At 40.6% G+C, this 1,103,607-nt stretch overlaps 6 protein-coding genes and 3 pseudogenes across 9 annotated transcripts; 5 read left to right on the forward strand and 4 right to left on the reverse strand.

Annotated features, from left to right (window-relative positions):
* Positions 1 to 9,701: 9,701 nt before the first annotated feature.
* HPSE2 (heparanase 2 (inactive)) lies at positions 9,702 to 694,814 on the reverse strand. 3 transcript variants are annotated; one of them, XM_068961586.1, is made up of 12 exons: positions 694,525 to 694,814; positions 691,487 to 691,644; positions 620,635 to 620,796; positions 288,721 to 288,894; positions 276,409 to 276,580; positions 254,862 to 254,909; positions 179,282 to 179,375; positions 160,894 to 161,000; positions 156,391 to 156,505; positions 36,784 to 36,929; positions 29,450 to 29,596; positions 9,702 to 9,867 (listed from the first exon to the last, which is right to left on the reverse strand). In XM_068961586.1, exons 1-12 carry the CDS (start codon positions 694,812 to 694,814, stop codon positions 9,702 to 9,704), a joined length of 1,779 nt encoding a protein of 592 aa, XP_068817687.1. The 3 variants fall into 3 exon arrangements, with proteins under 3 accessions (XP_068817687.1, XP_068817688.1, XP_068817689.1); XM_068961587.1 differs by lacking the exon at positions 288,721 to 288,894; XM_068961588.1 differs by lacking the exons at positions 288,721 to 288,894; positions 620,635 to 620,796.
* LOC138070345 (isocitrate dehydrogenase [NADP] cytoplasmic pseudogene) lies at positions 386,255 to 387,490 on the forward strand (annotated as a pseudogene).
* Positions 623,023 to 662,295, forward strand: LOC138070501 (small ribosomal subunit protein eS1-like; annotated as a pseudogene).
* Positions 694,815 to 785,362: 90,548 nt separating the features above from the next.
* CNNM1 (cyclin and CBS domain divalent metal cation transport mediator 1) lies at positions 785,363 to 853,041 on the forward strand. The gene is made up of 11 exons (XM_068961631.1): positions 785,363 to 786,926; positions 816,325 to 816,468; positions 820,539 to 820,679; positions 823,209 to 823,378; positions 825,016 to 825,115; positions 825,462 to 825,509; positions 839,392 to 839,555; positions 848,808 to 848,964; positions 849,365 to 849,514; positions 851,649 to 851,750; positions 852,962 to 853,041. Exons 1-11 carry the CDS (start codon positions 785,363 to 785,365, stop codon positions 853,039 to 853,041), a joined length of 2,820 nt encoding a protein of 939 aa, XP_068817732.1.
* An 8,772-nt stretch (positions 853,042 to 861,813) lies between these two features.
* Positions 861,814 to 884,933, reverse strand: GOT1 (glutamic-oxaloacetic transaminase 1). Its single transcript, XM_068961304.1, has 9 exons — positions 884,763 to 884,933; positions 876,689 to 876,870; positions 868,835 to 868,958; positions 868,270 to 868,382; positions 867,938 to 868,042; positions 866,619 to 866,769; positions 866,368 to 866,533; positions 865,503 to 865,645; positions 861,814 to 862,598 (listed from the first exon to the last, which is right to left on the reverse strand). Exons 1-9 carry the CDS (start codon positions 884,878 to 884,880, stop codon positions 862,459 to 862,461), a joined length of 1,242 nt encoding a protein of 413 aa, XP_068817405.1. The 5' UTR covers positions 884,881 to 884,933; the 3' UTR covers positions 861,814 to 862,458.
* An 89,631-nt stretch (positions 884,934 to 974,564) lies between these two features.
* Positions 974,565 to 977,132, forward strand: NKX2-3 (NK2 homeobox 3). The gene is made up of 2 exons (XM_068961858.1): positions 974,565 to 974,925; positions 976,390 to 977,132. The coding sequence occupies exons 1-2, from the start codon at positions 974,565 to 974,567 to the stop codon at positions 977,130 to 977,132; spliced, it is 1,104 nt and encodes a 367-aa protein (XP_068817959.1).
* A 61,251-nt stretch (positions 977,133 to 1,038,383) lies between these two features.
* Positions 1,038,384 to 1,048,798, reverse strand: SLC25A28 (solute carrier family 25 member 28). Of its 2 annotated transcripts, XM_068961259.1 has the most exons (4): positions 1,048,508 to 1,048,798; positions 1,041,474 to 1,041,702; positions 1,040,364 to 1,040,420; positions 1,038,384 to 1,039,200 (listed from the first exon to the last, which is right to left on the reverse strand). In XM_068961259.1, the coding sequence occupies exons 1-4, from the start codon at positions 1,048,796 to 1,048,798 to the stop codon at positions 1,038,683 to 1,038,685; spliced, it is 1,095 nt and encodes a 364-aa protein (XP_068817360.1). In that variant the 3' UTR covers positions 1,038,384 to 1,038,682. The 2 variants fall into 2 exon arrangements, with proteins under 2 accessions (XP_068817360.1, XP_068817361.1); XM_068961260.1 differs by lacking the exon at positions 1,048,508 to 1,048,798 and having other exon boundaries at positions 1,041,533 to 1,041,570.
* Positions 1,048,799 to 1,066,938: 18,140 nt separating this feature from the next.
* Positions 1,066,939 to 1,097,672, forward strand: ENTPD7 (ectonucleoside triphosphate diphosphohydrolase 7; the record flags this gene model as incomplete). Its single annotated transcript, XM_068961797.1, has 11 exons — positions 1,066,939 to 1,067,135; positions 1,081,669 to 1,081,874; positions 1,082,122 to 1,082,272; positions 1,086,390 to 1,086,493; positions 1,088,346 to 1,088,402; positions 1,088,613 to 1,088,746; positions 1,090,259 to 1,090,425; positions 1,092,542 to 1,092,866; positions 1,094,536 to 1,094,621; positions 1,095,452 to 1,095,613; positions 1,097,441 to 1,097,672. Coding segments are annotated over 11 exons (1,821 nt in total), but the record flags the coding sequence as incomplete, so codon positions are not given.
* On the reverse strand, positions 1,091,475 to 1,092,048 carry LOC138070502 (receptor-binding cancer antigen expressed on SiSo cells pseudogene; annotated as a pseudogene).
* Positions 1,097,673 to 1,103,607: the final 5,935 nt, after the last annotated feature.

Below are 1,103,607 nucleotides of genomic sequence, written 5' to 3' on the forward strand. Positions count from 1 at the left end.
GAGTGACTTTCATTTTCATTGTTTCTCCTTTTTCTACTCCCTTCCATTTTCAGCTGCTCAGTCATTCCTGAAAACCAGTTTCTTACTCCACAGTCTAATGATACACAGCTGCTTTCTGCTTAACCTCAATTCCCTTTTTGTTGTGAAGTGGGGGAATTCCTTTAGGGGAAAAGCCAGATGAATGTGGTTCTTACCCTGTGTGATTTCTGTCATTCAAGTGTCTTGGCTCCTGCAGTTTATGCCTGCTTTTAGACGTTCAGCTGTTCCCTATTGCCTTCAAAGAGCTGTGTGTGTGTGTGTGTGTGTGTGTGGTTTTCTGGGGATTTTTTTGTATCTTGTCAAGAGTTTAGAATTGTGTTGGCAAAAGGGCCAGTCTAATAAAATGTTAATGTTAATTACCAGAAGTTGGAACTTCTTGCAAAGTTCGATATGTAGTATTTTCCATTGAGTTTGAAATAGTTTCTTTTTTATTGTGATTTCTGATTTTTTTAATTCATGGATTATTTATAGATTTGTTTCTTAAGTCACAGACACAGGTAGGTATTCCAGTTATCTTTTAAAAAGTTTTCCACCTGTAATTCACTGTTATCAGAGAAATACTTTATATGTTACCATTTTCTGAATTTTTTTGAAATGTTATGTCACAGCATGTAGTTAAAGTTTTGTAAATGTTTCCATATACTCTTGAAAAAATATTGTGTATTCATTTGTTATGGAGAAGGCAATGGCACCCCACTCCAGTACTCTTGCCTGGAAAATCCCATGGATGGAGGAGCCTGGTGGGCTGCAGTCCACGGGGTTGCTAAGAGTCCGACACGACTGAGCGACTTCACTTTCACGCATTGGAGAAGGAAATGGCAGCCCACTCCAGTGTTCTTGCCTGGAGAATCCCAGGGATGGGGGAGCCTGGTGAGCTGCCATCTATGGGGTCACAGAGTCGGACACGACTGAAGCGACTTAGCAGCAGCAGCGATCATTTGTTAGCTCCACTGTTCTATATATATTACTTAGGTGAAATTTGTTCATTGTATTTTCTGAGAGGTAAAAAAACATCTATCCTAAATTGTGGATTTGTCTATTTCTCCTATTATTTCTGTGAGGTTTTACTTTACATAGAGTACTTCATTGCGCTTAGTTGCTCGATTGTGTCCGACTCTTTGCAACCCTAATGGGCTGTAGCCCGTCAGCCTCCTCTGTCCATGGGATTTTCCAGGCAAGAATACCGGAGTGGGTTGCCATTTCCTTCTCCAGGGGATTAGGTGCATGCAAATTAAGAATTTTTACTGTTAAATCAAATTTCTTTCTTTATGAAATGTCCCTTTCGATTATTAGCCTGCTTTTTGTTTTCCAAAAGCATTTGTTGTTTCATATCAATGTAGCCAATTACCTTTTGTTGCACGCTATGGCTTTTCCTTAACTGTTTTACCTTTTTATATTTTAGATTTTTTTTCAAACAGCATTTAGTTGAACTTCGTTTTTTTTTTTATCTCATCTGAAAATTTTTGTCTTTTAATTGGAGCATTTGTTCTATTGACAATGACATTACAAATAATTCTGTGTTTAAATTCATCATTTTACAGTTTGCTTTCTGTTAGTCCCACCTGTTCTTTGTTGTCTTTTTCTTCTTTCTTGATTTTAGATCAGATATTTTAAATTATGATCCCACTTCCCCCACCATTCACTTAGAAGTAATTCCTCTTTTAATGTTCTTTTAGTGGTTACCCTGGAGATTAAAGTATGCATCCTTGACTTATCAAAGTTTAATATAAGTTGGTACTTTTACCTCTTCCTCAAAAATGGAAAGAATATTAGAACACGTTCCATTTGCCTGCTTTCACTATGCATGCTACTACTGTAATGCATTTTTAGTCCTCTGTATTAAACCTCATGAGACGTTGCTGTTGCTTTATATTTAGATTTACCCACATATTTGCCCTTTATGTTGCTCTTCATTCTTTCCGGCATCTCCCTTAGCCTTTTGGTGATTATTCATTCTTTTGCTTCCCCCAAATCTTTCCTTTCTTTGTCCCTCTGATTTCCCATCTCCTGCCTGCATCACCTGTAATTAGTTGAATTCCAGGACATGAGGTTCACACCATGATAAGAGTCTGCTATACTACATCGGGTGCCGCTGTAGTAATTCCATGCATGTGTCTTAAAGTTTAATTTAACTAATTTCTTAAAGTGAGCTCAATCTTTTTCTTTTACAAACTAGTAACAAGGTGAGTGTACCTTGGGGCATGCTTCATCTACATTAAATTTGCACTAAATCACTGCTTGGAAGAAACTGGATGGAAGAAGTCACATAGTTAACTCAAAGAAAAATCATGACAGTATCTCCAGAAAAAGAGAAACCACCAGCAAAACGTGTTGTGCTGAACTTCACATGCACTTTGCATATATGTAAAAATAGTGTCAAAAATTTTAAGGCTAGTTTTGAAAATTCTCAAAAAGATATAGTTAATATATGAATTGAGTGTATATATATATGTATGTATATTTTACTGTTTTCTCCTCATGTGTAATATGTATGAAATTATACAGGAAGACAATAGCAGCTGGAACAGGGACCATCTGACATAGGCTTGGAAATGGGGAGTTTCAGGTGACCCCAGGGTTCACTTAATCCAAAGCCCTCATTTTATAGAGAAGGACACTTGAGTCCAGAGAGGCTGAGTCACTTGTCTGACATCTCACAGTCAGTTGGTAGAGAGCTGGGACTAGAATCAGGGTTTCTGTCAGAGCAGCCTTCTTCGAGTTCCTGCTCTCCTCAGATGGATTCAATCAGTGGGATCTCCAGGTATGGGTACCCATCTTGGCTACAGCTGAGGCCTCTATGACTCACCAGTGAACCATTAACCACTTTGCTACGTGAGGCTTTAAATGGTATTTTTGATGTGCCTAGTAGATACTGGCAGGGAAGGCAATGGCACCCCACTCCAGTACTCTTGCCTGGAAAATCCCATGGATGGAGGGCTGGTAGGCTGTGGTCCACAGGGTCGCTAAGAGTCAGACACGACTGAGCAACTTCACTTTCCCTTTTCACTTTCATGCATTGGAGAAGGAAATGGCAACCCACTCCAGTATTCTTGCCTGGAGAATCCCAGGAACGGGGGAGCCTGGTAGGCTGCCGTCTATGGGGTCGTACAGAGTCGGACACGACTGAAGCGACTTAGCAGCAGTAACAGTAGATACTGGGCACAGTAGCCAGTAGCCTAACTGGATGGCAGTGGGACAACGCAAAGTATTTTCTGCTAAAAATCAGCCAAATGCTGCTGCTGCTGCTGCTAAGTTGCTTCAGTCGTGTCCGACTCTGTGCGACCCCATAGGTGGCAGCGCACGAGTCTCCTCTGTCCCTGGGATTCTCCAGGCAAGAACACTGGAATGGGTTGCCATTTCCGTCTCCAAGCCAAATACTAGAAGAGGGATTTAAGAAATGGGAGAGATGGAAAAGAAAGCTCCTTGAGGTCATTATGAAGCATGTTAAAAATAATCCTTTGAATTTAGATAGCACCCACATGGTGTACAACACTCGCTTGATGGCAAATCACCTGGAAGGACCCAGTATCGTTGATTTATTCTCTGGCCTCCTAGCTGTCCATCGAAGTTTTGTGCTCTTTTTTCACAAATGTTTTAGTCCATTCAGGCTGCTATGATAAAAATACCTTAGACTGGGTGGCTTGTACACAACAAAAGCTTATTCCTCATAGTTCTGGAGGCTGGGAAGTCCAAGAGCAAGGTTTTGGCAGATTCGGTGTCTGGTGAGAGCCTACCTCCTGGTTCATAGGCTGTGTTCTTTGGGTATGTCCTTACATGGTGGAAGGGGAAGAAGGGCCCTCTGGGGTCTCTTTTGTACTCCCATTCATGAGGGCTCCATCTTAATGAGCTAATCACTTCCCAGAGGCCCTTCCTCCAAGTACTGTCATGTTGGGGGTTAGATTTCAGCCTGTGAATTCTAGAGGGACGTAGACATTCAACCAATGTATAGGAACAAAACATAATTGTTGTGGGGAAGTGGCTGCCCAGCCGGGGACTTCATTTTCTAGACCCCCAATTGATGGGACTATGTGACTGACTTATGACCTAAAGAATTGAGGGGGAGGAATTTATGCTAGATGAGACCCTCCCATAATATTCTCATATGATCTGCATACTCTCTTTCCCTGACTTCCAACTGCCTATTGATGCCATAGCGACCTTGGAGGCCAAGTGCTGGAGATGACAGAAAGTCTACATCAGTCTGGATCCCTAAAGGACTACAGAGAAGAGAAACACTGGCCACTTTATCCATCACCACCAGCTGAACTTTACGTGATCTATTGGCAAGAAATAAACTTTAATTGTCTTAGGCCTCTGACAGGTTAGGGTTTACCTGTTTGCAGCTAACAGTTACTTTAACATAGACAATGACATCTAATTTGAATAATAAAATTGAATTTCCACTTGGAGTGCTTGAAGCAATACTTATGGGGAAGAAAGTATAGGAAGAAGGTAGCACGCCATGAAACCAAAGATCCCCAGCATATCTGAGTTCATCAGCAATCAGTCTTCAGGTCAAGGTGTAGTGTGAACAATAGTGGCCTCCCTTTCCCCACAGAACACCCTGAGAACAGAAAGTTAGGGTAGCCACATTTTATTACTTACAAAACACTACCTCAAAATATAAACTACCTTGTGGAATCAAACTCTGCCATTACTAGGCTCATATAAACCTTAATATATTCTGTTCCATGGAAGAAAATATTAACCCCTGTTCAAATCCCCTGCACAGAGAACATTTCCCTGGGAGGTGTTCCTGCACTTATTTTGTTACTTCCAGATGAATAAAACGAAGACTTCTTTTTGCTTCTTCCAAAACTATAATTTACTGTATAACATTTACAAATAGAAAAGCATCTGAGAATATTTTCATGACTAGTAATTGGAAAATAACGAGCATGACATGGTCTGTACAGAAGGCCCTTTTCTCTGCTGGATGCACAGGACAGTGGGATGTACTCTCGAACCCGTCCTGTGGAGCTTGGTCAGCTCCTCCCTACAGCTTCCCGTGCTCCTGGGGCTACTCTGATGTTTAGAAGAAAGTGGATGCCAAAGCAGCTGGTTTGGTGTATTTTGGCTTTTTTGTTTTACAGTGATGTTTGCACATACTACCCTGAGGGCTATAGTTACTGGATTTATTATTTAGTCTGGGAAGGTGAAGAGAAACTTCCAAAGCTCTGGGTGCTGGGGGAGGAGGAGCAGTGCTCAGAGGCAGTGCCTGTGTGGGTGCTGACCAGCTCTCCCACTTACCTCCACGACCTCAGAATACCAAGTCATCACCTGCGCTGGGTAGTAGTGGCAGAAGGGGCCCTTTAAATCGTTCTCCAGAAAAGACAGAAGAGGAGCACATCAGGAAGGCCAAGGCGAGCCTGGATTCAAAATTCTACATCCAAGGTCAGTCACACCTCAACTCACCACTCAGCAGCGCTGCTGGTCAGTTCCTGCAGGCCCCGAGATCGACTCTCCTGGGCAAAGGCACCACCAGTGTTTGTTTGCATACACAAAGGACCTTAAGAGAGCTAGCTGTGGGCAGCAGAGGAAAAAAACTTCCTTTCGAGAGGAAGCTGGCCACAGCCAGTCCAGCAACAGTGAGCACAGTACAGTGAGAGCAGAATTTGGACTTTGACCCATCTGGGTTCAAGTCCTAGTTACGCCACTCTGGTCCTTCCAAACACTCTAACTAGTCACCACCACCAGGAGTGGGCATAGCAGTTACAGAAACTGCTAGTGGAACTCAGAGGCAGGGATTTTAATACTCTTGGGCTTTATAATAACTGTCTCTCTTTGAGTATTCCTTACCATCTTGTAATTCTGGTACTTCTTAAGACCATGTGAACTATTCAACAACCAAAATGTAATTCCCTTTCAGTACAGTGGATTTCCCCGGGCTCTGGACAGGGGATAGAGTGGCTGGCAGAGGTGAGGCTGTGGAACTGGATAGAAGGTCGTGGAAAAGAGCAGTGGGCAGTGGTGCTGAGGTTGGAGAAAGGGACATGTTTATGCCTCTTCTTCCCTTACCTTCTCCAAGACACAGCTCTATTATTTTTGTTTGCTCTGTTGATGATTCAAAATTTTAGAGTCTTTCTGTGTCCCAGTGTTTTTATGGTCGGAGTGACCCACCTGGTTCGCCTTGGCTTTTGCGGAGATGAAACACTTTCCGTTTTGTTTTCAGATGTGAAGCTGCTCTCACTGCGTCTCTGAAGTGAGTCCAGCAGATGCATCCACCCCACATACAGGGGCCTCGGCTGCTGGTAGTGGGGTGAGCGTGCAGGTGCTGGGCTGGCCCAGCCCCCACGGCCACTCGGCAGTTCACAAGCCCGCGGGGTCCTCCCCACTGCTGAGGGTCCTTGCTGTTGAGAGCCAGAGTGGGGGAGGCCTCTCAGGCAGAACCTGCCGATACCCTCTGCCATGTTGGAGGGTGCAGGGCTGGGGCTCATCTGCCCAGGGACTGCTTTCACTGGGGAGGGGCTAGGGCTACAGATGGCGAGTGGGCCTCGGGAATGGCGGTTCTGGGGGTCCCGGGCACAAGCTCACTGGAGCACAGGTCTGGTGTTTCCCAGCTTGTCTCCAGCTGGAGATAACATTAATATCGCACCCTTGCAGCTTTTTCGGGCACTAGAAGAATTGAGACTTTCTCTTCAAGGAACAATGAGAATTTGTTCTGAGCCTTTGTGATAAGAAAGGAGAAAGAAAATCATTCCTAGAGGCAGGAGAGTGGAGTGGAAAATCATCTCAGCAAAAGACACAAACTTCTCATTATACATTATTATGCTTTCAAATAAGTATTTGTGCAAGCCCATTCTTTGGTTGAAAATAAAATGGCTCTTAAGTCTTAAAAGACTATCTTGGCCATGTCTTGTTTGGGGAGGAAAAAAACGATGGGAGCAAGCTGGTAGATGAGCTCTTTCATCCTCGGGCCCAGCCTGGCAAGCTGGGTGCAAACTGTCACGTGCAGGGTGATGCTGAGTCCTGCCACAATCCGTCTTTTGTGGTGAGTGTAGTAGGAAAATTCCTTATTAGGAGGATCCCCAGTGATTTAGTAATTACCCCTCACTCCTAAATGAGAAAGCCAGGACAGATGCCCTGCACTAAAATCCCTATGGAATGTGATGTTATAGTGAGTTTCTTGGCATATTTTGAACTATGCAAATACTCCTTCCAGGAGGCAGTTGCAAAGTTAGAATTGCAGGACACCAAAGATAAACTCTGTTGATTCCCTCCTCCTTTTTTATTAATTAAAAAAGAAGAAAAAAACCCCAAACCAAAATTTAGGAGCAATATTTAATATACAAAGACAAAAGAAGCAGAGACTGCCTATATCCTGCAACATTTAGAGTCTTAGTGAAAAGTCAACACTTATTTACAGAAAGTGTGTCTGAGTGGAGCTTCAGAGGTCCTGGGTGTACTGATTCAGTGGAACCTATGAAAAGGGAAAGAGGTAAGTCTGTGAATCAGGCAGCCACTGAGCTGGGTGCTTAAATGAACAGGCTCTGGACTGTTCTGAGCTCAGCAACCCACTCCCTGGGTGACCCTGGGCAGCTATAGGCCCACTCCAGGCCTCACAGGAAAAATGGAGATATGAACAGTATCTCCCTGAAGGGCTGCTATCTTAGGAAAGCAAACTAGCTCAGGGCTGGCCCGCAGGGACCTCTGGTCACTCCTGTTATTATGAGGGCTTGCAGCTGTACCTGCGCCAGTATATATTACAGAAAAGACTTTGATATTTGCACCAAGTTTTTTAAGTTGGGGGAAACAACCTCTTTGTCTCTTACTCCTCTTTTCCTTTTTCTTCTTCGCTTTTCTTGGCTGCTTCTTCCCTGCCTTTCTACCCCCAGGGTTGGCACTTCTCTCTCTCCTGCTCCCACATCTGAAGCATCAGTGGGCTGCACTGAGCCACCACTGACCGGGTCCAGCCTGGTCCTCGGTCTCCCCTTTCCCACTGCACACCTCCTGGTGCTGTTGCTCCTTACCTAATAACAAGCTTGTTGAAACTGACTCCACTCCCTCTCCCAATTTCCAGCTCTCCACGCTGAGAGTCTGCGCCCTCCTCTCTTGCCTAATCTTCCGTATCATTCGCTCTGCAGACTTGGCCCTGCTCCTTAACGCTTCCTCGGGCAGTCTCTGCAGCCTCTGGCCTCAGCCACCTTGCCCCTCCGTCACTTCTATCCTTGCGCATCAGCAGAAGTTGTGTCTCTCTCTATTGGAATCCTGTGACATTGTCTACTACCTCCTCCTTAAAAAAGAAAAAACCCTTTGTCATTTATCCTGCAAAAGAAAATCACATCCACAGGAAAGAAAGTCATTTCAGTTGTAACTTGTTTGCAAAGACCCACACAAACTTCTTGAATCATACAGAAGGTCTTTGTCGTGAAATTTAAACCACTCTACTCCCCACTGCCCAACCCAGAGGGTCTTCCATCTCTTGTTCCTCTACAGTTTCCTCACCAGACCTCAGCCTCCAGACCTCCTTTCCCCAGCGTGGTGACCTGAAAATGTTTTTCTGTGCTCAAATAAGCTGGTCTGGGAGAGCACGGACCTGGTCATCTTTTATGAGCACATTAGTTTTCTGCCTAATATAAGCCATTGAGAGCACTCAGCTGCTTGGTAAGCAGCAGAAAGCTGTTAGATTCGGTTGTGTCTTTACAGCTCTGATGACCTTTGATTTGTACCTTTTTTAAAGATGGTTTTGGTCAACCAAACCATTAAGGGCTTACCCTATCAAGCCCTTAATGTTCTCTCAAAGTTGAGATAGGTCTAACTATTTTCTTTGTTCAGTTGGGGGATGTGTGTGTGTGTGTGTCTGTGTTTGGTGGTTGGGTGCGCTTTCTCTTTCTAAAACTCTCCCTTGCAGCCACATGACAGATGATGACTGCCTTCTGTGCTGCCTAATACATTGCTCTCCACTCAATGAATACTGTTACCTGACTCCCGTCCCAACCCTGGGGGAATCTGGATTCACAAAGGAATAGAACCTTCTTACAAAATCTGGAGTATGACTGCAATTTTACTTTAGAAGCACCCGCTTCCCAGAGGAATAGCTAGTGATTGATGCCACTGTCAGAAACCCAGATGCACACACTCATACATCAGCCAGGAAATTACATAAACAGGTCGCCCAGCAGGCCAGCACTGACTCACCCACTTGCTCCCCTATGGGAGGAGAGGTGATATGAAACCCAAGGCAACAGCAGGGAACAGACAAAAGAAAGGAGTTGGGCGGGACTGGGCTCTCCAAGGTCCACAGGGTTTCTTCCTTCCTCATCTTCTGCCGAGGGCAGCAGCCTCAGGCCAAGGTCTGTAGTTCCCCTGCTACGTGAGCAGGATTGTGGGGAGTTGTTGGATCTGTCCTGGGCACGTACCGTCAGCTTGTTCGCATGGTGCATGTACAAGGCTGCAGACAGCTTTACACACATGCCTTCGTGCTAACACAGGTACCGGTGATGTCCACCTCTTCCCTTGGGGTGGGAGTGACCTACCTAGGCTAAGCTCATGCTAGGGTGTTTGTCTCTTTGGAGAGCATGTCAGTGTTGATTCCAGCAGGAAGGGCTGGCAGAGACTGGTTGGTTGCTGAGAAGATGCCTGAAAAAATACTGATACCATTAGGGCAGAAGAGTGGAAAGTAGTCTGGCAGGCCTGCTGGTGATTTGTGAGTGTAAGGGGATTTATCGGTAGCGGCAGGCCAAAGCGTTGACATTCTTGACCACATAAAAGCCCATGGTGACTGGAGGGATGACCAATGTCCGGCCGGCCCGCAGGGGGCGGGGCTTCAGTTCTGGGAGGGTCCCATCGTCCACCATCACTAGGGGCTGGCCGTTCAGCTGCACTGACCTACAGTGAGAAGAAAGAGCATGGGATTGTTATTGCCTTGGAAGGAAGCCATGGCAGCAGAGCCTGGGCAGCCTCAGCTTGCCCCTGTCCGCTGACCGTGCCCGGCTAGTGACCACTCACTGGCACCAGCTCTGCCCAGCCTTTCAGCTGGTGCTTCACTCAAACACTTCATGCGAACATCCCAGCAATGCTCTGGGGAAGAAATGGTCCCGGTCCCATTCTCCCTGGTGTGGTAAAGTGACTTGCCCAAGGCTATACAGCTTGTAGTCCTGGGAGCCAGGATTTGAACACAGGCAGTGGCATCCCACTCCAGTACTCTTGCCTGGAAAATCCCATGGATGGAGGAGCCTGGTGGGCTGTAGTCCATGGGGTCGCTAAGAGTCAGACGTGACTGAGTCAGACTTCTCCTTCACACATTGGAGAAGGAAATGGCAACCCACTCCAGTTCTTGCCTGGAGAATCCCAGGGACGGGGGAGCCTGGTGGGCTGCCATCTATGGGGTCGCACAGAGTTGGACATGACTGAAGCGACTTAGCAGCAGCAGCAGTCCAGTTCCAGAGACACATCATTTATTCAGACAAATAAAATTCTCTGAGGCCGAAGCAGAAGTGTCTGATGCCTATTGTTTTAAAACCACAATAGCAGTCCAATTGGTGGTGCTGAAGAAGACTCTCGAGAGCCCCTTGGACTGCAAGGAGATCCAACCAGTCTATCCTAAAAGAAATCAGTCCTGAATATTCATTGGAAGGACTGGTGCTGAAGCTGAAACTCCAATACTTCGGCCACCTAATGGGAAGAGCTGACTCATTTGAAGCAACCCTGATGCTGGGAAAGATTGAAGGCGGGAGGAGAAGGGGATGAGAAAGTATGAGATGGCTGGATGGCATCACTGACTCAATGGACATGAGTTTGAATAAACTCCAGGAGTTGGTGATGGAAGGGAGGCCTGGCATGGTGCATGCAGTCCACGGGGTCACAAAGAGTCAGACACGACTGAGCAACTGGACTGAACTGGACTCTTCTACCTGAAGAGTGGAATAACACGCAGGCTGAAGACGGCTTCAGAAGCTCCTGGTAACTGCATCTTCATTAGTTTATTTGAGAGATGAGAGAACTGACATTGTGTCTCTTGCCTCTGGCAGTTCTAAAGGAGGACAGTGACTATGCAACCACCTACCTTCCTCTAATCTGAGCATGAGTTTCCATGTCTAATATTTAAAGGGGCACCAGGAAGTAAGTGATAAAGCAGGCACCTGTGACCCCAGTTCACCTATCTTGTTTGCTTTTATCCCTCCTGTGTATCAGCCATCTTCAGCCCTGAGAAGGACTTAGAGAGGAAAGGGAAATGGCTCATGACCCATCTGGGGTCTGCGGTACAGAATACAGACAAGCTCCCAGCTGTTTCTGATGTGACTTGGGAAGCCACGCAGCCAGACTGAAGCTCAGCTCTTTGGGTAAGTAGAAAAGGCCAGAACCAGGCCACCTGCTGTAAATAAGGCTGCAAGTGACTTTTGGAAAATCAACATGACAGTCTCGCCTGTCTTTGGGCCTTGCCCAGCCTCCAGTGGGGTAACACTGCAGTGGCATCATCTGAGCTGTGAAGAGAATAAAACTGTAAGAAACTGATAAGAGGCCTTCGTTCAGCATTCCTTCTGTGCTCTGAATGACAGATGGGTTCGGAGATTCATGATCAGACCCCCTGCTTAGCAGAGCCGTGAGCTCCTTGAGGTAAGTAAAATATAAATTGTTCCCAGGGAGGAGCTGGGCAGAGTGGCAGCTCCAGGCCCAGCCCAACATGGACCAGTTCTGGCCTGGTCCAGATCTGAAGGGCCAGGGGCAGCCCCTCTCTCTTGTTGGTATGAATGAGGAATGAATGAACAAACAGGGGTCTCCTGCATGGAGAGCCAGGCCTGCCTCTGGAAGATGCAGAGGTATAAGAGTCGAGATCTGAAGGGCAGTGTTGACCTCATCAGAAGGCTAGTACTTTTTATAACCCTCTCTGGTGAAGACAGCGTATTCTTTACTATCTGAGCCACCAGGGACATTGGTTGGTTAAAAAGCTGACTCAGCTGTGAGCAGAACTGGACTGATCTCTAACTCCAGGAGCCGGCCACTAACTTCCTAGATGGTGGTGGCAAAGCTCTCCATCACACTTCCGGCGGTTTTGCATCTGAGAAGACAGGCTATATGGGCTGTAGAACGAAATGAAATGAAATATAAATGTCAAAGTGCTTTGAAAGCAGAGTGAGCCATTGAGTGGGAGGCAGTGTTTTCTGTTGTTATTCTTTTCACTGTCATGCCGTTTTTGGTCCTTGTCCTGTGACACGGCGAGTTTCACGGCTCCTCTCCTAAAACTCTCTTCCTCGGCTCTCATGGTGGCAGTCTGTCTGTCTGCGTGTCTCCCTCTTCCTGTTTTGCCCCTTCAGTTTTGCACGTCATCTCCTTTTCAGGGGGACTGTTCCCTTACACCTGCCTCTCAGATGCTGGGGTTCCTGGTACTTGGTCCTTGGTCCTTGGACCTCTCTGCTTTCCATACCACGTACTCCCACTGGATGCTGTAACCCACACACAGCACTTGAATTACTATCTGCATGCTGATGCTACCCAAATCTGTATCTGAAGCCTGTGTCTTTCTTCTGATTTACATACCTCTGCTTAACTGTCCCAAAGGAACTTCAAAAGTCATTGTGTCCAAAATCAAGATCTCCTCAGGTCTCTGACTTTTTAATCTCTGGGCTGGTTCTACCATCTGTCGGATTACCTAAGCCATAAAGCTGGGAGTCATCTGGGTCTTCTCCTCCAGGTCCCACGTCTGGAGTTGCTGCATGCATGCTCTGTTGCTAAGTTGTGTTCGACTCTTTGCAACCTTGTGAACTATAACCCACCAGGTTCCTCTGTCCATGGAATTTCCTAGGCAAGAACACTGGAGTCGGTTGCCATCTCCTCCTCCAGGGGATCTTCCTGGCCCAGGGATCAAATCTGCGTCACCTGTGTCTCTGGCAGGAGGACTTTTTACCACTAAGCCACCTGGGAAGTTGCTAAAGCCAATCAATTCTACCCTTTAATATTTTTCAAATCTGCTTCTTTCTCTTCCTTCATTGCTATTATTTAGTTCAGGACGTCCCCATGACCTGTCTCCGGCCCCTGGCCTCGCCTTCATCCCCTATGCTGGCCACATTGCTGAGACAGCCATCTGTGGCTGTCCATGCTTCAAACTCTCCAACAACGCCATCCCTTCCCTTAATCCAGGTGATGAAGCCAAACTCTGGCCACCTCCCCAGTCTCAGATGCTGCCACTGCCCCTTACTCCAGGGCTAACTGTAGATCACAGGCCTCTGGGGGTGGGTTTGGGCTGAGCTGGCAGTTATTGTGAGGACATCATCAGTGTATGCATGAACAGACTGTTCCCGATGAAAAACAGTTAAGCTTTGTACATAAATGAGGCAGATCTTTCTCAAAGGAAAATGTCAGTAGATCCTGTTGGGAATAAAATACACGAGTTCATTTAAAAGAACAGTAAATATTTTTCAAATGCAAATACCTGTAGACACTGCTGGGATAAGAGATGAGTTCATTTAAAACTGCTGTAAAATTCCTAATAGGTATTTTGGGAAGAAGAGGGTATCATGTGCTTTTATCGAGCAAGAGATTTTTAAAGGGACAACTAGTATAATGTGGGAGGGCCCTCGACATCTGCTGACATCACAAAGGATTCCCAGAACTCGAGGGTGCCTTTTGCCCCTGCATGATCCGCGTCATCGTGTGCGGTACTTCCTCCCCCCGGAGCACAGTCAATCTTCCTCCTCCACGGGACAACTGTTCTGGGTCCCTGCCGAGCCTGCTCTTTTGTTGTCCCCTCTGGGGAACCTTCTCTGAGCCCTGGGTTAGCAGCCCCAACTATGGGCTCTCTTGTTTCCCGAACTTCCCTTTAACCACCTCACTGAATGGTAGGACTTACCCCCATGCCCCTCAATGGGCTACGAGCTTGGTGAGGAAAGGAATGGTGCCTTTCACCCTCAATTCTCAGTGCGTAGACGGGGGGAGCCTGGTGGGCTGCCATCTATGGGGTCGCACAGAGTCGGACACGACTGAAGCGACTTAGCAGCAGCAGCAACAAGGTTCTTGGCATAGAATTCGGGTGAAATATTTTCTGAACGAGTGATTGGACTTTTGAGGCCCTTTCACATTATTTCTGGTATTCCTGGGCTGAGTTTCTCTAATTCTAAAGAGGCTCCCTGGACATTCGCTGAGTGTCTCAGATTTCATTAACGTACCAATTACTCTTGCTCTCAGTGGCCCTGGCGATGTTAGATAAGACATGAATTATCAGTGATTCTCACAGTTACTTACTAGGTACCTTATCCCAATCAGACACAGACCATTGATCATTGCTAGGGTTTTTCATTCTTAAAAAAGATCTATACGACCATCTCTTAGCTAAGCCAACATGAGCTGATTTTGTGAGACTTTAAGTCCTCACACATCCTTATCTACAAAGTTCCTTCATTATAATGATGGACAGTGTGCTATACCACCTCCATTCTATTTTCCCTGCTTCTGTTTTTATTGTAATATTTATCCTATTACCCAGTTAAGTCATATCACACAATTATCTTTCACTTTTATGCACTGAACAATTTGCAAACATGTCATGTGAATGATAAAAATCACTGATTATGGAGCACTGTCTATGCCTAAGGCGAGATGCTGTGATTTACCCTATCGCATGAAGTCCTCACAACTGGCAGCCGAGGTAGGTGTTAGCACCCCTGCAGATGAAGACATCGACGTTTAGAGGGATCTAAGATTCACCCAAGTCATGCAGCCGTTCAGTGGTGGAGCTGAGATGTGCCTGCAGCCTTATACCTTATCCTATCTGGCCTCCCTTGTGACTGCTAAAGAGCCTGGTGAGGTACATAAGCAAGTATTATTATTATTTTAACTTCACTATTGAGATGAGGTCAGACAGGTTAGGTGGCCTGGGCAAGGTCACACAGCTAATAGGTGGCTAAGCTTAGTCTTGGATTCAGGCCTTCTGACACCTGTTTCTATTATTTGTGTTTTTCCCCAATTCCACATGGCACTCGCTAGGATCATGTTTCTTTCTTTGAAAACCTTTCTTATCACATTTTCATCACATTCTGGGACCTCTTTCCCGGCCTGTGACTTTTCAAACCAGATGCTAAATGATCCAGCCTACATGGAGCTATTTTTCTTAATTCCCTAGCTGCTGAGGGCTTTTAAATTATCCAAATATTAGGACAACTGTGGTGTTTTTTTTTTTTTTAATCACCATCTGTTTTTTCAAAGTCTGAGTTGCTTTGCAATTCCTAAACTTGTTTTCTTTACACTGCATGCTATTTGAAATGGGATTCCATGTCTCAATTTGGAGTCAAGCCCTCTGCTCCCTGGGTCTCTGTGGGATCCCCTTGGCTGGGTCACCATCCTCCCCCCACCACCTGTCTATAGTCTCTGGTCTCATTAAGGTTCTTGCTAGCTGTGGATACTGAAGTAAGCTTTCAGCTCTTCTGAAAGGGATGCAAGTCTAGTGAGCATGCTCTTTGCCAATCGTGACGATAATTTGTTGGTCTGGCCCTGGGTGGATTTTTGCGGGGGCAGAGGCAAGGGAAGCCTGTGTATTATTGGGAGCAGCCTGGGGAGCTAGTGACTGGTTTCTGCTGGCATATCTGGGGCCTTGAATGGGAGGTGAAAGGTCTCAGAGATAACTAGTTCCATCTCCACCACTTTGAGAAAGCGATCTGCCTTCTGTGAACTCGGGTTTCTCTGTCTGTAAGATAGACTAGGTGAACCCTAAGATTCTTTCTGGTTCCCATACTTTTCAGGTGGGTTGCCCACAGTCTAGTAGCTAGCTTGAAGCAGAAGTTTAAAGCCAAATTCAGTGATCCTGCACAGGTAGAAATCTGAGTATGACATTCACCAGTCTAAATGTTCAGTAACTTCCTGCTGGTCTTAGAACATTCTCCAAAGGCCTTAGGAGACCCCGTAAGCAAGGCCGTTTACCTACTTCCCCAGCCCTTAGCGGCTCCCCGGAGCTCCTGCCCGCTGAAGCTCCCCACCGCCCACCACCTCCTTTCATTCTGTGTTATGCGTCCTCCAGTCACAAACTCTCTACTCTCAGGGCTTTTGTACATGTCATTTTGCCTGGAACTTTCTCTGTACTCCCTCCCTGCTTCCAGCTTCCTTTTCTCTACTAACTCCCACCTGTCTTTCAGGTCAGGTGCCGGCAAAGTACTCCCAATCACCCAGCACTTCTCTGTCTCTGCGCTCATCACAGCATCCGGCTTGCTGACTGCCTGTCAGCCTCTCCCCTAGTTAGGAAGACCCTGTGTCGGTCCTGCTCACCCTGCGCTCTCCTGTCCACCAACTCACACAGCAGGTGCTCAGTAAAAGAAGGGCTGGATGTAGATGTGTGGGTAGATGAATCACAATCTGGAAGGAAGAGACTCTAGGGTGGGAGGACAGAGACCTGAGTTACAGTTCACACTCTGAGCACGCCACGTGAAGGTCTAGCAGTGTCACAGTTGGCTCTGATTTGGGGTTTCCAGATTGTTAAGTGAGAGACGGAGAGAAGGAGAGAAAGACGGAGTAGGGAGCAGAAGAGAGGGAGGAAGGAGGAGAGAAAGCAGAAGGTGTAAGAATCTGAGTGGTGGTGGGGACACGAGGGCACAACCCTTACAACCTCCTAGTTATGGCGCCAGCGAGCTCGCCTGCACGCCACTAGAGGGCACTCTTGCTCTTCACAACGGTGCCGAGAGCCCGCGCGGCGGCTCCCAGGCAGCAGAGCTCCTGCTTCTGCTCCTCCAGCCCGCTCTCCAGTCCCGGGGAGCCCCGGAGGCGGGCCCGGCGCTTGGCCTCTTGGAGTTACAAACCTCAGGATCAGTCCAGTCCCGGCAAAAACTTCGTTGCGGTCCATTAATCGCCCCCCACCCCCCAGCGCCGCCATGTGGCTAATATTAAGGAACCATGCGAAGTCCGCAGCGATACCTGCCGGGGGAGCGGCTTCCTCACCGGCGTGCAGGGAGGGGCCCGCGCTCGTGCGGGGCTGCCGGCGCCCCGCTCTCCAACCCCGGTCCTGGCACCCCGCCCTCCCGCGGGCAGCACCTGTGTGCGCTTTACAGGCCCCCCCGAGGTCCCGCTGCCCCTGGAGGCCCCCTCGCTGAGTTAGGAAGCTGGTGTGTGCAGCTGCCCTGCCCTTTTCCAGGTCAGGGGCAGGTGAGAGCCGGGAGGGAGCCCTGCCGGGTTTGAGGACAGAGGGGCCTTGCTCCGCCCCGTTCCCCTGCTTCTCCGGGAGAGGCTGTACATCTGGAGTAGCTTAGACAGGAGGGAGGGTCCTTTGAAATGGCCGTTAGAGACTATCCGCTGAGAAGGGCTGCTCACAATTGGCTGCAGCAGCAGCCTAGTGTCTCCTGGTCCCCACTTGCCCAGCTGGAGCAAAGGCGGTAGGATGCTCATAGCCCCCTGAGAGAGCTCCTACTTCTCAGGGGTCACAGGGAAGATGGTTTCCTCCCAAGGGTGACCTATGTGCTTTTTGCTCTGCCTGAAATCTGGTAGACTGTCAAAAAGCCTGATGTTCCTTCCAGGCCCCTTTGGATGTGGCCTCCTCCACCCCAACCTTATCTGAGAGCCCCAGCTGGAAGAGGGGCACGTTTTTAGCAGCTTCTTTTCAGCACGCGACATCTCAGATTTATTCTCTGTGCTGCGATCATTTCACCTGCTAAACTAATTGTTCTGTTTTTAAAATTTTCAGCTGCACGTGGTTCAGTGCCTTATTGCCCAGGATAGTAGTTTAAATGAATTCTTGTCGAGTTCCACTCAGTCAGTCTCTATTCTCATGTGGCTGCTTGGACACTCCAGTCCCTTCCTCCGACGTTGTTAAAGAGAGGAGACTAAGTGAAAAATAGGGGGAAGGCTTCCTGTTCCCCTTACCCCTCAAAAAGCCCTCATCATATATGAAGTTCCTGGCCACTTAAACAGTTTAAGATGGATAAGATCACTTTCCCTATGTCCTACTCTTTGAGAGCATATTGAAATGAGGAGTGTTGATCTAACTTCTTATATTGCTGAACAGGGAAAACACTCGGATTCCTTTATGCAAGCAGAGCTGAGGATTTTATAGGCAGGTTGTCAGGGATATAAGTTTTTCCTGTTGGCAGTTAGGTTTGGGAGTCATGATTTGAACTGTGTTCTATCCAAGTCTGTGTGATAATGATCTAAACCATCATGGGATCCTACCATCTGCTTCTAGTGGTTCAAAATAACTTAGCACACTTGGCAGAGAAGATGAGAGCCTAGCTAAGGAATCTGGATTTATACTGATAGTGTTCATTTCCATCAGATGAGAGGCAGTGATCTGGGGGCACTTTGGGAAGAAAGTTTGATTTTGCGACCATCTCAGAGCTCCATATCATGGGTATATCACACTCAAACCACAAGAGAAACCAGCTACAAAAACCATGGGGGCTTTCCAGGTGGCATAGGGGTAAAGAATCTGCCTTCCAAGCAGGAGAGTGAAAGTGAAGTTGCTTAGTCGTGTCCTGCGACCCCATGGACTGTAGCTCACCAGGCTCCTCCGTCCGTGGAATTTTCCAGGCAAGAGTACTGGAGTGGGTTGCCGTTTCTTTCTCCAGGGTATCTTCCTGACCCAGGGATTGAACCTGGGTCTCCTGCATTGCAGGCAGACGCTTTACCATCTGAGCCACCAACACTTGAAGGAGACGTGGGTTCAATCTCTGGGTTGGGAAGATCCCTTGGAGAAGGAAATGGCAACCCACTCCAGTATTCTTGCCTGGGAAATCCTATGGACAGAGGAGCCTGGCGGGCTCTAGCTCATGGAGTCACAGAGAGTCGGCCACAACTTAGCAACTAAACAACAACAGCAGCAACACTGTAAAGGCACGGCTTCCTGGATACCTCTTCAAATATGTTAAACCAACGGGATAAATACCGTGGTTTTATCAGATTTTGACAGTGTTCCCTCAGTGCACATGAGGAGCACTGGCAAATCCTCAAAAGGGAAGAAAAGGTGTCTCAGGTGGCATGTGTGCTGCTCCAGGGCCCGTGGGCGTCAGCATGCAAGGAGTGTGGCGATTCTGAGTCATTCTCGAGAAGGTCACTGGGGAAGATGCAGGCTGCCAAGTGCTTGCTGGTGCTTGGTAACTGGCCCACAGCTTGGTGCTCCAGCCCCTCGTCTGGAACGAACCAGATCCTGTTGTGGACTCCTGATGCTTGGCAGCCAAAGAAACGCTGACTCAAGGCCCTGGCCCTTCTCTAGGGATGAGGTAGCTTAGGACTTTTCAGTTCTGTCACCTAAACGAGAGCCTCTGGAAGACGAGGAGAAAGGAGAAGACAAGGACCTTTACTTCTCTACCAGAACTGCCCATGTATTCTGCTTCCCTGCCCCTCAGTGTAGAACCAACTGCTTGGAAACATGTTAGCTTTGCTCTGAAGTGCTCATTCACCAGGATTTCATCTGGGTCATCCGGAACAGAGTGGAAATCTCTGCCTGCAATGAGGGTGCTCACGTGAGTGGAGCTGGGATGGGGACACCACAGTATTGATGGTCAGCTATGCGGAGAGATTCCAGCTGCTGGAAATGATCTGGAAGAAAATGTGTTCTGGAGCTGAGAACAAATGAAATCTCTCAGAAAATAACAGTGAAGACATTGGATTCCTAAGCATCTTGGTTTAAGATGTCAAGTCACTGTAAAATATAAAAGCATTTTATAATCCTCTAATCTGCACAGTGATCTGTACACTACTAATCTGGGAGTTAAAACAAAACAAACAGTAAAACCTTTGGGAGCCGTACGCATCTTTCCACTTAGTCATAGAGAGAGCTCCCAGGGGCTCCTGGCATGTTCACACCTTTGGCAAAATGGCTTAATGCCTGAATGAAGAACAGAATCTGGGTGAAATCAAAGATGCAAATCAGCTGGAATCTTGTTCCAGCATTTTCAAAGGGACAATAGTTCTCAACTTTGGCCACATATTTGAATTAACTTGGGAGCTTTAAAAAATACCGGTGTCTGGGTCCCAGCCCAGAGACTTTGGTTTAATTGGTCTTGGGGACGGCTTGGGCACTGGGGTTTTTAAAACTCCCCAGGTAATTCAAAGTGCAGCCATGGTTGAGCAGCAGGAGCTGATGAAGAAACAGTGGGAATATGTTCGCAGCTGGGGCAAGGGTTGGCGGGGGGCAGGGAATCAAATAGCTTTCGAACCGTTACATTTGGAATTTATTTTGAATAAACAGATTTTTTTCTTACTCTTTTGGAGTACCATGTAAGAGGTCACATTTTAAAAACTAAAACAAAAGTGTGAACTATTCAAAGGCGAATTTCTTGTTGAATAGTCGGAAGTGGGCACTTTTGCTATTTCTGCAGAACTGCCTCATTGAATGCCTTCCCTGTAGTGAGTTCTCTGGTGGGATGAACATGCTCCTCAGCATGGACCAGGGAAGTGTGTGTGCGACTTTACAGCAGGAATTCAGGACCAAAGCCGATGGAGCATTTGCACAGATTAAAAAAACTCTGCATTTCTTCAGCACTGAAAAGAAAAACTGCTCTGCTTGAAGGACAAAGTCTCTAAAGTCATTTAGATTTCTCTCAGGTCTTGGGTTGTGTCACAGAGAGCTCTACACAGACCAAGAGTGGCTCAAGCTCTCTTCAGGCAGAAGGAAGTAAGGGGTTAAATGTATCAGTCAGTGCCCTCACTGTATTTTCCAGATATGTTTATAATTATTTACTTAGATAATGTGTACGTTGGCTACAGTTACTAACTCTTTAGGAGCCACCAAACACCCTCAAATAAGCACGAGGGTGAAAAGAATCCAAACTCCTCTAAGTTTTGATGAGTAAGCTTTCACTAAGTAAAATTTGGAAGGCTTATTTCTCTATATATTTACTTCTCTTTATTTTTTCTACAGACTGACCCTGAGGCTTACATATATCATATGTATTTATATTTATACTTGCACAGCATCTATCTCAGACTTTCTGAACTGGAACACTGCTTGGACTTTGCTGGTTAGAAGCACTACCTTTCTGTTCACTCATAACCATCTCATGAATCTCCCCAGTCCCAGGCACCTCTCTTCCCACTCTGTGCTCCCAGTCTCTGAGTCTCCTCTGTTCTCCCCAGGGCCTCTGAGCGGCCTTTCAGAAGGGCTACAGGTAACATGGCCCCATCTGTAACAGCAGGGCCTTTTCCTCCAGGAAACAGAGGTCTCAATCCTCTTTTTTTTTCTTCCTTGACATTTTAAAACTGGCACCTGAAGCCCTGCAGAGGTTAACAGATTTCCTCACACACTCTCAGCTTCAACAGCACTACTGTTGTTCCTTACCTCTTACAGAACATCAAAGCAAATTCCAAATGCATTAAAGAAATGAATATAACAAATGAAACAAAAAAGAAACTACAGAAAGTAAAGCTATGTATCTTTCTGATTTCAAGAATATAAATAGATAAACATATAAGTGGAACAGAAGGAACCACAAAGCAAAAGATAAATTTAACTATATAAAAAGGGAACCCTTCTGCATGTCAAGATAATACCTTAAAAATGAAATAGTTGGAAAAAATAACAAAACGCTGAAGAAAATATTTTAACACATGATATACATGATTAGAAAAAATGTGCAAATCATTAATAAAGTGGATAACAGCCCATAGAAAAATAAATAAAGTGGACGTAGAAAATTCACAAGAGCAATAAAATACTAATAAACACAAAAATTTTAACCTCACTAATACTTAAAGAATACAACTTAAAATAATAATACTATTCATTATGAAGTTGGAAAAGATTTTAGAATATTACTGTTCTGCATTGCTGAGGTAAATTGTAATAACAAATATTCATATTTCCTACTTTTCAGATCACTACAACTAAGCTTGTATGAGGTAAGAAAGTTGAACGGTTAATTATAAGAGATAAGGTTCTATATGGAGGAGGAAATGACAACCCACTCCAGTTTTCTTGCCTGGAGAATCCCATGGACAGAGGATCCTGGTGGGTTACAGTTCATTGGGTTGCAAAGAGTTGGACATTACTGGGCGACTAACACACTGAGGTTCTATAACTGAATGGATTCCAAGGTGAACAGGCAGTAGTTATTGGGAAACATGCATTGAGGAATGGTTAAAAAGCTGAGACTCAAACTGTAAGGGCAGAGATATTGGAAAATTGTTATAAGGATGACATAGATTTACTCTGCTTAATTTTTCTAAAGCAAGGGTAGAAATGGAAAGAAAATGAGCTTTGGCCACAAGTAAGGAGGATCTTTCCTATAATTAGACTTGTTTAGTTCTAAAGTGGGCCAACTCATTTTCAGCTCAATTCATGAGATGAAGAGTCTCATCAAGCACAAATAGACTGGCTTTTTGTCAGGGATGCTATAGAAGTACTCTGAGTATTTTCAGAATTCCCCTTTCTAAAGTCATCTTTTAATAACAGCAGAACTTCATAGAATGGTTTATTTCAAGAAGACACTAAACGATCCCAGACAAATGAAGATAATGGAGACCTGCAGGGAGTCCATTTGGTCGACCAGTGTTCAAAATTTCCAAGTACCAACTAATATCTGCAGTCTAGTACTTAAACACTTAGACATCTTGAGTCTGCTGAGATGTATGGAGTAATGGCCCTTCAGTCCCAGAAAACAGGTCTTTGTGTTTTGTTTCTGAGTGAGAATTCTAAAAGGTAAGGTTTTCCCCAAAGCTCCTTTTGCCATATCTGCCCACGTCCCAAAATAAATGTGATGCTTCCTGTTAACTGTGGTGGGTCCGGCGGGGGCCAGTTCAGCCCTTAGGACTTTTAATACTAGCCAAACTCTGAATTTGGAGATGAAGTATCTTAATGTGGTCTGTTCCAACAGGGACATGAGGATATTTTTACGTCTTAGCACCTGGGAGTTACTTCAGTATTCTCAGAACCACTCTGTTTGGCTAACATCAAATGACACCTCTCTAAAGGCATGCAGTTAGATGCCAATGTTTTCCTTTGATATAGGATTTAATGAGGGTGAAATCAAAGCAAAAGTTATATCCCAGAGAGATGGAAAAAAATAGCAGTATGTAGAAAAAGGAAAAAAGTATGTTTATTTCTTTGCAGAATAGGCAAAAAGATTCTTGGTTCATAATAGGAGGCTTGAAATTCTTTCAGTTAAAAATTATGGCAGCTGAAGGAGAGGCTCATGCAGTTATGAAATTTAATCATTTTATATGAAACTAGCCTCAAAGCAGAAATATTCTGCACCTCTCTCATGGCACCACCCACAGCCTGCTTCCTGTTAGTTTCTTGTTTCTAATAATAGAGCTGAACTTTAATCCCTTCCCCTCAAATGTCCCTATTAAACAGCTCTTGAAGGTCAGGTGATGACGTGGCTTGGCATTAAGACAATCAAGAAATATCACATTAAACTTTACATTCAGACTTTCCCTCTAATTTGTCTACTTGGGTTTCCTTAGTTCTTATTAGTTATGGGACCACGTTCATTAAGAATTTAGCCAGTTAGCCACTGCAAGTTAGAGGGCTGAAGAGAAACAGTTTTGTCTGGCACAAGTAGGATCTCAATCAAGCTGATGAGTGGATGAGGGTAGGTACTCTCATTTCACTGGGTAGCCTCCTCTGACAGCTTCTTTCCCTCTGAGGAGGGGCTCCATTAGGCTTAGGGGAGCTGGCAGTGTCTGTGAGCTCTGGGTCAGAATATAATATGCTGAGAGTGATTTTTAGAGACCTCAAATCAAACCAACGTACAGTCATTCCTGGTATTCAGTAATCTTTGTTTGAGAAGAGCATAGGAGAAACAGAGGGGAATTCTTCCATCTAGTTGAGAAAAAAATGGTTTTCACTAAAATTTTGTGACTGGGAAATGGAATCTTAAAAACAGCTCAGAGAAGAACTTTTGATGAAGATCTGAAGTTAGGATTTTTGAAGAAAAGTTAATGGAACTGGGATGAGTTAGCCTAAAGGAGAGAAAACTGATGGCTCACCAAACCCTTTTCTAAACAACTCATAATGTCTCATGAATACATAATATATTATATTCATAATTCTAAGATGGAATGACCTCAGTGTTAAGACAGAGATTGGCTATCCAATGTATATGTATATATATTTGTATATATATTTATTTACAAATATATATATTTGTAAATAGTGTATATTTGTCAATATCATTATAATTTTATTCTACTTGGCTTTGGGGTAGTACAGTGTTGAAGAAAGCACAGTTGACACAGGAGAACTGGACACTAGGTACTTTCTAACTCCATCAGTTGCTAGCTGTGTCCCTCTTCAATAAGTCACTTAGGGCCCTAAAATTCAGTTTCTTCAACTCTAAAATGCTTCTTGGTGCTGTTTATTATCTATAAAGTCCCAGTCATAGGCACAGCTGGCCCCAGTGTTCTTATAAAATTAAATGTTCAGACAGGATTGAAACTGTGGGCACTCCTTTCCTAGGGGTCTTTAGACATAGGGCATCTTCTGGTCCAGATGTCCTAGTCACAGACTGGGGGCAGGGGAGTGAGCCAGACCACCTCGAAGTGTTATCCCACCCCAGGTTTCTTAGCCTCAGTGTGTCAGAATAGAAGAGTCAGCGTGATGAAAGTTGTTTCCTTCTTTTCCAACTTTTGGATCATTCTCCCTCCAAATGGAACTGAATATGACACATAGGGAAAAATGCTGGGATCTGACCAAACACCTGCTCCTGGGTTGACTTTCCCCTACAAAGTGAGTCCTCCTGTTTTTTTAAAAATTAATTTACTTTTTAATTGAAGGATAATTGCTTTACAGAATTGTGTTGGTTTCTGCCAAATCAACATGCATCAGCCATAGGTATACGGACGTCCCCTCCCTCTTGAAACTCCCTCCCACCTCCGCCCCATCCTACTTCCTCTAGGTTGTTACAGAGTCCTGGTTTGAGTTCTCCTGTTTTTTGATACAACTTGCCTTCTTTGGCCCAACTTTATGTTGCCTTCCTGTTTGTTGAAGGACATTGGAGATATTTATGTCTTGGGAGAGATGATTCCCTAGTGGATGATGCTCACTGATTTGTGATCACGTGAGGCATTGGGCAGATTCCCTAGGGGATGGTAGAGCTGTGCAAAGGTGCTGTTAGATTTACCTAGTGGGGGAACAGTTACTGTCTGAGGTGTGAATGGCTATGGCTAGTCTTCCCTTCAGAAATATTAGAAAGCAGGGAAAACGACAGGGGAAGGACCTGCAGCTGGAGATTTTTTGGAAAAGAACTGGTCTGATATTACCACCACTTTCTCTTATAGCATCATTTCTTTGTGTGGCCTTTTGATGGCTTGAAGAAGCTTCTCTCCTGGTGACCACTGAGACTATAGGCTCCAAAAGAGAAGTGGGAGTTGAGGGGAGGGGAATGGAAGAGAATAATAGAATCTTAGAGTTTGATGGGAAGCAGTAATCTTTCACCTCAACCTCCCACTGAGTAAGGAATCTTAAAGCACCCCTGAGATGGCCATGTTGCTCATTCTTTGATTAATAGTCTACCTCCTAAGGAAGCCTGTCCTGTCCCCAGTTAAACCAGGCAAGCCTTTGAAAAATGAGCTCACTTTGTGGTGAGCTCTTTCTCTTTTAAATTGTAGTCCCTGGTTTTCTGTCATTTTAGAGGATCCTAGGCCAAATCTGTTTCCTTTCACTTAGCAGTCCTTTGGATATCCAGAGAAAGTCCTCACAGGTTACCTTATTTTTCTTGTCTAAATCAAATCTCTCCATTTTCTTCAGCTATCCCTGCAGAATATATACTCCAGACACAGAACACCCTTCTCTGATCCATACTGCAGTTTGCTAAGTTTCCCTGCTTCTATCCCATAGGGTACAGGGCACTCACTTTTTATCTGGTTCCTAGAATGAGAAGGCAACGGCACCCCACTCCAGTACTCTTGTCTGGAAAATCCCATGGGCAGAGGAGCCTGGTAGGCTGCAGTCCATGGGGTCACGACACGACTGAGCATCTTCACTTTCACTTTCATGCATTGGAGAAGGAAATGGCAACCCACTCCAGTGTTCTTGCCTGGAGAATCCCGGGGATGGGGGAGCCTGGTGGGCTGGCATCTATGGGGTCGCACAGAGTCGGCCACGACTGAAGCGACTTAGCAGCAGCAGCAGCAGCAGAGTGAGAATAATCTCTTACCTAAAGAGTTGAGATTTGAGTGTTGGGTCTCTTGACTAGTTTGCTCACCGAGATGAGAAACAGGAACCTTCGCTGAGGACCTGGATGCCTGGACTACGGCTTTTGAGTGGCCTCAAGGGTGTTACCTATAGAATACCTGATGACCCAGTTCCCCAAGTTCACATGCCACTACCCTTTCAAAGATCTGAACTATTTCCAGCCTTGATGGCAATTCCAAGAGAAGGAGAATTACCCCATGTTCTCTACTAACTGAAAAAGTTTGCCAGTATCTCCCTGCTCCTAAAGCCCCAGGCCAAAAGGCCCCACTGGTAGCCTGACTGGCACACTGATTTGCTTTATATCCTCTTCCTGGTTGCTACCGACAGGGGCAGCTACAGGTTCCCAGAGCTTTCCATCCCTGCTCTGGACTAACATGGCTTCAGGTGACAGCAGGAATTAGCAGGCCAAGAACACAGAATCTGGCCCCAGAGGCTTATAAAACAGAGAAGGAGACACCAAGGCTGAAATCACTTCCTAGCATTTCCTTTCATCCTTTCCTGCACATCCTGCTGCACTGAATCGGCACCTTTCCTGTGAGACCCGCATCCCAGACCACCGAGGGCTCCTGCTCCCACTAGCAGTGACTGAGCGGGACAGTGGGATGTGGGCACTGAGCGTGCACACAGCCGTCCCTGTCTGGCAGCCTCCAGTCAGAGATGGCGCAGCGTGTCCTCTCTAGAATGAGAGAGGCATTAAATGAGCAGCAGCTCACAGGAAGAGGAACCTGCTTGGAGGGGTGAAGGGCCCAAAGTTCCACAGTGAAGCAGTGGCAGGATCAGGGCTGGAATCCAGTTCTGTAGACTTTCAATTCCAAACTCTCTTTAATACAATATAGGTATAATCATATGTGAGTGTCTGTGGTTATATATGTATCTGTATGCATGGATGTGTGAAATTTTTATTTGTAGAAGGCTTCATTTCACCCATACGCTCTAACTTGATTCTCACAATAACCTCGTCTGACAGGTGAGCAAGCTGAGGTCACATAGGTAAATGGTAGCAGCTGGATTTATAGCCAGACTTTCTGGTTCCAACTCCCTCTTCTTACAATTGCATGACATTGCTATTTAATTTCAGTTGGTGTTACCAAATTCCTCTTCAGGACCCCTGTGGAATGAAATTCTCTTTTTCCTGTCCCTCTCTGACAATCTAATAAAGCCATTACATAGCTCCTCAACAATATGCTGACAAGGTGAGCTACAAGACAGCATAACTGGGAATGCAGCATATCCGTAGCCACTGAGAGGCACTTCAGTCACTTTACAGACAGAGGCAGGACAGAAGCCAGGATGTGGGCAGTTCAAACATCAGAGCTGTAATCCTGGAGGCAGATGTAGAGTTGGGCAAACAGGGTTAGAGGTTTGTGCCCTTGGGCGATGGAGAAACAAGCTCATAAAATGATGCCACCTGCCATCATTTCTGCATGGTTTTGCGTTGATGCAAGTCTTATCATTTCTTTTTATCATAATCTTAACAAATGTCTTATCCACATATTATCTTAAAAGTCTAAGAAGATGCCACTTTTGAAGAACATCCTTAGAGCAGTTATTCTTCTCTTCATCCCCAACTGGCTAGAGGTCTGAGGTGAGGAAAAGGAAGGCAATGTGTATTTACTGAGCATTTACTATGTGTCACGAAATTTATACAGAAGACTTCATTTGCTCCTCTCCATGGAAAAGTTTTACAGCTCAAGAAACTGAGGCTCACAGAGATCAAGGAACTTGCCTCAGGACATACAGCCAGCAAGCGGCAGAGCAGGGACTGACACCTTAGCCTGTTAGACTAAGGCCTTTGGTTAGTTTCTTCCACGCGGTACACGTGGTCTTCTGGACACAGGGCAGGCTCAGCTCCCAGTCATCTTGGGTTCTAAAGGACCCAGAACTATCATAATCACTGTTGTGGAGTCACCTCTCTGCCGGATGTGACTTTGCAGGTCACAACTGAATGGCAGTGCAAGAGTTAAGCACACAGGCCTCAGAAGATTAGACCTGGATGAGAATTTTAAAGCTGGAAGGGACTTTGCCATATATATAACTCTTGAATTTTTCAGATGAGAAAACTGAGGCCTAGGGATTAGGACTAAAGGATTTGCCCAGCTTATTTAGTGAATCAGAACAGCGTCTTCTGCCTAGAATGAAGACCAGAAACTCAGCACACCAATCTTGAACTACTGGGAAAAGGAGAGAGGGGATGAAATACTCGAGAGTTCTGCTGGGATAGGTAGGCTTGAGAGTAATGGACATGCAGCCAGGAAAAAGAGCCAATCTGTGAACCCAGACTGCAAATAACAAATGCAGGGTGGGCTAAAGAGATCAGTAAGTGACTTCCCAGGTTGTGTTTTGTTCCCATAGCATACAGTTGGAAACCAAATGCAAGCCACCAAGGTTGCAGTGAAATGGCGAACAATTACAGCGTGAATAGTTGTGGGCAGCTGTGGGAGTTCAAGCCACCTGCTCCAAGTTTACAGCTTTGTTAAACTTGGTAAACATTAAAAGTGGAACGGGAGCGCTCCCAGTCTGTACAGCACTCATGTCCTTCCTGGGAGGCCTCCCTCCAGGATGAGGTGGCCTTAGGCTGCTTTCTGTTGGTAGAGGTCAGCGCTGCCAGAGTCTCTAGATGAGACTGAGGGCAATAGAGATGTCACAGAATCATATAATTACAGAGTTTGAAGAGACTGCAGAGCTCCCAGAAAAGATAAGGAAACAGTTCCAGAGAGGAGAAGTGCCCAAAGTTATAAAGTTGGGGCAGAACTGACTTTTATTTTTTCTTACAGTGTTTTATTTCTTTCTCCAAGTTTTTATTCACATTTATTTTTTAAATTAAATTAAAAATTAATCCAAATTAATCCCAAATTAAATCTTTTCGTTAAATACAAATTTTTAATTTATTAGAAGTGACTCCTGATCTCTGAACTTCTGATTTTTGTCCGGTGCTCTGTCCTTTAGAGGTGCTCTGTCTCACAAGATTTGTAGATGTTGACAAATAGTTACAGTAGTATAGAATGCTACCCCTGGAAGGGACGTGGTTCTTAACTACCACTGTTTCTGGTTGTTACATGACTGGGGGCACTATTAACATGTAGTGGGATTCTAAATAGCTTGAAATGTGATCATCTGGCATAATGCATAGTCCAGATACCAAGAATGCCCTTGTTGAGATATATTTAGTCCATCATTTGAGTTTATTGTTGGGGACCCCAAGCCTAGAGGGGCTGGGAAGGGCTTGTCCAGGGTGCTAAAGGGAGTAAGCAGTCCCTGGGTGAATTAGCAGCAACCTTGGTGCCCTCAGCAAAGCAGCCATCCAACTCCCTCCACATCCAGCTCCTATGGCACTCCCTCCTAAGCTGTTTCTGGGCCGGGACTTACTTGGACTTCAGGCCCTCCTCTCCATAGGGCTGCAGCAGATACTGGTGCACGAGCTTGTCCCTGAGAGTCCCGGCCAGTTTGATTTTCTTTCTTGATCGGTGCAAGTTGATGATAAAAAGCGTAATGGACCCTCGAACATAGTTGTGGCTGATATCCAGAGAGAGAGAGGGAGAGATGGAAATAGTGGTCTGTTAGATGCTTCTAAATCATTTATGAGCTGCACAGAACAGGACTACCCCAGGAAAGGGCATTTACTTCTTGATTCTTGGCCATCCTGGACTTTGAAAGACAGAAAGGCCTTCTTACAGTGGTTTCCTGCAAGGAAGATACCCAGTTCCCACCATATGCCTTTTGTTTTTGCTTAAATATATTACAATGATTTTAGAAAATAAACTATCTTTTTCTGAATATGGAAGGCTGACTGGGAAAAAAAGGCAAAATATAGAGAAACACAGAGAAGAAAAAGAAAAGTCCCCCACAATCCAAGTGTTTTAAGATATGATAACATTTTGGTTGACAACCTTCCAGTATTTTTAGTTTAATAATTTGACAAATATTTACTGAGTTCTTTGACACATACATATATATTTCTCAGTTTTTACACAATTGGGATCACATTGTCAGCATTTTTTTTTAGTTCATGAACATCTTCAACATGCTGCCATGTTATTGTAGTATTTATTCTTCTACTTATAAAAGTGCTAAGTTCTTCATTTGTAGAAATTTATTTAACTAGCCTCCTCCTTTGGGGACATAGTTGTTTTTAATTTTTTTGCTATTATAAATTATGTGATGAAGGACTTTATTTACATAAACTTTTTGGACATCATGATTATTTCAGATAGATAAAATACCGGAAGTTGCAAACACTTGGTCAAAGGGGAGGCAGTGCATGATTCCTCATCAAATCTGCTGCTTCCTTCTCAGTGGGGCTCCTCCCTGTGGGAAGATCTTTTTGTCCCTGCTCTGTTGAGCCTAGAGTGATCACATGACTGGTGTTGGTCAATGCAATGTGGATGGACGCGTTAAAACCTCTGGGCAGAGGCTTTAGTCCGTATTTTGCCATGTCTCTTTTCCCTCTGCCAGAAGTCTGACAATGTTCTTGATTAAGGCTGCTCTCTTGATCTGGAATGAGGATGATATGGAGCAGAGCTACGTCTGAGCCGTGACAGAGGAGTAGTGTGAAAGAGAAATACGTTTTCTTAGTGAAAGCCATGGAGATTTGCAGTTCCTTCGTTATCACAGTATAACCTCGCCTATCCTGACTAATACATTTTTTATCTAGAAAGCTTGCATCAATTTGCTCTGATCACCTATGTGTGAGAGCACCCATTTCCACATATCCCTAAGAACATCAGATATTAATAATAACCTTTTAAAAGGTTACAGTTTAAGGTTTAAAATATCACCTCTCAAACCCAAGAGGTGATAATGGGATTTCAATGTTGTATTAATTTGTATTTTTAAAAAATTCACACTGAGGCACAGTATTTTTCTTATTTGCCTCTTTGCCATTTCATTTCTTTCTTTGTAAACTGATTGTTCATGCCCTTTGCCTGTTTTTCTATTGATTTTTAAAAACTATTTATTTATTAAAGATAGTGATCCTTTGTTTTCAGGTATATTGCAAAATTTCCCCCAGTTTTCTTTGACTAATTCAGTTTGTTTACACTGTACTCTGATGTATAAAAATTAAAAATGTTTAGGTAGTCAAAAATTTATTAACCTTTTTGATTTCTACTTTTGCAGTTTTATCTACTCCATGATTATAAAACTATTCACTGTTTCGGAATCCTTTTAAACCAGTACAGGACATTCAGAAGCCTGAGAGAACTACGTGCTTGTATGCAACAGCCACTAGCATTATCAGCAAGACTGCAATGATTTCCTTCTCTCTTGTAGGAAAAAGGACTTTGTTTCTAAGGGGTCCCTTAGGGCCCCCTCTGGATGGGTTAATGAGAGAAAGTAGAAAAAATGGCCTGGTCCTGCCTTCAAAGGAGGAGTTCCAAGAAACTCGAAGTCAACTGAGCCCAAAATATCAGTCTCTGCAGAAAGAGCGCACCTCAGCCTCTGAGTCACTCATCTATGCCTCTAAAGCTGCTAATTAAGAGTTGAGTGACTAACAGCAGGTTAACACAATAACTTAGATTTAAAAAAATACAGTTTCCAGGGCTCATTCCATTATTTAATCCATTTGTGATTGTGTCTGAGAATCGATATTTTTTAAAAATCTCAGTATATTTGGCAGATGAGTTTGGTTTGGGAACCACTTGCCTAGAGTAATCCATTAAGATTATGTGATTAATTCCCAATGTATATCCTTTGGGCTGTGTGTCTGATGATTTTTCTTGCATCTGTAGGAGGGTACATTATTGCATTCAAGGCTTTTTGTATGCCTGCACTGATATTCTGAAAAATTATTAAGTGATAAATTATTAAACGACCCTTCTATTTAGTCCTTTCTCCTCTGGTCCTTCTTCTCAATCCCCTGAAGCATGTGAACCAACTTTTGGAGCCAAATTAGCTCAATCAGAAGAGAATGCCAATTTATTTTGAGTGGACTTGTGTCATTAGAGACCTGAAGAAAGATGCTGCTAGCTGATGTCAGCATTTATCATTACTGAAAGTGAAAGTCACATTGTATCCAACTCTTTGCAACTACATAGTCCATGGAATTCTCCAGGCCAGAATACTGCAGTGGGTAGCCTCTCCCTTCTCCACCGGATCTTCCCAACCCAAGGATAGAACCCAGGTCTCCTACATTGCGGGCGCATTCTTTACCAGCTGAGCCACGAGGGAAGCCCAAGAATACTGAAGCGGGTAGCCTATCCCTTCACCAGTGTATCTTCTCGACCCAGGAATTGAACCAGGGTCTCCTGCATTGCAGGTGGATTCTCTACCAACTGAGCTATCAGGGAAGCTGTTACCACCATCATTAAAAAAAACACCAACTATTTCCATTGGTGGGCTTTAACTTGTGTGCAAAACTGAAGAAGACACCATTAACTACAGGTACTCTAGGCTTCAAAGTGTGAGCAAAAATAGGCATGCAAGGGTACCAATTTTCACAGACTGTGGTAAACTCTTCTGCTAACTATCACCAGACAACCTTCTCAAAGGCCAGCAGCCCAGGAGGAGAGAGCTGTGTGCTTGCGTTTATGAGTTTCTCCTCTGCAGAGTTAGGGCAGAATGAGCCGTTGGAGACCGCAGAGGAGAAGGGCAGGATGTGGGGAAGTGGTGGATGGGAGGGAGACCTGAAATCACAGCATTGCTTCAGGGAAGCTGTCTTTTCAAGCTGCTTGGCAGTGGTCTGATTTCCATTTCCATAGTTCCCTGGGGGAGACAGACCAGCACGGAAAGCCAGCTCAGACACCAACTTGCGGAGGCTCCCATAGGGCTCATGGAGCCTCCTCAGGGAGGGCCTGACACTGAAGACTCCCCTGTCAGTCCTTTTCGCTGCTTGGCTGGTGGGCAAGGACATTAAGCAGAGGCCTTTTGGCTGTGAAGACACATTCTTGGCTGGGGAATGCAGCACCAACCTGAAAGTACTATGTTGAGAATCCAGATTCCTGAAAAATGTCCATTCTCTGCTGACAGAAAAACAATTTTGGAGGAGTATCTGCTCGCTAAGAAAATGGGGTCTTATTGAAGGTGTGGCCTGGAGGCAACTGGTGACCTTCTGATGTCAAGTCCGGGTGGCTTTTGGTTCTCTTCGTGCCCGTTTCTTTCTGGTAGAACATCTATCTTGCTCCATTGTCTCATTCACAGTGAGATTTTTTCACTAGCAGAAAAGGCCTGTATCTGGAGTTCATCTTTCCGGCTGTTCTTTTGCGGCCTGACATCTCTGTGTTGCCATGGGAGGAGGAGGAAGTGAGTCAGGATGGGGGCTGGAATTGGAATATCATGGATATAAGAGGTGAGGGGTGTCATATTGGGAGGTGCCTCTTGACTTATAGATGAAAAACAGTCCCTATTCTAGAAATATTTTCAGTGAAGCTGGGAGACTAGGAAAGGGAAGGGAGGATGATGCTTTGAAATCCATGTCCATTTCCAGTGAAAGTCTACGTATTTGAAAACTGGGTTGGTCCATTTTCTCCAAATCTAATTCAAAGTTTTTGGGTTCGGTAAGTCAGGCCATGTTTTGCCAAACATCTTTTTCCCAATTTCAAAGCCCCTGTGTATTTTAAGGGAAATTTAATCCACATGTTTTTGATTCATTTACACTTAACTCATCAAAATATTGTTTTGTAAGAGCAATTTGATGTCCAAGAAGCCTCAGGAACCTTTTTATGAGTCTTTAAAAAACACTTCTTCTGAAAAACAGGAAGTCGTGCTTTGCCAACAATAAACAAACTTGAACCCCAAAAGACCCAATTTTTCTTCAGTATCCACCAGGCTCCAATTGGTTCTAAACTTGGCTAAGGATCTCAGCTCCTCCCCAGATACATACATTGTGTTAGCAGAATGGTTTATAAAAACACTGTTTCCTAGTCAAAACCTGTTTGTTCTCTGAGTAAGAAGCCTTAGGGTGAGAACTGCTGTGCTTCCAGGTCCTAATTTGTTGGCTCTAGAACAGAAAGCAGAAAAGCACCTGCTAGTGTTGCTGAGTATCTGACTCAGTTATCGTAAATCAGTCATAAAACACAATGCTTTACTAGGTCAGAAATGACCCACAATGTAAGAGATGGCATGAGAAGCAGTGAGGTATTCAAGTGGAGGTTCACGACTGTCAGGGAGACTATAAAGGGACTTTCTGTGTTATACAGGACAACAGGCCAAAGACCTCTAAGGGTTCTTTCCAAATGTAAAATTCTTTATATTATTAATGTTGCTGTTTGTATATACATGTGATACTGCAGAACCTTTGGAATTTAATACGATTATACTAATGCAAATAATTGGCAAGAGGCTTGGCACATAGCAAATGTTCAACATATACTTGAGTGCAGGAGCTATTTTAAAAGAACTTTTTTTGGGTTATTCTATCAATACTTTCTCATCAGTTCCCTGTTTTGACCAAGGACATGTATTTTTGGAGTACTGGTCAAGACTGAACCGCATGAAGCTAACATGCCCACTCTGGGACGTTTTTGTGACCTTGGTCTCTTTGGCTACAAATAAACCAAGTGGATCAGGAGTGCTTCCCGATAATGCTGTGGAGGGTGAGGAGGCTCAGACAGGGAATGCGGCCTCCTACAGAGAAAGGGCAGAGACACTTCTATCCTTGTGCGCATCTGTCTAAGGCACCTGACACCCACTGACATGGAGGAGATCGGCAGACTCAGCCAGCTCATCCTCAGCTAGCTCAGTGTGTCTACCGGGGGCTTTCTTCTCTAATAAGAACAAAAAGGCCTTCACCCTAGTAATCCAAGGTCATCGGTGACATAGATTAATAAAGTTGCCTCTTTTTTTTTTTTTTTTAATAGGGAGGAGGGATGGAACTGGCCGAAGTAGTTTCCCTGGAGAGGTTCTGGAAAGACTTCCCATAGAAAGTACAGGAGATCTGGTGATGGAGAGAGAATATTGAATACAATGAATGATTTTATGCTGGTGAATGCAAAATTCTTAAGCACTCCACCGTATCCCTTTCTTTTGGCCAATGTGGTGACAGCAAAGGGGAAGAGAGCTAGAAGTATAAAGCACCAGTGATGCCCTGATGCCCTGTTTCTGCATCCACTCATAAAACATTCACTGATACCTTCTTCAGGCCAGTCACTCTGTGGGACACCAATACTACAAAAATGCATGAGGCCCTGGCCCTGAGTGCATGGTACATTCAGAGTATCAGTGACAACTTCCCACAAGAATGTCAAAAGAGCATCAGGATGAACACTGGGATGAAACCAAGTGAGGAGACCTCTCTGAGGACCCTCCAAATTCTGCTAAGCCCAGGGCCTGGCTACTGACATTTTCTCCTGGGTCTGCAGAGCCATAGTATAAAGGGCACCGACTGATGTGCTTCCCAAAAGAGACAAAAGGTGCCAAGAGAACTTTTCCTCTCTTGAAGCTGGGAGTCCACTTTTTGGGTGGTTAACTCAAGGCCAGGGTAGAGACAAGGAACACAATGTTTCCTTGTATGTTGATCAGATAACTCCAACCAAGGCCATAAAGCAGTCACTCTCTGTCAGCTATTGGATTGAGCTTCCTGTTGAGCAAAAGGGACGTTGAAAGCCTCTGGCCTCTGCCCAATCCAGCCTCCTCTCATCCACAATAGGCACTTGTATCTATAGCCAAGACAACTGGCCCCTGGCCCCCTTGTGCTCAGAGTGATTCTTTGAAAAATCTTATCATGATAAATTAATTGGCATGGCTCCTCTGTCATCAGGGAGGGGAAGGGGCATCTGCTGTAACCTGACCACGGGGACTCTTTGTGCTCCCCACTGCCGGTGATCGGCCCTGATAGGCTCGCTGGAATGAAGGTCTGGCTGGAGGAACTTGCTTCCTTCGTCTTCACTCCCACTCCACACAAGGTTTCTCTGCCTTAAGAGAAAGGGTTCTTATTTCCAGGGCTGCCTACTCTGCTCCTTAAATTGGAAGCAATGTAAGAAAGCCATATTTGGTCAGGTGGGTTTTGCTTTAGGCTCTGTTTTAAGTTTTTACCTTATGATCCTCATGTTTTAAAATACTTTATCTGCTAAACTTTATGTACTAATTATGTTTCCTACTTCTTAAAAGACAACCCCAATAACCTCAGCTTCAGATGAAAAAGAGGATAACCATCCCCGTTACTGTGCTGATTGTTCAAGGTTTGGCCCCCTTAAAAAAAAAAAGGAAGCCCAGATTTTATTTAACTGTCTAACCTTTAAAATAGTGAAATGGTTTTCAAAATACTGAAATGGCTGTAAAGCTGACATGTCTAGCTTTGGGCACTCCCAGCTTGGGATGCACTGATACATAGTTAGGTTTCCAGTGGTACAGCTCTCCAACATGCATCTTAGAAAAGCAGGCTTATTTCCTCAAGCTCTGCTGGTATATCTTAGGAACAGATTTTATATCTCTAGTTTTGGTTCAGGCGTAGGCACACAAATAAGCCTCCTGGGCATTACATCAACTGGCTGAGAGAAAATGCTCAATAAAAATTTGTTGGATGAAGTAAATAAAAATGGCATGTATCTTTATGAACATTTTATGAATAATTCCTCTAAGTGTGAGAAAGGGGTTTTACTTGGAGAAAAAACTGTTTATCAGAAATCATTTGAAACTTGCAAAGCTTGGGTCTAGTGAATCCAGAAGCAGTTTTCAGTGTCCTGAAGGGGTCCAATATAGTACGAAGTTCTCAGATGGGCCTAGAAATTCTCAGGGGTGGTCTCTGTGCCATCTCTCTGAATACTTACTTGTGGTGGTTCGTGCAGTGAGCATAAATCCTTAGTTTGTCCCGGATCACTCGGCCTGGCCGGGGCTTCCGCTGGAGCCCAGCCACATGCACGGCCAGGACTTTGGGGCCGATCAGGCGCTTGTAAAGGAGAGAGAGCCAATAGTCCTGAAGGGAACAGAGAAACAGAGAGTCAGAGAGCGACATATACTCAGGTGTTCTGGGTAAACATACAAACACAAAGGCCAGAAAGCACTTCATACCAGGAGTATAGGGAATCAGGACAGGAAGACTCTAACCCTGTAAGCAAGGTCACCACAATGAAGCACTCATCTTCAGTTCATATGAAATGGACACTATCTAAAGAGGCCTTTGGAACCGACCAAATGAGGAAATGTCCATAGGGCAAACCCAGAGTGACACACAAAGCAAATGAACCAGTTTTTCACACATAAAAGAACAACCAGCTAGGGCCTCGAATTTTCAACTTTCTTTTCCTATGACTTTTACTTTTGGCACAGACGGTAAAGAATCTGCCTGCCATGCAGGAGACCTGGGTTTGATCCTTGGATTGGGAAGATCCCCTAGAGAAGGGAATGGCAACCCCTCCAGTATTCCTGCCTAGAGAATCCCGTGGACAGAGGAGCCTGATGGGCTACAGTCCATGGGATCACAAAGAATCAGACAAGACTACTGAGCAACTAACACACAAACGTTACTTTCATACTGGGTTATGACTTCTGTTTAATTATAGAATGTAAGGTTTCCAGTCTTTTAGGATTGTCACTAATATGAGAATCCAAAATGTCATCTTCCAAATATTGTCACTAAAGACGTTTCTGTGGTGGGAGGAAGATGAAGCCCCTTCAGACAGGAGACCAGAGTCCTGAAGTGAAGCAAAATGAAAGTCGCTCAGTCATGTCCGACTCTTTGTGATTCCATAGACTTTCCAGGCCAGAATACTGGAGTGGGTAGCCTATCCCTTCTCCAGCAGATCTTCCTGACCCAGGAACTGAACCAGGGTCTCCTGCATTGCAGGTGGGTTCTTTACCAACTGAGCTATCAGGGAAGCCCAGAGTCCTAATTCCAGAGTCCTAATTCCCAGAGTCAAAAATGCAAACAGAAGAATGCAAAACATGGTGCTAATTCTTGGTCATCCTCAATAAATCTAAACTAAAAAGTTTAGGTCTTTTAACCACTCCAAGGTCCATTTGTAACTGATTAATAAATACTGAATCTGTAATCCACACATGTATTTGAATTTACAAAAGCCTATTTACTGCCACCTTAATTTCTACTGTTGCTATTATCATGATTTATTTTTATATTTGACACTCAACATATTTTGTATTTGTTTTGTATTTGCTTTTAAATCCTACTATGGGGTAATGACTTAAGTGTTTATAACTCATCATATAAACAGGGCCTGCTAGTTTGTTTAGGAGCTTCCTCCCTCCCTGCCAATTCTGGAATTCAGTGGACATCCTATTGAGTGCAGGCATGCTATTCAAGATCTTACAGACATCAGCTTTGTTTTCTGAGCCTTCAGCTTTTCAGGCAGAAGCCTCTTAATAATCTCCCCACCCCTCCAACTTTTGTAGTCATTTATAACATCAGGTGCTTAGAAAGTTCTGGTGAACTGCATAAATCCGAACAAAGTCTCAAAGCTCCTTTGGCACCAGAATAGCTCCAGATTTTCCCTGAGCACTAACCCCTGCCCAAATATTTACCTTATTTAATTTTAAGTGCCCTTAGGATGGCAGTTAGATATGGTTTCCTTATATTTAAAATGGCTAATATGTCATCATTGTCAATCATGCAGATGAAAAGAAAAACTCATTGGTTCAATTTGCTCTTACTTGACTATAATTTGGTTTGAAGTAACCTTTGTGAAGTTATTATCATAGTCACAATATTTCCAATGGGATGTCTATGTTTTTCTCATTGATTTGTAACATAACTTTTAATATTAGTGGAAGAATCCTTTGGAATATTTATATAACAAATATTCTGTACAAGTTTGTAGTTTGCTTTTTATCACTTTTTATGATGTTTATGACATGGAGAATTTAAAAAAAATTATAGAAAAACATATCAATCTTTTTCTTTTGATTTTTTTCCTTTTCTTTTATTCTTAGAAAGTCCTTCCTCACACAAGGATCAGACCGATCTGATCCTCACTGACACTTTTTCCAGTTCTTTTTATATTACCATTTAAAAATTTAACCTTTTAACTCACTGAAAAAATACTTTGGTGCATGGTAATAACTCTATTGAGCTTCCCTGGTGGCTCAGAGGTTAAAGCGTCTGCCTGGGTTCAATCCCTGGGTTGGGAAGATCCCCTGGAGGAGGAAATGGCAACCCACTCCAGTATTCTTGCCTGGAGACTCCCATGGACGGAGGAGCCTGGTGGGCTACAGTCCATGGGGTCGGCAAAGAGTTGGGCACGACTATTATTAACTAAATAATTTACTAGTTGTTGTAGCATCATATAGTAAATAATCTATCCCTAAACGCACCTTTATCACAAACTAAATTTTATATGCATGAAGTATGTTTGTATATTGTATAATATACATTACCATATTTGTTATTATTATAATATGCCATATATACTATCTTTTAATGTATATTATAGATACATTATGCTATACAGTATTATATAATATACTATATAGTGTAATGATTATTACACTGTTATAATATTGCATATCATAGTATATGTATAGTATATACATATATATACTGATATGTGATACACATACTAATATATAATACATATAATATAAGTGATACATATATAATAATATGCATGTTATATAACACATGTATAAAATCTCATGCTGTATAGAATACATATATAAACATGTATAAGGACTTCCCAGGTCTCAGGGGTGAAGAATCCACCTGCCAATGCAGGAGATGTGGTTTGATCCCTGGGTTGGGAAGATTCCCTTGGGGGAGGAAATGGCAACTGACTTCAGTATTCTTGCCTGGAAAATCCCATGGGCAGAGGAGCCTGACTGGCTATAGTCCATAGGGTTGCAAAGAGTCAGACGACTGTGTGACTGAGCACACACACATAAATATATATGTAAATACATGCAGATATAATATATTTTATGATATGTATACCATGATACACATATTGATGAGAACTATTATATATACTATATAATAAATCCATATTACATGGATTTTTCTATTTTTTCTTCCACTGAACTCTCCATTTAAAAAATATGTTTCATATCATTTTCATAACAATTAGCATTTTAATCTGCAGATTCAAGTTTACTGCATTATAATTTTTCCTTTTCTTTCAAACATTCCTTAAGTAAATTCTGAAAGTTTTTTGTTAGTAGTGGTTGTTGTTGCAGGGAAGTTTGAAGTGAGCACAAATTTTATTCTATGTGTGGTTAGCCTCCTTGTTTTCTCTCTCTTGTGTCCTGTCAGGATGCTTATAAGAGTCATGTTTTATTTTTGACATTGGAACTTTTACCAGGAATGTGTCAATGTGAGTTTCTGCATTAATTTGCCTGTATTTGGGGACTACTTTTAATCAGAAAGACAAGACCTTTCTTCAATCTGTGAGAATTTTCTTTAAATATCGCTTCAAATTCTTATGTATCTGCTTTCCATATATAAGAGCATATATGTAACTTAATTCTGAAGCACATGAGAACCCATCACCCTTCTTAAAAGCTACCAGAAGACCCACACTCTTGCATCTAGTTATGTGAGTCTTCCTTTTCTCATTTTTGTTTTTTGCTGTCTTGCTTCATAATTTAGTTTTATCTCTGTATTTGCACCTAAGCAATATATTATTTAATTTGTTAGTTTTATAAAAATGGTATCACATGGTATGTGATTTTCTGTGACTTACTTTTGTGACATAACATTAGGCCCTGATTCATTCAGGTAGTACACATACTAAGAGTTAGTGCATGCTAAGTAGCTTCAGTTGTGTCCAACTCTTTATGACCCTATGGACAATATCCCAACAGGCTCCTTTGTCCATGGGATTCTCCAGGCAAGAACACTGGAGTGAGTTGCCATGCCCTCCTCCAGGGGATCTTGCCCACGCAGGGATCAATCTTGTGTTTCTTATGTCTCCTGCATTGGTAGGCAGGTTCTTCACCACTAGCGTCACCTGGGAAGCCCACTTAGCATTCCTTTTCAATATTCCTTTTCAGTATTGTATGATACTCCACTGTGTAAAAATACTACAGTTTATTTATCCATTCTTCTGATAGATATTTGAGTTGTGTTCTGCCTTTCCTATTTGAACATTCTTGTTTCTGTTTCCAAAGACCCAGGTGAAAAAATCTGGAGAAGCTTTACTTACTCCATCTGTGATTGTAAACCAGCAGCAGCCTCATCACCTGGGTGCTTCTTAGAAATGAAATTCATGGACTTTATCATGGGTGTACTGAATCAGAATGTCCAGGGGTGAGGCCCCCAAATTGTGTATCTTTCTAGGCGATTCAGATGCTTGATAAGGTTAGAGAAGCACTGTTCTACAGTACAAACCTAAGAGAGGAATTGCTGGGATACATGCAGGTATACAAATATTCAGGCTCACAGGATAATGCCAAGTTATTTTCCAAAGTGACTCCAATTATTCCAACTTACACGTCCTCCAGCAGTGTCTGTGTGAGTTCCCTGTGATCCACAGCCTTGCTGTTATTTTCAGACCTTTAACTTTTTACCAATCCAGTGGGCATAAAATATCCATTTCTTTTTGTATGTTGTTTAAGAAATCCTTATTCATGTCTAGTTCATAAAGATATTTTATGTTTTCTTTTAAAACTTATAGAGTTTCTTCTTTCATAGTTAAGTCTTTAAAAGCCAAAGTGAACATCAAATTTGCACCTTTACTTAGCTCTCTGCACTGTTTGCAGACTCCTTTCTCACCCTTATTCTACTCTCAGTTCCCTATCTATCCAACCTTTTTTTAAAAAAAAAAAAACTTCACTTTCCATCTCATTAGAACTGATTCAAATGTATTCTTTTTAATGGCTGAGTAATACTCCATTGCGTATGTGTACCACAGCCTTCTTATCCATTCATCTGCTGATGGACATCTAGGTTGCTTCCATGTCCTGGCTATTATAAACAGTGCTGCGATGAACATTGGGGTACATGTGTCTCTGAGGGAGAGGGTGGGATGATTTGGGAGAATGGCATTGAAACATGTATACTATCATGTAAGAAACAAATCGCCAGTCTATGTTTGATGCAGGATACAGGATGCTTGGGGCTGGTGCACGGGGATGATCCAGAGAGATGATATGGGGTGGGAGGTGGGAGGAGGGTTCATGTTTGGGAACTCATGTACACCCGTGGTGGATTCATGTCAATGTATGGCAAAACCAATACAGTATTGTAAAGTAAAATAAAGCAAAAATAAAAATTAAAAAAAAACTAACTTCACTTTCCCTCTCTCACTGTCCTTATTTCTCCCTCATGTAAACAAGCAGAATCAAATCATATTTCCTTCCTTCCTCCCTTTCTCTTCTTTCTTTTATTTTGCTACACATATGTGTCATTTATATAATCACAAATACAATTAAACAAATGGAATAATTCCTGAATATCTCTAAAGGAAATGACATGAAAAGTGAAGAAAAAATCTTTATGCATAGGGCAGGTAGGAAAAAAATAAAGAACACACACACATATATATCTAATAACAAAAACAACAAAAAGACATTGCATGAAAGATGGAATATAAAGAGAACTTTTCAAACAATAAGAATCCTAAAGAAGGAAAGCAAATATATTAGATTTTCACATCAACAAGAAAAAAAATCCAAAGCAAGGACTGCATTGCAATTTTCAAGGGACAAAGAGAGACTGAACAGACATTCTTTAAGTGTATCAGACATGAGGAGAGGTTGAAGAAAAATAGTGTCCATTCATTAGTTTGAGAGGGGAAACAAATAACAGATGACACTAGAATGACAGAGGGTTTAAATCTTTTCTTTTTCTTCAGTATTTGTCAAAAAGTCAATTGTGGTCTGAAAGCTAGAAAATGCAGTATATAGAGTAAGTTGAACCAAAATAAATGGGAAAAGAGAAAGAAACTGACGGAAGGCTGCAGAATTGACTGGATTAATCACTGAACCACGTGTTCCATGAGGTCTAAGACTACTTACCCATTCCTAAAGCCCATGCCTGGTAGAATGCCTGACTTACAGGAGGTGCTAGAATTCAGTTACGGACTGGGTACTATATTTAAGGCCTCATACTAGGCAGTAGGAATATAGTGGTGGATAAGACAAATTCAGTTCCTGCCAACATGAAGTTTATAATCTTAGCAAGAAAAATAGTCCTTAAGCCAGTGAGTTAGGTGATGAATTTTGTTAGAGCTAATGGTAACGAGAAATCTATGAGACCATATCGTATCACAGTAGATGGAACCCAGTATGCGGTGGAGGGGTATGGCCAGGGAAGAAGTTTTGTTGCCAGAACCAGCCTGGACCTCAACCTGGGGTCTGGCTTCCTGGGAGCAGACTGGAGCTTTGGAGTGTGCACCACTACTGGAAAGGTGGCAAGGGGCAGCTGCTGATGGAGATGTGATCAGGGTTTGGGCTTGTAGCCTGGGTTGTCTATACTGCATGACCATAAGACCATAAGACCCCTAGTGACGAGAAATTAGACGAGTCACTAGAAATTCTATTTTAGAAGAATATTTAACAATGTCAAAAGATGTCCATTATAGCATGCAGAAAAAGGACAGACTATTTTATTTTGAGGGGTTAAAAATGTGTCTCTGCAATTAAACTTGAAGGATATACACTCGAATGAAAACAGTTATCTCTGAGTGGTTCTCCTTTCCTTCTTCCAGTTCCTGGAAAGTCCTATCCTCCCACACCTCTGGGTCTTCAGAAATGCCATTCCCTTTGTCTAGAGTACTTCTTTGTCCCATGCCCTACCTAGCTAATTCCTTCTCATTTTTGGGGTTTCTGCCTAAGTGGAATTTCCTCTAGTGGCCTCTCTGAAGCCCATGTCCAGGTTTGGGCTTCTCTTGTACGTGATCCTGGGAAACCAGAGGTTTCCCCCCTCATAGCGATTTTCATAGTACTTGTTAATTGCCCATTTACTAGTGTATTCTCCACTAGACCCTCAGTGACACCAGGGTCCATATCTGTTTTAACAATGTCAACGAACATTTCTTGAGGGAATAATATGTGCTTCACATGTATTATCTCATTGACTTTACCAGTAAATTCTGAGGAAGCACTGTTATTTTTCCTTTTACAGGTGAGGATACTGAGGCTTAGACATAGATATAAAGCAAGGTACTGAGGTGGCAGAAGTGTAGCTCTAGCCTCAGTGTTGAATAAATATTTGTTGAATTAGTGGATGAAAATACTAAAATTATGTAGATAAATTTCACCACTGCAGTCCTCTGAATCTATGATTAAAACGTGTTGCTTGAATTAAACATACTGGCATGATCAAATGGGTAAGATGTCAGTATGCAGCCAAACATCTTGTCTCACTGATTAGTGAATTCATGCTGCTGCTGCTGCTGCTAAGTCGCTTCAGTCGTGTCCGACTCTGTGTGACCCCATAGATGGCAGCCCACCAGGCTCCCTGTTCCCTGGGATTCTCCAGGTAAGAACACTGGAGTGGGTTGCCATTTCCTTCTCCAATGCATGAAAGTGAAAAGTGAAAGTGAAATCGCTCAGTTGTGTCCGACTCTTCGCGACACTATGGACTGCAGCCTTCCAGGCTCCTCTATTCATGGGATTCTCCAGGCAAGAGTACTGGAGTGGGGTGCCATTGCCTTCTCCAGAATTCGGTCTGAAGCTCCCTTAAAAATTCACAGCAAGTGCTGCCAGGAGATAAAAATCAGTCCCATCCTCACTCCCCCTTCCAAATGCTATGAGTTAGTAAAACAGAGGCAGGCCATAGTTCACTGGCTGAATTAGATACAGGGAAAAGCAAGAGGTAGACACCCTCATCCTTGCTGATCTATCCCCCTAAGATGCCTTGTAATCCTGTTTGCTGCACTCTGAAGACATGAGCAGAGCCCAGAATAGGCCGGAAATATGAAGAACTGCTGCTGCTGCTGCCAAGTCACTTCAGTCGTGTCCGACTCTGTGTGACCCCATAGACGGCAGTCGACCAGGCTCCCTGGTCCCTGGACTCTCCAGGCAAGAACACTGGAGTGGGTTGCCATTTCCGAAGAACTAACCTGGGACAAAAGTGATAATCAACTGAGCACTGCAGGGAAGATAAAGAGTGCAGGCTGCCAGAATCTCAATTTAAGCTGGGGTTCAGCAAACAGAAAAGTCAGTGATAATAATAAATCTGCTTTCCACTAGGATGTCAGATTTCCTAAATTCACTGCATTCTTCTTGATTCTCTGAGGGATTCGCTGAAGTAATAAGTTATACATTATTATTATCTACCCTCAGTTGCTAGTTCTTTGAAACTGTCTTCTGACACAGAGCTCCTAAATACCTTAAATTTCCTAGGTGTTAGGAACATCTTTTGTTCTAATGAGTTTACTCTTACTGGGCTCCTGGATGGGGCTGGTCACTGGAAAGACCAAGTATATTTAGAAGTTTGGAACTTTCAGCTATACTCTCCCATTCTCTGGAGAGCAGAGAGGAACTATAAATGGAGTTAATAATTAATAATATCTACATGAGGACTTCCCTGGTGGCTCAGACGGTAAAGCATTTGCCTACAATGCGGGAGACCTGGGTTCGATCCCTGGGTCGGGAAGATCCCCTGGAGAAGGAAATGGCAACCCACTCCAGTACTCTTGCCTGGAGAATCCCATGGATGGAGGAGCCTGGTGGGCTATAGTCCATGGGGTCGCAAAGAGTCGGACACGACTGAGTGATTTCACTACTTCACTACTACATGAGGTAGCCCTCATAAAATCCCCAAAATACGAGGTCTGGCGAGCTTCTGGGTTGGTGAACACATCCATGTGTTGGAGGCTCCTATGTACAAGACTCTTCTGGACCTCACCCTATGTATGTCTTCAACTGGCTGTTCATCTGTATCCTTCATCATATAATACGCTGATTAGCTTAAGTGTTTCCCTGAGTTCTGTGAACTGATCTAGCAAGTTATCAAATCTGAGGAAGAAAGTCAAAGGAATGCTGATTTAGAGATGGTGTTGGTCAAAAGTACTAGGGACAACCTGGGACTTGCAACTGGCATCTGAATTTGGGGCAGTCTTGTAAGAGAGCCCTTAAGTTGTGGGATGTGACACCAACTCCAGATAGATGGTGCCAGAACTGCACTGAACTGTAGGGCACCCAGCTGATGTCAGATAATTGGCTGTATGAAAAAAAACCCACATGCTGTGCTAGAATTGCTATGAGTATAGCAGCAGTGTGAGAGTAAATGAAAAAATAGTGAGTTTCCCCTAAACAGATTCCTCGTTCCATGCACAGTTATTTTTTATCCAGGGTGCAGGGCAATATGCTAGGACTAATCCCTTCTCTAGAATGCCAGGACCCTGGGAGAAAGTATATCATTTCCTTGATCTTAAAACATACAGCAGGGTCTTTCAGCCTCAACACTTTTGGTAGCTTGGGTCTGATGGTTGTCTGTTGTGGCAGGTTGTCCTGGTGCAGGATATTTAGCAGCATCGCCAGCCTACAACTTCTAGATGCCAGTAGCATACCCTTTCTCTAGTTGTAACAACCAAAAGTGTCTTCAGATACTGCCAAATCTCCCCTGGGGGTCCTTATTTGGCAAACCACTGATCTAGAAAGTGGAAAGTAGAAAATACTGGTGCATCCCACACTTCATAGAGTATCTCATAAATATATGTGGACACACTCATACCTGTTTATTTATGGAGTAGATAGCCTTTCCCTTCTCCAGGAGATCTTCCCAACCCAGGCATCGAACCGAGGTCTCCCACATTGCAGGCAGATTCTTTACCAGCAGTGTGCAGTGGAAGTAAATAGTATCCCATTAAACCTAACATTTTGTTTGATGAATGTCTAAGATCTTAAGAATGACTTAGGAATATTCTTCCTAATCACCCCAGTTAACTGTTTTCAAGCATGGAAAACTTGAGCTATGCTCTTTACTTTTGCAATGGAGTTAGTTCCCTGGACCTCTTTGGATTTCCAGACACTTGTGTATGATCCTAGCAGAGGCAGAGAAGCAGGAGCTTTGGAGTTAAGCACAGTGGGATTGAAATTCCAGTTATATAAATTTCATTTATCTGTGATAATTGCAAGTAACTCAGCTGCTTTAAGCCACAAGTTCCTCAACCATGAGGACCTTTCTTGCTTGATCATGATGAACTTTAAAAGAGACAAGGTTTGGGAAAATGTTTGGCCCAGTTCTGGAAGGTAGAATCAGTTCCTATTGATTAATGTTTTCTCTCTTCTGGTGCTTTTCACTCAGGAAGCAGGAGTAAGGGGAAGCCCTCATCCCAGTGGCTAGTGCCCCAGAATATTCTTTCAGCTTCTTGAAACAGAGAGGGGAGGTGGCAAAGTCATGCTGGGAAAATCAAGGAGGACTCTTGAGTGTGACTTATAGCTTTCACCTCAAGTGCGTAAGAAGTTGAGAGGCAGTAAGTGAAGACTGGGCTTAAGTGGGTAGGGCTTTGACAAGGATAATGTCCTCACAAAGTGATAGGGCTGCTGGTACAGAGGTTTTGTTTCACTCAGGAGACCTCTTTAACATCATTTTTTGTCATCTGTAATGGAACAGAACTAACTGAAGTCAGACTTGGATTTTAGTTCAACTTCAGTACTTCCTGGGTGTGACTACTACCTTGGGCAAGTTACTCTCTCCTCTAAGCCTCAGGCCTGTCATCTGTAAAACAGGATAACACTTGTGCCTACCTCTGAAGATGTTCGGAGAAGGCAATGGCACCGCACTCCAGTACTCTTGCCTGGAAAATCCCATGGACAGAGGAGCCTGGTAGGCTGCAGTCCATGGGGTTGCTAAGAGTCAGACACGACTGAGCGACTTCACTTTCACTCTTCACTTTCATGCATTGGAGAAGGACATGGCAACCCACTCCAGTGTTCTTGTCTAGAGAATCCCAGGGACAGAGGAGCCTGGTAGGAGGCCGTCTATGGGGTTGCACAGAGTCGGACACGACTGAAGTGACTTAGCAGTAGCAGCAGCAGCTGAAGATGTTGTGAAGATTAACGTAAAAATGCAATGTTCATTGCAGCACTGTTTATAACAGCCAGGACATGGAAACAACCTAGATGTCCATCAGCAGATGAATGGATAAGAAAGCTGTGGTACATATACACAATGGAGTATTACTCAGCCATTAAAAAGAATACATTTGAATCAGTCCTAATGAGATGGATGAAACTGGAGCCGATTATACAGAGTGAAGTAAGCCAGAAAGAAAAACACCAATACAGTACACTGACACATATAAATGGAATTTAGAAAGATGGTAATGATAACCCTGTATGCAAGACAGCAAAAGAGACACAGATGTATAGAATGGACTTATGGACTCTGAGGGAGAGGGAGAGGGTGGGATGATTTGGGAGAATGGCATTGAAACATGTATACTATCATGTAAGAAACGAATCGCCAGTCTATGTTCGATACAGGATACAGGATGCTTGGGGCTGGTGCACGGGGATGATCCAGAGAGATGATATGGGGTGGGAGGTGGGAGGGGGATTCAGGATTGGGAACTCATGTACACCCGTGGCGGATTCATGTCAATGTATGGCAAAACCAATACAGTATTGTAAAGTAAAATGAAGTAAAAATAAAACTTAAAAAAAAATGCAAGCAAAGGCCCAGTGCCTAGTGAGTAACAGACACTGAGAAATACCAGCTAATATTACTATTAATAATCATCTTCTATAAATGCCGTGCTATAGAATGGGGAAGACTAGAGATCTCTTCAAGAAAATTAGATATACCAAGGGAACATTTCATGCAAAGATAGGCTCGAAAAAGGACAGAAATGGTATGGACCCAACAGAAGCCGAAGATATTAAGAAGAGGTGGCAAGAATACACAGAAGAATTGTACAAAAAAGATCTTCATGACCCAGATAATCACAATGGTGTTATCATTCACCTAGAGCCAGACATCCTGGAATGTGAAGTCAAGTGGGCCTTAGAAAGCATCACTACAAACAAAGCTAGTGGAGGTGATGGAATTCCAGTTGAGCTATTTCAAATCCTGAAAGATGATGCTGTGAAAGTGCTGCACTCAATATGCCAGCAAATTTGGAAAACTCAGCAGTGCCCACAGGACTGGAAAAAGTCAGTTTTCATTCCAATCCCAACGAAAGGCAATGCCAAAGAATGCTCAAACTACCGCACAATTGCACTCATCTCACACGCTAGAAAAGTGATGCTCAAAATTCTCCAAGCCAGGCTTCAGCAATACATGAACCATGAACTTCCAGATGTTCAAGCTGGATTTAGAAAAGGCAGAGGAACCAGAGATCAAACTGCCAACATCCAATGGATCATGGAAAAAGCAAGAGAGTTTCAGAAAAATGTCTATTTCTGCTATATTGACTATGCCAAAGTCTTTGACTGTGTGGATCACAATAAACTGTGGAAAATTCTGAAAGAGATGGGAATACCAGACCACCTGACCTGCCTCATGTGGAACCGGTATGCAGGTCAGGAAGCAACAGTTAGAACTGGACATGGAAAAACAGACTGGTTCCAAATTGGAAAAGGAGTACGTCAAGGCTGTATATTGTCACCCTGCTTATTTAACTTCTATGCAGAGTACATCATGAGAAACGCTGGGCTGGAAGAAGCACAAGCTGGAATCAAGATTGTTGGGAGAAATATCAATAACCTCAGATATGCAGATGACACCACACTTATGGCAGAAAGTGAAGAGGAACCAAAAGGCCTCTTGATGAAAGTGAAAGAGGAGAGTGAAAAAGTTGGCTTAAAGCTCAACATTCATAAAACGAAGATCATGGCATCTGGTCCCATCACTTCATGGGAAATAGATGGGAAAACAGTGGAAACAGTGTCAGAGTTTATTTTTTGGGGCTCCGAAATCACTGCAGCTGGTGATGAAATTAAAAGACGCTTACTCCTTGGAAGGAAAGTTATGACCAACCTAGATAGCATATTAAAAAGCAGAGATATTACTTTGCCAACAAAAGTCCATCTAGTCAAGGCTATGGTTTTTCCAGTGGTCATGTATGGATGTGAGAGTTGGACTGTGAAGAAAGCTGAGTGCTGAAGAATTGATGTTTTTGAACTGTGGTGTTGGAGAAGACTCTTGTGAGTCCCTTGGACTGCTAGGAGATCCAACCAGTCCATCCTAAAGGAGACAAGTCCTGGGTGTTCATTGGAAGGACTGATGCTGAGGCTGAAACTCCAGTACTTTGGCCACCTCATGCGAAGAGTGGACTCATTGGAAAAGACTGTGATGCTGGGAGTGATTGGGGGCAGGAGGAGAAGGGGATAACCGATGATGAGATGGCTGGATGGCATCACTGACTTGATGCACATGAGTTTGGGTGAACTCTGGGAGTTGTTGAAGGACAGGGAGGCCTGGTGTGCTGTGATTCATGCGGTCGTAAAGAGTCTGACACGACTGAGTGACTGAACTGAACTGAGGCTTCCCTAGTGGCTCAGTGGTAAAGAATCTGCCTGCAATATGAGAGACGTGGGTTCAATCCCTGGGTTGGGAAGATCCTTGGATAAAGAAATAGAAACACGCTTCAGTATTCTTGCCTGGGAATACTGAATTTCCTGGGAGGGTATAGTCCATGGTGTCGCAAAACAGTTGGACATGACTTAGCAACTAAATAACAATATGTATTGTATTTGAATATATTTTAGAAAGGATGAATGATAGGAAAAGTCAGGCCCAAGGTAGACAAAATGCAATTCAAACAACTAGCCAATCAAAAGAGAACAGAGGATTAAGTATGTATGGGATAAAAACACAGGAACAAGACAGAAAGAAAAAGTGGGCCATAAAAGATAAAGGTTAAAAGTGAATAGTGCCACTTTTAAGAAAAAGTTGGGGGCCAGTTACTTGTGTGAATCAAACTCTTGGAGAATCAGGTCAGGGACAAGTTTTCACTAGAAATGAATAAACAGGTAGTAGATGTTTTTGGTCTGTATATCATCATCATTAGCATCAGCCACTAGAAATGGAGGAGAAGGGGGAGACAGAGGATGGGATGACTGGATCATCTACTCAATGGACATTAGTTTGAACAAACTCCAGGAGATAGTGAAGGACAGGGAAGCCTGATGTGCTGCAGTCCATGAGGTTGCTGCAGCCCGTGGGGTCACAAAGAGTTGGACACGACTGAGCAACTGAACAACAATAGAAATGAATACATGGGTAGTAGATTTTTTTGGCCTGGATATCACCATCATTCTACAGTTGCTGAGCACCTGTGATACACTGGACAAACAGAAATAACTAGGATACACTTTCACACCTTGAAGAGCTCAAGAATTTAACTTGGTGAAAGCCAGTAATGTCTTTAAGTAGATTTTGGGTAAACTCTGAGGTCCCATCTCTCTAACTGACTTATCCTTTGGGTGTTGGTGGACAGAGGGTACAAGTGTGTGACCTTGAGCAGATCTCCTCTTTTATTCCAAACCTTTTTTGTCCCCAAAGTATTTGAACAAATCAGGGAAGTGCATGTGAGGTGCTTAGAGAAGAGGCTTCATAATAACAGGCTGCCTTCTGGACAGGCTACAGAAGACGGAGATTCCTGGAAGCGTCTAGAGAGGAGCTGGTTCACTCCTTGGTTCAGGGCAGCAGAATGCTAGCACCTTTCTGAATAAGAAAGAGTTGAGTTAAGCCCGTTGAAGTCAGCCACAGACTTAACCGCAGCTCCAACAGGCCAAAGTCAGGGTCAACCAATCCCAGAGGAGATATTTTCTTGACAAATCTGATGAGCTCAGGGGATTCAGAACCCCAAAGTGAAAGGTGGTCTCCACCCAGACAGCTCTAGGAAAGCCCGTGGAACATTTCCTTGTCCACAAGCTATTTTGCAGCTGTTTCAATTAAAGAATTAAACTGTATCTGAGTAGCAGCAACATCCCCGAGAGCCAAATTGGATTTCTCCTTGGAAAACGAGCTACAGACCACATTTTTATTGTGCAGACACTCATTAACAAAAAAACAAAACAAAACAAAAAACCAGTCGAGAAAGATGTTTTCCTGCTTTGGAGACTTTAAAAAGCATTTAATTCAATTTGGCATGCATGGCTGAACCTAAAATGGCTACAGTGTGTAACTGGCGGGAAAGCATGACCAACTTGCAGCTCTGTCTATCAATCCATCCTCCACAGGACAAATACACCTCACACTCAGCTGGGGTTAGCAGAAGGGGTTAGCTCCCTTTACTTTTTCCGAACACTGGCAAGGGGCTTTCAATGGTTCAGTCACTTCTAAGGTCAAGATCTTTCCTGAGGAAAAGAAATGCTGGCTGCAGATAGCTAGATTAGCCTCCCCATCTCTCCCCTTGCTCCTGGGCAGAAATTAAATTGCTGGGGAAGGCCACACTGATAGACCCTAGGATCATCTGCAGAGAGATTGAAAAACCAGTTGTCAGGAAATTGTCCCAAATAACTTCACATTTTACTCTTTTAAGTGTAGGATATGCTGTCTGTGCTTGTATGGGGGCCATTAAGGTTGTCTCGATTCCAGACTCGGCTCTACAAGGCCCATCTCCAGTGGATCCAGGCCTCGCACTATATCAGACTTCAAGGTGCAAGGTAAGATCTGTCATTTAAGGAGACACTGTGTATCTAATGGCTTTTAGGACATTTTCATTGCTATCAGACATTCTGTGATTTTAAAATAATAATTAATTTTTCAGTCACCAAAGTATATTTACTACTCCAAAGCCAGGGCATGTGTGTAGAAATATGGAAAAGATGAAGAATCAAGCTGGGGATGGACAGAGATCCTTTGTTCCCCTTCATTTCCTATAATAGATGCTGGTAGGTACTTTGTTCTTTTTTATGAAAACCAAAGAAGTGTGTGGGGTTTCGAGGTAGTCCTGGGATGGGAGTAAGTAGTTCTTGTGGGAAAAACCACTTCCATCAGGGAATCTCGAGAGGAGGAGACAGGCAACAGAGACTGCATCTATCCTGTGCCTTGGGTCTAGTTCTCATGGTGACCACTTTTGTCAACATCAAGTGAAGAGAAGGACTGGTAGCTAACTGGCAAAGCCATGTTGCCAACCTGGATCATTCTTAGCAGAAAATACACTAGAAACGAGATTAACCAAAGTAGTCCTTTGTATGGCATTTTTTTTCTGGATTGGGGCTTGATTTTGACCAGAGACTATAAGCTGTCCTCCTGGTTGGACACAGCACAGAACCATTGGAAGAGGTCTTTATTTCCAGCCATTACCTCATCCTTACTATTCAGGGAGGGATTGAGAGTTAGTGACAGGAACACTTTGGAGCAAGTACTTTGCCAATATATATTATTATTCTTAATAAGTGCAAATGGGAAGCCAAAGTACAAACTCAGTAATTACCTTTGATATTTCCCCACATATTGGAAATCAATCATTACAAACCTAAGAGCTTCACTTATGGGGCTTTACAGACTTTGCACAAAGAAATATTAATTGATGGGGAAGCTGGAAAGAACAGCAACCTTGGCATAGAAACCCACTATGAAATAAAATAGGGACTCTTTGAAATGTGCAAAATTTTCAAAGTTCAAAATAAAGTCCAGTTCCAGGAAACTGCCAGCTGGAGAACAGCTTACTGAACCCTGATGAAGACATTATTATAAACTTCATCACATAATTTGATAATTCTGACATTTGCAAAAGCACTGACATAAGTCTTGAATTGCACAAAGTCAAATTCTCCCTGCAAAAGAAGCTGGATGGAAAATTTTATCCTAATTTTTCTCTGATCACCATTTCTTAGTTTTAAGTGACAGCAGTTGTTTTAAAAGTATAACTGGGACACTGAAAATGCATTTAAAATATCCCTTATAATTAAGAAGTAAAGTCTGTGTTATATAGGTTCACTACCTGGTCTCTCACTTTTACCTCAGTGAAGTTTCCTTGTAAATTGGAATGAAAAAATTGGCAGAGTTCCCACCTATCTTCTCTACTTCCTTAGCTGAAGATATAAACAAAATTTTCAGATGTTCTTGATAGAAACTGGAGCAGAAAGGCCAATAGGTTAGGGGATTTTCATAATGAGATTTCCTTTGGTGAAGTCAAGGTTCTGTTCCACCTATTTTCCCAACTACCCAATCCTATAAGTGTTCGTTCTCATACTCAGAAGGGCCCTGTGCTCGAAAGAGCCCTGCATTCGGCTTAATGCTCTCCTGTTACTGTCTTGAAATTCTTGATAACTTTGTCTTTCATTTTGTTTTGTAAATGAAATCTAATGAGACAAGGAAGCACGCATGTGAGCAGAGCAAATGTACCAATGTGTGTGTTTATAGTTCTCTGCTCTCCAATTAACACAGAGTGTTTTTATGAGCTCCACAGCACAGAATTCTGCTGAATCCATAACTTGTGGGAGTACAAGACAAGTGTGCACAAATGAGAAGCGGAGTGGCTGAGAGCCTCAAGAGGCCACACTTTCTGGTCACACCAGAACTCATTTCAAACACAGGAAGAAGGCAATAGCTTTCTATGAAACATAAAAGAATCCTATCAAGTCCTTTCTTACTCATATTACTTCTCTGTATCAGCCAATCAGAAGTAAAAGGAAAGCGAGAGCAACCCACAGTTCCTATTTCTATCAGTCCTTTCTTACTTATCAGTAATCTGCAGGTAGGGAACATTGGTAGAATGTCCAGATGTCAAGAAGTGAAGTAAAATAGTTGAGTTAATTTTGTGCAGTGATTCCATTGTTATGGTAAGAACAAAATACATATGCGTATATATAGGCTATAAAATATAAATTGTATAATTTTGGTAATTCACATACAACCTAAATGCTCTATTAACATTTAAGTCTCACGTGCACAATATCAAGATGAAAGGCAAAAGTCATGCTAATTATTTAAAATTTTATTTCTTTACGTAGAACATCATTAAATAGCAAGTGAAAGATGTCATAGTCAAGAGAGAGACTGGCAGAAAGCAAAAAAGCTTCGCATTCTAGTAACTTTAATGGCATTTTTAAGAAGTTGAGGTTCCACATCTTCATTTTGCATGGGGTCCTGTAGATTATGTCGGTGGCCTGATCAGTCTTTACTTTTCTTAATAATGCTATGGCATTGTAATAGCTCTTCTTGTATGCTTCATAGGCAGATACCATAAAATAGGGTGGGAGTCCAAAAAACAAGAAAGAATGATGGGCTGCTTTCTGGGAAGACAGGCCTAAGGGCGATCCTAAGTGGGTTTTTGACTATAAAAGGAAAAGCCGTGGGAGTAGAAGAAAAGATAGCAGCTGCTAATAAGAGAAATAGAAGGATTCTTCTCTGGTGAAACTTGGGTCTGATGAGTGAAGCCCACGAGTTTCAGAGAAAGCCAAGCAGACCCATGGGCTGCTGTAGTGACCTACATCTACTTCTGTGGCCTTCAGGTTTCAGAAGAACAGGAAATGAAATATTAGGAGTAGGGTGGGCTGAGGAGCATGTGAGCTCAGCAGGGCATGTGTGTGCATGCGGGCTAAGTCGCTTTAGTTGTGTCTGGATCTTTGTGATCCTTTGAACTGCAGCACACCAGGCTCCGCTGTCCATGGGATTCTCTAGGCAAAAATACTGGAGTGGGTTGCCATGCTCTCCTCCAGGGGATCTTCCCAACCCAGGGACTGAACCTGTCTTTTACGTCTGCTGCATTGGTAGGCTGTTTCTTTACCATTGTTGTCACCTGGGAAATCCCAAAAGGGCGAGACTGGTAGAAAAATTCTTCAATATTTTACTTCCATAAAGGAATTTGAGAATTTGGCAGCATGAGGGAAGTAGCATTTGGCAGCTTTTAATATCCGTATAAATAAGGTTTCAACCTAAAATTTTTGATGTAACTCTCCAGTAAGAATACCTCTTTTGTAGGTTAGATGCTCCCACAGTAGCAAAGCAAGATTATATCAAGGGTTGTCTAAGAATGTATTGTCTACGATGTAATTTCCAAACATTATAAACTCCTTAGTCATGCCACAGAACAGGGATATTATGACTGTTTCAGGCAAAAAGTCCACAGCCTCGGAAGCTGGAGTTTCTGCTATCTCTATCTTTGCAGTGTGGTTAGATGTGGAAGGGTGCTACTTAAGGATCTGGAAGTGTGCTCTTTAAGTTGCGTGCTACTTGAGGACCCAGTGTAGGGGGAAGGTATAGGAGAGGGCTGGGTGCAGCAACGGAACCTCATCCCTGTAACTACAGTGATTACAATTGTCTTTTACAATGAGCTTGTGTTCAGGTGGGTGATAGAGACAATAACTGACAATTCTTATAAGAAAACTATACAGCTTTATGGCTTTGGTATAACTGTGAAATAGAAATGTATATAAGTCATTTACACAAGCATCATTTCTAGTGGCATTATAACAATCACATTATTAGATGTATCAGATCAACTCTGATGTAAGTTTTATTTTGGTTAAAACACTAACTCCAATATTAAATTAAACTCTATAGTATAAAGTTTAGCACTAGCCATGGGGAACGAGTCTCATTCCTTGATTCAGATTTCAGTGTCTGTGTTCATATAGCACAGCCATCTGCTCATGACTTCAAAAATAAATACAGAGAACATTGTTTCTAAATGACCTGGAGGCTAAAATACAGAATGTGGTCATCATTAAGTTTACAGATGACACTAATGGGAAGAAGGGTGGGTTAGGAATTCACATAGAAATAAATGCAGGGTAGAGGCCTGGAGAGAAAATCTCAACCATAAAAGTAAATGATGATAAAGGACTGCCTTTGTGTGGTCATGACTAGATTAGGATCAGGGCTCACTGGGCTTGAGGGAGATGATGCTGGTATAAATTTCTGGGGCCTACCACTCTGCAACAGGGGCCAGTGTCCAACTGTGCTAACACCAACTCAAGTCCCTTGCAAGAATTTTCAGCCTTGCTTGGGAAAGGGTGGAAATATTTTCAGGAGACTCAAACCCATTCTGGGGTTTGTACAGCACTGTTGTGATTTAAGATGATACTATTCAGGGGTTTGCATAAAAGGAGGCAGAATATAAAAAATGTTTCTTTTCTTATCCTTACTAATTCCCGTCCAGTTCATTTCTACCTCCTACTCCAGCTCTCATCTGCCCACTTCAGCCCTCTTCATTTCCCTAACCCTAATCCGAGTCATCAGTTTCCATCTGGTCTGCAACAGCCTTCTCTCTAGACTTCTCTGCCTCTGCTCTTGACTGTTTACAATCCATTCTCCACAGAGCAGCTAAAGTAATCCTTCTCAAACTTAGATCAGATGGGTTCCTTGTTAAAATCCATCAGAGGCTGCTAATCGCTCTTAGACTAAAATCCAAGCTCTGCAGTTCAGTCGCTCAGTCATCTCCAACCTTTTGCGACCCCATGGACTGCGGCACACCAGGTCTCCCTGTCCATCACCAACTCCAGGAGCTTACTCAAACTCATGTCCATTGTGTCAGTGATGCCATCCAATCATCTCATCCTCTGTCATCCCCTTCTCCTCCTGCCTTCAATCTTTTCCAGCACCACGGTCTTTTCCAGTAAGTCAGTTCTTCGCATCAGAAGGCCAAAGCATTGGAGTATCAGCTTCAATATCAGTCCTTCCAATGAATATTCAGGATTGATTTACTTTAGGATGGATTGGTTGGATCTCCTTTCAGTCCAAGGGACTCCCAAGAGTCTTCTCCAACACCACAGTTCGAAAGCATTAATTCTTCGGTGCTCAGCTTTCTTTGTAGTCCAACTCTCACATCCATACATGACTACTGGAAAAACCATAGCCTTGACTAGATGGACCTTAGTCGGCAAAGTAATGTCTCTGCTTTTGAATATGCTGTCTAGATTGTCATAACTTTCCTTTCAAGGAGTAAGCGTCTTTTAATTTCATGGCTGCAGTCAACATCTGCAGTGATTTTGGAGCCCAAAAAAACAAAGTCAGCCACTGTTTCCACTGTTTCCCCATCTATTTGCCGTGAAGTGATGGGGCTGGATGCCATGATCTTAGTTTTCTGAATGTTGAGCTTTAAGCCAACTTTTTCACTCTCCTCTTTCACTTTCATCAAGAAGCTTGTTAGTTCTTCACTTTCTGCCATAAGGGTGGTGTCATCTGCATGTCTGAGGTGATTGATATTTCTCCCAGCAATCTTGATTCCAGCTTGTGCTTCTTCCAGCCCAGCGTTTCTCATGAAGTACTCTGCATATAAGTTAAATAAGCAGAGTGACAATATACAGCTTTGACGTACTCATTTTACCATTTGAAACCAGTCTGTTGGTCCATGTCCAGTTCTAACAGTTGCTTCCTGACCTGCATACAGCTTTTTCAAGAGGCAGGTCAGGTGGTTTGGTATTCCCATTTCTTTCAGAATTTTCCACAGTTTATTGTGATCCACATAGTTAAAGGCTTTGGCATAGTCAATAAAGCAGAAATAGATGTTTTTCTGGAACTCTCTTGCTTTTTCAATGATCAAACAGATGTTGACAATTTGATCTCTGGTTCCTCTGCCTTTTCTAAATCCAGCTTGAACATCTGGAAGTTCACGGTTCACATATTGCTGAAGCCTGGCTTGGAGAATTTTGAGCATTACTAGCATGTGAGATGACTGCAATTGTGAGGCAGTTTGAGCATTCTTTGGGATTGCCTTTCTTTGGGATTGGAATGAAAACTGACCTTTTCCAGTCCTGTGGCACTGCTGCATTTTCCAAATTTGCTGGCATATTGAGTGCAGCACTTTCACAGCATCATCTTTCAGGATTTGAAATAGCTAAAAGATGATGGTGTGATCTCTTCACGGTGATCTTTCTCCCTTTACCAGCTGGTTCCTGCTTAGCTGCCCGACCCCAGGAGAAGAGTCACTCTTCTCCTGCTTCGCCACATCTTGCTTCCTTCTCTGTTCTATGAACCCTCTGGGCTTCCTCCCTTATAAGGCCCCAGCACAAAAGTGCTTCCTGTAGCTCTTCTTGAAATTGCCTCATTCTGATCCTTTAGGTCTCTGCTTAGGTCTCCGTCTTCAGGGATCTATCTTTCATCACTTTACCCCAAATAGCCCCTTCACTAGATTTCCTTAAACCTTCATTGCATTTCTCATTATCTGTAGTAACTATTTTATTTATCTGGTCACTTATTTATTATGTCTCTTCCCTAGATAGACTCTGAGGTTGAGAGCAAGAGTTCATGTCTGTTTCTTTCGTAGCTATAGTCCCAGAAAGTAGCACGGTGTTAGCACAAGGCTGGTTGGTACTCAGTAAGTATGTGTTGAGTAGCTAAACTCATTTCCTATCACAAGGCCACTGCAGCGCCCACCAGATTTTAAAAATAGATCTCTGTATTCTGTGGTCTGCAGTTACAGAGTTGATGAATGCACCTGGACAGTAAAATTAACCCTGTTTTCAAGCTCACAAGTTGCTTATCTGAGGCCCTTCAAATCTGGGACAGGTAGATATCATGCATGGTCAGATAACCTCTGAACCTCTGAACCTTCTATTACAGCAGTGGCCACTTTGGAGAAAATATCCTTTTGTTTGTGAACTTTCCACCAACATGTTCTGTGCCTTGGAGAATGCCTCTAAATTCAGTGTCACCTACATTCTCATGAAGGTGACTTTAACATCTGCCTTCTAGATTGTGAATGATGATGAGAGAGACAACAATTAAATGGTTCCTCATCCCTGACAGCCTCACAGCAGGCATCCCTCTGTTCAACCCAAAGTCACTCATCACTCTTCTTTGTCTTCCCTAGCCAGCTTGTAGTTCATTTGACTGGCTTCAATTCAACGCACTTAAGTTTTGAAAGCTGAGCTTTACGAGATACAATTCTAGATGCTTATATTCTCTGAGTCATGTCCTTTTATCAGAAAACATGTGATGTGAGTTTTAAGGGGGCATTTCCGGAGGCAGAGCCGGAATTATTTTTAAAAAGAGTTGGAGAACAAGAGGATCATCACTTTAGGCCACATGGTGATTCCATCAGTGGAGCTAAGTGTGTGCAAATCAAACTGTGAGAGCCAGTGGAGGACAGACACCCAATTAGTTACAATAACCTCTGACTGGTAAGTGACAGGAGAGACCTATGAAATTGTGGACCCCCGGAAAGAAATTTGGAGAAGAAACCACTCTGAGTTTCTGGTCTGGTGTGTCAGCCGGAGGTGTAGTCCCTCTGAGAATTGTACTGTAATTCATTAGAACATGGGGAGCCAGGTGATTGGGAAGCGGCAGCCCCAAATGAGCTTCACAGTTACTGCGAATGAAAGAGGAAGGCCATATATTTTTTAACAGAAAAATCCATATAAATCTGACAGCTCTACCCCACTCATAGCAAATCCCAATCATATCTAGCCAAACCACTCTATTTTCCTGACGCAGACATGCACAGTGGAAAAGCACTGTGAAAAATCAGTGGTAATAACCTCAAACCGCTTTGAGTACACTCTGGGCTCAATCATGGTATCTTTGGATCTGTTCAGAGCAAGGTAGGTCACCTTGCATTTTCAACATGCCCCCCCCACACCCCCAAACCCTTAATCAACTAACCTGCAGCAATAACTTCATATACATTGGATAAATTATACAAGGAAATTGCTTTTCTCCTTAAATCATATTAAGCTTTTCTGTTTTGAAATTTCTAAGTTATTGGTCTTAGATAATACTGTTATCCAGTTGAAAATGAAAGTCTCTCAGTTGTGTCCAACTCTTTGTGACTCTTTACAACTCTGTATAGTCCATGGAATTCTCCAGGCCAGGATACTGGAGTGGGTAGCCTTTCCCTTCTCCAGGGATCTTCCCAACTCAGGGATCAAACCCACATCTCCCGCATTGCAGGTGGATTCTTTACCAGCTGAGCCACCAGGGAAGCCCAAGAATACTGGAGTGGGTAGCCTATCCCTTCTCCAGCGGATATTCCCAACTCAGCAATTGAACTAGGGTCTCCTGCAGGTAGACTCTTTACCAGCTGAGCTACTATTTTGTTTTTGTTGCACTGAAAGAGACAGAGATGAAAATAGTATTTTTTTTAAAAAAAACTTTCCACTTAAATCTGCAAATGTATTGATGCAGATGCTTACCTGATGACTCAGGATAAAGAGTCTGCCTGCAATGCATGAGACATAGGAGACCCAGGATTCAACCACTGGGTGGGGAAGATCCCCTGGAGGAGGAAATGGCAACCCACTCCAGTACTCTTGCCTGGAGAATCCCATGGACAGAGGAGCCTGGTGGACGATAGTCCATGGGGTTGCAAAGAGTTGGACACAACTTAGTGACTAAGCACATACCCTTTGATTAAGTAATTTTATTTCCAAATATTTTTACTACAGACCTATAGCAATACACTATGACATCCTTAACCACCTGTCTTCCCCATTTTTGTACCCAAGCAGCTGAATGTAACTGGAAGCACGTATAATCAGGCAGACAGGTTTCACCTTAAATATGGTCATATGATTCCACACCTCATATGTGTTCTTGGTGCTATCAGTAATCCTATGATATTTCTCTAGCTTCTTTATCAAGTTGCCATTTCCTTCTCCAGGGGATCTTCCTGACTCAGGGATCAGGAACCCAGGTCTCCTGTGTTGCAGGCAGACGCTTTACTATCTGAGCCATCAGGGAAGTCCAAGATTTTGTACATTTCCTCTCTATTAAAATCCTCTTCTCTACTCACTTCCCTTCCTCTCAGCCCATGACCTCGCCCTATACTTTAAGCAATATAAGAAATCATGATTTGAGAGCTCCTTTCCTCCCATCACTCAATTCACGTACGATTGTCTCTGTATCCTATTCTTCCGATAGGAGTCAGAGTACTGTTTCTCCTAAAGAAGGTCAGCCTACATCTCTCATCCTGTTTCTCGCCTGTGTCATCAGTCCTCATACTTTCACCTGACTTTAAATGCACTGATAAATTTATATCTTCAGTCCAAACATCTCCTTTGAGCTTCAAACTTGTGATTAATCTCCATACTCAATGCCACATTTGGATGTCTCCCAAGCATCTCAGACTTAACACGTTCAAAATGGACCCTTGATTCATCCACCCTTCCCCCAAAACCGATTCTCTCCTAATCTTCCCCATGCAGTGAATATCTCCACTACTCCTTAATTGTCCAGGTTTCTCTACTTTAATCCCCTCATCCATTCCTGTTACTCATGTCAATTCTGCCTTTTAAATAGATCTTAAATATGTCTGTCTCTGTTGCCACTAGCCTGGCCCAAACCAGGCTACATTGCCTATAGTACTGGGATTGGTTCCTTCTTGGCTTCACCTTTGTCTCATTATAATTTGCTCTCCACAGAGCGTCTGAGTAGTCTTTTATACACCTATATCTGTGTTCACATCTGTATCTTTTAATATATTTGATCATATTACTGTTCTGAATGAATTTCTTCATTGCCTTCCCATAACACTTCAAATAAAACCCAAACTTCAAACCAAGGCTTACGAGATACTTTACGATTGGTCTCTGTCTACCTTTTCAATGTTATTTCATGCCACACTCTCTCATCCACCATTTTTTAGCCACACTGGACTTTTTTCCATTCCTTGAAAATGTTAAGTTCCTTTGCATCTTGGGCTTTGCAAATAGTGTTCCTTATGCCTGGAATGGTTCTACCATTTTGGGGCCCTAATTTAAATGTCGGCTTCTCAAAAAGTCCTTCTCTGGCTCTGTATTCAGGTAAGTGTTCCTAGCTAACTCTGCATTAGTACACTTCATTTCTCTCATAGCACTTTCCCTAATTTGTAATTATATTATCTTCATTTATTCTACATATTTCTGCTGCTAGATTGTAAGTTCCACAAGACAAGGAATATTATTCAGATACATATATCTAGTCCTTCCCGCTTTATGTCACACATAAAGTGACCAATAACTATTGGTGAATATTTGAGTAAATGAATACAAGAGTGTTAATTATAACATTATGATAATAGCAAAAATGTAAACAATTTAAATGTCTCTTAACTCAACATTCAGAAAACTAAGATCATCACATCTGGTCCCATCATTTCAAGGCAAATAGATGGGGAAACAATGGAAACAGTGACAGACTTTATTTTTTGGGGCTCCAAAATCACTGCAGATAGTGACTGCAGCCATGAAATTAAGACGCTTACTCCTTGGAAGAAAAGTTATGACCAGCCTAGACAGCACATTCAAAAGCAGAGACATTACTTTGCCAACAAAGGTCCGTCTAGTCAAGGCTATGGTCTTTCCAGTAGTTATGTATGGATGTGAAAGTTGGACTATGAAGAAAGCTGAGTGCCAAAGAATTAATGCTTTTGAACTGTGGTGTTGGAGAAGAGAGAGTCCCTTGGACTGCAAGGAGATCCAACTCAGTCCACCCTAAAGGAAATCATCCCCTGGAGAAGGAAATGGCAACCCACTTCAGTATTCCTGGTTGGAGACTCCCATGGACAGAGAAGCTTGGTGGGCTACAGTCCATGGGGTCAAGGAGTCGGACATGATTGAGCACTCAGGCAAAGGAAATCAATGCTCAATATTCATGGGAAGGGCTGATGCTGAAGCTGAAACTCCAATACTTTGGCTACCTGATGCGAAGAGCTGACTCATTTGAAAAGACCCTGATGCTGGGAAAGATTGAGGGCAGGAAGAGAAGGGGATGACAGAGGATGAGATGGTTGGATGGCATCACCAACTCAATGGACATGAGTTTGAGTAAACTCCGGGAGTTGGTGATGGACAAGGAGGCCTGGCTTGCTGCAGTGCATGGGGTCACAAAGAGTCAGACACGACTGAGCGACTGAACTGAATAATAGTTATATAAACGATGGCATATCTTTACAATAGTAAGAGGTGGAACTATTTGTTGAGGTAGAAAGCCATCCAAGATAAATTAAGTGAAAAGAATGAACTGTACAACATGTAGAACATGGTATTTAAAAAGGCTTACACTACAACAAATATATTATTGCATATCCGTGCAAAGTTTCTGAAACCAAAATAAGAAACTATTAACAGCTGATGCTTCTGTTTAAAGGAATCATTTGTGTCCTCACATACAACGTGAATATCCTATCATGATTATGTGTTACTTTTATAATTTGAAAAACCTCTTCAAATTAAAACATAAACATATATTAATTAACAAAAACTTAGCTATGTATTGTGTTCCTGCTCCAAGGGGGTACTAATTCCTATTTGATAGAAATTACTGGGGTAAAGGGCACATGTGTAAGTAATAATTTTCATTAATTAATGGAGACCTGCTCTGGCTTGTTCCAAAATGTTCACTCGATGTGACTACAAATAACTGTGTTTTTTGTGACGGGTAGAAAAGGTGGCGTTGTAACCAGGTCAGGGAGGACCCTGTATGCACAGCAAGTGGCGTGCATTAACTGGATGGGAGCTAGAGGATCACAGAAGACTTTGAGCTTTAAAAAATTCAATCTGGGCAGCCAAGAAGATTATCAGAGCAAATTTAACCTCTGTAACATTTTATGATTTAAAAACCATAAACCAGGTAACTCTCCCATTGTTCCTCTGCTAACAGTGATAACGCGGAGTTGCCTTTAGTTGTAAATTGCTCAAACGATTAGAATCATCCCTGATGCCTCTGGGCCAGGTCTTGTGATCTTCACCAATTGCCAGGGCTTTGTCTCATTCAAAAACTTGCAGACCACATTTGTGCCCACTGGCTTCTTTCCTTCTGGCTGCTTCACTTGTACTTATAGACAGACATAATGGAGGGGTCTATGTATAATAGGTAGGGATAGGGAAGGGTGAGTTATGTGGTCTCTTCCACTCAAAGGTACTAAGCCCAGCCAGCTGACTGCAGTTCACTTGTGCTCCATCGGCTGTCCACTTGCACAACTTTAAATCCTCTCGCGCAGGGGTCCCCCATCCCTAGACTGTGGACTGGCTCCGGTCCCTGGCCTTTTAGGAACTGGGCTGCACAGCTGGAGGTAAGCAGTGGCTGAGCGAGCGGAGTTTCATCTGCCCCTCCCCATCACTTCCCAACACCTGCATTACTGCCTGAATCATACATCCCCATCCTGTCCTTGGAAAAATTGTCTTCCATGAAACTGGCCCCTGGTGCCAAAAAGGTTGGGGACTGGTGCTCTAGTAGTTCTCAAATTTTAGGGTGCATGATGAATTACCTGGGTTGCTAAAACCCAGATTCCTGGGCCCCATCCCCAGAGATTCTGATTCAGTGAGACTGGGGTGGGCCCAAGAAACTGCATTTCCCATAAGCTCCCAGGTGATACTGATGTTCCGGTCCCCACCTTCTAATAGTTTATACCCCAGTGGAGGAAACAGACATCTAACTGGTTAACCACAGAAGATCAAAGGCAGTAAGTGCTAAAATATAAACCTATGGCAGAACAGGGAGATGGAAGTAGGAATAATTGTTTCTAACTGGAGATACAATAAGTAAGACTTCAAAAAGAGGTTGCCGTTTCAGCAGGCCACAGGAGGCCTATGGGAGGAGCAAGGAGCCTGCTTTGGCAAACAGAAGATGGGAAACAGTGGGTTTCCAAGCTTTCACTCAATGCCGTCAAAGCATCAGGTCTTTCCAGCTGCAGCTCTGCCTTCCAGGGGTATTTGTCAGTTTCCTAAGTTTGCAGCTGCTTCGACATCGGTTTTACTTTGGGCCTAACGATTTTAGCACATACATAGGCTAAAAATGTGTGTGTGGGGAACTCATGACCAATATTCGTAGTTTAAAACCTCAAAGGGGGTCTTCCTAGGGAAAGATGACCGGTTTTCCAAATGTAGGACAGCAAGTTGTCTTACACATATCACTTTCAAACACGTACCCACACTTCAGATATGGCCTTACTAGATATGGGGGCTTTCTTTACCTAGATCCCATGACACAGGAAATGGAACAGTTATTTTGATGAATATTTAATTGAAAATACAACACAGAAAACCATCTAGTGAACTTCCACTCTGTTATCTAATTTCTAATTGTCTATCCTTTAGCAAGTTGCTTTATCTCTCTGTACCTCAATTTTCCTCATCCATAGTGGGGATCACCATAATACCTAAACTCATAGGGATGTCATGAGAATTAACTGAATTAATAAGTGTAAGCACTTAGTAACTATTAGTTGTTTTTCTTTTCTTTTTCTATTAACACTTGACTAAGCAAATTAGCTTTCTAGGGCTAATTTCTACTTTTTTCCCCCATATTTTTAACTCAGAACTTTATCTGGATTTCATAAGGGCCCTTCCTAGACATGCCATGTACAATGTTTGCCTTTTCAACTTGAGGGCCGTAATTACATTCTATTGCCGAGCAGTTCTTTAGATATTTGAGAGCTCGGGGGAAGAAACTCTCCTTTTCCTGATGTGTTGTCTCTAGTATATGTTTAACACTTCCTCCAAATGGTTTACAAGGTACAAAGTTAGAAAAAATAGAGAAGGTACATCAGGTCCTAAGGGATAATTTACAACACAATGACGAGCACAGAAGTCTTGAAAGGCCTCTTCCTCCATAGGGAATATGGAATGGCAAGGTCTCTGACTCTTGAGTCAGTGTGGGTCTGGATCCTGCCTGTGTTTTGTGATCCTGGACATGTACCTTCACCTCTCTTTGTCCAACTTTACTTAGCTGAAAAAATGGAGTTGATTAAAGTACTGACCATCAAGAGGTTGTCAGGAAGATTAAATCATATATTTTGGGTAAAGCAATATTAGTATATGCTGGGCACATGGCAAGCACTCAGTAGTATTGTGCTGGAGCATAATGGAAAGATTACATTAGAAGCTGAAGTAATAGATTTTTAGTCCAGGTGTGCCACTAATCATCTTTATATTAGACAACCTCTTGGGGCCTTGGTTTCCTCTTTTAAAATAAAATAAAATAAAAGATTAGGAGAAGATGATCTCAAAAGATTCTTCCCACATTTGAATCAGCTGATTTTAGCCTATCATCTTACCTTTCAGAGGGTGGAAAAATAGCCTTCTCTCTCTCTGGTGTTAAGAGAATAGACTGCAGACCCTGGAAAAGTTTCCTTTTGTTTGTCTAATTTGACCTTTCTTGCTTCTGGCCTTACTGATTCTCAGGGCCAAAGGCTAACCTGGTCTCTTTCTCTTCCTGGCTCTGGGTCTGTTTTCATTTTTTCAGGGGCTCTGAATTTACTCTGATCCCTTGGTATCTTGATATTTACTGAGGACCTAGGAGCAGATATTCCCCTTCTTGCATCCTCAGCAGTCTCAGTTTTAGGGGTTGGATGATCTCTAAGGTCTACTCTAATTTCATTGCTTTGTAAGTTTGCAAATCTCAACCAGTACCCTCTTCCAGTGGATATTTAGCTATGACTGCCACAAAGCGGATGGTTCAAAGGCAGTGTGGGCAAAAGAGACTTCAGCCAATGGGCTAGGCTCTAAATGAAGTAGCTGTGATGTCAAGAAGCATCACTAAAATTTGAGGCTCAAACAGTATAAAGTAGAATTTTACAGAATAAGGTATAGTTGAGGGAGATATTTATGGGAGTCACATGGGACATTCTGAAGATATAAAAACACCATAATACAAAATTTCCTGGCTTTCTTTTGAATCACTGGAACACAGTGTTTATGTTTCGTAATGTTAATCACATGCAATTCTTCTAAATCTGGGATCTAATGAATGCAAAAATTGGTCCAAATGTCAATTTTAAACATATGTTTTTTATATTGAATAGACCTGGATGGTTCCAAATAGCAGTTAACTCTTCGATGAAGTTAGGGGCTGATTTTTCAGAGGTGTTTCTGATTGGTATTCAAGATGGGGAGAACTCCTCAGATCACTCCAGCAACAGGGTCGGCATTGAAACTGCAAAAGGTGCCTCCGGAAGCAAGGCATGAAGGCCTGGGATAGCTCAGTGACGATTACTCACTCTGAGGATGCAGGGAGTTAGGAAGCTATCCGGCAGACTTTGGTAGGTTCTGGAAATTTCAAAATTGGACAGAACAATGAAAGCCAATGTGTGAAGCCTTTCATGGGGACTTTAACTGCAGATGGAGAGCATACTGATTTTGTTGGTCATTAATAGTCATTCTGAATTTCAAAATGACCATTTTCATTTTTTTCTAATGATGTGAAACAGTTTCACTCAGTCCTCAGAGAGCAATTAACCAGATTTTTCGTTGCTATCCAACAACTGTGCTTGTTGTTTTGTCTAAAGAAAAGGAGGCTGGGAGATGACTTAGCTTTTCAGGAGAAGAAGAAATTTATCGTTTAAAAAGTAACAGATAAGGGTCAGACATAAAGCTTTAAATGCCAGGACATCACAATTAGAAGAACTGACAAAAACCATGATCCTGAAGGATTGATGGTATCTGCTCTGAAGATCTGACAACTCCCACCTGCTTTTGTCCTACCAAGAGACTGAGGACAATTCGATTCTTAAAGTTGGACACCAACTTGGCCACTTTGTGCTTCAAATAACACTGCCGTGACTCACAACCATTTGGATATTTAAATTTTAATTGCCTTTTCAGCCAGTAAAAGTCATGGAAGAAATCCACTTCATAGTCATAACCTGGGATTTTTTTCACCCCAAGTGAAATTTCTCAGCTAAATTATCCACTCTACTCATTAGACTTGGCTCCAAAACACATTTAAGTATTTCAAATAATCCAGCCCACATTTGCAGGATGAAGATTATCCATAGATAAGTTGCAAAATAATATGCTATAAACCCAGGAAGCAATTCCTAAAGAGATGTTTAAGACATATTTTGAGCAAAGGCAGTTTTAGTAAAAGAACTGCAGAACCTTCTGAAGTGAATCCTCTTGAAGAGAACTCCATTTGGGTATATTAATTCTGGCATGTTTGATAAAAAGTTAGCACACTATCTGCTAATCTTACTTCATATGCCCTTTTTTCCTGCCCCATTAAAAACTAGGAGTACTAGAGTAATAGTTTACTGAAAGGGCTCAACTTGGTGGGATACCCACAGCAAACAACTTCATGCTTTTTTTAAGCACTGTCTTTCAAAGCCAGTTTCCTATTCCTGAATCTCCTCTTGAAGCTTATTTCTTAGATTTTGTATATTAATCTCAGTTTTCAGGTAATAAAAATACCAGCAGAAAATTGTATCAAAACTTTAACTTTTCATCCAATTCTATTCATATCCTGACCAGTACAGGCTTGACATAAATTAGAAACTGTAATGGAGCAGGGGGATACATAGTTTTGTTTGTCTGTTTGCTTTTAATCCGCTTCTCCAGCAGTTCCTGAAGGAGTAGAAATATAGAAGAAAGGTAAAATGGGCAAAAATGCCTTGCTGCCTAGTGCTATAGTAATCTGGCTTTGGTGTACCCTCTGAGGGAGATGTCCAAGTAATGGATCCTCCTCTGAGGGGACACTTTTGTAGGTTCTTCCAGGGTTTTCCTGCTGAGACCCTTCATATTGTACTGCTTGCTTACACAGGCAATAGGCCTTATGACCGACCCTTTAAAACTCCTCTGAGCTTCTACCCTTACGATGTATCTCTCACAAACTCTTTCTGCTGCATGTGATTCTTTAAAAACAACTGGTGTGATTGCCTTCCATAGTGTCCACTCTAGCCCAAGCTATCTCACCTCATTCAGCTGTCAAGGATATCTCTAGCCAGTCTCTTCATTAGACCTTTCCAGGTGAGGACACGGCACTGGACTCTATGTGAACCAAGCTTCCGAGAACACATATCAAGCCCTTCTAGAAACATCTGTGGCTGAGGAGTCCTCTCACTTGGCTTGGGGTGGAGAGGGGAACTTTATTTCTGTCCCTGCTTCTAAGCTGTCAAGAACCTGACCTCAACTTTGGGGCTGGGGCCTCAGTTGACATGGAAAACAGAACAGTCCCTTTGTTTCAAAAGCAAAGGTACAATGAGAATCAGAACCAAGGCATAACTGGAACAATAGTCTCAGTTTGTGGTTAGGAAAATTATTTCAGACATAGCTGAAATGCTTTATTTTGCATTAATAGAGAACCTGGACAAAACTACTAAAAGCATGGTTCTGATAGGGAACTTTCAGGTGATCCTAGAAAGAGAGTGAGTGTTTCTGATGTGAACAGTGGATATTAATGTCCTTCCTTCTAAACTATTAAGGCAGAATTTAGCAGTGATGGACCTGGTTGTCAGAGATGGGGAAGAAAGAAAAAGGTCAGGGTTGGTGGTAAACCATCAAGAAATGAGGTCAATAGGATAAGAGGCCAGAGTGAGGTTTGCTAAGCCAAGGTTAAAAAAAACAGAGATTAGAATCAAGTAGGGTAAGAGGAGCATTATTATTCTGAATCAGTAGATTCAGCTCAGTTCAGTTCATGTTCGACTCTTTGTGACCCCATAGACTGCAGCACGCCAGGCCTCCCTGTCCATCACCAACTCCAGGAGTTTACTCAAACTCATGTCCTTTGAGTTGGTGATGCCATCCAACCATCTCATCCTCTGTCATCCCCTTCTCCTCCTGCCTTCAACCTTTCCCAGCATCAGGGTCTTTTCAAATCAGTCAGTTCATCACATCAGGTGGCCAAACAATTGGCGTTTCAGCTCCAGCATCAGTCCTTCCAGTGAATATTCAGAACTGATTTCCTTTAGGATGGACTGGCTGGATCTCCTTGCAGTCCAAAGGACTCTCAAGAGTCTTCTCCAACACCACAGTTCAAAAGCACCAATTCTTCGGTGCTCGGCTTTGTTCATAGTCCAACTCTCACATCCATACATGACTACTGGAAAAACCATAGCCTTGACTAGATGGACCTTTGTTGGCAAAGTAATGTCTTTGCTTTTTAATATGCTGCCTAGGTTGGTCATAACTTTTCTTCTAAGGAGTAAGCGTCTTTTAATTTCATGGCTGCAGTCACTATCTGTAGTGATTTTGGAGCCCAAAATAATAAAATCTGTCACTGTTTCCCCATCTACTTGCCATGAAGTGATGGGACCAGATGCCATGATCTTAGTCTTCTGAATGCTGAGCTTTAAGTCAACTTTTCCCTCTCCTCTTTCACTTTCAACAAGAGGCTCTTTAGTTCTTCTTTGCTGTCTGCCATAAGGGTCAGAAAGCAAATCAATAGATTAGTGCTAGTGAATTAGCACATTGTCAGGAAGGAGAATATTCTTAGGCTTCAGTTTCTCATGCACACATACACACAAGCCACAAATGCTCCTTGGTGATTACTTTGTACCAAGTACTGCAGGAGGCACTGGAATTGCCACAACGAATATAATAGTGTACCCAGAGATGAGAAAGAAATATCACATTCAAGGAACTAAAAGAAATTCAATTTAGTTGGAGCACAGAGTGTAAGAAAAAGAGTGGCAGGAATGGGGTTAGAGGTGTGGGTAGATAACACCTCATGTGAGTCCCTGGTCACCATTTTAATGAATCTGAATTTTATCCAAGAGGCAATGAATTAAAGGGCTTTTAAGCAAGTGTTAATAGACATTGGGTTTTAGATAATACCTTTGATTGATAATACCTTTGATTGATTCTGATCTCAAAAAAAGGAAATAGACTGAAGAGAGGTATAGCAGAAAGATAGAGACAGATTAAGAAGACATGGGGAGTGAGATGAAGGGAGAAGTCAAGATTTCTAACTCAGGCAATTGGGTGAGCTTGGCTGTTGGTGCCATTCCTTTAGATGTAGCACAGGAGGACTTTCAAACTTAGGGCAAAGGAGTAGAGAGGTAGGATATTGAGATGTGGAGTTTGTATGCAGACATACCTGTGAAGCATCCAATCAGATGTTTGTATACAGACATACCTGTGAAGCATCCAATCAGATGTTTGTATGCAGACATACCTGTGAAGCATCCAATCAGATATTTGTATACAGACATACCTGTGAAGCATCTAATCAGATGTATTCAGTAGGAAGCTCAAAGGCAGAAGAGAGAAACAGGCTAGACATATGCACTTACGGATGATAGCAATAACTGGAGCTATGTGAGTGGATGAGCTCATATAAGGTATATGTAGAATAAGAAAAAAGAAAGACTAGGAAAGAACCCTAATGGATATTAACATTTATGGGATGAATAGAGGACGAAGAGCTTGTAAAGGGAAATAAAATGTGGCCAGAGAGACAGACAAGGAGCCAGGAAAGAAGAGTGTCTCAAAGTCAAGCATCTACCATCAGTCTCCTCCTCCAAGGGGCTTTCTTCATCTTCCTGTGGGTCCTGATGGTCATGAAGCTTGCTGAAACTTGATTTGCCTAATATCACTAGCAGATTTGGGAATGTATTTATTATAATTTTACATTTGTTTCTTGGGGCAGCTGGGAGTAAACAAGGCAGATTGTTCATTCTTTAGGTCTCTGTAATGTCATCCAGTATATATCATTAAGAAGGCCCAGATTCTGAACCCTGGTTGTACACTAGCATCATCTGGGGAGTTTTAAAAAATACTGATAAATGGGTCTTACCTATTGCCTAGGAATGTTGCATAGCAATTGGAATTTTTAAAAGCTCCCCAGGTGATCCTAAATGTGTAGCCAAGACTAAGAACAATTGACCTTAATTAAAATGGCTTCTGATCTTGCATCAGTTTCCCAATAAAGGACATGCATTCATCTCTAGAGAACTGCTTGGTTTAGCTTAATGGAAGAAGTGAAATGGCTGAGCAGGCTTTTGAGGAATGCAAGTGAATGGAGCAAGCATACCCATTTGTGGGGGTAGCAGAGATGTTGGTGGGACCACAGCAGATGGTTTCTCATGTACTGCCAAGTATTCTGACATGTGTTGTCTTAACTGTCCATTGTTGGACATAGGGTGGTTCTCTAGTAGCAGCACCAAATAGAAAATTATTGATAAGAGTATCATTCTCTAGAATTACTGACTCATCATACAGGGAAAGCAATAGGTGATTGCTTAATATTAGGCTCAGGGAATTGATGGCCCTCTCTTGCTGAATCATTTTATCAACAAATCAAATCCATGACATGTAACACTGCAAGGCATGATGCTTATCCATCCTTGAAAGGCATTTTAAGAAGGCTGTTTGTGTGATGCTATTTTTAACATTGTTTCATATTTTTAGTAGAGTGTGGGTGTCATTCTACCTCAGCAATGTTTCCACCTTTTTCTTGTCACCTCTGCCTCTCTTTCTTTCTTTGATCCTGGCTCTCACTGTTCCATATCTCCCTTCTTCACTCTTTCCCTCCACTTCCTTCTCTTTTCTTCCCTGTCTCCCACACATATGCTTCTTTCAGCTACTTGGCACTTTGCCCTAAGCTCTTTGCCTCTTCTTTTAATTTCCATATTCACTCCTGGTTTTACACACTATTAAGTACATATTTCTTAGCTCTGTCATCCACAATTCTCCCTGAACCTTGAAGTCTCACTTCAACTTTAAGAGGAGGCATTAATGGCAGCAAAGTCCTTGATTGGAGGAGTATGAAATCTGGAATTCAAGCTCCACCCTGACAGTTGTATTAACTGGAATAAGCCACTTTAACACTGATAAGCTTCAGTTTCCTTATCTGTTCGTAATCTTGACTGCATATGGTAGAATCATCTGGAAAGCTTTTTAAAAAATTCCAATGTCAGGGTCACATTCCAGATCAGTGAAATCAGAATATGCGCTGATGAAACCGCTGCCAGTTCCACTTTCCTCTGCCTAAAGAGATATAAGAAGATTGTTCTTGGAACCCCCAAATTCTGTCCCATCTTCTTTTGCCTATATCACTTCCAGCTCTGTTTTGGAGAAGCTTTCCAATTTCATAGTTCCAAGGTTCTAGGTTTTCAAGGCTGAGAGAAAACAAATAGGGATAGGCAAATAGCACTAAGGATACAATTAAAAAGGAGTCTGAAAGGACAGGCCGGAAGGCATATTTACTTCAACCACATCAGTAATCATTTGTATGATGCAAATGTTACATGAATGAGTAAAAGATCCGTTCATGTAATAAGGAGCATGGAAAAGGAATAAGATGTATGCATGGAAAACTTTAGTGAGAGGGTAAAGCCCTAATTTAAGTGCCAATCAGAAACGTTAACATGAATTAAAAGTTTAAAATGTTGAAAAAAATCAATTTTATAGAACTACTGATACTGAGACACTAGAAGAACTGTTAGGGATAGTCTAACTCAGCAGGTTTCAAAGGTTGGTCTGCAAACTCCAGGGGATCTGAGACTTTCATGGGGTCTGTGAAGTCAAAACTATTTCCCCAATACTAAGTGATTATTTGCCTCATTCCCAGGTAGCGCTAGTGGTAAAGAACCTGCCTGCTAAAGCAGGAGACATAAGAGACATAAAGTTCGATTCTTGGGTCAGGAAGATCCCCTGGAAGAGGGCATGACAACCTGCTCCAGTTTTCTTGCCTAGAGAATCCCATGGACAGAGGAGTCTGGAGGAATACAGTCCATAGGGTCACAAAGAGTTGGACACAACAGAAGCGACTTAGCATGCATTCATGCACATTTGCCTCATTACCATGTTGCATTTAGGCTGATGGTGGAAAAGCAACAGAGGGTAAAAACAGAGCCTTGGCACACATTAAGGCGGTGCCACCAAACTACTAGCAGTTGTATTCACCAACACACACTTGCAGTGAACAATAACAACAAAATCAGTTTCACTTAAGGATGTTCTTGATGAAACAGTAGAAAAATTATTTATTAATTCTTGACCCTTGAATTGTTTTAAAAATATTCCCTGTGATAAAATAAGTATGCAAAATGGACTTCTACTGTGCAACAAACCACAAGAAGAGCTCAAGAAGGGCTTATGTGACTGACTTCTAGCTAAACTAACTGCTTTTTTTTTTCATGGAATATAATTTTTGCTTGAATGAATGATTAACAGACAAACTATAAATAGTCAGCCTTGGGCATTTTAACAGACATTTTTTTCAAAATCAATGAAATGGTCTCTCACCTCAAGGAAAATGACTTTCAAGCAAAGATTAGAATTTTAGATAGCTTCCCACTAATTAAAAACTTTCTCGATGAGATTGGTAGAGATGTCAACAAAGTGATTTTTTCATATTATATAATTTAATAATAAAATATTTGGAGGATCCATATAGCTCAGTGAACCAATATTTTCCAAATGAGCAATGAATGATGTTAAATACACGATCAAGACAGAAGAATAGATTTTAATGCAACAAAGTATAAAAAGTTCATTGGCAGAGGTCTGGATTCCACATTGCAATTACCCTTTGAAAAATCACTGCTAATTGGCATAGTATCAAATAACAATATCTGAATTATCTGAAAAGCCTATTGAATAACTCCCTTTACAACTACATGTCTGTATAAGTACAAATTTTCTTCATATGGTTCAACAGAAACAATATATTGCAGAAAACTGAATGCAGAAGCAGATGAAAATTCAGCTATCTTCTGTTAAACCAGACATGAAACAGATTTGAAAAACAATGTAGAACAATGCTACTCCTCTCATTAATTAATTTTTTGTTTTTGAAAATACAGCTATTTTATTTATGTGTGTGTGTGTGTTAATCACTCAATCATGTCTGACTTTTTGCAAGCCCATGGACTGTAGCCCGGTAGGCTCCTCTGTCCATGGAATTCTCCAGGCAAGAATACTGGAGTGGGTAACCATTCCCTTTTCCAGGGGATCCTCCTGACTCAGGGATTGAACCCTGGTCTCCTGCATTTCAGGCAGGTTCTTTGGCCGTCTGAACCACCAGGGAAGCCCAGTGTTCCTTATATTAACATATAATTGAATTTATTATTATTTTTGAATAAATTAATACATAAATACTTAAATTTTTCTGTTTTAATTTCTATAAAGTAAATATTGATAGATTTAATCCACATATCTTCGGTTCTTCAGTTATTTTTAAGAGTGTACAGGGAGCTTGAGATTAAGAAGCCTGAGACCTGCTGTTTAATATGACAAGCTATTAGAAGACAGGAAATGTATGTGTTTAGCTTCATGCATCACACTCAGCCTTATGGCCCTAGCGCAGTATTATGTATGAGCTTTATGACAGAATGGAAAAGAAAACAACACTGACAAACCAATCAGGCCATTCATTTGTACTTTAATTCAATGAGATATTTATTACTGTTCTAGGTACTGTTATAGGAATGTAGCAGTGAAAAAAACAGATGAGAATCCCTTTTCTATGGAGCTTTCTTCAGAAATTTGGGTTTTAGTCCTAATCCTGATCCTAACTCCTTGTATCAGTTCAGTTCAGTTCAATCGATCAGTCATGTCCAACTCTTTGCGATCCCATAGACTGCAGCATGCCAGGCCTCCCTGTCCATCACCAACTCCAGGAGTTTACTCAAATTCATGTCCATCTAGTCGGTGTTGCCATCCAACCATCTCATCCTCTGTCGTCCCCTTCTTTTCCTGCTCTCAGTCTTTCCCAGCATCAGGGTCTTTTCAGATGAGTCAGTTCTTTGCATCAGGTGGCCAAAGGATTGGAGTTTCAACTTCAGCATCAGTACTTCCAATGAACACCCAGGACTGATTTCCTTTAGGATGGACTGGTTGGATCTCCATGCTGTCCAAGGGACTTTCAAGAGTCTTTTCCAACACCACAATTCAAAAGCATCAATTCTTTGGTGTTCAGCTTTCTTCATAGTCCAACTCTCACATCCATACATGACTACTGGAAAAACCATAGCCTTGACTAGATGCTGGGAAGGATTGGGGGCAGTAGGAGAAAGGGATGACCGAGGATGAGATGGCTGGATGGCATCACGGACTCGATGGACAGGAGTCTGAGTGAACTCCGGGATGGTGATGAACAGGGAGGCCTGGTGTGCTGCGATTCATGGGGTCGCAAAGAGTCAGACACGACTGAGCGACTGAACTGAACTGAACTGACTAGATGGACCTTTGTTGGCAAAGTAACGTCTCTGCCTTTTAATATGCTGTCTAGGTTGGTCATAACTTTTTTTCCAAGGGGTAAGCGTCTTTTAATTTCATGGCGGTAGTCACCATCTGCAGTGATTTTGGAGCCCCCCAAAATAAACTCCTTGTATAACTCGGGTAAATAACTGGATCTTCTGGGGGTTTAGTTTTTCCATACCTGAAATGAAGAATTTGGAGAGACTATATCTAAACGCCCCCTGAATTCTATGATTCTAGAACTTTGACTGGGCATTTCAGAGTGACTGTACTGATTCACCTGGAATGTTGCTCTTCGTTATCACCTTGGACTGCAAGGAGATCCAAGCAGTCCATTCTGAAGGAGATCAGCCCTGGGATTTCTTTGGAAGGAATGATGCTGAAGCTGAAACTCCAGTACTTTGGCCACCTCATGCGAAGAGTTGACTCACTGGAAAAGACTCTGATGCTGGGAGGGATTGGGGGCAGGAGGAGAAGAGGACGACAGAGGATGAGATGGCTGGATGGCATCACTGCCTCAATGGACGTGAGTCTGAGTGAATTCTGGGAGATGGTGATGGACAGGGAGGCCTGGCGTGGTGTGATTCATGGGGTCGCAAAGAGCCAGGCTCGACTGAGTGGCTGAACTGAACTGAACTGAACTGAAACCCTCATCCAATAGGTCTCTTTTTAAATATCATTTCTTTAAGTAAATTCCCCCTGAATCCTAGGTTGGCATCCCTTATATTAATAGTACCTAGTTATACTCTACTCTTTTAGGCCACTTATCAGACTGTAATTTTTGTTCAATATCTGTTGTATCTATTAGACTGTTAGCTCCCTGAAGGCAGGAACTGTGTCTGTCTCTTCACCAAACGCATGGAACAGAGCAGGTGTCCAATAGATACTCATAGAGATCCCATTCTATGTAAAATTTCACTTTTCTCACTAATACTTTCTAACCATCTCTCTTACTATTTTAAAGAAATTCATCTCATTTATCTTTATGCTACATGCTATATATCTTACTTAGTTATCATGTTTATTATATATTGTGACGGTGGGGTTATAAAAATTCCATGAGAACTAGAATAGTTTTGTTTCCTGTATATCCAGTAGCTAAAAGAGTGCATGGAGTATAGAAAGAAGTTAATAACTTTTGCTGAATAAATGAATAACTTTGTTGCTTGAATAAGCCATCAATGGTAGAGCACATAATGAATCATTTTTAAGCTATGGGTTGGATTTGGATTTATTCATACATATGTTTTACTCTAGTTTTTCTTGTGCTTAAAAATATACATTTGTGTGAATTTTGAACAAGATCACGAGCAAGGACTGTGATCTGTAAATGGTGTGACATAAACTGGCCCATGTGGTAAAGAGTGTGTGACCTTGACCATTGCTGGACCATGAAGAAGATGGAGTGGGCCAAAAGCAATTATGGTTGGCTTGACCATTCCATAAAACCATTTATAAGTGTGTCTTAAACACATTTTTGAGGAAATCAAGAGCATATGAAGAAAGCAAAAGAATCTTTCTAGACTACATGCATAGAGAGAAGAGAGTCCAAAGGACCTTGTAGCAGTAAACCAATGATATAAAACATAAACTCCCTCAAAAGCATGTAAATAATTTAAATGGATAATGTTTGCTCTCTGAAAATATAGTCTGCAAGATGAAGCAAAAGTTAAACAGTAAGAAAATTAAGTAAACAAAAGCAACTAAACCATAGCACATTAAGACTTATAATCCAGTTAGGAAACAGCAAGTTTAAAGTGCAGAGTTTCAAATGTATCCACCATGATATAATTGAATTCTAGATATAGAAAGGAAATATCAGGATAATTAAATTTAAGATTGTATAGACTTAAAGACTGTCATATAAACTGTATCAAATTATAAAGGAGAAGCAAGAACAATGTGAAGAATAACAGCTATTCTTTAGAAATAATCCTTACTTAGTATCAGATGACTACTTAAAGAACTTTTTATTAATTCTCTTCATATAATTTAAAAAATGGGGTTTCAATGTGATAATTTAGTGTGGCATAAATGTTTATAGTCACTACAGTTGGAAAATAGTTTTCTATTTTTCATAATTTTAAAGACTTTAACACTAGAATATCCTTATACTGCTGAAGTGTTAAAAGTTAAAGTGTTAATCTCTCAGTCATGTTGGACTCTTTGTGACCCCACAGATTATAGCCCACCAGGCTCCTTTGTCCATGGAATTCTCCAGATATGAATACTTGGTGGGTAGCCATTTCCTTCTTCAGGAGATCTTCCTGACCCAGGAGTTGAACCCAAGTCTCCTGCACTGCAGGCAGATGTTTTACCACTGAGTCACCAGGGCAGTCCTAAACTGCTAAGTCAGGGTTTAATTGCCAAAATTTAATTTTTCAAAGTTGAACTTTACTCCCCTGAAATATGCTGCATATGTCAAGTTCTGAACCATAGAGAAGCATATTTATTGAAGCACTGCAACTGTCTCTGCAGATTACTGAATTAATATCTAAAGTGACAGTATTGAAACTGACATGTCCATGTCCAAGAATTCATTTAAGTTCAGGATTATTTGAACTAGACATGATTGCCAAGAAGTAGGGTAAGAAGTCTTTCTCCTCTATAGTAACTCAATTTAAAGGCTTACTATGCACTTATGAGAATCTAGGCATTGGAAATACAGATATGGACACTACATAATCCCTGCTTTCCAAAGTTGATGGTCTCATAGGATGAAGAAAATTCCTACAAAAAGTATAATATAATGAAAGTTATATATTCCATAAAAGGCCAAAGCACTAAGGCCACAGAGAAGGATATATTACTCATGTTTAATAGCTCTTATAAAACTTTTGCCATCATCTTGATTCTCTGACTTAGTGAAGAATGTCAATAAACAATATACTGTTAACAATAGGTGGACAAACTCCTTTCCCCTCTATCTTCCTGCAGAAATTCAGAGATTCAGAGATGGATACTATTTTTAACCTTTAGGTAAAGAGGTGCAAGAGCTTCTTTGCACACTGATATGGGCCTACCATTGTCAAAATCCTATTTAGCACTTGAGAAGCTGAGACAACAGGCCCATTCCCCTACCCTTAATTCTACAATCAAATACTCTAGCATCTGGATACATCTTAGCAGTATGAAGAAAAACAAACACATTAATCATCCTGTAACAATCATTTTTCTCACTATGGTAGGTAAGAAGGACATGAATCTTTTGATTCACCTCCTGACAGCTCTCTATTGGATTCCTTACAGTAGATTCCCAATTTTCCCTGTTCCCACAGAGGCCCCCAATCTTACCTTTGCCCACATGCCACAGATGGCCTCAAATTCTAATTTACTGCATGTGTGTATGCTAAATTGTTTCAGTTGGACTCTTTGCGACCCTACAGCCCAGCAGGCTCCTCTGTCTGTGGGATTCTCCAGGCAAGAATACTGGAGTGGGTTGCCATGCCCGTCTTCAGGGGATATTCCTGACTCAGGGATCGAACACACGTCTCTTACGTCTCCTGCATTGGCAGGTGGGTCCTTTACCAGTAGCATCACCTGGGAAGCCCCATTTTACTGCATAGTTTTAGGCTATCTGACACAAGTATCCTAAACTTCTGTTCTGAAAGTGAAAGTCACTCAGTTGTGTCTGACTCTGAGACCCCATGGACTACACAGGCCATGGAATTCTCCAGGCCAGAATAATAGAATACTGGAGAGGGTTGCCATTTCCTTCTCCAGGGGATCTTCCCAACCCAGGGTTCAAACCCAGGTCTCCTGCATTCCAGGCAGATTCATTATCAGCTGAGCCACCACGGAAGCCCAAGAATACTGGAGTGGGTAGCCTATCCCTTCTCCAGCAGACCTTCCAGATCCAGGAATCAAACCAGGGTCTCCTGCATTGCAGACAGATTCTTTACCAGCTGAGCTACCAGGGAAAGCCCTCAAAAGCCATGTCAAAATCTTTATTATCTTACAGTGTGCTGGTCTAGACTGGAGATTCTGGAATCAAGTTACTTAGAATGAAATCTTGTGTATAATACTTGAGACCTCAGAAAAGTTGTTTAAAACTCTAAGCCTCAAATTTTTCATCTGTAAAATGAGGATAACGATAGTGTTTACTCCATAGGATTTTAGATAACACACATAAACTACTTAGAATAATTCTTGATACTTATCAAAAGTTCAAAATAATAATACTGTTATTATTATCTCTCCACTGTAGAGAATGAAGTTTCCTACTTGTTAAGTTGCCCCTTTATTCTAGCCTCCTTCATAAGTCACCTCCTTTAATTATTTGCATCTTATATCTTGACATTTCCATTAAGCCAATTCCCTCACTACATCAAAATTCCATTTTAAGAAACTGTTTCCTCACTCCTACTACAGTACTGTGACTCTTCCTCACAACATAGACAAACTTCTTGAAAAAATATCTGCAACTCCTGCTTTCTTTTAAAATCACCTACCCTCTGGTTCCCATCTCATCAGTCTGATGCAAGAGTTCTTTCTCATCACAAGTGAGATTCTCATCACCTAACATTAGGGTTTTACTGAGTCATTCTTCTCCACCTCTGCATTTAATGTTGTCAGTTTAACATTGACCAACAACTGCCTCCTTCTTCAAACTCTCTTCTTTGCATTCTGAAATCTTCCATGGTTCCTACTTCAGACTGAGCCTCTCTTCTATCTCTCTTAGATGTAGAGTTTCTTCAAGTTGTCCTTAGCTCGTTTCTACCAGCAATATCATCTGTTCCCAAAGTTCAGCTCTGCATCTGACTCCCAAATCAATGTCCCAGCCCAATATCTGCCAAAATCTACACACTTGTGTTTCCAACTGAGTAGAGGATATTTGCACCTGCATTTCTTGTAGCACTAAGAACTGGACTTGTCCAGTTTAAATCTTTTCCTTCCAAAAGAAAATTTCTTATTTGACCTCCTTATCCCTATTGATGATTGTTGTGAACTGAATGTCTATGTCCTACTCGGATGAATATGTTGAAGTCCTAACCCCCCTGTGATGGTATTTGGAGATAGGGCCAATGGAAGGTAATTAGATTTAGATGAAGTCATGAGAGTGTGGCCCCATGATGAAATTAATGTCCTTAAAAGAAGAGGAAGAGCGAGCAGAGCTCATTCTCTCTCCATCCTGTGAGAACACAGGGAGAGGGCAGCCATGTACAAGTCAAGAAAGGGGCTCACCAGGGACTGACTCTACTGGCATCTTGGTATTGGACGTCTCAGGCTCTGGATCCCTGAGAGACAAATGTAGGTTGTTTAAGCCACCTAGTGTACGGCATTTTGTTACAGCAGCTTGAACTGACTAAAGCCATGATTTTCCCTGCTGACTGCCTTTTTAAAACTGCCCTTTCTCAGCATCCATCCCCACTCAGTTGACAAGCATTTTAGATTTGAATCCTATGGATTTGCAATGTTTCCCAGATGCATTTTGTTTCTAGTTCTGCCACTTACTAGCTGTACGACTTTGGGCAAGTTACTTAATCTCTATAATGGGAATAATAATAATTCTTATTCAGAGGGTTTTATGACACAATATAAAACAGTTAGAATGCTGCTTGGTGCATGATAGGCACTACTACATGAGTGCTAAATGAAAGAAATGAAATTAGATATAAGGATATGCATTTAAGGGGAGAAATTCTGGCAGGAAATGAAGATTTGTGAGTTACGATCCTAGAGGGAGTGATTGAAGTCATGTGAATGATCAAAGAAAGTATGTAGTATATAAAAAACAGAAGAGCCCCTGCTTGGTGGGCCTTTTCTCTTATTTCAAACTGTCAAAATTCTTCAATTACCACATTTCATCAATTCTAAAGTGATTTAACATCTCCTGAAAAGGAATGCCTCTTAAAATCAATGACATGTCATAATTTAATTAACAGAATTCTTTTTTTCTGAGTGGGGAATAAAATAGTGGTGTATCTCTCAAATGACAGTATCTAGATTTTATGAGATATAAGAAGTGTGATCTCTCTTCTCTGAACATTTAAGACACACTAGATGAGTTTCCCCTATCACGTTTATTCCAGTCTTCCTATATTAGAGATGTCTGTCAACTACTAGACTGTGAGGCCCCCAAGGATCAGGAAAGCCCCTGATTCTCCTTTTAGTTTCTCCGAGGACACATTAAATGACTCTGCCTGTAGAAGGAAAACAATAAAAATTGCTTGATTTAAATTGCATTAAAAAGCAGGATACCACTTATTTATAGAATTTTTGATATTTTGCAATTAGCCTCATCACTATTCCCACTCCTTAGTTAATCTGACATGTATAAACACACTTATTTGCAGATTACTAACATTAGACATGATTCAAAGCATCTGTCACATGAATTCCACAGATAGCTGATTATCTGAACTACTTCAAGAAAACATATTCCTGTCATTCCTAGGAATTTAAAAGATAGGACCAGACAGCTTACCGTAAAGTTATACTGAGAACAGAGAACAATGTTCACACATATATTAATGATTAATTATGCCAATTGTGGTAGATGCTTATTCTTCCTGAGTGATCTCAATTTGCATTGTCTGTTCTTTCTGCCTGTTTTGGAAGCCGTATTCCTTTCTTTTTGACATGTGTGACTTTGGGTGGCCCTTATCTGTGTGTTCAGTCTCCCAGGATCCCCAGGGGTCAATTACATTCCCAGACATGCTTCCTTAAGTGATGTAAAGGGCTTACCTCTCCCCTAAGCCTACTCTTTACATAGAGAAAACTTAAAATTTGGCAATGGCTGGGTGAATTCTCATGGTCTATTCCAGCTCACCTTTCTTACCAGCCTGCTCTCTACCAGTTCAAGCCCTGCCATCCCACTGGACAAGCCCTGATTTCACCTCTTTCCTTTTGGATCCTCAGATCACACGCAGTCATTAGCCTGCCTTCTTTTCCGAGGCCTTAGGCTGCTGAAGCCTCTCTAGTGTCACAACAGAAAAGAGAATGTACTCGTCCTCACAGTGACTGCTATTGTGTTTTCTCTGCGGCTCTTCCTGTGCTGGCTGAAGAGCTGCTTTTCCATCCCTCTGGAACTCTTTTTGTCCAGGTGGATGACCGACTGTGCCTCTGCCTGATCAGTCCTCTAGCCCCTGTTTCTCTTTATAATATGATCTGGCTTCATGACCTTGTTCATTAGAACTCTGTCCTCAGAACTCACCAAAGATCCACACCAAAGAGCACTTCGGGTACTTTCAGTGTTCAGTAAGTAGGGATGTAGGTATGTAATCGTCACTATGTGACTCCTCAGTTCCATTTACATTGTCTCATCATCTACAGAGTAGAATTCACATTTCTTGGCACTGCATCCATTGGCCACCAAAACTCAGACTCATCCTGTCCTTCAATTCTTATATCTCAGAACATTACACACTGACTCATACATAGGCCTCCAGATGATCAGACTAGTCACTATTTCCCAAACTCACCATATACTCAGGCACCTCTCAATCTTTGTTCCCATTGTTTACTTAAGTCTGGGATTTTCTTCCTTCCTTCCTTTTTTACCTCTAATTCTTTTTTTTTTTATTGTGGTAATATGCATATAACATAAAACTTACTATCTTAACTACTTTCAAATGTGTAATTCAGTGGTACTATGTACATTCAAATGGGGCAGTCATCACCATGGTCTATCTGTAGAATACTTCTTATTTTGTAAAATGGAAATATTATACCCTTATACCCAACTCCCCATTTGCCTCCTACCCCAGCTCCTGGCAACCACCATCTACTTTCTACCTCTATGATTCTGACTTCTTAAAGTACTTCTTCATGAGTGGATTAATACAGTGTTTGTCTTTTTTTGTGACTGGCTTATTTCACGTAGAATAACATCCTCAACATCAATGATGTAGTATGTGTCAGAATTTCCTTCCTTTTGAAGGCTGAGACATAATCCGTAGCATGCATAGACCACATTTTGTTTATCCATTCATTTGTCAGTGCACACTTGGGTTGCCTCCACATTTTCTCTGTTGCAAACAATGTGGCTATGAACACGAATGGATGTACAAACATCTATTTAAATCCTCTCCCTCCTTTTTGCCCATTGAAATCCTATTCATTCACCCAAGCCTAATTTAAGCAGCACCTACTTTATGAAGTCTCTCAGTTTCCACCTGGAAAGACTGCCTCTCCCTGTCCTTCTACTCTTGTCTTGCTGTATCTACATTTATTTTATTGTGTCCTGAATACTTATTTTCACTTAACCATCTAATGCCCCATAAAATTACTTTCTTTGTGATCAGGAACTCCATGTTCTTACCTCAGTATTCCTTATATTTCTCCCTACAATGCTGTGTAATGTTTATTCAATGAATGACTACACAAAGGCAGAGAGTTTGTTTATAGCTAAACAAGTATTACAAGGCTAAATCAACAGAAGGGTAAGTTGAATATCTAGAAACTCTTCCAATTTTGATTTATCTTACATTAACTAGGAAATCTAGTCAGTTACAAAAGAAAGCACACTGGTTTGGGAATTAAGAAACAGGAGTGTTTGCCTTGGTTCTGCTTTGTCTCTTCTCTGGCTTAGTTTCCTCATAGCTGGATGACGGGTTGCTCTAGTTCAGTATTTCCCAAAGCGTTTTGATTTTTGCAGTGTTTGCACAATACCTGTGCTTTATTTGCTTAACAGTTTTTTTTTTTTTTTCAATCAACCCAGGCCTAACATGACTAGCAACTTCAGCCTCATCCTAAATAAGGCTATCTGTGAAACTGTAGTTTCATTGTGTTAGCTGTAATTTTTTTCTAACATAAACTAAAATAAATATAACTGTGAAAGTAAAAAAAAAAAATCTGTGTACCATTAAAATAACTCCTTATGCCAGCAGTGGCACATGGACCATTCTTTACGAGGTTTTGGCCTAGGTCCTTCTTGAGGTCCCTCCCAGCAAAAACAGTTCTGTCTTCTCTGGGGACATCATGCCCCCCTTAAGCCATTTAGCAAAGTGCATTAAATGCTTCTTTGGGAAGGAGTGAGCGTTAGCCCCAGGGAGTGGAATGTAACTTAATAAGCCTTCCAGCACCTTGAACGCCTGGGATTCCACCCTCTTTATGCCTCCCCTCTGAGCCCTGCTGTTTGCACATTCTGCCTTTTCTGCAACCTCCTCTTTCCTGCAGGGCCCTCTGTGTTTGCCTGCCCAGATCACCCCTTCGAGGGCTGTTTATGTTTGCACACCCAGCTTGTCCTGTGGACTTGTCTAACTAAACTCCCCTTTGAGAGCTGTATATTTTGGCACTGTCTGGCTCTCTAAGGGATTCTTTTGTCCATTAACACCTCTTGTCTTGTAGTTATACCAAAGTCTTTGCTGCTCTCTCCTCAGGCAAATAAGTCCTTACTATTCCATTCTTAACGATTCTTCTGTGCATCTCCATTTATTTTCTATACTTTCTACAATAAGTTTGTATAAAGTTTATAATAAAAAGCTATAAATTTTATTTTTCAAAAATGTGAACAGGGAAAAAGTGAAGGGGACATCTGGTTATAGATGATGTAATAAAGGAATTTAAACTTCATTCCCCTCCTTCAAAACCCACTGACAAAAACAGAAAGAGTGAAAAACAGCATTAAGAAGGGCCATAATCCACGAAACCAGGAAACAACCACAGTATGCCATCATTAGCACCATACACCATAATTACCAGCTTTACAAGCATTAAGCTGGTTCACTAGAGGTAGAATAAAGCCAGTCTTGAAAGTATATTCTTGTTAGCACTAAGAAACCTAAGGGCACAGGTAGGCCACCAGAGAAGTGGAGACTGTCCCTACCAGAGACTTAGCTCCCTACCCAGAACAGACTGCATGAATAATAAACCATGCTGACTTCTCACTTTCACCACATGTGCCTCTAGAAAGAGACTGGTGATAATAATGCAGAGGGTGAGCTTATTAGATTTTAAAAGAGTCTAGATCTAAAGGGATTTACTGTGAGCTACACTGACCCCTGGGATACAGAGAACAGAGGAAGGAACATACTTTCAGAGCAAAGGAAATATGAATTTGGTGGAAAGGAGGTATGAACAAAGACTCTCAATAGCAATTATCGATCACCCCCATAAGCATATTTCTTCAGCAAAGAGAAGGCCCTGACCAAAGATGAGTAATAATCAGAAAAGGAAATATTATCATGTAAGTAGAAAATCCAAAAGAATCTACAAACTATTAGAATTAAGTGAATTTAGCAAGATCACTAGATATAAGGCCAACATATAAAAATCAATTTGATTGCTATAGATTAGCAACAACTATATAGAAAATAAAACAATAAAAGCTGTAACATAAACAAATATCAAATACCTAGGAATATATCTCAGAGAAGGCAATGGCAACCCTCTCCAGTACTCTTGTCTGGAAAATCCCATGGGTGGAGGAGCCTGGTAGGCTGCAGTCCATGGGGTTGCTAAGAGTCGGACACGACTGAGTGACTTCCCTTTAACTTTTCACTTTCATGCATTGGAGAAGGAATGGCAACCCACTCCAGTGTTCTTGCCCAGAGAATCCCAGGGACGGGGGAGCCTTGTGGGCTGCCGTCTATGGGGTCACACAGAGTCGGACATGACTGAAGCAACTTAGTAGTGGTAGTAGTAGGAATATATCTAATGAAAAGTGGGTATGACCTCTACCTTGAAAAACTATACAATATTATTGAGAGAAACTAAGAAACCTAGATAAATGAAGAGACTTACCAGAGTAATGGTATGGAAGACATACCATGAAAAAATGCTAACTCTCCCTAAGGTAAACTACAGTCATAAAGCAACTTCTATCAAAACTTCAGCAGGTGTAACTGAGCCACTTTGCTGTACACCTGAAACCAACACACACTGCTAACCAACTGTGTGTGCCCAGGTGCGCTTCAGTCATATCTGACTCTTTGTAACCCTGTGGACGGTAGCCCACGAGGCTCCTCTGTCCATGGGATTTTCCAGGCAAGAGTACTGGAGTGGGTTGCCCTTCCCTCCTCCAGAGAATCTACTGCTAAGTCCTTCAGTTCAGCATTACTCTCTGCATTTCTGAACACATGCAGGATAAATTCAGCACTCTTTTTGGGCCACCTATCCTGCGTCAAGTCCCAGTGTTTGGCCTGTGCTCACCTACCAACTCAATCACTGTAATGACCAAATGGCGCGCATTGTTTCTTTAGGTGACAGCCTTCAGATGCTTGATGGCTCTTTGGATATGCATACCCGTAAAGGCCTGGGTGGTTTCACTAGTGTTCTTAAAGTGAACATGAAGACTCAAACCTCTTGATTTGCATGATTTTGTGGGGGTTTTCTGGGTCAAGTGAATAGCACATCATTTTTAGAGGTCATTGCAGGCTGCTTACTGGAAAAAGAAAGCAACAAGCTGGTTTTAAAGTTCACATGCAAAAGATCAAATGCCAAGGGCCAAAAATATCCAAAGCAACCTTGAAGAAGAAAAACAAAGCTGGAAGAGACTTACCATTAGCTATGAAGGCTTACTGTAAAGTTATAGTAATTAAGACACTGAGGTTTTGGGGCAAGAATAGACCAAGTAACGAATGAAAGGTGATTCAGAGTCCAGAAACAGATCCTCACATAAACAATAACCTGATTTACTAAAAGGCAACATTGCAGAGTATTGGGGAAAGGATGATTTTTCTCAGTAGATGGTGTTGAGACAATCCAACATCCATCTGGAAAAATATTTACTGACCCTACCTTATATCATACAATAAAACAATTCCAGATGGATTGCAGAGCTAAATATGAAGGGTAAAACAATAAAGCTTTTAGAGGAAACATAGGATAACATCTTTGCGACAGTGAAGTTCGCAAATATTTCTTAAGCAAGACACAAATGATTCTGATCATAAAAAGGAAATTGACAAATTGGTGTTAAAGTTAAGAGCTTGTGTTTATCAAAAGGTACACTCAAGGAGTGAAAAGGCTTGTGACTGAGTGGGACAAGATACACAGAGTACATTTATCTCTCAAAGGAATTCACATCCAGAATATAGAAAACCAAGGACAGACGACTAGGTAGAAAAATGAGACAATAACTTGAACCTCGTAAAATAGGCTAAATGGCGAACAAATATAGGAAAAGGTTTTCAACTTCAATATTCATCAGGGTGATATACATCAAAACCATAATGTCAAATCCACTACACATCCGTGAGAATGGCTAAAATGAAAAATAAAAATCATGGTTGACAAGGTTGTGGAGAAACTGGAATAGTCATACATTGCTGGTGGGAATGTACAGATAGTACAGATAGTAAAGTTTCTATTAAAGCTGAGCATATACCTATTTTATGACTGCTACTTCATTCCTAGATATATACTCAGTAGAAAGTGTGCACATATGTTCACCAAAAGACATCCACTAGATGTTCCTAGTAGTGCTATATCTGTAACAGTTAAAAAACTGAAACTAAATGTCTTAAAGCAATAGAATAGACGTAAATTGTGCTACATTCACATGGTGGGATATTATACAGTTGAGAAGGAGCAATCCACAACTACATCCTCAAACATAATGTTGAATGAAAGAACCTAGACACACACAAAATAAAATACTGCATGATTCCATTTATATAATGTATAGAAGTGGCAAAATTATTCTGTGATATTAGAAGTCAAGATAGTGGTTACTACTGAGACAGTAAGGACTGGAAGGGAGCATTTGAGTAATGCTCCTGAATTGCTGATAATATTCTGATACTTGATCAGAGTACTACTAGTTACATGGATGTGTTTGGTTTGTGAAAATTAATTGAAAATTTGCTTAGATATGTGTACATTTTTGTATATATGTTTCAATAAAAATTTTTTAAAGAATCCTACTCAGTTTCTAATATTTTGCAAATGGGAGATTTCACTAAAATATATATTTCTGATTTCTCTTGAAAGCATTTTAAAATCTATCCATGGTGGCTCACCTGAGGAACCCTCTGTGGCTGTGCAGAAGCTATGCCCATCAGAGAAGGCTCACATTGTTACCCTCACCTTACCCATCCATGTTCCCTGTTCAGTCTCTGTAGGCATCTGAGTTCATCCCTGCGATGAAAACCATTCTACCAATTGGTTCTTTAGCGCAAGTCTGAGTCCCAGGATAGATCCCGCTCTTGCCCTGAATATTCCTTTCTCCTCTGTCCAATTGTGCACCCCACCACCAATCTCCACTCCCAGGTGCCTAACATTCAGCCTACCTCCATGTCTCACACCTTGAAGCCTCCTCTCATGGCCTGCACTGGGATTTATCTGCTCGTGTTCAACCTCCCAGTCCCCAACCCCCTTCTCACTCCCCTTATCCATATCTCTGTTTTCACTGTCATCCATCCACTGATTCAGCAAACATTCACTGAATAGCTATTACCTGCCAGCCTCTTATCAGGGACAGGTGGATTAAGGGGCAGTCTTTGCCCCTGAGAGACCTACTCTCTGATAAGAAATAAAGACAACCTGTGAGCATCACTATTCAGAGAAAGCGTTATATGTTTCCTGGAAAGTTTGAGAATAATTTGAGACAAAGCCTAGATTCTGTCCTTATTTGGGAGAGAGGGAATACTTCAGTGTGGCTGGAGGTACTAAAGGGGAGCAAGGGGAAGTAAGGCTGGAAAATAAAGTTGGGGTCAGATCTTGAAGGGTCATGGTGCCACTAAGGACTTATTTTGTTTTATAGGTAGTACAGACTATTGGAAGGTTTTGAAAAGAGTGCAGAGCTGGGGCTATAAAGATTCTGTTTCATCCATGATCTCTTTTCTCACTCTCTAAATCCCTAGGTCACCTTGGAAGCTCTACCTATCACTACTACTGATTGCATCCCTAAATCTCCTTGAAAATCTTCTCCCCCAGACAGACAGCAATCCTAGGAACTGGGAATGATGGTCATAGCTTGCTTCTTTCTCCCTGCTGCTGCTAAGTCACTTCAGTCGTGTCCGACTCTGTGCGACCCCACAGACGGCAGCCCACCAGGCTCTGCTGACCCTGGGATTCTCCAGGCAAGAACACTGGACTGGGTTGCCATGTCCTTCTTGCTAGTCCTTTGTTAATACGATTGCAATCTCCTGAAGTATGAGGCGATGTGTGCCTTCTTCTCCCAACCAGTTTTTAGTGGGATAAAGGGCAGGCAGGGGAAGGGATGAAGCCACACAGGCCTGTCTCTGCCCTGAGATGCACTTCATGGGTGGTCCTGGGCCTGGATCCTTTCTTCGGGGCCTCCTGATAATCCCTGAGCAGCCTGAGGCCAAAGCCTAGTCCTGTTCCCATGTAGGGCCCATCTTCTCTTTGCCTCTCAAGCCTTTTCTTCTCTGAGTGTATCTTCTTGTTCTACCTCAGGAAAACTTCACCTTCCTGAGAACACTCCTACTATAACCCCCGTCACAGCTGAACAGCCATTTATAGTATACTAAGCACTCAATCTTACTGGAGCCTCACAGACACCTTTCAAGAGGCCCCAGAAAGGCAATGATTAGATCTTTTGACTTCAAATCCATTGGTTGTTTCTGGTATATAATAGATAACCAAAAATATTTGTAACATGAACAGACAAATTATTTGATGTACGTTTCAATCTCTGTTGAGGATGAGTTTATTTTTTATTCATTTTTCTCTTTGTTATTTGATTTTATAAGAGGCTTGACATGGAACATCTGATTTTAAGATGATCTTCTGTGCTCCAACTATCATATAAGTGGTTCAGAGTGTCCTGGCTTTTTTTTTTTTTTTTTTTTAATATTGCTTTCAAAAAGGATACATGTGTTCCTCAAAAATTTACACAGAGAATTACCATATGGCCCAATGATTCCAATTCTTACCTATATGCCTAAGTGAAAGTGAAAGTGAAGTCACTCAGTCATGTCTGACTCTGTGACCCCATGGACTGTAGCCTACCAGGCTCCTCTGTCCATGGGATTCTCCAGGCAATAGTACTGGAGTGGATTGCCATTTTATTTCTTTTTATTGCTAAATAATCTTCCATTAAATGGAGTATCGCATTTTATTCATCTACTCATCAGTTGATGAATGTTTACGTCCAATTTTTGCCTGTTATGAACATTTATTTACAAGTTTTTATATGCACCTATGTTTTTATGTTTCTCTCTCACCTATATGCCTAAGAGAAACATAAAAACATAGGTGCATATAAAAACTTGTAAATAAATGTTCATAACAGGCAAAAATTGGACATAAACATTCATCAACTGATGAGTAGATCAATAAAATGTGATACTTCCATTTAATGCATGATTATTTAGCAATAAAAAGAAATAAAGTACAACTATATGTTACAAATTGATGAACCTTGAAAATATCATGCTAAGTGAATGAAGCAATTAATCAAAGGCCATGTATTAAATGATTAAATCTGTATGAAATGTCCATATTAGGCACTTCAATAGAGATAGAAAGCAGATTAGTGGTTATTTGGGGCTGGAAGGGTGGGAGACAAATAGGGAGTGCCTGCTAATGATTATGAGGTTTCCTACTAGAGTGAAAAAGTTGGCTTAAAGCTCAACATTAAGAAAACGAAGATCATGGCATCCAGTCCTATCACTTCATGGCAGGTAGATGGGGAAACACTGGAAACAGTGGCTGACTTTATTTTTCTGGGCTCCAAAATCACTGCAGATGGTGATTGCAGCAATGAAATTAAAAGATGCTTACTCCTTGGAAGGAAAGTTATGACCAACCTAGAGAGCATATTAAAAAGCAGAGATATTACTTTGCCAGCAAAGGTCCATCTAGTTAAGGCTAGGGTTTTTTCAGTGGTCATGTATGGATGTGAGAGTTGGACTATGAACAAAGCCAATCACCAAAGAATTGGTGCTTTTGAACTGTGGTGTTGGAGAAGACTCTTTTGAGTCCCTTGGACTGCAAGGAGATCCAACCAGTCCATTCTGAAGGAGATCAGCCCTGGGATTTCTTTGGAAGGACTGATGTTGAAGCTGAAACTCCAATACTTTGGCCACCTGATGTGAAGAGCTGACTCATTTGAAAAGACCCTGATGCTGGGAAAGATTGAGGGCAAGAGGAGAAGGGGACAACAGAGGATGAGATGGTTGGATGGCATCATCGACTCGATGGACATGGATTTGGGTGTACTCTGGGAGTTGGTGATGGACAGGGAGGCCTGGTGTGCTGCGGTTCATGGGGTTGCAAAAAGTTGGACACAACTGAGCAACTGAACTGAACTGGGGTGACAAATATGTTCTAAAATGGTTGTGGTGATGGTTGTGCAATCCTATGATGATACTAAAATCACTGAACTGTACATTTTAAATGAGTGAAGTATATGGCATGTAAATTGTCAAGCTATTGTATAAAATACATGTTCATTAAGCAAAACTTAGAAAATATATACAGAAGAAACAAATTACCCATCATTCTACTATTCACAGATAAACCACTATGGACATTATTGCTCTTCTTCCTTCTTACCTTTTTTATGTGTGTACACACACACACATGGTTAGGGTAATTTTCTAAGTTCAAGTTTTCAGGCTGTCTGTTTGGAGTAATAGTGATCAAAGGCACTTTCTATAGATGCTAAGAGCAGGGGTTCTGGACTCAAGTAGGCTTCCTGAGTCAAGAATCTTGCTTCTGCCTCTAACTTGCTAAGGGGCCTGGGCAAACTCCTTAACCTCTTCAAGCCCTCACTTTCCTTAACTGTGACATGTAAATGCTGATAGCTACTTTCCATGGACTTCATGAGAATTAAATGCCATGAAGATTAAACAGAATTTTTCTTCAATCATACCTCAGTGAAGACCAATTTGTTTCCCTCAGTTGCAAGGCAGTCTGGTGTCACCAGTAACCAGTTCAGATACACTAGAAGCTAACTGGTACTACTGTCCCTACTTCATTTAAACAGAACAGTTCTGTCTCCGGGAAACTTGCAGTAAGTACAGTGGTGAAGAGCACAAGCTCTAGATCCAAACCTCCTGGGACAAATTCTGCCTCTGTTGTTAACTTGAGCAAGTTACTTATCTCTCTGTGACTCAGTTTTCTTATCTATAAGTTCAGTTCAGTCGCTCAGTCGTGTCCGACTCTTTGCGACCCCATGAATCGCAGCACGCCAGGCCTCCCTGTCCATCACCATCTCCCGGAGTTTACTCAGACTCAGGTCCGTCAAGTCTGTGATGCCATCCAGCCATCTCATCCTCTGTCGTCCCCTTCTCCTGCGCCCAATCCCTCCCAGCATCAGAGTCTTTTCCAATGAGTCAACTCTTCGCATGAGGTGGCCAAAGTACTGGAGTTTCAGCTTTAGCATCATTCCTTCCAAAGAAATCCCAGGGCTGATCTCCTTCAGAATGGACTGGTTGGATCTCCTTGCAGTCCAAGGGATTTTCAAGAGTCTTCTCCAACACCACAGTTCAAAAGCATCAATTCTTCGGCGCTCAGCCTTCTTCACAGTCCAACTCTCACATCCATACATGACCACAGGAAAAACCATAGCCTTGACTAGACAGACCTTAGTCAGCAAAGTAATGTCTCTGCTTTTGAATATGCTCTCTAGGTTGGTCATAACTTTTCTTCCAAGGAGTAAGCGTCTTTTAATTTCATGGCTGCAGTCACCATCTGCAGTAATTTTGGAGCCCCCCAAAATAAAGTCTGACACTGTTTCCACTGTTTCCCCATCTATTTCCCATGAAGTGATGGGACCGGATGCCATGATCTTCGTTTTCTGAATGTTGAGCTTTAAGCCAACTTTTTCGCTCTCCTCTTTCACTTTCATCAAGAGGCTTTTTAGCTCCTCTTCACTTTCTGCCATAAGGGTGGTGTCATCTGCATATCTGAGGTTATTGGTATTTCTCCTGGCAATCTTGATTCCAGCTTGTGTTTCTTCCAGTCCAGCGCTTCTCATGATGTACTCTGCATAGAAGTTAAATAAGCAGGGTGACAATATACAGCCTTGACGTACTCCTTTTCCTATTTGGAACCAGTCTGTTGTTCCATGTCCAGTTCTAACTGTTGCTTCCTGACCTGCATACAGATTTCTCAAGAAGCAGGTCAGGTGGTCTGGTATTCCCATTTCTTTCAGAATTTTCCACAGTGTATTGTGATCCACACAGTCAAAGGCTTTGGCATAGTCAATAAAGCAGAAATAGATGTTTTTCTGGATCTCTCTTGCTTTTTCCATGATCCAGCGGATGTTGGCAATTTGATCTCTGGTTCCTCTGCCTTTTCTAAAACCAGCTTGAACATCAGGAAGTTCATGGTTCACGTATTGCTGAAGCCTGGCTTGGAGAATTTTAAGCATTCCTTTACTAGTATGTGAGATGAGTGCAATTGTGTGGTAGTTTGAGCATTCTTTTGCATTGCCTTTCTTTGGAATTGGAATGAAAACTGACCTTTTCCAGTCCTATGCATAATAGAAGGACTAAATTTATGGGTTTTTTGAGCGTGAAGGAGAAGGCAATGGCACCCCACTGCAGTACTCTTGCCTGGAAAATCCCATGGACAGAGGAGCCTGGTGGGCTGCAGTCCACGGGGGTCGCAGAGTCGAACACGACTAAGCGACTTCACTTTCACTTTTCACTTTCATGCACTGGCGAAGGAAATGGCAACCCACTCCAGTACTTTTTGCCTGGAGAATCCCAGGGACGGGGGAGCCTCTGTGGGGTCGCACACAGTCGGACACAGCTGAAGCAACTTAGCAGCAGCAGCAGTTTGAGCATGAAATGTATTAATATCTATACATTACCTGGCCCATTGTTAATTATCCTTACAATATTCTTACCCAAGTAGTTGTCTGCCTTCTTATTTCAAATGTTTAGTTGTCTAAGAATTTGTTAAAACCTACAGCGTTTCTTTTCCACAATCTGGGGCAGAGTGTCATTGGCTCTAAACTCAAAATGGTTGCTCCTTCACATCCACTAGCCCACAGCACAAAGCAATTTTTGTTTGGCAAATTGAGTAGTTAAGAATGTTGTTTCCATTAATTTTACTACCTACATACCTCCTGGAGGCAGGGCAAGGCAGTTTAGTTAAACCAAACCAAACAAAGCATTTTAGGGGTTTATAAATGAGTACTTATTTGCAGTTATTCTAAATCATCCCAGCCAGATGGTCATGTTTTAAATATTTCCAAGGAAGAGATTCCACAAGCTTTCTTAGTAACCTGTCTTAATGCTCCAATCCACAAGGAATGTCTTTTGAAAATCTAATGTCTGGGGTGACTTGACAATTATCATCCAAACTGGGACATTTTAAAGGTATTAATAGTTACAACAGGGACAAAGTAAGGCAATTCTGGGCAAACTGCTGGGACATCCAGTCACCCCACTAATGTCAGTCCCTCCCGTGATGAATGCTGCCTAATTCATTTTACTTGATACTCACTGGAAAAGAACAACTGGTTCCCATGGCCCATGTAACAACCTTTTATTCTTAAGCTTTTCCTTTTTTGTCAATTTGTGGAATCGGAAAATAGCAAGCAGAAAACCTAAGTAGGCAAAGCTTGAAGAATTTTTTTCCTTGTCTTCACACTCAATGATGACGACAATGATGATACTTATAGAGCACTTAATATATACCACACATTCTCATGAGAGCTTTATAAGTATTATTTTATTTAGTCTTCACAAAATTTACAGTACCATTATCATCATCATCCTTGTTTCTGCAGGTGGAGAAATGGGTCACAGAGAATGGGAACATCTTACCTAAGGGTATGCATACAGGATCTGCCAGTAAAGAAGTCCAGAGGGTGGGCATTAAACAAAGACACTCAGCTCCAAGCCTCTGCAAGACCCCAGATGGTCAAAGCTTTTGGCTTCAGTGCTGTGCCCTGACTGTCTATACCAGTCCTGTGAGTGAATTCAGTTCTCTCTTTCTTGAGTTGGGACTCAGAAGGGTCTAAGCTAGAGGCTCTCCAATGGAAGTGAGGTGACAGCCCCTCTGGCTTGAGAAGGAAGAGGAAACATAGGAACAAAAGCCCAGTGAAAGAGGTCTTTCCCTTCATTACAATTATCTTAGACTAGAAAGCTGCCCAAGGAAGTAGTGAATGCTATGACAACATACACTGAAACAGGGGTAGATGTTTGTGGAGTCACAAAGGAAGAAAGCTTGGGAAATACAGCTTCCTGGGCCATGCCCCCAGAATGCTGATTCCCAGGAATCTGCATTTTTAACAAGTTTCCTCACTGATTCTGACACAAGTAACCAAGCAACATTGCTGTAAAGGGATTCCTGTTTGGAGTGTGAGAGGAGATGAGGAGGAAGGCAGGGGTGAGGGGAGAGAGTAGGGCTGACACACATCCCTTCTGAGCTGCACCATATGGTTTGGGTGAACTTTACTCTTTGAGTCTCTCTAATATTAATCTTCTTTTTGGATGTTTATTCCTTGGTTTCCTGACAGAGAATGCTTGAGTGACATATGAGGTGAGAGATCTGGGGTGTAATAATACCATGTCATGGAAACACTCATAAAGCCATGACCCTATGGCATATGAATTCTATGTGGGGTTTGCACAGGTATTAAATGTTCTGTGGTTGGCTTTTGGAAGGCTGCTCTATCCTGACACCAGGATTTCTAAGCTGGCCTGGAGGGAAGCAGGCCTGCAGCTTCCTGGTGTTTGGAGCAGATGGGGAAAGAGTCTGAAATATTCCTTGTCATCACCTCCAGCTGACAGACCACAGGCAAAGGAGGCAACAGGGAGAAGTCAGACCAGTTGATCTGGGAGAAAAGAGAAATCAATGGTGATGCCTTGTGAATGTTTTCTTCTTCATGTTCCTCTCCAAATGGATGGAGAGGTATGTGTGTGTGTGTGTGTGTGTGTGTGTGTGTTGGTGTATGAGCATGCACACACACGTGTGTGTGTACAAAATCATGTAGCACTTGTCTCTGGTTGGAGACAGTAATAAATCAGGGGCTACAAAACCACCACTAGCCACCTCCTGCAGGCCCTGTCAAAGAAACAGGCCTTCTTGAGCACAGCTGAACCGGCAGGATCCCCAGTGCTGTGGCCCCACCACATGGGATGAAAATCACACATCTGGGATCTAGCATGCCAGATGTGCAAAGGGCTAACAGAAAAGACACTGCTGGGAAGATCACATAGCTCTCAAAAGCATTAGTGAGGGGTTCAGAGATTTTTCTAACCTTACTCACCACAGTGCTTTTATCAGGCTTGGGTAGTAGACTTTTTCTTTTGCCTTGGTTCTCTGTCCTGGGGAGTCAAGAGGGTTGCATAAGGATGTTGACCCCCACGGAAGTAGTGACAGTAAAAAACCAGAAGCTAAATGAGTCCTGGTTGGAGTCCTGGGTTTGAAATACGTGCTGGCACTTATCTAGTGTATGATTCTGAGCAAATTTCTTTATGAGCTTTAGTTTGTTAATCTCTCAAAAAGAGACTTTTTTGAGATAGCCATCTATCTCAAAATGGGGTAGATGGGATAGCCATCTCAGCTTCATAAGGCTGTTGTGGGGATTAATTGCCTCTGGGAGATAACTCAGAGACAGTTCCTGGCTCAGGCCTGGCACCGAGGCAGAAAGGAAGAGGTGAGCATGCCCAACTGCTCCAGGATGGAGGTACAGAAATAGGGAAATGACTTCCTGTTCAGGAGAGCCCCAGAAGGTCTGTGGGGCAAGAGCAGTTGTGCGATTGTCCTGTGAGATCCCTGCATTACTGGGGCTGCTGTGGAAGTGCTGCCTTGCTCTCTGCTCCACAACTTTAACCATAGTTGGCTTCTCCTTCTCCTTCTCCCAGGGTCCACAGAGCTTTCTCACCTGCCCCTCCTTTCCAGGCCCCAGTGTTCCAGGCCCTTTCCTTTCTGTGCTTAATATCTGCTCACATCAGAACGTTTCTCCCTAGAGAAGCAGTGACATGGGACTCAAAGGTTAAGGAGAGTCATTCAAAGTTTCTATCCATCTAAGAAAGATGCTGAAGCTGAAGCTCCAAGAAGAAGTGGCAAGAATAAACAGAACTATACAAAAAATCTTCATGACCCACATAACCATGATCACCTAGAGCCAAAGCTCCTGGAGTGTGAAGTCAAGTGGGCCTTAGGAAGCATCACAACAAACAAAGCTAGTGGTGGTGATGGAATTCCAGATGAGCTATTTCAAATCCTAAAAGATGATGCTATGAAAGTGCTGGATTCAATACGCCAACAAATCTGGAAAACTAGGCAGTGGCCATGGGACTGGAAAAGGTCAGTTTTCATTCCAATCCCAAAGAAAGGCAATGCCAATAGAATGTTCAAACTACCACACAATTGTACTCATCTTACATGCTAGCAAAGTAATGCTCAAAATTCTCCAAGCAAGGCTTCAGAAGTATGTGAACTGTGAACTTCCAGATGTTCAAGCTCAATTTAGAAAAGGCAGAGGAACCAGAGATCAAATTGCCAACATCTGTTGGATCATAGAAAAAGCAAGAGAATTCCAGAAAAGCATCTACTTCTGCTCATTGACTATGCTAAAGCCTTTGATTGTGTGGATCACAACCAACTGTGGAAAATTCTTAAGGCGATGGGAATACCAGACCACCTGACCTGCCTCCTGAGAAATCTGTTTGCAGATCAAGAAGCAACAGGGAGAACTGGACATGGAAAAACAGACTGGTTCCAAACAGGGAAAGGAGTACGTCAAGGCTGTATATTGTCACCTTGCTTATTTAATATCTATGCAGAGTACATCATGCCAAATGCCGGGCTGGATGAAGCACAAGCTGGAATCAAGATTGCAGGGAGAAATATTAATAATCTCAGATATGCAGATGACATCACCCTTATGGCAGAAAGCAAAGAGGAACTAAAGAGCCTCTTGATGAAAGTGAAAGAGGAGAGTGAAAAAGCTGGCTTAAAATGCAACATTTAGAAAATGAAGATCATGGCATTCAGTCCCATCAGTTCATGGCAAGTAGATGGGGAAACAGTGAGAGACTTTATTTTGGGGGGCTCCAAAATCACTGCAGATGGTGACTGCAGCCATGAAATTAAAAGACACTTTCTCCTTGGAAGAAAAGTTATGACCAACCTAGAGAGCATATTAAAAAGCAGAGACATTACTTTGCCAACAAAGGTCCATCTAGTCAAGGCTATGGTTTTTCCAGTAGTCATGTATGGATGTGAGACTTGGACCATAAAGAAAGCTGAGCACCGAAGAATTGATGCTTTTGAACTGTGGTGTTGGAGAAGACTCTTGAGAGTCCCTTGGACTGCAAGGAGATCCAACCAGTCCATCCTAAAGGAGATCAGTTCTGAGTGTTCATTGGAAGGACTGATGCTAAAGCTGAAACTCCAGTCCTTTGGCCACCTGATGTGAAGAACTGACTCATTGGAAAAAAACCATGTTGCTGGGAAAGACTGAAGGCAGGAGGAGAAGGGGATGATAGAGGATGAGATGATTGGTTGGCATCACTGACTCAAAGGACATGAGTTTGAGCAAGCTCTGGGAGTTGGTGATGGACAGGGAAGCCTGGTGTGCTACAGTCAATGGGGAAGCAGAGTTGGACTCAACTTAGTGATTGAACAGCAACGATAAAGGAAGACAGAGAATTTCTGGCAACTGAAGCCTCTACTCTCATTGTTTGTGAGTTAAAATAAAATAGTTCCGTTTACTGCTCATAGGTGTGAGGTTTCTTTTTAGGGTAATGAAATGTCCTATAATTGAAGAGTTGCACAGTTGCACAACTCTTTGGATATACTGAAAACCACTGAACTGTACACTTTAAAGTGAATTTTGTGTTATATGAGTTATATCTCTATAAAGCTGTTATAAAATAGGTGAGATTATCAAGTTAGCTTTCCATTCTTCTTTCTCTAATTTTAACTGAAATATAAATTATAATCTAATTATAAAATTAAATTAAAAACTTAAATGATAAAATATAAATTTAATTAAATTATAAAGGGCCATAACATACCATATAGCATTTTGAACCAAGATTAAATATCATCTCTATCTTGCAAATCTATATCCCTTCTCACTCTCTCCTCCTCCTCAAGTATCACTGTACCTGTCAAAATTCAATTCATCGTTCCAGATTTATCTCACAAAGCCTTTCCTGGTCTCCACCAGCAAATCTCTCTCTAATCATGTGTAAAACCAGCCCTTAGTTACTTCTGTCTATTCTGCATGGGACCAGGCTTCAGGGTGTAGAGATGAGGAGGTGAAGGAAGATATTAACAGGACCACTACTGGGGACTCCTCCACCCAGAAGTCTCTCCCATTCATCTCTTCCAGGAAAGCTCCAATCTCAGAATTAGACCAGGGCTGATGCCCAGAAGACTTTCCTGCCTCCTGGACTCTCCTACCCCACTGACTCCCAGACCCTCGAGAGTCCTTGTAACCATTTCTCAATGTGCAAAAGAAGCTTTGTCAAACACCACTTCCATTGACGCTCCTCTCGGAACTGAGAATCCAACATAGTCCGACTTTCTAACTGAGTCCATCTAAGAGAATTTCTCCAAACCAGCTGTTTTATATCTCACTGGCATCTTTGGCCACTTCCCAATATACCCACTTGTTGTCTCAAAGGGTTTTCCTGGCAGCTGGAATCCTCTCTCCAAGCTGCCCCTTCCTTGACCCTCACTTCTCTCCAAAGCCAGGTCTGAAAGTTCTTTCTCCTTGAAGGAAGTCTTCCCCTAAGGAGCCTTCTTCCATACTTACCTGGTCTGTCGTCACCCGTCATGGCCCCTTATTTTGCCCTCACTGGTAATATCTATGTGACGGCCTCTTTGCTTTTGTGTCTTCACCACATAGTATGATATGCTGTACCCAGTAGGTGTTCCAATGAATGTTTGCCGACTTGACTTTTCTTCTTGAAGAAATATGCCTTGGTTACTTCAGAGCTCTCCCGCTGAACTATGAGAAAGCTCGTTTTGCTTTTTAAAATAAGCTGTTAATTAACTGTCTATGTGCTAAGAACTGGAAACCAGCAGTTAGCCTCGTAGTTAAATTCACTGTTTTGTCTGCTCAGCCCCACTCTACCCATTCCCTTAATTTTTTCATTAAACAGAGCCATTTGATGGTCACCACAGAAGCAGCCCTTTGTATAATGTGACCCTGTGGCCAGAGATGAGGGGTTCAGGGGTAGACAAGTAACAAGTATAGGTCAACTGGATCGTGACCAAACTGTACCTTGGATTTTCTGACTCAAAGTTTGAGGCTCAAAATAATCCATCCTGCACAATTTTTAAAATACTGTTTCTTCCCAGATTCTGTTTCCAATTGTATAGTGTTAATTACTGAATGTTTAAAGTTCTTGGTACTGTACAGTGTAAAATCTAAGTGTATAAATCTAATGAAATATGCTTACTGTGGCCTCATTGAGGGCAGCAGGACTATATAACTCTTTTTAGAATATAATTCAGGCAAATAAAGGTATTAAGTTATCCTAGTGCAATGGAAGATTTATTATCTAAACTTGGAAAACTCAGGAAATACCAGAGACAGATTCCAGGAGAGATATTTCTAGAACAGAAAGTAGAAGAGACCTAATGCATGTCAGTGCTTGGTCCACTGGCTGCCTGGTACAATAATCCTGTGGATTAAGCATGGGATCATGTTGCAGAGACTCTAGCCCTATACCTTGCACAAAGGAGACCCACATTTAATGAATCATTGTTGAATGGGTTTCAAAGGAGTAAAATAATTTTATATTTTTAAAAGCATTTGTCCTGAGGTCACTGACCAATAAAACTACATTATCTCTGTTACAAAAGGAGACATGGAGAAAAAATTGAGGAACTGACTAGCGTCTCATAATGTGTCCATAGCAGATCTAGGACTGAATTCACGATTTACTTACTCCAGAGATCAGACTCCAATTTTGAAGTCACAATGTTCACGGACCACTGGCTTATTTCATGAGATGAAGAAATTACAAGCAGAATAGAGGGCATCCAAAAATCCCTTTAAAAAAAGTCACATTGAAAAAAAATCTCACACAAAATAATTGGTAGGCAAGGAAGGGTCCTCAAGTCCAGCCCTATTCATTTCTGGCACTGACAGTTAGGCCAGGCTCATTTTCAAAGCTGTCTCTCTCAGGAGGACTTTTATCTATCCTGGGCTCCAAGTCCTGAAGTTCTAATCCAGAGGAAGAGGATTCCTTTAATCCTTTTCTGTTCTTATCTGGCCTTACTTCTAATTTCAGAACAAAACTACTTTCCAAATAGAGTAGTCTCTACCTTCCATCAAGGCAAGATGCTATAGTTGATGATTTGGTTTTTGTCTGGAGATAGAATCTCTGTTTCAGAGGTCAGTTTTATTTGTTTCTATGAACATGTAACCATTTTCCAATGTGCATCATTCTGCTTTGGCCATCCTCTAATTTTCTCTCCTTCCTAATCTGATATACACATGCTCACGTCCACTAGGGATGACTGTGGCTGGGTTTCTTCCTTCTGAAGATTCTTTGTTAACTCCTATACCTGTCATTTGCATCCTAGCAAATAGCATATTAAAAAGCAGAGACATTACTTTGCCAACAAAGGTCCATCTAGTCAAGGCTATGGTTTTTCCAGTAGTCATGTATGTATGTGAGAGCTGGACCATAAAGAAAGCTGAACGCAGAAGAATCGATGTTTTTGAACTGTGGTGTTGGAGAAGACTCTTGAGAGTCCCTTGGACTGCACGGAGACCAAATCAGTCAATCCTAAAGGAAAGCAGTCCTTGGTGTTCATTGGAAGGACTGATGCTGAAGCTGAAACTCCAATCCTTTGGTTACCTGATGTGAAGAACTGACTCATTTGAAAAGACCCTGATGCTGGGAGAGATTGAAAGTAGGAGGAGAAGGGGATGACAGAGGATGAGATGGTTGGATGGCATCACCAACTCAACGGACATGAATTTGGGTAAACTCCAGTTGTTGGTGATGAACAAGGAGGCCTGGAGTGCTGCAATCCATGGAGTCACAAAGAGTCGGACATGAATGAGCGACTGAACTGACTGAACTTAATTAAATCCTCCCCATCTCTCCACTTTTCTGCTTTCTTCAGAGTGAATTCACCTTCCATGACTAATGCAATCCATAAGCAGCCTTCATGCTGATTCCACAGATTTTAATTTTCTAACATTTCCCTTTAGACTCTTCTTAACATACTCTTTTAAAAAAGAAAATCCCTTTCTCGGAGTTAGTCAAAGGCTCCACCTGGCCTCCTGTGTGAGCCCAATAGGGAACTTGTGCCTCAAGTAGTACATGGCCACGCTCAGACGTGGCCTGCACAGATGAAGTAAGGCAGAAGGTTCTAAGAGTACATTTCCACTGACATGTACCAGGAACAACTGTGTGCCGAGCAGCTTGCAAGAGGTGGTGAATGAGACAAGGATTAGTTGAGTAGGGCCTTTGACCTCATGTCCTCAAGTCCTTAGCATGATTTTCAAGGCTAAAATACATGGAAGACAGCATAATGTATCCAAAGGGGTGCAGGCTTTGGGAAACTAGATATATAAGACTTCAGATCAGCTACTTAACCTCATTTTTTCCCAGTTGTGAAAGGAGATGATATCTTTGTCATAGGGGTTCTTATGAGAATTTACTAGTATGAGTGGTATATACTAGGCATTCAACATATGGTGATTGATTATTTATTGTTTCCTAATATAATAGCAGTGTTTACTATTAGGGCCTCAGAGTCAGCAATACAAAACCTGAAACCACTTCTGTTGTAGAAAAGCCTTCATAGAGAGGCCTCTAGTTCAAAGGAGACAGAAACTGCTCCAGCCTCTTTGGTAAGCCTGACTTCTGGGCCAGGCATATAGAACATTTTTGTACTCCTAAGGAGAGGGCCCATTTTTACCAGGAGGTGATGAAGAACTCTTTGGAGAGCTCACTCTGGGAAGTGTTGTCTGTTGCTCAGGCCGGGACATTGAGTTTGCTACCCTCCATTCTAGAGTCACAAGTGAAATGGGGTGAGAGCAAGTTTCCCGCTTGACTCTCGCTCTTAGGATAGAAGATGGAAACCACAAGGGGTCTACACCGCTCAGCCCCTGTTTGCCCCTTTCCTCACTTCTTTACAAAGGTTACAGTCACATAGGTCATGGCCTAAACCAAAAAACCTTAACTGCTAAAGAGACTAGGCTTATCACTGAACATGCTGGCTGTATAGATGAGGAGCTGAGGGTAAATAACACCAGCACTAGTAGACAGACCTTGGAGATGGTCTCTGATTTAATCATCCCTGAAGAAGCATATCTAATGAGATTATTAATATATTTCTTTTTTTTATACAGCATGAAAGAAAAGTTATGACCAACCTAGATAGCATATTCAAAAGCAGAGACATTACTTTGCCGACTAAGGTCTGTCTAGTCAAGGCTATGGTTTTTCCAGTGGTCATGTATGGATGTGAGAGTTGGACTGTGAAGAAGGCTGAGCACTGAAGAACTGACGCTTTTGAACTGTGGTGTTGGAGAAGACTCTTGAGAGTCCTTTGGACTGCAAGGAGATCCAACCAGTCCATTCTGAAGGAGATCAGCCCTGGGATTTCTTTGGAAGGAATGATGCTAAAGCTGAAACTCCAGTACTTTGGCCACCTCATGCGAAGAGTTGACTCATTGGAAAAGACTCTGATGCTGGGAGGGATTGTGGGCAGGAGGAGAAGGGGACGACAGAGGATGAGATGGCTGGATGGCATCACTGACTCGATGGACGTGAGTCTGAGTGAACTCCGAGAGATGGTGATGGACCAGGAGGCCTGGCGTGCTGCGATTCATGGGGTCGCAAAGAGTCAGACACGACTGAGCGACTGAACTGAACCGAACTGATAGAGATATAATGCAAATACCATACAAGTCATTGATAATGTGTACAATTCAATGGCTTTTAGTATATTCACAGAGTCATATGTCCATCAACATCATCAATTTTGGAATATTTTCACTACCCTAAAAAGAAATCTTGTACTCCTTACTCCCAACACTGCTCTCCCTCTCACTCCAGCCCAGGAAACCACTAGTCTACTTTCTGTCTCTATAGATTTGCCTATTCTGGATATTTCACATAAACAGAGTCATACAATACGTGGTCCTTTGTGATTGGCTTCTTTCATTGAGCACTACTTTATTTCTTGAAGTCAGAGATACTGTCAAAGTTTGTCAAAAGGGAAATTGCTAAATAAAGCAGAGTGCAGCCACGCTGTAGCTTACTGCATCACTTTAAAGCATTAGATAGGTCTATCACATTAATGTTTTGTGCTTGTGTGCTCAGTTCTGTCTGGCTCTGTGCGACCGCATGGTCCCCACAGACTGTAGCCCATCAGGTTCTTCTGTTCGTGGGACTTTTCAGACAAGAATACCAGAATGGGTTGCCATTTCCTTTTCAAGGGGATCTTCCTGACCCAGGGATCCAACCTGCGTCTCCTGTGTCTCTCGCATTGCAGGTGGATTCTTTACCATCTGCACCATTGAGGAAGCCCCCCATTATATTATAAAGGTCTCCAAATATGAACATACATATGAAATTTGTAAAAATACACAACAAAATGGTAAAAGTGGAAACCTCTAAGGAGAAAGAGATGGGAATAAGACTGGGGATAGAATAAAAATAAAGCTCCTCTTATCTGGAATATATTTTTTTCAAGAATAGCTTATTCATGCATTACTTTCATAATTAAGAGTTAATTAAAAAAGAGAACATTAGATTTCTAGTTTCTGATTCCACATATAACGAGCTGGGAAGTTGCCATCCCATCCTAACAATAAGTAAAAAGCTGAGCAGGCCGAGAAATCAACAACTCTTCTTGGGTCCATAAGGGGGCGAAGGACACAGGGCACACTGCTGCTTCCAAGACTAGAGAGTCAGATGGCAAATACATGTCATTACCATTAACCACAGAGGAGACCAGGGAGTGGAAACCATCTTGGGAACCAGAGGCCAGGCAGGGAAACCAGAACTGTGATTGACTCTGAGTTAAAAACTCCAGAGGGACCCAGTCATGCCCATCGGCGCCAATACTGAGATATACCACCAGGATCTCAACCAGGTTCCCACAGTAAATGCTAGAGAAAAATCCCTCAGGTTTTCAGCAGGAAGTGGAGAAAAGGAAGCATATTGAAATACAGCAGAGTACTCTTGTTCTTAACAAGATCTACTCTCAGGGGAAACTAGTTAATCAGAGCCTTATCTACTGAGGTATTATCAGAGCCTAAATGACCTAAAGGTTGCGAAGGGAAATACCCAACCTCAGAACATTCTGGACATCCTGTCCCACCTAAGAGGAGGGAAAAAAAATTGAGAAACACCTTGAAGTTTGCAGTCCAGAAACACACACTCAATGAAAGGGTGAGGCCTAAACATGAGACTGTAGAACATTTCCCCTCCCCGATATCTCCCACCTCATTGCTAAAGGCCTATATATAGCAGTTCCTTTCACTCAGTACACCGTGTCCAGCTATCAGGAAAAAATTACAAGGCATACCAAAAAGCAAAAAATACAATTTGAAGAGACTGAGTAAGCATCAGAATAAGACCTGGCAGGGATGCTGGAAATTATTGGACCAGGAATTTCAAACAACTATGATCAATGGATAAAGTAAGGAGGGATCTAATGGATAAAGAAGATAGCATGCAAGAATAGACAGCAATGTAAGTAGAGAGATTTTCCAAGAAATCCTAAAAAAGAACCAGAAAGAAATGATAAGGATCAAAAATACTGTAACAAAAAATGAAGAATGTCACTGATGGGCTTGCTGATAAGACTGGACCCAGCCGAGGAAAGAATCTCTGAGCTAGAGGATATGTCAATAGAATCCTCAAAAATAGAAAAGCAAAGAGAAAAAAAACTGAAAAAGAGAATGTTAGAAATGAGAGAGAGAGAGAGAGAAGTGGAAGTTTTCCTCGGACAGACGTAGAAGGAATCTGAACAGGAAGTCATAGGTGCCCTGATGCATCCTGAAGAACTTGAAACCATTCTGACATCACAGACCTGCTCAGTTGACCCAATGTGTAGATAAGATTCAGACCGAGAAGAAAGCCCAGAAAGAGATGCTCTCCTTTGAGCATGGGAGTAAGGAACAAGGTCTACTTCAACCTCAGGATATTCCCAAGTTGTCCTCAGTTTTCTATAATTTAAATGGAAGTGGTAGTCTGGGGACTGTGAGCATTGAGAGAAATTACCAGGAAATGAAAGGGCAGCAGGAACTCATTGCCCAGGGTGATTACATAGAAACCAGTATCCAATTTCTAGAACCTTGGGAACTACCTCGACCTCAGAAGTCTCCAGAGATTAGTGGAATAACTCTAAAAACCAAAAGAGAAAAGGAACTTTTTTCTTTTAAACTATTTTCTGGGATAGGGAGGAAAGAATCTGGGTGAGTTAGATCTGCAGCTAGTTGTAGGGGAGGACCCCTAAGAAAACAGGCTGAGCAGCCTTGACAAGGAAAAGACATCCGATAGAACCCTGGGCTTAGGCAAATAATTATAGATCATGAAAAGAATTTAGGTTCATTGTCAATAAACTCTCCTGTTGCTGAAGGCCTAAGTATCACTGAATTTGCTTATGTAATAACCTTAGAAAGAAAGGAATGTCCAGTATCGCCCTATGTGTGGACAGAACACAGATCACTACCTAACTGGGGTGGTCCACGGTAAGTCTTAAGCAAAAGAGAGCTGAGTTGGAGTGTCACATTAAAACAGAGATGTGAGCAAGATCCTCTATGATCCACCTCCCAGAATTCTGGAAATAAAAGCAAAAATAAACAAATGGGATCTAATTAAAATTAAAAGCTTCTGCACAACAAAGGAAAATATAAGCAAGGTGAAAAGACAGCCTTCTGAATGGGAGAAAATAATAGCAAATGAAGCAACTGACAAACAACTAATCTCAAAAATATACAAGCAACTTATGCAGCTCAATTCCAGAAAAATAAATGACCCAATCAAAAAATGGGCCAAAAAACTAAATAGACATTTCTCCAAAGAAGACATACGGATGGCTAACAAACACATGAAAAGATGCTCAACATCACTCATTATTAGAGAAATGCAAATCAAGACCACAATGAGGTACTACTTCATACCAGTCAGAATGGCTGCGATCCAAAAGTCTACAAGCAATAAACGCTGGAGAGGGTGTGGAGAAAAGGGAACCCTCCTACACTGTTGGTGGGAATGCAAACTAGTACAGCCACTATGGAGAACACTGTGGAGATTCCTTAAAAAACTGGAAATAGAACTGCCTTATGACCCAGCAATCCCACTGCTGGGCATACACACCGAGGAAACCAGAATTGAAAGAGACACATGTACCACAATGTTCATCGCAGCACTGTTTATAATAGCCAGGACATGGAAACAACCTAGATGTCCATCAGCAGATGAATGGATAAGAAAGCTTTGGTACATATACACAATGGAGTATTACTCAGCCATTAAAAAGAATACATTTGAATCAGTTCTAATGAGATGGATGAAACTGGAGCCGATTATACAGAGTGAAGTAAGCCAGAAAGAAAAACACCAATACAGTATACAAACGCATATATATGGAATTTAGAAAGATGGTAATGATGACCCTGTATGCGAGACAGCAAAAGAGACATAGATGTATAGAACGGACTTTTGGACTCTGTGGGAGAGGGAGAGGGTGGGATGATTTGGGAGAATGGCACTGAAACATGTATACTATCATGTAGGAAACGAATCGCCAGTCTGTTTGATGCAGGATACAGGATGCTTGGGGCTGGTGCATGGGGATAATCCAGAGAGATGATATGGGGTGGGAGGTGAGAGGGGGATTCATGTTTGGGAACTCATGTACACCCGTGGTGGATTCGTGTCGATGTATGGCAAAACCAATACAGTATTGTAAAATAAAGTAAAAATAAAAATTAAACAAAAACAAAAACAAAACAAAAAAACAGAGATGTGAGAACCAATATGTTCTAACAGACACCCAAATAGGTAAAATCATTTACCTGAAGCGAAATGGTGAATTTGCAGCAGCAGCAGTCATAGTAACATTGACAGCAAATTATTAATTATCCTTATATAACAATTTTAATATTTCAATAAAATATTATAGTATATTAAATATAGTATATAATCAGTTGACCTCTGAACAATGCAGGGGTTAGGGGCACCAACCCTTCATGCAGTCAAAACTGCACGTATAACAACATGGCTGGCCTGCCTTATATGCGGTTTGTCTATGTGTGATTCTGTGTCCGCAGATTTAACCAACTTTGTGTCATGCATGTAGTACTGTTGTACTTGGGCTTCCCTGATGGCTCAGTGGAAAATAATCCACCTGCCAATGTAGAAAATGTAGGTTCGATCCTTGGGTCAGGTCGGGAAGATACCTTGGAGAAGGAGATGGCAACCCCACTCCAGTACTGCTTGGGAAATTCTATGGACAGAGGAGCCTGGCAGGCTACAGTCCATGGGTTCACAAAACAGTCAGACATGACTTAGCGACTAAAAAACAACTGTCATACTTATCATTGAAAAACCACATATAAGTGGATCCACATGGTTCAAACCTATGTTGCTCAAAGGTCATTATAATATATAATATAAATATTACATATAACAAGTCATAAATATTATAAATATATAATATATAAATGCAAGTTAATATTTATTACATATTTACTATGTGCCAAGCACTATGTCAAGCATTTCATATTCATTATTTCAATTAGTTCTCACAATTGCTTTATGATATAGAAGCTATTATTATCTCTATTTCATGGATAAAGAAATAGATTCTCAGAGAGTTCAAGTAATTTGATAGCTAGTAAGGTCACAGAGCTAGTAAGAGGCTAGAACTACCTCATGTCTTCTGATTCCAGTCTAATATTCCTGCCATGCTATGGCCAGGATGCCAATTCTTGACTTTTCTTGCCTTAGGCTTCCTACACTGGAGCCTTTAACTCCTTATAAGTTTTCAAACTGAATACAGGTAACTTAATCTTTTCTTATGATTTCTAACTGTATATTTGAGCTAAATTTATATGATAAAGACAAAGGTTATTTTAATAAATAATTTTCTGCTAGAATTCTGCTCAAACTGTGTAAACTTCCAGTTGGTATTTTCATATGCTGACACTTATAATCTAGGTGTTTGTTTTCACTATTTAACTAAAACTTGAAATTTAATCTTGATTTACTAAGTGGAATGAAACTCCTGCTTCCCTTTTCTACTGGAAAAATATAGGTAAAGTGAAAAATGAGTTTAGAAATAATTTGAATATTATATACTGAGCTACAAAGTGACCAACTCAGGACCTCATAGATAAAACTTAGAGTTGGTTAAAATAATGAAAAGTGTCATAAAAGAGCACAAATCACCAGGGAAACAATAAAATTATGGCATATGAGAAGGCAGACTACATTTACCAAAAGAAATAGTGTAGGTTGGGGGATGGAGGGGTTAAGTATTTGAAGACTACTCACCCACAGAAGGAAGTCAACTGAAGACCACAGAGAAATAAAAAGCAACTCAATTTAGTTTAGTATTTTTTAGTGTGTGAGAAACAGAAAACGTTTAACTCATCTGCTTTTTCAATTATGAACAGGAAACATAAACCTATAGTCAATAAGTACACCAAAAATTGTAATAAAATCTATTTCAGGCCCATGTTACAGCCAGTGAAAGAGGAAATGGAGAAGCAGAGAGGGAGGGAGTGCAGGGGGCAGAAGAGAGGACTCTCAGCTGGCCCGGCCACCTCTGCGTCTGTCACCAGCAGGCCTCCTTCCCCGAGTGCCTCCTCAGACTGCCCTAGTGCTCTGTCTCCTTGCTGCCTAACTGCTCAAGCTCTCGCTTTGCTTCCCCTTCTTCCCTTTCCCCATGCTCTCCCTAACCCTCCCCGTCACTGAACTTGGAGAAGATATTCAACGACTCCTTGTCTAACCAAAGCCCTTACTGTCTAGCGTTTTTCTACTGAACAATCAATCGCTAATTCAGTTCAGTTCAGTTGCTCAGTCGTGTCTGACTCTTTGCGACTCCGTGAACCACAGCATGCCAGGCCTCCCTGTCCAACACCAACTCCCAGAGTTTACCCAAACTCATGTCCATCGAGTCGGTGATGCCATCCAGCCATCTCATCCTCTGTCGTCCCCTTCTCCTCCCACCTTCAATCTTTCCCAGCATCTTTTCAAATGAGTCAACTCTTCACATCAGGTGGCCAAAATATTGGAGTTTCAGCTTCAGCATCAGTCCTTCCAATGAACACCAAGGACTGATCTCCTTTAGGATGGACTGGTTGGATCTCCTTGCAGTCCAAGGGACTCTCAAGAGTCATCTCCAACACCATAGTCCAAAAGCATCAATTATTTGGCACTCAGCTTTCTTTATAGTCCAACTCTCACATCCATACATGACTACTGGAAAAACCATAGACGGACCTTTCTTGACAAAGTAATGTCTCTGCTTTTTAATATTCTGTCTAGGTTGGTCATAACTTTCCTTCTAAGGAGTAAGTGTCTTTTAATTTCATGGCTGCAGTCACCATCTGCAGTGATTAGCCCTTCCTTTATTATTATTGGGGCCTCTCTGGTGGCTCAGATGGTAAAGAATCTGCCTGCAATGCAGGAGACCTGGGTTCGATCTCCAGGTCAGGAAGCTCTCCTGGAGAAGGGATTGGCTACTCACTCTAGTATTCTTGTCTAGAGAATCCCATGGACATAGGAGCCTGGCAGGCTATGGTCCATAGCGTCGTAAAGAGTCAGACATGACCAAGCAACTAACACTTATAATTATTTTTTAATTATTAGAGTAACATACATTCACAAAGTTATTAAAAAAAAACAACAAATGTTCATAATGAAGAGTACTGTCTCTCTTGCCAGATATACTACCATTTTAAAATGATCAAATTTGAAAATTATCCCTGATTTTCTTGTAAAAGTGTTTAGTTCTTTAAAGCCCCACCCTCTTTTCCCTTTTTCCTTCTCCCGATAGGGTTAAATTGTGTTTTCACTTCCTCTGCTGTTCACCTGTGTAATTTTCAATGGGACATTTAAACAGATAAATTCTTTAGTTAGCAGCCAGGCACCGAAGAATTGATGCTTTCAAACTGCGGTGTTGGAGAAGACTTGTGAGTCCCTTGGACTGCAAGGAGATCAAACCAGTCAATCTGAAAGGAAATTAGTCCTGAATAGTCATTGGAAGGACTGATGTTGAAGCTGAAGCTCCAATACTTTGGCCACATGACTCGAAGAGCTGACTCATTGGAAAAGATCCTGATGCTGGGAAAGATTAGGGCAGGAGGAGAAGAGGGGACAGCAACTGAACAAGAACAACAATGCTTCCCAGGTTGTGCTAGAGGTAAAGAAACTACCTGCCAGTGTGTGAGAAATCAGAGACGGTTAGATCCCTGGGTGGGGAAAATCCTCTGGAGGAGGGCATGGCAACTCATTCCAGTATTTTTGCCTGGAGAATCCCATGGATAGAGGAGCCTGGTGGGCTATAGTCCATAGGGTCACAAAGAGTTGGACACGACTGAATTGACTTACCATGCACACACGCACAGTTACTTATTGATACCCCACTGTCTTCATTATTTTACTGTATTCATCAACATGACTTTACTATTTCAAGCTCCTGCCCAGGGAGCTACAACTTGAAAATAAGTTTATTGTTTGTTTCAGTATCTTTATGAAAATCCATTTAAAGGAACATCAGACTGCTCAAAATTTCAATGTGTGTGTATTCACTTGTGTCTCACTCTTTGTGACCCCATGGACTGTAGCCCACCAGGCTCCTCCGTCCTTGGGATTATCCTGGCAAGAATACTGGAATGGGTTGCCATTTCCCCTCCAGGGGTTCTTCCTGACCCAGAGATCTTACAAGTGGCTCCTGTGGCTCCTGCTTTGGCAGGTGGATTCTTTACCACTGAGCCACCTGGGAAAGTATCAGTTGATTGTTTACTCTCCAAGACACTATGAAACACTCCCCTCAAAACCCTTGCTTTGCTGTATCCACTAGTGCTAAACTATTATGTCATGATGCTTACCCAAACCTCAGTGAGCCCACACATCAAAAGACCTATTTTAAATCAGACTTCAACATCTTCATAAACATCCTGACTTTGTTCTCACCCTCTGAGATGCTGCTGAGACTTTGTAAAGGTATTTCTCTCATCTCAATAAACTCAGTTTTGCCTTACCAATAGGTTGATTGGTATTTTGGAGTCAGCATTCAATAATTTTGGTACTTCCACTGAAATCCAATTGAGAACTCTTCACCATTAGGACTCAAGGCTCTCAATTCAAAAACAGCGCTTCCCAGACACCGTCAGCCTCCTGCTGGGGTATCTTTCATATTAACACAAGTTTAAAAGTCCTTCATTTGGCCCAACTCTGATTCCTTTTTCATTTCACTTCTTTGAGCCCCTCAAATGTTGGGTTTACTTTGTGTCCCAAGAATATGAAAGCCATTTTAAGAATCCTTTGATTATCTGATCAGATTGGAAAAACTTTTATCCTTGATGAAAATTTGCCTTATTAGTAAAAACACTACTATTTGTTTCTGAATGCCCTTCCTAGTTTTTTACTGTGCATCTTTAAAATGAAAGTTCAAAGAGAACAGGACAAAGACTCAGAGTCTGTTCTTCAAACTGGCCCCAAGGACTAAGAAGTTCAGGAAGTTTTGTTAGGAAAAGTTTTCAACCCTCTTAGGGTCCCTGGCTGAGTCTGAAAGTTAAACTGACAAATAGAGAATAACAGGAAAAAAGCAAATGAATGTATTAATGTAAGTTTTTGCATGACACAGGAGCCTTCATAAAGAAATGAAGACACAAGGAAATGTTTAAAACATGAGTATTTTTATGTGAGGTTTGATGACGAGTGGATAATCATTGAGAAATGTGATTTCAAAGAGTATGAGATAAGTGTAGTAAAAAGGGGAAGTTTAGCAAGGCTTGTTTGTTGAATTTTTCTTGGCTTCCCTGCCAAGGAGAGTGGGAGAAAGGTCAGCGTGACCTTTAGGCTTCTGCTGCCGTCTCGACCTCCTTCACCTTGTAATATTCAACATACCTAGGTGCCATATCTGGGGATAGTGTGTCCTGGACCCCAACTGTTTCTTCTTGACCAGTATGCTTTGGGTAAACTATGCTTCATGTAAGTTTTCAAAACCTTGTAAGAAAATTTCTCACTCTTGCTATTTTGTCTGTGAGACTTTGATTCTGGGAGAGATCTTGTCTTCAAACTTTCTGTTCCATGGGAACTGGAAATCCATCAGGTTTTCCAATGGCAATGGCCCAGCCATTTGGATGGGGACCCAGGTCATGAGGAGCATGATGACACTTCACAACCGTTTCCAACCTCTCATGATTTTGTCTCAGTCTAAATGTATTGATTCAACCTTCCGGGCTATACTCCTGCTTCTTGAGCTTATTTTGTAAATGGCATAATTTCACCAGAATTTCTTCCATTTTACTCTGCTTCTGTCTCTTCTTCACCCACTCTACTACTCTCCTGGCCAGCCAGAAATCCTCAAAGCTCGTTAACATTAAAGCCCTTTCAGAACAGAGAAAATCCCTGGCTTTTAGTTTCTGCTAAAAGAAACTTTTAGTTTCCCTAGCTGAGCGCCAAGTGAAAAAACACTTTTCAAAGTCTAGACAAGATATAGCGAAATTTGCAGCAGAATTTATAGAGTAGTTTTGGTTGTACATAACACAGGGTTCCCAAATCCACACCCACTATTTAATTTGTCAGTGGAGACCTCAGTTGCAAACAATCAGATGGAGAAGGCAGAATGGGAAGACCCTGAGGGCGACTTAAAAGATCTAGAACTGCATTGGAAGCTCAGATTCAGTCCTGTAAGTAAAGAAAGGATGAGTCCGTCTGAAACTTCCAGGATAAACTTTCCCACACTTTTAGACAGCATTCAGGGGTTGATCCTGAAGCAGAAGGTGACTCTAGCTCTCTTTTCACTTTTTGTGAATGGCCTTAAGCCAGAAATAGGGGACTTAATATATACACAAGCAAAATCTAGAATGGGAAAGAGTCCTGTTGCCAGATCATTAATACTTCACTGTGTATTAAAAGAGTCTGAGAACAAAAATAGAGTAAGATTTGCCAAGGCGATATACTCTATTATCTCCGTTACTACAGTAAGCAATTCACTCATCCTTGCCACATTAACAGGTTATTTGGATGGCATTTGCAAGACACTCAACTCTACTTCAGAGAAGGCAATGGCACCCCACTCCAGTACTCTTGCCTGGGAAAACCCATGGGTGGAGGAGCCCTGGTAGGCTGCAGTCCATGGGGTCGCTAAGAGTCGGACATGACTGAGCGACTTCCCTTTCACTTTTCACTTTCATGCATTGGAGAAGGAAATGGCAACCCACTCCAGTGTTCTTGCCTGGAGAATCCCAGGGATGGGGGAACCTGGTGGGCTGCCATCTATGGGGTCGCACAGAGTTGGACACGACTGAAGTGACTTAGCAGCAGCAGCAGCAACTCTACTTTGTAAGAGAAGGTCATTAGTTCTCTCATCTTTCTCTCCATCTCTCCTCTCACCTTCCATTTTCCAACTTTTATTGGTCATGCCTTTGTTTTACACATTTTTCCAAGGCTGACAATATTAATGGTCTTTTCTATAACCATGAGTATCTTTTCATATTATTAAAAATTTTAAAATCACCTGCTGAAAGTTATATCAACTTTTAGTTTGCTAATATTTGAATATGACTTTCTCATACGGTTTTCTCCTTATCCTCACTCTTCCTCTCTAACTCAGAGTTTCTAAAAGGCCTTTCTTCAGTTTTTCCAAAAATCTCCAACATACTGCCTGTTTCATCACATTGCCATTTTCTCCCCTGAAACCCTCCTCTTGGAGTCTTCCATCTTCCAATGGCTCCAGTCTGGACCATCTGCTCTGTAAATTTGCTACACAGCTGGTGCTTTTTGGATTTTCATGTCTGAAAAAGCTTTTGACAAAAGTCAACATCAAAACTTCAACAAAGTGAGTAAAGAAGGAACATACCTCAACATAATAAAGGCTGTATATGACAAACCCACAGCTAACATCATGCTCAACAGTGAAAACCTGAAAGCTTTTCCTCTAAAATCCTCACCACTTTTATTCACCATTGCACTGAAAGTCCTAGCCACAGCAATCAGACAAAAGAAATAAAAGGCATCCAAATCAGATGGGATAAAGTAAAACCATCGCTATTTGCAGATGACAAGATACTTTATACAGAGTCCTAAAGATATCACTAAAACTACCTCATTCATGATTAGAACTTATAAATCCAGTAAAGTTTCAGGTACAAAATTGATATACAGACTCTGTTGCATTTCTATATACTAATAAACTATCAGAAAGAAAAATGAAGATAATGATCACATTTACAATTACATCAAAAAGAATAAAATATCTCAGAATAAATTTAACCAAGGAGGCACTGAAAAAACTATAAGACACTGAAGAAAGAAAATGAAGATGACACAAATAAATGCTTCATGAACTGGGAGAACTAATATTGTCAAAGTGTTTATACTCTCCAAAGCAATCTACACACATAGCGCAATCCTTATCAAAATACCCATAGCATATTTCACTGAAGTATAACAAATAATCCAAATTTTGTATGAAGTTATACACATTTTGGATTAGCAGCTTTATATTCTTTTTTCAGCTGTATAAATACTGAAACTACAAAAATGATTTAAAAAAAATGTACTTCGACCTGCCATTCTGCAGACAGAAACCTCCAAATATCTTCAGACATTCAATTTTTTAGGCCCTAGAACTCCAAATATTGTATAGGTTTTTTAAAAAGATCTTGAACTCAAGCTTAGCACTCAAATAGATAACTCATGCTCTTTTGGTTATATAGCATTTCCACTTATACAAATAAGGGGTTAATTTTACAGAGATACAAATGGCTATTTCATAAAATGATACACTATCTAATAATAAATTTAGACAGTTAAAACTTTCAATTGAATACACCAGGAAAAGTTCACCTAATTTACCATTTGTGAAGAACAGAAACCTTAAGCTTCTGATCCTCAGAGCTAAGCTAAGCTAAGCTACCAAAACCTGAATGAAAGAACACTGGAACTGGAATCAGAGACCCAGTTCCAGAATCATCTTAGCCATGTGGCTTTAGGAAAGTCAAAACCTTTCTGAGACTCAGTTTCTTCATTTTTAAACAGAGATAAAGATCAAATGCTTACATGTCTGAAAGGATTTTAAGAGAGTGAGACAAAAACCTAGTTCAAATAACTGAGTTCAAACTCAGTTCAACTTTATTTTGAAATTATCAGAAAGTAAAGAGGAACTAAAAAGCTTCTTGATGAGGATGAAAGAAAAGAGTGAAAAAACTGGCTTAAACAAAAGAGTGAAAAAACTGGCTTAAACTCAACATTCATAAAACTGAGATCATGGCATCTGGTCCCATCACTTCATGGCAAATAGATGGAGAAACAGTGGAAATAGTGACAGAATTTATTTTCTGAGGCTCCAAAATCACTGCAGATGGTGACTGCAGCCGTGAAATTAAAAGACACTTGCTCCTTGGAAGAAAAGCTATGACAAACCTAGACAGCATATTAAAAAGCAGAGACATCACTTTACTGACAAAGGTTTGTATAGTCAAAGCTATGGTTTTCCAGTAGTGGTGTATGGATGTGAGACTTGGAGCATAAAGAAGGCTTAATGACGAAGAATTGATGCTTTTGAACTGTGGTGCTGGAGAAGACTTTGGAGAGTCCCTTGGACTGCAAGGAGATCAGACCAGTTAATCCTAAAGGAAATTAACCCTGAATATTTGTGGAAGGACAGATGGTAAAGCTGAAGCTCTAATATTTTGGCCATCTGATGTGAAGAACTGACTCTTTGGAAAAGACCCTGATGCTGGGAAAGATTGAGGGCAGAAGAAGAGGGTGACAGAGAATGAGATGGTTGGATGGCATCACTGACTCAATGGACATGAGCTTGGGCAACTCCAAAAGATAGTGAAGGACAGGGAAGCCTGGAGTGCTGCAGTCCATGGGATTGCAAAGAGTCGGACATGACTTAGTGACTGAACAAAGAGATTCTTAGGAGGTTGCGGAGATAGTATGGAGACTGGTCTCACATTGTTGTTGCTGTTCATTCACTCACTTGTTTCTGACTCTTTGCAACCCCATGGACTGCAGCATGCCAGGCTTCCCTCTTCTCCACTATCTCTTGGAGTTTTTGGAGTTTGCTTGGTCTCATGTTGTTGTTCAGTCTCATGTAACCTTCACCAAATTTCCCTTAATGGTTACATCTTAATGTAATGATAATACAACATCAAAACCAAGAATTTGACATAATGTAAAGTGTATGGCTAAATGTCACTCTATCCCAGTGTACATAGTGCAACCATTACCAAAATCAAGAGATAGAATTATTCCACGATAAAGATCTTCCTCATGCTACCCCTTCATATTCACACACACTCCATAACCCCCACCATCTCTGATCCCCAGCAGCTATGAAACTCTTCTCCATCTCTATAATTTTGTTATTTTAAGAATGTTATATAAACAGAATTACAAATAAGGGACTAGATCTGACAGACAGAATGCCTGATGGACTATGGACGGAGGTTCATGACATTGTACAGGAGACATGAATCAAGACCATCCCCAAGAAAAAGAAATGCAAAAAAGCAAAATGGCTGTCTGAGGAGGCCTTACAAATAGCTGTGAAAAGAAGAGAAGCGAAAAGCAAAGGAGAAAAGGAAAGATATAAGCATCGAATGCAGAGTTCCAAAGAATAGCAAGGAGAGATAAGAAAGCCTTCCTCAGTGATCAATGCAGAGAAATGGAGGAAAACAATAGAATGGGAAAGACTAGAGATCTCTTCAAGAAAATTAGAGATACCAAGGGAATATTTCATGCAAATGGGTTCAATAAAGGACAGAAATGGTAGGGACGTAACAGAAGCAGAAGATATTAAGAAGAGGTGGCAAGAATACACAGAAGAACTGTACAAAAAAGATCTTCATGACCCAGATGATTACAATGGTGTGATCACTCACCTAGAGCCAGACATCCTGGAATGTGAAGTCAGGTGGGCCTTAGGAAGCATCACTATGAACAAAGCTAGTGGAGGTGATGGAATTCCAGTTGAGCTATTTCAAATCCTGAAAGATGATGCTGTGAAAGTGCTGCACTCAATATGCCAGCAAGTTTGGAAAACTCAGCAGTGCCCACAGGACTGGAAAAGGTCACTTTGCATTCCAATTCCAAAGAAAGGCAATGCAAAAAGAATGCTCAAACTACCGCACAACTGCACTCATCTCACACACTAGTAAAGTAATGCTCAAAATTCTCCAAGCCAGGCTTCAGCAATACGTGAACCATGAACTTCCAGATGTTCAAGCTGGTTTTAGAAAAGGCAGAGGAACCAGAGATCAAATTGCCAAAATCCGCTGGATCATGGAAAAGGCAAGAGAGCTCCAGAAAAACATCTATATCTGCTTTATTGACTATGCTAAAGCCTTTGACTGTGTGGATCACAACAAATTGCAGAAAATTCTGAAAGAGATGGGAATACCAGACCACCTGATCTGCCTCTTGAGAAATCTGTATGCAGGTCAGGAAGCAACATTTAGAATTGGACATGAAACAACAGACTGGTTCCAAATAGGAAAAGGAGTAAATCAAGGCTGTATATTGTCACCCTGCTTATTTAACTTCTATGCAGAGTACATCATGAGAAACGCTGGGCTGGAAGAAGCACAAGCTGGAATCAAGATTGCCGGGAGAAGTATCAATAACATCAGATATGCAGATGACACCACTCTTATGGCAGAAAGTGAAGAATTTAAGAGCCTCTTGATGAAGGTGAAAGAGGACAGTGAAAAAGTTGGGTTAAAGCTTAACATTCAGAAACTAAGATCATGGCATCCGGTGCCATCACTTCATGGCAAATAGATGGGGAAACAGTGGAAACAGTGTCAGACTTTATTTTTGGGGGCTCCAAAATCACTGCGGATGGTGATTGCAGCCATTAAATTAAAAGACGCTTATTCCTTGGAAGCAAAGTTATGACCAATCTGAACAGAATATTAAAAAGCAGAGACATTGGATAAGAAAGCTGTGGTACATATACACAATGGAGTATTACTCAGCCGTTAAAAAGAATACATTTGAATCAGTTCTGATGAGATGGATGAAACTGGAGCCGATTATACAGAGTGAAGTAAGCCAGAAAGAAAAACACCAATACAGTATACTAACACATATATATGGAATTTAGAAAGATGGCAATGATGACCTTGTATGCAAGACAGCAAAAAAGACACAGATGTGTATAACGGACTTTTGGACTCTGAGGGAGAGGGAGAGGGTGGGATGATTTGGGAGAATGGCATTGTAACATGTATACTATCATGTAAGAATCGAATCACCAGTCTATGTCCGACGCAGGATACAGCATGCTTGGGGCTGGTACATGGTGATGACCCAGAGAGATGTTATGGGGAGGGAGGTGGGAGGGGGGTTCATGTTTGGGAACGCATATACACCTGTGCTGGATTTATGTCAATGTATGGCAAAACCTATACAGTATCGTAAAGTAAAATAAAGTAAAAAAAAAAAGAAAGAAAGAAAGAAAAAAAACAAAAGGGCATAAAAATAAGATAAATAAATGTATGAAAGGCAGATAAACTGTTAAAAAAAAAAAAAAGCAGAGACATTACTTTGCTGACAAACGTTGGTCTAGTCAAGGCTATGGTTTTTCCAGTGGTCATGTATGGATGTGAGAGTTGGACTATAAAGAAAGGTGAGTGCCAAAGAATTGATGCTTTTGAACTGTGGTGTTGGAGAAGACTGTTGAGAGTCCCTTGGACTGCAAGAAGATACAACCAGTCCATTCTAAAGGAAATCAATCCTGAGTATTCATTGGAAAGACTGATGCTGAAGCTGAAACTCCAATGCTTTGGCCATCTGATGCAAAGAACTGACTGATTGGAAAAGACCCTGGAGCCGGAAAAGATTGAGGGCAGGAGGGGAAGGCGACGACAGAGGATGAGATGGTTGGATGGCATCACTGACTCAATGGACATGGGTTTGGGTGGACTTCGGGAGTTGGTGATGGACAGGGAGGCCTGGCGTGCTGCAGTTCATGGGGTCACCAAGAGTGGGACACGACTGAGTGACTGAACTGAACTGAATTGACAGATAATATGTGATTTGACCTCTTGATACTAGCTTTTCTCACTCAGCATATCACCTTTGAAATCCATCCAAGTTGTTGGATGCATTTCTTTTTATTGATGAGTAGTATTCCACAGTATGGCTGTACCACAGTTTAACCATTCACCTATTGGGAGACACTGTGGTTGTTAACAGATTCTTAACTATTACTAATGAACTTGCTATCAACAACAGTATGTAAGTTTTTTTGTGGACATAAGTTTTCATTTTTTTGAGATAGATGCTTAGGAGTATTATTGCATGGGTTGCATGGGAAATGCATATTTAGTTTTCAAGAAATTAGCAAGTCTTTTTTCCAGAGCGGCTATACCAATTCACAGCAAGGTGAGAGAGATTCAGGTTCTCTGCACCCTCAGCAGCAATATAAAGCACTTAAAACTGTAAAATTCAGACAACTCTAAGGGAGGTTGTCACTAGTCATAGAACTGCAGAAATGCCCATTTTCTCCCTCTTCTAAGCCTCTGAAATATCTAAGTATTAGACCATTCTCAGACTGACCAACAGGGAAAACAAAATAACAGGAGAATGTATGGTTGTGTGGAAGCCAGGCAGATAATGCCCAGATTCAAAATGAGGGAAACACAGTGTCCTCTAGTCTATAGGTGGAATGTCAATGTCACAGTATAAGAAGAACATGTGGGATGAATGATATTGTGGTAGTTTAGAAAATAATAAGGCATAAGCATACATCTAGGGTTTAGTTGAGTGAATTTTCATTGATCTAAATCCAGGTGGGAGAAGCTCTATTTCTGAGAAAAAGCAGCTCTCCTTTTCTCGACTGGTTTTGCTGTGGTTGGGAGCTTCAAGGGTTGGAGAAAGCAGCCCTTTGATGGAATTGATGGCATTACTTCTAATAATGGTTGAGTAGGCCCTTCAGCCTAAAACAGCTTTCTGAAGAAAGGAATTCTCAGGGCAGGGTGTATTAGCTTCCCTAACCCTGTTCTCAAAGGAATCAAGCAGTGTAAAAAGTTTTGTGTGTCAAGTTATAGACAATTAGAATTAATAGGACCTCTTAAACTTGAAAGATGGAGATGGGGAAAAATTATAAAGTATCACTTATCCCAAATCATTCTTGTGTATAGAGCTGAGCAGAAAGAAAATATTTGAGTAAGAATTCAAGTTTGTAAAGGTCCTACTTAAGTGAGCTTGACAACCTGTTCTACAAAATCTTGGGGGACACATATATACCCATGGCTTGGATTCATGTGAATGTATGGCAAAAACCACTACAATACTGTAAAGTAATTAGCCTCCAATTAAAATAAATTAATTGATTTATAAAAAAATACAAAATCAATTAATGTAAGCTGCCAATAATCCAGCAATCTCCCATTAACTGAATGTTGCCCATTTGAGGTACTCCGTAAAACACTGAGGATAAATTAGTTTTAAAATTACTTCAATATCAAATTGAAGAACCCAAGAAGAAAGCAAAACGGGTCTTGAACTCTCATGGGAGAATATCTTCTTTCTGCTCATCTACCACCTCCCACCCCACCTGTGTACTTCGCCACCTGTGAAGTTCCCAGCCACAGTTTGATGTCACCTCCTGTAGAGTTCCTCTCTGCTCATAAAAGGCTAGTTACCCCCTCCCTGATGCTCCTGCAGCTCTCTGTACCGTCTTACATTGCAGCACTAACCATACTGAATTATAATAAGTTGTCTGCGTGTCTGTCTTTGCCACCAGACTGAGAGATTTTTGCGGGAAGAAATGATAACATTCATCTTTGTGATTTACTACTTAGCATAGTGCCTGGAATATAAGAGGAACTGAATGAATGAAGAATTTTTTAAAAAAGAAAAGTAAAAAGGGCAGAAAGTTAGGCAGGTAAGAAAGAGAATGGATGCATGGGTTGATGGGATATTTTAGTTGTTCAAACAAACTTCAGATCTCTAACATATGAGCACATTATAAGACATCTCTAGGATTCTTAATGATTCAGGGTATTGGGTCAATTGGTTTTGCTTTTCCTTATATATATTTATCTTATATTTCATACACCTTTCCAATGAAAAATAGGTAAACCCAGACAATATGCCTTTAGTATGTCAAATGGTGTTATACAGTATTGTTACAATTGTTTGCTTATTATTTTCTCCTTTCATGTTCTAGCTATTTTTTTATACTAAAATATTTTCAACATTTAAAAACAAAATGTGTGTCAGGTGCCGAAAGAGCCCAACTTCTGGTTCTAAGTAGTTTGTAAGAGTTTGTCTCTTGTCACACAGATGGCCAGTAGGCATATGAAGAGATATTCAACATCACTAATTATTGTGGTGGTGGTGATTTAGTCACTAAGCAGTGTCCAACTCTTGTGACCTCATGGACTATAGCCTGCCAGACTCCTCTATCCATGGGATTTCCCAGACAAGAATCTGGAGTGGGTTGCCAGTTCCTTCTCCAGGGGATCTTCTTCACCCAGGGATACAGCTGTGTCTCCTGCATTGCAGGTGAATTCTTTACTGCTGAGCCACCAGGAAAGCTCTCACTAATTATTAAGAAATGCAAAATAAAATTACAGTGAGGTATTATCTCACAGGGCTTCCGTGGTAGCTCCACCTGTAATACAGGAGACCTGGTTTGATTCCTGGGTCAGGAAGATCCCCTGGAGAAGGGATAGGCTGTCCACTCCAGTATTCTTGGGCTTCCTTGGTGGCTCAGTTGGTAAAGAACCTGCCTGCAATGTGGGAAACCTGGGTTCGATCCCTGGGTTGGGAAGATCCTCTGGAGGAGAGCATGGCAACCCACTCCAGTATTCTTGCCTAGAGAATTCCCAAGGACAGAAGAGCCTGGCTGGCTGCAGTCCATAGGGTCACAAAGAGGCGGACACAACTGAGCGACTAAGCACAGCACAAACACAGCAACATTTCACACTAGTCAGAATGACCATCACTAAAAAGTCTAAAAATAACAGATGATGGCGAGGATGTGGAGGAAAAGGAACTCTCCTAGAGTGTTGGTGGGAATGTAAGTTGGTACAGTCACTATGGAAAACAGTATAGGGGTTCCTCAGGGTACTAAAAATAGAATTACCGTATAATCCAGCATTCAGTCCCATCACTTCATGGCAAATAGATGGGGAAAAAGTGGAAACAGTGGCAGATTTTATTTTTGGGGGCTCCAAAATCACTGCAGACAGTGACTGCAGCCATGAAATTAAAAGATACTTGCTCCTTGGAAGAAAAGCTATGACAAAGCTAGACAGTGTATTAAAAAGCAGAGATATCACTTTGCCAACAAAGGTCTGTATAATCAAAGCTTTGGTTTTTCCAATAGTCATGTATGGATGTGAGAGCTGGACCAGAAAGAAGGCTGAGTGCTGAAGAACTGATGCTTTTGAACTGTGGTGCTGGAGAAGACTCTTGTCCCTTGAATAGCAAGAAGATCAAACCAGTAAATCCTAAAGGAAATCAACTCTGAATATTCATTGGAAGGACTGATGCTGAAGCTCCAATACTTTGGCCACCTGATGCGAAGAGCCAATTCATTGGAAAAGACCCTGATCCTGGGAAACACTGAGGGCAAGAGGAGAAGGGGGTGACAGAGGATGAGATGGTTGGATGGCATCACTGACTCAATGGACATGAGTTAGAGCAAACTCAGGGAGATGGTGAAGGACAAGGAAGCCTGACATGCTGCAGTTCACGGGGTCACAAATAGTCTGATATAACTTAGCAACTAAACAACAACAATAATCCAGCAATATCACTCCTGAGAATATACTCAGACAAAACTATAATTCAAAAAGATACATGCACCCCTATGTTCATACCAGCAGTGTTCACAACAGCCAAAACATGGAAATGTCCATTCACAGATAATGGAAAAACAAGATGTGATACATATATACAATGAAATGTCACTCAGCCGTAGGAAAGAATGAAATAATGCCACCTGCAGCAACATGGATGCAACTAGATTATCATACTAAGTGAAGTCAGAAAGAGAAAGACAAATACCATATGATGTCACTTATACATGGAATAAGTGGGCTCCAAAATCACTGCAGATGGTGACTGCAGCCATGAAATTAAAAGACGCTTACTCCTTGGAAGAAAAGTTATCACCAACCTAGATAGTATATTCAAAAGCAGATACATTACTTTGCCGACTAAGGTCCACCTAGTCAAGGCTATGGTTTTTCCTGTGGTCATGTATGGATGTGAGAGTTGGAATGTGAAGAAGGCTGAGCACCGAAGAACTGATGCTTTTGAACTGTGGTGTTGGAGAAGACTCTTGAGAGTCCCTTGGACTGCAAGGAGATCCAACCAGTCCATTCTGAAGGAGATCAACCCTGGGATTTCTTTGGAAGGAATGATGCTAAAGCTGAAGCTCCAGTACTTTGGCCACCTCATGCGAAGAGTTGACTCATTGGAAAAGACTCTGATGCTGGGAGAGATTGGGGGCAGGAGGAGAAGGGGACGACCCAGGATGAGATAGCTGGATGGCATCACTGACTCGATGGACATGAGTCTGAGTGAACTCTGGGAGATGGTGATGGACAGGGAGGCCTGGTGTGCTGCGATTCATGGGGTTGCAAAGAGTCAGACACGACTGAGCAACTGAACTGAACTGATACATGGAATCTAAAATATGATACAAATAAACCTATCTATGAAATAGAAACAGGCTCACACATAGAGGACAGACTTATGATTGCCAAGGGGGAGTGAGGTGAGGGAGGGAAGGACTGAGAGTTTGTGATTAGCGATGTAAACTATTATATATAGGATGGATAAACAAGGTCCTATTATATAGCACGTGGAACTATATTCAATATCTTGTGATAAAACATAATAGAAAAGACTATTCAAAATGTCTATATGTGCATAAGTGAGTTATTCTGCTATACTGCAGAAACTGGCACAACAGTATAAATCAATTACACTTTGATAAAAGCCAAAGTTTAAAAAGTCAGTCTTTTCTTCTTAGTGAACAAAACCAATTTTTACCTTGGAAAACCCATTTTAACTATTACAACTTAATGTGGGCTTTAGAATCTCCGTGAGCTTAGAAGTTTGCTAAAAGTTAACTGTTTAATTTCAGTGCTAGGCTTATTTAACATATTTACAGCACATTTAGACTTAAGGGATACAAGTTTTTACTCTTAGACTTACATATTTTATTTGCAGTAACTATAGTTGTTATTAATAGAATACATAAGCCATCACTTTCCATGAATACAATTACATCTACTTAGACTTAGGCAGCAACATCAGTGGCATTCCAGTGCAGGGTAGTGGGAGCAGTCTGCCCTGGTACAGGCATGGAGGGGGGTACATTATGTGTAGAGATTTCAAAAACAGTAATAAAACCGACTAAAGTTTGGTCTGCTTTTTATTATCACCATGTGCCAACAATTCTAAACACTGCCAGTGATAAAGTGCTCCTCCCTGAAAAAGTCTTTTGTTGGCCTAACTTTGAGACAACCACAATGGTTACCGGTTACCCCTGAGTTTTAATAATGTATGTATAAGCTTCAAGTTAGCACAATTTAATAATTTAACTGTTAGTAAACATTGTATTCTACATGGAAGTTATTCTGAGGGCTCTCAGTTATTCAGCGGGTCTCCTACATACATGCAGTTGGCTACAGATATTCTTTTTGAGAATGAGCTCGGAACAGTGTGAGCTGTTCTGAATTGTGTTAACTCTCTTTCAGCCAGCACTTCACATCTCCAACCCTGTGAGGCTACATATTCCTACACTTAAACTGGGGATTCTAAATAAACAGTGATTGCACAGTGATCTTAAAGATGAGAAAACAGAGCTAGAGTTATTTTAATACTGTTATTTTATATGACCACTTGGAGATTTTTGTTTAAAATTTAAACCGTAAAACAGAATACAAGCTGTAAGGTGTACTCTCCGTTTGATAAATGCAAATTTTAATTTACACTAAAATCTTTTCTGAATTTGAAAAATCTATATAAATAGAAGTGTCTTTAAAATAAAAACATATTCACTCGTCTACAGGGTCAACTGTTTTAATACTAAAAAAAGCATCAAGAAAATAATGCTATTACTGATTATCACTACAAATAGCTGTCACATTGAGGAATGAGTATTCTAAAAAATGGTCTTCCTCTAGGAGCCAAAGCACAGACAGCACACCCCTGTGTGATTTGGCTGGCTGCAAGGGCAAGCCCAGGCAGTGTTTGAACCAAGAGAGGTCGGTGGTGCCAGTTCACTAGCTCCACAGGCATATTCTTTTCCAGACTCTGTTCCTTCCCACTCCTCGTCCTAACTTTTACCAAATCCAAGATCCCTTTCCTGAAATTTCACTTTTAGCACTCAGTTAACATATTCTTTACAGCACAACTCTCTCTAATGAATACTTACATTTTATGGGAACACTTAAAAAAATAGCTTTATTGAGATATAATTCACACATGACAAAATTCACCCATTTAAAACATACCATCCTAGTTTTAGTATATTCACAGAGTTTTGCAATCATCACTACAATTTAAAACATCTTCATCACCCCAAATAAGAAACCCCATGACCATTGGTAGTCCTCATTCCTCCCAATTCATCATCTTCTTCTCACCTGCTAGCCCCAGGCAATCACTACTTTCTGTGTCTATAAATTTACCTATTCTGGACATTTCATGGAAGTGCAATGATCAAATATGTGGTCTTTTGTGACTGGCTTCTTTTATTTAGCATAATGTTTCCAAGTTTCATCCATGTTGCAGCATATACAATAATTAATTCCTTTCATTGCCAAATAATACTCCACTGCATGGACATATCACATTTTATTTATCCATTCAAATGCTGATGGGCACTGGAGTTGTTTCTACTTGTTAGCTATTGTGAATAACACTGCTATGGACATCCATGCACAAGCTTTTCTTTGCACACATATCTTTAATTCTCTTGGGTAGATTCCTAGGAGTAGATTTGTTGGATTGTACTGTAAGTTTATGTTTATCTTTTAAATAAACTGCAAAACTGTTTTCCAAAGTCGCTGCACCATTTTTCATTTTCATGAGCAATGTATGAGAGCATTCCAGTTGCTCCACATCTTAACAGAAGCCTTTGAAAGCAGAGGAAATGAACACTTGCTGAGCACTGGGCTATACAAAATATACTAACTCCTGATCCTAATCACAATTTTCAGTGTGCTATCATGAGGACCAAAAAACCTGAGTGAATCTTCAGCAGTGTAAGGGCAGAAATAGGGAATTGGGTGACATGAATCAAAACTATATCTACACAGCTTACCATCCACAGTAACCTGACTTAACCATTCCACTTCACCAGTTATCAATATAACATTACTACAGCAGGAAATTCTTGTCCAAGAATAAATGATAGAAGTTGGAAATCATTTAATTGTGCACTCCAGGAACTTCCTGGAAGACTCATCAACCCTTCAACAGAAAGTAGCAAACAACAGTTTATTCCTCAAGACTCCTTTGAACTCCTCAAGTCAAAATCTTCACCTGGCTGTCCACCAATACTAAACTAATACATCATGATCCTTGCCCAGTCCTAGCTCCCACAATGAAACACCCATCCTAAGCCAGACTTCCAAAGTCTCATAAGTACCCTAACTTTGCCCTTCCTACTCTGAGATGCTACCAAGACTGTTTAGATAATGCTTTCCTTACTGTTATACCAAGGTTCAGTTTAGGTAGTGTCTTCCTTACCAGCTAAAACAAACTTACCAAGAGAATGCTTTGGAGAAATTCTGGAAAGCTAGCATTCAACAGTGGATATTTGTGACAGGAAGACAACAAACCCAAGTATTGGGCTGGCCAAAAAGTGTATTGGATTTTTCCATAACATCCCATGGAAAAACCAGAAGGAACTTTTTGATCGACTCAATACATATGGAGACAGTGTCTTGTCTTCCTATCTGAAAGGCCAGACCTACTTAGGAATGAAGGTTCCTTAGTAAAAGCTTCCTGTATTATTGTGGATAAAATATTAAAAGTCATAAAATACTGGGATAGTAAAAACAAAACAAAACAAAACAAAAAACAGGGTGAAATGAGAAAAGCAAACATAGAAAACAAAATTAAAACTATATTAAATCTACAAGTTGTGTTAGAGATTTCCAATAATTTAATAACTTAATTAATCATTGCCCCCCCCAACACCTCTCAGTTCAGTCTGTTACTGCAGGTGGTGGTAGTAAGCCTTGACCAGAAGGCCTTAAGTAATATAGTTTGCCCTGAATCTTGGGTTAGTTGCTACATAAGTTATCATAAGTAAAAAAGGTGCCAAATTATACCATAAGTATTTCTTTGCTTTAAAAGTTGCTCTTAAGTTAGTGTCTTTTTTTTTCTTTTAACTTTACAATATTGTATTGGTTTTGCCATACATCAACATGAATCCACCACAGGTGTACACGTGTTCCCAATCCTGAACCCCCCTCCTACCTCCCTCCCCATATCACCCCTCTGGGTCATCCCAGTGCACCAGCCCCAAGAATCCTGTATCCTGCATCAAACCTAGACTGGTGACTCATTTCTTATATGATACTATACATGTTTCAATGCCATTCTCCCAAATCATCCCACTCTCTCCCTCTCCCACAGAGTCCAAAAGACTGTTCTATACATCTGTGTCTCTTTTGCTGTCTCACATACAGGGCTATCGTTACCATCTTTCTAAATTCCATATATATGCGTTTGTATACTGTATTGGTGTTTTTCTTTCTGGCTTACTTCACTCTGTATAATCGGCTCCAGTTTCATCCATCTCATTAGACCTGATTCAAATGTATTCTTTTTAATGGCTGAGTAATACTCCATTGTGTATATGTACCACAGCTTTCTTATCCATTCATCTGCTGATGGACATCTAGGTTGTTTCCATGCCCTGGCTATTATAAACAGTACTGTGATGAACATTGGGGTACACGTGTCTCTTTTAATTCTGGTTTCCTCCATGTGTATGCCCAGCAGTGGGATTGCTGGGTCATAAGTTCCATTCCAGTTCCAGTTTTTTAAGGAATCTCCACACTGTTCTCCATAGTGGCTGTACTAGTTTGCATTCCCACCAACAGTGTAAGAGGGTTCCCTTTTCTCCACACCCTCTCTAGCATTTATTGCTTGTAGACTTTTGGATTGCAGCCATTCTGACTGGCATGAAATGGTACCACATTGTGGTTTTGATTTGCACTTCTCTGATAATGAGTGATGTTGAGCATCTTTTCATGTGTTTGTTAGCCATCTGTATGTCTTCTTTGGAGAAATGTCTGCTTAGTTCTTTGGCCCATTTTTTGATTGGGTTATTTATTTTTCTGGAATTGAGCTGCATAAGTTGCTTATATATTTTTGAGATTAGTTGTTTGTCAGTTGCTTCATTTGCTATTATTTTCTCCCATTCAGAAGGCTGTCTTTTCACCTTGCTTATAGTTTCCTTTGTTGTGCACAAGCTTTTAATTTTAATTAGGTCCCATTTGTTTATTTTTGCTTTTATTTCCAGAATTCTGGGAGGTGGATCATAGAGGATCCTGCTGTGATTTATGTCGGATAGTGTTTTGCCTATGTTCTCTTCTAGGAGTTTTATAGTTTCTGGTCTTACGTTTAGATCTTTAATCCATCTTGAGTTTATTTTTGTGTATGGTGTTAGAAAGTGTTCAAGTTTCATTCTTTTATAAGCGGTTGACCAGTTTTCCCAGCACCACTTGTTAAAGAGATTGTCTTTTCTCCATTGTATATTCTTGCCTCCTTTGTTGAAGATAAGGCATCCATAGGTGTGTGGATTTATCTCTGGGCTTTCTATTTTGTTCCATTGATCTATATTTCTGTCTTTGTGCTAGTACCATACTGTCTTGATGACTGTGGCTTTGTAGTAGAGCCTGAAGTCAGGCAAGTTGATTCCTCCAGTTCCATTCTTCTTTCTCAAGATTGCTTTGGCTATTCGAGGTTTTTTGTATTTCCATACAAACTGTGAAATTATTTGTTCTAGCTCTGTGAAAAATACTGCTGGTAGCTTGATAGGGATTGCATTGAATCTATAGATTGCTCTGGATAGTATACTCATTTTCACTATATTGATTCTTCCGATCCATGAACATGGTATATTTCTCCATCTATTAGTGTCCTGTTTGATTTCTTTCACCACTGTTTTATACTTTTCTATATATAGGTCTTTTGTTCATTTAGGTAGATATATTCCTAAATATTTTACCTTTTCGTTGCAATGGTGAATGGAATTGTTTCCTTAATTTCTTTTTCTATTTTCTCATTATTAGTGTATAGGAATGCAAGTGATTTCTGTGTGTTGATTTTATATCCTGCAACTTTACTATATTCATTGATTAGCTCTAGTAAGTTTCTGGTGGAGTCTTTAGGGTTTTCTATGTAAAGGATCATGTCATGCCACCTCAAAACAAGGGACACATACAGACTGAAAGTGAAGGGCTGGAAAAAGATATTCCATGCAATTAGAGACCAGAAGAAAGCAGGAGTAGCAATACTCACATCAGATAAAATAGCCTTTAAAACAAAGGCTGTGAAAAGAGATAAAGAAGGATACTACATAATGATCAAAAGATCAATCCAAGAAGAAGTTATAACAATTATAAATATATATGCACCCAACATAGAAGCACCGCAATATGTAAGACAAATGTTAACAAGTATGAAAGGGGAAATTAACAACAACACAATAATAGTGGGAGACTTTAATACCTCACTCACACCTATGGATAGATCAACTAAACAGAAAATTAACAAAGAAACACAAACTTTAAATGATACAATAGACCAGTTAGACCTAATTGATATCTATAGGCCATTTCACCCCAAAACAATGAATTTCACCTTTTTCTCAAGTGCACATGGAACCTTCTCCAGGATAGATCACATCCTGCGCCATAAATCTAGCCTTGGTAAATTCAAAAAAATTGAAATCATTCCAAGCATCTTTTCTGACCATAATGCAGTAAGATAAGATCTCAATTACAGGAGAAAAACTATTAAAAATTCCAACATATGGAGGCTGAACAATACACTTCTTAATAACCAACAAATCACAGAAGAAATCAAAAAAAGAAACCAAAATATGCATAGAAATGAATGAAAATGAAAACACAACAACCCAAAACCTGTGGGACCCTGTAAAATCAGTGCTAAGGAGGAAGTTCATAGCAATACAGGCATACCTCAAGAAATAAGAAAAAAGTCAAATAAATAACCTAACTCTACACCTAAAGCAACTAGAAAAGAAAGAAATGGAGAACCCCAGGGTTAGTAGAAGGAAAGAAATCTTAAAAATTAGGGCAGAAATAAATGCAAAAGAAACAAAAGAGACCATAGCAAAAATCTACAAAGACAAAAGCTGGTTCTTTGAAAGGATAAATAAAATAAAATAATAATAATATTTACCTCACCTAAGGTGTTCGAATTAAATCATAAGAAAGCTTCAATTCTCTTTCCCATCTCCTCTCTCTCAAAGGTACTTTTTTCCTCTGTACAAGTCACAGAACCATGAAGAAACAAAGAGAAAGAGGGCTGTATACTCCAGCGAGCCTAATGGTCTCTCAGTCTTGGCTTTCTACATAAGAATATTTAACTGTGACCAAACCACTTGTTTTTGGCCTTTCTCAGAAAATTAACTTATTTATTATTAGTTGGAAATGAATATAACCTACCTTGTGTATAAGTTACCATGTACTTCTTTTACTATTATTTTACCTGAAGCAACTGGAGGTAGAGGATTGGAAAATATCATGAATTGTCCTAAAACACATTTCTTCAAGGAGACACGTATATCTCACTCTGGGGGCATATTTTTCAAACTGAAAACAGCCAATTATTTCCCAACATTCCTTTCTGAGAAGTTTGTGATATGGCTTATTTGCTTAAAAGGGCTTTATATAAGAGGAAAAAAATTTTTTTTCCTCTACCTTGTTAGGTTCTGCATCTGGGGCCTGTGAATTAGACTGACAAATGCTAGATTAACAGGAGAAAAGGCATATAGATTTTATTTAGTGTTAATATTTTAATTTTTACATGTGATAGAGGTCTTCATAGAAATGAAGCAGTTAGTCTCAGAGGTTATATACTATCTTAGCAAAAAGTGCTGGATTTATAGAGAAGGGGTAAGACTAAGGAAAATATATTGGGCTTCTAGGAGTGGTAGACTGTGGGGAGGTAAATATATGGGGGAACTATATATAACAGAAGATAATGGTTATTTTAGTAAGGTTTATTTGTGCTGATGTTCTGTTTTCAGTGATAATCACTGCTTTTCTTCCTTCTGGTATGGGAGATGGAAGGAGGAAGACCTTCATAATAGGCCAATAAAGGGAGGCAGATAGTACTTCCTGCATTCGCTGCTTTCCAACTGCCTATAGCCTAAAACAATCCTTTTGCTAAAGTGGTATATATTGGGATGGTATATTTTGATTCCTTTCATCTTCACCTCTTACCTGCTTATACAGAATGAAGCTTTTCAAGTTTTTAATCAAAGTTATGGCACCTTCTTACAAAAAAGGAAAGGAAATTTCACAATAGAAAGCCAGAAAGACAAAGATGGTATTTAATACCAATCACATTTCTATCGTGAAATTATTATGCAACAGTAACACTGCCAGTTTCATGCCTCAACCTGCACCATATATATTTTAGCTTCCCAAACTGTTCACCATTTACAAACACATCATATCTTAATATGCTTCTCATTTTAAGAGTCATTATCTCTTCTTGGGGTGCTCTTTTCCCTTTACCATTAGCAGCCATTTCCCACAATAACTGCTTATCTAATAAAGTCTCATTGAGTAAGGTGCAGTACCTCAGTGTCCCCAATGTCATTCACATGGGCCACTATCACAATTTCAACATCCATCTCCACTAGCAATTTCTGAATATTTTAAAAACTACTTACTTCTTATTTAAGTGTATAAGTTAGAAACTTCACATTGTTATGTAAATTTTTTAAAAGCATCATTTTCTATAATTAGAAGGTAACCAAAAAAATAAGTACTCTGAAAAAACACATTATTAAATACTAGCCAGAAAGTTACCAAATGTTCTGAGCCCGAGGCTCTTTGTAAAATGAGAGGTTGGCAGGAATAAAGAGCTATAAGGACATAGTCCATCAAACTGAAACTTCCTCCCAGATGTTAACAGAACAATTAAATGGGAATAATTCCCCCCACTATGGAATTCAGTGTTATGTAATGCTATGCCTTGTTTCTCTTAAGCTTGTTCACAGCACGTCTGTCCCCCACTTTGCAAACACTGGTACATTGAGAACAATGGTAGGCTTTGGAGCCAGATTGTTCTGGGCTAGAATCTGAGCTCTGTCATTAATATATTTAGCTTTAGGCAAAACACTTAACCTCTGTGAGCTGCACTTTTTACTTCTTCTTAAGTACTGTATATAAGATCTATCTCAGTTGGGGCCTATAGACTGAAAGAGCTCCTCGCCTCAAAATTCATGTGTTGAAATCCTAATCCCCAAATGTGACGGTATTTGGAGGTGGGGCCTTTGGGAGGTTCCACCCTCGTGATTGGGGTCAGTTCAGTTCAGTTCAGTTGCTCAGTCATCTTGACTCTTTGTGACCCCATGGACAGCAGCACACCAAGCTTCCCTGTCCATCACCAACTCCAGGAGCTTGCTCAAACTCATGTCCATTGAGTCGATGATGCCATTCAACCATTTCATCCTCTATTCATCCCCTTCTCCTCTTGCCTTCAATCTTTCCCAGAATCAGGGTCTTTTCAAATGAGTCAGTTCTTCACATCAGGTGGCCAAAGGATTGGAGTTTCAGCTTCAGCATCAGTCCTTCCCATGAATATTCAGGACTAATTTCCTTTAGGATTGACTGATTTGGTCTCCTTGCAGTCCAAGGGACTCTCAAGAGTCTTCTCCAACACCACAGTTCAAAAGCATCAATTCTTCAGCACTCAGCTTTCTTTATGGTCCCACTCTCACATCCATACATGACTACTGGAAAAACCATAGCTTTGACTAGATGGACTTTTGTTGGCAAAGTAATGTCTCTGCTTTTTAATATGCTGTCTCTGTTGGTCATAGCTTTTCTTCCAAGGAGCAAGTGTCTTTTAATTTCATGGCTGCAGTCACCGTCTGCAGTGAATGTGGAGGCCAAGAAAATAAAGTTGGTCACTGTTTCCATTGTTTCCCCATCTATTTTCCATGAAGTGATGGGACCAGATGCCATGATCTTCATTTTTTGAGTGCTGAGTTTTAAGCCAGCTTTTTCACTCTCCTCTTTCACTTTCATCAAGAGGTTCTTTAGTTCTTCACTTTCTGCCTCATCTGCATATCTGAGGTTATTGATATTTCTCCCTGTAATCTTGATTCCAGCTTGTGCTTCATTCAGCCCAGCATTTTACATCATGTACTCTGTATAGAAGTTAAATAAACAGAGTGAAAATATACAGCCTTGATGTACTTCTTTCCCAATTTGGAACCAGTCCATTGTTCCATGTCTGGTTCTAACTGTTGCTTCTTGATCTGAATATAGATTTCTCAGGAGGCAGGTAAGGTGGTCTGGTATTTCCATCTCTGTAAGAATTTTCCAGTTTGTTGTGATCAGAACATCATCAGAAGTAGATGTTTTTCTGGAATTCTTTTGCTTTTTCTATGATCCAGCAAATGTTGACAATTTGATCTCTGTCTCCTCTGCCTTTTCTAAATCCAGCTTGAACATCTGAAAGTTCTTGGTTCACATGCGCTTGAAGCCTAGCTTGGAGAATTTTGAGCATTGCTTTGTTAGTGTGTGAAATGAATGCAATTGTGTGGTAGCTTGAACATTCTTTGACATTGCCTTTCTTTGGAATTGGGAAGAAAACTGACATTTTCCAGTCTTGTGGCCACTGCTGAGTTTCCAAATTTGCTGGAATATTGAGTGCAGCAATTTGATTGGGATCAGGGTCCTTATAAAAGAGACCCTTGGGATATCCCGTTCCTCTTCCTCTATGAGATGACACAGAAAATGCAGCCATCTATGAACCAGAAAGCAGGCCTCACCAGATATGGAATGAGTTGGTACCTTGATCTTGTACTTCTGACCCTCCAGAACTGTGAAAAATTAACTTATATTGTTCATAAGCTAGCCAATTTATGGGATTTTTGTTATAGCAGTCAAAATGGATGAAGAGAGAGGAATATTTTGAAGATTTGAGATCATGTGTACATAGAATGATTAGGACATGATTGGTCTGAATGAACAGGAGTTTATATTAATATTATTGTCTTTATCATCACCATTATCATCCTTTAAGGTATAAATCAAATGTCATTCCCTTGGCAAACATGCCAATTTCTTTCTTGAAATCACAAAACTCTGAATATTCTTTCATTTTGATAGAATAATTTGCTTATATCTGTCTCATTTGTTGTTTGGTGAGTTCTTCAAGGGTAGGGCCTTTTCTTAGACAAAGCAGACATTGAAAAGGGAGGGGATATATGTATACCTAGTGGCTGATTCATGTTGAGGTTTCACAGAAAACAAAATTGTGTAAAACAATTACCTTTCAATTAAAAATATTAATTAATTTTTAAAAAAAGCAGACATTGATTGAAAACCTACTGTGTTCAAAGCTTTTTGAACCATACCATTATTTGAAAAAAAGTTGCAAATTTGGTTAGGGAAAGACAGAGGACTCACAGTAGGCTAGGGTAACATCATTAGAAAACAGCTTTTTATATGCTGAACAGACAATTGGTATATTTGTCCATTTGGTAAATTAACAGACACTTAAGTCCAGAGGATTTTCCACTATGGCCCCAGCATGTCCTTGTCTTCCACCAGCTGTTCCTCTCTACTCTTAATAAAATTCAAATTGCCCAAACAATGGCTGCTAACTCACAAGTGCAATTCTTTGCTCTTCTGAGAACTGTCTTGATCCAACTGTTCCCGAAACTAGCTGAACTTCAGCTAACCCCTCTTGCTAAAGCCCTATTGAAAACTTCTGCCTGGCTTCCCTAAGTCAGAAAACTCCTTTGGAACCTTTTCTGTCCTGGCACTTTGGAAAAAGACATGTTAACAGGCTGTTGGGTTGATTTTCTTTACTACAGAAGGCAGTAAAGTATAATGAGAATGATATTTTAAGATTAAACCAATGTATTTAAAATTTTTATTATAGAATATTTCTTGAAACAAAGAATACATAAAATAACCAATTTAGTTTTCATTCTGTATAACCAATTTAAGCTTTTATTCCCTATAAATCTTTATATATTGATTCAGCTCTTTATATATTGAATCAAAGACATTCACGGTTCTTTAGAAGTTCAGAAACCACTTAAAACAACAGGGGCGGTGCTCAGCTCCAGTTTCAAATTAGCCTAAGAAAGCTTCATGAGGCAAAGTTTTGGAAAACAGATTCTGTTAATTTCTTTCTCCCCTAAATTTTTAAAACTAGTCTTAACGTAGCAAAATTCAGAAGTCTGAATATAAAAAGTTTCATGGGAGCGCTTACTGTAGAGAGGACTGAGAAAATGATAGGGAAGGTTTGGTGGCAAAGAGACCTGTGTTAGGAAGTTGCTTAGGTCACAGAAAAGAGACCCCGTGTTCACCCCCTAGTTCTCAGGCCAGGAAGGAGTTTGGGATTAACATATAGACACTACTGTATATAAAATAACCAACAAGGACGTATAGCACAGGGAATGCTACTCTGTATCCTATAATAGACTAAATGGGAAAAGAATCTGAAAAAGAATAGATACATGTGTATGTATAACTGAATCACTTTCCTGTACACTTGTAACAAACACAACATTGTAAATCAACCATTGTTGTTGTTGTTTAGTTGCCTAGGGTGTCTGACTCTTTGCTCTAAGATAAAATAAAAATTAAGTAAGAGAAAAGGCGAAGTGCTCTGGGGTCAGACTTGGGCTTCAGTTCCTGGTTCATCACTTCTGGCAGGAGTTGAAATCCTAGCAGGGAGTTTCCACACAGGGATGCAGTTCTGTGCACTGCAGGAAATCTATGCCTTATAGAAGAAATCTAAACTCTCCTACAGGACAGTCTTTCCGATGTCAGAAGACAGTCGGCATATCACCTGTAAGTGCCCTTCTTTCACCTACTTTCCTCAAGACTTTCAACCCACATATGACTTGGAGTCATCCAGATAAGTCTGCCTACCAGCTGTTGCAAGTTGTCTATATTCCCTTCACACTCATTCCACACTGCTGCACGTCACTGCTTGATAATACTACACTTTTATTCTCAGCCTTGATTGGAATGGGTCTTCTCATTCCCTTTGAATCCTCATCTTTTACTTAAACCCCTTATAGAATTACTGCAGACTTTAGTCAGCCTGTTAGGAAAACGCCTCCTGGCAGCTGTGAGTCAGCTATCCAGATGTTCATGATTTTCCTTGCCTTGTCTCCATTAAGCTGGCATATTTAAACAAAGAGGAGCTGAATTAGTGGGTCAGCCATTGGGTTCAAGTCCCCTGGTCACTACTTCTCAATAGGACAAGAAAAGAAAAATAAGAGAGTAAGGCAAGGGCATTTGTGCATCTCAACATCAAACCCCAAAGCCTGTCCCCTTTTCTCCTAATCACAAAAGGGAACTCCATTGCTCCCCACCAAGAAGGAAAAAGCACCATCCTGCCAACGGGAATCTCTGATTATATTTCCAGGGTCATATTATTTAAATATTGTACTACTTAAATGTCACTCCTTATTGTTATACTGTGGAATTCTCTCTCTGCTAGGATTTAGCAGTTACAATAGTAGCTGAGACTAGAGTTACATGTCTGGCTGGGGTCACAATGTCATCTGCTGATAGACACATCACATTAGCTTTTCTCCAGTACAGAACCATGCAGTTAATTGAAATCTGTACTTCAGGATTGATATACCCAGAATTAGATGCCGACTTCATTTTGTTATGGATTTCTCCTCACTGGGGAAAATGAGAATGGTAAGAGAGTAAGTCCTTGTGTCAGATTGTCTAGATTTGAATTTCAGCTGCTCTACTTACTAAACAGTGGACAAGTTGCTTAATTTCTCTGCACCTGTTTCTCTATCTTTAAAATAAGGGTAATAATAAGGACTACCTCATAGTGTTAGAGTATTACATGAGTTAGTACAGTAAAACACTTAGACTATCCAATCAATTCCACCAAGAAATTTAAACTATATAAAGAAACTTTCAACAAGCTATAGTAATCTTCCATACAGAGTTATACTGATACAGTAAGGAATTACCTAGGTACAAAAAGAATACTGAATTAAGGCTGAGAAGAACCAGTCTTCAGTCCCTGACACTGCCTGTAGCTAGCAAATTGTCATTTCTGTGCTTCAGTTTCTTATTGGTAAAAATGAAATAGTCATATTGTCTGGTGGTTATTGAGAAGATTATGGGACAATGTATAAGAAACACCAGGTAAATAGCAACGCATGGTACAAATGTAGATTATAATTATCATTGATCAGAGACTTTTATAAGATCAAGATATCCTGCCTCCTGGAAAGCAACAGATTGTTCAATTCTCTTTTCCAGACTTGAAGAAAACCTCTTTGTATTTCCTTGTCATTAGAGCATTTGGTTTTCACTTCAATGTACCTATATAACACTGCACGGCCCAGTTTCCAAGGTCAGAACTTGCCTATAATGACTGGACTTTAGTTTGGCCTATTTAGATATCTACTCTCTCCAAAAGTGTTTTCAAATGATAAGGATAAACACTTCTAGGAAGGTCTCCTGTTGATGGTCCATAAAGTGTTTATGGCATCAAAAAAGATTATGTCTTTTCCTCGTGAAGATATCTCACTTGAACTTGAGCTTCAGTTTCTCTTGTTTTGGATCTCAGACTCTATCTTGCCTCTGGACTCTATGCTCTAAAGATTAATTTTGATTTTGATCATTTGTTTCCTTGAGTTATTTGTGAAAGTTAGTCCAATTTTAGCCAAATCTTTCTTCTTCCAGGTAAATCTTGATGTAACCAAAAGCAAAGGCTTGTCTACATTCTGTGGGCAATGAGTGCTGTTTCATATACCATAGTCCAGGGCCTTCTGTCTTACATGTTCAGGAATAAGAATGACCTACTTTCTATCACATGGGTCATGCCAAGTAGAAATTATCCTGAATGTCTGGTAGTTTCTATAACTTTATTGGGTTCTCCCTCAAACAAAATCTCTCTGTTTCTGATTATTTTGCCCCAGATGTACCTGGAGCATACTTTCAAGCTGAATCTCATTTTCTTATTTCCTGTGCATATTTCTAGCTTCCCCAGACCCCCTGGATAATTTATCTATTGCACTAATATTCATAGTTAAAAAGTATAATAGACCTGCGCTCTCTTCATTTTTGGGCTCAGGAAATACCTCCAACCATTTTTCAATCATTTGCGGTCCACAGAGAGCCAAAACATGCCTTTTCTGGGGAAATTTAATCCACATGTTTATGATTAATTTATATGTAAGTCATTAAATTGGTGTTTCTAAGACATTTCATTTGGCAAGCTATCTCTCTCTCACCCTCCAAATCCCCTCCTAAGTCTTAGTGGAGTTAATATGGCACCATGGCATCCATTCTCTTCAGAGCTAGCAAAAGAAAGTAGTCCTAAATATATCAGATCCATTCTGTCCACATTGTAGTTGATACACAACTGCCTGAATGGTTGGCATCTTACAGTATAGCGAATGATTAGAGAATTTATAGTCAGTTCCCTTTAGGCAGTGGTTGCAATTTTTCCTCAAAATGGGGTGTGGGTTCTAATGGCTTAGTCACCCAAAATTCAACCTCATTTCAATTTAACGCAGCCAATTTAAAGATCTTTCCGTATGCATTATTATGTGGTAAGCACAATAAGTCATAATATTCTCTGCCTTAAATTTGCTAATTGTTTAAAAGGAGAGACTGACCTGTATTTACAACTATGATAGACAGTATTGAAGAACCAGATACAACATGATTACGGTACTACTGGAGAACCAGAGTGAGAGATTCCTACTGGGGATATTAATCTGGGAGTAACTGGTTCAAAAATAGGACTAGAAACTGAGGGCAAGTCCAGATCACAAGAATCCTTGAGGGCAGAGGGCAATGGGAATCTAACAAAGATTTTTGAAGAAGGTGACATGACTATGTCTCCAATACTGGAAGATACAATGAAGATTAGGTCAGCTTTGAGTGACCTCTGGTAAATTACCTAAAGTCCTTAGGTCTCCATTTTCTCAATAGCAGACGAAAGATGGTATTTCTAGTTCTCTGGTGGCAAGCACACTGCATGGCGTACAGAAGTAGAAATATGACGGAGTACTCATGAAACATAAAACGTTATAAACTGATGTTACTTTGATAAAAATAAATCTAAAATTAAAAAGTAACAAAGAAAATTCCAGTTGTTTTAAAGATTAAAAAACATGGTATGAAATGACCTAGTTCTTGGCATACAGCAGATTCTCATTTCATGGTAGATTAGAAGATGAAGATGATAGCGAGACACATGAACTAGGATTTCCAGAAAAATTCAACACCCATGCTATTGAGTCTCCGAACCTTTTGAGTATTCTCTTCACAGGTCTTTCACATGTATGATCTCTATAAACATCTAGTTAGTGGCTCATTTTAAAAGCAACCAGTCATTACAGAGATGTGTGGTAGTTAAAGTGATCATTAGCGAAAGGGCCATGTTTCCAAAAGGGAAACTGAACTGCTAACTAATAATCAGAAACACCTTTAACACCAGATGTGGATGAGTAGCATATTTGCAACAGGGATTCCCTATTCTGGTTTGAGACAGCCTAAATCGGCAGACAATTTTTGACTGTTTATTAGGTACCGATTGTGTACTAGGTGCTAGAGGAGATGTAAGTATCAGTATATCAGTATACTTCTCTCAAGTAATTTATATTCTGGGAGGGAAATAGGACAAGATTTCAAATGACTATGAATATTTCTAGACAATGTAATACCTACAAAATGCATAAAGTAAATACAGATAAAATGTTAATGAAATTTAGAAGCAAGAGAGAAAACATTCATTTAGAAGAATTCAAGAAAAGCTTTGTGAAACTTTATCTGTGATATGCAGCTTGAAAGATAGCTAGGCATTTTCGCTGGATGGAGATGTTCAGGAAGGCAACCATAGGCAATAGAAGAATGCCAGTCAGGTACTGACACACCCAGTCCCTCTCACTCAACAAGCCTCTATTGAGTGTGTACTATGTTTGAGGAATAGAGAGGTTACTAAAATAAAGTCTCTGTACCCAAAGTTTCACAATCTCTTTCAACACAAATGTTTCTCCCTCTTCTGAGAGAGGAAAAGGAAAAAAGATGAATGAGTGAATTGTAATACAATACTGTCAGTATTTTACTGATTCAAAGGTCCCTCTGATAGTAACTAGTTAAATGCTCTATGTGTAATAGTTCTCTAGAGAAACAGAACCAATAACCATTACGATGTTATGTGTGTATCTTTCCCTCTATGTCTATCTATCTATCTGAAAGATTGATTTTAAGTAATTGACTCATGACTATGGGAGCTGGCGAGTCTAAAATCTGTTGGATAGGCCAGCAGACTGAAGACCTAGGGAAGAGTCATGCTGTGGTTAGTCTGAAGGCAGTCTGCTGGCAGAATTCATTCTTGCTCAGGAGAAGTCAGTTTTATTTCTATTAAGGCCTTCCACTGATTGGATACAGCCCACCCACATTATGGAGGATAATCTGCTTTATTTAAAGTTTACTGATTTAAATGTTAACCTCATCTAAAAATACCTTCACTGAAATATCTAAAATAATGTTTGACTAAACCAACCTAACACATAAAATTAACCATCATATTATATGAGATAAATTGAACAAATCTGGTCCCAGACTTCTGTCAGTCAGATTAACCAGAGTGACTCTCAGAGTGTCACACTGGGATATAAATTTGGAGTTCATCCAAAAATATACAGGGCCAAGGGGTGGACTGTTGGGAGAGGCCATCAACTGGTGGCCACCAGTTCTGACTCTTCCTGCATGATCTTGGTGAGTGTGCTAGTCTATAAGGCTTATCTGTATTCAAATAAAGAGCAGTTTATGCAGTTACTCACACAAGCAACAAAGTGGGTCAACATGACCACAGTATATAACTACCATACACGCTTCGGTGTGGAGGAAGATTGGCTTATGTACTGCTTGCTACAATATTTTCTGCTTGTTCAAAAAGTGCTTGGTCCTTGGTCCTGAATTCCTCAGCTCAAACCCACTGCATAGGGAACATACATTTGGGCCCATTGCATTGCCCCTGTGGAGCCTAGTGGCCAGGAGAATCAATGCAAATATACTAATGTTCTTGATGTTTGCTGTGTATGAGTATATAATCTCTTGCTGCTGACCCGGGAGTCTTGTGTTTTCTGCTTACATTTGTGAAGCAGCAAAAGTGGACATAGTAGGTTGCAAGTAGGTAAAAATCTCAGGCCCTTCACAGTTCTTGACAGCTACAGTGATAAGGATGGGATGTAGACAGTGGCATGATTTTATGTAAGAGGAGGGACAAAGGCTTTGCAGACTAGGTTCAGGGATATAAGAAGTTTTCCTAGGGTCTGGTGGTGAGTGCTCTCACCCAAATAGTGGGTGAGGTTGGGAAGTAAGGGTCCCTTAGTGTCCTGCCTATTAATAAACAAAAGTTAAATTCATATTTAGAAGCTGAGCAGTGAGAGGTAGGATTGAGATAAGCCACCAAAACTATAGTTTGAACTATTGTTCATTCATTCACTCTCCCCAGGAATGTGAGGAAAGGGATATTATCATGACAATGGGACAGTGAACCCTGTGACTCCAACCTAAAGACAATGTGGCTGAGGTTACTGAGCCAAGGATTTCCTAAAGCCGAGATAGGTGATGTCAGTAATGATGACCTTGCCACCCAATGTGGGGCTTTGGGTGAACCACTCAAGTTCACTTGGTTGAGCTGTGAGCACCTGACACGATGCTCAAAACTGAAAGTAGTTGCTAAGATAATTTTGAAACTGAAAAATGTTTTCTTTATGGAACTCAGACTTCTCAATTTCAAAATTTACTACAAAGCTGCAGTAATCAAGATAGTGCGGTACTGGCATAAAGACAGACATTTAGATTAATTGAACAGAATTGAAAGTACAGGGGAAAAAAGCCCTTACATTTATGGTCAACTAATTTTCAACAAGGGTCCCAAGACAATTCAATGAGAAAAACCATGTGCAAAAGAATGAAACTGAATCACTATCTCACATCATATAAAAAAATTAACTCAAAATGGATCAGAGATCTATATGTAAGAGCTAACTATAAAACCCTTAGAATAAAACACAGAATGAAAATTTGATCAGACACCAAAAGCACAGATGAGAAAAAGAAAAACAAACAAGTTGGATTTTATCAGAATTAGAAACTTCTGTGCTTAAAAGACACGGTCAAGAGAACAAAAAGCTAACACACAGAATTGGAGAACATGTTTGCAAATCACATATCCAATAAGAGATCTGTATTATCAGAACACTTACAACTCAACAGTGAAATAAAAATAGTTTTATTAAGTCCCATTTGCTTATTTTTATTTCTTTTGCCTTAGGAGACTGACCTAAGAAAATATTTCTATAATTTATGTCCAAGAAATCATTTTCATATATTTAGAATAGGTAATGATGGTCACATTTTTACACACTTACTGTCAGGTACTATCTTACGCATTCACAAGAACCCTGAGATGTATGAACCATTGGTATCCTCATTATACAGATGATGGAAGATGAAGGAATCTTCCCAATGGGACATAGCAAGTAGACAGTGGAAACGGATTAACGTCCAGATCTGGCTCCAGAGCCCAAGCTCTTAAGGACCAAGCTGACTATCTCCCTGTACACAGTGTGCATGTAACACCTGACAACAAATGCTTGCTTCCATATTTCCATTAACTGAGCAGTGCACTGAAGTCCCCAGATTCCCCAGTCACTTAGCATCTTTAGAATTCAGTAAGGACTGACTATGAGCAGGGCATTGTGGGAGATTTAAAGATATAAGAGATGGCCTATGTTTTCAAGGAGCTTTCAGTCAGAGAGAGGAAATTAGATGTATCCAAACAATTCTAATAACAAAAGTGATAATGGGGTTACAAGAGCCTAAAAAAAAAGAGGACTGACTCCTTGTATGATTTCAAAGTAAAACAGTGTGGTTTAGCTTTATTTTAAAAGGTTTTATTAGTATCAGTTCAGCTGGGAGGTAAGTCTGAAGATCTTGGTATAGAAATCTTGACAATGAATCAGAAAACATCAGAGCTGAAGGGGACCTCAGATGGTCGAGTTCAACACCCACATTTGCAATGAACCTAGAGTGCCCAGCACCCTGGGATGAATGAGCTGGTGGCAGAACCTGAGATCAGATCTGGAACACCTGGTCTTCCATCCATTTGAAGGCACCCCTTCCTTCTCACTGTCTCAGCAGAGGGTGCCATATGGGCAAGAAGCTTTGCTTGAAACATGTATCTTTTGGATACTAATCTTACAAATGTCCACTAATGACATCTTGTTGTACAAGCCTTCCCTGATTCTCCCCTCTAGCGCTTTCTTTCCAGCCAACAGTAATATCTCCCATGTGGAGGTCTGGCTCTGGAGATACTGAGCGAGCAAGACAGACCTTAGTGCATCAGCTATTAGCTTTCTCTCAAAGGCTCTATGTTTTGTCATCCCAAAGAGACTGTAAACATGGAAAGAAAGAGTCTGACTTTATTTTTTATGTCCCAGAGCAATTAAAGCTGTGCTTTACTTTATTGTTTTTCACAACACCCTAGCATGAAGACATTTAAAATATCATCGAAATTTTTAAACACACACACAAAAGCGGAATTGTATGACAAACTCCCAAATGTTCACCACTAGCTTCCACAAGTATTGTTATTCTGCTATTCTTATTTCAAATCCTGCTGAGAGGTGGCAGAGGGTGCACATGAAAATGGCCAGGTTGGTGACAGGGAAATGGAGTAGGGAACAGGCTAGGTCGAGGACCCTAGACATAGTGGCAGGCAATGGGATACCACTATTCACAGGAAGAGACAGGAAGCAAAGTGGTTTGCCAAGTGGTGATGACGCAGGTAGGGTTGGGAATCAGGTGTGGGGAGCTTGAGATAAATTGCGCCCAGCAGTGTGCCGGCTGCCTGGCCATGGTGTGATGGAGCCTCTCCCTTCCTCAGCCTTTGCAGGCGCTGCTCACTCTGCGGGAACACTGCTCTTCTACCAGCTTCTCCAACAGCTGCTTCCTCAGTGCACACTTCCTCAGTCACACTTTCTTAAGAGGTATCCTCTCCTCATTATTCTTCAACTTCACAGCCTGTCTGCTTCCTACACACCATTCTGAACATTGTATTAATTATTTTAGTGTTAGTTTACTTGTTTATTTTTAGTCTCCCTGCCAGACTGTAATCTCCAATGGGGGCAGGGAGCTTGTCTTTCTCCTTTACCTCTATCTCCTCAGAAACTAGAAAACTGTCTGACACATAATAGACATTCAATAAATACTTGGCAAGTGAATTAAAAATTCTGCTAATATTTTAGGCTTCCCTCATGACTCACTGGTAGAGAATCCACCCGCCAATGCAGAAAACATGGGTTCGATCCCTGATCCGGGAAGATCCCTAATGCCACGGGGCAACTAAGCCTGTGCGCCGCAGCTACTGCGCCTGTGCTTTGGAGCCCAGGAGCTGCAACTACTGAAGCCCCAGCACTCCAGAGCCTGTGCTCTCCAGCGAGAGAAGCCACTGCAATGAGAAGCCTGGGCACTGCAACTAGAGAGTACCCCTGCTCGTTGCAACTAGAGAAAAGCCTGCCCAGCAAGGAAGACCCCGCACAGTCAAATAAATCAATAAAGTTATAAAAATATTTTTGCTGTTTTGATTGTTGAAGTGCAAGTTGGGTACACAAGAGTACAAGAAAAGGAAACGGTAATTTCTAATTTAATCAGGGTAAATGGCACACTCTAATTCAGTGGTTCTCAATTCTCACTGCATATTAGAATCAGGGGGGAGCTTAATACAAACATCTGCCCTCCTCTATAGACCAACTGGATCAGAATCCTTGGGGATGGCTTAGGTTTTTTTTTTTTTAAGCCCTATAGATTACTATAGGGCTTCCCATGTGGCATGGTGGTAAAGAATCCACCTGTCAATGCAGGTGACCGGGGACGCGGGTTTGATTCCTGGATCAGAAAGATCCCCTAGTGGAGGAAATGGCAACTCATTCCAGTATTCTTGCCTGGGAAACCCCATTGGCAAAGGAGCCTGGCGGACCATAGTCCATGGGGTTGCAGAGAGTCAGACATGACTGAGCATGCATTCGTGCATGCACACAGGTTACTATAACGAGCATAGGCTTAAGAATCACTGTTCTAATGAAGAAAAGCTGCCAAGATTTTGAGATTAAGATAAAGGCAGTGAATTTGGAGTAGAAGATAGGTCTGCTCAAGTCAAGTTCAGAGTCAGTCAAAATGATATGTTCTATTCAGTCTTTTCAGTGCTTAAAACCAGATCAGAGATGAAATGAACAGATTGGTAATAGTTGAAAGTTAGTGAGTAAGGTACCTAATGACTGCTAAGATTTTGGCTTCCCTGGTGGCTCAGAAGGTGAAAAATCTGCCTGCAATGTGGGAGACCTGGCTTTGAACTCTGGGTTGGGAAGATCCCCTGGAGAAGAAAACGGCTACCCACTCCAGTATTCTTGCCTGGAGAATTCCATGGCCAGAGGAGCCTGGTGGGTTATAGTTTGTGGGGTTGCAGAGAGTCGGAAATGACTGAGCGACTAACACACACATACGTAAATACAGTAGTGTATTCAAATAAGAATTAAAAACAATATTCTATTCCTATTTTTAAACATTTCAGATTTTATTTAAACAAACAAAAATGAATCCCATTAACTGAGCTAGAAAAACCAATGTATTATGTTTGGCTCTCATGGTGACTTTTATCAGATTCCTATTCCTAATGTCATAACCAGACACCACTGTGCCTTTGATGTCTGCAAATATGAAAAACCTCGTTTGTCATGTTATGCCACTGGCAAAAGACATTTACAACCTACCAGAAGACATTCCACTTTTCCTCTCCTATCTTTGTTTTTCTTCTTCCCTCTCTCCCTTCCTTGCTTTCTAGTCAGATTATTTTTGGGTAACATTCCAGCATTTCAGGTGAACTGATGAAGCTGGGTGAGGTGCAGCTTTTCTCATTTCCAGGGCTGGTCATGCTCCTCCATCTTCTGAAGGTTGCTTTGGGGGTGGTGCGCTCTGTTGCTAAGCTCCAACACTGTGGGGCTGTAATTGCTTGTTCTCCCTCTCCCTCATTTATTTAGGTTGCGGCACAACTTGCTGTACCTGTAATCCCTCAGTATTGCAATCTGGGAGGAATATAAATGGTTGATGGCAGAGTGAGATTTTCAATTGTTGCTTCTCAGTGCTTCACATCATGTGCTGTCATTAGCGCTTTGATGTGACATACCACGGTCTCCAGGGCTTATTGGGCCATTTATAAATACCAGATGAAGGTGTTAGAGCTAGTGTTGCAGTGAGGCTACTGCCTTAATTGCCTTCATTGGGAAAGGTTGGCAGCATCTTCTCTGGAGGAAAATAAAATGCAATTTTTAGTTTGTTTTTAACCATTTGCAATCAATTCCTTTCAAGTACAGGAATCAGAGCTTTCCTCTTCTAATTTTCTCATCACTTAATTTTTACCCCCCAAAAATCTACTTTTCATACTTTGGCTATTGTTACTTGATTTTCAGATATTTGTATGAGTATTCAACTGTATATTATCTTGCCACAGTTATATTCAAGTTATTAATGATTATTACCAACTTACAGAATTTTACATTTTACAAATTACTTTATAAAATATTAATAGCAGCTGACATTTGTTGAGTACTTTCTAGGTGGTGAAAGATACTTATGCATTGGTTCATTCAACCCTTTCCAACAGTGCCCTGAGATAGATACTATTTATTGTCTCCCTTTTATGAAGGGAAATGGATGATTGTTGAGGCTAAGTAATCCGCCCAGGGACACAGTAGTAAATGGTAGATCTGGGTCTGAAACTCAGGTCAGTTTCCAAAATCAATATTTTTAAGCACTACATTCAGATATTCCCACTTCGTGACTTCAGCACATTAGCCCCATCTTACAAAGCAGGAAATGCAAACTCAGGCAACTGGAAGACCCTGGTGATGCCCTGGAGCCTGCATCTTTTGACTCCAGGTTGCAGAGCTCTTTCTTCTTCCTACGGCAGCTTCTACCAGGGTGAGCTGTTCAACTGCTGACATGGGTTGCTGACATCCCATTCATACCATTTGGATTAATAAATAAGCAACGGATGAGGACGGGTAGTTAAAAATGAGATGGGCTTCTCCTTAAAGTATCGGGGGCAAAAGAGAGCTGCGTGCCGGGTCACACGGTGCAGGCGCAGGCTCTGGTCTGAGAGGCCAGAGTTCAGAGGCACAGAAGAGGAAAGAAGCAAGTCGTGCCCACTGGGCATGCAGCCCCGGGACTGCAGCCACTGACGTGGAACCGGCCCAAGTCCCAGTGATTGATCCTGCAGCTGAGGGTGCCCTTCTCTCAGCAGCCGCAGGTTCCCACAAAGGGAGGTTGCACATGGAGAAGTCTTTGTCAGGGCCTCCGATGAGAGGATTGGGTTTCACATCACAGCTACCCCTAAACAGGTACTATGCTTCTTTCATCTTCCTGATGGCTCCCACGGGAAAGAAAAGAAAGAGAAACAAAGCTATGCCAACAAATAGGTCACAGGCCGGTTTGGCAAGGTTTTTTAACACCTTTGCCCCACCACCTCCAGATTCGTAATTTTAAAATTCCTTAATTTTTACACACCCTGTGTGGCCAATGGACACCAATGGGAAAAGCTTTCCTAAGTAATTTTTCATAAACCATTGACCATGACTGTCTGGAAAATTAATGCCTCTGACCCTTTGTACATATTATTGCCTCTGGAAGATTCTCCCCAGATCCCAAACTTCTCTTCCTAGGGCTAACTTGCTCCTCTCCTTCAAGAGCCAGCTCAGGCATTGTCTCCTCCAGGAAGCCTTCCTTGATGCCCCATGCCTGTCCTTTATCCAGGCAGGCTTCTATCCTTCTCCTGTCCTGCTAAAGCACTTCAGCCACTGTCCCTGCTGACCAATCCTATCCACTGTAAGCTCCTTGAAGGCAGGGATACTCTCCAGTGTCTAGCACTGTATCAAGCATACAGCACAAGTGTAATAAGGCACCTAATTCTTTTGCTCTATTTTTTCTTTTTAAAATAGCCTTTATTTTGCTCAGGTTATGAAAGCAATAATGCTGATTGCAGGAATTTTCATAAAAATCCACAAAGAAGAAAATGTAAACTGTAACCCCATGGCCCAAATAAAACCACTTTGACATGTAGATGTAGCCCCTTGCAGTAGTTTTCTATGGGTATATGTATATACGAAATTGGAATCCTATTGTCATATCTAGTTCTCACAAGGATTATAACAATGTCTTTTGGAGGCAGATGGAGGAGACATTTTGATTGCAATTTGAGTGATGAAGAAAACTAAAATCCAGAGATACACATCTAACGGATGGCAGAGCTAGGACTAGATCCTGCGAATCTTGTCAGAGCGCTAGGCTCCTTCCTGCCGCTTCCCCTGAGGCCTCCTCATTAGGCAGTGTTGTGCAACATCCGGCATCAGCGGGACGTGGGTCTATAACTGGATGGTCTTCCTCAGGGAAGGGACAGGGTTAAGCTGATCCTGTGTCCACATCATGGTTGTGCAGTGCATAAAGAACAGTGTCTTAATGTTTCAAAGGGAAACAAGGATAGAGCAGCAAGGTTCTCATCCCTAATGGAGCTATGTAGATAACATTAAGATGCAGAGTTTCTTTCCAATAGCCATGTTGCTATGGGAACCACAGCTATAGGTTCAATCCCATCATAGATTAGCGAGTTATAAACGAATCCATGACTACTGACTGTATTCTAGAACAACATACATAGCAAGGGTTCAATAAGTGTGTACTGGGCTGAAGTGAATGTTTATTGTTGTTCATAAGGGATAGTCAGCAAAAAAGAATGTTGTTAGTAAATGTAAATATCCCTACCACTATACTCAGTATAGAAAAGGCTGTCCGATGAGAATTACTTTCTATTTCATTCTAAGTAAAGGACTAAATTATAATCCCTCAAGTACAAACACACACCAGATTGTTAGTTCTACAGATGAGGGAACTGAATCTTATTTATCTGCATGTCCCCAGAATACCTAGCCTAGAGCCAGACACATCTCAAGTGTCAATGCTTTCTTGAATTGAATTATATCTGCTAGGTCAGTGTGAGAGTTAAGAAGATGTTGACTAGTAATTCACCATTCCTTTCCCTGAAAGCTCTGTAAATCAAGCTCTTAAACAAAACAGCAAGCTAAATTCCAAAACCCTTGCTTAGGAGAAATGCCCACGGCTGGTGGGGTCTGGACTATGTCCACTGAATGTGCAGAGCTCTTCTGCACAAACATCCCTTATTCCCAAGGGAGCCCATGACTAGTCGACAGGCTGTGGAGACTCACACGTTCCCTCTTTCCCAATAGCAAGGGGTCAGGGGAAAGGGGTGGGAGTCGAGTGATGAAGCACTGCTGGACTGAATGTTCTCCTCTTCCCAGGAGAAGGAAAATCTCATAACAGGAGGAGAGTTGGCACTTCTCTAGAGGAACAGCCAGAAAGAACATGGGCTGTAGTGGAAAATGATCTTTTCTCAAAATAAGTTGTTTTGTTTTTTTTTAAAGAGCTACCATCAATATTCTCTCTTCCTTTAGATTGGACTGGCTTTGCCACTGGATTGGAATCCTACATACTCAGCTGACTGGGTTAGTGGAGTAGTAATATGGTATATGAGTTGGGAAGCCATTAGGCTAAGACCCTATAACAACAACAACAGGAAAAAGTAGTATTTTCAAATAAGATCGTTTCCTGAAATGCTGAATTTGAAGGAACTGGAATAGAAAATACTGATTTTTCTGGGAGGCAACCAAAAAACAACTTACTAATGCCCTAAACTCTTAACTCTGAAGACGGGAATAGCAATCCACTCCAGTGTTCTTGCCTGGAGAATTCCATGGACAGAGAAGCCTGGCAGGCTATAGTTCGTGAGGTCGCAAAGAGTTGGACACAACTGAGCAACTAACACACACAAACTCTTAACACTCTTGAAGATTTAATCACAATGTAAAATCCAAAGTTTTTATCAGCAGTGTTTGGACCTCAACTGTACAAATCTCTGAAGTGGCAACCAGTATGATTTCTAGGTGTCTCCATTACACATCCCAGGGGCCGGCTGGCAAGGTCTTTCAGATTGGTGCCCTGGTCTAGCCTAGTAAATTCTTTCCAGGAGACTTAGGACACACTCTCCCAGCTGCCAAGTTCTCTGCTTATAAGGTGCAGAATTCATTAGCCCAAAGAAAGATAAAAAGAAAGCCTGCTACCTTTTAAAGTGCTTTTACATACAATTTCTTTATTAGAACTTGGTGTTTCCAGAAATACAGCTGCTCAGATCACTTGAGCCTTTGTGCTAAATCAATAGGACTTGTTTTAGCTTCCAAAGAACCTCTGTGCCGTTACTACCTATCAATCAAGGTGTCTCACGGTAAGCTTTTAAAGAAAGTCACCTATATCATCTCTCATTTGGGGAGAACAAAATCATGAGATCTTGCATCTTTAACCTACAGCTGGCCATGCAAAGGTACAGAGAGATTTGATATGCAATCCAGGTTTGTCCAGCTCTGGAACTCAAGACTGTCTAGTCACCCAAAGACCATAGGTTTTCTTCTCTCCAGATGCCTATTCCTAACTCTAAACCCAATTCTGAGACAAACAGTGGCTCAGACCACATCTCAGACACCAAAGAGTACTGCTAGAAATAGTGTGGCATGTTGAAAAGTAAATAACATTTTGAACTGAAAAATTTTGAGTTCCAGCTCTTACTACTTGTCTGACCTTGGATAAGTCACTAAACAACTTCAAAGAACCCTAGTGTCTCTTCAGCAAAATCAAGGCACACTTATGTCATTTGGCTCACTTTAGAGCAATTATGTCCAAGAGCAGTTATCTTATTTATGTGTTTATATACTTTCCACTTCTTAGTATGCTTCACTAGACTATAAGCTCCAGGAATTCAAGGACCTTGTCTTTTTGGTTTATCATCGTGGCTCATTGTCAGAAATGGTATTCAGTATATAGTACATGATCAAGGGGAGTGAATGAGATTTGAATGTATGAAGGAAGGAATAAAGGAAGGAAGGAAAGACAGGAAAAAAGATGAACAGAGGAAAAGAAAGAATGTTTGGAGTATTACTGATGTGCTGTATATGAAAGTAAAGTGAAAGTGAAAGTCACTCAGTCGTTTCTGACTCTTTGCAACCCCATGGAATACAGACCACGGAATTCTCCAGGCCAGAATACTGGAGTGGGTAGCCTTTCCTTTCTCCAGGGGATCGTCCCAACCCAGGGATCAAACCCAGGTCTCCCACATTGTAGGCAGATTCTTTACCAGCTGAGCCACAAGGGAAGCCCAAGAATACTGGAGTGGGTAGCCTATTCTTTCTCTAGCAGATCTTCCTGACCCAGGGATCGAACTGGAGTCTCCTGCACTGCAGGTGGATTCTTTACCAACTGAGCTCTCAGGGAAGCCCGCTGTATATGAAAGTGCCCTATAAATTTTTAAGTATTATCCACATTTTGGGGTTCCCTGGTGGCTCAGTGGTAAAGAATCTGCCTGCATTTCGGGAGATGCAGGAGACACAGGTTTGATTCCTGGGTCAGGAAGATCTTCTGGAGGAGGGCATAGCAACCCATTCCCATTGACAGAGGAGCCTGGTGGGCTATGGTCCATAGGGTCACAAAGAATTGGACATGACTGAAGCAACTTAGCACTCATGCAAACATCCACATTTTTAAACATATAACTAACATTTGATGCATTAATTATACCAGGGTGATCTTTTAAGAATATAAGTTAGATCATGTTACTTCCCTGCAGAAAACCCTCCAGTGGCTTTTTATATTACTTACAATAAAAGTCAAACTCCCTTTAGCTTTTAAAGCCCTGTGTGATCTGACCCAAGCTGGCCCCATGTCCAACCAGTCGCCCTGTTCCTTGCCAGGCCCCCAGCACTCTAGCACTCTTATATTTCCTCAAACATGCCAACTCTGTTCCTGCCTTGGAATCTTTGTACTAGCCCCTTCCCCTGCCTGAAAGCCCTGCTGCAAAAATCTGCATGTCTGGCTCCTTCTTGTCGGTGGACTCTTGGCTTAAGTGTCACCTTCTCAGAGAAGACTTCCTTGTACACACTCTAAAGAAGCCCTCACTGACCCCCTCTTACTATTTATTCAGTTATCTACTACTAGTCTCCTCCCCAGTGCCTGATGGTCAATAAATATTTACATTCGTGTGACATTATATTTGTTCAGTGCTTACATTTCATAGATGCTTTTCTAATCATTATTTTGTTTCATCACCACAAGTTTATGAGCTCAAAACAAACGATGAACAAACAGAACCCCCTATGGTTCCAAACTGAAAACTTCCTCTTTGTCCCTCCATACCCCAGTCCCCCACTCGCTGAAAGAGAGAGGTATCCTGGCCTTGTGCATAAAAGCAACTGCGCCAGTCAGCTTTAGTATTTGTGACTTAATTGGAGTTGTGTACAATCAGAGATATAATAATTGCTTAGTACATTAACTAGAGGGATTCTTTTGAGACACGGAAATGGTGCTGTTGGGTGCCAAGCTGTTCTTTGTTCTGGGCTTGGAGGCTTCCTGGTTAAGGGCTGGGGTGAGGGTGGTGAGTTGAACACAGAAGGTGGAAATGGGCAGAGGGAAGCAAAGGGCAGGAACGCTCACTGGGTCCCAGCTCGGTTTGTTTACTGTGGACCCCAGGGCAGCAGTAATTCTGTAGGAAGACTCCTGGGCCAGGACACAGGAGCAGGCGCTAGGGCTGGCACTATACACCCCTCCCCCAACCCAGCTACCAGTCCCTCCGTTACATGAGGTGGAGCTGGAGCATCTCCAAGGGGAACCCCAGCTCTGACGTTCTATGGGCTAACGAGAGGACTCACCTTTTATCATGACCAAGATGTCTATAAGCAGGAGAACTCACATAATATTTTTGATAAGCACAGCTTTTCTGGGCTAAGTGGGATTTCTTTGATGAGTCAATAAAGTCACTGGACATACCCAGTTCTTTGCTCTTGCCATTCTTCTTCAGCCTCCGCTTTCCTCTGCTCTCCTAGAGTAGGTGACACCCTGGGCAAATCCCCTCATCACACAGGGATCAACATCCAGTGTAAGTGCACTTAAGCCACTCTCCGAGGGATGGGTTTCTACTGTATCTGATCTTGGACAACGCTTTCCCATCTGCTTTCAACATGTTGCATCTGACGTTAACTAATGTCTCCTATTAGCATTAAAAGAAAACAATCTGGAAAAATTCACTCTTACGCAGAGTTCAAACAGGCCACAAGTAGATTTGGAATCTCAACTGCACAAGGTTTGTTAAAATAATAGTGGTAAATATATAAATATATATAAACATAAATGTGTATATACATAAACCCATGTGTATACACTGTGAGTATATATTGGGGTATGTCTGGGAGGTAAAGCTAAAAGTCTGTAAAATGGGTCAAAAATACTTCTGTCCAATTTGTGAAATTAATGAGTAGCAGAAGGAGAAAAATTCTCCCAGTGGGGATTGGAGCACGATCAAAATAACTGAAGGACATGGAAAAGGAGTTGGGAATCTTGATCTTACACTTACTGGTAATGGGTTAAAATTCTGGTCCACAAGGTGATTGTATCCATGGTCAAAAAACGAGTGCCGAATCACAACATCAATGCCCTGATTGGCCAGCATTCCTAAAGTGTTCAACCATCTGAAAAGCAAGGGGGAAAAACACCATATCAATACATTTAAAATCAATACATTTAAAAACTCTTATTCATACCCTCTGCTGGCCCACTTAATGATAATTACTTAGTTCTCTATCTTTCCCTAGATGGTACGAGCTCATCAAGAATAGACATGTTTTAGCTTTGTACCCCCAACAACCATCACAGTTGCTGGAACACTATAGGTGCTCAACAGTCTAAGTTGAAACTGATCTGGATAAAATTAGATTCTAGGATTCTGAGAATCACCATTTACATGCTAGGGACAAATCATGCATAATTATGATTCCCCAAATCTGAAATAATATGGAGCTCCAAACCAGTGACCTTTCTAATACTAAAGACCACTGCTACTTTTTACATTATGAATGAATATTATTATAATATTTTCAAATCTTTTCCACATTGACAATTATATTTTATTCTGATAAAACTAACAAATACCTACTAATAATGAATCACATACAACACACACACAAACACAGTAAAATGCAAAGACAAAACTTATAAATCCAAAAAGAAATCTGACAAAAATATAGTAGAACCATTTTGTTGCTGTTGTTCAGACTGGGACATTGTAACCCAGGGAACTGAAAATGCTTTTGGAATATCACATGGCTAAGCTACTTGTCTTTCTTATTTTTTGTTCATTTGGACACACTGTGAAATCAGGAGAACAGGTTTAGCTTTGCTTTAGACTCTGAGACACAGTTTTAGCTGACCTGTGGTAGAACTGTAACATGAATTCTGGGCTGACGCCTCCTAAGTCAGTGTTCTCGCCAATGAAATAGCACAAATACAGTAGGTTCTAACAAATAACAAGTATTTCTATGTACAAACAAGTTTGTCTTTCTCTATCCCCAGGCTTACTGAATGAATGAAGAGGCAAATAATAAGTAAATACATAATCACATATATGTGAATCCGTATCTCTAGTGGCATCTAGATATAAATACTTGTATTTGTACATGTGATAAAATCCCATTTGTTCATTCATTTATTTTTCATCCAACATATGAATTCATCAACTGTAAATGCTAGATCTTATTCTTAGCATTAAGAATAGATTTTTTAAAATGCCTGTGAGACGACATAAGTCGTTTGTAAAGGACTGAGTATGTAAATAACTACCTACACATTTACAAGAATGCTATCAAATTCCTACTTGTGACCTCTACAGAGCCTAGCACAGTGAAATATAAAGAATATATCTTCAACAAATAAACACTAACTAGTAAATCTGAGTCTTTTTGATTTTCTCCTTACAGTATATGGGTAGTTTTTGAAGGAACTCTAAAGAGAGAGGGAAGAGTATTCATTCTCCTCTTTAAACCCACATCCTGTATGCACATCCCAGGTCTAGGGCATTAACAAATGACTATGGCCAGAGCCCCGGCTTCTCCATAGCTTTTCAGAATAGAATGGTTAGCTCTGGAATTGTCTTCATCTTCCTCTGTAATAAGTCTCCTGAGAAGGGGAAATAAATGGTGTTCCATGTCGCCCTTTTATGCTTAATTAGTGAAAAGTGGCAAGATAATTGACGCATCTCACCAAGGATACTTCCGTAGCTATTACCTTCTATCCACAAAACACTATTGAATGTCTATTACATGACAGACATGAGTAGGTGCTGCAGACACAGCAGTATGCCAAGGGTAGTGCATCAGAGAACCTCAAAGTCCTGACTGGGAAAACTACCCTTGCATATTGGCAGCAGAGAATTCTAATTTATGCATGCATGTGAATGTGTCCTGGTAAGCTTATAGTTATGCCATATATTGAAAAAGGGCTGTAAAATGCCTTCTTTCCAACTCCTTGCTAGCCTTCTGGAGCTTCCTAGAATGCTGTACATTTTTTTTTCTCCAGGAAGCAATTTATACCCCTTGGAAAATTGGACTCAAGGAGCATGTTTCTGGGTACTGCCAGTAGAGCTTACAGCCAGTGGATGATAAAAAGGTAAGAGAGAAGACCAGGAGCAGAATGAGCTGGTTTTCATTTGCTCTGTCAACCAAGCACGGAACATCTGAACTACACCAAAATCTAAACAACGATGTTAATCTGTGTTCACAAAAGTGACTGGGGAGATCTATGGATATTTAGTTGATGCTAATGAAAAGGCAGGTCTCTCTCTAGCTCTCTCCATGATGGTCTGTGTTTTTTCTCATTTCACATCACTCTCTAAAGGGAAGAATGTTCATGAAAACAGTACAAATGGACTACTCGCCAGGCCCTGCAGCTGAGTTCTTCTGAGACCACTAAGCAAAGTTCCATATTCTTCTGATTCAAGGGGCCTCCAGCAGCCAACCTGACTGTCATAGTGAAACCTGCTGAGGAGAATATTTTTGAAAGAAAACCCTCAGCAACACTGAACAACCTCTCTGTGCTGCTCCATGTGAGGACACAGGGCTGGAAGACCCCAGGCATATCATGTAGACACTGACTCATTATCTTCATCTGCATCTGCCAGGATTCCATCTTAAAAGATATTTGCTTGACCAGCCTGAAGCTGCCTTAATGGAGAGGAACTATAGCTGTATAATTAGAAGTGGCTGTTAGTAGTGAAATGTGTAACTGAGGGCAGAGCTGCAGTTCTTAGGAGAACCTTGTTCAGACGAAAAGCCAGGACCACAGACTAGATTAGACCAGAAGCAGGTCACTTGGTCAGTCTGTGGTCCTGATGACAATAGCAGGCCAGGCAGAGGCCTTTGTGCTTCTGGCTTAAGTTGCTCTCCAGATGACTGCAGTAGCCTTCAAATTCATTTTCCTATCTCTTGCCTCTCCAAACTGGGGCAAACTATCAAGCCAAGTGTTTTCGATACAGATCAGATCTCTGTAGGACCTCTCTCCTCCTCTGTAATCTTCAATGGCTTGCCACTGAGTACAGAATAAGGCCTCATATTGCATCCCTGGTTTTCAAGGTATTCTATGATTTGGTGGTAAAACTCTGTCCCTAATCATACCTGGGCTTCCCAAGTGGCATTAGTGGTGAAGAACCTGCCTGCCAATGCAGGAGACATTAGAGATTCGAGCTCGATCCCTGAATCAGGAAGCTCTCCTGGAGGAGGGCATGGCAATCTATTCCAGTAGTCTTGCTTGGACAATCCCATGGGCAGAGGAGCCTGGTGGGCTCTAGTCCATGGGGTCGCAAAGAGTCAGAACAACTGAAGCAACTTAGCACAATCATACCCCTGCAGATACTGAGGCTTTCTCACACTAATCATTTCCCCTCACAATGTTCCTTGGGCTTCCAGGTGCCACTAGTGGTAAATAACCACCTGCCAATGCAGGAGACATAAGAGGTGTGGGTTCGATCCCCAGTGGGGAAGATCCCCTGGAGAAGGGCACAGCAACTCATACCAGTATTCTTGCCTGGAGAATCCCATGGACAGAGAAGCCTGGTGGACTAAGGCCCATAAGGTCACAAAGAGTCAGACACAAATGAAGCGGCTTAGCACAATCATACCTTCACTAACCTCTGCAGATACTGAGGCTTTCTCACACTAATTGTTTCTCCTCATAATGTTCCTTCAGCTTAGAGTGCTCCCCACGACCCTCAGTAACAACCTTCACCTATAGGAATTAGAGAAATTTCTCTATGTCCCACTCAATTGCCTCTTCCTCCACAAAGCCCTTCCTGATACTCCCAGTCAGAAATTCTTGATTCCTTTGCATGTCTATCCCTTGTGTGGACAGACCATGTAAGGAAGGAAGAGAGATGGTCTAATTTAATGCAAAAGGTAGGCCTCTGAAGCAGACTGCTATAACTTGAGTCCAAGCTCTGCCATTAATTTATAATCACATCTATCTCACTGGGTTCTTATAAAATAAGGGCATCTACTACACTGGTTGTTAAGTCATTAAATATGCACAAATCACTATTAAATATGCCCTTGGCACATGGTAAGCGCTATGCAGTTAAAATCATGATGATGAAACTTATCTCCGATAGCTTTTCTTACCCCTCATCTCTATTCCTCCAGTTGTCTAAGTTTCTAAAGGGCAAAACCTCCCTTTTATTCTTACCTATCTCCCAGGACTCTAGTGAAAATTACAAGAAAAAAAATGTATGCTGTCTGTACTGTATTTTGCACTGTAGACATAAAATAAAACTCTTATTACTATCTACTTATTACTAATCTTATTACTAATAACTACCATTATTATTCTTGCTCTAATGCCTGTACCTGAGATCTTATTATTTAGACAAGTCCCTAATCACTGTTTGATGAGTGTTTAAACACATTTACAAAGAAACGGATGAAGAATTTTCAGTAGGAAACGAACCACCACCCCATCCAAAGGGCAGAATAATAAGCAGTTTCACTGTCCTTTCCTCAGTGCCCTTGGGAGTGAAATTGCAAGTTCTACTCACAAGAATCCTGCAGCATAGGAATCTGATAGATTGTTTGTGCCTCCAGCTGAGGTGGTCACCACACCTTCAAGCCAAATCTTCTTTCCTGGGGTGTATGTGTTAACCACCTGTTCACACAACAAAAGCAGAAGGAAATAATGAGATTTTAAAAAACTGTTCCTAAATGAGAAGGACCATACAGTCTCTTAAAGTTCCCCTGATCCTCTGCTCCCAGGTGGTCATGATCTGTGCTTTTCCCATGTTGATACAGCCCATATAGCTGGCACACAAACATACACACATTAATATTGATACGTGTCCACTCAAAGAAATGATCATTTTTTTTCTCCTAAGTGAACCCAAGTGACATTGTGACAGGAGAACAAGTGCATATTCCAGGACATGAGTTGACTGCAACACCCTTCCATGAAAATTAATCGTGGAGGTCAAACGGGAATGCTGTTAAAGATTAGACAAGAATTTCCCCTTGCACCTAGAAGAAGGTGGTCCTCTCCCTCTTCTTGACACTGGTCAGAGTGCCTAACCCACGGAGAGCTGGACATACTATAAATAAGAAAGCAAGAAAAATACCTTAAATGATTGGAAAACAGAGTCCTATTGTGAAAGTAAAGGTCTACAGTAATGATTCCCCTTAAAACATTCATGCTTTTGATAAACTTTGTGTTTCCTTTAAGATTAACTGGAACTAAGTAATATATTTCTGGTTTTCTTTTTTGCCTTTGGCTTCTAGGATATTCAAAGTTTAAATTTTGTTCAAAGACAGAGATAGAGATGATTAAGGCAGTTAGAGAAAAGCGGTTTTGTTAAACAAAACAAAACAAAAAGGTAAATAGTATAAGATGATGAACCTTGAAATCATTAAGCTAAGTGAAATAAACCAGACACAAAAGGCCACATATTATATTCATTTATACGAAATGTCCAGAACAGTCAAATCCATAGAGACAGAAAGTAGATTAATGGATTTCTAGGGTTGGAAAAAGGGAAAAAGAATGAAGGGGGAAGATGGGGAGTGACTACAAATAGGTATGGGGTTTCTCTGAAGGATAATGAACATGTTCTAAAATTAAATAGTAAAAAAAAAATTAAATTAAATTAAATTAAACAGTGACAGTTTCACAATTTTGTGAATATACTAAAAACCACTGAATTTCAAACTTTTAAAGGGTGAATCTCATGGTATGTGAATTGTATCTCAATAGAGCTGAGTGCGTAATAAGTATCATTAACAATAGGAGAGGTAGACCCTAATAGGTAGATAACTGGTGTGGAAAGGGGAATAAATTCTGAAAATCTGGGGTTCTACCACATAGTGGCCATGAGATGCTTAGAGAATCATTATCTTGGACTTCAATTTCTTCACCAACATATAAAGTAACGTATTTGGAGGAGATGAAATCTAAGTCCTTTCTAAATACAAAATGTATCAGTATTTTGTAATGCTTGTGCAGGTCCCCTTGGCTCCTATTCCCCAAAGGTCAAGAGTAAATTTGATTATGGAAATTAAAATAACATAAATGATAAATACAGGAGACAAAAAAGGCAGATTTGGTCATCTCAAAAATAAAGATCTTGGCTAGAGGTAAATATTGGGGATGGTAGAAAAAAGCCACAGGAGTAGGTGAAATTAGTTAAGGGGAATATTTAAAATTATACTGGGCTTCCCTGGTGGTTTGGTTGGTAAAGAATCTGCCTGCACTGTAGGAGACCGCCTGCAGTACAGAATCTGCTTAAAATGTAAGAGACCCAGCCTTGATCCCTGGGTTGGGAAGATGCCCTGAAGAAGGAAATAACAACTCACTCCAGTATTCTTGACTGAGAAATCCCATGGACAGAGGAGCCTCGTGGGCTGCAGTCCATGGGGTTGCAAGAGTTGGACACAACTTAGCAACTAGACCACCATCACTACCAAAGAAGGGCTGAGACTGTCTATGCAAAAACATGAAGGCATTATCAAATGGGTTTATTCATTCATTCAGTAAATATTTATTGAGCATCTACTATATGCCAAGCAGAATTCTAGGGGCAAACAGTGAATGAAACACAAATCTCTGCTCTCATCAGCTCATATTTTAGTCAAGGGGAAGAGACTGACAATAAACACCCAAACATAAATTTAGAAATAGGAAGTGCTAGGAGGGAAATAAAATTGATTAATCTGACGGAAAGTGCCTTGGAAGGAGAGGAAGGTTGATGTTTTAGATGAAGGTCAGGAAAGATCCCTCTAGCACCTTTATATAAGGACTTTAGTTAAGCTCCATTAAATGAGGACTTGATTCCAGAAAATGGATGGATTTATAAATTGCTGTGTACACAGGACTCATCAAGGACACAGACACTCTGTAAATAAGGTTCATTTCAATTCTCTTCTGACTTGCAGGAAGATTTGGAAGGAGACAATCTAACACTTCTTATAATTAGTGAGGTAGAATTGATTAGCAGTTAATGGTCTGCACACACATTGCCTGGGTGTGAATCCTGGTTTCATCATTGACGCACTGTTGACCTTGCTGTGCCTTAATTTCCTTAGCTGTAAAATTAAAATAATAAATGTGCATTTTTAAAATATTTAAGTGACCTAATATTTGTAAAACACTTGGAAAGGTGTCTGGCAAATGATAAGCTCTTAAAGTAAAGCAAATGTTACCTAGATCACTCTCTTTGTCCAAAGTGCATGAGATTGTGATTGGCAGTCTAACATTAGACTTGGTTGCTTTTATTTGGATGTGTTTGTGGTGGTAGGTAATAGACCAGACGTGTGCTAAGTAGCAGGGAAAGGTCTATTTAGAATTTAAAATCTACATGGATAGCTCACATTAATGTAATTAGCATTCAGAGTAGTTTGTTTATCCACTCAGCACAGGAGCAATTCTTGTCATTTTCTAGAGAAGCTATTAATACATGAACAAAAAAACACAGGGAGACAGTGCTCTGATACAAAACCAAGCCAGTTATATGAAATTTTATAAGGTAGAGAAATTCCTAGAAAGTATCAGTGTTAGAGGTTCTGGGAGTAGTTGATATGAGTCAGCAAGGATTTTCTGAACATTTACTGTTTGGGACATGGTGAGAGGCTTAATGAATATTGTGTCTACCGTGAGACAAGAAGAGGTTATCATAGTAATGTGTGGGGGAGGTACTGAGGTTGGGTGCTGGTTGGCCCTCGAGAGGAAATTAGTATGGGCAGAAGAGGAGAGGAAAAAATCAGGAAAAACAGATGGAACCAGCTGCAAAATTCCCTTAGAAAGTGAAACTCTAAGAAACTGAGGGCTATAGTTCAACACTGCGGTTTTCTGAGTAAATATGATTCCCCCTGTGCTGGAAGAGAGAAAATTGCAGGACTGCAAAGAACAAGGGTACAGTTCCTGGTGAAAAATGATGTGCCAATGAAGGTTATTTTAAGGAACACATTGTCTGGGGAGGGAGAAGTACAAATGCCCAAATGCCGAGATTATTGAAGTGAAGGAAGAGGGGAGTTGAATGGTTGGCTCCCTTTCAGCAGTTTTTTTTTATCCCCCACAGACTTCAGCTCTTAGGCCCATGTGGACAAGGGAGCTTTGAAGCACCCACAGAACAGCTCAGCACGTTGCCAGTGGCTGCTCAGAATCTTTAGGCCTGCTAGGGGCAGGGTGGTATGAAGGGAAACCCTCCAGCTTCCTCCCTCTCATTTCAGGGGTTGAGGACATTAGGACTGTTTTGTGTGGCTATATTGAAAGAGGAGAGGTGAGAAAGAAAAATAGCTTTGACTTTTAAAAAAAGTTTTATTTTCCCTACCACTTTGATTTTTTTTTTTAAAGAAAACAGTTAAAAATAGAAAAATAACCATTTTTGTGGCACATTTTCAAAGCTGGGCTTCCCTTTCCTGTCTCTCCAAAACTGTGATTTGTCTTTAAAAAAGACTCCTGAGAGCCTGGTTTCAGCCACTGGCTATGCAAGTGATGGTAGCCTTGTAGCAGCAGACATGTTGTTTATGGTTATCCAAACCCAACACCTTCCTTAATGAGAAAGGAAGCAATAAAACAGGAATAGTGGACAGGCCAGCTGGGCTAATCAGGCCTGGCAAGAGGCCCACCCTCCAAAGGAAGCTGGAGTCCATTAATTCCAGCATCTCATAGAGTTGGAAATCAACCTTCCCTAGGACTTCAGGAAAAGCAGTAGTTCTTTAAGCAAGCGGAACTGGTCCCCTATGTCACTGGTTAGAAGGAGCTGAATAGCTTTAGGGAACTTCTTAAACTTTCCTTACCCATGGACAAGGCTCTGCTTGGAGGTGCTCCTGTCTCTTTGTCCCTTATTGTATTCATAAAACGTCCAGGTGAGAGCTCAATAATGTTCCAATTTTTCTTTCCATCCTTCTTGTGTGTTTGACTCTAAGCTACCTACTACATTAGATGAAGACAAAATCATTCCATTCTTCCCTCTCTTTTCTTACTCACTGTCCCCTTCTGAGTTCCGGATCTTATCCTTTCGCCCTTGGTCTTCCTGCAAGGAAGACCTCCTTCTCAAGACTTTCCTCTACACTGCTTCTGTCTTTTAACCAGCTTCACCCTAGCTTCATAACCTCCATGGCTCCTCACTACCAGCAGCAGAACTCAATCATGTGCTCATGGAGTTGTCTGTGTGACTAGTTGGCAGACATGTTATGAGTGACTTGCTTCAGATAATATTGAAAACAGTGATTTGGAGAATGACTTAAAGTACTGATAAAAGAAAGTAGGTTCAAAGTTATCATAATAATATTCCTTTCATTCATCAGAATTATGAAATGCTTCCTTAACATGGAAAGAAAGCAAAGGAGCCGGTAAACTACACACAGCTCATAGTCTATTTTGTTCACTCGTCCATGAAAGCATGTTCAGTTCAGTTCAGTCACTCAGTCATGTCTGACTCCTTGCAACCTCATGAACCGCAGCAAGCCAGGCCTCCCTGTCCGTCACCAACTCCCGGAGTCCACCCATACCCATGTCCATTGAGCCGGTGATGCCATCCAGCCATCTCATCCTCTGTTGTCCCCTTCTCCTCCTGCCCTCAATCTTTCCCAGCATCAGGGTCTTTCCCAATGAGTCAGCTCTTCAAATCAGGTGGCCAAAGTATTGGAGTTTTACCTTCAGCATCAGTCCTTCCAATGAACAACCAGGACTGATTTCCTTTAGGATGGACTGGTTGGATCTCCTTGCAGTCCCAGGGACTCTCAAGAGTCTTCTCCAACACCACAGTTCAAAGTATCAATTCATCGGTGCTCAGCTTTCTTGACAGTCCAACTCTCACATCCATACATGACCACTGGAAAAACCATAGCCTTGTCTAGACAGACCTTTGTTGACAAAGTAATGTCTCTGCTTTTTAATATGCTATCTAGGTTGGTCATATTTTCCTTTCAAGGAGTAAGTGTCTTCTAATTTCATGGCTGCAGTCACCATCTGCAGTGATTTTGGAGCCCAGAAAAATAAAGTCAGTCACTGTTTCCAGTGTTTCCCCATCTATTTCCTATGAAGTGATGGGACTGGATGCCATGATCTTCATTTTCTGAATGTTGAGCTTTAGGCCAACTTTTTCACTCTCCTCTTTCACTTTCAACAAGAGGCTCTTTAGTTCTTCTTCATTTTCTGCCATAAGAGTGGTGTCATCTGCATATCTGAGGTTATTGATTTTTCTCTTGGCAATCTTGATTCCAGCTTGTGCTTCCTCCAGCCCAGTGTTTCTCATGATGTACTCTGCATAGAAGTTAAATAAGCAGGGTGACAATATACAGCCTTGACGTACTCCTTTTCCTATTTGGAACCAGTCTGTTGTTCCATGTCCAGTTCTAAGTGTTGCTTCCTGACCTGCATAGAGGTTTCTCAAGAGGCAGGTCAGGTGGTCTGAAGGCATGTTAAACATGTTGAAATGGTGATGGGAACCACTGAGCTATGTGATATGACACCAACTGCTTTATTTAACTTGGTATCTAAGACCCTTCATAACCACCCCTTAGCGGCCTCTTCTCCTCTCCCTCCCCACAAGAACTGAGGTTCACCACACAATGGACTCACTGTTTTTCAACTACATGATCTTCTTTTAGGATTTCACTGATCACTTTCTCCCTTACTCATTCCTCACCCATGTTGTCTGAGACATTGTTTTTTCCATGGCTTATTTCTAACGTGATCTCATTTGTGAAACTTCTCTCAAAACTTCAGGATATGAATTCTCTCCTCTGGCCTCCAACGGAGAAGGCAATGGCAACCCACTCCAGTGCTCTTGCCTGGAAAATCCCATGGATGGAGGAGTCTGGTAGGCTGCAGTCCATGGGGTCGCTAAGAGTTGGACATGACTGAGCGACTTCACTTTAACTTTTCACTTTCATGCATTGGAGAAGGAAATGGCAACCCACTCCAGTGTTCTTGCCTGGAGAATCCCAGGGACGGGACGGGGGAGCCTGGTGGGCTGCCATCTGTGGGGTTGCATAGAGTTTGACATGACTGGAGTGACTTAGCAGCAGCAGCAGCAGCTGGCCTCCAGAGTTCTTTGAATCTATCACTATCTTTGACCTTATTATACTGAGTTGTAAATTTCTGTTTGCCTAGCCATCCTACACTATAAGCAGCTTGAGAAAGCCATATTTTTTCCCATTTTGCATGCCTTGTCAGTCACTTTGCTTATTAAATACTTGTTAAATAATGAGACAATGAAGTAGTTTACTTGTTAATAAATGAGAGAGGTAATATTTTATGGAAATAAAATATTTCCTTTATGGAAAGGCTGTGTATCAGCAAATATAACTAATAATTTCAGAACCATAAGAACAAACATTAAATTTTCACAGTTTCATCTCAGAACTCTGTTTACTTTCTAATTGAATTCTGTTGTTTGAGGAGACCAAGAAGCTTCTGGTTCACTAAACTGCCTCCATATTTAATATGTTCTTCCCAGGTAAGACAAGCTGAGCTATTCTGAGCTCAGTGATTCCAATATCTCATCACATTCTTTCTGATTTATTTCTTCTGTCTAATGTACTTCCTGTCAGTTTCATTAATTTTTTTCTGTATAATTCTTTTTATCATCTCCCTGTTCCGGAGTGCTGTATTTGCCCATTTTCTTTCGGTATCAGATCAATTTTTAATTTGTGGCTTCTGTTTCTGTGTCATTTTTAGGATTTAAAATTGCATTCTCTGCTCTTGTTATCTCAAACCGCAGAAAAGCAATTGAGTGTAATTGCAGCTAAACATAAAATTAAAATAAGAAAATACACAAAAAGGAAAGTCACAGAGGAGACAAGGAAATTATGAGCATATGCAAGAAAATGAGGAAGAAAGTTTCCCAGTACCAAAGCAATGACTATGTTCAAGAATAAGCACTTGGTGGAGGGAAAGACTGGACAGCAGCTACCTGCACATCAATTACTCTCCTTCCCATCTCCAGTCCTTTTCTATGACTAACCAACCCCTCAGACTTACGGGACTGTCTACCTACTGACAAGTCCTAAGTTTCAGCAGCCTCAGAGGTAAGCTCCTCTTGCCCAGGACAAACCCTGTAATCTCCCCACTTCCATGTGGAAATGTTAGACAGTCACCCCAAGCTGCCTTTTCCTCATGAAGAAGATTTTTGCTTCAAGGAGCAATTTGTTCTGAGGGGCTGCTGCTGCTGCTGCTAAGTTGCTTCAGTCATGTCCAACACTGTGCGACCCCATAGATGGCAGCCCACCAGGCTCTGCCGTCCCTGGGATTCTCCAGGCAAGAATACTGGAGTGGGTTGCCATTTTCTTCTCCAATGCATGAAAGTGAAAAGGGAAAGTGAAAAGGGAAAGTGAAGTTGCTCAGTCATGTCCGACTCTTCGTAACCCCATGGACTGCAGCCTACCAGGCTCCTCCGTCCATGGGATTTTCCAGGCAAGAGTACTGGAGTGGGTTGCTATTGTCCCCCAATATGTCCTTAATATACTCATTGCCTTCCACACAACAGGACCTCACTATACGCCGGCCAAAAACTGTGTGTATGAAACACATGAATGGAGTCCAGTGAATGAATACAAATCACTCCCTGAAAATCCTTGTCCTCTTCCACTCTCTAATATTGTGATAATATCATATATCACCTAATAATGTAGCACCCAACTTTTCATTCACCCCTCACTTCTAGAACACCCACCTCAGATTATATCAACTGACTGAGGTCAATTTGACATTCTCTCATCAAGAACATTCAGTATTCTTTTTAAAAAGGTTTCCTAATCCTGGGTGGTCAGGAATATAAATATTACATGGGTTACAAAATTGATGGTCAACATGCATGGGAGATTCAGAATGGTGTATTGGATACAGTATGGGCCTTGGAATTAGGAGTTCTAATTTTACTACTTAGCAAGTGTGGCCTTCAAAACATTTACTGGTTTCTTCAATGGATTGGTAATATTTGATGCACTCAGTGGATGGCATTTGTAACCTAAAAGGTAATACAATTACTATAGTTCTGTAAGTTGTTGATGCATTTTAATGGTTTTGAAATAAGAATGTTTTCCATCAAAAGAAACTAGCCAGCTGTTTACTCTCTCCCTCCAGCTATTATTATATTTAAGGTTGCTGTTATTGTTCAGTCACTAAGTCATGTCCAACTCTTTGCAACCCCACAGATGGCAGCATGCCAGGCTTCCCTATCCTTCACTACCTTCTGGAGTTTGCTTAAACTCAGGTCATTGTGTCAGTGATGCCATCCAACAGTCTCATCCTCTGTCATCCCCTTCTCCTCTTGTCCTCAGTCTTTCCCGGCACCAGGGTTTTTTCCAATGAGTTGGCTCTTCGCATCAGGTGGCCAAAGTATTGAAGCTTCAACTTCAGCATCAGTCCTTCCAATGAATATTCAGGGTTGATTTCCTTTCGGATTGACTGGTTTGATCTCCTTGAAGTCTAAGGGACTCTCCAGAGTCTCCTCCAGCTTCACAATTTGAAAGCATCAAATCTTTGGCATGCAGCCTTCTTTATGGTACAGCTCTCACGTCCATACATGACCACTGGAAAAACCACAGCTTTGACTATAGGGACTTTTGTTGGCCAATTGATGTCTCAGTCTTTTAATATGCTGCCTAGGTCTGTCATAGCTTTTCTTCCAAGGAGCAAGTGCCTTTTAATTTCATGGCTGCAGTCACTGTCTGCAGTGATTTTAGAGCCCAAGAAAATAAAGTCTGTCACTGTTTCCACTTTTCCCCATTTCTTTGCCATGAAGTGATGGTACTGGTTGCCATGATGTTAGTTTTTTGAATGTTGAGTTTTAAGCCAGCTTTTTCACTCTTCTTTTCCACCCTCATCAAGAAGCTCTTTAGTTCCTATTTGCTTTCTGCCATGAGAATGGTATCATCTGCATATCTGAGGTTGTTGATATTTCTCCCATAAATCTTGATTCCAGCTTGGGATTCATCCAGTCCACTATTTCACATGATGTACTGTGCATAGAAGCCAAATAAGCAGGGTGACATATACAGCCTTGTCATACTCCTTTCCCAATTTTGAATCAGTCTGTTGTCCTATGTCTGGTTCTAACTGTTGCTTCTTGACCTACACACAGGTTTCTCAGGAGGTAGGTAAGGTGGTCTGGTAGTCCCATCTCTTTAAGAATTTTCTAAAGTTTGTTGTGTTCCACACAGTCAAAGGCTTTCTCATAATCAGCGAAGCAGAAGTAGATGGTTTTTTTTTTTTTTTAATTCTCTTGCCTTTTCTATGATCCAACGTTAGTTATTCAGTCATGTCCAACTCTTTGTAACCCCATGGACTATAGCCTGACAGGCTCCTCTGTCCATGGAATTCTCCAGGCAAGAATACTGGAGTGGGTTGTCATTCCCTTCTTCAGGGAATCTTCCTGACCAAGAGATTGCACCTGGGTCTTCTGCATGCAGGTAGATTCTTTACCATCTGAACCACCAGGAAAGCCTATGGATGTCAGCAATTTGTTCTCTTGTTCCTCTGCCTTTTCTAAACCCAGCTTTTGCATTTGGCAGTTCTTAGTTCAGATACTGTTTAAGTGTAGCTTGAAGGGTTTTGAGCATTACTTTGCTAGCATGTGAAATAAATGATATTGTACAGCAGTTTGAACATTCTTTGGCATTGCCTTTCTTTGGGATTGAAATGAAAACTGCCCTTTTTCAGTCCTATGGCTACTGCTGAGTTTTCCAAATTTTCTGGCATATTGAGTATAGCACTTTAACAGCATCATGTTTTTGGATTTTAAATAGCTTAGCTGGAATTCTGTCATTGTTTGTGTTTAAGAATCAAGGAAATATAGTTCACAGAATGACACTGAGCGAAACTTTGGAGCTTTTATTGTGGTAAACATATCTTTCCAGCTAGATTCCCCTATTTATCATCAGTGTCTTATATCTGAAAGAGAAGAGTCAAAAGTTCCACTGGGTCATATTCTCCCATTTTCAGATGCATAGTCAAGTGGAGTCACAGACACCAAATTACTGGGAAGCTCATCAACTTTAGCTCCCCATTTCCCCAGGCCTCTGTTAAAGTCCTGGGCAGGGCCCTAGTAATTTGTTCATATGGTCAGATCTATTTCTAAAACACGCAAATTTGTTTTGTTTTCTTTTTCTTAAAGTGGTCCCCATTGTATAAGTTGCCAGCCCCATAAAACTTAGAATCACCCCTGGATGTCGTATCAGTGTGGCACAGTTTGTGTTCAGGGTCCTCTCTCTCTTGAGTTCTCCCTTGGCCTGTGTTTCTCTTCCCCTCTATCCAAACCTGCTCCTGGGAAGGACAAATACCATGTGATGTCACGTATATGTGGAATCTAAATCATGACACAGATGAGCCTACCTGTAAACCAGAAGCAAAAGCATAGACAGAGAATAGACTGGTGTCTGCGAAGGGGTAGAGGCTCGGAGACGGATTCATTGGGGGTTTGGGATTAGCAGATGCACACCGCTGTTTACAGAATGCATTAACAACAAGGTCCTACTGTTTAGCACAAGGAACTAGTCAATATCCTGTGATAACCCATGATGGAAAAGAATACGAAAAAGAATGTATATATGTATAACTGAGTCACTTTGCTGTACAGCAGTAATGAACACAACATGGTAACTCAACTATATGTCAATAAAATATTTTAGTAAAATAAAATTATTACAGAGGAAATAACCTTGCTTTTGGAAAAGGATCATCTATTTTATATTAAGGCCTTAGTGAGACTTTAAATCAGTGTAGTTTTCCTCTCCTCGGGTTATTTACATTCTGCTGCTGCTGCTGCTGCTAAGTCGCTTCAGTCGTGTCTGACTCTGTGCGACCCCATAGAAGGCAGCCCACCAGGCTCCCCCGTCCCTGGGATTCTCCAGGCAAGAATACTGGAGTGGGTTGCCATTTCCTCCTCCAATGCATGAAAGTGAAAGGGGAAAGTGAAGTCGCTTCTCCCGCTAAAGTAGAATCAAAAATTATTTTTCTAAAGTAAAGTATCTGGCATTAGCAAACTGACTAAAATGTTACTCAGAGCCACAAAGAGACCTTTCTTTCACCCTTAAAGACATACCCAGAGGAAACTTTCCTACTATGCCTACTATAGGCATAGCCCATTTGTGTGCTGTGTGTGTTAAGTCACTTCAGTCATGTCCAACTCTTTGTGACCCTATAGACTGTAGCCCACTAGGCTTCTCCGTCCGTGGGATTCTCTGAGCAAGAATACTGGAGTGGGTTGCCATGCCCTCCTCCAGGGAATCTTCCTGATCCAGGGATCGAATCCATGTCTCTTGCATTTCCTGCATTGGCAGGCAGGTTCTTTACCACTGGCACCACCTGGGAAGCCTCATAGTCCACTTATGGTTGCCCAAATCAATTTCTATCTATTCAACACTATGCTACAAAATTAGTAGTGAATTAGATTCTTTTGGATTTGAATGGCAGAGATAGCACATCTGAATGTGATGAGACAAAGATTTACTTTGCTTCTTCCACACTTCTACCATTATTTTACTCTGTTCATTCACCTTTCCCTCCCTAACTGTCTCCCTCTAATATTGACTTAGAGCCTGCTAAGTGATAGGCACTGTGGTAGGCACTGTGGTAGGCACTGGCACATTAAAACAAGCATTCCACATGGGCTTTCCTGGGGGCTCAGACAGTAAAGAATCTGCTTGCAATGCGGGAGACTCAGGTTGGATCCCTGAGTCAAGAAGATGCCCTGGAGATGGAAATGGTCATGACTGAGCAAATTAAAAGATGCTTACTCCTTGGAAGGAAAGCTATGACAAACCTAGACATCATATTAAAAAGCAGAGACATTACTTTGCCAACAAAAGTCCGTCTAGTCAAGGCTATGGTTTTTCCAGTAGTCATGTATGGATGTGAGAGCTGGACTATAAAGAAAGCTGAGCACCGACGACTTGATGCTTTTGAACTGTGGTGCTGGAAATGACTCTCGAGAGTCCCCTGCAAGGAGATCCAACCAGTCCATCCTAAACTGATGCTGAAGCTGAAACTCCAATTCTTTGGCCACCTGATGTGAAGAACTGACTCATTTGAAAAGACCCTGATGCTGGGAAAGACTGAAGGTGAGAGGAGAAGGAGACAGCAGAGGATGAGATGGCTGGATGGCATCACCAACTCAATGGGCATGAGTTTGAGTAAACTCCGGGAGTTGGTGATGGACAGGGAGGCCTGGCTTGCTGCAGTCCATGAGGTCACAAGGAGTTGGACACGACTGAGCAATTGAACTGAACTGAACTGAGCAAATATATATAGATTATTGAATTAATCAATCAATACATCAATGAATCAAACACTGATTTTTTCCAGTGGTAAAACTACTGTTCTTAACCAACTAGTGTGTTTTCATTTTCGGTTTTCTTCGTTAGAGAAGGTTAACATTGTCATTGTCCTCATTTTCCTTTAATTGTGCATCTAGTTATTCTATGATCTTTAAGAGTAACTGTTATTCTTCTACTCTCCTCCCCTTTGATATACTTTGATATGACTAGTAGCTAAACCAGAGATTGATTGATAAAAAAGTTTCTTTTTTAATCTGTTCATTACTTCCAAAGGATTAAATACTTCTCTGCCTTACCTACGTCCATGATCCTGCCACTAAGATAAATATTGGGAAAAGTGCTATAATGTTACTGCACCTATTAAGATTTCAAAAGAATTACTCTTTATTATTATAAGCAATCATAAGTAATGATGATATTAACAAAAAATATTGGCTTCCCTAATATCTGAAATTTCCCTTCCTCTACAAACTACAGTAGATATATCCCACCATGGGCTCCTGTAGCACCCTAAATTCCACTGTTACATGAGTCATTGAATCTTACTATCATTGTTTGTTTCATTAACTATTTTCCCACTAGACCATAAAGTCTGTGAGTATAACCACTATATCCTTCTTGCTCATTGTTCTATCCTCAGGCGTTTGGAATACACAAGAATGTTATAAATAGTTTATAAATGAAGGAAGGAAGGGAAGAAAGAAGAAAGAGAGGAGGGAAGGAAATTTTCAAATATTAGGGAAGCCAATTGTTCAGTTTATTTAGTATTCAAAATGCAATCATAAGGACAGTATTTTTGAAAATACTTCCCTTATGACTGGGATTTTACCAACTCCTTCCTGTGCTTATTGAAATGCTGAAAACAATATCAAAAAGTGTTATTTCCTCCTCTGATTCCTCTAGGAAATGAAGACACAAATCATAGAGTTCAAGTGACTTGAGCCAAAATGGTTCACCTTGGTTCTTACGTTATTGTTTTGGAGTCTGCCCAGCTATCCGCACTATACCATCTGCACTGTATCCTAAACATCTCTCACTTTCCCTTCGGACTATTGGCTGCATTGTGAGATTCCCAACTCTTTCCCTTGACTCATCTCTCAAAGTACAGACAATTATTCTCATTCTAATCAAAAGGAGCGAGTGCGTGAATCACCCAAATGAATGGGTTGTCCAAACACTGTCTCTGTTTGATTTTCAAATGCATCATGTAGGTTTTCATATAACCAGAATTCACCCACTGCTCAGAAAACGAAACATTCTTAAGTGGCAGTCCAAGTTTGGAAACCACAGCTGTTTTTAGCAATTGAGTCACTGTCTTTCAGGTGCCAAAAATATCACCTATCATATTCTCCAGGGTTCAAAGAAAGAGGAAAGAGGAAGAAAGCAAAGAACAAGTTGAGAATAAAGGTAACATGAAGCTTCTCCAGTAAAATGAATTGTTATTAAAAAACAACCATAATAACTGACAATAACAATAATTATGGCAATAAGAACTACCATTCACTAGCAATGAACAAATCAGGGTCTCATGTGATCTTCCTAATCTCCTTAAGAGGGAAAGAGAATAGTACAACGGTCGCTATCAAGTACTAGTTCCAGGAACTGTTGTGGATATCAAAATCTGCAGTTGCTTAAGTCCCATATACAAAATGGTGTAGTGTTTGTATTATAACCTATGCACATTCTTCCATGTATTGTACTTTAAATCATCTCTAGATTACTTATAATACCTAATACAATGAAAATGCTAGGTAAATAGTTGCCAGTACCTGGCAAATTCAAGTTTTGCTTTTTGTAACCTAAAATGTTTTTTTCTGTAATATTTTCAATCAGTGTTTGATTGAATCCACAGATGCAGAACACACAGATACAGACAGAGAGAGCTGTGTTCTTAGCAACCTCATTTTACAAGTGAAGAAACAAAATCAGAAAGGTTAAGTGAATGGCTGAGGGTCATACAACCCAAGCCACTAGACTTCAGATCCTGTCTCCTGTCTCTTCTTCAAACAGCCTCACCACTGCTTTATATAAACCAACCTTGCATGAATTTGTTTGGGTAGGAAATCTACCCTTTTTCCACTACTAGTACCTAAGGAGAGATCATTAAGATGTCTCTGAACTTCTCAAAGTAAAAAAGAAACAGAGATTCCATTTCCAGCTTTTGGATGAGAGTTCCATGTATATACCTAATAAAATGTTTACTTGGTCCGTCTCCAAGCTGATTGGGGCGGGGGTGAGGGGGGCGGCTCACAACAAAGAACTTTGATCACTCTGCCCCAGACTGTACCCTAGTATCAAATTTCCAAAACTCCCATTCCACCCACAGGGGATTTCAGGAACAGCAAAAGTAACTTTTCAACTGAAAAATCTTGATGACTCTTCTCTGGTCTTCTAGCCTTCATCTCCCCAAATCAGGCCAGTATCTAGTATATCCTTTGCTGTGGTGAGAGACTCCCCTTCTCAAGGCCCTAACAACTGGGTCCAGGTTACTGTAGCCAGTAGAAGGTCTATCCTATGAATCAAACCTCAATGAATCTGTGACCTAGCAGCAAGCCTAGCAGATACCCATTTAAGACAATCTCTGGCAAGAGCTTTATAAAAGAGATTTGGGAAAAGAAAACCAGTCAGAGAGAGAACCGAATGGGCTACTAAATAAAACAAGGAGGATGAAACTTTGGCAGACAGTATTTTCCCAAAGTAACTGAAAAAATGTTTCTGGTCTTATATGCCCTTCCAGAACCTCGTCACTCCCTTATCAAGAAGGTTTATTTCCTCTTTTCTTAAATCCCTAAGGGTCTTGGTGACTGTCTTAATGAATCGACTACGGTTGAAGCAATGCCCTGTGACTTCTGAGGATAAGTAGAAAAGTTAATAGAGCTTCCACCTGACTCGCTTTCTTGGGCATCTGACTTTAAAACCTTGAGAGGAAGTCCAAGGCTACACAGAGAGGTATTCTGGTTATCGGCCCCACAAAGGTGATAGTTGACATCTGACATCAGCTTTCAGAGTGAATAAGCCTTCTGATGATTCCAGTCACTGGCCTTTGAATTAGCCTAGCCTTCACGTTTTCCAGCTGAAACTAATGGAGCAAAGAAAAGCCATCCTATGGGAATTCCTGACCCATAGAATTCATGGTCATAATAAATGATCATTTTAAGTCACTAAGTTTGGGGATAATTTATTGCACAGCAAGACACAACCAGAACAGAAACATAAGCCTGAGGGGACTGCTGAGCATTTTGTATTTGCCAGAGCCAAAAGGTGGCTCCAGGCCCTACTGCTAATTCCATCTACCCCCTGCCAGGTGCCTTCTGTATATATAGGCCATTTCTCTTCCAGGCTCCACTGCTCCTTTCTGCAATCACACTTGGCTCTCCTTTTCTGTGTCCATCAGACGTGTTCTTAAAGATCTGAATTTCAATTGTGCCCAGAGTTTGAGACCTTTTCCTTAAGTTTCTTCAGCCTTGCCTGGACAAATCAGGAAGTGAGTTTAGCCTCTTATTTCAGTCTCTGAACATTCTGTGATGGTGAAGGAATATTCAGTGGTGGAGAGTAGTAAGTAGTGGGGAGAAAGAGGAGAATCTAACTCCTGACTCATTTGTCTTGGTTTTGACCTAGTTCTACTTAAAGAATTACATGAACACAGTTAGAACCTTCGCTCACAGTGCCATGACACCCTGAATCATTTTACTTCCAGTGATAATCCTTTGATCAGGTTGCTAGACTCAAAGCTGGAAAAACTAAAAATATAGCGGCTTGTTATGTTGAACACTATTGTAATACAAAAACTTAGAATAGTACCTGGAACACAGTAAACAGTAAATATCCATTGAATGAAAGAATAAACAAGTGAATAAATGAAAGAAATTTTCTCCCCTGTTTTTAGAGACTAATAACTAATACTGGATTAGCATAATGTTGTGAGAAAACTCTAGAGTTTAATAGGTTGACATTCTACTCCATTAGGTAATATGTTTTTCAGCTTGCTCAAAGTATTAAACTTTGAAACTGTACAGTTCATCAAGGGCAAAGACGTCTCATTCGATTTTGTATCCTTAGCAGCTGGCACTATGCCTGCTACTTGCTAAAAGCTCAGTAAATAGTAGTTAAATATTAAAAACTAAGTGAATGTCAAGCAGAGATGGACAGAAATTGCAAATCATTTAGTTCTCCTAGACATTTCCTACTAGGAGACAGTGACAGATAAGGGTGCTGGTCAACACACCTGATCCCCAGAGGGATCAGACTGGGATGCGGAAATTCAGAAGTCCTGAGGCCTCACAGCTTCTAAAGACTCAAAGGGTTATTTATAATCTGAGTATGACATTAAGTGCTTTTCTATGATTGCTCCAAATAGTATTTTCTTACACAACTATTTTATAATGAGCCATTTGTTTATTTACCCATTCATTTATTCATCCATTCTATATATATATATATATATATATATATATATATATGTATATTTTGGCCATGCCATGGCTTGCAGGATCTTAGTTCTTGGACCAGGGATTGAATCCAAACCCTTGGTACTGAAAGCATGGATTCCTAACCACTGGACTATCAGGGAACTTCCCCCATTCACCCCATACTAGTGGGGGCCTACCTGTTATTTTTTTTTTGCAAAGATATATTTAATCTGCCCAAGAGGAAGCTGAAGGTTTAAACGGTCTTTGTTCCCTGGAAAGGGCTTCCCTTGTGGCTCAGCTGGTAAAGAATCTACCTGCAATGCAGGAGACCTGGTTTCGATCTTTGGGTTAGGAAGATCCCCTGGAGAAGGGAAAGGCTACCCACTCCAGTATTTTTGCCTGGAGAATTCCACGGATTGTATAGTCCTTGAGGTTGCAAAGAGTCTGATGTGACTGAGCGACTTTCACCTTCACTTTTCCTTGGAAAAGTACCTGACTAGGAAACTAAAGAAAGATGAGATACTATTTTGTAGAGGCAGATGGAAATTGTAGACATAAGACCCTCACAATTCAGACTTAACTAATTTAGTGTATTGCAAAATGTGATCTGCATTGGGTAGAATTACTTGACAGATGACTATTAAAAGGCAGAGATGTCTGGGATCCATTCCAGACACACTAAGTCAAAACATCAGAAGTGAGAGTGGAAATTTTACAAGCAGCCTCTAGTGATTTTCATTTTACTCAAGTTTGAGAACTACTGACCACAGGTTTCTTGCTAATATGATCTACATGTGATCGCTTAATTTAATCTATGTCTACAAAAGTAAGATGTTACTTGGCTGATTCTAAGATGCCTAGGAGTACTGTACATGTGGCTCAAAACTGCCAATACCCTAGACCACAATTCCATTAAATGAATGTAATCATCCTCTCCTTAAACTAATCCAAAATAAACTCTTGCAAAAAGAAAGTAAACCTATCCTTCCCTTAAGAAACTCACAATTTAGAAGCAAACTATTACAAAGTATTTGTTATTAAATATAGGAGCTTTTAAACCTGGATATGGCACATTCAAACCCTTCTCAATCGAAAAACAATAAATAACAATCATCAGCTGTGAGAGGTGGCTCGTGGCCATGCAGTTCTAGACGGTACTATCCACAGTGCTACCATCCAGCTGGAACCCGGTGACCTGTCCTTGCCTTACTCCCAAACTCTCTCCTCTTCTTCCCCAGAGATTTTTACTCACTTTCTGAATTTTCCTAATCTGGTCAGAGAGTGTGTCTAACAGGCGAGTTTTCAGGAAGTCCATCACCTTGACCACCCGGCCATCAATGTAGCAACTGGAATAAAAATAAAATAAGAATCAGGTAAAATCTCAAGCAGGAGATTACAAATCTATTTCTCTAGCCAGAGGTCTCTGGTGCCTGAGAAACAGCAGCCCAGGGTTCACTTGAGCTTGTCCATTCAAAAAAGTTTGGATCCTGCATACTTTTCAAACAAAAATAAACATCTTATCCTCTTTATTTTTACCTCCATTTGTGGGCTAATACTGTGATTTTTTTCAGCCTTTGTCCATTGAAACTGCATTTATTGCTCTATAGGAACTGATCGGAATCCATAACATGAATTGGGTAATGGGGAAAAGCTTCCTTTGTTGCCCCCATAGGGAAAGTAATTTAACATCCCTTCCATACCATCCTTACTCCCACTTTAAAATAATAAAGGTATGTGAGAGGTTTGCAAGACTACTCAAACATTTTGAAAGGTTTCCACATCTTTAAATAAGAGAACACCAACCACAAAAAATCAGCTTTAGTGCAGTCAGTGAGTCGCAAAAATTTCACCTCCAGTTCACTTCCCTGGCAAAATACCTTGTATTCAACCCCTTCTACCTCTACAATAAATGAATGGATATGAATAAACAAACAAGAAAGACAGACTAAAGTCCAGGTGCTCTATCCTAAAATAGCAACATCTGGCACTCCTCAGTGTGGCAGTGTCCCTGGTTCTGTTAGATGGCTTAAGTGAAACATCGAGTTGTGCCGACACTACACTGTTAACATTCAACCAAAACAAGTCCATCCGGCCTTGTGTGGACTCTCTGAGAATTCTTACTCTGAAGACTAAGTCCAAGGTTAAGTGACCTTCATTATCTTAAACCTCCCAATACTCATCTTTGCAAAATTTCAAATTAAATCAATTTAATTTAAGTCAAAACTTATGACTCCTGGGTGCCTTTTCCAATCTACTTAGGTCTCCTTGGTTGATGAATAATAATAGACTATGCCATTTTTAGTTAGTCACCAACCTCTCAGTACATGTTATAGAACCATGTGAAAATCCTTTGTAATGTTAAATTGCCATTCTAATACGTGACATAGTGGAATGGTTAAAATTCCTTGTAATCACACTTTGAACCAGGTGCTCTGGTTGCAGTGTGGGTGGTAGCTGAGTGCCTCCCATTCAGCCTTCCCCTTGGCCTCCCTCACCACGTCACACATTTCCACAGACTCTAATGTTTAAATCATTGGTATAGTGGAAAGAGTCCAAGTTTTGGAGCCAGAGATATCTGAATTCAAATTCCATATCAGATATTTACTATCTATATGATCTTGGACAGCATGCCTGGCCTTTATGGGCCTCAGTTTTCTTATTCATAAAAGAAGGTAACCTATTTGCCTCCCAGGATTATTTGAAGATTAAGCAGATAAACCTAAAGTATCTGGCATACAGTAAGCATTCAACAACTTTTAGCTCTTTCTGATTTCTCTCAATTTTCAGCTCACAAAGATGGAGTCATAAACAATAAGAGACTGACTAAATTACATGTGTATAGAATTCTAAAAGTGAGATTGTTGTGGCAAAGGGTACATGCTTTTGAAAATTTGGGTGGTTACTTATATTAGGGAATAAAACAAACCAATGACAGGACCTTTCACCTCATTCCTGGTACTAGATGCTAGACTCAGATCCAATAAACATTTACTATGTGTAACACACAGAGCTGGCAATGTCCATATCCATCACCTCACAACTCTATTAGTACTCCACTGTCAGCACCTCCAATTGTTTTTAAGTTGTGATTAGACAGCTTACTACCTGAAAGCTAGGCATATGAAAACACTGCAGTGTTTAAATAAAACAATTCGTGCGATGTTAATATAACACATAATGAAGGACATAAATATTTGTATTATATTACATAATGACTATGTGTATGTTAAAAATGTACTGTAATTAGTGTTCTTTTATGTTTTGATCAAATACATTATAGTTGCCTCTTTTTTCTTTGTTAGCTCCCAGTAACTATTTTAAACATCAGAAATATAAGTTTTGCTGGCAGCACATATAGTTTAATGCTCCTTGAGATAAAAGTGCCAGATGTACTCTTTCAATGTGTAGGATTCCCTGTGAACACGCATCCTACCCCACACAGTCCATGACCCACGCTTGAGGGACCTCACTCTTCCCCTGCTTCCTCTGGTCACTTTTCTCAAGCACACAAAACTTAAAGCCTTGGTTTAAGCTCAGCGTTGCCATATACTACCTACATGATACTAGGCTTCCCCTTCTTTAAAATTGGTTTAAAAAGAACCCAAACATATATTTTCACAGGGTTACTGTACCCTGTGAATAAAAATCAGGGGAAATGCTGAGAACAGAACATGGCACACGGAAGGTATTCAATAACCAAATCTGTCCTCCAGGTTACTTAAATATCCAAGGTGGTAGCAACCCAAACTAAAAAGCCATGGGATGGGGTGAGCAGGGAAACACCTATCTGGAGAAAGACATTGTTCATCCACTGTAGGATCTGGAATGAGCGTATTATGGAGGAGCAAAAACAAACTCTGGATTTCCAGTAGGTGGGCAGGAAGAGAGAAAGAGAGAGAGAGAGAGAGAATGAAATGGGGTGGGCTGTGATTATGCTGCAAAAGTTTGGAGTCTGAAAAGATCTTAGTGGTCATGCGGTCTAAAGTAGGTAAGCCAGTGACAACATCCCTGAGAATGATTATCTGGGACAGGGAATCGACTCTCATACCCTACTAGTACGGAGCCACAGTAGCACAGCTCGAACCCAGGAAAGGTTCTTCTACCATGGGTCTAAAATTGGCTTCCTCTTACTGTTCACTCAACAGCTGTTTTCTTGGACCTAGGAATAGTCCAGCTCCTCCTTCATGTGACATGTTGGGGAGGAATTCCAGTAAAAACTTTAGCTTAAGCTTTTTAGAGCCTATTCTTGGCCCCACTCTTAACCTAACAAGCTGGATTCAATCATTCTCAGTTGGTCTCAGGCTATCCTGAGGGCCATGAATTAGACGAGAGCCTAGAGAATTCTAGGCAGGAAACCAGTGTGACAAGGTTATCTTATCTCAACAGTGCAGGCAAGAAGGAATCTGAGTCTAAGTAAGAGAGGTCACAGAAAAAGTAAAAGTGAGAGCCTGTGAAGAAAGAACTAATAAAATGAAGCTGTAGAATGTAGGAGAGATGGGAAGGGAGTCAGTGACGATCGTGAGCTTATGAGAGAGGATGTCTTAGAGGACATTGGTGCCAAGGACATGTCAGCTAGTCAGACTAGGTTTTGGGTTTGTCAAAGGAGAGAAATTATTCTGCCTGAGATATCAAAGACACAGAGAATATCGAGAGAAAACAGTTCCTTGTAGGTATGTGAAGTCAGCATAGAGAAAAGTTGAGAGAGAAAATGCTGACCTCGCTGTTTTCTGGTCTTCAGTTTGTAAATAATGAATGAAGTCATGGCCATAGATGAGCTCTCTCAGAGAATCAGAGAAGTTAACAGAGATGGGAGACCCTCTAAAAGCTTCTCAGTTGTGGCCCTGAACATTGCCTCTGTCTTTGGCCTGAATAAGAGTCCCTTCCCCAGCCTGACCATCACAGTGACTTTTTTTTTTTTTTCCCAGTTTTATTTATTTATTTTTTTTATTTTATTTTTTCACATTTTTTTTTAAATTTTAAAATCTTTAATACTTACATGTGTTCCCAAACATGAACCCCCCTCCCACCTCCCTCCCCATAACATCTCTGTGGGTCATCCCCATGCACCAGCCCCAAGCATGCTGTATCCTGCGTCAGACATAGACTGGCGATTCAATTCTTACATGATAGTATACATGATAGAATGCCATTCTCCCAAATCATCCCACCCTGTCTTTTTAATAATAGCAGTCTGAGTCAGATTCACATCTGGATGCCAAAGGAATCCCATATTACCATGAAGTTTCACCAACTCTCATTTGCAAACATAAATCCACATTTATATTGTACTATGGAAATAAGAACTTTCAGTTCAATTCAGTCACTGAGCTGTGTCCAACTCTTTGCAACCCCAAGAACTGCAGCATGCCAGGCCTCCCTGTCCATCACCAACTCCCAGAGTTTACTCAAACTCATGCCCATTGAGTCAGTGATGCCATCCAACCATCTCATCCTCTGTCATCCCCTTCTCCTCCTGCCTTCAGTCTTTCCCAGCATCAGGGTCTTTTCAAGTGAGTCAGCTCTTCTCATCAGGTAGCCAAAGAACTGGAGTTTCAGCTTCAGCATCAGTCCTTCCAATGAACACCCAGGACTGATCTCCTTTAGGATGGACTGGTTGGATCTCCATGCAGTCCAAGGATCTCTCAAGAGTCTTCTCCAACACCATAGTTCAAAAGCATCAATTCTTAGGTGCTCAGCATTTTTTATAGTCCAGCTTTCACATCCATACGTGACTACTGGAAAAACAGTAGCCTTGACTAGACGGACCTTTTTTGACAAAGTAATGCCTCTGCTTTTGAATATGCTGTCTAGGTTCCTCATAACTTTCCTTCCAAGGAGTAAGGGGCTTTTAATTTCCATGGCTGCAATCACCATCTGCAGTGATTTTGGAGCCCAGAAAAATAAAGTCAGCCACTGTTTCCCCATCTATTTGCCAATAAGAACTCTGGTCCTACAGAATTTAGTATTCTGTTTTAAGAGAGGAGACAACTGAACCATAGGTATGAGTTGATGAATACCTGAGCCTTTTTCTTGGGTACCCTGGGACAACTAGCTTGCTGCACTTTATATATGTGAAGCTTCTTAGAAAACATTCAGTGTTAGCAGTTTGTAGTTATTTGAAAAATGTTGCCTTTTCCAGAGATTTGGCTCTCTGATAGTGGCTGCCTATGATAAAGGGCTCAATATATCAGTTAGATTTGGACATAAGAGTCTATGATAACCACTTGGAAAGAATAAATTGTAAAAAATGGAAAAGATGGTGATTTCTAATCAAGACTGGGTAAGTGGAAGTGGGACTGGATTCCAGCTGACTGTCCAGTGATGGGGGCAACTCTCTGTGCTTTCCTCTGTCCTCCCAACTGGGAGGGTAAAGATGATTCTGAGCTGCTAAGGTTTCTTCTCCAGAATTAACTAGCTTAGTGACAGCTACAAAGGCACCAGAGGACCAAACAAAATCAGAGAGGAAAGGAAGGGAAAGACAGAGGAAGGGAATCTGCCAGTAAGATGTGCTTTGGCATCTTCCACACAAACCTGGCAGGATGGTTGGTTCTAGAAATGCTTAGACGGATAATTTTAGGTCCTCCTCTAAATCATAGCCCTCCTCTAAGCTCTCTTGAAATCTCAGCATCGCTTAGGATCACACCACAAATGGCTGAGCTATTCAACTAAAAGCTGAAGCAAGGAGAGGCTGTGCAGAAATACCCTTTACGTGAATTATTACTACAAACACAATGGGCTTGAAACCATTCTGTGGACAATGGTGTGGACATGGACAAAGAGCCTGTCTGGCTCAGTACCAGTGACCATCACCCCTTCCTCTGCTGGCCTCCAGATCGGCAGCTCATGCCAAGCACATACCTGGGAAGGTAGCAAAGATGACAGAGTATACAAAGTAATTGGAACTACTTACCAATTCATTCACCAACTCTCTTGCTCTCTTTTGTTCTAGATTTTATTTTTAGTTTAATGCTTTTCATCTTATTTAAAAGTCTGCCCTTTATCTGTTTATTATAAAAGAAACAAGTGCTCATTATAGACAAAATAGGAAATGCACAAAAAATTAAAAGATGAAAATGAAAAGGTGTAAGTCCAACACCTAGAGAAACTCATTGTTAACATTTTGACTTGTACCCTTTCAGACTTTTCATAGTAAACATAAATAAAATTTCCCATAATTAGTTATTTTAAAAACTTACTCCAGATCCTATTCCACTAGCATATAAAATTGTCCCAGCTGATTCTCAAGAAGCCAGTATCACAGAGATTCAAACAAATATTAGAGACTCCAGATGAAATCATCTTATTCTTATTTCCATTCCATTCTGGCCAGATAGGGATCCTCTGCCAGGAGCAGGTCTCATCTCCTTTTTTCTTTGCTTAACCCTGAGTCCCCTTCCCCCTTTCTAGGCCTCTAGATTTAGTCTTCAGGATTGTACTCCAATTAGCCACTTATGCCCATTAGCCTCTTAAAACATTTAATGAGGAGAGCTTGTTGGCTCCAGGGGCAGCTGGTTTTGTTTACCTGGCTCTTTACTTTAAAAGGAAAAACCTTTGCCCCTTATTATCTGACCTCTTCTTTTATTTCAGGTAATTGCATTAGTGCTGGCTTTCCAAAGCTCAGGAATTTCCGGACCTATTCTGCTGCCTGCTGCTTTCAGGGAGGAGGGGCTGTCTACTTAGAGTTCTAACACCCTGGCTCCTGCCTTGGCAGGTAATGCCATAAAACTGGGGCCTTCCCCACTGGATGGGAGAGAAGTTTGGATAATCACTAGAACAACCCTATTGACCTATAAAAGCTATTCTGACACCTTGAAGTCAAACACTGGAGAGGCTGATGCTAGACTCTCCAAAGCTTTATAAATTGTTATCTTCCCCTCCTCCAAGGGCCTCCCTCTGGGTTCCTACTGAGCACATTCTCATATTTACCTTTGGTTTTCTTTCTGAGGCTGCACTATTCTTGATCTTCTTTGCTATGTGTCAACATTATTATCTTGTGTTCAGAACTACTTTGAGAAGTAGAGCTTGGATGAAATAAGTGCTGTTAGGGAAAAAAGGTCCTATGAAATGTAGGTGTCTTTTGGCTTTCTTCAACCAGTTCTTATATTATCTATAAAGGAGTCACCCAACTGCCTGAAGGGTTGTGGTACAGGAATTTCAGAGTTTGGTAAAATGTTATCATTGAAAAATTATACAAGTACCAGTCAAGGTGGCAGGCAATCCCTCAGGCACGTAACGGGTACTCAAAAGATATATTTAATGAAAACATGGGTATCTGTATAATCTAACCCACAATTCACCAAAAGAGTGGGCCTGAGTCTTGAGTACAGTCACAAGGGCCTAATTTTCTTGAACTTTTCTCTCTCCTAATTCCTTGCACACTTTGGGTCCTGAGCTTCAAGCCCTAATCATTCTCCCCAGTGAACACAATGCATGTGGAGAGACACATTGTCTTGGCAGGGACTCAAACAGCTGGCCCTTGATCCTAGCAGCCTAAGGAGCGCTCCAGGGGAGCAGGGAAGGAGAGGGAAAGGAAAGCCATCTGCAGAGTGCTCTGAGGGGGGCGACTCTGGGAATTTCCAGAGTAGTAGCATGTGATGGAACCAAAAGTGTGAGCAGGGGTGTATCTGTGTGTTTTGAGTCTGAAATGTAAACAATTTGTGGGACCCTCTTTAAGAAAAGGAAATCAGAAGTACAAAACACAAAATTAGGTACAAAAGCAAACATTTGTTTAGAATGACAAAATAAATCACAACAAACTCCCAGAAACTTCTTTCAAATCCCTCTTTTCTGAGCCATCTTTATGCAATTTACCAGAAATGTTTACACAGCAATGCTTCCCCCTCACCACGTAGAACATCCTACAGTTCTGAGCAACTCCCGGCATTCCTAGGAATCAATGCAAGGGAAGGGCTTGAAGCTTAAGTCATTAGCTTCCTGGTCAGTTTAACTGTGAGTCATTAATAATAGGATTGGCAGGATCTAAGTTACTAGAATCTAACCATCTATGTGCAGTATTTATTTTCATTCAGTGTTTGTAAACTGGGAGCTTATACAGTTACCACAATCTTTTCCTGACCTCTTCTCATAAGTGCCATTGTAGCTGAAGAGCACAACTAACCTGACTATAATTAGTGCATTACTAACTAGGAAAACATAGAAAGGAGAATGAGGAAGGGAGGAGCCATGTATGTATTCCTTTTTTTTGCTAGCTATTTTACATATGGTGTCTCATTTAACCTCCTGAACACACACTGTTTTGCAGATTATAACCTGTGGCTCAAAGATGGATAAGAATCTGCCTGCCAGTGAAGGGGACATGAGTTTGATCACTGGTCCAGGAAGATTCCGCATGCCTTGGAACAACTAATCTTGTGTGCCATAACTATTGAAGCCTTTGTGCCCCAGAGCACGTGCTCTGCAACAAAAGAAGCCACCTAAATGAGAAGTCCATGCACCACAATCAAAAGTGGCCCCCGCTCGCCCATAACTAGAGAAAGCCCCAGCAGAGCAATGAAGATCCAACGCAAGAGAAGAAGAAAAGAAACATAGTAACTAGAAAACCAGAGACCAAGTAGATGCTAGGCAACAGATACCAAAAACTTCCCCCTCTACTCTGCTCTGCCAAGTGTGAGGGCCATGAAGGCTACTGTGCTTACTTCATCTATCTGTAATCAAGTTGCTGCTTTTCAACTTCCTTCAGGCTTACCTATTTCAACTATCCTGAACACCTAAACAATACTGAGATAAAGGAAATGAAACAATTACAACAAATACAACCACAAGCAAAACAGTAACAAAAGCAAAAACCTGGGGAGATAAGTAAAGGAATGGAGATGGTATAACTTTACTCTTTTTCTTGCAAGTGTTTTTCAAAGTATTTTTTATCAGTAATAGTTATATGAAGAAAAGGGGCTCTATTGTCAAAAATAAGTTTAAGAAACGCTGGGTTAAAACCAAGTTAAGTAGTATTTCCTGTTCCAGCCAGCATGAAATAGATTAGAATTACCCTCTAGTCACAGACAACTCAAAATTGAACGCAAAATACATAACAACTCTTTGATCAGACAGTAGCCAACTCAAGCTGTGATCCTTGAGAAAGGCATGGCACCTGAGGTGAGCCCATTTACCTGGGCTTGCTCCTCCGGAGAGGGTGGAGATAATTTATTGACCACCCAAATTTCGTGCTCCCCTTCCACAGTGCAGAGCTGAGTACAAGAAGCAGCAGCCTAGCCAGAACCTATTATATCTCTACCTAGATCACAAAAGGGGTGTCCATCAGACTAACAGGTCAAAGCATTGTGAGCACAAGTGATGTGTCACCGTAGGCTAAAGTAGCTGGAGATGTGTATCACTTCTGAACAGAAATTAAAAAGCCATGTCCTTCCTTATGTATCCTTTCCTCCATTGCCAGGTGAATAGAAGAGTCTCCAAGGAGAAGTCACATGATGGACAAAATCAGGGTCCTGAAAAATCACATAAAAGGCCATCCACCAGGTGCCTCAGCACTGAATGTGACATTAGTGAGAAACAAACGTCTAATTGTTAAGCCACTGAGATTTGGGGGTTTATTTATAAGAAAACAATGTTGTTATATTTCCTAGTACATATGTATTCATTACTACGAAGCTCCATTACACCAACCTGTTTGATCAACAGTGTATAATAAAAAGGTTGTCCTTTGAGAGAAAATGGTCCCTGTTATGAAAATAAAAAGATTAACCCAGAGAACTCTAGGTAAGAATTCTAGTTTGAATTGACTAGGTAACTGTCAACAATGGGCTGAATTCTAATATCATGCAAGGACAGTTGAGGAGGGGAAGAGATGATTCTTATTCTTCTATATCTAGGCAAACTGAGTTCAGGGTGAAACAGTGATTAAGGTGATTACTAATGACCAGAGAGGACATGGATTCTAGAATATTGGAAGGGAGGTCAGTTAATGGAAGCTACGTATCAGTGGGTGGCAGCCTTTTGACTTACATCCAGTATCCTCCACTAGGCCTCTGGTGAAAACCCGAGTTTTCATCTGAAGGCCAGCCATAGTTTGAGGTAGATTTATTTCAGCATCAATATTGTCAATGAAATCACACGTCCTAACTGGCATGTGTATCACACAAGCAGGAAAACCAGAGGTTCAACTCTCCTCTGTATGATGATGTTGCTTATTTCTAGACACCCAGCACTCATAACTGTACATGCGTGTGCACGCGCGCGCGCACACACACACACACACACACACACACACACACACACACACACACACACAAACTGCTACTCTAGCTGCATTCACCAATACTCTGTATATTTTGGTTCCCTCCCGGGTGGCTCAGTGGTAAAGAATCTGCCTGCCAATGCAGGAGACATGGGCTTGATCCCTAGGTCAGGAAGATCTCCTGAAGAAGGAAATGGCAACCCACTGCAGTATTCTTGCCTAGGAAATCCCATGGACAGAGGAGCTTGTTTGGACTACAATTCATGAGGTCGCAAAAGAGTCAGACATAACTCAGCGACTAGAAAACAACATTTAATGTTTATTCCCAGCAAACTCCATGTCACAGAGCTACACCTTGAAGTATAGTCACTGTGTAGAATATTGCATGTAGAGAAAAGCCTTACACCAATATAATTCTTTTCAAAACAATAGCCATGTCTTCATTTTTAAAGGAAGGCTGGCTCTCCCCATGTAAGGGCTTAAAATAAACTATTTATCATGAACATGATAACATTTATCATGAACAACATGCATGTGTGTATATGTGTTTATTTGTATTAAGAGGGACAGACTGAGGGGGAGAGAGGTATCCATCTATTAATTAGATTTCAAGATTGGGATAAATATAAGGTTGGTTTTTGTGTTGTAAGGAATGTGAATTGAGCCCCCAAAGAAACTATTTTAAATTTCAGTATTTGCATTTTTGTATAATTAAATTTGAGTATCATTAATATTTTACAATTTTCCTTTAAATTATTTTAAATTATTCTTTTGAGTCATGATTTTAAAATATAATAAAAATAATTCTGTTAAAAAATACACACATTTTAAAACTTAAACATGACAACAAAAAGTATAAAGAATTTGGTGATTAAACCAAATCTCAGTGCACCAACTTTATCAGCATTCAGAGAAAATCATGCCAGTCAGTTCTGTATGTCTGTATACATGCATCTGTATATACATACATATACATGTATACACACATATAGGAATAATAAAAATACTAATATCAACAATTTTAGAGTGACATTATATATTATGTTATATATCAGACACTAGTTCCTTAAAATGCTTTTTATACATTTTTTTTAATGGATTCATGCTTTTGCTTTTACTATGTCCAACTTTTTTAGATAGTATATATCAACTGCCTCTGTGAAAGGTAAGGGCATTATTCCTATATTTTTACAATCACAATAGACTGTTATTTTTGTCTCAACCATCAAACATAGTTTAGAAAACTCAAGAGGAGAAAGAAAATCTATTGTATTTATTCACCCTTTGCCTTTTTATCTTTCTTCCTGTTTGATGCTCCAAGTTTCCATCTTTTATCATTCTTTTTTTAAAGAAAACTTATCTTAACCATTCTTTTAGGTAGGTCTTTGTCAACAAACTCTTGGTCTCCCATCACTTGAAAAAGTCTTGATTCCCCTTTCATTCCCCAAAGGTATTTTTGCTGGATACAGAATAGGTAGACAATTCTTTCCTTCAGCCCTTAAAAACTGCCACTCTCTTCTGGCCTCATTATTTTTGATTAAAAAAAAAAAATCTGCCATCATTAAAATTTTTTTCTTTTTCTTTTTTTTTTAACCTATAAGTAAAGTGCCAGGCTTCCCAGGTGATGCTAGTGGTAAAGAACCCACCTGTCAATGCAGGAGACACAGAGACACAGGTTTGCTCCCTAGGTTGGGAAGATCCCCTGCAGGAGGGCATGGCAGTCCACTTCAGTACTACCTGGAGAATCCCTTAGACAGACGAGCTTGGGGGCTACAGTCCATAGGGTCACAAAGAGTTGGACGTGACTGAAGCACCTGAGTAACCCATGCAAGGTGCCATTTTTCTCACTGGCTTCAAGATTTTTCAGTCTTCAGCTTTCCGCAGTTTGAGTATGGTGTATCTTGGTACGGATTTCTTTGACTGTATCTGGGGTTTACACAGCTTGTTAAATTTAAAGGTTTACGTCTTTTGCCCAGTTATAGCAAGTTTTAGCCATTATTTCTTTAGGTATTTTTTTAGTCTCACCAGCTTTCATTCTGGGGCTTCAACAACATAAATGTTAAATCTTTTGGTCCTACAGATCTCTGAGACTCTTGTTCATTTTTATTTTTTAACCCAGTCAATGTTTTTTTTTAAAATTCTGTTGTTAAGATTAGGTAATTTCTGTTATTGTATCTTCAGATTCACTGATTGTTTTTCATCTTTTCCCTTCATTCTGTTGTTGAGCCTATCCACTGAGTTTTTTAATTTCATTTTTTGTACTTTCAATTCTAAAATTTCAATTTGGTTCTTCTTCATTCATTTATTTGTTGAGACTTCCTACTTATTTGTTATCTTTCTTTTTTTTAATATTTGTTTCAAGAATACCTGTAATTGTTTATTGAAATACTTTTATGACAGCTGCTTTAACAGCCTTGTATTTTGAACATCTCTGTTATCTCGATGTTGGCATCTATTGATTGCTTTTTCTCATTCAAGTTGATATTCCTCTGGTTCTTGGTATAACAAGTGATTTTCACATGATATTTAGTCATTTGGGGTATTGCATCATAGGACTCTGGGTCTTAAATCTTTTATTTTGGTTGGCCTCCTATGACACCACTCAGAAAGGATAAGGAAGGAATACTGCCTTGTTACTGCCTGGTACGGGTAGAAGTCTAGGCACCCCGTTGTCCTCCATAACACTCAGGGATCAGGGAACTTCCTTATTGGAGTGTGGGAGTAAGAGTTCCAGCTCCCCATTAGCTTCCACTGATATACTAGCCTGACTTCAAGGGTAGGAGTGCCTTGTTCCTTCTTCCCACATGGCATCCACTCACAAGAGTGGGAGTAGTCGCATTACTGCTGGGTGGTGGTAAAAGGCCTAACTCTTCACTGGGTATCCTCTGATAGCACCCCAGGGAGCGGGAAGAGGCACCTCATTTCTAACAGCTGAGTGTGGGAATCCCAGCTCTCCATTTGGTCTCCAGTAACAATGAGTGGGGATGGTGAGGAGGATCTTTATTACAACCTAGCAGTAATGAAAAGCCCTGGCATTCTTCACTAGGTGTTCACTGATGGAGGCACAGACATACTGTATTATAGCCCCTCTGGGATAAGAGTCCTGGGTTCCTGCTTGGCTTTTGCTGGCAGGAGTAGGGGTGGGGATGGTACTGCACTTTTTTCCCCCTGTGGTTGTGCGACTAGAGTAGAGTGGTTACTGTCTAAAAGTTTTCTGTTTTGCTAGCTTGTTCTTTTCCTGGTCCTTTGGCTAGAGAGAGCAGGCTTTTCTTGGCGCATTTTTTGTTTGATCTGTTGGTGCTTCTGGGTTGCCAGCTTTTCTAGAACCAAGTCTGGGCTATAAGAGGGGGAAAAAAAAACAACCCTAAACCAGTAAGCTCACCACTATAGTGTTCCCTGGTTCCCAGCCTATCTTACTGTCTTCACTTTTCAGAATTTTTTCATATTTGTTTTATAAATAATACCTAGGTTTTTTCCTCTGTACTTAATCAGAGGAATAAGGAAAAGTATGTATACTCCATCATTCTTTTTTTTTTATTGAAGGATAATTGCTTTACAGAATTTTGTTGTTTTCTGTCAAACCTCAACATGAATCAGCCATAAGTATACATATATCCCCTCCCTTTTGAACCTCTCTCCTGTCTCCTCCCCACCCCACCCCTCTAGGTTGATACAGAGCCCCTGAATTAGCCATACAGCAAATTCCTGTTATCTATTTTACATAGATAATGTAAGTTTGATGCTACTCTTTCCATATATCTCATCCTCTCCTCCCCTCTCCCCATGTCCATAAGTCTATTCTCCATGTCTATTTCTCCATGGCTGCCCTGTAAATAAATTCTTCAGTATCATTTTTCCAGATTCCATATATATGCATTATAATATGATATTTATCCTTTTCTTTCTGACTTACTTCACTCTGTATGATAGGTTCTAGGTTCATCCACCTCATTAGAATTGACTCAAAGGCGTTCCTTTTTATGGCTGAGTAATATGTCATTGTGTATATGTACCAGCACTTCCTTATTCATTCATCTGTTGATGGACATCTAGGTTGCTTCCATGTTCTAGCTATTTAAACAGTGCTGCAATGAACAATGGGATACATGTCTATTTTTCAATTTTGGTTTCCTCAGGGTATATGTCTAGGAGTAGGATTGCTGGGTCATATGCCAGTTTTATTCCTATTCTTTTAGGGAATCTCCATACCATCTTCCATAGTGGCTGTATCAATTTACATTCCCACCAACAGTGCAAGAGCATTCCCTTTTCTTCACATGCTCTCCAGCATTTACTGTTTGTAGACTTTTTCATGACGGCCATTATAACTGGTGTGAGGTGATATTTCATTGTAGTTTTGATTTGCGTTTCTCTAATAATGAGTGATGTTGAGCATCTTTTCATGTGTTTGTTAGCCATGTGTATGTCTTCTTTGGAAAATGTCTGTTTAGGTCTTTTACCCACTTTTTGATTGGGTTGTTTGTTTCTCTGGCATTGAGTTGTATGAGCTGCTTATATATTTTGGAAATGAATCCTTTGTCAGTTGTTTCAGTTGCTAATATTTTCTCCCATTCTGAGGGCTGTCTCTTCACCTTGCTTATAGTTTCCTTTGCTGTGCAAAAGCTTTTAAGTTTAACCAGGTCCCACTTGTTTACTTTTGTTTTTAATTCCATTACTCTAGGTGGTGGGTCATAGATGATCTTGCTTTGATTTATGTCATCAAGCGTTCTGCCTATGTTTTCCATATAAAAATTAGGGTTAGGGTTAGGGTTAGGATTAGCTTTTAGTTTTATTAATCTTTACTATTGCTTCTTTCATTTCTTTTTGTGCTTGGATCTTTATGATTTCTTTCCCTCTACTAATTTTGGATTTTTTTTTTGTTCTTTTTCCAGCTGTTTTAGGTGTAAAGTTAGGCTGTCTATTCGATATTTTTCTTGTTTCTTGAGGTAGTATTTTATTGCTATATACTTACTTCCCTCTTAGAACTGCTTTTGGTGCATCCCATAAGTTTTAAGTTGTTGCGTTTTCTTTATCATTTGTTTCTAGAATTTTTTTGATTTCCCTTTTGATTTCTTCAGTGACCTGTTCGTTATTTAATCTCTGTGTGTTTATGTTTCTTACAGTTTTTTTCTTGTAATTGATATCTAGTCTCTTAGCATTGTGGTTGGAGAAGCTGCTTGTTATGATTTCAGTTCTCTTAAATATATCGAAGATTGATTTGTGACCCAAGATGTGGTCTATCCTGGAGAATGTTCCATATACACTTGAGAAGAAGGTGTGTCCTTCTGCATTTAGATGGAATGTCCTGAAGATATCAATGAGATCCATCTCACCTAATGTATCATTTAAGACTTGTGATTCCTTATAATTTTCTGTTTTGATGATCTGCCTATTGGTGTGAGTGGGGTGTTAAAGTCTATTACTGTTACTGTGTTACTGTCAGTTTCTCCATTTGTGTCTATTAGTGTTTGTCTTATGTATTGAAGTGCTCTTATGTTGGGTGCATAGATATTTATAATTGTTATGTCTTCCTCTTGGATTGACCCCTTGATCATTATGTAGTGTCCTTCCTTATCTCTTGTAATTTTCTTTATTTTAAGGTTTATTTTGTCTGATATGAGGATTGCTACTCCAGGTTTCTTTTGCTTCACATTTGCATGGAATATATTTTTCCATCTTCTCACTTTCAGTCTATATGTGTCTTTAGATCTGAATTGGGTCTCTTGTAGATAGTATATATATGGGTCTTATCTTTGTATCCATTCAGCCAGTATGTGTCTTTTGGATGGAAAATTTAATCCACTTACATTTAAAATAATTATTGATATATATGTTCCTAATGCCATTTTCTTAATTGTTTGGGGTTGATTTTGTAGCTTTTTCTTCTCTTGTATTTCTTGACTATATAAGTCCTTTTAACATTTGTTGTAAAGCTGATTTGGTGGTAATGAATTCTCTTAACTTTCACTTGTCTGAAAAGCTTTTTATTTCTCCATCAATTTTGAATGAGATCCTTGCCAGGTACAGTAATCTTGATTGTAGATTTTTCCCTTTCAGTACTTTAAATATATACTGCCATTCCCTTCTGGCCTGCAGAGTTTCTGCTGAAAGATCAGCTGTTAAGTATATGGGGGATTCCCTTATATTTTACTTGTTGCTTTTCCCTTGCTGCTTTTAATGTTCCTTCTTTCTGTTTAGTCTTTGTTAGTTTGATTAGTATGTGTCTTGGCATGTTTCTCCTTGGGTTTATCCTGTATGGGACTCTTTGTGCCTCTTGGACTTGATTAACTATTTCCTTTTTCATGTTGGGAAAATTTCCAACCATAATTTTCTTCAAACATTTTCTCATACCCTTTCTCTTTCTCTTCTGGGATCCCTATAATTCAAATGTTTGTGCATTTGATATGGTCCCAGAGGTCTCTGAGACTATCCTCAGTTCTTTTCATTCTTTTTTTTTTTTTAATTAATTTTTATTTTTACTTTATTTTACAATACTGTATTGGTTTTGCGATACATTGACATGAATCCACCATGGGTGTACACACATTCTTTTTATCTTATTCTGCTCTTTAGAAGTTATTCACCATTTCATCTTCCAGCTCACTGATCTGTCCTTCTGCTTCAGATATTCTGTTACTGATTCCTTCTAGAGTATTTTTAATTTCAGTAATTGTGTTGTTTGTCTCTGTATGTTTATTCTTTAATTCTTCTAGGTCTTTGTTAATTGATTCTTGCATTTTTTCCATTTTGTCTTCAAGGTTTTTGATCATCTTTACTACCTTATTCTGAATTCTTTTTCAGGTAGTTTGCCTATTTCTTCTTCATTTGTTTGGACTTCTGTGTTTCTAGTTTTTTCCTTCATTTGTGTAGTATTTCTCTGCTTTTTCATTATTATTATTATTTTTTAACTTACTGTGTTTGAGGTATCCTTTCCCCAGGCTTCAAGGTTGAATTCTTTCTTCCTTTTGGTTTCTGCCTGCCTAAGGTTGGTCCAGCGGTCTGTGAAAGCTTCATATAGGGTGAAATTTGTACTGAGTTTTTTTTGTTGTTGTTGTTGTCTGTTTATTTGTTTTTCCTCTGATAGGCAAGGCTAAGTGAGATGGTAATCCTGTCTGCTGATGATAGGGTTTGTATTTTCGTTTTGTTTGTTGTTTAAATGAGGCGTCCTGCACAGGGTACTACTGGTGGTTGGGTGATGGCAGGTCTTGTATTCAAGTGGTTTCCATTGTGTAATTTCTATTTGATACTCCCAAGAGTTAATTCTCTGATAGTCTAGGGTCTTGGAGTCAGTGCTCCCACTCCAAAGGCTCAGGGCTTGATTTCTCCCTGTGAGATTTTGATAGCGCTGTCAGTGACAATTTAGAATCATTGCATAGTGATGTACCATCAGCAAAATTTGTTGTATCATTCAAGTACATCCATTAGAATGGCAATATCTTGAAACACTGACAACATCAAATGCTGGCAACAATTTGAATTGTAATTTTTAATCTGAATGTTTAAATACAGAAAATTCATTTGATATTTACAATCAATTCTTTTACCATAATTTCTCCATCATGATTCCTTTTGTTTGGCTGCTTCATCTTCAAGTAGACTTTTCTACAAAGCCTCGTGCATAGCTAAATTTTCCCTAAATTCCTGTATGCTTAAAAACGGCTTTCTGCTCCCTCTGTTTTTGAAAGACAAATCAGGCACATATAACCAGATGATATGAGTCCTCCATAAAAATGAGGGAGCTTAAATATTAGATTTTTGATTTTAAATATCTTTGACTACATTACAGCTTATTACCAGAAGATAGCTAGATAGACCGCTTAGGAGAAATGCTTAGGCATCACTCTCCTAGAAACAATAAAATTCCCTCCACCATTTTAGCAGAACATCCCCTTTCAAATAGAGAAGCTAATGTACAGTAGCAGTTCAACAGCTGGCATACAGGGGCTGGCATCATCGAATGAACAGGCAAGAAGGGTTATTGACTGGAGGAGAAGAGGTGGGAGACAATCGAGCGAAAGGATCATCAGCAATATGAGACGGAGGACAAGCTACAGTTTCAATGCCTGATGTTGATGGCACAGGTTCTGGTTCTTTGTTGGATTCAGTTCTATCCATCCTCTTAAATAAAAGATCCAGTGATGTCCAGGTAGCATCCTATGGGTGTCCCCCTTGGCTCAGTGGTAAAGAATCCACTTGCAAAGCAGGAGACATAGGAGACTCAAGTTTGATCCCTGTTTTGGGAAAATCCTCTGGAGAAGGAAATGCCAACTCATTCCAATATTCTTGCCTGGGAAATCCCATGGAAGAGGAGCCTGGTTGGCTACAGTCCATGGGGTCACAAAAGAGTCAGACATGACTTAGTGACTAAACAACAACAATAACAATTTTCTGTTCTAGGTAAGCAAATTTTGGTGATGATTCTCTGGATTCACATCTCTATCCAGATTTCTTGGTGGTGGTTTGCCCTGCAATCTTAATTCTCTGATGGATCTAAGAAAATTCATTCATTATCAAATTGTTGAGTTTCTTATAGTTCAGTGAGTGACAGTAACAACTTCTAAGCTCTTTACATATTGGGACTAAAACCAGAAATCCATTAAAAGCCTTCTTATTCTTATAAGGCATGCCAGCACTGATTGTTTTAAATTTATTTTTCACTGTGCTGGGTCTTGGTTGCTGCATACAGGCTTTCTGTAGTTGCGGCAAGTGGGGGTACTCTCCAGTTGTGGTGCATGGTCTTCTCATTGTTGTGGCTTCTCTTATTGAAGAACACAGGCTCTAGAACATGGGTTCAGTAATTGTGGTGGACAGGCTTAGTTGCTTGAGGACTCTTCCTAGACCAGGGATTGAACCCATGTCTTCTGCACTGGCGGTCTGATTCTCAACCACTTGACCACCATGGAAGTCCAACCAGCACTGATATTTTGGTACAATACTTGTATTAAGGGTTTTGTTGAGAAGTAGCCTTATTGCCACTTTATATTATCCACCTGTGTATTAATGTGATCAATTAGTAATGTCTGCCATGGTACTGAGAATAAAGAACATAGGCACACATGTCACACATTTGCCATTTTTGACTAAGATGATTTCTAAGGCCTTTTCACTGCAGATGGTGACTGCAGCCATGAAATTAAAAGACGCTTACTCCTTGGAAGAAAAGTTATGACTAACCTAGATAGCATATTGAAAAGCAGAGACATTACTTTGCCAACAAAGGTCCGTCTAGTCAAGGCTATGGTTTTTCCTGTGGTCATGTATGGATGTGAGAGTTGGACTGTGAAGAAAGCTGAGCGCCAAAGAATTGATGCTTTTGAACTGCGGTGTTGGAGAAGACTCTTGAGAGTCCCTTGGACTGCAAGGAGATCCAACCAGTCCACTCTGAAGGAGATCAGCCCTGGGATTTCTTTGGAGGGAATGATGCTGAAGCTGAAACTCCAGTACTTTGGCCACCTCATGTGAAGAGTTGACTCACTGGAAGACTCTGATGCTGGGAGGGATTGGGGGCAGGAGGAGAAGGGGACGACAGAGGATGAGATGGCTGGATGGCATCACTGACTCGATGGACGTGAGTCTGAGTGAACTCTGGGAGCTGGTGATGGACAGGGAGGCCTGGCATGCTGCGATTCATGGGGTCGCAAAGAGTCGGACACGACTGAGCGACTGAACTGAACTGAAGGCCTTGTCAATATCCAAAGCTCAAGGTCTCCTCATTGACGCAGAGTGAAATTATACCAAGTGGTATCCCCTCAATATGTGTGAGACCACTACGTTTCAGTTGGTATTAATGAAGTTGTGTTTGTGTAGGGCTTCCCTGGTGGCTCAGACAGTAAAGCATCTGCCTGCAACGCAGGAGACCTGGGTTCAATCCCTGAGTTGGGAAGATCTCCTGGAGATTAAAATGGCAACCCACTCCAGTATTCTTGCCTGGCAAATTCTGTGGACAGAGGTGGAGTATAGTTTGTGGGGTTGCAAAGAGTCAGACATGACTGAGAAAATAACACTTTCACATGGTGTTGTCCAACAGATGCACACAGGAATATATTCAACACATGAAGAAAGCAAAACAAAATAACTTGCCCAAGGATCTCATGTAAGTTTCCTATTTGAGTTTGATCTTTCACACCTTCATTTATTTATGAGATCAAGAAATTATTATTTTGTACTGCCTCAGACCCTATACCATGCCTTTACCTTAATGTAGGTTTTGTATCCATGTTTTTGGAAGAATAGGATAGACAAAAACATCTATATTATATATGTACATGTATGTGTGTGTGCATGCATAAAAGAGCATCCATGTTCATCAGATAGTAAGACTTTTTATGAGGACCTACCAGGAACATTTATCTCAAGGTTTAGTATCAGGAAAATGATATTTTTTTAAAGAAAAATTAGTTTAGGTTTTGACTCATGGACAATTATAGTTTCTTCTATTTTTTGGATATTTGAAAGCAGAAAATCAAATCTGCGGTGTATCTCTAACAAGAGAATATAGCCATTGATATACATTAGAGTGTTAATCTTTTCCATTGCTTTATTTTCTTCTAACTCTGTTTTCTGTTTACTCTTACTTCCTCATTTATTTATTTGTATCATTTTGCTATTGGACAGAAAAGTGACCAGAAATAAGGTTGAGAGAAGCTGTGAAAAAAAAGGCACTCAATAATTCATAGATTATCTGGCTCTCTATATACATAAAACAAAGCAAAGCCCCTTAGTTTTCTTTTCTGCTTTATGTTCTTTTCTCCAAAATCTATCTTTAATCTTATTAAATATTTGTGAAAGCTTCAGGAAGCCCTATTCTCTTATCAACTTTAAAAACACTCTTTTCTTTGTTGTATCAGATGATTTATTTGATACAATACAATTTGAGGTTGAATAATGAATCCATTAACCTTTAGCTTGTCGTAAATGGATTTCCCCTTTTAAGACTTTTTAGACATTTTTATGTTTTCCTGGGGCTAAAATCAGTTCTTCTAAGTGGCACCAAGTGTTGGTAAGGGTTGAATTAATATAATGAGAGTTACTGATATTTCCAGAACAGATTTCCCAAAGATCACAGAATAGTTCACAGGTAAACTTACAGAATCTTTTAAAGTGAGAACAGGACAGTTTTGCTTTCTTCTTTCACAATGAACAAGACAGTCCAGGGCTTTACTGATGGACATTCAGTCAGGGTGTATGTGTGTGTGTGAGTGAGAGACAGAATGTATGTGTGTGTGTGTCTCTCTCTGTGCATAGGGGGGTTGCTGGGGGAGGTAGAGAAGTGGAAACAGCCTTGGGGTTATCAGGAGATTGATTGGCCTGCACAGTTTGGTGAAAGCCTATAGCCTTGCCCAGGCATCTACAGACTTTTTCTTGAAAGACACAGATCAGTAATTTAGTAATCAGTAATTTAGGCCTTGGGGGCTATATGGTCTCTGCTGCAACACTGTAACTCTGCTCTTGTAATGCAGAAGCAGCCATAGACAATTCAAAAACTGATAAGCATAGCTGTATTCCAATAAAACTATTTATGGACACTAAAATTTAAATTTCATAGAATTTTCACATGTGACAAGTATTTTTCTTCTTTGATTTTTCCAGTCATTTACAAATACAAATAACATTTTGTAAAACCGGGTGGCCAAACAAAAACCCATGATGGGCTGGATTTGGCCTATGGTCTATAGGTTGAAAATCCCTGATGCTCTAAGCAATTAAAATTCTCCACAGATAAAAATCCATCAGTTATTCTCTTGGATTAAAGCATTATCTGTCATATTTCCCACAGTTGATATACAACCACCACTTGTAGGGTTAATTAACATACATATCTCTGGTACCTATCCGTAATGATATTCACACTCCAATATACAAACCTCCTTTGTAGAAAGCAGGCTAAATGTAGATTCCCTCACTCTGGGTGGAGCTCTTGAATCTACGTTTTTAATCAGCATCCCAGGTGATATAATTTGTGACTAGATTCAAATCCTTGAGAAATCACTGGATCACTGTAAATTATTAGGTACTTTGCTTATACAAAACACATAAACAAAACCCCACTAGGTCCCTGGTGATAAAAATCAAGCACTCAAAAGATGGTCAACCAGCAAAGAAAGTTGGCACTGGCTTGCCAACACTGGTTTCCAATGGTTGTATAAACCTCTAGATAGATTCCTCTATTTCTCTCTTCCTATTCTAAATAGCTTCCTCCTTTGTGAACTTTTAACTGACTGTGCCCACAATGATTTACAGTAATACAGTTATGAATCCAGAAACAGTCCAAGCTGTATCACCCACCCTAATTTAAACTGACTTCATAAAAATGGAATTTGGACTTCTAAGTAAACACACATGACTGAGTGGATACTAGGAATCCCCCTTCCAATCTTAAACATATAGAAATGCTGTATAAATAAAGCAAAGAATATAAGCTAAACTTTTCTGAAATGAAGAAAAATCTCTAAATAGAAATAAATAGGGATTCAAAATCAGAATGGTGAGGAGAATCAAGATAACCTGAATTACGCATAGCCCTCAAGAACGGGGACTGGGGGCTATAACTTACATCAGAAAACTCAGAGGAATGTTCCATACATGAAACAGGACATTTTGTGAAGACCCTGTTTGTATCTTTTGCTCTTTCTAAGATCTAATCTCTTGTCTTTTCTTATTGACTAGCTGGGATATTTTACATATCCTGTACGCACACCTTCTGTTGTAACTATATGGCCAATATCGTCTCTCAGTTTGTGAGTTGCCCTTCCACTGGCATGCTGCAGTCCATGAGGTTGCAAAGATTTGGACATGACTGACTGAGTGAACTGACTGAATTGAATGGTGTCTTTTAAAAAATTTAATGAAAAGAGATTGTTTATTGAAATGAAGTTCAGTTAATCAATCTTTTTATCAGAGTTAGTGATTTTAATATCTTGAGAAATATTTGTCTACTTGAAGGTCATGAGAATACACTGTTTTCTTCTAAAGCTTTGTTTTATCTTTCTGTAATCTATTTAATCAACATTTCTGGTGTGAGATATGAATCAAGAAAAAATTTTAAAAGCAGCCAAAAAGAAAAAAAAAAAGACTTCACCTTCAAAAGAGTGATCATATTACTTACATTTTACTTCTCAACACAAACTATAGAAGATAGAAGATAATGAAATGAGATTTCTTTCAATGGCTAATTTTGTTTTTTCTCAGTACAACTATGATTTATCTAGGTGTGGTTTTCTTTGTATGTATCCTTATAACAATTTGCTGAGCTTCTTCTATAAATGCTTTTCAATTGAGCCAAAATTGTGTAACATAAAGTTAACCATTTTAAAGTTTTTAATTCAGTGGCATTTAGCCCAGTCATAATGTTGTACAACCATCATCAGTATCTAGTTCCAAAACATTTTCACATGAAAATGAAACCCCATATCCATTAGGTAGTCAATCCTCATTCTCCTCTCCCACCATCCCCTGCTGCTGCTGCTGCTGCTGGTAAGTTGCTTCAGTCGTGTCTGACTCTGTGCCACACCATAGATGGCAGCCCACCAGGCTCCCCCGTCCCTGGGATTCTCCAGGCAAGAACACTGAAGTGGGTTGCCATTTCCTTCTCCAATGCATGAAAGTGAAAAGTGAAAGGGAAGTCGCTCAGTCGAGTCCGACTCTTAGGGACCCCATGGACTGCAGCCTACCAGGCTCCTCCGTCCATTGGATTTTCCAGGCAAGAGTACTGGAGTGGGGTGCCATAGCCTTCTCTGCCCACCACCCTCTAGGAACCACTAATCTTTCTGTTCCTATGGATATACATATTCTGGGCATTCCATATAAATGGAACCACTTGATATGTGGTCCTTTGTGACTGGCTTCTTTCACTTAGCATAATGTTTTCAAAGTTTATCCATGTCGTGTCATGTACCAGTATTTATCCCATTTAATAGATATACCACATTTTGTTTATATATTCAAAAAGTAGACTTCTTTTACCTTTTGGCTTTTGTAAATATTGCTGTTATGAACATTCACGGAAAAGTGCTTGCTTTTAAGAATACCTGTTTGCAATTTTAGAAATACCTATTATCAGTTCTTTGGAATATATAATTCTAAGAAGAACAGCTGAGTCAGATATTAATTCTAACTTTTTAAACCTGTGAGCTTCTTCAATTTGTGGCAGTTTCTTGGTCATTATGTTTTCAAAAATTGCTTCTGTTGCATTCTCTTCTCTTATTTTGGCACTCCAGAAAAAAAAAGTCAACAGTAAAAGTTGACTGTATCCCACATATTCCATGTACTCACTTTCAGCATTCTTTTTATTTTTTCCTATGCTTCACTTTGGATATTTCCTATTAACTTGTCTGTAAGTTAATTAATCCTTTTTTTTGTCTATATCTCATCTGTTGTTACACACATCCAAAGAGTTCTTAATTTCAGATATCTTTGCACTTGCAGATTGTCCATTTGATTTTTGTAAAAAAGATTCCAATTTTTGTTTTAATCCTGTCTTTAACCTTTATTCATACTTTCTATACTTTTCTGAACATGTTGATCAGAATTATTTCAAGTTCCCTGTCTGACAACACAAATGCCAGAATCACATGAGTGCACACATGCACTTGTCTGTGAGTGTGTCTTCTCTCTTAGCTTCTGATAACTTAGTTCTATTTTTTTGGCTGGCTTCATAATTTTCAAGTGGATATTGGACATTGCAAATTAAAAGCTGTAAAGGCTATGGACAATTTGCCATTTTTCAAAGACAGTTATGTTTGCTTCTGGAAAAAACAGAATACCAGCAGATCATCTTGATCCTATTAAAGTTTAGTTTAAGGCTTTGGTAGGTTTGGCCTTTTTGGATTAACCCTTACCCCTAAGATACTATTCTTACTTCCAGGGCGTGGTCATTACTCCCAGGGTATAAGCCATTGGAAAAGACCCTGATGCTGGGAAAGACTGAAAGCATGAGGAGAAGGGGATGATAGAGGATGAGACAGTTGGATGGCATCACCGACTCAATGGACATGAGTTTGACCAAGCTCTGGGAGTTGGTGATGGACAGGGAAGCCTGCAGCCCATGCAGTTGCAAAGAGTCATTCAGGACTGAGTGACTGAACTGAACTGATAAGGCTTTCAGAGTCTGAAACTCTCAACCAGGCATATCACCTGCCTATTGATGGGACTTGAGCTCTAATCTATTTCTTTACTATTTTATGTCGCTGCTGAAATTTTTGTGTAGTTGTCCAGCCTCTCAATTATGGTTTTTTGCTTCATTTCTAGGGATCTCACCACTTATACATATAGCTGAGGAGTTGGCCAGTCACTTGTGGAGAATTTGTATCATATTTTGGGGTTCCTTCTTTGTGGTTTGCTTTTCTCCAGGATTTTGCCCATTAATACCACAACCACTTTGGCAGCCCCATATTCTATTTCCCCAGCCCCCCAAAATCCTGTTTCTTTTTAAACTCTATTCCTCTAGGTGATAATCTGGAAAATGTCCTTAGGGAGAAATTTAGGGATGATGGTGATAGGGAGTTCACTTCATAGATTTCCCTTTTTTCAAGTCCTAGCCTCTCAAGTCTCTGTGTTGATTATACTCTGATGCCTTTGAGAAGTTATTTTATTATTTGACCACCTTTTTGATTTGTTTTTGATGGGAGGGTCAGTCCAATACAAACTATTCTCTCATGACCAGACCAGAAGCTCTCTACAAACCGGTTTAATAAAACCTTTAAAGAACAAATAATCCCTATATTAAATTGTGGTAAAATAATACATTGTTTTAAAGAATAAAGAACAAAAACTACTCAAATCATTTTATGATGGTAGAGCTCTGATTCTAAATGTGGTAAAGAATAGAACAAGAAAATAAAATCATAGAATCGTTTCCTTCATGAATATAGAAACAAAAATCTTAAAGTATTAGCAAATAGAAGCTAGCAATGTATTAAAAAAATTCTCATGTAGATAGAGTTTATCCTATAAATAGAAAGATGATTCAATGTCAAAAAAATTGTTCATGTAATACACAGTCTTAAGGTGCTAAAGGAGAGAAATCACATGATCATCTCAGTGGATACAAAAAAGAGTTAGATAAAATTTGACACTTTCCATTACTTAAAGAGTAATATTCAAAAATAATAATCAATTATACTCCAATAAAAATCTCTTCTAAAAAAGAAAAACAAGAGGAATACAAAAGCAAGCTTAAAAGACCAAAAAGAAAGAATACTCCATACACAGGCTAAATTACTGGTTATTTTTCATATATACATTTTATTAAAGAAATATGAACTTTATACTTATCTCATATTTACACAAAGGGAAAATAATTTAAAAAATAAAGTAATGCTAATTTACTTATATGAAAACCTAGTCTGAGGTATAAAATTACATGTCTGACTAAATGCAAATGCTGAAAGGATATGGCACCAAAAATAAGTAGATTAAAGTTCATCAAAAGGCATTTCCTCAGCATTTAAAAATAAATATCTTAAATATTCCTATATTTAGTAGAAAGTTTTATCATTTTAACCTTTTCCAAATGACTCCCCAAAAGATAATTATCCTTTGATCATGGCAAAGGTTCTTTTGATATGGCTTATTTATTCAAAGACATTAAACTCTACTCCTTGATAAGCCAAATAAAAAAATAAAAATAATTTTAAAATAATGAAACAACTCTTTAACAGAGATAAGAAGATCTTCTTAAACTGATAAAGGCTATCTACCAAAAACCCAGAAAATATACTGTATGGTGAAAATTAAGTCATTCCCACTCAAGCTGAGAAAAAACAAGGATATATTCCATCACCCTCACTATTTAACAGCATACTGAAGATCCTAAGTAGTTAAAAAAAAAATAGACAAAACCCACAAAGAAAATCAAAACAAAAGTACATAGATATTAGAAAGAAAGAAACAAATTGATCATAATTTGTAAGCAATACAATGATCTATAGAAAAGCTTAATGGCTCAGTGGGTAAAGAATCTGCCTGCAGTGTAGGAGACACGTGGGTTCAATCCTTGGGTCAGGAAGATCCCCTGGAAAAGGAAATGGCAACCCATTCCAGTATTCTTGTCTGGAAAATCCTATTGACATAGGAGCCTGGTGGGCTACAGTCCATGAGGTCACAAAGAGTTGGACACAACTTAGTGACTAAAACAAACAAAACAAAAATAAACTGTAGAAAATAACTGAAAACCAGAGAGGAAATTTAAGATGATAATAACTTTAAAAATTAACATATGAAACCTATAGTATTACCAAATACTAAAAACAACTAATTAAAAGACATAGTGAAAATAATGACATTCACAACTGTAGCAAACCTGTAAGATCCTTAGGAACAAATTTATCCCAATGTGTAGGAACTATATGAAGAAAATTATAAGATCAGAGTTTTAGTTTACATCTAAAAATAAAAATATATTCCAGATGGAATTAGGCCTAAGTATCAAAAAAAAAAAAAAAGCTTTAAAACTGGAGCGTCCCAGGTCGTACAGCAGTAAAGAATTCACTCGCCAGTGCAGGAGATGCACGAGTGTTTTTGATCCCTGGGTCAAGAAGATTACCCTGGAGGAGAAAAGGGCAACCCACTCCAGTATTCTTGCCTATAAAATCTCATGGACATTGAAGCCTGGTGGACAACAGTCCATGGTCTTGCAAACCACCAAGCGTGTATGTCACGTCATTAAAAAAAAAAACTTTTAACACTCTAAGAAAAAAGTGGAGACTATCTTTATGATTTTATTATAGGAAATGTTTTTTATTATACTGTATAGGAGAGAAAATAAATGAAATACATTTATATTTAACAATATACACAGATCTTAAAAACATGCTGAATAAAGAAATTTATTGAACATGTAGTGTTATCACCCTATACTTATGTAATTCTATATAATTTTCAATTATATAACTCATGTAAATGTTTAAAGTATATAAGGCAATACAATAGATAAAGATTCCCATGGCTTTAGTAAAACTATAAAACCTATTGACAGAATGCATGCAATCTAAAGTTATGTATTTCTAGGAAGTAACAAGACAAGGTAGAAGAATAGGTAAACCTCAATTTTATATCTATAATATTTTGTTTTATATAAAAATGTCATAAGCAAAACCTAAAAATACTAAAACTTATTAATTACGAGTGTGGAGAAATGAATGTTTTTACATAATTCTTTCTGCAGCCATTTTTGACTTCTCATAAAACAAATCAGAAAGAAGATTCTACAAAGGGTTCTTTTGAAATCACCCTCTCATTTCAGGAAAAGAGGCAGTAAAGAGCTTCTTCTGAAAAAAATTCCAACACAAATATTTTCTTAAAGATAAAGAAAACACACAAAACCCAGGCCAAAGAGAAATTGAAACTTTCCAGAGAAATGAGTTCATTTCTAGAGATGGAAAGGAGAGCTGACAAAGGATGTCAAGAATATTAGCATTTTCCTCCCTGGGACTTAGGTGTGCCAACTTCACTGAGTACTCGTGAGGCTCTAATGGGCTAAAAACAGGAAAGTTATGAGTCTTTGTTCAATTAAAATTTGGTTGCAGCATCGTTAAAACTAAGCAGTTCCACCTGCTACTAATTTCATTCTTGGCTACTAGGCTGGTTATTTATTTGTTTGTCTGAATGAAGAGTGGGAAGTGCTGCCGGTAAGGCAGATCAAACTGAAGTATACAGGAGAGAAAAGAATACTCTCCTGTTAATGAAATAGAACTGATCCTGGAGCGGTTCTCAGCACAATCAATTCACTGCAAATTTACTTTCTAAATCTGATGACAGTTTGAGCACAGAATTGCACAAATAACTGGGATTTCTGTTTTCCTTTTTCCATTTGTGCTGGTTAGTTTTCTTACTTTAGAATTGGAGAGGGAGGAGCATAAAGATGGCGGAGGAATAGGACGGGAAGACCACTTTCTCCCTCACAAATTCCTCAAAAGAACATTTCAACGCTGAGCAAATTCCACAAAACAACTTCTGTAGGCTGGCAGAGGACATCAGGCAACCAGAAAAGCAGACCATTGTCTTCAAAAACAGATTTTTAACCTTTGCTCTTAGGTTTTTGTTGTCAATTTTGTTCATTTAAAAACCCGAACTTCACTACCCAAGTTTACCTGAGAGCGAGATTACTGGCTTGACCACTCTCTTCTCCTATGGACTCTCCTTTTTCTCCACCAGGTGGCCTCTGTCTCTTTTCTCCCCCATCTCTTCTCTATCCAACTCTGTGAATCTCTGTGTGTTCCAGACGGTGGAGAACACCTAAGGAACTGGTTACTGGCAGGATTTGTCTCTCTCCTTCTCATTCCTCTCTCGTATCCTCCTGGTCACCTCTGTCTACTTCCTCCCTCTCCTCTTCCCTGTATAACTCCGTAAATACCTCTGAGCGGGCCAGACTATAGAGCGCACATAAGGAAGTGACTACTGGCTAGCTTGCTCTCTCCTCTTTTGATCTCACCGCATCTCATTCCAGTTACCTCTAACTACCCCCTCCATCTTCTCTTCTCCTTGTAACTCAGTGAACCTCTCTGAGTGTCCCTCAATGTGGAGAAACTTTTCATCTTTAACCTAGATGTTTTATCATCGGTGCTGTATAGATGGAGAAGTCTAGAGGCTACTGTAAAAACAAAACTGAAGACCAGAAGCAGGAGGCTTAAATCCAAAGCCTGAAAACATTAGAGAACTCTTGAATACAGGGAACATTAAGCAATAGGAGCTCATCAAATGCCTTCATACCTACACTGAAACCAAGCTCCACCCAAGGGCCAACAAGTTCCAAAACAAGACATATCACTCAAATTCTCCAGCAACACAGGAACACTCCCCTGAGCTTCAATATACAGGCAGCTCAAAATTATTCTAAAACCTTTGATGTCTCATAACCCATCACTGGTCACTCCACTGCACTCCAGAGAGAAGAAACCCAGCTCCACCCACCAGAACTCCAACACAAGCCTCCCTAACCAGGAAACCTTGACAAGCCACTGATAGAACCCCACCCACAGTGAGGAAGCTCCATAATAAAGAGAACTCCACAAATTACCAGAATATGAAAAGACCACCCCAAACACAGCAATATAACCAAGATGAAGAGACAGAGGAATACTCAGCAGGTAAAGGAACAGGAGAGATGCCCACCAAACCAAACAAAAGAGGAAGAAGTAGGGAATCTACCTGAGAAGGAATTCCAAATATTGATAGTGAAAATGATCCAAAATCTTGAAATCAAAATGGAATCACAAATAAATAGCCTAGAGACAAGGATTGAGAAGATGCAAGAAAGGTTTAACAAGGACCTAGAAGAAATAAAAAAGAGTCAAAATATAATGAATAACGCAATAAATGAGATCAGAAACACTCTGGAGGCAACAAATAGTAGAATAACAGAGGCAGAAGATAGGATTAGTGAAATAGAAGATAGAATGGTAGAAATAAATGAATCAGAGAGGAAACAAGAAATACGAATTAAAAGAAACGAGGACAATCTCAGAGACCTCCAGGACAATATGAAACGCTCCAACATTCGAATTATAGGAGTCCCAGAAGAAGAAGACAGAAAGAAAGATCATGAGAAAATCCTTGAGGAGATAATAGTTGAAAACTTCCCTAAAATGGGGAAGGAAATAATCACCCAAGTCCAAGAAACACAGAGAGTTCCAAATAGGATAAACCCAAGGCGAAACACCCCAAGACACATATTAATTAAATTAACAAAGATCAAACACAAAGAACAAATAGTAAAAGCAGCAAGGGAAAAACAACAAATAACACACAAGGGGATTCCCATAAGGATAACAGCTGATCTTTCAATAGAAACTCTTCAGGCCAGGAGGGAATGGCAAGACATACTTAAAGTGATGAAAGACAATAACCTACAGCCCAGATTACTGTACCCAGCAAGGATCTCATTCAAATACGAAGGAGAAATCAAAAGCTTTACAGACAAGCAAAAGCTGAGAGAATTCAGCACCACCAAACCAGCTCTCCAACAAATTCTAAAGGATATTCTCTAGACAGGAAACACGAAAAGGGTGTATAAACCCGAACCCAAAACAATAAAGTAAATGGTAACTGGATCATACTTATCAATAATTACCTTAAACGTAAATGGGTTGAACGCCCCAACCAAAAGGCAAAGACTGGCCAAATGGATACAAAAACAAGACCCCTCTATATGCTGCTTACAAGAGACCCACCTCAAAACAAGGGACACATACAGACTGAAAGTGAAGGGCTGGAAAAAGATATACCACGCAAATAGAGACCAAAAGAAAGCAGGAGTGGCAATACTCATATCCGATAAAATAGACTTTAAAACAAAGGCTGTGAAAAGAGACAAAGAAGGCCATTACATAATGATCAAAGGATCAATCCAAGAAGATATAACAATTATAAATATATATGCACCCAATATAGGAGCACCGCAATATGTAAGACAAATGCTAACAAGTATGAAAGGGGAAATCAACAAGAACATAATAATAGTGGGAGACTTTAATACCCCACTCACACCTATGGACAGATCAACTAAACAGAAAATTAACAAAGAAACGCAAACTTTAAATGATACATTAGATCAGTTAGACCTAATTGATATCTATAGGACATTTCACCCCAAAACAATGAATTTCACCTTTTTTTCAAGTGCTCATGGAACCTTCTCCAGGATAGATCACATCCTGGGCCATAAATCTAAACTTGATAAATTCAAAAAAGTCGAAATCATTCCAAGCATCTTTTCTGACCATAATGCATTAAGATTAGATCTCAATTACAGGAGAAAAACTACTAAAAATTCCAACATATGGAGGTTGAACAACACACTTCTGAATAACCAACAAATCACAGAAGAAATCAAAAAAGAAATCAAAATATGCATAGAAACTAATGAAAATGAAAACACAACAACCCAAAACCTGTGGGACACTATAAAAGCAGTGCTAAGAGGAAAGTTCATAGCAATACAGGCATACCTCAAGAAACAAGAAAAAAGTCAAATAAATAACCTAACTCTACAACTAAAGCAACTAGAAAAGGAAGAATTGGAGAACCCCAGAGTTAGTAGAAGGAAAGAAATCTTAAAAATTAGGGCAGAAATAAATGCTAAAGAAACAAAAGAGACCATAGCAAAAATCAACAAAGCCAAAAGCTGGTTCTTTGAAAGGATAAATAAAATTGACAAACCACTAGCCAGACTCATTAAGAAGCAAAGAGAGAAAAATCAAATCAATAAAATTAGAAATGAAAATGGAGAGATCACAACAGACAACACAGAAATACAAAGGATCATAAGAGACTACTATCAGCAGTTGTACGCCAATAAAATGGACAACGTGAAAGAAATGGACAAATACTTAGAAAAGTACAATTTTCCACAACGGAACCAGGAAGAAATAGAAAATCTTAACAGACCCATCACCAGCATGGAAATTGAAACTGTAATCAGAAATCTTCCAGCAAACAAAAGCCCAGGTCCAGACGGCTTCACAGCTGAATTCTACCAAAAATTTAGAGAAGAGCGAACACCTATCCTACTCAAACTCTTCCAGAAAATTGCAGAGGAAGATAAACTTCCAAACTCATTCTATGAGGCCACCATCACCCTAATACCAAAACCTGACAAAGATGTCACAAAAAAAGAAAACTACAGGCCAATATCACTGATGAACATAGATGCAAAAATCCTCAACAAAATTCTAGCCATCAGAATCCAACAACACATTAAAAAGATCATACACCATGACCAAGTGGGCTTTATCCCAGGGATGCAAGGATTCTTCAATATCCACAAATCAATCAATGTAATTCACCACATTAACAAATTGAAAAATAAAGACCATATGATTATCTCAATAGATGCAGAGAAAGCCTTTGACAAAATTCAACATCCATTTATGATAAAAACTCTCCAGAAAGCAGGAATAGAAGGAACATACCTCAACATAATAAAAGCTATATATGACAAACCCACAGCAAACATTATCCTCAATGGTGAAAAATTGAAAGCATTTCCCCTAAAGTCAGGAACAAGACAAGGGTGTCCACCTTCACCGCTACTATTCAACATAGTTCTGGAAGTTTTGGCCACAGCAATCAGAGCAGAAAAAGAAATAAAAGGAATCCAAATTGGAAAAGAAGAAGTAAAACTCTCACTGTTTGCAGATGACATGATCCTCTACATGGAAAACCCTAAAGACTCCACCAGAAAATTACTAGAGCTCATCAATGAATATAGCAAAGTTGCAGGATATAAAATCAACACACAGAAATCCCTTGCATTCCTATACACTAATAATGAGAAAGCAGAAAAAGAAATTAAGGAAACAATTCCATTCACCATTGCAATGAAAAGAATAAAATACTTAGGAATATATCTACCCAAAGAAACTAAAGACCTATATATAGAAAACTATAAAACACTGATGAAAGAAATCAAAGAGGACACTAATAGATGGAGAAATATACCATGTTCATGGGTCGGAAGAATCAATATAGTGAACATGAGTATACTACCCAAAGCAATTTACAAATTCAATGCAATCCCTATCAAGCTACCAGCGATATTTTTCACATAACTAGAACAAATAATTTCAAGATTTGTATGGAAATACAAAAAACCTCGAATTGCCAAAGCAATCTTGAGAAAGAAGAATGGAACTGGAGGAATCAACTTGCCTGACTTCAGGCTCTACTACAAAGCCACAGTCATTCAAACAGTATGGTACTGGCACAAAGACAGACATATAGATCAATGGAACAAAATAGAAAGCCCAGAGATAAATCCACACACATATGGACACCTTATCTTTGACAAAGGAGGCAAGAATATACAATGGAGTAAAGACAATCTCTTTAACAAGTGGTGCTGGGAAAACTGGTCAACCACTCGGAAAAGAATGAAACTAGATCACTTTCTAACACCGCACACAAAAATAAACTCAAAATGGATTAAAGATCTAAATGTAAGACCAGAAACTATAAAACTCCTAGAGGAGAACATAGGCAAAACACTCTCCGACATAAATCACAGCAGGATCCTCTATGATCCACCTCCCAGAATTCTGGAAATAAAAGCAAAAATAAACAAATGGGATCTAATTAAAATTAAAAGCTTCTGCACAACGAAGGAAAATATACGCAAGGTGAAAAGACAGCCTTCTGAATGGGAGAAAATAATAGCAAATGAAGCAACTGACAAACAACTAATCTCAAAAATATACAAGCAACTTATGCAGCTCAATTCCAGAAAAATAAACGACCCAATCAAAAAATGGGCCAAAGAACTAAATAGACATTTCTCCAAAGAAGACATACGGATGGCTAACAAACACATGAAAAGATGCTCAACATCACTCATTATCAGAGAAATGCAAATCAAAACCACAATGAGGTACCACTTCACACCAGTCAGAATGGCTGTGATCCAAAAATCTGCAAGCAATAAATGCTGGAGAGGGTGTGGAGAAAAGGGAACCCTCCTAGACTGTTGGTGGGAATGCAAACTAGTACAGCCACTATGGAGAACAGTGTGGAGATTCCTTAAAAAATTGCAAATAGAACTACCTTATGACCCAGCAATCCCACTGCTGGGCATACACACCGAGGAAACCAGAATTGAAAGAGACACATGTACCCCAATGTTCATCGCAGCACTGTTTATAATAGCTACAACATGGAAACAACCTAGATGTCCATCAGCAGATAAATGGATAAGAAGGCTTTGGTACATGTACACAATGGAGTATTACTCAGCCGTTAAAAGGAATTCATTTGAATCAGTTCTGATGAGATGGATGAAACTGGAGCCGATTATACAGAGTGAAGTAAGCCAGAAAGAAAAACACCAATACAGTATACTAACACATATATATGGAATTTAGAAAGATGGCAATGACGACCCTGTATGCAAGACAGGAAAAAAGACACAGCAGTGTATAACGGACTTTTGGACTCAGAGGGAGAGGGAGAGGGTGGGATGATTTGGGAGAATGGCATTCTATCATGTATACTATCATGTAAGAATTGAATCGCCAGTCTATGTCTGACGCAGGATACAGCATGCTTGGGGCTGGTGCATGGGGATGACCCACAGAGATGTTATGGGGAGGGAGGTGGGAGGGGGGTTCATGTTTGGGAACACATGTAAGAATTAAAGATTTTAAAATTAAATTAAAAAAAATTAAAAAAAAAAAAAAAAGAACTGGAAGGGTCTACACGGTTATAAGGACTGTCTCATTTGCAGACTTGGAAACTGAGACCCAGAGAGGTGAAATCATCGGTCTAAGATCATACAACTCATTATAGGGTCTCCTTCCAATGCCTCTGAAAATAATTTCACGTTCTACTTCTAAAATTATTCCATCCCTATTAAAAAGGCAGCTTTTAAAAAGCTCCCTTGACACATAATAGCCTTTCTTGGCCACAGAAAAGACCTTGGCAAAGGGCTGATATATGAGCCCATTTGAACAGGGGAGGTAATTCCTGGCATCAGCTGGATGTCTGGACTTCAGCTCCCCCATAATGTCCCTTATAAACTCAGGGTGAGATTCCAGAGATTGAAGAAGATATGGCTGCTTTCTGCTTCCTTTATGTGGGATGGTGGTGCAGTGCCAGGAACAAAACGGCTTCATCGTCATGTTAGTGGATGCACCTGAAGCAATTTACCCTCCACAACAAATCCATCTCTTCCATATATATGGAACCCCTTGTGTTTGCCAAATACACTTTCATCTATAATTTCATTGGAGCCTCAAACCCTGCCTGACACAAGCAAGTCAAACCTTGTTATTCTAATTTTCCAGAGGAGAAAGTTGAAACACAAAAAGGGAGTATGCTAAATTGGTACAGAGGTCAAGGCTCATAGCCCCAAGCCCACCTTGAATCTGAGCTACTAGTCTTTCCTTGGCCCCTCCTTGCCCTGCCACACACAGCCTTCCTCCCAGGTTGTGTTAAGCCTGGCAGATACAGAATAACCAGCACTGGGGCTCCCCCAGAGAATCACAAGCCTTCCTGAGGGCTGAGAAGCTGGGGATTCAGGAGAAGAGAGCAGGGCATGATTATTTTTTTCAAAAAGAATGCATAAGCAAAGTCCCTAGAGGCAGCATGATAAAACTTGAACTAACGGTCTCAAAGGATTCTAATCTAGGAGGACAACATGTAGTCTGGTGGTTTCCAAATCTCTGCTTCATTAGAATCACCTGAGCTTGCTTTTTCTTTAATTTTTGTTTTTGAATATGCAATAGATTCACAAGTTTCAAAAATCAATAGGAAAAAAGAGTATATAGGAATGTAATGAAAAGTCTCCTTTTCACCTCTATGTCCTAGTGACCCTATTCTTCTTGGAGGCAAAAAATGTTATCAATGATTTTAAGCACATATAAATATAGCATATAGCATATAGTATAAATAAAGCACATATTTCCTCCCACACCCCCTATCTATACACACGTTTTAACACAAAAGGTAATATTCTATACACATCATTCTTGACTTAACCTTTTTCAACTAGATTATATATTTTAGAGACTGCATCATATTAGTACACAAAGAGCTTCTTCTTGAAGAACTGTACAAAAAGATCTTCACAACCAAGATAATCACAATGGTGTGATCATTCACCTAGAGCCAGACATCCTGGAAGGTGAAGTCAAGTGGGCCTTAGGAAGCATCACTACAAACAAAGCTAGTGGAGGTGATGGAATTCCAGTTGAGCTATTTCAAATCCTAAAAGATGATGCTGTGAAAGTGCTGCACTCAATATGCCAGCAAATTTGGAAAACTCAGCAGTGCCCACAGGACTGGAAAAGGTCACTTTGCATTCCAATCCCAAAGAAAAGCAATGCCAAAGAATGCTCAAACTACCGCACAATTGCACTCATCTCACACGCTAGTAAACTAATGCTCAAAATTCTCCGAGCCAGGCTTCAGCAATAAGTGAACCATGAACTTCCAGATGTTCAAGCTGGTTTTAGAAAAGGTAGAGGAACCAGAGATCAAATTGCCAACATCCACTGGATCATCGAAAAAGCAGGAGAGTTCCAGAAAAACATCTATTTCTGCTTTATTGACTATGCTAAAGCCTTTGACTGTGTGGATCACTATAAACTATGGAAAATTCTGAAAGAGATGGGAATACCAGATCACCTGACCTGCCTCTTGAGAAACCTGTATGCAGGTCAGGAAGCAACAGTTAGAAATGGACATGGAACAACAGACTGGTTCCAAATAGGAAAAGGAGTAAATCAAGGCTGTATACTGTCACCCTGCTTATTTAACTTCTATGCAGAGTACATCATGAGAAACGCTGGGCTGGAGGAAGCACAAGCTGGAATCAAGATTGCTGGGAGAAATATCAATCACCTCAGATATGCAGATGACACCACCCTTATGGCAGAAAGTGAAGAAGAAAAAGCCTCTTGATGAAAGTGAAAGAGGAGAGTGAAAAAGTTGGCTTCAAGCTCAACATTCAGAAAACGAAGATCATGGCATCTGGTCCCATCACTTCATGGGAAATAGATGGGGAAACAGTGTCAGACTTTATCTTTTTGGGCTCCAAAATCACTGCAGATCGTGAATGCAGCCACAAAATTAAAAGACGCTTACTCCTTGGAAGGAAAGTTATGACCAACCTAGATAGCATATTGAAAAGCAGAGACATTACTTTGCCAACAAAGGTCCGTTTAGTCAAGGCTATGGTTTTTCCAGTGGTCATGTATGGATGTGTGAGTTAGACTGTGAAGAAAGCTGAGCGCTGAAGAATTGATGCTTTTGAACTGTGGTGTTGGAGAAGACTCTTGAGAGTCCCTTGGACTGCAAGGAGATCCAACCAGTGCATTCTGAAGGAGATCAGCCCTGGGATTTCTTTGGAGGGAAATGATGCTAAAGCTGAAACTCCAGTACTTTGGCCACCTCATGCGAAGAGTTGACTCATTGGAAAAGACTCTGATGCTGGGAGGGATTGGGAGCAGGAGGAGAAAGGGATGACAGAGGATGGGATGGCTGGATGGTATCACCGACTCGATGGATGTGAGTTTGAGTGAACTCCGGGAGATGGTGATGCACAGGGAGGCCTGGCGTGCTACGATTCATGGGGTCACAAAGGGTCGGAGATGACTGAGTGAACTGAACTGAACTGAACTGATGCATGCTAAGTCGCTTCAGTTGTGTCTGATTCTTTTACGGATTGTAGCCCACCAGGCTTCTCTGTCCAAGGGATTCTCCAGGTAAGAACACTGGAGTGAGTTGCCATGCCCTCCTCCAGGAGATCTTCCCGACCCAGGGATCGAACCTGCATTTCCTGCATTGCAGCCACATTGTTCAGTACGGAAGTCACTTAAGCTGCATACTATCCTTTTATGAGCATATAAAATGATTTTTATTTAACTACTTCCCTCTTTATAAAGCATTATGTTGTTTTCAATCTTTTGCTATTACAAAATTACAGTAAATAATCTTATGTATGCCTAAAAGAACTGAGTTGTAGTCTAAATATTAATACTATCTAGCCTTGTGGTCTTGAGCAATTCAGTTAGGATTTTGTTTTAGAAAGGAAAATAATCTTAATGACCATTTGCTCTAGCATTTCCCCAAAGCATGTGCATGCAACACTAGTCCCAAAGGATACACACCCTGAAAATTAGTAGCACACATTAGAATCTGAGAAGACCACAGTGAGTACACATTAATTAATCCAGGGTTTCACAAATTTATTTCATAATGGGGCCATTTTTTTTCAGAGTCTGTGATGGTTAATTTTATGTATCTACTTGGAGAGTAATCCTGGATGAAATTAACATTTAAATCAATGAACTTTCAGCAAGCAAATTGCCCTCCATAAAGTGAGTGGGCCTCATCTAGTCAGTTGAAGAGCTAATAGACCAAAAAGACTGGCTTCCCTGAATGAGAGAGCAAAAGGCAGTCCAGCAGATGCCTTTGGACTTCACCATCAGCTCTCCTGAGTCTTGACCTTGGCAGCCAACTCTGCAGTTTTGAACTTGCTAGTCTCCATAATCACAAACCAATTCCTTACAAAAAATCTATTTTTGTATCTATATACAGGTCCTGTTGGTTCTGTTTCTCTGGAAAGCCTGATTCATACAGGAACCAACCATTGATGTTCCTTAAAATACACTTTGGAAAAAGAGAGTCTAGTCTAACCTCTTCTTGTTTTAGAGCTATGGAATCAGGAAGGCTCAAGGTTGTATGTTCAGCATCTAACACATGCTTAAATAGTAGAGCACAATAAATACTATTTGATTTGTTTTAAACAGTGATCTGGTGAGGAAGATAATACAAGGTTCTAAAATAAATTTCAAAATATCTAAAGAAAGTAAAGATGAACTTGAAGTAACTAAAACAGGGTATGATGAGTTGTCAAAAAATTGTCCCATGTTGAATATGAGAGTTTAGAGATAGATAAAAGTCACTTAAAATGTATAGAGGAGGTGAAATCTAATATGGGTCACAAAGAATGAACAGATTCTATGGCAGAGGTGTGAGAGTTAGACATTCTAAGAGTCAAGAAAACAGAAGGCATGGTGTGGGCACACTTTGCTTAGGACTTCAGTCCTCAGCAAGATTCCCTTAGTTCTTTCATTCAGCAGTTCATTATGGAGGATCTACTACTTGCTATTAATACCAAGCAGTATTCTAGGTACTGGGAATATAGCATTAAATATGATAGACAATGCCTCTATTCTCATGGAATTTGCATTCTAGAAGAGGAAGAAAAAATAAAAATAAATAAATGTATTAGACAGGGAATAAATACTATGAAGAAAAAGATAAAGCAGGAAAAAGGCAATACATGAAGTATTAGACTGAGGGAAGTTGTGCCTTTTTACAAAAGGTGGCCAGGGAAGGCCACTTTTCCTAAGAGTCATTGGAGCAGAATGCTGAAATGAGAGAGTCATGTGGATTTTGGAGGAAGAGGATTGTAGGCAAAGGGAAAAGCAAATGAAAAGATCAACGATGGGAGCATGGCTGTCATGTTCAAGGACGCAGAGTTGACAGCAGGCAGGAGGATGGCAGCAGGAGATGAATTCAGGGAAGCAGTTAATGCAGGTCCTTATAGTCCAACCTAAAGACTGGTTATTTTTCTAAGACAAATGAAGAGATAGCGCAGGATTCTGAGCAGAGGAATGATAGTATCACTCTAGATGCTTGTTGAAATAGGCTATATGTGGGAGCAAAGAGGTCAGTTAGGAGGCTATTGCAACAATCTGGTTAAGAAATGAAAATTGTTTTAAATATTGATGGTAGTAGTTAAAATGGTTAGAAGTGTTTTGACTCTGGATACATTCTGAAGGTAGAACTAGCAGAATTTGTTGATGAATTGTCTGATGGCCATATAAAGCCAAAAGGGAGAAGGGAAACTCTACACAAGGAGGGGAACATACTGGGTTCTGGTTCCTCACTGACTCTTATTTGTCCCATCTATGGAATGGGGTCATTAAGTTCTTTCTTGGAGTTAGGGGGCCAAGTCAAATGATCTCATGAAGTGCCTTCAGTTGTAAAATCTATAATTTTGGCTAATATGGGTCTTAAAATTAGTGTATATAATTATCTACTCTTGTATTACTCATTTAGTTTGATGTAAAGAACTATATTGTAAGTATCTTAAAGGCAGAGGCCTTGTCTAATACCCTTACATATCATCCAGTGTTTATCAACTGATTGAAAATAACTAATCCTCAAATAATAAGCCGAGATGAATTGTACACTGCATTGTTAACGAATTTTGTAATTCTTCATCCTCCACTACTTTTTTTACTTTTCTTATGAATTTTTAAATTTAGTGCATAAGAACAAGCCCCAGTTTCAAAGATCAAAAAAGGAAGGGCAAAAAAGAAGGAAACTCCAATTTAATGATTGCTATTGTGAGGTAGAAGATTACTTAAGAAAGATTTAGAAGTCTGACACGGGAGCTCAACTCTAAAGGAGAGGTAAGGTTTTGTAAGACAGAGGAGCGAAAGAAAGGCATTCCAGGAGGAAGAAATAGCACTAGCATGGAAGTGCATACTATGGGAAAAGCAGCATTATCTCAGTTGGAAAACAGCATGCTCAGGGGTGAGGGAGGCAGAAGAATGGAGAAGGATAAAACTGGAACAATAAATCACATCCAGGTTATGACAAACCCAACATGTCGTTCTAAAGTGTTGAGATTACCAAGGAGAAAGTGGGAAGTTACAGGGAGACCAGTTAGTTAGCTGAATATTGACAGTCTAAGGGAGACAAAAGAGGGAATGGCAATCCACTCCATATTCTTGCCTGGAGAATTCAACGGACAGAGGAGCCTGGTGGGCTACAGTCCATGGAGTCGCAAAGCTGGACGGGACTGAGCAACTAACACACACAATGGTCTTTATTATAATCAAAAGGAACTGTGTTGAATAGAATCAAATAATTGAATGCTAATAACAACTCTATTTTCTTTAAAAAATACTGACATGCCAGGGTATTTAATTTGTAAAATTAAGGTAGAAAGGCATTCATTAATTAATTCAACTGTATCTGATCTGCATTGTTTGCTGAGAAATCAATCAATATGCAATGATAATGATAGCAAAATTGCTGTAACTGACTAGTTTAACTGGAGAATATTTTCTATGATTTATGCAAAATAGTTACTGCTTTCCTACAGTGATGGCTGGTTTACATAAATTTTGTTTACAAGATGATATCAAAGTCATAAAATTGTAAAAGGCAGGCAAAGTGGTTATTTGTGAAAAGCTTAGAGATATGTAGGAATTTCTTTACAGTGAAAGAGAAATTGCACTGACTAGAGAATGAGAGAGAAAGGGGAGTCTAGGTCTAGAAGGAGTAAGAACCAAGGGGAAAAAGAATGAGAATACGGGAGAAGTCATGGGATGAGACAAAGAAAATGAAAGGGGTCAGGATTGAGAGATAATTAGAAAGGACTCAATAGAAACTAAACATTGGTTTTATATAAAGAAGGATCTTTGTGTAACTGGGGAACAGATGCTGGTTATGCAAGCACCCAGCCAAAAAATTAGACTGAGGTTTAAATTCTGAGCAAATTAGTGAAGCCCTCTGGGCCTTGAGTTCCTCATCATTATACCGCAGGGCATAATACTACCAACCATCCATGGTTGTTATAAGGATTAAATGAGATGAAACATATAAAGTACAAGGCATATAATAAGTATGTGACACATATAGCTATTTCATCAGGGAGAAGGCATGGGCTAGTTTTGTTGTAAAAACAACTTGGGAAAGGTTAATCTGAGGTTAATAGTCAAAATGGGGAATTGTAGTATTTGACATTTTGGAAGCAGAGAAGAATCACACTGAATCACACTGTTCATTTCTTAATCTTTCATGCCCCTTACTGTATCAGGTTAGATAGATTATTTGACAATCTTCCCAACAAAATTTAGCATTTTCATGAAAATTTTTAAACAGAGCAAGAAAAGTCTAAAAATGATTATAAGGAGACAGGATTGGCTACATAATTTGTGGGATCCAGTATAAAATGAAAATGCAAGACCTTGTTTAAAGTAAAGAATCTCAAGACATTGACAATAAAACATTAATCTAAGTACAGAGCCCTTCTAAGCATGGAGCCCTATGTGAAACTGTACAGGTCACACACATAGCCACATAACCAGCCCTGCACGTCATAAACCATGTTTATGATTTAAAATTTATAAAGAAATTTGCAGTGAGTGTTCTAGGAACATGTCAATTAACTGAGAAGTTTCTTGGGTCTTGAGAAACATAGAGAGAGGAGCTATTTACAGTGCTACCTGGCCCTGAACAGCTATCTGATGGCCAGTGGACATGAGAAGGGTCGGTGCTAGTTTTCTGCCTCCTTGATGTTTCACATTTTAATTAAATTACCACTTGAAGAAAGTAACCCACTGATTTTACTTTTAATGCCCTTCTAGGACATGTAAGGAGAAGGCAATGGCACCCCACTCCAGTACTCTTGCCTGGAAAATCCCATGGACAGAGGAACCTGGAAGGCTGCAGTCCATGGGGTCGCTGAGGGTCAGACACAACTGAGCGACTTCACTTTCACTTTTCACTTTCATGCATTGGAGAAGGAAATGGCAACCCACTCCAGTGTTCTTGCCTGGAGAATCCCAGGGACAGGGGAGCCTGGTGGGCTGCCATCTACGGTGTGGCACAGAGTCGGACACGACTGAAGTGACTTAGCAGCAGCAGCAGCAGGACATGTAAAACTACTATTCTGGACCACCTGTAACTGGAGCTCTGTGCATTTACAACTGATTTGAGGTATTAAGCTCTCCCCAAACCCAACATCTCCTAATATGCATACTAAAGGCAGGCTCAGCCCTGAGAAAACTCATCATTTTTAAGAAATAAGTCTGTTTTCAGCACTTTCAGTTTTCATCTCCCTTCAAATGTCCTCCTGGTGAGTGTTGAAAAAAAGAAAAGCATCTTCTAAAAAGAAGCATCATAAATAATCATTTTCCTCTCTTTGTTCCTGTTCCTCTGTACATTTATCTTCCTCTATTCACTGCCTTATATATTAATATCCAAATTAAATATAACACCTAATCATAAAGGACCATATTATATCACCACAACATGGATTAGACCAATTTTGTTTCCAATCTATTATTAGATGCTCAATTTATCTCTTTGGGCAAAATGTTAAAAAGCAGCACTGGTATTCTTACAGAAATTGTCGGAAATTCTGACAATTATTTGTCTTGTTTCTATTAAGAATAGAACTGTATCTAGAACTAAAATGGAACTTGGAGGTGACTCCACTTAAGCATCAGTTCCAACCAATGAACCACAACATGGGACTGAACAGAAGAAGCACAGAGTCTGTCATACAACAGGTACTCAATAAATATGTGCCAGATGAGTAAAGAAATGAAGAAAACACGAGATTCTAGAAATCTAGGTTCTGGTAAAGGCTTTGCTATTAACTAAATAAATTAATTGATGAATTATTATTATTATTATTTTAATTTAAATTTTATTTTTTTTTACATTAGAATACTGTATTGGTTTTGCCATACATTGACATGAATCCACCACAAGTGTACTTGAGTTCCCAACTCTGAACTCCCCTCCCACCACCCTTCCCATATCATCTCTCTGGGTCATCCCAGTGCACCAGCCCCAAGCATCCTGTATTGAATTATTATATTGTAAAAAAAATTATTATATTGTAACAAAGATACATTTATTACATTATATAACTTTTCTCAACCTCTTTTTCATCATCTGCAAAGTTGAATAATAATATTGTTTTGACCAAAACAAAACTCTAAGTACTCTTTAGCACATGTGCTATAACATAATTTTATTAATTAAATAGCAATAAAACTTTGGCAAGGTTGAAAAGTTTAGAAGTGCAGTATTTAAGGCTATTCTTTTCTAGAAGGCCTGAAATCCCTTCTGTTATCTAATACTGTGACCCTGAAATTTTCATATTTTATCCTCAGGGGAAAGTTGGGATATATTGCAGAATAGAGCTTAAGTGTCTTCCCACACCACTGTGAAGAGTGTTCTTCAGGAATCTTTACACGTGTTTTTTAGTGTGATCAGGGAAGATATCTAAAAAAGCAACCTTGTAATCATTGTTCCACTACCCCTAATTGAAACAGATTCAGATCCAACATTTGTTGACTATTTCCAATTTACAATGGTCGGAGAAGGCAATGGCACCCCACTCCAGTACTCTCGCCTGGAAAATCCCATGGACAGAGGAGCCTGGTAGGCTGCAGTCCATGGGGTCGCGAAGAGTCGGGCACGACTGAGTGACTTCACTTTCACTTTTCACTTTCATGCATTGGAGAAGGAAATGGCAACCCACTCCAGTATTCTTGCCTGGAGAATCCCAGGGACAGGGGAGCCTGGTGGGCTGCTGTCCATGGGGTCACACAGAGTTGGACACGACTGAAGTGACTTAGCAGCAATAGCAGCAGCAGTGCTTGACCCAGATAATCACGATGGTGTGATCACTAACCTAGAGCCAGACATCCTGGAAGGTGAAGTCAAGTGGGCCTTAGGAAGCATCACTACAAACAAAGCTAGTGGAGGTGATGGAATTCCAGTTGAGCCCTTTCAAATCCTGAAAGATGATGCTGTGAAAGTGCTGCACTCAATATGCCAGCAAATTTGGAAAACTTAGCAGTGCCCACAGGACTGGAAAAGGTCAGTTTGCATTCCAATCCCAAAGAAAGGCAATGCCCAAGAATGCTCAACCTACCACACAATTGCACTCATCTCACATGTTAGTAAAGGAATGCTCAAAATTCTCCAAGCCAGGCTTCAGCAGTACGTGAACTATGATCTTCCAGATGTTCAAGCTGATTTTAGAAAAAGCAGAGGAACCAGAGATCAAATTGCCAACATCCACTGGATCATCGAAAAAGCAAGAGAGTTCCAGAAAAACATCTATTTCTGCTCTATTGACTATGCCAAAGCCTTTGACTGTGTGGATCACTATAAACTGTGGAAAATTCTGAAAGAGATGGGAATACCAGACCACCTGACATGCCTCTTGAGAAACCTAAATGCAGGTCAGGAAGCAACAATTAGAACTGGACATGGAACAGCAGATTGGTTCCAAATAGGAAAAGGAGTACATCAAGGCTGTATATTGTCACCCTGCTTATTTAACTTCTATGCAGAGTACATCATGAGAAATGCTGGGCTGCAAGAAGCACAAGCTAGAATCAAGATTGCTGGGAGAAATATCAATCACCTCAGATATGCAGATGACACCACCCTTATGGCAGAAAGTGAAGAGAAACTAAAAAGCCTCTTGTTGAAGTGAAAGAGGAGAGTGAAAAAGTTGGCCTAAAGCTCAACATTCAGAAAACGAAGATCATGGCATCTGGTCCCATCACTTCATGGGAAATAGATGGGGAAACAGTGGAAACAGTGTCAGACTTTATTTTTTTTGGCTCCAAAATCATTGCAGATCATGAATGCAGCCACAAAATTAAAAGATGCTTACTCCTTGGAAGGAAAGTTATGACCAACCTAGATAGTATATTGAAAAGCAGAGATATTATTTTGCCAACAAAGTTCCATCTAGTCAAGGCTATGGTTTTTCCAGTGGTCATGTATGGATGTGAGAGTTAGATTGTGAAGAAAACTGAGCGCTGAAGAATTGATGCTTTTGAACTGTGGTGTTGGAGAAGACTCTTGAGAGTCCCTTGGACTGCAAGGAGATTCAACCAGTGCATTCTGAAGGAGATCAGCCCTGGGAATTCTTTGGAGGGAATGATGCTAAAGCTGAAACTCCAGTACTTTGGCCACCTCATGCGAAGAGTTGAATCATTGGAAAAGACTGCGATGCTGGGAGGGATTGGGGGCAGGAGGAGAAGGGGACGACAGAGGATGAGATGGCTGGAAGGCCTCATTGATTCGATGGACATGAGTTTGAGTGAACTCCCGGTATTGGTGATGGACAGGGTGGCTTGGTGTGCTGTGATTCACGGGGTCACAAAGAGTCAGACACAACTGAGCAACTGAACTGAACTGAACTGTGCTTGATATTAGTTGAACCACATGAAATTGCCTTTTTTGTGGGCCAAAAATTGTTGAATATTGTCAATTTTATTTGGTTCAGCCTTATACTTTAACATATGTCACTTCTTTTTCTTGCACAATAATTCTATGAGGAAGATATTACCTTCATTTTATGAAGAAATCAAGACTCATAAAATGATCTGACTTGCCTAAGGCCCTACAACTTGTGAATAGCAGATTATAGATAGAAGGCTAAGATCTCTGTGTCCCAAGTCGAATGGAATTTCTTCCAGACTACAAAACCATATATAAATTAAAAAGATAATGTTTAGTAATAAAAGTGGGCAGGCGCTGGGAAGACAAGAGACTCCAAAGACATTGACAAGTAGCAAAGATGAAATAAAATGACAATTACATATAAAAAGATATCAGTTTCCTTCCTCCTGGAAACACCAGAATTATAGCTCCAATTATGTATGTACCTTGGGCAGAGAGCAAGGAGGCAAGCAACAGAGACCATGTGAATTGAAGGTTCCCAGGAGGCAGAAAGTGATCATAATCTGAGTAAATGGAGGCAGACAGAGCACTGAACGGAGAGGAAAGAAAGGGATGAGACTAGGGTAGACGGCATCCAGAGGATGTTCCTGTCTCTCTGCTAAACTTGCACAGCGTATCTCTAGAAGTGCAGAAGCTCAGTCACAGAAGCAAGACAGCAGAAAGCAGTCGCTAATTATAGATAATGCAAAATGATCCTGTGCCAGAATAATCAGCAGTGTTTTGCAGTCTGTTCACTAAATATCTGTTATATATGGGTTGTGCATTATTTTATGTTAATTAAAACTCTTACTATGATTGTAAAATGTCTGTCCTTATAGATGTTCCCAGAAGTTCTAGGCAGGAATACATGCCTACCAGCAACATTCCATGAATCTATAAGGGAGGAATTCATAGAAATTGTATGGCTCATGAGATTATACAAACATTTCACTGCCTGTTTTTCTCTCACATCCAAATTCTGGCAAATATATGTCCAGGAAAAATAAAGTAAGATAAAAATAAAATGTCTCAGACATTCACGTGTCTTTTCTGTGTATCATGTCCATTTCTCTGTACAGTGCTTTAATAAACACTAATCATAAACAAAACATGGAGTGAAGTAATGGAGGGGACACTAAGATTCCTTTCTTCTGGTTCCCACAACCCCTTTCTGCCTCTTGTTATACAATAATAAATTAATTTGTATTGAGATTGTTGGGCCTTTATGTGTTCTACTTCAAAGACATTTTAAAAGAAGACTTGAGGGTATGGGAGTTAGTAGTATGAGGAGAAGAAGGCTGCTGCTGCTGCTGCGTTGCTTTAGTCGTGTCCGACTCTGTGCCACCCCATAGACGGCAGCCCACCAGGCTCCGTCGTCCCTGGGATTCTCCAAGCAAGAATACTGGAGTGGGTTGCCATTTCCTTCTCCAATGCATGAAAGTGAAAAGTGAAAGGGAAGTCGCTCCGTCGTGTCCGACTCTTAGCGACCCCATGGACTGCAGCCTACCAGGCTCCTCCGTCCATGGGATTTTCCAGGCAAGAGTACTGGAGTGGGGTGCCATTGCCTTCTCTGAGGAAGAAGGCTGCTCAAACCTAATTCTTAACACACGGTATTTGAATTCCTTTAGGTCCATCGATGGGCTTCAGGGGATCCATAAACACCTTGAAATCACAGGTAAAATTGTATGTGTGTGGGTATATTTTTGCATACACACATACATTTTTCTAAGAAAATCAACAACTTTCATTAGAACTGTAAAAGGATTGATTACCTTAAAAGTGAGTGAAACTCAGAGAAACAGCATGTAGTTCTGGCTTCTGTGGTTAACCGTGTAAGAATCTGGGGGTCTTTCCTGGGGTTTTGACCTGGAGGTCTTTCCTGGGATTTTGAGTCCTTCCAGTCCATAGTCTGCTCACTCAGTTGGTTTTCTCAAGCACTGAAAGACCGCTGCTGTTGGTGACACTGATGATACTGCCCTGCTGGAACAGAGGCCTTTTATGCTCTCCTTATGGTAAAACTTGGCTCTTCATGAGATAACGTCTCCTATGCTGCAGGGAAATCACCAGCCCTTCACTTAGGGCATGTCAAATACTCAATAAGGAAGGGCATTTTCCAAACCAAGCTGGCCAACTTCCTCTTTGCCCCCTCCCAGTCTGTTAGGCTAACCCCAAATTTACAAAATTACCCACACAGAACAGGAAATGCAAATGTCAAAGTCCTCATAATACTTGACCACATTTTTCATGTGATTCATATTAAAGCGTCTTATGTAAAAGTTGAACAAGCATTGCAAATCTATGCTAATTACACACAATATAAATGATTTTTTTCAAATGATAGAAAATTTGAATTCCTTGAATTTTAGGCCAAGTTTAGAACTTTAACAGAAATGTTTGTTGGTGGTGGTTCTTTTGTTACTCTTTTGATTCCTTTTATTTATACAAAATGAAGTGGGAAGAGAGAAAAAAGGAGGGGGGGTGGAAATTACAGGAAACAGCTATCCACCTCCGCACTAAAATACCAGCAGAAAACCACAGTTATGCTGCCATCTAACAACAATATATTCTGTTTAGGAAACTCCCTGATTCCAGAAACAGCCATGTAACTCTAGACAATAATGAAATTACATCCTGCACATGCTCAAAATCATCCTCCCTAGCTTCTAATGACATAATTTTTTTTTTCTCTTTGCTTACTTGAATTCTCTGAGATTTTGTTCCTTAGAAAGAAGCCCAACTATGACATTCAGAGACTGTTGTAGTGGGGGGCACTGGCCAGATAATATAAGTTTATCAGGACCTTCAGTTTCAGCTGCCATTAATTTGGGAGCTGGGATTATTTCTTATCAGAAAAGAGAAAACAGCCAATTTTCTTAAGGAGAACAAATGTCTGTTGGGGTAAATAATTCACGCAGAACCCTCAGCCTTTCCTCTTGTGACAGTAGCTGGGCTCATTTTCAATTTATCAAGAGACCGGTCATTTCTAAACTTCTTTGGAGGAAAGATTTAAGCAGCTCTTTAAATCACACAAGCGCATTCAATTTACTTTGCAAACCTTCAAATTGGGTCTTGCCTAACTTGTCCAAGAAAAAGGTAAATACTAAATAATAGTAACAACCATCACTTTTGTGCTGAGATCAAGTTTGCAAGGTGTTGCTCACAAAAATCATCTGAGAGGAGAAACTGAAATTTGGAGATGAGTTTGAATATCTGTATGATTTTCCCAGATACCATCAGGTGTGATTTATTCTTGGAAATCAGAGTTCTGATAATGGTAAATACAACAGTGGTTCTATGGGAGCCTCGGACCAAGTCACCTGTGAGATTGCCATGTCCTGTAATCCTAGAACCCAAACTCCCGAAAGAATATAATCAACACTCCATGTAATCTGAGGAACACAAACAGACGTGCTCACTGCACAAAGTAAGCCTGAAAGTCAAACATCCACACTGAGGTAATAACAGCATTCAAAGTGATCAAATGACACCAGAGACAAATGTATCAAGTTGTTGTGGCAACTGATCCAAAGTGTGGTCCAGCTGTTCCCAGTCTGTTTTCCCAACATCAGAGGCGACTGACTCAAGGCAAACCATATAAATACCTTCTTGCTCATAAAAAAAGACATTCCCTGACTCTTTCGCCAGATTGTTCATCTCCTCAGGCTACAGTCTGCCTTTCTCCATTTGCTCTTGTCTTCTGCTCATCAGAACAGGATTTGGGGAGAATCCTGCCAACAATTACACTTGGGTTCCCTAATTCAACAGAGAGGCAGCTTACCTCTTAAGAGCTGGGGAGTGTGTGACTCACCCGCCCACAGCCACACACAAACTCAATTATCATCTTCTAGGCTTGCTTCTTTGGACCAGTTGTTTATCTCAGACTGTCTAGGCAGAGGCTTTCAAAGTAGGTTCAAATAGAAGCTAACCTACTTTTTTCTCTATAAAATAGACTAATGAAATATACCTATTAAAAAGAACTCATGAGGTAAAGAATGTAGTAGACAGAGTTTGGACTCTGTGGAGAGACTTCAGTTAAATCCCGCATTACCCTTTACTTGTGGTGTTTGGACAAGTTACCTGTTCTCTCTGAGGCTTACTCTCCTCATCTGAGAAAGATGGTGCTAATGGTATCTGTCTCATCAGGGCAGTAATTCTCAGACTTCACTGTGGCTGTGCAACACCTGGGGTTCTTATTACAATGCAGATTCTGACTCAGTGGGCTTCCCAGGTGGCACAGTGGTAAAGAATCCTCCTGCCAATGTGGGAGACATGAGATGGGCATTCGGTCCCTGGGTGTGAATGATCCCCTGGAGTAGGAAGTGGTATTCTTGCCTAGAAAATTCCACTGACAGAGGAGCTTGGCGGGCTCCAGTCCATGGGGACACAAAGAGTCAGACACAACTGAGTGATAGAGCGTGCAAGTTTTCTGAATCAGTAACTGGTCTCGGGTGGGACCCAAGAGTCTGCATTTCTAACATCTCCCAGGTGGTACTGATGCTGCTGGTTTGGACCACAGTTTGAATAAAAAGGTAGTCAGGGTTTTCAAGGATTTAATACAACAATATCTGGTGTATTAAACATTGGCAGATGGAAAGTTTTCAGTTAGTGCTCATCTGTTCAATTTTCATCATCCTTACCCCACACAATATATATGTATAGAGAGCTCTGATTCCTCTGAGGATTTGAGAGTTTGAGACAGCCAAAATAGAATTCTAATAACATTAACACCTCACCTTCTTTTCTTCTAAAAAAGAAAAGAGATATGGAAAGGAAAAATGGTTAGATTGGTTGGGAATACTGGAAAGTCCTCCCTAGAAAATGGTTGTGCTTTTCACCATAGGGACCTTTCAGACAGTAACCACTGAGAGACTGATAAAGCAACTGAATACTTGGGAAAAATGGTTACAGCTACCATTTGGCTTCAGTTTACACCTTTTTCATGACTTTTGCCAAGGAAGGAAATTATTCAAAGACAATAAATACATTTTTTCATCTCATAGAGGTATGTATAAAAGTCAAGACTATGTAGGGAGGAAAACAGCAGTTTCAAAGAGGCACCATTCCATTCATGTACTATGCCAATCATTCTGAAAGATTCTACAACATATTGAATATTTAGAAATCTGACTTCCATAAAAATAATAAATAATAATTATAACCAAAACATATTAAACACTCATGATTTTAAGTGTTAAGGCCTTATACATGCATTATTTCACTTATCCTTATAATAATTCTACATGGTGGGAATGAATATGATACCTAAGACCCGTTCCCATCTTGGAACCTTTGATCTAGTTTCTCCTTTGCCTACAACACACTTCCTCAAGGTATCAACTTGGCTAATTTCCTCAACTTTTTTACATCTTTGGTCAAATCTCACCTTCTCATAGATCACTCTGTTTAATACTGCAGTTGGCCTCCTCCCTACAGTACTTCCTTTATTTCAACTTTTGACTTTCTATAATATAAATTTTGTTATATTTATTGTTTATTGCCTTTCTACCTACCCATCTTTTCTACCTTTAAACCAATCCCTATTTCCCTGCCAGAATCTAAGCTCCACAAAGACAGGGATTTTTGTATGTTTTGTTTACTGATCTATCTCAAGAACCTGAAACAGCATTTGGTGCAGATTAAAAAAAAAAATTTAATGAATACTTATTTTACAGATGCAAAAGCTGAGACAGTGCAGTCAAATGATTTGTACAAGATAATTAATCATTAGAGTCAGAATTCAAAATCAGACAGTCTGACCCCAGACTAGTACAACACTTGCTTAAGAGAAGAATAAAGAAAGTGAGGGTCAAGAATTTCTACATCTAACGTGGCACCCAGACTCTCTGATTTTCCATGTAGTTACAAGATGGATAGTTAGACCCAACCAGCACCTCTCCAGGGTGAGCCTCAGGGTGATTCAGACAGGGACAATCAGGACCTGGCACAACAATAGAGGGGTGATCTTAGAATTTCAAGCTTAATAAATCCCCATATGCAGCCATTTAACATCCATACAGGTAGCAGGTACCCTTGATATAATGTACATCATGTGCTTGGGCAGCTTTAATGAATAGCAGATGTTATTATCTATGTGTAAGCCCTAGATTGGCATTTCTCAAACTTTCCCTCCTTAGGCAGAGGAGACCCCTGTGAGAACCTGGAGATAATGCCACATTTAGCCTTCTTTGTGGTTTTATGTATATGTATGTGCTCTGATCAAGGAGATCAAATAGTCAATCCTAAAGGAAATCAATCCTGAATATTCATTGGAAGGACTGATGCTGAAGCTGAAGCTCCAATACCTTGGCCACCTGATGCAAAGAGCCAACTCATTAGAAAAGACCCTGATGCTGGGAAAGATTGAAGGCAGGAGAAGAGGGTGACAGAAGATGAGATGGTTGAATGGCATCACTGACCCAATGGCCATGAGTTTGAGCAAACTCCAGGAGATAGTGGAGGACAAGAAAGCCTGGCCATGCTGGAGTCCACGGGGACCCAGTCGGACATGACTGAGTGACTGAAATGAACTTACAAACGAAGACGCTGAGGCTCAATGAGGTACTGAGCAACTTGCCCAAGGTCACACAGACAGTAGGTGCTAAGGACCTGAACTCAGTCTGTCAGGCAGCAAACCCATGCTCTGAAATACTTCTGTAAAGAACTTAACACGGAGTTTAACACCAGAAAAGGCCCAATTAAATAAAATACACCCTTACAGGTATGTGTGTGTATAATCTTCACTTTCCCCCCACCTGCCTTGGTCATATTGCATGATTTGTAGGATCCCTGAGCAGGGATTGAACCCCAGGCTAGGCAGTGAAAGTATGGATTCGAAACCACTGGACCACTGGGAATTTCCAATCTTCACTTTCTTAACATGGAGCTTCTTTGATTCTTCAATTCTATTTTAGAAAGATCTTTTCTCTCTTTCTGTTTCTCTAATTCTTTTGCAGTCAAGCTCCATGTTATTCATGGCTCCCTTTCCTCCTTATCCTTTCCTTTTTAAATGCTCTGCAGCAGACATTTATCTAGGCATAGCTCTCTCTGGGGCCCACAAAGATTGGCTTCCTATTGTCATTCTTATTTCCTTTACCAGGAGCACCTCTCCCTTTCTATCTTCTCTTCCAGAAGAAGAATAGGCATGGCTTATAGAAGTGATCGCTGGAGGGATAAACTCTTTGCTAACTAGAAGACCACTAAGCTCCTCATGGGGAAGGCTCTTGTCTCATTTTCCCTCCCGAGTCTATCTTCAACATCTAGCACAATGCCTAATATAATACATGCTCGATACATATCTCTTGAATGAATTAATAAACAAAACACAACAGGTTTACCTCACAGAATCATTCAGTTTCTTCCTTTGATTGAAAAGGCTATAAGCAAAAGACTTGAAGCACCCACACAGTGCTTGGAGTTTGCCAAAAAAGTTCGTCAGGGTTCTCTGTAAGATGTTAAAAAACACCCAAGCTAACATTTTGACCAATCCAATATAAAAATGTTCAGTAATAGAATAGGTGCTAAACATCTGTATATTATATATCAAGACACTTCCAGAAACAGAGAGATTAGGAAGGGTCACAGAAAGACAGAAGGGGAAAGGAAACGGGAACTCAACATTTCATGAGGGCTCAATATGTTGCTGTGTGCACTGTACAAAGTGTTTTTCATGCATTACCTCATTTAATTTTTTTTTTAATTTTTTTATTTTTTTTTATTAAATTTTAAAATCTTTAATTCTTACATGTGTTCCCAAACATGAAACCCCCTCCCACCTCCCTCCCCATAACATCTCTGTGGGTGATCCCCATGCACCAGCCCCAAGCATGCTGTATCCTGCGTCAGACATAGACTGGCGATTCAACAACACTCAGAAATCCCTTGCATTCCTCATTTAATTTTAATAACAGTTTTGTGAAGTAGACATTAGCCCTAATTTGTAGATGGGAAAACAGCTCTGAAAGATTTAGTTTCTTACCAAGGCCACAACTTACTAAGAATCAGAGGGATTCTGCCCAAGCCTATTTGACTTCAGAGTCCTTGTTCTTTCTACCAAACTATAAGATGGAGCACTAGAAGTTCCTCACTTCCAAAATAGTGTTTTAAATAAGTTTTAACACTCTTGTGAATCACATTGCTTTTTTCTCCATTTTTTTTGGTAAATAAAATTTGCATTTCATTAGCACTCTTTTCTCTAAAACTGATTACCTATGTGATGGATTCTTTCAGCTTTTTCCTTTAAGCAGAATTGTTGCTTACCAAGTCACCCTAATGTCCAATCACCTCTGGAAATGTTCATGAATTTTCAAATAGATGCTATCCTCAGGGTCATTTTGCTCACATTTACTTACATTGTGTGCAAACCCATAGTTATTCTTGCAACGACTTTTTAAAATATTCATTTTTATGCCTTTAAATATAGCCAAAAGTCTAAATTATACACTTAATCTCTTAAAATTGATCTATTTAAGCCTACAGCTATATTATATGCACCATATTTCATTTTCTTACAACAGCAGAAGTGAGGACTGAGGTATATAAGTGCAGACCAAGACCAAAAAGAGAAAACTTTCTTTTCTCTTTCTTATAGGAAAGAAAGACTTTAATATAGGAATTTCTTATAGGAGAGAAAAACTTCTTGAAAATTAGATGATTTGAAGCTCTGTCTTTGATTACAAGAGGCAGGAATTTTCTAAAGGCTAACTCCCAAGAAAATTTTTCTTGCTTCTTTTATCCCATTGCCATGTCAGAAGAGAAGCTACTGAAAAAAGTTTTATGCCAAAAAATTCAGTGATGAATGTATTCTTAGAGAGCAGGCAGTCATCCTCTGTGGTTCTCAAGTTCAGAGTATCAGCATTACGTGGAGGGTGTGCTAGACCTGATTGTTGGGTCTTGATTCAGTCCGTCTGGAATGGGACTTGAGAATGTGCATTTCTCACAAGCCCCCAGGTGCTGCTGCTGCTTGTGGTGGTCTAGAAGCTGGATGCTGAGTGTGCTCTCTGGAGTTTAAGTGCTCACAGGCTACCTGCTCAATCAGAAGAATCCAGGGCAGTAGTTCTCAGTCCTCACTAAATGTCAGAATCCTGTAATAAATTTCAAAATACTGATGTCTGGGCCACATAGCTGTAATTTTTTATTCTGTTTGTCTCTGATGAGGCCTAAGCATAGAGAACATTTGGGTTTGCCTAACTTGATAAATGGGCCTTCTCTGGTGGTGTAAATGGTACAGAATGTGCTTGCCAATGCAGGAGATGCAAGAGACATGGGCTCTATCCCTGGGTTGGGAAGATCCCCTGGAGTAGGAAATGGCAACCCACTCCAGTATTCTTGCCTAAAACATTCCATGGACACAGGAGCCTGGTGGGCTACAGTCCACGGGGTTGCAAAAGAGTCAGACAGAACTGAGCACACATGTGTTCATATATAACTGGATAAATATTAACATTGAGTTCATATTTTTAAATTAATCTTTAAATTTTCTGTTATTAAAAATAATCCTAGAAGATCAAAAAAGCAGATAGCAGGATTTCAAGTTAAATATGGTGTTTATTTTTATTTTTTTTTTAATTTTTTTTATTTAATTTTAAAATCTTTAATTCTTACATGTGTTCCCAAACATGAAATATGGTGTTTAAAAACAGGCATTTCCTAAGCTCACTCCCAAAATCCCACTGAAACAATGGCAATGGGACCAAAAGAAAAAAAGAGAGAGAGAAAGGTATTAACCCAGAAGGTCTAAGAGAACAGGACAGGAAAATACAAGAGTGAAAATGTTGATATTAGAAAACAGAAGGAAGAGTGGTAACTGACTTAGCTAACTGGAGAAGGCTGAATTTTACACCTGTGAATCCTTTCAGGGAAACCCAAAAGCAGGCTGCTTCTTGCTGTGGAACCCTATAAAGTTTCAGAAGCTGGAAGCACCAGGTACTTTTGAGAATAGGGGAGAAAAGGGGCTGGAAACAAGAATATTGAGAAACAACCAGACTCTCTGATGCTCACTCTCACTCTACATCTGTGGTTATCAGAGTATGGCCAGGGACTCCTGATAGTCCCCAGTATCCTGGAAATCCATGAGATCAAAGGCATTTTCATAATAACATGATGACAATTATTTGCCATTTTCACTCTCACTTTCTCACAAGAATCTATATAACATGTGACAATGTCATTGCCCTGACATAATGGAATATGTACTTATTTATTCTTGTTTTCTAGGTTTTTCTATGATATTTTGGGGTATAAATGTGTATGCTTTCACAGGTTAATTCAACTTGTTCTCAATACTTCTACTGTGTTATTACAAGCTATTTTTATTTTACCTGCTATCATCTGCGTAACCTTAAAATCATCCAATGTTATTTTTAAATTCTAATATTTTTCTTATGCATATATGAAAATAAGAACATTTTTATCTTATTTTGCAAATAGCACTTCAAAATTATTTGAAGACTTGCCTAAATTGAAGATGATCTCACTTTTGTTCCAGATCCAGTACCCTGACATTCGCATTGTCTCCACTGATTTAACAGCACTAGTCTGTTGACATTAATACACGTTAATTGTGAATTATACAGTGAAAATAAGTAATCACATTGGGACACTTCATTAAACAATTATATAGCAAAAAAAAAATCTAGAGAAGTCTTCAAAATAACTTTCTTTTTTAAGGTTTTTTATTTTGTATTGGGGTATAGCTGATTAACAATGCTGTGATAGTTTCAGGTAGACAGCAAAGAGACTCAGCCATGCATATACATATACAGGTATCCATTCTCCCCCAAACTCCCCTCCCATCCAAGCTGCCATGTAACACTGAGCAGAGTTCCCTGTGCTATATAGTAGGTCCTTGTTGGTTATCTATTTAAAATACAGCAGTGTATACATAAATTTAGAAAAGCATCTTAAAGAATAGGTTATCATACTGCACCAACTAGAAAGATACACAAGGTAGCTAAAAGATTCATAGAGGATGACATTGCTGAATACCTGCTAGATGAAAAGTCAGTAAAAGTTAGTAAAAGAAATCACCCCAGGCTATTTCTTAACAACACATATTAAATTAAAAAATTAGCTGCAATCATGAATACAAAGTTAATATCTCTGGATATTAATATCTCAATATCTACAGATATAGATTTTTCTTGTATCTACCCAACATCAACACCAACTAATCATTGATAAATATATTCTTTCATGTGACTGGCAGTAAAATACCCTTGGTGTATTGGCACTAACACAAATGCTTGGCACTAAATACAAATGGTGATAAAATAAAGTGTTAAATAATTTATTTGACTCTCATGGTTTGGACTGGGAAAACTATTTGACTCTTGGACTAATGGTACAAAAGCAACAGTGAGCCCAAGAGCTTAATACAAATCAAGGCAGGAACATCAAATTGTGCTGGTGGTCAAGTCACATACTTACAATAAAACAAAATGTCAGTTTTACTTAATAATTCCCTTGATAGAGTAATAAAACATAAATTTTATTAAATTTTAACCTCTGAGTATATATTTTGGAAACATTCTATATGACTAAATGAGAAATATTCATAAAAGATGTCACTTTCACAGCTAATTATGATAATGGTTGTCTCAAAGATAAACAGTTAATGATTGTTTGGGTTGCAAATTGAATTGGTCATTTTTTTTCATGAAGCAAAATTTTTACTTGAAAGAGTGACTGACAGACAACTTATGGTTATTCAGATGGGTACTTAGAAGATATTTTTCTCAAAATGAAAAAAAATAAGTCTGTCACCTCAAGGTAAATAACTGACAGAACTTGTTGGTGATTATAAAGTTTGAACTGTTAAGTGAAAATTAGAATTTTAGAATATTTGTGTCTGCCACCATGAGGTTGTCAGCTTCCCAAAACTTAAAGACTTTTTCTGATTAGGTCAGGGGTGATATTAACAAGCGTGCTTTTTGATATTCCATAATGAAATGTGTCAGCACGTGTCACAACCTAACAAAACAGTATTTTCCAAATGATTAATGCATGATGTTAAAATTATTCTTGGGTAAAAGATGCATTCAAAATGCAAAACCAGAAAATTTATGCATCAGAATATGAGAATTTCATAGATATGGCTTCATAATCCATCCACATTGCAACTAACCTTTAAGAAACTATCACTTATTGAATTTTGGTATAGTATCTGAGAACAGCCACAATAATTTGAAAAGGGCTATTTAAATACTCCTCCTTTTTAAGCTACATACTTCTGTGAGGGCAAATTGTGTGCATAATTTTAAGCCAAAAAATATATTGCCACAAAATATATGGAAGATATAAGAATCTACATATCTTCAATTAAGTAAAGTCACTCAATCATGTCCGACTCTTGTAACCCCATGGACTGTAGCCTACCAGGCTCCTCCGTCCATGGAACTTTCCAGGCAAGAATACTAGAGTGGGTTGCCATTTCCTTCTCCAGAGGAGCTTCCCAACCCAGGGATCGAACCCAGGTCTCCCACAATGCAGGCACACGCTTTACCATCTGAGCCACCAGCTAGGCAATAAAGAGATTTTCGAGAATATAAAATAATGCCACTCTTCTCACTAACTTTTTTGGGAAATATAGTTATTTTATTATATATATATATATTTTTTTAAATATAAATTTATTTATTTTAATTGGAGGCTAATTACTTTACAATACTGTAGTGGTTTTACCATACATTGACATGATTCTAACACAGGTGTACATGTGTTCCCCATCCTGAACCCTCCTCCCACCTCCCTCCCCATCCCATCCCTCTGGATCATCCCAGTGCACCAGCCCCCAGCACCCTGTCTCATGCATCGAACCTGGACTGGCGATTCATTTCACATATGCTAATATACATGTTTCAATGCCATTCTCCCAAATCATCCCACCCTCACCCTCTCCCACAGAGTCCAAAATACTGTTTTTGCTGTCTTGCATGCAGGGTTGTCGTTACCATGTTTCTAAATTCCATATATATGCATTAGTATACTGTATTGGTGTTTTTTTTCTGGCTTACTTCACTCTGTATAATAGGCTCCAGTTTCATTCATCTCATTAGAACTGGTTCAAATGTATTCTTTTTAATGGCTGAGTAATACTCCATTGTGTATATGTACCACAGCTTTCTTATACATTTGTCTGCTGGTGGACATCTAGGTTGCTTCCATGTCCTGGCTATTATAAACAGTGCTGTGATGAACATTGGGGTACACATGTCTCTTTCAATTCTGGCTTCCTCACTGTGTATGCCTAGCAGTGGGACTGCTGGGAAAATATAGTTATTTTACTTAAAAAATACATAATTTGTGGTAAATAGTAATGAATTTATTTTAAAATAAATGTTTTTACAGCAATCAGAGCAGAAAAAGAAATAAAAGGAATCCAAATTGGAAAAGAAGAAGTAAAATTTTCACTGTTTGCAGATGACATGATCCTCTACATAGAAAACCCTAAAGACTCCACCAGAAAGTTACTAGAGCTAATCAATGAATATAGTAAAGTTGCAGGATATAAAATCAACACACAGAAATCCCTTGCATTCCTATACACTAATAATGAGAAAGTAGAAAAAGAAATTAAGGAAACAATTCCATTCACCATTGCAACGAAAAGAATAAAATACTTAGGAATATATCTACCTAAAGAAATTAAAGACCTATATATAGAAAACTATAAAACACTGATGAAAGAAATCAAAGAGGACACTAATAGATGGAGAAATAAACCATGTTCATGGATCAGAAGAATCAATATAGTGAAAATGAGTATACTACCCAAAGCAATTTACAAATTCAGTGCAATCCCTATCAAGCTACCAGCGATATTTTTCACAGAACTAGAACAAATAATTTCAAGATTTGTATGGAAATACAAAAAACCTCGAATAGCCAAAGCAATCTTGAGAAAGAAGAATGGAACTGGAGGAATCAACTTGCCTGACTTCAGGCTCTACTACAAAGCCACAGTCATCAAGACAGTATGGTACTGGCACAAAGATAGAAATATGGATCAATGGAACAAAATAGAAAGCCCAGAGATAAATCCACACACCTATGGACACCTTATCTTTGACAAAGGAGGCAAGAATATACAATGGAGTAAAGACAATCTCTTTAACAAGTGGTGCTGGGAAAACTGGTCAACCACTTGGAAAAGAGTGAAACTAGATCACTTTCTAACACCGCACACAAAAATAAACTCAAAATGGATTAAAGATCTAAATGTAAGATCAGAAACTATAAAACTCCTAGAGGAGAACATAGGCAAAACACTCTCCGACATAAATCACAGCAGGATCCTCTATGATCCACCTCCCAGAATTCTGGAAATAAAAGCAAAAATAAACAAATGGGATCTAATTAAAATTAAAAGCTTCTGCACAACAAAGGAAAATATACGCAAGGTGAAAAGACAGCCTTCTGAATGGGAGAAAATAATAGCAAATGAAGCAACTGACAAACAACTAATCTCAAAAATATACAAGCAACTTATGCAGCTCAATTCCAGAAAAATAAATGACCCAATCAAAAAATGGGCCAAAGAACTAAGCAGACATTTCTCCAAAGAAGACATACGGATGGCTAACAAACACATGAAAAGATGCTCAACATCACTCATTATTAGAGAAATGCAAATCAAAACCACAATGAGGTACCACTTCACACCAGTCAGAATGGCTGCGATCCAAAAATCTGCAAGCAATAAATGCTGGAGAGGGTGTGGAGAAAAGGGAACCCTCCTACACTGTTGGTGGGAATGCAAACTAGTATAGCCACTATGGAGAACAGTGTGGAGATTCCTTAAAAAATTGCAAATAGAACTACCTTATGACCCAGCAATCCCACTGCTGGGCATACACACCGAGGAAACCAGAATTGAAAGAGACACATGTACCCCAATGTTCATCGCAGCACTGTTTATAATAGTCAGGACATGGAAACAACCTAGATGTCCATCAGCAGATGAATGGATAAGAAAGCTGTGGTACATATACACAATGGAGTATTACTCAGCCATTAAAAAGAATACATTTGAATCAGTTCTGATGAGATGAATAAAACTGGAGCCGATTATACAGAGTGAAGTAAGCCAGAAAGAAAAACACCAATACAGTATACTAACACATATATATGGAATTTAGAAAGATGGCAATGATGACCCTGTATGCAAGACAGCAAAAAAGACACAGATGTGTATAACAGACTTTTGGACTCAGAGGGAGAGGGAGAGGGTGGGATGATTTGGGAGAATGGCATTGAAACATGTATACTATCATGTAAGAATCGAATCGCCAGTCTATGTCCGATGCAGGATACACCATGCTTGGGGCTGTTGCATGGGGATGACCCAGAGGGATGTTGTGGGGAGGGAGACGGGAGGGGGGTTCATGTTTGGGAACGCATGTACACCCGTGGTGGATTCATGTCAATGTATGGCAAAACCAATACAGTATTGTAAAGTAAAATAAAGTAAAAATAAAAATTAAAACAAATAAAGTCTCTATTTTAATTATAATACAGTGGGTATCTATAAATATGATCCACTATGCTTCATAGTTGAGAAACTATCCCATTTCCAAGACAGCAGAGCATTGGAGGTTGAGCTAGAGTTAAGACCATCAAACAGAGTTGAGGTGAAACAAGAGGACTGAGTGAAAGGCTACACACTAACAATGAGATATCCAGCTTCTTTCTTAGATGTGAGGGTGCTAGCAGATATATACTTCCAAGTTCTCAGAAGAGAATACTTTTCTGGAAAAACTAAATTGCACATGAGAAAAGACCAACAGATAAGAACATTTAGGAGTCCCGTAAAGTAAAAACTCAGGCAGATCACCCTAAACAGACGTCCAACTAGCTAAGAAGAAATGTTCATGGGCAAAAATGATCCAATCAGTTTTCATGCCTCTCTCTTAAATAGGAATAGAAATTTAAGGATCATTTTACATTCAAGGAAAATCTTTAATGTGAAAGACAAAAACAAAATAAAGAAATGAGGAAAGGAGGGAAGAATATAGAGGTAAAAAAGTTAAATGAAGAAACAATAAGAAAAACTATCAGAGAAGAAAGGAGAGGAAGAAATGGAGAGAGGGAGAAAGAAAGAGAAGGAAAGAGAGTGGGAAGAAGGAAGGAAAAGGGACAGAAAAATAGGGAGGGAGGAAGGAAGAAAAGCGAAAGTAAGAAAAGAAACAAAATAAACACAACTAAAATTGATAGAAGCATTCAGAAACAAGGAAAGAAGCTATAAGAAGCCATAAAAAGGAAGCTTTGATGTAGTACATATGCACAATTGAATATTACTCAGCCATAAAAAGGAATACATTTGAGTCAGTTCTGATGAAGTGAATGAACCTAGAACCTGTTATATAGAGTGAAGTGAGTCAGAAAGAGAAAGATAAATACCATATTCTAATGCACATATATGGAATCTAGAAAAATGGTAATGAAGAATTTATTTACAGGGTAGCAGTGGAGAAACAGACATAGAGAATAGACTTTTGGACATGGGGGAGCGGAGAGGGTGAGATGTATGGAAAGAATAACATGGAAACTTATGTTACCATATGTAAAATAGATAGCCAATGGGAATTTGCTGTATGGCTCAGGAAACTCAAACAGAGGATGTGTATTAACCTAGAGGGGTGGGATGGGGAGGGAAATGGGAAGGAGGTTCAAAAGGGAGAGGATATATGTACACCTATGGCTGACTCATGTTGAGGTTTGACAGAAAACAACAAAACTGTGTAAAGCAATTATCCTTCAATAAAAAGTAAATTAAAAAGAAAAAAAGGAAGCTTTGAGGAATAAAAAGTGTTTTGAAAATCAGAAATATGATAACAGAAATGAAAATTTCAACAGAAAATTTAGATGATTATGGAGATTTAACAGAAAACAGAAGAAAAAACAAGAGAAAAATATATAAAAATTAGACTACTGTTTGTATGATCAAACCAGTCAATCTGTAAATCAATCCTGAATATTCGCTGGAAGGACTGACACAGAAGCTGAAGCTCCAATACTCTGGCCATCTGATGCAAAAGGCTGACTCGTTGGAAAAGACCCTGATGTTGGGAAAGACTGAGGGCAAGAGGAGAAGCACGTGGTAAAGGATGAGATGGTTGGATGGCATCACTGATTCAAATGAACATAAGTTTGAGCAAACTCAGGGAGATAGTGAGACAGAGAAGCCTGACTGCTGCAGTCCGTGGGGTCACAAAGAATTGGACACAAGTTAGACACTGAACAATAAGACTACTGTTTGAGGAGTTCTGATATCTGACTAGCGGAAGTTGCAGAGAGAGAGAGAGCACACACACAAAATAATAATAATAAAGGAAATCGTCAAAGAAAAACTTCAGAAAAATTTCCCTAAACTGAAGAGCATGAGTTTCAGATTGATAGGGTTCACCACATACCTATTAACAGAATAAAGAGAGTCACACACAGGATCACTGAGGACAGAAAGAAGATTTTAGTAGTACTAACAGAGAAAAAACAGGGCAAATAAAAGGACTGGAAATTTAAAAAGCATCCGATTTCTCAAAAGTTACAAGAAAACTAGAATAAGATGGAGCCAAAGCATCAAAATCCAAGGGAAATCATATTCATCCAAAATATAAATCAAACTCTAATACAAGGTCTCAACATGTTTACCTCTCATTTATCTTTTCTCAGGAAGTTCTTGGGAAAAAATGTTCCACCAAAATGGGGAGTGAACTTCATAAAAAGGCATGGATCCAACAAATAAGAGAGCCAAAAGGAATCCCTAGGATGATGGTAAAGGGAGATCCCAGGACAACAGCTGTGCAGGAAGCACGGAGATCAACTAGTCCAGATGGGACCAGAGGAGAGAACGCTCCAGGAGAACATCTCCAAGGACGAGATGAAACTGATGGCTACCTGGAGTGTTTGCACAAAGAGCAAGATTTACCCCTCTGGTACAGAGTTTAGGAATGAACTGGGGAAAGACTAAGGGAAATTAAGTAAATGAAAAAGAGTTATTAACTGCAGGAAAACAAAAAGTTGTGGAAGAAAGAAAATGTAATCATTGCACAAACATTCTCTTCTGCAAGTCATATTTACATAGCAATAAAACTGTGATCACTGAATTCTGATCTACCCAATACTTAAGACATAAAATATTGGAGGACAGGGAAATGTAAGTATATTTCAGTGTGTAAGGAGTGAGGGAGATGTGAGAGCTAAACTCTTATCCTTTGTAGTAGGAAATTGATAATATTTAAATTGGAAAAAATTTAAAATACCATTAGATTGTTATTTAGAGATATGGAAACAAATATCAGAAATGACTAAAATTCTGATGATTGCTTCTGGTGAGGGGGAGTTGGGGTTGTGAAGGGTAGAGCTGGGTACTGATGGTCTTTATTATAAACAAAAATGCAATACACAGCCCTATTATAGAAAAATTGGAAATTACAGAAAAGTAAGATGGCCATAAGTGTTCCTATACTCTCCATGTCTAAAGGTTAATACTGTTAACGTATCAGTGCCTTTCTTTGAATTCTGTGCATTTTTACATTATTGAGGTATGAATTGTACATTTTGTATCTTATATTAGTCACTTAAAAGCATTTTACCATTTTTCATAATTATTTTCACAATATATTATTTAATAACATATATTCAGAAAACTAAGATCATGGCATCTGGTCCCATCACTTCATGGGAAATAGATGGGGAAACAGTGGAAACAGTGTCAGACTTTATTTTTGGGGGCTCCAAAATCACTGCAGATGGTGATTGCAGCCATGAAATTAAAAGACACTTACTCCTTGGAAGGAAAGTTATGACCAACCTAGATAGTATATTCAAAAGTAGAGACATTACTTTGCCAACAAAGGTCTGTTTAGTCAAGGCTATGGTTTATCCAGTGGTCATGTATGGATGTGAGAGTTGGACTGTGAAGAAAGCTGAGCACCAAAGAATTGATGCTTTTGAACTGCGGTGTTGGAGAAGACTCTTGAGAGTCCCTTGGACTGCAAGGAGATCCAACCAGTCCATTCTGAAGGAGATCAGTCCTGGATTTTCATTGGAAGGACTGATGCTAAAGCTGAAACTCCAGAACTTTGGCCACCTCATTCGAAGAGTTGACTCATTGGAAAAGACTGATACTGGGAGGGATTGGGGGCAGGAGGAGAAGGGGACGGCAGAGGATGAGATGGCTGGATGGCATCACCAACTCGACGGACGTGAGTCTGAGTGAGCTCCAGGAGTTGGTGATGGACAGGGAGGCCTGGCTTGCTGTGATTCATGGGGTCGCAAAGAGTCGGACATGACTGATCGACTGAACTGAACTGAACTGAATATATAATATTATTTATTTAGGTATAAAATTTTAGGCGTTTTTCCAATATCTTATTATCAAAGATTTCAAATAGAAACAGAAAGAATTGTATAGTGAAAACAACATATGCACCACCTAGGTTCTATAACATTTTGCTCCATTTGCTTCATCATACATTTATCAATATATCCTTCTATCCATCCACTGATTTATTTTATGTTTTGAGGCATTTCAAAGTAAGTTGTAGACTTTAGTACACTTTATCCTACACACTTCATCAGACATACCATTAACTGGAGTTCAATATCTATATGGTTCTTTTTCTTAAGTAAATTTCACATATAACTATCTGCACAAAACTTAAATGTTTATCATCTGATGAAGTCTGACAAAATCATACATAGTCCTGTGTAACTCAAATCCCTATCAGAGTATTAACAGAGGCCGTTAATTTTCTAATTTTCAAAATCTATTCCAGGAATTCATATAATTGGAATAACGCAAATGTGCTGCTTTATACAAGGCTTTTTTCCCCCTGTTTAGCATAATGATTTTGAGATTCATTCATGTTAAGAAGTGTATCATTACTTTGGTTTTTGATCTTGCTGAGTACCATTCCTTTATATGAATATACAACTCTTTATTAAATCTACTCTATGCTGATGGACACCTGTTTCTAGTTTTTGTCTAACATTAATAAAACCATTATGAATGTTCATATAAAAATTTGTGTGGCATATTTTCACTTCCTTTGGGTAAATACCTAGCAATGGAATTGCTTTTTCATAGGATAGGTATATTTAGAAATTGCCAGATATTCCAAAATGAACCAGATATACTTTAATGATATTAAGAATTTTAATGTGTCATTTTTGATAAGTTGTATTTTTCAAGGAATTTGTCCATTTCAGTTATCAAATTTGTTGGTATAAAGTTCTTCATAATATTATTCTCTTATTATACTTTTCATATCTATGTGATCTACAGTGAGAATCCTTCTTTTATTCATGATACTGGAAATTTCTGTTCTATCTTTTCCATTCTCTTGCTTTCTACCTGCCCCTCAATCTCTCCCTGTCAGTTTTCAAATCTGTTCACCTATTCAAAGAAACACTTCCTGTTTATAAATTTTCTATTTGTCTATTTTATATTTTATTGTTTTTTGCTTTTACTTTTGTAATTTTCTTTATTTTACTTAGTTTGGATTTAGTTTGTTCTTTTTCTAGTGTCTTAAGATAGAAACTAAGGTCATCAATATCAATGCTTATTCTTTTCTAATTTAAGCATATTAGAATATAAATTTCCCTCTAAGATCTGTTTTTACTAAATTCCACAAATTTTGATAAAATATACCTTCATATTTATTTTGAAATATTTCCTAATTTCTCTCATGATTTTTCCTTTGATCCATAGATTATTTTAAAGTGTGTTATTTAATTTCAAAGTATTTTGGTGTTTTATAGATATTTTTATTACTGATATCTAACTTAATTTCTTTGTCATCAAAACAGGCACATGAGAAGATGATCAACATTGCTAATTATTAGAGAAATGCAAACTACAAAACTATCAAACTACAAACTATCAAAACTACAATGAGGTATGACCTCACATTGGTCAGAACAGCCATCATCAAAAAAGTCTGTAAATAATAAATGCCAGAAAGGGTGTGGAAAAAAGGGAACACTCCTTCATTGTTGGTGGGAATGTAAATTGGTGCAACCACTATGGAAAACAGTAGGCAGTTTCCTTAAAAACTAAAAATAGAGTTACCATATGATTCAGCAATCCCAGTCCTGGGCATGTATCCAGAAAGGATGAACATTCTAATATGAAAAGATACATGAACCCCAATGTCCATAGTTGCACTATTTACAATAGCCAAGACATGGAAGCAACCTAAAGGTCCATCAACAGGTGACTGGATAAAGAGGATGTGTGTATTCACACATGTGTGTATCTCACACTGTGAAATATCACTCAGCCTTTAAAAGGATGAAGTATTGTGAAATATTGTCATTTAAAACAACATGTGTAGACTTAGAGATTATCATACTGAGTAGTCAGACAGAGAAAAACAAATATTATATGATATATCATATGTGGAATCTAAAAAATAATACAAATGAATTTATTTACAAAATGGAAACAGTCTCACAGACATACATAGAAAACAAATTTATGGTTACCAAAGAGGAAAGTGGGGGAGGGATAGGATTCACAGATACACACCATTATATGTAAAATAGATAAGCAATAAAAATATACTATATAATACAGGGAACTGTATTTAGCATTCTGTAATAATCCATAATAAAAATAATTAGAAAAAAAAATATATATAATGAATCACTTTGCTGTATAACTGAAATTAATAAATGGTATTGTAAATCAATTATATTTCAATTTAAAACTTGTACATGATTTCAATCCTTTCAAATTTAAAGAGACTTGTTTTTACAGATGAGCATATATTATCTATCTTTGTTGAATGTTCCATGTACACTGGAAAAAATGTACATTCAAATGCAGCCCACAACTGTTAGTTAGGTCAAGCTTAATGATGATACTATTCAATCTTCTTTATCCTTCCTGTTTTTATTTTAATCTGGTTGTCCTATTAATTACTGAAAGAGATGCTTTAAAATCTCCAGCTGTGACAAGAGATTTATCTATTTCTCTCCTTTTGTTCTTTTAGTTTTTTCATGGGATATTTTGAATCTGTTATTAGGTATTGTATTAGTTTTCTATTGCTGTTCTAAACAAATTATCACAAGCAATGGCTTAAAACAATTCAAATTTATTATCTTACAGTTCTGTAGGTTGGGCTTGCCTGGTGGCTCAGCTGGTACAGAATCCACCTGCAATGCGGGATACCTGGGTTCCATCCCTGGGTTGAGAAGATCCCCCAGAGAAAGGAATGGCTACCCACTCCAGTATTCTAGCCTGGAGAATTCCAAAGAGTCAGACATGACTAAGCGACTTTCACTTTCTGTTCTGTAGGTTAGAAACTAACATGGATCTCACTGAGTTAAAATCCAAAGTGTTGGGAAGGTTGCATTCCTTCTGGAAGTGCTAGGGAAGAATCCATTTCCTTGACTTTTCCAACTTCTAGAGGCTGTCCACATTGCTTAGCTCATGGCCCCCTTCTTCCATCTTCAAAAGCAACAATAGCAGTCAAATAATTCTCACATCACATCACTCTGACTTTCTTTTCTGTGGTTAAACCTTCCTATGCCTCCTCTTTTCTGACTGCCTCTTTCATTCTACTGCCTCTACTGCCTCTAGTCATTCTTGGGTCCATCTGGACAATCCAAGATAACCTCCATAGTTTAGGTCAGCAACCTTAGTTCTATCTGAAACTTTAATTCTAGGAATACAATTTCACAGTCTTCTTAAACACTGTATTCAGTTCAGTTCAGTTCAGTTGCTCAGTCTTGTCCGACCCTTTGCGACCCCATGAATCGCAGCACGCCAGGCCTCCCTGTCTATCACCAACTCCCGGAGTTCACTCAGACTCATGTCCATTGAGTCAGTGATGCCATCCAGCCATCATATCCTCTGTTGTCCCCTTCTCCTCCTGCCCCTAATCCCTCCCAGCATCAAAATCTTTTCCAATGAGTCAACTCTTCGCATGAGGTGGCCAAAGTACTGGAGTTTCAGCTTCAGCATCATTCCTTCCAAAGAAATCCCAGGGCTGATCTCCTTCAGAATGGACTGCTTGGATCTCCTTGCAGTCCAAGGGACTCTCAAGAGTCTTCTCCAACACCACAGTTCAAAAGCATCAATTCTTCGGCACTCAGCTTTCTTCACAGTCCAACTCTCACATCCATACATGACCACTGGAAAAACCATAGCCTTGACTAGATGGACCTTAGTCGGCAAAGTAATGTCTCTGCTTTTGAATATACTATCTAGGTTGGTCATAACTTTTCTTCCAAGGAGTAAGCGTCTTTTAATTTCATGGCTGCAATCATGATCTGCAGTGATTCTGAAGCCCCAAAATATAAAGTCTGACACTGTTTCCATATCTATTTCCCATGAAGTGTTGGGACCAGATACTATGATCTTCGTTTTCTGAATGTCGAGCTTTAAGCCAACTTTTTCACTCTCCTCTTTTGCTTTCATAAAGAGGCTTTTTAGTTCCTCTTCACTATTACTTCACTTTAAAAAAATCTGGAACAGTGTAACTCCATTTACAGCATCCTGCCTTCATCATCTTTTGTAGTATTATTGCCATGTATTTTCACTCTATGTATGTTATAATCCCCATACTCCAATGTTACATCTTGCATGAGTCAGGTTTTTTTAATAAATTAAGAGATAAAATATTTATCTATAAATTTATACATTCCAAAGCATTTCATTATTTTTTGAGATCCAACTTTCATTTTGATGCTATCTGAAGAACTTCCTTTATTATTTTTGGGGCTCCAAAAATCACTGCAGATGGTGACTGCAGCCATGAAATTAAAAGATGCTTACTCCTTGGAAGGAAAGTTATGATCAACCTAGACAGCATATTCAAAAGCAGAGACATTACTTTGCCAACTAAGGTCCATCTAGTCAAGGCTATGATTTTTCCAGTAGTCATGTATGGATGTGAGAGTTGGACTGTGAAGAAAGCTGAGCTCCGAAGAATTGATGCTTTTGAACTGTGGTGTTGGAGAAGACTCTTGAGAGTCCCTTGGACTGCAAGGAGATCCAACCAGTCCATTCTGAAGGAGATCGGCCCTGGGATTTCTTTGGAGGGAATGATGCTGAAGCTGAAACTCCAGTACTTTGGCCACCTCATGCGAAGAGTTGACTCATTGGAAAAGATTTTGATGCTGGGAGGGATTAGGGGCAGGAGGAGAAGGGGATGACCGAGGATGAGATGGCTGGATGGCATCACTGACTCGATGGACATGAGTCTGAGTGAACTCTGGGAGATGGTGATGGACAGGGAGGCCTGGCATGCTGCGATTCATGGGGTCGCAAAGAGTCGGACACGACTGAGCAACTGAACTGAACTGAACTGAACTGATTATAGTATTTCTTGTAGCACAGGTCTGGTTGACTTTTGTTTGCCAAAAACATCTTTGTTTCACTTTTATTTTAAAAAAATATTTTTTCAGACAGAGAATTCTAGCTTGACTTTTTCTTTAGCACTCTTTAGAAGATGTAGTTCCACTGTTTTCTGTCTTCCATTGTTTCTGATGTCAAGTTAGCCATCAGTTGTGTCTTTGTTCTCTATGCTGTCATTTCTGTCTGAATACTTTGGAGATTTTCTTCATCCTTTTGTTCTCAACAATTTTATTATTATGCCCAGGTGTGATTTTCCTTGTATTTATCCTTCTTAGGGCTTGCCTAGCATCTTTGTTCTATAAGTTAATGTTTTTCACCAAATTTGAGAGAAGTTCAGCTTTGGCTTCTTAAAGGTTTTATGCCCCATTCTCTCTCTCTTGTCCTCAGGATTCTAACTGCATAGATGTTACTTGATATTGGCAATGAGGCTGCTGAAACTTTGATAATTTTCTTCCAATATTTTCTCTGTTCTTAAACTATATAATTTCAAATGATCTATATGCAAGTTCACTAACCCTTTCTTCTGTATTTTCTAATCTTTTAGCAAGCCCACCCAGAGAGTCTTTCATTTCAGTTATATTGGCCATGCTGCATGGCTTGTAGGAACTTAGTTCCCTGACCAAGGATCAAATCCATGCCCCTTGCGTTGGAAACGTGGAGTCCTAACCACTGGACCATCAGGGAATCCCCATCATTTCAGTTATTATTCTGTTTTTCTTTAATAATTTCATTTGGTACTTTTACATATATACTGTTTCCATGTTACTGCCAATATTCCCCTTTGTATTCACTCAAGATGGACATTTTCTCTTAATTATTTGAATATATTTGCAATTGCTTCTTTAAAATCCTTGTCAGCTAATTCTATTATCTGGGTCATCTCAGGGTTTCTAGTTATTGTTCATTCTTGGCCATGGGCCACATTTTTCTGTTTCTTTGCATTCCTAGTAATTTTTAAATTGTAAATTGTATATTGGAAAGTGCGGATGATATGCTGTAGAGATAGAAGAGTGTTAGTTTGGGATCTAGTAGGCAGTTGGATGAATATCTGGTCTTGTGGCAGCTGCAGTTTAGAATTTGTTAGGGTGCCTCTAACAATTTATATTACACATGTTGGTTACACATTAGACTTAAGGCAAATCCTTAGTCCTGGGACACAGACTTTACTCCTGGGCATAAGTCTTTTAGTTTTCACTGGAAAGCATGAGCTGTTTATCAGGCCCCTCTAAACTTGTGAGATTCAAATTTTAATCTCTGTCCCTCATGTGACAGACAGCAGCTGAAAGTTCTGTTCAACATTTTCAGACTTCCAGCTGTTGTTTTTTTACCAGGCTCCTTGGAGTCTCCCTTATATATGTACAGTTCAGAAATTAGGCAAAGATTTTAAAGAAAGTTTATTTGCATATTTGGTGTGTTGCCCATAGCTTCTTCCTTATGAGATTTCTACCTTTTGACTCCTTTTTCCAACATCTCAAGCCAATATGACCATGTATTTATTTTGAGTTTAAAGACATCTCATACTGTATGGATTCTTAAGTAACCACAGATCTCACCAGTGTCATTCACTTCTTTCAGGGATTGAATAACTTCCTCTAGCTCTTTGATCTCTCTTCTGGGTGTGTGTGTATTTGTGTGTATTTCTTTATTGATTGATATTTGTTGTCCAGATTTATCATTGGTATTTGACATAAGCTATTCCACCGTTCCTGTAATCCTAACTTCATCTCACTAACTTTTTCTGGGTTTTTGCCATGGTTTGGTGGGCAGAACAAATCATCAAGTTGTGTAAATCCAAGAGCATGAAAGGCCAAATCAAAATAGTCTAACTATAGACTTATTTATTTATGACTTCAGATTCAGAGTTCTGGTTGTTCAGGCTCCAAGCTCAATATCTCAGTACCTTTGGCTACCAACAGACAGACGTATATCAACAAATTCTATGCTCCTTTTCTTCCTGACAATGACTCTTGATTTACTTTACATTATTAAGAAATTTTCACCTCAGCATACTCAGGGTTAGAGAAACATGGCATTTGGCGTTTATTTTCACTGAGTCCTTCTAGCCAGGATTTCTTAGAATTGTTCTGTGACTATCCCAAGTCTTGACTAAGGAATAAATGGCAGAGACAAGGTACTACTTGTTGTCCCCAAATGAGTGTTGATCCTAGAGCCAAAAGAAATGCAATCCCATGCCTTCTTTGGGGGTATTTTTAGAGTAGCTACAATTACACGATATTTATCTTGAGAGATGGCCAATATTTTTTAAAAATAGCTAATAAACTGTATTTGCAAAAAAAATTATTTTTCCTTAAAAAAAATACTTTGCTCACTTCACTGCATTTGTACTATGAGTACAAGTACTATTTGTACTTGAGTAGGGGAGAAAAAATTTCTCTGATCCCTCCCTGTCAGCCATGATAACTGAACAAGCCCTACATTCTTATCCACTAATTTTTGTACACTGATCTCATTGCTTCTCCTTAAATACTATAAAGTCTTCATTCTTTAGTCTTTATGCTACATTATCCAGATAGCTTTTGAAGACCCTGAAGAGGATTTTATCTACCCCACCCCACCCCCCACCTAGAATGTAATGGGCTTCCCTGTTGACTCAGTGGTAAAGAACCTGCTTGCCAATGTAGCAGACTCAGGTTCAATCCCTGGGTTGGGAAGATCCCCTGGAGCAGGAAATGGCAACCCACTCCAGTATTCTTGCCTGGGAAATTCCATGGACAGAGGAGACTTGCAGGCTACAGTCCATGGAGTCACAAAACAGTTGGACATGACTAAGCAACTAAACAACTATAGCAACTAGAATTCCAGTAAAGGATCACTGACTGGTTACTAAAGCAGTACCAGTTAAGAGGAGCCCACGGAGTGAGACAGACCCAGCTTTGAATCCAAAATCTGCCACTTCTTTGTAATCTTTGGATTTTATACACCTTTCTCTAAGTTGTAGAAAAATAGGGATAAAAACAGTCCTGATCTCATTTACTTGTTTCGAGGATCAGATGTAGTAATATACATTAAAATTTCTACCACATTGTTATTATTACTATCCTTGTTGTTATTTTCTCCCATAGTAAATGCCCAATTAACAATTGTCCAAATAAGCACTTGTTGAACTGAATAAGCATTATTTTGGTAAAAGATAAAACACACAAATTACAAAAAACGGTATGAAATAAACAGTAATTGTAAGTTATGGTAAGTACTATGGAAAAACAAAGACAGAGAATTAAATAGGAATTCTATTTTAGATAGAATCATCAGGGAAGGCCTCTTGAAGGAGATGACACATAAGCTGAATCTTAAGAGATGAGAAGGAGTCAGCTACACAAAAAAAAAATGAAGAAAACAACATTCCAGGCAGAGGGAATGATACATACAAAGTTCTTGAGGCAGACATTCATGTGAATCCTCTACAAACTGAAAGACCTCACCAGTGCTGTGACAGAAGGAGTACAGGCAGGGTGGGATCAGAAGAGAGCCGTGACCAGACGTTAAGGGCCTTAAAGGCCGGAGTAGAGAGTCTGAGAGTCTGGCTTGTGGTCTACACACAAAGGGAAGGAACTTGAGGGAATTTAAGCAAAGGAATGACAAGATCCTCAAACCCACTCAATCCAAGGCTCACAAAGACAAACCGAAGGAGATAAGAATTTCTGGAAGTATTTGGAACTTCTTGTTTACAGAAACTAAGAATTTAAATGGAGAATAAAATATTTTTCATTATGATTAAAGTTATTGATTGCCAACAACCAAAAATTCTTTTAGGATACTTAATAAAATTATATTCACTTTTCTTTGTTTCATAACTGTCATGAATCCTAAGGGATTCTGTGACCCACTTAAAAACGAAGGACAGACAGAAGGAGTAAACATGCTAAGCAGGCAGGATTAGAGTAACTCAGAAAGATGGCCGTAGCTGACAGCTATGAGGGCCCAGAATGGGAATGCATGTCTGAGCTGTGAGGATCACATTAGATGAGAGGTGATTTGAAAGATGCTATGTGACAGATCTCTTACAGAAACGAAGGGCAGGATTCCAGTATAAAATCGGTGAGACACTGTGAGATGCTGGACATTCCAGCACAAATTCCGTAAGAGGACTTAAAGAAAATTTAAATTTATGTATCAGATAACTATCTTTACCAGTCAAGCTACCCTCGAGTAACAGGTCTCTGCCATTGTAAGCTTATTCCCCAGAACATTGATCCTTTCTCAAAACTGCTCTCTCTCTCTCTTTATATATGTGTGTGTGTGTGTGTGTGTGTGTGTGTGTGTACGCACGCGCGCACACACGCGCACATGCATGTGTTTTACTTGCTTCGTATTAGTGACTCTCTTGGTACTAAATAAGACTACTGCCATTAATATAATGAAGTGTTTCTATTTTCTTATGATATATTGCATAATTAAAACTATTTACTCTCTTAAGGAAATTTATTCCCCCCGAAAGAGCTTAGCGTGGCATGCTTAGATTCCCATAACCTATACACTAATGAAAGGTTAGTTTAAAAGTGTACACAACAGCTAAGCTTTCCAAAATGTTACCCTGTTTTTGTTTTCGTTTTTGGAAACAATAAAATTATATTACTATGAGAGCCTATGTATCATAATAATAACTTTGGAGTTAATTTAAACTATTTTTCTTGGAGGATGAAGGATAGTTTATTAAATATCAGTTATAACTTCATGACCACTACTAATCTTTCATTTCACAGCATTTGGAAATAAGTAAGAGCAAAAAAGGTGAATACCTACTGTTGCCAGGTAACTGCATCCACTGTGCTTCCTGCCACCTTCATGAATCTGTAAGAAACGGAAGAAACAAAGATGTTGCAACTTAAAGTAAGCCATATCCCCAGGGATGAAATAAGCTGAGACATAGATCAGGCCAATTCCTGGGCAACTGTGCTTTCTGAGAGGGCCCACCTCCATGGTCTATCCATAGCCTTTGAAGGTCAAAAGGTACAGAAGGTGAAAGCAATCACAATTCTAGCTCTCCATACATCCTTTACCACCTGGAAATCAGTACTCCAAGATAGCATTATATCTATGTCTGTTTTCCCAATCTCATGCCTGATGGCTCCCACATTGCTTTCCCTGTGATCACCACCTATCTTTTCCATCTCCTATTTTCTGAGGACTTTGAGATCTACTAAGAAACAAACAATAACATTTTCCAAGGAAGACAGCATAACATATGCCTTTGAAAACCCTCTCTTCCTATAGAGAAAATGGGAAAACGCAGTTTACTTATGTAAGTATAAGTCGCTCAGTTGTGTCCGACTTTTTGTGACCGCACGGACTGTAGCCCACCAGGCTCCTCCATCCATGGGATTCTCCTGGCAAGTATACTGGAGTGGGTTGCCATTCCCTTCTCCAGGGGATCTTCCCAATCCAGGAATTGAACCTGGGTCTCCTGCACTGAATGCAGATTCTTTACCATCTGAGCCACCAGGAAGCTCATGTAAGTATGGTGGTGGTTTAGTCATTCAGTCGTGTCCGACTCTTTGTGACCCCATGGACTGTAGCCTGCCAGGCTCCTCTGTCCGTGGGATTTTCCAGGTAAGAGTACTGGAGTGGGTTGCCATTGTTAAATATGCAGTAGTGATGGACTGCCACACCTGTCTGAGTGTAGAAACTTGAGCACAACATAGAGAAACTTAACCATTTCTGGAGCAGTTAAATAGAGAACTGAGTTTCCCAATCAGCATGCTCAGCTGCTTTCCTGACAGGCACTCAGCAAAGTCTTGCTAGCAACTCGCCACCCTCCTGTGCCCTTTGAGGTTCCATCAGAAACACTGGGCCAGAAGAAAGCACCCAAGGCCTCACAGATTCCGTGTTGTCATTGTTGTTGTTTAGTCCTTCAGTCGTGTTTGACTCTTTTGCAATCCTGTGGACTTAGCTAGCCAGGCTCCTCTGTACATGGAATTTTCCAGGCAAGAATATGTTTCCTACTCCAGGGCATCTTCCTGATCCAGGGATCGAATCCATGTCTCTTGAGTCTCCTGCATTGGCAGGTAGATTCTTAACCACTTGCCACCTGGGAAGCCCAACTGGCTAGAGAAGTAGTATTTCTAGACATCCTAAACAGCTCTTTTTTATGGACTCATGCCACCCCTTCTGGGAGTACTTCTTTTGGAAGCAGGACACAGGTAGCCTCTGCTTTTGGAGCCCATGGATTTCTCTTTCTCTTCTCCTCTCCTTTCTCTAGCCCAGAAAAATCGCTTGAATCTGGGAGAGTAGCTCCACTCTCCTCACTATTTCAAGCTCTATGCCCAGAATTCTTTCTTTAAAATTCAAAAGCCAGAAAGGCTTGTACATTCTCTTCTCCATCTTTTCATGTCCCACCCCGGAGCCAATAAGTACACAATCAGCTCTCTGCTTGAATAGAGAGGAGGAAAATGGAAAAGTCCAGGGAGAGGGGAAAACAGATTAGGATCCAAAATACTATCCCTGTCACATATGCACTCTAAGCTGCAGAGACCAAGTAGGAAAACCCAAAAACTAAGAAGGGCAAATGAAACTGAGTACCCCCTTCCCAGGATATTTCAGAAATTAGAAAGCCTAGACAAACTTAGACACAAGTGTCATTAAGTTTGGGGTTGGCAAAAATGTTTGTTTGGGTTTTTCTATAAGGTGTTATAGAAAAGCTAAATAAACCCTTTGGCCAACCCTGCGTGTCTGTGTGTTTACATGGGCTTTACTCTTACAAAATTATTTCTAAAATCTCTGAAAAGTAAAATCATCTCTATTTACATACAAAAATGACCATAATGAAAATTACACTGACATTTATAGTGCTTTCTCATTAAAATTTTTTTCAGTTTTCTATGTGTATAATTTCACATAACTCTCAAAACAGCCCTGGTAGGCAGATATTTCTAATAATATAGTGGAGGTGGCTAAGTCACATAGAGGTTATGTGACTTGTTCAAATTCATACCATAATGCAGACTAAATTCAGGTTTTCTGATTCCAAATGCTATGTTCTTTTCAAGCTGTTTTCACTAAGGCCAAGAAGTACATAACAACTCTAAAATGCAAAAAAAAAAAAAAAGTTGAATTTTTGCCTTGAGAAAGCACTACCCTATATTTTTTTAAAAAGTAAAAAGGCTTCAGCACCTCATTTGCTTGTTGACTTCCTCTCACAGACTTGAGCATTTCAGTGTTATCTGTAAGGCAAGGAATGTACTGGAGCAAAAGTGTCGAAAGGTGACTGAGTCAGAGCCTCTGCTATGCAACAACCACAGTAAAGCTGAAAAGACAGACAATGAGACAAATAAGCTAGAAGTGTCTTTGTGCTGCGCTACTGATGTGAACTAACTCCTGGGGCAGAGCAGTCACGGGAGTAGCTAGCTCTCCCTTCAATGGTGTTAAAAGAGGGATAAGCACCCAGTAAAGCTTCATATCTCACAAGACGTTGAATCTCATATTGAAAGAAGGGTAGGATTTTGCCCTAAAAAGCAGGTCAGGCATAGGAACAGCTTGAGTAAAGCCAGATAGAGTCAAGGTAAGTATTTTCTCAGGAGTCCAGGATATGTGGATGTCAGGGGACAGGTAGGAAGTTACCTGACAGACTGGTCAGATAACTGGTCCATGATGCTGACACATCTGGCCTTTATTCATTCCTTAACATCCTGGTACGTTTTATTTATCTCTGTATGATTAGCACCCAACACAGTATTGTAAAATACAGCTAGCTCCTCCTGCCTGTTGGATTTATCCTGTGCTTAAGCAAGTGAGGGGGTGTCAGGCTCAAACATGAGTGTTAAGAAGATCACTTCGGCTACAGTAAAGGTGAAAAGTAGTGGTGTGGATAAATTGGTGGGAGACGACTGCAGAGTTATGGGAGGCTTTGAAATGTGGGAATGAATAAAGACACAATTGAAAAAACACTGCTGGTGCATCCAAGAGGGTTTGACAAGGGTGAGTTTAAGTGAAGAAAGGGTGTAAGACAGAGTGTGAGAGAAACTCCTGAAGTTTTAATTGCAGTAATGCCATTGCCTAAGACGGGCAATACTGGGATAGACTTTAATGCTGGCGTTGCTGAATGTATTCCAGTTCTTCTGAAAATGCCACAGAGAACTTGAAGCAAATGGTCACTGATGATAACAGTTATGCATTCACAAGAAAATTAGGGGTAAAATGCCCTTTCTGGCTAAAAGGTTCTGGACAGGCAATTAAGAACACATCAAATTTGGTGTCTTAGAAACTGGAAACTTGTCTTTTATGATACTATGATCTGGAGTTCCTCATATGCTTTGGATCGTTTTTTCTGCTAAAGGTTGATAATTAAGTCTTTAAATAACCTTCCATTATCAAAAGTTATATTACAAAAAGAACGGGAAAACTAGCATTAGCATCAGGAGCATTTAAAGTAATGCAAAAGTTTTCTCCCCACACTCCTACCTTATCCTCAAAGAAAATCTATAATTAAATGCAAAATACACTGGATCCATATATGTAGTGTTATATAGTTTACAGAGAAATATTTTTAAATTGAGTATAGGAAAAGACCTACCATGACCTGGACTGGGAAAATCAATTTATTCTTCCTAACCTAATTTACGGGTTTGATGAAATGCTAATTAAAAAAAAAACCCACCAGATATTTTCGAAACTTTGCAAAATCATTCTAACATTAATCTGAAAGAAGCCAAGAATGTTCTGAAGAAAAATTGGAATACCAAAGGGATATTTATTTGATCTACCACATATTAAAATACACCATAAAACCTGCAATTATTAAAACATTCCTAGGAGTTAGTCAGGAGATCTTAGGAATTAGTAAAGAGATCAGGAATTAGTAAGGATATCTATGGAACAGAAGGGGATTTTTATAAAAATTTATATATAAGAGTCTATTACATGGAAAAGAATTTAGTATGTCAAAAATTGAAGCATATTTTTAATGGTGTCATGTGATTTGTGACTATTTGGAAAAAAAAGTAAAGTTAGATCCTTAGCTAAGGTCTTATTTTGTAAAATAAATCCAAATATTAAAATATAGTTTTGTTTCAATATAATATTTTTAAAAAATGACAATCACAATTTAACATGTTTAGACCAATATGATTATTTTAACTTTGGTAGCACATTTAAGCAGTAGGAAAGTTGAGGGAAAAACATTATTAAATATTTGTTCACATGAAAATTTTTGTAAACTACATTCTTCCTTTTTCTTTCTTAGTAAATTAATGAGAACAACTTCAAAAACATGGGAGCATTTCTACACTTATTCTGAGGAAGAAGAATCTAATTCAGAAATAATGTCAAACAAAATATGCATTTCCAAATACTACTACCAGGATGACTGTTTTCTTGGGGATGGTTTCGGTCACCACCTCCTGTACAATGTTAGAAACATCTGTCCATAGTTGTTCAGGCACTCTGTCTAGAGATCTAATCCCTTGAATCTATTCGTCACATGACAGATTTTATTTTCTTGGGCTCCAAAATTGCTGCAGATGGTTACTGAAGCCATAAAATTAGAAGACACTTGCTCCTTGGAAGAAAAGCTATAACAAACCTAGACAGCATATTAAAAAGCAGAGACATCACTTTGCTGACAAGGATCCCTATAGTCAAAGCTGTGGTTTTCCAGTAGTCATATATATGAGAGTTGGACTATAAAGAAGGCTGAGCACCAAAGAATTGATGCTTTCGAATTGTGATGCTGGAGCAGACTCTTGAGAGTCCCTTCTATAGCAAGGAGATCAAACCAGTCAATCCTCAAGGAAATCAAGCATAATATTCATTTGAAGGACTGATTTAAAGCTGAAGATCCAATACTTTGGCCACCTGATGCGAAGCACTGACTTATTGGAAAAGACCTTGATGTTAGGAAAGAATGAAGGCAGGAGAAGAAGGGGGTGACAGAGGATGAGACAGTTGGATGGCATCACCGACTCAATGGACATGAATTTGAGCAAACTCCAGGAGATAGTGAAGGAGAGGGAAGCCTGATGTGTTGCAGTCCATGGGTCACAGAGTCGGACATGACTTAGAGACCGAACAACAACAACCAGGATCACTAAACACACTTTTGTTTTGTGAGAAGTATAGAAAATTCACCTAAAATGGAACAAATTTTCTGCTTTCAGAACCCTTTGAATGATTTCTTAAAAATCTAGAAAAACAAAAACCAAGCACAGAAATAACACTTAAAAGGGAACTGATTATAGACAAAACTCCACAGAATAGAAGAATTGTTGACTTCTTCTTAGCCCCATGTTCCCCCTCTGAAAATTAGGATTTTTTTTTATCTACTGTGTATCTGTATCATTTCCATACTCTGTTTTTATATCTATACTGGCAATGAGCAAGACGACAAGTCCAAAAAGATTATAAATTTCTGTGTTTAAATCTAACATTGATGGATTCCTCTGCTCCCTAGTTTTGCCTGTTTCTCAGAAACTGGCCCAAACCACATAAATGAATAACTTCAACACAGCTGCAGAATGCTCAGCAATAGTAATATTAGAGGTGGAATAACACGCACAGAGACTAGTGCTGTCAGGAGTGAAATACCACTGGGAAAGTGAAATTCCATTTAGGGTCCGGTATTATCCAAGGATTTTCAACCATCCACTTCCATTCTAATCCCTAGATTTAGGTCTATGAATGAACAAGTAAAAGATGACCTAGGATGTAAATAATGACAAAAAGGGAAGATCTTGGGTTTTCCAAGGTTGGATGTCTCCATACCTGAATTATGAAAGCAGGAATCCTGGATGATTATTTCAGAGAACAGAAGAGGTCTGCCCTCATGCTGACATCCAGTCATGCAAAAAGGGACAAGAGAAGCAAGAGGCAGGGACCTCTACCTAAGGAAATTGGCTAATGCCAGGTAGACCTTTCAGGCAGGTTGAAGGGATCTTTCCCACTGGAGCAAATATGCTGCTATGGAAAAGAACAAAATATCCCCTTACATTGTGAGAGTTCCTTTCCTCCCCCAAGGGACCCCAAATCTGGGAGAGTTTCTTTCCTTTGTTATCCACCTGCACATATGACGTATCTAAAATATTGTTGAGCCTTCTCTCCCAGGGCATATCACAGCTCCCTCTTATAATAAGGCACATCTTTATTCATGGTCTTTGGGGTTTGAATTCTACTTTTGGACCACAGAGTGTAACCCTAAAAACTAGTTTCTGAATTTTGCTCCCAGGAAAGAGGATAAATCCTTCATGAGGAAGTGGATGTCTAAATGACTATAAACATCAATAAGAGTGTAGGAGCCTGATCCTTCTTTTCCTTGCTCACAAACAGAATCTTTGGTTATGTAACTAACATGAATAAGATGTGAGAGCCATTCTACACAAAAGCTAGGAAAAGCTTGTGAGGAAATTATTCATTTTGAGTTATAGCAAACCATGCATCTTCCATTTAGTCCAAAGCTATTTACATTTCCATGGCTAATTATATATTAAGCTGCTGCTGCTAAGTCACTTTAGTCGTGTCTGACTCCGTGCGACCCCATAGACAGTAGCCCACCAGGCTCCCCCGTCCCTGGGATTCTTCAGGCAAGAACACTGGAGTGGGTTGCCATTTCCCTCCAATGAATGAAAGTGAAAAGTGAAAGTTAAGTCGCTCAGTCGTGTCCAACTCTTAGCGACCTCATGGACTGCAGCCTACCAGACTCCTCCATCCATGGGATTTTCCAGGCAAGAGTACTGTACTAGGTTAATTATATATTATGCTCTATAACAAATAAAATGCTGATTTATTTCTCCCCTGGATCTCCTGTTCAAAACGCCAACATTTAGGTCCTATCCCCACACATTCTGGTTTGGTAGGTCTGGGCTGGAGACTAAGAATCATGTTGCATTTTTAAACAAAGATACTCATAGCAGCTCTGTTCATAATACACAACAATAGGACTAAATGTCCTTCAGTGAGTGAACGGTTAAACAAAGTGTAGTCCACCCATATCATGGAATACTAACCAGCAATGAAAAGGAACCAATTATTGACACGCACAACAAACTGGTTGAATATACAGGGAATTATGCTGAGTGGCAATCCAGTCCTAAAAGGTTGTATTTATATTATTCTATTTATATAACATTTTTGAAATTACAAAATTATAGAAATAGAGAACAAATAAGTGTTGGCAGAAGTTTTAAGAAACAGCAAGAATGAGCAGGGTAAAAGAGCTACATGAAAAAAGAAAGAGCTACATGAGATACTCCTGTGGTGATGGAAATTGTCTGTTTCCTTACTATATCAATGCCAGTGTCCTAGTGGTGATACTATCCCATAGTTTCACAAGAGGTCACTATTGGGAGAAACTGGGTAAAGGGGACTCGGGATTTCTCTGGACTAAATATCATGCTGCATTTTAAAGGAGCTTTCCAGGTACTTCCAACACCATAGTGTGACTATGGGCCACACCTTTTACAAAATGACCTATTAGGATAGGCCATTCAGAGAGAAAAAAATAAGGTTCTAAGGGAAAGTAGAATGGGAAAGTGAGGAAAGAAATGCAAAAAAGAAAGTGAAGAAGAATATTTCCCAAGAACATATGTGTTAAATTTTAATCTATGACCCAGAACTCCAGTCTCCTTCTACAATATTCTTTCTATTCCTTATCTGACTTTTCTGACAACAGAAGATGAGAAAAACATCCTTCATCATAACAGAAATAACTGCTAACCTTCAGCTTGGGTCAGGAATTAGGCTGTTTCTCTAATCAAGAAAGAAGTTTTGTCCAGGAAAAGAAAAAGAAAAAGAAAAAGAAAAGAAAGCAAGTTTAGAAGTATGTATTAGCATAATATTAGCATAATTAGCATATGTCATTAGCATAATTCTCAGCTAGGGAGCAGACCTTTGCAGTAGCCAGTGCTTCCTTGTTAATTAGCACTGAACAGCTGCTGGGAGGCCTTGCCTCTCTCTAGAGGCAGAGATGGAAATTCTCTTCTTATGAACTAAGAGGAATAAATTGTTTTCTCCTCTTGTATTTTAAGTCATATAACTCTTTCATAGTTGAAATAAAACAGAATGGTTATTAGGAATAACTGTTAATAATAATTTCTCTGTGCACCAAACCGTCCTCAGCTGTGCAACTTCCCACTCCGAACAAGAATTCAGTATAAGTAGGTTTGCAGGCAGGAGCTGTGATCACCCTCATTAAAATGACATGTTATTGCAGCTAATCTTTCTAGTTCTCATCTTAATTCAGTTCTTTGAACTGCTTAGAGGGCTACATTGAATCATATGCAAGAAGTCAGTTAGGAAAAAACCTTGCCTTTTTATCTTTGAAATACCCTTGTTTTCAACAATTGTAGCTGACATTTCTTTAGGTGTCAATTGTGCCAGGAACCACACTAAGCACTTTAAATTCATTATCTCATTTAACTTCACAACATGCCTAAGAAATAGGTAATTTCATTTGCTTCATTTTACCAGTGAGGAGACTGAGGTTTTAAAGAGATTAAAGAATTCCTCAAGGTGACCTTGAGTTGGACCATAAAGAAGGCCAAGCACCAAATAATTGATGCTTTTGAACTGTGATTTAGGAGAAGACGCTTGAGAGTCTCTTGGACTGTAAGGAGATCAAACCAATCAATCCTAAAGAAAATCAATCCTGAATATTAATTGGAAGGGCTATGCTGAAGCTAAAGCTGAAGCTTGACCACATGATGTGAAGAGCTGATTCATTGGAAAGACCCTGGTGCTGGGAAAGACTAAAGGCAGGGGGCAAAGGGGACGACAGAGCACCAGATGGTTGGATGGCATCACTGACTCAATGGACATGAGTTTGAGCAAGCTCCAGAAGATGGTGAAGGACAGGGGAGCCTGGCGTGCTGCAGTCCATGGGATTGCAAAGAGTAGGACACAACCGAGCAACTGAACAACAACAACAAGGTGACCTAACTAGATGTTGATCTGGCTCTCATCTGGTTCTAGAGTGTATGTACTTTGCCACCCTGATATTTCTACCCTCGTCTTCAGTCCTGCTACACTGACTCACTACAGGAAAACAGAAAGCTGCTGTTAATGTTTTTCTGGAGGAAGGGACCCATGAGGTCAGAAATGCCCAGGGCCCACAAAAGTCATGAGAGCTTGTGTATAGGAACATAGTGAACTTTCCATCCTTATCCACCCATACTGCTTTCACTATTGTCTATTTGCCACTTTGAGTACAAGTGGAGCCTATAAATTAGCATTAGGCACTTCATAGAAGTTTTGGTAATTAGATGCAACTAAAGGTAGAAATTCTGGATAGAAAAGGGCAATTTTCCTATTTCTGGTTTGCAGATTATTGAGTTTATAGCATATATCATGTGGTCTACTGCGATGGAAAAGACCATTATTTGCTTCCTAATTCTCTTCTGCTTTTATCATCTTTGCCCAAATTAGAATACTTTCCATAGCTTTCTGGGCCTCCATGGGAGCTAAAGGCCCTGTCTAGCTTTCTGTTCTAACCCAGGTTCAAGTTAGAATATGCTACCAGCAACTCTATAGAATGTTAGGATAACTTCCATTCTTCATTCAACAAATTTGAGCACCCACAAAGTATTATACTAGGCTTTTTGCCAGTACTGAATATACATTAGGAAATACCACAGACAACTTCCTGCTCTCATGAAGTTTATAATCTATATGAAACAAATAATAAATATGCAGTTTTGTGATAAATGCAATAATGCGAACTAACAGTGTGCTGATGGAGAATCACTTAGCAAGGCTAATCAAGAAAGGACTCTGATGGATGAGGTGAAATCAGTAATGCGGCAAGCTGAGAGAATAATTTAGGTACAAAGAGGAGCATATGTTGTGCAACTCCATCTTATCCACCCTGCTGAAAACAAGAGAGAGGGAGAAGCTTAACACATGCCAGGTCAGTGAGGCTTGAGTGTAGTAAGAAAAAGGGAAATATAGAGAAGAAGAGAATGAAGAGCTGAGAAGCAGCCAGATCATTTGTCATAGAGCCTTGTTGGTATGGCAAGGAGATTCAATTTTATTCTAAGAACAATGAATAGTCATTAAAGAGTCTTTAACAAATGACTGACAGCATGGGAATTATGTTTTTAAAAGATTTTCTGGCAATTGTGTGGTGAATAGATTGGAGAGGACAGTGGGTTAGTCACTCAGTCATGTCCGACTCTTTGTGACCCCATGGACTGTGCCTGCCAGGCTCTTCTGTCCATGAAATTCTCCAGGCAAGAATACTGGAGTGGGTTGCCATTCCATTCTCTAGGGGCTTTTCCTGACCCAGGGACTGAACCCAGGAGTCCTGCATTGCAGGCAGATTTTTTTTACCATCTGAGCCACCACAGAATGTTAGAGATGACAGGAAGGGAAGCAAATAGACCAGTCATGGGGCTATTGAAGTGGTCCAAGTTCTGAGTTCTCCAAATCGTAACTCTTCCGTTATTGTTTTCTTTATGGCCATCTCTCACCTAAAGCAGGGCTCACATTCCAAGTCAGCGTTGTCCAAACACATTAGTGGAACACTAGTCTCTCAAGATATTCCCTGAAAACAAGACTATGGTCAAATAAATTTTTAAAATTCTGTGTGCTAAATACCCTTCTTGGAGATTCAGAATGTAAACTAATGTAATAAAGATGCTAGGAAGTGTTTCAGTACATTTGTGTATTTCAGTATTTCTCAAACTTACTTGACTATGGACATTTTACTTCCCCCTCCCACCACATAATGCTATGATTATGGACTGGTATTTTCCAGAGCATATTTAAGGAAATGCTGCCATAAGTCATTCTAACCAAAGGTTAACTCCATGTGCATGGTTTACTGGGCCTCCTCTTCTCCACGTCTGTCTGTCCCTCTGCAGACAGATTTTCATATTAAGCCCTTGGCTTGGTCACTCTTTCTTACCTCACCCTTTCTCGACTCTGAGCCTATCTGCAAGGCAAATTCTCATCTTTTCTGAGAGTCCATGTTCTCTGGGTTGCCACTTCCTCACTCTGATTATTCTGTCAATAAGCTTTCATCTGTTTATTGTCTTAGAGAAATCTGTCAAAAGTCTCTCACCTGCACATGATCCCTCTTTCATGTGTTTGTTATTAAGTATTGTTCTTTATCAGTTTTTAAAAGGAGTTGGAATGGTGGTACCAGAAGAAAGTGGACCTTGTGATCCGATCACTATCTTCCACTTGAAACACACCCAATATAGTTTAAAATCATTTTTTGTTGCTACAGAGATATTATTTCCTGAGTATGAATGTGGTCATTTTGGTGTATCTTTCTTTTGAAAATGTCCCTTTTCTGCATGTGATGGCTCTTGAATGAGAGATGCTAACTGTTCAAAAGGTGGGAATCATCCTCTATTAATTCCTCCTATTCTCTCACCTCCACCTTACTGAGATATCCATCAGTAAAGCATGTCTATCTTAACTTCTCTCCATTTCTTCTGCCATTACCTTAATCTAATTAAACATACCTCATGGTGAAAACCTCCTTACTGAGCTCTTTTGATTTCTTACTTTTGCACATTATTTGGCACACAAAATATAGTAGATTCTGGTACATGCTGCTGCCCTTATAAAAGCTCCATAATAGCTTTCCATTGCTCAGAGGATAAAATATACAACCTCTTTACCATGGTATACATGATTCAGTAATAATATGATCCTTGCTTGTCTATGCAGTCTCATCTCCTACTGCTCTCGTTTTGGTCACTATAATGCCCATCTTTCTGTCGCTCAAATGCCTTAATTTTGTTTCTGACTCAGGACATTGACAAACATGACCAACCACCTCTAACTAAAACTTTCTTCACTTTACACTTTGAACAATTGGTTCCTTCTCATTTTTTCATCCTTGGCTTAAATATATTGTTCCTCAGATAAATTGTCTCTGATTACCTTGTCTAAATAAGTCTTCCAACTCCAGGTATCCATTTAATTCACAGAATTACACACAATTTGGGATAATTGATTTGTTTTCTTATTTACTATGGTTTGGTTTTTTAGGACTTCCCCGGTGGCTTAGACAGTAAAGGATCTACCTGCAATGTAGGAGGCCCGGGTTCTATCCCCGCACTGAACCGGGGTCAGGAAGATTCCCCAGAGAAGGATATGGCTACCCACTCCAGAATTCTTGCCCAGAAAATTTCACAGACAAAGGAGGCTGGAGAGCTACAACCCATAGAGTTGCAAAGACTCCATGACTGTGTGACTGCCACTATTTTTATTGTCTGGCTAAGCTCCAAGAGAGTAAGAGTTACTTTGGTTTTATTCGTCAATATAAACCCAACACTTAAGCCAGGATCAAACACAAAATAGGTGTTCAATAAATGTTTATTGAGAGATAATTTAGTACTAATTTCACTATAACTTAAAAGCCCCCAAAGAAGCCTGAGTGAACCTCTTTTTTTCGAATAACTGCTTTTCTTGACATTGCCACATCACCAAAAATAGATTCGGTCCTCATTCTATACTAGATCCAACAATAAACTCCAAATAAGTTGAAAGAGCCTAACCTTGAAAATTAAAACATTTGTAAAAGGCTAGATAAAATTGAAAGCTTTATCCTAATTGTATAAGGAAAGAAACAGAGAAGACAATCAATAAGAAAATAGACAAGAACAACTATCATAAAAAGTAACTTCTGAAATAATAAAAACATATTTCAAAGTAATAAGTGATACATTAAGATAAAATTGTCATTACATACATGATGCATAAAAGTTTGAAAAAGAAAAGCAGAGAAAAATGATAAAACCCTAAAGAACACTACTTCATGCCTTTAGATAAAAATCAATAACTGGGAAGAGCCACTTCCTGAGTGAGGAAATGAAAATAATAAAACATGCATTTTATTAAGTACTTCCCATATTCCAGGCAACATGGTAGTCCCTGAAGACACAAACATGAAGATTCTATCTCTGCTTTTTCATATCCTAACTGGGGGAAATAGTCCTGTATAGTCCAGTAAATACCCAAGTAGTTTTAAACTTAAAAATTAGTTTGGTTCTAAAAAAACTAAAGCTGTTCTTACATTCTGAAGGCTGCAGAATCAATAAAACATTGACTGAGTTCTGGTCCTAGTCGACAGTCTGTTGGGGGAGGCAGATACGTAAATAAAAATTATCATCAATTTGGTAAGTACTATAGCAGAAAAGTAAAGTACCATATAAGGACAGAAGGGGGTGACAAGAAATCCTGCCCCAAGTTGTGAGAGAAGATCTATTGGAAAGAAGAAAAATGAGGGAAGAGAGTGGTATTCCAAAGAAATGATACAAAATAAAAAGGTGCAAAGGTAAAAAAGTATGGCATCTTCTAAGATGGACATATATTTTTGATGTACTGAGGGCAGGTTGTGCAAGGGTATGTAGCTGCTGACTAGCTGCAAAGAAGGCAGGCACTGGACCCTAAAGGCCAGGGGTGCATGTGAAAGGGTTTGAATTTCAAGCAACAGTGACTTGACCGCATGCAGCATTTTTAAAAATCTAGGTATGGAGAAATCTGTTCAAGAAGAAAAATGATAAGGTTTAAAATGAAAAATGAAAAGATGGGATATGAGTGATACTAACAAGTCAGAAATAACAAAACTTAATAACTAACTAATGATACTTGCTCCTTGGAAGGAAAGCTATGACAAACAAACCTGCACAGTATATTAGAAAAGCAGAGATATCACTTTGCTGACAGAGGTACCTATAGTCAATGCTATGGTTTTTCCAGTAGTCATGTACAGATATGATAGTTAGACCATAAAAAAGGTTGAGAGCTGAAGAATTGATGCTTTCGAATTGTGGTGCTGAAGACTCTTGACAGTCCCTTAGACAGCAAGGATATCAAACCAGTCAATACTATAGGAAATCAACCCTGAATATTCATCAGGACTGTTACTAAAGCTGAAGCTCCAATACTTTGGCCACCTGATGCAAAGAGCAGGCTCATTGGAAAAGACACTGATACTGGGAAAGATTGAAAGCAAAAGGAGAAGGGGGCGGCAGAGAATGAGGTGGTTAGATAGCGTCATCAACTCAATGGACATGAATCTGAGCAAACTCTAGGAGATAATGGAGCACAGAGGGGCCTGGCACGCTGCAGTCCATGGGGTTGCAAAAAGTCAGACATGACTTAGTGACTGGACTCCAACAACAAATGGTGTCATGAACAAAGGAGAGGAATGCATCTAAAATGCCCACCTAGTCTGCGCCTCAGGCAAAATGGTTATTGTGTCATTAGGCAAATGTGGGATAAGGGGAAAGGAGACGACAGTAAGTTTTCGAAAATGTTTGGTTGTTTTCACAGTTTACAGGATTCAAATTTAAACAACCATGACATATAATCTTGCATTAATTAAAATACAGTACATTAATAAAAATAATACTCATTGCTGTGGGGTATTGGGGGAAAAGATACACTAATACATTATGGCCCTGCAACCTGGTGAAACTGTTCTGAAAAGAAATCTGGCAACAAATACAAGAGCCATAAAAATTATCATATACTCTGATCCAGAAACTCAGCTTCTTGGAATACAGCCCAAGGATGTAATTCAAAAGAAATAAAAAAAACTATTTGTATAAAGATGTTTACAACTGTGGTATATATTCCAGACAAAAACTGGAAACAGCCCAAATGCCCTACAGTGAGGGGTGTTTAGGCAGACTCAGTACATCAGTGCACTGGAATATTTTATTGGTATTAAGAATGACAAATATGAGAACTATGTAGAAATAAGGAAAGGGCAATATAAAACAATGAGCAAAGAAATGCAGAATTTAAAATGATGCATATACAATGATCACAGCTATGTAAAATTTTATCTGTATAACCAGGAGGACTGGAAAAACTACAGAGCTGGTAATTTAGAGTGCTGACATTTTTGTTATTGTTAGTTGAGTCACTGGGAATATTTATGCATTTAAAGTTGTATTGCACTGTGTATTTAGTACATATACATTAAGAAAGGTAAATCTCCATTTTTTTAGGAACATAAGAAAAAAAGTATTCATCAGTATCTTTCCTTCTTGCCTTATGTAATTTTTTATGGCCTCTTGAGTCCTATTAGTCTTTAGATGTATGGGAAACTAGGCCTTACCATTTGTCACCATACCACCTGGTCAGATGCTCATTTCTTTCAACTGTCTCTTACAATTGTGTCCAAGTTCTTATTCACAACAAGCTAACATCTATATGCTCACAGTTACACCATGTACACAAACTAGGATGCCTTAACTATACATTATATACTGTGTAGAAGTGTCTCCTCGGTATGATTTTTTAATCTTTGACGTAGAGAAATATTTGTTTCTTACCTTCTGTTACCCTGGTGTAACTATCTCCCTTAAATATAAAGTCCAGTTCCTCTGGATTCTATTTCTTCTAGCCTTAAAAGACTTCTGATTTGGTTATATCCTTCATCTCTTATACCATCTAGCTCCTCTCTCCTATATAAGTCTCAACATACAAACCTGTTCTGCTATCTCCCACATTAAATTAAATGGAGAAATGCCATTATTTTCCTTGACCCCAAGTCTCCCTTCATTTTTCTACTCTCTTTCACAGTTCACATTTTCCTAAGAGCTGTCCTCATTATTGTTTCCAATATCTCACCCCTCATTCACTCTACAAACTATTGTGATCTGACTTCAGTTCCACCTCCACTGAATTATATTTTTCAAGGTCACCAACAACCTGCATGCTCCCAGGATCAATGGCACTTTTCTGTCTTGCTATTACTTGTTTTCTTGGTCTTCTAGCAGCATCCTCTCTGCTTCCTTGGTTCCTACACCTCTTCCTCTCCGTTTCCTCTTACATATGAGGCCATCCCTCTTTTCTCACATCTCTGAATATGATAGTTCCTTTGAGCTCTCTCCTAAGCCTTTGGCTCTTTTCTTTCTATCTTCTAACTAATCTCCTCTTTTCCCATTGTTGTTTTTCAGTCGCTAAGTCATGTATGACTCTGCGGTCTGGTATTCCCATCTTTTTAAAATTCTCCACAGTTTGTTGCAATCCACACAGTCAAAGCCTTTAGAGTAGTCAATGAAGCAGAATTAGACGTTTCTTGAAATTCCCTTATCTCTGGTTCATCTGCCTTTTCTAAAACCAGCTTGTACATCTGGGAGTGCTCGGGTAAGTACTGCTGAAGACTAACTTGAAGGATTTTGAGTATTACCTTACTAGCATGTAAAAAGAGTGCAACTGTAAGGTAGGTTGAACATTCTCTGGCATTGCCTTTCTTAGGGATTGGAATGAAAACTGACCTTTCCAGTCCTGTGGCCACTGCTGAGTTTTCCAAATTTGCAGACATATTGAGTGCAGCATGTTAATACCACCATCTTTTAGGATTTTAAATAGTTCAGCTGGAATTCTATCACCTGCACTAGCTTTGTTTGAAGTAACGCTTCTTAAGGCCCACCTGACTTCACACTCTAGGATGCTGGCTCTAGGTGAGTGACCACACCATCATGGTTATCTGGGTCATTAAGATTTTTTTGTATGGTGCATCTGTGTATTCTTGCCACCTCTTCTTAATCTCTTCTGCTTCTGTTAGGTCTTTGCCATTTCTGTCCTTTATAAAGCCCGTCCTTGCATGAAATGTTCCCTTGGTATCTTCAATTTTTTGGAAAAGGTCTCTAGCTTTTCCCATTCTATTGTTTTCCTCTATTTCTTTGAATTGTTCACGTAAGAAGGCCTTCTTATCTCTCCTTGCTATTCTCTGGAAATCTGCATTCAGTTGGGAATATCCTTCCCTTTCTCCCTGCCTTTCACTTCTCTTCTTGCCTCAGCACTTTGTAAAGCCTCCTCAGACAAACACTTTGCCTTTGTGCTTTTCTTTTTCTTTGAGATGGTTTTGGTCACTGCCTCCTGTTCAATGTTAAGAACCTCTTTCCATAATTCTTCAGGCACTCTGTCTACCAGATCTAATTCCTTGAATCTATTATCACCTCTACCATATAATCATAAGTGATCTGATTTTGGTCATACCTGAATGGTCTAGTGGTCTTCCCTACTTTCTTAAATTTAAGTCTGAATTCTGCAAAAAAGAGCTCATGATCTGAACCATAGTCAGCTCCAGGTCTTGTTTTTGCTGACTGTATAGAGCTTCTCCAATTTCAGCTGCAAAGAATATAATCAATCTTATTTCGGTATTGACCATTTCCATGATGCCCATGTATAGAGTCATCTCTTGTGTTGTTGGAAGAGAGTGTTTGCTATGACCAGTGTGTTCTCTTGACAAAACTCTACTAGTCTTTGCATTGCTTTATTTTGAGCTCCAAGGCCAAACTTGCCTGTTTCTCCAGGTATCTCTTGACCTCCTACTTTTGCATTCCAATCCCCTATGATGAAAAGGACATCTTTTTTTTTTTTTTTTTTTGGTGTTCTAGATGGTCTCATAGGTCTTCACAGAACTTAGGGTCAACTTCAACTTTTTTGGCATTAGTGGTTGGGGCATAGACTTGGATTATTGTGATGTTAAATGGTTTGCCTTTGAAATGAACTGAGATCATTCTGTCATTTTAGAGACTGCACCCAAGTACTGCAGACTTTTTTGTTGATTATGAGGGCTACTTCATTTCATCTAAGGAATTCTTGCACAGTAGTAGATACAGTGGTCATCTGAGTGAAATTTGCCCATTTCCGTCCATCTTGGTTCACTGATTTCTAAGATGTTGGTGTTTACTCTTCCATCTCCTGCTTGACCACATCCAATTTAACTTGGTTCATGGACCTAACATTCCAGGTTTTAAAGCAATATTGTTCTTGACAGCATCAGACTTTACTTTCACTGCCAGATACATCCACAACTGAGTGTCATTTCTGCTTTGACACAGCCACTTAATTCTTTCTGAAGCTACTTGTAATTGCCTTCCACTTTTCACTGGTAGCACATTGGACATCTTCTGATCTGGGGGACTCATCTTCCAATTTCATATCTTTTTGCCTTTTTATACTGTTCATGGTGTTCCTGTAGCAAGAATACTGGAGTGGTTTGCGATTCCCTTCCACAGTGGACCATATTTTGACAGAATTCTTCATTATGACCCATCTGTCTTGGGTGGCCCTTCAGGGCATAGCTCATAGCTTCACTGAGTTACACAAGAGTCCCTTCATCACAACAAGGCTGTGAACCATGAAGGAGCACATCACTATACACTTATCCAACATATCAAGTCCTGTGGCTTCCACTGCCAATGATACATTCCATTTCCACACCCCATTTCAGGTTCCTATCATTATGTGTACCACTACAACAGCTTTTCTCACTGATTTCCCTGCCTCCTGTCCAATCTATTTGTCATAGAGGAGACATAGAATACTTTCTGTATAATAAATCAAATTTTTTCACTCCCCAGGTTAGAAATATTCAGTGTCTTTCCCACTGTGCTTAGAAGAAATTCTAGGCCCTTCATTATGCCTATAAGTCTCTATATAACTCTTTTTTATTTAGTTTTTTAAAATTAATTTATTTTTTATTGAAGGATAATTGCTTTACAGAATTTTGCTGTTTTCTGTCAAACCTCAACATGAATCAGCCATAGATATACATAATTATTTCTCTAAATATACCTTTCTTTTGTCAATCTGGCCCCTTTTTCATCCTTAGGATCTTTGCACATGCTTTTCATTTTTTCAAGAACACTGACACTGTTCATTTCTCATTTTGTCTAGTTAACACTCAAGTTCAAATTACACTTTAATGAATTTTTAAAAATTGAAGTATAGTTGATTTACAATATTATATTATTTCTGGTGTATGACATACTGATTCAATATTTTTATAGGTTATACTCCATTTAAAGTTACTGTAAAACACTGACTATATTTCTCATGCTGAAACATACATACTTGATAGCTTACTTATTTTATACATAAGTTTGTGTTTGTACCTCTTAATCTCCTACCCTTGTCTTGTCCCTCCCCTTCCCTTCTCTCCACTGGTAACCACTGGTTTGTTCTCTAGATCAGTGACTGTTTCTGTTTTTTTAATATTTATTAATTTGCTTATTTTTTAGTTTCCACATATAAGTAATAACACAAAGTATTTATCTTTCTCTGTTTGGTTTTTTCACTAAGCATAGTACCCTTCAGGTCTATTCATGTTGTTGAAAATGGCAAAATTCATTCCTTTTTATGGATGAGTATATTCCATTCCAAATTTTTATCCATTTATTAGGTTGCTTCTATATCTTGGCTATTGTTAATAATGTTGTTATGAATACTGGGGTACATATATCTTTTTGAATTAGTGTTTTCATTTTCTTTGGATATATACCCATAAGTGGGACTGCTGGATCATATGGTAGTTCTATTTTTAGTTTTTTGAGGAACCTCCATACTGTTTTCCAAAGAGGCTGCACCAATTTACATTCCCACCAACAATCTACTAGGGTTTCCTTTACGCTATATCCTCACAACATTTGTTATTTGTGGTCTTTTTGACGATAGCCATTCTGACAGGCGTGAGGTGCTGTCTCATTGTGGTTTTGATTTGCATTTCTCTGATGATTAGCAACGTTAAACATCTTTTCATGTGGTTGTTCCTCTTACATGTTAATCCTTTAGGGAGCACTTCCAACCACCTAACTTGGTCAAATCTCAGCATTTACAGTCATTCATAGACTCTTGTTCCTCTCCTTGTTATTGTTTCAGTCTTAAGTTGATTATTGCCTATGTCTCCCTTACCATAGTACATACTCTGTGAAGGTAGAGAAAGTATTTTTTGTTCATTATAACACTCTTGTTTTCAAACACAGTACCTGGAACATAGCAATTACTCAAGAAGTATTTGCAGAATGAATGAATTACTGATACAAAGTCATGCTACTGAGAAGACACTATCAGTCCCATGAAACTATATTAATCAAATAATTTTAAAAAAGGTATAATCTAAAAGAATAACTATGTGGACTTTATGTTATTATTTAACATTATGTATTATGAACTATGAAAATGTTCTAAATATGTGATTCTTATCCCCTAATTACAACATGTAAAATAAGGCCAACTTCTTCATCACCATCACCCACCCCCCACCACATACATGGGATAATTTAAAAGTTCAATTTAAAAATAAATAAATAAAAGTTCAGCAAAAGTATACAAAAGGAAGCCCAGAGTTGTACTTGTAGGTAGGAGTAAAGGTCAGAAAAATTGTTCTGCAAGAAAAAAGGGAACTTTCTACTGAGAGAGAAGGGGGGGTGGAAAAGAAGGGTGAAGGAAGGACAGAAGTTAATATAAAGGCTTGGGGATTCTTTGTAAAGAGGAAAATGCCTAAAATTAAATTTCAGGCTGTTAATGTTACAGTGTAAATCCCTCCACCTTCCCAAGCCTTTAATAATGTCTGCTATGTTAATTAGCTTAGATCAAGACCAAGCTACCACAAAACGGGAGAGAGTCATGAGAGCCATCAAGCCAGAAGGACCAGTAAGGAGGTTAGCCATAGGTTTCTTTCTACTGGAATATGTCTGTTTGTACTGGTATAGCATTTATCTAACCTCACGTGGGCTGTACAATTCACTGGAAAACATCTTACTTGTTTTTGAATTTATACGAATAACCATAACTATCCCGGAATATGACAGGCTGCTGCATAAAACGTATGCCAGATGAACTCCTGCCTCTGCCAGCTTCCTTGTTCCCACCCTTCCAGGTACAGTCCCATCTCCACTTTGGGTCTTGGATTCAACATCTAACTTCAGTCTTCCTCATGCTATTCCCTCTGACATTCCCTCCAACCCTGCATAATTAGACTCAACATGAATGAATATTTGTTCCACTTATTTTATCTGACCCTGGCTCACCAGCAGCACTGAGGAAGACAGCATTTAACATAGCGACCATCCACAACCAATGCTTAATAAATGATTGTTTGATTCAGTCAAAATTAAATAAATCATATGATAGTAATTCTCTAGAATACCTAACAAATTTGTTAAGCTATGTTTTAAAGTACAGATGTTTGTAGTGTTTCTCAACTGTTTAACCTAGTTCCACTGTCCAGGATTTTGTCAAGTTTTACTTTCTATAAGAGTTCCCAAGAGTATAGTAGATAATATTTTTCCTTTTAAAAAATATTGTTACATTATGCAATGCTATAATATTAAATGTGCTTTTTAAAACAACACATCCTTTCCAACCTGTTTTGGAGTTTGTGATATTCCTCCCAATCCCACCCACTTCTGCTGACTGTGAAAAGCCCGGAGAGAGAAGTTCTTGCACTGTTTGTAGAGAATCCTTGGTTTACGGTGGGAGTTTTCACTTTGAAGGAGTCTCTCTGTCCTTCTTAAGACCAGAAATAATGAGGAAGAGTACAAATACATTAACTCATTACATGTAATGAACAGTGTTTTAGAAACTGCTAAATAATCTGACCTACCCATCTAGAAGGGCGATGACGTTTTTCCTGGGCCGCCCAATATTAGGGCCATACAAGCTGGCTCTGGAGTAAATCCGGATGGGTTGCAACAGGCTCTTCAGCTGGATGTAATCCTTTCCCAACTGGCTGCCATTTACTGCCCGGCCATGCATGGTCCGATAGTTATTTGGTTCTAGATTAAAAGCAGACATGCAAGTCAGAGTTGGGAAGAGTGAGGTTCTGCCAACCTTTTCCAAGCCACAAATCTCTCTCCCTTTTTTCTTAACAATGTGAACAAAATAAACAAAGGAGGGTGCAAGCTAGCTTAACTTGAGAAACTATCCCAACAAAAAAATCAAGTGCCATTTTATCATTCTATTTATTTTCAAACTAATCTTCACAAATGGTCATCTAATCCACAACAGAGAGACCATACTGATTTTCAAATGATAGTTTATAATAAATGGCATATTGAATTGAACAGTATCCCCCCAAATTAATGTCAATCTAAAACTTTAGAATGTAATCTTATTTGGAAATAAGGTCTTTGAAGTAATTACTCAAGATGAGGTCATATGGGATTAGGATGTGCCCTAAATCCAAATATAGAGAAAGGAGCGGAAGATTCAGGTACACAGACACACAGGGAGGAAGCCCATGTGTCAATGGAGGCAAGAATTTAAGGGATACTGCTATTCCAAGGCTTGCTGGTAGCTATTAGAAGCTAGAGAGAGCTTCTAATAGATTCTCCAAATCTATTCAGTGGAGATTCAGTGAAGAATCTATTGGAAGATTCTGAATAGATTCTCCCTTAAAAGTCTCCAGAAGGAATTAACCCTGGCAATGCTTTGATCTCAGACTTCCTAAACTGTGATAGAACAAATATCTCTTGTTTTATACCACTAAGCTTGTCATGACAGGCCTAGAAAACTAATACAAATGGTAAGAAGGGAAAGCTTCATAAAGATAATCCTTGTGTCAAAAAGACAGAAAAAAACTTAATGTTCAATTATAACAAACTGGCTGAGTGTAATCCTCTCGCCCAGTTCCTATTAACTTGGTAGTCCTAAAAAGACAAGGAAAGTCCTAAAATCCAGCAGCTCCACTGCTGGAAGAGCTAACTTGATTTGCAATGAAGGACATATCCCAGAGAAGGCCAACATTTTGGTTGACTTGAGGTTTTGACACTGGTAGGGGCAAGAAATAGATCAGGAGACTCACAAGAGATGTAACAGGGAGATTTGGGGAGCAACGAAATCATTGAGGATTTTGGTAAGCCCACAAATACCCCTCATAGTCTGGAAAGTTGTTCTCAGGAGGGACTGGAGAGGGCACTAGCTATCCACACATTTCCAGATGAATGTGAAACATAATATACTCATAAAGGACATGTGAAAAGGCATGTCAGAGATTAAAAGCCAGACAGACTTGCAAAATGCCTAAATGTGTTCACAAACCTATACACAGATCTAATGATAAAGATGAAAGCTTTAACATTTTTCAAGGTAAGCATAACCTCTGATCATTCATCATCTCACCATTAAGCTATGACGACTCAGAGGCAAAGCTTGGGAAGCTGGCTTTTGCAATTAAAGAAAAGAATTGGAAAATTAAAAGAAAAAAATGAATAGATATTAGTAGCTACATGATGCAAGGGAGACGAACTCTATGGAACTAGTCCAGGAAGTGACTAAACAAACAGAAAAGAAACAACAAAAAAACCTCTGGAAAGGAGGATCTGGAATCCAGAGTTGCTCCAACATATTATCTAAAATGTATAGTTTTCCACCACAAAAAATGACAGCATGCAAAAAGATAGGAAAGTATGACCCATAAGCAAGCAAAAAAGAAAAACGAAACTATCTCTTAGGGAACTCAGATGTAGGACTTAGCAGAAAAGGACTTCAAAACTGCTATTATAAATATGCTTAAAGAACTAAGGGAAGAATAAAAATGTAAGGGAAAGTATGATTTTACTGATTAAATATAAATATAGAGATATTACAAATAAATAAAGATAGAAATTACAAAAAATTATCAAATGGAAATCTTGGAACTGAAACAACTCTTCACATTTAGAACACAACGGAATTAGTAGCTGAATTTTTATCAGAAATAAGGCCAGAAGACAGTGAGATGATACATCCAAAATTCTGGGAAAAACATCAATCAACAATTCTGTATGCAGCAATCTATGCTTCAAAGCTGAAAGCAAAATGTAGATCTTCCCAGAAAAACAAAGGACAGAACTTGTTGTGAAAAAATCTGTCTTACAAGAAATAAGAAAGGATATCTTTTAGGTTGAAAGAAAATGACAGCAGATAGTGATCCAAAAGCACACAGAGAAATAAAGAACACCAGTGTATGTTAATATATGTGTGCCCTGACCATAACAGAATTAAACTGGAATTCAACAATGGAAAGAAATTTGAGAATCTATAAATATTTGGAAATCAGACAAATCACCATGAGTCAAAGAGGAAATCACAAGAAGAATTAGAAAATATTTTAATGAACTGAAAATGAAAATATAATATATAAAAATGTATAGGATGACACCAAAGGCACAATCCATGAAAGCAATAATGAAGAAACTGAACTTCATTAAAATTAAAAACTTTTGCTCTGCAAAAGGCAATGTTGAGAGACTAGAAGACTAGCTAAAGACTGGGAGAAAATACTTACAAAAGACATATCTAATAAATGACTTATTAAAAATATAGAAAGAGCTTAAAACTTACTAAGAAAACAAACAACCTGATTTAAAAATATCCTAAAGGGCTTAAGAGATACTCACCAAAACAGACATACAGATTGCTAACAAGTATATGAAAAAAGATGTTCTACTTTATATGTCATCAGGGAAGCGCAAATTAAAACAACAATGAAGTTCCACTATATACCTATTAAGAATGGCCAAAATTTGTAACACTAACACCAGCAAATACTAGCTAGAATATGGAGGAATTGGAGGAACAGAACTCTCATTTATTGCTGATGGGAATGCAAAATGATATGGTCACTCTGGAAGTTTGGTGGTTTCTGACAAACAAAACATACTCTGAGCATATAATCCAGCAATCATGTGCCTTGTTTTTACACAGAGGAGATGAAAATTTATGTCCTCACTTTGTCTGCACATGGATTTATGGCATCTGAATTCACAAGTGCCAAAAGTTGGAGGCAAGCAAGATGTTCTTCAGTAGATGAATGGATAAATAAGCTGTAGTACATTCACACAACGGAATATTATTCAGCACTGAAAAGAAATGAGTCATCAAGCCATGTAAAGGTTCCAAGGAGGAAGCTTAAATGTATATCATTAAGTTAAATAAAGTGTTAGTAGCTTAGTAGTGTCCGATTCTTTGCAACCCCATGGACTGCAGCCCACCAGGCTCCTCTATCCTTGGGATTTTCCAGGCAAGACTCCTGGAATGGGTTGCCATTTCCTTCTCCAAGGGATCTTCTTGACTCAGGGATTGAACCTGGGTCTCCTGCATTGCAGGCAGACTCTTTACTGTCTGAGCCACCACGGAAGCTGGCATTAAGTGAAAGAAGCCAGTCTTAAAAGGCTGTAATACTGTATGATTCCAACTATATGATATTCTGGAAAATGAAAAACTATACAGATTGTAAAAGGATCAGTGGTTGCCAGGGATTGGGGAGAGGTGGGAGGGATGAATAGGTAGAACACAGAGGATTTTTAGGGCAGTAAATACTCTACATGATACTATAATAATGGATACATGTCATTATACATCTCAGACCCATACTATGTACTCATCAAAAGTGAACCATAATGTAAACTATGAATTTTGGGTGATTATGATGTATAATATAGGTTCAGCAACTGTAACAAGGAGAAGGAAATGGCTGGTGAGGGATATTGATAGTGGGGGAGGCTACACAAGTGTGGGGGCATGGAAGATATGGGAAATCTCTGTACCTTCTCAGTTTTGCTGTGAACCTAAAACCATTCTTTTAAAAAGTTTTTTAAAAAGTTAACATTAGGGATATACACACAGAAGGAAGACCATGTGAGGACATAGTGAGAAGGTGGCCAGCTGTAAGCCAAGAAGACAGACCTTGTGGGGAAAAAAGCTCTGCTGCTACGTATATGTTAGACTTCTTTATTGGTTGGGAATAAAAAAACAGTGCTAACAGCCTTACAGACTCCTATATTAGAAAATAAGAAAGATCTCAAGTCAATAATCTAAGTTTTTCTCTTTAAAAAAAGAGAAAAAGAAGAGGGAAGTAAAATCAAAGCAAGAAGAAAGAAAATAATAAAAATTAGAGTAGAAATCAATGATATAATAAAGGAGAAAAATCCATTGAAGTAAAAGTTGGTTCTTTAAAAAGATCAACAAAATTGATACAACCTTTGGCTAGACTGACCAAAAAATAAAGAGAGAAGAAACAGATGACCAAAGTTAGGAATGAAAGAGGAAATACTATTAAGGACCTCACATTAATTGCAAGGATAAGGGACTACTGACACTTGCTCCTTGGAAGGAAAGCTATGAGAAAACAAGACAGCATACTAAAAAGCAGAGACAACACTTTGTCAACAAAGTCTATATAATCAAAGCTATGGTTTTTCCAGTAGTCATGGATGGATGTGAGAGTTCAACCATAAAGAAGGCTGTGAAAAGTGAAAGTGAAAGTCACTCAGTCATGTCTGACTCTTTGTGACCCCATGGACTATACAGTCAATGGAATTCTCCAGGCCAGAATCCTGGAATGGGTAGCTGTAAGAATTTTAAGAAGCTACAGGAATGTAAGGCTGAGTGCTGAAGAATTGATGCTTTTAAACTGTGGTGCTAGAGAAGACTCTTGAGGGTCCCTTGAACTGCAAGGAGATCAAACCAGTCTATTCTAAAGGAAATCAACCCTGAATATTCACTGGAAGAACAGATGCTGAAGCTGAAGCTCCAATACTTTGGCCACCTGATATGAAGAGTTGATTCACTGGAAAAGACCCCAGTGCTGGGATAGATTGAAGGCAAAAGGAGAAGGGGGTAGCAGAGGATGAGATGGTTAGACAGCATCACCGACTCAATGGACATGAATCTGAGCAAACTCGGAGAAATAGTAAAGGACAGAGAAGCCTAGTGTGCTGCAGTCCATGGGGTCGCTAACTGTTGGACACAAGTCAGCAAGTGAACATCACCACCAAGAAATGAACAACTTTGTGCCAAATTTACACAACCTAGACGAAATGAAAAATTTTTTTAGATAAGACACAAACTACGAAACCCAAATTAAAAAAAAAAAAAAAGAAAATCTGAATAGGTCTATAACCCCAAAAAACATTTCAGTTCAGTTCAATCACTCAGTCGTGTCCAACTCTTTGCGACCCAATGAATCACAGCACACCAGGCCTCCCTGTCCATCACCATCTCCCGGAGTTCACTCAGACTCACGTCCATCGAGTCCGTGATGCCATCCAGCCATCTCATCCTTGGTCATCCCCTTCTCCTCCTGCCCCCAATCCCTCCCAGCATCAGAGTCTTTTCAAATGAGTCAACTCTTTGCATGAGGTGGCGAAAGTACTGGAGCTTCAGACTGTGTATTGTTTTTGCTTTGGCTCCATCCCTTCATTCTTTCTGGAGTTATTTCTCCACTGATCTCCAGTAGCATATTGGGCACCTAATGACCTGGGGAGTTCCTCTTTTGGTATCCTATCATTTTGCCTTTTCATACTGTTCATGGGGTTCTCAAGGCAAGAATACTGAAGTGGCTTGCCATTCCCTTCTCCACTGGACCACATTCTGTCAGACCTCTCCACCATGACCCGCCCGTCTTGGGTTGCCCTGCAGGCACGGCTTCGTTTCATTGAGTTAGACAAGGCTGTGGTCCTAGGGTGATTAGATTGACTAGTTTTCTGTGAGTATGGTTTCAGTATGTCTGCCCTCTGATGCCCTCTTGCAACACTTACCATCTTACTTGGGTTTCTCTTACCTTGGGCGTGAAAACATTTAATCAGTCATTAAAGTTATTTCCACAAAGGAAGCCCAGACTCAGATGGATTAATTGGTGAATTCTATAATGTATTTAAGGAAGAAATAATGCACAATCCTTCACAAACTTTTTCAGAAAATTGAGAAAGAAAGAACAATTCCCAACTTACTTTATGAGGCCAATATTCCCCTGATACCAAAGCCAAAAGCATCATAAGAAAACTATGGATGAGTATCTCTCATAAATACAGATTCAAAAATATGCAACAAAATATCTACAAACTGAAACCAGCAATGTATAAAAAGTATTATAGTATCATGACCAAGTGAGATTTATACCAGGAATGCAAAGTTGATTTAATAGCAAAACCCAACTAATGTAAAATACTGTATTAACAGAATAAAAGACCAAAACCACATTATCATTTCAACAGATACAAACAAAGAAACAAAACAAAAAGCTATTTTACAATATCTAACAGCCATTTTTGATAAATACTCTCAACAAACTATGAATAGAAGGGAAATTCCTCAATAGAAGGGAGATGCTTAACAGCATCTAAGAAAAATCTACATACTTATAGGTAAAATACTGAATGCTTAATGGTAAAACATCATACTTAATTCAAATACTGAACGCTTCCCCCCTAAGATTAGGAACAAGACATGGATGTGTGCTCTTATCACTTATATCCAACATTTGTATTAGAGATTATAGTCAGTGCAGTTAGGCAAGAAAAAGAAATAAAAGGCATCTAAATTAGAAAGGAAGAAGCAAAACCGTCTTTATTCTTACAACATATCTTGTATACAGGAAATCATAAAGAAGTCACACATGTAGGAAGTGGTGACCCACTCCAGTATTCTTGCCCGAAGAATCCCATGGACAGAGGAGGTGGGCAGGCTATAGTCCATGGGGTCGCAGAGTTGGACATGACTGAGTGACTAAGCACATGATTATTATACCAGAGAGGCAGGTGCGAGGGTGGGTGGCAAAATGGGTGAGGATGATCAAAAGGTACAAACTTACTTTATAAAATAAATAAGTCATGTGGATATAATATCCATCCTGGTGATTATAGTTATCATACTGTACTATATATTTGAAACTTGATAAGAGAATAGATCCTAAAAGTTCTTATCACAAGATAAAAGTATTTGTAACTATGTGAGGTGATGGATGTCAGCTGAACTTATCATGGTGATCATTTTGTAATAAATATATATATCAAAAAAAGACAATGTGATCCAAGAACAGACATACAGATCAGTGGAAGAGAACTGAGCCCAGAAATAAGCCTATTTATGGTCAACTGATTTCTGACAAAAATGTCAAGAGAATTCAATAAGGAAAGGAAAATCTTTTAAATAAACAATGCTGAGACAATTTAATAGCCATAAAGATGAATTTAGATTCTTATTTCACATCATACTCAAAATTTAACTCCTACTGTATCTTATTCCCAAAAGCAAAAGCAAAAACTACAAATCTATTAAAAGAAAAAATAGAAAAAAAACTCTTTGTGACCTCGGGTTAAAAAATCTTTGTGATTTTGCATTAGGCAAAGATATAATATCAAAAGCAAACATATCAAAAAAATTGATAAGCTGAACTTTATCAAAATTCAGAACATCTGAATTTCAAAAGATGCCATAAAGAAAATGATAAAATAAGCTACAGATTGGGAGAAAATACTTGCAAATCATATGTTTGATAAAGATCTTTCATTCAGAATATATTTAAAACTCTTACAACTAAATAATACGATGACCTAATTTAAAAGACAAAAGATTTGAGTAGACATTTCACCTAAGAAAATGTAAAAATGGTTGATAAGCATGTGAAAAGATGCTCAATATCACTTGTCATTAGAAAAGTGCTAATTAAAGTCATATTAATATACTACTTCAAACCCACTAAAACGGCTCTAATCAGATAGACAATAAAAAGTGTTTGCAAAGATGTAGAAAAACTGTAATCCTCATGCATTACTGAGGAAAATGCAAAATGGTACAGCTACTTTGGAAAGCAGTGTGGTTAATTCGTTCAATAATCAACATAAATTTACCATACAAACTAGCAACTCCATTCCCCTCTGAGATATCATCTTACAAGAAATGAAAGTATAAAACCACACACAGACTTGTAAATGAATATTTCAGCACCATTACTGATCATAATCAAAAAACAGAAACAATCTAAATACCTGTAATTTGGTGAATGGAAAAACAAATGTGATATATATATACATGTATATATGTATGAATATATGTGTATATTCATGCATAGGAAGAGCATTCAGCAATTAAAAGGAATGAACTACTTTTACATGCTACAACATAGATACACCTCAAAAACATGTTAAGTGAAAGAAGTCTACAGATGCAAAAGTCTACATACTATATGATTTCAGTTACATGAAATGTCCACAAAAGACAAAAAGCAGATTAATGTCTCCTGGGACTGGGAATGGTTACAGAGACTGGCTGAAAACCAGCATGAGGGATCTTTTTGGAGTTACGGAAATGTTCTAAAATTGGACTGTGGAAATAGTTGTATAGGTCTATGAACTTATTGAGAGTATATATGTAGATGGGAGTATATGGAAAAAGAATAGAGAAGATAGTTGATGAAGGTGAGAAGCAGGCAGAGAGAGGGAAATGAAAAAAGTAAGCAGGTAAAGTGGTGACTTGAAGTAGGAAATGGCAACCCACTCCAGCATCTTTGGCTGGAAAATTCCATGGAAAGAGGAGCCTGGCAGGCTATAGTTCAAGGGGTTGCAAACAGTCAGACACGACATGCAAGAAAACATTTCATATCTACAAAACATAGTTGTTAAAAATCTTGTATCAAGGAAGTCATTCTTTCATAGACTTTGACATCCTAAGCTTACTAAATTTTCACCTCTTAAAATTGAGTGTATTTTTGTTTTCATGGTCTGTAGCCCATACTATTCACCAATTTTAAAGAAGAAAAAAAGTAAGTCACTTGAAGTTTAGCTACTCTAGGAGAAACAACCAAAGAAATATCTACTTCAGTTTTCTCAATGCCAGATTTACTGTAAAGTACTTATTAACAGGATGTAGGTATATGGGAGGTTGAGTGATAAGAGAACTGACCAGTTCTATTGTCTCTCCCTAAATGTGGATATAATAGTTAAACTATTACATCTGTCCAAAAAGATAAGGTTACAGAGAAGAAAATGGATAAAAGATTGGAGAGACAAATCCAGGCCAGAAAGATGACCAAATAATTTTGAGGGGCAAGGACCTGAATATACAACATAGAATAGTTGTGAACAGAATACACTAGATATCTCTAGGGATATGATGCTAGCGTAAGAAAAACTATCAGTAGTTTAAAATGAACTAGTAAAAGCTACAAAATAAATCTTCAAACCCTAAAAGATATGTTTAGTTGGGCAGACTACTTATTTGTCATATCAAAAAATAAAAATGCAACTTTTAAAATAAAAGGAAGAAGGGGGTAAACAGGCCAACTCCAGTCTTCTTGACTAGAAACTCAAAAAACTATCTATATCTACCTTGATGGAAATTCTCACAAGAAACCTTACCAGATACTTTCTACCTTATTGAATTTTTAAATTCATGGCCTTGGTTATTTTTCTATCTATTCCTATCTATATCCCTATTTTCTTATCTATGACCATGCCTTTTCTCCTTCTCAAAACTGATTCTTTGTTTTTGTTCATCCTTGAAGAGACACCAAAAAGATGATGATGAGAATCAAGTGTGGCTAAGGTGACTAAACATTTAAAAAATGCAATTAGCACCATCTCCAAACTGTTCAACGTAATTTGGGGGAAGGATGGAAAGAGGCAGACTCTCAGTTATTTGGAACAGATAGAAATATACAAAAAGATGCATATACTCTCCCCACCCACCTCCTGCCACCAAATCACTTCAGTTATATCAATTAAAGATTTACTTAGTTTAATAAGCCCCCAAATTCAGAGATGCCAAAAACCCTGGAAGAATTACTCCCATCAGTCACTGGTAAGTAAGTTTTAATTGTTTTGTGCTTATCTACAACCAGCTGAGATTCTTTTTATTTATTTTAATTGGAGGATAATTACTTTACAATACAGCTGAGATTCATTTACAAACAAATTTTATTTAGAAAGAAAACAAATAGTTTAGGCAGAGCATGTATTCTGTAGCTCACTAGAGGCCCTACCACTCCTTACTATCTTTCACTCACTCGTTTTAAACGTTGTCCCTCATGAGAGCTCTAATGTCCTGTTTGGAGAATGCATTGTTTGAACAGTATTCTGTTGTGTTTGGAGAAAAGAGCTAAGCTGGGTAGAGTCTAACATAGGAACAGGGTAAGGTAAGGTATGGTAGTCATGAGTAGAAAACACAAAAAACCAAAGAATGTCAGGATATTCTGACATGAAATAGAAGATAGGATGGGAAGGGATCAGTAAATATCTTTGTCTGCTGTGTAATAATTTTGCCTTATTCTAAGCTGACCACATCACACTTGATTTTGTCTTAGAATGTATGATGCCTAGACTGGTTGGGAAGATGAAAAATCTCAGGCTACCCTAGTTATGCTCCCTGTATCCAAATTAGCTTCAGTTCAGCTCAAGTCTCCATTTGGTAGCTAACTCTCCCAATTTCCCCGACTCCAGGGAAGGAAGAGAGAGCTACATTCCAATAAATGGTTACTGATACGAAAAAAAAGACACTTGTTCTAAAAAAATCCTCATCTCCTGCTTCCTTATGAGAATTTCAAATTCTAGAGTACATAAAAACACACATGTGCATGTGTACACACACAGTACTCCAAACAAATATGAATTAGCTATATATATATATTCAAGATCATGGACCAAAATGTTAATATTAATTTGTAACAGTAATTTTAAAAGAATTCTTGGTTTATTAGACTCAATTGTTTTGTTCTAAGATTTACCAAAATGTCTTTTAATTAGGGAATCAGAATATTTTCCAATTTAAATTATCCATAATTTTAATTATAATCCATATTAGTTGACTCAATAATATTAGACAGTCATGGAATTTACAGAATATCATATATATAACAAATCATACATTCATATCACTAGGAAAAATAGTGTGACTTAGGCAGTATTTCTCCCAAGTGTGTTCCATGGAACACTGTTCCATGACATGATAATAGGTCTGTCTCACACACACACACACACACACACACACACACACACAGACTGCAATGATTAAACATGACTGGCTACATAATTTTCAGGGCCCCATGCAAAATGAAAATGTAGATCCCTTTATTTTAAAAATAAGATGGCAATAGAAGAGCATTAAATCAAGCATGATTCTCTTCTAAGCATGGGATCCTATGTGACTACACAGGATGCATTCCCCTGAAACCAACCAAAACCTATTTTTGAAATAATTTTTAAAATGCTGGGCTGAAACTTTCCTGATAGTCTAGTGGTTAAGACTCCATGTTCCCAATGCAGGGAGCACTGGTTCAATCCCTGGTCAGGGGAATTAAGATTCTGCATGCTGCACAGCTTGGTCAAAATAAATAAATTTTTTAAAAAAGAGAGAGATGCTATCTTGAAATAAAAAATTTTTAATGCTGGATTAAAAACATTACACAGATTTCATTGCAGGAGGACTTCACAGAGTCTGTTATATGCTAATGTGCATTGTGAACCTTCAAGACGTACATATACTGAAGATCAGTTCCCGAATATACTTCACCAAACTCTTTTGAATTACTATAAGGTCATCTTACAGGAACAGTATTCCAGAGAGACACATTGTAAAATGCAGCTTAGGCTGTGCAGATAGGCTAAATCTGATTTAACATCAATTTGTTAATTATAAGTCACATATGGCTGCTGAATCACTTCAGTCGTGTCCGACTCTGTGTGACCCCATAGACGGCCTCCTATCAGGCTCCTCTGTCCCTGGGATTCTCCAGGCAAGAACACTGGAGTGGGTTGCCATTTCCTTCTCCAATGCATGGAAGTGAAAAGTGAAAGTGAAGTCGCTCAGTCGTGTCCAACTCTTAGTGACCTCATGGGCTGCAGCCCACCAGGCTCCTCCATCCATGGGATTTTTCAGGCAAGAGTACTGGAGTGGGGTGCCATTGCCTTCTCTGTCACATATGGCATTTCCCCTATATTTGGAATAAGGCAACTAGAGATAACTGTAGATGCAAATAGTGGCATTCACTAAATCTGCTCTCCAACTGTTTGGTCTTTTACTATTTGGAAGGTCAACTCAGTGGTCAAACAACCCCAGTGTTTTCTGGGATGTACTAGATACGGTCTGAGACTATATCCCAAGCCAATTTATTTTCCACCTTTTATCTTGTCAATTCAGAGGAAATAACATCCTTACTTACCATTACCCAGTTCCCAAGAAATGTTGTACTTTTTGCTGGCACTGTACTTCAACAGACTCAGAGCACTAGAGCTGTTCCAGGAGTTATTGGGATTACGACGCAGTGCATTTAGAGCAAATATCAGATGAAGTCCAGAGCAATCAGCAAAGTTATAAAGTTTGTCTAGAGACCTGGCTGGGAAGAAGCAGAGAAAGGCTTGTAACTTTTTTTTTTAATTTGTTTTTATTAATTTATTTTTATTTTATTTTAACTGGAAGTTAATTACTTTACAATATTGTATTGGTTTTGCCATACGTCAACATGAATCCACCACAGGTATACACGTGTTCCCCATCCTGAAACCCCCTCTCTCCTCCCTCCCCATACCAGCACTCTGGGTCATCCCAGTATAATATCATATATGAAATGAATCACCAGTCCAGGTTCAAGGCTTATAACTTTCAAATCAACATCCCAACAAAACAAAAATATTAACTACTAAAACAAATGTTTCTATGAGCTTCCTGCTAATAAGAATTATACAGAGTCTTCCAAAAGGGACTATTACCATTTGGTTCAGGGTTCACTTCAAGGTGATTTCTGAAAGCAGCATACCCAACTCCAGATAAAGGTCACAAATTGGCAACCGAGTCTAGTACACAGGATATAGTATATTTTATTTGTTAAAAAAATTGAATTGTTAACATTTAGAAATGGGAAGATATCACAAACTAGCTAGATTTACAGTCCTTCTCAAAAAATCTGAAAATCTGGCACTGTGGGAATCTGTACTCTCTAATGAAATGAAATGAGATGAACAGTGTCAGGAGGCAAGGCCAGGAAAGATGACTGGCTGGGGAGTTTCAGAAAACAGCTCAGCCTAGAAACATTTCCCCAAAAAATTCACTCAATTTCACATTTTTAATATTTCTGAAAACAGAAATATTAATACCATAACCACAAATAGAAATATGTTCATTGTCAGGTTGACCCCAAATATCATGAAAGCTACTCACCATATGTCCAATACCCATCCCATTTCTTCACATCTATTGCCACCATTCTGGTTCTGGCTATTATTTCCACTTGCATGAATTATCACAGGAATGTACTTGCCTGTCTACTTCTAGATTCTTCCCACACTGCCAGATTCATCTTCTACCAATCAATTTCATAAGTTTCACTTACTCTTCAAAATCTTAGTGGATTTTCAAGACCTTTGTTTTCTTCAATTCAAGGCCTCTACAACTCAGCCATAATTTTTCCCCAACTTCAGGCCCCTTTACTTTCGTCAAAAAGTTCTTTGTGGGTGCTATCCAGTTCTATTTATTACAGAATCCCTGCCCTACTGGCCTTTGTTCTGATCATTCTCATTTGTCATGCCTTTTCCCCCTCTTTTAAACATATCCAGATTTTACTTGCCCTTTTGTACATTGTTTCACAAAATATGGATGACACACTTTTCAGTGGTATACAGACTGAAAAAAAATTTTAGGTTAATAATTAATTACAGGGGTTCACATTATCCTTGTATATATTATCCAAGTCCCTAGGGCAGAGTTTCTCAAATGGAATTCTGTGCAACACCATGTGGGGCTCCATAAGATGTCATTAGGGAGTTCTGCAAAAGATGACACAGTGACCACGGTGCTCCATTAGCAGCTGCTATAGATTTTTTAGGGCTTCCCACATGGCGCTAGTGGTAAAGAACCCACCTGCCAATGCCAAGAGACATAAAGGTGCAGGTTCAATCCCAAGCATGGCAACCCACTTCAGTATTCTTTCCTGCAGAATCCCATGGACAGAGGAGCCTGGTGGGCTGCAGTCCAGTGGGTCGCAGAGTCAGACACAACTGAAGCAACTTAGTGTGGACACATAGGTTTTTTAGTCTTATAAAGCAGGACTATGATCATTTGGTTATATCCAAAAGCAGAGACATTACTTTGCCAATGAAGGTCCATCTAGTCAAGGCTATGTTTTTTCCAGTGGTCATGTATGGATGTGAGAGTTGGACTGTGAAGAAAGCTGAGCGCCAAAGAATTGATGCTTTTGAACTGTGGTGTTGGAGAAGATTCTTGAGAGTCCCCTGGACTGCAAGTAGATCCAACCAGTCAATCCTAAAGGAGATCAGTCCTGGGTGTTCTTGGAAGGAATGATGCTAAAGCTGAAACTCCAGTACTTTGGCCACCTCATGCGAAGACTTTACTTATTGGAAAAGACTCTGATGCTGGGAGGGATTGGGGGCAGGAGGAGAAGGGGACGACAGAGGATGAGATGGCTGGATGGCATCACTGACTCGATGGACGCGAGTCTGAGTGAACTCCAGGAGTTGGTGATGGACAGGGAGGCCTGGCGTGCTGCGATTCAGGGGGTCGCAAAGAGTCGGACACGACTGAGCAACTGAACTGACTGACTGAATATCACTTCCAGGCTGTCCTCACCCTATATATCACCCTGTATAATCCAACCTGAATTATCATTGTTCATGGTAGCAAATTCCCTCTAGATTATGTTCTATTACTACATGCTGTTCAGTTCAGTTCAGTCGCTCAGTCGTGTCCAACTCTTTGCGACCCCATGAATCGCAGCTTGCCAGGCCTCCTTGTCCATCACCAACTCCCGGAGTTCACTCAGACTCACATCCATCGTGTCAGTGATGCCATCCAGCCATCTCATCCTCTGTCGTCCCCTTCTCCTCCTGCCCCCAATCCCTCCCAGCAGCAGAGTCTTTTCCAATGAGTCAACTCTTCGCATGAGGTGGCCAAAGTACTGGAGTTTCAGCTTTAGCATCATTCCTTCCAAAGAAATCCCAGGGCTGATCTCCTTCAGAATGGACTGGTTGGAAATGCAGTTAAATCATATAGTCAATTTACCTTAAGTGTTCAGTTTGGAATGAATAATACTGAGGAGCCACAGGTGACTATTCAATAGAAACTGGAAGAACAGAGGAATTGCTGGTGGAAGCCAGGGAGAAAAAATTGAGAGTAAAAACAGAGTGAGGCAAACTCTGAACTACCTCTGCCTTTTGTAATTCAGAGAGACATCATCAGTTAGTGGGGAACTATAAGAATTAGCGAGTACAACCAATAAGAAGTAGGGCATTTTAATCATAGCTATTAAGAGAGAACAGTTTGAGAATTGCCTAGGAGGAAAACACAGACATTTCACAGAGTGAAGCTATCTCTAAGCTGAGAGCTAATTTTATTACAAAGAAGAATATCTCCAGTTTAGTCAGGGGAATGAAACCTTAACTAGGTTATAAAGAAATCAGCATAAATGCCGATAATTTGACTGAAGCTGTTGAAGGTGAATGAGACTTGGAAAACATTGTGAATAAAAACTACAATATTATATTAATACAAGGCTCTGGGCTAGAGACTAATTACTGCATTAATCAAGTTAACTAGATTAAAGGAAAAACAAAATGCCAGTGAGTATAGTAAGACCTCTGGATCTCATCAGAATTCTGTCTAAATGATGATAGGAAAAGAGTAAAAGAGACACTGACATTATTAAAACGGCTAGGACTGCTTTTAAGAAATGTACTCTTAAGAAAGTGATTTATACATATATATATGTATATATATATACATACACACATATATAAACAAAGTATATGTGTATTCTTTTTCATATTCATTTCCATTATGGCTTATTATAGGATACTGAATATAGTTTCCTGTGCCATACAGTATGACCTTGTTGTTCATCTATTTTATATATAGTAGTTTGTATCTACTAATCCCAAACTCTTAATTTACCCTTCCCCGCACTCTTTTCCCCTTTGGTCACCATAAGTTGGTTTTCTATATCTGGGAGTTTATCTCTGTTTCATAAATAAGGTCATTTGTGTCACATTTTAGATTCCAAACATAAGTGACAACATACGGTATTTGCTTTCCCCTTTCTTACTTCATTTAGTGTGATAATTTCTAGGTCCATTCATGTTGCTGCAAATGGCATTTTATTCATTTCTTTGGCTGCATAGTATTCCATTGTGTATATATATCACATCTTCTTTATCCATTCATCTGTTGATGGACATTTCATTTTCTTCCATATCTTAGCCATTATAAACACTCAGCACTCTTTTTGGTAATCAATAACTGAAAACAATCCAAATGCCTATCAAATGGGGCCTGATTAATCAAATAATAAATCTATGTTACAGGAAGAGGTTCTAAATAAGGAAAGGGGAGAGGCTACAAGAAGCCTTGTGGAGATGGATTGGAAATGGAGGTATTAGTATAACTCATGGTTTTAATATATGTACAGATGAATAGATACAAAACTATGTGTATATGTGGGTGTGTTTATTATTTACACACATTTCCTATCCATTGAGCAGGTCTGGAAGCAATGACACTCCAGTGTCAATGAACACACCTGGCACCCAGAGCTCGGTTTTTAAACATAATTCTCTAATAAGAGGAACCAGGGTTCCTTGGAAAAACAGCTGAGAAGAGCCTAGGCCATCTTGTGGTACCAGAAAACAAGGAATGTTCAAAAAATGATGAAAGGATGTTAAAAGGACATAGGAGTCAACTTGAAGGATCCCTGCCTTGGCCAATCTGAACAACAATCTGAACAACAAAATAAATAATGGTAGCACTGGATTATAACCCACAGAATGAAATAAATATCTGAAAGTCATTTTGTATAAATATACAATTCACTAAATAAATAAAAGGAAAAGGAGAAACAGCTCTTCTTCACAGAATATCTATTCATAAATGTAGAAGAATGGACATATAAATTTGACATCAGGAAACACCAAGGAAGACCTACAGATGGGTAATAAAGCACATGGAAAGATTCTCAATGTTGCTAATTATTAGAGAAATGCAAATCAACACTATAATGAGGTATCACTAAACATCAGCCAGAATGATCATCATAAAAAGTCTGCATACAATAAATGATGGAGAGGATGTTGGGGGGGAAAGAATTCTCTTACACTATTGTTAAGAAATGTAAACTGGTGCAGCCACTATGGAGAACAGTATGGCGTTTTGTTGAAAACTAAAAATAGTGCTACCATATGACACAGCAATCTTACTTCTGGGTGTAGAGCCAGAGAAAACTCGAATTCAAAAATACCTAAGTGAACATCAGCAGATGACATATAACTGAATCACTTTTCCGTACACTTGAAACTAACACAACATTGTAAACTAACTATACTTCAATTAAAAAAAAAAAAGAAAATGAAATAAATAAGTTCTGGAGATCTACCGTACAACATAAAGCCTCTAATTAACAATACCGATGTGTACTTAAACTTTTGCTTAGAGAACACAACTTATGTTAAATGCCCTTATCACAAAAGAATGAACCTAAACAAAAATACAAGGAGTGGGAGGAAACGTTTGGCGATGACAAAAAATGATGGCATTGATAGTAATGATGCTTTCATGGGAGTATACTTATCTCCAAACACAACCAGTTGGTACATTAAATAACTACAGCTTTTCATATTTCAATCATACCTCAGTAGAGAGTTTTAAAAAATCTAGAGCCAATGGCATACTAAATGTAAAAACTGAAAGCTTTCTCCTTCCAGAGAGGATTTTTCACAAGTGAATACGGATTAAAATCAAGAATTTTGACCGAAATGTTGTTTGCATTAACAATAAATTAGAAACAACTTAAATGTCCATCAATGAGAATTGACAAGTAGTTTAAAGAGAATGAACCAGAGCTACAAGTACTGGAAGAGAAACATCTCAAAAATAAACCTTGGGTAAAAAAAAGTGAATTTCAGAATGATACATGTGTTATGATCTTATTTACATGAAGTGCAAAAACATAAAAAATACTATACATTCATTATGAAAATACATTATACATGTACCCTCATAGTCAACAGAAGAGTCTGAAATGCAGTACTTGGATACAATCTCAAAAATGACAGAATGATCTCTGTTCGTTTCCAAGGCAAACTATTCAATATCACAGTAATCCAAGTCTATGCCCCAACCAGTAACACTGAAGAAGCTGAAGTTGAATCATTCTATGAAGACCTACAAGACCTTCTAGAACTAACACCCAAGATGATGTCCTTTTCACTATAGGGGATTGGAATGCAAAACTAGGAAGTGAAGAAACACCTGGATTAATAGGCAAATTTGGCCTTGGAGTACAGAATGAAGCAAGGCAAAGGCTAATAGAGTTTGGCCAAGAGAATGTACTGGTCATAGTAAACACCCTCTTCCAACAACACAAGAGAAGACCCTACACATGGACATCACCAGATGGACAACACTGAAATCAGATTGATTATATTCTTTGCAGCTGAAGATGGAGAAGCTCTATACAGTCAGCAAAAACAAGACCGGGAGCTGACTGTGGCTCAGATCATGAACTCCTTATTGCTAAATTCAGACTTAAATTGAAGAAAGTAGGGAAAACCACTAGACCATTCAGGTATGACCTAAATCCAACCCCTTATGATTATACAGTGGAAGTGACAAATAGACTCAAGGGATTAGAACTGAGAGACAGAGTGCCTGAAGAACTATGGACAGAGGTTCATGACATTATTCAGGAGGCAGGGACCAAGACCATCCCCAAGAAAAATAAATGCAAAAAGGCAAAATGGCTGTCTGAGGAGACCTTACAAATAGCTATGAAAAGAAGAAAACCAAAAAGCAAAGGAGAGAAGGAAAGACATACCCATTTCAATGCAGAGTTCCAAAGAATAGCAAGGAAAGATAAGAAAGCCTTCCTTAGTGATCAGTGCAAAGATATAGAGGAAAACAATAGAATGGGAAAGACTAGAGATCTCTTCAAGAAAATTAGAGATACCAAGGGAATATTTCATGCAAAGATGGGCACAATAAAGGACAGAAATGGTATGGACCTAACAGAAGCTGAAGATATTAAGAAGAGCTGGCAAGTATACACAGAAGAATTATTTTAAAAAGATCTTCAAGACCCAGATAATCACAATGGTATGATCACTCACCTGTGCCAGACATCATGGAAACTGAAGTCAAGTGGGCCTTAGGAAGCATCACTATGAACAGAGCTAGTGGAGGTGATGGAATTCCAGTTGAGATATATCAAATTCTAAAAGATGATGCTGCGAAAGTGCTGCACTCAATATGCCAGCAAATTTGGAAAACTCAGCAGTGGCCACAGGACTGGAAAAGGTCAGTTTGCATTCCAATCCCAAAGAAAGGCAATGCCAAAGAATGCTCATACTACTGCACAATTGCACTCATCTCACACGCTAGTAAAGTAATGCTCAAAATTCTCCAAGCCAGGCTTTAGCTGTATGTGAACCATGAACTTCCAGATATTCAAGCTGGATTTAGAAAAGGCAGAGGAACCAGAGATCAAGTTGAACATCCACTGGGTCATCGAAAAAGCAAGAGCATTCCAGAAAAACATCTACTTCTGCTTTACTGACTATGCAAAGACCTTGACTGTGTGGATCACAACTGTGGAAAATTCTGAAAGAGATGGAAATACCAGACCACCTGACCTGCCTCCTGAGAAATCTTCATGCAGGTCAGGAAGCAACAGTTAGATCGGAACATGGAACAACACACTGGTTCCAAATCGGGAAAGGAGTATGTCAAGGCTGTATATTATCACCCCGCCTATTTAACTTATATGCAGAGTACATCACGAGAAATGCTGGGCTGGATGAAGCACAAGCTGGAATCAAGATTGCCAGGAGAAATATCAATAACCTCAGATATGCAAATGACACCACCGTTATGGCAAAAAATGAAGAAGTAAAGAGCCTCTTGATGAAAGTGAAAGAGGAGAGTGAAAAAGCTGGCTTAAAACTCAACATTCATAAAACTAAGATCATGGTATCACTTCATGGCTAATAGAAAGGGAAACAGGGGAAACAGTGAGAGACTTTATTTTTTTTAGGCTCCAGTATCACTGCAGATGGTGACTGCAGCCATGAAATTAAAAGACACTTGCTCCTTCGAAGACAAGTTATGACCAACCTAGACAGCATATTAAAAAGCAGAGACATTACTTTGCCAATGAAGGTCCATCTAGTCAAGGCTATTGTTTTCCCAGTAGTCATGAATGGATGTGAGAGTTGGACTAAAAGAAAACTGTGCATCAAAGAATTGATGCTTTTGAACAGTGGTGTTGGAGAAAACTCTTTAGAGTCCCTTGGACTGCAAGGAGATCCAACCAGTCAATCCTAAGGGAAATCAGGCCTGAGTATTCATTGGAAGGACTAATACTGAAGTTAAAACTCCAATACTTTGGCCATCTGATGCAAAGAACTGACTCCTTTGAAAAAACCCTGATGCTGAGAAAGATTGAAGGCAGGAGGAGAAGGGGAAGACAGAGGATGAAATGATTGGATGGCATCACCGACTCACTGGACAAGAGTTTGAGTAAACTCTGGGCATTGGTGGTGGACAGGGAGGCCTGGCATGCTGCAGTCCATGGCGTCACGAAAAGTAGGACACGACTGAGTGACTGAACTGGACGGACAGCATGCTACTTCTGCACCTGTATGTGTACCTTGCAAATATAAAGTAAAAGTGAGGGGAAATGGCTAGTGGTTACCTCTATGCTGAGAAGGAAAGTAATGGGATTAGAGAGGAATACTCAAATTTGCTTTACCTATGTCTGTAACATTTTATTTCTTTAAAAAAAATAGGATTTGAAGTGTGTACATGTAAAAAAACATCAATCTTAACAAAGTTAGTTAATGGGGGGTAGATGAATATTTATTTCTTTATTCTCTATACCATTTGCAGAGTTTTCTTTTCTTCCTGAGTTTTTATTGCTTTTATGAGGAAGAAAAAAACATTGTTTAACACATTTTAATGACGATGGTTGCCCTCGAGAGGGCCTAAGATAGGTGGTAGTTGGAGAAGGAGCAGAAGTGTGTGGTGGAGCCTCTGAATATGGGTTGTTCTGATGGGGTGGATAGTAGAGGTGGCAGTTGTGGTATTTTTGTTTTAGGGACTATATGAAAACTGCTTCTTTAGTCATAAAGCCATTTTCTTAGGGATAAATTTCTTAAGATGCCATGGTGACATACTAACCAGGTTTTGGCATAGGTCTCCCTGAACCAGTGATAAATCTTACTGTATGGCAGTAAGAAGTACACTTCTTACCTAGCCTAAAATCATTTTGGCTCTGGGATAGACCCAGCTCTCCCATGAGTGAAGGGATTGAGAGCTAAATAATGCAGAGAAAAGAAATGTTTATAGAGAAATATGGGGTGTCTCTCCAATGACTGTGATTCTAATAGGGAACAATAAAGAGCTGATATAGGGAAGGAGGGAGATAGTTAAGAAAAGAGGTCACCAAACAGTTACTGACACTGAATTAGTCATTTGGATATTGAGTGTAATCAAAGATGAGACATGGTCCTTGCTTTCAAGGAATTTATAGGCTGACATATAGTATATTGGATACAACCAGCAGATTATCAGTGCAGTATAGAATAATGAGACAAAAACACATACACAAGATGCTTACTCCTTGGAAGGAAAATTATGACCAACCTAGATAGCATATTGGAAAGCAGAGACATTACTTTGCCAACAAAGGTCCGTCTAGTCAAGGCTATGGTTTTTCCAGTGGTCATATATGGATGTGAGAGTTAGACTGTGAAGAAAGCTGAGCACTGAAGAATTGATGCTTTTGAACTGTGGTGTTGGAGAAGACTCTTGAGAGTCCCTTGGACTGCAAGGAGATCCAACCAGTCCATTCTGAAGATCAGCCCTGGGATTTCTTTGGAAGGAATGATGCTAAAGCTGAAACTCTAGTACTTTGACCACCTCATGTGAAGAGTTGACTCATTGGAAAAGACTCTGATGCTGGGAGGAATTAGGGGCAGGAGGAGAAGGGGACGACAGAGGATGAGATGGCTGGATGGCATCACCGATTCGATGGATGTGAGTTTGAGTAAACTCCGGAGTTGGTGATGGACAGGGAGGCCTGGCGTGCTGCGATTCATGGGGTCGCAAAGAGTCAGACATGACTGAGCAACTGAACTGAACTGAACTGAGTCTCAGTGGTCACATACAAAAGCTACACTTGTATATTATATTATTTTTCTGAAGTTGCTAACCTTGAAGAGTCTTTGTGCAGAAAAAGCTTGTGTAGAGCGGTCCCTTTGCTTAAGCCACTAAAATAGTGATTAGAAGACACATTTGATCATTTATATTATCAAACACCCACAAATCCAAGTGATGTCTCACGACCACAGGAGTTCTCCATTTGTAATTTTCTTATGTTCCAAAGATGTACTTATCAGTAAGCTGTAGGAAACTTGGTACATATTTTCACATACAAACACAAGTCACAAATGGGAGTCAATTTCTTTGGACTGGCCAAGAAATGCTATACAAATCCATTCTGAATAAAAAAAAATTATAATACTAATGGTATGATAGAGTGATTCCTAGGTGTACTGTGTGTGTATATGTATGCGTTCTGAATTTGAATAGTAGATGCTAGAATCCCCTTCCTTGGATATCACCCTTCAGATGCTCTCATCTGCTAGTATTGAATATGAAGATTCACTGATATTAAGCAATGATTCTGTTTGTGAACTATGAAAAAGGTCATTCAAAATCCTGCTACAGGAAGTATAACTGGTTATCAGCTCCAGTTGCTTCCCTTCTGCATTCACCACTGTGTTCATTCTGAGGCTATATTTCCTCTGAGCTATTCCCAGTCAATGACTGAAAATGGTGGCCAAAGGACTCCTGCGGACAAATCTGGCTAGAGGAGTTTCTACTGGCCTAACCGAACCTTTCTTGGAATCATGCTATAACTCAGTATTCCTACTCTATTCTTCCTTTCCTCTCGCCACAGACATTAGACTAGTCTGGAGATTTTCTTCACTTTGGCCAACTTCCTCCCCACCCCTACTGCCAGTTAATCTCTGGCAATCAAATTCTATCTTTGTGTCTGCTTCTTGGCGTACTCAAACTACTACAAATAATAGTAAGAATAGTCATAGAAAGCAGGCAGTAGATGGAGATTTGGGACTGGCTTATCCACCACACTTTTTGAGTGAGATAGTGCCAAAGATTTCAGTAGTGGTGAGTTGAGAGAAGAGCCAAGTAGCGGGATGCAGCTGCAATAATTTAAAAGATATGGGGGGTAGGGGTGGATGGGATGTCTATAAAGACAGAATATTTGCAGATTACTGCAAACTTGTATTGAGGCTCTGAATAAAAATAATGAGAAATTGAGGGCTGTCAACAAGTAACTAATAGGTAAGTGTGAGAGCCAGAAAACTTCTCTGGTCATTTATAAAGGTCTCCTTATATCCTGTAGTAGAGGAACAGATATACCTAAGCAGAAGACAGAAGGTCTGACAGAGTTACAGGGCTTCAGAGATGTTTGGAAACTCAGTCAAGACAGGTCTGAAATGGTAATATCAGGGCCCCAGCTGGAAAAGCCAAGTACCATGAAATATGAAACAGAGACATGTGGATGGATGCTCCAGATGTTGGGGCTGAACACCCACCCAAACTTCATTTACAAAGTGGCCTACACATCCCTAGTAATAGGTAGCACGCACCCTGGGTTGGAAAACACTTCAAAAGCCTCTCCCTGTGAAATAGCAGGTGACACTTCTCAGGACCTTCCCCACTTCTTTTTATAGCTACAAGGCTGATGACTAGAACTAAAGTCCAACATTAGGAAAAGCAGAAAATGAAAAGACTATGAAGTCAAGGAGTTGTGAGAATTAGCTAGTATGTATCAATAGGAGCTGAGGATGTATTCCTGGGATTGGATTTTAAAGATGCCTGATAATATACCTTATTCATATAAGACCAGATAATCAAGAATTCATTGACTTGTGGATATCTTCTTAGGACATGGGATTTAACACCCTGGCGAGGATACCAGGAGAAGGGGCAAACTTGCTGCCAGATTGACTTTAGAAACCTAGAAAAAGCAATGGCCATGTTGAGCAAAGTAGAAATGTTGGAGTTTCCCTCACTGGTGGAAGCTGCTGCTGCTGCTAAGTTGTTTCAGTCATGCCCGACTCTGCACAACCCCATAGACGGCAGCCCACCAGGCTCCCCTGTCCCTGGGATTCTCCAGTCAAGAACACTGGAGTGGGTTGCCAGACTGGTGGTAGAGGGAAGAATAGAAGAGACAGAGGGAAGTGACCATGGTATAACAGATAAATTAATAAAGCCAGAAGACCCACCAGAGGATTACAGAACAGGGAAGAACCCAAAGGACACCATTCCAACAAGGCCGTTAGGAATGTGCTGGTGAGAGGGGTACAGCATCACTAAGAAATTCAATGATTGCTCTTATTTGAAAGCCAGGTTTGAGCTTGTCAATAACCATGATGATAGAGTGGTGGGGGATTAAGGGGGTTGGAGTCAGGAAAAGCAAAAGAGCTCAGGCAGTCGTTCTTAACTATAAGAAACCAAAAGTTGCAACTACCATAATAGCCAATAAAGTTAGAGGAACAGCCAAGGGGGCTGACTAGCAAGGAGCTATGGAAATGGTTAATAGAGCATGACATCTCTAGTGGCAAACAGATGGGCAGTCAACAGGAGTGTTACTTAATATCTCAGTTCAGTTCAGTTCAGTTGCTCAGTCGTGTCCGACTCTTTGCGACCCCATGAATCACAGCACGCCAGGCCTCCCTGTCTATCACCAACTCCTGGAGTTCACTCAGACTCACGTCCATTGAGTCTGTGATGCCATCCAGCCATCTCATCCTGGGTCGTCCCTTTCTCCTCCTGCCCCCAATCTCTCCCAGCATCAGAGTCTTTTCCAATGAGTCAACTCTTCACATGAGGTGGCCAAAGTACTGGAGTTTCAGCTTTAGCATCATTCCTTCCAAAGAATTCCCAGGGCTGAGCTCCTTCAGAATGGACTGGTTGGATTTCCTTGCAGTCCAAGGGACCCTCAAGACTCTTCTCCAACACCACAGTTCAAACGCATCAATTCTTTGGCGCTCAGCCTTCTTCACAGTCCAACTCTCACATCCATACATGACCACAGGAAAAACCATACCCTTGACTAGACGGACCTTAGTCGGCAAAGTAATGTCTCTGCTTTTCAATATGCTATCTAGGTTGGTCAAAACTTTTCTTCCAAGGGGTAAGCATCTTTTAATTTCATGGCTGCAGGCACCATCTGCAGTGATTTTGGAGCCCCAAAAAATGAAGTCTGACACTGTTTCCACTCTTTCCCCATCTATTTCCCATGAAGTGATGGGACCAGATGCCATGATCTTCGTTTTCTGAATGTTGAGCTTTAAGCCAACTTTTTCACTCTCCTCTTTCACTTTCATCAAGAGGCTTTTTAGTTCCTCTTCACTTTCTGCCATAAGGGTGGTGTCATCTGCATATCTGAGGTGATTGATATTTCTCCTGGCAATCTTGATACCAGCTTGTGTTTCTTCCAGTCCAGCGTTTCTCATGATGTACTCTGCATAGAAGTTAAACAAGCAGAGTGACAATATACAATATACTTGACGTACGCCTTTTCCTATTTGGAACCAGTTCCATGTCCAGTTCTAACTGTTGCTTCCTGACTTGCATACAGATTTCTCAAGAGGCAGGTTAGGTGGTCTGGTATTCCCATCTCTTTCAGAATTTTCCACAGTTTATTGTGATCCACACAGTCAAAGGCTTTAGCATAGTCAATAAAACAGAAATAGATGTTTTTCTAGAACTCTCTTGCTTTTTCCATGATCCAGCAGATGTTGGCAATTTGATCTCTTGTTCCTCTGCCTTTTCTAAAACCAGCTTGAACATCTATAATCACAAAAGGACAAATACGGAAAGCAGGAGGCTGAGGATGGTTGCCTCAACAAAAAGTCTCCTCCTTTGCTAGTTCTTGGTCCTGAGCCAATTTTCAGATCATCCAGAACCCACTGGGTGAAGACACGGCCAGGTTTTTAGGTCCACAGCATCATAAACAACAATGATTCTCCTTCCTCAAAGTGTCCTATAGTCATTTACTCAAGTGACTGTACACTAAGGAAAAAGGAATACCCAGATATTCTGAGGAATATTTAGCACACGATCTGAATGGACAGTGATACCTGGAGACTCAAAGTGTCAACTTGACCCTCATAACAGAATGCAAATTGTAAAGGTTAGGTAATAAAATGGAGACCAAGAATTGTGCTTAATGGCAATTAGATGCCTACTATAATATTTGATTGATTTGATTTACTACAAGAATGGGTATGAAAAATAAAGAGAGTGTCCATCCTTGGACAAAACTACAGAAAGTAACCTTCCATGTACAAATTCAAGAGACAAAAATAGCATTAACAAAATGTGTTGAGTATGAGAATTACTGCTGGGAGGTTGGAACTCTGAATAAAAATTTATTAGACACTACAGGTTTTTAGAAAAGATGAGAACTGCAAGGATGATTCTTCCGTTGTTATTGCTGTTCAGTAGCTCAGTTGTGTCTGACTCTCTACAACCCCATGGACCGCAGCATGCCAGGCTTCCATGTTCATCACCAACTCTGGGAGCTTGCTCAAGCTCATGTCCATTGAGTTGGTGATGCCAGCCAACCATCTCATCCTCTGTTGTCCCCTTCTCCTCCTGCCTTCAATCTTTCCTAGCATCAGGGTCTTTTCCAGTGAGTTGGCTCTTCGCATCAGGTAGCCAAAGCAGAGTTTCAGCATAAGTTCTTCCAATGAATATTCAGGGTTGATTTCCTTTAGGATTGACTGGTTTGATTTCCTTGCTGTCCAAGGAACTCTCTTCTCCAGCACCACAGTTTGAAGGCATAAATTCTTCCATTAGGTCACAATAAACTAACAAGGCCAGCAAAGAATTATGATTGATTAGGAAAGATTTATCTCCTTTTCTCACAGAGACCCTTAACTTCTACTTTATCTGCTCTCCATTTAAAAGCTCCATTATGGTAGTCTGTTTTCAAGATCCTGGACAGAGGTGTATGAACCTTCATCCAGCAGTCAAGGTTATTCTGTTTATCAGAAGTATTTAATCCAGTGGACATTGCAGGAATCTATTTTTTGGTAGTTCAATTATTTCCTGCTTCCCTGGTGGCTCAGAGGTTAAAGCGTCTGCCTGGAATGCGGGAGACCAGGGTTTGATCCCTGGGTTGGGAAGATCCCCTGGAGAAGGAAACGGCAACCCACTCCAGTACTCTTGCCTGGAGAATCCCATGGACGGAGGAGCCTGGTAGGCTACAGTCCATGGGGTCGCAAAGAGTCGGACACGACTGAGTGACTTCACTTTATCTGCTCTCCATTTAAAAGCTCCATTGTGGTAGTCTGTTTTCAAGATCCTGGACAGAGGTGTATGAACCTTCATCCGGCAGTCAAGGTTATTCTGCATATCAGAAGTATTTAATCCAGTGGACATTTCAGGAATCTATCTTTTGGTAGTTCAATTATTTCCTTACTATACTATCTCCTTATATTTTCTTAGATTACTTTTTTGAAAAAGAATCTTGGCTGTAATATTCTGCATCTCAGAGCTGGTGGGTTCATTTAGTACTAACTATGCTTCAATAGGAGAAGGCAATGGCACCCCACTCCAGTACTCTTGCCTGGAAAATCACATGGATGGAGGAGCCTGGTAGGCTGCAGTCCATGGGGTCGCCAAGAGTCGGACACGACTGAGTGACTTCACTTTCACTTTTCACTTTCATTCACTGGAGAAGGAAATGGCAACCCACTCCGGTGTTCTTGCCTGGAGAATCCCAGGGACGGGGGAGCCTGATGGGCTGCTGTCTATGGGGTCGCACAGAGTCAGACACGACTGAAGTGACTTAGCAGCAGCATGCTTCAATAAGTACATCACCAATAATGAATCAGAGGCCCAATTATCAGATTAGATCTCTTTCTTTGCTCCAGTTCAGAATGGTAAATAGGATTTATTCTTGCATAGTCTTCAATGACAACTGTCCTGGTTTTTCTGGTCTAGATACTTTTAGTATCTACAGTAATAAACTCCCTTGTATTTTGTAATCTTTTGCTCTAAATCTCAATTTATTTGTAAAAATTTCAGATCACCAAAAGATTTTAAAATCTCCTTTGTAAAGAAACACTCTGGCAACGCGTATCAAAGGTTTTTTAAAAAGCATATACCCTTTAAATAAAAATTGACTTCTAAAAATTGTCTCTGAAGAAATACACAGAACTGCATGAAAACTACATAAGAATGTTCATTATGGGCATATTCAATGGCACAGAAAGAAAGAGAGAGAGAAAGAGGGAGACACTATGACTGGCTAAATTCCAACAATAGGAGAAGGACTAAATTCACAAGATAGAATTCAATAAACGCACTATAGAAAAGTATTTTTGGCATGAGAAAATTGACATATAGCTAAGTGGAAAACAACAGGCTGCAGAACAAAAAATATAATACTTCTGTTGTTAAAAAATTCACAACAAATATTTCTGAGCTTTAAAATTTTTCTGCATTGCTGGAATTTTGGGCTTTAGTCTTATTACAGCCCTCAATGGAAATCTTTTGGATTAAAATTGACATCAGGAAATGTGGATCATATTTTGAGTAAATGTATATATTATATATATAATATGTTTGTATATTGTATATAATATGTATATATATTGTATATATAATATGTATATATATTGTATATATAAATGTATATATTATATATATTAATATATACTATATTTTAAATATTTTTATATTTGTATATACCTATGTACATAATTGGGGTTTCTCTAGTAGCTCAGTGGGTAAAGACTCTGCCACCAATACATTAGAGGTAGGAGATGTGGGTTCAATCCCAGGGTTGGGAAGATCCCCTTGAGAAGGGCATGGCAACCCACTCCAATATTCTTGCCAGGAGAATCCCATGAACAGAGGAGCCTGAGGGTCTACAGTCCACAGGATTACAGAGTTGGACACAATTGACGCAACTAAGCATGCGTGCATCCATATACATAAACACCTATATTCTATTCTGGTCTTTAAGGTTTTCTCGGCCTTCAGTGTATATATTGGTGTACACAAAGCTGAGAAGACCTTAAAGACCAGAATAGAAAACAAATTAGTTGAACATTAGTGCCGTGATCAACTTTTACAGCTGTCCTTGGCAAGGCTAATATAACATTTAAGAGAAAAATTATAAACTGCTCCACATATAAAGCAATGTTGGTAATTCAAGAAAGCAGAAGCTAGAGAACCATTAAACAAATACCACCACCACCAAAACAAAATATATAGCACTATGCATAAATCGTTGTGTTAGCTATCTCTCTCACTTTTTAGCATTTGACTATATTGGTAGTGTGTAGGAGAAACCTCCTGCGTCAACTGCACAATCAGATCACAATTCTAGTGGAGGCTCTCAAGAGGTTCCCACTCATCCCAATGCCCACTCACCAATAATTGCATCCTCCTTTAGTCTAGCCCCCAAGGTTCTGACTGGTGAGGCATGGACCTGGTCAGGGAAAGCGGCAGAGCAGATGCTGCAGTTTTAAGTGAAATCAGGTGTTGCCTTCCCTGAAGTAAGATCTGGAAAATGTCAGTCCTTAAGTAACAAGTATTGGCAGCTGAACACTCAGCCCTCCCCACTGGGCTCAGTCTTCCCTTTCCCTGTACAAAATATTTAGGCTTTCCCTTTTCTACTTACATTGCCTAGATCTCCTTTATCTCCTCTTTAGAGATCACTGAATAAGAATTTCCATTTTGCTGATACCCACCTGAAAATTCTAAGTGTTTGGGGAATAGGAAGAATCTTGTTAACAGAACACACAACATTCTCTGGTGGTGTTGGTGACCTAGGCTTCCTGTGCTGGAAGAATAAAAGATATCTTGGAGGAATGGGGAGGGAATAGTGTCACATAATCAAATGGAGCTGAGAGAACATTCTTTTCCTTTCTCTTCTGCTAGGTCAGTCTGGAACTATTCCATAGCAGAGCTGCAATCCAGATTGCAGAAGCATGTGCACATGCACAGCTGACATGATCATCTTTATCATGTTTGTTGATCTGCATAACGTGCCTCAGCACTTTCTGGGATTGAACCCACTAACAATGGGGGAGGTCGGGTAATCTCATTTAACTAGAATGTGGCTCATTTGGGGAAGACGGTCCCATACTTAATTAGAATACCTGGATTAAACATGAATTATTGTGCATATGGGGTCAGTACTGGTGATTGTCTTGTCTAGTTGTGTGTGTGTGTGGGGGGCTTAGTTAGTAGTTCAGTCATGTTCTACTCTTTGATACCTCATGGACTGTAGTTTGCCAGGCTCCTCTGTCTGTGGAGATTCTTCAGAAAAGAATACTGGAGGGACAAATGCAGTTTGTGATGAGGCTCAACAATTCTGAGTTTACTGGGTGAATTAAGACCAAATCAGTGAAACAAACTTGGAACTTAAATTCTGAAAAACTAAGCAACTATACAGTCAGCAAAAATGATACCAGGAGCTGACTGTGGCTCAGATCATGAGCTCATGATTGTCAAATTCAGACTTAAATTGAAGTAAGTAGGGAAAACCACTAGACCATTCAGGTATGACCTAAATCAAATCCCTTATGATTATACAGTGGAAGTGACAAATAGATTCAAGGGATTAGAACTGATAGAGTGCCTGAAGAACAATGGATGGAGGTTTGTGACATTGTACAGGAGGCAGGGATAAAGACCATCCCCAAGAAAAAGAAATGCAAAGGCAAAATTGTTGTCTGAGGAGGCCTTACAAATAGCTATGAAAAGAAGAAAAGTGAAAGGCAAAGGAGAGAAGGAAAGTTATACCCATTTGAATGCAGAGTTCCAAAAAATAGCAGGAGAGATAAGAAAGCCTTCCTCAGAGATCAGCGCAAAGAAATAGAGGAACACAATAAAATGGGAAAGACTAGATATCTCTTCAAGAAAATTAGAGATGCCAAGGGAATATTTCATGCAAAGATGGGCTCAACAAAGGACAGAAATGGTATGGACCTCACAGAAGTGGAAAATAGTAAGAAGAGGTGGCAAGAATATACAGAAGAACTATACAAGAAAGATCTTTATGACCCAGATAACCATGGCGGTCTGATCACTCGCCTAGAGCTAGACATCATGGAATGAGAAGTCAGGTGGGCCTTAGAAGTATCACTACAAACAAAGCTAGTGGAGGTGATGGAATTCCAGTTGAGCTATTTCAAATCCTAAAAGATGATGCTGGGAAAATGCTGCATTCAATATGCCAGCAAATTTGGAAAACTCAGCAGTGGCCACAGGACTGGAAAAGGTCAGTTTGCATTCCAATCCCAAAGAAAGGTAATGCCAAAGAATGCTTAAATTACTGCACAATTCCTCTCATCTCACACACTAGTAAAGTAATGCTCAAAATTCTCCAAGCCAGGCTTTAGCAGTATGTGAACGATGAAGTTCCAGATGTTCAAGCTGGATTTAGAAAAGCCAGAGGAATCAGAGATCAAATTGCGAACGTCCATTGGATCATTGAAAAAACAAGAGAATTCCAAAAAAAACAACTACTTCTTCTTTATTGACTATGCCAAAGCCTTTGACCATGTAGATCACAACAAACTGTGGAAAATTCTTCAAGAGATGGGAATACCACACCACCTTACCTGCCTCCTGAGAAATCTGTATGGGCAACAGTTAGAATCAGACATGGAACAACGGACTAGTTCCAAGTTGGGAAAGGAGTACGTCAAGGCTGTATATTGTCACCCCACTTATTTAACTTACATGCAATGTACATCATGTGAAATGGTGGGCTGGATGAAGCACAAGCTGGAATCAAGATTGCAGGGAGAAATATTAATAACTTCAGATATGCAGATGACACCACCGTTATGGCAGAAAGTGAAGAGGAACTAAAGAGCCTCCTGATAAAATTGAAAGAGGAGAGTGAAAAAGTTTGCTTAAAACTCAACATTCAGAAAACTAAGATCATGGTATCTGATCCCATCACTTCATGGCAAAAAGATGGGGAAACAATCAAAAGAGTGAAAGACTTTATTTTTGTGGGCTTCAAGATCACTGCAGATGGTGACTGCAGCCATGAAATTAAAAGGCGCTTGCTTCTTGGAAGAAAAGCTATGACAAAGCTAGACAACATATTAAAAAGCAGAGACATTACTTTCCAACAAAGCTCCATATAGTCAAAGGTATGGTTTTTCCAATAGTCATATATGGATGTAACAGTTGGACTATAAAGAAAGCTGAGTGCTGAAGAATTGATGCTTTTGAACTGTGGTGTTGGAGAAGACTCTGAGAGCCCCTTGGACTACAATTTCCAACCAGTCAATCCTAAAGGGAATCAGTCTTGAATATTCATTGGAAGGACTGAAGCTGAACCTGAAACTCCAGTACTTTGGCCACCTGATGCAAAGAACTGATTCGTTGGAAAGGACCCTGATGCTGGGCAAGATTGAAGGCAGGAGGAGAAGGGGACAACAGAGGATGAGATGGTTGGATGGCATCACCAACTCAATGGGCATGAGTTTGAGCAAGCTTTGGGAGTCGATGATGGACAGGGAAGCCTGGCATGCTGCAGCCCATGAGGTTGCAAAGAGTCAGACATGACTGAGTGACCAACTGAAGTGAAGCAAAAACTCTACAGAAAGAGTCCTGAACTAATAGCTATAGCTAAATGTTCATTAAGAAAGCTTTATCACCCCATCTCTCTTCACGTAATACTCTTTCCAGGTGATCTAAACCATCCCCATGGCTTTACACCCTGCCTGTATGCTAATATTTTAGGCCCAAATTTAAATTTCCAGTCCAGCGTTCATCCCCTGAACTCCAGACTCTTCATATCAGTCATCTCTATCTGAATGATCCATAGGCATTTCAAACAGTACATAAAGTCATCAGATATTCTGATAAACATTTCTCTTTTATATATTCTCTGAATGGGTGAATAACAAAGTCACTTACCAACATCCCTGGAAATTATCCTAGGTTCTTTCTACTCTACGATCAAGATAATCAAGTTCATCTTCTAAACTTTTCCCAGATTTTCCCTACATCAGTCCCTACCATCTTTCCCTTAATGCAGGCCACGATATCATTCACACAAATAACTACCACAGCTTCCCCGTTTGGCATCCTTCAATCCTTTTTCTATACTGCAGCCCACAGAGCTTTCCAAACAGGAGATATATACATCACCAATGTAGTATTCTTGCCAAACACATTCAAACAGAATCTAACCATAAGGAAACAGTCAGATGAATTCAGATTTAAGCTCACTCCACAAGAAAATTGGGCTGGAGTCTTCAAAGATGTCAGTGTCACAAAAGACAAAATGTAATTGGTGAATCAGTTCAGTTCAGTTCAGTTGCTCAGTTGTGTCTGACTCTTGGCGACCCCATGAATCACAGCACGCCAGGCCTCCCTGTCCATCACCAACTCCGGAGTTCGCTCAGACTCACGTCCATCAAGTCAGCGATGCCATCCAGCCATCCCATCCTCTGTCATCCCCTTCTCCTGCCCTCAATCCCTCCCAGCATCAGAGTCTCTTCCAATGAGTCAACTCTTCGCATGAGGTGGCCAAAGTACTGGAGTTTCAGCTTTAGCATCATTCCTTCCAAAGAAATCCCCGGGCTGATCTCCTTCAGAATGGACTGGTTGGATCTCCTTGCAGTCCAAGGGACTCTCAAGAGTCTTCTCCAACACCACAGTTCAAAAGCATCAATTCTTCAGTGCTCAGCTTTCTTCACAGTCCAACTCTCACATCCATACATGACTACTGGAAAAACCATAGCCTTGACTAGATGGACCTTTGTTGGCAAAGTAATGTCTCTGCTTTTGAATATATTATCTAGGTTGGTCATAACTTTTCTTTCAAGGAGTAAGCGTCTTTTAATTTCATGGCTGCAGTCACCATCTGCAGTGATTCTGAAGCCCCAAAATGTAAAGTCTGACACTCTTTCCACTGTTTCCCCATCTATTTGCCATGAAGTGATGGGACCAGATACTGTGATCTTCATTTTCTGAATGTTGAGCTTTAAGCTAACTTTTTCACTCTCCACTTTCACTTTCATCAAGAGACTTTTGAGTTCCTCTTCACTTTCTGCCATAAGGGTGGTGTCATCTGCATGCATAGTTCTAGATTAAAGAAGATCAAGGGAACTAAATATAAACATCATCCTTTTTTGGATGCAGATTGAGGGAAAGCAGGTGTAAATACCTACTAGAAACATTATTGGGATGATTAGTGGAAATTAGGATATGAAACTAAATATTAGATAATAGTAAATCAATGAAATCGAGTTTCTTTGGCATTTTAATGATGCTGTGGTTATGCAGAAGATAGTTCATGTTCCTAGGAGATATATATTAAGGTATTTAGAGGTGAATGTCATGATGTTTGCAACTCACTCTCAAACAATTCATTAAAAATTACATAGACAGGTGAAGAGGTGACAGAAAGAAATTAAATGCAGCAAATGTAAATAATTGGTGAGTCTAGTCTTTCAAGTCTTCAAGTTTAAAATGTTTTCAAAATAGAAAGTTGTGGAAGAAGAGAGAGAGAACATCCAGTCACCACTGCTAAACTATTTTTCCAGTAGATATCTTCTATGTCCATAAAGTCCTTAAATTTCTTGGAGATTTTAGGAAAAAAAAGGTAGGGAGGTCAATAAGGTTGACTTATCAAAGTCATTTCCTCTCATCCCCAGTGCCACAGGCAGGCTTAATTTCCAAGTAAGCACAATAATGTAAGTTAATAATGCAAGACTTAGAAGATGTTATATAGAAGTGGTTAAGTAGTTCAGGGCTTCCCAGGTGGTGCTAGTGCTAAAGAACACACCTGCCAATGCAGGAGATATTGAGAGATGTGGTTCAATCCCTGGGTTGAAAAGATCCCCTGAAGGAGGGCATGGAAGCCCACTCCAGTAGAGAATCCCCAAGGACAGAGGAGCTTGGCAGCCTACCATCCACAAGGTCACAAAGAGCCTGATATGACTGAAGCAATTTAGCAAGCAGGTAGTTCAACAAAGTGAGTTCAAGCTAGCCATCTTTTTCACAACAAAGAATACAAGCAATATAAACAGTTACAAGCAAACTCTCATCAAATCTCCATAATAACCAAATTAGACATTTAGTTTCATTTTAGAGATGAGAAAACCAAGGAAAAATCAAACTGAATTATTTCCTAGAGTTTTTATAACTGGCAAACAAATAAGTACATTATTAGGTGATACTAGAAGTTTTCTAAAGGTAAACATGTTAACCTTTTAAAAGCACGATGCTTGATCCATTTTTCTTTTATAGCATTATTAATTTGCTATTTGTCCTTTATATTATAGCTTTATTCTGCCTCACAACAACAAAGGTTTTCTAAAAAAAAAAAAAAAAACTACATTAAGGCTTGATACAATCTTTGTTGCACTTAGGATAATAACCTGAAGTTTCCTTATGAAGGAGTTTTTGTCTCCTTGTAATTCTTCTTCCTTTGTCACATCCCCTTTTTACTCCCTATGTTGTAGCCATACTTAACTACTTGTACTTCCTTCGAGCATAGGTTCTCTCATGCCACCAGCATTTCCTGGTGATAGTTTGTTGTTGCTCGGTCACTAAGCTGTGTCTGAATTTTTGTGACCCCGTGGGCTGCAGCACACCAGGTTCTCCTGTCCTTCACTGTCTCCTGGAATTTGCTCATATTCATGTCCATTAAGGTGGTGATGCTATCTAACCATCTCACCCTCTGCCACCCCCTCCTCCTCTTGCCTGCAATCTTTCCCAGCATCAGGGTCTTTTCCAGTGAGCTAGCTCTTCACATCAGGTGGCCAAAGGATTGGAGCTTCAGCATCAGCCCTTGCAGTGAATATTCAGGGCTGATTTCCTTTAGGATTGACTGATTTGATCTCCTAGTCCAAGGGGCTCTCAAGAGTCTCCTCCAGTACCACAGTTTGAAATCATCAGGATCAATGAAGAGGCGGTTCTAAGATGGCGGAGGATTAGGACGGGGAGACCACTTTCTCCCCCACAAATTCATTGAAAGAACATTTGAATGCTGAGCAAATTCCACAAAACAACTTCTGAATGCTGACAGAGGCCATCAGGCACCCAGAAAAGCAGCCCATTGTCTTTGAAAGGAGGTAGGACAAAATATAAAAGATAAAAAGAGAGACAAAAGAGTTAGGGATGGAGATCCATCCCAGGAAGGGAGTCTAAAGAGGAGAAGTTTCCAAACACCAGGAAACCCTCTCACTGGCGGGTCTGTGGGGAGTTTTGGAATCTCGGAGGGCAACATAGCCAGGAGGAAAAATATATAAATAAATAAACCCCACAGATTACATGCCTAATGACAACTCCCAGCAGAAAAGTATCCCAGACAATCGCATCCAGCCACCAGCAAGTGGGGGCTGAACGGGGAGGAGAGGGCTGTATTGTTTAGGGTAAGGACCAGGCCTGAATGCCCTGAGGGCAATCTGAGGGAGCTAATGTGAGATAGCAACCTAAACTGTGGCATAGCCAGAGAGAGAGAGAACAAAGAAAAAGAGACACAGAGAGAGAAAACCATCCCATGAAAAGCCCTAACCTAAGGCACTGCCCATCCGCTCACAGAACAAAGGACTGAGTGAATACCAGAAGAGAGCTAGCAGGGGGCAGGCGGGCACCAGCCAGAGCCAGAAAGGGGCAAACTCGGCCCCAGAGACAGCATCCCCTATCAAACTGAAAACAAGCTTCCAGTTTCTAACCAAGACTTCCCGCGATTCTGGACGGTTGACATCCACCAGGAGGGTCGCAGCCAGAGATTAGCTCCCTAGAAGAGACACACAGCACACCAGAAATGGGCGCATCCACTGCCACCCAGGAAACTGAGGGCTGGGACCAGAGAGGTGATAAGATGCACTCACTGCCTGGGTAGAGTGCACTCGCCAAGCACCTGGTCACCTGAGCTGCTCGGACCGGGGAAGGGCACAAAACACAGGCCCAACAAAGTCTGCGCCTTTGTGGAGTACCAAAGAAACCTGAACCTGAGCGGCTTAGACCTGGGCAGTGCACGCAACCCAGGGCCCGCTCCCTGCAGAGCACCCTGGAGCCTGAGCAGTGTAGACTGGGAAAGCACACACGCCGTGAGCGGGGGCAAACCCAGTGTGGCTGAGACACTGCAAGCTCTCCCCACACATGCCAGTGATATTGTTTGTAGTGTTCCTCCATCCCCACAGCAAGACTGAACAAGTGAGCCTAAACAAGAGACCACCTTCACCCCCTTGTGTCAGGGCATAAATTAGACACTGAAGAGACCTGCAAACAGAAGAAGCCAAATAAACAGAGGGAACCACTTTGACAGGTGCAACAGATTAAAATCCCTGTAGTCAACACCAACTACATTGAAAGGGGCCTATAGATCTTGAGAAGTATAAGCTGGAACAAGGAACTATCTGAAACTGAACTGAGCCCACATTGCCTGCAACAGCTCAAGAGCAATTCCTGGATATATTTTTATGATTATCAGTAAAATTTTTTTTCTTTTTTATTAAGTCCTCTATTCCTCCTTTAATTTTCATTTTTATAACCTACCATTATCATGCAAAACAAAACAAAAAAGACCCTATTTTTAAAACAAACTTCATATATATTTCTTATACTTTGGGGGATTCTTTTTTTAATATTTTATTTTTGAGCATCTAACCTCTACTCTATACTTTTAATCCTTGCTTTTTGGTATTTGTTATCGATTTTGTACATTTAAGATTCCAATCTTCAGTACCCATTTTTATTTAGAAGTGTGATAACTGGCTTGATTACTCTCTTCCCCTTTTGATTCTCCTTTTTTCTCCCCCAGGTCACTTCTATCTCCTCCTTCCCCATCCTCTTCTCTACCTAACTCTGTGAATCTCTGTGTGTGTTCCAGGCTATGGAGAACACTTAGGGAACAGAGTACTGCCTAGATCTATCTCTCTCCTTTTGATTCCCCCTTTTCTTCTCCTGCTCACCTCTCTCTCCTTCCTCCATGAACCTCTCTGAGGGTTCCAGACTGTGGAGACCACATAGGGAATTGTTAACTGGCTAGACTGCTCTCTCCTCTTTTGATTCCCCCCTTCCCCTCCCGGTCACCCCTATCTCCCTCCTCCCTCTTCTCTTCTCCATTTAACTCTGTGAACCTCGCTGGAGAGGTTCACTGTGGAGAATCTTTTCACCATTAACCTAAAAGTTTTATCATCAGTGCTGTATGGATGGAGAAGTCTTGAGGCTACTGTAAGAATAACACTGAAAACCAGATGCAGGAGGCTTAAGCCCAAAGCCTGAGAACACCAGAGAACTCCTGAAACCAGGGAACATTAATCAATAAGAGATTATCCAAAAGCCTCCATACCTACACTGAAACCAAGCACCACCCAAGAGCCAACAAGTTCCAGAGCAATATATACCACGCAAATTGTCCAGCAACACAGGAACATAGCCCTGAGCTTCAATATATAGATTGCTTAAAATCACACCAAACCCATAGACATCTCAAAACTAACTACTGGATACTTCTCTGCACTCCAGAGAGAAGAAATCCAGCTCCACCCACCAGAACACCAACACAGGCTTCCCTAACCAGGAAACCTTGATAAGCCACTTATCCAACCCCGCCCACAGGGAAAAACCTCCACAATAAAGAGGAGCCACAAACTGCCACAATACAGAGAGGCCACCCCAAACACAGCAATCTAAACAAGATGAAAAGAAAGACAAATACTCAGCAGGTAAAGGAACATGATAAATGCCCACCAAACCAAACAAAAGAGAAGGAGATAGGGAGTCTACAGTCAAATTTGGCCTTGGAATGTGGAATGAAGCAGGGCAAAGACTGATAGAGTTTTGCCAAGAAAATGCACTGGTCATAGCAAACACCCTCTTCCAACAACACAAGAGAAGACTCTACACATGGACATCACCAGATGGTCAACACCAAAATCAGATTGATTATATTCTTTGCAGCCAAAGATGGAGAAGCTCAACAAAAACAAGACCAGGAGCTGACTGTGGCTCAGATCATGAACTCCTTATTACCAAATTCAGACTCAAATTGAAGAAAGTAGGGAAAACCATTAGACCATTCAGGTATGACCTAAATCCAATCCCTTATGATTATACGGTGGAAGTGAGAAATAGATTTAAGGGCCTAGATCTGATAGATAGAGTGCCTGATGAACTATGGAATAAGGTTCGTGACATTGTACAGGAGACAGGGATCAAGACCATCCCCATGGAAAAAAAAATGCAAAAAGTCTGGGGAGGCCTTACAAATAGCTGTGAAAAGAAGAGAGGCAAAAAGCAAAGGAGAAAAGGAAAGATATAAACATCTGAATGCAGAGTTCCAAAGAATAGCAAGGAGAGATAAGAAAGCCCTCCTCAGTGATCAATACAGAGAAGTAGAGAAAAACAACAGAATGGGAAAGACTAGAGATCTCTTCAAGAAAATGAGAGATACCAAGGGAATATTTCATGCAAAGATGGGCTCAATAAAGGACAGAAATGGTATGGAGCTAACAGAAGCAGAAGATACTAAGAAGAGGTGGCAAGAATACACAGAAGAATTATTAAAAAAAGATCTTCATGACCCAGATAATCACGATGGTGTGATCACTCACCTAGAGCCAAACATTCTGGAATGTGAAGTCAAGTGGGTCTTAGGAAGCATCAGTATGAACAAAGCTAGAGGAGGTGATGGAATTCCAGTTGAGCTATTTCAAATCCTGAAAGATGATGCTGTGAAAGTGCTGCACTCAATATGCCAGCAAATTTGGAAAACTCAGCAGTGGCCACAGGACTGGAAAAGGTCAGCTTTCATTTCAATCCCAAAGAATGCTCGAACTACTACCCAACTGCACTCAGCTCACACACTAATAAAGTAATGTTCAAAATTCTCCAAGCCAGGCTTCAGCAATATGTAAACTGTGAACTTTCAGATGTTCAAGCTGGTTTTAGAAAAGGCAGAGGAACAAGAGATCAAATTGCCAACATCTGCTGGATCATCAAAAAAGCAAGAGAGTTCCAAAAAAACATCTATTTCTTCTTTGTTGACTATGCCAAAGCCTTTGACTGTGTGGATCACAATAAACTGTGGAAAATTCTGAAAGAGATGGGAATAACAGACCACCTGACCTGCCTCCTGAAAAACGTGTATGCAGGTCAGGAAGCAACAGTTAGAACTGGACATGGAACAACAGGCTGGTTCCAAATAGGAAAAAGAGTACGTCAAGGCTGTATATTGTCACCCTGCTTATTTAACTTCTATGCACAGTACATCATGAGAAACGCTGGACTGGAAGAAGCACAAGCTGGAATCAAGATTGCCGGGAGAAATATCAATCACCTCAGATATGCAGATGACACCACCCTTATGGCAGAAAGTGAAGAGGAACTAAAAAGCCTCTTGAGAAAAGTGAAAGAGGAGAGTGAAAAAGTTGGCTTCAAGCTCAACATTCAGAAAACTAAGATCATGGCATCTGGTCCCATCACTTCATGGGAAATAAATGGGGAAACAGTGGAAACAGTTTCAGACTTCATTTTTGGGGGCTCCAAAATCACTGCAGATGGTGACTGCAGCCATGAAATTAAAAGACGCTTACTCCTTGGAAGGAAAGTTATGACCAACCTAGATAGCATATTCAAAAGCAGAGACATTACTTTGTCAACAAAGGTCCGTGTAGTCAAGGCTATGGTTTTTCCAGTAGTCATGTATGGATGTGAGAGTTGGACTATAAAGAAAGCTGAGCGCTGAAGAATTAATGCTTTGAACTGTGGTGCTGGTGAAGACTCTTGAGAGTCCCTTGGACTGCAAGGAGGTCCAACCAGTCCATTCTAAAGGAGATCAGTCCTGAGTGTTCATTGGAAGGACTGATGCTAAAGCTGAAACTCCAGTACTTTGGCCACCTCATGTGAAGAGTTGACTCACTGGAAAAGACTCTGATGCTGGGAGGGATTGGGGGCAGGAGGAGAAGGGGACGACAGAGGATGAGATGGCTGGATGGAATCTCTGACTTGATGGACATGAGTTTGAGTAAACTCCGGGAGTTGGTGATGGACAGGGAGGCCTGGCGTGCTGTGATTCATGGGGTCACAGAGTCGGACAGGACTAAGCAACTGAACTGAACTGAATAATGAGTGATATTGAGCATCTTTTCATGTGTTTGTTAGCCATGTGTATGTCTTCTTTGAAAAAATGTATGTTTAGGTCTTTTTCCCACTTTTTGATTGGATTGTTTGTTTTTCTGGCATTGAGTTGTATGAGCTAGTGGTTTATTTTGGAAATTAATCCTTTGTCAGTTGTTTTCATTTGCTATTATTTGCTCCCATTCTGAGGGTGGTCTTTTCACCTTGCTGATAATTTCCTTTGCTGTACAAAAGCTTTTAAGTTTAATCAAGTCCCACTTGTTTACTATTGTTTTTATTTCTGTTACTCTAGGAGGTGGGTCATAGACGATCTTGCTTTGATTTATGTCATCGAGTGTTCTGCCCTTGTTTTCCTCTAAGAGTTTTATAGTATCTGGTCTTACATTTAGGTCTTTAATCCATTTTGAGTTTATTTTTGTGTATGGTGTTAGGAAGTGTTCTAATTTCATTCTTTTACATGTAGCTGTCCAGTTTTCCCAGCCCAATTTATTGAAGAGGCTGTCTTTGCCCCAGTGTATATTCTTGCCTTCTTTGTCATAGGTGCATGGGTTTATTTCTGGGCTTTCTATCTTGTTCCATTGGTCTATATTTCTGTTTTTTTGTGCCAGTACCATATTGTTTTGATGACTGTAGCTTTGTAGTATAATCTGAAGTCAGGAACTTTGATTCCTCCAGTTCCATTCTTCTTTCTCAAAACTGCTTTGGCTATTCAGGGTCTTTTGTGTTTCCACATAAATTGTGAAATTTTTTGTTCTAGTTCTATGAAAAATGTCATTGGTAATTTGATAGGAATAGCATTGAATCTGTATATACTATACTTGGTAGTATAGTCATTTTCACAATATTGATTCTTTCCACCCAGGAACATGGAATATCTCTCCATCTGTTTATGTTGTCTTTGATTTCTTTCATTAGTGTCTTATAATTTTCTGTGTACAGTTATTTTGTCTCCCTAGGTAAGTTTATTCCTAGTTATTTAATTCCTTTTGTTGCAATGGTGAATGGTATTGATTCCTTAATTTCTCTTTCTGATTTTTCATTGTTAGTATATAGAAATGCAAATGATTTCTGAGTATTGATTTTGTATCCTGCAACTTTGCTAAATTGACTGATTAGCTCTAGTAATTTTCTGATACTATCTTTAGGGTTTTCTATGTACAGCATCATGTCATCTGCAAACAGTGAGAGCTTTACTTCTTTTCCAATCTGGATTCCTTTTATTTCTTTTTCTTCTCTGATTGCTGTAGCTAGGACTTCCAGAAATATATTAAAGTGGACACCCTGTCTTGTTCCTGTCTTAGGGGGAATGCTTTCAGCTCTTCATTATTATTGAGAAAAATATTTGCTGTAGGCTTATCATATATGGCCTTTATTATGGTGAGGTAGGTTCCTTTCTATGCCCATTTTTGAAGAGTTTTAATCATAAATGGGTGCTGAACTTTGTCAAAAGCTTTTTCTGTATCTACCGAGATAATCATATGGCTTTATCCTTCAATTTCTTATATAGTGTATCACATTGATTGATTTGTGTACACTGAAGAATCCTTGCATCCCTGGAATAAACCCAACTTGATCATGATGTATGAGCTTTTTGACATGTTGCTGAATTCTGTTTGCTAAAATTGTTGAGGAATTTTGCATCTATGTTCATCAGTGATGTTGGCCTATAGTTTTCTTTTTTGTGTGTTGTCTTTGTCTGGTTTTGGTATCAGGGTGATGGTGGCCTTGTAGAATGAGTTTGGAAGTATTGCTTCCTCAGTCATTTTTTGAAAGTTTTAGAATGATAGGCATTAGCTCGTCTCTAAATATTTGATAGAATTCTCCTGTGAAGCCATCTGGTCCTGGGCTTCTGATTTTTTTGGAGATTTTTTATCACAGCTTCAATTTCAGTACTTGTAATTGGGTTGTTCATAATTTCTATTTCTTCCTGGTTCAGTCTTGGAAGATTGAACTTTTCTAAGAATCTGTCCATTTCTCCCAAGTTATCCATTTTATTGCCATATAGTTGTTCATAATAGTCTCTTATAATCCTTTGTATTTCTGCACTGTCTGTTGTAACCTCTCCTTTTTCATTTCTAATTTTGTTGATTTGATTCTTCTCTCTTTTTTTCTTGATAAGAGTCTGGCTAAAGGTTTGTCAATTTTGTTTACCTTCTCAAAGAACCAGCTTTTATTTTTATTAATCTTTACTATTGTTTCCTTCATGTCTTTTTCATCTATTTATGCTCAGATCATTATGATTTCTTTCCTTCTAATAATTTTGGGGTTTTTTGTTGTTGTTCTTCTTCTTTTTCCAGCTGTTTTAGGTGTAAAGTTAGGTTGTCTATTCAATGTTTTTCTTGTCTCTTGAGGTAGGACTGTATTGCTAGAAACTTCCCTTTTAAAACTGCTTTTGCTACATCCTGTAGGTTTTGTGTTGTTGTGTTTTCATTGTTATTTATTTCTAGAAATTTTTTGATTTCCCTTCAGTAACCTGTTGGTTATTTAGAAATGAGTTGTTTAATCTCCATGTCTTTGTGCTTCTTACAGTTTTTTTTCTTGTAATTGATATCTAGTCTCATAGCATTATGGTCAGAGAAGATGCTTGTTATGATTTCAATTTTCTTAAATTTACTGACGTTTGATTTGTGACCCAAGATGTGGTCTATCCTGGAGAATGTTCCATGTGCACTTGAGAAGAAGGTATATTCTCCTGCATTTGGATGGAATGTCCTGAAGATATCAATGAGATCCATCTCATCTAATGTATCATTTGAGACTTGTGTTTCCTTATTAATTTTGTTTTGATGATGCATCCATTGATGTGAGTGGGGTGTTAAACTCTGCTACTATTATTGTATCACTGCCAATTTCTCCTTTTATGTCTGTTAGTGTTTGTCTTATGTATTGAGGTGCTCCTATGTTGGTTGCATAAATATTTACAATTGTTATGTCTTCCTCTTGGACTGATCCCTTGATAACTGTAGTGTCCTTCCTTATCTCTTGTAATCTTTTTTATTTTAAGGCCTATTTTGTCTGATATGAGGATTGCTACTCCAGGTTTCTTTTCTTCCCATTTGCATGGAATATATTTTTCCATGCAAAATTTTCCTCTCACTTTTAGTCTATATGTGTCTTTAGGTCTGAAGTGGGTTTCTTATAGACAGCATATATATGGGTCTTGATTCTATATCCATTCAGCCAGTCTGTGTCTTTTGGTTGGAGCATTTGATCCATTTACATTTAAAGTAATTGATATATATGTTCCTATTGCCATTTTCTTAATCATTTGAGGTTGATTTTATAGATCTTTTTTCTTCTCTTTCATATATTGACTATATAAGTCCTTTTAACATTTGTTGTAAAGCTGGTTTGTGAATTCTCTTAACTTTTGCTTGTCTGAAAAACTGTTTATTTCTCCATCAACTTTGAATGAGATCCTTGCTGGGTACAGTAATCTTGATTGTAGATTTTTCCCTTTCAGTACTTAAATATATCCTGCCATTCCCTTCCGGCATGCAGAGTTGCTGCTGAAAGATCAGCATTAAGCATATGGGGCATCCCTTGTATGTTACTTGTTGCTTCTCCCTTGCTGCTTTTAATATTCTTTCTTTGTTTTTAATCTTTGCTAGTTTGATTAGTATGTGTCTTGGTGTGTTTCTCCTTGGGTTTATCCTGTATGGGATTCCTTGTGCCTTTTGGACTTGATTGGCTATTTTCTTTTCCATGTTGAGGAAATTTTCAACTATAATCTCTTAAAAAATTTTCTCATACCCTTTCTTGTTCTCTTCTTCTTCTGGGATCCCTATATTTCAAATGTTGGTGCATTTGATATTGTACCAGAGGTCTCTGAGACTATCCTCAGTTCTTTTCATTCTTTTTACTTTATTCTGCTCTTCAGAAGTTATTTCCACCATTTCATCTTCCAGCTCACTGATTTGTTCTGCTTCAGATATTCTGCTATTGATTGCATTTAGACTATTTTTAATTTCAGAAATTGTGTTGTTTGTTTCCGTATGTTTATTCTTTAATTCTTCTAGGTCCTTATTAATTGATTCTTGCATTTTCTCCATTTTGTCTTCAAGGTTTTTGATCATCTTTACTATCATTATTCTGAATTCTTTTTCAGGTAGTTTGCCTATTTCCTCTTCATTTATTTGGACTTTTGTGTTTGTAGTTTGTTCCTTCATTTGTGTAGTATTTCTCTGCCTTTCCTATTTTTTTTAACTTACTGTGTTTGAAGTCTCAAGGCTGAATTCTTTTTTTGGTTTCTGTCCTAAGGTTGGTCCAGTGGTTTGTGTAAGGTTGGTATAGGGTAGTATTTGTGCTGACTTTTGTTGTTGTTGTTGATTTGTTTGTCTTTCCTCTGATGAGCAAGGTTGACTGAGGTGGTAATCCTGTCTGCTGATGATTGGGATTGTATTTTTGTTTTGTCTGTTGTTTAGATAAGGCATCCTGCACAGGTTGCTACTGGTGGTTGGGTGATGCCGGGTCTTGTATTCAAGTGGTTTCCCTTGTGTGAGTTCTCAGTATTTGATACTCCCTAGGGTTAATTCTCTGATATCCTAGGGTCTTGGAGTCAGTGCTCCTATTCCCAAGGCTCAGGGCTTGATCTCTGGTCAAGAACGAAGATTCAACAAGTGATTTGTTATGGCATTGAGTGAGATTAAAACAAATATCCAAAAATGAGAAACCAAAGATGAACCCCAGACAAATGGCAGTTAGAAAATCAGGCTAATAATAATTAAAATAATGGCACATACACATATACATATAAATCCATGAGCAAAGTCAAAACAGTCCAACAAAAGTAAAGTACAGTAGATTGACCTGGTGAACAAAGGAAATCAAAAATTATGTTTGCCAGTTAAGAAGAAAACTAACTAAAGCACAAACCAGAAAACAAAACTAAAGCAAGTGGGGAATAAAGCAATGAAAACAAAAGTAACAAATATGTTTAGAGGAAAGGAAAGAAAGAAAAGAGCAAAGAACAGAAATGGAATATTAAATAGAGGTAGATGAAGATTTATACACATTAAAGATTAACTGCAAGGGGAAAAGAACAGTAGGAAATGAATGAATAAATGTGGGACTTTGTCCAAACAAAGGAATAAATGTAGAAAAAATATAATAGGCTTAAAAAATTAAAATTATAAAAAAGAGAAAAGAAAAAGTGGGAGAAGAAAGAAAAAAAGAAAACTCCAGAGAACTGCAAAAGCCCAACACAGAGGCAGAGGTTTATAACAACAATAAAAAGTGTGACTGAATATACACATATAGATATACACCCATAAGCAAAATGAAAATAGTCCAACAAAACTAAAGTACAATAGACTGACCTGAGAACAAAGGAAATCAAAAGTTGTATCTACTAGAACAAAACTAACTAAAGCACAAACTGGAAAATGAAACTAAAGCAGGGTACCAATTGGGAAATAAAGCAATGAAAATAAAACTAACAAAATGTTGAGAGGAAAGGAAAGAAAGTAAAGAAAGAAAGAATAGATATGCATAGTTACATACTGGTAAGTGTAGAAGATTTATATACATTAAAGATTAACTGAAAGGGGAAAGGAATAGTAGGAAAGGCAAACAAAGGAGTAAATGTAGAAAAAATATAATAGGTTTAAAAAAATTTTTAATGAAATTATAAAAAAAGAGAAAAGAAAAATAAAGAAGAAGAAGAAAGAAAAAAGGGGGGCAAAAGGAAAACTCCAGAGAACTGCAAAAGCCCAATGTAGAGACAAAGATTTATAACAACAATAAAAAATGTGACTGAAGGAAAAAAAAAGCTCAAAAGCTTAATTAGATTTCATAGGGCCAATAAAATTGACAACTACAACAGGAGGGGAAAGGGGAAAAAAATAAAACAAATCCAAAAGAATCTACAGAACAAGTCAAGAATAAAAAATGTTTTTCTTGAGTCATTGCTGTCAGAGTCCTTGCCCTTGCTGGGAGTTACAGTTCACCTCACCTCCCTAGGATGCCCTCCAACACTGTGCTGATCTCTGGACCTGCTGCGGTGGCAGTTCAGACTCTAATCTGGTCCTACTCCTGTGTGTTCTTGCCTCCAATGTCCACAGCTATCAGAACTAGTGCTTTTCTTTTGTGGGCACTCTCAGTGACCTTTTAAATATTCCATAGACACACAGTCTGCCTAGTTGATCGTGTGGATTTAATCTGCAGCTTGTACAGCTGGTGGGAAGGTTTTGTGTCTTCTTCCTTAGCCACACTGCCCCTGGGTTTCAACTGTGGTTTTATTTCCACCTCTGCATGTGGGTTGTCCACTGGGATTTTCTCCTGAGGTTGTCCTGGAGGACTTGGGTTTGCCTCTGTGAGGGCCAGGTGTGGAGTGGTGCAGCTGCTTGGGTCGCAGGGATTCTGGCAGCACTAGGTACTCAGGGGAGTTGGCAGCCAGGGCAGCAGGAAATATAGTGCTTTAGAAGGGTATGGCAAACCAATATTGGCCAATAAGCTCTAGTATTCTTGCCTGGAGAACCTCCCTCCCTGCCAGAGAAGCCTGGCAGGCCACAGTCTACAGGGTCACAATGAGTCGGACACTACCGAAGCAACTCTGCACACATAGATGCAAGACTTTGCCTGTGGCAGCTCTGCTCCAGTGAGAGTTGAGCATGAAGGTGGCGTGGCTGCTTGGCTTGTGGGGACCCTGGTGGTGCCAAGTGTGCAAGGACATGGACTGCCTCCACCGCAGGAATTATGGCCCTATCAGGGTCTCTTTTTGAGCCTCTTGTAGCTGGCGATCAGAAGGCCTCTTTGGCCAGTCTTTCTCCATAGCTCCTCCCGTTCAGGCACTTAGAGGGCTCCCTTGCCTGGACTCCTCTGTTGTTTGGTGAGTAAGGCACATAGAGGGGCACCCCGGCTGGGGTCCTACTCTGTAGTTCAGCACATCAGTCACTGAAAGGAGCACTCTGGGTGTGGTCCTGCTCTGTAGTTCAGTGTGTCAGCCATTTGATGGGCCAGCCTCTCTATTGTTCAGCTGTGGATGCTGGCTTGTGGGGAGAGAGAGAGGCTGTGGTGATGGCTCCACCCCTACGCGTGACTCAACAGTATCACCTTGCTTCCATGGCTGCCCGGCTTTTCTCCACAGGTATTTCCTACCACAATCTCTTCCCTCTCATCCCCTTAATCAGTCTCTCCACAGTCAACAGCAGCCCTTGCCCTGGGATTGCTCCACAAACCCTAAACTCCAGCTCCCAGCCGCTGCACCTTCCAGGGGACCTGCGTCCCTATCTGGGGTCTGTATGGCTGCAGCAAGGACTGTGATTCTTGTTCCATTTAGGCTGCCCCAGATCAACTGTTTCACTCTAGGCCTTAAATGTTTCTCCTGTGACTCAGACCATTGCCCCATGTGGAAGCTGGACCCCTGCTTCAGTCCCCCCACCCACCAAGGGCAGGCCCAGTCCTACTAACACTTCTATTATCCCACCAGCTCCTTCATCCTGCCAAGTTCTGAGTGGTTCTATATTTTCTTTCCCTCTGGTCAGGTATTCCTGTCCGCTCTCAGCTGGCGTTCTGAATGCACTTCTGTGTCTGAAGGTGTATTCTTGATGTATCCGTGGGGAGAGATGTACTCCACATACACCTACTCCTCCCCCATCTTGTTCTCCCTCCTGTTCCAATTACTCATCTCTAAATTTTTATCAATATTATCCCTCAGGTTTCTTATTTTCTTACAAGACTTGTGTCCTGCTCTCAGAGGCATCAGCAATCACCTGGAATGGTCCACACATGCTCAGCCCTACTCAGACATAGTAGTCTGTGCACAAACTGGAGGCTGGAACCTGAAATTTTTTTTTTTTAACATTTATTATATACTTGTCTGTGTTGGGTTGTGGCACATGGGCTCCAGAGCACCTGGGCTCAGTAGTTGCAGCATGTTGGCTTAATTGCTCCAAGGCATGTGGGAAAGTTCCCCAATCAGGGATCAAGCTCAGGTCCCTTGCATTGCAAGGCAGATTCTTAAACATTGGACCAGGGGAGGTCCTGTTTTCTATCTGACAACTCTACTATGGGCTGAGTCTTAGTGTAGAGCTATAGTTGTCAGGAGAGAAGTAAGTGGAATTGTCAAGAAGAGATAAGAGAAAGTCATAGAATGATTCAAGAACCAAGATGAAAGAATAGCAATGAGATCCAAAGAAGGTGATTTTCAATAGAATAAGGTGGATATAATAGCAAAATCTTGAAAAGTAGATACATAAAAGAAGATAAAGACTGAGAACAACTGCAGTGACAAATAGACTACAGAGTTTTAAAAAAGCTTCAAAAAGGAATAGTATCAGTTTTAAATGACACATACAGGCAGAACACATACAGCTGTACAATATTTGGGCAGAGGAAGAGCAGTGGGTGACATGTCAAATTAGCTGTGGTAGGGCAGGCCTTGCCACAAGATGGCACTCATAGTTCCTCTTTTTCTGAGTTTCTATCTATAAACATCTTATAAAAATGTTATTGTCATGGAACAAAGAGGATATCTTATGTTTCACAACTTACATATAACCTTGTGTCTCATTCTTTATCATTTCCCCACAGCTTGTCATTGTTTTTCCCTTTATAATATGAATACATAATGGTTGAATCGAGTGGGGAGGTTGGGGAGGTACTAGAATCTGGAGGAGGGAACAAATGTAATGCTATAGCAGACAGTACCAAAGTCTTAACAAAAGGCTTTGGGACTAGCCATCAAATGAAGACCAACGAGCTTCAAGAAAATTAATACAGATGGAAATGGAAGCCAGATTGCTTAGTGTTGAGGACCAATAACGCCTGAAAAAGCAGACAGACTATGTGTTTAGCACATCTACTGGGAAAGACAGGATGGAAGACAGGTAGACTTTTTCCTTGAAAGTGATTACTTCCCAAACGAAACTTTGTTTGCCTTATTCGTACGTTTTAAATACTTAACCAAACTACCTGTTAAATGGCACTTGATCTCATACAACAGTATCTCTACAAAGTAAATGCATTTCTGCTGCAGAAATACATGTGTTTAACTAAATAACCCTTTTGGTCCCCCAATATTATAGTACTTCTTTCTTTTCAAAATAAATTCTTATTTATTCATCATATTATATTGCCCATACAGTGAGTGTTTGAATGAAAGCTTCAAAATTTGCCTAATATTGCATAGAAATGGAGCCGTGGGCCAGTTTTCTGATGCATAATTCCACACCCCTTCTCTAGAATTATTTTTCCTGTCACTAAATTTCTTTTTTTAATATAAATTTATTTATTTTAACTGGAGGTTAATTACTTTACAATATTGTGTCACTCAATTTCTATTTCAAGTTTCTTCTTATCTAATTTTATTTTTCTAGCAGCACGAAATGGAAATGGCTCCTTGAAATTACCCTGTTTTGTATATTTTCCATGCTATACGAGATATGTAACAGTTAAACATTACCTGCATCTGCAATAGTATGGGAAAATATGTTCATTATCATTTCTGATTTTTATAAAACCTAATATAACCTTGAAAGTGAAAGTCGCTCACCGTGCCCAACTCTTTGCGAGCCCATGGACTATACAATCCATGGAATTCTCCAGGCCAGAATACTGGAGTGGGGTAGCCTTTCGCTTCTCCAAGGAATCTTCCCAACCCAGGGTGCGAAGCCAGGTCTCCCATATTGCAGGTGGATCCTTTACCAGCTGAGCTACAAGGGAAGCCCTTGAGCTGAACTTAAAAGAAGAACTGACAAATTCAGTTCAGTTCATTTCAGTTCAGTTGCTCAGTCATGTCCAACTCTTTGCAAACCCATGGACTGCAGCATGCCAGGCTTCCCTGTCCATCAACAACTCCCAGAGCTTGCTCAAACTCATGTCCTTTGAGTCGGTGATGACAATCAATCATCTCATCTTCTGTCATCCCCTTCTCCTCCTGCCTTCAATCTTTCCTAGCAACAGGGTTTTTTTTCCAATGAGTCAGTTCTTCACATCAGGTGGCCAAAGTATTGGAGCTTCAGCTTCAGCATCAGTACCTCCAATGAATACTCAGGACTGATTTCCTTTAGGATTGACTGGTTGGACCTCCCTGCTATCTAAGGGACTCTCAGGAGTCTTCTCCAACATCATAGTTCAAAGGCATCAATTCTTTAGCACTCAGCTTTCTTTATAGTCCAACTCTCACATCCATACATGACTATTGGAAAAACCATAGCTTTGACTAGACAGACTTTTGTTGGCAAAGTAATGTCTCTGCTTTTTAATATGCTGTCTAGGTCGGTTGTAGCTTTTCTTCCAAGGAGCAAGCATCTTTTAATTTCATGGCTGCAATCACCATCTGCAGTGATTTTGGAACCCCTAAAAATAAAATCTGTCACTGTTTCCACTGTTTCCCTATCTATTTGCCATGAAGTGATGGGACCAGATGCCATGATCTTAGTTTTCTAAATGTTGAGTTTAAGCCAACTTTTTCACTCTCTTCTTTCAATTTCATCAAGAGGTTCTTTAGCTCTTCTTCACTTTCTGCCATAAGAGTGGTGTCATCTGTATATTGGAGATTATTGATATTTCTCTCAGTAATCTTGATTTCACCTTGTGCTTTATCGAGCCCAGCATTTCTCTTGATGTACTCTGCATATAAGTTAAATAAGCAGAGTGACAATATACAGCCTTGACGTACTTCTTTCCCCATTCGGAACCAGTCTGTTGTTTCATGTCCAGTTCTAACTGTTTTGTCTTAACCTGCATACAGATTTCTCAGGAGACAGGTCAGCTGGTCCCAACTCTTTAAGAATTTTTGACAGTTTGTTGTGATCCACACACTCAAAGGCTTTGGAGTAGTCAAAAGCAAAAGTAGATGTTTTTCTGAAACTCTATTGCTTTTTTGATGATCCAGCGGAGGTTTCCAATTTGATCTCTGGTTCGTCTGTCTTTTCTAAATCCAGCTTGAACATCAGGAAGTTCTCGTTTCACATCCTGTTGAAGCCTGGCTTGGAGAATTTTGAGTATTACTTTGCTGGCACTGAGATGAGTGCAATTGTGCAGTAGTTTGAGCATTCTTTGTCATTGCCTTTCTTTGGGATTGGAATGAAAACTGACCTTTTCCAGTCCTGTGACCACTGATGAGTTTCCAAATTTGCTGGCATATTGAGTGCAGCACTTTCACAGCATCATCTTTGAGGATTAGAAATAGCTCAACTGCAATTCTACCACCTCCACTAGCTTTGTTCATCGTGATGCTTCCTAATGCCTACTTGACTTCACATTCCAGGATGTCTGGCTCTAGGTGAGTGATCACACCATCGTGGGTATCTGGGTCATGAAGGTCTTTTTTGTACAGTTCTTCTGTGTATTCTTGCCACCTCTTCTTAATATCTTCTGCTTCTGATAGGTCCACACCATTCCTGTCCTTCATTGTGCCCATCTTAGCATGAAATATTCCCTTGGTATCTCTAATTTTGAAGAGATCTCTAGTCTTTCCCATTCTATAGTTTCCCTCTATTTCTTTACATTGATCACTAAGGAAGGCTTTCTTATTTCTCCTTGCTACTGTTTGAAACTTTGCATTCAAATGGATATATCTTTCCTTTTCTCCTTTGCCTTTAGTTTCTCTTCTTTTTCTCCACTATTTGTAAGGCTTCCTCAGACAACCATTTTGCCTTTTTGCATTTCTTTTTCTTGGGGATGGTCTTGATCTCTGTCTCCTATACAATGTCACAAACCTCCATCCATAGTTCTTTAGTCACTCTATCAGATCTAATCCTTTGAATCTATTTATCACTTCCACTGTATAATCGTAAGGGATTTAATTTAGGTCATACCTGAATGGTCTTGTCGTTTTCCCTACTTTCTTCAATTTAACTCCTTATTTGGCAATAAGGAGTTCATGATCTGAGCCACAGTCAGATCCCAGTCTTGTTTTTGCGGACTGTATACAGCTTTTCCATCTCTGGCTGCAAAGAATATAATCAATCTGATTTCAGTATTGACTATCTGGTGATGTCCATGTGTAGAGTCTTCTCTTGTGTTGTTGGAAGAGGGTGTTTGCTATGACCAGTATATTCTCTTGGCAAAACTCTATTAGCCTTTGATCTGCTTCATTGTGTACTCCAAGGCCAAATTTGCCTATTACTCCAGGTATCTCTTGACTTCCTACTTTGCATTCCAGTTCCCTATAATGAAAAGGACATCATTCCTGGGTGTTAGTTCTAGAAGGTCTTCATAGAACTGTTCAACTTCAGCTTCTTCAGCATTACTGGTCGGGTCATAGATTTGGATTACTGTGATATTGAATGGTTTGCCTTGGAATTGAACAGAGATTATTCTATCATTTTTGAGACTGCATCCAAGTACTGCATTTCAGACTCTTTTGTTGACTATGATGGCTACTCCACTTCTTCTAAAGGATTCTTGCCCACAGTAGTCGATGTAATGGTCATATGTGTTAAATTCACCCATTGCAGTCCATTTTAGTTTGCTGATTCCTAAAATGTTGATGTTCGCTCTTGCCATCTCCTGTTTGACCACTCCCAATTTGTCTTGATTCATGGATCTAACATTCCAAGTTCCTGTGCAATATTGCTCTTTACAGCATCGGACTTTACTTCCATCACCAGTCACATCCACAACTGGGTATTGTTTTTGCTTTGGCTCTGTCTCTTCATTCTTTCTGGAGTTATTTCTCCACTAATCTCCAGTAGCATTTTGGGCACCTACCTACCTGGGGAGACATCTTTCAGTGTCCTATCTTTTTGCCTTTTCATATTGTTCATGGGGTTCTCATCGGAGAAGGCAATGGCACCCCACTCCAGTACTCTTGCCTGGAAAATCCCATGGATGGAGGAGCCTGGTAGGCTGCAGTCCATGGGGTCACGAAGAGTCAGATTTGACTGAGTGCCTTCACTTTCACTTTTCATTTTTATGCATTGGAGAAGGACACTCCAGTGTTCTTGCCTGGAGAATCCCAGGGACAGGGGAGCCTGGTGGGCTGCCGTCTATGGGGTTGCACAGATTTGGACACTACTGAAGTGACTTAGCAGCAGTAGCAGCATGGGGTTCTCAAGGCAAGAATACTGAAGTGGTTTGCCATTCCCTTCTCCAAAAGAAGAACTGATAAATTAATGTATCATTAAAGAGGTAAAATCCTATGCCTGTTGATTAGATGTGTAGATACTTCTGCCGGAATACAGTCCTACCAAATGATCTAAAACAGTTTTCCTTTCAGCAAATAAATCCTATCATTAGCTACTTGTTTTTATCTTTTATTGATCATCAAGGTGAAAACATTATTGGTATCTATATTCATGTAAAAATATATTTGATCCTGTTAGACGTAAAGAAGAATGAAATGAAGACAACTTTAACTTTGTTTCTACCATTCACCTCCTGCACCTCAAACATAAAAAAGGGTGTGGCAGCAGGGGGTTGGGGGGGGCACTTCTAGCTAGCTCATCAATAATTCCATATAAGGCAAACAAAAGAAAACTTCAAGCTTGCTTTGTCACTAGGCGTCCATGGGGGAACAGCCTTCTTACTGCATTGGAAAGAATAAAGGGTATTTTTGAAGTCACAAGTGTCTGAAAACGTCATGTCTGCAAAATGTGGTTGGCATTTTTATGCATTTAAGAGTCTAATGAAGTCCAGCTCCTTACAAATTCCTTCAAAAACTGAAGACTGGGAAATGGTTCCTGCTACCCAGGGGTCAGAGTTGTGGTACTGCTCCAACCAACGGTACAAGGGAGACCTGTCATTCATAGATAACTCTGAAGTCTTGCATTAGCAAAACACCATGAAGACTGATCCTTACCCAAAGAATTTACTCAGAGAGACATTTAATATGGGGTAAATATAGCCTCAAAGTGAATAGCTTTGAAGAAGAGCTTTGAAAAGGTCAGAAGAAGATGAAATGAGGAATGTTGTTACTTAATGCATATATTAAACAAATACTTGCCTTAGCTCTTCTCTAGCATGTCTCAAAATGTAGCAAAGTAATAATGACATGCCCCCTTAACAAAAAAAAAGTAACTTGGAATGTGAAATTTTTCATTAGGATGGGCCCTCAGGCCAAGAAGCTATTTTCAAAGTGTATGAATGCTCTGTTTCATCAGCCTGGAGACCCTTTCTCTCTCAGGGGCATATCTAGTGCTCCAGGAACAGTCCAGGATAGTTTGGACTTCAGGCGTTCTCCCCTAACTGTTACACCAGTTAAGTTTGGAAATCCAATTTTCCCTAATCCTTATGCCATGTCCTATCTCCTTAGGCTTTTGCTTTATAAAGAAAGTAACCAATCATTGCTACCATTATAGTAGATAGCATCCCAAGTGTTAATTATTTTGGAGTCATGGGCATTTTCAATTACAAAATTAACTGGCTAGTGGTATTTGATAATTTTTTTAGTTATCCATAACATCAGTTTCTACAACCAATTTTTTTCTGCTGCTATTCATCTCATCTTTGTATATATAAATGCATTTATCCGTTTGACAAATATCGCTAAGTACCTGTTACGTGCTAGATATTGTTCTAGACAGTGGGTCTATGGAAATTAGAAAGACAGACAAGGTCCCTGCTTTCAGTGACCTATATCTAAATAGGGAGGAAAGGAAGTTTGGGAGTGAGGGAGCTGATCGGCAATAATAAGATAAATTCAGCTGGCAGTAGTCCTATGAAGACAAGAAATCAGGTAAGCTGCTTTTGTTTGAGTGTCAAAGACTGCTATCCTGAGGTGAGATGCTCACACAGCTAAATCATGAAGAAGTATTACGTGAGGGATCTCAAGAACTGTAAATTTTTTTTAAACTCCTAAAAATTTTCATGTGTTTTTCCTAAGATCAATGGCAAGTATGAAGGTATAATTATCAAAGTCAGGAAATTTTCACTAAAATAATCAACCAAAATCAAAAAATAACATTAACAAAAATTATATAACAACATTATTATCTAATTTATAGACCTAAATGTCCTTCACAGAAATTTTATTGATCCAACCCAGGAACACATATTTCTGTTAATTTTCATGCCTTTTAAGTTTCCTTGTGACTATGTTTAATTCCTATGACTTAAGTTTAATTGTGACTATGATGATCTCATGGTAACAATATGGTTAAAAAGATACAATGTTTTTCAAGTAAGTAGATGGTTGTGGGGATGTTGTATAACAGATAGTTTGAATACTAATCCCCATGCTTCAGCAAAGATGTTGCATGATTTAAATTTGACTTTAAAGAATCTTACTTTTTAAACTTTTGATTATGGAAAATTTCAAATATCTACACAGGGAATCAAATATAATGAATCCCCATGTATCTTTCACACAGCATCAGTATCTTCAAAATTCTGCTACTCTTTTATTTTTTTTACTGTGGTAATAGATACATAATATAAAATTGACCATTTTAAGTGTACAGTTCAGTGGCAATAAACACATTCAGATGTTGTGTCTGCCTTTCTTATGTTACCTAAATCTCCTAACATGGAATCCATGCATTCAGTCATACCATATGAAGGGCAGGAGCAGGTGAACTAAGTTACTGAATGCCTACTATGTAATAGCACAGCTATTAGATTCTCATACCATGGAGGAAATAGGAGGGGAGCAGGTAGATACATAGTATTCTTGCCTGGAGAATCCCATGGACAGAGGAGACTGGCGGGCTATGGTCCACGAGGCCTCAAAGAGTCAGGCACGACTGAGTGATTAAGCATGCACCAAACCTCCACCTACTCTCCACCTATTGGCTCCATGATCTGAAAATCTCATGCTTTAAATCAGACATCTAACACTTCAATTTCCATCCAAATTCACATTCAACTTTTTGCTCTAACCCTCAGTTCTTCTTCATGAGTATCATAACACCGGTCTCTCAAAGTTGCTGTTAAGTTTAAAGAATGCACTCTGTTTACATAGCAGGCACTCAATAACTTAGTTCACTTGCTTGCACCCTTCATATGGTATGACTGATTCCAGCAATGCTGTGCTGATAACACAATGGATTCCATGTCACTAATGTGACAACTCAAGTTTTACTTGGAATATTTTCTTGACATTTCTTCATTGTTCCTTTGTATCCTATCTGGGTGGGACATATATACCTAATTAAGTTTCCAATATGATAACTGTCTGGCCCAGATGGTAAAGAATCAGCCTGCAGTGCAGGAGACCTGGGTTTGATCCCTGGGTTGGGAAGGTCCCCTGGAGAAGAAAATGCCAACCCACTCCAGTATTCTTGCCTGGAAAATCCTATAGACAGAGGAGCCTGGAGGGCTACAGTCCAAGGGATCAGAAAGAATCAGATACGACTGACCAACTAACACACACATAAAAGTGATGAAGAAGTTCTTTATATCTTGGTGACAGTGCTTAATCATAAAAGTAATAAAATAAGTTCTGGTAGCCTAAGTGAGGAGTTTCTCAACCCTATACAATAACTTATTCAAGTTTGTTGATGAGAAAATAAAAAACATGTTTTATTTTCCTTTAATAACTAAGCCACTGTGGAAGACACAGGAAAGGGTTGACTCCCCTCTTCTGGGTCACTGCTCTGTCTAGGCTCTCTCACCTCTGACAGGTTCTCCTCAGCTTCATTTTAACTTTCTGCATACTGAATGGGAAGATATTCTAAGAACTACTCCTCAGCCTTAAGTTCTTTTACAAGTTCCAATAGATGACTTATTTAAATGACTTCAGTCAAAGCTCTATATATGAGCCATTCTAAAACCAACATCCACAGTCCACAATTCTCTGACTCTAAGAATCTTCTAAACTCATCACTATTACCCGCAAACTCCCTTTTCCCTCCCAGAAATCCTCTTTCTGTTGATGGTACCATCACTCTCCTGGTCATTGTGTCCTAAAAGCCCCATCATTCCGTTTTTTAAATCCTTAAGTCCTATGTTCAATTCAATTCCAAGGAAGAGTGATTCCTCCTTAGAAATATTTCTTTCATTTCTCCACCCTTTACCGAACCCCATTAACTGGAAACATTACAACTTACAACCTAATTAATGCAATAGCTCATGTGGTCAATTACATATGATTTCTAGCATATAATGCTGAATTAAGAAATCAGAATTCTGAACTCTTCTAGAAGTCAATCATGCCTCAACAGTCCTTCAACTAACACTTAGGAAAGTTTAAAAAGATATAAATCCTTTTTTTGAGTCAGATAAAACAAAGTTCTCTTTATTGGTAAAACATGTTATTTTATAACTAGGTCTGAATAATGCAAACATCTGATAATCTTCAGAGAAATCACACGAACAAAATCTGAGTGCAATCTGGGCCCTCTCAAGTATAGCTCACATTTCCCTAATTTTACAGTCTCTACATAAAAACTTATATTCCCATTATTACATTTAGAGAGCCCTTCAAAGTTGCCATAAAGTTCCAGTCTTGATAATCTCCAATTAGTGTCCTAGTTACATAGCTCTGAAGTTCTAGTTTACTAGCTTAACATGCAAGCTAGAGCTTATCTTAACTGAAAACATTTATCTCTAATGACTGGTTTCCATTCCAAGCCCCCAGCTATGCAAAACAGCTAACTTCCAGATTTTAGTTTTCTGCTTAGTTTTTCTCAAGCAACTGAGTACCGTCTAAACATCTACCTTCCCAGGTGACTCTTCCATCAGAGAATACCCCAAATGACATTCACTCACTCCAGTGCTCTGGGGCTCAAAGTTCTGATAATATGCATGCATAGATACAATTACAAATATATACATTATAGTCTCATTTATTTAGTAAAATCTTAGATACAACAATGTCAGTTCATAAGCTGGTAGGAGAGTGGGTAAGTACATGCTGCCGCTGCTCAGTTGCTTCAGCCGTGTCTGACTCTGTGCAACCCTATGCACTACAGCCCACCAGGCTCCCCTCTCCATGGGATTTTCCAGGAAAGTATACTGGAGTGGGCTGCCATGCCCTCCTCCAGGGGATCTTCCCAGGTCTCCTGCATTGCAGGCCAGATTCTTTACCACTGAGCCACTCGGGAAGCCTGGGTGAGAATACAGATGCAACAAAATTGCCATGAGCTGTTCCTTGTTGAAATTGAGTGATAGTTTTATTACACAATTATCTTTGCTTTTCTGTGTATGTTTACATTTTTCCATAAAATTTTTTCAAATTAAGGGATAAACCTACTATGAATATAATGTAACACTAGAAACAATTAATTGATTGATCTATACTCAGAAATAGAGCTATGATACACTGTCAAGTGCAAATAATAATAAATAAACAATGAGTTTATTTACCTCCTCTTGGGGATTTTTCAAGCTCTCCGTATGTTTAGGAGCATAGGTTTTTGCATTACCACAGATAAAGGTCTGAACAGAGGCCCACCAAACTGACAGCTAACCCCCAGAATTCGGAGGAATAAGAGTGGAGGAGCACATCTCGCTCGATATACTGCAATAAGGTTTGAACTTTTACTAGCATCTGTTAAGTTCAAGAAATAAAGAAAATAATTATATTAAAAACTAGTATCTTCCATGCTATAGGGACCTAGAGGCTTATATTCTTAGGAATATTAAATACTGAGGAATACTAAAGAAATATATCTATACTTCAAAGCATGCTACATAATAAAGGTAAAATCCAATCTGTTTATCTGACCTATTCTCTCAAGGCATTGACTTTAATTAAGTGCTTTCCCTACCAACTTTATCTGGGACTGCCTTCTGTTACTTCCTGGCAAGGTTTTACTTAATTCTTTGATCTTTCCTTGTTATAGGCAGAACAGATGGAGGAAAGCCGTAAAAGATTTTTTTGCTCCTTTCGTCTGGTCCAAATTCATAATTTTCTTCAAAATCATGATCACAGTCGATTTCCATGGCAACCTGTAGCTGCTAACTTTCTGCTTGGCCCAAAGACACTGTGACTTCACTGTTTTTTACTCAGGGATCTGTGGCTCTCCTTGTTTTTGTATCTACTAATTCTTATACCCTTCAGGTCCTAGTATCCCTGCTTTTCACTATCTCCCCATCCATGTCTGGGTCTAGTACTTTCTTCTGTCAAACCAGCTGTCATATTATGCACGTTCCCTGTAAGACTGCAAGAGAGCAGCCACTAGGAAAGGTCCAAATTTTGTGGATTCTGAATCTAATATAATTTAGGGAGCCTTCTTTAAGAGAAGGATATAAATTATAAGCACAAAATATGCAGAATTATGTATAAACATGTGTATTATTTAGAATGAGAAGAGAAATCACAACAGATTATTGAGGCTTTAGAATTTATGATCCCTCTTTTCTGAGACTTCTTTCAACAATTTACTAGAGATGCTTACATAGAAATGCATCCTTATTGCAACCTAACTTTCCTTTCCCATTACTGGTACTCACACACTAGTAGGTGATGGATCTTAAAGTCTAATCTTTAGTAGCTTCACCATAAATTTATGTCTGACTTCTTCACTGCTGAATTCTTGTTGTTGTTGTTCAGTCACCAAGTTGTATCCAACTATTTTGTGACCCCCATGGACTGTAGCCTGCCTGGGTCCTCTGTCCATGGAATTTCTCAGGCAAGAATGCTGGAATGGGTTGCCATCTCCATCTCCAGCTAAATTCTTAGCAATCAGCTTAATGCTGATATATGTATATATAAAATATATCTATTTAAATAATTTGTAAGGTGTAAAACATATATTTATACAATTAGATGTGGTATATAATAAATATATAAAGATTATTTATTGATTAAATTATTTATGATAAGATTTAGCAAATTATTCATATACTTATATAAATTATATATATTTCGGGGGCTTCCCTGGTGGCTCAGATGGTATGTTATCTGCCTGCAATGAGGGAGACCTGGGTTTGATCCCTGGGTTGGGAAGATCCCCTGGAGAAAGGAATGACAACCTACTCCAGTATTCTTGCCTGGAGAATTCCATGGACAGAGGAGCCTGGTGAGCTACAGCCCATGGGATTGCAAAGAGTTGGACAAGATTGAGCGACTAACACAGGTACACACACACACACACACACATATATATTTTGCTGTTGTTGTTGTTCGGTAACTAAGTCGTATCCAACTTTTTGCAACCCCATGGACTGTAGCGTGCCAACCTCCTCTGCCCTCCAGTATCGTCCAGAGTTTGCTCAAATTCATGTCCATTGAGTCAGTCATGCTATCCAACCATCTCATCCTCTGCTGCCCCCTTCTCCTTTTGCCTTCAAACTTTCCCAGCATCAGGGTCTTTCCAATGAGTCAGCTCTTCACATCAGGTGGCTAAATTATTACAGCATGAGCTTCAGCATCAGTCCTTCCAATATATAAAGGTTGATTTCCTTTAGGATTGATTAACTGAACTTCTGTAGCCCAAGGGACTCGCAGGCATATTCTCCAGTACTACAGTTTGAAAGCATCAATACTTCAGTGCTCAGCCTTCTTCTCATATCTGTACATGACTACTGGAAAAAACCATAGCTTTGATAATTGGGATCTTTGTTGGCAAAGTGATGCCTCTGCTTTTTAATATCCTGTCTCAGTTTGTTATAGCTTTCCTTCCAAGAAGCAAGTGTCTTTTCATATATATACACATATAAACTAAATACATATAATTTGTGTTTTAAAGCTCTCATTTGGTCACTAGTCTAAAAGAAGCCAGATGATCTAGTGGATGCAATGACCTTTTATCATCTATCGTATATTTGCTCCTGTCATTATACTGAATTTCACAATCAGCTTTCCTGGAAATCAACTGCTAACTAAAAATATTTTAGGTAATCTGGAACATAATGCTACCAAAATATACCTGTGAATTGATCTTATGCTCTATGGGTCTGATAGAGTTAAAGGTTATAGAAAATAAAATTATTTCTCTGAAGGAGTAATAGATATCCCTAAGATAATTAAATGATTTTATTAGATATTGTTATTACAATAGAACATGCTTTACTTTATCCTATGGGTTCCAAATTACTGTCTCTTCAAAAATAGCCTTCTTTGTCACTGCATGTATGCTCAGACGCTTCAGTTGTGTCTGACCCTTTGCAATTCTATGGACTGTAGCCCACCAGGTTTCTTTGTTCATGGGATTCTCCAGGCAGTAATACCGGAGTGGGTTGCCACTATCAGTATTTATAAAGCAGTATTTTGCATATGACAGTTCTCTGGCCTTTGCTTTGTGAGTTAATTGATATCAGTTCAATTCAGTTCAGTCGCTCAGTCGTGTCCGACTCTTCGCAAGCCCATGGAGTGCAAAATGCCAGGCTTCCAACTCCCGGAGCTTTCTCAAACTCATGTTCTCTGAGTCAGTGATGCCAACCAATCATCTCATCCTCTGTCATCCCCTTTTCCTCCTGCCTTCCCTGCCTTCAATCTTGCCCAGCATCAAGGTCTTTCCCAATGAGTCAGTTCTTCGCATCAGGTGGCCAAAAGTATTGCAGTTTCAGCTTCAGCATCAGTCCTTCCAATGAATATTCAGGACTGATTTCCTTTAGGATGGACTGGTTGGATCTCCTTGCAGTCCAAGGGACTCTCAAAGTGTCTTCTGCAACACCACAGTTCAAAAGCATCAGTTCTTCAGCACTCAGCTTTCTTTATAGTCCAACTCTTACATCAATACATGACTACTGGAAAAACCATACCTTTGACTAGACAGACCTTTGTTGGCAAAGTAATGTCTCTGCTTTTTAATATTCTGTCTAGGTTGTTCATAGCTTTTCTTCCAAGGAGCAAGCATCTTTAATTTCATGGCTGCAGTCTCCATCTGCAGTGATTTTGGAGCCCCCAAAAATAAAGTCAGCCACTGTTTCCATTGTTTCCCCATCTATTTGCCATGAAGTGATGGGACTGGATGTCATGATCTTAGATTTCTGAATGTTGAGCTTTAAGTCAACTTTTTCACTCTCCTCTTTCACTTTCATCAAGACACTCTTTAGTTCTTCTTTGCTTTCTGCCATGAGGGTGGTGTCATCTCCATATATGAGGTTACTGATATTTCTCCTGGCAATCTTGATTCCAGCTTGTACTTCATCCAGCCAGCATTTTGCATGATGGACTTTGCACATAAGTTAAATAAGCAGGGTGACAATATACAGCCTTGACATACTCCTTTCCCAATTAGTAACAAGTCTGTTTTCCCATGTCCAGTTCTACCTGTTGCATCTTGACCTGTATACAGATTTCTCAGGGGGCAGGTCAGGTGGTCTGGTATTCCCATCTCTTTAAGAATTTTCCACAGTTTGTTATGATCCAGACTTAAATTCAAATTCAGACTTAAATTGAAGAAAGTAGGGAAAACAACTAGACCATTCAGGTATGACCTAAATTAAATCCCTGAGGATTATATAGTGGAAGTGACAAATAGATTCAAGGGATTAGATCTGATAGAGTGCCTGAAGAACTATAGATGGAGGTTCATGACATTGTACAGGAGGCAGTGACTAAGACCATCCCCAAGAAAAAGAAATGCAAACAGACAAAATGGTTGTCTGAGGAGGCCTTACAAATAGCTGAGGAAAGAAGAGAAGCTAAAGGCAAAGGAGAAAAGGAAAGATCAATTGATTATATTTTCTAATGGTATTCTTTCTTTCATTATGTTTTATTTTAGTAAATCAACCAATATCTAAAAAGGTTAAGATAGCCAATTTGGCCATATTTTAAATTCAAAAGTAGAGCATATCCCTGTATTATTATTCAGAGAAGAGAGGAATCATTAACATTTACTAAGAACTTGCTATGTGCCATAAATGTTGACACATTTAAACCTTCTGAGGTAATTTTTACTACCTTAATTTCACAAAAAGGGAAACTTAATTCTAGGAAGGCTGAACACCTACCTAATGTTACCCTGCTAGTAATCGGTTAAGAGGCACGGTTTGAATTTTTTAACCCAAAAAGCTTGTACAAGTTAATGATATTGTATTATGTAAATTTTCACAGATCTGATTTATCAAATTTGTTACAATGTATATTTTCTTTTGCTGCTATTGAAAATGGTATTTTAAAATTTTATATTCCAGTCGTTTGTGGCTAGTATGTAAAAATATAATTGATTCTTGTATACTGAACACACAGCCTACAATCTTGCCAAATTAACTGATTAGTCCTGCTAACATTTTTTTTAGATTATACAGATCCAGTCTACAGAAACATAATTGTCTGTTTATTTCTCTGTGCCATGTTAAGTAAAAATGACTTTATGAATTTTCACCAAATTTGAGCCTGTGACTTGTGAGTAGACTAATAATCTATCCAAAAATGGCCAAAGGGAAAGGACACACTTATTTAACTACCAGGGACAGAGAAAACAATCAATTAAGAGCACATTAAGGGCAGACATACTAAACTGCAATTTATGACCTGCTTTTCATTTAGGAAAATATATGTATTATGATGCTCCATACTTAGAGGCAGCAGAGATTTATTTATTTATTGTATATAAACAATTATCTTTAGCAATAGGGAAGTTATCCAGTAAAATAACCATTATTTATTGTTTCTTAGTGTTGTCTCTACCCCTTCCCATTTATCACTCAATATAACTTGCTATTACATTATACCCTTGTGGCCAATAAATGGAAAAATAACTCTGAGACTTCCATTCTTAATTATGAAGAGTCATGCTGTATCCGACTATTCTTCCTCTTGCTAGAAAAACTGGATTTAAAAAATCAGTTTGAAGGCATTGGAGTATTATCCAAACGAGTCAGGACCTGAGAGGTAGATCTATGAAAGAAGGGTGTCTTACTGAGGTTAGCTGAATATTCTTTCATGATCTTCATCTCAGAGTATTTGCTGATTCACGTGTGTGCAGAAATAAGCTGCAGAGTTTTGGAGAAAAGAGCAGCAAAAGGCCTGAGAACATGAGCACAGTCTCACCATACTAAAATATAACACTTATCCTAAGCTTTCTGTTGGGGTCTTGAAAAGATGTATTCTAGTTGAAAGAATTAATGAGAAACAGAAGTCCTCACAAAGACTGAAACAAGTTTCAAGTCAGCTCCATCCCAAAATGGATTAAGGCAATTGGTTCCTACTTTGTCTAATAACAAAAGATAAGAAAGCTGTGGTACATATACACAATGGAGTATTACTCAGCCATTAAAAAGAATACATTTGAATCAGTTCTAATGAGGTGGATGAAACTGGAGCCTATTATACAGAGTGAAGTAAGCCAGAAAGAAAAACGCCAATATAGTATATTAACACATATATATGGAATTTAAAAAGATGGTAACAATAACTCTGTATGCGAGACAGCAAAAGAGACACAGATGTATAGAACAGTCTTTTGGACTCTGTAGGAGAGGGAGAGGGTGGGATGATTTGGGAGAATGGCATTGAAACATGTATAATATCATATAAAAAATGAATCACCAGTCCAGGTTTGATGCAAGATACAGGATGCTTGGGGCTGGTGCATGGGGATGATCCAGAGAGATGATATAGGGTGGGAGGTGGGAAGGGGGTTCATGTTTGGGAACTCATGTACACCCATGGTGGGTTCATGTTGAGGTATGGCAAAACCAATACAATATTGTAAAATAATATAAATTTAAATTTAAAAATAAAACTAGAAAAAAAAAGTAAATACTGTCTGGTGGAAATGACAATCTGCGTGTGATGTTTGCTTTGTGCTAACTTGATTAAGTTGGAAACATTACCCCAAGTCTCCTTCCCCATATTGTTCTGGGTTAGAGTTGGCCAAAAAGGAATTAATGGAAAATTTGGAAGCAGAAGATAAGCAGCAGCCACTATACCCTAAAGGAATTTTTCCATGGTGAAAAGCAAGTACCAATTTACATCATAAGTCACGATCTAGATTTAGACTCTGTGATCTAAGCTCTGGATCTAGACTCTGTAATACTCCAGAAGTGACATTGAGACAATATTTGACCTTGTAAAAAACCAGGAGCTTCCTATTTCTTTTATAATGCTCACTCTCGGTACCCAGATATCATTTTATTAGAAAGACAGGCAGCCCACGGAGAGATCCATGTGGAAAGGAATGAGGGCCCTAGCCATCAACCCCAGGAGGTATTGTGCCAACTCCACCTTACTGGCCACATGAGTCAGCCACATTGGAAGCAGACCATCAGTTCCCAGGTTAAGATGTGCAGCTGGCTGTGTTAAGATGTGAGCTGAATAATGATTATTGTAAACCACTAGGCTGGGGAGTGTTTTGCTATGCAGCGATAGATAACTGTAACGGTCTTCAACAGAAAAGGGTAGAAAGATGCTTACTAAAGAGCAGCTAAAATTTAGTTACAAATTAGTAAAAGACTGGGAAACGAAAGAGTGAATGAATTATATATTTTATCATGTGGTGAAAGGAGTTTGTCAAGGCTGTATAGTGTCACCTTGCTTATTTAACTTATATGCAGAGTACATCATGCAAATGGCCGGCTGATGAAGCACAAGCTGGAATCAAGATTTCTGGGAGAAATATCAATAACCTCAGATATGCAGATGACACCATCTTTATGGCAGAAAGCAAAGAGGAACTAAAGAGTCTCGTGATGTAAGTGAAACAGGAGAGTGGAAGAGCTGGCCTAAAACTCAACATTCAAAAAACTAAGATTATGGCATCTGGTCCCATCACTTCATAGCAAATAGATGGAGAAACAGTAGAAACAGTGAGAGACTTTATTTTCTTGAGCTCCAAAATCACTGCAGATGGTGACTGCAGCCATGAAATTAAAAGACGCTTGCTCTTTGGAAGAAAAGCTATGACAAACCTAGACAGCATATTTAAAAGCAGAAACATTAGTTTCCTGACAAAGGTCCATATAGTCAAAGCTATGGTTTTTCCAGTGATCATGTATGGATGTGAGAATTGGACTATAAAGAAGACTGAGCACCAAAGAATTGGTGCTTTTGAACTGTGGTGTTGGAGAAGACTCTTGAGAGTCTCTTGGACTGCAAAGAGATCAAACCAGTCAATCCTAAAGGAAATCAGTCCTGAATATTCATTGGGAGGACTGATGCTGAAGCTGAAGCTCTAATACTTTGGCCACCTGATGCAAAGAACAGACTCATTGGAAAAGACGCTGATGCTGGGCAAGAGTGAATGCAGGAGGAGAAGGGGATGACAGAGGATGAGATGATTGGATGGCATCACCGACTCAAAGGACATGAGTTTGAGTAAGCTCCGGGAGTTGGTGATGGTCAGGGAAGCCTGGCATGCTGCAGTCCATGGGTTTGCAAAGAGTCTTTCACAACTAAGTGACTGAACTGAAAGTTAATAGTTAAAAGCTGCTTTCAGCTATGTTGAGATAAATAATAGTTGAGATTGCTGGGGCAGTAGCTTCACCAAGTAACGTATCTGCCCACTATATGACCATGTGGTGTTTAACTTCATGTATCAACTTTGCTGGGTCATGGTACCTAGATACTAAGTCAAACATTATTCAAACATTATGGTACCCAAGTATTAGGTCAAAAAATACCTTCACAGAAATTGACATTTAAAATCGGTAGACTTTTGAGTAAAATAGCTTACCCTCTATAATGTGGGTGTGCCCCATCTAATCAGTTGAAGGTCTTAATAGAAATAAAGACTGACCTCTTAGAGCAAATGGCATTCTGCCAGTAGACTGCCTTGGATATAAACTTCAACTCCTCCCTGGATTTGCAGCCCATCAGCCTACCCTCCACACCCCTGCAGATTTTGGATTTGCCAGCTTCTACATTGTGAGAGCTGTTTCCTTTAAATAAACCAGTCTCTCTCAAGCACTCTTGGGACGCACACACACACACACACACACACACACACAACACATCCTATTGGTTCTGTTTTCTAGAAACCTCTAACAATACATTGTTTCTTCTTTGCATAAAGCTTTGCATTTTTCAATCCCAAAGAAGGGCAATGGCAGAGAATGCACCAACTACTGTACAGCTGCACTCATTTCACATGCTAGCAAGGTAATGCTCAAAATCCTTCAAGCTAGGATTCAACAGTATGTGAACCAAGAGCTTCCAGATGTTCAGCTGGATTTAGAAAAAGCAGAGGAACCAGAGATCAAATTGTCAACATCCATTCAATCATAAAGAAAGCAAGAGAGTTACAGAAAAACGACTTCTGTTTCACAATCTATGCTAAAGCCTTTGACTGCGTGGACCACAACAAACTGTGGAAAATTCTTCCAGCAATGGGAATACCAGACCACCTTATCTGCCTCCTGAGAAACTTGTATGCAGATCAAGAAGCAACAAGTAAAAATGGACATGGAACAATGGACTGGTTCAAAATTGGGAAAGGAGTATGTCAAGGCTGTTACGTTGTTGCTCAGCTCATTTAACTTATATGCAGAGTACATCATGCAAAATGCTGGACTGGATGAATCAAGCTGGAATCAAGATTTCCGGGAGAAATATCAACAACCTCAGATATGCAGATACCACTCTAATGGCAGAAACCAAAGAGTAACTAAAGAGCCTCTTGATAAGGGTGAAAGAGAAGAGTGAAAAAGCTGGCTTAAAACTCAATACTCTAAAAACTAAGATCATGGCATACAGTCCGAAAAAATGGAAACAGTGACAGATTTTATTTTCTTGGGCTCCAAAATCACTGCAGATGGTGACTGCAGCCATGAAACACCAATACAGTATACTAACACATATATATGGAATTTAGAAAGATGGTAACCATAACCCTGTATGCAAGACAGCAAAAGAGACACAGATGTATAGAACAGTCTTTTGGACTCTGTGGGAGAGGGAGAGGGTGGGATGATTTGGGAGAATGGCATTGAAACATGTATAATATCATATATGAAACAAATCGCCAGTCCAGGTTCGATGCATGATACTGGATGCTTGGGGCTGGTGCACTGAGACAACCCAGAGGGATGGTATGGGAGGGAGGAGGGAAGGGGGTTCAAGATGAGGAACATGTGTATACCTGTGGCAGATTCATGTTGATGTATGGCAAAACCAATACAATATTGTAAAGTAATTAACCTCCAATTAAAATAAATAAATTTATATTTTTTAAAAAATGCTTGCTCTTCAGAAGAAAAGCTATGACAAACCTAGACAGTGTATTAAAAAACAGAGACATCATTTTGCCAACACAGTCCATCTAATCAAAGCTATGGTTTTTCCAGTTGTCACGTATGGAAGTGAGAATTGGACAATAAAGGCTGAGTGCTGAATAATTGATGCTTTTGAACTGTAATGTTGGAGAAGACTCTTGAGCATCTCTTGGACTACAAGGAGATCAAACCAGCCAATCCTAAAGGAAATCAACCCTGAATAATCATTGGAAGGAGTTGATGCTGGAGCTAAAGCTCCAATACTTTGGCCACCTGATGTGAAGAACTGACTCTTTGGAAAAGATCTTGATGCTGGGGAAGATTGAGGGCTGGAGGAGGAGGGAGTGACAGAGAATGGGATGGTTGGACGGCATCACTGATTCAATGAACATGAGTTTGAACAAACTCTGGGAAATAGTGAAGGACAGGGTAGCCTGGTGTGCTGCAGTCCATGGGGCTGTAGAAAGTCGGACATGACTTAATGACTGAACAATAACAATTCATATGTATTTTCTTATTGGATGCCCATAATTTTGAAAGGCAGCAGAGTGAAAATTTCAAGGATGTTCAAGTTAAAGAATTCTTCCAGTGTCACAAGGTGGCTAAGTGGCAGAGCCTGGCTTACAAGTCATAATCATATGATTCTTGGTACAGATTATTGCTGCTATGTCATCCTACCTTCTGTATGAATGAGGTGTTATTGTTTAATCGCTATGGAGCTTCAACTTTGCAGATGAAAATTTTTTCAATTTTACATTTTGTGGATGGATGATTGTAATGGTTGTGCAACAATGTGAATGTCTTAATGTATTTGTTTTCTTTCTTCCTTACTAGAATGTAATTTCCACTAGCACTATGCACTTATGGGACTGTGCACTTAAAACTGATTACAAAGATAAATTTTATGTATATTTACCACAAATAAAAATAAAACTTAAAAAGTGAATATCCAAAACCCTCAAAACAAACAAAGACCCATGAAAATTCCATCCAGGATTTATCATAAGGGCTTAGATTGTATTTTCAAAATGATTTTTCAATACCATCTTGACTTAGGAAATTTTTACCTTTAATTATTCTCCCAAATCACTGGGGATTTTTTAAGTAACTTGTTTTTTTTCTGGATGTTCTCATCCATTCATTTATTTAATCAGGCAGTCTGTCAGTCAGTCAATAAATATTATTCTGTGCCAGGCACAATGAAACTGTAGTGAATGAGGCAGATTCAGTCCTTGTTTTAATGAAGATTATATTCTAGTGGGGAAGACAGAAAAAAACTATATATGTAATGAAGAAGTAAGAAGAGGAAGAAGATGAGTGGAAGGTAAAGAAGAAACCAAGATAAGGAATAAGACTTAATGGAGAGGAAGGGACTATTTAGATTAGCATCATTCCTTCCTCTATTTCAAAGTTGTGTCCGACTCTTTGTGACCCCATGGACTGTAGCCTGCCAGGCTCCTCTGTCCAGGGAATTCTCCAGGCAAGAATACTGGAGTGGGTAGCTGTTCCCTTCTCCAGGGGCTCTTCCAAACCCAGGGATTGAACCCAGGTCTCCCACATTGTAGGCAGACTCTTTACCATCTGAGCCACCCGGGAAGCCCTTCACTTCCTCTATTTCATGGGCAAAAGACACCATGCAATTCAGAAATGAAAGGCTTCTGTCTGAAAATAGTAGTTTCAGTGACAGAACCCTGAGTTTCGGTGGTTATACCCTCCTGGAAGAAGGAGAAGAATTTACAAGAATTATGCTTGACTCTTGCTGAAGCAGAAGAGGGCAACAGACGATGAGACGGTTGGATGACATCACCAGTTCAATGGACATGAACTTGGGCAAACTCCAAGAGATAGTGAAGGACAAGGAGGCCTGCCTTGCTGCAATGGGGTCACAAAGAGTTGGATTCGACTTACCAGCTGAACAACTTATGGAATCTAACTCCATGGTAAACGTGTTTGTGTAGAAACAAGAAAGGCTTTTATTAACAAAATTTCAAACGTGAGAATTTTGCTTCACTTTAACAAAGAAACTTAAAAATAAACATCCATCTTGTGTGTGGGAAAAAGACTTGATGGTTTAAAATAGTCTTTAACTTAACATCTCTTGGTTAAAAACAAACACACACATGTCGGCTCTAGAGAGCATGATTCTCCCCTCAGAATCAATGGGAAAGTAAGGCCATGCATTTTCAATAGTGGACATGAAATTCAATTTGATTCACAATAGTCCATGCAGATTTTTCCCAAGTTATTTTTATATTAAGGCATGCTTGAAAAATTTCAACCCAGATTTAGGCTTAAGTTTCCCAGACTTAGTAAGTAATTGCTACAATAATGAGTTCTTATGTCTTAATTTGGTCTGCTCCAGATGTTAACATCTAGATTTGTTTGTTTTTCATTCTCCGCCCTTCTGCATTTCCTTACATAACAGTACATTTGTAAATGTTCTGATTTTTTTTTTATATTGGGGGATTGCAGGAAAGAGGGAAGAAGTAGGATAGGAAAGAACTAGGGTCTCACCCACTATGTCAATTTGACCAGCTTGTTTGCTGGGGTGAAACTGGGGGAGGGCCAGTTTTACCTTCATGAAAGTTATACTGGCCTTTCTATATTTATAGGATGGTGGGGTCTTAAGAAAACGCATTCAGGGTTGCCGATATGCTTCCCCCAAGGAAGAATACTGTATTGGTGGTGGTCCTCTGAGTGGGAAATAAAATCCCTGTGGCAGAGTTGGCTGTGCCGTCCACAACTCAGCTTACTCCCATCCCCGTATTTATTGAACCAGGGGAATGAATCCCATCCTATAAACCAGCACAACTGAATAATGGTTAGGAAAAACTTGGCTTATACATCCAAGTTAGTAATGTACTGACACAGTATGTTCATAAGAATCTGCATTTTAGACCCAGCTGGTGAGCAGCTGGATGGCAGCTGGGAGATCTGAGATTGCCCTTGAACAGATAAAGGGAGACCTTATTCAAGGGCAATGGTTCTCAAATTTTAGTGTGCATGGAATCAGCTAGAGTGCTTGCAAAAATGCAGATTCCATGGTCACAGGTCTAAGAATTCTGAGCCAGAAGAACTGGGAGGGAACCCAGAAATCTGCCTTTTAATAAGCAGCCTCAGGTGATTCTGATGCAGGTGGTAGAAAACCAGATTTTTAAAAGTTCTGCTCCTCAGAGTTACTAATATCATCATTCAAAATTTTTAGCAGCTGAAAAAGATAAAAAGGCTTTCAATCAATCTTTCTGCTTGGTTTTTGACAGCCGAGTCCAATCCGCAGCTGGTAAAGAGTTTGGATAATGACCACAGATAGGTTTTATCCCTTGAGATAGAATGCTTAATATGGTTTTGGGACCTCTGTTTCTCCCTCATCAATAAGGGAGTTGGAAGACAACCACAGGCTGGACTCAAAATCCAGCTGGCACAAAACTTGGAAGACATACTTCAATGAGGTCTGGGTTCAATATCTAACTGCTAAAGAGCTTGGCTGTCTGCCTTCTGTTATGCAGTCACTCTCCCTTCAATTGATACAACACTTTGATAACATATGAATATCATGGGTTAAATCCAGAAACTGTAAAGGATACAGATATAAGTCCTAAGACCTAAAGTTTGGTCCTCAGATGGCATGAAGTTTGGACAATACTTGAGAATGAATTTAATCCTCAAATGGCAAGAGTTTTGGATGTCAGGAATGAGGTCTGGGTTCAATCGCTTGTCATTAAAAAGCTTGGAAGACCAGCTTGGGGGTCTGGTTTCAATCGTCAGATGGTAAAGAGTTCAAATGACAACAATAGTTTCTAGGTTCAAGTGAAAGCTGACAAACAGCTTGAAATAAACAGCAAGATCTGGGTTCAATCTCAAAATGTTAAGGGTTTAGATAATTGTCATGAGAAATGAGTTCAGCTTGGAAGATTCTACAGTCTAGGTGAAGTAGCTAAGAATCTGCACCAGATGATTAGAGACAACTTGTGGTCATGATCCACACGGGGAAAGGATTTAGATAGTGGCTACCCTTTTCAGATTATGAGACACAGAAGGTGCCCACATACCAGTGACCTAGGACTACTTAGCTAATGTAGAAAGTAGCTTGAATTCCAACCATGGAATAAGAAAATGTATATACAAGTACTAGGTGATGGGCTAGTTTTGCAAAAGAATACTGTGGGACTTCTCCATATCCATAACTATGAAGATACAGGCACCAGGCCTGGAAATGTGATTCCTGAAATAATGGAGCTCTTGTGCCAGGACTTTGCTGACAGAATGACTTTTATATGGTTAAGAAAGCAGATGTCTGAAAAGCATTGAAATCTATGATGTGTATTCCTAAGTGGGATGACAGCTGGCACCACTGCATAAAATCTTGTTCCTACTTTTACAGTTTCACTAATACTCTTCTTTCTGATTATTCCAATTTATCAACAAACATCAGTTTCTGGAAACTTTTTAAAGCATACTCAAATAGTCAAGAGGCAGACAGCTCTCCAAACACCTAACAATCCATGAGGCTGTCAGAGAGACAAAAATGGAACCAGATCCCATAGGGAAGAAGCAAAAATCAATCCATGACTACCAAATAGTCTTATTCCTAGAGACCTTTTTTCTTTGACCTGACAATTCAAGGTGAATTCAAAAAAGATGGCTTCATTAGGGGATTAGTTTAGAGCATGCATATAGCTGCCAAAACCTTCTGTGCTTATTAAGTCTGAGCATGCTCCAAAGAATGCCTTTTAAGGATTAATCATGCTCAGACTTCTGGAACATATTAAGCATTTAAGACATTGCTATTGAAATAATATTATTAATATGTAACATTTACTGAGCACTTATACTGAATGAAATATTTTTGCAGTAACTTATTCAAGTCTTAATATTACCCTGTAAAGTAAGTCTTGTTATTGTCCTTGTTTTATATATAAGAAAACTGAGATACAGATGATAAGTAAGCTACCTAATGTTCAGAGGCACTGGTGTATTCATCATACCACTTTTTCCTAGGCACAATGGAAGACTATGCTTCCCAGCATCCCTCACAATTAAGTAGCAAAAGTGATTAAATTTGGCCAATGAGGAATATGGCTGTAAGTGATATATGAGGCCTGGACTTTTAAAGCATCTGGTACAATCCTCAATTTTTTTTATAATTTTGTCATAGTAAACTTACAGGCTGATGCTTCAGATGATACAACAAAATGGACATGCACTGCTTGTTGTTGATCATTGTTCAGTTGCTAAGTTGTGTCCAAATCTTTGCGACCTCCATAGAAAGACTTCTCTGTCCTTCATCATCTCCTGGAGCTTGCTCAAACTCATGTCTATTGAGTCAGTGATGCCATCCAACCATCTCATCCTCTGTCATCCCCTTCTCTGCCTGCCCTCAATCTTTCCCAGCATCGGTATCTCTTCCAGTGAGTTGGCTCTTCACAAAAGATGGCCAAAGTATTGAAGCTTCAGCTTCAGCATTTGTCCTTCCAATCAATATTCAAGGTTGATTTCCTTTAGGGTTGACTGGTTTGATCTCCTTGCAGTCCAAGGGACCCTCAAGAGTCTTCTCCAGCACCACAGTTCAAAAGCATCAATTTTTGGCACTCAGCTTTCTTTATGGTTTTTCCAGTAGTTATGTATGGATGCGAGAGTTGGATTGTAAAGAAGGCTGAGCACCAAAGAACTGATGCTTTTGAACTGTGGTGTTGGAGAAGACTCTTGAGGGTCCCTTGGGCTGCAAGGAGATCAAACCAGTCAACCCTAAAGGAAATCAGTCTTGAGTATTCATTGGAAGGACTGATGCTGATGCTGAAGTTCCAATCCTCTGGCCACTTAATGTGAAGAACTAACTCATTGGAAAAGACCCGGATGCTGGGAAAGATTGAGGGCAGGAGGAGAAGGGGATGAAAGAGGACAAGATGTGGGATGGCATCACCAACTCGATGGATATGAGTTTGAGCCAACTCTGGGAGATGATGAAGGAAAAGGAAGCCTGGCATGCTGGAGCCCATGGGATTGCAAAGAGTCAGACACAAATGAACAACAACAACTCACATCTATACATGACTACTGAAAAAAACCATAGCTCTGTCTATGCACTGCTTAACATGCCTCAATCAGATTTTAAGCAAAATATAAACTTAATTGTGTTACAGTATTTTAACAAATCTATGATGCTACTGATTGCATTATTCACTATTATTTTATAGCTCACAGAAAGAAAAAATGTTTCCAAATAAACAATGACACCAAACTAATTGTAAGATACACACTTATTTCAGAGATGTTGATAGTGAAAAAAATGACAGCACTTAGCTTCCTCACTATCAGAACTCGGGAGGCAATTTCAAGAGGCTCCAACTAGTTAAGACAGCAATATAAACTTCAAAAAGAATAATAACTGCAATTTATTGGAATTTATGAAATCTATTTAAGTCCATTAATCTATAGTGATCTTTTAAAAGCCAATTGACCACCTTTGAGAGATGGTAGAAAACCAATTAACTATCTTGAAAATTGGTAAATAAGGCAAAAGCATCATTTATTCTATCTTTTCTGTATTAATTGTATCACTAAGTACACAGTAGATGTGGGAAACAGAATTCTAACCAAAATGGGGAGGGAGGTGGGAGGGGGGTTCATGTTTGGGAAAGCATGTACACCTGTGGTGGATTCATGTCAATGTATGGCAAAACCAATACAGTATTGTAAAGTAAAATAAAGTAAAAATAAAAATTAAATAAAATAAAATAAATGACAGCATATCACCAGTTTACAGCATCCAATGACGTAACACATTTGGGCACTGAGCATCAGTAGCTGCCGTCACCATAGAAAGGTGTGCATTGTGTCCCTCTTGCTGGAAAAAAAGAAAGAAAAAAACTACCTACAGACTTGCCCAGAGATTCTCTAGAGACCCTGGAACCCTTTCATCAGGGGGTCATGAGGTCCTCACATTTCCTACAGTATCTGTGTTGGAAATAATCAGGTTTTCTTCATACGCTTCAAATAAAATGATACAATGCAACAGATTGAATGCAAAAGCAGATGTGATAATCTAGCCACCTTCCATTACATGACACATTAAAGAGATTTGGAGAAATGATAAAGAAAAATGTTATTCTTCTCACTAGACTTTTTTTTAATTTAGTAAGATATAGCTATTTATGATTTTTAAATGCTATTTATGTTAAACATGCAATTATTATTTTAAATGAAATATTACATAAATATTTTTAAATGTTTTAATTCTAATATAGCAAATATTGATAAATATGACTCACACAAACAAAAGCTTTTGGGTGGCCCTTAAAAAATTTTAAAAAATAAAGTAATCCTGAAATTAAAATGTTTAAGAACTATTGGTCTTACCAAAGAGATCAAACCTGAGTCTGATCATGCCTTTGGATCCAGTTGTCAATTTTCAGGTAATACAGAGAAGAGAGGAACATGTTGAATAGAAACAAAAATATGTAATTAGCACAAATCAGACTATTGGAAACTCTATAGGTCAAATACTCTGGATTCTTTCATAGGCAAACTGTGAGGAACAGAAAAGGATGAAAGGAGAACTTATTAAAAGAGCCTTCAAAAACATGAATTCTTTTAATGGACAAGGCTAAGCTATAGTATTTAAGGATACACATTTGGATGACAAAACTATTAAAAAAAAATACAAGAAGTGATTACTATAGTGGTTACTTTGGAGTGAAGGGAAGAGGTTAATTGTGATGGGTCACACAGAAGGGATTCAGCATGACTAAAAAAGTTTTACTTATTGACCTCAGTGGTGGTTTTATAAAGGTGTTCACTATACAATAACTCATCAAATGCCAAAGAGCCCATCTTAGAATCAATAAGATATGGCAAGTTCCTGAGCCATTCAGTCCTCTCCAGTGCAGGAAGGAGTATAAAGTCTGTCAGCTTAACCATTATGCTATACTGATGTTACAACTTCAAAGACTACTCTTCAACTATATATTTAAAAGAAAATGGGATGTTAGCTATATGCCTCTTGAGTTATTTTGCCTGTAACTCTCTAATTGTGGATTTGCACACATTTTCTTTGGAATCTAAACCACCTTTGAAATGAAATAATGTTTCACATGTTTAGTGAGTAAACTGCCTCCTTGAGACCCTTGAAGTACCCCATGCAAATCTCTAGTTGGACCCTGGCATGCTTTGGTATCTTTATACATTTACAATCTATGTGTCTCCTTGCACTTGACTGGCACAAAGCAGGTTCTCAGGAAACCAATTACACAGTTATCTGACACTTTTGGAGAAGGAAATGGCAACCCACTCCAGTACTCTTGCCTGGAAAATTCCATGGACAGAGGAGCCTTGTAGGCTACAGTCCATGGGGTTGCAAAGAATTGGACACGACTGAGCAACTTCACTTCTCTTCTGACACTTTAAAGCACCCTCTGATAAGAATTCACAGATTTCTGAGCCAGATGTGTGGAAATCTATGCTTTCTATTTCTGTTCCTCCAAGCTACAGCCTATCTATTCTTTCTTCATGCTCTTTTCTTAAATACTTTCTTCGCTGGTTTATAAGATTATAGGATGTTTTTGATGGTTGTTGTTAAGTCACTCAGTTGTTTCTGACTCTTTGTGATCCCATGGACTGTAGCTTGGCATGCTCCTCTGCCATGGAATTCTCCAGGCAAGAATCCTGGAGAGGGTGAAAGTGAAAGTGAAGTTGCTCGGTCGTGTCCAACTCTACGCGATCCCATGAAGCCTACCAGGCTTCTCCGTCCATGGGATTTTCCAGGCAAGAGTACCGGAGTGGGTTGCCATTTCCTTCTCCAGGGGCTCTTCCTTACCCAGGGATCGAACCCCAGTTTCCCACATTGCAGGCAGAGGCTTTTACCCTCTGAGCCACCAGGGAAGCCCAAGCCTGGAGAGGGTAGCCATTCCCTTCTCCGGGGGATCTTCCTGACCCAGGGGTCAAGCCTGGGTCTCCTGCATTGCAGGCAGATTCTTTACTGTCTGAGCTACGAGGGAAGTCCCTTATAGGATGTTAGAACTGACAAATTAGAAACAGAGAGGGATGGCTATAGGCTGTCAACTCAGCAAATATGTATTGTATAGCTGTTATGTGCAATACACTGTTCCATGATTGAACATAAAAATAACAGCCTCAAAGAGAGAGAGAAGATAGAGAAACAACTCAATAAATTTTGAATAATGGAACAATAATAACAACATACCTAATATTTAAAAAGAAAGGGAAGGAGAAAGTTGAGAAGGAAGGGAAGAAGGAACAAAGAGAGGGACAGAAGTAAAGGAGAGGAAGGAAGAAAGGGCAAAGAAAGAGATATTCTATCAGTTTTTTTTCAATAAAGTGTATGTATCAGTCATAGTTCAATCAGAGAATTAAAATAAGTAGGATATATATATCCTATATATACATACATACATCCTACTGATTTGAGAGAGAGAGAGAGAGAGAGGTTTATTACAAGGTTTATGCTATTGTGGATTGCGGGGTGTGACTACTGCTGCTAAGTGCTGCTAAGTCGCTTCAGTCGTGTCCGACTCTGTGCAACCTCATAGACAGGAGCCTGCCAGGCTCCCCCGTCCCTGGGATTCTCCAGGCAAGATTACTGGAGTGGGTTGCCATTTCCTTCTCCAATGCATGAAAGTGAAAGTGAAAGTGAAGTCGCTCAGTCGTGTCCGACTCTTAGCGACCCCATGGACTGCAGCCCACCAGGCTCCTCCATCCATGGGATTTTCCAGGCAAGAGTACTGAAGTGGGGTACCATTGCCTTCTCCAACAGCGGGGTGTGACTAGCAAATTTGAAAAAATGTATAAGGGAGGCCATCAGGAAAGACAGGCACTGACAGAGCTGATTTCTATAAGCAGAATTTCTTCTTTCCTCAGAAGTCCCAATTTTGTTTTAAGGCCTTTCACCGACTGAATCAGGCCCATCCAGATTATCTAAGCTGCGGCTGCTGCTGCTAAGTCGCTTCAGTCGTGTCCGACTCTGTGCGACCCCACAGACTCCGCCGTCCCTGGGATTCTCCAGGCAAAAACACTGGAGTGGGTTGCCATTTCCTTCTCCAATGCATGAAAGTGAAAAGTGAAAGTGAAGCTGCTCAGTCGTGTCCAACTCTTCGTGACCCCATGGACTGCAGCCCACCAGGCTCCTCCGTCCATGGGATTTTCCAGGCAAGAGTACTGGAGTGGGGTGCCATTGCCTTCTCCGAGATTATCTAAGCTAGTATCCCTTAAATAAAGTAAACTGATTATGAACTTCAATCATGTCTATAAAGTACCTTCAGAGAAGTATCTAGATTAACATTTGATTGAAGATCTGAAAACTTCAGCCTTGCCTAATTGACATATCAAATACCATCACAGTGTAAGAGAGTATTTTCATTAATACTCATAATTTAATTCATCAACATGAGAAATGTCTACATTATTTTAAGTCAGTGATGACAAGAATTTTTGTGTTGGAGAGGCTTAGAGGCAGTAAGCTGGTTAGAATGGAAGCTTAAACAGCATTTGCACTGTACTTTACTTAAGATAGAGGAATGACAATTGTCCATTTCAAAGAATGGGCCAGGTACCAGAAATGATGAGGGATGCCAAAGCTGTCATTCAGTGTGACTCCTTGGCCCTACTACTATTTTCTATTTTCTATGCATAATAATAAAAAGATCAAATTCAAAACAAATACAAAAATCAAGATAGTCATTAAATCATGACAGAGAAGAACTTGTATCTAGGAAGCACACACAGATCTCTAAATATATGTAAGGTTTCTATTGAAAAAAAAAGATTCGAAGAAAATCTGATAAAATACTAGTATATGACAAATCTAGGTAGCAGATACACGGATATTCATTGTATTACTCTCTACATTTTCCATATGCTTGAACTATTTCACAATTTTTAAAAAGACATCAGGAAAGTATATTACATATTCTGATCAAATTCCTACCAAAAATAGTTAAAATTGTCCCTAAAGCTGCAAGTTAGAAGTATTTTTTGTCTCTAATCTTCCATAGTAGTTTATGGTTGAACTCCTGCTATAACTGACTTTCAAGTCACACAAACATGGATTTAAATCCCAGCTTCATAGCTTACTAGTTTAGTGACCATAGACAAATTATCTTATCCCTTTGAGCCTTAGTTTTCTACTCTAAATTTGAGACAATAGTGTGTATCCAATCCTTTCATTAAAAGACAACATAATGCACATACAGTCTGACACATAAGAGTTAAATGTATTATATTATTCCTATCTTATAATTATCTTTTTACATTTTCATCTTCTCTTTTATGGAAGGACACAGACATCATTCCTCACAGCACCTACTACAATGCCAGGTGTTCAAATGATTATAAAGGAATGTGGGAAAGTGTCCATTTCCCTATTTTATCCATGGTTCTGGCCTCCTAACCCCTTATAGCTGACCTATTAAGCAGAGCTCTCATGACAATATACAACAGGGGCACATATGTTGTCTTCAGCTGCCAACAGGGGTTTAGAAATTTATGATCTAGTCTATATTTAAAATTCATAAACCATCTAAAGAAGTTAGTATAAAACTATAATAGACCAGTTCCAGAAATATATCAGTGAAAAACAGGTGATTCACATTAATACAGTGTCTTTACTAATGTAGGTAATGAGCCATATACAAAATATTCACTTTATTCATTTAGATATAAATAAAATGCAGAAACTATATACATTAAAAAGGCCAAAATCAAAACCATTAAGTCTAAAAATTTGAATGCAGAATTTAGGAGAAGGAATGTTCTCTTGTTACTAACATCTGGTCATTCAACTCACACAGTTGTTGCATTTGATAATAGTTATGAAGCTCTAAAGGCTTCCCAGGTGCTGCTAGCAGCAAAGAACCCACTTGCCAATGCAGGAGACACAGATCTTCCCCAGGTTGAGAAGATCTCCTGGAGGACGGCATGGCAACCCACTCCAGTATCCTTGCCTAGAGAATCTCATGGACAGAGGAGCCTGGTGGGCTACAGTCCATAAAGTCACGAACAGTCATACATGACTGAAGTGACTTAGCACACAGGCATGCACATGAAGCTCTAAAGTCTTACCAGATTCAAACCGTTCCCAAACCTCTCCAGTATTCTGTTCTTGAAAGATAAGATGGAGTGTTTTTTTTTTTTAAGAAATATTACAAAAAGGTGAATAATACTTTTATAAACATAAATTCAAATTTATCATTCATCTATTAAGTGTAAGGGAACACTCAGATTGTTCAAGACACTATACTAAGTTCTAGGAGGTAGAAACAAAGATGAACTGTAATTTGGAACCCAGTTCTCCAGATCCTTACAATTTATTAGGAGAGCTAGAACATAAACATGCATCTTTAATAGTGAAAGGTATGCTGATTGTTACCCAAGTAAAGTGTAGTGAAAAGGCTACTGGAGTTCAAAGAAGGAAGGGCTTACATTCAGTTGGAGGAAGAGGTGATGATGGTAAAAAGAAAATTTCCAAGAAAGGCATTCAAAATCATCTTTGAGAAGCAAAAATGTATAATGCAACTGAAATATAGTAAAGAAGGCAACATATATAGAGTTAAATACTTTAAATTGTATAAATTAAAAGTTAGTTTACATGATAAGAATCTAAATAAAAATGAATCTGTCCTAAAAAAAAAAATCAGAGTACCTAATTACATTTTGGGGCTTCCCTCGTGGCTCAGTCAGTAAAGAATCTGCCTACAATGCAGGAGACCTAGGTTTGATCCCTGGGTTGGGAAGAGATCTAAATATTTAGTAGTTAGTTCGATCCCTGGAGGAGGGCATGGCAACCCACTCTAGTTTTCTTGCCTGGAGAATCCTCATGGACAGAGGAGTCTAGTGGGTTGCAGTCCATGGGGCTGCAAAGAGTTGAACATGACTGAGCAACTAAGCACATGATTACAGTTTTAAATATTTCACAAAGCATTTAAAAAATACACATTTACATTTTAAAATACATCCTTATTTAAACCTATGAAAATCTTCAGTTGGATTTCATTTTTTGCAGATAAGGACATTGAGGTTTGGCGAAATTCAGTGACTTGTTCAAGATCCTACAGCTGGTGAACTTAAGCTCAAGTTTTCTTCATGTTCATTGTTCATTTAGTAGACAAATTATCCTTAATTAAGAAAATTTCTTCTCAGGATAGAGCAGGAAATCATTTATAAGGAAAAATGAGTTAATAGTTCAGCTGTTTTATATAATGGATACAAAGAGAAGAGTAGAAAATATGGTTGAAAATAGGCAGGGGTAGATGGCAGGTCGGGAAGAGCAAGCTATTGAGTTTGGACTTTACCCTTAAGTGTTAAAAAGTTCTAAGCAGAAGCATGCCATGAAGTCTGAACGTATAAAGGGAGAATAAGTCTGACAGCACCATGAAGATGGTTGGGAGAGGTGGCAGGCAGAAGTCAGAGATAGTAGTTGTATCGTAAGAGAGAATAGAGCTTCGGCAAAGATGACGACAATGGGGATAGAGAAGAGGGGGCCAGGAAAGACTGTACAGGGCTTGAAAACTGGATTAGGGAGGAGACAAAAGAAAAAAGTAGGCTTCAGAGAAATGACTCCAAATTTTCAAGTCTGAGTGGCTCAGAGGAAGATAGTGTCATCTACCTAAACAAGAAATACAGAAGAAAAAAATGGGAAGAAGATAATAAGTTGACTTTTAGTCATACCAAGACAAATGAGAGTGGGTAAAGAAATCAGCTCATCTATCCTAGAACCAAGAAATGAAAGGAACGCAGGATAGCCATGTTTATTTAAAGGTCTGTCACTTAACTTTAAGAAGGAATACAATTTTTAACCTAATGTACATAGTTTTGAATTAACCACAATTCTTGGTTCATGACACACTCTATTATTTAGTCAACTAATTAACACTTAAGAACTCAACACTCAACACAAGCAGTGTAATAATGATGATAACATTTACCTACATGCTTCTTCCCTATCACTTCTCTCTGCCTTTCTGATAGAATCTCTGAGTAGTTACTCCAAGGTACCTACCATCTCAATCTTCTGTTTGTGATTCCTGTAGCCTTTTTTAAAATATAGGTTAATAACACATATATTCCTAAAAAGTGCATTTCTTAGTTTCAGTTATAATTTAGCATCATTTAAAAAAGACCTAATAACTTTTTAAACTCAGACTTTAAGTAATCTTCTGGAACTTACTTTTTTCACTCATGTTGCTAAGGTTTAGCCTCACTTCTATGTAGCTATAATGCATTGTGGAATTCTATTTAATGTCTTGCTTCTGGAATTGTAGCTGTGAGTGAAACAGGGGGAACAGTTACTCCCTTGAGAATATTCTCCATAAGGATTCCTTTTCCAATAATTCTCATGTAATATGCTAACATGGCTTTCCAGGTGGTGCTAGTGGTAAAGAACCCACTTGCCAATGCAGAAGACATAAGAGACACAAGTTTGGCCTCTGGGTCGGGAAGATCCCCTGGAAGAGGGCATGGCAACCCACTCCAGTATTCTTGCCTGGAGAATCCCAAGACAGAGAAGTCTGGGCTACAGTCCATGGAGTCTCAAAGAATCAGACACAACTAAAGTGCCTTAGCAGCAGCAGCAGCAGCTGTCTTTCTTATTCCATGCTGTGTCTTCTTGCCTCGCTCATAATAGATAGCCAGAAATATTCACTTACATACACTGAAGCAATGGGAACTAGTAACACAGAAACATTAGTGATCCAAAGACAGCGATGCTCATCAGGAGATTGGAAGATACTCTCCTCTTATGTGCTTACCTAGGAGCAACCACCCAGTGCAGACTTAAAGATCCTCATGGCTATGGTCTTTGACTCCACAAGTACACCTTTATAACCCACAGCGGTGTCTAGCTGGATGAACTAGTTGTGGCTGAGTTTGCCAAAAATTTGCCTCATATTTTATAGTCATGTCAATGATGTGATATTGGATTCATTGAGATTTAAATCCCTCCTAACATAAAATTCTATATTGGGATATAAAGGAAATGGTTGATAATAGAAAGAATAGCCCAGTATAGGATACAATACATACATTCTCAGTTATGACAAAACTGGAGTGAAACTGGAGTGTTACAGCTAATTCAAATTTACTTGTATTTGGCTTATGTTTGAATATGGAGAAGTTTTTAAATTATATCCCATATAATTAAACCATAACATAAAGACCAATGGAAATAGTAGTGAAAGGCTCTTCAAATTTCCCATTTCCTACTACAGCTATTCCCATCCCCATTCTCACTGTTGAAAGTAAACATAACATTACCTCTCATGAGAAAAATTGCATTCTACATAAATCTACAAATGATAAATTTTGTCTTCTCTCTAAATACTTATATTTGTACACGACTCTTTTCCCAAGTTGAAGAAAGGGCATTCAAATGCTTTTGTTCTAAAGCCTCCAACTGGATGAGTTTACTGTCTGGTGATCAAATCCACTCCAGTACTATTGCCTGGAAAATCCCATGGACAGAGGAGCTTGGTAGGCTATAGTCCATGGGGTTGCAAAGAGTCAGACACGACTTAGTAACTTCACTTTACTTTACATATTAAATACATACCATGTTCTAGGCATTATGTAGGTTTATATTACAAATATATTCCTAATACTTAATCTTTACAACAGATCTGAAAAGTTGGTATAATTATTCTCATGAAGAGTCTGAAACTCAGAGTGGTGACATTACTTAAGAATAACAAGATTCTAACCCTTACCTTCTGACTAAAAACCCTAACCTCCTATTAACAAATTACATCAAGAATATCTCTTTCTATCATGTGCAAGGTAAGGCAGTTGTTAAAGTCCATTAAGAATTTTAATTTCCTGGCTGAACAGATTGCCAAGTGTGACCCAAATGAAATGGAGTTAACTCCTAAAGTTGCAACTGGGAGGAGAAAGGTGGTAGGGATGGCTAATAACAAGGGAGTTTCTTCAGTTAGTCAGGGATGAGGAAGAATTCAGAAAAAGGGAAATAAAAAGTAATTTGCCCAACTAAATTAGGAGCATGGGGTTAGGGCAGAAGGGCTCAATACTTCATTCCGCTCAAATGAATGTTTCAGTGATGACGACTAGGTGAGTAGCCTCAAGATGACTTTCAACATCAGTTTCTCATCTCCTTTTGTTTCTAACAAGTAGTCTGTGGCAATGAAGGAATCTCTGGTGGTATATATCTCCTGTGCAGACCGCCTATCTGAGCATCAGATCTATATATATCATGAAGTTTTTGGTGAAAAGACTGACAGCTGAGTATTACAGAAATGAGCAAATTTTCTAGAGCTCATAATCTCTAAAGGTCACTCCCAAGAAGACACTCTAAAAGTGCTGTGAGCAATGACAGCACTTTATGTTTTCCATGGCCATCACTTTGAGAAACAATCCTCAGTTGAATGCATAAATCCTATTTTTGGTCCAGTGGTCTTGCTTCAGTTCTGATTGAACCTCATTACTTCCCAGTGACACCTGTTGTATGTCTCTGATGTGGCTGCTAGCAGCCTGGACAAGGGACTTCCCGTCCACTCTCCAGTGTCTCCTGGCCAGTGCACAGGTGTGACATACACTAACATCAGATTGGGAACTGGGTCATCTGTAGCCGAAAGGCAGCTGGAGTCTTCAGAGCACAAGCTTCTGCTGATTGCATTGGGACTGCTCAGTAATGGAATCTGAATTTTTAATTACCAGTAGTTGTGTTTCCCAACCAATAGGAATTCTTTTCTATTCCAAGTATTTCCCTCTTGAACAGATGTAGAATAAGGGAATTGGGGTCTGGCGTGTGGTGTGGGATTTCTGTTTCCTATCAAGCAAGATAACTTTGCAGATTTTCTTTACAGCTAGAGTTCATTCACCATTAGATGGAAGTTTGTCATAGCTGATTCTGTAGAGAAATATATTATCACAAACTTACTGATAGAAAATTTTTCCTTTTTAATACATAGCTTAACAAGAAAAGAAGCCAGACTAAAAAGCCTATACCAGCCTTTGAGAGTTTTAAAAAAGAAGCAAGCAGGTCAAAGCTAAAGTTTTTGATAGCTATATAATGCCCTGCCTGCCTACCTCCTGGGATCACCATACAGATTCACTTGTAAGTGCTTTGAAAGTCAAAATGTTCTGTTTAGATTTAACATACAATTACTTGATATAGTATATATACATACATACATACATACTATAAAGAAAATGAAGCCTAATGACTTTATTGACCATGATGATATATGAATTATTTTAAGTTCTCTTTTGAAAGCTATTTTAAGAAATACTGAGTGAAGACTTTTCACCCCTTTTAAGTAGAACATTCTTTAACATTAGTTAGAAATTTAAAAGTATAACTGCTATCTTGTGTTCTGATTTCATGTTTTGGATTTTTGAAATAGAAACACAGAGTACTTTTTAAGGGATGCTTTTGGGAAAAAAGGCTTCCCTGGTGGCTCAATCAGTAAAGCGTCTGCCTATAATGCGGGAGACCGGGTTCGATCCCTGGGTTGGGAAGATCCTCTGGAGAAGGAAATGGCAACCCACTCCAGTACTTTTGCCTGGAAAATCCCATGGACGGAGGAACATAGTAGGCTACAGCCCATGGGGTCAAAAAGAGAGTTCAAGGAGCAGAGACTGGAAAGTAAGGGTAGAAAAGTACTAATATCTAATTAACTAGCTCCTAGCTAGTTTAGATGATAGAAATTTTGTTGTACTCACATTTGAACACACCAATTCAAACAAATTCTGGCATCTCTAACACGGCAAATAAATGTAGAAGAAGGCAGAGATACCTGCAAAGTTTTGTTGCTTAATTTTTTAAACAAATGTCCTACCAACCAAGAAGAGACTTTTTGAGTTTTAGTTTCTGTTTCTTTATGGGAATGATATATTTTGCTTTTCAATTATAACATAACAATATTGAATATACCTTTTCAGACTACTCATATGACATGGCATTCTAAAATGCCCCAGAGTTGCCACCAAGAATCCGTACTGTGGGCCTATATGTTCACATAGGAGATAAAGATACTAAGGCCCAGGGTAATTAAGGGATTAAAGCAAGAAAGATCAGACAACTAGTTAATACCAGATCTGGGACTAGGATCCAAGGCTCCTAGATCTTTCAGTTATGCTATGCTACTTCCTACATTTGGTTATATTTCTTTTTTTTTTTCATGATCCAGGTGTTGAAGTTCATTATTAGATAAACAAGAATCTTAAAATACAGCACAAGTCTATATGTCAGTATGCTGAGCATGGAGACATGCCTTGATACACAGCTGTGTACATTTTTTCCCCTGTTATCCAGGAAACCTAGGAATAGGGTAGCATCTTTTGGAGAGATTGCTGGAATAACTGATGTACAGTTTAAACATTTTAATCCTTAAGGAAAAAAAAACTTTCAATAAATCTGGAAAATCAAAAAGTTACTGAAACTCAAGCCAAGCAAATAAATATATTAAAATTAACAAATAAATGAGCAAATGCAGCTGCAAACTGCTGTAATGGCACATTATTTTCAGTGACAGGGTTTACACTGATGAGTGCAGGAAATGAATTCCACAATATTCTGGGCAAGTTTAGAGAGTGTGTATCTGCAGATACAACACAACTTCAGAGAAGTTCCAAGCAAGTATAAAATACAGAAGAATACCAATGCCTAAAGTGAGTCCAAGCATATCCTTGACAGTCTGGCACATTCATCTCTTCAATTCATCATCCACTTTCAGATTCAATGAAAACACTTGACAAAAGACACAGAGTCCAAATTGAAAAGGTTTCCCAGAGTTATGCAGATGCTATATAACTCTGTGTAACTGTAGATAGTTATAAATGCTGTATAACTGTATAGGCTCTTAAGAGTGTAATCTATGTCCCATTGCCTTTCAGTCAGGGATGGTTCATACTGCCTCCAAAAATGCATTTAGTAACTCTTTTAACCCTAATCATAATAGCAGCTACCACTTACTGAATACTTGATATGTGTCAGGTATTTGTTGAGTACTTCATGTTATATCATTTAATAATTAAAACAATCCTAGGAGATATTTACTATTATCTCCATGTAATAACTAAGGGAATTAAGGCTAAGAGAAGTTACACATCTAATAAGCGATTGGGCTGGGATTGAACCCAAATTTGCCTAAACACTAAATCTAATGGTTTTAACAGCTACTCCAGGCATGGCTGTTGGATTTCATTTTATATGCCAACTTACTTGGATTAGGGATACATTCTTAGAGTCTAAGGCAAAGCTACACAAAACCTCTGAGTGATCAAGCCTCATCTCTAGCCCCGGATTGAATTCTTCTCTGGAAGCCAAGAATCCCTGTGTCTTTGCGTGATTCAGCAACAACCTGTCGTCTTGGGGGCTCATCCAGGATTCTTCAGGACAAGATGGGAGCTAACAATTCCAGTCTCACTCCTTTGAACTGTATCCTGAAAAACTGAGATAGATCTGATCCTCAGGGTTTAAAGAAGACACACCTGGTCCTCCTATGTGATACTGCATGACACTATATCCATTGGAGGATGGCGAACGGTGGCCGGTTGGAGGGTCTCTTAAGTATAATACTGTTTAACAATTAGACCGGTTCTGCAGAAAACAAGGGAAATGGGTAGAAGTAGCATATGTGTTGCCCCTTTTCTCTCTGCAAAATATGCCAGACTTATGTTCTAAGGGTATAGATTTGGGTGTGACTCCTTTAGCTCCCTCCTGTCCTCCTACTTTGCTAGATGAGATGGAGCACAGGAGACAAAGAGATAAAGAAAATCAGGTTTCTCCAGTCTATCCCTGGGATCATATGTACAGAGCAGCCAGGGAGATTGAGGAACAGCCACACAAGCTGATGCCTCTTCATGAAGCACCCACCGGGAGAAATAATCAGTCTATGAGAGTTAATAAGCTTTTTTCTTATCAAGAAATACAAAGAATCAAGGAGGATCTGGGATACTATTTAGAGGACCCAGAAAAATATATTAGAGCTTTTAAAGGTGTTACTCTGCTTTATGACCTTACTTGGAAATATGTGATGTATATCTTGGGAAAAGTGATTGCTTATGGAGATTAATTGGAGAAGGCAATGGCACCCCACTCCAGTATTCTTGCCTGGAGAATCCCATGGACGAAGGAGCCTGGTAGGCTGCAGTCCATGGGGTCACGAACAGTTGGACACGACTGAGCAACTTCACTTTCACTTTTCACTTTCATCCATTAGAGAAGGAAATGGCAACCCACTCCAGTGTTCTTGCCTGGAGAATCCCAGGGACAGGGGAGCCTGGTGGGCTGCCGTCTATGGGGTCTCACAGAGTCAGACACAACTGAAGCAACTTAGCAGCAAGGCAAACTATAACCTCAGTGGGGAAAACTTGTGGTCATTTATCGATGTCTTGTATGAATGAAGGGGTGAAAAGTGGTAGCAGTGACAAATGTATCAAGTATTTGTGCCCTAGGTAACACATCATTATGAAGTGTTAATCTCTCTACATATGATATGTGACCTACTCTGTAGACCAGCTTGTGTCATGTCTGTGTCACCGTATTTTGCCAGACTTATAAGAGAACAAGTTGCCAACTTGACAGAATTTCTTCCTTTACCTTGCCTTCTAAGAGACTTGGGGAACATAGATGCTATACTTGGGAGATAAACCAGAAAGAGACTAAAAATGACTCCAAAAATGTAAGGTTTATCATGAATTCACCATGTTAGCAAGACTGTCCAGATATGGTAGCCCCCATTTTCACTTACACTCAAAAAACTAATTCTCTTTAGTGAAGATTTCACAAACGTTATAGCTCTTCATCTTTTCTAACAACCGACAAACTGAATGAAGAAATTTAAGAAACTGGAAAAAGCTAGATGAGCTTTTCTACTTGCCTGCAACTAGAGAGCTGCTGACTTCCTTGAACAAGAGCTGAAAAGTTTCCTATATGTACATAACATTCATTGGATCATTCATTTGTTTTCACAGCTTCAAAGCCCTCTACAGGGCTATATGTTGTCTGGATGAGCTCCAACACAAAAGTTTCAGAATGTAAATTAAACACAAATGGCAAAAACCACATATCTGAATAGTTACAAATGAAAACCACAAAGACATTTTCATAAATATCTGTGCAATTAATCTTCTTTGAAAAATTCTTAAAAAATAGGCAATTTATAGAAGGCTGAACTATTTTATTCTCACAGCTAAATGAAGGAGGAACAGAAAATCTTCCCCCAAAAGTTCTGAGCACTTGTGGAGAGCTTGTAAAGAAAACACAGACAAAGGGAGATGCTTTTCCTCCTATGTCTGTCAAAAAGCCCAATGAGGTATAGGGGCAATTTTTCTATTCCTCTCCTGAGAAGCAAGGTGCTTCAACAAAAAAGGCTCCTGAAGAATTAAGTTCTAATCCAAGTTCTCTTAGGCGATGTTACTGCCTCTGATACTGATAGTAGACAGAAAAAACAAGCTTCCTATCTTCATCTTTTTCTGTCTCTTTTTTTTGCCTCATCTCCTATCACCTCTCCTTTCTTTTCATCTCTTCTTTCCAGAAATATTATTAGGAAAAATGTTTTGGCATAATGAAGTAACGTGGTTTATAGTAAAATGGTCAAGAAAAACTAAAAGTGCCATCTCCCCTCAGAACCTCACCTACCCATAGTAATCTCTTCCTTAGTACCAACTATTCAATCGGTAATGTCAACATAGATATAAAAGAATCCTAACGAAAGATAGGGAAGTTATAAAGAGATAATTTCTGATGCTAAGCCAAAAGAGATGGCTCAGTTCTACTGCTTACTATATCACTTGAGTCCACTCATATATCTACATTGAGCTTCAGTCGCTTTATCTGTAAAATGGAATTAAAGGCCCTGCCTCACATATAAGGTATGTGAAATTGTTTTGTATACCATCAAGTGTTAAACACGTGAAAGGAAATATTATCTTCTTCATCTTCTAAGTACGTTCATCAGAAAAATCAAGATAATAAGCAAGACTTGTATCTCAGCAATTTTAAATTATATTAAGAAAAACAATCTAGAATAATATAACAAGAAAAAGTTGTCTTCTTTCCTCTGGGAATTGGTGATGTTATACGCAAGAATGAAAATTGAAAAGTGAAGTTTTCTTGAATGTCCTCGGTTCTTTCTCTTAATTTTCTCTACACTGTTTTCCTTATATTGCACATTTCATGCACACTTTGCATCATAATGACTATTTTATGAGTTGATGATTCTTTTATGAGAAATGGTTTACCGTGTAATCAAGTAGACAGGGAATTGTCTCAAGGTTCACTTACAAGAAATTCAATTATGAATTGCTAAATGTACTACTCACACAGAGAAGACTGAAACTTGTGTCTTGTTTTGTTTTCTTTTTAATGTATCATTAGGCATTAATGACAGCATATCTTTGCTTGTCAAGGCCAACTCATGATATTTCAGCTTTCCATTCAGGGAGTGAAATGTCTCTAAAGACCCAGTAGTTCAGTCACTCAGTCTTGTCCAACTCTTTGTGGCCCCACAGACTGCAGCAGGCCAGGCTTCCCTGTCCATCACCAACTCCCGGAATTGCTCGAACTCATGTCTATCGAGTCAGTGATGCCCAGTAGTCTAGTGATCTATAATTAAGAACAAATTTTTAAAATTGGAATTTAGCAAAAATGTATGAACCTACTGCTATACATAGGCAGTATGCTGAGGGGTTGGGAAGAATAAATATGAAAAGTAAATATAACTGCTGCCCTAAAGGAGCAGAAACTCTAGTTGGGAGAAAAGAGAAGGATATATAACATGTAAGGAGCACACTGAGAAATATGTGAAAACCAGGATCCATGGGCACTAAAATGAAAGACACACTACTAGTGAGGGGCAAGAAAACCAAGTTTTTGGTACTTGTAGGTTTAGGGTCTTTTTGTTTTGTTTTGTTTTTTGCTCTATCTGTGCCATGCAAGATCTTAGTTTCCCAACTGGGGATGGAACCCATGCATCCTGCAGTGGAAATGTGGAGTCTTAACCACCAGGGAAGTCCCTGAGGTTTAGCTTTATAAAAAAGTATGAAAAGTGAAAGTGTTAGTTGCTCAGTCATGTCTGATTCTTTGGACTCCCTGGACTGTAGCCCACCAGGCTCCTCTGCCCAAGGAATTCTCCAGGCAAGAATACTGGAGTGGGTAGTCATTCCCTTCTCCAGGGGATCTTTCTGATTCAGAGATCAAACCCGGGTCTCCCATATTGCAGGCAGGTTCTTTACCATCTGAGTCATCTAATTTTATAAAGAGTTATTCTAAACCACTGAGGTTCCTTATGTATAACATTCAGTTCAATTCAGTCGCTCAGTCATGTCCGACTCTTTGTGACCCCATGAACCGCAGCACACCAGGCTTCCCTGTCCATCACCAATTCCCGGAGTCCACCCAAACCCATGGCCATCAAGTCAGTGATGCCATCCAACTATCTCATCCTCTGTCATCCCCTTCTCCTCCTGCCCTCAATCTTTCTCAGCATCAAGATCTTTTCCAATGAGTCAGCTCTTTGCATCAGGTGGCCCAAAGTATTGGAGTTTCAGCCTCAACATCAGTCCTTCCAATGAACACCCAGGACTGATCTCCTTTAGGATGGACTGGTTGGATCTCCTTGCAGTCCAAGGGACTCTCAAGAGTCTTCTCCAACACCACAGTTCAAAAGCATCAATTCTTTGGCACTCAGCTTTCTTTGTAGTCCAACTCTCATAACCATACGTGACCACTGGAAAAACCATAGCCTTGACTAGACAGACCTTTGTTGGCAAAGTAATGTCTCTGCTTTTTAATATGCTGTCTGGGTTGGTCATAACTTTCCTTCCAAGGAATAAGCGTCTTTTAATTTCATGGCTGCAATCGCCATCTGCAGTGATTTTGGAGCCCAGAAAAATAAAGTCAGCCACTGTTTCCACTGTTTCCCCATCTATCTGCCATGAAGTGATGGGACTTGATGCCATGATCTTAGTTTTCTGAATGTTGAGCTTTAAGCCAACTTTTTCACTCTCCTCTTTCACTTTCAACAAGAGGCTTTTTAGTTCCTCTTCACTTTCTGCCATAAGGGTGGTGTCACCTGCATATCTGAGGTTATTGATATTTCTCCCGGTAGTCTTGATTCCAGCTTGTGCTTCTTCCAGCCCAGTGTTTCTCATGATGTACTCTGCATAGAAGTTAAATAAGTAGGGTGACAATATACAGCCTTGACACACTCCTTTTCCTATTTGGAACCATGTCCAGTTCTAACTGTTGCTTCCTGACCTGTATATAGGTTTCTCAAGAGGCAGGTCAGGTGCTCTGGTATTCCCATCTCTTTCAGAATCTTCCACAGTTTATTGTGATCCACACAGTCAAAGGCTTTGGCATAGTGAATAAAACAGAAATATATAACATTCACCTATAATAATCAATGAAGCTAACAAAAGGAGATAAATTAATCTATTTCACCTCTTTAAAAGTTATAGTGGCAACTCATTGGACTTTTTGATAACTTCTTAGAATACAGGAAACTTCATTCCCACTCTAAGGACAAGAAAAGGTTAGATAATCTACAAAATCATTTCTTGCACCAATTAGAGGGACAACTTAGTGACTAAACAACAATGTGAAGGTAATTCAGTTTTGCAATTACTAGTTGGAGTGGGAAGAGTATATTTTTGGAGCAAAAAAAAATATCTTTATTGGTTGAGAAAACTGAACACTATAACATTTTAGATCACTTCCCAAAGTATATTAATACATTTACAACATAAAAATTCAGCCTCAAAATACAGACTAGTAAATACACACATGCACATGGACCCCAAATCTAGTTCCAAAGACATAAAAAATGTACAGTATGGACCTCAGTGGAGTTGTGTCTTACAGTAGAAAGAGAATTATACTAATGATCAGAAGCAAAGATGAAAGTTAAATGTGTATGGCTTTTAGCAAAGAAGTATACTAACAGAGTTACCTAGGGATCTGATCTAAGACAGTTTTATTTAGTATTTTTATGCATTATTTGAAACAGGGAATGCAGAGTGGAAACTGTGGAGTACCGAAAATTTCCTATGTTATACAATGTCAAAGAGATGAGAAAATGTAACATGATCTCACAAAACATTGTACATATGAAAAAAAATGTGGAGGTTGAACTATTTGAGAAACAGTTTTATAAAAGGAAAACAGTGTCTTAGAGGCAAATAATAATAATAGCCACCAAATAAAACTCATAGCTATCAATATGTATCAGATATCACATACCATTTCATTCAATCCATAACAATCCTTCCAAATAACTATTCTTCTTATTTTAAAAGTGAAAGTGTTAGTCATTCAGTTGTGTTGACTCTTTGTGATCCCATGGACTGCAACCCACTAGGTTCCTCTGTCCATGGAATTCTCCAGGCAAGAATACTGGAATGTGCAGCTATTCCCTTCTCCAGGGAGTGAAACCTGCATCTCTTACATCTGCTGATTTGGCAGGCAGATTCTTTACCATTTACAGACAAGCTAGCTGAAATTCAAAAAACCTAAGTAGTGTGCCCAATGCTATAGTAATGATTGTTGGATGCTTATGTAAATGAACCTGTCTTAATCATTAGCATCCCTACCTCTGAAAGCTGACATTTAGTTTGAATAGGGTTGACTCAGAAACTATAAATTCTGCCAATATTGACTTGGATTGTCCGACATAGAGTAAGTGCTGGTAATTAGCAGTCTGTTAAGAACAACAACAACAAAAAAAAACAGACAACAACAAAACCCTGAAATATAATAAACCTTGATTTTTGGAAACTTTAAAATTGACTTTAAATTTGAAAAGCGGCTTTTTAAGGCAATTAACAGAAAACCAAATTTGACAATAAGAATTTCATTCTTGTTCTTTGTAGGTTGACTTCTGTGGCCTTAAAATAAAACCTTCACTAAGAAGTTATACAAAAGTAAGTTGGGAGAAGGACAAGGAGTCCATATCAGAGACTAAGAGCTAGATGAAAAGACTCTTTGGAATTGTGCAAAAGGATGCCATAATCAACATTACTAGTAAATGTGAGCTGGTATTACAATTATTTGTAGGCAGAATGAATTCCTGAGAATCTGTTCATGATGTTGTAATTGTTGTTCAGTCACTAAGTCGTGTCCAACTTTTTGTGATCCCATAGGCTGCAGCACACCAGGCTCCGCTGTCCTCACTATCTCCCAGAGTTTGCTCATATTCACATCCACTGAGTTGGTGACACTATCCATCTAATCCTCTGCTGTACTGGAGTTTGTATTGGAGCTTCAGCTTCAGCATCAGTACTACCAAGAATATTCAGGGTTGATTTCCTTTAGGATTGACTGGTTTGATCTCCTTGTACTCCAGTTTTCTTGCCTCAAGAACCCAATGAACAGTATGAAAAGGCAAAAAGATATGACATCACAAGATGAGCTCCCAGGTTGGAAGGTGTCTGATATGCTACTGATGAAGAATGGAGAGCAATTATTAATAGCTCCAGATAGAATGAAGTGGTAGGGCCAAAACAAAAATGACATTCAATTGTGGATTTGTCTGGCAGCGAAAGTAAAGTCTAATGCTGTAAAGAACAATATTGTATAGAAATGTGAAATGTTAGGTTCATTAATCAAGGTAAACTGGACATGATCAAGCAGGAGATGGCAAGAGTAAATACCAACATCATAGGAATAAGTGAACTAAAATGGACGAGAATGGATGGGTTTAATTCAGATGACCATTATATCTATAAATACTACTGTGGGAGAGAATCTCTTAGAAAAAATGAAGTGGACCCTCAAACCAAAGAGTCTGAAATGCAGTACTTGTGTACAATCTCAAAATCAACAGAATGATCTTGGTTCGTTCACAATGATGTTTGTGAATAACAATCAGCACAGGGGACTGCTAGAAAACATAGAGGTTACAAAGACCCTACCTTACCAACAAGTGGTATTACAAAAGTTGGTTTCAAGGTAACTTGTTTAGAATGCAGAATTAATTTCGCCAGGGGAACAATGTTCCAAATCTGGGATCAACACTGTAGTCTGCAGGCCAAATCCAGACCACCACCTGTTTCTATATGGCTCACAAGCTAAGAATGAATTTTTCATTTTTTTAAATTGTTGAAAATAAGTCAAAAGTTGACTACTGTTTCATGACACATGAAAATTACATGAAATTAAAATTTGAGTGTCCCTGAAGTTTTATTGGAATACAGCAACACTCATGTGTTCATGTATTTTTATGGCTGCTTTCACATATAACAACAGAGTTGTGACAGAGACGTTATGGGTTACAAAAGCATGAACTCACACACTATCTGGCCCTTTACAGTAAGAATTTCATTACATTTCATTTATCCAATTTCATTACAAATAATTTAATTTGATTTCATTACAAATGGTTAGTATATTCCCAGATAATCTGGCAAAAAAGTTATATCATTTAAAATGTGTTTGTGCTGTGGTGTTACTATCATCCCCAAGTCTATGCTTTGAGCTCTTTTGAGAACTCTGGTGGTAGTCCACCAGTGTGCACTGAATACCAGGAAAATGTTCCAGGGTTGAAGGGAGATAAGATGGCAGAGTAGAATGATTTGAGCTAACCTCCTCCCACAAAGACACCAAAATCACAACTAACTGCTGAACAACCATCAACAAAAAAGACTAGAACCTTTCAAAAGAGATATTCTACACCAAAGACAGAGAAGAAGCCACAGCAAGATGGCAGTAGGGTGCTTTCACAATATAATCATATTGCATACCCACGAGCCAGGTGACCTACAATTGGAAAATAATTGTATTGCAGAGGTTCTCTCACAAAAGTGAGAGTTCTGAGCCTCAAATCAGGCTCCTCAGGCTGGGGGTCTGGCTTTGGGAGAAGGAGCCCCCAGAGCACTTGGCTTTGAGGCCAGCAGAGCTTCTGTGCCGGAGCTCCACAGAACTGGGGGAAAAGGAACTCCACTCAAGATTCACATGCAATGGGACCAAGAGCACAACAGTGATTTCATAGGACCCTTGGTCAGACCTACCTGTGAGTTTTGGAGGATCTCTTGGGGAGGTCGGGGTTGGCTGTGGCTCACCACAGGGGAAAGAACACTAGTGGCAGAGGCCCCAAGGAATTCCTTGGTAGGAGTTTTCTTGGCAAGTTAGACAAAATGAGATAGCAGAGAAATACGTCCCAGATACAAGAACAAAATTAAACCCTAGAAGAACTAGGTGAAGTGGAGATAGACAATCTACTTGAAAAATAATTTAGAGTAGTGATAGTAAAAATGATCTTAGATCTTGGAAAAAGAATGGAGGCACAGATCAAGAAGTTACAAGAAATGTTAAGAGATAGAGGATTTAAAGAAAAAAAAAACAGAGATGAACAATATAATAACTGAAATGAAAAATGCACTAAAAGGAATTGATAACAGAATAGTGATGCAAAAGAATGAATAAATTAACTGGAAGACACAATGGTGGAAATCACTGCTGCAGAACAGAACAAAGAAAAAAGCATGAAAACAAATCAGAACAGTTTAAGAAATTGAGCATCTTAATCAAACTGACAAAAATTAAGGATAAAGAGAAAATATTGAAACCTATAAGGAAAAAATAACAAATAATATATACAGGAACTCCCACAAGGCCATCAGCTGATTTTTCAGCAGGAATTCTGCAAGCCAGAGGGAGTGTCATGATATTTTTAAAGTGATGAAAGGAAAAAAATCTACAACCAAGAATACTCTACCCAGCAAAGCTCTCCTTCAGATTCAAAAGAGAAATCAAAGTTTTATAGACAAGCAAAAGCTAAGAGAATTAAGAACTGCCAGATCAGCTTTACAACAAATGTTAAAGGAACTTCTCGAGGCAGAAAAGAAAAGATCATGACTAAAAGCAAGAATATATGGGAAAGCTCACTTGCAAAAGTAAACAAACAGTAAAAGTAGGAAACCATCCACATACAAATATGATATCAAAGCCAGCAATTGTGAGAAGAAAAGAGTACAAATGCAGAATATAGGAGGTACATTTGAATAAGAGACAAGCAATTTAAAACAACCTAGTTTATATATAGGTTGCTGTATCAAAACCTCATGGTAACTGCAAATCAAAAATCTACAATAGATACACACATGGAAACACAGCCAATTTTCAGAGTCATACTTCACACCTTTGCTTACGCTGTTCAGTCAACTTGGAATACCCTTTCCCCTGAAATAAAAAAGCTAACATGAGTTCACAAAATCAAGCATTTTTCTATGTTTTGAGAAATTTACATGTATTTTTTAAATTAATTGTCATAAAAAATCAATGAAGTAGCTACTATTAATATGCCCATCTACAGGTTGGGAAATTGAGACCAAGAGAAGTTTTTGAGGTCAAGAGAGGATAGACATGAGAGGGTAACCATATCACATGGCCACTGGACAGCTTAAAGATAATGATTCTAGAACTAACAAGATGGGGGATGCAGAAAAAATGACTCAGAGGGCAATGTCTCAACACTGTGGCAGCCTAACCCTAGTGCCACGAATGGTAAAGAATGTTGTCATTGTTACTTATGACTCCAAGATGCCTCATGATTTAAGTATTTCTTGGAGGGGTTGAATCTTTGAAATATAAGCTCTCTAGTGTTAGCAGGAATGAGTTGTCCAGTATGATATTAAGGTAAAAATTGACATCTCAACTGAAATAATTATGTGCTCCAAATGAAATATTGGTTAACAGACATAGCAAGAAACGAATTCATAACAGGAGTATTCGCTGGGCTTGAGCCAAGTCTCAGATAGATATTCACTGTGTGGAACTAGGATCTTTAGTATTCTGGAACCAGAGCCCCAAGAGTACTAAATATCAGCCCCATAGCATGTGAGTGCACACACGCTGAGTCATGTCCGACTCTTTTCAATGCCATGGACTGTAGCCCGCCAGGCTCCTCTGTCCAAGAATGCTGGAGTAGGTTGCCATTTCCATAGCGTGAGAGCACAAGAAAATAGGCAGGAAGCTGACTTCCAGAGAGAGATAGAGACTTGACATAATTTCTGGGAGATCTTGTTGGTAACTCTAATGGCTAAGAAACAGGAATATTAAAAGATCCGTTGTTATCCTTATGGCAGTCCCCTTGTGTGTTATTTGTTGTTTTTCCTTTGCTGCTTTTAATATTTGTTCTTTGTGTTTGATCTTTGTTAATTTGATTAATATGTGTCTTGGGGTGTTTTGCCTTGGGTTTATCCTGTTTGGGACTCTCTGGGTTTCTTGGATTTGAGTGACTATTTTCTTCCCCATTTTAGGGAAGTTTCAAACTATTATCTCCTCAAGTGGTTTCTCATGGTCTTTCTTTTTTTCTTATTCTTCTGGGACGCCTATGATTCAAATGTTGGGGCATTTAACATTGTCCCAGAGGTCTCTGAGGTTGTCCTCATTTCTTTTAATTCTTTTTTCTTTTTTCCTCTCTGTTTCATTTATTTCTACCATTCTATCTTCTACCTCATATATCCTATCTTCTGCCTCCATTATTCTACTGTTGGTTCCCTCCAGAATGTATTTTATCTCATTTATTGCATTATTCATTATTGGTTGACTCTTTTATTTCTTCTAGGTCCTTGTTAAACATTTCTTGCATCTTCTCAATCCTTGTCTCCGGCTATTTATCTGTAACTCCATTTTGTTTTCAAGATATTGGATCATTTTCACTATCATTATTCAGAATTCTTTATCAGGTAGATTCCCTATCTCTTCCTCTTTTGCTTGATTTGGTGGACTTTTACTCTGTTCCGTTACCTGCTGAGTATTTCTCTGACTTTTCATCCTGTTTATATTGCTATCTTTCAGGTGGCTTTTCCGTATTCTGGCAGCTTGTGGTTCCTCTTCATTGTGGAGGTTCCTCACTGTGGGTGGGGTTGGACAGGTGGCTTGTCAAGGTTTCCTGGTTAGGGAAGCTTGTGTCGGTGTTCTGGTGGGTGGAGCTGGATTTTTTTTCTCTGAGGTGCAATGAAGTGTCCAGTAGTGAATTTTGAGATGTCAATGAATTTGGTGTGACTTTGGGCAGCCTGTATATTGAAGCTCAGGGCTATGTTCCTGTGTTGCTGGAGAATCTGTGTGGTATGTCTTGCTCTGGAACTTGTTGGCCCTTGGGTGGTGCTTGGTTTCAGTGTGGTATGGAGGCTTTCGATGAGCTCCTATTAATTAATGTTCCCTGGAGTCAAGAGTTCTCTGGTGTCCCATAAGGATAACAGCTGATCTTTCAATAGAAATTCTTCAGGCCAGAAGGGAATGGCAGGAATGGCAGGACATACTTCAGTTCAGTTCACTCGCTCAGTCGTGTCTGACTCTTTGTGACCCCATGAATCGCAGCACGCCAGGCCTCCCTGTCCATCACCAACTCCCAGAGTTCACTCAGACTCATGTCCATCGAGTCAGAAATGTCATCCAGCCATCTCATCCTCTGTTGGCCCCTTCTCCTCCTGCCCACAATCCCTCCCAGCATCAGAGTCTTTTCCAATGAGTCAACTCTTCGCATGAGGTGGCCAAAGTACTGGAGTTTCAGCTTTAGCATCATTCCTTCCAAACAAATCCCAGGGCTGATCTCCTTCAGAATGGACTGGTTGGATCTCCTTGCAGTCCAAGGGACTCTCAAGAGTCTTCTCCAACACCACAGTTCAAAAGCATCAATTCTTCGGCGCTCAGCCTTCTTCACAGTCCAACTCTCACATCCATACATGACTACTGGAAAAACCATAGCCTTGACTAGATGGACCTTAGTCAGCAAAGTAATGTCTCTGCTTTTGAATATGCTATCTAAGTTGGTCATAACTTTTCTTCCAAGGAGTAAGCATCTTTTAATTTCATGGCTGCAGTCACCATCTGCAGTGATTTTGGAGCCCCCCAAAATAAAGTCTGACACTGTTTCCACCATTTCCCCATCTATTTGCCATGAAGTGATGGGACCAGATGCCATGATCTTAGTTTTCTGAATGTTGAGCTTTAAGCCAGCTTTTTCAGTCTCCTCTTTCACTTTCATCAATAGGCTTTTTAGTTCCTCTTCACTTTCTGCCATAAGGGTGGTGTCATCTGCATATCTGAGGTTATTGATATTTCTCCCGGCAATCTTGATTCCAGCTTGTGCTTCTACTTAAAGTGATGAAAAAGAAAAACCTACAGCCCAGATTACTGTACCCAGCAAGGATCTCATTCAAATATGAAGGAGAAATCAAAAGCTTTACAGACAAGCAAAAGCTGAGACAATTCAGCACCACCAAACCAGCTCTCCAACAGATGCTAAAGGATCTTCTCTAGACAGGAAACACAGAAAGGGTGTATAAACTCAAACCCAAAACAACCCAAAGTAAGTGGCAATGGTATCATACTTATCAATAATTACCTTAAATGTAAATGGGTTGACTGCCCCAATCAAAAGACAAAGACTGGCTGAATGGATACAAAAACAAGACCCTTATATATGTTGTCTACAAGAGACCTACCTCGAAACAAGGGACACATATAGACTGAAAGTGAAGGGCTAGAAAAAGATATTCCATGCATAGAGACCAAAAGAAAGCAGAAGTAGCAGTACTCATATCAGAAAAAATAGACTTTAAAATAAAGGCTGTGAAAAGAGACAAAGAACACCACATAATGATCAAAGGATCAATGCAAGAAGACATAACAATTATATATGCACCCAACATAGGAGCACCGCAGTATGTAAGACAAATGCTAAGAAGTATGAAAGGGGAAATTAACAATAACACAGTAATAGTGGGAGACTTTAATACCCCACTCACACCTATGGATAGATCAACTAAACAGAAAATTAACAAGGAAACACAAACTTTAAATGATACAATAGACCAGTTATACCTATTTGATATCTATAGGACATTTCACCCCAAAACAATGAATTTCACCTTTTTCTCAAGTGCACATGGAACCTTCTCCAGGATAGATCACATCCTGGGCCATAAATCTAGCCTTGGTAAATTCAAAAAAATTGAAATCATTCCAAGCATCTTTTCTGACCACAATGCAGTAAGGTTAGATGTCAATTACAGAAGAAAAACTATTAAAAATTCCAACACATTGAGACTGAACAACACGTTGCTGAATAACCAATAAACCACAGAAGAAATCAAAATATGCATCAGTTTAGTTCAGTTCAGTTCAGTTGCTCAGTCATGTCCGACTCTTTGCAACCATGAATCGTAGCACGCCAGGCCTCCCTGTCCACCACCAACTCCCGGAGTTCTCTCAAACTCATGTCTATCGAGTCGGTAAAGCCATCCAGCCATCTAATCCTCTGTTGTCCCCTTCTCCTCATATGCATAGAAACAAATGAAAATGAAAACGCAACAACCGAAAACCTATGGGACACTGTAAAAGCAGTGCTAAGGGGAAGGTTCATAGCAATATAGGCTTACCTCAAGAAACAAGAAAAAAGTCAAATAAATAACCTAAATCTACAACTAAAGCAACTAGAAAAGGAAGAAATGAAGAACCCCAGGGTTAGTAGAAGGAAAGAAATCTTAAAAATTAGGGCAGAAATAAATGCAAAGAAACAAAAGAGACCATAGCAAAAATCAACAAAGCCAAAAGCTGGTTCTTTGAGAAGATGAATAAAATTGACAAACCATTGGCCAGACTCATCAATAAACAAAGGGAGACTAGTTGTTTGTCAGTTGCTTCATTTGCTATTATTTTCTCCCATTCTGAAGGCTGTCTTTTCACCTTGCTTATAGTTTCCTTTGTTGTGCAGAAGCTTTTAAGTTTAATGAGGTCCCATTTGTTTATTTTTGCTTTGATTTCCAATATTCTGGGAGGTGGGTCATAGAGGATCCTGCTGTGATGTATGTCAGAGAGTGTTTTGCCTATGTTCTCCTCTAGGAGTTTTATAGTTTCCAGTCTTATGTTTAGATCTTTAAACTATTTTGAGTTTATTTTTGTGACAGATGTATAGAACAGTCTTTTGGACTCTGTAGGGGAGGGAGAGGGAGAGGGTGGAATGATTTGGGAGAATGGCATTCAAACATGTATAATATCATATATGAAATGAATCGCCAGCCCAGGTTTGATGCATGATACTGGATGCTTGGGGATGGTGCACTGAGATGACCCAGAGGGATGGTACGGGGAGGGAGAAGGGAGGGGGGTTCAGGATGGGGAACACGTGTATACCTGTGGCAGATTCATGTTGATGTATGGCAAAACCAATACAATATTGTAAAGTAATTAACCTTCAATTAAAACAAATAAATTTATATTTTAAAAAAATAATAAAAATTTTTAAAAAAGAAACAAAGGGAGAAGAATCAAATCAACAAAATTAGAAATGAAAATGGAGAGATCACAACAGATAACAAAGAAATACAAAGGATCATAAGAGGCTACTATCAGCAACTATATGCCAATAAAATGGACAACTTGGAAGAAATGGACAAATTCTTAGAAAAGTACAATTTGCCAAAACTGAACCAGGAAGAAATAGAAAATCTTAACAGATCTATCACAAGCACGGAAGTTGAAACTGTATTCAGAAATCTTCCAGCAAACAAAAGCCCAGGACCAGACGGCTTCACAGTTGAATTCTACCAAAAAATTTAGAGAAGAGTTAACACCTACTCTACTCACACTCTTCCAGAAAATTGCAGAGGAAGGTAAACTTCCAAACTCATTCTATGAGGCCACCATCACCCTAATACCAAAACCTGACAAAGATGCCACAAAAAAAGAAAACTACAGGCCAATATCACTCATGAACATAGATGCAAAAATCCTTAACAAAATTCTAGCAAACAGAATCCAACAACATATTAAAAAGATCATACATCATGACCAAGTGGGCTTTATCCCAGGGATGCAAGGATTTTTTAATATCCACAAATCAATCAACATTAACAAACTGAAAGATAAAAACCATATGATTATCTCAATAGATGCAGAGAAAATTCAACATCCACTTATGATAAAAACCCTCCAGAAAGCAGGAACAGAAGGAACATATCTCAACATAATAAAAGTTTTATATGACAAACACACAGCAAACATTGTCCTCAATGCTGAAAACTTGAAAGCATTTCCCCTAAAGTCAGGAACAAGACAAGGGTGCCCACTCTCACCACTACTATTCAACATAGTTTTAGAAGTTTTTGCCACAGTAATCAGGGCAGAAAAAGAAATAAAAGGAATCCAGATTGGAAAAGAAGTAAAACTCTCACTGTTTGCAAATGACATGATCCTTTACATAGAAAACCCTAAAGACTCCACCAGAAAATTACTAGCGAATCAATGAATATAACAAAGTTGCAGTATATAAAATTAACACACAGAAATCCCTTGCATTCCTATACACTAACAATGAGAAACAGAAGAGAAATTAGAGAAACAATTCCATTCACCATTGCAACAAAAGGAATAAAATACTTAGGAATATATCTACCTAAAGGAACAAAAGACCTATGTATAGAAAACTAAAAAACACTGGTGGAAGAAATCAAAGAGGACACAAATAGATGGAGAAATATACCATGTTCATGGATTGGCAGAATCAATATAGTGAAAATGAGTATTCTACCCAAAACAATCTATAGATTCAATGCAATCCCTATCAAGCTACCAACGGTATTTTTCACAGAACTAGAACAAATAGTTTCACAATATGTATGGAAATACAAAAGACCTCGAATAGCCAAAGCAATCTTGAGAAAGAAGAATGGAACTGGAGGAATCAACCTGCCTGACTTCAGGCTCTACTACAAAGCCACAGTCATTGAGACAGTATGGTACTGGCACAAAGACAGAAACATAGATCAATGGAACAAAATAGAAAGCCCAGAGATAAATCCATGCACCTATGGACACTTTGACAAAGGAGGCAAGAATATACAATGGAGAAAAGACAATCTCTTTAACAAGTGGTGCTGGGAAAACTGGTCAACCACTTGTAAAAGAATGAAACTAGAACACTTTATAACACCATACACAAAAATAAACTCAAAATGGATTAAAGATCTAAACATAAGACCAAAAAATATAAAACTCCTAGAGGAAAACATAGGCAAAACACTCTCCGACATAAATCACAGCAGGATCCTCTATGACTCACCTCCCAGAATATTGAAAATAAAAGCAAAAATTATCAAATGGGACCCAATTAAACTTAAAACCTTTTGCAAAATGAAGGCAACTATAAGCAAGGTGAAAAGACAGCCTTCAGGATGGGAGAAAATAATAGCAAACGAAGTGACTGACAAAGAATTAATCTCAAAAATATATAAGCAACTCCTGTAGCTCAATTCCAGAAAAATAAACGACCCAATCAAAAAATGGGCCAAATACCTAAATAGACATTTCTCCAAAGAAGACATACATATGGCTAACAAACACATGAAAAGATGCTCAACATCACTCATTATCAGAGAAATGCAAATCAAAACCACAGTGAGGTACCATTTCATGCCAGTCAGAATGGCTGCGATCCAAAAGTCTACAAGCAATAAATGCTGGAGAGGGTGTGGAGAAAAGGGAACCTTCTTACACTGTTGGTGGGAATGCAAACTAGTACAGCCACTATGGAGAACAGTGTGGAGATGCCTTGAAAAACTGGAAATAGAACTGCCATATGACCTAGCAATCCCACTGCTGGGCATACACACCGAGGAAACCAGAATTGAAAGAGACATGTGTACCCCAATGTTCATCGCAGCACTGTTTATAACAGCCAGGACAAAGAAGCAACCTAGATGTCCATCAGCATACAAATGGATAAGAAAGCTGTGGTACATATACACAATGGAATATTACTCAGCCATTAAAGATAATACATTTGAATCAGTTCTAATGAGGTGGATGAAACTGGAGCCAATTATACGGAGTGAAGTAAGCCAGAAGGAAAAACACCAATACAGTATACTAACGCCTATATATAGACTTTAGAAAGATGGTAACGATAACCCTATATGCGAGACAGCAAAAGAGACACAGATGTATAGAACAAGACTTTTGGACTCTGAGAGAGGGCGAGGGTGGGATGATTTGGGAGAATGGCATTGAAACATGTATATTATCATACGTGAAACAAATCACCAGTCCAGGTTTGATGCATGTACAGGGTACTTGGTTCTGGGGCACTGGGATGACCCAGAGGGATGGGATGGGGAGGGAGGTCAGGAGGGTTCAGAATGGGGAACACATGTACACCCCTGGCGGATTCATGTCAATATATGGCAAAAACCACTATAATATTGTAAAGTAATTAGCCTCCAATTAAAACAAATAAATTTATATTAAAAAAAAGAATAGACCTGACAAAAATAAAATGAATAAATACACATGATCAAGACACATTTTTCCCAATTTAGGAACAACTCAGCTACCTATATGTACACAGTTGCTGCTTCTTGACTACTCCTACTCACCCTGTCCAGTACTATCAAAAGGTAGTCAGTAGAGGAAAACACAGCCAGTCTCCATTTCTTCCTGCTTCAAGTTTAGAAAGTGTTCATCTCGGGGTACTCAAGTATACAATCAGCTATCCTACAGGTTAAATAGATTTTTTTAATGCTGGTCTAAAAAACTCTCTCATTTATAAGTGTGTTTACCAAACTTATACACTCCAAGACTATTGCCTGAAAAATCTCATGGACAGAGGAGCCTCATAGGCTACAGTCCATGGGGTCACAAAGAGTCAGACACGACTGAGCGACTTCACTTTCATACCAAGTATAAGGAGCTAAGACTTATATGTACTATACAAAACTTAAAATTTATTTAGCCTATAAGGTAATAATTAGTATAAAATGGATTCAAAGACCTCTTCTAACTCTGAGGCTCCCAGAAAACTCTAGACCCCATGTTAGGAAACACTGATTTATAACACTAAACTCACATACACACAAAAAATGCATTCTAATTGATCAAACAAACTACTAATGATAATGGCTAAATACTGGATTAAGGCAGTGATTCTGAGCCTTTTTTATTGTTCTTTCTCCCAAAAGCCTTTTAGATATTTATTTTTCTTAATTACCCTCCCTCCCCCATGAAATTTTAATGCTACATATATACTGTGTATCTATTTTATTACTATTGCCCTATGGAGGAGAATAAACCACTGTAATATCAAAGGTGGTTTTTTTTTTTCACACATTTCCCTAAGAATCAAAATTTTTTAACCAACTTTAGGCTATACTACCCTTACTGAGAATGCATGGACTAAGGAAGTATCTTATTTTTTCCTTATACTAAGATGGGTATTACTATTATTCCCATTTTTATACATGAAGACAGTGAGGCTGAGAGAGACTAAACTAACCCAGTTTGTCAGACTTAATATGCTCACATGAGGACTATATTAAAACACTATACATAGCACATTTCCCAGACCAGTCAATAGGATACCCACAAATACAAATTGCCCCTAAAGAATAAGAGTGTCAAAGCCACACATTCTGCATCAGTAGAAGTTGCTATATAAATGGCTAGGTTTCTTCCCTCTGACATTCATGATTTGATTAAGCCTAGAAAGTCTTAATGTTTATTGCAGCACTGTTTATAATAGCCAGGACATGGAAACAACCTAGGTGTCCATCAGCAGATGAATGGATAAGAAAGCTGTGGTACATATACACAATGGAGTATTACTCAGCCATTAAAAAGAATACATTTGAATCAGTTCTAATGAGATGGATGAAACTGGAGCCGATTATACAGAGTGAAGTAAGCCAGAAAGAAAAACACCAATACATATACTAACACATATATATGGAATTTAGAAAGATGGTAATGATAACCCTGTATGCGAGACAGCAAGAGACACAGATGTATAGAACGGACTTTTGGACTCTGAGGGAGAGGGAGAGGGTAGGATGATTTGGGAGAATGGCACTGAAACATGTGTACTATCATGTAAGAAATGAATCGCCAGTCTATGTTCGATACAGGATACAGGATGCAGGATGCTTGGGGCTGATGCACGGGGATGATCCGGAGAGATGATATGGGGTGGGAGGTGGGAGGCGGGTTCAGGATTGGGAACTCATGTACACCCGTGGCAGATTCATGTTAATATATGGCAAAACAAATACAGTATTGTAAAGTAAAATAAAGTAAAAATAAAAATTAAAAAAAAAAGAAAGAAAAATTTTGAGTTCTACTGATCAAATGTGCACTATTTAAAACCATTTTTAAATGTTTTGAAATTTTCATTTCCTAATAATCCAAAGAATTTAAAGAATTATAACTCTCAGGTCATCTCCTTCTTCAATATCTTAGAGGAGATATGATAGCAGGTTTTAGCAGGCAGTAATGATACCTAATTAGGTCAAATTAAATTTTTTATTTGGTTATCAAAACAGTTTGCAATTATTGTCACAGGAAAACAGATGCACAAAATGTTGGTGTTTAAAGGTTTTATAGAATATAATCTCAACAGAGGCCCAACAATAATACCCCTAAGTTAGAAGAATAATTAAAACTTGAGTTATAGTTGAGAACTTTCTCTTAAGAATTAATTTAATCTAAGTGGCCATAAAAAGAAAAACTCCAGATTTAAGAAATAGAGGGTATATTGACAGATTCCTAAGATATTTTCACATTGGTAAGTTACTAAATGTAGTTTAAAGGAAAACGTGGGAGTCTTCTGCTTCCAGCCAAAATGGAATAACAAGGACCAGACTCAATATACGAAATGATGAATTTCAAAACATTGGCTATCAGACAGCAAAAGACAATGCACTCTAAGAAATGAGAAATAAAAAAGGTGGTGCTATAAATATCCATCTTTCTGTCTTGAAAGGGCTTATAGGCCACAACACAGGGAGGAAGTGAGTGGGAGCCTGGTAGACTCCTTGATTAGAGGAGATGAAGATGAAGGTCTAGGAGACCAAGTCACCTAGTTCAGAATACCAGAGAGAAGAGAGATGCATGGAAACGTGACCCTGATATCTGTAGAAAGCTCTCAGAGACTTTCAACAGAGTCTAACAGATCAGTACATAGGTATGAAGAAACACCTGAGGCCATGGAAAGAATCAACCAAAAGAATACGGAACAGTATCTAATGCTCACTAACACTGAGAATAGTATTAACTCCCACCAGCCAGACTGGGAATAGTAACAATTTGCCGCATATTGGATAAAGTACTCAGGAAGGCCTGAGTTGTCTGTTTTAGAGAATATTACCCTTAGACTGAAAACTGCTCCAAAGCTATCTTCCAAATCATAAAATCAAGCCATAAAAGGATCAAACTCTTTTCAAATAACTTAACTCTATCTTCAAACAGAGTTCAAGACAATGTATGAGAACACAAAAACAGATTCTGACCAGGTAACTTTCAAAATATTGGGCATTCAGTCAACCTGGCATGCAAAGAGGTAAGAAAACATGACCCACACCAAGGAAAACAGCCAGTTAATCAAAACCAAACCAAACTGGCATGTGTGCTAGAACTGGGAAAGAAGGACTTTAAAACATTTACTGGGGGTTTCTGCTGAGGTCCGGTGAGAAGCTGGAACAGCTGGGGTCCAGCCGGGATTGCCAGAGTGGACACTGAGTGACTGTGTGCTCCCGAGTCATCGCCAACGTACCTTCCCCGCAGGAGGTAAGCTGAGTCTGCGAGACTGAGAGGAGTTGGGGTGATTAGAAATTGTAAAGAGGTTTATTGAAGTCACAAAATCCAAGGCGGATCTGTGGTAGAGATGCAAGGAGATGAAATGACACGAATCATTTGGGAGTTGATTAAAGAGAAACTTATTTTTCCCTACGTGGACCTGGACCTGCACAGCTACGATTTAAGCATAGAGAATCGCGATGCCACCAATGACCAGGTCATCAAGGACGCTGCAGAAGCTATAAAGAAGTACAACGTTGGTGTCAAGTGTGCCACCATCACCCCCAATGAGAACAGAGTGGAGGAGTTCAAGCTGAAACAAATGTGGAAGTCTCCGAATGGCACCATCCGAAATATCCTGGGTGGCACTGTCTTCAGGGAAGCTATTATCTGCAAAAATATTCCCCGGCTCATGAGCGGATGGGTAAAACCCATTATCATAGGTCGTCATGCTTATGGGGATCAATATAGAGCAACTGATTTTGTTGTGCCGGGGCCTGGAAAAGTAGAGATATCCTATACACCAAGCGATGGATCACCCAAAACGGTATACCTAGTACATAACTTCACAGAGAGTGGTGGTGTTGCCATGGGGATGTTCAATCAAGATAAGTCAATTGAAGATTTTGCACACAGTTCTTTCCAGATGGCTTTGTCTAAGAATTGGCCTTTGTATCTGAGCACCAAAAACACTATTCTGAAGAAATACGATGGACGTTTTAAAGACATCTTTCAGGAGATATATGACAAGCAGTACAAATCTGAGTTTGAAGCTCAGAATATCTGGTATGAGCACAGGCTCATTGATGACATGGTGGCCCAAGCTATGAAATCGGAGGGGGGCTTCATTTGGGCCTGTAAGAACCATGATGGGGACGTGCAGTCGGACTCCGTGGCCCAAGGTTATGGCTCTCTTGGCATGATGACCAGTGTGCTGGTTTGTCCAGATGGCAAGACAGTAGAAGCAGAGGCTGCCCACGGGACTGTCACCCGTCACTACCGAATGTACCAGAAAGGACAGGAGACGTCCACCAATCCCATTGCTTCCATTTTTGCCTGGACCAGAGGCTTAGCCCACAGAGCTAAGCTTGATAACAATAAAGAGCTCAGCTTTTTTGCAAAAGCTTTGGAAGAAGTCTGTATTGAGACCATTGAGGCTGGCTTCATGACCAAGGACTTAGCTGCATGTATTAAAGGTTTACCCAACATGCAACGTTCTGACTACTTGAATACGTTTGAGTTTATGGATAAACTCGGAGAGAACCTGCAGTTAAAACTAGCCCAGGCCAAACTTTAAGGTCATTTCTTGTCTTTGGAGGATGATTTTTTTTTCTGGTAACTAGGGTCTACCGGTTTACATTTTTCTCTATAACTCTCAAGGGTAAAGGCAAAATCAATTTTGTAATTTGTTTAGAAGCCAGAGTTTATCTTTTCTATAAGTTTACAGCCTTTTTCTTATGCATACAGTTATGCCACCTTTGTGAACGTGGCCGGGGACTTTTTTTTAAATTTTATTTTCTACTAATAGCCTAGGAATTATTTTTAATGTCCACTTGTACTCACTGTCACTTTTTCTTATGTGCTGAGATCAATGACCAAAGTCAGCAGTGCTCAAAAGGATAAACTATAGCCCGGTATTATTCCCTGAAATTGTATAGAGATTCATTCCCTTTCTCGCTTTTCATGGCCTGGGGCGCTGGGTCATTCTAATATAACAGATATCTCATTATTTGCAGTAGAAGCTGCATGTTAGACTTGCATATGATTTGAAATGAAGAGCATGGCTGTAACTAAAACGTATTGAAGACTCATCTTTGTTAAGAGCTCTAGTTGAATCTTTTAAAAATACTAAATATTTTTGAGCTCCTTGGAGAATCCAGAAGAAATACTACCTGAAGGGGCGGGGGTTGTCCTCTGTGTTTGTCTCCTCCTCCTGGCCTTGTGTGGCCTAAGTATTTTGCGACCTTGAACAGCATGTTTCATCCAAGTACAATAATACAAGCTGCACCTTTATTTTGGACCACTGCTGGCCTCTTTTATTTCCTTTATGTAAATGTGATTTTTCAGAAGTTGATTGTAAACACTATCCTAGTCCTGTTCTTCATCTAAACTATCAATTTTAATTAAAATTCAGTGCTAATTAAAAAAAAAAAAAACATTTACTGTAATTATATTTCATTTGTCCAGGAAGTTAACTAAAGACACGGAATATTTTTTAAAAAAAATCAAATTTCTAGAGATAAAATATACAATGTGTGAGTTGAAAAATACAGGAGATGGGGCTAATGACTGATTAGACAATATAGAAAATAATATTAGTGCTTCTTTGCATTAATTAAGTTTTCAATTCTTTTGAGTAAATATCAAGGAGTGCAATTGCTGAATTGTATATTATTAAGAAATGTTTAATTTCATTTCCAAATGTTTAAGCTTTTTCTAAAGGTCTTTCTGTTATTGATTTTAACTTAATTCCACACAAATCTGCAATGGGTAGTTATAGCAACTTTACTAATAATTGCCCAAACTTGGATGCAATCAAGATGTCCTTCAATAGGTGAATGGATAAATAACTGTATACATCCAGACAATGGAATATTATTCAGCACAAAAAAGAAATGCACCATCAAGCCAATAAAGACATGGAGGAACCTTAAATACATATTACTAAGTGAAAGAAGGCAATCTGAAAATGTACTGTATTATTCCAACAATGTGACTAACATTCTGGAAAAGGCAAAACTATGGAGACAACAGAAAAAATCAGTGGTTGACAGGGGTTGGTGGGAGTGGTGATGAACAGATAGAACACAGCAGATATTTAGGGCAGGGAAATAATTCTGTATGATACTATAACAGAGGATACATGTCATTACACGTGCATGCTTAGTCATGTCCAACTCTTTGTGATCCCATGGAAGGTAGCCCAACAGGATCCTCTGTCCGTGGAATTTTCCAGGCAAGAATACTGCAGTGGGTTGCCATTCCCTTCTCCAGGGGATCTTCCTGACCCAGGAATCGAATCCATAACTCCTGCAAGGCTTTGTCAAAACTCACGGGACTACAATACTAAGAGTGAACCATACTGTAAACAATTAATTTTGGTTTGATAATGATGTGTCAATGTTGATTTATTTATTATAACAAATGTACCACTCTGATGAGGGAGAGTACCACTTTGATGATGGGAGAGCCTATGCCTTTTGGGGAGGGAGGTATGTGGGAACGTATTTCCACTAAATTTTGCTGTGAACCTAAAACTTCTCTGAAAAATAAAGCATATATACAACTGAAGTGACTTAGAACACATGCATGCATGGAGAAAGACAGAGAGAAAATTAGAACTTTTATTTAACCAGAATATAATTACAACATAAATCAGAATTTATGGAATACCACTAAAGAGGTACTTAGGAAGAAATTTATAGCACTAAATACCTATATTAGATCTCATCTTCTCCCTTAGGAAACTAGAAAAAGCAAAGCAAGTTAAAGACAAAGTAACTACAAGAGATGACATAATAAAGATCAAAGTAGAAATCAATGAAACAGAAAAATAACACAAAAATCTATGAAATTAAATGCTTGTTCTTTGAGAAGATCAATAAAACTGATAAATCACAAGCCAGATTAATCAGGAGAAAAAGAAAGACACAAATTGCTAGTAATAGGAAGAGAAAGATGTCATTGCAAATTTTACAGATAACAGAAGTAGATAACCCAAATAGCCCTATTATCTGTTAAAGAAATTAAAACTAGTTAAAAAAAAAAATTTCCCCATAGAAAATTGGTCTAGATAGCTTCAGCTTCATTAGCAATTCTACCCACATTTAAAGAAGTTGTTGTTGTTCATCCTCTAAGTCATGTCTGACTCTTTGTAACCCCGTGGACTGCAGTATCCCAGGCTTCCCTGTCCTTCACTATCTCCCCAAGTTTGCTCAAACTCCATTGAGTCGGTGATGCCATCTAACCATCTCATCCTCTGTCACCCCCTACTCCTGTATTCAATCTTTCCCAGCATCAAGGTCTCTTCCAGTGAGTCAGCTCTTTGCATCATGTGGCCTAAGTATTGGAGCTTCAACTTCAGCATCAGTCCTTCCAAGGAATATTCAGGGTTGATTTCCTCTAGGACTGACTGGTTTGATCTCCATGCTGTCCAAGGGATGCTCAAGAGTCTTCTCAAGCACCACAGTTCAAACGCATTAATTCTTTGGAATCCACCTGCAATGTGGGAGACCTGGGTTCAATCCCTGGGTTGGGAAGATCCCCTGGAGAAGGGAATGGCTGCCCACTCCAGTATTCTGGCCTGGAGAATTCCATGGACTGCATAGTCCATTGGGGTTGAAAGAGTTGGACACAAATGAACAGCTTTCACTTCACTCACAGCCTTCTTTATGGTCCAGCTCTCACATTTGCACATGACTACTGGAAAAACCACAGCTTTGACTATACAGACCTTTGTCAGCAAAGTGATGTCTCTGCTTTTTAATAGGCTTGTCTAGGTTGGTCACAGCTTTTCTTCCAAGGAGCAAGTGTCTTTTAATTTCTTGGCTGAAGTCACCGTCTGCAGCGATTTTGGAGCTAACAAATAAGACACTTTAGATATGTACAGTTCACTGCATATCAGTTATACCTCAATAAAGCTATTTTTTAGAAGATGTGAATAAACTGAACTTAATCTGAGTAAGAATAAAACATAAATAATTTAAGAAACAAATGTAATGGGAGTATTAAAGTAGTTTAGTATTTCTTATGTTAAGAAAGTTTGCTCACTTTGAGAATATTAATAGATATTTGTTAAATATGAATGTTTTGTTTCTTGTATGTTATTCTAATGAAAGCAATAAAAGGAAATTTGAAAAACAGAACAGAAAACAGTTTAATAATATTTAAATGGAAAACTGTCTTAAGTATCTAGGACAAAAAGTATGGCATCCAATAAATTTATTTTCTATAAACTTACAGATATTGAGGACCACTGATCCTTCAAGATGAGATCTGTTTTTTTCCTCTAAAAATTTAGTTTTCATATAAAGAATTGCCATTGGCAGGAAAAGTTTTTGTCTGCTTGTTTTTAATTTTCTAACTGGTTTGTATTCTAGAAAATGGGCCCCAAAAGGAGTCAATTCTAGACAGTATTTTAGAAGGCTGAATGATTTGTCAGACCTCACCCTGTTTTAACTGGGATTCTATATAAATTCAAAGTATATTAAAGTTTAACCAACTGGGATTTTAATTTGAAAAGCACCAGAAGAATAAATGTAGAACATGTTGCTAATTATGCTTGTTATTTGTGCCACACTGTGATATTTTGTTAAAAAGCAGGTCAAAGTTTTATAAAAATACATAAAAGAAAAGAATGTTTTTTCTAAGTGTCTAAAGTGACACTGCAGAACATTCTTAGTGAACTACCATGGGGTCACAACAAAGGTCAAAATGGATTAAACACTTAAGTGTAAGACCAGATACTATAAAACTACTAGAGGAAAACAGGCAGAACACTCTCTGACATAAGATGGCAGCAATATTTTTCTTGGATCCATCTCTTAAAGTGATGGAAATTTAAAAAATAAACAAATAGGACCTAATTAACATTTGCACAACAAAGGAAACTATCAGTTCAGTTCAGTCACTCAGTCATGTCCGACTTTTTGCAACCCCATGGACTGGAGCACACCAGGCTTCCCTGCCCATCAGCAACTTATGGAGCTTGCTCAAACTCATGTCCATTGAGTCGGTGAATCCGTTCAACCATCTCATCCTCTGTCATCCCCTTCTCTTCTTGCCTTCAATCTCTCCCAGCATCAGAGTCTTTCCAATGAGTCAGTTCTTCGTATCAGATGGCCAAAGTATTGGAGCTTCAGCTTCAGTATCAGTCCTTCCAATGAATATTCAGGACTGATTTCCTTTAGGATTGACTAGTTTGATCTCCTTGGAAATCAAGGAAACTATAAACAAAATGAAAAGACAACCTACTGACTGGGAGAAAATATCTGTAAATGATTCTACTGACAAGGGATTAATTTCCAAAATAAACAAACAGGTCATACAGCTTTATATAAAAAACACAAACAGTCCAAAAAAATTGGAAGAAGACCTAAATAGACATTTCTCCAAAGAAGACATACAGAGGGCCAACAGGCACATGAAAAGATGCTCAACAACACTAATTATTAGAGAAATGTAAATCAATGCTACAGTGAGGTCTTTTCTCACACCAGTCAGGATGGCTGTCAAATAATAAATAATAAATGCTGCCAAGTGTGTGGACAAAAAGTAGCCCTCCTACTTTGCTGGTAGGAATGTAAATTGATGCATCTACTATGGAGAACAGTCTGGAGGGTCCTTAAGAAGCTAAAAATAGAGTTACCATATGATCTTTCAATCCCAATCCTGGGCATACATCTGGAGAAAACTCTAATTTGAAATGATGCAGGCACCCTACTGTTCATTGCAGTACTATTTACAATATCCAAGACAAGGAAGCAACCTAAACATCCATCGACAGAGGAATGGATTAAGAAGATATGGTACAGATATACAATGGAATATTATTCAGTCACTAAAAAGAGTGAAATAATGCCATTTGCAGCAACATGGATGGACCTTGAGATTATCATACTAAGTTAAGTAAATCAAAGAAAGACAGATATCATATGATATTGCTTATGTGTAGAATCTTTTTTAAGAATGATACAAATGAACTTATTTTCAAAAGAGAAACAGATTCATAAAGAATGTACTTAAGGTTACTAAGGGGATGGATGGGGGAGGAGGGATAGATTTGGCTTGACATGTACATACTGCTATAATTAAAATAGATAACCAACAAAGACCTCTTGTATAGCTCAGGGAATTTTGTTAAATATTCTGTACTAACTTAAATAGGAAACAAATTTGAAAAATAATAGATATATGTAACATATAACTGAATCACTTTGCTATACACCTGAATTAATACAATATTTTTAGTCAACCATGCTTCAATATAAAATAAAAATTTTTTTTAATTTTCTAGCCATTTTAAATATAGCCATTTCAAATAAAGTAGAAAATTCTACTTTATTATATTTTCAGTTTTTATTGACTGCAAATGAATACTTCTAGAACAATTAACATTTTAATAGAATTACAGAATGTTTTGGCTAAAAGGGCTGAAGTTCAATCCTCTCTCAAGTTAACCTGATTAATCATATGAACCTTCTCTATAACATCTATACCTAGTAGTCATCTAGGTATCTGCTTGGATGCATTCTATCTTTGAGAACATTTGACTGTTATAAAGGTTTTCTTTAGTTGTGCCAAAATTTATATCCCTTTGATTTCTCTACCTGCTACCAATACCAAGGGCACTACATTTTGAAGATACATAAAAAGTATTTTATCTCTCTCTTCCATATGATAGCCCTTCAGAGGTAGGAGGATGGATGGTGAACACATGGGAACTCCTCTCCAAACAAAGCAGCTCTAGTTCCTTTACACATTGCTCATATTCCAAGTTTGGGAAGAGGTGAATCATAGTGGTAAAAAGTACAGTCTTTCACATCATACTCCAAAGGTTCAAATTCTATAACCACCTATGACTGTGTGATACTTGGATACTTAATACCCTGTAATCTCAGGTTACCCCATTTATTACAGAGAAATAGTAATGGTATTGATTCCATAGTGTTGTTGTAGAGATTAAATTAAATGCATATCACTGGAGTAGATTGGACAATCATTGTCCTCAACTTTTCATACCTCTCTGTGTTAGAAGTAAACATTCATCTTCTTTGCAATGTATGCAGGGCCTACACTGTGGGTGAAGCATACTTCCCTGTATCAGTGATGTTGGGTTTAGCCAAATGACTTGCTTTCACCAATGTAACACTAGCAGAAGTGACTTAGTCAGAAACTTTTGGTTTGCTTGCTCTCATGTGCTGTGATGATCTTTTCATAAGAACATGGGACCAGGAAGTCACTAATACAAGGAAAGTAAGAAAACACACAAAGCATACTTGAACCCAACTGAAACTATAATGCCAAACCTACCCTACTAGCTCAGCCAAATCCAGTAGAACCACAACTGATTCATGGTGGTGCTGGTGGTTTAATCACTAAGCTGTGTTCAACTCTTGTGACCCCACGGACTGTAGCCTGTCAGGCTCCTCTGTCCATCCAGTTCTCCAGGCAAGAATACTGGAGTGGGTTGCCATTTCCTTCTCCAAGGGGATCTTCCTGACCCAGGCTTAGACCCCATGTCTCCTGCATTATAGGCAGAGCTCTACCAACTGAGCTATGAGGGAAGCCCACAACTGATTTATAGACTTTTGAGAAAAATAGTTTCTTGTTGTAAGCCATCAAGACTTTGAGGTTGTCTGTTACAAAACTGATCAACTATTGCCACAGTAATATTGCATAACAAAACACCCCAAAACTCAATAACAAAAGCAATAAGCATTTATTCTAGCTTTCTCATCTATAGGTTGACTGGGGCTGAGCTATACACTAGTCTTAGCTGTGATTTTCTCCAAAAGCTGCTGATTAGGTCTGGGTCTGCTCCAAATATGTCCTATTTCCCTCAAATGAGCAGCTACCAAGACATGTTCATGTCACAATGAAAAGCAGGAGTGAAAGGGGGAAACCAAACTAAGAAAACACACACACACACAAAGCTAGGCTTCTACATACAGATGGCCGATAAACATGTGAAAAGATGTTCAGTATCACTCATTATTAGAAAAATGCAATTCAAAACTACAATGAGGTATCAACCCACTGGACAGAATGGCCATCATCAAAAAATCTACAAATTATAAATGCTGCAGAGGATGTGGAGAAAAGGGAACCCTCTCGCACTGTTGGTGGGAATGTAAATTAATATAGCCACTATGGTGTCTCCTTCAAAAACTAGAAATAAAACTATCATACGACCTAGCAATCTCACTACTGGGCATACACCTGAGAAAACCATAGTCCACAAAGACATATTTTACCCCAATGTTCACTGCAGCACTATTTATAAAGGCCAGGACATGAAGGCAAGCTAAATGGATTAAAAAAAAAAAAAAGATACGGCACATATATACAATGAAATATTACTCAGTCATACAGAGGAACAAATTTGAGTGAGTTGAACTTAGGTGGATGAACCTTGAGCCTTTTATACAGAATGAAGTAAGTCAGAAAGAGAAAAACATATTTTGTATATTAATGCATATATACGGAATCTAGAAAAATGGTATTCATGAGCCTACTTGCAGGGCAGGAATACAGACACAGACATAGAGGACAGACTTGTGGACACAGAGGGGGAAGGAGAGAATGGGACGAATTGAGAGAGTAGCACTGAAACATATACATTACCATACGTGAAACAGACAGCTAGTGGGAATTCGCTATATAACAGACAGAGCTTCAACCTGGTACACCATAACAATCTAGAGAGGTGGAATAGGGCAGTGGGTGGGAGGGAGGTTCCAGAGGAAGGGGACATATGTATACTGATAGCTGAATCATGTTGTTGTATGGCAGAAACCAACACAATGCTGTAAAGCTATTATCTTTCAATTAAAAATAAATTTAAAAAAAGAGCTGGGCTTCTGCCTATCACATCTACTAACTTACCATTGGTCAAAGAAATTCATATGCCCAAGCCCAAAGTCAAGAGGAGAGGAAATAAACTCTGCAGACAATGAGTCCAAAGCAAGTCACAGAGCTCTGCTCAACATTAATGGGGTGGGAAAGTTTACTCTCCTAATGGATTTGGGGTGATGGAGGAGCAAATATTTACTAAACAATAATCTAATCTACCACGGTTATGCAATAAAAATAAATACAAGCACTTAAAAGAATGTTTGATGCACAGCAACTGGAAAACAAGTACTAGCTACCATAATTAAACATCATCAAAATGACTCAGGCTATTCTCCATTTTTATTACTCTCCTATAAACACAATTTGTTACCACCTCCTCAAAAGTAAGATGCTGCTACAGAAAATAACAGCTTATTTATTATCTGACAGGATGGGATTATTGTAGTTCTCATTCTAGGTATTCTTATTTTAAAAGAACCTGAGCATTTACATTTTTGGTAGCCCATCACTTTCAACTAAAATCCTAGTTCTCTTTCATATGCTAATGCTCAAACATTTCTTTCCTTAAGTGATAGATCACTTGGCTATATGTATATTTAAGTCTATCTTGTGATACTTAGTTTAGTTGCAGCCTACTCAGATATTTTTGGATCCTGATTTTATCGCCTTCATTTCATACATGTACTCTATCTTCATCCAAGTCAGCAAGAGAAATGTTATACTAACAACATAGGATGGAAGGACTCAATTGGACCACATCTATCCAGGGAAGTTGTGGAATTCCCATCCACAAAACAGGAGCCAATAGCTTTCTGCAAGAGTAGACCTCCTGAAAACACTGGCAATTCTATGAGTTCACCATTCTTTCTGTGTTCTTCCTTAGCAGCTGCTTGCAGACTGTGGAGGAGAAAATAGTGGAGGCTCAAAACTATAAGCAAATAAAGCAATGCTGCTGGGCAGGAATTAGTGGGTCCTACAAGCCGTCCTCAAATACAGGAGAACACTATGAGATAGAAAGAGCAGCAACAGCAACAAGAATTAATACAAATCCTTTGTTGGCATAGCAGACTTTCCATTGAAAATAAAGAGGACTGCCCACTTAGGACTGGGAGGGTAATCTTAGGACTATCTGAAAAAACAAATTCCAAGAAGAGAAAATAATCCTAACAATTCAAAAGATAGACGCTTATATTCATAGTGATTTTGCTTTGCTGTTTTTTAAAAATACTTAAACATGGGGGGAAAATTCAGTGTTATAAAAGGATATCCATATGGTGAAAAATAAGTCTCCCTCTTACCTCTACTCAATTGCTGGAGGCAACAATTGTTATTCAGATTCTGTAATGGCTCTGCAGAGTTATTTCAGTGCAATTTTATGAGAGTATCTAGACAGATAGATGGTGATAGATAGGTAGGTAGATAGATGGATTTAATAACCAAAAGGAAGCAGAGCACATAGAGTTATTTAATTTTGAGTATTCATTTTGTGGCTGGTAAGAGCAAAACACCTGAGTTACACATATGCACCTCCTGAGGTTCATGAAGGCTAACTTACTTGTCAAGGTCATGAGCCTAAGAAAGGAAAAGCTAGTATGGGATATGAAAAGCCAGACCTGGAATAAGACTTAAGCCTTACAGGCATGAGTTTACATAAGGAATGTTCACCATATTATTTAGGAAAGATTTTCCAAGTCTGCAAATAGCCTTTAGTCATTTAAAGGGCCAAAGAAGAGTTATTTAGCTGTGACTGTGACCTAAATCCATGCACTATAACCTTAGCCACACCATGGCAATTTAAAGGAGTGACTGATGATTTTTTTTTTTTTGCATTTTATGTGTTAGAATCTGGTATTTCTCAAAACTCTAAAATATTCTAACTAAAAACTGTCCTAAGGAAAAGGAAATGTTTCAATTTGAAATCCTTAATTAAAACCACATTCATAATTCTAAGTATTTAAAGGGAAAGTTAAAGAAGAAATTTACTTCTGCACATCACAGAGATTATAATAAACACAGAACCTTGCCAAAAGACATGCCTCCAGCTGCACTGAAGAAACATCAGAATAGACCAGCACTGCAGCTTCAACAAGCAAAAGACTGAAGGCAAAGTCATGTACAGAAAGGGAAACAATCATAATGTAAAACTCATGTTCCTCAGTGGAACAGAATTCTGAAGAAATGCATCTTACATGCATGCACACACACACACACACACACACACACACACACACACACACACACACAGAGCCACAGTTGTTCCCCAGTATTAACTCAAAAATTTTAAGTTGTAAGCCTATTTTCTTGAGGTCCACCAAGGCCACAGATGTTTGCTCCATAAAACCTTTGCCAGTTTGGGGACAAGCTCGATCAACTTGTGCTTGAAAATGATTCACATGGGTCTTTACACTGCAGAGCTCATTACTTTAGGGATTTCCCAGAACTCTACATTCCTGGCCGCCTGATCCAATAAGGGAATGAACATTTATTTTGCCAGAATACACGTTATGGCAGAAGACAAAAAAAAAAAAAATCCATCAAAATTTCTGTAATGCCTAAGATAACTATTGCCTCAAATGTGGAATGATATACCTGTTAGAGAGAAAAGTGAATCCTTCCCAGTCATCAGTTGGAACAGGAATAATTCTTCCTGGTTTCTCTATCAAAAGTGTTTATGGTACTTGCACTATGTATAGAAGTTTATACAAGAAGCTAGGAAGAAGTAGGAAGTACTCTAAAAGAAACCAAAGACTAAGAGCATCGCTTACAGAATACAGATGTGGGTGGAATACCTTAAAACAACCACTAAGCATACAGAGAAGCAAAATCAAAATAGTAGATGCTTAGACATATTATTGGGGACAGAGTTACTTTTATCAACACCCATGACTTCTATTACTGTATACATGCTTAAGTCTCCCGTATCTTGATGGCACTCTCACCTGAGCCCTAGACCTGTGTGTTCATTACCTTGACAACTCCAAGTGGGTACTCACAGGCATCTCAAATGCAGTTTTGTAAAAGTTAAACTTATTCTCGCCCAAATATATGCTTTCTTCAGAGTTGTCTCTTCAGGAAAAAAAAAAAATGTTCTCCCAATTGCTAAAGACATAAACAGGGATTTCATCCCTCATATCTCTCTCTTTCATCCTTCCCCAGACAGATGATCTAGCATTCAATCTATCTCACTCATTTACTTCTTTTCATACTGCTGTCATACTATAATCCAGTCTCTATAGCCACTCACTGGGGCATCTGCATTAACCTGCTAAATGATCTCCCTGCTTCTTGTCCATTCCAATTCTTTCTTGACTAGGCTTTTTTAATAATATGTAATTGAGTTTGGAGATCAAACCAGTTGATTCTAAAGAAATCATGTAAGAAACGAATCATCAGTCTATGTTCAATACAGGATACAGGATGCTTGGGGCTGGTGCATGGGGATGATCCAGGGGGATGATCCAGGGAGTTGATATGGGGAGGGAGGTGGGAGGGGGGTTCAGGATTGGGAACTCATGTACACCCGTGGCTGATTCATGTCAATGTATGGCAAAACCAATACAGTATTCTAAAGCGAAATAAAGTAAAAATTAAAATTAAAAAAAAAAGGAATCAACCCTGAATATACATTGGAAGGACTGATGCTGAAGCTGAAGCTCCAATACTTTGACCACCCGACAAAAAGAGCCAACTCATTAGAAAAGACCTTGATACTGGGAAAGATTGAAGACAAAAGGAGAAGTGGGCAACAGAGCATGAGATCACTGGATGGCATCACCAACTCAATGGACATGAGTTTGAGCAAGATCCAGGAGATGAAGAACAGGGAAGCCTGGCATGCTGCAGTCCATGGGGATACAAACAATTGGACACAACTTAGAAACTAAACAACAACTGAATCAATCTCTTCTTTGCTTCAAAAGCAGGTTTCCTATTACCACTGGGATAAAGTACCATATTCTCAGCATGGCCTACAACCCTCTGCAGGCTCTAACTCCTGCATCATCCTCCAGGTTCACTGCAGTTCTTCACCTGTCCTCTGTATTTCCATTCTAATCAAACTAAATGTTTAATTGCTTGGACATACTAGGATCTCTCTCACTTCTAGGTGATTGAAGCTTCTCTTTTTTCAGGATAAAATATTAAGTGGTTATGCCATCCCTAACCTCCATCACCAGGAAGTAACTCCATGAAAGCAAGTTACCTACCTTGTCATCTTGTTCATTTCTGCCACCCTAGCACCTAGCTGCTGCTGCTGCTAAGTTGCTTCAGTCGTGTCCGACTCTGCGTGACCCCATAGATGGCAACCCACCAGGCTCTGCCGTCCCTGGGATTCTCCAGGTAAGAACACTGGAGTGGGTTGCCATTTGCTTCTCCAATGCGTGAAAGTGAAAAGTGAAAAGTGAAAGTGTAGTCGCTCAGTCGTGTCTGACTCTTAGCGACCCCATGGACTGCAGCCTACCAGGCTCCTCCGTCCATGGGATTTTCCAGGCAAGAGTACTGGAGAGGGTTGCCATTGCCTTCTCTGCTAGCACCTAGAACAACGCATAAATGTGTTGTTGCTAAGTCACCAAGTCGTATCTGACTTTTTCCGACCCCATAGACTGTAACCCTCCAGGCTCCTCTGTTCAAGGAATTTCCCAGGCAAGAATACTAGAGTGGGTTGCCATTTCCTTCTCAGGGAATCTTCCCAACCTAGGGATCAAACCTGCATCTCCTGCATTGGCAGGTGGATTCTTTACCACTCACTGAGCCACTTGAGAAGCCCTTGCATGAATATGACAGATGCTCAATAAATATGTGTTGAATGAATAAATGAAACTTTTAGGTGACAGCATAAATTTCACTTCCTCAAGGAAGTCTCTTTTCAGGAAAAGAATTATATCCCTTTATTATACGTCCCAATAGCATTCTATGGGCTTCTCTAGTGGCTTAGAAGTAAAAAATCCACTTGCTATGCAGGAGACACAGGAGACACACATTCAATCCTTGGGTCAGAAAGATCTCCTGGAGAAGGGAATGGCAACCCACTCCAGTACTCTTTACTGGAGAATCCTATGCACAGAGGAGGCAGGCAGACTACAGTCTACAGTGTCGCAAAGAGTTGGACATGACAGCCATGAAATTAAAAGACGCTTACTCCTTGGAAGAAAAGTTATGACCAACCTAGAGAGCATATTCAAAAGCAGAGACATTACTTTGCCGACTAAGGCCCGTCTAGTCAAGGCTATGGTTTTTCCAGTAGTCATGTATGGATGTGAGAGTTGGACTGTGAAGAAGGCTGAGCGCCGAAGAATTGATGCTTTTGAACTGTGGTGTTGGAGAAGACTCTTGAGAGTCCCTTGAACTGCAAGGAGATCCAACCAGTCCATTCTGAAGGAGATCAGCCCTGGGATTTCTTTGGAAGGAATGATGCTAAAGCTGAAACTCCAGTACTTTGGCCACCTCATGCGAAGAGTTGACTCACTGGAAAAGAGTCTGATGCTGGGAGGGATTGGGGGCAGGAGGAGAAGGGGCCGACAAAGGATGAGACATGGCTGGATGGCATCACTGACTCGATGGACATGAGTCTGAGTGAACTCCGGGAGTTGGTGATGGACAGGGAGGCCTGGCGTGCTGCGATTCGTGGGGTCGCAAAGAGGCGGACATGACTGAGGGACTGAACTGAACTGAACTGAACTGAAGCAACTTAGGAGAAGGCAATGGGACTCCCACTCCAGTACTCTTGCCTGGAAAATCCCATGGACGGAGGAGCCTGGAAGGCTGCAGTCCATGGGGTCACTGAGGGTTGGACACGACCGAGGGACTTCACTTTCACTTTTCACTTTCATGCATTGGAGAAGGAAATGGCAACCCACTCCAGTGTTCTTGCCTGGAAAATCCCAGGGACGGCAGAGCCTGGTGGGCTGCCATCTATGGGGTCGCACAGAGTTGGACATGACTGAAGTGACTTAGCAGTAGCAGAAGCAGAAGCAACTTAGCATGCATAGCATCCTATGGGCTTCCCTGGTAGCTCAGTGGTAAATAATCTACCTGCCAATGCAGGAGACACAAGTTCCATCCCTGGGCTAAGAAGATCCCCTGGAGAAAAAAGTGGCAACCCACTCTAGTATTCTTGCCTGGGAAGTCCCATGGATAGAGGAGCCTAGCGGGCTACAGCCCATGGAGTCGAAAAAGAGTAAAACACAACTTAGCAACTAAACAACAACAATAAAAATAGCATCCTATATATTCTACACACGACCTAGAAACTATTTGCAGGCAATAAGTTGAAGACACTTCTCTCTCTTTTCTCAGTGATAGTCCTGTGCTGTCTGTTGTCCAGAATCTGAAACCTACCTATACTGTGTCCAACTTTTTACTTATTTAAGTCAACAGCATAATTCTGGTTCCTATTATTCCATCGTGGCTGGAAATGGACATTCCAGTTTAGTTTTAAAGACTAGATCTCACATACTTTCCTTTGTAATTACTATATATTAACATTCTCTGTGGTTTAGATCCTTTTCCACCCCCCCAGAAGCTATCCTTCTTCCCCTGATATACTCTTAAGCTTAATGCAAATTTCCATTGGGCTAAGATTTTTTTTGTTGTTCATTTCTGAATCCCTAGATCCCAGAGCAACACAGCGAATATGGTAGACACTGAATAAATTAAAAGTTGAACGTAAACTGCCGCCAAATATCCTCACTCACTGCATATCTGCTACCCAACCAAAAGTAGGACACAGGCTTTGGCAAATCACAATCCTACAGAAAACTGGCACATTCGTTTTAGAAGTTAAAAAATAAATGGCACATTTGATTTTTAACTATTTAAATTCTTTATCAGTTTACTCTTCATCAAGATTAAATCCTACTTATTATTTAATTTGGGCTTCTCTGGTGACTCAGACAATAAAGAATCTGCCTGCAATGCAGAAGTGTCACATTTATTACTTTTGAAAAACAACTAACATTTATTTTCAGTTATGATTTGCCAGGCACCATACTGAGCATTAACTGATTTAATCCTCTCAACAAACTTATGAGATGGTATCTATTATTATTCCCATTCAATTGACGAGAAACCAAGACCAGACTGGTTAAGTAAAATGTCAAGATAATAGAGCTGAGACACAATGGAGCCAGAATCTGGTCACAGTTTGAGCATGTGTATTCACTATATTACTACCTAAATTGCCTCCTAGTACTTTGTACCTGCAAACAGAATTGTAGATGGCTTACAGTAAAAGATTTCTAAAAATATTTAATTAAAGTAGAAATTTAAGAGATTTCACTGCTGGTCCAGTGGTTAAGAACCCACCTGCCAATGCCAAGAACATGGGTTCAATCCCTGGTCTGGGAAGATCCCACATGTCATGGAGCAACTAAGCCTGTGCAATGCAATTACTGAAGCCTGCACTCTAGTGCCAGGCTCCTCAACAAGAGTAGCCACAATGAAATATAATGCAGCCATTAAAGGAATGAAATAATGCCATTTGCAACAACATGGGTGGACCTAGAGATTATCATACTAAATGAAGTAAGAAAGATATATCATATGATACCTCTTATACATGAAATCTTAGAAAATAATACAAACTTATTTATAAAACAGAAACAGGCTCACACACTTAGAAAACAAACTTATGATTACCAAAAGGGAAAGGTGAGGGAAGGGATAAACTAGATGTTAGGGTTTAACATTTACACATTACTGTATATAAAATAGATCATCAACATGGACCTACTGTATAGCACAGGGGTCTCTACTAATATTCTGTAATAACCTAAATGTGAAAATAATCTGAAAATGGATAGATATATTAATATGTATAACCAAGTCACTCTGCTGTACACCTGAAAGCAACATTGTAAATCAACTAGACTCCAACACTAAAAGTTAAAAAACAAAAATATTTTAAAGGTTATATTCCATTTACAGCTATTACTGTACAACACAAAGACTATAGGAAATATTTCATAATAATTATAAGTGAAGTATCAGATTGAAAAGACTACTTTGGTAAATTCAGATGTTATCATTTTAGGAAATATGGTAAGATGAAAAGGCATATTCTATTATTGTGAGTAAAAGTCCTCAAAGTTTTTATTTGATGGTCTATTGGCTTGGATGTAGGTCAATTCAGGTTTTAATCCACTACCTTGGGCAAATTATTTAATCTCTTTGATACTTATTTTTCTCATCTATAAAACAGGCATAATGAAATATATACAATATATAGATACACCCAAGGCATATAAGGTAAAAATATATTTGCTTGGACTAAATAAAAGGCATGCCAATCTAATCTAGTACTGTTGAATAAAGATATATTATTTTCACATATGCCTAACTCCCAATAAATTTATAGAGCATCTACCAAGTATAATGCTTTAATAAGGAATTAAAGATCTATAAAATGACAGAAGAAATGCATGCTAATCAATCAAACACAAAGCCTAGGAAGAGAGATAAAAGGATTCATTGGAAGGGATAGTGATGTTCATCCATACATAGAATGGAGAGCTGAAATGACTAAACATGTGCCAGGCTTGGTGCTAAATAGTAGAATAGCCTGATGAGTAACTTAATAAGATTGGAGATTTGGGAAGAGAAAAGGATTGAAAGAATCAGAAAAGCATAAGAAAAGATTGATATATTTAATGCAGAGCAAACGAAGCATAAGAAAAGGTTGATATATTTAATGCAGAGCCAGCCACATATGGTTCCTGGAGTACTTCCTTAATTCAACAGAGAATGGGAAGCCAGAATGTTATTTCTAAGGAGGCAAGTTTTAGGATGAATCATGAATTTGGAAGATATAATGGAAATAAAAAGTGATGTGAAAGTGTTACTCCCAGTTGTATATGACTCTTTGTGACCCCGCGGACTGTAGCCCACCAGACTCCTCTGTCCATGGCATTCTCCAGGCAAGAACACTGGAGTGGGTAGCCATGTCTTTCTCTGGGGGATCTACTTGACCCAGGGATTGAGCCCAGGCCTCCTGCACTGCAGGCAGATTCTTACCATCTGAGCCACCAGGGAAGCTGAACTGTCAAAAAATAGTTCCTGGTTTTAATGGATCTCATTTGCAATTAGTTATATACATACAAAGACAAACAATATGATCAGACCCTTCTCAATCTTCTGTTTTCTAAAGAAGGTAAAGCAGACTTAACGGTTTTGGTTCCTTTGTAAATTTAGAGATAACACAAAGGAATACCTCAGTGCTAATTGTTTAAAAAGTCACAAATTTCCAATGACTAAGATACTAAACAATGAGCTTTTCTGTATCACAAAAGCTATATTACCTCTGATTCATTCTCTATAGAATACAATCATACAATATGTATTTTTTTCAAATCAAAGTTAGGACTCATAATGTTAGCTGCAATACTTCATGAATTCCAGGGTTGGATCTCAATTTACCTCAGTTTCTTCAAGTCATTCAGAGAAGGCAATGGCACCCCACTCCAGTACTCTTGCCTGGAAAATCCTATGAACGAAGGAGCCTGGTAGGCTGCAGTCCATGGGGTCGCTAAGAGTCGGATACGACTGAGCGACTTCCCTTTCACTTTTCACTTTCATGCATTGGAGAAGGAAATGGCAACCCACTCCAGTGTTCTTGCCTAGAGAATCCCAGAGACGGAGGAGCCTGGTGGGCTGCCGTCTATGGGGTCGCACAGAGTCGGACACAACTGAAGTGACTTAGCAGTAGCTTCAAGTCATTAGGCCCTCTGTTTCTGCAGTGGGAAAAAAATGATACTACCAACTCAGTCTGTTGTTGTGTAAAAGAATTAAGTAAGATTAGTAAAGAGGGCTAAGGCACAGGAAAGTGCTAAATTTAATTATTTATTATTAGCATCTCCCTCCCATGCAGATGTTTCTGGTTTAAAAAATGTGAACCATGTGGGACAACACAGGATCAATGACTCTAGTAAATGGGGAGCAAAAAGGATGGACAGAGCGGCATTGCGAAGCCATGTGGTCAGGAAAGAAAGAGGATATAAATACTCACAGGGATGGCCTTTGAAGGAAAACAATTCAGCAACTGGGAACAAACAGAAAAAGCAAAGAGGGAGGAGGGACAGAAACGATGAATCTCGAAGATGTAAAGAAAAAACTTACAGAGGGGAAAGTAAGAGAAGCAGCATGGGGGAAGAGACGAATAACAAGCATTTGACAAACGTTGCACAAACGTATCCCTTAGAAAACCGGAAATGTAAGCCTCAGTGAAAACAATATGGCAAAAGGAAATACAAGGAAAGTAATTTTAAATGAAAGTTCAACACACAAAAAGACCAGTTGCAGAAATCAATGAATACAGAGAAAGACCTTTAAATATGCATGTACGCGCGCGCGCGCGCACAAACACACACACACACACACACACACACACACACATCAGGGTAAGTTCTAAAGAAAGCCCAGCAGTACATGGTAATTAGCCCTGAAGGAAATTTAGCAAACAGATTTTTCTTTCCATTCTCTCTACATCTATTTTCCATTGAAATCTGTCAATGGAATCTCATCACTCACATTCCCATATTTAAGGAAATTACTTCAGCATACTTTCTAAAGTCAGAAAAAGATAAATATTTTTGTCTACTTATTTAAAATGATAATTATAAGGAAGAAGGCTGAAGATGGTGGAGTAGAAGGATGTGTACTCATCTCCTCCTGCAAGAGCACTGAAATCATAACTAGCTATTGAACAACCATCAACAGGAGGATACTGGAACCCACCAAGAAAAGATATCCCATGTCCAAAGACAAAGGAGAAACAGCAACAAAATGGAAGGAGGGGTGCTATCATGATAAAACCAAATCCCATACCAGGTGGGCAAGCCAAACTGAAGAATAATAATACCAAAGTTCTCCCACTGTTGTGAAAGTTCTGAGCCCCACGTCAGGTTTCCTCACCTGGTGATCTGGCAAAAGGACTAGGAATCCCCAGGGAATCTGACTTTGAAGGCCAGTGGGATTTGATAACAGGACATCCACAGCACTGAGGGAAACAGACTCCTCTCTTGGAGGTCACAAACAAAATGTTGCATACACCAGAACCCAGGGGAAAGGAGCAGTGATCCCACAGGAGACTGAACTAGACCTATCTGCTAGTGTTGGAGGGCCTTCTGTGGAGGCAGGAGTCAGCAGTTGTGGGGTTGGGACCCCTGGCAGCAGCAGTCTTGGGAGGTACCCCTTGGCCTAAGCCTTCTTGGAGGTTGCCATTAACCCTACCATAGATCCTGTAGACTTCAGGACTGGGCTGCCTCAGGCCAAACAACAAACAGGGAGGGAGCACAGTCCCCCCCATCAGCAGACAGTTGGATTAAAGTTTTACTGAGCATGGCCCTGCCCACCAGAGCAAGACCCAGTTTTTGCCACTGCCAGCTCCTCCCATCAGGAAGCTTACACAAGATTCATGGTCTCATCCACCAGAGGGCAGAACCACTAGAATGAAGATGACACCACAGTAAATTAATCCAATGAAAAGGCAGAGGACTTTGTTCCAGATGAAGGGACAAGATAAAAACCCAGAGAAAGAAATAAATGAAGTGGAGATAGGCAACCTTCCAGAAAAAGAATTCAGGATAATAGTAAAGATGACCCAACTGTTGGTGGGAATGCAAACTAGTATAGCCACTATGGAGAACAGTGTGGAGATTCCTTAAAAAATTGCAAATAGAACTACCTTATGACCCAGCAATCCCACTGCTGGGCATACACACCGAGGAAACCAGAATTGAAAGAGACACATGTACCCCAATGTTCATCGTGGCACTGTTTATAATAGCCAGGACATGGAAGCAACCTAGATGTCCATCAGCAGATGAATGGATAAGAAAGCTGTGATACATATACACAATGGAGTATTACTCAGCCATTAAAAAGAATTCATTTGAATCAGTTCTGATGAGATGGATGAAACTGGAGCCGATTATACAGAGTGAAGTAAGCCAGAAAGAAAAACACCAATACAGTATACTAACACATATATATGGAATTTAGAAAGATGGCAATGACGACCCTGTATGCAAGACAGCAAAAAAGACACAGATGTGTATAACGGACTTTTGGACTCAGAGGGAGAGGGAGAGGGTGGGATGATTTGGGAGAATAACATTCTAACATGTATACTATCATGTAAGAATCGAATCGCCAGTCTATGTCTGACGCAGGATACAGCATGCTTGGGGCTGATGCATGGGGATGATCCAGAGAGATGTTATGGGGAGGGAGGTGGGAGGGGGGTTCATGTTTGGGAACGCATGTAAGAATTAAAGATTTTAAAATTAAAAAAAAAGTCAAAAATAAATAAATAAATAAATAATAAAAATAAAAAAGAAAGCAAATTTTCTGGGAAACTTAAAAATAAATAAATAAATAAAATTTTAAAAAATAAATAAATAAAAAGATGACCCAAGATCTCAGAAAAAGAATGGAGAAGATGCAAGAACTGTTTACCAAAAACCTAGAACAACAAAAGAACAAACAGAGATGAACAATACACTGGAAGGAATCAATAGAATAACTGAGGCAGAACAGATAAGTGACCTGGAAGACAGAATGGTGGAAATCACTGTCACAGAACAGAATGTAGAAAAAAGAATGAAAAAAGAAAGACAGTCTAAGAGACCTCTGCTGCTGCTACTGCTGCTAAACTGCTTCAGTCGTGTCTGACTCTGTGCGACCCCATAGACGGCAGCTCACCAGGCTCCGCCATCCCTGGGATTCTCCGCAGAGGCAAGAACACTGGAGCGGGTTGCCATTTCCTTCTCCAATGCATGAAAGTGAAAAGTGAAAGGGAAGTCACTCAGTCGTGTCCGACTCTTTGCGACCCCATGGACTGCAGCCTACCAGGCTCCTCCGTCCATGGGATTTTCCAGGCAAGAGTACTGAAGTGGGGTGCCATTGCCTTCTCCGGGACAATATTAAATGCACCAACATTCACATTATAGACATCCCAGAAGGAGAAGATAGAGAGAAAGGAGCCAAGAAAATATGTGAAGAGATAATGGCTGAAACTCCCCTTACATGGGAAAGGAAATAGTCAGCCAAGTCCAGGAAGTTCAGAGAATCCAAGGCAGGATTAACCCTAAGAGGAACACACTAAAAAACATAGTAATCAAATTGACAAAAATTAAAGACAAAGATAAAATATTAAAAGCAACAAGAGAAAACAACAAATAACATACAAGGGAACTTCCATAAGGTTATAACCTGATTTCTCAGAAGAAACTGTACAAACCAGAATGGAATATTATGATAGATTTAAAGTGATGAAAGGGAAGCAATTACAACCAAGAATACTCTACCAGGCAAGACTCTGGTTCAGATTTGACAGAGAAATCAAACTGATAAACTGATAAAATAAGAGTCTGATATCAAAAAAACTACCATTTAATAGAAAAACCTGTAAACACTTTTTAAAATCCAGAGGCACTTTAGAATTGTCTTGGAATTTTTTGAAAAATACAAATGCCCAGGTATTGTTTTCTTCTCCAAAGTTCCACATGTGATTCTAATGAGCAGCCATGTTTAAAACCCACTGGACTATGATACTCTTTTACTTTTATCTAGTTTGTTTCACCTTTTCTATTTTGTATTCAGTGCTCCCATTACATTTAGTTTATATTTTCCAATTTCTGTCTCTTTTTTGTTGTTGTTGTTTCTCAAGCCCTTATCAAATGTAGTAGAAAAGCTTTTATTTGTGTGTATTATACATATAATGTAAAGCTTTTGTTTTTGCGTGTGTATTATACATATAATTGTATGTATAATATATATATATTAGCAAACTTTAAGTTTTTGCTTAGCTAAAGAATTTATGACATTTTGGTTATACTTGTTTGACTAAGCATGACTAGAATGTTAGATTTCAAATTTATATTCACTCAGAACTTTGAAACATCTAATACTACTGCTAAAAGTCTAGAAAGCTTAATATTTTAGGATTTAAAAAAAATTTTTTAAGACAGGCCTGAAAATTCTAATTCAATTCTGAGAATACAAAGAAGTACTATGCTGAAAAAAAAAAACAAGACAAAACAGAAAATTAACATGTGATACAGTATTAACAACTAAAGTACAGATTTTGTTGAAATTTCACAAAATTTTATGGGTCCACTCTTTGTTTCCATATCTTATTCAAGATTCTACATGTGTTTAGTTGCACTGAGCAGCTTCAGCTGCATGCAACAAATTCTGATAAATTCTCTTTTTCATTTTTATTCTGTTACAAATATTTTCTAATTTTCCTTGTTAAGGCTTCTTAGATACACTTATCATTTAAAAATGGACATTTAATTTCCAAATACATGGGTTTTTAAAAATATTCTTGATATGAATTTCTCATTTTGATAGTAATTTCTCATTTAAATGTTTTCTTCTCTGCAATCACCCTCTGTGTTTTTTCAGTTTCTTAAACTTTATTGAGGCTTTCAATGGCTAAGTCAAAGATCTCTCTTGGTAAATGTCACATTGCACTTAAATACCTGTGGGCTATTTTCAAATATCTTTTGACACTGATTTCTAACATAATTCCACAGTGATAAAAGAACAGACTCTGAATGATTTCAATACCTTTAGATCATGAATTTTTTGCACCTTGTTTTATGTCCCTGGATATGTTCCAGTGTCTCCTGGTTTATAGCCTATGGGAACTAGAATAGAATTTGTATCACACTATTGTGTGAAAATTGTATAAATATTAATTATGTTGAATTGGTTCATAGTGCTTTTCTACTATATCCTTTTATTTTTCTATCTATTCATTCTATTAACTTTTGAGAACTTGAAATTGAAACTCCAGCTAAAAATCTTGACTTATCCACTTAAAATGATAGTCATAATTGACTGTACCAATTTTTGTACTAGGAAATTAGGCAAAAATGTCATTGAGTGTCAATGAGAGAAGAAACCATAAAGAAATCAGAGAGATACCCTCTCACCTCTTAATTATCTGTCATGACACTGAGTAAGTCAATTACCTTTTCTAAGCTTTGGTTTTCTCATCTGTAAAATGGGAATGATAATATCCTCTGTTAACCACAAATATTGGAGAAGGCAATGGCACCCACTCCAGTACTCTTGCCTGGAAAATCCCATGGACGGAGGAGCCTGGGAGGCTGCAGTCCACGGGGTCGCTGGGAGTCAGACACGGCTGGGCGACTTCAGTTTCACTTTTCACTTTCATGCGTTGCAGAAGGAAATGGCAACCCACTCCAGTGTTCTTGCCTGGAGAATCCCAGGGATGGGGGAGCCTGGTAGGCTGCCGTCTATGGGGTCGCACAGAGTCGGACACGGCTGAAGCAAATTAGCAGCAGCAGCAGCAGCAGCAGCAACCACAAATATGGCACTTATTAATTTCTCTATTATCCTCTCCTTTTCTCCTCCTCAAACTTAGAGGCATAAACACACTGAAACACACATAATTAATTTGGATAGCAAAAGGTATTTCTCTACAATCCATAAAGCTTTAATAAATCTCTTGTTAACTATGAACAAGGCATTCCTCTGCCAAAAAAAAGGAACTGCAGGAAGTTATTTAAATTTCATATGCCTTTCAATTTGAAATTGATGAAAAGATAGATGAAAACTAGTCATTTCAGTCACATCCCCAGAATTAGCCATCTCACCAGTGATATCCGTGGGATATCTACCACTTTCTTTTCTAAAACAATATGGACTTAGGTTTTAGATTTTTTTCTCTTGCTCCTCCTCCAATAAAAACGAGCTGAAAATGAGCTTTATTCAGTCATACAGGCTGGATTTATTCTTGTTTTTACGCTTTCATTCTTGACCTTACTCTGCAACATTTATAGTTGGTATCTGTGGGCATGGACCAAGTGAGAACAAGAAACAGAACACAGAAGGGAGACATGAACAGCTGGATGGCAGCAAAGTGCACTCCAAAGGGCACTAGCCCAGGGCATCAAGGATCTCAGTTTGGTTTCAGAAAACCTGAACTTTGAACTTAAATTTATTAATCAATAAGATGCTATTCCAGGAGTTGTCTTCCAGCTCCAATATTCTCGATTAACTATGGGGTATCTTTTGCTTTTAATAAATTAACAAGACTGAGTAGAGTGTGACAGAGGGGAGGGGGCGTGCCGTTAATGTTTTATAAGGTTCACAGTTTGGGTGGACAGGACAAGGTGGAGAACTGCTACAAATTAATGGAATTCTTTAGAAGAGAAATTTAGTAAAATATATCTAGAACATAAGACTCAGATAGACAGTGGTTGCAAGCTGCAGTTTTGCTGTTTTCAAAGTGGCAGGATTTCAAGGCCTATTTAGTTAAGTTGTTTAACATAGTTATCATAGCCATAAATTAAAGACAATAATAGAGCTATCTGAAGGGGGCTGGTTATTGTGAAGAGTAAATTTGGGTAGAGAATTGCTCCACTCACAAATCAGCATATGGAAAGTGCTCAAGATATATGTCAATATTTTCTATTATGTTTTGGCCCAGTGACCTCAATCTTGAGGATTTATTCTTAAGAAATGATTATAAAGAAAAAATGAAGCATTTAATAAGATAATTTGTGGTATTACTGAATGCAGCAGGAAAAAAAAACTGCAAAATATTTAAATGTTTGACAATTAAAAAGTGGTTATACACCTGATAGAGAAATAAGCCACTGAAATTATTATTATAAGGGGTAGATGATATCATGAGAAAAAGTGTATAATTCTAAGTAAAGAAAGCATGACCCAAATGCTTCTATATTATGATTTCAACTATATAATAATGTACATACATGTATATAAGGACTAGAAAAGAACACAGAAAATGAAATCAGTTGATTATTTGGATAAATGGAGTTATCCTGGTTTTTTCTTTTTAAAAACTTTTTTTCAATATTAGTGTGGTATTGTTATATAATGCACATAAAAATTCAGTACATAAAAACAAATGAAAGAAACAAAAGAAAAAAACCTTCCAGGTAAAGGATGTGAGAGTGTGTGTGTGTGTGTGTGTGTGTGTGTGTTAGTCACTCGGTTGTGTCCCACTCTTTGTGACCCCATGGACTGTAGTCCACCAGGGTCCTCTGTTCATGGAATTCTCCGGGCAAGAACACTGGAGTAGGTTGCCATTTCCTCCTCCAGGGGATCTTCCCGACCTAGGGATCAAACCCAAGTCTCCTGCATCGCAGGCAGATTCTTTTCTGTCTGAGCCACCAGGGAAGCCCCCAGGTAAAGGATAACATTAATACATGACAGTTTGGGTTCATCTGGGATTATAAAGGGGGCATTAAGCCCAGGACATCCTAACAGTTAACACATTTCTACACTATATGCACAGGGAGATTAGAAGGTATGCTTTTGTCGTCATTATTTTACTGACAGAGCTAGATTTTAAACTCTTCTGGCCACTCCATTGACTCCAACAGCAACTCAATATCCACTGAACTTAGAAAGAAACAAACAAAAAAGAGAATCATATCCAAATGAGCAATAGCCAAAGAAAACCATTTGAGTAGCAGGTCATCAAAATTTCAAAGTGATCCCATAAGCATAGAAAGGTTAAGAATAAACTGAATAAATAATTCAAACCATGCAGAATCAGTGTAGATAAAAGCCCATGGATGTGGAACATTCATTTCTAACTGACTCATGGAATGTAAGTAAAGGGTTTAACAGTTGTTACATTCTTAAATGTGTGCTGCTGCTGCTGCTGCTAAGTCGCTTCAGTCGTGTCCGACTCTGTGCGACCCCATAGACGGCAGCCCACCAGGCTCCCCGGTCCCTGGGATTCTCCAGGCAAGAACACTAGAGTGGGTTGCCATTTCCTTCTCCAATGCATGAAAGTGAAAAGTGAAAGTGAAGTCCCTCAGTCATGTCCGACTCTTCGCGACCCCATGGACTGCAGCCTCCCAGGCTCCTCCGTCCATGGGATTTTCCAGGCAAGAGTACTGGGGTGGGGTGCCATTGCCAGTTATTTATACTTCTAGCATTTGCCACAAATCTTTCAGACACAAAACTAGAGATGGAAAACATAAAAAAAAAAAAAAGATGAGCAAAAAGTCAAAAAATTCTTTTCAAAAGAGAAAAGCATTTATTTACATTAAATAAATGCTATCAGAAAATAATAGGGCCTTTGGGATTAGGCGTACTATATCCCGATTGCATTATCCAAATCCTCGGTCGTCCAAGGTCACAACCTAATATGATAACCAAAGTGTCCTCACAATCTCAGCGATCTTAAATGAGTTTTGGAATAAATTTAGAATAAAAATTCTTCAATATATCCTGACATCACTTAGTCAATCTTCTACTTAATTCAATAACACATAATAATGTGCAAGGCAAGGGAGTAAATACAGCAAATATACCAGAAACGAAAAAATATGAACCCTTCTCTCCAGATCTCCCAGTTTATGAACTCTCAGGCCTTTGTTGAACAGAAGAACCCTCTACTATCCTTTACAGATCAATATAGGAAAAATCAGGATATTCAAAGCGATGTCAGTGTCTTTTCTGCTGAGTTCAGTTACAGACCCAACTTCCAAAAACCACAAACTAATTCATCAACCAGTTAATTGTCTGACATTGAAAATAAATTGCCTTATGACAAGTCTCATTTCCCCTGAATGATTTTAATTATCTCTGTAGCCAAGAATTGTGACTAACTTCTGTGACAGAAGTGAGAAGTACAGTGTTGAAAAAGCAATTAACACTTTTATTTTTTGGTGTTAAACCTTTGCAGAATTGCCCCCTCTCTTGGAACAGGGAGGAAGGGGGTAGCTAATGAGTACTTACCGAGGGCCATAACTGGTCCAACTGTTTCATGTACATTATCTCATACAATTCTTGCAAACAATATTATGAAGTATGTATTATCACCCTCATTTTTAGAATGAGGCTCATGGGAATGTAAGATGGTACAACCACTTCAGAAACAGGCAGTTTCTTACATTTGCCGTGTGTGTGTGTGTATGTGTGCGTGCACACATGTGCACACACACACGCACCCCCACACACACACGTGTAGTCATTCAGTCATGTCCAGCTCTTTGAGACCCCATGGACTGCAGCCCGCCAGGCTCCTCTGTCCATGGGGATTCTCCAGGCAAGAATACTGGAGTGGGTTGCCATGCCTTTCTCCAGGGAATCTTTCAACCCAGGGATCTAACCTAGATCTCCTACATTGCAGGCGGATTCTTTACTGTCTGAGGTGAACTTCCCATCCCAGGAATCGAACCAGGGTCTCATGCATTGCATGAGGATTCTTCACTAGCTGAGCTTCCAGGGAAACCCCTACATTAACCATACAACCCATGAATTCCACTCCTGGCTATCTACTGAAGAGAAATGAAAACAAATTCCCATGCAAAAATGTGTATATAATCTTCATGGTAGTTTTATTAATAGTAGCCAAAAACTGGAAATAAATCAACAGGTGAAAGAATTGGGAAACTGTGGTATACCCATATAAAAGACTACTACGTAGCAATAAAAAGTAATGAGCTACTGACACACGCAACATGAATGAATCTCAGAATTATGCTGAGTGGGAATAGCCAAACCCAGCATACACTAAGATACTATTCATATGAAACTCTAGAAAAGATTAAGCTAACCTACGGTAAGAGAAACATAGTAATGTTTGCTTGAGGATGGGAATGGAGAGGGCATTCACTGGGGAGGAACACAAGGGCATTTTGAAGACACTGAAATGTTTTACGTCTTGATTTTTCCAGTAGTCATGTATGAATGTGAGAGTTGGACTGTAAAGATAGCTGAGCACCGAAGAATTGATGCTTTTGAACTGTAGTGTTGGAGAAGACTCTTGAGAGTCCCTTGGACTGCAAGGAGATCCAACCAGTCCGTCCTAAAGGAAATCAGTCCTGAATATTCATTGGAAGGACTGATGCTGAAGCTGAAACTCCAATCCTTTGGCCTTCTGACGCCAAGAACTGACTCATTGGAAAAGACCCTGATGCTGGGAAAGATTGAGGGCAAGAGGAGAAGGGGACAACAGAGGATGAGATGGTTGGATGGCATCACTTACTCAATGAACACGAGTTTGAGCAAGCTCCAGGAATTGGTGATGAACAGGGAAGCCTGGCGTGCTGCAGTCCATGGGGTCGCAGAGTCAGACATAACTGAGTGACCGAAATGACTGACTGACTGACTGACTGACATCTTAATTATAGTAGTGGTTACGTGATTGTACAAATTTATACAAAATGTACAATTAAAAAAGGTACATTTATTGTATGTTAATTTTACCTCAATAAAGTTGGTTTGAAAAAAAAATTTCCTCCAAGTGATTCCAGCATTGGGGAAGAAATCTCTGAATAAACCTAACCTCCAGTTGTATGCAAATATCTCCTCTACAAAAATCACCTACCCCTGTCTGAATATTTCTCACGTCTGAAGCTTGCAGCTACACAGGCTACCCTGTCCACTTCATGACAGCTCTGTCAGAAAAACTTCTCATGCTGAGTCTAAACATATTTCCCTCTAATGGTATAAGTTCTCCACTCAGCAGCTACCTTAATATAATCTTATTGACAACAGTAGAATATTCAAAGATACCTGTCTTGGAGTATAGCAGAGCTGTTTTAACATGGGCTCTGAGATCTGACAGGTCTGAATTTTATTCTGGTCATATCATTTATTAGTGAACTTGAGCAAGTTACTTAAGCTTGCTAGACCTCAGTTTCCTCAGCTGTAAAATATTCATAATAATAGCTCTATGAGGGTTATGAGAATTAAGGAGATGATGCATGTAAAGCTCTTTACATAATGCTTGGCATATTAACCAGGCTAATCAACACAGGTACCTCAATTGTTAAGATTTTAATTCCAGAGCATTTGACATCCAGATTGCTTGAAAATGCTATAAATTGTTAATGTAATTACAACCCACACAGTCATCCATTTTTTTCTTTCAACATTAAATATGCCTTAAGTTTTCAATTCACAATCACAAAATGCTGACTTAAGAGGCATTCATTATCTGATACAAACAATAATTGTAAAAGGATTAGAAAAGAGACTTGAAATAAAGTTTTAGCAGAAGTAGTACTTGAATATGATTTTGAAGATTAGAAAGTATATAAATAATGGTGTGTTTGATTAAAGAAAGAAGTGAGAATTTAATTTGTGATCTTGGTTAGACTTTCCAGAGTCTTAATTTATTTTCTTTTTATGAAGTGCTCTGAAAAGAAACTTCATATTTGACATATAAAGCCCTGCTTCATTTAAGCCTATGTACAATAAGCATGAGACTAAAGTCTAAGATTACTGCCACATTAGAGGGCTGCCTATGGATCATGGCAACCTCAATACTTAAGGTCTGGATGACAATGTGAGTCAAAGTATACTAAGCTGATGTACTATTTCTCCCTTGATTTTGACCAAGTTATTTCCCTTCTTTGGACATCAGTTTTCCTATATGTAAAATGGGAGGGGGGATAATCTAAAGCTCTCCAAGCTCTTTTCTAACTTAAAACCCTATAACCCATATTACCCATATGTATGCATTTGTTAAAACTCAGTCAATAAATCCTTACTATTTGCACATTCCATTAGATGCAAATTTTTATGACATCAAAGAAAACTCTATATACAAATGATAAACTTTAGTTAATGATATACATGCTCACACATTTAGGGATTAATTATACTGATTTCTGCTAAAATGCACCCAAAATAAGAAGGATAAATGGATGGATGCATGGATAGAAAGGTGAGAAAGAAACTATACAAAAGTGTTCATGGTAGAATCTATGTGGTGAGTATGAGGGTTCACTATAAAATTCTGGCAAAGAAAGTGAAAGTGATAGTTGCTCAGTTCAGTTCAGTTGCTCAGTCATGTCTGTCTCTGCAACCTCATGGACTGCAGCACTCCAGGCTTCCCTGTCAATCACCAACTTCCAGAGCTCGCTCAAACTCATGTCTATCGAGTTGGTGATACCATCCAACCATCTCATCCTCTATCATCCCCTTCTCCTTCTGCCTTTAATCTTTCTCAGCATCAGGGTCTTTTCCAAAGAGTCAGTTATTCATGACAGGTAGCCAAAGTATTGGAGCTTCAGCATCAGTCCTTCCAATGAACACCCAGGACTGATCTCCTTTAGGATGGACTGGTTGGATCTCCTTGCAGTCCAAGGGACTCTCAAGAGTCTTCTCCAACACCATGGTTCAAAAGCATCAATTCTTCAGTGCTCAGCTTTCTTTATAGTCCAACTCTCACATCCATACATGACTACTGGAAAAACCATAGCTCTGACTAGACAGCTATTTGTTGGCAAAGTAATGTCTCTGCTTTTTAATATGCTGTCTAAGATGGTCATAGCTTTTCTTCCAAGGAGCAGCGTCTTACCTGCATGGCTGCAGTCACCATTTGCAGTGATTTTGGAGCCCCAGAGAATAAAGTTTGTCACTGTTTCTATTGTTTCCCCATCTGTTTGCCATGAAGTGATGAGACCAGATGCCATGATCTTCGTTTTTTGAATGTTGAATTTTAAGCCAGCTTTTTCACTCTCCTCTCACTTTCATCAAGAGGCTCTTCAGTTCCTCTTCACTTTGTGCCATAAGGGTGGTGTCATTTGCATATCTAAGGTTATTAAATATTTCTCCTGGCAATCTTGATTCCAGCTTGTGCTTCATCCAGCCTGGCATTTTACATAATGCACTCTGCATATAAGTTAAATAAGCAGGGTGACAATATATAGCCTTGATGTATTCCTTTCCCAATTGAAACCATGTCGTTCCATGTTTGGTTCTAACTGTTGCTTCTTAACCTGCATACAAATTTCTCAGGAGGCAGGTGAGGTGGTCTGGTATCCCCGTCTCTTGAAAAATCTTCTACAATTAGCTGTGAATCACACAGTCAAAGGCTTTGGCATAGTCAATAAAGGAGAAGCAGACGTTTCTCTGGAACAGTCGCTCAGTCATGTCCAACTCTTTGTGACCCCATGGACTGCAGCACACCAGACTTCTCTGTCCAAAGGATTCTCCAAGCTAGAATACCAGAGTGGGTTGCCATTCCCTTCTCCAGGGCATTTTCCTAACTCAAGGATTGAACCCGTATCTCTTGTGCCTCCTGCACTGCAGGCAGATTCTCTACCTTCTGAGCCACTGGGGAAGTCTGCAAAATTCTGTCAACCTGGGTCTATGAAATTTTCACAACAAAATGTTGAAAAAAGCCCCAGTAGTTAAGTAATCTTTTAAATATCAGAAAAAAATACTCTATAATTCTGATTTCTTCTTACATATTCAAACAACATTGGTAATCCTACATATCCCTGGGCTTCCTACATGGTGCTAGTGGTAAAGAACCTGCCTGCCAGTGCAGGGGAGGTAAGAGATACAAGTTCAGTCCCTGGGTTGGGAAAATCCCCTGGAGGAGGGCATGGCAACCCACTCCAATATTCTTGCCTGGAGAATCCCTTGGACAGAGGAGCCTGATGCGCTACAGTTCATAGGGTTGCAAAGAGTCAGACATGACTGAAATGACTTAGCATGCATAAATACAAAGCACATGGCAAGATTCTCTTTCCTAATCTTTTTAGCACAGTCTATAATAATAGTCCCTAATTTTTTTAAAAAAAGGCTAATTAAAAGATGACAATAGCAAATACTGGAAAGGATATAAAGAAACTGTAACTCTCATGCACTGCTGGACAAAATGTAAAATAGTGTTGCCACTTTGGAAAACAGGCACACAGTTCCTCAGTTAAACACAGAGTAATTATGTGACTTGATCATTCTACTCTTGGATATACACCCAAGAGAAATAAAAACATATGCTCATATAAAAACTTGAACACAATGTTCATAATAACATTATTTATAATAGCTAAAAGGTGGAAACAACCTAAATGTTCATCAACTGGTGTATGGATAAACAAATGTGATATATTCATATAACAGAATATTATTCAGTCATAAAAAGGAATGAAGTATCGACACATACTAAAACATGGATGAAATTTGAATGTTTTATGCTAAATAAACACAATCTCAAAAGGCCACTTATTGTATAATTCCATTTATATGAAATGCCCAGAAAGTGTAAAACTATAGACACAGAAAGTTAGTTATTCCCGAAGGCTAGAGGAGATGAGTGTTTGGGGTGATGGCTAATGAGTTCAGGGTTTTGGCAGGATTGGAAACAGTAAAAATGTTCTAAAATTGATGGTGGTGATAGATATATCCTTTGTAATTGTTCTAAAAGTCAATGAATTTTATAGTTTCAATAAGTGAATTGTATGGTATATAAATTATACCTCAACAAAGCTGTAAAAAATTGAAAATCATGTCAAAACTTATCCAGTCTCTCTCTGGTCTCTTCTCTGCCCTATGCCTCATTAGCTCTCTGGTCAATAAGTGGTCTCACCAACTCTTTCCCTTGTCTTTTGCTTCAGAGGCACTTAAACTGTCTTATATATTCCTAGAAAACTACTCCTTAGATTTCTTTTTCAGTTTTATTTCACCTTTGTGCTTGAACTGTAATAATTTTTGAGGCTTTCTTGATTCCATTAATTCATTTGACAAATTTATAGAGTAGTTATGTCATGTCAGACACTCTGTTAAGCACTTAAGGTATAAAGTCAAAAAAACCTCCTGGTGCTTGCCCTCAAAATGTTTGCAGTCTATTAAGGGAGGCAGATAAATAAACAGATAATTCATATATAAATCAACATGTACCATAACTGAAGCAAGTAAAAGAGCTAAGGGAGAGAAGACTTTGCTGTTACATTTAAAGCCAGAAAACCTAGGTTAAATGAAGTAGGTTTAACAGCTTTGAAATCTTAAACAAGTCACTTAATTACCCTGAGACCCAGTAAAATGGAGACAATGCCATCTACCTTACCAGGTTTGTGTGATAATCATATGCAAACATAATATGAAAACACTTTATAAACTATATATTCTAGTATACCATGATAATAATATTTTGGAAATAATTATTGCTTCATCTACTTTCTTTGCAATTTAGTAAGGATAAAGTAAGTAATGTGCTCTAGGATCTGACAAAAAATAATATGATATTTTTCTTATAACTGAAAGTAACAGATGGAATTTTAATAGTTTCTGGAACAAAAGGAAACATCTTGAAACATAATGATTTCAAGACTGACTGAGGAGATGGAGAATAACATGGACAAAGGGTTAGATCATGGTTGGAAGAGATAAAGGCCAACTGGATAGCAAGCTTGAACTGAACATAGTTGGGGTAGAAAACATGGTATTGAAGGCAGGACTTTGAAAGTGAGGAAGAATTTTAATGGGAGCTATGAGCTTGTCATACTCTTATCAATCACATACACTTTCTTTTAACACGTAAAAGTGAATTTATCTCAGTGAGGAAATCTCCTTTCCCAGAATAACTTAAGCACAAAGTTCTACTGTATTTCAAATCTCCCAGAAACAAAGAACTAAGAAGCTACATGCACAGACATAAGAACAGCATGTTTTCTGGTCAGTTTAATTAAGTGAAGAGGAACTAAAGAGCCTCTTGATGAAAGTGAAAGCTGCTGCTGCTGCTAAGTCACTTCAGTCGTGTCCGATTCTGTGCAACCCCATAGACGGCAGCCCACCAGGCTCCGCTGTCCCTGGGAGTCTCCAGACAAGAACACTGGAGTGGGCTGCCATTTCCTTCTCAATGCATGAAAGTGAAAAGTGAAAGGGAAGTCGCTCAGTCATGTCCGACTCTTTGAGACCCCATGGACTGCAGCCCACCAGGCTCCTCCATCCATGGGATTTTCCAGGCAAGAGTACTGGAGTGGGGTGCCATTGCCTTCCGAAAAAAAACTAGCTTAAAACTAACCATTCAAAAAATGAAGATCCTGGCATTCGGACCCATCACTTTATGGCAAATAGATGGGGAAACAATGGAAACAGTGACAAACTGTATTTTCTTAGGTTCCAATATCACTGCAGATGGTGGCTGCAACCATGAAATTAAAAGACACTTGCTCCTTGGAAGAAAAGCTATGATCAACCTAGACAGCATATTAAAAAGCAGAGACATTACTTTGCCAACAAAGTTCCGTCTAGTCAAGGCTATAGTTTTTCCAGTAGTCATGTATGGATGTGAGAGTTGGACTATAAAGAAAGCTGAACACCGAAAAATTGATGCTTTTGAACTGTGGTGTTGGAGAAGACTCTTAAGAGTCCTTGGGCAGCAAAGAGATCAAATCAGTCCATCCTAAAGGAAATCAATCCTGAATATTCACTAGAAGGACTGATGCTGAAGCTGAAGGTCCAATACTTTGGCTACCTGTCATGAAGAAATGACTCATTGGAAAAGACCCTGATGCTGGGAAAGACTGAAGGCAGGAGAAGGGGATGACAGAGGATGAGATGGTTGGATGGCATCACCAACTGAATAGACATGAGTTTGAGCAAGTTCTGGGAGTTGGTGATTGACAGGGAAGCCTGGCATGCTGTAGTCTATGGGGTCACAAAGAGTCGGTTACAACTGAGCAATTGAACTGCTTGACATAGTGTTGGCTCCTGGTGAAATCTGGTGGAGTCTCTGTATATTTTCTACACTTCCTTTCTGTTTAAAAATATACCAAATAAATTATAAGTTAAAGAACAAGTTAACCAATAAATCTGTATAAAGACAAAATTAAAAATAATAACAATGGCAAACTAGCTCTACAGATCATATGTATTAAAGACAGGCAAATAAGTTATAATCTCAAATAACAGAATAATATTACAGAGTTAATAGTACTATTTGACATTTAATATTTCAATGTCCCAACTCATATATATATGTATAAGTGTGTGTGTATGTTTGTGTGTGTTTCAATCTTAATGGCATACAAATGGAAGATATTTCCAAAAAATTCTTTAATGTCTAATATATTATTTCAAGTTCTCAAGTTCTCACTTAGCTGGGTATAATAAGAGAATGGAATAATTAGAGACCACAAATAATATCAGTCACATATATGGGCTAAATGTTTGCATTTATTCCTATTTAATACTTATCATGGGTCCTAACAGGTGCTTCTGACTGGAGCCCAGCAACTAATGGATGAAAGGGGGGGGAACTAAACTTAGGAAAAGGGAGGTGTTTTATTTACATAACCTGTATGTTACATAAATGTTCAGGCCCAAATCCTTCTAGCCTATAGGAATGACAGTATTATCACCCATGGCATATTGGGGCAGGGGAGGCTTCTCTCCTAGATTAGCATTAGGAAATTAGTTATAAATACTTTTTTTTCAATTAGTTGCCATAAGTAGTGCCAACATGGCACTATTTAATAAAGGCTGGAGAGGATTAGGTGGAGAGTTACTGGCCCTAGATTTTTAACCTTTTGCTGTGCTCAGATGCACTATAGAGTTTCTGAGCCAAGACTAGAAGGACACAACTGGAAATAGAATTTGAAAGTAAAAAACTGATATTTGACAGAAACAAAGGAAGACATGCTCTACAGGGTACTAGATACAACTGTACAGTACAAACATGCTGTAATGGACGCTATATTGCTGCTACCAAATCCCCCCTCAGGACCGAAGAATTTATTTCCTTGGCTACTGGGAGTGCTACCGGCTGACAATCCTCAGCTAACTGCCCTCTCCAAGAACTGTTCTTGGTTGAAAAGAGCTGCTTCTTCCAAGGTCATTCAGCCTGCATCCAATAACCGGTTGATCGACGTGAGGGTCTGAAGTTCTGACTCCCTCACCTGAATCCTGAAAGGTCATCCCAGCTCCAGAGCTTTGGTGGAGTTTGCTGAGCATTTGTTTGGAATGCTACCGCAGACCACCCTCTCCCTCTGCCTAATTCTGACTCCTTTCCTCCCCCCTAAGGTGTTGATACTGAGAGCACTTCTCAGAAAACTGTCCATGTTAGTCTCTACCTCAGAATCTGCTTTGTGAGAAACGCAACCAGCAAGTCAAGGCAATATTGAACCACATGCAGTTTCACTGTGAATAAATTATGATATTAGTAATATCATAGGTCCCTAGGTAGTCCAGTACACTAAGAAGTTTATCAAATTCCTCCCCATTCTTGGTCTTCAATTGAGTACCTGACAACTAATTATCAACCTATAGAAAACCTGGAGAGTCAGAGGTGCCAAAAGAACATCTGAGTAAAAGATAGTAATTGGAATTATTTATTTCAAGACAACTGACAGGGAGAAAACCAACAATATAAGATTATAAAATAAAAGTTTAGTACAGAGGATATAGATTAGATAAAAGAAGATTTGCCAATAATTAAAAGTGATAGAATATTAGAATAACTGGTAATGAAGTTAGATTATTCATTTAATACCATATATAATAATAAATTTGAATTCACTCTATGTTAAGAGCTATGCTGAGCATGTCATACAGCATATTTAAGTAATTAAACTTTATAACAGTGTTATGAGGAAGAATTATTATTATGCCCATTTTATAGATAAAGAAATTCCCAAGACTTACAAAGATAAAGTAACTTGTCTAAAGTTACACAGCTAGAAAATAATAAAATAAGGATCCCAACCCAGGATTTTCTGACTCTAACACTCACACTCCAGACTATTGCCTCTGGGTACATATATACTTTGTGTGTTGTGTTAGAATCTGAGAAAATGAAAGGATATGCTTAATTTTCTCTAATCCAATGGGAAGAATGGCTAGTTGATGTAGATTCTGACCAATCATAGAATCTTTTCGAGCCTCTGTTGCTATCTGTGTCAAATAGAGATAATGATACCTTTTGTTTTTTTTTTGCCTAAAGGCATTCAGAAAAACAACTGATGCCCCTGGTCAATAAAATCTAGGATTTCATAATTTTTTGTTGAACAGGATAAAATTTTTTATATTGTTATTATCTTTAAGAAACTAAACTATTATTCACTTAAAGGAAACCACTCTGAGTAAATAATTTGGGAAAAACTAGGGGCAGAAATAACATTCATATATGCATTCCCTTAAAAAGGTAAGTCTCATACTTCTAGAAGATAGAGGAGACCAAAAAAGTAGGAATTCTGTAAACAGAATAAATTAAGATTAAGCAATGGGATGTGAAAGTTCTGAGAGAAAAAAAAAAAAAGATAAACATTAGAGCTAGTAGAATCAGATAGATGTGAGGTAATACAGCAGGTCATTTAAGCAAGGCAGAATAACATGAACAAGGATCAAGAATAAGCATGGCGTGTTTGAGGAAGAGAAGACTTTGAAAAGAAACAATAACTCTCACTTATATGGATTAACTTAGCCCTTTCTTTTTATTAAGACTGGGAAATAGCCCAAATCAGTGCTTTCAAAATTTTTTGTTCCAAGGCACAAGTGTAGAATTTCCATTTGCCATGGTACACACCTGGAGTGTTAATAGACCACTGCACTGCCATTTTTAGAGATGAAATATTCTAATGTACTGACAAGTTAGGATGTCTACAACAAATTTTTGAGTTGGAAAATACTGTGAATATATATTTATATGTGTATGTATACATGTGTGTGCAAAAGGCTCGAAAAGTTTCACCTTGACTTTTAAAGATACACACACATACATACGTACATATATATTCTATATTACATTAAAACATTTCTCTTACATACAAATTAATAATATAATTTTAAAAGTTAAAGAAAACACAAATGTTAGAACGTTAAAACAAGAAGAATTTAAAGATCATATCATTCCACATCCTTTTCTAAATGAGGAAACAGCCAAAGGAAGGTTAACCGGGGACTGGAAGCCAAGAATTCACAGTCCAGGGCTACTGTCCGTCCCATTTGTCACATACCTCATGGCACCTCTGAGGGCTTTTTCCATAGATTAATCTGCTAGAAAACTAGATCAAAGGTCAGCAAACTTTTTTCTCTAAAAAGCCAGATAGTAAGATATCTTTGGCTGTCAGGATCTGTCACTTCTTCTTTTTCCCAACACTTTAAATATAAAAACTACATGCAGCTTTCAGAACAGTATAAAAATAGGTCACATGCCAGGTTTGGTCCACAAACTGATCTAGATTAAGCAGAAGGAAAAAAGACAAAGGAAACGAGACTTATCATCGGGTAATTTACAGCAGTCATTAGTGAGGTTACAGAGGCCCACCTAGGGTGGGAGGAGTATAACTGAGAGGGGAAAGAAGCTTAAATGACAATTGTGCTTAAAGTTTCCCAAATTGCTATAGCAATCCAGACTTGAGTTTTAAATGGCCAGTAAGGTAAGAAATCAACATAGAAAATTCTGAGGGGTAACTGGATTTGTGTTTTCATATATATCCATAATTGAGGTCTCAGGGCAATGTGGCCAATACACCCAGAGTAAGGAGGTAGAATGTTATGCATTGTTTTTAATGCTAGTACATTGGTTGAATGTTTGTAAACTAAAGTTAAGAGCTCTTTCTAGTTCTCAATCAAAAATTTTTGAAGAAAAAAAAAAAAGATGACGGAGAAGTGAGAAGCAGCTCTCAACCTTAAAAAACTCTCACTTTAGGTTTCTTTTCTTGGTGATTAACAACAGTCACTGGAATTGCTCTGTCCCTGCCTGGCCTAAAAACTGCACATTATTCCACACTAATATTACACATGCAACAGGCATCCTGGTATAAATTAGAGGCATCCTGGAATAGTAGAGAGACTTTGACAGGAGACAGATCCAGTTTAAATTCTGATCCTGCTACTTACTAGCATTTGTGATCTTGAATTAATGATCTGAACCTCATTTTCCTTATCTAATCAGTCTGGATAATAATACCTGCTTCACAGAGTTACTGGGAGAATTTCATGAGATATGGTATAAAAGTAAAAAATAGTACCTGACATATGGTAGGTGTTCAACAAACTATTACTTCCTTTCCCTCCTGTATCCCCAACAACCACCCAGTGTTTGTTGAAGATCTTTTCACCACTGTAGTTACACTTATATGATAGAGATCACCCTATTTTGGGAATTAAAAATTACTTTAAAAGTGCTTGGAATATTCAATAGCAAACAGGGGGATGCAAAACATCTAAGATACTTAAGTGAAAGCCTAAGACTGATAGTTGCCTTGGAGAGTTCAAGCCTCTTCACACATAGTAATAGATAGTATTTGCCAAGGACAGGCCCAGAAAAATAGTAATTACTCAGTGTCAGTGTGTTGCTTTGTAGTTTGCAAAGTGCTTCTACATCACTACCACATTTAAGACTCAGAATGACCCAAAACAGAGACCTTGAACCCAGGTCAGCTGATCATCCAGTGATGTTTCCAGAAGACCAAATTCAATGCAAAATATATAGGTTACTTTGTTTAAAATCTTAAGGCATGAGCACTGAATTTTCCTTTAAGAAAACTGTGCTTAACTAAAAGGTATTAAGTTTGCCTGCTCAGCTTCATGTGACCACCCTCCAGGAAGATAAATGGCCCAACTGATAGTAAACAGTATGGGATTAAGAAATTTACAGTGTTCTTTGTATTGTTTTGTGTATTACTTTTGTAGAAAAAACAGAACCAGGACTCTCATTTTCACCTACTAAAATTTCATTTTCCTCAATGACTATATGAGAAAGAGAAAAATATTTATTAGATGTTTATTTGTCTCTTTTTTTTTTGTGGATTTGAGTTTCCACCAGTCATTCCAAAGAAATTTCTATCTCTACAAGAAAATATTTTCCTAGTCCTTGTGATGCAGAATACGAAGAATCAGAAATAGAAGAAAGAATGAAACCATAAAAAAGAAGAGCTTAGCCAAGAAAGAAGAGAGGGAAAGAGAGGAAATTATCAGACAACAATGAGAAATAAGTCTACTGGGTATAGAAGTGGCTTGGAGAGGGAACAAGACCTCACCAAAAGTCATTCTACTCTTGGATTGTATTTCTTCAACCAAGACAGAATGTGGTTTTGTTTTTTAGGGGCAGCAATTTACCTGGTGACCACTACCAAACTGTTTGCTAGGAGCTACAGGAGACAGTACAAAGATGAGGATTTGGCTCCTGCTCTTAAGGTGTAAGAGACACATAAATAATTAAGGCTCTTTAGTTAGTGCACAGTAGAGGCAAATCAGGCCTGACAATACTTTGACAAAGAATTGACCTAAGAGAAGACTGAACTATTTCTGGTTTTTCATTTCCTTCTGAAATATTGTAAAATATCACCCTAAAGACATTTGATTTGTGAGAAAAATTAGTCTAAAACTTTCCGAAATGAACAACCCAAATGCCACTGAAAAAACCCAGGGATGTAGACAACTGGCTACCCACATGGTTTGAAAATGCCTGAATCAGAGCAAATAAAAGAAAATTAAAGCCTTCTCTGGGAGAATCTGACATGGATCTTCAAAACTTTTTAAACATATTTCTTGAAAGGAAAGTTTTAAAGAACTTAAAAGAAGGGTATGATGTCTTAATAAAAGCCAGCAAGTACCATACTGAATGACTAGTGGAGCCTCAAATCCAGAAATAATTGAGGGGGATAAAGTAAATAGCTAATCCCCCCCCCCTTTCTCATAAGATCAGTGAAGGAAATGAAATTTTAGTAGGTAAAACTAGAGGGCTTCAGTATTGTGAGATCTAGTGCTATTTCTTCAACAAAAATAAGAGGCAAAATAAACAAAACAAACAACACTATGATTCTCTCAAATCCACACAATTTAGTATCAGCTGGGGCATTCATCTTCCTGGAAGGAAGCATAAAATAAAAATTAAGATGGCTCCAATATGTTACCTAAAGGTCAAACAGCAAACATTTCTTACTCCAAGTTAGCTACACTGAGCAATTTGCTATAACTTCAGATGTATGTCTGATCTAGTATCTTTTGATATGCAGAATGAATACTTAAAAAGAGAATCTGCCCAAATCCTGTGAAAAAGCACCCTATTGAAGGCTGAGAAATCTGAACTGTAGCAGCACTAAGGTACTCACCCTCTACACTCAAGGGTGAAGGAAGAGCTTAGAAAATGGACATCCATCCACTGCCCAAATGAAGCCAATTTTATCCCTTCCAGATATCCTACTAGCTAAACATTCAGAAAATAATGGAAGGGAAGTATGTGGTAGACTTCATCCCAAGGCCAGGCAGGACCCTATATCAAAGATCAATTGAGGAAAAAACTACTATAAAACTTCCCAGTCAAGGCAATAATCAAAAGAATATACAGTATAATCTTAACAGCAAAGCATTATATACTAAAAAGCAAAAACATTGTAAGGAAATATGATAATTCATTGTTTTTATCTTTAATGGTAAGATTTTTTTTTCTTCTATATTCTATATATCCCAATAAACTCTGATATAATTTAATACTTTTCTGAATTTTACACTTTTTCTACAACAAGCAAGCGACTAGCTTTACAGTAAAAACAAACAAACAAAAAATATCAAATGGAAAAAAGAAAAATAAGAGGAAGGGGGGAAAACTTAGTTCTAAGGGAATAATTCTAGAATTTTCTTTAAAACATCAACATAAACTCTGAAAATTAGCATCACCAAAACTCTGTGATTATGCTTTAAAAACAGCCTAACATTTTGCATGCTCCAGCCACTGGTCTTTCTGTGTTTGTTTCTCCTCTGCGCAAACTTGACGAAATGCTAATAAAAATCTCATTCCATGAAAAGTGTGTAAGTGAGAAGAGAAAGAAGGAGAGAAATGTGCACTTAAGAAGGAGAGGAAGAGTGTTTGAAAAGCATGTGACAAATGAGTAACAAACTTTTGGAGAAGTATGAATGGGTAAAAATGCAAATAAAACTCCAAATGAGATATACTTGAGGCTGGCCTTACCAACAGGGAGGAGAGTATAGAAAGATTATAATGGAGAGGAGAAAGCGAAGTATAAAAGAAAAAATAGCAGGAAAAATACAAACTTCATGTGTGTGTGTTTTTCATATAGGATTCACAACATTCCTCAGAAAATTCAATTTAGTTGCCCTGTTCTAGCTTGCTAACCAGAACCAATTTAATTTTAAATCTACACGCAGAGCCAAGGGGGACGAAATATTTTGCAATTACTTTTAGCTCCCTTTTGGAAGGCAGAATAAGATTTAACCAGTTCTGCTCCAGCTACAGTAACCTTCTAGGTTTGTCAGAGGCCTAGATGGTGTCCTTCAGTTGAAAAGTAAAGAACAGAAAACTGTGTACTGCGATTACTTGCTTTGTTTAACAACTTAATGGGAGTGAATTTTTGAGAATGTGACAAATTGTTCCTGATTTATCTGCACAGGGCATGAAATACTGGTGCAAGAGAGCAATTTGTTTCACAGACAATGTCTACTCCTTGCTATAAATCTGTCCACTGTCACACTCTATTTGACAACCAGTTACGTGATTTTTGAAAAACTAGTTTATTACTGCATTTAACAAAGAGCAGAAAACTGATATATGACCCTCTCATTGCTTCTCAGCTACCAGGAACACATTTCTCAGATATCAGTCTATACAATGCTTAGGTTTTATGCTCTATCATGACAGATAGGTAAACAAGTTGATAAAATCAAGCTCATTCAAAAAGAAAAGGTTATCATATTTATGCATGCCCGTTGCTTGTCATGAAACTTCAAACAGTTTCTGGTTCTGCTTACCATCTGCACAGATTTATTCCAAATAACATAACAAAGTTTGTTTCTTGATTTCTTTCAACATAAATAGAACCATTAAGTTTTGGGAGTGTTTATATTCTGGGAGATCATCAGATCATCTATTCTGATTAGTCTTAACACATTGGCCTGGCCCCTGCCTTTACACAGAGCTCAGCCCCTTCTCCCCTCCTCAGTCAGCAGTTTCTACATTAACATTGCTGTATTTCTGAAGTATCTATCCTCAGAAACATTCTTTGCCATGCCTCCTACTGGGAGGAAATGAGGCTGCTACAGGTCTGACTTGAGTTCCCCTTAGGCTATATTGTAGTATGAAGTTGCTCAGTTGTGTCCGACTTTTGGTGACACCATGAACTGTAGCTTACCAGCCTCCTCCCTCCATGGGATTTTCCAGGCAAGGATACTGGAGTGAGGTGTCATTTCCTTCTCCAGGAGATCTTCCCAACCCAGGATTTGAACATGGGTCTCCCACATTGTAGGCAGACGCTTTACCGTCTGAGCCACCAGGGAAGTCCCATGTTGTAGTATATCTTCATTAAAAGCAAAATAAATGACTCATATGCTATATATCTGTGCTGTGTTTTGTCTGATTCTTTGCAACTCCATGGACAAACTCCCGCCAGGCTCCTATCCATGGAATTCTCCAGGCAAGTATACCAGAGTGGGTTGCCATTTCCTACTCCAGAGAATCTTCCCAAACCAGGAATTGAACCTGGGACTCCTGCGTCTCCTCCATTGCAGATTCTTTACCTACTGAGCCACCTGGGAAGCCCCACCTGGGGGACTTGGCAACTATTCCAAATTGTGACAAGTTTTTCGGTTCTTGCTTTTTTGGTGGGGGAAGCAGAAAAGGAGGAAGCCATTTATAAATGTTATACACATACAGATCCACCCAAGACTATTTACTCACTGTTGACTTAAATGCAGACACCATCTCCACCACACCAATTTACCATTAGCTGGTTGAAAACTGGGAGATGTTGAGGGAGAATCTCAAGCATTTTTAATAGAAATAATTCTTCTTGGTAAAATAAGAGCTAAATTACAAATGTCCTAACTCTATACATTAGCTGTCCAATAAAGAGGAGCATGATTCAGAACTCAATTTTGTATGCCATTATCTCATAAGAGGTGGCAAGAATACACAGAAGAACTATACAAAAGAGATCTTCATGACCCAGATAACCATGATGGTATGATCACTCAGCAAAGCAGACATCCTGGAATGCAAAGTCAAGTGGGCCTTTGGAAGCATCACTATGAACAAAGCTAGTGGAGGTGATGGAATTCCAGTGGAGCTATTTCAAATCCTGAAAGATGATGCTGTGAACGTGCTGCACTCAATATGTCAGCAAATTTGGAAAACTCAGCAGTGGCCACAGGACTGGAAAAGGTCAGTTTTCATTCCAATCCCAAAGAAAGGCAATGCCAAAGAATCACCTTATTGACTATGCTAAAGCCTTTGACTATGCAGATTACAGCAAACTGTGTAAAATTCTGAAAGAGATGGGAATACCAGACCACCTGACCTGCCTCCTGAGAAATCTGTATGCAGGTCAGGAAGCAATAGTTAGAACTGGACATGGAACAACAGGCTGGTTCCAAATTGGCAAAGGAGTATGTCAAGGTTGTATACTGTCACCCTGCTTATTTAACTTATATGCAGAGTATATCATGAGAAATGCCAGTCTGGAAAAGCATAAGCTGGAATCAAGACTGCTGGGAGAAATATCAAAACCTCAGATATGCAGATACCACCACCCTTATGGCAGAAAGCAAAGAAGAACTAAAGAGCCTCTTGATGCAAGTGAAAGAAGAAAGTGAAAAAGTTGGCTTAAAACTCAACATTCAGAAAACGAAGATCATGGCATCTGGTCCCATCACTTCATGGCAAATAGATGGGGGAAACAATGGAAACAGTGTCAGACTTTATTTTGGGGGGCTCCAAAATCACTGCAGATGGTGACTGCAGCCATGAAATTAAAAGATGCTTACTCCTTGGAATAAAAGCTATGACCAACCTAGATAGCATATTAAAAAGCAGAGACCTTACTTTGCCAACAAAGGTCCATCTAGTCAAGGCTATGGTTTTTCCAGTAGTCACGTATGGATGTGAGAGTTGAACTATAAAGAAACTTGAGTGCTGAAGAATTGATGCTTTTGAACTGTGGTGTTGGAGAAGACTCTTGAGAGTCCCTTGGACAACAAAGAGATCCAACCAATCCATCCCAAAGGAAATCAGTCCTGAGTATTCATTGGAAGGGTTTGATGTTGAAGGTGAAACTCCAATATTTTTGGCCACCTGATGCAAAGAATCAACTCATTTGAAAAGACCCTGATCCTGGGAAAGATTGAAGGCGGGAGACAAAGGGGATGACACAGGATGAGATGGTTAGATGGCATCACCGACACAATGGATATGAGTTTGAGTAGGCCCCAGGGTTTGGTGATGGACAGGGAAGCCTGGCGCGCTGCAGTCCATGGGTTTGCAAAGAGTCGAACATGACTGAGCAACTGAACTGACTGACTAATCTCATTTAGAAGTTGGTATCATCAGATTCCTGGATTGAGTGGGAAAAAAATAAAATAAAACCTCAGCAATATAAATAGTATAAACAATCTTCAGATGAATAGGTGGAAATGATTCTGAAATAGGTAAGTCTGAAATCAATCATGAAATAGAGCTATTTCAAAGCACTAACCCCTGCCTTCAAATCCTTCCTCCACCACTTAATTTCTCTGAACATGCAATTCTTCATTTTTAAAATGAAAATAATATTTAGTACCTCATAAAGTTGTTCTGAGGATTAAATCACCTAGTTTGGTACCTGAATGAGCACTCAACAACTGCCATCTATTCTTATTGCTACTATTATTTTTCTGGCGTAATGTTTTTACTTACTATGATAGGCTGAAATATGAATTAATTAATGAAATGAATGAAAGGAAGAACTAATAAACACACCGTGACACTTGTAGAGAATAGACTCCAGGGGGTACCTAGCAAGGAAACTGCATTTATTTTTTTGTTAGTCTGATGGCCCACAAAAATTTTAATGAAGAGCAATCACATATCACTAGTGACATTTTTCTGCAGATACAATCTAATATTAAGGTATATATTATATGAAAATGATATCATGTTAGGGTCATACTTGCCAAATAACTAAGGCCCTCAATTTTTGCCTGTTGGATCATCATGCTTATATATACACATGTGATTGGAGAAGGCCATGGCACCCTACTCCAGTACTCTTGCCTGGAAAATCCCATGGATGGAGGAGCCTGGTAGGCTGCAGTTCATGGGGTCGCGAAGAGTCGGACATGACTGAACGACTTCCCTTTCACTTTTCACTTTCATGCATTGGAGAAGGAAATGGCAACCCACTCCAGTGTTCTTGCCTGGAGAATCCCAGGGACGGGGGAGCCTGGTGGGCTGCCGTCTATGGGGTCGCACAGAGTCAGACACGACTGAAGGGACTTAGCAGCAGCAGCTGCATACACATGTGATACATATATGAATGGTGTTGACCCCTTAGCAAGGCAAGTAAGGCAACTATGCTCAAGTACTGAAAATAATAAGATTTAAACATCAACAATAAATCCAGCTAACGAATATTAAAATTGAGGTTTCTTATGGTTCCTTATCAGAGAAGGCAATGGCACCCCACTCCAGTACTCTTGCCTGGAAAATCCCATGGATGGAGGAGCCTGGTAGGCTGCAGTCCATGGGGTCGCTGAGAGTCAGACACGACTGAGCGACTTCACTTTCACTTTTCCCTTTCATGCATTGGAGAAGGAAATGGTTCCTTATGCATATCCTCATTTTATTCATTTACATCCCATAATGCAAATATTTGTTCAAGGAAACTGTGGTAGATACTATAAACAATACAAAGAATGTAACTCAATTTTGGCTCAGTTCACCAGTATTTAATGAGCACCTCTCATGGACCAAGCAAGGTAGGTGTGCTAGGTACAAGGGCTGTAAAGAAAAATAAGATACAGCCTGGGCCCTTGAAGAAAAGGGCACAAATAATTACAATACAAAACATGGAGACTGTTAGGAAATTCAGTAGTAATACGAAAGATGAAGTGATCAATTCTGAAAAGAAATTGGAAAAACTGAGAAGAGTGTGTCATGCCTGGCAAGATTTTTAACAGCAGTATGTCAAGTGGACACAAAAGAGTCCAGTCTAGACAAAGAAGGGTATTACACAGGCATGTAGTCAAATGGTTCAGTACCCTCTTGACTAGGAAGCACAGGGGAGAAAAAAGAAAGTGATAGGTTAGCAAGGTGAGGAGGGTTAAACTATAAACTGCCTCTCTCACTCATCATGCTAGGAGGCTTGGAATTTTTTATTCTTAAGACAAGTAAGCCATTAAAGTTTTATACAAGGGTCAGATTTGTGTTCTTTATCTGTAGAGAAGAGAGAACAGACTGCTATGGCTGCTGCTGCTGCTGCTGCTAAGTCGCATCAGTCATGTCTGACTCTGTGCGACCCCATAGATGGCAGCCCACCAGGCTCCCCCGTCCCTGGGATTCTCCAGGCAAGAACACTGGAGTGGGTTGCCATTTCCTTCTCCAATGCATGAAAGTGAAAAGTGAAAGTGAAGTAGCTCAATTGTGTCTGACTCTTAGCGACCCCATGGACTACAGCCTACCAGGCTCCTCAGTCCATGGGATTTTCCAGGCAAGAGTACTGGAGTGGGGTGCCATCGCCTTCTCCGAGAGAAAAAACTAAAAGCTACTAAAATAATCCCAGGAAATGAGGAGGAGAGAAATGAACTAATCTAATAGCTTAGGGAATGGAGAGAAAGAACAATTTTAAAATATATTCAAGAGACAAAGTTATCACTCTAGATTGATCAATATTTATGTGCAAGTGAAAAGTATATACAAGATTGTTCTTTCTAATCATGCCAGAACAGAAATTAGAAGCATTTTGAAAAAATATTAGCTACCAAAATGGCATAGCTTTAATAGACTCCAGAAACTAAAAAAGTCAGATAGTTAAAGATGTGTCTAGAAAGGAAGAGATGAGGGGATTCTTATAAACAATGTACTTTGATATCAGAGGATTCATATTTAGAGGGAAATATCACTGAAATGGAAAGTCTGCTTCTTGATTCACTTGACACCAGCTGTAAATTTTGGGAACATACCCCAGTTTATCAATGCAATATGTAACTGATATAACTGGCAGACATGAAGGTGTCCCACTCAGCTCTCTCTTCAAGAAAACCTACTGCTAAAAGCCTAGTTATCTGACAACACCTTTAGATCCACAACAGCATTCACTGAGGCCATGCCTCCAGTCCTATCCCTGACCTTCTGCTCCCAAGCACAAAAGATGCAGCAGAGGTAGGCCATCTTCCTAGATATCTCTAGCAAAGAACATTTGCCTAAAGACTCTCAACAGCCTGATCAAGACTTTCTCAGAACTGCACAGTGGTCTGAAGCTCTTCCTGACCAATTTTCTTTCCTTCTGCTACTCCTTTCACAAGTGTTGGACCTACATCACCGTCTGAAGGCTCTCCATGCCTACTGTTCACTACACCTTACGTTTCATGGGTGCTTCTCCAAATAAACCTTCAGTTCAGTTCAGTTCAGTGGCTCAGTCGAGTCCGACTCTTTGCGACCCCATGAATCGCAGCACGCCAGGCCTCCCTGTCCATCACCAACTCCCAGAGTTCACTCAAACTCACGTCCATCGAGTCAGTGATGTCATTCAGCCATCTCATCCTCTGTCGTCCCCTTCTCCTCCTGCCCCCAATTCCTCCCAGCATCAGAGGCTTTTCCAATGAGTCAACTCTTCGCATGAGGTGGCCAAAGCACTGGAGTTTCAGTTTTAGCATCATTTCTTCCAAAGAACACCCAGGGCTGACCTCCTTTACAATGGACTGCTTGGATCTCCTTGCAGTCCTTATACGTATATAATTTCTCTCTTGGTATCTGCTTCTCAGAGGACTTGAACTGAGACAATTGTTTAAGTAATTTTATTAATATTTATACCTATAACTACACAGTGTTGTAGATCAATTATACTCCAATTTTTTAAAATTAGCAAACATGACCCATGCCAATATATGTGAAAACTTAAATGAAATGGACAATTTTCAAGAAAAATTTAAATTACCAAAATTTACTCAAAAAGAATTATAAAAGTCCCAAATTAATTTCCTTTTAAAAAATGAAACTAATAATGAAATACTACCCCCATAAAAGACACCAGACTCAAATGTTTTACAGTAACAGTCAAATCCTATGAAATGGTTTCAGAACTTAGAAAGTCAGAGAAAATAACCCAACTCATTTTATGAGGTTAGAATATCTTTGACATAAAAAACAAATAAAGACACTAAAAGAACAAATAATAGGAATCACAAAAAACACAAGGTCTTCCACAGAGAATCTCATACCGAAGCCACCTCCAGAAGACAGAAATGGAGCTGGTCCTGAGGATTTTCCAGAGATGATACAATGGCCCAGTGCTGAAGAGCTCTCACAGACAGACACTCTATTCCTAATGACTAACCCACCTCCCTTGGGTCATATGTTCCATTCTAACTTCCAGAACATCTTTTACTAACATTTTATATAATTTAACTAAATTAGATTAAACTTTCCATAAAAATGGGGTTGAACTAAAAATAGTGAGAACTCAACCCATAAGCATTTTGTTTTAAATCAAGTGAATTCTCAACTAAAATAATCATAGCCTCCTCTTTGAGCCCCAGGGGCACAAGCAATTCAGACAGACCACATAGTCTTCCGTGGAGTACAACATTCATCCATTTCTCAGGAGAATTTGCCTTTCCTGCTACAAGAAGCTTCATCCAGCTGCCAGGAGAATATTTGGATGACATTGCCTCACAGTCAATACACAAGAATTCTAGTCAAGGGAAGTAGTCTGACATGATAGTTAAATGTACAGGCTCTGTACTCTGGCTTCATTAGGTGTTCATACTGGGTGACCTTCTCTCTCTCTTTAGTTGCTAAGTCATGTCCAACTCTTGTGACCCCATGGACTGTAGTCTGCCAGGCTCCTCTGCCCATGGGATTCTCCAGGCAAGAATACTAAAGTGGGTTGCCATTTCCTTCTCCAAGGGATCTTCCTGACCCAGAAATTGAACCCAGGTCTCCTGCATTGCAGGCAGATTCTTTACCAACTGAGCTATGAGGGAAGTTTATTTTCCTCTCTGATTCTCAGTTCCCTCAATTGTAAAATGATTATAATAACAATACCTGTTTTGAGCATTTGTGAGGATTAAATGAGCCAAGGCAGAGAGAATATTTAGCACAGTTGCTGGCACATACTGAATAATCAGTAACTGAAAATTATTATTATTTATGTCATTGTCATCAGTGGGAATGTTGGCTCTAGGAATGAAAAGAGTTGCTGTCCACATTGGAGAAGCCAGTGACCATATAAAGTGATCTGGCCTCTTCTTTGACTAGAAAGCTGAGAAACGACATAAGTGGCCACACATTAAGACTCAGCCTTCACTCACAACAGCAAGAGGGAAGTTGATCTCTCTCTGAATAAGGGGCAGACAGCTGGAGAGGGCCCAAAGAGGGATTACCAAAAGATTATGATGGTCAGGGAAAGCTGAAATATCTATTTTAACAGACAATTTGTGCTCCAATTACCATCTAAACGTTCATGGTAAATAAGGATCCATAAAAACACATCTGTAAAACCCCAACTTTAGTGACTAGGGCTTTGCATGGTTCATTAGCACATACTCCTTTGCCCAAATATGACATCACTTATCAGCACAGACCTTCACATTTCAAAGCCTATTCTCTAGCAGTTGGAACCAGCGTCCTGTGAGGAAATCTCTGAAATCAGTGCAGTCACAGACCTCCTCCCATGAGTGCTAAACAGCCTTATTAAGAAGATATTCTCCATGATGTCTGTCTCCTATGCTGATGTTCTTCTTTCATTTTTTTTTTCAGTTAGACACATGAATTTTTAATACAAATTTTAAAGACTTTGGCTTTCATGAAATCCTCATTGACCTAAATTTTTTTTATTTTTTTGGCTGTGCCAGTTCTTACTTCTGGCATGTGGGATCTTCAATCTTCCTTGTGACATGAGGGCTTTTTTTTTTTTTTTTTTTTTAAGTTCTAGCATACAAACTCTTAGTTGTGGCATTGTGACACCTGGGATCTAGTTCCCTGACCGGGGATTGAAGCCAGGTCCTCTGCAGTGGGAGTGCGAAGTCTTAGCCACTGGACCACCAGGGAAGTTCCCATGGCTCTTCTTTTAAGATAAGGGTTGAATTATTATAAATTATTAAGTGAATATTTGTGAGGCAAGATTTCTGTGCTTGATGCAAGTGATCAGCTGTGAGAAAAGGACTAGATCCTGGGCTCCTCTGGCATTCCCAGGGATTCTGTGAGCTACTTAATATCCTTTAATAAATTTCCCTGATGCTTAAACTAGCTAGAGTGGGTTCTATAGTTTCAACTATGAATCTAACTTGAAAAGATATCTGGAGAATGTCATATGCAGATTTTGATATTATGGAAAGAAGGGTTCAAGTCTCAGTTCTGCCATTTGCTGCATCTATTACCCTGAACAAGTCACTCAGTCTCCCTTGATCTCCATTTCCTCATCATTATATGTTGGGTAGTTGAGAATTACTACAGATAATGTGTGTCATGTTCTTAGCACAGTCCTTGGTACATTGTTCCTGCTCATATAAAGTACACCAAACTATTGTGACTATCAAAATAACAGGATAGGGTATTCTACTTTTTTGTAACCCCTCCTCACTTAGTAAATGTGTCTCAGAGCCTAACAAATTGAAGCTAAACCACAAAAGGCCATCAGGTTAAGCATAACAGATACATCTGTCTTTGCCTTGAAGATGTTCCCCTCTGAAACACAGGATAAATGAACACACGGGGGGCGTATTCTCACAATCATTGAACACAGACATGGCAGCAACGTGAAACAGACATCCATGAGGAGTCAGGAAGAATAGAGGGGAAGGAAGAAAACACATAAAGGCTTCTGAGCACCTACCGGAATCATATTCTATAAAATTACTGGAAAACTAAAGGGAACAAAAAAGGTCTGTCCCCACCTCAGGGCTCTTAGGGCATCTGTGATTGACAAATGGTAAGATTATTTGTTTGCAAAGGTGATAAAATAGGTCCCCACAACAACACAGTTGCATTGTAACACTTCTTCTTACATTATGAATAGAATTAGTCTCCCACTATTTATCATGGAAGGATGGGCTTTATAAAGGACAGAAATGGCAAGGACCTAACAGAAGCAGAAGACATTAAGAAGAGGTGGCAAGAATACACAGAAGAACTATACAAAAAAAAAAGGTTCTTAATGACCTGGATAACCATGATGGTGTGGTCACTCACCTAGAGCCATCATCATGGAGTGTGAAGTCAAGTGGGCCTTAGAAAACATTACTACGAACAAAGCTAGTGGAGGTGATGGACTGCCAGCTGAGCTATTTCGAATCCAAATATTTGATGCTGTTAAAGTGATATGCTAAATATGTCAGATATTGGGAAAACTCAGCAGTAGCCACAGGACTGGAAAGGTCAGTTTTCATTTCAATCCCAAAGAAGTGCAATGCCAAAGAATGTTCCAATTACTGTACAACTGTGGTCATTTCACATTCTAGCAAGGTTATGCTCAAAATCCTTCAAGCTAAGCTTCAGCAGTATGTGAACTGAGAACTTTCCAATGTACAAGCTAGGTTTAGAAAAGGTAGAGGAACCAGAGATCAAATTGTTAACATTTGATGGAGCATAGAGAAAGCAAGGGAAGTTCAGAAAAATATCTATTCTGCTTCATTGACTATGCTAAAGCCTTTGACTGTGTGGATCACAACAAACTGTAAGGGGAAAATTCTTAAAGAGATGGGAATACCAGACCACATTATCTGTCTCTGAGAAACCTGTATGCAGATCAAGGCGTAACAGTTAGAACCTTACATGAAACAATGGACTGTTTCAAAATTGGGAAAGTAGTACATCAAGGCTGCATATTGTCACCCTATTTATTTAACTTATATGCAGAGTACATCATACGAAATGCTGAGCTGGATGAATCACAAGGTGGAATCAAGATTGCTGGGAGAAATATCAACAACCTCAGATATGCAGATGATACTACTCTAATGGCAGAAAGCAAAGAGAAACTACAGAGCCTCTTAATGTGGATGAAAGAGGAAAGTGAAAAGCTGGCTTGAAGTTCAACATTAAAAACATTGAGATCATGCCATCTGATCCCACCACTTCATAGAAAATAGATGGAGAAAAAGTGGAAACAGTGACAGATTTTCTTTGGGGCTCTAAAAATCACTGTGGATGGCAACTGCTTGCTCCTTAGAAGGAAACCTATGACAAACCTAGACAGCATATTAAAAATAGAGACATCACTTTGCTAACAAAGGTCCATATAATCAAAGCTATGGTTTTTCCAGTAGTCATATAGATTTGTAAGAACAGGATCATAAAGAAAGCTGAGTGCCCAAGAATGGATGCTTTCAAATTGTAGTGCTGGAGAAGACTCTTGAGAGTTCCTTGGACAGTCAGGAGATCAAACCAGTCAACCCTCAAGGAAATCAGCCCAGAATATTCACGGGAAGGACTGATGCTGAAGATGAAGCTCCAATACTTTGGCTATCTGATGCAAAGACCTGACTCACTGGAAAAGACCTTGATGCTAGGAAATAATGAAGGCAAAAGAAGAAGAGGACAGCAGAGGATGAGATGGTAGATAGCATCACTGACTCAGTGGACATGAATTTGAGCAACTCTGGCAGATAATGAAGGACAGGGAAGCCCCATGTGCTGCAGTCCATGATGTCACATGATGTCACACACACACACACACACACACACACACACACAAAATGCCTCTTATCCTCATCCATCAGAAGGCAAACAGAAGAAGCAAAAACTGCAATCCCATGGTCTCCAGAATGAAAACCACAATCTCAGAAAACTAACCAAAAGGATCACATGGATCACACCCTTGTGTAACTCAGTGAAACTATAAGCCATGACATGCAAGGCCACCCAAGACAGAGGGGTCATTGTGGAGAGATCTGACCAAATGTGGTCCACCTGAGGAGGGAATGGCAAACCATTTCAGTATTCTTGCCTTGAGAACCCCAGAAACAGCATGAAAAGCCAAAAGATAGGACACTAGAACATGAGCCCCACCCCAGATTCCATATATAAATGAAATTATACGGTATTTATCTTTCTATATGTGACATATTTCACATAGTATAATGCCTTCCAGGTCCACCCATGTTGTTTCAGATACCAAGAGTTCATTCTTTTTTATGGCTAATATTCCATTGTATTATACACCATATCTTTTTCATTCATTTTTTTCTATTGATGGGTACTAAAGTTGCTTCCATATCTTGACTATTGTAATAATGCTGCAATGAATATAGAGGGAATTTATCTTTTCTAATTAGTGTTTTTAGTTTCTTCAGATAAATACCAAGAAGAGATTACAGATAAGAGGCTTGTTCTGGAGTGACCCAGAATTGTTTAATGTCCGTAAAAGGGAAAAAAGAAAACTATATAATCATATTTGCTTGTATTTGCATAAAGAAAATCTAGAACAGAGGTTGATAAACTACTGCTAGTGGGCAAAATCAGTTCAGTTCAGTTTAGTCACTCAGTCATGTCCAACTCTTTGCGACCCCATTGACTGCAGCACACCAGGCCTCCCTGTCCCTCACCAACTCCTGGAGTCTACCCAAACTCATGTCCATTGAGTCAGTGATGCCATCCAACAATCTCATCCTCTGTTGTCCCCTTCTGTGCCTGCCCTCAATCTTTCCCAGCATCAGGGTCTTTTCAAATGAGTCAGCTCTTCACATCAGGTGGCCAAAGTATTGGAGTTTCAGCTTCAACATCAGTCCTTCCAATGAACATGCAGGACTGATCTCCTTTAGGATGGACTGGTTGGATCTCCTTGAAGTCAAAGGGACTCTCAAGAGTCTTCTCCCACACCACAGTTCAAAAGCATCAATTCTTCGGCACTCAGCTTTCTCTACAGTTCCACTCTCACATCCACACATGACTACTGGAGAAACCATAGCCTTGACTAGATGGACCTTTGTTGGCAAAGTAATGTCAGCCTGATTTAAAACAACCCACAGCTAAGCATTATTTTTTTCATTTTTAATGGCTAAAAGAGTCAAAATAAGAATAGTTTATAATACAGAAAAATTTTTTAATTCAAATTTCAGTGTACATAAACAGTTTTATATGCACACAGACAGGATCTCTTCCTTACTATTACTGTCTTTAAGTACATTCATCCTACAACAAAAGAATTAAAATACTTGCAACAGAGGCTGAATTGTCCATAAAGCCTAAAATATTTACCATCTGATTCTTTTTAAAAATGTTTTTCAGAGGGATGATACAGGGAGGGAGGAGGGTGGGGGGTTCAGGATGGGGAACACGTATATACCTGTGGTGGATTCATGTTGATGTATGGCAAAACCAATACAATATTGTAAATAATTAACCTCCAATTAAAATAAATAAATTTATATTAAAAATAAAAAATGTTTTTCTCACCTCTTAATTAATATAAAAGAAACTTTTAAAAATGGTTACCTATAAGAAAGGGCAAGGATGAGGACAAGAATAGGAATCTTGTTTGAGTATTTTTATATGATTTTGATTTGGGGGCTACACAAACATATTCCCCAATAATAAAAGCTTTAATTTTAATTGCTTTTGGACATCATTGCCAAAAAGCACTACTGTACTCTTGTGGCAGCCTGTTTCCTGTATGAGCCCCAAAGGTATCCCCAGCTCCTGGTATTCATCCAGTGAACCAGTGAAGTTGTTCAGTCATGGTCGACTCTTTGCGATCCCATGGACTGTAGCCTACCAGGCTCCTCCACCCATGGAATTTTCCAACCCTTGTGTAATCTTCTCCCTCTCTGTAACCAGGAAAGTTGAGTAAGAAATATCACATAACAGATGGTATTTCACTTCTGAGATTGTATTATAAAAAACAGTGGCTTTTCTTTCCCTCTCTCTATTTCTCTCTTAGTTCATCAGCTCTGGGAGAAACCAGCTACCATGCTATGAGAACACTTAGGCAACTTATGGAAAGGTCCATGTGGTGTAGAACTGAAGCCTCTGGCCAACAGCCAGTGAGGAACTGACGTCTGTTAACACCAAGTAAATGAGTTTGTAAATGGACACTCAAAATGCTGAACCTTCAATGAGACTACAGCCCCAACCAATATCTTGACTGTAACTTCATGAGAAGCCTTAAACCAGACCCACCCAGCTAAGCATCTACAAGATTCCTCCCCACAGAAAATGAGATGATGAGACTTTCCTGGTTGTCCAGTGGCTATGAATCCACCTTCCAGTGCAGGGGACGCTGATTTGATCCCCAGTCAGGAAACTAAGATTACACGTATTGCAGCTGCCACTACTGAATCTGTGTGCTCGAGAGCCCAAGCACCACAACTAGAGAGAAACCTTCACTCCACAACAAAAGATCCTGCATGCTGCAACTAAGACCCAAGGCAGTCAAGCAAATATTTTTAAATAAATAAGTAACACATTTTAAAACAAATATTTTTTTGTTTTCGATTTGGGGACTACACAAATATATTCCTCAATAATAAAAGCTTTAATTTTAATTGCTTTTGCAATTGCTTTTTGCAAGATGATAAATATTTGTAGTTTAAGGTACTTAATTTGGGGGTAGTCTGTTATATAGCAACAGATAACTAATAAAACCATCATCTCTGCCTATCTAAGAGAAAAAGAATAATGACAATGTTGACTGGGAGCAATGGGGTTACTGGGAATGCCTCTCAGCAGGCCTCTACTAAGGGACAAAATAGGCACAAGAATAAGAATCCAAATCAGTTTAGCAGGCAAGGGGTGGAGGTAGGGAATGAGTTCCAGAATGATGGGCAGGAATCAATTTACATCAAGTGCTCAGGTGGAAAATGTATTCAAAGACTTGCTTATGAAGCAGCTGAGATCAGCAGGGCAGGAAGGAGGCAGGGAAAGCTTTGTTGGGCTAGGAACAAAAGATAAACATTTCCTAAACCAATTGTGTTTCTAATTAGCTATGAGATCTTGGACAAGCCTCTTGGTCTTTTTGGGGATTTGGTTCCCTATCTAGAAAGGAAAGTTGGTTAAGATACCTATAAACTCTACCATTGCAGTATTCTCTTTGCACAATGCTAGAGGCAGTAGCACTGTCTTGGGCAAACTATAATTTACACTGTTTCATTGTTCTTGAGAGATGAAGATACATATTGTTAGGGCATATTCTCAGTTTGGAAGGCAACTCTTGTTCAAGTTTTTGCATTTATCATTTATTCAATAATTGTTTACTGTTTCCTCTGTTCCAGGCATAATGTGCTAGGCTTTAGGGATAAGAATGAATTCCAATGCTCAACGAGATACAATATCATTCTTGAGGAACCCACAATACACTTATTCTGCCTGGTCTGACTCTATTTCTACTTAAATCGAAAGGCAGCTATACCACCTGCCTTTTGATTTAAGTAGAAAGTTTCCTCTTTATCCATCTCTAATATTGTAAGTTAGCTTCCAGTTTTTTCATCTCTAAACTATTTAAGCTCCCCCATCTATTCTTTTATCTTTTTCTCAGTGCTGTCTTTGGAAGGAAAGGGCACCTGGAGAGCTAAGGACCTTCCTGAGCACTGTTAACTTTAATAACCAAGGGGATCATTATTTCCCTCTTTATGCACATTAAACATCTATGAATGAAGCATAAGATTGCTTAGATTGGTTTGTTGTCATACTACAATGGTTGCTTAATCAACTGTAAATTCGTGTAGGTATATACAAATTCATCATTTTAGCTGCAAGATGTATGACATGGAAGCCTTTGTAAATTGATTTTCTGAAACCAGTATAACTTCTGTGTATGAAAATATCCAGTATATCAAGCCACTAACCCCATACAATAAGGAACCGAATTTACTTTGGCAGAGTTTCTTCTTAACACAGGATGGCTTTCATTGATCACTAGTTTTTCCTCCAAATGTCCACAAACTAAAAGCTACATAGTCCTCTACATTGTTTTTACATATATTAGAACATATAAATCACTCTAGTGTTTCCAGAATTCATTCATCTCCCTTAAAAATATTTTGCTTACATTTGGTCTCTTGATAGCTTTACCTACTTATCACATTCATTTGTAGATGACAAAGATTCTCTCATTGCTTTCTTTCTTTACTTCCACAGACATAAAAAATTCAATCAAACATGCAAAGGATTCATAAGATATTCTGCCTTCCAGTAGCCATCAAGATAGTTAAATTGCTTACAATTACTATAGTTTGCTCTCTGTAATCTGTATTAGAAAAGCATTATTGATAACTAATCTTTGGTCAGACTGTCTACATGAACTCAACATCAGACAGCAAACTAATTGTTTTACTTGATAGTAACTTTAAATATTCTTTAGAAACTGAGGTTCAGGAGAGTAAAGGTTTTGTCCAAGGGCACTGATCAGGGATACACAGAAGTCAATGTTCATGATACAGGAAACATCTTAATTTTAATACCTTTTTCCTTTACCACAATTTTCAACTGCACATGACCTTCCCTCTCTTTTTAACCTCAGTCCAATGTTCTTTCCATGTTTAACTCTACTTACTTCCATGAAACCATATTTTGACATTCACTTATGCAACAAGTACTTATTGAACACTTTGCCGCTATTATAATTGCTTGTTTGTGAACAACATTATGCACATACAACATATCCAGTACACTACTAACAATGTAATGTGCTGTTATCTACAACAGCCAAAATTAAATTGTCATGCGGGGCCACTCAAGATGGATGGGTCATGGTGGAGAGATCTAACAAAACCTGATCCACTGGAGAAGGGAATGGCAAACCACTTCAGTATTCTTGCCTTGAGAATCTCATGAACAACACAAAAAGGCAAAAAGATATGACACCAAAAGATGAGACCCCATGTCAGTAAGTGTGCAATATGCTACTGGAGAAGACCAGAAAAATAGATCCAGGAAGAATGGAGAGGCTGGGCAAAGCAGAAATGATGCTCAGTTGTGAATGTGCCTGATGGTAAAAGTAAAGTCCAATGCTATAAAGAACAATATTGCACAGGAACCTTGAATGTTAGGCCCATGAATCAAGGTAAATGGGATGTGGTCAAGTAGGAGATGGCAAGAATGAATATCAAGAGTTTAGGAATCTATTTGCAATTTTTTAAGGAATCTCCACACTGTTCTCCATAGTGGCTGTACTAGTTTGCATTCCCACCAACAGTGTAGGAGGGTTCCCTTTTCTCCACACCCTCTCCAGCATTTATTGCTTGCAGATTTTTGGATCGCAGCCATTCTGACTGGTGTGAAGTGGTACCTCATTGTGGTTTTGATTTGCATTTCTCTGATAATGAGTGATGTTGAGCATCTTTTCATGTGTTTGTTAGCCATCTGTATGTCTTCTTTGGAGAAATGTCTATTTAGTTCTTTGGCCCATTTTTTGATTGGGTCGTTTATTTTTCTGGAATTGAGCTGCATAAGTTGCTTGTATATTTTTGAGATTAGTTGTTTGTCAGTTGCTTCATTTGCTATTATTTTCTCCCATTCAGAAGGCTGTCTTTTCACCTTGCATATATTTTCCTTTGTTGTGCAGAAGCTTTTAATTTTAATTAGATCCCATTTGTTTATTTTTGCTTTTATTTCCAGAATTCTGGGAGGTGGATCAAAGAGGATCCTGCTGTGATTTATGTCTGAGAGTGTTTTGCCTATATTCTCCTCTAGGAGTTTTATAGTTTCTGGTCTTACATTTAGATCTTTAATCCATTTTGAGTTTATTTTTGTGTGCGGTGTTAGAAAGTGATCTAGTTTCATTCTTTTCCAAGTGGTTGACCAGTTTTCCCAGCACCACTTGTTAAAGAGATTGTCTTTACTCCATTGTATATTCTTGCCTCCTTTGTCAAAGATAAGGTGTCCATATGTGTGTGGATTTATCTCTGGGCTTTCTATTTTGTTCCATTGATCTATATGTCTGTCTTTGTGCCAGTACCATACTGTTTTGATGACTGTGGCTTTGTAGTAGAGCCTGAAGTCAGGCAAGTTGATTCCTCCAGTTCCATTCTTCTTTCTCAAGATTGCTTTGGCTATTCGAGGTTTTTTGTATTTCCATACAGCAATCCCACTGCTGGGTATACACACCGAGGAAACCAGAATTGAAAGAGACACATGTACCCCAATGTTCATCGCGGCACTGTTTATAATAGCCAGGACATGGAAACAACCTAGATGTCCATCAGCAGATGAATGGATAAGAAAGCTTTGGTACATGTACACAATGGAGTATTACTCAGCCGTTAAAAAGAATTCATTTGAATCAGTTCTGATGAGATGGATGAAACTGGAGCCGATTATACAGAGTGAAGTAAGCCAGAAAGAAAAACACCAATACAGTATACTAACACATATATATGGAATTTAGAAAGATGGCAATGACGACCCTGTATGCAAGACAGGAAAAAAGACACAGCTGTGTATAACGGACTTTTGGACTCAGAGAGAGAGGGAGAGGGCGGGATGATTTGGGAGAAAGGCATTCTATAATGTATACTATCACGTAAGAATTGAATCGCCAGTCTATGTCTGACGCAGGATACAGCATGCTTGGGGCTGGTGCATGGGGATCACCCACAGAGATGTTATGGGGAGGGAGGTGGGAGGGGGTTTCATGTTTGGGAACACATGTAAGAATTAAAGATTTTAAAATTTAATTTAAAAAAAAAGGGAAAAAAAAAAGAGTTTAGGAATCAGTGAACTAAAATGGACAGGAACGTGAGAATGTAATTCAAATGACTATTATTTCTACTACTGTGGGCAAGAGATCCTTAGAACTGTATTAGCTCTCATAGTCAACAAGAGTTCAAAATGCAGTACTTGGGTACCATCTCAAACATGGCAGAATGATCTTGGTTTGTTTCCAATGCAAACCACATAACATCCAAGTCTATGCCTCCACCACTAATGCTGAAGAAGCTGATATTGAATGGTTCTATGAAAACATGTAAGACCATCTAGAACTAACACCAAAAATGATATCATTTTCATCACAGGAGATTGAAATGCAAATGTAGGAAGTCAGGAGATACCTGAAGTAACAACCAAGTTTGGCCTTGGAATACAAAATGAAGTAGGGCAAAGGCTAACAGAGTTTTGCCAAGAAAACACATTTGTCATGGCAAACACCCTCTTCCAACAACACAAGAGATGACTCTAAACATAGACATCACTAACTGTCAATATTGAAATCAGATCGATTATATTCTTTGCAGTTCAAAATGGAAAAGCTCTATGCAATCTGCATAAACAAGACCTGGAGCTGACTGCAGCTCAGATTATAAGCTCCTTATTGTAAAATTCAGGCTTAAATTGAAGAAAGCAGGGAAAACCACTAGACCATTCAGGTATGACTTAAATCAAATCACTTATACAGTGGAGGTGACAAATAAATTCAAGGGATTAAATCTGGTAGACAGACTGCCTGAAGAACTATGGACAGAGGTTCATAACATTGAACAAGAGGTGGTTACAAAAATCATCTCCAAGAAAAAGAAATACAAAAAGGCAAATGGTTGTCTGAGGAGGCCTTACAAATAGCTGAGAAAAGAAGAGGTGAAAGGCAAGGAGAAAGAGAAAGATATACCCAACTGAATACAGAGTTCCAGAGAACAGCAAGGAGAGCTAAGAAACATTTTTAAGTAGATAATGCAAAGAAATAGAGGAAAACAATAGAATGGGAAAGACTAGAGATCTCTTCAAGAAAATTGGAGATATCAAGGGAACATTTAATGCAAAGATGGGCACAATAAAGGACAAAAACGGTAAGGACCTAACAGAAGCAGAAGAGATTAAGAAGAGGTACCAAGATTACACAGAAGAACTATACAAAAAAGGTCTTAATGACCCAGATAACAATGATGGTGTGGTCACTCACCTAGTGCCTACATCCTGGAGTGTGAAGCCAAGTGGGCCCTAAGAAGCATTACTACAAATAAAGCTAGTGGAGGTGATGAAATACCAGTTGGGCTATTTCAAATCCTAAAAGATGATGCTGTTAAACTGATATCCTCAATATGTAAGCAAGTTTGGAAAACTAAGCAGTGGCCACAGGAATGGAAAAGGTCAGTTTTTATTTCAATCCCAAAGAAAGGCAATGCAAAAGAATGTTCCAACTGCTGTACAACTGCACTCATTTCACATGCTCTCAAGGTTATGCTCAACATTGTTCAAGTTAGGCTTCAGCGGTACATGAATCGAGAACTTCCAGATGTACAAGTTGAATTTAGAAAATGCTAAGGAACCAGAGATCAAATTGCTATCTTCCATCGAATCATAGATAAAACAAGGAAATGCCAGAAAAAAGAAAGAAAAAAAAACCTACTTCTACTTCACTAACTACACTAAAGCTTTTGACTGTGTGGATCACAACAAACTGCAGAAAATTCTGAAAGAGATGGGAATATCAGACTGCCTTACCTGTCTCCTGAGAAACATGTATGCAGATCAAGAAGCAACAGTTAGAACCAGACCTGGAACAACAGACTGGTTCAAAGTTGGGAAAGAAGTACATCCTGTTTATCTGTCACCCTGTTTATTTAACTTATGTGCAGAGTACATCATGTGAAATGCTTGGCTGGATGAATCACAAGCTGGAATCAAGATTGCTGGGAAAAAAATCAACAACCTCAGATATGCAGATGGTGCTACTCTAATGGCAGGAAGCAAAGAGGAACTAAAGAGCTTCTTGAGGAAGGTGAAAGAGGAGAGTGAAATAGCTGGCTTAAAATTCAACGTTTAAAAAACTAAGATCATGGCATCCAGTCTCATCACTTCATGGCAAATAGATGAGGACAAATTGGAAACAGTGACAGAGATTTTATTTTCTTGGGCTCCAAAATCACTGCGAATGGTAACTACAGTCACCATTAATTAAAAGACACTTGCTCCTTGGAATAAAAGCTATGACAAGTCTAGACAGCATATTAAAAAGCAGAGATGGCACTTTGCCAACAAAATCCATATAGTCAAAGCAGTAGTCGTGTAGGATTGTGAGAGGTGAACTATGAAGAAGGCTGAGCACCAAAGCATTGATACTTTTGAATTGCAGTGCTAGAGAGGGCTCTTGAGAGTCCCTCAGACAGCAAGGAGATCAAATCAGTCAATCCTAAAGGAAATTAACCCTGAACATTCACTAGAAGGACTGATGCTGATGCTGAAGCTCCAATACTTTGGCCACCTGATGCAAAAAGTCAACTCATTGGAAAAGACACTGATGCAGGGAAAGATGAGGACAAGAGGAGACGGGGGCAACAGAAGATGCAATGGTGGGATGGCATCACCAACACAATGGACATGAGTTCAAGCAATCTCCAGGAGATAGTGAAGGACAAAGAAGCCTGGTGTGTGGGGTTCATGAAGTTGCAGAGGCAGACACAACTTAGTGATTGAACAACAAGTTGTAAAATCCAGCCAATAAATAGGAAGTACAACATAAATTATGACTATCAACACAACTGAATAGCATAATGTTATCATTCTGATTGCCACTTAGGTGAGAAATACTTATCACATAATATTAAAAGCAAGATAGAAAGTAATAGGTAAATACAATCATAACTCTTTGGGTGTTTTGGAGATGTAGAGGAGACCTGGAAGGATATATGCAAAAACACAATAAGTAAATAGGTTTCTAGGTAATTGTGTTTCTTCCTCAAAGTTTTTCTTTAAACTTATATTAAATACTCTCAATGTTGAACACTTTTTAGAAGATATTTAATAATACCCAAGGAGAGACACGGAGAAGGCACTGGCGACCCACTCCAGCACTCTTGCCTGGAAAATCCCATGGATGGAGGAGCCTTGTAGGCTGCAGTCCATGGGGTCGCTAAGGGTCAGACACGACTGAGCGACTTCACTTTCACGCATTGGAGAAGGAAATGGCAACCCACTCCAATGTTCTTGCCTGGAGAACCCCAGGGACAGAGGAGCCTAGTGGGCTGCCGTCTATGGGGTTGCACAGAGTTGGACACGACTGACATGACTTAGCAGCAGCAGCACCAAGGAAAGACATGGAGGAGGGCATTGGCAGCCCACTCCAGTGTTCTTGTCTAGAGAATTCCATGAACAGAGGAGTCTGACGGGTTACAGTCCATAGGATCCACAGGACAAACAGACGACTGAAGTGAATTAGCATGCATGCAAAGAAAGACAGTTAGATAACACTTAACTCTTATTTTACATTTACCACTGATGTAATATTTTATTCTAATTCTCAAAATTGGTTGGTGATGAATCTAGAGCAGATTTACAGTTTCTACTTTAAACATCTACAGATGAGAGTATTCTTTCCACAAGCATAGAAAAATAACAATAATAATGCAAGAAAAGTACTTCAGAAGAATTTTTATTTGTAACTCACAATAATCCTTCCAAAAATGATGTAATGCCCCCTCACACATGATGACCAGGCAATTTCCTTGAGGGTTACCACATATATAGGCTTCTGTCTTTTTCCACAACCATGGAACCCAAGGTGAGCCATGGAGTCTTTTCTTCAGTTCAGTCCAGTTACTCAGTCATATCCGACTCTTTGTGCCCCATGGACTACAGCACACCAGGCTTCCCTGTCAATCACCAACGCCCAGAGCTTACTCAAACTCATGTCCATTGAGTCAGTGATGCCATCCAACCACCTCATCCTCTGTCATCCCCTTTCCCCCTGTCTTCAATCTTTCCCAGCATCACGGTCTTTGCCAACGAGTCAGTTCTTCGCATCAAGTGGCCAAAGTATTGGCATTTCAGCTTCAGCATAAGTCCTTCCAATGAATATTCAGGACTGATTTCCTTTAGGATTGACTGGTTGGATCTCCTTGTTGTCCAAGGGACTCCCAAGAGTCTTCAACACCACAGTTCAAAAGCATTAATTCTTCAGTGTTCAGCATTCTTTATGGTCCAACTCTCACATCCATACATGACTACTGGAAAAACCACAGCTTTGACTAGATGGATCTTTGTTGGCAAAGTAATGCCTCCATTTTTTAATATGCTGTCTATGTTTGTCATAGCTTTTCCTCCAAGGAGCAAGCATCTTTTAATTTCATGGCTGCAGTCACCATCTAAAGTGATTTTGGAGTCAAAAATAAATAAATAAATAAAGTCTGTCACTGTTCCCATTGTTTCCCCATCTATTTGCCATGAAGTGATGGGACAGGATGCCATGATCTTAGTTTCCTGAATGTTGAGTTTTAAGCCAACATTTTCCACTCTCCTCTGTCACTTTCATCAAGAGGCTCTTTAGTTATTCTTTGCTTTCTGCCATAAGTCTTTCCTTGGCATTTGTTAAATTGGATCTTGGAAAAGAAATTCCACCCCTTTCTGGTGGCAAGCCTGTGTCATAGATGTAAGTAAGGGCTGCTTGTAACCAAGTTACCAGCCAGCCTTGTGAAAGAAGCCAGTCTGAGAAAATGAAGCTGACCAGAAAGTAGTAGAGTTTATAGAAGAAAGGTGACAGTTCTTATGACACTGCAGTCCCAGGTGTCAGTAATTCCTGAGCTTCAATTATACCCCTTTCTGAAGTTACTTCAATCAATACATTTCTAAATTTCTACTTTATTGTTCATCTAAGCTAGTCTGAATTGGGTTTCTGTCATTTAAAATACAAAGGTAATTTCTAATATAGCAGATATTTCTATTCTGGTTCAAATTTGAGAAAGGTATACATACATCATTTTGCACACAGGAAACCTAAGGTTCAGAAAAAATAAGTAAGACTGCAAAGTCAGTAAGCTTTAGCTTTGAAGCACATGTATTTTCTTTAAAGACAAGCTGCATTCCATGGAACAAAAAAGCAGCTAAAAAAGTCATAAAAAGTGAACACATAAAACAGAAAGACATAGAACTATGGCAAATGGGGAAATATGCTGTAAAATACCATACACACACACACATATACACACATTCATGGCATTTGTGTCTAGTTGAAACTGAAGAAAGATTAAGTGTTTCTAAATTGCTAAGAAAAATACTTCTTGAGAATCTTTCATAACAGCCAATTCCATCTCAGCATTTCCTTTTTTAAGTATATCTTATCCAGGAGCAGCTTAACTGCATCTTCTGCCTCACAGTCTCTGATATGGGCCTCTCCACAGAGCATATCACAATGTGGCAGCTTGCTTTACAAGAATAAACAAGCATAAAGGCAAAGGAGAGTGCCAGAAAGAGAGACAGTCTTAGCAAGATTAAAGTCATGATCTTTTGTAAACAACTTATGAAATTACATCCCATCTGTTTTCTCTCTATTGTGCAGAAGCAAGTTCTAGGTCCAGTCCACACTCTAGGATTACCCAAGGGCATTGATATAGTAGTTAGGGATCAATGAGCCATGTCACAGGTATTTGTCACTATAGTGGTACTTGAAATGATAATCAGTTCTATTCAGTTCAGTTGCTCAGTCTTGTCTGACTCTTAGTGACCCCATGGACTGCAGCATGTCAGGCTTCCCCATCCATCACCAATTCCCAGAGTTTGCTCAAACTCATGTCCATCAAATCGGTGATGCCATCCAACCATCTCATCCTCTGTCGTCCCTTCTCTTCCTACCTTCAATCTTTCCCAGCATCACAGTCTTTTTCAATGAGTCAGTTCTTCATATCAGGTGGCCAAAGTATTGGAGTTTCAGCTTCAGCATCAGTCCTTCCTATAAATATGCAGGACGGATTTCCTTCAGGATTGACTGGTTGGATCTCCTTGTTGTCCAAGGGATTCTCAACAGTCTTCTCCAACATCACAGTTCAAAAGCATCAATTCCTTGATGCTCAACTTCCTTTATGGTCCAACTCTCACATCCTTACATGACTACTGGAAAAACCATAGCTTTGACTATACAGACCTTTGTTGGCAAAGTAATGGCTCTGCTTTTTAATATGCTGTCTAGGTTTGTCATAGCTTTTCTTCCAAGGAGCAAGTGTCTCTTACCTGCATGGCTGCAGTCACCATTTGCAGTGATTTTGGAGTCAAAAATAAAATAAAATCTGTCACTGTTTCCATTGTTTCCCCATCTATTTGCCATGAAGTGATGGGACCAGATGCCATGATCTTAATTTTTGAATGTTGACTTTAAGCCGCTTCTTCACTTCACTCTTTCACTTGCATCAGGAGGCTCTTCAATTCCTCTTCATTTTCTGCCATAAGAGTGGTGTCATCTGCAAATCTGATGTTATTAATATTTCTCCTGGCAATCTTGATTCCAGCTAGTGCCTCATCCAGCCCAGCATTTCAAGCATGATGTACTCTGCATATAAATTAAACAAGCAGGGCGACAATATAGTGTTAACATACTCCTTTCCCAATTTGGAACCAGTCTGTTGTTCCATGTCCAGTTCTAACTGTTGTTTCTTGACTTGCATATAGTTTTCTCAGGAGGCAGGTCATGTGGTCTGGTATTCCCATCTCTTTAAGAATGTTCCAGTTTGTGGTGATCCACACAGTCAAAGGCTTTAGCATAGTCAATGAAGCAGAAATACATATTTTTCTGGAATTCTCTTGCTTTTCCTATGATCCAACAGATTGGCAATTTGATCTCTGGATCCTCTTCCTTTTCTAAATTCAGCTTGAACATCTGGAAGTTCTCAGTTCGTGTACTGTTGAAGCCTAGCTTAGAGAATTTTGAACATTACTTTCTTAACATGTGAGATGCGCGCAACTGTGTGGTAGTTTGAACATTCTTGGGGATAGAAATGAAAACTGACCTTTCAAGTCCTGTGGCCACTGCTGAGTTTTCCAGATTTTCTGGTATATTGACTGCAGTACAATTAACAGCATCATCTTTTACGATTTGAAAGATCTCAACTGGAATTTCATAGTTTTGTTCATAATGATGCTTCCTAAGGCCCACCTGACTTCACACTGCAGGAAGTCTGACTCTAGGTGAGTGATCATACCATTGTAGTTACCTGGGTCATTAAGATCTTTTTTGTATAGTTTTTCTGTGTATTCTTGCCACTTCATCCTAATATCTTCTGCTTCTGTTAGGTCTATAGTGTTTCTGTCCTTTATTGTGCCCATCTTCACATGAAATGTTCCCTTGGTATCTCAGATTTTCTTGAAGAGATCTTTAGTCCTTTCCATTTTATTGCTTTCCTCCTATTTCTTTGCATTTATTACTTAGGAAGGCTTTCTTCTCTCTTCTTGGTATTCTTTGGAACTCTGCATTCAGACGGATATGTCTTTCCTTTCTCCTCTACTTTTTGCTTCTCTTCTTTTCTCACCTATGTGTAAGCTTTCCTCAAACTGCCATTTTGTCTTTTTGCATTTCTTTTTCTTGCAGATGGTTTTGATCACTGCCTCCTGTACAATGTTATGAACCTCCACTCATAGTTCTTCAGGCGCTTTGTCTATCAGATCTAATCCCTTGAACCTATTTGTCACTTCCACTGTATGATTGTAAGGGATTTGATATTGGTCATACCTGAATGGTCTAGTGGCTTTCCCTACTTTCTTCAATTTAAGTATGAATTTGGCAATAAGGAGTTTATGATCTGAGCCACAGTCAGTTCCCAGTCTTGTTTTTGCTGACTGTATAGAGCTTCACCATCTTCAGCAGCAAAGAATATAATCAATCTGGTTTTGGTATTGACCATCTGGTGATGTCCATGTGTAGAGTCCTCTCTAGTGTTGTTGGAAGAGGGTGTAATTGATAAAGTCTCAGAATCACTGGGAGAAACTCATTAAATATTTGTTGAATGATTAAAAAGAATCAAGAAAAAATGATACTATAATGACAGTGCCTGTTTTCATTTTCCTGCATATGTTATCAATATTTCCAAATGTTATGTGGTATCTCTCTGGCTATTCTGACCCCCCTAATATTGATTTTCTGAATGTACAAAATCCCAGAAACAATATAATCAACCTGGCATTTCATTATGCTACCATATGATGGTATAATATACCATCACCTTTTTTTTTCAGTGCAATATTGGCTTACTGCAATATGTGCTCACTCAACAATATCAATATTTTTATCTCAAATAACTCATTCAGGAAGATAAGCAATTTAAATAAGCCATGAATTGAAAACAAGCTTCCTCTACCAAACACCACATAGTATCATTGTGATTTTTAGCCCATTGAGAAGTGGGTTGGACTTTTTTCCCCTTCACTTGTTCTAAATACTGTTTATACATGCACTGACCTCTGTCTAGCTTTCTGTGCCACCTTAAGTCAGAGAACTGTAATGAAGGAAATTTCACACACAGGCTATGTAAGCCAGGCCTTTAAGAAAAGTGACAAGAACTGGTAGTTAGCCCCTTCAGCATATTATTAGTTTAAATATAGAAGGAAGAGAGGTTCAAAGTGAGCTAGAAAGTGCAAGAGCCATTTTATAAGCACAAGGAGATAAACACTGACTCCTTTTCCTCAAACCAAAAGCACAGTGCAATAACCTTGTCTAGACAACAACGGTGTGACTACAGAAATACTGCAGCCTTGGCTCTAACATAGAAGAGAAGCAAAGTATTTTTATGCTAATTGGCACCATTAAGATATGCTGATCATTTCTATGGAGGTGTTGTTTTGTTTGTTTCAAGATAATACACTATCTTTTTGAAGAAATGACAAAGTCAGCATATGTGATACGTGGAGCCTTTGGACCAGATGTTCTTCCAAGGAAGTCTCCCTCCTGTGCATGCTTTGGAGAAGCACCAGGGAAGTGACAAAAAAAATAATACATGAGGTATAATATTTGGCCACATTGTTTACAGGGTTAGGAGTAAAGATGCAAAAAAAGTCTAGTGGAACTGACTTCAAAAGGCCTAAGAAGATAGATAAACTGAGTGTGTAGGAAAGCATAACAGTAGTTTTTCTGGAAAACAGGAATTTTGAAAATGTTTTAAAAGGCTTGGTGTCTAGGAGAGTCCCTTAATCTCATAGGAATCCTGCACGCTGTTATTCATACTTGTAAGCTTCCTGCAGGCAGGAACAGAACATTATTTATCTATGTATTTCCAAGTGTCCTTTACAGGAAATGCTTAGTAAATAATAATAAAGCTAACATTCATTGACTACTTAGAAAACCAGATTCTCTGCTATAAGCTTAATATAGATTATCCAACTAAACCCCACACCCCTTCAAACAATTATCATAAACCCCATGTTATAAAGATGAGACAGTTGAAGGCTGTGAGAGGTAAAGTCTTATCCAAGTTCATATAGCTATAATCTGTGGAGCCAAGATTCAAGCCCAAGTAGCCGATTCCAAAGTCTAACCACTCTTTGTTGTTGTTAAGTTGCTAAGTTGTATGGAAGTCTTTGCAACCCCATGAACTGTAGCCTGCCAGGCTCCTCTGTCCATGGGATTTCCCACCGAGTGGGTTGCCATTTTCTTCTCCACTCTTAACCCTACGCTAAATAATTGCTGACTTGAATTTCTGTTCTTAGTTCTAGAGGGGGATGATAAGTGACCTCTTCCTGATTAGGTTTCATAGGATTTTGTTTTTCATGTCATGGACAGAAAAGAACAACCTACTGTCAGAGGCGGCGGACTCACTTTCACAAGTGAGATGCTAAGCAGATCACCTCTTTTTCCCATGTCCTACTGTTCCCAAGTATGTAAAAAGAGGGTGGTCAAGAAAGTCAAGGGCATTGAGGAAGAATTCTTTTCTCAAAAACAAAAAAAATCTGTGTGTGTGTGTGTGTGTGTGTGTGTGTGTGTATAGCTGGACAAAATGAGCCAGGGTTGGGGATAGAGTTGGGGAAGGAGAGAGGGCTATAATAAATCTCACTTTAAAATGGCAAATTCCTCCTCCTTCTGGTTAAACTTGTCAGTCATTTACAAATCAGTGTGAATTACATCGATCAATTTGCTTTTCTTTTAGGGAGTGAAGAATTCCTGTTGCTGTGGCCAAAGAAAGTAACCAGACACTGAGGACAAAGGCTCTGATGATAAAGTAGTTGCATTCATCAGCTCAGGCTGCCATAACAAAATACCATAGACTGGGTGGCTTACATAACAGAAATGTATTTCCTCCAGTTCTGGAGGCTGAATGCCCAAGATGAGGGTGCCAGCATGACCGGATTCTGGTGAGAGTTCTCTTCCTGAATTTCAGACAGCCTCCTTCTCTCTTTGTCCTCACATGGCCTCTCCTCAGTGGGTGTGCATGGAGAGAGTGAGACATCACTCTCCCTCTTCTAAATTCACATAGTTTTTGCCAGGGTTAAAAAGGTAATGCAAGCAGAGTACTGAGTATGAAATCTATAATAAGCACTCAATGTATAATAGTTATTATCATTAAGAAGAGATATGGAGTGGGGAGAAAAGAACACTAAGAGTTTGGACAGGGATACAGGAAGCAAAATGAGAAGGTCCTCAGATCTTCATTCCCTTTTCCCTTCTGTTGGGAGCCCTAGTGTCATCAAATAGGTAACCAGAAATCTTGATTAAACATGATAGTAAGATATCAAGGTTTCCTAAAAATGACACTAGTTTGTTAGGAAGAACACAGTAAGTTGTAAGCTTTAGAAGTCATCAATTGGTTGACATTACTTTCCAGTATTTCTGAAGTGTCTTTATTTCTTATGCTTTTACTTCTCTATATACAAAGGTAATTTACAGATTTATTTAAATATGGCTATTGTAACTTTGGTGTATAAAGCCTATTGATTCATATGAAGGAATATAATTAAAGAAACTATTTCTTTCATTTTGAAATGTGAGATAAGGTATGACACTGATGGTTGTCACACTGAGAAGATGTGTTACAACTTTTTAATTCAATTCACCATTTGCTGAAATACCCCTAAGTGGCATCCCTGTTTGAATGCTCAAGGATACCAAAATGTAGTATTTGAGGGGGATAGCTCTGCTCTCCAGCTCTGTGGTACTGGTGGTGGTTTAGTCACTAAGTTGTGTCTGACTCTTGCAACCCCATGGACTGTAGGCCGCCAGGCTCCTTTATCCATGGGATTTCCCAGACAAGAATATTGGAGTGAGTAGCCATTTCCTTCTCCAGGGGTCTTCCCCATCCAAGGATGGAACCCGCATCTTCTGCACTGACAGCAAGCAGATTCTTTACCACTGAGCCACCAGGGAAGCTCTTTTCACAATCTAGTCATATCCCAATGTGTACAGAGAAACTCATTCTCAATTCTCAGTACTGTGAGTTGAGTATAGAGCATCATATTTTATCATCTCTTCTCAGAGACCACCTATCCATGCTAATATCATTGGTCCCGGGTAGCTTCTCATTTCCCCCCTTTAAAACATTAGAAATATTTCAAAGTGTCCGTTGGTTTCCCACTACCTGCAAAGTATTCTAAACATTTTCTCATCGTACCAGTTGTTGCCTCTGACTCATTTTTAGGGAGATCTAGTGTGTCTTTCTGTATGAAGTCAAAAGAGATGGCAAGTTGGACATGAGTTAGCAACATGTAGCTGCTGGGATCCTGGGAGCACAACTCTACAAAGTACCAGCCTTGTCCCATTTAGCACATTAGTGAGAAATAAAGAAAATAAAAACATGTTCATTCTATTTGAGGCAACAGTTAGAAATATGAAGTGAATACAACAAAACCCAGCATTTTCCACCGTTTCTTTCTAATGTATATAGTTTAGGTTATACAGTAAAAATAATTCAAATTTTATCTTTTTAAATACTTCAAGATTAAAATGGATGTCGCCCTCAAAAAAATTAGAAATAAAGGTTAAAGTGAGTGTTAAATATCCAATAGATCAAAGCATCAGCGATACACAAGCTACCTGTGAGATATTGCAAGTTTGAGTCCAATAAAGTGAATTTTTGAAATAAAGAAAGCCACACAAATTTTTGATTTCCCAGTGCATAGGAAAGTTAGGTTTACACTAAACAACAGTCTATCAAGTACATGATAGCATTATGTCTAAAAAAAGAACATATATTCATTTAAAATATTTTACTGCTAAAAAATGCCAACCATCATTTAATAATGCAGGGTTGCCACAAACATTCAGTTTGTAAAAATGCAATACCTGGAGAGCACAATAAAGTGAAAGACAGGGATTACAGATAAAGATGGCGGAGGAATAGGACGGGAAGACCACTTTCTCCCTCACAAATTCCTCAAAAGAACATTTCAACGCTGAGCAAACTCCACAAAACAACCTCTGTAGGCTGGCAGAGGACAGCAGGCAACCAGAAAAGCAGACCATTGTCTTCAAAAACAGGTAGGAAAAAATATAAACGACGAAAAAGGAGACAAAGGAGGTGGGGAGGGAACTCCGTCCCGGGAAAGGAAGCCCGTCCCGGGAAGGGAATTTTAAGAAGAGAGGTTTCCAAACACCAGGAAACACTCTCCCTGCTGAGTCTGTGGCGAGTCTTGGAAACCCAGAGGGCAACATAACAGGAAGGAAAAATAAAGAAATAATTAAAACCAAGAGATTACAAGCCCAACAGTAACTCCCCCAGCGGAAAAGCAGCACAGACGCCGGCATCCGCCATTGGGAAGTGGGGGCAGGGCAGGGACGCGCGGGAGGCGCGGGCTGCAGTGCTTTGTAAGAATCGGGCAGGAACGCCCCACGCGCAACCAGAACGATCTAACTTGCGCTAGCAAACCAGACTGTGTGATAGCTACCGCACGAAAAGCTCGAACATAAGACGCCACCAGGACCGAGCACAGAACAAAGGACGGAACGGAAAAAGCCGGCTGCAGACCATCCCCCGCCGGGGACAGGCAGCCAGAGCCGTAAGGACTGGAAACGGGCAATTGCAGACCCGGAGAGACTTTACTTACCTAACTGCAAGCGGGCTTCTTTGCTAAGACTTCTGGGGGTGCTGGACAGTCACAATCTGCCTCACTGGGGACGCCAGCGGTCCACCCAGAAAGTTGAGCAGCAGCGACAGAAAAGGTGACAAGCCGCGGCGATCACGCTCGCCAAACTCCTGAGCTACTCGGACCTGGGAAGGGCACAAAGCGCAGTCCCAGCCGAATCTGTGCCTCTGAGGGCTGCCTGAGCGCCAAACCTGAGCGGCTTGGACCGGGAAGTGCACGCAGCCTAGGGCCGGCCCCAGACGGTTCCCGGCTGTGCATCATAGAGCCGGAGCGGTTTGTGCGCCGCAAGAAGGGACAGGTCAAGCGGGGCTGTGACACTGTGAGCACACGACAGCGCTATTTGTTTGCGGTATCCCCCCTCCCCACAGCGCGACTGAACTAGTGAGCCTGAAAAACCAGCAAACGGAAGAAGTTAAACAGAGGGAACCACGTTGGAAGTGATCCCACACGGCCCAAAACATCAGAGAAGAGCCAGATATATTTTTACTATTTTAAAAATCATTCCTTTTTTTTTTTTCTTTTCTTTTTTTTTTCTAACCTTTTTTTTTAAATTGTTAAGTCTTCTATTTCTCCTCTAATTTTTATTACTATAACCTATTATTACTATTTTTTAAAAAAAAGACTTTTTTTTTTTTTTTAAGGCAAACACCATATATAGCCTTTGGATGGTTGTTGGTGGGGTTTTTTTTTGTTTGTTTGTTTTGTTTTTTTTGTTTGTTTGTTTGTTTTAATAATTCTTGGTTTTTTTTCTTTCTTTCTTTCCTGCTTTTTCCTTCTGCTTCTTTTCTTTAATATTGTATTTTTGAAAATCCAACCTCTACTCTAGATTTTTAACCTTTGTTCTTAGGTTTTTGTTGTCAATTATGTTCATTTAAAAACCCAAACTTCACTACCCAAGTTTACCTGAGAGCGAGATTACTGGCTTGACCACTCTCTTCTCCTATGGACTCTCCTTTTTCTCCACCAGGTGGCCTCTGTCTCTTTTCTCCCCCATCTCTTCTCTATCCAACTCTGTGAATCTCTGTGTGTTCCAGACAGTGGAGAACACCTAAGGAACTGGTTACTGGCAGGATTTGTCTCTCTCCTTCTCATTCCTCTCTCTTATCCTCCTGGCCACCTCTGTCTACTTCCTCCCTCTCCTCTTCCCTGTATAACTCCGTAAATACCTGAGCGGGCCAGACTATAGAGCGCACATAAGGAAGTGACTACTGCCTAGCTTGCTCTCTCCTCTTTTGATCTCACCGCATCTCATTCCAGTTACCTCTAACTACCCCCTCCATCTTCTCTTCTCCTTGTAACTCAGTCAACCTCTCTGAGTGTCCCTCAATGTGGAGAAACTTTTCATCTTTAACCTAGATGTTTTATCATCGGTGCTGTATAGATGGAGAAGTCTAGAGGCTACTGTAAAAACTGAAGACCAGAAGCAGGAGGCTTAAATACAAAGCCTGAAAACATTAGAGAACTCTTGAATTCAGGGAACATTAAGCAATAGGAGCTCATCAAATGCCTTCATACCTACACTGAAACCAAGCTCCACCCAAGGGCCAACAAGTTCCAAAACAAGACATATCACTCAAATTCTCCAGCAACACAGGAACACTCCCCTGAGCTTGAATATACAGGCAGCTCAAAATCATTCCAAAAACTTTGATGTCTCATAACCCATCACTGGTCACTCCACTGCACTCCAGAGAGAAGAAACCCAGATCCACCCACCAGAACTCCAACACAAGCCTCCCTAACCAGGAAACCTTGACAAGCCACTGATAGAACCCCACCCACAGTGAGGAAGCTCCATAATAAAGAGAACTCCACAAATCACCAGAATATAAAAAGACCACCCCAAACGCAGCAATATAACCAAGATGAAGAGACAGAGGAATACTCAGCAGGTAAAGGAACAGGAGAGTTGCCCACCAAACCAAACAAAAGAGGAAGAAGTAGGGAATCTACCTGAGAAGGAATTCCGAATATTGATAGTGAAAATGATCCAAAATCTTGAAATCAAAATGGAATCACAGATAAATAGCCTAGAGACAAGGATTGAGAAGATGCAAGAAAGGTTTAACAAGGACCTAGAAGAAATAAAAAAGAGTCAAAATATAATGAATAACGCAATAAATGAGATCAGAAACACTCTGGAGGCAACAAATAGTAGAATAACGGAGGCAGAAGATAGGATTAGTGAAATAGAAGATAGAATGGTAGAAATAAATGAATCAGAGAGGAAACAAGAAATACGAATTAAAAGAAACGAGGACAATCTCAGAGACCTCCAGGACAATATGAAACGCTCCAACATTCGAATTATAGGAGTCCCAGAAGAAGAAGACAGAAAGAAAGATCATGAGAAAATCCTTGAGGAGATAATAGTTGAAAACTTCCCTAAAATGGGGAAGGAAATAATCACCCAAGTCCAAGAAACACAGAGAGTTCCAAATAGGATAAACCCAAGGCGAAACACCCCAAGACACATATTAATTAAATTAACAAAGGTCAAACACAAAGAACAAATATTAAAAGCAGCAAGGGAAAAACAACAAATAACACACAAGGGGATTCCCATAAGGATAACAGCTGATCTTTCAATAGAAACTCTTCAGGCCAGGAGGGAATGGCAAGACATACTTAAAGTGATGAAAGACAATAACCTACAGCCCAGATTACTGTACCCAGCAAGGATCTCATTCAAATACGAAGGAGAAATCAAAAGCTTTACAGACAAGCAAAAGCTGAGAGAATTCAGCACCACCAAACCAGCTCTCCAACAAATTCTAAAGGATATTCTCTAGACAGGAAATACAAAAAGGGTGTATAAACCCGAACCCAAAACAATAAAGTAAATGGTAACGGGATCATACTTATCAATAATTACCTTAAACGTAAATGGGTTGAACGCCCCAACCAAAAGGCAAAGACTGGCCGAATGGATACAAAAACAAGACCCCTCTATATGCTGCTTACAAGAGACCCACCTCAAAACAAGGGACACATATAGACTGAAAGTGAAGGGCTGGAATAAGATATACCACGCAAATAGAGACCAAAAGAAAGCAGGAGTGGCAATACTCATATCTGATAAAATAGACTTTAAAACAAAGGCTGTGAAAAGAGACAAAGAAGGCCACTACCTAATGATCAAAGGATCAATCCAAGAAGAAGATATAACAATTATACATATATATGCACCCAATATAGGAGCACCGCAATATGTAAGACAAATGCTAACAAGTATGAAAGGGGAAATCAACAATAACACAATAATAGTGGGAGACTTTAATACCCCACTCACACCTATGGACAGATCAACTAAACAGAAAATTAACAAAGAAACGCAAACTTTAAATGATACATTAGATCAATTAGACCTAATTGATATCTATAGGACATTTCACCCCAAAACAATGAATTTCACCTTTTTTTCAAGTGCTCATGGAACCTTCTCCAAGATAGATCACATCCTGGGCCATAAATCTAAACTTGATAAATTCAAAAAAATCGAAATCATTCCAAGCATCTTTTCTGACCATAATGCATTAAGATTAGATCTCAATTACAGGAGAAAAACTACTAAAAATTCCAACATATGGAGGTTGAACAACACACTTCTGAATAACCAACAAATCACAGAAGAAATCAAAAAAGAAATCAAAATATGCATAGAAACTAATGAAAATGAAAACACAACAACCCAAAACCTGTGGGACACTATAAAAGCAGTGCTAAGAGGAAAGTTCATAGCAATACAGGCATACCTCAAGAAACAAGAAAAAAGTCAAATAAATAACCTAACTCTACACCTAAAGCAACTAGAAAAGGAAGAATTGGAGAACCCCAGAGTTAGTAGAAGGAAAGAAATCTTAAAACTTAGGGCAGAAATAAATGCTAAAGAAACAAAAGAGACCATAGCAAAAATCAACAAGGCCAAAAGCTGGTTCTTTGAAAGGATAAATAAAATTGACAAACCACTAGCCAGACTCATCAAGAAGCAAAGAGAGAAAAATCAAATCAATAAAATTAGAAATGAAAATGGAGCGATCACAACAGACAACACAGAAATACAAAGGATCATAAGAGACTACTATCAGCAGTTGTATGCCAATAAAATGGACAATGTGGAAGAAATGGACAAATTCTTAGAAAAGTACAATTTTCCAAAACTGAACCAGGAAGAAATAGAAAATCTTAACAGACCCATCACCAGCACGGAAATTGAAACTGTAATCAGAAATCTTCCAGCAAACAAAAGCCCAGGTCCAGACGGCTTCACAGCTGAATTCTACCAAAAATTTCGAGAAGAGCTAACACCTATCCTCCTCAAACTCTTCCAGAAAATTGCAGAGGAAGGTAAACTTCCAAACTCATTCTATGAGGCCACCATCACCCTAATACCAAAACCTGACAAAGATGTCACAAAAAAAGAAAACTACAGGCCAATATCACTGATGAACATAGATGCAAAAATCCTCAACAAAATTCTAGCAATCAGAATCCAACAACATATTAAAAAGATTATACACCATGACCAAGTGGGCTTTATCCCAGGGATGCAAGGATTCTTCAATATCCGCAAATCAATCAGTGTAATTCACCACATTAACAAATTGAAAAATAAAAACCATATGATTATCTCAATAGATGCAGAGAAGGCCTTTGACAAAATTCAACATCCATTTATGATAAAAACTCTCCAGAAAGCAGGAATAGAAGGAACATACCTCAACATAATAAAAGCTATATATGACAAACCCACAGCAAACATTATCCTTAATGGTGAAAAATTGAAAGCATTTCCCCTAAAGTCAGGAACAAGACAAGGGTGTCCACTTTCACCGCTACTATTCAACATAGTTCTGGAAGTTTTGGCCACAGCAATCAGAGCAGAAAAAGAAATAAAAGGAATCCAAATTGGAAAAGAAGAAGTAAAACTCTCACTGTTTGCAGATGACATGATCCTCTACATGGAAAACCCTAAAGACTCCACCAGAAAATTACTAGAGCTCATCAATGAATATAGTAAAGTTGCAGGATATAAAATCAACACACAGAAATCCCTTGCATTCCTATACACTAATAATGAGAAAGTAGAAAAAGAAATTAAGGAAACAATTCCATTCACCATTGCAACAAAAAGAATAAAATACTTAGGAATATATCTACCCAAAGAAACTAAAGACCTATATATAGAAAACTATAAAACACTGATGAAAGAAATCAAAGAGGACACTAATAGATGGAGAAATATACCATGTTCATGGATTGGAAGAATCAATATAGTGAAAATGAGTATACTACCCAAAGCAATTTACAAATTCAACGCAATCCCTATCAAGCTACCAGCCATATTTTTCACAGAACTAGAACAAATAATTTCAAGATTTGTATGGAAATACAAAAAACCTCGAATAGCCAAAGCAATCTTGAGAAAGAAGAATGGAACTGGAGGAATCAACTTGCCTGACTTCAGGCTCTACTACAAAGCCACAGTCATCAAAACAGTATGGTACTGGCACAAAGACAGACATATAGATCAATGGAACAAAATAGAAAGCCCAGAGATAAATCCACACACATATGGACACCTTATCTTTGATAAAGGAGGCAAGAATATACAATGGAGTAAAGACAATCTCTTTAACAAGTGGTGCTGGGAAAACTGGTCAACCACTTGTAAAAGAATGAAACTAGATCACTTTCTGACACCGCACACAAAAATAAACTCAAAATGGATTAAAGATGTAAATGTAAGACCAGAAACTATAAAACTCCTAGAGGAGAATATAGGCAAAACACTCTCAGACATAAATCACAGCAGGATCCTCTATGATCCACCTCCCAGAATTCTGGAAATAAAAGCAAAAATAAACAAATGGGATCTAATTAAAATTAAAAGCTTCTGCACAACAAAGGAAAATATACACAAGGTGAAAAGACAGCCTTCTGAATGGGAGAAAATAATAGCAAATGAAGCAACTGACAAACAACTAATCTCAAAAATATACAAGCAACTTATGCAGCTCAATTCCAGAAAAATAAACGACCCAATCAAAAAATGGGCCAAAGATCTAAATAGACATTTCTCCAAAGAAGACATACGGATGGCTAACAAACACATGAAAAGATGCTCAACATCACTCATTATCAGAGAAATGCAAATCAAAACCACAATGAGGTACCACTTCACACCAGTCAGAATGGCTGCGATCCAAAAATCTGCAAGCAATAAATGCTGGAGAGGGTGTGGAGAAAAGGGAACCCTCCTACACTGTTGGTGGGAATGCAAACTAGTACAGCCACTATGGAGAACAGTGTGGAGATTCCTTAAAAAATTGCAAATAGAACTACCTTATGACCCAGCAATCCCACTGCTGGGTATACACACCGAGGAAACCAGAATTGAAAGAGACACATGTACCCCAATGTTCATCGCAGCACTGTTTATAATAGCCAGGACATGGAAACAACCTAGATGTCCATCCACAGATGAATGGATAAGAAAGCTGTGGTACATGTACACAATGGAGTATTACTCAGCCGTTAAAAAGAATTCATTTGAATCAGTTCTGACGAGATGGATGAAACTGGAGCCGATTATACAGAGTGAAGTAAGCCAGAAAGAAAAACACCAATACAGTATACTAACACATATATATGGAATTTAGAAAGATGTCAATGACGACCCTCTATGCAAGACAGGAAAAAAGACACAGCTGTGTATAACGGACTTTTGGACTCAGAGAGAGAGGGAGAGGGCGGGATGATTTGGGAGAATGGCATTCTATCATGTATACTATCATGTAAGAATTGAATCGCCAATCTATGTCTGACGCAGGATACAGCATGCTTGGGGCTGGTGCATGGGGATGACCCACAGAGATGTTATGGGGAGGGAGGTGGGAGGGGGTTTCATGTTTGGGAACACATGTAAGAATTAAAGATTTTGAAATTAAAAAAATAAAAATTTAAAATTTAAAAAAAAAAAAGAAAATAAAGTGAAAGACAATAACATGAGGCATGCCAAGGCTAGAAAGAGTTATGCAATACATGACTATATTCAAAGGAAGAAGGTATGATTAATAGGACCACTGGTCAACAACAGAAACAGAATCAAAGACAACTACTGATCCAAGTCGGAGGAATTTTAGCCTACAAATTTCATTCACTCAACAATTTTTTATGGAGTTCCTATTAGATGTTTTTAAAATTTATTTTAAGGAATATAGTTGATTTACAACATTGTGTTAATTTATGCTGCATAGCAAAATTATTCAGTTATACAAATATATGTATATACATTCTTTTCATATTCTTTTCCATTATGATTTATCACAGAATATTGAATATAGTTACCTGAGTTATTGGCTTCCAGAGTGGCACTAGTGGTAAAGAACTGACCTGCCAATGAAGGAAACATAAGACATGTGGGTTTGATCCTTGGGTCAGAAAGGTTCCTGGAGGAGGGCATGGCAACCCACTCCAGTATTTTTGCCTGGAGAATCTCATGAACAGAGGAGTCTGGCAGGCTACAGTTCATAGCGTTGCAAAGAGTTGGACATGACTAAAGCGACTTAGCACGCACCTGAGTGTGTAGGACCTTGTTGTTTATTCATTCTACACAAAATGCTTTGCATCTGCTAACCACAAACTCACAGTTCATTCCTCCCCCACACTCCCTCCTTCTTGGCAACCGGAAGTCTTTTCTCTATGTCTGTGAATCCTACTAGATATTTTTTAGTTCTGAGGACACCATAGTTAATAAAAAAGATAAGAGGAACACACCTTACATTGTAGATAAGCCAACACACCTTACATTGTAGATAAGAGGAACAAGCAATACAGAAGGAAAGAAATCAGCATTCTCCAACTGTTAAGAAGTGTCATGAAGAAGACAGGCCATATCCCAATGTTCATTGCAGAAAGAATGTCCAAACTACCGTACAATTGCACTCATTTCATATGCTAGCAAAGTAATGCTCAAAACTCTCCAAGCCAATCTTCAATGGTACGAGAACTAAGAACTTCCAGATATTCAAGCTGATTTAGAAAAGGAAGAGGAACCTGAGATCAAACTGCCAGCGTCCATTGGATCATAGAAAAAGCAAGAGAGTTCCAAAAAAAAAAACACATCTACTTCTACTTCATTGACTATGCTAAAGCCTTTGACTGTGTGGAAACAAACTGTGGAAAATTCTTAAAGAGATAGGAATACCAGACCACCAACCTGCCTCCTACCAAACCTGTATGCAGGTCAAGAAGTAACAGTTAGAACTGGACATGGAACAACGGACTGGTTCCAAGTAGGAAAAGGAATATATCAACACTATATATTGTCACCCTGCTTATTTAACTTATGTGCAGAGTGCATCATACTTGAAATGCTGGGCTGGATGAGGCACAAGCTGGAATCAAGATTGCCAGGAGAAGTATTAATAACTTCAGATATGTAGATGGCACCACCCTTATGAAGAGCCTCTTGATGAAAGTGAAAGAGGAAAGTGGAAAAAGCTGGCTTAAAACTCAACATTCAAAAAATGAAGATCATGGAATCCAGTGCCATCACTTCACGGTAAATAGATGGGAAAACAATGGAAACAGTGACAGACTTTATTTCCCTGGGCTCCAAAATCACTACAGATGGTGACTGCAGCCATGAAATTAAAAGACCCTTGCTCCTTGGAAGAAAAGCTATGACAAACCTAGACAGCATATTAAAAAGCAGAGACATTACTTTGCCAACAAAGGTCTGTATAATCAAAGCTATGGTTTCTCCAGTAGTCATGTATGGATGTGAGAGTTGGACCATAAAGAAGGCTGAGTGCCAAAGAATTGATGCTTTTGAACTGTGATGTTGGAGAAGACTCTTGAGAGTCCCTTGGACTATGAGGAGATTAAACTAGTCAATCCTAAAGGAAATCAATCCTGAATATTCATTAGAAGGTCTGATGCTGAAGCTGAAGCTGACGCTCCAATATTCTGACCACCTGATGGGAAGAGCCAGGTCATTTGAAAAGACCCTGATGCTGGGAAAGATTAAAGGCAGGAGGAGAAGTGGATGACAGAAGACAAGATGGTTGGATGACATCACTGACTCGATGGACAAAAGTTTGAGCAAGCTCTGGGAAATAGTGAAGGACAGGTAAGCCTGGCATGCTGCAGTCCATGGGGTCACAATGTGTTGAACACGACTGAGTGACTGAACAACAGTTTACAGTAACCAAGACATGAAAGCAACCTAAATATCCATTGACAGAAGAATGGATAAAGAAGATGTGGTACGTATACACAATGGAGTATTCTTCAGCCATAGAATAATGAAGTAATGCCATTTGCAGCAACATGGATGGGCCCAGAAACTATCATACTAAGCGAAGTAAGACAGAGACAAATATCATATGATATCTCTTATATGTGGAATCTACTTTTTAAAATGAAATGAATTATTTCCAAAACAGACACAGATATCATACAAAAACTTATGATTACCAAAAAGAAATTGCAGGAGAGAGGAGATAAATCAGGAGCTTGGGATGAGCATACACACACTACTATATATATATATATGACAGATAATAAACAAGAACTTTCTGAATAACATGGGGCTTCTCTGATGGCTCAGATGGTAAAGAATCTACCTGCAATGTGGGAGACCTGGGCTCAGTCGCTGGGTCTGGAAGACCCCCTGGAGAAAGGAATGGCTACCCACTGTAGTATTCTTCCCTAAAGAATTCCATGGACATACGGGCCGGACAGGCTGCAGTCCATGGGGATCACAAACAGTCAGGCATGACTGAGTGACTAATATACTGAAAAACAGGGAACTATACTCAGTATTCTGTGATAACCTAGATGAGGAAAGACTCTATAAAAGAATGAATATATGTACATGTATAATTGAATCACTTTTCTGTATATCTGAAATTAACACAGCATTGTAAATCAACTATACTCCAACAAAATTAAATAGATAAATATATAAAAATATTAAAAATATAAAAAAGAAGACAAGCCAAAGAGTAATGGTTAATACAGCAATGCATATGAAAGCAGGGAGGGATGCTTTAAATTGATTTTGTGTAGTTTTTTTTTTAATTGAAGTATATTTGATTTACAATGTGTTATTTTCAGTTATACAGAAGTGATTCAGTTATATACATACATAATATATATAATACACATATAATACAGTCATATCCATAAGATATGTATATATTCTTTTTCAGAGTCTTTCCCCTCATAAGTTATTACAAAATATTGAGTATAATTCCCTATGCTATACAACAGGTCTTTGTTGGTGACCTATTTATATACAGTAATGTATATATGTTAATCCCAAACTCCTAATTTATTCTCTCCCTACCTTTTCCCTTTGGTAACCATGAGTTTATTTTCTATGTCTGTGATTCCATTTTTGTTTTGCACATAAATTCATTTGTATCATTTCTTTTAGATTCCAAATATAACTGATATCATATGATATTTGTCTTTCTCTGTTTGGCTTACTTCATTTAGTATTATAATCTCTAAGTCCATCCATGTTGCTGCAAATGGCATCACTTCATTCTTTTTATGGCTGAGTATTATTCCATTGTAAATATATAATTCACATCTTCTTTATCCTTTCATCTGTCAGTGGACATTTAAGTTGCTTTTATATCTTGGTTATGGTAAATAGTATGCAAAAGTCTTCAACAAAATACTAGCAAACCAAATACAACAATACATTAAAAGGATCATGCATCAGGATCAAGTGGGATTCATCTCAGGGATGCAAGGAATTTTCAATATCTAAAAATCAATCAGCGTGATTGACTGAAGAGTAAAAACTATTTTATCATCTCAATAGATGCAGAAAAAGCTTTTAATAAAATTCAATATCCATTTATGATAAAAAAAAAAAACTCTTCAGAAAGTGGGCACAGAGGAAATCGACCCGACATAATAAAGGTCACACATGACACACCTAACATCATACTCAATGATGAAAAGCTGAAAGCATTTCCTCTAAGATCAGAAACAAGAAAAGGACGTCCACTCTCACCACTTGCATTAACATAGTTTTGGAAGTCTTAGCCACAGCAATCAGAGAAGAAAAAGAAATTTAAAAATCCATATTGAAAAAAAATAAAACTGTCACTGTTTGCAGATGACATGATACAATATATAGAAAATCCTAAAAACTTTACTAGAAAACTACTAGAGCTCATCAATGAATTTAATAAAGTTCCAAGATAAAAAATTAATACACAGAAATACGTTGCATTTCTATATACTAACTAATGAAAGATAAGAAAGAGAAATTAAGGAAACAGTCCCACTTACCATTGCATTAAAAAGAATAAAATATCCAGAAATAAGGAAGCAAAAGACTTGTACTCCAAAAACTGTAAGACACTGATGAAAGAAATAAATAATGACACAAGCAGATAGAAAGATACACCATATTTTTAAATTGGAAGATTCAATGTTATCAAAATAATCATACTACCCAAGGCAATCTATGGTTTTGTGTAGATATGAATGAATATACAAATTATATATTTGTATACATATATAGCAATGGCTTAAATGAGATAAAGTTTATTTCTCTTTTATTTAAAAGAAGCCTGTAAGTAGACAACCCATGAAAAGTTTAGAGACTCACAAATTCATCAGGCACTCACACTTTCCAGATCTCTGCTCCAACAGAAAAATGCAAATCCAAAGTGAATGCCTTTTTCTCCATGATTAAAGATAGTTGCTAGAGCCCGGTCACCACACTTGATGTTCCAGGGAGATGGGGAGAAAGAAGGATGAACCTCCTTCCTTTTAGGGTTTGTTTTCAAAGCACCACATTATACTTTGGCTTACATTTCTTTGGTCAGAATATCTAGTTACAGAGAACCTGGTTAATATAGCTGTTTGGCTGTATGCCAAAGTGTTTAACAAGGGAAGAAAGGTAAAAGGAATATTGGGAAGCAAAAAGCATTCTTGCCAAAAGTGGTCAGGGAAGGCTTCACTGATAAGTTAGCACATGGCTTGAAGCCTCAGTGATGAGGAGGCAGTCATGAAGACCTGGAAGTAGGCATTTTAATAAGAGAGAAAGATGAGTACAAAATCCCTAAAGTGTGAATGAACTCTGTGTATCTTTGAATCAAGAGAAAACTAGGACACTGATGAAAACTGTATGAGGGAAAGGGTACTACAGAATGAAATTAGGAGATTAGCATGTTAGACCTTACAATAAATAGTCCAGAGAAATAAGTTTAGAATGGAGTATGTTCAGTTCTCTTGAAAGGGCTATGCCCATTGTAATATGGATAGACCAGATCATCCTTAAATTTGAAACCATCAAACACCGGATTTATCTTCGTTCCCTTGTCATGAATAGTCTTCTAATTCTATATGCTCCAGCAATAAAGTGATTTATGATTCTTGAGTCTTCGTCTCATTCTCATTCCTCCTCCCCCTACTTCCTTAGCAGATTTTCCCAACTGCTGCACTGGGGTGCCTGGGCTAAAAAAGATCATGTAGGTGTGTTATGAACAGAGACACAATTCAAAGTAGTTAAATCTTAAATTGCCTCAAAATATACATATTGGTCAATTAATATAAGATTTCATTCTCAGCTCCCTAGAAAAATATTCAGGAAAGACTATCCTAATCTTTGTTTGCAATAAAATAAACAGTTCAACAGTTTCCCTTCTGCTTCTTCCACATTTCATATAAGGATTTGTCGAACATGTTCCCATCTGCAAAGAGAGGGGAAAGGGAACAGCTGGAGGAGCTGTCTCTTCTTCCAGCATTTGCTCTCTGTAAGCTTTGACAATTTGAGTCATAGACCTTCCAGAAAGTTTAGCTGTTTAAAAATGGACCTGGATTTCCAAGAGGAGATCAGCAGGGCTATTAACAAAATAATGCCCTATAAGGTTAGTGCCTCAAAGGTCTTTCATTGTCTCTATATATATCACTTACTTATACACTCAAACACACACACACACACACACACACAATTGCATATATTTATATACCTATGCAATAGCTACACCAGGCCAAGTAATTGGCATATGACATTTTTTTTAACACATTTGTAGAACCTGGCTGGTCATTGTAGAGAACAAGTTTAAGTCAAGGATTAGTTAACCAAATAATGGAATTTAAAACAACATACACAGAAAAGGAGGTCACTCAAAGAACTACAGAACAAAGGAGAAGTTGGCACAGAGGAAAAGTCAAACTTTGATTAAATAAGTGAATAATGATAGTGATTATTATACATGCAATTGTTGAACATTAACTACACACTAGATAAAGTACTAAGCATATAAATTACCTTATCTCAATTAATAATAATAACCTTAAGAGACAGGCACTATTATTACACCTGATTTATAATTAAAGAAACGGAGTACTAGAAAGATTAAATCTCTTGCCAAGCCTGAGAACTAGTAAGTGATAGAGCTGGACTCAATCCAGATCTGTCTCACTCTAAATCCTGTTCTCTAACAACTTCTTATGCTTATTATTAGTCGCTCAGTCATGTCCGACTTGGTCGTGCGACCCCATGGACTGGAGCCTGCCAGGCTCCTCTGTCCATGGAATTTTCCAGGCAAGAATACTGCAGTGGATTGCCATTTCCTTCTCCAGGGGATTTTCTCAACCCAGGGATCGAACTCTGGTCTCCTGCAATGCAGGCAGATCCTTACATGATGCTAATATGCAAGACAGGGTAGAAAAGAGGAGAGAGTAAACTTAAGCTGTATTAAACATTTATTTCTACTGGATTATATTCCTATCACACCTCACATGGATTATCATGTTGAATTTAGGAACCAAATTTAATGACACAGACTTATAAAATTAGGAGGTATTGGCTTCAACCACTCCTAGCTATATGACCTTGGCCAGTTACATAGGAACCTCAATTTTTTCATCTGAAATGGGTAAAGAATCTACAAGGTTGATGTGAAGATTAAAGTTAATGTGTGTGAAATGAAAAACAGTGTCTGGTATAGACTAAGCAAAAAAGGCAACAGAAATATGGCAACCCATAGATTTACTATTATTATTCCAAGAAGAGAATGACTAGGATATTGATCATATTTTCTGAACATTAGCATGAGTTGTGAATTCATCCTTTCTAAGGAAGTGGTTTCATTATTACTTTGCATTCTCCTACAAATTATAATTCTTAACAAGCTCAAAGCTGGGCTCTTCTGAGGCAAACAAGATAAATCTTATAAATCTAGTAATTTTACATTCCCCAGGGAACTGAGAGGGATTCTTTCCAGTCTCTTGTCAAAATTATCTCTGGGAAAAAATGGATAATGGAAAGGAGTCCCAGTGGCTGCTGATAGGCTGCCAAGTTCAACACCCGTATCTCTTCAAAGGTCTAACCCATAAAAAAATATCATTTTCTATCTTGACTGACAGCATTTATCTTGGATTTCAAAGCATCAAAGGACAACTGGTCCCCAAAATGTTTTGTGAAATGATACTAATGTGTTCAATGATCTGCATTTGAGAGGCTGTATTTCTAAACCTGACAGACTCTAAGAAATCCCACTAGTGAAGTCCATTTTCAGTATATAAATGTCATCTACATTTGAAAAGGCACCTACTAATCACATCTATAAATGCATTTACAGTCTAAAGCTGATGCAGTATTGAAGGTGGTGGCCTTCATCTAGATGGAGACACCTAAGAGGAAGGGATTAGAAATGAGCTCACCTTATTAGAAATGAGAAATGGCATTCAGCTCAACCTTATTTCTAGGCCCAGAATGAGTTCTGCTGCTGTGTGCTGTGCTTAGTCACTCAGTTGTGTCTGACTCTTTGCGACCCCATGGACTGTAGCCTGCCAGGCTCCTCTGTCCATGGGGATTCTCCAGGCAAGAATACTGGAGTGGGTTGCCATGCCCTTCTCCAGGGGATCTTCCCAACCCAGGGATTGAACCCAGGTCTTCCACATTGCAGGCTGATTCTTTACCAGCTAAGCCACCAGGGAAGCCCATGAACACTGAAGTGGGTAGCCTACCTCTTCTCCAAGGGATCTTCCCAACCCAGGAATCGAACCAGGGTCTCCTGCACTGTAGGCAATTTCTTTATCAGCTCAACTAACAGGGAAGCCCAGAATGAGTTCTAGGGGCAGAAAAATAAGACTGTAAGATAAAAAGCAAGTCTTCTCACTCCTCTGTCTACTGCCAGCATAGAAACCACTATACTTTCTGTGCAGTTTCTCCATAGGAATACCCTTGCCTTAGATTCTGTCAACCAAAAGCCTCAAACATGACTTCTTCCATGAAATTTGCCTCTCTTCTACTGATATATCCATCAGACGTAAAATCTGGACTATTGATTCACCAAAAAACTTCTTAAAAAGTGAGTGATACCAAGAATGGTAAGAGAAGTCATTAGATAGCACTGAATCACATAGTGAGAATGGCATTCTATTTTAAATTCTTTTTCTAATTTTCTGATTTGTTAAGAAACAAGTCTCAGTGCCATGCTAATATGTCATGAGCATCTCTCCAACACTAGCTAAGCTTTTTTTTATAAGGACTTAGACTCAGAGCCAAGGAACAGGCAACACTACCTAGATAGAATTTAATAACACTATTTTGTTTATATCATTTTTATTTTTAGTTACTGTCTTTTTATGGCAAGTGAACTGGTTTTCCATTTATAGTACTAAGATGAAGTTTACTTTCTTAATTCATTTACTTGAATTATTAAAGTTAAAAAGATGGATCAGCTGTAAAGATGGTATATAGATAAAAAGGAAATTATAAAGGTGAGTTGAAAATGATGAGATGAGAGATACTAGTTATTATATAATCTGGAAACAGAAGATTTAAAAATATATTCCTCTACTACCCTAAAGCAGAGCTAACCTCTCCCTCATGTGTGGTTTCACTGCCTTGTTTGTGCCTCTAACACACCATGAATTCATCTTTTTTGAATTGTAGTCAGGTACATTTCTCATTTTCTCTAAATAAAGCTAGCTCCTGGAAGTCTTGCTCATATGTGCAGATCCCCTCTATGTAATATAAAGGTATATTCTCTGAATGTTTGTTGAATAGAGAACTTGTTTCATCTTGATCCCACCTGCAGAATACTGATAATTACTTTAAGTATCCTCAGGACCCAAACAGAAGAAGGTTTCTCTATACCACATGGTTTTCATTACTTTATTTAAATATCAGTCAATAAACAGTAAAATAGACTTATTAAACTTCTACTATGGGACATCACCAAGATGGAGACACAGATTATTCCTGACACTGCTTCCCCGTAAAAGAAGAACAATTCATAACTATTCAAGAACAAGATACCACTGAGAGAATCCTAGAACATGGGGGTGAGACTAAAGCATACCCAGTACCACAAAGACCAAGACAGACTCTCTTGAAAGGGTAAAAGAATGGCTACATGATGACTGCACTGCCCCTCCTCCAGACCAGTACAGTTCCTCCAGTGGAAAAGAGAACCCAGGAGTACAACCAGCACTGCCTTAAGCATTGTGGGTCACTTTGTGGGAGTCCCTACTCTGATTGTGTACCACAGGGATTGCTGCGAATCTGTAGGGCTCAACAACTGGGAATTTGACTGTGATGGAGAAGAGGGAAGGGGCTTGCAACAATCAACACATGGTCTTGGCAGACCAGTTCATACCTGCAGTGCCCAAGTAGCAATCCCAACCAGTGGCTTTGCTAATCTGCAGAACCAAACTGGAGATGCACTCTGACCTGAAAACTAAGTAGGGTACAGTTTTGCCTGATTTGGGTCCTCAAACGAGGAGTTTTGTCAACTCTGCTGCTGCTGCTGCTGCTGCTGCTAAGTCTCTTCAGTCGTGTCCAACTCTGTGCGACCGCATAGACGGCAGCCCACCAGGCTCCCCTGTCCCTGGGATTCTCCAGGCAAGAACACTGGAGTGGGTTGCCATTTCCTTCTCCAATGCAGGAAAATGGAAAGTGAAAGTGAAGTCGCTCAGTCGTGTCCAACCCTTAGCGACCTCGTGGACTGCAGCCTACCAGGCTCCTCCATCCATGGGATTTTCCAGGCAAGAGTACTGGAGTGGGTTGCCATTGCCTTCTCCGTTGTTAACTCTAGATCTCAGTTTATCTATATCCAGACAATGAGCTGAATCACAGTCCCATCCACTTTTGCTCCACCTGGCCAGAAGGGCTAGAGACAACAACTAGAATCAGTGTGGTCCAGTGGCAATCAAGCCAAGAGGTGAATGGGCTGAGATGATTGCCCTCCAGAGCAAAGCTGCCCTGGAGTATGAAGTGTTTCTATGCTATGCACAGGCATGGGGATTAATTCATAGTCCAAAGCTGAAAGTAGCTCCCAGCTCCCTCCCAACCAGAAAACCTCATAAATTTGAAAGAAGCCTGGAACAGCCCCTCACTCTCCCACCTAGGCAAGGGAGCTGACACAGAGCCCAATTACTGTGGAGAGTATGGAGACATAGCTCTGTCTGACTGAGAGGGTGGGAGACAATTCCTGAAAGTTGTACAGCCCAGAAGCACCCATGTGGAGAGGCAGGCAGACAGCACTGATAGTTTTGCAAAGTCGGTGACCCTGTTTGGTTAGGAAATGGGCTGCAAGTCAGCTTGAGTTAAGACAACAGGTAGAAGTCTTTTACTAGCTTTAGAGCTGCTTCTCCCAATGCACCCAGGCAGGGAATCTAAGTTTTAGCCATATTCATTGCTGAATACAGCCTTCAGCTTGTCTGATCAGAGGACCTAACCAGAGCACACAGAGAGCTGCATAGCCCATTCAGCAGTCAGGGGAACAAAAAGAAAAAGAATGAAAAAGAGTGTAAAAAGCCTACAGGAAATACAGAAAACAACAAAAAGAAATATTTTCAAAATAGGAATTTTAGAAAGAGAAGAGTAAAGAGAAAGGAACAGCAAGTAAAATAATAATGACTGAAAAATTCCCTCACCTGGTCAAAAAAATGGACACCCAGATCCATGTTCCCAAAGTCTACACCAAGACAAATGAAATTAAATTTTCAAAAACAAAAGCCAAACAAAAATTTTAAGAGCAGCAAGAAAAAAGAAAGAAGTTACATACAAGGGAACACTATAAGACTATCAGCAGATTTTTCAACAAAAAGTTTCAGGCCAGGAAGAAATGGAATGATATATTCAAAATATAGAAAGAAAATAAATATCAACAAGAATTCTATTCCTAGCAAAGTTGTCTTTCAGAAACAAAGAAGGGATAAAGACTTTCCTAAACAAGCAAAAGTTGAGGGAGTTCATTACCACCTTATAAGAAATGCTAGAGTGGCAATAAAAGAACACTCGTTAACATTATAAAAATATTAAAAGGTAGTATAAATATCATTGATATTGATAAATATATAGTCATAGTTAGATTCTACAATATGCTAATCATGGTGTATAATTCACTTACAACTCTCATTTTAAAAAGGTTTTTAAAAACTACTAAAAACAACCATATATACAATAATCTGTTATTAGTTACACAATTAATTTTTTAATGTAAATTTTAACAGTAAAAACCTAAAATGTGAGGAGGAAAAGAAGAAAAAGTGTAAAGTTTATAAATTCTATTGAAGTTAAATTGTCATCAGTTTAAAATATAGTGTTATAAGTTTAAGCTATTTCATGCAAGCACCATGGTAATTACAAGGTAAAATCCTGTCATAGTTGTACTATTAATTCTTTGACAATAAAGAAGTCAAATACTGATACCAAAAGCTATCAAAGCAAAAAAGACAGCAGAATAAGAAATAGGAACAATGAATCTACAAAAAAGCCAGAAAACAATTTTTTAAATGACAATAGTAAGTTCCTAGCCGCATAATTACTTTAATGTAAACAGATTAAGTTCTCCAATTAAAAGACATAGAATGGCTGAATGGATTTTAAAAAGCAAAACAAGATCTAACAATATGCTGCCCACAAGATTCACTTTAGCCTTAAATATACACATAGACTGAGAGTAAAAGAATGGAAAATGACATTTCAAGAAAATGGTAACAAACAAAATAGACTGTAAACTAAAAGTGATAAAAAAAAAAAAAGACAGGGGGGCAGTATATCATGATAAAGAGGTCGATACATCAACGAAGATGTAACAATTTTAAATATGTATGCGCCCAACACTGGAGCACCTAAATATATGAAGTAAAAATTAACAGAGCAGAAAAGAAAAAAATAGTAACACAGTAAGTGTTGGGGACTTTAATACCCTGCTCTCAACAATGCACAGATCATCCAGACAAAGAATCAATTAGGAAACCATGGGTTTGAACAATACTACAGACCAAATAGTCTATATTCAATGGACATGGGTTTGGGAGGACTCCGGGAGCTGGTGATGGACAGGGAGGCCTGGCGAGCTGCGGTTCACGGGGTCGCAACGAGTCGGACACGACGGAGTGACTGAACTGAACTGATAAACCAAATAAGTAAAATAAGTCAGATAGAGAAAGACAAATACTGTATGGGCTCATAAGTGGAATCTAAAGACAAAACACACAAACAAAAAACAAATTCACAGAAAAAGAGATCAGACTTGTTACCAGAGGCAGACGGGGAGGGGAGAATTGAAGGAATGTAGTCAAATCACTCTGCTACTACTTCAGGTACTCCCTCCTCCCTTTTCCCTCTAGATCTTAGTATTCCTCCACTATCTATTCCCAGTCCTCTGTTCTCTACTGTGGAGTGGGTGGAGGACCTTCCTTTTCTTCCCTGCTAGGTTCTTTGACAGGTCTAATAATTAAATTGACATTAGACAGATGAACAAGAGAAAAACAAACTGAATGTTGTACATATTGAAGTCCATTAAAATATGAGACAAATAAGTGACCAAAGAGCAGCTAGCTCTTATACCTTTTAGACAAGAAAAAATATGTGGTGGACTGACTGAAAGCAAAGGATTTCCCAGGTGGCGCTAGTGGTAAAGAGCCTGGCGGCCAATGCAGGAGACAAAAGAGACGGGCTGGATCCCTGTATCAGGAAGACCCCCTGGAGGAGGGCTCGGCAACCCATTCCAGTATTCTTGCTTGGAGAATCCCATGGACAGAGAAGTCTGGCGGGCTACAGTCCATAGGGCTGAGAAGAATTGGACACAACTGAAGTGATTTAGCACCCATGCACTCACAATGAGAACAAAGGAGTTTGAGTCTGAGGCAGTAAATTAGTAAAAAAGTAACAAAGTTTGTTTATAAAGCTTTCTTGACACTAAATTCCCTTCTACCCTCCTGGTTCAGGAAGGGTACCTTTCACATGGAAGACTTATTTCCTGCTTGCAAGAGGACAAAGGAGGGTCAGGTGTCCTTCTTGCACCAGCCCTTTCTTCAGTAACTTTAAAATAATCAATATTCCAAAGTGGTATATTTTACTTCCCTTCACTATCCACACCCTTTCTACTAGAGAATTCAAATGCATTCATGACATTTGCTACTACTTACTAATTATTAACTAAATCTCTCAAGTTCTGACTTCTCTCCCAAATTCTAGTCACATCTTCTTATCTCCAATTCTATGCCTTGCTAGGATAATATAAATAATCCAGGTCCATGACATTTTCCCCCAAATCAATATCAATCCCTGGTTTCCTTTTCTTTTTTAATAGAAGTAAACCATTGTCTTACAGATGACTCAAAATCTTGGAATCACCAATGGCTTCTCTTTCCAGCTGACTATATTTAACCCTTACCAAGCACTGCTGATTTGTCCTTGCTCCTCTTCCTAATTTGTATTACAACTTGTTTCCCATGTTTCTGGTTTCCAGATAGGGCCACATATTACTTCATACCTAGACAACTCTTAACACCTTCCTTATTAGGATCTCTGTCAAAACACTCCCATTTCTCACACACCCTGCACATGTCTACTAGAATAATCCTGCTAAAATATTACTTTAATCAGGAAATTCCCACAATCAAAAAATAATAATTAAAGATTTTTAAAGATATTTTTGCCTAAAATAAATAAAGCTGAGATTTCACATTCAGGTCCTCTACAATCCATTTCCAACCCAAGATTATTTTAGGACTGTCTATATATACAAGGCCTTCCCTTATAGCTCAGTTGGGAAAGAATCTGCCTGCAATGCAGGAGACCCAGGTTCAATTCCTGGATTGGGAAGATCCCCTGTGGAAGGAAATGGCAACCCACTCCATTGTTCTTGCCTGGAAAATCCCATGGACAGAGAAGCCTGACAGGCTGCATACAGCCCATGGGGTTGCAAGAGTCAGACATGACTTAGCAACTAAACCACTGTAATAAGTAGCATGGGGAAGTGAAAAGAGAACTAGACTGTAAGTAAGGAGATAAAAAGTTAAAATTTCAATTTCTGGCATTTACTAGCTGTATGGGCAAGTCAATTAACCTCTATGAATCTCAAAGGTAAGGAAAGCTGCTTAAAGATAAGTAATAGTGTTTTCATATGCCTGGAGTAAATACAAATCAGGTAAAAATATTAATATGCTTGACATATGGTAGGCATTCAAAGTCATTTGAACCTGAACACAAGCTTTTTTCTGTCTCTAAAGTCATATATGGATGTGAGAGTTGGACTGTGAAGAAGGCTGAGCGCCGAAGAATCGATGCTTTTGAACTGTGGTGCTGGAGAAGACTCTTGAAGAGTCCCCTGGACTGCAAGGAGATCCAACCAGTCCATTCTGAAGAGATCAGCCCTGGGATTTCTTTGGAAGGAATGATGCTAAAGCTGAAACTCCAGTACTTTGGCCACCTCATGCGAAGAGTTGACTCATTGGAAAAGACTCTGATGCTGGGAGGGATTGGGGGCAGGAGGAGAAGGGGACGACAGAGGATGAGATGGCTGGATGGCATCACTGACTCGATGGACGTGAGTTTGAGTGAACTCCGGGAGTTGGTGATGGACAGGGAGGCCTGGTGTGCTGTGATTCGTGGGGTCACAAAGAGTTGGACATAACTGAGCGACTGAAATGAACTGAACTGAACTGAACTGAAAGTTCAATGTTCCTCAGTCTCTCCAATTCCAATTCCAGCCCAATTCCCTTATTCACCTCTCCCCCACAGGAATTCTTCCGTTTTCTTATGCCCTCATTCAACATCTATGCAAATATTAGCATCCTTCAAGTTCTTTTCAAAACGTACCTATTCTGTAAAGTCTATAACAAAAACCTCAACTGAAAACCATCACTACCTCTTTCAAGTATTCAGGTCTCAACTTACTAGCTGGTTTTTATCATAAACTTTTTACTTACTCAGAATGTATCATCTCGGCAATATTACATTCTCCTTGAGGACTACTACTGTGCATTGTTCTTCTTTATATCTCAGAATTTATTCTATCACTCGTGGAAAATCCTCTTTGAAGAGGATTGAATTATACCGAGTTCTAAAGAATAAGTAGAAATTGACAAGGCAAAGAGTGGGAGGGAAAGCTTCAGGCAGAAGGAATAGCTTGTGTGATGGTCCTGAGGCAGGAACAGCTTGACCAATTAAAGTAACTAAGAAAAGAGATGACATGGAGAAACAGAAAGAGACCAGAGTGAAACACAGTAAAATGGGAGAGAAGGGGAAGCAATTGTTTACCCTGAACATATTCTATCAAAGTGCCATTGAAGTTCATGGTGTCACAAAGAGTTGGACATGACTTAGCAACTGAATAACAACAACGAATAATACATTAAATTATAGCTGTTAATACTATAATGAAAAGACTTCAAAGATAGCAATAGGAAAACTGCTAGGGTAGCAAAAAGAGTAGTTAAATAGTGATGCTTTTTTAAACTATAGTTTTTCTATCATTCAATGGCCAGGATCCCTTGGTCTACTCCCTCCCTGATCCTCTCTCTACCTTAGCTGGGATTCAGATCATGTTTGGCACTCCCAGGCTATGGGAAAAAAAGTTGAGTTTTATGCAAAGGAGTGTATGATCTTCCTGGCATTCTAATAAATTATTTTCTGCCATATGAACTATGATTTAGAGGAGAGATATTAGAAGAAGGTAGGAGACTTCCAAACTGTTTAGCCAAGAGTTTCCATAGAGGCTTCAGCTCAAAAAGATGATATGAATATGGGAGCTAGTTGTAAATCAAAAGGCGACAGAATATCACAGAAATAGCTTAGCACATACTGACCTACTAGGCCCACCCCAACCATGTCCCATATGTGGTTCTGTGTTAGAGTTTATGACACTGTAGAGTGCTATAACATAGACACAAAGAAGTCATATTTTCTTCTTTCCACTTAAGTCACTAGAAGTCTTCCTTCCACAGATTTCCTCTTATCTAACCATTCAGCTATTGCAGTATGAACTGTCTCCAAACCATCTGAGGTTGTAACTTCCCTGTGCTCTGTCTCAGCATAAATGCAGACTCTTTCTGGGAAAGTCCAAGAAAAGCTCATGAGATATTTGTATGTTTTATTTAGTTTTTCAAGTGGAAAAAACAATAGACATTTCCCTGTTTAAAAAAAAAAAATCTGTTGACGCTTACATACAAGTAACTCAAACCAGCTGACCTTCAAAATGTCAAACTTCACATATGGTCAAGCTTCAGACAGACTCTAAGCTAAGTTTGGAAAAAAAACAATTCAAATAATGAACTGGTAAAGCAAATAAAGTAAAATATTTGGATGATGATTCAGTTGAGTAACCACTAGTGACCCCAAACTGCCACTTGTTATGGATAGATGCCTTGTAAGATTTTTGACTTGGGAGAGTTCAGAAACAACCCAATTATGGTGGGTGTCTTTCCAAATTGACCAGAGGATGGAAGCAAGATGAGGAGGAGTGCCTGATCCACTAAAGATTTAAATTCTGAGGCCCTTGGGAGTACTCTAAACAAGTCCATCACACACATGATTCATAAACTCCTGGATTAAATAATGAATTTTTCAGATTAGAGACTAAAACCTTTGCAGGACTGAGAATTACAGGCTCGCCTCTCCCTATACATCTTCCACCATATAATTCAACATAAAAACAATGCCAACCTGTATTTTTAAAAAAGTGTAATAAAGTCAAAGAAATTTCTAATTTTCCCCATGGCAATCACTTCAATGCTTTCAAAAAATAATATTATTTTTAAAAATCTGGTGCATCTATTTTCCCTAGCACCCTAAGCATATGATTAGTTTGCCTTTTGAGTAATCAGCACTGTCTGAATCCCAGAGCTATATTGTTTGGGTTTCTTATCATTAAAAATCCCTGACTTCCATACAGTGACTACTGTGGAAACTCTTAGTATTTTTTTTTCTTTTCATAAAAAAAGTCACTTTACATTACTACACAACTATCTACAATTAAAAGAGACAGAGAGAAAATATGACTTCTCAGTGAGACTCCTGTCGAGTCTTTTCATCCCTCTCACAACAGACTACTCAAGGATAAGCATGACACACCTGTTTATGCACCACAAAAAATTTATCTTGGCTTATGGAAAACTGAAAAGCCAAATTTACATAAGTCAAGTCTTAAAAAAACCAAGGACCTTCCACACTAACCTTTCCTTTTACCACTTCAGTATCAGAATAAAAACTCTACTGTTCATTTATAGGTTATTTGAGGTTAAATAAAAATGAGCATGATGTAGTTTCTAGAAAGTAGCCTTGACTGAAGACAGGATACACTGTGACATTCTGAAGACAGAATAATGTCTATTGCCTTCAGTCCCTGACCAGTGATACAAGTGTTTACATTAGAGTGATCTCAAAGACCCTTTGAAATTCTGACATTTTGTAATTACAGGATCTTCTCTGGCTCAATAAAGTCAAGGAAAGGGTTATATTAGTGTAAAATGAAAGATTTGGTAACCCTGCACAAATATTGAAAGGAAAAGAAGATGACAGCAGACAATGAGACAGTTAGATATCAATAGCATCACCGACTCAATGGATATGAATTTGGGAAGACTTCAGGAGATAGCAGAGGCCAGAGCAGCCTGGCGTGCTACAGTCCATGAGGTTGCAAAGTCAGACATGACTTAACAACTGAAAAAAAAAACCCTGCACAATGGAAGTGGGCTGATACTACTAAAAAGCATGCTGAGATAAGCAATGTACTATTTTATCACTGCAGCTCCTTAATCCAGGACAGTGCTTAACAAAAGTAACTGGCTTGAAACAGACTTTTTTGATTGTCACAAGTATCTGAAATCACTTTGTAAATTTCTTGGGTGAAAGATCATTATTCTAGAACCAGAATGTGTACAGGCAAATGATTACCAAACATGTCATATTTGTAAAATAAAACAAATTCCTGATGACATGGAGTTCAGAGTGTTTGAGGAAAGGGATGAAGCAAAAAGATGCAGTCAGGGCTTTCCTGGTGGTCCAGTGGTTAAGAATCCACCATGCAGTGCAAGGGATACCAGTTTGATCCCTAGTCTGAGAAGATCCCATATGACACGGAGCAACTAAGTCCAGCACCACAACTACTGGGCCCCAGTGTTCTAGACCCCGTGAGCCACAACTACTAAGCCCACGTGCTGCCACTACGAAAGCATGTGCACCTAGAGCCTGTGGTCTACAACAAAAGACGCCACCTCAGTGAGTAGCCCATGCACCACAACAAAGAAGTAGCCCCTGCTTGCTACAACTAGAGAGAGCCTGCATGCAGCAAAGAAGACCCTCTTCAGCCAAAAATAAAACAAACAAATAATATATCTTTTATTTATTTAATTTTATTTTTTTAATTTAAATTTATTTATTTTAATTGGAGGCTAATTACTTTACAATATTATATTGGTTTTGCCATACATCAACATGAATCCACCATGGGTGTACATGTGTTCCCAATCCTGAACCCCCCTCCCACCTCCTTCCCCGTACCGTCCCTCTGGGTCATCCCAGTGCACCAGCCCCAAGGATCTTGTATCCTGCATCGAACCTAGACTGGCGGTTTGTTTCTTATATGATATTATACATATTTCAATGCCATTCTCCCAAATCATCCCACCCTCTCCCTCTCCCACAGAGTCCAAAAGACTGTTCTATACATCTGTGTCTCTTTTGCTGTTTCGCTTACAGGGTTATCGTTACCGTCTTTCTAAATTCCATATATATGCACTAGTATACTGTATTGGTGTTTTTCTTTCTGGCTTACCTCACTTTGTATAGTCGTCTCCAATTTCACCCACCTCATTAGAATTGATTCAAATGTATTCTTTTTAATGGCTAAGTAATACTCCATTGTGTATATGTACCACAGCTTTCTTATCGCTGATGGACATCTAGGTTGCTTCCATGTCCTGGCTATTATAAACAGTGCTGCGATGAACATTGGGGTACATGTGTCTATATATATAATCAGAAGAAATCATGCACAGATTAAGTTTTAGCAGGGTTTTAGCTCTGCTTAATGTTATGTGGCAGCCTGGATAAGTAGGGAATTTAGGGGAGAATGGATACCTGTATATGTATGGCTGAGTCACTTGGCTGTGCACCTGAAACTTTCACAACATTGTCAATTGGCTATACTCCAATAAAAAATTAAAAGTTTTAAAAAGAGGGGGAAAAAAGTCATTTTCCTCTAAAAGCTTAAATGGAGACAATAAAGCAGTTAGTCATGAAGTAACCAAATTTGAATTTTATAAAGCCACTGATTTAATTAAAACAATTTGTGATATGACATGCAGAGCCACCAAAGTAGAGAGGCTATCTTTATTTTCCTGATTCAGCAGTTTAAAACATGGAGATAACAACTGAAAGGAACATAAGATCACTCAAAAACAATTATTTATATTAATTCATCCATCCAATTTACTCATTTAACTAACAAAAATTTACTTACTACTATGTTTCACGTACCAGAGTTACAAAGGCTAACAATAACAACAAAACCATTCTTTCAAACAATACGGAATTTGTAAAAGAATTATAGATGGTTTTTATTTTTTAATTTCTGTTATTGTTTTTGCTGCTTATTTTACTTATAATCTCAAATTCAGAAGGCAGAATTAATTATATTCAGTTCATGATACATTATCATCATGAATCTTTGCAAATCCCCTCTCTTATTGCATTTAGTTTTTTTGTTTGTCTTTATACCCACACTACATTAACATTTTCCCCTATCCTGAAGACAGAAAACCACTTAAATGTGCTTTATTTATTTTTCTTTGCATATGCTTTTATCATGTGAGCATTTCTTTAATTTACATAAATGATATTGTTATCTCACTATTTCTTTCACAATGTCTTTATGAGCCATCTGTGTTGTTATGTATAACAACAAATTGGTTCTTTTTAATTGTTGCATAGTACTCTCAGTACTTATTTTACCTATGCACGCTCCCAGTAGTGAGCATCCAGGTTACACAACTCCCTACCACAAATAAAGTTGCAGTGAATACCCTAGTACATGTTCCTTTATGAGTCCACATGAGAATTTCCATGGGAGTAAACACATATAAGGGGAATTTCAAAATAAGAGAGTAAGGACATTTTTCATTTGCTGTCCAGAACGTCTATCCCTGTTCAGTCCCACTAGCAGTGCACAAGGGTTCCTATATCCACACGCCAAAACTTGACTTTGTTCCAACTTGGCCAGTCTAGTATGTAAAAAGTAATAGTTCTCTGTTTTTACAATATGTTATCAAAATTACTAATTGCAAATGATCTTTTTTAAGATAATAAATTCATATATTAATTCCTAAGTCAAGTAATAGTAACACCATTGTATTGAATTGTATATATATTCTACATTTCACTAAGCAACCAAAAAAAAAAAAACTTGAAATTTTTTTCTTACAAGGACTCCAGGGACCTCCATTGTACAATAAAATTACCATATAATTTTGTAAAAATTTGTTGTACAAATCAAGGGAAAATGATAAACTATATCAATAAACTATAAACTTAAGGTTTATTGTGTCTTCCTTCCATCAATCAGAAGCTACAGTAGTAATCCTTGCTGAGAAAACCCTCAATAAAATAGTAGTACAAAACTGACAAAGTCTGTAATTTTCTACATGTGAGCTATATAATCACAATCACATGTCAAAATTACCTGAACAGATAAGTAATTTTCCATCTAGATCAACTAACTGGAAATAACAACTTTGACACAAAGAAATATCTTTCAGAAGAAAGCTGCCATCCATGCTGATTCACTAATTTCAGAATATCCCTCCAGTGTATCACCATCTGATAATGTTCAAAGAATTTCCTGCTCATGCATGCCTGTGTTTCTGAAAGTAAATTCTTGTGTATAGTGAAGATACTGCTTCTAAAGCAAGATATGTATGTCTACAAAACTTTACAAAGTATCTGTTGTATAAATAGCACTTCTAAACTAGGTGGTCTTGATCACATCTTAGTAACAACAAAAGGTAAAACTGCAAATTTGCTTTACCAACTGTGAACAAGTTCCAAAAACAAGAATAGCATTTTTCCAAGGGTAAAAATAAGGGTCTTGTGGTTTTCATTGAAATTTTTCAGGAGGATATTTGGGTAATGTCTTTAACCTTCCTACATGTCTGTATTTTTCAACTTTCCTTTATTATACCAAAATATACCAAAAAATCAAATAATTTCTTTTAAAAAACTGTGTTCATCCATATTCCCACCACCAACACTACCAAAAGTATCCACAGTGACAAAAGAGAGAGGTTCAAAGTCCAGGGGAGCTTGAGTGAGCAAAGAGGATAATTTAAAATCCCAAATAAAATACTCTTAATGTGACATTTTGAAAATATGAAGCAACTTTATAGAGAAAAAATTACCTAGTGATCATAGAAAGAGATTGTGAAAAACTCTGAATTATATTAATCCCAGTAATTCAACTTTAGGCACCAATATACTCATTATAAAATAAATAAAAATCTTATTACCTTGTTCCCATTTATTGTTAATATCTCTCCAGCTACAACCACTAACTGAAGATTGACTACAGATGTATTGTTTTGGAAGCAGGGAACTGATGCTAAAAAAAGATAACATCAAACCTTTATAAATGGGGAAACCTAATGCGATTAGTTTTGTTATTCTGGTGTTCATAACAGCAGATGAAATATTAGATTTATCTCCTTTGACTGTATAACAGCTATATAAAGGCTGAACTATGAAAATAAAGGAAGTTCTAATTTTAATTATATTCAAATTTATTTCCTAAATTGATTTCTTTTTTCACTTTCTTTGGGTGCCTGCTTTTCATGAAATATTATTAGAGTTAATAGAGAAACTACAGCAATTGCTGATATAATAATGTTCATGTATCAGCTGAATAAGTATGTACTTTGCTGCACACTTACAAAGTAGAAAACTATTGTAAGATCACACTATTTGCTCAATGAAAAGAAACAACACCCACCTATTTCAGAAGGTTTTTGCTATTTATTCTAGGCCATTTCTCTATATTTCCATCAGAAGAAGGGACTGGAAAGAGAAATATTTATAGAAAAATATATGCATATATAGTTTATTCAGTTAATCCTTTCTCATCATCTTCGCATGAGGTGGCCAAAGTATTGGAGTTTCAGCTTTAGTATCAGTCCTTCCAAAGAACACCCAGGACTGATCTCCTTTAGAATGGACTGGTTGGATCTCCTTGCAGTCCAAGGGACTCTCAAGAGTCTTCTCCAACACCACAGTTCAAAACCATCAATTCTTCGGTGCTCACCTTTCTTCACAGTCTAACTTTCACATCCATACATGACCATTGGAAAAACAATAGCGTTGACTAGACAGACCTTTGTTGGCAAAGTAATATCTCTGCTTTTGAATATGCTATCTAGGTTGGTCATAACTTTTCTTCCAAGGAGTAAGCGTCTTTTAATTTCATGGCTGCAGGCACCATCTGCAGTGATTTTGGAGCCCCTAAAAATAAAGTCTGACACTGTTTCCACTGTTTCCCCATCTATTTCCCATGAAGTGATGGGACCAGATGCCGTGATCTTAGTCTTCTGAATGTTGAGCTTTAAGCCAACTTTTTCACTCTCCTCTTTCACTTTCCTCAAGAGGCTTTTTAGTTCTTCTTCACTTTCTGCCATAAGGGTGGTGTCATCTGCATATCTGAGATGATTGATATTTCTCCTGGCAATCTTGATTCCAGCTTGTGCTTCTTCCAGTCCAGTGTTTCTCATGATGTACTGTGCATATAAGTTAAATAAGCAGGGTGACAATATACAGCCTTGATGTACTCCTTTTCCTATTTGGAACCAGTCTGTTGTTCCATGTCCAGTTCTAACTGTTGCTTCCTGACCTGCATAGAGGTTTCTCAAGAGGCAGGTCAGGTCAGGCAGATGGGTCTGGTATTCCCATCTCTTTCAGAATTTTCCACAGTTTATTGTGATCCACACAGTCAAAGGTTTTGGCATAGTCAATAAAGCAGAAATAGATATTTTTCTGGAACTCTCTTCCTTTTTCCATGATTCAGCACATGTTGGCAATTTGATCTCTGGTTCTTGTGCCTTTTCTAAAACCAGCTTGAACATCAGGAAGTTCACAGTTCACATATTGCTGAAGCCTGGCTTGGAGAATTTTAAGCATTACTTTACTAGAGTGTGAGATGAGTGCAATTGTGTGGTAGTTTGAGCATCCTTTGGCATTGCCTTTCTTGGGGATTGGAATGAAAACTGACTTTTTCCAGTCCTGTGGCCACTGCTGAGTTTTCCAAATTTGCTGGCATATTGAGTGCAGCACTTTCACAGCATCATCTTCCAGGATTTGAAATAGCTCAACTGGAATTCCATCACCTCCACTAGCTTTGTTCATAGTGATGCTTCCTAAGGCCCACTTGACTTCACATTCCAGGCCACCTCATGCGAAGAGTTGACTCATTGGAAAAGACTGTGATTCTGGGAGGGATTGGGGGCAGGAGGAGACGGGGACAACAGAAGATGAGATGGCTGGATGGCATCACCGACTCGATGGACATGAGTTTGGGTGAACTTCGGGAGTTAGTGATGGACAGGGAGGCCTGGGGTGCTGCCGTTCATGGGGTCACAAAGAGTCGGACAGGACTGAGTGACTGAACTGAACTGATCATGTGTTTCAAGAGTTATAAGAGCATGATTGAGTGTGTATATGGGTAGATTAATCAAAAGAGTATAGTTCAGACAACAGCAGAGGCTAGAACAGATTAGGCTTCTGGCACTTGGTTCACCTAAGCAAATTGTTTGATCTGGTGGATTTCTTAAAAAATCAGTAGAGTTCAGATTCAGAAAACTTGAGATCAGGAAGGAATCTTATAATTAATTCACCTTAGTAAAAAGGCTAACCAATGCTGGTTTTAGAAAAAGAATGGAACTAAGAAAGATTGTTTTTCTCATATAGCAAAGTAAAATTAAGTGACCAAGCCTTGGCCCACTTTTCCATTAAAATTATCCATTTATCCCACCCTTCTAGGGCTTACCTAATAGCTCAGTCAGTAAAGAATCTGCCTGCAGTGCAGGAGACTTGGTTCAAAATCCCTGGGTGGGAAAGACCCCCAGGAGAAGGAGATGACAACACGCTCCAGTATCCTTGCCTGGAGAATTCCAAGGACAGAGGCGCATCATGAACTATAGTCGATGGGGTCGCAAAGAATTGAACACAACTGAGTGACTAACATTTTCACTTTTCATCCCACCCTTCTACTCCAATCTCTAACACAGCACAAGGTCAAGCGTCCTTACCTCATATGAGATTTATCATAACCATCTCTAGTATAGACTCCATAAGTTTGGTCTCCTGTCCTACAACTAGAACCCAACTATATTAGTCCTGTATTTTCCACAAGATTTTAGAGACCTCAGGAAAAGCACCAGGTCTTATATTTCTCCTATATTCCCACAAAGGGAAATACAATAGCTAAAAATCATTAATAAATGTTAACTAATTAAATGCTGTGTTCCAGGAACTATAATAAATGCTTTACATGTATTAACTTATTTAATCCTTACAAGAATTCAGTGAGGCAACTGCTGTCATAATTCCCATTTCCAGGTACAACTTGCCAAAGGCCACATGGCTAGTAAATGATGGGGGTAAGGCCAGGGATCTATAGCCAAGCAATCTAGTACCAGAGCTTGAATTCTACTGTATTTTCTGGAGGCTGTGGAGGCTTGTGATGAGGAGAATTGCATATTAAATTTCTCAATAAGAACTAAGCATGGGTAGCTGGGAATATATTCAAAACTTAATATACTTTAAAAAGACAACAATCAAGCATGGGTGAGCTGTGTTTTGTACATACTGCCATCTCCCCATTTGTAGTTGGCAACATAATCGTTTCTCACACCTGAAGTAAGGAACTGTTTGCACCCTCATAAAAACAAATTTGACAGTTACTGCAAGCTGTGATAGGTTAAAAATAGCCCCTCAAAATATTCACATCAAATATCTGGAATCTATGTCACATTATATGAAAAAAAGGGTTTCTGCAGATGTAATCTAGGATTTTGAGATGAAATCATCTTGGAGTATCAGGGTGGGCCCTAAGTCCAATGACAAGTGGATAAGAGATAAAAAGAGAACAGATAGGAGGAAGGGATGGAATCATAGAGGTCAAGATTGGAGTGATGCAGCCGCAAACCAAGGAATACCTAGAGCCAGCAGAAGCTGGAAGATGCAAGGGAGAGAACATCCCTTCTGACTTTCAATGGAGCCAGTTCTGCCATCACCTTGATTTTGGATTTCTGGGCTCCAGTATTGTGACGGAATTAATTTCTACTGTGGTAGCCACTACATTTGTGGTATTTCGTTGCTGCAGTCAGAGAAAACTGATACACTATCCACCTGCTATCTGTAACAGACTGCAAGATCCTTGAACAGGAACTGTGTTTTGTGTATCTTTATACTGTTTACTGAAGAGGCCTTACAATAGCTGAGAAAAGAAAAGAAGCTAAAGGCAAAAGAGAAAAGGAAAGATATATCCATCTCAATGCAGAGTTCCAAAGAACAGCAAGGAGAGATAAGAAAGCCTTCCTAAGTGATCAATGCAAAGAAATAGAGGAAAATAATAGAATGGGAAAGACTAGAGATCTCTTCAATAAAATTAGAGACACAAGGGAATATTTCATGCAAAGATAGGCACAATTAAGGACGGAAATGCTATGGATCTAACAGAAGCAGAATATATTAAGAAAAGGTCACAAGGATACACAGAAGAACTTTACCAAAAAATATCTTAATGACCCAGATAACCACAATGGTATGATCACTCACCTAGAGCCAGACATCCTGGAATGTGAAGTCAAGTGGACCTTAGGAAGCATCACTATGAACAAAGCTAGTAGAGGTGATGGAATTCCAGCTACTTTAAATCCTAAAAGATGATGCTGTTGAAGTGCTGCACTCAAGATGCCAGCAAATTTGGAAAATTCAGCAGTGGCCACAGGACTGGAAAAGGTCAGTTTTCGTTCCAGTCCCAGAGAAAAACAATGCCAAAGAATGTTCAACCAACCGCACAATTGTACTCATCTCAAATGCTAGCAAAGTAATGCTCAAAATTCTCCAAGCGAGGCTTCAATAGTATGTGAACCAAGAACTGCCAGATGTTCAAGCTGCATTTAGAAAAGGCAGAGGAACCAGAGATCAAATTTCCAACATCTGTTCAATCATTGAAAAGGCAAGAGAGTTCCAGAAAAACATCTATTTCTGGCTTATTGACTATGCCAAAGCCTTTGATTGTGTGGATCATCACAAACTGTGGAAAATTCTTAAAGAGATGGGAATACCATGCCACCTTACTAGCCTCCTACTAAACCTGCATGCAGGTCAAGAAGCAACAGCTAGAATTGGACGTGGAACAATGGACTGGTTCCAAATTGGGAAAGGAGAATGTCAACCCTGTATATTGTCACTCCACATATTTAATTTATATGCAGAATACATCATGAGAAATGCTGGGTTGGGTTAAGCACAAGCTGGAGTCAAGATTGCCGGTAGACAATCAGATGACACCACCCTAATGACAGAAAGTGAAGAGGAACTGAAGAGCCACTTGATGAAAGTAAAAGAGAAGAGTGAAAAGGATGGCTTAAATCTCAACATTCAAAAAACAAAGATGGTGGCATCCGGTCACATCACTTTATGCTAAATAGATGGGGAAACAATGGAAACAGTGACATACTTTATTTTCTCGGGCTCCAAAATCACCGTAGATGGTGATTGCAGCCATGAAATTAAAAGACACTTGCTCTTTGGAAGAAAAGCTATGACCAACCTAGATAGCATGTTAAAAAGCAGAGACATTACTTTGCCAACAAAGCTCTGTCTAGTAAAAGCTATGGTTTTTCCAGTAGTCATGTATGGATGTGAGAGTTGGACCATAAAGAAAGCTGAGCACCAATGAACTACTGCTTTTGAACTGTAGTATTGGAGAAGACTCTTGAGAGTCCCTTGGACTGCAAGGAGATCCAACCAGTCCATCCTAAAGGAAATCAGTCCTGAGTATTCATTGGAAGTACTGATGCTGAAACTGAAACTTCAATACTTTGGCCACCTGATGCTAAGAATTGACTCATTAGCAAAGACCCTGATGCTGAAAAAGATTAAAGGCAGGAGGAGAAGGGGAAAGCAGAGGATGAGACAGTTGGATGGCATCACCGACTCGATGGACATGAGTTTGAGCAAGCTCTGGGAGCTGTTGATGGACGGGGAAGCCTGGAGTGCTGCAGTCCATGAGGTCGCAAAGAGTTGGACACAATTGAGTGATTGAACTGAACTGAACTGATACTCTTTACTTTTTCAACCTAGTGTAGTGCCTAAAAGGCATGGGTTTTATGGCAATAATTTGGGGAAATAAGAGTAGAAATGGAAAAAGGATTTACTACATAAAAATTGTGACCTTGAGATTTAATCTATTCATTTAGTAATCATACAGTGTGGCCCACTATGTGCCAGACAATGAACTGGGCAACCAGGAAGTCAACCATGAATACAACAAATGAATCCTTGCCCACATTTCATTCTGAGTGACTTATTACATTCAGTTCAGTTCAGTCGCTCAGTCGTATCCAACTCCTGTAATTAATACTCTAACAGTATAAGAGCAGTACTCATTATAAACTTATAGAAAGGACAGCTCCAAGATAGTAGAGTCTGGGAAACAATTCACTTAACTTCTTTGACACTTCATGATATAACAAATAGTAAATAACAGAGATGATACAAACATTTCCTGCTTTAGAGAACTATTGTATCCTCATTTAAAATAGGTTCTCTATAATAATAATACATACTCTTTTTAAAATGTTTATACGTACCTAGCATTGTGCTGTGCATCGTATACAAATTACCTTATTTAACTCTTATGACAACCTAATGGTGATTTATGTATATGATTATATATTAATTACTTGAAAAAGTGAAAGTGAAAATTGCTCTGTCATGTCCGACTCTTTGTGACCCCATGGACTATACAGTCCATAGAATTCTCTAGGCCAGAATACTGGAGTGGGCAGCCTTTCCCTTCTCCAGGGGATCTTCCCAACCCAGGGATCAAACCCAGGTCTCCCTCATTGCAGGCAGATTCTTTACCAACTGAGCCACAAGAGAAGTCCAATTATTACTCATATATATATATATAACATATAATATATATAACATATTATATATATAACATATTAATATCATTATCTCACCAATTTTAAAAAATGGAGAGACAGATTTATGGATGATAAATATGCCTAAGTCTACATAGCTAGTAAAAGGCAGAACCAGCATTTAAACCAGGCTTAATGGGGTTTTAACCACCACATCATACTTGTTAAACAAATGTCAAAAACTGCAACTGATAGATAAAGCCTTCAAAGAGAATTTGCTGCATAAAAATGTACCTTTGAGCAGACATAAGAAATAGAGGTGAAAAAGGCTATAGTCTCAAAGAAATAATTTTTCCATCAGCAATATCTCAAAAAAAGAGGGATGTACGGTAGCATCAGTAGCAGTGGGCAAAAAAACACCCTCTCAGTCTGGTGCTGTCTTGCCACTGATGCTTTTTGACTAACCAGTGGATTATTCTGATTTTAAAATAATCCCTTTAGAAAAGAGGGTGGGACAAATGGAGAGAGAAGCACGGAAATATATACACTACCATATGTAAAATAGTCAGTGGGAATCTGCTGTATGACTCAGGGAACTCAAACTAGGCTCTGTGACAACCTAGAGGTTCAAGAAGGAGGGGACATATGTATACCTATGGCTGATATGTGGTTGTGTATGGCAGAAATCAACACAATATTGTAAAGTATTTATCCTTCATTTAAACAATAAATATATTAAAATCCATAAGTTATCCCTTTATTTACTTCAGCTTCTGTTTGTCTAACAGTAATCTGATAATAAAGTCAAAATTTTCTCTTTACAGGGCTACCCTGAGAAATACACAGTGGTAAAGCATGTGGTAACTTTAAAATATTACCTAATTCTTTCAAAGCATCATAAAAACCCTGAAAATTGCAAAGCACAAAAATTGGTTTGTGATAAGCCCAATTAAAGCTTTGATGCTATTTTTGCTGATTCTATATTTGCACATTTGTGTACTTGCTAAATGTATTTATTTGTGACCTCAAAGTCAATACTCATGGTCCTCTCATGTTCATTTGCAGAAATGTGCAGAATGGCAGACATTCCATTCCCATGTTCCCAACAGAAGTCAAATAAGGTGATGGTCTGCCTTCTTGTTTCAGTTTTCAAACTGTAAACTATTATGCTTTTCTCAGTCTATTTTATGCCATATTTTTCACATTCTTGTGCTTTTTGTTGGTGATATCATTATTTAACGTGGTCCCCAAGCACAGCGCTGAAGTGTTCTCTAGTGTACTTAAGAAAGCTGTGAAGTGCCTTCCAGAGGAACTACATGTAGCAGATAAACTTCCATCAGGCAGTGAGTCCTGGTTTTGTTGGTCTTGAGTTCAATGTTAATAAATCAATAATACAGTACCTCAAGAGAAAGGCCACTCTCAACAGTGCTAAAGTAACATCAATAGTGTGTGGTGAAGCTATGGAAAAGATGGAAAAGTGAGTAAATGTGTGGATTCACATGATGATGACCAATTTTTCAAAAATGTGGTGGTGAGGTTTCAAATGAAAGAAATTTACAGTCACATTACTCAGGGTCATGAATATGTTACAATCTTTTGAGCTAGTGTTTTATTAGAAAGAAATACTCCATACAACTGAAACTGAGGAGGCCCCTGTAAGGTCTTCCTGGGTGTAAAAGCCCTTCCTTGTCCCCTGTTTCTTGTCTGAAGAAAAAACAGCTTTAGTCTCCCAGGCTTTTCTCAAGTTCTGAGAGCAGACACAAGAAGTTAACAATTAGGGAAGTGAGGGAATGCAGAAATAAAGAAAAAGTCAATCTAGAAAAGTAATGATAGCTTAAACAATGCCTAGCAATAAAACAGAGTTTGAGTTCCTCCCCAAGGGATCTACGTAACATCTGACGCACATTTTTTGAGTTGTTCTGCAGAAACTAAGACTGCCACCCAGGTGGAAGATGAGGACTACATGCTGACCACAAGAACATACACCCCAGACTGGCTGAAACCAGAAGGTTGATGATTAAGATTCCCAAACGTCACCCCATTACTGCACCATCAACCCACTCAGAAGAAAGTCCGTGAGATCGTCACACATCCGAGAGCCCTCATACTAATGCTCTTTTTGTTTGTTTGTTTTAAATCTTTCCTTAAAGTTATCAGGGAGTTTGGCTCTTTTGAGCATTAACTGCCCATTCTCCTTGTATGGTGTCCTGCAATAGACACTGCACTTTTTCTTTACCACAATCACGTGTCAGTAGATTGGCTTTGCTTTTCATGGGTGAGCAGATCTGAGTTCAGTTTGGTAACAAAATTATTTGTAGGAAGTTCATATCAAATAAAATGTTTTTTAACAAAACAAATATAAACAAGGCTGTGTGTTGACCGGCTGAAGAAAATGTGACCAGAAGCTCATGCTGCTGCTGCTAAATCACTTCAGTCGTGTCCGACTCACTCTGTGCGACCCCATAGACAGCAGCCCACCAGGCTCCCCCGTCCCTGGGATTCTCCAGGCAAGAACACTGGAGTGGGTTGCCATTTCCTTCTCCAATGCAGGAAAGTGAAAAGTAAAAGTGAAGTCGCTCAGTCATATCTGACTCTTAGCGACCCCACGGACTGCAGCCCACCAGGGCTCCTCCACCCATGGGTTTCCCAGGCAAGAGTACTGGAGTGGGGTGCCACTGCCTTCTCCACCAGAAGCTTATAGGAGCTTGTATTGCTCCTTGTATTGCTCACCCAGGAGCAATGGCTCAGTTTCCCTAATTCAGTGCTACTGGCAAATTTATAAAGAACTAATTTTTCTTGTTCTTCAATTGCAAAGTCATGTCTGACATTTGCAACCCCATGGATTTCATCACATCAGGCTTCCATGTCCTTCACTATTTCCTGGAATTTGCTCAAATTTATGTCCATTGAGAGGATGATCCTATCTAACAATCATCCTCTGCTGTTCCCTTCTCCTTTGATCTTCTCCATCAGCAGGGTCTTTTCCAATGATTGGGTTCTTTGCATCAGGTAGCCAAAGTAATGGAGCTTCATATTCAGGATCAGTCCTTCTAATGAGTATTCAGGCTTGATTTCTGTTTGGATTGACTGGTTTGATCTCCTTGCTGTCCAAGAGACTCACAAAAGTCTTCTCCAGCATCACAATTCAAAAGCATCAGTTCTTTGGTGCTCAGCCTTCTTTACAGTCCAACTCTCACATTGACACATGACTACGGGAAAAACCATAGCTTTGACCATAGAAACCTTTGTCAGCAAAGTGATATCTCTGTTTTTTAATATGCTGTCTAGGTTTATCATAGCCTTTCTTCCAAGGAGCAAGCATCTTTTAATTTCATGGCTTCAGTCACCATCTGCAATGACTTTGGAGTCACAATTTCCACTTTTTTCCCCTTCTATTTGCCATGAAGTGGATGGGACTGAAGGCTGTGATCTTTCTTTCTTGAATGCAGAATTTTAAGCCATCCTTTTCACTCTCCTCTTTCACTTTCATTAAGAGGCTCTTCTGGTTCCTCTTCACTTTCTGCCATAAGGGTGGTGTATATCTGAGCTTATTGATATTTCTGCAGGCAATCTTGATGCCAGCTTGTGCTTCATCCAGCCTGGCATTTCAAGCATGATGTACTCTGCATCTAAATTAAATAAGCAGGGTGACAACATACAGTGTTGACATACTCCTTTCCCAATTTGGAACCAGTCCATTGTTCCATGTCCAATTCTAGCTGTTGCTTCTTGACCTGCATGCAGGTTTCTCAGGAGGCAGGTAAGGTGGTGTGGTATTCCCATCTCTTTAAGAATTTTCCACAGTTTGTGGTGATCCACACAGTCAAAGGCTTAGGTATAGTTAATAAAGCAGAAGTAGTCGTTTTTCTGGAATTCTCTTGCTTTTTCCATGATTTAACAGATACTGGCAATTTGATCTCTGGTTCCTCTGCCTTTTCTAAATGCAGCTTGAACATCTAGAAGTTCTCAGTTTACATACTGTTGAAGCCTCACTTGGAGAATTTTGAGCATTACTTTGCTACCATATGAGACGAGTTCAATTGTGTAGTAGTTCACTCATTGTTTGGCATTGCCTTTCGTTGGGATTGGAATAAAAACTGACCTTTTCCAGTCCTGTGGCCCTTGGTATCTCTAATTTTCTTGAAGAGATCTTTAGTCTTTCCCATTCTATTGTTTTCCCCTATTTCTTTACACTGTTCACTTAGGAAGGTTTTCTTATCTCTCCTTGCTATTCTTTGGAACTCTGCATTCAGATGAGTATATCTTTCCTTTTCTCCTTTGCATTTCACTTCTCTTGTTTTCTCAGCAATTTGTAAGGCCCCCTCAGACAACCATTTTGACTTTTTTGCATTTCTTTTTCTTGGGGATGGTTTTGATCACCACCTCCTATACAATGTTATGAACCTCCGTCCATAGTTCTTCAGGCACTCTATCTATCAGATCTAGTCCCCTGAATCCATTTGTCACTTCCACTGTAAGGGATTTCATTTAGGTCATACCTGAATGCCTCATAGCTTTCCCTACTTTCTTCAAGTCTGAATTTTGTAATAAGGAAAATTCTTAAACTGAAGGGAATATTTCATGTGAAATGGGTACAATAAAGGACAGAAACAGTACGGACCTAACAGAAGCAGAAGATATTAAGAACAGGTGGAAATACACAGAAAAACTATACAAAAAAGATCTTAATGACCCAGATAGCCATGATGGTGTTATCACTCACCTAGAGCCAGACATCTTGGAAGGCCTTAGACATCAAGTGGGCCTTAGGAAGCATCACTATGAACAAAGCTAGCGGAGGTGATGGAATTCTAGCTGAGATATTTCCAGTCCTAAAAGATGATGCTATGAATGTGCTGCACTAAATATGGCAGCAACTTTGGAAAACTCAGCAGTGGCCACAGGACTGGAAAAGGTCAGTTTTCATTCCAATCCCAAAGAAGGATAATGTCAAAGAATGTTCAAACTACCACACGATGGCACTCATTTCATATGCTTAATTTTTTTAATGCTTAATTGAGGTATAGTTGATTTACAATACTGTGTTAGTTTCTAGTGTACGGCAAAGTGATTCAGTTATACACACACACACACAAACGCATATATTCTTTTTCATATCCTTTTCCATAATGGTTTATTACAGGATATTGAATATATTTTTCTGTGCTTTACAGCAGGATCTTGTTTATATATTTTATATATAGTAGTTTGTACCTGCTAATCTCAAACCCCTGATTCATCTCTCCCCTACCCCCTTGTAACCCCACTGGTAACCATAAATTTGTTTTCTATGTCTGTGCATCTGTTTCTGTTTTGTAAATAAGTTCCTTTGTGTCACATTTTAGGTTCCACATATATCATATGGTATTTGTCTTTCTCTATCTGCCTTACTTCACTCAGTATGGCCGTCTCTACTCTAGGTCGATCTGTGTTGCTGCAAATAGCACAATTTCATTCTTTATCATGGCTGAGCAATAGTCCATTATATATATTATATATGTGTGTGTATATGTATATGTATATATGTATACATATATACATATACACACACACTGTATCTTCTTTATCCATTTATCTGTCAACAGACATGTAGATTGCTTCCATGTCTTTGGCTACCATAAATAGTGCTGTTATGAACATTGTGGTGCATGTATTTTTCAAAGCTGTCTCCGTATATATGCCCAGGAGTAAGATTGTTGGATTATATGGCAACTCTATTCTTAATTCCCACCAACAGTGTAGGAGGGTTCCTTTTTCTCCACATCCTTTCTAGCATCTGTTATTTGTAGACTTTTTAATGATGCCCATTCTGACCAGTATGAGTTGACACTTCATCATAGTTTCGATTTGTATTTTTCTAATAATTAGCAACACTGAGCATCTTTTCATAGGCCTACTGGCCAGCTATATGTCTTCTTTGAAGAAATGGTTTTTTAGGTCTTCCTCCTATGTTTTGATTGGGTTGTTTGTGTTTTAGATTCTGAGTTTTATGAATTGTTTGTGTATTTTGGAAATTAAGCCCCTGTTGGTTATCTCATTTGCAAGTATCTTCTTCCAGTCTGTAGGTCTTCTTTTTACTTTATTTATGGTTTCCTTTGCTGTGCAAAAGCTTGTGAGTTTGATTAGTCCCATTTGCTTATTTTTGCTTTTATTTCTATTGCCTTGGGAGACAATTTATGTCAAAAAGTGTTTTGACTTTCCTCATGGAACCTTTAGCTAAAGATGGGAATATGTCTATGTTAGGTGCCAATATTCCAATGTATTGAGTATATGAATTACTGAGAGAACTCAAGCATATCAGCCACCAAACAACTGAAAAAAAGATTTCAAGTAGAATCAATTTCAGATTTATATATCCCAGTTTTGAAAAAAAATATTGCTAGTAAATCAGTACTCTCATACTGCCTTGCTCAGGCACTCAGTTCAGTTCAGCCCAGTTGCTCAGTCATATCTGACTCTGCAACCCCATGAACTGCAGCACGCCAGGCCTCTCTGTCCATCACCAACTCCTGGAGTTCACTCAAAATCATGTCCATCGAGTCGGTGATGCCATCCAGCCATCTCATCCTCTGTCGTCCCCTTCTCCTCCTGCCCACAATCCCTCCCAGCATCAGAGTCTTTTCCAATGAGTCAACTCTTTGCATGAGGTGGCCAAAGTATTGGAGCTTCAGCTGCAGCATCAGTCCTTCCAATGAACACCAGGACTGATCTCCTTTAGGATGGACTGGTTGGATCTCCTTGCAGTCCAAGGGACTCTCAAGAGTCTTCTCCAACACCACAGTTCAAAAGCATCAATTCTTCAGCGCTCAGCTTTCTTCACAGTCCAACTCTCACATCCATACATGTTGTGTCCAATTCTTTGCAACTCCCTGGACTATAGCCACCAGGCTCCTCTGTCCACGGGATTTTACATGCAAGAATACTGGAGTGGGTTGTTATTCCCTTCTCCAGGGAATCTTCCCAACCCAGAGATCAAACCTGAGTCTCCTGTGTCTCCTGTATTGACATATGGATTCTTTACTATTGAGCCATGAGGGAAGCACTTTTGCCTTAGCAAAACCCCATTTTCTTTCTTAAACAATTCTTCCATACTCTCCATCTACTCTTTTAGTACCAAAACTATTATCCTTGTGTATTTCTTAATCCTTATCCCCAGAGTTCCTTTCCAGTTTTCCCATTTCTAGATGTCAGAATCCAGAGAAGGCAATGGCACCCCACTCCAGTACTCTTGCCTGGAAAATCCCATGGATGGAGGAGCCTGGTAGGCTGCAGTCCATGGGATCGCGAAGAGTCGGACACGACTGAGCGACTTCACTTTCACTTTTCACTTTCCTGCATTGGAGAAGGAAATGGCAACCCACTCCAGTGTTCTTGCCTGGAGAATCCCAGGGACAAGGGAGCCTGGTGGCTACCGTCTATGGGGTCGCACAGAGTCAGACATGATTGAAGCGACTTAGCAGCAGCAGTAGCAGCAGATGTCAGAATCAATTATGTGAATAGGAAAAGCATGGGCTTTGGAAACAAAATATGGAGTTTAACCCTGGCTTCACCATATGCTGGCAAGTCCCTTGACATCCTCATCAGAAAAATGAGGCTCATATCCTCAAAGGATTAAGTAAGAATCACCGAAATAACATGTACGAAAGGTTAGTTTCAGTTCAGTCATTCAGTTCAGTCACTCAGTCGTGTCTGACTCCTCAGGACCCCATGAACCGCAGCACGCCAGGCCTCCCTGTCCATTACCAACTCCCGGAGTTCACCCAAACCCATGTCCATCGAGTTGGTGATGCCATTCAACCATTCCATCCTCTGTTGTCCCCTTCTTCTCCTGCCCTCAATCTTTCCCAGCATCAGGGTCTTTTCAAATGAGTCAGCTCTTAGCATCAGGTGGCCAAAGTACTGGAATTTCAGCTTCAACATCAGTCCTTCCAATGAACACCCAGGACTGATTTCCTTTAGGATGGACTGGTTGGATCTCCTTGCAGTCCAAAGGATTCTCAAGAGTCTTCTCCAACACCATAGTTCAAAAGCATCAATTCTTCTGCACTCAGCTTTCTTTATAGTCTAACTCTCACATCCATACATGACCACTGGAAATACTATAGCCTTGACCAGACAGACCTTCATTGGCAAAGTAATGTCTCTGCTTTTTAATACGCCATCTAGATTGGTCATAACCGTCCTTCCAAGGAGTTAGTCTCTTTTAATTTCATGACTGCAATCACCATCTGCAGTGATTTCGGAGCCCAGAAAAATAAAGTCAGCCACTGTTTCCCCATCTATTTGCCATGAAGTGATACAGTAACCAGTTTAATGAAAGGCTGAAAAAATGTTAATTCCTCCTGTTCATTCTCACTCTGATTCCACCAGGAGATCCAAACAGTCTTTAGGTAAAAGAATACTAGAGTACTGGAAGTTCAAACTTCTATTTCCAATATTGATATCTCTTCTAATTTCCTGTCCAATATCATCACCTACCTCATGGCTATTTCTACCCTATGCCCATCTCCTCTTTCCTCCCCAATATATCTAAAACCAGTTTGCCCTCTTAAATGCCTGATGTCTTCCACTACTTTCATTCCTCTCTTACAACTCTTTAAAAAAATTTTTTATCCTTCCATTCATACAGTCTTTTCTATTTCTCTAAAATCTCCTTAACACTAATACTTGAGTCCTGGATTAAACAATACTCTCTTCACTGGCCTCCTTCCCTCAAACTGCTCACTTGACTGGCGTCTAATTCCATGCTCATTTTAAATAACTGTTTCCAAATGAGAAGATACTTCCAAATGAGAAGATACTACCATCAGAAGATACTTCTTCCATCCCTTTTTTCCCTCAAAAATTGGGTTTTCTTCCATCTTGCTCAAAACATGTTTCAAAATATTTTTAGAGAAAAAAAGACTTAACTTCCATCAGAAATTCAGAAAAAAAAAAAAATAAAAGATCATCTGTCACAAAAAAGAAAATGTATGCTCTGAATAGTGACATATAAATCTCTCTTTCAACTGCTATAGCACATACTCAGTGAGAAACAGAGACACTGTCTTCCTCACTGTCTTCTGAGAAATCTGGAGCAGAGAGAAGAGAGATGGATATAAAGTTGCCAAGTTATAATATGTTTAAATCAATCACAAAAAAAAAAAAACAACAATAAAAACAGATGAAAGAGCTAGGGGCAAGGGGGAAGCCCTGTGGAGTAAGTTTTGTCTAGGAATTCTATATAGAGTTCATAACACAAGATTTTCACAGAGACAAGCAGATTCCTGGCTCAGTTTTTAAGGTAAAGTCACTAAGTGTCTGATATCTTAAAGCAAGGGAAATAAACTGTATTCCTTCTTGCTAACAGGGAATAAAGGGACATCAAGAATCAATAGAAAAGAGGCTTTAGGTGCCTAGAAACAGATGTAACATTCTAATGTCAATGCTGCCAGTAACTAATCAAGCAGAGGCCAAGACAAAAGTTATGTAAAATAAAATTCACTATGCATTCTAGATAAGATTATAATCATAATAAGCAATTAACTAAGTAAAAGTAACTCATGCTTACAGTTCTATCCCATTCCATTTTAATCCAAAGTACATTTTATTTTGTTATTTACCTCTAATGTAACAAATACGGCTGTATTTTTAATAGTTAATCATCAAAGGGGGAAAAGTTCTAATTCTAAACTCTGGATTATACGATCAATCTCTTGACTTACTGGCCGTAAAGAAACCATAAAGAACAGTTGCCAAAAGAATAGCTAATGCAAAAGCCCTTACAGTTGGGAACTACTTTGTTGAGTAACCTTAAAGTGAAAGTGAAGAACGAACAGGTTAGTCACTCAGTTGCGTCCAACTTTTTGCGAACCCATGGACTATAGCCTGCTAGGTCCTCTGTCCACAGGATTCACCAGGCAAGAATACTGGAGTGGGTTGCCATTCCCTTCTCAAGGGATCTTCCCAACCCAAGGATCAAACCTGGGTCTCCTGCATTGCAGGCAGATTCCTTATCACTTAAATTCTTAGGGACTTGTTTCCACATAACAAATACTGACATGTATTGACATGTATTAGCATGTATACTGCTAATAATTATTTCCACTAAACACCAGACAATGTGCTAAACAATGGTTCTTGCCATGAGAGTACTTATAATGTCATGCAATGGTTTGAATGATATGTCAAATTTATCTTCCAGCTCAAAACTGAAAATTAATTAAAACCTGTTCATCTATATTTCAAAATAAGGCAAGCTGCTGAAACTCTGGTACTGGAGACACTGGACAGAGTGTTAAGTTTCTGTCAAATGTGTCTAACGGATTTTGTCCCAGTGGTAGGAAAAACACACACCATTCTTCTAAAATCAGACATCACTTCACATTAACTACACATATGAGTAAACACCTCAGTTTGTTCTTCAGAACTTTTCACACTGTACACAAGCATCACTTTCTAAATTTTGTACTACCATTTCTCAACTCAAACTTAATGCCCCAGTCATACTGGTCTACTCAGTGTCTCTACAATTGATCATACGTATTCCTACCTCTACATTTTCCTCATACCATTTGCCTAACATGAAATGACTTGCTTAGCCTTCATCTGTCCAATGTCCACCCATTTTTCAAATGTCTACTAGCTCATTCATTCATTCAAAATGCAGTGTGTTTGACATGTAAGTTCTGAGAATGTAACACAAAATATAACAAAGTCCTTTATTTAAATGAGAAGTGACAGATACTGAATAAACAAGTGTGTGTGTGTGTATAACAAGTGTATGTGTGTGTATATTTATATACATGTATATATATATAAAGAGAGAGAGAGACATAAAGCAGAGTAAGGGAGCTGGAGAGTGTGGTGAGAGTGGGGCTTGGTATTCTACATAAAAGTCTCTCTAACATTTGAACATAGGCCTGAAAAAAGTGAGAGACAACCCACACAGGCATATGAGGGAAGAAATTTCTGAGGAAAAGAATAGCTAATGCAAAAGCCCTTACATAAGCGCATGCTCTGTATTTTCAAGGAAAAGCAAGGAGGCCAGAGAAGGGAACAAATGTGAGAGTAGTAAGAGATAGGTCATACAGTGAACAAGCATAAGGGGGTGGGGGTGGAGTATGGATGGCAGACCACAGGGCCCAGCAGACCACTCTATGAACTGTGGAATTACTCTGAGAGACAGGGAAAGCCACTGAGAGATTTTGAGCAGAAGAATCACATAGTCTGACTTAGGTTTAAAGGACTCATGTTTGTTAGGCCAATTAAAGTAAGGGATAGAGGGAGAAAAAGAAGTGTTTTGAGGAGAGAAGAGAAAGAATAGGCAAGTGAATGGACAAGAAAAACAGTAAGATTGCTGGGCATCACCAAGACCTATTTCAGCTTAATCATGATATTTTCTTGGGCTCCAAAATCACTGCGGCTGGTGACTGAAGCCATGAAATTAAAAGACACTTGCTCCTTGGAAGAAAAGCAGTATTAAAGCAGAGTATTAAAGAAGAGTATTAAAAAGCAGAGACATTACTTTGCCAACAAAGGTCCATCTAGTCAAAGCTATGGTTTTTCCAGTAGCCATGTATGGATATGAGAGTTGGACTACAAAGAAGGCTAAGCACCAAAGAACTGATGCTTTCAAACTGTGGTGTTGGAGAAGACTCTCAAAGAGTCCCTTGGACTACAAGGATATCAAACCAGTCAACCCTAAAGGAAATCAATCCTGAATATTTATTGGAAGGACTGATGCTAAAGCTGAAGCTCCAGTACTTTGGCCACCTGATGGGAAGAGCTGACTCATTGGAAAAGATCCTCATGCTGGGAAAGATAGTAGGCAGGAGGAGAAGAGGATGACAGAGGATGAGAAGATTGGATGGCATCACCAACTCAATGGACAAGAGTTTGAGCAAGCTCCGGGAGATGGTGAAGAACAGGGAAGCCTGGCATGTTGCAGTACATGGGGTTGCAGAGAGTCAGACACTACTGAGTGACTGAACAATAACAACAACAATCATGACATTAAAACAAAACTAGTTACTTACCAAAGGGGTGTTTTTCTCTAGCCACATAAAGCTGCTTTGGAGCAGTGCTGAAGCAGGCTGCACTCTTTCCAAAACCCTCCCTGACCATTCCAGGTTTCAACCACCTCTTCCATTTCAGAAGTTCCACAAATATTTCTCTAAAGATATATAGATTCTTTCCATTCATGTAGAAAAAAAGTAAATTGCATATTTTATCAATTGCAACTTTTAACTTTATCTTGTCCTGCCAATCAGATTTTTATTTCTTCAAAAAACAAAACAATATGTTGCTACATATTCCTAAACACATGTAAGGCAAGGCTGTTTTTTAAAATAAATGTTACAAGTGACAAAAATAAGATTTACTGTATATTTTATTGTTCCCTTGGGCTTCAGAGGACTGGAATATCCCCCTTTCCTTTAACTTTCTGCCTTCTTTAGAATCAATTTTATAATTTAAATTGTTGTTTTTTCACAGTAACTATTTTACAATAGAACTTCTTTAGTAATAACTCTCTAAAATAGCCAAAATAAGACATATTAAAATAGGAAATGCTAATGTATTCCAGAACACTGGCATGAGATTATGTTGCTGCCAGTCATTTACTGGAGAGATCTGTAAAGAAGCTGAAGCCAATGAGAGTTTTATTTCTAAGTCACAGCCCAGCCTCTGTGTTGGATGACTAGAGTACAGAAATATTTAATTCAATTCAATAAATTTTTCACTGAGCACCTATCATGTGCAAGGCTGTGCTAGATCTACAGAGTGAAGATAAGAAAAGTCTTTTACTCAAGGACCTTATTAAACAAGAAAGTGTATACAAGAAATAATGATGCCTGTTACAGAGGCACAAAGCACTTAAGGAAAGGTGTAACATCCTTCTTCCCTACAAGTATTCTCCATGATAGTCAAGTATGGAGTAAATTAAAATGTGATTCAGGAGTCAAAACATCTTCATATTGCACTGATTAAAAGCTGGGGTTTGAAGTTAAACTGCACAGAGTTACAATCTGGCTATAGTTCTTTGTGGCTATTTGACCTTGGACAAATTGACTTCTCTGAGTCTTAGTTCACAGTAGGGATAATAGTTGTGGTGGGAATTACTACAAGTTAACCAATATTCAGTTTTCTAGTTCTGGGTACATAGGAGGATTGTACTTTCCTGTTCCTGTCTTTATCTCTTTGACCACAAGATCTGCCATCTAGCTATTTACCAGTAAAAAAAAAAAAAAAAAAAAATAGGCTGTACGATTGCCTAAGAACTGTAATTGGAATTAAAATAGAAAAAGTTACAAGAAGCCCTGAGTAGAGAATAACTGACTTCCTGAAAATGCTGGGCAAGGCTTCACAAAAGAGGTGCTTTTAAAGTTGAGTCTTAAAGGATGAAGATGGCTGGGCATCTGAGACAGCGCTGCCTATACAATCGAAAAACAACATCATATTCTGGAAAAGACAAGATGTTCAGGCATATAGAATGTCCTAGGTCGGTTTTCATTCCAATCCCAAAGAAAGGTAATGACAAAGAATGCTCAAACTACTTCATAATTGCACTCATCTCACACGCTAGCAAAGTAATGCTCAAAATTCTCCAAGCCAGGCTTCAACAGTACATGAACCATGAACTTCCAGATGTTCAAGCTGGATTTAGAAAAGGCAGAGGAACCAATCAAATTGCCAACATCCGCTGGATCATCAAAAAAGCAGGAGAGTTCCAGAAAAATATCTACTTCTGCTTTATTGATGATGCCAAAGCCTTTGACTGTGTGGATCACCACAAACTGTGGAAAATTCTGAAAGAGATGGGAATACCACACCACCTGACCTGCCTGCTGATAAATCTGTATACAGGTCAAGAAGCAACAGTTAGAAATGGACATGGAACAACAGACTGGTTCCAAATCGGAAAAGGAATACATCAAGGCTGTATATTGTCACCCTGCTTATCTAACTTCTATGCAGAGTACATCATGAGAAACGCTGGGCTGGAAGAAGCACAAGCTAGAATCAAGATTGCCGGGAGAAATATCAATAACCTCAGATATGCAGATGATACCACCTTATGGCAGAGAGCGAAGAACTAAAAAGCCTCTTGATGAAAGTGAAAGAGGAGAGTGAAAAAGTTGGCTTAAAACTCAATATTCAGAAAACTATGATCATGGCATCTGGTCTCATCATTTCACGGCAAATAGATGGGGAAACAGTGGAAACAGTGACAGACTTTATTTTGGGGGGATCAAAAATCACTTCAGATGGTGACTGCAGCCATGAAATTAAAAGACACTTGCTCCTTGGAATAAAAGCTATGACCAACCTAGCCAGCATATTAAAAAGCAGAGACATTACTTTACCAGCAAAGGTCTGTATAGTCAAAGCTATGGTTTTTCCAGTAGTCATGTATGGATGTGAGAGTTGGACTATAAAGAAAGCTGAGTGCCAAAGAATTGATGCTTTTGAATTGTGGTGTTGGAGAAGACTCTCGAGAGTCCCTTGGACTGCAAGGGGATCCAACCAGTCCATTCTAAAGGAAATCAGTCCTGAATATTCATTGGAAGGACTGATGCTGAAGCTGAAACTCCAATACTTTGGCCATGTGATGCAAAGAGCTAACTCACTGGAAAAGACCCTGATGCTGGGAATGATTGAAGGCGGGAGAAGAAGGGGACAACAGAGGATGAGATGGATGGATGGCATCACTGACGTAGTGGACCTGAGTTTGAGTAAGCTCTGGGAGCTGGTGATGGACAGGGAGGCCTGGCGTGCTGCAGTCCATGGGGTTGCAAAGAGTCAGACACAACTGAGTGACTGAACTGGACTCAACTGAAAGTTTTACCCTGAGATATGCTAAAAGGAAACACAGATGTCCTCTTGGATATCAACTTCAAAGCCCTGTCCTATCTCTGTGACAGCCTAGTAGTAGTAATAGTAGAGTTGGTTGCTCAGTCGTGTCCGACTCTTTGCAACCCCCTGGATTGTAGCCTGCCAGGGACCTCTGTCCATGAGATTCTCCAGGCAAGAATACTGGAGTGGGTCACCATTCCCTTCTCCAGAGGATCTTCATGACCCAGGGATCAAAACCGTGTCTCCTGCACTGCAGGCAGATTCTTTACCATCTGAGCTACGGGGAAGTCCAAGGTTCTCCTAAATAATCCATGGAACTGCCATTCATCGAAACTTTCAGTCTTTCTCTTGAATACATTTTCACCCTTTACAACCTCTTCAGTTAACAAGTTCCATAAGTTGTATAAAAGAGTTTTTTTCTTTTATTTTACTTGAGATTCCATTCATGAAAGAAGCTTCAATGATAGCCTTCTTAACCTACAGTCCTGGGACTCAATGACTAAGACCATGCTCATTTCACTAATACTCTGGCTGTTTTTCTATTTTGGTTATTGTCCCTCTTCATCTCATACATCAGTTCCAATCTACATGATTTGTTCTTGAACATCTCCATCACTACACTTTCCTCCCCTCTATTATTTCAGTCGACCTTTCTGATTCTATCATTTTTAATTTTGGTGTCCAAAAATATTATACACGATGCTCTAGGTAGAAGGGCATCTATCTTCTCCAAGAATAAAATAGTGTTTTCCAGAAAATTATCAATATACACCTTTTTCCACAACAATGATATCAGGAAGCAGTATTCCTTGGCTTTCATGCTCATAGCCACACACACAAGTTCACAGATTTTCTTTCTGTCAGGATAGTACTGAAATTAAGCTTACAGTCTCTGGAGTCAGACTACTCAATTCACCATTTTCTAACCACAATTTAAACAAATTTTTTAACTTATTTAAGCCCTTGTTTCCTCACCGTTAAAAGTGGATAATCATAGGATTGTTGTTAGAATAAAATGAAATGCCTATAAAGCAATAAGCAAAGCGTTTTCTACAGAGTAAGTGCCCAAGTATTAGCAATTACTATTGCTATTATTAGGCCCATTCCTAAAATCGGGCTTCCCCAGTGGCTCAGTAGGTAAAGAATCCACTTCCTATGCAGGAGACACAGGAGACAAGAGTTTAATCCCTGAGTCAGAAAGATCCCCTGGAGAAGGAAGTGGCAAACCACTCCAGTATTCTTGCCTGAAAAATATCCCATGGACAGAGGAGGCTGGTAGGCTATAGTCCAAAGAGTCACAAAGAGTTGGACATAAATGAGAGACTAAGCACATTCCTAAAATGTCCCCCTTTAAGTTTATGTCTCAACATCCAGGCAAACTTAGTTCAACCTATGTTTTTGAAGAAGTCATTGTATGTTCTTCCTTACAGGTTAATTTTAAAAATATTAAATGAGTCTTTTTTTCTGACCCATAGGAACTCTAACATACTTCCCTCTTAAGATAAACACTGAGTTCTACTCAGCAAAATATACCATTAAGAAAACTGACAAACCATAGACTGGAAAAAAATATTCACAACATGTATATCTGACAACAGAACCATATTAAGAACAAATAAAGAGTCCTTTAAAATCCATGATAAAAAGGCAAATTCACCTCAAAAAAAAATAAGACAAGACACCTGGCCACTTCACAAAAGAAAATCTACAAATGGCCAAAAAACACATGAAGAAAATGATCAATAGTCACCAGAAAAGTTCAAATCAAAACCATAATGAGGGCTTCCCTGGTGGCTCAGTGGTAAAAATAAAATCTGCCTGCCAATTCAGGAGACACAGGTTCGATCCTGGATCCAGGAAGATCCCACAAGCCCCGGAGCAACTAAGCCTGTGCACAACTATTGAGCTTGTACTCTAGAGCCCAAGAACCCAAACTACTGAGCTCACAAACCACAATTCATGAAGTCTGAAAGCCCTAGAGTCTGTGCTGCACAACGAGAGAGGTCACCACAATGCGGAGCCCATCCACTACAACTCGAGAGTGGCCCTCACTCTGTACCAGTGAGGGAAGAGCCCACATAGCAACAAAGACCCAGCAAAGCCAAAAATAAATTTAAAAAACCATAACGAGATTAAATGCAATATGGTATCCTATATTGGATCCTAGGACAACAATAACAAAGAAAAATGACAATAGTGGAAAAACTGAGGAAATCCAAATAAAATCTATAGATCAATTAATAGTACTGTAACAATGTAATTTCTTAATTTTTATTGAAGTATAATTAACATGACATTATATTTTAATCTCTCAGTTTTGATCAAGGTACCAGGGAGATATAAGACATTAACATTAAGGGATGCTGAGTGAAAAGTTTACAGGGACTTTCAAAGTCAAACTTACAGAAGTTTTTAAAACTTCTATAAATCCAAACTTATTTGAAAATAAAAACCTTAAAAAAGTGAAGTACCACTCTACATAGACTAGAACTGGTAAAGTGAGAAAGAATTAATGTTGGAGGGAACATGAACAACCAGAATTCTTGAATATTATTGGTGGGAATATAAAATGATAGAATCTTTCTGGAAAATAGCTCAGCAGTTTGTTTAAGCATAAAACATACATTTGTCTACCTTCTGACTCAGCAATTCCACTCCTAGATATCTATATGAGAAAAATGAAAATGTATGTCTCAAATAAGCCTTGCACAAGAATGTTCATGAAAACTTTATTCGTAATAAACAAAGACTGGAAATAATCCACAGAGCCATCAACAGGATAATGGATAAACAAACTGCAATATATATATAATGGAGTACTGCTGCTGCTGCTAAGTCGCTTCAGTCGTGTCTGACTCTGTGCGACCCCATAGACAGCAGCCCACTAGGCTCCTCTGTCCCTGGGATTCTCCAGGCAAGAATACTGGAGTGGGTTGCCATTTCCTTCTCCAATGCATGAAAGTGAAAAGTGAAAGGGAAGCCGCTCAGTCGTGCCCAACTCTTAGCAACCCCATGGACTGCAGCCTAACAGGCTCCTCCGTCCATGGGATTTTCCAGGCAAGAGTACTGGAGTGGGTTGTTATTGCCTTCTCCAAATGGAGTACTACTCAGCAGCAAAAGAAAGGAACAAATCACTGATATAAGCAACAACATGGGTGAATCTCAAAAACATCATTCAGAGTGAAAGAAGTCAGATGCAAAAAAGTACATGCTGCATAAGTCTATTTATATGGAGTCCTCCTGGAAAAGTCAAACTCAATATACGGTGAGAGAAATCAGACCAGAGGTTGTATGAGGGTGGGACAGGGTGAATGCTCACCAGTGAAGGATATGAGGAAACTATCTGGAGGTGATGGAAATTTCTCGGTGCCAATAGGGATGCGGTTACTTAAGAGCAAGCATTTGTGAACGCTAATCCAACTTCCTCTCTTAAGATATCTGTTCTTCACTTTATGCAGAATTATACCTCAATAAACCAGTTTTTAAAATAATATGATTATGCCTTATTCTTTCCTTTTGTTTCCTGTCCCTAAATAAAGTCCCTTCCTCAGTCCAAACAGACCCTTCACACTCCAAAAACTATGCAATGACTTTATTTTAAAGGCTTTTGATTAGAAACCCCACTACAGATTTTTGAAAGTCTTACTTGCATTACACCCACTTGTTCCCCACAAAATAGCTGTCAACTTAACTTCACTATCAAGAGACTGAGGGACTACAGTATTTCCACTCTTTGTATGTTATATCTTGGCACATTTTTCACAGAAAATTTAAGAATATACAAATAGCCCTCTTATCTGAGGGAATCCTAAGTGTTTTACAAACCTTCAAAACAGATTTTTAAACTATCTAATATTTTATAGGAGAAACATTTCATGCACACTAAAGTGCAGCGACATCTGGCCTGCAACATGGCAGCTGTTTAACAGCCATGACACCTCACAAAAGTTTAGGACAGGAAGTGAAGAATTCTACAGCCAACTGAGGCAAAGATGAGGAAGGCTGTAGAAGCAGAAGGCTGCAATGGTGTGGGCTGGAGCAGAGCCAGCACTGTGTGGTTAACACCTCTGTCCTAATGAAAAGCACAAGTGTCATTAGTGGTCAAAACCTCATCTCACAGAAGGCACGCCCCACAGCACAGTGACCTTTCCCTTCCATCAGGAGCACTGGTTTATTTCTAATACAAGAAAAATGCTCCCACTAGCCATGTTCAAATCATTCCTTTCTGAGGTCTCCTTTCCAGGTACTAAGCTGCGCATGAGTTTAAATGTGCTGAAATATGACAACATCTTTATTCTGATGTCAGAAGGTCAAGCCAATAGTTGGATGGATATATTTCACCACAGGCAAATAGGACAGAGAAAGCTGTAATTTGGGTTAAGGGAGTACAGATAAACACATTGTCATCCAAGACTCTCCTTTTAGGTATTTTTTGAAATTCTTGGTTTTATTTCTTTAGTTTTACTAAATTAAATGAAAAAATTTTGACTGTTTCTCCCCACTGTGATAGCCTTCAAATACCTTCCTGAAGACAAGCTCATCTAGTTTTTGAGAAGAAACATAGAGAAGAGTTCTAGATGTAGAAGATATGAAAGAAGACCAGACTTCTTCATGAGCTTTTGGCCAGTACTATCGGTATATGAAAGCTTCTTTTAAGAAGGGCACAAACATGCCTGTAAATAACCATCACACCTTTGCCTCACATCTGTGGAAACATAAATCCTCCTTTCTTTACCTCTAAACTATTCTAGATGCTAGACCTAAAGTCATTTTTCCCATACATAAAAATTGAACCAGATCACTCAGCCTTCCAGAAACTCCCCATCATTTCTCAGGAGGATATAAGGATTTGTGTCTTGAATTTCAATGCTTCCTCCTTGATAGTCATGCATGCACTATTTGAAAGGCCAGAAAATGATAACCTAGTATTCAGACTGCCATCCTACAATAAGAGATCCACTCATGCAAAAAGATACGTTCTATACTTTCAGGATGCATATGAGGCTGTAGTGACACCTCCTGGATACCAGAGGATACTAAAGAGACTCCAACCTTGTAAACTCATTAATCATTATCAAAAGACAAGTTCTTTGTCTCCTTCCATTCTGCTCAAAGGGCAAGGCAGGTCAAAGACACACTGAATTTGGGACAACTCAAGACACCACATGAAAATGTTTGATAGAAATGATTACTCAGGAGAAAGATCAGACTGAAGATTTAGATTTGACCACCATCTGCTATCTAGGTGGCGCTAGTGGTAAAGAGGTGTTCCCTGGTGGCTCAGAGGGTAAAGCGTCTGCCTGCAATGCAAGAGACCTGGGTTCGATCCCTGGGTCGGGAAGATCCCCTGGAGAAGGAAATGGCAATCCACTCAAGAGTTCTTTTCTGGAAAATCCTATGGACGGAGGAGCCTGGTAGCCACCGTCCATGGGGTCAGAGTCGGACACAACTGAGCGACTTCACTCCCTCACTCACTCAGTGGTAAAGAACCTGCCTGACAATGCAGGAGACATGAGAGACACAAGCTTGATCCCTGGGTCTGGAAGATCCCCTGGAGGAGGGCTTGGCAATCCACTCCAGTATGGTTGCCTGGAGAATCCCATGGACAGAGGAGACTGGCAGGCTGCAGTCCATGGGGTCGCAAAGAGCTGGACATGACTGAAGCTACTTAGCACCCCCACACACACCATCTGCTATGAACCAAGTAGGGAACAAATTCACCAAGAAAAATCGTACAGAGTGACAAAAGTTCATGGCTAAGAGATACATTTTACAAATAAAACAAACATACAAAAAAACACACACACATATTCATAAATGCAAAACAGTCTCAAATTTGCATCTAAATCAAGGAAACTAAGGCTTGGAAAAGACCATTGTAACTGGCAATTAGGTCATAACGATCTTCAAATGTTCTGGTTAAGGCAAGCAATCAGAAAAAAAGGCAGATTTCAGAGAACTAATGAGAGTGTGGATTAAAAGTGGAGGTTATGAGACAGACTACAGATAATATTAGAAAAGATTGGCAGTGAAAGAAAAAAAATAGGACTTTATATTATGTGCTAATGTACCTGGGAGAACTTCAACTTTCTCAGTCCATTATTTTTATTTTCATATTAAAATTCTATTATAAAGAATCACTATGCTATAATCTGAATCAAGCTATACTGTGGGTCAAATCCTGTCCCCTGTGTGCATGGTATTATACAGGATATCAGTCTCAATACACCAGAGAAAGCTTGTGAGTATTATCCTTGTCCACTCCAGTCCTATCTGTGTTATTACAGGGTTGAACTGTAATTTGAGTTTATAACACTAATGTTGCTTCATTGGAACACTAATATACTTATTATTTGAAATAAATCACCCCATTTCTGTAATCACCCTTTATTGACAACTTTACCAGTTTGGTGAGATGATGACATAGGAGCGTGAAAACCATATTGAAATAAGATTTATGTCTAAATCCAGATGTTTAGACATATTACACCACTATGGAGTCTGATGATTTATTTTCTCTCTCTATAGGTCAGAGCATATGGCTTAGAGAACACTTAAAAGACGTGAGCTAATGTACTCATATTTCACTACTGGAACCTTTGGTTCCAATTTGAGTAAAATTACCAGTGAAAGAAGCTTGATGAACTTGTGTGAAACTCAACATTCCTCAATTCAGATCAAATTCTCCACCTGTCTCCTTCCATGGGGAAAACCTAGTGCTACCATCAAGGAATTTCTCAAAAATATAGGCAACTAAATTCCTCAGACCTTGGTTATATGAATTCTTTTATTCTGAGTTAGTAAAAGGAATAAAGACTCAATAGACCTGATACTTAAACTTATCCTCTCAATGAAAAAACTGCTGACAGAAAAGGCACTTTGCAACTAGTCAAGTACCCTGGTAAAGGAAACAGTCATAGCCAAAGAAACATAGCTTCCCAAACCCATGAGTGTTTAGTGAAGGCTTGCTGAGATCATGTCTGAGTAAAAACATTATGTAAAGTTAAATCTGAAAATGCTGGAAACTATATTCCATCAAGCTACAGCTATAATGCAACATTAGAAAACATAAGGAATGGTCCAAAATAAACAATCAGCAAACTTTTCTGTTAAGGGTCAGATAGTAATTAGGTTTTGCAAGTCATAGAGTCTCTATTGCACTGACATAGCTCTGCTTTTCTATTGCAAATTCTGCCACAGAATATGTTACAGAAGAGTGTGGCTGTGTTACATTAAAATTGTATTTACAGAAACAGGCAGCAAACAGAAGTGCTTAACATCAACAATAACAACATCGCAAACTTAATGATGGAATATGTCAAAGGGATACGGGAGCCAACAGGAAGAACTCCTAATGGCCAGAGTCGGAACATTTTGAGCAATGAAATAAGGTAATACTGAAATAAAATCAAAAGAATAATATAGCTATCCATGAGTCCATACTGATATTAATAAGTGACTGAGTAAATAAACAAGGGAAAAGAGATGAATGTCCCACGCAGAATACAAATAATTTATGTATTTACTCCATCCTCAAGGAGGTAAGTTAAAACTCTCCACTCAAGTGTGAGCTGAACTTAAGGACTCCCTTACAAAAATATATATTATAGAAAGAGGAGAAAAAGGAGTAACTTTATAGTGGAGGAATCTGACAAACACTACTTCAGCAAGGCTATCAGGGTCCATATCAACAGAGATAAGTCCTGCTGGCTCTGTGTACTCTTAATATGTCACAATGAGAATATGACACTTTATTTCTGTGCTTTTCTTTCCCAAACAAGAAGCCTAAGTCTAGTCATGAAAAAAACACCAGGAAAATGCCAATAATCAAACATTCTATAAATTTTCTGACAGTTCTCTTTAAAACTGACAAAATCACCAAAAACAAAGAGAAGTCTGAGAAATTGTCATAATCAAGAAGAGCCTAAAAAAGTCAGATAACTAAATGTAATATGGTAATGTGGGTGAGATCCTGAACAGAAAAAGAACATATATACAAACTAAGGAAATCTGAATAAGATATAGACTTCTTTAGTTATTTTTTAAAATGAAAATAATAGATGGCAGGCCAGATTTGGCCTGGGCCAACCTGGACCAAACTCTTATCTCCAGAAACAATGAAGAAGCTGAGCCAAAGCAAAAACAACCCTCAATTGTGGATGTGACTGTGATGGAAATAAAGTCCAATGCTATACGGAACGATATTGCATAGGAATCTGGAATGTTAGGTCCATGAATCAAGGTAAATTGGAAGTGGTCAAACAGGAGATGGCAAGAGTGAACATAGACATTTTAGGAATCAGTGAATTAAAATGAACCAGAATGGGTGAATTTAACTCAGATGACCATTATATCTACTACTGTGGGCAAGAATCCTTTATTTATTTATTTATTTATTTATTTATTTGAATAGAAACAACTTTTTTTTAATAAATTTAATTGGAGGTTAATTACAATATTGTATTGGTTTTGCCACACATCAACATGTATCTGCCACAGGTATACATGTGTTCCCCCTCCTGAACCCCCTCCCTCCTCCCTCCCTATACCATCCCTCTGGGTCATACCAGTGCACCAGCCCCAAGCATCCTGTATCATGCATTGAACCTAGGCTGGCAACTCATTTCATATATGATATTATACATGTTTCAATGCCATTCTCCCAAATCATCCCACCCTCGCCCTCTCCCACAAAGCCCATAAGACTATTCTATACATCTGTGTCTCTTTTGCTGTCTTGCATACAGGGTTATCATTACCATCTTTCTAAGTTCCATATATATGTGTTAGTATACTGTATTGGTGTTTTTCTTTCTGGCTTACTTCACTCTGTATAATAGGCTCCAGTTTCATCCACCTCATTAGAAATGATTCAAATGTGTTCTTTTTAATGGCTGAGTAATACTCCGTTGTGTATATGTACCACAGCTTTCTTGTCCATTCATCTGCTGATGGACACCTAGGTTGCTTCCATGTCATGGCTATTATAAACAGTGCTGCGATGAACTTGGGGTACACGTGTCTCTTTCAATTCTGGTTTCCTCGGTGTGTATGCCCAGCAGTGGGATTGCTAGGTCATATGGCAGTTCTATTTCCAGTTTTTCAAGGAATCTCCATACAGTTCTCCATAGTGGCTGTACTAGTTTGCATTCTCACCAACAGTGTAAGAGGGTTCCCTTTTCTCCACACCCTCTCCAGCATTTATTGCTTGTAGACTTTTGGATCACAGCCATTCTGACTGGCGTGAAATGGTACCTCATTGTGGTTTTGATTTGCATTTCTCTGATAATGAGTGATGTTGAGTTCTCCAAAGAAGACATACAGATGGCTAGCAAGAATCCTTTAAAAGAAATAGAGTAGCCCTTATAGTCAACATATGAGTTTGAAATGCAGTACTTGGGTGCATTCTCAAAAATGATAGAATGATCTCTGCTCGTTTCCAAGGCAAACCTTTTCATTATGACAGTAATCCAAGTCTAGGCACTAACCAATAATGATAAAGAAGCTGAAATTCAACAGTTCTATGATGCCTACAAGACCTTCTAGAACCAACACCAAAAAAAGATGTCATTTTCATCATTGGGGATTGGAATGCAAAAGTAGGAAGACAAGAGATACTTGTAATAACAGGAAAGTTGGCATTGGAATACAAAAAGAAGCATGGCAAAGGCTGACAGAGTTTTGCAAAGAGAACGCACTGGTCATAGCAAACACCCTCTTTCAACAACACAAGAGATGACTCTACACCTGAACATCACCAGATGGTCAATACTGAAATCAGATTGATTATATTCTCTGCAGTTGAAGATGGAGAAGCTCTATACAGTCAGAAAAACAAGATCAGGAGCTGACTGTGGCTCAGATCATGAACTTCTTATTGCCAAATTCAGACTTAAATTGAAGAAAGTAGGGAAAACCATGAGACATTCAGGTATATGCTAAATCAAATCCCTTATGATTATACAGTGGAAGCAGCAAATAGATTCAAGGCATTAGATCTGATAGATAGGATGCCTTAAAAACTATGAGTGGAGGTTTCTAACACTGTACAGGAGACGGAGATCAAAACCATACCCAAGAAGAAGAAACACAAAAAGACAAAATGGTTGTCTCAGAAGGCCTTACAAATAGCTGAGAAAAGAAGAGAAGTAAAAAGCAAAGGTAAAAAGTAAAGATATATCCATCTGAATGCAGAGTTTCAAAGAATAGCAAAGAGAGATTTAAAAAAAAAGCTTTCCTAGGTGATCAATGCAAAGAAATAAAGGAAAATAATAGAATGGGAAAGACTAGAGATCTCTTGAAGAAAATTAGAGGTACCAAAGGAACATTTCATGCAAAGATGGGCAAAAAATATCTTAATGACCCAGGTAACCATGATGGTGTGATCACTCACCTAGAGTCAGACATCCTGGAGTGTGAAATCAAGTGGGTCTTAGGAAGCATCACAATGAACAAAGCTAGTGGAGATGATAGAATTCCAGCTATTTCAATCCTAAAAAATGATACTGTAAAAGTGCTGCACTCAATATACCAGCAAATTTGGAAAACTCAGCAGTGGCCACAGGACTGGAAAAGGTCAGTTTTCATTCCAATCCCAAAGAAAGGCAATGTCAAAGAATGTTCAAACTATCACACAATTGCACTCATCTCACATGCTAGCAAAGTATTGCTCAAAATTTTCCAACGAGGCCTCAACAGTACATGAACCAAGAAATTCCAGATGTTCAAGCTGCATTTAGAAAATGTAGAGGAAGCAGAGATTAAATTGCCAACATCCACTGGATCATTGAAAAAGCAAGAGAGTTCCAGAAAAACATCTACTTCTGCTTCATTGACTATGCTAAAACCTTTGACTGTTTGGATCACAACAAACTGGAAAATTCTTCAAGAGATAGGAATACCACACTCACCTTACCTGCCTCCAGAGAAATCTGTATGCAGGTCAAGAAGCAACAGTTAGAACTGGACTGGTTCCAAATTAGAAAAGGAGTACCTTGATGCTATATATTGTCACCCTGTTTATTTAATTTATATGCAGAGTAAATCATGAGAAATGCCAGGCTGGATGAAGCACAAGCTAGAATCAAGATTGCTGGGAGAAATATCAATAACCTCAGTTATGCAGATGACACCACCTTTATGGCAGAAAGCAAAGAAGAAAGAGCCTCTTAATGAAGGTGAAAGATGAGAGTGAAAAACCTGGCTTAAAACTCAACATTCAAAAAACAAAGATCATGGCATCCAGTCCCATCACTTCATGGCAAATAGATGAGGAAACAATAGAAACAGTGACCGACTTTATTTTTGGGAGCTCCAAAATCACTGCAGATGGTGACTGCAGCCATGAAATTAAAAGACACTTGCTTCTTGAAAGAAAAGCTGTGACCAACCTAAACAGCATATTAAAAAGCAGAGACATTACTTTACCAACAAAGGTCCATCTAGTCAAAGTTATGGTTTTTCCAGTAGGCATATATGGATGTGAGAGTTGGACTATAAAGAAAGCTGAGCACCGAAGAATTAATGCTTTTGAATTGTAGTCTTGTAGAAGACTGTTTTTTTAATATAAATTTATTTATTTTAATTGGAGGTTAATTACTTTACAATATTGTATTGGTCTAGACTGCAAGGAAATCCAACCAGTCAAATGTAAAGGAAATCAGTCCTGAATATTCACTGGATGGACTGATGCTGAAGCTGAAACTCCAATACTTTGGCCACCTGATGCAAAGAACTGACTCACTGGAAAAAGACCCTGTTGCTGGGAAAGATTGAAGGCAGGAGGAGAAGGTGATGCCAGAGGATGAGATGGTTGGATGGCATCACTGACTCAATGGACATGAGTTTGAGCAAGCTCTAGGGTAGTCTGGTGTGCTGCAGTCCATGGGGTCACAAAGAGTCAGACACAAATAAGCAACTGAACTGAACTGAACTAAACCTTGGTTAATTGCTGAATCCACTGTAGGTCATGGTGGTCACCCAAAGCACAAAACAAAACATGGAAATAAATGACAGAATGAGAGCACAGCCTTTAGAGACTATCCAGTCTAGCACTTTATTTTATAACTGAGAAAACAGGAGCAGAGTGGTTACGTGCCTTACCCAAGTTCAACCAGCCTGTAAGCAGTGGACCTAAAGCTAGGATTTTGGGGTTTAACTTTTTGGCTAATGCTCTTTATGCTCACTATGCTGCTGCCCTCTCCTTTTCCATATATACGCAACTTCAAGCCACTACAGAAATAAGGGAGCACTTATTCAGCACTTAGTCAATACATATAACTTATCCTCTTCAGAAAGAAAATTCTACTATGCCTTCCTATTTTCAATTCCCAGATAAGATTTTTCCCCCTAAATTCTTGTAATTGAAAGCTAGAATCCACAAAGCACCAGAGCCCAAGAAGAGTGACTCCTCACTGTTTTCTGTCTCCTGATCTTGTTTACATGTGTTTGTCTGCAAAAGTTTTCATGAAATAAGAGAAAATGATTGCTTTAATTTCCCAATAAAGTCTGTGCTGCAGCATGAGTCATTGTTTTCTTTTTTTTACACTAACCAGGCTAAAGCCTTCTGGTTTTAATAACTAATAGTTCTGAGTTCAATAAAAGCACTTAATTTAATTTAATCCAAATCTTGATCAATGCCAGCTTCCCCTGGAATTTTATCTTTGTTTTGAGTCTCTATGTTCAGAAAAATGAGAGGCCAAGAGGAAAAGAACAGAAGTCAACTAGCCTGCAGGTTTGTTTCTAGGCAAAGGACATGAAAATACAAGATTGACAGGCAAACTCCAAGATGCTAATATTTCTGCCCTGCTGAACAAACTTTTCCTGGCAGAATTAATGTTTTCTTTAGTCCTGAATTAAAAAAAAAAAAAAACTGAACAATTCACAGACCCCTTTGGAAAATATTTTTTAAATAAAATATCCCAAGCCAATGAATATCAGATTTTTAAACTACAAATATATTGCCTTTAATGTGTTAATAATTGAGAGATATGCTACTGTAAAATTAGATACAGAAAGCCTCTTGAGTCAAGCCTGCTTGAACATTAAAGCAGCTAGACTCAGTGCTTGGGGGACTGGAATGGATATGAAGACTGAAATGGAAATAGAATGAAGCAACTCTGAGGACAGTTTGATAAGCTTTTCTTAAATGGTCCTTTTATTACTGCAATAGAATTTTCATATCTGAAAACATACATCACTTTAGAAAAATTGTTCCTTACTATCAATTGACACCACTTCCTTAACTTATACCTGTAAATTCCCTACTGACCTGTCAAGTGTGAATCAAATACTTTTCGAGGTTGGTGGGGCAGGGCGGGGGTGGGGGGTTGGTTTGCAGGGGGCGGGCGTGGTTATTGAAATCTACATTTTAGTTCAATTATGTAGTTTTTCAGTGAAAAAGCTCTTAAAGCTTTTCTGAGGATCTTAAAAGAGCCCTGAGCATTAGGGCCAGCTTTCAATTTCTCCCCAGAGTAGGGATACTGGCAGCCACATGTCCTTGCCATCATCCTGAAGTACTGATTCACTAGTGGACCACAGAGACAAATGCAGCCAATCTCTTGCAGAATTCCAAACTTCAGTTCCTATAGCACCTGGGTTCTCCATAGGGGTTTTATGTCCAAACCTGATCCAACTACAATTCACAGACTATAGAATGTTAACCCTGGGAGGAAACTTGGAGAGCATCTGAGCCAGTGATTCACATACTTAGAGATTTCATGGACCAGTAACATTTCAAAAAAATAAATATTGAGGGCACCAAAATATGATTACTCATTTTTTCATAGTTGTTTGCTTTACCAAAATAAAGACTAAAATAGCTACTACCACTAATTATCAGCACCATTTCAGCTGTTACATTTTAATACCAAAAATGTGGGAAGGACATAAACATGGAACTTAAAAATTAAATAAATTTAACCTCATTAAAAATTTATTCAGTTCAGTTCAGTCGCTCAGTCGTGTCCGACTCTTTGCGACCCCATGAATCGCAGCACACCCGGCCTCCCTGTCCATCACCATCTCCCGGAGTTCACTCAGACTCACCTCCATCGAGTCAGCGATGCCATCCAGCCATCTCATCCTCTGTTGTCCCCTTCTCCTCCTGCCCACAATCCCTCCCAGCATCAGAGTCTTTTCCAATGAGTCAACCCTTCGCATGAGGTGGCCAAAGTACTGGAGTTTCAGCTTTAGCATCATTCCTTCTAAAGAACACCCAGGGCTGATCTCCTTCAGAATGGACTGGTCCATTCTCCTTGCAGTCCAAGGGACTCTCAAGAGTCTTCTCCAACACCACAGCACAAAAGCATCAATTCTTCGGCGCTCAGCCTTCTTCACAGTCCAACTCTCACATCCATACATGACCACAGGAAAAACCATAGCCTTGACTAGACAGACCTTAGTCAGCAAAGTAATGTCTCTGCTTTTGAATATGCTATCTAGGTTGGTCATAACTTTTCTTCCAAGGAGTAAGCATCTTTGAATTTCATGGCTGCAGTCACCATCTGCAGTGATTTTGGAGCCCCAAAAAATAAAGTCTGACACTGTTTCTACTGTTTCCCCATCTATTTCCCATGAAGTGATGGGACTGGATGCCATGATCTTCGTTTTCTGAATGTTGAGCTTTAAGCCAAGTTTTTCACTCTCCTCTTTCACTTTCATCAAGGGGCTTTTTAGTTCCTCTTCACTTTCAGACATAAGGGTGGTTTTGTTTTTTCTCATTTCACCCTAAATTGCTGAAAAATTCATCATGCACTAACATTCATTTATAGACCACTGTTTGGGAAACAAACAGCTAGTCTAAACCTTTTACTTTACTGATGAGAACACTGACTTCCAGAGAGGTGAAGAACTGCTCACAGAAATAAAACTGACTGATGGCAGAGAATGGACCAGAACCCAGCTCTCTAAATTCTGGTATTTTGCTTTACCATTGATAGCAGATTATTTCATTTGCTCAATAAATTCCTTGATCCCTGACTATATGCTTATGGAAAAGTTAAAAAGAGAACTCTCCTGAAAAATTTATGGTCAGGGTTGAATAGGGTGGTAAGTGGAGGTTTGGAGAAGAGACAAGTAACAATTCTAATTTAGAGACGAATGTAATGTGCAGGCAGATGCAAATTGCTATGAAAGTTTGAGAAAAAGGAGGAACTAGTTATAGTTGGGGTCTTCCTGATTTATAGAACAGGCCACATTTGAACTGGGTCTTGAGAAAAAAAAGAAGGCAATAAGGACATACATAACCAAATAAATGGTGTGAGCAAAAATTAGCAGAAAAGTAAGTTAAGGATCTAATATCAAGCATTTGAATTTGGGCAAATCTTGAAAGCAGATAATAAGGAAAGAATAAGAAAGGTCATTTTGGCATCTCAGTAGATGTTGAATGTCAATCTAAGTCTACACCAATGCATCTCCAACTTTAGCCTGCATAAGAATTCCCCGAAAAATTATCAGAGTTCAGATTTGGGAGACCAGAGACTCTGGTCCAATAGGTCTGGGTGAAGCTTAAGAATTTATTTCTTAATAAGCTCCTAGGTAATGTTGACGAGGTCGATCTGTGGATCACATTGTGAGTAACACTACATTCAGCAACATTTAGACATAAATGGAAAACATTCACAATCAGCTGAATTTTTTTAAGCAGAGAAGTATATACTCTTTCGTTGTCTATTCATTCACCTATTTTGGATTGAAAAGTGGAATTATCCAAAGACCAATTATTAATGGCAGAGCTTTAGAATGTTCTCTGTTGTGATCACAGTTGTTATCCCATGAAGAAATAATCCGAAACACAGTCTTTTTTGGGGACAGGGCAGGGGGAGCGGTGTTGGATTTGGAAGAAATGAGATTTTGGAAAGTCTAAAGACTAACAAGGAAATTAAATGTGTTATTAGCTACCACTTTGAAAATCTTTAAGCACAAATATTATAAAAGGTAAATAAAACATACACACAAAGAAAAATTACAACTGAATCAGCCTGACTAGGAATCTTCATCTTTCCTTAGAAGCAGGAATAATGTTGACAATACACCCTCCTAGCTTGGAAGAAAACAGACTTATGAACTTCAGTCTTGTAGAAAAAGAATCTTGTATTTTGATTTCAGAGATCAGAACTATCATCAATGGGTAGAAATTTTAAGATATTAACAGTATTGCTAAAGATAAGAACTTCTTTTTTGTTTGTTTTTTTTTCTTTTTTTAATTTTTATCCTTGATCTCTTTTTTTCATTTATTTTTTTTTTATTTTACTTTACAATACTATATTGGTTTTGCCATACATTGACATGAATCTGCCATGGGTGTACATGAGTTCTCAATCCTGAACCCCCCTCCCACCTCCCTCCCCATATCATCTCTCTGGATCAACCCAGTGCACCTATTTTTAAAGATAAAACTTTCTAATGAGTCTGTTTGAAGATGGTTGAACCTTCCCATGATATGAGAAGCCACCCAATCTTGGAAGTGCTTTAAGCAAAATCCTGTTAATAATTTCACAGGTTTATTGCAAAAGAAATCAAGCAAGTTTTAAATAACTGCTTGACCTAGATGATCTCAGAGAAGTCATCCAACACTAAAAGTCTAGGATTTTGTTTTCATCTCTACCGCTACAAACCAAGAATCAGCAAAAGATTAGTCAGATACTTCAGAAGACACAAAACTCTCATGAGGACAAATGTTAACTACACCATTTCAGAATATTGACAACTCAGCAATCAGTCATGCTTAGATGAGCAATTATTAGAAATGGAAATCTGGACTCAGTTAAAATGTTCTTTAATACAATGTTACTTTTCATTATACCAAAATCTTTATAATTATTTTGATACATACTTTAAATACACATTTTTAAGCACCTACTTCATTCCAGGCACTGTGCTTAATTGTTTTCCTAAAATAAACACACCCAGGTATTATGAAGAATGAAGCCTCTTTAATTTTAAAGAGTTTTACTCCCTAGCAGTGGCAGAATTAGTATTAATAAAGAGGAAAAGTAGAAGAAATAGGCACTTGAAGAGCTTCCCTGTCTAGGAATAGCTCCCCACCATTTGACAGTTTGTGAAACTCCATTAATAAGAATCCTTTTCCTTGCTTCTTAAAGAATTCATATTAGAAGACTATCACTAAAAAGCAAATACACCCTGGGAAGAGAAATAACTTAAGACTCTAGCAGCTTAATAACTTCCCCTCTTTGGACTTCAGTTTGCCTACCTATAAAATAAGTGGTTTTGACCAGATGATCTCTGTGGTATCCTTCAGCTGTAAAAATCTAGGACTTATTAGGCCTACAGGCCAGAGAATGTGAACAACCAAGGCTGGGTTTGAAAGGCTGCCTAGAAACAAGGTTAGACTCATAAGCAGTCCAAAGTACTTACAATGCTCAAACCCTCTCCTCAACCTGAAGTTATAGAGAAAGATTTAAACATGCCTCCAAGCCTCATGGGCAATTCACTCCCTTAGAGCTGCTAAACAACCATAGGCTAATAAAGATTAAACAAATAAATATAAAAAATGGTTCTATCCAGAATCCTAAGAGGCCAATTTGCTGTTAATGGTGGTGTTTAGGCCCTAAAAGGGTATTAACTTACAGAGTAGTTAAGTCTCCAAACACAGACCAGAGCTTTAAAAGACGTACAGGTGCCAAAATTAAAGGCCAAATTACCAATCTGTTTTAAATGATGGTCTGGGAATGCTCAGTATGACAAGGAAAATGTATGACAAATAATATCTTCAATACAAAGAAAAAGCTGCTTGAATTTATTAGAGGAAATGTGCTGCCTTTTGGGATTTCTCTTTTGCCCATTCCCCAAAGAGGTGATTTTTCAAAATTGACTTGAAGATACAGCTAATGCAGAATGACTCTTTAAACACAAAATGAGGCTCATTTTAAACTAAAACAGTCTCCATGTCAGCATTTGCCAAAACCTTTGAGAACTTAGAAATCTCAAGGAAATGCACATTCCGTTAGTATCAAAACTAGGAGCTTCCATGATATGCTAAATGCCTACATTACTCAACATGTGCAAAAGCTTTAGACCAGAGTAAAGCTGGCCACCTCTCTACTCACTGACAAGTTTAAACAACTGCATTGGCACCCCTGCTGTATGACAGCAGAATGACTTCCTGTCAAGTAACTGACATTCTCCAAGGTGACAGGAAATGGGTTTAAACACTGATAATATCACTAATCAATCTGAGACAGCACAAGTTCCCAGCCCACAATTGTGAAGTTTGGTTGCAATGTGTTAGCTGCTTGCTAGGCCATGTGATTCCGCATAATGACAGATGAAAGGAAAGGTCAGATTTACTAAGTGTAGCAGAAGTGTCATCAGAGATGTATATTACTTCAAGATGTCCTCTGCATCAGAGACATCTCATATATAGGGGTCAATTTCTTCTACAGAATTCTTCTGTTTCCCAACTACTTTTCTGGAAACTCCCAAACTTATTTCAATATATGAAGAATTGAATTTTCTCTTATTTCTGATAGAGACCAGATAGTCCAAAGTAATGGTCTTACCTGTACATGATCCTACCTTGGTCTTCAAGATAAGTGTATACTTGTATATACTTTCTAGCTTTGCCAAATTCACTCTTGTCAAGTTAAAATAGTCAATTTTTCCTCAAAAGTTCTTTCGTATGCCCCAGTTATCTTGATACTTCAGGGACTGAGATAGTTCCCTCCTCAAATATTCTTTTGTATTTGTTCTAAAAGAGGCACTCTTCATTTTACATGAAGGAGGGCATGAGGAAATATAATTTTCCTTTTATTTACAGAACAAAAGTGACTTTAGGGGTCATCTTACAGAGTTTATTCTATTAAATATTCATTCCTACAGTCATAATTATTTTTTAAACTTATTCTAAATCAGGAATTATGCTAAACAGTTACAATAGTGAGTAGACCCAGACATTATTCCTGATCTCTTGGAAGCACTTAAATAATAAAACACTAAGTAATTATTCAAATGAATGTATAATTCATAAATCAAAATTTTATAATCATTAAATAAGTTAATTCAGTTAATGTATAGTTATTGACTGAGGAGGAGTAAATAGACATAGAAAGGCAAAGTGACTTCCAAAGATCCCACAGTAAATCTTTTATAGAATAACGGTTCTCTCGGCTCCCAGCCCAGTTCTGTTTCAGGCTGTACCCAGTGCATTTCAGTGTCTTTCCCCTGGTCTGAAAGATAATCTGATACTCTATTTTCAAGGCAGTCTTGTAGCAGCTTCTCTACAGCAGGTCTTTCCAAGCTTTTTACCTCCTACTGAAGCTATAAAATGCTTTGGTCCTTAAAGGCATACCTAGGAGAAAGACAGGGAGGGTATATGTTTGTGTGTTGGGAGGTGTGGTTGAGGGCAGTATAACTAGAAGCAACATCATGATGGAGGTCTCCTAAATTGTTATGAGCACTCAAGACTACGTATGTGAAAGCAGTGCATACACAGCTTTCCTCTACGAACCAGGATAACCTCCCAAAGGAAAAAGAAGTATACCTGGGAATAGGTGATAGCATTCTAAGTGATTTTCGAGAATAACTACAAGCTTCTGCCTTAAATACTGGCTGAAAATAGTGACTCAGCTCAGCCTAAAGGGCCAGGGAACACAGAGGCCATGGACATGACTTGGCAAACCAGAGCAACCAACTATGTGAAAGGATGAGGCTTCTTGGGAAGAAGAGCCGAGTCAGGTCCCTCTGAAGCATTATCTCCACAGTCAAAGTAGCAGAATCAGGTAGTCCAATTACTCCTTCCCAGAGGAGGAGGAAACGACATGGAAGTGGGTAAGTCTCAGGTAGTCAATCCCTCCATTAGGAGCTTTACAATTTCCTATAAATTCTAAAACTTTCTCCAATAAATATGTCTTCTCACAGCTTAGATTTTTGTCTCCACAAGGGAGAACAAGCTGTCCTTGTGTGGACAGTGGCATCAGTCTGCATTTTCAAACATTAATAAATAAGGAAACTTTACTGAGCACTTAGCTTATAATAGATATTATGATAAGTCTTGGAATGCATTTCTTTACATAATCCTAATCCTATGTTGTTGTTCAGTTACTCAGTCATGTCAGACTCTTTGTGACCCCATGGACTGCAACACACCAGGCTTCCCTGTCCTTGACTGTCTCCCAGAGCTTGATCAAACTCACGTCTGTTGAGTCTGTAAAGCCAACCAACCATCTCATCCTCTGTCTCCCTCTTCTCCTCCTGCCTTCAATCTTTCCCAGCATCAGGGTCTTTTCTAATGAATCAACTCTTGGCATCAAGTGGCCAAAGTACTGGAGCTTCAGTTTCAGCATCAGTCCATCCAATGAATATTCTGCTTGATTTCCGTTAGGATTGCCTGGTTTGATCTCTTTGCTGTCTAAGGGACTCTCAAGAGTCTTCTCTAGCACCACAGTTCAAAACCACTAATTCTTCAGCCCTCTGTCTTCCTTATGGTCCAACTATCACATCCATACATGACTACTGGAAAAATCACAGATTTGATGATATGGACCTTTGTTGGCAAAGTGATGTCGCTGCTCTTCTAATATGCTCTCTAGGTTTGTCATAGCTTTTCTTCCAAGAAGCAAGTGTCTTTTAATTTCATGGCAGCAGTCACCATCCACAGTGACTTTGGAGCCCAAGAAAAGAAAGTCTGTCATTGTTTCCATTGTTTCCCCTTCTATTTGCCATGAAAAGTGATGGGACCAGATGCCATGAACTTAGTTTTTCAAAGTTGAGTTTTAACCCAGCTTTTTACTTTCCTCTTTCACCTTCATCAAGAGGCTCTTTGGTTCCTCTTTGCTTTCTGCCATTAGGGTGGTACCATCTTATATCTGAGGTTATTGATATTTTTCCCAGCAATCTTGATTCCAGCTTGTGCTTCATCCAGTCCAGCATTTCGCATGATGTACTCTGCACGTAAGTTAAATAAGCAGGGTGACAATATACAGCCTTGACGTACTCCTTTTCCAATTTGGAACCAGTCCGTTGTTCTATGTCCGGTTCTAATTGTTGCTTACTGATCTGAATACAGGTTTCTCAGGAGGCAGGTAACATGGCCTGTTATACTCATCTCTTTTAAGAATTTTCTACACTTTGTTGTGATCCACACATCAAAGGCTGTAGCATAGTCAATGAAGCAGAAGTAGATGTTTTTCTAGAATTCCCTTGCTTTCTCTATGATCTAGTGAATGTTGGCATTCGCTTTAATGTCTGGTTCCTCTACCTTTTCTAAATCCAGATTGAACATCTGGGAGTTCTCCATCCATGTACTGCTGAAGCCTCATTTGAATGATTTTGAACATTATCTTGCTAGAATGTGAGATGAGAGCAATTGTGCGGTAGCTTGAACATTCTTTGGCATTGTCCTTCTTTGAGATTGGAATGAAAACCGACATTTTCCAGTCCTGTGGCCACTGCTGAGTTTTCCAAGTTTGCTGGCATCTTGAGTGTAGCACTTTCAACAGCGTCACCTTTTAGGATTTGAAATAGCTCAGCTGAAATTCCATCATCTCCACTAGCTTTGTTCATAGTAATGCTTCCTAAAGCCCACCTGACTTCACACTCCAGGATGTCTGGCTCTGGGTGAATAACCACCATTGTGGTCATCCAGTCATTAGACGTTTGTTGTACAGTTCTCCTGTGTATTCTTGACACCTTTTCTTAATCTCTTCTGTTTCTGTTAGGTCCTTACCGTTTTTGTCTTTTATTGTGCTCATCTTTGCATGAAATGTTCCCTTGGTATCTCTAATTTTCTTAAAGAGATCTCTAGTCTTCCCATTTCCTATTGATTTCCTCTGTTTCTTTGCAATGTTCACTTAAGAAGACTTTCTTATCTCTCCTTGCTCTTCTTAGAACTCTGCATTCAGATGTGTATATCTTTCCCTTTCTCTTTGCCTTTTGCTTCTCTTTTCTCAGCTATTCACAAGGACTCTTCAGACAACCACTTTGACTTCCTGCATTTCTTTCTCTTGGGGATGGTTTTGGTCACTGTCTCCTGTACAATGTTACAAACATCCATCCATAGTTCTTCAGGCACTCTATCTACCAGGTTTAACCTCTTGAATCTGTCACTTCCACTGTATAATCATAAGGGATTTGATTTATGTTACACATGAATGATCTAGTGGTTTCCCTCACTTTCTTCAAATTAAGTCTGAATTTTACAGTGAGGAGCTCATGATCTGACCCATAGTCAGCTTCCAGTCCTGTTTTTGCTGACTGTATAGAGCTTCTCCATCTTCAGCTGCAAAGAATATAATCAATCTGTTTTCGCTATTGACCATCTGGTGATCTCCATGTGTAAAGTCATCTCTTGTGTTGTTGAAAGAGGATGTTTGCTACGATAAGTGTGTTACCTTGGCAAAACTGTTAGCCTTTGCCCTGCTTCATTTTGCCCTCCAAAGCCAAACTTGCCTGTTATTCCAGGTATCTCTTGACTTACTACTTTTGCATTCCAGTCCCCTATGATGAAAAGCACATCTTTTTTTGGTGTTGGTTCTAGAAGGTCTTATAGGTCTTCATAAAACCATTCAGTTCCTTCTTCAAAGAAACTTCAATTTCTTTGGCATTAGTGATTAGGGATAGACTTGGATTACTATGATGTTGAATGTTTTGCCTTGGAAACGGACCAAGTTTATTCTGTCATTTTTGAGATTGCATCCAAGTACTACATTTCAGACTCTTTTGTTGACTGTAAGGGATACTCCATTTCTTCTAAGGGATTCTTGCCCACAGTAGTAGATATAATGGTCATCTTAATGAAATTTGCCCATTCCTGTTCATTTTAGCTCACTGATTTCTAAAATGTCGATGTTCATTCTTGCCATCACCTATTTGACCATGTCCAATTTACCTTGATTCATGACCTAACATTCCAGGTTCCTATAAGATGGCTAACATTATTATTCTCATTTCACAGATGAGAAAACAAAAAGGCTTTGTTGTTGTTCAGTCACTATGTCTGACTCTTTGCAACCCCATGGACTGCAGCATACCAGGCTCCTCTGTCCTCCACTATCTCCAGAAGTTTGCACAAATTCATGTCCATTCAGTCAGTGATAATGTCTAACGATCTCATCCTCTGCAGCCCCTTCTCCTTTTGCCTTCCATTTTCCCAGCATCCAGGTCTTTTCTAATCAATCAGCATTTTGCATCAGGTGGTCAAAATGTTGGAGCTTTATCTTTAGTATCAGTCCTTCCAATGAATATTCAGAGAGATTATATTACTGACTCAAGGTTATTCAGCTAATAAAAAGCAAGATGCAGGATTTAAACCTAGGTCTAATACACTCAAAGCTCATGCTTCTGATCACCGTATTTAATTCCTCCTTCAGGATCAAGTCAGGGCAAGATGTAGAGTACCTCATTGCAGGGTCCTACTCTCAGTTAATTAGATCACTCTCAGTAGCAAACAAGAACAAAGTATTGTAAACAAACAAAAAAAGTAATATCTCACATACAAAGAGGAGTCCTGAAGTAAGGTGTTTATGTGGTTGAATACTTCAGTGGTTTAGTGATATCTTCAATGATGCAAATCCTTTCCAATTCCTGCTCTGCTGTCATCAGAGTGCTTGGGTTTGTTTTCAGGTATGGCCTTTAATGCTAGCAAGATGGCTGCAGCAACTATAGGCATTACTTCCTCACACTGTGGTGTCTGGAGGCAAAAAAGGGACTCTTTTTCCTCAGTGCATTTCTTTCAGAAGTGCAGAAAGCTCCCCCAGAAGGCCTCACCCCACCAGTAGACTTCCATTTTTACCTCATTGGCCATTCCCAAATCAATCACTGGTAAAGAGATTATAATTACCACGACTGATTTAAAGTAGTTAATATTTACCTACCTAGGGTTGAGAAGGAATCGGCTTCCCTGAAGTGTACAGTCACCTATTCCTAAACAAAAGTAACACCCTTTGAAAAAAAGCAAAAGATTTATATGACCTGAAAAGAAACCAGGGTATATGTAAGGCCCTTTTAACAAGCAGAAGGGCAGGAATGCCTGCTGGATAGAAAACTAGTAGTAACCGCCACATACTCAGACCAAATCCTAAGCAAAACTAGAATTATATAAACTGAAGCATTTTCTAACCACTGCCAAATACTACTTGACAAATGCTTTCAAATCTAGTTATTTCCAAAGGCAAAGTAGTAATCAATTCCAACCTTCTAGGGTTTTGGAATGAAAAGAAACTGTAGAAGCAAACAAAATAACCCATTTTCCACTGATCTGATGTCAAAGAACGAAAAAAATGGTTTCTTTCTTAGAGTTCAGGGTCTAAGAGAAGAAAATATGTAGAAGCCAGTTCTTCCAATCCCTCTGCCCTTGACTCTAAGACAAAGGACGACTTGCTGCTCAAGGGCCCAAGATGGCTCCTGAGTTATAACTACCCATGTTTCACAATTTCTTCTGTATTAAATCAGGTGGAACCCAATCCTGTCTATTCATCACTAAAGACTGTTAACCTGGGATTGCCATTTCGTGTCTCTGAACCTTATTTAGAAATGATAATCTCTTCTTATATTAATAAGAAGTTATGAAATAACACTTGTGAAAGTTCTCTGCAAATTTTAATTTGCTACACAAGCAGAATTTTTTTATTTTTGATTTATTTTAGTTATTATAAGGAAAGCTGAGCACCAAAGAATTGATGCTTTTGAACTGTGGTGTTGGAGAAGACTCTTGAGAGTCCCTTGGACTGCAAGGAGATCCAACAAGTCCATCCTAAAGGAGATCAGTCCTGGGTGTTCAGTGGAGGGACTGATGTTGAAGCTGAAACTCCAATACTTTGGCCACCTGATGCGGAGAGCTGACTCATTGGAAAAGATCCTGATGCTGGGAGGAAAAGGGGACAACAGAGGATGAGATGGTTGGATGGCATCACCAACACAGTGGACATGGGTTTGGGTGGACTCCGGGAGTTGGTGATGGACAGGGAGGCCTGGTGTGCTGCAGTTCATGGGGTTGCAAAGAGTCAGACATGACTAAGCGACTGAACTGAACTGAACTGAACTGAAGTTATGTCTGAGTCTTTCACAACCCCATGGACTGTAGCTCACCAGGCTCCTCTGTCCATGGGATTTCCCAGGCAAGAATATAGGAGTGGGTTGCCATTTCCTTCCCCAGGGAATATTCCTGACCCAAGGACGGAATCCACATCTCCTACATTCGCAGGTGGATTCTTTACCACTAAGCCACCTGGGAAGCCAAATAAAATGTTCTGTTAAAAGTTCTGATTTTAGTTAATGGAATGACTTACATGATGGAAATCAATGTAATGTGCCCCAAATATTTGGGTTTTTTAAGAGCCTTTGCCAGTGTTTTCAGAGCTTACTGTTGAAAGATTAGATAACTGTCCAGAAATTTTCACTGATTCTCCTCTATTTCCATGAGTCAATCTTAGCTTTGGTTGGCAACCAACCTTAGTTTGGTGACTTTTTGTGGCTAACAGAATGAGGCTGATATGACACTGACCTATATCTGACTTATATCTTAATCTAGGTCTTAAGAGGCCTTGCATGCTTTCATCTGGTCTCTTGCTTTCTACCACCACTATAACAATATATCCAGATTATTTCACTGGTCCAAAGAGCAGAGACACTTAAATAAAGCCAAGAATAGATCAGCTAATCCCCAGGTAGCTGACCTTCAGACTTATGAACAATAGTAAGTATTTGTTGTTTAAAGATATTGAATTTTGGAGCAGTCTGTTATATAACAACAAACCAATAAAATGCTCATTGTTCCTAAGTGATCAACGGAAAGAAGTCAGATATGCAAAAAGGAAAACAATAGAATGGGAAAGATTAGAGATCACTTCAAGAAAATTAGAGACACCAAGGGAACATTTCATACAAAAATGGGCTCAATAAAGGACAGAAACAGTATGTGCCTAACAGGAGAAGATATTAAGAACAGGTGGCAAGAATACACAGAAGAACTAAACAAAAGAGATCTGCATAACCCAGATAACCACGATGGTGTAATCACCCACCTAGAGCCAGACATCCTGTAGTGCAAAGTCGAGTGGGCCTTAGGAAGCATTACTACAAACAAAGCTAGTGGAGGTAATGGTTTTCCAGCTGAGCTATTTCAAATCCTAAAAGAAGATACTGTGAAAGTGCTGCACTCAAAATGCCAGCAAACTTGGAAAACTCAGCAGTGGCCATAGGACTGGAAAAGGTCAGTTTTCATTCCAATCCCAAAGAAGGACAATGCCAAAAATGTTCAAACTATCACACAGTTGCACTCATTTCACATGCAAGCAAAGTAGTGCTCAAAATTCTCCAAGTTAGGCTTCAACAGTAAGTGAACAAAGAATTTCCAGATGTTCAAGCTGGATTCAGAAAAGGCAGAGGAACCAGAGATCAAATTGCCAACATCCGTGGAATCATAGAAAAAGCAAGAGAATTCCAGAAGAACAACTACTTCTGCTTCATTGACTATGCCAAAGCCTGTGACTCTGTGGATCACAACAAACTGAAAAATTCTTCAAGAGATGGGAATACCACACCACCTGACCTGCCTCCTGCAAAACCTGTATGCAGGTCAAGAAGCAGTAGTTAGAACCAGACATGGAACAACATACTGGTTCCAAATTGGGAAAGGAGTAAGTCAAGGCTGTATATTGTCACCCTGCTTATTTAATTTATATGCAGAGTATATCATGCGAAATGCCAGGCTGGATGACGCACAAGCTGGAATCAAGATTGCCAGGTAAAATATCAACAACTTCAGATATGTATATGACAACACCCTTATGGCAGAAAGCAAAGAGGAACTAAAGAGCCTCTTGATGAAGATGAAAGAGCAGAGTAAAAAAGCTGGCTTAAAACTCAATATTCAAAAACAAATATCATGGCATCTGGTCCCATCACTTCATGGCAAATAGATGGGGAAACAATGGAAACAGTGATAGACTTTATTTTCTTGGACTCCAAAATCACTGCAGATGGTGACTGAAGCCATGAAATTAAAACATGCTTGCTTCTTGGAAGGAAAGCTATGACAAACCTAGATGGCATATTAAAAATCAGACACATAACTTTGCTGACAAAGGTCCATCTAGTCACAGATATGGTATTTCCAAGTCATGTATGGATGTGAGCATTGGACCACAAAGAAGGTTGAACACCCAAGAATTGATGTTTTTGAACTATGGTGTTGGAGAAGATTCTTGAGAGTCCCTAGGACTGCAAGGAGATCCAACCAGTCATTCCTAAATGAAATCAATCCTGAATATTCATTGAAGGGACTGATGCTGAGCCTGAAGTGCCAATACTTTAGCCACCTGATGCAATGAGCTGACTCATTGGAAAAGACCCTGATGTTGGAAAAGATTGAAGGCAGTAGGAGAAGGGGATGACAGAGGATGAGATGGTTGGATGGCATCACCAACTCAACGGACATGAGTTTGAGCAAGCTCCAGGAGATGGTGAAGGACAGGGAAGTCTGGCATGCTGCGGTCAATATGCTCGCAAAGAGTCAGACATGACCGAGTGAGTGACTGTACAAATACGATGCTTAAAGTGTAGCTATATCTAACTTAAAAAACATATGAATAAACAAATTGGGCAGTCCCCCAAAACAAAGACTCCAAGCACTATGTTGTAATCAGTTCCTGTTACCAATAACACTCGAGACTGATTTCAGGTATTTTTCTTCTTTAGACCATGCTGCTGGGAGAACTTCTTTCCCCGTCAGTTCTCTCAGTATTTCTCATCCAAAACTGGTCACCTGCATTGCAAATTCATCTGCTCATTTAAGCAAGGGACTGAAGAACATGGGCTTTGTCTTATACTGACGTATCAAGATTAACAAAGTACAAAAGGCACTGCCTTTCAATAAGAAGTACTCAATAAATGTCTTTTTAATTAAATTCTGATTCTATTTAATTACAGTGTCTGATAATCTAGAATAAGTAATTTTCAAGTACAGAATCTCACTACCTACATCAGCTCAATCAAGATAAATGCACTGATAAGACTTCTATTGTTTGTTGCTTCCTTTCCTAATTCCACCCTTGCTTCAAGTCTCATCCCCAAGACCAGGGAATACTCCACCTCATTGTTTTCATGACTGCTTAGGAGTAGAGATCTTTTCTCCTTTCTTTTTCCAAGATCTATCTTTGTGGTCAGATCAGGCTGTGCTGCTGGAGGTCCAAATGTTTATTCATGGAGATTTCCCTGGGTGAGGTGACTTTCTCTTTCTTCCAAGACTTCTTTATCTAGCTAAAGGTGTTCTTAATGACAGTCTTTCTTCCATTTCCAACTGCTCTCTAACAGATTTCCTACTACTAGAGTATCTAACCTTTGTCTTCATTATAATAATATATTATATTAATAGCTAATATGTGTCAATTGCTTACTCCACATCAGGTCTGATTTTAAATTATTTGTGTGCATGACATTTTTTCATTCTCCAGAGAAGTCCTTTGAGGCAGACACTATATTAATTCTATTTCATAGATGAGAAAACATCAACTTACAATAACATATTCAAGGCTTACACAAAGAGTGAAGATTACTATCAAACCATCCATATCAACAAGTTCACATTTCCCAGCAGCATTTTCTCTCTAAATATCTATACCTTACATAGTACACATCATAATTGACAAACACAACAGCTTCTCCATTAATTCTACATATCCTATCCTGAAGGGTTCTCTCACTGAGCCACAAGATGCCTGATTCAGTATTATTTTCTCCCTGCAATATTTGTAGTCTTCACATCAGTAGTGACTATCCAATTTGCTTCTTCAGCCCTAAGGAGGAAGGGGTTAGAGACAAGTATTTGCCTTAAACTGCAAAAGCTCTAGGAAGGGAACTTACCTTTCAAAGAATGGAAAATATTTAAGAGGGAAAGGATTCTCTCTCATTGACGGTAGCATTAAGTGATCTTTAATCCAGCAGAAAAACACATTAATTAGGCTGGCAATAAGTGTACTAAAATGTAAGTAGTTATCTCTTTCATTAAATAAGTATTAATATTATGCCACTTACATCACTGAGACATTATAAGAACCAATGAGATTACATACAGTAAAATGCTTTTCAAATTTCAGAATATTCATGTAAGTGTTCATTAGTTATTAATATTCTATGACTATACAAGTTACTCTTCCAATTATAATCTTCTGAAATTAAGATGTTTTCCTTTCTAGGACTCTTCTAGATTCCTAACACTGGTCTGGGCCCTCTGTTTTGCATTACTCCCTAATTTAGAGTGTCTTCCAAAATCACTGCAGATGGTGACTGCAGCCATGAAATTAAAAGACGCTTACTCCTTGGAAGAAAAGTTATGACCAAGCTAGATAGTGTATTCAAAAGCAGAGACATTACTTTGCCGACTAAGGCCCGTCTAGTCAAGGCTATGGTTTTTCCAGTGGTCATGTATGGATGTGAGAGTTGGACTGTGTAGAAGGCTGAGCACCGAAGAATTGATGCTTTTGAACTGTGGTGTTGGAGAAGACTCTTGAGAGTCCCTTGGACTGCAAAGAGATCCAACCAGTCCATTCTGAAGGAGATCAGCCCTGGGTGTTCTTTAGAAGGAATGATGCTAAAGCTGAAACTCCAGTACTTGGGCCACCTCATGCGAAGAGTTGACTCACTGGAAAAGACTCTGATGCTGGGAGGGATTGGGGGCAGGAGGAGAAGGGGACGACAGAAGATGAGATGGCTGGATGGCATCGCTGACTAGATGGAGGTGAGTCTGAGTGAACTCCGGGAATTGGTGATGGACAGGGAGGCCTGGCGTGCTGCGGTTCATGGGGTCACAAAGAGTCGGACACGACTGAGTGACTGAACTGAACTGAAAGACGGCACTTATTTACCAAATCTTTCTACAATCATTTAACAAATACAAATACAAGCACATATGACACCAACTCAAACTACAGATCATATCTTTGAGATAGCACATCACACATTCAGACCATAAGCATACAATTTACCAGCACTGTATGAAAATTCCAATTTCTTCACATCCTTGCCAACACTTATTTTCTATTTAAAAATGGCCCATTTTAGTGAATGTGAAGTAGCATTTCATCAGGGTTTTTATTTGCATTTCCCAACTGAGTAATGATATTGAGCATATTTTAATGTGCTTGTTTTTTTGTTTTTGTGCGTTTTTTTTTTTTTTCCTTCTTCTTTTTTGGTTCCTTCCAGTAGACCAACCTAATAAATAACTGGGCAGTTTTGTGATTTTAAGATACAAGATCTTAAAAAAATTATTTTCAATCTGTCCTTCCCATACCCTTTTCTTTTAGATTAGTTTCTATTTTCTCAGCTGAAATGATAAGGTTAGACAATCCAGAACTTCATTAAGTCCCTTGACTTTCTTTAATATATTCCTAGAAAGAGGCTATCCAGAAGCAAAGAAGTAGCTTGAAGTGGTCAAGACACCAGAGATACAAAAAAGATAAAGAGATTTGGTAGGGAAGAAGAGTAGGAATAGGGAGAATCATAGGGACAATGAACTAAGACAAATGTAGAACACTGGAGCTGTTCCAATGTGTATCTTTCAATCTGTATAGCTTTAATCTTCCAATCTGTATAGCTTTACTGAGTCATAATCAATATACAATAAACATATATTTAAGGTATTAATTTGATAAATTTTAATATAGCTATATACATAAGAAAACAATAGTATAGTCAAGATAATGAACATATTCATCATCCCTCAGAGTTTTGTGGCTCTTGGTAATCATACTCTTTTGTACCCAGGCAACCTGATCTGACTTTCTGTGGCTGTCAATTAGTCTACATTCTGTGCAATTTCCAATAAATAGGATCATGCTTAATATAACTTATCTAAATAATAAGTTTATCCCAGTAATTTTTTGATCCATGTATTTTGAAGCTCTGTTATCAGGTACATACAAATTTAGGATGGTTATATTTTCTTGGTTAATTGATCCTTTTATCATTATGCAAGATCCTTCTTTATCACTGGTAATTTTCTTACCTCTTACGTCTACTTTGTCTGATATTAATGTGCCCCTACATATTTCTTTTTATTAGCGTTTTCACAATATACAATCAGTCTTCCATATCTGCAGATTTCGCATCCATGAATTCAACCAACTGCATAGTAAAAATACTACACAATCTGCAGTTGGTTAAATCCACAGAATACAGAACCATGGATTCAGAGGGCTAACTGTAAGGGACTTGAACATCCTTGGATTTTGGTATCCATGTGAAGTTGTCCTGGAACCAATCAGATACTGGGAATGAGTATAAACTTTTTCTATTCTTTAATGGATTTTTAATTGTGGCTTCCCTGGTAGCTCAGACCATAAAGAATCTGCCTATAACACAGGAGACGTGGGTTTGACCCTTGCATTGGGAAGTTCCCCCTGGAGAAGAAAATGGCAACCCACTCCAGTAACCTTGCCTCCAGAATTTCACAGACAGAAGGGTCACAAGGAGTCGGGCATGACTGAGTGACTAACACTTTCACTTTCAAAATAAAATGCTTTCAATAAATTATCATTTCTATTTATATTCCTTCATTACTGAGCTTCTAAGCTTCTTTCTGATACCATTTCCTTTCTGCTAAAGAACTCACTTTAGCAATTTTTTTAATATAACTTTATTTTAATTGGAGGTTAATTACTTTACAATATTGTATTAGTTTTGCCATACATCAACATGAATCCGCCACAGGTATACACGTGTTCCCCATCCTGAATCCCCCTCCCACCTCCCTCCCTGTACCATCCCTCTGGGTCGTCCCAGTGCACCAGCCCCAAGCATCCAGTATCATGCATCGAACCTGGACTGGCGATTGGTTTCATATATGATATTATACATGTTTCAATGCCATTCTCCCAAATCATCCCACCCTTTCCCTCTCCCACAGAGTAAGACATTTCCAAGAAATGAATTATTTTCATTAGTTTCAGAAGATCTTTATTTCATCTTTCTCTAAAGGATATTTTCACCTAATACAGAGTGTGGAGTTGAGAGTTCTTTTCTTTCAACATTTTAAAAATGTTGTTCCACTTCTTTCTGGCCATCACTGTTTCTGGTGAGAAACCTGTACTTATTCAAACTGCTCAGTTCAGTTCAGTTCAGTTGCTCAGTCGTGTCCAACTCTTTGTAACCCCATGGACTGCAGCAAGCCAGGCCTCCCTGTTCATCACCAGCTCCTGGAGCTTACTCAAACTCATGTCCACCAAGTTGGTAATGCCATCCAACCAACTCATCCTCTGTCACCCACTTCTCTTCCTGCCTTCAATCTTTCCCAGCATCAGGGTCCTTTCTAATGAGTCAGTTCTTCGCATCAAGTAGCCAAAGTATTGGGGTTTCAGCTTCAGCATCAGTCCTTCCAATGAATATTCAGGACTGATTTCCTTTAGGATGGACTGGTTAGATCTCCTTGCAGTCCAAGGGACTCTCAAGAGTCTTCTTCAACACCACAGTTCAAAAGCATCAATTCTTTGGTGCTCAGCTTTCTTTCTAGTCCAACTCTCACATCCGTACATGACTACTGGAAAAACCATAGTTCCCTGAGATATACCAATATTGAAATTGCTGCTGCTGCTGCTGCTGCTGCTAAGTCACTTCAGTCATGTCCAACTCTGTGCGACCCCATAGACAGCAGCCCACCAGGCTCCCCCATCCCTGGTATTCTCCAGGCAAGAACACTGGAGTAGGTTGCCATTTCCTTCTCCAATGTATGAAAGTGAAGTCGCTTAGTCATGTCTGACTCTTCACGACCCCATGGACTGCAGCCTACCAGGCTCCTTCGTCCATGGGATTTGCCGGGCAAGAGTACTGGAGTGGGCTGCCATTGCCTTCTCCATATTGAAATTAGGCTAGTAAAAATCCCTAAAATGGCCCCTTGGTGTTCAAGTGAAAGGAAGAGTCAATTAATGTGGCAAACTTCATTGTTTTATTTTTAAAAAATTGTCTCAGCCATCCCAACCCTCAGCAATCACCACCCCGATCAGTCAGCAGCTGTCAACACCAAGGCAAGACCCTTCACTAGGAAAAAGATGAAGACTTGCTGAAGGCTTAGATGATGATTAGCAATTTTTGTTAACAATGAAGTATTTTTAAAATATGTACATTTTTTAGACATAATGCTACTATATAAGACTACAGTATAATGTAAACATAACTCTTATTTGCATAGGGAAGGCAAAAATTCATGTGACTTGCTTTATGGGTTCCAGTGGTCTGGAACCAAATCTGCAATATCTCTGAGGTATGTCTCTTGACATTCTAATGAATGTGAAGTGATATCTCATTGTGCTAATTTACACTTCCCTAATAACTAATGATATTATGCTTCTTTTCATGTGCTTATTAGCCATTTGTATTTGGTTAAGTGTCCGTTCAGTTCTTAATGGGCTTTTTTTTTGGCCTCATCCCATTGAAATTATTCCTGCTGAGATCAACCAATGATCTGAAAACTGAGCTCATTAGGCTCTTTTCAGTCCTCCTCTTTCTTGGTGACTCCACTGTCTGACACCCTGCTCCTTCTTCTGGACAGTCTCATTCCTCCCTTGAATCTGTTACACTACCCTCTCCTGGATTGCATCTTACTTTTCTGAGGATTCTTTCTCAGGCTTTTCTTCTTCCACTCATCTATACTTGAAACACAGTCAGGTTCCATCCTAAAGGATTTATTTTTGTTTGCCTTGCTACTGTTCAAGCCCATCACTTTGTTACCTCCACACCACCCTAAGCGGTTTCACTTAGAAGCTCCTACCCATATGATGCTGATCCCAAACCTTTTTCTCTAGCCCATATTTTGCACCTACATTTCACTCCGCTTGTATTTTAATTGAATTGTTCATCTTACTACTCTGGGTTGTTGTTGTTCAGTTGCTCACTTGTGTCCGACTCTTTGGACCATGGATTGCAACATGCCAGGCTTCCCTGACCTTCACCATCTTCCAGAGCTTGCTCAAACTCATCACCATTGAGTTGGTGATGCCATCCAACCATCTCATCCTCTGTCATCCCCTTCTCTTCCTGCCTTCAATCTTTCCCAGCATCAGGGTCTTTTCCAATGAGTCAGTTCTTCCCTTCACATGGCCAAAGTATTGGAGCTTCTGCTTCAACATCAGTCCTTCCAATGAATATTCAAGTTGATTTCCTTTAGGATTGACTAGTTGGATCTTCCACTCCAAGGGACTCTCGGGAGTCTTCTCCAACACCACAGTTCAAAAGCATCAATTTTTTGGCACTCAGCCTTCTTTATGGTTCAACTCTCACGTTCATACATGACTACTGGAAAAACCATAGCTTTGACTATACGGGCAGCAAAGTAATGTGCCTGCATTTTAATATACTGTCTAGGTTGGTCATGGCTTTTCTTCCAAGGAGCAAGCATCTTTCAATTTCATGGCTACAGTCACCATCTGCAGTGATTTTGGAGCCCAAGAAAATAAACTCTGGCACTGTTTCCATTGTTTCCCCATCTATTTGCCGTGAAGTGATGGGACCAGATGCCATGATCTTAGTTTTCTGAATGCTGAGTTTTAAACCAGCTTTTTCACTCTCTTCTTTCACTTTCATCAAGAGGCTCTTCAGTTCCTCTTTAATTTCTTCCATGAGGGAGGTGTCATCCGCATATCTGAGGTTCTTGATATTTCTCTCGGCAATCTTGATTCCAGTTTGTGCTTCATCCAGCCCAGCATTTCACATGATGTACTCTGCATATACCCATATTCTGGATAAGAATCCTTTATCATATAAGTGATTCGTGAAAAATTACCTTCTCCTAGTCTGTAACTTATTTTCCAAAGTGTTTTCTTAAACATGTCCTTTGAAGAAGAAAAGTTTTTATGATGAAATCCTGCTAGTCAATTTTTTTTTCATTTTTGGTCATTTGTCTGAGTATGTCTTTATTTACCTTCACATTTATCGTATAGTTTTGCTGGATATGTAATCTTTGGTTGACAGTTTTGCCTCTCAGCACTTTATGTGTTTCCACTGCATTCTGTCTCTTGCAGAGAATAACCAATTCTGACTCCATGTTAGAACTGTTTCTTAACTTCTTTTTTGTTGTTTTTCTTATTGCAATCATACAGGACCCTGCCCCTCTGCCTGACTGTTAAAGTGCCTTTGTTTAGCTCACAGGGAGATAAACGGACCTGTGAAAAGAAGAGTTTAACATATCACTTCCCTGAGGCAGACCATTCTCAGAGATGCTTTGTAAGACTGAAGGCTCTTTGACTTTACTTCCCCACTGCCTCTCCTCTCTATTCTGCTTTTTGACTTTAGTTCCTCATTGCTTCTCTGTCTGACTATAAGAATCTGGCATCTATACCTCAACAATATGGTTACTTTGAGACATTAGTTTACCATCTTCTTCATCAGTCAGCTTTCCAAATGAAGTAATATTCCTGGCCTCAACACTTTGTCTCCCAGATTCATTGGCCTGTCATATGGTGAGCAGAATGAGCTTGGACTTGGTACCATGTCCTCGACTGTTACTGATTTCTTCTCTATATAATGGATAGTTTTTTCTTGAGACTTTAAATTTTTTCTCTGTATCTTTGGCTTTCAGTATTTGACTGTGATGTGTCTAACTTTGTATCTCTCTGCAATTATCTTTCTTGGGTCTTCCTGTGATTTTTTATATTTACTTGAATGAATTTCATCATTTGAAAAAAATTTTCAACTATTGTTTATTTCTCTGTGCCTTTCCTCTTTTCTCTCCTCTGAGATTTACTTTATAGTCTATGGATATAATTGAGGTTGTCTTAAAGGTCTCTGAGACTTCACTAACCTTTCTTCCATCTTTTTTTCCTCTCTTCTTCATATCTGCAAGATATTTTAAAGGTGTCAATTGAGTGAATTATTATATTAGCCCATGAATATCTTTCTGTTTCATTTATATATGAATGACAGGTTGGCTTAGTATAAAAATATGTGATGACAGTGTTGACTAAAAAGATGCACAACTTGAGAGTTGTGAGTTGAGTTTTATTTGGGGGAAAATGAGGACTGCAGCCAGGGAGGCAGCACCTCAGATAACTCTGAGACACTGCTCCAAAGAGGTAGTAAGTGAAAAAGTGAAGTCGCTCAGTCGTGTCCGACTCTGCGACCCCATGGACTGTATGTAGTCTATCAGGCTCCTCAGTCCATGGAATTTTCCAGGCAAGAGTACTGGAGTGGGTTGCCATTTCCTTCTCCAAAAGAGGTAGTAGGGGAAGGTCAAAATATAAGGTTTTGGTGAAGGGGTTTTGGTGAAGGAGTTCAATATCATTAAGCATTCATTTTCTGCTAGTCATTAGGATCTGATGTCACCATGAAGGGATTTATTGCATTCCGAGATATGAGGAGATGCAAAGACTGCGATTATAAAATCTGTTCCTAAAACATCTATCTAAAGACCTGTCCCACAAGACTCCCTGGAGCACAGAGTGCCTTACTCTACCCTGAACTCCCTCAGGGAGTGTTGAAGGTCAACAGCTTTGCTGGACCTATGAAGAGATACCCCATGTCCAAGGTAAGAGAAACCCAAGTAAGACGATAGGTGTTGCGAGAGGGCATCAGTGGGTAGACACACTGAAACCACAATCACAGAAAACTAGCCAATCTGATCACACAGACCACAGCCTTGTCTAACTCAATGAAACTAAGACATGCCGTGTGGGGCCACCCAAGATGGGAGGGTCATGGCGGAGAGGTCTGACAGAATGTGGTCCACTGGAGAAGGGAATGGCAAACCACTTCAGTATTCTTGCCTTGAGAACCCCATGAACAGTATGAAAAGGCAGAATGATGGGATACGGAAAGGGGAACTCCCCGGGTCAGTAGGTGCCCAATATGCTACTGGAGATCGGTGGAGAGATAACTCGAGAAAGAATGAAAGGATGGAACCAAAGCAACAACAACACCCAGTTCTGGATGTGTCTGGTGACAGAAGCAAGGTCTGATGCTGTAAAGAGCAATACTGCATAGGAACCTGGAATGTCAGGTCCATGAATCAAGGCAAATTGGAAGTGGTCAAACAGGAGTTGTCAAGAGTGAACATCGACATTCTAGGAATCAGCGAACTAAAATGGACTGGAATGGGTGACTTTAACTCAGATGACCATTATATCTACTACTGTGGGCAGGAGTCCCTTAGAGGAAATAGAGTAACCATCATGGTCAACAAAAGACTCCAAAATGAAGTACTTAGATGCAATCTCAAAAATGACAGAATGATTTCCATTTGTTTCCAAGGCAAACCATTCAATATCATGGTAATCCAAGCCTATGCCCCAACCAGTACCAGTGAAGAAGCTGAAGTGGAACAGTTCTATGAAGACCTACAAGATCTTTTAGAACTAACACCCAAAAAAGATGTCCTTTTCATTACAGGGGACTGGAATGCAAAAGCAGGAAGTCAGGAAACACCTGGAGTAACAGGCAAATTTGGCCTTGGATAACGGAATGAAGCAGGGCAAAGGCTAATAGACTTTACCAAGAGAATGCACTGGTCATAGCAAACACCCTCTTCCAACAACACAAGAGAAGACTCTACACGTGGACATCACCAGATGGTCAACACTGAAATCAGATTGATTATATTCTTTGCAGTCAAAGATGGAGAAGCTCAATACAGTGAGCAAAAACAAGACTGGGAGCTAACTGTGGCTCAGATCATGAGCTCCTTATTGCCAAATTCAGACTTAAATTGAAGAAAGTGGGGAAAACCACTAGACCATCAAGTATGACCTAAATCAAATCCCTTATGATTATACAGTGGAAGTGAGAAATAGATTTAAGGGACTAGATCTGATAGACAGAGTGCCTGATGAACTATGGACAGAGGTTCATGACATTGTACAGGAGACAGGAATCAAGACCATCCCCATGGAAAAGAAATGCAAAAAAGCAAAAGGGCTGTCTGAGGAGGCTTTACAAATAGCTGTGAAAAGAAGAGAAGTGAAAAACAAAGGAGAGAAGAAAAGATAAAAGCATGTGAATGCAGAGTTCCAAAGAATAGCAAGGAAAGACAAGAAAGCCTTCCTCAGCGATCAATGCAAAGAAATAGAGGAAAAGAACAGAATGGGAAAGACTAGAGATCTCTTCAAGAAAATTAGAGATACCAAGGAACATTTCATTTAAAGATGGCCTCAATAAAGGACAGAACTGGTATGGACCTAACAGAAGCAGAAGATATTAAAAAGAGGTGGCAAGAATACACAGAAGAACTGTCCAAAAAAGAGCTTCATGACCCAGATAATCACGATGGTGTGATCACTCACCTAGAGCCAAAACTGCTGGAATGTGAAGTCAAGTAGGCCTTAGAAAGCATCACTACGAACAAAGCTAGTGGTGGTGATGGAATTCCAGTTGAGCTATTTCAAATCCTGAAAGATGATGCTGTGAAAGTGCTGCACTCAATATGCCAGCAAATTTGGAAAACTCAGCAGTGGCCACAGGACTGGAGAAGGTCAGTTTTCATTCCAATCCCCAAGAAAGGCAATGCCAAAGAATGCTCAAACTACAGCACAATTGCACTCATCTCACATGCTAGTAAAGTGATGCTCAAAATTCTCCAAGCCAGGCTTCAGCAATAAGTGAACCATGAACTTCCAGATGTTCAAGTTGGTTTTAGAAAAGGCAGAGGAACCAGAGATCAAATTGCCAACATGTGCTGAATCATGGAAAAAGCAAGAGAGTTCCAGAAAAACATCTATTTCTGCTTTATTGACTATGCCAAAGCCTTTGACTGTGTGGATCACAGTAAACTGTGGAAAATTCTTAAAGAGATGGGAATACCAGACCACCTGACCTGCCTCTTGAGAAACCTATATGCAGGTCAGGAAGCAACAGTTAGAACTGGACATGAAACAACAGACTGGTTGCAAATAGGAAAAGGAGTACGTAAAGGCTGTATATTGTCACCCTGCTTATTTAAATGATATGCAGAGTACATCATGAGAAACGCTGGGCTGGAAGAAGCACAAGCTGGAATCAAGATTGCCGGGAGAAGTATCAATCACCTCAGATATGCAGATGACACCACCCTGTGGCAGAAAGAGAAGAGGAAACTAAAAAGCCTCTTGAGGAAAGTGAAAGAGGAGAGTGAAAAAGTTGGTTTAAAGCTCAACATTCAGAAAACGAAGATCATGGCATCTGGTTCCATCATTTCATGGCAGATAGATGGGGAAACAATGGAAACAGTGTCAGACTTTATTATTTGGGGCTCCAAAATCACTGCAGATGGTGATAGCAGCCATGAAATTAAAAGACGCTTACTCCTTGAAGAAAAGTTATGACCAACCTAGATAGCATATTCAAAAGCAGAGATATTACTTTACCAACACAGGTCTGTCTAGTCAAGGCTATGGTTTTTCCAGTGGTCATGTATGGATGTGAGAGTTTGACTGTGAAGAGAGCTGAGCGCCGAAGAATTCATGCTTTTGAACTATGGTGAAGACTCTTGAGAGTCCCTTGGACTGCAAGGAGGTCCAACCAGTCCATCCTAAGGGGGATCAGTCTTGGGTGTTTATTGGAAGGACTGATGTCTAAGGTGAAACTCCAATACTTTGGCCACCTCATGCGACGAGTTGACTCATTGGAAAAGACCCTGATGCTGGGAGGGATTGGGTGCAGGAGGAGAAGGGAACGACAGAGGATGAGATGGCTGGATGGCATCACCACCTCGACGGACATGGGTTTGAGTGAACTCCAGGAGTTGGTGATGGACCAGGAGGCCGGCATGCTTCAACTCATGGGGTCACAAAGAGTCGTACACCACTGAGCGACTGAACTAACCATCTAAAGACCTGTCCCACCAGACTGCCTGGAGCACAGAGTGCCTTATCCTACCCTGATCTCCTTCAGGGAGTGTTGAATGTCAACAGCTGCAAGAGTGCAGGGTTCAGTCTCTGCAGAGGCAGATCGCAAATGCCCTTATTCAATCGTTAGCAACGATCTTGGCAAGTGCCAATTAGTAGTTGACAATAGTCATTTCCTCTCAAATTTTGTAATGTGTTGTCTTGCATTTCATGTTGTAGAGAAGAAATATGAATTTTGTTGCTTTATATAATATTTTATTCTTGAGTTATGTTAGGGATTTTTCTTTATTGTCTTAATTTCAGATAGAATACATGTAGCTATAAGCATTTTAAAGTCAGTTTGATCTAAAATTGAGATAAATTTAATCAGAAAGACATGAAAGGGCTGGTACACTGGGGTGACCCAGAGGGATGGTATGGGGAGGGACGTGGGAGGGGAGTTCAGGATTGGGAACTTGTGTACACCTGTGTGGATTCATGTTGATGTATGGCAAAACCAATACAATATTGTAAAGTAAAAAAATAATAATAATAAATAAATTTAAAAAGCAAAGTTTTATTGATGTTCATAAGGCTAGATTTGAATAAAATAAAAGCAAACCATATTTTTGAAGAGGAAAACTAAATGTTATTTCTTCCTAAATCTATGTATTTCATCTTTCATCATATTAGGTGACACATATGTTTGTCCTACTGTTAGTAACACAATTATAATCTGAATCCCAAGAGGATTTTAGGGGATAAAATTTGGCTTGTTTATTCTAAAGCTTATTTACAATAAAGATATGAGAGTATCTGAGAAATTATAATGGTAAAATTTTTAAAACACCAAGAAAGGTGAATAAAACCAATGGCTTAGAGGAATGAATCTAGAAAACAGATAAATATATACAGAAATTTAATGTATCAAAAAGATTGTGACACTTTAGATCAATGAGGAAAGATAGATTCAATAAGCTGAAACTCCAATATTTTGGTCATCTGATGTTAACAGATTGGAAAAGTTCCTGATGCTCTCAAAGATTTAGGGCAGAAGGAGAAGAGGGCGTCACAGGATGAAATGGCTGGATGGCATCACAGATGCAATGAACATGAGCTTGGGCAAACTCCAGGAAATGGTGAGGGACAGGGAGGCCTGGTGTGCTCCAGTCCATGGGGTCACAAAGAGTTGGACATGACTGGGGGACTGAACAACAACAACTTAATACTGGACAATGAAACTTTAAGAACAGAAATTTAGATTTAATTTTATGCTTCATGTAATGTACAAAAATAAATTCTGGATGAAAGTCTAAATATAACTCCTGTTCTAACTATAGAAATGTTACAAAAATGTGGAAGAATATTTTCACAATTTGAGGTATATCTAGATAAGTCATCAAAGTTATTGCTAATAAAGGAAATAGATTTCACATCAGAATACTTGTTTTACAAAATAATACATAAAGTAAAAATGTGAACAACAGATTGAAGAAAATGGATGTGAAATAAAGAAGGCAAAAAGCTGATAAACTTCTGTGAAAATGGACACTGCTGGTAGGAATGTACATTGGTATAAAATTTAAGAGGCACATTCTTAGCAATCCTAAATCCAGGACCTGTCTTATAGAAATAAGTCCATGAGTATTTTACTATAAGTTTTCTTTGTAGCATAGTTTAAAATAGAAAATTACTACTATATGCACATTAATAGAATGATTAGATAAATTTGGTATATCTGTTCAGTTGAAATACATACAGCTATTAAAGGAACACAGTAGAACTATATGAGCTGATACAGAAAGGTGCCTGTGATATATACTTAAATGAGAAATGCAACCTGAAGAGCATCTGTATAGCATGATCTTATTTTTGCAAAGAGAAAAGTATATGTGTGAAAGTATATGTGTACATATATACATATATATAAATCATAGAAAAATATTATGAAAGAAAACATATCGTTTTATGGTTCAGTTCAGTTCAGTCACTCAGTCAGGTCAGACTCTTTGTGACTCCATGAATCGCAGCATGCCAAGCCTCCCTGTCCATCACCAACTCCTGGAGTTTACCCAAACTCATGTCCATCGAGTCGGTGAGGCCATCCAGCCATCTCATCCTCTGTTGTCCCCTTCTCCTCCTGCACCCAATCCCTCCCAGCATCAGGGTCTTTTCCAATGAGTCAACTCTTCGCATGAGGTGGCCAAAGTACTGGAGTTTCACCTTAGGCATCAGTCCTTCCAATGAACACCCAGGACTGATCCCCCTTAGGATGGACTGGTTGGATCTCCTTGCACTCCAAGGGACTCTCAAGAGTCTTCTCCACCATAGTTCAAAAGCATCAGTTCTTTGGCGCTCAGCTCTCTTCACAGTCAAACTCTCACATCCATACATGACCACTGGAAAAACCATAGCCTTGACTAGACGGACCTTTCTTGGCAAAGTAATGTCTCTGCTTTTGAATATGCTATCTAGGTTGGTCATAACTTTCCTTCCAAGGAGTAAGCATCTTAATTTCATGGCTGCAGTCACCATCTGCAGTGATTTTGGAGCCCAAATAAATAAAGTCTGACACTATTTCCACTGTTTCCCCATCTATCTGCCATGAAGTGATGGGACCAGATGCCATAATCTTCGTTTTCTGAATGTTGAGCTTTAAACCAACTTTTTCACTCTCCTCTTTCACTTTCCTCAAGAGGCTTTTTAGTTCCTCTTCACTTTCTGCCATAAGGGTGGTGTCATCTGCATATCTGAGGTGATTGATACTTCTCCCGGCAATCTTGATTCCAGCTTGTGCTTCTTCCAGCCCAGCGTTTCTCATGATGTACTCTGCATATCATTTAAATAAGCAGGGTGACAATATACAGCCTTTACGTACTCCTTTTCCTATTTGCAACCAGTCTGTTGTTTCATGTCCAGTTCTAACTGTTGCTTCCTGACCTGCATATAGGTTTCTCAAGAGGCAGGTCAGGTAGTCTGGTATTCCCATCTCTTTAAGAATTTTCCACAGTTTACTGTGATCCACACAGTCAAAGGCTTTGGCATAGTCAATAAAGCAGAAATAGATGTTTTTCTGGAACTCTCTTGCTTATGGTTAATGATAATTGAAGCTAGTATATAAGTTTTAAGGGATAGAGGTAAACATTTACACTTCAAAATCACTTTTGAAGGGTAATTAAGGAGAAGTATATTCTAGAATATAATTACAGTGTAAAAGTAAAGCCCTGACACTTTAGCTATTTTAGTTTGGCTAGATCAGAAATAAGTCATTTGATTCAAAGAGCCAACTTTCTTCCTTTTCTTTTTTTCCTTCCACTATAAGTATTTACTTTCCTTTTCTACTGCTTGATTCCAAGATTCCCAGAGTCCATTTCCACTGAACTTGTTCCATTTCTCTGTGCTGCTGTCCCTAGCTTGAACAACCTATAACCCATAGCAATATGATGATCTTGATGATCTCGCTAAACCTCTACTTGGAAAGGCCAAAGGAGAATCACGGCCCAGAGTACCCGCTGCTTCAGAGAGGAAATGGGAAATATATATATTTACTGTTTTTCATTTTGTAGATTTTATATGCACTATCTAATTTGATTATCCCAGTAGTCCTGTGAGTTCGAAAAAGCAAGTGTTCCTATTCTCATAGAGGCTTGACATGGTATGTTACTTACTTGAGACAGCAGATAAGGGAGTGAAACATAGATCTAGAAATTTACTCTATTTTTTTGTTGTTGTCATTCAGTCTCTCAGTCATGTCCAACTCTTTGCAACCCCATGGACTGCAGCATGCCAGGCTTCTCTGTCCTTCACCATCTCCCAGAGTTAGCTCAAACTCATGTCCATTGAATTGGTGATGCCATCCAACTATCTCATCCTCTGTCATCACCTTCTCCAAGTGCCCTCAATCTTTCCCAGCATCAAGGTCTTTTCCAATGAGTTGGCTCTTCGCATCTTGTGGCCAAAGTATTGGAGCTTCAGCTTCAGCATCAGTCCTTCCAATGAATATTCTGGGTTGACTTCCTTTAGGACTGATGGGTTAGATCTCCTTGCTGTCCAAAGACTCTCTTCTTCAGCACCACAATTCAAAAGCATCAGCACTTCAGTGCTCAGTCTTCTTCATGGTCCAACTCTCACATCCGTGAACTACTACTGGAAAAACCACAGCTTTGACTAGATAGACCTTTGTCTGCACAGCGATGCCTCTACTTTTTAATATGCTGTCTAGGATTGCCATAGCTTTTCTTCCAAGGAGCAAGCATCTTTTAATTTCATGGCTGCAGTCACCATTTGCAGTGATTTGGAACCCAAGAAAATAAAGTCGTCACTGTTTCTATTGCTTCCTCATGCATTTGCCATGAAGTGATGGGACCGGATGCCATGATCTTTGTTTTTTGAATGTTGAGTTTTAAGCCAACTTTTTCACTCTCTTCTTTCACTTTCATTAAGAGACTCTTTAGTTCCTCTTTGCTTTCTGCCATAAGGATGGTATCATCTGCATACCTGAGGTTATTGATGTTTCTCCCAGAAATCTTGATTCCAACTTGAGCTTCATCCAGCTTGGCATTTTGCATGATGTACTCTGCATATATGTTAAATAAGCAGCATGTCCATATATAGCCTTGATGTACTCCTTTCCCAATTTGGAACCAGTCTGTTGTTCCATGTCTATTTCTAACTGTTGCTTCTTGACCTGCATGCAGGTTTCTCAGGAGGCAGGTCAGGTGGTCTGGTATTCCCATGTCTTTAAGAATTTTCCACAGTTTGTTGTGAGCCACACAGTCAAAGGCTTTAGCATAGTCAATGAAGCAGAAGTAGATGTTTTTCTGGCATTTTCTTGCTCTTTCTACATCAGTTGTGTTCTGTGTAAATTGTTCCATGTCAATAAGTGTTCATCCAAAATAAGATCTTTAAAAACTTTTAAAAAGCAGAGATAATGTATGTTAAAATAGGTAAATATGAATCTGAAATAAATGGGAAAGGGAGTATGTGGGTATCCTGAGATACTTCAATGGAATCCTTAGGGTTCCATGGTATTCACTTTGAAGATTGATTTTTAATGACTAAATCATGGTGTATTTTCTGCTTTTGTAGACCCAAAGTTTCTTATATGCTGAATTTTTTTCTTTCCATGTTATTTTTTAAGTAGTGGATGAATATAAGGGGGACCTCATGCTCTCAAGAAGTAATAGAACAGGTTAGAAGACATTTTCTAAAGATTGCCCTATGTGTAAGTATGTGTCTGCTAAATCTAGATCCAACAGCTGTTTCTCACTTTCTTATGATGTGCTCTAAACTTTCAGCAGTAACTATGAAAAACACCTTTAAAATGTCTTATTTATGATGTGGCAAGTGGAGATTAAGATTATCATGCTTATACTTCAGGCAGATATATGTGGTGTGATTGATGCAGACATTCAAACAGGCGAAAAGCCTAGGTTGATTCGTGCATATTTTGTGAATGTTGTGATTGCTCTCATACTTAATAAGGAATTAGAAATCCCAGAAACAAAAATCACTAATACCTTGCCATATTTGAACTTGTGGCATTCTCTACATAAGCTTAAAAGATACTGAGCCTATTCCTATTTCATTGCCAGTATGTTACATTTACCTTAGAGATGGACCTATTGACTTAACTACAAATTGTTTAACTTTGTATTTGAAGACTTCCACAGCCTTCCCCATTTTGCCTTTCAAAAGTACCCTATAAATAATCCAAGTACTATCAAAACTGGTTGTTTTCTGGCCCATACAACTGATCTATATTTTTTTCTTTCTATGCTTATGTCTACTTAGAATTCCCTCCCATCTTTTCTCCATCTTAGCCTACAAAAATTCAAGCATTTTTCAAGTCCCAGCTGAAATTCTATCTCCTTACATTGTGTCCTCTTATTCTTGGAAGGAATTTGTCACAGAGAAGTTATAATATTGTGTTATGTATTATGGAAATTTGATTACTTTATAAACTCCTTAAAGTAGGGACTTTCTGAATTACTTCCTCATTTCTTTAAGGCAAGTATAAAATGTAAGTTCTCAAGAGATACTGCATAAGATTATATGAAATAACTGTTGGAGTAGGAAAACTAGGACAACTGACATGAATCCACTCACACAGATGGTTCTTTACATTTGAAAACCAGCTTTTGGCAACTTGATTTTTAGTGTCTGTATGTTTGCCTTTTATTTTGCATAAATGTATTTTTACTCAAGACATACTACTTTCATGTAATTGACATGCAGAGTTCAAAGAACTAGACTATTTAAGAACATATAGTGTATTAGTTTCTTTGGTAATTTTGATTTAGAACAAAGAAGGGAACTATTTGACTTACTATGTCTGCGCTCATCTTATAATTGAAGACTAACTAAGTAATTGGAAGGCTAAGAGGTAAAAGATGAAGATTCTTCCAAGGGTTCTTGTCCTATTATGGGAAATTCCTTCTTGTTAAATACATTTTTTTTAATCTTCCCAAATTAACCAAAAACTAGCTTTCAAATGAAATAAGATAGATATTCTATGCATAACTTATTACCCCATTTCTGTATATTCAAGGGGAAAAATTGGAAGGTTAGCCTCAACTATATTAATTCTACAAATATTCATTCAACACAAATGTTTATCAAGCACCCAGAACAGTGTTTAACCCATACACCAATGACTAAGACAAAGTCCTTGCCCTTATAGAGCAATCATGTTGTGGGGACATTTTCCAAATTATTAATTCAACACTTTCTCATTGAAAGTCCATGCTCTCTTATCTTCCTATTCTTTCTAAATCTTTGGTGACTTCAGCTACTACATTGGTCTTAATTTACCTTCCTTTGTGACTTGACCTTATTTTTGCCATTATACTTCATTTCAGAACCCATGTTATCTGAATGCCCAACACCCTGGCCTCAATTCAATGTCAGTCTTAATCTTCATTCTTAATCTTTATTCTTCATGGTCAGAACCTGGAACTTGCTGTCAAAAGAGAGTGGGGACTTCTACTTTTCACCAAGAAGGAGTAATAGGGACTAGACTTACCTCCTCATCTGAAATATCTGCAATACCAGGCAGAATATATGAAATAAAAGTTTTGAAGACATAGCACATCAGGTAGCTCAGGACAGTGATCTCTGAGAAAAGGAAAAAATAATTGTACCAATTTACTGCTTGTAGAAAGTTTCCAGTTTTCAGTAGAAGGAGCAGGAATCTTTCCTCCTTGGTTTCCCTGAAATGAGCAGATTAAACTGGGATTCCAGCAAAGGCAAGGTGACTAGAATTTACATCTGTACACAGAGAGAGTTTCAGGAGATATTCAGTGGGACCCCACTGATTTTTCTGCTGATTACTGATATATACATACATCTGTTATAATTGTCAGAAGCAAGGAATGTACTCACAAAAGAAGCAGAATGAATAATATGTGGGGTTTACACAGGTCTGGGAGTAGTTAATATTTTTACCAGCCATAGTCAAAAGCCTCAAAATTAATGGGACATTGGATAAATTACTCATAAGGGATTCCCTCATTGGTGGAGTAAAATTGTTATTGGATCAAAGGTTACTCTGGTCCTGCTCAACAAAACTGAAAAGCAGACATCAAAGGAATCAATCTGGTTCAAAAAGGAGGAGCTCAGGAGAGTAACTGAATTATTTATGTGTTCAAAGGCTTATCACTGAGCTGGGTTTTCATAAATCTGATCCTAATCACCATATTAAATCTATCAGAACTGAACCAAGAACTGGACCACTCTACTTGTCACAGGGGCTAGGGAGGCATGCATGCAGAATATTTTTCAATAGCACTGTAAAGGCTTTGAAAACAGTACTCTCATTGAAACCATAACCCATGGAGGACTGGTTTGGATTTCTGGCCTGAACTCATCTCTGTTGAATTGACTACTGAAACAAAAATATCAATAATCTCCAGAGTACTGAACAAGACCAGGATATATTCAAAATTATGTGGCATAAAAATAACTCAGAAAATCTCAACTTGTATCAACAGATGCAAATGACAAGATGACACATATGTTGGAGTTATCTGACAAAGACTCCAAGGTAGCTATTATAATAATTCTCCAACAAATAAAGGTGGACACTCTTAAAATAAATGTAAATATAGACTGTCACAGTAAATAAATAAAAAATATAAAACAGAAGCAAATGGAAATTTTAGAACTGAAAATACAGTAAATGAAATAAAAAACTCACTGCAGAGGCACAATGGAAATGACAGATGAAGTGTCAGTGACTATGAAAATAGATCAAGAGAAACTATCCAATCTGAACAAAAGATCAAAAAGACTGAATAACATTTTAAAAGATTCTCAAGGATCTGAGGGTCAATACCAAAATGTTTAACTTCTGTGTCATCAGAGTCTCAGAGGGAGAGCAGGAGAAGTGCAGTGCAGAAAGACTATGTAAAGAAATAATGCCTGAAACTTACCACACTTGATGAAAGATGTAATCCTGCAAATTCAGGAAGTTCAGAGAACTCCAAACAGTATAAACATAAAGAAATCTACATTGCACACATCATAATCAATCTGCTGGAAACTTAAAGAAAGAAAAAAATCTTCAAAGCAGCCTGGGAAAAATGATGCATTATTTATAGGAGAGCTACAATTCGAATAGAACTGCCAGAACTTACATAGAACTGGGGAAATAGACTCTTGGAGGGCACAAATGGAACGTTGTGCACACCAGGACCCAGGAGAAAGGAGCAGTGACCCCATAAGAGACTGAGCCAGACTTGCCCATGAGTATCCAGAAGTCTCTGGGGAGGCATGGGTCAATGGTGGCCTGCTGCAGGGTCACGGCCACTGAGTGCCTGCATGGGACCTTTTGAAGGAGGTCAAGGTTATCTTCATTACCTCCACCATGTTGTTTGGTCAAACAACAGGGAAGGAACACAGCCCCACCCATCAACAGAAAATTGGATTAAAGATTTACTGAGTATGGCGCCACCCATCAGAACAAGACCCAGTTTTCCCTCAGTCAGTCTCTCCCATCAGGAAGCTTTCATAAGCCTCTTATCCTTCTCCATCAGAGGGCAGACAAAATGAAAACCAAAATCACAGAAAACTAACCAAACTGATTACGTGGACCACAACCTTGTCTAACTCAATGAAACTATGAGCCAGGATGTGTAGGGCCACCCAAGATGGACAGGTCATGGTGGAGAGTTCTGACAAAACATGGTCCACTGGAGAAGGGAAAGGCAATCCACTTCAGTATTCTTGCCTTGAAAACCCCAAAAAAAGCATGAGAAACTCAAGAAAAAGCATGAAAAGGCAAAAAAGATAGTATACTGAAAGATGAACTCCCCAGGTTGGTAGGTGCCCGATATACTTTTGGAGATCAGCGGAGAAATAACTCCAAAAAGAATGAAGAGACTGAGCCAAAGCAAAAACAACACCCAGTTGTGGATGTGACTGGTGATGGAAGTAAAGTTCAATGCTGGAAAGAGCAATATTGCATAGGAACCTATGATGTTAAATGTTAGTTCCATGAATCAAGGCAAATCGGAAGTGGTCAAACAGGAGATGGCAAGAATGAACATAGACATTTTAGGAATCAGTGAACTAAAATGGACAGGAATGGGTGAATTCAACTCATATGACCATTATATCTACTGCTGTGGGCAAAAATCCCTTAGAAGAAATGGAGTAGCCATCATAGTCAACAAAAGTCTGAAATGCAGTACTTGTATGCAGTCTCAAAAATAACAGAATGATCTCTGTTTGTTTCCAAGGCAAATCATTCAATATCACAGTAATCCAAGCCTATGCCCCAACCACTAATGCTGAGGAAGCTGAAGTTGAATGATTCAATGAAGATCTACAAGATCTTCTAGAACTAACACCCAAAAAAAGATATCCTTTTCATTATAGGGGACTGGAATGCAAAAGTAGGAAGTCAAAAGATACCTGGAGTAACAGGCAAATTTGACCTTGGAGGACAAAACAAAGCAGGTCGAAGGCTAACAGAGTTTTGCCAAGGGAATGCACTGGTCATAGCAAACACCATCTTCAAACAACACAAGAGATGACTCTACATATGGATATCATGCAATGGTCAATACCAAAATCACATTTGTTATATTCTTTGCAGGCAAACATGGAGAAGTTCTATATAGTCAGCAAAAACAAGACCAGGACCTGACTGTGGGTCAGATCATGAACTCCGTATTGCCAAATTCAGACTTAAATTGAAGAAAGTAGGGAAAACAATTAAATCATTCAGGTATGACTTAAAATCAAATCCCTTATGATTATACAGTGGAAGTGACAAATAGGTTCAAAGGATTAGATCTGATAGACAGAGTGCCCGAAGAGCTATACAAGGAGGTTGGTGACATTGTACAGGAGGCAGTGATCAAATCATCCCCAAGAAAAAGAAATGCAAACGGCAAAATGGTTGTCTGAGGAGGACTTACAAATAGCTAGGGAAAAAAACAGAAGCTAAAGACAAAGGTCCATCTAGTCAAGGCTATGGTTTTTCCAGTGGTCATGTATGGATGTGAGAGCTGGACTGTGAAGAAAGCTGAGCACCGAAGAATTGATGCTTTTGAACTGTGGTGTTGGAGAAGACTCTTGAGAGTCCCTTGGACTGCAAGGAGATCCAACCAGTCCATTCTAAAGGAGATCAGTCCTGGGTGTTCTTTGGAAGGACTGATGCTAAAGCTGAAACTCCAATACTTGGGCCACCTCATGCAACGAATTAACTCATTGGAAAAGACTCTGATGCTAGGGAGGGATTGTGGGCAGGAGGAGAAGGGGATGACAGAGGATGAGACGGCTGGATGGCATCACCAACTCGATGGACATGAGTTTGGGTAAACTCCAGGAGTTGGTGAGGGACAGGGAGGCCTGGCATGCTGCAATTCATGGGGTCGCAAAGAGTCAGACACAACTGAGAGACTGAACTGAACTGAACTGAAAGGCAAAGGAGAAAAGGAAAGATATACCCATTTTAATGCAGAGTTCCAAAGAATAGCAAGGAGAGATAAAAAAGCCTTCCTCAGTGATCAGTAAAAATAAATAGAGGAAAATAATAGAATGGGAAAGACTAGAGATCTCTTCATTAAAATCAGAGATACCAAGGGAACATTTCATGCAAAGATGGGCACAATAAAGAATAGAAATGGTGTGGACCTAACAGAAGCAGAAGGTATTAAAAAGAGGTGGCAAGAATACACAGAAGAACTATACAAAAAAGATCCTCATGACCCAGTTAGCCACGATGGTGTGATCACTCACCTAGAGCCAGAGCGGGCCTTTGGAAGCATCACTACGAACAAAGCTGGTGGAGGTAATGGAATTCCAGTTGAGCTATTTCAAATCCTAAAAGATGAGGCTGTGACAGTGCTACACTCAATATGCCAGCAAATTTGGAAAACTCAGCAGTGGCCCCAGGACTGGAAAAGGTCAGTTTTCATTCCAATCCCAAAGAAAGGCAATGCCAAAGAATGTTCAAAGTACTGCACAATTGCACTCATCTCACATGCTAGCAAAGCGATGTTCAAAATTCTCCAAGCCAGGCTTCAACAGTTCATGTACCGAGAGTTTCCAGATGTTTAAGTCGATTTAGAAAAGGAAGAGGAACCAGAGATTAAATTTTTAACATCTGTTGGATCATCAGAAAAGCAATAAGAGTTCCAGAAAAACATCTACTTCTGCCTTATTGACTATGCCAAAGCCTTTGACTGTGCGGATTACAACAAACTGTGGAAACTTCTTAAAGAGATCCAAATACCGGTCCACCTCACCTGCCTCCTGAGAAATCTGTATTCAGATCAAGAAGCAACAGTTAGAACCAGACATGGAACAATGGACTGATTCCAAATTGGGAAAGGAGTGGGTCAAGGCTGTATATTGTCACCCTGCTTATTTAACTTATATGCAGAGCACATCATGCAAAATGTTGGGCTGGATGAAGCACAAGCTGGAATTGAGATTTCCGGGAGAAATATCAATAACCTCAGATATGCAGATGACACCACCCTTATGGAAGAAATCAAAGAGGAACTAAAGAGTCTCTTGATGAAAGTGAAAGAGGAGAGTGAAAAAGCTGGCTTAAAACTCAACATTCAAAAAACAAAGATCATGGCATCTGGTCCCATCAGTTCATGGCAAATAGATGGGGAAATAATGGAAACAGTGACAGGCTTTACTTTCTTGGACTCCAAAATCATTGCAGACAGTGACTGCAGCCATGAAATTAAAAGATGCTTGCTCATTGGAAGAAAAGTTATGATACACCTAGACAGCATATTTAAAAGCAGAGACATTATTTTGTCAACAAATGTCCATCTAGTCAAAGCTATGAAAGTGAAAGTGAAAGTTGCTCAGTTGTGTCTGACTCATTGGGATCCGATGGACTGTAGTCCATGGAATTCTCCAGGCCGGAATACTGGACTGGGTAGCCTTTCCCTTCTCCAGGGCATCTTCCCAATCCAGAGGTCGAACCCAGGTCTCCCACATTGCAGGCAGATTCTTTACCTGAGCTTTAGCCAGATTTTTAGCTGAGCTACAAGAGAAGCCCAAGGGAAGTCAAAGCTATAGTTTTTCCAGCAGTCAAATATGGATGTGAGAGTTGGACCATAAACAAAGCTGAACACCAAAGAACTGATGCTTTTGAACTCTGGTGTTGGAGAAGCCTCTTGAGAGACCCTTGGATTGCAAGGATATCAAACCAGTCAATCCTAAAGGAAATCAGTCCTGAATATTCATTGGAAGGACTGATGCTGAAGTTGAAGCTCCAATCCTTTGGCCACTTGATGCAAAGAATTGACTCACTGGAAAAAGACCCTGATGCTGGGAAACACTGAAGGCAAGAGGAGAAAGGGATGACAGAGGATGAGATGGTTGGATGGCATCACCGACTCAATGGATACGAGTTTGAGCAAGCTCCGGGAATGGGTGATGGACAGGGGAACCTGGCATGCTGCAGTCCATGGGGTCGCAAAGAGTTGAACACGACTAAGTGGCTAAACTGAATTGAACTGAGGGAGCAGGTTTCACATTGTTACTCATTTTTTGGAGAATAGATTTCTTTGGGTTCGACTTGAATGTATTCCAAATAACCTTATAATCTAAGTGTAAAATCTAAGTGTAAACTGACCACTGAACTGTGATATTCCAAAAGGTCTGCTGGAAAGCAACAGCTGAAAAACTGAAAAGGCTGAGATTTCAGTTGCTGTGAAATACAAGGAGAGAGTATTTTGAATTTGAATTTTTTGAAGTCAGAAAGGCTTGATAATCATCTGGATTCTGTAGTAAAACTGCAGAAAGAGTAATGCCACAGGAGCAAAGACTACATCTCACCCTAAATTAAAAGAAAAAGTAAAACAGAACTGCTCTATCAAAGTGTAAAACAATGTCTACACTGCTTCAAGGTAATACGTCAGGAACAGTTGTCTCCTTTCATTAAGGAAAAAAAAAAAAACTATTCAGAGAAAGAGAACAAAATCCAGATTCTCTATAATGTATCAAATATAATTTCCAGGGACTTTCCAGGTGGTCCAGTGGCTAAGACTCTATGTTCCCAATTCACAGGACCTGGGTTCAATCCCCAGTCAGGGAACTAAACAGGAAACTAGATCCCACATGCCACAACTAAGAGCTCGCATGCAGAAACTAAAAATATCCCACAGGCTGAAACTAAAAATTCCATGTGCCACAGCTAAGACCTAGCACAGACAAATTCAAATATTTGTAATATAGATATAATGTCCAGATAAAATTTTAAAATTAGTAAACACAGAAAGCTAACACACACAGACACACACACACATAGGAAGAGGGGAAAAATGTGATCCATAGTTAAAAGAAAATGCAGTCAAAAAAAAAACCCCAAAATGATTCAGAATCAGCAATCAAGTACTTTAAAGGTGCTATTATAAATATGACCAAGGACTAGAGAAAAAGATAATCATATTGAATGAAAAAAATGGAACATCTAAGCAGAAAAACATAAACTTATAAAAGAACCAAATGAAAACTCTAGAAATGAAAAATACAATATCTAAAATTTAAAAACTGAAGAGATGGGCTTATCAAAAGATTGGAGGCATCCCTCAAAAGATCACAAACTTGAAAAATAGGTCAATAGAATGTATTAACTCTGAAGACACAGAGAATAAAAGAGTAGACAAAATTAATAGAGTTTAACAAATTTATTAATATATAGAACAACATCAAATAGTTGAACATCTGTGTAATAAGAATCTCAGAAGGAGAAGAGCACAAAATTGTGGGGAAATTTTTTGAAAATGTAGTGGATGAAAATTTTAGAAGTTTGATAGAAAACACTGACTTTAAGAGACAAAAAGCTCATCAAACCCAAGACAGGAAAAACATAAAGAGAGGCAAATTAGGCACATCTTAGTAGAAGAGAAGAAAAACAAAATAATTTAAAAATCTTGAGAGCAGCCACAGAAAAATGAAATATTACATATAAAGAAAGAATAATATAAATGTAAGCTGACTCTCCAACATTAAGAATGATGGCCAGAAGAAAGTAGAACAACAATTTTTTTTAATCAAAAACAAACAAAAATTTAAAATTATCAACCTAAAATTCTATGGCTAGGTAGAGTATTCTTCAAAATGAAAGATAACTAAAAAATTTTCATACGAACAAAATTTGAGGATTTGTCTTCAAACAGATACACTTCATGCCAATGGAAGTTCTCTGGAAGAAGAAAAACTACATCAGATGGAAATCTATATATAAGAAGAAATAAAAGGAAAAGGAAAAGGTAAATATGTGGATAATTTTAAAAGATGGTATTTTCCATCTATTAATTCCTTGAAAAAACAACTGATTGTATATATGTAACACTACTGAACTATACACTTAAAAACAGATGATAAATTTTATACGTGCTTCTTACCACAATAAAAAGAAGAAAAATAACTACCTAATGAAAAAGTTATAATATTGTATTATGGGGACTGTAATATATGTAGATGTAAAAATATGTAACAACAATATCATAAAGGACATGGCTGCACGTGGAATTACTGTGTTACAAACTTTCTATATGCACTGGGATGACCCAGAGAGATGTTATGGGGAGGGAGGTGGGAGGGGGGTTCAGGATTGGGAACTCATGTACACCCATGGTGGATTCATGTCAATGTATGGCAAAACCAATACAGTATTGTAAAGTAAAATAAAATAAATTTTAAAAAATTAAAATAAAAAAATAAAACTTTATTAGAAATTGTGCTATATTAACCCTAAGATGTGATCAATTAAAGATCCACATTGTAATCTCTAGTAAAGCCATTTTAAAATAATACAAAGTTATAGCTAAAAAGTCATCAAAGTGAAAGTGAAAGTCACTTAGTTGTGTCCGACTCTTGCAATCCCATGAACTATACAGTCCATAGAATTCTGCAGGCCAGAATACTGGAGTGGGTAGCCTTTCCCTTCTCCAGGGGATCTTCCCAATCCAGAGATCCGTATCCAAGTCTCTGGCATTGCAGACAGATTCTTTACCAGCTGAGCCACAAGGGAAGCCCAAGAACACTGGAGTGGGTAGCCTCTCCCTTCTCCAACAGATCTTCCTGACCCAGGAATCAAACCAGGTCTCTTGCATTACAGACGAATTCTTTACCAACTGAGCTATCAATGAAACATTTAAAACTTTGATTAATCAAAAAAAAAAACAGAAAAAGAGAAAAAGGAGAGAGGGAATAAAAGGAAGGACAAATAGAAAACAAACAGAAAAATGGTGGATCTAGAAGTCCACTTCTAGTTATCACCTATAACATAGGTAAAATGAGAGATTCCAAAATTTACCCATCTAATATTCCACAGATTAAGGCACATTCACTATAGAAAGACACAACAACGGGAGCAGGCAACCAACTACATGGGGTTTCATCTAGTATCTGCTTCTTCCCTTCACCCCTCCACAGTGTCCGAGTTGCAAGGAAAGCCCACCTGAACCCTCTGGAGCCCAAAAGATGTCCATAAGCTTTCAGGCCTTGCCACTATAAGCTAGGAATAACTCCAGACAAAGCTTATCATCAAGATAATATCCAGAACTAATCCAGAAGTAATCATTCCTCTGGTAGCCCCATTAAGGTCATTCAAGTCAGTGAGACTGACCTTTCCCAACATTAACCCAGGATTCTAATTAAGCTGACACGGAGATTAACATACTCTGACCAGCGAGCTACAAAAACATGTGCATGAATTTTTTCTTGCTCACCCTAATGCTAGCCTTTCTCTCCGTTCTTCCCGTTTCTTTTGTTTTTCACACATGCACAGTCACGTCGGCACATGAGACAAGTGAACACTGAATCTTATGGGTAAAAAACAGATGTTTTCCAATTTTCCTTCACAAAATCATATTTTATATCAGGTTCTTCTATGGATTTATAGCCAATGAAGAGATGTTACTACATTAGCTCATGGAGGAGGGATGACAAAAACTGGAAAGGAAGAGTCAGACAAGGCAAAGAGAAGCTATCCAGAAGGCTGCAATTGGAGAAGCATGACAAATGGGCAGCACAGTTTTAGAGGGTTCCGGCAGAAAGGCAGATTGCCTGACTGGGAGAGAGTCTCCACAGCTGGAGCATCACACACACCATCTGGAATTTTTTAAATCTGCTTTCCCCAGGTGATCTGATTCTCAGAGTGCCAGTGGAGATGAAGAAAGGAGTAACTATATAGCTCAGAACAGCTCTAAATTCTCCCCAAATTAGTTAATGAAATCTTGTTTGAATCAGTTTCAATTTATCCAAATTGAGCCCTTAGTTTTGCATTGTTTCCCTACAAAGAACTGAATGTAGGAGTTTAACCCCTGAAGGTTTTCTTTACAGTGGAACAAAAGAGGATTGCCAGCATGGTGGTCAAAAACGGTGCTCCAACTGTCAGATCTGGTCCAAATATCCCAGTACCGGCCAACTAAGCTTCATTTTCATTCTCACTCCTCTTGACTAGGCTTAGCACTACTTTTAGCTGTTGCCAAACGAAGAGCCTACATACTGAGGTCCCCAGTTTTCTTTTCCAGATGGTCCAAACTCCAGATGTAAAACAGTAAAGGAAAATATAATTTTAAAAATTTAAGAGCAACTGCAAACCCTCAAAATAATGAAAGACTTTGGTTTTCTTTCTTTCACATGTATGTGTTTGTGAATATAGACTAGGGGTGCATGGGGGAAGAGAAGGTGAATAAAAGAGATCACTGAGGAACAGAAAGGTCAATGGAAGGAATAAAAGGTAGAGGAAAGGGATTATACCTCTATCTTCTATCTTCATTTCTGCCCCAACTAACTTTTTTTTAGTCTCCTATTTTATCTTGCTTTAAACCAGGAGTATAAAAGCAAACTTTTCCTGTAAAAAGTCAGATAGAAATTATTTCAGGCTTTGTGGACCATGCAGGTTCTGTCACAACTGTTCAACTCTGCCACTGTAGAATAAAAACAATCAAAGGCAATATGTAAACAAAAGTTTCAATTTATGGATTCCAAAATTTGGATTTCATATATTTTTAACATGTCATAAAATATTATTATTTTGATTTTTTCAACCATTTAAAAATACAAAAACCATTCTTAGCTTGGAAACCGTACAAAAACAGTCAGTGGGCTAAATCTGGCCCATAGGCAATAGTTTGCCAATCCCTGTTTAATACCAATAAAGACCGTTATTCCAGGATGAGTTCCAGAAATGCACAATGTTTACATTAAGAGCCTCACATGATACCTTACTCAGAGTAGATTTTTTTAAAATTAAAGTGTTACATCCTACCATGAGTAGCTGTGGTGAACTTTTCATTCTCAAGTATAGATGCCATAGGTCCAAATAAATGTATATATAAAATAAATTCCTTTTCCACTTTTAAACTTTCAAGAAATATGCCTGCTCATGGCAAAGGGAGTCCATCAGTTGGAAAATAACCCTCAACAGACCCAGACAGCATAATTTCCAACTAGATAGCCAGGTAAAACCAAATTATAAGACAGCCTAATATCTCCTCTTTACAATCAATGTATAGCAGTAATGAATACTAGAAAGATCCTTTGAGATAAGTTCAGTCTAGTCAAGGCTATAGTTTTTCCAGTGGTTATGTATGGATGTGAGAGTTGGACTATAAAGAAAGCTGAGCGCCGAAGAATTGATGCTTTTGAACTGTGGTGTTGGAGAAGACTCTTGAGAGCCCCTTGGACTGCAAGGAGATCCAACAAGTCCATCCTAAAGGAGATCAGTCCTGGGTGTTCACTGGAAGGAATGATGTTAAAGCTGAAACTCCAATACTTTGGCCACCAGATGCGAAGAGCTGACTTACTGGAAAAGACCCTAATGCTGGGAAATATTGAGGGCAGGAGAAGAAGGGGATGACTGAGGATGAGATGGTTGGATGGCATCACCAACTCAATGGTTTGGGTGGGCTCCGGGAGTTGGTGATGGACAGGGAGGCCTGGCATGCTGCGGTTCATGGGGTCGCAAAGAGTCAAGACACGACTGAGCGACTGAACTGAACTAAACTGAATCCTATGCATTAATTTCATATATAAATCTTCAAACCAGAGAGATAAACTCACTTACACAAATTCATATAATCAGTCAGCAGGCCTAAGATTTCAACCTTGTTATCCTATCTCCAAATGGTCCAGTATGCACCACACTCCCTCCATAACAAGTCCTCCAGTGATGTGTGTCTGTTCTTGTTACTCTCTCAGAAATTTCTGAAAGTTGAGTTTTAGTATCTATACTTATAACTGTAGGTTTATAAGTTCAATACTTAGAAGACCAAAAGCATCAAAGTTTTATTGTGTTTTATCAGTATAAAGAACTGTTAATATTACAGGTCCTGGCATCACACAGATCTACACTTAAATTCCATCACTGACATTACTGGCTGTATGCTCTTGAACTACTAGGGTTTTACATCCTTAAAACATAATAATAATGCCTCTGAAATAGGGCACTCAAAGCTGGTGCACTGGGACAACCCAGAGGGATGGGATGGGGAGGGAGGTAGGAGAAGAGCTTGGGACAGGGGTACACATGTACACCCGTGGCTGATTCATATCAGTGTATGGCAAAAACCACCACAATATTGTAAAGTAATTAGCCTCCAATTAAAATAAATATATTAATTAAAAACAATAATAATAATAATGCCTCTCACAAAGAACTGTTGTAAAGTTTAAGTAACATTTTATGCGTAAAGCATGTAATACATGTCTTAAAGGATTTTGAGCATAACTTTACTGGTATGTGAAATAAGCGCAATTGTAATAAATAATAAATGTTAGCTATTGCAACTTAGCAGCAGCAGCTATTGTTAAAAAAAAAATTCCCCCTTTTCCATATTTTCACCCATAACAGGCAGCACAACCTAATAGCTAATTAAAATAAATAAATTTATATTTAAAAAATAATAAAACCAAAAAAATAATAAAATAAAATCACTTTAATTAAAAAAAAAAAGAAGACAGACTGTAGAGCCCTGTGCTCTACCACTTACTAGGTATGAGCTTGGGCAAATCATTTAAACTCTCTGTATGTCACATGCCCTATCTGTAAATAGGATTATTGTAAGGATTAAATAAGACATTGTATGTAAACAATATATAAACAAATAGAAATGTTTGTTAGCAAAAATTAACTTACAGGTAGAAACTTCCATCTGCTGGAAATTATCAGGGAGAATATTTTGTCAAATATTTTGTCAAAAAGATTTTTACTGTTCCCCACTGATGCATATGAGAGAGAGTGGTTGTATGTAAGTACATTATAGTAAGCTCATGGGGGTAGTAGGATGGGGAGAGAAAATGGGCAGAAATTGCTCAAAGACTTCTATAAATCTGTCACCAAAATACCTATCAAGAGAAGTTTTTTTTTCTTTTTGCTTCAATTAGCCAGAGTTGCATTTTACTGCTTATGAGTTAGCTAACTGATATTAATATCCTAAGGTAGGGTTTCATTTTATAACAATGTGAATGTGTGTGAATGTGAAGTCGCTCAGTCGTGTCCCACTCTTTGCGACCCCATGGACTGTAGCCTACCAGGCTCCTCCATCTGTGGGACTTTCCAGGCAAGAGTACTGGAGTGGTTGCCGTTTATAACAATAAAATCATACTATTCACAATGTTCCACACTTTGCTTTCCATTTGACAATAACTTAGTTACTCTCTGAATTTCAGATTGGCTAGGAGGTACCCGCCAGCTTCCTTTAGTCCCTTTGTTCCTCTCAAAGAACAGGTGACAAAATTTTTAAGGAGAATTTGTATGATGAGAGAGTAAACTGCCAATAGGAAGTTCCTTCCAGTCAGAAAGAAAAATGAAACGTACACTTCCTATCTACCCCAAGCTCCTCACTAATATTTGGTATCTAGTAGCTAAATTTTCTCACTAAACATTTTGAGGGCATTTTGAAATATTTTCTGTTTCATTTTCACCAATGCAACTCTCCACCTCTGTCATCCACCAATACAAAAATCTAACAGCCCAGTTATCACCACCATGGCCTTCAACCAGGGGCAAAATCCTAGATCTGGAACCAGGGAATCCACTGAGATTGCAGCCAATAATCTGTCCATAGGTACAGCCAATGATCAGAGCCAGAAATTATGAAGTAAGCAAAGTTAATATCCAAGATCTGAGCCAAAAGCCATAAAACAAAGTTGGCGAGGAAAGGCAAGGAAGGGAAATGGGTGTCAAATCTAAGCCAAAGGAATTACAAACACCTCGTATCACCACAACCAACTAGAGGCCATTGCAAAGCTATTACTGCGGCTTTAGGCACAGTCTTCTTAAAAACTGCTGCCCAAATGGCTGGGCCCTGAAGAGCAGTCACTTTGTTCTGCGGATCCTTCTTTGTTCAGTGGCTCCTTAGCCTATTCACCTATCCTCCACAGAGAATTCTTAGTAGACAATTTGCTTTTAATATTTAAAATGTGAATAACCTTTACTCTGGATATCATACTGCTAGCAAATTATCAATAAGAAATATTACTATAAATTTTCAAAAATATATGTCTAGGATATCCAATAAAATAACTAAATTAATTGTGAATAAATGTGCCCTTATAGATAGGGCTTCCCTGATAGCTCAGTTGGTAAAGAATCTGCCTGCAATGCAGGAGATCCCGGTTCGATTCCTGGGTCAGGAAGATATGCTGGAGAAGGGATAGGTTACCCACTCCAGTATTCTTGGGCTTCCCTTGTGGCTCAAACTGGTAAAGAATCTGTCTGCAATGAGGGAGACTTGGGTTTGATCCCTGAGTTAGGAAGATCCCCTGGAGAAAATACCACTCCAGTACTCTGGCCTAGAGAATTCCATAGAATGTGTAGTCCATGGCATCCCGAAGAGTCAGACATGACTGAATGACTTTCACTTTCACTTACATATAGATATTCTATATTTATTCCTTTGCTATATATGTTTCTAGTGAATATAAAAAGATCTATAAATTTATATACTGTTGATGGTATCCATTCCAGGGAAGTGAGATTAGAGAATATGGAGAGGAGGCCTTATATTTTATTTTTATATGTATATTAAATATATATAATATATATATATCCTGTAATTTCCTCCACCCAAACTTCTTTCATAATTTTTAAAGACAAAAAAGAAAATATTTTGCAGATTATAAAGTAAAGTATAGTTGTTATTAATCTTATTATATTTTATCAACAAAAAGAATCTAAGGTGAAAATAAACATGTAGTGTTATTATTTCTTACCCAAATTTCTCATTTAAAATTATCTTTGAGTGAAGAAACAAAAATTGGCAAGCTTTCCATATCCTTAAAAATATGATGATTCTAGACTTAAAGTACAGAATTATAGTTCTCTTTAAAAAGGGTGTAGTCGGAGAAAATGTCCTTGCAAATTATACCAGTTCTTATATTTTTTAATATTATTCTCATGCTTAAGGTGGAGAAGGAAATGGCAACCCACTCCAGTATTCTTGCCTACAGAGTCCTGTGGACAGAGGAGCCTGGTGGGCTGCTGTCCATACAGTCACATAGAGCCGGACACGACTGAAGCGACTTAGCATGCATGGATGTGTTGGAGAAGGAAACGGCAACCCACTCCAGTATTCTTGCCTGGAGAATCCCAAGGACAGAGGAGCCTGGTGTGCTGCTGTCTATGGGGTCACACAGAGTCGGACACAACTGAAGCAACTTAGCAGCAGCAGCAGCAGCATGCTTAAGGCGTTTTACAGACATTATTACTATTCCTAGAACATGACACCATTTCTGACCTGCTTGTCTTCTAGACTAATTACCCTAGACTGAAATTCTCTTCTTTTAATATCTTACCTTTTCTCAGTTTGTCAGATTATTTTAAATTTGAACATATTTCTCTGAGGCACAAAAAGATCACCAGCTCAGTTTTGTTAGATAAGCAAACTAAACACACACACCTTACATTTCATCACTAAAGGTAATATAAAATGTTGCAAATTTATCAAAAAACAAAAATTTCAATAAACCATGTTAAGCCGAGAGGCAAATGGAGTCTTTAGCATTCCCTTTACCCCTTTCTGTGCCTAGCTCTCCTGTGGTGTTGCCTCCCAGGCACCCCAAGCTCCCTCCCAGCAAAGCCCGCTTTCAGGAAAAACATGGATGAGTGAACAACATAGAAGAAATCAAGCTGTAACTGCTAAATTTCAGAAATTGATTTTTTAAATTCAACTTGAGGGGGACATCCCTGGAGGTTCAGTGGCTAAGATGCAGTGCTCCCAACACAGGCAGACCAGAAATTGTTTGGCTTCTCTGAAGATTCAGTGGTAAAGAATCTACCTGCCAAGCAGGAGACTTGGGTACAATCCCTGGGTTGGGAAGATCCCCTGGAGAAGGAAATGGAAATCCACTTGTATCCACAAGTATTCTTGCCTTGAAGACTGAAGATTCCACATGCCGCAACTAAGACACAGCACAACCAATAAATATTTATTATTTATATAAATATTAAATATGTATTTATATAATAAATTTATTATTACAAATTAATAATATTAATAAATTAACAATAATCAATTCATTATTAAACTTAACAAATTTATTATTATTTGTAATAAGATTAAATGTATTATTTATATTAAATAAATATTTAATTATTATTTATATAAATATTAAATATTTATTTAATATTTTCTAAATTTTTACTTGCATACCCAGTATTGCATACTATATACAATATGAGCCAAATTGATGGGCCCTGCCCTCAGAAATGGAGAAGGCAATGACACCCCACTCCAGTACTCTTGCAAAAATCCCATGGACAGAGGAGTCTGGTGGGCTGCAGTCATGGGGTTGCTAAGAGTCGGACACGACTGAGTGACTTCACTTTCACTTTTCACTTTCATGCATTGGAGAAGGAAATGGCAACCCACTCCAGTGTTCTTGTCTGGAGAATCCCAGGGACGGGGGAGCCTGGTGGGCTGCTGTCTATGGGGTCGCACAGAGTCGGACATGACTGAAGCAACTTAGCAGCAGCAGCCCTCAGAAAACATGGAAAACAAACAAGCAGGGACACTGAAGTGTCGTGAAGGCTACAACAGAGTGTTATGGCTAAGACATAGTGTTTTAAGATGGAAGATCTAAGTGAAAAGGTTGTGGAAATTATAGAAGAAATATCTAAGCCAAGGATGTTAACATTAAGTGGGGCATCAACCAGTCAAAGATCGGTGGGAAGAAGAAATGAATGTATGAAGAATACCTTCTTGACATCTCTAAAATTACATCACCTCATCCATCCAAAATAATGTCTGACCCTGGTGACTAGGGAAGTTAGGAACAAAATTCAATCCTTCTAACTTCTAATTCCTTTCATCATTTGGAACACTATATCCCTCACTTCCTCTCCTTTCTTTAGTTTCAAATTGTCATGGCAAACAACTGAACTTAAAATGAGAAGCTAAAGAAAATCACAAATGTAGGGCAGAAACTGAGTAGGTATAGGGAGACAGCTGGAAAAATGGCTCTGTAAGACTTTCTCTGGAGGACAAATGTTTGGGACAAAACAGAATTCCCAGCAACAGTGTATATGCCCCTAAAGATTGTAGCTTTGGCAGAGCAATAAATATTCAACACCAATGTCCAAACAGAATAAATATCTGCATAGTCTCTGCCAAACCAAGGTTAAAAACTGCTACTATATCTTCTGAAGTACAAAATATCCAGCAATAAATTTGTCTGTTTTCACCTAAGCAATACTTAGAGGGAGATTTATAACTTTAAATGACTCTGCTAGAAAAAAGATCTCAAATCAGTGCCTTAAGCTTCTACTTCAAGAACCTAGAAAGCAAAGAGTAGACTCAACCCCAAAGCAAATAATAAAGTTTAGACTGCAAATCAACCAAATAGAAAAGAAACATAGAAAATAAATAAAATTAAAAGTGCTTCTCATAAAAGGTAAACAACTTTCAAACATTTACTAAGACCCATTAAGAAAAAAATGACAAGACAGATCACCAAAATCAGGAATGAAAAAGAACACAACATTGATGCTACAAAAATCAAAAGAATTATAAGTATTATGAACAATTTTATGTCAACAAATTAGACCACTTACATAAAATGAACAAATTCTTAGAAATACACAAATGATCAAAACCAAGTCAAAAAGAAATAGTAATCTGAATAGACTTATAAATGAGTAAAGACACTAAATTAGTAATTAAAATCTTTTGCAGAAAGAAAAGACCAGATCCAAATGGATTTACTGGTTAATTCTATTAAAGATGTAGGAATAAATAATACCAATCCTTCACAAACTCTTCTAGAAAATGGAGAAGTGGGGAATAATTCCCTACTGATTCTATGAGGCCAGTGCTCCCCTGAGGGGACTCTTTAAACCTGTCTGAACAGAACCCAAGATCACAGAGCAGATCTCAGTTAGTTCTTATACCTCTGGGCTTTCAACGGATTCTTAAAGCCAGCTGAGAAGCTAGAAATGTCATCTAAGAACATTTAAAGAAATCTCTAGAACCAACCTGGTTCTCAAAAGTCCTCTAAATATTTAAGGCTACCTCATGGAGAAATTGTGAACAGCTACCTAAAAGGCCAAAAGAAAACTTTTTTTCCCTGTCTCTGCCCTGAATAGTTAGTAACTGAAATATTTTGTTACAGGGCAATATTGAGAACAAATCACCAGAGCTGGGCCTCTCTGTTCTCAATCATGTCATAGATATTGGACATCCTTATTGGTTTAGGTAAGTAACATCTCATATATATGAGGTTACTACACCTATGAACAATAAATGATTTTCCAATTTAAAACAAAAATTTTTTAAGTATGTTCCAAAAAAGAAATTTTTCTTTCCTATCTTCTTATATGTACATTTATTATATATATACCATGAAGTGAAGTGAAATGAAGTCGCTCAGTCGTGTCCGACTCTTTGCAACCCCATGGACTGTAGCCCACCAGGCTCCTCCATCCATGGGATCCTCCAGGCAAGAATACTGCAGTGGGTTGCCATTTCCTTCTCCAGGGGATCTTCCCAACCCAAGGATCAAACCCAGGTCTCCCCCATTGCAGGCAGACGCTTTAACCTCTGAGCCACCAGGGAAGCCCTATATACATCATAGTTATAGGTATATAATACCAACACTCAACTTCACAGTTGTGAGTGATGCTGAAAAGAGTTTAGCTAAATCAGCATAGAATGGCAATGACAATGATAGCCTTATCAAGCATTTACTTGTACTCAGCACTGTCATGTGTTATATAATGCTCCCATTGCCCATGTTTGTTATCATCTAAAGAGAGTTAAATAGACACTGCAAATACTGTAACTGTGGCAGTTTTTTATTTTGTAAATGTGTAAAAAAAAAAAAATCTCTGCTTATTTGGACAAATAAATTGGGATGTTTTATCTACAATAAAGAGAGTGAAACTGGGGTAGATAAAAATAAACAAAAGAATCTATATATCTAGATAGTGGGGCAATTTGGGAGAAGTATAGAGGTTTTTAGTGCTTTTGTCCGGAGTAATATGGTAAGAAACGTCTAAAGACTTTTTTAAGTTTTCCTGTGCATTAAGAATGTAATAAACACCAAAAGCATGGCCCATGAAAGGAAAGAAACAATAAACTGGGCTTCATCAAAATCAAGAATTTTTGCTCTTTGGAAGACATTGTCCAGAAAATGTTAATAAAAGCCACAGACCAAAACAAAATATTCACAACTCAAATATCTGATAAAGGACTTTATCAAGAATATATTTAAAAAATCTCAAATCTCAAAAATAAACAACTCAATGTTTAAGTGGGCAAAATATTTGAACATATATACTTCACCAAAAATAACATGAAAGTGAAAGCCACTCAGGCGTGTATGCCACTGTATAGTCCATGGAATTCTCCAGGCCAGAATACTGGAGTGGGAGCCTTTCACTTCTCCAGGGGATCTTTCCAACCCAGGGATTGAACCCAGCTCTCCTGCATTGCAGGCGGATTCTTTACAAGCTGAGCCACAAGGGAAGCCCAAGAATATTGGAGTGGGTACCCTATCCCTTCTCCAGGGGATCTTCCTGACCCAGGAATTGAACCAGGGTCTCCTGCATTGCAGGCAGATTATTTACCAACTGAGCTATCAGGGAAGTCCCCAAAATATGCTTATTTGATAGCAAATAAGTATATGATCAACATCATTTTTCATTAGAAAAATGCAAAGCAAAACCACAGTGAGATACCACTGCCTATTGTCAGAAAACCTAAACAAAGACTGATCAGATCAAGTACTGAAAAGCATGTGAAGCAATTAGAATTTCCATACAATAATACTAGTGGAAAGTAACAAGGATGAGTCTCAAAATAATCATGCTTAATGAAAGAAGTCAACAATAACAAAAAAAATACATCCTGTATGATTCCATTAATATAAAAATTTTTAAACTGCAGTCTGATATATAATGACAGAAAACAGATCAGTGCTCCCTAGGGATAAGGGAGCCAGGATAGGGTGAAAAGAGTGTATTACAAAGGAGCATGAGGAAACTTTGAGGGAATATAGGTGTATTCATTATCTTGATTATGATGATGAGTTCATCGGTGTATATAAATGTAAACTATATTAAATTTCTGCTTAAATATACGCAATTTGTTGTATATCAATTGCTTACAACTACATACCATAAATTATTATTTTAATTTTAAAAAAATCTTAATTACTTTCAGTTACAATTTTCTGCTAAATTGCTATTTCTTTGATTAGAATACTACACAGAGATTAGTTATGTTGAATTGTAGCTATATTTAGGTGTCACTTGTCATCTTCATTTTATACATAAACTGAGAACCAAAGTGGGTAAATAACTTGACCAAATCCATAGAGACTGTACATGATATAGTCAAGATTTGAATCCACATCTGTCTGGCTCCAAAGTCCACATTCTTCACATTGTATAATTCATAGGAAAAGTGAAATACCAAGTGGTATGGACATGATATTGTAATTATCTAACCATATCAAAAATGAAAATGATTGTCTTAGGTTGCTGAAATAAAAGAAAATTTCTATTATTATAATAATAAAATATAATTATATATATTATAATAATAAATATAATAATATTTTATTATTATAAATGGAAAAACATTTCCTTGGGGTCCTCTAATGTTCCTTATGGAACACAAATTTATGTGCCAATAATCAAATATGAAATGCTTCTATTCCATCTTTATTATCTAATAAAAATCTAAATCAGGTCTATCACATGTAGAAGACAATGGCTTTGGGGAAAAACACCATAATACATTTTCTTCTTAAAGCCATAGATTCTGTCAAAAAGAGGGTATCTTTGGCATTGACTCTGGAGAGCCTGGAACCAAGAACTCTTAGGGATGTGAGAAAATAATGTGTAGAGTCCATCACATTATCTTATGAGGCATTATCCTGACACTGCTCAACCATTTCATAAATATGACTGGTGTGAAGACTACATGGTTCTGATTTAGTTCCATTTAGCAAATCAAAGGAGAAGGCTATGGCATCCCACTTAAGTACTCTTGTCTGGAAAATCTCATGGACGGAAAAGCCTGGTCAGCTACAGTCCATGGGGTCGCGAAGAGTCGGACACAACTGAGAAACCTCACTTTCACTTTTCATTTTCATGCATTGGAGGAGGAAATGGCAATCCACTCCAGTGTTCTTGCCTGGAGAATCCCAGGGACGGCGGATCCTGGTGGGCTGTCGTCTATGGGATTGCACAGAGTCGGACATGACTGAAGCAACTTAGCAGCAGCAGTAGCAGCAAATCAAAGTGCTGTTTCACGATTGCTGCCTGAGATTTAAGGTAATATTCATGTGGTATCCTTTGAAATAAGGAGATTGAGTCAGAAGCCATCATTCGAGTGGCATATGGATTAAAGATGATTTTTACAACCCAGCTCTATCAGTTTTCACTGAAGACCATGTTCTTGCCAAATGCATTTTCTTAGAATATGCCATGAGATTTTTTTTCACAAATATAGGCCAAAATATCTCTGCAGCTCCATCTCGCTCCAGGTTACTTAGAGTAAGCTTTTATCTCTTTACATAACGCTAGTGACAGAATATTTAAAATGATGTTGATTGAATTCTAGAAAAGTCAAGGAATGTTAAGAGGGAACTGAAATGCAGAGAACACGAGACCAGAGATCACTTCAGTTCATTTCAGTCACTCAGTCCTCTCCGACTTCTGTGACCCCATGGATTGCAGCACGCCAGGCTTCCCTGTCCATCACCAATTCCCGGAACGTACTCAAACTCATGTCCATCGAGTCAGTGATGCTATCCAACCATCTCATCCTCTGTCGTCCCCTTCTCCTCCCGCCTTCGATCTTTCCCAGCATGAGGGTCTTTTCTAATGAGTCAGTTCTTCGCATCAGGTGGCCAAAATATTGGCATTTCAGCTTCAGCATCAGTCCTTCCGATGCATATTATGGACTGATTTCCTTTAGGACTGACTGATTTGATCTCCCTCCTGTCCAAGGGACCCTCAAGAGTTTTCTCCAACACCACAGTTCAAAACATCAATTCTTCAGTGTTCAGCTTTCTTTATACACCAACTCTCACATCCATACATGACTACTGGAAAAGCTATAGCTTTGAGTAGATGGACCTTTGTCAGCAAAGTAATGTCTCTGCTTTTCAGTATGCTGTCTAGAATAGTATAACTTTTCTTTCAAGGAGCAAGCACGTTTTAATTTCATGGCTGCAGTCACCCTCTGCAGTGATTTTGGAGCCCAAGAAAATAAAGTTTATCACTGTTTCTATTATCTCCCCATCTATTTGCCATGAAGTGATGGCACCGCTTCGTTTTCTGAATGTTCAGTTTTAAGCCAACTTTTTCACTCTCCTCTTACAAGAGACTCTTTAGTTCCCTTTGCTTTCTGCCATAAGGATAGTGTCATCTGCATATCTGAGGTTATTGATATTTCTCCTGGCAATCTTGATTCCAGCTTGTGCTTCATCCAGCCCAACATTTTGCATGATGTACTCTGCACAGAAGTTAAATAAGCAGGGTGACAATATACCATCTTGACACACTCCTTTCCCAATTTGGAACCAGTCCATTGTTCCAAGTACGGTTCTAACTGTTGTTTCTTGACCAGCATACAGACTTCTCAGGAGGTGAGTAAAGTGGTCTGGTATTTCCATCTCTTTAAGAATTCTCCACATCAAGATTGCCAGGAAAAATATCAATAACCTCAGATATGCAGATAATACCACCCTTACGGCAGAAAGTGAAGAGCAACTAAGAAGCCTCTTGATGAAAGTGAAAGAGGAGAGTGAAAAAGTTGGCTTAAAGCTCAACATTCAGAAAACGAAGATCGTGGCATCTGGTCCCATCACTTCATGGGAAATAGATGGGGAAACAGTGGAAACAGTGTCAGACTTTATTTTGGGGGGGCTCCAAAATCACTGCAGATGGTGATTGCAGCCGTGAAATTAAAAGACGCTTGCTCCTTGGAAGGAAAGTTATGACCAACCTAGATAGCATATTCAAAAGCAGAGACATTACTTTGCCAACAAAGGTCCGTCTAGTCAAGGCTATGGTTTTTCCAGGGGTCACGTATGGATGTGAGAGTTGGACTGTGAAGAAAGCTGAGCACCGAAGAATTGATGCTTTTGAACTGTGGTGTTGGAGAAGACTCATGAGAGTCCCTTGGACTGCAAGGAGATCCAACCAGTCCATTCCAAAAGAGATCAGTCCTGGGTGTTCTTTGGAAGGACTGATGTTAAAGCTGAAACTCCAGTACTTGGGCCACCTCATGCGAAGGGCTGACTCATTGGAAAAGACTCTGATGCTGGGAGGGATTGGGGGAAGGAAGAGAAGGGGATAACAGATGATGAGATAACTGGATGGCATCACCGACTCAATGGACATGAGTTTGAGTGAACTCCAGGAGTTGGTGATGGACAGGGAGGCATGGGGTGCTGCGATTCATGGGGTCACAAAGAGTCGGACATGACTGAGCAACTGAACTGAACTGAGATGAGTGCAACTGGATGGTAGTTTGCACATTCTTTGGCATTGCGGAAACTGATCTTCTCCAGTCCTGTGGCCACTGCTGAGTTTTCCAAATTTGCTGGCATATTGAGTGTAGCACTTTCACAGCATCACCTTTTAAGATTTGAAACAGCTCAACTAGAATTCCATCACCTCCACTAGCTTTGTTCATAGTGATGCTTCCTAAGGGTCCACCTGACTTCACAATCCAAGGTGTCTGGCTCTAGGTGAGTGATCACACCATCAGTTATCTGGATCATGAACATCTTTTTTATATAGTTCTTCTGTGTATTCTCGCCACCTCTTCTTAATATCTTCTGCTTTTGTTAGGCCTATACCATTTCTGTCCTTTATTGTGCCCATGTTTGCACAAAATATTCCCTTTGTATCTCTAACTTTCTTGAAGAGTTCTCTAGTCTTTCCCATTCTACTATTTTCCTCTATTTATTTGCATTGATCACTGAGGAAGGATTTTTTATCTCTCCTTGCTATTCTTTTGAACTCTGCATTCAAATAGGTACATCTTTATTTTTCTCCTTTGCCTTTAGCTTCTCTTCTTTTCCCAGCTATTTGTAAGACCTCCTAAGACAACCATCTTACTTTTTTGCATTTCTTTGTCTTGGGGATGGTCTTGATCACTGCCTCCTGTATAATATCTTGAACCTCTGTCCATAGTTCTTCCATCATTCTATCAGATCTAATCTCTTGAATCCGTCACTTCCACTGTATAATCATATGGAATTTGACTTAGGTCATACCTGAATGGCCTCATGGTTTTCCCTACTTTCGTCAATACTACTTTAATCTGAATTTTTCAGTAAGGAGCTCATGATCTGAGCACAGTCAGCTCCCAGTCTTGTTTTTGCTGACTGTATAGGGCTTCTCCATCTTCGGCTGCAAAGAATATAATCCATCTGATTTCAGTATGGACTATCTGGTGATGTCCATGTGTAGAGTCATCTCTTGTGTTTGCTATGATCAGTGTGTTCTCTTGGTTAGCTTTTGCCCTGATTCATTTTGTACTCCAAGGCCAAACTTGCCTGTTACTCTAGGTATCTCTTGACTTACTACTTTTGCATTCCAGTCCCCTATGATGAAAAGAACATCTTTTTTTGGTGTTAGTTCTAGAAGATCTTGTAGGTCATCGTAGAACCGTTCAACTTCAGCTTGGGAGTATTACTCAGCCATTAAAAAGAATACATTTGAATCAGTTCTAATTAGGTAAAAGAAACTGAAGCCTATTATACAGAGTGAAGTAAGCCAGAAAGAAAAACACCAATACAGTATACTAACATATATATATGGAATTTAGAAAGATGGTAACGATAACCCTGTATGTGAGACAGCAAAAGAGACACAGATGTATAGAACAGTCTTTTGGACTCTGTGGGAGAGGGAAAGGGTGGGATGACTTGGGAGAATAGCATTGAAACATGTATAATATCATATATGAAATGAGTCGCCAGCCCAGGTTCAATGCATGATACTGGATACTTGGGGCTGGTGCACTGGGATGACCCAGAGGGATGGTACGGGGAGGGAGGAGGTAGGGGGGTTCAGGATGGGGAACACGTGTATACCTGTGGCAGATACATGTTGATGTATGGCAAAACCAATACAATATTGTAAAGTAACCTCCAATTAAAATAAATAAATTTATTTTTTTTAAAAAAGAAAATCAGAGATACCAAGGGAACATTTCATGCAAAGATCAGCACAATAAAGGACAAAAATAGTGTGGACCTAACAGAAGCAGATATTAAGAAGAGGTGGCAAAAAGACACAGAACTATACAAAACCGATCTTCACAATCCAGATAATTACGATGGTATGATCACTCAGCTAGAGCCAGACATCCTGGAATGTGAAGTTAAGTGGGCGTTAGCAAGCATCGCTACAAACAAAGCTAGTGGAGGTGACAGAATTCCAGTTGAGCTATTTCAAATCCTAAAAGATGATGCTGTGAAAGTGCTACACTCAATATGCCAGCAAATCTGGTAAACTCAGCAGTGGCCACAGGACTGGAAAAGGTCAGTTTTCATTCCAATCCCAAAGAAAGGCAATGCCAAAGAATGTGCAAACTACTGCACAATTGCACTCATCTCACACACTAGTAAAGGAATGCTCAAAATTCTCCAAGTGAAGCTTCAACAGTACCTGAACTGTGAACTTCCAGATGTTCAAGTTGGTTTTAGGAAAGGCAGAGGAACCAGAGATCAAATTGCCAACATCCATTTGATCATCGAGAAAGCAAGAGAGTTCCAGAAAGATATCTATTTCTGCTTTATTGACTATGCCAAAGCCTTTGACTGTGTGGATCACAACAAACTGTGGAAAATTCTTAAAGACATGGGAATACCAGACCACCTGACCTGCTTCTTGATAAATCTGTGTGCAGATCAGGAAGCAACAGTTAGAACTGGACATGGAACAACAGACTGGTTCCAAATAGGGAAAGGAGTACATCAAGGCTATATATTGTCACCCTGCTTATTTAACTTATATGTGGAGTACTTCATGAGAAATGCTGGGCTGGATGAAGCACAAGCTGGAATCAAGATTGCCGGGAGAAATAGCAATAACCTCAGATATGCAGATGACACCATGCTAATGGCAGAAAGTGAAGAAGAACTAAAAAGCCTCTTGATGAAAGTGAAAGAGGAGAATGAAAAAGTTGGCTTAAACCTCAACATTCATAAAACTAAGATCATGGCATCTGGTCCCATCACTTCATGGGAAATAGATGAAGAAACAATGGAAACAGTGAGAGACTTTATTTTGGGGGGTGCCAAAATCACTGCAGATGGTGATTGCAGCCATGAAATTAAAAATGCTTACTCCTTGGAAGAAAACTTATGGCCAACCTAGACAGCATATTCAAAAGCAGAGACATTACTTTGCCAACAAAGGTTCATATAGTCAAAGCTATGGTTTTTTCAGTAGTTATGCATGGATTTGAGAGTTTGGACCATAAAAAGACTGAGCACTGAACAATCAATGCTTTCAGTTGCAGTGATGGAGAAAACTCCTGAGAGTCCCTTTTGCTGAAAGGAGATCAATCCTAAAGGAACCAGTCAATCCTAAAGGAAATCAACCCTGAATATTCATTGGAAGGACTGATGTTGAAGCTGAAACTCCAACACTTTGGACACCTGATGCGAAGAGCTGACTCATTGGAAAAGACCCTGATGCTGGGAAAGATTGAAGGCAGGAAGAGAAGGGGACAACAGAGGATGAGATGGTTGGATGGCATCACCGACACAGTGGACATGAGTTTGAATAAACTCCGGGAGTTAGTGATGGACATGGAGGCCTGGCGTGCTGCAGTCCCTGCAGTCGCAAAGAGTCAGACACAACTGAGCAATTGAACTGAACTGAACTGAACCAATAGAGTAGGCAAGAAGTGATATGTGGTATCCAAGATGAGGTGATTAAAGTCCAAACAGTTTTCATCTTGTGCTTTTGGAATAACTGTCCTCTAAGGACTCTACCAGGACTTCCCTGGTGGCTCCTTGGTGGCTCAGTGGTAAAGAGCCATTGCAGTGACGCCTTCAATGCAGGAGACCTGTGTTTGATCCCTGGATTGTGAAGATGCCCTGGAGAAGGGCATGGCAACCCACTCTAGTTTTCTTGCCTAGGAAATCCCATGGACAGTATAGCCTGGCAGACTGCAGTCCACAGGGTCACACAGAGTTGGACACGACTGAAGCGACTAAGCAGCAGCAGCAGCAGCCACAAGGACTCTACCACATGGAGAGTCCTTGTTGGGACTCCTTGTTGGGAGAAACCAAATTCACATTCAGAAGACACATGTACATGCCTCTTAGTCAACAGGCCCCACTGAGTTCAACCTTTGAGTCATTCCAGCCCAGGCATCATAAATGTGAGTGAAGAATCCAGGACCAGTTTCAAAGACATGCAAACTATACAGTCACACAAGGCCCACACTCAGAAGGGCCTATGGTTGGTTTAATCTCTGTTATTACCAATTACATCTTTGAACTTGTGTTTTATAAGTGAAGTCCAAGGGACAATGCAGTATGTGCACAAGTACAGGTAGCATGTACAATATGTATATCTTCCACATGCCACCCCCAATTCTCACCATCTCCTGCCACCTCACATATAGACTTCATGTTGCTCTACAAGTACGGAACTCAGATGGACCCACGATATGTGGAGTTCCAGAAGACTCAAAGTGAGTCCAGGATAAGCACGTGACATCTACGATTGAGTAAAGTGAAAGTGGAAGTTTCTCAGTAGTGTCCAACTCTTTGCGACCCCATGGACTATACAGTCCATGGAATTCTCCAGGCCAGAATACTGGGGTGGGTAGCCGTTCCCTTCTCCAAGGGATCTTCCCAACCCAGGGATTGAACCCAAGTCTCCTGCATTGCAGGCAGATTCTTTACCAGCTGAGCCACCAGGCAAGCCCATGACTGAGTCTAACAGCTGTAAGAAGTCACGCTTTTCAATTCAAACTAGAACCTGCTTTGAATGCAGGAATAAGGAGGTGGCGTTCTAAGAAATTCTCACAAAAGAAGCCTATCATATCCTTTCTTATGTGTATTCCTTCTCTGTATTAACATACAACTACTTACAGTGAAAATGATGGCATGGAAAGAAAGGAAAAGAGACAACCCATTGTTATTTTTCCTTTTAGTTCTTCCTTATTCGTCAGTAAGCCAAAGGTAGAGAATGTTGGTAAAATGTGTGCATTATCAGAAAGTGAAGGAAAATCTATACAGATGGACTGTAAGATCAAAATATATATGCACATATGAGCTATGAAAGACAAATCATAGATCCAGGGCACAGAGAACACTAAAAAAAGCAGCAAAGATCTTCTTTAGTCCAGACAACACTAATCCTGGATCCACTATGGGCAATCCAGAGGACAGTGAAAAGCCCTCTATCCCTTTTCAACTATCTTGTCATTCATTTTTCCTAGAAACAAGTGTTTCCTGAGAGGGCCCCAAGTTTCTTTTTCTCCAAAAAATATGCTTTTGGTGTCAATATTTTTTTTCTTTTTCTGAAAAGAAAAATTACAAGTGACAGAGAAGAAAATAAGAATATTTTCTAAAGGCTGAAAAATGCCTATGATTCAGAAGCCATTGTTCATCTGCAAGTCTAAGCCAAAAAGCTATATGGGAATGTACAAAAAAAGCTTTTAAAAATGTAAGTGCTCAAGGTTTTCTCCCAACAGTCATTTCAGGACTGATCACCCCATCTTCAACCTGAAACATAAGGTACAGCTATTGGGAAAAGGCTGCCATTCACAGCCAGGTCAGAAGTATGAGATTTATTTAGCTTGTGCTCTTGGCAGAGAGGACCATAAAACTTGATTCCTCCTCATCCTAAAATAAATGCTAGGCAGAGTAATGTTTCTAGAATGTCAAAAGAATGCCACAGAGAAGCATTTGCTTTTCTTGGTAACCCGTACTTTTAAAAGCACTGAAGTCCATATTTTCAATTCCAGAGAATTAAGGACAATGACAATGATTTCAGGCTTTTTCCCCTCAGTGGAAAATGCTGGATGAAATTAAGATATAAAGTGGCTCTTTTGCTTCCCTGGTAGCTCAGCTGGTAAAGAATCTGCCTCCAATGCAGGAGACCCTGGTTCAGTTCCTGGATCGGGAAGATTTGCTGGAGAAGGGAACGGCTACCCACGCCAGTATTCTAGCCTGGAGAAGTCAGACACTACTGAGTGACTTTCACTTTCACTTTTTTTGCTATTCAAATATGTATCGGCCCCTTTCACTAACAAACCACTTGATGCCCATTATCTCCCATGTAGAACAAAGAGTCTCACAGAGGGAACCAAATATCTACAGGACATGGGTTTTCCCTTATTCTCAGGGAGTTATTTTTAAAGTTAGATATTTCTGCAAACAAGCCAACACTGAACCTCCCTGGGACACAACTTTTGCTGGGCAGGTTGGCTCCATTGGTTAGTTAGAAACTGATCTGAATGAGGTCAACCGTTTGAAGCTTATTTCTCAAGGACCAAAATTCCAAAAAGGGAAACAAACAAAAAGCTGGTAATCCCAAAGATAGCACCTATTAAAATACATGCCTTTAGTTGCCAGCAGAATGTATCCAAAGAAGTTAAGAGAGTACAGTCTACAAAAACAAGCCAAACACTGTCCCCAACCTGCCAGTCTCTATCAATATTACAAAGAAGGTACATTAAAAAGCAACATACTCAGCAATGAGAAAGATCAGTTTTACCTATGTTTTAATTCTCCCTCTCCTAGTCCATATGTTGCACATCTTCTGCTCAAAGTATACCTTGATTACCAACTTTCCTCTCTCTGTCTAGTACTTCCCATTCCCATTTCCTCCACCACCCTTCCTGGCCTGTAGGTATGAGACAAGGGGAGGGAGCAGCATAAGACTGCAGGTCTGTGAGTGCATCCAGAGTGAAATGCTAATATGCCTAAGCACTGCCCAATAGCAGCAGAGAAAAATTTGCCAGGGGTAGCCTTGAGTGTTCAGTACTTTTTTTTTATTGGAGTATGGTAGATTTACAATGTGGTGTTAGTTTCAGCTGTACAGCAAAGTGAATCAGTTATATATATATAGACACATATCCACTCTTTTAAAGATTCTTTTCCCATATAGGCCATCACAGAGTATTGAGTAGAATTCCTTGAGCTATACAGTACATCATTCTTAGTTATCTATTTTATATATAGTAGTGTGTATATGTCAATCTCACTCTCCCAATTTATCCTTCCACCCCTCTTTTCCCCACTGGTAACCGTAAGTTTGTCTTCTACATCTGCTACTCTATATTTGTTTTGTAAATAAGTCCATTTATACCATTTTTAGATTCCACATACAAGCAATATCATATGATATTTATCTTTCTCTGACTAACTTACTCAGTGTGACAATCTCTAGGTCCATCTATGTTGATACAAAGGGCATTAGTTCATTCTTTTTATGGCTTAATAATATTCCATTTTATATATGTACCACATCTTCTTTATCCATTCCTCTACTGATAGATATTTAGGTTGCTTTCATGTCCTGGCTATTGCAAATAGTGCTATAATGAATATTGAGGTGCATTATCATTTTGAACCATGGTTTTCTCTGGATATATGTCCAGGAGTGAAATTGCTGTATCATATGGTTTTTAGTTTTCTAAGGAACCTCCATACTGTTCTGCATAGTGGCTGTACCAATTCACATTTCCACCAGGAAATGGGCAGGCTCTGGTCACCACACCACCAGTCAAACTCCCTATTGAGGGGATAACAGCACACCTGATGAAAGAAGTGGCAGTCATCCATAACTAAAAACATAAAAATAGCCCTCCAAGACAGTCTGAGGGTCTGGCACTGAGAAAAAGAGCCCCCAGAGCATTTAGCTTTCAAATCCAGCAGGGCTTGAGTGCAGTAACTTCACAGAGCTAGGGAAAATAGACTCCACTTTTGGAGATTGCACACAAGGTCTCATGTGTTCTGAGACCCAGCACAAAGCAGTACTTCCACAGGAACCTGGACAAGAGCTATCTAGGGATCTTATATGGGCTCCTGTGGAGGTAGGGATTGACTGTAACTCACTGTAGAGGCAAGAACACTGGTAGCTGAGGCCCCAGGGAACATTAATGAACATGAGCTCTCCTTGTTGTTTAGTCATTAAGTTGTGTCTGACTATTTGTAAACTCATGGACTATATAGCATGCAGGCTCTTCTGTCTTCACTGTCTCACATAGTTTGCTCAAACTCATGTCTATTGAGTCAGTGATGCAATCTAACAATCTCATCCATGAGCTCTCCTACATGCGTGTATGCGAAGTCATTTCATTTACATCCGACTCTCTGCAACGCTATGGACTATAGCCCACAGGCTTCTCTGTCCATGGGGATTCTGCAGGCAAGAATACTGAAGTGGGTTGCCATGCCCTCCTCCAGGGGATCTTGCCAACCCAGGGATCGAACCCATGTCTCTTATGTCTCCTGCATTGACAGGCAGGTTCCTAACCACTAGTGCCACCTGGGAAGCCCCATGAGTTCTACTGGAGGTCTCCATTTCAGCACCAAGACCCAGTCCTACCCAACAGCCTGCAGGCTCCACTCCTGGAATGCCTCAGGGCAAACAACCAGCAAGAAAGGAACACAGCCTCACCCATCAGCAGAGAGGCTGTCTAAAATCATATTAAGCACACAGCCACACCAAAACACATTCCCTTATGTGGCCCTGCTCACCAGAGGGACAAGACTCAGCTCCATCCACCAGAGGTCAGGCAACAGTCCCTCCCACCAGGAATCCTGCACAAGCCCCTCAACCAGCCTCACCAACCAGGGGACAGACACCAGAAGCAAAAGGAACTACAATCCCACAGCCTGCAGAAAGGCTGCAGTAAGTCAGAAAAAAGTGAGATGACAGAGAAATATGTTGTAGATGAAGGAGCAAGATAAAAACCTCCAAGGACAACTAAATGAAGAGGAGATAGGCCATCTACTGGTAAAGGGAGTCAGAGTAATGATAGTAAAGATGATCCAAAATCTCGGTAAAAGAATGGAGGCACAGACCAAGAAAATACAAGAAATGTTTATTAAAGAACTAGAACAGTTAAAAAACAAAGATGAACAACACAATAATTGAAAGGAAAAATGCATTAGAAGGAATCAATAGCAGAATAACTGAGGCAGAAGAATGAATAAGTAAGTGAGCTGGAAGACAGAGTGGTGGAAATCACTTCCACAGAACAGAATAAAGTAAAAATAATGAAAAGAAATAAAGACAATCTCAGAGACATCTGGGACAACATTAAACACATCAAAATTCACATGATAGGAGTCCAAGAAGTAGAGGAGGAGGAGGGGGAAGAGAAAGGGTCTGAGAAAACATCCAAAGAGATTATAGTAATAAAACTTCCCTAACATGGTAAGGGAAATAATCACCCAAGTCCAGAAAGTGCAGAGAGTCCATACAGGATAAACCCAAGGAGAAACACACTGAAACACATGTTAATTAAACTAATAAAAATTAAATACAAAGAAAAAATATTAAAGGAAACAAAGAAAAAGCAACAAAAATATACAAGGAAATCCCCCCATAAGGTTAACAGTTGATTTTTCAGCAGATTAAAAAGGCTACAAAGGAGTGGCATGATCTATTTCGAGTAATAAAAGGGGAAAACCTACAACTAAGAATACTCTACCTTGCAAGGCTCTCATTCAAATTCGATGGAGAAATTAAAAGCTTTATAGACAAGCAAAAGTTATGAGAATGCAGCACCACCAAACCAGCTTTGAATCAAATGCTAAAGGAAATTCTCTAGGCAGGGGAAAAAAAAAAAAAAAGACACAACTAGAAACAAGAAAATCACAAATGAGAAAGCTCAATGGTAAAGGCAAACATACAGTAAATGTAGGAAATCATCCACACACAAATATGATTCACAAACAAATATGATATCAAAACCAGCAACCGTGAGAAGAGAGTACAAATGCAGGAAATGGGAACTGCATTTGAAATTAAGAGACTAGCAAATGAAAACAAACATTTATATATAGAGAGAGACTGCTATAGACTGTTCATTTTTGAATCAACAGAGGAAGAGATCCTGGAGCATTTTTAGACCAACTCCTCATTTTCAAACTAAGAAATGTGAAACCCAGAGAAGTGGAGTAATCTGTCCAAGTGTGTGTGCTGGGGCTAACACAGAGGTCCAAGATTATTTCCCAGTACTACAGTTTGTCAGACTGGGGTTAGCTGCATGCCTATGGTAATCATCTACATCATCTCTAAAATGAGAAAATAAGAGCTGAAAACTGTTTCTCCTTCATTTGTTTCTTTTTCTCACCCAGAGATTTTTTACATCATTGTTTTTCACCTTGAATCCCTTCTATGATATCCACCATCCTGATTCATAAGCCTACTTATTCAATATTAAAACTTTCCTGAATAAGTGGAGAAACACATTTATTTGATGCACTGAAACAGAGAAGATATAAACTGGATTAAGAGGTTTAGAGATAATATCTGAAACTTTTTATTAAGAAAAATGACTAGAATTTTATTCTGATATGGACTGAGATTGGACAAAAACATTAAGAAATTGAGAAGTACTTTCATGGCAAAATCCAAATCCCTCAGCTTGACATTCAGGGGCCAAAGTTGTTCCCAACTATTTTATCTCTACTATAACTGTTCGAGACACCCTATGTTCTAACCATACAAGATGCCTCATTACTCCCCAGTATTCATATCAAGCACTCATTTAATTATTTTTTCAGGCTTATCACTTCCACCTGAAACACTATTCTCATTATCCTACTTACACCTCTGTCATCAGTGAAAACCATACTTGTTTTCAAAGTGCTATCACAGATGATCAGGGTTATTTGTGGCCCTTCCAAAACAGCAGGCAAATGTGAACAATTCCCCTTCCCCCGACTTTATTCTCTTCCAGAACTTTGTTTATATGTCTATTATAGAATTTACTACGTTTATCTTCTGTGCATAGTGTATTGTGTCTACTCCATCAACAGATGCTAAGTACTTAGATTTTCATCCCAAAATACCAGCCCTGAGACAGGCTTAAAGGAGTCACACAATTAAGTTTTTTAACTGAACTGAAGATTTGGGGAAAAGGAAGTATTATTAATCAGCATTAAATAGTTTCAATATTGTAATACACAAAAGTACTTTCATCTGAAGAATTTAAATGGTAACCTCTGTACGTATTTGATTTGAATTTCTTACAGAAAAAAAATTGTCATCCTTCATTCAAAGAACAAATGCATTTCCCATTTTCTGTGTCACAAAATGAAAACTCCCTTCTATCTACCACTATGTAAAAAACTGACAATTTCTCTCCTTCTGAGTATTGGCAAGAACTCAATCTCCAACCAACTTGCAAATCAGAAGATCATGCAGAGTACCATTTTCCCATTTGTTGAATCCAAAAGATTCTCAGCAGTTCTCAAACTCTAGACACCTTCATTGTGGAAAATACACCCAACAACAGATGAAATGTAGCACAATTTGGAGAAATGGTCAGTTTTCTTTCTCTGTTTTATTCCAATTATAAAATGAGAGTGATTTTGGAATGTTTGGGTTTAGAATTTAATTTCATTGTATTTGAAACCATACAACAGGCAAAGGAAGAAAATTTTACTAGAGTCAGTTCCTGCATGTTTGAAAATTCATGTATACTCTTGAAAACACATTTGCAGATCACAAGTATTTGTAAACTTAAACAGTAATGAGCTGAGCCCGTGTTTTGCATCTCTGGGCCATCTTAAGCCATCAATGTTGATATTACCACAGAGAAACCTTCCCTTTCATGGTCATGAGCTTGTCCCTTTCAGCAGATCTGTGATACTTTCTAGCATCTCACACAAGGAGTTTTTAAATTTAATTTCTGAGGGCCAGATTCTGCCCTTGGATACATGTGAGTAATAAGTACTGACGTCAGTGGAAATTCTGGATATGCATTTGAGGGCAGACTATGGTCCTCTGAGTATTCCTAATGTGACTGCTGAAATTCTCTTTCTTAAGACTGGTTTGATTTTGGCTCTCTTTCTCTTAAATGTGCATACAATACCAGAAATGATGCATGAAGGCTGTGATCAAATGAAACACTTCAGAACCAGCTGGTAGCCTGTTCTGACCCAAGGAAAGAGCTAGATTTTAAGTCCTCTATATTCCCTGATAACCAGCATAGAGCAAGATTTTCATTTCCAGACCCACATCCTAATTAAAGAGAATAAAACTAAGATTACAACTAATGCTGATGATTTTCAAACCAGTTTTAAAGAGTTTTAGGATGAAAACTGCACTCACTTCATAAACTTCATTTATGTAGCTACTATTTTATTTTCTGTTTTTTGTTTTTCACTGAATTGAATTATAAATGCTAGTAATTTCAGGACACTTATAAAACTACATACAAAGGGAGACAAACTGGTGAAGTGGCAATCTGGAACTGCCTGGAAACCCCAGACTCATCCTATACTTCTTTTTCTTCCTACCCTGATCTCCACTCATATCCCCCCACTCCCACACAGAAACACATAAACATTCAGTTCACCAAAACCTCTCAATTTTGTCTCCCTAATTCCTGAGTACACCTCCCTTTTTCTTCAGCTTCACTATTTTTAGCCCTGTTCATTTTTCTTCCTAGACAATTGCAATGGTCTCACTGTTCTGGTCTCCTTCCCCTCATCTTGAATGCTACACATTCTCCACACAGGTGGCAGAACGATAATTTTAAACTGTAAATCTAAGACTGATACTCTCATGAATATAATCCAGTAGCCTTCCATTGGCTTCATGCAATATCTAACAGTTCATTATTTGAATTGTCTCAAAAGCTTCCCTGGTGGCTCAGCAGTAAACAATCCTCCTGCCAAGGTAGGATACTTGGGTTCAATCTCTGGGTCAGGAAAATCCCCTGGAGAAGTAAACGGCAACGTACTCCAGTATTCTTGCCTGGAGAATACCATGGACAGAGGAGCCTGTCCATGGAGTCGCAAAGAGTTGGACACAACTTAGCTAGTGACTAAAGAGCAGCAGCATGTAGCACAGAGAATCACATTCATTATGTCATTGATTCTAAACCTTGTGAAATAAGGGTAAATAACATTATGTTATTTGTCTAGAATCCCTTCGCTAATACTCATAGAGCAAAAACTGAACCCCAGACTCCACGATTATTTTATCAATCTATAACAGAATTCTTTAAAGTCACAACCACTCAGTTCAGTTCAGTCGCTCAATCGTGTCCAACTCTTTGTGACCCCATGAATCGCAGCACACCAGGCCTCCCTGTCCATCACCAACTCCCAGAGTTCACTCAGACTCACGTCCATCGAGTCAGTGATGCCATCCAGCCATCTCATCCTCTGTCGTCCCCTTCTCCTCCTGCCCCCAATCCCTCCCAGCATCAGAGTCTTTTCCAATGAGTCAACTCTTCGCATGAGGTGGCCAAAGTACTGGAGTTTCAGCTTTAGCATCATTCCTTCCAAAGAAATCCCAGGGCTGATCTCCTTCAGAATGGACTGGTTGGATCTCCTTGCAGTCCAAGAGATTCTCAAGAGTCTTCTCCAACACCACAGTTCAAAAGCATCAATTCTTCGGCACTCAAGCTTCTTCACAGTCCAACTCTCACATCCATACATGACCACAGGAAAAACCATAGCCTTGACTAGACAGACCTTAGTCGACAAAGTAATGTCTCTGCTTTTGAATATGCTATCTAGGTTGGTCATAACTGCACGGGTGCAGGAGGGCCTAGAGGAGCTATCCCACGTTGAAGGTCAGGAAGGGTGGTGGTGAGGAGATACCCCTCGTCTAAGGTAAGGAGCAGTGGCTGCGCTTTACTGGAGCAGCCATGAAGAGATACCCCATGCCCAAAGTAAGAGAAACCGAAGTAAGACGGTAGGTGTTGCAAGAGGGCATCAGAGGGCAGACACCCTGAAACCATACTCACAGAAAACTAGTCAATCTAATCACACTAGGACCACAGCCTTGTCTAACTCAATGAAACTAAGCCATGCCCACGGGGCAACCCAAGACGGGCGGGTCATGGTGGAGAGGTCTGACAGAATGTGGTCCACTGGAGAAGGGAATGGCATACCACTTCAGTATTCTTGCCTTGAGAACCACATGAACAGTATGAAAAGGCAAAATGAAAGGATACTGAAAAAGGAAGTCCCCAGGTCAGTAGATGCCCAATATGCTACTGGAGATCAGTGGAGAAATAACTCCAGAAAGAATGAAGGAATGGAGCCAAAGCAAAAACAATACCCAGCACAACCACTACTTACTAACAATTTTGGCCCAATTCTCTCTTTCCATAAAAAGTAGAGTTGCTCTGATTTAAAATTTTAAAGTAAAAGGCACAAAGTCTCCTACACATGTTCCACTTGGTATTCTGTATTCCCTTCCCTATTGTGTTGTTTCTTGATAGTACTGCCAGCATATTCCTCTGCCCCAGCTACTTTTTATTTACTCTTTTACGGGGGCATGAATGTCATTGCCATGTCATTTAATTCAAATGTTTTCAATGTCACAGTTCTGCCACATTGACTTTTTTCTGGTCTTTTTATACTTGCTTTCAACAAGGGAAATGTTATTTTGGTCATTAACTGAAAATTCACTATGGGTTTTTAATTCTCTTTGAGGTTTCTTTTTAGAAGCTTTTTAACTCAAAAGTTGTTCTTATCTTTGTTATATGCATAAACTCAAATTCTAAGAATCCTGAAGTTTTCAAACAAATATTTTTAGATGGTATTTTTGAAAGTATATTCTTCAGATAATCCAAATCTCAAGACATGTAGAAGATGGGTGAAGGAAGAGAGGAGAGAAAGGGTTACTGGTTAAATAAAGTTAGAGAAAACCATAATGAATATCCCCTCAATGAAATTCATATGCATATAAGGATACTAAAGACTCTGTAAGTCCTTCAGTGAAAAGAGTCATTTAACTCAGTATTTCCCAAACCTGATTAACCATGAAACTTCCCCCCCCCTTATTCAACATCTAAAACATCCTATAGATGTTTTATATACAAATGGTAAATATATATAATATATATACATATATTAATGTGATGCCCTTCCCATATCACACCTTTGTAATGGCAAAGGAGCTTGCATAACTCAATGACGCTATCAGCCATGCTGTGCAGGGCCACCCAAGACAAACAAAGTCCACTGAAGGAGTGAATGGCAAACCACTCCAGTATTCTTGCCATGAGAACCCCATGAACAGTATGAAAAGGCAAAAAGATATGACACCAGAATATGAGACACCTAAGTCATATGATGCCCACTATGTTACTGAGGAAGAGTAGAAGGCAGTTACAAATAGCTCCAGAAAGAATGAAGCAGGTGGGCCAAAGCAGAAATGAAGCTCAGTTATGGATGTGTCTGGAGGTGAAAGTCTAATGCTATAAAGAACAATATTGCATAGAAACCTGGAATGTTAGGTCCATGAATCAAGGTAAACTGGATGTGGTCAAGGAGGAGATGGCAAGAGTGAACATCAACATTTTAGAAATCAGTGAACTACTCCAGAAAGCAGGAATATAAGGAACATACCTCAACATAATAAAAGCTATTTATGACAAACCCACAGCAAACATTATCCTCAATGGTGAAAAATTGAAAGCATTTCCCCTAAAGTCAGGAAGAAGACTAGGGTGCCCACTTTCACCGCTACTATTCAACATAGTTCTGGAAGTTTTGGCCACAGCAATCAGAGCAGAAAAAGAAATAAAAGGAATCCAAATTGGAAAAGAAGAAGTAAAACTCTCACTGTTTGCAGATGACATGATCCTCTACATAGAAAACCCTAAAGACTCCACCAGAAAATTACTAGAGCTAATCAATGAGTATAGTAAAGTTGCAGGATATAAAATCAACACACAGAAATCCCTTGCATTCCTATACACTAATAATGAGAAAGTAGAAAAAGAAATTAAGGAAACAATTCCATTCACCATTGCAACGAAAAGAATAAAATACTTAGGTATATCTACCTAAAGAAACTAAAGACCTATATATAGAAAACTATAAAACACTGATGAAAGAAATCAAAGAGGACACTAATAGATGGAGAAATATACCATGTTCATGGGTCGGAAGAATCAATATAGTGAAAATGAGTATACTACCCAAAGCAATTTACAAATTCAATGCAATCCCTATCAAGCTACCAGCCATATTTTTCACAGAACTAGAACAAATAATTTCACAGTTTGTATGGAAATACAAAAAACCTCGAATAGCCAAAGCAATCCTGAGAAAGAAGAATGGAACTGGAGGAATCAACTTGCGTGACTTCAGGCTCTACTACAAAGCCACGGTCATCAAGACAGTATGGTACTGGCACAAAGACAGAAATATAGATCAATGGAACAAAACAGAAAGCCCAGAGATAAATCCACACACATATGGACACCTTATCTTTGACAAAGGAGGCAAGAATATACAATGGAGTAAAGACAATCTCGTTAACAAGTGGTGCTGGGAAAACTGGTCAACCACTTGTAAAAGAATGAAACTAGATCACTTTCTAACACCGCACACAAAAATAAACTCAAAATGGATTAAAGATCTAAATGTAAGACCAGAAACTATAAAACTCCTAGAGGAGAACAAGGGCAAAACACTCTCAGACATAAATCACAGCAGGATCCTCTATGATCCACCTCCCAGAATTCTGGAAATAAAAGCAAAAATAAACAAATGGGATCTAATTAAAATTTAAAGCTTCTGCACAACAAAGGAAACTATAAGCAAGGTGAAAAGACAGCCTTCTGAATGGGAGAAAATAATAGCAAATGAAACAACTGACAAAGAACTAATCTCAAAAATATACAAGCAACTTATGCAGCTCAATTCCAGAAAAATAAATGACCCAATCAAAAAATGGGCCAAAGAACTAAATAGACATTTCTCCAAAGAAGACATACAGATGGCTATCAAACACATGAAAAGATGCTCAACATCACTCATTATTAGAGAAATGCAAATCAAAACCACAATGAGGTACCACTTCACACCAGTCAGAATGGCTGTGATCCAAAAATCTGCAAGCAATAAATGCTGGAGAGGGTGTGGAGAAAAGGGAACCCTCCTACACTGTTGGTGGGAATGCAAACTAATACAGCCACTATGGAGAACAGTGTGGAGATTCCTTTAAAAATTGCAAATAGAGCTACCTTATGACCCAGCAATCCCACTGCTGGGCATACACACCAAGGAAACCAGAATTGAAAGAGACACATGTACCCCAATGTTCATCGCAGCACTGTTTATAATAGCCAGGACATGGAAACAACCTAGATGTCCATCAGCAGATGAATGGATAAGAAAGCTGTGGTACATATACACAATGGAGTATTACTCAGCCGTTAAAAAGAATACATTTGAATCAGTTCTGATGAGATGGATGAAACTGGAGCCGATTATACAGAGTGAAGTAGGCCAGAAAGAAAAACACCAATATAGTATGCTAACACATATATATGGAATTTAGAAAGATGGCAATGATGACCATGTATGCAAGACAGCAAAAAAGACACAGATGTGTACAGTGGACTTTTGGACTCAGAGGGAGAGGGAGAGGGAGAGGGTGGGATGATTTGGGAGAATGGCATTGAAACATGTATACTATCATGTAAGAATCGAATCGCCAGTCTATGTCTGATGCAGGATACAGCATGCTTGGGGCTGGTGCATGGGGATGCCCCAGAGAGATGTTATGGGGAGGAAGGTGGGAAGGGGGTTCATGTTTGGGAAAACATGTACACCTGTGGTGGATTCATGTCAATGTATGGCAAAACCAATACAGTATTGTAAAGTAAAATAAAGTAAAAATAAAAATTAAAAAAAAAAAGAAATCAGTGAACTATGATGCTGGGAGGGATTGGGGACAGGAGGAGAAGGGGATGACAGAGGATGAAATGGCTGTATGGCATCACTGACTCGATGGACGTGGGTCTGAGTGAACTCTGGGAGTTGGTGATGGACAGGGAGGCCTGGCGTGCTGCGATTCATGGAGTTGCAAGGAGTTGGACACGACTGAGCGACTGAACTGAACTGAACTGAACACATATGAGAATGGGTGAACTTCATTGAAATGACCATTATATCTACTATATCTAAGGGCAAGAATCCCTTCGAATTCTAAAGAATTATAAATATATATTATATATATATTATATCTTGCCTTTATATCTAATATATCTTGCCATTATATCTAATGGCAAGAATTCCTTAGATGAAATGGAGTAGCCCTTATAATCAACAAAAGAGTCAGAAATGCAGTACTTGGGTGCAATCTGAAAAAAGACAGAATGATCTTGGTTTATTTCCAAGGCAAACCATTCAATATCACAGTAATCCAACTCTATGTCCCAAACACTAAAGTCGAAGAAGCTGAAGCTGAACAGTTCTATGAAGATTTACAAGACCTCCTAGAACTATGACCAAAAACACATGTCCTTTTCATCATAGAGGATTAGAGCACAAAAGTAGCAAGTCAAGAGATACCAGGAGAAACAGGCAAGTTTGGCCTTGGAGTACAAAATGAAGCAGGGTAAAGGCTAAAGGATATTTGTCAAGAGAACACACTGGTCATAGAAAACACCCTCTTCCAGTAACACAAGAGACCACATTACACGCCAGTTCATCACCAAATTGTCAATACCAAAATCAGATTGATTATATTCTTTGCAGCTGAAGATGGAGAAGCTCTATGTAGTCTGCAAAAACAAGACCTGGAGGTGACTGTGACTCATATCATCAGCTCCTTATTGCAAAATTCAGGCTGAAACTGAAGAAAGTAGGGAAAACCACTAGGCAATCCAGGTATAATCTAAATCAAATCTTTATGATAATACAGTATTCAAAGCATTAGATCTGGTAGACAGAGCACCTGAAGAACTATGGACAGAGTTTCTTAACATTGTACAGGAGGTAGTGACCAAAACCAACCCAAAGAAAAAGAAATGCAAGAAGTCAAGGTAGTTGTCTGAGGAGACTTCACGAATTGCTGAGGGAAGAAGAGAAGTTAAAGGCAAGGGAGAAAGGGAAAGATATACCCAACTAAATGCAGAGTTCAGAGAATAGCAAGGATAGATAGGAAGGCCTTCTTAAATGAACAATTCAAAGAAATAGAAGAAAACAATAAAATGGAAAAGACTAGAGATATCTTTGAGAAAATCGGAGATATCAAGAGGATATTTCATATATGGATGGGCATAATAAAGGACAGAAATGGTAAAGACCTAACAGATGTAAAAGAGATTAAGAAGAGGTTGCAGAACACACGGAGGAACTGTGTAAGAAAGGTCTTAAATGACCTGGATAATCACGATGATGTGATCACTCACCTGGAGTGTGAAGTCAAGTGGGTCTTAGGGAGCATTACTACAAAGGTAGTGGATGTGATGGAATTCCAGCTGAGCTATTTAAAATCCTAAAATATGATGCTGTTAAATAGCTGCACTCAATATGTCAGCAAATTTTAAAAACTCAGCAGTGGCCACAGGCCTGGAAAAGATCTGTTTTCTTTCCAATCCCAAAGAAGGGCAATGTCAAAGAATGTTCAAACTATCATGCAGCTGTGCTCATTTCATATGCTGGCAAGGTTATGCTCAAAATCATTCAAGCTAGGCTCAGCAGTACACGAACTGAGAACTTCCAGATGTAGAAGCTGGGTTTAGAAAAGGCAGAGGAACCATATATCAAATTGCCAACATTCGCTGGATCATAGAGAAAGCAAGGGAATTTCAGAAAAATATCTACTTCTGCTTCATTGACTACATTGAGGTCTTTGACTATGTGGATCAATGATTACAGAAAATTCTTAAAGAAATGGGAACAGCAGACTACCTTACCTATCTCCAGAGAAACCTGTATATGGATCAATAAGTAACAGAACCAGATATGAAAGAACAGACTTGTTCAAAATTGAGAAAGGAGTATGTCATGGCTGTATATTGTCACCCTACTTATTTAATTTATATGCACAGTGCATCATGCAAAATGCCAGGCTGGATGAATCACAAGCTGGAATCGAGATTGCCAGGAGAATATTAACAACCTCAGATACATAGATGACACCACTCTAATGGCAGAGTGAAGAAGAACTAAAGAGCCTCTTGATGAGTGTGAAAGAGGAGAGTGAGACAGTTGGCCTAAAACTCAACACTCAAAAAACTAAGATCATGGCATCTGATCCCATCACTTCATAACAACCAGAAGGGGGAAAAATGGAAGTGGTGACAGATTTTCTTCTCTTGGACTGCAAAACTGACTCAGTCATGTCTGACTCTTTGCAACCCCATCACTGTGCCTACCAGGCTCCTCAGTCCATGGAATTCTCCAGGCAAGATTACTGAAGTGGGTTGTCATTTCCTTCTCCAGGGAACCTTCCCTACCCAGGTCTCCTGCATTACAAGCAGATTCTTCACCACCTGAGCCACCAGGGAAGTGACTGCAGCCATGAAGTTAAAAGAGGCTTTCTCCTTGGAAAGAAAGCTATGATCAACCTAGAAAGCATATTAAAAAGTAAAGACATCACTTTCCCAACACAGGTCTGTATAGTCAAAGTTATGGTTTTTCCAGTAGTCATGTACAGATATGAGTTGGACCATAAAGAAGGTGATGCTTTTGAATTACAGTGTGGAGAAGACTTTTGAGAATCCTTTGGGCTGGAAGGAGATCAAACCAGTCATTCCTAAAGGAAACCAATCCTGAATATTCATTGATGCTAAAGCTGAAGTTCCAATACTTTGGCCACCTGATGTGAAGAGCTGACTCTTTTTAAAAGACCTAGATGCTGGGAAAGATTGACAACAAAAAGAGAAGGGAGTAGCAAAGGATGAGATGGTTAGATAGCATCACCGACTCAATGGACATGAATCTGAGCAAACTCCGGGAGCAGTGAAGAACAGGTGAGCCTAATAAACTGCAGTTCTTGAGGTCAAAAGAGTCAGACACGACTTAGCAACTGAACAAAAACAACAAACATCACAAGATCCAATACATGTATAATGCATGCTAAGTAATAAATGTTCAATAAGTGATATTTATTATTGCTATTATTAACAAGTAGTAAATGTCACATCTCAGTTAATCCATTCTCTATAGATGGTAAGCTGTGATCCTAATATGCTCAGTTTAAAGCACATCCACTGATCCTAGGAAATAATGTCAGTTTACAATTTCCAATGAAAAACCATATGGGTAAAATAGTCAAAGAAACTCTCAGGAACCTAGGTATCATCAGTTCTGAATGCTACCACTTCAGAATATCTGAAAGTATGATCAACTAGTGTTGGGAGACAACGTGGTCTAAGTGAAGAAGTCTAATTGACTTTTACAGTTAAACATTCATCTAGGGCTTCCCAGGTGGCACTAGTAGTAAGGAATCCACCTGCCAATGCAGGAGACATGAGAGTCATGGGTTTGATCCCTGAGTCGGGAAGATCCCCTGGAGGAAAGCATGACAATCCAATCCACTATTCTTGCCTGGAGAATCCCATGGACAGAGGAGCCTGGTGGGCTATAGTCCACAGCATTGCAAAGATTCGGACATGACTCAAGCGACTTAGCACACACGTCAAACATTCAAAGCCAGCTTGGGTCCTTTAGCTCCTCTATGCCACATTTTCACAGGATGTAAACTGAAGCTATCACCATCAATTTCTGCAAGGTTGTTTTAAGACTTAGAAACAACATGCCTAGGACATAGCAGGCAGTCAAAAAATAAATGCTTTCATGGTTCCAGTGAGATTTGTTGACTTCTAAGACTCTGTAAATTATACAATATAGATTTGGTATGCAAACTGAATTATTTAATTCTCCAAAAAGGATGTTTCTTTAAAAGTACAGCCCTTTCCACCTCTCAAGAATTCCTCTCTCAGACCTATACTCTAGTTGTTCATCATAGCTGTAGAATTTTTACATGAGAATATTTTCCTGAAAAAAGAACTAATAACACCAACTTTTAAATTTTCTTCAAACTTTTGAAGAAGTTATACATTCACAAAGTTTAAGATGCAAAACATCATAAAATGCCATATAGTTTCCCTTTCAATCTTTTATTCATCCCTTTCCCCTACCTGTGTCCATCTCTAGATAATCACTTTTGTTTCTTGTTTCTTTTTTATTTATGTAAATACATACTATTATTTATATATATAAATATATTTTCTTTTCTTGAAGTTTTTGAGTTAAGTATTTAGTACACTGATTTTCATTCTTTCTTTACTAAGATAATTATTTAAGGCTCAGTAACTACAGCTCACAGGCTCTAGAGAACTGAGTCAGTAGCTGTGCATAGGATTAGTTGTCCCTTCATATGTGGGATCTTCCCAGACCAAGAACCAACTGAACCCGTGTCCTCTGCATTGACAAGTGGTATTCTTTACCTCTGAGCCATCAGGGAAGCCTCTGCTTTTTTAATATGGAGTTTTATGTGTTATTTATATATATTGGATATTAATGTGTTCTCAGTCATATTATTTGCAAATATTCTCTCCTATTCAATATATTGTCTTTTTGTTCTGGTGATAGTTTCTTTGGCTGTTCAAAAATCTTTTAAGTTTAATTTGGCCACATTTGTTTATTTTCACTTTTGTTTCTTTTATCTTGGGAAATAGATCCAAAAAAAATATTGCCACAATTTATGTCAAAGAGTGTTCTGCCTATGTTTTCTACTAGAAAGTTTGTGATTTCTGGTCTTACATTTAGGTCTTCAATCCATTTTGAGTTTACTTTTGTATATGGTATGAAAATGTTTTAATTTCATTCTTTTGCATGTAGCTGTCCACTTTTCCAAACACCACTTATTGAAGAGACTGGTTTTTCCATCATATAGTCTTGCCCCCTTTGTCATAGATTAATTGACCGTAAGTGTATGGATTATTTCTGGGCTCTCCATCCTGTTCCACTGATGTGTGTTCTGTTTTTGTGCCAGTAACATACTGTGTTGATTACTGTAGCTTTGTACTACAGTTTGAAGTCAGGGAGATGATACCTCCAGCATTATTTTTCTCAACATTGCTTTGGCTATTCAGGGTCTTCTGTGGTATAAATAGAAACCACATATAAAATTTTAGGGTTATTTGTTCTAGTTCTGTGAAAAATGTCATAGGCATTTGATAGAGATTGCATTATTATTTAGAACTTATTTCAAAATAAATTATTGAGGTAGAAATTATATTAAATACACCCATTTTAATTATACAGTTTGATAAATTTTGACAAAGGTATGCCCATATAACTACCTTCCTCATTTTCATCACCCCAAAAAGTTTCTTCAGCACCTTCCTTGCCAATCACTTTATCCCCACCCAAGCACCCGAGCATCTAATTTTTTTGTCACTGTAAACTAAATTTGTCTTTCCTAGAGTTTCATATAAATTGAATCATACAGTGTGCACTTTTACACCCAACTTCTTTTTTTCTCTTTTTATTTTATATTGGACTACAGTTGATTAACAATGTGTTAATTCATGTGTACAGCAAAGTGATTCAGCTATACATATACATGTAGCTATTCTTTTTCCAATTCTTTTTCCATTTAGATTGTTACATAACACTGAATGGAGTTCTCTGTGCTATACAGTAGGTCCTTGTTACTTACCCATTTTAAATATTGCAGTATGTACATGTCAATCCCAAATTCACTATCCCTTCCCCCACCCCTTCCCCCTGGTAATTGTAAGTTTGCTCTCTAAATTTGTGAGTCTGTTTCTGTTTTGTAAGTAAGTTCACTTGCATTGCTTTTTTAGATCCCACATATAAGCGATATAATACCATATTTTTCTGAAATCCATAGATTGCTTCAGATAGTATGGACATTTTAACAATATTAATTCTTCCAATACATAAACAAGGAATATTTTTACATCTGTTTGTGTCATCTGTAATTTCTTTCATCAGTGTTTTATCGTTTTCAGAGTATAGGACCTTCACCTCCTTGGTGAAGTTAATTCCTACGTATTTTATTCTTTGTGTTGTGATTTTAAATAAGATAGTTTTCTTGGTTTCTCTTCCTGATAACTCATTATTAGTATACAGAAAAGCAACAGATTTCTGTATATTAATCTTGTATCCTTTAACTTCGCTGAATTCCTTGATTAGTTCTAAGATGCTTTTAATGGAGAATTTAGGGTGATCATAGTGATATATCTGTCAATAGTGATATATTACTTCTCCCCTTCCAATTGAATGCCTTTTATTTCTTTTCATTTTCTGATTGCTGTGGCTAGAACTTCTAATACTATGCTAAATAGAAATAGCAAAAGTAGACATTCTTCTCTTTTTCTTCATTTTAGAAGAAAACTTCCAGCTTTTCATTGATAAATTTGATGTTAGCTGTGAATCTGTCATAAATGGCCTTTATTAAATTGAGATATGTTCCCTCTGTACCAATGCTGGTGAGTTTTTATCACGAACGGATATTGAATATTGTCAAATACTTTTACTGAATCTAGAGAGATGATCATGTGATTTGTATCTTTCCTTTTGTTAAAGTTTGTATCACACTGATTTACAATATTGAACCACCCTGGATCACAGAAATAAAACCCCCTTGACCACATTGTATGATCCTTTTTATATATTGTTGAATTTGGCTTGCTGAGGATTTTGTTGAGGATTTTGCATACATATTCACCTTCCCAGGTGGCTTAGTGGTAAAGAATTTGCCTGCCAATGCAACAGACACAGGAGATGCAGGTTCAGTCCCTGGGTTGGGAAGATAGCTTGGAGTAGGAAGTGGCAACCCACTCCTGCCTGGAGTATTCTTGCCTGGAAAACTCCATGGACAGAGGAGCCTGGCAGGCTGCAGTTCATGGGGTTGCAAAAACTTGGACACAACTGAAAGACTGAGCACACATGCACGCAATAGGGGCCTCATAGGATGAATCTGAAAATGTTCCCTCCTCTTCAATTTTTGGAAAATTTGCAAATAAGTATTTAGCTCTTCTTTATCTGTTTGTAGAATTCTTCTGTAAAGTTACCTAGTTCTGAACTTTTCTTTGCTAGGAGTTTTTTTATTACTAATCCAGTTTCACTACTAGTGATCAACCTGTTCAGGTTATCTATTTCTTCCTTCTTCAGTATTAGAAGACTGCATGTTTTGAGAAATTTATCCCTTTTTTCTAAAATGTCCAATTTGTTGGCATGTAACTTTATTCTCTTATTTTTTGCATCTCTATAATATCAGTTGTAATTTCTCCTCTTTTCACTTCTTATTTTGTTTATTTTGATCTTTTTTTTTCTTGATAAGCCTAGTTAAAGGTTTATCAATTTTATCTTTTCAAAAAAAGGCTCTTGGTTTCATTGATTTTTTTCTGTTTGGTTTTGTCTCTATTTATTTCTTCTCTAATCTTAATTATTCCCTGTCTTCTGCTAACTTTGAACTTCATATGCCCTTTTTCAAATTCCTTTAATGTTTTTGTTTTCATTGTTTTTGAGGTACTTTCTGATTTTCTTTCATTCCTTCATTGTTCCATTGGCTTTTTAGTAGCATGTTGTATAGTCTCCAAGTGTTTACACTTTTTTCCCACTTTTCTTTCTGTAACTAATTTCTGGTTTCATACCCTTGTGGTCAAGAAAAATGTTTGATATAATTTCTATATTTTAAAATTCTTTTTACTATTTATTTATCTAATTATGTGGCCGTGTCAAGTCTAAAGTTGCAGCATGCAAGATCTTTTTTTTAGTTATGTTATGTGGAATATTAAGTTATGGTATGTGAGATCTTTAGTTTCAGCCTGCAAACTCAGTTGCACCCTGTGGGAACTAGTGCTCTGACCAGGGATTGAACCCAGGCCCTGCAATGAGAGCACAGAGTCATAGAGACTAGACCAACAGGAAAGTTCCCCAATCATTTTTTAAAAACTGCATCAGCTAACTGAAGTGCCTGGGATTTCATAACCTGATATAAGAACAATTCTGATGTAAAAATGAGAGAAAATAGTGCAAATTTTTTAAAATAATATATTATGTTTTAAACCCCTTCTATTTTTTCTAAGCTTTGGTTATATAAAATTTATCATGGATACCATTTATTTGAGGGTTTTACTATGAACTAGGCACTGTGCTAAGCCCTAAGCTTGTTTTATGCTGTGTGGTACTCAATCGCTCAGTTCAGTTCAGTTCAGTTGCTCAGTTGTGTCCGACTCTTTGTGACCCCATGAATCACAGCATGCCAGGCCTCCCTGTCCATCACCAACTCCCAGAGTTTACCCAAACTCATGTCCATCAAGTTGGTGATGCCATCCAGCCATCTCATCCTCTGCCGTCCCATTTGCTCAGTATGTCCAACTTTTTGCAACCCCATGGACTGTAGCCCGCCAGGCTCCTCTGTCCATGGGGACTCACCAAGCAAGAATACTGGAATGGGTTGTCATGGCCTCCTCCAGGGGATCTTCCCAACCCAGGAATCAAACCCAGATCTCCTGCACTGCAGGCGGACTTTTTACCATCTGAGCCACCAGGAAAGCCCCTATCCCTAAGCATGCATATTACTTAACCTTCACAGTAATCTATGAAACTCCCCATTTTATAGCTGAGGAAGCTGAGACTTAAAAAAGTTATTTTGAAACCCCTACTGTTGATATTAACATCAGAATTCTAGTCCTGCTGGCCTTTCTGACTCCTATGTTTTAAGAATTTGCTAATCTTCACTAATTTTTCTAGATCATGTTCAATGTTCTTTTCTGTGACATTAATCTGATAATAGTCTAGGCATCATTTGAAACAGGCTATTTAAACTTTCCTTTAAACAGACTAATCAGTTCTGAAAGGTTAACTACATTTTTATATACTGATCAGTTTCTATTCTGCCACTATAATTTTTCTTTAATTTTCTGTCATTGGTTTTCTAGACCTTTGCCATTTCTCAGTTAATTTGGAAAATGAGTTACTGCTCTCTCATAGACTCCTTTCCCAAAGGAACCATGTCTTTCTCAACAACATGTCCTCCTTGACCTCAACCAACACTAAACATAAACTGTAACAATTTAATTTCACATTTGTGATTAAATTTGTCATTTTAAATGATATTTTATATTGGTGCTTATTCTTAAACCAATATTTAACACTTTGTTTTAGCTACTCTGGAAATCAAGAATATATATTTAACTTCTTTTTCTCCATGGCTCCCAGCGCTGTACCTTTACATATTTGATTTTCAGTTAAAAAGTGATTGATAAAAAGACTGCTCAAAATCACAACAGAATACTGTTGGAATTGTCATGAAACTTCTGGATGAACATTAAATACATATCTCCCAGGGACTTGCACGCTGAACTTGTCTGGTTTTCTTAGAATGAGAAAAGGGAAAAAAAATGAACACTAAGGATCCACTGGACTCATTTTTCTAAGAAGGCATCTCACTTAGTTCAGTTCAGTCGCTCAGTCGTGTCCAACTCTTTGTGACCCCACAAATTGCAGCACGCCAGGCCACCCTGTCCATCACCAACTCCTGGAGTTCACCCAAACCCACATCCATTGAGTTGGTGATGCCATCCAGCCATCTCATCTTCTGTCGTCCCCCTCTCCTCCTGCCCCCAATCCCTCCCAGCATCAGAGTCTTTTCCAATGAGTCAACTCTTCGCATGAGGTGGCCAAAGTACTGGAGTTTCAGCTTTAGTATCATTCCTTCCAAAGAACACCCAGGACTGATCTCCTTTAGAATGGACTAGTTGAATCGCCCGGCAGTTCAAGGGACTATCAGGAGTCTTCTCCAACACCACAGTTCAAAAGCATCAATTCTTCAGCGCTCAGCTTTCTTCACAGTCCAACTCTCATATCCATACATGACCACTGGAAAAACCATAGCCTTGACTAGACTGACCTTTGTTGGCAAAGTACTGTCTCTGCTTTTGAATATGCTATCTAGGTTTGTCATAACTTTCCTTCCAAGGAGTAAGCATCTTTTAATTTCACGGCTGCAGTCACCATCTGCAGTGATTTTGAACCCCAAAAAGATAAAGTTTGACACTCTTTCCACTGTTTCCTCATTTATTTCCCATGAAGTAATGGGACCTGATGCCATGATTTTAGTTTTCTGAATGTTGAGCTTTAAGCCAACTTTTTTACTGTCCTCTTTCACTTTCATCAAGAGGCTTTTTAGTTCCTCTTCACTTTCTGCCATAAGGATGGTGTCATCTGCATATCTGAGGCGATTGATATTTCTCCCGGTAATCTTGATGCCAGCTTGTGCTTCTTCCAGCTCAGCGGTTCTCATGATGTACTCTGCATATGAGTTAAACAAGCAGGGTGACAATATACAGCCTTGACGCACACTTTTTCCTATTTGGAACCAGTCTGTTGTTCATGTCCATTTCTAACTGTTGCTTCCTGATCTGCATATAGGTTTCTCAAGAGGCAGGTCAGGTGGTCTGGTATTCCCATCTCTTCCAGAATTTTTCACAGTTTATTGTGATCCACACAGTCAAAGGCTTTGGCTCCCTGTGCTACATAGTTGGGTTTTGTTGGTTATCTATCTTAAATATAGGAGTGCATATATGTCAATCCCAAACTCCAATTTATCCCTCCCTCCTTCCCACTTTGGTAACCATAACTGTGTTTCCTATGTCTGTGAGTCTGTTTCTGTTCTGTAAATAAGTCCATTTGTATCATTTATTTTAGATTTTGCATATAAGCAACATCATATTTGTCTTTCTCTGCCTGACATATTTCACTTAGAATTGTTGGATCATAGTAGTTCTATATTTTAGCTTTTTGAGGGACCTCCATACTGTTTTCCATAGTGGCTATTACTGATTTACATTCCTACCAACAGTGTAGGAGGGTTCTCTTATCTCCACACCCTCTCCAGCATTTATTGTTTGTAGACTTTTTGATGACGGCCATTCTGACTGGTGTGAGGTGATACCTCATTGTAGTATTAATTTGTATTTCTTGAGTAATTAAAGATATTGAACATCTTCATGTGCCTGTTGACCATCTGTATGTCTTCTTTGGAGAAAGGTCTGTTTAGGTCTTCTGACCATTTTTTGATTGGGTTGTTTGTTTGTTTTTTTTAATACTGAGCTGCATGAACTGTTTGTAAATTTCTGAGATTAACCCCTTTTCAGTTGCATTATTTGCAAATACTTTCTCCCATTCTTTGGGTTGCCTTTTCATTTTGTTTATGGTTTCTATTTCTGTGCAAAATTTTTTTAGTTTAATTAGGTCCCATTTGTTTATTTTTGTTTTTATTTCTATTACTCTAAAAGATGAAACAAGAAATATATTGCTGCAATTTCTGTCAAAGTATGTTCTACCTGTTTTCCTCTAAGAGTTTTACAGTATCTATTATATTTATCTAGGTCTTTCAAATTACCAGCGTCATTTTTCACAGAACTAGAAAAAAGTTTTTAGTTTTTAAAATTTGTAGGGAGACACAAAAGACCCTGAATAGCCAAAAGAATCTTGAGAAAGAAAAATGGAACTGAAGGAATCAGGCTCTCTTGACTTCAGACTATACTAAAAAGCTAAAGTAATAAAAACAGTAGGATACTGGCACAAAAACAGATACATGGATCAAAGGAACAGGAAGGAAAGCCCAGAAATAAACCCACACACCTTCCCTGGTAGCTCAGACAGTAAAGCGTCTGCCTACAATGCGGGAGAGTCAGGTTCGATCATCAGGTCAGGAAAATCCTCTGCAGAAGGAAATGGCAGCCCACTCCAGTACTCTTGCCTGGAAAAATCCCATGGACAGAGGAGGGTGGTAGGCTACAGTCTATGGAGTTGCAAAGAGTAGGACATGACTGAGTGACTTCACTCTCACTTTCCTATGGTCAATTAATCTAAGACAAAGGAGGCAAGACAATATAATGAAGAAAAGACAGGTCTCTTCAGTAAATGGTGCTGGGAAAACTGGACAACCATATGTAAAAAAATGAAATTAAGACAGTCTCTAAAATCATACACAAAAATAAACTCAAATGGATTAAATTATTTTTGAAAGCATCAGAGGCTATCAACAAATTTGAAGAAAACTCCTCCTGTCCTAATCCCTTTCAGTTTGCCAAACAGTCCTTAATTTCTGAAGCACATGCTAACCAGAATTTTAAAATAAAAGTAGGAAACTTAGAGATCATTAGCACCATTTCCTTCATAAAAGCCCCTCTCATTCTCCTGGGTCAATTCACACTCCTATTCCTTTAATACAGACCTAACCACAGTGAGCCATAATTGTCTGCCTGTTTATCTTCTTATTGGACTACATTTCCAGGGAGGGCAGGAATCAGACCATGTCTTATCCACAGATCCCATGGTTAGCATGGCTCTAACTAATGATAGGTGTTTAGACACGGACTAAAAGAATATTGACAAAAGGCAGATACTATAATTCTAAATTTATGAATGAGAAAGCTGAAGTTTGCCCCAAGGATACACATAAAGCAAAAAGAAATCCAGATCTCTCAATTTTGACACCTTCTCCCCAATGCACCATCTATCAATCACTGTAACAGCAATATATTTTACAACATAAGTCACAGGACAATCAAAGGTCTATTCAAATGAACAAAATGCTATTTTTCCCTGCATAGTACAATTTATCACTTCCTACTCCCAACTTACTTCCACACTTACCCAGATTATTTGTGAAGCTTTACCTGCAAATCTGCAAACTTTTCTTCATACTAAGAAAAGGAACATGTAACCTACAACAGCTGAGGTCATTACATTCAAAGGAAATGATCCAAAGACTAAAGAAACTATAGAATAGCTGCATTTCTCCTCTTTAGAACCCTAACAGAGAAAAGAGCTGCTCTAGGGAAGAAGTGTGGCGAGTGGGCAAGTGTGTTCATGTGCTCTTGCCCTTAGAATCTCTACAATAAACTCTCTACTTCCTCCAAAATCTAGACCCTTATACACACACACGCACAACACACACAAAACAAATGCACAGAAAACTTTACTTCTGACAATAATCATAAAACTCAAGGACTTACTTCTTTTGGAATCTATTTAGTTCCTCTCACTTTGCATTGTGACAGTACCTTAGACATAAGCTTATTTATGGAAGATTCCCAAAAGGACAATCTCTTTATTATTAATAATACAATAATTAAAATAATAACAACAAAATAACTAACATTCATTGAGCATATGGCTCTGTATTAAGAACTTATAACATTAATCCAGTCCTCACAAACTATGTAAGATATTATTTTCTCTATTTTACAAATGGGAATGAAATTAAGTAATTTACCCAAGTTCACACTAGTACATGGTAAGCACAGGATCAAATCCTAGGTCCTAAGGTTCCTATTAACCCTAAGGTTCCTATTCCTATCTAGTTTCCTATACTCCTGTGAGGAACAGAGGACTTCACAGGTTTCTGGTCCCTACATTTTTTATTTCATACCAGTAAAATATTTTTATCACAAATAATCCAAATGTAACATAAAATTACATATATGTGATACATACATATACTACTTATGCACCATTGCAGTAATATTTTAGTTACATTATAAAACATAGATCAAAATAGAAATTTCAAATTCATCAACAATGTTTTTTGTGTTTTTTTTAACAATGATTCAAACACCTTTTTGTTCCGATTCTTAAAATAGTATTAATACTAATTTCTGGGCATTAGATAAACTTTCAATAACACATATTGTTAAAAATAACATGCAAATTTGATTTTCAAATAGTCTTCTTGATAATTCAGGCATTTTTTTTGGACAGTATATTGCCAGATCATGTTTACTGCATTCTGCGGCTGACAAAGTTTTTACTAAAAGGTGAACTCTCAGTTTTTCAATTTTCTTGCTGTTGCTTCGTGCTGGCATTATTTTTAATAGAATTATATTTAATTATGTTTCTTTTCAAAAGCCTCTTTAAGTCCACTTGGCTGTGCACATTGAACTGCCATATGTGTAAATATGCTTAAACTAACAGATGATGGAACATTGTCAGTTCCTCTCAAATAGGAAAATTCTCACCCTATTCTCAGAATTTTAAAATGTATAAAACTAATAACCTTCTGACAAGTTAACTCTAGTAATCAGAAAATGTTGACTCGATGGATTTCTTCATACATAGCCTGGAGCGCCTATACATCCTTTGCCACATCTACCTGGACCTTAGAGATCACTGACCTAAATACACTAAAATCCACTGTTGGATTCAACCAGATTTGCAGAGGGCTATCCACACTTAATTCACCGTCCAAAAAAATCCAGTTCAGTTCAGTTCAGTCACTCAGTCATGTCCGACTCTTTGCGACCCCATGAATCGCAGCACCCCAGGCCTCCCTGTCCATCACCAATGCCCGGAGTTCACTCAAACTCATGTCCATCGAGTCAGTGATGCCATCCAGCCATCTCATCTTCTGTCGTCCCCTTCTCCTCCTGCCCCCAATCCCTCCCAGCATCAGAGTCTTTTCCAATGAGTCAACTCTTCGCATGAGGTGGCCAAAGTACTGGAGTTTCAGCTTTAGCATCATTCCTTCCAAAGAAATCCCAGGGCTGATCTCCTTCAGAATGGACTGGTTGGATCTCCTTGCAGTCCAAGGGACTCTCATGAGTCTTCTCCAACACCACAGTTCAAAAGCATCAATTCTTCGGCGCTCAGCTTTCTTCACAGTCCAACTCTCATATCCATACATGACCACTGGAAAAACCATAGCCTTGACTAGGCGGACCTTTGTTGGCAAAGTAATGTCTCTGTTTTTGAATATGCTATCTAGGTTGGTCATAACTTTTCTTCCAAGGAGGAAGCGTCTTTTAATTTCATGGCTGCAATCACCATCTGCATTTTATTTAATTATGCTTTGATGTGATGCCATCAACCTAAATGAAGGATCCTATGAGAAACTGCTTCTCATAGAAGAAAACAGGAGAGCTAATATATAAATAAATTCAAAGGACTCCTTCCAACATCATCTTTTATAGAATATGGGTGAAAATCAGGAAGTAATGATCATCTCCTCAAGTCTCCTAACACAAAGACTCCTGAAAACAAGGAAGCTCACTCTGTGATTCATAAAGACAAAGATTCCACCAACTTGGAACAGAAATTAATCAATGCTCCCAAGTTTAATTTGGAGAGAAGCAGAATGTGACCACTTGAAAAATATATATATTCTTTAGTGATTCTCTGTGCTATTGCCAGTACAATGGTTGTAATGTACAAATGAACAGTTTTTGCAATTATATCTTTTTCTCCTATGTTACCTTTTTTTCCTGATCACATTTACTGAAATGTAATTTATGTCTGTTGAATATAGTAGTAAGAATTGAGTTCAAAAAGAATCTTCACTTATGTAATATTTCATATAAGGACTTACAAGCAACAGAGTATGTATATTTGTACTTAAAACCAAAAAGACCTGGAGAAAAGGGGAACTTCTAATCATGTGCTACATAACTTCATGATTATGCACTTATGTATGGCCACTGATTTTTATGCAGATATCTCACTGTTTTGATAATAGCACTGGGCTTATTTTAATATGTAAAATACCATCTAATTGATGTTCTGCTCATCCTCAGAGGAGGTATTATACCTCATTTTCAGGTATTCAGGGATAATTCTAATACCAACTAATATTCATCTAGTTAGTATCATGCTTTCAAAGAACTCAAAATGCTTGATCAAAACATTCTGAACAAAACTTCCCACATATGACACATTTCCAGACTTTCATTTTCCAGGGGACATAGTGTCTCATGCTTTATTTTACTAATTATTATACACATCCTAGACAACTAAGAATCTAAGGTTCAGAGTGGTAGATTTATCATGAAACTACCATAAATTAATAGCACAGTTCAAAACTGTTTCTGATTAGTTTTATCTTACCATACTGTGTCAATTGACATCTTAAAGCAGAGAGATTTCAGTACCACAAAAGCAACAAAGTTACCCAAGAGTAATATGTGCATTTGAAAACATTGTAAGATTAATCACAATAATAAAATCTAACATTTAGTGAATATTTACTGTGTTTCAGGCACTATGCTAAGGAATTAGGTACAAAGCCTCATTTAATCTTCAAACAAGTCTCTAAAGTATGTAAGATACAATCATTTGAAGAAATTAAAGCTAAACAGAGGATTTAAAAACTTCCCAAGGTAAGGGAGCTGTTAAGTAGAATCAAACTCAGACTATCTGATTTCAAAACTCACATGCTGAATCAATACATGAGGTAGAATTAAAAGCTGCCTAACCATTTACACATTTCTATACCAAGGGACCACTATGATTCCTTCATTTATAAACAGGTGAAACAAATCTCTGACTATGAAGTATCTGCACACTCGTTATCTTATTATTCAAATACAAGAACAGAACACTATTCCTCTAGTTCTGACACACTCCAAGACAAAGATTCCCAAAAACAGCACCAAGAAAAAAGCAAAGTACATAATTCAGGCAGGTTATGCTGCCCAGGAACTAGATGTACAACATTCCCAATATCATTAGAGAGCAGAACCAAACTCCATTATAATACCTAGTTCTAGAGTAGGAACACGCAGGGCAGGATAGAGACAATCCTCAAACTGTTAGCCTGTCAGGATAAACACAGAGAAAGGGAGAGAGAGAAAAAATAAAACAAAATGAAAAAACAATTAAACTATACTTAGTGAAAGTGAAAGAAAGCATTAGTCACTTATATATATGACAAAGATAAATTTTAAAAGTCCAAGAATACATTTTTTGGCAATATGCATAACAAAAGATTAATATCCCTAATATAAAAAATGACCTTATTATTCAATAATAAATTGACCAACAACTCAATTAAAAACATAGGCTAAAGAAATGTACAATTAATAGAAGAAATAAAAATGGCTCACTGGTTAACCAATGAAATGTAGTTTAAAACAATGCAATATCAATCACTTTCTATTACAGTAACACAGATAAAAGATTGGAAAATAATCAGTATGAGCAAAGACATGATGAGTTATCTCATACACTGTATAAACCAGCATGACCTTTCTGAAAGTCAACTTACTAAATGCATCAAAAATTTAAATGTGCATTCCTTTGACACAGCACTCATACCCACAGGCATTGCACAAAGATATATATTCAATGCTGTTCATCACAACATTATTTATAATCATTAAAAATTAGAGACGCCACTGATGCCTAGCAATAGAAGATCACTTAAACAACTATGAAATAGCCATGCTTGCATGTGTGCTCAGCCTCTTCAGTCATGTCTGACTCTGAGATTCTGTGGACTGCAGCCTGCCAGGCTTCTCTATCCATGGGATTCTCCAGGCAAGAATACTGAAGTGGGTTGCTCTGTCCTCCTCCAGGGGATCTTCCACCAGGGACTGAGCCCACATTTCACATCTCCTGCCCTGGCAGGTAAGTTCTTTACCACTAGCACCACCTGGGAAGCCCTCAATACTATACTATATAATGCAAATAATTAAACAGATCTGGATCCTGTCCTTTGAAAACTGAAAGAACAATTTTCATTCCACTTATTTGCGCCCTTTGGTCAGCTGAAGTTAGAAAGATTGACCATAACAGGGAAGTATGAGCTTCTTTTGCTCAATTCATTTTCACAGTAATACAGTAAAGCTAACCATAGGAATTCCAGTCTACTTTGAAATCTAATTACAGAAAGAAGAACTACAAAACCTACAGTATCAGACAATAACATGACTGCTGCTGCTGCTGCTGCTGCTGCTGCTGCTAAGTCGCTTCAGTCGTGTCCGACTCTGTGCGACCCCTTAGACGCCAGTCCACCAGGTTCCTCCATCTCTGGGATTATCCAGGCGAGAATACCGGAGTGGGGTGCCATTGCCCTTTCCAATGCATGAAAGTGAAAAGCGAAAGTGAAGTCGCTCAGTGGTGCCGACTCTTAGCGACCCCATGGACCGCAGCCCACTAGGCTCCTCCATCCATGGGATCTTCCAGGCAAGAGTATTGGAGTGGGGTGCCATTGCCTTCTCCAAATAACATGACAAGAATCCTCAAAAAAGAATTTTGGAAAGCATCTTGACGAGTGCCATCCATTACAAGGGCTACATATTTCAGGCTGCTTGGAAATGAGAGTTGACTAGATGACTTTACAACATAAATTTTTCAAAACTTGACTTCATTTCAGGATCATTCACTATGTTCTACTCACCATGCAGGATGCAGCACAATATGCATATTTGCAAAAATATGATATTCCTTGCCTTCTGGGAGTTTATGTTCTAAACAAAATCCTAGAAATCATATTGCCCCATAAGGCTGGCTTTTAACTTTTTATTTTCTGCTTTCATTTGATTATAGTACAGGCATCTGCCACAAAAGTTCAATTTATACCTTAAAAGAGAGGGGTTTGCCAAGGGAAGGGAGACAAATAATATATGTGAACCTATTCAAACCTAACAGACATCCAAATCAACCCTTAAGAAGTAGTCTTTGAGTGAATTTATTCATTGTGTATATAGCAGAACATTTTCAACAAACACTTAAAATTATCACAGTAAGAATCATGAAAGCACAAAGATACAGAAGTTATGATTCCTACTCTTTCTTAAAGTCACCTACCAAACTTTCACTTTCATTTATCACTCCTTGAGTAACATGCACAGTGATATTTAATACTCTCAGATTCAAGAAGCTACAGGATAATACAGGACAAGATTACATGCATGTGTTGAAGAGTTAGTGTGAAAGAATACAGCATATTTAAAACAGTTCTATCACTGAAGTTCTCCTGGAATTCCTCCATCACCTTCATACAACCTTAAGAGTTTATTTTAAAAAACCCTTTAGATTAGGTAAGGCTAACATTATTTCCCATACCATGTAAATCATTCACATGAAGATATTAAGACATGTTTAGTATCAGGCAAAAATACAACCCAGTATTTAAAAAATATAATGAGGACTACTTGTTTCTATCGACTGAGTTGTCACTAGGACCGTAAGGTTGTTTAGAAGATCCTCAGAGCTAGAATATCGTTTGCCATCATCTGAGGGATGGCTGTTTAAGAGAGATCGTGAGCTAGAATGCAGAATATGAAGGCATACCTCTCATCTCAATGATGTCAGTATGATCAACAAAGATGGAATACCTAAGAATGAGGGCTTATTTGGGAGGTAGGGGTAATAGCCATCATTTTTAGTACACTTTTAAGCAGCTGTCATTTCCATCACTTTATTAATTTCTTACTATACTGACATTTGAATCACTTTATTAATTTTTTCCTCTACTGTTATCTTAGTTGTCCAATTTAAAAATAAAGACTATACCAATAACTGACCTCCAGCAGGAAACAATTATGATACACTGCTACCCATATACATGAAATTCTGTAAATAGTTGGGGAGAGAGGTTGAGTGATCTACTTCTGAGATTTTGGAGGCCCAGTTTCCTCATCCTGTTCCCACAAACTTTCATCGCAGATATTTCAAACATTATGCCACAGTTATACAAAATAAGTGAAACATCACCAAGCAGAAATCCTAGGGTAGGTGTTCTGAAAATGTTGGTAAAGAAAGTCACTTCATTTGAGAGGTCTCTGCCCCTTCAACCTCACCCTCCTTACCAATATACATTCATCACCGAAAAGGGAAATATTTACAAAAGTTAGTTTAGTTATGTTTAAATATTATGTTTAGCTGTCTGGAGACCATGTTCTCAAAATTTATACAAGAAATCAAGGATTAAACTTCATAACAATTAGAAAACCACACTGTGTAAAATCAAAGAGTTAGTTAAAAGATATTAAAATAGTTTTACCACTGGTGCTAAAACGAAATGACTCCATCTCTTCCCAACACCTGGAACCAAAACCTTTCGAACTTTCATGTAAACAAACCAGGGCACACCAAATGCTCTGTCTGCAGCAAGGTACCACCTCTGCACAGGCATTTGGGTGAAAAATGTGGAAAATGCCTGAGGGTTCTTTGAAGCAGCTTGGGAGAAGTGAGAGCAGGAAAGAGGCTCTTCTCTAGGGTAAGTTTGTTTAGTAGAAAGTAAGCAAGTTGTCAGGGTAAAAGTTGACAATGTTGATTCCAACAGTTTGAACTGTGAATAAACATCCAAAGGGATTATGTTACTGAGAATTAAAAAAGATTCCATTGAACTCAATAGAGCATTTGTGTTTTCAAAGATAATATGCCTTCAAGCCACACTCTGGATGCACAGTTTAGGATTAGAATTACCCTAAGTTCTTTCTATGCCACATTAAAGAACACAGGATTTGACCTCTCTAATGTATGCTTAAAAATGTTAGAATAACTAAATTGGAAAATACTATACACATGTACATTTGTACATCTGAGGTAGACTAAAGAAATTTGGAGAAAAATATGTTCTTTCCAAACATCTAAACTTAAACATAGTTTTACTAACCAATTTAGGATTTATTAGCCATAAATCACTTTAAAGTTTTCCCTCCTTAATGACCTATCCAAGAACAAAAAATAGGGCCTATACTTATGAAATCCATAATCCTCTTTTCTGCTCTCTAAAGTCACATTTAAATCTGGCTTTCATCTTATGCTGTTGGGTTTTTCACCAGTTACAAGATGGAAACTTAGTAGAGACTTGCACTTTTTCAAAAGCAAAACAACTTGGTTGCCACTCAGTAATTCCTGGTGAAATGCCAGCAAGTTTGTAAAAAATTTTTTAATTTTCCTAACTTGGAGCTTACAAAAGTAAGTGTGAGATGTTCATTGCTCATCAGACATTGCATCTTTTTATTTTTAATATTCATAAACAAGAAAAAACATACACTTTGATTTATTAAAGTTTATCTGAATCAATATAATGCAGATCTGCCTTGCGTACCCTTAGGAAAATGGAGGTAACTCAGACTGCTCTTCTTAGTTCATCACAAGTCCCTCATGACTCTCACACTATAGTGTGCTATTAGAATTTTTTCCAAAGTTTGACAAAGGCATGCAACTCACATGCTCTTTACTAGCAAAGTTTGCAGCAGCCCCGCAAAAAGTTGTTTCTCCTTTAAACTTTCACACATATTCACTTCCCTCCTAGAACCAAGGAAGTAAGTGAATATGGCTCAGTCTTATTGCCTCCTTGCTCTTAAAAAGAAAATCAAATTCCCTAGATAGTTTCAAACTCTCCCAAAAATAGAACATTCTCAGCTCTGCCTGCGGATCATTATCTCTTTTACATTTCATCTTTATATTCACTGGGTTCACAGAAAGGGCATACACAGAAAGAGGAAAATAGCTGCTTCTTAGACACCAAATTTAGTAATTCTCTCAAATCTATTGGCACACATCTAAAAAGTCATATTTTTACAAGGCTTCATTAGGTTTTCATTGGTCCTTCTTTTGAGAACACACATGCCAAACCACCCATAACCTCAAGTCAAAATACATCTGCAAAATATAATAAATATTTTATATGAATACTCATCATGATTTTAAAAAGGATATGTGCAAAGAGACAGACCGATCATCTGAATCCCACTTTAGTGTCTCCCAAGCATCAAGCTGCTAACCAATGGAGACCATCAATCTACAGAGCTCTAAGATTTCAGCCGACCCCAATATCCTTACCTGTTAATATAAGATTACTGTAAGTATTGGAGAATTGCTCCTTTAGAAGAACCAGATGCATCTGAGCTGCCTTCTCCCGTTGGAGCTCCAGCATAACATCAGGGTGCTGGGCAATCTTGCAGCCTTTCTGTTTATCCAAGGCAACATCACTTCGAACAATGTCTAAAAAAAAAAAAAAGAAGGAAGGCAGGCAGCAAAAACAAACAAACAAACAAACAGAAACTATATACACAAAGTCCTGCTTCACCCAATATGACAGAATTTGTAAACTACTACATTTTCATCAAAATGAAAAGATTCAGAAATAATAAACCTGAAGTGTCTCCTACTTCACAATGCATCCTAAAAATTCCGCTGGTCATTTCCAAAATCTTCGGAGATTTCTGTTTCTTAGTTTTCTCTGACCTCATTTAAGATTCTCACTCCTTGGTTCCCCTTCTCAGCTCACCTCCAGGAATTATTTACCTCCTGGGGCATTTTTTTTTTTTAATGAAGAATGACTTCATTATTTGAAACTAGGGCCTTTTCTTTACATCTTTTACCACGGGGAGAAATAATACAATCTTGCCTGAATACTAGTGACTATTGAAGGTCATTGTCATGCAGCAATCTGAAAGGTAACTCTAGAAACTTTCAAGTTTTACATAACAAACAGAAGGATTTTAGGGAGAAAATGCTAAAAATTAAAAAAAAAAAAAAACTGTTGACACCTATGGCTTTGGAAAAGAAAAACTAATGCCCATGTCAATAGTACCTATAGGAAAGATTTGGCTCTTTTAAGCGATATCATTGACATCTAAGAGAGAACAAGGCAGGAGACATGAATGGTGGGCCATCATTCTGTGCAAAAGATTTTCAAACATATCAAAAGAGCCCTAAAAGAGAAGCTCAGATATAAAAACAAACTCATGACAATTGAGCATTAGGATGTATGGTTCACAAAGATTACCCAAATGCGAGAATAGTGCTCACTCCCTTTAGATAAAAACACAGAAGCTAGTTGGAAATAATGCAATATTTATACATAAACATATTTATACTAATTTCTACAATGTAGGCAACAAGATGAACTCATTTAACAATCAAGTAAGTAACTAATCTCGAAGATATTCTGAGCCTTGAATATAAAATTAGAATAAAATAAAAAATAACTCTAGTTTACAAGATCATAATCGAAGCTAAGAGAAATAATATATACCATTTATTTAAATTACACTCTATAAAATTTTTAAAATACAGTGCATTGTTAAATCCTTTGAACCACTGACGAAAGCAAACATTGTTGACTAGCTGACCTATATCCTAAACACAGTATATTCACCTTTGCTTCCTCTACTATAGAGACTGAAGAGCCAAAGCATACAATCCCCAAGCTCTCCTTGAAAGTCATAAGTAGCCATGTAACACACTTCTGGCCAATGCACTGCAGGCATATATCCCTAGGGGTTTCCCTGGCCAAATTAAAAGAGAGAACCTCACTAAGAAAAAAACAGGTTTTTTCCTTGAGCATTTTAGTCCTTTCTATTCTTTATGTCTGAACTATAACAAAAGGCCCAAAGTTATAATAGCCATTTTGTGGCAATGACTCAAAAAGCACAAGGGCAAAAGTCTTGCATACTAAAGATGGTGAACAGGAAGATGAGACGAGCTGATGCCCCTAAGGTCATTACTGAGCTATCATATTTGTTATGTAACGTAAAGGCACTATTTGTATAAACCATTAATGTGTGCTCAGTTGCTCAGTTGTGTCCAACCCTTTGTGACCCCATGGAATGTAGCCCTCCTGGCTCCTTTGTTCATGGGAATTCGCCAGGAAAGAATACTGCAGTGGGTTGTCATGCCCTTCTCCAGGGTATCTTCCTAACCCAGGTCCCCTGCACTGCATGCAGATTCTTTACCATCTGAGCCACCAGGGAAGCCCAAACCATAAACAGTGAGCTATTTTTGAAACCCTAGTCTATTTTGTTGTGGTGCACAGGCTTCTCATAGCTTTTCACTGCAGTGACTTCTCTTGTTGTGACCACCTTAACTTGCCTCCTGAGAAACCTGTATGCAGGTCAAGAAACAACAGTTGAAACCAGACATGGAACAGTGGAAATATTCAAAATTGGCAAAGATATGTCCAGGTTGTATATTGTCACCCTGCTTATTTAATTTATATGCAGAGTATATCATGCAAAATGCCAGGCTGGATGAAGCACAAGCTGGAATCAAGATTGCCGGGAAAAATATCAATAACCTCAGATGTGTATATGATACCACCCTTATCACAGAAAGCAAAGAGGAACTAAAGAGCCTCTTGATGAAGGTGAAAGAAGAGAGTGAAAAAGCTGGCTTAAAACTCAACATTCTGGTCCAATCACTTCATCGCAAATAGATGAAGAAAACATGGACATAGTGGCAGATTTTATTTCTTGGGCTCTAAAATCACTGCCCCATGTCCAAGGAGAGGTGGCTGTGCAGGCGCAGGAGGGCCGAGAGGAGCTACTTCATGTTCAGGTCAGGAGGGGCGGCGGTGAGGAGATACCCTTTGTCCAAGGTAAGGAGCAGCGGCTGCGCTTTGCTGAAGCAGCTGAGAAGAGATACCCAAAGTCCAAGGTAAGAGAAACCCAAGGAAGACGGTAGGAGGCATCAGAGGGCAGACACACAAACCATAATCACAGAAAACTAGTCAATCTAATCACATAGACCACAGCCTTGTCTAACTCAATGAAACTAAGCCATGCCGTGTGGGGCCACCCAAGACAGGAGGGTCATGGTGGAGAGGTCTGACAGAATGTGGTCCACTGGAGAAGGGAATGGCAAACCACTTCAGACTTCTTGCTTGAGAACCCCATGAACAGTATGAAAAGGCAAAATGATAGGATACTGAAAGAGGAACTCCCCAGGTCAGTAGGTGCCCAATATGCTACTGGAGATCTGTGGAGAAATAACTCCAGAAAGAATGAAGGGATGGAGCCAAAGCAAAAAACAATACCCAGTTGTGTATGTATCTGGTGATAGAAGCAAGGTCCAATGCCGTAAAGAGCAATATTGCATAGGAACCTATGATGTTAGGTCCATGAATCAACGCAAATTAGAAGTAGTCGAACAGGAGATGGAAAGAGTGCACGTCGACATCGTAGGAATCAGCAAACTAAAATGGACTGGAATGGGTGAATTTAACTCAGATGACCATTATATCTACTACTGTGGGCAGGAATCCCTTAGAAGAAATGGACTAGCCATCATGGTCAACAAAAGAGTCTGAAATGCAGTACTTGGATGCAATGTCAAAAATGACAGAATAATCTCTGTTCATTTCCACGGCAAACCATTCAATATCACAGTAATCCAAGTCTATGCCCCAACCAGTAACACTGAAGAAGCTGAAGGTGAATGGTTCTATGAAGACCTACAAGAGCTTTTAGAACTAATACCCAAAAAAGATGTCCTTTTCATTATAGGGGCCTGGAATGCAAAAGTAGGAAGTCAAGAAACACCTGGGGTAACAGGCAAATTTGGCATTGGAATACGGAATGAAGCAGGGCAAAGGCTAATAGAGTTTTGTCAAGAGAATGCACTGGTCATAGCAAACACCCTCTTCCAATAACACAAGAGAAGACTCTACACACGGACATCACCAGATGGTCAACACTGAAGTCAGATTGATTATATTCTTTGCAGCCAAAGATGGAGAAGCTCTATACAGTCAGCAAAAACAAAACTGTGAGCTGACAGTGCCTCAGATCATGAACTCCTTATTGCCAAATTCAGAAGGGTTCTGAATGTAAGAAAGTAGGGAAAATTTGAAAAAAGTAGGGAAAACCACTAGACCATTCAAGTATGACCTAAATCAAATTCCTTATGACTATACAGTGGAAGTGAGAAATAGATTTAAGGGACTAGATCCGATAGATAGAGTGCCTGATGAACTATGGACGGAGGTTCATGACATTATACAGGAGACAGGGATCAAGACCATCCCCATGGAAAAGAAATGCAAAAAAGCAAAAGGGCTGTCTGGGGAGGCCTTACAAACAGCTGTGAAAAGAAGAGAAGCGAAAAGCAAAGAAGAAAAGGAAAGATATAAGCATCTGAATGCAGAGTTCTGAAGAATAACAAGGAGAGATAAGAAAGCCTTCTTCAGTGATCAATGCAAAGAAATAGAGGAAAACAACAGAATGGGAAAAACTAAAGATCTCTTCAAGAAAATTAGAGATACCAAGGGAACATTTCATGCAAAGATGAGCTCGATAAAGGACAGAAATGGTATGGACCTACTGGAAGCAGAAGATATTAAGAAGAGGTGGCAAGAATACACAGAAGAACTGCACAAAAAAAGATCTTCATGACCAAGATAATCACGATGGTGTGATCACTTACCTAGAGCCAGACATCCTGGAATGTGAAGTCAAGTGGGCCTTAGAAAGCATCACTATGAACAAAGCTAGCAAGGTGATGGAATTCCAGTTGAGCTATTCAAATCCTGGAAGATGATGCTGTGAAAGTGCTGCACTCAATATGCCAGCAAATTTGGAAAACTCAGCAATGGCCACAGAACTGGAAAAAGTCAGTTTTCATTCGAATCCCAAAGAAAGGCAATGCCAAAGAATGCTCAAACTACCACACAATTGCACTCATCTCACATACTAGTAAAGGAATGCTCAAAATTCTCCAAGCCAGGCTTCAGCAATACATGAACCGTGAACTTCCAGATGTTCAAGCTGGATTTAGAAAAGGCAGAGGAACCAGAGATCAAATTGCCAACATCCAATGGATCATCAAGAAAGCAAGAGAGTTCCAGAAAAACATCTATTTCTGCTTTATTGACTATGCCAAAGCCTTTGACTGTGTGGATCACAGTAAACTGGAAAATTCTTCAAGAGATGGGAATACCAGACCACCTGACCTGCCTCTTGAGAAATCTGTATGCAGGTCAGGAAGCAACAGTTAGAACTGGACATAGAACAACAGACTGGTTCCAAATAGGAAAAGGAGTACGTCAAGGCTGTATATTGTCACCCTGCTTATTTAAATGATATGCAGAGTACATCATGAGAAATGCTGAGCTGGAAGAAGCACAAGCTGGAATCAAGATTGCTGGAAGAAATATCAGTCACCTCAGATATGCAGGTTACACCACCCTTATGACAGAAAGTGAAGAGGAACTAAAAAGCCTCTTGAGGAAAGTGAAAGAGGAGAGTGAAAAAGTTGGCTTAAAGCTCAACATTCAGAAAATGAAGATCATGGCATCTGGTCCCATCACTTCATGGGAAATAAATGAGGAAACAGTGGAAACAGTGTCAGACTTTATTTATTTGGGCTCCAAAATCACTGCAGATGGTGATTGCAGCCATGAAATTAAAAGTTGCTTACTCCTTGGAAGGAAAGTTATGACCAAGCTAGACAGCATATTCAAAAGCAGAGACATTACTTTGCCAACAAAAGTCCATCTAGTCAAGGCCATGGTCATGTATGGATGTGAGAGTTGGACTGTGAAGATAGCTGAGCACCAAAGAATTGATGGTTTTGAACTGTGGTGTTGGAGAAGACTCTTGAGAGTCCCTTGGACTTCAAGGAGATCCAACCAGTCCATTCTAAAGGAGATCAATCCTGGGTATTCTTTGGAAGGACTGATGCTAAAGGTGAAACTTCAGCACTTCGGCCACCTCATGCAAAGAATGGACTCATTGGAAAAGACTCTCTGATGCTGGGAGGGATTGGGGGCAGGAGGAGAAGGGGACGACAGAGGATGACATGGCTGGATGGCATCACTGGCTCGACGGCCGTGAATTTGAGTGAACTCCAGGAGTTGGTGATGGACTGGAGGCCTGGCATGCTGCAATTCATGGGGTCGCAAAGAGTCAGACACGACTGAGCAACTGAACTGAACTGAAAATCACTGCAGATGGTACCTGCAGCCATAAAATTAAAAGATGTTTTCTCCTTTGAAGAAAAGATATGACAAACCTAGATAGAATATTAAATAGCAGAGACATCACTTTGCTGACCAAGGTCTGTATAGTCAAAGCTATGATTTTTTCCAGTAGTCATGTAATGGATGTGAGCATTGTACTATAAAGAAAACTGAGCACCGAAGAATTGATATTTCGAACTGTGGTGCTGGAAAAGACTCTTGAGCATCCCTTGGACACCAAGGAGATCATACCAATCAATCCTAAAGGAAATAAGTCCTGAATATTCATTGGAATAATCATTCACTGATGCTGAAGCTGACATTCCAATATTTTGGCCACCTGATTTGAAGAGCTGCCTCACTCAAAAAGACCCAATGCTGGGAAAGATTGAAGACAAAAGGAGAAGCGGGTGGCAGAGGATGAGATGGTTGGATGGCATCACCGACTCAATGGACATGAGTTTGAGCAAACTCTGGGAGGTAGTGAAGGACAGGGAGGCCTGGCGTGCTGCAGTCCATGGGGTCACAAACAGTCAGAGACAACATAGCAACTGAACAACAACAATCTGTTTTGTAATCCTAAATGATAATGAGTAACATTATTATCCCTAATTTATATATGGAAAAACCGAGGTCCACAAAGCTTAAGTGACTTGCTCAAGTTCAGAAATCATGGTTCAGTCCCAAATCCCAAAATTTTCAAAGCCAAATTCACTGATTGTTCCAGAAGTTACTTCTATATAGAAACTCATGAACTTAATAGTATAGTAATCAATAAAACTGAGGAACCAAAAAGAAAACCTTCTTATACAGTAGTATACTATAGCTGATCTATCCAGAAAAGAAACATGGATGATACTTTCCCCAAAAACATTACAAAACTTGTTCCAAAATACACTATATGAAGAAAGAGGGCTTTCAATTATCCTGACATCTTCTGATAGAAATCTAATTCAAAGAACAGAATATCTACCAAACTATTTCCTATCTAACAAACGTATTGTTCAGAAGGCAGAAAAAGCAATAACTGATACCCTCAACCTCATTTAATCCAGAAACTTAAAATAAAATGAACAAATTACCTTAACATTAAGAATAGTAAGAAAACAATGGACACAGCCTAACATACATCCTAAACTTTTTAAAAGTACATTTCAACAATGTTTGTGGAAAACACAGATTTGCAATATAGACTTTTTTTTGAGGTACAGTTGATTCATAATATTATATTAATCTCAGGTATACAAGTTCATGATTCAGTATTTTTATATTAATAGTTATTTAAAGTTATTATAAAATGTTGGCTATATTCCCTGTGGTGTACAATATATCCTTGCGGGTTATTTATTTTATACATGGTAGTTTGTACTTCTTAATCTCTTGCCCCTATTTTGCCCCTCCTTCCTTCCCTCTACCTACTGATAACCACTAATTTGTTCTCTATATCTGCCTTTTCTGTTTTGTTATATTCATTCTTTTGTTTCATTTTTTAGATTACGCCATATGTAAGTGGTAACACACAGTATTTGTCTTTCTCAGATTTATTTCACCAAGCATAATACCCTCCAGGTCCATCCATATTATTGCAAATGGCAAGATTTCATCTTTTTACAGCTGAGTAATATTCTACTGACCCATCAACAGATGAAAGGATAAAGATAAGATAGCTAGGTCGATCACAGCAGTGACCAACTCCCAATCAGTCATATGATTTACAAATATTCTTCCCCATTCAGTAGATTGTTTTCATTTTGGCAATGGTTTCCTTGGCCATGCAAAAGCTTTGAAATCCATTTGTTTATTTTTGCTTTCATTTCTCTTTATCTTAGGAGACAGATCCAAAAAAATTTTCCATCTTTTGTGTCATACAGTGTTATGCCTATGTTTTCTTATATGAGCTTTATGGTTTCTGTTCTTACATTTAGGTCTTTAAACCACTTTGAATTTACTTTTGTGTGAGAAAGTAGTCCAGTTCAATTTATTTACATGTAGCTATACAATTTTCCCAGCACCACTTACTGAAGAGACTGTTTCCCCATTGCACATTCTTATCTTTTCTGTCATAGATTAATTGACCATAAACGTGTGGGTTTATTTCTGGATTCTCCCTTCTGTTTCATTAATCTATGTCTGTTTTTGTGCCAGTACCATTCGGTTTTGATCACTGTAGCTTTGTAGTACAATCTGAAGTCAGGGAGCATAATACCTCAGGATCTGTTCCTCTTTCTCAAGATTGTTTTGGCTATTCAGGGTCCTTTGTGTTTGCATACAAATCTTAAAATTAAATGTTCTAGTTCTGAGGGGAAAAATGCCATTGGTATTTTGATAGGGATTGTATTGAATCTACAGACTGATTGGGGTAGTATGATCATTTTAACAATATTGATTCTTCCAATCCATGAACAAGGAGTATCTTTTCATCTGTTTGTGTTGTATTCAATTTCTTACACCACTATCTTTAAAGTTTTCTTAGTACAGGTCTTAGGTAGGTTTCTTCCTAGATATTTTATTCTTTTTGATGTGACTGTAAATGGGATTCTTTAGTTTCTCTTTCAGATAGTTTGTTGCTGTATAGAGATGCAACAGATAGATGTATGTTAATTTTGTATCCTGCAGCTTTACCAAATTCATTGATGAGCTCTATTAGTCTTCTGGTAGCATTTTTAGGATTTTCTATGTACAGTATCATGTCATCTGCAAACAATGACAGTTTTACTTCTTCCTTTCCAATTTGGATTCCTCTTATTTATTTTCCTTCTCTGATTTCTGTGGCCAGGACTTTCAAAACTATGTTGAATAGAAGTGATGAGAGTAAACAAACATCCTTGTCTTGTTCCTCATCTTAAAGGAAATGCACTCAGCTTTTCACCATTGAACATGATGTTATTAAGAGCTGTATGTTTATCATAAATGGCCTTTATTATATTGAGGTACATTTCCTCTATGCCAATTTTCCTGAGATTGTTTTATCATAATTGGATGTTGAACTTTATCAAAAGCATTTTCAACATCTACTGAGATGACCACGTGGCTTTATTCTCCAATTTCTTAATGTGATGTATCATATTGATTGATTTGCGAGCACTGAAAAATCTTTGCATTATTAGGATAAATTCCACTTGATTGTTGTGTATGATCCTTTACTGCATTGTTGAATTCAGTTAGCTTATATTTTGTTGAGAATTTTTACATCTATGTTCATATAGGGAACAGCTGCAATTTTCTTTTTTGTGTGATTTTTTCAGTATGGTTTTGGTATCAGGGTGATGCTGACCTCACAGAATAAGTTCAGAAGTGTTCCTTTCTCTTAAATTTTTTCGAGTAGTTTCAAAAGGATAGGTATTAATGTTTGGTAGAATTCAACTATGAAGGCATCCAGTCTTGAATTTTTACTACTGATTCAATTTCATTACTGTTAATTAGTCTATTTGTACTTTCTTCCTGATTTGGTTGGGAGATTATATATTTCCAAAAATTTGTCCATTTTTTTCTAGGTTGCACATTTTATTGGTGTATAGCAATCTCTTATGACCCTCTGTATTTCTGTGCAGTCAGCTGTAAATTCTTTTTCATTTCTGGTTTTACTGACTTGGGCTTTCTCTCTCTCTCTCTTTTTTTTTTTTTTTTTGATGAGCCTAGTTAAACGTTTGTCAATTTTGTCTATCTTTTCCAAGAGCCGGCTCTTAGTTCCACTGATTTCTCTATTTTTTGTTAGTCTCTATTTCATTTATTTCAGCTCTGATCTTTATGACTTCTTTCCTTCTGCCAAATTTGGGTTTTGTTTGTTCTTCTTTTTCTAGTTCCTTTAGGTGTAAGGTTAGTTTGTTTCTTTGATATTTTTCTTCTTTCCTGAGGTAAAGCATAAGTCACTATAAACTTCCTTCTTAGAACTGCTTTTGCTATATCCTGTTAATTTTGGGTCATTGTGTTTTCATTTTCACTTGTCTACAGATATTTTTTTATTTCTTCTTTGGTTTCTTCACTGATACATTAGTTGTCTAGTAGCATATTGCTTACTTTCCACATGTTTGTGTTTTTCCCTTAACTACTGACAGTGGGTATGGATGATGTTTCACTACTTTTGTGCTTTAATGTTCCCACTTGCTTTGTTACATCATCGGCTTACTACCCTTACTGTGTATTTGCCTTTCCAGAGAGCTGTTTCTTTTCATAATTTTCACATTTCTAGTTATTACCATTTCTTTTCCACCATTTCTTTTCCACTTTTTAACATTTTTGTAAAGATGATTTTGTCGTTTTGAACTCTTTTAGGTTCTGCTTGTCTGCAAAATTTTTGATCTCTCCAAATATGAACGAAACCCTTGCCAGGTAGGGTACTCTCAGTTGTAGGTTTTCCTCTCTCATGGTTTTAAATATATCATGCAACTCCCTTCTGACCTACAGAGTTTCTACTGAAAAGTCTGCTGATAGCCTTATGGGAGTTCTTTTATAGGTAACTCGTTCCTTTTTCCCTTCTTGCTTTTAATATTCTTTATCTTTAATCTTTGCCACTTTAGTTACAATGTGACTTGGTGTGGGCCTTTTGGATTGATCCTGTTTGGAATTTTCTGTGGTTCCTGGACCTGGATGTGTTTCTATTCCCAGTTTAAGGAAGTTTTCCACTCTTATGTCTTCAAATATGCTCTCTGCCATTTTCTCTCTCTCTCTTCTCCTTCTGGGAGCCCTACAATGCGAATGTTAATATACCTGATGCTGTCTCAAAGGTCTCTTATACAGTGCTCATTTTTTCTCTTCATTCAGCTTCAATGATTTCCACTATTCTGTCTTCCAGCTCACTAATCTGTTCCTCTATATCATTTAAATTACAGTTTATTATTTCTAGTGTATTTTTTTAATGTATTTTTGGCTGCTGGGTCTTTGTTGTGGTGCACAAGCTTTCTCTGGTTGCAGTGAGTAGAGGCTACTCTCTAATTAGGGCGTGTGGGCTTCTCATTGTGATGGTTTCTCTTGTTGCAGAGTATGTCCTCCAGAGCAGGAGGGCTTCAGTGACTGTAGCATGCACCCAGAAGTTGCAGAGTGCAGACTCTGGAATGCATGGGCTTCAGCAATCATGCAACAAGGGCGTAGTTGCCCCTGGCATGTGGGATTTTAGTTCTCAGATCAAATTAGACCTGTGTCCCTTGCATTGGCAGGTGGATTCTTAACCATTGGGCCACAAGGGAAGTCTCCCTTATAGTGTATTTTTTATCTCAGTTATGTAATCTTCATCTCTGCTTGGTCTTCATCTTTATATTTTCTCTTTGTTTAAAATTTCTAACTTCTCATACTCTTGATCCATTCTTCTCCCAAATCCTTTGATCATCTTTATAATCAATACCTTGAACTCTTTATTGGGTAGATTGCCTATCTCCACTTAATTCTTCTGCAGTCTTATTTTATTCTTGCACTTGAAACTTGTTCCTGTTGCTGCATTTTGCCTGATTTGCTGTTTTTGTTTCTATATATCTGGTAGGTTGGTTACATTTCCAGACCTTGGAGAAGTCACCTTTTTTAGGAGACATACTATGCATTCAAGAAGCATACTCTCCTCTCCATATGGTCACCAAACCATATGCTCTAGGCAGGCCCCCTATGTGGGTTGCATGGGTCCTCCTGTTTTGGAGGACTACTACTGTGGGTGGTCTCGTAGGCATGGCTGGCCTTGGTTCAGTTGATTACCAGGCCCTGCCTTGTGTGGAGGTTGTTGGCTGCTGGTTGAGGAGCTGGGTCACAAGGTGGCTGTCTGTGGAGTCATGAGGGGTCCTGGGTTTAGTGCTGGCTCACTAGTGGGCAGAGTCAGGTTCTGGAGTTGGTGGGACCTGGGTTCCTGGATCTAGTGTCAGCCTATCAGTAGGTGGGGCTGGTTCCTGATACAACTGGCTGCATGTTTTGGACACAGCTGGTGTCCCAAAGCTCATGTTGGCCTGCTAAGTGAGGCTGGATCATGAAGTGGCTGACTGAGGAGTCCAAGGTATCTCATAGCTGGTGTTAGCCTGCTGTGGGGGTGGGAATGGGGGAGTGAGGCAGGAGGCCCAGAGGATCCAGTGCTGGTGTCAGCCTGCTGGTTGATGGCATCAGGGGACAAGGGATCAAGGGATTAGTGGTGGCTTACTTGTGGGCAGAGCTGGGTCCCAGGATCTCTGCCTGCAGGGCATTGGTGTTGGCCCACTGGTGAGCAGCCAGCTCCTAGTGCAGCTGACTGAGGGATCCAAGGCATCCCAAAACTTGTATTAGCCTGCTAGTGAGTGGGGCCAGATCCCAAGACAGCTGGCTGACGGGCCTCAGGTGGCTCAGAGCTGGAGGTGACCAACTGATGGGCATGCTGGGTCCTATACAGCTGGCTGCAAGGTTACAGTGGTCCTAGGACTGGTGGCCACACACTGGTGAGTGGAGTTGGGGCCCAGGGAATCCTGGAGCTGATGCTCACACATTGGTGGGTGAAGCTGGGTCCTGGATCTAAAGTTAGTCCACTGGCAGGCAGAGCTGGGTTCTGAGGTCTCTGGCTACTGGGCCCAGGGGTCCTAGAGCTGGTGTTGGCCCACTGATGGGCAGGACTGAGGATGTTGGAGTTATGTAGCTAATGTTGCCTCACTGGTAGATGGAGCCATGTCCAAGATACTGGGAGCATGGCCCTGGAGGTCATGGAGTTGGTGTTGGCCCATTGGTAAGTGGGGCTGGTTGCAGAGTCCAAGGTATCCCAAAGCTCATGCCAGCCTGCTGGCAGGTTGTCTGGGTCATGCCATGCAGGCTGAAGGACTGCAATTGTCCTGGGGCTGATGTTGGCCCACTGATGGGCCAGGGTCTCTGGCTGCATGACACTGGGTGTCCCATGATTACTGCCTGTAATGGGGTGTGTGCAGCCCAGTCCTCAGCCCTCTGGAGGACATGGCCTTGTCCCAGGGTGGCTGTGGGCTTCAGGGATCTTAAAGCAGCCTGTCCGCTGGTGGGTGGGACTGTGTCCTTGCCCAGCTAGTTACTTGGCCTGAGACATTTCAGTACTGGTACCAATAGGCTGCAAGTGAGACCAGGTCCAGGTGCTAATAAGCTAGAGGAAGAATTCCAAATAGGCACTTGCCAGGATCAGTGTCCACATAGTATAATGAGCTCCCCAAATGGCTTTTGCCAGTGTTATAGTCTCAGGTTGAGCTCCAGTTGCCTCCTGCCTCTGCAGGAGGTTCTCCAAGATGAGGAAGTAGTTCCCACCCCAGGCTCCTTTCAAACTACTATTTCAACCCTAGGTCCCAGAGTGGGTGGGATATTTTGTATGCCCTTTAAGAGGGGAGTTTCTACCTCCCACAGCCCTCTTGGTCTCCTGAAAGTAAGCCCTGCTGGCCTTCAAAGTCAATCATTCTGAGGGGTTCATCTTTCCAGTACAGGACCCTCAGTGGGGGGAGCCTGCTGTAGGACTTAGACCCATAAGTCCCTGGGAAGAAACTGCAATTTTGTTTATCTTCCCCTTTTTGGGTCACCCACCCAAGGGTATGAGTCTCTACTATAGCACAGCTCCACCCTTCCTACCCATCTTATTGTGGTTCCTTCTTTATATCTTTAGTTGTAGAAGGTATTTTCTGTTAGATTCTTGTCTTTCTCATCAGTAGGTGCTCTGTAAATAGCTGTAATGTTGGTAGGCCCATGAGAGGAGGTGAGCTTAAGGTCTTCCTACTCCACCATCTTGGTTAAACTCTCTGTAGACTCTTTATTCAACCCTAATCTGCTTTAAATTGTATTAAAGACTAGATAAACACAAAGCAAGGATACTTATCAAAGATGTACAAGGCCATAGGCATAGGAAAGAGTTAATATTATAGATGTGTGCATGTTCTGTTGCTCAGTTGTGTCCAACCATTTGTGGCTCCATTGATTCCAGTCTGCCAGGCTCCTCTGCCCCTGAAATTTTCCAGGCAAGAATACTAGAGTGGGATGCCATTTCCTACTCCTTTACCACTGAGCCCCCTGGGAAGCCCCCTTAATACCATACACAAAAATAAACTCAAAATGGATTGAGAGCTAAATTTAAGGCCAAACACTACAAAACTCGTAGAGAAAAATACAGGCAGAATATTCTTAGCATAAATCACAGCAAGTTCTTTTTGATACATGCCGTAAGGAAAATAAAAACAAAAATAAACAAATGGGACCTAACTAAACTTAAAAGTTTTTTGCATAGCAAAGGAAACCATAAACAAAATGAAAAGACAACCTATGGACTAGGTAAAAATAATTGCAAACAAAGCAACTGACAAAGGATTAATCTCCAAAACATACAAACAGCTGAATATTAAAAAAAAAAAAAAACTCAATCAAAAAATGGGTATAAGATTAAATAGACATTTCTCCAAAGAGGATATATGCTTGGCCAACAAACGCATAAAAAGAAGCTCTACATCACTAATTATTAGAGAAATGCAAATCAAAACTACAATGAGGTATCACTTCACACTTGGCAGAATGTCCATCATCAAAAATCCATAAACAACAAATGCTGGAGAGGGTGTGGAAAAAAGTGAACCCTCTGACACTGTTGCTGGGAATGTAAATTGAAACAATCACTATGGAGAACAGTATGAAAACTCCTTAAAACACTAAAAGTAGAACTACCATTTGATCCAGCAATCCCAGATTTATGCCTTTGACTGGGCATATACCCAGTGAAGAGACAAATGTACCTCAATGTTCACTGAAGCACTATTTACAATAGCCAGGACATAAAAGCAAACTAAATGTCCATTCACAGATGAATGAATAAAGACGCGGTACATACATATAATGGAATATTACTCAGTCATAAAAAGGAATGAAACTGGGTGCACATTAAAGTTCTACATTATCAAATAGTTTTTGTTTCTTTAAGCTATAATTGATATGTTTATAAAAGTTCCAAAATATAATAATTCACATAGTTTTAAAGATTACAGTAACTAATTTTGCAAGCTCAACCTCTCAGCATAAATACTATTTTGCAAATGACATCCCTCTAATCCTTACATTATGTAAGTTTGTGGAGGAAAATTTTGTACTTTTATAAAAATAGATTATTGAGAAGAAAAATATCAGTCCTACTCTGCAATCTTACTAAAATTCAGTAAAATCAGTAACACATACTTACTATTCCTATTTCCTGTCTCCTAAAATATTGAGCAAATAACACTAAAATTTAAAAAAAAGATACAGATAAAACAAAACATTTTTGGTTTTGTTTTTTTAATATAAATTTATTTTAATCGAAGGCTAATTACTTTACAGTATTGTATTGGTTTTGCCATACATCAACATGAATCCACCACGGGTATACATGTGTTCCCCATCCTGAACCCCCCTCCCACTACCACCCCATCCCATTCCTCTGGGTCATCCCAGTGCACCAGCCCCAAACATCCTGTATCATGCATCGAACCTGGACTAGCGATTCATTTCACATATGATAATATACATGTTTCAATGCCATTCTCCCAAATCATCCCACCCTCGCCCTCTCCCACAGAGTTCAAAAGACTGTTCTATACATCTGTGTCTCTTTTGCTATCTCACATGCAAGATTATTGTTACCATCTTTCTAAATTCCATATATATGCGTTATTATACTGTATTGGGGTTTTTCTTTCTGGCTTACTTCACTCTGTATAATAGGCTCCAGTTTCATCCACCTCATTAGAACTGATTCAAATGTATTCTTTTTAATGGCTGAGTAATACTCCATTGTGTATATGTACCACAGCTTTCTTATCCATTCGTCTGCAGACAAAAAGAAAGACCATGAGAAAATACTTGAGGAGATAATAGTTGAAAACTTCCCTAAAATGGGGAAGGAAATAATCACCCAAGTCCAAGAAACTCAGAGAGTCCCAAACAGGATAAACCCAAGGTGAAACACCCCAAGACACATATTAATCAAATTAACAAAGATCAAACAAAACATTTTTGGTGTGCATATTGTCCTGGCCTTGCAGTCTGGTGAGAAGGGTGACTGGAATATTTGCATATTGTATTGCATAATGAGACCAATGCAAAATGTTGGCAGCTTGTGTAAAAGACAAGGTGGAATATTTTCAGCTTTAATGGGGACACTCAGAAAAGTTCCAATTCTTCCTGACATTTCTTATAGTTAAATAAATGTGGTCTAGGTAGGAGTGTTTATTATGAAAATAAGAGAAGAGCCAGTCAATTATATTTCAATGACTGAATTGAAATATAACTGACTTGCTCAAATATAATTGAGCCAGTGATCCTCATTAAAATGATCAGAAAAACTGCAATGTTGCTTTTCTCTATGTAGCCGATGATTAAGTTGTCTAAGAATGACATGGCCTTTTGGGGCACAAGCCAAAATGTGCCTTAGTGTTTGGAGCCAGAAATTGCTGACCCCTCCCAGAGGGAAATGTGTACTACCTTGAGAAAGAAAATTCTTTTCTCTTATCGGATGATGGACTTTGGAATGATATTCATGAAATTTGTTAAGATTATTGTATAAAAACTTTCATTTGTGCTTTGCAGTGAGGAAAATACCCTTTAATACAACAATGATAAGGTACTTTACATTTTCTCCAGTCAATCAGATCTAGTTTGCTGGAGCAATGTTTATAATGCAAGTAAATGAATGTGTTCAAGGAATATTTAGTTTATGGTATTCTTTTCATTTATCTATGTATTTATTTACTTATTTTGGCCACAAAGCTTGCAGGGTCTTGGTTCCCCAACCAGAGATGAAACCTGGGCCTATGAAGTGAAAACACTGAGTCCTAACCACTGTAGTAGTTCAGTTGGTAAAGAATCTGCCTGTAATGCAGGAGACTTGGGTTCGATCTCTGGGTCGGGAAGATCCCCTGGAGGAGGAAATGGCAACCCACTCCAGTACTCTCGCCTGAAGAGTTCCATGGACAGAAGAGCCTGGCAGGCTACAGTCCATGGGATCGCAAAGAGTCACACATGACTGTGCAACTAATTTTCAACTTTCATTTTCAACAGCTGGACTACCAGGGAATTCCTATTCTCCTTTTAAATTGTTACAAGTTTTTTTGAGAAGGGAGATATTAAATACTCCAAGGAAAACTGCTATCTCTGTTTCTCCTTCCCACTTATGCAGAGACAATATATGTATCTTAATATGGCTGAAAGAGATGGGATTACCAGACCACCTGACCTGCCTCTTGAGAAACCTATATGCAGGCCAGGAAGCAACAGTTAGAACTGGACATGGAACAACAGACTGGTTGCAAATAGGAAAAGGAGTACATCAAGGCTGTATATTGTCACCCTGCTTATTTAAATGATATGCAGAGTACATCATGAGAAACGCTGGGCTGGAAGAAGCACAAGCTGGAATCAAGATTGCTGGGAGAAATATCAATCACCTCAGATATGCAGATGACACCACCCTTATGGTAGAAAGTGAAGAAGAACTAAAAAGCCTCTTGGGGAAAGTGAAAGAGGAGAGTGAAAAAGTTGGCTTAAAACTCAACATTCAGAAAACTAAGGTCATGCATCTGGTCCCATCACTTCATGGTAAATAGATGGGGAAACAGTGGAAACAGCATCAGAATTTATTTGGGGGGCTCCAAAATCACTGCAGATGGTGATTGCAGCCATGAAATTAAAAGACGCTTACTCCTTGGAAGGAAAGTTATGACCAACCTAGATAGCATATTCAAAAGCAGAGACATTACTTTGCCGACTAAGGCCCATCTAGTCAAGGCTATGGTTTTTCCAGTGGTCATGTATGGATGTGAGAGTTGGAATGTGAAGAAAGCTGAGCGCCAAAGAATTGATGCTTTCGAACTGTGGTGTTGGAGAAGACTTTTGAGAGCCCCTTGGAATGCAAGGAGATCCAACCAGTCCATTCTAAAGGAGATCAGTCCTGGGTGTTCTTTGGAACGAAAGATGCTGAAGCTGAAACTTCAATACTTTGGCCACCTCATGCAAGGAGTTGACTCATTGGAAAAGACTCTGATGCTGGGAGGGATTGGAGGCAGGAGGAGAAGGGGACAACAGAGGATGAGATAGATGGCTGGATGGCATCACCGGCTCAATGGACATGAGTTTGAGTGAACTCCGGGAGTTGGTGATGGACAGGGAGGGCTGGAGCGCTGCGATTCATGGGGTTGCAAAGAGTTGGACATGACTGAATGACTGAACTGAACTGAACTGAACTGAATATGGCAACATAAGATGAACAAAGTCACTTCTTAAGAGAATAGATCCTTCCTTGGTTTATATTTTTTTTAACATTTGAATTTAGCAGCTTCAGATTCTAAGTCAGGTCTCAAAAATCAAGATACCAATGTAACCAAACTCAAGTAGGTATTGCATACACATTAAGATACAAAAGCCCCTCAAACCTTCATTTAGTTCAGTTTTTAATTTTGTGCATATATGAAGCAAATCACCAGTCCAGGTTCGATGCATGATACTGGATGCTTGGGGCTGGTGCACTGAGACAACCCAGAGGGATGGTACAGGGAGGGAGGAGGGTGGGGGGTTCAGGATGGGGAACATGTGTATACCTGTGGCAGATTGATGTTGATGTATGGCAAAACCAATACAATATTGTAAAGTAATTAACCTCCAATTAAAATAAATAAATTTATATTTAAAAAAATAAAATTTAAAAAAATGAGAGATGATCTACAAGATCTGCAGCAAGACTTAAGCATATGGAATAAACTAAGTTTTTAATTCCTCAATAGCAAAAAAAAAAAAAAAGAACGACTGCATTTTCTAATATTATTGCTTTTCTCACTCAATGAATTGTATTTTAATTGATTACTTATGGTTTACATAGGGCTTCTCAGGTGGTGTTTAGTGGTAAAGAATCCACCTGCCAATGCAGGAGACACAAGAGACATGAGTTCAACCCCTGTGTCAAAAAGATTCCCTGGAGTAGGAAACGGCAATTCATTCCAGTATTCTTGCCTGGAAAATTCCATGGAGAGAGGAACATGGCAGGCTACAGTCTATGGGGCCGCAGAGAGTCGGACTCAGTGACTCAACAACAGCATATGCCTATTGGCCATTTTCTTAACTGTCTTGGGTTTGTTTTTGTAGGTCTTTTTTCTTCCCTTCCTCTTTCATTCTCTTGTGGTTTGATGACTATCTTTAGTGCTGTATTAGGGATCCTTTTTCTTTTTAGTTGGTGTATCTATTATAGTTTTGAGGTTTGCTATTTCTAGGAGGTTTTGATACAGCAGTCTACATATGTACAAGGTTGTTTTAAGTTGCTGGTCTCTTTCTTTCCTGGAGAAGTTCCTTTAAACTATGTTATAAAGCTGGTTTGGTGGTGCTGAATTCGCTTAACTTTGCTTGTCCATAGCTTTTGATTTCTCCACTGAAACTGAATGGGATTTTTGCTGGGTAGAGTATTCTTGATTGTAGGTTTTCCCTTTCATCACTTGAAATATACAATATCATTCCCTTCTGGCTTGCAGAATTTCTGCTGAAAAATCAGCTGATAACCTTATAGAGATTCCTTTGTGTGTTATTTGTTGCTTTTAGTATTTTTTCTTTGTCTTTCATTTTTGTCAGTTTGATTAATTTGTGTCTCAGCATGTTCCTCCTCGGGTTCACTCTGTATGGGACTCTCTGTGCTTCCTAGACTTGAGTGTTTCCTTTATCATGTTAGGGACATTTTCAGTTGTATCTTCAAATATCTTCTCAGCCCTTTCTCTTTCTTTTCTACTTCTGAAAATGAAAGTGAAAGTTGCTCAGTCATGTCTGACTCTTTGTGACCCCATGGACTATACAGTCCATGGAATTCTCCAGGCCAGAATACTGGAGGATTTCCCTTCTCCAGGGGATCTTCCCAACCCAGGGATTGAACCCAGGTCTCCCACATTGTAGGTGGATTCTTTACCAGCTGAGCCACCAGGGAAGCCAAAGAATACTGGAGTGGGTAGCCTATCCCTTCTCCAGGGGATCTTCCCAACCTAGGAATTGAACCAGGGTTTCCTGCATTGCAGAGGGGTTCTTTACCAACTGAGCTATCAGGGAAGCCCTATAATACCCAGAAGCCCTATAATACCCAGCAGGTCTCCTTCTGGGACCCCTATAAATGTTGGTCCACTCAATACTGTCACAGAGGTCTCTGAGACTGTCTTCGATTTTTTCATTCTTTATTCTGTTCTATGGCAGTTATTTCTACCACTCTGTCTTCTAGTTCACGTATTCATTCTTCTGCCTCAGTTATTCTGATATTGATTCCTTCTAGTATTTTTTTTTTTCATTTCAGTTACTATATTGTTCATCTCTGATTGTTCATTCTTTAAATCTAATTCTTTGTTAAACTCTGCTCATCCATCATTCCTTTTAGTCAAAGAATCCACAGCTCAAGTGAACAAAGGTCATTGATTTTGACTTTGGGTTGCCCTAGTGTGTTTTTCCCCTTCTTTCACACTACCTAACACTTAGGTAAGTCTTTCTAGCCAACCTTTTCTAAGGGTGGAATGAGAAAGACAACCTATTTAAGTTTTATTTTTCTTAAGCTTTGGGTAATCAGAATTTTTTATTGAGATATAACTGATATAACATTATAAATCTACACATATGGTAAAATGATCACCACAGTAAGGTTGGGCAACATCTGTCACCATACACAGTTACAAATTTTTCCTATGATGAGAATTTTTAAGATTTAGTCTCTTAGCAACTTTCCAATATGCAATATAGTATTATCAATCATAATAACCAGGCTGTACATTACATCCTTGTGACTTATTTTATAACCAGAAATGTGTGCCTCCTTCACTCATTTTGCCCACCTCCTGCTTTAGCAACCACCAATCTGTTCTCTGCATCTAAAAATATGGTTGTTTTTTGAAAATTTGGATTCCATATATAAGTGAGATCATACAGTATTTGTCTTTATCCAACTTAGTCCACTTAACCTAATGTCCTCAAGGTCAATCCACGTTGTCACAAATGGCAAGACTTCATTCCTTTTTATTGCTGAGTAATATTCTATTGTACATGTACACCACAACTTCTTTATCAATCATCCATTGACAGACACCTAAGTTGTTCTCTCTCTTGACTATCGTAAATAGTGTTGCAATAACATGGGGGGGCATATGTCTTTCAAGTTAGGATTTTCATTTTGTTTGGAAAACTAACCAGAAGTGCAATTGCTGGATCATATGGGAGTTCTAGTTTTCATTTTTTGAGGAATCTCCATACTGTTTTTCACAGTGGCTGCACCAATTTACATTCCCACTGAATTGCAGAGGTTCCCTTTTCTTCACACCCTCATCAACAGTGTTATTCTTTTTTTATTATAACCATTCTAACAGGTATGAGATGACATTTCATTGTGCTTTTGATTTGCATTTTCCTAGTGATGTTGACGATGGTGTGATCACTCACCTAGAGCCAGACATCCTGGAATGTGAAGTCAAGTGGGCCTTAGAAAACATCACTATGAACAAAGCTAGTGGAGGTGATGGAATTCCAGTTGAGCTATTTCAAATCCTGAAAGATGATGCTGTGAAAGTGCTGCACTCAATATGCCAGCAAATTTGGAAAACTCAGCAGTGGCCACAGGATTGGAGAAGGTAAGTTTTCATTCCAATCCCAAAGAAAGGCAATGCCAAAGAATGCTCAAACTACCACACAATTGCATTCATCTCACACGCTAGTAAAGGAATGCTCAAAATTCTCCAAGCCAGGCTTCAGCAATACCTCAACCATGAACTTCCAGATGTTCAAGCTGGATTTAGAAAAGGCAGAGGAACCAGAGATCAAATTGCCACACATCCAATGGATCATTAAAAAAGCAAGAAAGTTCCAGAAAAACATCTATTTCTGCTTTATTGACTATGCCAAAGCCTTTGACTGTGTGGATCACAGTAACTGTGGACAATTCTTCAAGAGATGGGAATACCAGACCACCTGACCTGCCTCTTGAGAAACCTATATGCAGGTCAGGAAGCAACAGTTAGAACTGGACATGGAACAGACTGGTTCCGAATAGGAAAAGGAGTATGTCAAGGCTGTATATTGTCACCCTGCTTATTTAAATGATATGCAGAGTACATCATGAGAAACGCTGGGCTGGAAGAAGCACAAGCTGGAATCAAGACTGCCGGAAGAAATATCAATCACCTCAGATATGCACATGACACCACCCTTATGGCAGAAAGTGAAGAGGAACTAAAAAGCCTCTTGATGAAAGGGAAAGAGGAGAGTGAAAAAGTTGGCTTAAAGCTCAACATTCAGAAAACGAAGATCATGGCATCTGGTCTCCTCACTTCATAGGAAATAGATGAGGAAACAGTGGAAACAGTGTCAGACTTTACTTTGGGGGGCTCCAAAATCACTGCAGATGGTGATTGCAGCCATGAAATTAAAAGACGCTTACTCCTTGGAAGAAAAGTTATGACCAACCTACATAGTATAGTGAAAAGCAGAGACATTACTTTGCCAACAAAGGTCCATCTAGTCAAGGCTATGGTTTTTCCAGCGGTCATGTATGGATGTGAGAGTTGGAATGTGAAGAAAGCTGAGCACTGAAGAATTGATGCGTTTGAACTGTGGTGTTGGAGAAGACTCTTGAGAGTCCCTTGGACTGTAAGGAGATCCAACCAGTTCATTCTGAAGGAGATCAGCCCTGGGATTTCTTTGAAAGGATTGGAAGGAATGATGCTAAAGCTGAAATCCCAATACTTTGGCCACCTCATGCAAAGAGTTGACTCACTGGAAAAGACTCTGATGCTGGGAGGGTTTGGGGGCAGGAGGAGAAGGGGACAACAGAGGATGAGATGGCTGGATGGATCACTGACTTGATGGACGTGAGTCTGAGTGAACTCCAGGAGTTGGTGATGGACAGGGAGGCCTGGCGTGCTGCAATTCATGGGATCGCAAAGAGTCAGACACAATGAGCGACTGAACTGAACTGAGTGATTTTGAGGATTTTTTCATGTACCTGCTGGCCACGTGTAGGCCCTCCTTGGAAAAACGTCTCCTCAAATCATCTGCCCATTTTTAATGAGAATTTTGGGGGTTTCTGTTGTTCTAGAATTGTAAGAGTTCTTTATATATTTGGGATATTGACCCCTTATGAAATATATTTGCAAATATTTTGTCCTATTTAGTAAGTTGCCTTTTCATTTTGTTGATGCATTCCTTTTCTGTGCAAGACAAAATTATTTTTAAGGCAAGAAATATTACTGGAGACAAACAGAGACAGATCATAATGATGAAAGAGTCAATACATCAAGAAGATATAACAACCACAAATGTATATACACATAACAAGTGCAATGAAGCAAAAAAAGACATGAAGCAAAATCTGGCTAAATATTAAAAGTAATTCAACAATTAGAGTTGGAGATTCAGTACTCCACTCAGTATTTGATAGAACTAGACAGAGAAACAGTAAGGGTAGCGAACGTATGAAAAATATTATCTACCAATTTAATCTCCTGACATTTATAGAACATACCAAACAAAAGCTGAGTACACATACTTTCTAAACATATATGAAACAATTAGGATATTCCTATGCCAGCCCACAAAGTAAGTCCAAATAAATAACTTCTAATCAAGGTATGAGTCAAAAACTCACAAGGGAGATTAGAAAATATCTTGAACTGAATGAAAATGGAAGCAGAACATATCAAAACTTAAGGAATAGAGCCTAAATGATTAAAGGGAAAATTACAGCTGTACACACCTATATTATTAGATAGGAAGAAAAATCTCAAATCAATAATGTAAGTTTCCACTTACAAGCTAGAAGAATTAAAAAGTAAACACAAAGAAAGAAGATAATAAATATTTCTATTGATTTATATTCTGATAGAAATTTGTGAAACAGAAAACAGAGAAACAACAGAGAAAACCAATGAAACAAAATACTGCTTCTCTGAAAAGATAAACAAAATTGGAAAACCTTGAGCTAGACTGACAAAGTAAGAAGAAAAAAGTTATCAAAACCAGGAGAGGAAAAGCAATTTTGAAAGGTTATATATTATATGATTCTATTTATACAATGTTTTCAAAATGACAAAATTATAGCAATAAAGAATAGATTATAAATAAGTAGCATGAGGTTGTTGGTCTTCTGTGATGCAATAGTTCTGTATTCTGATTGCTATATTTTTTACAGAAATTCATGTATGTAATAAAATTTCATTGAAATTAAATACACATACAAAATAAATATATGTAAAACTTGGTGAAATACAAATAAAGTCTGTAGTTTAGTTAACTTCACTATGCATTTTTGGAGAAGGCAATGGCACCCCACTCCAGTACTCTTGCCTGGAAAATCCCATGGATGGAGGAGCCTGGTAGGCTGCAGTCCCTGGGTCACGAAGAGTCGGATATGACTGAGCGACTTCACTTTCACTTTTCACTTTCATGCATTGGAGAAGGAAATGGCAACCCACTCCAGTGTTCTTGCCTGGAGAATACCAGGGATGGGGGAGCCTGGTGGGCTGCCGTCTATGGGGTCGCACAGAGTCGGACATGACTGAAGTGACTTAGCAGTAGCAGCTATGCATTTTTACAAATTTTTATGAGTCTACAACTATTTCAAAATAGTTTAAACAAAACTTGAGACTTTTTTAACTTCATGTTCATGCTATGTAACTTCAGTCATGTCCAACTCTTTGCAACAGTATGAACTGTAGCTCATCAGGCTCTTCTGTCCCTGGTATTCTCCAGGCAAGAATACTGGAGTGGATTCCTATGCCCTACTTATATGAAGGTTAACTTCATACCACAAACGAAAAAAAAGTTAATTCAAAATGGATATGTCTAAATATAAGATATAAGGTCATTAATTTTATAGAAAATATAGGAAAAAGTGTGTTTCCTTAGGTTAGGTAAAGAATTTCTTAGTTATAACACCAAAAGTACAATATAGAATGGGGAAAAAAACAATGAACTGAACTTCACCAAAAGTAAAAGATTTTAATCTTTAAGAAAATGAAAAGACAAAAAGAAATTGAACCTAACTAAACTTAAAAGCTTTTGCACAGCAAATAAAACCACTGCTAAAATGAAAACACAGCCTACTGAATGGAAAATATATTATAAATGATGTGACCAATAAGGGGTGAATATCCAAAATACATAAGTAGCTTATACAACTGAATAATTAATACTGCAATCACATGGATGGATCTGGAGGGTTTCATTCTTAGTGAAATAAGTCAGGAAAAGACAAACATAAATATATGGAATAATCTAAAAAATGAAACAAAAGAATAAATAAAACAGAAAAAGGCAGATACAGAGAACAAACTAGTAATTACCAGTGGTAGAGGGAAAAAGGGAGAGGTATAAATAAGCTACAAATATACACTGTACAGTACAGGGAATATAGCCAATATTTTACAATAACTTTGAATTGAGTATTATCTATAAAAAAATTGAATCACCATTTGCAGACCTAAAATTAATATAATACTATGAATCAACTATACTTCAATTTTTAAAAAAATTAAGAATATGAAAAGACATCTGAAAGAAAATATTTTAAAACCATATATATGATAAAATATATTAATACTACTTAATTAAAAAACTAATAATCCAATTTTAAATGGTCAAAACATCTGAAGAGACATTTTATCAAAGAAGATATACAAATTTCTCGTAAGTACATGAAAAGTTGTACATCAGTAGTCATTAAAGTGAAAAGTGAAGTCACTCAGTCAGGTCCGACTCTTTGTGACCCCATGGACTGTAGCCTGCCAAACTCCTCCACCCATGGGATTTTCCAGGCAAGAATACTGGAGTGGGTCGCCATTTCCTTCTCCAGGGGATCTTCCCAACCCAGGAATTGAACCCTGGTCTCCTGCACCGCAGGCAGGAAAGCCCTCTGGCTTACTGTAGCTAGAGACTAAAGCAAATCTGAGAAATTCCCATGCTCCCAGGGTCCCAGCGTTGAGGACGAGACCAGGATGTCAAGGGCCTCTCCACACTCGGCTCAGAAGTCTCGTGCCTCCCTGGGCCTTTAAGGATAAGCACAGGACACATGAAAAGTTGTACATCAGTAGTCATTAGGAAAATGTAAACTAAAATCACAATAAAGTGCTACCCCTGTGATACAAAAGACTGACAATACCAAGTGTTAACAAGGATGTAGAAAAACACGAGCCTTTCTACATTGCTGGTGGGAATGTAAAATGGTACAGCTACTTCAGAAAACACTTTAGTAATTTCTTAAAAAGCCAGACTTAAACCTAATGTTGCCTGGAAAATCCCATGGATGGAGGAGCCTGGTGGGCTGCAGTCCACGGGGTCGCTAAGAGTTGGACACGACTGAGCAACTTCACTTTCACTTTTCACTTTCATGCATTGGAGAAGGAAATGGCAACCCACTCCAGTGTTCTTGCCTGGTGAATCCCAGGGACGGGGGAGCCTGGTGGGCTGCCATCTACGGGGTCGTGCAGAGTCAGACACGACTGAAGCGACATAGCAGCAGCAGCAAACCTAATGTGTGTGCTAAGCTGCTTCAGTCATGTCCGACTCTTTGTGACTCTATGGACTGTAGCCCACCAGACCCTTTTGTCTATGGGATTTTCCAGGCAAGAACACTAGAGTGAGTTGCCATGCCCTCTTCCAGGGGATCTTCCTAACCCAGGGATTGAACCTGCATCTCCTGTGACTTCTGCGTTGCAAGCAGATTCCATACCACTGAGTCAACAGGGAAGCCCTAAACCTACTGTACAACCCAACAAAACCATCCCTAGCATGTTCATAGCAGCATTATTCACAATAGCCAAAAGGTAAAAGTAGCTCAAGTGTCCATTGACAGATAAGTAAACAAAATGTGGTAGATATACAAAGAAATTCAGTCTTAAAAACCAGGAAATTCTAACACATGCTACAACATGGATGAATCTTGAATATATTATGCTAAATGAAATAATCCAGCTATAAAAAGACAAATACTCTGATTCTATTTGTATGAGGTACATAGGGTGGTTGCTAGAGAACTGGGAGGAGGGGAGAATAGGAAGTTATTTTTCAATGGCTAAAGAGTTTCAATTTTACAAGATTTTTAAAGAGTTCTGAAGATGAATGGTGGTGATTGTTGCACAACAATGTGAATGTACTTAGGACCATTTAATCGAACACTTAAACATGATTAAGATGGTAAGTTTTATTATGTGTATTTTATCACAATTATAAATTTTTAAGTAATAAAAATAACCAAAAATGTAGGGTTTTTTAAAAAATTAAAACGAAGCTTAAGTCACCTTAAAACCTTGGGACTGCAATGCTATTGCTCTATAGTCCATGTTCAGTTTTCTCTGTAGATTGTATGAGATTAGATATCACAACTTTGATAGAATCTTGTATGCTGCTATTAGTAGTGCCAGATCCAGAAGAATGAGGAGCAGGCCTGAAGAACATCAACCTACCTTTGTCACAATTCGGTCCCTCAAGCATATCCAGCCTAAGACATAGCCAATAGAAGACCCCAAACGGAATGCTCAAGATAAGGGACTTAGTTTGGAAGAAAAAGAAAAAGGCAAAAGAACATGAGCTTGAGATTTATAGAAAACAATACCAAAAAGTGGGACTTATTCTTACACAAACTCACCAAGGATGAGACAGACTAGAGATATTTCCTCCCCTCCTGGCTTCAAACCAGCCTCTACAAACAGCAGCAGGAAAAGAAAGATTCTATCTATTCCCTTGGAGAAGATTCACAGATGCTAGAAGAGCCTCTGTGCTAAGAGACTGGAGTCCCAAGCCAAAGTATTCATTACCTCCCTCACCACCCCCACCACTGGCTTTTCCTTTAATTTTCCTGACCTAGTCAACCACATACTTTCCTAATATTCTAGTCTCTGATCCCCACTCGTCTTGGAATTCCTCTCTCTCCCTTTCCCTTCAAGTCACTGAGTTTATCCACTTTGGCGTCAAAATGTCTTAAAGTTGTCCTCTTCTTTTCAATTCAGTTAATACCATGTATCTCATACCTGAAAAACTAAATGAAAATTTTATAGGAGAAACTATTTGAAGCTATGCAATGCTACATTTTTCTATAAACTTCTACTCAATAATTTTAGCATTCATCAGTGAATCTTGCCTACAACAATTATTCTTCTGGTATTCTAATTGTGACTTCTCATTTTTCTCATTCCATCTATATTTATTAACTGGAATTCTCCTGTAAGAGAAGAGCTGTCCCGTCTCCTAATTTATGCAACCACTGTTTATATCATCATGAATTCATAGGTGTTTTATTCTTCATATCATCATATTTACCTATTTTGTTACACAAGTTGTTCCAGCTTTGGCTATTTGGAGCTCTTTCAGGTTAACTTCTGTGTCTTTCTGACATACTATCATTTTTTTAAAGCACTTCCTTACTTTTTAACACTGCAAATGTTCCAGGATCACCTTGTATTTTCCCTGCCCCAGTTCTGGAATCATACTCTTCTCCAAAAGCCCTGGTTCTGTTGGTGAAGACTCTTGAAAGTCCCTTGGACAACAAGGAGATCAAACCAGTCAAGCCTAAAGGAAATCAATCCTGAACATTCATTGAAAGGACTGATGCTGAAGCTGAAGCTCCAGGACTTTGGCCACTTGATGTGAAGAGCTGACTCATTCAGACATGACTGAGCTACTGAACAACAACTTAAATATCAACATCTGGGCACAACATGTGCTCACTACTATTAGGGTATCACTACTTCTAGGTCCTTCTCAGTAGGAGATAGGAAATTCATATGTATATACAACTGATATATGCTCACATGTCCATATTTATTTCTGTATCTATCTACCTGTATAAACATTAAAAGCAGGGAGAGGGGGGAATAGAATACATTAGTTCATACAGATGCCTCCAAATCCAATCTGATACCAAAGGATTCATTCTAGAATTCCCATTTGTTTGTCATTTCTTTCTCTCATAGTGAGAAACCTGCTTTCCATCTACTATATTTACTTATCTGTTCAACAGCAATTAAAAACAGCTTCAAAACTGCTATTCCATAACCCTATGAGAGGGCTTCCCAAGTGATGCTAATGGTAAAGAACCTGCCTACCAATGCAGCAGACAAGAGTTCGATCCCCTGGTGATGGGCACTGCAACCCACTCCAGTATTCTTGCCTGGAAAATCCCATGGACAGAGGAGCCTGGCGGACTACAGTCCGTAGGATCGCAAAGAGTTGAACATTACTGAAGCGACTTAGCACACACGCATTGCTCCGAGAAACAAATTTATCAACTACAGTTCAGTGATTTTGTTCAGTACTTTTTTTCATTGGCCTTGCAGAATTCAGTCAAAATAAAGTTTCTTATTAATAATCCTGTCTTCTTCAAGCATTTTGTGTAGTTGTGTCATTCATTGTAATAGAGGTAAGATTAATTTGTAAAATCCATTTTTAGTTTCCCATCATCCTGGTTGATTTTTTTAAATTTGAGGACAGTAAAATTCACTCTTTGTGGTGTAACATTTCTATGAGTTTTGATAGTTGCACATATAATCAAGTATCCACTAGCACACTGCTACATAAACCAGTCTGATTACCCAAGAAGCTTCCTCATGTCACTCCTTCATTATCAATCCCTTTCTCCATTTTCACCCCTTAGCAAACCGATTTGTTTTCTTTTTTTGCTTTTGGGTTTTTGGCCCTACAGTTTTTTTTTTTTTTTTTCAGACTGTCCTATTAATGGAGTCATACAATAGTCTTTGGGATATGTCTTCATTCACTTAGCTAAATGCATTTAGGATTCATCCATGTTGTTGTGAATCAATAGTTCATTAATCTATATTGCTGAACAGTATTCCACTGAATGGATGTACCACTGTTTATTGACCCATTCATCTACAATACAGCTTTTTCTGTAGATACAAATTTTCAACTGACTTGAGTCAATTTTTAAGAGCAAGACTAGATTGTCACATGATAAATGGATGTTTAGCTTTATAGGAAACTACCAAATTTTTTCCAGAGTGGGTGTATACTTTGCATTCTCACCAATAATGTAGGAGAGTTCTTACTGTTCCACATCCTCAATAGCACTTGGCATTGCCAGTTTTGTTTGATAAGACATTCTAATAGATTTGTAGCAGGATCTCATTGTGCTTTTAATTTCCACTCCCTAATGATAATGATGTTGAACATATTTTACATACTTGTTTTCCATCTAAATATTTTCTCTGGTGAAGTATCTGCCTGTATCTTTTGTCCATTTTGTTCGTTTGTTTTGGTTTGGGTTTTTTTTTAATTTTTTTCCTTGTTGTTTATCTTTATTTTTTTTTACTTTACAATATTGTATTGGTTTAATTCAGCTTCTAACCTTAATTTTAAAAGTTCTTTGTGAGTTCTGGATATAAATCTCTTATCAAATTTGTGATTTTTAAAAATATTTGCTTCCAGTCTGTAGCTTCACTTCTCTTTACAGGATATTTCACAGAGCAAATTTTTTATTTTTATAGTCTAATATATCAATTTTTTATTTTACGGATCATACTTTTGATAGTTATTTTTAAAGTTTTCACTAACTCCAAAGCCACACACATTTCTCCTACTTTTTCTTCTAGAAGTTGTGTAGGTTTTGCGTTTTATATGTAAGTATATGATCAATTTTGAGTTAATTTTTATATAAAGTATGAGGTATGTATTAAGGTTCATCTTTCCACAGAACTTCCTTCCAATTGTTCCTTCCAAAACAAATGGCACTGGGACAACTGCCTTTACATGCTTGTTAAAAATAAGTTCACAACACGTGTGCATTTACTTTTAAGCTCTCTATTCTGTTCCACTGATCTATGTGTTTTTCCTTTCACCAATACCATATTCCCTTGATAACTGTAGCTTTATAATGTCTTGAAAAATGTGAATTTCAAAGAACTTTGATCTTCTTTTTCAGATGTTTTTTGCCTATTCTAATTTCTGTGTATGTCCGTGTGTAATAAGTATTATAAATTTGTCATAAAGTTTATAATATAATATATATTACATATATATGTGTGTGTATATACATAAATATATATATGGAATGTAGATTTACAAATGAATCTAACTCTATTACAATGAATGACACAACCACACTAAAGGCTTGGGAAGAAAAAAAGAAAGGAGCTGACCTAAGAAGCTTTATTTTGCCTGGGCTTCCCCAGTGGCTCAGCGGTAAAGAATCTGCCTGCAATGCAGGAGATTCAGGAGAGGCAGTTTCGATCCCTGGGTTGGGAAGATTCCCTGGAGGAGGGTATGGCAAACCACTCCAGTATTCTTGCCTGGAGAATCCCATGGACAGAGGTGCCTGGTGTGCTACAGTCCATAAAGAGCTGGACACTACTGAAATGACTAAGCACCCATACACACACACACACACATACACATACATTCACACACACCTACAGAAGAGTTTTATTTGATTTTGATAGGGATTGAGTTACATATATCGATTACATATTAGAGAGAAGTGATGTCTTACCAATACTGAGTCCTCTAATCCATGAACACATTATCTCTCTCTCTCTCTTCATATATTTGACTTCTTCCACCTCTGTTTTACAGTTTTCAGCATAAATATACATTTTGTTAGATTTATACCTTTTGGCACTATTATATATGTCCTTTTTTGAAATCTCAGATTCTAATGTTCATTTTATAGAAACATAATTCACTTCTGTACATTAACATGCTATCCTACAGCCTTGGTAAACTCACTGTTAGTTCTAGGAATTTTTTATAGATTCTTTGGGTTTTTTTTTCCAACATACATTATCATGTTATCTGCAAAGAGAGACAGTTTTATGTCTGCCTTTCCTGCAGCCTTGGTAAACTTATTATTAGTTCTGGGAAATTTTTAATAGATTTGTTGAGATTTCCTAACGTAAAATTATCATGTTATCTGCACATAGAGATAGCTGTCTTCCATTCCAAACTGCGTGCCTTTTCACTGTCTTGCCATAATGCACTATGTGCAAGTATGAAGTTGAATAGAAGTGGTGAAAGTGAACATCTTGCCTCCTTCTCAGTCTCAGATGAATAATATTCAGTCTTTCATTATTAAGAATAATATTACCATAGCATTTTTTAGATACTTTTTTTCAGGTTAGGGAAGTTCCTTATTCTTCCTAGTTTACTAAGAGCCTATACCATGAATGAAAGTTAAATTTTATCAAATGCTTTCTCTACATATTGTGAGATGATCAATCTGTTAAGTAAGTTATACACTCACCATACACACCCACACAAACACACACCCACACAAATACACACACAAAGCTTGTAGGAGTTTAAATTGCATTAAATTTATAAACTAAAGATATTCAGTCTTTCTACCCATGACATTTTGCATCTCCATGTAATCGTCTCTTCCATTTTTCAATAAAATTTTACAATATACTCTATTTAAATTTGGCAAAATATTTCTTAGATCTATTCAAAGATAGTATAGCTTTTGATTTTATAAACAGTATCATTTTATAATGTATTCTAACTTCTGTCCCTAGTTTATAAAAATGCACATGGTTTTGCTATTTGGAGCATGAATTCAGCAATCTCAATGAACTCTCATTATTTCTATCCATTTGTGACTAGAAGTTTATAAATTCACTAGGTAAACAATTACACATCTGCTAATAAAAACAAGGTTGTTTATTCCTTCTTCTTGCATATTATATTTACTTACTTTTCCTATTTGTTGAAAGACACAGAACTCCTGCATTTCTGCTTACCTTACAACCAGAGACACTGGCTGCCTTTGTTCCATGTTATCTTTTCAAAGGTATTTGTATATTTAACAGTCTTACAAGAAAGAGACAGTGCCTCACTTCAGAGCAAAGGGCAGGCATGCTTAATCATCCAATGCAATAAAGATAATATTCCCCTCTAAATAAACAGCATGCCTGTTTACTCCTCACTATGAATGATTCAGGTTCCCTAATCTCATGGTTGTGTGTGCATGCTCAGTCATGTCTAACTTTTTATGACCCCATGGACTGTTGTTACCCGCCAGGCTCCTCTGTCCATGGAACTTTCCAGGCAAGAAAACTAGATTAGGATGCCATTTCCTCCTCCAGGGGATCTTCTCAACCCAGGGATCAAACCTGAATCTCTTGCATCTCTTGCACTGGCGGGTCGATTGTTTACCACAGCTCCACTTGGGAAGCCTAATCTAGGGTTATCCTCTTGTTATATAACCCATTGCATGTTCAAGTATCACCTAGCAGTCTTCCTGTTTTTCTATGGAAATTTGGACTCAGAAAAACAACACAAAAATTTGCTGATACTCTGGCCACTGCTATTGCTATAAAAAATAAACTCCTTTTTGTCTGACACAGGAATCTCATATCTTCTGTCAACATTCATGAAACTGGCAGGTTATCATGTTATCTTACAAGAAGGGTAAAATTTCAGATTCTTCAGAGTTCTTGACATTATTCTGCTGGCTAGAACCTCCAGTACAGTGGTGACCTACGGGCATTGTTGTCTTCTTCCTGATTTTAAGAAAAATGATTCTAACATTTTACCATAATCTTAAGCATAATAATTGATTTAGATTCTTGGTGTATATTGTTTTTCAAGTTATGGGAAGTTGTTAAAAAAAAATTCCTAACCTACCGATTTAACTTGGGAAACTATCTTAGTGGCCTAAAAGAGTCGACACAGCTTTCAAAAGTGGTTCTCCTTGGAATTAAAAATAGGAAAGAAATCCCTAGGAGGGACTAGTAGAATTTCATGTAAGACAGTTCTTCATTATGTCATGCCTCACAGAACATTTGACATTCTTAGCCTCAACCAACTAGATACCAATAGCATCCCTAGTCTTGATGCCTGAACCACCCCTCTTTCCTCACCAATTTTTTCAAATGTGCTCTAGAGTTGGGGTTGGCAGTCTTTTTCTATAAAGAGGCAGACAGACAATATTTTAGGTTTTGTGGGCCACACAGCCTCTGTTGCAACTACTCAAGTTGGCTAAGGTAATGCAAAAGCAGCCATAGACAATACATTAGTAAATGAGCACGGCTGTACTCCAATAAAACTTGACAAAAACAAGTGGTTGCAAGATTTGGCCTGCAGGCTGTACTTTGCTGACCTCTGCTCTAGAGGGATGGGTAGAGAGTAGAATATCCTCAAACTTCACAGATAAGAGAATGGGGTCAGGAATGAAGTGATTTCCCCAACGTTTTGACTGCACAGCAGTTTGTACCAAGCAATGATTAGAACACAGGCCTCCTAAGTGCTGTTGCTCTTCCCACTGGGACACCTAACAGAATAAACGACACTCTGGAAGAATCTGCCTCAGCAAGTATTTTTATCCACTTCTACTAAATGTATGCAAATATATATGGATACTTGGCAGATGTCCATGAATATATAAGGCTCTGCTCCAGCTGTCTTCCTACTCTGTGGTGTACAGTATTTCTCTAATTTTACATCATTCCCAGATGAAGACACCATGGTTTTATCCCAAGAATGTTCATGAAAACATGCAATACAATTGGGCTGAAGGCTGAACCCAGAAGCAGAGACTTCCCACAATAACTCAGTATAAATCATTCATCTGCTAAATATTTCTAAGGACAGCCTCACAGAATTGAGCACAGCCCTGATTTTTCATCTGTACAACCGGGCTTACACCCAATCAACCTGAAGTCTATTTTCAAGTGAGAATCCTGCAGAACTGGATCTAATACTAATCTAAACAAAGTATAAGAATATAGAACATCTACTTTTCATTCATCTGCAATTGCTAAAATTCCATCTATAGAGTTATTTTGTTTGATCTGATTGATTCCTCACAAAAGTGCTAAATAAGTTGCCTTATGGCAACTAAGCCTCATGGAAGGACTATGTAATAATAAATAGCTATTAGCAGTGATACACACAGTTTGAAGCTAAAAGTAAAAGTAGTAGTTCTCAGAAAAGGACTGGGCTTGGACAAGAAAAGCGACATAATCAGCCTTGGCCAAAACCAAGGCTTTGCTGATTTACTCAACAAATCTGGGGCTGTTTTTACCCTCACTTGATATGTCACACTTTGGGTAGAATACTGGACTACATGAACTAAAGTTCTTCCAAATCTAAGATTTAGTTAGTCTAAATTCAGGGGGGGGAAAAGAGAATGTTACATCCTGGAAAAACTCTCATAGAATATGGACTCAGGCATGAAGAAAAGACAGGTGTTAGATGTGGAAAAAGAGGTATGTGAAACGATCAGTGTTATTAATAACTAACAAATAGCTCCTCTCTTCCTCATACCCAAACAATAAAATCCACTCAGAAGCTCTAAGATGATCCCAATATCAAGAAGTTTCTAAAGAGAACCTGCTAAGAAATGATTTGGAATTTACCGCCCCAAAGTAGCAGTAATGACACCAACTAGGGCCAATAGTCTGGCATAATTGTTGACTGAGCAGTAATAATCTTAGATGGCTATTTCTGTTGGAATCTGGTATATTAAAATGATAGGTAAGGACAGGTACCAACAATTATACTTCCTGCATACTTTTTGATAAAGTGAAGAAATATTTAGGCACTGGAATACAGTCAGTAGCATTTGTCTTCATTTTGTGCCTGGAGAAACTAACTTAGCTTCTTTGAAAGTTGACATCCCCCATGGTATGGGTAGACTAACTAGGGCTAGAATATTTATATCCTTGACTTTATCATTTAGGTTTAAAGTTCTCCAAAGGGTAATGCGTAGTCCAAAGCTGCTAAATGTCAAAGTCAACCAGAAAACAAAACAGAATTCTAAAGGAATCAAAATAAAGGTTTAGACATCTGAACTTCTGATAAGGATTTATCAAGCATCATCAGTTCCTTGTCTAACTTGGAAGCAAACCAAATTTCTTCATGTGGATGGCTTTGGAGCCTCCTAGTGGCAGCCTCAGGGGACCTACAGAACTGGAGTCCTGGAATGGACCAGACTTTCAAGAGTGTTTGTTATCTATACTGATGATCAATTCACACAAACATATCAGCTTCTAAATGTACTCAGGGCTTCCCCGGTGGCTCAGACGGTAAAGAATCTTCCTGCAATGCAGAAGACCTGGGTTTGATCCCTCGGTTGGGAAGATCCCCTGGGGAAGGAAAACAGCTGCCCACTCCAATATTCTGGCCTGGATATAGTGCTCAACACACTATATTAAACAATAGGAATTCAAAGATGAATAAATGTTTGTTCCTACCCTCATGGAACTCACAGCCTACTACTATGTACACAAGGAAGAACAGAAGTAACTCTGAATCAATGTAATATGCACTTACAATCTGCAAAATAAAGGAAACGGATGAATTCGGGAGTGTGTGATAAAGGGGGTTGACTTCTTAGCCAAGTATTGACTAAAGGAAAAATAGAAGTCTATCTGATAGAGAATCCCAGGACATATATATTTTCATGCCTTTACTAATTCTCCTTCCTCTTTGGATTATTCTCCCTTTTCCATATATCATACCTAGAATACTAGGACTTGAGTACCCATAAGGTTCTAGTTTTATCTTCCAAGCACTGAAGAGATGTCAGAGGCTGTATATCAGGTAAGTGACTTACCTATTGAAGACTATTCACAAAAATAATTCTGATAATAGTATGAAAAATGTATTAGGAGAGCTGGGGAGCAGAGTCTATTAATATGTCACAGTATTCCAAGAGAAAGGTAAGGGCTGGCAGCACAGTAGCAAGAAAGAGGATTTCAGAGTTAAAGACTACTACACCTATGCTAGGGGCTTCCCAGGTGGCACTAGTGGTAAAAGAACCTGCCTGCCAATGCAGGAGACCCAGGTTCGATCCCTGGGTCCAGAAGATCCCCTGGCAGAGGACATAGCAACCCACTCCAGTATTCTTGCCTGGAAAATCCCAAGGACAGAGGAGCCTGGCAGGCTACAATCCATAGGGTCACAAAGAGTCAGCCACAACTGAAGTGACTTAGCACACATGCATGCATGCATACCTGTGTTAAAGACCTAAGTTAAACACTTATGATATCTGATGGCCAAATGAATATGGAAGACTAGGCTCAGAAAAGAATAAAAAATAGTTCAAAATTTTCCTTAAGAGGTAAGGTAGGAAATGATGCCTTTAACCAAGATAAGGAACACGAAAGAAATCAAGGGGATGAGTAATAATGAGGAACATTAGTAACTAGTTTTATTTGAGGTACAAAATTTAGGATTTGTTTAAGAAACACTAGGAAGTGACTGCAAAACTCCTAACTCTGAAAAACACTATAACAATCTCAAAATAATCAACAGTGATAGTTTATTATTAACTAACAACTAACAATGTTAGTTGTTATCTCTTAGTGATATAGGGGAAAGAACAATCATATCCATTTTCATAAATAATATCCTGAAATTGATCCAGTCTCAGAAACTTAAAACTTTCATTAGACAATGAAAATTTTCTAGCAAAAGTGAACATCTTATTCCCCTTACTTTTGTCCCCTTTGCTTTATCCAAAAACATCCATCATTCAAGGAACAAGTTGAGTTTCACCTTTGCCTCGCCACAAAGCCTTATCTTACTCCTTCAGACCTTATACATTACTCTCTTAAGTTACCATATCTGAACTCTCATAGCACTTGGCACAGAGAATATTCTACTACATTGTCCTTCATGATTTGCTAGAGTTTTAAGGAAATTTAGTTGTGTCTCTCCAACTATATTTAAGTTCCTTAAAGAGTAAGGCACTGGCCTACTTCTGCTCTCAGCCAGAGGCCAACTAATCCATATTCCAACTAATCCCCTAATCCACCTCCCTTATATTTTACAAATGATAAAACTGGGCCCAGACAACCTAAATAAGTTGGGCAGGGTTCACAAGTAGTTTGTGAGTCCAGGTAGCCAGAGCTTTATTTCCTTAACATTTCTATGCTTTCAGATGCCCCATAAATATTTATTTTTTAATTTTATTATTGGAATACAATTACTTTACAATGTTGCATTAGTTTCTGCTACACAACAAAGGGAAAAAATCAGCTGTATGTATATGTATATTTCCCTCCCTTTTGAGCCTCCCTCCCCCAAATTCCACCTCTCTCAGTCCTTATAGAGCACTGAGTTGAGCTCCCAGTGCTATACAGCAGGTTCCCACTAGCTATCTATTTTACACATAGTATGTATATATGTCAATGCTAATCTCCTGATTCATTGAGGTACTTGTGCGTCATGTTTCCTTTCCTATGAGGCATGTTTGCATCTTAATAGAATATTCAAATTCCAAAGGAGCCTAACTAATGATTATTTAACAATGGAATTATAAACCTCCTGAAAGGCAGTCAGGAATCTATTTGGGGACAGGGAGACATTCTGGGAAACTCAAAATCATATCACAAATTTCAGTATCCAGCTATGCTAGAATGACAGAAACCACATTAACACCCTTACCTTGAATAACTTTTTAAAAGGACCAAGGTACACGAAACAATGCTTTCTGACATAAAAACATAAAGCACAGGACAGTGATTCCTAAAGAAGGAAAAACAAACAAGATGAGCCCTATCATTTGCCATCTCATACCTGGAGAGAACTTCCAGGCTTGTAGTACAAAACAAGGAACCAAACAGAACTCAGCAGTTTTGTTGAGTTGATGACACAGAGTTCAGAGCTAGGAGAGGCCAAGACAACTAAAATTTATAGCGTACAGGAGAGGAGGGAGTTACACAAAAAACATGAGCTCCAGCAGTGGAGTTTCCTGACATCCTTGCATATGTGAGAAAACTATCAAGGTAAGGAAAAGAACCACCAGGAAGGAATAAGTAAAACAATCAGCACAGTACACACAGGACCAGGAATAATTCACATTCTGGGCAACCAGACTGAAAAGACCTCATTACATGCAAGCCTTCGAGTAAGAAGGGTACAGAATAAGAAAAGTATTGCCTCAGAAAGGTATTGCTACAGCAGAGAAGCCAAAATAGTCATAGACTATTCTAACAATAAACTGTGGAAAATTCTGAAAGAGATGGGAATACCAGACCACCTGACCTGCCTCTTGAGAAACCTATATGCAGGTCAGGAAGCAACAGTTAAAACTGGACATGGAACAACAGACTGGTTCCAAATAGGAAAAGGAGAACATCAAGGCTGTATATTGTCACCCTGCTTATTTAACTTCTATGCAGGGTACATCATGAGAAACGCTGGCCTGGAAGAAACACAAGCTGGAATCAAGATTGCTGGGAGAAATATCAATCACCTCAGATATGCAGATGACACCACCCTTATGGCAGAAAGTGAAGAGGAACTAAAAATCCTCTTGAGGAAAGTGAAAGAGGAGAGTGAAAAAGTTGGCTGAAAGTTCAACATTCAGAAAACTAAGATCATGGCATCCAGTCCCATCACTTCATGGCAAATAGAAGGGGAAGCAGTGGAAACAGTGGCTGACTTTATTTTGGGGGGCTCCAAAGTCACTGCAGATGGTGACTGCAGCCATGAAATTAAAAGATGCTTACTCCTTGGAAGAAAAGTTATGACCAACCTAGATAACATATTGAAAAGTAGAGACATTACTTTGTCAACAAAGGTCCATCTAGTCAAGGCTATGGTTTTTCCAGTGGTCATGTTTGGATGTGAAAGTTGGACTGTGAAGAAAGGTGAGCGCCGAAGAATTGATGCTTTTGAACTGTGGTGTTGGAGAAGACTCTTGAGAGTCCCTTGGACTGTAAGGAGATCCAACCAGTCCATTCTAAAGGAGATCAGTCCTGGGTGTTCTTTGGAAGGACTGATGCTAAAGCTGAAACTCCTAATACTTTGGCCACCTCATGTGAAGAGTTGACTCACTGGAAAAGACTCTGATGCTGGGAGGGATTGGGGGCAGGAGGAGAAGGGGATGACAGAGGATGAGATGGCTGGATGGCATCACCGGCTCGATGGACAAGAGTTTGGGTGAATTCTGGGAGTTGGTGATGGACAGGGAGGCCTGCCGTGCTGCAATTCATGGGTCACAAAGAGTCAGACATGACTGAGCAACTGAACTGAACTGAACTGATTCTAACAAAACTTACAAGAAAACTTGAAAAAAATCAAGCTGATCCCAAAGACCTTAACTTCACCTCTCAAAAAGACAAATAATATTTAAAGGAATATCAAACTATCCAGCATCCAACAACATAAAATTTAAAATGTCTGATATCCAGTTTAAAACTACTAGCACACAAAGAAACAAAAAAAGATGACCCATAAGCAGCAAAAAAATCAATAAACAGAAACAGAAATGACACAGATGATTAAAGTAGTAGCCAAAGAAATGAAAAAATTATTTTAAAATATTGTCTATATATTTAAGAAGACAAAAGAAAGCAAAGGAGTGAAAATGAGAAATATAAAAGATATAAAAGGAAACAAACTTAATTTCTAGAAATAAATAGTAACTGAAATGAAAAGCATACTGAATTTGAGACACTGCAAAAAATTAATGGCATAAAATGACATATATAAGGAGGAAAAAGACTCAAGAAAATTTAATGGAGCATCACAGAGCCATCAGACAATATTAAGCATCTTACTATATGAGTAATTGGTGCCAAAACAGGATGGGAGAAGGAAAATATAATGGTCCAAACTTCTAAATTAAATGAAAACTATAAACCCATAGAAACCTAAAAAGAAGAAACAAGAATAACACAACAAAGTGTATCACAATCAAATTGCTGAAAAGCAGAGATTAAAGGAAAATCTTAAAAGTAGACAGAGCAAAAAGACACATAAGGCAGAGTAGACTTTTTGTCAGAAACAATGCAAACCAGCAAAAGACAAGTCAACACAGATTACCAAAATGAAATACAAAGAGAAGGAAGAAAAACAAGAACAACAACAAAAAAAGAACACAGAAGCTAAGGGCAGAGGAACACTGTTTTGTGTATATTACACACAAAACTAGAATCCTAGAAGGCAAAAAAAAAGAACAAGAGGGCTGAAGACTAATGGCTGACAATATTCCAAAATTAGTGACAGACAACAAACAACAAACAACAAACCAAGGCCCAGATCCAACAAACTCAGATAGCACTAAATACGATAAATAGCCCTTTTGGCTCTCTGAGCAGCGCCACGGTGGTCAATAAGAATAAGTGCCCTACAAAAGGAGGCAAAAAGGCAGCCATGAAGAAAGCGGTTGACCCATTTTCTAAGATAGACTAGTATGATCTGAAAGTACCAGCTAAGTTCAATATAAGAAATATTGGGAAAACACTAGTCATGAGAACTCAAGGCACCAAAATCTCATCTGATGGCCTCAAGGGTTGTGTTTTTGAAGTGACTCTTGCTGATCTGCAAAATGATGAAATCACATTTAGAAAATTCAAGTTAATTATTGTGGGATGTTCAAGGCAAAACCTGCCTGACTAATTTCCATGGCATGGATCTTACCTGTGACAAAATGTGCTCCATAGTTAAAAAATGGCAGACCATGACTGAAGCTCACATTAATGTCAAGACTACCAATGGTTACTTGATTCATCTATTCTGTGTGAGTTTTACACAGAAAATCACAACAACCAGACTCAGAAGACTTCTTAGGCCCAGCACCAGCAGGTGCACCAGATCCACAAGAAGATGATGGCAATCATTACCCAAGAGGTGCAGACAAGTGACTTGGAAAAGGTGGTCAATAAATTGATTCCAGACACCACTGGAAAAGACATAGAAAAGGTATGCCAATCTCTTTATGTGTTCTGTGATGTCTTCATTAGAAAAGTAAAAATCCTAAAGAAGTTCAAGTTTAAATTGGGAAAACTCATGGAGCTAATGGTGAAATTAGTAGTTCTGGAAAAGCTACTGGGGATGAGACAGGTGCTAAAGTTGAATGAGCTGATGGATATGAGCCAGCAGTTCAAGAATTTGTTTAAAATGCAGACTTTTATTGGTGACAAACAAAAGATCTTATTTGTGATTTAAAAACAGGATAAACAACAATAATCAAAAATGCACACACACATACCTAGGCATATCAAGGTCAAAATGCTAAAAACCAAAGACAAAGAGAAATCTAAAAAGCACTTAGGGAAAACAAAAGATACACGGCTTATAGAGGAGTAAGAAGAATTACACGTGTATACCTGTGGTGGATTCATGTTGATGTACGGCAAAACCAATACAATATTGTAAAATAATTAGCCTCCAAATAAAATAAATAAATTTAAATATTTTTTAAAAGATGTAAAAAAAAAAAAGAAAGAAAGAATTACAGGGACTTCTCTGTACAATGGTTAAAGACTCCTTACTTCTACTGCAAGGGGCATGACTTGATTCCTGATCTGGGAACTAAAATTCTGCACATGGCCAGCAGCACAGCAAAAAATAAAAAAGAAAGAACAAAAATTATAGCAAACTTCTCAACAGAAACCATGGAAGAAAATGTAATGAAATCTTTTAAAGTGTTAAAAGAAAAAAAAAGGTCAACCCAGAATTTTGCACTATGCAAAAATAGCCTTCAATGGTAAAGGAGAAATAGTTTTCTCAAACTCACTGACAGTATACCTACTCTTCAAGAAATGTTAAAGAAAAGTATTCAGGCAGAAGGAAAAAAAAAAAGAAAAGTGGAAGTAAAAAACAGTTGATGAGTGTCAGAAAAGAAATAAGTGAAGGTTAACAAAAATTGGTTTTCTTATTTTAGTTACTCTAAGAGATACCAGAATAGTTCAAGTAAAAATAAGAACAATAGATTTCAAGCATGGCATATATTAAAATGAAATTATGATATCAATGGCATGAGGGATGGGAGGGAAAATATGGTACTTACATCATGCATGTAACTGTGTAATATAAATTCAAAGTAGATTCTGATCATTTAAAACGCATTTTGTAAACCCTAGAACACAAAAGTGGAAAAGGAAATGGCAATCCACTCCAGTGTTCTTGCCTGGAGAATCCTAGGGACGAGGGAGCCTGGTGAGCTGCAGTCTATGGGGTCCCACAGAGTCAGACACGACTGAAGCGACTTAGCAGCAGCAGCAGCAGCAGAACACAAAAGGCACATATTAACTTTTAAATAAGTTAGACTTTATCAAAAAACTTTTTTAATGCTTAGCACACTGCCTATCATGTAGTAAGTATTCAATAAATGTTACTACTGTTACCAGGTACAGTAACAGGCATGCTGAAAACACATACAAAAACAAAATCATCCTTTGCCCTCACAAGGCACATGGATCATCCCAGAAACTTAAGGAAATGATGGCTTAATATGATTTAGCAGTGAATTTGGCTGTGAGCTTCCTTTTGCCCTCAAGGCAAAAGTGGAACCTTAGTGATGCATACCTGAATTCATCTAACTGAAGGATGTGCAACTTTTTTTTACTGATTTTTTTTTTTTACTCTTTTGACCACCCACCTTTACCAACACTTTTACACTTCAAAAGGTACATTTTAAGAAAATGAAAAGAGAAACCATATATAGGGGGGAAATAATTACAGAACAAATGGCTGACAAAGGATTTGTATCCAGAATATATTAAAACTCTCACAACTTAGTAACAAGAAAAACAACCCATTTAAAAACAAAACACGGGAACAGAAATTTCACCAAAGAAAATACATAAGGCAAATAACTATAGAAGACAATGTTCAATATCATTAGCCATTATTAGGGAAATGAAAACATGAGTTATCACTCTACATTCACTAGAATTTGTTGTTCTTTAGGCGTCAGAAAATTAGAAACACCAAGGGAACATTTCATGCAAAGATGGGCTCGATAAAGGATAGAATTGGTATGGACCTAACAGAAGCAGAAGATATTAAGGAGAGGTGGCAAGAATACACAGAAGAACTATACAAAAACAGATCTTCACAACTCAGATAATCATGATGATGTGATCACTCACCTAGAGCCAGACATCCTGGAATGCAAAGTTAAGTGGGCCTTAGAAAGCATCACTATGAACAAAGCTAGTGGAGATGATAGAATTCCAGTTGAGCTATTTCAAATCCTAAAAGATGAGGTTGTGAAAGTGCAGCACTCAATATGCCAGCAAATTTGGAAAACTCAGCAGTGGCCACAGGACTGGTAAAGGTCAATTTCCATTCCAATCCCAAAGAAAGGCAATGCCAAAGAATGCTCAAACTACCACACAATTGCACTCATCTCACATGCTAGCAAAGTAATACTCAAAATTCTCCAAGCCAGGCTTCAACAGTACGTGAACCGTGAACTTCCAGATGTTCAAGCTGGATTTAGAAAAGGTAGAGGAACCAAAGATCAAATTGCCAACATGCCCTGGATCATAGAAAAAGCAAGAGAATTCCAGAAAAATATCTATTTCTGCTTTATTGACTAGGCCAAAGCCTTTGTGCAGTAGTTTGAGCATTCTTTGGCATTGCCTTTCTTTGGGATTCGAATGAAAACTGACCTTTTCCAGTCCTGTGGCCACTGCTGACTTTTCCAAATTTGCTGGCATATTGAGTGCAGCACTTTCACAGCATCATCTTTCAGGATTTGAAACAGCTCAACTGGAATTCCATCACCTCCACTAGCTTTGTTCATAGTGATGCTTTCTAAGGCCCACTTGACTTCACATTCCAGGATGTCTGGCTCTAGGTGAATGATCACACCATCGTGATTATCTTGGTCATGAAGATCTGTTTTAGTACAGTTCTTCTGTGTATTCTTGCCACCTCTTCTTAATATCTTCTGCTTCTGTTAGGTCCATACCATTTCTGTCCTTTATCGAGCTCATCTTTGCATGAAATGTTCCCTTGGTATCTCTAATTTTCTTGAAGAGATCTCTAGTCTTTCCCATTCTGTTGTCTTCCCTCTATTCCCTTGTATTGATCGCTGAGGAAGGCTTTCTTATCTCTCCTTGCTATTCTTTGGAACTCTGCATTCAGATGTTTATATCTTTCCTTTTCTCCTTTGCTTTTCGCTTCTCTTCTTTTCACAGCTATTTGTAAGGCCTCCCCAGACAGCCATTTTGCTTTTTTGCATTTCTTTTCCATGGGGATGGTCTTGATCCCTGTCTCCTGTACAATGTCACGAACCTCAGTCCATAGTTCATCAGACACTCTATCTATCAGATCTAGTCCCTTAAATCTATTTCTCACTTCCACTGTATAATCATAAGGGATCAAACTACCACACAATTGCACTCATCTCACACACTAGTAAAGTAATGCTCAAAATCTCCAATCCAGGCTTCAGCAATACGTGAACTGTGAAATTCCTGATGTCCAAGCTGGTTTTAGAAAAGGCAGAGGAACCAGAGATCAAATTGCCAACATCTGCTGGATCGTGGAAAAAGCAAGAGTTCCAGAAAAACATCTATTTCTGCTTTATTGACTATGCCAAAGCCTTTGACTGTGTGGACCACAAGAAACTGTGGAAAATTCTGAAAGAAATGGGAATACCAGACCACCTGATCTGCCTCTTGAGAAACCTGTATGCAGGTCAGGAAGAAACAGTTAGAACTGGACATGGAACAACAGACTGGTTCCAAATAGGAAAAGGAGTACATCAAGGCTGTATATTGTCACCCTGCTTATTTAAATGATATGCAGAGTACCTCATGAGAAATGCTGAGCTGGAAGAACAAGCTCGAATCAAGATTGCCGGGAGAAATATCAATAACCTCAGATATGCAGACGACACCACCCTTATGGCAGAAAGTGAAGAGGAACTAAAAAGCCTCTTGAGGAAAGTGAAAGAAGAGAGTGAAAAAATTGGCTTAAAGCTCAACATTCAGAAAATGAAGATCATGGCATCCAGTCCCATCACTTCATGGCAAATAGATGGGGAAACAGTGGAAACAGTGTCAGACTTTATTTTGGGGGGCTCCAAAATCACTGCAGATGGTGACTGCAGCCATGAAATTAAAAGACGCTTACTTCTTGAAAGGAAAGTTATGACCAACCTAGATAGCATATTGAAAAGCAGAGACATTTCTTTGCCAACAAAGGTCCGTTTAGTCAAGACTATGGTTTTTCCAGCGGTCATGTATGGATGCGAGAGTTGGTCTGTGAAGAAAGCTGAGTACCGAAGATTGATGCTTTTGAACTGTGGTGTTGGAGAAGACTCTTGAGAGTCCCTTGGACTGCAAGGAGATCCAACCAGTCCATTCTGAAGGAGATCAGCCCTGGCATTTCTCTGAAGGAATGATGCAAAAGCTGAAACTCCAATATTTTGGCCACCTCATGCGAAGAGTTGACTCATTGGAAAAAACTCTGATGTTGTGAGGGATTGGGGGCAGGAGGAAAAGGGGAGGCCAGAGGATGAGATGACTGGATGGCATCACCGACTCGATGGACATGAGTTTGAGTGAACCCTGGGAGATGGTGTTGGACAGGGAGGCCTGGCGTGCTACAATTCATGGGTCGCAAAGAGTCAGACATGACTGAGTGACTGAACTACTGAACAAAGCCTTTGACTGTGCAGATCACAACAAACTGTGGAAAATTCTTAAAGAGACTGGAATACCAGACCGCCTGACCTGCCTCTTGAGAAATCTGTATGCTGGTCAGGAAGCAAAAGTTAGAACTGGACATGGAACAACAGACTGGTTCCAAATAGGGAAAGGAGTATGTCAAGTCTATATATTGTCACCCTGCTTATTAACTTTTATGCGGAGTACATCATGAGAAACACTGGGCTGGATGAAGCACAAGCTGGAATCAAGACTGCCAGGAGAAATATCAATAACTTCAGATATGCAGATGACATCACCCTCATGGCAGAAAGTGAAGAAGAACTAAACAGCCTCTTGATGAAAGTAAAGAGGAGAGTGAAAAAGTTGGCTTAAAACTCAACATTCAGAAAACTAAGATCATGGCATGCAGTCCCATCACTTCATGGCAAATAGATGGAGAAACATCGGAAATAGTGACAGATTTTATTTTGGGGGGGGGGGCTCCAAAATCACTGCAGATGGTGATTGCAGCCATGAAATTAAAAGACGCCTGCTCCTTGGAAGAAATTTATGAACAACCTAGACTGCTTATTAAAAAGCAGAGACATTACTTTGCCAACAAAGGTCCATCTAGTCAAAGCTATGGTTTTTCCAGGAGTCATGTATGGATGTGAGAGTTGGACTATAAAGAAAGCTGAGCGCAGAAGAACTGATGCTTTTGAACTGTGGTGTTGGAGAAGACTCTTGTGAGTCCCTTGGACTGCAAGGAGATCCAACCAGTCCATCCTAAAGTAAATCAATCCTGAATATTCATTGGAAGGACTGATGCTGAAGCTGAAACTCCAATACTTGGCCACTTGATGCAAAGAACTGACTCATTGGAAAAGACCCTGATGCTGGAAAAGACTAAAGGAAGGAGAAGGGGATGACAGAGGATAAGATGGTTGGATGGCATCACCAACTCAATGGACATGAGTTTGAGTAAACTCTGGGAGTGGGTGATAGACAGGGAGGCCTGACATGCTGCAGTCCATGAGTTTGCAAGGAATCAACATGACTGAGCAACTGAACTAAACTGAGTCATTAAGTTGTGCCTGACTCTTCTGCTACCCCACTGAGTGTAGCCCATCAGGCTCCTCTGTCCATAGGATTTCCCTGGCAAGAATACTGGAGTGGATTGTCATTTCCTCCTCCAGGGTATCTTCCTGAACCAGGGATCAAACCTATGTCTCCTGCATTGGCAGGGCAGACTCCTTACCACTGAGCCACCAGAGAACACAAAGAGTACAATACATTGGTAAAGGGCAATGGTTCTTATCTCCAACTGCTTCAGAACTTCAGACAAGAGAAAGCTTAACAAAGCCACTGCAGTAACAAAAAGTTTAGGAGAAAAGGCAGGATTCAAATAGAACTTGTAAGGATTAGTAAATCTAGCATAGAAAAAGAGCTTTTGCACAACTGAAATGATTTGTTTAAATAGTTCTGGAATATCAAAATGGAATTTCATTTGCAGAGGAGTTATCCTTGGAAAAAGCCCCTGAATTCCTTACAGGTTATATGGACTAGCATCTCCTCATAGCTTCTCAATCCTGAGGCAAACTGAAAATTCCACACTCCCTTCTCTTTCCAAGAGTCCCATTCCCCCACATGACTTTTCCTCCTTTTAACAAAACAAGAGACATCTAACTTTCCTGACACATGCAGCTGGCACCAAAGCAAACCAAGCTGTGGGGTGGCTGACCCAAAATTACTAATGAATGTTCAAAATAAACACATTTTCAGCCAATCTGGAATGGTATATTTCTAAGAGGACAGAGAGCTCTTAAAATTAACTAACTCATCTGGACAAACTGTCCATCCAATGGAAGTTTTTCAATAATGAATATCAGACCATAGATCTTCCTGCAGCTGAGCTTGTTTATCATGCAAGGAGTCTGCTTCTGCATGTTTCATGGATAGCTTCATGATTTTTATTTTCACTGGCTTCTGGCTTCTTATATTTATATAAACAGGCCAAGAAAGCAAAACACATGAGAGCAAGTTTAAATGGTAGATTCTTCATTCCTCCAAAAGGCAGAGATATGTACCTTTCCTTTCATACATGTCAGATAGACAATTGAGGAAGAAAAGATACATGTTTGGGAGAAGAGAGGCCCTTGTTTAAAAAGCATAACTTACTAAAGTGGATTTTCTTATCGTGTGGAAATTCTAATCAAGTGCTCTCTGTTGCACTGTATGAAGATTGCCGAGTAGGGCCTATGCATAAAACAATACCAAACCGAAATTAAGAGTGGATTTGCAGCTTAAACTAACTCAACTAGTATTCTAAAAGAATGCGATTGATGATACATATAACCAATTCCTATCAAGCGTGATTTTTTTCTGTTTTGTTGGCCTGTTTATTTTTATTTATGTAGAAAATAATGTTCTAAATGAGCTCTGACTGTAGCTCTAAAGAGAGAGGCATATCTTTTTTGAGATAGAGGAAAACCCTTTAAATATCCTAGGAATGTCCTGTCTTTCTTTCAATAGATTGACCACACTGAATAATGGGGAGTTCTCACTGTTCTTAGTCAGGGGAGGCCCAAGAGATGCTCTGCCCACTTAGGAAGCAAAAAGGGTGCCTCCAACCCTCTGTGAACTACCCTACGTTGATGCTTCTGTTGCCCCACATGTATCTCCCCTACTGCTTGCCTCCCAATGGATGTTTTCTAACTTAATTCATACAGAGTCCTTTCTGCCACAGATCACATTATGTAGCAATCATGTAGTGACTCATGTAAAAGAAGAGAGTAAACACCATTTTTTATTTTTCTACTATATATTGGGCAGGAAACTGACCACGTGGGTCACAACCTGAACTGTGAGCAATGCCATGTAGGGCCACCCAAAAAGGATGGGTCATGGCGGAGACTTCTGGCAAAATGTTGTCCACTGGAGAAAGAAAGTGCAAACCACTTCAGCATTCTTGCCTTGAGAACCCCATGAACAGTAAGAAAAGGCAAAAAGATATGACACTGAAAGATGAACTCCCCTGGTTGATAGGTACCCAATATGCTATATGGAAAGAGCTGAGAAATAGCTCTAGAAAGCATGAAGAGACTGAGGCAAAGTGGAAACAATGCCCAGTTGTGGATGTGTCTGGTAGAGAAAGTAAAGTCCAATGCTGTAAGAACAATATTGCACAGGAACCTGGAATGTTAGGTCCATGAAACAAGGTAAACTGGACATAGTCAAACAGGAGATGACAAGAATGAACATTGACAATTTGGGAATCAGTGAATTCAAATGGACTGGAATGGGCGAATTTAACTCAGATGACCATTATATCTACTACTGTGGGCAAAAAATCCCTTAGAAGAAATGGAGTAGCCCTCACATTCAACAAAAGAGTATGAAATGCAGCACTTGGGTTCAATCTCAAAAATGACAGAATGATCTCTGCTCATTGCAAAGGCAAACCATTCAATATCACAGAAATCCAAGTCTATGCTCCAACCACTAATGCTGAGGAAGCTGAAGTCAAACAGTTCTATGAGGACCTACAAGACCTTCTAGAACTAACAACCAAAAAAAAAAAAAAATATATATATATATATATATATATATATATATGTTCTTTTCATCATAGGGGACTGGAATGCAAAAGTAAGAAGTCAAGAAATACCTGGCGTAACAAGCAAATTTGGCCTTGGAGTACAAAATGAAGCAGGGCAAAGGCTAACAAAGTTTTGCCAAGAGAACACAACGGTCATAGCAAACATCTTCTTCCAACAACACAAGAGACAACTCTACACAGGGATATCACCAGATCAGTTCAGTTCAGTTCAGTTCAGTTCAGTCGCTCAGTCGTGTCCGACTCTTTGCGACCCCATGAATTGCAGCACGCCAGGCCTCCCTGTCCATCACCAACTCCCGGAGTTCACTCAGACTCATGTCCATCATGGTCAGTACCAAAATCAGATTGATCATATTCTTTGCAGCCAAAGCGGGAGAAGCTCTATACAGTCAGAAGAAACAAGACTGGGAGCTGACTGTGGCTCAGATCATGAGCTCCTTACTGAAAAATTCTGACTTAAATTGGAAAAAGTAGGGAAAACCACTAGACCATTCAGCTATGACCTAAATCAAATTCCTTACAGTGGAAGTGACAAATAGATTCAAGGGATTAGATCTGATAGAGTGCCTAAAGAACTACGGATGGAGGTACATAACATAGTACAGGAGGTGGTGATCAAAACCATCCCCAAGAAAAAGAAAGGCAAAATGGGTATCTGAGGAGGCATTACAAATAGCTGAAAAAAGAAGAAAAGCGAAAAGCAAAGGAGAAAAGGAAAAATACACACATCTGAATGCAGAATTCCAAAGAATAGCAAGGAGAGATAAGAAAGCCTTCCTAAGTGAACAACACAAAGAAAATGAGGAAAACAAGAGAATGGGAAAGACTAGTGATCTCTTCAAGAAAATCAGAGATACCAGGGGAACATTTCATGCAAACATGGGCACAATATAGGACACAAATGGTATAGACCTAACAGAAGCAGAAGATATTAAGAAAGGGTGGCAAGAATACACAGAAGAACTGTACAAAAAAGATCTAATGACCCAGATAACTAGGATGGTGTGATCACACACCTACATCTTGGAGTCAGACATCTTGGAGTGCAAAGTCAAGTGGGTCTTAGGGAACATTACTACAAACAAAGCTAGTGGAGGTGATGGAATTCCAGCTGAGCCATTTCAAATCCTAAAAGATGATGCTGTGAAAGTGCTGCACCTCAGATGTCAGCAAATTTGGAAAACTCAGCAGTTGCTACAGGACTGGAAAAGGTCAGTTTTCATTCCAGTCCCAAAGAAGGGCAACGAAGAAGAATGTTCAACTTACCACACAATTGCACTCATCTCACAAGTTAGCAAAGTAAGGCTCAAAATTCTCCAAGTTAGGCTTCAACAGTACCTGAACCAAGAACTTCCAGATGTTCAAGCTGGATTTAGAAAAGACAGAGTAACCAGAGATCAAATTGCCAACATCCGCTGGATCATAGAAAAAGCAAGAGAACTGCAGAAAAACATATACTTCTGTGTCATTGACTATGCTAAAGCTTTTGACTATGGATCACAACAAACTGTGGAAAATTCTTAAAGAGATAGGCACCAGACCACCTTACTTGCCTCCTGAGAAACCTGGATGCAGGTCAAGAAACAACAGTTAGAATTGGACATGGAACAATGGACTGATTCCAAATTGGGAAAGGAGTGTGTCAAGGCTGTATACTGTCACCCTGTTTATTTAACTTATATGCAGAGTATATCATGTGAAATGCCAGGCTGTATGAATAACAAGCTGGAATCAAGATTGCCAGGAGAAATATCAATAACCTCAGATAATCAGAGGACACCACCTTAATGCCAGAAAGTGAAAGGAAACTAAAGAGTCTCTTGCTGAAGGTGAAAGAGGAGAGTGAAAACCTAGTTTAAAACTCAACATTCAAAAAACGAAGATCATGGCCTCTGGCCCTATCACTTAATGGGAAACAGATGGGAAAAAATGGAAATAGTGGCAGATTTTTCTTGGGCTCCAAAATTACTGAGGATGGAGACCACAGCCATGAAATTTAAAAGACGCCTGCTCCTTGGAAGAAAAGCTATGGCAAACCTAGACAGTGCACTAAAAATCAGAGACATCACTATTCCAACCAAGGTTCATATAGTCAAGGCTATGGTTTTTCCAGCAGTCATGTACAGATGTGAGAGTTCGACCATAAAGAATGCTGAACACCAAAGAATTTATGCTTTTGAACTGTGGTGCTGGAGAAGACTCTTGAGAGCCCCTTGGACAGCAAGGAGATCAAATCAGTCAATCATAAATCAACCCTGAATACACATTGGAAGAAGTGATGCTTGAAGGTGAAGCTCCAATACTTTGGCCACCTGATGAGAAGAGCTGACTCACTGGAAAAGACCCTAATGCTGGGGGTTTAGGGAAGGAGGAGAATGAGACAACAGAGAATGAGATGGTTAGATGGCATCGGTGACTCAACAGACATGAGTCTGAGCAAACTCTGGGAGACAGTGAAGGACAGAGAAGCCTGGTATGCTGCAGTCCATAGAGTCGCAAAGAGTTGGACAAGACTGAATGACTGAACAAGAAAAAAAAAAACAAAGGAGACAGCATGAGATCAACCCTCTTAAAATTTTAAACACAGTATCCTCAAGATTCATACCTGCTGTTGCATATGGCAGAATTTCTTTCCTTTTTAACGCTGAATAATATTCCATTGTATGTACATACCACATACCACATTGTCTTTATCCATTCATCCATCAATGGACATTTAGGTTTTTTCCATATCTAGACTATTGTGTTACAATGAACATGGGAGTGAAAATACCTCTGAGATCCAATTTTAATTCTTTTTGATAAATACCCAGGACTGGAATTGCTGGAAGGTACGACAGTTCTTTGTTTTAGGAGTCTTTATACTATTTTCCAGCTGTAGCAGCTGCAATGCCTTACATTCCCGCAAACAGTGCACAAGGGTTCCAATTTCTCTATATCATCACTTATATTCTATTTCTTTGATAATAAGTATCCTAACAGGTGTGAGATGATATCTCACTGTGATTTTGATCTGCATTTCTCTGATAATTAGTAATGTTGAGCATCTTTTCATAGATCTGTTGGCCATTTGTATATATTCTATAGAGAAATGTTTTTCCAAGTCCTTTCCCTAGAATCAAGATTGCCTGGAGAAATATCAATAACCTCAGATATGCAGATGACACCACCCTTATGGCAGAAAGTGAAGAGAAACTAAAGAGCCTCTTGCTGAAGGTGAAAAAGGAAGAGTGTAAAAGATGGCTTAAAACTCGACATTTAAAAAACTAAGATCATGGCATACAGTCCCATCACTTCATGGCAAATAGATAGGGAAACAATGGAAACAGTGACAGACTTTATTTTCTTGGGCTCCAAAATCACTGCAGATGGTGATGGAATTCCTGAAATTAAAAGAAACTTGATCCTTGGAAGAAAAGCTACAACAAACCTAGACAGCATATTAAAAAGCAGAGACATTATTTTGCCAACAAAGGTCCGCCTAGTCAAAGCTATGGTTTTTTCCAGGAGTCATGTATGGATGTGAGAGTTGGACCATAAGGAAAGTTGAGCACCAAAGAACTGATATTTTTGAACTTCCAGTGTTGGAGAAGACCCTTGAGAGCCCCTTGGACTGCAAGGAGATCCAACCAGTCCATCCTAAAGTAAATCAATCCTGAATATTCATTGGAAGGACTGATGCTGAAGCTGAAGCTCCAATACTTTGGCCACCTGATGCAAAGGGCTGACTCATTAGAAAAGACTCTGATGCTGGGAAAGATTGAAGGGAGGAGGAGGAGACAACAGAGGATGAGATGGTTGGATGACATCACCAACCCGATAGACATGAGTTTGAGCAAGTTCTGGGAGCTGGTGAAGGACAAGGAAGTCTGGCATGCTACAGTCCATGGGGTCCCAAAGACCATGAATGACTGAACTGGACTGAACTTGCCAAGTTTTCAATTGCATTATTTGTTTTCTTGCTATTAAGTGAGGACTTCTATATTTTTGGATATTAACCCTTGTCAGATATACGGTTTGTAAATATTTTCTTCTATTGTACAGGTTATCTTTTTATCCCGTTGTTTCCTTTGCTCTGCAGAAACTTCCTAGTTTGATGTAGTCCCACTTGTCTTTTATTTCACTACCTGTACTTTTACCAACAAAATCATTGCCAAGACCAATTTCATGAAGCTTTTCCCCTGTGTTTCCTTCTAGACATTTTACAGTTTCAGGTCTTATTTTGAAGTTTCTAACCCATTTTGAGTTTATTTTGTTCATAGTATAAGGGTCCAATTTTGTTCTTTTGCATATGAACAGAGGATATCCAGTTTCCTCAACACCATATATTAAAGGGATTGTCATTTCCCCACTGTGTATTCTTGGCACCTTGCTTGAAGATCAGCTGTCTATAAATGCACAGATTATGAGAATTAAATAAAATAGTAGATTAAATGTGGGTACAATGTCTGATACACATTAAATGCTTAATACAAGTCATCAGTAAAAAAAAAAATAGCTATATGATGATGACAACAACATGGTGATAAGATGATGACAATTAACAGAGCCATCCACTCACTTACCTAGTCCCTATTTATAAGCAAGAATATAATACTGTAACCTGACAGGGCAGGTTTAAGAGTGCATATTAGCTACAAGAGAGATTTTCCCCCTATATGTTAACTAGATTCATAACTGTCACACAGATATGAAATACAAAAGTGTTTTCTTCCCATGTACTAATACTTAGAAAAGATTTTTAACCCCATCCTCAACAATCCAACTGTCTGACTTTAATTGCCTTTTGAAAGAAAAGTCTGGAAAAGAAAGAAGTGAAAAGGGAGATTATTTCTACTTGAACTGACAGCCAAAAACCTGCTTTGCACTGACTAAATTTTAAAAAATTAAGTTTGGTTCATGCCAGTGTTATTAATCCCTCAGTTTGTAAGCTCCGTTTGATCCCAATGAATCTCTTTTTTAAAAAGAATCTCCCTTTCATGTTAGAAATGGAGCACAAAGTAATTGCAGAGGATACTATCCATATCAAATCAATTACCATGTCCTGTCAATTTTTCCTTTGTAATGACTCCCCAACTATTCCTTTTCTTTCCCATTGCTGCTTTAACTAATGCAATCTGTCCACATCTCACTCCTGGATATTCTCACTAGTCTCTCCTTGGTCCCTCTGCAGCTAGGAATCTACCACTTTCTGTTCTGTGAGGAGCTATGAAATATCTATGAAATATATGAAATCTATGAAATATATATGATTCTAAAATATCACATATATTTTCTTAATCACAATCTTTCCTTGGTTATTATGTAAAGAATAAAACCCAAACCCCTTTACTTAACTCTCAAGTTATTCTCAGATTGTCTTGCACAATCTGATCCCCAATCCCAATTTCATCTTTCAAGGAATGCCTTTTACAACTGGTTCCCAGATGGCCTTGGTATATTGGAAATGGCATTGGCTCAATGGCACATAATCATTATCTGTAGTTCATCAATTTCCAAATATTAAGCAGTTACAGAAAAACAAAAAAGATAAAAAGAATAATATTCCTTCATCTCCAAATACTCCTGACCACAACTAAAAACCCATGAAAAGGACCAAAGGTTAATGTTCGTTAAAAAATATCCACCGTATATTCCTTCACTCTCAAGAAAATTTTACTTCTCAAACTATGCTCACAGTTATTTCCAGAGCTCTTCTAACTTCCAGTAAACCAAGACTGTCAAAGAATGAGCATGAAACTGGTGTCTATGGTGGTAACTCATCAGTCTTCCAAGGTCATCAAGATTTCACAATGCTCACTTCATGCCCTCACCACAGCCACCTCCTATACTAGTAAAGCAAATGCGACTACTTGGGGGGCAAGTCAGGGACTGGGAGCAGCTGAGTAAATCAACTGCCAGGCTGGGAACAGAATCCAAGAATTCTATTCCCATCTCATATCCAGTTACTAGGAATTGTCCATTTAGCTTTAGTCTGTTTTTAGTCTCTCCCTGTATTTTTTTTTTCCTTCTGAAAAAACAAGCTTGTCTAATACAACAAGTCTCTCAAGATGTGAGGGCTCCTTCTTCACATGGAAGCAGCAACTCCTAAAGATCTCTGTTTTCTGCATGTGAATATTTCATTAGATTAGATTCATGGATTCTCTGTAGACTCTGGGGTTCTTTTGGTTAATGGTTATTGAAAACACAGATCCAGAAACAACCACTGGAAGGACAACTACCTTCAAGGTACATGAATTAAAGACCTTTGTCTTCAATTTTGATGGATTCCAGATCACCACAAGCTAACTCATTCATTATTTCTTCAACATTTATCAAGCACCTACTATGTGCCAGGCCTTTGCTTAGCACAGGGCATATAATGATTTTTAAAAACACCACCACACACTCAAGGGCAGAGATACCAAGGAACAGAGGTCTACTCTAAGGTGAAATGTGGAGTGAGTCCTTAAGCATTATTATTTTATAGTAAGAGGATCATTAGTCCCTCTCTGGCTTTTAAATGCTGTAAGGGTATATTAAAATAGGAGTTCAAAACAAGTAGGCAAGCATTCTGACCACCTGCAATGTACTTACTCATCACTGAACCAGATATTACAAAACTCTAAAATGGACTGGAAGCAATCATGTATTGCAGAAAAAAACACAAATTTTAGAATCATAAACTCTGATTCTAGCAAGTGCTAGTTGTAAAGATAGGACAAGTTACTTAACCTCCCTGAACTTCAGTTTCCTCAACTTGTGTGTGTGTGTGTGTGTGTGTGTGTGTGTGTGTGTGTGTGTGTGTGTGTCCGACTCTTTGTGATCCCACAGACTAGAGCCGGCCAGGCTCCTCTGTCCATGGAATTTTCCAGGCAAGAATACTGGAGTGGGTGGTCATTTCCTTCTCCAGGTGATCTTCCCAACCCAAGGATCAAACCCATGTTTCTTGTGTCTCCTCTACTGGCAGGCGGGTTCTTTACCAGCTGAGTCAACAGGGAAGCATTTCTTCAACTTGAAAAGGTGAGAAAATCTGCCTGGTTAGGATTAAATGAGACATAATATAAAATGCCTTGCAGAGGGTTGGTGCTCAAGAACTGTTTATTACCTTTGTTTCAGAGAAATTGGGGCTACTGACACCAATTAGGAGATGACCACTTTAGCAGATGGTCTAGACTAGGACAGCAACAGTAAGACCAAAGGAAAAGTAAGATATACCAAAGGCAATCAAACAGTCAGGCAGGAGATTTAGCATTCCATCAAAAAGGTTTCATTACACTCATGAACTAAAAGAAACATTGTTTTAGGAATAAACAAAATATGGTATATCGATACAGCATAATACTGGTCAGAAATAAAAAGAAATAAGTACTGATACATGTTATAACAAGGATGAAACTTTAAAACATTATGCCAAGTTAAAGTAATTATTCCCAGCGAGCTACTTATTGTATGGTTTCATTTATCTGAAATACCCAGAATAGGCAAATGCATGGGGACAGAAGGTGCATTAGTCGTTGCCTCCATTTGGGCGTGGGGGAAGATTGGGTGAGATAACTAAGGAATGTGAGGTTTCCCTCTGTAGTGATGAAAATGTGATTGTGATGGCTGCACAACTCTGTGAATATTCTAAAAGCCACCGAAGTGTGTAAGGGGTGTGTGAATTGTATTGAATGTAAATTATATACCAATAAAGCTATTTTTTAAAGATTAAATAAGACAATGCTTATAGCATCTCGGAAGTGCTCAATAAATGTAGACTGATGATGCTACTGATATTGTTTCCAGAAGAAAATACATTTAATCTCAATTTTTTTCAGGCATGTTACTGATGAGAATCATCTGCACACTTAATCTCAAAATAATAAAACTATTATGTAACATAGAGGAAACATTAAGAAATCTCAGCAATGTTCTAATAACCTAAACTCCTATAAATATTTACAACAATCAGAAACAATAATATCTATGACAATCAGAAGTAATAAAAGTGATATCAATGAAGTCTTCCTCAACTATTTCAGATAAAGTTTACTGCTTCTTCCTCTGTAGTTTGTCTATTTATACTTTCATCACATCATTATCTATTGTAAACATATGACATTTTTCCCACTGAGTGTAAGTTCTATCAGAGTAAGGACTGTGTTCCATTCAGTTTTGTATCCTTTGGGAGAACATACTGCAATGCTAATACATAGTAACTGTGCTTAATACATGTTTATTGAATGAGCATTTAATTTAAAATTCCTGGATTTCTTGTAACTTCTCATCTCTGAATTCCTGTTTCAGCCTCCCTAAAAAAGAGGAAGAGGTTTCGAAAGGTGACCATTTTAACAATTACAACTCACATTTATATCTAACTAATAAATAAAAGCACCTCAACAAGTGATGTTTTAACTAGCTTTGCCAGTCTTAAACTTCCAAGGATCTCAGGAACAGGAAAATAACCTGAAAGAGGTTGTATAGCCCTCGGAAAACTCTGAAAAGTCTATATAATCAACCTATGATCCCTCCCATCATTACTAAAGTAAAATGTTTTGAGAAGCCCCTCCCAGCTCTCCATCTTGTTGCTGTCTTTCAGAGAACTAGTACTAGTAACCAGCAGCAAAGCCTAGTTCCTCCAAATGTGGTACCCAGATCAGCAGCATGGGCAAGACCTGGGAGTTTGTTGAAAAAGCAGAATCTCATTTTTAACTAGATACCCAGGTGATTTACATGCACACTGAAGTAGAGCTGACTATACCTGGTCTCTAGATTCAGACTGTCTAGACTTGAACTCCACAACAGACCCACTGGAGTACCTTATGCAAATCATTTCTCCCAGGGATTCTTACTTTGGTCCACACTTTAGAACCACCTGGATTCTAAAAAGATTTTTAAAAACCACAAAGCCTTGGCTCCACCAGAAATTGATTTAATTAGCCTAGGGCCCAATAATTTTTAACGCTCCCCTAACTAGGGGAATGCAGCCAGAATTCAGAACTACTGAGTAACTTCTCTAGGCTTCTATCAAATAGGATAGGGGTTGTGACGAACAAAAAATCTGATCACCTTTGAAGAGCTTTTGGCCTAGAACTTGGGATGTATAAGTGCTCAATAATTGGCAGTTATTATTATCAGACTGGAAATGTGGAAATGAACTGTCCTACAGCAAGGATAAAAAAAGAACGAAATATTAGTCTGGCCCCACAGGTACGTACCAGCCAAACTCATCAGGTACAAAAGAAAGGACACAATCAAAGTAACACATTATCCCTAGGATGACCTCTCCTAGCAGCCAACTGTTGATTGAAGCTTCAAGGAAACTACGTGTCAGGTAAGGGGCACACCATCCCTGCAAGGTGTCAGCAAAGGCCAGCACCTTAATTTGGAATGTACTGATGGCAGGTGGGGGAACATTATTTCAGCAGGTCTGTAACACAGGAAATCCCCCTTACCACACCTTCCTGATTTACACTGATTCTTGATGCACACCACATGTGTCCTCAAATCTCTCTTTCCCTCCCCTGCAAATTGTCAATCGTTCTGTTCCACATTTAGGTGATGAAAACTTAAAACCTGTGGTTATAACTTCTATGAGAAATTTCATCTTGAAAGCTTTCTAAATTTCAACTTTATTGCCACAAGGAAAATAGAAGAAACAAAAGACCTCAGTCATCCACTACACAAAAACCCCTAGTGAAGACATTCAATAAGTGTAAGTTTTCTGCAGCAAGTTGTTGAAAATCCTGACCTTTGGGCTGGAGTACCATTCATTTGCATCTACAAATGTTCTATGAAACAATAGCATTTATTTTTCTAATGGTTTCAGGTTACATGTTTAGTTTCACCTATGGGTTATAACTTGGCTAAACCTGAACTGCAGTTTCGTTTGAATCTACAACTCAGTGAATTTAACCTGAGTCTACTCTTCCTAGACAATTCATAATGGCCAGTAAGTCCATAATCTGTTTTTTTTTTTTTTTCCAACAACTGCAAAGAAATAGGAGAAGGCAATGGCAACCTACTCCAGTACTCCTGCCTGGCAAATCCCATGGATGGAGGAGCCTTGTAGGCTGCAGTCCATGGGGTCGCTAAGAGTCAGACACGACTGAGCGACTTCATGTTTACTTTTCATTTTCATGCACTGGGGAAGGAAATGGCAACACACTCCAGTGTTCTTGCCTGGAGAATCTCAGGGACAGGGGAGCCTGGTGGGCTGCCATCTATGGGGTCGCACAGAGTCGGACACGACTGAAGCGACTTAGCAGCAGCAGCAGCAGCAGCAAAGAAATAAACATTCGGATGGAGAGTATATATATTATTGGGGCACTGTGCATATGCATGCTAAGTAGCTTCAGTCATGTTCAACTCTTTGCGACCTTATGGACTGTACCCCACCAAGCTCCCTTGTCCATGGGATTCTCCAGGCAAGAATACTGGAGTGCTATGCCCTCCTCCAGGGAATCTTCCCAACCTAGGAATTAAGCCCACATCTCTTATATCTCCTGCATTGGCAGGCAGTTTCTTTACCACCAGCACCAACTGGGAGGCCCATTAGGGTACTGAGAGACACATAAAGATTTATCTCAATGGTGATCACAAACATTTTGTTAAATGTGCATGGTTTAGTGACCATCACCAAAAGCTCATATTCTATTTCCAGCTTCTCTGCTTACTCAGTATGGGCCTCCTCTGTGGTAAATGCATCCCTCTCACTGGGTACACTGTGATTCCTAATGAATGCCTGAACTTAAAGCCTTCTAATTTCTTTGTTGGAAGTCTCAGTGATACCAGCATCCACACAGCACTCTAGAAAGTCCCCTCTGTGTCATTCTCTGAACTAGTTCTAACCTCACTCTGGATTTGGATTACAATCTCAAGGGATTCTGAGATTAAGATGCGAAATCTACAAAAAATGACATTCTGCAGCCTGTCCAGAAGTTTGCCAATGAAGAACAGTTCAAAAAGAACCTGAGACTAAACTAGACCCCAGCACACAAGCAAACACATTATAGAAGGTGACAACCGTCTCTTTTAATTGCTCATGTGCCTCTCTGTGATTATTCTTTTGTTTTTCCTAACACGTATTTTGTGTCCTAACCCACCAGACCTTTGAATACCCTCATGGGAGGGTCTATGGATACACATTTCTTTTTTAATGTTCCATGATACTTGGTATAGGGCTTCTGAGCACCTGATAGATGAATGGACAAATAAATGAATTAGTGAGTGAATCAAAGACTGGATCTCTCTTATCTAAGCATGGTGTAGAGAAAACAGGACTGGATTCTAATCCTAGTTGCACTAACTACTCATCTTATGACCTTCAGCATGTGACATGTCTTTTCTGAGTCCCCATTTCTTCATATACACATACACACATTTGAGCACACACACGTTTGTCAACAGACTGATTTAAGAATTAAATGATAATATAAAACAGAACTCAAAACGAAATGCTATTATTAAGCATTATTATTATTATTTACCCTTAAGGCCATATCAAGATCTCTCCTCCTAGGCACCTGTCCTGACCACTCCAGCTCTCATTTAACCTCCTTCTCTGAACTCCTATAGCCCTTACAGCTTATTCCACATCCTTTAACCTTTGAATATATCATATCCTGTTCCCACTGCTATGTTTTCCTACACACCTTATATGTCTGAGATCTCTAACTCACAGAATCTTAGAATTAGATACCCCAAGCAGACACTAGGATCCATTTTCTTCATTTTATGAATAACAAAGACTTCAGGAAAGTTAACAACTTACACAATGACCCATTTAATTAGTAGAAAAACAAGTTCATTAACACAGGCTCTGCTTAAGCCTTCAGGTTTAACAAATGATGTCACTGAGTCCCCACTCTACAACTCTTTACCTAGGTGATTTGGGGCAAGTTAACCAATCTAAAGGAGATCAGTCCTGGGTGTTCTTTGGAAGGACTGATGCTAAAGCTGAAACTCCAATACTTTGGCCACCTCATGTGAAGAGTTGACTCATTGGTAAAGACCTTGATGCTGGGAGGGATTGGGGGCAGGAGGAGAAGGGGACGACAGAGGATGAGATTGGCTGGATGGCATAGCCGACTCGGTGGACATGAGTTTGGGTGAACTCCAGGAGTTGGTGATGGACAGGGAGGCCTGGCGTGCTGCAGTTCATGGGGTCGCAAAGAGCTGGACACGACTGAGCGACTGAACTGAACTGAACCAATCTGCGCCTCAGTTTCCCCATTTATCAAGTAGGAAAAATACTACTTTCTTCATAGGGCTGATAAGATTAAATATTAATCTCTGTAAATTCCTTAAAATAGTACTTACCACATAAGAAGCACCCAACAACGTTAATTAATATTACTATTATTCTTATTAAGCTGCAGGGGACTATCCATCCTTACATAGTATTTCTAAGATAATAACCCAGATCTGAGCAATTCAGCTTTTCCCAGCTTTCCAATCTCATCTTCCATCTTTCAAGGTGTTTTTACCTTTCCAGGGCAAGTAAAAAAAAGGTAGTGGTTCAATTTCCAAATCTCTCAATTCAAACATACAGATACAGATATGTACCCCATCTTTTCTAAATATGCAGTTTATATTTTTCATTCTTCATTCTTCACTACACAAAAAGCAAAACACATGCATTATGTAAATAATATAAATACTTTGTTTTACTTCATGTGTCTGTTCCATGCAATGTGATGATAGTTATCTCTATATGGATTTTTATGTGTATATCAATCACAGTGTGTTTTAATTTTAAATTCCTAGAGACAAAAATGATGTCTGCTTAAGTCAATCAAACATAAATTCTGGGGTACTTGGACTAAATTAGATCAAGTATTCAGAGAAGAATTTCAGAAAAATGTAGAGAATGAGGGAGGATTAATAAGGACTGGCCCAGCAGAAACCTTAATGAAAAAGGGAATTTGGGCAGAGCTTTGAAGGACAAGTAAAAATTTTAATTCAAGACAGAAAATCAGTGTTCAAGGTAGAGGGTAAAGGATGAGCAAAGTGGAAAGACTTGACAAAGATTAGTCTGATTAAAATAGAAACATGACGTGTATACCTGTGGCGGAATCATGTTGATGTATGGCAAAACCAATACAATATTGTAAAGTAATTAACCTCCAATTAAAATAAATAAATTTATATTTTAAAAAATAGAAACATGATACTCAAGACCATTGAAAAATTCTATTGAATATGTAAGACCAGAGGACTTTAAGAGTATGGTTCATATTCTATTCCTCTTGGTAGCCACAGGTTCTAGCACTAAGCTTGGGATATGATTTATAATCAAAAAACATGTATTGAATTAAGCAAAATTATAGTCTTCCACTGTACTAAAGTGAAGAGAACTGATTATGAAACCAAAAGACAAAGGAGTCCAACAAGATATCTATACCTTCAACAGCACTAGCTGTGTTAGCCACCCAGTTGTGTCCAGCTCTTTGTGACCCCGTGGACTATAGCCTGCCAGCATCCTCTGTCCATGGAATCTCCAGGCAAGACACTGGAGTGGGTTGCCATTTTCTTCTCTAGGGGATCTTCCCAACCCAGAGATCAAACCCAGGTCTCCCTCATTGCAGACAGATTCTCTACTGTCTGAGCCACCAAGGAACCTCCACAGTACTAGCTACTAGTCCACAAATGTGTATTTACTTGTCTACATCACTGTCCGCGGACAAGTGCAAGAAAAACAAAACACACAAAATTCTTTCATGCTCATGTATTCATATTCTCTGTCTCTCTATTTTTATCTCTTTCTGTCTCATATATACACACACACTGTTCGGAGTTCCAATCCATTGCTCACAGACTGAGAGAGCTGAAAATTTGATTAAGGTACTAAGAAGCACAGACGTTATGAGTCTTAACATCTAATCCACTTTGATGAAGGATTCTCAGAAGAGGCTCCTGCCTTTACAAACCCAGACCATGTGACTGGCAGGCTGAAGAGGCCCACGGAATTTTGAAAGAAATTTCTTTTCTTCCATGAGGTACCCATGCCACCAGGAGGCCTTGGGAGAACAGAAGAGAGGATGTAAATAAATATGGCAAGAGAAATAGTGATATCTGGTATTGGCAACAGCAACACAACAGGAACACACAACAATTTGTGGATTACCTTTGTACCCAATTATCAGTGATAAATTATGCAAAATGTGGTTGTGATTGAAATGTCTATTTTCTGACTCACTGAAATTAAGTCATCTCTACAAGCAGTAGTTCAGAGTTTTCATATCTCTTCTCTACCACTTCCAGCATTAGGTAGATCCACAGTTACTAAACTGTGACCAAATGGCATGATAACTATCTTTGTGAGATACCACATTCAAATTCACAGGGGTATATATAGTGAGCTGCAACTGGCACTCCGGACCTGGGTACAAAATTTCAAAAATTACAGAAAACACATCCACTTTGTTTCCAAAAGGCAGAATAAAACACACATAAAACTTCAGATAATTTCTGACACCCTTTAATACAATATTAAATTGTGTCAAATCCTTCTAAAGTTCCTGGCAGACAAATCATGAAATGCTAAATGCTGACCTTGGAATGGAGGCTTTTCTTGGCCTAAAAAATCTTTAGAAACTATTTTTGGCTAATGCTCTGAAGTGATAAGAGGTCAGGAGTATATAATTTGACAGCTGTACCTGGGCCTCATTCATCTTCTCAGCCTCAGCACCAAACAAGCCTGGAACTAGCTTCCTGTTCAATGAGTAAATTCATGAGTGAATAAACATGAAATAGTAGCCTGTTTTTACTCTATAAAAGAAGAGTGATAAAAATTATCAAGCAAATCCTAAAACCTTTACTTTATATACCCTATAAGAACCAAATTAATAATTTAGTTTTAAATTATCTGTCCTTCAAACACGCTTCATAACTCAAACCTCATCAAGTGCAGTTGTAACAGACCTTAGCTAAAGTATATGAATGTGTGCAATGATTTAGAAAAGAATGGGGAAGGGCAAGGGTCACTGTCCATGTTGGAAACATGTCCTTCCCTTCTCCAAGAGAGTAAAAATATTTATAATAGCCTCTATTTTCCTATAGGGACAATTCCATTTTACTATGCTTGAAATTCAACATTCCCATTATCTGATCTGGATTTACCCAACCAAACTTCACTCTTCCACATGTACTTTCTTCTTTTGTAATTACATATTTTGAAGCTAACAAAAATACACTACACTAGAATTTCTTTAAATCCAAACTAGACATTCGAGAAAAATGAGCTTTTCTTAGAATATTTTCTAATATGTGCTTTTCATAACTTAAATTATACACATTTCTGAATTAACAAAAGTATGCAAATAGGCTTCTATAAAAAGAAATGTTATGCTTCTAGCAATATGAACTAATCTAATTTCTAACATGTACCTTCTATTTAGGCAGGGTGGTAAATAGGGTAATATTGCCCAAACACATAATTCGGCTTTGCCTCATGCTCTTTCCTTTGAATGTAATGTCTTCTCTCCTCATCTCTATATTTCACAAGGCCCAACCTAACTCCCACGTAAGTCTGGCCAGTACTCATCTCTATTTTCCCTGTCACACTCTGGCAAACTATTTTGTTCCACTTAGCACTTCTATATTCTATATTATCTTTGTGTTACTCTTCAGTTTTATCATTATAAATGTTATATCACTAACAAGCTATTAGATCATTGATAGCTGGGACAATGTCTTTTGAAGGGGAAAGGTCAAGTATTTTGTAGGGTATCCTTCAATTTGACTAGTGTTTTCTCATATTTAAAGAGAGTTATGGATTTGAGGAAGGAATATCACAAAGGTAAAGTGTCCTCTCATCACATGATATCAGGGAATACATGATATCAACATGACTCATCTGCTGATGTTAACCTTGATCACTTTGTTGAAATGATATCTGACAGCTCCTCCACTGTAAAGTTACTATTTTCCCCCTTACACACTCTCTTCTTTAGAAACAAGTTGTTAAATCCAGCCCACACTCAAGCAGAGAACAGAAGCTCCACATCCTAAATGTATCAAAGGATTGACGGCCATATGCTAAAACCACCACAATAATTAATTAATACTATGAGAGAAATGTTTGATGCTATGCAAATATTCCATTTTGCTTTAAACTACACCTACTTATTTTAATACTGATTAGTGGATCTTGCTTACAGCAATAATTACAGTTGTGCTCTAATGTTGATATGGTATTGCATCTTTTATTTGTTTGATAATCTGCCATTTTGTCCAGCATCAAACTAAACACAGATCAGGTAATCAATAAAGACTTGTTAAACATTATTGAATTTCCACAAACATTTATGTAAAATAAAGTGAGACAGTGCAAAGTGTGTATGTTCAAGGCAAATATGTATTTTGGCAGTTGTGCTATTCTTATGTCATATGTCCTGATGGATGGACTGAGAATAGAAAGACAAAGAATTAACTACCTCACCTCTACTAAAACTGGAGAAAGGAGAACAATAATATTAGTTGTATAGTGCCTTAGAGTTTACAAAGTGTACTCCACATTCATTATTTAGGATTTCAGAAGCTCTCAGAAGCAAAAATTTTCAGGAAATGAAAATTGAAAACAACATTTAAATTTGTGCAAAGGTACTATTAAACTGTGAGTTGGAAAATTAGATGTAGAAACTACAAAAGGTCAATCAAGCAAAGCTAAACTAAAGGCAAAGAAGAAACAGATATGATTTAAAAAAGTGTGAGTCCAGAGCAAGGCTTTAAATCAGGTGGTAAAGTTGATTTAACACACAGTATTAAACCAAGGCACTTAGACTACCAAAGATAAAGAGAACACAGTTAAAATAATGAAGTATGTCATTAAAATAAATATTAAGAATGGACTTCATGGGAAAATGCATTGAAGGTAAAAAATGAATAGAATCTTTATGTATGTGTTTACACATTTCTTCATTGGCAACCTCCATTTTTCCAGTGCCTTTAACATGCTTTTAACCTAGTAGGCATCCAGAAATATTTGCTGAAGTTCTACTCTGTGTCAGACAGAATGCTAGACATTTTGGGATATACAACAATTAGATATGGTCCCTTCCTATTAATAATTTACATTCTATTAAAAAGTAAAAGAAGGGGCCAAAAGAAAGAAAGCTGCAACCGTCCAAAGAAAGAAAAGAGATGACCTGTTCAGGAAAGGCTTGTGGTAATAACGGGCACTTGCAGAATTGGGTGAAGTGGGTAGTAAGATTTTAACAAAGCCAAGAAAAAGGCATTTAAAGCACAGACAGAATGGCTGAACACAAGGGGTTGAGATGTTTTAAGGAAACAGTGAAAATCAAGCAAAGCTGCAATAAAAGTATATGAAAACATAAGAGTACAAAAGATAAGAGATTTTAAAAAGGTTTTGAATGGCAAGTTGAGGAGTTTGAACATTTCCTGTAAGCAATCCAAAAATAATCAAAAGATTTCCAGCAAAAGAGTGACATGATGAACATGATATTTTAAAAATATTAAACTGGCTTTTGATGTGCACAATAAACGGTATATATCTTGATTAAAGGTATGATTATGGCAGTAAAGAGACAGGCATACAAATAAAGCACACTGAATATATAACAAAGAAGAACAGACTGTAGCAAAATAACAAAAGATTAACCTATGATTTCTTTGTTAGGAGAAAGAAAAGCATAACATCACATAGAACCAAGAGGAAGTTTGGCAAAGGGAAAGACCCCAAAGTATGAAGAATAATCCTATTTCCTATTTTCATTTCTTCCATCATGTTTGTATGAAATTCAAGTTACCTAAGCTAAAGTGGAATAGGTAACTATATCAAAGGACTAATTAGAGAAGTTCCCAAAGTGATATATAAACAGTGACTTTAGAGAGAGGAAATGTAGCTGCTTTAAAATGCTTTAAAAGTATTCAGAAAATACAAGCCACATGACTTGCTAATTGCTCAGTTAGTTCAGGGAAAAACAACAGAGACAAAAAATCACATCAAGGTAGCAGTACGAATGCATTAACCAGAAAACGGTACATTACCCAAGCTGGGTATCAGTTCATTTAAATCCTAGTATATAACAAAACTAAATATTAGTCTCTTCTCTCATTACCATATACAAAAAAATAGTCACTCATATTCTCCACCTCCACTTCTTAAAGAGAATTCTTCCTATATTTTCTTAATCCTCTCAAACAATTCTCTAATTCTATCCCCTTTCTTGTGTATAAACTTTGGTCTACTGCATTTTATTTACTTCTTAATTCCACTTTAAAATATTAAATATATATTATAAATTTTCTGAAGCTGCCTTTAATAAAAGTAGGAGTATTTAGCCTTCATATTTAGCCTTTGCAGTTGACAAAATATTTTATACACATTACCTCTCAGAACCCTCACAGAAGCAATGCACAGCAAGTATTATCATCATCCATATATTATACAGAAGCAGTAAGCCCAGGGCCACATATTCATAAGTGATAGAGTCAGGCCTGAAATACAGGTTTTCTGAATCCAAATTCCATATTCTCCTCCCTATGTCACTCAGTTTCATCATGTGCCAGTAGCTATATCTAATTATTCAAAATGTATGTCATTATTCTATACTATGTTTAAGCCAATACATCTCTTTTTAAAAAAAAATTAGATACTGATGCCCAAATGGCCCTATTATACAGCCATTTACTGAGAAAACTTAATTATTTTATGAAGCTCATTATGATGATAGTTATCACTGGATGAAAAGTGATGACTGAAGTATAATATCTGCAAAATTGCTGAGCCTGTACCAAAACCATTTTCGCCTTTAATTCTGCAACACAACATGTAACAACAAAGACAATATGGGTGATTTAAGGATATGTAAGCATCAAAGGACAGAAACAGGGCATTCCTACTCTCTTTAGCTGTGCAAAGGCCTCAAATACTGATATAGTTCAGAGCATCTTATTACCAGGGAGACATAAATCAAAAGGAGTTCAGCTAGGAGCAATAAAACAGATTAGTGTCTGGAAGGACTGACTTTAAAGAAAGTTTTAAAAGAATTAAATCCAGGTAGTCTAGATAAAAAAACAGCAAAGAGGAAACCTTTTTTTTTTGAAGCTGACAATCACAACAAAGAAATTATTTTGAAGCTAAATGTTTAAAACAGTGCAAAAAGGAATATTCACATATTTGGAGAATATAAAGGGAAAATTCAGGAGAAATTTACCAACAAAAACCTATGGGACAAAAGACCTTTCTCCCACAGGAGTGGTGAAAACTACATTCCTAGAGATATTTAATACCATGTTGGACAAGACAAGAAAAGGATTCCATATGGAATGATACTGTAGTGGCCCCTGAAGTGGTGGAAGAAATGAAGATGACCTCTTAGATCTTTTCCATTTCTGATTTTTTCCTAACTCTATGAAGTTTTATGGGGCATGGCCTTCTACCAATTTCCTTTCTCCCCATGATGCCCACTTTCTCCTTTCACAAACGGAAACAAAGTAACCTGCATTTTAAGCAGATCTCCCATTCTCAGTGAATAGGTAATATAATCCTAGGTACAAATTTTGGAGAAAAAGGCTAATTCCTAAATTTATAATGGTGTCCCGCCACCCCCCCCACCCGCCCCCCACAGTGGTTCCTGGGACTCTTACAAGATTTTTCACAAACTAAAGAGGAAGTAGTTCAAATGGACTTCAAGAAGAGCAGTTTCATCAGGAAAACCATTAATATCCTCCCTTCTTGTACCTGAACACAAAGCTGACAGTGACCCTGGGAACTAAAAAGCACTGGGTCAAATTACCATCAGAGCTGCTGCTCAGGATTATCTTTTAGCTTTCAGCCTTTTATGCTGAGTGACAGCAAAGTCTACCTGCAATCCACATTTTCATAGCAATGACATTTACCTTTGACAAGATGTAGCCTTAAATACCTACACACTTGGAAAATGCTGTAAAAGAGTAAGTCTGATTCAGGATTCAAACTCAAGAAGCCTCAGCCTTGCCCTCTTTCTCATCTGACACTTAAAAAAAAAAGTGCTTCTCAGCCAACCTTGAAATAGATCCCAACTCTCCAGAATTCCTGTTCAGTGAAAGCCCCAGAAAATACAACCGGCTTTTCCTCATTTTGCTGATTTATAAGGACAAGATGTAACAAAATCCAGGGAGCTCTGAGAACATGTCCCTGAGCCCTTTAAAAATAAAACTGTAGCTCACTTATGAAAAGGGACAGCAGGGCAGAGATAGCCCTCCAAGAATGGACACTAATGCTTCTTCTATGCAACCTAAACAACCTTAGTGGCTGAAGACCCAACAATTGCCATCTTGCCTATTTTACCCACACAGAAAGTTCACTGATATTAAAACCAAACCCTCTAAACAATTTTTTAAAATACCATTTTCACTTTTCCCTAGTAAAAATGAGACTGTTCATATATTTAAAAAAAAAAAAAAAAGATTGTCCTCTCATATTAGAATAGGACTCAGAGTTTTCAAAGCCCTTCCAACACGCAACTCTGATCCTGGCAGGAAAAGCTGGCAGTTATAATCCCATTTTGAAATTTAGAGGGTGGGAAAGTGTGACTCTGAGATTAGGCAGTCTAAAGGAGAACTCACTGCAAAGATTTTCAAACCTTTCCAACAAGGGACCAATCTAAAAGGGATTGTTCCAGAAAAATTCAGTGGATTTCAAAAACAGCTGAAGACTGGTAGCCTTATCTCAAGAAAACAAGGAATAAGAAAAACAAAAGGCAACTTTTCCTATAATTTCAGGAAGGAAACGTGACCCTGACCCTTTAACAGCCTACGAACCTGAAAGAATTTTCTCAAGAAATTCCTTGAACCTTCGCCCCACAGGGCTAGTCAGCCAGAAGTTTTGGCCACTAGTTCTGGGCCTCTGTCTGAGACTCATCCGCCCAAGAAAAGCAAGGAGCCTGGACAAGGAGAACCTGAGGAGCCCCCTTTACTTAATCACTTCGGAACTCCCACACTCCTGTGTCCCCTCGCCTACAGCTACCAGTTTTGCAGGTGAGCTCCAACCTGGGCCTCCTCCAAATCTGCATGCCCCCTCACACACACACACACACACACACGTACACAGATTACTCCCCCGCACTCCCCAAACTTTACCCACCCAACAAAAGTGGGAACCAAGTTTCTCACCATCCTCATAGTTTTTGAGATAGTAATCCGGGCCGGGACCCCCACGGCTTTTTGCCGGGTTCCTCAGGTTCTGGAACTGCAGGAAGTCGGTCCTTTTGCCCCCGAAGCGCAGAAAGGCGGGAGAAAGTCCCCGGGCCAGGGTCACCAGACGCTTGGAGCTGCAGGGGTAGAGAAGGAGAAAGGAAAGGATACGGGAGACAAGCGAGAGGCCGCAGGGCACCAGCAAATCCCTCTTTCCACTCTCTGTGGAGTTTCGCCTGGCACCCTAGCCCGCCCAGCTTTGGGCCGAGGGACCTGGCGCTGCGCCTCCTGCGCCCAGCTGGTCGCGGCCCCCTCCCTCTGGCACCCCGACGGTGCTCACCGAAGGCAGTATTTACAAAGAATTAGACTGTTTGTTAACACTGTGTGCATAGGTGGGGGTACGCTTCTGCTGAGAATACGGAACTAAGGCGCAGTTGCTGGGCTTCAGCCCCTGCCGGGAAAGCGCTCCGAAAGGAGTCGCGCAGCGCAGGGACCTCGGGCTCCGACTTTTGCCGAACTTCTAGGCTGAAAGAGGGAATCTGCCTCCTCTGCCCCAGGGGCAACCTCAACCTCTATGCAGAAGGTGAAACCCGCCTTCTTTCTCTCAGACCAGGCACCTGACATCGTTTTTTTTTTTTTCAACGCCAGTTGATTTTCCTTTTCCACTACCTTATAACAACTGCATGCATCTCCCAAATCCTTGTCTTTCTGAGAACACTCCCCACACCCGCCTTGCACAGTAAAAGCAATGTCTCTTTGGTCCCTGAAATAATTCAGCCAGACCTCAGGAAAGGTAATGACCTTCTCTCCACCCCCCAGTTGGGCTCCATCATTTTCCATTCCCACTTGGAATCATTTGGAAGCTCTGAGGAAAGTGAAGTTTGCCGAAATGTGGAACGTGCGCGTCGTAGCAGACTCTGAAGAGCATCAGAACAATGGCATTTACAGCTATTTAGGTTCAGGATTTCCATAAATAGGTTTTTTAAAAGCCAAACGCTAATTAGGGAAGGCGCAGAGAACGAGCAATGAGGATGCGCTTAATGCTAAGGGCATCAGCTTTTGAGTTTCGGATTTCTAAGTTATTTTTAACGCTTTTCTGGTTCAGGTTCTGAAAATCCAAATCCAAATGGTACTAAAGAATATCTTGAAGACGGCGGATAGGAAAGGGGGGGCGGGGAGACAACGGAGACTCCGGTTTCAGATTTTCTGACAAAAGCTGTGGCCGCCCAGAGAAGTCCCAGTAGGGAGAAGGATCCCCTGGCCGTGGACTCCAGGACTGCGTTACCAGGCGGGCGCAATCGGGCGTCGTGTGGGCCCACGGCTGGCAGAGGAGACCACCGCTCAAGTCCGGCCCCGCCGAACCGGCGTTTCCAACAACCGTCCAGCCGGAAGCCTGCACAGCCAATGCAAATACGCCCCGCCACGGCTTCTTTCCCGAAAAGCCGCCTTCCACAATCTTTTCTGCGGCAAGCATTTAGCGAGAACAGTAAAGGTTTTGTTGTTGTTTTTAAGATAAGAAGCAAAAGAACTCCAAAGGAGTCCGCGCAGCTGGAGAACCGCGATGCAAGTAGGGAGTGTAGTCGCCCCCCCTCTCCTGCACCCCACCCCCCCCCCCCCCCCGCCCCGCTCCCCGGACGAGCTCAAAGACGCGCGCTGCTGCAGGAAGAGCTTCCGAAGAGGAATCCGGGCCGCGCAGAGCTGTTCCCGCCCTCCCAGCCGAGGCGCCGGCAGGAACCGAAACGGCCTGGGCAGCCGCAGCAGCAAGGACTCAGCCTTCCCGCAACGCTCGCTCCACGTGGAAGAAACGCCCCAAAGTGCGCTTCCCGCTACCTGCAGCGTCCTCCCGCCCGGCCGAGGTCAGGGGAGACCCGGAGAACTGAGGGGCGGGCACACACTAGAAGCAAACTCGAATTTCGCGGAGAGTGAAAGATACTCACGAAAGACGCACTGCGGACACGGCCTCAGGGCAGAGAAGTGAGACTGAGCGCGCTCGGAGCTCTTCGAGGGAGCCCACAGCTTAGCTCCAATTTGGAGGGAATTTTTTAAAACTCAACATTTGTATTCGACATTGTAGACAATTTATTTTTTATTTATTTTTACAAAGCAACTCTCTCCCTGTTGTGAAGGGATCGTGGTTGCCTAACTGCTGAACAGTAATAACCGGGGAGAGGGTGCGCCCCAATTAAGAGGCCAAGCCCTAGAGTAATGTAGAATCCACAATTATAAATCTCCCGGCTTCCTAATCCACCCTGCGAGATTCAGACCTCCGAAACATCCCTAGAGTATTTCTAGGACCCTTTCCGCTCTCCTTATATACGCTATGACCGCAGCGAGGGTTCTTTCTTTCTTTCAAGAAAAACTAAGCTATGCAGTTACCACAGATTTAAGGAGGAGGGACTAGGGGACCATTCGGTCTATTAAAAGTATCTTTCAACGTCCTTAAATTTGGAGAGGACAGCAGAGGATATAAAATTAAAAATCCGAACCAATTTGCCCACCGCTCAAGCCTCTGCCTAGATTGATTCTCTGTCTGGAACTGACGAAACGATCTTTCCGTGGAAAACTCCACTTTCGTGCGAATCCCGCTTAAACATTCACAGACACATGCAGACACGCACTCTCTCACACACACCCATTCCTCTCGGGTCTTTGTTGCTCGAGACCTTTTTTTCGCTTTTGTAACTGCCCTGAATCCCTTGTTTCTCTTCAGAAGGAGTCCGGGAGGCTAATTGTGGATATATGTAAGCACAACATTTTTTCAGTCATAACTGATAAGTTTCTGAAATGCCTTCTGCATTGCAAACATGTGCATCTTAATAGAAAACATTGCTTTTCTCAATCACCAGTTACAGCCTCACAGCAAATATTCCTGGAGGAGGAAAACCTTTCTTCTCTTTGAGAGATCCGCCTGGTGTATTTTCTTCTTCTTCTTCCCCCTTTGGAATGAGGGGATAGGAAGGGGTGGGGGTTGCTACTTTAAAAAAAAAAAAAATGATCCATCGAAGCCCCTGCCTTACCTTAAGAAATCGAGCCAGCCATCATGAATGATGGACGGATCCAGCTGCAGAGAGAGGAAGTTCTCATTGACTGTCCTGACTGGGTTCTTGGTGCTCACATCAAGTAGAATCAGGGTCTTTTCCTTCATACCTGGAGCTCTGTCTACAGGCAAGGGTCTCCTGTCTCCAGCTTGGGAGGAAAGGGAGCGATGGAGCAACAGAGCCAAGAAGAGCGCCACCGGGGCTAGGCACGCGGGGGGGCGGGAGTTGCTGGAGGGCATGGCTTCAGGGAAGGCACAGAGCACCCTCATTAAATCCCTCTGATTTAAACCTCTCTTCCTACAGGGTCTCGCTGGTGACTAATTGTCCTTATCTAAAGTGTGTGTCTGTCTGCCTTCCCCCCCCCTTTTTTTTCCCTTCCTTTCCCCCCCTCTCTTGAGCTCTCTCTCCCTTTTTTCTTTTCTTTTTTTTTTTCTTCAGTGTTTTGGTGCTGGTGGAGCGAACTCACGCCCCTAGCCAGCCTTCTCAGAGACTCGTGCCAAGTGTACTCGTTCACCAGCACCGCCCCTTTAAGAGATTTCGACTGCAGACATTTTTTAACTTTTTAAAGGTAAGGGGGGGGAGGGGGGGAGGCGGGAAGTAAGAGGAAGGGGTGGTGTTGTACCCTCCTGATTTAACCCTCTAGGCTCGGGAAGCGGAGGGAGGGATCGAAACTATACCGTTGTAACATTTGGGGTACGGGCGGGACGTCTTGTTTTTACTTCCCTCCCAGTAAGGCTCTGGGGAGGGCGATTCTAGCTGCGACCCCGACGCGAAAGCCCCTGCGCTATGGAGTTGAGGCTGCACCAGTCGCTCGCCTGTTTGCCCTGACAGCGTCAGGCATTTCGACTGCTCCAGGCCCTTCTCTTTGGGGTAAAGCATCGAGAGCAAGGCTGCTTAAGTTGCAGAGGGGTCCTGCAGTGGCGACTGTGATTCCTGCCAAAGCACAGAGAGCAAAGGGAGATTCCATGGATCCAAGTATGGACCTCTGCGACGCGCTGGACAGACACACAGAAGCCGCCCCTGACCTCGACGGGGCAAAGAAAGACTAGCCAGAAGGAACACACAGAGTGACCAGATCAAAAGGTTTATCTGCCCGTATGGGTAAAAGGCTGCCCATGGTTCCCATCTGCCTGCAGCTGAGGCCAAAATGTCTTGGGGGATTCATTATATACTGACTTAGGCCAAGTCAAAGCAACCCTGTCTGTGCTTGCCTAGTCTGGGAGGCGTTACGCCCATCTGAGCCACTGGTTGACTACTCCGCTGCAGCAGCAGAGCCACCCCCTCAGCCCCACCTCTCTATCAACCTTGGGCTCATCCCTCCCAACGGGAATTACACCTTTCTGGTGCCAGAACAGAACAGTAACACAATTAGGTTTCCAAACTCAGTCGGGAGCCAAAGCCAGAATCTTCCCACACTTAGTTCCTGGATGCTCCAGAACAGCCAAGAGCTGCGGGGTGCACCACCCGCCCTGGTTCATGGATCTCCAACCCACAGCACCTCCCAGAGTGCTAGGTTGAGCCCTAGGACCCCAGTTAAAGTGAGAGAGAGAGGCCAGACCTGGTTTGCTGCAGTCATACAGTCAGGTTCCACCTTTCGGCTTCTTTCTGGAATAAAATGGGGCTTCTACTTTGCAGATGAAGATAACTACTTTATGTGGTGTGGGGACTGCATGAGCCTCCCAGGGCCTACTGATATCAAACATGCAAAACTCTTAAAATGCAGAGCCAAGGTTTTCCCCAAGGGTTTATGAGCCAAGGGCAGCATCACAGCCACCAAAAAACAGTAAATGGCAACCTAACTCTCCCTCCTTCCCCTCAACTGAAGTTCCCTGAAGAGCTTCTACCAAACTAATCAACCAGGAAATAGAGCTTAGGTGGGTTAGACTGGGAAATGCCATGAAGACCTTTTAGGAGGTCTACATAAAATGAGACCAAAGTAGGGAGAAAAAAAAAGCATATTATTTAAAGATGATATTTAAAACCAAGATGTTAATATACTGAAGGATTAGAGGTGATCTCTGGCCCTAAGACCTGCTTCCCACAGTTCCTAAAAATGTCTAACACATCTAGATCCTTGAAAATATGTGTGTGCTTCTATGTAAGGGTGTGTGGTATAGTGTGAGTTTCAATAGAAATTATTGTAATTTTTAAATGTGCACTGAGAAACTCCTAGAGATGGGAACAGCCTGGTGAACAAAGGTTTTTACTTACCTTTGTATCGCCAATACCAGGCACTTAGTAGGCATTCAATAAATGCCTGTGAGCTAAATTAGTGGTAAATCAAATCCTGCTCAGCACACTAAAATCATAGACTGCTCTCAAGAAGAATGTGGAAATAAATGCATAGTTTTATTTGTCACAGTAAACTTTTAAGTTTCTTTACAGTAATTTGTTTTCCCAGTTATTAGCATTTTTCTGGTCATCTCCTTTAGGAAATACTTATCTTCCAAATTCAGAAGCCATTAGTTCATTGCTTATACTCAAAATTAAAACTAATTATATATTTTTAGCAAGTAGTCAGATTTTCCAAGGGTTTAAACACCTCCTGGATTACAAGTAAATGTACTTTCAGAAGCCACATTAATTGGGACCAGAGGAAGACCACATGAATGAAATAAAGAAATCACTCACCCACTAGATGTCTATAATTAATATACCTTTCAAAAATAACTATTCTTGTGACTAAGAATGAATTTGGTTATAATGAGAATCTGCTTAATTTTATTCACAGTTTTTGTTAATAACCCAACCATTCAGTAATTTCTTGGTGGCCTAGTTAATTACTTTAACCAGTATTCAGTGTCTTCACCAGAACCTCTATGTAGTATAAAAATCAAACCCAACAAAACAGTGGTTTTTTTCTTACTTTCTGAGGAAAACAGTCTCTCTAGTCTGGCCACTGAAACTCTAGCCATGTCCACCCTGAGGACATCTAAGCAAATAAAGTGATTCAATAACATTTAAGGAGTCCCAGATAGTCCTGACTGACTCTGAGATGACTTGCTTAGTCCTTTGGTCTAGTTTGGGTATAACTCTCCACAGGGCTACTCTTCCCAAATAGGACCTCCCTCCCCGTATCACAGTTTTTATCTTACCTCTCATTTAACCCTAATTATATTCTGTAAGTAGCTCATTGTTAATGTGTATATTGATGTTTCTGTCCTATCTTCTGTGTGCCAGATAACAATCTATCTCTCTTCTGCCTTAGATTGTAATTTCCAAGGGGATAAGAATTGGGAATCTGTATAAAATATGAATTACTGGGAACTAGATGCATTGAAATCTCTCCTTGGAAATGCTCTGCCTGGTGTTACTGAATGGTCCTTGGTCCTTATAAATAAATTATTTTGCTTTCTGGGAGTCTAAGTTTCCATATTTGTAAGAAATCTTGAAGATTAACTGGTCCAGTGATTTCTAAACAATAGGATTTCAAAATAAGTATTACTGTGGAAGAACCGACATATTAGCCAAATTTTTATTTTGTCTAGTAAGAACCTTAAATCTATCAACTACTTATTACTATTTTTTTCCCAAAAGAAAAGGACATTAACAGCCAAAAAAGAGCTGAAATGATATGTCAAAATAAACAGCAAGTGTGTAAACTGAATAAATTTAGCTTCATGAAAAATCACTATAATATTTTATCATTTCATCTCAGAGCAGTGGAAATATGCCAGTGACCAACATGGGTACTATGATTGGTGACTGGAACTAATGATATATCCTGTGTTTATGGCCAAATTCTACTTTGTAACATACAGTCAGGATACTTTTTAATGATGGTCGTTGTGACTATAATAATTTCTTTCCAGTCTCCTATGCTTTTTCCTCATTTTTAGCGTGTCACAAACTCATTGACTCTCTTTCCTTCTATTAAACATTGAAAATCATTGTCATTTCAATGCCTGCTTTCCCCTTCTAAGAGAACTATTCCTAAATGTCCAATAGCTAGAAAAAAAAAGAAAAAAAAAACCCTTCCACCATAATGGGACAGGAAGCATGAAGCTACAGCAGCCAGTCCACTGCGTCATTGCTGCCTGGGTATTTGTCCATGATGACTACTATTTATTGAGATCTTATGGTCCAGGCATGGTACTCAGGAAAATCTCACTGACCTTGAACAACTCTGAGAGGTAGATACAATTCATTATTACACCTAGTTTACATATAAGAAAATGGAGACTCAGACTTGTTAAGCAACAAATACACAGCTAATAGGTGTTCCCATCACTTCATGGCAAATAGATGGGGAAACAGTGAAAACAGTGACAGACTTTATTTTCTTGGGCTCCAAAATCTCTGCAGGTGGTGACTGCAGCCATGAAATTAAAAGACACTTGCTCCTTGGAAGAAAAGCTATGACAAACCTAGACAGCATATTTAAAAAGCAGAGACATTACTTTGCTGACAAAGGTCTGTCTAGTCGAAGCTATGGTTTTTCCAGTAGTCATGTATGGATGTGAGAGTTGGACCATAAATAAAGCTGAGTGCAGAAGAACTGACACTTTTGAACTGTTGTGTTGGAAAAGACTCTTGAGAGTCCCTCAGACTGCAAGGAGATCAAACCAGTCAATCCTAAAGGAAAGCAGTCCTGAATATTCATTGGAAGGATTGATGCTGAAGCTGAAGCTCCAATACTTTGGCCACCTGCTGCAAAGAACTAACTCATTAGAAAAGACCTTGATGCTGGGAAAGATTGAAGGCAGGAGGAGAAGGGGACGACAGAGGATGAGATGGTTGGATGGCATCACCGACTCAATGGATATGAGTTTGAGCAAACTCCTGGAGTTGATGATGGACAGGGAAGCCTGGTGTGCTGCTGAGCAACTGAACTGAACACAGTTAATAAGTGTCAGCAAGGATTGAAATCCAGGGCACACTGACTCCAAAGCATATGTCTGTGTTAACCACCACTCTCTAAGGCTAAAGTACTGTATTCCCTCAAACAATTGGTCAACTTGTCCCAACTTTTCATGGGAAAACCCCTGAAACAGGAGTTTGAAGACCTGAGTTTAAGTCCTTAATTTACATATTCTACATATTTTAGCTTTGTTACCTTGGGTACTTTTTAAAAACTGTTCTAAGTCATAGCTATACAGGCACACCAGGCTCCTCTGGCCATGGAATTCTCCAGGCAAGAATAGTGGAGTGGGTAGCCATTCCCTTCTCCAGGGGATCTTCCTGACCCAGAGATTAAACCCAGGTCTCCTGCATTGCAGGTGGATTCTTTACCATCTGAGCCACCAGGGAAGTCCAAACATAAATGCTTTTACATTTGAAGGCAAAAGGAAAAGGGGGTAGCAGAGGATAAGATGGTTAGATAGCATCACCAGCTCAATGGACATGAATTTGAGCAAACTCTGGGAGACAGGGAAGGACAAGGAAGCCTGGCATACTACAGTCCATGGGGTCGCAGAGTCAAATACAACTTAGTGACTAAACAACAACAAATCACAGCTGCTGACTCTGTAAAATTAATATCTTTAAATAAGAAATTAATAAAATGATGTATGGAGAAAGTGCTTTATAAATCCTAAAATATTATACAGTTGTGCTACTTGTTTCTTGTTATTTCTTATTCCTTCCCCCACACTTGCCACAAATATATTCCCTTAATTGACAGCTGGAGCAAGAATTAAGCTATATATAAATAACTTAGTGATAAACTTGGGGGAAAAGTCAACTCTATCTAATATGTTAATAAATGGAGTAATGAAATGAGTATGTTCCACATATTTTAACCCTGCCAGCTCTTTTGCCTATGATAAGCATTTGATAAATGATGAAAAGTTAAATAGGTTTTACATGCCTTCTTCAGTTCTCCACTGGGAGAGGGGAAGACAGGAGTGGGAAATGGACAGTTTTGGGGAATAAGAAAGACTGTGCTCTCTGTCCTGCTTAGAGAAGCAAGGCATAGCAACACTTTCTCCATATGGAAAGTTGAAGGGGAAAAGAATTTGTAACTGATTGTTCCACCTCATTATATAAGAAACTGTAACTGGATTATTTTTTTTCATTGTTACCATCAACCAATAGACCTATGTGAGGAAGATAATAACCATAATAGATGTAGTTAACTCATTAATGAGTTCAGTTTGAAATCCTTTAACATTTTTGGAGGTACGAATGACAGATTTGAGGAACTGCTGCTGCTGCTAAGTCACTTCAGTCGTGTCCAACTCTGTGCGACCCCATAGACGGCAGCCCACCAGGCTCCTCCATCCCTGGGATTCTCCAGGCAAGAACACTGGAGTGGGTTGCCATTTCCTTCTCCAATGCATGAAAGTGAAAAGTCAAATTGAAGTCGCTCAGTCGTGTCCGACTCTTAGCGACCCCATGGACTGCAGCCTACCAGGCTCCTCCATCCACGGGATTTTCCAGGCAAGAGTACTGGAGTGGGGTGCCACTGCCTTCTCCAAAGGTTAAAAAAAAAAGTAACAGAAAAATATGTTAAAATTATTAAAGTCCTAAGTCACACTCACTGAAGAGATGTCCTGTCTGCCTTTTATACATTCAGGTAAGTCCTGAAAAGCAACATGTGACACTGGAAATTGTATGGGCTCTACAGCTCAAATGACTGACTAAAACCCAGTTCACAGTTTACTGCCTGCTTATGTGAACCTTTGGTGAATAAGTCCTTTATTCCTGCTGAGCTCCAATTTCCCCATCTATAAAGTATGCACAAATATACTTCCCTCCATGTGCACTGTGAGAATTAAATGAGGTATTAGTTCCTGGCACACAGTTATTATTCAGCTATCAACGTGATGGGATTTCATATTAGAAATATATGTAATTTGCATGGATAATATAAGAAATTTATACACCTTCACCTGAAATCTAAGGTTTCAAAATAGTATAATAAGAGCTTCCCTAGTGGCTCAGACCATAAAGAATCTGCCTGCAATGCAGGAGACCAGGATTTGATCCCTGGTTCAGGAAGATCCCCTGGAGAAGGGAATGGCAACCCACTCCAGTCTTCTTACCTGGAGAATCCCATGGACAGAGGAGTCTGGTGGGCTACAGTCCATGGAGTAGCAAAGAGTCGGACACAACCTGAAATCTAAGGTTTGAAAATAGTATAATAACTTATTTATATACTGTCCCATTTTATGCTCATAGCTTAGATTGGACAAGCTGTCTCCTCATAATTCAGGTAAGGAAATCAAGAGGCAAAAAATTCAAAATGCCATTTCTTGAAGGATCTGAGACTAAAACCAGCTCTGCTGAATGACAACTAGACTACATTTTCAGTGTGTTTGTTATTGAAAATACCTGAGAACTTTTACATATAATGTCCCAGGACAAAAATTCAAATCGCCTTTCACATGTTTTATAACTTCATTATGTTGTTTATACATACCTTCAAATTACTATAAGTTGTTTATATTATATAGTTTCCACTATACCACTTTCTGAGTGAGATAATTCTAAGAAATAATGCTAAAGATAATTTCTAAGAAAGTGAAATATGTATATCATATATATTTATTTCAATTACCTCCTATTTCAGCCTCAACAATGAGAAGTTGAGCCTGTAATAAAACAGCTGCCTGGAACACAATTGTGTCACATAAATGAATAGCTGTGATTATATTTTCTTTTGCTCCCTAGGCTAATGGCATACTTTGACCTTTTTAAATACCTTAATGTGCTTAGTTCATAATTATGGGAGTTATATAAATATTGACAACAGAAAGACTACCACAGGTTCAGTTCACTCCTCAATAATAAAAATCAGCTGACACACTCTATCCATACATACTTACTCAACTGAGTATTTTGCCTCTGCCTAAACTAACATCTAGATCCCTAATTCTCTGGAGTAGTTTTGTCCCCACATAAACAGATCCAAGTTCTTCCTCATTCATTGCCAGTTGTGCTAAACCATACCTGCCTTAACACTCAACAAATTTCCCAATTCTTCTACTCCTTTTGGTCACCTAGAGATATTAACATGACATGACTTTTAGAAAGGATGTTTCATTTCCATCAGACACTTTAACTTTCTTTTTTGATCTTCTGAAGCCTAGCCATCATAATACTGTGTTTAAAAAATTAAAAATATTTTTCTGGGACTTCCCTGATGGTCCAGTAGCTAAGATTCCATGCTGCCAATGCAGGGGTTCCAGATTCCATCCCTCGTCAGGGAACTAGATCCCACATGCTGCAACTAAGAGTTTACATGCCATAACTAAAAAAAAAAAAAAAAAAAACGATCCCACATGCCACAACAAAGACCCTGCATGCCAAATCAATAAACAAATAAAAATAAATAGTTTTAAAATGTCTTTCCCTTTCAGGAATATATAAAATCAATTTGAGAGTTTAGGGCAGTGATTCTTAGCTTCAGCCACATATTAAAATCACCTGAGGAGAACTTCCCTGGTGGTGCAGTGGATAGGAATCTGCCTGCCAATGCAGGGGACACGGGTTTGATCCCTAGTCTGGAAAGATTCCACATGCCACAGAGCAACTGAGCCTGTGTGCCACAACTACTGAGGCTGAGAGCACCGACTACTGAGCCCGCCCGCCTAGAGCCCCCGAGCTTCACAACAAGAGAATCCCGCCCACCACAACTAGAGAAAGCCCACACAAAGCAACAAAGACTCAGCACAACAAAACACAAAATAAATGTTTAAAAATCACCTGAGGAGCTTTTTAAAAATAATCGTGCCTGGGCCCACCCCCAGATATGCTGATAACTGATTTGGAATGGGTCCTCAGCATATTCTGGATCCCTTGCTATACAACTTTATTTGGTTTCTAGTTTCAGGAAGAAAATTTAGATGACAAAGGATATATTATTTGAATCTATTTGATTTCTAGATTTCAGATAATGAGGAGCAAGTGTTCAAATACTAAGGGATAATTCAAAAAAAAATTTTTAATCTACTCTGTTCCTACATTTAGACAACAAAAGTTCAAATAGTGAGGGATCATCCTCAAAGAGGGAAAATTATGCAAGTACATATCATATATCCTAGTAGCTTTAGTGGATTCTCAACTGATTATTCCTTCATTCAAAAAATGTTTTCACTTTACACCATCTGATTGGCAAAATATGAATACTGGATAACTAACTCTGGATGTGGGGAGATAGGAAACTTCTTGCACACTGCTGGGAGTGTAAATTGGTCGAGCCATTCTGGCAATATTTAGTGAAATTACATATGTGTATTCCCTACAACCTAGCAACCCCACTCTGGGAATAAATTCCCAAACAACTCACAAAAGGCTCATCAAGGGACCTGAATGAGGATAGGCAGTAAAGGATTGATTTTAATACTAAGGAATTAGGCACCTCGATGTTCAGCACAGAGAAATGAACAGGTAAAATGAGGAAGGCAGCAGTTAGAAGCAACAAATTAAATGTACATACAACATGCTGCTGCTACTGCTAAGTCGCTTCAGTCGTGTCCGACTCTCTGCGACCCCAGAGACGGCAGCCCACCAGGCTCCCCCGTCCCTGGGATTCTCCAGGCAAGAACACTGGAGTGGGTTGCCATTTCCTTCTCCAATGCATGACAGTGAAAAGTCAAAGTGAAGTCGCTCGGTTGTGTCCGACTCTTAGTGACCCCATGGACTACAGCCCACCAGGCTCCTCCACCCATGGGATTTTCCAGGCAAGAGTACTTGAGTGGGGTGCCATCGCCTTCTCCGACATACAACATGGATAGGCTTTAAATAAAATGATACATGAAAAACAAACAAACAAAAAAGCATAGCTATAGCATTATAACCATTAGTGTAAATAAAATACACATGCATGAAACAATATAGTTTATAATGATAAAAAATATCAAAGGACATACATCAAATACATTAGAGCTGATGCCTATAAAGTAATCACTGAAAGAAAAAAAATCAAACAAAAGGCTTTAAAGGGACCAATGCTCATAAACATTTTCCTGCATTCAAGGCAATACTTAATCCATTTTCTGGAAAGTGACAGGCAGAAATATTTATTGAGTGTGCTGACTACAGGCTAGATAGTGTTGTCTGCCTCTCCACCTTGGGAGGCAAAGAATATCTATCCCCTTGGAAACCTCACAGGCCAGTGGGGAAAATGAACAAGTTAACAAAAATCCATTTGGTAAGTGCTGTAAATAGACTTTGGTGAAAGTGCTATGGAGTACTGTAAAGATTATGACTTTATATTATTGTGTGTTTATATAGTGGCCTATTGGGCTTTCCCAGTGGCTCACTAGTAGAGAACCTGCCTGCTAACACAGGAGACACAGGTTCAATCCCTGAGTAGGGAAGATCCCCTGGAGAATGAAATGACAAACCACTCCAGTATTCTTGCCTGGAAAATGCCATGGACAGGGGAGCCTAGGAGGCTACAGTCAAATGGGGTTCCAAAAGAGTCAGACACTACTTAGGGACTAAACAACAACAAGGGGTCTATTACTTAATGTACATGTAATTTTCCATCAAAATGATGACTGAAATACATCATACTTTAATGAGTTGGATGCTTGGACTCTTCTTTGTTTTCTTCTTTCTTATTTATCTGTTTCTAGTTTTGTGTGAAAGTGGAAGTCACTCAGTCATGTCCAACTCTTTGTGACTCCCCATGAACTAGTCCATGGAATTCTCTAGGCCAGAGCACTGGAGTGGATAGCCTTTCCCTTCTCTAGGGGATCTTCCCAACCCAGGGATCAAACCCATGTCTCCTGCATTGCAGTGGACTCCTTACTAGCTCAGCCACAAGGGAAGCCCAGTTTTGTGTAGTTTCTACTTTGGGAACAGCTAAGGCTTGCTTGCTGTAGAAATGTTGGAGTGCCATCTGCTGGTGAAAATGTTTTATATTCCCCTATCTATCTTAATCACATTTTAAAAAACAAAAATGTCACATACCTTATAGGATATTTAGGTTTGAAGGCGTCTTGGAAATCATCTAAGGTTTAGAGATGAGGAAATATCTCCTTAAAATACTGCATCTCACTTAAGGAAAATGTGTGTGTGTGAATTTTCACATACCCCTTTGATCACTTCTGTGAGACTCACAAAACTTTATAAAGACTCACAAAGCTAAACTACCTTAATTTTCCTAGAGAGATAAACATATAAACTACTTTACAGGGGTCCATAAGACCTGTTTAAACATTTATGTAAGTCCCATTTCCCAGGAAAACAGTCTTAGGAAGGCAGCTTACTGGAGTGCCAAACAAATGGGCTTCAAGGTCAGACTTACATTCATCTCAGCTTTCCTATTTAAATACGAAGAAGCCTTAAGAAAAATGTTTAACTTTCCTAAATCTCAATTTCTTTATATGTGAAATAAGAACAGTAACCCAATTTATAGAGATATTGTAGTAATTTGTAGGGCACATATAAAAATGAAATGCTTAATAGTATCAGAAAAATATTTAACAGCTAAACTAAACCTCTAATACTAATTTAAATATGCTTCTTAATCTATCCTTAATGAAGCTAAAAACTGTAAATGGGTCTTCCCCTCATTTATATTTTATATTTATATTTAATATAAATAATCTGCCTCTAAGATATTACATACAATCAATTCCCATAAAAATGTAAATGTAAGGCAAAATGTGTTTTAATAGCTCACTGAATATCTGGGCAGATCATACTTCTGTTTTAGGGCCTTGGTATTCAGAATGTGGTCCACAGATCTAGCTGCATTAGCATAAACTGGGAGCAGTTAGAAATGTAGAATCTCAGGCTCCACTCTGACCTACCAAATTAGAATCTACATTTTAAAAAGGTTCCCCAAGTAATTAAAATTCATATTTCAAATCTGATAAGCATTACTTCACGGAACAGCAAATAGATCCTGAGCACCATTCTTTTAGGAGATGTTGCCAAAGCTAGCTCCACTCTGTTCCTCTAGGCTAAACGTATGTATGTTTAATGTTTAAATACTGAAACTTCTTTAGTTCTTTAAAATTTTAGTGAAACTAATCTCACACACTAGTAAAGTAATGCTCAAAATTCTCCAAGCCAGGCTTCGGCAATACATGAACCATGAACTTCCAGATGTTCAAGCTGGTTTTAGAAAAGGCAGAGGAACCAGAGATCAAATTGCCAACATCCACTGGATCATTGAAAAAGCAAGAAAGTTCCAGAAAAACATCTATTTCTGCTTTATTGACTATGCCAAAGCCTTTGACTGTGTGGATCACAATAAACTGTGAAAAATTCTGAAAGAGATGAGAATACCAGACCACCTGACCTGCCTCTTGAGGAACCTATATGCAGGTCAGGAAGCAACAGTTAGAACTGGACATAGAACAACAGACTGGTTCCAAATAGGAAAAGGAGTACATCGAGGCTGTATATTGTCACCCTGCTTATTTACTTCTATGCAGAGCACATCCTGAGAAACGCTGAGCTGGAAGAAGCACAAGCTGGAATCAAGATTGCCGAGAGAAATAATAACCTCAGATATGCAGATGACACCACCCTTATGGTGAAGAGGAACTAAAAAGCCTCTTGAGGAAAGTGAAAGAGGAGAGTGAAAAAGTTGGCTTAAAGCTCAACATTCAGAAAACAAAGATCATGGCATCCAGTCCCATCACTTCATGGGAAATAGATGGGGAAACAGTGGAAACAGTGTCAGACTTTATTTTGGGGGGCTCCAAAGTCACTGCAGATGGTGACTGCAGCCATGAAATTAAAAGACGCTTACTCCTTGGAAGGAAAGTTATGACCAATCTAGATAGCATATTCAAAAGCAGAGACATTACTTTGCCAACAAAGGTGCATCTAGTCAAGGCTATGGTTTTTCCAGTGGTCATGTATGGATGTAAGAGTCAGACTGTGAAAAAGGCTGAGCACCAAAGAACTGATGCTTTTGAACTGTGGTGTTAGAGAAGGCTCTTAAGAGTCCCTTGGACTTCAAGGAGATCCAACCAGTCCATTCTAAAGGAAATCAGTCCTGGGTGTTCTTTGGAAGGAATGACGCTAAAGCTGAAACTCCAATACTTTGGCCACCTCATACAAAGAGTTGACTCATTGGAAAAGACTCTGATGCTGGGAGTGATTGGGGGCAGGAGGAGAAGGGGATGACAGATGATGAGATAGCTGGATGGCATCACCGACTCGATGGACATGAGTTTGAGTGACCTCCGGGAGTTGGTGATGGACAGGGAGGCCTGGCGTGCTGCAGTTCATGGGGTCGCAAAGAGTCAAACATGACTCAGTGACTGAACTGAACTGAACTGGTGAAAGAAATAAAAGATGACACAAACAGGTGAAAGATATACCATGTTTTTGGATTGGAAGAATCAATACTGTAAAAATTATCATGCTATCCAAAGCAATCTATAGACTCAATACAATCCCTATAAAATGACCAATGGCATTTTGCACAGAATTAGAACAAAAAAATTTTCAATTTGTGTGGAAACACAAAAGACCACAAACAACCAAAACAATCTTGGGGCAGGGGGTGGGGAAGAAGCTGAAAGAATCAGGCTCCCTGACTTCAGACTATACTACAAAGCTACAGTAACCAAAACAGTATGGTACTGGGGACACGTATGGTACTGGGGATTTCCTTGACGGTCCAGTGGTTAAGATTCCACACTTCCACTGCAGGGGGCACAGGTTCAATCCTTCATTAGAGAACTAAGATCCTTCCTGTATGCCATGCGGCATGACAAAAATAAATAAAAATTTTAAACTTACTAAAGCTTAAAAATTGTTTAAAAAAAAAACAGTATGATACTGGCAGAAAAGCAAAAAAATAAATCAATGGGCCAGGAAAGAAAGATAAACCATGTACCTATTATCACCTAATCTATGACAAAGGAGGCAAGAATATATAATAGAGAAAAGGCAGTCTCTTTAATAAATGGTGCTGGGAAAACTGGACAGCTATATGTAAATGAATGAAATTGGAACACTCCCTAACATCATACATAAAAATAAACTCAAAATAGATTAAATACCTAAATGTAATGCCAGATACTATAAAACTCTTAGAGGAAAACATAGAGTACTCTTTGACATAAATCACAGCAAGACTGTTTTCAATCCCCCTCTCGTTTTCAATCCCCCTCTCAGAGTAATGAGAGTAAAAACAAAAATAAAAAATGGGACCTAATTAAACTTAAAACCTTTTGCACAGCAAAGGAAACCATAAGCAAAAGGAAAAGACAGTCCTTAGAATGGGAGAAAATATTTGCAAACTAGGCAATCAACCAGGGAATAATCTCCAAAATATACAAACAGTTCATGCAGCATAATATCAAAAAACAAAAAACTCAATCAAAAAAATGGGCAGAATACCTACATAGATGTTTCTCCAAAGAAGACATCTGTATAGATGGCTAGAAAACACATAAAAAGATGCTCAACATCACTAATTATTCCAAAAATACAAATCAAACCTACCATGAGGTATCACCTCACACTGGTCAGAATGGCCATCATCAAAAAGAAAAAAAAAAATCTACAAGTGATAAATGCCAGAGAAGATATGGAGAAAAGAAAACCCTCCTCCTACACCTTGGTGTGAATGTAAACTGGTACAGCCACTATGGAGAGTAATATGGAGGTTCCTTAAAAAAACTAAAAACAGAGCTACTATATGACCCAGCAAACTCACTCCTGGGTATATATCCAGAAAAAAATAAAACCCATAATTCTAAAAGATACATGCACCCCAATGTTAACTGCAGCACTGTTTACAATAGCCAGGACATGGAAGCAACCTAAAAGTCCATCAACAGAGGAACAGTAAAGAAGATGTGGTACATATATACAGTGGAATATTTCTCAACCACAAAAAAGAACAAAATATTGCCTTTTGCAGTGACATGTATGGACCGAGAGACTGCCATACTGAGTGAAGTAAGTCAGACAGAGAAAAACAAATATGATATTGCTTATATGTGAAGTCTAAAAGAAGAGTACAAATGAACTAAATTGGGAGATTCGGATTGACACATACACACTATTATATATAAAACAGATATCTAATAAAGACCTACCCTACAGCACAGGAAACTCTACTTAATACTCTGTAATGGCTTAAATGGGAAAGAATCTAAAAAAGAGTGGGTATATGTATATGTATAACTGATTCACTTTGCTGTACACCTGAAACTCACACAACATTGTAAATCAACTATACTGCAATAAAAATTTTAAAAAGAAAATAAAGTTGATGTCACTAAGCCCTTCCTTTATCATCTCAGGTATGAAATCCACCTGCCTACTCCTGCAGACAAATTATAATACTTAAACAAACTTCTGGAGTACTTATTGAGTACCAAGCACTCACAAAAGCATTTTAATGCATTATCTCATTTAATCTTTATAATAATTGAAGCTTAGATCAAGTAACTTGCTGGAAGTCAAAAACTAGTAAAAAGTAGCTTGGGGGGTTCAAATCTATGTCTGTCAGTATACCTGAATTTAAACCCTTAATCACATGGATTTTCTGAACCAATCAGTGTAACATATGAGTAAGCCCATATATTTAGAGTTAATAAACATTTAAATTAATGTTGCATTTTTAAGACTTCCACGAGTCTTCTATCCTCAAATTTAAATGACACACCCTTCCATACAACAGAGGACATATCTTACACAGAATAAATTTTACTTTTCTCAGCAATACTGATAATTTTATTTTCTCTATAGATTTTAAATGTGATATACATTTACTACAGTACAAAAATTACATCTATACTCATGATTTTGTACACTTTTAATGTGCATACTGTGGTCAGGATAAGGCATTGAGAAACTGGTTCCTGAAGTTGTTTTAGAAACCCCCTAACTAATGTCTATGCATTCTTGTTTATCTCTCTCTCTCTTTCTCTCTCTCTTTCTCTCTCTCTCTTTTTTCTAATACATACTCACTGTAAAGAATGGCAGGCACTGAACACAGGGCAGAAAACTGGTAATATTTTGTATTATCCAACTTGTGGATGGCTCAAGAATCCATGGGAAGGGACTTCCCTGGTGGAAGAGTGGTTAGGACTTTGTCTTTCAATGCAGGGGCTGTGGATTCCATCCCCTGTCAAGGAGCTAAGATCCTACATGCCTCACAGACAAACATAAAACAGGGGCAATATTGTAAAAAAAAAAAAAATCAATAAAGACATTAAAAATGGTCCACATCCCCCCAAAAAACTCTTTTAAAAAAAAGAGGACAGGGAGAAGATGGTGCAGGAATAGGATGTAGAGACCACTTTCTCCCCCACAAATTCATCAAAAGATCATTTGGACACTGAGCAAATTCCACAAAACAACTTCTGAACACTGGCGGAGGACACCAGGCACCCAGAAAGGCAGTCCATTGTCTCTGAAAGGAGGTAGGACAAAATATAAAAGATAAAAAGGAGACAAAAGAGGTAGGGATGGAGACCCATCCCAGGGAGGGAGTCGTGAAAGAGAAGAAGTTTCCAAACACCAGGACACCTTCTCACCAGCAGGTCTGTGGGGAGTTTTGGAATCTCAGAGGGCAGGAAAAAATAAATAAATAAAACCTACAGACTACGCACCCAACCGCAACTCCCAGCAGAGAAGTAGCCCAGACGCCCACGTCCACCACCAGCAAGCGGGGGCTGAACAGGGAGACAAGGGGTGCATTGCTTAGGGTAAGGACTGGGCCTGAATGCCCTGACGACAATCTGAGGGAGCTAACATGAGATAGCAACCCAAACTGTGGGATAGCCAGAGAGAAGAAAAGAGAGAGAGAGAGAACTTCCCCGTGAAAAGCTCTAACCTAAGGAAATGCCAGGCCATTCACATAACAAAGGACTGAACAAATACTGGAGGAGAGCTAGCCAGCTGCAGACTGGCCCATCCCACACCGGAGGCAGAGAGGCAGGTGGGCAACAGCAAGAGCTGGTGAGGGGCAATCTTGGCCCAAGAGACGGCATCCTCCACCAGACTGTGAGCAGGCCCCCAGTTGCTAAACAAGTCTTCCTGGGATCCTGGAAGGTTGACATCCGCCAGGAGGGTCACAGCCAGAGATCAGCTCCCCAGAGACACATGGCACACCTGAGTCAATGCTCCCACTGAGTACCCAGGAAACTGAGCAGCTGGGACGGGGGAGGTGATAAGACACATCGCCCCACCTGGGGAGAGTGTGCTCATCAAGCACCTGGTCGCCTGAACTGCTCAGACCTGGAAAGGGCACAAAACGCAGGCCCAACGAAGTCTGTGCCATTGTGGAGTACCCGACAACCTGAACCTGAGTGGGCCCTGGGAAGTGCATGCAACCCAGGGCCCACTTTAGACAGTTTCCCTGCAGAGCAACCTGGAGCCTGAGCAGTATAGACCAGGAAAGCACACATGCTGTGAGCAGGGGCAACCCGGTATGACCCAGACACTGCAAGCACTCCCCACACACGCCAGTGATATTTGTTTGCAGTGTTCCTCCCTCCCCACAGCACAACTGAACAAGTGAGCCTAAATAAGTGACCACCTCCGCCCCCTTGTGTCAGGGCAGAAATTAGACACTGAAGAGACATGCAAACAGAAGAAGCCAAAATAAACAGAGGAAACCCCTTTGGAAGTGACAGGTGCAACAGATTAAAACCCTGTAGTTAGCACCAACTACATTGGAAGGGGCCTATAGACCTCGAGAAGAAGTATAAGTTGGAACAAGGAACTACCTGAAACTGAACTGACCCCACACTGCCTGCAAAAGCTCCAGAGAAATTCCTAGATATATTTACTATTATCATTTTGTAAATTTTTTAAGTCCTTTATTATTCCTTTAATTTCTGTTTTTATGACCTACTATTACCTTGCAAAAAAAAGACTATTTTTAAAGTAAATTTCATATATATTTTTTATAATTTTTGTGATTTCATTTTTTTTTTAATATTGCATTTTTGAGAGTCTAACCTCTATTCAAAGCCTTTGACTGTGTGGATCACAATAAACTGTGGAAAATTCTGAAAGAGATGGGAATACCAGACCACCTGACCTGCCTCTTGAGAAATCTGTATGCAGGCCAGGAAGCAACAGTTAGAACTGGACATGGAACAACAGACTGGTTCCAAATAGGAAAAGGAGTACATCGAGGCTGTATATTGTCACCCTGCTTATTTAACTTCTATGCAGAGCACATCATGAGAAACGCTGAGCTGGAAGAAGCACAAGCTGGAATCAAGATTGCCGGGAGAAATATCAATAACCTCAGATATGCACATGACACCACCCTTATGGCAGAAAGTGAAGAGGAACTAAAAAGCCTCTTGGGGAAAGTGAAACAGGAGAGTGAAAAAGTTGGCTTAAAGCTCAACATTCAGAAAACAAAGATCATGGCATCTGGTCCCATCACTTCATGGGAAATAGATGGGGAAACAGTGGAAACAGTGTCAGACTTTATTTTGGGGGGCTCCAAAGTCACTGCAGATGGTGACTGCAGCCATGAAATTAAAAGACGCTTACTCCTTGGAAGGAAAGTTATGACCAATCTAGATAGCATATTCAAAAGCAGAGACATTACTTTACCAACAAAGGTCCATCTAGTCAAGGCTATGGTTTTTCCAGTAGTCATATATGGATGTGAGAGTTGGTCTGTGAAGAAAGCTGAGCACCAAAGAATTGACGATTTTGAACTGTGGAGAAGACTCTTAAGAGTCCCTTGGACTGCAAGGAGATCCAACCAGCCCATTCTGAAGGAGATCAGCCCTGGGATTTCTTTGGAGGGAATGATGCTGAAGCTGAAACTCCAGTACTTTGGCCACCTCATGCAAAGAGTTGACTCATTGGAAAAGACTCTGATGCTGGGAGGGATTGGGAGCAGGAGGAGAAGGGGACGACAGAGGATGAGATGGCTGGATGGCATCACTGACTCGATGAACGTGAGTCTGAGAGAACACTGGGACTCGGTGATGGACAGGGAGGCCTGGCGTGCTGCGATTCATGGGGTCGCAGAGTCGGACACGACTGAGCGACTGAACTAAATTGAACTGAACCTCTACTCTAGATTTTTCATCTTTGCTCTTTGGTATTTGTTCTCAATTTTGTACCTTTAAGAATCAATCTTCAATACCCATTTTTACTTAGGAGTGTGATTACTGGCTTGGTTGCCCTCTCCCCCTTTTGACTCTCCTTTTTCTCTCCCAGGTCACCTCTATCTCTTGCCTCCCCCTTCTCTTCTCTACCCAACTCTTTGAATCTCTTTGGATATTCTGGGCTGTGGAGAACACTTAGAGATCTGAGTACTGGCTAGATCTGTCTCTCTGCTCTTGACTCCCCCTCTTCTCCTCCTGGTCACCTCTATCTCCTTCCTCCCTCTTCTCTTCTATATGTAACTCTGTGAACTTCTCTGGGTGTTCCAGGCTGTGGAGAGCACATAGGGAACTGATTACTGGCTAGATTGCTCTCTCCCCTTTTGATTCCCCCTCTTCTCCTCCTGGTCACCTCTATCTCCCTCCTCCCTCTTCTCTTCTCCATGTAACTCTGCGAACCTCTCTGGGTCTCCCTCACTGTGGATAATCTTTTCTCCATTAAGCTAGATGTTTTATCATTGGTGCAGTATGGATGGAGAAGTCTTGAGGCTACTGTAAGAATAAGACTGAAAACCAGAGGCAGGAGGCTTATATCCAAAACTTGAGAACACCAGAAAACTCCTGACTCCAGGGAACATTAATCAACAAGAGCTCATCCAAAAGCCTCCATACCTATACTGAAACCAAGCTGTACCCAAGAGCCAACAAGTTCCAGAGCAAGACATACCATGCTAATTCTCCAGCAACACAGGAACATAGACTCAGCATTAATATACAGCTGCCCAAAGTCACACCAAACCCATAGACACCTCAAAACTCACTACTGGACACTTTATTGCACTCCAGAGAGAAGAGATCCAGCTCCACCTACCAGAACAGCAATGCAAGCTTCCCTAATCAGGAAACCTTGACAAGCCACTCATCCAACCCCACCCACAGGGAGGAACCTCCACAATAAAGAGGAACCACAAACTTCCAGCATACAGAAAGGCCACCCCAAACACAGAAATCTAAACAAGATGAAAAGGCAGAGAAATATTCAACAGGTAAAGGAACATAATAAATGCCCACCAAACCAAACAAAAGAGGAGGAGATAGGGAGTCTACCTGAAAAAGAATTCAGAATAATGATAGTAAAATGATCCAAAATCTTGAAAATAAAATGAAGTTACAGATAAAGAGCCTGGAGACAAGGATTGAGAAGATGCAAGAAATGTTTAACAAGGACCTAGAAGAAATAAAAGAGTCAATCAATAATGAGTAATGCAATAACTGAGATCAGAAACACTCTGGGGGGAACCAACAGTAGAATAACGGAGGGAGAAGATAGGATAAGTGAAGTGGAAGATAGAATGGTGGAAATAAATGAAGCAGAGAGGAAAAAAGAAAAAATAATTAAAGGAAATGAAGACAACCTCAGAGGCCTCTGGGACAATGTCAAATTGAATGTCAACATTTGAATCATAGGAGTCCCAGAAGAAGAAGACAAAATGAAAGGCCATGAGAAAATATTTCAGGAGATAATAGTTGAAAACTTCCCTAAAATGGGGAAGGAAATAGTCACCCAAGTTCAAGAAACCCAGAGAGTCCCAAACAGGATAAACGCAAGGCAAAACATCCCAAGACACATATTAATCAAATTAATGAAGATCAAACACAAAGAACAAATATTAAAAGCAGCAAGGGAAAAACAAAAAATAACACACAGGGGATTCCCATAAGGATAACAGCTGATCTTTCAAAAGAAACTCTTCAGGTCAGAAGGGAATGGCAGGACATACTTAAAGTGATGAGAGAGAAAAACCTACAACCCAGATTACTGTACCCAGCAAGGATCTCCTTCAAATATGAAGAACAAATCAAAAGCTTTACAGACAGCAAAAGCTGAGAATTCAGCACCACCAAACCAGCTCTTCAACAAATGCTAAAGGATCCTCTCTAGACAGGAAACAGAATGGGTGTATAAATTCAAACCCAAAACAATAAAGTAAATGGCAACAGGATCATACTTATCAATAATTACCTTAAATGTAAATGGGTTGAATGCCCCAACCAAAAGACAAAGACTGGCTGAATGGATACAAAAACAAGACCCCTATATATGTGTCTACAAGAGACCCACCTCTAAATAAGAGATACATACAGATGGAAAGTGAAGAGCTGGAAAAAGATATTTCACGCAAATGGAGACCAAAAGAAAGCAGGAGTAGCAATACTCATATCGGAAAAAATTGACTTTGAAATAAAGGCCATGAAAAGAGACTAAGAAGGACACTACATAATGATCAAAGGGTCAAATCCAAGAAGAAGATATAACAAATATAAATATATATGCACCCAACATAGGAGCACCACAATATGTAAGGCAAACGCTAACAAGTATGAAAGGGGAAATTAACGATAACACAATAATAGTAGGAGACTTTAATACCCCACTCACACCTATGGATAGAGCAACTAAACAGAAAATTAGCAAGGAAACACAAACTTTAAATGATACAATGGACCAGTTAGACATAATTGATATCTATAAGATATTTTACCCCACAACAATGAATTTCACCTTTTTCTCAATTACACATGGAACCTTCTCCAGGACAGATCACATCCTGGGCCATAAATCTAGCCTTGGTAAATTTTAAAAAACTGAAATCATTCCAAGCATCTTTTCTGATCACAATGTCTTATTAGATGTCAACTACAGGGAGAAAAAAAAAACTATTAAAAATAAAAACATATGGAGGCTAAACAACACGCTTCTGAATAACCAACAAATCACAGAAGAAATCAAAAAAGAAATTAAAATAAACACAGAAATGAATGAAAATGAAAGCACAACAACCCAAAACCCATGGGACTCAGTAAAAGCAGTGCTAAGGGGAAGGTTCACGCAATACAAGCTTACCTCAAGAAACAAGAGAAAAGTCAAATAAATAACCTAACTCTACAACTAAAGCAACTATAAAAGGAAGAAATGAAGAACCCCAGGGTTAGAAGGAAAGAAATCATAAAAATTAGGGCAAAAATAAATGAAAAAGAAACAAAGGAGACCATAGCAAAAATCAACAAAGTGAAAAGCTGGTTCTTTGAGAAGATAAACAAAATAGACAAACCATTAGCCAGACTCATCAAGAAAAAAAGGGAGAAGAATTAAATCAACAAAATTAGAAATGAAAATGGAGAAATCACAACAGACAACACAGAAATACAAAGGATCATAAGAGAATACTATCAGCAACCATATGCCAATAAAATGGACAACTTGGAAGAAATGAACAAATTCTTAGAAAAGTATTGCTTTCCAGAGGAGCATAAAGATGGCGGAGGAATAGGACGGGAAGACCACTTTCTCCCTCACAAATTCCTCAAAAGAACATTTCAACGCCGAGCAAACTCCACAAAACAACTTCTGTAGGCTGGCAGAGGACATCAGGCAACCAGAAAAGCAGACCGTTGTCTTCAAAAACAGGTAGGAAAAAATATAAAAGACGAAAAAGGAGACAAAGGAGGTGGGGAGGGAGCTCCGTCCCGGGAAGGGAAGCCCGTCCCGGGAAGGGAATTTTAAGAAGAGAGGTTTCCAAACACCAGGAAACACTCTCCCTGCCGAGTCTGTGGAGAGCCTTGGAAACACAGAGGGCAACATAACAGGAAGGAAAAATAAAGAAATAATTAAAACCAAGAGATTACAAGCCCAACAGTAACTCTCCCAGCGGAAAAGCAGCACAGACGCCTGCATCCGCCATTGGGAAGTGGGGGCAGGGCAGGGACGTGCGGGAGGCGCGGGCTGCAGTGCTTTGTAAGAATCGGGCAGGAACGCCCCGCGCACAACCAGAACGACCTAACTTGGGCTAGCAAACCAGACTGTGGGATAGCTACTGCCCGAAAAGCTCGAACATAAGGCACCGCCAGGACCAAGCACAGAACAAAGGATGGAACAGAAAAAGCCGGATGCAGACCATCCCCCGCCGGGGACAGGCAGCCAGAGCCGTAAGGGCTGGAAAGGGGCAATTGCAGACCCGGAGAGACTTTACTTACCTAACTGCAAGCAGGCTTCTTTGCTAAGACTTCTGGGGGTGCTGGACAGTCACAATCTGCCCCACGGGGGACGCCAGCGGTCCACCCAGAAAGCTGAGCAGCAGCGGCAGAAAAGGTGACAAGCCGCGGCGATCGCGCTTGCCAAACTCCTGAGCTACTCGGACCTGGGAAGGGCACAAAGCACAGTCCCAGCCGAATCTGTGCCTCTGAGGGCTGCCTGAGCGCCGAACCTGAGCGGCTTGGACCGGGGAAGTGCACGCAGCCTAGGGCCGGCCCCAGACGGTTCCCGGCTGAGCATCGTAGAACTGGAGCGGTTTGTGCACCACGAGAAGGGACAGGTCAAGCAGGGCGGAGACACTGTGTGCACACGACAGTGCTATTTGTTTGCAGCATCCCCCCTCCCCCCTCCCCACAGAGCGACTGAACTAGTGAGCCTAAAAAACCAGCAAACGGAAGAAGTTAAACAGAGGGAACCACCTTGGAAGTGATCCCACATGGCCCAAAACATCAGAGAAGGGCCAAATATATTTTTACTATTTTTAAAATCATTCCTTTTTTTTTTTCTTTTTTCTTTTTTTTTCTAACTTTTTTTTTAATTGTTAAGTCATTTCCCTCTAATTTTTATTACTATAACCTACTATTACTATTTTAAAAAAAAAAGATTTTTCTTTTTTTTTAAGGCAAACACAATATATAGCCTTTGGATGGTTGTTGGTGATTTTTTGTTTTTTGGGTTTTTTTTTTGTTCTGTTTTTTTTGTTTGTTTGTTTGTTTTTTAATAATTCTTGTTTTTTTTTTCTTTCTTTCTTTCCTCCTTTTTCCTTCTGCTTCTTTTCTTTAATATTGTATTTTTGAAAATTCAACCTCTACTCTAGATTTTTAATCTTTGCTCTTAGGGTTTTTGTTGTCAATTTTGTACACTTAAAAACCCAAACTTCACTACCCAAGTTTACCTGAGAGCGAGATTACTGGCTTGACCACTCTCTTCTCCTTTGGACTCTCCCTTTTCTCCACCAGGTGGCCTCTGTCTCTTTTCTCCCCCATCTCTTCTCTATCCAACTCTGTGAATCTCTGTGTGTTCCAGACGGTGGAGAACACCTAAGGAACTGGTTACTGGCAGGATTTGTCTCTCTCCTTCTCATTCCTCTCTCGTATCCTCCTGGTCACCTCTGTCTACTTCCTCCCTCTCCTCTTCCCCGTATAACTCCGTAAATACCTCTGAGCAGTCCAGACTATAGAGCGCACATTAGGAACTGACTACTGGCTAGCTTGCTCTCTCCTCTTTTGATCTCACCGCATCTCATTCCAGTTACCTCTAACTACCCCCTCCATCTTCTCTTCTCCTTGTAACTCAGTCAACCTCTCTGAGTGTCCCTCTATGTGGAGAAACTTTTCATCTTTAACCTAGATGTTTTATCATCGGTGCTGTATAGATGGAGAAGTCTAGAGGCTACTGTAAAAATAAAACTGAAAACCAGAAGCAGGAGGCTTAAATCCAAAGCCTGAAAACATTAGAGAACTCTTGAATTCAGGGAACATTAAGCAATAGGAGCTCATCAAATGCCTTCATACCTACACTGAAACCAAGCTCCACGCAAGGGCCAACAAGTTCCAAAACAAGACATACCACTCAAATTCTCCAGCAACACAGGAACACTCCCCTGAGCTTCAATATACAGGCAGCTCAAAATTATTCCAAAACCTTTGATGTCTCATAACCCATTACTGATCACTCCACTGCACTCCAGAGAGAAGAAACCCAGCTCCACCCACCAGAACTCCAACACAAGCCTCCCTAACCAGGAAACCTTGACAAGCCACTGATAGAACCCCACCCACAGTGAGGAAGCTCCATAATAAAGGGAACTCCACAAATTACCAGAATATAAAAAGGCCACCCCAAACGCAGCAATATAACCAAGATGAAGAGACAGAGGAATACTCAGCAGGTAAAGGAACAGGAGAGTTGCCCACCAAACCAAACAAAAGAGGAAGAAGTAGGGAATCTACCTGAGAAGGAATTCCGAATATTGATAGTGAAAATGATCCAAAATCTTGAAATCAAAATGGAATCACAGATAAATAGCCTAGAGACAAGGATTGAGAAGATGCAAGAAAGGTTTAACAAGGACCTAGAAGAAATAAAAAAGAGTCAAAATATAATGAATAACGCAATAAATGAGATCAGAAACACTCTGGAGGCAACAAATAGTAGAATAACGGAAGCAGAAGATAGGATTAGTGAAATAGAAGATAGAATGGTAGGATTAAATGAATCAGAGAGGAAACAAGAAAAACGAATTAAAAGAAATGAGGACAATCTCAGAGACCTCCAGGACAATATGAAATGCTCCAACATTAGAATTATAGGAGTCCCAGAAGAAGAAGACAGAAAGAAAGATCATGAGAAAATCCTTGAGGAGATAATAGTTGAAAACTTCCCTAAAATGGGGAAGGAAATAATCACCCAAGTCCAAGAAACACAGAGAGTTCCAAATAGGATAAACCCAAGGCGAAACACCCCAAGACACATATTAATCAAATTAACAAAGATCAAACACAAAGAACAAATATTAAAAGCAGCAAGGGAAAAACAACAAATAACACACAAGGGGATTCCCATAAGGATAACAGCTGATCTTTCAATAGAAACTCTTCAGGCCAGGAGGGAATGGCAAGACATACTTAAAGTGATGAAAGACAATAACCTACAGCCCAGATTACTGTACCCAGCAAGGATCTCATTCAAATACGAAGGAGAAATCAAAAGCTTTACAGACAAGCAAAAGCTGAGAGAATTCAGCACCACCAAACCAGCTCTCCAACAAATTCTAAAGGATATTCTCTAGACAGGAAACACGAAAAGGGTGTATAAACCCGAACCCAAAACAATAAAGTAAATGGTAACTGGATCATACTTATCAATAATTACCTTAAACGTAAATGGGTTGAACGCCCCAACCAAAAGGCAAAGACTGGCCGAATGGATACAAAAACAAGACCCCTCTATATGCTGCTTACAAGAGACCCACCTCAAAACAAGGGACACATACAGACTGAAAGTGAAGGGCTGGAAAAAGATATACCACACAAATAGAGACCAAAAGAAAGCAGGAGTGGCAATACTCATATCCGATAAAATAGACTTTAAAACAAAGGCTGTGAAAAGAGACAAAGAAGGCCACTACATAATGATCAAAGGATCAATCCAAGAAGAAGATATAACAATTATAAATATATATGCACCCAATATAGGAGCACCGCAATATGTAAGACAAATGCTAACAAGTATGAAAGGGGAAATCAACAATAACACAATAATAGTGGGAGACTTTAATACCCCACTCACACCTATGGACAGATCAACTAAGCAGAAAATTAACAAAGAAACGCAAACTTTAAATGATACATTAGATCAGTTAGACCTAATTGATATCTATAGGACATTTCACCCCAAAACAATGAATTTCACCTTTTTTTCAAGTGCTCATGGAACCTTCTCCAGGATACATCACATCCTGGGCCATAAATCTAAACTTGATAAATTCAAAAAAATCGAAATCTCATGTTTGGGAACACATGTAAGAATTAAAGATTTTAAAATTTAATAAGAAAAAAATTAAAAAAAAAAAAAAAAGAAATCATTCCAAGCATCTTTTCTGACCATAATGCATTAAGATTAGATCTCAATTACAGGAGAAAAACTACTAAAAATTCCAACATATGGAGGTTGAACACACTTCTGAATAACCAACAAATCACAGAAGAAATCAAAAAAGAAATCAAAATATGCATAGAAACTAATGAAAATGAAAACACAACAACCCAAAACCTGTGGGACACTATAAAAGCAGTGCTAAGAGGAAAGTTCATAGCAATACAGGCATACCTCAAGAAACAAGAAAAAAGTCAAATAAATAACCTAACTCTACAACTAAAGCAACTAGAAAAGGAAGAATTGGAGAACCCCAGAGTTAGTAGAAGGAAAGAAATCTTAAAAATTAGGGCAGAAATAAATGCTAAAGAAACAAAAGAGACCATAGCAAAAATCAACAAAGCCAAAAGCTGGTTCTTTGAAAGGATAAATAAAATTGACAAACCACTAGCCAGACTCATCAAGAAGCAAAGAGAGAAAAATCAAATCAATAAAATTAGAAATGAAAATGGAGAGATCACAACAGGCAACACAGAAATACAAAGGATCATAAGAGACTACTATCAGCAGTTGTATGCCAATAAAATGGACAACGTGGAAGAAATGGACAAATTCTTAGAAAAGTACAATTTTCCACAACGGAACCAGGAAGAAATAGAAAATCTTAACAGACCCATCACAAGCATGGAAATTGAAACTGTAATCAGAAATCTTCCAGCAAACAAAAGCCCAGGTCCAGACGGCTTCACAGCTGAATTCTACCAAAAATTTAGAGAAGAGCTAACACCTATCCTACTCAAACTCTTCCAGAAAATTGCAGAGGAAGGTAAACTTCCAAACTCATTCTATGAGGCCACCATCACCCTAATACCAAAACCTGACAAAGATGTCACAAAAAAAGAAAACTACAGGCCAATATCACTGATGAACATAGATGCAAAAATCCTCAACAAAATTCTAGCAATCAGAATCCAACAACACATTAAAAAGATCATACACCATGACCAAGTGGGCTTTATCCCAGGGATGCAAGGATTCTTCAATATCCGCAAATCAATCAATGTAATTCACCACATTAACAAATTGAAAAATAAAAACCATATGATTATCTCAATAGATGCAGAGAAGGCCTTTGACAAAATTCAACATCCATTTATGATAAAAACTCTCCAGAAAGCAGGAATAGAAGGAACATACCTCAACATAATAAAAGCTATATATGACAAACCCACAGCAAACATTATCCTCAATGGTGAAAAACTGAAAGCATTTCCCCTAAAGTCAGGAACAAGACAAGGGTGTCCACTTTCACCGCTACTATTCAACATAGTTCTGGAAGTTTTGGCCATAGCAATCAGAGCAGAAAAAGAAACAAAAGGAATCCAAATTGGAAAAGAAGAAGTAAAACTCTCACTGTTTGCAGATGACATGATCCTCTACATGGAACACCCTAAAGACTCCACCAGAAAATTACTAGAGCTCATCAATGAATATAGTAAAGTTGCAGGATATAAAATCAACACACAGAAATCCCTTGCATTCCTATACACTAATAATGAGAAAGTAGAAAAAGAAATTAAGGAAACAATTCCATTCACCATTGCAACGAAAAGAATAAAATACTTAGGAATATATCTACCCAAAGAAACTAAAGACCTATATATAGAAAACTATAAAACACTGATAAAAGAAATCAAAGAGGACACTAATAGATGGAGAAATATACCATGTTCATGGATCGGAAGAATCAATATAGTGAAAATGAGTATACTACCCAAAGCAATTTACAAATTCAATGCAATCCCTATCAAGCTACCAGCCATATTTTTCACAGAACTAGAACAAATAATTTCAAGATTTGTATGGAAATACAAAAAACCTCGAATTGCCAAAGCAATCTTGAGAAAGAAGAATGGAACTGGAGGAATCAACCTGCCTGACTTCAGGCTCTACTACAAAGGCACAGTCATCAAAACAGTATGGTACTGGCACAAAGACAGACATATAGATCAATGGAACAAAATAGAAAGCCCAGAGATAAATCCACACACATATGGACACCTTATCTTTGACAAAGGAGGCAAGAATATACAATGGAGTAAAGACAATCTCTTTAACAAGTGGTGCTGGGAAAACTGGTCAACCACTTGTAAAAGAGTGAAACTAGATCACTTTCTAACACCGCACACAAAAATAAACTCAAAATGGATTAAAGATCTAAATGTAAGACCAGAAACTATAAAACTCCTAGAGGAGAACATAGGCAAAACACTCTCCGACATAAATCACAGCAGGATCCTCTATGATCCACCTCCCAGAATTCTGGAAATAAAAGCAAAAATAAACAAATGGGATCTAATTAAAATTAAAAGCTTCTGCACAACAAAGGAAACTATAAGCAAGGTGAAAAGACAGCCTTCTGAATGGGAGAAAATAATAGCAAATCAAGCAACTGACAAACAACTAATCTCAAAAATATACAAGCAACTTATGCAGCTCAATTCCAGAAAAATAAATGACCCAATCAAAAAATGGGCCAAAGAACTAAATAGACATTTCTCCAAAGAAGACATACAGATGGCTAACAAACACATGAAAAGATGCTCAACATCACTCATTATCAGAGAAATGCAAATCAAAACCACAATGAGGTACCACTTCACACCAGTCAGAATGGCAGCGATCCAAAAATCTGCAAGCAATAAATGCTGGAGAGGGTGTGGAGAAAAGGGAACCCTCCTACACTGTTGGTGGGAATGCAAACTAGTACAGCCACTATGGAAAACAGTGTGGAGATTCCTTAAAAAATTGCAAATAGAACTACCTTATGACCCAGCAATCCCACTGCTGGGCATACACACCGAGGAAACCAGAATTGAAAGAGACACATGTACCCCAATGTTCATCACAGCACTGTTTATAATAGCCAGGACATGGAAACAACCTAGATGTCCATCAGCAGATGAATGGATAAGAAAGCTTTGGTACATGTACACAATGGAGTATTACTCAGCCGTTAAAAAGAATTCATTTGAATCAGTTCTGATGAGATGGATGAAACTGGAGCCGATTATACAGAGTGAAGTAAGCCAGAAAGAAAAACACCAATACAGTATACGAACACATATATATGGAATCTAGAAAGATGGCAATGACGACCCTGTATGCAAGACAGGAAAAAAGACACAGCTGTGTATAACGGACTTTTGGACTCAGAGGGAGAGGGAGAGGGTGGGATGATTTTGGAGAATGGCATTCTATCATGTATACTATCATGTAAGAATTGAATCGCCAGTCTATGTCTGACGCAGGATACAGCATGCTTGGGGTTGGTGCATGGGGATGACCCACTGAGATGTTATAGGGAGGGAGGTGGGAGGGGGGTTCATGTTTGGGAACACATGTAAAAAGAAAATAAAAAATAAAAAATAAAGATAAAAAAAAGAAAAGAAAAGAAAAAAGAAAAGTATTGCTTTCCAAAACTTAACCAGGAAAAACCAGAAAATCCTAACAGACCCATCACAAGCATGGAAATTGAAACTGTAATCAGAAATCTTGCAGCAAACAAAAGCCCAGGACCAGATGGCTTCACAGCTGAATTCTACCAAAAATTTAAAGAAGAGCTAACACCTATCCTACTCATCTCTTCCAGAAAACTGCAGAGGAAGGCAAACTTCCAAATTCACTCTACGAGGCCACCATCACCCTAATACAAAAACCAGACAAAGATGCCACAAAAAAAGAAAACTACAGGCCAATATCACTCATGAACATAGATGCAAAAATCCTTAACAAAATTCTAGCAAATAGACTCCAACAACATATTAAAAAGATCATACATCATGACGAAGTGGGCTTTATCCCAGGGATGCAAGGATTTTTTAATATCCACAAATCAATCAACGTTAATACACCACATTAACAAATTGAAAGATAAAAACCATATGATTATCTCAATAATCAAGAGAAAGCCTTTGACAAAATTCAACATCTATTTATGATAAAAATCCTCCAGAAAGCAGGCATAGAAGGAACATACCTCAACATAATAAAAGCCATATATAATAAACCCACAGCACACATTATCCTCAATGGTGAAAAATTGAAAGCATTTCCCCTAAAGTAAGGAAGAAGACAAGGGTGCCCAAACTAATATTCAACATAGTTATGGAAGTTTTAGCCACAGCAATCAGAGAAGAAAAAGAAATAAAAGGAATCCAGATTGGAAAAGAAGAAGTAAAACTCTCACTGTTTGCAGATGACATGATCCTCTATATAGAAAACCCTAAAGACTCCACCAGGAAATTACTAGAGCTAATCGATGAATATAGTAAAGTTGCAGGATATAAAATTAACACACAGAAATCCTTTGCATTCCTATACACTAACCATGAGAAAACAGAAAGAGAAATTAAAGAAACAATTCCACTCACCATTGCAACAAAAAGAATAAAATACTTAGAAATAAATCTACCTAAAGAAACAAAAGACCTATATATAGAAAACTATAAAACAGTGATAAAAGAAATCAAAGATGACACAAATAGATGGAAAAATATACCATGTTCATGGAGCAGAAGAATCAATATAGTGAAAATGAGTATACTACTCAAAGCAATCTAGATTCATTGCAATTCCTATCAAGCTACCAAGCTAGTTTTTCAGAGAACTAGAACAAATAATTTCACAATTTGTGTAGAAATACAAAAAAACCTCAAATAGCCAAAGCAAACTTGAGAAAGAAGAATGGAACTGGAGGAATCAACCTGCCTGACTTCAGACTATACTACAAAGCTACAGACATCAAGACAGTATGGTACTGGCACAAAGACAGAAATATAGATTAATGGAACAAAATAGAAAGCCCAGAGATAAACCCATGTGCCTATGGAAACCTTATCTTTGGCAAAGGAGGCAAGAATATACAATGGAGAAAAGATAATCTCTTTAACAAGTGGTGCTGGAAAAACTGGTCAGCCACTTGTAAAAGAATGAAACTAGAACACTTATTGTTCTAGTTTGAATGAAACTAGAATAATATTGTAAAGTAATTAGCCTCCATTTAAAATAAATAATTTCTTAAAAAAAAAAAAAGAATCCACAGGAAGTTTAAAAGACCTGAAGCATCTGGGTTCTATGATAACTCACAAAACCAACCACCCAAAACTCCCCTTCCACAAACAAAACCCCATAATGAGGGGAAATAGTTGGGGAAAGAATCCATATTGTCCAGTGCATAGACAATTTAGGCAAAGGAAACAGAAAGCTCAGATAAAAGTGGAGGAGAGAATATAAGTATGGTCAAGATGGCAGAGTAGGGAGACCCTGAGCTCATCTCCCGCCATGGGCACAACAAAATTACAACTATATACTGAGCAACTATCTTTGAGACTTACTTGAAGACTCAAAGACTAGCAGAAAAAAAAATTCCACTACTTAATACATAAAGAAAGAACCATACAAGACAGGTTGGAGGGGCAGAAACACAGTACAGACAAAACCCAGACACATAGGTAGGTGAACTATAAATGGAGAACAATCGCAACTGCAGAAGTTCCCCAAGGAGCAAGGAGTCCAAGCTCCATATCAGGCTCCCTAGCCTGGGGTTGCTGCACTGGAAGACAAGCCCCCAAAAAGTCTGCCTTTGAAGGCCAATAGGGCTTGCATACAGGAGAACTGGAGGGCTACACATAACAGAGATTCTGCTCTTAAAAGGTGCATACAAAAATCTCACATGCTTTGAAAGGAGCCTGGGGCACACCCAACTGCTGATCTTGGAGAGCTTCTGGGAGAGGCAGGAGGCAACTTGGACTTCCCTTAAGGAAAGACATTGGTGGCAACCATTTTGGGGAGCCTGTTCTACCATAAGGACACTACTACTGGGATGCATTATTTTGGAGTTCTCCATCTAGACTATTAGTGCAAGGAGGCTTATCTGCTCACCAGTGGGTCAGCACCAGCTCCAGGACTCCCCCAATCACACAGCCAGCCATGCTTGGACCTGGCCCCATCCACAAGCAGCCAGCACCAGCCCTGATCCCCCAGGTCATGCAGCTAGCCATGCTGGTACTAAGCCCTACCCACCAACAGACCAGAAACAGAGCCAGGATGCCCTAGGCTGCACAACAAACCACCCTAAGTCCCAGGCCTGCCTACTAGTGGGCCAGCACCAGCCTCAGGACCCCCAGGTCACATAGTCAGCCATGCCAGAACATAGCCTTGCCTACCAAGAGGCCAGAAGTCACCACATGAGGCAGGGTAGGCAATTAACTAGGTCAGGGGCCAGCCCCACCAATCAGGGTGCCCACAGTAGTTGGCCCCACAACAGAAGGACCCACGTAACCCATACAGGGGACACACCTAGAGCATATAGCTCACGGGATGTCTCCAACATAAGGCCACTTCTCTACTACTGGAGAAACATAACCAACATCTAACACACAGAAATAAACACAGAGAACTAGGCAAAATGAGGAGATAGAGGAATATGTTCCAAAGTGACAAGACAAGACCTCAAAAGAACTGAACAAAGTGGAGATCAGCAATCTACACAATGAAAATGTTTACTGAACTCAGGAGAAGAATAGATAAACACAATGACAATTTTAACAAGGAGTTAGGAAATATAAAGAAGAACCAGACAGCTGAAGAATACAATAATTGATATAAAATATACACTAGAGGGAATCAAGAGTAGATTGGACGGTGCAGTCTATTAGACTGAATAGGTCTATTTCATTTTTCCTTCAGGGGAATTTTCTTGCTTTTTTTAAAAATAGGAGTGGTTCCTCTGCTTCTCCATTTTACTTCTATTTCTCTCTGTGAGTTGAGGAGAAACAATTATCTACTATAGTCTTAGAAGGCTATTTATATGCAGGCACATCCCTGCATAGCTTGTATGGGTTTAATATTTTCAGCACAAGGGCTTTTAGTTTGGATGTTTCCACCTCTCTCCTCAGTGTGTGCTGGCTGTTATCCCCCTGAAAGGGGGCGTGCAGATGTGCCAACCTGCATGTGCTCCAGGGCCCTGTGTCAGTGGGGACAGCAACTGTGGAGAGCACTGCTTTCTCAGCAGTGGTGGCAGCCTGGGGCCCATGATGGCAGTGGTAGTTCACATCTACCCCTAGAGCTCGGGTAGGCAGTGTCTTCTTGCTTGAGCAGACATATTCAGGGAAAGAAGATCTTATGGCAGTCCTGCCCCTCCCCTCACATGCCCCCCAACAATGGCAACTTGCCTCTGATGGGCTCAGGCTTCTTTCAGTCTCTATTGTGGCTGCACCACACTCCAGCCCCTTCATGCCATCTCCACACAGCCAACTCCCAGTCCTCTCCTGGGGTCTGACCTCCGAAGCCTGAGCTTTAGCACCCAGCCCCTGCCTGAACCAGCAGACAAGCATCTTAGGCTATGAGTGCAGGGCAGGCTATGAGCACAGACATGTCTGTGTAGGTCTCCATTTTACCTTCTGCAAACTTCCAAGGCTCAGAAGATCTCCCTCCATTCTGGTAGATCTCCCCACCAGTGACGGGACTTCCCAGGGTGCTGAAACATTTCCTTTTTCATAGTGCCTTCCCAGGGGTTCAGGTCCCATCCAGATTCCTTTCTCTTTCTTTTTTCTTCCTTCTTTTGTCATATACAGTTACATGGAGATCTCCTGACCTTTCGGAAGTCTGAGGTCTTCTGTCAGCATTCAGTAGATGTTCTGTGAGAACTGTTCCACATGTAGTTGTATTTTCGATGTAGTTGTGGTAGAAAGTAAGCTCCACATCCTATTCCTCCACCATCTTGATGGCCCACTCTGAATTTTCTAAATTAGCTTGTTTTACTGATTGGACTTAGAACTATATAAATAATTTACCTAATTATAAAAGAAAAAATTTAAGAAGCCATTAAAAACTGAAAATAAAATGAAACAAAGCAACCTAAAAGTGTATCCACATAGCAACATAATTACATACAGAGGAACTATTTCCAGTGACTTTAAAGCCCAGTAATTTATACATCTATAATAGTTATAATTGTTGGCAGTAGTGTTGGTATTATTAGTCTTACACTGTTATATGTGTAATGTGGGACAAAGTAAATCAACTTTCAGGTAATATTCTTTTTTATTCTATCATATCCAGCATTCAGGAGAACCACAGCTCTCAGTAAAGAAAAGGAAAAATAATTAGAATATCATGTAATATTAAAAGACAAACACAAATATGAAGTTAAGTAAAAAATCCTATAGTACTGAATATAGCAATGAGTACCCTTAAAGCCCAGATTTCGCTACCAAGAGGAATTGTGTATCCTTAGGAAAATACCACTATAAGAAGAGAGAAAATCAGATATGATGTGCCACCTGGTAGAAAAACAGAGCATTATCTCAGAAGTTTTGAAGAAACAAAAAAAGAATCTGGATCTCCAAACTCAATTACTAGGTCACATGAAAATACAGAAAGAAAAGAAATCCATTGAACAGCAAGGAAATGCAAACAGGAAAATCCAGACTCAGTTTCTTTTCTACAGGACAGATGATCTAGTTTCTTCTACACACACACACACACACACACACACACACACACACACACACACACACACACACAACTGTGCACGGGGAGGCATTTTAGATTAAAAGAGACTTAAAAGTACGTCATCTGGATGACGGAAGCAGAAAACAAACCAGTGAGAGATGAGGGAGCAAGACAGAAAAAGGGAATTAATAGGTAAAACTACTAAATATAAAATAAATAAGATATAAGGATGTAATGTACAGCACAGGAAGTTTAATATTTTAAAATAATTTTAAATGGAATGTAATCTATAAAAATATTGAATCACTATACTGTACACCTGAAACTAATGTAACATTAGTTTTACAACTATAAATCAACTATACTTCAATTAGACACACATATGCATAAATATACATCTGTGTGTGTGTGTGTGTGTGTGTGTGTCTGTGTGTGTCTGTGTGTGTCAAGTTGCTTCAGTCATATCTGACTTTTTGTGACCCCATGGACTGTAGCCCACAGGGCTCCTCTGTCCACGGGATTCTCCAGGCAAGAATATTGGAGGGGATCTCCATGCCCTCCTCCAGGGGATATTCCGAACCCAAGAATCAAACCTGAGTCTCTTATGTCTCCCACATTAGCAGACAGGTTCTTTAACACTAGCACCACCTGGGGAGCCCATAAATATACATAAATACACCAATCACAACATAATTCAAACAAAATGAAAAAATACAGAGTATTTATGAAGCAATTAGAACTATTTCCAATAGCTAGGATATGGAAGCAACCTAGATGTCCATCGATAGATGAATGGATTAAAGAAGCTGCGGTATATATATACAATGGAATATTGCTCAGTCATAAAAAGGAATGCATTGAGTCAGTTCTAATGAGATGGATGAACCAAGAGCCTATCATACAGAGTGGAGTAAGCCAGAAAAACAAATATCACGTATTAACACATATATATGAAATCTAGAAAGATGGTATTGATGAACCTATTTGCAGGGCAGCAATGGAGATGAAGACATAGGGAACATACTTCTGGACACAGGAAGGGGAAGAAGAAGGTGGATCGAATGGAGAGAGTAGCATAGAAACATATACACTCTCATATGCAATATAGATAGCCAGTGGGAATTTGCTGTTTGACTCAGGGAGGTCAAATCAGTGCTCTTTGACAACTTAGAGGGGTACAATGGAGTGGGAAGTGAGAGAGAAGTTCAAGAGGGAGGAGACATATGTATACTTATGGTTGATTTATGATGGTACATGCCAGAAACCAACACAATATTGTAAATAAATTATCCTTCAGTTAAAAATAAATGATTTTTAAAAAAAGAAAATTGGTCATTTGCTGACCATAATGGCTTACTGCCAATTCTTTCAAGTGATATACTTCTATAGGTGATATAACTATATAATTCAAGTTATGATTTTTAAAACCTTATCTTTTAGAGATACATAATGAAATATGTATTAGAATATCATCAAGTTCTGGACCTGTGTTGGGAAACCCTAGAAACGCATCTGCTTACAAGCCAGATTAATAACTGTAGGGACTTCCCAGGTGGTGCTAATGGTAAAGAAGCAGCTTGACAATGCAGGAGACTTAAGAGACACTGCTTCAATTCCTAGGTCAGGAAGATCCCCTGGAGGAAGAAATGGCAACCCATTCCAGTATTCTTGCTTGGAGAATCCTGTGGACAGAGGAGCCTGGCAGGCTACAGTCCATAGGGTCACACAGATTTGGACATGACTATAGAAACTTAGCATGCACGCAGGTGGTCAGTGGCTAAGACTCTGTGCTCCCAATGCAGGGGCCCTGGGTTCAATTCCTGGTCAGGGAACTAGAGTCCACACGCCTCAGCTAAAATTTCACGTCACAACTAACACCAGAAACAGCCAAATAAATAAACAAAAGTAATATTTAAATAAATAAATAAAAACTGCAACGTGGTGATATCAGGTAACCAGTTATGTTTTGAATCATCTGGTCACTTGTATCTAATTTTAAAAGACAGATTTAAATTCCCTTTAACAAAAGCTCTGATCTTCACTGCTACTCTCTCATGCCCCCACATATACACTCCAACTTCCTCTTCATTCTTTCTTTAAATCATTCCCATTATGAAAGTTTCCTTTAAGCAAAGATTAGAACATCAAAGATGGAACAAAACCCAGGATGTCATAGTAATATTTTTAAAAAAGGAAAAATCTTCAGCCTTAATGATACATCCTGAAGTATTTATAAGTACAATTTCAAAAGTGTTGGCATTTGCTTTAAAATACTCTAGAAAAAACAGAAGAGAGGGAAAATAGCTGAAAAGAGTCTCAAAATGTTGTAATTATTGAATCTAGGTGATAGAAACATTGGGGTTCATTATTTAATTCTATTCTGGGAATCTTCTGGAAACTCTCCATTAAAGGAGCTTTTTTAAACAAAAAGAGAAAAAATCAAAATATTAAAATACACAGTGACCATAAAACAGGTTAAAGGTAGATGCTTAACAAATTACAGACAAAACAGAATCCAAGAAAACAGGGTCCAAGTTTAGGCACTAAAACCTAGGATAATTGGGTCCAAGAGTTTCCAAGAGAAACAAAGGAGATAAGCCTTCTCTCCTGGAGTTACTTGATACAGATGTTTAGGTAGGGCACATATAAAATGGGTGAATGAATGGATAGGCAGTGGATGGATAGATGGATGGATGGAGTGATAGATAAATGATCCAGTAACTGACCCTCTAAAAAATGAACTCTACAGAGAGAGGGAATAACCATTTAATGGCAGGGACAATAGGAAGCCATGATGCTCTGACCAATGAGGATATGTTCACTATATCTGATGCCAGGGACATGAATTCTAAGATCCAATCTGAAGCAAACCCTTATAAAGGATAAAAGCAAACAGATCATTAACAATCTGTGGTCATACAATTTCTCTGATACCATTTGTATAAAATATAGCTAAATGTATTTTATCAGTATGAGCAAGAATCTATGAGCTACAATCTATCCATCAATGGACATGGAGACAGAAAGGGGAATTTCACTTTCATCATCAGAACTGCCTTGGCAAGAGAGAACATCTCTGGGAGCAGTCAGATATTTTCAGAACTTTCCATTCTGTCTGAGATACCATCTTAGGAGGCTAAATGCAGGTAATGAAATTCTCTAAAAAGGATGGCACTACAGCTGTCTGAAAAACAATTTTTTCCTCAATTTCCACAGAGCAAACTGGAGAATGCCTTCATGTAGCATAAAGTCAAACAATGCAAAACTCAGCTGGGTTATATACTTCACCAAAAGTAGTCTCAGTGACACCTCTTATGCAGATATAACTTTTTAAAGTGAAAAGAAAGTGAAGTTGCTCAGTCATGTCCAACTCTTTGTGACCCTATGGACTGCAGCCACCCAGGCTCCTCCAAACATGGGATTTTCCAAGCAAAAATACTGGAGTGTGTTGCCATTTCCTCCTCCAGGGGATCTTCTTGACCCAAGGATTGAACTTGGGTCTTCCACATTGCAGGCAGACTCTACCGTCTGAACTACCAGGGAATCCCTAACTTTATAAATTAGAACAAAATTCTATGAGGGGACTATTTTCCAGTTCACATCTCATGAAAAAAAAATAGTAATTTCTCAGTAGCTACATTAGTATACCTTTTATTTCATTCTGCAGTAATGAAGTTGGTGACTGTTATCACTTGAAAAACTCTTTGAGGAAAATACAAAAATAGGTCCAAATGCAGAAGTTGGCCAAAAGCAGAAACACTGACATAAAATAAGTAAAAAAAAAAAAAAATAGTCATTTAATATCAGAACTGCAAAGAACCTAAGAAATAACTTATTTATTTTCTTTTTTTATTTTTTAAGGCAGAGGGAGTCTCTGAGGTCTCTTCCATGTTTTTTTCTAATTTGTCCACACTACATGGTATGTGGGATCTTAGTTCCCTGACCACAGATCGAACTTGCAGCCCCTGCATTGGAAACATGGAGTCTTGACCACTGAAAGGCCAGGGACGTCCCTTAAGAAATAATTTAATTCACTCCATCTTACACACGTGGAAAGATAGGCCCTTGCACAGCAAAAGAGGAAAAGTCATACAGCAAAATTACTGACTGAGTTAAATGTAGAATTCAACTCCTCCAAAATCTAGTATTATAGTCTCTTGAAGAATTTCAGCACTTTTGCATTCAGCTCATTTTTCCTATTGAGATAAGGGCAAGCTGAAGTTAAAGTTTAAAGTCTGACTTCTAGTTCAAGGTGGCAGAGTAGAAGGACATTCGCTCATTTCCTCCTGCAAGAACACCAAAATTGCAATTAGCTGCTGAACAACCATGGACAGGATGACACTGGAACTCATCAAAAAAAGATACTACATGTCCAAAGATAAAGAAGCCAAAATGAGATGGTATGAGAGGTGTAGTCTGATAAAATCAAATCCCATACTCACCAGGGGGCAGCCCACAAACTGGAGAACAATAATACCAAAGAAGTTCTCCCACTGTTGTGAAGATTCTGAGCCCCAAGTCAGGCTTCCCAGCTTGGGGATCTAACAAAGAGACTCGTAATCCCCAGGGAATCTGACTTTGAAGGCCAATGAGATTTGATTACAGGACCTCCACAGCACTGGGGGAAACAGACTCTACTCTTGGAGGGCACAAACAAAATCTTGCATGCACCAAGACCCAGGGGAAAGGAGCAGTGACCCCAAAGGAGGCTGAACCAGACCTACCTGCTAGGGTTGGAGGATCTCCTTGGGAGGTGGGAATCAGCAGTGGCTTGTCACGTGGACAGGGGCACTGGCAGCAGCAGTCCTAGAAGGGGCCCCTTGGCATAAATCCTCTTTGAAGTTTCCACTAACACTACCACAGAGCCTACAGATTTCAGGGTGGGGTCACCTTAGGCTAAACAATAACAAACAGGGAGCACAACCTCACCCATCAGCAGACAATTGGCTTAAAGCTTTACTGAGCACAACCCTGCCCACCAGAGCAAGACCCAGTTTTTTCCATGATAGTTCCTCCCATTAGGAAGTTTACACAAGCCTGTTAGCCTCCTCCATCAGAAGAAAAACAGAAGAAGCAAAAAGAACCACAATCCCACAGCAACAAAAGCCACATTACAGAAAGTTAATTAGGATTCTGAAATTCTTCTGAAAAAACAGAAAGTTATGTCCCAGATGAAGGGACAAAACAAAACCTGAGAAAAACAACTACATGAAGGGGAGATAGGCAACTTCCAGAAAATGAATTCAGAATAATGATAGTGAAGATGTTCCAGGATCTCAGGGAAACAACGGAGAAGATGCAAGCAATGTTTACCAAAGACCTAGAAGAACTAAAGAACAAAGAAGCAGAGATGAATAATACACTAGAAGGAATCAACAGCAGAATAACTGAGGCAAAAGAATGGATAAATGACCTGGAGGACAGAATGATGAAAATCACTGTTGCAAAACAGAATACAGAAAAAAGAATGAAAAAAAAAAAAATGAAGACAGCCTAAGAGACCTCTGAGACAACACTAAACATACCGACATTCACATTATAGCGGTCCCTGAAGGAGAAGAGAGAAAGGACCTGAGAAAATATTCAATGAGATAATAGCTGAAAACTTCCCTAACATGGGGAAAAAAATAGTCAACCAAATCCAAAAGGCACAGAGAGTCCCAAGCAGGATAAACACAAGGAGGAACATACCAAGACACATAGTAATCAAACTGACAAAAATTAAAGACAAAGATAAAATACGAAAGGCAACAAGGGAAAAATGACAAATAACATACAAGGGAACTCTCATAAGGTTATCAGCTGATTTCTCAACAGAAACTGTACAAGCCAGAAGAGAATGGCATGATATGTAAAGTGATGAAAAAGAAGAACTTACAACCAAGAATACTCTACCCAACAAGACTCTCATTCACATTTGATGGAGAAATAAAAAATTTTACAGACAAGCAAAAGTTAAGAGAATTCAGCATCACCAAACCAGCTTTACAACAAATGCTAAAGGAACTTCTGTAAGCAGGATACACAAGAGAAGGAAAAGACCTACAGAAAATAAACCCCAAACAATTAAGAAAATGGTAATAGGATCATACATGTAGATAATTATCTTAAATGTAAATGGATTAGATGCAGGAACCAAAAGACCTAGACTGGTAGATGAACATGTGCATGTACGCACTTCCACTTACCACATCACTTTACTTAACCCCCCAGATTGTACGTAATTATTTTATATGGTTAGGTTAATCATGTTTCCATCATGGCTTGCAATTGTAATGATCTTTTTTGTCTGGCTATTGATTGTGAAGACTGATAAACATCTTCTACTATTATGATTTCTGCTTAATACAATAATTGTGTCATGATTGGTCAACAGAAAGTAATAGAATTCTGTATCAGTAAAACTACCATTTAATAGAAAAATCTGTAATCACTTTTTAAAATTCAGATGAATATCAGAATTATATTGGAATTTTTTTAAAAAAATACAAAAGCCCAGGTATTTTTTCCCCTAAAGCTCCAGATGTGTTTCTGATGAGCAGCCATGTTTAAAAACAACTGGACTATATGAGGATCTTTTACTTTTATCTAGTTTGTTTCACTTTTTTCTATTTCATATTCAGGGTTCCCATTTCATTTAGTGTATGTTTTCCAATTTCTCTGTCTCTCTTCTTTTTTATGTTCTTTCTCAAGCCTTTACCAAGTATAGTAGAAAGGCTTTTGTGTATATATACATATATGTATGGGCTTCCCCAGTGGTTCAGCTGGTAAAGAATCTGCCCATAATGCAGGAGATGTGGGTTCAATCTCTGGGTTGGGAAGATCCCCCTGGAGAAGGGAAAGGTTACCCACTCCAGTATTCTGGCCTGGAGAATTCCATAGACTGTATAGTTCATGGAGTTGCAAAGAGTCAGTAAAAACTGAGCAACTTTCACTTCACATATATGTATGTATATCGGATGTTTTATATAATAACTATATTTTAGAAAACTTATGAATTTTTGCCTAGCTAAAAATTTTGTGATACAGTATTATTAACTAAAGTACATACTTTGTTCAAATATCACAAAATTTTATGCTAATGTCCATTATTTGTTTTATTATATTTAATGGCACTGAGCTGCCTCAGCTGTATGCAACAAATTATGGTAAATTCTCTTTTCGTATTTATTCTACTACAAATATTTTCTAATTTTCCATGTAATGGCTTCTCAGACATTCCACTCATTCAAAAGCAGACATTTAATTTCGAAACATATGGACTTTTTTAAAGTATCTTTGATAATAATTGCTCATTTAAATGCTTTCTTCTCTGCAATTACCCTTTGTGATTTTTTGCCTTCTAACTTTATTGAGGCTTTCAATGGCTAAGTCAAAGATGTCTCTTAGTAAATGTCACACTGTACTTGAAACTATGTGGGTTATTTTTAAATATTGTTTGATACTGATATCTAACATAATTTCACAGTAATAAGAGAATAGACTCTGTATGATTTCAACACTTTTAGACCATGAAATTTCTGCACAGGGTCTCATGTCTCTGGATATGTTTTCTAGTTTATAGTCTATGGGAACTTAATAGAATTCAGATCCCACTGATGTGTGAAAACTGTACAAATCTTATGTCAAACTGGTTCACAATGGTTTTCAGGTCTACTATATTCTACTTCTATGTACATTCATTCTAAATTTCTGAGAGTTTGATATTGAAACTCCAACTAAAAATCTTAAAATTTATCTACTTAAAACAAACAACTGTAATATATAGTGGAACTATACGTAACTTTGCTCTGTATTTTCAAAGTCTCCTGTAAATGTGTTATCATATTTTCATAATTTAAAAACTAAGAAAGATAAAAGAACTTTTTAAATCTTTAATGTTTACATTACTGATTGAAGCTAATTTTTCTTGTTATTTACCCCCAATATGTCTCCATTTTCTCTGTAGGTGGCCATGTAGATAGCATGAGCCATGGGAACTTCCTTGACACCTACACCTTAGCAAACTAAAGTTAAGGTGACCGTATAGTTTATCATCCAATTTGGGACACTTCTGAAAGCTAAGAGAATGCTATTAATAAGTACACAAGTACCAAGATCTAAACTGGACTCCTCTGGACAAACTGGAATATATTACAGTCACTCTGCTAAGTATTACCTGCTTAGGTTGTTTGGCCAGAAAGTATTCCCCCTCTGTTCTCCATCTTCCCCATCACAATCTCCAACCTCTTGCTCCTAGAGCCCATCACAGGAATACGTAAAGTCCATTCACTTTAAATACTGCCTTTTACCAGCTGAGCAGCATCCTTCCTGTGTCTTCATCCTCTTTCCCCCAGCAAGATGACTGCAGTGTTGCCCCTAGGACAACCAATTTCATCCCAGGTACCAACCCAAATTGGCTCCATCAGGCCACAGTATCTTTAGGACATGAGACTGTAAGAGAACCCTTTTACTGGAAGTGAAGCAAATAGGTTGTTACAGGATGCAAGATGTGTGTTTCTCTGTGTGTATGTGTGTGTGAGAGAGAGACATACATACACATATGCACACATGCAAACCCTAGTAATGTTAATAACTGACTACTGGTACATATATCATAAACACAGGCATGAAAAATCAGCAAAACAGACACTAAAAATTTTTGGTTTTTTAGTAATCATGGCAGAAAGCGAAGAACTAAAGAGCTTCTTGATGAAAGTGAAAAAGCTAGCTTAAAACTCAACATTCAGAAAACTAAGATCATGGCATCTGGTCCCATCACTTCATGGCAAATAGATGGGGAAACAATGGAAACAGTGACAGTCCATAGGGTCGCACAGAGTCGGACACAACTGAAGCAACTCAACACAAGTGCACACACAGTGAGCCAGACACTATGTTCAGTGCTTCATAGTAATGCCTGTTTACCTACAACCCAATAGATTTAGTCCATGTATCACTAAATGCCTTTATTTCATTGGCATACAAAACTCTAATAAACTGTTAAAATTTCATAATTGGGCACTTGTGTGGCACAATTACCTAGTCATAATTTTTAAAGGAATCTTGCTTCCAGCCCAGGTTTTTGTTTTTTTTTTTTTTACTACACACTAACTCCTTTAATATACGTGTCTTAAATAACCTATCAGCCTCTTCTGTTCCCCTGTACAGTCACCTTGAGCACGTATAGCCTCATCCAAATTATATTTATAATGCTCATTTATGCATTCTAGAATTTTTTTTAAATCTGTGGAGTTTTTGATCTGTATTTAGAGTATTAAAAACCTCATAGCTTGCAAATGGGATAACTCATTGGAAAAGCCCCTGATGCTGGGAAAGACTGAAGGCAAAAGAAGAAGGGGTCGTCAGAGGATGAGATGGATAAATAACATCACTGACTCAATGGACATGAACTTGAGAAAACTCCAGGAAATAGTGAAGGACCGGGAAACCTGGAATGCTGCAGTTCATGGGGTCACAAGGAGTTGGACATGATTTAGCAACTGAACAACAACAAGCTGTTAGTAACAGCAGAAAAGAAACAATATTGAGTTCTATTCTCTACAGGGGTTATTAAATCAGTGACAGTGATGATATAAATACATGTACTGGTACCTGCCAAAACTGATGACTGCAACCCTTTACAGTAATTGTTAAGATTATGTGCTAGGAATAGAAATACTAAATTATGGTACTATATTACCCAGAGCCATAATCTTTGAGTCACCAGGTCAGTTCTGAAAGAATAAGACAAAATGGGAGAAATGGACAGTGACTATCACCTGGCAAGATTTTATCTAATTACAGGAAAAATGTTTAAAGCAAACTTAGAAAATGCTGGAAATTAACTTATCCCCCATTCAAACCAAGCTATCTCCCAAGCAGTGGGAGGAGAAATAACATAAAAAAAATCACCTCTATTATTTTATGGCATTTAAAGTATGTACACACACACACACCACAGACCCAAAGCTTATAGAGCAACTTGAGTAATTTTTTTTTTTAAAAAAAAAGGAAAGAATGCATTGTGACAGAGAGAAAAACAATTTTGCTAGGTAGGATCCTGGAAGAAAGTAAACTCTGACTTTATAGCAGTAAAATGTTTCTGCACTTCCCTTCAGATAATCTGCATTTTAAAATCATCAGTGCACTGATTCAAACCTGCAAATATTAGGTTTTCTTCTTCCTTATTCCTACAAAGACAAAATCTACTTCTATGAGATGCTGAGATGCCTTAATTAATACTCTTTCATTTATTTGTTGTTAACCCACAAATTAAATCAAGGAAAAGGGTATTTAGCAAATAACAAATAATGTTCAGAACAGATAATCTGCACAACAGGGAATACAGCTAATATTTTATAATAACTTACATAGTATAATCTATAAAAATTTTGAATCACTGTTGTACACCTAAAACTAATATAACATTGTTAATCAACTATACATCAATAAAATTAATCAATTAATTTAACAGTCACAATAGAATAGAAAAATAATGGGTTATAAGTACAAAAATATTTTAAAATATTTTATATCACATGGTGACTCATTAATTGTCCTATGGCAAATGTATTATTTAACACATTGATAGTATTAACTATCAAACTTCAAAAATTAAGCAATTTTTGAAAAGTACTATTGAAAAGAAAAAACAAGTGTTCCACTTTTGCGATCATTTCTGTACTTTTAAAAAGCCATTAGTCATCCCCATGCACCAGCCCCAAGAATGCTGCATGGGGATGATCCACAGAGATGTTATGGGGAGGGAGGTGGGAGGGGGGTTCATGTTTGGGAACACATGTAAGAATTAAAGATTTTAAAATTTAAAAAATAAATAAATAAAATACATTTATCAAATTTAAAAAATAATTTAAAAAAAGCCATCAGTGTTTTGCTATGTTGCATATATTAAAACACACAGCTGACATTCAGGTGCACACTCATGCACACACACCACTTTCAAGGGGAGGGTGACATCTTAACAAATGAGATCTTAATTGCTTTCTGGAAAAATCTTGTTCTATAGAAATAGAAACTGGTATTTGAAAATATTTTTCTAGTATCATTTAGTTGCCATGAACATTACAAGTTAGCTATAAAAATCTCTTAACTTAAATTTTTTACTTTTGGGGAAAAACTGTGTAAAGTAATAAATACTTTGTTTTTAGAATAATGTACAGAAGAGACAGAATCTGGTACAATACAAATTAATTACAGAAATAATTAGAACACTAAGAATCAAAGAAATTAAAGATAGAATGACAATGATTTCATTTTGTCCATTTAATTAGAAAACAGTAAAATAAAATATTAATGCCAAGGAATATAACTCATTTTTGCCAAGGCTATAATAATTGGATACTCTCATCTATTTCCAGTGAAAGAATAAAGCAATTCAACCTTTCTAGGGAGCAATTTGGCAATATATATCAAATGTCTTAAATAGAATAATTCCAATTAGGAAACTATCCTAAGGAAATGATCAGAATGATACATAAGAATTCACATACAAATATGAAAACAGTATCATTTATAAGTTGGAAAGAACAGAAACATCTAACAATAAAAGAATACTTAAGAGACTCCCTTGGTGGTCAAGTGGTTAAGAATCTGCCTTCCAATGCAGGGGATATGGGTTCAATCCCTGGAGGGAAAACTAGTATACCACATGCCACGGGTCAGCTTAGCCTGCGCACCAAAACTACAGAGCCCATGGCCATCTACCACAACTAAAGAGAAGCCCACATGCCCCAAGGAAGATCCCACATACCACAACTAAGGCCTAACTTAAAAATACGTATTTTTTTTAACAAAAAAATTAAATAAAACTATAGTTAAATAATTCATGGTACAATATATTGCTAGAGTCTATCCTCACAAAATGTTATTCTACCAGAGTAGGCCACATCTGCAGGGATACTGATAAGCCAGAGACTCTCTGGGGAAAGAAACCAGGTGGTAGAAATTTAAAATCAGCATCTTAGGAAGGTCAGTTGAAGAAAGATTCCCAGGACACTATTACCCAGAGAAATGACTGTAAAAGAGAGACGTCTGAATTTGAAAGGACATTGGAAGGATAGAAAAGTGGACTCCAAACTTTGTGACCATATTTTAACAGATCAATATACATTACTAATTTATGAATTATAAACATTTATTTCTATACCAAAAAAATGTACATTAAAAGTACACAAAAATATAAATCAAAAAAATTTGAATGAGATCACCTCATTCTCCTGAGATGCTTATGCTGCATGCTGAGAAAAATCGGAGAGAAGCTGAAGCACTTCTATTTTGCAGGTTCTCAGTTCACATACTGTTGCGGCCTATCCTGGAGAATTTTGAGCATTACTTTGTTAGTGTGTGAGATGAGTGCAATTGTGCAGTAATTTGAGCATTCTTTGGCATTGCCTTTCTTTGTGATTGGAATAAAAACTGACCTTTTCCAGTCCTGTGGCCACTGTTGAATTTTCCAAATTTGCTGGCATATTGAGTGCAGCATTTTAACAGCATCATCTTTTAGGATTTGAAATAGCTCAGCTGGAATTCGATCACCTCCACTAACTAGCTTTGTTCATAGTGATGCTTCCTAAGGTCCACTTCACTTCACACTCCAAGATGTCTGGCTCTGCGTAGGTGATCACACCATCGTGGTTATCTGGGTAATTAAGATCTTTTCTGTATAGTTCTGTTTATTCTTGCCATCTCTTCTTAATATCTTCTGCTTCTGTTAGGTCCGTACCAATTGTGTCCTTTATTGTGCTCATCTGTGCATGAATGTTCCCTTCATATCTCTAACTTTCTTGACAAGATCTCTGCTGCTGCTGCTGCTAAGTCGCCTCAGTCATGTCTGACTGTGCGACCCCAAGGATGGCAGCCCATCAGGCTCCTCCATCCCTGGGATTCTCCAGGCAAGAATACTGGAGTGGGTTGCCATTTCCTTCTCCAATGCATGCATGCATGCTCTAGTCTTTCCCATTCTATTGTTTTCCTCTATTTGCACTGATCACTTAGGCAGGTCTTCTTATCCCTCCTTGCTATTCTTTGGAACAGGTATAAAACTAAGGAAAATAAGGTTTGGGCCCAGTTTGAAGAAAATCTACCAAATAAAGTTGTGCAATAAAAATGAAATAGACGCCTTCTGAAGTAGTGAGCTCAGTTTCAATGGATGAAGCCATGAAAAGATAGGATAATGGAAGGGGATTGGTTCCCCACTAGGTGAGATCCATACAAGCCCTTCCACTTTTGAAGGTACTCTAGATAATGACCCCACTTCTCCATGCTGGAAGACATTTAATAATAGAAATACCATTTGTGCATCCTAGTAGTTATTGGAACAATTAGCTAACTCTTTATAGTATAAATGCCATATGCACAATATAATGAAATATAGATTTTCAAATTCCTAAGAGGATGAATCTTCAAGATGTCTATCATTTAATACTATTTAATGTGTATGTACCTCATTTTAAGAAAAACTGATAAGTAAAACTTCAAACAGGACTCTATAATACTTTGACAATGAATATGTATAAAGTAATATATATATAAGAAAAAACAGTTTGAAAGGCAGACGTAGCTATTTCTGGGTTTACAAGGGATTTTATATTATTCTTTTTTATTTTCTATATTTCCAAAACACACTATCAGTTCAGTTCAGTTCAGTTCAGTCGCTCAGTCGAGTCCGACTCTTTGCAACCCCATGAATCGCAGCACGCCAGGCCTCCCTGTCCATCACCAACTCCCAGAGTTCACTCAGACTCACGTCCATCCAGTCAGTGATGCCATCCAGCCATCTCATCCTCTGTCGTCCCCTTCTTCTCCTGCCTCCAATCCCTCCCAGCATCAGAGTCTTTTCCAATGAGTCAACTCTTCGCATGAGGTGGCCAAAGTACTGGAGCTTCAGCTTTAGCATCATTCCTTCCAAAGAAATCCCAGGGCTGATCTCCTTTAGAATGGACTGGTTGGATTACCCTGCAGTCCAAGGGACTCTCAAGAGTCTTCTCCAACACCACAGTTCAAAAGCATCAATTCTTCAGCGCTCAGCCTTCTTCACAGTCCAACTCTCACATCCATACATGACTACTGGAAAAACCATAGCCTTGACTAGATGGACCTTAGTCAGCAAAGTAATGTCTCTGCTTTTGAATATGCTATCTAGGTTGCTCATAACTTTTCTTCCAAGGAGTAAGCGTCTTTTAATTTCATGGCTGCAATCACCATCCGCAGTGATTCTGGAGCCCAAAAAATAAAGTCTGACACTGTTTCTACTGTTTCCCCATCTATTTCCCATGAAGTGATGGGACCAGATGCCATGATCTTCGTTTTCTGAATGTTGAGCCTTAAGCCAAGTTTTTCACTCTCCTCTTTCACTTTCCTCAAGAGGCTTTTTAGTTCCTCTTCACTTTCTGCCATAAGGGTGGTGTCATCTGCACATCTGAGGTTATTGATATTTCTCCCGGCAATCTTGATTCCAGCGTGTGTTTCTTCCAGCTCAGCGTTTCTCATGATGTACTATGCATATAAGTTAAATAAGCAGGGTAACAATATACAGCCTCGATGTACTCCTTTTCCTATTTGGAACCAGTCTGTTGTTCCATGTCCAGTTCTAACTGTTGCTTCCTGGCCTGCATACAGATTTCTCAAGAAGCAGGTCAGGTGGTCTGGTATTCTCATCTCTTTCAGAATTTTCCACAGTTATTGTGATCCACACAGTCAAAGACTTTGGCATAGTCAATAAGGCAGAAATAGATGTTTTTCTGGAACTCTCTTGCTTTTTTGATGACCCAGCAGAGGTTGGCAATTTGATCTCTGGTTCCTCTGCCTTTTCTAAAATCAGCTTCAACATCAGGAAGTTCATGGTTCACGTATTGCTGAAGCCTGGCTTGGAGAATTTTGAGCATTACTTTACTAGTGTGTGAGATGAGTGCAATTGTGTGGTAGTTTGAGCATTCTTTGGCATTGCCTTTCTTTGGGATTGGAATGAAAACTGACCTTTTCCAGTCCTGTGGCCACTGCTGACTTTTCCAAATTTGCTGGCATATTGAGTGCAGCACTTTCACAGCATCATCTTTCAGGATTTGAAGTAGCTCAACTGGAATTCCATCACCTCCACTAGCTTTGTTCGTAGTGATGCTTTCTAAGGCCCACTTGACTTCACATTCCAGGATGTCTGGCTCTAGGTGAGTGATCACACCATCGTGATTATCCAGGTCGTGAAGATCTTTTTTGTACAGTTCTTCTGTGTATTCTTGCCACCTCTTGTTAATATCTTCTGGTCCATACCATTTCTGTCTTTTATCGAGCCCATCTTTGCATGAAATGTTCCCTTGGTATCTCTAATTTTCTTGAAGAGATCTCTAGTCTTTCCCATTCTGTTCTTTTCCTCTATTTCTTTGCATTGATCGCTGAAGAAGGCTTTCTTGTCTCTTCTTGCTATTCTTTGGAACTCTGCATTCAGATGCTTATATCTTTCCTTTTCTCACACTCTACAGTAAAATCATAATCAGAAAAAATAACAGTGTAAGAAATAAAATTTAAACTATAAAATCAAAGAAGGATACTTAGGAACATTCAAAATGTAGATTGTATTCTGAGTATTATCATTATGACTTTATATATGTTCAATTAAAGAGTTCTAGCAGAAATAGTGCTGTTAGTGCCAATAATAACTGATATTTAATATATAACAGCATTATTATATTCTTATATTTATTACATAACTTGTTTCAGCAAATCAAAATCTGTAAGGAAAAAAGATCAGAGGGCATTTCATTTAAAAGAGAAAGATCTTACCAAAGACTACATCATGAGATCACTTTAAATGCTTAAGAACACAGGTTCTGGAATCTGGCAGATTTTAATTCAAGCCCCAGTTTTGCTGTAAACTAGCTGTTTGAGTGGAGAAGGCAACAGCAACCCACTCCAGTACTCTTGCCTGGAAAATCCCATGGACCGGAGGAGCCTGGTAGGCTGCAGTCCATGGGGTCGCTAAGAGTCAGGCACGACTGAGCGACTTCACTTTCATGCATTGGAGAAGGAAATGGCAACCCACTCCAGTGTTCTTGCCTGGAGAATCCCAGGGACGGGGGAGCCTGATAGGCTGCCGTCTATGGGACTGCACAGAGTCATACACGACTGAAGCAACTTAGCAGCTGCAGCAGCAGCTGTTTGAGAGTGTGCAAGTTAGTTAAACTTTCAAATCTCTAGTTTCTTCATTCATAAATGGCAATGGTATGGATGATGATGACGATATTTGTATTCACTGGATTTTTTTAAGAATTAATGCAAGTAACTGGCATATAATAGTATGTCAGTCAAAAAAAAATTTTTTAATTGCCCCTCTATCCTGATGTGTTTAATATGATTTAATTTACAAAGCTTCAACTGCTGTACTGTTTATTATAAATACATCTATTGCATAAATCAAGGCATACCTATAAGTATACTTACAAATTCATTTTCAGTAAAGAACTTCTTGTGACTATAAGGCAATCGGCGTTTCTTGAACTTTAATAGGCATACAAATCACATGGGGATATTGTTAAATTATAGATGCTGATTCAGTAGGTCTATGGTAGTGCCTGAAATGCTGTACAAACTCCCAGGTGACTCTCATGCTCTGGTCTACCCACTACACTTTGAATAGTGACACTGGACTGTACTAAACTTAAAAAGTTAGTCACTCGGCTATTCAAAAAATGGCAAGCAAACCAGCTATACTGCTTTAGTTCAACAAAGGTAGAATGGTTCTTGAAGTCTGACTTAATTAGAAAACTGCATTCAGCTGCTTGTTATGCAGATCTGACAAATGGGTTTTTCCCTCTCTCTCTCTCATTAACATAGTCTTAGGGTAGGCAGGCAATTCAGAACTATTATGGTAGCACCACATTATCATCAAGGTCTCAGATTTCTGTTTTTCTACTTCTTAGCACTGGCAGGTAGCTTCCATTTTCAAGGTTTCCTCAGGCCCATGCTGGAATTTCAGCCATCACATCTAATTTCTAGACAGGAAAGATGAGAAGAGCAAAAGACAACTCCCAGCTGAGTCATTTCTCAAAGCCCCATCCAATAACTTCCATTTACATCTTATGGCCACTCCTAGCTGAAAAGGAGGCTGAAAAATACAGATTTTGGCCACCTCAAACAAAACTGGGGTTCTGTTTATAAGAAAGAGGGGAGGATGAATACCAAGTAGGCAACTGGCATTCACTGCCACAGAAATCAACAAACTGGGTTTAAACCCCAGCTCTATCACATTATGTGAATTCAGGCAAATTACTTGGGCTTTCTCACCATTTATTTCTTCATCAGTAAAAATTAGTATAAAAATAACCACTTCATAAAGTTGTTGAAGAGACTAAATAAGTTAAACTACATAAAAGTAGCTGTCACACAGTAGGTGTTCAATATATAAAAAGGTTCAGATCATTCCCTTACTAAAGTAACAAGGGGGTATTATGAAAAAGGGCAAGAGAGTAACAGTGTAATGTTTAAAAGAGACTATGTTCTAGGCACATATTTCCTTTAAAAAAAAAAATTGCCTCTTTAGATTCTAGACTTCAAAATACCAACGATAACTAAGCCATCAAAACTACAATTTATAAAAAACATTATTTTTCTCCTGATCATTGAGCTCATATAAATTTCTTAGGTCTTCATTTATCATCAGAAAAAAAACTCACTTCAGAACAACATAGTTGTAATTGTTGTTCTTTTTGATAAATGATAGAACCCATTAGAAAGGAAGAAGAAATGGCTTCTAACTTACTTTACTAATACCACAGAAAGCGAAAGCACATAAATGAGCTCTCTCAGAGAAATGCTACAAAAAAATTACAGAAAGATAGAACAAAGCTGGATTTTGGACCAAGAACATCCATTCTGATAAAAGAATATGCTGGTAATGGAAAAAAACAAGGTAAAAGAATGCATAATTCTAAATAAGAACTAAGACTTTTATTCTTTACCTAAAAGAGTACACTTTGCCAAGAAAGATTTCTAAATTGCAAATAAAACCCAAGTTACCATTTCTTACACTGTAACTAGCTAACTTTCCTTTGTCAAATACTATGGTTCATCAGAATACCCAAGAAACCAAATTTTAAGTGATAGATTTTGGCAAATTCTAAACTCAATATATAGAGGAACTTCATATGTAAATATGAATGCCCAATGTACATAAGACAGAAGCATTTAATAATCTCCAGCTTCATCCCATATGGGGCTACCCAGGACTCTTTTTCATTATGGGAAATCAAGCTATGACAAACAAAACCCATGGGAAACATGAAATGTGTTCCTCCCCACTCAGAGACTGGCAAGTCACCAGAGGAGGCAGACTAAATAAATTCTATATTTGCATATTGCTGTCAGGGACTACACTGAGTAAATAAAACAGACGTGACTTTCTTGAAAAATCCCATACTCTGTATACGAAAATCACACTGGCACATATTTTGAAGTTGATGTCAGAAGAGACCCAGAGGCCCTCTCAGCATATTCTTTAGAGACTGCTCCTAACAATCCAAAAGTGAGTTATACAAACAGCCTATAACTGCAAGTTCAAGAAGACTTGGTTCAGAGACTAACCTTGTCATTAGCTGTTGTAGTATGACCCTAGCAGGACAAGTCTCTTCAGCTTTCTGGATCAGAAGTTCTTTACAGTTCCTTCCAAGATGGTGAATTTATGAATATTCCAGGTTTATCACAAGAGAGATTATAGCCTCCATTAGGCAAGAGCTCGGAGAAATGAAAGCGAATGGTCTATTAGGGGGTAGTGAATGAACCAGATTATCTGAAGAAGGATTCAGTAAGGTTAATAATGGAAGAAATGAACAAAAAGAGAAGTTTGGCAAAACCACCAAGAGTATGAATGCCACCACATCTTTTAAAACACAACTTTATTTATTTAACCTCTGCAGTATAGTAGAGACTCAAATGTTCCCTGTTATATAGAAAAGGAACAAAGTGGATACTTGAGATTCATTCCCCAAATCTTAACTATCTAATAATTACTTCAACTGCTCTTTCACACTTTTCATCAGCAGTCAAACAATGACAACATTTCCCTTTAACCTTTCCCAGGCTCTGGGGAACAGTGAAACAGCCACAATTTGAAGCATAGCCACAAAGAAACTCTGGCCAAATTAGGAACTAGTCCCTATCATCACTACCTACCCTGTATATGTACAATAACACAGCCCTCTCTTTCTGCTACCCTGTGTTATAAATAACAGTAAGTATACCAGTCTTAGGTTAAAAGCGATGCAGTTGTTAAAATTCCAGCTCTGGATTCAAATCCAAACTCCCACACTTAATAGCTCTGAGAACTTGAACAGGGCACTTAAATTCCCTGAGCCTCAATTTATCTGTTAAATGAGATTTCATTCCCTCATTCAATAAGTATTTGCTACAATTCTATTCTGCCCTTTTCTGTACTAACAGTTTTACGATTTTCAGGTCTCCGTTCTCTGATTCTTTTCTCTCAGTTCTAATGGAATTTCAGTGTTTAGCTTTGAAATCACAGTTCCTCAAAACTGCTTGAGAAGGAAGTCTCAAAAAGACAGTAAAGAAAAGTGTTCTCTCTTAACCATATAGCTGTAAGAAAAAGGCTCTAGTGTATTACAAGACAAGGAAGCCTGGCATGCTGCAGTCCATGAAGTCACAGAGTTGGACACAACTGAGCGACTGAACTAAACATATTACAAAAACTATATAGTTAAACTTTCTGTACCTCAATTTATCCTCTGTAAAATGATTTAAAAAACTTTAAACACATTAAAAAAATAACTACCTCATGAGTTGTTGGAAGAATTAAGAGTTAATAAAGAAGTCAGACTAGTGCCCAGCACATAGCCTAAGTTACTTATCACTGTGGTTACTTTTGTAATTACTAGGTTGATGAAAAAGTAATTACAGTTTGAATTTTAAATTCATGGTGTAAAATAAAAAAAGAAAAAATTTTATAGCAATAAATAAAGTACTAACACACGAAAAAAAATTCATGGTAAATTTTAAATCAATATAACTAGGCTCAAGCACATCTTTATTAATCAAAATAGGAACCACTACAAATCAACACATTTTTCCCAACAAGAAATGTTTGTTTATTCATATAGCATAAAAATTCATGCTTCAGGATTCAGTGAACTCTTGGAAAGCATTTTCTGCCTCCTGCTGGTTGTGGAAGCATTTTCCCTGCAAAAGTTGTCAAGATGCTTGAAGAAGAGGTAGTCTGGCATGAGATCAGTTGAATATGAGGCAAAACTTCGTAACCCAACTTCGTTCAACTTTTAAAGCACTGGTTGTGCAACATGAGGTCAAGAGTTTTTATGGAGAATGGGGTCCATTCTGTTGACCAATGCCTGCTGCAGGTGGTGCAGTTTTTGGTGCATCTCACTGATTTGCTGCACATAGTTCTCAAATGTAATAGTTTCATTAGGATTTATAAAGCTGTAGTGGATCAGACAGGCAACTGTTAGTCGCTCAGTCATGTCCAACTCTTTGCAACCCCATGGGCAGTACCCTGCCAGGCTCCTCTATCCATAGAATTCTCCAGGCAAGAATACTGGAGTGGGTTGCCATTCCCATCTCCAGGGATCTTCCCAACCCAGAGAGCAAACCCAGGTCTCCTGCATTGCAAGCAGATGCTTTACCATCTGAGCCGACAGGGAAGCCCCCAGACAGGCATCAGACCACCAAATAGTGACTATAACCTTTTTTTGGTGCAAGTTTGACTTTGGGAAATGCTTTAGAGCTTTTTCTAGATCCAACCCACTGAGCTGGTTGTTGTCAGTTATATAAAATCTACTTTTCATCGCATACCACAATTTGATTGAGAAATGGTTCAGAGTTGTTGTGCACAGAATAAGAGATGATGACACTTCAAAATGATGATTTTTTTGATTTGCGGTCAGCTCATGATGCACCCACTTATCAAGCTTTCTCACCTTTCCAATTTGCTTCAAATGCCGAATGACCATAAAACGGTCGTCGTTGAGTTCTTTGGCAACTTCTCATGTGGTTTTAAGAGGATCAGCTTTGATGATTACTCTCAATTGGTCATTATCAACTTCCAATGGCCACCCACTATGCTTCTCATCTTCAAAGCTCTCATCTCCTTCGCAAAACTTCTTGAACCACCACTGCACTGTACGTTTGTTAGCAGTTCCTGGGCCAAATGTGTTGTTTATGTGCCAAGTTGCTGCCACTGCTTTACAACCCATTTTGAACTTGAATTAAAAAATCCTTCGAATTTGCTTTTTGTCTAAAATCACTTCCACAGTCTAAATAAATATAAAATAAACAGCAAGTAATAAGTCATTAGCAAAAAAGAGAGAGAAATGTACATTAAAAATGATGTACATTTATTTAAGAATGTATTCCAGTATCAAATGGCAAAGTTCAACAATGCAAAACCACAATTACTTTTGCACCAAACTAATACTATATTTAACAAGGTTTTATTGAGAACGCTCACAAAAATATTCAACTGACTCTGCTATCTACTGGGAGGACTTTGAAAATATATATTACTTGTTTTCTGTTATTATAAAAATATCACTCATAAAAACATAAGAAACCAGTTCATTGTTCCTTTGTCCTGTGAATGTAATGACTAAAATTGTGCTTGTCCTTGCTCAGCAAATGGAGACTGCCATTACTATTATTCTATATCTCCACAGAGCCATCTATAAATATTAAATAAAGCCATCTAACTAATGGTTGTTTTAAAATGAACTCTTAAATAACTTCATCTTTTTCAAGAATGTTCCACCATTTGAAAACTAGTCTTTCTCATCTTGGTACTGAATCATATAATGTGTACATTTCAAAAAATACTTTTAAGTATTAAAACCATAATACTTTCATTTCCTTCACAATATGAGACTCTGGAAAAATCAAGGAATGAAAAACATATAACACATAGGAAAAAAAAAATAGTTAAGTAGGTCCTTCCTTATCAGCAATTAAGTACAAATGTATTAACTTTTCAATTAAAAGGCAGAAATTATGTATGGCAAAAACCACTACAATATTGTAAAGTAATTAGCCTCCAATTAAAATAAATAAATTTTTAAAAAATAAATTTAAAATAAATAAAGAAATAAAAGGCAGATATTGGCAAAATGGATTTTAAAATACATGATCCATCTATACATTGTCTATAAAAGACTCACTATAGATACAAAGACACAAAAGGTTTTTTCATGCAAATAGTAACCAAAAGAAATGAGGAGTAGCTACATTAATATCATACAAAATAGATTTTAAGTCAAAAAGTTTATAAAAGAAAAAGGATATTATATGTTAACAAAAGGTTCAATTCACCAAGAAGATATAACAATTATAAACATTTACACACCTGGTGATAGACCAACAAAATATGAGAAGCAAAAACTGACAGAATCTCAACATCCCACTCACAGTAATGAATTAAACAAACAAAAGATAAATAAGGAAATAGAGAACTTAAGTAACACAATAAACCAACCATATCTAACAGACATACAGAATACTCCACCCAAAAACAGCAACATACACATTCTTCTCAACATACACATCTTCTCATGAGATGTTTTCCAGGATAAACCATAGATTAGGCCACAAATAAATCTCAATCCGCCTGCAATGCGGAAAACCTGGGTTCAATCCCTGGGTTAGGAAGATCCCCTGGAGAAGGGAAAGGCTACCCACTCCAGTATTCTGGCCTGGAGAATTCCATGGACATCCACGGGGTTGCAAAGAGTCAGACACAACTGAGTGACTTTCACTTTCACTAAGTCTCAATAGATTTAAAAATATAAACGTCATACAAACTTTCTTCTCTGTCCACAACAGGATGAGGCTGGAAATCAATAATAAAAAGAAAGCTGAAAATTCACAAAATTTTGAGAATTAAACATTGCACTTCTAAGAAGCCAATATATCAAAGAAGAAATCACAAGGGAAATTAGAAAATACTTAGAAATGAATGAAAATGAAAACACAACATACTAAAACTCACAAGATATGGCAAAAGGAGTGCTAAGAGGAAAATTTATAGCTACAAGTCTTGAAACAAAGAAAGATCTCAAACCAGTAACCTAACTTTACAACTTGAAGGAACCAGGAAAAGAAAAAACTAAACCCAAAAACAGCAGAATGAAAAAATATATAGATTAGGATAGAGGGACTTCCCTCATGGTCCAGTGGTTAAGAATCCACCTTTCAATGCAGCGGACTTGGACTCGATTCCTACTCAGGGAACTAGGATTCCACATGCTGCAGGGCAATTAAGCCCATGTGCCACAGCTACAGAGCCCACACACTAAGGAGCCTGCACACCGCAGCTACTGAGCCTGTGCTCTGCAGCCTGCACACAACAGCTAGAGGGAAGCCTGCACCCTGCAACAAAGAGTCCACACACTGCAGTGAAGATCCTGTGTGCTGCAACTAAGACTCAAGGCAGCCAAAAATAAATAAATATTAAAAAAATAAAGATTAGAGATAAATGAAACCAAGAACAGAAAAATAGAAAAAAAAATCAATGAAACAAAAAGTTGATACTTTGAAAATATCAACAAAATTGAGAAATCTTTAGCTAGTTTGACTTTTAAAAAAGGAGAAAATAATTACTAAAATTAGAAAGTGGGGATATTAGTACCAATTCTACAGAAATAAAAAGGATTATAAGAGAATACTATGAGGAACTGTATGCAAAATAAACTGGATAACCTGGATGAAATAGAAAAATTCCAGAAACACAAAACCTACCAAGACTCAGTAAATGAAGAAATCAGTAATCAAAAATCTCCATACAAAGAAAAGCCCTAGATCTGATGGTGTCACTGGTGAATGCTCCCAAACACTTAAAGAAAAACTAATACCATTCTCAAACTTTTCCAAAAAAATTAAAAGGAGAAAACACTTCCTACCTCATCCAGCATACCCTGACACCAAAGCCAAAGAAAGACATTTCAAGAGAAGAAAACTGCAAATCAATATCCCTTATGAAGACCGATGTAGAAATTCTCAACAAAATACTAGCAAACACAATTCAGCAACATATTAAAAGGATTATATACCATGCCAACATGAAATTAATTCCTGCTGTGCAAGGGTAGTTCAGTATACAAAAATTAATCAATGTAATAATTCATCACATCAACAAAATTAAAGGAAAAAACATAATAATTCAGAAAATGCATGTGACAAAATTCAACATCTTTCATGATAAAAACCTACATAAAATAGAAATAGGGAACCATCTGCATACAGTAAAAGCCACATATGAAAAGCACACAGCAAACATAACCAATGGTGAAAGACTGAAAACTTTTCCTCTAATATCAGGAACAAAGAAAAAATGCCCACTTGCACCACTTCTAGTTAATATAGTGCTGGAAACTCTGGTCAAAGCAATTAAGCAAGAAAAATAAAGGTTGAAATCATCCAAATAGGAATAAAAGAAGTAAAATTATCTCTACAGATATTAGAATCTTTATATATATTATTTTTAAGATTATTTTTATGTGGATTTTAAAGTCATTATTGAATTTGTTACAATATTAGTTCTGTGCTTTCGTCCTGGTTTTTTGGCCTCAAGGCATGTGGTATCTTAGCTCCTGAACCAGGGATTCAACTTGCACCGCGTGCATTGGAAGATAAAGTCTTAACCACTGGAAGGCCAGGGAAGTCCCAATATGATCTTATATACAGAAAATCCTAAAGACTCCACAATAAAGCTGTTAAAATAGATGAATTCAACAAAGCAGCAGGATACAAAGTCAACAAACAAAAATCAGTGGCATCTCCATACACAATGAACAATCTGAAAAGGAAATTACAAAAACAATTCCACTTACAATAGCACCAGAAGAATAAAGTTCCGAAGTTCAGTTCAGTTCAGTCGCTCAGTCATGTCCGACTCTTTGCGACCCCATGGACTGCACCACGCCAGGCTTCCTGTTCTTCAGCAACTCTGGGAGCTTGCTTAAACTCATGTCCATTGAGTCAGTGATGCCATCCAACCATCTCATCTTCTGTCATTCCCTTCTCCTCCTGCCTTCAATCTTTCCCAGTATCAGGGTCTTTTCCAAAGAGTCAGTTCTTCACATCAGGTGGCCAAAGGATTGGAGTTTCAGCTTCAGCATCAGTCCTTCCAATGAATATTCAGGACTGATTTCCTTTAGGATTGACTGGTTTGATCTCCTTGCAGTCCAAGGGACTTTCAAGAGTCTTCTCCAACACCACAGTTCAAAAGCATCAATTCTTGGGCGCTCAGCTTTCTTTATAGTCCAACTCTCACATTCATACATGACTACTGGAAAAATCATAGCTTTGACTAGATGGACCTTTGCTGGCAAAGTAATGTCTCTGCTTTTTAACACGCTGTCTAGGTTGGTCATAGCTTTTCTTCCAAGGAGCAAGCGCCTTTTAATTTCATGGCAGCAGTCACCATCTGCAGTGATTTGGGAGCCCCCAAAAATTAAGTCTCTCACTGTTTCCCTTGTTTCCCTATCTATTTGCCTTGAAGTGATGGGACCAGATGCCATGATCTTAGTTTTCTGAATGTTGAGTTTGAAGCCAACTTTTTCACTCTCCTCTTTCACTTTCATCAAAAGGCTCTTCTTCGCTTTCTGCCATAAGGGTGGTGTCATCTGCATATCTGAGGTTACTAATATTTCTCCTGGCAATCTTGATTCCAGCTTGTGCTTCATCCAGACCAGCATTTCGCATGATGTACTCTGCATATAAATTAAATAAGCAAGGTAACAATATACACCCTTGACGTACTTCTTTACTAATTTGGAATCAGTCCATTGTTGCATGTCCGGTTCCAACTGTTGCTTCTTGACCTTCATACAGGTTTCCCAGGAGGCAGGTTAGGTGGTCTGGTACTCCCATCTCTTTAAGAATTTCACAGTTTGTTGTGATCTACACAGTCAAAGGCTTTGGCACAGTCAATAGAGAAGAAGTAGATGTTTTTCTGGAACTCTCGTGCTTTTTTGATGACCAAACTGATGTTGGCAATTTGATCTCTGGTTCCTCTGCCTTCTCTAAATCCAGCAAACATCTGGAAGTTCATGGTTCATGTACTATTGAAGCCTGGCTTGGAGAATTTTGAGCATTACTTTGCTAGCATGCAAAATAAGTGCAGTTGTGTGGTAGTTTGAACATTCTTGGGCATTGCCTTTCTTTGGGATTGAAATGAAAACTGACCTTTTCCAGTCCTGTGGCCACTGGTGAATTTTCCAAATTTGCTGACATATTGAGTACAGGACTTTAATAGCATCATCTTTTAGGATTTGAAATAGCTCAGCTGAAATTCCATCACCTCTACTAGCTTTGTTCATAGTGATACTTCCGAAGGCCCACTTGACTTCGCACTGCAAGATGTCTGACTCCAAGATGTAGACACACCACCGTAGTTATCTGGGTTGTGAAGATCTTTTTTGTATAGTTCTTCTGTGTATTCTTGCCACCTCTTCTTAATATCTTCTGCTTCTGTTAGGTCCATACCATTTGTGTCCTTTATTGTACCCATCTTTGCATGAAATGTTCCCTTGGTATCTCTAATTTTCTTGAAGAGATCTCTAGTCTCTCCCATTCTATTGTTTTCCTCTATTTCTTTGCACTGATCACTGAGGAAGGCTTTCTTATGTCTCCTTGCTATTCTTTGGAACTCTGCATTCAAAAGAGTATCTCTTTCCTTTTCTCTTTTGCCTTTAGCTTCTGTTCTTTTCTCAGCTATTTGTAAGGCCTCCTCAGACAATCATTTTGCCTTTTTGCATTTCTTTTTCTTGGGAATGATCTTGATCACTGCCTCCTGTACAATGTCACGAACCTCCACCCATTGTTCTTCAGGCACTCTATCAGATCTAATCCCTTGAATCTATTTGTCACTTCCACTGCATAATTGTAAGGGATTTGATTTAGGTCATACCTGTATGATCTAGTTGTTTTCCCTACTTTCTTCAATTTAAGTCTGAACTTCGAAGTATGGAGTTCATGATCTGATCCAGTCAGGCCCTGGTCTTGTTTTTGCTGACTCTACAGAGCTTCTCCATCTTTGGCTGCAAAGAATATAATCAATCTGATTTCAGCACTGACCATCTGATGATGTTCATGTGTAGAGTCTTCTCTTGTGTTGTTGGAAGACGGTGTTTTCTATGACCGGTGCGTTCTCTCAGCAAAATTCTGTTAGCCTTTGCCCTGCTTCATTTTGTACTCCAAGGCCAAATTTGCCTATTACTCCAGGTATTTCTTGACTTACTACTTTTGCATTCCAGTCCCCTCTAAGGAAAAGGACATTATTTGGGGGGTTAGTTCTAGAAGGTCTTGTAGGTCTTCAAAGAACCGTTCAACTTCAGCTTCTTCAGCATTACTGGTTGGGGCATAGACTTGGATTACTGTGATATTGAATGGTTTGCCTTAGAAACATACAGAGATCATTCTGTCATTTTTGAGACTACACCCAAGAACTGCATTTCGGATTATTTTGTTGACCATGATGGCTACTCCATTTCTTCTAAAGGATTCTTGTCCACAGTAGTAGATATAATGGTCATCTGAGTTAAATTTGTGCAATCCAAAATGCCGACAAATTAACTTAATCAAGGAGCTGAAAGACTAGTGCAGTGTTTCGACTACAATAGTTTGTAGTTGAAATTAAAGAAAATGTAAATAAATGGAAATACATCCCATGTTCATGGACTGGAAGAATGAATACTGCTAAAATGTAAATATTACTCAAAGGCATCTAGAGATTCAATGTAATCCCTATCAAAATTCCAATGACATTTCTGTAGAATTTTTTTGCAGAAAATTCATATACAACTTCAAGGGACCATAAATAGTCACAACAATATTGAAAAAGAATAAACCTATAAGACTCACACTTCCTGATTTCAAAATCTACTATAATACCACAGTAATCAAAAAAAGCTGATAGCTCAGCTGGTAAAGAAACCACCTGCAATGCAGAAGACCCCAGTTCAATTCCTGGGTCAGGAAGATCCATTGCAGAAGGGATAGGCTACCCACTCGAGTACTCTTGGGCTTCCCTTGTGGCTCAGCTGGTAAGGGAACTGCCTGCAATGCGGGAGACCTGGGTTTGATCCCTGGGTTGAAAAGATCCCCTGGAGAAGGGATAGGCTACCCACTCCAGTGTTCTGACCTGGAGAATTCCATGAACTGTATAGTCCATGGAGTTGCAAAGACTGAGACGTGATTTAGCAATTTTCACTTCACTTTCAATCAAAAAAGTGTGGTACTGGCAATAAACACCATATAGACCTGTGGAACAGAACAGAGAGCCCAGAAATAAAGCTTCACATACATATGGTCAGATAATTTTTTATAAAGGTGCCAAGTTCAATCAATGGGAAAAGGACAGTCTTATCAACAAACGGTGTTGGGAAAACTGAACATCCACACCCAAAAGAATGAAATTAGATCCTTACCTAACACTGTACATAAAAATTAACCCAAAATGGATCACAGACCTAAATGTAAGACCTAAAACAATGAAATTCTTAGAAGAAAATACAGGATTTAGCAATGATTCTTGGATATGACACCAAAAAGTACAGTCAACAAATGAAAACACAAACTGCACTTAATGAAAAATTTTAAATTTTTACCATAAGAGATATTGTGTGTGTGCATGTTAAGTCTCTTCAGTCATGTCTGACCCCATGCAACCCGAAGGACTGCAGCCTACCAGGCTCCTCTGTCCATGGGATTCTCCAGGCAAGAATACTGGAGTTGGTTGCTGTGCCCTTTTCCAGAGGATCTTCCTGACCCAGGGATCAAACCTCTCTGTCTCTTACATCTAACCTGCACTGACAGGTGTGTTCTTCACCATTAGCACTACCTAGGAAGCCCTAAGAGATACTACCCACAGAGTAAAAAGGCAACCCATAGAATAGGCGAGAATATTTGCAAATTATGTATCTGAGAAGGGATTTCAGAATATTTAGAGAACTCCTAAAATGCAGCAATGAAACAATCTGATTAAAAAAAATCTGATTAAAAAATGAGCAAAGAATTTGAATAGACATTTCTCTAAAGAAGATATACAAAAGGCCAATAATCACATGAAAAAGTGCTCAACGTTACTAATCATTAGGGAAATATAAATCAAAACTGCAATGAGATACCACCTCACACCCATTCTAATATAAGAAAATAAAGAAAACAAGTGTTGCTGAGGGTGTGAAAAAACTGGAACCCTTGCTTACTGTATGTGGGAATGTAACACAGTGCAACCACTGTGGAAAAAATGGTGGGGGTTCTTCAAAAAATTAAAAATAAAATTACCACATGACCCTAATTTCACTTCTAGGTATATACCTAAAAGAATTGAAAGCAAAGTCTCAAGGAGATACCTGCATATCCATGCCCATGTTTATGGCAGTTCACAACAGCTAAAACATGGAAGCAATCCAAGAGTCCATCAGTAAATGAACGGATAAGCAAAATGAAAATTATTAGGCCTTAAAGAAAAAAGCAAATTCTGTAATATGCTTCAGTGAATCTTGAGGGCACTATACTAAGTGAATCAAGACAGTCACAAAAAGAAAAATACTGTGAGTCCATTTATATGAAGAACTTAAAGTAGTCAAAATCATCATGATGGAAAGTATATATAATTGGGGTTTCCAGAGACCGGGGGAAGGTAAAATGGGGAGTTAATATTTAATAAGCATAGAGTTTCACTTCCCTCATAGCTCAGTTGGTAAAGAACCCGCCTGCAATGCAGGAGACCCCAGTTCAATTCCTGGGTCACGAAGATCAGCTGGATAAGGGATAGGCTACCCACTCTAGTATTCTTGGGCTTCCCTTGTGGTTCAGCTGGTAAAGAATCCACCTGCAATGCAGGAGACCTGGGTTTGATCCCTGGGTTAGGAAGATCCCCTGGAGAAGGGAAAGGCTACCCACTCCAGTATTCTGGCCTGGAGAACTCCATGGACTGTATGGTCCATCGGCTCTCAAAGAGTCAGACATGAATGAGCAACCTTCATTTCACTTCACTTCAAGTATAGAGTTTCAGATTTACAAGATGAAAAGGGTGGTGATAGCTGCACAACCAAGTGATTGTATTCAATATCACTGAGCTATACATTTTTATCTTTTTTTAATATAAATTTATTTATTTTAATTTTAAATGGTTAATATGGGGGGGGGATATTATGTGTATTTAAACATAGCTTTTTAAAAAGAGAAAAAAGCAAGTGTTGAACAACCATAAGAAATTAGACCTACAGCGAACCCTGGAGGAGCCCTCTTCTTATATTCTGTTTCCAGAAGTAATATTATGGAGGAAAGAATAACACGTGGGATTAAAGATTAAGAGACCTTATAACACTGATGTTAGAATAATATAGCAAAAGGTCACAAAAGATGTGTCAACCAATAATAGTTCCCATCCTGAATTCACAATGGTCTGATCTTCATTTGTTTCTTTCTGCCCTCTCTGGTTAGTGGTTAGAGAATCACTGAGTTTTAGTGCCAGAAGGGAACACAGAAATCACCCTCTCTCCTGAGTTTTTTCTAATGAAGATCTGAGATTCCAAGAAGAGATTTCCCCCAAATTACACACCTAGTAAAGACTGGAGCTGACACCACCACCCACATCTTCAGACTATCTTCATTTTTGTGCACTTTTTCTTGCTTGGTTCATATTCTCTTTTCGATAGTGGGCTGCAGAGGGGTCCAAGCTGCCAAGTAAATCACACTGTAGTGAGCCCCACTGAGAAAGGCCTGTGCAGGTGTCTGGGCAGAAAGAGAGGAAAGCTGGGTCTTTCTCTCAGCCCTTGGCAAGCTCCAGTGAACTTTAATTGAAATTTGCAAGGAGGAACAAAATCCAGAAGCAAGAAGGGTCTGACTAAATGGCTTTAGTTTGAAGATGTCCTCCCCAGAAGAAGTTTACAGAGACAGGGAGAGGGGAAAGGAGAGGATGGGGAAAAGGAGAGGAAAGGAAAGGGGCAAGTAGCCAGATATATCACATTGGAAATTTCTGAAAACCAGCTGGGAACTAGCTAATAACAGAGGAAGTGAACATTTAGGAAGTTTCCATCAGAAAGCATCATTTGATTCATCCATATAATAACAAATATTTTCTGAATCCCTACTATGTGTATAACACTCTACTAAGCCTATATGGGGGCTTCCCAGGGGGCGCTAGTGGTAAAGAACCTACCCACCAATTCAGGAGACATAACAGACACGGGTTCAACCCCTGGGTCAGGAAGAACCCCTGAAGGAGGGCATGGCAATCCACACCAGTATTCTTGCCTGGAGAATTCCATGGGAATTTCCCATCACTTCATGGGAAACAGAAGGGGAAAAGTAGAAGCAGTGACAGATTTTATTTTCTTGGGCTCCAAAATTACTGCTGACAGTGACTGCAGCACAAAATTAAAAGATGCTTCCTCCTTGGAAGAACAGCTATGACAAACCTAGACAGCATATTAAAAAGCAGAAATGTTACTTTTCCTGACAAAGGTCTGTATAGTCAAAGCTATGGTTTTTCCAATAGTCATGTATGGATGTGAGAGCTGGACCATAAAGAAGGCTGAGCAAAGAAGAATTGATGCTTTTGAAATGTGGCGCTAGAGAAGATTCTTGAGAGTCAATTGGACAGCAAGGAGATCAGACCAGTCAATCCTGGAGGAAATCAACCTTGAATGTTCATTGGAAGGACAGATGCTGAAGCTGAAGCGCCAATACTTTGGCCACCTGATGTGAAGAGTCAACTCACTGAAAAATACCCTGATACTGGGAAAGATTGAAGGCAAAAGGAGAAGGGGGAGGCAGATGGTAAGATAGTTGGATAGCACCACCGATTCAATGGATATGAATTTGAGCAAACTCCAAGAGATAGTGGAAGACAGAGGAGCCTGGAGTGCTGCAGTTCATGGGGTCACAAATAGTCAGACACGACTTAGCAACTGAACAACCTTACCGGCTAAAGCAAGAGGTCAGAAGATCTACACTTTTCCAAGATATGATCTTCTTCACCTGTTAAGTCTGATAGTAGCTACCATCACCCATCATTACTACCACACACATACAACACCTATCTGAGAGCCACTATTGAATGTAAAGGGCCACAAATATAAAATAAAACAATATAAAATAATATAAAATAAAACTACTATAGGAAATAAATAACAACCAAAAAAAAAAAAAAAAGCAAACTATGTGAACTATCTCAAAAATCATGATTATATAGCAAATGCTGAGCTGGATTGAGAAATATTGGGATTGGCCAGAGCAGTTAGGAAAGGCTTTATTGAGAGCATGGGGCTTGAACTGTGTCTTGAAAGATCAATAACCCACATTGAAAGAAAACTTAAAACACTTCACCTTTGTCATACAAAAATAGGAATTTGAAAACTTGAGCAAGCCATGACTTTAAATGCATTTTAAAAAATTCTGAGGAGAGTGTGTACTCAGTCCTAAAATATGTTTTGGGGAAGTGTATAGGAACATTTTGCTCTTCCTATAGAAACAGGAATGAGGGTGGGAGAAGTCAATTAAGGGTAATACTCAAGAGAAAAACAAATTTTTTTACAGCTTTCAATTTTAAAAGAAATCACAGATACTGGAAAAATAGTTTTTAATCTTTAAACAATATAAAACCATATATAAACACAGAAGAATAACTGAAAAACTGATCAAGAAAACAAATTTAGATTTCAATTAATAATACAACAATTACAATTTTTTAAACCTCAGCCCCAGATTATAGCCAATTACAGGAAACAGAAAGGAGAGGGAAATATGATCAGAGAGTGGTAAAAATGTCTTTCTCAATCCAAACCCTGGCTATCCCTGTGATTTTCCAAGTCCACCAGCTAAAACACTTGCCAATATGACTGGACAAATACTTGTCCAGGTCCACTGCTGATTGGCAAGGCTAATGCAGTAAACTCCAAATGAAGTTATAGGTTTTTCCTTAGTCTTCACCTCCTGGCTAAATTTTTTGGAGCAAAATTACCCCTAAGGATATATCTTAGGGATATTTCTATCAGATGAAAGCAACAATACTGTCTGATCAGTGGAATATGATTTTTAAATTATATCAAGTTAGAGTATACCTCAACTAACAATTTTCAATACTCAAAATAGGGTAGTGGTAAAGAATACAGATATGGGCATTACATCTGCAGGGTTTGAAATCCCCACTCTGATGATCTTGGGAAAGTTACCTAGCCTGTCAGTTATACATGTGTAAAACAATGGTAATAATATTACTTCATAAATTGTTGTAGTCCTGCAGAATTAACTAAAGTAATCTTTCACAGCCTCAAAGACTTATGAAAACACTTTTCACTCTCTCAGACTCCTGAAAAGCTGCACTCCTCTCTGACACAGCACACGTAAGGGACCTTAACAAACCTTTCCTTCCCTTATTCCAGTGTCCTAGAAAAGTGAACTACTCCACTGGAAAGTAAAGTTTCTTTAAAACAATGCTACCCTAGGCTTGTGCAATTAGAACCCAAAGGTGAATCCAGTTGCCAGATCCAGTTTGAAAAGGACTGTTTCCAAGAATCTAGCATCTAAATTTACATGAAATAATAAGGATTTTAGGAAAGGTGGGTTAACATGAAGGGCAAATAGGAAGTATGATATGGGCACATTCAGACCTCAGAACACCAGAAAGCACAGTACACAGTTTCCAAATGCTCAGGACTGACTATCTGGAAAGTATGAGGAATTGGCCAGATGCAGTCCTCTAGCTAAGAGAGTCCAAAAATTTTTCAAAAAATCTACCCTTAACAATGCCCAACTAATTCCTGCTTAACATTTAGATAATCATCTTAGACAACAGTGCCTTCAGAAAGTGTACTCCCAAAACTAGTTTCTTTAACCTTGACTTTCATAGCACTTATTTCCTTAAACATGCCAAATACTTACCAGAATTATCTATTTAATCAATTTCTAGTTTAGTGGTCTTCAAAACACTGCTCCACAACCTTCCAAAAGATTTTTTTTAAATATGGACATGAACACTTATGTTTTCATGTAGGATGAAGTAGTGTAAAGCAGATAAACATTACCTTTGAAAAACAACTAAAATTTGGATAAATTACAAAAATCATATATTTAAAACCATCAAAGAGCTACAAATGTGGCATTTCCCTGGCAGTCCAGTGGTAGGTGCTGGACCTTCCACTGCAGGGGGCACAGTGCCATGATTCAATCCCTGGTCAGGAAATAAGATCTCTCATGCCATGCAGTGAGGAAAAAAAAAAAAAAAGAGCAGCAAAGGCAATAAGAAATATCAAAGGCAAAATTCCAGAGAGCAGAGAACCATTCAGAAGTAATCTTAGAATGCACAGTGTTTGGGAGACATTTGTCATTTTGGGGCACAAGCCAGTGGCTGAGATTTGAAGTCAGGGCAAGCACAGGAATGCTACTATAGGGCAGAGAAATGAGCTAAATCTTTGATAACTGCTTGGGATGGAGTGACAAAACTGAAGATTTGAAAAGCCTCAAACACCAGATCAGTTTCTTCCTCAAAGTATTTGCTAAATTCTGAAGGTAAGCCAAAACTTCCAGAAAGTAGAGTAGAATCTTCTAGAGTCTATGGATATTTAGGAGATAAAGGGTCTTGAATATAACCAGTGGGAGATGAAAGCATTGGAGGGAATGACAGATTAATGCTACCATCTATTATCACTTTTTTCCTCATTGCATTTTCCAGTATGGACACAGCCAGAGACTAAGAATTTAGGCTTCAGAAAGCTGCTCTTAGGAAATAGAGAAACCAGTAGTCTTGGCAGTTGTGATCGCAAGCTTACAGCCAGTCTTTTCCTCAAAAGATGTGAGATATTTTGAAATTTCAAAAAGTGAAAGGATAATTCAAATATCTCTGGAAAATAGAGTGAAAACTTAATCTTGGTTCTAAACATAGGATTTCCCCCTTCTCCTCATGCTGTCAGTGAAAAACCATAAAGGACCATGTCCTCGGAATAAGTAAAACAAAGATGGACTAGATCTGACCAAAACTGAAAACCAGTCTTGACCTAAACAAGTTTGCAACAGGATTAAGGTGGCCTCTATTCAACCTTCTTAGAATCTTACTTCTCTGGTAAAAAAAAAAAATTCCATTATCTGAACCTTCTAAAGTTGTTATTGGGGTGTGAGTATGTGTGTTTAATAGAAAGCATCTGACATTCAAACAAAAATTACTAGATATACCAAAACATAACCACTTGACTGGTAACCAATAAAAGCAGAGCAATAGGTGATCTAGACATTGGAATTAGCAGACAAGGACTTTAAATGATTCATATATTAAACAAAAGAAAGGAAAAGATAGAGATAAAAAGATACAAAATTTCAACAGGCAAGTGAAATTTATATAAAGAACCAAATGGACATTCTAAAACTGAAAATAAAATATAAGAACCCAATGGATGTATCTAAAAATAAACTGACCTAACCAAAGACAGGAAGTAAGCTCAAAGAGATATCAATAGAAAATATCCAAACTGAAGCACAAAAGAAAAAGGACTGCTAGAGGTAGTGGAGAAGAGAAAGAAAATAAACAGAACATGGAAACATGTGGGACACAGTCAAAAGATCTAACATACATGTAGTTACAGCTCCAGAAGAACAAGAGAGAGAGAACAGGGCAGAAGCAGCATCTGAAGAGATAATGATGGAGGATTTCCTACAACTGATCAAAGATCCATGGGAATAAAAAGTCTGCGGCAGCTTTCAAGCCTTATCACTCCTGTTTACCTTTGTGCCCCACAAATGGGCAAGCCAGCAAGAGAGCCTGCCTGCTACCCACTTTGGCACTGGTAAGTTTCAAAACACAGTAGCCTTGGCCCATGGGTAACTACTATCACCCCATCTACACCCTATTTCCACAATGAAACCCAAAGCTAGTCTCTCCTCCTCACTCTCTCAAGCTATTCTTGGACCTGCTTGGGAGCCTGCCCTGCTCACCTCCAGAAAGCCTCATTCCATGAATAATAAAGCCTTTTTTATCCTCTTGATCATCCGTGGTAAAATCAATCTCAACATCCTAATGAAGTTTTTGGTGAAAGAGGTTGATTCTGCCCCTCACAGGACACCATAATACAACTGGTGCTGTGAGTAGAATGTTCAGATGATGACCACAGCCACTGAGGGTCTTTCCTTCCTTCTGTTAGCTTGCTAACTAGTTCTGCAGACTGCTGGCGTGCGTGCACTTTACTTGCATGTTGCGGTCTGCTAGCTGCTGCTTTGTGTTGCATTTGCTGATTCCTACTAAGCTTTTGTTGGGCTTCCCTGGTGGCTCAGCAATAAAGAATCTGCCTGCAGTGCAGGAGCTGCAAGTGAAGAGGGTTCAATCCAAGATCCCCTGGAGGAGGAAATGGCAACCCACTCCAGTATTTTTGCCTGGAGAATCCCATAGACAGAGGATCCTGGTGGGCTTCAGTCCACTGGTGTCGCTGAGAGCTGGACACAACTGAAGAGACTTAGCACACACACACTAAGATTTTGTTAGAGATTTAACTTACCTAAATTAGTAATTTCAATAATTGACATTTAGAGACAGGACTATAGGAATAGATCCCTTCTTAAAGTGGTCCTGGATAATGTATCTTGACCAGGACCTGTGTGTCTCCTACTGAATTGTGTCTCAACTCTAGCATAAGCCATGACTAACACTAGACTCAGGGAAATTATTCTTACCCTATAACTAATGGTTGTGTGTGATCCCTGTTCTATATAATACTCAGGGGAAAGACCAATACATTGCAATACACAACCCCAGTCACCATTTGTGTGAAGGAAGACTAATCAGCTAGCATACTAAGGTCCACCCTCTTAAGACCATATGGCTCACTAGCATCCTATGCCTTAAATATCTCCACTGCTATTACTGCCATCCAGGCCTTAGTTTCCAAAACAACCCTAATTCTTTGGTTTATAGAGAAAAACACCTATGGTGTCCCTGTGGCACAGCCAAGGAGTTAATTCAAACTTGAGTTAAGCCCAAGATCCTTAAATCTAATGAAACTACCATTGTCATGGTACTTCCCTGGTGGTTCAGATGGTAAAGAATCTGCCTGCAGTGCAGGAGACTCAGGTTCAATCCCTGAGTTGGGAAGATCCCCTAGAGAAGGAAATGGCAACCCACTCCAGTTTCTTGCGTGGAGAATTCCATGAGCAGACTATAGCCCTGGTGGGCTATAGTCCATGTAGTCACAAAGACTCGGACACAACTAAGCAACTAATAATATACACACATCACTGTCATGGAATAGGCCCTGATCCTTGATGATAGAGATTTGAGAATCTCTGGAAGAAGGAAATTACAAATATGAGCAGAACAGACAGCCACACTCCCCCTGAAATATATCTAGTAAACACACTCATACACTGTAACAGTGGGAAGAAACAAAAAACTGGGACAGAGGTTCACAATTTAAGCCAATTGCAAAATCCAAAATTTATTAAAATAATTTATACAACAAAAAGATAAAAAGAATGCCAATTGGCTTTTGTGCCTCTACAACAAAGATTTCGAATTAACATCAACACCTACTGAAATAGACTAACAAATCTCCATGGCCTTAATTGATACTGGGGATCAAATTTTAGTTATACCTGGAAATCCCACAAAATTTAAAAAAGATACCCCCTAAATCATAGAAAAATCAATGAATGTGTTAGTCACTCAGTCGTGTCCGACTCTTTGTGACAACATGGACTATAGCCCACCAGGCTCCTCTGTCCTCAGAATTCTCCAGGCAAGCGTATTGGAGTGGGTTGCCATTTCCTACTCCAGGGGATCTTCCTGACCCAGGGATCAAACCTGGGTCTCCCACATTATGGGCAGATTCTTTACCGTCTAAGCCACCAGGGAAGCCCCATAATCACTGGGGAGTTACCCAAAATTAAAATAGAGGACAAAGAGCAAACAGGTATGTTTCCATCCCTGACACTGTGAAGAAATAGCTAATGATCCTCTGAGCACTCATAATGTTAAACAAGCCCAACATCTTTTAGGTCTTTTTTCTCACCAGCAAATTTTACTCACATTCATTTATGATCACAAGTTGGCTCACTTTGAGCTCCCTATAATTAAAGTTCTAAAATCTATTCAAAATTCAATATAATTGAAGCTACTTCACTGTGAAGGTTTATTAGTTTTCTATTATATTACTCTCATAACAAATTGGGCTTCCCAGGTGCCACTAATGGTAAAGAACACTCCCGCCAATGCAGGAGACTCAGATTCAATCCCTGGATTGGGAAGACCTCCTGGAAGAGGAAATGGCAACCCACTCCAGTATTCTTGCCTGGGAAATCCATGGACAGAGGAGCCTGGCAGGCTACAGTTCATAGGGTTCCAAAGAGTTGGACATGACTGAAGCGACTTAGCACATATGCATAACAAATAATCACATACTTGGTGGGTTAAAACAACACAAATTTATTATCTTACAGTTCTGCAAATTAGAAACCCAACACAGCTCTTACTAGGCTAAAATAAAGCTGTCAGTAGGGCTCTTGAGAAGTATCCATTTGTTTGTCTTTGCAGTTTCTGGAAGCTGCCCAGATTTCTTAGCTCAAGGGTCCTTCCTCTATTTTCAAAGCAAGCAACATTGCACCTCTTTGACGGTTCTTCTATAATTAAATCTCCCTCCAATTACAGCCAGGAAAGTGCTCCTACTTTTAAAAATTCCTGTTACTATACTGGACCAGTCAGATAATCCAGAATAATCTCTCCATATAGTCTTTAATTACATCTGTAAAGCCCCTTTGCCATATAAGGTAACATATTCAAGGTACGAAGGATTAGGATATGGACATCTTTGAGGCCATTATTCTGCCTACTACAGATACATGGATGGACTTTGAAAATACTATGCCAAGTGAAAGAAGCCAGACAAATAAGATCACATATTCTATGATTCCACTTATATGAAATGTCCAGGATAAGGAAATTCATAGAGACAGAAAGTAGATTAGTGGTTTCCAGGAGCTAGGAATAGAAGGAATGGAAAGCAGTTGTTAATGGTTGTGGGATTTTCTTCCAAGGGGCTTAAATATGCTGTGAAATTAGGTAATGTCGATGGTAACACAATTCTGTGAATATATTTATAACCACTGTATTGTATACTTTTTTAAAGGATGAATCTGATAGTATGTGGATTATATCTCACAGTATATCTCACATTTTAAAAATTAGCAAAACACTCGAACAGGCCCTTCACAAAAGTGTATATGTAAGTGTTCAACACCTGAAAACATGCTCAACTTCATTAGTCATCAGAGATGTGTGATTTTTTTTTAATAAAACCATAGTGAGATGCCACTGCACACTACCAGAATGGCTAAAATGAATAGGACAGAAAATACCAAGTGTTAGTGAAGACAAAGAGCAAGGGTCAACAAAATAAGACTCATCACTGCCTTACTCATAAATAAAGTTTTATAGGAATGCAACTCCTATACTCATTCATTTATATACTGTCCATGGCTTCTTTGGTGGCTCAGAGGGGCTTCCCTGGTGGCTCAGATGGTAAAGCGTCTGCCTGCAATGCAGGAGACCCAGGTTCATTCCCTGGGTCGCGAAGATCCCCTGGAGAAGGAAATGGCAACCCACTCCAGTATTCTTGCCTGGAAAATTCCATGGACAGAGGAGCCTGGTAGGCTACAGTCCATGGGGTTGCAAAGAGTCGGACACGACTGAGCAACTTCACTTTCTTTATTTCTTTCTATGGCTTCTTTCATGCTACCATAGCAGACCTGAGTGTCTGCCATAGGATCACATGGCCTATAAAGCCTAAAATATTTACTATCCAGTTCTTCAATATATAACCCCAACCCTTGACACAGAGCAACCAGAACTCTCATACATTGCTTCTGGGAGTGTAAACTGGTACAACCGCTCTGGAAGACTATTTGGTCTATCTACAAACACTGAACAAATATATACACTACAAACCCCTACAGTCCATGGGGTCGCAGTATCAAACAACAACTTAGCAACTAAACAACAACAATGAACAATTTCCTGTGGCTGCTGTAACAAATGATCATAGCTTTGTTGGCTTAAAACAAAATAAACTTATCCTCTCATAGCTCTGATGGCTCAGAGCATTAAAACTTTCTTCTGAATTATATTGTCATTACAATTAGTATCAGCATCCAATTGAACAAAACAGTATAAACATAATAAAATTTATGTAAATACAAAACATAAGAAAAATTGTATTTGCATCATATTTCTTAGTGAGATGAATGTAGCTTTTATTTTATGAATTCATGCTTTTACCCACAGTAACAGTTGCTCTGGGCTTCCCTAGTAGCAAAGTTGGTAATCACTGCTCTACAAAATCAATCCCTTTCCTATATTTATTTATTTTTAAATATAAATTCTGAAAAAGCTTGTTTACATAAGTAATTAGGAATAATCAGTTTGCTATGGGAACCGCATGTAATCCTTTGATCTCCAGACTTATTTGCCAAAAATCCTATAGTGACCTATTACTAAAAATTACTTCTAATTATCTATCAATTAACAGCTACATTAGGTCCTCCTTCAACTTTGTTGAAAGAACTGCAAACCAACTAAATTAGGAAAAGATTTGTGGTCCAGTGATTTGGGTCATTCACTTTTTCAAGATCATCAATTTACCTTCTAAGCATCATAGCAAGATCAGGAATGGATTAAAAGTATGCAACAGCAATGAATTATATTGTACTACAGTCCATAGGGTCGCAAAGAGTCAGATACGACAGAAGTGACTGAGCATGCACACACAGTTGTCAAAATATTTTGTAAATTAATGAGAAAACATTAAATATGTTTCAGTGTCAATGTATTCAATAAAAGATAAGGTGGCAAGTCAAATAACTCAATTTTATAGTAGTGAGCAAAAATATTTCTACATACCACAAAATGAATGACATCTGTGATTTGTGATAAAGGTACAGGCACTGTTAATATCACTTGATTTCTACTGATGACAGTCTGCACACTGCTAATATTCCTGTGGTTACAATCACTTTCATAATTGATAAAGATTAAATATTTTATTTACGTGTTAAACAAATGTGATTTTCTTTCCACAACAGATCACGAGACCACCATAATTCTAAGGTTAAGAACTCCTGGTTTGATGGAAGGAAGGAGGTAGTGAGGAGGAGGAGATGAAGCAAGGAGAGTAATGAAAATCGAGGACAGGAAGACAGGATGGAGGACAAAATAGAATGAAGAGGAGCAAAAAATAAATACAGCTACATCTCTGGACTCGGGCTAAGCAAATACGCTTGGAGATTCGCAGACAGTACTGGAGTTACTACGGTGATTTTATACTAACGTTTTACAACAAGCAGTTTCTTCAGCTGAGTTCTATCCACTTAGTCCCATAGAGGGTCACCCGATTGCATCACATGTAAGTCTAAATACAACCAGTATTTTCCATGATCTTCCAGAATGGTGAGTATAAATTTGATTCCCTCAGGACCACACCCCAAATCTTGTGCCCCTGGTCCCCATCCCCTTCATTAACAGGGAGTCCATATTTTCTCGGTATACCCCCTCTTCCGTTAGACCCTCCAGGAGTCCTCAAAAGAGGGTGCTGCTCACCTGTCTTCTGAGTCGCCGCCACTTGCTGCTCTCCGACCTCAGCCCAGCGTCCCTCAGCCCACGGCCGGGTCGGCTCAGTGCCTCCTCTGTCCACCGACCCTGGGACTCTTCACCACTGCTGACAAGGAAAAATACCCCCCTCGCAGGTTCCTCTTTTTCGCTCCCCTACGCCGGCTTTCCCTTTTGTCCTCAGCCCATCGGAGGGCACAGGGTGGGGTCCGAGTCCGGCGTGGGGTGGCCGCTTGAGGCAACGCCTGCAAGGCTCGGTGGGCTCTTCCTCACTCGCCGGCTTTCTTCCCCTCAGGGGGCGCCAATTAGAGGACCATCTTTCTTCCGCAGGCTTCCTCAGTTTCAGTTCCATGTTCTGGGCGCCCCAGAAAGTCAAGCAGAGGCGGAACACGTGTTGGAAAGTCACCGCATGTACGACGACCTGTGGAAAGTTCCCGTACTTTCAGTGACACGACGCTGGACCGTTGTTGGCTGTGAGGAGGCTCTGCGCTGCTCTCGCTGATGATGAGGCACCGCGAGATATTCTGGGCTGTGAGGGGCTTCTGGCTCCGCCCAGCCAAAAAAACTGGTCCACCCGCAAAGAAAGGCCACGGAGAGAAAACCCTAGCAGCAAAGCAGCACCAAATTCCACTCATCCCAGATCTCTCTTCTGAGCATCACGACTGCCTTTGAGTTCTTATAACCTCCCCAGCAAGAGATCCCAAACAGGAAAATGACAGAACTACTCCTTTCTCAACCCCCGGTATTAAGTTTCTAAAACTTGCAGAATAGGATCTTTTTGTTCGTTTATACAACAAGATATCTTACCAGTGCCTCCTATATGCACTGGGGATGTAATGATGTATAAAATAGCCCAGCCCCTGAAAATCAGAGTTAAAAATCTCATTAAAGAGGTAAATAAACTGGAACTTATAATACAACAAATAAGTTACATGTCAGAGGAAGAGAAAGGATTTATAGGACTATAAGACAAGGGCTTCTAACCCAGACTTGGGGGATCTCGTAAAGCTCAGAGAAACTTCAAAGATAAAATATGAAAGATAATATAGAGGGGTTTTCCAAGCCAAGAGAGTGGACAGAGAAAGTTTCAGGCACAAGCAACTGCATGTCATAAAGCCTAGAGACAAGAAAAAGCATAGCTCCCTGGAGACGATAAAGGACATTCAGTATGCCTGACTGCTGGGGCAATGCAAGCAAGCCATTAAGAATATTGGCTCTGGAAGTCAGTTATCTGAGTTCAAACCCCAGCTCTGCCACTTATCATCATGGAGAAGCAGGGTGACAAAGCAGAGAGAAGGCAGTTCACAAAGGACTTTGATAAGCCACATATGAAAAATAGAGAGCCTTTGGAATCAGAGGGCTGATGTAATCAGATTTGTTTTATGAATACCTATCTTTTCCCAAACAAAAGCTGAAGGCAATTCATCACCACTACACCTTCCTTACAAGAGTTGTTAAAGGAATTTCTTTAAGCTGAAATGAAAGGACACTAATAAGTAATCAGAAAACATGAAAGCTTAAAATTAATAGGTAAAAGAAAGCATGTAGTGAGATTTATTATACTCTAATACTGTAATGATGGTATAAATCACTTTGAACTGTAAAATGACTGTAGGGAATGGTATTTGATATCCTATGATAAATAATAGTGAGAAAAGTATGAAAAAGAAAGTATGCATGTATAACTGAATCACTTTGCTGTACCATAGAAATTAATACAACATTGTAAATCAACTATAATTCAATATAATATAATTTTTTTAAAGAGAAATTTTTAAAAATATCAATCTCTGCTTTGTGAAGGAAGACTGGAGTCAGGGAAAAGGGAGTTGAAAAATCCAAGGTTATCAAGATTGAACCAATGAAAGCTCTTGTAGGTATGTTTTTATTCCTGCTAATAAAGCTGTTAAGGCTGTTAACATTAACATTCACCTCAGTTCAGTTCAGTTCAGTCACTCATTCATGTCCGACTCTTTCCGACCCCATGAGCTGCAGCATGCCAGGCCTCCCTGTCCGACACCAACTCCCAGAGCCTACCTAAACTCATGTCCATTGAGTCGGTGATGCCATCCAACCATCTCATCCTCTGTCGTCCCCTTCTCTTCCTGCCCTCAATCTTTCCCAGCATCAGAGTCTTTTCCAATGAGTCAGCTCTTTGCATCAGGTGGCCAAAATATTGGAGTTTCAGCTTCAGCATCAGTCCTTCCAATGAACACCCAGGACTGATCTCCTTTAGGATGGACTGGTTGGATCTCCTTGCAGTCCAAGGGACTCTCAAGAGTCTTCTCCAACACCACAGTTCAAACACATCAATTCTTCGGCACTCACCTTTCTTTATAGTCCAACTCTCACATCCATACATGACTACTGGAAAAACCATAGCCTTGACTAGACGGACCTTTGTTGGCAAAGTAATGTCTCTGCTTTTTAATATGTTGTCTAGGTTGGTCATAACTTTCCTTCCAAGGAGTAAGCGTCTTTTAATTTCATGGCTGCAATCACCATCTGCAGTGATTTTGGAGACCCAAAAAGATAAAGTCTCACTGTTTCCACTGTTTCCCCATCTATTTCCCATGAAGGGATGGGACCAGATGCCATGATCTTTGTTTTCTGAATGTTGAGCTTTAAGCCAACTTTTTCACTCTCCTCTTTCACTTTCCGCAAGAGGCTCTTTAGTTCTTCTTCACTTTCTGCCATAAGGATGGTGTCATCTGCATATCTGAGGTTATTGATATTTCTCCCAGTAATCTTGATTCCAGTCTGTGCTTCTTCCAGCCCAGCGTTTCTCATGATGTACTCTGCATAGAAGCTAAATAAGCAGGGTGACAATATGCAGCCTTGACGTACTCCTTTTCCTATCTAGAACCAGTCTGTTGTTCCATGTCCAGTTCTAACTGTTGCTTCCTGACCTGCATATAGGTTTCTCAAGAGGCAGGTCAGGTGGTCTGGTATTCCCATCTCTTTCAGAATTTTCCAGTTTATTGTGATCCACACAGTCAAAGGCTTTGGAATAGTCAATAAAGCAGAAGTAGATGTTTTTCTGGAACTCTCTTGACATTCACCTCACTTCTGTGTATAATAGTGATGTTGTTGTTCATTGTTGTTCAGTCACCCAGTTGTTTCTGACTCTTTGTGACCCCATGGACTGCAGCACGCCAGGCCTCCCTGTTCCTCACCATCTCCCGAAGTTTGCCCACATTCATTTCCATTGCATCAGTGATGCCATCCAGCCATCTCATTCTCTGATGCCCCTCTCTCCTTCTGTCCTCAAACTTTCCCAACATCAGGGACTTTTCCAATGGGTCAGCTGTTTGCATCAGATGACCAAAATACTGGGCAGTTATCCCCTTCACAGATCACTGCCTTTTCGTGGTGAAGAAGCTTATGTCACTCAAGCTATAAGCCATGCCATGTAAGGCCACCCAAGATGGACAGGTCATAGTGGAGAGTCCTGACAAAACGTGATCCACTTGTAGGAGGGAATGGCAAACCACCCCACTATACTTGCCATGAGAACCTCATGAACTGTATAAATAATAGTGATATGTCCAAATAATTTCAGTGTAATTGAAATTACACTGTGTGCTAAAATTACCATGTGTGCTAAACACTTGCCAGTTTCTTTTTGGCTGGCTTGGAATTTGGTTTGTTTGATAACAGATAATCTGAAAATTAAGAAAATGCTGTCCCTGTTGGCTCTATCCATATTTTGTAACACCAAGTTGTCACTGACTCCCACATTCTTGATCTTACAGTTTCACAGAGACTGCGGCACTTGGATGCTCAGTGCAAAAAGTCCTTTGACATATTTTGTTTAGTCTGTTCGGGCTAACTAAACAGGTATTTCTCAATCGTCTCTCTAAAATATGGGGTTATATAGGTCTTGTTTTGGCCCATAATAAGTTCATGCCAAAGCATATGCCCTTAATTATTCTTATACCAGCCCACTTCCTTGCTTCCTAATGGTCCAGGAAAATATGTCCTTACTTTACTTCCTCTTAGCTTCCTTTGTCTCTCACAAGACTGTATCACAGAAAGTTCAAATCTCATTTCACCATATATTTAACCATCTGTTTTTGTTCCTGTCCCTCTTCCTATATTGCCTCTTTTCCTCATTATCCCCAAAAGGAATGACTCAAGATCACACATTCTCAAATATAGAAGCAAATTCTCATTTACCAGAATTTCTCATGGGGAAAAAGTTATAGTGTGTAACTATCCCAGTAATTAATCTATTGCCAAATTTCCAGGCAGATGAGTCAAAAGTATTAGATGCTATCTTTGACTATTCCATTAACTTCTCAGACCCTGGGCAAGTCACACTGCCAAGATTCAAATCCTGTCCCTAGCACTTACTGTTTAACCTTGGGCAATTTAACTTAACTTCTGTACACTTCATTGTCCCCATTTGGAAAGTGGAGATAATAATAGTTTAATTTCATAGGGTTGTTGTGAGCATAAATGAGCTGATACATGTCAGACACTGAACAGTTTCAGAAATAAAACAAGAACTCAATACACTTTAGCTACTACTTCATTCAAGGCAGTGGAAATATAAGAATGGATGAGATAGAAAAGGTCCTTGCTCTCCTGCATTCTACATCCTTATAGAAGAAAAAGATAATAAACAAGTAACTAAATGCAAATAAGTACAAATTGTGTTAACACTATAAGCAGGATGATGGAGTAGGGATGGAGACTTTAGATAACATGGTTATGGAAGGAAGAAAGATGAGAAGGAATCAATAATGCAAGGAACTGGAGAAATAAACAGGAAATGCAAATGCCTTGAGATTGAAAAGATCCTGGAGAGTTCTAGAAACAGCAGGATGTGGAGGGAGAAGGCACATTGTGGCTGAACATTGGTGAGCTCAGTGGAGAGTGTACAAGTCAAGATTTAGGTAAAGGCCAGATTCAGTAGAACAGTGTGGGCCCTGATAAAAAGCTGAATTTATGCTGAATGCTGTGGAATCCATTGGAGGGTTTTAATTAGGAGAATAATATCAGATCTATATTTTAAGAGGAACCTTTCTAGATCTCTGTGGGATCCATCGCTCAAGAGCAACCTGCCTAGCTAAAAATCTTGGCACTGCCCAAGAACTTAATTAAAGGTAAGCAAAAGTCATCTCCAAAGTCCCTCCCAACTCCGATAATCAGTGATTCTATGCTGAACTTGAAATGAGGAGACTTTTGGTTTCTCAGCAGCATCATCTAAGTGCAGCTTCCTTATTCCTTTTTCTCTCTTTGCTGTTGGCTTTGAATGGTTGAGTCATTTCAAATGTATGCTTTTAATTGTTTCTTGTTTCTTGCCTCCAAATTCCCAAATGCTAATCAACAATTTTCCACTAATGAAGTGTCCAAAACTAAACACAGCAGCCCAGGTGCTATCTCACTAGGGCCAAACAGAAAGAGCCATTATCTCCCTGCTTTGTGACAAGAGATCAGTGTCTTATTTTTCTCACAATATTATAAAACAGACATGTATCTAATTTGCCATTTAGCATCACCCTTGGGCCTTCTATAGACATTACTATTTTCCAGGTGTTGCCCTCCCCATGAAAAATTTTCTTTCTGATTACTTTTCCCTAGATACTTCAACTTGAAATTTTTCCAAGCTGAGAGTCATTCTATTTGCCATATTGCTAATGTTTTCTGTAATTTCATTGGCTTTCCTGGTGTTTGGAGCATATCCTCTTTGGGGGTCATCTGCAGATTTCATTAGCATGTTTGTGGACAGGATGTAGCTGGAAGAGAATTGTTGAGGGATCCATCTTCTGTCCCTTATTAATTAGGAACTGATTCTGGAAATAGAGAAGGAGCCCCACCATCAAAAGTAGAAATTGCCTCTGCTCTTTTCTTACACACGCACCCATGCACACATGAATGTCCCCACTTGAAATTTTTCTCAATTCTATGAATTTCCCTCTCTTAAAATAAAGACTCCTTGCCATGATATAGAACAAAACCTCTACATCAGAGTCCCTGACATAAGAAACATGGATGGCATAATGCCACTGGAATGGCACAAATGCCTGCAGTTGTATTGACAACATATTCACATGATGATGTCCTTGAGTACAGGTGCAGTTCTCTAGGGGAAAGGCCCATAGATTTCATTAGAAATTCACAGAAGTGTATAAATCCAAACAAGAATAAAAGCCACTCTTTTATATCATCTTTTGTCAAAAAGTGAACCAACAGCTATATTGGAACCACAGGAGATGCTTACTAAAATGCAGATTCTTGGGTCCTATTCCAGACTCACAGAATTGAAATAAGAATGTGCATTTTTTAATAAAATGTAAATTATTTTTGAATAGAAAATGTATATTAATTGTACGAAATTTAAAAGATCAAAAGGGAAAGGTCTCTCCTATCCCTGTTTCCCAGCGACCAGTTTCTCTTCAGAAAGGCAACCACTGTTAATAGTTTCCTACCCTTCTGCTGCTGCTGCTAAGTCACTTCAGTCATGTCGACTCTGTGCGACCCCATAGACGGCAGCCCACCAGGCTCCCCTGTCCCTGGGATTCTCCAGGCAAAAACACTGGACTGGGTTGCCATTTCCTTCTCCATTGCATGAAAGTGAAAAGTGTAAGTGAAGTCGCTCAGTCATGTTCAACACTGCGACCCCATGGACTGCAGCCTACCAGGCTCCTCTATCCATGGGATTTTCCAGGCAAGAGTACTGGAGTGGTGTGCCATTGCCTTCTCCGATCTATTCTTCTAGAACCTGTCAAAAAAAAAAAAAAAAAACTCCCAAGAGATTTTTATGCATGAAAAATTTGAGAATCATTGAGCTGTGAAAAAATTAATGTTTGAGTGCATTAAAAACTATCTTAATAAGATTTACTTTCTCTCCTGCCCATCTGAGAACCAGGTTATCCTGGAAAGCAACATCAAGCCAATCACATATAAGTAACTTTCAATCCCCATCCCCACTCAGTAAAGAAAATGTTGTTAATATTTTTTAATACTATTAATATTTTTTTCTGTTTGACTGGAGGTTATTGCCCCTTGCTCCAACTCTTTGTGACCTAGGCTGGTACCCCGCCACTGTATTACTTGATTTAGGTGTTGAATGAACTGATTAGCTGACTAATGAGTTAAGCTTCTGACTGCCCAGATGCTGAAGAGTAATCATTCAGCTCAAAAGCTCTTGACCTTTTAGGGGGATAAAACTCTCATTGCCCTGGGAAGGGGCTTCTCTTATTAACTCTTAGAAATGCCTCTATCTGAGAAATGCTGTGCACCCAATTAACTGTTTATTGTGCATATTAACAAATCCAGGCTGTTTTACCCCTGCTCTATCAGGAAGCTTCCTCTCCATGCTTCTGTCTGGGTTGGTGCAGGGCTTCAAGCCAAGTAAAGCGTGAGTTAGTGTTTTCAGATATGATGCACTGTTGAAAATATGTCCTAGAACAAACTTCAGCCCCAATCCATTCAATTTCACACTGAAAGGATAACAAGCATATAAAGAGATGCTTAAAGTTGTTAGAAATAAGAGACAGGCAAGTTTTTGTTGTTGTTGTTTTATGAAAAAGCACTTTATGCACATTAGCTTGGCCGGATTTGAAAAGTGAATGATACTAAGTGTAGGCTAAGATGTAGGACTGCAGATGGTGATTGCAGCCATGAAATTAAAAGACGCTTACTCCTTGGAAGAAAAGTTATGAGCAACCTAGATAGTATATTCAAAAGCAGAAACATTACTTTGCTGACTAAGGTCCGTCTAGTCAAGGCTATAGTTTTTCCAGTAGTCATGTATGGATGTGAGAGTTGGACTGTGAAGAAGGCTGAGTGCCGAAGAATTGATGCTTTTGAACTGTGGTGTTGGAGAAGACTCTTGAGAGTCCCTTGGACTGCAAGGATATCCAACCAGTCCATTCTGAAGGATATCAACCCTGGGATTTCTTTGGAAGGAATGATGCTAAAGCTGAAACTCCAGTACTTTGGCCACCTCATGCGAAGAGTTGACTCATTGGAAAAGACTTTGATGCTGAGAGGGATTGGGGGCAGGAGGAGAAGGGGACGACAGAGGATGAGATGTCTGGATAACATCGATGGATGCGACTCTGAGTGAACTCCGGGAGTTGGTGATGGACAGGGAGGCCTGGAGTGCTGCAATTCATGGGGTCGCAAAGAGTCAGACACGACCGAGCAACTGAACTGAACTGAACTGAAGATGTAGGAAAACAGAAAACTTCAGACATTACTGGTTAAGGGCAATCTGGCTGTACTGAGTAAAACCGAGTATACGTACACACTGTGACCCAACAGTCCCACAGTGGGTACATATCAGAGGAAACCCCCACTGATCCAGAAGGCAATGGTAAGGATGTCACTGTGGCATTGTTGGTGGTAGATAAAAATCGATGGCAATCTAAGTGTCCCTCTCTAAGGGACATTAGAATGAAATTAATGTTGTAGCAATGCAGTGTGGAAGAGCATTGAGAACCATCATATCAGTCATAATTCAGCAACATGGACAGACTTTACAAATGTAGTGTTGAGTGAAAATGTGATAAGCAGAACAAGTTCTACAGCACTTCTAATGAAAATTAAAAGCGCAGGCAGAAAGTGGACCAGTGGTTGCTAAAGGCTGGGTCAGGGCAAGAGAAGCATCTAATAAATAAGGGTCTCTTTGGGGAGGTTTCTGAAAATATTCTGGAATTAGGTAGTGATGACGGTTCCACAGCTTTATGAATATACTAAAAACCACAGAATTGTATATCCTAAAAGGGTGAATTTTATGGTATGGGAAACATATTATAATAAAAGAAAAAAACACACCAATATTTTCTAAAAGATTTAGTTATTTATGGCTATACTAGGTCTTTGTCGTTGCTCAAGGGCTTTTCCTAGTTGCGAAGAGCAGGGGTTACTCTCTAGCTCTGTTACACGGGCTTCTTACCGCAGTGGCTTCTCTTGTTGTGAAGCATGGGCTCTAGAGTGCTGGTTTAGTCGCTGTGACACACAGGCTTAGTTGCTCTGTCCATGGCATGTGGGATCTTCCGAGAGCAGGGATTGAACCGGTGTCTCCTGCATTGGCAGATGGATTCTCAATCACTGGACGACCAAGGAAGCCCCAAACAATATTTTATACTTGTTTTAAGGACATATTTAAAAAGTTGGAATGGCTGCCTGAAGCAGGAGGAGATGGATTGGGATTAGGATGTAGTGTTGTTGTTGTTAAGTTGCTAAATCATGTCCAGCTCTTTGCCAACCCCAAAGACTATAGCCCCCTAGGCTCCTTGGTCCATGGGATTTCCCAGGCAAGAATGCTGGAGTGCATTTTCATTTCCTTCTCCAGGGCATCTTCCAGACACACGGATTGAACTCACGTCTCCTGCATTGGCAGGCAGATTCTTTACCACTGAGCCACCAGGGAACTTTTAGGATGGAGTGGAGGAGGACTTTCCAAAGCCCATGAACTGAGAAAGATGACTTACTCAATCCTCTGTGCCTGTGGTAAAACCAACAAAGAATCAACAATAACAACAGAATATGGAGGTGGGATGCAGGAGGAAATGGCAACCCACTCCAGTATTCTTGTCTGGGAAATCCCACAGACCGAGGAGTCTGGCGGGCTACGGTTCATGGGGTCGCAAAGAGTCAGACATGATTGAGCACATCTGGACTTGGAGGTGGGGAGGAAAAAGGAAAAACATGTTTACAATTAGTTTTAATGAGGGAAAACATGTTATAATGATGAATGAAAAGAAACAGAATACTATAGTTGTAGAAATATACGTGTGACTATGTAAGATGGTGTATGTAAATGGGCAAAGATATGACAGGTAGCTGTAGTAGAGTATTGGGTAAAATTGTGTGGTACAGTGGCTTGAATCTAACAGATTCAAGCAGAGAATCTAAACTCTGCCCTTGGTTGTATAATCTTGGCTAACATGGTATTTAATCTCTCTGTAGTTTAGCTTCCTCGTATAAAGTGGAAATAATAATAACACTTACTTCCAAAGGTTCTTCTGAGAATTAAATGAGTTAGTTTATGCCTAATACATAGTAAGGGTTAACTGGTATTGTTTTCTTAACTTTTTAAGCTGTACTCTCTGAACTCAAACTGTGTATCCAACTGAGCACCACTACCCACCAGCAACAGGAATTTTGCAAAGTTACCCAATCTGAGCCTAAGTTGTCTCATCTGTTGTGAGAATTAAAAGGGATAATGTACTTGGCACAGGGTAAGCACTTGATAAATGTCAACAGATTATATTCTTCAGTTCAGTCAGTTCAGTTCAGTCGCTCAGTCATGTCCAACTCTTTGCGGCCATTCTTAGGGATATTATTAATACATTGTCATAGTTTTAAAAGTGTTACAAAAAAGAAGATACAAAATATATGTTTCATGTTCTTCCTAATGTTTAAATTCTTCCACTTTCATTTTATTTCATTTTGGGTATAATCTGCCCAGGCTTTCCTCTTTGTCCTAGGTTATATACTTGCATGCACTTTGAACATCTCTTTCATAGATAGGTAAGCAATTTCTGGTTCACATCTGTCATTCTTAGGGGAATCTAAACTCAGTGATGGCAAGGATTATTGAATATTAACAAGTATTTATTGAATGAGTGAACAAGTAATGAAGTAAATAAAAGCATTTTAATACATATATTCTGAAATATCTTAGTCATGAGGTTAAAGGCAAGTATCATTTCCTCCATCTCTCTGGGAACTGAGGATTTGCCCACTTTGTAGGCTAGAAAGATAGTCAACATCCAGATTCTGGAGAACTGTTTTTGGCAGCTCTTCCTTCCTAGAATCACACCGCCTGAATCTGTCCCCAGGAATCGTTTCAGCTACAGTAAAGCTTAGGAAACCCAGTACTTTTCCAGAACCTCTTGTTCAGAAAAGGAAAAGTACTCAGTCTCCTTAGATTATCTTCACCTGGTGTACATTAGTCCATACTCACTGATTCATGAAAGAATAAGGACCTTAAAACTGTCTTTCATTTCACAGATAAGGAAATGGGTCCAGAATTGTGAGTTGACTTTCTGAAGCCTAACACTTGTTAATATTAAAAAATATGCTTATCAAATAATTTTCATTACATTAGGGAAAATGTTCTTGATATGTTAAATGATAGAAGCAGACTAAAATTGTATGCATAATATATATTCAATTATAGATGAATGTGTTCTTCCCAGTTATCTATGTGGAAAATAAAAAAGGAAATGTGTCAAAATATTTATGTTTATCTCTGCTTGGTGGGGTTATGTTTATTTTTATGTAAGCTTTTCTGTATTAAAACTTTATTTTCAATGGGAATGAAATACTTTATATTAGACATTTAGGTTTTTTAATTCCTAATTGAATATTTTTGATAGCTTCTATTTTGGCACATGTCAGCCCTATGGAGTGAGGGAGCATCAACTTAAAATTCAAAGAAGTTTTACCAGTCATTTCACCCGATCTGTAAAATGGGTACAATTACATCTACTTCACAAGGCTGTGTGCATGTATGTGTGTGTGTGTGAGATAATAGATATGGAATCCCTTTGTAACTCTAAAGCTTGCTAAAGGTGTCAGGTGGTATCATAATGATGATAAAGTCCTGTGACCTAAAAGAGGTGGGAGAACCCTTATGATAACAGGTACCTTTGTGCTGAGAGAGGAGGAAGATCTAAGTGTGAGGACGAAAGTGAGAATGTGTTTTTTGCCAACTTAAACAATCACATGCCTGACACCTGCACCCTTTCCCCTACATTTCCAATAAAGGCTTCAGTGTTCCTTCTCCAGATTAAATGTTTCTTCGGTCTCCTAAGCAGCCCATGCAAGAGGCAGCTTGTAGCGCACAGGATCTATGTATTTTAAGGCAATGGCAGCTTTGCTTCACACTCCCTCCCTGCAGAGTGTGAAAGGCAGCCTATGAGACCAGAATGTGAGCAGCAGCCCACTAAGGCCTATGTAGTCACAGACAAGGAAGGAGGGGGGTTATTTCCACTCTGGATGATAAGCGTTTGTTATGAAAAGAAGGTAACGTTGAGTCTGCACCATATTGAGCTTCATCGTTTGCAAGTCTTTCTCAATCAATATCTTTGAAATTTGATGAAATATAATATTTCACATATGATTTTTTTAAATTAGTCAGAGGTGCCAAAGGTAGTATGCCAAAGTATTGTTACTTTTATATTTTAAAAGGTAATTACAGACCTGTGGTAAATTTACCCAAGAGAAATGATAACATATGTTCACACAAACATTTGCATGCAAACATTTGTAGCAGCTTTATTCACAACTGCCAAAAGCTGGAACTAACTCAAATGTTTTTTAGCTGGTAAATGGATAAACTGTGATACATCTATGTGATAGAATGTGGTTAGTCACTCAGTCCTTTCTGACTCTTTGTGACCCCATGAACAGTAGCCCACCAGGCTCCTCTGTTCATGGGATTCTCCAGGCAAGAATACTGGAGTGGTTTGCCATTTCCTTCTGCAATGTAATAGAATACTACCCAGCTATAAAGAGGAATGACCTATTGATAAACACAGCAACATGGGTGACTCTCAACTGCAGATTGCTAAGTAAGTATAGGAAGCTAGAGCCGGAAGGCCATATTCTGTATTATTTCATTAATATGACATTCTGGAAAATAAAACTATAGGAGATAACAAATCAGATCAGTAGCTGCTAGATGATAAACAGAAGTGGGGTGGGGGGAGGGCAGAGTTAACCACAAAGAAAAAGAGTGAAAGTTGGAGGATGATGCCACTTTTTTTTTTCTTAAATATTTATTTATTTGGCTGCCTCCGGTCTTAGTTGCCACTTGTTCTCATGTGGGATATTTTGTTGCACCCAGTGGGTCCCAGAGTGCACAGGGTCAGTAGCTAAAGAATGCTAGTTTAGTTGCTCCACAGCATGTGGGATCTCAGAACCCATGTCCCCTGCATTACAAGGCAGATTCTTAGCCACTGGACCACCAGGAAGTCCCCATGGCACTAGTATTTATTGTGGTCATTATATGAACATATGTCAAAACTCATAGAATAGTACACCAGGAGATGAATTTTACTATATATTTTTTTTCAAAATGCATAAAAGTAAAATAAGGTAACAAGCCCATGGTAAGTTCAAACAATACAAGGAATTCAGTAAAAAGTCTCGTTCCCAGCTCTTTATGGTGATAGAATAGTTCTGCATTTTGATTCAGCAATGGTTATATAAATCTATACATGCGGTAAAATGAGACAAAATCCTTCAATGCCAATTTCCTGCTTTTGGCATTGTATTATAGGCTTACTCCCCTGAGTTGAACACTGTTACAAATTTCTTGTGTATCCTCTGCATATTAAATCTATTATTTTATATATGTATGTGTGTACATAAACATTTATACTTACATATTTTTAATACAAACAGTAGCATATGACACACACTGTTCTGCACCTTGATATTTTCAACGATTACTTTGAAGGTATTTCCATATCACAAACACGTGGAGCCACATCATTATTTTTCCTGCTGCATAGTATTCCATCACGCAGTGGAATCACAGCTTCATTCCACAATTTCCAATCAATGGACATTGGGATCTTAAAAAGGATTTAACCTAAGTAATCTGTAAATTTTTAAAACATGAAAGGTCAGCTGAAATTGAGACGAAACACAGAATCAAGACTTGTCTCCAGAATATTTTTTGACCAGGAGGGGGAACGCAAGAGGCAGGAGAAGAGGCGAAATGCTGGGAAATTTCCCTGGCCAATGGTGAAGTGGAAGGACCAGCAGGAAATTACTGCCTGGTAGGAGCTCGCCCGGGGCGCCCTAATGCTCTAGTAGGAGGCCATGCTCCAAGACCAGCTTTCCCTAGGCTGCGACTCTGGGTACTCAAGTGGGTCGGGGTCACAGTGCAATGATGCATGACCATCTCCAGCTTCCCGTGGGGACCCACGGCCCGGGCTGGGTCTGAACCCCCACGGCCTCCGGCTCACGCGCGCGGGGGGGCGTACACGTGGTGACCTGCCCGGGGCCGGGTTCCCGGCTTCGGCTCCTCCTCCCTCCAGCTCTCGTTCGGCTTTCTGCAGTATCACGTGCAGCCGCGCCGGGTGCAGGATGGCGGCGGCCGCTGCAGCGGTGGGTGTCAGGCTCCGAGACTGCTGCAGCCGGGGCGCTGTGCTTCTGCTCTTCTTTTCCCTATCCCCTCGGCCCCCGGCCGCCGCCGCCTGGCTACTGGGCCTGCGGCCCGAGGACACCGCCGGAGGCCGCGTGTCCCTAGAGGGGGGCACCCTGCGCGCCGCCGAAGGCACCAGCTTCCTCCTGCGTGTCTATTTCCAGCCCGGGCCCGCGGCGCCCGCGGCGCCGGTACCCGCACCCACCTTTACCCCGGGGGAGAACAGCACCGGCGACTGGGCTCCGCGGCTCGTGTTTATCGAGGAGCCTCCGGGAGGGAGTGGCGCGGCGCCCAGCGCTGTGCCCACGCGCCCCCCGGGGCCGCAGCGCTGCCGCGAGCAGAGCGACTGGGCATCGGACGTGGAGGTCCTGGGGCCCCTGCGCCCCGGAGGCGTGGCGGGCTCAGCCCTAGTCCAGGTGCGGGTGCGGGAACTCCGCAAGGGCGAGGCGGAGCGAGGCGGCGCGGGCGGTGGCGGGAAGCTCTTCTCCCTGTGCGCCTGGGACGGGCGCGCCTGGCACCACCACGGCGCCGCCGGCGGCTTCCTGCTGCGCGTCCGCCCGCGGTTGTACGGCCCCGGCGGGGACCTGCTGCCCCCCGCTTGGCTGCGGGCGCTTGGAGCACTCCTGCTGCTCGCCCTGTCTGCCCTGTTCAGCGGCCTACGCCTGAGCCTGCTCTCGCTGGACCCGGTGGAGTTACGGGTGCTGCGGAACAGCGGCTCGGCCGCCGAGCAGGAGCAGGCGCGCCGAGTGCAGGCCGTGCGCGGCAGGGGGACCCATCTGCTCTGCACCCTGCTCCTGGGCCAAGCCGGAGCCAACGCAGCCCTGGCGGGCTGGCTGTACGCCTCGCTGCCGCCGGGCTTCGGGGGCACGGGGGAGGACTACAGCGACGCAGGAATTCACTTCCCTTGGCTGCCGGCGCTCGTGTGCACCGGCGCGGTGTTCCTGGGCGCCGAGATCTGCCCCTACTCAGTGTGTTCGCGGCACGGGCTGGCCATCGCCTCGCACAGCGTGTGCCTGACCCGGCTTCTGATGGCGGCCGCCTTCCCCGTGTGCTACCCACTGGGCCGCCTGCTCGACTGGGCGCTGCGCCAGGAGATCAGCACCTTCTACACGCGGGAGAAGCTGCTGGAGACGCTGCGAGCCGCGGACCCTTACAGCGACCTGGTGAAAGAGGAGCTCAACATCATCCAGGGCGCCCTGGAGCTGCGCACCAAAGTGGTGGAGGAGGTGTTGACCCCCCTCGGGGACTGCTTCATGCTGCGCTCCGACGCGGTGCTGGATTTTGCGACAGTCTCCGAGATCCTGCGCAGCGGCTACACGCGCATCCCCGTATACGAGGGCGACCAGCGGCACAACATTGTGGACATTCTGTTTGTCAAGGACTTGGCCTTCGTGGACCCCGACGACTGCACGCCGCTCCTCACCGTCACCCGCTTCTACAACCGGCCCCTGCACTGCGTCTTCAACGATACCCGGCTGGACACAGTGCTGGAGGAATTTAAGAAGGGTGAGCATGTGGTCTATCTCCTCCCTCCACTCCTCCCCCCTTTAAAAGTATTGGAGTGCTTGCGTGCTCAGTCGTGCCCGACTCGGTGCGACCCTCCGTAGACCGTAGCCTTTCGTAAACACGTGAGGTTTCATATACCCAGAGCAGCTTCTCTCCTATGGTACCAAAAACTCGAGGAAAGTCCTACCTCATGGCTCCCTGGGTCTTTTCATTGCACTCCTCCCTACCTTCCTTGATGTTGATTGAGTCCCTGCCTCTTCACAAGATTCACTGCATGCCTCATCCGTTCCATTCCAGTATTTTTTCAGGGCCCACCAATTGTCAGGTATTGTGCAGGTAGGACTCAGGGGCTAATCCTTGGTGGACACTGCATAGCTCCTCATTGCAGGAGAAACCTCTAAAGGTTCCTGTAACAAGTAGTCTTTGCCTTGAACTCTGCGCTCTGGGTGGAAGTTCACCATTTCCAATTCCAGAGCAAACTCCATTGCTGGACAGCTCCAGCTGCTGACAATGTATTTCTTACTAGGAGCAGAAATTTATGTCTCCAGAGCTTCTTTCTGGGTCCTAGTTTTGCCCTTTAAATCACATAGCGCAAGCCACAGGCATCTTAGCTATTCTTCCCCCATATTGATCTTTCCATCAGCTATGTCTTGGACACAGACCAAGTACCCAGGTTGGAGATGAAAAATTAACTAAGGCAGTGACATCCTTGGATTTCTGAAATCTGTGGTCTCATGAAGTAAAGTAGATCTAGACCTGAGGAAATATTCTGGTAAAGGAAACCACTAAAAAACGTGCATATCCAAATGATTGGGGTTTCCTTCAGAGCAGTCACATCCCCTGCCCTTGTTGTCATGCCTGTAATATGTTTACTACATATCTGAGGTTTGCCTTTGGAAACTGTCTTCTGAGGTTGAGAATGATTCACTCCAGAAAAATCAGCCTGAAAGCTTTAGGGCTGATCCTCTTGACATTACAGTTTGACAGGTCCCCCTAGTTAACCAGAGTTGACCCAGAAGGACCCTGGGTTGTTTTTGAAAGTCAAATCTACCTTCACGAGTCACCATTGAGAGCTTTCAGAAGACCATCTCACAGACCCTTAAAGCAATTCAAGAAATTATTTGAAAACAGTGACACAGTTAGAATAAGTGTAGAACCTCCCAGAATTTTGAAAGAGGCATTCATCTATACATATGAGTTGGCATGTTTATTGAAATCAAAGCAAAGCAAAAAAATAATCCCTTAACTTTAGAATCTGGTTGCAAATGTAGCTCCCTGTGGCTAGCAGAAATCTCACTTGACTGCGTGTTTTTGATATGTTTTTCTGTTTGTCAAAAATTCAGTCTCATTACCTATTTTATCAGCACAGGTATTCTTTGTATATGAAGAATTTGCCTTCAGAGAGAAATCTGTGGTCTTCCTCCTGCCACAACATTTTTAAACAAGTAATTGTATTGAATATCAAAACATAACCTGAGAAGGAGGAAAAAGTCAAAAAAGCTACTTTTGATCTCAGATTTGGAGCAAGAACAATCCTACATTTTGTGTTGATCATGCGAAGGGAAAGGAAAGGTACATATATTGCAGCTGTTTTAACCCAATCTGGGCTACTATCTCACCCTCTTCTGTCTCCCCCAGGTCCTTCCATGACTCTACCCTACTGCACTTGGAGGTTCATCCATCCATTCTTAGCATTTTTCGGACATTCTGTGTACCCTCCAGAACAGAGTCTTGATTCTGGGCATAAAAGTTACGAAAATTTATATTAGTTTACTAGGGTTGCCATAACAAAATACCATAGACTGCGTGGCTTAAACAACAGAAATTTATTATCTCATAGTTCTAGAGGCTGAAAGTCCAAGATTAAGGTGTCTTCAAGCTTGATTTCTTCTGAAGTCACTGTTCTTGACTCGCAGATGGCGGCCTTCTTGCTGTGCCCTTACAGAGTGGCCGCTCGGTGTGTGTGTGTGTGTTCTCATCCCTGGAGTCTCTGTGTGTGTGTGAATCTCTTCTTATAAGGACACCAGTCAGATTGGATTACTGACCAATCAGTAATCAGCTCACCCTTGTTGTTGTTGTCTGGTCACTAAGTCGTGTCCAGTTCTTTTGCAACCCCATCAACTATAGTCCACCAAGCTCCTGCATAGGATTTTCCAGACAAGAATACTGGAGTGGGTTGCTATTTCTTGCTCCAGGGGATCTTCCCAGCCCAGGAATTGAACTCTTGTCTCTTGCATTGGCAAGTAGATTCTTCACCACTAAGCCAGCTGGGAAGCCCTAGTTCAGTTCAGTTCAGTCGCTCAGTCGTGTCTGACTCTTTGCGACCCCCATGAAATGCTGCACGCCAGGCCTCCCTGTCTATCACCAACTCCCGGAGTTCGCCCAGACTCATGTGCATTGAGTCAGTGATACCATCCAGCCATCTCATCCTCTGTTGTCCCCTTCTCCTCCTGCCGCCAATCCCTCTCAGCTTCACAGTCTTTTCCAATGAGTCAACTCTTCGCATGAGGTGGCCAAAGTATTAGAGCTTCAGCTTCAGCATCAGTCCTTCCAGAGACTGGGAAGCCCTAAGGCTAACCCTATTAGCCCCTTTTTAATTTAACCACCTCTTACATGTGATTGGGCTTCCCTGGTGACTCAGATGGTAAAGAATATACCTGCCAATGCAGGAGACATGGGTTCAGTCCCAGGGTCAGGAAGATTCCCTGAAGAAGGGAATGGCAACCCACTCTAGTATTCTTGCCTGGAGAATTCTATGGACAGAGGAGCCTGGCAGATCCATGGGCTCTCAAAGAATGAGACATGACTGAGCAACTTTTACTTTCTACACGGGATAGCCAAGATAGTGTTCATTGTCATGCACTGCTAAACAAGATTTTTTTTTTTATTGAGGCATAGTTGATATACAATATTATATAAGTTTCAGGTATATAGCATAGTGATTCACAATTCTCAGAGATTACATTCCATTTATAGTAATTGTAAAATATTGGCTATAGTCCTTGTTTTGCACTATATATCCTTGTAGCTTGTTTATTTTATACATAATAGTTCATACCTGTTAGTCCCCTACCCCAATGGGGTCCCCTCTCTCTTTTTTCTCCCCACTGGTAATCCCCAGTTTATTCTCCGTATCTATGAGTCTTGTTTCTTTTTGTAATATTCATACTTTGTTTTATTTTTTAGATTCCACATATAAGTGATATCATACAGCATTTGCCTTTCTCTGCCAGACAACATTTTTAATGTAATTCCTGGGAACTCATTTATTCATTAATTATTTCCTGGGCATCTATATAGAGCTAGGGAACAGGGGAGACAATAAGATTGCCCTAAGAATGATAACATTCTCCAAGGGAGGACAGTGTTAGAATAAAGGCAGTCTCCTGAAGCAGAAATTGTGCCTTCCTAACCACTTTATCTCTGGCATCTTGCACTGTGCCTCGCACATAGTATGTTGCTCGAAAAAGTCAGAATTGATCAGATATGAGTCTTGTTGCAGAATTTCTAAATCTGGTCTAAAAAAGGCCTGGTAGTGTTCTATCAAGTGGTTAGTTTGCAATTAGGTAGATCTCCAAAGAGAAGCAGGTAGTTACACCAAGGAAAATATTTCCATGCCCCCTTAGAACCTCCCTCCTTCCTCAAAGTGTGGTCCATGAACCAGAAGCATGGGCCTCACCTGGGACCTTTTTAGAAATGCAGATTTTCATGCCTCACTCCAAATCCACTGAATAAAAATCTGCATTTTAGCAAGTCCCCAAGAGACTCACATGTACATTAAATATTGAGAAACATTGCCTTATGAGGAGCTTATTAACAATGATTGGTAGATTAACTTAGAATAGAATAAATATAAGGTATAATTATTAAGGTAGGTCTTCTCTGACTCCAAGCCATATAATACAGTGGTAATTTTTTATAAGAGTTATGTTTCTATCATAGGTTAGGAGAGGAAAACTGAATTGAACTATCTTTCTTTACCTTTAAAAATAACATTTTAGTCAAGTCATAACAGCCCTTCCATTTCTCTCCCTCCCTTGTACTTCAGGTAATTTAACTGCCTAAACAAACCCCATAGGAGGTAGGAGAGGAAAATGGTCATTTTAATAGGAACAACAGTTACCATTAATTGAGCAACAGCTCTACTAGGCACCACACCAAGCTCTTTATATACTCAGAACAACCCTCCTGGGTAAGAATTATTAACTCTGTTTTACAGATGAAGAAACTAGAGCTCAGACTGATTACATGACTTGCTCAACTTTCCAGAGCTAATAATTGCCTGAATCATGATTTGAACCAGATTGAAGGACCAGAAAGCCCATTTTTTCCCCACCACATGTCATCCCAAAACTCCTGCCATCCAAAGAGTTCAAAGCTGATCTTTCACTTCAGACTTGCTGCCCATGACTGATTCACCTCCTGTTTCTGCAGGTTGAAAATGTAGCTTTTTATAATTACATTAATTGCTAATATGCATTTTACAAAAAATTTCTACCTCTCTTATCTGTGAAACAACTCTCCGGGTGTAGGTGAGGACCATAAGAATCAGAAGAGTTACTTGCTCTGCCTAAGATCATCGCTCACCTGGTTGGTATATTCCAAGGCCCAGATTGAAGTCTGGGTCTTGTGACTCCAAAGCTCATATCCATTTAAGATTTTCTCTATATATTTCTTAGGAGTTCCAAGTCTTTAGAAGTGGGGGAAAGGAAAGCAAGCATGCTAGCTTTACCAAAAGGAACAATGTTTCTCCCCACTAGACTGAATTCCTCGAGGGCAGAGAATGAATCTTACTTACTCTATGTGCTCAGAACAAACACAGTGGCCCTCATGACTACTTCTTCTTCTTCTTGTTTAGTCACTAAGTCATATCTGATTCTGTGTGACCCCATGGACTATAGCCAGCCAGGCTCCTCTGTCCGTGGAATTCTCCAGGCAAGAATACTGGAGTGGATTGCCATTTCCTTCTTCAGGGGATCTTCCCAACCCAGAGATCGAACCCAGATCTCCTGCGTTGGCAGGCAAATTCTTTACTGCTGAGCTGCCAGGACAGTCCTGGCCATCATGACAAGAGCTTGAATAAGTATTTATTGAATAAATGATCTTAAATGGCTGATTTGAACTTTATTTCTGTGAGTGAGGTGAACTTTAAGTACAGAATAATTAGTGTTGTTCCATGGACCGTGACCAATCTTTCCTCTTCCCGGGTTCTCTACCCCAGTCCGTGGCACCACTGTGCCCACAGGCTACCAGGCTAGAAATTCTCTCCTTCCCCTCACCCTCATCCTATTAATCACTGTCTGCCACAGTGATTTCAGGCTGCCACAACAGATGTCAAATTGAATGGCTTAAATGACAGAAATTTATTTTCTCACTTTTCTGGAGGCGAGAAGTTCAAGATCAAGGTTCCAGCTGATTTGCTCTCTGATAAGAGCTGTCTTCCCGGCTTGCCGACAGCTACCTTCCCCCCGTGTCCTCACGTGGTCTTTCCTTAGTGCACACGCACAGGGAGTCAGAGAAACAGCTCCGGTCTCTCTTCTTCTCATGAAATTACCAGTCCGTTTGGATTAGGACCCCACCCTTCTCATTGAACCTTAGAGGCCCACTGGGGGTTGGGGCTTCAACATGTTAATTTGGAGAGGGGAAAGGACACAAGCATTCAGTCCATAATAATCTCCAAAGTCAGCCCCATATTTGAACAAAGTCTGCAAAAAAAGTTTGCTAATATTGCATATTTCTTTTATTGAATACCTATGCATAATTTAATCCACTATTTATTCCACTTAGGTTATTCTTTAATTTTATTCAATAAATAATATTGTGTAGGCACAGTGGAGAATACTACCAACAGGGCCCCTGTCTGAATGGAGCTTTCATACTAATACAGGAGACAGAAATTAAACAAATGAGATAGGAATTAAGAGCATAAGCTTTGGTACCAGACCCTACTGGGTTGCATCCTGGCCTTGGGCAATTTATTTAACTCTTTGCTTCATTAGCTGTAAAATAACGGTAATAATAAGATTATTTTTTACTTTATTTTTTTATTGAAGGATAATTGCTTTACAGAATTTTGTTTTCTGTCAAACCTCAACATGAATCAGCCATAGGTATACATATATCCCCTCCCATTTGAACCTCCCTCCCATCTCCCTCCCCATCCCATTCCTCTAGGTTGATACAGAGTGCCTGTTTGAGTCAGGATTATTTGAAATATTAAGATAATATTAAGACAATATTGCAGTACCAGCAAAACAATATTGCATAATACAGCTTATTTAGTAACTGTCATATAATAAGTGCTAAATAAATGTTAGCTCTGATTACTAAATATAAACACAAATCTATTACATACTCATTTGCGCAAATGCCTCCTGAGAAGTTCTACGTCCTCCAATTTTTTTTCCACCTTCAAATCCATCCTCTCTGGAGCCAATAAATAATGCCTGGTGTCATCATCCTCTGCTTCAAACACTTCTGCAGTCCTCCCCACTGCCTGCAGGATGAGGTCTAAGCTGTGCCCTTAGGACCTGCTCCCAGCCCTCCCTTGCAGACTTATCACTCCCACAGCTTTATGCTCCAGCAAGGCCAAACTTCATGGCCACACTGTGCTATTTCTTGCCTTTGTCCCTTTACTCATGCTGTCCTCTTTGACAGAAACATACATCCCCCGACTAATCCCTACTCCAGGCAAACATACTGGAGTGGATTGCCATTTCCTACTCCAGGAGATCTTCCCAACCCAGGGATCAAACCCTGGTCTCCTGCATTGCAGGCAGATTCTTTACCATGTACGCCACCAGGGAAGCCCAATGCCTACTCTAGCCCCTCCTTTAACACACAGCACAAGGGCCACCTCCTCTGCGAAACTTCTCCTGTAAACCTCAGATTTGGCCAACTTAATTCTTCAATATCTCCATTATTGAACTAACGGGGTATTATTAGTGTCTGTTGAAAAGCGCCACCCATCCATATAAAGAGCATCTGGAGGACAGAGGCTGTCATATCTACCTTTGTAGCTGTAGCACCTAACAATGGATATGACACAGTAAGTTTTCCATAAGTCTTTATTGAATGACTGAATGAATGACAGGAAGGAGTTAAACTTGAATATAATGGAAGGGATCTGCAGAGCTCTAGTAAATGAATCATTCATTATCTTTAGTCTAATCACTTTGGACCATGCAGAAGGACAAAGTCAAAGTTTAAATGTTAGGGGGAAAGTGTTATGTATTTGTTTCTTTGAGCTTCCCTGGTGGCTCAGTGGTAAAAGAATCTACCTGCAATGCAGGAGCCGGGTTCGATCCCTGGGTTGGAAAGATCCCCTGATGGAGGGTGTGGCAAGCCACTCCAGTATTCTTGCCTGGAGAAATCCATGGACCAGAGGAGCCTGGCGGGCTACAGTCCATAGGGTTGCACAGTCAGACACAACTGAAGCAACTAAGCAGCAGCAGCATTATGTTTCTTTACTTCTTTAGGTAACAATTATTTAGCCCTTTCCAAACACTGTGCTAAGAGTTGGGTATATGAGACACAATCCCTCCTCTCAAGGAGCCTTCAGCCTAATGGGAAAATAGCTTTCCCCTTCGAAAAGCTAGAAGGCAGCCTGAACTGGTCTTTCCCCCCAACTTCCTACAATGTTACATTTCACAAGTCATAGCTTAGCATGTAAGTTATGCGGATAAGACAGACCTGTGCATAAATTGTTAAAGCAAATGTGAAAGTGAAAGTCGCTCAGTCATGTCTTTACAACCTCATAGACTATATAGTCCATGGAATTTTCCAGGCCAGAGTTCTGAAGTGGATAGCCATTCTTTTCTCCAGGCAATCTTTCCAATCCAGGGATTCAACCCAGGTCTCCCACATTGCAGGTGGCTTCTTTGTCAGCTGAGCCACCAGAGAAAGCAAAAATGAAATAATAGAAATATTAATGTGCAATGAGACTATGGAGAAGACAGTGATTATGATAGGGTTATTTTGCTTTTACAAAATTTTTACTAAAGTTTTAAGTTTCTGTACTTACTCACTCACTCTAGAAAATTGAAAACTGTAGAACAAAGTATGAAAATCACCAGAAGATAATCATTCTACTGTCTTGAAATAATAACTTTTAAATATTTTGTCATGATAAAAATATGTTGCATGCAATAACAACATTAATCAAATTCTTAAACAGGAAAAAAAAAAAAAACCCCTCTGGTCTTACTTTCTTCCAGAGATCAAATATCTCATTCTAATCCAAAGAGTGATTTTTCGAAGAGGTGGTATTATTTTCACAGTAGTCTTCTTGAGTTGAGTTCTATAATTTGGGAACACTAATTCATAAAACACAGCCCTAGAAATTTACTGAACTTCATTTCTAAAATTTACTCTTCTATTTATTGGATTGTTTTTAGGAGAAAACTAATCTTGTATAGATAACACAGGGAAGGAAAAAAGCTTTGTTCCAAAGTTGAAGGCCTCTGGGTACTATAGCTCCAGAATCTAACTTGGTTAGACAATATAGCTCTGTCTTCCTAAACAAAAGACAGCAAAATCCATGTAATGTTGGGTTACTCGATCTGTAGGCAAGCATAGCCATCTAAAATTATGTAAATGGCCTGTTGCTGTTTTCAAACTCGGCCTTTGTTCATTGATTGATTCATTCATTCATTCAATTAATATTTATTGAATTCCTGCTTTGGGCCAGGCACCTGGTTGGGACTTGGGAATATAGACGTGAACAAGAAAGACATTGAGCAGCAATTATGGGGCTGAAAAAGGTCCACTTCAATTTTTGGTCTACTGCATGTGATTTGTTCCCTAAAGTACAGCCAACCAGCCAGTAACTGCTTCTGGCACAGGCACACAGTGTAACATTTTCACTGGGGAATAATCTGAAAAGTCGGTGTTTTGCTTCATCACTCCAAATTCTATTGTGAGCTATTTTAGCAGAAAGAATAGTCATCCCACTGTTTAATTCTATAAAAAGCTGCCAAAACATTAATGCTCCTTTTTTTTGTCTTCTATAAAAGAAAATAAAAAGTTATTTCACTCAAAATTATATTTCACCGATATAATTAGAGGTAATATGCTTTAAAATGTGTTAAACATTTGCTATATAATAATTAGTAAAACTTAGAATAAGATGTTTACCTTCTAAACAATAATTAGAGTAACAGTAAACAAAGCATAGTCCATCATGTCCAGGGAGGAAGAATAAAAGAAACCAAGGAAAAGTGAAAATAATTAATTATACAAGGTGCTACACTTGCTGATTTATATTTCTTTCTTTACAACTTTTCATTATGATTGTTTAAATATTTTTACACAGTAGTCTTCTTTTTGGAGAAGGCAATGGCAACCCACTCCAGTACTCTTGCCTGGAAAATCCCATGGACGGAGGAGCCTGTTAGGCTGCAGTCCATGGGGTCGCTAAGAGTCGGACACAACTGAGCGGTTTCACTTTCATGCATTGGAGAAGGAAATCGCAACCCACTCCAGTTTGCCTGGAGAATCCCACCTGTCTATGGGGTTGCACAGAGTTGGACACGACTGAAGCGACTTAGCAGCAGCAATCTTCTTTTTTTCTTAGCCTAGCAGTAGATATACCAGGTAACAAGAGAATCTGAACTGAAAGGAGCACTGAAAGACCTGAGAGAGAGTCTAATTCACACTCTTTTTTTTAGAATTACTTATCCTTTCTAGGACATAACAGCCTTTGTTATCAGACTGTTTATATCTAATCTAAACCCCACAGACTGCAGTCAAATTCTGTTTCCTCTTTTTATCATGTTTTGTGGGTCCTCTTTTACTTGGAGGACATAGTAGCTTACCTCTATTCTACTTTTTAACAACCAGATACACTTGGTCGTGTTTCTGGCTCCCTTAAAGCATTTGGTGTCTCAGGGCAGGGGTTCTGTAGATTTTTCTATTGTTGTTCAGCCACTAAATCATGTCCAACTCTTTGCAACCCCATGAACTGCAGCACACCAGGCTGCCCTATCCTTCACTATCTTCCGGAGTTCGTTCAAACTCATACACATTGAGTCAATGATGCTATCTGACCATCTCAAGCTCTGTTGTCCCCTTATCCTTTTGGCTTCAATCTTTCCCAGCATCAGGGCCTTTTCCAAAGAGTCAGTTCTTCACATCATGTGGCCAAAGGATTGGAGTTTCAGCTTCAGCATCAGTCCTTCCAATGAATATTCAGGACTGATTGCCTTTAGGATTGACTGGTTTGATCTACTTGCAGTCCAAAGTACTCTCGAAAGTCTTCTCCAGCACCACAATTCAAATGCATCAGTTCCTCAGTGCTCAGCCTTCTTTGTGGTCCAACTTTCACATCCATACATGACTACTGGAAAAACCAAAGCTTTGAGTATGCAGACCTTTGTTGGCAAAGTGACATCTCTGCTTTTTAATACAGCTGTCTAGGTCTGTCACTCAGTTGGTAAAGAATCTGCCTGCAATGCGGGAGACCTGGGTTCAATCCCTGGGTTGGGAATATCCTCTGGAGAAGGGAAAGGCTACCCACACCAGTATTCTGACCTGGAGAATTCCATGGACTGTATAGTCCATGGGGTCTCAAAGAGTTGGACACAACTGAGCTTTCACTCTTTTTTTCACTATATTTTTCACTTTCACTTTTTCAGGTCTGTCACAGCTTTCCTTCCAAGGAACAAGCGTCTTTTAATTTCATGGCTGCAGTCACTGTCCACAGTGATTGTGAAGCCCAAGAAAACTAAAACCTGTCACTGTTTCCACTTTTTCTCCTTCTATTTGCCATGAAATGATGGGGCCAGATGCCATGATCTTAGTGTTTTAGTGGTGAATAGATTTTTCCAGTAATCTTGCCTGGAGAATCCCAGGGACAGAGGAGCCTAGTGGGCTGCTGTCTATGGGGTCACACAGAGTCAGACACGACTGAGCGACTTCACTTTCTTTCTTTTTTTTTTTTAAATCTTTAATTCTTACATGCGTTCCCAAACATGAATCCCCCTCCCACCTCCTTCCCCATAACATCTCTCTGGGTCATCCCCATGCACCAGCCCCAAGCATGCTGTATCCTGCGTCAGACATAGACTGGCGATTCGATTCTTACATGATAGTATACATGTTAGAATGCCATTCTCCCAAATTATCCCACTCTTTCCCTCTCCCTCTGAGTCCAAAAGTCCGTTATACGCATCTGTGTCTTTTTTGCTGTCTTGCATACAGGGTCGTCATTGCCATCTTTCTAAATTCCATATATATGTGTTAGTATACTGTATTGGTATTTTTCTTTCTGGCTTACTTCACTCTGTATAATCGGCTCCAGTTTCATCCATCTCATCAGAACTGATTCAAATGAATTCTTTTTAACGGCTGAGTAATACTCCATTGTGTATATGTACCACAGCTTTCTTATCCATTCATCTTCTGATGGACATCTAGGTTGTTTCCATGTCCTGGCTATTATAAACAGTGCTGCGATGAACATTGAGGTGCATGTGTCTCTTTCAGTTCTGGTTTCCTTGGTGTGTATGCCCAGCAGTGGGATTGCTGGGTCATAAGGTAGTCCTATTTGCAATTTTTTAAGGAATCTCTTTCAAGATTTGTATGGAAATACAAAAAACCTCGAATTGCCAAAGCAATTTTGAGAAATAAGAATGGAACTGGAGGAATCAACTTGCCTGACTTCAGGCTCTACTACAAAGCCACAGTCATCAAAACAGTATGGTACTGGCACAAAGACAGACATATAGATCAATGGAACAAAATAGAAAGCCCAGAGATAAATCCACACACATATGGACACCTTATCTTTGACAAAGGAGGCAAGAATATACAATCTCTTTAACAAGTGGTGCTGGGAAAACTGGTTAACCACTTGTAAAAGAATGAAACTAGATCACTTTCTAACACCGACTTCACTTTCACTTTTCACTCTCATGCATTGGAGAAGGAAATGGCAACCTACTCCAGTGTTCTTGCCTGGAGAATCCCAGGGACGGGGGAGCCTGGTGGGCTGCCGTCTATGGCGCACAGGGTTGGACACGACTGAAGCGACTTAGCAGCAGCAGCAGCAGCAGCATAAACTGTTTTACCTCTAGGCCCATATTTAGAGATTCCTGGACCTTTAATAACAATTTCAATCCTCTATTTCCTGCTGTCTGTTCCTTTCCAAACTAGATTCTTCTCAATTCTTCCTTCCATTCTTCCTTTCCCCGCTTCCTTCCTTCCGTATGACATTATTCTCTATGAGGCCTCCAGTCTTCCTGGTGCTTGCAGTCAAATAAGGAGATACACACTAATAATAAACAATTACAAGGGAAGACAAGTTATTTGAAGGAAGAGTATAGGGAGCTCTGAGAGCATATAATAGGGGTCCTGACCTGGTCTTACAGGTTGGGATAAACTACCCCCTCCCCAAGTGATATTTGTGCTGAATCCTAAAGGGTAGAGAGGAGTTCACCAGAGCTTTCCAGGAGATGGCAACAGACCTGAAAAGGCTCTGAGGAAAGAGGGCCAAGTGGGTGTCCTGCAGGGTTCCTGGGCCATTTGACACCCAGCGGGGAAAGCGCCACCTCTGCCAACCAGTCTTCTTTCTATCGACGTTATCAGAATGCTGGGCTCCCAGGGCTCTGGGAGATGGATTTGAATATAAATATCCAAGAGCATGAAAAGAGGAAGGACCCTGATGGAAATGATACAGAGCAGCCTGGGGCACAGATAAGGGCATCCAGACAACATCTATGGGTGATGGGGGGCCGAGGGGGGTTGGCTGCTAGGGAGAACTGATTCCCTGGAAGGATCTGGGAAAACTTCTCTGAGGAAGTGAGTGAAGAAGGACTCTGGTAAGCAGTTATGAAGGGAAAGAACATTCTAGCTGAGGCAGGAGCTTGAGCGAGAAAAGGAAAGGGAGCCGAGAGGACGTTCAAAAGCTGTTAAAGCCATGATTATATTGTTCCTTTTCTTCCAGCAAAATGGGAAATTAGGCAGATCGAGACGTTTGTCAAACATAATTTATGTTCTCTCCAAGTGCCCAAACTGTATATTTTCACCATGTTTGGTGGTGATATTTCTAAAATGTTTTATGCCCGTTCCTGCCTGCCTTAATAAAGGATCCTAAATATAACAACCTTTTCTTGATGACGCATGAGCACGGTCATGAGAGTGTAGTTATTTTATGCTGCATTATAAATCAGTTCTCTGCTCTTCCATTTTTCTCTGTCCTTTAGCTCTCAGCTGCTAGTTGTTTTTGAGTCAGCCTCAAGCAAAGCCCTGTCCCCACCTCGCTCATCACAAAATCATTCTATTTAACTGAGAAACCAAGTAAATACACGGGTTGGGAATCATATGCCTGACGTACAATAGGCTTCAATAAATATTTGTTGAATAAATGATTAGTTAGGGTTGGACTGGGAGTCTCAGGTATGGGGTTGGTGTACAGACCTAGAATAGTTCCTCCTGGGACCAGACTCAAAACCGTGTGAAGTCACCTCCAGATAATGGGTGGTTACGCTGCTATTTTTGTAGTGTTGCTTAGCAAGAACAGACTGCCAGCCAGCTTAGTCTAGTGACTAACAACTATTTTCTTCATGCCCTGGTGATGCTGGTTACCATGGTGTTCTGGGTGACATGGCTGGCTTTTTTTAATAACTGCCTTTTAGTGGCTCGAGAAGTTTTTTTGTGATAAATGCATTGATTATTTCTGATGAAGTAGGGCAAGATTACTACAAAGTACAGACTTAAAAAAAAAAAAAACTAGAAAAAGGGACTGTTTTGCTTTTCCAGATTAAGGTGGTTGCTGCAGGACTGGTAGGATATTTTTTGTGTTGCTCTTCCTGATTTGATAGAAAGTGATTTGATATGATTGTATAAATTTTTTTTAAAAGTCTAGTTGTGTCAAGGTAACATTTCTCATCTTATTCTTTAATACTAAAATATAAAACTTAGGAGTTCAAGCTCCTTTGTAAACATAAGAGGCTATAATTATTGGCACTGTTAAAATTTTGGTATGTCATATATTATCACATTGGAGGAGAACATGGCAACCCACTCCAGTATTCTTGCCTGGAGAATCCCCATGGACAGAGGAGCCTGACGAGCTACAGTTCATGGGGTTGCAAAGAGTCGGACATGACTAAGTGATTAAGCAAAGCACATCTCATCACAAAGAAGCACCCTGTTAAGCCAAACTGGTTTTGTGGCCCAAGACTGTTTAGTATAGAATTTTAGAGCATGAAAAATGACCTTGGAGCTCACCTGATGCCACCCTTTAATTCTTTTGTAATTTTTCTTTATTTATTTTGGCTGTGCTGACTCTGTTGCGGTGTGTAGGCGTCTCATTTCAGTGGCTTCTCTTGTTGGGGAACACTGGCTCTAGGCATGCGCATTTCAGTAGGCTCGAGAATGGGGGCTCAGCAGTTGTAGGGTAAGGGCTTAGTTGTTGCAAGGCGTGTGGAATCTTCCCAGACTAGGGCTTGAGCCCGTGTCCCCTGCATTGGCAGGAGGATCTTATCAACTGCACTACCAGGTAAATCCCCTTGTCTTTTAATTTTAAGGCAGAGAAAGCTGAGGCCCAGAAAAGACAAATTATAAAAATAGCGATGATAATCCCTTATAGTTGCAAAGCATTTACATTTGCAAAGATCTTTTCAAACAGTAATTCATTTTGTGTTCACCATGCAAGTGAAGTCAGTAGAATTTATCCCCATTTTGTTGAAGAGGCACATGGGATCTGGAGACACAAGTGTCCTGTTCAGTGTTAGTGACTGAGGCAGAACCAGAAGCCACATCTGTGATTCTCTGTCTCAGATCAGAGAGCCACAGCCAGACATAGTTACAGGAACCTGGGCCCCGCTCTTCTGTTTACTAGCTGTGTGCCTAGGGCAGGTCACTCCACCACTCCAAATGAGGCTTACCTTCCTTCTTAAAATGACAATATTTTTAAAATGGCAATATTGATCCTACATTGTAAGATTAACATGAAGGCTAAAGATTATGCTTATATAGTACTTAAGACTATATTTGCCTTTCACCTCACTGATCTAGCTAAATGAATTCTATCTAGTTAGTTATTTTGTGTAACAAGTGCTTTCCCTGATTCAGCCCATATGGAAGTCATTGTATATAATAAGAAAATAAGAATGACAGCTGTTTACCTTGGATAGGGCCCAGAGACCAAATTGACTGTGGAAATTTCCTTGCATTTCTTTTACCCTGTCATCAGTTAGGTTTCCTTCTGTATCACTGTGACCTTCCTCAGGCACAGTAAATAAAAAAACATAATCTACAAACAAATATCATACCAGATCAATGAAAGCTCTTTAAGCTGCAGTTCAGTTCAGTTCAGTCACTTAGTCGTGTCCAACTCTTTGCAACCCCATGGACCACAGCACGCCAGGCTTCCCTGTCCATCACCAACTCCCGAAGCTTACTCAAACTCATGTCCATCAAGTTGGTGATGCCATCCAACCATCTCATCCTCTGTCATCCCCTTCTCCTCCCGCCTTCAATCTTTCCCAGCATAAGGGTCTTTTCTAATGAGTCAGTTCTTCTCATCAGGTGGCCAAAGTATTGGAGTTTCAGCTTCAGCATCAGTCCTTCCAATAAATATTCAGAACTGATTTTCTTTAGGATGGACTGGTTGGATCTCCTTGCAATCCAAGAGACTCTCGAGAGTCTTCTCCAACACCACAGTTCAAAAGCCTCAATTCTTTGGCAAGACGTATTTTGAGAGTTAGCGGGAAAGAAGGCAACGCATATACCCCAAGCCGTGGAGGCCTCTAATGGCAGGAAGAAGAGTTCAGAGATGATCTTCCCCGGTTACCCGTCCATGTTACTGAGATGAGGAATAACCTCATGAATGTAGTGTTTGGGGACAGTCAATCTGTTTTTACTGGATAGGATTGATTACAGCAGAAAAAACCAACAGGAGAACTGGGTAGGATATTGGTGCAATTCTCCAGGATACAATGAGAGTATGGAAATTAACAATATACTTGCAATTGGAAAGAGGGAAATATGAGGCTTCATTGCCTTCTGGACACTCCTGCTCAGTCTCCTTTTCAGTTCCTCCTACGTCATATTCACTGATACATTGTCAGCACTTGGGACAGGACCTACCCCTATCAGACACTCAAATCTCTGTTGCTTGAATGTTGCATTTCTCTGACCTCTGAATGTTGGGAGTGCCCAAGGCTGAGAAATAAATCTCTTTGTCTTCTCTTACTCCCTTTGTTTATTTCTTGCATTCTCCGAAAGATCACCAACCTAAACCAGACTTAAATTTCTAACTGACATTTGACATCTCCACTTGGAGGCTTAAAAGGCATCTCAAACTTCAAACTATCCAGAATTGAGCTTCTGCTCTCTTTGCTAAATCTACGCCTTGCACAATATGCCCCAACTCCCTAAATTGCAGTTCCATTCTTCTAATTTTTCAGGCCCAAACTTCTCTGTCTCTTTTGCCACACATCCAGTCCCTCATATGGGTTCTGCTTTCAACATATATAGAGAATCTGTCTGCATCTCACTACCTCCAATACACCCTGGTCCATGCCATCAGCCATCTCTCATTTGGATGCATACCAGAGCTGTGAGGTCTCTCTGCTTCCACCTCTGCCCACTTTGTGTCCACACTTCAAACAGCTGCTAGAGAAATTCTTTTAAAATGGAAGTCAGATCATATCACTTTTTTGCCAAAACCGAACATAGACACAAACACAAAACTCTACAAAGGCTTTATCTCACCCAGAGGAGGAGCCTAAGTCCTCACAAAGACCTTTCAGGCTCTATCTATCAAAGTGGCAAATACCCCACCCCTTTCCTCCTTGACCTTGGCCCTCTACTGTCCTCTTTCACTCTGTAACCATTCCTCGGGCACATCAGTTACACTTCCAAAACTCAAGGCCTTTGCATCTTATGCTGCTGATATCCCCCAGGTATCCACAGGGCTCCCTACCTCACCACTTTTAGATCTGTATTCACACACCAGCTCCTCAGGGAGTTTATCTGGCATCCCTTGCCTAGAACTGTACTACACAGTCACTCTGTCCACACACTCCCTCACCAGTCTTCCCTGCTGTGCTTTTCCCGTAGCCAGAGCAAGAGTTCGTATATTTATCTGCCTCATTATCTCTCACCCCACGTACTAGAATGTAAGCTACAGGAGGAAAGTGATTTTGTCCATCATGTTCATTCCTGCATGCCCAGTGCCTAGATGAGTGCTTGGCACATAGTAGTATTTAATAAATACCAGCTGAGAGAATGAAGAGGAAAAAGAAATGGAAGTTTATTGGGATTTTTTTTTTCTAAATAGGAGCAAAGGAAAAGAAGGTAAAAACTGACTCCTGGGTTAGAGCTGAAGGTGCCGTTTGTTATGGTGAAGAGGAAGGCAGATTGGGATAGTGGGTCTTGGAGATCGTGTGTTCCTATTTGGATAAGTGATTTTGACAAGACAAGGAGAAAGCTCAGGCACAATGTCTAAAACAAGATGACAGTTCAAAATAGACTCTGATGTTAAGATATAAATTTAGTTCAGGAAAGAGGTCATGGTGACATTGAAAAGCTCTGCTGGGATTTTTTTTTTAATTGATTATTTGGCTCCATCTTAGTTGCTGTATGCAGGATCTTCAGTCTCTAGTTGAGGCTCACTGGCTTCTGTTTACAGCATGTGGGATCTTAGTCCCCCAACCAGGGATCAAACCCACATTTCCTCCATTGTAGGGTAGATTCTTAACCACTGGACTACAGGGAAGTCCCAGGGATATTTAATCCAGAGGAGAGAGAAGAGCACAGGATCAGGGATTGGAGTGGACGTTCTTAACCGCAGCTGCCCCCTTTAGAGTCACCTGCTGGACTGCTTGTTAGAGTCGCACAGATTTGCAAAAGCTTTCAACTCCAACAGCGAACAGAGGACGGCTCTGTGAAAGGCGGGTAAGCCATGCTGTGCAGGCCGTGCCCTTAGCGGGCAAGCGGCAGGGTCACACAAGGGGACTCACAGCGCAAACGCTGAGTCCTCACCAGCTGTTGGCAAACAGTCCATCAACGGGTTTTTCTCCGGCCTAGAAAATGCCGAATAACTGCCTGGGTGGATGAGTCTCCCCGTGTTTAATCACACTGTTAACTGGTTTTCACATTGTTTTTCACTTTCTGTGCTCAGCCTGGGCACAGATACCGTCTGCTTACTAGAACTGAGAAAAAGGGGAGGGTCCCAGGCGTGAAGGCATCTGTATTGAGTGCCTGTTCCCCAGGGTGTGGCCAGAACATAAGTGGGAGGGAGATTTGTTTTTGAACAAGTTGGAAAATTTAAGTAAGAAGCAAGCTTTTTAACAATTTTACTGACAGTGTTATTGAAGCAACAGTTAGAACTGGACGTGGAACAACAGACTGGTTCCAAATAAGAAAAGGAGTACGTCAAGGCTGTATATTGTCACCCTGCTTATTTAACTTCTGTGCAGTGTACATCATGAGAAACGCTGGGCTGGAAGAAACACAAGCTGGAATCAAGATTGCCGGGAGAAATATCAATAACCTCAGATATGCAGATGACACCACCCTTATGGCAGAAAGTGAAGAGGAGCTAAAAAGCCTCTTGATGAAAATGAAAGAAGAGAGCGAAAAAGTTGGCCTAAAGCTCAACATTCAGGAAAGGAAGATCATGGCATCCGGTCCCATCACTTCATAGGAAATAGATGGGGAAACAGTGGAAACAGTGTCAGACTTTATTTTTGGGGGCTCCAGAATCACTGCAGATGGTGACTGCAGCCATGAAATTAAAAGACGCTTACTCCTTGGAAGAAAAGTTATGAGCAACCTAGATAGCATATTCAAAAGCAGAGACATTACTTTGCCAAATAAGGTCCATCTAGTCAAGGCTATGGTTTTTCCTGTGGTCATGTATGGATGTGAGAGTTGGACTGTGAAGAAGGCTGAGCGCCGAAGAATTGATGCTTTTGAACTGTGGTGTTGGAGAAGACTCTTGAGAGTCCCTTGGACTGCAAGGAGATCCAACCAGTGCATTCTGAAGGAGATCAACCCTGGGATTTCTTTGGAAGGAATGATGCTAAAGCTGAAACTCCAGTACTTTGGCCACCTCATGCGAAGAGTTGACTCACTGGAAAAAACTCTGATGCTGGGAGGGATTGAGGGTAAGAGGAGAAGGGGACGACCAAGGATGAGATGGCTGGATGGCATCACGGACTCGATGGACGTGAGTCTGAGTGAACTCTGGGAGATGGTGATGAACAGGGAGGCCTGGCGTGCTGCGATTCATGGGGTCACAAAGAGTCGGACACTACTGAGCAACTGAACTGAACTGAAGATGTTTTGAACATCCCAATGCCTGGACCCCACGCCAGACTAATTAGGTCAGAACTTTCCTGGGTGGGACACAGGTCTCAATAGGTTTTAAACTCCCCAGCTAATTCCCACAGGCAGCCACTGTCGAGAATCACTGAGCTAAAGTCTTTAAGATATATTTATCATTGTTGTTGTTGTTGTTTATTTGCTAATTTGTGTCTGACTCTTTTGTGACCCCCTGAACTGCAGCCCTCCAGGCTCTTCTGTCCATGGGATTTTCCAGGCAAGAATACTGGAGTGGGTTGACATTTCCTTCTCCAATATTTACCTTCAGGTGAGGATAAAGTAAAGGAATCCACAATGGGAGCAGAAAAATATTAGTCATAAGGGTAGAAAGAAAAACAGGATAGTCTTGGCCAGCTCTTCTCATACTCAACTCCATAAGAGTCATAAGAGTCACCTGAGGACCTACAGATCGTGACTCAAACTGCCAAGCTCCCAGGTGATCCTGAGATGCCTGGTTCAAGGGCCACACTGAATAGCAAGTGTCAAGAGCAGTGCTTCTCAAACTCTAATGTACATAAGAATTACCTGGGATATCATTAAAGCAGCTGTCTGGACCCCACCCACCAAGATCCAGATTCTGTAAGTCAGGAATAGAACCCAAGAACCTGCATCATTTTTTAAATTCATTCATTTTAATTTAAGAATAATTGCTTTACAATATTGTATTGGTTTCTGCATACCTCAGCATGAATCAGCCATAGGTATACATATGTCCTCTCCCTCTGGGACCTCCCTCCCACCCTTTGGGTTGTCACCAGCCCTGGTTTGAGCTCCCTGAGCCAAGCAGCAAATTCCCGCTAGTGATCTGTTTCTCATATGGCGGTGTGCACATTGCCTTGCTACTCTCTCCATTCATCCCACCCTCTCTGTCACCGCTCCCCCACGTCCACAAGTCTGTTTTCTATGTCTGCGTCTCCATTGCTGCCCTACAAATAGGTTCATCAGGACCATCTTTCTAGATTTCATATATACGTGTTAATGTAGGATAGTTGGTTTTCTCTTTCTGATTTATTTCACTCTGTATAATAGGCTCTAGGTTCATCCACTTCATTAGAACTGACTCAAATGCAAGAGCCTGCATTTTGAGTGAGGTGATATGCAATGCTGCTGGTCCCACACTTCAAGTGATAGAGAGTCACCAAGACCACAATAAGGAAGAAGAGGCACTTGGGACTTCCCTAGTGGTCCAGTGCTCCCAATGCAGGGGACCCAGTTTCAATCTCTGGTCAGGGAACTGGATCCCTCAGGCTGCAATGGAGACCTGGCACAGCCAATAAATAAATAAATATTTTTTTAAAAAACGAAGGAAAGAAGAGGCACTCAATACTGCCTACCAAATGAATAAAAGATATTGTAGGGATGCCAGAAAGAATAAGAATGTAGCAAAGCCACTAGATTTTACAAGGTGAAGGTCATAAGTGAGGCAGAAACCATAAAACCATAAAATGATTTCTGCTTTCCTTGGTTCTCTATTTTCAAGCAGTAAGCTTTCCCCTAGCTTCTATATTTTATCTTGGGAACAATTACCTTACCAAAGTGCTATAACTATTTTTGAAAGAGAAAGCAAATCAATTATTTGATTTTCTTTTCAAGGCATAGGAGGTATGCTAATAGGGTCCTTGGGAGCTCTTCTCTGTGCATATGCCTAAACCATCTAGAAGCTACATTTATCAAGGACCTTTGGAGGTTATTCCAACTTCTTCAAATACCAAAGTACAGTTGTAATGTTGCAGACACTTAAAACTTTCTTTAGGGCAAGATTTCCAACCTTGACACTCCTTATGTTGAGGCTGTTGTAGAGCAACACTACATGCAACCTCTAGATGCCAGTATCATCTCCTGCCCCAAGTTGTGACAAGCCAGATGGTCTCCAGACTGCCAAATGTTCCCTGGGAGGCAAAAATCAGCCCCAGTTGAGAACCACTGCTTCAAAAGCAATGTTTGAAAACCTAGTCACCCTGCTAAGAAGTCTGACTTATAGCTTGGGCATGTTGATGCCAGGTAGTGAAGACAGGGCACTACCAGTAACCAGCACTAGGACCACCCTTTGGATTCTTGGGGCAACAGAAAAGACTAGTTTGACTTTCAGAAGTGGGAAATTTTATTGACCTTAGTTATACCAAGAGCCTAATAGATGGTGCAGTACTTCAAACTTGTCTCATTGGTACAAAAGCTGGATTCATGATACAGGATGCTCGGGGCTGGTACACTGGGATGACCCAGAGGGATGGTATGGGGAGGGAGGTGGGAACACATGTACACCCGTGGCGGATTCATGTCAATGTATGGCAAAACCAATACAATATTGTAAAGTAATTAGCCTCCAATTAAAATAAATACATTTATATTAAAAAAAAAAAAAAGAAAGAAACCTCTTTCCAGGCTCAGCATTAAAGAGTCACCTGCCACTCGGTGCCCTGTAACAAAATACCATAACCACCACATCATATGAGAGAAAGCATTCATCAGCTTGCCACACAACTATCATTTGTCCAGGAGGTTCTTTTCTCTCCTTTCATGAGTACTTAACATCTTGTGACTTAAACCACGTACACAGAAAGGAAGAGGATTGTATTAGAAATCTCAGTGCTTGTTTCTCTTCCTCAGTAGAGGTCATCAGACAAATAACCAGAGTGCCATAGAGCCTACTATAAACCAGTGGTTTTCAAACTTTAGCCTGCATCATAACCAGCTAAAAGCTTATTAAACCACTGATCACTGGACTGTACCCCCTGAGATTCTGATTTACTAGGTCTAGAGTGGGGCCTGAAAATTTGCATTTCAAGTGATGCTGATAGTCCAGGGACCACACTTTGAGAACTGTGACTGTAAAGCAAGTAATAATTCTCAGATTTGGCTGAACATTGGTATAACCTGAGGAATGTTTTTAACTATTGGCGTGGTGGCTCCATCCCAAACAAATGAAATCAGAATGTCTGGGCATGAGATCCAGTCTTCAGAGTGTATTTGTTAGTTTCTCAGATGATTCTTGTATAGAGCCAGCATTAAGAAACACTGAACTAGGTGGAATGTATTCCAAAGCATTGGGATACCTCTACCCCAGGTGGCCCTGCTTAATGGAGGGCTTTAGTATGGCATCACTGACCCAATGGACATGAATCTGAGTGAACTCCGGGAGTTGGTGATGGACAGGGAGGCCTGGCGTGCTGCGATTCATTGGGTCGCAAAGAGTCGGACACGACTGAGCGACTGAACTGAACTGAATCCCATATTCTTACCCGTTATGCTTCTTTGAGGATTACTTCTCCATTTCCACCAAAATCATCCTAACACTGTGGTGCAAACAAGTCTTAAGCCATAGGTGTGTATTCTCTACTTCATGTTTCATTGAGCTGTAGACAGCAATGGAGCTGAAGATTGCAAATCAGAGTCTGAGAGGAAGTAGCCTGCTGCTGCTGCTGGTAAGTCGCTTCAGTCGTGTCCGACTCTGTGCGACCCCATAGACAGCAGCCCACCAGGCTCCCCAGTCCCTGGGATTCTCCAAGCGAGTAGCCTGCTGCTGCGGCTGTCGCTTCAGTTGCGTCCGACTCTGTGTGACCCCATAGACGGCAGCCCACCAGGCTCCCCCATCCCTGGGATTCTCCAGGCAAGGACACTGGAGTGGGTTGCCATTTCCTTCTCCAATGCAAGAAAGTGAAAAGTGAAAGTGAAGTCGCTCAGTCGTGTCCAACCCTCAGCGACCCCATGGACTGCAGCCCTCCAGGCTCCTCCATCCATGGGATTTTCCAGGCAAGAGTACTGGAGTGGGGTGCCATTGCCTTCTCCGAGCAAGTAGCCTAGAGGGCAACAAATCAAGGCTTAAGGAGTCTACAACTGCTGGAAGCCATGAAAGGCATGTCAACAGGCCAAATCATCAGGACAGGACTGGGGCTTCTGCTGAGGCTGGATACCAGGAACATGGCAGGGATTCAAGCCAGTAGCTACGAGTTCAGAAGTAGAACACTACTGAACCAGAATGAAATGTATTTGTACAACAGAGACAGCTGTTGCCTTAATTTCTAAAAAGTGCATTGCAGTAAAATCCATTGTTTCCTTATCTTTCAATTCAATCCAGAGATTTTCATCTGTTGATGTTCAGTGCCATGGTAGTATGGTCAAGGGACATGTTAAAATACCTCATCAAATGGTAGCGTTCATGAGTTTTCTGTTTAAAGAATTGCCTTTTGCCTGATTGTATCTTTTTTTTAAGTGCATGCAGGCTTTCTCTAGTCGCAGTGAACAGGCTTCTCATTATGGTGGCTCCTCTTACTGCAGAGGGGGGGGCTCTAGGCACATGGGCTCAGTAGTTGCAGTGGAGAAGCTTAATTACTCCATAGCATGTGGATTCTTCCTGGACCAGGGATCGAACTCATGTCCCATGTACTGGCAGATGGATTCTTAACCACTCGATCACCAAGTAAGCCCTGAGTCTTTATATTCTAATCAGATCAAATAGGGCCTTGGAATTAGCAAACTTAAATTTTTTCACTTTGACTATTTTTAGCAAAAGGAAGAGTGATTTTTCCAGGGACCCAGTTGCTTTGGACTTACCTATAGGCTGGGAGTGTGCAGAGCAAAGTACTGAGCAAAGCACCCTCAGCAGTTCAACACAGTGTTGCTGTTCTCCACATACCATCTTGTTTACAGTAACAATCCTAAAGAAATAGTCTTTTTTAATTCTTCAAGTAAAGTGGGCACCCAATGAGAGAGAATCCAGAAGTTGAGAAAGAAGCTATCTTGCTTCAAAATATGCATAAGAAACACTTGTATATGACACAGTTCCTATTGTCTCTCAATAGATTCTGGAGAAAGCAGGGCCAAACATCTCTAATTCACAAAATGAAGGCTTCTCACTGTTCTCAGGAAATCTTCTCACAATGTCCATGACTCTCCTGTACCCTGTATGAAACATCTTAACAAATTGTTACTTCTATATAAATGTTAATGTTCATCATCATTAACCTAAATTATTTCACAGTTCAGTTTAGTTGCTCAGTCATATCTGACCCTTTGCTACTCCATGGACTGCAGCATACCAGGCTTCCTGTCTATCACCAACTCCCAGAGCTTGCTCAAACTCATGTCCATCAAGTCGGTGATTCCATCCAACCATCTCATCCTGTGTCATCCCCTTCTCCTCCTGCCTTCAATCTTTCCCAGTATCAGGATGTTTTCCAAGGAATCAGTTCTTGGCATCAGGTGGCCAAAATATTGGAGTTTCAGCTTCAGCATCAGTCCTTCCAATGAATATCCAGGACTAATTTCCTTTAAGATTGACTGGTTTGATCTCCTTGCAATCCAAGGAACTCTCAAGAGTCTTCTCCTACACTGCAGTTCAAAAGTATCAATTCTTTGGCACTCAGCTTTCTTTATAGTCCAATTCTCACATCCATACATGACTACTGGAAAAACCATAGCTTTGACTAGATGGACCTTTGTTGGAAAAGTAATGTCTCTACTCTTTAATAAGCTGTCTAGGTTTGTCATAGCTTTTCTTCCAAGGAGCAAGCATCTTTTAATTTCATGGCTGTGGTCACCATCTGCAGTGATTTTGGAGCCCAAGAAAATAAAGTCTCTCACTGTTTCCATTGTTCCCCCATCCATTTTCCATGAAGTGATGGGACCAGAATCTGTTATCTTAGTTTTTTAAATGTTTTTCACTCTCCTCTTTCACTTTCATCAAGAGGCCCTTTAGTTCTTCTTCACTTTCTGCCTTAAGGGTGGTGTCATCTGCATACCTGAGGTTATTGATATTTTAAATTTCTTTCACAGATACTCAAATTTCTAGTAAGTTGGAAGGAAATTGAAATCAATCGGCTAGTGGTTGTGAGAGGGAACTTGAGAAATTCTGCTAGTCTGTAGAGGGACAGCATTCACAGAACCTCATAGAAGGACATCAGCGGGGATTAACCAAGACTGAAGCCACTCCCTCAAATGTGCCATTTGGAAGTAAACACAGCACTCATCCATGGGAGGAGAAATAAAGCATATTAGAAACCAGTTTTTGCCCAGCAAAAGATGGAAACATTTGTGAAATTTGAGCCCCCACTGGTGCAGTTTTGAATACTCATAGGTCATCCCTCAGGGTTGGTAAGATCTCTAATAGAGACATGAACCTACTCCATCCCAGGCCCACAGCTCCCCAGCACTTCTGGGGCCCAGGAAGAGGAGGAGTGCCAGGAGTTGCGTCTCCAAGGCCAGCTGCTTTGGGGGAAGGACCTGGGGTATGTGTCTCATGGAAACAGCTGGCTTTCTTGTCCCATTGTCAGCTCAGAACAGGGTTATGTGATTATTGATTCCTATTCCAGTCTATCCCCAAGAAACAATGACTTCCTTCATTTGTAGATCTCTACAGGCACTTGACGGACTCATAAAGGCTGATTGTGAATTATAAAATATTTCTAAATAGATTACACAAGTACATTGTCTTGAATATCATATAATTAGGACTTGAAATCATTATTCCCTGATGATCATATCATTTGTCCTCAAATTGACCTTGAAATGTGTAGACCAAAGGTGGATTTTCACATGGAAGTTAGGACACTTCTTGTGAAACAACATAAGATGTTGATTTATGTAATCCCATTATATGAACTAACCTCTTAGCGGCAGGAAGTACAGCTGTATTATATATATTCTGGGCTTCACATAACAAAAAATTATCCAATTATAGAAAATAATTTTAAGAAATCACTTTTCCAACTTTTTCCATTATGCTAGTCATTTTTTTTGTCATCTGCTAGCACATGTTAGCAGAAAAGTGAGAGCAGGTGCCAGAAATTTAAGAACATGTGTTAAAAAAAACAATTTTAAATTGAGCACATCCTAACAATTAACATAATCTAATTTAAGCTACAAAACACTTCAATCCAATTGGGCAGGATGTAGTTATTTCAAAGAATAATTTTAGAACCACTGATTCAGTTTAAATGTTAATTTAAACACACTGTATTTTAGTTTTTAAAAAGGGTTTTGTCTGGTTTTAATATCATGTATTACATAAACTATGGACTTTTATTCAGTCTTAGTTCAGTTCATCAGGCACTTATTGGCTGCCTGTTGTGTAGAGAAAACCCTGACTAAGTGTATGAGCCTTTGTCCTGAAGAATCTTACAATCTGAGGAAGACACGTAGGCCCAGTAGAGCAGGGGTCCCCAACCCCCAGGCCATGGACTGGTACCTCCTGTCAGATCAGTGGCAGCATTAGATTAGAAATAAAATGCACAGTAAGTGTAATGCACTTGAATCATCTCAAAACCATCCCCCTCCCCATCCATGGAAAAATTGTCTTCCATGAAACCAGTCCCTGGTGCCAAAAAGTTTGGGGACTGCTGCTGTAGAGGACACACACATTGTAAGTTATGAGAAGCAGCAAATTGTGATAAGTGCTTTAATGGAGTTATTGAGGGCTTAGAAATACAGGCAAGGAAAGGTTGGTTCAGGTTTCAGATTCAGAATGGGGCAAATCCAGGAGAGCTTTCTTGAAGAGCTGGCACTGAGCTGAAACTTGAAGGTCCAATGGACACAGAATGGGAAAAGGAAACAGTGTGAGTGAGTGCCTGGAAAATGGGCGTGGAGGAAGTTGGGAGCTGGAGGTAACGCAGCTCCGTTGGAGCAGGGATATTTGGAGGATGTGGCAGGGCATGCAGTTAGAAAGACAGGGAGGCACTACATTTTACAGTCTTGAGAATACCAAACTAATGAGCCTAGCTTTGACTTTGTGCACACTAGGGAGGGTGTTTGAGCGGGGGAGTGGCCTGATCAAGTCAGTTTGGGAGTAAGTCGCAGGATAAGTTGAAGGTGGAGAGGAAATTAGAGACTATTTTTGAGTGATATAGATGCCATCTGTCCCGTTAAAAATCCCAATAAGTAGCTATCTTGCGATTTGAAGTATTTGAAACAGAAATTCATGTTGTTTAAATTTTAAGGGTTAATTATGCCCTGGCAAGCTTACTACTCTGATATTTCTAACAGTGGGCAAGCAAAAGCTTATACAGGGTAGCAGTGATAAGGTATGAACTTTCTTTCTTAGGGAGGTGGCGTAAGAATAACATCTGAATCAGTACCCTAGATAGTCTCCTAATTTAAGGAGATGTTCTCTTAGCCAAGGAAAAGAACCACCCAGATTGTCCTTTTAGAAACAGATCCAGAAAACGCATCTATCAGTGGATGAAAATAAACCAAGGTGAAGCAGGACTCAGGTAAGACAGTCTCTAGATTAGGACCAAAAACCAGTTTACCTGGGTTCACAAAGTCTAGCTTTGCTACTTACAGACTGTAACTTTAGGCTTATTAGTTAACCAACCTGTGCCTCAGTTGTTTTGCTTGTAAAATAGGAATAAAAATGGTACTTGTCTCAGGGGTTGTTATGAGGATGAAATGAACTGATACATGTAAAGTGCTCCAAATAGTACCTGGCCTGTAGTTATCTCAATAAATGTTAACTGTTGTTAGTCAGTTGTTGGGCAGTAAGTTAACTAAACTGCCTATGACATATTGTAGTTTACACAGTGCCTTCACACCATGGAAACCTCCCTGCCCCTCCTCCCTAACTACCCTAGTGACTATCTGTGCAACTGATCCTGGACACATCCACTAGGTCATTTGAACTCCACAATCACTTGATGGAAATTGATTGTCCTAGTTACCTCTGCTATTAACAAGCCACTTCAAAACTTTGAAGCATAAAACAACAACCATTTTATCATGCTCACAGATTCCTGTGTCAGGAATTCAGTGGGACTTGCTTCTCTCTGCTTCACAGTGATTGTGCCTGTGGTTAGAAACGTCTTAGATGACTGGGGAGAATGCCAGCAGGTGGGGCAGGATCCACTGCCATAGAAGGCTTCTTCTCTAACCTGTCTGGCACTTTAGTGGGATGGCAGAAAGGCCAGGCTTAGCTGGGACTGTCACCTAAGCACTGACATGGGTCCCCTTCACCATGGTGGCCTCACGGTAGTCATCAGACTTCTTAGAGTGTTTCTGCAGCAGAAGCTATATGCCTTTTATGATGCATTCTCAGAAGCCTCATTGCAGACACTTCTCTGTTCTCTGAGCTTTCCTGGTGGCTCAGGTGGTGTGGTAAAGAATCTTCTTGCAAGGCAGAAGACCCGGGCTTGATCCCTGGGTCAGGAAGATCCCCTGGGCTTGGAGAATTTCATGGACAGATGAGCCTGGTGGGTTACAGTCCATGGGGTCGCCAAGAGTCAGACACAAGTGAGCAACTAACACTTGCACTTTCCCTGTTCTCGATTGATTGAAGCAGTCACAAGCCTGCCCAGACTCAAGGGAGTTGATTAGACCATGCTTCTCAATGGGAGGCATATCAAAGCCTCTGGGAGCCATATTGAAAATCACCATTTTAGTATTATCCTCTAATGCTGGATGAGAAGCTTGAGATTCAGTACAGGTTTAATGTACTGGTTTGTTCAGGGTGAGTCGCACAGACAGTCACTGAGATAGTTAGTGATGGGGGCGAGGAGGTTTGCAGGCTTCTAACCTAGTTCTTCTAACTCCAAATTCTAATTCTCTCAATTAGATTATTCATCCTCCTTCAGCTTAGATATACTTCTTAATATAGGAAAATTACAGGAGAAAAAATGAAATGGCATTGTGTATATCAGGTAACTTTCGGTTTATTTGTTTATTTGTGGCTATACTGGATCTTTGTTCCCACACATGGGCTTTCTCTAGATGTGGCACATGGGCTCTAGAGCATAGGCTCAGTAGTGGTGGCACACAGGCTTAGCTGTTTCGAGGCATGTGGAATCTTGCCAGACCATGGGTAAAACCCATGTGCCCTGTATTGGCACGCAAATTCTTAATCACTGGACTACCAGGGAAGTCCAGGTAACTTGCTTCAAAAGAGATAGTGATATAAAAGTATAAAGTTTGCATTTATAAGAGGTTGTACACAAACTTCATATTTTAAAGAGATCCTGGAATGGGTTCAGCGGTTCAGTCCCAAGATTGGTCAGAGAGCAATTTAGTATTGTTTTCTCATGAGGAAAGTTCTCTGAAAATATCCCAGATGCTTCACTGTGACTTCCTTTGTCTCTAGGAAAGTCTCACCTGGCCATTGTCCAGCGGGTGAATAACGAGGGAGAAGGGGACCCCTTCTACGAGGTGATGGGCATCGTCACACTGGAGGACATCATAGAGGAGATCATCAAGTCAGAGATCCTGGATGAAACTGACCTCTACAGTAAGTGGCTCTTGTCCAAAGCCATCACATTTTCCTCTGAGGTTCTCAGAGCTGGCTTAATGTGAAAGGGGGTCAGGACAAGCCCCGTGTTGCTGTGTGTCAGCCCTCTCCTGCCAGGGCCTGGCATGGCAAGATGCCCCAGTGTGAACCACCAGTGAGTCACTGAGAGTATGCTAGCTAAATGTTTATCAAGAGAGAACCTTCAGGAACAGAGCCAAGACTATGAAAAGGGGACCTCCTGGCCTTTGGATGGAGGAAATGAAGTGCACCTTGGATGACCTCTCTGCCCTTGTTTCTGTCCCCTGTGTTGTTCCTGGTTTGTCTCTTTGTCCACCTGGACACAGACCCTGGCATCCCTGGGGGTTCACTCATGATTCACTCACAACAACACCAGCGTGCTGTGGAGACTCATGACATCACCCAGCACAACCTAAGCCAAACTAAGTCGTCCTTTTAGACGCTGCTCTTGTGTGTTTTCAGCCCTGCTGCCTGGTCCCCACCTCCTCCCTTTCTACCCCTGGCTCTGATCTTGTCTCCTCACCCTCCTCCTCACTCCCCCTCATGAACAACACAGGTTCCTCCCTGCGATAGTGACTGCTTTCGTTACTGAGACTTATCAAAGCTTTGCTCACAAACATTACAAAGGCCTGCTTTCCTTAAAAATGGGAGTGTTATCAAATCCATGGGAGTTCCTAGGCCAGTAAGTGTCCCCTCCTCCCAATTTCATCAAGTGGGACAGCAGTCCCCATCCTCCCCTCAGAGAACCCATTCCAGATCTGTGTCCTTGGTTTGCTGGAGGCAACTGTTCAGAGACAAGCTCCTAGTAGAAAAAACTTCAAGACTCTAAGGCAGTGAGTGGTACAGAAAGAGTGCTTGCCTTTGGGGTGAGAAGAGATCAGACCAAGGTGGGCCAAGCCTTGATGAAACGTAGCAGGAGCGTCACGGCGTCTGCTGTTGCAGTGGAGCCCTGGCCCAGCTCATCACCTTAAAATAGGGGTTATCTCTCCACCCCCAGTCCTTTCCGCCTTCTCCACCTCTGACTGTCACTCTGCTCTAGATTTAGAAATCCCAATCTATATCTCAATAGATATATTGGTGAAAACATTCACACTAAAGTGTTAGTGGCTGACGTTAATAGTAGTGACAACAGTCTGAGTAAGCTCTTCCTAGGGCATTTGTCTGGAGAAGGCAATGGCACCCCACTCCAGTACTCTTGCCTGGAAAATCCCATGGACAGAGGAGCCTGGTGGGCTGCAGTCCATGAGGTCGTGAAGAGTCGGACACGACTGAGCGACTTCACTTTCACTTTTCACTTTCATGCATTGGAGAAAGAAATGGCAACCCACTCCAGTGTTCTTGCCTGGAGAATGCCAGGGACGGGGGAGCCTGATGGGCTGCCGTCTATGGGGTCACACAGAGTCGGACACAACATAAGCGACTTAGCAGCAGTAGCAGCAGTAGCAGCAGCAGGGCATTTATCTCAACAACCTGATCTTCCAATACTCACTATTAAAATAGAAGGAATGGGGACTTCCCTGGCAGTCCAGTGGTCAAGACTTCATCTTCCAACGCAGGTGGTATGGGTTCAATCCTTGCTTAGAGAGCTAAGACCCCAAATGCCTCATGGCCAAGAAAACCAAAACATAGAACAGAAGCAATATTGTAACAAATTCAATAAAGACTTTAAAAATGGTTCACATCCAAAAAAGGATTTTAAAAATAAATAAAATAAAATAGAAGGAATGAAAAGGGAGATCAGAGGAAACTGATTCTCCTGTGATTAACTATTTGGTAGCATTCTGTTGCAGAAGAGAGAGGGAATATTTAGACAAACACGTCATATAAATCAGAAGGTTACTTACGAGTAATGGAAAAGATAGATGGTCTTTTATCAGACCAGATAAAATGGTCTGATAGATATATTTGCTGCTCTGTTGCTAAACCATCCTCTCTCTAAAAGAGAGGGTTACGATTTTCCCACTCTTATAAATAAGCATGAATCCTTAAGAACGGTGAGAAGGCTGAGGAGCCAGGACTACTGCGTTGCTTCTCCCCAGATCCTGACCTCGAGGAGAGCTGGGCCTGGATCTCACTGTGGGATCTCACCATTTGTGGCAACCAGACACAAGGAGCCTTAAAGCTGGGGCCGGGAGTCCAAGGCAGGCCCACAAGAGAGCAGAAGAGCAGTGTGGAGGAAGGCACTTTCTTCCTTCTAGAAGGGAACTCAGTCACGTGGCAGAGCGAAATCAGGAGGGGAAGAGTCCCAGGGAGCCCGTCCCCTGGAGTTCTCTCCCTTTCATTTCCACTGTGTCTGTTCAGCCTGCACTGAGAGTTCCCTGCACTGCTGTCTTGCTCCAGGCCAACTTTAGAAAAACCCTAATCTGCTTTTGTGCTCTCCTAGAGCAGGTTAAGATAGGCTAAAGTTTCAATATTTTACTCAGTACTAAGGGAAAGCAAGAGACATATGACCAAAGAAAGCCTACCCTTTACCCCAAAACAGATTTTTATTGATTCATTTGACTGTGTCAGGTCTTGGTTGCAGCCCTCAGGATCTTTTTAGTTGCAACATGCAAACACTTCGTTATGGCATTTGGTATCTTAGATCCCTGCTGCTGCTGCTGCTGCTGCTAAGTTGCTTCAGTCGTGTCCAACCCTGTGCGACTCCATAGATGGCAGCCCACCAGGCGTCCCCGTCCCTGGGATTCTCCAGGCAAGAACACTGGAGTGGGTTGCCATTTCCTTCTCCAATGCATGAAAGTAAAAAGTGAAAGTGAAGTTGCTCAGTCATATCCGACCCTTAGCGACCCCATGGACTGCAGCCTACCAGGCTCCTCCATTCATGGGATTCTCCAGGCAAGAGTACTGGAGTGCGGTGCCATTGCCTTCTCCACTTAGATCCTTGAACAGGGGTCAAACCCAGGCCCCCTGTCTTGGGAGCGTGGAGTCTTAGCCACTGGACCACCAGGGAAGTCACCCCCTGAAAATAAATAAATAAATAAATAAATAAATAAATATATATATATATATATATATATAGACAAGATTTTAAAAAGCAGGGAAAAAATTAAATTGGAAAAAGCAGAGATTTTTTTCAATCAATAATCACAATAGTCCTGCCTGAGGCCCCCACCTGGAGAACTCACCTTTATGGATTATAGAGCTAGTTGCATTTTTTCCTCCTTCTTTCCTTAATTTCCCCCAATTCTCTCCCAGTGGAGGGGCCAGGGTTGAAGCAAGAGAATTGTGAGTGGAAAGAGGGAGTGACCACCCCCCTCCTCCTTTGGGTGGCATCCCTCAGTACTGCTCAGAGCATGGTTTAAATCAGTGGGAAGAGACCAGGTGAGTCCAGCTCTGGGGACAGGAGTATGGCTAAGGCAGAAACCCCCCAGGCCCTGCCATAGTCCTTGATGCTAAGAACACAAGTCCCTTGTGTGTGAAGGCCTTTTTGTAAGCATACAGTTATTTGTAAGCATTTCACAGATAGATTCTGATGGGAGTCTCATAATAACTACCTGAGATGAGCAGAAAAATTACAATTAATCGTTAACCTTATGGGGCTTCCCTGGTGGCTCAGATGGTAAAGAATATGCCTACAATGCAGGAGACCTGAGTTCTTTCCCTGAGTTTCGAAGACCCTAAAAAAGGGAATGGCTACCCACTCCAGTATTCCTGCCTGGAGAATCCCACGGACAGAAGAACCTGCCAGGCTACAGTCCCTGGGGTTGAATACAGTCGGACACGATGGAGTGACTAAGCATGCAGGCACTAAACTTATGAGAAGAGTTATGATTAATCACTAACTTTATTGTATAAATTAAAGCACACAAGACTGAGATGCTTAGAGATGCTGCACAGCTCATAAGCAGGGGAGCCAGTCCTAGAAGCCTGAACTTGGGAGCCCCAGGCTGGCCTTCCGCTTTTCCACTGTTCACCACTGCAGCGCAATTAATACAGAGACTAGTTGACACTTTCCAGAAATCCCCATGGTCCCAAAGGACCTGTCTCAGGTGAAACCTCCAAAAATCAACAGTGACTCTGAGATAGTTGCCGTCTGTCCCCTGTCCCCACAGCAGACAATCGGAAAAAGCAGAGGGTCCCACACAGGGAGAGGAAGCGGCACGACTTCTCCTTGTTTAAGCTTTCCGACTCGGAGATGAGGGTGAAGATCTCGCCACAGCTTCTGCTGGCCACACACCGCTTCATGGCCACAGGTATGATGGCCCTGCCCTCCTGCACCTCCACCCCAGGCAGACAAGGCAGCTCTGGAGGGTGGGACCCAGGCACCAGTCATCCTTAATACCTTGTAACGTGAGTCCGGTGCAGGGACTGAGAACCTCTGTTCCAGAAGAGGAGGTTATCCTTGGGCAGGGGCAACAGGACCCTACCTTTGCTTGTTTTCAGCCTCCGATCTTCTTGGGGTAAGTGAGTATGATGCAACTCTGCTTTTCTCTCTTCTACTTGAGAAAAGAGCTGAGGAATCCACCGCTGCACTTTCCCTTCGTCTACCTGCTTCATGGTGGGGGCTGGTGGCCCAGGGGGTTCATCTGGGAGGGACAGGTGATGTCCTATGTAGCTACAAATGCCCTGGGGCCCGGACTCTCCAGGGGCCATGTAGGCCTGTGATTTATGAGTTCTTCAAATACAGACGTGGATGGTGAATCCCAGAATCTTTAGAGAAAAAAAAAAAGAGAGGATCCAAAGATAAACTTCTTCTTATAAAGAAGGTAAAATTGTCTTTGAACTGTCTAATCTTCTCATTCATGCCTAATTAATGTGCTGACCTATAACGATCACACACATTAGTAAGTTCACTGTTTAATTAATCCAGCATGTATTTATTGAGTGCATAATGAATGCTAGTACTGTTCCAGATGCTAAAAGGTAGAAGACTTTAAATTGGAGCTTCTTTAGGGTTTTAAACATGTAATATAGTTCTGATATAACATGTAATTATAGTTCTAATATAGTCTTTCAATGTTGACTGCAGATATCAACTGAATATCTGATTTCCTAGAACAAAGCAGATGTATCTGTAAATATAATGATATGCCATAATGTAATAGTATAGTATAACATAATAATATAGTATAGAATAATACCTATTAATATGTAAATACAATACAATGATGCTTCTTATTGAGAACTTTCCACTTAAATAATTAAGTGTTCCTGTTAACTTGAAATTCCATTTCACTCAACAGATATACATCATACAAGTAAGTCAGATCAAATTCTCTGTATTTCATTTGATCATAGCATTAAAACAAAAACATTTTTAGCCATGTTCACATGGCTTTGTGACCCCATGGACTGCAGCCTACCAGGCTCCTCCATCCATGGGATTTTCCAGGCAAGACTACTGGAGTGGGGTGCCATTGCCTGGTAGGCTACAGTCCATGGGGTCGCGAAGAGTCGGACACAATTGAGTGACTTCCCTTTCACTTTTCACTTTCATGCATTGGAGAAGGAAATGGCAACCCACTCCAGTGTTCTTGCCTGGAGAGTCGCAGGGACGGGGGAGCCTGGTGGGCTGCAGTCTATGGGGTCGCACAGAGTCGGACACGACTGAAGTGACTTAGCACTTAGCACTCACATGGCTTATTTATCCATGTCCGACTCCAGCTGCTTTTTAAACCACTATATTGCAATATAGTTGACATACAAAAAAGGTACATATTTAATGTAAACATCTTGATGAGCTTGGAGATACACATACATTCATAAAACCATCATCATAATCTGTGCCATAAATATAAACATCACTTCCAAAAGTTTCCTGCCACCTTCTATATGTGTTATTACTATTTGTCTGTGTGTGTGTGTGTGTGTGTGTGTGTATGTGTGTGTGTTAATATAAGATCTTAGCAAAATTTTAAGTTCAGTTCAGTTCAGTTGCTCAGTCATGTCCGACTCTTTGTGACCCCATGGACCGCAGCACGCCAGGCCTCCCTGTCCATCACCAGCTCCTGGAGTTTACCCAGACTCATGTGCATTGAGTAGGTGATGCCATCCAACCATCTCACCCTCTGTTATCCCCTCCTCCTCCCACCTTCAGTCTTTCCCAGCATCAGGGTCTTTTCAAATGAGTCAGCTCTTCGCATCAGGTGGCCAAAGTATTGGCGTTTCAGCTTCAGCATCAGTCCTTCCAATGAATATTCAGGACTGATTTCCTTTAGGGTGGACTGGCTGGATCTGCTTGCTGCCCAAGGGCCTCTCAGGAGTCTTCAGTGTAGCATGTTCTTGGGCTCCATATGCTGTGCAGTAGGTCTCTAGGATTTATTCATCTGGCATCACTGGAGCTCTGTACCCTCTGACTAGTATCCCCATTACCTCCTTCTCCCAGCCCATTCTACTCTCTGTTTCTATGAATTTGACTATTTTAGATTCATCATATAACTGGTATCATGTAGTATTTGTCCCTCTGTGCCTGGCTCCTCAGGTTCATCCATGCTGTCACAAATGGCAGGATTCTCTTCTTTTTTAAGTCTATGTGCAGCTTTAAATAAAGTCAACGAGAAAATTAATAACAAAATTGACACTGTCAAAACAGGGACCTGAAATGCCAGTGCAGGTACCCATATCCCCAGAAGGCCCAAAGATGCACACTTGGGCTTAAGACACTCCCCACCCCCACCCACCCAAGGGAATTGCAGGATGGAGCGTGGAGCGCGAATGGCTCTGGTGGTGTCCACCCTGACTCCTCCCTGCTGCCGATTCCTCCTGCCTTCACTCTCCTCTAGAAGTGGAGCCGTTTAAGTCTCTGTACCTCTCGGAGAAGATCCTGCTCCGGCTCTTGAAACATCCCAATGTGATCCAGGAGCTGAAGTTTGATGAGAAGAATAAGAAGGCCCCGGAACACTACCTCTACCAGCGGAGCCGCCCCGTGGACTACTTTGTGCTGCTTCTGCAGGTGAGTGGGAAAGGCTTAGACCCTCCAAAGGCAAGGTAGGACTTCTCCAGGCTGAAGAGGAATGCCCACGCCTCCTCCGGGCCAGGTTCCAAGGCTGCCTTGGGAGCAAGGCCAGTTGGGGCGGGCGTTTGTCCCTGACTCACAGAAGGAGATAGGTGTGACTGGCCGGCATCCTAGAGTGATGGGATCTTTATGGCATTTAGTCTGATGTCAGCAATGTTTGTGGTTGGGAGTGCAGTGGGTAACTCCCAGCCAAGAGGTTCTGCTGCTGAACTTCCTAAACTGGTGTCCTACAAAATCCCTATCACCTCTTGTCTCTGCTTGGCCATGCCCAGGAATGCAACTGTGCACTGCCTCCCAAATTTCAGACACTCCTTGTTTTAAGCTCTTCTCTCTGTCAAGCAAAATCTCACCATCTCTGATTTCCACCCACTGGTCCTTGCTTTGCTCTCTGGAGGCACATGGGACACGTCCACTCTCTCTGCCACACTTCAACCATTGCAGTGCCTTAATCCTTTCCTAAAGGGGACTATGAGGGAATAAGCAAGAAAATGAGAGAGGTGCAGCATCTTGCTGGTACTCACGTGAGTACAGTCATCCCCCCTGCCCTGAGAGGGTGTAAATAAGTGGAGAGGCCTGTAAATAAGTGTCAGGCATGATTCCAGCCCCTCCTCCTGGCTTGGTTCCACCGTTAGCCCTGCCCCTACTCACCATCTCTTCCCGATAAAATCTGGTGAACCCTAAATACAATGATTGTCTTAAAATCCTAATTAAATTCACATTGACTTAGAAAGGGCCTCTCTGTTACAGTCCCCCTGCCACCTGTCTGCTCCTACACAGTATATGCCTCAAACCCATCCTTCCAGATAGCCTCGTTAAAATGCCTTCTTCTCCAGAAATTGAGTCACATTCTTTGCTGTTGAAAATTGAGAAGGGTGTTTGCATTGTTTATATAACACAAGGAACGCGAGTAGAGTCTTATGCCTAATATAAACGTAACCATTTTCAAATAAATCTTGGCGGGGGTAAAATATAGGAGCAAGAGGGTAGGTTCAGAAATTGGAAAGACCTAGTTTTAAAATCCCAATATTGGTACTTGTTAACTAACCTTGATTTAGTTATTTAATCTTTATGAGCCTCAAAATTGATTCATCTATAAAACTGGGGGTAAAAATAGTACAGGCCTTGTAGGGTCTGGGATGAATCCGTGCAGTGCATATACACGGTTTCAGACCCCTAATAGCATACCATATGCTCAAGCTTCTCACAGAATCTGGCTTTATCTCAGCTAGAGATAAGAGAGATGGTCTAGTCTTAGACTATACCACTGGAAGTTTATGGGATTTATGGGGTCCTGAGCTAGCTGGACCTGCCTCATGAAGGAGCCATTAGAGTCTTCAAGGAAAGCTTGGATGTTCATGACTGGATACTGCTTTATTAACTAAGCAAGAACTTTACTGCCAAGGGCTCCTGAAGTTCAAGCTGCTGTTTCAAAACATATCTGGATGGAATTCACATTCTCCTGTGATAAGATTTTAGGTCCACTTATTATCCAAACAGAAGTACTTAGGGTCGTCTTCACTAAAAGAGCTGGACGTGCTCGTCCACACCCTTAGCACACTTCCTTCTTTCTCCAGGGTAAAGTGGAGGTGGAGGTTGGTAAGGAAGGCCTTCGCTTCGAGAACGGAGCCTTCACCTACTATGGTGTCCCGGCCATCATGACCACTGCTTGCTCAGGTATTCCAGTTTCCAAGCCATGGCTTATTGGGAAAGCAGTGGGCTAGTGGAGAAAATGCATCTGGGTTCCAAGTCATGACTGCTGTTGTGGACCCTGGACAAGCCTTTTACCTTCCTGGACTTTAGAAGTGGAAGTACATGGTAGACTGTAACATTATCCAGTGGTAGGGATGTGGTAATTTTCAATATGAAAAGACACATTTATTTCACTCTTTATACGTCCACCTGATTACCTGTTTCTGCAGGGTTGACTGGTGCTGTGGGTGGGATGGAAGAGGGAGAATTCCTCTAAGAAGGTGTGTTTTCTGAATTGCCTCTGAAACACCCTGCATCCTTCTGTCCTTAGATAACGATGTGCGGAAGGTTGGAAGTCTGGCTGGATCCTCTGTCTTTCGTATGTATCTCTCAAACCCCTCCCTCGTCCTCCCTGCCGAGGTCCTGCCTCAGCCCAGTCTGGGGACCCGGACCGACCACTCTCAGCCTGGGCTGGGGCTAACACAAATGCTGGCAGCCTCTTTGTATGCTCTGCCAGGAACACTGCTTTCTGCCAGGTACCCGCAGACCACGGCGGGGGTGGGGTGGGGGGCTTAGTTTCTGAGAGTCTAGAATGTTTTCTGCTGCTTCTCTGCTCGTGTGCAAAATGATGAATGACCAGCGAGGGAGGTTGTGAGGGGAGGCACCATTTGCTGTCACCTGCCAGGGAATGCAAGCAGGTGGCTTTGTGTGCTCTGCTGAAGGTTGAACCGTTCCTTCTCTGCTGTGGTAATTCACCCTCTGTCCTCTACTTGCAGACCTTAATATGCTATTATTGTGTCTGTGGCATTTAGTAAGCAGTAACAGCAAGATCTTAGGATGTAAACCCCAGGCTGGCACGTATGTTGCTCATCTGCTTCTCTTTGCTCATTGACCACATCTCAGCAGGTGGGGAGGGGTCTGTGGCTGGCTGTGCATGCTGATGGCAGGGGCTGACACAGGCTGCTGGTGGGTGTTCTCTGCCCCTTCTGTGCGCTACCTTCTCTGCTTCCTGCATCAGTTATCGTACTTATGTTTAGAGGGCATGGCATTTGTTGTGATATAAGTGTGATCCAGAAAGCATTATTTCTCTAGATTTGTCTTTGATTCACCAGTCTGAATTTTGCATTGCTTTCAGCTCTTAGTTTTTATGGTGGCCATTTTAATGCCAAATGGGTGTTTTATCTCATCATTTAAAAAAAAAAAATCTTCCATAGTACTTTATATTGGGATTTATCAGAGGGCCCCAAAGCTTGAAATCACAATCCACGGCACCTGAAAAGTAGGTACTGTTTTAACAGAGAAACTAAAGAAATGACCTGCTCCGAATCACCTCAATGCAATTATTTACCTCAATGCATTCCAGTGGCCTGACTCGTTCAAACAGCACAATGAAATACAGATCTTAGATGCAATGTGTTCCAGGATGTCGTTTCTACGTGGGAATATTGGGACAATTTACAGTGTAATTTCCCATCCTGGCCCAACAGAGTGCTTAAAAGAAATTGAAATAGCTGCCCACACCCAAGGAGTGGTCCTGCATATGTGGAAAGAGGGCTGTAACAAAAATCCCTGGTATGTTGTTATATAAACCGACAAATCTCAGTTAAGGTTGGTTCTGTGAACCTTCAGTTCACAGAACAAGAAGTCAAGATATGGGAGAGGGATGGTCTACAGGACCAAGTAGACCTTGGTTCTCTAAAGGAGGTCTCCACCACCCATCACATTGGTGGTTGCTCAAGGTAGAGTGACTACTGAGATTCAAAGTGTTACCTAGAGGTGTTGGCCTTTACATAAGACCAAAAGAAGTGGGGACTCTAGGGGTAAATTGCTGCGTAAAGGTCCCAAGCCCATCTAATTTACATGACTTTCTTTCTTTAAAAAAATTTTTTTTGAGTAGTAGGAAAATGTTGTCTGGCTTGCTCAGTCCTTCCTGTCTCCAGTTCTTTCTATCAAAATCCATTTTATCATTGAGACAGAATAAACCTGCAATAGTAATCTCTCCTTCAAAATTGGTTAACTAAAAAGAAACGTTAACCTCTCTTTCCCTCTCCACACTTCTGAGCATCTTTATTTATCCACCTTCAGGAGGAAAAAGAAGTCAAATTAGCTTGTAGGGATATAGAGACATTTTCCATTCTCCCCCACAAGCCCTCCACACCTAATAGAGTTAGGTGTGGATAACTGTGAAGACCACCCGCACTACCCCCCTGCCCCTGCTTATTCCCGGTCCACCTCTCAGCCCAGGTCCAGCCACCCAGCATCTTTCACTGTCCAAGAACCTGACTGGTAGGTCAAGGAAGAGCTTAAGGCTGAACCACAAAGTGGTGGATTCTTGTAGGGTCTCAGTCTACCTAACTAGCCCTGTCCTTGATGCCAGTCTAGAGCTTTGTCAGCCTTGAGGGTGATAAATGAGATGATGAGTTTGCCAGAACACTGGCCCTCTGACCGATGCCTCAAAGTTGAGTCTAAGGTTCTAAGTCAGTCCCTCTGCTTTTCCTGCGCTGGGTGAAGGAAACACAATCAGCACTGTCTCCTTTGTCTTGGTTCTGATTGCCAGGGAACCCAGGAGGACCAAAGCGAGCCTGGTAATCCGGAGGAATGGGCCTGAGCTCAGCGTGACCAGAACAGATGCCCACAGGGGTGTGGAAGTGGGAGAGAACAAGTCTCCTATTCGCTTGACTAAGACATGTTTAATTTGTGGACCGGAAGCACTAGAATTCTTCTTGAGACAATGGGGTTTCTTATTCCAGTGTGTCTTGCAACACTAGGAGCCCATTTAAATATTCCTTGACAAAGAATGATTACTTGACAAAGTAAATGATTATCAGGTAGGATAAGGCTCTTCCCTCTCCCCTTTACACTATTGGATAATTTCAGGCAAATCATTGGGTGCAGCAACCAAGACTGCCAAAGCCACCTATTTCAGAGTGCTGTCACCTGCAAACTGACTTCATTTAGTTTCTTGGAAGGGACTCTGGGAATGATCAGAGGGATAAAGACAGATTCCCTCCCGGAAATACTGCTCGATCACGATCAAGGTTGGTGAAGGACTGGAATATTACTACACATTCCACTCCACCCAGGCCCCAAGTTATAGCCAGCACCATTTCAGACTATGGGCAAAGAGAGAGAAGGAAAAGGTGATAGGAAGAGAGGTGCTTTGGAGCACTTATACTGGCTAAGAAGTGACTATGATTTAGTTTATCAAGTTGATTCACATTAAGATTGCTAGAAACTGCCCTTCTTGTGTCCCAAGGCTCTGGCTGTGCACAGTTCCTCCCCAGCATTGTGCCCACAGAGGGAACTCCTAGGAGTCCGAGGCAGAAGATGGCCTCCTCTTCCTCGAGGATGCCCCTAGCAGGAGCTTGCATTTTGCTTTCAGCCCTCCCGCAGGTGAGAAGCCCTCAGGCAGTCAAGAGGGCCCCACGGGGATGCACGGCTGGGCTCCCAACACATGTGCTGGCTCAAAAAGGCGTCTCAGACGAAACACTGCCCAGGCATACTCCCTGCTGGGGCACTGCCTGTTCTTGTCACTGGTGGGTCTCATCCCCTCTGAGATTATTGTGCATCTTTCTGGAAGAACTTCAGCAAAATCTGTTTATTTTCTTCTTTCCGGAGAGTGACTTTGTGAGAAGATGCAATTTCCATGTTTCCAGAGGCAAGACTCCCTTTGGCAGAGAAATGGGATGTTGTGAGGATCCAGGAGCAGACTGTCTCACCCACTTTGCTTTTTGTCTCTCTCCTTTTGTGTTTATCTTCCCCTTCACAACTCACAAATCCTTGACTCTTTAGTGCCCGTCTCTGTGTCTCGTACCTTCGCCTTCAGCAGAGGGGACTCTCTGGCAGGCTCCCCAGGTAAACATGCATGGGGTCTTGATCTCCATAGATCTATGGGGTTTACAAGAGGCCTTTGGTGTCTGTCACTGTCCTGCATGAAAACTAGCCTCTCCCAACAGACAGGCCCAGGACGAAGGCATAGCACGATGCATTGCTAATACTGGTACTCACTGCCCAAGCATGGCTGGTGCAGTGGTGTCACTCATGAACTTAGCCCCCAGGGATATGTCTGTGTGCATCCATGTGAGAAATGGGGAGGGCTGGAGAGGAATGGTGTGTTTTTCCTTATCGTTTGTCTGACTGCAGAAAGGAGGGATAAGAGGTGCAGCAGATGAAAAATAGGAGAAAACAATGAAAGGCTATGCTTTATTTCCATTTTTCCTCTGTCTTTTCTTCTATGTGGCCTCTGACCTCAGTTAACCACTAACCCCACCTCATCTTCCTAGAAATGTTACTATGTAGTGACCATAATCTCTCTGGCTCTGCTCCCACAAAGGATGCTATATTAAAAACTTCAGAACTTTTCATTAGTTTAACCTCTCCTGTTAATGAAAAGTTACTGATTTCTTTTTAATCAGGTAAAGCAGCTCCATACTATAACTCAAAGATGGAGTAGAATGTACTAAGTCTGAACAATCGGTTAAGAACTTGTTTTTTTTTTTTTTCCCCCATCCCTAGAAGTTGATCTCTAAGTTTCATGGAGCAAATAATGAACAAACTAAGGATTTATTTAAGTCACCCTGAAGTTAAAGCACAATCCAATTTCCCACACCCGCTACACCCGTCTTCCTTATTCCAATGCTATGGTAGTGATTCTGAGGCCCCACTATAGCCTCATCATCAAGAAATCAGTTGTATTTCACTGTGTATATAGTAGATTTTCAACACTCAAATAGGCTGAGGCCTCAAACCCCCAAATTTGCAACTTCAGAACTATTTATATTGACCTCTACTTTCTCACAAATCAGTTTTCCATCAAAACCCATCTGGTTCCCATGTTTATCTGTATAAGACAAATTAACCACCTTCTCCAATTTCATCAGTTTTCTCTCTTACTTCATGGTGATTTTCCACCAAGAAATAATTTTTTTTTCTCACTTTGTGGGAGCTCATGCCTTTATGATGACTACAGGAGAATGGCCCATCGGAGATGCCATTCTGGTGCCCTCACCAGCTGAGTGGTCACTCCCACATGCCAGCAAAATTAGAAACGACCACATCATGGACCTTCAAGATCCTTCCCACGTGGGGAGTCTTGGTAAATGAATCATGTGCTCTTTAGTTTCAGCAGAAAGGGAAGATGCACATTTTTAAAATATTTTCAACTAAAAAGATCAAAGCATTAAAAAAGAAGAAGAAAGAAAGCATGAGAGCTGGGATATGCTTTTTAAAAATTAACCCTCAGCTCATCAGAAAACCTAGTTAATGATAACTTCCTACTTAAAAAAAACTTAGTTCTAGTTCATCAATATAATCCTATAATTTAGTATTTTCCAGTCATTCTTGCTTCTGTTCCATATCAGCAGAAGAAGCCTCACTCATTGGATTTACAGAAAGCAGATCTGGGTACATTCTGGCCCCATACTTAATGTATTATCCAGATACATTAATTTACATATATTATGTCTTCAGTTCAGTTCAGTTGCTCAGTCGAGTCCAACTCTCTGCGACCCCATAAATTGCAGCACACCAGGCCTCTCTGTCCATCACCAACTCCCAGAGTTCACTCAAACTCGTGTCCATCGAATCGGTGATGCCATCCAGCCATCTCATCCTCTGTCGTCCCCCTTCTCCTCCTGCCCCCAATCCCTCCCAGCATCAGTCTTTTCCAATGAGTCAACTCTTTGCATGAGGTGGCCAAAGTATTGGAGTTTCAGCTTTAGCATCATTCCTTCCAAAGAACAGCCAGGACTGATCTCCTTTAGAATGGACTGGTTGGATCTCTTTGCAGTCAAAGGGACTCTCAAGAGTCTTCTCCAGCACCACAGTTCAAAAGCATCAATTCTTCAGCACTCAGCTTTCTTCACAGTCCAACTTTCATATCCATACATGACCACTGAAAAAAACCATAGCCTTGACTAGACGGACCTTTGTTGGCAAGATAATGTCTCTGCTTTTGAATATGCTATCTAGCTTGGTCATAATTTTCCTTCCAAGGAGTAAGCATCTTTTAATTTCATGGCTGCAATCACCATCTGCAGTAATTTTGGAGCCCAAAAAAATAAAGTCTGACACTGTTTCCACTGTTTCCCCATCTATTTGCCATGAAGTGGTGGGACCAGATGCCATGATCTTAGTCTTCTGAATGTTGAGCTTGAAGCCAACTTTTTCACTCTGCGCTTTCACTTTCATCAAGAGGCTTTTTAGCTCCTCTTCACTTTCTGCCATAAGAGTGGTGTCATCTGCATATCTGAGGTTATTGATATTTCTCCCGGCAATCTTGATTCCAGCTTGTGCTTCTTCCAGCCCAGCGTTTCTCGTGATGTACTCTGCACAGAAGTTAAATAAGCAGGGTGACAATATACAGCCTTGACATACTCTTTTCCCTATTTGGAACCAGTCTGTTGTTCCATGTCCAGTTCTAACTGTTGCTTCCTGACATGCATATAGGTTTCTCAAGAGGCAGGTCAGGTGGTCTGGTATTCCCATCTCTTTCAGAATTTTCCAGTTTATTGTGATCAACATAGTCAAAGGCTTTGGCATAGTCAATAAAGCAGAAATAGATGTTTTTCTGGAACTCTCTTGCTTTTTCCATGATCCAGCGGATGTTGGCAGTTTGATCTCTGGTTCCTCTGCCTTTTTTAAAACCAGCTTGAACATCAGGAAGTTCACAGTTCACATATTGCTGAAGCCTGGCTTGGAGAATTTTGAGCATTCCTTTACTAGTGTGTGAGATGAGTGCAATTGTGTGGTAGTTTGAGCATTCTTTGGCATTGCCTTTCTTTGGGATTGGAATGAAAACTGACCTTTACCAGTCCTGTGGCCACTGCTGACTTTTCCAAATTTGCTGGCATATTGAGTGCAGCACTTTCACAGCATCATCTTTCAGGATTTGAAATAGCTCAACTGGAATTCCATCACCTCCACTAGCTTTGTTTGTAGTGATGCTTTCTAAGGCCCACTTGACTTCACATTCCAGGATGTCTGGCTCTAGGTGAGTGATCACATCATCATGATTATCTTGGTCGTGAAGATCTTTTTTGTACAGTTCTTCTGTGCATTCTTGCCACCTCTTCTTAATATCTTCTGCTTCTGTTAGGTCCATAGCATTTCTGTCCTTTATTGTGCCCATCTTTGCATGAAATGTTCCCTCGGTATCTCTAATTTTCTTGAAGAGATCTCTAGTCTTTCCCATTCTGTTCTTTTCCTCTATTTCTTTGCATTGATCGCTGAGGAAGGCTTTCTTATCTCTCCTTGCTATTCTTTGGAACTCTGCATTCAGATGCTTATATCTTTCCTTTTCTCCTTTGCTTTTTGCTTCTCTTCTTTTCACAGCTATTTGTAAGGCCTCCCCAGACAGCCATTTTGCTTTTTTGCATTTCTTTTCCATGGGGATGGTCTTGATCCCTGTCTCCTGTACAATGTCACGAACCTCCATCCATAGTTCATCAGGCACTCTATCTATCAGATCTAGTCCTTTAAATCTATTTCTCACTTCCACTGTATAATCATAAGGGATTTGATTTAGGTCATACCTGAGTGGTCTAGTGGTTTTCCCTACTTTCTTCAATTTAAGTCTGAATTGGCAATAAGGAGTTCATGATCTGAGCCACAGTGAGCTCCCAGTCTTGTTTTTGCTGACTATATAGAGTTTCTCCGTCTTTGGCTGCAAAGAATATAATCAGTCTGATGTCGGTATTGACCATCTGGTGATGTCCATGTGTAGACATGGAAATGTGTTGTTGGAAGAGGGTATTTGCTATGACCAGTGCGTTCTCTTGGCTAAACTCTATTAGCCTTTGCCCTGCTTCATTCCGTATTCCAAGGCCAAATTTGCCTGTTACTCCAGGTGTTTCTTGACTTCCTACTTTTGCATTCCAGTCCCCTATAATGAAAAGGACATCTTTTTGGGTGTTAGTTCTAAAAGGTCTTGGAGGTCTTCATTATTATGTCTTACTCCCATCTTTTTTTTTTTTTGTCGTCACACCGCATGGCAGGCAGGATCTTAGTTCCCCCACCAGGGATCGAACTCATGCCCCCTTCAGTGGAAGCACAGAGTCCTAACCTTTGGACCTCCAGGGGAGTCCCTGGAAATTAAGTGGGTGTTTAAGTTTTAAGAGACTTGGTTATTTTTTAAATCCCCACAACCACCTTAGGAGATGGGCAGAAATTGTTTGGAGACAATAGGTAAGGAAACAACTCTAAGAAATTAAGCGGTTGGGTCCATGTCAGATGTGTAATTAGGATGCAGAGGGCTGAGGACCAGAATCCAACTCTCTTAGGCCTTGTTCTATTGCCTGGGACCTTCCTGCGTTTCTGAATGTGGACCTGTTGTGCCCTCTAGAGGGCTGTGACTTGTTTGCATTTTGAAAGCAGCTGTGCTAATAAACTATGGTACTCACCTTAGATTGAGGCTGGTGGTCCCTACTCCAAATATTGCCACTATTACTCATAGGCAGTTTCCTTCTAGTCGAGCCTTAGTGTGAAATGAGGAGAGCAGAGTGTGTGTGGATTACCTCCAGAGTGTGCTGCGATTAGCCAGATATGCAGGTGTTTTTATTTAAAAATAAAACCACTGAGAGTACACAGCCCCACTACAGTTATCATTCCCTCTCCCCGGATTCATTCCTTTTTTCTTCTCCTGATGGTAGAGGTGATTTCAAGTTCCCCATGACAGTCCTTCTGAATCCATGAAAGAACAAAAGCAAGAGAGAGGCCACGAGCAAGGGTCCTTTTTCAATGCCCAGTTGCATTTCTAATGTACTTCGAGATCAGTGAGCATAGTTTTTTTCCCCAGAATATAAAGGAAGTACCTAAAAATAATCTTTTTACTTTGTGAAATGTGGTAAGTGGAAATATTCCTTTGGGTCGGCTCTTGCATAGTCAACATTTGGGAACCATTAAAGCTCCATGTAATGTGAGCAAGTTCATCTGGGCTCCTAACTTGGGCTGATTTGCAGAGTTCACATTATAGCTTTGAGAGAGAGCTTTTGGCATTTGGTTGTCTGATGTTGAATAGTACCCCAGAATGATGAATTTTAATAATCCTAGTTTGTACTCTTATAAGCCTGTGTAATTAAATTCCCGCATCCAGTTTAGAAAACACAGATGGCCTGTGGCATAGTGACGATGACCAAATTGGGCTGTTCCTCTCTGTCCTCAGTGAGACTCGGACAGATGTAAGCAGGCAGCTGCTGAACCCTACCTCTTCTCACATCCCCAGACTGAAAAGGAGAATGAGGTGTTCTTCTATGTGTGGCTCCTGTTCCTGGGATAGAGTTGTGAGAGCTCTGGGCACAGGGGTCACGAGTAAAGCAAGAGTCTCAGAGGTGTGTCTGGGTTTTCAGGGTCCCTGCCTATCCGTGCAGAATGAGGGGAGATTCCATCCAGCCCTGACTTCAGTTTAAAATCCTCTTCCACCCCTTCTCTCACCCCAACCCAATTTTACCCCAATGTCTTCTCCACCCAACCTCAGAAACTCCAACTTGCCATCCAAGACAGATGTACCTTACAGGCAAACCACACGAAGCCTGCAGGAATGAGCTTGCTACACTTCTCCACCCAAATTGAGAGCGTGATGTAAGAGCAAGATGGGCAAGGGAGATGTCAACAGCCAGGCCTGCGCCCTATTGAGGGATCCTGTGGTCAGTTTCATGCATCATTGAACAATCCGTCGCCTCTTAGACCTCTTTTGCCTTGTGCTTAGAATTTTTCTTCTCTCTTCACTCCCCCAAGCTGCGCCTCTGTGCTCTTAGAAAATGCCAAGGGGAATTATACAACTTGAACTAGTTTGCCATGCTGCTGGGACACTCGTCTGTTACTGATTTCTTCTCTTTTTTTTTTTATTAAAAGCATTTCCATTTCCCTTGCTCAAAAACTTCTGAGTGTATGTGCACAATTACCAAAACGCCGAGTCATCAGCATCTTACCTATTGAGGAATGTCAGGCTCTGGGACACAAAATCATTGATCTTGCACAACAGTCAGATGAGCTGGGACTTTCTTTGTCATGAAATGAAGATTCCTTTTTCATTCTAAAGATGGCTTTTATAGACCCAAACTTTGTAAGACAGCTGTATCTTTTGCTGTTGGGAATCCTTTGGGATATTATGAATAAAGCTTCAATAGCACTGTCTTTACTTAAAAAAAAGAAAGAAACATGTTTTTCTTCCCAGCACAACAGTGATGTTGCTTGTGTTTGACATGTGGGCCCTATGAGTGACAGCAAGGTGACATGCCTGCGCTGGGTGCCAGTGAAGATGAGAGCTTTGGGAAGAACAGGGATGAAACTGTTTCCTCTGTTTTGAACAGCAAGTGGAAATGATTCAGGCAGAAGTTAATTCTGTTCAGTTCAGTCGCTCAGTCATGTCCAACTCTTTGCAACCCCTTGGACTGCAGCGCACCAGGCTTCCCTGTCCATCACCAATTCCAAGAGCTTGCTCAAACTCATGTCCATCGAGTCAGTGATGCCATCCAACCATCTCATCCTCTGTTGTCCGCTTCTCCTCCTGCCGTCAATCTTTCTCAGCATCAGGGTCTTTTCCAGTGAGTCAGTTCTTGGCATCAGGTGGCCAAAGTATTGAAGTTTCAGGTTCAGCATCAGTCCTTCCAATGAATATTCAGGACTGATTTCCTTTAGGCTTGACTGGTTTAATCTTGCAGTCCATGGGACTCTCAAAAGCCTTCTCCAACACCACAGTTCAAAAGCATCAGTTTTTCAGTGCTCAGCCTTCTTTATGGTCCAGCTCTCACATCCATACATAACTCCTGGAAAAACCATAGCTTTGACTAGACAGACCTTCGTCAGCAAAGTAATGTCTCTGCTTTTTAATACGCTGTCTAGGTTTGTCATAGCTTGTAAGTAAGCGGAAGTTGATTAGTAGGCACGATATATTTCCCTATCAGCCTCACTGAAGCCGTCTTGAATGATGACATAAGGGATGAGAATGCAGAACAGTGATGTGGGGTTGTGGGGCACAGGTCCCACCGGGCAAAGTGGAGGATTATCAAGGAGCAGTGGTTATTTCTCAGGGTTACTGAAGCCACAAACCGCTGCTCACACCCACTCTCTTTGTTCCAAACTGAGTTGAGGACAAAACCTACCAGACCAAGGTGTGGTTTTCCAGACTCTTCTCGCACCAAGGAAGCCACACTCCTGCAGGACTGCCTGCCCCCTGTTCCATGACAACCAGACCTGAGGAGGCACTGCCAACTGACTTAGTCAGCCACCACCTCAGAACAGCCACAGTGGATCTAGGCAAGCCAGACCTTGTCCATTTATTTCAAGGGACCAGAGCCAAATGTGAAATGGGTCTTTTTCTGCCCAATACTGCTGCTCTTTACAGTCATGTTGGTACTTTATTCTGCTCTCCACATCACCATCACTGTCCCTCTCGGCCCCTGGTCACTCCAGCATCACCCAGCTGGTAAGTAGGACTCCAGGACTCCTGGTTTCACACGCTCTTATTACATAGACAAACAGAAGGTTCTGATGTTTCCTGAGGCCTCTTCCTCGAGTTATGGGGCCTTGGCAGTGCATTCCGGAAATGTCCTTCTGCCTACCCCTCACTTCAAGAAGTCAGTCTACCAGGAATGACTTAGGTTGCTGGAAAAGGCTTTCTGATTCCAGAGTGACTAAAAGCTCTGAAACCTTTTTAAAAACAAAATTTAGATTCTAAATAAAAACTCCTTCAGGAACTGTTAGGTGCTGACTTGTTCATTCCATCCTGCTTTAATGAGCGCCTGCTCTGGGCCAGGCACTGTGGTAGATACCAGATGTACAACAAGCCAGAAAAGACAAGGTCTCTGCCCTCATGGAATTTAGCATTGAACTGAGCAGACATTACAAATAATACAAACATGTAATTAAAACTTGTGAAAAGTGCTTTGAAGGGATGAACAGGGGACAGTGATAGAGGAAAATAGGCGGAATATTCTTAAGGTGGCCAGACTGGCTCTTCAGAGAAGGTGATAGTTCAGTTGAGACCTAATGACTGAAAAGTGAGTGCAGGGATTGAGGGGTAAAATGAGGGGAGAAAAGGGGGCATGAGGGCAAAATGAGGGGGAGGGGAGAAGGGGAAATGGCATCTACTGAGGTGGGGGGGGCTTATATGATTGAGAATCCCCAAGGGGGCCAGTAGGCTAGAGCAGAAAAGCATGGTGGGAAGGGAGCCCCAGGAGGAGATCAGATGGTCAAGTCGTGGGGGGTTTAGGGCTTAGGGTCAAGTCATGGGGGGCTTAGATTCAACTGGAAGCTGATTTGTGTGTTTTTCTGTTGTGTTTTTTTTAATATTTATTTATTTGGCTGCATCGGGTCTTGGTTGTGGCACTCACGATCTTTCGTTGCAGCGCACGAACTCTCTAACTGTGGCATGCGGTCTTAGTTCCTAGTTCCCCCACCAGGAATTGACCTGTGTCCTTTACATTGCAAGGCAGATTCCTAACCACTGGACCACCAGGGAAGTCCCCTGATTTGTGTTTTGAAAATGTGCTTTTGACAGGTGAGGTGAGAACAGATTATGAGATTATAATTCGGAAGACCAGACTGTGGTCTAGGCAAGAGTGACGGTAAGTGGGACTTGAGCGGAAACAGGGGCCTGATGTGGGGCTGAGGGATTGGCAGGAGTCGCAGGAGATTCCCAGGTTTCTGGTTCAAGTAACAGTGTATATGTGGTAACACTTAACTGAGAAGGGAAAGACTGGAGGTAGAACCCTTAATTCTATAATCTGATCAAGGCAGTGATTATCCTGGCTCTAATGAGAAAATGATGCAACATATTGTCATTTTAATCTTTCTACTATGTGGTTTGCCAGACAACAGTAACAGCTTGACAGCTAAACAGACCATCAGACCTCCGGAAGTCACTCCAAAGAGATGCTAATCATTTTAATGGATGGCAGCATTATCTTAAGAAACAGAATTAAATTCCTAAAGTTCTTCCCTGAAGGAACCAAGGAGCCTAATCTCTAAACAATCAGGCTCTTCATTGGCGCCCCTGAACTGACTGTGTTAGGAGAGGCCACAGCTTCCCACTTCTCTTTCTTGGGAAGAAATGCAGAGCGGTGTCCGAGGGATACAGAGCGGTGGGAAGGGCTTTGCGGTCTCACTCAGGGTTATTCTGCGGTGGAGATAATGCTAGGGTCACCTTAGGATCTCTCTTCTGTTGATCCTGGGAGGGCAGTTCCCAGTCCATTTTGAAACCAAGTGATACGGTCATAATTGAAAGTTCCCAAGAAATTGTTCTTGAAAATGGAAAAAGAGACTGACTCGGAATATTCAGGAGGCCTTTGACAGAAGGCCTGGAGCATTGTTCCGTCCTCCAGCCTGTGAACCCAAAGAGAGCCCTGCCTGAGACCCACCCTGGAGGGGGCCCCACTTTGGCCCTCCCCAGCTCCACCTCCTCTGTGCGGGGTGAGTAGTTCACAGAGCCAAAGGGATGTACCACCCAGAGCTGTGTTTTTCCTTCTAGACCTTATTTCAGATACAAGAATCCTGAATTTTCCACCCAGAGAGCTCTAGGAGACCAGGCCAGGAAGCCCTAGGGCAGGGCAGGGCAGGGTCTCCCCCTTTAGCCTATATTCTGGCACAAAACTCTAAGGAGCCTGACCTGGCCTACTAGGTTGTCAAGACGGTATATTTGTCAAGGAGAAGTATAGAGCATATTTTAACGGTTTATTGATGTGATTTCAATATTTATCCATATGGTTTGTGGGCCTCTGCTGGTCCCTGCCTGCCAGTTTGGAGGCAGGCCTGACATTCCCTCTGAAATGCCTCACCACAGTGAGGGCTGGTTATCTGTGCTTACCAGGTGGTTTTTAGGGCAAACCTAAGGCTGCAGCCTTTCTAAAGGAAGGTTTGTGAATGGAGTTTATATAAAATAACTCATTTTGGTAAATAAAGGGTCTCATGGTCTGGGGTAGCCACCCCCATTCACAGCGGGGTCCTCATCTCCTTCCCTTCCTTACCCCTGAGCCAAGAAAGGCAGTGGCCCACCCAGCTCCTCGCTGGTAGAGGTTGTGGGGAAGGAAGGAGCCTGAGCCAAGCGGAGCCCGGAGGTCTGAATTTGATACTCATAAATGGAGCAGCAGGGCATTTCCTGGGCTCTGAGGGGAGAGGTGAGGGCCCCATGTTGCCATAACCTAAATGTCCTGTGGGACCTCAGTAAACAACACCCCTTCCTCTCTCTCCCTCCTTCTCTTCCCCCTACTGCCTCCCCACCCCACCCTCCTTGCCTCCCCCCCCCCCCCGCATCTCCTCCTCTGCAGTAAACCGGTCCCCTTCCCGCTGCAGTGGGTTGAATCGCTCGGAGTCTCCGAACCGTGAGCGCAGCGACTTTGGGGGGAGCAACACCCAGCTGTGCAGCAGCAGCAACAACCTCTACACCCCCGACTACTCGGTCCACATCCTCAGCGACGTGCAGTTCGTGAAGGTAACTCCGCAGAGGACCTTCCCGTCACCCCGACCCTGCAGCCTTCCGTTCCCAAAGAATGCGGCGTGAACACCATACCTCGGCTTTCCAAAGGCCCTGGTTTCAGTCAGTCGTGTTTTTTTCCCCCAGTCAGTTTTATTCTGTTCATTATTTGTCACAATTATCGTTCCTTCGTTCATTTGAACCCCGGTTGTTCATGACTGTCTCCCCATTTTTCATGTGGAGAAACTGAGGCAGGAAGAGATAGGGAATTAGCTTGCCTGAGAGAAGTTGCCAGCAGGACTCTTTCCTTTAGTTGCCCCATCATTGGCACAAGGTTGATTTGGTTTATTTAAGATAAATTTGCAGGGGATTAATAAACCAAGCATATAGTAGCGTATCCCTGGCGAAGGAAATGGCAACCCACTCCAGTATTCTTGTCTGGGAAATCCCATGGACAGAGGAGCCTGGCAGGCTACAGTCCATAGGGTCACAAAAGAGTTGGTCACAACTTACGGACCAATCAACAACAGCAATATAGTAGTGTATAGTGGCTTCCCAGGTGCCTCCATGCATGCTCAGTGGTGTTCGGCTCGTTGTGACCCCACGGACTCTAGTCCACCAGACTCTTCTTTCTGTGGGGATTCCCAGGCAAGAATGCTGGAGTGGGTTGCCATTTCCCCCTCCAGGGGATCCTCCTGACCCAGGGATTAAACCCGCATCTCCTGCACCTACTGCATTGGCAGGCAGATTCTTAGCCACTGAGCCACATGGGAATCCCAGCTATGATCTTACATATGTATAAGGTTTCACATATTATTATCTATAAATCTAAAACACAATGCAGTCTGTTATGTTAGCTGAAAATATTTGTAGTAATTATCATACCGCCTTGCCCTGCCACTGAGCCATTTGAAGAGAATCCCTTTGCAAGTATGAGAGAGGCAGCAATGCTTATCACCTTGTAATTAAGAAAAGCTGTTTCTTCATACCGCTCATTGAGTTTAATACTAGACAAACATATTCTAAGGTTTCCTCCTTTCTCTTGCTTTGATAGGTTTTATTTTGTTGGTTTTGTTTGCTAGCATTCCACAAATCATTAGATCAGAAGGGAACCCATTTACCTGAGTCCAACTAAACACCCAACGTGCTCACTTGGTGACTGTCATTCCGGTTGCAGGCCGGATGATGGTGGCTGAATCACAAAGGTGGGAAAAGGTCCTTTCCTTCTGTTCAGAACACTCACCCTGATAATTTGAGGGCAGTGTGTGCTGACTGGCTTTCTGTGTTCCATGACTCTGTAGACACCCTGAACTAAAATACACATCGTTGATAAAAGTAACCGTGGAGAGTTACCAGAGGAGGGGCTGTACCTGTGGAGTGGGCTGGGGTAATGACTGTTGGTGGCGTGCCCTGTGCCATGCACTTTAAGTCCTTGATCTGAATTATCCACTTAGTCCCACAACTACCTTAAGAGGTAGGTACTCTGTCATCCCCACTTTATAGATGAAGTAGGAGCTTGTGGGGGGCTTCCCAGGTGGTCTTAGTGGTAAAGAACTCACCTGCCAATGCAAGAGACATAAGAGATGCCAGTTGGATCCCTGGGTCAGGACGATCCCCTGGAGATGGAAATGGCAACTCACTCCAGTATTCTTGCCTGGGAAATCCCACAGATAGAGGAGCCAGGCAAGCTACAGTCCATGGGGTCACAGAGTCAGACACAACTGAAGTGACTCAGCACACATACACGTGGGAGTTTGAGGAGTATAAGGTCTCATAGCTGGGAAGTGGCAGAACCAAGCTGCAAGATTAAGTCTCTCTGTCTCCAGAGTCCAAGCCCTCAAGTCGCTGGGCTTTGAGAGAGTTCAGGGAAATCAGAGCTGATGGAGCCAGGGGAAAGTGCTTTAGTAAAGAATCCAACAGTATGCATGGTATCGTGACAGTGAGGTTGAACCTCAGAAAACCACAGCCCACGATTCTCCTCCCTCTTGCCTCCAGCCCTGAAACCCTGTAACTGTAAACCGTCCTCAGAAGTGGGGTAAGAAAAAGTGGGAGGGGAGAAATTCTGCTGTGCTAACTCAGTGGTTGGTAGTACTGGGCACGTGGTTTGTGGGAAAAGAAATTGAATGTCATGATATGAGTCAGTGGCTCAACAGGTGTCTACGGACTCCTTGCTCGTGCTCAGCACTGTCTAGGCATCAACAAGATACTGTGGTCAACAAGACTGCAAGCTCCTGCTTTTCTAGAGCTTCCAGGCTCACAGGAGGAGAAAGGTGATAAACAAGTAACCACATCAGTAACCTAGGTTATTTAGGAGAGTGATGAAGGCTCTGAAGGAAATAAGTCAGATCATGGGATAAACAGTGCCTGGGCAGAGTTGGCAAGGAGGCTGCTTTAGAAATGGTTATTAGAGCAGGCTGAGAAAAGGACATTTTCTGTTGGGACCTGGAAGGGGCTGTGGAGAGAATGTTCAAGATAGAAATGACAGAGGAAGGGAAGAGTTTGGTGGTCCGAGGATATTTGGCCTGGCGCATTATGTGCAGACAGAGGCTGATGTGAGTTGGGAATAGAGTGTGGGCAGCAGTGCTACCTGGCATCTTTAGGCCAGAGCACAGGGTCTGGATTCTGTTTTAAGTGCATTGGGAATTTTTGTTCAATTCATTTCTCAGGTCTTTCCACTTGTCTTAGTCTATTTTAGCTATTACAACAATTACCATAGACTGGGCAACTCAGACCACCAACATTTATTTCTCACAGTTCTTGGAATCTGGATCTCCAAGTTCAAGGTGCTGGTCAATCCAGGTGGTATCTGGTGAGTCCAGTTCATGGTTTGAAAATGGCTGTCTTCTCCGTATATCCTCATATGGTGGGAAGGAACAGGGAGATGGGGAGACAGAGGAAGTAGGCTTCCTTCTTATAAGGGTACCAATCGCATTCATGAGGGCTCTCTGCTCATGACCTAACTACCTCCAAGGCTCTACCTCCTAACTCCATCACCTTGGAAGTTAGAATTTCAGCATATGAGTTATGGAGGAACACAAACATCCAGTCCATCACGCCATTTGTATGATAGGTCGAGAAAATCCATATGAGGCTTTGGAGAGAAAAGTGAAGATTTTGAGGCGTCATGTTTAATGAGCAACTGTGATAAGCCCAGAGTTTTCTGAAACATCTCTGGGAGTGCACAGCTTGGAGAGCACTTTTAGGAGATGGATTTGGCTATTCCTCAAAATGGAATGTGTTAGGATGAATACCCAACACTAAGTTTGTAAGGATTTTCCTAAAACTTACAATTGATCTTATATATCTCATGTATCCACTCCTAAAATCGAATGGAACATTCTATAAATAACAAGGAACATAAAAGGAAAGTCTCTTTCCTGACAGTGAGCCAGTGGCGTGCTGAGAACTCCGAACCCGAGGTCAATTCTCAGGTACAGGTGTTATGCTTGATCTCAGGCCAGAGGGCTGTGCTGTGACTAGGGCAGCAGGGCATCACTGCACATGGTCTTTTTGTCTACCTAGATACTTTGAAATTGAGAAAGCTACATGTCAGAAGTAGAAGTTTAGGGAAGGTTAGAAACCTAGTAAAGTATTATTCAGAAATCTCTTTCAACTTGTGGTTCAAGTCACTTAAAAACTTCAATTGCAATGGGTTGTTCTACAGAAGGGAACATTGTAAGTTCAAGCTCTTGTTTAACATAAGGATTTGATTTTTCTGTTTTGTTTTTTAATATAAGATGACATTTTTCTCCTGACTGAATGGACTTATAGGGCCATGTTCAGGTTGCTGTTTTACTCACCTCCTCAAACCCACCTTTTTTTTTAATATGAAGAGAGTTTTTGAAAAAGCTCAGGAGTGATTTCACTGGCCAAAGCCCCTGTGACTGGCTGCAGAGGTTTTTCCTGTCCAACAGACTTAATTCTAGAACTGTTCATTAAGTCCAGGAGTAATTTGAGTTCAATATAAAATTAGAAAGAAAGGTATATCCAATATCCAGTGAGTATCTGGGGAAGGTATTAAAGCCATGATTGTGTGTGTGTTTGTGTTTGTGTGTGTGTGTGTGTGCATGTGTGTGTGTGCGTGCTCAGTTGCTTCAGTCATGTCCAACTCTTTGTGACCCTATGGGCTGTAGCCCACCAGGCTTCTCTGACCATGGGATTATCCAAGCAAGAATATTGGAGTGGGTTGCCATGCCCTCCTCCAGGAGATTGACCCATCAACCCAACCCAGGGATCAAACCCTCGTCTCCTAAGTCTCCTGCAGTGCAAGTGGATTTTTTACCACTGAGCCACCGGGGAAGCCCCAAAGCCATGATTAATAGGAGTTAATAAGTTATGAAGATACCAAAGAATCTTTCAGTTCAGTTCAGTCCAGTCGCTCAGTTGTGTCTGACTCTTTGCGACCCCATGAATTGCGATTGCAACTGCACGCCAGGCCTCCCTGTCCATCGAAATTCTTTAATGTATGCCATAAATATTAATATCATCTTTAAATTAAGAACATTTGGCAGATGTTGTATAGTGAATTGTGTAACCATGGCCAAGATGCCCCATCACCATCTGGAGGCAGAATCTCTAAATTGCAAAATTGTGTTTTGAGGGATGAATTTCTGTTGCTGTTTAGTCGCTAAGTTGTGTCCAGCTCTTCTGCGACTCCATGGACTGTAGCCCACCAGGCTCTACTGTCTATGGGATTTCCCAGGCAAGAATACTGGTGTGGGTTGCCATTTCCTTCTCCAGGGGATCTTCCTGACCTGGGATTGAACCCTCATCTCGAGCACTGGCAGGTGGATACTTTACCAATGAGCTACCAGGGAAGCCCTTGAGGGATGAATAAACCACCCGAGAGTTGAAAATGTAAGCAGAACATCATAAGAGGATTGGAAACATCACTCTAGCTGAAAGGTGAACTTCTAGACGCATTGACTGCTAAGTCAAAATGTTCCAAGGTGAAGGTGAAGTCGCTCAGTCGTGTGTCCGACTCTTTGCGACCCCATGGACTGTAACCTACTAGACTTCTCCGTCCGTGGGATTCTCCAGGCAAGAATACTGGAGTGGATCGCCATTTCCTTCTCCAGGGGATCTTCCGGACCCAGGGATCGAACCCAGGTCTCCCGCATTGGAGGCAGACGCTTTAACCTCTGAGCCACCAGGGAAGCCCTAAAAGGGTACCCTTAACTCCTGTTAGTTTCAAGATCAACTGATCTCCATTTCTTTTGTAATTTAGAGGACACTTGAGTGGTCATGTATGGATGTGAGAGTTGGACTGTGAAGAAAGCTGAGCGCTGAAGAATTGATGCTTTTGAACTGTGGTGCTGGAGAAGACTCTTGTGAGTCCCTTGGACTGCAAGGAGATCCAACCAGTCCATTCTAAAGAAGACCAGTCCTGGGTGTTCATTGGAAGGACTGATGCTGAGGCTTAAACTCCAATACTTGGGCCACCTCATGTGAAGAGTTAACTCATTGGAAAAGACCCTGATACTGGGAGGGATTGGGGGCATGAGGAGAAGGGGACCACAGACGATGAGATGGCTGGATGGCATCACTGACTTGATGGACATGAGTTTGGGTGAACTCCAGGAGTTGGTGATGGACAGGAAGGCCTGGTGTGCTGCAATTCATGGGGTCGCAAAAACTTGGACACGACAGAGTGGCTGAACTGAACTGAGTTCTTAATTGGCTAGAGTAAAAGACAACTTGAAGTCAAGCTATTGCTAAGAAATGGTAGCTACAGTAGTGAAAAGAGAATAAGAACATGATGTCCTTTGAACAGTGGTTTCATTCGCTTGGTGCCAATCAGTAAGTATTTGGTAAGCAGTTAATGATGGTTCTAGGCACCATGAGCTGTACTCAAGAAATAGAATTGGGGAAAAGAACCATAAGTCAAATGACAGTAACCAATGCAGGGTAGTATCTAACTGATTATGAAATCATATGACACTTTATTTTAAGCGCTGTATTGGCTGGAGAAAGCACTGGACCTTTAAGAATTAGGAAAGAATAAAAGGCGAGTGAAGGCAAGGCCAAGAGGGAGAAGGAAGGAAAGGGTATGGAAGGCAAGTGAACATGGCGCACTCAAGGAATGTAAAAGAGGGGCTGAGCCGGACCAGTGATTCTGTGCTAGCAAGCAGTGGGACACTGTGGCCATGCAAGGCTGGATTGTCAAAACTGGGAAGAGCTATTTAGTTGATCTGCTGGACCGTCAGTGTCTGATACAGAATCCAGTGGCCATACGTGGCTGTTGAGCACATGAAATGTGGCTCATCCAAACTGAGGTTTGCTAGAATGTAAAATACATATTGGATACAAAGAAGAATGTAAGATTCCTCATTAATTATTTTATATTGGTGACACATTGAAGTGAAGCTATTTTGGATATGTTAAGTTAAATGAAAAATATAAAATTCACCTGTTTGCTTTTACTTTTTTAAAAACGTGACAACTAGAGAATTTTAAATTACCTATATGGGGGTTTCCCTAGTGATCCAGGGGTTAAGACTCTGTGCTTCCAATGCAGGAGGCATGGTTTCAGTTCTTGGTCAGGCAGCTTAGATCCCACATGCTGCTCAGCCAAAAAAATTTTACCTATGTGATCTCACATTATATTTTTCTTGGATAGTACTGTGCTAGGTAGAAAAGGCTTCACAGGTGAACAGGAGGAGGGGAACTGACAAAAAGTGATGCTTGAATCTAGAAGTGCAGCTGGGGAGATTTCCTGAATACATTTGGCTAGTGCCTTCTCAAATTTCTTTTAAGGTGACACTTTTGACGCAGATGGTAAAAAATCCACCTGCAATGCGGAAGACCTGGGTTCAATCCCTGGGTTGGGAAGATCCCCTGGAGAAGGGAACAGCTACCCACTCCAGTATTCTGGCCTGGACAATTCCATGGACAGAAGAGCCTGGCAGGCAACAGTCCATGGAGTGGCAAAGAGCCAGACACAACTGAGCAACTGTCATTTTCGTTGACGTCGTATTTGTTCGTGACTTTTCTAACTTAAAAGAGAAGCATTGTGAAAGCAAGGCTGTGAGATCCCTAGAGCAAGTAACCAAGGCATTGCGCAATGCCTTTGTCTTGAATAGGCAGTGTGTTTCACACCATAGTTTTTAGGCAAAGAATCATTTGGTCTTTAACTAAAAGTGAAAAAGTAAAAGTGTTAGTTATTCAGTCATGTCCAACTCTTTGGGACCCCCATGGACTATATGTAGCCCTCCAGGCTCCTCTGCCCATGTAATTCTCCAGGCAAGAATACTAGAGTGGGCAGCCATCCACTTCTCCAGATCTTCCTGACCCAGGGATTGATCCCAGGTCTCCTGCATTGCAGACAGATTCTTTACCATCTGAGTCACCAGGGAACTAAACTGGAAGCCAAATCTAAACTAACTAGTTAAAAGAACCCAAATAGAATAATATCAAGTGCTTTGTTGGGCTTACCAAGTCATTTAGGACATTTTCCTGTCGTTTAAGCCAGGAGAACCTTCAAGACTCCAAAGAAAGCTTCACCTTTAGAAACCCATGGTAACATTAGAAGACTAAGTTTTGATAATAACCTTGGCTCAGACCATGTATCTGAGTATCCATGTATCCATATATCTGAGTATCCATGTATCTTCAGTCATTTGATGCCTGCTGCTGCTAAGTCGATTCAGTAGTGTCCGACTCTGTGTGACCCCACCAGGGTCCCCCGTCCCTGGGATTCTCCAAGCAAGAACACTGGAGTGGGTTGCCATTTCCTCCTCCAATGCATAAAAGTGAAAGTGAAATCGCTCAGTCGTGTCCTACTCTTGGCGACCCCATGGACCCTCCATCCATGGAATTTTCCAGGCAAGAGTACTGGAGTGGGTTGCCATTGCCTTCTCCCATCTGATGCCTATGGACCCCCAAAATAACATAGCAATTTTGGAGGGACCTCCCCTAAAGTTTTGTGAAAGGCAGCCTAATGCAGCTAGGTGCGTTTACAATGTACAGAGGTGAGCTCAGATGCTTTCCCCTGGACAGCAAGAGTAAAGGCCCTTTAAACTGAAATGACCAGATAGCAAGGGCAGATCCTGCCCATTATCAGACCCTGGAGTTTCTCCTCAGAGAACTTGGAGTTCTACAGTCCCACCTCGCCTTCCATCTCCCTGGCCCCTGAGGATGAATAGCACTTTCCCAAGCAGAATGCACATCTCAGGGCTGGAACTCTGAAGGCTTGCTAACTGTTAAACCTTAGGCAAATCCCCAACCTTCCTGAACTTCATTTCCTTATTTGTAAAATGGGCATCACAGGACCTCTCATGCTTACCCCCCTTGCAGCCATGGTGCCCAAAGGAGATAACGCATTCCTGAGTGCTCTGTAAGCCATAATGCACTGAATGGATGGAAGGTTTTATTCTCATATTCCAATGTCAGTCTGCAAAAGCAAACTCTTCTGCATAACATTAGCACTAGAGCCTTCACCAACATCTGAAAATCAAATCATCAGTTCCATCTCTTTAGTATATTTATAGCACTTCCAGTAATATATAGGATTTCCAAAAATAAATAATTCAATGATGTTTTAAATAAAAAGTTGAGATTACAAGCCAGTTTGGTGCAAATACTATCAGGCATGAGTTTGTTACTGCAAATAAATAAATTTGTGAGCTTCCTGTCATAAAAGGAAAAAAAGGAAACCTAGTGGATATTTGAGTCCTCATTCAATATAAGGAAGTTTACAATGCATCTACAGAAAGGAGCTTCTTCCTGGCACTACTTTCTTGAAGGATTTATCAAATGGATTCCTATATGATTATGGAAGGCATTAGAAAAAACAGTAGTAATAAATTGACTTCATCTGTGGTTTTGCCAAAGTTTATGTCCTTCATATGGAGGTTTCTTATTTCAGCCTCTACACAAGGTGGGGATCTTGTTCTTGCTGAGTCCCCATTGACTGCCCTTTAGGAAGAAGAGGGCCCTTGGCAACAACATAAGCCTGTGTTTTAAACCTCTCCGTGGGCAACCGCCTGCCAACTGAAGGGCCTTCCATCCTCTCCTGGGTCTCAGGAGAAGGTTCCTCCAGGTGTAAGAGTCCAGAGCCAATAAAAATGAACAGAAGAACGCTGGTGGCAAAGGAGTTCCCTCTTTGCCCCTTAACTTCTGGGCTCCAGAACATGGATCCCAGACCACCAAGGCCAAAGGTTACAAAGCACCTTAGTGGGGGTGCTTCTGAGCTCAGGAAGCTGAGCCAGGTCCAGGGAGGGCTCTGCCCAGCTTCTGACCTCGACCCACCTCTCTGCCTCCGTCTTCCAGATCACACGGCAGCAGTACCAGAACGCGCTCACCGCCTGCCACATGGAAAGCTCACCCCAGTCCCCCGACATGGAGGCCTCCACGACCCGGGGCACACCCCAGACTCCGAAGGATGACCCTGCTGCCACCCTCCTGAGCCACCGGAGCAGCCTGCCGTGTAAGCGGGTTGGAGGTGATGAGCCAGGCCACTGTGGGGTGGGGGCGGCCCGCCTCCCTCCTCGGCCCCGCCTCCCTCCTCGGCCCCGCCTCCCTCCTCGGCCCCGCCTCCCTCCTCGGCCCCGCCTCCCTCCTCGGCCCCGCCTCCCCTCGGCCCCGCCTCCCCTCGGCCCCGCCTCCCCTCGGCCCCGCCTCCCCTCGGCCCCGCCTCCCCTCGGCCCCGCCTCCCCTCGGCCCCGCCTCCCCTCGGCCCCGCCTCCCCTCGGCCCCGCCTCCCCTCGGCCCCGCCTCCCCTCGGCCCCGCCTCCCCTCGGCCCCGCCCCAGAGCTGCAGTCTTGTCCTGGGGGGGCCCCCAGGTCTCCTCCAGAGCAGGGAGGTGAAACACTTCCTGTCCTCCCCAGGCAGCCGCTCAGATGGGCTGAGAAGCCCCGGCGAGGTCGTGTACCTGAGGATGGAGGAGATGGCCTTCACCCAGGAGGAAATGACCGACTTTGAGGAGCAGAGCACGCAACAGCTCTCGCTGTCTCCTGCCGCTGTGCCCGCTAGAGCAGGTCAGGGAGGGAAACTGAGTCCCGTGGGAGTAAAGGGGGAAGGGGTCAAGGCCATTGGGTCCTGGTATGGCCCCAGGTGAGCCAGGTGAGGGAAGTCTAGGACCATAGCCCCCACGTAAAACTCCCCAGCTCCTTATGCTACCAGGGAGAGAACACTAAGGCTTACTGTGCCCCTCCCCGGCAACAGATCCGCGGTAGTTTATTCTGTTAGCTAGGTTTCCCCCTGGATTCAGACCCTGGCTTCCCCATTTAGGAGTTCGGCAACTTAAGGCAAGTTACTCTAACCTAAGACTCGGTTCCCTTAGCTTAATTGATATCTTTCCTTCTGTATGTTGTTTTTTAGTCGTTCAGTCATGTCTGACGTTTTTGCGTCCCTGGTGATGGACAGGGAGGCCTAGCATGCTGCAGTTCGTGGGGTCGCAAAGAGTCGGACACGACTGAGCGACTGAACTGAACTGAACTGAATTGGACTGTAGCCCATCAGGGTCCTCTGACCATGGTGTTTCCTAGGCAAGAATACTGGAGTGGGTTGCCATTTCCTTTTCCAGGGGAACTTCCCGACCCAGAATCAAACTCACATCCCCTGCATTAGCAGACAGGTACTTTACCACTGAGCATCCAAGGAAACCCATTCTTCCTTATGTTAATAGATAAAAATCGTGGTGGCTACTTCATGAAGTAGCTTTGAGTAGAAATGAAATAACATTTATAGGAGGGTGCATCACAGTACTGGTATTGTGCTCCCTAAATATTAGGAAGTTATTATTAGGCCTAATTTATAGATTAGGAAAGGCTTCCCTGGTGGCTCAAGACAGTATAGAATCCGCCCGCAATGCAGGAGTCCTGGGTTAAATCCCTGGGTTGGGAAGATCGCCTGAAGGAGGGCGTGACAACCCACTCCAATATTCTTGCCTGAAGAATCCCCATGTACCAAGGAGCCTGGCAGGTTACAGTCCTTGGGGTTGCAAAGAGTCAGACACAAATGAGCAGTTGAGCACATAGATTAGGAAACTGAGGTCAGCCTTTGCTCTTACTGCTCTTCCTTTGAGTCCCTGAGACTAGCAGTAGTCTGTAGGATCTGTCCTGATCTCCGAGATCATAGCACCTCCTACAGAGACAATACTCCTGTCTTGACTGCAGTGTTGCTCCAAGCTCCCAGCGTCCCACCAGTCCTGAGATCCTTCTATGCTTGCCCCATCAAGCTAATCATCTCCATGTATTCTGCCGCCCCCCTGCACCAACAACCCCCAAACCAGCACCCATCCCGCCTCCAGACCCGCCCCAGTCCACAAGTCTGAGATCCCCCAGGTCCAGAGCAGTGACCTGACAATTGCTCATAGACTTTTGAAGTCAGTGAGACAACGTGTTTGAACTTGTGGCTAACTCAGAAAATCTAGGACAGGCATAATCACAATTCCAGGACCTGAATTTAGAATGATGGTTTTTCTCCTGTGCACACCGATTTTAATAGCTAACACATGTAGCAAGAAGTTATATCAAAGGAATGAGAACAGAGGAGATGGGCCAGTCTTTGGAGATTATTCCAGTCCATCCTCCTCGTATGACACATGAGGGCCTACGCCTGGCGAAGGGAAATGACTTGCCCAGTCCACTCCACCACTTCCCTCCCCAGTGAGATTCAGAGGCACTGGTGGTCAGGGCCTGGGTCCCTTTCCAGCTCTCAGATCTGGCAGTTCTCTGAATCCCCCCTGGGTTTGGTGGAAGAAGAGAGCACAAGCTTAGTTGTTATTGAGTCCTGTGATTTTCCAATGTCCATGCAAGGAGAGGAAGGTGAAGGTGACACCCGACCTGTCTTCCAAGGTGCTTATATCTGGCAGATACTGAGTGGAAATGCTCATGTTCTCGTCTCTGTCTGACCTAACAGTGCTTGGAGAGTTGGATTCCTGCTCCTCTTCTCTTGTTTCTTAGTTCCTTTTGTGGCCCTAAAAAGCCTCTTGCTAAGTAATTAGAGCCTTTTTCTTCCTGGACATCCCTTCTATGTTACAGCCACCACTGCCTTGGCTCTGGTTTTGAGCTTTCACCTGCCAAGGAACATTGACAAAAAACACCCTGCCTGGATCCCTGGGTGTTCAGGTGGAAAGGCTTGTGTTCTTTCTTCTTTTCTTTTTCTCAGCATCTGATAGTGAATGTTGTCATATCAACCTGGACACAGAGACCAGCCCCTGCAGCAGCGACTTGGAGGAAACCATGGGCAGGAAGTTGCTGAGAACCTTGAGTGAGTACTTCTTTACCAGGATGAAAACCACCCACCAGCTGGTTAGTACAAAAAACATGCTAGGATCTTATTCCTGAAGGAGAAACCATTGACTCCTTTTGGGAAGCCAAATGAGGTACAATTGTGGAGACCTGTAATGGGGTTTGGGCAGGCACTGCACCCTTGATAGTTTGGGCATCAGTCCCATTCAGTGGGTAGTTGTCTAGGGCAGGAGTCTGTAAACCATGGCCACAGATCAAATCCTGACCTCCTCCCCTGCCCATTCCTATAAAAAATAAGGAGGCTCCCCTGTGGCTCAGACAGTAAAGAATCTACCTGCAATGTGGGAAACCTGGGTTCGACCCCTGGATTGGGAAGATCCCCTGGAGAAGGGAATGGCAACCCACTCCAGTATTCTTGCCTAAAGAATTCCCTGGACAGAGGAGCCTGGTGGGCTACCGTCCATAGGGTTGCAAAGAGTTAGACACGACTGAGCGACTAACACTTTCACTTTCACTTCATTGGATTATAGAACCCACTAGTCTTTGATGGCCACAATGGCAGAGTTGAGTAGTTGCAACAGGGACCAAATGGCCTGCAAAACCTAAAATACTTACAATCTGGTCTTTTAAAAAAATTTGTGTTCAGGAAACTCAATAAAAAAGGAGAGCAGTATCCTCTGTGGAAGGAAGTCCATGGCAGGGAGAACAAGATGAAAAATACTCCTTTCCAAAAACAATGGAGCTGGGAACAGAGTACCCTTCCACCCCCACATACCCCAATGCAGAAGAGAGGTTGCCTCTGATCTAGAGAGTATAGGTCCCTGGGGATGGCTCCCAGCTACACCCACCATCTCTGGCTCAGGGACATCAAAGTCCATGAAGCCAGTCTTCTCTCTGAGGGTGTCTCGCAACCACTTGAGCTGGGGATGAGGAGGCACGCTCCTGGGACACCGGGTGGGCTTCGCTCAATCCCGTCCAGGAAATCTCCGATGTATTGGCACTAGTCTGGACGTGTGGCTTTTGGAGATGTCATCTCAGGTGAAAAGTGCATTCTAATCCTTCAAGATGTGCATATGCTGACATTAGCACCTGGAGACGATGCAGACTACTGCCAGACCATCGAGGGCTTTGTCTCCATTCCTGCTTCTATTCTGAAGAGCGCTTGGGCCCCCGAGAGAGTACTCGTGTTCTCCCAGCCTTACAGATTGACCCTTAGACACTGTTTTTCAGGTGGTCGAAAAAGGAAGAGGTCACCAGATGGAGAGAGAACCTCTGAGGAGAACTCCAACTTAACGCCTCTCATCACATGACAAGGCTGTTGGCATCCACTGGGGGCGTGAGATTCCAGAGCTCTGGGGAGAACCCATCCTCCCGTCGTCTGCTTCTCCCCAAGGCCTCCCACTGGTGACAGAGCGAACTGCTTTCTTTACCACCGCTTCACCCCTCGCCGTCAGTGTGGCAGATTTTCTCTCACCGCCTCCAGTTTGACTCAGAGCCTTGCGGTGGCCGTGACGGAAGGAGCTGCCTCAGGGGAACATGCTAGAAATGCTCTCGTGCACAGCACAGTCTGGGACTGCAGAAGAAATGACCCCAGGCTGACAACGCCACTCTAGGACCCCTGATGCACTTCCTGTTCCTTGGTGCCCCTTGGCACCATATTTCATGCTTCCCTTAGATCAAAAGGTGCCACTGGCAGGTAGAACAAAGGAGGCTGGTGCGGCAGGTAGGAGGGTTAGTTCGGGAGACGCACCAAGAATTTCTGCAGAACACTAGAGCAGCGGGACTCAGTCATGTTGCCATGTGACGTCACAGGACAGAAAACTGTTGGTGACCAGTTTCCTGTTAGAAGAGCAGCAGCCTGGGAGTTGTGTCTCAGCTGGAATGGAAAGAATGTAAGGTGGAACCTCAAGTCACTGTATTTCCCAGGGACGCATCTGTTTTGGCTCCTGATTAGTAGTCAGTCCATCAGTAAATCTGCTCTGGAAGAGGAGGAGCAAGAAGAAGAGAAACCCATTTGGGAGCCAGAGATGGAACTTCAGGTTTTAAATTAAAATATATATATATATATATATATATATATATATATATATATGGGAAAGTTTTAGCCATGATAAACCAAAGAGTGCCCAGGTCAGCCAAGAAGGATGCAAGCTCTATGTGGCTTCAGTGTGTATTACACTGGAACATTGAAGAATCACTCTTCCTTTTTTGTCCATTCCCCCACCCCCACCCTTTTCTCCACTCCATCAAGTCAGCTGAGTGTACTTTATTCTGAGAATGTACCAGATCTCTGAATAAAGTACCAGAGAGAGCTGGTACATTCAACACCATTTTCACCTGATGTTGGGCTTCCCTTGTGGCTCAGCTGGTAAAGATACGCCTGCAATGCAGGAGACCTGGGTTCGATTCCTGGGTTAGGAAGATCCCCTAGAGAAGGGAAAGGATACTCACTCCAGTATTCTTGCCTGGAGAATTTCATGGACTGTGTAGTCCATGGGGTCGCAAAGAATCCAATGCGACTAAGCAACTTGAACCCCACTTCACTTCACTTGGGACAGGTGCAATTCCAAGCTTAACCACCAGATGGCAGAATGGCTGCACAGACCTGCTTGAAGAGTAAACTGATCAGAAACCACAGAGCCAGGCCTTATGAAAATGTGGAAGGAAGTGAAGGTTGTCTTTGGAATACCTGCATCCCTTTCTGATGTATATCCCACCCATTGGGTTCCGTCGACCAGGGATCCAGTGATCCAGTGCTCATCTCAAAACCATTCCCTAACTTTTCTCTGGGGATGTAATTCTCAGGCTTCCCTCATTTTCCTCCAAAACCATTACTCCCACCTCCCTATATCCATTCAATCAATAATCACATAGACGGTGGAGAGACTGATAATTCCTCTGGGTTATTTGCATCTCGAAAGAAAATGCTTACCCACAGGAACATTTACCTCAGGGGTTCTTAACTTGGGGTCCGTCACTCCTGGGGGTCCATTGTTGGACTTCAGAGGGTCTATGAAACCCCTAACTGTCAGAATTTAGTGTCTGCCTTCTTATGTGTGTTTTCCAGAGGGCTAAAGCTTTCCTACGATTTCTCAAAGTTCTCAGACCCGCAAAGTATTAAAATCCACTATTTTAACTAGTGGAACTTTCAGCCCAGAGTTTCTGCAATGCAGAATGAAGTGAATACTGGGTAGTTTGAGACAGATTTTTAGTTGTAAATGGTCTTCCCAAGTGTCCATCAACTCGATGGCGAAAGCTGGCACCCACCAAGTGGTACTCGTCAGAAGTCCTTGGCATACCCTATGGTATTGTACAGCGTACACCCACGTAACTTAGTCCCCACAAAACCCCAGCAGGTGTCTAGGGGCACAGCATGTGGCAGTGGACTTTGCCTTTTTCAGCAGTGTATTACTGACTTCACATCCTTTGCCTGGCCCTGCCTGAGGCTCAGCACTGCATGACTTCTCGTAGATAACTCACAGCTACCACCCACCCCCAACACCTACCCTTGCCTGGTAGAAACAGCCAAAGTGTCAGCCCTCGGTGCTGGGTGCCTCTGACCCAAACCGGTGAGTGCTGTTCCAAACAAGGTCTGCAGTCACACAGTCTTCTTGCCCAGCTGGCCACTGACCCAAGGGTTCCGCCTGGCTGGTCTTCCCTTCATTACCGCTTAGGCCACTGCTGCCGCTTCACACTTGTCTCTTTGCACAATCCCTAAGGAGCCTGTCACCACTTCTCTCCCTTTACCCTGCCCCCTCCCAAGATTTTCTTCAGGTTAAAAAAAAAGAGGACTTTGAAATAAAGTATTTATGAAGGCTCAATACATTGTAAATAATTTTTGAATAAAATAGAAATCCTTTTCCTGGACTATCGCTGTTTTCCTTGCCCCCTCATCTCAGAGTTCCAAAGTGGTTTTTGTATGAGATGTAGGGTGGGGTGGGGCACACACATAATTACCTTACCTAAGGGCCACTTTGGAGAAGGAAATGGCAACCCACTCCAGTGTTCTTGCCTGGAGAATCCCAGGGATGGGGGAGCCTGGTGGGCTGCCGTCTATGGGGTCGCATAGAGTTGGACACGACTGAAGCGACTTAGCAGCAGCAGCAAGGGCCACTTGCCTGAAGAGGCACCCCTCTGAAGGCTAGGTGTGAGGTTGCAGGTAAGGTTACAGGAAAGCCCTGTACTCCGCTTTGGGATATCAGATGGGTAAGATCTTTAGACAAGAAAGGAGCATGAGGATGAAAATGAGAAAATTTTTCGGAGCCCTGTGTTTGTGAGGCACTGGACTGGGTGCCTTCCAAGTTCAAGGTCTTGGGGGCCAGATCCAGTCTAGCATTTAAAGCAATGTGCTGGTCACACTGGCTCACTTCTGCAGGCCCTTTGGAGAGGAGCCAAAGTAGCCCAATTCCAGTGATTTCCAACCAGAGGCTGGGAAAAGGAACAAGGGAGCAAGGAGGGCTTATTGAGTAGTTACAAACCAAGACAGGAACAGGGGGACAGCCAACAGGTGGGCAGTCATTGAAGTATTGATGGACTTTGTGGAAGGTTGGAATCTCTCACCTACTACCGTCTCCAACCAGCACACAGGACAATTAGTGAGCGACCTGCACCAGGACTGCTTGGGATTCTTCCCAGGAGCTGCCACAGGCTGTAAAGTTCACTGTGCATGCGTGCTCCGAGGTGTTTGATTCTCTGAAACCCCCTGGACTGTAGCCCACCAGGCTCCTCTGTCCATGGTATTCTCCAGGCAAGAAAACTGGAATGGGTTGCCATTTCCTACTCCAGGGATCTTCCCAACCCAGGGATCAAACCTGCATCTCTTATGTCCCCTGAATCGGCAGGTAGGCTCTTTACCACTAGCACCAGCTGGGAAGCTCCTAAAGTTCATTAACAGTAAATAAATGATGTGATGTTAATTGCTCAGTCATGTCTGACTCTTTGCGATCCCATGGACTATAGCCCACCAGACTCCCCTGTCCATGGAATTCTCCAGGCCAGAATACTGGAGTGGGTAGACTTTCCCTTCTCTAAGGGATCTTCCCAACCCAGGGATCAAACCCGGATCTCTTGCATTGCAGGCAGATTCTTTATCATCTGAGCCACGAGGGAAGCCTTAAATAAGTGATACTAATAACTATTTTGTTGAGGGTTTTATGTGAACTTCAAAGGTAGGATCGGCCCAGCACTCATGCACCTAGTCTTCACCGCTTCCTGGCCATGGAACCTTGAGCAATTCATAACCTAATCTACAGACTGTGACACAGGACAGGGACCATGCTCCTTCCCAGGGTGGTTTTGAGAAAGAAACGAGTGTGCCTACATGTAGAGGCGCATGGAGAAGCCCTGCAGTAAAGAACCTTGTGCAACTGGCTAAGGCCAGCTTTTCCCAGACTTGCCCAAGGCCATTCGTGTGAACACTAGTGGGAAAAAGGAACACACTGCAGGGAATAGACATGTAAGAAGAGAATCAAGAAGGCCAGATTCTCATGAGATTGGGACTTCTTTATATGCTAAAAACATTTGAGCACTTTGGTAAGTATACTTTGGCTTAGAGAAGTGTTTCCAACTGATTTTTCATTAGCAATCCCCCCCAGAGAGAAATACTAACTTCAAATTCTCCCCAACAAGAGAAATTAAGATACCCAGAAATAAGATTTTGTCAAGTAGGATTTTGCTTTGGAAGACCACAAAACCACTTTAATATTTTAGACCTTCTTTTGGCCCTCATGAACCAATCTTTGCCACCTTAGAGGTCCTATCACCCCTGTTGAGATTTCAGCTTAAAGCTATGTTTGGGAAGAATGATAGATTGACAGAAGGTAGAAATCACTGGACTCCAATTTTTCTCATTCCCTTATGAAGGACAAGCATCTTTAAATAGGAAGGAGAACAAATATTGATAGAAAGGAAAATGAAAGGTAATGGAGAGATGAGTGTGAGGTCATATCCATTCGCATCCTCCAGACCCAGTCATGCACCAACACGAGTTCTCTGAAGGACTCCGGGGAACCAGCCAGGTGGTGAAGGATCTGAAAGCCATAATCTGTGCGGAAACACTGAAGCATCATGGAGGGTGGAGTTTCACATGGAGAAGCAAAAGCAAGGAATACTAACTACTACTCTCAAATATTTGAAAGGTCATCAGTCAGAAGTACCCAGAGATTTAGTATGTGTGGTTTAAAGGAAGGGAGGAGGGGAACCAGGGGATAGGGTAGATGGAAATCAAATTCTGGATCAAGGTAAAAGACCTCTTTAATGAAAATGTTCCATCAGTAGAATGGGATGTTTCACCAAGTATCCAAAGAACACAACCCCCCTCCCCCCCTCCTGCAACCCAACCCAGTTAAAAGTGGTGAATCAGGGACAACACGGAAGAGACCCTTGCATTGGGAGAGAGAGGCTGCAGCTGATGACTTCTAAAATCTTGATCAGCCCTCAAGACTGTAGCATTTTAGGGACTTCCCTTGCAGTCCAGTGGTTAAGAATCCACGTTTCCTCTGCAAGGGGTGCAGGCTTGATCCCTGGTTGGGAAACTAAGATTCCACATGCAGCACAATGCAGCCAATTTTTTTTTTTTTTAATTAACAGACTGTAAAATTTTATTGTTTTTGTCTTGAGGCTGGGTAAGTACAGGGCTTGCAGGCCTGTGGGGTGCAGCCCAACACTGACTGTTCCTGACTTGCTGACTTAACAAGATTTATAGGATAGTGCCATGTACCTATGCTCCAGGAGCTCCTGGAGGTTGCTAAGCCTCAGAGTGATCCGCAGGCTGAGGCGCTGGGTGCCCCTCCCCCGGCCCAGAAACTTCCCATTCTAAGACAGCCCCATGACTCTGGCAGTGGTCCTTTGAGCCTCAGCCTCATGTAAGGAGTGGGTGTGAAGTTCCTCCGGTTTACTTGTGGTAATCATGAGGATTAAGACGCTTCCCTGGTGGCTCAGACTAAGATCATGGCATCCAGTCCCATCACTTCATGGCAAATAGATGGGGAAACAATAGAAACAGTGAGAGACTTTATTGTCTTGGGCTCCAAAATCACTGCAGATGGTGACTGCAGGCTTGAAATTAAAAGACACTTGCTCCTTGGAAGAAAAGCTATGATCAACCTAGACAGCATATTAAAAAGCAGAGACATTACTTTACCAACAAGGTCCATATATTGTCAAAGCTATGGTTTTTCCAGTAGTCATGTATGGATGTGAGAGTTGGACCATAAAGCTGAGCACCAAAGAATTGACGCTTTTGAACTGTGGTGTTGGAGAAGACTCTTGAGAGTCCCTTGGACAGCAAGGAGATCCAACCAGTCCTTCCTAAAGGAAATCAGTTCTGAATATTCATCGGAAGGACTGATGCTGAAACTGAAGCTCCAATCCTTTGGCCACCGAATGTGAAGAACTGTCTCATTGGAAAAGACCCTGATGCTGGGAAAGACTGAAAGCAGAAAGAAAGGGGGATGACAGAGGATGAGATGGCTGGATGGAATCACCAACTCGATGGATGTGAGTTTGAGCAAGCTCCAGGAGTTGGTGATGGACAGGGAAGCCTGGCGTGCTGCAGTCCATGGGGTTGCAAAGAGTCAGACATGACTGAGACACTGAACTGAACTGAGAACTGAGATAATTCCTGAGTAATGTTAGAGCCCCAGATTCCAGTGACTTCCCACTGTCCTCTGTTCCTTCCAGAATCCTCCATCGTGACATGAGATTTGTCTGAACGATGCTTCCAGCCACAGCTTGTCAGGTATGAGGAATGGGGAGGAGCTCTCGCCTTGCACTGAGGGAAAGTTTGCTTCTAACGTAACTGGATTCTTGGCGAGGGATGTGTGGTTCTTCCCTTGAAAGGCAAAGGTGTTGCTGTGCCGTTTGCCAAGTCACGAACCAGGAGGAGATAAATGGTGTCCTATTCCAGGCAGATGCTGAAGAAGGAACTGGTGAGGGATAGGAATTGGTGAGGAGTGTCTTCCCTCTTCCTGTGAGGGAAGAGTGAAAAACTGGACAGGTATTTTCAGGAAGGGAGAGGCAAGTGAAGGAGGCAGCCCTGGATAGACGTGGTCACCTTGTGCCTTTTTGAGTCACAAACGGAAGAGATTCAGATGAGACTCCAGAGAGACTGAATTCTGACAGAGAAGGCCCTGTGATCCACTCTGCCCTTGACACTGAGCGTGTCACAGGCCACGCTGTGAGACCCTGAGAGCTGCTCGGTACTCACCCTTCCTGCTCTTGGAGATTCAGAGAGGGAGGCCTGGCAGCAGGGTTAAGGAACAGGTTAAACTTGTGGACTCTGAGCCAGACTTCCTGGCTTCAGATCCCTATCACCTGTGAGTCATGTGACTGATCCTGGTATTTGGCAAATCACTTGATTCACTGCGCCTGTTTTCTCTTCAGTGGAGGGTGATGATAACATTAATGCCCACTGCACTGATTTCTCATTGAGGATTAAGTGAACCTACATAGATATATATATAAAGGGCTTGGAATAGTGCCTGACAATAAATCATATTCAATAAAGTCTTTCCTCAGAACTTTGCTTTTAAAATATTTAGTTTTATTTATCTGGCCACACCAGGTCTTGGTTGTAGCACAGCGAGTCTTCGACCTTAGCTGTGGCATGCAAGATCTTTCAGTTGCAGCATGCAAACTCTTAGTTACAGCAGACGGGGTACAGTTCCCTGACCAGGGATCGAACCCAGGTCTCCTGCACTGGGAGCGTGGAGTCTTGGCAACTGAACCACCGGGGAAGCCCCTCAGATTTCCCTTAGATATGTAATTTTTTAAGAAACTATTAGCTACAGGTGAAGCATCTCACCGTCTTACTCCCTTTCTCCTCACTGGTAACCACCTTCTCGAGATTGAGGTATACCTTTGATACCTATATTTTAAAACTTACTACATACATATGTACTCATAAGCAACCACAGTACGTGGCACATTTTAAGAGATGATATCATAAACGGCATCTCATTTCACCTCATCCACTCAGAACTATTCACGAGCTTTACCCTCATTCACACACACAGCTCCGGTACCACGTCCAGTCCTGAGACTGGCCCGGATGTGCTCTTCACTGCACCCTGGTCACTTTCCAGCCCTAACCCTCTCTCCATGTGCACATGTGAGTTTCTCTAAAGTGCCTACATAAGCTGCTTATGATCCCTTGAATGCAAAGTACATACATCCTCAGCTTTTCAAAATGTTGCCAAAATGCTCTCCAACATGTTTGTGCCATATTTTCCATTTCCCCAATCCAGTAATAAGTAAAATGGTATCTTGCTACTTTAATTACATTTCCATTATTCTAGGAATGTTCAGAACCTTTCCATTGTTTATACTTGATTTGGGCTTTCCCTCCGAATTACCCATTCATGTCCTTTGTTCATTTTTTTCTAGTTATTTGTATTTTTCTTTTAATGTTTAATATGTAGGATTTTAAAAATTAAAAAATCCTGGATTGTAATCCTTTGAAATTCAGAATAGTAATCCTTTGTCAGTGACATGCATGGCAAATATATTCTTCTAGTCTGGAAAAAAAATCTATAGGATTTTATAACAACTCAAAGGCATCCTAAAAAGGATGCCTGTTAACATAACAGATCTTATAGCAGGATAACACAGCAGATCCTGTTAACGTAACAAGAGTTATTTTTCAATATTTTAAAATGCCAAGTAGTAGCCCTCTTGTTTGAGGTAAGGCTGAAATTCTACTAAACCATCATCTCGAGAGGCCCTTGGACTCCCTGGAAAACTATGATCTAAGTGGCTCTAATCGTTTCAATAGACTAAGCGGTACTCCAACTACAGTGGGAGGGACTGTGTTTTAGAATCACCCTGAGTGATGTCAACCCTTCTATGAATCCATGAAGTTCAGTTTCTTATGTAATATAAGACGATGGCTGGCCTCTGAAGGACAGAACTGACAAAAGGCTGTGGGATGGTGAGTTCACAAAGGGAGGCAGACCACAAAAATACATTTTAGTGTTTTCTTTGCCAACTGCTAAGTCCCACCATAGCATTTAAATTGTGGGTTACAACCCATTAGAGGATGACAAAATCAAGTCCATGGGTTCAATCAGCACTTTTACTTTTATTACTTTAGTGAAATAGAACATGACGGAACAGAAAACAGAATCCACTACACACAGTAAGGGTAAATCCTGTTCTGTGAAACTTTCATCTCAGTTACATGTGTGGGTGAGATATAAATATATTTCTTAACCTTGGTCACCCTAAAGAACTCAAGCGTAGGGCTAGGGGCACAACCATGCAGAAAAAGCAGGGAGACAGACACTCTGGGTCGAGATGAGGAGCTTTAATGACACAGCCAACACCCACAATCACACTTGGCTCTTCAGACAGCTTCATCTTTGGGACTCGACTTGATACAAAGTAAACCAACACACGGGAGCACGTGAGTGACATGGGCAATACTCCTGCTTCCAGCGAGGGGGCAAGACACTTACGTTTAATTATCAAAGTACCTTTTTATTCTTCAAATAAAAACCTTAATTTGCTCTGACCTCCAAAATGGCTCTAATCCCAGGCCCCTATTTCTTTTCAAGAGATGCTCTTTTCCTGGGGGGGCCAGTTTAAACAGAAGCCACTTCTCCAGAGTAGCCTTTTCTGTCCCTCAGCAGTCTCTAAGCTAGTTGTGATGTTTACAACCAGGTCTGTGCAGGCAGGGAACACAAGAAACAGAGGACCGCTTTGGTGGTGCTGGTTTGAGTGCTGTTTCTTCACTGGATTTTGGTGACTGCTTCATGGATGGAGGTGGCCACGTACTCTAGATTTTTGGTGGTTAAGCCACACATGTTGATCCGACCACTTGGCAGCAGATAGATGTGCTTTTCATTGATCAGATACTCAACCTGCTTGGCTGTTGAAAACCAAAAAAGACATATAATCAGAGCAGAAGGAATCCTTTAAGCAATGGAGGTCCAAAGAGTCCATTATAGTGATAATTTCTTCCTTTCCCCCTTCACACAGAAGCAAAACAATGGTAGTTATTTTGTTAGGTTGATACAGCAAGAAGCAACTAACGCTCAGCAGATGCTGGAAGCTACTCTCATGAGCTAAGTTTCTAATCCCCAGAAAGCTTAACATGGTTCTTCCTGACGGGAATTTTAATCTGGGACTACCTGTCCATCAAACCTTGAAGGTTACATTCACTGGGATAGCCCATCAACCCAACCAAACCCACAGACTCAAGACCAACCCACCAATATGAAAAACTGTTAAGAATCGCTTCATTTATGTTTCTTCAACTGTATTTGCTTAACTCTGAGCGCCTACAACAACTTCCCTTTGACACTTCATTTTCACAGTACACTGGACAAGGCCCTGAGATGAGAGCTACTGGATAAATGTTGTGTATGTGAACTCACAGGATGTAAACTGCAGACCTCTCAGGCTTGGCGCATCTCAACTGTCATTCACACACACGCAGGAGGGCTTTCACCTGAGTCTGCAGAAACGCTTGTGGACAAAATGGGAAGGGACTGTCTGTACTTCCTTTCTGCCATAATCTCTAGAGCTTTTTTGCTTTATTGTAAAGCCATTTAGTGGATTTTAGGTAATTTTTCCCCCCTTAATTAGCACTCTTAAGACACCATCAGTTTGAGAGAATAGGATAATATTAAATAGTTATAGACTGAATGTGTCCCCCCCCAAATTCATATGTTGAAGCCCTAACCTAACTAACCCCCAATATGATGGTGTTAGGAAGTGGAGTCAGGTTTAGACAAGGTCATGAGGGTAAGCATGTGTGATGGGAGCAGTGACCTTCTAAGAGGAGACCAGAGAGCCTACTCACGGACGAGCTCTCTCTCCCCGCTTCTCTGCCTCCCGCCTCTACCCCATGAGAGGACACAGCAAGAAGACAGCCATTTACAAGCTAGGGAGAGAGCCCCACCAGAACCCGATGGTGCTGGCAACGCTGAGCTCAGGCTTCCCAGTCTCCAGAACTGAGAGAGAGAAACCTCTGCTGTTCAAACCACCTAGTCTACGGCATTTCGCTACAGCAGCCCAAGCAGACCAACGTGGTAATAAAATCATAATCATTAGAGGGGCAAACACTTTGTGCCAGGCAGTGTTCCAATCACTTTGTAGTAGCTCAGTCATCATCCCCTTTTACAGATGGCATAGATGGAAGCTACGTGACCTTCCTAAGGCCACACAGCTATTCACTGGGTCTGGAATTCTGAGGTAGGCACTGTAACTCCCAACAGAGCACACTTGTTAAGCCCATGCCCCAGAGACAGATGTGGATACAGGACTTCCACCTTCATTTTTTACATAGAAACGAAATTCCTCTACTTTTGCGGGGGAGGGGAGTACCACACTTGAGAAGTGAGTAAAAGTTAGGGACTCCTTCCCTAGAAAAAGGGTAACATACACAATTTAAAAAATATCATTTCAGGATGAAAGCCCCTGTTTTGATAGATAAAATGTAGTAAAGGAAGCTCTGCAACATGAGAACGGGAAAAACTAGGTGGCGTGCACAGGGAGTATACACTCCCTCCAACTTCTCTGTATGTGTAAAATTTTTCCTAATAAAATGTTAGGAGCCAAAAGAAAAAAACCCTTTCTCTTGTTTTTTTAAAGGGAGGGGTGGGTAAATGATGCCAAGTTCTATATATATAGCTTTATGTTATAAGCCCACATCTATTCTCATCATTTTCCAATCCAAAATAAAACTAAGTCCCTATTCTGGACAGCAGGACAATATGGATATTTTATGGGAAGACATCCCCACCTTGTGAGCTTTCAGAATATTACTACTAAGCCATTGCCATTTTACTACTACTACCATTTCCATTACACTTAATATCTTAAAAATTGTATAAGGATGATTTTCCTTAGTCCAGTACACTAATTCCCCACACCAGGATGGTGAGGACACCCAAGGTTAACTAAGCTATCCGTTTACTTTCTTACGTAGCCTCATTTTACCCAAAGTATCTCTGTGGGTCTACAATATATAATCTCTACCACCTTTCATTTTTTTCTGAGCCCATTTCAAACAGGTGCACTGATGGCCCTGGTTTAAAGGACCCCCCAGCACCTCTGACGGTCCACTTACTACCCAAAAGCACGTATCTGTCTCTAAAGCCACTCAGACACAAGTGCCACACCGAGGTCATATCTGCACCATGTGAACAGTGGCTTGACTTGAGGTACTTGGGAATAATTTACTAAATGAACACATCCTCTCTCATCAGACAGGATGGCCCATCACTGATATGCTCCACTGATGGCTGACCAAGATCATGCAAAGCTGCCTACTAGACCTGCAATCGGCTTTTAATTCCAACTACACATCTAAGTTCTTTTTTATGAAGAGAGAATGTTATAACCTAGGCAATGCTTGGAGACTAGGAAAGACCTGTTAAGAAATTAAGTCCCTGGAAAATCATATGTAATATTTATACTTAAGATTAAGGACAAGCCAAAAGGTGCTTGAGCATTTATAAAAGATGTTTTGTAAATCAAGCTTCCAAGGTACAAATCCTATTACTTCCCAGTCAGCCCTGAGCCACTTCCCGAGCCCACCACAATGAAGGTATCTGAGTTATGATCAGGACAGTGGGCCACAACAATGCTCTTCTGAAACCCCAGGGGTCCAGGAGATGGGGGGGATACACTGAGAAAATCCAACTTGTTCCAGTCCAAAGTCATGGCTGACCAAATGGGCGACAGCTCAGGGAGCCAAGCCCAAGAACACTGCCTGTGAGGAGTGCCGTGTCCAGCGGTAAGCATTCCAGGTGGTGGGGCCACTTACGGTTCAACCCGGTGAAGCTGAACATTCCGATCTGTTCTGTGATGTGGTTCCAGGTTCCTGGGGTCTTGAGGGCTTCTAATCGTGCCCTGAGCTCAGACCTCATGGTCTGAATGCGGTCTGCCATTGTCTTCACGTTACCTGTCCTGAGTAGACAGCAACGTGAATACCAACACCGGCAGCGGAGATGGCACCCAAAAGCGTAAACATCTTTCAAATGTCATCTAATCTATAAGCTAAAAACAGAGTCACAACCTACCTATTAAGGTATGCTGATGCCTAGATGGGTGGATAAGGAGACCAGAGAGACGTACTTACTAGACAGAAGGGAAGGACTATGTTCACTGATGGAGTTTATGGCTAGTCTCGGGGAGACTGGCTGTAATACCACTTATGTTTTAACTCACACTTCAGCAAGATGCTGCTTGAGACAGAATAATATATTTTATCAGGCCTAATTAAGTAGAGATTGCAGATTCAGCTACTACACAAAAATTACTCCGTTTCAAAACAGGATAAAATACATATAAATTAGATAAGAACGACGAGCCCCCAAACTGTCGCGCTAACTTAATTCTATTCTAACAGAAATCCCTCCGTGTATTTCCTGACTTTAAGAGGAGGCAGCCTGGGAGGCGGGAGAGGAGAGGAAACTCCTATCCATCCAAGGCCTCCTTCCTACATTCCTGATTCTGTGTTACACACAGAGTAGGTGCCAGCCCTATTTTAGAGAAATAACTGACATTCAAAGAGGCTCAAGCAGCTTTGTCCTGCCTCTGCCAAAGTAAAAGGAAGAGACAGTGAGATGTAATGGGACAATCTCTGTTCTGCATCCCTACCCCTCACCCATCAGGCGTGAGCCCCTTACCATTCATTAAAGAGCTCAGGATCAGACAGGGTACGTGCCACGATCCGTGCTCCCTGAGCCGGTGGATTGGACCATGTGATTCGCACGATCTTCTCCATCTGGGAAAGGACCCGCAGGATGCTATCTGGTTCTTTGGCAACCACAGTCAGATTCCCCACGCGCTCATCTAAAAAGAAGGACAGGAGTCAGCCCTGGGGCTCCAGTAGGGATGGGGCCGGGGTGGCTGGGCTGTAACGCAGGAGAGCACTCACTGTAGAGCCCGAAGTTTTTGGAGAAGGACTGGGCACAGAAGAGCTCGAACCCTTCAGACACAAAATAGCGAACGGCCCAGGCGTCTTTCTCCAGGTTGCCAGATGCGAAGCCCTGATAGGCCGAGTCAAAGAAGGGGAACAGAAACCGGCGCTGCGAGGAAGCAAAGCGAGTCAGGGCAGGAAATGCTCCTGGAACCAACCTCACACAGGCCTTCCTCCTCCAGCTGGTGCCCGGAAGCAATGTCTCATTCTGTCCATTCCTCCTACATCTTTCCTTTCTGCATCCAACTCCACTTCACATCTGTTTCTCTGTTCATCTAAATACCAACCAACAAATCTAATGACATCAGTAAAGCTCATTTCTTTAAGTATATAGTCCTATAGTGTCATGATGCTGCTTTGCCAACAAGGTACAACTGATCACGTCACTCCAAGATTTCCAGGGGCTCCCCACTGCTCTCAGAATCAAGTCTGAGGCTTCAGCACAGGGCCTGGCCTGTCACTCACCCCCTCCCCTGGAACTCTAGCCCATAGCAAGAATTGCTTTCTCTTCCTTAAATAGGCCAAGACCTCTGTCTTGGGCTTTTGACAGTGTTCTTCCCTCTGTAGGAAACTTTCCTTCCCTGTCAGCCCCAATCTATCCTCATCCTTCAAAGCTAAACAGGGGAACCATTTCTTCCAGGAAAGCTTCTTCTGCTACCATCAGCCCTCCCAAAACACACACACTCCCCAAAGTCTGGAATATGTGCCTCCACGGCACCCTATCAACACAGCTCTCTCCCCAGACAGGCCATACTCTCTGAAGGTAGGACCACCTCTGCTTTGTTCACTATTGCACCCCATGGCACCTGGTACTTGTATTCATTAACGTGCTTAGAGAATGCATCTGATAAACTCGTATCAAGAAGCATTCTTTAAACACGTTAATGAATACACACACACACACACACCCTGAGCTAGAAACTCCAATGTAGAAAGTTATCCCAAAGAAATCATAAAAAGGTTTATTACATATATTGTTCACAAGAATAAGAAACCTGGGCTCTAAACAACCATCCACTGATTTAATCAATGCGTAATGTGACAGACTTAAGCGTGTATAACTACACTAAAAATATTAAAAAAGAAAAGAGCCTGACATTCTGTATACCAGAATGCTCTCAGTGGCTTTCCCTGGGTAATAGAGTTTATAGTTAATACTTACTTTCTTCTTTGGGCTTTTCTCCACTTTCCAAATTCTTCAGTAAACAGGTACTTCTTTTGAATACATCAACTGTTAATACACACCACTGTAAGAGTGGCTCTGAAAAGGCAGTTACCTTCATGACGGAGGCGATCTGCTTCCACTGCTCTGGAGTCGGGTCAGTCCCAGTTGGGTTGTGCGCACAGGCGTGGAGGACAAAGATGGAGAACTCGGGTGCTTTCTGGGGAGAAGGAAGCCATGTCAGCTCTGACACCAGCAGGGACATGGCGGGGCAGAGTCGGGGGCACACAGGACAGGCACGCCCTCCTTACATGCCATTTCAGAAAAAAGCACCTGGCTTGGGAAGGATGTATCAGACTGTCTCACTTATCAACTGATCCAAAGACTGTCCCCCACTCTGCCTGAAACCCTGGCATTCTGTCCACTTTTTCTCTTCTAATCACCCACCTCCAAATCACTCAGGAAACCCTGGAGGTCTAGTCCTCTCTTCTCTGCATCCCAATAGTGATAGGACCGAATGTCTTTAAATCCAGCGGCAATAAAGACACCATTATGATTCTCTGCAAGCAAAGGGGTGAAATATTAAATGTCTTACAAACACTAGGAGGTATAAATGGAAAGGACACAAGGCAGCTTCTAGGGCCCTCACAGGCTCCATGTCCACTGGGGGACACAGAGGTGAGAGGTTAAGACTGAGAGGAATGACTGTAACCAAGAACAAGTTCAACCAGTTGTCGTCATGCTGATTTACATCCTACTACAGAGGGATCTCCCTCCTCTGGGAAGGTTCAACATTCACTAAAACACAAGTTCGCCAAGAGTCTTGGGAAAAAGTATCGCCAATCTGAACTTAAGCATCAGGTTACCCATATACTGCCATAATCCACTGCTCAAGCCATTCACTGTTAGTTGATCCAGGGCTGGGATACATTTCCAGTGTAAGCAGTGAGACACATGAGGATAATTCCCCTGGCTGCTCTGTTTCTCCTCTCACTACAGCTACAGGACTCACCCCAGGTTGGTGAGGATACATAGACGGGCGTGTCCTTGTTGTTTGTTCCATTGTACCAGCGCGCTAGGAACTCAGCTCCGATTCGAAGTGCACCTGTTCCCCCCAAGCACTGCACACCTCCTACCTGAAAGAGAAGCAGCAGGGTTGCTGGTCACTTAAGGGTGAGGTCAGATAACACTGGGGAAAATACAGTAATGATGAGCACTTCCTTAAACGTGTTATCTCTATAAAATGTCTTAAGTACATGAAGAAGTATTATTTGCCCTTGTTTACAAATAAGGAAACTAAGGCTAAGCTCCTTTGGCCACCTGATGGGAAAAGCTGACTCATTAGAAAAGACCCTAATGCTGGGAAAAATTGAGGGCAGGAGGAGAAAGGGACGACAGAGGATGAGATGCTTGGATGGCACTACCGATTCAATAGACATGAGTTTGGGCAAACTCTGGGAGATAGTGAAGGACTGGGAAGCCTGGCGTGCTGTAATCCACAGGGTTGGAAAGAGTCGGACACAACTGACCTACTGAACAATAACAAAGACTAAGAAGTGAAGCACTTTCCTCAGTTTACCAGCTATTGAGCAGAAAGGCCAGGTCTTCACCCAGGAAGTCTAGAAGTCTGACTCCCAAGAGAGCATCCCTCTGAACACAGAGGTAGAGGACATCCCTAGGCCACATTAAGTGTGCCCTTCAAGGCAAACTCATTCCTTTGCACCCATCCCAAGATCAAAACTGCCCTCCAACAGTAACCTGTCAAATAATGTTCTGAGCTTGCCATCAACATCTGCAGTGCCCCTTCTCATCGCTGTAATGAAGGCTTATTAATCCTTAGAAATGTCCTCATAGAACAAAGGTGCTATGCAGACACTACTTTCCTCTCCTCAGGCTTCCTCTCATCTTAGAATGGCCTCACTTGAGCAATAATTAAAGTCCTATATTTTGCCTTTGACAAAATACCTTCACACACATGGGCTTCCTTGATAGCTCAGTTGGTAAAGAATCCGCCTGCAATGCAGGAGACCCCGGTTCGATTCCTGGGTTGGGAAGATCTGCTGGAGAAGGGATCGGCTACCCACTCCAGCATTTGTGGGCTTCCCTGATGGCTCAGCAGGTAAAGAATCCGCCTGCAATCGATCCCTGAGTTGAGCAGATCCCCTGCAGAAGGAAAAGGCTACCCACTTCAGTGTTCTGGCCTAGAGAATTCCATGGGCTGTGTAGTCCATGGGGTCACAAAGAGTCAGACGCGACTGAGCGATTTTCACTTCACACACATACTTATTTGACCTTCACACAGCCCTATAAAATAAGTACTAGATCCCCCAATTCATACATGAGGAAACTGATTCAGAGAAGTGGTCTGCCAGAGGATTGATAGCTGGTGAGCAGCAGAGCTGGGCATACTTCCAGATCGCCTCACTCTCCATCTAGTCACGAGGCCCTACTTCTGTTGTTCTATCTGAACATCTTTAATCCTGCCCTTTCACAGTTCTAACTAGAGAAATGTCATAAGTTACATATTGTTTAAATGTCTAAAGAAGAAAAGAGAGAAAAAGATCACATAAGGAAGTCTATCGAAAAAGAAGTACATGTCCCAATGTAATAACAGTGACAACCCCTGGGGAGGGAGCTGTAGCTGCTGCTGCTAAGTCACTAGGATCTGGGAACAGTAGTCAAAGGGACTTTGGCCTAATCTATGTTTGTTTTTTTTTAAGATAAGGAGAATCTATTCATGCATTAGTTGGAAATTTTTTAATAACTAAAAAAGTATATTTAGATGTCTGCAATTTGCTGTAAAATAATTCCACTTTGGTGACCAAATATAAAGCATTGTTGAAGCTAACTGATGGATCCATGGGGGGTTTGTTCATTGTTTTATCTACTTTTCTATATGTATGAAATTTTCCACAAAAAAAGGAAAAAACCAAATCTTTGTAGATAAAGAAAAAAAGCTTCCAAAATCTTTTTAAAAAACTAGCATAACACCAATGAGAAAAGATGACAAAGCAAAAAAGAGAGCTCTTTCATGAATATGGATATTAATGTCCCAAATAAATATTAATAAACACTATGCATCCAACAGTACATTTAAAAATACCCCTTGGTCAAATGACTTATCCTTTGAATATGTGATTATTAACAAATATAGGAGTGAGTCAGTTTTCCTAGGCCTCTCCCATGTATATGTGTCACTAAACTTTGGTTCTCTCATGTTCAAAAAAAAAAGGAGAAAAGAAATATTAAGTTTGTTATACTGCTAGATAAAGAAAATGATCACCAACTGACCATCATAACAGGAGAGAAAAATAGAGCTATTTCTGATATAAATGCTCAGTAAAACAAGAACCAATGGAGACATCCTAAAAACAACTTGAAAAAATTTTGATTCAGCCACATGTCATGATGAATACTGAATCATGAGCAGAAATCCCCTGTAAGCTTGGAACCACTCAATGACACCAACTGTCGCTCTTATTCCCCACTGCTCTATTTTTATTCAGAGATTTGAGCATCTGTGAAAGAACGCTGAAACATGAAACAGAAATGAGACTGACATTCAGGGAAACAAGGAACGGAGCACGGTGTCCACTGCAAGGAGAAGCAAAGGCCGCCGACTGGAGTGGAAAAGGTCAGTGCACATCCCTCGAGGTTCCTCACAGGAGTCGCCCCCACCCCCGCCCCCGCACACCGGTACTTTCCCATTAAAGGTGTCGCCTTCACAGTGTGATCCACCTGGATTCCTTGTGCAAATGGCTACCAAGGGTCATGTGACCCCAATGCACATTTTTTTTCATGGATTTCTCATCAACTAAGTTGAATGTCAACTTTATTCCTTATTTCATATTTCAAACACCTCACCACTTTGCATGTTATTTCCTTCACAAATGAGCAAGGTTTCCCTTGAACAGGGCTTTTAAGTTACCATGGATATGTGACAGGTGCATGTGGTTATCAGTGAAGACATTCTCAGGCATAGGTTTTATTTTCTGTGCTCAGCTTCCAACTCTACCCTTTCTCACTCCAGAAAGCAAATTTGTTAACTAAAAGAAGTCAGAAAGTCAATTGTTGCTGTTTAGTCGCTAAGCTATGAGCGACTCTTTACCACCCCATGGACTGTAGTCAGCCAGGCTCCTCTGTCCATGGTATTTCCCAAGCAAGAATACTGGAGTGGGTTGCCATTTCCTTCTCCAGGGGGATCTTCCCAACCCAGGGATCAAAACCATGGCTCCTGCTTGGCAGGTGGATTCTTTACCACTGAGCCACCTGGGCTTCCCTAGAAAGTCAGTACACTAGATTAAAAACGTTTGGAAGAGATAAATCCACTTCACTAACATTAACCAATCCTTGACATTCATGATGTATATGACAGTGACATCAAATTCTCAAGAAATTATCCTTCTCTCTAAAAATATATTGTAACGCTAGATGAATTCAGTGAAACACAAGTTGCTCTAAACTTATCGGCAACTAGCAGGAACAAACTTTGGGTGAATCAATAATATGTCAATTTGATCATTCTGTGAACTGATTTTTGGCGAACTGATTTTTGGCAAACTGCTCTAAAGCCCAAGAAAGTCTTATACTTTGGATGAAGGAAAAAACCATAATAGCAAAGAAAATAAATGCAAACTTCAAAAGGAGCAGGCAATGGGGCCTGAGTGGCTAAACAGGGGTATCCAGAACAAGAGAAATGCAGTTAAGACTTGGCAGAAAACTATGCCAATATATAATCTGCACTCCCAACTTAGCCACACTGCCGGAAGGAATCCCCATTTGGCTCTAGAACGCCTGTCCAAAGTCACGATTTGCTGATGTGATGACTTCCCTGTGAGGAACAGGAGAGCCGTTTAGGAGCCACTTGTAGTCAATGCTATGATGTGTTGATCTCGGTGCCCCCAGTTAGTCGGGCAGTATCTGGCACATGGCACTAAATAAACATGGACTGGACTAGATGAAGAAAAAGAGTCCCTGATGCTGGGAAAGATTGAGGACAGAAGGAGAAGAGGGCATCAGAGGATGAGATGGCTGGATGGCATTACCAAAGCAATGGACATGAACTTAGGCAAACTTCGGGAGATGGTGAGGGACCAGGAGGCCTAGCGCGCTGCAGTCCATGGGGTCACAAAAAGTCAGACATGACTGGGCAACTGAACAACAATAACAAGGTGTGAGCCACAGAGAAAACCCCAAATCTCCGAAAGGCAATGGTCCAAGCCAGGAAACTGTGATGCCATCTCACGGTTCACAAGACCTCCTACCCGCAGGGGCCCAGTAATTTCAGAAGCTGAAATGTTTATCAGCTGAGATGAAAGCTGGACATTTAGTCTGGATTCTAAGATCTGAAGATGGAAAAGCAGTAGGAGGCAGTGACGAGTCTAGAAAACAGGGCTCCTCAAAGTGGTTAATGGACATGGTAACGTGAAATCTTGAGAACAGTCTAAGAAAAGACATGATTACTGTTTGTTTTCTGGTTCATTCTTTCATTCACGCCTCAACTCCTACGAGTTTTGGCTCCAATGTCATTTCTATTTCTACAACCACCCTAGTTAAACTTTCACTTCAACCCTCAGCACTCCTAATACACCTTCCCCTGCCCTATTTTTTTTTCTTTTTTAGCATTTATCACCTTTCAATATACTATATTGTGCTGCTATTTATTATGTTTAGTCTTGGTTTCTCCCCACAAAACTGTAAGCCAGGTGGAGACCTTGGGGTGTTTTGGTCACCACTGTGCTCCAGCATCTAGAACAGTGCCTAGTGGTGAGCACTCATCTGTTAACTGAGCAAAGGAGGGAACTCAAACATCTGAGGTCTCCGAGGTGCCAGGCTAGGAGCTAAGTGCTAAAGATCTGCGAGGTCAACAAATAAGCCATCACTCCTCCCCTGGAAGAAGGTTAGGATCTGTGGGAGGGACAGATTAACTGTACATTAGGGACATTGAGGGACAATTTAACTGTACGTTAAATCCAGAAAGCACTGCTATTTCCCCAGCGATGCAGTCCTGTGATGACTCAAAGCACTCGAACAGCTAGCTCCCTCTGAGAGAGCTCAGGATTCAACATGGAAATAACCCTTGATGAGGCCTTGAAGGACTTGGAGGTGGGACTGGAGAGTGAAGGAGGCATTCCCAGCAGAGGGAACAGCTGAGGCAAAAGTGCCAAGTCATGGCAGGGCCCAGCGGGTCTAAAAAACAGCAGGCTCTTCGGACGGCAGGGCCTGGGAGCAAGAGTTAACTAACTGGAAGAACAGGATGAAGCCTGGCTACAAAACACGCAGCATGCCCAGGGCAGAGTCTGCATTTTACCCTGTAGATAATGGGGGAGACACTGTGTGTGTGACAGGGGAAGCAGGTGACGGGATTAGCTTATTTTTTTTTGCTGAGGAAGATCATTCTAGCTGCACTGTGCATTACACACTAGAATGGAGAAGAGACTAGAGGCCAGAGGCTATTACGAGAATCCAATCGGATGACAATGGGCTGAACAAGATAGTCACCTGGGGGAGGTGCAGGGAAAGAGGAAGTACTCAGAACTCAGTATCAATGAGTACCTAGGGTGTTGGAGATGCCAAGAGGGTACCCTAAACCATTACCAAAAAAAGAAGAGAGTAAAAGTCTTCGAATGTTTACAGCCTGCCATTCAAAGTTGTTCTATGATCAAAAACACAACACAGGATGAACGAGACTAAGAGGAAGGGCTCTGTTCCACCAGCAACAGCCCTGAGTATTAAGTGAGGAAAACGGGGACACTGGGCAGGGGAACGAGCATCTGTCTGCCAGCAGAGTTAACAAGCACGTAAGAAATGCACAGTCTCGGAGGAAGAAGCTTGCCAACACAGAATCTCTGTTTGCATTTGTTAACAATAGAGTTTAAACTAATTTATCAATCATCTCTCAAAAAATCACCCCCAGTTACCAAAGCTCCCTATTTTCAAACTTCATCAGGACTTTCTCTCTTCCTCCGTGGAAACCCTGGATTTTCAGAGCAACTTTCCAATGCTAACTATAATCTCTACCATTTCTATCCTATTTCTATCAGTATTCCTTCACAGTCTCTCATACCAATCCAGATAAAACCCTAATCAAGTTAATTATTGATACTTACCTAATCATTAATCTGAATTCCAAGATCTTCATCCAGAGCCTCCCTGTCTCCTCACATATCTAAGAGTGTGCAATGTTCATTTTACCCTGCCATGTGCTTATCAGGGCGTGTGGGTAACCGCATGAGAATAAATCAATGACTCCAAGACATGGTCCCTTTCATACATGAAGGCTGCTCCAATGGCCTGACACTGGCCCAGCATAGCAATAGGGCAGTTGGTTTAAATTGCACAATACCTAATTGGACTATTGCAAAAACCTGAGCTTGTCCCCCTCCTGCAATCCAGCCAGGTCTATCTTCTTCAAATACCCTTATTGGGTAACTCTTCTGTGCAAACCCTCAAGGGGCTTCCCCTGCCCTGGCTGCCAAATCAGCCTGCCTGATCTATCCAACATGTTCCCAGCTCTACTCAGGTAGGTCTTTTTACAACCTAGACCTGCTTCGGAGAAGGCGATGGCACCCCACTCCAGTACTCTTGCCTGGAAAATCCCATGGACGGAGGAGCCTGGTAGGCTGCGGTCCATGGGGTCGCTAAGAGTCGGACACCACTAAACGTCTTCACTTTCCACTTTTCACTTTCATGCATTGGAGAAGGAAATGGCAACCCGCTCCAGTGTTCTTGCCCAGAGAATCCCAGGGATGGGGGAGCCTGGTGGGCTGCCGTCTATGGGGTCGCACAGAGTCGGACACGACTGAAGTGACGCAGCAGCAGCAGGCCTGTTTGCCTCCAACCTTTGTCCCTGGACTCCTAGTGTTCTAGACAAATATTTCTTTCTCTTCCTCTGCACTTTGTGGTTCTCAACCTTGGCTGTCCTTTGGAGTCACCCTGAGGAGCTTTTCAAAAATACCCTTGAAGGATGGGAATTGGAGGGAAAGGAAATAAAAGGGCAGAGGAGGGTGGTACTGTCCAAGATTTGGATCTAACAGACCTGGTATGGGATCCTGGCACCAGTATGCTTTTAAAACCACCCAGGTAACAGAGTCAGAGTACAGACCCAGAGTGAGCCCTGGCCTCATTCCCTAAGGTTCAGCTCAAGCCCCACCTCCAGCCTCCACCAGTCTCTCTCTCTGAATTCCTGTAACACTGATAATCTCTATCACACTACTTTCTGTCACATACAGCCTCTGGCCAAATGTGTTCTTCCATGTATCTCTAGTTACACATAGACTATGTACCAGGAAGCACTTAAATGAGAGATGCTGAGACCAAGACTAGAAGAATCAAATATTAGAACTGGCAGGATCTTCAGAGAGCATCTAGACCAGTGGCTCTTGGACTTTGGAGGGCCACAGGCTCCTTCAGAAAATCTGATAAAAGGTACGGAATACACATACACACAGAATTCTGAAATTCAGAATTTGGGGCGTTCAGAGGTCCCTTAAATGATTCCCTATGCAAATACTCCTTATGGGACCGTGAACCATAGTCTTTCTCTAACTCATAGATGAGTCGTAGTGGCTGGAGGGGGCTGCCTTTGGTTAGAAGTATGTCCTGATCATTCTATTAAACTCCCTTGGCTTGGTACTCCCACTGACTGCTTCAAACCCAACAGCTGAAATCTGACCACTTCTTGGGCAAAAGTGAACTAAAGAACCTATGCATTATACAAAAGCATGTTACTTCCACAGTCAGGTTCCTGAGGTCACACTCTTTAAACCCTTATTCACTGACAGTTCAATAGACACAACACCTAATTTTTAACCTCTTTTACCCTCACAGCTTCTAAAGAGAAAACAGATCCTTACCCAAAACTCACCCGCTTCTCTTGCAGAGCTGGGCTGTCATCCCCAAGGGCCAGGCGGGAAGCACAGGTTCGGAACTCTGCCAGGCCCAGGATGGGCAGATACTCATGGTTTATGCTGCTGTCGTTAGCAATCCTCTGCTCCACCTTCCTCACGACTGGCAAAACCCAGGGCTGGCTATCATCGGTGCGATAAGCTAGGACACAAGAAAGAGACATACGACGGGGGAGCCTTAGGCTTGATCCAAGGAAGAGTCTGGAACTGTGAACAGGGGGGAGTTCTACCTTCCAATCAAAACAGAACTGTGAGAGGAATTAAAGTTTTTTCACTCACTGACTGCCTGCTTCCGGCAGGCACCAGCCTAGGTGCTGGACAGGCAGAAGGACGGATGTGATTCCTGTCCTTCTGGAAATTACAGCTCTTACCTCCGACAAGTAGAATGCTGAAATAAAACTGGGATATGACAGAGCCTGACTGAGTGACAGAGAACACGCAAAAGCACTTAGCAGATTAGAAATACTGTACAAATGCTAGCTATGTCAGTTTTACTAGGGCACTGAAGTCTCCAGGCCACCGGCCCTGCAACCGCCTTCTTTCTGCATCTCCCCAAGAGAAGGGTTCGGTGCTACTTTAGACGGACGCCTCACCTGCAAACACAAACACGGAGAAAGAGGACACTAGAGGGAGGTCCTATAAGAGCAGAAATGGGACAAATGGCAAGGAGACACTCTGTGACTGAAGATTCCAACTGGTTACACAATCATCCAACATCCAATTTAAACACATCTTTGTCCTCTTGCTGATTTTTGATAACAGCCAGTGTTTACCAATTTGACTGTTCTTACCACTCACTTCCTCAGCTTCACACTTTCACTGATGTAAGTTTAACTATGTCATAACGTTTAATAGTGATTAAAGCACATTTCTAAGCATTTCTTCTATGCTACAATTATTTTCAGTCTACTTTGGGTTATCCTATCACTGACTTTTTTCTCCCTATAGTACTTTATGATCATTCTGAGATTACAGCTTGAGAGGACAGCTGCTTTGGCCTGTATCCAAGCCAGTGACCTCTCTGAGCAGGATTCCTGACAGGACTTTGCTTCTGCTGGAATGTTTAGGTCTCCAATAAGCCTATACTTTGGCAAGGGATGGTGAAACTGACATTTTTTAAATAGTTCTCATCTTGATTTCTGCTCAGCCTTAATCCCTGACATTTTTTTTTTCTAATCACTTTTTAGGGTAGTTGATGTTTTTTGAACAACACATGTTGATTGCAGAAAATTTAGAAAAGCCTAGAAACAAAATAATAAACATTATAATTAACATGTAATTCCAGCACTCAGAGATGAGGAATATAAAAATTTTGGTGTATAACCTTCCAAACTTTACATGAGTATACTCTTTTATAAATTATGTATCATTTTTACATAGAATTTTCAGCATGTTTTTTTCCACTTGTTAAATGTACATTACGAATATCTTTCATCATTTACCTAAATCTCTGTACTATGTCTATATTCTTTTTAGAGCTCCATAACTGATAAATGCACCATAATTTGTTTAGTCAGTCTCCTGCTGATTGATGGACACCAGAGTTGTTTCTAATCCTTGGCTATTAGAAAACAATTCTTCAGTGAGCCTTGTACATACGTCACCTTACATATACGTAAATATAGCTGTAAGAGGCAGGGTTGAAAATGGAAGAATAGGTTGAGAAGTATGTGTATTTGTAGCTTTGTTGTTGTTTTTGAGGGTATACATTAGTTTACTACTTTCAACTGATTTTCATTTACAACACATGGTTGTGTGACAAACATGGTTAAGACAACTGACTGGAAGAAACTGGTGGCGATCGATGAAAAGTTTAAAGAATATGGTCCTTTTAAACGCAAATATGTTTCCTTTAAGCATACTTTGTGTTATCTGTAGCTTTAATAGATATGACCACTTTGGTTTTTTTATGGGGATTTTATAGGTTTACTTTCCTACCACATGTGTTAGTTGCTCAGTTGTGTCTGAGTCTTTCCGACCCCATAAACTGTAACCTGCCAGGCTCCTGTGTCCATGGGATTCTCCAGGCAAGAATACTAGAGTGGGTAGTCATTCCCTTCTCCAGGGGATCTTCCTGACCCAGGAATCAAACCCGGGTCTCCTGCATTGCAGGCAGATTCTTATACTGTCTGAGTCACACATTCCTACCATAGGCTAGGGATTTTATCAGTTTACATTTCTACCATTAGTGTATAAGAGTGTCTGCTTCCCGACATCCTCAGCCACTTAGTGAATTTTTGTCAATTTAAGAGTGCAAATGCTATCTCAGGGTAGTTTAAATTTGCCTTTCTTTAGCATAGAAGTAACTGGGCATTTTTCATACACATGAGCCATTTATAACACAATTTTACTGGCTAGACAATATTCCTTTCTACATACAGTTTAGTAACTATTTGTGTTACTTCTGATTATTTGCTAATATAAACAAGGTAATGAATGTTTTTATATCTTTATACACATTCATGAAGGCTTCCTTGGAAAACTTCTAGATGTAAAATTACTAGATCAAAAGTCAGACAACAAATAAGACTTAATAAGATACTTTGATTTTGCGTCTGTCTTCTATTCCGTCCACTAACCCTATCCTCCAGGAATGTGTCATCTGCAAAACTGATAAGCATATCAAGCCAGTAATAAAAATGTGAACAGAGTTCCAGACTGACACAGCCATGAATCAACAACCAGTCTCTGAGTAGGTGAATCTGATGCACAATACAGTCATATCAGTCACATGAGACCCACTGGGCCACCAAACTAACTCCCTCTCAATGAGTTCAAAAATCCTGCTTTATCAGGCAAGGTTTGGTCTGGTTTTTCAAAAAGATACCAAAATAACTTACTCTCAAATAATCACTGTCCCTGAAAGAGATCACCCCATCTATGATCACAATGCTACCATTGTTCTAAATATTCCTGGAATTATTCTCTTGGAATTGTTTTTAGAGGCAACATCTCATCATTTTGCATATCCTCAATAGTCCCATATTTTCATCCTTTGAACATAAATTTAATCTTTGAAAACAGTACTTGCATTATGCCCAGCAGAGTAGGCGGGTGAATGGACTGAATAATATGAATCGAGAATGGCTATAAAAAGATGGCCTCCTCTGTGGGTCTAACATGCTCTAGAAAAGAAGGTTTCCAGAAAACTTTGGGCAATAGCAGTATACACAGACTACAGCACTGAGGGGATACTAATTAGATGTACAAGAATACGGGTGCTCATAGAAAAACTAATTCTATTATGCTTCCCATCTATATTTAGAAGATTTCTATTAATATATTATATAATTATGCTACATAGATTTATGTCATTTGTAAAGCATGTATTATAAATAAAGAAAATATGAAAAATAAAGAAAAAGTCCTAGTACGAATGCTCTTACCAGTAACAAACATACTCCGTGGAACTTTAAAAAATCCTGTAATGTGACTGGAGGCAGGAAAGCACTGGGTCCATATTGTGACAAAAGAGAAATTGGCCAATTCACACCTCTGCTTCCTTCTTCACTGTCCAGTTTCCCCCAGATTCAGTTCTAGATTTATTCTCAATGCCTTGTCTAACTGTCCTACTGAATGTCCTAACTGTCCTGCAGTCACTCTCAGTTGATCAGAGCAGTGAGGAAGAGGCATTATCAACAACCACTATTCTTGCTCTGCCAGAGGGATTTTACTCCTATTTGTTGGACCTATGAGCTTGTCATTCATTCTTTCATTCATTTGTTTGACAGGTACTCACTGAATCCACCATAAAGCAGGCACTGACTAGAAGCAGCTACACAGAGATGAGTAAGATAAAACAAGATACTGTCTGGTCTCCCCCCAGGAAACAGCAGAGTCCTTAATTCCCCTGTAAGTGATCCGGGAATGTTTTACAAAAGACAGAGTATGACAGATGATAAGAGTTTCAAAGACAGACAAGGAAAGGGGGCATTCCAGGCAGCGGGAACACTTGTGCAAGGTCCCAGGGGCTTGGAGAGAGGAGGTTTTTTGAGGATCTGCATTTTCGTGGCTCGGAGAAGCAGCAAGGAATGGCTCAAGGAGTCTTGGGAGTCTCTTCAAAGGAACACTGTGTCAATGGGGAAACCACTGAAAGCATTTAAGGGAGTGACATGGACAGCTGTACATTTAAACAGAATCATTTGAGTGACATGATGGAAAACAAACTGGAAGGAGGACAGGGGTAGATGGTTAAGTAAGGAGGTTTCTGCAATAATCCACAAAGGAAATAATGATGTCCTGAATTAAGGCAGCAGCCTCAGGGATAAACAAAAGGGGAGACATTCACGATAAACTTATGAGGAAAAGAAAAGACAGAACCTAATGACCAAATAAATAGATGTAGAATTGATGAAAGTGTCACCAACGACCTCCAAAGTCTCTCCAGTCTGAATAAAGACTGGTCGGGGTGAGGTGGGAGAGAGGGCAACCAAGTAAGCAGAAGAGGAAAAGAAAAGATGGGGGCGGGAGGGTAGAATTCACGTGTTGTTCTAAACACACTGAATTTGAGATGGTTGTACAACATGTCCAGCAAACTGTAGCAAGTATGGGTCCAGCATTCAGGGAAGTAGTACAGGATGGAAAAAAAGGTTTTATATATATAGACATGGACAGTGGCTGAAGCCATAGTCATAACAAGAACTTACTGAATACTTAGTATATACAGGGCACTGTGCTAAACACTTCACTTTTCAAAAAAACAACTGTCATTAAGCCTCATAACCACTCACAAAATAATATTATGATCTCTATTTTAGGGATCTGGAAACTGAGGCCAGAAGTTTCCCCAAGATCACAGGATGGTAAAGGCTAGCCTGCCATACTATTAAGTGCATGGATCCCTGTGCTTTTTCTAATGAGCAAGAGATGTTCAGGGAAAGCCTGAAGACAGCAGACCCCAAGGGACTGACTGTGCATGAGGTCTTTCTACCAGCACACACCCCCCAACTCCATGCACCGCTGCCTTCTCCCCAAGGACCAGCTCTTAAGGAGTCACACAGGTTTCAGGTGAGTACAGCGGTCTCAATTTCCAGAAGAACATGAAAAATTAAGTGATCAAACCATCAGCCCCGCCTTTTCTCTCATCCATCCCCACCCAAGAGCCCATGAACATATGCCTCTTTAAGGCCCTTCTCCAACTAGGGTCCCTGGGAAAGGGCTAGGGGTACTCAGAAACACTTGATACAGCACATCTCACCCACAATTTTATTTGAAAATGCTAGGAAACCACATTAAAAGCAACAAATATAAAAGAAAGCACAGTTTATCTGGAACAAAAGAAAGTTTACATGATAAATGGACTGGAGTCTGTGAAGAAATGTCTTGCTTCAGGCTGCACCAGGCTAGACACATATTTCCCCTGCCCTTAAAGTTACTGTCTGAAACTTAGCATCATATTCAACACTGGAAAATATGATCCTCTGCTCTGCTACTACATGGAAATTATGCAAATAGTAACAGCAAGAAGAAAATTCCTGGGGAAACTATCTGCAAGTGGAATGAGCTGAGATTATAGTTGCAGCTTATTTTAAATGCCCAGCATCACTAGAACTTGAGCTGGATAACTTCCATTAGGCTTTATCGTAACTTAGAAAGAAAAAAAAAAAAAGCATCTTCCCCAGAGTCAGCAGGATTAATTACATTTCCTTCACAAAGGATATACTTTGGTATGTGTATGAACAGAGCTAGAACATAAGAAAGCCATAAAGAGACTTCTCACAATACTATACTTAATGAGACCCTTATCTGAACACCTATAATCCACAAAAAAACAATGGGTCACAGTGATCAATAAAAATAACATTTATATAGCACTTTTCATTTATATGTCACATTTCACACGTAATTATTTACTTCAAAGTCATCTGATTAGATCAGTAACATTATTATCCTACACTATAGTCATGTAACATGCTTGTGAATCTTAAGAGTAGAATTTTAGAGGAAGGTCATTCCTTTCTCGCTCCTCACTTAATAGATGGAGTCCCGCCTGGGATGTTAAATAACACTCCCAAGGTCACATCACTGGACTACAGACCCAGGCCTGTACCCAAGTCTTCTCACTCTTCCCACGACAGTGCACTGGCTCCATATGGACCACCTGAAGCTGCCCAAAATAGACAAGGGGACAGAGACCCACGTACTTGACATGGCCTGTAATCCCAGCTCTCCCACTTATAGCCTATGACCTGGGCTAAAATGTTTCATCAATCCGGGCTTCAGCTTTCTTACCTCTAAAACAGCAATAGTAAGAGACAGTAAGAGTCATCCTGAGCACTTAATTCATTTGCTTGTAATAAAGAGAAAGAATTCCTCACATGACAAAGACATTTTCACAGTTAAAGTGACCCCCATCTGGGCCGCAGAAAGCGCTTCTGAGTCAATCATTTCCGGCCTTAGCTGGCAGGGTACTTAATTTCTGCATGGGCAATTTATTTCTGAACCAAGGTTATTTCATTTTGCAGTTCTTGAGCTGAAAATTTTTACTCAACATCTTTTATGCGACCCACACAAAGAAATGCCAAAACAACCACAGTAATAGCTAGTACTTACATAACTCCTACTTAGGTGCCAGACACTGTTCTAAGCATTTTAAATGCATTTAATCCTCACCAAAAGGCTGTAGGATAGTTCAAAGGTAACCAAGCAAATAAAATCTGAGGTTTTAAAAAGATGTATTTAGATTAACATCAATACTAGTTTGTCATGTTATAACCAGCTCTGAAGAAATACTTGGAGGTTCTGGATTGGTTTTAAATTAAGAGCTTGAAAAGTGCTCATTCCAATTCAATTCAAGGTCTTTCAATATCACCCCCACTTTGCTGCCTGCTAAAAGCATCACTTTCCCTCTGTGAGTGAAACTATGTACAACTGGCTTTTTATGCTTTATTGTGGAAAATTTCAAACATATACAAAAGTTGTGAGAATAATATAATGGATGCCCATGTGCCCATTACCCAGCTTCATTACTTGCTGCTTCATTACCATGTACCCCTTACCTGTGTTTTCCTCATCCCTCCCCCATACTCCTTGGTGAAAACTTTAACAGATCCTATGAACAGACATCCCTGTGGGACACCTGATTCTGAACCTCCTTCTTGCCACTGCTTCTCTTCTACAAAACACTTCAATTTTTCTCTTTCTGAAATTTCTAGTCCTTCTATTCTGTCTGTTCCCTAGCACAGAACATGATCCTACTCGTGCTCTTTTCCTTGGCTTGCTTTGTATGTCCTTGGGTAAGTGTTGGTACGGCTGCAAACATCCCAACGACGTTGATAGAAATAACAAATTCAGAGAAGATTAAGAGTTAAAGGAACTTCAGAGGCACTCCAGTCCAGATCTTTTTCTTCGTAGTAATAAAAAAGAACCCAGTGCTCTCAGCTGTCCAAGGTCCAAGAAATACATGCAAGAAATTATGATAAGGATGGGTGGAAAGAAGCTTCTACTGTCCACGTTCTTTCCTCTCTTTTCCACCATCTCTACCCATTTCCACCACAGCCAAAACATTCTTCCCAGATCCCAAGAGAGCATTATCCTGTCTCAGAAGCATTTTAGATCTTTATTATTTCACTTAACACCTGCTGATTTTAATCTCCTTGGGGCTAAAACCAAGCTTCAGTCTTTCCTGAAGCTTGATAAAGTACCCGACTGATACAGAGCTCTGTAGGGCTAAGAGGTCTCCTTTATCCATCCCCCAGTAGCCAGGACTCCAAGCCTATCAGGCTTCTTATTTTTCTCCTTCTCCTTTCAATCCCTGACTGCCCCATTTCTTAAGAGGCGAAAGAATGCAGTGTAATACACAATGAACACACAATGCAGAATCAGAAAACATGAGTTTGTGTCTTGACTGCTACACCTATTCTGTGTGTAAACAGATACATCTCCCTTTTCCAGGGACTCCATATACAAGGGGCAGGTTGAACTAAGCCTCGGGGATCTTGCCTCGTCTCCAAGCTAGACCTCGGCATCTCCTACGGTCCCCCACAGCCCGCTCCATTCCCACGCCGCTCACACTCCTAGGCACTGCATCCTTACCTCCCACACCCAGATTGACCTTGCGGGGGTCTGGATCCTCCCGGAAGTCAGCAGTTAGCTTAAAGACAAGGACCGGCTGGGCCTGAGGAACCTCGGCAAAGATTGATGGAGGCGCCATAGCTAGAAAGCAGGAGTCGACTGAAAGCTTCCACCCAGCGCCTGGAGCCTCTCGGTCTGGTCCAACCCCGGCGACTGGAGGAGACTCTCACCTTCACCTAGCCGGCGGGGGCGGGCCCGCGGCCTCCAATGGTCGAGCCGCGTCCGGAGCTTGGCAACGCAGTTAACCAATCGCGAGCTTCTGACTCAAAAAGGACAGGAGGGCGGGGATGCTACTAGCCAATCAAAGAAAAGACTCTTATCGGAGGCCGGTAATGATGCAACCAATGCAACGTACGCCGGCTGGGAGGGCGCGGGGATAGGATTGATTGGCAGAACATGCTCCTATCGCTGAGGCCGTTGTTCCTTGGCCCTCCCGGGGCTGAGGGGAGGAGCCAAGCTGCGTAGCGAGGAGGCGGCCTCCTCGACCTTCAAGGGCCAAGAGGCCAGAGAGAGGTAGCTGACGGGAATTCTGAAGGACTGGCCTTCCGGTACCCGCGAAGCTGGTGTTCTCGTTGCCAGGCCCGGGAGTACGCACATTCCTGACCCAGCCTGGCCCGGCTCGGCTGGCAGCTAAATCCGGCCTCTGCGCACGGAACGTGAGTCCTCGGCCAGGACGTGCAGCTCTGGAGCCCTCGTGGACGACCTTGACCATCTCGATCGGCTGTTTTCCCCAGAGAGAAATATTAGTGGGCCACCTGCCTTGGTTTCAGACAGGGAGCCATCCTACTAAAAGGAGAAGTATCCAGGAATTCCTTTCTGCCACCCTTACAGTTTGAGGTTTTTGCTCCCCTTGCCTTACTGAGAGCTTGGTCCTCAAGGACCTTCCGGATCCGGGCGCGGCCTCCCCCCTCCAGCTTTTCTCCCACGCGGGCACTCAACCACATCTTGCTGTCGTCAGCTGGTCCGGACTCAAACTGTCTTCTGGTCAGGCTGTTCTTTCCTCCCCAGCCCCTCTCTTCACCTGTTGACCTTCAAGATCCAGAGCAAATGCCTCTTCCATAAAGCTTTGCTTTAACCCTCACTCTGCTTAAAATCCATCTCTCTTTCCCATGCTTCTGTATCTTGTTGGCAATATTTTAGAAAACGCCCAGTTAAGAACCCAGCTCTGGAGGCAGACTACTTAGGTTTAGAGTCTAGCCTTACCACTTACCAACTCGGGCAAGTCTAGGCAAGTTATTTAACCTCTCAGTAAATGGAGACAATAGTACTTTCCTTAAGAGTTGTTGTGGGGATTATATGAGTTAATAAATATCAAGTGTTTAGTTGCACATAGTAAGCACTCACTAAATGTTGGCTATTGTCATCATTGCACATCTGCACACCCTTGGCTAGAGATCTTAGTATTAGTCTCCCTTAATTTCTTGCACTTAGTAAGTATTCAATAAATGGTGGAAGAACCTATTCTTTTGGTTTTTCAGAAAAAAACGCAATTCTTCAGCCTCGCTTCATTGGATAATATGACAAATCTCAAAATGACTCTTTCATTCAAAGTAACAAAGCCAGAAGACCTTTGTGCAACAGCTGCCAACCTTTGTATCATTTGCTTCTTTTCAGAAATTTAACCTCTAGTTTTAAAGGTAACTGTCCACAGTGTTTCATTGACAGCACTTTCCTTTAAGATTGCAAGTTCAACCCTGAAGGTGAAATGACAATGAACTTTACATGCTTCCCTAAGCAGAGGCAAAGGGCAGCTGCTGAGTGGGATGTTCTATAGCCCAGCCTTCCCAAAGTTTGATTTAAAAGTATGGTCTTCACAGCACTGGCCAAAAATATCATGGTCACTATTTACGTCATTCACTGGGGGGGAAAACAACCCTAGGTTACCTCAACATTATCAGCTTAGCTAAGTCCAAATAAATATTGATTGACAACCTAAACAACCCCATAACCAAATCAGTGCTGATGAGGGTAAAGTACCTTAAGCGGTTTTTCTTCATGTCTTCATAATATCTGTTCTGAGTTTTAGAAAAGGACAGTTACTGGGTGTTAGGGGAGGAGATTACTTATTATGTGGGATCCAAGTCTCAAGTTTTTTTGATTAAGTTCAGTACTCCTCTCTTGAGCCCTGCAAGCTGCCCCTCTAACTAAACTCCGTGTATTGAAGTAAACAAAATGCTTTCCAGGCCATCGCTAATTTTAACACTTAGAATGGATTTAAGACTGCCTCCCTGCCAATGGATAATTCAAAGGATTCTTTAGAAGCAAACATTGCCCAAACAAATAGGCAGCCAGGGTAAAGAGCCCAGGGAAAGGGCAGTGAGGGTCAGAAGGAAGACTGGTAGGTATTCACCCTGCCTCCTGACTTCAGTAGGATTATCTGTTCAAGGGACCGTCTGTACCTACCATCTCCCTTCTGCCTTTTTCTTTTTTCTTCAAAAGAATTGAAAGGGAAGAGGTGGGAACCATACAGCAACAACTTGATCAGGAATGAATCTCTTTAACAATATACTCACTTAGAAATCTGAAGCCTTCAGGGCTAGACAGCACTGCCCTATAGTGTAAGAGGCAGGCCAGGGCAGCAGTGGGCACTGCATGGATCTCTAAGTAAATCTACACCTGCTTATTACAGTTAATCTTGCTCCTGATCCCCAGATCTACACTTAGCAACAACTCAAGGGACAGAGGAGTTTATCACACTTTGCACTCAAGCACAAAAGCACTTTGGAATTATTGTGTTTGGGTGTATGCTGTCATAAAGGATAGGATATTTAGAATCTGTGTGCCAAACAATAAAAATCAAAGCTGTAAAGAGGAGATCTGGTCAGTAGTCACCATGTGGCTAAATTGTGGCCGAGAAGGTAAGTGTAGAGGCCCTAGGCTGATGCTGTCCTACTGTATTGAGATTACTCTTGCTAAGGAAAGTGATCACTAATCAACCACTCTCTTCAACTTAACTCGTTTGCTTCCTGGGTGTGTCTTGGTGGAACCATCTCCTTGCATCTCTCCCCTCACTTCTCTCCTCTCTCTCATATACTTTTTAAAGTATTTGTTTATTTGGCTGCGCCAGGTTGTAGCTGCAGCACACAGGATCTTCAGTGGCATTCGAACTCTGCATCGCAGCACATGGGATCTAGTTCCCTGACCAGGGATCAGACTGAGGACCCTGCATTGGAAGCTTGGAGTCCTAGCCACTGGACCACAGAGAAGTCCCTCCATCCCTCTGTATGACTTCTCTTCCAACCTCCACACGTGGATTAGACCAAGTGAAGGTCTCTTGCTGTTTCCTGTTTCATAGAAGGGTGTGTCTAGTGAGGCCTGGGGTGGACATGGTCTAACATTAGTTCCTAAACTAGGCACCTACATGGGCAGAACTTTTTAAAAACCGCTGAGGCCCTTGTATAACAGAGATATCAACAAGACTGAAAAGTATGGCTGGGCTTTATCTACTTGTTAATGTAACTAAGTTCTTGAGCACCGTTTAAAAATCGTTGTGTTATATAATTTTTGTACTTTATTTAAAGGAGCAGTGTAGTATAATGGTTAAAAGCATGGCCTCTGGGACTAGATTTCCCCTGTATACCTCAGTTCCCTTACCTGTAACACAGAGATAATAATAATTCTACCACATTGGATTGCTGTGAGGATTAAATGATTTAATGTTATTAAACAATTGACTCTAAAATGCTTAGAATTGTACTGGACACTTAGTAAGATCACCTTAGCAGAAAGCTAATGACAACACTCCAAATGAAAGGAGACCAAAAGATCGCAGACCCTAAAGTCAGAATTAAATTTCCTCCCTTTGCTTTGTTTCTCCCTAAATGCACCAAAACACAGCCTCTTACCTCTAGAGCCATGTCTTAAGCTTCCCCCTGCCCAAGTTGTAATATCCTTTTTTTGTTGTTAGATCATGTCCTAAAGTCCTACGCTTTGGTACAAAATGAAGGTAAATAAAGAAATAATGATGGAAACAAATTCAATGTATTTTCCAAGAGAACATTTCTTTTTTTGTTTGTTTGTTTGTTGTTGTTCACATTTCTTTTAAACACCTCCTAAAGGGACAGTGTAAACCATTGTAATAGATTGTCTTCCTCTATCCCACATAGCTGGGTTGTGGTGGGGGTGGCAGGCGGATATGAGTGTATTGTGAACATTTCAACATCCTGCAGTAGAGGGCAGCACGGCCCTTCTTTTGCAAAATGTTGGGCGCTCATGAGAAAGAAAATGAAAAGCAAAGCTCTGACCGCTGTGTGTGTGTTTGTATTGGTTCTCAGTCACTCAGTCGTGTTTGCCTGTTTACAACCCCATGGACTATATAGCCCGCCAGGCTCCTCTGCCCATGAGATTCTCCAGGCAAGAATACTGGAGTGAGTTGCCATTTCCTCCTCCAGGGAATCCTCCAGACCCAGGGATTGAACCTGCAGCCCCTGCGGCTCCTGCATTAGCAGGCAGATTCTTTACCACTGAGCTACTTTTACCTAATACTTAAAAAACAAAAAATTAGAGTATTTCTCTTGTTTAGGTGATTATGTAGAAAGAATGTCAGAGCTTGTATTGCCCTGAAGTAATTGGTGAAAAACACAGGTTTTAGGATATGGGTTCTGTTCAGGATATGGGTTGTGTCTGGCAAAGATAAACAGTAGCTTGACCCTGGGCAATCAGATAGGGTTATTGTATGAAAAGACCTAAGGCTCTGCACTTTCTGGGTAGAAGTCAGTTCACTGAACCAGCAGGATGTGGTTTAAGAAAATGTGTGTAACTCATGTGGTCTTAGCCCTGAGAACTGCTTTTAAATTCGAATTCACTGACTTTATTCTGCTACCTGTGTTAGTTTTCATTTCTGTCACACCTGGGTCAGATCAGAATGATTTTAACTGTACCACATGTATTATGACCTTAAAGAACGATGTCAGACGTGATGGGTAAGGAATGTCTGTCATGGACTGCAGTTGGTCAAACAGCTGTGTATATACAGCGGTGAAACTGCAGACTTGCACGTTAGTCCTCATTCAATTGCAGTTTGATTTGAGTTTATGCAGTAAATAGTAAGAAAAAAGTATTCCTTACTTTATATTAAAAGTTACTTGAGGGACTTGCCTGGTGGTCCGGTGGTTGACTCCGAGCTTCCAGTGCAGAGGACCCAGGTTTGATCCCTGGTAGCAGAATTAAGACACCGTATGCTGTGCAGCATAACCAATAAATAAATAAATAAAAATTACTTTATATTCTTTGGCATGATGACAGTGAGGAGAGAATAATCCTAATTCTAACAAATACATAACCACAGTGTCCCTAGCACATCTGTATTCTGCTCTAACCCTCAAAACTTTCGGGCAATAAATCTTCAGTGCCAGATTTAAAAAAGCCCACTAGGAGTAAGAACTGGAAAACATTGGATCTAGTTCCCAGCTCTGCCATGTGAACTCGGAAAAATTACAACCTCTGAGCCTTTGTTTCCTCATCTGTTAAATGGAGATAATGCCTCCTAGATCTGGTAAAAGGGTTAGTTTGGAAAATATATATTAAAGTGCTTTGAAAGCCATTTAAGTACCTAACATTTCTATCACCGTAGTCAGATTTCTGCTTTTTTAAAACTCCTATAAGAATTTGTGTCTCTCTTCTCATTTGGTATCATCACACTGCCTGAGACTGTACATTTTCATGCATACTCAACTATTTTCTCCAACTTGATTGCTTGTTAGTTCCTTGAGGACTGAAATCATATTTCCTGGTATCCTCCACCACCACAAGATATTTGATACATAATAGGTACTCAAATACTAGTTGATTGATTAAAAACATACACTATAATGCTTAATTATTAATGTTAAAGAATTAACTCTTTAATTATGGTAAAAAACGTACAACTGACCATCTTATCCATTTTAAAATATTTAATACAGTCGATTTAGCTACATGCACATTGTGTGCGACAGATTCAATAACTTTTTCACCCAGAATTAATTCTTAATAACCATCTTCCACATCATCTGCTTTCCAAAGCACGTCTTTGTTGATTGGGCAAAAACAGGAAAAAATACAGGACTTTCACTCTGTGGACAAGGATGTAAAGAACAAGGTAATCAAAAGACTTCTGCTCTGTTTTAAACTCTTATTCCCTTCATAGAGGTTCTGCCCTGGTCTCTCCCCAACCATTTTCTCAGCCATTTTCTATAAACATGGGAATATATGCAAGAAACAAGAGGCGCCTCTATAAAATGCTTTCACAAGTCATTTATGTCTAGCACATAATTAAACATTTATATGAAGGAAACTCACCACGTTAAAACAAACTCACTTTATTATTATTTGATTTCCAAGTATGTGACTTCTGCTAATGACTGAAAACTAAGTACTATTGTTAACCATTATTGCTTTCACAGCAGCAATTTTTTGAGATTTAAATATTTTAAACTACGAACAAAATAGTGAAGATAGTGGAGATTTTTGAAACAGTACTGGGGTGGAATAGACTCTCCCAATCATGACATAATCTCAGAAGCCCTAAAGAAAAAATTGATGATAGATACCATAAATTAAAATATGATGACTTGGAAAAAATACTTGCAGCCTGCTTATCAGTCACATCTGATAGCTACTCAGAGCTTCACTGTATCAATATAAAAATGAATTGAGGATATAGAGAAGTCAAAGAATCCATACAAATAGCCAATAAATGGACAAAAAGTCATTCTCATTATAAAACTGAAACCACACCAATTTATCCATTATTGCCTATGAGCCTGACAAAAATATTTATAAATATTGTCAAATCATGTTGTTGAGAGTATAGGGGTGTAGGCACTTTTGTGCACTATTGGTGAGAGTGTCAATAGATAAAAACCTCTTCTTAGGATGCATTTTGGCAATATCAGTCAAAATTAAAATGCATATACCGTTTCACCGAGCAATTTCTCCTCTTAGGAATCTATCCTAAAGACTTCTATATCAGTTTACAAAGATAGATAGGCATAGAGATATACAACTATGCTTACAGCATTGCTTCAATAGAAAAATGACATACTTTCCAACAAATATATTATTTTATAACCTAAAAAAATCAAGTTTTTGTTGAAAAATAACAGATTTGAAAGTGATTTCACAAGAATACAAAATTAAGACAGTCTCTAACAATGATAATTAAGTAGAACAGACGCGCAAAAAAAACAGTTCTACAAAGCTCTAGGAATGTAGTAATTTAAAACTTCAGACGTTATAAGAATGTTTTAATAGAGATTAGTGAGATACACTACAATTTAGAGCTGATCTGGAAATTGAGGGCGCTATTGAATATCATTTGTTAGTAGAATAATAATTTTTTAAAACATAAATCCGAAGATGCTGTGCCTCAGAACCGAAAACAGCCCCTGACATCTAGTGGACACTCAGTAAGTACTGGCTGAAGGAATGAGGAAGGATGGTGTCGCCATCAGAATTGTCATAAAAACTGACGCAAAACTGCTACAGATTGGTGCTTGATATATCTCAAGTGTTCAGTAGATACTAGTTCACAACTTTCCCAGGAGCCTGTTGGTGCTTGATACCTGCTTGGCACATTACAGGAGTTTGTTTATTTAAAATCATGTGCATAGTGCTTACAGGCTTCCCAGGTTGCTCAATGGGTAAAGAATCCAATGCAGGAGATGCAGGTTTGATCCCTGCATCAGGAAAATTTCTCTGGGAAAGGAAATGGCAACCTACTTCAGTATTTTTGCCTGGAGAATCCCATGGACAGAGGAGTTGGTGAGCTACAGTCCATGAGGTTGCAAAGAGTCAGACACTGCTGAGTGAATGAACACACATGCACATATTGCTTATTGTACTCCAGGTGCTGTCCTAAGAGCTCAATAAAAACTAGTTCACTTAAATTACAAAAACAATTGAAGTAGGTGGTCTTATTATTCCATTTAATGGATGAACAAATTGAGGCAAAAAGCACTAGAACAATTTGCCAAAAAGGCACATCCATACAACGGTGAGATAAGAAAGCCTTCCTCAGTGATCAATGCAAAGAAATAGAGGGAAACAATAGAATGGGAAAGACTTGAACTCTCTTCAATCAAATTAGAGATACCAAGGGAACATTTCATGCAAAGATGGGCACAATAAAGGACAGAAATGCTATGGACCTAACAGAAGCAGAAGATATTAAGAAGAGGTGGCAAGAATACACAGAAGAACTGTACAAAAAAGATCTTCATGACCCAGATAATCATGATGGTGGGATCACTTACCTAGAGCCAGACATCCTGGAATGTGAAGTCAAGTGGGCCTTAGGAAGCGTCACTATGAACAAAGCTAGTGGAGGTGATGGAATTCCAGTTGTGCTATTTCAAATCCTGAAAGATGATGCTGTGAAAGTGCTGCACTCAATATGCCAGCAAATTTGGAAAACTCAGCAGTGGCCACAGGACTGGAAAAGGTCAGTTTTCATTTCAATCCCAAAGAAAGGCAATGCCAAAGAATGCTCAAACTACCGCACAATTGCATTCATCTCACATGCTAGTAAAGTAACGCTCAAAATACTCCAAGCCAGGCTTCAACAGTATGTGAACCATGAACTTCCAAATGTTCAAGCTGGTTTTAGAAAAGGCAGAGGAACCAGAGATCAAATTGCCAACATCTGTTGGATCATAGAAAAAGCAAGAGAGTTCCAGAAAAACATCTACTTCTTTATTGACTATGCCAAAGCCTTTGACTGTGTGGATCGCAACAAATTGTGGAAAATTCTGAAAGAGATGGGAATACCAGACCACCTGACCTGCCTCTTGAGAAATCTGTATGCAAGTCAAGAAGCAACAGTTAGAACTGGACATGGAACAATGGACTGATTTCAAATTGGGAAAGGAGTATGTCAAGACTGTATATTGTCACCCTGCTTATTTAACTTATATGCAGAGTACATCATGAGAAACACTGGGCTGGAAGAAGCACAAGCTGGAATCAAGATTGCCGGGAGAAATATCAATAACCTCAGATATGCAGGTGACACCACCCTTATGGCAGAAAGTGAAGAAGAGCTAAAGAGCCTCTTGATGAAAGTGAAAGAGGAGAGTGAAAAAATTGGCTTAAAACTCAACATTCAGAAAACTAAAATCATGGCATCTGGTCCCATCACTTCATGGGAAATAGATGGGCAAACAGTGAAATCAATGAGAGACTTTATTTTTCTGGGCTCCAAAATCACTGCAGATGGTGACTGCAGCCATGTAATTAAAACACGCTTTCTCCTTGGAAGAAAAGTTATGACCAACCTAGACAGCATATTAAAAAGCAGAGACACTACTTTGCCAACAAAGGTCCATCTAGTCAAAGCTATGGTTTTTCCAGTAGTCATGTATGGATGTGAGAGTTGGACTATAAAGAAAGCTGAGCACCAAAGAATTGATGCTCTTGAACTGTGGTTTTGGAGAAAACTCTTGAGAGTCCGTGGGACTGTAAAGAGATCCAACCAGCCCATCCTAAAGGAAATCAATCCTGAATATTCATTGGAAGGACTGATGCTGAAGATGAAACTCCAGTACTTTGGCTACCTGATGCAAAGAACTGACTCATTGGAAAAGACCCTGATACTGGGAAAGATTGAAGGCAGGAGAAGGGGATGACAGAGGATGAGATGGTTGGATGGCGTCACTGACTCAATGGACATGAGTTTAAGTAAACTCCGGGAGTTGGTGATGGACAGGGAGGCCTGGTGTGCTGCAGTTCATGGGGTTGCAAAGAGTCAGACACGACTGAATGACTGAACTGAACTGAACTGATACGATGGTGGGGATAGGCATGTAGGTAGTCTATCTTCAGGGTCCCTACTCCACTCTACCGTGTGGCCTCTGGTGTCAAAAAATTTTCTTGAATGAAAGGGTGAATGAGATGCTCTGATTTTAGATATCATATTGTGCTTTTATTCCAGGGAGCAAAGAATATTTTACGTTAATGCATACCAAATATTAATCTGATAATTCCCCTTAAATTAAATTGCATTAAAAAAAAACATTTTAAATGTATTACTGGTTCATTAATTGTGTTTAAAAAGACCACAGCAAGTCCTTATCCTGTAATGAAATCCCTGTATTTGCTTTCTGACATTATATTAATTTCCATACGAGAGTTCCAAGTTCTGAACAGAGAAATATTGTGCTCTAGAAATGGAAGAGACATAGGACTTACAAAAAATGGCATAACAATGTCAAAATTATTTGAAAGGGGTACGCTATGTTTCAATCTTCCACATGACTGAAGGAATGGGTCTCCAACTTTTCCAATCAGGAATCTTTCTTCCGAAGTTAAGCTTTGTCAGCTAAAGAAACATTCACAACCTAAAAGTCAAGTGTTACATTTCGTTCGGTGGGAATGTTTAGGACTTCAAGCCAGGGAGGCAGCATCTCTAGTAACCCTGAGAGAACTGCTCCAAGAAGGTAAGCAGGGAGCTAGGATAGATAGGAGTCTCACAACAAAGGGCAGGTAGTAGGAACAAAAGATTACTGTTAATTAAAGAAAATTACTAACAGAAATTGCAAATTAAGGAATCTAGTGCTCTTCTATATAGGAAGATGCAAGAGTCTGGGCTCATTGAAATCATTCCTCTGATATGTGCTCAGCTATCTGGGGCCAAAATACTGTGTTTTCACATCCTGAGTTTTCTCAGAGCTCACCAGTTCACCCTAGACTGTGGCCCCAGTCACTGACGCCAGTGTAGTCCTTTGCTTATTAATATGGCAGGCAGTAATACATTTATCAGCTTTGTAGACTCGAGAGCCTTTTTTTAGTTTTAATTTTAGTTTTAACCCAGTTTAACTTCATCTCATAGTACCGCTGTTTCTTTTTCTCATTATTTTTTCCATTCACTTATTCATTGTATCAATACTTACTGACTTTCTGTTAATACTATGTGCCAGGCATTTCACTAGGTTCTAAAGACAACTTGGTGAGGGAATTCCCTGGCAGCCCAGTAATTAGGACCTGGTCCTTTCACTGCCATGGCCTGGGTTCAGTACTGGTCGGGAAACAATAAGATCCCACAAGCCATTTAGCGGGGCCAAAAAGAGATTACATGGTGAAAAAAAAGACAAAGTCCCTGTCCTCATGAATTCGCTAATCTAATGGAGAAGACAGACAATGAAAGCAATGTACAAATAAAATTACTAAAATTACAGCCATAGTGAGTGCTGTTTGTCTTTTCATGGAAAAGGAACTGAAAGCATATAATAAGGAATTCATCTAGTTGAGGCCAGTTCTTTCCCCCTCAGAATGTTCCCTCCAGTGTGGATGGTCTTCCCCTTCTAATTCCCACCCCAGTAGCCCCTCTCAGACCCTACAGCTTGTATACATTAATCTTGAATTTCTGGAATCTGTTTTGGCGGCCCATATTTTCAAGAGAAAGTGGCCCATTAAAATAATACCTTTATCACTGTATTAGTGCTCCTAGCTTCCAATGATAAAAACACAAATATAGTATTTTAAAAAATCTAATTTCTATTAGTAAGATACAAGTATATTATCTTTGTAACTTACTTAAGAAGTGTGAAGCAAGTCAAAAAGTATATTGTGAATCACATAGATCTTTATTAATTTAAAGAAAAAAACAAACATTAAGAAAAAGGAGGGATCAGAAACAGGTACTTACATGCTTATTATTTTTATTCCACACAGAACAAGAATCTCTAAAGGGTGAGAGGAAAACTGATGACAGGCACTGCCCAAAGAGGACAGAACCGTCCTAGATAGTGAGTGGGTATTGCCAAGAGACTTATGGTGTCTACTTCATGTCTGATGGGTGTAACAGCCAGTGCTGGGCCGCAAAGTCTCCTCTGGAAGACCACTGACCAAGAGAGTAAATGATGGGTAGAGGCAAGTCAGGTTCAGAGTTAGGGCCTCTGGTTCCCAGGGGAAGGAGTGGGTTGCAAATGAGATGAAAGGCTGTGGCATGAGCACTTCAGGACCCATGGGCTACCGTCAGGATTCCCCAGAAGGGAAAGTTACAGAGACAAGAAATAGTACTGGGCAAGCTCCAGGATTACAGCTGCTATGACAGCCAATAGTCTTGGAATGCTTTTAGTGCCATATTCAGGATGTGCCCCTGTCTAGGGCATGGGACTCCAAGATGGAAGGCATCCTTGTTTAGCTAATGCAGAGGAAGAACTTCTTTGCCCTTCATCCTTTCGCACTGTGTAGTCCCTTCTCCTTTCATCCCTTTCTTTGTCATGCCAAGTGTCCAGCATTTTGATGACTGACACTCAGGTTCTTCTGTTAAATTGGGTTCTCCATTGCATGTAGCCTACTACCTTTTACCCAGGTGCCCACTTATAATGAGTATAGTCCTCACATCAGCAGCATCAGTGTCACCCACGTGCTTGTTGGAAACACAAAATCTCAGGCCCCACTCCTGACCAACTGAGTCAGAATATGAATTTTTAGAAGATTCCCAGACGTTTACTAAGCACATTAAAATTGAGAAGCATCATTTTTACTCCCATCAGCTTCCTGGACTGTTTCATTCCTGGCCTACCTTGCTCACAGCTTCAAATCCAAGATGCTGAGATAAAAAAGGAAAGCATTTCCAAAGATTAAAAATGTTACGTATCTATTAAACATCAAATTTATTTTCACCTGGATAACTTGATTCACTCAAGCTGTTTTCAAAGGAAATGATTCAAATTTAATCAGTGACTATTTGATCGTCTCTGATTGCTTCCATAGTAATTGCACTACCTTAAAATGCTCTAGAGTTCTATTTTGTTTGATCATGATTCTCAATCCTTGCTTCACATTAGAATTTAGTTTAGTTTAGTTTTTTTTTTTCCGAAGAAAATCCAAAATGTACACCCTACTCTCAAAGATTCTGAATCAGTGGGTCTGGGTGCAGCTTGGGCATACACTGTTTTTAAAAGTTTAAAATAGCAAACACATTGGAAAAAATGTTGATGCCCACCAGTTAGTGAGTGATTCTCTAAGAAGGGTTCATCCCTATAATACAGCACTGTGCTGATATGAAAATGAATGAGGAAGACTCATATGTACAGCCATGAAAATATCCCCAAGATATGTACACTATTTGGGTTTTTTAAGTTACATAACAATATGTGATATATGATCTCATTTATGTGAAAAGATGAGTGTGCATATATACGTACATGTGTATATAAATGTTTAGAAAGATGACTGAAGGATACTTACCAAACTGTGGACAGCGGTTACCTCTGGGAAGAGGAATGGGAGGGAAAGGGACTTTTTGCTGTGTAAACTTCTAAATATTTTACAAGAATGTATCCATGCACTACTTGTGTAAATATTCCAAGTGCATTCCAGGGCTATCGGTTGTCATACCATCTGTAATCCTGGATTACAGATTACTTAAGATAATTATGATTTTTTAACATTATAATCTTGAGTGTGTAATTTTATAATAAATAGTAGAGTGACTGACAAAAACAAATCTATAATTCTTACACCAAACAAAAATGGCTAGTGTACTGAGGTTTTTGCTATTAAACCTGCTGCTTTTCAACTCTGGGATTACTGAAATTGAGTTGCTCTGACTTTTCCAGATACCTTCCCGTCCGATGTTACACTTGGCATTGACTCAGACCACCTCTCTTGTTCCTTGGAAAACTCACCCGTGCAAGCAGATCCCACTTCTGGAGCAATCTCTGAACGAGCACTTTGTAAAAGTGGGAGAAGCATTTTTAGGCCTTGTCCCAGCCCTAAAAATCACTAGGGAGAGAAGGCTTCCTATATCTCAGCCTTGCTGAGAGCCAGGTCTCCCCCAGTTTAGGCAGCTGAGAAGGGCACACTGGTGAAGCTACAGTACGAGGGCAATGCATCCTGTCTCGGGCAAAGGTTTCCAAGTCTGCTGTGATGGCTCTTCCTCTTTGAAATGGTGATTAAGCACTGGAAGTGTATAATGAGGGAAATTACTTATGAATCTGTGCCTCTCAGCCCCAGGCCATTTCTCTTTCTCTGAGAGAAACTCAAAGATTTTTACCCTAATAACATTGGAACAAAGTCAGGGCAGAGGCAAGCTGGTGGGGCCCTGCTGACAGCTTGTTAGAAACTGTCCCTCTCCCACTCCCCCCTTTCATTCCTTCAAGTTACAAAGCCTGACAGAGTTTGATGGGAAAACCAAGGCGGTAACATCCCCCGCGGCAACCCAGTCCCGGCTCATCTCTCTTTGACAGATAAGGAGAATAGATGTCACCTACAAAATGCTTCACTCAGCGGAGCCAAGTGCACCAGGATGGCCCTGCCGCCCTCACAGGACCCACAGGAGGAATCCAGACATGGCCCACAATTGAGATTTCTCTACAGAAAATCCTTTTAACCGGACACTCCCTGAAAACAAAATGCCCACTTGAGTTGCCCTCAGAAAAGGGCATAACATCTAAAAATTCAAAGAAAGTTATGCTTTGATTTACAAAAGTCTTTTTGAGGTTACACCTTCCACCTGGTGTTTGAGCGGTGGTGATCATGTAAGATCTGAGAAGTCTGGGGCTTCCCTGGTGGCAGAGTGGATAAGAATCTGCCTTAGTGTGGGGGACACAAGTTTGATCCCTGATCCAAGAAGATCCCACATGCTACAGAGAAACTAAGCCCATGCGCCACAGCTGCTGAGCCTACATGTTGCAACGACTGAAGTCCCTGTATTGCAACTACTGAAGCCTGGACTTAGAGCGCTGCTCCGCCACAAGAGAAGCCACCGCAATGAGAAGCGTGCACTGCAACGAAGAGTAGAGAAAGCCCTCGCACAGCAATGAAGACTCAGCACAGCCGAAAAATAAATAAGTAAATAAAATTTTAAAATACAATCTGAGAAATCAGTTTAGGTTCTGTGCAGTCTGCTGGGAAGGACAGTGTGACGAAACAAAACAAAACAAAAACACCTCTCCATTTCAGATGGCAGAGCCTGGGATGCACTGGGATCAACTCAAGTTCTTTGACTCTACTTTGGCCACCTGATGCAAAGAGCCAACTCATTCGAAAAGACCCTGATGCTGGGAAAGATTGAAGGCAGGCAGAGAAGGGGACGACAGAGGACGCAATGGTTGGATGGCCTCACTGACTCAATGGACATGAGTTTGAGCAAGCTCCAGGAATTAGGGAAGGACAGGGAAACCTGGCATGCTGCAGTCCATGGGGTCTCAATGGGTCAGACATGATTAAGTGACTGAACAACATGTCTCAGACAAATCTATGAAGCTTGTTTAAGCTGCAGATCCTGATTCAGTAGGTATGGCGTAGGACCAAAGGACTTGCATTTTAACAAACTCTCTAGGTGATTCTGGATGCAGGTGATCCTGGGGGCTGGCTTTGAGAAGCACTGCTGTTACCTGCTGCTATAGGATGGAGCCTCCGCAAGGGCTTCCAATGGTGCTTCCAGCACACCTCCTGGGGGACCTCCTCTTCCCCTCCCCTAACAAGCCTAGGGCGGTTCCTTGGCAGCTGTTCCTGTTAGAGGTGAAGCCAGCCATCTTTAGGAGTCTCCTGGAGGAAATGATCGAGCCCAGCCGCAGAGGCATCTCTGGGACACCAGTCTCTCAGGGCCCTTCCCAGAAGGCAACTTCAACAAAGCCCTGCTGAGCCTGAAGCTGCCACCCAGACAGAGTAGTTGTTTTTTAACTAATTGCTTTTTATTAGCTCACAGGGTCTTAAACCTCATTTTGTATCAGAATGACCAGGGGCTCTTTGTAAAAGTCCATGGACCCAGGCCCTGTCCCAGAACCAGCAATGGAGATAGTTGATGGATAATTTAACAAGCTACTGGGTGAGGCCAATGCACACCAAAGCTTGAGAACACACATCAGAACAAAAGAACAATCATAGAAACATTAAAGTCCAACCACTGTATTGAAAAACTGAAATCTACACTGCTAACGCTAAACACAGTTGAATCTCCTCCTTTCCGTCTTACAGTTCCTAATAACTTTCCACTCGAGCATTCAGATACCTTCCTAGAGGGGAAAAGATATCAGACTACCTAACTCACTAAATACAAATATTCTGTGGTTGAAGTGAAATCTATACACAGAAATCTAAAGTTTTAAAACTAGAGATTATTTTTATCATTACAAAAATTATAGTAATAATAATAAATAATATTTATTATGTTATTACTATGTTACGAAAACTGTTCAAAGCATTTTCTAAGTGTTAAATTATCTGATATTTACTAAGCACTTGCTTGGTAATGAAAACAATTATTTCATTTAGTCCTTCATTTCCTCTAAACATTTTAGATGGAGTCACAGAAGGTAACAGGAAACAGGCACAGAGAAGTTAATCACTCACCAAAAGTTGCACAGCTGTTAAGCAGTAGAATTAAAATTTGAACCAAGACCCCGATTCTTACCTATTATATCACCTTGTTCACAATTCTTACCCATTATATTACCTTGCTCATGTTAATAACAACAGGGCTTTATTTAAAACATCTATAATTAGAGGTTTCTCTTGAGACACTTATATGCAGGCCAGGAAGCAACAGTTAGAACTGGACATGGAACAACAAACTGATTCCAAATAGGAAAAGGAGTATGTCAAGGCTGTATATTGTCACCCTGCTTATTTAACTTATATGCAGAGTACATCATGAGAAACGCTGGGCTGAAGGAAGCACAAGCTGGAATCAAGATTGCAAGGAGAAATCTCAATAACCTCAGATATGCAGATGACACCACCCTTATGGCAGAAAGTGAAGAGGAACTAAAAAGCCTCTTGAGGAAAGTGAAAGAGGAGAGTGAAAAAGTTGGCTTAAAACTTAACATTCAGAAAACGAAGATCATGGCATCTGGTCACATCACTTCATGGCAAATAGATGGGCAAAGAGTGGAAATAGTGTCAGACTTTACTTTTGAGGGGCTCCAAAATCACTGCAGATGGTGATTGCAGCCATGAAATTAAAAGACGCTTACTCCTTGGAAGGAAAGTTATGACCAACCTAGGGAGCATATTCAAAAGCAGAGACATTACTTTGCCAACAAAGGTCCATCTAGTCAAGGCTATGGTTCTTCCAGTAGTCATGTATGGATGTGAGAGTTGGATTGTGAAGAAAGCTGAGTGCCAAAGAATTGATGCTTTTGAACTGTGGTGTTGGAGAAGACTCTTGAGAGTCCCTTGGACTGCAAGGAGATCCAACCAGTCCATTCTAAAGGAGATCAGTCCTGAGTGTTCATTTGAAGGACTGCTGTTGAAGCTGAAACTCCCATACTTTGGCCACCTTATGCGCAGAGCTGACTCATTGGAAAAGACTCTGATGCTGGGAGGGATTGGGGGCAGGAGGAGAAGGGATGACAGAGGATGAGATGGCTGGATGGCATCACCAACTCGATGGAAGTGAGTTTCAGTGAACTCTGGGAGTTGGTGATGGACAGGGAGGCCTGGCGTGCTGTGATTCATGGGGTCTCAAAGAGTCAGACACAGCTGAGCGACTGAACTGAACTGAACTGAACTGATAATTTGACTATCAGGTGTCAATATTGGTGGCATAACATTCTAAATATACAGTGACAAACAAGACAAAAATGGTTCCAGCTTTCTGGGGCTCACGATCTGATGGGCGAACCAGATGTGTAAACAGATCATTCAATGCAGTGTGAAGAGTGCAGTACTGGGAAACCACCAGGGTAGGTGCTACACCAGTAGGCTACAGCAGGAGGACCAAATAGTTGTAGAAGTCCAAAGTTCAAGGAGCACGTAACACGGTTAGTGGAAGAAGTGAAAAATAGTTTGGGTTGAATGGAGCAGAGAGAGAAGAGAGGGAATGTATCAGTGATGAGATTGGAAAAGTAACCTGACCCAAGATATTGAAAGACTGACTATATTATGCATGTTAAAGGGTTTTCAGTTCAGTTCAGTCGCTCAGTCGTGTCTGACTCTTTGCGACCCCATGAATCACAGCACGCCAGGCCTCCCTGTCCATCACCAACTGCCGGAGTTCACTCAGAGTCAAGTCCATCGAGTCAGTGATGCCATCCAGCCATCTCATCCTCGGTCGTCCCCTTCTCCTCCTGCCCCCAGTCCCTCCCAGGATCAAAGTCTTCTCCAATGAGTCAACTCTTCGCATGAGGTGGCCAAAGTATTGGAGTTTCAGCTTTAGCATCATTCCTTCCAAAGAAATCCCAGGGTTGATCTCCTTTAGAATGGTCTGGTTGGATCTCCTTGAAGTCCAAGGGACTCTCAAGAGTCTTCTCCAGCACCACAGTTCAAAAGCATCAATCCTTCAGCACTCAGCCTTCTTCACAGTCCAACTCTCACATCCATACATGACCACAGGAAAAACCATAGCCTTGACTAGACGGACCTTAGTCGGCAAAGTAATGTCTCTGCTTTTGAATATGCTATCTAGGTTGGTCCTAACTTTTCTTCCAAGGAGTAAGCATCTTTTAATTTCATGGCTGCAATCACCATCTACAGTGATTTTGGAGCCCCCAAAAATAAAGTCTGACACTGTTTCCACTGTTAGCATGAGGGAAAGGGAGATCCATTCGAAGGTATTAGGCAGAGCATGAAGCTGAGAAGAGAGAGTTGGTCTTATCCATTACCTTTTATGTTAACAGGCATACAGTAGTAACTGAAGCCATCAGAAGATAATATCACCCAAGGAAGGGAGAAGAGGGCCTCAGACAGCAGCCTTAGGAACACTAGCATTTCAGGGCTGGAAAAAAAGGAGGAGACCCAGCAAAAAGATTCAGAAGAAGGAGAAGGAAAACAATGAGAGGTGATTTAATTTGTCCAAGATCACAAAGCCAGTAAGCGGCAAACTTAGAATTCAAAAATGTCTGCATCATTCCAAAGCCACACTCTTTAAAAAAAATTTTTTTTAATTTCTTCTGTTTGGATACACCATGCAGCATGCAGGATCTTTACTCCTCAACCAGGGATCGAACCTGAGGCCCCTGCAGTGGAGTCTTAATAACTGGACCACCAAGGAAGTCCCTCCAAAGCCACACTCTTGACCTCAACATCTCTTTAAATGTTGTTTTCCCTCACCGCCTGGTGATGCAAAAATTCCATTTATACATGTTTTTCCCAGAGTCCTTTTATATAACAACAACAACAAAATTTGTCGAGGAGTTTGTTCAGTGCATCCTTGAGTTGCATTAAGGAAGCAAACACAAAACATGCTTCTTGTCACCTCCTCATGGCTTTCCTGTGTGCCCTGCCACATCTCCGGTGGGACACACTCTGGTTCAACCTAAGAATGCCCCTACGGCATAACCAGGCACAGTTCATTGGCAGGTGCTCAGGAATTCTCTTTGGAAGTCCTTCCGTGTGGCGCAAGGGGCATATACAAATCCAGGAACCACTCTGGGTATTCACAATTAAGTGCAGAATATACAACAGTTCAGAAGTTATAAAGTTATTAAATTGTAAAAGTTATAAAATTATTAAAATCCTATCCTGTCTCCCCAAACCCATGGTCTATAACCCATTCGCAGAAATACCATTGTTAACAATTTAGTGTATACATCCTTAAATTTATATTCTCCACATGTACAAATTTTTTAATGAAAAGAATCATATTATCTGTATCATTCTGAGAATTGCTTCTTAAACTACACAGTGGCATCTCTTCACATCCATGTATATAGCTCTACCTACTTTATTCTTTCCACATGCCTGGACACCTTCTGCTTTAATTATTGCTTTAATCAGTCCCCTATTGATGGTCATTTGTACTATTTCTGTTCTGTTTTGGGGCTGTTTTTCTTTTAGAGTGTGTGAAATGGCCAAATCAATGTTGTCTGGGCTTCATTTTGGACTGAGCATTTTTCTGAATTTGCCCTTTTTCCCTTTTCGAGCTTGCTGGCTGTTTCTCTCCTGCTGTTCTCTCTAATCACTAATACTCTGTTCAAGGTATGTTTGTTGCTTTAAAGATCTCCCTTCCTTACAGAGTCTTGGGCTCTTTGGAGGAGTTAAGTTCAGCAAATAAACAAACTACCGTCTTGACTTTATTCTCTTATTCTGGAGGATTTCGGAGACACTGGAAGAAGTTCTTTCATTATCTGGGAATCAGCTTTAAAACCTCAGGTTATGTTTGTGCTTCTCATTTCCTTTTTAACAGTGTATTATTAAAGATTGACCGAATATGTTTAAATTGAAGGCATATCCTTTAACTTCAAATTTTACTGGCTCCTGCAGTCTATTGGGAGGCAAAATTAGTGTAAGGGAAACAATTAGAGAGCAACTGAGTATTAATTGTGTGTTACAAGTCCCTGGACATCAGAAAATCAGGGAGGAGAAAGGTGGCAGAACTCTCTGCCTTCTAGGGGAAGGTGGAACTTGAGCTGGGTTAGGAAGCAGAAGGTAACATTCTGAGAATTCTAGGCAGAAGATGCAAGGATTTTCAAGTACGATGTAAATGTTCAGACCATTTTTTGGGGAGCCACATTGCAAGGAACTGGGGTCTCACCCATTCCTCCTGCAGTGGAAGCACAGTCTTAACCACTGAACTGCCAGGGAAGTCCCAGATTTTCATATCTTTTATTATCTGAAATGTTCTCAGTTTTTATTTAGGGTCTGCTTACCCCCCTGAGAACAGAAGCCTGATGAAGGCAAGGACTGGGTCTTAACACTAGTGAATCCTGGTTCCTGGTACAGTGCCTGGCACATAGTGGATGTTAATGGATTTATAAATGAACAAGTGAACAAACAACCATGGAGTGTGTAAGGAGAGGTGAGAAACCTGGCCTATTTGGAAAGAAGTGTCTTTCCTTAGGTTGGGAAGATCCCCTAGAGGAGGAAATGGCAACCCACCCCAGTATTCTTGCCTGGTGAATCCCACGGACAGAGGACCCTGGTGGGACACAGTCTGTGGGGTCGCAATCAGACACGACTGAGCACACACATAGGCACATCTTTCCTTGAGGAGCAGAGGGCTCTCTGACTCTCCAACAGGTCGGTAGAGAAGCAGGTAAGCCGACCCGAGTGGGATTCAAAACCCAGGGGCAATTGGAACCAGCTGAACAAGGTGTGATGATTTCCAAGGTGAATCCTACGTAGATTGCCACTGGGCTTTGAATCTGAAATTAAAACACAAACAAAGGAAAATTGATCTGCATAACCTCTTAGACTCTACTTGGTCAGCCAACAGTTATACTTTAGGGAAAAAAGGAAGAAAAAAGTTTGTTCAGTTCTACCCTTCCCTAGATTAGAATACAGTAAAATGTTAATATGAATATGGTGATTTATTAACACTTACCATGATTGTATTCAATCTTTAAACAGATAGGTTCACTGTTATCTCATATTGAACTAGTCATTGACCAAAAAATGTTTTGTTTGTTGTGTTTTGTTTTTTACATAAACTGTTGTTTTGTAGGTCTTTCCATCCTACACTCGTAAATTGATTAATGGACCTAAACGCAGTGCTTCGCATTCCTGGCACATCATCTCTCTTATTGATTTTAGGCCATCTTTCACCTTACAGAATTCCTTTTAAACCTTGATCCTATCATCAATCACAGTAGTTGCTCCTTTTAGCTTGGTGTCATCTATATATATGATCTGCAAATCTCCAAGGATTAGGATACCTAGAGATCCTTTGGAGAGCTCTAAGGGCAAGGCATGTTTACCAGCTGATACACCACCAGCCTGTGTGTAAAAAAGAAATGACATCTGGCTCTAGGATGACATTAGGCTCATGGGTTCGTGGGGCAAAACTTGAGGGTAGTTGAGAAGAGAAAACTGTTGGAATTCCCGGTTAAAGCAAGGTTAGAACAGAATCTCCAGTTCAAGCAGAAATTTTTCTTCTAGAAAGCATCATTTTAGATTCCTAAAGGGGGGAAAGTATTATTAATTTGACAAGTTTTGAGGCAGACAGCGAGGGGGAAAGGGCGTGTTCAGCTCAGATGCAAAACTGGGGATGAGAAAAGGATGACCAACCAAGTCATTGTGAACCTCACTCCTGACAGGTAGATATTATTTAAAATTCACTTAGCATCGTGGACTATTTGGAATAATCTTCCCTTCCAGCTCTCAGGGAGAAGTCCTACTTTGGGAGTTTAAGATGTTTCTCCCCTTCCAGCCACAATCCAAGAAAGTGAAGAGGAACGAAAAAGCCTCTTGATGAAAGTGAAAGAGGAGAGTGAAAAAGTTGGCTTCAAGCTCAACATTCAGAAAACTAAGATCATGGCATCTGGTCCCATCACTTCATGGCAAATAGATGGGGAAACAGTAGAAATAGTGTCAGACTTTGTTTTGGGGGGCTCCAAAATTACTGCAGATGGTGATTGCAGCCATGAAATTAAAAGATGCTTACTCCTTGGAAGGAAAGTTATGACCAACCTAGATAGCATATTCAAAAGCAGAGGCATTACTTTGCCAACAAAGGTCCATCTAGTCAAGGCTGTGGTTTTTCCAGTAGTCATGTATGGATGTGACAATTGGACTATGAAGAAAGCTGAGCACCAAAGAACTGATGCTTTTGAACTGTGGTGTTGGAGAAGACCCTTGAGAGTCCCTTGGACTGCAAGGAGATCCAACCAGTCCATTCTAAAGGAGATCAGTCCTGGGTGTTCTTTGGAAGGAATGATGCTAAAGCTGAAACTCCAGTACTTTGGCCACCTCATGCAAAGAGTTGACTCATTGGAAAGACTGTGATGCTGGGAGGGATTGGGGGCAGGAGGAGAAGGGGACGACAGAGGATGAGATGGCTGGATAGCATCACCAACTCGATGGACATGAGTCTGAGTGAACTCCGGCAGTTGGTGATGTACAGGGAGGCCTGGCATGCTGCGATTCATGGGGTCGCAAAGAGTCGGACACGACTGAGCGACTGAACTGAACTGTCTGAGCCACAGTCCAGGTTTTTCACTGGAATTCTGCGTCACTCAGACTCCTGTGTACCTCTCCTCACACTCTGCCTCTGTTGTAAAATCCATTACAATTGGCTTACATCTCCAGTTCTGGGTACATTTTCCATCTGCTCCAAACATGCACACCCTCCGACTGGACCATTCCCCACTCCCCACACCGCCCCCACCCCTTCCTTCTCCCCATTAACTTTATCTTCTTAAGCAGCTCAGGAACACAGATGTTTTCACCCTGTCCCTCTGCACAAGGGTATTTTCCCAGTGTCTCTCTGTGTGTATGCTCCAGGCACAGCCTCTCTGGGGAGGGAGAGAGTAAATGTTTTCATTCCAAACCCTCAGGGTCAGGTCTTGTTTGTCTAAACTGTGTTTGTTGCCATAATTATCAGATTAGCTGATCTCTGGCAGCAAGTTGGGTGGGGGGGCAAGGGAAGGGGAGCATTAACCCTTTGCAGGGTGGTTGCTGTGCTTTGTCACAGGAATACTTCGAGGAGGAGCTGTCATTTCTCTTCTAACCTGGAGGATTTGGCTAGAATTCTTTCCACCAACCCTAACAGCCCTCAGTAATAGTCTGCTCTAAGTCAATCCAACCACCCAATGGGCTGCACTGCTGGGATCCAAAAGGCATTTAGCAGAGCTGGAAGGTTGAAAGGGCATCTCTCCAGGGATCTGCTGGGGAAAGAAAGAAATGGAGCTTAGAGAGAATCTAGATAAGCAACTCAACAAGGGGTATCAGCATCTCTTAGACTGAACAAGGAAACCAGGAGAATGCACTCGAGTCTTCAGCCTTCCCCACTCCGCCCCCCCCCCCACCTCAGCAGGCCCCATTTAGGTTTGTTTGGGGATTTTCTATTGTCACAAAGAATACCAAGATCGTTTGCACCACTGCAGTTTTAACAAAATCAACGGTCTCCCCATGTAAAGACATTTCCAAGCCTTTGTCATTAGACTGAAATCATTTAAAGATTTTCTCATCTTCCCTTGCCTCCCACTCACAGCACCAATGAACTGCTGTCTGGTCTCCAGAGACTAGAAACACAGACTGATCTTGCCTCTTAACTCCTAGAGTAGCAGGTCCTTTGTATTTTAATTATTCTTTTACAAATGAATAAATTTTGTCTTCTCGAAAGTATTGAGGTTTTTTGAGGATAAGAATACCCTGGGACTTCCCTGGTGGTCCAGTGGTTAAGATTTGAGGCTTCCAGATATAAGGGAGTTGGGTGGGAACTAAGAGCCAAAAAAAGTGGGAACTAAGAGCAAAAAAAAAAAAAAATCCTTTAATCCTATACACTGGTTAACTGGTAGAGAATCTAAACATATAAATAGGAGGTGTTTAGCTAACATTTGGTAGCATTTAGGTAATTTAGGTAGCATTTTCTAAACTTATTTTTTCCATTCCTTCCACCTCTGTTCTTTTCTGTTTTGTGTTTGACTATTTATAGATCCTTTATTTCTGGACCAGTTCTCCAATTCATACTCATCAAATCTTCCTCCTCTTCTCTCCAAACACACACACACACACACACACACACACAGACACACACACACACACACACACACAGTGAGAGATAAGAAAAGTAACATTTACTGAGTGTCTATACCTAACATTATGCAAACTTATTCCATGTTATCTTGTTTGAAACCCACATTGGCATTTGAGATCAGTGCTATATCAGTTACAAGGAAAGAACTGGAGACAGGGAGTTAAGTCACTTACAAAAGCTCCCACAGTTTTAAGCGGTGCAATGAACATACACACAGATGTGTGTGTGATCGTGTGCTGTGCTTAGTTGCTCAGCTGTGCCCAGCTCCTTGGGACCCCATGGACTGTCGCCCAGCAGGCTCCTCTGTCCATGGAGATTCTCCAGGCAAGAATACTAGAGTGGGTTGCCATGCCCTCCTCCAGGGAATGTTCCCCAACCCAGGGATCAAACCCAGGTCTCCCCCATTGCAGATTCTTTACTGTCTGAGCCTCCAGGGAAGCCTGTGTGTGACCGTGAAATCCATACAAACTCCATCTTTCTAGTTTAAATCTTTCTCTCTACTGATGCTGCGAGACATGGTTCCAAAGGTAAGGGTTAGGTCATAGAGAGGGTCTTAAGAAGAAATGTACACAATCAGCATTGGGCAGGAGTTTCCAATTCCATCCCAGAGAATGCAGGTGAACTTCCACAGAAGTAAATCACCAGGGATCCTGCTCCCTTCTTTCCTGCCAGAGAGGTGCTCTGTTCCACAAGAAGCCCGCTAAGACGTCTCCGAGTTCCATGCAGGGTTCCCCTCTCCTGATACCTGTTCTGCCGCTGCTTCTTATATCCTTCCACAGGCCAGGCAGGAGAAACACCTGGCAGATCTCGAATAGGTCAACTGAACTATAGGCGTCTGTTAGTTGTTCTGATAGGGGAGTTAATGGAAGAGCAGTTGAAATGGTTTTTTTCCAAATCAGAAATCTCAGTGGCTGGCTTGGAAGGAAGTTCTGGAAAGAGACATAATATAAGTGCCTTAAAAAAAATTCAAAGAAGGACCTACTTTAAAAGCTAACAACGTAAGGTAGGTGATTTGGGCACCCTGTGGCGGAGTATTAGCGGCGAGTAGAGCAAAGCAAGGCAAACTCTTACGAAAGAGTCTCTCAGGTTCCTACAGTACCTTTCTTGATCCTGGCTATCAGCAATGGACTTGCTAGTAAGATGCTTGAGATCCTACACTCCCACCTAAGGTAAGGTACACACGCCCTCTGGGACTTATGGGACAAGTTGAGGATTGGACCAGATGACGTCTAGATTCCTTCTTTTCTTGATAGGCCATCAAATTCCCAATAGGGAAGCAAATAGGAAAAGTTGTTTAGAGAAATCACATTTACTTGATTTAATATATGCAAAATGCTAAAAATAATGCTTAACACATAGTAATTCTATAGAAATATTAACTGTTATTATCATATATGACAATGAGGCTGATGAGGATGGATCCATGCACTACAAACACATTTTTACTACCACATCTATAAAATTGAAAAAGACAAATAATCCAGTATTCTGATAACTCTAAAGCCCTCTCTTGCAAAGACTTTGATAGGAGGGGAATAACCTATGGCTACTGAGGATCACAAATAACTATAGTTCATGGAAGGAGAGTTTGCTAAGCAAACAGCCTCCAAGACAAAATATATGAATTTTTTTTTAAACCTAGCTTTCTTATTTGGTTATGGAATGAATTAGGCTGCCTCAAGAAGTAGTGAGTTTCCCTTTTCAGGGACATAGATGGCAAGTGGCTAGATTGACTCTGTTGACTTTGAAGAAGCTTTCTGTCAAAATCTCTGTAATTCCAAAGTGAATCCCAGAATCACATAGTGTCCCAATGTGGGCAGTAGAGTGGCAGAGGCTGGACTTTAGCAGATTACCTAGTCCTGAAAGGCATAATATCAGTGGCATAATATCATCCTGGAACATCTTGCGCCTTATATAGCGAAGCTGTGCCTTCTAAGGCTTTAGTTGAAAGACGATTAGCGGAGCACATTGCTGAGCAGTATTCCTGCATCATTCTCTCTTTTCAGTGCTGAGACTAAGAATCAAAAGCATGAGGGAATAACAGAGCTACACAATAAGAGAAGAGCCAGAACTCACAGCTCTGCGTTTTTTTTTTTTCTAGTTTTTTCCTTCCTGTGAAGAGATGGAATTATCTTGGACTGAAGATGTAGACCTGAATATGAGTAGAGGCTCATATGCAGTGTTAGAGCAAGATAAATGGCAAGTAAAACAGAAAAGGAAATAAATAATCAGAAAGAACAGAAGGGCAAAGGGCAGGAGATAGAGAGTTGAAGAGGCAGTGGGAGAGAAAAGAAGGAAATGAAGGGACTTTTTAAAAAAAAAAGTTTATACTTTGAATGAAAGAGAGGTAGAGAAGCAACATTTTAGAAAGCAAAGGGCTGGCAAAGGAAGAAAGGTAGTAACATACACTGAGTACTACAAAAGCAAAGTGGAAAAGAGTAATTAGGGTTGAGAGAAAAGTCTAATATAATTTAAACTAGTTATCTGATGAGAATATCTACAGATGATGTTACATGCCTCTTTGCAAAAGAGATTCTTAGTCAGAGACTCCGAATCTGGGGAAGAGACCTCCTGTCTACTCCCCAGGAATCTCAGCCTCTACAACATAGCATCAGTTCAGTTCAGTTCAGTTCAGTCGCTCAGTTGTGTCCAACTCTTTCTGACCCCGTGGACTGCAGCACACTAGGCTTCCCTATCCATCACCAACCCCCAGAGCTTGCTCAAATGCATGTCCATTGAGTCAGTGATGCCATCCAATTATCTCATCCTCTGTTGTCCCCTTCTCCTCCTGCCTTCAGTCTTTCCCATCATCAGGGTCTTTTCCAATAAGTCAGTTATTTGCATTAGGTGGCCAGAGTATTGGAGCTTCAGCTTCAGCATCAGTCCTTCTGGGACTTTCAAGAGTCTTCTCCAACACCACAGTTCAAAAGCATCAATTCTTCAGTGCTCAGCTTTCTTTATGGTCCAACTGTCACATCCATACATGACTACTGGAAAGACCAGAGCTTGACTATATGGCGCTTTGTAAAAAGTAATGTCTCTGCTTTTTAATATGCTGTCTAGGTTTGTCATAGCTTTTCTTCCAAGGAGCAAGCATCTTTTAATTTCAAGGCTGCAGCCACCATCTGCAGTGATTTTGGAGCCCAAGAAAATAAAGTCTCTCACTGTTTCCATTGCGTCTCCATCTATTTACCATGAAGTGATGGGACCAGATGCTATGGTCTTAGTTTTTTGAATGTTGAGTTTTAAGTCAACTTTTTCACTCTCCTCTTTCACTTTCATCAAGAGGCTTTTTAGTTCCTCCTTATCTTCTGCTGTAAGGGTGGTATCATCTGCATGTCTGAGGTTATTGATATTTTTCCTTGCAATCTTGATTCCAGCTTGTGCTTCATCTAGCCCAGTATTTCTCATGATGTACTCTGCATACAAGTCAAAAAAGCAGGGTGACAATATACAGTTTTGACATACTCCTTTCCCAATTTGAAATCAGTCCATTGTTCCACGTCCGGTTCTAACTGTTGCTTCTTGACCTGCATACAGATTTCCCAGGAAGTAGGTAAGGTGGTCTGGTATTCCAACATAGCATAGATCAGTTGTTAACATCAGAATTAGAAGCAAAGCTTCTATCAAAACCCTTTAACATCTGTAACCTGCCTTTCCTTGGTGGGCTCCTTTCCTTCCTCCTGTCACTTCTCTCCGTCCCCTTCTGGACTTCACTGTTACTTAATTGGCTATGGGGTGGTTGGTCTGGAGAACCTTCAGAAATGCCTTCCAACCCTCCAGGTGGACCATTTTCTACTTCTGCTATCATATTCCTTTCTGTTTTCTTTCTATGCTGGCTCTTTTGTCAGGATCTGAGGTTCAGGGACTAATGGAAGGATAAGCAGTGGGAGCAGGGATGACTCACATGACAACACAACTGTGTTGCTATAGCTCAGCTGTCTCTTGTTCTGGTAGAAAAAGCCTGGAGGACTTGGTTGCAAGTCCACAGAGTGGTTGCTTGGTATCAGGTATTAGTCATCATTAGAAGCAGAATCCATGTTACAAAATAGCTGAATGTTATTTTATTTACAATCATGATGGTGAACTAAATAGTTTACTGAGCACTAAAGATAAAACCTTAGATCCTGCCCTGGAGGAGCTAGCAAACCAAAAGTGGGAGCCCTAGATCCTGCCAGTTCAACATCATCATCAGTGCCTGGTACTGAGCACCGAGGTGCTTAGGTGCTGGGTACAATGCTGAACATGTGACGGTCCATCTTGGGAGGAAGGTACTGTTGTTGTCATCCCCACTGTACAGATGAGGAAATGGAAGCCTGAAGATTAAATGATTTACCAAGATAGTTCAGCCTATGATGGACTGGGATTCAAATTTGCTTGGAGGCACCTGATTAGACTGCCTTCCTTCCTCCCCTTTCTGCATTAGCTAGAATCCATCTAATGAGTCAAGAACGACAGGAAGAGGAGAGAGGTCCCTAGAGTCATCCCATTTCCATTTCAACGCTCATTTGGAGGATTCATGCTTGGGAGCCACTCCCATGAGCCCTTCCTCACTGTGTCACTTGTGATCCAACCTGCTTTAACCTGTCATTCTCCTACCTGCCTGAACCTGCAGATGCCCACACGGAGGGATCCTTGGCCTTGGGTTCTTGCTTCTCTTCACCACTTTCTACCAATTCATCCAGACTTAACCACATCCTGACTTAACCACCAGCAATGCTGGTGTTACCCCTCAACTAACTACACATACCTGGGACCTTTGGGGTTCCTACATGTGCTGCTTGTCCCTTTCATAAATTGAATGACATAAACCTCCTTCAAGACATGAAGTCCTGCTCTCTGAAACACTCTGTGCACCTCCTATCCAAGAAGTGAAGTCTTCTTTTCAAGTATTTTCTGCCCATAGCAACAGTCCAATAAAAGCCTTTACTTGGACTTGGCTAATTTGGAATTTAAAATGGCTAGTTTTGAGAGATTATGCAAAGTTTGCAAGCAACCAAATTTGGGAATAGAAAGAGGACAGAAATGTTTTCACATAACAGTTACTCTGAATACATTTATTATGTTAATAATATATCTATTATAAATCATACTATAATATCAGTCTTTACTATCTCTAGTAATAGTTTTTAACCCAGTTTGAGGTTTCCAATATTTCTGAAAATAATAAGAAATATTAAAATTTATAATTCAGAATTTTTTTGGCCAACTTCCCCATTCCTCCAATCCCCTCAACCTGCCTTACCCACTCCCTCCAGGCATCCAAAACTGTACAGTCTATATGAATAGGGCCAGGTATCTTATGAATACTCAGTAAATATTAACTAACTGACTGTCTAAACGAATTAGTCTATTAGCCTCTGGTACAAGAGCTTTTTCTGTCTCTCAAATTCAAATCATTTCCTCTCCTTTTACTAACATGGGCATTCATGCATGCAGTTCAAACAGTTGTTTACTTAGGGCTGTTTTGGCCTCCTCAAATACAGTCTGGTAACGGTGCAAGACAGTATGTGAACAAGTGCTCACATGAGGGTCACAGCAGTGGGGAGATGGAAAGAACATGGGCCTTGATCATAGCAGACCTCAGTTCAAAGGCTGCCTTATCTGTGAAACTGGAGTATTGACACCCACCTCATAGGCTCACTGATAGCAGAACATTATGGGAGAGGTTATTGAATGTTGTGTGTATGTACCTCTTCAATTTTCCCTAAAACCCTTTATAGGAGGGAAATGATACTTGGAGGGGTGGACCGATTTGGCCAGCCTGAAGTCTCACAGCCACTTAGTGATGGGCATTGCTAGAGTTTGAACACACTCTTAACTCTGAAACCGCACAGTTCACATGATATTCAAACCTAGCCAAAATTCAGATTGGGACTTGAACCCATGAGCTAAGACCTGAACTCATTTACTTTTCATTGAAATTGCACACCTGGCCTCAGGACTTACTGAAGCTCAAGTATTTTATATCTCAGCTTCCTGATTGTCTCCTAGTAAGAGGCAGAGTGATAGGTAGATTTATTGAAAGAAATATACCCCCACACTCCATAGACAGAATGTGGTCTGTCTCAAAGGCTTGAGAGAAGCCCCAAAATATGGGGTTTCTCAGATGGTAAAGAATGGAATTCCAGTTGAGCTATTTCAAATCCTGAAAGATGATGCTCTGAAAGTGCTGCACTCAATATGCCAGCAAATTTGGAAAACTCAGCAGTGGCCACAGGACTGGAAAAGGTCAGTTTTCATTCCAATCCCAAAGAAAGGCAATGCCAAAGAATGCTCAAACTACTGCACAATTGCACTCATCTCACACACTAGTAAAGTAATGCTTAAAATTCTCCAAGCCAGGCTTCAGCAATACGTGAACCGTGAACTTCCAGATGTTCAAACTGGTTTTAGAAAGGGCAGAGGAACCAGAGATCAAATTGCCACATCTGCTGGATCATCGAAAAAGCAAGAGAGTTCCAGAAAAACATCTACTTCTGCTTTATTGACTATGCCAAAGCCTTTGACTGTGTGGATCGCAACAAACTGTGGAAAATTCTGAAAGAGATGGGAATACCAGACCACCTGACCTGCCTCTTGAGAAACCTGTATGCAGGTCAGGAAGCAAGTTAGAACTGGACATGGAACAACAGACTGGTTCCAAATAGGAAAAGGAGTACATCAACGCTATATACTGTCACCCTGCTTATTTAACTTACATGCAGAGTACATCATGAGAAACGCTGGGCTGGAAGAAGCACAGGCTGGAGTTAAGATTGCTGGAAGAAATATCAATAACCTCAGATATGCAGATGACACCACCCTTATGGCAGAAAGTGAAGAAGAACTAAAGAGCCTCTTGATGAAAGGGAAAGAGGAGAGTGAAAAAGTTGGCTTCAAGCTCAACATTCAGAAAACTAAGATCATGGCATCTGGTCCCATCACTTCATGGCAAATAGATGGGGAAACAGCAGAAACAGCGTTAGACTTTATTTTTGGGGGCTCCAAAATCACTGCAGATAGTGATTGCACCCATGAAATTAAAAGACGCTTACTCCTTGGAAGGAAAGTTATGACCGACCTAGATAGCATATTCAAAAGCAGAGACATTACTTTGTCAACAAAGGTCCTTCTAGTCAAGGCTATGGTTCTTCCAGTGGTCATGTATGGATGTGAGAGTTGGACTATAAAGAAAGCTGAGTGCCGAAGAATTGATACTTTTGAACCGTGGTGTTGGAGAAGACTCTTGAGAGTCCCTTGGACTGCAAGGAGATCCAACCAGTCCATTCTAAAGGAGATCAGTCCTGGGTGTTCATTGGAAGGACTGATGCTGAAGCTGAAACTCCAATACTTTGGCCACCTCATGTGAAGAGTTGACTCATTTGAAAAGATCCTGATGCTGGGAAAGATTGAAGGCAGGAGGAGAAGGGGATGACAGAGGATGAGATGGTTGGATGGCATCACTGACTCGATAGGCATGGTTTGGGTAGACTCTGGGAGTTGGTGATGCACTGACTCGATAGGCATGGTCTGGGAGTTGGTGATGGACAGGGAGGCCTTGCATGCTGCGGTTCATGGGGTCACAAAGAGTCAGATATGACTGAGCGACTGAACTGAACTGAACTGAAAGAATCTGCCTGCAATGCAGGAGATCCAGGTTTAATTCCTGGGTCAGGAAGATCTCCTGGAGAAGGGAATGGCTACCCACTCCAGTATTCTTGCCTGGAGAATTTCATGGACAGAGGAACCTGGTGGGCTACAGTCCACATGGTTGCAAAGAGTTGGACATGACTGAGTGACTAACACACTTTCAGTTTCCCTATGCACTGGGTTATTTCATAGGCTAATGAGTGAAAGGATTATTCCAACTACTTTAAAGAAGGGGTGGGGATTTCTAGGAATTGGGTCACTGCCCACTTTTTGGCCTTTTATGGTCAGCCTTGGAATTGTCAGGGCACCTGTAGGCATGTCATTTTATTATATATGAATGAATAACAATTTATCTTAGTAAATGTTTCTTTATTTCTGAAAAGTGCTATCCTTGTTTCTGCTTTAAAAAGGGAAGCCAGGGATTTGCCTCCACTCACGTTGGCTCAAAATTCTCACTAGCAAAGTAATGCTCAAAATTCTCCAAGCTAGGCTTCAACAGTACGTGAAGTGAGAACTTCCAGATGTTCAAGTTGGATTTAGAAAAGGCAGAGCAAGCATAGATCAAATTGCCAACATTTGTTGGACCACAAAAAAAGCAAGAGAATTCCAGAAAAATATCTACTTCTGCTTTATTAACTACACTAAAGTCTTTGACTGTATGGATCACAACAAACTAGAAAATTCTTCAAGAGATGGGAATACTAGACTACCTTATTTGCCTCCTGAGAAACCTGTATGCAGATCAAGAAGCAACAGTTAGAACTGGACATGGAACAATGGAGTGATTCCATATTGGAAAAGGAGTACATCAAGGCTGTATACTGTCACCCTGCTTATTTAACTTATATGCAGAGTACATCATGTGAAATGCTGGACTGGATGAAGCACAAGCTGGAATCAAGACTGCCAGGAGAAATATCAATAACTTCAGATATGCAGATGACACCACCCTTATGGAAGAAAGCTAAGAGGAATTAAAGAGATCTTGATGAAAATGAAAGAGGAGAGTGAAAAAGCCGACTTAAAACTCAACATTCAAAAACCGAAGATCACGGCATCCAGTCCCATCAGTTCAGTTCAGTTCAGTTTAGTCGCTCAGTCATGTCCGACTCTTTGCGACCCCATGAATCACACCACGCCAGGCCTCCCTGCCCATCACCAACTCCCAGAGTTCACTCAAAGTCATGTCCATTGAGTCAGTGATGCCATCCAGCCATCTCATCCTCTGTCATTCCCTTCTCCTCCTGCCCCCAATCCCTCTCAGCATCAGAGTCTTTTCCAATGAGTCAACTCTTCCGCATGAGGTGGCCAAATATTGTAGTTTCAGCTTTAGCATCCAGTCCCATCACTTCATGGCAAATAGATAGGAAAACAATGGAAACGAGAGACTTTGTTTTCTTGGGCTCCAAAATCACTGCCAATGGTGACTGCAGCCTCGAAATTAAAAGATGTTTGCTCCTTGAAAGAAAAGCTATGACAAATCTAGACAGCATATTAAAAAGCAGAGACATTACTTCACCAACAAAGGTCCATATATAGTCGGCTATGATTTTTCCAGTAGTCATGTATGGATGTGATAGTTGGACTATAAAGAAAGCAGAGCACTGAGAATTGATGTTTCTGAACTGTGGTGTTGGAGAAGACTCTTGAGAGTCCCTTGGACTGCAAGGAGATCAAACCAGTCCATCCTAAAGGAAATCAGTCCTGAATATTCACTGGAAGGACTGATGCTAAAGCTGAAGCTCCAATACTTTGGCCACCTCATGGGAAGAGTTGACTCATTGGAAAAGATCCTGATGCTGGGAAAGACTGAAGGCAGGAGGAGAAGGGGACGACAGAGGAAGAGATGATTGGATGGCATCACCAACTCGATGGACATGAGTTTAAGCAAGCTCCAGGAGTTGGTGATGGACAGGGAAGCCTGGTGTGCTGCAGTCCATGAGGTCGCAAAGAGTCAGATAGGACAGTGACTGGACTGACTAACTGAGGTTGCCTCAAGATGTGGATTGATGTGTCCTTTAGGTGATGATGGCAGCTGGAGAACTAGGGGAAGCAGGAGCAACTGGGCAGATGGAGAGCGAGATGGTGGGAGGCAAGCCAAAGTTGTGATGACTCTTCTTGTACTGCAGAGACTCCACCACCAGTTCTTCCCAGCCAACTCTTTCAATCCCCATTTCAGGTATGTAAATATCCTAAAGCCTGGAATAAAAGGAGAAGACTGGATGGAGGCATTCTAGTATGGAAAGAATGAAGTTACAAATCTAGAGCCAAGGATGCTAACTGTGAGCTTTGAACATTTAAGTTGCTTAATATCTCTGGGTGTCCCTGTATATAATGGTGGCGATACACAGACTTCCCAGGAAAGCTGGGACAACCCAATGAAATCTTGTTCATAAAGGACCTGGCAGAGGAGGTGACTGTTGAGAATCCAGTGAAAGATGAGACACTCAGGCTGCAGCCTCAGTTAGTGACAGGATTTGGCTTTATCTGAATCCTACCCAAAACACAGTTGGGCTATGCTCATCCTCCCAAGAAAATGTGAAATGATGGCAACTCTAATAGCTACTAAAACTAACTACAGTTACTCCATTTGGGAGAGGAAAAAAGAGCTGCAAAAAATCTCCAGTATCAGGAGGGTAAAAGTGAAAAAGAACACTTTAGACAAAAAAATAAAAAAATACATTGTGAATCTAGAAAAAAAATCTAGAGTAGCTCACTAGAAGGTCTAAATTTATTTGTTAAAAAAAAGGTGTTTGAGGTGGGAAAAAATTGCTGACTATTCATGTAAGATGTTTATAATACAAATAGAAGTTCGAAAAAAAAAATGTTCTGGTGAAAGTAAGGTTAAAAAAAGGAAATTCCACAAATGACTCTCAACATTTTTTTAGTTGTGGCAAAATACACATAAACCATTGTAATCACTTTAAAGTATACAGTTCAGTCCTATTAAGTACATTGACATTGTTATGCAACAATCATCACCATCCATCTCTAGAACTCTTCATCTTGCAAAACTGAAACTCTATACCAATTAAACAATACTCCCTGTTTGCCTCACCTCCAGCCCCTGGAAACCACTGTTCTACTCTCTGTCTCTATGAACTGGACTACTTTAGGTACCTCATATAAGTATGAAAGTGAAAATGAAGCCGCTCAGTCACGTTCGACTCCTAGCGACCCCATGGACTGCAGCCCACCAGGCTCCTCCTTCCATGGGATTCTCTAGGCAAGAATACTGGAGTGGGTTGCCATTTCCTTCTCCAGGGATCTTCCCGACCCACAGATCAAACCCAGGTCTCCCGCATTGCAGGCAGACGCTTTAACCTCTGAGCCATCAGGGAAGCCTCATATAAGTATAATTATAATTATACCATATTTGTCCTCTTATGCCTGGCTAATTTCATTTAGCATAATGGACTCTCAACTTTTGAACTAAATATATTCCAAAGTCATCTGGAAAGTGATTGAAATTTCCATATGGAAGAAGAATGAAGATACTCTTCCCAGACCTGGAGGAAGGAGTGAATGCAGGTAAGAATGTGGACCCAGTGAAGCCCCAAATGCAGTTTTAGGGGGCAGGGGCTTCTGTCCCTTTCTTGAATTCCTTTGTGTTGCCACAACATAAGAGTTCAGAGCGGGTGCTGGCCTCACAGCATTTCCCTTTGTGTTTTCTGTAGGGTCCATCCCTTTATTACCCTCTCCCAGGATGTTCACTACAGCTTATAATAAGCAGGCAGATGGTCAGTTAGACTGTTCATTGTACTTACAACTTACCTTGTAGCAGACACAGTCAACAGTTTAAAGTGGATGGCTTTAAAGAGGATATTGTAGGTGGCAACATAGTCATATCCCATCATCTCTACTTCTTTCTTTCCCAGATTATGAAATAGCTGTACAATTTAAATGGGCTGACACTTCAGCTCTTGAAATGAACTTTGGGTTAAATGAATCAGTAAAGCCCCTCACACTGGCCATGGTGACTGGCTTGGCAATGGGCCCATGCCTAATTCCAACTATCAAAACAAGTTCACGAATTAGGAAGTTGTGCGAATTAGGAAGCACAAAGTCTCAGACATCCTACATCAGTCTCAGTATGAAGACAACGCTATGGACATGAGAGTCCTTGATAATAGGGTTCAGGCTCTGGATCAACCCATCCAGAGAGGCCATGAAGTTGGAGCACCTGTGGTGGGGTTAGTGCCCTCATAAGAAAAGATAGCAGAAAGACTCTCTTGCGCTCACTGCCATGTGAGGATGTGTGTGATGAGAAGGCTGCTGTCTGTAAGCCAGGAACAGAACCTCACCAGAACCTAGCCATGGCAGCTCTATGCCTCTGAAATGATTCACAAACAAGCTGCCTCGGAGGGGCTCTGAGGGTGGCGACATCACCTAAATAAATGAAGATGACAAAGAAGAACAAGGAGGAGCAGAAAAGAAAGGGTGAAGACAAGCATGTTGGAGAGCAATACTTCTCACTCATTTCCACCAGAACAGCAGAGAACAATGAAAGCACACCATCAGAAGGCCTGGCAGCATGGCCAGAAAAAGGATGCTAGTCAGCATTTTTGAAAACTTACATTTTATTGTAAAAAGTCATGCAAATTCTGTGTTCTACTTCATAGCGTGCCTTTACTCTGTTTATATCAAAATATTTCCCTAAAAGTGACACTTTATACCTTTTTTATTTCTACACTGCAAGGCTTGCCAGGTCTTATTTTCCCGACCAAGGATTGAAACCATACCCCCTTCAGTGGAAAAGTGGAGTGCTAACCACTGGACTGCCAGGGAATTCCCTAAACCAAGTATTTGAAGTGATCTCTTGGCCCTGCCCTACCTACCTTGGCATGCTTCCACCCCAATGTGAGTACCACAACTTTCTTTAGAAAAGCGCTGGATTCAGTTTTACAATATGGATTCTTTTTCCGATTCCATCACTTCACAGCCATGTGACCTTGTAAAATCCCCCACCTACTTTAAGCTTCTCTTTCCTCATGAATAAAAGAAAAGATGACATCTCTTTCCCCTTTCTCACAGAGATGTCAAGCTCCAAGGGGTTAATGTGAGAAAGACTTGGGAGACCAGGAAATTCTGACCCGTAGCCCTATCAGTATTATTCCAAGACCATTTTGGAAGTTTCCCCAGCCCAGACTAATCCATTCTTGGACAAAACTTTCTGATACTTTTTGGTCTAATCCTTGCATTTGTGCTGAGGAGTACAGGATACAAAAAGAATGAGGAGGAGTTATTTATAAACAGCTTTCAAGAGGATAGGAGAAAAGTCAGATCTTATTTTCATGTGACTCTATGTCTTTTGGTTCCCCTCATTTTTGTATCTTCCATCTTTAACATGAGATCTCAAGCTTCCCTCTTCAGAGGAGTCCTGAGCCTATATTCCTTGTACTTGCTTTATGAACAAATCACCTCGGATTCAGAATAGAGCAAGAAAGACAAGTTGGTTTCATTTTCAGCACCAGCTCTGACCCATTGGTTGCTTGGAACACTGTACTAAGAGACCACTCAGTGGGAAAGATGGTAGGGATAGATTAGAGATGTCTGCCACAGGCACCGAAAGTGAGAACAACATGTGTGCCATCACTGGCCACTGTGGGTTAGAGGCTCAAGATGAGTCAACTCAAAATATGCAGCAAATGTTGAAAGCTGGAAGGCTTTCAGCAAAATCTCAAATGTGAGGGCTTTCATCCTCTGGAGTACTTACAAAGTCAGTAATATTGGCTTATGTCTCTTATTTTTAATAATAAGAAAGGCCAACTCCTTATCTGTGGAAGAATTAAATAGGTTAACTACATGTCAAGTTTCCTTCCTTTTGGATAGACTCGTATCAACTCCATTCTCTAACCCAGGGTGTATTATGCTAGTCACTACATTCATTGAAATCATAGAAAGTTCGGGGATGTCATTGGTCAACCTGACAGTCCAGCACTGAGCCCAGGAGCAATTGTGAACATAAACACGGACTGAAAACCAAGATAAGAGACTAACTGTAGAGAACAACAATAACACACACACAAGAATCATGGGAATTAAGAGGTGAGAATCACTGTTCAAATGAAATCTGGTATCAGTTTTAATGTAACTGCTTCAAATGTGCTCAGTTGTATCTGTTTTGTGACCCCATGGACTGTAGCCCACCAGGCTCCTCTGTCCATGGGATTTCCCAGGCAAGAATACTGGAGTGGGCTGCCATCTTCTTGACCCAGGGATCAAACCCGCGTCTCCTGTGTTGCAGGCAGATTCTTTACCGCTAAGCCACCAGGAAGCTACTGGGGAAGCCCAAACTGCTTCAAATCCTATCCCATATTTCTGAGAACTCTAGGGGCTTTGGATTTGGATGAGCACTCTATGAGTTTATTTCAAAATACTTATTTCTATTTTAGTATGTGTTACTTGAGACTTTAAAAAAAATAACAAACAGCTTCCATTAAGTAGTTAAGTATCTTTTTGTTGTAGAATTCTAAGGGGTTTAGCACTGTGTACATGCACAGCATTTAAGCTTTTAGGAATTTATTTTACTACTTTGGTGCTTTCAGTTTGCTTGAAAGCAGGCCCTTTTGCGTTAAAAGCCCTGTTGGAGCTTAAAAGCTGTCAGTTTGCCTTCATCTGCTCTCTAGAGGACTAGACTTTCCGGCTGAGTAGAGTATGTTTGGTTAGTTTTGGTCTTGTTTTATGCTATAAGAAGCTACACAACAACAATAAGAGATGCAGTAATTAAATATTTTTGGAATTTCTTATTTTATTTTTCTTTGGGGCCCACTGTTTATTTCCATGTTATGAGCTTCCTTTGCAAATGAATTCTTGCATTTTAAGTAATTAGCCATTGAGGAAGGGATTGTGAGATGGGTCATATTTCAGAGAAAACCCGCGGTGGAGAGTAACATGGTGGTGTTGGGTGGCTGTGGGGGAGATGAGCACAGAGAAGACACAGGCCCCTGGGTCTCTATCAAAGCGATGGAGAGGTGATTTTAGTAAGGAGGGGTCTCTCTAGTGGTACTTTCCTGCTCCCCTCTTCCTTTTCATCATTCTCTTGAGTCTTTCCTTCCTCTCTCCTTTCCCTTCGCCTTTGCGTTTCTCACCTATCTAATCACCCTTCCATTCTCCTGCTTTTTCTTGTCTCCTCCTTTCTCTCTGCCCCATCCCTCCATTTTTGTCCCAGCTGCCATTCTCTGCTTTTCCCGTGAAGACCATTCTTCATTATGGCCTCAGACCGGATTTCCTAAAGCATGTTCCACCAAACACCAGGTCTGTGAGATAGTCTGTGGAAAGTTAAAAAAGATGGAAAGATAGGGTGGAGGGCAAAGCTGATCTGTAGTTCAATTGCAAACATGTCTCCCCCTAAATCTTCAGCACCCCCATTAGTATTTAATAGATTCTGAGAAATCCTGCTGTGAAGAAACTGGTCTAACCTGGTTTATCCCACTGTTCCCCCAAATTTCCTTGACCTCAGTGTCTTTCCCCTTCAAATAAATGAATCGCACTGAGAATAAGTTTGGGGAACCCCGTGGTAGAGCCTCTCTAATTGGCTCACCTTTGGGGCTTTAGAGCGTCGACTTCCTTCACTCATACCTGATGTTAAGGCACCTTCTCACTTGTCTGAACGCTTCTGAAGCTCATCACCGACAAGGGCTCCTCTTCTGTCTGTTCTCTTTGCTGCCCAGCATGGCAAAGAAAGATATGCTGCAAAAACAGACTCAGAAATGCAAAACTTCTATATTTCTCACCTCTCCTGTTTATTTATTTTTTAAATTTTACTTTATTTTACTTTACAATACTGTATTGGTTTTGCCATACATCAACATGAATCCACCACAGGTGTACACGTGTTCCCAATCCTGAACCCCCCTCCCTCCTCCCTCCCCATATCATCCCTCTGGGTCATCCCAGTGCACCAGCCCCAAGCATCCTGTATCCTGCATCGAACCTAGACTGGTGATTCGTTTCTTATATGATATTATACATGTTTCAATGCCATTCTCCCAAATCATCCCACCCTCTCCCTCTCCCACAGAGTCCAAAAGACTGTTCTATACATCTGTGTCTCTTTTGCTGTCTCATATACAGGGTTATCGTTACCATCTTTCTAAATTCCATATATATGTGTTAATATACTGCATTGGTGTTTTTCTTTCTGGCTTACTTCACTCTGTATAATCGGCTCCAGTTTCATCCACCTCACCTCTCCTGCTTAATGTTTAAGGTTCAGTTCAGTCGCTCAGTCGTGTCCAACTCTTTGCAACCCCATGAACCGCAGCATGCCAGGCCTCCCTGTCCATCACCAACTCGTTGCTGGTTCTTTTTTCTTTTCTCTTTTTCTTTCTTTTATTTGTCTAACAAGTTGTCAACATTGTTTTGGGGGCTTTCCTGGTGGCTCAGCGGTAAAGAATCTACCTGCAAATGCAGGAGACATGGGATCGATCCCTGATCCAGGAAGATCCCACGTGCCGCAGAGCAACTAAGCCTGTGCACCACAACTCCTGAGCCCATGCTCTAGAGCCTGTGAGCTGAAACTACTGAAGCCTTTGCACCCTAGATCCCATGCCCTGCCACAAGAGAAGCCCCCACTCACGACAACTACAGGAAAACCAGCGTAGCCACGAAGACCTAGCACAGCCAAGAATAAATAAATAAATAATATTTTTGAAGAATAATATACAGAACGGCAGAGGTTCAAGCAGGAGAACATTTTGGTTCCTTGCCGGTGGCAATGTAAGCTGGTGTCATCGTTCTCGAGGACAATTTGACAATATGTGGCCAAGGTCTTAGAATTCTACTTTGGGGACTTTATCCTAAGAAAATAACTAAGGACATAAGCAAAGATTTAGCTACAAGAATTTTGTTTTTTTACTCGAGTGTTGTTTATAATATAAAAAAAAAAACTTGGAAACAAACTTAGTATCCAACAGTAGGAGACTGGTTGAGCATAGATGGCTCAGATGGTGAAGAATCTGTCTGCAAAGGAGACCCGAGTTCAATCCCCGGGTTGGGAAGATCCCTTGGAGAAGGGGATGGTAACCCACTCCAGTATTCTTGCTGAAGAATTCCATGAACAGAGGAGCCTGGCAGGCTACAGTCCATGGGGTCCCAAAGAGTTGGAAATGATTGAGTGATTAACACTATCATTATCATTATAGTCACTCAGTCGTGTCTGACTCTTTGTGACCCCCCATGGACTATACCCCGCCAAGGTCTTCTGTCCATGGAATTCTCCAGGCAAGAATACTGGAGTGGGTTTCCATTCCCTTCTCCAAGGGATCTTCCAGACCCTGGGATCAGACTTGGGTCTCCTGCATTACAGGCAGATTCTTTAACATCTGAGCCACCAGAAAGATCCCAGTAGAGTATACTGTGACAAATTCACGTGATGGGGTTTTATGTAATCCTTACAAGTAGAGTTTTAGGAGAGTATTAACTGACATACAGGAGATGCCCAAGATCAATTCTGTGTTAAAAAAAAATATGTATTACCGTGTACATTTTTGTAAAATTGACATTCACCAAGTGTTATACATACATGTAAATATGTAAAAGCAAGAAAGAATAGCCACCAGAATTTAGCAGTAATTGTCTCTTACTAGGTAGTAGTATTTTGGCAGCTTCTTGTTTATCCGTGCCTTCCGACTTTTATGTAAAGAGCATGTGCCTTTTGTATAGCGAAAGGAATTGATAAGTTGGAAAAACTAACAAAAGTGGCTGGTGATCCCATACAAGTTTTGTTAGCATTTGAATTCCCAGCTGACTCCAAATAGGGTCCTGTCAAAACCAACTGGGACTTTTCTGTCTCCTGGGGGGTAAGTGCTCCATGAGGAAGGTCAAAGAGAATGTCAGCCTTCCTTCTGCTATCTGGGGAAATCTGGATATCAGAGCCAGCTTCTATGTTGTGATGCTACAGTTTACTGGGGGGAAAAAAAGATCAACACACCCCACCATCTATTTATTTAATATTAAAAATAATATTTCACTGAGTTTGGTTGGCGTCAACTGGAGCAGTTACTCATACAGGAATTCAAACAAAAGCAGTACTGGCCTTGGGCCAGAGGGCTGGTGCTGGGTGGTCCATGTCCGTCCTTAGCTCAGAGTAGCTCCTAGGCTGCTTTCAGACCTGCTTTGGGTTAAAAGAAGATGATGTATTCTTTTATTTATTAGAAATGTTTTAACAGGAAATGCTAATAGTTTGCGTTTAGGGAGAACTACTCTGGAGACAGCTGGAGGAATCCAGCAGACATGGTTGGGGAGGAGATTGCTACGCTCAGCCTTGGAGTCAGATCACAGCCTGTTGTAAAAGTCTACACTGGGGCCCAGCACGCCAAGTTAGCCCGAAAGATCCTGGTTGCTTTGCTTCAGGACAGAAGGAGAGGAGCAGGGCAGTTCTTTCAGCTTCCCTGTTTTCCTTCTCTGTTGCCATTTGTTTCTTAGGAACTTGGAGGTGTGTTTTTGATGTGGGCGTGAACACAGATGTTGGCTCTGCTAGGAATGAACAGGCCCTGTGTACACAAACATCCAGGTGGGAGTGGGTGAGCCGAGGTATAAGCAAGTACATGTGTAACTCAAACCCATTTTTAGTGTGACTGCGGGCTGGCAGAGTCATGTGTGAGTTCAGGGGTTGCATGTGCACATCTTTTCAGCATATGAGGATGCATGAAAGACAAGTGTTTGAAGGGGATTTCAGGCGTGTCCTCAAGCTCCAGAGTGCATTCCAATGCTGGGTCATATTCATGGCTAACTTTGTGGAGCCCAGAGGAAAAAAATGAAAGACAGGGAGAGTACAAATCAAGCCTGAATGAATGAATGTATGTAGGAGAGGAATACGAGCAGGTTTGTGTATCTTTAAAAATCCTCTTCCAGCTGGTTTGAAAGACCACAGGACTTCATTTGTTAACAAGAGGGTGTAATTACAGTGCCGTGGGGAGTGGGGTCCAACGTCTGACCCAGTCTGGCACGACAACAGGGCTGTTCCTGTGTTTCCAGATAACAATAGTGGTGAAGCCTAACCCTGGAAACCAGTCAAGATCCGCAGAGATAAACCTCAGGCAGCAAGAATACTGTCAATGAAAAGAAACTGACCTTTCGCCTTCTGGAGTCACAGAATTCCCACAAATGCTGTGTCCTCATCAGTTTGGCAGCCTTGCCACCACAGCCCCAGACTTCAATGCCAATTCATGAAAAGCAAGGAAGGGGCCGTGCTAGAAGTCAGAGCTTCTCTACTTCCAGAACCTCAAAATACAAGATCCCCTCACCCCATTTTCTCCTGGAGGTTAACCTTCTTCCCAGGCTCACAAAGTTCTGAGAAAGCCTCTTAAAGGGCTTTCCTCTGACAGAGTGGTCTGGTCTGCTGGTGCTGAAGAGACATCAGGTGAGCCTTCAAGCTGTCAGAAATGCATTCTAAAATCTGAATGGACAGACTCTGGAAGGACTGTGCAGCCTTGGGAGTCTCAGGACAAGGGTAGTGGAGCGCTTAGGCTGGGATGGGGAGTGGTGGGTGAGAGACAACAAGGGAAAGGGGTTTGTGTCTAAGGCTATGAGGGTAAGCACAAGATTGGAAATTTATTAAATTTCTTGTTTAAGGTCACACAGTTAATTAATTGCTTTGAGCCCTGGGTTCCTTAGCAAAATGAGAATGTTAGAGTTTCTGTTTTTTAAATCCAATAAACTAGGACTTTATTCCTTAACAACTGCTTTCCTTCACAACCCTAAAGATCATTAAGCATGACATAAGCCACTAGAACAATGGTTTTCAACCTTGGCGGCACATGGACTTGCTGGGGAAGGTGTTGACAATGTTAACACATGAATTTCACCTCCAGAGCTTCTGATGGAATTTATCTGGGTGAGGCCTGGACACTAGGACCACTCTCTCTTTTCTTAAACCTTCTTGTCAGCACTTATCCTGAAATGTAGGTATTTTCTGAAGTTCTGTCCTTAACTCTCATCTTTCTCTATATTTTCTCTAGATTCTCTTCTCATTCATTCCCACATCTTCAACTATCATTTCTTTGAGGATGATACCCAAATCCATTTAACTTCCTATCTATTTATCCAACTTTCTTTTGCCTACCTACTCCTGGAATGATGCTGCAGCTGCAACACATGCTCAGTTCCAGACTCAACATCTTGCCCCCAAAGGCCTTCCACTCCTTGGTCTCCCTATTTCTATAATGATACATCTCCCATTATTCTATCACCAAGACTTGAAGTGTTAATGTTATCTCTGGTGATTTAAAAAATGTATTAACATGAGTGTTGATATACAACTTCTCTGCCAGAACATAAACCTCTTTATTGCGCATGATGAAAAAAAAAATGATGACAGTGGTACCAATGACTAATATTTATATTGAGCTCATTGTGTCCAGGCACTATTACAAGAGCTTTGCACATATTATTTCATTTAAGTCTTGCAACAACCCTATAAGGTAGTACTGTGGGAACGAAGGAAGGGTAAAATGACTTCCCCTGGTTCAATCCTTAGGTTGGGAAGATCCCCTGGAGGAGGGCATGGCAACCCACTCCAGTATTCTTGCCTGGAGAATCCCATGGACAGAGGAGTCTGGCAGGCTACGGTCCATAGGGTCACAAAGAGTCCAACATGACTGAAGGGACTAAGCACAGCACAAAGTGACTTTCCCAAAGTTACACAGCTATAATTGTCACCAATAGGATTTGAATCCAGGCCTCAGAACCTATATTATTTCTATAGGGTGCTTAAATTTTAATACTTCAATATATGCCTAAATATATCCCTGTCGTTCCTCTATGTCTAGAGGCAGTTTTCATTGGTAACTGCTCTATGTTTTGCACCTCCCCCTGGCGAACATTCTCAAATAAATGCTTGCGCTTCACTATCGTCAGATTTACACAGTCACTTAACAATTCCCACTGGTATCCAAATAGAAGACATCAGCATGTACACGACCAGGATTCTGACTTACAGAGGTCCACTTCAGGTTGAAGTCTTCAGGGACACTTAATCTAAGAGCAGGGGGCGTATGTTTATAAATCTTACCTTTGAGTTTCATCTTCTTCCTCATAATGTCTTTGACATGTCAGCTGTAAAGCAAACCACAGAATGGCCATACTTGAGTGAGGTGAAGATTTAATGCGGCTGCTCCAGTTCAAGTGGCTGTACCTAGGACTACAGTTGTGTTTTGCTGGTCATTGTGAAATACACACAGTGATTTAACACAGCTTGGTTTATATTCAGATGCGGCTCTGCTCTAACATTGCAGAGAGTAGTGAGTTTGCTTTTAAAGAACAGGGCAATTCACTTGGTCAGGAACAGTTTTCAGGTGAAGAAAACCATAGTTCTATCTGAGAAATACATAAGCCAATTATTTTTAATTCCACAAAATATATTAAAAAAAAAAACTTTTTAGGATAAATGCACACTTTAAATTTTAAATGCAAACTATTGGCCAAGATTAAGGACTGATTTCCTCTCTGACCTGAAACAACCCCCTCAACTGACAAAATGCCTGAAACAGTGGTTTGAAAGGCACGAGATACCAGGCAAAGAAGGATAATGATTCCTGAAAGATGTGAAACAAATGAAGGAAGCACTAGAATTGTCCCAGCTTATTGCCTGGAGAGAGTTTCCAGGCCATAGCACAGAGAGAGAGCACCCAGGCAAAGCCAGGTAAACTCGGTGAGCTGAGAATACAAAGCTGAGTGTCTGAGAAGACCACGGCAGCTGGAATTCTCAGGAGAGAACTGCACAGAACGAGGAAGTTTCAGAGGTTTGCAGAAGGTTCCCACGTGAGTATTCAGCTGAAGACTGATCAGCACATACTTAAAAGGAAACTATCTGAGGCCAGAGAATCATCTCAAAAGGCTAGAGGTAACTGACTTGCACACAGGGCTGAGAAGAGTATCTGTTCTCACCAGCAAGACTTGAAAACTTCAAGAGGCATGGGTGGGGGTGGGGATAAGAGTACACAGAAGGATACTGCCTCTGTAGTAAAAACTAATTAGTCCTGGACTGAACACTGCCCCCGTACTACGCAACAAATCTTAAAAACAAGACCCAAATGCGTTAAACTGTTCCCAAGTGATTTAATAAAATCCTAGAACAGAGCTCCAGGATATTTACAGGCATATGGGAAGAACAACAGTATGGTCTGGTTAGTTAGCATCACTGATTTAATGGACATGAATCTGAGCAAACCCCAGGAGATAGTGAAGAACTGAGGAGCCTGGTATGCTGCAGTCCATGGGGTCGCAGAGTCGGACACAACTTGGCGACTGAACAACAACAACGATATGGTCTGGACTACTAGAACTAATGCGTTTAGCAAGCTTGCATGATACCAGATCAATATGCAAAAATTAATGGTATTTCTACATACTGCAATTAGAAATTAAAATTAAATAAAAAATAGTATTTATAAGGGTGTTGAAAGATATCAAATGTTTAGCTATAAATGTGACAACAGATACAAAACAACTATACTCTGCAAACTACAAAGCAATATTGACAGACATTAAAGATGTAGACTGTGTCTTCAACAAATGATAGTGAAAAAATGGATCTCTATATATTAATACAAAAAATGGACCATAGGTTTAAATGTAAAACCTAAAACTATAAAAAATTTATAGGAGAAAACACAGGAGCAAACCTTTGTGACTCTGGGTTAGGTAAAGATTTATTCGACACAAACCCAAAAGTACATTCTGTATGAAACCAAATTGATAAATTGGACTTTATCAAAATTTAAAACTTCTGCTCTTCGAAAGATGTTGCTAAGAGAGTGAAAAGATAATGATGATTGAAAGGAAATATTTGCAAATCACATATATGATTAAAAAATACTTATATTCAGAATAAAAACTCTCAAAACTTAATAATAAGAAAAAACCAATAAAAAAAACCCATACAATAAGAAAATGGCAAAATATTTTAACAGACACTTCACCACAAGGACGTAAAGATGAGAAATGAGCATATGAAAAGATGCTTAACCTCATTAGACATTAAGGAAATACAAATTAAAGCCACACTGAAATACTACTATATATCTATTAGAATAGTTAAAATTGAAATATAGATGATACTAAGGGTTGGTGAAAATGTGGAGAAATTAGAACTGTTGTCCACTGTTGAGTCCAACCACTTTAGAAGACAGTTTGGTAATTAAAAAAAAAATAAAACATAACTCTCACATGATCCAGCAATTTTGCTCCTAGATGTTTATTTACCCCAAGGAAATGAAAGCATATTCCTTACAAAGACATGTACATGAATGGTCATAAGAAGGCTAATTTGTAAAAACCAAAGAGGTAGTCCCTGGACCAGCACTATCAATATCACCTGGGAACTTGTTACAAGTGCAAATTCTCATACTTCACCCCAGAACTACTGAGTGAGGTGATTTACCATTTTCCATATGGAACGGGAATTGTTCAGCAATATGAGATTATCAAACCCTTTAGGTAATCCTGATGCAAACTAAAGTGTGATAACCACATTCTCCAACCCCACCCCATCCTTACCTCAGATGGTGCTGGCACCCCAGCCACACTTTGGGAAGACTACTTCAGAACAATCCTTCTCAAACTTCAGTGTGCATGTGAATCACCTGGCGATCTTGCGCAAATACCGATTCTAATTCAGTAGGTCTGGGAGGGTGGGGTCTAGAGAGGCTGCATTTCTAATAAGCTCCCAGATAATACTGATTCTGCTTGCCCTGGGAATTCTGGTGAAGATTATCCTTGAAAATGCCCCAATTTCTTAAAAGCAAAGTTCATTTGGCTACCTCAGTTCTTCTCGTATTGAGAACCCATTAAGTGTGAGGATAGAATCTAGTTTTCCTTGGACTTTGCTGATGGCTCAGGCAGTAAAGAATCTGCCTGCAATGCAGGAGACCCGGGCTCAATCCCTGGGTCAGGAAGATACCCTGGAGAAAGGAATGGCAACCCACTCCAGTATTCTTGCCTGGAGAACCCAATGGACTACAGAACCCTGGCAGGCTACAGTCCATGGGGTCACAAAGAGTCGGATGCGAGTAACACACACTCTAGCCTTTATTCTCTTTTGCTCCAGTATCTACACAGCTATGGAAGAGAACTAAAGTCCTTTCCCTTCCAGCAGAATGGAATTCTGTTCTGGAATGTTCTCTCCAATGCCTTAGGTTCTGACATTCCCTTAGAGCCTTGCCTAGAGGTTCTCAACATTAACTACCTATGAAACTTTTTAAGAATATGGATGCCTGGCCCCCAGAGACTCTGTTTTGATTGGTTTGGTGTGGAGTCTAGGCAGCAGTATTTTTAATGCTCCCCTGATGATCTTCCTGTGAACCAAAGCTTGTGTGTGCATGTGCTCACTCAGTCACGTCTCTTTGCGACTCCATGGACTGTAGCCCACCAGGCTCCTCTGTCCATGGAATTTTCCAGGCAAGCATACTGGAGTGAGTTCCTGTTTACTACTTCAGCGTATCTTCCTGACCCAGGGATGAGAACTCATGTCTCCTGTGTCTCCTGCACTAGCCAGTGGATTCTTTACCACTGTGCCACCTGGGAAGACCTGAGCCAGAGTTTAGAATCACTAACTAGCTGCTAGCTTACATGCACCCCTAGACTGCCCCCTCTTATATTCATTCAACAAATACTGATAAACCATACTGTGTTTCCCATGTTCTGAGCTACTGTGTTGGGGATACCAAGATGAGTAAGCCATGGCCTTCAGGAAGTTAAAAGTGGTAGCAGAGACAGAGAAATCTACACAGTTTCATTCCTATGATAACTGCTGCAACAGAGGTGCTTCATTCAGCAGATATATATTAAGAATTTACAAGTTTTAGGTACTAGGAATGTTACAGTGAGCAAGACAGACACAATCTCTCCCTTAATAGAGCTTACATCCGAAGGGAACACCAAGTCACAGAGACACAGAAGAGCAGCCCCTAATTCAAACGGAGAATTATCAGGAAAGGACTCCCTGAGGTTCTGAAGCTTCCACTGTATCTGAAAACCTCATACTATCCAGGTCCAAGAAGAGGGGAGGGTCTTCCCAAGTGGTGCCTGTGGTAAAGAACCCTCCTGCCAATGCAGAAGCCTTAAGAGATGCAAGTTGAATTACTGGGTCAGGAAGATCCCCTGGAGGAGGGCCGAAGCAACCCACTCCAGTATTCTTGCCTGGAGGACCCAATGGACAGAGGAGCCTGCAGGCTATGGTTCGTAGGCTCGCAGAGTCAGACACGACTGAAGCGACTGAGCAGGCACGCAGGAAAGAGGAGAGTACTCCCTGCAGAAAAGACAGCATGAGCAAAGGCCCCGAGGTATGAAAAAGCATGGCACAACCAGAGAACCGGCAGTACCACAGCCAGGAGGGCTTCTCAAAAGCCCAGCCCTTAAGGTTTGTCTAATGGCTTCTCCCTTCCTCCATCTTCATTCTTAAGGCCGCCTCTCCCCTTCCACTTAATAACACTCCTCAGGATTCAGATACACAGTTCTCTTCCAGCTCACTCTATCAACCCAGGACGCCACTATCCTGACTCCGTTTATAAGAGAGTTTCAGGCGAAAATCTTTTTCTTCCTCTCTTCTGATTCTGAGACCCCGCTTCCCAGACGCACCCCGTTTCCACTTTTCTGTTTCCACCACCAGAAAAGGCCTCCAGGTGGCGCCCTTTCACCCAATTCTGCTTTTGTCGGGCACACCCATTTTCCCACCTAACTTCCTCTCCTCTGAATTTCCTCCCCACAAACCCCAGGGCTGGAACTTTAATCTGAGAAAGAGGATCACAGGCAGCATTTTCAATATACAAGCTAGTTGGGTTGTTCAGTTTGCGCGTCTCCCTTAGTTCAAGCCGCGCAGGGTTCATTCTTAGCTCCCTCCTGTCCAGCTTCCTTTCTGGCCCATTGTGCTCCTACCTAAGACTTCCCAACTCCACCCACCCCGAGTTGGATGGTCTTCATTCCTGGTGAAGGCTTTTCTTTTCACCCAGACAATGCATGCTTAAAGAATTGTTCCCCAGATGATTTGACATCTGGACACGGAACAAAGGTAAATTTTTATTTATTTATTTATTTTTAATTTTTTATTCAAGGATAATTGCTTTACAGAATTTTGTTGTTTTCTGTCAAACCTCAACATGAATCAGCCATAGGCATACATATATCCCCTCCCATTTGAACCTCTCTCCCATCTCCCTCCCCATCCCACCCCTCTAGGTTGATACAGAGCCCCTGTTTGAGTTTCCTGAGCTATATAGCAAATTCCTGTTGGCTATCTATTTTGCATATGGTAATATAAGTAAAAGGGGGGGGGCAGGAATTCTAGATCCAGCATGCCAGTCCCCATCCCCTGCTCTTAGCCTGAGAACCAGAAGAATGTTTCCCTCCAGTAGAGGCTGCTGTCAAGAAGCAAGCTGCTGGGACTACTCTGGTGGTCCAGTGGCTAAGATGCTGCCCTCCCAGTGCAGGAGGTCGGGGGATATGATCCCTGGTCAGGGAACTAGATCCCACAGGCCACAACTAAGAATCACCATGCCACAACGAAGATCCCACATGCTGCAACTAACACCTGGAGCAGTCAGATAAATAAATATTAAAGCAAGCAAAGAGACAAGCTGCTGATGGAGTAACCACTTGAACCTGTTTTAACCATCACGACAATCCTGGCAATTGCCCCCCACCCCAAGCAGTTCCCCTCCCCACCAGTTTTCCAGTCCTGCTTAACGGGGTGGTGGGAAAATAGACCTTAGCAGAAAGGTAGTGAGGGATTGTTGTGTTCCTGAGAGCAGAACCCATGCATAAATCATTTTGGTAAACCATGTTGTACCTAGCACAGCGCCTTATCTAGTCCAGGGGGATTACTCTGTAACAGACACAAATACAGCAAAAAAATTACAATGGATTCCAGCCTATTTGGAGAATGGAAGCTGCAGCAGTAGAAGGCTAATTCCAGGGTTTACCCTAAAGTCCACAGAGATAGTCACTTATTCCTGTTTATTTCCACTTACTATGTCTGGGTGGAGAAGGTGATTCAGTTGTTCTATTAGACATTTATTGAGCATATGCTGCCTATTGGTGTTGTGACCCTATAACTGAATGAAAATTCTCCTAGGGCCAATCAGACATAAGGACTTAACCTGCTAGTGACATAAACAATGCTTCTAATGAGCTCTTCCTTAGTGCGCTTGTCCACTCACTTGGGAATAACCAAACTGCAGGGCAGTTGTCAGCGATTAAAGATAGCTGTCAATTTTTTGCTACTTATCTTGTTGTGATATGGAGTCTGATTCCTCTTTCCTTGAATCTGGCTGTCCTGAATAACTTGCTTGACTGATAGAATGTGATGGAATGGAAGTTCTGGGACTTTCAAGACTACATTATAAGAAGCTTCCACCCAGACCACTTGGAACAATTGCTCTGGAATAAGCTACTACCACCGGAAATCTGATTACCCCGAGACCTTATGTTAGGAAGCTGGAACTAGGAAAGGCCGCATGGAGAGAGATGCTTTACCAGCCCAGCTTCACGTGAGTGAAGAAACCTTCAGATGACTCTAGACTCAGCTGTCATCTGATAGTCACTGAATGAAGGACTTCTGGTGAGAACCACCCAACTAGGCTCATCAGCCTCTAGAAACAGCATAGTATGTGTGCTGGTTGCTCAGTCATGTCCAACTCTTTGCAACCCCATGGACCTCTTTGCAACCTGCCAGGCTTCTCTATCCATGGAGTTCTCCTGGCAAGAATTCCCTTCTCCAGGGGATCTTCCCAACCCAGGGATCAAACCCAGGTCTCCTGCATTACAGGCAGATTCTTTACCAACAGGGCCACCAGGGGAGCCAGATCCATCATAGATAATAAAGTGTTTGCTCTTAGATACTACATTAAAATCAAACAACTGTGTTTAGGTAAGATATTATCATCGGGGAAACTGAATGAAGTGTATATAGGAAATCTCTGTAGTATTTTGCAACTACTTGCGAATCCTAAATTATTATTTTTTAATTATTAAAACATAAAATACCAGTGCCTTGATCTGGAAAAGATCTATTTTGAAAGAGCTAAAGACAGCTGGAGATTTTCCCTGAACCACGTTCCAGTTACTCACAATGCCAGCACTGGCTGCAGCCAACAGGTGTGTGTAACTACAGCCCTAAGTACATTTACCAGCTTTGAAAGCTCGGGGGGAAGGCTCTGACCTCCCCCGATGCCAGTGACTCAACCTCAATCCTAATGTTTCAGTCATCACATTTGGGTCTCCTACTGGGGAAACACCCAGTTCTTCCTTTTGTCTAGTGAGCAAAGAGACTTCGTTAGCTGTTCATTATTCTAAGTCTGACATAATGATATGAACAGGCACGAACTGTCATCCAGCCAAAGGAGGGAGATTTTCTTTGCTAGTGTTTTTTTAAATACCTCTTTTCTTTGGTTCAAAAATTTTCTCATAACAAACAAGTGAATTCATGTCCTCATTCTGCAGCGCTTTAGAGACATTCCCCCCCTTCTCTAGCTTTCAAGGGGACCATACCCCTCTCGGAGTCTAATTTTTCTCACCTCTGAACTAGGCACTGTTGGCAAGCAGAAGAGTGAGAGACAAAAGACCGTAGTGGAAAAGCTCTGGACTTTAAGGACCTGGGCTGACATCGCAGTTTGGCCACTTGCAATATGGCCCTGGAATAGTTTTGCATTCTCTCTCTGAGGGGACAAGAAAATTCTTACCAACTTCGGAGGCTTGTGAAAATTTCAAGTGAATGCAGGGCTTTGTCAACCAGTGGACCGATGAAGGCTATTATTATCACATACCATTGTGTCGTTGGAGGTCAGAGAAGGAAGAGGGAACTGGGCAGGAGCTGTCAGGGAGGACTTGATGGAGGACATCGGTCTGAAGTGGACCTTGGAGGAAGGAAAGGATTGGGAAAGGCAGAAAAGGCATTCCTCCCCAGGGGAACTGAGGAAGGGATTATATCCTGTGGGGGAGGGATGAAAGTAAGGAAACTTGACCTAACCTGTGAAAGGGGCTTTTGATTGAGAAACCATATGGAAAGTAAGTTTAGGGAGATTAAAGATCCTCAGATTATGAAGTTCCTAGAAAAATAAAGATGTAGGAAAGGGGAAAAGTGATGGGTGAAAAATGCTCACAAACTTCTTACCTGCACTGTACCATAGAATATATCCAAGGGCCCGTTCTTCTATTTATTGCTCTTGTCTATACTGCCTGGAAAATCCCAGGGATGGCGGAGCCTGGTGGGCTGCCATCTCTGGGGTCGCACAGGGTTGGACACAACTGAAGTGACTTAGCAGCAGCAGCAGCAGCATACTGCAAGACCACCATAGTGAACCACGTTGGATGATGGAAACTATGACAGTGAGGATATGAGCAGATAATTATTGATGGATGCAATATGTAGGGAGGATGCTCTTTGAAATTTATTTTTTATGCTCTCAGAAACAAAATGATGCTTACCTAGTTGGATGTCTTCTAAAAGATGTATCAAAGTGTCTTCCTAATCAGATGTTTCTAGGAAAAGGAACCCTGTACCTTTCTTTTCCTTCACACACTGATCTATCCCCAAAATCTAAATTAGCACACTGAGAAGAAAAGGCAGGCTGTGTCCCTACTCTGTATTTCACCAAGCTTCCATCCAGCTAGAATCCCTGTGACTCCAGCCTGTGTTATTCTCTGACCCATGGACATCTTACAATTATTTTTGGATGGAGTATTCCAAGACAATAAATAAATCTCCTTACAGGGTAAAGACTCTGAATCATGAAAGTATCTCATTTTTTTGTAAAGTGGTTCCTAATGTTTCTTTGGCCTCTTACTACTTCTTGGGGGCCCCTTTAAATTAATGTAAGATCCTTTCTCATAAAAAGGAAATAACTCAGAGAAGCTGGTTCAACACTAGAGAAATGCAAGGTATGACAAATGGAAGAGAAAATTCAGCCATATTGTGGCTAAAGACCATTTGAAAAGAATCATATTAAAACCTCAAAATCTGCTCTCTTGTCATTGCAAGAATAATCCAATAATTTTTTTTGACAAAATTATGGCTATTCTTTTAATTCAAATTGCTAATTGCAAAACCACAAAGCTAGCACAAATAAAATGTATTCAAAATGAAAAAAGCTTAGTTGATCCTTCAAGACTTGAAGTCTGTGATTATATCTTAACTCTTTTTGTATTCCTGTTATCTAGCATAATGTTTGTTGAATGAGTAAATAAAAACAATGAGTACAATCTAATGATAGTAGTAAATAATATAGTGTGAAAATAAGAAAAAATGATAAATCTTTGGAACCAACACAGAAAACAAATAAGAATGATCAGTGAAGAAAACCTGTGTACCCAATGTAAGTGAAATTGTCATCACTGGGAAAAAACATATATTAACTTCCCACAATCCAAAAATAACTACACTAACTTCTTAGTCTAGAGAGCAAAATATAACCAAATTCCTGTCCTGAGGGAGGTTACAAATTAACGGAGGAAATAGTACGCAAGCTTATTCCACAGAAATATTTGAAAACAATTATTTACAGACTGGCGTGAGAAAGATGGTGTGTCAGAAATTGTGCTGGCAAGTTGGAGACTAGGTGGAGTTACTCAGGAAACATGAAATTCCTTATCACCAACAACCATTTATTGAGACTGAGTCTCCCTGATCATGCGGAAGGGAAGATGAAATTAAGAAGGAGGTTGAAATTGAGAAGGAAGTTGAAGATGAAGTGAAACTGGCGATCAGTAGAGAAGTCAGAGGCTGAGGAGAAGTAGAGACTGAAGTCGAGGTTAAGGAATAACTAGGGCTTAGTCATTTAAATATTCTGGGGTATTCTTGTAATTATTTCCTTTTCTGTAAAATGAGACAATAGTCATTCCCACACACACACAGAATTACAACTCCACACATTTTCTTTGACCTTGAATGAGGTGATACACATAAAGCACCTCTCACACTTCCTGGCACATAGTAGGTACTTAATAAATTGTGACTGCCCGCCTCCTATATTTGTCCAATGAATCCTTTTATGACAAGGCTACAGGTTTTCTATTCTTGTTGGTTGTCCATGGCTCTTGGTCCTGTTTCAGTTCTGCTGCTGATTCACAGTATAACCTTGGGCAAATCTCATATCCTCTCTGAGCCCTGGCTTTTCATCAATGAAACGGGGATAATAATATCAGTCCAATAATGTCCCAGGCTGGTTATGAGGATAATGCATGTGAAAGTACCATGGGTTGTATCAAGTGGTAGCAAATCAAATACTTTGTTAGGAGTAAGCCTTATATGTATCACTCCCCCAAATAGTATGTTTATCACACACAGGACAGTGTAAGGCTGGAGAAGGACTGGGTGACTTCAGTGAACTAAATGTTACACTGGAATGCTTTCACTGGCTCTGTGGTTCTTCTGTGGGGAGATCTGCACATCAGGTGTTTTTCACTGAGTCCTTTAAAAATTAAATTATAATTACAATTTGAGCAGAGGAAATGAAACATTCACAAGTTATCAGGTAACCACAGAGACCATTGTATATACTCGTATTATTGTAAAAATGAACATAACTTCTTACTTTCAGGAGTTTGGAGGTGATTCCAAGTTGATAGAAGAGACAAGGCCACCAACCATAAGCATACACTCACACATGCTCACAGACATCATATTTGGAGATATGGAAAAGGCTGGGCTTATTACAGGTTGATACACTGGTTCAAAACCCCAGGAAAATCTCCAGTCCAATACCCCAAGGGGAGGGAGATTAAACTGTGATGAACCTGAAATTCAGTTTCTGTCTTCTACCCATAAAAGAGCTAAGAACAAATAGTGGAGTTGATTTTTTTTTTTAATGAAATAGGTTTCCAGTTTAGTTTTGTTTTACAGTACAAAGATCTTCTTCTTCTTCTTTTTTTTTATGCCTACGATGCAATGAATTCAAAAAGAATAGTTTCCAACAACTCACATGTGAGCTCATTGGTTCTCAGAAACGTCCTTCTCTGGGTAGAGCTTTAATTGAGCCCAGGTATCTCTCTCTTTGGCTCTCTTCTTTTTCTGATCATTTTCCTTCACACATTTTAGGAAGCTGTCTTGCCTCTTAAAGTGCTTAATATGTTCAACACATACATTAATTCCCTTGGCAAGAATCTTGTCCTTGTCTGTTTACAGCAATGCCAACAGCATGATGGTTCACACTGTAAACTGCACGAACTTTGCCATGGGGATACTTGTGGGGCATTTCCTTCTGAATAGTGCCCATTCCCTTGACGTCAGCAATATCACCGCTCTTGTATTTGATAGATCCACATGTATGTAGCCAAAGAAGCAACTCCATGTTTCCCGAAAGGCCCTGAGGATGTGTAATGGATGCTTCTCCCCTTTCCCTTTATGTTGGTCATTTGGCAAATTACTAGAAGATAGCACTTCTTGCCAAAAATAATAATAATTTTAAAAAGCAGTTAAGGTTTCAACTCACCTGACTTGGTGAAAATCACATGCGTGTAATAAAATTTCAGCTTTGGAAAGTCCCTAAATCAGCTGTAAAATAGAATAGATGTGCCCATACTTACACGCCTCTCTATAGACATTTTTGGAAGTCAGCCCAGCCAGTTAAAGTATCTGGAAACACCAGGATCACACCCGCTGCAGCAAAATGAATACACCATGACGGGCACGTGGCAAATGAGACCAAGTGAGCAAAGAGCAGAGTCACCTTTCCAGTCTCTCTCGCAGGGTAGAATCACCTGTACTAGTTAAGTCACTGCATTTTTAAGTCCTAAATCTCTATTCTGGCAGATCCTATCTGCCTCTCTGCAGAGAGACAAGCTTGTTTCAAAATGTTCCCTTTTCCAAAAGCTGTCTTTACTAATGCATAATCTACAGACAAAAAAACACATCTATACTAAGGTTACAGAATGACAAATGTATACACCTGTGTGACTATGACCATGTTTTTTTAATTGATTGTTTTTCTGATATTTACTTATTTATTTGGCTGCACCACGCAGAATATGGGATCCTAGTTCCCTGACCAGAGATTGAACCAGCACCCCCTGCGTTTGAAGCATGGAGTCATAACCATAGGACCACCAGGCAAGTCCTGATATGATCACATATAAAGAGAGAACATTTCCATCACCCCGTAAAATTCTGTCATGCCTCTTTGCAGTAAATTATCACCACTGACACAAGGTAACTATTTATATGCTTCTCTTTTCTCCAGTCTTCTAGACAGAGAAGCCTGGTGGGCTACAGTCCACAGGGTTGCAAAGAGTCTTCTAGAATTTCATATAACTAGAATTTCTTTTTTTATAATTTCATATAAATGGCATCATACAGTATGTACTATTCTGTGAAAATGACCCATTTTAACAAGAGTTTAGCCATTTTTAGAATAGCATGATTGCAGTAGATAGTAAAGTCTTTGTCACTTAGAGGGAAGAAGAAGCATAAAAAGAAAATAAAGGAGGGAAGTTGCTCTATAAATAAGGGACAAGTTGCTCAATCCTTTAAGATAGGAGACTCAACTGATAGTCAAGTTGAAGTAACCTTGGTAAGATCTGCCTCAGTAGAAGAATGGATCATTGTGGAAAATGAAGGCAGAAAAAATCTATAAGAAGGAGGTAGGAAGTAGAAAAGTTCTGGGAATGAGTGTCAAACCTTGTTTTCAGTCATGATTTTGTCACTAACAAGCCATCTGACCTTACACAATCTATTTTCCTCCCAATGCAGGGGGCCCAGGTTCGATCCCTGGTCAGGGAACTAGATCTCACATGCCTCAACTAAGACTCAGTGCAACCAAATAAATAATTTTTTTTAAAAAAAGCATTGGACTGCAGACACAGTTTCTAAGTAGCTACAAGATTAGACATAAGTTTCATGAGGGCAGAGACTTTGTCTTGTACTGCTGTGACCCCAGCACCTAACAATGCCAGCACTCAATAATGTTGAATGAATGAGTAAGCTCTCTTCTAGCTCTGACATCCTATCCCTTTTGGGAGAATCATCTAGTATAATGTTCATTCCTCAGCCCCTAATGAGTGTTGGCCCAAAATAACTTCTTTGCCACAGAACCATGGAGGCTAAGGTTAATCTTGTTCTTGTTGATTAATTGCTAAGTCGTGTCCAACTCTTTGTGACCTCGTGGACTGTAGCCTGCCAGGCTCCTCTGTCCATGGGATTTCCCAGGCAAGAATGCTGGACTGGGTTGCCATTCCCTTCTCTAGGGGATCTTCCCAACACAAGGACTGAACTCACTTCTCATGTCTCCTGCATTAGCAGGTGGGTTCTTTACCACTAGAGGCACATGGGAAGCCATATTTAGTGGACAAATGAAGCTAAAGGGTCAGATATGTGCCCTTTTAGAGTTACTTAAGCAGGTTGTAAGCAAGGTTTGACTATGCCAAAGCCTTTGACTGTGTGGATCACAATAAACTGTGGAAAATTCTGAAAGAGATGGGAATACCAGACCACCTGACCTGCCTCTTGAGAAATCTGTATGCAGGCCAGGAAGCAACAGTTAGAACTGGACATGGAACAACAGACTGGTTCCAAATAGGAAAAGGTGTACGTCAAGGCTGTATATTGTCAGCCTGCTTATTTAACTTATATGCAGAGTACATCCTGGGCTGGGCTGGAAGAAGCACAAGCTGGAATCAAGATTGCCGGGAGAAATATCAATGACCTCAGATATATAGATGACACCACCCTTAAGGCAGAGAGTGAAGAGGAACTAAAAAGCCTCTTGATAAAAGTGAAAGAGAAGAGTGAAAAAGGTGGCTTAAACTCAACATTCAGAAAACGAAGATCATGGCATCTGGTCCCATCATTACATGGGAAATAGATGGGGAAACAGTGGAAACAGTGTCAGACTTTATTTTTCTGGGCTCCAAAATCACTGCAGATGGTGATTGCAGCCATGAAATTAAAAGACGCTTACTCCTTGGAAGAAAAGTTATGAGCAACCTAGATAGTATATTCAAAAGCAGAGACATTACTTTGCTGACTAAGGTCCGTCTAGTCAAGGCTATGGTTTTTCCAGTAGTCATGTATGGATGTGAGAGTTGGACTGTGAAGAAGGCTAAGTGCCGAAGAACTTATGCTTTTGAACTGTGGTGTTGGAGAAGACTCTTGAGAGTCCCTTGGACTGCAAGGAGATCCAACCAGTCCATTCTGAAGGAGATCAGCCCTGGGATTTCTTTGGAAGGAGTGATGCTAAAGCTGAAACTCCAGTACTTTGGCCACCTCATATGAAGAGTTGACTCACTGAAAAAGACTTTGATGCTGGGAGGGATTGGAGGCAGGAGGAGAAGGGGATGACAGAGGATGAGATGTCTGGATGGCATCACTGACTCGATGGACATGAATCTGAGTGCACTCCGGGAGTTGGTGATGGACAGGGAGGCCTGGCGTGCTGTGATTCATGGGGTCGCAAAGAGTCGGACATGACTGAGCAACTGAACTGAACTGAAGCAAGGTTTTCCTTGGCCTAACAGCTTTCATTCTGAAAGTTTGGTAGGCAAAAGCCCTTATCCCAAAGGTTGCAAACTCATGCCTTCAGGGTCTGGATTAGTAATGAATGAAGTAAGTTGAGAAGTTGCCAATATAGAATGTGAAATGGTGAGCTGGATGGGGCATGGTTAAATTTTGGGAAAAAAAAAAAAAGTTTAAAATCCTAATTCACTTTTTAAATGGTTTGCTGGCAAAAATATTACTTCCAGAGTTAGGCCCTGCTGTTGTCAGCTTGCAATCCAAGCATTCCCTTACTTTTGTATTCATGATGGTGGGAGCCTCTCCAGTGGCTGCTCTTTGAAAAGCCCTGAGCACACAGTAAGAACTTTTTAATATTTATTTATTTAGCTGCATTTAGTCTTAGTTGGGGCACTCGGGATCTTATGTTGCAACACGATCTTATGTTGCTCTAGCTTAGTAATTGCTGCATGGGCTTGGTTGCCCCGTGGCATGTGGGATCTTAGTTTCCCCACCAAAGATCAAACCTGCATCCCCTGAATTGGAAGGTGGATTCTTAGCCACTGGATCACCAGGGAAATCCCCACAGTAAAAACTTAATGAATACTTTTGAATTACTAGATTATAGTGACGGACTGTGGAGAAGGCAATGGCACCCCAATCCAGGACTCTTGCCTGGAAAACCCATAGACAGAGGAGCCTGGAAGGCTGCAGTCCATGGGGTCGCTGAGGGTTGGACACGACTGAAGTGACAGCAGCAGCGGCAGTGATGGACTGTGATTTTATTGGGCTGAAAAAATCTGATGGAGTGAATCCCTTTTATCATCTCTTCTCTCTACCTTACTTCCCAGTAAGGTACCTGCTCTGATGCCTGACTGTCTACTCATTTCCACTTTCATTTTGGTCAGTTGGAGCAACCTTGACTTCACTGGGCTCAAAATACTCCAGTTCATTTGTTATCTCTGTCTCCCTCCCTCTGTCCAACCTTCTGTCCTCATCATGAACTCATCTCAGGACAGAAGCTGGGTCATTTTATTCCCTATTATGCCTCTATCCCCTTCATGATTTTTCACCCTAGACTCCCACCCAGCTTCCCCTTTCTTAACCCTCCAAGTTCACGCTTTTCTTTCTATTATAAAAACTATCCAGTAAACCTATTCACACAAAAGTATTAATTACAATATGTTACTCCTCTAAGAATGTTTAATTTCAAAGTGGATATAAACACAATACTGAATGCAGAGGAATATACCCAGGCAATGGAAAAAAAACTAACATTTTTCCAATTGACCTTCTAGGTGACCCTCAGGCCACAGTTCTTTGTTCTACTTTATTTCAGCAGAATAAAGATAATACAAAGCCAAGTAAACTTTCAGCTATGAAGAACAAAGCTGGGTTGACAGAAAGTTTAGTAACTATTTGCTTAGGTTCACATTCCAGTTTTGCTTTTTACTAGAAGATCTGAGGCAAACTACTCACCCTGTCTATGCCTCAGTTTCCCCATCACTAAGATAAAGATAATAATAGTATCTACCTTGTAGGTTGCTGTAAGAGTGAAAAGAGTTAATATATTTAAAATCCAAGAAGACAGCTTGGCACATACTAAGAATTCAGTGTGTGTTAGCCATTATTATCTGCAAGTTGAGGGCAGTCTCTACTTCACAGGGTGAAAGAATTAGAAAGGTGCCTGACTCAAAGCACATGGCACAGTACTTAGCACACAGCAAATGCTGGATAACTTCCTTTGTTATTAAAGGGTGTGATCAGTTTTTATCACTATAGGATCACAGCCCTCCAAAACATCCAGGTCCTAATCTCTGAAACACGTGAACGTTACCCTGTAAGGGAAAAGAGATTTTGCAGAATCTTGAAAAGGGGAGATTACTCTGGATTATGCAAGGGGTTATAAATGTAATCACAAGTGTTCTATAAGAGGAAAGAAGAAACTCAACAAAAACAAAAATAAACAACTCAGTTCAAAAGGACTTGAATAGACATTTCTCTGAAGAAGATATACAAATAGCCAATAAACACATGAAAATGTGCTCAACTGCAGTGATCGTTTGGGAAACACTAATCAAAGCTATGAGACACCACCTCACTCATACCCACTGAGATGGCTACTATCAAAATTACAGAAAGTAACAAGTGTTGCTTATTTAACTTATATGCAGAGTACATCATGAGAAATGCTGGGCTGGAAGAAGCACAAGCTGGAATCAAGATTGCCAGGAGAAATATCAATCACCTCAGATATGCAGATGACATCACCCTTATGGCAGAAAGTGAAGAAGAACTAAAAAGCCTCTTGATGAAAGTAAAAGAGGAGAGTGAAAAAGTTGGCTTCAAGCTCAACATTCAGAAAACTAAGATCATGGCATCCGGTCCCATCACTTCATGGCAAATAGATGGGGAAACAGTGGAAACAGTGTCAGACTTTATTTTTCTGGGCTCCAAAATCACTGCAGATGGTGACTGCACCCATGAATTTAAAAGACGCTCCCCCCACCTTTTTTTGAAAGGGTAATTGTTGGGGTTTATTTACCTAAAATGTTATTTTATTTATTTTAATTGGAGGCTAATTACTTTACAATATTGTAGTAGTTTTTGCCATACATTGACATGAATCAGCCATGGGTGTACATATGTTCCCCACCCTGACCTCGCTCCCACCTCCCTCCCCATCCCATCCCTCAGGGTCATCCCAGTGCACCAGCACTGAGCACCCTGTATCATGCATCGAGCCTGGATTGGCGATCTGTTTCACATATGACAATATACACGTTTCAATACTATTCTCTCAAATCATCCCATCCTCACCTTCTCCCACAGAGTCCAAAAGACTGTGCTATTCATCTGTGTCTCTTTTGCTATCTCGCATATAGGGTCATTGTTACCATCTTTCTAAATTCCATATATATGCATTCAGTTCAGTTAAGTCACTCAGTCGTGTCTGACTCTTTATGACCCCATGAACCGCAGCATGCCAGGCCTCCCTGTCTATCACCAACTGCCGGAGTCCACCCTAACCCATGTCCATTGTGTCGGTGATGCCATCCAACCATCTTATCCTCTGTCGTCCCCTTCTGCTCCTGCCCTCAATCTTTCCCAGCATCAGGGTCTTTGCAAATGAGTCAGCTCTTCGCATCAGGTGGCCAAAGTATTGGAGTTTCAGCTTCAACATCAGTCCTTTCAATGAACACCCAGGACTGATCTCCTTTAGGATGGACTGGTTGGATCTCCTTGCAGTCCAAGGGACTCTCAAGAGTCTTCTCCAACACCACAGTTCAAAAGCATCAATTCTCTAGCACTCAGCTTTCTTTATAGTCCAATTCTCACATCCATAGATGACTACTGGAAAAACCACAGCCTTGACTAGACGGATCTTTGTTGACAGAGCAATGTCTCTGCTTTTTAATATGCTCTCTAGGTCAGTCATAACTTTCCTTCCAAGGAGTAAGCGTCTTTTAATTTCATGGCTGCAGTCACCATCTGCAGTGATTTTGGAGCCCAAAAAATAAAGTCTGACACTGTTTCCACTGTTTCCCCATCTATTTGCCATGAAGTGATGGGACCGGATGCCATGATCTTAGTTTTCTGAATGTTGAGCTTGAAGCCAACTTTTTCACTATCCTCTTTCACTTTCATCAAGAGGCTCTTTAGCTCTTCTTCACTTTCTGCCATAAGGGTGGTGTCATTTGCATATCTGAGGTTATTAATATTTCTCGTGGCAATCTTGATTCCAGCTTGTGCTTCTTCCAGCCCAGCCCAGGATGTACTCTGCATATAAGTTAAATAAGCAGGCTGACAATGTACAGCCTTGACGTATTCCTTTTCCTATTTGGAACCAGTCTGTTGTTTCATGTCCAGTTCTAACTGTTGCTTCCTGACCTGCATACACGTTTCTCAAGAGGCAGGTCAGGTGGTCTGGTATTCCCATCTCTTTCAGAATTTTCCACAGTTTATTGCGATCCACACAGTCAAAGGCTTTGGCATAGTCAACAAAGCAGAAGTAGATGTTTTTCTGGAACTCTCTTGCTTTTTTGATGATCCAGCCGATGTTGGCAATTTGATCTCTGGTTCCTCTGCCTTTTCTAAAACCAGCTTGAACATCTGGAAGTTCATGGTGCACATATTGCTGAAGCCTGGCTTGGACAATTTTAAGCATTACTTTACTAGCGTGTGAGATGAATGCAATTGTGCGGTAGTTTGAGCATTTTTTGGCATTGCCTTTCTTCGGGATTGGAATGAAAACTGACCTTTTCCAGTCCTGTGGCCACTGCTGAGTTTTCCAAATTTGCTGGCATATTGAGTGCAGCACTTTCACAGCATCATCTTTCAGGATTTGAAATAGCACAACTGGAATTCCATCACCTCCACTAGCTTTGTTCGTAGTGATGCTTCCTAAGGCCCACTTGACTTCACATTCCAGAATGTCTGGCTCTAGGTAAGTGATCCCACCATTGTGATTATCTGGGTCGTGAAGATCTTTTTTGTACAGGTCTTCTGTGCATTCTTGCCACCTCTTCTTAATATCTTCTGCTTCTGTTAGGTCCATACCATTTCTGTCCTTTATTGAGCCCATCTTTGCGTGAAATGTTCCCTTGGTATCTCTAATTTTCTTAAAGAGATCATTAGTATACGCTTACTCCTTGGAAGAAAAGTTATGACCAACCTAGACAGCATATTAAAAAGCAGAGACATTACTTTGTCAACAAAGGTCCATCTAGTCAAGGCTGTGGTTTTTCCAGTGGTCATGTATGGATGTGAGAGTTGGACTATGAAAAACCTGAGCGCTGAAGGATTGATGCTTTTGAACTATGGTGCTGGAGAAGACTCTTGAGAGTCCCTTGGACTGCAAGGAGATCCAACCAGTCCATCCTAAAGGAGATCAGTCCTGGGTGTTCATTGGAAGGACTGATGTTGAAGCTGAAACTCCAATACTTTGGCCACCTGATGCGAAGAGCTGACTCATTTGCAAAGACCCTGATGCTGGGAAAGATTGAGGGCAGGAGGAGAAGGGGACGACAGAGGATAAGATGGTTGGATGGCATCACTGACTCAATGGACATGAGTTTGGGTGGACTCCGGAGTTGGTGATGGACAGGGAGGCCTGGCGTGCTGAGGTTCATGGGGTCGCAAAGAGTCGGACACGACTGAGTGACTGAACTGAACTGAACAAGTGTTGACAAGGATGTGGAAAACTGGGGAAAGGCATGTAAAATAGTACAGCTGCTGCAGAAAACAGTCTGATAGTTCCTCAGAAAATTATAAATAGAGCTAACCATATGATCCAGCAACTTCACTTCTGGCTATAGACGCAAATGAATTGAGAGTACATTCTCGAAGAGATATTTATACACATCTGTTCTCAGCATTATTTACAGTAGCTAAAATATGGAACCCAAGTGTCCATTAACAGATGAATGGGTAAGCAAAATGGGGTATGTAGATAGAATTAAATACCTTCAGCCATAAAAAGGAAGGAAATTCTGACATGTGCTATGACATGGGTGACCTTTCAGGACATTATGCCAGTGATATCAGCCAAGAGAGCTAGTCACATAAAGCTAAATATTGTGTGATTCCACTTATATGAGACACGTGGAGTGAACAAAATCATAGAGACAAAAAGTGTTACAATGGTTTCCAGGGGCTAGGGGGAAGAAAAGAATAAGCCATTGTTTAATAAGTATAGAATTTAAGTTTTACAGATGAAAGAGCTATGGAGGTGGATAGCAGTGATGACTGTACAACATTATGATTGTCTTTAATACCACTGAACTGTACACTTGAAAACGGTTAAGATGGTAAACTGTATTAGTGTATTTTACCACAGTAGAAATAATTGAAAAAATAAAACAGAGAGGTAGAGGGAGATTGGACTACAGAGGCAGAAAGAAGTAAGTAGATGCTATGATTCTGGCTTTGAAGGTGAAAGTGAAAGTCGCTCTGTCGGGTCTGACTCTTTGCAACCCCATGGACTATATAGTCCATGGAATTCTTCGGGCCAGAATACTGGAGTGGGTAGCCTTTCCCTTCTCCAGGGGATCTTCCCAACCCAGGGACAGAACCCAGGTCTCCCGCATTGCAGGCAGATTCTTTAGCAGCTGAGCCACCAGGGAAGGAAGTGGCTAAAAGCCAAGAAATGCTGACAGTTACCAGAACTGGAAGAGGCAAGAAATGGATTCTCCTCTGGAGCCTCCAGAAGGAATCAGCCCTACCAGAAGCTTGGCATTAGCCCTGTAACACTCAGTTCCCACTTCTGGTCTCCAGAAATGTAAGGGAATAAATTTCTGTTGCTTGAAGCCACAAGGCTTGTAGCTTGTTACAGCAGCCATAGGAAACTAATACAGAGAGCTCATTCTATCCCAAGTCTCCTCCAGAACCCAGCAGGGTCTTCAGGGAAGTTGGAGGGGAAAAAAAACTCTTACAGCTAAACAGAGATTATAATACTTTTAGGAGAAAAAACATTTTCAGACTTCTATTGACCATCAGAGGAATCCAGTGAAACTCTTTCGCTCTGGTCTGGCTTTAGAAGGAGGCTATGAGCTGATAGTCCCAACCTATTTGCAGCAATGAGAGAATCAACAGCCAAAATTGTCACTTTTTTTCAATTTTTTAAAACAATAGAGTGTTATTTCTTTCCTAAATGCATCAGCAGGGCCAGTGGAGAAGGTCTGGAAAGCAACAGCTAAGATTAGCCTGCAAGCTCCCCACAGAGACCTTGAGTGACTGTCAGCTCTGCAGGGAACAGCAGCAAACCCTCACGCAAATGGCCTATAAAAAAGGCCTTGTCAGAGGCACCTTGACCTGCCTGGGCTTCTCTGGTACTCGGATTCCCAGCGGCCCTCCCAGGGTTATGCTCCCTCGCATGATGTATTTCCCCTGCCTTTTTTAGAGCTGCATTATGCTTGCTCCAGGAAACAGCCTCTTCCTTCTCATAAACACAGCCTTGGGTTCCTGACCAAGCTCCCTGCCACTCTGCAGCTCCTTGTCCATCCATCACACCTTGCTGTCACCCTGGCTGCGATTGTGGAGAACTGGTCTGTTTCCAGAGGTGAACCTAGGGTAGGCCGAAGGAAGGGGAAAGCCCTGGGAGCAGCCGAGGGTCACACATACCCCAGTTCCAGCCCGCTGATGAGTTCCCTGGAAGCTGGCTGGTCTGCACAATGAGCAAGCTTTTCCGATGACCCAGAGAGTATGATGGAAAGGTCTTGATAAGGTCACCACCAGAGCTAGGCTTGGCGTCTCCACTCCCTCAGCTGAATGTGCAGTGCCTAGGGATAGACTACGAGAGACTGGGGAGATGTGAAAAGTTCCTTGTAAGCAAGATGGAAATGACTAAGGGTGGGATTTGAAGGGTCAACACGACCACTCCCAAATCAATGTTCCATTGGAACTAACGGTGCACCTGGAATTCTCACCAATGGGAATGTCTCTTTCCCAGTGTCCAGAAAATTCCAAAATCCTTTTTGTTCTTCCTTTACAAAATCTCCCCCAACTGCTTCCTCCCACAAGGCAGACCCTCACATGCCCACCTCCAACTCTGGGCAAAACAAGCAGAGACTGGTCTTGGGAAAGGGAGTTCTTTCCCCAGATCTCTTCCTCCAAGCTGGGAATCCCATAGCACCTATTCATCATTGTGTATAAAGCATCCCCCTCTCCTACAGCTCTCTTTTAAGATGCAAAACTCCCTAGAGGAAGAATATTTGGTTTTGAAGTAAGAAGATGAATTAGAATCCCATCTCTGTTCATCAGTGCATGGCCTAAAGCAAATCTTTAACTTCGTGGAATCTTGGTTTTCTGCTCAATGCGTGATAGTGCTCAGTGGTGTCTGACTCTTTGCAACCCCGGGGACTATAGCTTCCTTAGAAGTATGTGCGTGTTAGTCACTCAGTCATGTCCAATTCTTGTGACCCCATGGACTGTAGCCTGCCAGGCTCCTCTGTCCATGGGATTGTCCATGGATTTTCCATGGGTTGCCATTTCCTCCTCCGGGGGATCTTTCCAGTGCGGGGATGGAACATCTGTCTCCTGCATCTCCTGCACTGGCAGGTGGGCTCTTTACCACAAAGTCACCTGGGAAGCCTTCCCTAGCTACCTCACAGCTAAGGTTGATTTAAAGACAAAATATTAAAGATGTATATACTCTTCAATATGTATATATTTTTTAATTCCCAGCAACTTTGAGTGGTTTTGTTGGGTCCCTAGAGAAAGGACAAGGGTTCTGGGTCCCTCAGGACAAGGAGTTTGCCAAGTTCCACTATTTGCCTCAGAGAAGTGTCATAACTCTATCATGTAGTTTTATAAACATATGAAATATACATACAAAATAAACATAACATCTCATAATTGTAACATCACATAACATCTCATAACATAATATCTCATAATTGTAACATCTCATAATGTAACATCTCATAATTGTAACATCTCATAGTCTCATAATTGTAACATCTCATAACATCACATAATTATATATGTGTGTGCATATATATATATATAAATATACAAAATCACTCGTAATAATACTAGATTAAGGAGAAAACTGAGGAAGAGTGGTTTTACTAAAATCTAGAAAAATGTATGTCAGGTAAAGTGTCACAAATGCCAGAAAGTATGTTAAAATCCTCAGCAGAGAAAACGAAATAAATGAACTGAAATGAGAAAATGTTAATAATTTTTAAATCTCAGTGGTATATATACAGATGTTCATCATGATACTTTAATATTCTACCCACTTTTACATTTCAAATTTTTGTAATAAAAGTTTTAATGTGTTTAATACATTGTAGAAGTAATAATAGAGAAAATGTTCATCATATGTTATTAACTTTTTAAAAAAGTGAATTAAGAAAAAATATAGTAGTATGTTAACATATTTGTATCAAAAAAGAGAAGAAAAGAAATGTAAATTATAGTAGTACCAGTAAATGCCCCTCAAATTGTAACTTGGTTGTTGCTGGTTGGGGTTATGGTTGTTTTTAAAATAGTTTTATTTTGCTTTTCTGTATTTGATACATTTTATCTAGCAATCATTTACCTTTTGTATAATTAGATCATCAAAAATATTATTTAAAACTAAACCTATAAAGCCCACTAGATGGAAGAATATTTCAGAGATTGAGAATAACCTATATTGGTTACATGTATACCACATTGTCTGTATCCACTCATCCACTCATGGATATTTATTTCCATATTTTGACTCTTCTGAATAATGCAAAACAGGCATTTTATATATTTGATGGATATAAATTATGGATATAAAGTATAAATTGATAAAACCTTTTGAGCGTGCAACTTGGCAATACCTATTAAAATTCTAAATGTTTAATAAAAACTAAAAATCTTAAAGAGTGAGGGAAAAGATTAGGAAATAAAGCCTTCAAAAGAAAAAGAGACAGTAAATCAACTATACTTCAATAACAAAAGAGAAAGAAAAGAGATGAGATAACATAAGGGTTCATCACTAGTGTATTGGTTGATTATATTTTGGTTCATCCACACAATGGAGTGCTATGCAGAGGTATATTAAACAACAGCAACAAGAAAGTGCTATTTGGCGAGGAGATAGGTGCGAAATGCTACTATCTGTGCAAAAAGCAAGAAGGAAGAAAAAAGGATATGTGCTTACCTGCTTATATGTGCACAAAATGCTTCTGAAAGCCACGTTTTATTTCTTAACTGGGTAGTGAGTCCATAAGCGGTTATGTCATGGCACTTGCTATTAAACCTGTATTTGCATAATGCCTTCTCGATATTTCAGTACACACACACTACTGTACAGACGGAAAAAAATTCATAATCTCAATAACTGTGCAACAAATGTTAATATTTTTGAGTATTTCTTGTCATCTTTTTTCTGTGCATTTTCCATAATTGAGATGACACTGTGCTTAAATTTTGATAGACTAACAAATAAGCATCTTGCATTACTATACTCTTTGTATATTTATCATTTTAAGAACCATTGTAATAATGCATTGAAATTTTTATGTTTCAAAGAGCATAGTCCTTGGTAATAACAAGGACTGACTCTTGATGCTGGTGGAAGCTTGACTTTGAAAATGCTTTTGAGGTGATCGAGAGTATCACACATCCCGCGTCACCCTGTCAAATCCCCACCCTCCTTCAAGGCCCAGCTCAAATCCCACCTCCTCCATGGATCTTTCCCTGACTGTCCTCCATAGAAGCCTCCTTCTTTAGCCTTCCAAGGTATTTATCTATTCTGTCTCTTTTTATAGCTACTCAGATTCATTTATTTTCTTCCAGGTACACTATAAATTCTAAGGGACAGAGACCCATCTCTAGAGGGCCTGGAAAATACTAAGTGCCCCTTAAGTAATATGTAAATAAATTTGAAAAGCTGCTTTTCTTACTCTTTGCTTTAACATCCTGTATTACCAATACTGTTTGTCTATATAATTGTCACTAATGAGTTTTCACCCAAATTGGAGGTTTGCAAATGGAAACACGTTCTATAATTGCCATATTCAGAAATCAGGTCCATGACCACTCCTGCTGTCCCTGATAGTAGATTTGATATTTGCTTTGAAGGTTGAATTAAGGAATGTTTGAGCTCTAAAAATAACAACTGTGTTTACTGAGGGCCCATTGTGTGCCAGATACCAGCCAAAGTAGTTTGTGTGCCCCTGTGATGTAATTCTCCAGAAACACTATGAGTTAAAAGTTATTTAGTTTCCCTGTTTTACATCTGAAGACACTGAGTCTCTTGCCCAGGGTCAACCAGCTTATATGTGGAAGAATTAGGACTCCAACCCAGATCTACCTGTGTCTCACATGCCTCACTTCTGGGCAAAGCTGCCTCCCCAGAAGTAAATGTATAAAACCTAAATCTTGATCTCTACCTCCCAGTTCTATATTGCAAAGTGAGTTCTCCACCAAATGGGTGGCACTTGTGAATTAATATTTTTATTGATAAATACAAAAGAACAGGTAGTGTCTAAGAGGGAAATAAAAAATCCATAATTTTACCACCTGATAAATGCTATCATTTTGGAGACTCTCTTCCAGGCTTTTCCGATGTGTGTATCTTATAAAGAAAAAAAAATCTTTCAGACATTTTTGCGTTTGCTTTTAAGCAGAGGAGTCTGTTTAGTGGTAAAGACAAGTGTGGCATCAAAGACAAATGTCAGCTTTCTTGCAGTTTTGCCTGGGACTCATCTTGCATCAGATGGAAGCCTGGAAATAGGACAAAGATAAAGCATAGTTAACAGGGAGTTGAGTTCCTGCACAAACACAGCCTGCAAGTAGCAGGGGATTCCTGGATGAGGACAGAGGGCATAAGGTAATAGCATTTGCTTGTGCTTCAAGTGTCATACGGAGAAGGCAATGTTAACCCACTCCAGTACTCTTGCCTGGAAAATCCCATGGATGGAGGAGCCTGGTGGGCTCCATGGGGTCGCACACGACTGAGCGACTTCACTTTCACTTTTCACTTTCATGCATTGGAGAAGGAAATGGCAACCCACTCCAGTATTCTTGCCTGGAGAATCCCAGGGGCGGGGGAGCCTGGTGGGCTGCCATCTATGGGGTCGCACAGAGTCGGACACGGCTGAAGCGACTTAGCAGCAGCAGCAGCAGCAAGTGTCATACATATGTTGTGTCTGCAGCTACTGAATGTGCAGCAAAGAGTAGACAATGTTGGATTTATCTGCATTCTTAATTCTTAATTGTTCAGCTACTGGAAGTCCATTCTTCCAGGAAAGACACCAGGCAAGTATGTCTTCCCGCCTTCCAGCCCTCTCCCCTTCTCTCCACTCTTCCCCCCGCCCACCACACCCCTTTCTCTTTCCTTTCTCCTCTCCTATCTCTCTCTTTCTGATAGACAGAATAATGGTCTCTAAAGATGCCCATACCCTAACTCCTGGAACCTATGAATATGTTACCTTACATGGCAAAGTTGCACTGTGATTATGGGTATAGACCTTGATATGGGGAGATTTTCCTGGATAAACCAGGTGAACCCAACCTAATCACATGAATCCTTAATAACACAGAAGTTGTTCCCAAGTGTGGTCAGAGGGAATCAGCGAGATGGCAGCTAAGAAGGACTTAGTCTGTTATTGCTGGTTTTGAAGACAGAGGGAGGGGGCTATTAGCCAAGGAATGTGGGCAGCCTCTAGAAGTTGGAAAAGGCAAGAAAGTGGATTCCCCCCAGAACCTCCAGAAAAGCTACCACTTTGATTCTGGCCCAGTGAGACCCGTGTCAGAGTTCTAACTTAGAGAACACTAAGGCAATAAATTTGTGTTGTTTTATATTGCTCACTTTGCCGTAATTTGTTGCAGCAGCAATAGAAAACTGATTCTGTTTTCCCCTACCCACTCTCTCTTCTTTTTTCTTCTGCAGTTGTGTCTTTATTGACTAGTGTGTGTGATTGTGGGCTTCCCTGATAGCTCAGTTGGTAAAGAATCCACCTGCAATGCAGGAGACCCCAGTTCGATTCCTGGGCCGGGAAGATCCGCTGGAGAAGGGATAAGCCACCCACTCCAGTATTCTTGGGCTTCCGCTTCTTTCTCCTGTCCTTTGTATGTCCTTGTGTGTGTGCTCAGTCACTCACTCGTGTCTGACTCTTTGCAACCCCAATGAATTCCTCAAACAGAGACCACCTTCTCAAGCTCAGTCACTGCAGCAAGTTCCCTGGACGTCAGTCTCCAGATTCTGAAATCTACTCATCTCAAAAACCAAACAAGAAAAGAAACAGAAACTCCAGCCTTCATTCTTTGGCTGAAGAGACTGAAGACAGAAATCTTGTCTGTCTTGTTTATTGCTTAATTTCCAACACTTAGAACAGTGTTTGGTACATAGTACTACCTCAATAAATATTCGTTGATGGTGGTTTTCTTGATTAAATAAAAAACTTGTATTTTCCCCAAGCCATGGGCCACAGCCATTTGCTGCTACTGACTCTGAGTCTCGTCATTCCTAAAGGGAGAGGGGTGAAGGCAGGGGACCCACTGGGATTAAATTAGTGTTGAAACTGACCCAGGAGTAGCTCTGCTTAGCCAATGAGGACTTTGTTAAGTATAGTTTATGCTGTGCTTGGTGGCACATGATTAAGGAAGCTGACTTAATCATTCAACCAACATTGAGTCTGCTATGTGCCGCACTCTCTGCCCTGCTCTAATGGCATAAAGATAACTGGACACCGTCACTGCCATCCCAACACTGACAACCTAGGAATAGCTTGTCGGCTTCTTTACTATGTGGTGGACAGTCTTTTACATACCAGGACTTCATTTAAATCTAGAACAATGATTCAGAGAAAGATATTATTAGTCTCATTTTAGGATAAGAAAACTGAGCCCAGAAAGTTAACTTATATAAATGGCAAGTAAATGATATCCACCCACCTGGAATCCATGTCTGCCTGACGCCAAAAGCATATAATTACTACTTACGCTGGACTGGAAGAAGCACAAGCTGGAATCAAGATTGCCAGGAGAAATATCAATAACCTCAGATATGCAGATGACACCACCCTTATGGCAGAAAGTGAAGAAGAGCTAAAGAGCCTCTTGATAAAAGTGAAAGAGGAGAGTGAAAAAGTTAGCTTAAAGCTCAACATTCAGAAAACTAAGGTCATGGCATCTGGTCCCATCACTTCATGGGAAATAGATGGGGAAACAGTGGAAGCAGTGTCAGACTTTATTTTTTGGGCTCCAGAATCACTGCAGATGGTGATTGCAGCCATGAAATTAAAAGACGCTTACTCCTTGGAAGGAAAGTTATAACCAACCTAGATAACATATTCAAAAGCAGAGATATTACTTTGTCAACAAAGGTCCATCTAGTCAAGGCTATGGTTTTTCCTGTGGTCATGTATGGATGTGAGAGTTGGACTATAAAGAAAGCTGAGCACCAAAGAATTGATGCTTTTGAACTGTGGTGTTGAAGAAGACTCTTGAGAGTCCCTTGGACTGCAAGGAGATCCAACCAGTCCATTCTAAAGGAGATCAGTCCTGGGTGTTCATTGGAAGGACTGATGTCGAAGCTGAAACTCCAATACTTTGGCCACCTGATGGGAAGAGTTGACTCACTGGAAAAGACTCTGATGCTGGGAGGGATTGGGGGCAAGAGGAGAAGGGGTCGACAGAGGATGAGATGGCTGGATGGCATCACCACCTCGATGGACATGAGTTTGAGTGAACTCGGGAGTTGGTGATGGACAGGGAGGCCTGGCGTGCTGTGATTCATGGGGTCGCAAAGAGTCAGACACAACTGAGCGGCTGAACTGAACTGATACTATATAGTGACTTGTAGTTTACAAAGCACTTTTATGACACCTTATCTCACTTACTCCTCCCAATAAGTTTACAAAATATGCATTGCTATAACCATTTTGCCAAAGAGAAAATTCACTCAACTTATTTGTCCAAGTCACAGAGTCCTTAAGTGACAGAAACAGAACTGGAACCCAAATCTTTTGAATCTAGACCCTACTTTCTTTCCACTCTTTCTTGTTTTTATTATTCTCTGAATTCTGCACACAGATCCACCTGCTTTCTATGAGAATAGGCTCTGTGACCCTGATAGAAACATGTGTGGGAATGCAAAGTAAGGCAAACAGTACTGCTAGAGCTCAAGCTCATACCAAGTGACAATGTATTAGTTAGAGCTGTGTATCTTCTATGCTGTCATTTGTAATAACTTGCTTGATCCAGGACCAGTAATTTCATAACTATTCTCAAATGTGATGGGTTTATCTTACACATTTGTTACACCTGGAACAACTCCCACTTTTTTCAATAGTTTAACATTAAAACTGTGCTCATCAATAGAAAAGACAAGTCCCCAACTAGCCAATATGCCATAAACTCTTCTTCCCTCCCAGTAAGATTTCTATGCCTTGGTGATTACACAAACATCACATCATGGCTGGGTCAAACGCTTATCAAGTATGTTTAAGATTTAGTAGTGACAAGAGAGAGTGAGAAAATACCTTAAGGGTAGTGATCACCTCTTTACTCATTTCTATACCTTTCATAGCATCTAGGACAAGGCCTGGTTCATGGCATTCATTGAATGAACGAGTGAGTGAATGCTCCAGTGAAAGCCCCAATGATGCCAACGTGGGAAGACTGTAAAGGAGCTCAGAGTATTGGAAGCAGAAAGGAGGCCTGTGCAAGAGCTGATGGAGAAGTTTATATAAAGTTGTAAGGTTGTGGCTTGCTACAACCTATAAATTAACTGAACCAGTTAATTTCTGAAGTCTTTCGGAGCCTCTGCTAGCATATTGGTATCCTTTATCAAAATCTTCCAATCCTGCCACTAACTTCCTGGTGTTCTCCCATGCCCCAGCTTGCTGTGCCCACCAAGTCCATGTGTACCACCTCCAAGGAGTCTGCAAGGAAGCAGTAATGCTGCTTTCCCATTCTACCCCTCAGCTCCCCAAGGATCTTCCTATCATTATCCAAGCAACCAGCCACAGAGCTGATGCTCCTCAGTAAGGCCCAGATGCAGTGACTCTCACACTGTGTGTGGAAACACTACTCAGAGAATTCAGCTTAAAAGACAGGTTTCTTGGATTTCCCTTGTGGTCCAGTGGCTAAGACTCTGCTCCCAGCACAGAGAGTCTGGGTTCCATCCCTGGTTGGGGAGCTAGATCCTACATGTTGTTGTTGTTTAGTTGCTAAATCATGTCTGACTCTTTAAGACCCCATGGACACAGCCCACCAGGCCCCTCTGTCCTGCAAGGCAAGAATACTGGAGTGGGTTGCCATTTCCTTCTCCAGGGTATCTTCCTGACCCTGAGAACAATCTCCATCTTCTATTTGGCAGGCGAATTCTTTCCCTCTGAGCCACCTGGGAAGCCCAGACCCTATTGTCACAACTAAAGATCGTGCACGCTGCAACTAAGACCCAGTGCAGCCAAATAAATAAAAATACTTTTAAAGGAAGTTTTCTAGATCCACCTACAGATTACATCCTAGAAGATGTAATTTTCTAACAAACACCCCTAGAAGGTTCTGATGCAGGTGATACAAAGAACACTCTTGGAGATGAAGTGGTCTAGATTTTGATCCTAGATCAATGGTTCATAACCTGGCAGTTTATGAACTCCCCCATTCTCCCAAGCTGAGGATAGAATTCAGGGGCCCCATGAACTTAAAGGAGAAAATACATCTTTATTTAATCAATTATTAAAGTAGCACCTATATTATTATATGCCTATTTTTTAATATTTTGACAAATATACTTCAGTATTATTATATGCATTTAATTTTATGCATTTAAAATATTATTCTGACAGGGGGTCTGTAGTCTTCCCCAGACTCTCAAAATTATAAGCCGTCCTTGGCCAAGAAAAACAGTTAAAAGTCCCTGCTCTAGATGGAGCTAATTATGCCAAAGGGCCAAACCAACTTCTAGCATCCTTTTGCTTCCTGTTTTTTCTCTGTTGCCCCTCCCTCAAAGCTAACCTTTCTACCAGGTGGAAGCTATCACAAGAACCACTGAATTCTCAGGGCTGAAGAAGGAGCCGCCTCTCTGCAGGGACTTCTTCCTGAAAGTGACTTTGGCAAAGGTTAGGAGGGGTGGGGTTCTCCCGAAGCTTCCCTTGGCCTGGAGACCTTGTCCCTTTGTTTTCTCCATCAAACTGAGACACATTTCCTAGTTCAAAATCTACTGTTTCGTCAATATAAATATTGACTTGAGGGGATAAGAGAACCACACTCTAGACGAGTAAAAACTTCCTGGAACAGGTCACTAGATACTCATCAGAAATAGAAACTCAGAGAGATGGAGAGCCAGGACTGTCTGCTGGGCTGTGTGCCAGGACCAGCATCCTCACTTGATTACATACATCGTCTGGCGCAAGAGGAAACAAGGTGGGCATTTCCTTTTGGAAAGAGAAGCAAAACCAAGGCTGGCCAAATGAGACCTCGGAACACAGAAGTTGGGACAGTGCCCCCCAATTACAAGTCTCCTGTGCTTTCTAGACTCCTAAGTAGCTGCTGAAAGCGCTATCCAGTTTACAAATGAGGCAGTAAGTAGCCTGGAAAACAAGTATTCTGGCCCCTGGCACCATCTCCACTGGATGCTCTCTGCTCAGAGCTTCTGGAGAGCTGCAGAGTTTATCTATGCATCCACAGCCGGAAAGAGATCGGCATTCCTGGGCTTGTAACTAAGAAAATTAATGACTAGGCTAGACGCGTCCTGGGGACTCCCGACTCTCAAAGTCCTAACACCCCAGGGCGGGATTTCTAGGGCAGGGGGGAATGCCCCACCTCTGGCTTTGGTCAAGACTGGGATTTCTTAGAAGGTTGGGGGGCCAATCAGCGGCCATAAATCTTAAAGACCCTTTACCGTTTTACAAGCGAGTTCTCTGGGGCTGCTCTTTTCCCTCTTGCGGTCTATTTACAACGCAAAATCTCCTTGTTAATGGACCTGGGATAATGGTGTTTACTTAACCGCGATAAAGCGCTCAGCTTCCTGGGGGAGCGGCTGTAAAATGTCCTGGAGGTAGGGGTGGTGGGGAGGCGCCGTAAAAGCGAGCTCTGGAAGGGCCAGGGCACCAGGTTTTCTTCCAGGCCCGCCCCAGCCCTCCACCCCGCTAAGCCCAGCTGAGCAGCCCAGGCCCCGAGGGTGATTTCGGTTCCCACATAAATCACCAGCGCCAGAGTCTCGGGAAAAGGCGCATTTTTCATTGCTGGTTGCAGGGCAACTCCCGACAGCGAACGAGAAACAGAAGTTGTCTTTAGATAAACCGTTTACCGGAGCGTGCGTCCTGGCAGCGCGGCCCCCAAAGCACAGGGCAACCGGGTCCCGACGCCGCGCCTCCGCCAGCTCAGCACCTCTCAGGGGCCCCAAGAAATAACCAAACCGTCCAAAGGGCTGGCCCCATGTCCTCCCCCCAGAGTAGAGAAAGGAAGAGGCAAGAGGGAAAGAAAAGGAGAACCTCAGGGTCTGGGGAGACTGGAGACATGTGCACGAAGATTCTAGAGACCAAAGATCTGAGACTCCAATTCCACATTTACTAGCTGTGTGATCCCGAACGAAGGACTTTCTCTCTCTGAACTTCAGGAATCTTCATTTATAAAACGACAGAAAAAGTTACCTTACTAATTGATGTTCAAAATTAACAAATTAAGGTACTTCCCTGGTGGTCTAGTGGCTAAGGCTCTGAGTTCCCAATGCTGGAAGCCCAGGTTCGATCCCTGGTCGAGGAACCCGCATGCCACATCTAGGACCCGGTATAATCAAATAAATAAATAAATAAATTTTTAAATAACAAACCAAATACTTGTATAACCTGTAAAGCCAAAGTTATTAATAAGAGGTCCATGGACGGGCCTAAAGGGGTCCGGGAAACCCATGGAATAACTGACAAACGGTTCCATCCTTCTAAGGGAGTGGGTTCATAGCTCACATTACGGTTCTGAACGGGTGCAGGAACGTCAGAACTTTAAGAAGCATCGTGCTAGTTCTGAAGCGCGCCTGCATGGTTAAGAGTCAGGGTTCTGACACTGGCTCTGAGCCTTTGCTGAAGCCTCCTGTTTCCTTTTCTGTAAAATGGGATAATAGTTCTTAGGCCTGTTATGGAGTGTAAAAATGCTTGGCATGGTGTCTGGCACATAGTAAATGCTAACCAAACGTTAGATATTTTTATGCGTCAACCCTAGCCCTGTAAGCAGAGACGCTTTAAACCCAGGAATTCCAAGCCTAGCCTTTTCGAGCTCGTTGCTGCCAAGATCCCAGACACCTGCCCTCTGCCAGATGGTGGGCCTTCCCACTGCGCAGAGGTGGGTGCCCAGGCTGCGTGTTGCTCCGGATTGCCCAGGTGGCACAAAGGTGCTGTGGGGAGCTGCGCGCTCGCCGGCTGCCACTCTTCGAAGGCTGTTCTAACCCCGCCGGCCGCTAGGAGCCCGGGGCTCAGTCATAATCCGGATTTGCAGGCCGAAGCACTAAACTGGCCGCCACCGATAGGGTGAATCAAAGCGGCCGCCATCCTGGTAGCTCCAGGTCTTGTTTACTTATGGACGTGTGTGCGCACCCAAGCGGGACGACCTCGAATTTGGAGTCGGCCTTGAGAGAGGAGAAGTAGGAGCCCCCTCCTCTCCCACCCCCTTCCCCTCCACCCCGCAGGCACCTCCAGCCTCCACCCTCCGGAGGCCTAGGCTTCCTATCGCGGGCAGACACGTTTCCTTCCCTCCTAGGGTCAGAGGTCGAGCCCAGGAGAGGCCTGCTCCCTCTTCCCAGGAGGCCCACCCCGAGCGTCGGCCCGGAGCCCCGTTTCCAGCCGCGCCTCCTTCCCCCGTCCCTGCCCTCCATCCATTAGTGTAATCCTTTGTCCAAACACTGCGGCCGGGACGGCCAGACGTTGGTGTAAACAGACCCGGGGGGACTATTCTAACGATATAAATAAAATAACCATTAATAGCGCAAATTGTTCGATGAGCTGGAGGCCGAGCACCCTGGACTCCTGGCTTGCTGGGGTTTGTGTACACAGCGCGGACACCACGCATCCGTCAGGTAAACCGAGCGCAGGTGAGGTCCCCGCAGGCGCGTCAGCGGGACCGGCTGGTGACACGCACAGGCCAAGACACGCACGCGGAGAATGCCGCGTGAGTTCACCTAAGCGCCCAAGCCCAGCCTCAAACCTGGCGCCACAGGATTACGCCGGCTCTTCTCCAAAAAGTCGCGCTCCCAAGTGTCCAGCCACGGGCCCCAGGGGCGCCATCCGGCCGCGTCCGCAGCTTCGATGCCCCCAGGGACGCAGAGCTCACACCCAGAAACGGAAAAGATAGCCTCCACTAGTCCCGGAGTTAATCATAATAAACTAACATTTATTGAGCGTTTATTGTGCCAGGCACCATACCAAGTGGTTCACAGGGGTAATCTCCTTTAACCCTCAGAGCGACCTATGAGGTGGGTACTTTGACTATTTCCAGTCCTACGAAAGCAAGACTCAGAAGTCAGGAGTCCGCCTGGAAACAGAGTGGGACAGAATTTGAACCCATCACTCTGTTCTAGGAAGCGCAGCGCGCACACCCGAGGTTCCGACATTTGATCCAGTTCCTCCGGACCGGGTTTCCAGAGGCTGGAGACTGGCTCCAGAGTGTCCCCGGCCCCGCCGTGTTGCGGTGGTTTGTTTCCCAGTGGGAAGTTCCTTTTTCTGTGAAGGGCGTGGGCAGAGTGGCCTGAGAGGCCCGGACAGAGGCGAGGGGTGGGGCGCACCTCGAAAAGCCTGGGAGCTCGTTCCCTGGGAGTGGGGGCTGGCGGCGCTCCCTGGACTGTGGAGGGGAGTCCTCTGATATTAGGGCTGCAGGCGCCGCTCCCACATCGAGGCGGCCCACGGGCTAAGCTGTCAGCTCAGGGACACCAGGAAGGTCTCCCGGGGGGGCAGGTAGCCCTGGAATCCTGGTTCCTGGAGTCGGGCAGGAGCAGGACGTTCTCTGCTGCCCACCCCTGCGGTGGAGCCGCAGCCTCTGCAGGCCTGGAAGTTTTGCATCCACCCCCTTATCTGCTTTGTGACCTTGGACAAGTCATTTTATTTCTGGACCTCAATTTCCATGGCTCTAAATTGAAGGGAGAGGAACAAAAATCTGTTTCATAGGAATGTTGTAACAATCATATCATGCCTGTGATTTTTTTGTGTATTGGGTGGGAAGCTTATAATCACGATTAGTATTAACTCTAGGGCAAGAGCCTCAGAAGGCAAAGAAGAAGGCGGCAGCCCCTCTTCTTTTTGAAGAGAAAGCAAGAAAGAGGGAGATGGTGAGAAAAGAAGCAGCTCAGAGGGGTTGCTGGCAGCCAGAGGAGAGGCGGGGGTGGGGGGGAGGTCCATGCGCCCCTGCCCCATCCCCAGCCAGTTTATCTTACAGTTTCCAGTCAATCCCACCCCCGGGGCACATTCTTCTTGGGGGCTGTGGACTACCACTTAGGCCTTGCAGAAACACTTGAGGAGGGGAGAAGAAGGACTGTCCAGTACTGAGCAGGAATTGGCAAAAGCAGAGAGAAATGCCTGGGGAGTGCAGCCCACACAACAGTTCTCAGGCTGGTAACCCTGGGGCTGCCCAGGAAAGGGAGAAGGGTGGAGGAAGGGAGTTGAATATGGAAGGCAAAGAACTTAACAACCTTGGGCTAGTTTCCTCACCTCTCAGCCTCAGTTTCCTCCTCTGTAAAATGGTTACATTAATAGGGCCATAGTCAAGGATTCTGTTAGAAGAAGCAGAAACAATAACAATGGTGAACAATTAAGGAGCCTTCACAAAATACCTGGTGCTCTTCTCTGATCTCCATACCCTTGAGTCTCCCAGCCCTACCCATGTGGCTTACCTATGGGTTGACAGTTTATGTGAGAGTTGATCATTAAGCCATACCACAGTGCTTGTAGAAAAGCCATCCATGAACAGTAGCTAATGTTATCAATATGACCATTGCTCGTGAGAGTATTACAGTTATTATTATCAGCAGTATTATTCCGATTATTACTGCTGCTCCTTCCCAACTGTGAGGTGGTCTTCATGAAGTCCTCTTTATGAAAAAGGAAATAGGTTCAGAGAAGGTAACACAGCAGATCTGGTCCACACACAGAGATTAGAAACCATGTGAATTTGAAGGCCAGACTTTCTTGCCCATGCCAGAAGGAAAAGGAGAGAAAAAGTGCTGGTGTTGCTTGGTTGAGAAGGACGCCCACCACTGGGGTAGGTCTGGGACAGCAGATTTATTTACATTCCAGCAAGGACACTAATTGGCCAGATCTTTATCTAAACATGATAACAATGACATGAGACTTTGGGGATTTGTTTACTGCAGCTAAAAAATGATGCATTTGTGGGAGAGGGAAGCTTGGCCTGGGTGCAGGATTTGTTTGCTGTGGCTCAAGAGAGTGGGAGAGGGGGAGGCTGTTGGTGGTTCTGAAGGTATATCCTAAAACTTAAATGATTAAGAGAACTAATATCCTTGTTTGGGGACCAAAAAAAAAAAAAAACCCTTGCAAAGTTTGATTGATAAATAATGCTTTTTTTCCCCCAAGTGAAAAAACGGACACCCAAGAATACTGCTGTCTGATCTCAACTCAGTGGAGGAAAGATTCACAGCCTCCCTCTTTGGGTTTGGCAATCACCCCTCACACCCACCCTCAGCCACCAGCACAGGAACATTTACTACACAAGAGGGCTCTCTAAGTGCTTTCCTTCTATCGTTTCTTTAATCCTGACTGCAGGCCTATAAAGTCTACACCATTATTATCTCCTTTTATAGGTGAGACAACTGCTGCTTAGCAAGGCTGAAGGACTGCCCGAGGTCACAAGACTACAGTATAGGTAGAACATGGCTCCAAGCCTCTCTGGTGGACTCCAGGGTCGATGCTTTGGCCCAAGATAGGTGTGATTATGATTTAAAGAAAGCCCCATCTTCCTCGGATCCAACCCCAAAGGCAGTCTCCTCACTCTGTGGGCTCTCTCCTGCAGAGAAGAGTTTCATTGGTGCCAACTCTCACACAAGCATGCTTGTGTGGTTTGAGTACCTATAAGCTTACTGGCTGTAGGAGGTGTAACATGCTCATATGTGCCCACATCCATGCTCACTTGCTTTGTGTGTGGGCACAATTACATACACACACAAACACAGGCCACCCTCTCTATTATACTAATGGGTGAATGGGTGTGTATTTTTTTAAGTATAAATTGCAGTATAATTTCAATGTGGTTTTTATTACTTTCAAGAACACACACAGTCATTACAATTCTGGTAATAAAATCTATTCCCTCTTCTCTGACTGCAAATTAGACAGGTCCTTATGGGACCACTTTGTACAAGACTAATTGTAATGATACCATAAATTGCCTGTATGGAAATAGTGCATCTGATTGTCATGGAAGCTAGTTCTCATCTTGGATCATATAAACATTTCTCTCCAAATCTCATGTCACTGCCAGTAATTCACATTGTGAGGGGAAAACGAGGGAGGGGAATTCAGAATGAGTGTTAGCCCAGCCCTCCTGTTTTGACCACACTCTACTGTGGAAGCTACATTTATGGGGAGTCCTGCATGCCTTCTTCCCCCTGCCTATCCACCTGTGCACATACTGTCGTCTTCACACAGGAAGTCACCTTCCTTTTCATTTAAAGAGAAAGATATATCCATAGAAACATATATGTGAGGGAGGTCTGCATCTATCTGTTGGAAACCCATATTTATTAGAGTAATGCACCCTCAGAAATGTAGTTGCAGATGGGAGGTAAAAGGGTAGAAGTTGCCGGCTGCCCTACCTTGCAGCTGGGGACCCTGTCTCTTCTCCAAAAGGCAGTGTCTCAGTTGTCCCACTGGCCCCAAAGCAGCGAGGTAGGCCAGGAGTCCTCAGGGTGCCCCTGCTGGCTAGTGTGAGAGCCAGGGCCCCCCTGTCCTCTCCCAGATTTAGTCCCCTGTGTTTTAAGGCAGTCCCTGAAACACTTCCCAGCTGAGGTGATTCCAAGGCTAAATGGCCCCTTAATCTAGTAGGATTGGCAGGAAAAAAAGAGGAGAGAAGGTCATTCCAACCTGCTCTAGCCTGTGTGGAGTGGGGGAGGGGGTCAACCCTGGTCTGGGAGCCCCCATCTGTGCTCTCAAGGGATGCTTGGGGCCCAGGCCTTATGGCCATCTTCAACTCTGCTGTGATCCTCTCCAGGCTGCCACAATAGAAGGAAACGGAGGCTCTGCAGGATCTGCCTGCAGTGGGAATTTCCACGGGGAGGGTGGCCAAGCTCGCCATCTGGAGCCCCACAGGCTCATCAGGACCCATAGCTGAGGCTGCTGGGGGTTGGGGGCTGGGAGGTGGGAGAAGTCCCACAGGCTCCAAGGGTAAAGAGGAGCATCACTATCACACACCCGAGGGTGCCTGGGCATTTTTACCTGCAGCTCCTGAGACAGAGTGGACATTCCACAGGGGTGGAAAGGGGGAGGGAGCCTGGGGCTCAGCAGTGGGGACCTCTGGTGCAAGGGTCTGTGGCCCTCCATACCAAACACCTGCAAGGTCCAGGGACAAAAAAGGCAAGAAAATCATGGAGTTGAAAAGGGGGAAAGGGAATGAAATAAAACGGGGGAAGGGAGGAGGGCGTGGGGAAATAAGGGAGAGTGAGACAGGTGGGGGATAAGGAGGAGGCCGGGGAGAGAAGGTGAAAGAGAAAGGAGGTGGGGGAGGGTGGTCAGGAAAAGCGTGGAGTGAGGAAGGGCAGGAGTGGAGCGGGGGAGTAAGAGATGGGCCCAAAGAAAGAGAAAGCCTGGCTGTGAGGGGGAGGATGGCCACTGAGGTTCTGGGGTCCCGCCTCGCGTCTCTCCTAGGCCCCTGGGTGCCGCAAGCTGCAAGAGGTAAAGAGGTCCTTCTCGCGGGTTGGCGGGAGTGAGGAAAGGTCCAGCGGAATCCGAGAACCTACTGTTCAAGGACAGAGGTCCAGCCGGCGTCTCCCTGGGGCTCCTCGCTAGGGCCCCGGGCTCTTGGCCAGCAGCCGCAAAGAGACGCGCGGAGAAGCCCGGGAATCCGGGTCCCAGCCAGCGCGGCCGAAGTGCTCGGGCTTCAGAGAGACGCGGCGCCCTTGGCTGCAGGGCTCAGCGAGGCCTGGCAACCTGACAGACACCCCAGCCTCGAGGTAGCCGAACTCTTGACCTCCGACCCGACTCACCTGCGTCTCTGCAGGGCGAGGCCGCCAAGTTCCGAGACCTGGAGCTGCGGGACTGGACCTGGCTCCCCGCGCGCGTCACGCTTTCTGTCCCTGTGCCTGTGCGCTCTGGCGCGCCCCAGCCGCCTGGGGCCTCGGTCCTTTCCAGGTTGGGTCCCCGGCCGTTCGGAGCAAAGTCAGTAGTCCACGCTCTTCCACCCCCAATTCCCCGCAGGGTCACGCAAGATGGGACTATCCCAGGGCAGTGGTAATTGTTGGGTGCCCCCAGAGCTTCAGGGAACCAAGGGGAAGTGGGCCTCTAGGCCCGCAGATAAGATCGCCCAACAACGGAGGGAAGGTCCCGGTGCACCTTTGGAATCGCTCTCCCGGTGCCGACCAGAGAGCGGGAACTCCAGGCTGGATACAATGGGGGCGGGATAAGGCGTTACTTAAAACGACAAGGCTTCATTCAGCAAGAGTTTCTTTCCAAGTGAGAAAGGCTGTGTTGTTGCTGTTCCTCTTCTTCTCAAACGTTTTGAAGTTATTCGCTCCAACTTGACCCCCAGGGAGATATGGGAGAAGAGTTCTGCGTCCGAGGAGGCCGAGATTCTTCGGTTTGCCGTTGAGAGTAAAAAAGATCGCGCTAGGAAGAGTCACGAAAAAAAAAATCTCTACTTCTTGCGCATGATAACCACATCCCTCCTCGAAACTAGTGCTTCGAGCAAGGAGGTGCTCGGGTTTAAGTGAATTAATTCTCTAAAGACTGCAGCCGCCTTTCTGAAGTCAGATTGTATTTTAAACGGTCTAAGGACACCGAAATTTCGATACAGGAAGTTAAACACACTTTAAAAAAAAAAAGTTAAGGAATGCACCCAGAATTCCAATTTAATCCCCAAGTTAAAACTGCTCACTGCACTCCCAAATAACACACGCAAATAGTACAAATAAATGTCTGTGTATAGGCATCTTTTATTTACGTGTTTTTGTTTGAAAAAATATTGACTTTCACTCAACAAAGTTAGCTTTTCTGACTTCTGTGTTTTATTGGCAAAACAACTTTTTTATAACAAAAGCTTTATTTATATTGTTAACTTAAAATTTTTTGGAGTGAAGCAGATACACATAGATATGAAAGGTCTTCATCCTGAGAAATCGAAACTTGCTTCACTGGCAAGGGCCTGAAATTAACAAAGAGCTACAGGGATTACTGAACTTGGACAAATTTTCTCCCAGAGAAGGGAAGTGGTGGGTTATTTAGAAAACTCAATTCTATACACAATCTGGGGAAGTCTGGCATTTATACAAACATATGGAAAACAAGCTAAAATTCTCAAAATGCCTTTTAAAAATCTCTCTTACCAAATTGCTGAAACTTGGGGGGAAAGTTCCTCTTGAGGAATTAGATCAGCTTAATACTTTATGGGACTGATGTACCTAGTTGACATTTCTTTAAAAGTAGATAATGTATTCCCCTTTTCACAAAACACTAGCCTCTAGAATGCTCACAAATCTGGATATGTTCTAACATCTCTCAACTAAAAACCAAATCAAAACACATGCACATACATGCACCACCAACAGCAACTACAACAAAATAACAAAAACCTACTTAATGCTCTTGCGAAAGAGGAATTTTTTAACTTTTCTTGTCTCTTTTTTTCCCCCCCAAAGATGTCATTGAAAATGAAGTTTCTGGGAGAGCAGTAAAAAAAAAAAAAAAAGAAAGAAAGAAAGAAAAGACAGGAAGAAGGAAATTTTTCAATGGAAAAAATCGCCTAAAATGTTATCACACAGTTTTAGCTAGCAGAGTTCACCCCATGATGGTTTCTCATGCCTTGAAAGAAAACTACTCCTGACTATAGTATACATTTAGATTAGAAAGCCACTAAAACCTTCAATTTTTTTTTTGTAGCCATGGCTACATAAATAAATGGCTATTTAAACAAGTGAAGGATAACGGAATAAGCTGTAGCATATATAATTAAAGTGATCAATTTTCTGCCTATTTATATGTATTTTAAGCAGTTTTTGTGTATACAATAATAACTTATGGGAACACTTTACAGCTTTCAAAGCACCGTCACATTTTTCTTTGATAAAGTTTGCTGTAATGATTAGCATGTTGTTTTTCTCCACAAAAGGTATAGTTTTCTTTGTCACCTTTTTATGCATCTGTTATAACACTTTCCCTCAAAGAATCTATCATTTTACTGTGCCCTGTAATCACATATGGGAGGAGAAAGACTTGTATAAATGTATAATGTGACAAAACGGATGATAGGCAGATACAGTCGATTAAAATAAAATCAAACGCTGCCATGGATGCAACCATACGTACTTTATCTGACAGTAATTAGCTAATCTATCTGGAACAAAAACCTATTATTAGTCGAGCACAGCTCCGGGATTTCAAAGATCCTCTTTTCCGACAAAAGAATGCAAATGTCCTAGCATGAGATTGTAACTGGATAGGCGCTGGAACCAGATTCCACATTCTGATAAGCGACTGAAGAACCGACCGCCGCTGCAGTGTAACTACCATTCTGGCGTTTTCATTCCGGACAGCCCCGCACAGTAGGCTGCGCACAAGCTTGTTGTCGTCGGGGTGCGGGCGCAGGCCAGGCAGGCTCCCTAGATGTGACTGGCCTGGCGGGTATTCCTGCAGGGAAGCTCCGCCGCTGGGGAACCAAATGGACCAAAGGGAACCTGAACAATCAGATGATCCCAGCCCCTGCTCAGGGCTTAAGGCCGAGATCTAAGTCTCCCACCAGCTAGACAAGCCCTGCGCAGAGCTACGGTTGGGGAGAGAAATGGATGCGGCGTACAAACCCCTTGCTAGGCCCCTTCGCCTGTGCTCCCACGCTCTGGCTCCTCAAGGGTCTCCAATCCCTCAGGGCGTCCTGCGAGGAGCAATCTGATCAAGGACCTCAGGAGAGAATTTTTCAGACCTGGGCCAAGGATATCTAGCGGGGTAGCAGTGATAGTGGGTTTGGAGGAGATCGAACCGGGTGGGCCTGCAGGTGGGAAGGAGGCAGCCTTCCATGTGCTAAGGGAGAAGGCGACTCGGTGGACTCGGCGGCAGCAGCGGCTGTGTGGGCGTGTCTTGGTGTTCCCGGCACCCCGGGCCTTGGGTTCTAAGATACGGATTTGGGGGATGAGCTTAGGGTAGGCCTAGGAGCGAAGCGCCGTGGAGAAGCAAGAGAAGGTAGCAAGGAGAAATGAAGGTTTTGGTTGGAAACTGGGGACAGATATTTTCTGGAGCTTTTGTCTTTCTTTTTTCTGAATCTTGATATCACTTCAAGAAAACCGCTTAAAGAAGCAAAAAAAAAAAAAAGTTTTTTAAACTAGGAGACGAGCGGGCAGTAGAAATATTCCCAACGACAGTCTAGTCCTCGGGATGGGGGTGGAGGAGTGGGATTGGAGGCAGTTTCCTTCTTTTATGCTCGTCTGCTACCGCGACGCACGTACTCAAGGACTGCCACCCGGCAGTGCCGCGCACTCACCCTCATCTTTCTGGATCTTTGAGTCCAACAACTCGCGATCTGCAGCAAAAGCAGGCGCATTCTTCTCTCCGCAGCTCCGTGGCCTGGTCTGGAAACACCAGCTCTGCCCAGGGCCTCAATAATCTTAGAAGTCAGAACGGAAAGGCATCGGGCGCCTTTGCGGCTGAAGGATGGTCATCCCGGCGCAAAGCCCAGCTCACATAGAGTCTCCCGCACAGCCTGCGGGCCGCCACCAGCTAAGTACTCCCGGGAGCACGTGGCCGGCGCTGAATCCCAGTTCCCCAGGAGGCCCCAGGGGCTGACTCCCCGCACCATTTCCGCTCCGTCCTGAACAGCCCCGCCTCTCCCCCCTCGCGACTGGCTGTTCATTCTCTCCTCGGCTTTGGGCACCCACTGCTCCCGCCGTTGCGGGGGGGTGGGGGTCCTCCCATGACAGCTCTCCGCTCCCGTTCCCACTTCCATCCCGAGTCCGCTGCAGCCGGGAGGTGTTGTCCACAGTCCCCACATCTCCCACCTGCCCCTTCTAGCTGAAGCCAGTGCTCCCTCCGCTGTACCATCTTGGGGCCAAAAAATGCTAGGGGCGGCTAGGGCCAAATGAGGCGTACCATGGTTGGGCCAAATCGGTCCCTATTTTTTCAAGGCCAGCACTGAGGACAGGTTTTTCTGTAGGTCTCACAGCAGCAGGAGCTGCTGCTCGGTGGGCTAGAGGTGGTGGTGAGCAAATGCCTATTGTGCAGGAAGATGATCTCTATCTGTGCTGGGTTTCCAGAATCACAGGGGACACCACAGATTTGCCCACAAAACAACCAGGGCTCTAGAAGGGCGCCAGAAGTGTGGGTTGGAGAAATTAGAAAGATGCCTGCGATGGTCAAGGCCTAGACCCAGGTGTCTGATTTCAATAGACGGAAAAGACAGCTTCCATGGCTGGGTCACCTCCCTTGTGAAAACAGATCCTGCTCTCAAGACCATATGAAACTACACAGTGTGTGAGGCCCTCCAACCCCGAACGTCATCACCAATGCAGTCAACAAACACTGATTTCTGATGCAGAACAGTAGTCAATGACATGTATTGAGCACTAACATGAGCGGGCCCTGCACTAAAATCTTGGCATGTTTTGCCTCATTTATCACTGGCAACAACCCTGAAGAAGGTATTACTGTCTTTTTGTAAGCAACGAAACTGAGGCTTAGAAACGCCCAGGCCAAACACTGACTAGGCCAGGATTCAAACCAAGAGCTGTCAGACCACAAAGGTCAGTATTTACTCCGTCGTCCTGTCTCTCACATACCTGCTCAGTGAGGCCGCTGGAAAAGCTACAGAAGCAAATGCAACTGGGGCTCTGCCCTCCGGGGGCTCATGGTTTACTCGGGGAGACCAGGCAGGCAATATAGCTATAGTACTAGGCAGGAAGTGATAAGTGACACGAATGTCCATTACTAACACGCGCTGCAAGTTCAGATGCGAGAGAGATGACTTCCGGCTAGGCGATGAGGGAGCGCTTCCTTGGAGGAGGTGGCATTTGAGCAGAGCTTCAGAGAACAGGCTTGTCATGGTGACAAGGGTGGAGAAGACTTTCCGAGTTAGGGAACAGCTTGAGCAAAGTCAACAAGGCGAGAACGCACACGTCGCCAGTCCATAGATATATAAAACATTCCGTCTCCTTGGGGATCCAGTGCCGGGTATTTACAAGCCAGGAAGTTTTCCTGCCTCCGCAGCAGCTGGAAAAACCAGGTTCCTGGGCTATCCTTCCTGGCAGTTGGTTCTCAGGATGCCTCCCAGAACTGGCTTTACTCGGGAAGATGCGGACAGTCGGGATGGGAATCGGTCGTTCGAGTACCCCAGGCAGTGCAGCCTCTCCCGCAGCCACTAAGACTTCGAGACTCTATACTAGCCCTTGTCTATTTCTGGTAGCTCCGCTGCACCCCCACTCAGTGGATGCGGAGGGGTGTGGTCCACAGGAGCTGGAACCAATGGGGATGGAGGTCGGAGCGAGAGCCCCGCCCCCGACGTGACGCACGACCCCCGGACTCCTGCTTCTCAGCCCCGGCCCCAGTCCCTGCAGTGGCTGTAACAAAACCCAGACCCCCACGTCCGGGCCAATGGAGGCGATTTAGACTGGAGTGGGACCGCGTCTGTCAAAAGCCCGACTCGGCAGCAGCGGCGGAGTCCAGAAGGAGAGCTGGAGCCGCCGCGCTGCCTCCCCGCCCCCGCCGGGATTTATTGAATATTTGGACTGGACAATTAAGTGGCCCTGATGATGTTACCAAGCCCGGTCACCTCCACCCCTTTCTCAGTCAAAGACATTCTGAATCTGGAGCAGCAGCAGCAACAGCACTTCCACGGCGCGCACCTGCAGGCGGACTTGGAGCACCACTTCCACTCGGCGCCCTGCATGCTAGCCGCCGCTGAAGGGACTCAGTTTTCGGACGGAGGGGAGGAAGACGAGGAAGAAGAGGGCGAGAAACTGTCCTATTTAAACTCACTAGCTACAGCCGATGGCCACGGGGATTCGGGGCTCTGCCCCCAGAGCTTTGTCCACACGGTCCTGCGAGACTCGTGCAGCGGGCCTAAGGAACATGAAGAGGAGCCCGAGGTCGTGAGGGACGGGAGCCAAAGTGAGTAGAGGGGAAAGGAAACACGCATCTGGGGCAATGGCGGCATGCCCCCAAACAGCCCGCCAACCTTGCCGGCACGGCTGCCCGCCCCTCTAGCTCCTGGCTGGTGTCATGCCAGTGTCTGGTCAGCGACAGCTCCGCAAAACTCAGATGCTGCAAGGGAGCCAGGGCGGAGGGAGAAGGCCAAGGTGACTCCGCCAACTACTCCCCCCAGAGGGAGGAGGCGATGCAGCCGCGGAGGTTATTGCTGCCCTGATGCAGATAAGCAACGTGGGCTCAGCTGCCGGGTGCTGACAACTGTAGCTCTTCTCAGGAGCTAGAGGGGCATGAGCCTCAACTTTTCCCACTTTCCCTCTAGCGTGAGATGCGTCTTTTGAGGCCAGGGCAGCCGTTCCCGCTTCCCGGAAAAGGTAGTCCAAGCAGGTTGTGTGCCTGGTGTCCGCAGGGCGCAGGAGCTTAGGTAGAATTTTAGCGGGGGTGCTTTCCTCACTTCTCCGCCTGGAACTCTGCTTCCTGGCACCCGGCAGAGAGCAAGGGGATGGTGGGAGAGCGCATGGGAACATAATTCATTCCTCACTCGCACCCTTGAGGCAACCAGCCTTTTTTGAAAATCTGTAACGTTTTGCTTTGTGTCCCAGATTGCGTGGCTTCGGGCTGAGTGAAAAACGCGCTGAACTTAGATCCTGTCTGCTCAAGTAGGACGGGAGGTGAATTGGGCAGGGCAACAGAATAACTGAAAAAAGCCTCCAACGAAGTGTTTGTGAGGAGACAGAGCCGAAAGAATCTCCTTCCCCAAGAGGTTTGTTGTGGCGGAAGCCAAGGCCTGTGCTCTGACAGCTCCCCTGGGCCTAAAATCGACATGAAACTAAGTCAGTCAGTCAAATTTCTTTTTCTTTCTAAGGTAACGGTTGTCGTTACTCAGACACAGTTGTGGGTAGGCAGGCGTTTAAAGGTAAACAAACAAACAAAAAAACAGTTCCTGGGCAATAAGTAGTACACTCAGACATTGCTAAGCGGGAAGATTTTCGCACATCGCACGCATTTCGGCCGCCAAAAACCAACATGCCTCTCACACCTTCAGCTATTTATGACGGAAAAGAAGGCAACCGAATTTGCAAATACTGGAGTTATGTAGTTACAAACTTTCATCCTGAAAATAATCATTAGCAAGCCGAGCTGCACATTTAATACAGGGAAATCTCTCGCAGATGCTGAAGTTCTAAATAAACGCGCGCTAACTACCCCTCCCCACACTATGCGCCTCCACCCGTCGAGGACGTGGTGAGGGGCCTTGGGCGATCGAAGGGTCCCACGGCGCCAGAAGCCACAAACCTTCCCCAAAACCCAAGCAGTTATTACTGCACGCTCCGCGTTGCCAACAGAAGGGGTCACAGTGCTCCTGGACCGGAGCCGCAGAGAGGCCGGGAACAACTAAGAGACGCTGTTGTTTTGCTTCTTTCGCAGAAAGCTGCCAACTGAAGAAACCTCTGGAGGCAGCCGGAGACTGTAAGGCGGCAGAGGAGAGCGAAAGGCCGAAGCCACGCAGCCGCCGGAAGCCCCGGGTCCTCTTCTCGCAAGCCCAAGTCTTCGAGCTGGAACGCAGGTTCAAGCAGCAGCGGTACCTGTCGGCGCCCGAGCGCGAGCACCTCGCCAGCAGCCTAAAGCTCACGTCCACCCAGGTGAAGATCTGGTTCCAGAATCGCAGGTACAAGTGCAAGAGACAGCGGCAGGACAAGTCCCTGGAGCTGGGCGGGCACGCGCCCCCGCCGCCGCCGCGCCGTGTGGCGGTGCCGGTGCTGGTGCGGGACGGCAAGCCGTGCGTCACTCCTGGCGCGCCCGCCTACGGCGCGCCCTACAGCGTGGGCGCGGGAGCCTACTCCTACAACAGCTTCCCTGCCTATGGCTATGGGAACTCGGCAGCCGCCGCCGCAGCCGCCGCCGCTGCAGCCGCCGCCGCCGCGGCCTACAGCGGCAGCTACGGCTGTGCGTACCCGGCAAGCGGTGGCAGTGGCGGCGGCGGCGGCGGGGCCTCCTCGGCGGCCTCGGCCATGCAGCCCGCCTGCAGTGCGTCTGGAGGCGGCCCCTTCATGAACGTGAGCAACCTGGCCGGCTTCGGGGGCGGCGGCGGCGCGCAGCCGTTGCACCAGGGTGCGACGGCGGGGGCCGCGTGCGCTCAGGGCACCTTGCAGGGCATCCGGGCCTGGTAGGGACCGGGCGGGTAACGCGGCAGGCGACCCCACCGCAGCCTGGCGCCGCGGGACTGAAGGGCGAGAAAGGCTGGATCCAAGGAAGGACCAGGTCCCCTCGTTAAAAAATATATATACATACACGCCTCGCTCCCCAGGGCCTCGGAGCGCAGCTTACGCGAAGTCCGGGGAAGGGGGCTCTGGGGCGAAGAGGATGCGCCTGAGCCTTCATGGAGACTATCTCTGAGGCAGAAACGCTGGCTGGGTGCCGGGAGGACGATGGCCCCAATCTCGGCCCCAAGAAGAGTGCGAAAGGCTCGGACTCAGGCTGCCAGACGTCTCTCCCTTCTCGCGGCCTCAGCAGAGCTCTGGCGGAAAACTCAAGGACAGAGAACAGCATGAAGGAGAGAAAAACGCGCGTCGTGGCTTGAGAAATCCCCAGGCTCTACCGACCCTCTGCTCACTTTGCGGGGCCGGAGTGCCATACCACAGTCCATTTTCCTTTTCCCAACCGCCTGCCCTCCGCAACAGATACCTCGGCCTGGATCTCCAGATTGTCAGGGGGCGTAGAACTGCAAGAAAAATTAGCGGAGCGAGATCGAAAGTTGGGGGTTTGAACAAATCCGGGACCTAGGGGCCCACCGGAGGCGTTACCGGCTTTCCTCTGTTTCCTATTCTGTATTCAGCACATATAATATATATATATATAACTAAATATATCCACACGCCATGTACACACCCGCTGCCGTACACTACAGGAGTCAATAAACAAGGTGCAATATTTTCAAACGGTTGGCCGGCTACAGACTTTGTTTAGCCCACAAAAGTAGGGAGGGATCCTTCAACAGGGCGGCGGGGAAGGAAAAGATGCTCTGGGAAAGCAGTTCCGCCCTGGGCGATCGCAGGCCTGGTCTCTTCTGCCTCAGCCTCCAGGCTGCAAGTCCGGTCTCTAAGGCTTTGTTCATTAATTTCTCTTTACTGTCGTAGGGAGATCAGGGCCTTATGAGTTGGGACTTTGAAATCCCCCCAAGTTTCACCCAGATGCTTGGGCTAGTATCTGGGCCTGCGTTAGATCAAGGCTTAGACTCTGCCCGTCTCTAATGCCTCTAGAGTAACGGAAACCTCGCCCCTAGGCCTAGCCGTAGGCGGCGCGAAGGCAGCTCCATCTTCGGCCGCCGCCCGGCCTTCCAGCGCGCCCGGGGGCGCTGCGCCCCGCCGCGGCCGAGTTCTCCCCCTCGGTCGCCCTCCCTTCTTCCCCGGCGGCCGAGGCTTTATGCGGCTCCTTGTCACTTGCGGAGAATGCCTGTGCGAGGCCTGTGCTGCCACACGGCCGATTGTGAGCGTGCCAAGGCGGGTGAATGGAGAGGCCTCAGCGCGCCGCGCCATTGTGGGGTCGGGCCTCGCTGAAAGGCGGCTCCGGGCCGGGAAGGTGCGGAAAGAATGGCTTTTTATTGGAGTCCCGAACAAAAGGTGTGGTAGGAAGGCGAAGTCCCCTGCGCGAACAAAAACCTCAGCGCGTCGGGATTGACGTCCCCCCCGAGCTCCCCATTGCTTCTCAGAGCGGGGGCTTTGTGCAGCAGTCTGCTCAACAGAGGGACGGAGAAATGCGCGGGGGTTTTGTTCCCCACTTTTTGTGCGCTGGGGGAGGGGGCGGCCAGAGGGAACGGGGGCTGGGCGGGCAGCAGGGAGGGGCGCGCTGATTAGGCTGGGCCGGCCCGGGCGCAGAGACGTTCAGCGGGAGTCGGCTGCCTGAAAGCAGGGTCATTATTGCTACAAGTTTAGCAATTTCGCCCTTAGAGGAGGGGGCGGGGGCTGCTAGGTTGCTGCGGGGCCGCCGGGCTGGGGAGCTGCAGCGTCCCGGAGGAGAGGGAAGAAAAAAAGGGGAGGGGAGAGAGGGAGACAGGCCGGCAAAGGCAATCCACCAAACCCACTGACCGCCCAGGAAGAGGCTTGGACGCATCCAAAAGGGCCTAGCGGGAAGCAGGACAGGCAGCGTCTGGGGGCGAAGACCCGCCCTCCCCTTGCCTCCTTAGAAGCAAAAAGACCCCCGAGCCAGGCACACCAGGCTGCGGATCCCTCAGCTCCTCGCCGCCAGTTTCCTCCTCTCTCAAACCGCCCTGCAGTTGGGACACCACCGCGATGTCCCAAACCCCCTTCCTAGCGAGCTCGCCTTCTGGAGCTATTATCTTTCCTTGAGTTGCTTAGGCTAAAGGCTTGGAGGGAATTCTTGCCTCCTAAGACATTTCTCACTGCCTGCAGCCCCGGACTCCATCCATCCATCCATCCATCTATTCACTAGTATTCACTGATACTGATACTGCTAATACATGTTCACTTCACTGTTCTGGCCACTGCCGAAAGGTGAAAAATAAAAGTGTCTGCAGGCTTAGGACGTTGATTTGCAGGAGTGTGTGTGCCGGGGAGATAGACAACTAACAAATAAATGTAAAAATAGGTAGTTGATTCTAAGAAAGAGAACCAAGTACTGGAGGGAGGATTCTTTTGAGTAGGTGATCAGAGAAAGCCACATTGAGGAGATCAGATTCGCTTTGCAGTCGCCACCTCCTTGTCTCTGCATATGTCCTCCCCTCCTTCTGGAATGCTCTAACACCCTCATCTTTCTGGTAAACTCTTGCTCCTCCTTCAAGGCCAAGCTTCTTTCCTGAACCACCCAAGTGGGGGTAATCACTCCCTAATAGTGCCACCAGAGTCTTAGGTACTTTCCAGTATCACCACATAGTGTCATGAAAAAATTTATTTGTCTCTCTCCCTGCCATGTGAGGGCCTAGTGAGGTCGTAGGGGCCGGGCTGGCATCTTTTCCCCCTAGAACATATAACACAGAGATCATGGGGCCAGGCTGCTTCAGAGTGGCCATCCCCAATGCAGGTGGCCCCGGTGCTGTGGAACTTTGCACTGGGTGCTGGCTGCAAGGAAGATGGGCAGAGCTAGACTCTTGGACCACCTGGGTGGAGCCAGAACACCGGAAATCAACCACAGAAGACCTGCAGCCTATCCCCATCCCAGAGGAAGGCCGGGCCTTGGGCACCCCATGATGCTGCAGGGGGTGGGGGTGGATATGGCTTCCCCAAGGGATTGCTGCCCCTGGCCATACATCTTAAAACCTAGGGAAGAAGGTTGAGAACTTGGTGGTAACCTTGACACGAGGACACCAAGTTTAGGGTTAGAGAAAAAGATTCAAGGAAAGGGAAGGGTGGGATGGGGGTGGAAAGCTGGAATGTATGCAATAAATCCAAGACCTGCGTCTGAGACCCAAATCAACTTTCCCTACGTTCACTAGGTGAGAAATATGGTCAGTGATCAAGATGCTGCCCAGCGCGGAGCACTCACTTCTAAGCCTGGATTTCAGCGTGTGCGCACTAGAAAACCCAAGGCTCTGGGAACAGATTCCATAGCTCCGCTGGGTGTTTTCCTAAGTAAGCAACTCCTTTTTCTCCCTCTTGGTCTGTATCCTGCTAGACCGTGGCCTCTCTGTGCTCCCCAGCGCCGGATACCCACCTTCCTTGCTCGGCTTCCTCCTGGCCCGCCTTGGTCTTCCTTCACTCTGCATCCATCCCCTCCGGTTCTGGAAAAGGGGCGTGTGATTCTCATAGAGGAAACAGAGCTGGTTCTATGAATTGGCTCCTGCGCACTTTGCGTGTCTTGAGATACTTAAAGCCAGTCTGGACCAGCCCCCTCCCCGATCCCTACCCTTCCCCAGATCCTTCAATCTCTGGGTATAAATAGCTCACATCTCTTCACTGAAGGATTTCCGTACTGCTTACTTGCTGAGGTTCCAGTGCCTTGGCCATCAGAGGGTGAAAACCCTTGACTAACAGCTAGTTCTTCCTTGAGCTCCCTCTCTAGGGGAAAAGACACCCTCCCAGACCCAAACCACCGCCTAGTTACTGATTGTCCTGTGATCCAGGAGGAAATGTAAAATCCAGACAAGCCTTCTAATGACCCATGAGACTTTGCGCAGGTGAAGTAAACCGTCCCTCGGGTTTCTGAGCTCTAAAGCAAAGAAAAGCAATAATCCTTCCCCATCCAATAACTGGTGTCACATTGGGCTCAAGCAGTGAGTAGGCATTACTCATGGGGCATGTGGAATAGGTTCTAGAAGGACAGCACTTTCTTTTTCTTTCTTCAGAGCCTAATCTTGAGGGGTTAAGAGGATGAACTCTGGAGTCAGACTGCCTCTATTTCAATCTCAGGGTTACCATAAACAGCATTAGAGACCTTGAGTAAGAAACTCTCTGAACCTCAGTTTTCTCCTCTATAAAATGGGTATGCTTAATAGTGCCTTTCTTATAGGTTTTCTTTTCTTACAGTAGAACACACAAATATTATTCAACTCAATGAATGTTTATATACGTAAATGCTCATGAGCCAATCAATCACCTTGGCTTTGAGATGATCCAAAGGAGATGATCCAGGTAAAAGCAGCTTAGTGCAGCAGTGTCTGGTGGCTCAGTGGTAAAAAACAAAACGAAACAAACTCGCCTGCCAGTGCAGGAATTCGGTTTCCTGGGTCGGGAAGATCCCCTGGAGAAGGAAAGGGCAACCCACTCCAGCATTCTTGCCTGAGAAATCCCGTGGACGGAGGAGCCTGGCGGGTTACAGTCCGTGGAGTCCCAGAGTCGGACGAGACCTAGCGACTAAACAACAAGCGGTGTCTGGTAGGCATCAGCCAGGACTGTGATATAACTCAGAAGCCCAGGACTGTTTTCTGCCCTTGGGTCACTCATAGGTGCGCGGGGAGAAGGGAGCGGGCCGGAGCCATATGCTGATAAACCAGGGGCAGGGGCCACCTGGCGGGGCCGTTCAGGCTGGCAAACTTTTCAGAGGTTTGGACTTGAGGAATTCGACTGAAGAAGGAAGTGAAGGGAGGTTTCTGGGGGAGCCACGAGTCCCCCCAACCCATGCTGCGGGAAGGAAGGGGTCAGGAGAGAAACCTAGCCCCTCTGGGCAAGGCGATTCCCGGGTAAGGCTGGGGAGGGGCCGGGTGGGCGGGCGCTCCGCGGGAGAGCAGCGCGTGCAGGGGCGGGCTGGTTCAAGGCCTCTAGCGCAGCCTCCTCCTCCTTCGCTTAACGGTTCCGGGCTCTGGGGGGATATCCCAGGTGCCTTCTCCCGTCTCCCGGGGAGAACGGCGGATTCTCGGTGCCTTGAGTTCAGTGCTCCGCTGCCGCCCGCTCCGCTTGAACGGGAGGCACTGCGGGTGGCCCAGGTGCCTCGGGGCCGGGCGCAGCGTCTCACACCGGCCTGGGGCGGCCAGAGCCCACTGGGCAGGGAGCCCTCAGCGAGCCCGGGGAGAGCCCAGAGTGGGAGAACCGGCCGTCCCGGTGGTCACTACCGGGGCGCGGAGCCAAGCCTAGCGCGCGGCGCGGAGGTAAGACGCTCTGCGGGAGGTTGGTGAGTCCGTGTGGCTTCCGGGCCAAGTCCAGCGGGGCTGGGGCGAGGAAAGGGCACTGATCTCAAAACTACGCTTGCTTTATTGAAAAGACGCTCCCATAAAAAGCCTGAACTGTAGGTAACGTTCATAGCAGCAAAATTTTCTAAAGGGAAGTTTAGAAAATTTATCGAAGTATGACACATACAGGAAAGACCTAAGTGTACGTACATACAGCTCACTGAATCTTCAGAACCAGAACGCTCCCTGCGAACCACATCCAGATGATAAAATACAGCATGCACGACCCCAAGCCCCCTTGCGCTCCCTTTTTACCATCCCCACCAAGGGAAGTCGCCTGCTCGGTCGTGTCCTACTCTTTTCCAGGCAAGACTACTGGAGTGGGTTGCCATTTCCTTCTCCAGGGGATCTTCCCAACTCATGGTTTTTTGCCCTATTTGGAACATTGTATAAATGGAATCACATAGCTAGTACTCTATCTGCCTGGCTTTTTAAATTTGTGAGATATATATTCTGCGTGTTGTTGTAGATTGCTCGTTTTCATTATTTTACAGAATTCCCTTGTGTGGACGTGCCACAACTGATTCATCCGTTGTGCTGTTGACCGGCGTCGGGTAGTTTCTAGATTTGGGCTGTGGTGACTAATGCTCCTACAAACACCCAAGAACAGTACCCTGTAGAACTTTCTGCAGTAACGGAAATGTTCTGCATCTGTGGTGTTCAGTATGGTTGCCGCTGGTCACATGTAGCTGCTGCTCACTTGAACAGTGTGACCGAGGGACTGGATTTTAGTTGTCTAAAAGTATGATTAATTTAGATGCGAAGGGTCATATGTGTTAGCACAGTTCTAGTAAGTCTTTCGATGACTGTAATGCACATTTCTATTCTGTACCTACCTAGGGGTGCCATTGCTGCGTCTTAGAGGATGAAAGTTAGCGGAAGTAGATTCTACCAAGCAGTTTTCTAAAGCTGGTTGTACCAATTTACATTTCCATTGGGAGCAGCACCAAAGCGGTTAGTATTTTCATTCCGTTTCTCTTCATGTAGTGAAAAGAGGCTTTTTTGTTCACTTTTAAGTAAGACCATGAAAACTGACACTTAACCATAGTGAAGATGATGTAATAATAATGATGGTTGGATGATTTCCTGAGGACTAAGAGATGTTGCAAGCATGGGTGCTAAGTTGCTTCAGTCATATCCGACTCTTTGCAACCCTATGGACTGTAACCCACCAAGCTCCTTTGTCCATGGGATTCTCCAGGCAAGAATACTGAAGTGGATTGCCATGCCCTCCTCGAGGGGATCGTCCAGACCCTGTGTCTCTTCTGTCGCCTGCCTTGGCAGTTAGGTTCTTTACCACTAGCGCCACCTGGGGAGCCCTGAGAGATTTTATAGGGGTCTAAAGCTTACCCTTCATGCCACCACACTTCTGCAGCTGGACCTCCCACTCAATCAACCTTCTGCCTTTGGAACTGGAGCAGGATTAGCAGGGCACTAGGGCAAAGGCTCTGGAGAAGGTGATGCCACCCCACTCCAGTACTCTTGCCTGGAAAATCCCATGGACGGAGGAGCCTGGTAGGCTGCAGTCCATGGGGTCGCGAAAAGTCAGACACAACTGAGTGACTTCCGTTTCACTTTTCATTTTCATGCACTGGAGAAGGAAATGGCAACCCACTCCAGCGTTCTTGCCTGGAGAATCCCGGGGACGGGGGAGCCTGGTGGGCTGCTGTCTATGGGGTCGCACAGAGTCGGACACGGCTGAAGCGACTTAGCAGCAGCAGCAGCAGCAGCAGCAGGGCAAAGACTCTGTTTTTGGAGGTGATGCATCTTCCACGTCTGTTATTAATTTTTTTTTTCCTCCTCACGCAGCATTTAGGATCTTAATTCCCCAACCGAGGATCAAACTGTGCCTGCTGCACTGGGAGGCAGAGTCAATCACTGAGTTGCCAGGGAAGCCCCTGTTGTTACTTTCCGCCTTCCTGAAATCAGCTTCCCCTCTTCCTTTGCTGCTGTAGTTGGACTATCCCACCAGCAGACATGGTGAGACTGCCTGGCAGGCTGCAGCCACATACAGAAGCCAGGCTTTGTGCAGGCTGCAGCTTTAGTTTGCATCTTGGCTCGTCCTTATGTAGAAGGGGATGGACAGTCCTGGATGTGCTACCTCACTGGCTTGCTGAGAAGCGAAGTCAGCCCTGGGGAAGCAGTAAGGGGACTCCTTACTGTGTCAAGCTCTGTGTGTGTGTGTGTGTGTGTGTGTGTGTGTGTGTGTGTGTGTGTGTGTGTATCGTTTTGTAGACATTCTCTCTAAGGCTCAGAATAACCTTGTGAGTTTACTCATGTGGAAACTTAGCCTCAGAGATGTTAAGTCATTCCCCTCAAGACCACACAGTAAACAGTGGCAGCAACCCCAGGAGGACTTTCCACCCAGTGCCACAGTTTCTACTTCCCTTCCCTGGATTAAACAGAGCCCTGACTGGGGCAGATCTTGAAATTCTGGATCAAATTAGATATCTCTGCTAAGCGTCCCTTCAGATGGACTCAGATCAATCACTGATGACTTGTGTGTGGCCAGATAAGCAGAGGAAATATTTTTTATGTTGTATTACTAGTGGAATTCGCTTTGTGTGACACACAACTTCTTGGAAAGTTGTGTGCAAAAGAGCTTTTTGCTTGTGGCAAGTAAGGGAGAAAAACTGAATACATTAAGTTCATCCCTGAAATTTGTTGCCCAAAGTGAATTATTTTGTAAATTGAAGGATTCTTTTGAAATATTAATAATAATCCAGCATTTGCTTCAAGGGTTTGGATTTTCAAATAATAAGCAAGGGTTAAAAGCAATTCAAAATTGTATCCAGGATTCATTATTATTTCACACGTATTTCTTCTTTCATTGAAAAAGGTTCTAATGAAAGTTTCACCTCACCCATCCTGACACTGAGTTCTCTGAGAGGTCCACAGATTACTTCCTTACCCAAATGGTAAGTTATTAGAAACCCAGGGCACCTGGTGGCTTACTGGTGGATTCAGGCTTAACTTGGGTGTGTTTTACAGTTCCTGATTACTTGGTCAGTCTCTCACAGGTGGGGCTGAAGAGTCAAATGGGTTATTGTATTAAAAGGCCTTTAAGGTCCCACCCAGTCTTGGGATTCTTTAAATTAAATGTGTTACATGCCTACAGATTCATAGATTTCAACTGTGTTGGTGGGAAGGGCCTTAGAAATCACCATAGTCCAGCTGTTTTCTGATTCTGAATCCTGTCTGCAGCATCCTGGACAAGAAACTCTCCCATAGCTCTGGGATGCCACCCATGGGAGAACCACTCACCTCGCCACTCCCTGTGTGAGGAAGTTCTACCTTGTGTTCATATGGAATCTGCTTCCTGGACCTTCCATCCGCTGCTCCTCTTGTTCCCACAAACATCTATTCCTTCTGTGTGTCAGTTCTTCAAATATTTGGAGCCAGCCATCAAAACCCATGTAGACCTTCACTTCTCCAGGTGAAACAGCCTCAGTTTATCAGTCCTCAACCTCCTGCTCATTCTGCAGTATGTGTTGTCTAGCTCACCCGTTTCTTCTGTGCCCGGGCTGTTCTGGGTTATTCCCCATAGAAGGCCTCCCTTCCTCAGCCTTTAAACACTTGAAATCCTAAAAGATGATGCTGTGAAAGTGCTGCACTCAATATGCCAGCAAATTTGGAAAACTCAGCAATGACCAGAACTGGAAAAGGTCAGTTTTCATTCCGATACCAAAGAAGGACAATGCCAAAGAATGCTCAAACTATTGCACAATTGCACTCATCTCACATGCTTGCAAAGTAGTGCTCAAAATTCTCCAAGCCAGGCTTCAATAGTACCTGAACCAAGAACTTACAGATGTTCAAGCTGGATTTAGAAAAGGCAGAGGAACCAGAGATCAAATTGCCAACATCTGTTGGATCATAGAAAAAGCAAGAGCGTTCCAGAAAAACATCTACTTCTGCTTTATTGACTATGCCAAAGCCTTTTATTGTGTATATCATAACAAACTGTGGAAAATTCTTAAAGAGATGGGAATACCAGACCAGCTGACCTGCTTCCTGAGAAATCTGTATGCAGGTCAAGAAGCAACAGTTAGAACTAGACATGGAACAACAGACTGGTACCAAATAGGGAAAGGAGTACGTCAAGGCTGTATATTGTCACCCTGTTTATTTAACTTATATGCAGAGTACATCATGCGAAATGCCAGGCTGGATGAAGCACAAGCTGGAATCAAGGTTGCTGGGAGAAATATCAATAACCTCACACACGCAGATGACACCACCCTTTGGCAGAAAGCGAAGAAGTTTCTCTTGATGAAAGTGAAAGAGGAAAGTGAAGAAGTTGGCTTAAAACTCAACATTCAGAAAACTAAGATCATGGCATCTGGTCCCATCCCTTCATGGGCGAATAGACGGGGAAACAATGGAAACAGAGACTATTTTCTTGGGCTCCAAAATCACTATAGATGGTGGCAGCAGCCATGAAATTAAAAGACGCTTGCTCCTTGGAAGAAAAGCTATGATTAACCTAGTTCAGTTCAGTCTCTCAGTTGTGTCCGACTCTTTGTGACCCCATGAATTGCAGCACGCCAGGCCTCCCTGTCCATCACCAACTCCCGGAGTTTACCCAAACTCATGTCCATCGAGTCAATGATACCATCCAGCCAACTCATCCTCTGTCATCCCCTCTCCTCCTGCCCCCAATCCCTGCCAGCATCAGGGTCTTTTCCAGTGAGTCAACTCTTTGCATGAGATGGCCAAAGTTTTGGAGTTTCAGCTTCAGCATCAGTCCTTCCAATGAACATTCAGGACTGATCTCCTTTAGGATGGACTGATTGGATCTCCTTGCACTCCAAGGAACTCTCAAGAGTCTTCTCCAACACCAAAGTTCAAAAGCATCAATTCTTTGGTGCTCAGCTTTCTTCACAGTCCAACTCTCACATCCATACGTGACCACTGGAAAAACCATAGCCTTAACTAGACAGACCTTTGCTGGCAAAGTAATGTCTCTGCTTTTTAATATGTTATCTAGGTTGGTCATAACTTTCCTTCCAAGGAGTAACCTAGACAGCATATTAAAAAGCAGAGACATTACTTTGCCAACAAAGGTCCACCTAGTCAAAGCTATGGTTTTTCCAGTAGTCACATATGAGTGTGGGAGTTGGACTGTGAGGAAAGCTGAGTGCCAAAGAATTGATGCTTTTGAACTGCGGTGTTGGAGAAGACTCTTCAGAGTTCCTTGGAGTGCAAGGAGATCCAACCAGTCCATCCTAAAGGAGATCAGTCCTGAATGTTCATTGGAAGGACTGATGCTGAAGCTGAAGCTCCAATACTTTGGCCACCTAATGCGAAGAGCTCACTCTTTTCCTGATTCTGGGAAAGCAAGAGAAGGGAACAACAGAGGATAAGATGGTTGGATGGCATCACCAACTCAATGGACATGAGTTTGAGCAAGCTTCAGGAGTTGGTGACAGACAGGGAAGCCTGGCATGCTGCAGTCCGTGGGGTCGCAAAGAGTCAGATGCGACTGAGCGACTGAACTGAACTGATCTTTCCATACCCTTCTGGGAAAGCTGAGTTCCACTGGCAGGCGCTTCCTCATGGAACCCACTCTCCTTGATTTGTTTTTATTACTTTGTTTTCGGAGGAATAAATATCCATTCTCTCGACAAATAACACTTCCCCTGTAAGTATAGATATACTTTCTTTCCTACTTCTAGAAACAATGCTTCTTCTTTTGAGCTCTGAGGTCTCCCCACCTGTAATTTCATATTTTCTACCTCCTTTCCCTTCCTTTACCCTCAAACATGTAGCAGACTCTCTATTTTATCTTAACACTGGTGTTCTTTCCTCAGATAGCTTTCCTCCCCCCTTTAGGGTCAGATTTCTGAATGTGTCTTTTTTTATCCTCCTGCCAACAATTTTTGATTCTTATTTTTAAGTGCATTCTTAAATTTGATAGGCAAAGATAAATTATTTAATAATGAGAGAATTTAAAGTACTGTCCATATATATATGTATATATATGTGTGTGTGTGTGTATATATATATATATATATATATACACAGAGCAAAATAGCAGAAGGGATCTCTGAAAGAGGCTTTGGGCAGGAGGAGAATGAGTAATGGGAGAAGAGAATATCAACTGATGGATGTCATCTTTTTTGCTAGGGAAGCTGACCTAGCCCTAATCAGATTTTACTATCACTGCTTTAACAAGCCATTCTATCCAAAGGATAATTTCAAAACCACATTTAGGATAAATTTGAGTCCAACTATTATAGGCAAAACTGAAGCAGAATTTTTAAAAACTTCGTTGAAAATGTTCATTATGTGGATCTTGATTGCAGTAATCTGTCTAAATTTGTCTTGAGAGCTACTTCCCTTTCCCTCAGACTAAATGACGCTCATCTCCCAAGTGCTAGATATTGATGCCCTTCAGCAGCACTCCTGAGGTGTTGAAGGCCTGCTGCTGCTGCTGCTGCTGCTAAGTCACTTCAGTCGTGTCCGTCTCTGTGCGACCCCATAGACAGCAGCCCACCAGGCTCCCCTATCCCTGGGATTCTCCAGGCAAGAACACGGGAGTGGGTTGCCATTTCCTTCTCCAGTGCATGAAAGTGAAAAGTCAAAGTGAAGTCGCTCAGTCGTGTCCGACTCCTAGCGACCCTATGGACTTCAGCCTACCAGGCTCCTCCGTCCATGGGATTTTCCAGGCAAGAGTACTGGAGTGGGGTGCCATTGCCTTCTCCTGAGAGTCTGCTACTCCACCTAATTATATGAGACTCATTCTTTGAGATCAAATGACTTCTCTAGTTTGTGCTTTATTACCTCTCTTCAATGCTCAGCATAATGACCTTTTTAAAAAGATTATTATTTATCATGTATCTATTTTTGGCTGTGCTGGGTCTTTGTTGCTGCGCCGGCTTTTCTCTAGCTGTGCAGAGTGGGGGCTACTCTCGCTGCGGTGCATGGCTTCTCGTTGCAGTGCCTTCTCTTGTTGCGCCGGCACAGGCTGTAGGGCAGGGGGCTTCAAGAGTTGCGGCTCACAGGCTCGAGAGCACAGGCGCAGTAGCTGTGGTGCATGGGCTTAGTTGCTCCGTGGCATGTGGGATATTCCAGGACCAGCCAGGGATCAAACCCATATCTCTTGCATTGGCAGGCAGATTCTTTACCACTGAGCCCCCAGGGAAGCCCCCATAGTGACGTTTTACTGGAAAGTTGGGAAAATTTTGACAGTGTCTACTCTCCTAATCATTTTCTTTCTCAAACAGTAGCTGCTCCTCCTCTTGCTTCTCCAACCCCACTTAGTGGAATCCTCCAAGTTTCATGATTTTTCTACACTCTTGCTCTCCTAAAACTTGACACTGTACATACACGGTGTCACCTACCACTTTTATATGAAGTGTCCCTGAATCTACAGCTTTAGCTTGGTCCCCCTCTAAATTCATATTTTCAAATGCCCAGGCGTAGTTCTCTATGTACGTACACCATTGTCACCTCAAGTTCATCACCACTCCCCCAACCTACTCACACCTTAGCTTCTGCCCAGGGCATCACTGCTCCTGGTTCTCTTCCCTTTGGTTGGAACCAGTCAACAAACGCCCATTTTCCCTAAGAGTCTCTCTTCACTTAGAGCAGAAGGAATGGAGAACTAACACTGTCAGAACACCTAAACATTTTGGGCACTGGGCTCTGCATAGAGAAAGAAGCCATCCTAAAAAGTAAGTGCCATTATCTACATTTTTAAGGGTTAATAAAGCTATTTCAGGACTTCCCTGGGAGTCCAGTGGTTAAGGCTTAACGCTTTCCTTGCAGGGGACAAAGGGTTTGGTCAGGGAACTAAGACCCCACATGCTGCATGGCATGCCCCCCCCCCAAAAAAAAAGATTTTGAGGATATGGACACTTTGTACAAAGATCCTCAGGTCTTAAGTGAGGGTTCAAAACTCTAAGCACTTTACTATAACGGCATTCTAACTCGTCCTGTGGCTTGGGCGTATCACTGATAAGCCCCATCTTTATACCAGCACTGGACTGATTTTCCCCAGATACCTCTTAATTAAAGTACGATCTACCCAGTTGCACTCTGGGGTCTTACTGTATATAGGGTCAAATATACTCTCAAGACCATTACCATGCCAAATCAACCAAATTTCTCGTTGTTTTTTAGTGATATATACCACCTCTTTAGTGTCCCCACCCTCAACCCCTTTGTCTTCCATGCTGTTCCCTGGAGGAACATTTCAGCACTTCCAAGTCAAACCCCTCCTAACTTGTAAGTATGCGTGTCTCCTCAGTCGTGTCCAACTGTTTGTGACCCCATGGACTGTAGCCAGCTAGGATCCACTTTACATAGGATTTCCCAGGCGAGAACACTGGAGTGGGTTGCCATTCCCTCTGCAGGGGCTATTCCTGACTCAGGGATCGGACCTGAGTCTTCTGCTGCAGGCAGATTCTTTACCACTGTGCCACCTGGGAAGCCCAACTTGTAAGTATGCTGCCTCCCAATTATGAAGTCTTTTCCAGTTACCAAAGCTCGTGGTCATCACGTATCATATTCTTTTAATGTAAATGAGATGGCCTCACCTGCAAAACTTCTCTCTTGATCCAAGTCATAGTTTTATTTATTTTCTCATTATTTCCACCCTCAATTTAAAAATAAACTCCTTGAGGTTAAGGATCCTGTCTTACGCTTCTTTTATATTGCCCACAGAGATAGATATAAAAAAGAAATAATTTAGTAGAAAATGCTTAGATTAGTATAAAGTGCAGTATAAACAAAGTACATTATTCTTAAAATTACTCATGTCATAAAAATTGGCAAAATGTATTAGGTGCAGTTTCAACAAACAGCAGAAACTTGAGGGATTCAATAAATAAGTCGGATCCAGAGTTCCTCCACCTTCTCCTCCCATTTAATCCTCAACAATGCCTTCCTGCCCTCTCAGACTGAACATATGAAAGGAGAGCCATTGACATTGCCCACTGGATGATGGGTTTTTTCAGGACAAGGAATTCTTGTCCATCCAGTTGTTTTTCAGCACCTGAGTATAATGTCCAGTTTGAGGAGAAGGGAATGGCTACCGGACTCCAGTATTCTTGCCTGGAGAATTCCATGGGCAGAGGAGCCTGGTGGGACTGGAAAGAGTCAGCACGACTAACACTTTCACTTTTTGATGAAAGAATGAACAACTGGAGATATAACTTGGACCAGATTTCTGCTTCTCTGGAATTCTTTTCTTGCTTCTCCATGTAGAATGAGAGAATGTCAAAGCTAGAAGGGATCAGCTCAATCAACCTCCCATTTTAAAGATGAAAAAAACAACTCCAGATGGAAGACCATCTGCCTCCAGGTTATCCCTCCGCGCACGCCCTTCAGATGTCCTGTCCAATCCGGTGTTTGCCCCACTGTAATGCACAGCCTCCCTGTTTTCAGCGTTCTGTCCCTGAACCTATATCCACCAGCTCTTCCTCTCTTGCCAGGGCCCCTTCCCAGATCCCCTCACCTAGCTCCGCACTCCGCATGCCCCCAGTGTTATTTACTATTGCAGATAGTACTCTTTTGAATGTGGTACAAGCAAAATTCCTCTGCGATTACTAGCATATACACTTAAAAACGTTGACTATTTGGAAGGAACACAACCTCTACCGGCAAGTTACAATTCAGAATCTCTTCAGGGGCTCACTCCAGAAGAATTTCAGAATTTTGAATCCAGAAACACAGTAGGATTTTTATACTAATAAACCACAGTGCAATTTAACTTGCCAAGTGACGTACTAGATATTCTAGAAGGCTCATGGCAACTCGGCAACCCCAAGGCTAGTAGCTCCATTTTACAGATGAGTAAACTGAGGTTCAGACGTTAAAAACAGCTTGCTGGAGGTCACACTGCTGGTGCCGCCGCAGGTGATTGACCTGATCTCTCTGCCTTCTCCAGTGTGCCTTCGAGATGCACGGCTTCACCTGGATGTCCACCTCCTCCTCAGTGGCTGCTCTTTATTTATTTAGTTTTGGCTGTGCTGGGTCTTCACTGCTGCGCGGGCTCGTCTCTAGCTGTGGTGCTCAGGCTTCTCTCGTTGCGGAGCACAGACTCCAGGGCACTCTGGCTTCAGTAGTTGTGGCACACGGGCTCAGTAGTTGCCTCTTCCGGGCTAAGTTGTTCTAACACAGGGGCTTAGTTGCTCCGAGGCATGTGGGATCCTCCTGGACCAGGGATTGAACCCACGTCTCTTGCATTGGCAGGTGGATTCTTTACCGCTGGGGCACCAAGGAAGACCTCAGTGGCTACCTTTGGTGAGGTCTTTCCTGTAAGAACTGCCTTCCACACCTGGGCTCTATCACTGTTCCCACGTGGTTAGTATCTGGGGAAAGCTGAGACTGGCCCTGCCTGCGCCCTCTAGTGGTCACAGGGGGATGCACCATTCTTCTGCTGCTGTCTCTGATCTCTGAGGACCTAGGTCAGCACCCTCAGGTGTTGGCCAGGGACGCAAAGTCATTCAGACTCAGGCTTCAGAGTTGCCCTGTCTCCCAGAATGGAGGGTGGGCTGTTCCTTGAGGAAGGACTGGATTCTCTGAGTCTTCCACTCCTGATAGTCCTTTAAGGAAGACACACTCATGCCTGACAGTGAGAGAAATCAGTTTAAAGAGGGACTTGACAACAGCCCCAAATTCCTCTTCAGCAAGTCAGCAAGAGCATCTGACTCAGAGTCCACATAACAGATGCCTGTCCCAGCATCCACAGTCCTTTGTTCATTGACAAACCTAGGCTTAGTATTGTGCTAAGTTCCCAAATTTGCTTATCCTGCATGCCCTTGGTGGGTCTCAGTCTCTCTAACCAACAATGTTGTCATCTGAAAACAGGAAATGCCTGCCTCACCTACCTGTGAGGCTGTGATCAAGCCAGAGAGTAAATGTAAGATGGGTGTGAGGTTTGAGATAGTCCATCCCCCTCTCCCACTGCCATCCTGGGGGGACAGGAGCCCATCTCATGTGCAGATCAAGTCTCTAGAACCGCCCACACTCTTGGAGGCTCCTTCAGATAAAAAGCAATCCTTCCCTGGTGGCTCAGACAGTAAAGCATCTGCCTACAATGCGGGACACCCGGGTTCGATCCCTGGGTTGGGAAGATCCCGTGGAGAAGGAAATGGCACCCCACTCCAGTACTCTTGCCTGGAAAATCCCATGGATGGAGGAGCCTGGTAGGCTGCAGTCAATGGGGCCATAAAGAGGTGGACACGACTGAGTGACTTCACTTACACTTACTTCTCTGATTGAACCTTGGGTCACGTAAGTCCACTGGTGCCTTTGGGCAAATTAGGAAAAGGCATTGCTTTCTCCAAGTGGACATGGCTTTGCCAGCTGCTTCTTTAGGATATGGGTGTCTCTTGGACCAGGCACTTGTTCAGTAAACAACCCACAAAACCAAACATGGAGGCCTTGGTGCCATATGCATCTGTTAATCCTGCTCCTTACTCCATGAATGACGTGACACTGAATGCGTGTGCTGGCCACATTTACAAGACACCAAAACTATCACTGTTTGGGGGAAAATTCTGCAATCAGTAGGTGACTTGGCCTGTCCCTGGGGCAGGAAAAGCCCCGCTTTCTGACTGGGTTTGGTTGATTTCATCCGGCAGCTGAGATAAGCATTGCCCTTGTCACTGCCCCTATAGACTCAAGAATTTCTCCCTTAAATGACCAAAGTTCCTACAGTGGATTTAATCCTTAAGTCACTGAAAGTACAGATGAAGATTTGGTTTTTGCACTTTAGGGCAAGTGAGAACAAGTAACCCTGTGATGAAAGACGACAGCCCTGGGGAGGAGCAGGGCCCATGAAGGGCATTTAGGCTCTGTCTTCGTCTTCCCCCTGGATGCTCCTCACCGTCTCCATGCACTTCTCTGGTCTCCCCTCCTCTCCCCCCGCCAGATCTTTCCTCCCTCTGTTCTCTTTGCCTCTGTCTCTGTCTCTTGTGTTTTAAATCTCTGCTTGGCATTCTTTCTCTCTTTCCTCCCTTCCTTCTTTCTCCCTCACTTTTCCTTTTCTCAGCTGACTTATGGAATTAAAGAATATTTGATATTCATAGATTGATGTATTTATTATCTGGATTGAAAAATAAGACAATTCTTTTGTGAAAATAGCAATTATATTAAATTGCTTTTTATTTTTACTTTATTAAAAGTACTATATAAGCCATAGTACTTCTTGCTGTGCATCAGTGATCTCTGATAGAGAAAAGCACCCCACTCCCCAACACACACACCAGTTTATACAGTGCAAGGAAGGCAAGGGAAGCCAGCAAGAAGGAACTCGTGATTAGCATCAAAGGGACGTCCTCAGGACACCGGCAGCATGGAAGGGTTAGGATCATAGAATGCTGAAGGTGGATCCTCTACTCCAAGCTCCTTGCTTCATTTCCAGGGTCACACCTATCCACTCAGTATCCCGGGAATTTTCTAGAGAAGACAAATGGATCATTTCTATACATAACTCCAGATAGGAAATAAAAGTCCAGAGAAATTATATGATTTCTTGAAAGTCACACAGCCAGCCCACAGGAAAACTTGAAATAGCACCTATTTGTCAAGCACAACAAATATTTAACACACTGGGGATATCACATGAGGACATCATAGGAGCTACAGGAATTGGAACAGCTTGATAAGACCCAGTTACCACTTATGTGGAATTATGACCTCCAGGGAGAAGACAGATCATCTAACCAACACTCATTTACCAGGTGGACAAAATTGGATTCAACCCAGAGTCTATAGATTACATGTCCAATTCCCATTCGCACACAATAGGTCACTCTAATGGCGGGGTCAGGGACATGGGCCACGCACACAGAAGATGATCTGTTTTCCTTCCAGCACTCGGCACATATCCTGAGCCTCCCTGGCTGACGTGTTAGACAACAGCTCACCGCAAGCAGCTGCTCCTGTTACTGCCCAGCGCTCTGTATCCTCTAAGGACCTTCTGCAACCTGCCATGTGACTCAGCTTCCCAGGGAGGCTGTATTCTGCAGTTAGCAGGCAGTCTTGCTGACTGGCTTTGAGTTTATTAAGTCCTGAATTCCCAAATACACTTTGTTGTTTTTCTTTGTTCCTCCCTTCCTTCCTTCTTTTCTTCCTTTATCTTTTTACCTTTCTTTCTCTTTCCTTTCCTTTCTTCCTTTTTCCCTCCGTCCCTTCCTCCCTCTTTCTTTCCTTCCTTCATTCATTCTTTCCACCAACCACTTTCTGTTCACCTGAAAAACATATTTCTGGAGTACTGCTACAACCGAGCATTGGGCTGGGCACTGTGCTGTGCTTAGTCATTCAGTTGTGTCTGACTCTTTGTGACCCAATGGACTGTAGCCTACCATGGGGTTTCTCCTCTGTTCGTGGGATGCTCCAGGCAAGAATACTAGAGTGGGTTGCCATGCCCTCCTCCAGGGAATCTTCCCAACCCAGGGACTGAACCCAGATCTCCCACACTGTAGGCAGATTCTTTACTGTCTGAGCCACCAGGGAAACCCTAGGAATACAGATTTGATAAGCCAGGCTCCCTGCTTTCTGTTGGTTATAGTGTCATGGGAGGTAGGGTGACACATTGACAAACAGCATTTTCCTCCCTCTGATATGGGCGGGGATAACCTGTGGGTTGCACTGGTTACTGGCCCAACGTGGGCAGAGTGGGTGACCAATGAGGACACACTTCTGGGAGGGGATGACACACGAGCCAAGTTGAGGCATGAAGAGCAGTTGGCCAGGCTAGTGAAGAGAATTAAACTAGTCCCATCCAAAGGAAAGTGGGAAGGTGGTGGGAGAGGGGATTGAGAGAGAGCTCGGGACAGGCTGTGCTCACTTGTGTCACTGCGAAGCTTTTCCACACTGCAACCATCTCTCTGTATTGGAAGAGCAGATAGAAAGGTCTAAGCTTTATTTTGACTCTAGGAACAATTTCCTTTGGATTTAAAACATGTTGGAATAATGGGTGAAACTGTGCAGAGCAGAGGACTATATGGGAACTCTGCTTAATTTTTCTGTAAACCTAAAAATGTTCTAAAAAACAAAGTTTATTAGTTTAAATTTTCATGTTGGATGGTTTAATTTAATTCATTAATTTTTTCGGAGGCCTGTCAGCCAATGTTGTCTTTGTCATCGTTGAGCACATGGAACCCCATGGAAGTCACCATAAGGAGTCTGCCTTCTCTGCCCACTCCTCTTTCTCCCTGGAGCCTCCCCATCTCAGTAAAGGGTGTCTCCATCGCCTGTTCAGGCCCATCTGATTTGATCACCCTCGTTCCCTCCATCTCTAGTTCTATAGTCTGTACACGAAGGTCCCTCTGGAATTCATCCAGTCTGCTCCATCTCCTCCTCTTTCCCTCTGAAACAGCCTACCATCATCTTCTCCCAGCCTGGCCTCTTCCATGATCTCTTAAGTTGACCTCTCACTTATGTTAGTCTGCTTAAGTTGTCACAACAAAGGGCCTCAGACCTGGTGGCTTAAACCCCAGAATTTAGTTTCGTACATTTCTGGAGACTGGAAGTCCAAAGTCGTGGTATCGGCAGGCTGGTTCTTTTGAAGCCTCTCTCCTTGGCCTGTGGGTGGCTGCCTTCCCCCTGTGTCTTCAAGTGGTCTTCACGTGTGTGCATCTATGCCCTAATCTCTTTCGTTAAGGGCATTAGTCGTATGGGGTGAGGGTCTGCCCTAATGACCTTCAGTTCAGTTCAGTTCAGTCTAGTTGCTCAGTCGTGTCCGACTGTTTGCGACCCCATGAATCGCAGCACGCCAGGCCGCCCTGTCCCTCACCAACTCCCAGAGTTCACCCAAACTCACATCCACCGAGTCAGTGATCCCATCCAGCCATCTCATCCTCTGTCGTCCCCTTCTCCTCCTGCCCCCAATCCCTCCCATGAGGTGGCCAAAGTACTGGAGTTTCAGCTTTAGCATCATTCCTTCCAAAGAATACCCAGGACCAATCGATATCCTTTAGAATGGACTGGTTGGATCTCCTTGCAGTCTAATGACCTTGCCTGAACTTAATTACCTCTTTAAGAACTTTGTCTCACATACGTTTGTACTCTGAGATACTGGGACTAGGACTTCAACATATGAATTTAGGATATAACAGCACTTCCACTCTATGGCCCTCTGAGCCATTCTTCATGTACCCTCCAAGGTGATCTTATGAAAATGAAAGTCAGACTGAGTTACTTACCGGCTTCAGAGTCTTCAGTGACTTCCCAGTGTATTTAGAATGAAATCTAAACTCTTCCCACAGCTTACAAGGCTTGGTCTGACCCCTACAACAACCCCCTGCCCCCGCCCAAATTCTCCCTGCCTCTGCCTTAGCTCATCACCATGCAGCTAGCTACACAGCCTTCCTTATGTTTCTAAAAGACATGAAGCTCTTCTATGCTCTGCCTACTCTTTACCTGATCACCTCCTACCCATCCTTTAGTTCTCAGAGATCCTTCCCTGAAAGCCTGGTCTCAAGTGGGCACCCACTGTGATTCTCAAATCTAGCCTCCACTTCCTTTACTTTGTACCTTTTTATCACAATTTGAGGTCAGAGGTTGTCTTGTTTACCTGTTTTGTTTGTCTTTCTGAGGACAAAGACCATTTTTGTTTTGTTCCCACCTGTATCCTTGCTCTGAGCATAATGTCTGGTTCAGGGAAGGTGATCAGCAAATGTTTACTGAATGAGCAACAGAAAGAACTGAGAGCTTGCACTTTATTCTCCAGGCATAGGGGGCTGCTGAAGGATTTCTAGGAGAGAGATCACTCTGGCTATAGTGGGGAGGGGGTGAGTTAAGGGTCTGATCCTGGAATCGGGGAAACTAGTGGGATGACTGTTGCAATAACCCAAATAAGAAATGATGAAACACTGAACTAGGGTCTTAGAAATGAGACAGAAATGGAGATAGCATTTGTGGGATGTGACAGTTTATGGGATGCAACAGTCTATCGGATGTAAGAGGTGAAGAAGACGGGGTACTCTGAGGTTCCTGGACTAGGTGAGAAGGTGAATGGAAGTATATTTCATGGAGACTGGAAGAGAAGAGAAGGAACAGGCTGGTTGAGAGTCTTAGAGGTAAATTAGAAGAAAACTTATCTCCCCACCCGAAGGCTCCTCTTAAAGACAGCAACTGTGTTGAAGTTCTCATTAAAAAAAAATCACACATAGTAAACCCTCAGTAATCCCAGTTAGGGACAGAGCATGTGGGCCCTTAGTCACACGCACAGTGTCAGTTATAGAGACCCTCACATCTGTCCACAACCCTGAACACCCTGGGGATGTTGGTTCTCTGAATTCCCATGTCACTCATCCTCCAGCCCTGCTCAGCCTGTTCCATTCCTGATGACCCCCCACCCTTTGCTTGTTTTTGGCCCTGGCAGACACAAAGCAAGCCCAGAGCACACCATCCAACTGGCAAGTGATGAGTGATTAGCTGCCGGGCTCTAAAAGGCAGTGCTAAGTGCAGTAACCCTAGCCCTCGGCTTGCTGTAATTCTAGATGGAGGTGGTCTGGAACTGGGCGTGAGCAAGGCAGCATGAATAGGCCCTCGAGGTCCAGTGGGAAGAGAGTGCATCTCTCCACAGTCAATTGAAGGTATGAAATTAACGCTCAAATGGAGGGAAACGAGATGCACTGGATATGTGAGAGGATGAGTGATTCTTCTCACTAAAGAAAGGCTTTCTGCAGGAGATGGGATTTGGTGTGTGTGTGCTTTCTCACTCAGTCATGTCCGACTTTTCGTGACCGCACAGACTGTAGCCCATCAGGCTCCCCTATCCATGGGACTTTCAGGCAAGAATACTGGAGTGGGTTGCCATTTCCTTCCCCAGGTGGTCGTCCCGGCCCAGGGACCGAATTCGCATCATTGGCAGGCAGGTTCTTTTCCGCGGAGCCACCTGGGTGGCCACACAATTTCTCTCTGGCTTGTCACCTAAGATAACATGCTACATTTATACAAAGAGAGTCTCATTGCTTTTTTTTTTTCTTTTTCACTTTATTTCTGCCAACTGTCCTACAACTCTGTGACCTTTTTACAAGTGTTAATAAATTAACCTCTCTGAACTTGTTTCCTCATCGGTAAAGCGGAAGGCATAGCCCACACCTCAAACAGCTGTTTTGAGAACCTAAATGGGCTTGAAGATTTAAAGGAATTATGCAGGCATTTGATAATTTAAGGGGTTAGTGCCCACCAAAAGCAAGTCTCTGTTTCAGAAGTACCAGGGCACAGGAGGAATGCAGTCAGCACTCAGATGCCTGTGGTTTACAATGTCATGGTAAGTATGTGTTCAGTTAATCTGTGCCCTAGGGAAGGCCTGTTGCCTTAATCAAGAACACAGCACAGGAGTGTTCCACCAGCATTTAATTAATGTCCACAGCTACTATGAAGACTCAGTCTATCTCCCATTAGCATCAGAGTATTATAATTGGCATCATAAGGATATTAGATAGGTTTTCACCGGGGACGAGGAGGATGTGGCATGTTAAAAACCCATTAGAAATGAGCCCTCATCATTATAATCAGTGGTCTGGAAGATACACACTCATTGGCTAAGACAGCTTACAGTCCCTCCCTTACCTTTGCATGATTGGAAGAAAGAATCTGGATGGTACCTGTGGTACCTGTAGATTCTAAAATGGTCCTGAGTCCAGCCACAGTGTCAAAGCCTGAAGCCTCCAGGTTAATCCATTTTTTGCTTCTAGATTGTGGAGACCCCCTGGAGCAAACCTTTGATGCAAGGCCTGGTTAGAGCACCTGAAAGGACAGAGCTGTGATCAGTTTCCAGAACAGGTTCCTTTTGTGTCTTCTTGCTGATAAAAGCGTATCTAATAAAAGTCTGAAATGTGACAGAATTTGATCTGAAACTTATGGGAAGTGAAGTTTTGGGGAGAGCAGCTAGCCCTTAACAACTCGTAGTGTTTGGGACCTATCTACAGTTACCAAAAGCAGCCTAATCATTTATGCATAGTTCAATTTGTTTAGGTCAGTTGGCAGCAGCTACTGTCAAGGTATGTTAGGGCCAAGCACTTTATTTGCCTTTTTTCACTCAATCTGAAGAACAAATCTGTGAGGTAGGTCCTATGATTATTCCATCGTTTTAACTGGGGAAAAGGAAACCCCGAGATCTTAATGCACTGCCAAAGGTCACACAGCTACTAATTAGTGGATCGGGTTTTGAAACCAAAGCCCTTGTGCTTAATCACTGCGCAATACTTCCCGATAACATTTGAGGGTTTTTGTTTTTCTAATGTTTATTTTTTCATTTGGCTGTGCCAGGTCTTGGTTGCAGTATGGAGGATCTTTTTAGCTGTGGCATGCAAACTCTTTAGTTGCAGCATGTGGGATCTAGTTCCCTGACTAGGAATCGAACCTGGGCCCCCTACACTGAGAATGCAGAGTCTTAGCCACTGGACCACCAGGAAAGTCCCCATTTGAGGGTGTGAGGTTGAATAACTCTTTTCCTCAAATAGGGTCAGTCAATAGTCTGGCTCTGCTCACAGCTATGCTTTCCTCATCTCCGCCCACCTGCTGAGAAGGCCATCTTTAAATGGAGCAGGAGCTGCCTCGTTCAGACTGTGTCATGGATTCTGATGCATCTGTCCTGGATTCTGGCAATGTCCACCTCTTGACTCTTCTTTCTCAGTTTCTTTTTCCCTCTCTCATCCTTCATATAGATTCTTAGGACCTCTGAGTTGGAACATCCAGTCCTGGCCAGAATATATAAATATACAAGGTCCCAGGGGGTGGTCCTCAACTTGCTGGAATACAGCCCAGATAAAGCACTGATGCCATGTTTGAATGACTCTAACCCCTCAGGACTTTGTCTTTTTATTGACCAGACTGTGGCTGGTCATTGTCACTTCATTCATTGGTCCTAATTCTGCCGACTGGAGTTACTCAGATGCCCAATCCCTTTATCACATGACAGTCCTTCAAGTATGTTGGGGATTCGTGTGTTACTAAGTGCGCTCCCTTAAAGGACTGATGGATGTCAGATGCCTTAAGATACAAGGTGGGATATCTCTAGACCCTGCAAGTTTCCCTGCTGGAAGCTGTGGAACCTGAAAGACTCTGGCTTTGTAGGAATCTGTCCTGTCCTCTGGGCAGAGGTGCTTCTTGATTAGCCCTCCATAGTCAAAGAGGAAGCTGCTAAAATCCTCTCCCCTTTTACTATTATTTTTATTAGGCTTCCTGATAGCTCAGTTGGTAAAGAATCCACCTGCAATACAGGAGACCCCATTTCTATTCCTGGGTTGGGAAGATCCCCTGGAGAAGGGATAAGCTACCCACTCCAGTATTCTTGGGCTTCCCTTGTGGCTCAGCTGGTAAAGAATCCGCCTGCAATGAGGGAGACTTGGGTTCGATCCCTGGGTTGGGAAGATCCCCTGGAGAAGGGAAAGGTTACCCACTCCAGTATTCTGGCCTGAAGAATTCTATGGACTGTATAGTCCATGGAGTCACAAAGAGTCGGACACGACTGAGCAACTTTCACTTCATTATAGTGTAATAAGTTTTTAAAATTTTATTGAGATATAATTTATTTACAATAACATTCACCACTTTAAAATGTACAATTCTGTGATTTTTAGTGTACTCACAAAGTTATACAACCGTTACTACTACCTAATTCCAAAACATCTTCATGACCCCCAAGAGAAACCCCATACTGATCAGCAGTCCTTCCCATTTTCTTGCCTCCATCCCTGGTAACCACCAATCTACTTCCTGTCTTTACGGATTTGCCTACTGTGGACATTTCATCTAAATGGAATCATACAATATGTGCTCTTTTCTGACTTCTTTAACTTTGTTTAGTGTTTACAAAGTTCGTCTGTGTTGTACCATGTATCAGAATTTCCTTCCTTTTTATGGCCAAATGACATTGCATTGTATGAATATACCACATTTTGTTTATCCATTCATCAGTTGATGGACAATTGGGTTGTTTCCATTTGGGGCTGTTATGAATAATGAGGCTGTGAACATTTGTGAACAAGCTTTTGTGTGAACATGTTCTCAGTTCTCTTGAGTATACACCTAGGAGTAGGACTGTGGTTGCACAGCTCTTAAGTATGTGTTGGTTTGATGCTTCTCAGTGAAGCCCTTTTCACACATAAAGGTTTCGGCCTGGGCTTAGGACTTGCGTGAACAGACATTAAAGACTATCATGCTCTTTCCACCATCTTTCTTTCTGTGCTGCCACAAACGTGCACGTGAACATTCTGGCCACCGCTCTCAACACCATCCACATCACTGAGGAGAGGCAAAGGTTCTTACCAGGCAGCACTCCAAAGCCATCGTCTGGTTCCTAACTGATGATACAGCATCCCCTAATGATGACAAAGTTGACTCACAAGCAGCTTAAACAATCGTAAAGTGATCAACCCCAGATTCCGTGTGCAGTTTGGTGATCTAGAATAATGACAGACAACCTTGATCCATTTGTGTTAGTGATCACTTTGTGTTAGTGATCTCACTTGGCATCGTGGACCAAGTGGAAGCAAGTTGAAATCACACAGGAGAGAAAATCCTGGGATTCTTCTTCTGGGAATATACAACACATACATACAAATGCAATGCCTCAGTGAATAACACCAACAAAGACTATTATTTCTTTCTTAATAAAACAATTATATCTACTATTGTATGTATACATAGTAAAAAGTCTTAGATAATATTCAGCAAAATGCAAATAGTGAATAACTCTGAATGATAGGATTATGAATAGTTTTGTTCTCTCTTTTTGGGCCTATTTCTATATTCCAAGTTTTCTACAAATAATTTTATGATTCAATATGTTTATGGTTTTAGTCTTACAAAACAAAAATCCAGTTGAATAAATCTGAAGAGCTAACTGGCTTTATTCATTCATAAACTGGGCAGCATCTCATCTAATGAACAGAAGTGTACTCCAAGGAACTGTACAGAACGGAAGGCTTTTATAGGCAGAGGGAGGGTGGGGAAAGGAAGCTATTAGCAAAAGAAAAGAAAGAATTGTTTGAGGCCAGGTCATCGTCTTTTTTGGGGGGAAGCAAATAGCAAGAATCTTATGCAGATTATCTCACTAGTGCTGACCAGGTCTATTTAAAGGTCACTTTGCTGGGAGAGGATGAAACTGCAGCTAAGTCTGGGTTTGCTGGGAAAGACTGAAGGCAGGAGGAGAAGGGAATGACAGAGGATGAGATGGTTGGATGGCATCACTGACTTGACGGACATGAGTTTGAGCAAGCTCTGGGAGTTGGTAATGGACAGGGAAGCCTGGCGTGCTGCAGTCCATGGGGTCTCAAAGAGTCAGACACGACTGAGCGACTGAACTGAACTGAGCTTCCTGGAAGAGGCTGAAACTGTAGCTCAGCCTGGGTTTGTTAATGTGACAAATGACTTCATCTGAGGCTTTTATTTCTTTTTAACAGTACCAAAAATACAAAGTTATTTCCTAGTGTATATGTCTGCTTCCCCCTAGTCATGGCAGAGAACTTAAGAGGGGTGGCTTTTCCTTCCAATGATTTTCTATTGAAAAAATTTTGGCCACACCCCGCAGCTTATGGGACCTTAGGTTCCCGACCAGGGATCGAACCCATGCCTCCCAGACTTCTGCTGGAATGTGGAATCAACCATTGGACCACCAGGGAAATCCCAGTGATCTATTTTTGATCAATATCTCTTTTCCATTATGTTCTGTGGTGCTTACGTGTTGTGAGGAGCTATGGTTTAAAGGCGGAGCCTGTGATCTTGAAAGAGGGACTTAATCCTCTGAGCCTCTGTTGCTTCACCCATTACATAAGAATGGTAGTAATAACATCAGCAATAAAAGTTACCTTTCGGTGTTGTATAGATGTGTGTGGTATGATAAGAAAACATTCAGGAAATGTAACTGATGTCACTCTATCACAGAAAGTGCTGCCAGCATCCAGATTACCACAGGAAATGGGACTGAAGAGAATATTTTCAAATTTCTGTCCGTCTCAGACAACTGGAATCAGTCCAGCTGAGGCTCCCACTGATCCCCACCATTCCTCACTCCGCCTCCCATTCTTTAATCTTTCATGACTTGAGTGTCCTAAAGAACAACCACGAGGGGGCACAATTTCATCACTCGAACGCCTGAGACCCATCTTTCCTTATTTCTTACCAGTGCATTTAACCATCCAAAAATTTGGTGAATACGAAGGTTATTAAGGAAACTTTCTGGTGGAGAGAAACCCAGGGTCGCTGGCTCACAGCTCCATTGTCTCCTCCCCGCCTGCCTCCTTTCCCCATCTTTGTCGTAGCTGGCACCAGTTCCCCTCGCCTGTGGCGATAGGGCCTTGCTTTTCTTACTCAATCAGACCTTGCCAGAAAGGAGCTTTTTTCCCATTGTGCACTGAGAGGTTAAACGTTATTTGTTCTGCTCAAGGCTGCTATGGGACAATATTTGGTTTGAGGGACTTTTTTCTTTGCTTTGATTCAGCTCAAGGTGGCTACCAATCTCATCAACTGTCTTCCCTGTTCCTCTTCTTCAGTCTACCAACTTCTTAGCAGGTGGTTGAAGACCATTTAAATTTTTTTTTCATTTGAGAAGTGATCAAACCATCCCCATTAATCTACTATTGATGATGACACTTGTAGCCCAAACCCAGCTTTGCTTCTCAGAATTAGAAGGCTCACTGCCCCTAACATTTCTGCTGCTAAAATTTCTAAATACAGCAGTTCTCAAAGTTTGGCGTTAGTAACAGTCATGTGGAGGGGCATGCTAAAAGTGCAGATTCCACCACTTCATACCTATTAAGGCTGTTATATAAAAAAAAGAAAGAAAAGAAGGATTACAGCGAATGCAGACATTGGAACACTGTACATTGCTGGTAGGAATATAAAAAGGTGCAGCTACTATGGAAAACAGTACAATGGTTCCTCAAAAGATTGAACATAGAATTATCATATGTTCCATGAAGCGCACTTCTAGGTATATACCCAAAAGAGTTGAGAGAAGGAACTTCAACAAATATTTTTATCTATGTTCATAACAGCATTATTCGCAATGGCCAAAAGGTGGAAACAACCGACATGTCCATCAGTGGATGAATGGAGAAACAAAATGTGATATAGACATATAGTGGAATATTACTCAGCCTTAAAAAGGAGCGAAAGTCTGACACATGTTACAACATGCATGAATCTTGACAACGTTATGCTAAGTGAAATAAGCCAGACACAAAGGGACAAACAGTGAATGCTTCCACTTATATGAGGTGCTTAGAATAGCCAAGTACATAGAGACAGAAAGTAGAAGAGTAGTTACCAGGGCCTGGGGAGGGGCAGTGTGGAGCTGTTGTTTAATGGGTGCAGAGTTTCAATCTGGGATGATGAGAAAGTTCTGGAGATGAGTGGTGGTGATGGTTAAATACTTTTACAACCTGATTCCATAGGTCTGAAGTGGAACCCAGGAATCTGCCCTTTTACAGTCCCTGGGAGTTTTAATGTAGGTGGCCTTGGAAAATCACTGGGATCCTCTGATTGTGCTTTCAAAGCCCTGCATGAGGATCACATACCACTGGAGTTTTAAAGCCACTGGACCTCTCTGTGCCTCAGGTTCTTCATCTCTAAAATGGGACTAATATCCCTACCTACAATAGGGCCTTTGTAAAACCTGAAGAGGTGATACATGCAAAGTGCCTTTAAAAATTATTGTTATTATAAAGGTGACCCAAGATTACTATAAACCATAATGATTAGAGTCACCCACTGGTCTACTCCCCAGAGACCTAATACCATGAGGATTAGATGCGGTAATTATTCTAAAATTCAACGGAAGGTCTGTTTTTAAATGATTACCTGTGAATATTCTCAACATCCAGGAAGCAGCTGCGTTGGACAGCTGATTTAATGAAGCAAGGTTAGGAGTTATGGGCATCTCTGCTTTAGCAAAGGGTTTACAGGTGAGAAGAAATGACATTACCTAACACTGAGTAGGGGGTTGTGATGCATCTCATAGAGTTCTAGCCGTTTTATTTTGTTATTCACATACATTTTAAAAAATTCCTCCTGAATGATACAAATCGACTTACTTACAAAACAGAAAGACTCATAGACTTAGAAAACGAACTTATGGTTGCCAGGGAGAAGGGAAAGTTAGCGAGTTTGGGATGGTCATGTACGTACTGCTATATTTAAAATGGATAACCAACAGGGACCTACTGTATAGCACATGGAACTTTGCTCAGTGTTATGTGTCAGTCTGGATGGAAGGGAGATTTGGAGGAGAATGGATATATGTATATGTATGGCTGAGTCCCTTCAGCTGTTTACCAGGAATGATCAGAACTTTGTTAATTGGCTATACCCAATACAAAATTAGAAGTTAATAAATAAATAAAAGTCCTCCTGGGAGAATGTCTACTATCCTCTGTTAAAAGGACTAGGATTTGCAGCAGAAGGTGAAGGGGAATGTCTACTTTTCATCCTATTTACTTCTGGGTTGTTTGTTTTACACTGGGAAGCCCTGTATTACATTTGCAGTTAGAAGAAGTTTTTTTAGTTAGTGTTGGAGGTATTAAATGTGGCTGCCTTCTCCCATTCAAAACAACACCGGCAGTACAAACACAGATACCTACTCAAAATAACATGCTTACATAATGATATGGATGATGATACCTTAGTAATTAGTCATTTACAAAGCACATTCATGTCCATTATCTCATTTAATCCATGGCATGGTTTTGTGAAGTAAGTAGTATTTTACCCATTTTATAGTCGAGAAACCAAATGCAAACTAAGTAGATATAATTGTTGTCTAAGCTGCATCTTTCTCCTTCTTTATCCTCTGAGTATTGTCTTTGGTTCACCTTGCTGTAGTGTTTCTGTCACTTAGTCTAGTCCTATAATAAAATATATTTATAATCCATTCATTTAAGGATAAGCATCCTTGGCTAAAACTTCCCAGGTTGAAAAGACTGTTCAGACTTGGGCAATGCCACCCTGGTCAGATAGGAGGTAGTACTGTGTGTTGTTTGCCTCCTGGGGTTATCATAATAAAATTCCTAAAAGCAAAATATCTCATGCATTTATGTTTTAACAGATGCATCATTTTGTTTAGTCTGTGTGGCAGGCAGAAACCACATGAGATTTCTGTTGTGCAGACCATCCTTTCACAGAAAGCTGAACTGTCAGGTAGTTTTTGAAGAGTTGTAAATGGCTTTTCCAATTTGAGCAAAGTGAACCTCATCATTTGAGAGTAGGCATTCCTGCGGGCAAATGTGTGGCTTTCAGTGATCAAGCAAATATGGATGATTTTGGTTGTTTGCCCTGTAATTGAAAGATTTGGCTATTTGTTGTAATGGTTGTCATTAGTGACCACAACCAAATAAAAATGTCTTTGACTTCCACAAGTATCTCCTTTTAAATCTGCACCTAATCTCAGACAGCATTTGTAAACCAAGAATTTCTCCAGAATTGGCAAGATAATTTACACAGCCTAGTGCAAGATGAAAGTGAAGGGACCTTTGTTCAAAAATTACTAAGACTTTCAAGATGGTGATATCAGAACATCAAATCAAATGCAGAGCCCTTTGCAAGTACACAGGTTGTACATCCATGAAGCCAACCCTGGGTCTCTCATCCATTTAAAAATTTTATCTATCTGTATTTATTTCTCAGCAGTGGCCACAGGACTGGAAGGGACTGGATGTTCTAGTCTCAAAGAAGGGCAATGCCAAAAAATGTTCTAATTACCACACAATTGCATTCATTTCACATGCTAGCAAAATAATGCTCAAAATCCTTCAAGCTAGACTTCAACAGTATGTGAACCAAGAACTTTCAGATATACAAGCTGAATTTAGAACAGGCAGAGAAACCAGAGATCAAATTGCTAACATCCACTGGAAAAGTAACATCATAGAAAAAGTAAGAGAATTACAGAAAAGCATCTACTTCTGCTTCATTGACTACACTAAAGCCTTCAAACTGTGTGGATCACAACAAACTACAGAAGATTCTGAAAGAAATGGGAATACCAGACCACCTTACCTGCCTCCTGAGAAACCTGCATGCAGGTCAAGAAGCAGCAGTCAGAACTGGATATGGAGCAATGGATTGGTTCCAAATTGGGAAAGGAGCACGTCAAAACTATATATTATCACCCTGCTTATTTAACTTATATGCAGGGTACATCATGCAAAATGCCCGACTGAATGAATCACAGACTGTAATCAAGATTGCCTGGAAAAATATGAATAATGTCAGATATGCAGATGACACCACCCTTATGGCAGAAAGCTAAGAGGAATTAGCCTGTTTATGAGGATTAAAGAGGAGAGTGAAAAAGCTGTCTTAAAACTCAGTGTTCAAAAAACTAATATCATAGTATCATGTCCCATCACTTCATGCAAATAGATAGGGAAACATTGGTAACAGTGACAGATTTTATATTTTTGGGCTCCAAAATCACTGTGGACAGTGACTACAGCCATGAAATTAAAAGACACTTCCTCCTTGGAAGAAAAGCTATGACAAACCTAGACAATGTATTCAAAAGCAGAGACATTACTTTGCCAACAAAGGTTCGTCTAGTCAAAGCTACAGTTTTTCCAGTGTTAGGGGCTTCTCTGGTGGCTCAGACAATAAAGAATCTGCCTGCAATGCAGGAGACCCAGGTTCAATCCCTGGGGCAGAAAGATCCCTGGAGAAGGGAATGGCAAACCACTCCAGTAGTTTTTCCAGCAGTGATGTACAGATGTGAGTTGAATCATATAGAAGGCTAAGCAGCAAAGAATTGATGCTTTCAAACTGTGGTGCTGGAGAAGACTCTTGAGAGTCCCTTGGACTGCAAGGAGATCAAACCAGTCAATCCTAAAGGAAATCAGTTCTGAATATTCATTGGAAGGACTGATGTTGAAGCTGAAACTCCAATACTTTGGCCACCTGAAGAAATGACTCACTTGAAAAGACCCTGATGCTGGGAAAGATTGAAGGCAGGAGGAGAAGGGGACAACAGAGGATGAGATGGTTGGATGGCATCACCGACTCAATGGACATGAGTTTGAGTAAGCTCCGGGAGTTGGTGATGGATAGGGAGGCCTGGCATGCTGCAGTCCACAGGATCGCAAAGAACTGGACACGACTGAGCAGCTGAACTGAACTGAACTGATAGATGTAGCACAACTGTCTAACCAGTTTCCTTTGATGAATATATAGGTTGCTTCCAATGATTAAAAGAACTGTAAAAAAAAAAAAAGAACTGTAATAAAAACCCTTGCAGATCATTTTCCTACATGTGTGTTGTTGCTATAGAACTGTCAAATCAAAGGCTGCATATAGCTTATTTTAAATTGTGGTTGACCTTGATAATTGCCCTCTAAAGAAGTTTTACCAATTTACATTCTCACCAATATAGAGTTATCTTGTTTTTGAATCTTTACCAGTGCAACTGGTGAGACATTATGCTTTCTTGTAGCCTTGATGTCATTTCTCTTATCAGTGAAGCTGACCATCTTTTCAAATGGTTGAGTCAGTCTCTTCTGTAAACTGTCTGTCCTCATTGTTTCTTTATTATGCTGTATTGTTATATTGTTCATCAGTCTTTTTCTCACAATTTGTGCAAATGCTTTATCCGTTGTGTATATGTGTATATTAGTCACTCAGTCATGTCCGACTCTTTGCAACCTCATGGACTGTATGTAGCCCACCAGGTTCCTCTGTCCATGGGATTTACCAGGCAAGAATACTGGAGTGGGGTGCTATTCCTTTCTCCAGGGGATCTTCCCCACCCAGGGAATGAACCCAGGTCTCCTGCATTGCAGGTGGATTCTTTACCATGTGAGCCACCATTCTTGCTTTGTGATAATTTGAAAATATTTCCATCAGTTGCTTTTATCTTTTTAACTTTGTTTTGATGCACAAAGTATTTTTAAGATGTAGTTGAATTTAACAATTTTTCTCTTATGGCTTACTTATAAAAATTTTTTACTGGAGTATAGTTGATTTACTATACTAAATGTTGTGTTAGCTTCAGGTATACAATGAAGTGAATCAGTTTACATGTACATATAGCCACTCTTTTTTAGATTATTTTCTCATATAGGTCGTTAGAGAGTACTGAGTCGAGTTCCCTGTGCTATACAGTAGGTCCTTGTTAGTTATCTCTATGGCTTCTGAATTTTGTATCATACTCAGAAAGATCTTCTGCATTCCCATGCTTCCTTCTAGTATTTCTTTGAAGTCATTCCCTCACAGAAACCTTCACTCCATTTGGAATTTATTTTAGTATACAGTGTGAAATAGGGACCCAACTTTATTTTTTCCAGATGGCTACCTAGTTGTTCCAGCAACATTCGTTGGATAAGCCGCCTTTTTCCCCCACTGATTTGAGGTCCTATCTTTATCAAATAGTAATTTCCTATATGTAGTTATATCTATTCCTGAGTATTCTATTTCATTTACAAAATTGAATAAGCATCATGTATCAAAAAGAAGGGGGAAGAGGAGGAGGAGGGGGAGAGGAGGAGGATAAGAAGAATTATTTTTTAAACCTCTTCCTAGTTTGAGGAGCGATCATAGCGATGTGGCTTATTCAGAGCAATACAATAATCCCTGAAAGGTTAGTCGCAGTGTGTGTTTCCTTCATAAATATTTGAAAGAATATTATGATGATAGTTAAGGACCATAATGGATTTGAGAGTCAGAGAGACCTGGGTTCCCATCCCAGCTCCATACTTACTTAGCTGTGTGACCTTGAGTAAGTTACTTGCCTTGTGCATACGTGCTAAGTTGCTTCAGTCGTGTCCGACTCTTTGCGGCCTCATGGACCGTAGCCCACCAGGCTCCTCTATCCATGGGATTCTCCAGGCAAGAATACTAGAGTGGGTTACCATGCCCCCCCTCTAGGGGATCGTCCCTAGCCAGGGATCGAACCGACTTCTCTTATGTCTCCTGTGTTGGCAGGTGAGTCCTTCACCACGAGTGCCACCTGGAAAGCTTCTCTAATCCCTAATTTCTTTATTTGTTGAACAGAAATAACTACAGTACCTCTCTCACTGAGCCAGTTGAGAAGTAAATGAATGTCAAGTGCTAGAATAGTGTCTGACACGTAGGAAGTTATTAGTAGTAAGTAGTATTTACCACTGGAGTGACCTGGTTTTATCACTGAAAGGCCCAAGTTCTGGGAAATTGCTTGGTCCTGAGAAAACTGGGACATTTGGTCACCTTTAACCCTATTGTCGTGTGTAACGTGTGTTTTTTCCCTCTATCAAATTCATACTACTCAGTACCTACACAAATTAGCTCAACTTTTACAGAAATATCACAAGATGCAACTTTTTTTCATAAACATAAAATCCATGCTGTTACCCCATTCCAGTTGAGTGCCCCTCCCTGGGGCTGATAGGCATTCTTTGGCCATCAGAGCCTAATCTAGGATTTCCTCTGGTTTCCACCTGAACCAAGATCAAAGAGACACCCACCCCCAGCACTGCCAAGAAGGAGTAGGTGGCGGGAGAGAAGTGGGGGTGGGGGTCGAATAGGGCTAGACAAACATGCAAGGCAGAATGACGCCAGGACACTGGAGACTGGAAGCGCTTTGCTTCTAGAAGAAACACAAGGCAGTCTCCCCAGGACTGATGTGCTAGAGTATAAGAGAGAGGTTGTCTTCCCCACTCACCAATCATTCCAACTTTAGTCCTGTAACAGACTCAGTTCAGTTCAGTTCAGTCGCTCAGTCGTGTCCGACTCCCTGCGACCCCTAGCAGGATATATATCCCTGGGGGGGTAGTGCAGCATATATTTCTCAAATCCTGCCACCAAAACTGCACCTACTCTGGCTGTAGTTGTTTTTCTTTAGTCACTAAGTTGTGTCCTACTCTTTGCGACCCCATGGACTGCAGTCCACCAGGCTCCTCTGTCTATGGGATTTCCCAGGCAAGAATACTGGAGTGAGCTGCCATTTCCTTCTCCGGGAAATCTTCCTAACCTTGGGGTCAGACCTGCATCTCCTGCATTGGTGGGCAGATTCTTGACCACTGAGCCACCAGGGAAGCCCGGGGAAGAGTGTAGGAGGCTCTGAATCTACAAGGACGAAAGTTCCAGATCCTGGCTGGTTGGTGGGGAGAGGAGAGAGGATTGTGTTGGAAAAATCAAACCTTGGGCTTAGTCAAACTTAATTTGATGTTGCAAGAAAGAGAGGCCTGAAAGTCAGGAGACAAAGTGCTCATTCCATCTCTTTGATGAACTACCTCTAACCCTAAGCCATCCATTTCTCCCAGGGCCACCCTGCACAACTTCAGGGGGTACATGTCATTCACAGAAACATGGGAATATACCCCGTGGAGCTGGCAATACTGAAACTGAGCAGGACCCTGAAGGGTCTTTCCAGGTACAAAAGCCCCCTATTTTCCCTGTTTCTTGTTTGTATGAGAAGGGCTTTTAAACAGGCAGTCCCAGGGAAACTGGGACAACCACACAACTAGGATATTATGTAATTGAAGTTAAATTCTGCTGTCTTTAAAAATCAGAATAAGAGTAGTATCTTTAAAACTGCTAAGTCACTTCAGCCGTGTCCGACTCTGTGCGACCCCATAGACGGCAGCCCACCAGGCTCCCCTGTCCCTGGGATTCTCCAGGCAAGAACACTGGAGTGGGTTGCCATTTCCTTCCCCAATGCATGAAAGTGAAAAGTGAAAGTGAAGTCACTCAGTCGTGTTCAACCCTCAGCGACCCCATGGACTACAGCCTTTCAGGCTCCTCCGTCCATGGGATTTTCCAGGCAAGAGTATTGGAGTGGTGTGCCATTGCCTTCTCCATCTTTAAAACTAGAGTATTTTTAAATTTCCATTGTTTTAATTTGTTTTTAGCCACAATATTTTAAGCATTTTAAAATTTCAAATAATATTAAAGGAGATCAGGAGACTTTCATGTTTAGTTATAAGGGACCTAAGCTCACTGTGTTTCAGGAATTCTCTGTTATAATGGAAATAGTAATAATTGAATCTTGGCATCACGGAATGAACATTGGGTTAGAAATCCAGAGTTCCGTGTCCACATCCTGCCTCTGGGATAATAGCATTTCATGTGTGAGCATTACTTCTGAGAAGCATAAGGTGCCACACAAAACAATATGTTATATAATTATTAGTGGAAGGAAAAGAGAGTACAATCATTGCAGATAATTTCTGAAACTTGGGCCAAGAACCAGAGCCTGTTTGGTGCCGGCGATTTCAGAAATGAATCCAGCGCTGATGCTTGTATGAAGGAAGGAGACTGATCCTCTGGATTTGCAGAGTCCTGGAAAATACCGTCAGTGATGAAAAACATCTATTTGGATTAGGCAGCCTCCAATAAGTAGGCGGATTATCCAGCTTCCTTCATTCAGAACTGATTGGACTTGTTTGACGACTTTGAAACTATCAGGAAGGAAGAAGGAGGGTTGTGCATGTTAAATCTAGTGCAAATATGAAACGTGCTGAGTTGGAGGATGGTGAGAAGAGCTTCTTTCTATATATGTATGGAGGGTGACCGGGGAGTGGAAGTGAATGGGGGCCAGGAAATTGTTTAGAGATAGGAGAAACCCATCTCTAGAAAATTAACTGTGAATGATCTCATAATCATGGGAGCTAGACAGCATGGTGGTTTGGGTAGAAGACATAAGAAAAAATGAAAAGGACTTAATTTTCTCCCTTCATCTTTCCTAGGCTACTAAGTATAGAAATTCTGTAGAGCAGGCATCTACGAATGCTAACCTAGAACCCACTTCTCTTTTAAGAGTTCAGGGAGTCTATGAATTTGGGTGGGAAAAAATGACATCTTTGTTTTTACTAACATGAAATATAGCATTTCCTTGAGTTACAAATGTGCTCAACAACCACACCCATATTCGTGATCCTGAGACTTGTCACCAACAGAAAGCACAGATGTTTTCAAATCACATTGTTGTGTTGTAGATATCATGAAATACTCGTGTTCATCACAACTTTGGAATTAACAATAGAAATTAGACTCACTGCTAGACTTTGTTCCTTAATGCCCAAAGAGATACATATACTATTACTATTTTACATATTTCTATTTTGATTATGCTTCGAGGAACTGATTTTTCCTGTAATCCTATATATAATATTTTATACATTTGAAAGTGTTATTCTGAGTAGGTGTCCAGGGGTTTCACCAGAGCTAAGAGCTCTGTCCCTGGAAAAAGCAAGAACTGTACCTAAGAGATTCTGTTTTTGTTTTTTTTTTTTCTTTAAAAGGACGTATAGATACATATGCAGATATCTGCCTAGGGGGCCATACATCAAACAAGCATTGGTGTTAACAGTTTTGTGATTGTGTGTTAATATTAGTCAATACCAATTGTTAAAGGAAATCCTTCAAGGAAAAGCACGGTGTTGATGCTAGGATTAGCAGCTTAAGGGTGTCCCAGACATACCCTGTGGCAGCCTATAGAGGTGGCTCCATGCAGCAGATGGCTGGTGCCCAGGGGATGGGGGGTTGGCCCTCTAGGCATCCCCATGGAGCCCTCTGGGCCAGGGCCTCAGCTTTTCAGGCTGCTGCTACTAAGTCACTTCAATCTGTCGGACTCTATGTGACCCCATAGACGGCAGCCCTCCAGGCTCCCCCATCCCTTGGATTCTCCAGGCAAGAACACTGGGCTAGAAGGTGCAATTTGGTTTCTACACCCAGAAGATATTTGTTTCTGGGGAAATTATTACATTTCTAAGAAGTAAATGGATAAACCAGAATTCAAATGTTTGAATCAGAATGATTATCACTTGCCTTGCAGGGTGTGTGACAAAGAAACAGGAGAATGTACTCAAAGCTCTTAGCAGAAGGCACAGCATATGGGAAGCCCTCAGTAGAAGGGAGCCATTGTTATGAGGTTCCCCAAGAAGATTTACCTCTAGGGGAGGTTAAGCTGGTCAGTAACCAAGACGGCCTCCCCCATGCCAAAAACACTGCTGAGGGCTTTGAGTACAGCTTCCCATTTCATCTTCATATACCCTGCAAGACAGGAGTTCCTATTCCCATTTTACAGATGAGGGATTAAGAAACTGAACTGTGATAAAGCTAAGATTTGAGTTCCACTCTGCTGTCGTCTAGAGAAGGAAATGGCAACACATTCCAGTATTCTTGCCCAGGAAATCCCATGGACAAAGGAGCCTGGCAGGTTACAGTTCATGGGGTCGCAAGAGTTGGACACGACTTAATAACTAAACCATCACTGCTGTCGGCTTAGCCAGCATTGCCTTTGGGTATAGGTTGGTGAGCATGAGCTTGGAGCATGGGTGTTAGTTGGATGGTCTTAATGGCAGTATTGTGTAGTTGTGAATGCCAGATATCTCCATGCCTACTAGCCAGATATGGCTTTGGGTGGTGGATCACTTAGCTCTGTTCCTCAGCTCCTTCATCTGTAGAATGGGGATATTATTAATGCCTACTTCCTAAGGTTGTTGTAAGATTAAATGCTTTTAAATTGTGACTGACATTTGTAACTATTCTCTTAACGTTAGCCGTTGATGTGACTGTGGTTGTAGTTGTGACCTGCCACCACAGCTGACCTCTAAGTTGTGGGTCTGGGCACCATATCCCTCACATCGTACTGTAGCTATAAACTGGCTCTCTGAGCAAACTTTCATGGGGGCCTTATACAGACTTCGCCAGTTCTGAGCACATTCTCTCTTTAGCCCAAGTCCCATGAAATATAAACAGTTTAAGCTTTCTCAGTTACACCCACAATTAAATTGGTTCTCTTGAAGTCACCCTCCACCCACCCCTAGGTCATTTTGATTGGATTTTGGGTGTGTGTTCACAAATTCTCTTGGTTTTTTTTTTTTTTTTTTAATTTATTTTTAAGAGCAGTTTTGGGTTCACAACAAAACTAAGAGGAAAGTACAGAGAATCTCTATATATTCCCTACCCCCCCCCCACATGCACAGCCTTCCCCAATGTCAATATTCTACACCAGCTCCCAGAGTGGTGCTTTTGTTTCTAGTGATATATACATTGACACAATCACCTCAGTCCCTAGTTTGCATTATGGTTCGTCCTTGGTGGTGTACATTCCATGGGCTTGGACAAATGCGTGATGGCATGTGTCCGCTATTTTAGTATCCCACAGAGTATTTTCACTGGCCCCAAAGTCCTCTGTGCTCTGCCTCTTCATACCTCCTACCCTCTTGGAGGAGCATCTTAAAAACAGCAACTCTCATTCCTAAAAACTAGATCCAGTCTTTTTCATTCTCAGAGTGTGAGTTTTGTTTTCATTCTCTGAGTACACATCCTCGCACCATCCCAGAGTCCTGGTTCATCCCCAGGGGACTGTGAGTCCCCCTGACAGTTAAAGGTGTGAATTGAGTGTATGTGGGTTTGGACCCATAGATAATGTAAGGTATAGTTCGGGCCGAGCCAGAAAGAGGAAAGACGACCTCAACAGAAGTAGGTTACCTTTATTTAGGCAAGGAGGGGCGACAGTCGGCCTAACGACCAGGCTGAGCGTGGAGAGGGATCAGAGAGGCTCCATATTTATAGGGAGGCTTGTGTAAGGGATAAGGAAAACATTAATCAGGCGGGATGTTTTGGGTATTCTTTAGTTGAGATGGCATTTGTAGTTGGGCAGGGGATGATACGTCTTCTGTGCAGGTGTAGGGGGTGGAAGGTTTCTGGACAGGGGGTGATAAGTCCCAGGTAGATGCAACCGGCCTGGAGCATCAGGGCGGGACCTAAAGTTCTGTTTTGTTTTCTCCGAAGTTAGATGATTCAGCAAGGGCCTTTGAAACTGTTGTTTTCTTTTCTAGGCCCCAAAGACTCCTTCAGATAACAGGTGTGTACTTTTTGGCCATAGCCACTCAAAGGTTGGTCCACCTGGGTTCCAGGCGGGGGCTGGGACTGGTGAGACTAAGGTGTCCCTGGACAGGTAGGACCAGGCTCTCTGGTCTCCACGAGGGCCTGCCCTTGTCCTGGACTCTGACAACCGCAGTTCTCCCAGCGTGTCTGCAGCAGGACCCAGGTGTTGGGCTGAGTGTGGTCTGCGGCAGGCTTGTTGAGACTTGAAAGAGCTGGAGACTTGTCCCTTCCCTCACCTGGACCTCACTGTGGGCCTTGGAGGGCTTGATGTGGTGCTGTTTTCATTCCTGTCCTTTATTCCAAGACAATGGCTTTCTTGTCAACAAGAGAAATTCTTTGTTATTGGAAGACATGCCTTGGATAAGAATGTTTCCATGAAAGCCTTCCCGTCCACCTCTGACCTCCCAAACAAAGGACACTGTCCACCCCCTCCCACTGTACCCTCGGGATACACCCAGGCCGCCATCACCATGTTGGCTATATCCAAGACCCACCCATTTCTTTAACATTTTGCTTTAAATGTGCTCTCTTTTTTCTTACGTAAATTAACTTTTCCAGGAACTTTATATCAGAAATGTCTGTGAAATTGCAGATTTAATGAGTTGTGTTTTTCTTAATATACATTAAAGTAAACACATAAGTATTAAATATTTAATAATTTTTCCGTGGATCACCTAAAACTAACCCTCCCAACCCTGCCCTGGAAAACCCCAGCAGGGTCTGTGAACTCTTCAGGAGATCCCTCAGGTCTCCTGTGTTGGCACTGTTGACTTTCCTCCCTAAGACCCCTGGGTCTGTGCCCTCATGGGCAGGTGCCACAGGAAGGAATGGGTCTGCTCCACTTGGATGCCCCCCCTCAGAAGTGGTGAGTTCCACGGCCAGATGCCCTCCTCCACTCGAATTTGGATCTCCTTCCTGTCTGGTAGAGAGAGACTCATTCTTTTCTCTATCAGTGGTAAAAATAGGGTGTGGGTTCTAATCAGCTCTCTTCTCTGGGGACAGATGAGGCCAGACACGGCCCTGGGAAAGGGGGCTTCAAAGGCAGGTGGAAGCTGGTGGCAGCTGTGGGTAGAGGATGGCAGCTGTGGGTAGAGGATGGCAGCTGTGGAGGACGGCGGACTGAGGACATTTGCCTCTTTTCACAAAGAATTTGAGGCGGCGGATGGATGTGGAAACAGGGCTGTGTGGGTCCTGACTCCGTCAATTACCAGATATATCTGTTGTTTAGTCATTAAGTTGTGTCCGACTTTTTGAGACCTCATGGGTTGCAGCATGCCAGGCTTTCCTGTCCTTCAGTATCTCCTGGAGTTTGCTCAAACTCATGTCCATTGAGTTAGTGATACTATCCAACATCTCATCCTCTGCCACCCATTTCTCCAGCTATATAACCTGGGGCAAATCCACGTACCTTCCTGCACCTCAGTTACTTCCAGTGGAATGAGAGTGATGATATTTAGTTACACTGTCTTATCTGCTGTCTAGGCTGTGATAAGAATTGAATGGAAAATATTGCTGCTCTGAAAACTTTAAGGCGAGGTCTTCAACTCTGGATGCACTTAGGAATAACCTAGGGGAACTTTTAAAAAAGAAGAGTAGGGACTTTCCTGGTGGTTCAGTGAGTAAGACTCTGCACTTCCATTGCAGAGGACATGGGTTCGATCCTTGGTCAGGGAGCTAAGATCTCGAATGCCATGTAGCATGGACAAAAGTAAAAAAAAGAGTAAGAACTAAGGCAGTGAGGCCCAAACCCAGAGCTACTGACTTAATTTAATTTAACTTGTCTTGGTTAGGTCTTGAACTTCTGTATTTTTAAATGTGTTTCTTGTGATTCTTCTGTGTAGCCATGATTGAGAACCACTTCCCTAGGGGTGTGATGTTCAAATAGGTGTACCATTTAAACTTAATTAGAACTGAGGAAAATTAAGTAAAATTTTTAATTAAGTGAAATTCCTTAGTGACACCAGCCACATTTTAAGTACTCCATAACCACACGTGGCCAGTACCTGCCATATTGGAGAGGGTAGATTTCCATCATCACAGAGAATTCCACTGCCTCCTAAAGTGTGGTCTGTGAACCAGCAGCTTCAGCATCACTGAGAGCTTGTCAGAAATGCCAATCTCATGTCCATGCCCAGCCTACAGGTTCACAATCTGGATTTTAACAAAATGGAACAAAATCTCTAGGGTCTCATTAAAGTTTGTGAAACACTGCTCTGAAGCATACATTCTACTTGTTCATTTATTCAACCAATATTTATTAAATGCTGAGCATGTCCCAGGTACATTCAGGTGATGGCAAATGATTAGGGAAAAACACAGCAATGTCTCTTATTCTAGCTGAAAGAAACAGACATTAAGCAAGAAAACAATTAGGCAAACTCATTTGAGATAATACAGGGGAATATGCTAGAAAAGCACTGTGTGGGGAGTGTGGCTAATCTGTATGAAAGGGGAGCATCAGAGAGTGTCACCTGAAGGAGGGGACACTTGAGTGGAACTTGAATGACATAGACCTAGCCAAGGAAAGATGTGGGGGTGGTATATTCTGGACAGAGATGAAACAAATAAAAAATGCTTTGAAAATGGTAGTATTTAGCATATGAAAATATACAAACTCATACTATATAGCACAGGGAACTCTGCTCAGTGCTATGTGGCAACCTGGATGGTAGGGGAGTTTGAGGGAGAATGGGTATATGTATACATGCTGCTGCTAAGTCACTTCCCACTCTGTGCGACCCTATAGACGGCAGCCCACCAGGCTCCGCTGCCCCTGGGATTCTCCAGGCAAGCACACTGGAGTGGGTTGCCATTTCCTTCTCCAATGCATGAAAGTGAAAAGTGAAAGCGAAGTCACTCAGTCGTGTGCGACTCTTCTCGACCCTACGGACGGCAGCCCACCAGGCTCCTCCGTCCATGGGATTTGCCAGGCAAGAGTCTCGGAGTGGGGTGCCATTGCGTTCTCCAATATGTATACATACATAGGACCTAATCCCTTCGCTGAAACTATCACAACATTGTTAATTGGCTATGAGTGAATGAGTGACAGTCGCTCAGTTGTGTCCAACTCTTTGCGACCCCACAGACCATACAGCCCATGGAATTCTCCAGGCCAGAATACTGGAGTGGGTAGCCATTCCCTTCTCCAGGGGAGCTTCCCAACCCAAGGATCGAACCCAGGTCTCCCGCATTGCAAGCAGATTCTTTACCAGCTGAGCCACAAAGAAAGCTATATATATCTCAATACAAAATGAAAGATTAAAAAAACCCATAAATGCCTACTTATATTTAAATTTCAGTTAAACCATGACTAGTTTTTAGTATGAGTATATCCCAAATATTCCATGGGACAAACTTACACTAAAAAAAATTGTGATTTAGCTGAAATTATTATTTTTTTAATAAAACCAGACCTTGGACTGCTGGTTGACCTGGTCTTTTTAATAATTTGTATTTAGCTAGTTACTTTTGGCTGTGCTGGCTCTTCTTTGCTGCATGGGCTTTGCTTGTGCTACGCTTGCTTCTCATTGCGGTGGCTTCTCTTATTGCGGAGCAGGGACTCTAGGGTACATGGGCTTCGGCTTAGTTGATGTGAGGGATGTAGGATCTTCCCAGCCCAGGGATTGAACCCGTGTCTCTTACAGTACCACGGAGGCACCAGGGAAGCCCTGCATCCTGCATTTTACGGAGACTCTTCCTGAGAGAGGACCAAGAGGGCAGCAGAGCCGGCGGGACATGAGGAGGTGCAGTGTGATGAGTAGCTGGGGAGCAGGGCACCACGAGGCGGGGTAGGACAGACAGCAGGGCCAAATCTTGGGCTACACAAAGGCAAGTTTAAAAAAAATGGACACTGAAGGACGTACTGACCACTGCCGTTTCTTCCCCTCAGTGACGTCATTGGTTTTACCTTCCTGCGACCCTGTGGTTTCTGGGAAGGGTTTCTTGGAAGATGAACAATTGTCTGGGCTGTTATATTTGGGTGGTGCCTGGGGAGACCTCAGACCACTGGTTGACCTGCCTGAGCATAGCGTGAGGTATATATTGTTTGGTCTGAGCTGTTAAGTGCTCTTTCCCTGTTTGCTTGTTTAATTCCTGTGCTTTTGTATGTGATCTCCTATAAATCTCCCTCTCCTTAAGGGTTGTGTTTGACAACTTCATTTCCCCCCAACTGGAGACATTTCCCCTGCTAAGGGTCAAAAAGACTAATTACTCTAAACTGAGTATTGAAGACACCCTCAGGCTCACACATGACCCAGAAGTGCATGATCTTGGACATGTTAATAGAAGAATGTGATGAGAGCAGAATTGTGCACAGGAGCAGTGACGTTCTCCAAGTCCGACTCTGTTCCTGTTCGAAAATAAACTCCTGACTTCTGTAGCCACAAATTTGTGGCACCTCATGGTAGAAGAGGCCATGAGAGAGATTCTCTTCAGACAGAAATCTAGGCTCTGGGAAGAGCATGATTTGCCAAGTGACCGAAAATTGATGATGGAGCTTAGACCAGAACTTACAGCCCCTAATTCCCTATTCAGTGCTCCTTCCACCCAAGTTGGGCTTGATGTCAAAGGATGGGGGGTGGGAAAGGGAGAATTGTGGAAAGAGATAAGAAGGGCAGCACAGCATCAACTGAGTCTCATAAAGTTCTTCAATGCTTACAAAATACTTCTCTACATGATCTCATTTGAGGTAGCTATCATTTCCATTTTGCAAGTGAGGCGCCTGGAGCTCAGAGAGGTTAAGTGACTTCTCCAAGGTCACACAGCTTTTAAATGGCAGAACCAGGAATCAGACCCAGATCTTCAGGCTCTGTGGTCTGTTTCCACCATAACCTGGGAAAAATGGACAAGGAGAAAGTAACACACTGGGAACTGTTGCTTTCAGAGATGAAGGGCAGGCAGGTGGGAGGGGAAAGAGGCCTGAGAAATTGGGAAGAAGACTGCCTGGAGCCAGATTGGGCATTTTCCATGCATAAGCTCCTTCCATCATCAGTCACCAAAAGCAGGGCACAGGGTCAAAATGTTGGCAGTTACTGGGTCTGACCATTCTTTAGCTTCAGTCCTTGAATATAATTCAGCCTTGGGAACTTGGGAAGCACTCAGGGTGGCCAGTAGTGTAAAGCTAATCAAATTCACGAGAAGGTATCACCACCTGCACTTTACAGATGAGAAACTTAGATTCAGAGAGGTTAGTTAAGTGGCCATCCAGCTGGTTAGTGACAGAGTTGGGACATGAATCCAGACCTGCCTGACCTCAGAGCCTCAGCAGGTCCCCTCTGGGGTTTTCAGTCAGTAGAAGTCTGCAGGATGAAACTGGACATGCGGGAGGCATGGAGAAGATGCAAGGAAAAAGGACCAAGAAGGCTTACAGGTCCAGTGAATGACCTGAGGGGTAAGGGTGCTCCCTGTGACTCTCCTCTCTGCTCTGTAGGCAGATATTGTCCCAGGAGCATTAGCCAAATCCTCTCATCTTTTTATAGCCTATAGGTTTGCTTGGGGACTCTACCTGTATTTCTCTGCCCTTAAAACTGCAGTATTTGGCCCCCTCCCTTCTCTGGCCACCTCTCATAGGGCCTGCCTCCCTCTGAGCTGCACCCCACCCCCAGCGCAGGACCACCAGCATTAGGCAGGAAACAGAGCTGGATTACCTTGTTTTCATGCAGGAACTTGTCCCATCTTCTCTTGCCCCTCTCCCCCACCCCTAGTCTCCTAATTTTGTTTCCAAAATAATTTGAGGTTTTTCCCTAACTGAGGGTCCCTGATCGAATACCAGTGGGGAAATTCCTACCAAGGCTCCCCTGTCTTTTCTATTTAACCATCTCGTTTTTCTCTGAGGCAGCATCACTGACAAGGTTATCATTTTTCCCAGTACTTAATTCAGTGCCTGACACATAGTAGGTTCACAGTAAATCTTTCTGCCCTGAACTGACAGCAAAAGGAAGAGGTGGAATTATTACGAGGGGCCATCATTGCTAATGTTTCCCTTGTTTAGATATCTTTTGTGGCTAATGAATCTCTCAAGAGTGGCATCTGGGACATTCCTCAGAAGCCTCACCATTAGATGAGTCACTGGATGACCCCGCTGTCCTCTGGGGGAATGCTGGGAGTCGGCACATCTGTTCTGGGGTGATCAGGGTTCCCATGTGGTCAGTGCAGCGTCCTCCCCATCAGCCAGCTGCCACATTGCTTCTTCTCCTCACCTTCAGCCAGGATCTACAATCCCCACCCCCCCCAAATCGATGGAAGTTTAAGACCAACGGGACATAAAAATGTACTCAGAAAATGAAAGCAATACTTACTCCTGGCAATAAAAGACCAACATTTAGGATGTGTGGATGGTGGCTATGGGAGGATTATTTGTATTGTTTTTGCAAAATTTCTGTTCATCTGAAAATATATCAAGATAAAATGTTAAGTAGATAGGTAAACAAACTGGTTTGCAACCCGGTTGAGTAAGTGAGTTGGAACATGGAGCCAACAGAGGCCAGAAGTGGGATGGTTAAGGTTAGAGCTTTGGGGTCGGGGACTTTCCCGATACCTCAGTTGGTAAAGAATCCACCTGCCATGCAAGAGACACTGGCTGGATTCCTGGGTGGGGAAGATCCACTGGAGAAGGGATAGGCTACCCACTCCAGTATTCTTGGCTCAGCTGGTAAAGAATCTGCCTGCAATGCGAGAGACCCGGGTTCGATCCCTGGGTTGGGAAGATCCCCTGGAGAAGGGAAAGGCTATCCACTCCAGTATTCTGGCCTGGAGAATTCCATGGTCTGTGTAGTCCACGAGGTTGCAGAGTCGCAACTTTCACTTTCGGGTCAGGGAGAGTTGGGTAGGTATCTTGCTTTCCCATTTAAGAGCTCTCATTCCTCGAATAGGTTACTTAACCTCTTCTAGTTCCAGTTTCTTCATCTGAAAAATGGGGATTGTTAATATTGACCTCTGTAGAATATCAGAAGAGTAAATGAGATAATACATGTACAGCATTTAAGATGATACCTGAGATTTAGTTGTGTTAGTCACACAGTCATGTCCGACTCTTTGCAACCCCATGGACTGTTACCTGCCAGGCTTCTCTGTCCATGGAATTTCCAGGCAAGAATACTGGAGTGGGTTGCCATTTCCTTCTCCAGGGGAATCTTCCTGACCCAGGGATAGAATCCCAGTCTTCTGCATTGCAGGCAGATTCTTTACAGTCTGAGCCACCAAGGAAGGCCTGAGACTTGATAAGGGGTCAATAAATGGTAGGAAGAGGGCAAATGAGACAGAAAAGATGAAGTATTCCCCTTATCCAATCTCAGATATTTCTCAGTCACTGCCATTTAAGATCCTAGGCCCCACACCAGAGACCCACCATATCGTTGAAACCAGCCCCTGGCTTCAGCCAGCACTTTGCCCATGTGATGAAGTTGGCCAGGGCCTCCTCCCATAGAATGTTTCCTGACATTCCCAACTGGTCACCTGAAATGGCCAGCAGGAAGGTGCTTATAGACCCTCCTTAGCTTGTGACCTAAGCAGTTGTTCACTTGTTCATTTAACAGAACTTCACTGGGTAAGGGTAGCGGGAACCATGGACTAGACCGTGTACTTGGCCTAAGGATATAGATGAAAGAAAACAGACCTGGTCCTTGCCCTCCAGCTGCTTACCTTCTGGGAACTAGCCTTTGCCTTTGATTTTCTCTGGCTCCTCTCCCTTGGCAGCGCCTAGACTCTGTCATTCCTTTGGAATGCAACCCCACCTATACTGTAGCCTGCAGACAACTCCGGCTCACACAGTCACCAAAAGCAGGGCACAGGGTCGAAATGTTGGCAGTTACTGGGTCTGACCATTCTTTAGCTTCAGTCCTTGAATATAATTCGGCCTTGGGAACTTGGGAAGCACTCCGGGTAGCCAGTGGTGCAAAGCTAAAACTGCCTATCCATTTGGCCTCCTCGACCCCATTCCCTGTCCACAGTATTTTTAAAAGTAGTCTCTGCATTATGCTCTCTCTTCCTTCTCCATCTGCAATCCTTCTCAGTCTGAAAAAACTTTTCCAAACAGCTTTCCTTCTGTAATCAAATATGCCCTCTGCCCCCTACCATCCTGCCTCACCCTCACCCTGCCTTCCCAACTAGGCCAATGAAAGCCATCCAACTCCACCAAAAGTTCACCCTCCTAGCATCTCAGATTCCAGTCAGTCACCAAATCAGCGTTAGCAAACCTGCCTACCCTGTCTATGAGGCAGTTCCCCATTCATTTGTTTTCTAGGTAAACCAGAGTGACAATGTGAAACACAATACAAATTGAAGGAGGAAGAATTTCACCTTTTTTACCCTCTTTCACATTCACAGCTATTTCAGTAGACATCTCACTTGTGAAAACTGTTTAACTTAAACGTTCTACAAAATTAATTGGTATTTTTCTCTATAGAACTTTACTTCAATATTATTTTTTGAGACCCACTTGTGTTTTACAACCTACAGAGAAAATCTTATATATTCTTCATGAATAAGACCTACAGTATAAAAATGTAGCTAACCTCATATGAAAGGAGGGGCTCCAGACAGTTCTGTGTGGTGAAATGCAACTTCAAAGTCTATAAGACTCAATCTCTGAAATGAGAAGTGTGTGTGTTTGGTCAAGAAAAAAAATTATCAGACTTTCCTGGTGGTACAGTGGGTAAGAATCCTCCTGCCGATGCAGGGAACACAGCTTTGACCCCTGGTTCAGGAAGATTCCACATGCCTCGCATCAGCTAAGCCCGAGAGCCACAACTACTGAGCCTGCTGCTGCCACTACTGCAGCCCACAAGCACGAGCTCTTGAGCCTGTGCTCCACAAGAAAGGAGGCCACCGCAGTGAGAAACCCAAGCACTGCCGACAGAGTAGCCCCTGCTCACCGCAACTAGAGAAAGCCCTCACACAGTAACGAAGACCATGCACAGTCAAAAAAAATTATCCATTATTTTGTGATTTTTTAATATCATGAAACATAAATTTCCACGAAGCCTAAAAACATTTTCAAAAAAGAGCCCAGGCTCTGGACTCAAACACAGTCCAGGTCTTACTCTCCTTTCCACTATGTACTTGCTCAGAGAAAATGTATAAAAATTAAAAGAGATGATAGATACAAATTTATTAGGCTAGTGCCATAATAGCTGGCAGCACAGGTTGCTAGCTGTATGCCCCCACATCCGTTCTTCTCTTTGATTAGTAATGTAATTCTGATTTTTACCTGGGCATATAGACTCCCTTACAGCTAGGTGAAGCCATGGGACTAGGCCAATGAGTTCTGAGCAAAAGCATTGCCTGTGACTTCCAGGAACTCTCCCTAAACAAAGCCACTCTTCATCATCTTTATGCCTGTTGTTGTCTGGACTCTAGATGTGATGGTTGGTGCCCCAAATACTGTATAGGAGCATGAGGAGGAGGGCCATACCCTAGGGATGGCACTGCAGACAGCTAAAGAGTCCTTGATGAGCAGAGAGCTACCACTCCAGCAGTGGACTTCCTGAGGATTTCTTTTCATAAAATATAAATTAATTTTCTCATACTGACCATTATTTTTCAAAGCCAAGCTAATCCTAATTATGACTGTCATCATCATTTTATTAGCCCTAGCCCATAATCCTGTTCTCTCACAGATCCCCTCTTTAGGCCATTAGAAATGGCCTAAATGTCATCAGTACTACAAAGAATTTTGCCTTCATTCTGATCTCTGTTGCCAACCCATTCATTCATGACTTTAATGAGAGCGCGCTTGTGTCCTGGCCCCCGATGGCACACCTACCATCACCACTGCGTTCCTTCCCTTGATTCCCCCTCTTTCTGCATTCCTGATTCTAGGTCTTTCCCCACTTTCCATGACTTTTCTTGCAGAATTCTCACCTGACTGGGTGAGACTGAAAGCAGAGGATTTGAACTAGGTAGAAAGGATGGGGAAGCATTCCAGGTGGCAGAAAACATAAGCAAAAGGGGAAAGCAGATGGAGCATAATTGGGGGATGAGAAGGGGAGTGGCTAAAAGTTTCTGCTGAGGTTGGTAGGAGATCCGATTGAATTGGGAAGGGCGGTGGGACCCCAGGAGGGTCTTTAAGGCCCAATAGAAGAGTTTGGATTTGATCCTGGAGAAAATAGAGTCACTCCAAGTTATTGAGCAGGCAGTGACACAAGGCAAGTGATGTTTCCACAGGAATTAATCTGGCTGCCGTGAGCAAAACAGATTGAAGGCAGGAAGAGCCTGGAGACGGAGACCGCTATAAATCTTCCACCCAGTAATCAGTTGGTCAAACACTGTCAACAGACTTTGAAAGGGGCCGTATGAAACAGCAAAATGAAAGTGTAGTGATTTCAGTTAAGCAGAATGAGAAATCTTAAACAAAATCTTTCCCCAGAACTTCCCACACAGAGAAAGTAGCCAGTTTCCAAGTAACAAAAGTGGGTTCAGTCCTTCTGGAAAACAATTAGGCACTATGGATCAAGAAGAGCCTTAAGAATGTTCACACCCTTTGACCTAATAATTCCACTTCTGGGAATGCTAGGGAAATAATCCAAATGAGAGAAAGGGAGAAAAAAATTCCTGGAGATCTTAATCACAGCACACTTGATAATAGCAAATAACTAGAAACAATCTAAATGTTCAGCCGTAGGGGGATGTTTAAGTAAACTGTGGCTCTCAATTAAATGTTACCTAGCAAAAAGACCAGGCAGATGACACAGAAAATGCCCGTGACGTAATTTGAGGAAAGCAGGATACAAAATCCAAATGTATATCACAAAACAGATGCAGAAAAAAACAAACATCAGACCAAAAAGTAATATTCTCATCACTCCCAGTTGCTTCATGAAAGTGGAGGGACTGTAGATTTTGTTTCTCTCTTCAAAAAAATTTTTTTCCAATATGCTTTTGTGTTTACAGCTATTTAATTATAGGAATATCAGGAGGATTCTTATTTTTTTGGCTTTCATGAAAATGTGTTAAATATGTATGACTTGTATTTTTAAAATAAGTGATTTTTCCAAAAAAACATATGCAGGAAGTATATGTAAATGCAGGAAAACTGTAAGAAATGAGCATGTCATCACAGGCAGTTACTTATATTCATCTTCTGTATGATGTGGTTTTTAAAAAACACTATACTCTTTAGAATGGGGGGTGGGTGCTGAGTTTAAATCCCCCCTAAGCTAGATTATGTGTGAAGTAGGGAATAATGCATTCTTTGCAAATTTATTGGAGAAATCAAGTGAGAAAATGTACAGAAGTCTCTGAGCACAGTGTTCTGCATTTAGGAAACACAGAGCCATGGTGGCTGTAACTATCCGTAGCTGTGATTTTCTCTGCTCTCTTGTGTTTTCTGCCTTTTGCAGGCAGGTAGCTGTGCATTTAAGGGGTGACCTCCAGAGGGAGGGACAGGATCCCTGAGCAGTTCCCTCAGCCTCAGCCACCTCCTGTCCCGTGCAGCCACTCTGGCTCCTCCCCACTCTCCACCCCTGTGCGATTTCTGCTCCTTCCTCTGCACTTGCAATGCCTTCCCCTCTGCCTGGACCACACTTTTGTGATGGTATGTAATGAACCGACTGTAGAAGACAAAGTTTATTTTCAGAAGGAAGCTTTATTCTCCATATACTCAGCCAGCATGTCTTAAGAATGGTTTTATGCTTTTAACACTTAGCTTGGAACATAAAATGGCCTTAGTTTGCTTAAATCATTCTGTTATAGCACCCTTGACCCCTGTTTTTATGCAAGTCCCAGTTTACAACCTTGTTCAAAGCTGCACACGTCCCTTTGAAGGGTCACTGGGATCAGGAGAGAGACAGAGCGGGGATAAGACAAGTGTGGCTCAGAGACCACCTAGGGCAAAGCAAATCAATGACAAGAATGATTTTGGGAGATGCTAAATGATACCGCTAATTTCCCCAACATCCTGCTTAATAAAACTTTCACACTGAGCCATATTTTCCAAGTTTCTCAAGGACTGCTTAAGTGGGAACCCATTCAAAATGCTATTAAAGTCCAAGGAGACTATGTTTATTGGCTCTGCATGGACTGCTAAGCCTGCTGATCTGTCAGGGGAGGCCTCGTACAGACTTCCCTGTTTCCAGCACACGGGCACTGATGCTGTGGGAGGGAGGAAGAGCCCCCTTCCTTCCCCAGCCTGACTTCTGTTCTTGAACCCAGGATATAGCCGGTCTGGGACAAGAAACACCATATGTGAGTCTTGGACCACAGATTCTGTTGCTCCAACAAGAGGGAAGCCAAGGGGGATGGTCACAAGAGAGAACAAAGCTGGCCTGGGACCATGTTCTTTTTCCCTTGGGGCTGCCACTGGCCCTTTTGGCCAGCGCTTGCTCTGTAGTCTTCCGGTTTCATTTTCCAGTTCGAGTCTTGCTGTGACGTGAACTGAATTAGAACAAAGGCAGGGGCCCTGTCTTAGGGGCTGTTGTACTCCCAGCACCAGTCCCACCACTGGATGGGCAGTGATGGTTTGATGAATAAAGGAACAAATGCATAAGCCTGCTTTCCATTTGCTTCTGCTCTGCCCATGTCTTAAGCCTCCCGGGCAGATGAAACATTATGTTCATTGCTATGTGTCAAACCATCTTTCCTCGTTACTGATTTTAGAAAGAATTAGGACTTTAAAAGAAAAAAACGCATGAGAAATCTGAATTGTATAACTAGGTGGGGAGCAAAGCTGCCCAGTGAACTGGAACCTCTGTGCTGACCTGTGCGTAGTAAAAGAGAAAAACTCTACAGTCTTGAAATAAAGGGAGAAAAGAGGAAGGGAAGGAGGGAGGGAGGGGAAAGAGGAGAAAGAAGCAGAGAGAGATTGAGAAAGAAATTTGTATTCTGGTTGTATGGCTTTGTAATCATAAGCCTCAGTTTTCCCATCTGCAAATTGAGAGGTTGGACTGGATCAGTTTTCAGGCTTTATGAGACATCATAATCACTTGGGCTGTGGCGAGTGATGGTGGATGCTGTTAAACGTGCAGATTCCTGAGCCATACCTCCAAAGGCTTTGACTGGGGCCCTGGGAACATGCATATGTAACAAGCCAAGCTGCAATTGTTTCAAGAGCTCACTTGGAAAACACAAGACCCGATCTCCTCAGAGAGCATGTGGTTCTGACACTTCAAGGTGGACTCTGGTAGGTGTACCAGAAACCCTCATCTCTTGTGGTAATAGGCGACCACTTTGTGGGAATGACTCAAGAGTAAGTGCTGGAGGTAAAGGGGATGGTACATTAGCATCTTAGAAACCAGACGATTCTCTCAAGGTGACCTTTGCCTTGGTTGGTAGACTTGTTAAACGGGACCAGAGTTAATGCAGGTGTACTGTCTCCCTGACTTAAAAAAAAAACATACAAAGTGAGAGTTGAGAGTTAGGTTTTATTTGGGGCAAAAGGAGGACTGTAGCCTGGGATATAACATCTCAGATAGCTCTGAGAAACTCCTCCAAAGACGTAGAGGCGGAAGGTCAATATATGTGTGATTTTGGTGAAGGGGAAGTGCATGTAATCAAACACATTTTTTTTTGCAAAAGGTTTCTACTAGTCTCATGAAGGTTATTGCTAGTCACAAGCAATAGATGTCACCATGAAGGATTTTGGTGCTTTTCCAGAGGTGAGGAGATACAAGAATTGGGTGCATAAGATTGACTCCTGGAAGATTCTAGCTGTCCGAAGACTCGTTCTGCCAGTTTTCCCAGAGCACAGAGTGCCTCATTTCTGCTCTCCACCCTGAACTCCTTCCAGGGGATGTTAAAAGTCAGCAGCTACAGAAGCACATGATTTAAGAGGTGCCCACAGCAAGTGCCCATGGTAACTGCGAATTTGTACTGAATACATGTGTGGGCCTTGCACTTTCCCCACCCCCATCTCTGGTGTTGGGTCATAGTTGTCACTGCAATTTGTGGAAGGTGGTCTGAGAATCAGGTGAGCCAGGCAGAAGATAAAGCAGAGATTTCAGGATTTAGCCAGGTGCAAAATGTACCTTAAATTCACATATTCCAAAGCAAGAACCATCTCAGTTCACAATTACTTATGTAATTATATAGGTTAGAAAAATTGCAATAAGCAGCTCATGGTCCTGAAAGAGAGAGGATTTGAGGGGAGGAGGGGAAGACACCTCAAACTCGAGAACTTGTTGCTTGTATGAGCTGCAATTGGCTGATGGCTGCAGGGCTGGGGAGTGGGAGCTGATTTTGAGGGACTGGCAGGAGTATCTGCTGGATGAGGGGTAGGACCATGCTTCCCCAGGGATCTCCTCCTTGCTTTCTCTGATCCTAAGCAAGCACCAGCATTTTGTTAGCTTTCCTAACACTCTACCCTGTCATGAAGAAATAATGGTGACCTTGAGACTTTGCCCTCACTCTGTCCAAACTTTATCTTGTTGCACAAGCTGACCTAATGCAGATCGAATGTGTTGTCCACCTCCTGGAAAGCCAGGCCCTGTCTGAGTCAGGAGTGGGACAAACAGAGAGTGTTTAATGTCTTCTAAAAGATGGGGGAGGTGATGGGAGGGCTTGTCCCCTCGCTCTCTCCTCTACTTCCACTCCTTGGGCGCTTTGTCCCGGCAGACCAGACTCAGCTGAGTGACCCTGAACAAGCTGAATTACTGGTAAATTAATGCCAGGAATTAGTGTATTTAGCTGAAGTGGGCAGCAGATCTAGGCTAAAGTGTTGTTTTGGTGTTTTACACCAGAGGTCTCTGTTACACTGTACCTGTGAAATCAGGATCCAAAGGGCTGACTGACAGTCCTTGGCTATGTGGCTGTGAGCAAATGCTTTTAACCTTTCTCAGCATCTGTTTTCTCACCTGCAAAATAGGGATAATCATTCCTGCACTCCTAACACACAGGATTCTTATGCGACTCACATTTGAGCAAGTCTACGACACATGGTATCAAGTGGTAGAAGGTACACGGCTTCTCCTATATTTCCCTCAGACGTGATTGTGAGGTTCACCTGAGCAGTTAACCCAATGGCTGTTTGAAAAATTCTATATGCTTAAATGTGATCTTAGACCACAAAGCCATATAAAATGTAACTTCTTAATTTCATATTTTATCAATCTGCTAGGAGGTAGGGTGAACAGATGGTCCCACTGCCATCTGCCTGAACCTATGCAAATACCTCCCATCCAGGTGATTTCAGAAATCTCCTGCCGTCCTCCTTGCATTTGGTGGGTCCCCAGTTCAGACCTTCACACAGCCTCTCCATCGAACATCTTTTTCATCGCATTGTCCCTCTTGAAGCACAATGCCTTTAATGGGCATATGACTTCAGCACCCTCCAATTTGGTCTTTGAAGCAACCTCCCTTCTCTGCCCTCAGGACCAGCCACCTCTTCTCCATACCTCGGCTTATTCCTTGAGCCATCACTGCTGGGTGGAAAACTCTTGTCTCTTCTTTCTTCAGACTCAGCCCTTCTTCAAAGTCTGTATCAACTCCTTCCTTTAAAGGAATGTCCTCGGATGTCCCCACTCCATAGATCACTCAGCTTGTATGGGCTCAGTTTGTGTTGTGTGACTTTGCTTTTGCCTAAACATGACTTTCTAAACATTCTGTGAGCCACGTGGCAGGGACCAAGTTTTCTGTTTCTTTTGGATTCCTAGCTAGCACGTAGTGGGATGTGCTATGTGGAGGAGGCCCTCCAGGGAGACTGTACTTGACCGTGAGGCCCTCACTTCACTATTGACCTTCTTAGGCTCCTCTTTAGGAGCAGAGGCTCCCTGAGGAGTGGTGCTGTCCTTCAATGAAACATCCTGTGTCAGATGCCAGAGTAGGTTTCTACCTCCCAGGGAAAGCTTTCAGCTCCTGCTTGCAAGGGGCAAACCCTGCACAACACACAGCTTCCCTACTCAGGTGTAATAGCTCTGGTTCTCCACTTGTTCAGAGACCTTGCGGCCAAAAGAAACCCATGTAAGGAGAACATCAGAGTCTCGGGTCAGTGTCTCAGGAGCAAGCTAGATTTTCCTCCTAGCTTACCCTTCTTTGTACACCTGTAGACAAATGCCCAGGCTGTCTTTCCCCTGCACATACACATTTCCAGCACTGGTTTGTTTCTAGGCCTCCCTGGGAGTCCCAGAATCTAAGACATCTGACTTAATGCTATGCTGCCATAGGTGGGCAGGCCCTTAGGAAGAAAGAGCAACTCTGAGCTAGCCTCAGTGTGCAAACAACCAATAGGCAAGTTCCCATGTGTGTGTGTGCGTGCTCAGTAGCTCAGTTGTGTCTGATTTTTTGTGACTCCGTGGACTGTATCCTGTCAGGTTCCTCTGTCCTTGGGATTATCCTGTCAAGAATACTGGAGTAGGTAGCCATGTCCTCCTCCAGGGGATCTTCTTGACCCAGGGATCAAACTTGCGTCTCCTGCATTGGCAGCTGGAGTCTTTATTACTTTACCAGTCTTTGCGACCTGGGAAGTCCTAAGTTCCCACATGATTGTCTAAACCATCATCAATCCTCTTTCATCTTCCAGTAACAATATTTTGGAGGGTCCCCTTTTCTAATGGTGACAACAGGCCCTCACCTGAAGTCCCTGTCTCTAGTGCCACCTCCCCCCCCCACTCCAGGTCATCCCCTATCTGGACTGTTACTTGAAAGCACCCTGACATTGCTTTAGCCCTGTCCCTCCCTGCTTAAGAACCATGAGAACTCCTCATTAGCTGCCAAGTCAAGTCTAGACTCCTTCACCTCACTTTCAGGCTCTCCAGAATCTGACCCTCCCTGGGTGACATGACAGCTATCTTAATATTTTTGAGGGGCTGTCAGAGAGAATAAAGATTAGTCTGAATCTGTGCTGCTCCAGCAGTAGAGAGAGATCACAGGTAGAAATTACAGGAAGACCCAAGTGCCTCAATAGAAAGAATTGTTCTTCTTTCTTTTCAGTGTGTGAGTGTGGATGGCAGGGGTGGTCGTGGTAGAGAGCTTGCATTTATAGAGCCCCTGACAATGCAGGAATACTGTGTGTGACGCTCATAGACTGGTTCTCTGCTCACCAGTGTAAGGCAGCACGAGGTAACAGGTACTGCACATCCAAGCTGAACAGCGATCGTGTGAGGTTTCTGATAGTTTTAGACAGAATATTGTTTGTCTCCTAAATCCGTGACTGAAGACAACAGAAGGGATATTTTAGATTATCAGGAAAATATGTGTTTGTTTTGAATGTCTCGTGTTCAAGTTGTGGGTTTGGATTGGAGAGACAGGCAGAGGCCAGATTATGTAAAGCCCCGCTGGCCATGGTAAGGAATTTGGCCTCAAAAGCAGGAGAGTGACATGACTCTAGAATGGAAGCAGAAGAACAAAGAATGGACTTTCTAACCAATGAAATTTGCAGCAAGTGAACACGGTTGGCCTCGGGTAGCAGTGAGCACCCAAGCCCTGGAGTGGGTCTGCCAGGGGTGCTGTAGAGTGGGGCAGGGCTCCAGGAGGGATTACTTCTCAGAACCCTGTTACCTCTGACCTCACTGGTCAGCCTCACCCCCTCCAACCACTACCCTACGCCTGGTCTCCCTTTAGGATCTCTGAAGCTTCTGCTGGGAGGCGGCACCAAACTGTCTCCCCACCCTGCACCTTCTCTCCATAGCTGCCCTGCTCCCCTTTTTGTTGTTCAGTTTTGACCTCCCGCAGCAATGCTCTTGAGAATAAATTATAAAGGTGCACCAAGAGACTGACCAGATAAGCTATTATACATTTGAACAATGGGATATTATGTGGCCATTTACACTGAGGTGATGGAAGAAAATTTAATAACATAGAAGGATGGGCACCATATATGGTTATATGAAATAAGCTGTTGACAATGTGGTCTGATTTTTGAAAATTAACAAGAAATACACATAGAAAAAATACTAGATGATGTGCATATCAAAATGTTGCCATATTCTCTGAGTAATAGGAATAGAGGTATTTTCTTTCTATGTTTTCTAAATTTTATAAAATCAGCACTTTTTTTGGCTTTCGCAAAATTTTTTTTTCACTTTACTGTCAATCAAAGCCACTTCTTTCTCATTAACTCTGGGCTACTGTAATCTTTTCTGTCTCTCAATCTCATTGTTGGTTTCATGTAGCCTAGTACATGACTATACACTGCTTTGTGTTAATATAAGATTGTTTCATTCACACTGGTCTTGCATGTCAGATTAAGACATTTTTCTCTGGCTAAATTATGACTTATTTTCTCATTTTCCCCATCAGTAAACACTGTGCAGGCATTGACCCCTTGATGGTGGCTTGGTGCTGTGTCCTCACAGTGCCACATAACCTACCTGACTTTCCAGGCAGACTCTGAGCTGAGGGTTACCTTCAAAATCCACAGTTCCCACGGGTGTGGTGAGCCCCGTGAAAGTGAGGCTGGGTTTCTGACCCAGGTACCCAGTCACTGGCATCTAGACTCTCACCCCATCACCCTGTTCTGCCTCTGTCTTCTCTAGTGATTGGACCCAGAGACCTGGGAACCTGAGGCTGGGTCCAAACTCCAAACCAACTGTCCTCTAGTAGCTGAACACTGTTGAATACTGAAAGGTCACTTTGCTATCTTTTCTCATTATTTGTGAATGTCATTAGAACTGAGGGGGTCTTTAGTGTGGAGAAGGAAATGGCAACCCACTCCAGTGTTCTTGCCTGGAGAATCCCATGGACGGAAGAGCCTGGTGGGCTACCGTCCATGGGGTCACAAAGAGTCGGACACGACTGAGTGACTTCACTTCACTTAGTGACTTCCATTCTTTCTGAAGTTATCCCATGTCCTTTTCTTGAAGAGCAGATCTTATTGCCCCGTGTCTGCTGTGGTCTGGGTACCGTGCCAGGCAGTAGCTCGGCAAGCTGACAACAGGGCCCAGGTTTGGGAGACATCCCTTTGTTCTTGAGCTTAGTCGGTGCTGGGAAGCAGCTGTTCTCTTGCACTTGAAAAGCAAACCCCCTGAAATGACCTCTGCAATGACTTCATCATGCTCTCTTCACTCCACAGGCCATTCAGACTTCAGCGATCACTGCGTGTGTGGCTCTGTTAACATCTCTCTCCCATCACTAAATCAGAGCGGCGGCAGAGCTTACTTAAGGCTCAGAACAGGAGACCCTGCTGTTTCCTTGACAGTTTGTTTCAAGTGCATTCAGACAGGATTCTCCATAGATACTTGAAGGGCTGTCAGGTGGAAGAACAAGATTTACTCTGTAACCAAATCCTGCTGATCTGCAGCCCTAACTCTGCTCCAGTCTTCCACTTTCCTCTGTCTCCCTCACCACAGTCCCTGCGCAGACCTCAGTGCAGCCTTGCCCAGATGACTTCGGCAGCCTTCTCCCAGGTCTGCCTGCCTGTCCAATCTTGCTCCTCTAATTCCTCCTTAGAGAGCCTAAGTGATCTGTTTCAGTTGCAGATCTCATCACACCATTCCTCTGCTTAAAACCCTGTAATACTTCTGCACTGCCTGCGGGATAAACTCTAAACTTCTTAGTGTTGCTTTTAAGACCCAGTCCCTGCTTGGCTCTCCAGCTGCATGCCTTACCCAGGCTGTCTGCCACCATGGAACCCCTTGCAAACTGAACCCCAGATGCTCCAGGTCTTTGCTGAGAACATTTCCCCTCGTCACAGCTGGGGCCTCCCTTGTGGCTCAGTGGTAAAGAATCTGCCTGCTAGGCAGGAGATGCAGGTTCAATCCCTGGGTCAGGAAGATTCCCTGGAGGAGAAAATGGCAACCGACTCCAGTATTCTTGCTTGGGAAATCCCATGGACAGAGGAGCCTGATGGGCTACAGTCCATGAGGTTGCAAAAAAGTTGGACATGACTTAGCGACTAAACAAAACCACCTCACAGCTCATTTGCCTTCCAGGTATTTCTTCAGATGTCACTTCCTTCTACCCCATCACCCAAGACCAGGTTTGGTATTCTGTCCCCTCAACAAGTGTCTAGTTTTACTTATCACATTTCTTGTCATCTTATAATCACCTGTTTACATGTATCTGCCTCTCCAGACAAGCTCCTTGAGGGCTGGGATAATTTTTTAATCTTTTTTTTGGAGGTGGGGGGGGGATGGTTTTATTTATCATCATGTCCCCAACACCAGTGCCCAACACAGATGCTCAATAGTTAATGAATGAATGACAGATGACATAGCAAAGATGACAGATGGAAGTTTTAGGGGGCTAAATCTCCACTTTGTTTACTGAACAACTTGCTAACAACTGGTTCAGGTTCCAAAAAAAAAAAAAAAGGAACAGACTGGCCCACCAAACCCACCAGTGAAAATCCTGTCCCTCAAGTCTCCCAGAGCCCAAGTGGTCCTGGGCAGGGAGCTCCCTCAGATGGCAGGTGGAGGACATACCCTCTGCTCTTTCCCTATCTGTAGGAGGGCACAATTAGATTCACTTCTAGGGATAAATGATCTGAGTTTAGGCACAATTAGATTCACTTCTAGGGATAAATGATCTGAGTTGGGGTCCCAGTTCTGCAGTTACTGTGAGACCTTGAGCAAGTCACACCCTCTCTGAGCTTTCCTTACCTGTAAAACAGAGATACCTGCACTGCCTACTTCAGACTTTAGGAGAATCAAATGAGATCACCTATGATAAAGTACCTTGTAAAAGCCTTAACAGCAAATGAAAAGTATTATTATTTACCATGTAATCTTCAGGACTTGAAGCGTCACTAATTTTAGCTTTGCAACTACATAAAAAACCAGCGCCATGTGGAAAGGTGTACTGCTGCAGGCAGAGCTGAGAACCAGAGCAGAGATCTACCTGCCAGAGCCACGCCACTGCCCTAGGGGAGAGGCGACAGTGAGGATCAAGAGCACCTTTTTAGTTAGGATCTACACTTTTACTTTCACAAAGACCCATTGTTCCTGCCATCAGAGAGATTCCTTCGAGCCTATTACTAACCCAGGGGGAGTATGACCCCAGAGTCTTAAATCACCATGAAAACAGCAGAAACAAAAACTATAAATGCAATCAACCTTCCCTCTGGGCCCCTTAATTCACGCTTCAAGTCAAGAACAGCTGATAGCATTTCACTTCCCCTTTGGCAATACAAACCCAATGAGACCATTTCATTTAAAGGCTTTTTATTAGGAACCAGGGGAATGAGCTGCTTATCCCTCTGTAACAGTCTAGGGCAGGTCATCAGGCCCAGGAAGGAGAGTGTCAGAGATGCTGTGGTGTGACTCACTGCACTTGCTTAAGGCCCGGAAGGAAAGGCGGTGGCGACAGAGGGCGGCAGGAACTGGTGTCAGCCAGACACCCAGAGCCTGGGGAGGGTGAGCCCTCTGCCTTCCTTCCTCCACTCGAGGCTGGGGTGCGTCCCAAGGCGGAGAACATGGCTGGGGTGGGCAGGGCATCAGTGCTGGCTGAACCCTGGTTCCATCTGGTGCTGCTTCACTTGCCTGCCCTCCACTCTTCTTGCCTTTTAGTGATCAGGTATTTGAAGAACTCGTACACAGACCAAGCGATGGCTGTGGAGGGGATCTGGTAAATGACTCTAGCCTGCACCCCTCGGAAGTAGGCAGTCACCCCGCCTACTTGATACACCGTCCTGAAGGCACTAGCCATGCCTGTGATATGTCCTGTAAGGTTGGAGTTCAAGGCCAGGGATTCCTGGGTGTTGAGCAGTGTTTTGCAAACGTCCAGTGGGGTTGTGGCAGCGGCAGCTACAGCTCCTGCACAGGCTCCGGAGAGGACGTGGGAGCTGGGGTTGTACCGTCTCTGGGGGTTAAAGTGCTCCTGCAGGAACTCGTAGGTCATGAAGTGGATGGCTTGGAAGGGCACGTTCATTGTGAGCTGGGTGGTGTAGCTGCGGTAGAAGGCCCCGGCCCCCTCGTTCCGCCACACTGCCCGGACACAGTCTGCCACCCGGCGGTACGGAGAGTTGTACACTTGCATCCTCTGCTTGACCACTGGCGGCGCCGTCGGTGAGCAGGGAACAGCGACAGCGTTCAGCCGGCGAGCAGGAGCATCCAGGAGCAGAGCCCCAAGTCAGCGGATCAGCCAATGGATTGGAGAGACAAAAGTATGTGAGTTGTCAGTTGGCCTGCTCAGTGAAAGTTCCCCTTTCTGAGAGAAGGGGATAGGAGAGGGTTGATAAAGGGCTAAAAAATAATGGAACCACTGCCAGTAGGATTTCTTTAAGACCAACCAATCAATATACAAGATATATCTACCACTGAGACTCCATAGGGTTTCCTTGAAATAAGTACCTATTATTACTACCATCTTACTCTTTCATTAAGTCCCAAGACAAGAAAAGATTCAGTGGCAGTGAACATAATAACAAACACACAGCCCTAACAATCCCAATCCTTGGTACACAGAATGCCAACTCTTACAATATGAGGACGCCATCCTTCCACAGGAGGAAGAGCTGGAGAAGGGCGACCAAATCAAAAGTCTTAGCCAAGAAGAGTGTGACTTTAGTTTCCAAACATCTCCCACCCCCTCAAGTGGATTCATGGTATGAGTTCGAGATCTTCAGCTTAGCTTTGGCCCTTTCCTTGCCATGGTCTTGCCCAGATAGGTAAAGAACTGGAACTTTAAGGAACATGGCAACTGTGCTATCCTTTCATATTTGTTTGGGGACCTCATTCTACAACTGAAAAGCCAAGATCCAAGCAGCACTGCAGGGACTAAGCTCTGCTAACATTACCCTTTCATTTCTATCTCAACCATTATTCATTCCAGTAAGAAAGGCAGTATTTTCAAATGGCAAAATCCATTTTCATCTCTTTGAAGAGAACTGAAATAATCTGCTAAATTTTTTAGATCAAATCCACTACAAAGTGGACTTTCAGGAAGGCCCAGGAACAGGCCACAGTCTGATGTTTTTCTAGGGAACCCCCAGATGAATTAAATCTCAGTGAATATGCTTCTGGCCTAAGGGAATCTTCCTAAGCACTGACAGCATGGAGGGAGTGCCCTCTACTGGTAAGACAATGTAACACAGCAGGGTTTCCCACCAAAACTGATGGGGTGCTCCCTGGCTCTCTTCTGCAAACCCCAAATTAAGGAAAAGCCTAGAGATGTAGATGAAGCTACCCAGAGGGAAAGGGTGAGGAATCATTACCTTCCACTGGATTCATGGCAGCATCATGAAGTAATGTTGCCACACACCCAGCTGCACCTGCAAAGGAAAAAACAACTGCCACATGTAAGGCCAGGAGGGGGTGAATGACTCAGGGAGACCCCAGAGTGAAGGGGAGTGGCTGTGATAAACCAGAGCAGGGAGAGGGGATACTAACAGCCAGTTTAAAAGATGGGAACCCACTGCTTCTAGATGCCTGTTGAGAGAAACGAGGCTATTTGATCCCCCTAACTTACTATGGCCATCAGTCTGCCTTCCACAGCTACCATATGAAGGCCAGGAAGAGTCTGAGAGAACAGCCCAGATTTCATCAACAAAGATGGCTCTAAGGACAGATGCAGCTCATGCCCCACATAGGAAGCTAGTTCACTGTGGCCAGGGGATGCCAGCGGATCAGCCCCCTGGAGGGAGCACGAGGGGCAGGCGGCTGGTCTCCACCACAGAGCCCCACCTTCTGCCCTGCCGCCCCATGCTGCCCGCCTGTCTCCAGAGCCTAACAGCTGTCCATCTACTCTCCTCTCCGGGCCTGAACTACCCTGTCCCTCCTCCTCTCCTCTCCCCTTTCACTCTGGTTCTCTCCAGGCTGCTATCCCTTCCCTCACTCCCACACCATCAGCCTCCGGTTTCTTTGGACAAAAGACCCAGGCCCCACCCCCATTCCCTTGTTAAGCTCCTGTTTTGTCCTCTGTGACACAAACTGCCTCCGGGCAATTGGGATCCTGAAAATGTGAGGCGAAGAATTGAGGCTCCAGGATTAACACCTGACTACCAAGAAATACATAGAGTGGGCAGCTCAGTGTGTGTCTCTACACTGTCAGGGCATTAGAAGTTGACGCCAGGGAGAAGATAAAGGAGTCAAGCAGGTACATAAGGAAGGATACTGTAACCATTTGTGGAGGTGCCTGGAAGAAGGCATGAGATGGAAGCAGCTCACTGTCTCAGAACATCAGGTTTGGAAGTCCCTCCTCTATAATCTGGCCTACCCCAGCCCAAAGCTGCAGCTTCAAACCATGCTGAGACTGGAAAGCACTGATAGCAGCAAAGCCCAAAGAGCTGGGAAAGTGGGAGAACCAGCACAGGAAGGCTCAATACCATTGGCAATATGGCTATTGCCCCCAGGGTGGATTACATCACTCAATGTCTTTTTTAACTTTTCATAGCAGGCAAAATAGAGGGCGTGGGCAGGCCCTGCGCCTGTTGCTGTGACGTTCAGGCCGCGCATGGGCCTCCACAGGCCCTCCGTTCTTATAATCCTCCAGAGGGCCTCCAACACATTGCGGTAGCGGGCGGCTGGATCCGGCTGTAGGCTCTGCATCCGGGTCTGAAAGTACAGAAGGGGGAAGTGCAGTGTCAGGGATCTGACGTTTCCCAGTCTCAGCACTCAAGCCTGAGCTCTGGGCAGACCTTCTATGTGAAACCGTGTCAATATGCAGAAGTGATACCTGGCATCCAGTTTTACTGCCTTCCAAATCTACATCCAATCTTTCCAAGCCTTGGATGTTTTGTTTTTTTTTCCCCTGGTCATCTATGACTCTACAGGCTTCCTTGGTGGCTCAGCAGTAAAGAACCCACCTGCCAATGCAGGAGAGGTGGGTTCAGTCCCTAGGTTGGAAAAGATCCCTGGAGAAGGAAATGGCAACCCACTCCAGTATTCTTGCCTGGGAAATCCCATGGACAGAAGGAACCTTCAGGCAACAGTCCACAGGGCTTCAAAAGAGCTGAACACAACTTAATGACTAAACAATAACACATGACTCTATGAGTAGAACACCATTATTTTCCCTCAAAAAATTACTCCTTGGTAAGTGTTCTTGAACTCCAAAGTGATTCACAGCCTCGGCAACAAATATCAAGCCTGTGTTTCAGGAGAAGTTGCTTTGGTATCTTAATAAACTCAGGCTAAGAGCTCTTTACAAGTGGATTCTAAAGTTAGCTATTTACAATATACTTTATTACTACTGAAAAGTGATCCTGGGCCTGCTTCCTGATCACATACTAATGAAATGAGGACTCAACCTCTGATATAAGCTTGATGATAATCTGACTTCTTCAGAATACTTGGCATTGGCAGCTGGGCCTGTATATTACACTTTTGGCAGAAATAACATTCCTAATAGATACTGGTCCAGTTTCCTGGGAAAGAAAGTTTACCCTCAAACTATGAAGGTGGAAACCAATCTTGTCTCTAAAAGTGAGAGAGATTCCAAATTTCTAATCTAAACTGACTAAATTCCAAAACTGGCATCAATGAATAAAAATTAGTGAAACATAACCCTTGGAATCTCCAGAGGATTCAATGACTGGAATGAATGTATATAGTAGATATTCTGTATGACGTTCCTGGACAAAGTTTTATTGAAATTTGGGAAATTAATCTTATAGTTCACAAATCACTGACGACCTTCTCTGAAAGATGAGTCTACAGGGCAGATCTCTTATTTACTGACCCATTTCAAGGCTAAGGTGGCTTGGAGACTATCAGATAGTATAAAATCAATATCCAGCGCCTGCAATACAGTAGGCACTTGAGATTTGTTTGTTGAATGAATGAATGGAAGAATGAAGAATCTTAGCTTTGTCTACACCACTTCAAAAACACCATTAGTGAACCAATAGGGGCAACTAATGCCCAAGTACAATTTAAATTCCTACTTCATTCCTGTCACTGATTCAATCTGGATTGAACAGCTGGAACCTTCCTGTTGTCCATCTGGAATCCAAGACTAATGTCTCTTCTCAAAAGTATGGGAGAAAACAATCTAACCATATTAACAAGTCCTAGTTAGCCGCAAGCAATCCACATTCCTCTAGAGTTATTTTCTCCTTCCTGCTACCAATAAAGAACTGGATAAAAGGTTAATTATTTGAAGTTCAATCAGAAATACACAGGATCACTTACCACAATGTGATACATTCTCTTTTACTTCTCAATAAAAAACACAAACCAAAACAACCAAAAAACATCAATTTCCAATAAAGAATGTGTTTACTGATCTTTCACATCACCTGGGAGGATAAAATTCATCAGAGGAGTTATTCAAGGAGACGACAGGCCTTGGCTGGGTAGGGACACTAATAGATAAACTGGTAGCTTAACAACTGTGTGTTTCCATAGGTTTGTTCAAAAACTAATCTTGTACTGAGGGAATGTTTAGAAATCCCAGTGTTCTGCTGGAGTCAATGTCATATTTGGGTAACCAGACTTGAAGGTCTGGCCTCAGAGGCCTGGAACCGTTTACCCACAAGAGAAACAAGAGATGGTGGTAAGTTACACTGAACATTTTACACACACGTCTAAACCTAACTCACAATTCTAACTCAATGAAGATGCACCCTCATGGAGAGGACCCAGGCCTAAGCCACACCAAATATAAAAACAAATATGGCTTCCCGAAGAGAAAGATGAAATCTCTGAAGTATTAATGAATAGTCTTCGATATTAAAAAAAACCACTGCCTGGCTTTGAAGAAAAGTCATACTAATAGGGAAGGAAGCAATGTGGTACACCAAGCCACATTTCAGTATGAAAGCCTGAGTAGGAGCCCCAGCTTTGCTGGCTGTGTAGTCTCACATATGTCACTTAACCTCTGAGCTTCAGGCCATCATCTATAACGTGAGGCCAAGGATGGCTAGTGCACAGGGCTACTGTGGGGATTCAGAGTTAAAGCATGTAAGAGCCATTGCTTATTTATGAGGTGTCAGAAATACAAGGCTTTTTATTGTATTCAAATATGGTTCTCAGAAATATTAGTTCATACCTTAGAGTTTACAGACCATGGCAGCATTGTCTTGTGTTACCAGTTTTTGAAGATATGGATGGGTAACTAACTGCTCTTTAACCACTAATAGATCAGGCCTGATTTTTCATTTTTTGTTTTCACTCTAAAGTTCCTCTGTGGCTGCAATGATCGGTATGTCCAGCTGTTCATCTGCAGGTCATGTTTAGGAAGAAGCACTATTGTGAAATTCTGTGCCTCGCTTGGTTCTGGAAATCTGCTTTTCGGAGGCTGTATGGAAGGCTGGGGAGTCAGACTTGGTTTAAATCATGGCTCTGCCACTAACTGTGTGACTGTGGAAAGTTACTTAACTTGCCTCTTTCTTCATCTATAAAATTATGAAAATGGTGTTTACTTCATGAAGCTGTTCCAAGGATTAAATCAATAACTGCAAAGCACATCAAACAGGGCATGACAAACGAGCAATTGCCATTTACTGAATACTTATTATTAGATACAAGAAAATCAAAGAAGCCAATGTTTCCATCTCCTAATCTTCCATTGGTTTGAAAATATCTATTTCCCTTTGTTCTTTTTCTCCTTAACTTATAGATTTATTTGCTTCACCATTGCAAAGCCAAAAAGCAGCACCTGGGTGACAGGTGCTTAACAAGATATTGAGAAGAGTTCTGACTGCTTTAGGCTGCAGAACCCACCCTTTTAAATAAAGTCTGGTGCTTGCCTCTGAAGCACAGAAAAAGAAAACTGGACTTCCAAACTGGACTTCACTTGCACTTCCAAACCTATTATGACCATGGAAATAGCTGGTTGAATAACTGTAGCCTAGCCAGGCTATGCTGACTTCCCATGGTCCCTCCCAAGGATATTTAACTCGACTAACTAAGATCATGGCATCCGGTCCCATCACTTCATGGCAAATAGATGCGGCAACAGTGGAAAAAGTGTCTGACTTTATTTTTCTGGGCTCCGAAATCACTGCAGATGCCTGAAATTAAAAGATGCTTACTCCTTGGAAGAAAAGTTATGACCAACCTAGACAGCATATTAAAAAGCAAAAAAAAAAAAAAAAAAAAAGCAGAGACATTACTTTGCCAACAAAGGTCCATCTAGTCAAGGCTATGGTTTTTCCAGTGGTCATGTATCGATGTGAAAGTTGGACTGTGAAGAAAGCTGAGACCGAACAACTGATGCTTTTGAACTTTGGTGTTGGAGAAGACTCTTCAGAGTTCCTTGGACTGCAAAGAGATCCAACCAGTCCATCCTAAAGGAGATCAGTCCTGGGTGTTTGTTGGAAGGACTGATGTTGAAGCTGAAACTCCAATACTTTGGCCACCTGATATGAAGAGCTGACTCACTGGAAAAGACTCTGATGCTGGGAAAGATTGAGGGCAGGAGGAAAAGGGGATGACAGAGGATGAGATGGTTGGATGGCATCACCGACTCGATGGACATGGGTTTGGGTGGACTCTGGGAGTTGGTGATGGACAGGGAGGCCTGGCATGCTGCGGTTCATGAGGTTGCAAAAGAGTCAGACACAACTGAGTGACTGAACTGAACTGACCCTGATAAGTGGCCTGGGGATGCACAGTCCTGCATGCCAGAGGCACTGTCAGCTTTCACTAGCAAACCCTGTGATTGGCCTTTAGGCTCCAACACAGATACCTGTCTCTAGTCTTAGGGTACTTTGGGCTGCTCTTCCTCTCTGCCACCTATTTATGGTAAAAGAGGAAGAAGGGCTGCCTAGGGACAAGTAAACTGGGACGCCCCTTCTGAAGAAAGAGATCTGAATGTTACTTTCAAATCTGCACAACAGCATCTACTGCTGTAAACCCTTCTGAAGGAAGAGATTTGAATTTTACTCTCAAGTCTGCACAACAGTATCTACTGCTATAATCAGTATTAACTGACCCTGAGTCGTAATGGTCTCACAGAGTTTTTCCCTCTAGTCATTTAAATCCCACCATCTATGGCAAATGAAAATGATTCTTCTAAAATACGCTTTTGTATTTTTGAAAACTCCTGAGCATTTTTTTTCCTCCAGATGAAATAATTATTTAATGGAGTGCTTTGAGGCATGACTGTAATGTTGTATTACTAATCAAAAAAAAAAAATTCCAACGCTTATGTAAATGAATAAGAACTGTTCTTCAAATCAGTTACCTCAGAAGGCTGCAAGTGACTTATTTCAGCAATGCTGCTGCATTTATGCAAAACATTTCTGGAACTTCTCTTTCCAAGTGTTCCCTCAGTGGGTTTATCAGCTCAGGAGGAAATCAGTCTCCCTGCTTTCCTGTCCTACCTTATCTTTGAGCTCCATCAGCATTACCCATTTTATTCTCCCACCTGAACTACCACATTTGATTCTGAATGGCTTCAATGACTAAAACATCAACTCCATCTTGTCAGAGGACAAAGACTTGCCCCATTTAAGGATATGAAGCCAAGTATTCTAGAGCAGCAGTCTCCAACCTTTTTGGCACCAGGGACCAGTTTCATGGAAGGCAGTTTTTTTTTTTTTTTCACAGACGGCACAGAGGAAGGGTGTTTTGGGATGATATGAGCACATTCCATTTATTGCGTACTTTATTTCTAATCTAATGCTGCCGCTGATCCGACAGGATCAGCACCAGTCCATGGCCTGGAAGTTAGGGACCCCTCTTCTAGAAGCATTTCTAACAGAGGAAGTTACAGATTGTTTACAACAAAAACAGTATTTATGTAAATATATGGAGTAAGGAGATAGCTGCCCAAGGTAGTGGGACAACACTTAAATCGAATAGCTGTGGTAATATTTCTAAGTCAGTCACTGTGGTAATATTTCTAAGTCAGTCACATTATTACATTGTATTTTTCAAGCCATTACTCTCCTTGATCCAGTTTTCTTTTTTTTTTTTAATCTTTAATTCTTACATGCGTTCCCAAACATGATGATCCAGATTTCATTTGCTACCCATCCTGAAAAGACAGCACCCTAGACTATCTACTCTTAGACTCTACTCACAGTTCAAGTATAGTGAGGTTTACTTTGCAGTTAGATGTTAACTTTTGGATACACAGCATCAACGACTCATAGTCATTCAATCTAGATTCTATATAAATGTCTGAGGAATCTTTTTAATTTGTACTTATCTGACATTTCAATATTGTTAGAGCACCAGCCATCCTCTTACTCCTCTCTCATGGATTTTACTATTTATTTCTATTCCTCCCAAGTTAATACTCTCCTCCTGAACATGTAACCTTTCCCTAGTTTGAGAAGAAGACATATATCCAAGAGCTGTGAGAATATTTTTCGACTCTTACTCTTAACATGTAAAGGAAGAACCAGTCTCTGTCAGTATATTTATTTCAACAGTCCCCTTGAGTTTACTTCTCACTCAGCTTATTGAGTGGCGGCTCCTTTGCCAATGCACAAGAATAAGAACTGTAAAGAACAATGCATTCCCCCTCGTTACCCAGCTTTCTTCAGAAACACCTAGTCACCACCTAGTCTTGTACCCACTCAAGAGCCTGCTTGGTGTGGATGAAATTACTTTCACTTTCCCAGGAATCATGCCCTCAGGTTGGTCCCGTTTCATTTTCTTTACACTAACATCTACTTTCTTCACACTAACATCTATTTTCCAATACTGTCATGCCTCCCTTATAGGCAACTTTTCCCTTTCTGTCAACTTCAAGTGGCTAAAGATATACACTATGAGGTCCATCCCTCCTAGGAGGGGTGATGTGCTCCCTGCACACACACAACCCCAATCCCAGCTAAATTTTCATGTTCAGGAAATAGGTGGGGTATCAGGCCTGCTGCACTGAGAAACCGAAACTTTTCCCTGGTCTTTCTCATATTATTTCCAGCCAGGAACTCTGAATTCTGACTGTACAAAGATTTCCACTCACTCATTGATTAAGATTTAATAAGTAAATCTTTCATCTAGCTGAGAGATCCCAGACTCTGGTTCCCGCCCTGTCATTTGTAAACACACAAGATTAGTTTGTAAAAGCAATCGGAACATCTCTAACTTTTAAGATCCTATTCTGGGTCTTCAATAAGCGTTACCTTAATGAAGTTAGTAGCACTTACCTGTTCCTTTCCCATCCCACCCTATTCCTGTTTAGTCCCAGATGGGATCCAGGGTTTTGGCTGACAGATTTTCTTCCCAGAGTCCCGATTCAGATCTCACTGACGGTTAGAAATGGGTCCCGATTCCTGACTGGGATCAGTTCCCGGCTGGGACCTTGCTTGCATGGAGTATCGGTCGAATAGTGTGGTGGTGGTAGGAGCCAGAAAGGAAACCCTGTCGGCTCCGGCTCTCGGCTGGGATCCTGGCTCCAGGCATGACCCAGGGGGTCGGGTCAGCCCCAGGTCGGGTTCGGAGCAGGTCCAGGTCTCACCTTGACGCAGTCGACGGGGTACATCACGCAGTGCTCCAGGATCCCTGCCACGGCGCCCGCCACCATGTGCGTGGTGACAGTGGTTCCAGCCGGCAGCGCCTCGTAGTCCGGGCCGGAGTCCGGATCCTGTCGTACAGGGGGCCTGCAGGCCCCGGCCTCCCCGCCGCTGGCCCCCCGGCCCACGCCCCGCTGCAGCCACCCGTCCAGCAGCGCCGACTCCCCGGGGCTCCGCCCCGGCCCAGCCGCCGGCCCCCCCGCCACACCGCCAGCACCCCGCCCCTCCAACTCCATCCACCCGGGCCAGCTGCGGCGCCCACCCTCGCCACCGCCGCCACTGCCGCCGCCGCCCCCCAACCCCGTCGCGTCTGCCTCAGGCGCGGCCCAGAGAGCCCGGGGCCTCCGGCTCCCGCTTGGCCCCGAGGACACGCCCCTCAGTCAGCCATTGGTGCAGCCGCCAAGTTAGCTCCGCCCCTTAGTTTACGTAAAAAAAATATGTCTGTGGTATTAGTGAAGTTGCCTGTCATTCCTTCGCCCCGCGGCGTTGCTACCGCTTAGATCCCACCTCTTCCCCTTTGATCTTGGAAGCTTCTCGTTTATTGGCCATTTGATTGGCTAACATGTAAGATCAACCCGCCCTCCGACTTTTCTGGAGGGCGGGAGAAACTTAAGGCTGAACTTTGATAGGCTCAACCACCCTTGATGCTTTGACCCCGGCCATTGGCTAGCATCACGTCGGGATCTGATTGGCTACAGGAAGAGGGTGAAGCGCCCAGGGGCTATCGGGGCGGAATTTGGGCCCCAGACTGGCGCCGGTGGAGCTGTGTGCGCTGAAGGCTACATCGCTTTGGGGGGTAGGGAGGGGGTGGGGGAGGGCGGTACTCGGCCTTCAAGGTCAAACCGCTGACTGGTGCCGTTAAGATCCGCGCTCAAGCGCCTGCCGCGAATCCCTAGACTCGCAGGTTGCGTGAGGGCTGGTGGCCCTGGCGCGAGAGCTCTATTCCCGCGGGATGTCGGGCTGACGTGGGGCGGAGCCGGCCTGGGCTTGGCATCCCCTGGCGTGGCCCACCGGCCTGTCACGAAAGCTGTTGCAACATGCAGGCGGCGGCCGGTTAAACTCTTGTCAGGTCGGGAGTGTTGTTTCCCTGTGGGCCATGTGCGGGCACACTCCTGAGGGCTCGGTGCTCCTCAGGCCCCAGAGTCACCCAGTAAACCCCCCAGTTCTTGAGTGAATGAGTTGGGAGACCTGCTGACGTTAGACCCTGAGCCTAGCCGAGAACTGAGGCCGGGAAGAGAGCTGCCGACGTCGGGGCGGGAAGACTCAGAGACAATGACAGCTGGGGAGGCTGGGCAGGAGGCAGCTGCTGCCCAAACACAGCAGGAAAGTGCGTCAAATAGGGGAAGCTTGTCCCTAAACTGACTCACTGATGAGCCCCCTTCCCGGTGACGATTCCTTTGTTTTAAGACGGCTCTCCCTCGCAGACAGGTGGGCTGGAGTCTCAGAGGGACGCTTATGGTTAAAGAACAATGTCAGCGCCCCCAGCCTTGAGCATCACCTGGGCCGTGAGGATGCACAGATGGTGCTTTGCTATGGCTTCAGGCTGGGTTGATGAACACAGGCTTTCCGAACTCCGTCTGCCCGACTTCAGTAACCCTTCACTGGATCGTGTTTGCACAAGTTTCTCCAGCGTTTCCAGATAGGTCTCTACTCCCACGTTTACTGAAATGATGATGTAATTGTGAACTTAAAAAAAAAATCTGTTTCTAGCTTTTGCTTAGATAAGCAGTTTTTCTTTTTCTCTTTAAAGCTTAGCCCTTTCCTGGGCCTCCGAGTTTTTCATTTTTTAATTAACAAACTCAATTATTTTCTTCCTATTCAGCAATAGCTGTTTACCGTTTGGGTCTTGACCTTTTGAAAAATAATGAAACTACAAATCCTCATCCCCGCACCTCTGACCCTGTGCACACAAAATTTTGCCTATAATTTCTGAGTTTGCAGAGTCCCTAAAAGTGACTTGTGGACCCCCTAGGGGGTCCATTAACTTCAAGTTAAGAAGCCTGGGTTTCGTAAAAAAGAAACTCTCAATCCTGCTAGAGTACTAATTTCCCTTAACTGCCAAACTGCTCTACTAATGAGCTATACCTGCCAAGTCCTTTCTCTTAAGCCCTACATTTTTGCTCTTTTAATCTGTGGTCACAAATGACCTTTCCAAATCCAATGGTCTTTTTCTTATTCCCATTTTTCACTAAGAGGTAACACTTGCCCATCATTGACCCATCACTCACTGAAACCTTGTCCTTGTTTCAGGAGACACTACTCTACCCTTTAGACTTCTGAATCTCCTACACTTTTCTACCCACTAAGGGGGAACATTCCTAAAGGTTCAAATACTTCCTATTCATCTAATAGTTTACAGAACTTCACTATTCCAAATCTGTTTTCCTCATTGGAGACCTATCTATAGTTCCCTTATTGCATATCTTGTAAGTGAAAGTTCCATGTGAACATTCAGTAAATATTTATTGGGTACCAACTCTGCCTGGCACTGTATTTGAAACTGGTGATACAAGATAGAGTCCATGCCTTCATGGAGCTTACTTTTTAATGGAGAGGGAGGGATAAGCCATTAAAAATATTGGTTAGCCCTAGATACTACACTGATAACTAAAGTAGGGAATTAGGATAATGTGTGACTGGGTGGCTACATTTGTATGACTAGGAAAGGCCTTTCTGAGGAGGTAACACTATGGCATTCCCTGATGGCTCAGTGGTAAAGAATATGCCTGCAATGCAGGAGATCCAGCTTCTATCCTTGGGTCAGGAAGATTCCCTAGAGAAGGGAATGGCAACCCACTCCAGTATTCTTGCCTGGAGAATCCCATGGACAGAAGAGCCTAGCAGGCTACAGTCCATAGGGTCGCAAAGAGTTGGACATGACTGAGTGACTAACACTATGGTAAGTTCTGAATAACAGGCAGGAGCTCATGATGGGCTCAGAGAAGGGCATTCCAGAAGAAACTATAGGTGCAACAATCCTAAGGTGAGAACAAGGTTGGTATACAAAGGAACAGAAAGGTCAGTGTGGCTGGAGCATGGTTGGGGATGAGAGAGAGTGATAGAAGATGAGGTTGGAAAGATAGGTGGAGGGTGAATATCCACTTTAATTTCTGATTTAACATATCCAAAGAATTGATGCTTTTGAACTGTGGTGTTGGAGAAGACTCTTGAGAGTCCCTTGGACTGCAAGGAGATCCAGCCAGTCCATCCTAAAGGAAATCAGTCCTGAATATTCATTGGAAGGACTGATGCTGAAGCTGAAACTCTATTACTTTGGCCACCTGATGCAAAGAACTGACTCATTTGAAAAGACCCTGATGCCGGGAAAGATTGAAGGCGGGAGGAGAAGAGGATGACAGAGGATGAGATAGTTGAATGGCATCACTGATTCGATGGACATGAGTTTGAGTAGGCCCCAGGGTTTGGTGATGGACAGGGAAGCCTAGCGTGCTGCAGTCCCTGGGGTCACAGAGAGTCGGACACGACTGAGCGATTGAACTGACTGACTGATTCCAAACTCAGCCTTTCTGCTCCCCACAACAACCAATTCCTCCACAGTTTTTCACTTCTACCCTATCAGACTCTAAAGCTGGGAGTCCTTGATTGCTTCAGAATAATTATTCTGAAATGTCTTTGTTGTTCATACTCTCCTTTTCCTTCCAAATGATACTATATTTTCCCAGTGTCTGATTACTTTACATGTACATTGTGATAACCTTTGAAAGACCTCCCTACCTCTGGGGTCTCCTGGCTTCACCGGTATTTTGATTCCTCTCCTCCTAGGGACATGGTAAAATTGTTTTTCCTACCTCCTTGAAGACAGGCATTGCTATGGGGTTTGCTTGACAAAGGAAATGTGAGAGAAGTGTAAGAACCACACATTACCTCCCCTTGCCACCTGACTGGTGATGTTCAGATGGTAGAGGCACCGTCAGGCTGGGGTCCGGGTGAGGATGATGAAGCAGTCACTTACTTGCCACCCTCTTCTTTCCAGATGAACTTTCAGCATGAGCAAGAAAGAAATATCTGTGATTGTAAAGTATAGATTTTAGGACTATTACATACCGTAGCATAAGCTAGCCCAGCACTTCTCAGACTTTAGTATTATTCACTAAAGAATTTGTAGAAATGCCACATTATAATTCTGTAGGTCTGGATGGGGCCTAGGATTCTGCATTTCTGACAAGCTCCCAAGTGATTCTGATGCTGTTTGAGACCTTGGGCCACACTTCAAATAACAAGGACCTTATCCATCCTAACTCTGATATACCCTCTCATCACACCTCTACATACTGTATCTTACATCTCACCAGCACTAAACTCTCCTAGAAAACAAATTAGCAAACAGACAACTTTCATGGTGATATTCTTTATAAACCCTCAATAACTTCCCACACCTGCAACTCTTCAGTCGAGCACTGTAGACTCTTATATTCTTAGGACACTTGTTTTTCCTATGCTCTCTTCTACCTCCTGTCATTTTCTGTGTTAATCTGTGAGACCACTTGTTTTCTTTAGTAACAGATATTTCAGGTTTTAGCTTGGGCACGTGGCTTCTCAGCAGCTTTTCCCCAGTTTCTCTTACAGCTAGCTTTGTATGTGTGACTAATTTCTGGCAAGTGGGATGTGAGTGTAATTGATTTGAAACATCTGGGTTCTGCCTTTAAAAGGAAAGAGTCTGTCCCCTTTGAATATTTTCCTCATTTTCTCCCTTCCAGTCATAGAATACAGACCCAGAAGATGTCAACCATTTTTGGTCATGAGGACAAGGCCTACCTTAGCAGGTGGCAGAGCAAGAGGCAGAGAAAACCTGCTGCCTTAGTGCTCTGGACTACGCGCTCTGTTACAGGAGAGAGCTTGTTCATGAAGTTGCTGTTAGCCTGAGTCTTCATTACAACTGATTTATATCTTCCCTAGAATGCATTTTGCTCTTTGTTCTTATAAAAATCTTATCTTGAAGGTCTAAAACAGGTCCTACTACTACTTACATTACTCTCTTTCCCTGAATTTCTGTTGTTCATGACCAGACATGAAGTATGAGAATAATATAGAACGGGATTGATTCTGGCAGCCACACTTGAAAATAAGACTGATTTCTCTACAGTTACTGAAAGGGAAATTGATTCTTAAATTATCAAGAATAGACCATAAGAGCTATAGGAATTCAGAGAGGGGGCAATCAGTAAGGACTGAAGGGATGAGAAGATAGAGTTATATATTTTATCAGTTTCCAACTGGGGAATGTGTACAGGAAGACTTTCCAAAGGGTATGTGGGGAACAGTATAGGGGAATCGATTTGTTGTTCCACATCTCTCTTAAAACTAACCTTCCTGAGAAAGCAGATAAGGCAGTTCTCCTTTCCTTCTTCCCGTTTCTCAGTCTGTCCTTCCACCATATGAAAGACAAGAGTGCCTTTGCCCACCATCCTTCATCTTGTTAGAATTCATTGCCCTGGTGCATAAAAACCTCCATGTAGCCAACAACTAAAAGAGTGTCTTCTTTTGGAACTTTAGTTACATCATCCTTTAAGCAATAAACTGTCTCTGCACATTTTTTTTTTCAGATGGTGGTAGTTACTATCACATTTTTTTTTAATGTTTTCTCCTAAATGATCTTATTTATAAAAGAAAAAAAAGGCAAAACAAAATCACTTATTTTGATCAGTCTAAGAAACAAACCTAATATCATGCCTGGCTCACAGGCAAAGCACTCCCAAATTACTTTAGCTTCACTGGTTCTTATCCAGTAGGAAGTTTTAGTTCATTTTGTACTGAAGATGAAATAGACACCAGAAAAAAATTTTATTTGATACAGTAAATACATATTATTATTTGGGCACAAATCTTCTCACTGCCACTCATTTTTTGCCTTCATTTATGAATTTCTATTATATCCTTATTATTTTGACAGAAACATGTTGTAAATTGTGTAAGTAATTCCCCTAAACAATTATTTTTACACCATTTTGTAAACTGTACCTACTAGTCATGTAATACCTTCTCTTCTTTTTGCTGTTTATTTTCACAAAGTAGATAAAACTGCATTCTTAAAAGCATCTACTTATGTACCTGGTAAAACAAAAGTGTTCCCAAAATAATATAATCTAAGATATAATACCCTGAACTTTTGGAAACCACTTCATTTAATTACAAGTAATATCTCCATCTCAGACTGTGACATGTTCTTTTAATTCTGTCAAATGTATAACTTTAAACTTGTTTAAATCTTGAAATAACAAACCTGTATATAATATTTTTATTATACCAATTTCTGCCTATCTGAAATGTCTTCTTATAGCACTTTAACATGACCTAAATAATAGAAGTAGGTCTTTATTCACAACAAGAAAAATCATGAAACACATTTTTATGTGGTTTTCAGCTCCAACGCCAAAATGCCTCTAAGTAAAAGAGAAATAAGAACAGTTAGTAGTCACTTGATAAACCTTTTTATTTCCAGAAATTGAAAAAGTGGTTACTCAAATGAGTAACACATCCTTTTTCAAATGAGATGGTTTCTAATCCTTTAACAAATTTTAAGGATATAGAAAAATGTGACAAGTATTTGGCAAAATCCCATTTATTTATTTGTATAAAAATGTTCTTTGGTACTACCTATAATAACAAAATATAGGGATAGAATTGGTGATGACCTCTATCTCACTTTACCAAAAAAATAATAGCCATCTAGTGATCCAGGATGTAGTTTAAAATGTTTTTAAACCCCCATTCATCTATTATTAAGTGGCCAATAAACTTTTACTTTTTATGTAGTTATTTATCAGTAGATGGGAAGCCCCATCAGGAGGAATATCTTTCTTTTTTCTGCTGTAACATAGTATTTTCAGAATAGCTTAGTACCTGAAACACTGTAAGAATTTGGCAGAATTTATTTAAAATAATAATGAATAAGACACTCACAGGTCTTGGGCCTCGGCTGCTATTTCTCCCCTTAGGTGGTAGCAATGACGCATCCAAGTTCCAGTTCCTTTACTCCTCAGCCCTACTAGGTGTCCTGCAGTTATAGCCAGAGACACCACACAACAGGGTGCTAGTAAAGCTCATCCTTTTCCTAATCATGACCTTAATTCTAGGAAGACGCCTTGTAAGCAACAAGCTCAAAAGAGAGTACAGAAATCAGGACTGGAAAATGAGCCCTGCCATTACTTTGTAAGAGTTTACTAAAAGATAGATTGTGAGTTCTTCCTACCTTTCCATTCCTTCCCTTCCTCTCTTACCAGTGGTCACCCTGAGGACTTATCAGACATGCAAATGTCTAGACCCTATCCTGGACCTATCAACTCACATCTCTGGGAATGAAGCAGGGACGTCTGCATTTTCCCTGCAGGTTATTCATACTGAGAAACACTCCTTTGTTATCACCAGGGCACAAAGAGTCGCACAACTGAAGTGACTAAGCATATCACCCTACTAGTTTTAAACATCCAGGTGATGCTTGTTTTGTAGACTAATGTTATAGTCTCAGCAGGGTCAGTAAAGCTTAATAGTGCTAGCCAGTTCACATATTCTTTCAAATGATACATGTCAGGCCCTGAACTAGGTGCTTAGGGTACAAAGATAAATAACCCTAGACATGGTCTCTTTTCTGGTGGAGTCTATGAAAGAGTTGACTCATTGGAAAAGACTGATGCTGGGAGGGATTGCAAGCAGGAGGAAAAGGGGACGACAGAGAATGAGATGGCTGGATGGCATCACTGACTCGATGGACGTGAGTCTGAGTGAACTCCGGGAGTTGGTGATGGACAGGGAGGCCTGGCGTGCTGCGATTCATGGGGTCACAAAGAGTCTGACACAACTGAGCGACTGAACTGAACTGAACTGAACTGAACTTAGGGTCTAGTGAAGAACACAGGCATTAACCAGATGCTCACAAATGTAAAATTACAACTGGGTTGTATGCTGTGAAGGGAAAACACATGATGCACTGAAAGTGTATGTTAGAGGGACTCGAATAGAGTTATGTTACACAGGGAAAGTGGCATTTAAAATAAGATCATAAAAATAAGAGTTAAGCCAAATCAGATGGGGAGCAGTAGAAGAGGTTAAAGGAGGCAGAACTTTCTGGACAAAAAGACTATTGTATTGCAGAAGTCCTGTAGTGAGAGGTTTAGGCCAGTATTTGAGGACTAGAGGAAGCATAAACTGAGATGCAGCCTGGGAGGTAAATTAGGGGCCAGATCATGAGAGGCTTTGAAAGTCATTTTAAAGGTATCAGTTTTTATCTTTAGAACTGTAGGATCTCATTTTGAGTTTAAATTAGATAACATCAAATTTTGCATTTTGAAAAAGTCATTTTGCCTGCTGTGGAGAAAGATTGAGGGCAGCAACCCTAGAAGTGTTGTTACTGTTATTTTATGGATAAGAAAATGAGCTTTAACGAACATAACTTCCTCAGGGTCACACAGCTAGGAAAGTTGTGAAACCAGCTTTCAAACACTTACCTGCCTGACATCAGAGTATAAACTTAGGCACACAGTGCTGCCTTTCTAGATTAAGGTAATAAATCCCAAAATAGTTAATTACAATCATTTAAAAAAGGAAGAAACCAAGAGACTTCTCTCTGACTCATCCTGACATTGCCTTGGTCATGAATGTCAGAGATGAAGGAGGGAGCATAGGGTAGCTGAAGTTCCATGACTTAATCCAAACTTCAGTTACCTTATCTGTAAAATGGTAATAGTAATAATCCATACTTAATTGTTTCAGGATTCAATCAAAAAAGAATCTTAAATTCTTACTATACTATCAACTACTTAGAACCCAACAAATATTATTATTATTATTACTTAATTTTCTTTATGACTGCCCATTCACCCATTGCAGAAATCGATGGCATCATGTTACCTAACTACCAATCAAGAAATCAAGATGCCCACAACTAGTTACTGTCCTTTGCTTCTTTGCACAATCAACTTGTTTCTAGACTGCTGCTGCTGCTGCTGCTGCTAAGTCGCTTCAGTCGTGTCTGACACTGTGCGACCCCATAGACGGCAGCCCACCAGGCTCAGCCGCCCCTGGGATTCTCCAGGCAAGAACACTGGAGTGGGTTGCCATTTCCTTCTCCAATGCATGAAAGTGAAAAGTGAAAGTGAAGTTGCTCAGTCGTGTCCGACCCTCAGCGACCCCATGGACTGCAGCCTTCCAGGCTCCTCTGTCCATGGGATTTTCCAGGCAAGAGTACTGGAGTGGGGCGCCACTGCCTTCTCCATGTTTCTAGACTAGAGCACCAAATTTGGGATATCTCACAAATAAGCCTGACAATAACATGCTGACTTCAGGTCTGTGTCATGTGTGACCTCAACTAATATAGGAAATTTGTATCATAAAGACTAGATTTAAATATTTTTAACTTCATAAGTAAAATGGCTAAAATTGCAAAACTTTCCTTGAATATTATCAGAGAATGTAAACTGTCTGTTGTCCTTGACATACAAAGAAGATAAACTATCAGCAGGGAATGACACTTGGGTTATTTATCTAAGTAGATGTGATATATTTTTAATGCTCTGTGGTGCTGAATCCTTTATAAATATGGGGCATTTTTTCAAAGCAAGCAACTAGCCACAGTTATGGTGGCAACAAACATTATCTACAATATAAATATCATCATTAGCGGAAAACAGCAGATATGGGCCTCAACCCATGAACCTTAAAGCCCTGAATTATGTGTCATCTTCCTGGCTGTTTTCCAGGTTCTATTTTCCTTTTTTACTCTTTTTACCAAAGATACATTCCTGACCTTGTTACCTGGTCCATGTTTGCCTTATCCAATGTGCATTTCCTCATTGCCTTAGTAGTTTAGACCAGGGTGGTAACAATGAGGTTAGTGAGAAATGGCTGCTCCTGAATACATTCTTAAGGTAGCACCAACAGGCTTTTCTTATGGACTGAGTGGGGAGTGGGTATGAGAGTAAGAAAAAGATTAAGAATAACTCCAAAATTCGGGGCCTGAGTGTATGGAAGAATGGAGTGTTTTTTATGCCTTTACTAACATAGTATATCATCAAACATTTTAATCTTTCCCAGATTGGTAGCTGAGAAAATGGTATTTAATGTGATTTTTCCCTACATTTTAATTGTGAAAATTGTCAAACATACAGCACATTGAAAGAAGAGTGCTGCTGCTGCTGCTAAGTCGCTTCAGTCGTGTCCGACTCTGTGCGACCCCATAGACGGCCGCCCACCAGGCTCAGCCGCCCCTGGGATTCTCCAGGCAAGAACACTGGAGTGGGTTGCCATTTCCTTCTCCAATGCATGAAAGTGAAAAGTGAAAGTGAAGTCGCTCAGTAGTGCCCGACTCTTACCGACCCCATGGACTGCAGCCTACCAGGCTCCTCTGTCCCTGGGATTTTCCAGGCAAGAGTATTGGAGTGGGGTACCATTGCCTTCTCCGTGAAAGAAGAGTAACCCCCTTCATACTGATTTTAACAATTAAGGATATTTTTTAGCTCAAATAATTGGCTATCCAGAGATAGAATGGAATTCAGGTTTCACTGGACTCAGTAACTTAACCATGTCATCAAGCATTTGGGGGGGGCTCCCTCAAACACTCTCTAAGAAAAGCAAATAAACTTTTTATTTGCTCCAGCAAATATGTCTCTTTACCTGGGATTAGGCTGTGTGACCACTCCTGAAAGCAACTGCTGCTGCTAAGTCGCGTCAGTTGTGTCCGACCCTGTGTGACCCCACAGACAGCAGCCCACGAGGCTCCCCCCGTCCCTGGGATTCTCCAGGCAAGAACACTGGAGTGGGTTGCCATTTCCTTCTCCAGTGCATTAAAGTAAACAGTGAAAGTGAAGTCGCTCAGTCATGTCCGACTCTTAGCGACCCCATGGACTGTAGCCTACCAGGCTCCTCCATCCATGGGATTCTCCAGGCAAGAGTACTGGAGTGGGGTGCCATCACCTTCTCTGCCTGAAAGCAACAGCTGTAGCCAAAGAATGGGACTTTGCCCATTACCTTAGGCCTGGCTTGGATGTCCCACTCCTAGAGCCAGGATGGAGTCAGAATCCTCAAATTCACATGGCCTATTGAAGGTGCCCACACTTAAATAAAATCAGAATGGAAACCAAGAGAAGGAGATTAATATCCTTCTCCCCATCCCTTTACCCCAAGTACTGTGGGCATTTTCAACTGCATCCCACCTCCCCAGCTGATATTTCTGAAGAGCCTTTCACTTCTGTGAATGACTTGTGGCACTGATTTCCTGTGTTTGTTAAATTTTCAATCATCCTACTTGTTAATTCACTTCCTACAGTTGCTGTCCTCTTTTTGCACTGCTAGGCCATCGTTTTTCAAAGTACTCCAACACATGGCTATAGTGTTATTAGACTTTTACTGAAGGTTCAGGGTTATGGAGAGGATTATAATGTATCACAGAACTCAAAGATGAGTTCTAGATGTCAATGCTATTATCTGAAATTTCCCTGACCACCTTGTCTTGAAGACTAGTGATTTTAAAATATGTCTGCAAATTGTTTGATACTTCCCCCTTCAAAAAGTGAAGCCTAACTGCCCCACCTTTGAATGTGGACTGAGAGTTAGTGACTGGCTTTTAACAAATAACATGTGGCATAAGTGAAGATATGTGATTTCTGAGGCTAGGTCATAAAAAGAAAAAGCTTCTACCTGGCACTCACATTATCCTTCTCTCTCAGATCACTCTGGGAGAAGCCAGCTGCCACATCATGAAGACACCCAAGGATCCCAGGAAAGGGTCCATGTGAGAAGACACAGAGGCCTCCCACCAACAGACAGCATCAACTTGCCAGCCATGTAAGTATGCCATTTTAGCAGCATAAAATCTTAACTGGTCAGTGCCAGTTAAGATGTCAGATGACTAGAACCCCAGCTGACATGTTGATTGCAGCCTCTGAGACCCTGAGCCAAACTGCTTGTAAATTCCTGATCCACAGAAACTGGAAGAGATAATTTATTATACAACTATAAAGAAACAATATAGGGACTCTCTTGGGCTGCTCTCTCCTTCCTGTCTTGTCTGCCATCACCTTGCACAGGTCCCTCATCTTTCTTTTATTTCATTTTTTTTTTCTTTACCAGAGCTCCCCAAACTGAGTCTCTAGAGGGAATGCTCAAAATTTCTGTGTTTTATTTGGAGAGTAACTGAAGTCTTCTTGGTCTAAACCTCTCCCATCTACAGTAAGCCCAGGGGATCCTACTTTCCCTGACCAAACATACCCATTATCATTCAAAACCTACATATTCTGTCTTCCTACCAGGCCAGCTGATACCAGGCCCACTCAAACAGCTGCTAGCTTTTAAAACAATTATTCTTGCCCTAATAGAAGTATGCGTGAGCATAGTGCTACATGAGCAGACAGGAAGCACATGAGCTCCCTGGGGGAGCTCACAGAGAGAAGGTGACACTGAGCTGAGCTTTGCGGAGTTCATTTGGTAGAGAAGTGAAACAAAGTCATTTACACAGAAGTAATAACAAGTGCAAAGACTCAGAGGTAAGAAAAGGCATAATTCTGAGAACTGTAAATATGTCAGGGTTGTATGTGAGAATATCGTTGAGTAGCCTGGATGATACTGGTGGTTAGATCATGTCAGGCATTTTAAGCCAAGACAAGAGGAGCCTGGCAGCCTACAGTCCATGGGGTCGCAAAGAATCGGACACGACTTAAGCACACATCAGTTAGGAGACCACAGCTAACAGAATCCCCTGATTCAACTGATTTAAAACAAGAACAATAATGAATTTAGTACCTTAAATAATAAGTCCGTAAATAGGGCTTCTCCCATGTTTTTTTCTATATTTCTATTCTGTTATTCCCAGGCTTGCCCCCTACCCTGATGGTTGTAGTCATCTTATGATGACTACAGCGGCTCCAGGTATCCTTAAGATTATTTCTGGAGGTAGAAAAGGGCCGTTTTCTTCTCTCTCTCATTATGTAAACTTTTAATTTCTTTTAAGATGGAGGAAATCTTTCCCCCAAATGTCTTTCATCCTCCTCCCATTCCTCCCAACACCTGACTTCCCTTTAGCTAGAACTGTACCATATGCCCGGGCTCAATACTTGGTAAAGGAATAGGCCACTATGATTGATACGGACCAGTCACAGTTTACTCTCTAGGGCTGAGGTGGGAGCTAGCACTCTTGAAACACAGAGCCAAGCATAGCAGTATGGTTACTAGAGTAAAATTGGGATTCTGTTTAACAAGGTGGAAGAGAGGTCATTGGTGTTTTGGGTAGGGAGTCAGCAGAATCTGCCACACTATGCCAAGGAATTTGGGCGGGAAACCACAGAAGGATTTAAAAACAGCAAATAGCATGATTATATTTCACTATGTCAGAATAGAAGGGTACTCAAGTGGGGCATGGGTCTTTGGAAGTAGGGTGACCTGTTAGAAGATTTCAGCAGATGATATTAGAGAGAATTTTAGGTCTTTGAATTAGGAACACCCAGTGACTAACTGGATGGAATGGGAAAAGGAAGTAGAAGGAATAGATTTAAGAATGACTTGCAGATTTCTGCTTGGGTGAATCACAGGGTATTTCATCAAAGTTGGGAATATGCATGGAGGAAGTTTGGGTGGATAAGGTGATGAGTGGAGCGACAGTGAATTTGGTCTTGGACAATAAAGTACCTACAGGACACATCAGGAGAGATCAGTAAATTTGGAGGGGATAGCGAAGACCACATTAAACTCCATTAGAGGTTAGGGCAGGATGAAGTGTGGAATGAAGGAGAATTGATGAGAAATTAAGCTAAGCATACAACTAACACATAGTGTGGGGCTGGTTTGACTGATTTTGCTCAGGGCTGGGTAGAGTCAAAGACATCTTGAGAAAATTGCAAATTTAATTGTAGACAAGCCTTTAAAAAGCAGTTAAAACCCTGTTTTGAAATGCGTATTTCTGTAATTTGTTTCAACATGTTGAATTACAGCAAATGAGATGGAGAAATGATCTCAACCCATTTTTTTGGCCTCCTGACTGGAAACCTCAGAACTCAGCCCTGTAAGCTGTTAATCAAATAAGCACTGCAGGCTTTTGTAAAGAATCATGCTTTACAAATGCTTGAAGGCAGTATTGGGATTAAAATGTAGGTTTCTTTTCTGCTTTTTATTTTTTTTTCTTTTTTTTTCTTTTCTGCTTTTTAAATTGTATTTATTTATTTTTGGGTGCACTGGGTCTTCGTTGTTGTGCATAGGCTTTCTCTAGTTGCGGTGAGTCGGGGTTAATCTCTAGTTATGATAAGCAGGCTTCTCACTGAGATGGCTTCTGTTGTTGCAGAGCATGGGCTCTAGAGCCCGAGGGCTCAGTAACTGTGGCACACAGGCTCAGTTGTCTTGCGGCATGTGGAAACTTCCCAGACCAGGGTCAAAGCCCTGTCCCCTGTACTGGTAGGCAGACTCTTAACCACTGGAGCACCAGGGAAGTCCTCTTTTCTGTTTTGTAACAGTAGTTATGAAATGTAAATTTAGAAGATGTTTGAATGTACCATCAAGTTCTAATAGTTCATCAACCATGTACATTAAGTACAGTTTAAAACATAAATAGGCATTTTATTTCTGCTCAAAAACACTCACTCCACTTTAGTGGAACACTGGAATTTTACATAAATTAGATTTATAACTGCATAGTTAGTAGGCAACTTCAAGAATTAAAAAAAAAAAAAAGCCAAAACATTTGTTGAATTTTTCCCACATCTATCTTTTTCCAGGCACCAAACTGGGCTCTAGAACAATAAAAACCACTTGACATTTGTATATTTTTGTGATTAATCCTAACTTTATGCAACTATTCTACTCAATGTAGTTTCTGGGGGCCTGGATAAAATATAACACTTGAAGCAGAGTAAGGCTTGAGAGACAAAGAAGAAAGGTGAGGATTGAAGCAAGCTAGGAAACTCAACCAGGTTGGGAGGGTAATGGAAGAAAAAAGAAACAATCACAAGAGACTGAATATACAAACTGGATAATGGTCAGACCACAAATGACAATTAAAACTCTGACCCATAATCAGCAATCAGCTCAGCAATCAATCTCTGCAGCAATCAGCCCAGAATTCTTATGACTGGTCAATGACCGTCAGCTTTCCCGATTTTTGCCCTCCTCTTCCAACTCAGGACCAACTGGAGAAAATCAAATATGCTCCACTAAAACAATCACATAAGATGCCGTACTTCTAGTGAGCCTGCCTCCAGCTTCCCCATGCCAGTACTCTCAAATCAGCGCATACGGGAAATCTTCCCTTTTTGTTTTTCTACCTTGAACTTTCCCACTCCCCTGACAGTCTTTGGTTCTCTGCCAGATGCCAAGTGATAGTGAATGACTGCCTTGTTTTATTAGGCATAGAATAGCCTCTTTGTTCTCATTTGGGTGGTCTTCCTTTATTCCCACAGTCATTCATTCACTTATTTGTCATATATGAATCATATTTTGTGTGCCAGGGAGTGTCCAACATTGCTGTGGAAGCAGATAGTCCTTGCCCTCAAGGATATCCTGTCTATTGGGATAGATACATACATAATATAACTAACTCAACGTGGTAAGTGAAACAGTAGGCATCTATAAACGAGGTGTAGATAAGTAAGGCTTTTAGGGAAAGTGACCCTGAAATCGAAGATAAGGGACGACGCTGAGTTATCTGGCAAGGAGGATCAAGGCAGGTGGAGGCGAGAGGTGGAGGAGGCAGAAACCAGAGGTGTGCGACTGGAGCATAAAAAGGGAGGTGAACAGTGAACGTAAAAAGGGAGCTGCATGGGCAAGTCGTGGACGGCCATGTGTGTGCCACGTTTGTAAGGACTTGGACTTCATTCTGTCCAAGCGGTTCCCTCCTGGAAATGAGAGGAACCCCTGATATAACCAAGGCAGAAAAGCAACATTCAAGAAACATCCTTGTGTGTATCACCGTAAGGTCCGGGACGGCAGGGACACAGCCGCTCGTAATGTCCGGCTCACAGTAGACATTCACTGAATGTTGGATGAATGGATATAAGTGCTTCGGTGTAGTCGTCATTGTCCCCAGTTTATGTTTTTTTTTTTTTTTCTCACGGGACAAGACAGGGAATCCGGGGCATGTTTGAGAGACTGTAGGGAGAACTGCCGTTCTGGAGGGCAGGGTTTGTGGACACAAAACCTCCGATTGGCTGTAGGCAAGGAACGCACTTCTGTCTGGAACCCCCAGCTCCTAACCTTCCCCCATCCACCCCCACTCCCCCCAAAGGCAATTGGCTCTGTCCCGAAAACAGCCTCAGAAAGAGGCCAGCAGAGAACCCGCGCCACCGAGACGGCAGCAGCCGCTGGGTACCTGGGCGCAGTTTGGTACCTCTCCGCTTGCGCACCCCTGCCGGCCCATCCAGGCGGAGCCACATACGACACACTTCTGGATTGGACGCGCAGGAAATCCCGGGGCGGGCATTAAGGCCGAGCGCTCTAGGGGATTGGCCACCCTGGCGGACCGACGTGCGGACGACGGAGCTGGTTTGCCCTTCGCTCAGGAGGGCGGATCCCTCTCCGCGGGTTCCCTGTCAGTCATTGGCTCTCTGCGGTTTCCTTGGGGACGTGGCGCCGCCAGCTGCCCGGGCCTCCTTCCGGCTCGGTTAGAAGCTGCTTGGAGCGCTACTGGACCTAGAAGAACGGTGCCGAGGGAGCCGGCTGGCCGTTCGACCGGTGAGTGTGAGCATGGGAACGCTGTGGGGCCCGAAGGGGTGTCCAGGGAAAGAGGAACTCGCATCCCCGCCACCTGGGGACGGCGGGTTACTCGAGGACGTCGCCGGCCCTCTAGAACACCCGGCTCCCAGGGAGCCGGGGTAGGGTCCACTGAGCCCCAGGAACGAGAGCAAACGCGTCTGGAGTGGGAGCCTGGGGAGTGGGTGGGCGCCATGGCTTCTCGTGAGGGGGAATGGGGGTATAGTCTCGTGGGCACTGCTGGAGATGAACCTGAAACCCAACCAACTCTTTCCAGGCTGCAGACTTAGGAGATGCCGAGGACGAGGAGACTACCTTTTCAAGGCAAAAGGAAAAGGAGGTGACAGGCATTGAGACCACTGAAGGGAACCCATGGCTAGGTAAGACTGCACACTTTATCCTCTGCTGGAAGCTCAGTTGGGGGCTGGCAGGCAGGTTGAGAGGCCTTGGGAGATTGTTACAAGTGAGGTTTACTCTAATGCTGCATGTGGACTTTGCAGCATGGTCAAATGGATGCAAAGAAGATCAGAGTTGCATTCTTTTGAAGGCGGATACCGCAATACTTTTCAGCCGTGTCCCAGGGGTGATTGAGTGAGTGCTCGCTCTGTTCTAATAAGTGCTACTAGGTTGTAATGTTCTTTCAGATTTCCATTTGAGTAAGGCTAGGTGCCCCTTGAGGAAGTTAAACAAAAACACAAACAAAAAAATTTTTTTGTTTTGTAATGAACTTTGAAAACAGACTGAGGTCCTTTTGAATTAGTATGAAAAGTGAACTTCACAGTTGAATACACTTATTCATACATTATAATACTCTGAAGGTTTCAGAGAAGATTTATGTGGATATGTGGGTCAACTTGTACCAAATGAGACAGTTGTCAAATAGGATAAATGGAGAAAGATGCAGGACAGTATACCTACCGGTGTAAAACTAAAGGAGTGGAGATACATACACACAGACACACATACACAGATATATTACCTTGATGGTATGTATTTATTCTTGTGTATGCATAAAGTCCATGAGATTGCAAAGAGTCAGACACGACTTGAGTGAGCGACACACACACACATAGAATGTCCCTGGGTAACAGTGGGATTGCAAAGTCAGACATGACTGAATGAAAGACACACACATACACACAAACACTGAGTGAGACACACACACACACACACACACACACACACACACAGAATATCCCTGGGTAATAGTGGTTGCCTCTGAGAGGGAAAGGAGGGGTTAAGGCACAAGACTCAATCTCCACTATATATCCTTTAAACTGATTTTTTTTTTTTTAACTGTGTGTATATGTTACCCATTAAAATAGTTTTAAAAATCAGTTAATAAATTGTCTCTTCTGTTTTTTTTTGACAGTATTCTTGGTGGGACTGTTGCAAGTGCTCTGATTTTTCAATGTTGTATGTTTTGCACAGGGAGACTGGTGATCTTTTCATTAACATGAAGTTAGTTCTTTGAATTTCACCCCGAAGTGCAGACTCTGGAAAAAGAGCAGAGAAGGCTTTTTTAGTTTATATAGTAAAAGCTCCATGAACTATATAGGTCCTTTTCTAAACTTTGAGACTAAATGAACATTTAGACTTCTGGTGGCATAAATTTTTTGTCTTTATTAGGAAGGGCTTTAATCTAGTTTTAAAACCATTTTTAGCACTCAGTTGTAGAGACTTTTCTTACTAATGTTTGTCCTATTTCAGGATCAGTTTTTCCTTCGTCTGCCCAGCCTCCTGGTACTTCACTGTGCCCACAGTGAGCCCATTTCCCCGGCAGCGGGTGGCATTTCTAGGACTCTTCTTCATATCCTGTCTCCTTTTACTTATGTTAATCATGGACTTTCGACATTGGGGTGCTTCATCACCACGAGATAGGCAATATGAAAGGTGAGTCAGCTTTACATTGCTTTGACCAGCTTTGGCAGTGAAGTCATAAATATTTTGATAAGCTGTTTAACATACTGCTACCTTAGGATGAGATGGTTAGATAGCATTACTGACTCAATGGACACGAATTTGAGTGAACTCCAGGAGATAGAGAAAGACAGAGAAGCCTGGGGTGCTGCAGTCCATGGGGTCACAAAGAGTTGGACACAATTTGGCGACTGAACAACAGCCACCTTTGACTCTTTTGGGGAATACTGGGGAATACTGCACTTTTAGTTAAAACTGCATGCCACTTACTACATTAAAAAGATCTTAATGCCTATTTTGGCAATGTTCAGTTCTGATTGAGAAATGCTAATGCTACCTTTCAACCATGAAAGGCATGTTTCTCTTTCCTTGTTTTGGTGGGCTGACTTACTGGGTGCATAAATGTTTACAATTGTTACCTGCTCTTGATGAATTGACCCTTTTATGGTTGTTAAATGACTCTTTATCTTTGATTGTATTCTTTGCTCTGAAATCTACTAGCCTGGTATTTCTGTTGCAGTTTCAGCTTTCTTGTGATTAGTGTTAGCATGATAGATGTTTTTCCATTCTTTTAGTTTTAGCCTTTTAGTTTCTTTGTATTTCAAGTGTGCTTCTGGTAGACAGAGTTTAGGTGAGTCTTTTTACCCAGTCTGACAATGTGTGCCTTTTATGTGGGCTGTTCAGGTTTTTCCATTAATCAGTTATCTTCAGGGTTTGATCTATCTTGCTGTTTGTTTTCTGCTTGTCACATCTGTTCTTTGTTTGTCTTTCCTCTTTACCCCCCCTTTTCTTGAATACATTTTTTTATGATTCCATTTTATCTCCTTTGTTGTTTTGTTAGATATAATTCTGTTTTTTAGTTTTTCAGTAGTTGCTTTATGGTTTAAGGCTTAGAGTATACATTTTTAACTTACTACTTCAAGTAATATACCTCTTCGCACAGTGTAGAAACTTAACCACAGTGTACTTTCATTCTTCTCTTTCTCCTTGACCTTGGTGCTGTTGTTGTCTTACTTCTTACTTCTTCTCCATGTTGAGGCTCTACCATACATTATGATTTTTGCCTTAAGCATTCAATTATTTTTTAAAGAGGTTTTTAAAAATAAGAAAAAAAAGGTTGTATATTTACCATTTCTGGGCCTCTTCGTGCCTTTGTGTACATTTCATATTTCCACGTATCATTTTCCTTTTGCCTAATGGTCTTCCTTTAACATTTCTAGTAGTATGAATCTGTGGTTGGTGAATTCTTTCAACTTTTATATGACTGGAAAAGTCTTTATTTTGCTTTCCATTTAAAAGAAATGTCCACCGAGTATGGAAGTCTAGGTTGATCTTTTTTTTTTCCTCTTTCTTTACTTTACAGATGATGCGTCACTGTCTTCTGGCTTGTCTTAGGAGAGCTCTGTTGTCATTTTTTTCTTTTTTTTGTCATTTTTTTCTTTGTTTTCTCTGTACGTATTGTGTCTTCCTCTGGCTGCTTTTAAGGTTTTCTCTTTATCACTGGTTTTAAACAATTTGATTGTAATGGGCTTTGGTGTAGTTTTCTTCCTGATTCTTATGTTTGTGATTTCTTTATTCTTGGGACTATGGATTTATAATTTTTAATCAAATTTGGGAAAATGTTAATATTATTTCTTCAAATATTTTTCTATACTCTCCCACTTTTCCTTTGGTGTCTCCAGTGACATATGTTGAGTCATACCCACTTACGTTCCCCTCACTTTTTTTTTTTTCCCCAGTCTTTTTCTCTCTGTGTTTTTCTGAATATTTTATATTGTTGTGCCTTCCAATTCATTAGTATTTTCTTCTGTGAGTCTAACCTATTGTTAGTTCCATGAGAGCTGAATACCTTTTTTCACAGAAAATACATTTGGAATCATTTAATGTAGCTTTTATTTGATATAGCTTACCAGTGCATAGAAGATCTATATTCCTTTAAAACAGTTATTTTGCTATTTTTTATTTTTTAAATTTATTTTATTCTATTCAGATACACTGGGTCTTAATTTCAGCATGTGGGATCCAGTTCCCTGACCAGGGATCGAACCCTGCTCCCCTGCATTGGGGTGCAGAATCTAAGCCACTGGACTATCAGGAAAATCCGAGTTTTGCTATTTTTTAAAGATTAGTTTCTGGTTAGGTTACAGAATGAAGTGGTAATATGTTGTGTTCATCATCTGCAACATGATTTTCTCCTTACGGCTTCCCAGAAAGTATCAATTAGGAGGCTTTGGGCTACAAGTAATAGTCAGACTGACTTACATAATAAGAATGTTTATTGGCTCACAGAATGAGAAGTCCATGGGTAGAAGGACCACAAGTTCAACATTGGCTCTCAGGATGGAAGTCTCTGTCTCAGTTGCCCATTTTGTCAGCATACTAAGTCATTGTACAATAGCAGCCAGGGCTACCTCCATTCTCACTCGTGTCCTATAGGAGAGAAACAGGTCTTTCCATGCTCTCTTAAAAGAATGAAGACCCTTCCTGGAAACCTCCAGCAACTCTTTCCTTGAGTCTTTTTTTGGTCAGAATTGGAACACATGCATCCTCCCCTTAATATTTCTGGGTTGTTCTGTCCCCAGAATTTCTCATTTCCTATTCACTTTGGTCATTCATTCATTAAAACATTCAACAAACATTTATTGACGGGCCACTATGTGCTGAGTGATAGGAACTACAGCATGGAGACCTTGGTGCTTTTTTTCAAGAAGTTTGTTTTCAACTTTCCCCCTCCAGTAACAGTATTGTTTTGTATTTTTCTTTCTTCCTTTTCAAAGAGGAAACACTTCTTTAGATCGATGACAGAGTTATTAACAATTGGTCTTGAGAAACCTGTTAGCTTTAGAAAACTCAGTCCATAATTTGAGTGTTTTAAATGCTTATTGAGATTTTCTCGACATATTTGAGCAGAGTTTCTCATTGGAACATAGCATGGTCTAATTATGGACTTATTTGTAGGATAATATGGCTAGAATAAGGACTACTAGGCAGTGAGTGGTGATCTGTACAGCTAGAGGGACAGATCAGACTGGGCCTGTTAAGCCATTTCAGGGGGTTTGATGCTACTGCTAAGTCACTTCAGTCATGTCCGACCCTGTGCGACCCCATAGACGGCAGCCCATCAGGCTCCCCCGTCCCTGGGATTCTCCAGGCAAGAACACTGGAGTAGGTTGCCTTTTCCTTCTCCAATGCATGAAAGTGAAAAGTGAAAGTGAAGTTGCTCAGTCGTGTCTGACCATTAGCAACCCCATAGACTGCAGCCTGCCAGGCTCCTCTGCCCATGGGATTTTCCAGGCAAGAGTACTGGAGTGGGGTGCCATTGCCTTCTCCATTTAGGGGGTTTAGACATTATCTTAAGGGTAGAGGGAAGACTTTGAACAACTTTGAAGAGTGATGTGATCAGAACTGCTTTTTAAGAAAAGGCCACTTTGGTGGCATTATGGAGAATAAATTGGAATACTCCAATAGAGAGATGATGGAGAGAAGAAAATGCATTTCCCAATGAGGGACTCATTGGAGGTGGAGTGATCTGATAGTTCTCATCTACTACTAAACTCAGGTGGCCAGATTCAATAAATACTTGTGCTGAATTAACTGAAACAAGTTAGCCCCAGAGCTAAGGAACACTCAGACTGTGCTTGTATAGTGACTTAACAAAATCCTCACACCCCTGACAAAATCTTTATACACTGTAATGCTCTGGCTAAGCAGCCAGTAGCCATATAGCCTTAGAGCTCCTTGTTCTTTATGGAAAGGTTGTTTGCATATGGCCACAAATTACCACGTGTCCTTAAACTTCACTCATGGCTGCCTATATGAGGCATTTAGGAAACAAGCATCTGTTGAGAGCTTGCAGTATGTGAGACACTGAGCTAGACGCTAGAGTACAAAGGTGAATAAAACGTGGCTCCTGAACTCAAGGAGTTTGTAATCTAGGTAGGAAGGCAGATGTGAGGGAATAATTGTTTCCCAATGAGATAATAGTTTAACTGTGTAGAATCAGGAACAAAGAATCAGGGACTGTACATAGTCAAGAATCAGGAATAAAATTAAAAAGCAGAAATTAACCAGAAGAGGCTTATGAGTAACCATATTTGATGTCACTAAATTCATGTACTAGGAGCTTGTGTACTGTAGTGATAAGTTAGACTCTCAAATAGAGCCTCTTTGCTTTTGTTCTACAAACTGTATTTTTGTTTTTTTAAGTTTTTATTTTTAGAGTGTAGTTGATTAACAATATTGTGTTAGTTTCAGGTATACAGTAAAGTCATTCAATTATACATATACATGCATCTATTCTTTTCAAATTATTTTTCCATTTAGGTTGTTACATATTATGGAGCAGAGTTTTCTGTCCTATACAGTGGGTCCTTTTTGGTTGTCCATTTAAAATATACCACTGTGTACATGTACATACTGTTTTAATTAGCCTGGTTCTCTCTTGTCTCAGACATAGCAGGTAATAGCCAGTTAGAATGGTGGTAGTGGGAAGGGTATGGTGGTCATTAGATATGGACACACTGATGGCAGTAATTAATAATATGCTGATATCTTGACAGTAGGCAGGAGAGAGGAAATTTATTAAAAGTAGACTCAATAACTCAGATTTTCTACAGACCATTTCTATAGTGGTATTCAATTCTATGAGAAAAGTGTGTTAGTCACTCAGCCATGTCCCACTCTTTTTGACCCCATGGACTGTAGACCACCAGGCTCCTCTGTCCATGGAATTCTCCAGGCAAGAATACTGGAGTGGGTAGCCATTTCCTTCTCCAGGGGATCTTCCCAACCTAGGGACTGAACCCAGTCTCCTTCATTGCTGGTGGATTCTTTACCATCTGAGCCAACAGGGAAGCCCCTGAATCATTTGGGGACCTTTATAAAATACAAATAACTGGACCTTTTCTCAAGGAGATTCTAATATACAGCCTAAGTTGGGAAGCACTGTTCTACAGTTCAGTTATATTTATCTGGGAACATGGCATTGTGGTATAGGGAAAGAGGGTTGATTTTAGAGTTAATCAGCCCATCATTTTCTAGTTGAGTGATCTTAGACAGGTGTTGTACTCTGGTATCTCATTTCTTTAAATATAAAGTAGAGGTAAAAAATGCTTGCCTTGTCATTTGGATTAAAAAAGAAAAGCATCTAGGACTGCCTGGTGTGCACTGCGGATGTTAGGCTTATCAGTATTATTTGAAATAATCTTGATTTTTTTCTGTTCTCTGTTTTCTGCCCTGCAAATATACAATGAAGGTAAATGAAGGTAAGGGGCAGTACTAACTCCATTTAAAATTTTTCTTCCAGAATTTGTTTTTTGTGGTGGCTGTTACTGTTAGGCACCAGTGAGCATTAGCTGATGATAAAATGATTAAGCAAATAACTAGGAATTGAGGGAAATACCCATCACTAAGTTCAATACCTTATAAAAAAATTAGGACAAGGACTTGTAGTTGTGATTTTTATATCACATACATTTAATAGTCATTTTTTTTCTGATTTAAATTGTGAAAAATATTTTAGTTTGAATTTTTTCAAATTATATTGAAAACTGTATTTTAATTTGAATTTTTTCAGTCATTGGTGGAACCTATCATATCACTTTGGTGATGATATGGGCCCAAATTTTAGAAGCATGAATGGGGGTTTTCCCTCAATATCAAAACCAAAGAATTGTTATATAAACATGTATTCACATTGGTACTGAAGGAGAAAGCAGGTTTACCTGAGAACTAGAATTTAGAAAAAGGTAAATTTAGAGATTGATGAATGTCAGTAAGGTTTGAATCCAGAACCATTTTTTGATTTATGCTTCTAAAATGAACTTTATTTTTTAGACCAATTTTAGGTTCACAGCTAAATTGAGCAGAATTGCAGAGATTTCTCATATACCCTTTGTCCTCCCCTGACATGCACAGCAAAGCTATCTTTAAGAATATTTTTTGTTAGATGTGTTTTAGTCAACTGTTTATCTAGCATGTGCCATATACTGTGTGCTGCAACAACTTCATCAGACTTACTTTGTATTGTTCACCCATTTATTCATTCATTTATTCACTTACTTAACAAATACTGTCTGCACAGTTCCTTCTTTGCGCTTGTCACATTTTAGGTTTCATTGGCCATGTGTGGCCAGTAGCTATCCTATCAGACAGTTCAGATGGGAAATATTTCCACCAGGTCAGAAAGTTCTGGAATGTGCTAGCCCTGGATGCTGGTAAATTGTTAAACTATATTACTAATTTTTAGTTTAAGGGATTCTTTTTAGCATGTATACATGTATATTGTGCAAGACAAACAGTGAACTGTTGTATTCAGTACATTTCTTTTTCACCTTAATGTTTGATGATGTTCACTTTTTGGTAGGGCTTCCCAGGTGGCTAAAGAATCTGCCTGCCAAGCAGGAGACCCAGGTTCAATCCCTGGGTTGGGAAGATCCCCTGTAGAAGGAAATGGCAATCTACTCCAGTATTCTTGCCAGGAGAACCCCATGGACAGAGGAGCCTGGCAGGCTACAGTCCATAGAGTCATAAAAGAATTGGACATGACTTAACAACTAAGCATCACCACCAACAAAAACTTTGTCTGGCTTATTGTTCTGAAGAATGCCTTTGGTAGCTACTGAAAGGTGCCTTCATCTTCCTTTGCTACCTGGGAATAACTGAGTGAGAGCTTCTGTGTCAGTGATTGGCTCAATAGTGGCCTTCTTTAGGAGTTTTAATTCTGTTTAAAGCAAGTGAAAAGGAGCCATGACTTATGGTTAGAATAAAAATGATAAACAAATATACAGATGAAGTTAAGGATTCTAATGTATAGTGGAGCAATTCAGAGATTTTGCTGGTGAAATGGAAGACATTTTTTTGTATTTATTCATTTGCTTGTCCTTAATGATGTTCATAGTGTTTATAAGCAGAGCTTTAAATTATAAATGTTTCTGACTGCTCTGATTAATCTTGTTAGGAAGTAAGTAGTAACCTTACAAGATGCTTTTCTGGGCATGTAGTACTATCTTCAGTCATGCACAGCTACTTTGGCTATAATGTCATTATATTTGGTTTTGAGCCTTGAACAGAGTTGGGATGATGACAATTCATCAAAGAGGTGGTAGCTCCATGCTAATGGGGGCTACTTTAGTGGACTTTTGGCATGTTACTGAGTTCTTTTTGAACTCTAGAAGTGGTATAATTTGTGTTGATTTTGTACACTAATGGCTTGGTCAGTTATTGCTCTAATGCTGTTAATGTTTTGAGGATAATGGCAGCGAAAAGCCAATTGTCTTCCAGTTCTACCTTGGGTAATGTATATGTGGGTATCTTTCTTTTCACTGACTCAGCAGTGACTGGAGGGAGATCATGCTTCTCATATAAAAGGGATTTGTGGGTTTGAGGCAGGGGTAAGTGCATGTGATGGTAAATTGGATGTCTCCTGGAACAGTGGGTATGAGGGATTCCAAAGCTTTTGGAGTTTTTCTCTTGGGCTTTAAGTCCTTTTTAGGGATTGACTTAGTGCAGTGTCAGCAAAGCAGGAGGATTCAGCAATGCAAGTAATTAATCATGATGGCTAAGTCTAGGATTGCAAATCAGAAATGAAAATATCCAAGAAAGGACCAGTGATGCATCTTTGTTAGGAGCCTAGATGAGGAAGGGCTTCTAAGAAGCCTGAATAGATCATAAGAGGTCAGAATTCCAGAAAAAGATGATACTATTACTTCAAGCCAAAGGGAAGAATTTTTCTTCAGTTACTCATCTGTATGGAAGATGAGAAACATAGAGACTTCTTGCAGCCTGCAGCTACTGATTAGAGATTCAAGTGGAAAGTATAACATAAATGCCCTCTGGCCCTATCTTTTCTCTCTTTTTTTTAAAAATATAAATTTATTTATTTTAATTGGAGGTTAATTACTTTACAATATTGTGTTGGTTTGCCATACATTGACATGAATCTGCCACAGGTATACACGTGTTCCCCATCCTGAACGCCCCTCCCTCCTCCCTCCCTGTACCATCCCTCTGAATCATCTCAGTGGACCAGCCCCAAACATCCAGTATCATGCATCGAACCTGGACTGGCAATTTGTTTCATATATGATATTATACATGTTTCAATGCCATTCTCCCAAATCATCCCACCCTCTCCCTCTCCCTCAGAGTCCAAAAGACTGTTCTATACATCTGTGTCTCTTTTGCTGTCTCGCATACAGGGTTATCATTACCATCTTTATAATTCCATATATATGCGTTAATATACTGTATTTGTGTTTTTCTTTCTGGGTTACTTCACTCTATAAAATAGGCTCCATTTTCATCCACCTCATTAAAACTGATTCAAATGTATTCTTTTTAATGGCTGAGTAATACTCCATTGTGTATATATACCACAGCTTTCTTATCCATTCATCTGCTAATGGACATCTAGGTTGCTTCCATGTCCTGGCTATTATAAACAGTGCTGCGATGAACATTGGGGTACATGTGTCTCTTTCAATTCTGGTTTCCTCGGTGTGTATGCCCAGCAGTGGGATTGCTGGGTCATAAGGCAGTTCTAGTTCCAGTTTTTTAAGAAATCTCCACACTGTTCTCCATAGTGGCTGTACTAGTTTGCATTCCCACCAACAGTGCAAGAGGGTTCCCTTTTCTCCATACCCTCTCCAGGATTTATTACTTGTAGGCTTTTGTATCGCAGCCATTCTGACTGCCGTGAAATGGTACCTCACTGTGGTTTTGATTTGTATTTCTCTGATAATGAGTGATATTGAGCATCTTTTCATGTGTTTGTTAGCCATCTGTATGTCTTCTTTGGAGAAATGTCTATTTAGTTCTTTGGCCCATTTTTTGATTGGATTGTTTATTTTTCTGGAATTGAGCTGCAGAAGTTACTTGTGTATTTTTGAGATTAGTTGTTTGTCAGTTGCTTCATTTGCTATTATTTTCTCCCATTCTGAAGACTGTCTTTTCACCTTGCTTAGAGTTTCCTTTGTTGTGCAGAAGCTTTTAAGTTTAATTAGGTATATAGTAAAGTTGCAGGATATAAAATCAACACACAGAAATCCCTTGCATTCCTATACACTAATAATGAGGAAATAGAAAGAGAAATTAAGGAAACAATTCCAGTCACCATTGCAATGAAAAGAATAAAATACTTAAGAATATATCTACCTAAAGAAACTAAAGTCCTATATATAGACAACTATAAAACACTGGTGAAAGAAATCAAAGAGGACACTAATAGATGGAGAAATATACCATGTTCATGGATCGGAAGAATCAATATAGTAAAAATGAGTATACTATCCAAAGCAATTTATAGATTCAGTGCAATCCCTATCAAGCTACCGGCAGTATTTTTCACAGAGCTAGAACAAATAATTTCACAATTTGTATGGAAATACAAAAAACCTCGAATAGCCAAAGCAATCTTGAGAAAGAAGAATGGAACTGGAAGAATCAACCTGCCTGACTTCAGGCTCTACTACAAAGCCACAGTCATCAAGACAGTATGGTACTGGCACAAAGACAGAAATATAGATCAGTGGAACAAAATAGAAAGCCCAGAGATAGATCCACGTGCCTTTGGACACCTTATCTTTGACAAAGGAGGCAAGAATATACAATGGATTAAAGACAATCTCTTTAACAAGTGGTGCTGGGAAAACTGGTCAACCACTTGTAAAAGAATGAAACTGGAACACTTTCTAACACCATACACAAAAATAAACTAAAAATGGATTAAAGATCTAAATGTAAGACCAGAAACTGTAAAACTCCTAGAGGAGAACATAGGCAAAACACTCTCTGACATACATCGCAGCAGGATCCTCTGTGACCCACCTCCCAGAATATTGGAAATAAAAGCAAAAATAAACAAATGGGACCTAATTAAACTATCTTTCTTTCTTGTATTGTAGTGTCAGCTGACCTTTTTCTGCCAATGCACACATGGCGACTTTAAGAGAAAAGAAAGCAAAGTTGAGTTGTACCCATATTAGAGTTTTAAGGTTTCTTACTGTGACAGGAACCAAAGAGGATGACAGGATGCTTTGGAAAGGCACTGAAATTTTCTAAGAAAGAGACCAACTGATTTTGAGTATAGCTATACAAAGACTTAGGTGAATTGTTAACAGACCAGCAGCTTCATATTGTGATCTCTAGGCCAAACCCAGTCAGTATTGATTGATACATATTGGAGAAATGTGAGGAACATTCCGACTGTATTGGGGCATACAGTTAATGAACTCAATCTTGAGAAACTGAGAACCTAAATGGAGAGGGAGCAAACAAATACGAAAGAAATCTTAGGGCTCAGCCTGAAATATAAGCAAACTGCTTAAAGAGAATAATGACACTCCAGGTCATTGTGAACATTACAAGCATCGGCATTGTTGATTGGAGGCTTCTTAAGAACTGGAAAACCATGTCAAAGAAGGGAAAGGGGAAGGAATAGGAAGAAAAACAGACAGATGTTTGTTAGAATCAAGATTGTGTTCAAGTAGCGGCTCTCAAAGTAACCCTTGGAAGTCTCTGAGACCCTTTTAGGGGATCTGTAAGGCCAAAACTATTTCAATAAAAATACTAACACATTTTGTGTTTAAAAAATTCATAACACAATTTATCATCTTAATTGTTTTTAAATGTTAAGTATCTTCACATTGTTATGCAGCCAATCTCCAGAACTTTTTCATCTTGCAAATCTGAAACTCTACACTCATTAGACAACAACCCTAATTTTTTCCCTACCCCCAGCCCCTGGTAACCACTATTCTATTTTCTGATTCTGTGAATTTGCTTATTTTTCATATTTTCATAAGTGGAATTATATAGTGTTTGTCTTTTGTGACTGACGTATTTCACTTAGCCTGATGTCCTCAAGGTTCACCCGTGTTATAGCACATGACAGGATATCCTTTTTTTTTTTAAGGCTGAATCATATTCCATTGTATGTATATAACACATGTTGTTTATTCATCTATCATGGACAGATGCTTCTACCTTTTGGCTGTGGTGATAGTATTTGTTTTTTTCACTGAGTTGGCATTTACACTGATGATACAAAAGCAATGTTGGGTAAGACTGCTAGTGCTTTAGCACAAATCAAGATAGAGCGCCAAATTAAAGCAGTAATTATGGTGTCTTCACTGTTGCACAATTGCAATGGGAAGGAAAGTCAAGTTCCACTTAAGAATATCATTTTAATGTTCTGTGTGACAAAATGGGAAATATGCATTAAGCACTTTGCTATATACGCAGGTTGTCTCAAGGAAAAGCACTTAGGCAGTTGTTTGAGTTGTGAGCTGAATACAGCCCTGCTTTTATCATACTATTTTTCACTTGAAAGAATAACTGTCAGAACAACTATGTATTTCGTAAGACATTTGCTTGAAAATGAATGAAGTAAAAACCTATCGCTTCACAGAAAATTACTATCAGTATTTATTGCCAATGATAAAATTTGAACTTCTAAGTGAAAAGTAGAAGTTTGGGATATTTGTTTCTGCCACTGTGAGTGTGCTTCCCAATATCTCAGAAGTTTTGCTTCCCAATACTTCAAAGACTTTTTTGATAAAATTGGTGGTGATATTAATGAAAGTATGTGGTTTTTGGTAGAATGAAATATGTCAGTGTTAAGATTTGCATAGCTCAATGAACCAGTAGTCTTCAGTATATGATGTGACAACATCATGTGTGAATAAAAGCAATTTAAAGTGAAAGATAGACCAGTGCATTTTAATGTAACGGTATGAAAAGTTCTCAGAGTTTAGATTCCACATTGCCACCAACCTGTAAGAAACTCCACTTGTCAACTTTCAGTGTAGTGTCAAAGGAGAATGTCCACAGTAATCTAAAAAGGCTGTTGAAGTACTATTCTCTTTTCAAGCAACATTATGTGAAGCTTGATTTTCCTCATATCTGTCAGCTCAGTTCATTCGCTCAGTCATGTCCGACTCTTTGCGACCCCATGGACTGCAGCATGCCAGGCTTCCCTGTTCATCACCAACTCTGGGAGCTTGTTCAAACTCATGTCCATCAAGTTGGTGATGCCATCCAACCATCTCATCCTCTGTCGTTCTTCACATGCTTCAGTCAAAATAACTTATTATAACAGGTTGAGTACAGAAGTAAATATGAGAATCTAGCTATCTTCTATTAATTCAGACACTGAAGAGATTTGCAAAACTCTAAAACACCACCACACTTCTAACTTTTTTGTTTTAGAAAATAGTTATTGTTCATAAAATTTGTTAATATGTATTGAATTTACTATTATGTCTAAATTAATAAATATTTTAAATGTTCTATTTTCTAACATGGTAAATGTAGATGGATATAACCCATGTATGCAAAAGCTGTTTGGAGTTCACTAATTTTAAGACTGTAAAAAGGGGTCCTGAGCCCACAAATTTTGAGAACCAATGTACTGGGAAAAGTTATTCATTAAGTAGGAGGGGACAGGATACAGAATCTTGTCAAAGAGAGATAGAAAGAGTGGTTTTCAGAGACGGAAAGCAGATATAGATCTGTGAAGTAGAATTGCTGATGAGAAATGAAAAGTCATTTGGGGCATGGATTATCTTGCCTGTTTCTTTTCTGTCTGTGGCACCCAGATGTCTGCCTAACTTTCCTGTGATAGAAGTGACCTGTTAAGAGTTGTTTGGTGGATTGTGAGCCCATTGCAGCCCAGTAATTTGATTAGAATGGGCAAGTTTGTGGTGGAACGGAATCTTTAAGACTGTAAACTTTCTAGTGTGAAACAGATTTTTACCATCTGCTTCACTTACCACAACTCTCATATCCTATCCTATCCTATCCTATCCTATCCTATCTCATCTCCTTGACCCTATCCGATGCAATAATTTACAGGATTATGTGCGTTTGTGCTAAGTTGCTTCAGTCATGTCCAACTCTGTGACCCTATGGAGTCAGACACAGCTGAAGCAACTTAGCACACAAGCTCAAACGTATGTTCCTCTCTTTTAAAAAAAAATGCATTTTGTGTTTTAGAATAGGAAAGGTACTCAGCCCTACTTTTTGATTTTAGAACTGTTTTTATATGGTCTTCTTTTCATCAAGTTTGCTTTCTGTCCAAAATAAGGAACTTTGTGTAGCAATGTGAAATCACCAGCAAACACAAACAAGATTGTTCTGGGGGAGGGGGCAGTATTACTTGGAAAAATTCACAGTATTCCTTTGAAGGTATTCATTCAATTATTAGCTCAATCTATAGTAATTTTATTCAAATTTCAAAGAATCTAGAAGACAAAATTTTAGTCTGCCTACCATGCATTGTATAATAGCACCAAGAAAGAGCTCTCCTTTTTTTGAGTAATGAGCTAAAAGCCGTTCTCGCTGGTCTCCTCTTCAGATGAAACCTTTGAAAGAAGTCATCAGTGATGTTTGTACTTTTCAGGCCCTCACACTCTGAGGAAACTTTAATATTTATTTAATTTTTTAACTTTAATATTTATTGAAGTCTCACCACTCAGAAGAAGGATTTTACCAGCTTTCAGCCTTCTTTTCTTTCTGAACTTTTCAGCCCTTTCCCCCAGAGCATCTTCTGCTAGTTCTCCCTATCCTTACCATGTAACCGTGAGAGCAGGGATAGTGGCACAGCACCTATCTGTTAGCACTGCAGCTGCGGACTGCTTAATACCCATTGCCTCTCTGAGGGTAGAGACTCCCAACTACCCTGATTTCCCAGATGAGGAAATTACCTGAGAGAAGTTAAGTAATTTCCTGACGGTCTCAAAGCATAGAAAGTGCTAGAGCTGAGACTCAAACCTTGGGGTTTCGATGGTAGCATCTTTACTTGTTCCATCTTCCTGCTGTCAGGCATCATTCTGCCATATTCTTCATGTTTATATAAAGAAAGTTTAGATAAATAGAAATGAAATTAGGATTGCCTTAGTTATCTAGTGTGCGTAGCAAACTACCCTTAGTGGCTCAGTATTTATTCAGGCCTAGAAACCCTTTGCTGCTGCTGCTGCTGCTGCGTCGCCTCAGTCGTGTCCGACTCTGTGCGACCCCATAGACGGCAGCCCACCGGGCTCCCCCATCCCTGGGATTCTCTAGGCAAGAATACTGGAGTGGGTTGCCATTTCCTTCTCCAATGCATAAAAGTGAAAAGTGAAAGTGAAGTCGCTCAGTCGTGTCTGACTCTTAGTGACCCCATGGACTGCAGCCCACCAGGCCCCTCCGTCCATGGGATTTTCCAGGCAAGAGTACTGGAGTGGGGTGCCATTGCCTTCTCCAAGAAACCCTTTAATGCTTAGTAAAAGATTTGCTACCCTGGCCAGTTTCAGAACTACTCCCAAACTTCTAGTTATGTAATTTCAGTGTAAACCAGCTGTTGCGTCATGTATGTCAGTAAATATGGTCAATATTATTTCATTCCTTTGTTAGGATGTGTAGTCCCATGTGCTTGGCACATGTAGCCACTTAATGAAGACTCGTGAACAGAAGAATTAAGTGGTGGTGCTATTCGCTTAACACTAGTTCCTCTTTCTGCCCGGCTTAGGTATTTGGCTCGAGTAGGAGATCTTGAAGCTACTGACACTGAAGACCCAGATCTGAATTATGGACTTGTTGTGGACTGTGGCAGCAGTGGCTCTCGGATTTTTGTTTATTTCTGGCCAAGACATAATGGGAATCCTCATGACTTATTGGACATCAAACAGATGAGAGACCGAAACAGCCAACCAGTGGTTAAAAAAATCAAGCCAGGTACTAAATGGAATTTAAATCATTGTTGATCTCTTTTATCTGCTCCAGAAATGAGAGGAGAGAAGAGAAGAGGGAGAAAGCAAGCTACCCTTTTCTTCTGGAGATTCTGGATAATACGAGGGATTCATTGTTGTCCTACTGTTATGAAATAAATAAATGATTAGGACCTAGACAGAACCTTATGGGATATCAGTCTTCTGAGTCTCTGTGATCTGCTCTTTAATGAAAGTATTTTAACTTATTTAAGGAATCTCTGCAATGGCAGACACTCCAGAACATGCCAGCGATTACCTTCGTCCTCTGCTGAGCTTTGCTGCTGCTCATGTGCCTGTGAGGAAGCACAAGGAGACCCCCCTTTACATCCTCTGCACGGCAGGCATGAGGCTTCTTCCCGAGAGGTGAGACACAGGAGGGTGGGTGGCACGAGAGTTGAAAGTGCGGTTTCATGCATTATTCTCTGTCGTTCCTAATCTGAAGGCGGGATGTGGGTACATCACACAGAGTTGGCAGGTGGCACTAAAAGACTTCCTGCTCAAAATAGAGCAGAGCCAACCTACAACCCGTTATTTCACAACCGCTTACCACACATCCATGGCATTTGCTTCTTTGGGATCAATATCTATTTGAGATGGCTGTAATGATTTTTAGTTTTGATCAGGGTTAGGAGCAGCAGTGATGGTGATAACTTTGGATCATTATCTAGCACCTAGAAAGTGAAAGTGTTAGTCACTCAGTCATGTCCAACTCTTTGTGACCCCATGGACTGTAGCCCAGCAGGCTCCTCTGTCCATGGGATTTCCTAGGCAAGAATACTGGAGTGGGTTGCCATTTCCTTTTCCAGGGGATTTTCCTGACCTGAGGTTCGAACATGGGTCTCCTGCACTGCAGGCTAATTCTTCACTAGGCAGATTCTTCACCGTCTGAGGCACCAGGGAAGCCCAGAGGGGAAGCATAATTTCACAAGGGTGGTAGGAAGGTCACCTGAGGGACTGGGTACCTGGGGCCTAGTAGGAGGGCTCTGGTAAGATTTGAGTTTTCTCTGTAACTTTGCCTGGCTTCCTGGTGACAGCTGGTGCTGCCTGCAAGCTCGGTCTCCATGGCTTGAGACCAGGTTTTTCATCACTTGTCAGGTAAGTTTTTTCCATATGACCTTGGCAGTTTAGCCTGGCATTTTTGTCACCTAATCCTAGAGGAGGAGGAAAAGGAAGAGGCAGTGGCTATACTTAGGTCTGATCCCTCCTTGTTTGTGATTTCTCCCCTTTGACACCTCCCTGACCCCTGTACACTTACTATGGTTTTGGGGTAGGTAGGAATGAGCCCCCTTAACTTGAGCATCCATCCTTCTGGAATGTCCACAGTCTCATAGTCATCAGTATTTTTTATTAGCTTAAATATTTTTCCTTGATAATTAGGAGTTCCCTTTGCACAGAACTTCATTTTGTATGTTTGGCCAACAGCAGTGAAAACCTCTGTCATGTGTATAGGGCCCCATTCAGCTTGTGCCAGACAGGCCACACAGTACAGTCTGTGCCAGCGCATCTTTCAGTGCACTGCTTTCCTGCTGCTCAGGTGCAGACTTACTGGTTTCCTCTCTGGTTTACTGTTGAGAAGCCATTTGTCTTCCTTGAAGGCCTTCTAGCTCCTTATTTTCACAAACATTTTGGTTTTAATTTTTTTGTTGTTTTTACTTATTTCTAAAACTGAAATTTATGATGTAGAACTTTACATCATTAAATTTTAAAAGCAAAAAAGTCATTATTCTACTGTCTTATCAAAACTGTTTCATTTTGTTCTATTCCTTTCTATCTGTACATCTATATGTAACTTCTACAAAATCGTTCTCATACTACACATGCAGTGTAGAATTTTTGTTTTTGACGAAAGTAATACATCATTCTTCCCAGGTGATTTTCCAGGTGGCTCAGTGGTAAAGAACTCACCTGCCAATGCAGGAGATGTGGGTTTAATTCCTGGGTTGGGGAAATCCCCTGGAGGAGGACATGGCAACCCACTGCAGTATTCTTGCCTGGGAATTCCCATAGACAGAGGAGCCTGGCAGTCCATGGGCTTGCAAAAGAATTGGATACAACTGAGAGACTAAACACTACCGCCACCACCGTCATTCAGAATTTTGCAAACCCTTGGGAGAGTGTGGATGACACACGTGGTGCCATATCATGGGTTCCGTGAATGGACTGAGGTCTCACAAACCAGGAAGGAGGTTGGCGGGCCAGAGGAAAAGCTGACTCAGAGGTCAGAAAGGCAGAGCCAACCAGCAGGGCAAAGATTTGGCCACATTTTGTGAGCAAAGTGGAGCAAAGGAGAGGATTGCCCCATCTGCTGGCACTGCCCATCCTTTCCTCAGAGAAGTTTCTATTTAAACAAAACCACCCCATTAGCTCCACCCCATTTGTCTAAGATGTTCTCTGTCATCATGGAGCTCTGAATATTAATATTTATTTTATCTTAAGCATTTGTAAAGAACTTGCCTTTAACTTCTTTTTTGATCACCTCTTTTAATAATACCTAGATCTATCCTGGGCTTATGAAACCTCTAAGGTAGCTATAGTTGTTGACATAAGTGTAACAATCCCTCCAAGAACCTGTTATATATAATTAATACTTTGTTACTTATTTGTATTTGTGAGAAATATTCAAAATGGGGGTGGATCACCTGTACTGTATTTTGGATTTATTAGCAGGATGTTTTATTTCTTTGCCAAAGGCCTAAACTAATAGAATTTATTCTACTGCCTTTTTATTTTGTAATAGAAATAGCTTTAAAGAACTACGGAGTGATATTATAAGAAAATTGTAAAGTGATAAGAAAAAAACTTAATTATGGGAAATTTCAAATATATATAGAAGTAGAGGGAACAGTGTAGTGACTCCCCATTTACTTACCACCCAGCTTGAGCAATTGTCAACATTTTGCCATAGACATTTTTTTTTTTAAATAAAGAAGCAGCATTGAATTTTAGAAAACCAACGTTCCGTCCTATCCTGTGAAATACATGAAGAGTGTTTTGTTTATTAACATAAATTGGAATAATATTATATATACTGTTTTCTAACCTGTTGGAACTCGAAATCTTTTCATGTCAATACAGATAGATAGAAATTGACCTCATTTCTTTTAACATCTGTATGCTATAACATTGTATGAATATACCATAAATTACTTAGCCAGTCACTACTGATGTACATACAGTTAGATTATTTCCAGTTTTTCACTGTTACAAGTAATGCTGCAGTATTTTTCTCCTTTGTATTCTTGTCTGATGACTTTACTGCAATAGCTGTCTTACAATACAGTTATTAGGTCAAAGGTTTAAACACATTAACAATTTTGATACATAGTCCCAGATCACCCTTTAGAAAGATTCTACCAGTAATGTACATTTCAAACAGCAGAGTGTGTTGGTGCCCATTCTTCAACATCATCACCAGACCAGCAAGCCTTTGGATATTTGGGTGTTCTTTGGTATCGTCTTTGGGTATGCTTACTGAAGCATATTCAGAAAGAATGGCAAAAATAGCACTTCTTGTTCCCTCTATGAAGTTTTTATCTTTAAAATTTATTGTATATAACAACGAGCTTTTTAGAAACTATGCTTGACATTATCTTGGGAAGTTACTTTAAATATAATTTTCACTTTCAAGGGCTAATAACATTCTTTACCAAGTCATGTTGACAACCAGTATAACCAGCAGAATATTTCTGTAATGAGTAATTTTTAAAATCCAAGATAATTACTCTTATTTTCAACCAGCATTGTCTCTAGATTCATATTACTACTTCTAGCTTTGTTTCTTTGCTTGTCCTTACCTGATCATACTAATAACATAAAACTTTAGAGGACAGAATGGCCCTGTAGATACTAAGCTTCAAGCATCATCCCCAAAGTATGACCTTTGGATTTTGATCCTACTCTGGCTTTTTCAAATGATAAGATTTTTATGAAGATAAAATCAACCCTTGAAATATGGAAAAGGAAATTTAAGAGTTTATGTAAAGCATCATATAAAAACTTGTGGGCCAAAGTCTTCTTCCTGTGTGGTGATGTGTTTCTGTGTTATGTAAGATCTGAGGATGAGAGTGTGTTCCTCAATTTAGCAGCCTTCTTTCATGGTGGTTAGGAATAGTGTAATTACGTTTATTTTATAGATTATGAAACTGTGCTCCAGTTTCCTGCAGCTTATCCATACTTAGCCTGTGAGAGGCATAGAACCATAGTCTTATCTTTAATACTTTTTGAATTGTAGCATTATATGAAAGATAAGTATTACTGTTACCATATTGCCTTTTAAGAGGGAGGCTATGCTTTTGAGTAATTTTAAGACTTTGAAATTGAAGGGGGTACCAAACCGAAGCAAGGATCAAGTGGCTTGGGTCGGTGAACAGTGGGGTCTAATAAGGCTAAGTAGAAGGTCAAGTCAAGGCTGTTTGTGAGAAGAGGGTTTAACCATTAACTCTTAGGGCTTTTTTTTTGTTTTTTTGGTTCTTTCTTGCAGGAAGCAGTTGGCTATCTTGGCTGATCTAGTGAAAGATTTACCTCTGGAGTTTGACTTCCTCTTTTCTCAGTCTCAGGCAGAAGTGATCTCTGGAAAGCAAGAAGGTACTGGGCCTTGAGCAGTGAAAGCTTGCGCTTAGGGTTTGTAGCTTTGGGGGGGGAGTTGCATGCGTAGTGTCATGTTGCCCAAATGTGCCTTCTATGATGAATTATATTTCCGTTTCTTGAAAAACAGAAAATTGTTTGTCTTCTAGTTGCAGTTCACATTGAGGAACAGATTCACCTTTTTCAATCTCAGTTTTACATTTTTCAGTCCTAAAATTCCCATTAGGTTTCACTCCGTTTTTTTGCTGAGGCTCTTTCTATTCACTGGAAGACTGCTCTTATGTCCTGGCTGTATAGCTGCCTTGGGGCTTCCCTGGTGGCTCAGACAGTAGAGTCCGCCTGCAGTGCAGGAAACCCAGGTTCAATCCCTGGGTCGGGAAGATCCCCTGGAGAAGGAAATGCCAACCCGTTCTAGTATTCTTGCCTGGAGAATCCCGTAGACAGAGAGGAACCTGGTAGGCTACAGTCCAAACGGTCGCAAAAAGTCAGACACAATAGAGTGACTGAACATTTTTCATAGCTGCCTTATTTGATAGTTCCAACACCTGTGTCATCTCAGGGTTGGCATTTTTTCCCTTATGGGTTGAGATTTTCCTAGTTCTTTGTCAAGTCGTTTTATATGGTATCCTAGATATTTTGAGTATTACATTGTTAGACCGTGGGTTTTGTTTCAGTCATAAAGGGAATGTTAATTTTTTTGTCTTAGCAGACTGGTTAGGTTCAGGCCTGAACTTCTGACCTGCTTTCTGTGGACGGTGATTCTTTTGATTCTGGCACTGAGATTAGGATTTGTCCTGTGTGTGTGCCAGCCAGAGACCAATCTGCACCTAGGCACAGCCCATACAAATGGATTGACTAGCCAGTAGGTCAGTTCTCAGAACCTTTGATATGTTGTTTAGAGTCAGATCACATATGTGAGCCCAGGAATTCCTACACCACCTCATTCCCAACTCTCCACTATCTCCCCAAGACTGTCTGGCTCCCTGCAGCTCGCTTTCATGGTCCTTCGGTAGGAAGTCAGGGGTTTACTTTGCCCAGTGTGCCATGCATTTCCCATGACTGCATCTGTATCCAGGGCTACATGGTGGAGGACAGAGGGAGAAAAGTGAGCAATAGGACTTTGCCTCAACTCTTGAGGCCATGGCTCCTCTGGCCAGAAAGGGTCCATACTCCTCAGAGATGGGCATCTGGCCAGCCTCTCCCTGCGCTGACGCAGGACTGCCTGGGGTAGCAGAGAACCACCTTTTTCAGAAAGCAAGGGACTCCCCCCGGCCCTCCCTTCTGAACCTTTGGAGTCCCCTTTTCTGGTCCTTGGACCCCAAAACAGGGCCTTGTAGTTCTTTCTGTGCATATCTGGTTTTGTATTTCAAGCTGGTTTTCAGTCCAGGCCAGACAGTATCTGAGGGGGGAAAATGGGAAACTTGCTGCAATTTTGGTGGTACTTTAAAGTCTCATGTCTACCCCAGCGTGCCTTCTGTCATTTACTTTCAGAGTCCTCAGACAGCTGCTCTGTACATTCTGTCCAGAGTTTATACTTTATTCAGTGGGGCGACAGGGCGAGTGTGGTTAATTAATTCTGTCTGGCCCAGAGCTAAAACTCCCAAGATTTACATCTTTTATTTATTTTTACACATTAATTCCTATTCATTATAGGAAATTTAGAAAATGCAAATAGTTTTAAAAGGGAAAAACATCACCAGATAAAAAATTTTAAATTCATACACTAAGAGTGTGGAATAAAATACTATGATCACTTTTTTCCCAGGAAAAGGGGGAAAGAGCAGCTGTGGAGAGATGTACACATGCTATTACAGTAGAGAATTAAGCAAGGGCTTTTATGTTTCTTACTTAGGGGTTTATGCATGGATTGGAATCAACTTTGTTTTGGGAAGATTCGACCATGAAGATGGTGAGTGATACTGTCTTCTTAAGACAGTACTAAGGGCTGAAGATTTATGTCATAACCAATCACTAGCATGTAAGTGCTAATTCTGATTTCTTTTTTCCTTCTTTTTTCAAAACTTAACATGCTTCTTTTATTGCTTTTTAACTTTCCTCATTTATTTCAGTCCCAATTTGCTTTCTTTTATTGCTTTTTAACTTACCTCATTTATTTCAGAAGCTGATGCTGAGGCTCCCCAGGAATTGGTGACAGGACGCAGAAGGACAGTAGGGATACTGGATATGGGAGGAGCCTCTCTCCAAATTGCTTATGAAGTTCCTGCCTCAACTTCTGTCCTTTCTCCACAAGAGGTATTTTACTTTTTGGGGAAATTCAGTTGCTAGGAATGCCCATCTTTGAGAAGGAAGGGCACTATGTTTTGACTTAGACCGACTGTCCTAGGTCCATATATTGCTTCAGATCATTGTTGGCTTGTGTAATCTTGGGTCAGTTACCTCTCTGAGCCTCAGTTTCCTCATGTGTAAAAAGAGAATAGTAGTTATCTATTTCATAAAGTTGTGAGTATGAAATAATACCACTTGTATAAAGTACTTAACAAGCTGCCCAACATGTAATAAAAGCTTAATACATTTTAGCTATTATAATTATACTACTTATCTGGAAGAGTTGCCTGAGGATTAAACATGATAATATAAATCCCAGAGTACAGTATTTGAAAAATACTTATTCATTAGATGTTATTCCCTTTCTTTTAGATGGAATTCCATCTTGTGCTTGTTATTCCTTGCCTTACTAGAATGTAAAGAATGCATTTTGAGGGAGAAGTTTTATCATTCAGAAGAAAAAGAAATAAAACATTTTTCAGCACCTAGTATGTGCAAGACATAAGACATGTTACACTGCCCCCAAAGCTTGTGATCTATCAGTGGAGACAGCCTGTGATAACAGGCAGACCACGACAGTTCTATAATTTGATCTAAACTGGGGTTTCTCATCATTGGCACAGTTGGCATTTTGGGCTGAATAAGTCTTTGTTGTGGAAGGTTGTCTGGTGCATTTTATGATATTTCACAGCATCCTTGGCCTCTATCAGATGTCATAATGCCCCTATATCCCCCAAACTCTCAGTTTTGACAAGTAAAAGTGTCTTCAGACACTGCCAGTTGCCCCTGGCGGTGCAAAATCACCTCTGGTTGAGCATCTTGGGTCTAAACGGAGAGCCACGGCAGTGTGGGCACTGACAGCGTCAACCACATTCACAAAGGCTTGAGTAGGTGCCTTCCATGCTGCCTTCATGGAAAGGAAGGTATTTACCTGGTCCTTGGATGATAGCAGCCCTTTGCATAGTGGAGGTTAAGGGAAGGCCATCTGTACGGAGGTGACAGTATGCACAAAAGCACAGAAAAAACAGCAAAGAGCCCAGAATGTCCAGGGAATTATGAATAGCCTGTTGTAGTATGGGGTTTTTAAGTGTGGTAATAGGGAATGCTGGGAAGTGATAAGATAAAGTTAAATCATGAGGAGTTTTGGGAGCCATGCTAGGGGATTTGGCTTTTTTATCTGTAGATAGTAAGGAACAAGCAAACTTTTTTGAGTAGGGCGGTCATACGGGTTTAAGTTTCATCATCTGTGTAATAATTAAACTCTAAAAGTCACCAGCTCTGAATTTCGTGACTATGTTAATCATGTGACAAGGTTAGGGTCATTTTATGTCTTTGTTTAAAATAGCTCTATGAAGATGAAAGAATGCTATTAACACAAAATGTCTTAAAGAGTAGTCATAGCAAATGAAACCTGGTGTATTAGCAATGTCATACCTTTCTAGAAATCAAAACTAAAATTTCTTTTACATCATATCACAGGAAGAAGCTGCGAAGATCTTGCTAGCTGAGTTCAACCTGGGCTGTGATGTGCAACACACTGAACACGTGTATAGGGTTTATGTCACGACCTTTCTGGGTTTTGGGGGCAACTTTGCCCGGCAGCGCTATGAAGATCTTGTATTGAATGAAACTCTTAACAAGAACAGGTATGCTTGACATGGGATCTGTGATTCTGAAATAGAATGTTGGCAGGCTGCAGATATTTGGGAGAAATGGTTATATCCTACCAAGATATTGATAGATATGTCCTTGCTTCCTCCTTCCTCGCCACCCCTGCCAGTGGGGTAGCTTTGTGTTGTCGTTCAGTCGCTCATTTGTGCCCAGCTCTTTGCGACCCCATGGACTGCAGCACACCAGGCTTCCCTGTCCATCACTGTCTCTCGGAGCATGTCTATTAGTAGTCCCATTTGATCTTCATCGGAGTGCCTTCTAATCTTTGTTATTAGGACTTAGAAAAGCACAGTGGCTTATTGCAGTGACTTCTTGCTATGCCCATCTTCAGACATGGCATCACAGGATAAGTGAGATCAATTAAGTTTAAATTGTGTAGTATAACATAGCTTCCAGAAGTTTCTTCCACATGGAAGTGCTCAGAATCTGTTTGCCGAATTACAGTAGAGTTGCCTTTTATGTAGGACTTAAAGATTCCATAGCGTGCATAAAATATTCTCTAAGTCCAGAGTAGACACTTTTTCCTCCAGCATTGGACTGATCACTGATTCTTCATTTGTGTGCCAGATGAAGTATTTAAACCATAGTATAATATAGTTGTGGGGTTTTTAGTATTTAAAATTCTTTGTATCATCATGCCCATTAAAGGACAGCATAATAGAGAACAGAGTTCTTTTCCACCATGAAACTATTCACCCCCATTTGTTTAGCTGGAAACAATAGCTTGAAAAGGTACTGGTGTATCCCATTTGTAATCGTTTCTCTACAGCAATCAATTGTCTTATACAGGGAGTGTGTTAGACAAAATATTGTCTCAAGTCTTTTTTGTTTTTCTGAGTCTCAGCTCCTAAGAGTTCAGGGTGCTTTGCGAGAAGTCTGTTATTCGGATGATTGATGAATGCATTAAAATCAAGCAGCGTGTTTGTGTTCTGAAGATACTCTTACGTATCCAGGCCTCCATACAAATGTTGCTTGGCCTAGAGCTCAGATGGCTCCCATTAGCACCGTGGTATCTGAAGAACAATTACAGTGGAAGTTTCACACCAATTTTGTTTTGGTCCTTCTTCATTAGCTCCTGTGCTTCCTTTTCCGTTTTCTTCCTTTGTTGTTTTGCTCCTCCTTTATATCTGCCTGCTGTTCTCTGCTGCTTCAGAACAGGCCTGCATCATCATCTTCTCATGCGTCAGTTTTTTCTCATTATGTATCTAAGTTAGCTAATTCAGAAGACTGATTACTCATCTTGTGAAGCTGCTAATGTATAGAGAAACCTGTGCTTCCTACGATGTTAAAACTTAATGTTTCTCTCTTTTTGATAATTTTCTGAGCTTTCCTTATAGGTGGTGTCACATCCTCAAAACAGGCTCCGCTTGTTCCAAAGCATTTTGTTGTGTTGCCACATTCCGTCCTTCAGCCTTTACACGTGTGTGTGGATCTTCATCCACAGTTGTCTTAGGAATTGATGAATAGTTCATTGTATTTGGCAAACTACAGTTGTATTTGGTCTGCACTTAATTTCCACCTTTGGCCAGATCTGCATATTAATCTCTTATTGCTAGACAAGTACAGACTTGAAATAACCAGAGCTGTGTGATGGCCATTGTGGGAATCAAAACTTGGCCCTCCCTCCCCCGCAGAGCTGGGCATGTCCTGGGTCACTGTTGCCATCAATCACCACTGCACCACTGCCAGGGACTGTCCTCAGGACAGTCCTAGCCCTTCCCACTTCACCTCCTTCCAGTTGTCTCTTGAAACATTAGAACTGTGATCAGCATGGTGAAATCTTTTCACTTTTAAGAGGCAAGTGGTAATGAAGCCCAGATGGAGAATAGCAGATTCGCATCTCCAGTTTCACTATATATTGGGAAATATGTGTGTTGACTAAAAGACTGAACAAAATCACTGCCATATTTCTCTTTCTTTTTCTAAATTGAATTTGCATAATTTAAAAGTTCGTGTGATGCAACTAAGTGATAATGCTCATCCTTGTGTTTAGGGCTGTCATGTAGAAGAATAACAAGACCTCTGGGAAGCATCTTCGAGGAAGCTGGGTGCAGTAGTGATGTGTTTTGTTTGTTTTTGTTATTGTGACAGGTTGCTGGGCCACAAGACAGGTCTGAGTCCCGACAATCCTTTTCTGGATCCCTGCCTGCCTGTGGGACTCACAGATGTGGTGGAAAGGAACAGTCAGGTCCTGCATGTCCGAGGACGAGGGGACTGGGCGGCTTGTGGGGCCATGCTGAGCCCGCTGCTGGCTCGCTCCAACACCAGCCAGGCCTCACTGAACGGCATCTACCAGTCGCCCATTGACTTCAACAACAGCGAGTTCTATGGTTTCTCCGAGTTCTTTTACTGTACAGAGGATGTGTTGCGCATCGGTGGCCGCTACCATGGGCCAACATTTGCCAAGGCTGCTCAGGTACATTATTAATAATAAAATGACTCATGCTGGCAGCAGCCATTTATTGGATGCCTAACTTTGTACCAGACGCCGTGCAAACGGCTTTGCATGTGTGAGCTCACTGGCTTCTTGGCAGGAGCCCTGTGAGCCCTTATTTTACAGATGAGGAGGTGAACTTAGAGAATTAACCTGCTATGCTCTACTGCCTGCTAGTTAATTAATCTTAGGTCTCCATGAGTGTCCAGTTACCAAAATTACCACCCAGATCTAATGTTGTCATGGTGGCTAATGGTTTTTCCTCCAGCTTGCCAATAGTCTTGGTTAATGTTTGTGGCAAAGTGTGATCTCCAGATATTTTCCCCTTACTGGGTGTTCCCAGGTGTAAATGCTTTTGGAGATGATGTCACACAGATGGGCAAGTCCACTTTTGTTTTCTTACCTTGAGCTTTTAAGAGGCCAGTATGGACAGGTAAAAGTTTAGCTAGTATTCCACAGTTCCTGTTCAATTTGGACTCGTCTCTTTTTCATTTTTGAATATTTTTCTCTTTTAGCAGAAAAACTTATGGGGAGATCTGTCCCCTCCCTCTGTCTTCTTCAATTTCTCTTAGTATAAGGGCTTTCAGAAGAAATAATATATGTAGTATATGTATTGTTCTGTTCCCTAAAGGCAGTTCCTAAGAAATATTGAGGAAAGCCTGGTTTGTGTTTGCCCTTTCCTCTCTAGCCTCCAGGAATACTGTCATATTTCCTTTCCTTTCCAACGTTCCCTAACTGTCCATGGCCTGAATCTTTCTCATTTTAAAATTTCTTCAAATCCTTTTCCCTTGAACACCATAGGACTCAAGTTATTACTTGCCCAAACTGCTAGTGGCTTAATATGTTCTCTTTCTCAGGGTAAAGATGATTTTGTTCTTTTTTTTTTTTTTTAACCTTGACTCAACTGTTAATTTTCCCAGTGACATTTTCCTTGGCCATCCTGTGCAGAATTGTAGGCCTCCCCAATAGTACCCTTTTCCCTTTCCTGCTTTATTATCTTTCCCATGAGCACTTATGTTATCTAACACACTCTTTGTATATATGTGTGTATATGTATGTATGTATGCATGTATATTTGGTTATTGTCTGCCCCCCCCCCCACTAGAAGGTAAGCTTCATAAAAATAGAAATTTTTGTTTTATTCACTGCTAGAGCCACAAAGTAGACATTCAGGAAATACTAGTTTATTAAACAAACCAAAAGGAATGATTCCTTTGGTGAGAATTAGAAGGAGACAGGCCAGTGATAGATGTTTGACCATTCTGTTCCATCTGTTTGACTTGTTCATGTCAGTTGTATATAGGGTAGAATGAAGCTGTCTTTGGCTTTTGATGTTGCTACTCCCAGTCCTAACCTTACCCATCTCTAAAGCTTAAGAGGCTCAGGAGGCATGTCAGGCTGGCTTTGTATGGACATGGAGGCAATAGGAATAAAAAGGAGTATTCCTACGCCACTCAAGTCACCTAGTGGCCTGAGTTCAAGGACTTGCCTTGCCCAGGACCTGGCACAGTGTTAAATGACTGAATATACCATTTCTGTTTTCCTGTTAACTAATAACCCACAAGTAACTTTGGAAATGGAAAACTGACTGTAGGGGAATTACAGAGTTTACCTCCCATTTCATGTTGCATCATTTCTCTGTTTGTTCCAGGAGTACTGTGGCATGGCTTGGTCAGTACTCACTCAGAGATTCAAGAATGGCCTCTTTTCATCACATGCAGATGAGCATCGACTCAAGTAAGTAACTTCCTTTTCTCCTTTAGGTGTGGCCTTACAATGTATGAACAATGAGTGAGAGAGAGTGAGTGATAGTACAGATTGGATTTACACTGAAAGAGAATTTGGTTATTTTAGATTTTGATTTTCTGAAGGGTAGAGGCCAAAATAGTGAACTTACTTTACTGAAGCCAAGGGAGACAGACTGGTGATGACCAAAAAGTGTTCCCTCCAAGTGGTTTGGAATCAAAAGTGGTGGTCTTTTTAGTTTTACATTTTTATTAAAATGTCAAACATGCAGAAAAGTAGAACAGTAACAGAAACAGGCGTGTAACAGTCACCTAGTTTCAATAAATGTCAATATTTTGCCAGTTTGGCTCATCAGTCCTCCCATTTTGTAAATGTTTTAGTTAAAAATTTTAAACGAAAATAGAACAGTATAATGAACTCCTGAGTACCTGTCACCCAGCTTCTCTTCTATCAGCTGTCAACTCCCAGCCCTTCTTATTTCATCTATTTTCCTACCCCACAAATTGGTTCTTTTGAAACGAATCCCAAACATCATATAATTACATTTGTAGATATTTCAATGTGCTCTCTGAAGGTAAAGGTTGTTAGGGGGAAAAAGAAAGCAAAAGAAAAGCAGTCACAGTAGAGTTGTTGCCTTGCTTGGAGGTGTGCCTCACATTTGCAGTCAACTTGAAGATAAGGTAGGCTCAGATTTGGCTCCACCTAGAGGTGAGGAAGGTGAAATGGGGAGAGAGGGGTCTTTTTGACAGTGAGAATATGCATAAAGCATTAGGTTTTTTTTTTTCTTTTTCTTCCTTTAAAAAATTATTTTTTTCACACAGATATCAGTGTTTTAAGTCGGCTTGGATGTACCAAGTTCTTCATGAAGGATTCCACTTTCCCTATGACTATCCAAATCTGCAGACAGCACAGCTGGTCTATGACCGAGAGGTTCAGTGGACGCTGGGAGCCATTCTGTATAAGACACGCTTCTTACCACTCAGGTAAGTGGACTGACCAAGAATCTTGAGCTTAGAGGATGGTAGTTGGTGCCTCAAAATAGGTTTCTTTTTTTTTTTTTTTCAAAATAGGTTTCTTAAGTGACCGCTCCCTCAAAAAGAGAAACAAAAAACATCCAAATTCCCCTTATTACTGCCATGTGAAACTGCTGTTACTTACCACATATGTTGAAACAGAAGGAAGTCTTGAGAATTATTGGTCTGGAGTCTGTTCTTCTTTGTAATGTCGGGAATTCAGTAATTTTTTACTTTTTCCCCTGGTTTGCTGCATGACTTGTGGGATCTTAGTAACCACGGATCCAACCCACGCCCTGTCCTTGGCAGTGAAAGCGCCAAGTCCTAACCACTGGACTGCCAGGGAATTCCCAGGAATTCAATTTTCTTTATCTACAACAAATCAGTCTTTATAATTGAGCTCTCATAAACAACTTCTAAGATACTGACTGATGAACTAAAGTTACTCTGAAACTATCTCTGACTCGTTGTTCGGTCGTGTCCGACTGTTTGTGACGCCATGGACTGCAGTACGCCAGACTTCTCTGTCTTTCACCATCTCCCAGAACTTGCTCAAACTCATGTCCATTGAGTCAGCGATGCCATCTAACCATCTTGTCCTGTGTTATCCTTTTTTCCTCCTGCCTTCTCTTATTTCCCCACATCAGGGTCTTTTCCAATGAGTTGGCTCTTCGCATCAGGTGGCCAAAGTACTGGAGCTTCAGCATCAGCATCAGTCCTTCCAATGAATATTCAGGACTGATTTCCTTTAGGATTGACTGATTTGATCTCACATCTGACTAAAGAACTAGTGTATGCTGTTCCTATACAGCAGTCTTTCTTGGTGGCCAAAATCACTCTCGAGATCATGTCATTGACATGGATGGCTTTTGGGTGAGCCAGGCAAAGGACATAAGATGCATTTCGGGGATGTCTTGCTCTTATGTACCATAAGATATTTGGGATCATTTTTAGGTGCTCTCTCTTCTGGACTATTTCAGATGAACTCTTAATCTTTGGTGCCTGTTTCTTTAAACTCAATACTGTCACAAGCCAGGTGAGTGAGAGAAGTGGGAAACTGGAGATCATGTGCCCCAAACAAAAGGCTGATAACTGTCGTGCAGAAGTGCTGTCCCAGCATCTCCCAGCTCTCCTTGATCAATAGAAGCCAGAAGTCCACATTTTATATGTAGTCTTTCTGTTTGGAGATTCACATTTTTAAAAAAAAACACTGCAGGTCAAACAGAATGAAAATGGATTGGGTGTTTGGACTACAAGAGAAGAGCTTCTCTTTTAGATAGACAGACCATTGCATTTAGGTTTACATGTCTCTATTTTTCCTTCAGATTACAATTAGTTAAGTGACATCTTTCTCTGGATATATCCTAAACTCTCAGGAAGCATAGCAACTTTTTTTTTTTAATACTTAGATATACTCTGATTTCTTGACTAGTTTCAGGGGCCACCCTATTCTCATTAGTACCGTATTGACCAACTGTGTAGGCTGAGGTGGTATGGGGTCACTGTTAAGACATTTTACAGATGACCAGTCTTGGTCTTAACTATTAACATTTTTGGCTTCTCATTTTGTCTCCTGGTTTTAGAAGGGGTAGAGGCTCCCTCTAGGCCAGGGAAAGGAAGATACAGGAGGAATCTGGGCCTGGGGACATGTTTCAGCTTTGCTTGCTCTGTGGAGCTGGTATTATAGCATGTTTGCATGGATGGAATAAACGGGATAAAACCACTGGACCTTTTAAATTAGCATAAATATTTCTCTCTGAAATTAACAATCCTTTCCACCTTCAACTTCTTGTTTAGGGATCTACGGCAGGAAGGTGTCCGACAGGCCCATGGTAACTGGTTCCGTCTCTCCTTCGTCTACAACCACTATCTCTTCTTCGCCTGTATCCTGGTGGTGCTCCTGGCCATCATCCTGTACCTTCTGCGGCTACGTCGGATTCACCACCGACAAACTCGGGCCTCAGCCCCACTGAACTTGCTGTGGATCGAGGAGGTGGTGCCCATGATTGGGGTACAGGCCGGGCCATGAGGCTGGGCAGGTTCAAGGAAAGCTCAAATACCCCAGAACTGCTGCCCATCGAATTCCACCGCTTTCTGGTACTGGCCTCAGATGCTGCTTTGCCTGACTTTGTGGATATTTGGCCTTGGAATTTCTACTTCAATATCTACTTTAATTCCTCCTCAATATCCAGGTCCTCTTCTCTGAAGAGAAGCTGTAATTTAGTCTGTGAAGAACTAAATGAGAGATTGGTGCTAACAAAGGGGACCAACTTTAGTCCAATTGAAGCATGCTTCTACTTCTTTATCTGAGAGATCTGGTGTGCTCCTGGGATCGAGAGTTTTCTTCCCTTGCTTTAAGCATGAGGTTCAGCATTGGGCACGCTGAAAGCCTAGCTGAAACCAAACTTGGAGCATCTGATTCAAAGCCGAAGACATTCTACCAAGTGCAGCAGCCCCTTCTTTCTCTGTAACAGAGATATCATTTATGTGGAGATCCACAGCCTTTAATAGGGATCCAAGATTCTTGCAGATCAGCGGAACAGATAAGAATTTCCAGGCAACCAAAATAACACAACTTCTCTGCTTACTCGACAAAGAAGCCACTGTGGATGTGGCTCAAGATCCCTGACATCCTGTTGCTGATACTAGATTTTAAAAGGTTAGAACCCTTTCTAAACAAGTGGTCCAGTGAAGATTTTAACAATATATTTTCTGATGCCTCATATGACCAGAATTGAAAATTTTTCCATGTCTCTGTGGCTCTGAGGCTGTTTGGGCATTAATTTTTCTTTTTGAGCCTTAAGGGTGCTTATAGGGATGGAGAAACTGGGATGGGGAGTGGGGACCTGGATTTGTCTGGTCACTGTCCTCTTGGCTTGTTTTTACAAGTCCTTACATGGGAAGATTCAAGAAGAGTTCTTTTATTTCACTGCTGAGATCAATATGTAGTTTGGGAAGGGATGCATTTGGGTTGTTTTTAAAGAAGGAAAGAACAGTATCAGGAGAGTGGGCCAAGGCAATAAAATCCAAGCTCTTATTTATTAATGTTTTTCTGAGAAATAGTAGTTTAATATTTGAAAAGAAGCAAATCACAAACTTTGGAATAGACAGATAAATCTGTTAATAATCCACCTGGCAACTTTCAGGATATTTCCTAAGAGATTTCTCAGTCATAAACAGCATTTCCATTAATGGGGACAGGGGAAAAGCCATAGTAATTCCATTTTTATCCACTACCCTTCAGGATCTTTGCTTCCTCTCTGCATTTAGCCTTTAAATTGCACAAGGATTTCTTTCTCATCCCCCATGGAACCTTCTTTATACTTTAATCTTTCCTCTGTGTAGCCTTAAATGTCCTGCTTAAGAATATGCTCCCAAAGTTAAAATAGTTTTCTTTTTTTGTCAGCTTTGAGTTATAGGATTACAAGAGTAAGGGAAAAGTCCTTGACTTAAAGGAAAAAAAGTGGAATTCTTAAAAAATAAATTTCATACTGAGAGTAGAAAGGAGTTAAGTGCTTCATAAAACCAAGAAAAATAAATCCAGATCCTCCTGGAAATAAACTGAGATGAAAGTAAGTATACTTAAAGTAGGTGAAAAGATGATGAGTCTTGAATCGTTTTCAAATTAGATAAAAATGAATCCAGCAGAGTCTTACAGGTTCCTTTGGAAGAACTTTTAACTTTTCATTAGGGCTTATGTCTCAGCAGTTTAATTTTTAAGATTTCTAAGTTGCCTTGATTTTTTTTGACTCATCTTTGTGTCTGTACTGTGAGCGAGCCCTTGCCTTATGAATGCTGCTTATAAATAACATCATAGTATGTTTTTGCTAGCCATTGCCTACTCAGGTAACTCTTTTCCCTCACCTTCATTTCCAAATACTGTTTTTGGATTTCTTATTTTCTTGTGTGATCTACTCAATGATCTTCTCCAAAGCTACCTAGCTGGCTAACAGTGATCACATTTGTGTGCTCAGAATGAAATTGAAGCATGGAGGAGGCAGTGATCAGTCCAATTTGAAAGCTCTTATTAAGTTATTCTTCATCCTGGTTATGATGATAATAACTACCATTTGCAAAGCACTGATTATGTACCAGACACTCCGTTAATAATTTTATGTATGTTATTTTAATCATCATAACAACTTTTCAGATTGGTATTATTCTTTTTATAATTGAGAAACTCAGGATACTTGTTTATCTTTCCATATAAATGTATTTCTTATTCATAATTTAATTAGTCTGGTTTTTTTAGTGTATTTTATCGTTTATTATTTTATCTAGGCTTTATTATAATGAATAAGGCATCTGAGTTCCATGGTATAAAAATGAGGACAAGTTTTTGTCATACCCCTCAGAAAAAGATAATTTGCTGTTGGTTCTGGATCCTGTGCTGCTTCCACTGGTCCCAGTTAAAAAATTTAAAGGAAACCTTATTCACTAGAAACAGAAGCCATTTATCCCTTGCTGAGGATAAATGGTGAGGGCCAATAACTTCTATATATTGCTTTCTCAAAATGAAATACTCTTGCATATAGAATCACACAGCCTTATCTTTTAACCCTCTTTTTGCCCTCAGTTTTTCAAGGTATCTATTTGCATTTCTGCATTCTGAGTAGTTTTCATGTGAAAATGATCATGATTTCATAAAATTCACATTCCACTAGTTTCTTTGAATCTTGCCAAGCAATCTTCCTTACAACAGTAACAGCAAACCTAAACTATTTCAGTGTTTTAATAGGTCAGAAGTGTCAAAATTTAGTCAGTGGTTTATAGGAGCAAGGCTTATTGTTCTTTATGCAGGCACAACCCATCACTTTTCTGAATTCTTATCATGAATTATTCTTATCACCTAATTATTTGGCATTACATTCACTTAAGTTGCAGTTAATTCTAATCCAAATTTTATTGGGTTGGTGCAAAAGTAATTGCGGTTTGGCATTTTTGAAATTTGCTGTTTGATATTGGAATACATTCTTAAATATGGTTATGTTATATATCATTTTAATGCACATTTTTTGCCTTCTTTTTTTTGATAATGACGTATTACTTGCTGTTTATATTTATTTTAAACTAGGGAGATGATGTTAATTAGACAAAAAAGCAAATTGGAGCAATTCTTTTATTCAAGTTGAAAATGAGTTGTAAAACAGCAGAGACAGCTTGCACCGTCAGCAATGCATTTGGCCCAGGAACTGCTAACAAACGTAGAGTGCAGTGGTGGTTCAAGAAATTCTGCAGAGGAGACCAGAGTCTTAAAGATGAGGAGCGCGGCGACCAGTTGAGAGGAGTGTCGAAGCTGACCCTCTTACAGCTACACGAGAAGTTACTTTGGAATTCAGTGCTAGCCATTCTGTGGTTTGGCATTTGGGACTGGCAGCAAACAGGAAAGGTGAAAAAGCTCAGTAAGTGGGTGCCTCATGAGCTGGCTGTTGTTTAAAAGTGTTGTCTTCTCTTATTCTATGCAACAACAATGAACCATATCTCAATCGTACTGTGATGGGCGACAAAAAGTGGATTTTATATGACAACTGGCGATGACCAGCTAAGTGGTTGGACTAGAAGAAGCTTCAAAGCACTTCCCAAAGCCAAACTTGCACCAAAAAAAGGTGGTCTGCTGCCAGTCTGATCCACTACAGCTTTCTGAATCCCAGAGAAACCATTTCCTCTGGAAAGTATGCTCGGCAAATCGGTGAGATGCATCAAAAACCGCAACACCTGCAGCAGGCATTGCTCAACAGAAAGGGCCCAATTCTTCTGCATAACAATGCCTGACTGCACATCGCACAACCAACGCTTCAGAAGTTGAACGAATTGGGCTACAAAGTTTTGCCTCATCTCACCATATTCACCTGACCTCTCACCAACCACTTCTTCAAGCATCTCAGCAACTTTTTGCAGGGAAAATGCTTCCACAACCAGCAGGAGGCAGAAAATGCTTTCCAAGAGTTTGTCAAATCCTGAAGCATGGATTTTTATGCTACAGGAATAAACAAATTACTTCTCATTGGCACAATTTGTTGATTATAATGGTTCCTATTTTGATTAATAAAGAGCTGTTTGAGCTTATAATGATTTAAAATTCACGGTCCAAAACCGCAATTAAGTTTGCACCAAATTAATACCATCTCTCTATACTTTAGCTCCTTGAATTGATTTTCCTTGGTCTAGGAAATTTTAATCACTTTCCACCAACCTTCTATTTATTCTTCCAATATTATCCAAAGTATTCTGCCTTTGTCCTCCTTAGCCCAAGTGCTTTCTTTGACTTCAAAGGCCTTGTTGTTCAGTCGCTAAGTCATGTCTGACTCTTCGCGCCCCATGGACTGTGGCACACTAGGCTCCTCTCTCCTCCACCATCTCCCCAGTTTGCTCAAATTCATGACCAAAGGCTTTAGGCAATGATTATCAAAATGTGGTTGACTGAGTCTGCCATGCACTTGCTAAGCTAGTCATTTTAGGCATTAACATTTATTATCATGTCCATATTTATGAGGTACAGTAACTTCTCACTGGTTATGGATTCTTGCCCTGGGTTTGTCATTATGTAGCTCAGGAACCCCAGGCAAGTCACCTGCCCTCTCTGGTTCTTTTTTCATCTATGACTAGCCAAGATGATTGGCGGCCAGTTCCAAAGGGAGAACAGTTAGCATAAGGAACTAAAGGCAGAGAAGTGATAGAGTAGTTTCAGGAAGAGGGCTGTGGCCCTTGGTTTAGAAGACCAGGCTGCCCAGAAGAACCAGTGGTCAGGTCATCTCTTACTTTACTCGTAACCCGTGAAATAAAGGTTGGTGGGAATGGAGTTTCCAAAAGCAATCACAATCAGAGAATGAGATTTTTTAAATTGAAACTTAAGATTTGTTAACCCCAGTGATTTTATGGATAATGAAACTGACACTCAGAATGTAATACATGCAAATGAAATGCTCACTGATAGAATCTTCTTGCAAGACTTTTAACAGAATATATATAATATAGCTGACTGCAGCTCATCATGCTCAATCTTTATAATTGTCTCTGATACTCATTTGTGGTTGCTCACATTTAGGAATAAAATATGAAATACTTTGTCAAAAATAGTATCAGGTTTTCAGTACATCCATTCTGGCTTCTTTAGTTAATATATCCAAGCAACTCATGGTTTTACCATGTAAGGTATAAATGTTTATTAGAGCTACTTTAAGGAACTTGGTTGTATTTATGGGGCAGTTCCTAGACTCCCTTACCCAGTGTGCCATTTCTTTTTGCTGTTTTTAAACTTCTTTCAAACCAGTTCAGAACTAGTATCTAATTTTCCTTTTGGCTGTGGTATGCAATGAAACTTCAATTGGAATTAAGAATTAAGGTCGAAGTAGTAGCAGATGTTTCAGATTCTCCCAGACTAGTCTCAGGTTATGCTAATTTCATAGTCCTATACTGGGGCCATATGGTCTGTCAAACTTGCAAGGATTTGTTGGTATTACAAAAAATATTTGTTAAAAAGACTTAAAAAAAAATCCACAGACTTCATTTATATTAGTACATTAGTATATATTACTAATGTAATACTAGTATATATATACTAATATATTAGTATATTAGTTTCCTTTCTCCTCTAATATTTCACTATTTCTCAGTACCATTATTAGAGGGACAGGAGGAATACATTTGTTGACTTTCTCTGCAAGTCTGAGCAATAATATCATTTTATTTGGAAAACTGAATCATTACCCATACTACAAGGGCTTTCTACTTTTAAAATGTACTCAATCGTTGCTTGCCATATTTATGAAGACCAAAGCTGAAAAAAAAATTGAGAATCCCAGCATGAGTGTAGCCACGCATGCACGATGACTTCAGGCAAGCTGAGGCTCTCCTTTTTAGGCAGTGCAGCCACTCATAGGTCTTCTGGCAGCTGATCACTCCTCTCCGCTTCTCCAGGTAAGGCAGCCCTGCGACTCTCTGAAGCAGCCCCTCCTACAGAGCCA

This window comes from Capricornis sumatraensis, chromosome 23 (genome assembly GCF_032405125.1).
Source record: "Capricornis sumatraensis isolate serow.1 chromosome 23, serow.2, whole genome shotgun sequence".
In the NCBI taxonomy this organism is placed as follows: domain Eukaryota; kingdom Metazoa; phylum Chordata; class Mammalia; order Artiodactyla; family Bovidae; genus Capricornis; species Capricornis sumatraensis.

What these genes read in the sequence shown, in the direction of transcription:
- GOT1 (XM_068961304.1), bottom strand. Translation starts at nt 884,880, where the DNA reads ATGGCGCCTCCATCAATCTTTGCCGAGGTTCCTCAGGCCCAGCCGGTC. An exon ending in CAGCTCTGCAAGAGAAGCGG is followed by an intron (nt 868,959 to 876,688) that starts GTGAGTTTTGGG and finishes CTTCTCTTTCAG; the next exon opens with GTAGGAGGTGTGCAGTGCTT. An exon ending in TGTATCCTCACCAACCTGGG is followed by an intron (nt 868,383 to 868,834) that starts GTGAGTCCTGTA and finishes CTTTGCTTGCAG; the next exon opens with AGAATCATAATGGTGTCTTT.
- CNNM1 (XM_068961631.1), top strand. Translation starts at nt 785,363, where the DNA reads ATGGCGGCGGCCGCTGCAGCGGTGGGTGTCAGGCTCCGAGACTGCTGC. An exon ending in GCTGGAGGAATTTAAGAAGG is followed by an intron (nt 786,927 to 816,324) that starts GTGAGCATGTGG and finishes CTTTGTCTCTAG; the next exon opens with GAAAGTCTCACCTGGCCATT. An exon ending in GCGACGTGCAGTTCGTGAAG is followed by an intron (nt 839,556 to 848,807) that starts GTAACTCCGCAG and finishes TCCGTCTTCCAG; the next exon opens with ATCACACGGCAGCAGTACCA.
- HPSE2 (XM_068961586.1), bottom strand. Translation starts at nt 694,814, where the DNA reads ATGAGGGTGCTCTGTGCCTTCCCTGAAGCCATGCCCTCCAGCAACTCC. An exon ending in TTCTTGGGAACTGGGTAATG is followed by an intron (nt 276,581 to 288,720) that starts GTAAGTAAGGAT and finishes CTTTTAATCTAG; the next exon opens with AACCAAATAACTATCGGACC. An exon ending in AGAATTTTAACCCATTACCA is followed by an intron (nt 36,930 to 156,390) that starts GTAAGTGTAAGA and finishes TGTTCCCTTCAG; the next exon opens with GACTATTGGCTCTCTCTCCT.
- NKX2-3 (XM_068961858.1), top strand. Translation starts at nt 974,565, where the DNA reads ATGATGTTACCAAGCCCGGTCACCTCCACCCCTTTCTCAGTCAAAGAC. An exon ending in CGTGAGGGACGGGAGCCAAA is followed by an intron (nt 974,926 to 976,389) that starts GTGAGTAGAGGG and finishes CTTCTTTCGCAG; the next exon opens with AAAGCTGCCAACTGAAGAAA.
- SLC25A28 (XM_068961259.1), bottom strand. Translation starts at nt 1,048,798, where the DNA reads ATGGAGTTGGAGGGGCGGGGTGCTGGCGGTGTGGCGGGGGGGCCGGCG. An exon ending in CAATAGCCATATTGCCAATG is followed by an intron (nt 1,040,421 to 1,041,473) that starts GTATTGAGCCTT and finishes TTTCCTTTGCAG; the next exon opens with GTGCAGCTGGGTGTGTGGCA. An exon ending in TGCCATGAATCCAGTGGAAG is followed by an intron (nt 1,039,201 to 1,040,363) that starts GTAATGATTCCT and finishes CGGCGCCGCCAG; the next exon opens with TGGTCAAGCAGAGGATGCAA.